The sequence below is a fragment of the Phyllobates terribilis genome, unplaced genomic scaffold (assembly GCF_046119375.1).
Source record: "Phyllobates terribilis strain yellow unplaced genomic scaffold, ASM4611937v1 Scaffold_13__5_contigs__length_258822181, whole genome shotgun sequence".
Classification (NCBI taxonomy): Eukaryota; Metazoa; Chordata; class Amphibia; order Anura; family Dendrobatidae; genus Phyllobates; species Phyllobates terribilis.
The window spans coordinates 171815789-172872432 of NW_027362773.1; the positions used below are offsets into that span (position 1 = coordinate 171815789).

Genomic DNA, 1056644 nt, shown 5'->3' on the forward strand with positions numbered 1-1056644 from the left:
AGATCATCATACAGTGTGGGGGGAGGGGAGGTGAGATGTACTGCGGGGCATCATACAGTGTGGGGGGGAGGGAGAATGTACTGCGGGGGCATCATACAGTGTGGGGGGGGGAGGGGAGAATGTACTGCGGGGGCATCATACAGTGTGGGGGGGGGGAGGGGGAGAATGTACTGCGGGGGCATCATACAGTGTGGGGGGGGGGGGAGGGGAGAATGTACTGCGGGGGCATCATACAGTGTGGGGGGGGAGGGGAGAATGTACTGCGCGGGCATCATACTGTGTTTGGCGGGGGAGGGAGAATGTACTGCGGGGGCATCATACAGTGTGGGGGGGAGGGGAGAATGTACTGCGGGGGCATCATACAGTGGGGGGGAGGGGAGAATGTACTGCGCGGGCATCATACAGTGTGGGGGGGGAGGGGAGAATGTACTGCGCGGGCATCATACAGTGTTGCGGGGAGGGGAGAATGTACTGCGGGGGCATCATACAGTGTGGGGGGGAGGGGAGAATGTACTGCGGGGGCATCATACAGTGTGGGGGGGGAATGTACTGCGCGGGCATCATACAGTGTGGGGGGGAGGGGAGAATGTACTGCGGGGGCATCATACAGTGTGGGGGAGGGAATGTACTGCGCGGGCATCATACAGTGTGGGGGGGAGGGGAGAATGTACTGCGGGGGCATCATACAGTGTGGGGGGGAGGGGAGAATGTACTGCGGGGGCATCATACAGTGTGGGGGGGAGGGGAGAATGTACTGCGGGGGCATCATACTGTGTTTGCGGGGAGGGGAGAATGTACTGCGGGGGCATCATACAGTGTGTGGGGGGAGGGGAGAATGTACTGCGGGGGCATCATACAGTGTGGGGGGAGGGGAGAATGTACTGCGGGGGCATCATACAGTGTGGGGGGGGGAGAATGTACTGCGCGGGCATCATACAGTGTGTGGGGGGAGGGGAGAATGTACTGCGGGGGCATCATACAGTGTGGGGGGAGGGGAGAATGTACTGCGGGGGCATCATACAGTGGTGGGGGGGAGGGGAGAATGTACTGCGGGAGCATCATACAGTGTGTGGGGGGAGGGGAGAATGTACTGCGGGGGCATCATACAGTGTGGGGGGGAGGGGAGAATGTACTGCGGGGGCATCATACAGTGTGTGGGGGGGAGGGGAGAATGTACTGCGGGGGCATCATACAGTGTGGTGGGGGAGGGGAGAATGTACTGCGGGGGCATCATACAGTGTGGGGGGAGGGGAGAATGTACTGCGGGGGCATCATACAGTGTGGGGGGGAGGGGAGAATGTACTGCGGGGGCATCATACAGTGTGGGGGGAGGGGAGAATGTACTGCGGGGGCATCATACAGTGTGGGGGGGAGGGGAGAATGTACTGCGGGGGCATCATACAGTGTGGGGGGAGGGGAGAATGTACTGCGGGGGCATCATACAGTGTGGGGGGAAGGGGAGAATGTACTGCGGGGGCATCATACAGTGTGGGGGGGAGGGGAGAATGTACTGCGGGGGCATCATTCAGTTTGTGGGGGGAGGGGAGAATGTACTGCGGGAGCATCATACAGTGTGGGGGGGAGGGGAGAATGTACTGCGTGGGCATCATACAGTGTGTGGGGGGAGGGGAGAATGTACTGCGGGGGCATCATACAGTGTGGGGGGGGAGGGGAGAATGTACTGCGGGGGCATCATACAGTGTGGGGGGAGGGGAGAATGTACTGCGGGGGCATCATACAGTGTGGGGGGAGGGGAGAATGTACTGCGGGGGCATCATACAGTGTGTGGGGGGGGGAGGGGAGAATGTACTGCGGGGGCATCATACAGTGTGTGTGGGGGGGAGGGGAGAATGTACTGCGGGGGCATCATACAGTGTGTGTGGGGGGAGGGGAGAATGTACTGCGGGGGCATCATACAGTGTGGGGGGGAGGGGAGAATGTACTGCGGGGGCATCATACAGTGTGGGGGGAGGGGAGAATGTACTGCGGGGGCAACATACAGTGTGGGGGGGAGGGGAGAATGTACTGCGGGGGCATCATACAGTGTGGGGGTGGGGAGAATGTACTGCGGGGGCATCATATAGTGTGGGGGGGAGAATGTACTGCGGGGGCATCATACAGTGTGTGTGGGGGGGAGGGGAGAATGTACTGCGGGGGCATCATACAGTGTGGGGGGGGAGGGGAGAATGTACTGCGGGGGCATCATACAGTGTGGGGGGGTGGAGAATGTTCTGCGGGGGCATCATACAGTGTGGGGGGGGAGGGGAGAATGTACTGCGGGGGCATCATACAGTGTGGGGGGGAGGGGAGAATGTACTGCGGGGGCATCATACAGTGTGGGGTGGGAGAATGTACTGCGGGGGCATCATACAGTGTGTGGGGGGGGAGAATGTAATGCGGGGGCATCATATAGTGTGGGGGGGAGAATGTACTGCGGGGGCATCATACAGTGTGGGGGGCATCATACAGTGTGTGGGGGAGGGGAGAATGTACTGCGGGGGCATCATACAGTGTGTGGGGGAGGGGAGAATGTACTGCGGGGGCTTCATACAGTGTGGGGGTGGGAGGGCAGAATGTTCTGCGGGGGCATCATACAGTGTGGGGGGGGAGGGGAGAATGTACTGCGGGGGCATCATACAGTGTGGGGGGGGAGGGGAGAATGTACTGCGGGGGCATCATACAGTGTGTGTGGGGGGGGTGGGCAGAGGAGAATGTACTGCGGGGGCATCATACAGTGTGGGGGGGAGGGGAGAATGTACTGCGGGGGCATCATACAGTGTGGGGGGGAGGGGAGAATGTACTGCGGGGGCATCATACAGTGGGGGGGAGGGGAGAATGTACTGCGGGGGCATCATACAGTGGGGGGGGAGGGGAGAATGTACTGCGGGGGCATCATACAGTGGGGGGGGAGGGGAGAATGTACTGCGGGGGCATCATACAGTGTGTGGGGGGGAGAGGAGAATGTACTGCGGGGGCATCATACAGTGTGTGTGGGGGGGAGAGGAGAATGTACTGCGGGGGCATCATACAGTGGGGGGGGAGGGGAGAATGTACTGCGGGGGCATCATACAGTGTGTGTGGGGGGGAGGGGAGAATGTACTGCGGGGGCATCATACAGTGGGGGGAGGGGAGAATGTACTGCGGGGGCATCATACAGTGTGGGGGGGAGGGGAGAATGTACTGCGGGGGCATCATACAGTGTGGGGGGGAGGGGAGAATGTACTGCGGGGGCATCATTCAGTTTGGGGGGGAGGGGAGAATGTACTGCGGGAGCATCATACAGTGTGGGGGGGGAGGGGAGAATGTACTGCGTGGGCATCATACAGTGTGTGGGGGGAGGGGAGAATGTACTGCGGGGGCATCATACAGTGTGGGGGGGTGGAGAATGTACTGCGGGGGCATCATACAGGTGTGGGGGGGAGGGGAGAATGTACTGCGGGGGCATCATACAGTGTGGGGGGGAGGGAGAATGTACTGCGGGGGCATCATACAGTGTGTGTGGGGGGGAGGGGAGAATGTACTGCGGGGGCATCATACAGTGTGTGTGGGGGGGAGGGGAGAATGTACTGCGGGGGCATCATACAGTGTGGGGGGGGAGGGGAGAATGTACTGCGGGGGCATCATACAGTGTGGGGGGGTGGAGAATGTACTGCGGGGGCATCATACAGTGTGGGGTGGAGGGGAGAATGTACTGCGGGGGCATCATACAGTGTGGGGGGGAGGGGAGAATGTACTGCGGGGGCATCATACAGTGTGGGGTTGGGAGAATGTACTGCGGGGGCATCATACAGTGTGTGGGGGGGGAGAATGTAATGCGGGGGCATCATATAGTGTGGGGGGGGAGAATGTACTGCGGGGGCATCATACAGTGTGTGTGGGGGGGAGGGGAGAATGTACTGCGGGGGCATCATACAGTGTGGGGGGGGAGGGGAGAATGTACTGCGGGGGCATCATACAGTGTGGGGGGGGAGGGGAGAATGTACTGCGGGGGCATCATACAGTGTGGGGGGGGAGGGGAGAATGTACTGCGGGGGCATCATACAGTGTGGGGGGGTGGAGAATGTTCTGCGGGGGCATCATACAGTGTGGGGGGGGGAGGGGAGAATGTACTGCGGGGCATCATACAGTGTGGGGGGGGAGGGGAGAATGTACTGCGGGGGCATCATACAGTGTGGGGTGGGGAGAATGTACTGCGGGGGCATCATACAGTGTGTGGGGGGGGAGAATGTAATGCGGGGGCATCATATAGTGTGGGGGGGGAGAATGTACTGCGGGGGCATCATACAGTGTGGGGGGCATCATACAGTGTGTGGGGGAGGGGAGAATGTACTGCGGGGGCATCATACAGTGTGTGGGGGAGGGGAGAATGTACTGCGGGGGCTTCATACAGTGTGGGGGTGGGAGGGTAGAATGTACTGCGGGGGCATCATACAGTGTGTGGGGGGGAGAGGAGAATGTACTGCGGGGGCATCATACAGTGTGGGGGGAGGGGAGAATGTACTGCGGGGGCATCATACAGTGTGGGGGGAGGGGAGAATGTACTGCGGGGGCATCATACAGTGGGGGGGGAGGGGAGAATGTACTGCGGGGGCATCATACAGTGGGGGGGGAGGGGAGAATGTACTGCGGGGGCATCATACAGTGTGTGTGGGGGGAGAGGAGAATGTACTGCGGGGGCATCATACAGTGTGTGTGGGGGGGAGAGGAGAATGTACTGCGGGGGCATCATACAGTGGGGGGGGGGAGAATGTACTGCGGGGGCATCATACAGTGTGTGTGGGGGGGAGGGGAGAATGTACTGCGGGGGCATCATACAGTGGGGGGGGAGGGGAGAATGTACTGCGGGGGCATCATACAGTGTGGGGGTGGGAGGGGAGAATGTACTGCAGGGGCATCATACAGTGTGTGTGGGGGGAGAGGAGAATGTACTGCGGGGGCATCATACAGTGTGGGGGGGGAGAATGTACTGCGGGGGCATCATACAGTGTGTGTGGGGGAGGGGATAATGTACTGCGGGGGCATCATACAGTGTGTGTGGGGGAGGGGATAATGTACTGCGGGGGCATCATACAGTGTGTGTGGGGGAGGGGATAATGTACTGCGGGGGCATCATACAGTGTGTGGGGGGAGGGGAGAATGTACTGCGGGGGCATCATACAGTGTGGGGGGGAGGGGAGAATGTACTGCGGGGGCATCATACAGTGTGGGGGGAGGGGAGAATGTACTGTGGGGGCATCATACAGTGTGTGTGGGGGGGAGAGGAGAATGTACTGCGGGGGCATCATACAGTGTGGGGGGGAGGGGAGAATGTACTGTGGGGGCATCATACAGTGTGGGGGGGAGGGGAGAATGTACTGCGGGGGCATCATACAGTGTGGGGGGGGGGGAGGGAGAATGTACTGCGGGGGCATCATACAGTGTGTGTGGAGGGGAGAATGTACTGCGGGGGCATCATACAGTGTGGGGGGAGGGCAGAATGTACTGCGGGTGCATCATACAGTGTGGAGGGAGAGGAGAATGTACTGCGGGGGCATCATACAGTGTGGGGGGGGAGAATGTACTGCGGGGGCATCATACAGTGTGGGGGGGGGAGAATGTACTGCGGGGGCATCATACAGTGTGGGGGGGGAGAATGTACTGCGGGGGCATCATACAGTGTGGGGGTGGGAGGTGAGAATGTACTGCGGGGGCATCATAAAGTGTGGGGGTGGGAGGGGAGAATGTACTGCGGGGGCATCATACAGTGTGTGTGGGGGGAGAGGAGAATGTACTGCGGGGGCATCATACAGTGTGGGAGGGGGAGAATGTACTGCGGGGGCATCATACATTGTGGGGGTGGGAGGGGAGAATGTACTGCGGGGGCATCATACAGTGTGGGGGGGGAGAATGTACTGCGGGGGCATCATACAGTGTGGGGGGGAGAGGAGAATGTACTGCGGGGGCATCATACAGTGTGGGGGGGAGGGGAGAATGTACTGCGGGGGCTTCATACAGTGTGGGGGTGGGAGGGTAGAATGTACTGCGGGGGCATCATACAGTGTGTGTGTGGGGGGGAGAGGAGAATGTACTGCGGGGGCATCATACACTGTGGGGGGGAGGGGAGAATGTACTGCGGGGCATCATACAGTGGGGGGGGAGGGGAGAATGTACTGCGGGGGCATCATACAGTGTGGGGGTGGGAGGGGAGAATGTACTGCGGGGGCATCATACAGTGTGTGGGGGGAGGGGAGAATGTACTGCGGGGGCATCATACAGTGTGGGGGGGAGAGGAGAATGTACTGCGGGGGCATCATACAGTGTGGGGGGGGAGAATGTACTGCGGGGGCATCATACAGTGTGTGTGGGGGAGAATGTACTGCGGGGGCATCATACAGTGTGGGGAGGGAGGGGAGAATGTACTGCGGGGGCATCATACAGTGTGGGGGGGAGGGGAGAATGTACTGCGGGGGCATCATACAGTGTGTGTGGGGGGGAGAGGAGAATGTACTGTGGGGGCATCATACAGTGTGGGGGGGAGGGGAGAATGTACTGTGGGGGCATCATACAGTGTGTGTGGGGGGGAGAGGAGAATGTACTGTGGGGGCATCATACAGTGTGGGGGGGAGGGGAGAATGTACTGCGGGGGCATCATACAGTGTGGGGGGGAGGGGAGAATGTACTGTGGGGGCATCATACAGTGTGGGGGGGAGGGGAGAATGTACTGCGGGGGCATCATACAGTGTGTGGGGGGAGAATGTACTGCGGGGGCATCATACAGTGTGGGGGGGAGGGGAGAATGTACTGCGGGGGCATCATACAGTGTGGGGGGGAGGGGAGAATGTACTGTGGGGGCATCATACAGTGTGGGGGGGAGGGGAGAATGTACTGCGGGGGCATCATACAGTGTGGGGGGGAGGGGAGAATGTACTGTGGGGGCATCATACAGTGTGGGGGGGAGGGGAGAATGTACTGTGGGGGCATCATACAGTGTGGGGGGGGGAGAATGTACTGCGGGGGCATCATACAGTGTGGGGGGGGGAGAATGTACTGCGGGAGCATCATACAGTGTGGGGGGGGGAGAATGTACTGCGGGGGCATCATACAGTGTGTGGGGGGGAGAATGTACTGCGGGGGCATCATACAGTGTGTGGGGGGGAGAATGTACTGCTGGGGCATCATACAGTGTGTGGGGGGGAGAATGTACTGCTGGGGCATCATACAGTGTGTGGGGGGGAGAATGTACTGCGGGGGCATCATACAGTGTGTGGGGGGGAGAATGTACTGCGGGGACATCATACAGTGTGTGGGGGGGGAATGTACTGCGGGGGCATCATACAGTGTGGGGGGGAGGGGAGAATGTACTGTGGGGGCATCATACAGTGTGGGGGGGGGGAATGTACTGCGGGGGCATCATACAGTGTGGGGGGGGGAGAATGTACTGCGGGAGCATCATACAGTGTGGGGGGGGAGAATGTACTGCGGGGGCATCATACAGTGTGTGGGGGGGAGAATGTACTGCGGGGGCATCATACAGTGTGTGGGGGGGAGAATGTACTGCTGGGGCATCATACAGTGTGTGGGGGGGAGAATGTACTGCTGGGGCATCATACAGTGTGTGGGGGGGAGAATGTACTGCTGGGGCATCATACAGTGTGTGGGGGGGAGAATGTACTGCTGGGGCATCATACAGTGTGTGGGGGGGAGAATGTACTGCGGGGGCATCATACAGTGTGTGGGGGGAGAATGTACTGCGGGGACATCATACAGTGTGTGGGGGGGGAATGTACTGCGGGGGCATCATACAGTGTGGGGGGGGGAGGGGAGAATATACTGCGGGGGCATCATACAGTGTGTGGGGGGGGAATGTACTGCGGGGGCATCATACAGTGTGGGGGGGGGGAGAATGTACTGCGGGTGCGTCATACAGTTTGGGGGGGAGGGGAGAATGTACTGCGGGGGCATCATACAGTGTGTGGGGGGGAGGGGAGAATGTACTGCGGGGGCATCATACAGTGTGTGGGGGGGGAGAATGTACTGCGGGGGCATCATACAGTGTGTGTGGGGGGGAGGGGAGAATGTACTGCGGGGGCATCATACAGTGTGGGGGGGAGGGGAGAATGTACTGCGGGGGCATCATACAGTGTGGGGGGGAGGGGAGAATGTACTGCGGGGGCATCATACAGTGTGTGGGGGGGGGAGAATGTACTGCGGGGGCATCATACAGTGTGGGGGGGAGGGGAGAATGTACTGCGGGGGCATCATACAGTGTCGGGGGGGAGAATGTACTGCGGGGGCATCATACAGTGTGGGGGGGAGGGGAGAATGTACTGCGGGGGCATCATACAGTGTGGGGGGGGAGGGGAGAATGTACTGCGGGGGCATCATACAGTGTGGGGGGGAGAATGTACTGCGGGGGCATCATACAGTGTGGGGGGGGGAGAATGTACTGCGGGGGCATCATACAGTGTGGGTGGGAGGGGAGAATGTACTGCGGGAGCATCATACAGTGTGGGGGGAGAGGAGAATGTACTGCGGGGGCATCATACAGTGTGGGGGGGGGGAGAATGTACTGCGGGGGCATCATACAGTGTGGGGGTGGGAGGGGAGAATGTACTGCGGGAGCATCATACAGTGTGGGGGGGAGGGGAGAATGTACTGCGGGGGCATCATACAGTGGGGGGGGGAGGGGAGAATGTAGTGCGTGGGCATCATACAGTGGGGGGGGAGGGGAGAATGTACTGCGGGGGCATCATACAGTGTGTGTGGGGGGGAGAATGTACTGCGGGGGCATCATACAGTGTGTGTGGAGGGGAGAATGTACTGCGGGGGCATCATACAGTGTGGGGGGGAGGGCAGAATGTTCTGCGGGTGCATCATACAGTGTGGAGGGAGAGGAGAATGTACTGCGGGGGCATCATACAGTGTGGGGGGGGAGAATGTACTGCGGGGGCATCATACAGTGTGGGGGGGGGAGAATGTACTGCGGGGGCATCATACAGTGTGGGGGGGGAGAATGTACTGCGGGGGCATCATAAAGTGTGGGGGTGGGAGGGGAGAATGTACTGCGGGGGCATCATAAAGTGTGGGTGTGGGAGGGGAGAATGTACTGCGGGGGCATCATACAGTGTGTGTGGGGGGAGAGGAGAATGTACTGCGGGGGCATCATACAGTGTGGGAGGGGGAGAATGTACTGCGGGGGCATCATACAGTGTGGGGGTGGGAGGGGAGAATGTACTGCGGGGGCATCATACAGTGTGGGGGGGGGAGAATGTACTGCGGGGGCATCATACAGTGTGGGGGGGAGAGGAGAATGTACTGCGGGGGCATCATACAGTGTGGGGGGGAGAGGAGAATGTACTGCGGGGGCATCATACAGTGTGGGGGGGGAGGGGAGAATGTACTGCGGGGGCTTCATACAGTGTGGGGGTGGGAGGGTAGAATGTACTGCGGGGGCATCATACAGTGTGTGTGGGGGGGAGAGGAGAATGTACTGCGGGGGCATCATACAGTGGGGGGGGAGGGGAGAATGTACTGCGGGGGCATCATACAGTGTGGGGGTGGGAGGGGAGAATGTACTGCGGGGGCATCATACAGTGTGGGGGGGAGGGGAGAATGTACTGCGGGGGCATCATACAGTGTGGGGGGGAGAGGAGAATGTACTGCGGGGGCATCATACAGTGTGGGGGGGGGAGAATGTACTGCGGGGGCATCATACAGTGTGTGTGGGGGAGAATGTACTGCGGGGGCATCATACAGTGTGTGTGGGGGAGAATGTACTGCGGGGGCATCATACAGTGTGGGGAGGGAGGGGAGAATGTACTGCGGGGGCATCATACAGTGTGGGGGGGAGGGGAGAATGTACTGCGGGGGCATCATACAGTGTGTGTGGGGGGGAGAGGAGAATGTACTGTGGGGGCATCATACAGTGTGGGGGGGAGGGGAGAATGTACTGTGGGGGCATCATACAGTGTGTGTGGGGGGGAGAGGAGAATGTACTGTGGGGGCATCATACAGTGTGGGGGGGAGGGGAGAATGTACTGCGGGGGCATCATACAGTGTGGGGGGGAGGGGAGAATGTACTGTGGGGGCATCATACAGTGTGGGGGGGAGGGGAGAATGTACTGCGGGGGCATCATACAGTGTGTGGGGGGAGAATGTACTGCGGGGGCATCATACAGTGTGGGGGGGAGGGGAGAATGTACTGCGGGGGCATCATACAGTGTGGGGGGGGGAGAATGTACTGCGGGAGCATCATACAGTGTGGGGGGGGGGAGAATGTACTGCGGGGGCATCATACAGTGTGTGGGGGGGAGAATGTACTGCGGGGGCATCATACAGTGTGTGGGGGGGGAGAATGTACTGCTGGGGCATCATACAGTGTGTGGGGGGGAGAATGTACTGCGGGGGCATCATACAGTGTGTGGGGGGGAGAATGTACTGCGGGGGCATCATACAGTGTGTGGGGGGGAGAATGTACTGCGGGGGCATCATACAGTGTGTGGGGGGGGAATGTACTGCGGGGGCATCATACAGTGTGGGGGGGGAGGGGAGAATATACTGCGGGGGCATCATACAGTGTGTGGGGGGGGAATGTACTGCGGGTGCATCATACAGTGTGGGGGGGGGGAGAATGTACTGCGGGTGCGTCATACAGTTTGGGGGGGAGGGGAGAATGTACTGCGGGGGCATCATACAGTGTGTGGGGGGGAGGGGAGAATGTACTGCGGGGGCATCATACAGTGTGGGGGGGAGGGGAGAATGTACTGCGGGGGCATCATACAGTGTGGGGTTGGGAGAATGTACTGCGGGGGCATCATACAGTGTGTGGGGGGGAGAATGTAATGCGGGGGCATCATATAGTGTGGGGGGGGAGAATGTACTGCGGGGGCATCATACAGTGTGTGTGGGGGGGAGGGGAGAATGTACTGCGGGGGCATCATACAGTGTGGGGGGGGAGGGGAGAATGTACTGCGGGGGCATCATACAGTGTGGGGGGGGAGGGGAGAATGTACTGCGGGGGCATCATACAGTGTGGGGGGGGAGGGGAGAATGTACTGCGGGGGCATCATACAGTGTGGGGGGGTGGAGAATGTTCTGCGGGGGCATCATACAGTGTGGGGGGGGGAGGGGAGAATGTACTGCGGGGGCATCATACAGTGTGGGGGGGGAGGGGAGAATGTACTGCGGGGGCATCATACAGTGTGGGGTGGGGAGAATGTACTGCGGGGGCATCATACAGTGTGTGGGGGGGGAGAATGTAATGCGGGGGCATCATATAGTGTGGGGGGGGAGAATGTACTGCGGGGGCATCATACAGTGTGGGGGGCATCATACAGTGTGTGGGGGAGGGGAGAATGTACTGCGGGGGCATCATACAGTGTGTGGGGGAGGGGAGAATGTACTGCGGGGGCTTCATACAGTGTGGGGGTGGGAGGGTAGAATGTACTGCGGGGGCATCATACAGTGTGTGTGGGGGGGAGAGGAGAATGTACTGCGGGGGCATCATACAGTGTGGGGGGGAGGGGAGAATGTACTGCGGGGGCATCATACAGTGTGGTGGGGAGGGGAGAATGTACTGCGGGGGCATCATACAGTGGGGGGGAGGGGAGAATGTACTGCGGGGGCATCATACAGTGGGGGGGGAGGGGAGAATGTACTGCGGGGGCATCATACAGTGTGTGTGGGGGGGAGAGGAGAATGTACTGCGGGGGCATCATACAGTGTGTGTGGGGGGGAGAGGAGAATGTACTGCGGGGGCATCATACAGTGGGGGGGGGGGAGAATGTACTGCGGGGGCATCATACAGTGTGTGTGGGGGGGAGGGGAGAATGTACTGCGGGGGCATCATACAGTGGGGGGGGAGGGGAGAATGTACTGCGGGGGCATCATACAGTGTGGGGGTGGGAGGGGAGAATGTACTGCAGGGGCATCATACAGTGTGTGTGGGGGGGAGAGGAGAATGTACTGCGGGGGCATCATACAGTGTGGGGGGGGAGAATGTACTGCGGGGGCATCATACAGTGTGTGTGGGGGAGGGGATAATGTACTGCGGGGGCATCATACAGTGTGTGTGGGGGAGGGGATAATGTACTGCGGGGGCATCATACAGTGTGTGTGGGGGAGGGGATAATGTACTGCGGGGGCATCATACAGTGTGTGGGGGGGAGGGGAGAATGTACTGCGGGGGCATCATACAGTGTGGGGGGGAGGGGAGAATGTACTGCGGGGGCATCATACAGTGTGGGGGGAGGGGAGAATGTACTGTGGGGGCATCATACAGTGTGTGTGGGGGGGAGAGGAGAATGTACTGCGGGGGCATCATACAGTGTGGGGGGGAGGGGAGAATGTACTGTGGGGGCATCATACAGTGTGGGGGGGAGGGGAGAATGTACTGCGGGGGCATCATACAGTGTGGGGGGGGAGGGGAGAATGTACTGCGGGGGCATCATACAGTGTGTGTGGAGGGGAGAATGTACTGCGGGGGCATCATACAGTGTGGGGGGGAGGGCAGAATGTACTGCGGGTGCATCATACAGTGTGGAGGGAGAGGAGAATGTACTGCGGGGGCATCATACAGTGTGGGGGGGGAGAATGTACTGCGGGGGCATCATACAGTGTGGGGGGGGGGAGAATGTACTGCGGGGGCATCATACAGTGTGGGGGGGGGAGAATGTACTGCGGGGGCATCATACAGTGTGGGGGTGGGAGGTGAGAATGTACTGCGGGGGCATCATAAAGTGTGGGGGTGGGAGGGGAGAATGTACTGCGGGGGCATCATACAGTGTGTGTGGGGGGAGAGGAGAATGTACTGCGGGGGCATCATACAGTGTGGGAGGGGGAGAATGTACTGCGGGGGCATCATACATTGTGGGGGTGGGAGGGGAGAATGTACTGCGGGGGCATCATACAGTGTGGGGGGGGGAGAATGTACTGCGGGGGCATCATACAGTGTGGGGGGGAGAGGAGAATGTACTGCGGGGGCATCATACAGTGTGGGGGGGGAGGGGAGAATGTACTGCGGGGGCTTCATACAGTGTGGGGGTGGGAGGGTAGAATGTACTGCGGGGGCATCATACAGTGTGTGTGTGGGGGGGAGAGGAGAATGTACTGCGGGGGCATCATACACTGTGGGGGGGAGGGGAGAATGTACTGCGGGGGCATCATACAGTGGGGGGGGAGGGGAGAATGTACTGCGGGGGCATCATACAGTGTGGGGGTGGGAGGGGAGAATGTACTGCGGGGGCATCATACAGTGTGTGGGGGGGAGGGGAGAATGTACTGCGGGGGCATCATACAGTGTGGGGGGGAGAGGAGAATGTACTGCGGGGGCATCATACAGTGTGGGGGGGGAGAATGTACTGCGGGGGCATCATACAGTGTGTGTGGGGGAGAATGTACTGCGGGGGCATCATACAGTGTGGGGAGGGAGGGGAGAATGTACTGCGGGGGCATCATACAGTGTGGGGGGGAGGGGAGAATGTACTGCGGGGGCATCATACAGTGTGTGTGGGGGGGAGAGGAGAATGTACTGTGGGGGCATCATACAGTGTGGGGGGGAGGGGAGAATGTACTGTGGGGGCATCATACAGTGTGTGTGGGGGGGAGAGGAGAATGTACTGTGGGGGCATCATACAGTGTGGGGGGGAGGGGAGAATGTACTGCGGGGGCATCATACAGTGTGGGGGGGAGGGGAGAATGTACTGTGGGGGCATCATACAGTGTGGGGGGGAGGGGAGAATGTACTGCGGGGGCATCATACAGTGTGTGGGGGGAGAATGTACTGCGGGGGCATCATACAGTGTGGGGGGGAGGGGAGAATGTACTGCGGGGGCATCATACAGTGTGGGGGGGAGGGGAGAATGTACTGTGGGGGCATCATACAGTGTGGGGGGGAGGGGAGAATGTACTGCGGGGGCATCATACAGTGTGGGGGGGAGGGGAGAATGTACTGTGGGGGCATCATACAGTGTGGGGGGGAGGGGAGAATGTACTGTGGGGGCATCATACAGTGTGGGGGGGGGAGAATGTACTGCGGGGGCATCATACAGTGTGGGGGGGGGAGAATGTACTGCGGGAGCATCATACAGTGTGGGGGGGGGAGAATGTACTGCGGGGGCATCATACAGTGTGTGGGGGGGAGAATGTACTGCGGGGGCATCATACAGTGTGTGGGGGGGAGAATGTACTGCTGGGGCATCATACAGTGTGTGGGGGGGAGAATGTACTGCTGGGGCATCATACAGTGTGTGGGGGGGAGAATGTACTGCGGGGGCATCATACAGTGTGTGGGGGGGAGAATGTACTGCGGGGACATCATACAGTGTGTGGGGGGGGAATGTACTGCGGGGGCATCATACAGTGTGGGGGGGAGGGGAGAATGTACTGTGGGGGCATCATACAGTGTGGGGGGGGGGGAATGTACTGCGGGGGCATCATACAGTGTGGGGGGGGGAGAATGTACTGCGGGAGCATCATACAGTGTGGGGGGGGGAGAATGTACTGCGGGGGCATCATACAGTGTGTGGGGGGGAGAATGTACTGCGGGGGCATCATACAGTGTGTGGGGGGGAGAATGTACTGCTGGGGCATCATACAGTGTGTGGGGGGGAGAATGTACTGCTGGGGCATCATACAGTGTGTGGGGGGGAGAATGTACTGCTGGGGCATCATACAGTGTGTGGGGGGGAGAATGTACTGCTGGGGCATCATACAGTGTGTGGGGGGGAGAATGTACTGCGGGGGCATCATACAGTGTGTGGGGGGGAGAATGTACTGCGGGGACATCATACAGTGTGTGGGGGGGGAATGTACTGCGGGGGCATCATACAGTGTGGGGGGGGGAGGGGAGAATATACTGCGGGGGCATCATACAGTGTGTGGGGGGGGAATGTACTGCGGGGGCATCATACAGTGTGGGGGGGGGGAGAATGTACTGCGGGTGCGTCATACAGTTTGGGGGGGAGGGGAGAATGTACTGCGGGGGCATCATACAGTGTGTGGGGGGGAGGGGAGAATGTACTGCGGGGGCATCATACAGTGTGTGGGGGGGGAGAATGTACTGCGGGGGCATCATACAGTGTGTGTGGGGGGGAGGGGAGAATGTACTGCGGGGGCATCATACAGTGTGGGGGGGAGGGGAGAATGTACTGCGGGGGCATCATACAGTGTGTGGGGGGGGGAGAATGTACTGCGGGGGCATCATACAGTGTGGGGGGGAGGGGAGAATGTACTGCGGGGGCATCATACAGTGTCGGGGGGGAGAATGTACTGCGGGGGCATCATACAGTGTGGGGGGGAGGGGAGAATGTACTGCGGGGGCATCATACAGTGTGGGGGGGGAGGGGAGAATGTACTGCGGGGGCATCATACAGTGTGGGGGGGAGAATGTACTGCGGGGGCATCATACAGTGTGGGGGGGGGAGAATGTACTGCGGGGGCATCATACAGTGTGGGTGGGAGGGGAGAATGTACTGCGGGAGCATCATACAGTGTGGGGGGAGAGGAGAATGTACTGCGGGGGCATCATACAGTGTGGGGGGGGGGAGAATGTACTGCGGGGGCATCATACAGTGTGGGGGTGGGAGGGGAGAATGTACTGCGGGAGCATCATACAGTGTGGGGGGGAGGGGAGAATGTACTGCGGGGGCATCATACAGTGGGGGGGGGAGGGGAGAATGTAGTGCGTGGGCATCATACAGTGGGGGGGGAGGGGAGAATGTACTGCGGGGGCATCATACAGTGTGTGTGGGGGGGAGAATGTACTGCGGGGGCATCATACAGTGTGTGTGGAGGGGAGAATGTACTGCGGGGGCATCATACAGTGTGGGGGGGAGGGCAGAATGTTCTGCGGGGGCATCATACAGTGTGGAGGGAGAGGAGAATGTACTGCGGGGGCATCATACAGTGTGGGGGGGGAGAATGTACTGCGGGGGCATCATACAGTGTGGGGGGGGAGAATGTACTGCGGGGGCATCATACAGTGTGGGGGGGGAGAATGTACTGCGGGGGCATCATAAAGTGTGGGGGTGGGAGGGGAGAATGTACTGCGGGGGCATCATAAAGTGTGGGTGTGGGAGGGGAGAATGTACTGCGGGGGCATCATACAGTGTGTGTGGGGGGAGAGGAGAATGTACTGCGGGGGCATCATACAGTGTGGGAGGGGGAGAATGTACTGCGGGGGCATCATACAGTGTGGGGGTGGGAGGGGAGAATGTACTGCGGGGGCATCATACAGTGTGGGGGGGGGAGAATGTACTGCGGGGGCATCATACAGTGTGGGGGGGAGAGGAGAATGTACTGCGGGGGCATCATACAGTGTGGGGGGGAGAGGAGAATGTACTGCGGGGGCATCATACAGTGTGGGGGGGGAGGGGAGAATGTACTGCGGGGGCTTCATACAGTGTGGGGGTGGGAGGGTAGAATGTACTGCGGGGGCATCATACAGTGTGTGTGGGGGGGAGAGGAGAATGTACTGCGGGGGCATCATACAGTGGGGGGGGAGGGGAGAATGTACTGCGGGGGCATCATACAGTGTGGGGGTGGGAGGGGAGAATGTACTGCGGGGGCATCATACAGTGTGGGGGGGAGGGGAGAATGTACTGCGGGGGCATCATACAGTGTGGGGGGGAGAGGAGAATGTACTGCGGGGGCATCATACAGTGTGGGGGGGGGAGAATGTACTGCGGGGGCATCATACAGTGTGTGTGGGGGAGAATGTACTGCGGGGGCATCATACAGTGTGTGTGGGGGAGAATGTACTGCGGGGGCATCATACAGTGTGGGGAGGGAGGGGAGAATGTACTGCGGGGGCATCATACAGTGTGGGGGGGAGGGGAGAATGTACTGCGGGGGCATCATACAGTGTGTGTGGGGGGGGAGAGGAGAATGTACTGTGGGGGCATCATACAGTGTGGGGGGGAGGGGAGAATGTACTGTGGGGGCATCATACAGTGTGTGTGGGGGGGAGAGGAGAATGTACTGTGGGGGCATCATACAGTGTGGGGGGGAGGGGAGAATGTACTGCGGGGGCATCATACAGTGTGGGGGGGAGGGGAGAATGTACTGTGGGGGCATCATACAGTGTGGGGGGGAGGGGAGAATGTACTGCGGGGGCATCATACAGTGTGTGGGGGGAGAATGTACTGCGGGGGCATCATACAGTGTGGGGGGGAGGGGAGAATGTACTGCGGGGGCATCATACAGTGTGGGGGGGGGAGAATGTACTGCGGGAGCATCATACAGTGTGGGGGGGGGGAGAATGTACTGCGGGGGCATCATACAGTGTGTGGGGGGGAGAATGTACTGCGGGGGCATCATACAGTGTGTGGGGGGGGAGAATGTACTGCTGGGGCATCATACAGTGTGTGGGGGGGAGAATGTACTGCGGGGGCATCATACAGTGTGTGGGGGGGAGAATGTACTGCGGGGGCATCATACAGTGTGTGGGGGGGAGAATGTACTGCGGGGGCATCATACAGTGTGTGGGGGGGGAATGTACTGCGGGGGCATCATACAGTGTGGGGGGGGAGGGGAGAATATACTGCGGGGGCATCATACAGTGTGTGGGGGGGGAATGTACTGCGGGTGCATCATACAGTGTGGGGGGGGGGAGAATGTACTGCGGGTGCGTCATACAGTTTGGGGGGGAGGGGAGAATGTACTGCGGGGGCATCATACAGTGTGTGGGGGGGAGGGGAGAATGTACTGCGGGGGCATCATACAGTGTGTGGGGGGGGAGAATGTACTGCGGGGGCATCATACAGTGTGTGTGGGGGGGAGGGGAGAATGTACTGCGGGGGCATCATACAGTGTGGGGGGGAGGGGAGAATGTACTGCGGGGGCATCATACAGTGTGGGGGGGAGGGGAGAATGTACTGCGGGGGCATCATACAGTGTGTGGGGGGGGGAGAATGTACTGCGGGGGCATCATACAGTGTGGGGGGGAGGGGAGAATGTACTGCGGGGGCATCATACAGTGTCGGGGGGGAGAATGTACTGCGGGGGCATCATACAGTGTGGGGGGGAGGGGAGAATGTACTGCGGGGGCATCATACAGTGTGGGGGGGGAGGGGAGAATGTACTGCGGGGGCATCATACAGTGTGGGGGGGAGAATGTACTGCGGGGGCATCATACAGTGTGGGGGGGGGAGAATGTACTGCGGGGGCATCATACAGTGTGGGGGTGGGAGGGGAGAATGTACTGCGGGAGCATCATACAGTGTGGGGGGAGAGGAGAATGTACTGCGGGGGCATCATACAGTGTGGGGGGGGGAGAATGTACTGCGGGGGCATCATACAGTGTGGGGGGGAGGGGAGAATGTACTGCGGGGGCATCATACAGTGGGGGGGGAGGGGAGAATGTAGTGCGGGGGCATCATACAGTGGGGGGGAGGGGAGAATGTACTGCGGGGGCATCATACAGTGTGTGTGGGGGGGAGAATGTACTGCGGGGGCATCATACAGTGTGTGTGGAGGGGAGAATGTACTGCGGGGGCATCATACAGTGTGGGGGGGAGGGCAGAATGTTCTGCGGGTGCATCATACAGTGTGGAGGGAGAGGAGAATGTACTGCGGGGGCATCATACAGTGTGGGGGGGGAGAATGTACTGCGGGGGCATCATACAGTGTGGGGGGGGGAGAATGTACTGCGGGGGCATCATACAGTGTGGGGGGGGAGAATGTACTGCGGGGGCATCATAAAGTGTGGGGGTGGGAGGGGAGAATGTACTGCGGGGGCATCATAAAGTGTGGGGGTGGGAGGGGAGAATGTACTGCGGGGGCATCATAAAGTGTGGGGGTGGGAGGGGAGAATGTACTGCGGGGGCATCATACAGTGTGTGTGGGGGGAGAGGAGAATGTACTGCGGGGGCATCATACAGTGTGGGAGGGGGAGAATGTACTGCGGGGGCATCATACAGTGTGGGGGTGGGAGGGGAGAATGTACTGCGGGGGCATCATACAGTGTGGGGGTGGGAGGGGAGAATGTACTGCGGGGGCATCATACAGTGTGGGGGTGGGAGGGGAGAATGTACTGCGGGGGCATCATACAGTGTGGGGGGGGGAGAATGTACTGCGGGGGCATCATACAGTGTGGGGGGGAGAGGAGAATGTACTGCGGGGGCATCATACAGTGTGGGGGGGAGAGGAGAATGTACTGCGGGGGCATCATACAGTGTGGGGGGGGAGGGGAGAATGTACTGCGGGGGCTTCATACAGTGTGGGGGTGGGAGGGTAGAATGTACTGCGGGGGCATCATACAGTTTGTGTGGGGGGGAGAGGAGAATGTACTGCGGGGGCATCATACAGTGTGGGGGGGAGGGGAGAATGTACTGCGGGGGCATCATACAGTGGGGGGGAGGGGAGAATGTACTGCGGGGGCATCATACAGTGTGGGGGTGGGAGGGGAGAATGTACTGCGGGGGCATCATACAGTGTGTGTCGGGGGCTAGAGGAGAATGTACTGCGGGGGCATCATACAGTGTGTGTGGGGGGAGAATGTACTGCGGGGGCATCATACAGTGTGTGTGGGGGAGGGGATAATGTACTGCGGGGGCATCATACAGTGTGGGGAGGGAGGGGAGAATGTACTGCGGGGGCATCATACAGTGTGTGTGGGGGGGAGAGGAGAATGTACTGTGGGGGCATCATACAGTGTGGGGGGGAGGGGAGAATGTACTGTGGGGGCATCATACAGTGTGTGTGGGGGGGAGAGGAGAATGTACTGCGGGGGCATCATACAGTGTGGGGGGGAGGGGAGAATGTACTGTGGGGGCATCATACAGTGTGGGGGGGAGGGGAGAATGTACTGCGGGGGCATCATACAGTGTGGGGGGGAGGGGAGAATGTACTGTGGGGGCATCATACAGTGTGTGGGGGGGGGAATGTACTGCGGGGGCATCATACAGTGTGGGGGGGGAGAATGTACTGCGGGAGCATCATACAGTGTGGGGGGGGGAGAATGTACTGCGGGGGCATCATACAGTGTGTGGGGGGGAGAATGTACTGCGGGGGCATCATACAGTGTGTGGGGGGGAGAATGTACTGCGGGGGCATCATACAGTGTGTGGGGGGGAGAATGTACTGCGGGGGCATCATACAGTGTGTGGGGGGGAGAATGTACTGCGGGGGCATCATACAGTGTGTGGGGGGGGAATGTACTGCGGGGGTATCATACAGTGTGGGGGGGGGAGGGGAGAATATACTGCGGGGGCATCATACAGTGTGTGGGGGGGGAATGTACTGCGGGGGCATCATACAGTGTGGGGGGGGGAGAATGTACTGCGGGTGCATCATACAGTTTGGGGGGGAGGGGAGAATGTACTGCGGGGGCATCATACAGTGTGTGGGGGGGAGGGGAGAATGTACTGCGGGGGCATCATACAGTGTGTGGGGGGGAGGGGAGAATGTACTGCGGGGGCATCATACAGTGTGTGGGGGGGGAGAATGTACTGCGGGGGCATCATACAGTGTGTGGGGGGGGAGAATGTACTGCGGGGGCATCATACAGTGTGTGGGGGGGGAGAATGTACTGCGGGGGCATCATACAGTGTGTGTGGGGGGGAGGGGAGAATGTACTGCGGGGGCATCATACAGTGTGGGGGGGAGGGGAGAATGTACTGCGGGGGCATCATACAGTGTGGGGGGGAGGGGAGAATGTACTGCGGGGGCATCATACAGTGTGTGGGGGGGGGGAGAATGTACTGCGGGGGCATCATACAGTGTGGGGGGGAGGGGAGAATGTACTGCGGGGGCATCATACAGTGTGTGGGGGGGGAGAATGTACTGCGGGGGCATCATACAGTGTGGGGGGGAGGGGAGAATGTACTGCGGGGGCATCATACAGTGTCGGGGGGAGGGGAGAATGTACTGCGGGGGCATCATACAGTGTCGGGGGGAGGGGAGAATGTACTGCGGGGGCATCATACAGTGTGGGGGGGAGGGGAGAATGTACTGCGGGGGCATCATACAGTGTGGGGGGGGAGGGCAGAATGTACTGCGGGGGCATCATACAGTGTGGGGGGGAGAGGAGAATGTACTGCGGGGGCATCATACAGTGTGGGGGGGGGAGGGGAGAATGTACTGCGGGGGCATCATACAGTGTGGGGGGGAGAGGAGAATGTACTGCGGGGGCATCATACAGTGTGGGGGGGGAGGGGAGAAAGTACTGCGGGGGCATCGTACAGTGTGTGGGGGGGGGGGGGAGAATGTACTGCGGGGGCATCGTACAGTGTGTGGGGGGGGGAATGTACTGCGGGGGCATCGTACAGTGTGGGGGGGAGGGGAGAATGTACTGCGGGGGCATCGTACAGTGTGTGGGGGGGAGGGGAGAATGTACTGCGGGGGCATCATACAGTGTGTGGGGGGGGAGAATGTACTGCGGGGGCATCATACAGTGTGTGGGGGGGAGAATGTACTGCGGGGGCATCATACAGTGTGGGGGGGGTGGAGAATGTACTGCGGGGGCATCATACAGTGTGTGGGGGGGAGGGGAGAATGTACTGCGGGGGCATCATACAGTGTGTGGGGGGGAGGGGAGAATGTACTGCGGGGGCATCATACAGTGTGGGGGGGGGGGAGAATGTACTGCGGGGGCATCATACAGTGTGTGGGGGGGAGAATGTACTGCGGGGGCATCATACAGTGTGTGGGGGGGAGGGGAGAATGTACTGCGGGGGCATCATACAGTGTGGGGGGGGGAATGTACTGCGGGGGCATCATACAGTGTGTGGGGGGGAGAATGTACTGCGGGGGCATCATACAGTGTGTGGGGGGGGAGAATGTACTGCGGGGGCATCATACAGTGGGGGGTCTCGTCTCCGGTATCGGCCTTTATTCTGCTCTGTATTAAGGAGGTTTTGTGGTTATAGGTTACAGCGCTGCGGACTTGTGAATCCTGAGGATTATCCCGAGCCGGGAGCTGCCGTCCTGTGACTGCGTGTGATCTGTTCTAGCTACGATCCGACTAGACTGTTTCGGGCCTCACTCACTACACTTGCATTGAGGTCAGACACGTCTAGTCGGAATGTGGCAGGGAGTGTGCGTATCACACAATTGCAGTCTCAGGACCAACCGCTCGAGGCACCGGAGAACCTGCACCGTCCCCGCCATGTGAAGTCACAAGTCTGCACTGACAGAGTGACTGCCCCCTATGTACAGGAATATAACTACTACAATACTGCTCCTATGTACAAGAATATAATTACTATAATACTGCTCCCTATGTACAAGAATATAACTACTATAATACTGCCCCTATGTACAAAAATATAATTACTATAATACTGCCCCCTATATACAAGAATATAACTACTATAATACTACTCCTATATACAAGAATATAACTACTATAATACTGCCCTCTATGTACAAGAATATAACTACTATAATACTGCTCCTATGTACAAGAATATAACTACTATAATACTGACCCCTATGTACAAGAATATAATTACTATAATACTGCCCCCTATGTACAAGAATATAACTACTATAATACTGCTCCTGTGTACAAGAATGTAACTACCATAATAATGCTCCTGTGTACAAGAATGTAACTACTATTATACTGCCCCTATGTACAAGAATATAACTACTATAATACTGCCCCTATGTACAAGAATATAACTACTATAATACTGCCCCTATGTACAAGAATATAACTATTATAATACTGCCCCTATGTACAAGAATATAACTATTATAATACTGCTCCTATGTACAAGAATATAACTACTATAATACTGCTCCCTATGTACAGGAATATAACTACTATAATACTGCTCCTATGTACAAGAATATATCTACTATAATACTGCCCCTATGTACAAGAATATAACTACTATAATACTGCTCCTATGTACAAGAATATAACGACTATAATACTGCTCCTATGTACAAGAATATAACTACTATAATACTGCTCCTATGTACAAGAATATAACTACTATAATACTGCTCCTATGTACAAGAATATAACTACTATAATACTGTCCCCTATGTACAAGAATATAACTGCTATAATACTGCCCCTATGTACAAGAATATAACTACTATAATACTGCCCCTATGTACAAGAATATAACTACTATAATACTGCTCCTATGTACAAGAATATAACTACTATAATACAGCTCCTATGTACAAGAATATAACTACTATAATACAGCTCCTATGTACAAGAATATAACTACTATAATACTGCCTCTATGTACAAGAATATAACTACTATAATACTGCTCCTATGTACAAGAATATAACTACTATAATACTGCTCCTATGTACAAGAATATAACTACTATAATACTGCTCCTATGTACAAGAATATAACTACTATAATACTGCTCCTATGTACAAGAATATAACTACTATAATACTGCTCCTATGTACAAGAATATAACTACTATAATACTGCTCCTATGTACAAGAATATAACTACTATAATACTGCTCCTATGTACAAGAATATAACTACTATAATACTGCTCCTATGTACAAGAATATAACTACTATAATACTGCCCCTATGTACAAAAATATAATTACTATAATACTGCCCCTATATACAAGAATATAACTACTATAATACTACTCCTATATACAAGAATATAACTACTATAATACAGCTCCTATGTACAAGAATATAACTACTATAATACTGACCCCTATGTACAAGAATATAATTACTATAATACTGCCCCCTATGTACAAGAATATAACTACTATAATACTGCCCCTATGTCCAAGAATATAAGTACTATAATACTGCCCCCTATTTACAAGAATATAACTACTATAATACTGCCCCTATATACAAGAATATAACTACTATAATACTGCTCCTATATACAAGAATATAACTACTATAATACTGCCCTCTATGTACAAGAATATAACTACTATAATACTGCTCCTGTGTACAAGAATGTAACTACCATAATAATGCTCCTGTGTACAAGAATGTAACTACTGTTATACTGCCCCTATGTACAAGAATATAACTACTATAATACTGCCCCTATGTACAAGAATATAACTACTATAATACTGCCCCTATGTACAAGAATATAACTATTATAATACTGCTCCTATGTACAAGAATATAACTACTATAATACTGCTCCCTATGTACAGGAATATAACTACTATAATACTGCTCCTATGTACAAGAATATATCTACTATAATACTGCCCCTATGTACAAGAATATAACTACTATAATACTGCCCCCTATGTACAAGAATATAACGACTATAATACTGCTCCTATGTACAAGAATATAACTACTATAATACTGCTCCTATGTACAAGAATATAACTACTATAATACTGCCCCCTATGTACAAGAATATAACTGCTATAATACTGCCCCTATGTACAAGAATATAACTACTATAATACTGCCCCTATGTACAAGAATATAACTACTATAATACTGCCCCTATGTACAAGAATATAACTACTATAATACTGCTCCTATGTACAAGAATATAACTACTATAATACTGCTCCTATGTACAAGAATATAACTACTATAATACTGTTCCTATGTACAAGAATATAACTACTATAATACAGCTCCTATGTACAAGAATATAACTACTATAATACAGCTCCTATGTACAAGAATATAACTACTATAATACTGCTCCCTATGTACAAGAATATAACTACTATAATACTGCCCCTATGTACAAGAATATAACTACTATAATAGTGCCCCTATGTACAAGAATATAACTACTATAACACTGCCCCTATGTACAAGAATATAACTACTATAACACTGCTCCTATGTACAAGAATATAACTACTATAATACTGCTCCTATGTACAAGAATATAACTACTATAACACTGCTCCTATGTACAAGAATATAACTACTATAATACTGCTCCCTATGTACAAGAATATAACTACTATAATACTGCCCCTATGTACAAGAATATAACTACTATAATACTGCTCCTATATAATACTGCTCCTAGACATAACCTCAAGAGAAATGTGCTGTCTTCCAGGAGCAAAAATTAAAGATGTGTCTGACAGGATATCAAGACTCTTCAGACCTACAGATCACTACCCATTCCTGCTAATACATGTGGGGACAAATGACACCGCAAGAAAGGACCTGGAGACCATCTGCAGTGACTTTGAAGACTTAGGCAAGAAAGTGAACGAATTGGGAGCGCAGGTGGTCTTCTCATCCATCCTCCCAGTGGATGGCCATGGAACAATGAGGTGGAATAAGATTCTACAGGTGAACAACTGGCTACGTCGATGGTGCCGTCAACAAGGATTTGGATTTCTGGATCACGGAATGAATTACCTATACGATGGACTACTTGCTAGAGATGGGGTGCACCTTACGAAGACTGGAAAACATGTATTTGGAAGTCGCCTTGCTACACTCATCAGGAGAGCTTTATACCAGAACAATGTGGGAAGGGAAGCAAAAGGCCAGAAAAAGCCATACAGCTGACAAATACTATTGAGATCTCTGCTACTGGAAGTGGAAAAGAAGAACAAAGACAAAACAATTTAAATAATAAAAATATGGGAGGAAGAGAAACCAATCACAAACTAAAATGTTTTTATACAAATGCACAAAGCATGGGCAACAAACAAGGAGAATTGGAACTACTAACGCAGGAAAAGGAATATGATGTCATTGGAATCACTGAAACTTGGTGGGACGATACACATGATTGGAATAAAAGGCTAAAAGGATACAACTTATTTGCAAGAAACAGACTTGATAAACGAGGAGGAGGTGTCGCATTGTATGTTAGAAAAGCGAATATCTGCACAGAGATTGAAGCTTCAGAGACTGGGAGTTCTGTGGAAACTGTTTGGGTAAGAATACAAGGAGAGAACAACGGAAAGGACACCATTGTAGGCATTTACTACAGGCCACCTGGGCAAGCTGAAGATATGGATGAACTCTTTATGTATCAAATGACCAAGTTCTCCAAAAAATATGACGTAGTGGTCATGGGAGATTTCAACTATCCAGACATTTGTTGGGAATCTCTCTCAAGTAAAACTAACAGGTCAAGCAAATTCTTATCCTCTCTTGCTGACAACTTTATCTTCCAAAAGGTAGGGGAGAAAACAAGGGGATCTGCTACTTTGGATCTAATCCTTATAAACAGGGAGGAAATGGTTGAGGAGGTAAAGGTGGCTGGGACCCTAGGAGGCAGCGATCATGCTATTATAGAATTTTGGATAACTAGAGGAGGAAGACATGTGAAGACTCAAACTTCAAGGTTAGATTTTAGAAAGGCAGATTTTAAGAGACTCAGAAAAAGAATAGGAGGGATCCAATGGCTGGATGTCCTTAAGGACAAAAATGTCCAGGAAGGATGGGAAATTTTTAAAAATGAAATTCTCAAAGCACAATCGTTAACAATCCCGAAAAGTAGGAAGAATGGGAAGCATTTAAGGAAACCAGGATGGATGAACACAGAACTTAAACACATGCTAAAAAGAAAGAAAGAAATGTTTATTAAATGGAAAGAGGGAGGCATATCTAAAGAAGATTATAATGCAGTCTGCAGATCCTGTAGGGCACGTATCAGGTTAGCTAAAGCTGACAATGAATTAAGGCTTGCAAGAGATGTCAAAAGCAATAAAAAAGGATTTTGGGGGTATGTCAAAAGTAAAAGAAAAGTCAAAGATGCTATAGGATTTTTACAGGATGAAAATGGAGAAATGGTAAGAGAGGATGTTGAGAAGGCCGTACTTTTTAATTCCTATTTTGCATCTATTTTCTCTCAGAAAGAAAATGTAACATCAACTGATCTTCACTGTCCTTTTAAAGGAATAGAGGAATCCAAGTTATCTGTAAACAGAAAGATTGTGAGGGAATATTTAGCTAACATAAATGAGTTCAAGTCTCCAGGTCCAGATGAATTACACCCCAGAGTACTGAAGGAGATCGTAGAAGAAATTTTAGAACCACTCTCCATAATCTTTGAAAATTCTTGGAGAACAGGAGAAGTCCCAGAAGACTGGAGAAGAGCAAATGTTGTTCCTATCTTCATAAAGGGGAAGAAGGTGGACCCAGGGAACTATAGTCCGGTGAGTCTGACTTCTATACCAGGAAAGATCTTTGAACAAATTATTAAACAACATGTATGTAAGTACATGGATAAGAATGAAGTGATTAACCAGAGTCAGCATGGGTTTGTAACTAACAAGTCATGTCAGACTAACTTAATTTCCTTCTATGACAGAATCACTGACTGGGTGGATCAGGGAAATGCTGTAGATATAGTATATCTTGACTTCAGCAAAGCATTTGACAAAGTATCTCACATCATCCTTATTGAAAAAATGACCAAGTATGCAATGGACCAGGCAACTGTTAGGTGGATTCATAACTGGCTTAGTGATCGGACTCAAAGGGTGGTTGTAAATGGCTTCACATCCAGCTGGATGAATGTCTCAAGTGGGGTACCACAGGGCTCCGTCCTGGGACCTGTATTGTTCAACATCTTTATCAATGATTTAGATGAAGGAATTGAGGGAAAACTGATTAAATTTGCTGATGACACAAAGCTAGGAGGGATAGCTAATACTAGAGAAGAGAGAGAGAGGATTCAAAAAGACCTAAATAAACTGGAGCAGTGGGCAGCAACCAACAGAATGGTTTATAACAGGGAAAAATGCAAAGTACTACATCTGGGCAATAAAAATGAAAAAAGCATCTACAGAATGGGAGGAATAGAGCTAAGCAACAGTACATGTGAAAAAGACTTAGGTATACTAATAGATCATAGACTGAACATGAGTCAACAGTGTGATGCAGCAGCAAAAAAGGCAAATACAATTCTGGGATGTATTAACAGAAGCATACAGTCTAGATCACGTGAAGTCATTATCGGTCTTTACTCCTCTTTGGTCAGACCTCATCTGGAATACTGTGTACAGTTTTGGGCACCACATTTTAAAAAAGACATAGACAAACTGGAGCAAGTTCAGAGAAGAGCGACCAGAATGGTGACTGGTCTGCAAACCATGTCCTATGAGGAACGGTTGCAGGATTTGGGAATGTTTAGCTTGCAAAAAAGAAGACTGAGAGGAGACTTAATAGCTGTCTACAAATATGTCAAGGGCTGTCACATTGTAGAAGGATCATCTTTATTCTCATTTGCACAAGGAAAGACTAGAAGCAATGGAAGAAACTAAATGGGAGGAGACACAGATTAGATATTAGAAAAAACTTTTTGACAGTTAGGGTGATTAATGAGTGGAACAGGCTGCCACGAGAGGTGGTGAGTTCCCCTTCAATGGACGTCTTCAAACAGAGGCTGGACAGACATCTGTCTGAGATGATCTAGTGAATCCTGCTTTGAGCAGGGGGTTGGACCAGATGACCCAGGAGGTCCCTTCCAACTCTACCATTCTATGATTCTATGATTCTATGAATATAACTACTATAATACTGCTCCTATGTACAAGAATATAACTACTATAATACTGCCTTTATGTACAAGAATATAACTACTATAATACTGCCCCTATGTACAAGAATATAACAACGATAATACTGCTCCTATGTACAAGAATATAACTACTATAATACTGCCCCTATGTACAAGAATATAACTACTATAATACTGCCCCTATGTACAAGAATATAACTACTATAAAACTGCCCCCTATGTACAAAAATATAACAACGATAAAACTGCCCCCTATGTACCAGAATATAACTACTATAAAACTGCCCCCTATGTACAAGAACATAACTACTACAATACTGCCCCCTATGTACAAGAACATAACTACTATAATACTGCCCCCTATGTACAGGAATATAACTACTATAAAACTGCCCCCTATGTACAAGAATATAACTACTATAATACTGCCCCCTATGTACAGGAATATAACTACAATAAAACTATCCCCTATGTACAAGAATATAACTACTTTAATACTGCCCCCTATGTACAGGAATATAACTACAATAATACTGCCCCCTATGTACAGGAATATAACTACTATAATACTGCCCCCTATGTACAGGAATATAACTACTATAATACTGCTCCTATGTACAAGAATATAACTACTATAATACTGCCCCCTCTGTACAAGAATATAACTACTATAATACTGCCTTCTATGTACAAGAATATAACTATTATAATACTGCCTCCTATGTACAAGAATATAACTACAACAATACTGCCCCCTATGTTCAAGAATATAACTACTACAATACTGCCCTCTATGTACAAGAACATAACTACTACAATACTGCCCCCTATGTACAAGAACATAACTACTATAATACTGCTCCTATGTACAAGGATATAACTTCTATAATACTGCTCCTATGTACAAGAATATAACTCCTATAATACTGCCCCCTATGTACAGGAATATAACTGCTATAATAATGCCCCTATGTACAAGAATATAACTCCTATAATACTGCCCCCTATGTACAGGAATATAACTGCTATAATAATGCCCCTATGTACAAGAATATAACTACTATAATACTGCTCCCTATGTACAAGAATATAACTACTATAATACTGCTCCCTATGTACAAGAATATAACTACTATAATACTGCTCCTATGTACAAGAATATAACTACTATAATACTGACCCCCATGTACAAGAATATAACTACTATAATACTGCTCCCCATGTACAAGAATATAACTACTATAATACTGCTCCTATGTACAAGAATATAACTACTATAATACTGCTCCTATGTACAAGAATATAACTACTATAATACTGATCCTATGTACAAGAATATAACTACTATAATACTGCCCCCCATGTACAAGAATATAACTACTATAATACTGTCCCCTATGTACAGGATTATAACTACTATAATACTGCCCCCTATGTACAAGAATATAACTACTATAATACTGCCCCCTATGTGCAAGAATATAACTACTATAATACTGGCCCCTATGTACAAGAATATAACTACTATAATACTGCCCCCTATGTACAGGAATATAACTACTATAATACTGCTCCTATGTACAAGAATATAACTACTATAATACTGCCCCCTATGTACAAGAATATAACTACTATAATACTGCCTTCTATGTACAAGAATATAACTATTATAATACTGCCTCCTATGTACAAGAATATAACTACTACAATACTGCCCCCTATGTTCAAGAATATAACTACTACAATACTGCCCCCTATGTACAAGAACATAACTACTACAATACTGCCCCCTATGTACAAGAACATAACTACTATAATACTGCTCCTATGTACAAGGATATAACTTCTATAATACTGCTCCTATGTACAAGAATATAACTCCTATAATACTGCCCCCTATGTACAGGAATATAACTGCTATAATAATGCCCCTATGTACAAGAATATAACTCCTATAATACTGCCCCCTATGTACAGGAATATAACTGCTATAATAATGCCCCTATGTACAAGAATATAACTACTATAATACTGCTCCCTATGTACAAGAATATAACTACTATAATACTGCTCCCTATGTACAAGAATATAACTACTATAATACTGACCCCCATGTACAAGAATATAACTACTATAATACTGCTCCTATGTACAAGAATATAACTACTATAATACTGCCCCCCATGTACAAGAATATAACTACTATAATACTGCCCCCTATGTACAGGATTATAACTACTATAATACTGCCCCCTATGTACAAGAATATAACTACTATAATACTGCCCCCTATGTGCAAGAATATAACTACTATAATACTGGCCCCTATGTACAAGAATATAACTACTATAATACTGCCCCCTATGTACAAGAATATAACTACTATAATACTGCCCCTATATATGAGAATATAACTACTATAATACTGCCCCTATATATGAGAATATAACTACTATAATATTGCCCCCATGTACAAGAATAGAACTACTATAATACTGCCCCCATGTACAAGAATATAACTACTATAATACTGCTCCCTATGTACAAGAATATAACTTCTATAATAAGGCCCCCTATGTACAAGAATATAACTACTATAATACTGCCCCCTATGTACAAGAATATAACTACTATAATACTGCCCCCTATGTACAAGAATATAACTACTATAATACTGCCTCCTATGTACAAGAATTTAACTACTATAATACTGCCTCCTATGTACAAGAATATAACTACTATAATACTGCTCCTATGTAGGAGAATATAACTACTATAATACTGCCCCCTATGTACAAGAATATAACTATTATAATACTGCCCCCTATGTACAAGAATATAACTATTATAATACTGCCCCCTATGTACAAGAATATAACTACTATAATACTGCCCCTATATATGAGAATATAACTACTATAATATTGCCCCCATGTACAAGAATATAACTACTATAATACTGCCCCCATGTACAAGAATATAACTACTATAATACTGCTCCCTATGTACAAGAATATAACTTCTATAATAAGGCCCCCTATGTACAAGAATATAACTACTATAATACTGCCCCCTATGTACAAGAATATAACTAATATAATACTGCCCCTATGTACAAGAATATAACTACTATAATACTGCCCCTATATATGAGAATATAACTACTATAATACTGCCCCTATATATGAGAATATAACTACTATAATACTGCCCCTATGTACAAGAATATAACTACTATTAATACTGCCTCCTATGTACAAGAATTTAACTACTATTAATACTGCCTCCTATGTACGAGAATATAACTACTATAATACTGCCCCCTATGTACAAGAATATAACTACTATAATACTGCCCCCTATGTACAAGAATATAACTACTATAATACTGCTCCTATGTACAAGAATATAACTACTATAATACTGCACCTATGTACAAGAATATAACTACTATAATACTGCCCCCTATGTACAAGAATATAACTACTATAATACTGCCCCCTATGTACAAGAATATAACTACTATAATACTGCCCCCTATGTACAAGAATATAACTACTATAATACTGCTCCTATGTACAAGAATATAACTACTATAATACTGTCCCTATGTACAAGAATATAACTGCTATAATACTGATCCTATGTACTAGAATATAACTACTATAATACTGCCACTATGTACAAGAATATAACTACTATAATACTGCTCCCTATGTACAAGTATATAACTACTATAATACTGCCCCCTATGTACAGGAATATAACTACTATAAAACTGCCCCCTATGTACAGGAATATACTGTAACTACTATAAAACTGCCCCCTATTTACAAGAATATAACTACTATAATACTGCCCCCTATGTACAGGAATATAACTACTATAATACTGCCCCCTATGTACAGGAATATAACTACTATAATACTGCCCCCTATGTACAGGAATATAACTACTATAAAACTGCCCTCTATGTACAGGAATATACTGTAACTACTATAAAACTGCCCCCTATTTACAAGAATATAACTACTATAATACTGCTCCTATGTACAAGAATATAACTACTATAATACTGCCCCCTATGTGTAAGAATATAACTACTATAATACTGTTCCTATATACAAGAATATAACTACTATAATACTGCCCCCTATGTACAGGAATATAACTACTATAATACTGCCCCTATGTACAAGAATATAACTACTATAATACTGCCCCTATGTACAAGAATATAACTACTATAATACTGTCCCTATGTACAAGAATATAACTGCTATAATACTGATCCTATGTACTAGAATATAACTACTATAATACTGCCACTATGTACAAGAATATAACTACTATAATACTGCTCCTATGTACAATAATATAACTACTATAATACTGCTCCTATGTACAAGAATATAACTACGATAATACTTCCCCTATGTACAAGAATATAACTACGATAATACTGCCCCTATGTACAAGAATATAACTACGATAATACTGCCCCCTATGTCCAAGAATATACCTACTATAATACTGCCCCCTATGTACGAGAATATAACTACTATAATACTGCTCCTATGTACAAGAATATAACTACGATAATACTGCCCTCTATGTACTAGAATATAACTAATATAATCCTGCCCCTATGTACAAGAATATAACTACTATAATACTGCTCCTATGTACAAGAATATAACTACTATAATACTGCCCCTATGTACAAGAATATAACTACTATAATACTGCTCCCTATGTACGAGAATATAACTACTATAATACTGCTCCTATGTACAAGAATATAACTACTATAATACTGCCCCCTATGTACAAGAATATAACTACTATAATACTGCCCCCTATGTACAAGAATATAACTACTATAATACTGCCCCCTATGTACAAGAATAGAACTACAATAATACTGGTCCTATGTACAAGAATAGAACTACTATAATACTGCCCCTATGTACAAGAATATAACTACTATAATACTGCCCCTATGTACAAGAATATAACTACTATAATACTGCTCCTATGCACAAGAATATAACTACTATAATACTGCCCCTATGTACAAGAATATAACTACTATAATACTGCCCCTATGTACAAGAATATAACTACTATAATACTGCCCCCTATGTACAAGAATATAACTACTATAATACTGCTCCTATGTACGAGAATATAACTACTATAATACTGCCCCCTATGTGTAAGAATATAACTACTATAATACTGTTCCTATATACAAGAATATAACTACTATAATACTGCCCCCTATGTACAGGAATATAACTACTATAATACTGCCCCTATGTACAAGAATATAACTACTATAAAACTGCCCCCTATTTACAAGAATATAACTACTATAATACTACTCCTATGTACAAGAATATAACTACTATAATACTGCCCCCTATGTGTAAGAATATAACTACTATAATACTGTTCCTATATACAAGAATATAACTACTATAATACTGCCCCCTATGTACAGGAATATAACTACTATAATACTGCCCCTATGTACAAGAATATAACTACTATAATACTGCCCCTATGTACAAGAATATAACTACTATAATACTGTCCCTATGTACAAGAATATAACTACTATAATACTGTCCCTATGTACAAGAATATAACTGCTATAATACTGCCCCCTATGTACAAGAATATAACTACTATAATACTGCCCTCTATGTACTAGAATATAACTAATATAATTCTGCCCCTATGTACAAGAATATAACTACTATAATACTGCTCCTATGTACAAGAATATAACTACTATAATACTGCCCCCTGTGTACAAGAATATAACTACTATAATACTGCCCCCTATGTACAAGAATATAACTACTATTATACTGCCCCCTATGTACAAGAATATAAGTACTATAATACTGCCCCCTATGTACAAGAATATAACTACTATAATACTGCTCCTATGTACAAGAATATAACTACTATAATACTGCCCATATGTACAAGAATATAACTACTATAATACTGCTCCTATGTGCGAGAATATAACTACTATAATACTGCTCCTATGTACGAGAATATAACTACTATAATACTGCCCCTATGTACAAGAATATAACTACTATAATACTGCTCCCTATGTACGAGAATATAACTACTATAATAATGCTCCTGTGTACGAGAATATAACTACTATAATACTGGCCCTATGTACAAGGATATAACTACTATAATACTGCCCCTTAGTGAACAAGAATATAACTACTATAATACTGCTCCTATGTACAAGAATATAACTACTATAATACTGCCCTCTATGTACAAGAATATAACTACTATAATACTGCCCCCTACGTACAAGAATATAACTATAATACTGCCCCCTACGTACAAGAATATAACTACTATAATTCTGCCCCTATGTACAAGAATATAACTACTATAATACTGCTCCTATGTACAAGAATATAACTATTATAATACTGCTCCTATGTACAAGAATATAACTACTATAATACTGCCCCCTATGTACAAGAATATAACTACTATAATACTGCTCCTATGTACAAGAATATAACTACTATAATACTGCTCCTATGTACAAGAATATAACTACTATAATACTGCTCCTATGTACAAGAATATAACTACTATAATACTGCTCCTATGTACAAGAATATAACTACTATAATATTGCTCCTATGTACAAGAATATAACTACTATAATACTGCCCCTATTTACAAGAATATAACTACTATAATACTGCCCTTATGTACAGGAATATAACTACTATAATACTGCCCCCTATGTACAAGAATATAACTACTATAATACTGCTCCTATGTACAAGAATATAACTACTATAATACTGCCCCTATGTACAAGAATATACCTACTATAATACTGCCCCCTATGTACAAGAATATAACTACTATAATACTGCCCCTATGTACAAGAATATAACTACTATAATACTGCTCCTATGTACAAGAATATACCTACTATAATACTGCTCCTGTGTACAAGAATATACCTACTATAATACTGCTCCTATGTACAAGAATATACCTACTATAATACTTCCCCCTATGTACAAGAATATAACTGCTATAATACTGCTCCCTATGTACAAGAATATAACTACTATAATACTACCCCTATGTACAAGAATATAACTACTGTAATACTGCTCCTATGTACAAGAATATAACTACTATAATACTGCCCCTATGTACAAGGATATAACTACTATAATACTGCCCCTATGTACAAGGATATAACTACTATAATACTGCCCCCTATGTACAAGAATATAACTACTATAATACTGCCCCTATGTACAGAAATATAACTGCTATAATACTGCCCCTATTTACAAGAATATAACTACTATAATACTGCCCCTATTTACAAGAATATAACTACTATAATACTGCCCTTATGTACAGGAATATAACTACTATAATACTGCCCCCTATGTACAAGAATATAACTACTATAATACTGCTCCTATGTACAAGAATATAACTACTATAATACTGCCCCTATGTACAAGAATATACCTACTATAATACTGCCCCCTATGTACAAGAATATAACTACTATAATACTGCCCCTATGTACAAGAATATAACTACTATAATACTGCTCCTATGTACAAGAATATAACTACTATAATACTTCCCCCTATGTACAAGAATATACCTACTATAATACTTCCCCCTATGTACAAGAATATAACTACTATAATACTTCCCCCTATGTACAAGAATATAACTACTATAATACTGCTCCTATGTACAAGAATATAACTACTATAATACTGCTCCTATGTACAAGAATATAACTACTATAATACTGCTCCTATGTACAAGAATATAACTACTATAATACTGCCCCTATGTACAAGAATATAACTACTATAATACTGCTCCTATGTACAAGAATATAACTACTATAATACTGCCCCTATGTACAAGAATATAACTACTATAATACTGCTCCTATGTACAAGAATATAACTACTATAATACTTCCCCCTATGTACAAGAATATAACTACTATAATACTGCCCCTATGTACAAGAATATACCTACTATAATACTGCCCCCTATGTACAATAATATTACTACTATAATACTGCCCCTATGTACAAGAATATAACTACTATAATACTGCTCCTATGTACAAGAATATAACTACTATAATACTTCCCCCTATGTACAAGAATATACCTACTATAATACTTCCCCCTATGTACAAGAATATAACTACTATAATACTTCCCCCTATGTACAAGAATATAACTACTATAATACTTCCCCCTATGTACAAGAATATAACTACTATAATACTGCCCCTATGTACAAGAATATAACTACTATAATACTGCTCCTATGTACAAGAATATAACTACTATAATACTTCCCCCTATGTACAAGAATATACCTACTATAATACTTCCCCCTATGTACAAGAATATAACTACTATAATACTTCCCCCTATGTACAAGAATATAACTACTATAATACTGCCCCCTATGTACAAGAATATAACTACTATAATACTGCTCCTATGTACAAGAATATACCTACTATAATACTGCTCCTATGTACAAGAATATACCTACTATAATACTGCTCCTATGTACAAGAATATACCTACTATAATACTTCCCCCTATGTACAAGAATATAACTACTATAATACTTCCCCCTATGTACAAGAATATAACTACTATAATACTGCTCCCTATGTACAAGAATATAACTACTATAATACTGCTCCTATGCACAAGAATATAACTACTATAATACTACCCCTATGTACAAGAATATAACTACTATAATAGTGCTCCTATGTATAAGAATATAACTATTATAATAGTGCTCCTATGTACAAGAATATAACTACTATAATACTTCCCCCTATGTACAAGAATATAACTACTATAATACTTCCCCCTATGTACAAGAATATAACTACTATAATACTGCCCCCTATGTACAAGAATATAACTACTATAATACTGCTCCTATGTACAAGAATATACCTACTATAATACTGCTCCTATGTACAAGAATATACCTACTATAATACTGCTCCTATGTACAAGAATATACCTACTATATTACTTCCCCCTATGTACAAGAATATAACTACTATAATACTTCCCCCTATGTACAAGAATATAACTACTATAATACTGCTCCCTATGTACAAGAATATAACTACTATAATACTGCTCCTATGCACAAGAATATAACTACTATAATACTACCCCTATGTACAAGAATATAACTACTATAATAGTGCTCCTATGTATAAGAATATAACTATTATAATAGTGCTCCTATGTACAAGAATATAACTACTATAATACTTCCCCCTATGTACAAGAATATAACTACTATAATACTTCCCCCTATGTACAAGAATATAACTACTATAATACTGCCCCTATGTACAAGAATATACCTACTATAATACTGCCCCCTATGTACAAGAATATAACTACTATAATACTGCCCCTATGTACAAGAATATAACTACTATAATACTGCTCCTATGTACAAGAATATAACTACTATAATACTTCCCCCTATGTACAAGAATATAACTACTATAATACTGCTCCCTATGTACAAGAATATAACTACTATAATACTGCTCCTATGCACAAGAATATAACTACTATAATACTACCCCTATGTACAAGAATATAACTACTTTAATAGTGCTCCCCATGTACAAGAATATAACTACTATAATACTGCTCCTATGTACAAGAATATAACTACTATAATACTGCTCCTATGTACAAGAATATAACTACTATAATACTGCTCCTATGTACAAGAATATAACTACTATAATACTGCTCCTATGTACAAGAATATAACTACTATAATACTGCTCCTATGTACAAGAATATAACTACTATAATACTGCCCCCTATGTACAAGAATATAACTACTATAATACTGCCCCCTATGTACAAGAATATAACTGCTATAATACTGCCCCCTATGTACAAGAATATAACTACTATAATACTGCCCCCTATGTACAAGAATATAACTACTATAATACTGCTCCTATGAACAAGAATATAACACTATAATACTGCTCCTATATACAAGAATATAACTACTATAATACTGCCCCCTATGTACAAGAATATAACTACTATAATACTGCCTCCTATGTACAAGAATATAACTACTATAATACTGCTCCTATGTACAAGAATATAACTACTATAATACTGCCCCCTATGTACAAGAATATAACTACTATAATACTGCTCCTATGTACAAGAATATAACTACTATAATACTGCCCCCTATGTACAAGAATATAACTACTATAATACTGCCCCCTATGTACAAGAATATAACTACTATAATACTGCTCCTATGTGCGAGAATATAACTACTATAATACTGCTCCTATGTACGAGAATATAACTACTATAATACTGCCCCTATGTACAAGAATATAACTACTATAATACTGCTCCCTATGTACGAGAATATAACTACTATAATACTGCTCCTGTGTACGAGAATATAACTACTATAATACTGGCCCTATGTACAAGGATATAACTACTATAATACTGCTCCCTATGTACAAGAATATAACTACTATAATACTGCCCCTATGTACAAGAATATAACTACTATAATACTGCTCCCTATGTACGAGAATATAACTACTATAATACTGCTCCTGTGTACGAGAATATAACTACTATAATACTGGCCCTATGTACAAGGATATAACTACTATAATACTGCCCCTTAGTGAACAAGAATATAACTACTATAATACTGCTCCTATGTACAAGAATATAACTACTATAATACTGCTCCTATGTACAAGAATATAACTACTATAATACTGCCCTCTATGTACAAGAATATAACTACTATAATACTGCTCCTATGTACAAGAATATAACTATAATACTGCCCCCTACGTACAAGAATATAACTACTATAATTCTGCCCCTATGTACAAGAATATAACTACTATAATACTGCTCCTATGTACAAGAATATAACTACTATAATACTGCCCCTATGTACAAGAATATAACTACTATAATACTGCTCCTATGTACAAGAATATAACTACTATAATATTGCTCCTATGTACAAGAATATAACTACTATAATACTGGCCCTATTTACAAGAATATAACTACTATAATACTGCCCTTATGTACAGGAATATAACTACTATAATACTGCCCCCTATGTACAAGAATATAACTACTATAATACTGCTCCTATGTACAAGAATATAACTACTATAATACTGCTCCTATGTACAAGAATATACCTACTATAATACTGCTCCTATGTACAAGAATATACCTACTATAATACTGCTCCTATGTACAAGAATATACCTACTATAATACTTCCCCCTATGTACAAGAATATAACTGCTATAATACTGCTCCCTATGTACAAGAACATAACTACTATAATACTACCCCTATGTACAAGAATATAACTACTGTAATACTGCTCCTATGTACAAGAATATAACTACTATAATACTGCCCCTATGTACAAGGATATAACTACTATAATACTGCCCCTATGTACAAGGATATAACTACTATAATACTGCCCCCTATGTACAAGAATATAACTACTATAATACTGCCCCTATGTACAAGAATATAACTACTATAATACTGCTCCTATGTACAAGAATATAACTACTATAATACTTCCCCCTATGTACAAGAATATAACTACTATAATACTGCCCCTATGTACAAGAATATACCTACTATAATACTGCCCCCTATGTACAATAATATTACTACTATATTACTGCCCCTATGTACAAGAATATAACTACTATAATACTGCTCCTATGTACAAGAATATAACTACTATAATACTTCCCCCTATGTACAAGAATATAACTACTATAATACTTCCCCCTATGTACAAGAATATAACTACTATAATACTTCCCCCTATGTACAAGAATATAACTACTATAATACTTCCCCCTATGTACAAGAATATAACTACTATAATACTTCCCCCTATGTACAAGAATATAACTACTATAATACTGCTCCTATGTACAAGAATATACCTACTATAATACTGCTCCTATGTACAAGAATATACCTACTATATTACTGCTCCTATGTACAAGAATATACCTACTATAATACTTCCCCCTATGTACAAGAATATAACTACTATAATACTGCCCCCTATGTACAAGAATATAACTACTATAATACTGCCCCCTATGTACAAGAATATAACTACTATAATACTGCCCCCTATGTACAAGAATATAACTACTATAATACTGCCCCCTATGTACAAGAATATAACTACTATAATACTGCTCCTATGAACAAGAATATAACACTATAATACTGCTCCTATATACAAGAATATAACTACTATAATACTGCCCCCTATGTACAAGAATATAACTACTATAATACTGCCTCCTATGTACAAGAATATAACTACTATAATACTGCCCCTATGTACAAGAATATAACTACTATAATACTGTCCCTATGTACAAGAATATAACTGCTATAATACTGTCCCTATGTACAAGAATATAACTGCTATAATACTGATCCTATGTACTAGAATATAACTACTATAATACTGCCACTATGTACAAGAATATAACTACTATAATACTGCTCCTATGTACAATAATATAACTACTATAATACTGCTCCTATGTACAAGAATATAACTACGATAATACTTCCCCTATGTACAAGAATATAACTACGATAATACTGCCCCTATGTACAAGAATATAACTACGATAATACTGCCCCCTATGTCCAAGAATATACCTACTATAATACTGCCCCCTATGTACGAGAATATAACTACTATAATACTGCTCCTATGTACAAGAATATAACTACGATAATACTGCCCTCTATGTACTAGAATATAACTAATATAATCCTGCCCCTATGTACAAGAATATAACTACTATAATACTGCTCCTATGTACAAGAATATAACTACTATAATACTGCCCCTATGTACAAGAATATAACTACTATAATACTGCTCCCTATGTACGAGAATATAACTACTATAATACTGCTCCTATGTACAAGAATATAACTACTATAATACTGCCCCCTATGTACAAGAATATAACTACTATAATACTGCCCCCTATGTACAAGAATATAACTACTATAATACTGCCCCCTATGTACAAGAATAGAACTACAATAATACTGGTCCTATGTACAAGAATAGAACTACTATAATACTGCCCCTATGTACAAGAATAGAACTACTATAATACTGCCCCTATGTACAAGAATATAACTACTATAATACTGCTCCTATGCACAAGAATATAACTACTATAATACTGCCCCTATGTACAAGAATATAACTACTATAATACTGCCCCTATGTACAAGAATATAACTACTATAATACTGCCCCCTATGTACAAGAATATAACTACTATAATACTGCTCCTACGTACGAGAATATAACTACTATAATACTGCTCCTATGTACGAGAATATAACTACTATAATACTGCCCCCTATGTACAAGAATATAACTACTATAATACTGCCCCCCATGTACAAGAATATAACTACTATAATACTGCCCCCCATGTACAAGAATATAACTACTATAATACTGCCCCCTATGTACAAGAATATAACTACTATAATACTGCCCTCTATGTACTAGAATATAACTAATATAATTCTGCCCCTATGTACAAGAATATAACTACTATAATACTGCTCCTATGTACAAGAATATAACTGCTATAATACTGCCCCCTGTGTACAAGAATATAACTACTATAATACTGCCCCCTATGTACAAGAATATAACTACTATTATACTGCCCCCTATGTACAAGAATATAACTACTATAATACTGCCCCCTATGTACAAGAATATAACTACTATAATACTGCTCCTATGTACAAGAATATAACTACTATAATACTGCCCATATGTACAAGAATATAACTACTATAATACTGCTCCTATGTGCGAGAATATAACTACTATAATACTGCTCCTATGTACGAGAATATAACTACTATAATACTGCCCCTATGTACAAGAATATAACTACTATAATACTGCTCCCTATGTACGAGAATATAACTACTATAATAATGCTCCTGTGTACGAGAATATAACTACTATAATACTGGCCCTATGTACAAGGATATAACTACTATAATACTGCCCCTTAGTGAACAAGAATATAACTACTATAATACTGCTCCTATGTACAAGAATATAACTACTATAATACTGCTCCTATGTACAAGAATATAACTACTATAATACTGCCCTCTATGTACAAGAATATAACTACTATAATACTGCTCCTATGTACAAGAATATAACTATAATACTGCCCCCTACGTACAAGAATATAACTACTATAATTCTGCCCCTATGTACAAGAATATAACTACTATAATACTGCTCCTATGTACAAGAATATAACTACTATAATACTGCCCCTATGTACAAGAATATAACTACTATAATACTGCTCCTATGTACAAGAATATAACTACTATAATACTGCTCCTATGTACAAGAATATAACTACTATAATACTGCCCTTATGTACAAGAATATAACTAATATAATACTGCTCCTATGTACAAGAATATAACTACTATAATACTGCCCCTATGTACAAGAATATACCTACTATAATACTGCCCCCTATGTACAAGAATATAACTACTATAATACTGCCCCTATGTACAAGAATATAACTACTATAATACTGCTCCTATGTACAAGAATATACCTACTATAATACTGCTCCTGTGTACAAGAATATAACTGCTATAATACTGCTCCCTATGTACAAGAATATAACTACTATAATACTACCCCTATGTACAAGAATATAACTACTGTAATACTGCTCCTATGTACAAGAATATAACTACTATAATACTGCCCCTATGTACAAGGATATAACTACTATAATACTGCCCCTATGTACAAGGATATAACTACTATAATACTGCCCCCTATGTACAAGGATATAACTACTATAATACTGCCCCCTATGTACAAGAATATAACTACTATAATACTGCCCCTATGTACAGAAATATAACTGCTATAATACTGCCCCTATTTACAAGAATATAACTACTATAATACTGCCCCTATTTACAAGAATATAACTACTATAATACTGCCCTTATGTACAGGAATATAACTACTATAATACTGCCCCCTATGTACAAGAATATAACTACTATAATACTGCTCCTATGTACAAGAATATAACTACTATAATACTGCCCCTATGTACAAGAATATACCTACTATAATACTGCCCCCTATGTACAAGAATATAACTACTATAATACTGCCCCTATGTACAAGAATATAACTACTATAATACTGCTCCTATGTACAAGAATATAACTACTATAATACTTCCCCCTATGTACAAGAATATACCTACTATAATACTTCCCCCTATGTACAAGAATATAACTACTATAATACTTCCCCCTATGTACAAGAATATAACTACTATAATACTGCTCCTATGTACAAGAATATAACTACTATAATACTGCTCCTATGTACAAGAATATAACTACTATAATACTGCTCCTATGTACAAGAATATAACTACTATAATACTGCCCCTATGTACAAGAATATAACTACTATAATACTGCTCCTATGTACAAGAATACAACTACTATAATACTGCCCCTATGTACAAGAATATAACTACTATAATACTGCTCCTATGTACAAGAATATAACTACTATAATACTTCCCCCTATGTACAAGAATATAACTACTATAATACTGCCCCTATGTGCAAGAATATACCTACTATAATACTGCCCCCTATGTACAATAATATTACTACTATAATACTGCCCTTATGTACAAGAATATAACTACTATAATACTGCTCCTATGTACAAGAATATAACTACTATAATACTTCCCCCTATGTACAAGAATATACCTACTATAATACTTCCCCCTATGTACAAGAATATAACTACTATAATACTTCCCCATATGTACAAGAATATAACTACTATAATACTTCCCCCTATGTACAAGAATATAACTACTATAATACTGCCCCTATGTACAAGAATATAACTACTATAATACTGCTCCTATGTACAAGAATATAACTACTATAATACTTCCCCCTATGTACAAGAATATACCTACTATAATACTTCCCCCTATGTACAAGAATATAACTACTATAATACTGCCCCCTATGTACAAGAATATAACTACTATAATACTGCCCCCTATGTACAAGAATATAACTACTATAATACTGCTCCTATGTACAAGAATATACCTACTATAATACTGCACCTATGTACAAGAATATACCTACTATAATACTGCTCCTATGTACAAGAATATACCTACTATAATACTTCCCCCTATGTACAAGAATATAACTACTATAATACTTCCCCCTATGTACAAGAATATAACTACTATAATACTTCCCCCTATGTACAAGAATATACCTACTATAATACTTCCCCCTATGTACAAGAATATAACTACTATAATACTTCCCCCTATGTACAAGAATATAACTACTATAATACTTCCCCCTATGTACAAGAATATAACTACTATAATACTGCCCCTATGTACAAGAATATAACTACTATAATACTGCTCCTATGTACAAGAATATAACTACTATAATACTTCCCCCTATGTACAAGAATATACCTACTATAATACTTCCCCCTATGTACAAGAATATAACTACTATAATACTTCCCCCTATGTACAAGAATATAACTACTATAATACTGCCCCCTATGTACAAGAATATAACTACTATAATACTGCTCCTATGTACAAGAATATACCTACTATAATACTGCTCCTATGTACAAGAATATACCTACTATAATACTGCTCCTATGTACAAGAATATACCTACTATAATACTTCCCCCTATGTACAAGAATATAACTACTATAATACTTCCCCCTATGTACAAGAATATAACTACTATAATACTGCTCCCTATGTACAAGAATATAACTACTATAATACTGCTCCTATGCACAAGAATATAACTACTATAATACTACCCCTATGTACAAGAATATAACTACTATAATAGTGCTCCCCATGTACAAGAATATAACTACTATAATAGTGCTCCTATGTATAAGAATATAACTATTATAATAGTGCTCCTATGTACAAGAATATAACTACTATAATACTTCCCCCTATGTACAAGAATATAACTACTATAATACTTCCCCCTATGTACAAGAATATAACTACTATAATACTGCCCCTATGTACAAGAATATACCTACTATAATACTGCCCCCTATGTACAAGAATATAACTACTATAATACTGCCCCTATGTACAAGAATATAACTACTATAATACTGCTCCTATGTACAAGAATATAACTACTATAATACTTCCCCCTATGTACAAGAATATAACTACTATAATACTGCTCCCTATGTACAAGAATATAACTACTATAATACTGCTCCTATGCACAAGAATATAACTACTATAATACTACCCCTATGTACAAGAATATAACTACTTTAATAGTGCTCCCCATGTACAAGAATATAACTACTATAATACTGCTCCTATGTACAAGAATATAACTACTATAATACTGCTCCTATGTACAAGAATATAACTACTATAATACTGCTCCTATGTACAAGAATATAACTACTATAATACTGCTCCTATGTACAAGAATATAACTACTATAATACTGCCCCCTATGTACAAGAATATAACTACTATAATACTGCCCCCTATGTACAAGAATATAACTGCTATAATACTGCCCCCTATGTACAAGAATATAACTACTATAATACTGCCCCCTATGTACAAGAATATAACTACTATAATACTGCTCCTATGAACAAGAATATAACACTATAATACTGCTCCTATATACAAGAATATAACTACTATAATACTGCCCCCTATGTACAAGAATATAACTACTATAATACTGCCTCCTATGTACAAGAATATAACTACTATAATACTGCTCCTATGTACAAGAATATAACTACTATAATACTGCCCCCTATGTACAAGAATATAACTACTATAATACTGCTCCTATGTACAAGAATATAACTACTATAATACTGCCCCCTATGTACAAGAATATAACTACTATAATACTGCCCCCTATGTACAAGAATATAACTACTATAATACTGCCCCCTATGTACAAGAATATAACTACTATAATACTGCTCCTATGTGCGAGAATATAACTACTATAATACTGCTCCTATGTACGAGAATATAACTACTATAATACTGCCCCTATGTACAAGAATATAACTACTATAATACTGCTCCCTATGTACGAGTATATAACTACTATAATACTGCTCCTGTGTACGAGAATATAACTACTATAATACTGGCCCTATGTACAAGGATATAACTACTATAATACTGCTCCCTATGTACAAGAATATAACTACTATAATACTGCCCCTATGTACAAGAGTATAACTACTATAATACTGCTCCCTATGTACGAGAATATAACTACTATAATACTGCTCCTGTGTACGAGAATATAACTACTATAATACTGGCCCTATGTACAAGGATATAACTACTATAATACTGCCCCTTAGTGAACAAGAATATAACTACTATAATACTGCTCCTATGTACAAGAATATAACTACTATAATACTGCTCCTATGTACAAGAATATAACTACTATAATACTGCCCTCTATGTACAAGAATATAACTACTATAATACTGCTCCTATGTACAAGAATATAACTATAATACTGCCCCCTACGTACAAGAATATAACTACTATAATTCTGCCCCTATGTACAAGAATATAACTACTATAATACTGCTCCTATGTACAAGAATATAACTACTATAATACTGCCCCTATGTACAAGAATATAACTACTATAATACTGCTCCTATGTACAAGAATATAACTACTATAATATTGCTCCTATGTACAAGAATATAACTACTATAATACTGGCCCTATTTACAAGAATATAACTACTATAATACTGCCCTTATGTACAGGAATATAACTACTATAATACTGCCCCCTATGTACAAGAATATAACTACTATAATACTGCTCCTATGTACAAGAATATAACTACTATAATACTGCTCCTATGTACAAGAATATACCTACTATAATACTGCTCCTATGTACAAGAATATACCTACTATAATACTTCCCCCTATGTACAAGAATATAACTGCTATAATACTGCTCCCTATGTACAAGAATATAACTACTATAATACTACCCCTATGTACAAGAATATAACTACTGTAATACTGCTCCTATGTACAAGAATATAACTACTATAATACTGCCCCTATGTACAAGGATATAACTACTATAATACTGCCCCTATGTACAAGGATATAACTACTATAATACTGCCCCCTATGTACAAGAATATAACTACTATAATACTGCCCCTATGTACAAGAATATAACTACTATAATACTGCTCCTATGTACAAGAATATAACTACTATAATACTTCCCCCTATGTACAAGAATATAACTACTATAATACTGCCCCTATGTACAAGAATATACCTACTATAATACTGCCCCCTATGTACAATAATATTACTACTATAATACTGCCCCTATGTACAAGAATATAACTACTATAATACTGCTCCTATGTACAAGAATATAACTACTATAATACTTCCCCCTATGTACAAGAATATAACTACTATAATACTTCCCCCTATGTACAAGAATATAACTACTATAATACTGCCCTCTATGTACTAGAATATAACTAATATAATTCTGCCCCTATGTACAAGAATATAACTACTATAATACTGCTCCTATGTACAAGAATATAACTGCTATAATACTGCCCCCTGTGTACAAGAATATAACTACTATAATACTGCCCCCTATGTACAAGAATATAACTACTATTATACTGCCCCCTATGTACAAGAATATAACTACTATAATACTGCCCCCTATGTACAAGAATATAACTACTATAATACTGCTCCTATGTACAAGAATATAACTACTATAATACTGCCCATATGTACAAGAATATAACTACTATAATACTGCTCCTATGTGCGAGAATATAACTACTATAATACTGCTCCTATGTACGAGAATATAACTACTATAATACTGCCCCTATGTACAAGAATATAACTACTATAATACTGCTCCCTATGTACGAGAATATAACTACTATAATAATGCTCCTGTGTACGAGAATATAACTACTATAATACTGGCCCTATGTACAAGGATATAACTACTATAATACTGCCCCTTAGTGAACAAGAATATAACTACTATAATACTGCTCCTATGTACAAGAATATAACTACTATAATACTGCTCCTATGTACAAGAATATAACTACTATAATACTGCCCTCTATGTACAAGAATATAACTACTATAATACTGCTCCTATGTACAAGAATATAACTATAATACTGCCCCCTACGTACAAGAATATAACTACTATAATTCTGCCCCTATGTACAAGAATATAACTACTATAATACTGCTCCTATGTACAAGAATATAACTACTATAATACTGCCCCTATGTACAAGAATATAACTACTATAATACTGCTCCTATGTACAAGAATATAACTACTATAATACTGCTCCTATGTACAAGAATATAACTACTATAATACTGCCCTTATGTACAAGAATATAACTAATATAATACTGCTCCTATGTACAAGAATATAACTACTATAATACTGCCCCTATGTACAAGAATATACCTACTATAATACTGCCCCCTATGTACAAGAATATAACTACTATAATACTGCCCCTATGTACAAGAATATAACTACTATAATACTGCTCCTATGTACAAGAATATACCTACTATAATACTGCTCCTGTGTACAAGAATATAACTGCTATAATACTGCTCCCTATGTACAAGAATATAACTACTATAATACTACCCCTATGTACAAGAATATAACTACTGTAATACTGCTCCTATGTACAAGAATATAACTACTATAATACTGCCCCTATGTACAAGGATATAACTACTATAATACTGCCCCTATGTACAAGGATATAACTACTATAATACTGCCCCCTATGTACAAGGATATAACTACTATAATACTGCCCCCTATGTACAAGAATATAACTACTATAATACTGCCCCTATGTACAGAAATATAACTGCTATAATACTGCCCCTATTTACAAGAATATAACTACTATAATACTGCCCCTATTTACAAGAATATAACTACTATAATACTGCCCTTATGTACAGGAATATAACTACTATAATACTGCCCCCTATGTACAAGAATATAACTACTATAATACTGCTCCTATGTACAAGAATATAACTACTATAATACTGCCCCTATGTACAAGAATATACCTACTATAATACTGCCCCCTATGTACAAGAATATAACTACTATAATACTGCCCCTATGTACAAGAATATAACTACTATAATACTGCTCCTATGTACAAGAATATAACTACTATAATACTTCCCCCTATGTACAAGAATATACCTACTATAATACTTCCCCCTATGTACAAGAATATAACTACTATAATACTTCCCCCTATGTACAAGAATATAACTACTATAATACTGCTCCTATGTACAAGAATATAACTACTATAATACTGCTCCTATGTACAAGAATATAACTACTATAATACTGCTCCTATGTACAAGAATATAACTACTATAATACTGCCCCTATGTACAAGAATATAACTACTATAATACTGCTCCTATGTACAAGAATACAACTACTATAATACTGCCCCTATGTACAAGAATATAACTACTATAATACTGCTCCTATGTACAAGAATATAACTACTATAATACTTCCCCCTATGTACAAGAATATAACTACTATAATACTGCCCCTATGTGCAAGAATATACCTACTATAATACTGCCCCCTATGTACAATAATATTACTACTATAATACTGCCCTTATGTACAAGAATATAACTACTATAATACTGCTCCTATGTACAAGAATATAACTACTATAATACTTCCCCCTATGTACAAGAATATACCTACTATAATACTTCCCCCTATGTACAAGAATATAACTACTATAATACTTCCCCATATGTACAAGAATATAACTACTATAATACTTCCCCCTATGTACAAGAATATAACTACTATAATACTGCCCCTATGTACAAGAATATAACTACTATAATACTGCTCCTATGTACAAGAATATAACTACTATAATACTTCCCCCTATGTACAAGAATATACCTACTATAATACTTCCCCCTATGTACAAGAATATAACTACTATAATACTGCCCCCTATGTACAAGAATATAACTACTATAATACTGCCCCCTATGTACAAGAATATAACTACTATAATACTGCTCCTATGTACAAGAATATACCTACTATAATACTGCACCTATGTACAAGAATATACCTACTATAATACTGCTCCTATGTACAAGAATATACCTACTATAATACTTCCCCCTATGTACAAGAATATAACTACTATAATACTTCCCCCTATGTACAAGAATATAACTACTATAATACTTCCCCCTATGTACAAGAATATACCTACTATAATACTTCCCCCTATGTACAAGAATATAACTACTATAATACTTCCCCCTATGTACAAGAATATAACTACTATAATACTTCCCCCTATGTACAAGAATATAACTACTATAATACTGCCCCTATGTACAAGAATATAACTACTATAATACTGCTCCTATGTACAAGAATATAACTACTATAATACTTCCCCCTATGTACAAGAATATACCTACTATAATACTTCCCCCTATGTACAAGAATATAACTACTATAATACTTCCCCCTATGTACAAGAATATAACTACTATAATACTGCCCCCTATGTACAAGAATATAACTACTATAATACTGCTCCTATGTACAAGAATATACCTACTATAATACTGCTCCTATGTACAAGAATATACCTACTATAATACTGCTCCTATGTACAAGAATATACCTACTATAATACTTCCCCCTATGTACAAGAATATAACTACTATAATACTTCCCCCTATGTACAAGAATATAACTACTATAATACTGCTCCCTATGTACAAGAATATAACTACTATAATACTGCTCCTATGCACAAGAATATAACTACTATAATACTACCCCTATGTACAAGAATATAACTACTATAATAGTGCTCCCCATGTACAAGAATATAACTACTATAATAGTGCTCCTATGTATAAGAATATAACTATTATAATAGTGCTCCTATGTACAAGAATATAACTACTATAATACTTCCCCCTATGTACAAGAATATAACTACTATAATACTTCCCCCTATGTACAAGAATATAACTACTATAATACTGCCCCTATGTACAAGAATATACCTACTATAATACTGCCCCCTATGTACAAGAATATAACTACTATAATACTGCCCCTATGTACAAGAATATAACTACTATAATACTGCTCCTATGTACAAGAATATAACTACTATAATACTTCCCCCTATGTACAAGAATATAACTACTATAATACTGCTCCCTATGTACAAGAATATAACTACTATAATACTGCTCCTATGCACAAGAATATAACTACTATAATACTACCCCTATGTACAAGAATATAACTACTTTAATAGTGCTCCCCATGTACAAGAATATAACTACTATAATACTGCTCCTATGTACAAGAATATAACTACTATAATACTGCTCCTATGTACAAGAATATAACTACTATAATACTGCTCCTATGTACAAGAATATAACTACTATAATACTGCTCCTATGTACAAGAATATAACTACTATAATACTGCCCCCTATGTACAAGAATATAACTACTATAATACTGCCCCCTATGTACAAGAATATAACTGCTATAATACTGCCCCCTATGTACAAGAATATAACTACTATAATACTGCCCCCTATGTACAAGAATATAACTACTATAATACTGCTCCTATGAACAAGAATATAACACTATAATACTGCTCCTATATACAAGAATATAACTACTATAATACTGCCCCCTATGTACAAGAATATAACTACTATAATACTGCCTCCTATGTACAAGAATATAACTACTATAATACTGCTCCTATGTACAAGAATATAACTACTATAATACTGCCCCCTATGTACAAGAATATAACTACTATAATACTGCTCCTATGTACAAGAATATAACTACTATAATACTGCCCCCTATGTACAAGAATATAACTACTATAATACTGCCCCCTATGTACAAGAATATAACTACTATAATACTGCCCCCTATGTACAAGAATATAACTACTATAATACTGCTCCTATGTGCGAGAATATAACTACTATAATACTGCTCCTATGTACGAGAATATAACTACTATAATACTGCCCCTATGTACAAGAATATAACTACTATAATACTGCTCCCTATGTACGAGAATATAACTACTATAATACTGCTCCTGTGTACGAGAATATAACTACTATAATACTGGCCCTATGTACAAGGATATAACTACTATAATACTGCTCCCTATGTACAAGAATATAACTACTATAATACTGCCCCTATGTACAAGAATATAACTACTATAATACTGCTCCCTATGTACGAGAATATAACTACTATAATACTGCTCCTGTGTACGAGAATATAACTACTATAATACTGGCCCTATGTACAAGGATATAACTACTATAATACTGCCCCTTAGTGAACAAGAATATAACTACTATAATACTGCTCCTATGTACAAGAATATAACTACTATAATACTGCTCCTATGTACAAGAATATAACTACTATAATACTGCCCTCTATGTACAAGAATATAACTACTATAATACTGCTCCTATGTACAAGAATATAACTATAATACTGCCCCCTACGTACAAGAATATAACTACTATAATTCTGCCCCTATGTACAAGAATATAACTACTATAATACTGCTCCTATGTACAAGAATATAACTACTATAATACTGCCCCTATGTACAAGAATATAACTACTATAATACTGCTCCTATGTACAAGAATATAACTACTATAATATTGCTCCTATGTACAAGAATATAACTACTATAATACTGGCCCTATTTACAAGAATATAACTACTATAATACTGCCCTTATGTACAGGAATATAACTACTATAATACTGCCCCCTATGTACAAGAATATAACTACTATAATACTGCTCCTATGTACAAGAATATAACTACTATAATACTGCTCCTATGTACAAGAATATACCTACTATAATACTGCTCCTATGTACAAGAATATACCTACTATAATACTGCTCCTATGTACAAGAATATACCTACTATAATACTTCCCCCTATGTACAAGAATATAACTGCTATAATACTGCTCCCTATGTACAAGAATATAACTACTATAATACTACCCCTATGTACAAGAATATAACTACTGTAATACTGCTCCTATGTACAAGAATATAACTACTATAATACTGCCCCTATGTACAAGGATATAACTACTATAATACTGCCCCTATGTACAAGGATATAACTACTATAATACTGCCCCCTATGTACAAGAATATAACTACTATAATACTGCCCCTATGTACAAGAATATAACTACTATAATACTGCTCCTATGTACAAGAATATAACTACTATAATACTTCCCCCTATGTACAAGAATATAACTACTATAATACTGCCCCTATGTACAAGAATATACCTACTATAATACTGCCCCCTATGTACAATAATATTACTACTATAATACTGCCCCTATGTACAAGAATATAACTACTATAATACTGCTCCTATGTACAAGAATATAACTACTATAATACTTCCCCCTATGTACAAGAATATAACTACTATAATACTTCCCCCTATGTACAAGAATATAACTACTATAATACTTCCCCCTATGTACAAGAATATAACTACTATAATACTTCCCCCTATGTACAAGAATATAACTACTATAATACTTCCCCCTATGTACAAGAATATAACTACTATAATACTGCTCCTATGTACAAGAATATACCTACTATAATACTGCTCCTATGTACAAGAATATACCTACTATATTACTGCTCCTATGTACAAGAATATACCTACTATAATACTTCCCCCTATGTACAAGAATATAACTACTATAATACTGCCCCCTATGTACAAGAATATAACTACTATAATACTGCCCCCTATGTACAAGAATATAACTACTATAATACTGCCCCCTATGTACAAGAATATAACTACTATAATACTGCCCCCTATGTACAAGAATATAACTACTATAATACTGCTCCTATGAACAAGAATATAACACTATAATACTGCTCCTATATACAAGAATATAACTACTATAATACTGCCCCCTATGTACAAGAATATAACTACTATAATACTGCCTCCTATGTACAAGAATATAACTACTATAATACTGCCCCTATGTACAAGAATATAACTACTATAATACTGTCCCTATGTACAAGAATATAACTGCTATAATACTGTCCCTATGTACAAGAATATAACTGCTATAATACTGATCCTATGTACTAGAATATAACTACTATAATACTGCCACTATGTACAAGAATATAACTACTATAATACTGCTCCTATGTACAATAATATAACTACTATAATACTGCTCCTATGTACAAGAATATAACTACGATAATACTTCCCCTATGTACAAGAATATAACTACGATAATACTGCCCCTATGTACAAGAATATAACTACGATAATACTGCCCCCTATGTCCAAGAATATACCTACTATAATACTGCCCCCTATGTACGAGAATATAACTACTATAATACTGCTCCTATGTACAAGAATATAACTACGATAATACTGCCCTCTATGTACTAGAATATAACTAATATAATCCTGCCCCTATGTACAAGAATATAACTACTATAATACTGCTCCTATGTACAAGAATATAACTACTATAATACTGCCCCTATGTACAAGAATATAACTACTATAATACTGCTCCCTATGTACGAGAATATAACTACTATAATACTGCTCCTATGTACAAGAATATAACTACTATAATACTGCCCCCTATGTACAAGAATATAACTACTATAATACTGCCCCCTATGTACAAGAATATAACTACTATAATACTGCCCCCTATGTACAAGAATAGAACTACAATAATACTGGTCCTATGTACAAGAATAGAACTACTATAATACTGCCCCTATGTACAAGAATAGAACTACTATAATACTGCCCCTATGTACAAGAATATAACTACTATAATACTGCTCCTATGCACAAGAATATAACTACTATAATACTGCCCCTATGTACAAGAATATAACTACTATAATACTGCCCCTATGTACAAGAATATAACTACTATAATACTGCCCCCTATGTACAAGAATATAACTACTATAATACTGCTCCTATGTACGAGAATATAACTACTATAATACTGCTCCTATGTACGAGAATATAACTACTATAATACTGCCCCCTATGTACAAGAATATAACTACTATAATACTGCCCCCCATGTACAAGAATATAACTACTATAATACTGCCCCCTATGTACAAGAATATAACTACTATAATACTGCCCTCTATGTACTAGAATATAACTAATATAATTCTGCCCCTATGTACAAGAATATAACTACTATAATACTGCTCCTATGTACAAGAATATAACTACTATAATACTGCCCCCTGTGTACAAGAATATAACTACTATAATACTGCCCCCTATGTACAAGAATATAACTACTATTATACTGCCCCCTATGTACAAGAATATAACTACTATAATACTGCCCCCTATGTACAAGAATATAACTACTATAATACTGCTCCTATGTACAAGAATATAACTACTATAATACTGCCCATATGTACAAGAATATAACTACTATAATACTGCTCCTATGTGCGAGAATATAACTACTATAATACTGCTCCTATGTACGAGAATATAACTACTATAATACTGCCCCTATGTACAAGAATATAACTACTATAATACTGCTCCCTATGTACGAGAATATAACTACTATAATAATGCTCCTGTGTACGAGAATATAACTACTATAATACTGGCCCTATGTACAAGGATATAACTACTATAATACTGCCCCTTAGTGAACAAGAATATAACTACTATAATACTGCTCCTATGTACAAGAATATAACTACTATAATACTGCTCCTATGTACAAGAATATAACTACTATAATACTGCCCTCTATGTACAAGAATATAACTACTATAATACTGCTCCTATGTACAAGAATATAACTATAATACTGCCCCCTACGTACAAGAATATAACTACTATAATTCTGCCCCTATGTACAAGAATATAACTACTATAATACTGCTCCTATGTACAAGAATTTAACTACTATAATACTGCCCCTATGTACAAGAATATAACTACTATAATACTGCTCCTATGTACAAGAATATAACTACTATAATATTGCTCCTATGTACAAGAATATAACTACTATAATACTGCCCCTATTTACAAGAATATAACTACTATAATACTGCCCTTATGTACAGGAATATAACTAATATAATACTGCTCCTATGTACAAGAATATAACTACTATAATACTGCCGCTATGTACAAGAATATACCTACTATAATACTGCCCCCTATGTACAAGAATATAACTACTATAATACTGCCCCTATGTACAAGAATATAACTACTATAATACTGCTCCTATGTACAAGAATATACCTACTATAATACTGCTCCTGTGTACAAGAATATAACTGCTATAATACTGCTCCCTATGTACAAGAATATAACTACTATAATACTACCCCTATGTACAAGAATATAACTACTGTAATACTGCTCCTATGTACAAGAATATAACTACTATAATACTGCCCCTATGTACAAGGATATAACTACTATAATACTGCCCCTATGTACAAGGATATAACTACTATAATACTGCCCCCTATGTACAAGGATATAACTACTATAATACTGCCCCCTATGTACAAGAATATAACTACTATAATACTGCCCCTATGTACAGAAATATAACTGCTATAATACTGCCCCTATTTACAAGAATATAACTACTATAATACTGCCCCTATTTACAAGAATATAACTACTATAATACTGCCCTTATGTACAGGAATATAACTACTATAATACTGCCCCCTATGTACAAGAATATAACTACTATAATACTGCTCCTATGTACAAGAATATAACTACTATAATACTGCCCCTATGTACAAGAATATACCTACTATAATACTGCCCCCTATGTACAAGAATATAACTACTATAATACTGCCCCTATGTACAAGAATATAACTACTATAATACTGCTCCTATGTACAAGAATATAACTACTATAATACTTCCCCCTATGTACAAGAATATACCTACTATAATACTTCCCCCTATGTACAAGAATATAACTACTATAATACTTCCCCCTATGTACAAGAATATAACTACTATAATACTGCTCCTATGTACAAGAATATAACTACTATAATACTGCTCCTATGTACAAGAATATAACTACTATAATACTGCTCCTATGTACAAGAATATAACTACTATAATACTGCCCCTATGTACAAGAATATAACTACTATAATACTGCTCCTATGTACAAGAATACAACTACTATAATACTGCCCCTATGTACAAGAATATAACTACTATAATACTGCTCCTATGTACAAGAATATAACTACTATAATACTTCCCCCTATGTACAAGAATATAACTACTATAATACTGCCCCTATGTGCAAGAATATACCTACTATAATACTGCCCCCTATGTACAATAATATTACTACTATAATACTGCCCTTATGTACAAGAATATAACTACTATAATACTGCTCCTATGTACAAGAATATAACTACTATAATACTTCCCCCTATGTACAAGAATATACCTACTATAATACTTCCCCCTATGTACAAGAATATAACTACTATAATACTTCCCCATATGTACAAGAATATAACTACTATAATACTTCCCCCTATGTACAAGAATATAACTACTATAATACTGCCCCTATGTACAAGAATATAACTACTATAATACTGCTCCTATGTACAAGAATATAACTACTATAATACTTCCCCCTATGTACAAGAATATACCTACTATAATACTTCCCCCTATGTACAAGAATATAACTACTATAATACTGCCCCCTATGTACAAGAATATAACTACTATAATACTGCCCCCTATGTACAAGAATATAACTACTATAATACTGCTCCTATGTACAAGAATATACCTACTATAATACTGCACCTATGTACAAGAATATACCTACTATAATACTGCTCCTATGTACAAGAATATACCTACTATAATACTTCCCCCTATGTACAAGAATATACCTACTATAATACTTCCCCCTATGTACAAGAATATAACTACTATAATACTGCTCCCTATGTACAAGAATATAACTACTATAATACTGCTCCTATGCACAAGAATATAACTACTATAATACGGCCCCCTATGTACAAGAATATAACTACTATAATACTACCCCTATGTACAAGAATATAACTACTATAATAGTGCTCCCCATGTACAAGAATATAACTACTATAATTCTACCCCTATGTACAAGAATATAACTACTATAATAGTGCTCCCCATGTACAAGAATATAACTACTATAATAGTGCTCCTATGTATAAGAATATAACTATTATAATAGTGCTCCTATGTACAAGAATATAACTACTATAATACTTCCCCCTATGTACAAGAATATAACTACTATAATACTTCCCCCTATGTACAAGAATATAACTACTATAATACTGCGCCTATGTACAAGAATATACCTACTATAATACTGCCCCCTATGTACAAGAATATAACTACTATAATACTGCCCCTATGTACAAGAATATAACTACTATAATACTGCTCCTATGTACAAGAATATAACTACTATAATACTTCCCCCTATGTACAAGAATATAACTACTATAATACTGCTCCCTATGTACAAGAATATAACTACTATAATACTGCTCCTATGTACAAGAATATAACTACTATAATACTACCCCCTATGTACAAGAATATAACTACTATAATACTACCCCTATGTACAAGAATATAACTACTTTAATAGTGCTCCCCATGTACAAGAATATAACTACTATAATACTGCTCCTATGTACAAGAATATAACTACTATAATACTGCTCCTATGTACAAGAATATAACTACTATAATACTGCTCCTATGAACAAGAATATAACACTATAATACTGCTCCTATATACAAGAATATAACTACTATAATACTGCCCCCTATGTACAAGAATATAACTACTATAATACTGCCTCCTATGTACAAGAATATAACTACTATAATACTGCTCCTATGTACAAGAATATAACTACTATAATACTGCCCCCTATGTACAAGAATATAACTACTATAATACTGCTCCTATGTACAAGAATATAACTACTATAATACTGCCCCCTATGTACAAGAATATAACTACTATAATACTGCCCCCTATGTACAAGAATATAACTACTATAATACTGCCCCTATGTACAAGAATATAACTACTATAATACTGCTCCTATGTACAAGAATATAACTACTATAATACTGCCCATATGTACAAGAATATAACTACTATAATACTGCTCCTATGTGCGAGAATATAACTACTATAATACTGCTCCTATGTACGAGAATATAACTACTATAATACTGCCCCTATGTACAAGAATATAACTACTATAATACTGCTCCCTATGTACGAGAATATAACTACTATAATACTGCTCCTGTGTACGAAAATATAACTACTATAATACTGGCCCTATGTACAAGGATATAACTACTATAATACTGCCCCTTAGTGAACAAGAATATAACTACTATAATACTGCTCCTATGTACAAGAATATAACTACTATAATACTGCTCCTATGTACAAGAATATAACTACTATAATACTGCCCTCTATGTACAAGAATATAACTACTATAATACTGCTCCTATGTACAAGAATATAACTATAATACTGCCCCCTACGTACAAGAATATAACTACTATAATTCTGCCCCTATGTACAAGAATATAACTACTATAATACTGCTCCTATGTACAAGAATATAACTACTATAATACTGCCCCTATGTACAAGAATATAACTACTATAATACTGCTCCTATGTACAAGAATATAACTACTATAATATTGCTCCTATGTACAAGAATATAACTACTATAATACTGGCCCTATTTACAAGAATATAACTACTATAATACTGCCCTTATGTACAGGAATATAACTACTATAATACTGCCCCCTATGTACAAGAATATAACTACTATAATACTGCTCCTATGTACAAGAATATAACTACTATAATACTGCCCCTATGTACAAGAATATACCTACTATAATACTGCCCCCTATGTACAAGAATATAACTACTATAATACTGCCCCTATGTACAAGAACATAAATACTATAATACTGCTCCTATGTACAAGAATATACCTACTATAATACTGCTCCTATGTACAAGAATATACCTACTATAATACTGCTCCTATGTACAAGAATATACCTACTATAATACTTCCCCCTATGTACAAGAATATAACTGCTGTAATACTGCTCCCTATGTACAAGAATATAACTACTATAATACTACCCCTATGTACAATAATATAACTACTGTAATACTGCTCCTATGTACAAGAATATAACTACTATAATACTGCCCCTATGTACAAGGATATAACTACTATAATACTGCCCCTATGTACAAGGATATAACTACTATAATACTGCCCCCTATGTACAAGAATATAACTACTATAATACTGCCCCTATGTACAAGAATATAACTACTATAATACTGCTCCTATGTACAAGAATATAACTACTATAATACTTCCCCCTATGTACAAGAATATAACTACTATAATACTGCCCCTATGTACAAGAATATACCTACTATAATACTGCCCCCTATGTACAATAATATTACTACTATAATACTGCCCCTATGTACAAGAATATAACTACTATAATACTGCTCCTATGTACAAGAATATAACTACTATAATACTTCCCCCTATGTACAAGAATATACCTACTATAATACTTCCCCCTATGTACAAGAATATAACTACTATAATACTTCCCCCTATGTACAAGAATATAACTACTATAATACTGCCCCTATGTACAAGAATATAACTACTATAATACTGCCCCTATGTACAAGAATATAACTACTATAATACTTCCCCCTATGTACAAGAATATAACTACTATAATACTTCCCCCTATGTACAAGAATATAACTATTATAATACTGCCCCCTATGTACAAGAATATAACTACTATAATACTGCTCCTATGTACAAGAATATAACTACTATAATACTGCTCCTATGTACAAGAATATAACTACTATAATACTGCTCCTATGTACAAGAATATACCTACTATAATACTGCTCCTATGTACAAGAATATACCTACTATAATACTTCCCCCTATGTACAAGAATATAACTACTATAATACTTCCCCCTATGTACAAGAATATAACTACTATAATACTGCCCCCTATGTACAAGAATATAACTACTATAATACTTCCCCCTATGTACAAGAATATAACTACTATAATACTGCCCCCTATGTACAAGAATATAACTACTATAATACTGCCCCCTATGTACAAGAATATAACTACTATAATACTGCTCCTATGAACAAGAATATAACACTATAATACTGCTCCTATATACAAGAATATAACTACTATAATACTGCCCCCTATGTACAAGAATATAACTACTATAATACTGCCTCCTATGTACAAGAATATAACTACTATAATACTGCTCCTATGTACAAGAATATAACTACTATAATACTGCCCCCTATGTACAAGAATATAACTACTATAATACTGCTCCTATGTACAAGAATATAACTACTATAATACTGCCCCCTATGTACAAGAATATAACTACTATAATACTGCCCCCTATGTACAAGAATATAACTACTATAATACTGCCCCCTATGTACAAGAATATAACTACTATAATACTGCTCCTATGTACAAGAATATAACTACTATAATACTGCCCATATGTACAAGAATATAACTACTATAATACTGCTCCTATGTGCGAGAATATAACTACTATAATACTGCTCCTATGTACGAGAATATAACTACTATAATACTGCCCCTATGTACAAGAATATAACTACTATAATACTGCTCCCTATGTACGAGAATATAACTACTATAATACTGCTCCTGTGTACGAGAATATAACTACTATAATACTGGCCCTATGTACAAGGATATAACTACTATAATACTGCCCCTTAGTGAACAAGAATATAACTACTATAATACTGCTCCTATGTACAAGAATATAACTACTATAATACTGCTCCTATATACAAGAATATAACTACTATAATACTGCCCTCTATGTACAAGAATATAACTACTATAATACTGCTCCTATGTACAAGAATATAACTATAATACTGCCCCCTACGTACAAGAATATAACTACTATAATTCTGCCCCTATGTACAAGAATATAACTACTATAATACTGCTCCTATGTACAAGAATATAACTACTATAATACTGCCCCTATGTACAAGAATATAACTACTATAATACTGCTCCTATGTACAAGAATATAACTACTATAATATTGCTCCTATGTACAAGAATATAACTACTATAATACTGGCCCTATTTACAAGAATATAACTACTATAATACTGCCCTTATGTACAGGAATATAACTACTATAATACTGCCCCCTATGTACAAGAATATAACTACTATAATACTGCTCCTATGTACAAGAATATAACTACTATAATACTGCCCCTATGTACAAGAATATACCTACTATAATACTGCCCCCTATGTACAAGAATATAACTACTATAATACTGCCCCTATGTACAAGAATATAACTACTATAATACTGCTCCTATGTACAAGAATATACCTACTATAATACTGCTCCTATGTACAAGAATATACCTACTATAATACTGCTCCTATGTACAAGAATATACCTACTATAATACTTCCCCCTATGTACAAGAATATAACTGCTATAATACTGCTCCCTATGTACAAGAATATAACTACTATAATACTACCCCTATGTACAAGAATATAACTACTGTAATACTGCTCCTATGTACAAGAATATAACTACTATAATACTGCCCCTATGTACAAGGATATAACTACTATAATACTGCCCCTATGTACAAGGATATAACTACTATAATACTGCCCCCTATGTACAAGAATATAACTACTATAATACTGCCCCTTAGTGAACAAGAATATAACTACTATAATACTGCTCCTATGTACAAGAATATAACTACTATAATACTGCTCCTATGTACAAGAATATAACTACTATAATACTGCCCTCTATGTACAAGAATATAACTACTATAATACTGCTCCTATGTACAAGAATATAACTATAATACTGCCCCCTACGTACAAGAATATAACTACTATAATTCTGCCCCTATGTACAAGAATATAACTACTATAATACTGCTCCTATGTACAAGAATATAACTACTATAATACTGCCCCTATGTACAAGAATATAACTACTATAATACTGCTCCTATGTACAAGAATATAACTACTATAATATTGCTCCTATGTACAAGAATATAACTACTATAATACTGGCCCTATTTACAAGAATATAACTACTATAATACTGCCCTTATGTACAGGAATATAACTACTATAATACTGCCCCCTATGTACAAGAATATAACTACTATAATACTGCTCCTATGTACAAGAATATAACTACTATAATACTGCCCCTATGTACAAGAATATACCTACTATAATACTGCCCCCTATGTACAAGAATATAACTACTATAATACTGCCCCTATGTACAAGAATATAACTACTATAATACTGCTCCTATGTACAAGAATATACCTACTATAGTACTGCTCCTATGTACAAGAATATACCTACTATAATACTGCTCCTATGTACAAGAATATACCTACTATAATACTTCCCCCTATGTACAAGAATATAACTGCTATAATACTGCTCCCTATGTACAAGAATATAACTACTATAATACTACCCCTATGTACAAGAATATAACTACTGTAATACTGCTCCTATGTACAAGAATATAACTACTATAATACTGCCCCTATGTACAAGGATATAACTACTATAATACTGCCCCTATGTACAAGGATATAACTACTATAATACTGCCCCCTATGTACAAGAATATAACTACTATAATACTGCCCCTATGTACAGAAATATAACTGCTATAATACTGCCCCTATTTACAAGAATATAACTACTATAATACTGCCCCTATTTACAAGAATATAACTACTATAATACTGCCCTTATGTACAGGAATATAACTACTATAATACTGCCCCCTATGTACAAGAATATAACTACTATAATACTGCTCCTATGTACAAGAATATAACTACTATAATACTGCCCCTATGTACAAGAATATACCTACTATAATACTGCCCTCTATGTACAAGAATATAACTACTATAATACTGCCCCTATGTACAAGAATATAACTACTATAATACTGCTCCTATGTACAAGAATATAACTACTATAATACTTCCCCCTATGTACAAGAATATACCTACTATAATACTTCCCCCTATGTACAAGAATATAACTACTATAATACTTCCCCCTATGTACAAGAATATAACTACTATAATACTGCTCCTATGTACAAGAATATAACTACTATAATACTGCCCCTATGTACAAGAATATAACTACTATAATACTGCCCCCTATGTACAAGAATATAACTACTATAATACTGCTCCTATGTACAAGAATATAACTACTATAATACTGCCCATATGTACAAGAATATAACTACTATAATACTGCTCCTATGTGCGAGAATATAACTACTATAATACTGCTCCTATGTACGAGAATATAACTACTATAATACTGCCCCTATGTACAAGAATATAACTACTATAATACTGCTCCCTATGTACGAGAATATAACTACTATAATACTGCTCCTGTGTACGAGAATATAACTACTATAATACTGGCCCTATGTACAAGGATATAACTACTATAATACTGCCCCTTAGTGAACAAGAATATAACTACTATAATACTGCTCCTATGTACAAGAATATAACTACTATAATACTGCTCCTATGTACAAGAATATAACTACTATAATACTGCCCTCTATGTACAAGAATATAACTACTATAATACTGCTCCTATGTACAAGAATATAACTATAATACTGCCCCCTACGTACAAGAATATAACTACTATAATTCTGCCCCTATGTACAAGAATATAACTACTATAATACTGCTCCTATGTACAAGAATATAACTACTATAATACTGCCCCTATGTACAAGAATATAACTACTATAATACTGCTCCTATGTACAAGAATATAACTACTATAATATTGCTGCTATGTACAAGAATATAACTACTATAATACTGCCCCTATTTACAAGAATATAACTACTATAATACTGCCCTTATGTACAGGAATATAACTACTATAATACTGCCCCCTATGTACAAGAATATAACTACTATAATACTGCTCCTATGTACAAGAATATAACTACTATAATACTGCCCCTATGTACAAGAATATACCTACTATAATACTGCCCCCTATGTACAAGAATATAACTACTATAATACTGCCCCTATGTACAAGAATATAACTACTATAATACTGCTCCTATGTACAAGAATATACCTACTATAATACTGCTCCTATGTACAAGAATATACCTACTATAATACTGCTCCTATGTACAAGAATATACCTACTATAATACTTCCCCCTATGTACAAGAATATAACTGCTATAATACTGCTCCCTATGTACAAGAATATAACTACTATAATACTACCCCTATGTACAAGAATATAACTACTGTAATACTGCTCCTATGTACAAGAATATAACTACTATAATACTGCCCCTATGTACAAGGATATAACTACTATAATACTGCCCCTATGTACAAGGATATAACTACTATAATACTGCCCCCTATGTACAAGAATATAACTACTATAATACTGCCCCTATGTACAGAAATATAACTGCTATAATACTGCCCCTATTTACAAGAATATAACTACTATAATACTGCCCCTATTTACAAGAATATAACTACTATAATACTGCCCTTATGTACAGGAATATAACTACTATAATACTGCCCCCTATGTACAAGAATATAACTACTATAATACTGCTCCTATGTACAAGAATATAACTACTATAATACTGCCCCTATGTACAAGAATATACCTACTATAATACTGCCCCCTATGTACAAGAATATAACTACTATAATACTGCCCCTATGTACAAGAATATAACTACTATAATACTGCTCCTATGTACAAGAATATAACTACTATAATACTTCCCCCTATGTACAAGAATATAACTACTATAATACTGCTCCTATGTACAAGAATATAACTACTATAATACTGCCCCTATGTACAAGAATATAACTACTATAATACTGCCCCCTATGTACAAGAATATAACTACTATAATACTGCTCCTATGTACAAGAATATAACTACTATAATACTGCCCCTATGTACAAGAATATAACTACTATAATACTGCTCCTATGTACAAGAATATAACTACTATAATATTGCTGCTATGTACAAGAATATAACTACTATAATACTGCCCCTATTTACAAGAATATAACTACTATAATACTGCCCTTATGTACAGGAATATAACTACTATAATACTGCCCCCTATGTACAAGAATATAACTACTATAATACTGCTCCTATGTACAAGAATATAACTACTATAATACTGCCCCTATGTACAAGAATATACCTACTATAATACTGCCCCCTATGTACAAGAATATAACTACTATAATACTGCCCCTATGTACAAGAATATAACTACTATAATACTGCTCCTATGTACAAGAATATACCTACTATAATACTGCTCCTATGTACAAGAATATACCTACTATAATACTGCTCCTATGTACAAGAATATACCTACTATAATACTTCCCCCTATGTACAAGAATATAACTGCTATAATACTGCTCCCTATGTACAAGAATATAACTACTATAATACTACCCCTATGTACAAGAATATAACTACTGTAATACTGCTCCTATGTACAAGAATATAACTACTATAATACTGCCCCTATGTACAAGGATATAACTACTATAATACTGCCCCTATGTACAAGGATATAACTACTATAATACTGCCCCCTATGTACAAGAATATAACTACTATAATACTGCCCCTATGTACAGAAATATAACTGCTATAATACTGCCCCTATTTACAAGAATATAACTACTATAATACTGCCCCTATTTACAAGAATATAACTACTATAATACTGCCCTTATGTACAGGAATATAACTACTATAATACTGCCCCCTATGTACAAGAATATAACTACTATAATACTGCTCCTATGTACAAGAATATAACTACTATAATACTGCCCCTATGTACAAGAATATACCTACTATAATACTGCCCCCTATGTACAAGAATATAACTACTATAATACTGCCCCTATGTACAAGAATATAACTACTATAATACTGCTCCTATGTACAAGAATATAACTACTATAATACTTCCCCCTATGTACAAGAATATAACTACTATAATACTGCTCCTATGTACAAGAATATAACTACTATAATACTGCCCCTATGTACAAGAATATAACTACTATAATACTGCCCCCTATGTACAAGAATATAACTACTATAATACTGCTCCTATGTACAAGAATATAACTACTATAATACTGCTCCTATGTACAAGAATATAACTACTATAATACTGCTCCTATGAACAAGAATATAACACTATAATACTGCTCCTATATACAAGAATATAACTACTATAATACTGCCCCCTATGTACAAGAATATAACTACTATAATACTGCCTCCTATGTACAAGAATATAACTACTATAATACTGCCCCTATGTACAAGAATATAACTACTATAATACTGTCCCTATGTACAAGAATATAACTGCTATAATACTGATCCTATGTACTAGAATATAACTACTATAATACTGCCACTATGTACAAGAATATAACTACTATAATACTGCTCCTATGTACAAGAATATAACTACTATAATACTGCTCCTATGTACAAGAATATAACTACGATAATACTTCCCCTATGTACAAGAATATAACTACGATAATACTGCCCCTATGTACAAGAATATAACTACGATAATACTGCCCCCTATGTACGAGAATATAACTACTATAATACTGCTCCTATGTACAAGAATATAACTACGATAATACTGCCCTCTATGTACTAGAATATAACTAATATAATCCTGCCCCTATGTACAAGAATATAACTACTATAATACTGCTCCTATGTACAAGAATATAACTACTATAATACTGCCCCTATGTACAAGAATATAACTACTATAATACTGCTCCTATGTACAAGAATATAACTACTATAATACTGCCCCTGTGTACAAGAATATAACTACTATAATACTGCTCCTATGTACGAGAATATAACTACTATAATACTGCTCCTATGTACAAGAATATAACTACTATAATACTGCCCCCTATGTACAAGAATATAACTACTATAATACTGCCCCCTATGTACAAGAATATAACTACTATAATACTGCCCCCTATGTACAAGAATAGAACTACAATAATACTGGTCCTATGTACAAGAATAGAACTACAATAATACTGGTCCTATGTACAAGAATATAAGTACTATAATACTGGTCCTATGTACAAGAATATAAGTACTATAATACTGCTCCCTATGTACGAGAATATAACTACTATAATACTGCTCCTATGTACGAGAATATAACTACTATAATACTGCTCCCTATGTACGAGAATATAACTACTATAATACTGCTCCTATGTACAAGAATATAACTACTATAATACTGCCCCCTATGTACAAGAATATAACTACTATAATACTGCCCCCTATGTACAAGAATATAACTACTATAATACTGCCCCCTATGTACAAGAATAGAACTACAATAATACTGGTCCTATGTACAAGAATAGAACTACAATAATACTGGTCCTATGTACAAGAATATAAGTACTATAATACTGGTCCTATGTACAAGAATATAAGTACTATAATACTGCCCCCTATGTACAAGAATAGAACTACAATAATACTGGTCCTATGTACAAGAATATAAGTACTATAATACTGCTCCCTATGTACGAGAATATAACTACTATAATACTGCTCCTATGTACAAGAATATAACTACTATAATACTGCCCCCTATGTACAAGAATATAACTACTATAATACTGCCCCCTATGTACAAGAATATAACTACTATAATACTGCCCCCTATGTACAAGAATAGAACTACAATAATACTGGTCCTATGTACAAGAATAGAACTACTATAATACTGCCCCTATGTACAAGAATAGAACTACTATAATACTGCCCCTATGTACAAGAATATAACTACTATAATACTGCTCCTATGCACAAGAATATAACTACTATAATACTGCCCCTATGTACAAGAATATAACTACTATAATACTGCCCCTATGTACAAGAATATAACTACTATAATACTGCCCCCTATGTACAAGAATATAACTACTATAATACTGCTCCTATGTACGAGAATATAACTACTATAATACTGCTCCTATGTACGAGAATATAACTACTATAATACTGCCCCCTATGTACAAGAATATAACTACTATAATACTGCCCCCTATGTACAAGAATATAACTACTATAATACTGCCCCCTATGTACAAGAATATAACTACTATAATACTGCCCTCTATGTACTAGAATATAACTAATATAATTCTGCCCCTATGTACAAGAATATAACTACTATAATACTGCTCCTATGTACAAGAATATAACTACTATAATACTGCCCCCTGTGTACAAGAATATAACTACTATAATACTGCCCCCTATGTACAAGAATATAACTACTATTATACTGCCCCCTATGTACAAGAATATAACTACTATAATACTGCCCCCTATGTACAAGAATATAACTACTATAATACTGCTCCTATGTACAAGAATATAACTACTATAATACTGCCCATATGTACAAGAATATAACTACTATAATACTGCTCCTATGTGCGAGAATATAACTACTATAATACTGCTCCTATGTACGAGAATATAACTACTATAATACTGCCCCTATGTACAAGAATATAACTACTATAATACTGCTCCCTATGTACGAGAATATAACTACTATAATAATGCTCCTGTGTACGAGAATATAACTACTATAATACTGGCCCTATGTACAAGGATATAACTACTATAATACTGCCCCTTAGTGAACAAGAATATAACTACTATAATACTGCTCCTATGTACAAGAATATAACTACTATAATACTGCCCTCTATGTACAAGAATATAACTACTATAATACTGCTCCTATGTACAAGAATATAACTATAATACTGCCCCCTACGTACAAGAATATAACTACTATAATTCTGCCCCATGTACAAGAATATAACTACTATAATACTGCTCCTATGTACAAGAATATAACTACTATAATACTGCCCCTATGTACAAGAATATAACTACTATAATACTGCTCCTATGTACAAGAATATAACTACTATAATATTGCTCCTATGTACAAGAATATAACTACTATAATACTGCCCCTATTTACAAGAATATAACTACTATAATACTGCCCTTATGTACAGGAATATAACTACTATAATACTGCTCCTATGTACAAGAATATAACTACTATAATACTGCCCCTATGTACAAGAATATACCTACTATAATACTGCCCCCTATGTACAAGAATATAACTACTATAATACTGCCCCTATGTACAAGAATATAACTACTATAATACTGCTCCTATGTACAAGAATATACCTACTATAATACTGCTCCTGTGTACAAGAATATAACTGCTATAATACTGCTCCCTATGTACAAGAATATAACTACTATAATACTACCCCTATGTACAAGAATATAACTACTGTAATACTGCTCCTATGTACAAGAATATAACTACTATAATACTGCCCCTATGTACAAGGATATAACTACTATAATACTGCCCCTATGTACAAGGATATAACTACTATAATACTGCCCCCTATGTACAAGGATATAACTACTATAATACTGCCCCCTATGTACAAGAATATAACTACTATAATACTGCCCCTATGTACAGAAATATAACTGCTATAATACTGCCCCTATTTACAAGAATATAACTACTATAATACTGCCCCTATTTACAAGAATATAACTACTATAATACTGCCCTTATGTACAGGAATATAACTACTATAATACTGCCCCCTATGTACAAGAATATAACTACTATAATACTGCTCCTATGTACAAGAATATAACTACTATAATACTGCCCCTATGTACAAGAATATACCTACTATAATACTGCCCCCTATGTACAAGAATATAACTACTATAATACTGCCCCTATGTACAAGAATATAACTACTATAATACTGCTCCTATGTACAAGAATATAACTACTATAATACTTCCCCCTATGTACAAGAATATACCTACTATAATACTTCCCCCTATGTACAAGAATATAACTACTATAATACTTCCCCCTATGTACAAGAATATAACTACTATAATACTGCTCCTATGTACAAGAATATAACTACTATAATACTGCTCCTATGTACAAGAATATAACTACTATAATACTGCTCCTATGTACAAGAATATAACTACTATAATACTGCCCCTATGTACAAGAATATAACTACTATAATACTGCTCCTATGTACAAGAATACAACTACTATAATACTGCCCCTATGTACAAGAATATAACTACTATAATACTGCTCCTATGTACAAGAATATAACTACTATAATACTTCCCCCTATGTACAAGAATATAACTACTATAATACTGCCCCTATGTGCAAGAATATACCTACTATAATACTGCCCCCTATGTACAATAATATTACTACTATAATACTGCCCCTATGTACAAGAATATAACTACTATAATACTGCTCCTATGTACAAGAATATAACTACTATAATACTTCCCCCTATGTACAAGAATATACCTACTATAATACTTCCCCCTATGTACAAGAATATAACTACTATAATACTTCCCCATATGTACAAGAATATAACTACTATAATACTTCCCCCTATGTACAAGAATATAACTACTATAATAGTGCTCCCCATGTACAAGAATATAACTACTATAATAGTGCCCCTATGTACAAGAATATAACTACTATAATAGTGCTCCCCATGTACAAGAATATAACTACTATAATAGTGCTCCTATGTATAAGAATATAACTATTATAATAGTGCTCCTATGTACAAGAATATACCTACTATAATACTTCCCCCTATGTACAAGAATATAACTACTATAATACTGCCCCCTATGTACAAGAATATAACTACTATAATACTGCCCCCTATGTACAAGAATATAACTACTATAATACTGCTCCTATGTACAAGAATATACCTACTATAATACTGCACCTATGTACAAGAATATACCTACTATAATACTGCTCCTATGTACAAGAATATACCTACTATAATACTTCCCCCTATGTACAAGAATATAACTACTATAATACTTCCCCCTATGTACAAGAATATAACTACTATAATACTGCTCCCTATGTACAAGAATATAACTACTATAATACTGCTCCTATGCACAAGAATATAACTACTATAATACGGCCCCCTATGTACAAGAATATATCTACTATAATACTACCCCTATGTACAAGAATATAACTACTATAATAGTGCTCCCCATGTACAAGAATATAACTACTATAATACTACCCCTATGTACAAGAATATAACTACTATAATAGTGCTCCCCATGTACAAGAATATAACTACTATAATAGTGCTCCTATGTATAAGAATATAACTATTATAATAGTGCTCCTATGTACAAGAATATAACTACTATAATACTTCCCCCTATGTACAAGAATATAACTACTATAATACTTCCCCCTATGTACAAGAATATAACTACTATAATACTGCCCCTATGTACAAGAATATACCTACTATAATACTGCCCCCTATGTACAAGAATATAACTACTATAATACTGCCCCTATGTACAAGAATATAACTACTATAATACTGCTCCTATGTACAAGAATATAACTACTATAATACTTCCCCCTATGTACAAGAATATAACTACTATAATACTGCTCCCTATGTACAAGAATATAACTACTATAATACTGCTCCTATGCACAAGAATATAACTACTATAATACTACCCCTATGTACAAGAATATAACTACTTTAATAGTGCTCCCCATGTACAAGAATATAACTACTATAATACTGCTCCTATGTACAAGAATATAACTACTATAATACTGCTCCTATGTACAAGAATATAACTACTATAATACTGCTCCTATGTACAAGAATATAACTACTATAATACTGCCCCCTATGTACAAGAATATAACTACTATAATACTGCCCCCTATGTACAAGAATATAACTACTATAATACTGCCCCCTATGTACAAGAATATAACTACTATAATACTGCCCCCTATGTACAAGAATATAACTACTATAATACTGCTCCTATGAACAAGAATATAACACTATAATACTGCTCCTATATACAAGAATATAACTACTATAATACTGCCCCCTATGTACAAGAATATAACTACTATAATACTGCCTCCTATGTACAAGAATATAACTACTATAATACTGCTCCTATGTACAAGAATATAACTACTATAATACTGCCCCCTATGTACAAGAATATAACTACTATAATACTGCTCCTATGTACAAGAATATAACTACTATAATACTGCCCCCTATGTACAAGAATATAACTACTATAATACTGCCCCTATGTACAAGAATATAACTACTATAATACTGCTCCTATGTACAAGAATATAACTACTATAATACTGCCCCTATGTACAAGAATATAACTACTATAATACTGCTCCTATGTACAAGAATACAACTACTATAATACTGCCCCTATGTACAAGAATATAACTACTATAATACTGCTCCTATGTACAAGAATATAACTACTATAATACTTCCCCCTATGTACAAGAATATAACTACTATAATACTGCCCCTATGTGCAAGAATATACCTACTATAATACTGCCCCCTATGTACAATAATATTACTACTATAATACTGCCCCTATGTCCAAGAATATAACTACTATAATACTGCTCCTATGTACAAGAATATAACTACTATAATACTTCCCCCTATGTACAAGAATATACCTACTATAATACTTCCCCCTATGTACAAGAATATAACTACTATAATACTTCCCCATATGTACAAGAATATAACTACTATAATACTTCCCCCTATGTACAAGAATATAACTACTATAATACTGCCCCTATGTACAAGAATATAACTACTATAATACTGCTCCTATGTACAAGAATATAACTACTATAATACTTCCCCCTATGTACAAGAATATACCTACTATAATACTTCCCCCTATGTACAAGAATATAACTACTATAATACTGCCCCCTATGTACAAGAATATAACTACTATAATACTGCCCCCTATGTACAAGAATATAACTACTATAATACTGCTCCTATGTACAAGAATATACCTACTATAATACTGCACCTATGTACAAGAATATACCTACTATAATACTGCTCCTATGTACAAGAATATACCTACTATAATACTTCCCCCTATGTACAAGAATATAACTACTATAATACTTCCCCCTATGTACAAGAATATAACTACTATAATACTGCTCCCTATGTACAAGAATATAACTACTATAATACTGCTCCTATGCACAAGAATATAACTACTATAATACGGCCCCCTATGTACAAGAATATAACTACTATAATACTACCCCTATGTACAAGAATATAACTACTATAATAGTGCTCCCCATGTACAAGAATATAACTACTATAATACTACCCCTATGTACAAGAATATAACTACTATAATAGTGCTCCCCATGTACAAGAATATAACTACTATAATAGTGCTCCTATGTATAAGAATATAACTACTATAATACTGCCCCCTATGTACAAGAATATAACTACTATAATACTGCCCCCTATGTACAAGAATATAACTACTATAATACTGCTCCTATGAACAAGAATATAACACTATAATACTGCTCCTATATACAAGAATATAACTACTATAATACTGCCCCCTATGTACAAGAATATAACTACTATAATACTGCCTCCTATGTACAAGAATATAACTACTATAATACTGCTCCTATGTACAAGAATATAACTACTATAATACTGCCCCCTATGTACAAGAATATAACTACTATAATACTGCTCCTATGTACAAGAATATAACTACTATAATACTGCCCCCTATGTACAAGAATATAACTACTATAATACTGCCCCCTATGTACAAGAATATAACTACTATAATACTGCCCCTATGTACAAGAATATAACTACTATAATACTGCTCCTATGTACAAGAATATAACTACTATAATACTGCCCATATGTACAAGAATATAACTACTATAATACTGCTCCTATGTGCGAGAATATAACTACTATAATACTGCTCCTATGTACGAGAATATAACTACTATAATACTGCCCCTATGTACAAGAATATAACTACTATAATACTGCTCCCTATGTACGAGAATATAACTACTATAATACTGCTCCTGTGTACGAAAATATAACTACTATAATACTGGCCCTATGTACAAGGATATAACTACTATAATACTGCCCCTTAATGAACAAGAATATAACTACTATAATACTGCTCCTATGTACAAGAATATAACTACTATAATACTGCTCCTATGTACAAGAATATAACTACTATAATACTGCCCTCTATGTACAAGAATATAACTACTATAATACTGCTCCTATGTACAAGAATATAACTATAATACTGCCCCCTACGTACAAGAATATAACTACTATAATTCTGCCCCTATGTACAAGAATATAACTACTATAATACTGCTCCTATGTACAAGAATATAACTACTATAATACTGCCCCTATGTACAAGAATATAACTACTATAATACTGCTCCTATGTACAAGAATATAACTACTATAATATTGCTCCTATGTACAAGAATATAACTACTATAATACTGGCCCTATTTACAAGAATATAACTACTATAATACTGCCCTTATGTACAGGAATATAACTACTATAATACTGCCCCCTATGTACAAGAATATAACTACTATAATACTGCTCCTATGTACAAGAATATAACTACTATAATACTGCCCCTATGTACAAGAATATACCTACTATAATACTGCCCCCTATGTACAAGAATATAACTACTATAATACTGCCCCTATGTACAAGAACATAACTACTATAATACTGCTCCTATGTACAAGAATATACCTACTATAATACTGCTCCTATGTACAAGAATATACCTACTATAATACTGCTCCTATGTACAAGAATATACCTACTATAATACTTCCCCCTATGTACAAGAATATAACTGCTGTAATACTGCTCCCTATGTACAAGAATATAACTACTATAATACTACCCCTATGTACAATAATATAACTACTGTAATACTGCTCCTATGTACAAGAATATAACTACTATAATACTGCCCCTATGTACAAGGATATAACTACTATAATACTGCCCCTATGTACAAGGATATAACTACTATAATACTGCCCCCTATGTACAAGAATATAACTACTATAATACTGCCCCTATGTACAAGAATATAACTACTATAATACTGCCCCCTATGTACAAGAATATAACTACTATAATACTGCTCCTATGTACAAGAATATAACTACTATAATACTTCCCCCTATGTACAAGAATATAACTACTATAATACTGCCCCTATGTACAAGAATATACCTACTATAATACTGCCCCCTATGTACAATAATATTACTACTATAATACTGCCCCTATGTACAAGAATATAACTACTATAATACTGCTCCTATGTACAAGAATATAACTACTATAATACTTCCCCCTATGTACAAGAATATACCTACTATAATACTTCCCCCTATGTACAAGAATATAACTACTATAATACTTCCCCCTATGTACAAGAATATAACTACTATAATACTGCCCCTATGTACAAGAATATAACTACTATAATACTGCCCCTATGTACAAGAATATAACTACTATAATACTTCCCCCTATGTACAAGAATATACCTACTATAATACTTCCCCCTATGTACAAGAATATAACTACTATAATACTTCCCCCTATGTACAAGAATATAACTACTATAATACTGCCCCCTATGTACAAGAATATAACTACTATAATACTGCTCCTATGTACAAGAATATACCTACTATAATACTGCTCCTATGTACAAGAATATACCTACTATAATACTGCTCCTATGTACAAGAATATACCTACTATAATACTTCCCCCTATGTACAAGAATATAACTACTATAATACTTCCCCCTATGTACAAGAATATAACTACTATAATACTGCCCCCTATGTACAAGAATATAACTACTATAATACTGCCCCCTATGTACAAGAATATAACTACTATAATACTGCCCCCTATGTACAAGAATATAACTACTATAATACTGCTCCTATGAACAAGAATATAACACTATAATACTGCTCCTATATACAAGAATATAACTACTATAATACTGCCCCCTATGTACAAGAATATAACTACTATAATACTGCCTCCTATGTACAAGAATATAACTACTATAATACTGCTCCTATGTACAAGAATATAACTACTATAATACTGCCCCCTATGTACAAGAATATAACTACTATAATACTGCTCCTATGTACAAGAATATAACTACTATAATACTGCCCCCTATGTACAAGAATATAACTACTATAATACTGCCCCCTATGTACAAGAATATAACTACTATAATACTGCCCCCTATGTACAAGAATATAACTACTATAATACTGCTCCTATGTACAAGAATATAACTACTATAATACTGCCCATATGTACAAGAATATAACTACTATAATACTGCTCCTATGTGCGAGAATATAACTACTATAATACTGCTCCTATGTACGAGAATATAACTACTATAATACTGCCCCTATGTACAAGAATATAACTACTATAATACTGCTCCCTATGTACGAGAATATAACTACTATAATACTGCTCCTGTGTACGAGAATATAACTACTATAATACTGGCCCTATGTACAAGGATATAACTACTATAATACTGCCCCTTAGTGAACAAGAATATAACTACTATAATACTGCTCCTATGTACAAGAATATAACTACTATAATACTGCTCCTATGTACAAGAATATAACTACTATAATACTGCCCTCTATGTACAAGAATATAACTACTATAATACTGCTCCTATGTACAAGAATATAACTATAATACTGCCCCCTACGTACAAGAATATAACTACTATAATTCTGCCCCTATGTACAAGAATATAACTACTATAATACTGCTCCTATGTACAAGAATATAACTACTACAATACTGCCCCTATGTACAAGAATATAACTACTATAATACTGCTCCTATGTACAAGAATATAACTACTATAATATTGCTCCTATGTACAAGAATATAACTACTATAATACTGGCCCTATTTACAAGAATATAACTACTATAATACTGCCCTTATGTACAGGAATATAACTACTATAATACTGCCCCCTATGTACAAGAATATAACTACTATAATACTGCTCCTATGTACAAGAATATAACTACTATAATACTGCCCCTATGTACAAGAATATACCTACTATAATACTGCCCCCTATGTACAAGAATATAACTACTATAATACTGCCCCTATGTACAAGAATATAACTACTATAATACTGCTCCTATGTACAAGAATATACCTACTATAATACTGCTCCTATGTACAAGAATATACCTACTATAATACTGCTCCTATGTACAAGAATATACCTACTATAATACTTCCCCCTATGTACAAGAATATAACTGCTATAATACTGCTCCCTATGTACAAGAATATAACTACTATAATACTACCCCTATGTACAAGAATATAACTACTGTAATACTGCTCCTATGTACAAGAATATAACTACTATAATACTGCCCCTATGTACAAGGATATAACTACTATAATACTGCCCCTATGTACAAGGATATAACTACTATAATACTGCCCCCTATGTACAAGAATATAACTACTATAATACTGCCCCTATGTACAGAAATATAACTGCTATAATACTGCCCCTATTTACAAGAATATAACTACTATAATACTGCCCCTATTTACAAGAATATAACTACTATAATACTGCCCTTATGTACAGGAATATAACTACTATAATACTGCCCCTTATGTACAAGAATATAACTACTATAATACTGCTCCTATGTACAAGAATATAACTACTATAATACTGCCCCTATGTACAAGAATATACCTACTATAATACTGCCCCCTATGTACAAGAATATAACTACTATAATACTGCCCCTATGTACAAGAATATAACTACTATAATACTGCTCCTATGTACAAGAATATAACTACTATAATACTTCCCCCTATGTACAAGAATATACCTACTATAATACTTCCCCCTATGTACAAGAATATAACTACTATAATACTTCCCCCTATGTACAAGAATATAACTACTATAATACTGCTCCTATGTACAAGAATATAACTACTATAATACTGCCCCTATGTACAAGAATATAACTACTATAATACTGCCCCCTATGTACAAGAATATAACTACTATAATACTGCTCCTATGTACAAGAATATAACTACTATAATACTGCCCATATGTACAAGAATATAACTACTATAATACTGCTCCTATGTGCGAGAATATAACTACTATAATACTGCTCCTATGTACGAGAATATAACTACTATAATACTGCCCCTATGTACAAGAATATAACTACTATAATACTGCTCCCTATGTACGAGAATATAACTACTATAATACTGCTCCTGTGTACGAGAATATAACTACTATAATACTGGCCCTATGTACAAGGATATAACTACTATAATACTGCCCCTTAGTGAACAAGAATATAACTACTATAATACTGCTCCTATGTACAAGAATATAACTACTATAATACTGCCCTCTATGTACAAGAATATAACTACTATAATACTGCTCCTATGTTCAAGAATATAACTATAATACTGCCCCCTACGTACAAGAATATAACTACTATAATTCTGCCCCTATGTACAAGAATATAACTACTATAATACTGCTCCTATGTACAAGAATATAACTACTATAATACTGCCCCTATGTACAAGAATATAACTACTATAATACTGCTCCTATGTACAAGAATATAACTACTATAATATTGCTGCTATGTACAAGAATATAACTACTATAATACTGCCCCTATTTACAAGAATATAACTACTATAATACTGCCCTTATGTACAGGAATATAACTACTATAATACTGCCCCCTATGTACAAGAATATAACTACTATAATACTGCTCCTATGTACAAGAATATAACTACTATAATACTGCCCCTATGTACAAGAATATACCTACTATAATACTGCCCCCTATGTACAAGAATATAACTACTATAATACTGCCCCTATGTACAAGAATATAACTACTATAATACTGCTCCTATGTACAAGAATATACCTACTATAATACTGCTCCTATGTACAAGAATATACCTACTATAATACTGCTCCTATGTACAAGAATATACCTACTATAATACTTCCCCCTATGTACAAGAATATAACTGCTATAATACTGCTCCCTATGTACAAGAATATAACTACTATAATACTACCCCTATGTACAAGAATATAACTACTGTAATACTGCTCCTATGTACAAGAATATAACTACTATAATACTGCCCCTATGTACAAGGATATAACTACTATAATACTGCCCCTATGTACAAGGATATAACTACTATAATACTGCCCCCTATGTACAAGAATATAACTACTATAATACTGCCCCTATGTACAGAAATATAACTGCTATAATACTGCCCCTATTTACAAGAATATAACTACTATAATACTGCCCCTATTTACAAGAATATAACTACTATAATACTGCCCTTATGTACAGGAATATAACTACTATAATACTGCCCCCTATGTACAAGAATATAACTACTATAATACTGCTCCTATGTACAAGAATATAACTACTATAATACTGCCCCCTATGTACAAGAATATAACTACTATAATACTGCCCCTATGTACAAGAATATAACTACTATAATACTGCTCCTATGTACAAGAATATAACTACTATAATACTTCCCCCTATGTACAAGAATATAACTACTATAATACTGCTCCTATGTACAAGAATATAACTACTATAATACTGCCCCTATGTACAAGAATATAACTACTATAATACTGCCCCCTATGTACAAGAATATAACTACTATAATACTGCTCCTATGTACAAGAATATAACTACTATAATACTGCTCCTATGTACAAGAATATAACTATTATAATACTGCCCCTATGTACAAGAATATAACTACTATAATACTGCTCCTATGTACAAGAATATAACTACTATAATACTGCTCCTATGTACAAGAATATAACTACTATAATACTGCTCCTATGTACAAGAATATAACTACTATAATACTGCTCCTATGTACAAGAATATAACTACTATAATACTGCCCCTATGTACAAGAATATAACTACTATAATACTGCTCCTATGTACAAGAATATAACTACTATAATACTGCCCCTATGTACAAGAATATAACTACTATAATACTGCTCCTATGTACAAGAATATAACTACTATAATACTTCCCCCTATGTACAAGAATATAACTACTATAATACTGCTCCTATGTACAAGAATATAACTACTATAATACTTCCCCCTATGTACAAGAATATACCTACTATAATACTTCCCCCTATGTACAAGAATATAACTACTATAATACTTCCCCCTATGTACAAGAATATAACTACTATAATACTTCCCCCATGTACAAGAATATAACTACTATAATACTGCCCCTATGTACAAGAATATAACTACTATAATACTGCTCCTATGTACAAGAATATAACTACTATAATACTTCCCCCTATGTACAAGAATATACCTACTATAATACTTCCCCCTATGTACAAGAATATAACTACTATAATACTTCCCCCTATGTACAAGAATATAACTACTATAATACTGCCCCCTATGTACAAGAATATAACTACTATAATACTGCTCCTATGTACAAGAATATACCTACTATAATACTGCTCCTATGTACAAGAATATACCTACTATAATACTGCTCCTATGTACAAGAATATACCTACTATAATACTTCCCCCTATGTACAAGAATATAACTACTATAATACTTCCCCCTATGTACAAGAATATAACTACTATAATACTGCTCCCTATGTACAAGAATATAACTACTATAATACTGCTCCTATGCACAAGAATATAACTACTATAATACTACCCCTATGTACAAGAATATAACTACTATAATAGTGCTCCCCATGTACAAGAATATAACTATTATAATAGTGCTCCTATGTACAAGAATATAACTACTATAATACTTCCCCCTATGTACAAGAATATAACTACTATAATACTGCCCCTATGTACAAGAATATACCTACTATAATACTGCCCCCTATGTACAAGAATATAACTACTATAATACTGCCCCTATGTACAAGAATATAACTACTATAATACTGCTCCTATGTACAAGAATATAACTACTATAATACTGCTCCTATGTACAAGAATATAACTACTATAATACTGCTCCTATGTACAAGAATATAACTACTATAATACTGCTCCTATGTACAAGAATATAACTACTATAATACTGCTCCTATGTACAGGAATATAATTACTATAATACTGCTCCTATGTACAAGAATATAACTACTATAATACTGCTCCTATGTACAAGAATATAACTACTATAATACTACCCCTATGTACAAGAATATAACTACTATAATAGTGCTCCCCATGTACAAGAATATAACTACTATAATAGTGCTCCTATGTACAAGAATATAACTATTATAATACTGCCCCTATGTACAAGAATATAACTACTATAATACTTCCCCCTATGTACAAGAATATAACTACTATAATACTGCCCCTATGTACAAGAATATACCTACTATAATACTTCCCCCTATGTACAAGATTATAACTACTATAATACTGCTCCCTATGTACAAGAATATAACTACTATAATACTGCTCCTATGCACAAGAATATAACTACTATAGTACTACCCCTATGTACAAGAATATAACTACTATAATACTGCCCCTATGTACAAGAATATACCTACTATAATACTTCCCCCTATGTACAAGATTATAACTACTATAATACTGCTCCTATGTACAAGAATATAACTACTATAATACTGCTCCTATGTACAAGAATATAACTACTATAATACTGCTCCTATGTACAAGAATATAACTACTATAATACTGTTCCTATGTACAAGAATATAACTACTATAATACTGCTCCTATGTACAGGAATATAATTACTATAATACTGCTCCTATGTACAAGAATATAACTACTATAATACTGCCCCCTATGTACAAGAATATAACTGCTATAATACTGCTCCTATGTACAAGAATATAACTACTATAATACTGCTCCTATGTACAAGAATATAACTACTATAATACTGCTCCTATGTACAAGAATATAACTACTATAATACTGCTCCTATGTACAGGAATATAATTACTATAATACTGCTCCTATGTACAAGAATATAACTACTATAATACTGCCCCCTATGTACAAGAATATAACTGCTATAATACTGCTCCTATATACAAGAATATAACTACTATAATACTGCTCCTATGTACAAGAATATAACTACTATAATACTGCTCCTATGTACAAGAATATAACTACTATAATACTGCTCCCTATGTACAAGAATATAACTACTATAATACTGCCCCATATGTGCAAGAATATAACTACTATAATACTGCCCCGTATGTGCAAGAATATAACTAATATAATACTGCCCCCTATGTACAACTACTATAATACTGCTCCTATATACAAGAATATAACTACTATAATACTGCCCCCTATGTACAAGAATATAACTACTATAATACTGCTCCTATGTACAAGAATATAATTACTATAATACTGCCCCCTATGGACAGGACATGAGTCTGGCTCTTCATTGTCTGCAGTTACATCCCGGTTGTCAGGAGATATAGTGACACAATCATGCGTCTCGGGGTCCCGGACCCTCCGTCCTGTGGTTGCAGGGGGCGCTCACACTTTCAGGTCTCGGTTGTCCTTGTTCTCGGTGCTGATGTTGCTCCGGCTGAGGGTTGTAGTTCAGAGATGACTTTCTTGCTATTGTAGGGCTTTACAGTTTGGTTAGTTGGGATGGAGATGTGTCCGCAGGGAGTAGTAGTGCGGGGATATTGAGGAGAACACTGCCTGCCTCATGGCTTGTCCTCGGTGGGCGGCAGAGATCTTACATGTGCGGCCCCTTGGTCCCAGCGTCCTCCGCGCCTCCCCGGCCTCACTCCTTACTGGAGAGCTCATTGCTCATCACTTCTCTTACAGTAGAGAATCCTTCCCTTTTGCTTCCAGTTCCCGCAGGCCGAGCACGGCCATCTGTATATTCTCACACGCTGTGAAGATTTGCTGGAATTGACCTTACACTAGAGACTCGGTGAGAGGGACGGCGGACGACTGACTCACTGCCAGGAGGAGCTGCACAGGTCATGATACAAGGATGGGAAAGAGAGGAGACGTCTGCTGCAGACACCAGGTTTCCTGGCTCCAAATCTCCCGAGACGGGGCGAATCCCACATTACAGAGAGTGGTGCAGAAATCACAGGGACGTCGGAGTGTCAGCTCTGTGCTCGAGCTGAGAAACACCCTCCCAGCCTCTGACATTCATGGTCGGTGGTAACTCCGGCATTATGGTCCCGGCCACCGGAATCAGGGACACAAAAACCGCAGAGCGCAGCAGCGTCCGAGCGCAGCAGCATCCGAGCAGCAGCGTCTGAGCGCAGCAGCGTCCGAGCAGCAGCGACCGAGCGCAGCAGCACCGAGCGCAGCAGCTCTGAGCAGCGTACGAGCGCAGCAGCGTCCGAGCAGCAGCACCGAGCAGCAGCGTCCGAGCAGCGACCGAGCGCAGCAGCACCGAGCGCAGCAGCTCTGAGCAGCGTACGAGCGCAGCAGCGTCCGAGCAGCAGCACCGAGCAGCAGCGTCCGAGAGCAGCAGCGACCGAGCGCAGCAGCGTCCGAGCAGCAGCACCGAGCAGCAGCGTCCGAGAGCAGCAGCGACCGAGCGCAGCAGCGTCCGAGCAGCAGCACCGAGCAGTGTCCGAGCGGAGCAGCGACCGAGCGCAGCAGCGTCTGAGCAGCGTACGAGCGCAGCAGCGTCCGAGAGCAGCAGCATCCGAGCAGCGACCGAGCGCAGCAGCACCGAGCAGCAGCGTACGAGCGCAGCAGCGTCTGAGCAGCGTAAGAGCGCAGCAGCACCGAGCAGCAGCGACCGAGCGCAGCAGCGACCGAGCGCAGCAGTGTCCGAGCAGCAGCACCGAGCAGTGTCCGAGCGCAGCAGCGTCCGAGCAGCGACCGAGCGCAGCAGCGTCTGAGCAGCGTACGAGCGCAGCGTCCGAGAGCAGCAGCGTCCGAGCAGCGACCGAGCGCAGCAGCACCGAGCAGAGTACGAGAGCAGCAGCGTCTGAGCAGCGTACGAGCGCAGCAGCGTACGAGCGCAGCAGCGTCCGAGCGCAGCAGCACCGAGCAGCGTACGAGAGCAGCAGCGTCTGAGCAGCGTACGAGCGCAGCAGCGTCTGAGCAGCGTAAGAGCGCAGCAGCGTCTGAGCAGCGTACGAGCGCAGCAGCACCGAGCGGCGGAGACGGCTCCTGACTGTGCTGAAGGCCGCCCGTCAACCAATTCACCTCTATGGGAGTCACGCAGCAGCAGCTCTGCCCCCTATGGGCCATGGGGGGGGGTGGGACGACAACAATTCAGGACCGGGTCTGGTTAAAGACCACGCTCCGTGGTATGATGGGTCACTTGAAAGCCGAGGCCATGACGCCACCACGGCGGCAGAGGCTGTGGAGAGAGAGCTGCAAAAATAGCACGTTTCTATGGAAACAGGACAAAAAGGAGTCCGTTTAAAATGTCAGAAATACCAACCGAGAAAAAGAGAGGTGCGAAATAAAGAGCAAGAGCAAAAGAGCAACAGAGCGAGTGCAAGAGCAAAAGAGCAAAAACGTGAGAGTCCATAAGAGGTCGAAAGACAGCGAGTGTGAAAGAGCAAGAGAGCGATGGGAGCAAAAGAGAGTGAGCATAAAAAAAGCAAGCATGAAAGCATGTGAAAGAGAGCGAGCAAGAAATCGAGCAAGAGACCGCGCGTGAACAAGTGAGAGTGTAATAACTAGGGCAGAGACAGACGGGCGTACAGCTCGTGCGAGGATGGCATCGCGGCGCACGGACTGCCGCACCTCTCCTGACCTGAGCGTGATGACTTCTGTGCAGCTGGTCAGGAGCGCAGACGGCCAGGACCAGGTTTACGATACGATCCGCGCGTGAGAAATACGGCCGTCTGACTCTGCCCTTACACGAGAGTGCAAATGAGCAAGTGTGAAAGAGATAGAGACAGAATTAGAGAGCGGACACGTTGGGGTGTTATCGCTGTGGCTGCTTTCATCCTGATTTCAGCTCCTGCAGCCAACACCTGGGATCTGGGGCCTCCCACACACTGACAGGCGCTGCCCATTATCAGCCCATATACAAGTGAGCGAGCGCACTCACAGAGACACACTGCTTGTGAGCTGACACTTCCATCTTTCCCCAGTAGGGGGCAGACATATTTTACAAGTCATACCTTCAATAACTAATTGGATCAACTAAAATAACCTGAGAAAATTCCAAATAATTTCAAAGTTTATTTCAAGACACCACATAACAATTAGAAAACATGCAAAGACATGATAAAAAATGTGTGAAAAAAAAGGGGGAAGGCGATGGAGAACCTGCAACAGCCTGAATTCATATACAGTGGATATGGAAAGTATTCAGACCCCTTTACATTTTTCACTCTTTGTTTCATTGCAGCCATTTGGTAAATTCTATAAAGTTAATTTTTTTCTCCTTACAGTCCACTCTGTTCCCATCTGGACTGAAAAAAAACAGAAATGTAGAAACTTTTGCAAATTTATTAAAAAAGAAAAACTGAAATATCCCATGGTCATAAGTCTTCAGCCCCTTTGCTCAGTATTGAGTAGAAGCCCCTTTTGAGCTAGTACAGCCATGAGTCTTCTTGGGAATGATGTAACCAGTTTTTCACCCCTGGATTTGGGGATCCTCGGCCATTCCTCCTTGCAGATCCTCTCCAGTTCCGTCAGGTTGGATGGTGAACGTTGGTGGACAGCCATTTTCAGGTCTCTCCAGAGATGATCAATTGGGTTTAGGTCAGGGCTCTGGCTGGGCCGGTCAAGAATGGTCACAGAGTTGTTGTGAAGCCAGTCCTTTGTTATTTTAGCTGTGTGCTTAGGGTCATTGTCTTGTTGGAAGGTGAACCTTCGGCCAAGTCTGAGGTCCAGAGCACTCTGGAAGAGGTTTTCATCCAGGATATCTCTGTACTTGGCCGCATTCATGTTTCCTTCAATTGCAACCAGTCGTCCTGTCCCTGCAGCTGAAAAACACCCCCATAGCATGATGCTGCCTCCACCATGTTTCACTGTTGGGATTGTATTGGGCAGGTGATGAGCAGTGTCTGGTTTTCTCCACTCATACCGCTTAGAATTATCACCAACAAGTTCTATCTTCGTCTCATCAGACCAGAGAATCTTATTTCTCATAGTCTGGGGGTCCTTTATATGTTTTTGAGTAAACTCTATGTGGGCTTTCATATGTCTTGCAGTGAGAGGCTTCCGTCGGGCCACTCTGCCATAACGGCCTGACTGGTGGAGGGCTGCAGTGACAGTTGACTTTGTGGAGCTTTCTCCCATCTCCCTACTGCATCTCTGGAGCTCAGCCACAGTGATCTTGGGGTTCTTCTTTACCTCTCTCACCAAGGCTCTTCTCCCACGATTGCTCAGTTTGACTTGACGGCCAGGTCTAGGAAGACTTCTGGTGGTCCCAAACATCTTCCATTTAAGGATTATGGAGGCCACTGTGCTCTTAGGAACCTTGAGTAATGCAGAAATTCTTTGGTAACCTTGGCCAGATCTGTCCCTTGCCACAATTCTGTCTCTGAGCTCCTTGGGCAGTTCCTTTGAGCTCATGAATCTCATTTGGTCTGACATGCACTGTGAGCGGTGAGGTCTTATATAGACAGGTGTGCGCCTTTCCAAATCAAGTCCTATCAGTTTAATTAAACACAGCTGGACTCCAATGAAGGAGTAGAACCATCTCAAGGAGGATCACAAGGAAATGGACAGCATGTGACTTACATATGAGTGTCTGAGCAAAGGGTCTGAATACTTATGACCATGGGATATTTTAGTTTTTCTTTTTTAATAAATTTGCAAAAATTTCTGGTTTTTTTTCAGACAAGATGGGGTGCAGAGTGTACTTAAATGAGAAAAAAATGAACTTTTTAGAATTTACCAAATGGCTGCAATGAAACAAAGAGTGAAAAATGTAAAGGGGTCTGAATACTTTCCGTACCCACTGTATGTGTGTGTGTATATCACAAGTTGTGGCAGCGAGTGGTGACCGCTCTGTGAGTGGACGGAGCTCCTGGAAATGAAAGCATGTGGATGGACGCTCAGTAAGACCACTGCGAGCTCCCTGACTCCACTACAGATCAGTGGCCAGAAAAGCAACCCCCAAGACATGATGATCTGGGGGGGAACAAAGGATGAAGACAGCAGAGAATACTGCAGAGTCTGATGCAGACATGTGACGTCACCGAGCTCCAATTACTGCGGTCTCTGTATCTGCCGGCAAGAATCCCAGGCCTGAGAGCAGGAGACCGCGGCAACAATGTGTACAATTCTGCACTATCCTCCAGAGCTGCACTCACTATTCTGCTGGTGCAGTCACTGTGTACATACATTACATTACTGATCCTGAGTTACATCCTGTATTATACTCCAGAGCTGCACTCACTATTCTGCTGGTGCAGTCACTGTGCACATACATTACATTACTGATCCTGAGTTACATCCTGTATTATACTCCAGAGCTGCACTCACTATTCTGCTGGTGCAGTCTCTGTGTACATACATTACATTACTGATCCTGCGTTACCTCCTGTATTATACTCCAGAGCTGCACTCACTATTCTGCTGGTGCAGTCACTGTGTACATACATTACATTACTGATCCTGAGTTACATCCTGTATTATACTCCAGAGCTGCACTCACTATTCTGCTGGTGCAGTCACTGTGTACATACATTACATTACTGATCCTGAGTTACATTCTGTATTATACTCCAGAGCTGCACTCACTATTCTGCTGGTGCAGTCACTGTGTACATACATTACATTACTGATCCTGAGTTACATCCTGTATTATACTCCAGAGCTGCACTCACTATTCTGCTGGTGCAGTCACTGTGTACATACATTACATTACTGATCCTGAGTTACATCCTGTATTATACTCCAGAGCTGCACTCACTATTCTGCTGGTGCAGTCATTGTGTACATACATTACATTACTGATCCTGATTTACATCCTGTATTATACTCCAGAGCTGCACTCACTATTCTGCTGGTGCAGTCACTGTGTACATACATTACATTACAGATCCTGAGTTACATCCTGTATTATACTCCAGAGCTGCACTCACTATTCTGCTGGTGCAGTCACTGTGTACATACATTACATTACTGATCCTGAGTTACATCCTGTATTATACTCCAGAGCTGCACTCACTATTCTGCTGGTGCAGTCACTGTGTACATACATTACTGATCCTGAGTTACATCCTGTATTATACCCCAGAGCTGCACTCACTATTCTGCTGGTGCAGTCACTGTGTACATACATTACATTACTGATCCTGAGTTACATCCTGTATTATACTCCAGAGCTGCACTCACTATTCTGCTGGTGCAGTCACTGTGTACATACATTACATTACTGATCCTGAGTTACATCCTGTATTATACTCCAGAGCTGCACTCATATTCTGCTGGTACAGTCACTGTGTACATACATTACATTACTGATCCTGAGTTACATCCTGTATTATACCCCAGAGCTGCACTCGCTATTCTGCTGGTGCAGTCACTGTGTACATACATTACATTACTGATCCTGAGTTACCTCCTGTATTATACCCCAGAGCTGCACTCACTATTCTGCTGGTGCAGTCACTGTGTACATACATTACATTACTGATCCTGAGTTACCTCCTGTATTATACTCCAGAGCTGCACTCACTATTCTGCTGCTGCAGTCACTGTGTACATACATTACATTACTGATCCTGAGTTACCTCCTGTATTATACTCCAGAGCTGCACTCACTATTCTGCTGGTGCAGTCACTGTGTACATACATTACATTACTGATCCTGAGTTACATCCTGTATTATACTCCAGAGCTGCACTCACTATTCTGCTGGTGCAGTCACTGTGTACATACATTACATTACTGATCCTGAGTTACCTCCTGTATTATACTCCAGAGCTGCACTCACTCTTCTGGTGCAGTCACTGTGTACATACATTACATTACTGATCCTGAGTTACCTCCTGTATTATACTCCAGAGCTGCACTCACTATTCTGCTGGTGAAGTCACTGTGTACATACATTACATTACTGATCCTGAGTTACCTCCTGTATTATACTCCAGAGCTGCACTCACTATTCTGCTGGTGCAGTCACTGTGTACATACATTACATTACTGATACTGAGTTACATCCTGTATTATCCTCCAGAGCTGCACTCACTATTCTGCTGGTGCAGTCACTGTGTACATACATTACATTACTGATCCTGAGTTACCTCCTGTATTATACTCCAGAGCTGCACTCACTATTCTGCTGGTGCAGTCACTGTGTACATACATTACATTACTGATCCTGAGTTACCTCCTGTATATACTCCAGAGCTGCACTCACTATTCTGCTGGTGCAGTCACTGTGTACATACATTACATTACTGATCCTGAGTTACCTCCTGTATTATACTCCAGAGCTGCACTCACTATTCTGCTGGTGCAGTCACTGTGTACATACATTACATTACTGATCCTGAGTTACCTCCTGTATTATACTCCAGAGCTGCACTCACTATTCTGCTGGTGCAGTCACTGTGTACATACATTACATTACTGATCCTGAGTTACATCCTGTATTATACTCCAGAGCTGCACTCACTATTCTGCTGGTGCAGTCACTGTACATACATTACATTACTGATCCTGAGTTACATCCTGTATTATACTCCAGAGCTGCACTCACTATTCTGCTGGTGCAGTCACTGTGTACATACATTACATTACTGATCCTGAGTTACCTCCTGTATTATACTCCAGAGCTGCACTCACTATTCTGCTGGTGCAGTCACTGTGTACATACATTACATTACTGATCCTGAGTTACCTCCTGTATTATACTCCAGAGCTGCACTCACTATTCTGCTGGTGCAGTCACTGTGTACATACATTACATTACTGATCCTGAGTTACATCCTGTAATACTGCAGAGCTGCACTCAGTTTTGGGAGTCTAGCTGTGACGTAGTAACGTTTGACAGGCGTAGCTGTGACGTCAGCCGTACGCGCCCTGAGGTCACCTGTAGGTTGCCGTCGTGCTCCTGCTATGCTTTGCGGCAGCCGGGTGGTGACGTCACGGTCGCTCACGTGACAGCTGCGTGAGGCGCTGCCGGGCGCTCAATAACAGAGCAGGCTCCCGCCCCTCCAGACCTTTAGCATAAGTAGGAGGCGGAGCCTAAGCATTTGACGTAATCTGTCTCCTCCCCTAGCTTGCACTGGAAGCTATAAGGCCCCGTCTTGTTTTGGAATATGCAGATATGAGACTATTGCCCCGCCCTAGTCCCGGAATATTAGCATAGTTCCGCCCCCGGAGCGGCAGCGCTGCTGCGGCTCCTCGCACTAACGTCAGTGTCGGAGGGACCCGGCCCGGGATGTCCGGCTGGAAGGACGGCGCGGTGCAGGACAAGTACCCCTGGTGGTGGTGGGCGGCGGCGGGGTGGGCAAGTCTGCGCTCACCATCCAGTTCATCCAGGTGCGTACCTGCGGGGCCCCAGTGCTGGAATGTGGGAGCGGGCGCCCCTGGGTCCTAGTGTCCGGCAAGTGTGACTGAGGGCTGAGGCCCTAGTTTAGTGGGTGTGGCTGGTCTGTACCACGATGGGGGGCGGCAGTCCGGTGCTCGTACCTGACGGGGGGGCGGCAGTCCGGTGCTCGTACCTGACGGGGGGGTGGGCTGCAGTCCGGTGCTCGTACCTGACGGGGGGGGCGGCAGTCTGGGGCTCGTACCTGATGGGAGGGGGGGGGGGTCGGCAGTCTCGGTGCTCGTACCTGATGGGAGGGGGGGGGGGTCGGCAGTCCGGTGCTCGTACCTGATGGGAGGGGGAGGGGGGGGGGGTCGGCAGTCCGGTGCTCGTACCTGATGGGAGGGGGGTCGGCAGTCCGGTGCTCGTACCTGATGGGAGGGAGGGGGGGGGTCGGCAGTCCGGTGCTCGTACCTGATGGGAGGAGGGAGGGGGGGGGGTCGGCAGTCCGGTGCTCGTACCTGATGGGAGGGGGGGGGGGGGGGGGTCGGCAGTCCCGGTGCTCGTACCTGATGGGAGGGGGGGGGTCGGCAGTCCGGTGCTCGTACCTGATGGGAGGGGGAGGGGTCGGCAGTCGGTGCTCGTACCTGATGGGAGGGGGGAGGGGTCGGCAGTCCGGTGCTCGTACCTGATGGGAGGGGGGGGGGTCGGCAGTCCGGTGCCTGACCTGATGGGAGGGGGGGGGTCGGCAGTCCCGGTGCTCGTACCTGATCCGGTGCTCATACCTGATGGGAGGGGGGGGGGGGGTCGGCAGTCCGGTGCTCGTACCTGATGGGAGGGGGGGGGGTCGGCAGTCCGGTGCTCCCCCTGATCCGGTGCTCATACCTGATGGGAGGGGGGGGGGTCGGCAGTCCGGTGCTCGTACCTGATGGGAGGGGGGGGTCGGCAGTCCGGTGCTCGTACCTGATGGGAGGGGGGGGGTCGGCAGTCCGGTGCTCGTACCTGATCCGGTGCTCGTACCTGATGGGAGGTGGGGGTCGGCAGTCCGGTGCTCGTACCTGATGGGAGGGTGGGGGGTCGGCAGTCCGGTGCTCGTACCTGATGGGAGGGGGGGGGGGTCGGCAGTCCGGTGCTCGTACCTGATGGGAGGGTGGGGGGTCGGCAGTCCGGTGCTCGTACCTGACGGGGGGGGGGGGTGGCAGTCCAGTGCTCGTACCTGATGGGAGGGGGGGGTCGGCAGTCCGGTGCTCGTACCTGATGGAGGGGGGGGGGGTCGGCAGTCCGGTGCTCGTACCTGATGGGAGGGTGGGGGGGTCGACAGTCCGGTGCTCGTACCTGATGGGGGGGGGGGGGGGGTCGGCAGTCCGGTGCTCGTACTGATGGGAGGGTGGAGGGTCGGCAGTCCGGTGCTCGTACCTGACGGGGGGGGGGGGGTGGCAGTCCAGTGCTCGTACCTGATGGGGGGGGGGGGGGGGGGTCGGCAGTCCGGTGCTCGTACCTGATGGGAGGGTGGGGGGGTCGGCAGTCCGGTGCTCGTACCTGATGGGGAGGGGGGGGGGGGGGGGTCGGCAGTCCGGTGCTCGTACCTGGTGGGGGGTGGGCAGTCCGGTGCTCGTACCTGATGGGAGGGTGGGGGGGTCGGCAGTCCGGTGCTCGTACCTGATGGGAGGGGGGGGGGTCGGCAGTCCGGTGCTCTGTACCTGATGGGAGGGTGGGGGGGTCGGCAGTCCGGTGCTCGTACCTGATGGGAGGGGGGGGGGGGGGGGCGCAGTCCGGTGCTCGTACCTGGTGGGGGGGTGGGCAGTCCGGTGCTCGTACCTGATGGGAGGGTGGGGGGGTCGGCAGTCCGGTGCTCGTACCTGATGGGAGGGGGGGGGGTCGGCAGTCCGGTGCTCGTACCTGATGGGAGGGGGGGGGGGGGGGTCGGCAGTCCGGTGCTCGTACCTGATGGGAGGGGGGGGGTCGGCAGTCCGGTGCTCGTACCTGATGGGAGGGTGGGGGTCGGCAGTCCGGTGCTCGTACCTGACGGGGGGGGGGGGGGGGGTGGCAGTCCAGTGCTCGTACCTGACGGGGGGGGGTGGCAGTCCAGTGCTCGTACCTGATGGGAGGGGGGGGGGGGTCGGCAGTCAGTGCTCGTACCTGATGGGAGGGGGGGGGGGGGGCGGCAGTCCGGTGCTCGTACCTGATGGAGGGGGGGGGGGGGGTCGGCAGTCCGGTGCTCGTACCTGATGGGAGGGGGGGGGGGTCGGCAGTCCGGTGCTCGTACCTGATGGGAGGGGGGGGGGGGTCGCAGTCCGGTGCTCGTACCTGATCCGGTGCTCGTACCTGATGGGAGGGTGGGGGGGTCGGCAGTCCGGTGCTCGTACCTGACGGGGGGGGGGGGTGGCAGTCCAGTGCTCGTACCTGATGGGAGGGGGGGGGTCGGCAGTCCGGTGCTCGTACTGATGGGAGGGGGGGGGGGGGGTCGGCAGTCCGGTGCTCGTACCTGATGGGGGGGGGGGGTCGGCAGTCCGGTGCTCGTACCTGATGGGAGGGGGGGGGGGGGTCGGCAGTCCGGTGCTCGTCCTGATGGAGAGGGGGGGGGGGGGGTCGGCAGTCCGGTGCTCGTACCTGATGGGAGGGTGGGGGGGTCGGCAGTCCGGTGCTCGTACCTGATGGGAGGGTGGGGGGTCGGCAGTCCGGTGCTCGTACCTGATGGGAGGGTGGGGGGGGTCGGCAGTCCGGTGCTCGTACCTGATGGGAGGGGGGGGGGGGGTCGGCAGTCCGGTGCTCGTACCTGATGGGAGGGGGGGGGGGTCGGCAGTCCGGTGCTCGTACCTGATGGGAGGGGGGGGGGGGGTCGGCAGTCCAGTGCTCGTACCTGATGGGAGGGTGGGGGGTCGGCAGTCCCGGTGCTCGTACCTGACGGGGGGGGGGGGGGGTGGCAGTCCAGTGCTCGTACCTGATGGGAGGGGGGGGGGGGTCGGCAGTCCGGTGCTCGTACCTGATGGGAGGGTGGGGGGGTCGGCAGTCCGGTGCTCGTACCTGATGGGAGGGTGGGGGGGGGTCGGCAGTCCGGTGCTCCGTACCTGATGGGAGGGGGGGGGGGGTCGGCAGTCCGTGCTCGTACCTGATGGGAGGGTGGGGGGGTCGGCAGTCCGGTGCTCGTACCTGATCCGGTGCTCGTACCTGATGGGAGGGTGGGGGGTCGGCAGTCCGGTGCTCGTACCTGATGGGAGGGTGGGGGGGTCGGCAGTCCGGTGCTCTGACCTGATGGGAGGGGGGGGTCGGCAGTCCGGTGCTCGTACCTGATGGGGGTAGTAGTGCACGTGATATTACTGCTGTGTGTACTCTGATTTTCTTTTATGCTAATGAGGGTGTGTGGCCCAATCGCTGTCATTTTCTGGCACCATAGCTGGGGCTGTCGGTGCTTTGGCCTCTGCCTGTGGCCCCTGCGACCTCTGCCTGTGGCCCCTGCACTGTGTTGCCCTCGCCTCTGCTTGCTGTCTGTGAATAGGGAGAATTCATTAACAGCAAACCAAGATCTGGGAAATGACGACACATGAGATGACCGTGTGTGTGTGTGACGGGGCGCATGTGACGGCTTATGATTATGGCGGCGGTGTACGGCGCCACCTTGTGTAGACGGCACAGTTGTGCGCTCAGACTGCGGACCCCAATTATGAGGCAAATAGAAGTCTGTTACTCGTAGCAACCAATCACAGCGCAGCTAACACCTCACAGAGGCATGAAATGAAAGCTGAGCTGTGATTGGTTGCTGAGGGTATGACCCGAGGCCGCGTATAATCACCGATTAAATTGAATACGGTGGAGGGATGGTTCCTGGTATACGGCTGCTCTTGTGGGGGGTTCTCCTCCACTTGTCTCCATCCAGCACATCAAGGACGTCATTGGTCGGTGATTACACAGGAGCTGCCGGCAGCGTCACCAGACTTGTCTCCATACATCACATCGGGGACGCCACTGAACGGTGGTGACCGTCCCCAGATGACTCTTATGACCTCGGTGACAGCAGGGGGGTGCCGGGATTTCTGCACATGGCTCAGATTGGAGAATCCAGAGGTCGTGAATGTTTCCACTTTTTCACCATTTGCAGATCCGGTAATTTCCACCAGTCTCGACTTGTCAGGTCTCTGCTTGCTGTCATGAGTCTTGCTTACGTCCAGCTGCTGACAATCGTCTCGACCTCCTCCTTCTCACAGTTCATCAGTGGCTTCTCTGATCTGAGTGATTGTTACAATGTATCAGTGTAGACTTCCAGAGGATTCTCTGCCTCCACATACAGTGACAGCGGGCAGAGCCGGGTCCATCCCCTGCTCCCACTGTCAGCATTACCGGGCAGAGTGCGGGCGCTCGGCACCACGTCTGGTGGACGCAGCTGTTGTGGCTCCGGCCTCGTGCTGCCAGCTGTCACTCGCTGACCTGCCCCCTCTCGCCTGCCGCCATCTTGTCCGGCCATTTTTAGCTCTTTACGTTTGTCACCCGTTTGATGCGGTGTCAACGTGCTGTGCTGGAGCGCGGCCAGATCTGGACAGACCCCATATCCCAGGGCTTTGGGGTTTAGATGGAGACCCCCCCCTCCCAGCTTTGCACAATTTTCCTTTACTGCCGTTTTTATCTTCAGTTTATAAAAAACTTCTCATTACTGAAAATACTCTACTCACATCCAGAGCTGCATTCACAAGTCTGCCATTACATTCTCTTAGATTGCACTCACACCCAGAGCTGCATTTTTGTCTCCTCTTCTATTGTTCTTGTCCTGGTGCTGTGCTGATTGCAGATTTGTATGTGACTGGAGTGTAGGATTCGTTGGTGAGGGGGGTTATTGTGTCCGGTGATCTGGGGTCCTGGATAGGTGGGTGGCAGCCCCCCAGTGTAAGCCGTTATTTGCAGGGACGTCTGGTGCGCGGTGACCTTGTGGGGCGGCGCCGGCTCTCCTGGAACATTGATCCTTTACTGGGAAGACGAGAAAACATTAACCAGAGAGATGGAGCGGCGGCCGGGCGCTCGTCCAGAGTGACGTCTGTATGCAAGAAACTCCGCATGTGCCCCCCGGCGAGACGGCCCCTCATGCTGTAATCGCAGCGACCGTTCATGAATAGGAGACGCACTCCTCCATCCGACGGGTCGTCAGCGCAGGTTTCATAAGACGTTCATCACTGATCACAAGAGGACGACAGCGAGCGACGAGGCGACTGCAAAGATGGCGCAATTCTTCACAATCGTCCTTGTCCCCCACTGAGGAATAGAATATTCCGGCTGCTGCCGTCTGCACAGCATCTTAAGAGACTGACACAAGGTGACGGAAAGGCTGCTGCAGACAAACCTGATGGGTCACACAGCTGGGAGATTGTAACAGTGCATCAGTGCAGGAAATCCTCTGAGCGAATCACACCAGCCGCTCAGATCTCTCTCCCACTGACACACTGTAACAAGCCCTCAGCTGTGAGCAGGACTAGGAGGTTTACAGCCTCAGGATGGAAGAGATGAAAGGTCCAAGTCACTGCAGTATCCAAACACCTGACTTAAACCTCGGGCCCGTGACGGGGGGCGGCTCCTGGGGGCCCGAGTTTCTTCTACCCCATTTGCTCTGGGTGTGAGGCTGCAGACTGATTTCTGCTCTGTTTTTTTGGGGCGATGTGAGATGGGGAGTTTGCGGCGCTTTTTCTTTTTGTCTCTCAAATTCAAAGCTTTATTCGTAGGAACAAATCCACATTAGTATAGCCAAAGCCCCACGCCGCGCTCTGTCCCCCGCGCCGCGCTCTGTCCCCCGCGCCGCGCTCTGTCCCCCGTGCCGCGCTCTGTCCCTGTATATCTTCCCGTCCTGCATGTTACTGTCGCCTCCTCTGTATTTTTGCTTTGTGTCTTAGGCTGTGTGCCCACTATGCGTTTTCCAAGCCTAAACGCTTGGGAAACGCTTGGTAATCCGTCCCCCATGGTCCCCAATGGCGATCCCCAATTTATGCTGCGCTCAAAAATCCACAGCACGTCCATTAATTTTGCAGACACAAAGCGTAATCGCCGCCATTGACTTGCATTGGACCGCGTGACATCCGCATCACTACATCTGTACATGCAGATATCACACGGTTCAATGTGCGGATGGTACTCGGGTGTGGAGGACAGGAGACTCTCATCAAGACCCGGGTACCATATTACCTGTAAAAAAAAAAAAAAGAATTGAAAATAAAAAATAAATATTATACTCCCCTTCCGATGTCCTCCCGGTGTTTTCTCCCCTCCGTCTGCTCTGCTGTATGGGTCGCAGTGTTGTGAAGGACCTGCCATGACGTCATTGAGTCATGTGACCTGTCACATGACTCAATGACGTCCCCGCAGTTCCTTCACACCACCGTGAGCCGCCCAAGACACCGGACGCAGCAAAGGAAACACTGGGAGGACATCGGAAGGTGAGTATAATCTTTATTTTTTACCATTCTTTCGGTCACACTATATATACCGTTTGCATGGATTTATATAGTGTGACCAAGTTGTCAAGCACTTTCCAAGTGATGCTAAAATTGCTTGACAACCCGCATGCGGAAATGCTTGACAAACGCTTCTACCTGGCAGGAAAAACTCATGTACAATCCACATGCATTTTTTTTCTGCCAGGGAGATGCAGAAACGCTCAGGAAAAATCTGGAGCATTTCTGCATCGTGGGCACATAGCCTAACAGCAAGCTTGCGTGGATGTGTGAGGACTCAGCGGCGGCTCCCCTCGCCCCTTCCTTGCTGCCGCCGCTCCCCTCGCCCCTTCCTTTCTGCCGCTCCCCTCGCCCCTTCCTTGCTGCCGCCGCTCCCCTCGCCCCTTCCTTTCTGCCGCTCCCCTCGCCCCTTCCTTTCTGCCGCCGCTCCCCTCGCCCCTTCCTTGCTGCCGCCGCTCCCCTCGCCCCTTCCTTGCTGCCGCCGCTCCCCTCGCCCCTTCCTTGCTGCCGCCGCTCCCCTCGCCCCTTCCTTGCTGCCGCCGCTCCCCTCGCCCCTTCCTTGCTGCCGCCGCTCCCCTCGCCCCTTCCTTGCTGCCGCCTCTGGACATAGTTTATCGCCGTCTTGCTCACATCCTGTATTTTCAGCTCCCTGATCTGAACCTGGGCCGTTGCCCCCAGTGATGTGTTCGGGGGTCTCATTTTTTGCCTTCATTGGCTATGACTCCTTCCCATTCGCCCTGCGGACTCGCAGCGGCCCAGCGGGCGCCTGGAGGACGGTTTTGGTGCACACCGGGTGCCTACGGCCGCAAGATGCGAGGGAGCCGGGTTCTCTCAGCACAATCCAAAGGGGCGCAAAAACCTAATGTGAACTGAGGCTTGTGGAAAAGCCCCTGAAGATTCACAACAGACTACCGGCTCCCAACTGCCCCACAGGGGACCCTCTACCCCCTGGATAAAGAGGGCAGAGGGGCGGCAGTCATCTGATAGGCCTGTTCCTGCCTGCCGGCTCCAGAATTACTTGGGGTCTGTGCTTCCAGGAGGTGGAGGGGTCTCCTCCATACATCAGCCGTAGGCAGGTCTCGCCAGGTCACAGAGATGGCTCCGAAAATCAGAGGGGAAAACCGGCCTGAACCCCCCCCCCCCCAAACGCCAAACACCGGAGCTGAGGCATGTCCTGTGCTGCAGTCACATCGTGTCCTGTGCTCCACTCACCTCCAGAGCTGCAGTCACATCGTGTCCTGTGCTCCACTCACCTCCAGAGCTGCAGTCACATCGTGTCCTGTGCTCCACTCACCTCCAGAGCTGCAGTCACATAATGTCCTGTGCTGCCGGCGTAGTATGCGAGCGCGGGGGAGAGAGCGGCGCAGTACGTGTGACGCCCCCATCTTTACACTTGCTTTGGCCATACTAATGTGGATTTGTTCCTACGAATGTCCTGTGCTCCAGTCACCTCCAGAGCTGCAGTCACTAGTCTGACAATCTTGTAGGCTGCTTGCACTTTTCTCCAGCGTTCTCTTCTTGCCGATGAGATGATGGTGATGTCCGTGGTGTTCTCCGCTCTCATTTTTCGCCGTCTCGCTTCCACATTCCTCTGATGCCAGACGGAGTCTACAGAGGGGCCGCAGCTGTTTACTTCCACTGAGCTACTACTAGTCCAGGGTCCTCGGAGACCCCAGATCACAGAGGAGCAATAATTAGACTCGGGAATCTTAATCTCTTCATCTCTTTCCTGAAATAATCTGTAAATGTCGCAGAAAACGGACGCAGCCGACAACTGAGGCCTCAGTCACTTATATATAGACGTATAGAAGACCCTCGCCACATTGTACCCCAGGACTGACTGCAGAAAACACATAGGAGCAGTATTATAGTAGTTATATTCTTGTACATAGGGGGCAGTATTATAGTAGTTATATTCCTGTACATAGGAGCAGTATTATAGTAGTTATATTCCTGTACATAGGAGCAGTATTATAGTAGTTATATTCTTGTACATAGGAGCAGTATTATAGTAGTTATATTCTTGTACATAGGGAGCAGTATTATAGTAGTTATATTCCTGTACATAGGGGGCAGTATTATAATAGTTATATTCCTGTATATAGGGGACAGTATTATAGTAGTTATATTCTTGTACATAGGGAGCAGTATTATAGTAGTTATATTCTTGTACATAGGAGCAGTATTATAGCAGTTATATTCCTGTACATAGGAGGCAGTATTATAGTAGTTATATTCTTGTACATAGGAGCAGTATTATAGCTGTTATATTCTTGTACATAGGGGGCAGTATTATAGTAGATATATTCTTGTACATAGGGGGCAGTATTATAGTAGTTATATTCTTGTACATAGGGGGCAGTATTATAGTAGTTATATTCTTGTACATAGGAGCAGTATTATAGTAGTTATATTCCTGTATATAGGGGGCAGTATTATAGTAGTTATATTCTTGTACATAGGGGACAGTATTATAGTAGTTATATTCTTGTACATAGGGAGCAGTATTATAGTAGTTATATTCTTGTACATAGGAGCAGTATTATAGTAGTTATATTCCTGTACATAGGAGGCAGTATTATAGTAGTTATATTCTTGTACATAGGAGCAGTATTATAGCAGTTATATTCTTGTACATAGGGGGCAGTATTATAGTAGTTATATTCTTGTACATAGGAGCAGTATTATAGTAGTTATATTCTTGTACATAGGGGACAGTATTATAGTAGTTATGTTCTTGTACATGGGGAGCAGTATTATAGTAGTTATATTCTTGTACATAGGGGACAGTATTATAGTAGTTATGTTCTTGTACATAGGGACAGTATTATAGTAGTTATGTTCTTGTACATGGGGAGCAGTATTATAGTAGTTATATTCTTGTACATAGGGGACAGTATTATAGTAGTTATGTTCTTGTACATAGGGGCAGTATTATAGTAGTTATATTCCTGTATATAGGGGACAGTATTATAGTAGTTATATTCTTGTACATAGGGAGCAGTATTATAGTAGTTATATTCTTGTACATAGGAGCAGTATTATAGCAGTTATATTCCTGTACATAGGAGGCAGTATTATAGTAGTTATATTCTTGTACATAGGAGCAGTATTATAGTAGCTATATTCTTGTACATAGGAGCAGTATTATAGTAGTTATATTCCTGTATATAGGGGACAGTATTATAGTAGTTATATTCTTGTACATAGGGGACAGTATTATAGTAGTTATATTCTTGTACATAGGGAGCAGTATTATAGTAGTTATATTCTTGTACATAGCAGCAGTATTATAGTAGTTATATTCCTGTACATAGGAGGCAGTATTATAGTAGTTATATTCTTGTACATAGGAGCAGTATTATAGCTGTTATATTCTTGTACATAGGGGGCAGTATTATAGTAGATATATTCTTGTACATAGGGGGCAGTATTATAGTAGTTATATTCTTGTACATAGGGGGCAGTATTATAGTAGTTATATTCTTGTACATAGGAGCAGTATTATAGTAGTTATATTCCTGTATATAGGGGGCAGTATTATAGTAGTTATATTCTTGTACATAGGGGACAGTATTATAGTAGTTATATTCTTGTACATAGGGAGCAGTATTATAGTAGTTATATTCTTGTACATAGGAGCAGTATTATAGTAGTTATATTCTTGTACATAGGAGCAGTATTATAGTAGTTATATTCTTGTACATAGGAGCAGTATTATAGCAGTTATATTCTTGTACATAGGGGGCAGTATTATAGTAGTTATATTCTTGTACATAGGAGCAGTATTATAGTAGTTATATTCTTGTACATAGGAGCAGTATTATAGTAGTTATATTCTTGTACATAGGGGACAGTATTATAGTAGTTATGTTCTTGTACATGGGGAGCAGTATTATAGTAGTTATATTCTTGTACATAGGGGACAGTATTATAGTAGTTATGTTCTTGTACATAGGGACAGTATTATAGTAGTTATATTCTTGTACATAGGAGCAGTATTATAGTAGTTATATTCCTGTACATAGGGGCAGTATTATAGTAGTTATATTCTTGTATATAGGGGCAGTATTATAGTAGTTATATTCTTGTACATAGGAGCTGTATTATAGTAGTTATATTCTTGTACATAGGAGCTGTATTATAGTAGTTATATTCCTGTACATAGGGGCAGTATTATAGTAGTTATATTCTTGTATATAGGGGCAGTATTATAGTAGTTATATTCTTGTACATAGGAGCAGTATTATAGTAGTTATATTCTTGTACATAGGAGCAGTATTATAGTAGTTATATTCTTGTACATAGGGGGCAGTATTATAGTAGTTATATTCTTGTACATAGGGGGCAGTATTATAGTAGTTATATTCTTGTATATAGGAACAGTATTATAGTAGTTATATTCTTGTACATAGGGGCAGTATTATAGTAGTTATATTCTTGTACATAGGGGGCAGTATTATAGTAGTTATATTCTTGTACATAGGGAGCAGTATTATAGTAGTTATATTCTTGTACATAGGGAGCAGTATTATAGTAGTTATATTCTTGTACATAGGAGCAGTATTATAGTAGTTATATTCTTGTACATAGGGGGCAGTATTATAGTAGTTATATTCTTGTACATAGGGGCAGTATTATAGTAGTTATATTCTTGTACATAGGGGCAGTATTATAGTAGTTATATTCTTGTACATAGGAGCAGTATTATAGTAGTTATATTCTTGTACATAGGGGCAGTATTATAGTAGTTATATTCTTGTACATAGGGGGCAGTATTATAGTAGTTATATTCTTGTACATAGGGGCAGTATTATAGTAGTTATATTCTTGTACATAGGGGCAGTATTATAGTAGTTATATTCTTGTACATAGGAGCAGTATTATAGTAGTTATATTCTTGTACATAGGGGCAGTATTATAGTAGTTATATTCTTGTACATAGGGGGCAGTATTATAGTAGTTATATTCTTGTACATAGGGGCAGTATTATAGTAGTTATATTCTTGTACATAGGGGGCAGTATTATACTAGTTATATTCTTGTACATAGGGAGCAGTATTATAGTAGTTATATTTTTGTACATAGGAGGCAGTATTATAGTAGTTATATTCTTGTATATAGGGGGCAGTATTATAGTAGTTATATTCTTGTATATAGGGAGCAGTATTATAGTAGTTATATTCTTATACATAGGGGGCAGTATTATAGTAGTTATATTCTTATACATAGGAGGCAGTATTATAGTAGTTATATTCTTGTACATAGGGGCAGTATTATAGTAGTTATATTCTTGTACATAGGGGCAGTATTATAGTAGTTATATTCTTGTACATAGGGGGCAGTATTATAGTAGTTATATTCTTGTACATAGGAGGCAGTATTATAGTAGTTATATTCTTGTATATAGGAGCAGTATTATAGTAGTTATATTCTTGTACATAGGGGCAGTATTATAGTAGTTATATTCTTGTACATAGGGGGCAGTATTATAGTAGTTATATTCTTGTACATAGGAGGCAGTATTATAGTAGTTATATTCTTGTATATAGGAGCAGTATTATAGTAGTTATATTCTTGTACACGGGGGCAGTATTATAGTAGTTATATTCTTGTACACGGGGGCAGTATTATAGTAGTTATATTCTTGTACATAGGGGGCAGTATTATAGTAGTTATATTATTGTACATAGGGGGCAGTATTATAGTAGTTATACTCTTGTACATAGGAGCAGTATTATAGCAGTTATATTCTTGTACATAGGGGGCAGTATTATAGTAGTTATATTCTTGTACATAGGGGCAGTATTATAGTAGTTATATTCTTGTACATAGGGGCAGTATTATAGTAGTTATATTCTTGTACATAGGGGGCAGTATTATAGTAGTTATATTCTTGTACATAGGAGGCAGTATTATAGTAGTTATATTCTTGTATATAGGCGCAGTATTATAGTAGTTATATTCTTGTACATAGGGGCAGTATTATAGTAGTTATATTCTTGTACATAGGGGGCAGTATTATAGTAGTTATATTCTTGTACATAGGAGGCAGTATTATAGTAGTTATATTCTTGTATATAGGAGCAGTATTATAGTAGTTATATTCTTGTACACGGGGGCAGTATTATAGTAGTTATATTCTTGTACACGGGGGCAGTATTATAGTAGTTATATTCTTGTACATAGGGGGCAGTATTATAGTAGTTATATTCTTGTACATAGGGGGCAGTATTATAGTAGTTATACTCTTGTACATAGGAGCAGTATTATAGCAGTTATATTCTTGTACATAGGGGGCAGTATTATAGTAGTTATATTCTTGTACATAGGGGCAGTATTATAGTAGTTATATTCCTGTACATAGGGGCAGTATTATAGTAGTTATATTCCTGTACATAGGGGGCAGTATTATAGTAGTTATATTCTTGTACATAGGAGCAGTATTATAGTAGTTATATTCTTGTACATGGGGGTAGTATTATAGTAGTTATATTCTTGTACATAGGAGCAGTATTATAGTAGTTATATTATTGTACATAGGGGGCAGTATTATAGTAGTTATATTCTTGTACATAGGGGGCAGTATTATAGTAGTTATATTCTTGTACATAGGGGCAGTATTATAGTAGTTATATTCTTGTATATAGGGGCAGTATTATAGTCTTACAGTTTTCCATGTTGTCTTGCGTTGCCTGCGGTCTGCTCCCGAGCACTGGGTGGCGGTATTGTTGTAGCACAGGTGTCTTGTAGGTCTGTACCGCTATGATCGCTTGTCCTCGTTAGTTCTCGCCGTTCTCTTGCGCCTTTTCTGTTGACACTGATGTATTATAGCGTCGCGGTGTAATGGTTTTGCAGTGGTATCACGCTGACATCAGATGTCGCTCTTTCCTTAGTGGGGGTCCCTCGGTCTTTGGAGGTTATTTGGGGGGATTCGGAGCTTTTCAGAGCCTGATGCATGGTGATGGAGATGGATGGCGTCTGTCCTCTGCCGGCGGTCCCTGCTGCAGACAGATATCGTCCAGACTGCGCAGATTGATCGGGGAATTCATTACTTGACGTCCGGGTTGTTAAATCTTTGTGGCTTGAAGCCTTAAAGTGCTCCTGTACGTATTTTGTCCGGCGGGGTCAGTCGTGAGAGCGAGGGTCCTTAGAGGGAAAACTGAATGTGAAGATGTAATGGTATTTGGTGAGTGTGTCTGATGGAGCAGGTATGTTTGTTATTACTGTGCAGTCATGTGTATGCTTCCTGCTGGTGACTGATGTGCTGGTGCCTCCTGGTGGCGAGTCAGGTCATTACATGGTGCTGGCAGTGACTCCACTCTCTTCTCTCTCCGCAGTCCTACTTTGTGACCGACTATGACCCGACCATCGAGGATTCCTACACCAAGCAGTGCGTCATTGATGAGCGCGCCGCGCGGCTGGACAGTGAGTGCCGTGTGTATACAGGGGTATATAGTGTGTGCAGGGCGCCATTCACACCCGACAATGTGTCTGTGTCTTCCAGTTCTGGACACGGCCGGGCAGGAGGAGTTCGGAGCGATGCGAGAGCAGTACATGAGGACCGGAGAGGGCTTCTTACTGGTGTTCTCCGTCACTGACCGAGGAAGGTGCGTCCCAGCCAGACCAGGTCACGGCGCACGGCCCCTGACACCTGGGGAGGGGGGAGCTCGGCGCACGGCCCCTGACACCTGGGGAGGGGGGAGCTCGGCGCACGGCCCCTGACACCTGGGGAGGGGGGAGCTCGGCGCACGGCCCCTGACACCTGGGGAGGGGGGAGCTCGGCGCACGGCCCCTGACACCTGGGGAGGGGGGAGCTCGGCGCACGGCCCCTGACACCTGGGGAGGGGGGAGCTCGGCTCACGGCCCCTGACACCTGGGGAGGGGGGAGCTCGGCGCACGGCCCCTGACACCTGGGGAGGGGGGAGCTCGGCGCACGGCCCCTGACACCTGGGGAGGGGGGAGCTCGGCGCACGGCCCCTGACACCTGGGGAGGGGGGAGCTCGGCGCACGGCCCCTGACACCTGGGGAGGGGGGAGCTCGGCGCACGGCCCCTGACACCTGGGGAGGGGGGAGCTCGGCGCACGGCCCCTGACACCTGGGGAGGGGGGAGCTCGGCGCACGGCCCCTGACACCTGGGGAGGGGGGAGCTCGGCGCACGGCCCCTGACACCTGGGGAGGGGGGAGCTCGGCGCACGGCCCCTGACACCTGGGGAGGGGGGAGCTCGGCGCACGGCCCCTGACACCTGGGGAGGGGGGAGCTCGGCGCACGGCCCCTGACACCTGGGGAGGGGGGAGCTCGGCGCACGGCCCCTGACACCTGGGGAGGGGGGAGCTCGGCGCACGGCCCCTGACACCTGGGGAGGGGGGAGCTCGGCGCACGGCCCCTGACACCTGGGGAGGGGGGAGCTCGGCGCACGGCCCCTGACACCGGGGTAACTCAGCCGGGTTGTCAGCACAGTAGACGATGGGCTGGGGCATCAGGGCTGTGGATGATGGAGGAGTAGTCCGTGGTCAGTCTCCTCGGCTCCGTTCATCTCCTTATGACGATTTCTTGCTGTTTTTCAGTTTTGAGGAGATCTACAAGTTCCAGAGACAGATCCTGCGAGTGAAGGATCGCGATGAGTTTCCCATGATCCTGGTTGGGAACAAGGCGGATCTGGAGCATCAGCGTCAGGTACCGCTGCCCCCGCTCTCAGTGCCTGTGATCCTGTGTCAGTGGCGGGGGAAGGACATCTGACTGTGGCACTGTTCATCCTGAGCCATCTGGTTCACGAATCTCTCATCCACACTGAAGGCTGACACTTGGGATCTATAGATTCCCTCCGTCCGCACCAGGAATCTACTATATTGGGAGACTCAATAATAGAGTCACGATGGAAGTTATTTCCCGAGCTGGTGGCGGCACTGTATGATGGGCGGTTCATTACTGCAGGGAGGGCTGTGAACCAATCAGGAGCTGAGTGACCCCCCCATGGGTTCAGGATCGGGGGCGATCAGTCGTTACCCTGAACCTATGTCGTCTTCTTGAGTGAAGTCTTAAAGGGGCGGTACAGTTTCCTGCAGCTGACCATCCGCGTGGTGCATGACACAGTGGTGTGCACAGCGTCCTGTAAGGTGAGAGCTGTGACCCATTACTCCCATCACTCCACTTGTGTTGCCCCGGGGGTCTTCCACAGTCCGGTCTGCTTTTTGTAGAGGCTGTGGTGTGAATATTATAGGGGGTCCTTCTCATCACAGCCCCCATTACCCTGTATGAGGATATAAGTTGTTTCCCCGGGGGTCAGCGGTGGTCTCCTCGCCTGTGTAGAGCAGCCGACCGCGCACGGAGCTATAGATGATACACAGGCGATCACTCTTCTCGGCAGCACATACTGGTTACACCGCTCGATGCGCTGCCGAGAACAGTGACTTTTAAACAAAAATCCTTTCACCCGACGAGCGCTTGGTTTTCTGACTCGGCCAGTGTAAATGCACCGTGACCCCCAGAGACCCCTCTGCACCCCTGAATCACAGACTGGACTTAGTACGTGGATTTTCGTGTGGGTGGGTGAGTGGTGGTGGGCGTCCGCTCTGGCTGGAGATCGGGGTCCACTGGTCGCTCAGTTACGTCCGGCGCCGTCACATTGCTCTTGTCTGGCAGGTAACGCAGGAGGAAGGGCACCAGTTGGCGCGGCAGCTGAAGCTGACGTACATGGAGGCATCAGCGAAAATCCGGATGAATGTCGATCAAGCTTTTCATGAACTAGTGCGAGTAGTGAGGTGAGTGCAGAGGTGGCGGACAGGGGGAGAGGAGGAGGAGGAGGTGGCGGACAGGGGGAGAGGAGGAGGAGGAGGTGGCGGACAGGGGGAGAGGAGGAGGAGGAGGTGGCGGACAGGGGGAGAGGAGGAGGAGGTGGCGGACAGGGGGAGAGGAGGAGGAGGTGGCGGACAGGGGGAGAGGAGGAGGAGGTGGCAGGGGAGGAGGAGGAGGTGGTGGTAGGGGGAGAGGAGGAGGTGGTAACGGGCAGGGGGCAGTGCCGGCGCCATTACTCCTCACCTGTATATGATGTTTTATCCCTGTCTAGTGCGGGGCGGGAGGCTCGCTACTGTCTGGTGTCTGGATGGTATGTGGGGGGCTCTGGATTCTCTGGGTGGGAGGTGGACTGCTCGGTACTGTCTGGTCTCTGGCTGCGGTGCGGGGCTCGGTATTCTCTGGCCGCGGGGCGGGGGGGCTCGTTATTCTCTGGGCGGGGGGCTCATTAGACTTTGGCTGCGGGGCGGGGGCTTGTTATTTTCTGGCCGCGGGGTGGGGGTTCAGTGTTCTCGGGGTGGGGGTCTAGGTATTCTTGGAGCTTGAGGTGGGCAGCTGAGTACTGTCTGGTCTCTGACCACTGGGCGGGGGGCTCGTTATTCTCTGGCTGCGGGACGGGAGCCTCGTTATTCTCTGGGCGGGGGGTCTCGTTATTCTCTGGCTGCGGGACGGGAGCCTCGTTATTCTCTGGGCGGGGGGGCTCGTCATTATCTGGCCGCGGGGCGGGGGTCTCGTTATTCTCTGGGCGAGAGGCTCGTTATTCTCTAGCCGCGGGACGGGAGCCTCGTTATTCTCTAGCCGCGGGGCGGGGGGGCTCGATATTCTCTGGTCAGGGGGCTCGTTATTCTCTGGGCGCGGGGTGGGGGGGCTCGGTATTCTCTGGCCATGGGATGAGGGCTCGGTATTCTCTGGGCGGGGGGCTCGGTATTCTCGGAGCAGGGGGGGCTCGTCATTCTCTGACCATGGGGCTCGGTATTGTCTGGCCGCGGGCGGGGTCCTCGGTATTCTCTGGCCATGGGGTGGGGGCTCGGTATTCTCGGAGCAGGGGGGGCTCGTTATTCTCTGGCCATGGGGTGGGGGCTCGTTATTCTCTGGCCATGGGGCTTGGTATTCTCGGAGCGCGGGGGCTCGTTATTCTCTGGGCGGGGGTCTCGGTATTGTCTGGCCGCGGGGCGGGGAGCTCGGTGTTCTCTGGCTGGGGGTCCTCGGTATTCTCTGGCCATGGGGTGGGGACTCTTTATTCTCTGGCCGCGGGGCGGGGGGGCTCGGTATTCGCTGGCCATGGGGTGGGGGCTCGGTTTTCTCGGAGCGCGGGGGCTCGTTATTCTCTGGGCGGGGGTCTCGGTATTGTCTGGCCGCGGGGCGGGGAGCTCGGTGTTCTCTGGCTGGGGGTCCTCGGTATTCTCTGGCCATGGGGTGGGGCTCTTTATTCACTGGCTGCGGGGCGGGGGGGCTCGGTATTCGCTGGCCATGGGGTGGGGGCTCGGTTTTCTCGGAGCGGGGGTGGGCTTGTTATTCTTTGGCCGCGGGGCGGGGGCCTCGGTATTGTCTGGCTGGGGGCCCTCGGTGTAGTCTGGCCGCGGGGCCCGGCCCTCGGTGTAGTCTGGCCGCGGGAGGTGGGCAGCTCGCCAACCTCTTGCCTTCTGGGGGCCCATCGCGGCTTTGATGTCATCATGTCAGTGTGACGCACAGGTGATGGCAGGAAATGAAAAGCCACTCCAGGGACCCCATAAGATAAGAGGCTGGCGAGACTCCTGACCTGACAGACCGGGCTGTGCCCTCCGCCCAGTCCTGGCTGCAATGTATCAGTGCAAGGTGTGGGTAAACAGGCGGCACAAATGTCATCCGTCCTGATAGTTTGCTCCATTGTGTCAGTCTGAACTGTGACCTCTGAGGATTGTCCAGACTGATGCAACTGAAGCAAAGCCACAGCTGTGAGCATCTCCGGATGTACGCCAGAATCTGTTCACTGACAGCTAGCAGAGATCATGGAAACATGGGATTGATAATGGAAATGGATCAGTAACTTGTGGTTCCTTTCACTCCGGGGATCTGAGCGGATCAGGTCTGTGCAGAACTCCCATCATTCACAGAATACTCCCTCTCTCCACAGGAAGTTCCAGGAGCAGGAATGTCCTCCGTCTCCAGAGCCGACGCGGAAGGAGAAGGACAAGAAGGGCTGTCACTGCGTGGTTGTGTAGGGCGGTCCGCGGCCGTCCTTCTCCCTGTGCTGGTGTCGGGGACCCCGGCTCGTCCAGTCCACGTCACCAGGATGGCCTTAGTCCACCAGACTCCGGACCCTGGACGGTCCCTCGAAGCTCTGCCCCCGCCCAGGAGAGAGCAGGTCTCTCCGGAAATCCACCGCCGGTCAAACACTCGCCACAAATCGGAATTTTTTTATATACTTTTTTCTTTCCATCCGCGGCGGCGGTCTGCCGGCAGGGACGCAGTGTGCGCCGTGTGTCCGCGACTTCCCCAATAGGAACTTAGGGGACTTTTTACTTCTTTTTTCACTTTTTTCATGTTCGCTTTTCACTTTCAGGATCTGATTTTTATCCGCCAAGAATCCGTTTTTAAGTGTCCTTTTTTTACAGATGGCGGTGGTATTTTCCTCTGCTGGTATTGGCGCAGGGGGCAGCTCCCCGTTGTGTCGTTGGGTGTTGGGGGGTCCGTGGCAGCTTTTCACCGTCTCATTATTTTCGTCTTCTCCTAGCGGTAATGTAGCAGCCCTTCTGTCAGCCGCGAACCACGATGTCGCTCGCCCTAGAGCCCCCCCCACCCCCCGACTCAGCAGAAAAAAGATGGCGGCCAAGAAACCAAGTGCCTGATCTGAACTCTGATCCTGGAGGAATGAGCGTGAATATGGCGTCGTACGCGGGCGGTGAGCGTCTTATCCGTTGCCAAATGCTGATCATAATAAAGTTTACTGGTTACATGCTGGAGTGACGCCGGCGGCTGCGTGATTCCCTCCGTTTTCTATGGCGGTATCCATTTATAGAGTCTTAGATGGGGCTTTCCAATATTAGAGAAGGGTGAATAGCACCCCTCCTAGTAACAGGTTGTGTGTGGTATTACAGGAGGGGTCGCTCTCCCTGGACACGATATTACTCTATCAGCTGAATGCAGAAGCTGCACAAATATCTCCATTGCCTTGTTCTCCAGGCTTATGGCTTGTAATGACTTTGAGACACTGCAACAGAACCTCAGCTGTTCAGATAGAGTGGAGCAGGTCAGCATGGGTAGCATAGCTGGGAAGGACAGGGTAAAATCCCAGCTCTCCATGGTCTTCATTAGATGCACCTGTAGAGTTTTGCTAAGACCCAGGAAGTTGCTTCATGGAGTGGCGCTCGTCCGAGGGGAGTGGCGCTCTTCAGCATGTTGAGCAGAGACGTGTTTGTGAGTGACCAGTGAAAGTGTCAGTCTGCTGGAGAGGCAGAGCAGACTGGAAGTGTCTTGGAGCTGAGAAGAGTCTGCTGCTGCCGAGTGCAGAGAACGGCAAGTATCACTGGTTACTATGGCCGGTAGCTGTTGTGTGACCGGGCTGGGGTAGCTCAGCCGTGTGTCTACAGAGTAGTCGGGGGCCTGTGCTGTTTAGTCAATGCCTGGACATGGGTGGGATTTATTTTTATGGTTTTGTTTTTGTGCTGCTCTTTGGACCAAAACTGCATTACCGGTGTGAACGCTAGGCTAATTCCTACCAAAGCGAATCAATCCCTAGACATGTTACTGTGTATTGTACACTGCTCCAAAATCAATACAGGGAACACTGAAACAACAGAGTATAACTCCAAGTAAATGAAACTTCTGTGAAATCAAACTGTCCACTTAGGAAGCGACACTGATTGACAATCAAATTCACCTGCTGTTGTGCAAATGGGATAGACAATAGATGGAAATTATTGGCAATTATCAAGACCCCCTCAATAAAGGAGGGGTTCTGCAGGTGGGGACCACAGACCACATCTCAGTACCAATGCTTTCTGGCTGATGTTTTGGTCACTTTTGAATGTGGGTTGTGCTTTCACACTCGTGGTAGCATGAGATGGACTCTACAACCCACAGAAGTTGCTCAGGTAGTGCAGCTCATCCAGGATGGCACACCAATGTGAGCTGGGGCAAGAAGGTTTGCTGTGTCTGTCAGCGTAGTGTCCAGAGGCTGGAGGCGCTACCAGGAGACAGGCCAGTACACCAGGAGACGCGGAGGGGGCCGTAGAAGGGCAACAACCCAGCAGCAGGACCGCTACCTCTGCCTCTGTGCAAGGAGGAACAGGAGGAGCACTGCCAGAACCCTGCAAAATGACCTCCAGCAGGCCACTAATGTGCATGTGTCTGCACAAACGGTTAGAAACCGACTCCATGAGGGTGGTATGAGGGCCTGACGTCCACAGATGGGGCTTGTGCTCACAGCCCAACACCGTGCAGGACGCTTGGCATTGGCCACAGAACACCAGGATTGGCAAAGTGGCCGCTGGCGCCCTGTGCTCTTCACAGATGAAAGCAGGTTCACACTGAGCACATGTGACAGACGTGACAGAGTCTGGAGACGCCGTGGAGAGCGATCTGCTGCCTGCAACATCCTTCAGCATGAGCGGTTTGGCAGTGGGTTAGTAATGGTGTGGGGTGGCATTTCTTTGGAGGGCCGCACAGCCCTCCATGTGCTCGCCAGAGGTAGCCTGACTGCCATTAGGCAACGAGATGAGCTCCTCAGACCCCTTGTGAGACCATATGCTGGTGCGGTTGGCCCTGGGTTCCTCCTAATGCAGGACAATGCCAGACCTCATGTGGCTGGAGTGTGTCAGCAGTTCCTGCAAGATGAAGGCATTGAAGCTATGGACTGGCCGCCCGTTCCCCAGACCTGAATCCGATAGAGCACATCTGGGACATCATGTCTCGCTCCATCCACCAACGTCAAGTTGCACCACAGACTGTCCAGGAGTTGGCGGATGCTTTAGTCCAGGTCTGGGAGGAGATCCCACAGGAGACCATCCGCAACCTCATCAGGAGCATGCCCAGGCGTTGTAGGGAGGTCATACAGGCACGTGGAGGCCACACACAATACTCAGCCTCATCAGGGGCATGCCCAGGCGTTGTAGAGAGGTCATACAGGCAGGGGGAGGCCACACACAATACTCAGCCTCATCAGGAGCATGCCCAGGCATTGTAGGGAGGTCATACAGGCACGTGGAGGCCACACACAATACTCAGCCTCATCAGGAGCATGCCCAGGCGTTGTAGGGAGGTCATACAGGCACGTGGAGGCCACACACACAATACTCAGCCTCATCAGGAGCATGCCCAGGCGTTGTAGGGAGTTCATACAGGCACGTGGAGGCCACACACACAATACTCAGCCTCATCAGGAGCATGCCCGGGCGTTGTAGGGAGGTCATACAGGCACGTGGAGGCCACGCACAATACTCAGCCTCATCAGGAGCATGCCCGGGCGTTGTAGGGAGGTCATACAGGCACGTGGAGGCCACACACAATACTCAGCCTCATCAGGAGCATGCCCGGGCGTTGTAGGGAGGTCATACAGGCACGTGGAGGCCACACACAATACTCAGCCTCATCAGGAGCATGCCCAGGCGTTGTAGGGAGGTCATACAGGCACGTGGAGGCCACACACAATACTCAGCCTCATCAGGAGCATGCCCAGGCGTTGTAGGGAGGTCATACAGGCACGTGGAGGCCACACACAATACTGAGCCTCATCAGGAGCATGCCCAGGCGTTGTAGGGAGGTCATACAGGCACGTGGAGGCCACACACAATACTCAGCCTCATCAGGAGCATGCCCAGGCGTTGTAGGGAGGTCATACAGGCACGTGGAGGCCACACACAATACTCAGCCTCATCAGGAGCATGCCCAGGCGTTGTAGGGAGGTCATACAGGCACGTGGAGGCCACACACAATACTCAGCCTCATCAGGAGCATGCCCAGGCGTTGTAGGGAGGTCATACAGGCACGTGGAGGCCACACACAATACTCAGCCTCATCAGGAGCGTGTCCAGGCGTTGTAGGGAGGTCATACAGGCACGTGGAGGCCACACACAATACTCAGCCTCATCAGGAGCGTGCCCAGGCGTTGTAGGGAGGTCATACAGGCACGTGGAGGCCACACACAATACTCAGCCTCATCAGGAGCATGCCCAGGCATTGTAGGGAGGTCATACAGGCACGTGGAGGCCACACACAATACTCAGCCTCATCAGGAGCATGCCCGGGCGTTGTAGGGAGGTCATACAGGCACGTGGAGGCCACACACAATACTCAGCCTCATCAGGAGCATGCCCAGGAGTTGTAGGGAGGTCATACAGGCACGTGGAGGCCACACACAATACTCAGCCTCATCAGGAGCATGCCAGGCATTGTAGGGAGGTCATACAGGCACGTGGAGGCCACACACAATACTCAGCCTCATCAGGAGCATGCCCGGGCGTTGTAGGGAGGTCATACAGGCACGTGGAGGCCACACACAATACTCAGCCTCATCAGGAGCATGCCCGGGCGTTGTAGGGCGGTCATACAGGCACGTGGAGGCCACACACAATACTCAGCCTCATCAGGAGCATGCCCAGGCGTAGGGAGGTCATACAGGCACGTGGAGGCCACATGCAATACTCAGCCTCATCAGGAGCATGCCCAGGCGTTGTAGGGAGGTCATACAGGCACGTGGAGGCCACACACAATACTCAGCCTCATCAGGAGCATGCCCAGGCGTTGTAGGGAGGTCACACAGGCACGTGGAGGCCACACATAATACTGAGCCTCATCAGGAGCATGCCCAGGCGTTGTAGGGAGGTCATACAGGCACGTGGAGGCCACACACAATACTCAGCCTCATCAGGAGCATGCCCAGGCGTTGTAGGGAGGTCATACAGGCACGTGGAGGCCACACACTATACTCAGCCTCATCAGGAGCATGCCCAGGCGTTGTAGGGAGGTCATACAGGCACGTGGAGGCCACACACAATACTCAGCCTCATCAGGAGCATGCCCAGGCGTTGTAGGGAGGTCATACAGGCACGTGGAGGCCACACACAATACTCAGCCTCATCAGGAGCATGCCCAGGCTTTGTAGGGAGGTCATACAGGCACGTGGAGGCCACACACAATACTCAGCCTCATCAGGAGCATGCCCAGGCGTTGTAGGGAGGTCATACAGGCACGTGGAGGCCACACACAATACTCAGCCTCATCAGGAGCATGTCCAGGCGTTGTAGGGAGGTCATACAGGCACGTGGAGGCCACACACAATACTCAGCCTCATCAGGAGCGTGCCCAGGCGTTGTAGGGAGGTCATACAGGCACGTGGAGGCCACACACAATACTCAGCCTCATCAGGAGCATGCCCAGGCGTTGTAGGGAGGTCATACAGGCACGTGGAGGCCACACACAATACTCAGCCTCATCAGGAGCATGCCCGGGCGTTGTAGGGAGGTCATACAGGCACGTGGAGGCCACACACAATACTCAGCCTCATCAGGAGCATGCCCAGGAGTTGTAGGGAGGTCATACAGGCACGTGGAGGCCACACACAATACTCAGCCTCATCAGGAGCATGCCAGGCATTGTAGGGAGGTCATACAGGCACGTGGAGGCCACACACAATACTCAGCCTCATCAGGAGCATGCCCGGGCGTTGTAGGGAGGTCATACAGGCACGTGGAGGCCACACACAATACTCAGCCTCATCAGGAGCATGCCCGGGCGTTGTAGGGCGGTCATACAGGCACGTGGAGGCCACACACAATACTCAGCCTCATCAGGAGCATGCCCAGGCGTAGGGAGGTCATACAGGCACGTGGAGGCCACATGCAATACTCAGCCTCATCAGGAGCATGCCCAGGCGTTGTAGGGAGGTCATACAGGCACGTGGAGGCCACACACAATACTCAGCCTCATCAGGAGCATGCCCAGGCGTTGTAGGGAGGTCACACAGGCACGTGGAGGCCACACATAATACTGAGCCTCATCAGGAGCATGCCCAGGCGTTGTAGGGAGGTCATACAGGCACGTGGAGGCCACACACAATACTCAGCCTCATCAGGAGCATGCCCAGGCGTTGTAGGGAGGTCATACAGGCACGTGGAGGCCACACACTATACTCAGCCTCATCAGGAGCATGCCCAGGCGTTGTAGGGAGGTCATACAGGCACGTGGAGGCCACACACAATACTCAGCCTCATCAGGAGCATGCCCAGGTGTTGTAGGGAGGTCATACAGGCACGTGGAGGCCACACACAATACTCAGCCTCATCAGGAGCATGCCCAGGCTTTGTAGGGAGGTCATACAGGCACGTGGAGGCCACACACAATACTCAGCCTCATCAGGAGCATGCCCAGGCGTTGTAGGGAGGTCATACAGGCACGTGGAGGCCACACACAATACTCAGCCTCATCAGGAGCATGTCCAGGCGTTGTAGGGAGGTCATACAGGCACGTGGAGGCCACACACAATACTCAGCCTCATCAGGAGCGTGCCCAGGCATTGTAGGGAGGTCATACAGGCACGTGGAGGCCACACACAATACTCAGCCTCATCAGGAGCATGCCCAGGCGTTGTAGGGAGGTCATACAGGCACGTGGAGGCCACACACAATACTCAGCCTCATCAGGAGCGTGCCCAGGCGTTGTAGGGAGGTCATACAGGCACGTGGAGGCCACACACAATACTCAGCCTCATCAGGAGCATGCCCAGGCGTTGTAGGGAGGTCATACAGGCACGTGGAGGCCACACACAATACTCAGCCTCATCAGGAGCATGTCCAGGCGTTGTAGGGAGGTCATACAGGCACGTGGAGGCCACACACAATACTCAGCCTCATCAGGAGCGTGCCCAGGCGTTGTAGGGAGGTCATAGAGGCACGTGGAGGCCACACACAATACTCAGCCTCATCAGGAGCATGCCCAGGGGTTGTAGGGAGGTCATACAGGCACGTGGAGGCCACACACAATACTCAGCCTCATCAGGAGCATGCCCAGGCGTTGTAGGGTGGTCATACAGGCACGTGGAGGCCACACACAATACTCAGCCTCATCAGGAGCATGCCCAGGCATTGTAGGGAGGTCATACAGGCATGTGGAGGCCACACACAATACTCAGCCTCATCAGGAGCATGCCCGGGCGTTGTAGGGAGGTCATACAGGCACGTGGAGGCCACACACAATACTCAGCCTCATCAGGAGCATGCCCAGGCGTTGTAGGGAGGTCATACAGGCACGTGGAGGCCACACACAATACTCAGCCTCATCAGGAGCATGCCCAGGCGTTGTAGGGAGGTCATACAGGCACGTGGAGGCCACACACAATACTCAGCCTCATCAGGAGCATGTCCAGGCGTTGTAGGGAGGTCATAGAGGCACGTGGAGGCCACACACAATACTCAGCCTCATCAGGAGCGTGCCCAGGCGTTGTAGGGAGGTCATACAGGCACGTGGAGGCCACACACAATACTCAGCCTCATCAGGAGCATGCCCAGGCATTGTAGGGAGGTCATACAGGCATGTGGAGGCCACACACAATACTCAGCCTCATCAGGAGCATGCCCGGGCGTTGTAGGGAGGTCATACAGGCACGTGGAGGCCACACACAATACTCAGCCTCATCAGGAGCATGCCCGGGCGTTGTAGGGAGGTCATACAGGCACGTGGAGGCCACACACAATACTCAGCCTCATCAGGAGCATGCCCAGGCGTTGTAGGGAGGTCATACAGGCACGTGGAGGCCACACACAATACTCAGCCTCATCAGGAGCATGCCCAGGCGTTGTAGGGAGGTCATACAGGCACGTGGAGGCCACACACAATACTCAGCCTCATCAGGAGCATGCCCGGGCGTTGTAGGGAGGTCATACAGGCACGTGGAGGCCACACACAATACACAGCCTCATCAGGAGCATGCCCGGGCGTTGTAGGGAGGTCATACAGGCACGTGGAGGCCACACACAATACTCAGCCTCATCAGGAGCATGCCCAGGCGTAGGGAGGTCATACAGGCACGTGGAGGCCACACACAATACTCAGCCTCATCAGGAGCATGCCCGGGCGTTGTAGGGAGGTCATACAGGCACGTGGAGGCCACACACAATACTCAGCCTCATCAGGAGCATGCCCGGGCGTTGTAGGGAGGTCATACAGGCACGTGGAGGCCACACACAATACTCAGCCTCATCAGGAGCATGCCCGGGCGTTGTAGGGAGGTCATACAGGCACGTGGAGGCCACACACAATACTCAGCCTCATCAGGAGCATGCCCGGGCGTTGTAGGGAGGTCATACAGGCACGTGGAGGCCACACACAATACTCAGCCTCATCAGGAGCATGCCCAGGCGTTGTAGGGAGGTCATACAGGCACTTGGAGGCCACACACAATACTCAGCCTCATCAGGAGCATGCCCAGGCGTTGTAGGGAGGTCATACAGGCACGTGGAGGCCACACACAATACTCAGCCTCATCAGGAGCATGCCCGGGCGTTGTAGGGAGGTCATACAGGCACGTGGAGGCCACACACTATACTCAGCCTCATCAGGAGCATGCCCAGGCTTTGTAGGGAGGTCATACAGGCACGTGGAGGCCACACACAATACTCAGCCTCATCAGGAGCATGCCCAGGCGTTGTAGGGAGGTCATACAGGCACGTGGAGGCCACACACAATACTCAGCCTCATCAGGAGCATGCCCAGGCGTTGTAGGGAGGTCATACAGGCACGTGGAGGCCACACACAATACTGAGCCTCATCAGGAGCATGCCCAAGCGTTGTAGGGAGGTCATACAGGCACGTGGAGGCCACACACAATACTGAGCCTCATCAGGAGCATGCCCAGGCGTTGTAGGGAGGTCATACAGGCACGTGGAGGCCACACACAATACTCAGCCTCATCAGGAGCATGCCCAGGCGTTGTAGGGAGGTCATACAGGCACGTGGAGGCCACACACAATACTCAGCCTCATCAGGTGCATGCCCAGGCGTTGTAGGGAGGTCATACAGGCACGTGGAGGCCACACACAATACTCAGCCTCATCAGGAGCATGCCCAGGCGTTGTAGGGAGGTCATACAGGCACGTGGAGGCCACACACAATACTCAGCCTCATCAGGAGCATGCCCAGGCGTTGTAGGGAGGTCATACAGGCACGTGGAGGCCACACACAATACTCAGCCTCATCAGGAGCGTGCCCAGGCGTTGTAGGGAGGTCATACAGGCACGTGGAGGCCACACACAATACTCAGCCTCATCAGGAGCATGCCCAGGCATTGTAGGGAGGTCATACAGGCACGTGGAGGCCACACACAATACTCAGCCTCATCAGGAGCATGCCCGGGCGTTGTAGGGAGGTCATACAGGCACGTGGAGGCCACACACAATACTCAGCCTCATCAGGAGCATGCCCAGGAGTTGTAGGGAGGTCATACAGGCACGTGGAGGCCACACACAATACTCAGCCTCATCAGGAGCATGCACAGGCGTTGTAGGGAGGTCATACAGGCACGTGGAGGCCACACACAATACTCAGCCTCATCAGGAGCATGCCCGGGCGTTGTAGGGAGGTCATACAGGCACGTGGAGGCCACACACAATACTCAGCCTCATCAGGAGCATGCCCGGGCGTTGTAGGGCGGTCATACAGGCACGTGGAGGCCACACAATACTCAGCCTCATCAGGAGCATGCCCAGGCGTAGGGAGGTCATACAGGCACGTGGAGGCCACATACAATACTCAGCCTCATCAGGAGCATGCCCAGGCATTGTAGGGAGGTCATACAGGCACGTGGAGGCCACACACAATACTCAGCCTCATCAGGAGCATGCCCAGGCGTTGTAGGGAGGTCATACAGGCACGTGGAGGCCACACACAATACTGAGCCTCATCAGGAGCATGCCCAGGCGTTGTAGGGAGGTCATACAGGCACGTGGAGGCCACACACAATACTCAGCCTCATCAGGAGCATGCCCAGGCGTTGTAGGGAGGTCATACAGGCACGTGGAGGCCACACACTATACTCAGCCTCATCAGGAGCATGCCCAGGCGTTGTAGGGAGGTCATACAGGCACGTGGAGGCCACACACAATACTCAGCCTCATCAGGAGCATGCCCAGGCGTTGTAGGGAGGTCATACAGGCACGTGGAGGCCACACACAATACTCAGCCTCATCAGGAGCATGCCCAGGCTTTGTAGGGAGGTCATACAGGCACGTGGAGGCCACACACAATAATCAGCCTCATCAGGAGCATGCCCAGGCGTTGTAGGGAGGTCATACAGGCACGTGGAGGCCACACACAATACTCAGCCTCATCAGGAGCATGTCCAGGCGTTGTAGGGAGGTCATACAGGCACGTGGAGGCCACACACAATACTCAGCCTCATCAGGAGCGTGCCCAGGCGTTGTAGGGAGGTCATACAGGCACGTGGAGGCCACACACAATACTCAGCCTCATCAGGAGCATGCCCAGGCATTGTAGGGAGGTCATACAGGCATGTGGAGGCCACACACAATACTCAGCCTCATCAGGAGCATGCCCGGGCGTTGTAGGGAGGTCATACAGGCACGTGGAGGCCACACACAATACTCAGCCTCATCAAGAGCATGCCCGGGCGTTGTAGGGAGGTCATACAGGCACGTGGAGGCCACACACAATACTCAGCCTCATCAGGAGCATGCCCAGGCGTTGTAGGGAGGTCATACAGGCACGTGGAGGCCACACACAATACTCAGCCTCATCAGGAGCATGCCCAGGCGTTGTAGGGAGGTCATACAGGCACGTGGAGGCCACACACAATACTCAGCCTCATCAGGAGCATGCCCAGGCGTTGTAGGGAGGTCATACAGGCACGTGGAGGCCACACACAATACTCAGCCTCATCAAGAGCATGCCCGGGCGTTGTAGGGAGGTCATACAGGCACGTGGAGGCCACACACAATACTCAGCCTCATCAGGAGCATGCCCAGGCGTTGTAGGGAGGTCATACAGGCACGTGGAGGCCACACACAATACTCAGCCTCATCAGGAGCATGCCCAGGCGTTGTAGGGAGGTCATACAGGCACGTGGAGGCCACACACAATACTCAGCCTCATCAGGAGCATGCCCAGGCGTTGTAGGGAGGTCATACAGGCACGTGGAGGCCACACACAATACTCAGCCTCATCAGGAGCATGCCCAGGCGTTGTAGGGAGGTCATACAGGCACGTGGAGGCCACACACAATACTCAGCCTCATCAGGAGCATGCCCGGGCGTTGTAGGGAGGTCATACAGGCACGTGGAGGCCACACACAATACTCAGCCTCATCAGGAGCATGCCCGGGCGTTGTAGGGAGGTCATACAGGCACGTGGAGGCCACACACAATACTCAGCCTCATCAGGAGCATGCCCAGGCGTTGTAGGGAGGTCATACAGGCACTTGGAGGCCACACACAATACTCAGCCTCATCAGGAGCATGCCCAGGCGTTGTAGGGAGGTCATACAGGCACGTGGAGGCCACACACAATACTCAGCCTCATCAGGAGCATGCCCGGGCGTTGTAGGGAGGTCATACAGGCACGTGGAGGCCACACACTATACTCAGCCTCATCAGGAGCATGCCCAGGCTTTGTAGGGAGGTCATACAGGCACGTGGAGGCCACACACAATACTCAGCCTCATCAGGAGCATGCCCAGGCGTTGTAGGGAGGTCATACAGGCACGTGGAGGCCACACACAATACTCAGCCTCATCAGGAGCATGCCCAGGCGTTGTAGGGAGGTCATACAGGCACGTGGAGGCCACACACAATACTGAGCCTCATCAGGAGCATGCCCAAGCGTTGTAGGGAGGTCATACAGGCACGTGGAGGCCACACACAATACTGAGCCTCATCAGGAGCATGCCCAGGCGTTGTAGGGAGGTCATACAGGCACGTGGAGGCCACACACAATACTCAGCCTCATCAGGAGCATGCCCAGGCGTTGTAGGGAGGTCATACAGGCACGTGGAGGCCACACACAATACTCAGCCTCATCAGGTGCATGCCCAGGCGTTGTAGGGAGGTCATACAGGCACGTGGAGGCCACACACAATACTCAGCCTCATCAGGAGCATGCCCAGGCGTTGTAGGGAGGTCATACAGGCACGTGGAGGCCACACACAATACTCAGCCTCATCAGGAGCATGCCCAGGCGTTGTAGGGAGGTCATACAGGCACGTGGAGGCCACACACAATACTCAGCCTCATCAGGAGCGTGCCCAGGCGTTGTAGGGAGGTCATACAGGCACGTGGAGGCCACACACAATACTCAGCCTCATCAGGAGCATGCCCAGGCATTGTAGGGAGGTCATACAGGCACGTGGAGGCCACACACAATACTCAGCCTCATCAGGAGCATGCCCGGGCGTTGTAGGGAGGTCATACAGGCACGTGGAGGCCACACACAATACTCAGCCTCATCAGGAGCATGCCCAGGAGTTGTAGGGAGGTCATACAGGCACGTGGAGGCCACACACAATACTCAGCCTCATCAGGAGCATGCACAGGCGTTGTAGGGAGGTCATACAGGCACGTGGAGGCCACACACAATACTCAGCCTCATCAGGAGCATGCCCAGGCGTTGTAGGGAGGTCATACAGGCACGTGGAGGCCACACACAATACTCAGCCTCATCAGGAGCATGCCCGGGCGTTGTAGGGAGGTCATACAGGCACGTGGAGGCCACACACAATACTCAGCCTCATCAGGAGCATGCCCGGGCGTTGTAGGGCGGTCATACAGGCACGTGGAGGCCACACAATACTCAGCCTCATCAGGAGCATGCCCAGGCGTAGGGAGGTCATACAGGCACGTGGAGGCCACATACAATACTCAGCCTCATCAGGAGCATGCCCAGGCATTGTAGGGAGGTCATACAGGCACGTGGAGGCCACACACAATACTCAGCCTCATCAGGAGCATGCCCAGGCGTTGTAGGGAGGTCATACAGGCACGTGGAGGCCACACACAATACTGAGCCTCATCAGGAGCATGCCCAGGCGTTGTAGGGAGGTCATACAGGCACGTGGAGGCCACACACAATACTCAGCCTCATCAGGAGCATGCCCAGGCGTTGTAGGGAGGTCATACAGGCACGTGGAGGCCAAACACAATACTCAGCCTCATCAGGAGCATGCCCAGGCGTTGTAGGGAGGTCATACAGGCACGTGGAGGCCACACAATACTCAGCCTCATCAGGAGCATGCCCAGGCGTTGTAGGGAGGTCATACAGGCACGTGGAGGCCACACACTATACTCAGCCTCATCAGGAGCATGCCCAGGCGTTGTAGGGAGGTCATACAGGCACGTGGAGGCCACACACAATACTCAGCCTCATCAGGAGCATGCCCAGGCGTTGTAGGGAGGTCATACAGGCACGTGGAGGCCACACACAATACTCAGCCTCATCAGGAGCATGCCCAGGCTTTGTAGGGAGGTCATACAGGCACGTGGAGGCCACACACAATAATCAGCCTCATCAGGAGCATGCCCAGGCGTTGTAGGGAGGTCATACAGGCACGTGGAGGCCACACACAATACTCAGCCTCATCAGGAGCATGTCCAGGCGTTGTAGGGAGGTCATACAGGCACGTGGAGGCCACACACAATACTCAGCCTCATCAGGAGCGTGCCCAGGCGTTGTAGGGAGGTCATACAGGCACGTGGAGGCCACACACAATACTCAGCCTCATCAGGAGCATGCCCAGGCATTGTAGGGAGGTCATACAGGCATGTGGAGGCCACACACAATACTCAGCCTCATCAGGAGCATGCCCGGGCGTTGTAGGGAGGTCATACAGGCACGTGGAGGCCACACACAATACTCAGCCTCATCAAGAGCATGCCCGGGCGTTGTAGGGAGGTCATACAGGCACGTGGAGGCCACACACAATACTCAGCCTCATCAGGAGCATGCCCAGGCGTTGTAGGGAGGTCATACAGGCACGTGGAGGCCACACACAATACTCAGCCTCATCAGGAGCATGCCCAGGCGTTGTAGGGAGGTCATACAGGCACGTGGAGGCCACACACAATACTCAGCCTCATCAGGAGCATGCCCGGGCGTTGTAGGGAGGTCATACAGGCACGTGGAGGCCACACACAATACTCAGCCTCATCAGGAGCATGCCCAGGCGTAGGGAGGTCATACAGGCACGTGGAGGCCACACACAATACTCAGCCTCATCAGGAGCATGCCCAGGCGTAGGGAGGTCATACAGGCACGTGGAGGCCACACACAATACTCAGCCTCATCAGGAGCATGCCCGGGCGTTGTAGGGAGGTCATACAGGCACGTGGAGGCCACACACAATACTCAGCCTCATCAGGAGCATGCCCAGGCGTTGTAGGGAGGTCATACAGGCACGTGGAGGCCACACACAATACTCAGCCTCATCAGGAGCATGTCCGGGCGTTGTAGGGAGGTCATACAGGCACGTGGAGGCCACACACAATACTCAGCCTCATCAGGAGCATGCCCAGGCGTAGGGAGGTCATACAGGCACGTGGAGGCCACACACAATACTCAGCCTCATCAGGAGCATGCCCAGGCGTAGGGAGGTCATACAGGCACGTGGAGGCCACACACAATACTCAGCCTCATCAGGAGCATGCCCGGGCGTTGTAGGGAGGTCATACAGGCACGTGGAGGCCACACACAATACTCAGCCTCATCAGGAGCATGCCCAGGCTTTGTAGGGAGGTCATACAGGCACGTGGAGGCCACACACAATACTCAGCCTCATCAGGAGCATGCCCAGGCGTTGTAGGGAGGTCATACAGGCACGTGGAGGCCACACACAATACTCAGCCTCATCAGGAGCGTGCCCAGGCGTTGTAGGGAGGTCATACAGGCACGTGGAGGCCACACACAATACTCAGCCTCATCAGGAGCATGCCCAGGCATTGTAGGGAGGTCATACAGGCATGTGGAGGCCACACACAATACTCAGCCTCATCAGGAGCATGCCCGGGCGTTGTAGGGAGGTCATACAGGCACGTGGAGGCCACACACAATACTCAGCCTCATCAGGAGCATGCCCGGGCGTTGTAGGGAGGTCATACAGGCACGTGGAGGCCACACACAATACTCAGCCTCATCAGGAGCATGCCCAGGCGTTGTAGGGAGGTCATACAGGCACGTGGAGGCCACACACAATACTCAGCCTCATCAGGAGCATGCCCAGGCGTTGTAGGGAGGTCATACAGGCACGTGGAGGCCACACACAATACTCAGCCTCATCAGGAGCATGCCCGGGCGTTGTAGGGAGGTCATACAGGCACGTGGAGGCAACACACAATACTCAGCCTCATCAGGAGCATGCCCGGGCGTTGTAGGGAGGTCATACAGGCACGTGGAGGCCACACACAATACTCAGCCTCATCAGGAGCATGCCCGGGCGTTGTAGGGAGGTCATACAGGCACGTGGAGGCCACACACAATACTCAGCCTCATCAGGAGCATGCCCGGGCGTTGTAGGGAGGTCATACAGGCACGTGGAGGCCACACACAATACTCAGCCTCATCAGGAGCATGCCCAGGCGTTGTAGGGAGGTCATACAGGCACTTGGAGGCCACACACAATACTCAGCCTCATCAGGAGCATGCCCAGGCGTAGGGAGGTCATACAGGCACGTGGAGGCCACACACAATACTCAGCCTCATCAGGAGCATGCCCGGGCGTTGTAGGGAGGTCATACAGGCACGTGGAGGCCACACACAATACTCAGCCTCATCAGGAGCATGCCCGGGCGTTGTAGGGAGGTCATACAGGCACGTGGAGGCCACACACAATACTCAGCCTCATCAGGAGCATGCCCGGGCGTTGTAGGGAGGTCATACAGGCACGTGGAGGCCACACACAATACTCAGCCTCATCAGGAGCATGCCCGGGCGTTGTAGGGAGGTCATACAGGCACGTGGAGGCCACACACAATACTCAGCCTCATCAGGAGCATGCCCAGGCGTTGTAGGGAGGTCATACAGGCACTTGGAGGCCACACACAATACTCAGCCTCATCAGGAGCATGCCCAGGCGTTGTAGGGAGGTCATACAGGCACGTGGAGGCCACACACAATACTCAGCCTCATCAGGAGCATGCCCGGGCGTTGTAGGGAGGTCATACAGGCACGTGGAGGCCACACACTATACTCAGCCTCATCAGGAGCATGCCCAGGCTTTGTAGGGAGGTCATACAGGCACGTGGAGGCCACACTCAATACTCAGCCTCATCAGGAGCATGCCCAGGCGTTGTAGGGAGGTCATACAGGCACGTGGAGGCCACACACAATACTCAGCCTCATCAGGAGCATGCCCAGGCGTTGTAGGGAGGTCATACAGGCACGTGGAGGCCACACACAATACTCACCTCATCAGGAGCATGCCCAGGCGTTGTAGGGAGGTCATACAGGCACGTGAAGGCCACACACAATACTCAGCCTCATCAGGAGCATGCCCAGGCATTGTAGGGAGGTCATACAGGCACGTGGAGGCCACACACAATACTCAGCCTCATCAGGAGCATGCCCAGGCGTTGTAGGGAGGTCATACAGGCACGTGGAGGCCACACACAATACTCAGCCTCATCAGGAGCATGCCCAGGCATTGTAGGGAGGTCATACAGGCACGTGGAGGCCACACACAATACTCAGCCTCATCAGGAGCATGCCCAGGCGTTGTAGGGAGGTCATACAGGCACGTGGAGGCCACACACAATACTCAGCCTCATCAGGAGCATGCCCAGGCGTTGTAGGGAGGTCATACAGGCACGTGGAGGCCACACACAATACTCAGCCTCATCAGGAGCATGCCCAGGCATTGTAGGGAGGTCATACAGGCACGTGGAGGCCACACACAATACTCAGCCTCATCAGGAGCATGCCCAGGCGTTGTAGGGAGGTCATACAGGCACGTGGAGGCCACACACAATACTCAGCCTCATCAGGAGCATGCCCGGGCGTTGTAGGGAGGTCATACAGGCACGTGGAGGCCACACACAATACTCAGACTCATCAGGAGCATGCCCAGGCGTTGTAGGGAGGTCATACAGGCACGTGGAGGCCACACACAATACTCAGCCTCATCAGGAGCATGCCCAGGCGTTGTAGGGAGGTCATACAGGCACGTGGAGGCCACACACAATACTCAGCCTCATCAGGAGCATGCCCAGGCGTTGTAGGGAGGTCATACAGGCACGTGGAGGCCACACACAATACTCAGCCTCATCAGGAGCATGCCCAGGCGTTGTAGGGAGGTCATACAGGCACGTGGAGGCCACATACAATACTCAGCCTCATCAGGAGCATGCCCAGGCGTTGTAGGGAGGTCATACAGGCACGTGGAGGCCACACACAATACTCAGCCTCATCAGGAGCATGCCCAGGCGTTGTAGGGAGGTCATACAGGCACGTGGAGGCCACACACAATACTGAGCCTCATCAGGAGCATGCCCAGGCGTTGTAGGGAGGTCATACAGGCACGTGGAGGCCACACACAATACTCAGCCTCATCAGGAGCATGCCCAGGCGTTGTAGGGAGGTCATACAGACACGTGGAGGCCACACACAATACTCAGCCTCATCAGGAGCATGCCCAGGCGTTGTAGGGAGGTCATACAGGCACGTGGAGGCCACACACTATACTCAGCCTCATCAGGAGCATGCCCAGGCGTTGTAGGGGGGTCATACAGACACGTGGAGGCCACACACAATACTCAGCCTCATCAGGAGCATGCCCAGGCGTTGTAGGGAGGTCATACAGACACGTGGAGGCCACACACAATACTCAGCCTCATCAGGAGCATGCCCAGGCTTTGTAGGGAGGTCATACAGGCACGTGGAGGCCACACACAATACTCAGCCTCATCAGGAGCATGCCCAGGCGTTGTAGGGAGGTCATACAGGCACGTGGAGGCCACACACAATACTCAGCCTCATCAGGAGCATGCCCAGGCGTTGTAGGGAGGTCATACAGGCACGTGGAGGCCACACACAATACTCACCTCATCAGGAGCATGCCCAGGCGTTGTAGGGAGGTCATACAGGCACGTGGAGGCCACACACAATACTCAGCCTCATCAGGAGCATGCCCAGGCATTGTAGGGAGGTCATACAGGCACGTGGAGGCCACACACAATACTCACCTCATCAGGAGCATGCCCAGGCGTTGTAGGGAGGTCATACAGGCACGTGGAGGCCACACACAATACTCAGCCTCATCAGGAGCATGCCCAGGCGTTGTAGGGAGGTCATACAGGCACGTGGAGGCCAAACACAATACTCAGCCTCATCAGGAGCATGCCCAGGCATTGTAGGGAGGTCATACAGGCACGTGGAGGCCACACACAATACTCAGCCTCATCAGGAGCATGCCCAGGCGTTGTAGGGAGGTCATACAGGCACGTGGAGGCCACACACAATACTCAGCCTCATCAGGAGCATGCCCAGGCGTTGTAGGGAGGTCATACAGGCACGTGGAGGCCACACACAATACTCAGCCTCATCAGGAGCATGCCCAGGCATTGTAGGGAGGTCATACAGGCACGTGGAGGCCACACACAATACTCAGCCTCATCAGGAGCATGCCCAGGCGTTGTAGGGAGGTCATACAGGCACGTGGAGGCCACACACAATACTCAGCCTCATCAGGAGCATGCCCAGGCATTGTAGAGAGGTCATACAGGCACGTGGAGGCCACACACAATACTCAGCCTCATCAGGAGCATGCCCAGGCGTTGTAGGGAGGTCATAGAGGCACGTGGAGGCCACACACAATACTCAGCCTCATCAGGAGCATGCCCAGGCGTTGTAGGGAGGTCATACAGGCACGTGGAGGCCACACACAATACTCAGCCTCATCAGGAGCATGCCCAGGCGTTGTAGGGAGGTCATACAGGCACGTGGAGGCCACACACAATACTCAGCCTCATCAGGAGCATGCCCAGGCGTTGTAGGGAGGTCATACAGGCACGTAGAGGCCACACACAATACTCAGCCTCATCAGGAGCATGCCCAGGCGTTGTAGGGAGGTCATACAGGCACGTGGAGGCCACACACAATACTCAGCCTCATCAGGAGCATGCCCAGGCGTTGTAGGGGGGTCATACAGGCACGTGGAGGCCACACACAATACTCAGCCTCATCAGGAGCATGCCCAGGCGTTGTAGGGAGGTCATACAGGCACGTGGAGGCCACACACAATACTCAACCTCATCAGGAGCATGCCCAGGCATTGTAGGGAGGTCATACAGGCACGTGGAGGCCACACACAATACTCAGCCTCATCAGGAGCATGCCCAGGCGTTGTAGGGAGGTCATACAGGCACGTGGAGGCCACACACAATACTCAGCCTCATCAGGAGCATGCCCAGGCGTTGTAGGGAGGTCATACAGGCACGTGGAGGCCACACACAATACTCAGCCTCATCAGGAGCATGCCCAGGCGTTGTAGGGAGGTCATACAGGCACGTGGAGGCCACACACAATACTCAGCCTCATCAGGAGCATGCCCAGGAGTTGTAGGGAGGTCATACAGGCACGTGGAGGCCACACACAATACTCAGCCTCATCAGGAGCATGCCCAGGCGTTGTAGGGAGGTCATACAGGCACGTGGAGGCCACACACAATACTGAGCCTCATCAGGAGCATGCCCAGGCGTTGTAGGGAGGTCATACAGGCACGTGGAGGCCACACACAATACTCAGCCTCATCAGGAGCATGCCCAAGCGTTGTAGGGAGGTCATACAGGCACGTGGAGGCCACACACAATACTCAGCCTCATCAGGAGCATGCCCAGGGGTTGTAGGGAGGTCATACAGGCACGTGGAGGCCACACACAATACTCAGCCTCATCAGGAGCATGCCCAGGCGTTGTAGGGAGGTCATACAGGCACGTAGAGGCCACACACAATACTCAGCCTCATCAGGAGCATGCCCAGGCGTTGTAGGGAGGTCATACAGGCACGTGGATGCACACACAATACTCAGCCTCATCAGGAGCATGCCCAGGCGTTGTAGGGGGGTCATACAGGCACGTGGAGGCCACACACAATACTCAGCCTCATCAGGAGCATGCCCAGGCGTTGTAGGGAGGTCATACAGGCACGTGGAGGCCACACACAATACTCAACCTCATCAGGAGCATGCCCAGGCGTTGTAGGGGGGTCATACAGGCACGTGGAGGCCACACACAATACTCAGCCTTATCAGGAGCATGCCCAGGGGTTGTAGGGAGGTCATACAGGCACGTGGAGGCCACACACAATACTCAGCCTCATCAGGAGCATGCCCAGGCGTTGTAGGGAGGTCATACAGGCACGTGGAGGCCACACACAATACTCAACCTCATCAGGAGCATGCCCAGGCGTTGTAGGGGGGTCATACAGGCACGTGGAGGCCACACACAATACTCAGCCTTATCAGGAGCATGCCCAGGGGTTGTAGGGGGGTCATACAGGCACGTGGAGGCCACACACAATACTCAGCCTCATCAGGAGCATGCCCAGGCGTTGTAGGGAGGTCATACAGGCACGTGGAGGCCACACACAATACTCAGCCTCATCAGGAGGATGCCCAGGCGTTGTAGGGAGGTCATACAGGCACGTGGAGGCTACACACAATACTCAGGCTCATCAGAAGCATGCCCAGGCGTTGTAGGGAGGTCATACAGGCACGTGGAGGCCACACACAATACTCAGCCTCATCAGGAGCATGCCCAGGCGTTGTAGGGAGGTCATACAGGCACGTGGAGGCCACACACAATACTCAGCCTCATCAGGAGCATGCCCAGGCATTGTAGGGAGGTCATACAGGCACGTGGAGGCCACACACAATACTCAGCCTCATCAGGAGCATGCCCAGGCGTTGTAGGGAGGTCATACAGGCACGTGGAGGCCACACACAATACTCAGCCTCATCAGGAGCATGCCCAGGCGTTGTAGGGAGGTCATACAGGCACGTGGAGTCCACACACAATACTCAGCCTCATCAGGAGCATGCCCAGGCATTGTAGGGAGGTCATACAGGCACGTGGAGGCCACACACAATACTCAGCCTCATCAGGAGCATGCCCAGGCGTTGTAGGGAGGTCATACAGGCTCGTGGAGGCCACACACAATACTCAGCCTCATCAGGAGCATGCCCAGGCGTTGTAGGGAGGTCATACAGGCACGTGGAGGCCACACACAATACTCAGCCTCATCAGGAGCATGCCCAGGCGTTGTAGGGAGGTCATACAGGCACGTGGAGGCCACACACAATACTCAGCCTCATCAGGAGCATGCCCAGGCGTTGTAGGGAGGTCATACAGGCACGTGGAGGCCACACACAATACTCAGCCTCATCAGGAGCATGCCCAGGCGTTGTAGGGAGGTCATACAGGCACGTGGAGGCCACACACAATACTCAGCCTCATCAGGAGCATGCCCAGGCATTGTAGGGAGGTCATACAGGCACGTGGAGGCCACATACAATACTCAGCCTCATCAGGAGCATGCCCAGGCGTTGTAGGGAGGTCATACAGGCACGTGGAGGCCACATACAATACTCAGCCTCATCAGGAGCATGCCCAGGCGTTGTAGGGAGGTCATACAGGCACGTGGAGGCCACACACAATACTCAGCCTCATCAGGAGCATGCCCAGGCGTTGTAGGGAGGTCATACAGGCACGTGGAGGCCACACACAATACTCAGCCTCATCAGGAGCATGCCCAGGCGTTGTAGGGAGGTCATACAGGCACGTGGAGGCCACACACAATACTCAGCCTCATTGTGACTTGTTTTAAGGACATTACATCACAGTTGGATCGGCCTGTAGTGGGTTTTTCCACTTTAATTTTGGGGGTGACTCCACATCCAGGCCTCCATTGGTTAATAAATGTGATTTCCATTGATGATTTTTGTGTGATTTTGTTGTCAGCACATTCAGCTTCTACAGAACAAAGTATTCAATGAGAAGATTTCATTCATTCAGATCTAGGATGGGGGATTTCAGGGGTCCCTTTATTTTTTTGAGCAGTTTAGTAGCTGAGGTTCTGTTCTGCTCCACTGTAGCGGACCCTCGACTGTCCAGTGCCACTGTAGCGGACCCTCGGCTGTCCAGCGCCACTCTAGTGGACCCTCGGCTGTCCAGCGCCACTCTAGTGGACCCTCGGCTGTCCAGTGCCACTGTAGCGGACCCTCGGCTGTCCAGTGCCACTGTAGCGGACCCTCGGCTGTCCAGTGCCACTGTAGCGGACCCTCGGCTGTCCAGTGCCACTGTAGCGGACCCTCGGCTGTCCAGTGCCACTGTAGCGGACCCTCGGCTGTCCAGTGCCACTGTAGCGGACCCTCGGCTGTCGTGTGAGAGTGTAGGTTTCTTAGGCAGGATGGATAAATGATTTTTCCATTCATTGAGCGTAAACAGAGATGTCACTTGTCCAATGTAACAAAGAATCACCTGGTCCCAGTGTAGCATTTCTTCCTCTCTTGGTCCCCCCTCTGGCCGTTGTCTCGACCCCCCTCTGGCCGTTCTCTTGGCCCCTCTGGCCGTTCTCTTGGCCCCTCTGGCTGTTCTCTTGTCCCCTCTCTGGCCGTTGTCTCGACCCCCCTCTGGCCGTTCTCTTGGCCCCTCTGGCCGTTCTCTTGGCCCCTCTGGCTGTTCTCTCGGGCCCCTCTCTGGCCGTTCTCTTGTCCCCTCTCTGGCCGTTCTCTCGGGCCCCTCTCTGGCCGTTCTCTTGTCCCCTCTCTGGCCGTTCTCTCGGCCCCCTCTGGCTGTTCTGTTGGCCCCTCTCTGGCCGATCTCTCTGCCCCCCCTTTGGCCGTTCTGTTGGCCCCTCTCTGGCCGATCTCTCGGCCCCCCTCTGGCCGATCTCTCGGCCCCCCTCTGGCCGTTCTCTCTGGCCCCTCTGGCCGTTCTCTTGGCGCCTCCTCTGGCCGTTTTCTTGGCCCCCCTCTGGCCGTTCTCTCGTCCCCCCTCTGGCCATTCTCTCAGCCCCCCTCTGGCCGTTCTCTCGGCCCCCCTCTGGCCGTTCTCTCGTCCCCCCTCTGGCCGTTCTCTCGTCCCCCCTTTGGCCGTTCTCTCGGGCCCCTCTGGCCGTTCTCTTGTCCCCTCTCTTGCCATTCTCTCGGCCCCCCTCTGGCCGTTCTCTCGTCCCCCCTCTGGCCGTTCTCTCGTCCCCCCTCTGGCCGTTCTCTCGGCCCCCTCTGGCCGTTCTCTTTGCCCCCTCTGGCCGTTCTCTTTGCCCCCTCTGGCCGTTCTCTCGGGCCCCTCTGGCCGTTCTCTCGGGCCCCTCTGGCCGTCCTCTCGGCCCCCCTCTGGCCGTTCTCTTGTCCCCTCTCTTGCCGTTCTCTCGGCCCCTCTGGCCGTTCTCTCGTCCCCCCTCTGGCCGTTCTCTCGTCCCCCCTCTGGCCGTTCTCTCGTCCCGCCTCTGGCCGTTCTCTCGTCCCCCCTCTTGCCGTTCTCTCGTCCCCCCTCTTGCCGTTCTCTCGTCCCCCCTCTGGCCGGTCTCTCGTCCCCCCTCTGGCCGTTCTCTCGGGCTCCTCTGGCCGTTCTCTCGTCCCCCCTCTGGCCGTTCTCTCGTCCCCCCTCTGGCCGTTCTCTCGTCCCCCCTCTGGCCGTTCTCTCGGCCCCCTCTGGCCATTCTCTCGGGCCCCTCTGGCCGTTCTCTTGGCGCCTCCGCCCCCTGCGCAGGTTTCCATGTTCTCCTGTATAATTATAGTGCAGGCTCTGCAGGGACTGACATTACATTCTCCTGCTCGGGGCCCCCAGGGGCCAATTTGCAGCAGCAGTCGCCGCAGTGTTTGTTTATAAGTAATACCAAATCAGGGGAAACAGGCGTTGCCGGTCCCATCTCCACCGTCCGTCAGCAGAGCCCGAGTGCAGCGAAACCACGGCCTGCGCCTGCATACGGGGCCCTTACCTGAGGTATAAGGGTGCGTGTTTAGCTCCACTGATACCTTGTAACAAACCCTCAGCTGTAAATCCTACAGCATTAATGGTCCGTCATTGGCCCCCACGGTAATTTAAGTCTGACACTCGGCCCCTGGAGGATCAGCGGGGGCCACAGATGCTTTGCTGCGCGCTGGTATTGGTTGTGGTGCTGCTTCTTTGTGTCAGTCACGTGGGGACTGAGCAGCTGCCAACACCCGGACGCCTCCGTGGGCGCAGAGAAGACGAGGGCCATGATGGCTGCCACATTGTCAGCCAGTCCCCTTCTCTGCTGGTGAAGAAGGGGGCGACCCGGCGCTAGAAAGCAGCCGCCATGTTGTCAGTGCTGTGTATGAAGGGGGCTGGCTGCTCAATAGCTAAATGAGCCCCCTTCTGTAATACCACCAGTGCAGACATAAAGGGTCTGGCTTCTGACCCGAGCAGCCAGCCCCCTCCACACATTGCCCTGAGGCCGGTACATAAAATGTCGATGTGAATCTCTCCAGAAGATGTTCTGCAGCAGCTGCCCCATGAGCCCCGCTCTCCCTTTGTGGAGGTGACCTGTAATATTCCTATATTTCGCAGAGGGGCCTCGTCTAGTGGAATATCCCATCACGCACTGAACACTCCTGTGATTTTTGCTGTCAGGGACGAGGAGGTCATGTAATCGGTGTCAGGAGTTATTGGGGGAGGGGGCAGACCCCCGGAGTGCTCCGAGTGCTGATCACTCCTATCAGGCGTACAGCTGTTTCTATGGGAACAGTAGTTCGTGCTCTGGGCCCCGGGCGGCATCTCGCCGTCTGCGGAGAATCTAATTGTCACATCCAGCGTGCGGCCTGACACGAGCGCGGTGTGTGACGCCACATGTGCGCAGGACGCGGCGGAAGAACGGGACGAGGCAGAAACTAACGCAGCAAAGGGGGTTTATCACTGTATTTACTAAATGTTATATGTATAAAGATCCCCCCAGCAATAATACCGCCACGTAATGACAGCCGGAGCCGCTGTGCACAAAGGTGGCAGCACTAATACAGTCTGCGCGGAAAGTGCACCATGTAACGTCTAAACTGCTATTCATGGGAGGAAACTCCGCAGCACTAACATCGTAACGCCGAGGAGAAGAAGTGGTGGAGGTCACCGGACGGAGACTGAATGGTGGAAACATTCACAACCTATGTGTCCATTCCGGAGTCTGAGCCTCGTGCAGAAATCCCGGCACCTCCGGCCTCCGCTGCTGCCGCGGAGTCATTAATGGTCGTCTGAGGAAGGTTCTACAGCAAATCATCAGGATCCGCTGCCGGCAGCTCCTGTGTAATCACCGACCAATGACGTCCCCGATGTGCTGGATGGAGACAAGTCCGGAGACGCTGCCGGCAGCTCCCGTGTAATCACCGACCAATGACGTCATCAATGTGTTCGATGGAGACAAGTCCGGAGATGCTGCCGGCAGCTCCCGTGTAATCACCGACCAATGACGTCATCAATGTGTTCGATGGAGACAAGTCCGGAGACGCTGCCGGCAGCTCCTGTGTAATCACCGACCAATGACGTCCCCGATGTGCCCGATGGAGACAAGTCCGGAGACACTGCTGGCAGCTCCTGTGTAATCACCGACCAATGACGTCCCCGATGTGCTGGATGGAGACAAGTCCAGAGACGCTGCCGGCAGCTCCCGTGTAATCACCGACCAATGACGTCCCCGATGTGCTGGATGGAGACAAGTCCGGAGACGCTGCCGGCAGCTCCCGTGTAATCACCGACCAATGACGTCCCCGATGTGCTGGATGGAGACAAGTCCGGAGACGCTGCCGGCAGCTCCTGTGTAATCACCGACCAATGACGTCCCCGATGTGCTCAATGGAGACAAGTCCAGAGACGCTGCCGGCAGCTCCCGTGTAATCACCGACCAATGACGTCCCCGATGTGCTGGATGGAGACAAGTCCGGAGACACTGCTGGCAGCTCCTGTGTAATCACCGACCAATGACGTCCCCGATGTGCTCAATGGAGACAAGTCCAGAGACGCTGCCGGCAGCTTCCGTGTAATCACCGACCAATGACGTCCCCGATGTGCTGGATGGAGACAATTCCGGAGACGCTGCTGGCAGCTCCTGTGTAATCACCGATCAATGACGTCCCTGATGTGCTGGATGGAGACAAGTCCGGAGACGCTGCTGGCAACTCCTGTGTAATCGCCGACTAATGACGTCCCTGATGTGCTCGATGGAGACAAGTCCGGAGACGCTGCCGGCAGCTCCTGTGTAATCACCGACCAATGACGTCCCTGATGTGCTGGATGGAGACAAGTCTGGAGACACTGCCGGGAGCTCCTGTGTAATCACCGACCAATGACGTCCCCGATGTGCTCAATGGAGACAAGTCCGGAGATGCTGCCAGAAGCTCCTGTGTAATCACCGACCAATGACGACCCTGATGTGCTCGATGGAGACAAATCTGGAGAGGCTGCAGCCACGGGAGCAAGTTTAGGCCACGCAGGCGGCTCATATTAGTAAAAGGAACATGTTCCCATGGCTGCAGCATTTCCGGTCTTTTTCCATTGGGGACTTCATTGGTCAGAGATTACACAGGAGCAGCTGACAGCGTCTCCGGACTTGTCTCCATCAAGCATGTGAGGAGCTGGCCTTGTTCTAAAGACTATTGGACCAATTCACGTAGAGCTGAGTCCGCAGCTCTAAGGGATGCTGACTTTTTCCATCCCGGAGCACTGGTTACGCCGATCATATTGAGTTTTATTTGAGATTTGCTTGCTTGTCAGTTCAGCCTCAGGAATCAATGTTTCAATTCAGTGACAGTAAGACTGCAGGCTGCATCTTATGCATACATAAGGCCAGACCCAAGATTGTTAATCAGTGAAAGCAATCAAGCCATTGTTCTCCCAGCCGCTAGGACCATTGGATGGGGATAGTAGACTCAATGGAGCCGTCACCACAGGGGGTCTCAAATGCAGTGCCAGGTGATGGGCTTCTGGAATATTCTTCATTCTTTGAGCTAAAAGCAAGTGTTTAAGGGGAAGGATGTGAACACTTCTGTCAATCCAGGGGGCTGATCCCAGGAGAGGGAGGACAATTTAAGCCATGTCTTTTAATGAGAGTTGGGAGAGTGACGTCAAAGGGAAGAGGATCTAGGCTGAGGTCCCTATTCTCGCTAACAAGCTGGATGGTCCCTATTCTCGCTAACAAGCTGGATGGTCCCTATTCTCGCTAACAAGCTGGATGGTCCCTATTTCTCGCTAACAAGCTGGATGGTCCCTATTCTCGCTAACAAGCTGGATGGTCCCTCTCCCTGATAACAGGCTGGATGGTCCCTCTCCTCCTGAATCTGCAGGACATGGCGTCTGGGGTTTAAATAAAGATCCGTTTTCTATTTTGCCTATGTCCATTATAAATGAGCTTTGTCCCAGAGAAGACTGCAGCGTTTCTGGATTGTGCAGATGTACGGCATCTTACTTACACGATGGAGCTGCTGTATCTTAGATTTGCGGATTGTACGGCGACCTGTGTTCACACACTGATTTCTGGAAGTTTTCCTGAGCCCATGCAGTGATTTTGTCATGCCCGCAGGTGGCGCATGTGGTTCATGGACCCTCTGTGTCACAGGGCCAGGCTTATCTAGGAAAGGGCATAGCTAAGCGGCTACCAGGTGTGCACTGGAGCTCCTGATGGTGGAGACAGGCTGTGCTGCAGGTGGCCGCCAGGTACCACTCCTAGGCAGTTCCCGTTACTGCAGCTGCTAACCCTTAAGGGTCAGGTACGCTGACACAGGCTCAGAGTAACTTGGCAGGACAGGATATGGACTCAGTTCAGACTGCACAGGTTCTGAATCCTCAAGAAGAACGGATAGTGACACGGAGTCACAGACGGGGTTGGATTCGGATCCTGGATCAGGCTCCAACAGTACGAACCCTGGAACACTAACCAGGATTAGTTCTAGTACTGACAGAATGATTTCAGGTTCTGATACCGCCGGTGCCGTTTCGGGTACTGCTGGTGCGGCTTCACAGAGTTCAGGAACTGGCCGTACAAGGACCAGGGGCTCGGGTGCAGGGCCTTGCCGTACAAGAATCAGGGATTCGGGTTCAGGGCCTGGCCGTATAAGAATCAGGGGTTCAGGTGCAGGGCCTGGCCGTACAAGAATCAGGGGTTCGGGTTCAGGGCCTGGTCGTACAAGAATCAGGGGTTCGGGTGCAGGGCCTGGCCGTACAAGAATCAGGGATTCGGGTTCAGGGCCTGGCCGTATAAGAATCAGGGGTTCGGGTGCAGGGCCTGGCCGTACAAGAATCAGGGGTTCGGGTTCAGGGCCTGGTCGTACAAGGATCAGGGGTTCGGGTGCAGGGCCTGGCCGTACAAGAATCAGGGATTCGGGTTCAGGGCCTGGCCGTATAAGAATCAGGGGTTCAGGTGCAGGGCCTGGCCGTACAAGAATCAGGGGTTCGGGTTCAGGGCCTGGTCGTACAAGGATCAGGGGTTCGGGTGCAGGGCCTGGTCGTACAAGAATCAGGGGTTCGGGTTCAGGGCATGACCGTACAAGGATCAGGAGTTCGGGTTCAGGGCCTGGCAGTACAAGGACCAGGGGTTCAGGTGCAGGGCCTGACCGTACAAGGATAAGGGGTTCGGGTTCAGGGCCTGGCCGTACAAGGATCAGGGGTTCGGGTGCAGGGCCTGGCCGTGCAAGAATCAGGGGTTCGGGTGCAGGGCCTGGCCGTACAAGGATAAGGGGTTCGGGTTCAGGGCCTGGTCGTACAAGAATCAGGGGTTCGGGTTCAGGGCCTGGCCGTACAAGAATCAGGGGTTTGGGTTCAGGGCCTGGCCGTACAAGGATCAGGGGTTCGGGTGCAGGGCCTGGCCGTACAAGAATCAGTGGTTCGGGTGCAGGGCCTGGTCGTGCAAGGATCAGGGGTTCGGGTGCAGGGCCAGGCCGTACAAGGATCAGGGGTTCGGGTGCAGGGCCAGGCCGTACAAGGACCAGGGGTTCGGGTGCAGGGCCAGGCCGTAAAAGGACCAGGGGTTCGGGTGCAGGGCCTGGCCGTACAAGGACCAGGGGTTCGGGTGCAGGGCCTGGTCGTGCAAGGATCAGGGGTTCGGGTGCAGGGCCTGGCCGTACAAGGATCAGGGGTTCGGGTGCAGGTCCAGGCCGTACAAGGACCAGGGGTTCGGGTGCAGGGCCTGGCCGTACAAGGACCAGGGGTTCGGGTTCAGGGCCTGGCCGTGCAAGGACCGGGGGTTCGGGTGCAGGGCCTGGCCGTACAAGGACTGGGGGTTCGGGTGCAGGGCCTGGCCGTACAAGGACCAGGGGTTCGGGTGCAGGGCCTGGCCGTAAAAGGACCGGGGGTTCGGGTGCAGGGCCTGGCCGTAAAAGGACCGGGGAACTTATGTTCAAACTACTCAGGATACTAGTAGTGATAAGCGCAGGAGCTCGGGTATGTACTAAGTATTGCGGGTGCTTGAGGGACATGTTCGAATCCCCGCAGGATGGGGGGCAGTGGCTCTCAGTGGAGGATGGGGGGCAGTGGCGCTCAGTGGAGGATGAGGGGTAGTGGGGCTCAGTGGAGGATGAGGGGTAGTGGGGCTAAGTGGAGAATGAGGGGTAGTGGGGCTCAGTGGAGGATGAGGGGTAGTGGGGCTCAGTGGAGGATGAGGGGTAGTGGCGCTCAGTGGAGGATGGGGGTAGTGGCTCTCAGTGGAGGATGAGGGGTAGTGGCGCTCAGTGGAGGATGGGGGTAGTGGCGCTCAGCGGAGGATGGGGGGCAGTGGCGCTCAGTGGAGGATGGGGGGCAGTGGCGCTCAGTGGAGGATGAGGGGTAGTGGCGCTCAGTGGAGGATGAGGGGTAGTGGTACTCAGTGGAGGATGGGGGTAGTGGCTCTCAGTGGAGGATGAGGGGTAGTGGCGCTCAGTGGAGGATGGGGGCAGTGGCTCTCAGTGGAGGATGGGGGGCAGTGGCGCTCAGTGGAGGATGGGGGGCAGTGGCGCTCAGTGGAGGATGGGGGGCAGTGGCGCTCAGTGGAGGATGGGGGGCAGTGGCGCTCAGTGGAGGATGGGGGGCAGTGGCGCTCAGTGGAGGATGAGGGGTAGTGGCGCTCAGTGGAGGATGGGGGTAGTGGCTCTCAGTGGAGGATGGGGGTAGTGGCGCTCAGTGGAGGATGGGGGGCAGTGGCGCTCAGTGGAGGATGGGGGGCAGTGGCGCTCAGTGGAGGATGGGGGGCAGTGGCGCTCAGTGGAGGATGAGGGGCAGTGGCGCTCAGTAGAGAATGAAGGGTAGTGGTGCTCAGTAGAGGATGAGGGGTAGTGGCGCTCAGTGGAGGATGGGGGTAGTGGCGCTCAGTGGAGGATGAGGGGTAGTGGCGCTCAGTGGAGGATGAGGGGTAGTGGTGCTCAGTGGAGGATGGGGGTAGTGGCTCTCAGTGGAGGATGGGGGCAGTGGCGCTCAGTAGAGGATGAAGGGTAGTGGCGCTCAGTGGAGGATGAGGGGCAGTGGCGCTCAGTGGAGGATGAGGGGTAGTGGCGCTCAGTGGAGGATGGGGGTAGTGGCTCTCAGTGGAGGATGGGGGCAGTGGCGCTCAGTGGAGGATGGGGGGCAGTGGCGCTCAGTGGAGGATGGGGGGCAGTGGCGCTCAGTGGAGGATGGGGGGCAGTGGCGCTCAGTGGAGGATGAGGGGCAGTGGCGCTCAGTGGAGGATGAGGGGTAGTGGCGCTCAGTGGAGGATGGGGGTAGTGGCTCTCAGTGGAGGATGGGGGTAGTGGCGCTCAGTGGAGGATGGGGGTAGTGGCTCTCAGTGGAGGATGGGGGCAGTGGCGCTCAGTAGAGGATGAAGGGTAGTGGCGCTCAGTGGAGGATGGGGGGCAGTGGCGCTCAGTGGAGGATGGGGGGCAGTGGCGCTCAGTGGAGGATGGGGGTAGTGGCGCTCAGTGGAGGATGGGGGTAGTGGCGCTCAGTGGAGGATGGGGGTAGTGGCGCTCAGTGGAGGATGGGGGGCAGTGGCGCTCAGTGGAGGATGAGGGGCAGTGGCGCTCAGTGGAGGATGAGGGGTAGTGGCGCTCAGTGGAGGATGGGGGTAGTGGCTCTCAGTGGAGGATGGGGGTAGTGGCGCTCAGTGGAGGATGGGGGGCAGTGGCGCTCAGTGGAGGATGGGGGGTAGTGGCTCTCAGTGGAGGATGGGGGTAGTGGCGCTCAGTGGAGGATGGGGGGTAGTGGCGCTCAGTGGAGGATGGGGGCAGTGGCTCTCAGTGGAGGATGGGGGGCAGTGGCGCTCAGTGGAGGATGGGGGGCAGTGGCGCTCAGTGGAGGATGGGGGGCAGTGGCGCTCAGTGGAGGATGGGGGGCAGTGGCGCTCAGTGGAGGATGAGGGGTAGTGGCGCTCAGTGGAGGATGGGGGTAGTGGCTCTCAGTGGAGGATGGGGGTAGTGGCGCTCAGTGGAGGATGGGGGGCAGTGGCGCTCAGTGGAGGATGGGGGGCAGTGGCGCTCAGTGGAGGATGGGGGGCAGTGGCGCTCAGTGGAGGATGAGGGGCAGTGGCGCTCAGTAGAGAATGAAGGGTAGTGGTGCTCAGTAGAGGATGAGGGGTAGTGGCGCTCAGTGGAGGATGGGGGTAGTGGCGCTCAGTGGAGGATGAGGGGTAGTGGCGCTCAGTGGAGGATGAGGGGTAGTGGTGCTCAGTGGAGGATGGGGGTAGTGGCTCTCAGTGGAGGATGGGGGCAGTGGCGCTCAGTAGAGGATGAAGGGTAGTGGCGCTCAGTGGAGGATGAGGGGCAGTGGCGCTCAGTGGAGGATGAGGGGTAGTGGCGCTCAGTGGAGGATGGGGGTAGTGGCTCTCAGTGGAGGATGGGGGCAGTGGCGCTCAGTGGAGGATGGGGGGCAGTGGCGCTCAGTGGAGGATGGGGGGCAGTGGCGCTCAGTGGAGGATGGGGGGCAGTGGCGCTCAGTGGAGGATGAGGGGCAGTGGCGCTCAGTGGAGGATGAGGGGTAGTGGCGCTCAGTGGAGGATGGGGGTAGTGGCTCTCAGTGGAGGATGGGGGTAGTGGCGCTCAGTGGAGGATGGGGGTAGTGGCTCTCAGTGGAGGATGGGGGCAGTGGCGCTCAGTAGAGGATGAAGGGTAGTGGCGCTCAGTGGAGGATGGGGGGCAGTGGCGCTCAGTGGAGGATGGGGGGCAGTGGCGCTCAGTGGAGGATGGGGGTAGTGGCGCTCAGTGGAGGATGGGGGTAGTGGCGCTCAGTGGAGGATGGGGGGCAGTGGCGCTCAGTGGAGGATGAGGGGCAGTGGCGCTCAGTGGAGGATGAGGGGTAGTGGCGCTCAGTGGAGGATGGGGGTAGTGGCTCTCAGTGGAGGATGGGGGTAGTGGCGCTCAGTGGAGGATGGGGGGCAGTGGCGCTCAGTGGAGGATGGGGGGCAGTGGCGCTCAGTGGAGGATGGGGGGCAGTGGCGCTCAGTGGAGGATGGGGGGCAGTGGCGCTCAGTGGAGGATGGGGGTAGTGGCGCTCAGTGGAGGATGGGGGTAGTGGCGCTCAGTGCAGGGTTATTTCTGTTATCAGTAGGTTGTTTTTCTGCAGGAAACATTACAGTGAAAACCAGACCCCTGGTAAGGAGTGATCTGCAGCTGGAGATGATGTTCCAGACCCCTGGTAAGGAGTGATCTGCAGCTGGAGATGATGTTCCAGACCCCTGGTAAGGAGTGATCTGCAGGTGGAGATGATGTTCCAGACCCCTGGTAAGGAGTGATCTGCAGCTGGAGGAGATGATGTTCCAGACCCCTGGTAAGGAGTGATCTGCAGCTGGACATGATGTTCCAGACCCCTGGTAAGGAGTGATCTGCAGGTGGAGATGATGTTCCAGACCCCTGGTAAGGAGTGATCTGCAGATGGAGATAATGTTCCAGACCCCTGGTAGGGAGTGATCTGCAGCTGGAGATGATGTTCCAGATCCCTGGTAAGGAGTGATCTGCAGGTGGAGATGATGTTCCAGACCCCTGGCAAGGAGTGATCTGCAGATGGAGATGATGTTCCAGACCCCTGGTAAGGAGTGATCTGCAGCTGGAGATGATGTTCCAGACCCCTGGTAGGGAGTGATCTGCAGCTGGAGATGATGTTCCAGACCCCTGGTAAGGAGTGATCTGCAGGTGGAGATGATGTTCCAGACCCCTGGCAAGGAGTGATCTGCAGCTGGAGATGATGTTCCAGACCCCTGGTAAGGAGTGATCTGCAGCTGGAGATGATGTTCCAGACCCCTGGTAGGGAGTGATCTGCAGCTGGAGATGATGTTCCAGACCCCTGGTAAGGAGTGATCTGCAGCTGGAGATGATGTTCCAGACCCCTGGTAAGGAGTGATCTGCAGCTGGACATGATGTTCCAGACCCCTGGTAAGGAGTGATCTGCAGGTGGAGATGATGTTCCAGACCCCTGGTAGGGAGTGATCTGCAGGTGGAGATGATGTTCCAGACCCCTGGTAAGGAGTGATCTGCAGCTGGAGATGATGTTCCAGACCCCTGGTAAGGAGTGATCTGCAGCTGGAGATGATGTTCCAGACCCCTGGTAGGGAGTGATCTGCAGGTGGAGATGATGTTCCAGACCCCTGGTAAGGAGTGATCTGCAGCTGGAGGAGATGATGTTCCAGACCCCTGGTAAGGAGTGATCTGCAGATGGAGATGATGTTTCAGACCCCTGGTAAGGAGTGATCTGCAGGTGGAGATGATGTTCCAGACCCCTTGTAAGGAGTGATCTGCAGGTGGAGATGATGTTCCAGACCCCTGGTAAGGAGTGATCTGCAGGTGGAGATGATGTTCCAGACCCCTGGTAAGGAGTGATCTGCAGGTGGAGATGATGTTCCAGACCCCTGGTAAGGAGTGATCTGCAGGTGGAGATGATGTTCCAGACCCCTGGTAAGGAGTGAATTGCAGCTGGAGATGATGCTCCAGACCCCTGGTAAGGAGTGATCTGCAGATGGAGATGATGTTCCAGACCCCTGGTAAGGAGTGATCTGCAGCTGGAGATGATGTTCCAGTCCCCTAGTAAGGAGTGATCTGCAGGTGGAGATGATGTTCCAGATCCCTGGTAGGGAGTGATCTGCAGCTGGAGATGATGTTTCAGACCCCTGGTAAGGAGTGATCTGCAGGTGGAGATGATGTTCCAGACCCCTGGTAAGGAGTGATCTGCAGGTGGAGATGATGTTCTAGACCCCTGGTAAGGAGTGATCTGCAGCTGGAGATGATGTTCCAGACCCCTGGTAAGGAGTGATCTGCAGGTGGAGATGATGTTCCAGACCCCTGGTAAGGAGTGATCTGCAGGTGGAGATGATGTTCCAGACCCCTGGTAGGGAGTGATCTGCAGGTGGAGATGATGTTTCAGACCCCTGGTAAGGAGTGATCTGCAGGTGGAGATGATGTTCCAGACCCCTGGTAAGGAGTGATCTGCAGATGGAGATGATGTTCCAGACCCCTGGTAAGGAGTGATCTGCAGGTGGAGATGATGCTCCAGACCCCTGGTAGGGAGTGATCTGCAGGTGGAGATGATGTTCCAGACCCCTGGTAAGGAGTGATCTGCAGCTGGAGATGATGTTCCAGACCCCTGGTAAGGAGTGATCTGCAGCTGGAGATGATGTTCCAGACCCCTGGTAGGGAGTGATCTGCAGGTGGAGATGATGTTCCAGACCCCTGGTAGGGAGTGATCTGCAGGTGGAGATGATGTTTCAGACCCCTGGTAAGGAGTGATCTGCAGCTGGAGATGATGCTCCAGACCCCTGGTAAGGAGTGATCTGCAGCTGGAGATGATGTTCCAGACCCCTGGTAAGGAGTGATCTGCAGCTGGAGATGATGTTCCAGACCCCTGGTAAGGAGTGATCTGCAGGTGGAGATGATGTTCCAGACCCCTGGTAAGGAGTGATCTGCAGGTGGAGATGATGTTCCAGACCCCTGGTAAGGAGTGATCTGCAGGTGGAGATGATGTTCCAGACCCCTGGTAAGGAGTGATCTGCAGATGGAGATGATGTTCCAGACCCCTGGTAAGGAGTGATCTGCAGGTGGAGATGATGTTCCAGACCCCTGGTAAGGAGTGATCTGCAGGTGGAGATGATGTTCCAGACCCCTGGTAAGGAGTGATCTGCAGCTGGAGATGATGTTCCAGACCCCTGGTAAGGAGTGATCTGCAGGTGGAGATGATGTTCCAGACCCCTGGTAAGGAGTGATCTGCAGGTGGAGATGATGTTCCAGACCCCTGGTAAGGAGTGATCTGCAGGTGGAGATGATGTTCCAGACCCCTGGTAAGGAGTGATCTGCAGCTGGAGATGATGTTCCAGACCCCTGGTAAGGAGTGATCTGCAGCTGGAGATGATGTTCCAGACCCCTGGTAAGGAGTGATCTGCAGGTGGAGATGATGTTCCAGACCCCTGGTAAGGAGTGATCTGCAGGTGGAGATGATGTTCCAGACCCCTGGTAAGGAGTGATCTGCAGGTGGAGATGATGTTCCAGACCCCTGGTAAGAAGTGATCTGCAGCTGGAGATGATGTTCCAGACCCCTGGTAAGGAGTGATCTGCAGGTGGAGATGATGTTCCAGACCCCTGGTAAGGAGTGATCTGCAGCTGGACATGATGTTCCAGACCCCTGGTAAGGAGTGATCTGCAGCTGGACATGATGTTCCAGACCCCTGGTAAGGAGTGATCTGCAGGTGGAGATGATGTTCCAGACCCCTGGTAAGGAGTGATCTGCAGATGGAGGAGATGATGTTCCAGACCCCTGGTAAGGAGTGATCTGCAGCTGGAGGAGATGATGTTCCAGACCCCTGGTAAGGAGTGATCTGCAGCTGGAGATGATGTTTCAGACCCCTGGTAAGGAGTGATCTGCAGATGGAGGAGATGATGTTCCAGACCCCTGGTAAGGAGTGATCTGCAGATGGAGGAGATGATGTTTCAGACCCCTGGTAAGGAGTGATCTGCAGCTGGAGGAGATGATGTTCCAGACCCCTGGTAAGGAGTGATCTGCAGCTGGAGGAGATGATGCTCCAGACCCCTGGTAAGGAGTGATCTGCAGCTGGAGATGGTGTTCCAGGTCTCCGTCCCTGCGGCCGCCGGTACCTGCACACGTAGGATTCGATCTGTCAGGCGCAGAGGGACAGTGATGTCAGGATGGAGCCGCAGCTGTAGATACAGGAGGCAGCCAGTGTCAGGAGACCTTCATCTTCACCACATCCTCCATCACTCCGGAGCTGCAGCCAGCACACTGAGGGTCTCGCTGCATAGAAACCGTGCGCTGCTGCACCCCCCTCCTCACACTGAAAGTGGTACATTCCTCAGATTGTGAGAGCCAAGTCAATGAGCCTCCGTGAATCTCTATGTGATGCTACTTACCGGACTGGAGGTACCGATCCCAGCCACGAGCCAGTGCCAGGATCCCTGCCCAGCAGCCGGCAGCACCTGAGGATGGAGGGGGTCAGCAGCAACAGGAGCATGTGCTACAGCAGGTGGAGCTACGACAGGTACGGCGGCGGGCAGGCTCCCTGCTCATCAGCTGGGGCCCAGCGCACCAGGGGTTAATGGGGCCGGTTACAATGTGGCCGATGTCGCTGCCTGCTACTATGTACATGTGTGCATACTGGGGGGGGCGCCCGGCGCGGAGCTCCCCTATAACGCATCCGATGTATATAGACAGCGCTGAATCATTGATGAATCATTTTATAGAGCAGATCAATCGTTTATCTAGGAGAAGTAATAGGAGCGAGCAGAGCGCCCCCTGCTGGTGACAGCACTTTATATGATTGAGCAGAGCGCCCCCTGCTGGTGACAGCACTGTATATGAGTGAGCAGAGCGCCTGCTGGTGACAGCACTTTATATGAGTGAGCAGAGCGCCCCCTGCTGGTGACAGCACTTTATATGAGCCAGCAGAGCGCCCCCTGCTGGTGACAGCACTTTATATGAGCGAGCAGAGTGCCCCCTGCTGGTGACAGCACTGTATATGAGTGAGCAGAGCGCCTGCTGGTGACAGCACTTTATATGAGTGAGCAGAGCGCCCCCTGCTGGTGACAGCACTTTATATGAGCCAGCAGAGCGCCCCCTGCTGGTGACAGCACTTTATATGAGCGAGCAGAGTGCCCCCTGCTGGTGACAGCACTTTATATGAGCGAGCAGAGTGCCCCCTGCTGGTGACAGCACTTTATATGATTGAGCAGAGCGCCCCCTGCTGGTGACAGCACTGTATATGAGTGAGCAGAGCGCCTGCTGGTGACAGCACTTTATATGAGCCAGCAGAGCGCCCCCTGCTGGTGACAGCACTTTATATGAGCGAGCAGAGTGCCCCCTGCTGGTGACAGCACTGTATATGAGTGAGCAGAGCGCCTGCTGGTGACAGCACTTTATATGAGTGAGCAGAGCGCCCCCTGCTGGTGACAGCACTTTATATGAGCCAGCAGAGCGCCCCCTGCTGGTGACAGCACTTTATATGAGGGAGCAGAGCGCCCCCTGCTGGTGACAGCACTTTATATGAGCGAGCAGAGCGCCCCCTGCTGGTGACAGCACTTTATATGAGCGAGCAGAGCGCCCCCTGCTGATGACAGCATTTTATATGAGTGAGCAGAGCGCCCCCTGCTGGTGACAGCACTGTATATGAGCAAGCAGGGCGCCCGCTGGTGACAGCACTTTATATGAGCGAGCAGAGAGCCCCCTGCTGGTGACAGCACTGTATATGAGCGAGCAGAGCGCCCCCTGCTGGTGACAGCACTTTATATGAGCGAGCAGAGAGCCCCCTGCTGGTGACAGCACTGTATATGAGCGAGCAGAGCGCCCCCTGCTGGTGACAGCACTTTATATGAGGCAGCAGAGCGCCCCCTGCTGGTGACAGCACTTTATATGATTGAGCAGAGCGCCCCCTGCTGGTGACAGCACTGTATATGAGTAAGCAGAGCGCCTGCTGGTGACAGCACTTTATATGAGTGAGCAGAGCGCCCCCTGCTGGTGACAGCACTTTATATGAGCCAGCAGAGTGCCCCCTGCTGGTGACAGCACTGTATATGAGTGAGCAGAGCGCCTGCTGGTGACAGCACTTTATATGAGTGAGCAGAGCGCCCCCTGCTGGTGACAGCACTTTATATGAGCCAGCAGAGCGCCCCCTGCTGGTGACAGCACTTTATATGAGCCAGCAGAGCGCCCCCTGCTGGTGACAGCACTTTATATGAGCGAGCAGAGTGCCCCCTGCTGGTGACAGCACTTTATATGAGCGAGCAGAGTGCCCCCTGCTGGTGACAGCACTTTATATGATTGAGCAGAGCGCCCCCTGCTGGTGACAGCACTGTATATGAGTGAGCAGAGCGCCTGCTGGTGACAGCACTTTATATGAGCCAGCAGAGCGCCCCCTGCTGGTGACAGCACTTTATATGAGCGAGCAGAGTGCCCCCTGCTGGTGACAGCACTGTATATGAGTGAGCAGAGCGCCTGCTGGTGACAGCACTTTATATGAGTGAGCAGAGCGCCCCCTGCTGGTGACAGCACTTTATATGAGCCAGCAGAGCGCCCCCTGCTGGTGACAGCACTTTATATGAGGGAGCAGAGCGCCCCCTGCTGGTGACAGCACTTTATATGAGCGAGCAGAGCGCCCCCTGCTGGTGACAGCACTTTATATGAGCGAGCAGAGCGCCCCCTGCTGATGACAGCATTTTATATGAGTGAGCAGAGCGCCCCCTGCTGGTGACAGCACTGTATATGAGCAAGCAGGGCGCCCGCTGGTGACAGCACTTTATATGAGCGAGCAGAGAGCCCCCTGCTGGTGACAGCACTGTATATGAGCGAGCAGAGCGCCCCCTGCTGGTGACAGCACTTTATATGAGCGAGCAGAGAGCCCCCTGCTGGTGACAGCACTGTATATGAGCGAGCAGAGCGCCCCCTGCTGGTGACAGCACTTTATATGAGGCAGCAGAGCGCCCCCTGCTGGTGACAGCACTTTATATGAGGGAGCAGAGCGCCCCCTGCTGGTGACAGCACTTTATATGAGCGAGCAGAGAGCCCCCTGCTGGTGACAGCACTGTATATGAGGGAGCAGAGCGCCTGCTGGTGACAGCACTTTATATGAGGGAGCAGAGCGCCCCCTGCTGGTGACAGCACTTTATATGAGCCAGCAGAGCGCCTGCTGGTGACAGCACTTTATATGAGGGAGCAGAGCGCCCCCTGCTGGTGACAGCACTTTATATGAGCGAGCAGAGCGCCCCCTGCTGGTGACAGCACTTTATATGAGCGAGCAGAGCGCCCCCTGCTGGTGACATCACTTTATATGAGCGAGCAGAGCGCCCCCTGCTGGTGACAGCACTTTATATGAGGGAGCAGGGCGCCTGCTGGTGACAGCACTTTATATGAGGGAGCAGAGCGCCCCCTGCTGGTGACAGCACTTTATATGAGCGAGCAGAGCGCCCCCTGCTGGTGACAGCACTTTATATGAGCGAGCAGAGCGCCCCCTGCTGGTGACATCACTTTATATGAGCGAGCAGAGCGCCTGCTGGTGACAGCACTTTATATGAGGGAGCAGAGCGCCCCCTGCTGGTGACAGCACTTTAAATGAGCGAGCAGAGCGCCCCCTGCTGGTGACAGCACTTTATATGAGCGAGCAGAGCGCCCCCTGCTGGTGACATCACTTTATATGAGCGAGCAGAGCGCCCGCTGGTGACAGCACTGTATATGAGCGAGCAGAGCGCCCCCTGCTGGTGACTGCACTTTATATGAGCGAGCAGAGCGCCCCCTGCTGGTGACAGCACTGTATATGAGCCAGCAGAGCGCCTGCTGGTGACAGCACTGTATATGAGCGAGCAGAGCGCCTGCTGGTGACAGCACTTTATATGAGCGAGCAGAGCGACCCCTGCTGGTGACAGCACTGTATATGAGTGAGCAGAGCGCCCCCTGCTGGTGACAGCACTTTATATGAGCCAGCAGAGCGCCTGCTGGTGACAGCACTTTATATGAGCGAGCAGAGCGCCCCCTGCTGGTGACTGCACTTTATATGAGCGAGCAGAGCGCCCCCTGCTGGTGACTGCACTTTATATGAGCGAGCAGAGCGCCCCCTGCTGGTGACAGCACTTTATATGAGCGAGCAGAGCGCCCCCTGCTGGTGACTGCACTTTATATGAGCGAGCAGAGCGCCTGCTGGTGACAGCACTGTATATGAGCGAGCAGAGTGCCCCCTGCTGGTGACAGCACTTTATATGAGCGAGCAGAGCGCCCCCTGCTGGTGACAGCACTTTATATGAGCGAGCAGAGCGCCCCCTGCTGGTGACATCACTTTATATGAGCGAGCAGAGCGCCCCCTGCTGGTGACAGCACTTTATATGAGCGAGCAGAGCGCCCCCTGCTGGTGACAGCACTTTATATGAGCGAGCAGAGCGCCCCCTGCTGGTGACTGCACTTTATATGAGCGAGCAGAGCGCCCCCTGCTGGTGACAGCACTTTATATGAGCCAGCAGAGCGCCCCCTGCTGGTGACAGCACTGTATATGAGTGAGCAGAGCGCCCCCTGCTGGTGACAGCACTTTATATGAGCGAGCAGAGCGCCTGCTGGTGACAGCACTGTATATGAGCGAGCAGAGCGCCCCCTGCTGGTGACTGCACTTTATATGAGCGAGCAGAGCGCCTGCTGGTGACAGCACTGTATATGAGCGAGCAGAGCGCCCCCTGCTGGTGACTGCACTTTATATGAGCGAGCAGAGCGCCCCCTGCTGGTGACAGCACTTTATATGAGCCAGCAGAGCGCCCCCTGCTGGTGACAGCACTGTATATGAGCGAGCAGAGTGCCCCCTGCTGGTGACAGCACTTTATATGAGCGAGCAGAGCGCCCCCTGCTGGTGACAGCACTTTATATGAGCGAGCAGAGCGCCCCCTGCTGGTGACAGCACTTCATATGTTATTACAGGTTATACGTCTCCTGACCTTCATCATCTCATGGTGTCCCCGCGGCTCCGTGTCTCTGTTGGTCGGTAAGTGCCGGGGTGAGGAGGCCGTTTGCTCTGAGCCTATGGATTCCTGATAGTTCAGATTTAACTCTTTCAGTCCCTTTTTCCTGGTGAACTCTAGGCCTGGCCTCAGGTAAAGTTTTGGTAGTTGCTGTGGAGTTCAGGGGCGCAGATTTAAAGGGACGCGAGAATGATTGTAAAGAGCAGCGTTTCCCATCCAGGTGGATCCCTGACGTCAGTATACGGCTCGTCACATGATGGCAGCACTACCTCCTTCTGCAGATTATTACACCTCCGGCCTCTCTGCAGAGCTCTGCCCCTTTACTTGCTGACCTCATCATCTTCTTGGGATATGTGGCTGCCACTGACCTCGTCTGGCTTCTGTGACGTTGTGCGGAGAGCTGTGCAGCCTCCTGCCTGGCATTGAGCTCACCACTGGCCTCGGGGGTGATGTTACTGAATGTGTGCCCTAGGGTCAGTGACTGATCACAGGGTCCTCCCTGCCAGGCTGATCATTGGGAAGCTGGTGACATGATCTGATCTTCTCCATGTTAGTGATGGATCCTCCGGAGCTGCACTCCATACTGATTCCGGGTCCTATTAGAACAATGTCTTCTCCGCAGCAGCGTCTGTGCTGACTGATCAGTACTGGACCCTGTCATCATTGGCTCTAATGGCTCAGGCCCTTCACTCAATACCATTAGCCCTGGGGAGAGCCCCTTTAATCAATGTGCCTAGAGGGCCCCCTTACACAGGCAACGCCGCACCCTCTGAATAATAATTTTTATATAGCGCCAACATATTCTGTGGGCCCATTATACTGTATGGAGGACTATGTGGAGCCATTATACTGTATGGAGGACTATGTGGGGCCATTATACTGTATGGAGCACTATGTGGGGCCATTATACTATATGGAGGACTATGTGGGGCCATTATACTGTATGGAGGACTATGTGGGGCCATTATACTATATGGAGGACTATGTGGGGCCATTATACTGTATGGAGGACTATGTGGGGCCCATTATACTGTATGGAGGACTATGTGGAGCCATTATACTGTATGGAGGACTATGTGGGGCCCATTATACTGTATGGAGGACTATGTGGAGCCATTATACTGTATGGAGGACTATGTGGGGCCATTATACTGTATGGAGGACTATGTGGGGCCATTATACTGTATGGAGGACTATGTGGGCCCATTATACTGTATGGAGCACTATGTGGAGCCCATTATACTGTATGGAGGACTATGTGGGACCATTATACTGTATGGAGGACTATGTGGGGCCATTATACTGTATGGAGGACTATGTGGGGCCATTATACTATATGGAGGACTATGTGGGGCCATTATACTGTATGGAGGACTATGTGGGGCCCATTATACTGTATGGAGGACTATGTGGAGCCATTATACTGTATGGAGGACTATGTGGGGCCATTATACTGTATGGAGCACTATGTGGAGCCCATTATACTGTATGGAGGACTATGTGGGGCCATTATACTGTATGGAGTACTATGTGGGGCCATTATACTGTATGAAGGACTATGTGAGGCCATTATACTGTATGGAGGACTATGTGGGCCCATTATACTGTATGGAGGACTATGTGGGCCCATTATACTGTATAGAAGACTATGTGGGGCCATTATACTGTATGAAGGACTATGTGAGGCCATTATACTGTATGGAGGACTATGTGGGCCCATTATACTGTATGGAGGGCTATGTGGGGCCCATTATACTGTATAGAAGACTATGTGGGGCCCATTATACTGTATGGAGTACTATGTGGGGCCATTATACTGTATGAAGGACTATGTGAGGCCATTATACTGTATGGAGGACTATGTGGGGCCATTATACTGTATGGAGGACTATGTGGGCCCATTATACTGTATAGAAGACTATGTGGGGCCCATTATACTGTATGAAGGACTATGTGAGGCCATTATACTGTATGGAGGACTTTGTGGGCCCATTATACTGTATGGAGGACTGTGTGGGCCCATTATACTGTATGGAGGACTATGTGGGCTCATTATACTGTATGGAGGACTATGTGGGGCCATTATACTATATGGAGGACTATGTGGGGCCATTATACTGTATGGAGGACTATGTGGGGCCATTATACTATATGGAGGACTATGTGGGGCTCATTATACTGTATGGAGGACTATGTGGGGCCCATTATACTGTATGGAGGACTATGTGGAGCCATTATACTGTATGGAGGACTATGTGGGGCCATTATACTGTATGGAGCACTATGTGGGGCCATTATACTGTATGGAGCACTATGTGGGGCCATTATACTGTATGGAGGACTATGTGGGGCTCATTATTCTGTATGGAGGACCATGTGGAGCCCATTATACTGTGTGGAGGACTATGTGGGGGTCATTATACTGTATGGAGGACTATGTGGGGGTCATTATACTGTATGGAGGACTATGTGGGGCCCATTATACTGTATGGAGGTCTATGTGGGGCCATTATACTGTATGGAGCACTATGTGGGGCCATTATACTGTATGGAGGACTATGTGGGGCTCATTATTCTGTATGGAGGACCATGTGGAGCCCATTATACTGTGTGGAGGACTATGTGGGGGTCATTATACTGTATGGAGGACTATGTGGGGCTCATTATTCTGTATGGAGGACTATGTGGGGCCATTATACTGTATGGAGGACTATGTGGGGGTCATTATACTGTATGGAGGACCATGTGGAGCCCATTATACTGTGTGGAGGACTATGTGGGGGTCATTATACTGTATGGAGGACTATGTGGGGCTCATTATTCTGTATGGAGGACCATGTGGAGCCCATTATACTGTGTGGAGGACTATGTGGGGGTCATTATACTGTATGGAGGACTATGTGGGGGTCATTATACTGTATGGAGGACTATGTGGGGTCATTATACTGTATGGAGGACCATGTGGGACCATTATACTGTATGGAGGACTATGTGGGGCCATTATACCGTCTGGGGGACCATGTGGGGCCCATTATACTGTATACTGGTTGGCCCATGACTTGGTCTAAGTTTTTCCTTTTGGCCCTGTGTGTTTTGACTGTGACATCGCTTTCCTTGTGCGGGGGCTTTGCTCTGATTTTCCCGAGGCCCCCGTTCTTTTACCAGGGTCTGGCGGCGATGCTGAGGCCTCCTGCTCGGGATCAATACCCGGCTGCTCCGCGCTCGGCTCCCGGAGACCTCGCTGTCACTTCTGTTGCTGAGGATTTGTCTTGTGAAATCCCGGGAAGATGAATATTAAAGATTTCTCCTAACAGATTCCGATCCGAGAAACAGAAGAAAACGGCTCCACGACTCCTGTACCAACAGACCCCGACTGCGAATACCACCCAGATATCATCCCAAAACATATCACTTATCCTGCACTAATCGTGTCGTGTCCTCCAGTCACCTCCAGAGCTGCAGTCACTATTCTGCTGTTACATCATGTCGTATCCTCCAGTTACCTCCAGAGCTGCACTCACTATTCTGCTGTTACATCGTGTCTTATCCTCCAGTCACCTCCAGAGCTGCAGTCACTATCCTGCTGTTACATCGTGTCTTATCCTCCAGTCACCTCCAGAGCTGCAGTCACTATTCTGCTGTTACATCTGTCTTATCCTCCAGTCACCTCCAGAGCTGCACTCACTATTCTGCTTTTACATCTGTCTTATCCTCCAGTCACCTCCAGATCTGCGCTCACTATTCTGCTGTTACATCTGTCTGATCCTCCAGTCACCTCCAGAGCTGCACTCACTATTCTGCTGTTACATCGTGTCTTATCCTCCAGTCACCTCCAGAGCTGCACTCACTATTCTGCTGTTACATTGTGTCTTATCCTCCAGTCACCTCCAGAGCTGCACTCACTATTCTGCTGTTACATCGTGTCTTATCCTCCAGTCACCTCCAGAGCTGCACTCACTATTCTGCTGTTACATTGTGTCTTATCCTCCAGTCACCTCCAGAGCTGCAGTCACCATTCTGCTGTTTTATCATATCTTATACACTAGTCACATCTAGAGCTGCACTAACCATGTTCTAATACTCCAGTCACATGACTGGGGGACAAAATCAATCTGACAAGTTTCCTTTTAACCTCATATAGAAGTACACACTCCTCCCAGAATGCACAGCAGCAGCAGACGCGGTGTCCTAGGAGCGCCACTAACCTGTAGGTTTTCTCCAGTGTCTGGACGTGTCCCAATTGCAACCAGCAGAACTGTAAATGCAGCTTTGAATGTGACTGGAGTTAGGCTATGCGCACACTGTGCGTCTTTTATGTGGCAATTCCGCACGGAATTGGCCTCAGAAACGCATTGCAATCCTTATCCCATGATTTCCTATGAGATTTAGGCAGATCTGTGCACATGATCAGGATTTTTCCTGACTGAATTTCATGTACTATTCATGGTAACTACTACACATCACACTGGTAATGATTGTCTTCAGCCACCACTAGGGGGAGCTCCCTGTATACAGAGATACATGATAAGATTCTGTCTGCAGCCACCACTAGGGGGAGCTCCCTGTATACAGAAATACATGATAAGATCCTGTCCGCAGCCACCACTAGGGGGAGCTCCCTGTATACAGAGATACATGATAAGATCCTATCTACAGCCACCACTAGGGGGAGCTCCCTGTATACAGAGATACATGATAAGATTCTGTTTGCAGCCACCACTAGGGGGAGCTCCCTGTATACAGAGATACATGATAAGATCCCATCTGCAGCCACCACTAGGGGGAGCTCCCTGTATACAGAAATACATGATAAGATCCTGTCCGCAGCCAACACTAGGGGAAGTTCCCTGTATACAGAAATACATGATAAGATCCTGTCTGCAGTCACCATTAGGGGGAGCTCCCTGTATGCAGAGATACATGATATTCTGTCTGCAGCCACCACTAGGGGGAGCTCCCTGTATACAGAGATACATGATAAGATTCTGTCTGCAGTCACCATTAGGGGGAGCTCCCTGTATACAGAGATACATGATAAGATTCTGTCTGCAGTCACCACTAGGGGGAGCTTCCTTTATACAGAGATACATGATAAGATCCTGTCTGCAGCCACCATTAGGGGGAGCTCCCTGTATACAAAGATACATGATAAGATCCTGTCTGCAGCCACCACTAGGGGGAGCTTCCTGTATACAGAGATACATGATAAGATCCTGTCTGCAGCCACCACTAGGGGGAGCTCCCTGTATACAGAGATACATGATAAGATCCTGTCTGCAGCCACCACTAGGGGGAGCTCCCTGTATACAGAGATACATGATAAGATCCTGTCTGCAGCCACCACTAGGGGGAGCTCCCTGTATACAGAGATACATGATAAGATTCTGTCAGCAGCCACCACTAGGGGGAGCTCCCTGTATACAGAGATACATGATAAGATCCTGTCTGCAGTCACCACTAGGGGGAGCTCCTGTATACAGAGATACATGATAAGATCCTGTCTGCAGCCACCACTAGTGGGAGCTCCCTGTATACAGAGATACATGATAAGATCCTGTCTGCAGCCACCACTAGGGGGAGCTCCCTGTATACAGAGATACATGATAAGATCCTGTCTGCAGCTACCACTAGGGGGAGCTCCCTGTATACAGAGATACATGATAAGATCCTGTCTGCAGCCACCACTAGGGGGAGCTCTCTGTATACAGAGATACATGATAAGATCCTGTCTGCAGCCACCACTAGGGGGAGCTCCCTGTATACAGAGATACATGATAAGATCCTGTCTGCAGCCACCACTAGGGGGAGCTTCCTGCATACTGAGATACATGATAAGATTCTGTCTGCAGCCACCACTAGGGGCAGCTCCCTGTATACAGAGATACATGACAAGATTCTGTCTGCAGTCACCACTAGGGGGAGCTTCCTGTATACAGAGATACATGATAATATTCTGTGCAGCCACCACTAGGGGGAGCTCCCTGTATACAGAGATACAAGATAAGATCCTGTCTGCAGCCACCACTAGGGGGAGCTCTCTGTATACAGAGATACATGATAAGATTCTTTCTGCAGCCACCACTAGGGGGTGCTCCCTGTATACAGAGATTCGTGATAAGATCCTGTCTGCAGTCACCACTAGGGGGAGCTCCCTGTATACAGAGATACATGATAAGATTATGTCTGCAGACACCACTAGAGGGAGCTCCCTGTATACAGAGATACATGATAAGATCCTGTCTGCAGCCACCACTAGGGGGAGCTCCCTGTATACAGAGATACATGATAAGATCCTGTCTGCAGCCACCACTAGGGGGAGCTCCCTGAATACAGTGATACATGATAAGATCCTGTCTGCAGCCATCACTAGGGGGAGCTCCCTGTATACAGAGATACACGATAAGATCCTGTCTGCAGCCACCACTAGAGGGAGCTCCCTGTATACAGAGATACATGATAAGATCCTGTCTGCAGCCACCACTAGGGGGAGCTCCCTGTATACAGAGATACACGATAAGATCCTGTCTGCAGCCACCACTAGGGGGAGCTCCCTGTATACAGAGATACATGACAAGATCCTGTCTGCAGTCACCACTAGGGGCAGCTCCCTGTATACAGAGATACATGACAAGATTCTGTCTGCAGTCACCACTAGGGGGAGCTTCCTGTATACAGAGATACATGATAATATTCTGTGCAGCCACCACTAGGGGGAGCTCCCTGTATACAGAGATACAAGATAAGATCCTGTCTGCAGCCACCACTAGGGGGAGCTCTCTGTATACAGAGATACATGATAAGATTCTTTCTGCAGCCACCACTAGGGGGTGCTCCCTGTATACAGAGATTCGTGATAAGATCCTGTCTGCAGTCACCACTAGGGGGAGCTCCCTGTATACAGAGATACATGATAAGATTATGTCTGCAGACACCACTAGAGGGAGCTCCCTGTATACAGAGATACATGATAAGATCCTGTCTGCAGCCACCACTAGGGGGAGCTCCCTGTATACAGAGATACATGATAAGATCCTGTCTGCAGCCACCACTAGGGGGAGCTCCCTGTATACAGAGATACACGATAAGATCCTGTCTGCAGCCACCACTAGGGGGAGCTCCCTGTATACAGAGATACACGATAAGATCCTGTCTGTAGCCACCACTAGGGGGAGTTCCCTGTATACAGAGATACATGATAAGATCCTGTCTGCAGCCACCACTAGGGGGAGCTTCCTGTATACAGAGATACATGATAAGATTCTGTCTGCTGACACCACTAGGGGGAGCTCCCTGTATACAGAGATACATGATAAGATCCTGTCTGCAGCCACCACTAGGGGGAGCTTCCTGTATACAGAGATACATGATAAGATCCTGTCTGCAGCCACCACTAGGGGGTGCTCCCTGTATACAGAGATACATGATAAGATTCTGTCTGCTGACACCACTAGGGGGAGCTCCCTGTATACAGAGATACATGATAAGATCCTGTCTGCAGCCACCACTAGGGGGAGCTTCCTGTATACAGAGATACATGATAAGATTCTGTCTGCAGCCACCACTAGGGGGAGCTCCATGTATACAGAGATACATGATAAGATTCTGTCTGCTGACACCACTAGGGGGAGCTCCCTGTATACGGAGATACATGATAAGATCCTATCTGCAGCCACCACTAGGGGGAGCTCCCTGTATACAGAGATACATGATAAGATCCTGTCTGCAGCCACCACTAGGTCGGTTCCGTTTAGTTGTTATTATAGTCGGATTCTTTAGATTTAAAGGCACAGACCCCCTTTTTCCTGTCCTATTGGTGAATCATTGTGTCCTCCCCAGCAGCAGTATCTTGAGGTTTTGGATGAGTGATTGGGCGCTGATCACATGTATCACGCGGCGCCGCTGTCACTTATTGATGATTTCTTCCTTTCTTGAGTATAATTTGGAAGATGAATAAGGATCGTGTCTTATGAAGCCTGGGACACCTCCAAGCAGTCAGCAATCCGCTGCTGTGTGTATGGGGGTCCTCCACACACTGCAAACCTTCCTCTGCTCTCTGCAAACCTTTCTATGGGGGTCCTCTGCTCTCTGCAGACTATTCCTCCTGCTCTTGTCTATGGGGATTTCTGCTCTCTGCAGACCATTCTTCCTGCTCTTGTCTATGGGGGTCCTCTGCTCTCTGCAGACTATTCCTCCTGCTCTTGTCTATGGGGGTCCTCTGCTCTCTGCAGACTATTCCTCCTGCTCTTGTCTACGGGGATTTCTGCTCTCTGCAGACCATTCCTCCTGCTCTTGTCTACGGCGGTCCTCTGCTCTCTGCAGACTATTCCTCCTGCTCTTGTCTACGGGTATTTCTGCTCTCTGCAGACCATTCCTCCTGCTCTTGTCTACGGCGGTCCTCTGCTCTCTGCAGACTATTCCTCCTGCTCTTGTCTACGGGGATTTCTGCTCTCTGCAGACCATTCTTCCTGCTCTTGTCTATGGCGGTCCTCTGCTCTCTGCAGACTATTCCTCCTGCTCTTGTCTACGGGGATTTCTGCTCTCTGCAGACCATTCCTCCTGCTCTTGTCTATGGTGGTCCTCTGCTCTCTGCAGACTATTCCTCTTGCTCTTGTTCACGGGGATTTCTGCTCTCTGCAGACCATTCCTCCTGCTCTTGTCTACGGCGGTCCTCTGCTCTCTGCAGACTATTCCTCCTGCTCTTGTCTGCGGGGATTTCTGCTCTCTGCAGACCATTCTTCCTGCTCTTGTCTATGGGGGTCCTCTGCTCTCTGCAGACTATTCCTCCTGAGCTTGTCTATGGGGGTCCTCTGCTCTCTGCAGACTATTCCTCCTGAGCTTGTCTATGGGGGTACTCTGCTCTCTGCAGACTATTCCTCCTCCTCCTTCTCTTGTCTATGGGGGTACTCTGCTCTCTGCAGACTATTCCTCCTGAGCTTGTCTATGGGGGTACTCTGCTCTCTGCAGACTATTCCTCCTCCTCCTTCTCTTGTCTATGGGGGTACTCTGCTCTCTGCAGACTATTCCTCCTGAGCTTGTCTATGGGGGTCCTCTGCTCTCTGCATACTATTCCTCCTGAGCTTGTCTATGGGGGTTCTCTGCCCTCTGCAGACTATTCCTCCGGAGCTTGTCTATGGGGGACTTCTGCTCTCTGCAGACCCCTTTTCCTGCCCTTTGCTACATTGTATCTATGATGTTTCCTGTTTCCTTCTCTGTGATACAATGTATAAACCCTTCGGATATTCTAACCCTCCGCCTCACACGGTGCAGTTCTGCGACTCTCCTCCGGGCCGCGCTCCTCTCTTCTTCCTCGATGATGAAGGATCTCGTGTTTCTCAGAATTTCCCGCAGATTCCTGGATTCCGGCTGATTCCACGTGAATGAAGTCAGATTCTTTTATATCAGACGACGGCTTTTATTACTAACAATGGTCTCGTAATTTCCCCCCAGAGGTTCCAAAGTGCTATATATAGCAGAGCCCCCTCCTAGCCCCCCGCTCCTGTAGGAATAAGCTGCATCACTTATAGGGGAACTCATCCATAAGGGGGCAAAGGCGACCTATGTAGAAGGGTTAGAGCCCCGTGGAGCCTATAGAGAGGGGCCCCTGCTGTGATCGGCCCCGAGGGAAGCAGCTGACATCTCCCCTGAAGGAGCTAACAAGGCAGCAAGCACTCACAAGACCCTCCTGTGTCAGAATGGTCAGGGGGCTGTGCAGCAGCTCTGGGGGTCCCGGTATAGTGAGATCTGCAGTGATTAAGTACAGGAGACTGAGAACCATGATCGCTTCACAACGAGGAATTCAGGGAGAAGAGCACTAAAATGCTCGAGTGCTCGGTCCAAGTAACGAGCCCAATGTAAGTCTATGGGAAAAAACGAACATTTTTCAGGCGGCTCCCCCACCCCGGCGGTCTGCAGAGGCCCTAAAAATTGCCCAAATCGATGGGAACAGTGCTCAAATGACATGGGAACAGCATGGGGAAGACCCCTGGAAGCATTTCTGACTCCTCCCAGGTCACTGTTGTCAACAACGTTGTCAGAGGCATTACGCCACCTTTACTGACTCACAATAAAACATACAAAAAGCCAAAACGGATTTTCCTGGAATCAAGCTGGAAAATTATCTACAGAGCAAAAAAAATCGCTAGCCACATTAATTCCCCCAAAATGTTATACATACATCAATGCTAAAAAAAAAAAATCAGATGGTATCCGCCCCTTAAAAGATGATAATAACAAGATAATTATAGAGGACAAAGAAAAGGCTGAGATATTAAACAGGCACTTTTCATCCATGTTCACCAACGAACCGTCTGCTCCAAGGATCTTTCAACAGGGCAAAAATGAAAAGTTCACCACCTGATATAACTGGTGTAACACAAAAAGAAGTACGCCTGCGACTGAGCAAATTAAACATTGACAAATCCCCGGCCCAGACGGTATTCACCCACGGATACTGAGGGAGCTGAGCTCAGTATATGACAGACCGCTGTATCTTATATTCTTAGACTCTGTTGTAACAGGGGTAGTGCTTCAGGATTGGAGGAGGCTGATGTGGTACCGATATTTAAGAAAGGTAAGAAGGTGGATCCAGGTAACTACCATCGGGTAAGTCTGACATCAGTTGTGTGTGATGTATATGAGGGCATCATAAGAGACGACCTGCAGAGTTATATCACAGAGAATAATATAATAAATGATAATCAGCGCGGATTCATGAAGTATCGGTCGTGTCTGACAACATGTCGGGTCTATGAGGAGGTGAGTGCAGATCTGGATGGTGGATGCGGCTGATGGGATTTATCTGGACTCTGATCCTGCAGCACATAACAGCCTTATACTGAAGCTCCAGGAGCCGGGACTGGGGGGGACTGTATGCAGATGGGGGAGGAACGGGCTAAATGATAGGAAACAAAGGGTCGCCATAAATGATACGTTCTCTAAATGGGATATAGTCAGCAGTGGGGACCGCAGGGATCCGTACCGGGAGCAGTGGGGACCGCAGGGATCTGTACCGGGAGCAGTGGGGACCGCAGGGATCTGTACTGGGAGCAGTGGGGGCCTTGGGGATCTGTACCGGGAGCAGTGAGGACCGCAGGGATCTGTACTGGGAGCAGTGGGGACCGCAGGGATCTGTACTGGGAGCAGTGGGGGCCGCAGGGATCTGTTCCGGGAGCAGTGGGGACCGCAGGGATCTGTACTGGGAGCAGTGGGGACCGCAGGGATCTGTACTGGGAGCAGTGGGGACAGCAGGGATCTGTACTGGGAGCAGTGGGGACCGCAGGGATCTGTACTGGGAGCAGTGGGGACCGCAGGGATCTGTACTGGGAGCAGTGGGGACCGCAGGGATCTGTACTTTGAGCAGTGGGGACCGCAGGGATCTGTTCCGGGTGCAGTAGGGACCGCAGGGATCTGTACTGGGAGCAGTGAGGGCCGCAGGGATCTGTACTGGAAGCAGTGGGGACCGCAGGGATCTGTACCGGGAGCAGTGAGGGCCGCAGGGATCTGTACCGGGAGCAGTGGGGGCCGCAGGGATCTGTACTGGGAGCAGTGGGGACCGCAGGGATCTGTACTGGAAGCAGTGGGGACCGCAGGGATCTGTACTCGGAGCAGCGGGGACCGCAGGGATCTGCACCGGGAGCAGTGGGGGCCGCAGGGATCTGTACCGGGAGCAGTGGGGACAGCAGGGATCTGTACTGGGAGCAGTGGGGGCCGCAGGGATCTGTACCGGGAGCAGTGGGGACCGCAGGGATCTGTACTGGGAGCAGTCAGGGCCGCAGGGATCTGTACTGGGAGCAGTGGGGACCGCAGGGATCTGTACCGGGAGCAGTGAGGACCGCAGGGATCTGTACTGGGAGCAGTGGGGGCCGCAGGGATCTGTACCGGGAGCAGTGGGGACAGCAGGGATCTGTACCGGGAGCAGTGGGGGCCGCAGGGATCTGTACCGGGAGCAGCGGGGACCGCAGGGATCTGCACCGGGAGCAGTGGGGGCCACAGGGATCTGTACTGGGAGCAGCGGGGACCGCAGGGATCTGTACTGGGAGCAGTGGGGACCGCAGGGATCTGTACTGGAAGCAGTGGGGACCGCAGGGATCTGTACTCGGAGCAGCAGGGACCGCAGGGATCTGCATCGGGAGCAGTGGGGGCCGCAGGGATCTGTACTGGGAGCAGTGAGGACCGCAGGGATCTGCACTGGGAGCAGTGAGGGCCGCAGGGATCTGTACTGGGAGCAGTGGGGACCGCAGGGATCTGTACTGGGAGCAGTGAGGGCCGCAGGGATCTGTACCGGGAGCAGTGGGGGCCGCAGGGATCTGTACCGGGAGCAGTGGGGACCGCAGGGATCTGTACCGGGAGCAGTGGGGACCGCAGGGATCTGTACTGGGAGCAGTGGGGACCGCAGGGATCTGTACTGGAAGCAGTGGGGACCGCAGGGATCTGTACTCGGAGCAGCGGGGACCGCAGGGATCTGCACCAGGAGCAGTGGGGACCGCAGGGATCTGTACTGGGAGCAGTGAGGGCCGCAGGGATCTGTACTGGGAGCAGTGGGGACCGCAGGGATCTGTACTGGGAGCAGTCAGGGCCGCAGGGATCTGTACTGGGAGCAGTGGGGACCGCAGGGATCTGTACCGGGAGCAGTGAGGACCGCAGGGATCTGTACTGGGAGCAGTGGGGACCGCAGGGATCTGTACTGGGAGCAGTGGGGGCCGCAGGGATCTGTACCGGGAGCAGTGGGGACAGCAGGGATCTGTACCGGGAGCAGCGGGGACCGCAGGGATCTGTACCGGGAGCAGTGGGGGCCACAGGGATCTGTACTGGGAGCAGCGGGGACCGCAGGGATCTGTACTGGGAGCAGTGGGGACCGCAGGGATCTGTACTGGAAGCAGTGGGGACCGCAGGGATCTGTACTCGGAGCAGCAGGGACCGCAGGGATCTGCATCGGGAGCAGTGGGGGCCGCAGGGATCTGTACTGGGAGCAGTGAGGACCGCAGGGATCTGCACTGGGAGCAGTGAGGGCCGCAGGGATCTGTACTGGGAGCAGTGGGGACCGCAGGGATCTGTACTGGGAGCAGTGAGGGCCGCAGGGATCTGTACCGGGAGCAGTGGGGGCCGCAGGGATCTGTACCGGGAGCAGTGGGGACCGCAGGGATCTGTACCGGGAGCAGTGGGGACCGCAGGGATCTGTACTGGGAGCAGTGGGGACCGCAGGGATCTGTACTGGAAGCAGTGGGGACCGCAGGGATCTGTACTCGGAGCAGCGGGGACCGCAGGGATCTGTACTGGGAGCAGTGAGGGCCGCAGGGATCTGTACTGGGAGCAGTGGGGACCGCAGGGATCTGTACTGGGAGCAGTCAGGGCCGCAGGGATCTGTACTGGGAGCAGTGGGGACCGCAGGGATCTGTACCGGGAGCAGTGAGGACCGCAGGGATCTGTACTGGGAGCAGTGGGGACCGCAGGGATCTGTACTGGGAGCAGTGGGGGCCGCAGGGATCTGTACCGGGAGCAGTGGGGACAGCAGGGATCTGTACCGGGAGCAGTGGGGACCGCAGGGATCTGTACCGGGAGCAGCGGGGACCGCAGGGATCTGTACCGGGAGCAGTGGGGGCCACAGGGATCTGTACTGGGAGCAGCGGGGACCGCAGGGATCTGTACTGGGAGCAGTGGGGACCGCAGGGATCTGTACTGGAAGCAGTGGGGACCGCAGGGATCTGTACTCGGAGCAGCGGGGACCGCAGGGATCTGCATCGGGAGCAGTGGGGGCCGCAGGGATCTGTACTGGGAGCAGTGAGGACCGCAGGGATCTGCACTGGGAGCAGTGAGGGCCGCAGGGATCTGTACTGGGAGCAGTGGGGACCGCAGGGATCTGTACTGGGAGCAGTGAGGGCCGCAGGGATCTGTACCGGGAGCAGTGGGGGCCGCAGGGATCTGTACCGGGAGCAGTGGGGACCGCAGGGATCTGTACCGGGAGCAGTGGGGACCGCAGGGATCTGTACCGGGAGCAGTGGGGACCGCAGGGATCTGTACTGGGAGCAGTGGGGACCGCAGGGATCTGTACCGGGAGCAGTGGGGGCCGCAGGGATCTGTACCGGGAGCGGTGGGGACCGCAGGGATCTGTACCGGGAGCGGTGGGGACCGCAGGGATCTGTACCGGGAGCAGTGGGGGCCGCAGGGATCTGTACCGGGAGCAGTGGGACCGCAGGGATCTGTACCGGGAGCAGTGGGGACCGCAGGGATCTGTACCGGGAGCAGTGGGGACCGCAGGGATCTGTACTGGGAGCAGTGGGGACCGCAGGGATCTGTACTGGGAGCAGTGGGGGACGCAGGGATCTGTACTGGGAGCAGTGGGGACTGCAGGGATCTGTACTGGGAGCAGTGAGGGCCGCAGGGATCTGTACTGGGAGCAGTGGGGGCCGCAGGGATCTGTATCGGGAGCAGTGGGGGCCGCTGGGATCTGTACTGGGAGCAGTGGGGGCCGCAGGGATCTGTACTGGGAGCAGTGGGGACCGCAGGGATCTGTACTGAGAGCAGTGGGGGCCGCAGGGATCTGTACCGGGAGCAGTGGGGGCCGCAGGGATCTGTACCGGGAGCAATGGGGACCGGAGGGATCTGTACCGGGAGCAGTGGGGACCGGAGGGATCTGCACTGGGAGCAGTGGGGACCGCAGGGATCTGTACTGGGAGCAGTGGGACCGCAGGGATCTGTACCGGGAGCAGTGGGGACCGCAGGGATCTGTACTGGGAGCAGTGGGGACCGCAGGGATCTGTACAGGGAGCAGTGGGGGCCGCAGGGATCTGTACTGGAAGCAATGGGGACCGCGGGGATCTGTACCGGGAGCAGTGGGGACCGCAGGGATCTGTACCGGGAGCAGTGGGGACCGCAGGTATCTGTACCGGGAGCAGTGGGGACCGCAGGGATCTGTACCGGGAGCAGTGGGGACCGCAGGGATCTGTACTGGGAGTAGTGGGGACCGCAGGGATCTGTACTCGGAGCAGCGGGGACCGCAGGGATCTGCACCGGGAGCAGTGGGGACCACAGGGATCTGTACTGGGAGCAGTGAGGGCCGCAGGGATCTGTACTGGGAGCAGTCAGGGCCGCAGGGATCTGTACCGGGAGCAGTGGGGACCGCAGGGATCTGTACCGGGAGCAGTGGGGACCGCAGGGATCTGTACTGGGAGCAGTGGGGACCGCAGGGATCTGTACTGGGAGCAGTGGGGACCGCAGGGATCTGTACTGGAAGCAGTGGGGACCGCAGGGATCTGTACTGGAAGCAGTGGGGACCGCAGGGATCTGTACTCGGAGCAGCGGGGACCGCAGGGATCTGCACCGGGAGCAGTGGGGACCGCAGGGATCTGTACTTTGAGCAGTGGGGTCCGCAGGGATCTGTACCGGGAGCAGTGGGGACCGCAGTGATCTGTACTGGGAGCAGTGGGGACCGCAGGGATCTGTACTCGGAGCAGTGGGGACCGCAGGGATCTGTACTGGGAGCAGTGGGGACCGCAGGGATCTGTACTGGGAGCAGTGGGGACCGCAGGGATCTGTACTGGAAGCAGTGGGGACCGCAGGGATCTGTACTCGGAGCAGCGGGGACCGCAGGGATCTGCACCAGGAGCAGTGGGGACCGCAGGGATCTGTACTGGGAGCAGTGGGGACCGCAGGGATCTGTACTGGGAGCAGTGAGGGCCGCAGGGATCTGTACCGGGAGCAGTGGGGACCGCAGGGATCTGTACTGGAAGCAGTGGGGGCCGCAGGGATCTGTACTGGGAGCAGTGGGGACCGCAGGGATCTGTACTGGGAGCAGTGGGGACCGCAGGGATCTGTACTGGGAGCAGTGAGGGCCGCAGGGATCTGTACCGGGAGCAGTGGGGACCGCAGGGATCTGTACCGGGAGCAGTGGGGACCGCAGGGATCTGTACTGGGAGCAGTGGGGGACGCAGGGATCTGTACTGGGAGCAGTGGGGACTGCAGGGATCTGTACTGGGAGCAGTGAGGGCCGCAGGGATCTGTACTGGGAGCAGTGGGGGCCGCAGGGATCTGTATCGGGAGCAGTGGGGGCCGCTGGGATCTGTACTGGGAGCAGTGGGGGCCACAGGGATCTGTACTGGGAGCAGTGGGGACCGCAGGGATCTGTACTGAGAGCAGTGGGGGCCGCAGGGATCTGTACCGGGAGCAGTGGGGGCCGCAGGGATCTGTACCGGGAGCAATGGGGACCGGAGGGATCTGTACCGGGAGCAGTGGGGACCGGAGGGATCTGCACTGGGAGCAGTGGGGACCGCAGGGATCTGTACTGGGAGCAGTGGGACCGCAGGGATCTGTACCGGGAGCAGTGGGGACCGCAGGGATCTGTACTGGGAGCAGTGGGGACCGCAGGGATCTGTACAGGGAGCAGTGGGGGCCGCAGGGATCTGTACTGGAAGCAATGGGGACCGCGGGGATCTGTACCGGGAGCAGTGGGGACCGCAGGGATCTGTACCGGGAGCAGTGGGGACCGCAGGTATCTGTACCGGGAGCAGTGGGGACCGCAGGGATCTGTACCGGGAGCAGTGGGGACCGCAGGGATCTGTACTGGGAGTAGTGGGGACCGCAGGGATCTGTACTCGGAGCAGCGGGGACCGCAGGGATCTGCACCGGGAGCAGTGGGGACCACAGGGATCTGTACTGGGAGCAGTGAGGGCCGCAGGGATCTGTACCGGGAGCAGTGGGGGCCGCAGGGATCTGTACCGGGAGCAGTGGGGACCGCAGGGATCTGTACTGGGAGCAGTGGGGACCGCAGGGATCTGTACTGGGAGCAGTGGGGACCGCAGGGATCTGTACTGGAAGCAGTGGGGACCGCAGGGATCTGTACTCGGAGCAGCGGGGACCGCAGGGATCTGCACCGGGAGCAGTGGGGACCGCAGGGATCTGTACTTTGAGCAGTGGGGTCCGCAGGGATCTGTACCGGGAGCAGTGGGGACCGCAGTGATCTGTACTGGGAGCAGTGGGGACCGCAGGGATCTGTACTCGGAGCAGTGGGGACCGCAGGGATCTGTACTGGGAGCAGTGGGGACCGCAGGGATCTGTACTGGGAGCAGTGGGGTCCGCAGGGATCTGTACTGGAAGCAGTGGGGACCGCAGGGATCTGTACTCGGAGCAGCGGGGACCGCAGGGATCTGCACCAGGAGCAGTGGGGACCGCAGGGATCTGTACTGGGAGCAGTGGGGACCGCAGGGATCTGTACTGGGAGCAGTGAGGGCCGCAGGGATCTGTACCGGGAGCAGTGGGGACCGCAGGGATCTGTACTGGAAGCAGTGGGGGCCGCAGGGATCTGTACTGGGAGCAGTGGGGACCGCAGGGATCTGTACTGGGAGCAGTGGGGACCGCAGGGATCTGTACTGGGAGCAGTGAGGGCCGCAGGGATCTGTACCGGGAGCAGTGGGGACCGCAGGGATCTGTACCGGGAGCAGTGGGGACCGCAGGGATCTGTACTGGGAGCAGTGGGGACCGCAGGGATCTGTACTAGGAGCAGTGGGGACCGCAGGGATCTGCACCAGGAGCAGTGAGGGCTGCAGGGATCTGTACTGGGAGCAGTGGGGACCGCAGGGATCTGTACCGGGAGCAGTGGGGACCGCAGGGATCTGTACCGGGAGCAGTGGGGACCGCAGGGATCTGTACTGGAAGCAGTGGGGGCCGCAGGGATCTGTACTGGGAGCAGTGGGGACCGCAGGGATCTGTACTGGGAGCAGTGGGGACCGCAGGGATCTGTACTGGGAGCAGTGGGGACCGCAGGGATCTGTACTGGGAGCAGTGGGGACCGCAGGGATCTGTACTGGGAGCAGTGGGGACCGCAGGGATCTGTACTGGAAGCAGTGGGGACCGCAGGGATCTGTACTCGGAGCAGCGGGGACCGCAGGGATCTGCACCGGGAGCAGTGGGGACCGCAGGGATCTGTACTTTGAGCAGTGCGGTCCGCAGGGATCTGTACCGGGAGCAGTGGGGACCACAGGGATCTGTACTGGGAGCAGTGGGGACCGCAGGAATCTGTACTGGGAGCAGTGGGGACCGCAGGGATCTGTACTGGAAGCAGTGGGGACCGCAGGGATCTGTACTCGGAGCAGCGGGGACCGCAGGGATCTGCACCGGGAGCAGTGGGGACCGCAGGGATCTGTACTTTGAGCAGTGCGGTCCGCAGGGATCTGTACCGGGAGCAGTGGGGACCGCAGGGATCTGTACTGGGAGCAGTGGGGACCGCAGGGATCTGTACTCGGAGCAGTGGGGACCGCAGGGATCTGTACTGGGAGCAGTGGGGGCCGCAGAGATCTGTACTGGGAGCGGTGGGGGCCGCAGGGATCTGTACCGGGAGCGGTGGGGGCCGCAGGGATCTGTACCGGGAGCGGTGGGGGCCGCAGGGATCTGTACTGGGAGCAGTGGGACCGCAGGGATCTGTACCGGGAGCAGTGGGGACCGCAGGGATCTGTACTGGGAGCAGTGGGGACCGCAGGGATCTGTACAGGGAGCAGTGGGGGCCGCAGGGATCTGTACTGGAAGCAGTGGAGACCGCAGGGATCTGTACTGGGAGCAGTGGGGGCCGCAGGGATCTGTACTGGAAGCAATGGGGACCGCGGGGATCTGTACCGGGAGCAGTGGGGACCGCGGGGATCTGTACCGGGAGCAGTGGGGACCGCAGGTATCTGTACCGGGAGCAGTGGGGACCGCAGGGATCTGTACTGGGAGCAGTGGGGGCCGCAGAGATCTGTACTGGGAGCGGTGGGGGCCACAGGGATCTGTACCGGGAGCGGTGGGGGCCGCAGGGATCTGTACTGGGAGCAGTGGGACCGCAGGGATCTGTACCGGGAGCAGTGGGGACCGCAGGGATCTGTACTGGGAGCAGTGGGGACCGCAGGGATCTGTACAGGGAGCAGTGGGGGCCGCAGGGATCTGTACTGGAAGCAGTGGAGACCGCAGGGATCTGTACTGGGAGCAGTGGGGGCCGCAGGGATCTGTACTGGAAGCAATGGGGACCGCGGGGATCTGTACCGGGAGCAGTGGGGACCGCGGGGATCTGTACCGGGAGCAGTGGGGACCGCGGGGATCTGTACCGGGAGCAGTGGGGACCGCAGGTATCTGTACTGGGAGCAGTGGGGACCGCAGGGATCTGTACTGGGAGTAGTGGGGACCGCAGGGATCTGTACTCGGAGCAGCGGGGACCGCAGGGATCTGCACCGGGAGCAGTGGGGACCGCAGGGATCTGTACTGGGAGCAGTGAGGGCCGCAGGGATCTGTACTGGGAGCAGTGGGGACCGCAGGGATCTGTACTGGGAGCAGTGAGGGCCGCAGGGATCTGTACCGGGAGCAGTGGGGGCCGCAGGGATCTGTACTGGGAGCAGTGGGGACCGCAGGGATCTGTACTGGGAGCAGTGGGGACCGCAGGGATCTGTACTGGGAGCAGTGGGGACCGCAGGTATCTGTACTGGAAGCAGTGGGGACCGCAGGGATCTGTACTCGGAGCAGTGGGGACCGCAGGGATCTGCACCGGGAGCAGTGGGGACCGCAGGGATCTGTACTTTGAGCAGTGGGGTCCGCAGGGATCTGTACTGGGAGCAGTGGGGACCGCAGGGATCTGTACAGGGAGCAGTGGGGGCCGCAGGGATCTGTACTGGAAGCAGTGGAGACCGCAGGGATCTGTACTGGGAGCAGTGGGGGCCGCAGGGATCTGTACTGGAAGCAATGGGGACCGCGGGGATCTGTACCGGGAGCAGTGGGGACCGCGGGGATCTGTACCGGGAGCAGTGGGGACCGCAGGTATCTGTACCGGGAGCAGTGGGGACCGCAGGGATCTGTACTGGGAGCAGTGGGGGCCGCAGAGATCTGTACTGGGAGCGGTGGGGGCCACAGGGATCTGTACCGGGAGCGGTGGGGGCCGCAGGGATCTGTACTGGGAGCAGTGGGACCGCAGGGATCTGTACCGGGAGCAGTGGGGACCGCAGGGATCTGTACTGGGAGCAGTGGGGACCGCAGGGATCTGTACAGGGAGCAGTGGGGGCCGCAGGGATCTGTACTGGAAGCAGTGGAGACCGCAGGGATCTGTACTGGGAGCAGTGGGGGCCGCAGGGATCTGTACTGGAAGCAATGGGGACCGCGGGGATCTGTACCGGGAGCAGTGGGGACCGCGGGGATCTGTACCGGGAGCAGTGGGGACCGCGGGGATCTGTACCGGGAGCAGTGGGGACCGCAGGTATCTGTACTGGGAGCAGTGGGGACCGCAGGGATCTGTACTGGGAGTAGTGGGGACCGCAGGGATCTGTACTCGGAGCAGCGGGGACCGCAGGGATCTGCACCGGGAGCAGTGGGGACCGCAGGGATCTGTACTGGGAGCAGTGAGGGCCGCAGGGATCTGTACTGGGAGCAGTGGGGACCGCAGGGATCTGTACTGGGAGCAGTGAGGGCCGCAGGGATCTGTACCGGGAGCAGTGGGGGCCGCAGGGATCTGTACTGGGAGCAGTGGGGACCGCAGGGATCTGTACTGGGAGCAGTGGGGACCGCAGGGATCTGTACTGGGAGCAGTGGGGACCGCAGGGATCTGTACTGGAAGCAGTGGGGACCGCAGGGATCTGTACTCGGAGCAGTGGGGACCGCAGGGATCTGCACCGGGAGCAGTGGGGACCGCAGGGATCTGTACTTTGAGCAGTGGGGTCCGCAGGGATCTGTACCGGGAGCAGTGGGGACCGCAGGGATCTGTACTGGGAGCAGTGGGGACCGCAGGGATCTGTACTCGGAGCAGTGGGGACCGCAGGGATCTGTACTGGGAGCAGTGGGGGCCGCAGAGATCTGTACTGGGAGCAGTGGGGGCCGCAGGGATCTGTACCGGGAGCGGTGGGAACCGCAGGGATCTGTACCGGGAGCGGTGGGGGCCGCAGGGATCTGTACCGGGAACGGTGGGGGCCGCAGGGATCTGTACTGGGAGCAGTGGGGACCGCAGGGATCTGTACCGGGAGCAGTGGGGGCCGCAGGGATCTGTACCGGGAGCAGTGGGGACCGCAGGGATCTGTACCGGGAGCAGTGGGGGCCGCAGGGATCTGTACCGGGAGCAGTGGGACCGCAGGGATCTGTACCGGGAGCAGTGGGGACCGCAGGAATCTGTACCGGGAGCAGTGGGGACCGCAGGGATCTGTACCGGGAGCAGTGGGGACCGCAGGGATCTGTACCGGGAGCAGTGGGGACCGCAGGGATCTGTACTAGGAGCAGTGGGGACCGCAGGGATCTGTACTGGGAGCAGTGGGGGCTGCAGGGATCTGTATCGGGAGCAGTGGGGGCCGCAGGGATCTGTACTGGGAGCAGTGGGGACCGCAGGGATCTGTACCGGGAGCAGTGGGGGCCGCAGGGATCTGTACCGGGAGCAGTGGGGACCGGAGGGATCTGTACCGGGAGCAGTGGGGACGGGAGGGATCTGCACTGGGAGCAGTGGGGACCGCAGGGATCTGCACTGGGAGCAGTGGGGGCCGCAGGGATCTGCACTGGGAGCAGTGGGGGCCGCAGGGATCTGCACTGGGAGCAGTGGGGACCGCAGGGATCTGTACTGGGAGCAGTGGGACCGCAGGGATCTGTACCGGGAGCAGTGGGGGCCGCAGGGATCTGTACAGGGAGCAGTGGGGGCCGCAGGGATCTGTACTGGAAGCAGTGGAGACCACAGGATCTGTACTGGGAGCAGTGGGGGCCGCAGGGATCTGTACCGGGAGCAGTGGGGACCGCAGGGATCTGTACCGGGAGCAGTGGGGACCGCAGGTATCTGTACCGGGAGCAGTGGAGACCGCAGGGATCTGTTCCGGGAGCAGTGGAGACCGCAGGGATCTGTACCGGGAGCAGTGGAGACCGCAGGGATCTGTACCGGGAGCAGTGGGGATCGCAGGGATCTGTACTGGGAGCAGTGAGGACCGCAGGGATCTGTACCGGGAGCAGTGGGGACCGCAGAGATCTGTACTGGGAGCAGTGGGGACCGCGGGGATCTGTACTGGGAGCAGTGGGGACCGCAGAGATCTGTACTGGGAGCAGTGGGGACCGCAGGGATCTGTACCAGGAGCAGTGGGGACCTCAGGGATCTGTGCCGGGAGCAGTGGGGACCGCAGGGATCTGTACAGGGAGCAGTGGGGACCGCAGGGATCTGTACAGGGAGCAGTGGGGACCGCAGGGATCTGTACCGGGAGCAGTGGGGACCGCAGGCATCTGTACCGGGAGGAGTGCGGACCGCAGAGATCTGTACCGGGAGCAGTAGGGGTTGCAGGGATCTGTACCGGGAGCAGTGGGGGTCGCAGGGATCTGTGCCGGGAGCAGTAGGGACCGCAGGGATCTGTACCGGGAGCAGTGGGGGCCGCAGGGATCTGTACCGGGAGCAGCGGGGACCGCAGGGATCTGTACCGGGAGCAGTGCAGACCGCAGGGATCGGTACCGGGAGCAGCGGGGACCGCAGGGATCTGTGCAGGGAGCAGTTGGGACCGCAGGGATCTGTGCCGGGAGCAGTGAGGACCGTAGGGATCTGTGCCGGGAGCAGTGCGGATCGCAAGGATCTGTACCGGGAGCAGTGGGGACCGCAGGGATCTGTACCGGGAGCAGTGCGGACCGCAGGGATCTGTACCGGGAGCAGTAGGGGTTGCAGGGATCTGTACCGGGAGCAGTGGGGGTCGCAGGGATCTGTGCCGGGAGCAGTAGGGACCGCAGGGATCTGTACCGGGAGCAGTGGGGGCCGCAGGGATCTGTACCGGGAGCAGCGGGGACCGCAGGGATCTGTACCGGGAGCAGTGCAGACCGCAGGGATCGGTACCGGGAGCAGCGGGGACCGCAGGGATCTGTGCAGGGAGCAGTTGGGACCGCAGGGATCTGTGCCGGGAGCAGTGAGGACCGCAGGGATCTGTGCCGCGAGCAGTGCGGACCGCTGGGATCTGTACCGGGAGCAGTGGGGATCGCAAGGATCTGTACCGGGAGCAGTGCGGACCGCAGGGATCTGTACCGGGAGCAGTGCGGACCACAGGGATCTGTACCGGGAGCAGTGGGGACCGCAGGGATCCGTACCGGGAGCAGTGCGGACCGCAGGGATCTGTGCCGGGAGCAGTGGGGACCGCAGGGATCTGTGCTGGGAGCAGTGGGGACCGCAGGGATCTGTACCGGGAGCAGTGGGGACCGCAGGGATCTGTACCGGGAGGAGTGCGGACCGCAGGGATCTGTACCGGGAGCAGTGGGGACCGCAGGGATCTGTACTGGGAGCAGTGGGGACCGCAGGGATCTGTACTGGGAGCAGTGGGGACCGCAGGGATCTGTGCAGGGAGCAGTGGGGACCGCAGGGATCTGTACTGGGAGCAGTGGGGACCGCAGGGATCTGTACCGGGAGCGGTGGGGACCGCAGGAATCTGTACCGGGAGCAGTGGGGAACTGTGGGAGCAATAATTAGAAGATGGAAGACATACAAGACCAGTGATAATCTCCCTCGATCTGAGGCTCCACACAAGATCTCACCCCGTGGGGTCAAAATGACCTCAAGAACGGTGATCAAAAATCCCAGAACCACACGGGGGGACCTAGTGAATGACCTGCAGAGAGCTGGGACCAACGTTACACAGGGTACCATCAGTAACACACTACACCACCAGGGACTCAGATACTACAGTGCCAGACGTGTCCCCCTGCTTAAGCCATTACATGTCCGGGCCCGTCTGAAGTTTGCTAGAGAGCATTTGGATGATCCAGAAGAGTATTGGGAGAATGTCATATGGTCAGATGAAACCAAAGTAGAACTGTTTGGTAGAAACACAACTCGTCGTGTTTGGAGGAGAAAGAATGCGGAGTTGCATCCAAAGAACACCATACCTACTGTGAAGCATGGGGGTGGCAACATCATGCTTTGGGTCTGTTTCTCTGCCAAGGGACCAGAACGACTGATCCGTGTACATGAAAGAATGAATGGCGCCATGTATCGTGAGATTTTGAGTGCAAACCTCCTTCCATCAGCAAGGGCATTGAAGATGAAACGTGGCTGGGTCTTTCAGCATGACAATGATCCCAAGCACACCGCCAGGGCAATGAAGGAGTGGCTTCGTAAGAAGCATTTCAAGGTCCTGGAGTGGCCTAGCCAGTCTCCAGATCTAAACCCTATAGAAAACCTTTGGAGGGAGTTGAAAGTCCGTGTTGTCCAGTGACTGCCCCAAAACATCACTGCTGTAGAGGAGATCTGCATGGAGGAATGGGCCAACATACCAGCAACAGTGTGTGCCAACCTTGTGAAGACTTACAGAAAACGTTTGACCTCTGTCATTACCAACAAAGGAAATATAACAAAGTATCGAGATGAACTTTCGTAATGGACCTAATACTTATTTTCTAACAAAATTTGAAAAACAATTTCTTTCCAAACCGGACAATGTGATTTTCAGGATTTGTTTTGTTATTTTGTCTCTCATAGTCGAGGTCGACCTATGATGTCAATTACAGGCCGACCTCATCTTTTTAAGTGGGAGAACTTGCACAATTGGGGGCTGATTAAATACTTTATTTCCCCACTGTAACCAAAAACAAAAATGCTCCTCCCCACCTTGGGCTATGTTCACACCTAGCATTTTTGATGCGTTTTTTGCACTTTTGCTTTGCTCTACATTCACCAGTAATTGTAATTTTAACATTTTACTACCTTATCTGGCCATGTGGTATGTGAGACATGATCAGACACATACTGTTTCATTTATAAAAGAGGGACTCTGAAAGTCACAAAGCCTATTTTTACAAGGCAACCAGGTGGCCCTTACTATTGTTAGAGGGCCATCAGCAGGCTATGCTTTGTTGTTCCCATTATTAAGGAGTGGGTCTCCTATATTGTTATTGCTTATGCAGCAAGTTCAAGGGCTGCCAAAAATTTGAACGCAACCCAATACCACTTTGAAGAGACGTAGAGAAGGGCCTCATTAAAAAAAATTGTTACCATTGTTACGGAATGAGTCTCCTATACTGGTAATGCCCATGCACTAAGTGCATGGGCTGAAAAACATTTACCCCTGGAGGGTATACATGAACATACCGTATACCATACGGAATGTTAGATCTAGGCTTCTAAAAAAAAAATGATGTGGGTGTTGCATCATGGTCACCCTGGTGATATGGTGGTGGAGGATGAGGATGAGGAGAAGGACAACAGAAAATAGATAAAATCAGGAAGCGTATACCCATGTCTGGATGTGACGAGGTGCATGGGAATAGACCCCCCCCAAAAAAAGCCACTGAATTTGACTTTATGTTCCGCTGCTATAATTTGGAGATAGTTCTCCAAATGATAGCAGCAAAGTTCTCCTTGTAGTGTGGGTCTAGAAATGTGACCAACCAGTAATTAGTGTTGGCCAAAATGTGTACAACATGTGTGCCAGACTGCCAAAAGCCAAGTCTTCCCTATCCTGACCAAAAGGACGATTGTCCATGCTCTCCTCCTCCTCGTTCTCCTTCTCCTCAGGCCATCCACGCTGAACAGGAGGTATGACTGTTGTGTGGGTAGCACCGTCTGTAGTGCAGGAAAACTGCTCCTGTTCCTCCTCCTCCTCATTATCGCCCAGTCCGTTTTGAGATGGGATGAGGCTGGGCTGTGTGGCATCCCCCTGTATGGTTCCTTGCTCCATCTCATCATGCTCAGCTTCAGAGCCGCCACCAGGTTCCGGCCATTGTCACACACGACCAAGCCTGGCTGTAGGTTCAGCAGTGACAGTGTTACAGCTTTCAACAACTCTTCAGCGGTGTGCAATTTGTCACATAAGCATATTAGCTTCAGCACAGCCTGTTGCCACTTGGCTGAGGCAGTGCTGCAGTGCTTCTGACTGATGTGGTCATTTCGGAGATGGAGGTTGAAGAGGAGGAGGTGCAGGAGTTGTAGAATGTGGGGGGCACCCTGATTGACCCAGGGCCCGCAATCCTCGGCATCGAGAGGACGTGTTCCATCCCAGGGTCCCAGCTTCCACTATATTAACCCAGTGTGCCGTCAGTGAGATGTACCGTCCCTGGCCACTTGTCCATGTGTCTTAGGTTAGGTGGACCTTCCCAGTAACTGCGTTGGTGAGGGCACGGGTAATGTTCTGGGACACATGCTTGTGTAAAGCAGGGACGGCACACCGGGAGAAATAGTGGCGACTGTGGACCGAGTACCGAGGGATGTCCGCTGCCATGAGGTTGTGGAAAGATTCCGTCTCCACCAGCCTAAAAGGCAACATTTCAAGTGCAAGCAGTCAAGAAATGTGGCAGTTTAGCGCCGTGGGTGGGTGGCTAAGTATTTGCGCTTGCGTTCAAAGGACTGGGATAGGAACAACTGAATGCTGCACTGGGACAACGACGTAGACTTGGTTGTTGATGGTGGTGGATGCGAGTGTGCAACGACAGGTGCAGGGCAGGAGGCATCTTCGCATGCACCATGGACAGGGGATTGGCTTGCACACACAACAGCGGAACAGGCAATGGTGTCACCCGCAGGCACTGTTCCTGGACCCTGGCATTCGGCCACCTAGTCGGGTGCTTTGCTGTCATGTGCCTGATCATGCTGGTGGTGGTCAGGCTGGTAATTTTGCAGCCCCTGCTGATGCTGGCCTGGCAGATGGATGTTGCAAATGGCCTTTTTGATGTTATCTGGACAGTCTTTAAAAAAGAGCCAGACTTTGGAAGACCTAAGAGTTGGACTCGCAACTTCCCTCGTGTTGGTGTTCCGGGAAACAGTTGCCCGCCTTGTGTCTGTGGCCACCACACTGCTTCTTCCTGCCTGTTGTGGTGCTACTCCTCCCTCCCCCTCTGTACTGCTGTTCTCAATCTGCATGTCCCCCTGCCAGGTTGAGTCAGTGACTTCATCGTCCACCACCTCGTCTTCCACGTACGCACCATGGTCCTCCTCTTGGCTTGCTGGCAATTGTGTCTCATCATCATCATCCACCTCTTGCCACAGTAATTGCACTTTACCACCATCGCCTTCATGTGACCGTGGCTGCTCATATATTTGGGGATCGCTACATGCAAACTTGTCTTGCTCCGCTTGAAGCTGGCCGGACAAGAGGCCCAAATCTATAAATGGAAAAGTGAACAGCTCTTCAGGGTCTACAAGTGTGGGATCAGTTGTCTCTGGGTACTCGGCATGGTGGGAGGAAGGAGGATCAAGGTGAGGAATATGTGGTCCAGACTCACTGCTACTGAGACTTGACCGTGTGGAAGACAGGGTGGTGCTGGTGGTGGCAAAGTGACTGGAAGCATTATCTGCTATCCAACCAACAACCTTTTTACATTGCTCTGGGTTCAATAGTGGTGCTCTGCGGTCACCTAGAAAGTGGGACAAGAAAGTAGTTTGTCATCATGTGGGTGCTTGTTGTGCTCCCTCAGCAGGCACAGTTTCATCTTGTCCACGGCCCCGTCCTCTACACGCACCATCACCGTTACATCCACTTCCCCGTCCCTTGCCACACGCCTTGCCCATTTTAAAGGGAGTGTAATATTAGGCCTGCTCCACAAAATGTCTGTATTATTACAGCAGTAATATGGGATCACGTGTGATGACCACGGTTTTAGGCAGTGGCTTTATAGATATAAATAATCAGGATTAAAAAACAAACAAACCCTGATATGTAGAGCTATGGATATCTGTAACAGCAGCAGACAGAACGTGCAATGGACCCTATTCTGCTCTATACACTCTACACAAACCCTGCCGGCCTAACTCCTGCTATCACCACTAATATATGCAGCTGGATTAGTACTTAAGAAGGACTGTTAGTTCAGATGAGTATATATAGCTGTAGAATACCTAATACTTCACTAATAAACCGCCAAATCTCTCCCTAGCTCAGCAGCAGCTCTCCCTACACTGTCTGATCCGGAGTGACTGTGACGAGCATGGCGGCGCCAGGTCTGATATAGACCTGATGACGCTGTGCGGCCAGCCAATCACTGTAATGCCACAACCAACATGGCTACAGCATTACAGTGACTGGCTGGCAATCCCTGCATGTTCATTGGCTCTGTAAAGAGCGCCAAACATGCAGGGCTGAGACCCGAGCTCCCGCCGAGCAACCCCGGAAATACTTGGCGAGCACCGAATAGCGGCGAGCGCGCTCACTCATCACTAATTAGCACCTTTTTTTAATATGGCAAATTTTAATGTCTATTTTTAGTATTCACCTATTTTTTTTCTTTAATATTCACCTTTGTGAGCGGTTTGGGGTTTCCAGATGGTTTTAGCTGATTCATTGATTGTAACTTTGTAAAAATTCCCAACATTTTTTCATGATGTCCTCGAAGAATGCAAACTAAACAAATCTGTTAGAAAATTTGAAAAACTTTCCACACTCTTAATTTTGTAGTTATGTCATGTCACCTCCAGAGCTGCACTCACTATTCTGCTGTTACATCATGTCTTATCCTCCAGTCACCTCCAGAGCTGCAGTCACTATTGTGCTGTTACATCATGTCTTATCCTCCAGAGCTGCATTCACTATTCTGCTGTGACATTGTATCTTATCCTCCAGTCACCTCCAGAGGTGCAGTCACACTGGTAGCAGAAGATTACATTATAGCATTGCGAAGGATAAAGTCATTGTCACATCATATTTGGCTTTCTCCAGGTGGAGTAGACTTTTTTGCATTGCTTTCTCCAGGTGGAGTAGACTTTTTTGCATTGCTTTCTCCAGGTGGAGTAGACTTTTTTGCATTGCTTTCTCCAGGTGGAGTAGACTTTTTTGCACTGCTTTCTCCAGGTGGAGTAGACTTTTTTGCACTGCTTTCTCCAGGTGGAGTAGACTTTTTTGCATTGCTTTCTCCAGGTGGAGTAGACTTTTTTGCATTGCTTTCTCCAGGTGGAGTAGACTTTTTTGCATTGCTTTCTCCAGGTGGAGTAGACTTTTTTGCATTGCTTTCTCCAGGTGGAGTAGACTTTTTTGCATTGCTTTCTCCAGGTGGAGTAGACTTTTTTTGCATTGATTTCTCCAGGTGGAGTAGACTTTTTTGCACTGCTTTCTCCAGGTGGAGTAGACTTTTTTTGCACTGCTTTCTCCAGGTGGAGTAGACTTTTTTTGCACTGCTTTCTCCAGGTGGAGTAGACTTTTTTGCACTGCTTTCTCCAGGTGGAGTAGACTTTTTTGCATTGCTTTCTCCAGGTGGAGTAGACTTTTTTTGCATTGCTATCTCCAGGTGGAGTAGACTTTTTTGCATTGCTTTCTCCAGGTGGAGTAGACTTTTTTGCATTGCTTTCGCCAGGTGGAGTAGACTTTTTTGCACTGCTTTCTCCAGGTGGAGTAGACTTTTTTGCACTGCTTTCTCCAGGTGGAGTAGACTTTTTTGCATTGCTTTCTCCAGGTGGAGTAGACTTTTTTGCACTGCTTTCTCCAGGTGGAGTAGACTTTTTTGCATTGCTTTCTCCAGGTGGAGTAGACTTTTTTGCACTGCTTTCTCCAGGTGGAGTAGACTTTTTTGCATTGCTTTCTCCAGGTGGAGTAGACTTTTTTGCACTGCTTTCTCCAGGTGGAGTAGACTTTTTTGCATTGCTTTCTCCAGGTGGAGTAGACTTTTTTGCATTGCTTTCTCCAGGTGGAGTAGACTTTTTTGCACTGCTTTCTCCAGGTGGAGTAGACTTTTTTGCACTGCTTTCTCCAGGTGGAGTAGACTTTTTTTGCATTGCTTTCTCCAGGTGGAGTAGACTTTTTTGCATTGCTTTCTCCAGGTGGAGTAGACTTTTTTGCACTGCTTTCTCCAGGTGGAGTAGACTTTTTTGCATTGCTTTCTCCAGGTGGAGTAGACTTTTTTGCATTGCTTTCGCCAGGTGGAGTAGACTTTTTTGCACTGCTTTCTCCAGGTGGAGTAGACTTTTTTGCACTGCTTTCTCCAGGTGGAGTAGACTTTTTTGCATTGCTTTCTCCAGGTGGAGTAGACTTTTTTGCACTGCTTTCTCCAGGTGGAGTAGACTTTTTTGCATTGCTTTCTCCAGGTGGAGTAGACTTTTTTGCATTGCTTTCTCCAGGTGGAGTAGACTTTTTTGCACTGCTTTCTCCAGGTGGAGTAGACTTTTTTGCACTGCTTTCTCCAGGTGGAGTAGACTTTTTTGCATTGCTTTCTCCAGGTGGAGTAGACTTTTTTGCACTGCTTTCTCCAGGTGGAGTAGACTTTTTTGCATTGCTTTCTCCAGGTGGAGTAGACGTTTTTGCATTGCTTTCTCCAGGTGTAGACTGTTTGCTGTCCGTTACAGGAGTCCTGTTGGGATAGACGTCTCTGGTTGCGGAGGGCGGTGGCTGGTGGTGTCATGGCGGTGTGAGGCCGCACTCCTTTTGGAGGACTCCATGTGACTCTGTGCTGAGGTCGGAGTCCTCCACGCTCCGCGTGTTTCCAGTCTTTTCATTATCTCCTCTTGATGTGGAGTTAATCCGGTCCATTGTGTGTCTTTTACCTGCTCGCTGAGGACGTGTTGCTACGGAAACCAGGCGAATAAAGGATTCACGTTTTCTCCCACTCGCAGAGCGAGCGCGGAGGAAGATGAAGGTTAGGCGAGATGAGGACGATTAGAAGATCCGGGGTGATCGGGGTTATACAGAGCAATAGACTGTAAGCTCCTGGATCTATAGGGGGAGTGGAGGCCGCACTCACACCCTCATCCTCGAGACCCTCTTCCACATGAGAAGACCCCAATATTATCGTCATAGTTACCAACAAGCTTTTTCCGGACAGCTGGACATTATAATTCTCCACCAGGAAAACAGAAGAGAAATATCAGTAAATATTTACATCTAGATACAATGTTTCCAGTCTCATCACTGAGCGACCCATTGTGTCCTGGTGTTACTGGCAGCCCCATGTAGATCATTACTGGCAGCCCCATGTAAACTGTTACTGTCAGCCCCATGTAGATGGTTACTGTCAGCCCCATGTAGATCGTTACTGTCAGCCCCATGTAGATCGTTACCGTCAGCCTCATGTAGATCGTTACCGGCAGCCCCATGTAGATCGTTACCGGCAGCCCCATGTAGATTGTTACCGGCAGCCCCATGTAAATTGTTACCGTCAGCCCCATGTAGATCGTTACCGTCAGCCCCATGTAGATCGTTACCGGCAGCCCCATGTAGATCGTTACTGGCAGCCCCATGTAGATCGTTACTGGCAGCCCCATGTAGATTGTTACCGGCAGCCCCATGTAAATTGTTACCGTCAGCCCCATGTAGATCGTTACCGTCAGCCCCATGTAGATCGTTACCGGCAGCCCCATGTAGATCGTTACTGGCAGCCCCATGTAGATCGTTACTGGCAGCCCCATGTAGATCGTCACTGTCAGCCCCATGTAGATCGTTACCGTCAGCCCCATGTAGATCGTTATTGTCAGCCCCATGTAGATCGTTATTGTCAGCCCCATGTAGATCGTTACTGTCAGCCCCATGTAGATCGTTATTGTCAGCCCCATGTAGATCGTTATTGTCAGCCCCATGTAGATCGTTACTGTCAGCCCCATGTAGATCGTTATTGTCAGCCCCATGTAGATCGTTACTGTCAGCCCCATGTAGATCGTTACTGTCAGCCCCATGTAGATCGTTATTGTCAGCCCCATGTAGATCGTTACTGTCAGCCCCATGTAGATCGTTATTGTCAGCCCCATGTAGATCGTTACTGTCAGCCCCATGTAGATCAATGTCCAGATAATGAGGGCAGATCGGGCCCCTGAAAACGTAGATCGGGCCCTTTGTCTTCTTATGATCTGATTGGCTGCAGGTTTTTGTCCATGTGACTACCGTCCTGATTGGCTGCAGGTCTATTTCCTGAGTACGACTGTTGTCTGTAACCATGGAGACACATAAATCTGCATAGGAGCTGTGGTCTCAAACAGTAAAAAGTTGCTTTATTCATGGCTTTGGATACTTTGTATGAAGGTGGGCAGCGGATTTCAGCTTTACTTATCACATTCTCCTGCCGGACCCCAGCACTAGGGGTGATGCCTCGGAGGGATTCATCTGAGGTCACCCAGCTTTCCCAGGAGCTGACATGACTATGTAACATCCTGATAAATGAGTCGTCCAGGATGTGTATAGACGCTGTCATGGCGTCCTTGTCCTGAAGTTCATTGTCCCCGCGGTCAGCGCTGACCCCGTATAACTTTGTGCCGCCATTTCCTGGGTTATCTCCACCTCGGACCTTGGAACCCCCCTTAATTCCAGGACATGTGACAGGATTGTCCATATTACGTCACAGTACAAGGGTCTCCGCAGCCGCCGATCACAATATTGGTATCCAAGATGAGGGAAAGTTTCCGGAGGAGAGAGAAGAACTATAGGTAACCTCGCTATTATTACTGGGCGTTATGACATGATGATGACGTCATATGGGGGGGCCGGCGTCCATGGTCTGTATACCGAGCCTTATACATGGTGTGATGAAAGTTCTGCAACTCTCTAGAAAACTTTCTTTCAATTCTTCTCCATCTTCAAGATCTTTGAAACCTGTTCACACTGCTGCTGATTGTAGCAGCGAGGCCTCGCTCACATGTGTAGAAATCGGACGAGTGCAATCCCTTAATAAAAAGGACCAACGTTATCGATGAGGCCGCGCAGGTCTGAGGATTTTTCTCAGCTGTATATGGGTGCGAGAGATAAATGGCAAGTGGCCCGGAGCATCAGAGCAGCAAATGGTCTTTACTGATACATCACAACTCTGTAGCATTAATGTAAAAGATTAATAGAAAAAAACAGATTGTAGATGGATGGAGAGTGGAGGAAAACTCATACCACCACTCTTCTGGATGAGAATGGGACCGATAGAAGGAGTCTGGACTGGTCTTGATACATTTTTCCTGCACTGATACATTGCAACAAACTATGGAGAGCTCACACAGGATTGTCTAGGCCGAATACAACTCTGCCCACTGCTAACTAGTCTCCAAATCCAGGGGTTAAAACTCATCCTGACATCACACTTCTCACACCGTTACAATGTATCATTGCAGACATTGATCTGTGAGGGAAACAGCAACACAAATCTCCCTCCTGTCCTGACAGTTTGTTACAATGTATCAGTGCAAGTAACACTATCAGTCTAGAGTCCTGGCTAGACTGGATACAATGGTAACAGAACCTCAGCTGTGAAAGTATGAGGCCAGGATGGAAAGAATGTTCCCATTCACTGACAGCAAGCAAAAGTCTTCTAAGATGTTGCAGAATTTCCACTTTTTGCTAGAACAGTCCCTGAGATATTCAGAGTATTCTCCAGAGATGAGACCCCCAGTCCCCCGAGTCTCTGGGGGACACCGTCTACGCCCTGCAGGGACAATCATTTTCTCAACATTGTGAGATGACAGATCTGTTCAGGGATAAACCTGGGGGTCCCGGGGGTCCCGGGCGCCAACCAGCATGCTGGGAATAAAAGTAAGATTTTAGGAGGAGGATGGGGGTAGGTTGTGCTGGTCTCTGATTGTTGGATGATGGGGATGTGGACGGTGAGGGTGATGGGGATGCGGATGATGGGGGTGATGGGTCGTCCTCTTGGGTTTTCATACCTAATCCTCCAGTATCCAGGGAGTGAGGCGAGGATCGGTGGCTTCCAGTCTCCATGGAAACCTTTGTCATTACTTCTGTAAACCTTACAATTTGGCACCACCTTGTGTTCATCCGTAGAGTTGACAACTGCTGGGAAATCGTCACAATGTCGCAGGAATTAAAGTCTGGATCAGCAGTGGATCCGGACTCTGGACGCATTTTATGACTTTTTTGGACTGCACCAAGTTTGCGACATTCAGCCACCGGAAAACGTGTCCTCCCTCCGCTCCATCCTCGGGCATTATTAATGCATCACTGTTATTAGGGATCATTTACAATGTATAATGTCATATACCAGCACTAACTGAGAGGGAATCTGTGATCGTCCTCCTGAGCCGTCTATGCGGCCGCAGGTCATAGGAGCCGAATAACAAGACGCCTGATATCTGCGATCTGACGTCTCATTCCAGAGAAACCCATAGTTTTCTTATATGTAAATAAGCTGCTATGGGCGGGGCATAGTCTTCCCGAAACTCCGCCTCCACAGCTGATTGTTAATGACAGGGCAGCGCCGCTCCAGGTTTTCGTGGGCCCCGGGCGAAAGAGTCTCACTGGCCCCTTTAACACATACACGATTCATGATGCACAGATAAGAAATATATATATATATATAGTACAATGCTGAAGATTTCACTTCTTACATTACATGAGTGATATCTATTGTAAATTCCACAATAGCTCAGAAACCGGTGAATCCTCACAGCGCACAGTGCAGACTGGACAGTATAGTCCTCCATACAGTATTATGGGCCCCATATAATGCTCCATACAGGATACTGACCCCCTTATAATGCTCCATACAGGATACTGACCCCCTTATAATTCTCCATTCAGGATACTGGTCCCCATATAATGCTCCACACAGTATTATGGGCACCACATAGTCCTCCATACAGTATAATGGCCCACATAGTCCTCCATACAGTATAATGGCCCCACGTAGTCCTCCATACAGTATAATGGCCCCACATAGTCCTCCATACTGTATAATGGGCCCCACATAGTCCTCCATACAGTATTATGGGCACCACATAGTCCTCCATACAGCATAATGGCCCCACATAGTCCTTCATACAGTATAATGGCCCCACATAGTCCTCCATACTGTATAATGGGCCCCACATAGTCCTCCATACAGTATAACGGGCCCCACATAGCCCTCCACACAGTAGAATGGGCCCCACATAGTCCTCCATACAGAATGAAAGCCCCATATAATGCTCCATACAGTATAATGGGCCCAACATAGTCCTCCATACAGTATAATGGCCTCATATAATGCTCCATACAGTATAATGGGCCCACATAGTCCTCCATACAGTATAATGGGCCCACATAGTCCTCCATACAGCATAATGGCCCCACATAGTCCTTCATACAGTATAATGGCCCCACATAGTCCTCCATACTGTATAATGGGCCCCACATAGTCCTCCATACAGTATAATGGGCCCCACATAGTCCTCCACACAGTAGAATGGGCCCCACATAGTCCTCCATACAGAATGAAAGCCCCATATAATGCTCCATACAGTATAATGGGCCCAACATAGTCCTCCATACAGTATAATGGCCTCATATAATGCTCCATACAGTATAATGGGCCCACATAGTACTCCATACAGTATAATGGGCCCACATAGTCCTCCATACAGTATAATGGGCCCACATAGTGCTCCATACAGTATAATGGGTCCCACATAGTCCTCCATACAGTATAATGGGCCCACATAGTCCTCCATACAGTATAATGGGCCCACATAGTCCTCCATACAGTATAATGGCCCCACATAGTCCTCCATACAGTATAATGGGCCCACATAGTGCTCCATACAGTATAATGGCCCTACATAGTCCTCCATACAGAAGACTGCCCCCCTTATAACGCTCCATACAGGATACTGGCCCCCATATAACGCTCCATACAGGATACTGGCCCCCTTATAACCCTCCATACAGGATACTCGCCCCCTTATAATGCTCTATACAGGATACTGGCCCCCATATAATGCCTCATGCAGGCTGTGCCCTCCCACATAATGCCCCATGCAGGATGTCACCCCCCCAATATAATGCCCCATGCAGGATGTCACCCCCCCATATAATGCCCCATGCAGGATGTCACTTCTCCCCACATATAATGCCCCATGCAGGATGTCACCCCCCATTTAATGCCCCATGCAAGATGTCACCCCCCCATATAATGCCCCATGCAGGATGTCACTTCTCCCCCATATAATGCCCCATGCAGGATGTCACCTCCCCCCCATATAATGCCCTATGCAGGATGTTACCTCCCCCCACATAATGCCCCATGCTGGATGTCACCTCTCCCTCCATATAATGCCCCATGCAGGATGTCACCCCCCATATAATGCCCCATGCAGGATGTCACCCCCCCATATAATGCCCCATGCAGGATGTCACCTCCCCCCCCCATATAATGCCCCATGCAGGATGTCACTTCTCCCCCCATATAGTGCCCATGCAGGATGTCACCTGACCCCCCATATAATGCCCCATGCAGGATGTCACCTCTCCCCCCCATATATTGCCCCATGCAGGATGTCAACCCCCCTTATAATGCCCCATGCAGGATGTCACTTCTCCCCCCATATAATGCCCCATGCAGGATGTCACCCCCCCATATAATGCCCAATGCAGGATGTCTCTTCTCCCCCCATATAATGCCCCATGTAGGATGTCACCTCCCATATAATGCCACATGCAGGATGTCACCCCCCCATATAATGCCCCATGCAGGATGTCACCTCCCATATAATGGCCCATGCAGGATGTCACCCCCCCCATATAATGCCCCATGCAGGATGTCATCACCCCATATAATGCTCCATGCAGGATGTCACCTCTCCCCCATATAATGCCCCATGCAGGATGTCACCCCCCCATATAATGCCCCATGCAGGATGTCACCTCTCTCCCCATTTAATACCCCATGCAGGATGTCACCTCCCATATAATGCCCCATGCAGGATGTCACCTCTCCCCCCATATAATGCCCCATGCAGGATGTCACCCCTCCCATATAATGCACCATGCAGGATGTCACCCTCCCATATAATGCCCCATGCAGGATGTCATCACCCCTCCCATATAATGCCCCATGCAGCATATAACCTCCCCCCATTTAATGCCCCATGCAGTATATCACCCCCCCATATAATGCCCCATGCAGGATATCACCTCTCCCCCCAATATGATGCCCCATGCAGGATGTCACCTCTCCCCACATATAATGTCCCATTCAGGATGTCACCTACCCCTCATATAATGCCCCATGCAGGATGTCACCCGCCATATAATGCCCCATGCAGGATGTCACTTCTCCCCCCATATAATGCCCCATGCAGGATGTCACCTCCCCCCATATAATGCCCTATGCAGGATGTCACCCCCCCATATAATGCCCCATGCAGGATGTCACCTCTCCCCCCATATAATGCCCCATGCAGGATATCACCTCCTCCCATATAATGCCCCATGCAGGATGTCACCCTCCCATATAATGCCCCATGCAGGATGTCACCCCCCCATATAATGCCCCATGCAGGATGTCACTTCTCGCCCCATATAATGCCCCATTCAGGATGTCACCTCTTCCCCCATATAATGCCCCATGCCTCCATACATAAAGAAAAAAAAATCAAATACTCCCCTCACTTCTCACCTGCTGCTGCTGCTGCTGCTCTGGTCTCCTCAGCGTCGCCTGCGTCTTCCCGCTACTGGCTCCCATATTACGCTCTGCACAGGATACTGGCCCCCTTATAATGCTCCATACAGAATACTGGCCCCAAAATAATGCCCCATGTAGGCTGTTCCCCCCACATAATGCCCCATGCAGTCTGTTCCCCCACATAATTCCCCATGCAGGCTGTTCCCTCCACATAATGCCCCATGCAGGCTGTCCCCCCCCCCATAATGCCGCATGCAGGATGTCACCTCTCCCCTCCCTTATAATGCCCCATGCAGGATGTCACCCCCTTATAATGCACCATGCAGGATGTCACCCCCCTTATAATGCCCCATGCAGGATGTCACCCCCCCTTATAATGCCCCATGCAGGCTGTTCCCCCCACATAATGCCCCATGCAGGATGTCACCCCCTCTTATAATACCCCATGCGGAATGTCACCCCTCTTATAATGCCCCATGCAGGATGTCATCTCTCCCCCCCCTTATAATGCCCCATGCAGGATGTCACCTCTCCCCTCATATAATGCCCCATGCAGGATGTCACCTCTCACCCCATATAATGCCCCATGCAGGATGTCACCCCTCCCCCATATAATGCCCCATGCAGGATGTCACCCCCCCATTTAATGCCCCATGCAAGATGTCATCCCCCATATAATGCCCCATGCAGGATGTCACCCCCCATATAATGCCCAATGCAGGATGTCACTTTGCCCGCAATAAAATGCCACATGCAGGATGTCACCTCCCCCCCATATAATGCCCTATGCAGGATGTCACCTCCCCCCCATATAATGCCCCATGCAGGATGTCACCTCTCCCCCCATATAATGCCACATGCAGGATGTCAACTCCCCCCCATATCATGCCCCATGCAAGATGTCACCCCTCCATATAATGCCCCATGCAGGATGTCACCTCCCCCCATATAATGCCCCATGCAGGATGTCACCTCTCCCCCCCATATAATGCCCCATGCAGGATGTCACCCCCCCTTCCTTATAATGCCCCATGCAGGATGTCACTTCTCGCCCCATATAATGCCCCATTCAGGATGTCACCTCTCCCCCCATATAATGCCCCATGCAGGATGTCACCCCCCCATATAACGCCCCATGCAGGATGTCACCCCCCATATAATGCCACATGCAGGATGTCACCCCCCATATAATGCCCTATTCAGGATGTCACTTCTCGCCCCATATAATGCCCCATTCAGGATGTCACCTCTCCCCCCATATAATGCCCCACGCCTCCATACATAAAGAAAAAAAAAATCAAATACTCACCTCACGTCTCACCTGCTGAAGCTGCTCTAGTCTCCTCCGCGTCGCCAGCGTCTTCCTGCTCTGCGCTGTGATGGCTCAGGAGAGAGCGCGGTGTAAAGACGTCACCACATCCTCTGATCTGAGACATCACAGTGTAGCAGCCGCGGAAGATGCAGGAGCTGCTGCGGAGGCACGGGGAGAGGTAAGTATTGTGCCGCCAGCTCCCGGGGCCCTGAGCAAGCAGGGGGGAGCGGACACCGGCACCGCACCGCTCACGGGTCCCATAGAGCGCAGGGGTGCCTGATGGTGAGTGGGCCACCCCCCCCGCCTGCTCAGGGCCCCGGCTGATGCTGGGCCTGTGACAGGCGACATTAGAACTAAACTTAGTCTCCTTACAAACACATTTGCTGCAGCTCTCACAGCTCTGCTGTGTTGCCCTGACTTCTGTGAGATGGGTATAATCACACACAGCTCTGCAGTGAGATCAGGAGAGCAGCCATCACACCTCACACTGGTAACCATCACACCTCACACTGGTAACCATCACACATCACACTGGTAACCATCACACCGGGAACCATCACACATCACACTGGAAACCATCACACATCACACTGGTAACCATCACACCTCACACTGGAAACCATCACACCTCACACTGGTAACCATCACACCTCACACTGGTGACCATCACATATCACACTGACGACCATCACATATCACACTGGCGACCATCACATATCACACTGGTGACCATCACAAATCACACTGGTAACCATCAAACATCACAGTGGTACCCATCACACATCACACTGGTACCCATCACACATCACACTGGTAACCATCACATATCACACTGGTAACCATCACACATGACACTGGTAACCATCACACATGACACTGGTAACCATCACACATCACACTGGTAACCATCACATATCACACTGGAAACCATCACATATCACACTGGTAACCATCACACATCACACTGGTAACCATCACACATGACACTGGTAACCATCACACATCACACTGGTAACCATCACACGTCACACTGGTAACCATCACATATCACACTGGTAACTATCACACAGCACACTGGTAACCATCACACCTCACACTGGTAACCATCACATATCACACTGGTAACCATCACATATCACACTGGTAACCATCACACCTCACACTGGTAACCATCACATATCACACTGGTAACCATCGCACATCACACTGGTAACCATCACACATCACACTGGTAACCATCACACATCACACTGGTAACCATCACACATCACACTGGTACCCATCACACTGGTACCCATCACACATCACACTGGTAACCATCACATATCATACTGGTAACCATCACATATCACACTGGTAACCATCACACATCACACTGGTAACCATCACACCTCACACTGGTAACCATCACACATCACACTGGTAACCATCACACCTAACACTGGTAACCATCACACCTAACACTGGTAACCATCACACCTAACACTGGTAACCATCACACATCACACTGGTAACCATCACACATCACACTGGTGACCATCACACATCACACTGGTGACCGTCACACCTCACACAGGTAACCATCACACATCACACTGGTAACCATCACACCTCACACTGGTAACCATCACACACCATCACACATCACACTGGTAACCATCACACCTCACACTGGTAACCATCACACATAACACTGGTAACCATCACATCTCACACTGGTAACCATCACACATCACATTGGTAACCATCACACCTCACACTGGAAACCATCACACTGGTAACCATCACACCTCACACTGGTAACCATCACACCTCACACTGGTAACCATCACATATCACACTGGTAACCATCACACATCACACTGGTAACCATCACACATCACACTGGTAACCATCACATATCACACTGGCAACCATCACATATCACACTGGTAACCATCACACATCACACTGGAAACCATCACACATCACACTGATACCCATCACACTGGTAACCATAACATATCACACTGGTAACCATCACACATCACACTGGTAACCATCACATATCACACTGGTAACCATCACATATCACACTGGTAACCATCACACATCACACTGGTAACCATCACACTGGTAACCATAACATATCACACTGGTAACCATCACACATCACACTGGTAACCATCACACCTCACACTGGTAACCATCACACATCACACTGGTAACCATCACACATCACACTGGTAACCATCACACCTCACACTGGGAACCATCACACTGGGAACCATCACACATCACACTGGAAACCATCACACCTCACACTGGTAACCATCACACCTCACACTGGAAACCATCACACATCACACTGGTAACCATCACATATCACACTGGTAACCATCACATATCACACTGGTAACCATCACATATTACACTGGTAACCATCACACATGACATTGGTAACCATCACATATCACACTGGTAACCATCACATATCACACTGGTACCCATCACACATCACACTGGTAACCATAACACATCACACTGGTAACCATCACACCTCACACTGGTAACCATCACACCTCACACTGGTAACCATCACACCTCACACTGGTAACCATCACACATCACACTGGTAACCATCACACATCACACTGGTAACCATCACACCTCACACTGGGAACCATCACACTGGGAACCATCACACATCACACTGGAAACCATCACACCTCACACTGGTAACCATCACACCTCACACTGGAAACCATCACACATCACACTGGTAACCATCACATATCACACTGGTAACCATCACATATCACACTGGTAACCATCACATATTACACTGGTAACCATCACACGACATTGGTAACCATCACATATCACACTGGTAACCATCACATATCACACTGGTACCCATCACACATCACACTGGTAACCATAACACATCACACTGGTAACCATCACACCTCACACTGGTAACCATCACACCTCACACTGGTAACCATCACACCTCACACTGGTAACCATCACACACCACACTGGTAACCATCACACCTCACACTGGGAAACATCACATTGGGAACCATCACACATCACACTGGAAACCATCACACCTCACACTGGAAACCATCACACATCACACTGGTAACCATCACACCTCACACTGGTAACCATCACACCTCACACTGGTAACCATCACACATAACACTGGTAACCATCACATATCACACTGGTAACCATCACACATCACATTGGTAACCATCACACCTCACAATGGGAACCATCACACTGGGAACCATCACACATCACACTGGAAACCATCACACATCACACTGATAACCATCACACCTCACACTGGAAACCATCACACTGGTAACCATCACACCTCACACTGGTAACCATCACACCTCACACTGGTAACCATCACATATCACACTGGTACCCATCACACATCACACTGGTAACCATCACACATAACACTGGTAACCATCACATCTCACACTGGTAACCATCACACATCACATTGGTAACCATCACATCTCACACTGGTAACCATCACACATCACATTGGTAACCATCACACCTCACACTGGGAACCATCACACTGGTAACCATCACACATCACACTGGAAACCATCACACATCACACTGATAACCATCACACCTCACACTGGAAACCATCACACTGGTAACCATCACACCTCACACTGGTAACCATCACACCTCACACTGGTAACCATCACATATCACACTGGTAACCATCACACATCACACTGGTAACCATCACACATCACACTGGTAACCATCACACTGGTAACCATCACATATCACACTGGTAACCATCACATATCACACTGGTAACCATCACACATCACACTCGTAACCATCACACATCACACTGGTAACCATCACACTGGTAACCATAACATATCACACTGGTAACCATCACACATCACACTGGTAACCATCACACCTCAAACTGGTAACCATCACACATCACACTGGAAACCATCACACATCACACTAATACCCATCACACTGGTAACCATAACATATCACACTGGTAACCATCACACATCACACTGGTAACCATCACATATGACACTGGTAACCATCACACATCACACTGGTAACCATCACACATCACACTGGTAACCAATCACACTGGTAACCATAACATATCACACTGGTAACCATCACACATCACACTGGTAACCATCACACCTCAAACTGGTAACCATCACACCTCACACTGGTAACAATCACACATCACACTGGGAACCATCACACCTCACACTGGGAACCATCACACTGGGAACCATCACACATCACACTGGAAACCATCACACCTCACACTGGTAACCATCACACCTCACACTGGAAACCATCACACATCACACTGGTAACCATCAGATATCACACTGGTAACCATCACATATCACACTGGTAACCATCACATATTACACTGGTAACCATCACACATGACATTGGTAACCATCACATATCACACTGGTAACCATCACACCTCACACTGGTAACCATCACACACCACACTGGTAACCATCACACCTCACACTTGGAACCATCACACTGGAAACCATCACACCTCACACTGGAAACCATCACACCTCACACTGGAAACCATCACACATCACACTGGTAACCATCACACGTTACACTGGTAACCATCGCATATCACACTGGTAACCATCACACCTCACACTGGTAACCATCACACATCACACTGGTAACCATCACATATCACACTGGTAACCATCACACATCACACTGGTAACCATCACACATCACACTGGTAACCATCACATATCACACTGGTAACCATCACACATCACACTGGTACCCATCACACAGGTACCCATCACACATCACACTGGTAACCATCACATATCACACTGGTAACCATTACACCTCACACTGGTAACCATCACACCTCACACTGGTAACCATCACACATTACACTGGTAACCATCACACCTCACACTGGGAACCATCACACTGGGAACCATCACACATCACACTGGAAACCATCACACATCACACTGCTAACCATCACATATCACACTGGTAACCATCACACATCACACTGGTAACCATCACACATCACACTGGTAACCATCACATATCACACTGGTAACCATCACACATCACACTGGTAACCATCACACCTCACACTGGGAACCATCACACTGGGAACCATCACACATCACACTGGAAACCATCACACATCACACTGGTAACCATCACATATCACACTGGTAACCATCACACATCACACTGGTAACCATCACACATCACACTGGTAACCATCACATATCACACTGGTAACCATCACACTGGTAACCATAACACATCACACTGGTAACCATCACACCTCACACTGGTAACCATCACACATCACACTGATAACCATCACACATCACACTGGTAACCATCACACCTCACACTGGGAACCATCACACTGGGAACCATCACACATCACACTGAAAACCATCACACCTCACACTGGTAACCATCACACCTCACACTGGAAACCATCACACATCACACTGGTAACCATCACACCTCACACTGGTAACCATCACACCTCACACTGGTAACCATCACATATCACACTGGTAACCATCACATATTACACTGGTAACCATCACACATCACAGTGGTAACCATCACACATCACACTGGTACCCATCACACTGGTAACCATAACATATCACACTGGTAACCATCACACATCACACTGGTAACCATCACACCTCACACTGGTAACCATCACACATCACACTGGTAACCATCACACCTCACACTGGTAACCATCACACATCACACTGGAAACCATCACACATCACACTGGTAACCATCACATATCACACTGGTAACCATCACATATCACACTGGTAACCATCACATATTACACTGGTAACCATCACACATGACATTGGTAACCATCACATATCACACTGGTAACCATCACATATCACACTGGTACCCATCACACATCACACTGGTAACCATAACACATCACACTGGTAACCATCACACCTCACACTGGTAACCATCACACACCACACTGGTAACCATCACACCTCACACTGGGAAACATCACATTGGGAACCATCACACATCACACTGGAAACCATCACACCTCACACTGGAAACCATCACACATCACACTGGTAACCATCACACCTCACACTGGTAACCATCACACATAACACTGGTAACCATCACATCTCACACTGGTAACCATCACACATCACATTGGTAACCATCACACCTCACAATGGGAACCATCACACTGGGAATCATCACACATCACACTGGAAACCATCACACATCACACTGATAACCATCACACCTCACACTGGAAACCATCACACTGGTAACCATCACACCTCACACTGGTAACCATCACACCTCACACTGGTAACCATCACATATCACACTGGTAACCATCACACATCACACTGGTAACCATCACACATCACACTGGTAACCATCACACATCACACTGGTAACCATCACATATCACACTGGTAACCATCACATATCACACTGGTAACCATCACACATCACACTGGTAACCAGCACACATCACACTGGTAACCATCACACTGGTAACCATAACATATCACACTGGTAACCATCACACATCACACTGGTAACCATCACACCTCAAACTGGTAACCATCACACATCACACTGGTAACCATCACACTGGTAACCATCACACTGGTAACCATCACACATCACACTGGTAACCATCACACATCACACTGGAAACCATCACACATCACACTGATACCCATCACACTGGTAACCATAACATATCACACTGGTAACCATCACACATCACACTGGTAACCATCACATATGACACTGGTAACCATCACACATCACACTGGTAACCATCACACATCACACTGGTAACCAATCACACTGGTAACCATAACATATCACACTGGTAACCATCACACATCACACTGGTAACCATCACACCTCAAACTGGTAACCATCACACCTCACACTGGTAACCATCACACATCACACTGGGAACCATCACACCTCACACTGGGAACCATCACACTGGGAACCATCACACATCACACTGGAAACCATCACACCTCACACTGGTAACCATCACACCTCACACTGGAAACCATCACACATCACACTGGTAACCATCAGATATCACACTGGTAACCATCACATATCACACTGGTAACCATCACATATTACACTGGTAACCATCACACATGACATTGGTAACCATCACATATCACACTGGTAACCATCACACCTCACACTGGTAACCATCACACACCACACTGGTAACCATCACACCTCACACTTGGAACCATCACACTGGAAACCATCACACCTCACACTGGAAACCATCACACATCACACTGGTAACCATCACACCTTACACTGGTAACCATCGCATATCACACTGGTAACCATCACACCTCACACTGGTAACCATCACACATCACACTGGTAACCATCACATATCACACTGGTAACCATCACACATCACACTGGTAACCATCACACATCACACTGGTAACCATCACATATCACACTGGTAACCATCACACATCACACTGGTACCCATCACACAGGTACCCATCACACATCACACTGGTAACCATCACATATCACACTGGTAACCATTACACCTCACACTGGTAACCATCACACCTCACACTGGTAACCATCACACATTACACTGGTAACCATCACACCTCACACTGGGAACCATCACACTGGGAACCATCACACATCACACTGGAAACCATCACACATCACACTGGTAACCATCACATATCACACTGGTAACCATCACACATCACACTGGTAACCATCACACATCACACTGGTAACCATCACATATCACACTGGTAACCATCACACATCACACTGGTAACCATCACACCTCACACTGGGAACCATCACACTGGGAACCATCACACATCACACTGGAAACCATCACACATCACACTGGTAACCATCACATATCACACTGGTAACCATCACACATCACACTGGTAACCAGCACACATCACACTGGTAACCATCACATATCACACTGGTAACCATAACACATCACACTGGTAACCATCACACCTCACACTGGTAACCATCACACATCACACTGATAACCATCACACATCACACTGGTAACCATCACACCTCACACTGGGAACCATCACACTGGGAACCATCACACATCACACTGAAAACCATCACACCTCACACTGGTAACCATCACACCTCACACTGGAAACCATCACACATCACACTGGTAACCATCACACCTCACACTGGTAACCATCACACCTCACACTGGTAACCATCACATATCACACTGGTAACCATCACATATTACACTGGTAACCATCACACATGACATTGGTAACCATCACATATCACACTGGTAACCATCACACATCACACTGGTAACCATCACACATCACACTGGTAACCATCACACATCAAACTGGTAACCATCACACATCACACTGGTAACCATCACACCTCATACTGGTAACCATCACACCTCACACTGGTAACCATCACACATCACACTGGTAACCATCACACCTCACACTGGGAACCATCACACTGGGAACCATCACACATCACACTGGAAACCATCACACATCACACTGGTAACCATCACACCTCACACTGGAAACAATCACACATCACACTGGTAACCATCACACCTCACACTGGTAACCATCACACTGGTACCCATCACACAGGTAACCATCACACTGGTAACCATCACACATCACACTGGTACCCATCACACATCACACTGGTAACCATCACATATCACACTGGTTACCATCACATATCACACTGGTTACCATCACATATCACACTGGTAACCATCACACATCACACTGGTAACCATCACACATCACACTGGTAACCATCACACATCACACTGGTAACCATCACACTGGTAACCATAACATATCACACTGGTAACCATCACACATCACACTGGTAACCATCACACCTCAAACTGGTAACCATCACACATCACACTGGTAACCATCACACTGGTAACCATCACACTGGTAACCATCACACATCACACTGGTAACCATCACACATCACACTGGAAACCATCACACATCACACTGATACCCATCACACTGGTAACCATAACATATCACACTGGTAACCATCACACATCACACTGGTAACCATCACATATGACACTGGTAACCATCACACATCACACTGGTAACCATCACACATCACACTGGTAACCAATCACACTGGTAACCATAACATATCACACTGGTAACCATCACACATCACACTGGTAACCATCACACCTCAAACTGGTAACCATCACACCTCACACTGGTAACCATCACACATCACACTGGGAACCATCACACCTCACACTGGGAACCATCACACTGGGAACCATCACACATCACACTGGAAACCATCACACCTCACACTGGTAACCATCACACCTCACACTGGAAACCATCACACATCACACTGGTAACCATCAGATATCACACTGGTAACCATCACATATCACACTGGTAACCATCACATATTACACTGGTAACCATCACACATGACATTGGTAACCATCACATATCACACTGGTAACCATCACACCTCACACTGGTAACCATCACACACCACACTGGTAACCATCACACCTCACACTTGGAACCATCACACTGGAAACCATCACACCTCACACTGGAAACCATCACACATCACACTGGTAACCATCACACCTTACACTGGTAACCATCGCATATCACACTGGTAACCATCACACCTCACACTGGTAACCATCACACATCACACTGGTAACCATCACATATCACACTGGTAACCATCACACATCACACTGGTAACCATCACACATCACACTGGTAACCATCACATATCACACTGGTAACCATCACACATCACACTGGTACCCATCACACAGGTACCCATCACACATCACACTGGTAACCATCACATATCACACTGGTAACCATTACACCTCACACTGGTAACCATCACACCTCACACTGGTAACCATCACACATTACACTGGTAACCATCACACCTCACACTGGGAACCATCACACTGGGAACCATCACACATCACACTGGAAACCATCACACATCACACTGGTAACCATCACATATCACACTGGTAACCATCACACATCACACTGGTAACCATCACACATCACACTGGTAACCATCACATATCACACTGGTAACCATCACACATCACACTGGTAACCATCACACCTCACACTGGGAACCATCACACTGGGAACCATCACACATCACACTGGAAACCATCACACATCACACTGGTAACCATCACATATCACACTGGTAACCATCACACATCACACTGGTAACCATCACACATCACACTGGTAACCATCACATATCACACTGGTAACCATAACACATCACACTGGTAACCATCACACCTCACACTGGTAACCATCACACATCACACTGATAACCATCACACATCACACTGGTAACCATCACACCTCACACTGGGAACCATCACACTGGGAACCATCACACATCACACTGAAAACCATCACACCTCACACTGGTAACCATCACACCTCACACTGGAAACCATCACACATCACACTGGTAACCATCACACCTCACACTGGTAACCATCACACCTCACACTGGTAACCATCACATATCACACTGGTAACCATCACATATTACACTGGTAACCATCACACATGACATTGGTAACCATCACATATCACACTGGTAACCATCACACATCACACTGGTAACCATCACACATCACACTGGTAACCATCACACATCACACTGGTAACCATCACACATCACACTGGTAACCATCACACCTCATACTGGTAACCATCACACCTCACACTGGTAACCATCACACATCACACTGGTAACCATCACACCTCACACTGGGAACCATCACACTGGGAACCATCACACTGGAAACCATCACACATCACACTGGTAACCATCACACCTCACACTGGAAACAATCACACATCACACTGGTAACCATCACACCTCACACTGGTAACCATCACACTGGTACCCATCACACAGGTAACCATCACACTGGTAACCATCACACATCACACTGGTACCCATCACACATCACACTGGTAACCATCACATATCACACTGGTTACCATCACATATCACACTGGTAACCATCACACATCACACTGGTAACCATCACACATCACACTGGTAACCATCGCACCTCACACTGGTAACCATCACACCTCACACTGGTAACCATCACATATCACATTGGTAACCATCACACCTTACACTGGTAACCATCACACCTCACACTGGTAACCATCACACATCACACTGGTAACCATCACACCTCACACTGGTAACCATCACACATCACACTGGTAACCATCACACATCACACTGGTAACCATCACACCTCACACTGGGAACCATCACACTGGGAACCATCACAAACCACACTGGAAACCATCACACCTCACACTGGAAACCATCACACATCACACTGGTAACCATCACACCTCACACTGGTAACCATCACACATCACACTGGTAACCATCACATATCACACTGGTAACCATCACACATCACACTGGTAACCATCACACATCACACTGGTAACCATCACACATCACACTGGTACCCATCACACATCACACTGGTAACCATCACACAGGTACCCATCACACATCACACTGGTAACCATCACACATCACACTGGTAACCATCACACATCACACTGGTAACCATCACACAGGTACCCATCACACATCACACTGGTAACCATCACATATCACACTGGTAACTATTACACCTCACACTGGTAACCATCACACCTCACACTGGTAACCATCACACCTCACACTGGTAACCATCACACATCACACTGGTAACCATCACACCTCACACTGGTAACCATCACACCTCACACTGGTAACCATCACACCTCACACTGGTAACCATCACACCTCACACTGGGAACCATCACACTGGGAACCATCACACATCACACTGGAAACCATCACACATCACACTGGTAACCATCACACCTCACACTGGAAACCATCACACATCACACTGGTAACCATCACACCTCACACTGGTAACCATCACACATCACACTGGTAACCATCACACATCACACTGGTACCCATCACACATCACACTGGTAACCATCACACTGGTAACCATCACACTGGTACCCATCACACATCACACTGGTAACCATCAGACATCACACTGGTTACCATCACACATCACACTGGTAACCATCACACATCACACTGGTAACCATCACTCATCACACTGGTAACCATCACACCTCACCCTGGTAACCATCACACATCACACTGGTAACCATCACACGTCACACTGGTAACCATCACACGTCACACTGGTAACCATTACACGTCACACTGGTAACCATCACACGTCACACTGGTAACCCTCACACGTCACACTGGTAACCATCACACATCACACTGGTAACCATCACACATCACACTGGTACCCATGACACATCACACTGGTACCCATGACACATCACACTGGGAACCATCACATATCACACTGGGAACCATCACACCTCACACTGGAAACCATCACACCTCACACTGGGAACCATCACACCTCACACTGGGAACCATCACACTGGGAACCATCACACATCACACTGGAAACCATCACACATCACACTGGTAACCATCACACCTCACACTGGTAACCATCACATATCACATCACACTGGTAACCATCACATATCACACTGGTAACCATCACATATTACACTGGTAACCATCACACATGACATTGGTAACCATCACATATCACACTGGTAACCATCACACATCACACTGGTAACCATCACACATCACACTGGTAACCATCACACCTCACACTGGGAACCATCACACTGGTTACCATCACACATCACACTGGTAACCATCACACATCACACTGGTAACCATCACACATCACACTGGTAACCATCACTCATCACACTGGTAACCATCACACCTCACCCTGGTAACCATCACACATCACACTGGGAACCATCACACTGGGAACCATCACATATCACACTGGAAACCATCACACCTCACACTGGAAACCATCACATATCACACTGGTAACCATCACACATCACACTGGTAACCATCACACCTCACACTGGTAACCATCACACCTCACACTGGGAACCATCACACTGGTTACCATCACACATCACACTGGTAACCATCACACATCACACTGGTAACCATCACACATCACACTGGTAACCATCACTCATCACCCTGGTAACCATCACACCTCACCCTGGTAACCATCACACATCACACTGGTAACCATCACACGTCACACTGGTAACCATTACACGTCACACTGGTAACCATCACACGTCACACTGGTAACCCTCACACATCACACTGGTAACCATAATATATCACACTGGGAACCATCACATATCACACTGGGAACCATCACACCTCACACTGGAAACCATCACACCTCACACTGGTAACCATCACACCTCACACTGGTAACCATCACACCTCACACTGGGAACCATCACACTGGGAACCATCACACATCACACTGGAAACCATCACACATCACACTGGTAACCATCACACCTCACACTGGTAACCATCACATATCACATCACACTGGTAACCATCACATATCACACTGGTAACCATCACATATCACATCACACTGGTAACCATCACATATCACACTGGTAACCATAACATATCACAGTGGGAACCATCACATATCACACTGGGAACCATTACACCTCACACTGGAAACCATCACACCTCACACTGGTAACCATCACACCTCACACTGGTAACCATCACACCTCACACTGGGAACCATCACACTGGGAACCATCACACATTACACTGGAAACCATCACACATCAGACTGGTAACCATCACACCTCACACTGGAAACCATCACACATCACACTGGTAACCATCACACCTCACACTGGTAACCATCACATATCACACTGGTAACCATCACATATCACACTGGTAACCATCACATATTACACTGGTAACCATCACACATGACATTGGTAACCATCACATATCACACTGGTAACCATCACATATCACACTGGTAACCATCACACATCACACTGGAACCCATCACACATCACACTGGTAGCCATCACACATCACACTGGTAACCATCACACCTCACACTGGTAACCATCACACCTCACACTGGTAACCATCACATATCACACTGGTAACCATCACACCTCACACTGGGAACCATCACACTGGTAACCATGACACATCACACTGGTACCCATCACACAGGTACCCATCACACATCACACTGGTAACCATCACATATCACATTGGTAACCATTACACCTCACACTGGTAACCATCACACATCACACTGGTAACCATCACACCTCACACTGGTAACCATCACACCTCACACTGGTAACCATCACACATCACACTGGTAACCATCACACATCACACTGGTAACCATCACATATCACACTGGTAACCATCACATATCACACTGGTAACCATCACACATCACACTGGTAACCATCACACATCACACTGGTACCCATCACACATCACACTGGTAACCATCACATATCACACTGGTAACCATTACACCTCACACTGGAAACCATCACACCTCACACTGGTAACCATCACACCTCACACTGGTAACCATCACACCTCACACTGGTAACCATCACACCTCACACTGGTAACCATCACACCTCACACCTCACACTGGGAACCATCACACTGGGAACCATCACACTGGGAACCATCACACATCACACTGGAAACCATCACACATCACACTGCTAACCATCACACCTCACACTGGTAACCATCACATATCACACTGGTAACCATCACATATTACACTGGTAACCATCACACATGACATTGGTAACCATCACATATCACACTGGTAACCATCACACATCACACTGGTACCCATCACACTGGTAACCATAACATATCACACTGGTAACCATCACATATCACACTGATAACCATTACACCTCACACTGGTAACCATCACACATCACACTGGTAACCATCACACCTCACACTGGGAACCATCACATATCACACTGGTAACCATCACACATCACACTGGTAACCATCACACATCACACTGGTACCCATCACACAGGTACCCATCACACATCACACTGGTAACCATCACATATCACACTGGTAACCATTACACCTCACACTGGTAACCATCACACCTCACACTGGTAACCATCACACCTCACACTGGTAACCATCACATATCACATTGGTAACCATCACATATCACACTGGTAACCATCACACATCACATTGGTAACCATCACACTGGTAACCATCACATATCACACTGGTAACCATCACATATCACACTGGTAACCATCACACATCACACTGGTACCCATCACACATCACACTGGTAACCATAACACATCACAGTGGTAACCATCACATATCACACTGGTAACCATTACACCTCACAGTGGGAACCATCACACTGGGAACCATCACACATCACACTGGAAACCATCACACATCACACTGGGAACCATCACACTGGGAACCATCACACATCACACTGGAAACCATCACACATCACACTGGTAACCATCACACCTCACACTGGAAACAATCACACATCACACTGGTAACCATCACACCTCACACTGGTAACCATCACACTGGTACCCATCACACAGGTAACCATCACACTGGTAACCATCACACATCACACTGGTACCCATCACACATCACACTGGTAACCATCACATATCACACTGGTTACCATCACATATCACACTGGTAACCATCACACATCACACTGGTAACCATCACACATCACACTGGTAACCATCGCACCTCACACTGGTAACCATCACACCTCACACTGGTAACCATCACATATCACATTGGTAACCATCACACCTTACACTGGTAACCATCACACCTCACACTGGCAACCATCACACATCACACTGGTAACCATCACACCTCACACTGGTAACCATCACACCTCACACTGGTAACCATCACATGTCACACTGGTAACCATCACACCTCACACTGGTGGCAGATACTCAGGGAGGTCTATGCTCCGCCCATAGATCTGAACAGCTCATTTATATAGAAGAAAAATGTGAATTTCTCTGAGATAAAACATCAGATCGCAGATATCAAGGTGTCATTTTATTCACCTTTCTATGACCTGCAGCCATATAGATCCTCTAAATAATTAAAATACAGCTGTGGAGGAAATCCATAATGTGTCAATTTCCCAATGTCTCCTGAACAGGAGCGCGGCTCCTCCGCCTTCTACTGCTGCTGCTGATGGCGGAGCGCAGTACACAACTCCTTGTGCCAAGGACAGGACAGCACAACTGTTAAAGCCTGCCACACAAACCGCTGATGAGCTGGTGTGAACTGCGACCACCGTCAGTACAACGAGCGCAGCAGTAGATAGCGGAGGAGCCGCTCTCTCGTTCAGACAACTACATTGGAAAATCATCTCAATAAGGATTTCCTCCACCGTTTCAATCATTTAGTTAGTGCTGGGTGTATGACATTATTCTTTGTAAAGGATCCCTAATAAAAGTGATGTAATAATAATACCAGAGGATGGAGCGGAGGGAGGACACAATTTCCATTCTATTTGTACAATTGTATGTGCATCTTGTATAGCCCACCACCATCTCGGGGTCCAACAATGATGTTGTTTCTGGCATTCAGCCATCGTCCTACGTGACCATCAGAGATTATAGAAAGGATTTGCAGAATGGCAGAAACGAGGACATTTTGTAATTTTTGTGTGGGATTCATGTCTGGTCCAGATGGATGAAGTTAAGGTTATTTTCTGGTCCTGGTGGTGCAGGGTTCATGTCTGGTGCTGGTAGTTTAGGGTCCATGTCTGCTCCCAGTGGTGCAGGGTTGATGTCTGGTGCTGGTGGCGCAGGGTCCATGTCTGGTCCCAGTGGTGCAGGGTTGATGTCTGGTGCTGGTGGCGCAGGGTCCATGTCTGGTCCCAGTGGTGCAGGGTTCATGTCTGGTGCTGGTGGTGCAGGGTCCATGTCTGGTGCTGGTGGTGCAGGGTCCATGTCTGGTCCTGGTGGTGCAGGGTCCATGTCTGGTCCCAGTGGTGCAGGGTTCATGTCTGGTGCTGGTGGTGCAGGGTCCATGTCTGGTCCTGGTGGTGCAGGGTCCATGTCTGGTCCCAGTGGTGCAGGGTTCATGTCTGGTGCTGGTGGTGCAGGGTCCATGTCTGGTCCTGGTGGTGCAGGGTCCATGTCTGGTCCCAGTGGTGCAGGGTTCATATCTGGTCCTGGTAGTGCAGGGTCCATGTCTGGTCCTGGTGGCACAGGGTCCATGTCTGGTTCCAGTGCTGCAGGGTTCATGTCTGGTCCTGGTGCTGCAGGGTCCATGTCTGGTCCTGGTGCTGCAGGGCTCATGTCTGGTTCCAGTGCTGCAGGGTTCATGTCTGGTCCTGGTGGCACAGGGTTCATGTCTGGTCCTGGTGGCGCAGGGTTCATGTCTGGTCCTGGTGGCACAGGGCTCATGTCTGGTCCTGGTGGTGCAGGGTCCATGTCTGGTCCTGGTGGAGTAGGGTTCATGTCTGGTTCTGGTGGCGCAGGGTCCATGTCTGGTCCTGGTGGTGCAGGGTTCATGTCTGGTCCTGGTAGTGCAGGGTCCATGTCTGGTCCTGGTGGTGCAGGGTCCATGTCTAGTTCCGGTGGTGCTGGGTTTGTATTTAGTGCTGGTGGTTGGAGGTCTTATAGAGGTGGTGTATGAATGGAGACGAGGAGATGTCGCACTGTCAGTGAGGATACAGCTACTAGTTATCGGTACATGATCCATGTGTCTCTTTTCTGATTATTAATGTGGTAACATTTTGCCTGAATCAGAACCGTCTTCTTTGCGGCGGCGGTGTCTATATTGGCACAATCTGCTGCGGCAGAAGCCGGGCCCCTCGTTATCACTTCCCCTCCAGAGCTCAGGAGTTGCCAATAATAATGTGTCCAGGCGGAAAGGAAATGTTGTTTTTCTTCTTCTTTCCTCTTATCTGTGCAGCCATAAATATTACATTAATGCAGCCTTAAGAAATTATGCAGCGTGCGTCCGGTGAGACCGCGCTAAAGTTCACAGGGCTAAACTGTACTTTGTGAAGATGAGTATAAACCAGAGTCACACTAATTAAACACATGGTGGAGGGATGCAGATTCTGGATTCTCTGTCTCCTCCCCATCTCTAGATGAACTATCCTACTCTGAAGAGCACATGCATACCCATAAATGTATACACAGAGCACATACATACACGAGAGCACATACACACACGTGTTCACAGAGCACATACATACAGACACACATGTACACAAAGAGCACATACATATAGACATATCTATACACAGACACACATGTATTCACAAAGCACATGCATACAAACATATATGAATACACAGAGCACATACAGACACACACTATTGAAGACTTACCAGTCTGTCTCCCCTTCTTCACTTCTTCTAGACTCCTACAGGGTATAGGACCTTTGGTGATATCATGGTCACATGATTGTGATGTCACCAAAGGTCCTGATGCACTCTCAACATTGGAAATTACACTGACAGTACTATCCTACCCTGAAGGGGTTTAAGACTCTAGAAATCAGGGGGCTTATGTACGAGCCAGAGGATGCACAAGAAATGACAAGCTCATTTCCAGAGTCAGTAAATGGTTATCTTTGTATTATAAAAAGTTACAGCATATAATAATTTTATAATAATAATAATTTTTATTTCTATAGCGCCAACATATTCCACAGCACTGTACAATTAAGCGGGGTCATTTACAGACAATAAATTCAATACAAGGTGAGACAGTGAACAGTTACATTAGCAGTAAGGGTCCGGCTGCTCGCTGCTTGCTGTAGCTTTTTGCCAGAAACGCGTTGAGATGTATTCCCAACCTGTATGATCTTTTAAATTATTTTGAAATAAATTGAAAATTGTAATTATTTTTGGGACTCACCAAAATTCTTTACACATGTATACACAGAGAGCACAGATGCATACATGTATTCACAGAGCACATACACACACAAGAGCACATACATACAAATGTATTCACAAAGCACATACTGTACATACAGACACATATGTATACACAGAGAAAATACACACATGTACACACAAAAAACATACATATAGACATATACCTATACACAGATCACATGCACACACATGTATTCACAGAGCACATACAGACACACTATTGAAGACTTACCAATCTGTTTACCCTTATTCACTTCTTCTAGACTCCTACAGGGTACAGGACCTTTGGTGACATCACGGATACATGATCATGATGTCATTAAAGATCATGCTCCACTCTCAACATTAGAAACTGCATTGATAATGCAAGACTGCAATTACCAATGTAGTTTCTGCTGTAAACGCTGGGGTCCCCTAAGGGGTCGATGGCGCTGGTCAGTTGCCAGTTCGCCCCTCCTAATGTTGGCCCTGGTAAAGGATTGGAGTCATGTCACCGCCATCACAGTATAATTTTATCATGCATCTTTGTATACAGTAAGCTACCCTTAGTGGTGGTTGTAGATATAATATTATCATGCATCTCTGTATACAGGGAGCTCCCCCTAGTGGTGGTTGTAGATATAATATTATCATGCATTTCTGTATACAGGGAGCCCCCCCTAGTGGTGGCTGCAGACAGAATCTTACCATGTATCTCTGTATATAGGGAGCTCCCCCTAGTGGTGGCTGCAGACAGGATGTTATCATGTATCTCTGTATACAGGGAGCTCCCCCTAGAGGTGGCTGCAGACAGAATCTTATCATGTATCTCTGTATACAGGGAGCTCCCCCTAGTGGTGGTTGTAGATATAATATTATCATGCATCTCTGTATACAGGGAGCTCCCCCTAGTGGTGGCTGCAGACAGGATCTTATCATGTATCTCTGTATACAGAGAGCTCCCCCTAGTGGTGACTGCAGACAGGATCTTATTATGTATCTCTGTATACAGAGAGCTCCCCCTAGAGGTGGCTGCAGACAGAATCTTATCATGTATCTCTGTATACAGGGAGCTCCCCCTAGTGGTGACTGCAGACAGAATCTTATCATGTATGTCTGTATACAGGGAGCTCCCTCTAGTGGTGGCTGAATACAGAATCTTATATTCTCATAGTATTGGATGTCAGCCCAATTTCCCATCAGTTAATATAAGCGAGTGTCAGGGATATATTAGGAAAATATTAACCATTTCTCCCAAACCCCTCTTCATCCCTCTCTTATCTACCATTTGTCACAAGAGAAGAGCTGACAGTCCAGCATCTATCTTGCAGAAGTGACTTGTAAAACTCTAACCTAATTAAAATGCGAGGGTCTTTCTCCCTGGCAGTGGCAGGGGATGATTAGACACCGACTTTCAATCAATTTACATGTAGCTGTTGAAGCTTACTTCCCAGGATGAAAAAGGGAATTTAATAGAGGGTCCCAGGATGCCCAGCACCGATATGAAATATGGAATTGCTCAAGTTCCATAATTCTGATAATAAGGGGACACATATTTTTAGTGGCAGGGTCAGCCAGGGAACAAGATGCTTATTTTTTCGTAGCCTTAAGCCCCTCCAGGAAGCTGTAGCGCAAGAGCACTAGAATAACGGATCGCAGCTACACCATGTGTGGTCTCTAAATAAAGGTAAAATCATAATAGAAAATATGGTATCACTTTTGGGCTTCTGGGATCAACCAAGGATAAGTTATTATCTTATCTTATATAATCTTAAATAAAATATGCAGGCTAGAGTCTAGCCCAGTGATGTCAGCACAGGGGATTTGTGGGCAAATCTTCCCTTAGGCATAAAAGAGTCCATGGAGGATAGATGAGCTTTCTTTGCCAGTGGGGTATAGATGCTATAAGCAACGGATTGCGTTCGATAACGCTCAAATCAAATCGGGGAGCCCCTCCTCCAGCTATACTGATTCGTCCCTGTGAACTCTATAGTAAGTTTCTTCTGTAATCCTGTTTATTTTATGTAACTGTATATTCTGTACTGTAAATGTCCATTTGTAAAATCTTGTATATTTTTCATAACACTGCCTCCCTTTTGGATTAAATATAAAATTTAATAGTCCTGTTTCTTTTGTTCTGTAATCGTTCCCTTCCCCGAAGCCATATACGCTACCAGAACGCAGGCGTCCGGCCAGGCCTGTATGATATTTCAAATCTGGACGTTGGTTGCAGAGAATAATAATAATTGGGCTATCGTGAAGCTGACAGTGACCGTATGGGGCGTGTACATATATTCCATGCGTTGGAATCCAGAGGTGTGACGCCATACGCTCACTGGTCGCTTGCCGATACCTACGTAGTAAGTAGTGGGGACCATGTGCTCACGTATCCCTGACGAAATCATGACAGTGTGACGGCAACAGCGAGATATTGTGTGATTTCCCCGGTTACAGTCTCTGTGGAATACCTGACACCGAGGGATACAGAGTTTTAATAGCTTGTAAAGTTTGATTCTTCACCTGTTTTAATCCGGTGTGTAAAGTGTCAGTCTGTATCAGGAGCCTCAGGATGAAATACGTCCTTATTATATTGCTGTCGTTTGCACTGATGCTGCTGGTGATATACTTGGTTTTGTTCTTGTATTCTATATATTATTGGCTACAAAATATAATTTTCCTCCAATGTTACAATGTTGCAGGAGGTAGCGCTATAGACAGTGTGCATGGAGATACAATGGAGCTGATGAGTTATACTTTTACATTGGTGCTTGACAGTTTGTGAATCCTTTAGAATTTTCCAGATTTTTTCATAAATTTGACTTAAAGGGGTACTCCCATCTCCAAGATCCTATCCCAATATGTAATAGGGGTAATAATAATAATATTAGCAAATACCACCAATCACAAATGTAGCATAGTTCTTCTGATTTGCTATGTCTCTTTCCTCATGTGCAGGCATTGCAGGACCTTAGGTGTCCATAGTTACAAACCAATAGCAACTAACTAACTAACTGACACTATATCAGTGGTCGTACCCATGGATACCCAAGGTCCTGCAATGCCTGCGCATAAGGAAAGAGATATAGCAAATCAGAAGAACTATACTACATTTGTAATTGATTGTATTTGCTAATGTTATTATTATTACCCCTACTACATATTTTGATAGGATCTTGGACATGTGAATACCCCTTTAAAACTACATTCAATTTTCACAGAAGTCCTACATGTAGACAACAAAAACTATCTCAAACAGAAGTCAAACATCTTAGACTTTGTCATATTTTAAAATGATGAAAATATCCCAGTATCACATGTCTATTAGTGGTAAAAGTATGTGAACCCTCACTGTCAGTATGTGATGTGACGTCTCGTGCAGCAGTCACCCCATCTAAAGGTCTCCGGTAATGGCTGATTACTCCGGCACGTCGGATGGAGAATTTTAGCCCGTTCCTCCCGTGGTGTTGGTGGTTTTCTCCATGAACTCCGCTCTTCATGTCCTTGCACAACATCTTTATAGGTACAGTGTCCATTTTAGGACATGATCAGATATCAAAATCAAACATCAGAATAATTCCAGTTTGAGGCTAAATAACCTGTCTGAGAACTGACTTTGACACGTGACTTTGATATCCGACCTTGAGATGTAACTTTGACATCTGACTTTTACAACTAAATAAAAGTTCACCGTCTTCTGTGGGGACTTAAACCTAAAACTCCATGTCCAGAAGGCAGTACTCTTACCATTGAGCAATACACTCAGTGATTGAAGCTTAGGCATTCTATGTGGCGATGTGTTTTTCAGTGCAAAAGTGTCTGAAACTCATTGGGACTGTCACACAGACCTCCTCCAAGCCAAATTCAAATGATGTGCAATGTATGATTTTGATATGCGAGTTTGATATCTGACTTTCTTCACACATCAGAATTAGAATCACAATGAGTCTTAGACACCGTGAGAATTTTTTTGGGTAATCCCATAAGCCCAAAAAAAAAATACCAGTTACTGTCACTTGACCTGATGGCTTTAATGGTAAAGCTTCAGCCTCATAAAGTGCAGATTCTGGGTTCAAATCCCAGGAGCTGAAGAAAATTATTATTATTTTTTTTTTTAAATTATGCTTTGTTAGCGCACAAACTACACAGATGTTTTACTTTTAATATCTGACATTCTGATTGTCATCCCGACGTGTTAAGAAAGAGTTTCAGACACGCTGTCTATTTTCTTGGTAAATCACATAGCCAAAGTAAATTGGGAGGCAATAATTTACTATATATCTATTCCCAAGTGACCGTACTTTTGCATAATTTCTTAGGAAGGGGTCTAATGATAACTGTGATGAAAGCCGGCCGGTGGGTGCAGCTCTCTGGCGCCCCCTTACCTCTCAGGTCAGTCAAGGTACTGCACCTAGAGAAAGTAGTGCCAGGTAGCTGCAACCAGCGCAGGGAACACGGTAGTGTGTTATCCCTTCAACGTCACTAAACCGTAACGTCACTACACAGCACAACTCGCTAGCGCCCTCTTAGCCTCAGGTCAGTCAAGGAACTGCACCTAGGATAAGCGGTCACCAGAGAGACTGTCCTGTAACCTACTGGGTATCGGGGCCCTCTGTAGTGAGGGCGGTATATATATCTTCCTTGGCCGCGCCAGGAATATATATATCTGAACCTCCGACCGTCACTACCAGCCTTCCCCAATCCCCAGTTGGTATGCTGCCACCAGTCCCTATTTTAGATATACGCCCAGTCCGTGAATGGGCCTATATCGGGTCAGGAACCAACCCTGGGTAGCGTTTTTGGCTTGAGCCGAGCTCACACGGACGTGCGTTCGTTATGCAGAATAAAAGGCAGGCCCACAATTACTTGAGGTAATTGATTATAATAATACACTAGATACACGATATACAACTAAATATACACAGGTATAAGGTCAGGCTAAACTATACAACAATGGAATACAACACACAGAATCACCACAGCATATCAGTTACCGGTTTCTTGATTTTCTTGTGACGCAGGGAGAGGATTCTGCGGTCGCAGGCACGGTTCTTTGTTACAGGCTGAGGCCTACCACCGCATGGTCAGACTGCTCCTCCCCTTGGTGGCCTCAGCTGGTGCTCAGATGTTCAGCACACCACTCTTGGGTCAAGACTGACTTATCTCTTGTCTGTCCTGCTATCTTACCTGCCCCGTCCCGCCCACTGCTGGTGAGGTCAGCTGGCTCAGTCTCCACCCTCAGGTCTAACTTCGATCAGAAGCCCAAATTCTATGGAACCCAATAACTTCTTCTGGGATGGTCTCATGATACCCCCAGGGGTTCCCATGGATTCGGGCCGCCGTAACCGACCTTTTGATATCAATTATGATACCATACGGTCCTCAGGAATGGCTCCGCGCTATATCTTGGCTTCCAGAGCACGTACAAACGTCTACCGCGGAGGCTTGTGTGCGCAATGGCTCCGGGACGCCGTGATATTTTTTTATTGGCCCATCCCACGCAACATGCGTGTACTATTCATGTTTCTATATCTTATGCCTCCATGCTTGTGACAGACAAAGAAACTAGTCCTATGGGACAAATGGTCAGTTACAGATGGACGAAGCACCCCCCCCCCCCCCCCCCCGCTGGCTGTGTTTCCTCTCAAAGCCTTTGAAGCTCCTAGCATTCAAGTGTTAAGTAGGCCCTGGGGCTTCTTATCTCACAGGAGCCTGGATGGGGGAAACTATCTAGTTGACTTTTTAACAGAAGGTCCCAAGGGTGGGGGCTGCTGAAGTGTGGCCATCCCTGGATATGATTTATCATTACCAAGATGGCGGCTACAGGTTCATCACACCTCCCCCTATACGAGGGCGCGAGGGGGTAGCACATTCCTGTGTTCCCCCGTGCGTCCTTCTGCACCCTCCCCTTGCCGGGATAACCCGTCAGCGTTACCGTGGTCACGGCCTCTTCTGTGGCGAATGGAGAAGTGGTACTGCTGGAGAGCGAGGCTCCAGCGTAGCAACCTGCCATTCGACCCAGAGACCGTGTGTAACCAGCTGAGGGGGTTGTGGTCCGTCTCCACGGTGAAATGGCTCCCGTACAAGTAGGGCTGCAGACGCTGCAGGGCCCATACAATTGCCAGGCATTCTTTTTCCACCGTGGAGTAAGCCACCTCCCGGGGCAGTAGCTTCCTGCTCAGGTACAAGACAGGATGTTCCTGGCCTGTCGTGTTGACCTGACTTAGCACAGCACCGAGGCCAAAGTCACTGGCGTCGGTCTGTACCACAAACGGCCGGTCGAAGTCGGCAGCTTGCAGTACAGGGGAGCTACTTAGGGCGGCCTTGAGTGCCCCGAAAGCTGTCTCGCAGGCGACTGTCCAGTCGACTGCGACGGGCAGCTTCTTCTTGGTGAGGTCCGTCAGGGGCTTGGCCAGGGTGCTATAGTGTGGGACGAACCTCCTATAGTACCCGGCGGTCCCCAAGAAGGACATCACCTGCTTTTTGGTCCTAGGAGTGGGCCAGGATGCGATGGCATCCACTTTCCCCGGTTCTGGCTTCAGAACCCCCCCGCCTAACCGGTGACCCAGGTAGAGGACCTCACTCATGCCCAGCTGGCACTTTTCCGGCTTGATGGTCAAGCCTGCCCGGTGGATCCGACCGAGCACCTGCCGCAGGTGCTCTAGGTGATCCTCCCAAGTGGGACTGAAGACTGCAATATCGTCCAAGTACACAGCCGCGTACCCTTCAAGTCCCTCAAGCAGCGTATTGACCATCCGCTGAAAAGTGGCAGGGGCATTCTTCATGCCGAATGGCATCACTGGACTCGTACAGTCCAAAAGGGGTGATAAAGGCAGAGCGTTCCCTTGCCGCGGGGGTCAGAGGAATCTGCCAGTACCCCCGGCTCAGATCCATGATGGTCAGGTACTTAGCCCCGGCCATCCGATCGAGCAGGTCATCGATGCGTGGTATGGGGAACGCATCGGTGGCCGTTACAGCGTTGAGCCCCCGGTAGTCCACGCAGAACCGTGTAGTTCGGTCCTTCTTTGGTACGAGGACTACAGGCGAGGCCCACGCGCTGCTGGATGCCTGGATCACCCCCAGCTTCAGCATCTCGTCTATCTCTTGGCGCATGTTTCCCTGCACCTCGAAAGAGACCCGATATGCTGAACGCCGGATCGGCGGGTGATCGCCAGTGTCCACGTCGTGGACAGCCATCTCAGTCCTTCCGGGCAGGCTGCTGAACAGCCCCCGGAAGGGGTGCAGGGTGGTCCCCAGCTGGGACCGTTGGTCCTCCGTGAGCTGGTGGCCAACCCCCACATCCTCGATGGACCCACCCGCCTTGGCTTGGGTGAGCAGATCCAGGAGGCTTTCTACCTCTCCTTCCTCGGGAAGGTTGCACACTGGGTGGGCAGTCGCTTCCCGCTCATGATGAGCCTTCATCATGTTCACGTGGAAGGCCTTCCTCCTTCCACGGGCGTGATCCAGGGTGACCAGATAGGTGACGGCGTTGAGTTTCTGGTGCACGAAGTAGGGACCTTCCCAGGCTGCCTGAAGCTTGTTCTGTGGTACGGGGACCAGTACCCACACCTTTTGACCCACCTGGTAGGTCCTCTCACAAGCATTCTGGTCGTACCACCGCTTCTGGTCGGCCTGGGCCTGGGCCATATTGTCCTGCACCAGCTTTGCCAAGGCCATCATCCTGTCCCGGTGGCGCACGACATACTCGATGACCGACACCTCGGGGGTGGCCAAATCCCCTTCCCATGCTTCCTTCACCAGAGCCAGGGGGCCCCGTACCCGTCGCCCGTACAGGAGCTCAAAGGGGGAGAACCCCGTTGAGGCCTGCGGAACCTCCCGGTAAGCAAATAGGAGGTGTGGGAGGTAACGCTCCCAGTCTCTCCCGTGGGAGTCGACCAACATCTTAAGCATCTGCTTTAAGGTGCCATTGAACCGCTCACACAGGCCATTAGTCTGTGGGTGATACGGGCTGGCCACCAGATGTTGCACCTGCATTTGCTTACAGAGGGACTCCATCAGCCGCGACATGAACTGGGTCCCTCGGTCGGTGAGCATTTCTTGGGGGAAACCCACTCTGGAGAAGATCTCCAGTAAGGCGGTAGCCACCTTGTCGGCCCGAATGGACGACAAAGCTACCGCTTCCGGGTACCGGGTGGCATAGTCCACTACCGTGAGTATGAAGCATTTCCCGGAGTGGCTGGGAGTGGACAGAGGTCCAATAAGATCCACAGCGACCCTCGAGAAAGGCTCTTCGATGATTGGCAGAGTTACCAGTGGGGCTTTGGGGCGCGGCCCCGCCTTCCCCACCCTCTGACAGGTGTCACACGAACGGCAGTAGGCACCCACCGCGGCTCCCATCCCAGGCCAGTAGAAATGCTGAGCTATCCTGGCCTTGGTTTTAGCGATCCCTAGGTGTCCGGCCATCGGAATCTCGTGTGCGATCCGCAACAATTCCGCCCTGAACGGATAGGGTACCACTAACTGTCGGTCCCTGGGCCACGCCTCCGGTGAACCCTGCTGGACCGTTACCCGGTACAGCCGTCCCTGGTCCCAGACCACACGCTCGCAATCTGACTCCATGGGAGGCTGTGCCGCCTGTTCCTTGAGAGCTTTCAGGCTGTCGTCTGCTTCCAACGCAGCCTGAAATTCCTGACTTGATGTGGCCAGAATCGACGAAACTGCCACATCCTCCGTCAGCCCCTCCGGGCATGTCACCTGGCCGCTGTCTGACCCGGCAGACACTTGGTCAGAAGTGGGGAAGCCGTCGGACCTCTGCAAGGCTCCTTGGGCTCCGGCGCTCCCACTCCTGGTGACAGCGGCTATGACCGCTGTGACCGTGGGTAGTGCCTGCTTCCCCTCTGTTTCTGACCAAGCCGCCCGATCAGGCAGGCTTCCTAGGCCTTTGGACATCTCGGATGTGGGGAACTCCTGCCCTGGGGTCTTACCTGGCGGCTCCTCTCTTGGGACACCCCCACCTCCCATGGCCTGTTCCTCCCCCTGCAGTGGGCCTATACTCAGCAGCCTGGATACCCCTGGGAGCCCTACACTGCCGGTAGCTGCCCCCCTCTCCATCCCTGAGCTTCCCTCTACAGAATCCTGCCCGCCCCCTCCCTCACCGGAGGACAAGAGGTCACGGCACGCCGGCTGAGCACCTCTGCGGGCATCCCCACACTCCCCACCTGCTTTCACTAACCCTGTTTGTGTTGTGTCTGTGCAGGTGTTACCCTCAGGTTTCACTCCCTCCTCCTCAGCAGGACACACACTACATACAACATGGTTGGCATTAGCAGCAGACAAATCAATACACTCTTGGGGGGCCGAACTTGGGGGTTCAGAGGGTACATACTGCGATACTAGACGCCCCAAGTCGGTCCCTAATAAAACATTTGCGGGAATATTTGGCGTTACTCCCACCTCCCGCATCCCCCTTCCGGCACCCCAGTCCAAATACACCATGGCAACGGGAAGTGCCGGCTCCACGCCTCCAACCCCGGAGACGGAAAGAGTCTTTCCTGGTACCAAGTCCTGGGGGGACACCACCTCAGGCCGTACCAGTGTTCGTTCAGCGCCAGTGTCCCGCAGTCCCATGACCGCAGAACGGCCTATGGTGACGGGTTGGATGTTGTCCAGGGACCTACCACCACCCCCTCCCACACACAAAACATTGGGCGCTCTCTGGGAATGGGATGGGGTCTTTTGGCGCTGGGGACACTCAGCCCTAAAGTGTCCTGGTTTGTTGCATAGATGACAACGTCTTACGTCTGGTCCTTGCCTGGAGAGGGCAACAGGGGGATACACCCCTTGTGTTCTAGGGGCCGGGGAAACAGGGGCATGACTGGGCTTACCCCCTCTCCAGGTGCTGCTGGCAGACTTCTTCAGCTCAGGCGCCCTGTTATTGGCATACTCGTCTGCCAGGGCGGCTGTAGCAGAAGCCCCTGTTGGTTTTCGGTCACGGAGGAACTGTCGGAGGTCCTCTGGGCAGTTCCACAAGAACTGCTCCGTGACGAACAGTTCCTGGACCTCCTGGCGGGTAGTAAGCGCTAGACCCGAGGTCCAGTGCTCTGCGGCTCTCAACAGCGCCCGCATATGATCGGTCCAGGTGTCCTTGGGGCCACGCAGCAGGCTCCGGAACTTCTGGCGGTACGACTCGGGAGTGAGGTTGTACTGCCGGATCAGGGCCCGCTTGATGCAGTCGTAGTTCTGTACCTCCCCGGCAGGTAAGTCCCCCAAGGCATCCAGGGACTTACCCCTCAAACGGGGGGTCAGGTATCTGGCCCACTGATCCCGGGCCAGATGGTGCTGAAGACAGGTCCGTTCAAATGCCACCAGAAAGGAGTCCAGGTCCCCATCCTTCTCCAGTAGAGGGAAGTCCTCAGCTCGGACTTTGGACGACTTGGTCTCCTGATGGGTTGGTTGCTCTAGCGGAAGCCCCCGCTGGGCCAGGTCCAGTTGGTGCTGGCGCTCCGCAGCTCGCTCTGCACGCTCCGCAGCCTCCCGGCGCTCTGCAGCTTCACGCTCCGCAGCCTCCCGGCGCTCTGCAGCCCGCTCTGCACGCTCCGCAGCCTCCCGGCGCTCCGCAGCTTCGCGCTCCTCCTCCGCTGCCTTCTCTGATGCTGCCAGGAGGGTTTTGTAGACGGCATCGCCATGAGACTGGAGACTTGCCATAGCCGCTTGTAAAAGGGCTTGTGATCTGGACAGGCTGGGCTGGGTAGGTGGTGGGCAGCCCACTGCGGGACCGTATACTGGGGACTGGCTCCCTAAGGTGCCCGGGCTGGACTCCTCCTCGCCATGGGTAACAATGTCCTCCCCTCCTGCCACACGGACCGTAGCATTAGCCTCCTGCAGGGTCTTGCTCCTGGTGCCGTCTGCCATCTTGGTAACCGACACCGCTGCAACCCTGAGTTTGCACACACCTTGTTATACTTTTAGCCTGACCGTCTAACGTTGGGCTGACCTTAAGACTCCAGCAGTGGAAGTTACCACTGGCAGTCTTTAGTGCCTGGGAGTAGGGGTCCCACAACACTATTATTCTGCAATCCCACCGCTCTGCCACCAATGTGATGAAAGCCGGCCGGTGGGTGCAGCTCTCTGGCGCCCCCTTACCTCTCAGGTCAGTCAAGGTACTGCACCTAGAGAAAGTAGTGCCAGGTAGCTGCAACCAGCGCAGGGAACACGGTAGTGTGTTATCCCTTCAACGTCACTAAACCGTAACGTCACTACACAGCACAACTCGCTAGCGCCCTCTTAGCCTCAGGTCAGTCAAGGAACTGCACCTAGGATAAGCGGTCACCAGAGAGACTGTCCTGTAACCTACTGGGTATCGGGGCCCTCTGTAGTGAGGGCGGTATATATATCTTCCTTGGCCGCGCCAGGAATATATATATCTGAACCTCCGACCGTCCCTACCAGCCTTCCCCAATCCCCAGTTGGTATGCTGCCACCAGTCCCTATTTTAGATATACGCCCAGTCCGTGAATGGGCCTATATCGGGTCAGGAACCAACCCTGGGTAGCGTTTTTGGCTTGAGCCGAGCTCACACGGACGTGCGTTCGTTATGCAGAATAAAAGGCAGGCCCACAATTACTTGAGGTAATTGATTATAATAATACACTAGATACACGATATACAACTAAATATACACAGGTATAAGGTCAGGCTAAACTATACAACAATGGAATACAACACACAGAATCACCACAGCATATCAGTTACCGGTTTCTTGATTCTCTTGTGACGCAGGGAGAGGATTCTGCGGTCGCAGGCACGGTTCTTTGTTACAGGCTGAGGCCTACCACCGCATGGTCAGACTGCTCCTCCCCTTGGTGGCCTCAGCTGGTGCTCAGATGTTCAGCACCCCACTCTTGGGTCAAGACTGACTTATCTCTTGTCTGTCCTGCTATCTTACCTGCCCCGTCCCGCCCACTGCTGGTGAGGTCAGCTGGCTCAGTCTCCACCCTCAGGTCTAACTTCGATCAGAAGCCCAAATTCTAATAAACCCAATAACTTCTTCTGGGATGGTCTCATGATACCCCCAGGGGTTCCCATGGATTCGGGCCGCCGTAACCGACCTTTTGATATCAATTATGATACCATACGGTCCTCAGGAATGGCTCCGCGCTATATCTTGGCTTCCAGAGCACGTACAAACGTCTACCGCGGAGGCTTGTGTGCGCAATGGCTCCGGGACGCCGTGATATTTTTTTATTGGCCCATCCCACGCAACATGCGTGTACTATTCATGTTTCTATATCTTATGCCTCCATGCTTGTGACAGACAAAGAAACTAGTCCTATGGGACAAATGGTCAGTTACAGATGGACGAAGCACCGTCCCCCTGCTGGCTGTGTTTCCTCTCGAAGTCTTTGAAGCTCCTAGCATTCAAGTGTTAAGTAGGCCCTGGGGCTTCTTATCTCACAGGAGCCTGGATGGGGGAAACTATCTAGTTGACTTTTTAACAGAAGGTCCCAAGGGTGGGGGCTGCTGAAGTGTGGCCATCCCTGGATATGATTTATCATTACCAAGATGGCGGCTACAGGTTCATCACAATAACATTTCTTTATTGTAAATTTTTCTTTCCACCCCCCCCCCCAAGAACTGGCTGCAAACTCCCAATTTACTTTGGCTATGTGATTTACCATGAAAATAGACAGCGTGTCTGAAACTCTTTCTTAACACGTCGGGATGACAATCAGAATGTCAGATATTAAAAGTAAAACATCCGTGTAGTTTGTGCGCTAACTAAGCATAATTAAAAAAAAATATAATAATTTTCAGCTCCTGGGATTTGAACCCAGAATGTGCACTTTATGAGGCTGAAGCTTTACCATTCAGCTATTAGGTCAAGTGATAATGACTGGCAGTTTTTCTTGGCTTATGGTATTACCCATGAACATACTCAGGGTGTCATTGTGATTCTGATTCTGATGTGTGAAGAAAGTCTGATATCAAACTCACACATCCTTTGAATTTGGCTTGGAGGAGGTCTGTGTGAAAGTCCCAATGAGTTTCAGACACATTTGCACTGAAAATGACTTAACCACATAGAATGCCTAAGCTTCAATCACTGAGTGTATAGCTCAATGGTAAGAGTACTGGCGTCTGAACAAAGAGTTTTAGGTTCAAGTCCCCGCAGAAGACGATGAACTTTCTTTTATTTAGTTGTAAAAGTTACATATCAAAGTCAGTTCTCAGTATTTAGCATCAAACTGGCATTATTCTGATGTTTGGTTTGAGTATGTGATCATGTCCTAAAATGGGACCCTGTACACCAGTCTGTAACTTATTCTACTGTGGCCTCTCCCAGACCTGTGACACAGGATCACTCTCCTCCATAACAAGTAACTAAGTCTAAAATTTGTGACTTATTTGTTGATTTCTTTCTTATTTTACTCTTAGAACTTGTGTATGAAAATCTTATGTAACTTTAGGTAAAAATTAATGCAAAAATATATAACTCTGAAGAATTCTCAAACTTACAAGCAATACTATAATAAGCGGATCCCTGGAGCACGGCGAGCAGCAGAATGATCCTTGTGGAATTGATTCCTAGGAAAATAGTTTTGGCAATGACAGATTTGTGCTAAGACGACAATGTAGTGAGGAGGCAGACGAGAGAATCGTGTGATCGGCCAAACGTCTGCGCCGCCGTATACTGCCTCCTATCAAAATCCCATCACATCATCACATGTATATATACAGTACCACTCCTCCTGTATATATACACCGCACAGTACCACTCCTCCTGTATATATACACTGCACAGTACCACTCCTCCTGTATATATACACCGCACAGTACCACTCCTCCTGTATATATACACTGCACAGTACCACTCCTCCTGTATATATACACCGCACAGTACCACTCCTCCTGTATATATACACTGCACAGTACCACTCCTCCTGTATATATACACCGCACAGTACCACTCCTCCTGTATATATACACCGCACAGTACCACTCCTCCTGTATATATACACCGCACAGTACCACTCCTCCTGTATATATACCCTGCACAGTACCACTCCTCCTGTATATATACACTGCACAGTACCACTCCTCCTGTCCTGTATATATACACTGCACAGTACAGCTCCTCCTGTATATATACACTGCACAGTACAGCTCCTCCTGTATATATACCCTGCACAGTACCACTCCTCCTGTATATATACACTGCACAGTACAGCTCCTCCTGTCCTGTATATATACACTGCACAGCACCACTCCTCCTGTCCTGTATATATACACTGCACAGTACCACTCCTCTTGTCCTGTGTATATACACTGCACAGTACCACTCCTCCTGTATATATACACTGCACAGTACCACTCCTCCTGTATATATACACTGCACAGTACCACTCCTCCTGTATATATACACTGCACAGTACCACTCCTCCTGTATATATACACTGCACAGTACCACTCCTCCTGTATATATACACTGCACAGTACCACTCCTCCTGTATATATACACTGCACAGTACCACTCCTCCTGTCCTGTATATATACACTGCACAGTACCACTCCTCCTGTCCTGTATATATATACTGCACAGTACCACTCCTCCTGTCCTGTATATATATACTGCACAGTACCACTCCTCCTGTCCTGTATATATACACTGCACAGTACCACTCCTCCTGTCCTGTATATATACACTGCACAGTACCACTCCTCCTGTCCTGTATATATACACTGCACAGTACCACTCCTCCTGCCCTGTATATATACACTGCACAGTACCACTCCTCCTGTCCTGTATATATACACTGCACAGTACCACTCCTCCTGTCCTGTATATATACACTGCACAGTACCACTCCTCCTGTCCTGTATATATACACTGCACAGTACCACTCCCCCTGTATATATACACTGCACAGCACCACTCCTCCTGTCCTGTATATATACACTGCACAGTACCACTCCTCCTGTATATATACACTGCACAGTACCACTCCTCCTCTATATATACACTGCACAGTACCACTCCTGTATATATACACTGCACAGTACCACTCCTCCTGTATATATACACTGCACAGTACCACTCCTCCTGTCCTGTATATATACACTGCACAGTACCGCTCCTCCTGTATATATACACTGCACAGTACCACTCCTCCTGTATATATACACTGCACAGTGCCACTCCTCCTGTCCTGTATATGTACACTGCACAGTACCACTCCTCCTGTCCTGTATATATACACTGCACAGTACCACTCCTCCTGTCCTGTATATATACACTGCACAGTACCACTCCTCCTGTCCTGTATATATACACTGCACAGCACCACTCCTCCTGTATATATACACTGCACAGTACCACTCCTCCTGTCCTGTATATATACACTGCACAGTACCGCTCCTCCTGTATATATACACTGCACAGTACCACTCCTCCTGTATATATACACTGCACAGTACCACTCCTCCTGTCCTGTATATATACACTGCACAGTACCGCTCCTCCTGTATATATACACTGCACAGTACCACTCCTCCTGTATATATACACTGCACAGTGCCACTCCTCCTGTCCTGTATATGTACACTGCACAGTACCACTCCTCCTGTCCTGTATATATACACTGCACAGCACCACTCCTCCTGTCCTGTATATATACACTGTACAGTACCACTCCTCCTGTCCTGTATATATACACTGCACAGTACCACTCCTCCTGTCCTGTATATATACACTGCACAGTACCACTCCTCCTGTCCTGTATATATACACTGCACAGTACCACTCCTCCTGTCCTGTATATATACACTGCAGAGTACCACTCCTCCTGTCCTGTATATATACACTGCACAGTACCACTCCTCCTGTCCTGTATATATACACTGCAGAGTACCACTCCTCCTGTATATATACACTGCACAGTACCACTCCTCCTGTCCTGTATATATGCACTGCACAGTACCACTCCTCCTGTATATATACACTGCACAGTACCACTCCTCCTGTATATATACACTGCACAGTACAGCTCCTCCTGTATATATACACTGCACAGTACAGCTCCCCCCTGTATATATACACTGCACAGTACCACTCCTCCTGTCCTGTATATATACACTGCACAGCACCACTCCTCCTGTCCTGTATATATACACTGCACAGTACCACTCCTCCTGTCCTGTATATATACACTGCACAGTACCACTCCTCCTGTCCTGTATATATACACTGCACAGTACCACTCCTCCTGTATATATACACTGCACAGTACCACTCCTCCTGTCCTGTATATATACACTGCACAGTACCACTCCTCCTGTCCTGTATATATACTCTGCACAGTACCACTCCTCCTGTATATATACACTGCACAGTACCACTCCTCCTGTCCTGTATATATACACTGCACAGTACCACTCCTCCTGTCCTGTATATATACACTGCAGAGTACCACTCCTCCTGTCCTGTATATATACACTGCAGAGTACCACTCCTCCTGTCCTGTATATATACACTGCACAGTACCACTCCTCCTGTATATATACACTGCACAGTACCACTCCTCCTGTATATATACACTGCACAGTACCACTCCTGTATATATACACTGCACAGTACCACTCCTCCTGTATATATACACTGCACAGTACCACTCCTCCTGTCCTGTATATATACACTGCACAGTACCACTCCTCCTGTCCTGTATATATACACTGCACAGTACCACTCCTCCTGTCCTGTATATATACACTGCACAGTACCACTCCTCCTGTATATATACACTGCACAGTACCACTCCTCCTGTCCTGTATATATACACTGCACAGTACCACTCCTCCTCTATATATACACTGCACAGTACCTCTCCTCCTGTATATATACACTGCACAGTACCATTCCTCCTGTCCTGTATATATACACTGCACAGTACCACTTCTCCTGTCCTGTATATATACACTGCACAGTACCACTCCTCCTGTATATATACACTGCACAGTACCACTCCTCCTGTATATATACACTGCACAGTACCGCTCCTCCTGTATATATACACTGCACAGTACCACTCCTCCTGTATATATACACTGCACAGTACCACTCCTCCTGTCCTGTATATATACACTGCACAGTACCACTCCTCCTGTCCTGTATATATACACTGCACAGTACCACTCCTCCTGTCCTGTATATATACACTGCACAGTACCACTCCTCCTCTATATATACACTGCACAGTACAGCTCCCCCCTGTATATATACACTGCACAGTACCACTCCTCCTGTATATATACACTGCACAGCACCACTCCTCCTGTCCTGTATATATATACTGCACAGTACCACTCCTCCTGTCCTGTATATATACACTGCACAGTACCACTCCTCCTGTATATATACACTGCACAGTACCACTCCTCCTGTATATATACACTGCACAGTACAGCTCCTCCTGTATATATACACTGCACAGTACCGCTCCTCCTGTATATATACACTGCACAGTACCACTCCTCCTGTATATATACACTGCACAGTACCACTCCTCCTGTATATATACACTGCACAGTACCGCTCCTCCTGTATATATACACTGCACAGCACCACTCCTCCTGTATATATACACTGCACAGTACCACTCCTCCTGTATATATACACTGCACAGTACCACTCCTCCTGTATATATACACTGCACAGTACCACTCCTCCTGTATATATACACTGCACAGTACCACTCCTCCTGTATATATACACTGCACAGTACCACTCCTCCTGTCCTGTATATATACACTGCACAGTACCACTCCTCCTGTCCTGTATATATACACTGCACAGTACCACTCCTCCTGTCCTGTATATATACACTGCACAGTACCACTCCTCCTCTATATATACACTGCACAGTACAGCTCCCCCCTGTATATATACACTGCACAGTACCACTCCTCCTGTATATATACACTGCACAGCACCACTCCTCCTGTCCTGTATATATATACTGCACAGTACCACTCCTCCTGTCCTGTATATATACACTGCACAGTACCACTCCTCCTGTATATATACACTGCACAGTACCACTCCTCCTGTATATATACACTGCACAGTACAGCTCCTCCTGTATATATACACTGCACAGTACCGCTCCTCCTGTATATATACACTGCACAGTACCACTCCTCCTGTATATATACACTGCACAGTACCACTCCTCCTGTATATATACACTGCACAGTACCGCTCCTCCTGTATATATACACTGCACAGCACCACTCCTCCTGTATATATACACTGCACAGTACCACTCCTCCTGTATATATACACTGCACAGTACCACTCCTCCTGTCCTGTATATATACACTGCACAGTACCACTCCTCCTGTATATATACACTGCACAGCACCACTCCTCCTGTCCTGTATATATACACTGCACAGTACCACTCCTCCTGTACAGTATATATACAATGCACAGTACCACTCCTCCTGTCCTGTATATATACACTGCACAGTACCACTCCTCCTGTATATATACACTGCACAGCACCACTCCTCCTGTCCTGTATATATACACTGCACAGTACCACTCCTCCTGTACAGTATATATACAATGCACAGTACCACTCCTCCTGTCCTGTATATATACACTGCACAGTACCACTCCTCCTGTATATACAGTACATGACAGAACAATAATACATTACAGGACACCGAACATAAGAACAAAACAAGACGACAAATCACAGAAAATAGAAACAAAATAAATCCCCCCAGGAATATATACAAGAAATAACTATTATAAAACCTATAAAACCCCCGGCCCAGCTTCATTCATACTACTATATACAATCCCACACAACACTCACACCGTCCTATATACAAGATTATATACAATAAAACACTAAACCTAATATAACGTATATACAACCGGGAACTAACACTAACCTACTGGTCCCACTGCCGGACCTTAGTCACCCCCTTACCGCACCTCATTCACACCACAGAAAACCAAAAATAACAATATATACAATAGTGACATGGACAATTTTAAACCTTTTTTTTTTTTTTTTGTATATTTTTTTGTATTTTTTTTTTTTTTTATTTTGTAATTTTTTTTTATATATATATATAAAACACAGACCTACACTAACTATCCCGCCACCCCTGATCCAGCTCTGGCCACAAAGTTCAGGATTACTCCGAGCTAGGATCAGGCCCCAAAGTTTTTCCCCAGGCGGGGCCTGGACCAGGCCAGATCAGTCCTCTTATCACCGCTGATGAAAACCCCCCCAAATCCCCCACCCAACCTAACTAAAACCCCCTATTATACATTATATACAATATATACAGAACACAACCTACACACTCACCATCCAAGGCTCAAGTTCGATGCCGGCAAACCTTCTATTCAGGAGACAGAAATACAAAACAAAAATCTAGGGTGGAAGGACATCAGCCCACCACCAGGATATAGGAGTACTACCGGACGAAGGCACCCTGAAGGAAAAGCCCCTCCAGAGACGGGCCGCCCTCCGGGCACCCAGTCTTTCATACTCCAGAGAACGTACCTTCACCAGGTCACCTAGGATGTTCCTACAGACTTCATCTACATGGAGGATTTTACTCTGCGTCGAGACTAAAACTCGTGCGTTCCACGTGAAATACCTCACCACTGCGCTGACTATGAATAAAGTGTCTCGGTCCCTTCTCCCAAGGTCTCCGAACGCTCCATAGGCCCACCCGGCGTAGGACAGAGTAGCCAGCCGCGGCCAACCAATGGAAGCCCCCACCCTGTTGTACACCTCTGTATTAAAGGGACAATGAAGCAGGAAGTGCTCCATGCTTTCCAGCACGTTAGCACAAGCCTCACGGGGGCAATTCCTGTCCTCGGAGCTCCTGAACTTCAAATTGTCCCTCACATACAGCTTACCATGGAAGCAGCGCCAAGTCAAGTCCCAGTACTTCTCGGGGATCCTGCTAGAATTTAACAAACTCAACCCAACCTCCAGATCCCGACTTGGGCAGTCTTTGAGGGCCAATGGACTCTGAAAATGAGAAAGCAAGACCCTCATATCGAGGAGTTTCCTCGGGAGGGACCTCACCTCCCACATTCCCAGACCCCACCGGCGGATCATTTTCAGAACCGGGGTAACATAAGCCGGGAGATGCCCGTGTGGTGTGCGAAGATCCTTCAATCTTCCCCCTGTCTCCCATTCCTGGAAGAAAGGCTGAAACCATCCCTTGCAGGAGAATACCCACAGAGGAGCCCTCTCTTTCCAGAGGTTTGCCACGTTCACTTTCAAGAAGGTGTTCACTAGGAACACCACGGGGTTCACCATATTCAAACCCCCTAGTCTCCTCGTGCGGTAAGTGACCTCCCGCTTGACTAGGTTCAGTCTGTTCCCCCATAACATCTGGAAGAACAGACTGTAGACCCGTGTCCAGAGAGGCTCTGGCAAGACACAGACGCTGCCCAGGTAGATTAGCAAGGGGAGCAGGAAAGCTTTGCACAGGCCAACCCTTTCCCTCAGGGTCAAAGACCAACCCCTCCATTGGTCCACTCTTTGGGCGACACCTTTGATTCTGCCTTCCCAGTTTTTCGTGGGGTAATCACCCTGGCCGAATTCGATGCCCAGGACTTTGGCATGTTCTTGGGGTTCGGGGAGGGTGTCCGGAAGATCAAACCCGGGATCTCCGCCTCCCAGCCAGAGACTCTCACACTTATCCTGGTTGACCTTGGACCCGGATGCCTCCGAGTAGCGTTCCACTTCTGACATCACCACCACTGCCTCCTCTTGCGAAGAAACAAAGACGGTGACATCGTCCGCGTAAGCCACCACCCTCAGGATAGCCTCCGGCGCCGCCCCGCCCATCCGCACCCCCGCCAACGGTCCACAATCGATCCTTCTGAGGAAGGGATCGATCGCAAACGCGTAAAGCAAAGGGCTAAGAGGACAGCCCTGACGGACACCGGATCCTACCCCGAAAGGTCGTCCAATCCACCCATTCACCAGAGGGAAAGTCTCAGCCCCTGCATACAAGGTCTTAAGCCAGTCCACAAACCCTCCAGGCAGACCATACCTCAAAAGAGTGGACCAGAGGTACTCGTGGTTAACCCGATCAAAGGCTTTTGCCTGATCCAGGGTCAGCAAGAACCCCTTCCAGAGGCCCGCCCTGCCTTGCTCCACGGCCTCTCGGACACCTAGAACAGCACTAAAAGTGCTACGGCCAGGAACGCAACAGTGCTGAACCTCCGAAAGGAGCCGGGGTGCAAACTTCACCAGCCTGTTGAAAAGTATCTTAGCCAAAATCTTCCTGTCCACATTGAGAAGCGCTATGGGACGCCAGTTCTCAATGCGTGACGGATCCTTACCCTTTGACAAAATGATCAAAGCTGACCTCCTTAATGATCTCGGCAGAGTGCCCGAGGAGAGACACTTGTTAAACACCTGAGTCAAGAGGGGGACCAAAGAGTCCCTAAAGGTCCTAAAGAACTCGGATGTTAAGCCATCCGGACCTGGCGACTTTTTGGGCCTAAGCCTATCGATCGCCAGTCTCACTTCCTCTTCTTTGATCGCTTCTGCCAAATCGCCCAGCGAGAGGTCAGCCCCTGGCTCAGGAACGGATTCAGCCAGGAAAGCCGACATCCCGTCACGATCAAGCTCCCTCCTTCCCAAGAGGTGCGAGTAGTAGGAACTGACGACCTCCAAGATCCCTGATCTGGACCTTCTCAGGGACCCCGTACTGTCCACCAGCCCCGTCACTATCTTACTATTCACTGACATCTTACAGTTTCTGTAAGGGTCGGGCGAGCAGTACTTCCCGTAGTCCCTCTCGAAAACCAAAGATGCGTGCCTATCGTACTGACACCTCTTCAGCAAGGACTTCATTCTGGAGATCTCCTCGCGGCTACCTCCAGTCGAGACAAGATGCTCGAGTTTCCTCCTCAGGCTCTGATACAGGCGATCCCTGTTCAGGCTTCTGAGGTTCGAGAGCTGCCGGAAGAATCTCGCCACCCGATGTTTGAACATCTCCCACCACTCCGATTTAGTGTTACTTAGGCCCAGCAATGGTACCTGGCTCTGAAAGAATTCCTCAAAAGACCGTCTCACAGCTTCTTCCTCAAGGAGTGACGAATTCAGCTTCCAATAGCCTCTTCCCATCCGAGGAGTCTCTGTAACGTTCAGAGAAAACATAATCAAACAGTGATCGGAGAACTCCACCTCCACAACCGACAACGGTGAAGAGACGGCCTCCTCCTTCAAATAAAACCTGTCTAGCCTAGACCTGCACTGACTACCTCTAAAAAAGGTGAATCCCGTGTCGGCCAGGTTGTGCCGGATGTGGACATCCACCAGGTGAGCCTCACTCACTATCCTGTTTAACGCGACGCAGTCATAAGCCAGCCGGTCTCCGGAACCTCCTCTATCACAGGATCTCGTGACATTGTTGAAATCCCCTCCGAAGACCACCTGCCGACTCGAAAATAAAAAAGGTTTGATCTTCAGGAAGAGACATTTGCGGTCCCACTTGGACTGGGAACCATAGATGTTAATGAGCCGAAGCTCTTGCCCCCCCATGGAGACATCTAGGATCAAGCATCTCCCCATTTCTAATTCGATCACTCGTCTGCATTCAACCGCTGCCGTCTTAAAAAGGACCGCCACCCCGCTATACGGCTCGGCCGCAAGAGACCAGTAGGAGGGCCCATGCCTCCACTCCTGCCTTGCTTTATGCAAGGTTGATATATCGGTCAACCTGGTCTCCTGCAAAAACAAAATGTCGGCGTCAAGTTGGCCGAGAAAATGAAAGGCCGTGTACCTTGCCGCATCTGACTTTATGCTGCAAACATTAATAGTTGCCAGCGTCAACGGGGTGGGTGCCGCCATCATGATTGATTGAATTAGATAGCCTTTTTCTTCCCACCACTGACAGTCCCAACCTCTTCCTCCGATAATGACGGGTTTTTAGTGCGCTTAAGACAAACAGACTCGTCCATTCTCTCCTTACATACATTCTTGCCCTCGTCTGGTGGTCCTGGGTTAGTCGTCCCCCCAGAGGGCTTTGTATTTGCCCCCCGAGAGGAAGACCCAGCCATCTCCTGAGCCCCAACCACCTTGTCCGCAACCTCCGGCCCCGGGTCCCCACTTCCCCCCTCCAGAGGGAGGTCCTGGAGAGCCCCAAACCGGTTGGAGAGATCCACCAGAGGGTGGGCGGCTGAACCCTCCAATGGCGCTTGGATCACGGCCAGAGTGTCAGAGGGGTCGCACTCCAAAGAGGCAGCTCGAGACCTGGTCCCCCTCCTACCTCTGGCCGTTTTTCTGTTACCCTTTTTCTTTTTCTGTGACCACTTCCCCTCTCCCTCATCTAGACTGTCACCAGAAGAGGGTTCCTGGGAAGACGTGGCGTCCTCTCGCTCTTCCCTTTCAAGTCTCTTGACTTCCTCGCTCAATTCACTGTCTTTAGGATCCTCAGCTGCAAGTGAAGTACCTGGGTCAGAGTTTAGGGACATTACTCCCTGCCCCCTGTCCCCACGGCGCTTCTCCTGCCGCCTGATGGTGGATGGCGGCAGCTTGCTCCTCACGGGTTCCCTGCCTCCCCCGCCCCTACTGGTCCCTTCACCGGCAAGATTAGTTCCAGCTTTCGCCTGTCCCGCACTCGCCGCTTTCAGGACCGCATTGGCGAAGGAACGCGGACAGCGACTGAACGGGTGACCGAGGTCACCACACAAGTTACACCTAATCCTGCGACAGGCAGCAGCAAGATGACCGAGGTCCCCACACAGTGCGCATTTCTGGGTGGTACACTGCGCACTGAAGTGTGTGGGGCTACCGCACCTGTGACAGACCTTAGGCTGCCCCCGGTAGAAAATCAAGATCCTATCCCTCCCCAAAAAGGTTGAGGAGGGGATATGGGTAACAGTGTTTCCCGAAACCTTCAATCTCACCATGAAGGTCCAGGCCCCTGACCAGATACCATGGTCATCCAGATTCTTTTCGGGAATATTGGTGACCTCTCCGTATCGACTCACCCAGGTGGTAATGTCCATACAGGAAAGCGACTCGTTACTAGTCAAAACAGTCACTTTCCTGACTGAATCTTGGCGGGTTATTGCCAGGGGAAAGAGACCATGCCATTCGGGGCGACTCCGAGCCAGCTCATGGCGAGACCAGAAAAGCTCAAGGCCCTCCGGTCTCACGAAGCTGACATCGAAGTAGGAGGTCCCGTAGGGATGGATCAAGGCAAAGATGTCATATGCCACAAAGCCCATCCCCAGCAGGAGCTCAACCACCTTCGACCTATCAGGACAGGCATCCTTGCTTACCCACTGGAGACGGACCACGTTCCTACGGTTACTCCTCTGCCCCGTTGTCGGCAGAGACCAGACAGTCTCTGCCCCTCTATCTCGGAAGGCTGAAAGACCATGTCTCTCTATCCAGAAAGACAGATCAACCTCCCTCCCCTCTACAGTGATGGAGCTCTCCCCTCTCCTCAGGGTGTCCAGGAGCTGCTGTTGCAAGTCACCATCCCCAGGGCCACCAGACAAGGGCGCACTACTACCCCCAGCACTGACAGCTCCTGAATAGCTTTGGGCTGAAGCCCCCGCCAATGCTGGGGGGGCAGAGGGACCAGCGCCTACTTCCCCCCCACCAACACCAGTGCTGCTCCCACCATTCACTCCAGTACTATTCACACCATTCGCAGGACCATTACTCCCACCATTCATTACACCACTACCCCCAACATTTGCTACACCACAACTCCCACCATTCCCACAACTCCCAGCATTCATTCCACCACTACCCCCACCATTTGCTGCATCATCATTCACTGTACCACTACTTCCACCATTCCTATTACTCTCACCATCTGCTCCACCATTACTCCCATCATCTGCTCCACCATTACTCCCATCATTCATTGCACCACTACTTCCATTCCCTTTACTTGTAACCCCATTACCTCTGCTGTGCTCTGCACCTTCCACAGTCACCTCCATTCCTTCCTCCCTTGTGTCTGGTGTCTCTGCACTCACACCTGCTGGGCCGGGGGAGGGGAGCACTTCCAGAGACTCCTTTCCCTGCAGCACCACACCCGTTTCCCTTTGGTTGCTGCTGGCTTTCTGCAGGTCGTCTCCTGGAGCGCCCCGCCCCCCTACTGCAGCATTTTGGTCCTTGTTCTGGCCAGACTGTTTTCTCGGCACCTCTGCCCGCCCTGCACCCACAGACTTTGGGGTCTTAGTGTCCTTTTTGGGCGCTGGGGCACACTGCCCCCCTGTCGCAACAGTGTGCCCAGTGTTCTTTGCAGATGTATTTTTCACATCCTTCCCTGTCCCCCCAGCCCCGGTGATAACCGGCTTAGCCGCAGAGGGCACGGTGGGAAACTCCACAGAACTTCCTATGTCCGGCGCTGTGAGTACCTCCACAGCCTCGCCCCCTGCACTGTTCCCCGCACAGATGGCAGCATCGCCGGACGTCCTCCTCCTCTCCCCACCTTGCCTCTGCCTCGAGCCCACTGCAGAGCCCGTGCCTTTAGGTTTGGTGGGATTTAAACAGAAGGTGGCAGGCGCAACATCAGACATTGGTACATACTTGTAACTCACCACCTCCTGTGCAGCTCCTCCGGTCTTCCTCTTCCTCCTCTTGGTCTCCTCCACTGGTTTGTCCTCACCGAAGGAAAACCACGTCAAGTCCACTGGAGACTCCAGCAGTCGGATCTCCCTCAGCAGTCCTCCTTCCTCCTCCTCCCCCGACACTCCAGCCTCTGCTGTCGGAGTCCTCTGCCCTGCAGGGAGACCACTTGAGCTCCGGCTCTGCCCCTCACTGGCTCCAGCAACTGAGACTCCAGTCACCTCTTCATCCTCCTCCTCCTCTTCACTAAGGACGCCGGCTGGCGGTTCTCCTGAGGTGTTTAACCCCTTCATTTCTGAGAACCGCCGCTGGATCTTAAACCTCTCCAGGAAGGGACCTGCGCTTTTCTCAATCCCCTCCCGGAGGAGCACTAACCTGACCACCTCGTCTCTGAGGGCTTTAAACCTCTGGGAGGTCGCGGGTCTCTCCTTGTTGGACGCCCGGGTGTTCAGGACCCGGGCCTCCCTCAGCTCCTCTTTCAGCTGGGTTAGTGCTTTGCCGGCGTCCTCGTACTCTCGCAACGTGGCGACCACTCGGGAGGAGAAGGAACTTGTGGACTCGCTGGAGCTCATCTCCCCCCAGGATCTTGCTGGGCTCTTGTTCCTGGGGCCTGGGGTGCCCCGGTCTCCCTCTCTGGGCGGGCGGTGAACAGTCTCCGGGTTGGAGCAGGTGGATGTGCTCTTCCTCACCCTTCCCGATCTCCTCACTCCCTCCTGGGCCGGTTGTTGAGGCTCCTTCTCCCCCGCCGGCATAGACCGGGGGATAGGAGGCTGGGAAGCCATGCCGGCCTCCCAGTAGGCCTGCCTCTCCCTGGGGAGAAGAGAGGCAGACGACGACCCTCCTCCTGGAAGTGCTTGAGCTCAGGAGGCAGGTGCTACTCTCAGCACCACTCCTCCTGTCCTGTGTATATACACTGCACAGTACCACTCCTCCTGTCCTGTATATAGACACTACACAGTACCACTCCTCCTGTCCTGTATATATACTCTGCACAGTACCACTCCTCCTGTATATATACACTGCACAGTACCACTCCTCCTGTATATATACACTGCACAGTACCACATCTCCTGTCCTGTATATATACACTGCGCAGTACCACTCCTCCTGTATATATACACTGCACAGTACCACTCCTCCTATATTTACACTGCACAGTACCACTCCTCCTGTCCTGTATATATACACTGCACAGTACCACTCCTCCTGTCCTGTATATATACACTGCACAGTACCAGTCCTCCTGTCCTGTATATATACACTGCACAGTACCACTCCTCCTGTCCTGTGTATATACACTGCACAGTACCACTCCTCCTGTCCTGTATATATACACTGCGCAGTACCACTCCTCCTGTATATACACACCGCACAGTACCACTCCTCCTGTATATATACACTGCACAGTACCACTGCTCCTGTCCTGTATAAATACACTGCACAGTACCACTCCTCCTGTCCTGTAAAAATACACTGCACAGTACCACTCCTCCTGTCCTGTATATATACACTGCACAGTACCACTCCTCCTGTCCTGTATATATACACTGCACAGTACCACTCCTCCTGTCCTGTATATATACACTGCACAGTACCACTCCTGTCCTGTATATATACACTGCACAGTACCACTCCTCCTGTCCTGTATATATACACTGCACAGTACCACTCCTCCTGTCCTGTATATATACACTGCACAGTACCACTTCTCCTGTCCTGTATATAGACACTACACAGTACCACTCCTCCTGTCCTGTATATATACTCTGCACAGTACCACTCCTCCTGTATATATACACTGCACAGTACCACTCCTCCTGTATATATACATTGCACAGTACCACATCTCCTGTCCTGTATATATACACTGCGCAGTACCACTCCTCCTGTCCTGTATATATACACTGCACAGTACCACTCCTCCTATATATATACACTGCACAGTACCACTCCTCCTATATATACACTGCACAGTACCACTCCTCCTGTCCTGTATATATACACTGCACAGTACCACTCCTCCTGTCCTGTATATATACACTGCACAGTACCACTCCTCCTGTCCTGTTTATATACACTGCACAGTACCACTCCTCCTGTCCTGTGTATATACACTGCACAGTACCACTCCTCCTGTCCTGTATATATACACCGCGCAGTACCACTCCTCCTGTATATACACACCGCACAGTACCACTCCTCCTGTATATATACACTGCACAGTACCACTCCTCCTGTCCTGTATAAATACACTGCACAGTACCACTCCTCCTGTCCTGTAAAAATACACTGCACAGTACCACTCCTCCTGTCCTGTATATATACACTGCACAGTACCACTCCTCCTGTCCTGTATATATACACTGCACAGTACCACTTCTCCTGTCCTGTATATATACACTGCACAGTACCACTCCTCCTGTATATATACACTGCACAGTACCACTCCTGTCCTGTATATATACACTGCACAGTACCACTCCTCCTGTCCTGTATATATACACTGCACAGTACCACTCCTCCTGTCCTGTATATATACACTGCACAGTACCACTCCTCCTGTCCTATATATATATACACTGCACAGCACCACTCCTCCTGTCCTGTATAAATACACTGCACAGTACCACTCCTACTGTCCTGTAAAAATACACTACACAGTACCACTCCTCCTGTCCTGTATATATACACTGCACAGTTCCACTCCTCCTGTATATATACACTGCACAGTACCACTCCTCCTGTCCTGTATATATACACACTGCACAGTACCACTCCTCCTGTCCTGTATATATACACTGCACAGTGCCACTCCTCCTGTCCTGTATATATACACTACACAGTACCACTCCTCCTGTCCTGTATATATACACTGCACAGTGCCACTCCTCCTGTCCTGTATATATACACTGCACAGTACCACTCCTCCTGTCCTGTATATATACACTGCACAGTACCACTCCTCCTGTCCTGTATATATACACTGCATAGTACCACTCCTCCTGTCCTGTATATATATACTGCACAGTACCACTCCTCCTGTCCTGTATATATACACTGCACAGTACCACTCCTCCTGTCCTGTATATATATACTGCACAGTACCACTCCTCCTGTCCTGTATATATACACTGCACAGTACCACTCCTCCTGTCCTGTATATATATACTGCACAGTACCACTCCTCCTGTCCTGTATATATACACTGCACAGTACCACTCCTCCTGTCCTGTATATATACACTGCACAGTGCCACTCCTCCTGTCCTGTATATATACACTGCACAGTACCACTCCTCCTGTCCTGTATATATACACTGCACAGTACCACTCCTCCTGTCCTGTATATATACACTGCACAGTACCACTCCTCCTGTCCTGTATATATACACTGCACAGTACCACTCCTCCTGTCCTGTATATATACACTGCACAGTACCACTCCTCCTGTCCTGTATATATACACTGCACAGTACCACTCCTCCTGTCCTGTATATATGCACTGCACAGTACCACTCCTCCTGTCCTGTATATATACACTGCACAGTACCACTCCTCCTGTCCTGTATATATACACTGCACAGTACCACTCCTCCTGTATATATACACTGCACAGTACCACTCCTCCTGTATATACAGTACATGACAGAACAATAATACATTACAGGACACCGAACATAAGAACAAAACAAGACGACAAATCACAGAAAATAGAAAAAAAATAAATCACCGCAGGAATATATATATATATACAAGAAATAACTATTATAAAACCTATAAGACCCCCGGCCCAGCTTCATTCATACTACTATATACAATCCCACACAACACTCACACCGTCCTATATACACATAAAACACCGTCCTATATACAAGATTATATACAATAAAACACTAAACCTAATATAACGTATATACAACCGGACACTAACACTAACCTACTGGTCCCACTGCCGGACCTTAGTCACCCCCTTACCGCACCTCATTCACACCACAGAAAACCAAAAATAACAATATATACAATAGTGACATGAACAATTTTTTTTTTTTTTTTTTTTATATATTTTTTGTAATTTTTAATATATATACATAAAACACAGACCTACACTAACTATCCCGCCACCCCTGATCCAGCTCTGGCCACAAAGTTCAGGATTACTCCGAGCTAGGATCAGGCCCCAAAGTTTTTCCCCAGGCGGGGCCTGGACCAGGCCAGATCAGTCCTCTTATCACCGCCGATGAAAACCCCCCCAAATCCCCCACCCAACCTAACTAAAACCCCCTATTATACATTATATACAATATATACAGAACACAACCTACACACTCACCATCCAAGGCTCAAGTTCGATGCCGGCAAACCTTCTATTCAGGAGACAGAAATACAAAACAAAAATCTAGGGTGGAAAGACATCGGCCCACCACCAGGGTATAGGAGTACTACCGGACTAAGGCACCCTGAAGGAAAAGCCCCTCCAGAGACGGGCCGCCCTCTGGGCACCCAGTGCTTCATACTCCAGAGAACGTACCTTCACCAGGTCACCTAGGATGTTCCTACAGACTTCATCTACATGGAGGATTTTACTCTGCGTCGAGACTAAAACTCGTGCGTTCCACGTGAAATACCTCACCACTGCGCTGACTATGAATAAAGTGTCTCGGTCCCTTCTCCCAAGGTCTCCGAACGCTCCATAGGCCCACCCGGCGTAGGACAGAGTAGCCAGCCGCGGCCAACCAATGGAAGCCCCCACCCTGTTGTACACCTCTGTATTAAAGGGACAATGAAGCAGGAAGTGCTCCATGCTTTCCAGCACGTTAGCACAAGCCTCACGGGGGCAATTCCTGTCCTCGGAGCTCCTGTACTTCAAATTGTCCCTCACATACAGCTTACCATGGAAGCAGCGCCAAGTCAAGTCCCAGTACTTCTCGGGGATCCTGGTAGAATTTAACAAACTCAACCCAACCTCCAGATCCCGACTTGGGCAGTCTTTGAGGGCCAATGGACTCTGAAAATGAGAAAGCAAGACCCTCATATCGAGGAGTTTCCTCGGGAGGGACCTCACCTCCCACATTCCCAGACCCCACCGGCGGATCATTTTCAGAACCGGGGTAACATAAGCCGGGAGATGCCCGTGTGGTGTGCGAAGATCCTTCAATCTTCCCCCTGTCTCCCATTCCTGGAAGAAAGGCTGAAACCATCCCTTGCAGGAGAATACCCACGGAGGAGCCCTCTCTTTCCAGAGGTTTGCCACGTTCACCTTCAAGAAAGTGTTCACTAGGAACACCACGGGGTTCACCATATTCAAACCCCCTAGTCTCCTCGTGCGGTAAGTGACCTCCCGCTTGACTAGGTTCAGTCTGTTCCCCCATAACATCTGGAAGAACAGACTGTAGACCCGTGTCCAGAGAGGCTCTGGCAAGACACAGACGCTGCCCAGGTAGATTAGCAAGGGGAGCAGGAAAGCTTTGCACAGGCCAACCCTTTCCCTCAGGGTCAAAGACCAACCCCTCCATTGGTCCACTCTTTGGGCGACACCTTTGATTCTGCCTTCCCAGTTTTTCGTGGGGTAATCACCCTGGCCGAATTCGATGCCCAGGACTTTGGCATGTTCTTGGGGTTCGGGGAGGGTGTCCGGAAGATCAAACCCGGGATCTCCGCCTCCCAGCCAGAGACTCTCACACTTATCCTGGCTGACCTTGGACCCGGATGCCTCCGAGTAGCGCTCCACTTCTGACATCACCGCTGCTGCCTCCTCTTGCGAAGAAACAAAGACGGTGACATCGTCCGCGTAGGCCACCACCCTCAGGATAGTCTCCGGCGCCGCCCCGCCCATCCGCACCCCCGCCAACGGTCTACAATCGATCCTTCTGAGGAAGGGATCGATCGCAAACGCGTAAAGCAAAGGGCTAAGAGGACAGCCCTGACGGACACCGGATCCTACCCCAAAAGGTCGTCCAATCCACCCATTCACCAGAGGGAAAGTCTCAGCCCCTGCATACAAGGTCTTAAGCCAGTCCACAAACCCTCCAGGCAGACCATACCTCAAAAGAGTGGACCAGAGGTACTCGTGGTTAACCCGATCAAAGGCTTTTGCCTGATCCAGGGTCAGCAAGAACCCCTTCCAGAGGCCCGCCCTGCCTTGCTCCACGGCCTCTCGGACACCTAGAACAGCACTAAAAGTGCTACGGCCAGGAACGCAACAGTGCTGAACCTCCGAAAGGAGCCGGGGTGCAAACTTCACCAGCCTGTTGAAAAGTATCTTAGCCAAAATCTTCCTGTCCACATTGAGAAGTGCTATGGGACGCCAGTTCTCAATGCGTGACGGATCCTTACCCTTTGACAAAATGATCAAAGCTGACCTCCTTAATGATCTCGGCAGAGTGCCCGAGGAGAGACACTCGTTAAACACCTGAGTCAAGAGGGGGACCAAAGAGTCCCTAAAGGTCCTAAAGAACTCGGATGTTAAGCCATCCGGACCTGGCGACTTTTTGGGCCTAAGCCCATCGATCGCCAGTCTCACTTCCTCTTCTTTGATCGCTTCTGCCAAATCGCCCAGCGAGAGGTCAGCCCCTGGCTCAGGAACAGATTCAGCCAGGAAAGCCGACATCCCGTCACGATCAAGCTCCCTCCTTCCCAAGAGGTGCGAGTAGTAGGAACTGACAACCTCCAAGATCCCTGATCTGGACCTTCTCAGGGACCCCGTACTGTCCACCAGCCCCGTCACTATCTTACTATTCACTGACATCTTACAGTTTCTGTAAGGGTCGGGCGAGCAGTACTTCCCGTAGTCCCTCTCGAAAACCAAAGATGCGTGCCTATCGTACTGACACCTCTTCAGCAAGGACTTCACTCTGGAGATCTCCTCGCGGCTACCTCCAGTCGAGACAAGATACTCGAGTTTCCTCCTCAGGCTCTGATACAGGCGATCCCTGTTCAGGCTTCTGAGGTTCGAGAGCTGCCGGAAGAATCTCGCCACCCGATGTTTGAACATCTCCCACCACTCCGACTTAGTGTTACTTAGGCCCAGCAATGGTACCTGGCTCTGAAAGAATTCCTCAAAAGACCGTCTTACAGCTTCTTCCTCAAGGAGTGATGAATTCAGCTTCCAATAGCCTCTTCCCATCCGAGGAGTCTCTGTAACGTTGAGAGAAAACATAATCAAACAGTGATCGGAGAACTCCACCTCCACAACCGACAACGGCGAAGAGACGGCCTCCTCCTTCAAATAAAACCTATCTAGCCTAGACCTGCACTGACTACCTCTAAAAAAGGTGAATCCCGTGTCGCCCGGGTTGTGCCGGATGTGGACATCCACCAGGCGAGCCTCACTCACTATCCTGTTTAACGCGACGCAGTCATAAGCCAGCCGGTCTCCGGAACCTCCTCTATCACAGGATCTCGTGACATTGTTGAAATCCCCTCCGAAGACCACCTGCCGACTCGAAAATAAAAAAGGTTTGATCTTCAGGAAGAGACATTTGCGGTCCCACTTGGACTGGGAACCATAGATGTTAATGAGCCGAAGCTCTTGTCCCCCCATGGAGACATCTAGGATCAAGCATCTCCCCATTTCTAATTCGATCACTCGTCTGCATTCAACCGCTGCGGTCTTAAAAAGGACCGCCACCCCGCTATACGGCTCGGCCGCAAGAGACCAGTAGGAGGGCCCATGCCTCCACTCCCGCCTTGCTTTATGCAAGGTTGATATATCGGTCAACCTGGTCTCCTGCAAAAACAAAATGTCGGCGTCAAGTTGGCCGAGAAAATGAAAGGCCGTGTACCTTGCCGCATCTGACTTTATGCTGCAAACATTAATAGTTGCCAGCGTCAACGGGGTGGGTGCCGCCATCATGATTGATTGAATTAGATAGCCTTTTTCTTCCCACCACTGACAGTCCCAACCTCTTCCTCTGATAATGACGGGTTTTTAGTGCGCTTAAGACAAACAGATTCATCCATTCTCTCCTTACATAGATTCTTGCCCTCGTCTGGTGGTCCTGGGTTAGTCATCCCCCCAGAGGGCTTTGTATTTGCCCCCCGAGAGGAAGACCCAGCCATCTCCTGAGCCCCAACCACCTTGTCCGCAACCTCCGGCCCCGGGTCCCCACTTCCCCCCTCCAGAGGGAGGTCCTGGAGAGCCCCGAACCGGTTGGAGAGATCCACCAGAGGGGGGGCGGCTGAACCCTCCAATGGCGCTTGGATCATGGCCAGAGAGTCAGAGGGGTCGCACTCCAAAGAGGCAGCTCGAGACCTGGTCCCCCTCCTACCTCTGGCTGTTTTCCTGTTACCCTTTTTCTTTTTCTGTGACCACTCCCCCTCTCCCTCATCTAGACTGTCACCAGAAGAGGGTTCCTGGGAAGACGTGGCGTCCTCTCGCTCTTCCCTTTCAAGTCTCTTGACTTCCTCGCTCAATTCACTGTCTTTAGGATCCTCAGCTGCAAGTGAAGTACCTGGGTCAGAGTTTAGGGACATTACTCCCTGCCCCCTGTCCCCACGGCGCTTCTCCTGCCGCCTGATGGTGGATGGCGGCAGCTTGCTCCTCACCGGATCCCTGCCTCCCCCGCCCCTACTGGTCCCTTCACCGGCAAGATTAGTCCCGGCTTGCGCCTGTCCCACACTCGCCGCTTTCAGGACCGCATTGGCGAAGGAACGCGGACAGCGACTGAACGGGTGACCGAGGTCACCACACAAGTTACACCTAATCCTGCGACAGGCAGCAGCAAGATGACCGAGGTCCCCACACAGTGCACATTTCTGGGTGGTACACTGCGCACTGAAGTGTGTGGGGCTACCGCACCTGTGACAGACCTTAGGCTGCCCCCGGTAGAAAATCAAGATCCTATCCCTCCCCAAAAAGGTTGAGGAGGGGATATGGGTAACAGTGTTTCCCGAAACCTTCAATCTCACCATGAAGGTCCAGGCCCCTGACCAGATACCATGGTCATCCAGATTCTTTTCGGGAATATTGGTGACCTCTCCGTATCTACTCACCCAGGTGGTAATGTCCATACAGGAAAGCGACTCGTTACTAGTCAGAACGGTCACTTTCCTGACTGAATCTTGGCGAGTTATTGCCAGGGGAAAGAGACCATGCCATTCGGGGCGACTCCGAGCCAGCTCATGGCGAGACCAGAAAAGCTCAAGGCCCTCCGGTCTCACGAAGCTGACATCGAAGTAGGAGGTCCCATAGGGATGGATCAAGGCAAAGATGTCATATGCCGCAAAGCCCATCCCCAGCAGGAGCTCAACCACCTTCGACCTATCAGGACAGGCATCCTTGCTTACCCACTGGAGACGGACCACGTTCCTACGGTTACTCCTCTGCCCCGTTGTCGGCAGAGACCAGACAGTCTCTGCCCCTCTATCTCGGAAGGCTGAAAGACCATGTCTCTCTATCCAGAAAGACGGATCAACCTCCCTCCCCTCTACAGTGATGGAGCTCTCCCCTCTCCTCAGGGCGTCCAGGAGCTGCTGTTGCAAGTCACCATCCCCAGGGCCACCAGACGAGGGCGCACTACTACCCCCAGCACTGACAGCTTCTGAATAGCTTTGGGCTGAAGCCCCCGCCAATGCTGGGGGGGCAGCGGGACCAGCACCTACTTCCCCCCCACCAACACCAGTGCTGCTCCCACCATTCACTCCAGTACTATTCACACCATTCGCAGGACCATTACTCCCATCGTTCACTCCACTACTACTCACACCATTCGCAGGACCATTACTCCCACCATTCATTACACCACTACCCCCAACATTTGCTACACCACAACTCCCACCATTCCCACAACTCCCAGCATTCATTCCACCACTACCCCCACCATTTGCTACATCATCATTCACTGCACCACTACCCCCACCATTTGCTGCATCATCATTCACTGTACCACTAATTCCACCATTCCTACTACTCTCATCATCTGCTCCACCATTACTCTCACCATCTGCTCCACCATTACTCCCATCATTCACTACACCACTATTTCTATTCTCTTTACTTGTCACCCCATTACCTCTGCTGTTCTCTGCACCTTGCACAGTCACCTCCATTCCTTCCTCCCTTGTGTCTGGTGTCTCTGCACTCACACCTGCTGGGCCGGGGGAGGGGAGCACTTCCAGAGACTCCTTTCCCTGCAGCACCACACCCGTTTCCCTTTGGTTGCTGCTGGCTTTCTGCAGGTCGTCTGCTGGAGCGCCCCGCCCCCCTACTGCAGCATTTTGGTCCTTGTTCTGGCCAGACTGTTTTCTCGGCACCTCTGCCCGCCCTGCACCCACAGACTTTGGGGTCTTAGTGTCCTTTTTGGGCGCTGGGGCACACTGCCCCCCTGTCGCAGCAGTGTGCCCAGTGTTCTTTGCTGATGTGTTTTTCACATCCTTCCCTGCCCCCCCAGCCCCGGTGATAACCGGCTTAGCCGCAGAGGGCAGGGTGGGAAACTCCACAGAACTCCCTATGTCCGGCGCTGTGAGTACCTCCATAGCCTCGCCCCCTGCACTGTTCCCCGCACAGATGGCAGCATCGCCGGACGTCCGCCTCCTCTCCCCACCTTGCCTCTGCCTCGAGCCCACTGCAGAGCCCGTGCCTTTAGGTTTGGTGGGGTTTAAACAGAAGGTGGCAGGTGCAACATCAGACATTGGTACATACTTATAACTCACCACCTCCTGTGCAGCTCCTCCGGTCTTCTTCTTCTTCCTCTTCCCTGTCTCCTCCACTGGTTTGTCCTCACCGAAGGAAAACCGCGTCAGGTCCACTGGAGACTCCAGCAGTCGGATCTCCCTCAGCAGTCCTCCTTCCTCCTCCTCCCCCGACACTCCAGCCTCTGCTGTGGGAGTCCTCTGCCCTGCAGGGAGACCACTTGAGCTCCGGCTCTGCCCCTCACTGGCTCCAGCAACTGAGACTCCAGTCACCTCTTCATCCTCCTCCTCCTCTTCACTAAGGACGCCGGCTGGCGGTTCTCCTGAGGTGTTTAACCCCTTCATTTCTGAGAACCGCCGCTGGTTCTTAAACCTCTCCAGGAAGGGACCTGCGCTTTTCTCAATCCCCTCCCGGAGGAGCACTAACCTGACCACCTCGTCTCTGAGGGCTTTAAACCTCTGGGAGGTCGTGGGTCTCTCCTTGTTGGACGCCCGGGTGTTCAGGACCCGGGCCTCCCTCAGCTCCTCTTTCAGCTGGGTTAGTGGTTTGCCGGCGTCCTCGTACTCTCGCAACGTGGCGACCACTCGGGAAGAGAAGGAACTTGTGGACTCGCTGGAGCTCATCTCCCCCCAGGATCTTGCTGGGCTCTTGTTCCTGGGGCCTGGGGTGCCCCGGTCTCCCTCTCTGGGCTGGCGGTGAACAGTCTCGGGGTTGGAGCAGGTGGATGTATTCTTCCTCACCCTTCCCGATCTCCTCACTTCCTCCTGGGCCGGTTGTTGAGGCTCCTTCTCCCCCGCCGGCATAGACCGGGGGATAGGAGGCTGGGAAGCCATGCCGGCCTCCCAGTAAGCCTGCCTCTCCCTGGGGAGAAGAGAGGCAGACGACAACCCTCCTCCTGGAAGTGCTTGAGCTCCACAGACAGCTGCTACTCTCAGCACCACTCCTCCTGTTCTGTGTATATACACTGCACAGTACCACTCCTCCTGTATATATACACTGCACAGTACCACTCCTCCTGTATATATACACTGCACAGTACCACTCCTCCTGTATATATACACTGCACAGTACCACTCCTCCTGTATATATACACTGCACAGTACCACTCCTCCTGTCCTGTATATATACACTGCACAGTACCACTCCTCCTGTATATATACACTGCACCGTACCACTTGTCCCGTCCTCCATACTGGTGCAATTCTCACTTTTCCTCCCTGTATGTTGGGGGTTAATATCTTCTTCAGTTGTTTGTTGTCTTATTCGCTACTTTGTATCTTCCTCTGTTATTGGTGAGCATACTGTAACAATCTCTATGTCTTCACTAGTGTTGAGCGAGCATGCTCGACACTGCTCGGTACTCGGGATGTTCGGCGAGCACCGAGCATTTCCGGGTTGCTCGGGCGGGAGCTCGGGTCTCCGCCCTGCATGTTTGGCGCTCTTTACAGAGCCAATGAACATGCAGGGATTGCCTGCCAGTCACTGTAATGCCTCAGCCATGTTGTTTGTGGGCATTACAGTGATTGGCTGGCCGCACAGCGTCACCTCGAGTATTTAAAACCGGGCGCCGCCATCTTGGACACAGCCGCTCCGGATCAGACAGTGTAGGGACAGCGCTGCTGATTTAGGGAGAGATTTATCCTGCAAAATAGTTGGTGTAGGGTCTGTAAAGGCTGCCAGATCAAACAAACAGTCCTTCTCAGGACTAATATCCATCCCAGATATCAGGCAGGCAGGCAGGCAGGCTGTATAGGAGACGCAGCGGTTATACCAGCAAACGCTGCATTACAGTCCTGTGTGCTGCCGCTGATCAAATTGCTAGACTTATCACCCCGGTCTCAGGGGCCAGGAAAAATCCTTTTTTTTCATCTAAATCCTCTTTTTTTTTTCTTTCCCTCAGTCAGACTGTACAAATACCCGTCTTATTAACCTTTTGGTATTCCCCCTCCCTCCCCCCCAAAAAAAAAAATTGAGTGTGTCTGTGACTGTTCAGACACCAATATATCTGTTTAAAAGAGTCGGGTGTAGGCCAGAGAAATAGAACTGTGGTTTTCCTCTTCCACGGTTCTAATCTACTCTTTATTACCCTTTTTCCATTGATAGTGCGAGTGTAAGCTATTTTACTTCATTTACAATGGGCAAGGCGCGTGGCAAGGGACGTGGAAGTGGACGTTCTGGTGATGGTTCGTGCAGAGGACGGGGCCGTGGCCAAGGTGAAAATGTGCCACAACCAACAGCCACATCTTCTCGCTCCCACTTCTTGACCGAATTACTAGGGAAGCACAGAACAACACCAGTATTGAGAACTGATCAGTGTGAACAGGTTATTAATTGGATAGCAGACAATACTTCCAGTTACCTGGGCACCACCACATCCGGTCTGTCTTCCACACGGTCAACTTTTAGTAGCCGTGAGTCTCGACCGCATACTCCTCCTCACCCTGATGCTCCTTCCTCCCACCATGCCGAGTGTCGTCAGACAGCAACTGATCCCACACTTGGACACTCTGAAGAGCTGTTCACAGGTCCATTTCCATATTTGGGCCCCTCGCCTGATACACTTGAAGTGGTGGAAGAGGAGATCCCATGTAGCGATGCCCAAATATTTGAACAGCCACGGCCACAGGAAGTCGACGCTTGCAATTTGTCACAAGACGTGGACGATGACGAGACACAATTGCCACCAAGTGAGGAGGAGGATCGTGGTGCGCAAGTGGAAGAGGAGGGGGCCAGCAGCACACAGGGTGAGGGAGGCAGAGTACCCCAACAGGCAGGAAGAAGCAGTGTGGTGGCCGCAGACAGAAGGCGGGCAACCGTTCCCCGTAACACCAACACGAGGGACGTTGCCAGTACAAGCGGTAGGTCTTCCAGAGTCTGGAATTTTTTTAAAGACTCTGCTGATAACCCCAAAAAGGCCATTGGTACCACCTGCCAGGCCAGCATCAGCAGGGGTGACAAAACTACCAGCCTGACCACCACCAGCATGATCAGGCACATGGCAGCAAAGCACCCGACTTTGTGGGGCGAACCCCAGGGTCCACGACCAGTGTCAGCGGGTGTCACCACTGCTTCTTCCGCTGTTGTGCATGTAAGAGAACCCCTGTTGTGTGTGCAAGGCAATCCCCTGTCCATACTGCATGCAAAGATGCCCACTCCTCTCAGTCTTCACTTGTTATGGCAGTTTCTCAAGAAACAGCATCAACGTCCACGTCCCACCGCAGCGTTCAATTGTCCATATCCCAGACCTTTGAATGAAAGCGCAAATTCGCAGCCAACGCCCCACAGGCCACAGTCCTAAATTCGCACATTTCACGACTGCTTGCGTTGGAAATGCTGCCTTTTAGGCTGGTGGAAGAGACAAACCAAGTTTTAAGGCGACAATAGGCAGACGTTTCGGCCACAATTGGCCTTAATCATTACGTCGCTATTGTTTATTGGTTTGTGAAAGCCTAGTGTCTGAACAGGACTAGGATACAGTCCAGGGATAGCAAGAGCTTACTAGGGTCCCATGTGGGTGCGGGGTTACAGGAACCTTAGGATTCGTCCGGTGGATGGTCCTGTTTTAGAATGGGGTTCCCATAGGACATGTGTCAGTCATCGGTGGTGTGGTAGAGTACAGCGGCGCTCCCGCGCCTTGCTCTGGCTGTGGTAGCCAGAGCAAGGTGCGGGAGCGCCGCTGTACTCTACCACACCACCGATGACTGACACATGTCCTATGGGCAGGGCCGGCGTCAGCACCCGGGCAAATGCCGGGGCCCTGATCAGGCGGGGGGCCCACTGGCGGTTGCGCACCCCGCTGGGCTATGGGCGGAGGAGAGCGGTGTCAGCGCCCGCCCTTCTCCGCCGCTTGCTCAGGGCCCCGGCAGCCGGTTACTTACCTCTCCCCGTGCCTCCGCAGATCAGCTGTCTTCCTGCTCTGCGCTCCCTGTGACGTCTCAGGTCAGAGGGCGTGGTGACGTCTTTACACCGCGCCCTCCCCTGAGCCGTCACAGGGAGCGCTGAGCGGGAAGACGCCGACAACGCTGGAGTTCAGAGCCGAGCAGCGAGCGGCGGGCAGCAGGTAGCAGGTGAGGAGAAGGGAGGTGAGTATTTGATTTTTTTTTTTTTTTTAATGTATGGAGGCATGGGGCATTATAAAAAGGGGAGGGGGGGGGGGGGCATCCTGCATGGGGCATTATAAGGTGGGGAACAGCCTGCATGGGGCATTATAAGGTGGGGACCAGCCTGCATGGGGCATTATAAGGTGGGGAACAGCCTGCATGGGGCATTATAAAGAGGAGGGGTGACAGCCTGCATGGGGCAGTATAAAGAGGAGGGGTGACAGCCTGCATGGGGCAGTATAAAGAGGAGGGGTGACAGCCTGCATGGGGCAGTATAAAGAGGAGGGGTGACAGCCTGCATGGGGCATTATAAAGAGGAGGGGTGACAGCCTGCATGGGGCATTATAAGGTGGGGACCAGCCTGCATGGGGCATTATAAGGTGGGGAACAGCCTGCACGGGGCATTATAAAGAGAGGGGGGGACATCCTGCATGGGGCAGTATAAAGAGGAGGGGTGACAGCCTGCATGGGGCATTATAAAGAGGAGGGGTGACAGCCTGCATGGGGCAGTATAAAGAGGAGGGGTGACAGCCTGCATGGGGCATTATAAGGTGGGGAACAGCCTGCATGGGGCATTATAAAGAGGGGGGGATTCCTGCTTGGGGCATTATAATGAGGAGGGGTGACAGCCTGCATGGGGCATTATAAGGTGGGGACCAGCCTGCATGGGGCATTATAAGGTGGGGAACAGCCTGCACGGGGCATTATAAAGAGAGGGGGGGACATCCTGCACGGGGCATTATAAAGAGAGGGGGGGACATCCTGCATGGGGCATTATAAAGAGGAGGGGTGACAGCCTGCATGGGGCAGTATAAAGAGGAGGGGTGACAGCCTGCATGGAGCATTATAAAGAGGAGGGGTGACAGCCTGCATGGGGCATTATAAAGAGGGGGGGCAGCCTGTATGGGGCATTATGTGGGGGGTAACAGCCTGCATGGAGCATTAAAAGGGGGGGGCCTGTATGGGGCATTATGTGGGGGGGGGAACAGCCTGCATGGAGCATTATAAGGGGGGGGGGCAGCCTGTATGGGGCATTATGTGGGGGGTAACAGCCTGCATGGAGCATTAAAAGGGGGGGCCTGTATGGGGCATTATGTGGGGGGGAACAGCCTGCATGGAGCATTATAAGGGGGGGGGCAGCCTGTATGGGGCATTATGTGGGGGGTAACAGCCTGCATGGAGCATTAAAAGGGAGGGGCCTGTATGGGGCATTATGTGGGGGGTAACAGCCTGCATGGAGCATTATAAGGGGGGGACAGCCTGTATGGGGCATTATGTGGGGGGTAACAGCCTGCATGCAGCATTATATGGGGACCGGTATCCTGTATGGAGCGTTATATGGGGGCCAGTATCCTGTATGGAGCGTTATATGGGGGCCAGTATTCTGTATGGAGCCTTATATGGGGGCCAGTATTCCGTATGGAGCCTTATATGGAAGCCAGTATTCCGTATGGAGCCTTATATGGGGGCCAGTATTCCATATGGGGGCCAGTATTCCGTATGGAGCCTTATATGGGGGCCAGTATTCCGTATGGAGCCTTATATGGGGGCCAGTATTCCTTATGGAGCCTTATATGGGGGCCAGTATTCCATATGGAGCCTTATATAGGGGCCAGTATTCCATATGGGGCCTTATATGGGGGCCAGTATTCCGTATGGAGCCTTATATGGGGGCCAGTATTCCGTATGGAGCCTTATATGGGGGCCAGTATTCCGCATGGAGCCTTATATGGGGGCCAGTATTCCGTATGGGGCCTTATATGGGGGCCAGTATTCCGTATGGGGCCTTATATGGGGGCCAGTATTCCGTATGGGGTCTTATATGGGGGCCAGTATTCCGTATGGGGTCTTATATGGGGGCCAGTATTCCGTATGGGGCCTTATATGGGGGCCAGTATTCCGTATGGGGCCTTATATGGGGGCCAGTATTCCGTATGGGGCCTTATATGGGGGCCAGTATTCCGTATGGGGTCTTATATGGGGGCCAGTATTCCGTATGGGGCCTTATATGGGGGCCAGTATTCCGTATGGGGCCTTATATGGGGGCCAGTATTCCGTATGGGGCCTTATATGGGGGCCAGTATTCCGTATGGGGCCTTATATGGGGGCCAGTATTCCGTATGGGGCCTTATATGGGGGCCAGTATTCCGTATGGGGTCTTATATGGGGGCCAGTATTCCGTATGGGGCCTTATATGGGGGCCAGTATTCCGTATGGGCCTTATATGGGGGCCAGTATTCTGTATGAAGCGTTATATGGGGGCCAGTATTCCGTATGGGCGTTATATGGGGGCCACTATTCTGTGTGGAGCGATTCACCGGTTTCTGAGCTATTGTGGAATTTACAATAGATATCACTCATGAAGTGAAATCTTTGCATTGTACTATATATATATATTTCTCCGCCGTATCTCTGCATCATGAATCATGGTATGTGTTAAAGGGGCCCACTGAGACTCTTTCGCCCGGGGCCCAGAAAAACCTGGAGCCGGCCCTGCCTATGGGAACCCCATTCTAAAACAGGACCATCCACCGGACGAATCCTAAGGTTCCTGTAACCCCGCAAGCCTTTGCTTGGAAGGCATAGACTATGGGAGACCCACTCCCCAATAATGGGAATAATGTTTTTAATATGCTGTACTGCATGGCTCTTGTAAGGGGCATGAAAACCGTCTTGTTAAGCTACTGTGACCTCCACCATTTTTCCAAGGGGCATTAAAACCGTCTTGTTAAGCTACTGCAACCACCACGTCTCTTCCAAGGGGCATTAAAACTGTCTTTTTATTCCACGGCGACCTCCACAGCTCTTCCAACGGGCATTGCATTTCCTACTAATTTTAGTCAGCTTTTGCTTTTCAATGCATAGGCGAACACTAAGGGAGACCCACTCCCCAATAATGGGTAGAAGGTTTTTAGTGCGCTGTAATCCACGTCTGTTTCAAGGGGCATTGCAGTTCCTCATAATTTTTGGAAAGCCTTCCATTCACTGCTTAGGCCAACAGTGTACAGGAGACCCAGTTGCTATAAATGGAAAAAATGGTTTAGTTAAGGCCCTCTGACCTCCATGTCACTTCCAAGGGGCATTGGAGTGCCTCGAAATGTTTGGTAGGCATTGCACTCACTGTATGCCCTATAACTGTGTAGCCGAACCGCTCCTTTTGTTACAGAAACATATCCTACAAGACATGTGTGGTTGACCGGCCTGATATTTATGTGAATGGTCCCTGTTCCTCCTGCTCTTTCTCCTTTGCCACTACCTCATCCATCATTCATCACCTGAAGCTTTGTTTTAACGGGAGTCATAGAACTGGGATAGTAGCAGGAAAACATCCAGCAATCCTCGGAGGAGGTAGGATATGCGCCAAAACGCTGACCGCCTCAGGCCTAGCCGCTACTACATACATGCGCTTGCATTACAACAAAACAAAGCAGATGCTAACTTCTATCATCATCATCATGCTCCTCACCTTGGCACTCTAAACTCCCCTTATGGAGAAGCCAGGGCACACCGGAGGAGTCTGGTTCTCTGGTGGGCTCGTCCAATGCTGCCATAAAGCAGGCCGGGCTAAGAAAAGTGTGGGGGGATGTTCCAAGGAGAAATAGGGGAGGCTGGGGACCGTTTATGGACACCTGGCCGCCCCCAGGCGGCTGGGGACCGTGTGTGGACACCCGGCCGCGGGGCGGCTGGGGACCGAGTATGGACACCCGGCCGCCCCCTGGCGCCTGGGACCAAGCGTGGACACCTGGCCGCTGGGCGGCTGGGGACTGAGTATGCATACCCGGCCGCCCCCTGGCGGCTGGGGACTGAGTGTGAACACCCGGCCGCGGGGCGGCTGGCGACCGAGTATGGACATCCGGCCGCCCCCTGGTGGCTGGGGAGCGAGCGTGGACACCCGGCCGCCGGGCGGCTGGGTATTGAGTATGGATACCTCGCTGCTGAAGCAGCCATGAGGTAGTGGCCAGCTTCGGCCTCCTCCAAACTAAAAGGCCCCATTTCAAGTGCAAGCAAGCTAGCAGTATGGTATTGCAGCCTGGGGGTGGGTGGGTGGCAGGCTGCATACTTGCGCTTGCATTGCAAGGAATGGGGGAGGTACAATTGAACACTGCCCTGGGACAAGAACTTGCATGGGGATAGTTGCAAGTCTGCATCTTCTGATGCGGCAAGGATGGCTTCTGATGGGCACACTTTTAGGCAGTGACCTGGGAGTCAGAGATGCTTCCAGGGGTCTTCCCCATGCTGTTCCCATGTCTTTTCAGCACTGTATGCATGTGTCACACAGCACATGGCCAGATAAGATTGTAAAATGTTAAAATGACATTTCCGGGTGAATGCATTTGTCACGGTTGAAAGCAATACAAAAGTGCAAAAACGCATAAAAAATGCTACTTGTGAACATAGCCCAAGGTGTGGAGGAGTATTTTTGTTTTTGGTTATTTATTTTACCTTATACACAAGTCTTTACCCTGGAAAGGAAGTTCCTTAACATATTTCACAGGAAAGCCGTTTCAGTTTAGTTTTTGAACGTTTTATTGTGAGCTCTTAAAAGTGGCTTAATACCTCTGACCACGTTGTTGACAGCAGTGACCTGGGGGTCAGAAATGCTTCCTGGGGCGATCCCCATGCTGTCCCCATGTCATTTGAGCACTGTCACTATCGTTTTGGGAACTTGTTAGGCTTTCTACAGACTGCCGGGGGAGCCGCCGCAAAAATGCTCGGGTCTCCCATAGACTAACATTGGGCTCGTTGCTCGGGTCGAGCACCTGAGTATCACAGTGAGCTCGGCCCGAGCTTCGAGCAACCGAGCATTTTAGTGCTCGCTCAACACTAGTCTTCACCATTTATTGCTCTTTTATAGTCTCTGGACTCTCTGTTTTTCTTCGATCTGTTTTTTTAATTTGCTCCTAATGTGTTAAGGTAAAGCCGTTGTCCGCTGCTTGGAGATCTCTTACTCAATCCCTGTCTGTCCACAGTAATAATGACACCTATACTCTCCTGCGGCGTTCGCCCTCCCGGGGCTCATGTGACATTATGTTACGCGATCCCTGCGGCCGATCAGCGCTGGCTTCACGCTCCTCTTCTTCATACAAATCAGACATCTGGAGGAACGGAGAGTAGATGCAGTAGACGCAGGTCCCACGTCCTCCGAATTTCAATTATGTCTGTAGCAGAAGAAAGTGAAGGCAGCGCCGATCGGCCGCAGGGATCACATGACATAACAATGCCGCATGAGCCTTGGGAGAGCGAGCGCCGACATCGCAAGAACGACGCCGACACCGGAGGAGAGTATAGGTTTTATTTTTTTTTACTGGGGGGGGGGGGGGAAACATAGTGATTGAGTAGGTGCTAGCCGAATAATGGACAACCCCTTTAAATTAGATTAAATGTAATAATGAGGGATCGGCTGAAGCCCTGATTACCGGTTTCCTCCATCACAAGAAGCCCCGTCCTCTGATCCATCGGTGCTAGGAATATGCTTTGTGATATAGGAGTGTATAATGCACAGCATGTGATGATGATGACGATGATGATGAGTGATGATGATGATGAGTGATGGCGATGAGTGATGATGATGATGAGTGATGCCTTCAGAAATGTCTCTGGGCTCTACACCTGACAATCTTCCCTCCAAATGATAGATCTCGCCCCATCCCCCATTCTCCAATCGCAGGAGGAGATGTGGCTGATAACAGCGGCGGCAGGAAATGAATCCCGAGACTCCGCCAGTGACTTGGGGGCTTGAAGAAATATTACTCGGCTCGGGGGAGGGGAGCGGCAATCTCTTAATGTTCAAGAACATGTGAGCGACAAACCAGGAATTAATATCCATAGTAAATTGCAGTTGTCACGGAAACGAGCGCACCTAACGATTAATCAGATTATTATATTGGAATATGGAATTAGTGATTAATAAAAAAAAAACAAGAAACATTTCACGTCTCAGCGCCAAAAAATTCTGCTCACTTTCAGTGAATGACCCAATGCCACAGCTCCAGGGGGGCCCCAATGCCACAGCTCCAGGGGGGCCCCAATGCCACAGCTCCAGGGGGGCCCCAATGCCACAGCTCCAGGGGGGCCCCAATGCCACAGCTCCAGGGGGGCCCCAATGCCACAGCTCCAGCGGGGCCTCAATGCCACAGCTTCAGGGGGACCGCAATGCCACAGCTCCAGGGGGGCCCCAATGCCAAAGCTCCAGGGGGACCCCAATGTCACAGCTCCAGGGAGGCCCCAATGCCACAGCTCCAGGGAGGCCCCAATGCCACAGCTCCAGGAGGGCCCCAATGCCACAGCTCCAGGGGGGCCCCAATGCCACAGCTCCAGGAGGGCCCAATGCCACAGCTCCAGGGGGGCCTCAATGCCACAGCTCCAGGGGGGGCCCAATGCCACAGCTCCAGGGGGGGCCCAATGCTACAGCTCCAGGGGGGCCCCAATGTCACAGCTCCAGGGGGGCCCCAATGCCACAACTTCAGGGGGGCCCAGTGCCACAGCTTCAGGGGGGCCCCAATGCCACAGCTTCAGGGGGACCCCAATGTCACAGCTCCAGGGGGGCCCCAATGCCACAACTTCAGGGGACCCCAATGTCACAGCTCCAGGGGGGCCCCAATGCCACAGCTCCAGGGGGGCCCCAATGCCATAGCTTCAGGGGGGCCCCAATGCCACAGCTCCAGGGGGGGCCCAATGCAACAGCTCCAGGGGCGCCCCAATGCAACAGCTCCAGGGAGGCCCCAATGAAACAGCTCCAGGGGGGCCCCAATGCCACAGCTTCAGGGGGGCCCCAATGCCACAGCTTCAGGGGGGCCCCAATGCCACAGCTCCAGGGGGACCCAAATGTCACAGCTCCAGGGGGGCCCCAATGCCACAGCTCCAAGGGGGGCCCCAATGCCACAGCTTCAGGGGGGTCGAAATGCCATAGCTCGAGCGGGGCCCCAATGCCACAGCTTCAGGGAGGCCCCAATGCCACAGCTCCAGGGGGGCCCCAATACCACAGCTCCTGGGGGGCCCAATGCCACAGCTTCAGGGAGGCCCCAATGCCACAGCTCCAGGGGGGCCCCAATACCACAGCTCCAGGGGGGCCCAATGCCACAGCTTCAGGGGGGCCTCAATGTCACAGCTTCAGGGGGGCCCCAATGCCACAGCTCCAGGGGGGCCCCAATGCCACAGCTCCAGGGGGGGCCTCAATGCCACAGCTTCAGGGGGGCCTCAATGTCACAGCTCCAGGGGGGCCTCAATGCCACAGCTCCAGGGCGGCCCCAATGCCACAGTTTCGGGGGACCCCAATGCCACAGCTTCAGGGGGGGCCCCAATGTCACAGCTTCAGGGGGGCCCAAAGCCACAGCTCCAGTAGGGCCCAATGCCACAGCTCCATCGGAGCCCCAATGCCAAAGCTCCAGCGGGGCCTCAATGCCACAGCTCCAGGGGGCCCCCAATGCCACAGCTTCAGGGGGACCCCAATGTCACAGCTCCAGGGGGGCCCCAATGCCACAACTTCAGGGGGGCCCAGTGCCACAGCTTCAGGGGGGCCCCAATGCCACAGCTTCAGGGGGACCCCAATGTCACAGCTCCAGGGGGGCCCCAATGCCACAACTTCAGGGGACCCCAATGTCACAGCTCCAGGGGGGCCCCAATGCCACAGCTCCAGGGGGGCCCCAATGCCATAGCTTCAGGGGGGCCCCAATGCCACAGCTCCAGGGGGGGCCCAATGCAACAGCTCCAGGGGCGCCCCAATGCAACAGCTCCAGGGAGGCCCCAATGAAACAGCTCCAGGGGGGCCCCAATGCCACAGCTTCAGGGGGGCCCCAATGCCACAGCTTCAGGGGGGCCCCAATGCCACAGCTCCAGGGGGACCCAAATGTCACAGCTCCAGGGGGGCCCCAATGCCACAGCTCCAAGGGGGCCCCAATGCCACAGCTCCAGGAGGGCCCAATGCCACAGCTCCAGGGGGCCCCAATGCCACAGCTCCAGGAGGGCCCCAATGCCACAGCTTCAGGGGGGCCCCAATGCCACAGCTTCAGGGGGGCCCCAATGCCACAGCTCCAGGGGGGCCCCAATACCACAGCTCCAGGGGGGGCCCCAATGCCACAGCTCCAGGAGGGCCCAATGCCACAGCTCCAGGGGGGCCCAATGCCACAGCTCCAGGGGGGGCCCAATGCTACAGCTCCAGGGGGGCACCAATGCCACAGCTCCAAAGGGCCTCAATACTACAGCTCCAGGGGGCCTCAATACTACAGCTCCAGGGGGCCTCAATGCCACAGCTTCAGGGGGGCCCCAATGCCACAGCTCCAGGGGGGCCCCAATGCCACAGCTTCACTGGGGCTCCAATGCCATAGCTTCAGGGTAGCCCCAATGCCACAGCTTCAGGGGGGCCCCAATGCCACAGCTTCAGGGGGGCCCCAATGCCACAGCTCCAGGGGGGCCCCAATACCACAGCTCCAAGGGGGCCCCAGTGCCACAGCTCCAGGGGGCCCCCAATGCCACAGCTCCAGGGGGGGCCCCAATGCCACAGCTCCAGGGGGGCCCCAATGCCACAACTTCAGGGGGGCCCCAATGCCATAGCTTCAGGGAAGCCCCAATGCCACAGCTTCAGGGGGGCCCCAATGCCACAGCTCCAGGGGGGGCCCCAATGTCACAGCTTCAGGGGGGTCCCAATGCCATAGCTCGAGCGGGGCCCCAATGCCACAGCTTCAGGGGGGCCCCAATGCCACAGCTCCAGGGGGGCCCCAATACCACAGCTCCAGGGGGGCCCAATGCCACAGCTTCAGGGGGGCCTCAATGTCACAGCTTCAGGGGGGCCCCAATGCCACAGCTCCAGGGGGGCCCCAATGCCACAGCTCCAGGGGGGGCCTCAATGCCACAGCTCCAGGGGGGCCTCAATGTCACAGCTCCAGGGGGGCCTCAATGTCACAGCTCCAGGGGGCCTCAATGCCACAGCTCCAGGGCGGCCCCAATGCCACAGTTTCGGGGGACCCCAATGCCACAGCTTCAGGGGGGGCCCCAATGGCACAGCTTCAGGGGGGCCCCAAAGCCACAGCTCCAGGGGGGCCCAATGCCACAGCTCCAGCGGAGCCCCAATGCCAAAGCTCCAGCGGGGCCTCAATGCCACAGCTCCAGGGGGGCCCCAATGCCACAGCTTCAGGGGGGGCCCAGTGCCACAGCTTCAGGGGGGCCCCAATGCCACAGCTTCAGGGGGACCCCAATGTCACAGCTCCAGGGGGGCCCCAATGCCACAACTTCAGGGGACCCCAATGTCACAGCTCCAGGGGGGCCCTAATGCCACAGCTCCAGGGGGGCCCCAATGCCATAACTTCAGGGGGGCCCCGATGCCACAGCTCCAGGGGGGCCCAATGCAACAGCTCCAGGGGCACCCCAATGCAACAGCTCCAGGGAGGCCCCAATGAAACAGCTCCAGGGGGGCCCCAATGCCACAGCTTCAGGGGGACCCCAATGCCACAGCTCCAGGGGGGGCCCCAATGCCACAGCTCCAGGGGGACCCCAATGTCACAGCTCCAGGGGGGCCCCAATGCCACAGCTCCAGGAGAGCCCAATGCCACAGCTTCAGGGGGGCCCCAGTGCCACAGCTTCAGGGGGCCCCCAATGCCACAGCTTCAGGGGGGCCCCAGTGCTACAGCTTCAGGGGGGCCCCAATGCCACAGCTTCAGGGAGGGGGCCCCAATGCCACAGCTTCAGGTGGGCCCAATGCCACAGCTTCAGGTGGGCCCCAATGCCACAGCTTCAGGGGGGCCCCAATGCCACAGCTTCAGGGGGGGGCCCAATGCCACAGCTTCAGGGGGGCACCAATGCCACAGCTCCAGGTGGGCCCCAATGCCACAGCTCCAGGGGGGGCCCAATGCCATAGCTCCAGAGGGGCCCCAATGCCAAAGCTCCAGCGGGGCCCCAATGCCAGAGCTCCAGGGGGGGCCCCAATGCCACAGCTTCAGGGGGGCCCCAGTGCCACAGCTTCAGGGGGGTCCCAATGCCACAGCTTCAGGGGGGCCCCAGTGCCACAGCTTCAGGGGGGCCCCAATGCCACAGCGTCAGGGAGGGGGCCCCAATGCCACAGCTTCAGGGGGGGCCCAATGCCACAGCTCTAGGGGGGGCCCCAGTGCCACAGCTTCAGGGGGGCCCTAATGCCACAGCTTCAGGGGGCCCCAGTGCCCCAGCTTCAGGGGGGCCCCAGTGCCACAGCTTCAGGGGGGCCCCAATGCCACAGCTCCAGGGGGGCCCCAATGCCACAGCTCCAGGGGGGGCCCCAATGCCACAGCTCCAGGGGGGCCCTCAATGCCACAGCTTCAGGGGGGCCCCAATGCCACAGCTTCAGGGGGCCCCAATGCCACAGCTTCTGGGGGGCCCCAGTGCCACAGCTTCAGGGGGGCCCCAATGCCACAGCTCCAGGGGGGCCCCAATGCCACAGCTCCAGGGGGGGGCCCAATGCCACAGCTCCAGGGGGGGCCTCAATGCCACAGCTCCAGGGGGACCCCAATACCACAGCTCCAGGGGGGCCCAATGCCACAGCTTCAGGGGGGCCTCAATGTCACAGCTTCAGGGGGGCCCCAATGCCACAGCTCCAGGGGGGGCCTCAATGCCACAGCTTCAGGGGGGCCTCAATGTCACAGCTCCAGGGGGGCCTCAATGCCACAGCTCCAGGGCGGCCCCAATGCCACAGTTTCGGGGGACCCCAATGCCACAGCTTCAGGGGGGGCCCAATGGTACAGCTTCAGGGGGGCCCCAAAGCCACAGCTCCAGCGGGGCCCAATGCCACAGCTCCAGCGGAGCCCCAATGCCAAAGCTCCAGTGGGGCCTCAATGCCACAGCTCCAGGGGGGCCCCAATGCCACAGCTTCAGGGGGGGCCCAGTACCACAGCTTCAGGGGGGCCCCAATGCCACAGCTTCAGGGGGACCCCAATGTCACAGCTCCAGGGGGGCCCCAATGCCACAACTTCAGGGGACCCCAATGTCACAGCTCCAGGGGGGCCCCAATGCCACAGCTCCAGGGGGGCCCCAATGCCATAGCTTCAGGGGGGCCCCAATGCCACAGCTTCAGGGGGGGCCCAATGCAACAGCTCCAGGGGCGCCCCAATACAACAGCTCCAGGGAGGCCCCAATGAAACAGCTCCAGGGGGGCCCCAATGCCACAGCTTCAGGGGGACCCCAATGCCACAGCTTCAGGGGGACCCCAATGCCACAGCTCCAGGGGGGCCCCAATGCCACAGCTCCAGGGGGACCCCAATGTCACAGCTCCAGGTGGGCCCCAATGCCACAGCTCCAGGGGGGCCCCAATGCCACAGCTCCAGGAGGGCCCAATGCCACAGCTCCAGGGTGGCCCCAATGCGACAGCTCCAGGAGGGCCTAATGCCACAGCTCCAGGGGGGGCCAATGCCACAGCTTCAGGGGGGCCTCAATGCCACAGATCCAGGGGTGCCCCAATGCCACAGCTCCAGGAGGGGCCCCAATGCCACAGCTCCAGGAGGGCCCAATGCCACAGCTCCAGGGGGGCCCAATGCCACAGCTCCAGGGGGGGCCCAATGCTACAGCTCCAGGGGGGCCCCAATGCCACAGCTCCAGGGGGCCTCAATACCACAGCTCCAGGGGGCCTCAATGCCACAGATCCAGGGGGAGCCCCAATGCCACACCTCCAGGGGGCCTCAATGCCACAGCTCCAGGAGGGCCCAATGCCAAAGCTCCAGTGGGGCCTCAATGCCACAGCTCCAGGGGGGCCCCAATGCCACAGCTTCAGGGGGGGCCCAGTACCACAGCTTCAGGGGGGCCCCAATGCCACAGCTTCAGGGGGACCCCAATGTCACAGCTCCAGGGGGGCCCCAATGCCACAACTTCAGGGGACCCCAATGTCACAGCTTCAGGGGGGCCCCAATGCCACAGCTCCAGGGGGGCCCCAATGCCATAGCTTCAGGGGGGCCCCAATGCCACAGCTTCAGGGGGGGCCCAATGCAACAGCTCCAGGGGCGCCCCAATACAACAGCTCCAGGGAGGCCCCAATGAAACAGCTCCAGGGGGGCCCCAATGCCACAGCTTCAGGGGGACCCCAATGCCACAGCTTCAGGGGGACCCCAATGCCACAGCTCCAGGGGGGCCCCAATGCCACAGCTCCAGGGGGACCCCAATGTCACAGCTCCAGGTGGGCCCCAATGCCACAGCTCCAGGGGGGCCCCAATGCCACAGCTCCAGGAGGGCCCAATGCCACAGCTCCAGGGGGGCCCCAATGCGACAGCTCCAGGAGGGCCTAATGCCACAGCTCCAGGGGGGGCCAATGCCACACCTCCAGGGGGCCTCAATGCCACAGCTCCAGGAGGGCCCAATGCCAAAGCTCCAGTGGGGCCTCAATGCCACAGCTCCAGGGGGCCCCCAATGCCACAGCTTCAGGGGGGGCCCAGTACCACAGCTTCAGGGGGGCCCCAATGCCACAGCTTCAGGGGGACCCCAATGTCACAGCTCCAGGGGGGCCCCAATGCCACAACTTCAGGGGACCCCAATGTCACAGCTTCAGGGGGGCCCCAATGCCACAGCTCCAGGGGGGCCCCAATGCCATAGCTTCAGGGGGGCCCCAATGCCACAGCTTCAGGGGGGGCCCAATGCAACAGCTCCAGGGGCGCCCCAATACAACAGCTCCAGGGAGGCCCCAATGAAACAGCTCCAGGGGGGCCCCAATGCCACAGCTTCAGGGGGACCCCAATGCCACAGCTTCAGGGGGACCCCAATGCCACAGCTCCAGGGGGGCCCCAATGCCACAGCTCCAGGGGGACCCCAATGTCACAGCTCCAGGTGGGCCCCAATGCCACAGCTCCAGGGGGGCCCCAATGCCACAGCTCCAGGAGGGCCCAATGCCACAGCTCCAGGGGGGCCCCAATGCGACAGCTCCAGGAGGGCCTAATGCCACAGCTCCAGGGGGGGCCAATGCCACAGCTTCAGGGGGGCCTCAATGCCACAGCTCCAGGAGGGGCCCCAATGCCACAGCTCCAGGAGGGCCCAATGCCACAGCTCCAGGGGGGCCCAATGCCACAGCTCCAGGGGGGGCCCAATGCTACAGCTCCAGGGGGGCCCCAATGCCACAGCTTCAGGGGGGGCCCAATGCCACAGCTCTAGGGGGGGCCCCAGTGCCACAGCTTCAGGGGGGCCCTAATGCCACAGCTTCAGGGGGCCCCAGTGCCCCAGCTTCAGGGGGGCCCCAGTGCCACAGCTTCAGGGGGGCCCCAATGCCACAGCTCCAGGGGGGCCCCAATGCCACAGCTCCAGGGGGGGCCTCAATGCCACAGCTTCAGGGGGGCCCCAATGCCACAGCTTCAGGGGGGCCCCAATGCCACAGCTTCTGGGGGGCCCCAGTGCCACAGCTCCAGGGGGGCCCCAATGCCACAGCTCCAGGGGGGGGCCCAATGCCACAGCTCCAGGGGGGGCCTCAATGCCACAGCTCCAGGGGGACCCCAATACCACAGCTCCAGGGGGGCCCAATGCCACAGCTTCAGGGGGGCCTCAATGTCACAGCTTCAGGGGGGCCCCAATGCCACAGCTCCAGGGGGGGCCTCAATGCCACAGCTTCAGGGGGGCCTCAATGTCACAGCTCCAGGGGGGCCTCAATGCCACAGCTCCAGGGCGGCCCCAATGCCACAGTTTCGGGGGACCCCAATGCCACAGCTTCAGGGGGGGCCCCAATGGCACAGCTTCAGGGGGGCCCCAAAGCCACAGCTCCAGCGGGGCCCAATGCCACAGCTCCAGCGGAGCCCCAATGCCAAAGCTCCAGTGGGGCCTCAATGCCACAGCTCCAGGGGGGCCCCAATGCCACAGCTTCAGGGGGGGCCCAGTACCACAGCTTCAGGGGGGCCCCAATGCCACAGCTTCAGGGGGACCCCAATGTCACAGCTCCAGGGGGGCCCCAATGCCACAACTTCAGGGGACCCCAATGTCACAGCTCCAGGGGGGCCCCAATGCCACAGCTCCAGGGGGGCCCCAATGCCATAGCTTCAGGGGGGCCCCAATGCCACAGCTTCAGGGGGGGCCCAATGCAACAGCTCCAGGGGCGCCCCAATACAACAGCTCCAGGGAGGTCCCAATGAAACAGCTCCAGGGGGGCCCCAATGCCACAGCTTCAGGGGGACCCCAATGCCACAGCTTCAGGGGGACCCCAATGCCACAGCTCCAGGGGGGCCCCAATGCCACAGCTCCAGGGGGACCCCAATGTCACAGCTCCAGGTGGGCCCCAATGCCACAGCTCCAGGGGGGCCCCAATGCCACAGCTCCAGGAGGGCCCAATGCCACAGCTCCAGGGGGGCCCCAATGCGACAGCTCCAGGAGGGCCTAATGCCACAGCTCCAGGGGGGGCCAATGCCACAGCTTCAGGGGGGCCTCAATGCCACAGCTCCAGGGGTGCCCAATGCCACAGCTCCAGGAGGGGCCCCAATGCCACAGCTCCAGGAGGGCCCAATGCCACAGCTCCAGGGGGGCCCAATGCCACAGCTCCAGGGGGGGCCCAATGCTACAGCTCCAGGGGGGCCCCAATGCCACAGCTCCAGGGGGCCTCAATACCACAGCTCCAGGGGGCCTCAATGCCACAGATCCAGGGGGAGCCCCAATGCCACACCTCCAGGGGGCCTCAATGCCACAGCTCCAGGAGGGCCCAATGCCAAAGCTCCAGTGGGGCCTCAATGCCACAGCTCCAGGGGGCCCCAATGCCACAGCTTCAGGGGGGGCCCAGTACCACAGCTTCAGGGGGGCCCCAATGCCACAGCTTCAGGGGGACCCCAATGTCACAGCTCCAGGGGGGCCCCAATGCCACAACTTCAGGGGACCCCAATGTCACAGCTTCAGGGGGGCCCCAATGCCACAGCTCCAGGGGGGCCCCAATGCCATAGCTTCAGGGGGGCCCCAATGCCACAGCTTCAGGGGGGGCCCAATGCAACAGCTCCAGGGGCGCCCCAATACAACAGCTCCAGGGAGGCCCCAATGAAACAGCTCCAGGGGGGCCCCAATGCCACAGCTTCAGGGGGACCCCAATGCCACAGCTTCAGGGGGACCCCAATGCCACAGCTCCAGGGGGGCCCCAATGCCACAGCTCCAGGGGGACCCCAATGTCACAGCTCCAGGTGGGCCCCAATGCCACAGCTCCAGGGGGGCCCCAATGCCACAGCTCCAGGAGGGCCCAATGCCACAGCTCCAGGGGGGCCCCAATGCGACAGCTCCAGGAGGGCCTAATGCCACAGCTCCAGGGGGGGCCAATGCCACAGCTTCAGGGGGGCCTCAATGCCACAGCTCCAGGAGGGGCCCCAATGCCACAGCTCCAGGAGGGCCCAATGCCACAGCTCCAGGGGGGCCCAATGCCACAGCTCCAGGGGGGGCCCAATGCTACAGCTCCAGGGGGGCCCCAATGCCACAGCTCCAGGGGGCCTCAATACCACAGCTCCAGGGGGCCTCAATGCCACAGCTCCAGGGGGAGCCCCAATGCCACAGCTCCAGGGGGCCTCAATGCCACAGCTCCAGGGAGACCCCAATGCCACAGCTCCAGGGAGCCTCAATACCACAGCTCCAGGGGGCCTCAATGCCACAGCTCCAGGGGGGCCCCAATGCCACAGCTCCAGGGGGGCCCAATGCCACAGCTCCAGGGGGCCTCAATACCACAGCTCCAGGGGGCCTCAATGCCACAGCTCCAGGGGGGCTTCAATACCACAGCTCCAGGGGGGGCCCAATGCCACAGCTCCAGGGGGCTCCAATGCCACAGCTCCAGGGGGGCTCCAATACCACAGCTCCAGGGGGTCCCCAATGCCACAGCTCCAGGGGGGCCCCAATGCCACAGCTCCAGGGGGCTCCAATGCCACAGCTCCAGGGGGGGGGCCCAATGCCACAGCTCCAGGACGGCCCAATGCCACAGCTCCAGGGGGGCCCAATGCCACAGATCCAGGGGGGCCTCAATGCCACAGCTCCAGGGGGGCCCCAATGCCACAGCTCCAGGGAGGCCCCAGTGCCACAGCTCCAGGAGGGCCCAATGCCACAGCTCCAGGGGGGCCCAATGCCACAGCTCCAGGGGGGTCCCAATGCTACAGCTCCAGGGGGGCCCCAATGCCACAGCTCCAGGGGGCCTCAATACCACAGCTCCAGGGGGCCTCAATGCCACAGCTCCAGGGGGAGCCCCAATGCCACAGCTCCAGGGGGCCTCAATGCCACAGCTCCAGGGAGACCCCAATGCCACAGCTCCAGGGGGGCCCCAATGACAAAGCTCCAGTGGGGCCCCAATGCCAAAGCTCCAGCGGGGCCCCAATACCACAGCTCCAGGGGGCCTCAATACCACAGCTCCAGGGGGCCTCAATGCCACAGCTCCAGGGGGGCCCCAATGCCACAGCTCCAAGGGGGCCCCAATACCACAGCTCCAGGGGGCCTCAATGCCACAGCTCCAGGGGGCTCCAATGCCACAGCTCCAGGGGGGCCCAATGCCACAGCTCCAGGGGGGTCCCAATGCTACAGCTCCAGGGGGGCCCCAATGCCACAGCTCCAGGGGGCCTCAATACCACAGCTCCAGGGGGCCTCAATGCCACAGCTCCAGGGGGAGCCCCAATGCCACAGCTCCAGGGGGCCTCAATGCCACAGCTCCAGGGAGACCCCAATGCCACAGCTCCAGGGGGGCCCCAATGACAAAGCTCCAGTGGGGCCCCAATGCCAAAGCTCCAGCGGGGCCCCAATACCACAGCTCCAGGGGGCCTCAATACCACAGCTCCAGGGGGCCTCAATGCCACAGATCCAGGGGGGCCCCAATGCCACAGCTCCAAGGGGCCCCAATACCACAGCTCCAGGGGGCCTCAATGCCACAGCTCCAGGTGGCCTCAATACCACAGCTCCAGGGGGCCTCAATTCCACAGCTCCAGGGGGGCCCCAATGCCACAGCTCCAGGGGGGCCCAATGCCACAGCTCCAGGGGGGGCCCAATGCCACAGCTCCAGGGGGGCCCCAATGCCACAGCTCCAGGAGGGGCCCCAATGCCACAGCTCCAGGAGGGCCCAATGCCACAGCTCCAGGGGGGCCCAATGCCACAGCTCCAGGGGGGGCCCAATGCTACAGCTCCAGGGGGGGCCCAATGCCACAGCTCCAGGGGGGCTCCAATGCCACAGCTCCAGGGGGACCCCAGTGCCACAGCTCCAGGGAGGCCCCAGTGCCACAGCTCCAGGGGTCCCCAATGCCACAGCTCCAGGGGGGCCCCAGTGCCACAGCTCCAGGGGGGCCCCAATGCCACAGCTTCAGGGGGCCCCAATGCCACAGCTCCAGGGTGGCCCCAATGCCACAGCTTCATGGGGGCCCCAATGCCACAGCTCCAAGGGGGCCCCAGTGCCACAGCTCCAGGGGGCCCCCAATGCCACAGCTCCAGGGGGGGCCCCAATGCCACAGCTCCAGGGGGGCTCCAATGCCACAGCTTCACTGGGGCCCCAATGCCATAGCTTCAGGGGAGCCCCAATGCCACAGCTTCAGGGGGGGCCCAATGCCACAGCTTCAGGGGGGCCCCAATGCCTCAGCTCCAGGGGGGCCCCAATACCACAGCTCCAAGGGGGCCCCAGGGCCACAGCTCCAGGGGGCCCCCAATGTCACAGCTCCAGGGGGGGCCCCAATGCCACAGCTCCAGGGGGGCCGCAATGCCACAGCTTCAGGGGGGCCCAAATGCCATAGCTTCAGGGGAGCCCCAATGTCACAGCTTCAGGGGGGCCCCAATGCCACAGCTTCAGGGGGGCCCCAATGCCACAGCTCCAGGGGGGGCCCCAATGCCACAGCTTCAGGGGGGTCCCAATGCCATAGCTCGAGCGGGGCCCCAATGCCACAGCTTCAGGGGGGCCCCAATGCCACAGCTCCAGGGGGGGCCCCAATGCCACAGCTCCAGGGGGGGCCTCAATGCCACAGCTCCAGGGGGGCCCCAATACCACAGCTCCAGGGGGCCCAATGCCACAGCTTCAGGGGGGCCTCAACGTCACAGCTTCAGGGGGGCCCAATGCCACAGCTTCAGGGGGGCCTCAATGTCACAGCTCCAGGGAGGCCTCAATGCCACAGCTCCAGGGCGGCCCCAATGCCACAGTTTCGGGGGACCCCAATACCACAGCTTCAGGGGGGGCCCCAATGGCACAGCTTCAGGGGGGCCCCAAAGCCACAGGTCCAGGGGGGCCCAATGCCACAGCTCCAGCGGAGCCCCAATGCCAAAGCTCCAGCGGGCCTCAATGCCACAGCTCCAGGGGGGCCCCAATGCCACAGCTCCAGGGGGGCCCAATGCCATAGCTCCAGCGGGGCCCCAATGCCACAGCTCCCGCGGGGCCGCAATGCCACAGCTCCAGGGGGGCCCCAATGCCACAGCTTCAGGGGGGCCCCAGTGCCATAGCTTCAGGGGGGCCCCAATGCCACAGCTTCAGGGGGGCCCCCAATGCCACAGCTTCAGGGGGGCCCCAGTGCCACAGCTTCAGGGGGGCCACAATGCCACAGCTTCAGGGACGGGGCCCCAATGCCACAGCTTCAGTTGGGCCCAATGCCACAGCTTCAGGTGGGCCCCAATGCCACAGCTTCAGGGGGGCCCCAATGCCACAGCTTCAGGGGGGGGCCCAATGCCACAGCTTCAGGGGGGCACCAATGCCACAGCTCCAGGGGGGCCCCAATGCCACAGCTCCAGGGGGGGCCCAATGCCACAGCTCCAGGGGGCCTCAATACCACAGCTCCAGGGGGCCTCAATGCCACAGATCCAGGGGGAGCCCCAATGCCACACCTCCAGGGGGCCTCAATGCCACAGCTCCAGGAGGGCCCAATGCCAAAGCTCCAGTGGGGCCTCAATGCCACAGCTCCAGGGGGGCCCCAATGCCACAGCTTCAGGGGGGGCCCAGTACCACAGCTTCAGGGGGGCCCCAATGCCACAGCTTCAGGGGGACCCCAATGTCACAGCTCCAGGGGGGCCCCAATGCCACAACTTCAGGGGACCCCAATGTCACAGCTTCAGGGGGGCCCCAATGCCACAGCTCCAGGGGGGCCCCAATGCCATAGCTTCAGGGGGGCCCCAATGCCACAGCTTCAGGGGGGGCCCAATGCAACAGCTCCAGGGGCGCCCCAATACAACAGCTCCAGGGAGGCCCCAATGAAACAGCTCCAGGGGGGCCCCAATGCCACAGCTTCAGGGGGACCCCAATGCCACAGCTTCAGGGGGACCCCAATGCCACAGCTCCAGGGGGGCCCCAATGCCACAGCTCCAGGGGGACCCCAATGTCACAGCTCCAGGTGGGCCCCAATGCCACAGCTCCAGGGGGGCCCCAATGCCACAGCTCCAGGAGGGCCCAATGCCACAGCTCCAGGGGGGCCCCAATGCGACAGCTCCAGGAGGGCCTAATGCCACAGCTCCAGGGGGGGCCAATGCCACAGCTTCAGGGGGGCCTCAATGCCACAGCTCCAGGAGGGGCCCCAATGCCACAGCTCCAGGAGGGCCCAATGCCACAGCTCCAGGGGGGCCCAATGCCACAGCTCCAGGGGGGGCCCAATGCTACAGCTCCAGGGGGGCCCCAATGCCACAGCTCCAGGGGGCCTCAATACCACAGCTCCAGGGGGCCTCAATGCCACAGCTCCAGGGGGAGCCCCAATGCCACAGCTCCAGGGGGCCTCAATGCCACAGCTCCAGGGAGACCCCAATGCCACAGCTCCAGGGAGCCTCAATACCACAGCTCCAGGGGGCCTCAATGCCACAGCTCCAGGGGGGCCCCAATGCCACAGCTCCAGGGGGGCCCAATGCCACAGCTCCAGGGGGGCCCAATGCCACAGCTCCAGGGGGACCCAATTCCACAGCTCCAGGGGGGGCCCAATGCCACAGCTCCAGGGGGGCCCCAATGCCACAGCTCCAGGAGGGGCCCCAATGCCACAGCTCCAGGAGGGCCCAATGCCACAGCTCCAGGGGGCCCAATGCCACAACTCCAGGGGGGCCCATTGCTACAGCTCCAGGGGGGCCCCAATGCCACAGCTCCAGGGGGCTCCAATGCCACAGCTCCAGGGGGCCTCAATACCACAGCTCCAGGGGGCCTCAATGCCACAGCTCCAGGGGGGCTCCAATACCACAGCTCCAGGGGGGGCCCAATGCCACAGCTCCAGGGGGCTCCAATGCCACAGCTCCAGGGGGGCTCCAATACCACAGCTCCAGGGGGGCCCCAATGCCACAGCTCCAGGGGGGCCCCAATGCCACAGCTCCAGTGGGCTCCAATGCCACAGCTCCAGGGGGGGCCCAATGCCACAGCTCCAGGACGGCCCAATGCCACAGCTCCAGGACGGCCCAATGCCACAGATCCAGGGGGGCCTCAATGCCACAGCTCCAGGGGGGCCCCAATGCCACAGCTCCAGGGAGGCCCCAGTGCCACAGCTCCAGGAGGGCCCAATGCCACAGCTCCAGGGGGGCCCAATGCCACAGCTCCAGGGGGGTCCCAATGCTACAGCTCCAGGGGGGCCCCAATGCCACAGCTCCAGGGGGCCTCAATACCACAGCTCCAGGGCGCCTCAATGCCACAGCTCCAGGGGGATCCCCAATGCCACAGCTCCAGGGGGCCTCAATGCCACAGCTCCAGGGAGACCCCAATGCCACAGCTCCAGGGGGGCCCCAATGACAAAGCTCCAGTGGGGCCCCAATGCCAAAGCTCCAGCGGGGCCTCAATACCACAGCTCCAGGGGGCCTCAATACCACAGCTCCAGGGGGCCTCAATGCCACAGCTCCAGGGGGGCCCCAATGCCACAGCTCCAAGGGGGCCCCAATACCACAGCTCCAGGGGGCCTCAATACCACAGCTCCAGGGGTCCTCAATTCCACAGCTCCAGGGGGGCCCCAATGCCACAGCTCCAGGGGGGCCCAATGCCACAGCTCCAGGGGGGGCCCAATGCCACAGCTCCAGGGGGGCCCCAATGCCACAGCTCCAGGAGGGGCCCCAATGCCACAGCTCCAGGAGGGCCCAATGCCACAGCTCCAGGGGGGCCCAATGCCACAGCTCCAGGGGGGGCCCAATGCTACAGCTCCAGGGGGGGCCCAATGCCACAGCTCCAGGGGGGCTCCAATGCCACAGCTCCAGGGGGACCCCAGTGCCACAGCTCCAGGAGGGCCCAATGCCACAGCTCCAGGGGGGCCCAATGCCACAGCTCCAGGGGGGGTCCAATGCTACAGCTCCAGGGGGGCCCCAATGCCACAGCTCCAGGGGGCCTCAATACCACAGCTCCAGGGGGCCTCAATGCCACAGATCCAGGGGGAGCCCCAATGCCACACCTCCAGGGGGCCTCAATGCCACAGCTCCAGGAGGGCCCAATGCCACAGCTCCAGGGGGGCACAATGCCACAGCTCCAGGGGGGCCCCAATGCAACAGCTCCAGGGGGGACCCAATGCACAGCTCCAGGGGGGCCCCAATGCCACAGCTCCAGGGGGCCTCAATACCACAGCTCCAGGGGGCCTCAATGCCACAGCTCCAGGGGGAGCCCCAATGCCACAGCTCCAGGGGGCTTCAATGCCACAGCTCCAGGGAGACCCCAATTCCACAGCTCCAGGGAGCCTCAATACCACAGCTCCAGGGGGCCTCAATGCCACAGCTCCAGGGGGGCCCCAATGCCACAGCTCCAGGGGGGCCCAATGCCACAGCTCCAGGGGGGCCCAATGCCACAGCTCCAGGGGGGCCCAATTCCACAGCTCCAGGGGGGGCCCAATGCCACAGCTCCAGGGGGGCCCCAATGCCACAGCTCCAGGAGGGGCCCCAATGCCACAGCTCCAGGAGGGCCCAATGCCACAGCTCCAGGGGGGCCCAATGCCACAACTCCAGGGGGGCCCATTGCTACAGCTCCAGGGGGGCCCCAATGCCACAGCTCCAGGGGGCTCCAATGCCACAGCTCCAGGGGGCCTCAATACCACAGCTCCAGGGGGCCTCAATGCCACAGCTCCAGGGGGGCTTCAATACCACAGCTCCAGGGGGGGCCCAATGCCACAGCTCCAGGGGGCTCCAATGCCACAGCTCCAGGGGGGCTCCAATACCACAGCTCCAGGGGGGCCCCAATGCCACAGCTCCAGGGGGGCCCCAATGCCACAGCTCCAGGGGGCTCCAATGCCACAGCTCCAGGGGGGGGGCCCAATGCCACAGCTCCAGGACGGCCCAATGCCACAGCTCCAGGGGGGCCCAATGCCACAGATCCAGGGGGGCCTCAATGCCACAGCTCCAGGGGGGCCCCAATGCCACAGCTACAGGGAGGCCCCAGTGCCACAGCTCCAGGAGGGCCCAATGCCACAGCTCCAGGGGGGCCCAATGCCACAGCTCCAGGGGGGTCCCAATGCTACAGCTCCAGGGGGGCCCCAATGCCACAGCTCCAGGGGGCCTCAATACCACAGCTCCAGGGGGCCTCAATGCCACAGCTCCAGGGGGAGCCCCAATGCCACAGCTCCAGGGGGCCTCAATGCCACAGCTCCAGGGAGACCCCAATGCCACAGCTCCAGGGGGGCCCCAATGACAAAGCTCCAGTGGGGCCCCAATGCCAAAGCTCCAGCGGGGCCCCAATACCACAGCTCCAGGGGGCCTCAATACCACAGCTCCAGGGGGCCTCAATGCCACAGCTCCAGGGGGGCCCCAATGCCACAGCTCCAAGGGGGCCCCAATACCACAGCTCCAGGGGGCCTCAATGCCACAGCTCCAGGGGGCTCCAATGCCACAGCTCCAGGGGGGCCCAATGCCACAGCTCCAGGGGGGTCCCAATGCTACAGCTCCAGGGGGGCCCCAATGCCACAGCTCCAGGGGGCCTCAATACCACAGCTCCAGGGGGCCTCAATGCCACAGCTCCAGGGGGAGCCCCAATGCCACAGCTCCAGGGGGCCTCAATGCCACAGCTACAGGGAGACCCCAATGCCACAGCTCCAGGGGGGCCCCAATGACAAAGCTCCAGTGGGGCCCCAATGCCAAAGCTCCAGCGGGGCCCCAATACCACAGCTCCAGGGGGCCTCAATACCACAGCTCCAGGGGGCCTCAATGCCACAGCTCCAGGGGGGCCCCAATGCCACAGCTCCAAGGGGGCCCCAATACCACAGCTCCAGGGGGCCTCAATGCCACAGCTCCAGGGGGCCTCAATACCACAGCTCCAGGGGGCCTCAATTCCACAGCTCCAGGGGGGCCCCAATGCCACAGCTCCAGGGGGGCCCAATGCCACAGCTCCAGGGGGGGCCCAATGCCACAGCTCCAGGGGGGCCCCAATGCCACAGCTCCAGGAGGGGCCCCAATGCCACAGCTCCAGGAGGGCCCAATGCCACAGCTCCAGGGGGGCCCAATGCCACAGCTCCAGGGGGGGCCCAATGCTACAGCTCCAGGGGGGGCCCAATGCCACAGCTCCAGGGGGGCTCCAATGCCACAGCTCCAGGGGGACCCCAGTGCCACAGCTCCAGGGAGGCCCCAGTGCCACAGCTCCAGGGGTCCCCAATGCCACAGCTCCAGGGGGGCCCCAGTGCCACAGCTCCAGGGGGGCCCCAATGCCACAGCTTCAGGGGGCCCCAATGCCACAGCTCCAGGGTGGCCCCAATGCCACAGCTTCATGGGGGCCCCAATGCCACAGCTCCAAGGGGGCCCCAGTGCCACAGCTCCAGGGGGCCCCCAATGCCACAGCTCCAGGGGGGGCCCCAATGCCACAGCTCCAGGGGGGCTCCAATGCCACAGCTTCACTGGGGCCCCAATGCCATAGCTTCAGGGGAGCCCCAATGCCACAGCTTCAGGGGGGGCCCAATGCCACAGCTTCAGGGGGGCCCCAATGCCTCAGCTCCAGGGGGGCCCCAATACCACAGCTCCAAGGGGGCCCCAGTGCCACAGCTCCAGGGGGCCCCCAATGTCACAGCTCCACGGGGGGCCCCAATGCCACAGCTCCAGGGGGGCCGCAATGCCACAGCTTCAGGGGGGCCCCAATGCCATAGCTTCAGGGGAGCCCCAATGTCACAGCTTCAGGGGGGCCCCAATGCCACAGCTTCAGGGGGGCCCCAATGCCACAGCTCCAGGGGGGGCCCCAATGCCACAGCTTCAGGGGGGTCCCAATGCCATAGCTCGAGCGGGGCCCCAATGCCACAGCTTCAGGGGGGCCCCAATGCCACAGCTCCAGGGGGGGCCCCAATGCCACAGCTCCAGGGGGGGCCTCAATGCCACAGCTCCAGGGGGGCCCCAATACCACAGCTCCAGGGGGCCCAATGCCACAGCTTCAGGGGGGCCTCAACGTCACAGCTTCAGGGGGGCCCCAATGCCACAGCTCCAGGGGGGGCCTCAATGCCACAGCTTCAGGGGGGCCTCAATGTCACAGCTCCAGGGAGGCCTCAATGCCACAGCTCCAGGGCGGCCCCAATGCCACAGTTTCGGGGGACCCCAATGCCACAGCTTCAGGGGGGGCCCCAATGGCACAGCTTCAGGGGGGCCCCAAAGCCACAGGTCCAGGGGGGCCCAATGCCACAGCTCCAGCGGAGCCCCAATGCCAAAGCTCCAGCGGGCCTCAATGCCACAGCTCCAGGGGGGCCCCAATGCCACAGCTCCAGGGGGGCCCAATGCCATAGCTCCAGCGGGGCCCCAATGCCACAGCTCCCGCGGGGCCCCAATGCCACAGCTCCAGGGGGGCCCCAATGCAACAGCTTCAGGGGGGCCCCAGTGCCATAGCTTCAGGGGGGCCCCAATGCCACAGCTTCAGGGGGGCCCCCAATGCCACAGCTTCAGGGGGGCCCCAGTGCCACAGCTTCAGGGGGGCCACAATGCCACAGCTTCAGGGACGGGGCCCCAATGCCACAGCTTCAGTTGGGCCCAATGCCACAGCTTCAGGTGGGCCCCAATGCCACAGCTTCAGGGGGGCCCCAATGCCACAGCTTCAGGGGGGGGCCCAATGCCACAGCTTCAGGGGGGCACCAATGCCACAGCTCCAGGGGGGCCCCAATGCCACAGCTCCAGGGGGGGCCCAATGCCATAGCTCCAGCGGGGCCCCAATGCCACAGCTCCAGGGGGGGGCCCAATGCCACAGCTTCAGGGGGGCCCCAGTGCCACAGCTTCAGGGGGGCCCCAATGCCACAGCTTCAGGGGGGCCCCAGTGCCACAGCTTCAGGGGGGGCCCAATGCCACAGCTTCAGGGAGGGGTCCCCAATGCCACAGCTCCAGGAGGGCCCAATGCCACATCTTCAGGGGGGCCCCAATGCCATAGCTCCAGCGGGGCCCCAATGCCAAAGCTCCAGCGGGGCCCCAATGCCACAGCTCCAGGGGGGGCCCCAATGCCACAGCTTCAGGGGGGCCCCAGTGCCACAGCTTCAGGGGGGCCCCAATGCCACAGTTTCAGGGGGCCCCAATGCCACAGCTTCAGGGGGCCCCCAGTGCTACAGCTTCAGGGGGGCCCCAATGCCACAGCTCCAGGGGGGCCCCAATGCCACAGCTCCAGGGGGGGCCCCAATGCCACAGCTCCAGGGGGGGCCTCAATGCCACAGCTCCAGGGGGGCCCCAATACCACAGCTCCAGGGGGGCCCCAATACCACAGCTCCAGGGGGGCCCAATGCCACAGCTTCAGGGGGGCCTCAATGCCACAGCTTCAGGGGGGCCTCAATGTCACAACTCCAGGGGGGCCTCAATGCCACAGCTCCAGGGCGGCCCCAATGCCACAGTTTCGGGGGACCCCAATGCCACAGCTTCAGGGAGGGCCCCAATGGCACAGCTTCAGGGGGCCCCAAAGCCACAGCTCCAGGGGGGCCCAATGCCACAGCTCCAGCGGAGCCCCAATGCCAAAGCTCCAGCGGTGCCTCAATGCCACAGCTCCAGGGGGGCCCCAATGCCACAGCTTCAGGGGGGGCCCAGTGCCACAGCTTCAGGGGGGCCCCAATGCCACAGCTTCAGGGGGACCCCAATGTCACAGCTCCAGGGGGGCCCCAATGCCACAACTTCAGGGGACACCAATTTCACAGCTCCAGGGGGGCCCCAATGCCACAGCTCCAGGGGGGCCCCAATGCCATAGCTTCAGGGGGGCCCCAATGCCACAGCTCCAGGGGGGGCCCAATGCAACAGCTCCAGGGGCGCCCAAATGCAACAGCTCCAGGGAGGCCCCAATGAAACAGCTCCAGGGGGGCCCCAATGCCACAGCTTCAGGGGGGGCCCAATGCCACAGCTCCAGGGGGGGCCCAATGCCATAGCTCCAGCGGGGCCCCAATGCCAAAGCTCCCGTGGGGCCCCAATGCCACAGCTCCAGGGGGGGCCCCAATGCCACAGCTTCAGGGGAGCCCCAGTGCCACAGCTTCAGGGGGGCCCCCAATGCCACAGCTTCAGGGGGGCCCCAGTGCCACAGCTTCAGGGGGGCCCCAATGCCACAGCTTCAGGGAGGGGGCCCCAATGCCACAGCTTCAGGTGGGCCCAATGCCACAGCTTCAGGTGGGCCCCAATGCCACAGCTTCAGGGGGGCCCCAATGCCACAGCTCCAGCGGTGGCCCAATGCCATAGCTCCAGCGGGGCCCCAAAGCCAAAACTCCAGCGGGGCCCCAATGCCACAGCTCCAGGGGGGGCCCCAATGCCACAGCTTCAGGGGGGCCCCAGTGCCACAGCTTCAGGGGGGCCCCAATGCCACAGCTTCAGGGGGGCCCCAGTACCACAGCTTCAGGGGGCCCCAATGCCACAGCTTCAGGGAGGGGGCCCCAATGCCACAGCTTCAGGGGGGGCCCAATGCCACAGCTTCAGGGGGGCCCCAATGCCATAGCTCCAGCGGGGCCCCAATGCCAAAACTCCAGCGGGGTCCCAATGCCACAGCTCCAGGGGGGGCCCCAATGCCACAGCTTCAGGGGGGCCCCAGTGCCATAGCTTCAGGGGGGCCCCAATGCCACAGCTTCAGGGGGCCCCAATGCCACAGCTCCAGCGGTGCCCCAGTTACTGCAGGTCTAATGATAATGGTCTTTTCGTATAGGCCAAAGGGACTTTTTGGGCCCCTCAGGCTCCAGGGCCCAGGTGCGATCACAACCCCCTGCACCTCTTGTAGTCACACGCCCGGCAGAGGCCATCACTTCTCACAGATGAGGATTTGCTACTGTTGTATTTAGTCTGCACATTTATCGGCTGGTAATATAACAGTTGCACAAATCTCTTCTACTTTACTACAATGTATCAGGGCAGGGAGATGGTTGAGTCTGTAGTCCGGCAGGTGTTGTGCGGTCGGTCAGGTACATTGCATCCCTGTATCCCTGACCTCTATCAGATGCTATCATTTAATGCTCATGTAATCCTTGTCTTGTCCAGCAGGGGGCGTATCCCTCTTGTTGACTTCACTGTGCTGTATGACAACCAGGTGCAGAGATGGCTGTGATCTCTCAGCTGCTGCGGGAGAAATAAAAGTACTGGAGGAATCACATCTGCATCTCCCGCAGATGGAGCAGCATTGATTGCATAGAGGATCCCATCACCATTTTTTAATATACAGATGAAATGAAGTTATTCTCCCCTCCCCCATTACAAATTCAGATTATTAGTAAAATTCTCAAACTTTCTGTTGTTTGCAATAAACCAATAAATCATAAACAGGTCACTAATAATCTTGTGCTGTCAAGAGTGGTCCAAAAATTGAAGACATGACTGCAAAGACAAGGGGGACACAAAAGTATCTGCAGCTGTGACTGTTCCTAGATACAGCTCATGGCAATGTTCACATAAGAGCACCGGCTACAGTATCTGTCTACGGTGAAGCACGGTGGCAACTCAACAGTGGAGCACAGTGTGGACTCTTATGCCTACAGTGAAGCATGGCGAGGGCTTGGTGATGTCTACAGAGAAGCATGGCGGGGGCTTGGTGATGTCTACAGTGAAGCACGATGGGGGCTCGGGGATGTTTACAGTGAAGCCCGGCAGGGGCTCCCTGATGTCTATAGTGGAGCATGGTGTGGGCTCGGTGAAGTCTACAGTGGAGCACAGTGTGGGCTCCCTTATGTCTACTGAGAAGCATGGCGGAGGCTCGGCGATGCCTATAGTGAAACATGATGGGGGCTTGGTGATGCCTACAGTGAAACAGGTGGGGGTTCGTTGATGTCTACTGTGAAGCACTGCAGAGGTTCTGCGATGTCTACAGTGAGGCATGGCAGAGGCCCGGTGATGTCTACAGTGAAGAGCGGCGGGGGCTCGGTGATGTCTACTGTGAAGCATGGCGGAGGCTTGGCGATGCCTATACTGAAGCATGATGTGGCTTGGCGATGCCTAGAGTGAAACACGGTGGGGGCTCGTTGATGTCTACAATAAAGCACCGTGGGGACTCTGTGATGTCTACAGTGAGGCATGGCGGGGGCTCGGTGATGTCTACAGTGAAGTATGGCGGAGGCTCGGTGATGACTACAGTGAAGTATGGCGGGGGCTCAGTGATGTCTACAGTGGAGCATGGCGGGGGCTCGGTGATGGCTATAATGAATCATGGCGGGGGCTCGTTGATGTCTACAGTGAAGCACGGTAGAAGCGCAGTGATGTCTACAGTGAAACATGGTGAGGGCTTGGCAATGTCTACAGTGGAGCATGGCGGGGGCTCGGTGATGTCTAAAGTGAAGCCCGGCGGGGGCTCAGTGATGACTATAGTGGAGCACGATGGGGGCTCAGCAATGTCTACAGTGAAACATGGCGGAGACTCTGCGATGACTACAGGGAAGCATGTTGGGGGTTGGATTTGGTCTGAAACTCCAAACCTGCGGCTTGTGGAGGACAAGATAGAATAAATCAAGTATCAGAAAATCCTAGGAGGAAACATCCAGCCTTCCATGAGTAGCTGAACTTTGGCAGTATTGGATCTTTCAACAGGACAGTCAGCGAACAGGACAGTCAGTGAACCCAGAACATCACAGTCTAGCAAATAGTTGTTTCAAAAGAAGTACTGGAAAATTCTGGAGCGACCATCACAGTACCCTGTCTGGAACCCCATAGAAAATCTCTGGTTGAATTTGTGAACCCCCCGAAGAATATTAGTAACCTAGAGCCAATTGCCCATGAGGAATAATCTAAGATTCTACGGGGACGTGGCTAAAAGCTGTTGTCTGACACTGCATCAAAAGTGTAGCTGATCATATTGGTGATCTCCTCTCTCCAGGGCAGTGCAGTATAATAATATATTGATGCTCTCCTCTCTCCGGTGCAGTGCAGTATAATAATATATTGGTGATCTTCTCTCTCCAGTGCAGTGCAGTATAATAATATGTTGGAGATCGTCTCTCTCCAGGGCAGTGCAGTATAATAATATATTGGAGATCTCCTCTCTCTGCTGCAGTGCAGTATAATAATATATTCGTGCTCTCCTCTCTCTGGTGCAGTGCAGTATAATAATATATTGGTGATCTCCTCTCTGAAGGGCAGTATAATATATTGGTGATCTCCTCTCTCCAGGGCAGTGCAGTATAATAATATATTGGTGATCTCCTCTCTTCGGTGCAGTGCAGTATAATAATATATTGGAGATCTCCTCTCTCCAGGACAGTGCAGTATAATAATATATTGGTGATCTCCTCTCTCTATTGCAGTGCAGTATAATAATATATTGGTGATCTCCTCTCTCCAGGGCAGTGCAGTATAATAATGTATTGGAGATCTCCTCTCTCCAGGGCAGTGCAGTATAATAATATATTGGTGATCTCCTCTCTCCGGTGCAGTGCAGTATAATCATATATTGGTGCTCTCCTCTCTTCGGTGCAGTGCAGTATAATAATATATTGGTGCTCTCCTCTCTCCGGTGGAGTGCAGTATAATAATATATTGGTGCTCTCCACTCACCGGTGCTGTGCAGTATAATAATATATTGGTGCTCTCCTCTCTCCGGTGCAGTGCAGCATAATAAAATATTGGTGCTCTCCACTCTCCGATGCAGTGCAGTATAGTAATATATTGGTGCTCTCCTCTCTCCGGTGCAGTGCAGTATAATAATATATTGGAGATCTCCTCTCTCCAGGGCAGTGCAGTATAATAATATATTGGTGCTCTCCTCTCTCTCTGGTGCAGTGCAGTATAATAATATATTGGTGCTCTCCTCTCTCCGGTGCAGTGCAGTATAATAATATATTGGTGCTCTCCACTCTCCGGTGCGGTGCAGTATAATAATATATTGGTGCTCTCCTCTCTCCGGTGCAGTGCAGTATAATAATATATTGGTGATCTCCTCTCTCCGGTGCAGTGCAGTATAATAATATATTGGTGATCTCTCTCCGGTGCAGTGCAGTATAATAATATATTGGTGATCTCCTCTCTCCGGTGCAGTGTGGTATAATAATATATTGGTGATCTCCTCTCTCCAGTGCAGTATAATAATATATTGGTGCTCTCCTTTCTCCGGTGCAGTGCAGTATAATAATATATTGGTGCTCTCCACTCTCCGGTGCAGTGCAGTATAATAATATATTGGTGATCTCCTCTGTCCAGTGCAGTGCAGTATAATAATATATTGGTGATCTCCACTCTCCGGTGCAGTGCAGTATAATAATATATTGGTGATCTCCTCTATCCAGTGCAGTGCAGTATAATAATATATTGGTGATCTCCTCTCTTCGGTGCAGTGCAGTATCATAATATATTGGTGATGTCCTCTCTCCAGTGCAGTATAATAATATATTGGTGCTCTCCTCTCGCCGGTGCAGTGCAGTATAATAATATATTGGTGCTCTCATCTCTCCGGTGCAGTGCAGTATAATAATATATTGGTGATCTCCTCTCTCCGGTGCAGTGCAGTATCATAATATATTGGTGATCTCCTCTCTCCAGTGCAGTATAATAATATATTGGTGCTCTCCTCTCGCCGGTGCAGTGCAGTATAATAATATATTGGTGCTCTCCTCTCTCCGGTGCAGTGCAGTATCATAATATATTGGTGATGTCCTCTCTCCAGTGCAGTATAATAATATATTGGTGCTTTCCTCTCGACGGTGAAGTGCAGTATAATAATATATTGGTGCTTTCCGGTGCAGTGCAGTATAATAATATATTGGTGATCTCCTCTCTCTGGTGCAGTGCAGTATAATAATATATTGGTGATCTCCTCTCTCCAGTGCAGTATAATAATATATTGGTGCTCTCCTCTCGCCGGTGCAGTGCAGTATAATAATATATTGGTGATCTCCTCTCTCCAGTGCAGTGCAGTATAATAATATATTGGTGATCTCCTCTCTCCGGTGCAGTGCAGTATAATAATATATTGGTGCTCTCCTCTCTCCGATGCAGTGCAGTATAATAATATATTGGTGCTCTCCACTCTCCGGTGCAGTGCAGTATAATAATATATTGGTGCTCTCCACTCTCCGGTACAGTGCAGTATAATAATATATTGGTGATCTCCACTCTCCGGTGCAGTGCAGTATAATAATATATTGGTGCTCTCCTCTCTCCGGTGCAGTGCAGTATAATAATATATTGGTGATCTCTTCTCTCCGGTGCAGTGCAGTATAATAATATATTGGTGCTCTCCTCTCCGGTGCAGTGCAGTATAATATTATATTGGTGATCTCCTTTCTCCGGTGCAGTGCAGTATAATAATATATTGGTGATCTCCACTCTCCGCTGCAGTGCAGTATAATAATATATTGGTGGTCTCCTCTGTCCGATGCAGTGCAGTATAATAATATATTGGTGATCTCCTTTCTCCGGTGCAGTATAATAATATATTGGTGCTCTCCTCTCTCCGGTGCAGTGCAGTATAATAATATATTGGTGATCTCCACTCTCCGGTGCAGTGCAGTATAATAATATATTGGTGATCTCCTCTCTCCGGTGCAGTGCAGTATAATAATATATTGGTGATCTCCTCTCTTCGGTGAAGTGCAGTATAATAATATATTGGTGCTCTCCTCTCTCCGGTGCAGTATAATAATATATTGGTGATCTCCTCTCTCCGGTGCAGTGCAGTATAATAATATATTGGTGATCTCCTCTCTCCGGTGCAGTATAATAATATATTGGTGATCTCCTCTCTCCGGTGCAGTGCAGTATAATAATATATTGGTGCTCTCCTCTCTCCTGTGCAGTGTGGTATAATAATATATTGGTGATCTCCTCTATCCAGTGCAGTGCAGTATAATAATATATTGGTGATCTCCTCTCTCCGGTGCAGTGTGGTATAATAATATATTGGTGCTCTCTTCTCTCCGGTGCAGTGCAGTATAATAATATATTGGTGATCTCCTCTATCCAGTGCAGTGCAGTATAATAATATATTGGTGCTCTCCTCTCTCCGGTGCAGTGCAGTATAATAATATATTGGTGCTCTCCTCTCTCTGGTGCAGTGCAGTATAATAATATATTGGTGCTCTCCTCTCTCCGGTGCAGTGCAGTATAATAATATATTGGTGATCTCCTTTCTCCGGTGCAGTATAATAATATATTGGTGCTCTCCTCTCTCCGGTGCAGTGTAGTATAATAATATATTGGTGATCTCCTTTCTCCGGTGCAGTATAATAATATATTGGTGATCTCCTCTCTCCGGTGCAGTGCAGTATAATAATATATTGGTGCTCTCCACTCTCCGGTGCAGTGCAGTATAATAATATATTGGTGATCTCCACTCTCCGGTGCAGTGCAGTATAATAATATATTGGTGATCTCCTCTATCCAGTGCAGTATAATAATATATTGGTGCTCTCCTCTCTTCGGTGCAGTGCAGTATAATAATATATTGGTGATCTCCACTCTCCGGTGCAGTGCAGTATAATAATATATTGGTGCTCTCCTCTCTCCGATGCAGTGCAGTATAATAATATATTGGTGCTCTCCTCTCTCCGGTGCAGTGCAGTATAATAATATATTGGTGCTCTCCACTCTCCGGTCCAGTGCAGTATAATAATATATTGGTGCTCTCCTCTCTCCGGTGCAGTGCAGTATAATAATATATTGGTGCTCTCCTCTCTCCGGAGCAGTGCAGTATAATAATATATTGGTGCTCTCCTCTCTCCGGTGCAGTGCAGTATAATAATATATTGGTGCTCTCCTCTCTCCGGTGCAGTGCAGTATAATAATATATTGGTGCTCTCCACTCTCCGGTGCAGTGAAGTATAATAATATATTGGTGATCTCCACTCTCCGGTGCAGTGCAGTATAATAATATATTGGTGATCTCCTCTATCCAGTGCAGTATAATAATATATTGGTGATCTGCACTCTCCGGTGCAGTGCAGTATAATAATATATTGGTGATCTCCTCCCTCCAGTGCAGTATAATAATATATTGGTGCTCTCCTCTCTTCGGTGCAGTGCAGTATAATAATATATTGGTTCTCTCCACTCTCCGGTGCAGTGCAGTATAATAATATATTGGTGATCTCCTCTCTTTGGTGCAGTGCAGTATAATAATATATTGGTGCTCTCCTCTCTCCGGTGCAGTGCAGTATAATAATATATTGGTGCTCTCCTCTCTCCAGTGCAGTGCAGTATAATAATATATTGGTGCTCTCCACTCTCCGGTGCAGTGCAGTATAATAATATATTGGTGATCTCCTCTCTCCGGTGCAGTGCAGTATCATAATATATTGGTGATCTCCTCTCTCCGGTGCAGTATAATAATATATTGGTGCTCTCCTCTCGCCGGTGCAGTGCAGTATAATAATATATTGGTGCTCTCCTCTCTCCGGTGCAGTGCAGTATCATAATATATTGGTGATGTCCTCTCTCCAGTGCAGTATAATAATATATTGGTGCTCTCCTCTCGCCGGTGCAGTGCAGTATAATAATATATTGGTGCTCTCCTCTCTCCGGTGCAGTGCAGTATAATAATATATTGGTGATCTCCTCTCTCTGGTGCAGTGCAGTATAATAATATATTGGTGATCTCCTCTCTCCAGTGCAGTATAATAATATATTGGTGCTCTCCTCTCGCCGGTGCAGTGCAGTATAATAATATATTGGTGATCTCCTCTCTCCAGTGCAGTGCAGTATAATAATATATTGGTGATCTCCTCTCTCCGGTGCAGTGCAGTATAATAATATATTGGTGCTCTCCTCTCTCCGATGCAGTGCAGTATAATAATATATTGGTGCTCTCCACTCTCCGGTGCAGTGCAGTATAATAATATATTGGTGCTCTCCACTCTCCGGTACAGTGCAGTATAATAATATATTGGTGATCTCCACTCTCCGGTGCAGTGCAGTATAATAATATATTGGTGCTCTCCTCTCTCCGGTGCAGTGCAGTATAATAATATATTGGTGATCTCTTCTCTCCGGTGCAGTGCAGTATAATAATATATTGGTGCTCTCCTCTCCGGTGCAGTGCAGTATAATAATATATTGGTGATCTCCTTTCTCCGGTGCAGTGCAGTATAATAATATATTGGTGATCTCCACTCTCCGGTGCAGTGCAGTATAATAATATATTGGTGGTCTCCTCTGTCCGATGCAGTGCAGTATAATAATATATTGGTGATCTCCTTTCTCCGGTGCAGTATGATAATATATTGGTGCTCTCCTCTCTCCGGTGCAGTGCAGTATAATAATATATTGGTGATCTCCACTCTCCGGTGCAGTGCAGTATAATAATATATTGGTGATCTCCTCTCTCCGGTGCAGTGCAGTATAATAATATATTGGTGATCTCCTCTCTTCGGTGAAGTGCAGTATAATAATATATTGGTGCTCTCCTCTCTCCGGTGCAGTGCAGTATAATAATATATTGGTGATCTCTCTCCGGTGCAGTGCAGTATAATAATATATTGGTGATCTCCTCTCTCCGGTGCAGTATAATAATATATTGGTGATCTCCTCTCTCCGGTGCAGTGCAGTATAATAATATATTGGTGCTCTCCTCTCTCCTGTGCAGTGCAGTATAATAATATATTGGTGATCTCCTCTCTCCGGTGCAGTGTGGTATAATAATATATTGGTGCTCTCTTCTCTCCGGTGCAGTGCAGTATAATAATATATTGGTGATCTCCTCTATCCAGTGCAGTGCAGTATAATAATATATTGGTGCTCTCCTCTCTCCGGTGCAGTGCAGTATAATAATATATTGGTGCTCTCCTCTCTCTGGTGCAGTGCAGTATAATAATATATTGGTGCTCTCCTCTCTCCGGTGCAGTGCAGTATAATAATATATTGGTGATCTCCTTTCTCCGGTGCAGTATAATAATATATTGGTGCTCTCCTCTCTTTGGTGCAGTGCAGTATAATAATATATTGGTGATCTCCTTTCTCCGGTGCAGTATAATAATATATTGGTGCTCTCCTCTCTCCGGTGCAGTGTAGTATAATAATATATTGGTGATCTCCTTTCTCCGGTGCAGTATAATAATATATTGGTGATCTCCTCTCTCCGGTGCAGTGCAGTATAATAATATATTGGTGCTCTCCACTCTCCGGTGCAGTGCAGTATAATAATATATTGGTAATCTCCACTCTCCGGTGCAGTGCAGTATAATAATATATTGGTGATCTCCTCTATCCAGTGCAGTATAATAATATATTGGTGCTCTCCTCTCTTCGGTGCAGTGCAGTATAATAATATATTGGTGATCTCCTCTCTCCGGTGCAGTGCAGTATAATAATATATTGGTGCTCTCCTCTCTCCGATGCAGTGCAGTATAATAATATATTGGTGCTCTCCTCTCTCCGGTGCAGTGCAGTATAATAATATATTGGTGCTCTCCACTCTCCGGTGCAGTGCAGTATAATAATATATTGGTGCTCTCCTCTCTCCGGTGCAGTGCAGTATAATAATATATTGGTGCTCTCCTCTCTCCGGAGCAGTGCAGTATAATAATATATTGGTGCTCTCCTCTCTCCGGTGCAGTGCAGTATAATAATATATTGGTGCTCTCCTCTCTCCGGTGCAGTGCAGTATAATAATATATTGGTGCTCTCCACTCTCCGGTGCAGTGAAGTATAATAATATATTGGTGATCTCCTCTATCCAGTGCAGTATAATAATATATTGGTGATCTCCACTCTCCGGTGCAGTGCAGTATAATAATATATTGGTGATCTCCTCCCTCCAGTGCAGTATAATAATATATTGGTTCTCTCCACTCTCCGGTGCAGTGCAGTATAATAATATATTGGTGATCTCCTCTCTTTGGTGCAGTGCAGTATAATAATATATTGGTGCTCTCCTCTCTCCGGTGCAGTGCAGTATAATAATATATTGGTGCTCTCCTCTCTCCAGTGCAGTGCAGTATAATAATATATTGGTGCTCTCCACTCTCCGGTGCAGTGCAGTATAATAATATATTGGTGATCTCCACTCTTCGGTGCAGTGCAGTATAATAATATATTGGTGATCTCCTCTATCCGGTGCAGTGCAGTATAATAATATATTGGTGCTCTCCTCTCTCCGGTACAGTGCAGTATAATAATATATTGGTGCTCTCCTCTCTTTGGTGCAGTGCAGTATAATAATATATTGGTGATCTCCTCTCTCCAGTGCAGTATAATAATATATTGGTGCTCTCCTCTCTCCGGTGCAGTGCAGTATAATAATATATTGGTGATCTCCTCTCTCCAGTGCAGTATAATAATATATTGGTGCTCTCCTCTCTCCGGTGCAGTGCAGTATAATAATATATTGGTGCTCTCCTCTCTCTGGTGCAGAGCAGTATAATAATATATTGGTGCTCTCCTCTCTCCGGTGCAGTGCAGTATAATAATATATTGGTGATCTCCTTTCTCCGGTGCAGTATAATAATATATTGGTGCTCTCCTCTCTTTGGTTCAGTGCAGTATAATAATATATTGGTGATCTCCTTTCTCCGGTGCAGTATAATAATATATTGGTGCTCTCCTCTCTCCGGTGCAGTGTAGTATAATAATATATTGGTGATCTCCTTTCTCCGGTGCAGTATAATAATATATTGGTGATCTCCTCTCTCCGGTGCAGTGCAGTATAATAATATATTGGTGCTCTCCTCTCTCCGGTGCAGTGCAGTATAATAATATATTGGTGCTCTCTTCTCTCCGGTGCAGTGCAGTATAATAATATATTGGTGACCTCCTCTATCCAGTGCAGTGCAGTATAATAATATATTGGTTCTCTCCACTCTCCGGTGCAGTGCAGTATAATAATATATTGGTGATCTCCTCTCTTTGGTGCAGTGCAGTAAAATAATATATTGGTGCTCTCCTCTTTCCGGTGCAGTGCAGTATAGTAATATATTGGTGATCTCCTCTCTCCGGTGCAGTGCAGTATAATAATATATTGGTGCTCTCCTCTCTCCGGTGCAGTGCAGTATAATAATATATTGGTGCTCTCCACTCTCCGGTGCAGTGCAGTATAATAATATATTGGTGATCTCCACTCTTCGGTGCAGTGCAGTATAATAATATATTGGTGATCTCCTCTATCCGGTGCAGTGCAGTATAATAATATATTGGTGCTCTCCTCTCTCCGATGCAGTGCAGTATAATAATATATTGGTGCTCTCCTCTCTCCGGTGCAGTGCAGTATAATAATATATTGGTGATCTCCTCTCTCCAGTGCAGTATAATAATATATTGGTGCTCTCCTCTCTCCGGTGCAGTGCAGTACAATAATATATTGGTGCTCTCCTCTCTCCGGTGCAGTGCAGTATAATAATATATTGGTGATCTCCACTTTCCGGTGCAGTGCAGTATAATAATATATTCGTGCTCTCCTCTCTCCGGTGCAGTGCAGTATAATAATATATTGGTGATCTCCTCCCTCCGGTGCAGTGCAGTATAATAATATATTGGTGATCTCCTCTATCCGGTGCAGTGCAGTATAATAATATATTGGTGATCTCCTCTCTCCGGTGCAGTGCAGTATAATAATATATTGGTGCTCTCCTCTCTCCGGTGCAGTGCAGTATAATAATATATTGGTGATCTCCTCTGTCCGGTGCAGTGCAGTATAATAATATATTGGTGATCTCCTCTCTCCGGCGCAGTGCAGTATAATAATATATTGGTGATCTCCACTCTCTGGTGCAGTGTAGTATAATAATATATTGGTGCTCTCCTCTCTCCGGCGCAGTGTGGTATAATAATATACTGGTGATCTCCTCTCTCCGGTGCAGTGCAGTATAATAATATATTGGTGATCTCCTCTCTCCGGTGCAGTGTGGTATAATAATATATTGGTGATCTCCTCTATCCAGTGCAGTGCAGTATAATAATATATTGGTGCTCTCCTCTCTCTGGTGCCGTGCATTATAATAATATATTGGTGCTCTCCTCTCTGCGGTGCAGTGCAGTATAATAATATATTGGTGCTCTCCTCTCTCCGGTGCAGTGCAGTATAATAATATATTGGTGCTCTCCTCTCTCTGGTGCCGTGCATTATAATAATATATTGGTGATCTCCTCTATCCAGTGCAGTGCAGTATAATAATATATTGGTGATCTCCTCTCTCCAGTGCAGTATAATAATATATTGGTGCTCTCCTCTCTCCGGTGCAGTGCAGTATAATAATATATTGGTGCTCTCCTCTCTCCGGTGCAGTGCAGTATAATAATATATTGGTGCTCTCCTCTCTCCGGTGCAGTGCAGTATAATAATATATTGGTGATCTCTTCTCTCCGGTGCAGTGCAGTATAATAATATATTGGTGATCTCCTCTCTCCGGTGCAGTGCAGTATAATAATATATTGGTGATCTCCTCTATCCGGTGCAGTGCAGTATAATAATATATTGGTGATCTCCTCTCTCCGGTGCAGTGCAGTATAATAATATATTGGTGCTCTCTTCTCTCCGGTGCAGTGCAGTATAATAATATATTGGTGATCTCCTCTCTCCGGTGCAGTGCAGTATAATAATATATTGGTGCTCTCCTCTCTCCGGCGCAGTGCAGTATAATAATATATTGGTGATCTCCTCTCTCCGGTGCAGTGTGGTATAATAATATATTGGTGATCTCCTCTATCCAGTGCAGTGCAGTATAATAATATATTGGTGATCTCCTCTCTCCAGTGCAGTGCAGTATAATAATATATTGGTGATCTCTTCTCTCCGGTGCAGTGCAGTATAATAATATATTGGTGATCTCCACTCTCTGGTGCAGTGCAGTATAATAATATATTGGTGATGTCCTCTCTCCGGTGCAGTGCAGAATAATAATATATTGGTGCTCTCCTCTCTCCGGCGCAGTGTGGTATAATAATATATTGGTGATCTCCTCTCTCCGGGGCAGTGCAGTATAATAATATATTGGTGATCTCCTCTCTCCGGTGCAGTGTGGTATAATAATATATTGGTGATCTCCTCTATCCAGTGCAGTGCAGTATAATAATATATTGGTGCTCTCCTCTCTCCGGTGCAGTGCAGTATAATAATATATTGGTACTCTCCACTCTCCGGTGCAGTGCAGTATAATAATATATTGGTGATCTCTTCTCTCCGTTGCAGTGCAGTATAATAATATATTGGTGATCTCCTCTCTCCGGTGCAGTGCAGTATAATAATATATTGGTGCTCTCCTCTCTCCGGTGCAGTGCAGTATAATAATATATTGGTGCTCTCCTCTCTTCGGTGCAGTGCAGTATAATAATATATTGGTGCTCTCCTCTCTCCGGTGCAGTGCAGTATAATAATATATTGGTACTCTCCACTCTCCGGTGCAGTGCAGTATAATAATATATTGGTGATCTCCTCTCTCCGGTGCAGTGCAGTATAATAATATATTGGTGATCTCCTTTCTCCGGTGCAGTATAATAATATATTGGTGCTCTCCTCTCTCCGGTGCAGTGCAGTATAATAATATATTGGTGATCTCCTCTGTCCAGTGCAGTATAATAATATATTGGTGCTCTCCTCTCTCCGGTGCAGTGTGGTATAATAATATATTTGTGATCTCCTCTCTCCAGTGCAGTGCAGTATAATAATATATTGGTGCTCTCCTCTCTCCGGTGCAGTGCAGTATAATAATATATTGGTGATCTCCTCTCTCCGGTGCAGTGCAGTATAATAATTTATTGGTGATCTCCTCTCTCCGGCGCAGTGCAGTATAATAATATATTGGTGATCTCCACTCTCTGGTGCAGTGCAGTATAATAATATATTGGTGATGTCCTCTCTCCGGTGCAGTGCAGAATAATAATATATTGGTGCTCTCCTCTCTCCGGCGCAGTGTGGTATAATAATATATTGGTGATCTCCTCTCTCTGGTGCAGTGCAGTATAATAATATATTGGTGATTTCCTCTCTCCGGCGCAGTGCAGTATAATAATATATTGGTGATCTCCACTCTCTGGTGCAGTGCAGTATAATAATATATTGGTGATGTCCTCTCTCCGGTGCAGTGCAGAATAATAATATATTGGTGCTCTCCTCTCTCCGGCGCAGTGTGGTATAATAATATATTGGTGATCTCCTCTCTCCGGTGCAGTGCAGTATAATAATATATTGGTGATCTCCTCTCTCCGGTGCAGTGTGGTATAATAATATATTGGTGATCTCCTCTATCCAATGCAGTGCAGTATAATAATATATTGGTGCTCTCCTCTCTCCGGTGCAGTGCAGTATAATAATATATTGGTGCTCTCCTCTCTCCGGTGCAGTGCAGTATAATAATATATTGGTGCTCTCCTCTCTCTGGTGCAGTGCAGTATAATAATATATTGGTAATCTCCTCTCTCCGGTGCAGTGCATTATAATAATATATTGGTGCTCTCCTCTCTCTGGTCCAGTGAAGTATAATAATATATTGGTGATGTCCTCTCTCCGGTGCAGTGCAGTATAATAATATATTGGTGCTCTCCTCTCTCCGGTGCAGTGCAGTATAATAATATATTGGTGATCTCCTTTCTCCGGTGCAGTATAATAATATATTGGTTGTAACGGGTCTGGGAGGCGGAACCTCTGAGCTACTATACAAGAGGGCGGTCCTTGTAAGGGAGCGGGTGGCAATCAGGGATGACGGGCAGGCAGTCACAGCAGGTGACCGGGACAGTCTCTGAGTGGACGGGCTGGAGGTCACGGCAAGTGACCGGGGCAGTCTCTGGAAGAACGGGCAGGAGGTCACGGCAAGTGACCGGGGCAGTCTCTGGAAGAACGGGCAGGGAGTTACGGCAAGTGACCGGGGCAGTCTCTGGATGAACGGGCAGGGAGTTACGGCAAGTGACCGGGGCAGTCTCTGGGTAAAGGGTAGGTACGACCTGTGATGGCAGAGCCTCCGGGTAGGCTAGCAGGCAGATGGTAGATGTGTGCTCCCAGGTGAGCAAGCGAGAGTCTCTGGAATGGTAGGTGGTCACAGCACGTGACGGCGAAGCCTCCAGGTAGGCTAGCAGGCAGGTAACAGGTGGGCGCTCCCAGGTGAGCGGGCAGGAGTCTCTGGAAAGGCAGATGGTCACAGCACGTGACGGCGGAGCCTCCAGGTAGGCTAGCAGGCAGGTAACAGGTGTGCGCTCCCAGGTGAGCGGGCAGGAGTCTCTAAAAAGGCAGATGGTCACAGCACGTGACGGCGGAGCCTCCAGGTAGGCTAGCAGGCAGGTAACAGGTGTGCGCTCCCAGGTGAGCGGGCAAGCTGGTCCATAGACAGACTGACAGGAGTTGGAAGGCAGACCGTCGGACCTCAGGCTAGCAGGCAGGTGACTGGATATCAGGCAGGACAAAGGCAGCAAGCTGGCAGGAATCTGGCAGGTAACTGGCAACGGGACCTGAGGGCTGAAGCACAGGTGAGACACAGGTGCAAACAACATTGCTCGGCACCTCCATTTTGGAGGAGGTGCCCTTTATATGGGAGGTCCTCCGGCAATTGGCCGGGGACTCCTTAGGACGGCGCGCGCGGTCCCTTTAAGAGAGGGGGAGCGCGCACGCGCGCGCCCTAAGCACACTGCCGGGGAAAGAGCGCGCGCCGGAAGCAGCGGGGAGAGCAGCGCTGGAGGACGCCGCGCCAGGAGCGGGGAGGTGAGAGGGACGGCGTCTCTGCCTAGAACGGGGCAGAGACGCCGATGCTACAGTACCCCCCCCTTTAGGCCCCCTCTTTTTTAGGCCAGAAAGAAATTTTTCAAGGAGAAGCGGGGCGTTGATGTTCTCCCTGGGTTCCCAAGTTCTCTCCTCAGGACCAAACCCCTTCCAATCTACCAGAAAAAAGGTTTTTCCTCTTACCCTCTTGGAGGCCAGAATACTCTCTACCTCAAAGATGTCATCAGCGGAAACCGGAGCAGGAGGGGCACCTGGATTTTTGGAAAAAGAGTTAAAGACAACGGGTTTGAGGAGAGATACGTGGAAGGAGTTGGGGATCCGTAGGGTGGCCGGGAGTTTTAATTTGTAGGCCACAGGGTTAATTTGCCTGAGGACTTCGAAGGGGCCGATGAATCGAGGACCCAACTTGTAGGAGGGTATTTTGAGCCGCACATGTTTGGATGAGAGCCAAACCTTGTCTCCCGGACGGAATTGGGGCGGATCCAGACGTCTCTTATCAGCATATCTCTTCATCCGCTCAGAGGAGAGAAGAAGAGCGGACCTGGTGCTCTCCCAAATAGTAGAAAATTCGCTGACAAGAGACTCCGCAGCAGGGTTGTCCACAGAAACGGAGACAGGAAGTGGAATCCGGGGATGTTGGCCACCAACTATAAAGAACGGGGATTTGGAAGATGACTCGCTCTCATGGTTGTTATAAGAGAACTCGGCCCACGGTAGAAGATCCACCCAGTCCGAGTGGTGAGCATCCACGAAGTGCCGGAGGTAGCTGGACAAGATCTGATTGATCCGCTCCACTTGACCATTGGACTGAGGGTGGTAAGCGGAGGGGAAATCCAGGGTAATGTCCAGCAGCTTACAAGTGGCTCTCCAGAAACGAGAGGTGAACTGAACCCCACGATCCGACACGATGTGGAGGGGCAGACCATGGAGACGGAAGATGTGGCGGATAAAGTCTTTAGCCAACTCGGGTGCAGACGGAAGACCAGGCAGGGGAATGAAGTGGGCCATCTTAGAAAAACGGTCAGCGACAACCCAAATGACGGTACAACCGGCAGAAACTGGAAGGTCGGTGATAAAGTCCATAGCGATGTGTTGCCAAGGAGCAGCAGGTACGGGAAGGGGCAGGAGATGGCCGGCAGGTAGATGTCGGGGAACTTTGTTACGAGCACAGGATGAACAGGCCGCGACGAAGTCTACCACGTCCTTACATAGGGTAGGCCACCAGTAATGCCGGGCAATAAGTTGAAAGGTCTTTTTTTGGCCAGCATGGCCAGTTAGTTTAGAAGAATGTCCCCAGCGAAGAACCCTCTCCCGATCTGGCACAGCTATGAACGTCTTACCGGGTGGAAGACGAGTTAGATCTAAGGGAGCCACATTCATCACCTTGGAGGAGTCGATGATGTGCGTAGGTTCCTCCTCTTGATCGGAGGACAGGAAAGACCGAGACAAGGCATCAGCTTTGACGTTCTTGTCCGCCGGACGGAAATGAAGAGTGAAGTCGAAGCGGGCAAAAAACAACGACCACCGGGCCTGGCGAGGATTGAGCCTCTGGGCATTTTGGAGATATGCCAGGTTTTTGTGATCCGTGTAGATAATTACCGGGTAGAGAGCCCCTTCAAGCAGATAGCGCCACTCTCCTAGTGCCAATTTGATGGCTAGCAATTCCCGGTCTCCAATGGAGTAGTTGCGCTCCGACGAGGAGAAGATTTTGGAGAAGAAGCCGCACGTTACCATTCTCCCGGTAGAAGACTTCTGGGTGAGCACCGCTCCGGCTCCGGAGGAGGAAGCATCAACCTCCAGGTAGAATTGTTTATTACAGTCCGGACGGTGCAGGACGGGAGCAGAGGCGAAGGCTTTCTTTAGGGAAAGGAAGGCCTCCTCGGCTTCAGGCGACCATATCCTGGGGTTAGCCCCCTTACGGGTAAGTGCAGATATGGGAGCAGTCCGAGACGAGAAGTGTGGGATGAAAAGACGATAATAATTAGCGAAGCCCAGGAATCGCTGTATCGCCTTCAAACCTTCAGGACGAGGCCATTTTAGAACGGAAGAGAGCTTCTCGGGATCCATTTGCAGACCTGTTTGGGAGATGACATAGCCCAAGAACGGAAGGGAGGTCTGATCGAAGAGGCACTTCTCGTATTTGGCGTAAAGGTGGTTCTGCCGAAGCCTAAGCAGGACCTGACGAACATCCCTCCGGTGTGTGGGGAGATCCGGAGAGAAGACCAAGATATCGTCCAGGTATACCACTACGCAGGAGTACAGGAGGTCACGGAAGATGTCATTGACTAGTTCCTGAAAGACCGCGGGAGCATTACAGAGACCGAAGGGCATCACAAGGTACTCGTAGTGACCGTCCCGGGTATTGAATGCCGTCTTCCACTTGTCTCCTTGACGGATACGGACCAGATTATACGCTCCTCGAAGATCCAGCTTGGAGAAGATCCTGGCGCCCTTGAGCCGGTCAAACAATTCGGAGATGAGTGGCAGGGGATATTTGTTTTTTACCGTAATGAGATTGAGTCCTCTGTAGTCAATACAGGAACGTAGCGAGCCGTCTTTCTTTTTGACAAAGAAGAATCCGGCTCCAGCCGGGGAGGTAGATTTTCGGATAAATCCCCTAGCCAGATTCTCTTCAATGTACTCAGACATGGCTCGGGTCTCGGCTGCAGATAACGGGTAGATACGCCCACGGGGAGGAGTGGTGCCAGGTACCAGGTCGATCGGACAATCGTATGGCCTATGGGGCGGCAACGTCTCAGTTTCCTTCTTACCGAAGACGTCCGCATAGGGCCAGTAGGGAGCCGGGAGACCAGGTAAATTAGCTGGAGTAGGCTGAGGGCGAAGTGGACGGACCGGAACCAGGCAGGTCCTATGGCAGTCAGGACCCCATCGGAGTACTTCACCGGACCGCCAGTTCAATACGGGTTCATGTATCTGGAGCCAAGGTAGACCTAGCAACAAGGAGTGAGAAAGTCCGGACAGCACATGGAATGAGATCTCCTCAGAGTGCAGCATTCCCACCTGTAGGGTTATAGGTTCGGTGACGAGCAGGATGGTCTCCGAGAGAAGTCTTCCATCCACGGAAGCAACTGACAATGGCTCCGCCAGGGACTTGGTGGGAATATGGTATCTCTCTACCAGAGACTGGGCGATGAGGTTTCCAGCAGCTCCAGAATCCAGATGGGCGAGTTCGAAGAGACGGTTTTCTCCCCAAGCAATAGAGACCGGTAAGGTCAGAGACGGAGAGGACTTACTTTTGTCTAGGACGACCTCTCCGAGTGGTCCTAGACACTGGCGTTTCCCGGCTTTTCCGGGCAGGAACGGATGAAGTGCTTCTTACTGCCACAATAGAAACAGCTTCCCTCGGCTCGGCGAGATTCTTGGCGAGAACCGACCATCTTGGTCTGGTCGACCTGCATAGGCTCAGGAGAGACGGAGGGAGTGACGGGTTGCTGAAAAGTAGGAGCTAGGCGTGGAAACCTCCTCTCACGGGTGACCTCTTTGGCACGCTCCTGGAACCGCAGGTCAATCCGGGTGGCAAGAGCTATCAGGTCATCGAGGGTGGTAGGAATGTCCCGACCGGCAAGTTCATCTTTAATACGGCCGGACAGACCCTCCCAGAAGACTGAAACCAGAGCGTCATTATCCCAGGCCAGCTCCGAGGCAAGGGTACGGAACCGTATGGCATATTGGCCCACGGTGAGGCTTCCCTGACGGAGGCGTAGCAGTGACGATGCGGATGAGGTCTTCCGTCCGGGTTCGTCGAAGACTTTCCGGAAGGCCGTGAGAAAGGCAGGCAAGTTGGACACCAGGGGGTCTCCTCTCTCCCATAGAGGATTTAGCCAGGCCAGAGCCTCTCCGGTGAGATGGGACATGATGAAGGCAATTTTGGCCCGGTCGGAGTTAAACTGGTGGGACAGGAGTTCAAAGTGCAGGGTGCACTGATTTATGAAGCCCCGAGCCTGAGCGGAGTCACCTCCGAAGCGAGGAGGTGCAGAAAGCCGGGGTCCGGGGTAGGATACCATAGTGTTGGTGGACAGCGGAGCTGTCGGATTGCGAATCATGGCGCTGGCGGAGGTTGCTGGCGGAGCAGTCAGAGTGTCCAGGCGAGAATTGACATTCCGCAGGTGACCCAGGATGGACTCCTGTTGGGACCTCTGGCGGGACAGTTCATGACACAGGTCCGAGAGCGAGGGAGCTTGGGTGCCACCGGGTTCCATGGCCCGAGCAAACTGTAACGGGTCTGGGAGGCGGAACCTCTGAGCTACTACACAAGGGGGCGGTCCTTGTAAGGGAGCGGGTGGCAATCAGGGATGACGGGCAGGCAGTCACAACAGGTGACCGGGACAGTCTCTGAGTGGACGGGCTGGAGGTCACGGCAAGTGACCGGGGTAGTCTCTGGAAGAACGGGCAGGAGGTCACGGCAAGTGACCGGGGCAGTCTCTGGAAGAACGGGCAGGGAGTTACGGCAAGTGACCGGGGCAGTCTCTGGATGAACGGGCAGGGAGTTACGGCAAGTGACCGGGGCAGTCTCTGGGTAAAGGGTAGGTACGACCTGTGATGGCAGAGCCTCCGGGTAGGCTAGCAGGCAGATGGTAGATGTGTGCTCCCAGGTGAGCAAGCGAGAGTCTCTGGAATGGTAGGTGGTCACAGCACGTGACGGCGAAGCCTCCAGGTAGGCTAGCAGGCAGGTAACAGGTGGGCACTCCCAGGTGAGCGGGCAGGAGTCTCTGGAAAGGCAGATGGTCACAGCACGTGACGGCGGAGCCTCCAGGTAGGCTAGCAGGCAGGTAACAGGTGTGCGCTCCCAGGTGAGCGGGCAGGAGTCTCTGAAAAGGCAGATGGTCACAGCACGTGACGGCGGAGCCTCCAGGTAGGCTAGCAGGCAGGTAACAGGTGTGCGCTCCCAGGTGAGCGGGCAAGCTGGTCCATAGACAGACTGACAGGAGTTGGAAGGCAGACCGTCGGACCTCAGGCTAGCAGGCAGGTGACTGGATATCAGGCAGGACAAAGGCAGCAAGCTGGCAGGAATCTGGCAGGTAACTGGCAACGGGACCTGAGGGCTGAAGCACAGGTGAGACACAGGTGCAAACAACATTGCTCGGGCACCTCCATTTTGGAGGAGGTGCCCTTTATATGGGAGGTCCTCCGGCAATTGGCCGGGGACTCCTTAGGACGGCGCGCGCGGTCCCTTTAAGAGAGGGGGAGCGCGCGCGCGCCCTAAGCACGCTGCCGGGGAAGGAGCGCGCCGGAAGCAGCGGGGAGAGCAGCGCTGGAGGACGCCGCGCCAGGAGCGGGGAGGTGAGAGGGACGGCGTCTCTGCCTAGAACGGGGCAGAGACGCCGATGCTACATTGGTGCTCTCCTATCTGCGGTGCAGTGCAGTATAATAATATATTGGTGATCTCCTTTCTCCGGTGCAGTATAATAATATATAGGTGATCTCCTTTCTCCGGTGCAGTGCAGTATAATAATATATTGGTGATCTCCTCTCTCCGGTGCAGTGCAGTATAATAATATATTGGTGATCTCCTTTCTCCGGTGCAGTATAATAATATATTGGTGATCTCCTCTTTCCGGTGCAGTGCAGTATAATAATATATTGGTGCTCTCCACTCTCCGGTGCAGTGCAGTATAATAATATATTGGTGATCTCCACTCTCCGGTGCAGTGCAGTATAATAATATATTGGTGATCTCCTCTATCCAGTGCAGTGCAGTATAATAATATATTGGTGCTCTCTTCTCTTCGGTGCAGTGCAGTATAATAATATATTGGTTCTCTCCACTCTCCGGTGTAGTGCAGTATAATAATATATTGGTGATCTCCTCTCTTTGGTGCAGTGCAGTATAATAATATATTGGTGCTCTCCACTCTCCGGTGCAGTGCAGTATAATAATATATTGGTGATCTCCACTCTTCGGTGCAGTGCAGAATAATAATATATTGGTGATCTCCTCTATCTGGTGCAGTGCAGTATAATAATATATTGGTGCTCTCCTCTCTCCGGTGCAGTGCAGTATAATAATATATTGGTGCTCTCCTCTCTCCGGTGCAGTGCAGTATAATAATATATTGGTGATCTCCTCTCTCCGGTGCAGTGCAGTATAATAATATATTGGTGATCTCCACTGTCCGGTGCAGTGCAGTATAATAATATATTGGTGATCTCCTCTCTCCGGTGCAGTATAATAATATATTGGTGCTCTCCTCTCTCCCGTGCAGTGCAGTATAATAATATATTGGTGCTCTCCTCTCTCCGGTGCAGTGCAGTATAATAATATATTGGTGATCTCCTCTCTCCAGTGCAGTATAATAATATATTGGTGATCTCCTCTCTCCGGTGCAGTGCAGTATAATAATATATTGGTGATCTCCTCTCTCCGGTGCAGTGCAGTATAATAATATATTGGTGATCTCCACTCTCCGGTGCAGTATAACATATTGGTGCTCTCCTCTCTCCGGTGCAGTGCAGTATAATAATATATTGGTGATCTCCTCTCTCCGGTGCAGTGCAGTATAATAATATATTGGTGATCTCCTCTATCCGGTGCAGTGCAGTATAATAATATATTGGTGATCTCCTCTCTCCGGTGCAGTGCAGTATAATAATATATTGGTGATCTCCACTCTCTGGTGCAGTGCAGTATAATAATATATTGGTGATCTCCTCTCTTCGGTGTAGTGCAGTATAACAATATACTGGTGCTCTCCTCTCTCCAGGGCAGTATAATAATATATTGGTGATCTCATCTCTCCGGTGCAGTGCAGTATAATAATATATTGGTGTTCTCCTCTCTCCGGTGCAGTGCAGTATAATAATATATTGGTGATCTCCTCTATCCAGTGCAGTGCAGTATAATAATATATTGGTGATCTCCTTTCTCCGGTGCAGTGCAGTATAATAATATATTGGTGATCTCCACTCTCCGGTGCAGTGCAGTATAATAATATATTGTTGCTCTCCTCTCTCCGGTGCAGTGCAGTATAATAATATATTGGTGATCTCCTCTCTCCGGTGCAGTGCAGTATAATAATATATTGGTGATCTCCTTTCTCCGGTGCAGTATAATAATATATTGGTGCTCTCCTCTCTCCGGTGCAGTGCAGTATAATAATATATTGGTGCTCTCCTCTCTCCGGTGCAGTGCAGTATAATAATATATTGGTGCTCTCCTCTCTCCGGTGCAGTGCAGTATAATAATATATTGGTGATCTCTTCTCTCCGGTGCAGTGCAGTATAATAATATATTGGTGATCTCCTCTCTCCGGTGCAGTGCAGTATAATAATATATTGGTGATCTCCTCTATCCGGTGCAGTGCAGTATAATAATATATTGGTGATCTCCTCTCTCCGGTGCAGTGCAGTATAATAATATATTGGTGATCTCCACTCTCTGGTGCAGTGCAGTATAATAATATATTGGTGATCTCCTCTCTTCGGTGTAGTGCAGTATAACAATATACTGGTGCTCTCCTCTCTCCAGGGCAGTATAATAATATATTGGTGATCTCATCTCTCCGGTGCAGTGCAGTATAATAATATATTGGTGTTCTCCTCTCTCCGGTGCAGTGCAGTATAATAATATATTGGTGATCTCCTCTATCCAGTGCAGTGCAGTATAATAATATATTGGTGATCTCCTTTCTCCGGTGCAGTGCAGTATAATAATATATTGGTGATCTCCACTCTCCGGTGCAGTGCAGTATAATAATATATTGTTGCTCTCCTCTCTCCGGTGCAGTGCAGTATAATAATATATTGGTGATCTCCTCTCTCCGGTGCAGTGCAGTATAATAATATATTGGTGATCTCCTTTCTCCGGTGCAGTATAATAATATATTGGTGCTCTCCTCTCTCCGGTGCAGTGCAGTATAATAATATATTGGTGCTCTCCTCTCTCCGGTGCAGTGCAGTATAATAATATATTGGTGCTCTCCTCTCTCCGGTGCAGTGCAGTATAATAATATATTGGTGATCTCTTCTCTCCGGTGCAGTGCAGTATAATAATATATTGGTGATCTCCTCTCTCCGGTGCAGTGCAGTATAATAATATATTGGTGATCTCCTCTATCCAGTACAGTGCAGTATAATAATATATTGGTGACCTCCTTTCTCCGGTGCAGTATAATAATATATTGGTGCTCTCCTCTCTCCGGTGCAGTGCAGTATAATAATATATTGGTGATCTCCTCTCTCCGGTGCAGTGCAGTATAATAATATATTGGTGCTCTTCTCTCTCCGGTGCAGTGCAGTATAATAATATATTGGTGATCTCCTCTATCCGGTGCAGTGCAGTATAATAATATATTGGTGATCTCCTCTCTCCGGTGCAGTGCAGTATAATAATATATTGGTGCTCTCCTCTCTCCGGTGCAGTGCAGTATAATAATATATTGGTGATCTCCTCTCTCCGGTGCAGTGCAGTATAATAATATATTGGTGATCTCCTCTCTCCGGCGCAGTGCAGTATAATAATATATTGGTGATCTCCACTCTCTGGTGCAGTGCAGTATAATAATATATTGGTGATGTCCTCTCTCCGGTGCAGTGCAGAATAATAATATATTGGTGCTCTCCTCTCTCCGGCGCAGTGTGGTATAATAATATATTGGTGATCTCCTCTCTCCGGTGCAGTGCAGTATAATAATATATTGGTGATCTCCTCTCTCCGGTGCAGTGTGGTATAATAATATATTGGTGATCTCCTCTATCCAGTGCAGTGCAGTATAATAATATATTGGTGCTCTCCACTCTCCGGTGCAGTGCAGTATAATAATATATTGGTGATCTCTTCTCTCCGGTGCAGTGCAGTATAATAATATATTGGTGATCTCCTCTCTCCGGTGCAGTGCAGTATAATAATATATTGGTGATCTCTTCTCTCCGGTGCAGTGCAGTATAATAATATCATAGAATCATAGAATGGTAGAGTTGGAAGGGACCTCCTGGGTCATCTGGTCCAACCCCCTGCTCAAAGCAGGATTCACTAAATCATCTCAGACAGATGTCTGTCCAGCCTCTGTTTGAAGACGTCCATTGAAGGGGAACTCACCACCTCTCGTGGCAGCCTGTTCCACTCATTAATCACCCTAACTGTCAAAAAGTTTTTTCTAATATCTAATCTGTGTCTCCTCCCATTTAGTTTCATCCCATTGCTTCTTGTCTTTCCTTGTGCAAATGTGAATAAAGATGATCCTTCTACAATGTGACAGCCCTTGACATATTTGTAGACAGCTATTAAGTCTCCTCTCAGTCTTCTTTTTTGCAAGCTAAACATTCCCAAATCCTGCAACCGTTCCTCATAGGACATGGTTTGCAGACCAGTCACCATTCTGGTCGCTCTTCTCTGAACTTGCTCCAGTTTGTCTATGTCTTTTTTAAAATGTGGTGCCCAAAACTGTACACAGTATTCCAGATGAGGTCTGACCAAAGAGGAGTAAAGACCGATAATGACTTCACGTGATCTAGACTGTATGCTTCTGTTAATACATCCCAGAATTGTATTTGCCTTTTTTGCTGCTGCATCACACTGTTGACTCATGTTCAGTCTATGATCTATTAGTATACCTAAGTCTTTTTCACATGTACTGTTGCTTAGCTCTATTCCTCCCATTCTGTATATGCTTTTTTTCATTTTTATTGCCCAGATGTAGTACTTTGCATTTTTCCCTGTTAAAAACCATTCTGTTGGTTGCTGCCCACTGCTCCAGTTTATTTAGGTCTTTTTGAATCCTCTCTCTCTCTTCTCTAGTATTAGCTATCCCTCCTAGCTTTGTGTCATCAGCAAATTTAATCAGTTTACCCTCAATTCCTTCATCTAAATCATTGATAAAGATGTTGAACAATACAGGTCCCAGGACGGAGCCCTGTGGTACCCCACTTGAGACATTCATCCAGCTGGATGTGAAGCCATTTACAACCACCCTTTGAGTCCGATCACTAAGCCAGTTATGAATCCACCTAACAGTTGCCTGGTCCATTGCATACTTGGTCATTTTTTCAATAAGGATGGTGTGAGATACTTTGTCAAATGCTTTGCTGAAGTCAAGATATACTATATCTACAGCATTTCCCTGATCCACCCAGTCAGTGATTCTGTCATAGAAGGAAATTAAGTTAGTCTGACATGACTTGTTAGTTACAAACCCATGCTGACTCTGGTTAATCACTTCATTCTTATCCATGTACTTACATACATGTTGTTTAATAATTTGTTCAAAGATCTTTCCTGGTATAGAAGTCAGACTCACCGGCCTATAGTTCCCTGGGTCCACCTTCTTCCCCTTTTTGAAGATAGGAACAACATTTGCTCTTCTCCAGTCTTCTGGGACTTCTCCTGTTCTCCAAGAATTTTCAAAGATTATGGAGAGTGGTTCTAAAATTTCTTCTATGATCTCCTTCAGTACTCTGGGGTGTAATTCATCTGGACCTGGAGACTTGAACTCATTTATGTTAGCTAAATATTCCCTCACAATCTTTCTGTTTACAGATAACTTGGATTCCTCTATTCCTCTAAAAGGACAGTGAAGATCAGTTGATGTTACATTTTCTTTCTGAGAGAAAACAGATGCAAAATAGGAATTAAAAAGTTCGGCCTTCTCAACATCCTCTCTTACCATTTCTCCATTTTCATCCTGTAAAAATCCTATAGCATCTTTGACTTTTCTTTTACTTTTGACATACCCCCAAAATCCTTTTTTATTGCTTTTGACATCTCTTGCAAGCCTTAATTCATTGTCAGCTTTAGCTAACCTGATACGTGCCCTGCGGGATCTGCAGACTGCATTATAATCTTCTTTAGATATGCCTCCCTCTTTCCATTTAATAAACATTTCTTTCTTTCTTTTTAGCATGTGTTTAAGTTCTGTGTTCATCCATCCTGGTTTCCTTAAATGCTTCCCATTCTTCCTACTTTTCGGGATTGTTAACGATTGTGCTTTGAGAATCTCATTTTTAAAAATTTCCCATCCTTCCTGGACATTTTTGTCCTTAAGGACATCCAGCCATTGGATCCCTCCTATTCTCTTTCTGAGTCTCTTAAAATCTGCCTTTCTAAAATCTAACCTTGAAGTTTGAGTCTTCACATGTCTTCCTCCTCTAGTTATCCAAAATTCTATAATAGCATGATCGCTGCCTCCTAGCGTCCCAGCCACCTTTACCTCCTCAACCATTTCCTCCCTGTTAATAAGGATTAGATCCAAAGTAGCAGATCCCCTTGTTTTCTCCCCTACCTTTTGGAAGATAATTGGTGATCTCCTCTCTCCGGTGCAGTGCAGTATAATAATATATTGGTGCTCTCTTCTCTCCGGTGCAGTGCAGTATAATAATATATTGGTGCTCTCCTCTCTCCGGTGCAGTGCAGTATAATAATATATTGGTGATCTCTTCTCTCCGGTGCAGTGCAGTATAATAATATATTGGTGATCTCCGCTCTCCGGTGCAGTGCAGTATAATAATATATTGGTGATCTCCTTTCTCCGGTGCAGTATAATAACATATTGGTGCTCTCCTCTCTCCGGTGCAGTGCAGTATAACAATATATTGGTGATCTCCTCTCTCCGGTGCAGTGCAGTATAATAATATATTGGTGATCTCCTCTCTCCGGTGCAGTGCAGTATAATAATATATTGGTGATCTCCACTCTCTGGTGCAGTGCAGTATAATAATATATTGGTGATGTCCTCTCTCCGGTGCAGTGCAGAATAATAATATATTGGTGCTCTCCTCTCTCCGGTGCAGTGCAGTATAATAATATATTGGTGATCTCCTCTCTCCGGTGCAGTGTGGTATAATAATATATTGGTGCTCTCCTCTCTCCGGTGCAGTGCAGTATAATAATATATTGGTGCTCTCCACTCTCCGGTGCAGTACAGTATAATAATATATTGGTGCTCTCCTCTCTCTGGTACAGTGCAGTATAATAATGTATTGGTGCTCTCCTCTCTCCGGTGCAGTGCAGTATAATAATATATTGGTGCTCTCCACTCTCCGGTGCAGTGCAGTATAATAATATATTGGTGCTCTCCTCTCTCTGGTGCAGTGCAGTATAATAATGTATTGGTGCTCTCCTCTCTCCGGTGCAGTGCAGTATAATAATATATTGGTGATCTCCACTCTCCGGTGCAGTGCAGTATAATAATATATTGGTGATCTCCTCTATCCAGTGCAGTGCAGTATAATAATATATTGGTGCTCTCTTCTCTTCGGTGCAGTGCAGTATAATAATATATTGGTTCTCTCCACTCTCCGGTGCAGTGCAGTATAATAATATATTGGTGATCTCCTCTCTTTGGTGCAGTGCAGTATAATAATATATTGGTGCTCTCCACTCTCCGGTGCAGTGCAGTATAATAATATATTGGTGATCTCCACTCTTCGGTGCAGTGCAGTATAGTAATATATTGGTGATCTCCTCTATCTGGTGCAGTGCAGTATAATAATATATTGGTGCTCTCCTCTCTCCGGTGCAGTGCAGTATAATAATATATTGATGCTCTCCTCTCTCCGGTGCAGTGCAGTATAATAATATATTGGTGATCTCCTCTCTCCAGTGCAGTATAATAATATATTGGTGATCTCCACTCTCCGGTGCAGTTCAGTATAATAATATATTGTTGATCTCCTCTCTCCGGTGCAGTATAATAATATATTGGTGCTCTCCTCTCTCCGGTGCAGTGCAGTATAATAATATATTGGTGCTCTCCTCTCTCCGGTGCAGTGCAGTATAATAATATATTGGTGATCTCCTCTCTCCAGTGCAGTATAATAATATATTGGTGATCTCCTCTCTCCGGTGCAGTGCAGTATAATAATATATTGGTGATCTCCTCTCTCCGGTGCAGTGCAGTATAATAATATATTGGTGATCTCCACTCTCCGGTGCAGTGCAGTATAATAATATATTGGTGATCTCCTCTCTCCGGTGCAGTGCAGTATAATAATATATTGGTGATCTCCTTTCTCCGGTGCAGTATAATAACATATTGGTGCTCTCCTCTCTCCGGTGCAGTGCAGTATAATAATATATTGGTGATCTCCTCTCTACGGTGCAGTGCAGTATAATAATATATTGGTGATCTCCTCTATCCGGTGCAGTGCAGTATAATAATATATTGGTGATCTCCTCTCTCCGGGGCAGTGCATTATAATAATATATTGGTGATCTCCACTCTCTGGTGCAGTGCAGTATAATAATATATTGGTGATCTCCTCTCTGCAGGGCAGTATAATAATATATTGGTGATCTCCTCTCTCCGGTGCAGTGCAGTATAATAATATATTGGTGTTCTCCTCTCTCCGGTGCAGTGCAGTATAATAATATATTGGTGATCTCCTCTATCCAGTGCAGTGCAGTATAATAATATATTGGTGATCTCCTTTCTCCGGTGCAGTGCAGTATAATAATATATTGGTGATCTCCACTCTCCGGTGCAGTGCAGTATAATAATATTTTGTTGCTCTCCTCTCTCCGGTGCAGTGCAGTATAATAATATATTGGTGATCTCCTCTCTCTGGTGCAGTGCAGTATAATAATATATTGGTGATCTCCTTTCTCCGGTGCAGTATAATAATATATTGGTGCTCTCCTCTCTCCGGTGCAGTGCAGTATAATAATATATTGGTGCTCTCCTCTCTCCGGTGCAGTGCAGTATAATAATATATTGGTGATCTCTTCTCTCCGGTGCAGTGCAGTATAATAATATATTGGTGATCTCCTCTCTCCGGTGCAGTGCAGTATAATAATATATTGGTGATCTCCTTTCTCCGGTGCAGTATAATAATATATTGGTGCTCTCCTCTCTCCGGTGCAGTGCAGTATAATAATATATTGTTGATCTCCTCTCTCCGGTGCAGTGCAGTATAATAATATATTGTGATCTCCTCTATCCGGTGCAGTGCACTATAATAATATATTGGTGATCTCCACTCTCTGGTGCAGTGCAGTATAATAATATATTGGTGATGTCCTCTCTCCGGTGCAGTGCAGTATAATAATATATTGTGATCTCCTCTATCCGGTGCAGTGCAGTATAATAATATATTGGTGATCTCCTCTCTCCGGTGCAGTGCAGTATAATAATATATTGGTGCTCTCCTCTCTCCGGTGCAGTGCACTATAATAATATATTGGTGATCTCCACTCTCTGGTGCAGTGCAGTATAATAATATATTGGTGATGTCCTCTCTCCGGTGCAGTGCAGTATAATAATATATTGTGATCTCCTCTATCCGGTGCAGTGCACTATAATAATATATTGGTGATCTCCACTCTCTGGTGCAGTGCAGTATAATAATATATTGGTGATGTCCTCTCTCCGGTGCAGTGCAGTATAATAATATATTGTGATCTCCTCTATCCGGTGCAGTGCAGTATAATAATATATTGGTGATCTCCTCTCTCCGGTGCAGTGCAGTATAATAATATATTGGTGCTCTCCTCTCTCCGGTGCAGTGCACTATAATAATATATTGGTGATCTCCACTCTCTGGTGCAGTGCAGTATAATAATATATTGGTGATGTCCTCTCTCCGGTGCAGTGCAGTATAATAATATATTGTGATCTCCTCTATCCGGTGCAGTGCAGTATAATAATATATTGGTGATCTCCTCTCTCCGGTGCAGTGCAGTATAATAATATATTGGTGCTCTCCTCTCTCCGGTGCAGTGCACTATAATAATATATTGGTGATCTCCACTCTCTGGTGCAGTGCAGTATAATAATATATTGGTGATGTCCTCTCTCCGGTGCAGTGCAGAATAATAATATATTGGTGATCTCCTCTATCCTGTGCAGTGCACTATAATAATATATTGGTGATCTCCTCTCTCCGGTGCAGTGCAGTATAATAATATATTGGTGATCTCCTTTCTCCGGTGCAGTATAATAATATATTGGTGATCTCCACTCTCCGGTGCAGTGCAGTATAATAATATATTGGTGATCTCCACTCTCTGGTGCAGTGCAGTATAATAATATATTGGTGATCTCCTCTCTTCGGTGCAGTGCAGTATAATAATATATTGGTGATCTCCTCTCTCCAGTGCAGTGCACTATAATAATATATTGGTGATCTCCTCTCTCCGGTGCAGTGCAGTATAATAATATATTGGTGATCTCCTCTCTCCAGTGCAGTATAATAATATATTGGTGCTCTCCTCTCTCCGGTGCAGTATAATAATGTATTGGTGATCTCCTCTCTCCGGTGCAGTGCAGTATAATAATATATTGGTGATCTCCTCTCTCCGGTGCAGTGCAGTATAATAATATATTGGTGATCTCCTCTCTCCGGCGCAGTGCACTATAATAATATATTGGTGATCTCCACTCTCTGGTGCAGTGCAGTATAATAATATATTGGTGATGTCCTCTCTCCGGTGCAGTGCAGAATAATAATATATTGGTGCTCTCCTCTCTCCGGCGCAGTGTGGTATAATAATATATTGGTGATCTCCTCTCTCCGGTGCAGTGCAGTATAATAATATATTGGTGATCTCCTCTCTCCGGTGCAGTGTGGTATAATAATATATTGGTGATCTCCTCTATCCAGTGCAGTGCAGTATAATAATATATTGGTGCTCTCCTCTCTCCGGTGCAGTGCAGTATAATAATATATTGGTGCTCTCCACTCTCCGGTGCAGTGCAGTATAATAATATATTGGTGATCTCTTCTCTCCGGTGCAGTGCAGTATAATAATATACTGGTGATCTCCTCTCTCCGGTGCAGTGCAGTATAATAATATATTGGTGATCTCTTCTCTCCGGTGCAGTGCAGTATAATAATATATTGGTGATCTCCTCACTCCGGTGCAGTGAAGTATAATAATATATTGGTGCTCTCCTCTCTCCGGTGCAGTGCAGTATAATAATATATTGGTGCTCTCCTCTCTCCAGTGCAGTGCAGTATAATAATATATTGGTGATCTCTTCTCTCCGGTGCAGTGCACTATAATAATATATTGGTGATCTCCTCTCTCCGGTGCAGTGCAGTATAATAATATATTGGTGATCTCCTTTCTCCGGTGCAGTATAATAATACATTGGTGCTCTCCTCTCTCCGGTGCAGTGCAGTATAATAATATATTGGTGATCTCCTCTCTCCGGTGCAGTGCAGTATAATAATATATTGGTGATCTCCTCTCTCCGGCGCAGTGCAGTATAATAATATATTGGTGATCTCCACTCTCTGGTGCAGTGCAGTATAATAATATATTGGTGATGTCCTCTCTCCGGTGCAGTGCAGAATAATAATATATTGGTGCTCTCCTCTCTCCGGCGCAGTGCAGTATAATAATATATTGGTGCTCTCCTCTCTCCGGTGCAGTGCAGTATAATAATATATTGGTGATCTCCTCTCTCCGGTGCAGTGTGGTATAATAATATATTGGTGATCTCCTCTCTCCGGTGCAGTGCAGTATAATAATATATTGGTGATCTCCTCTCTCCGGCGCAGTGCAGTATAATAATATATTGGTGATCTCCACTCTCTGGTGCAGTGCAGTATAATAATATATTGGTGATGTCCTCTCTCCGGTGCAGTAAAGAATAATAATATATTGGTGCTCTCCTCTCTCCGGCGCAGTGTGGTATTATAATATATTGGTGATCTCCTCTCTCCGGTGCAGTGCAGTATAATAATATATTGGTGATCTCCTCTCTCCAGTGCAGTGTGGTATAATAATATATTGGTGATCTCCTCTATCCAGTGCAGTGCAGTATAATAATATATTGGTGCTCTCCTCTCTCCGGTGCAGTGCAGTATAATAATATATTGGTGCTCTCCACTCTCCGGTGCAGTGCAGTATAATAATATATTGGTGCTCTCCTCTCTCTGGTGCAGTGCAGTATAATAATGTATTGGTGCTCTCCTCTCTCCGGTGCAGTGCAGTATAATAATATATTGGTGATCTCCTTTCTCCGGTGCAGTATAATAATATATTGGTGATCTCCTTTCTCCGGTGCAGTATAATAATATATTGGTGATCTCCTCTCTCCGGTGCAGTGCAGTATAATAATATATTGGTGATCTCCTCTCTCCGGTGCAGTGCAGTATAATAATATATTGGTGCTCTCCACACTCCGGTGCAGTGCAGTATAATAATATATTGGTGATCTCCACTCTCCAGTGCAGTGCAGTATAATAATATATTGGTGATCTCCTCTATCCAGTGCAGTGCAGTATAATAATATATTGGTGCTCTCTTCTCTTCGGTGCAGTGCAGTATAATAATATATTGGTTCTCTCCACTATCCGGTGCAGTGCAGTATAATAATATATTGGTGATCTCCTCTCTTTGGTGCAGTGCAGTATAATAATATATTGGTGCTCTCCTCTCTCCGGTGCAGTACAGTATAATAATACATTGGTGATCTCCACTCTTCGGTGCAGTGCAGTATAATAATATATTGGTGATCTCCTCTATCTGGTGCAGTGCAGTATAATAATATATTGGTGCTCTCCTCTCTCCGGTGCAGTGCAGTATAATAATATATTGGTGCTCTCCTCTCTCCGGTGCAGTGCAGTATAATAATATATTGGTTATCTCCTCTCTCCAGTGCAGTATAATAATATATTGGTGATCTCCACTCTCCGGTGCAGTGCAGTATAATAATATATTGGTGATCTCCTCTCTCCGGTGCAGTATAATAATATATTGGTGCTCTCCTCTCTCCGGTGCAGTGCAGTATAATAATATATTGGTGCTCTCCTCTCACCGGTGCAGTGCAGTATAATAATATATTGGTGATCTCCTCTCTCCAGTGCAGTATAATAATATATTGGTGATCTCCTCTCTCCGGTGCAGTGCAGTATAATAATATATTGGTGCTCTCCTCTCTCCGGTGCAGTGCAGTATAATAATATATTGGTGATCTCCACTCTCCGGTGCAGTGCAGTATAATAATATATTGGTGATCTCCTCTCTCCGGTGCAGTGCAGTATAATAATATATTGGTGATCTCCTTTCTCCTGTGCAGTATAATAACATATTGGTGCTCTCCTCTCTCCGGTGCAGTGCAGTATAATAATATATTGGTGATCTCCTCTCTCCGGTGCAGTGCAGTATAATAATATATTGGTGATCTCCTCTCTCCGGTGCAGTGCAGTATAATAATATATTGGTGATCTCCACTCTCTGGTGCAGTGCAGTATAATAATATATTGGTGATCTCCTCTCTTCGGTGTAGTGCAGTATAACAATATATTGGTGCTCTCCTCTCTCCAGGGCAGTATAATAATATATTGGTGATCTCCTCTCTCTGGTGCAGTGCAGAATAATAATATATTGGTGTTCTCCTCTCTCCGGTGCAGTGCAGTATAATAATATATTGGTGATCTCCTCTATCCAGTGCAGTGCAGTATAATAATATATTGGTGATCTCCTTTCTCCGGTGCAGTGCAGTATAATAATATATTGGTGATCTCCACTCTCCGGTGCAGTGCAGTATAATAATATATTGTTGCTCTCCTCTCTCCGGTGCAGTGCAGTATAATAATATATTGTTGCTCTCCTCTCTCCGGTGCAGTGCAGTATAATAATATATTGGTGCTCTCCTCTCTCCGGTGCAGTGCAGTATAATAATATATTGGTGCTCTCCTCTCTCCGGTGCAGTGCAGTATAATAATATATTGGTGATCTCCTCTCTCTGGTGCAGTGCAGTATAATAATATATTGGTGATCTCCTCTCTTCGGTGCAGTGCAGTATAATAATATATTGGTGATCTCCTCTCTCCGGTGCAGTGCAGTATAATAATATATTGGTGATCTCCTCTCTTCGGTGCAGTGCAGTATAATAATATATTGGTGATCTCCACTCTCTGGTGCAGTGCAGTATAATAATATATTGGTGATCTCCTCTATCCGGTGCAGTGCAGTATAATAATATATTGGTGCTCTCCTCTCTCCGGTGCAGTGCAGTATAATAATATATTGGTGCTCTCCTCTCTCCGGTGCAGTGCAGTATAATAATATATTGGTGATCTCCTCCCTCCAGTGCAGTATAATAATATATTGGTGATCTCCACTCTCCGGTGCAGTGCAGTATAATAATGTATTGGTGCTCTCCTCTCTCCGGTGCAGTGCAGTATAATAATATATTGGTGCTCTCCTCTCTCCGGTGCAGTGCAGTATAATAATATATTGGTGATCTCCACTCTCCGGTGCAGTGCAGTATAATAATATATTGGTGATCTCCTCTCTCCGGTGCAGTGCAGTATAATAATATATTGGTGATCTCCTTTCTCCGGTGCAGTATAATAATATATTGGTGCTCTCCTCTCTCCGGTGCAGTGCAGTATAATAATATATTGGTGATCTCCTGTCTCCTGTGCAGTGCAGTATAATAATATATTGGTGATCTCCTCTATCCGGTGCAGTGCAGTATAATAATATATTGGTGATCTCCTCTCTCCGGTGCAGTGCAGTATAATAATATATTGGTGATCTCCACTCTCTGGTGCAGTGCAGTATAATAATATATTGGTGATCTCCTCTCTTCGGTGTAGTGCAGTATAACAATATATTGGTGCTCTCCTCTCTCCAGGGCAGTATAATAATATATTGGTGATGTCCTCTCTCTGGTGCAGTGCAGTATAATAATATATTGGTGTTCTCCTCTCTCCGGTGCAGTGCAGTATAATAATATATTGGTGATCTCCTCTATCCAGTGCAGTGCAGTATAATAATATATTGGTGCTCTCCTCTCTCCGGTGCAGTGCAGTATAATAATATATTGGTGATCTCCTCTCTTCGGTGCAGTGCAGTATAATAATATATTGGTGATCTCCTCTCTCCGGTGCAGTGTAGTATAATAATATATTGGTGATCTCCTCTCTCCAGTGCAGTATAATAATATATTGGTGATCTCCTTTCTCCGGTGCAGTGCAGTATAATAATATATTGGTGCTCTCTTCTCTTCGGTGCAGTGCAGTATAATAATATATTGGTGATCTCCACTCTCTGGTGCAGTGCAGTATAATAATATATTGGTGATCTCCACTCTCCGGTGCAGTGCAGTATAATAATATATTGGTGGTCTCCTCTGTCCGATGCAGTGCAGTATAATAATATATTGGTGATCTCCTTTCTCCGGTGCACTATAATAATATATTGGTGCTCTGCTCTCTCCGGTGCAGTGCAGTATAATAATATATTGGTGATCTCCACTCTCCGGTGCAGTGCAGTATAATAATATATTGGTGATCTCCTCTCTCCGGTGCAGTGCAGTATAATAATATATTGGTGCTCTCCTCTCTCCGGTGCAGTGCAGTATAATAATATATTGGTGATCTCCTCTCTCCGATGCAGTGCAGTATAATAATATATTGGTGATCTCCTCTCTCCGGTGCAGTATAATAATATATTGGTGATCTCCTCTCTTCGGTGCAGTGCAGTATAATAATATATTGGTGCTCTCCTCTCTCAGGTGCAGTGCAGTATAATAATATATTGGTGATCTCCTCTCTCCGGTGCAGTATAATAATGTATTGGTGATCTCCTCTCTCCGGTGCAGTGCAGTATAATAATATATTGGTGATCTCCTCTCTCCGGTGCAGTGCAGTATAATAATATATTGGTGTTCTCCTCTCTCCGGTGCAGTGTGGTATAATAATATATTGGTGCTCTCCACTCTCCGGTGCAGTGCAGTATAATAATATATTGGCGATCTCCACTCTCCGGTGCAGTGCAGTATAATAATATATTGGTGATCTCCTCTCTCCGGTGCAGTGCAGTATAATAATATATTGGTGATCTCCTCTCTCCGGCGCAGTGCAGTATAATAATATATTGTTGATCTCCACTCTCTGGTGCAGTGCAGTATAATAATATATTGGTGCTCTCCTCTCTCCGGCACAGTGCAGTATAATAATATATTGGTGCTCTCCTCTCTCCGGTGCAGTGCAGTATAATAATATATTGGTGATCTCCACTCTCTGGTGAAGTGCAGTATAATAATATATTGGTGATCTCCTCTCTTCGGTGCAGTGCAGTATAATAATATATTGGTGATCTCCTCTCTCCGGTGCAGTGCAGTATAATAATATATTGGTGATCTCCTCTCTCCAGTGCAGTATAATAATATATTGGTGCTCTCCTCTCTCCGATGCAGTGCAGTATAATAATATATTGGTGATCTCCTCTCTCCGGTGCAGTGCAGTATAATAATATATTGGTGCTCTCCTCTCTCCGGTGCAGTGCACTATAATAATATATTGGTGATCTCCACTCTCTGGTGCAGTGCAGTATAATAATATATTGGTGATGTCCTCTCTCCGGTGCAGTGCAGAATAATAATATATTGGTGATCTCCTCTATCCTGTGCAGTGCACTATAATAATATATTGGTGATCTCCTCTCTCCGGTGCAGTGCAGTATAATAATATATTGGTGATCTCCTTTCTCCGGTGCAGTATAATAATATATTGGTGATCTCCACTCTCCGGTGCAGTGCAGTATAATAATATATTGGTGATCTCCACTCTCTGGTGCAGTGCAGTATAATAATATATTGGTGATCTCCTCTCTTCGGTGCAGTGCAGTATAATAATATATTGGTGATCTCCTCTCTCCAGTGCAGTGCACTATAATAATATATTGGTGATCTCCTCTCTCCGGTGCAGTGCAGTATAATAATATATTGGTGATCTCCTCTCTCCAGTGCAGTATAATAATATATTGGTGCTCTCCTCTCTCCGGTGCAGTATAATAATGTATTGGTGATCTCCTCTCTCCGGTGCAGTGCAGTATAATAATATATTGGTGATCTCCTCTCTCCGGTGCAGTGCAGTATAATAATATATTGGTGATCTCCTCTCTCCGGCGCAGTGCACTATAATAATATATTGGTGATCTCCACTCTCTGGTGCGGTGCAGTATAATAATATATTGGTGATGTCCTCTCTCCGGTGCAGTGCAGAATAATAATATATTGGTGCTCTCCTCTCTCCGGCGCAGTGTGGTATAATAATATATTGGTGATCTCCTCTCTCCGGTGCAGTGCAGTATAATAATATATTGGTGATCTCCTCTCTCTGGTGCAGTGTGGTATAATAATATATTGGTGATCTCCTCTATCCAGTGCAGTGCAGTATAATAATATATTGGTGCTCTCCTCTCTCCGGTGCAGTGCAGTATAATAATATATTGGTGCTCTCCACTCTCCGGTGCAGTGCAGTATAATAATATATTGGTGATCTCTTCTCTCCGGTGCAGTGCAGTATAATAATATACTGGTGATCTCCTCTCTCCGGTGCAGTGCAGTATAATAATATATTGGTGATCTCTTCTCTCCGGTGCAGTGCAGTATAATAATATATTGGTGATCTCCTCACTCCGGTGCAGTGAAGTATAATAATATATTGGTGCTCTCCTCTCTCCGGTGCAGTGCAGTATAATAATATATTGGTGCTCTCCTCTCTCCGGTGCAGTGCAGTATAATAATATATTGGTGATCTCTTCTCTCCGGTGCAGTGCACTATAATAATATATTGGTGATCTCCTCTCTCCGGTGCAGTGCAGTATAATAATATATTGGTGATCTCCTTTCTCCGGTGCAGTATAATAATACATTGGTGCTCTCCTCTCTCCGGTGCAGTGCAGTATAATAATATATTGGTGATCTCCTCTCTCCGGTGCAGTGCAGTATAATAATATATTGGTGATCTCCTCTCTCCGGCGCAGTGCAGTATAATAATATATTGTTGATCTCCACTCTCTGGTGCAGTGCAGTATAATAATATATTGGTGATGTCCTCTCTCCGGTGCAGTGCAGAATAATAATATATTGGTGCTCTCCTCTCTCCGGCGCAGTGCAGTATAATAATATATTGGTGCTCTCCTCTCTCCGGTGCAGTGCAGTATAATAATATATTGGTGATCTCCTCTCTCCGGTGCAGTGTGGTATAATAATATATTGGTGATCTCCTCTCTCCGGTGCAGTGCAGTATAATAATATATTGGTGATCTCCTCTCTCCGGCGCAGTGCAGTATAATAATATATTGGTGATCTCCACTCTCTGGTGCAGTGCAGTATAATAATATATTGGTGATGTCCTCTCTCCGGTGCAGTAAAGAATAATAATATATTGGTGCTCTCCTCTCTCCGGCGCAGTGTGGCATTATAATATATTGGTGATCTCCTCTCTCCGGTGCAGTGCAGTATAATAATATATTGGTGATCTCCTCTCTCCAGTGCAGTGTGGTATAATAATATATTGGTGATCTCCTCTATCCAGTGCAGTGCAGTATAATAATATATTGGTGCTCTCCTCTCTCCGGTGCAGTGCAGTATAATAATATATTGGTGCTCTCCACTCTCCGGTGCAGTGCAGTATAATAATATATTGGTGCTCTCCTCTCTCCGGTGCAGTGCAGTATAATAATATATTGGTGATCTCCTTTCTCCGGTGCAGTATAATAATATATTGGTGATCTCCTTTCTCCGGTGCAGTATAATAATACATTGGTGCTCTCCTCTCTCCGGTGCAGTGCAGTATAATAATATATTGGTGATCTCCTCTCTCCGGTGCAGTGCAGTATAATAATATATTGGTGATCTCCTCTCTCCGGCGCAGTGCAGTATAATAATATATTGGTGATCTCCACTCTCTGGTGCAGTGCAGTATAATAATATATTGGTGATGTCCTCTCTCCGGTGCAGTGAAGAATAATAATATATTGGTGCTCTCCTCTCTCCGGCGCAGTGCAGTATAATAATATATTGGTGCTCTCCTCTCTCCGGTGCAGTGCAGTATAATAATATATTGGTGATCTCCTCTCTCCGGTGCAGTGTGGTATAATAATATATTGGTGATCTTCTCTCTCCGGTGCAGTGCAGTATAATAATATATTGGTGATCTCCTCTCTCCGGCGCAGTGCAGTATAATAATATATTGGTGATCTCCACTCTCTGGTGCAGTGCAGTATAATAATATATTGGTGATGTCCTCTCTCCGGTGCAGTAAAGAATAATAATATATTGGTGCTCTCCACTCTCCGGTGCAGTGCAGTATAATAATATATTGGTGCTCTCCTCTCTCCGGTGCAGTGCAGTATAATAATATATTGGTGATCTCCTTTCTCCGGTGCAGTATAATAATATATTGGTGATCTCCTTTCTCCGGTGCAGTATAATAATATATTGGTGATCTCCTCTCTCCGGTGCAGTGCAGTATAATAATATATTGGTGATCTCCTCTCTCCGGTGCAGTGCAGTATAATAATATATTGGTGCTCTCCACACTCCGGTGCAGTGCAGTATAATAATATATTGGTGATCTCCACTCTCCAGTGCAGTGCAGTATAATAATATATTGGTGATCTCCTCTATCCAGTGCAGTGCAGTATAATAATATATTGGTGCTCTCTTCTCTTCGGTGCAGTGCAGTATAATAATATATTGGTTCTCTCCACTATCCGGTGCAGTGCAGTATAATAATATATTGGTGATCTCCTCTCTTTGGTGCAGTGCAGTATAATAATATATTGGTGCTCTCCTCTCTCCGGTGCAGTGCACTATAATAATATATTGGTGATCTCCTCTCTCCGGTGCAGTGTAGTATAATAATATATTGGTGATCTCCTCTCTCCAGTGCAGTATAATAATATATTGGTGATCTCCTTTCTCCGGTGCAGTGCAGTATAATAATATATTGGTGCTCTCTTCTCTTCGGTGCAGTGCAGTATAATAATATATTGGTGATCTCCACTCTCTGGTGCAGTGCAGTATAATAATATATTGGTGATCTCCACTCTCCGGTGCAGTGCAGTATAATAATATATTGGTGGTCTCCTCTGTCCGATGCAGTGCAGTATAATAATATATTGGTGATCTCCTTTCTCCGGTGCACTATAATAATATATTGGTGCTCTGCTCTCTCCGGTGCAGTGCAGTATAATAATATATTGGTGATCTCCACTCTCCGGTGCAGTGCAGTATAATAATATATTGGTGATCTCCTCTCTCCGGTGCAGTGCAGTATAATAATATATTGGTGCTCTCCTCTCTCCGGTGCAGTGCAGTATAATAATATATTGGTGATCTCCTCTCTCCGATGCAGTGCAGTATAATAATATATTGGTGATCTCCTCTCTCCGGTGCAGTATAATAATATATTGGTGATCTCCTCTCTTCGGTGCAGTGCAGTATAATAATATATTGGTGCTCTCCTCTCTCAGGTGCAGTGCAGTATAATAATATATTGGTGATCTCCTCTCTCCGGTGCAGTATAATAATGTATTGGTGATCTCCTCTCTCCGGTGCAGTGCAGTATAATAATATATTGGTGATCTCCTCTCTCCGGTGCAGTGCAGTATAATAATATATTGGTGTTCTCCTCTCTCCGGTGCAGTGTGGTATAATAATATATTGGTGCTCTCCACTCTCCGGTGCAGTGCAGTATAATAATATATTGGCGATCTCCACTCTCCGGTGCAGTGCAGTATAATAATATATTGGTGATCTCCTCTCTCCGGTGCAGTGCAGTATAATAATATATTGGTGATCTCCTCTCTCCGGCGCAGTGCAGTATAATAATATATTGTTGATCTCCACTCTCTGGTGCAGTGCAGTATAATAATATATTGGTGCTCTCCTCTCTCCGGCACAGTGCAGTATAATAATATATTGGTGCTCTCCTCTCTCCGGTGCAGTGCAGTATAATAATATATTGGTGATCTCCACTCTCTGGTGAAGTGCAGTATAATAATATATTGGTGATCTCCTCTCTTCGGTGCAGTGCAGTATAATAATATATTGGTGATCTCCTCTCTCCGGTGCAGTGCAGTATAATAATATATTGGTGATCTCCTCTCTCCAGTGCAGTATAATAATATATTGGTGCTCTCCTCTCTCCGATGCAGTGCAGTATAATAATATATTGGTGATCTCCTCTCTCCGGTGCAGTGCAGTATAATAATATATTGGTGCTCTCCTCTCTCCGGTGCAGTGCACTATAATAATATATTGGTGATCTCCACTCTCTGGTGCAGTGCAGTATAATAATATATTGGTGATGTCCTCTCTCCGGTGCAGTGCAGAATAATAATATATTGGTGATCTCCTCTATCCTGTGCAGTGCACTATAATAATATATTGGTGATCTCCTCTCTCCGGTGCAGTGCAGTATAATAATATATTGGTGATCTCCTTTCTCCGGTGCAGTATAATAATATATTGGTGATCTCCACTCTCCGGTGCAGTGCAGTATAATAATATATTGGTGATCTCCACTCTCTGGTGCAGTGCAGTATAATAATATATTGGTGATCTCCTCTCTTCGGTGCAGTGCAGTATAATAATATATTGGTGATCTCCTCTCTCCAGTGCAGTGCACTATAATAATATATTGGTGATCTCCTCTCTCCGGTGCAGTGCAGTATAATAATATATTGGTGATCTCCTCTCTCCAGTGCAGTATAATAATATATTGGTGCTCTCCTCTCTCCGGTGCAGTATAATAATGTATTGGTGATCTCCTCTCTCCGGTGCAGTGCAGTATAATAATATATTGGTGATCTCCTCTCTCCGGTGCAGTGCAGTATAATAATATATTGGTGATCTCCTCTCTCCGGCGCAGTGCACTATAATAATATATTGGTGATCTCCACTCTCTGGTGCGGTGCAGTATAATAATATATTGGTGATGTCCTCTCTCCGGTGCAGTGCAGAATAATAATATATTGGTGCTCTCCTCTCTCCGGCGCAGTGTGGTATAATAATATATTGGTGATCTCCTCTCTCCGGTGCAGTGCAGTATAATAATATATTGGTGATCTCCTCTCTCTGGTGCAGTGTGGTATAATAATATATTGGTGATCTCCTCTATCCAGTGCAGTGCAGTATAATAATATATTGGTGCTCTCCTCTCTCCGGTGCAGTGCAGTATAATAATATATTGGTGCTCTCCACTCTCCGGTGCAGTGCAGTATAATAATATATTGGTGATCTCTTCTCTCCGGTGCAGTGCAGTATAATAATATACTGGTGATCTCCTCTCTCCGGTGCAGTGCAGTATAATAATATATTGGTGATCTCTTCTCTCCGGTGCAGTGCAGTATAATAATATATTGGTGATCTCCTCACTCCGGTGCAGTGAAGTATAATAATATATTGGTGCTCTCCTCTCTCCGGTGCAGTGCAGTATAATAATATATTGGTGCTCTCCTCTCTCCGGTGCAGTGCAGTATAATAATATATTGGTGATCTCTTCTCTCCGGTGCAGTGCACTATAATAATATATTGGTGATCTCCTCTCTCCGGTGCAGTGCAGTATAATAATATATTGGTGATCTCCTTTCTCCGGTGCAGTATAATAATACATTGGTGCTCTCCTCTCTCCGGTGCAGTGCAGTATAATAATATATTGGTGATCTCCTCTCTCCGGTGCAGTGCAGTATAATAATATATTGGTGATCTCCTCTCTCCGGCGCAGTGCAGTATAATAATATATTGGTGATCTCCACTCTCTGGTGCAGTGCAGTATAATAATATATTGGTGATGTCCTCTCTCCGGTGCAGTGCAGAATAATAATATATTGGTGCTCTCCTCTCTCCGGCGCAGTGCAGTATAATAATATATTGGTGCTCTCCTCTCTCCGGTGCAGTGCAGTATAATAATATATTGGTGATCTCCTCTCTCCGGTGCAGTGTGGTATAATAATATATTGGTGATCTCCTCTCTCCGGTGCAGTGCAGTATAATAATATATTGGTGATCTCCTCTCTCCGGCGCAGTGCAGTATAATAATATATTGGTGATCTCCACTCTCTGGTGCAGTGCAGTATAATAATATATTGGTGATGTCCTCTCTCCGGTGCAGTAAAGAATAATAATATATTGGTGCTCTCCTCTCTCCGGCGCAGTGTGGCATTATAATATATTGGTGATCTCCTCTCTCCGGTGCAGTGCAGTATAATAATATATTGGTGATCTCCTCTCTCCAGTGCAGTGTGGTATAATAATATATTGGTGATCTCCTCTATCCAGTGCAGTGCAGTATAATAATATATTGGTGCTCTCCTCTCTCCGGTGCAGTGCAGTATAATAATATATTGGTGCTCTCCACTCTCCGGTGCAGTGCAGTATAATAATATATTGGTGCTCTCCTCTCTCCGGTGCAGTGCAGTATAATAATATATTGGTGATCTCCTTTCTCCGGTGCAGTATAATAATATATTGGTGATCTCCTTTCTCCGGTGCAGTATAATAATACATTGGTGCTCTCCTCTCTCCGGTGCAGTGCAGTATAATAATATATTGGTGATCTCCTCTCTCCGGTGCAGTGCAGTATAATAATATATTGGTGATCTCCTCTCTCCGGCGCAGTGCAGTATAATAATATATTGGTGATCTCCACTCTCTGGTGCAGTGCAGTATAATAATATATTGGTGATGTCCTCTCTCCGGTGCAGTGAAGAATAATAATATATTGGTGCTCTCCTCTCTCCGGCGCAGTGCAGTATAATAATATATTGGTGCTCTCCTCTCTCCGGTGCAGTGCAGTATAATAATATATTGGTGATCTCCTCTCTCCGGTGCAGTGTGGTATAATAATATATTGGTGATCTTCTCTCTCCGGTGCAGTGCAGTATAATAATATATTGGTGATCTCCTCTCTCCGGCGCAGTGCAGTATAATAATATATTGGTGATCTCCACTCTCTGGTGCAGTGCAGTATAATAATATATTGGTGATGTCCTCTCTCCGGTGCAGTAAAGAATAATAATATATTGGTGCTCTCCACTCTCCGGTGCAGTGCAGTATAATAATATATTGGTGCTCTCCTCTCTCCGGCGCAGTGCACTATAATAATATATTGGTGATCTCCACTCTCTGGTGCGGTGCAGTATAATAATATATTGGTGATGTCCTCTCTCCGGTGCAGTGCAGAATAATAATATATTGGTGCTCTCCTCTCTCCGGCGCAGTGTGGTATAATAATATATTGGTGATCTCCTCTCTCCGGTGCAGTGCAGTATAATAATATATTGGTGATCTCCTCTCTCTGGTGCAGTGTGGTATAATAATATATTGGTGATCTCCTCTATCCAGTGCAGTGCAGTATAATAATATATTGGTGCTCTCCTCTCTCCGGTGCAGTGCAGTATAATAATATATTGGTGCTCTCCACTCTCCGGTGCAGTGCAGTATAATAATATATTGGTGATCTCTTCTCTCCGGTGCAGTGCAGTATAATAATATACTGGTGATCTCCTCTCTCCGGTGCAGTGCAGTATAATAATATATTGGTGATCTCTTCTCTCCGGTGCAGTGCAGTATAATAATATATTGGTGATCTCCTCACTCCGGTGCAGTGAAGTATAATAATATATTGGTGCTCTCCTCTCTCCGGTGCAGTGCAGTATAATAATATATTGGTGCTCTCCTCTCTCCGGTGCAGTGCAGTATAATAATATATTGGTGATCTCTTCTCTCCGGTGCAGTGCACTATAATAATATATTGGTGATCTCCTCTCTCCGGTGCAGTGCAGTATAATAATATATTGGTGATCTCCTTTCTCCGGTGCAGTATAATAATACATTGGTGCTCTCCTCTCTCCGGTGCAGTGCAGTATAATAATATATTGGTGATCTCCTCTCTCCGGTGCAGTGCAGTATAATAATATATTGGTGATCTCCTCTCTCCGGCGCAGTGCAGTATAATAATATATTGGTGATCTCCACTCTCTGGTGCAGTGCAGTATAATAATATATTGGTGATGTCCTCTCTCCGGTGCAGTGCAGAATAATAATATATTGGTGCTCTCCTCTCTCCGGCGCAGTGCAGTATAATAATATATTGGTGCTCTCCTCTCTCCGGTGCAGTGCAGTATAATAATATATTGGTGATCTCCTCTCTCCGGTGCAGTGTGGTATAATAATATATTGGTGATCTCCTCTCTCCGGTGCAGTGCAGTATAATAATATATTGGTGATCTCCTCTCTCCGGCGCAGTGCAGTATAATAATATATTGGTGATCTCCACTCTCTGGTGCAGTGCAGTATAATAATATATTGGTGATGTCCTCTCTCCGGTGCAGTAAAGAATAATAATATATTGGTGCTCTCCTCTCTCCGGCGCAGTGTGGCATTATAATATATTGGTGATCTCCTCTCTCCGGTGCAGTGCAGTATAATAATATATTGGTGATCTCCTCTCTCCAGTGCAGTGTGGTATAATAATATATTGGTGATCTCCTCTATCCAGTGCAGTGCAGTATAATAATATATTGGTGCTCTCCTCTCTCCGGTGCAGTGCAGTATAATAATATATTGGTGCTCTCCACTCTCCGGTGCAGTGCAGTATAATAATATATTGGTGCTCTCCTCTCTCCGGTGCAGTGCAGTATAATAATATATTGGTGATCTCCTTTCTCCGGTGCAGTATAATAATATATTGGTGATCTCCTTTCTCCGGTGCAGTATAATAATACATTGGTGCTCTCCTCTCTCCGGTGCAGTGCAGTATAATAATATATTGGTGATCTCCTCTCTCCGGTGCAGTGCAGTATAATAATATATTGGTGATCTCCTCTCTCCGGCGCAGTGCAGTATAATAATATATTGGTGATCTCCACTCTCTGGTGCAGTGCAGTATAATAATATATTGGTGATGTCCTCTCTCCGGTGCAGTGAAGAATAATAATATATTGGTGCTCTCCTCTCTCCGGCGCAGTGCAGTATAATAATATATTGGTGCTCTCCTCTCTCCGGTGCAGTGCAGTATAATAATATATTGGTGATCTCCTCTCTCCGGTGCAGTGTGGTATAATAATATATTGGTGATCTTCTCTCTCCGGTGCAGTGCAGTATAATAATATATTGGTGATCTCCTCTCTCCGGCGCAGTGCAGTATAATAATATATTGGTGATCTCCACTCTCTGGTGCAGTGCAGTATAATAATATATTGGTGATGTCCTCTCTCCGGTGCAGTAAAGAATAATAATATATTGGTGCTCTCCACTCTCCGGTGCAGTGCAGTATAATAATATATTGGTGCTCTCCTCTCTCCGGTGCAGTGCAGTATAATAATATATTGGTGATCTCCTTTCTCCGGTGCAGTATAATAATATATTGGTGATCTCCTTTCTCCGGTGCAGTATAATAATATATTGGTGATCTCCTCTCTCCGGTGCAGTGCAGTATAATAATATATTGGTGATCTCCTCTCTCCGGTGCAGTGCAGTATAATAATATATTGGTGCTCTCCACACTCCGGTGCAGTGCAGTATAATAATATATTGGTGATCTCCACTCTCCAGTGCAGTGCAGTATAATAATATATTGGTGATCTCCTCTATCCAGTGCAGTGCAGTATAATAATATATTGGTGCTCTCTTCTCTTCGGTGCAGTGCAGTATAATAATATATTGGTTCTCTCCACTATCCGGTGCAGTGCAGTATAATAATATATTGGTGATCTCCTCTCTTTGGTGCAGTGCAGTATAATAATATATTGGTGCTCTCCTCTCTCCGGTGCAGTGCAGTATAATAATACATTGGTGATCTCCACTCTTCGGTGCAGTGCAGTATAATAATATATTGGTGATCTTCTCTATCTGGTGCAGTGCAGTATAATAATATATTGGTGCTCTCCTCTCTCCGGTGCAGTGCAGTATAATAATATCTTGGTGCTCTCCTCTCTCCGGTGCAGTGCAGTATAATAATATATTGGTTATCTCCTCTCTCCAGTGCAGTATAATAATATATTGGTGATCTCCACTCTCCGGTGCAGTGCAGTATAATAATATATTGGTGATCTCCTCTCTCCGGTGCAGTATAATAATATATTGGTGCTCTCCTCTCTCCGGTGCAGTGCAGTATAATAATATATTGGTGCTCTCCTCTCACCGGTGCAGTGCAGTATAATAATATATTGGTGATCTCCTCTCTCCAGTGCAGTATAATAATATATTGGTGATCTCCTCTCTCCGGTGCAGTGCAGTATAATAATATATTGGTGGTCTCCTCTGTCCGATGCAGTGCAGTATAATAATATATTGGTGATCTCCTTTCTCCGGTGCACTATAATAATATATTGGTGCTCTGCTCTCTCCGGTGCAGTGCAGTATAATAATATATTGGTGATCTCCACTCTCCGGTGCAGTGCAGTATAATAATATATTGGTGATCTCCTCTCTCCGGTGCAGTGCAGTATAATAATATATTGGTGCTCTCCTCTCTCCGGTGCAGTGCAGTATAATAATATATTGGTGATCTCCTCTCTCCGATGCAGTGCAGTATAATAATATATTGGTGATCTCCTCTCTCCGGTGCAGTATAATAATATATTGGTGATCTCCTCTCTTCGGTGCAGTGCAGTATAATAATATATTGGTGCTCTCCTCTCTCAGGTGCAGTGCAGTATAATAATATATTGGTGATCTCCTCTCTCCGGTGCAGTATAATAATGTATTGGTGATCTCCTCTCTCCGGTGCAGTGCAGTATAATAATATATTGGTGATCTCCTCTCTCCGGTGCAGTGCAGTATAATAATATATTGGTGTTCTCCTCTCTCCGGTGCAGTGTGGTATAATAATATATTGGTGCTCTCCACTCTCCGGTGCAGTGCAGTATAATAATATATTGGCGATCTCCACTCTCCGGTGCAGTGCAGTATAATAATATATTGGTGATCTCCTCTCTCCGGTGCAGTGCAGTATAATAATATATTGGTGATCTCCTCTCTCCGGCGCAGTGCAGTATAATAATATATTGTTGATCTCCACTCTCTGGTGCAGTGCAGTATAATAATATATTGGTGCTCTCCTCTCTCCGGCACAGTGCAGTATAATAATATATTGGTGCTCTCCTCTCTCCGGTGCAGTGCAGTATAATAATATATTGGTGATCTCCACTCTCTGGTGAAGTGCAGTATAATAATATATTGGTGATCTCCTCTCTTCGGTGCAGTGCAGTATAATAATATATTGGTGATCTCCTCTCTCCGGTGCAGTGCAGTATAATAATATATTGGTGATCTCCTCTCTCCAGTGCAGTATAATAATATATTGGTGCTCTCCTCTCTCCGATGCAGTGCAGTATAATAATATATTGGTGATCTCCTCTCTCCGGTGCAGTGCAGTATAATAATATATTGGTGCTCTCCTCTCTCCGGTGCAGTGCACTATAATAATATATTGGTGATCTCCACTCTCTGGTGCAGTGCAGTATAATAATATATTGGTGATGTCCTCTCTCCGGTGCAGTGCAGAATAATAATATATTGGTGATCTCCTCTATCCTGTGCAGTGCACTATAATAATATATTGGTGATCTCCTCTCTCCGGTGCAGTGCAGTATAATAATATATTGGTGATCTCCTTTCTCCGGTGCAGTATAATAATATATTGGTGATCTCCACTCTCCGGTGCAGTGCAGTATAATAATATATTGGTGATCTCCACTCTCTGGTGCAGTGCAGTATAATAATATATTGGTGATCTCCTCTCTTCGGTGCAGTGCAGTATAATAATATATTGGTGATCTCCTCTCTCCAGTGCAGTGCACTATAATAATATATTGGTGATCTCCTCTCTCCGGTGCAGTGCAGTATAATAATATATTGGTGATCTCCTCTCTCCAGTGCAGTATAATAATATATTGGTGCTCTCCTCTCTCCGGTGCAGTATAATAATGTATTGGTGATCTCCTCTCTCCGGTGCAGTGCAGTATAATAATATATTGGTGATCTCCTCTCTCCGGTGCAGTGCAGTATAATAATATATTGGTGATCTCCTCTCTCCGGCGCAGTGCACTATAATAATATATTGGTGATCTCCACTCTCTGGTGCGGTGCAGTATAATAATATATTGGTGATGTCCTCTCTCCGGTGCAGTGCAGAATAATAATATATTGGTGCTCTCCTCTCTCCGGCGCAGTGTGGTATAATAATATATTGGTGATCTCCTCTCTCCGGTGCAGTGCAGTATAATAATATATTGGTGATCTCCTCTCTCTGGTGCAGTGTGGTATAATAATATATTGGTGATCTCCTATATCCAGTGCAGTGCAGTATAATAATATATTGGTGCTCTCCTCTCTCCGGTGCAGTGCAGTATAATAATATATTGGTGCTCTCCACTCTCCGGTGCAGTGCAGTATAATAATATATTGGTGATCTCTTCTCTCCGGTGCAGTGCAGTATAATAATATACTGGTGATCTCCTCTCTCCGGTGCAGTGCAGTATAATAATATATTGGTGATCTCTTCTCTCCGGTGCAGTGCAGTATAATAATATATTGGTGATCTCCTCACTCCGGTGCAGTGAAGTATAATAATATATTGGTGCTCTCCTCTCTCCGGTGCAGTGCAGTATAATAATATATTGGTGCTCTCCTCTCTCCGGTGCAGTGCAGTATAATAATATATTGGTGATCTCTTCTCTCCGGTGCAGTGCACTATAATAATATATTGGTGATCTCCTCTCTCCGGTGCAGTGCAGTATAATAATATATTGGTGATCTCCTTTCTCCGGTGCAGTATAATAATACATTGGTGCTCTCCTCTCTCCGGTGCAGTGCAGTATAATAATATATTGGTGATCTCCTCTCTCCGGTGCAGTGCAGTATAATAATATATTGGTGATCTCCTCTCTCCGGCGCAGTGCAGTATAATAATATATTGGTGATCTCCACTCTCTGGTGCAGTGCAGTATAATAATATATTGGTGATGTCCTCTCTCCGGTGCAGTGCAGAATAATAATATATTGGTGCTCTCCTCTCTCCGGCGCAGTGCAGTATAATAATATATTGGTGCTCTCCTCTCTCCGGTGCAGTGCAGTATAATAATATATTGGTGATCTCCTCTCTCCGGTGCAGTGTGGTATAATAATATATTGGTGATCTCCTCTCTCCGGTGCAGTGCAGTATAATAATATATTGGTGATCTCCTCTCTCCGGCGCAGTGCAGTATAATAATATATTGGTGATCTCCACTCTCTGGTGCAGTGCAGTATAATAATATATTGGTGATGTCCTCTCTCCGGTGCAGTAAAGAATAATAATATATTGGTGCTCTCCTCTCTCCGGCGCAGTGTGGTATTATAATATATTGGTGATCTCCTCTCTCCGGTGCAGTGCAGTATAATAATATATTGGTGATCTCCTCTCTCCAGTGCAGTGTGGTATAATAATATATTGGTGATCTCCTCTATCCAGTGCAGTGCAGTATAATAATATATTGGTGCTCTCCTCTCTCCGGTGCAGTGCAGTATAATAATATATTGGTGCTCTCCACTCTCCGGTGCAGTGCAGTATATTAATATATTGGTGCTCTCCTCTCTCCGGTGCAGTGCAGTATAATAATATATTGGTGATCTCCTTTCTCCGGTGCAGTATAATAATATATTGGTGATCTCCTTTCTCCGGTGCAGTATAATAATACATTGGTGCTCTCCTCTCTCCGGTGCAGTGCAGTATAATAATATATTGGTGATCTCCTCTCTCCGGTGCAGTGCAGTATAATAATATATTGGTGATCTCCTCTCTCCGGCGCAGTGCAGTATAATAATATATTGGTGATCTCCACTCTCTGGTGCAGTGCAGTATAATAATATATTGGTGATGTCCTCTCTCCGGTGCAGTGCAGAATAATAATATATTGGTGCTCTCCTCTCTCCGGCGCAGTGCAGTATAATAATATATTGGTGCTCTCCTCTCTCCGGTGCAGTGCAGTATAATAATATATTGGTGATCTCCTCTCTCCGGTGCAGTGTGGTATAATAATATATTGGTGATCTCCTCTCTCCGGTGCAGTGCAGTATAATAATATATTGGTGATCTCCTCTCTCCGGCGCAGTGCAGTATAATAATATATTGGTGATCTCCACTCTCTGGTGCAGTGCAGTATAATAATATATTGGTGATGTCCTCTCTCCGGTGCAGTAAAGAATAATAATATATTGGTGCTCTCCACTCTCCGGTGCAGTGCAGTATAATAATATATTGGTGCTCTCCTCTCTCCGGTGCAGTGCAGTATAATAATATATTGGTGATCTCCTTTCTCCGGTGCAGTATAATAATATATTGGTGATCTCCTTTCTCCGGTGCAGTATAATAATATATTGGTGATCTCCTCTCTCCGGTGCAGTGCAGTATAATAATATATTGGTGATCTCCTCTCTCCGGTGCAGTGCAGTATAATAATATATTGGTGCTCTCCACACTCCGGTGCAGTGCAGTATAATAATATATTGGTGATCTCCACTCTCCAGTGCAGTGCAGTATAATAATATATTGGTGATCTCCTCTATCCAGTGCAGTGCAGTATAATAATATATTGGTGCTCTCTTCTCTTCGGTGCAGTGCAGTATAATAATATATTGGTTCTCTCCACTATCCGGTGCAGTGCAGTATAATAATATATTGGTGATCTCCTCTCTTTGGTGCAGTGCAGTATAATAATATATTGGTGCTCTCCTCTCTCCGGTGCAGTGCAGTATAATAATACATTGGTGATCTCCACTCTTCGGTGCAGTGCAGTATAATAATATATTGGTGATCTCCTCTATCTGGTGCAGTGCAGTATAATAATATATTGGTGCTCTCCTCTCTCCGGTGCAGTGCAGTATAATAATATCTTGGTGCTCTCCTCTCTCCGGTGCAGTGCAGTATAATAATATATTGGTTATCTCCTCTCTCCAGTGCAGTATAATAATATATTGGTGATCTCCACTCTCCGGTGCAGTGCAGTATAATAATATATTGGTGATCTCCTCTCTCCGGTGCAGTATAATAATATATTGGTGCTCTCCTCTCTCCGGTGCAGTGCAGTATAATAATATATTGGTGCTCTCCTCTCACCGGTGCAGTGCAGTATAATAATATATTGGTGATCTCCTCTCTCCAGTGCAGTATAATAATATATTGGTGATCTCCTCTCTCCGGTGCAGTGCAGTATAATAATATATTGGTGCTCTCCTCTCTCCGGTGCAGTGCAGTATAATAATATATTGGTGATCTCCACTCTCCGGTGCAGTGCAGTATAATAATATATTGGTGATCTCCTCTCTCCGGTGCAGTGCAGTATAATAATATATTGGTGATCTCCTTTCTCCTGTGCAGTATAATAACATATTGGTGCTCTCCTCTCTCCGGTGCAGTGCAGTATAATAATATATTGGTGATCTCCTCTCTCCGGTGCAGTGCAGTATAATAATATATTGGTGATCTCCTCTCTCCGGTGCAGTGCAGTATAATAATATATTGGTGATCTCCACTCTCTGGTGCAGTGCAGTATAATAATATATTGGTGATCTCCTCTCTTCGGTGTAGTGCAGTATAACAATATATTGGTGCTCTCCTCTCTCCAGGGCAGTATAATAATATATTGGTGATCTCCTCTCTCTGGTGCAGTGCAGAATAATAATATATTGGTGTTCTCCACTCTCCGGTGCAGTGCAGTATAATAATATATTGGTGATCTCCTCTATCCAGTGCAGTGCAGTATAATAATATATTGGTGATCTCCTTTCTCCGGTGCAGTGCAGTATAATAATATATTGGTGATCTCCACTCTCCGGTGCAGTGCAGTATAATAATATATTGTTGCTCTCCTCTCTCCGGTGCAGTGCAGTATAATAATATATTGTTGCTCTCCTCTCTCCGGTGCAGTGCAGTATAATAATATATTGGTGCTCTCCTCTCTCCGGTGCAGTGCAGTATAATAATATATTGGTGCTCTCCTCTCTCCGGTGCAGTGCAGTATAATAATATATTGGTGATCTCCTCTCTCTGGTGCAGTGCAGTATAATAATATATTGGTGATCTCCTCTCTTCGGTGCAGTGCAGTATAATAATATATTGGTGATCTCCTCTCTCCGGTGCAGTGCAGTATAATAATATATTGGTGATCTCCTCTCTTCGGTGCAGTGCAGTATAATAATATATTGGTGATCTCCACTCTCTGGTGCAGTGCAGTATAATAATATATTGGTGATCTCCTCTATCCGGTGCAGTGTAGTATAATAACATATTGGTGCTCTCCTCTCTCCGGTGCAGTGCAGTATAATAATATATTGGTGCTCTCCTCTCTCCGGTGCAGTGCAGTATAATAATACATTGGTGATCTCCTCCCTCCAGTGCAGTATAATAATATATTGGTGATCTCCACTCTCCGGTGCAGTGCAGTATAATAATGTATTGGTGCTCTCCTCTCTCCGGTGCAGTGCAGTATAATAATATATTGGTGCTCTCCTCTCTCCGGTGCAGTGCAGTATAATAATATATTGGTGATCTCCACTCTCCGGTGCAGTGCAGTATAATAATATATTGGTGATCTCCTCTCTCTGGTGCAGTGCAGTATAATAATATATTGGTGATCTCCTCTCTTCGGTGCAGTGCAGTATAATAATATATTGGTGATCTCCTCTCTCCGGTGCAGTGCAGTATAATAATATATTGGTGATCTCCTCTCTTCGGTGCAGTGCAGTATAATAATATATTGGTGATCTCCACTCTCTGGTGCAGTGCAGTATAATAATATATTGGTGATCTCCTCTATCCGGTGCAGTGCAGTATAATAATATATTGGTGCTCTCCTCTCTCCGGTGCAGTGCAGTATAATAATATATTGGTGCTCTCCTCTCTCCGGTGCAGTGCAGTATAATAATATATTGGTGATCTCCTCCCTCCAGTGCAGTATAATAATATATTGGTGATCTCCACTCTCCGGTGCAGTGCAGTATAATAATGTATTGGTGCTCTCCTCTCTCCGGTGCAGTGCAGTATAATAATATATTGGTGCTCTCCTCTCTCCGGTGCAGTGCAGTATAATAATATATTGGTGATCTCCACTCTCCGGTGCAGTGCAGTATAATAATATATTGGTGATCTCCTCTCTCCGGTGCAGTGCAGTATAATAATATATTGGTGATCTCCTTTCTCCGGTGCAGTATAATAATATATTGGTGCTCTCCTCTCTCCGGTGCAGTGCAGTATAATAATATATTGGTGATCTCCTCTCTCCTGTGCAGTGCAGTATAATAATATATTGGTGATCTCCTCTATCCGGTGCAGTGCAGTATAATAATATATTGGTGATCTCCTCTCTCCGGTGCAGTGCAGTATAATAATATATTGGTGATCTCCACTCTCTGGTGCAGTGCAGTATAATAATATATTGGTGATCTCCTCTCTTCGGTGTAGTGCAGTATAACAATATATTGGTGCTCTCCTCTCTCCAGGGCAGTATAATAATATATTGGTGATGTCCTCTCTCTGGTGCAGTGCAGTATAATAATATATTGGTGTTCTCCTCTCTCCGGTGCAGTGCAGTATAATAATATATTGGTGATCTCCTCTATCCAGTGCAGTGCAGTATAATAATATATTGGTGCTCTCCTCTCTCCGGTGCAGTGCAGTATAATAATATATTGGTGATCTCCTCTCTTCGGTGCAGTGCAGTATAATAATATATTGGTGATCTCCTCTCTCCGGTGCAGTATAATAATATATTGGTGATCTCCTCTCTTCGGTGCAGTGCAGTATAATAATATATTGGTGATCTCCTCTCTCCAGTGCAGTATAATAATATATTGGTGATCTCCTTTCTCCGGTGCAGTGCAGTATAATAATATATTGGTGCTCTCTTCTCTTCGGTGCAGTGCAGTATAATAATATATTGGTGATCTCCACTCTCTGGTGCAGTGCAGTATAATAATATATTGGTGATCTCCACTCTCCGGTGCAGTGCAGTATAATAATATATTGGTGGTCTCCTCTGTCCGATGCAGTGCAGTATAATAATATATTGGTGATCTCCTTTCTCCGGTGCACTATAATAATATATTGGTGCTCTGCTCTCTCCGGTGCAGTGCAGTATAATAATATATTGGTGATCTCCACTCTCCGGTGCAGTGCAGTATAATAATATATTGGTGATCTCCTCTCTCCGGTGCAGTGCAGTATAATAATATATTGGTGCTCTCCTCTCTCCGGTGCAGTGCAGTATAATAATATATTGGTGCTCTCTTCTCTCCGGTGCAGTGCAGTATAATAATATATTGGTGATCTCCTCTCTCCGATGCAGTGCAGTATAATAATATATTGGTGATCTCCTCTCTCCGGTGCAGTGCAGTATAATAATATATTGGTGATCTCCTCTCTTCGGTGCAGTGCAGTATAATAATATATTGGTGCTCTCCTCTCTCCGGTGCAGTGCAGTATAATAATATATTGGTGATCTCCTCTCTCCAGTGCAGTATAATAATATATTGGTGCTCTCCTCTCTCCGATGCAGTGCAGTATAATAATATATTGGTGCTCTCCACTCTCCGGTGCAGTGCAGTATAATAATATATTGGTGCTCTCCACTCTCCGGTGCAGTGCAGTATAATAATATATTGGTGATCTCCACTCTCCGGTGCAGTGCAGTATAATAATATATTGGTGATCTCCACTCTCCGGTGCAGTGCAGTATAATAATATATTGGTGCTCTCCTCTCTCCGGTGCAGTGCAGTATAATAATATATTGGTGATCTCTTCTCTCCGTTGCAGTGCAGTATAATAATATATTGGTGCTCTCCTCTCCGGTGCAGTGCAGTATAATAATATATTGGTGATCTCCTTTCTCCGGTGCAGTGCAGTATAATAATATATTGGTGATCTCCACTCTCCGGTGCAGTGCAGTATAATAATATATTGGTGGTCTCCTCTGTCCGATGCAGTGCAGTATAATAATATATTGGTGATCTCCTTTCTCCGATGCAGTATAATAATATATTGGTGCTCTGCTCTCTCCGGTGCAATGCAGTATAATAATATATTGGTGATCTCCACTCTCCGGTGCAGTGCAGTATAATAATATATTGGTGCTCTCCTCTCTCCGGTGCAGTGCAGTATAATAAAATATTGGTGCTCTCTTCTCTCCGGTGCAGTGCAGTATAATAATATATTGGTGATCTCCTCTCTCCGGTGCAGTGCAGTATAATAATATATTGGTGATCTCCTCTCTCCGGTGCAGTGCAGTATAATAATATATTGGTGATCTCCTCTCTCCGGTGCAGTATAATAATGTATTGGTGATCTCCTCTCTCCGGTGCAGTGCAGTATAATAATATATTGGTGCTCTCCTCTCTCCGGTGCAGTGCAGTATAATAATATATTGGTGATCTCCACTCTCTGGTGCAGTGCAGTATAATAATATATTGGTGATCTCCTCTCGCCGGTGCAGTGCAGTATAATAATATATTGGTGATCTCCTCTCTTCGGTGCAGTGCAGTATAATAATATATTGGTGATCTCCTCTCTCCGGTGCAGTGCAGTATAATAATATATTGGTGATCTCCTCTCTCCAGTGCAGTATAATAATATATTGGTGCTCTCCTCTCTCCGATGCAGTGCAGTATAATAATATATTGGTGCTCTCCACTCTCCGGTGCAGTGCAGTATAATAATATATTGGTGCTCTCCACTCTCCGGTGCAGTGCAGTATAATAATATATTGGTGATCTCCACTCTCCGGTGCAGTGCAGTATAATAATATATTGGTGATCTCCACTCTCCGGTGCAGTGCAGTATAATAATATATTGGTGCTCTCCTCTCTCCGGTGCAGTGCAGTATAATAATATATTGGTGATCTCTTCTCTCCGTTGCAGTGCAGTATAATAATATATTGGTGCTCTCCTCTCCGGTGCAGTGCAGTATAATAATATATTGGTGCTCTCCACTCTCCGGTGCAGTGCAGTATAATAATATATTGGTGATCTCTTCTCTCCGGTGCAGTGCAGTATAATAATATACTGGTGATCTCCTCTCTCCGGTGCAGTGCAGTATAATAATATATTGGTGATCTCTTCTCTCCGGTGCAGTGCAGTATAATAATATATTGGTGATCTCCTCACTCCGGTGCAGTGAAGTATAATAATATATTGGTGCTCTCCTCTCTCCGGTGCAGTGCAGTATAATAATATATTGGTGCTCTCCTCTCTCCGGTGCAGTGCAGTATAATAATATATTGGTGATCTCTTCTCTCCGGTGCAGTGCACTATAATAATATATTGGTGATCTCCTCTCTCCGGTGCAGTGCAGTATAATAATATATTGGTGATCTCCTTTCTCCGGTGCAGTATAATAATACATTGGTGCTCTCCTCTCTCCGGTGCAGTGCAGTATAATAATATATTGGTGATCTCCTCTCTCCGGTGCAGTGCAGTATAATAATATATTGGTGATCTCCTCTCTCCGGCGCAGTGCAGTATAATAATATATTGGTGATCTCCACTCTCTGGTGCAGTGCAGTATAATAATATATTGGTGATGTCCTCTCTCCGGTGCAGTGCAGAATAATAATATATTGGTGCTCTCCTCTCTCCGGCGCAGTGCAGTATAATAATATATTGGTGCTCTCCTCTCTCCGGTGCAGTGCAGTATAATAATATATTGGTGATCTCCTCTCTCCGGTGCAGTGTGGTATAATAATATATTGGTGATCTCCTCTCTCCGGTGCAGTGCAGTATAATAATATATTGGTGATCTCCTCTCTCCGGCGCAGTGCAGTATAATAATATATTGGTGATCTCCACTCTCTGGTGCAGTGCAGTATAATAATATATTGGTGATGTCCTCTCTCCGGTGCAGTAAAGAATAATAATATATTGGTGCTCTCCTCTCTCCGGCGCAGTGTGGCATTATAATATATTGGTGATCTCCTCTCTCCGGTGCAGTGCAGTATAATAATATATTGGTGATCTCCTCTCTCCAGTGCAGTGTGGTATAATAATATATTGGTGATCTCCTCTATCCAGTGCAGTGCAGTATAATAATATATTGGTGCTCTCCTCTCTCCGGTGCAGTGCAGTATAATAATATATTGGTGCTCTCCACTCTCCGGTGCAGTGCAGTATAATAATATATTGGTGCTCTCCTCTCTCCGGTGCAGTGCAGTATAATAATATATTGGTGATCTCCTTTCTCCGGTGCAGTATAATAATATATTGGTGATCTCCTTTCTCCGGTGCAGTATAATAATACATTGGTGCTCTCCTCTCTCCGGTGCAGTGCAGTATAATAATATATTGGTGATCTCCTCTCTCCGGTGCAGTGCAGTATAATAATATATTGGTGATCTCCTCTCTCCGGCGCAGTGCAGTATAATAATATATTGGTGATCTCCACTCTCTGGTGCAGTGCAGTATAATAATATATTGGTGATGTCCTCTCTCCGGTGCAGTGAAGAATAATAATATATTGGTGCTCTCCTCTCTCCGGCGCAGTGCAGTATAATAATATATTGGTGCTCTCCTCTCTCCGGTGCAGTGCAGTATAATAATATATTGGTGATCTCCTCTCTCCGGTGCAGTGTGGTATAATAATATATTGGTGATCTTCTCTCTCCGGTGCAGTGCAGTATAATAATATATTGGTGATCTCCTCTCTCCGGCGCAGTGCAGTATAATAATATATTGGTGATCTCCACTCTCTGGTGCAGTGCAGTATAATAATATATTGGTGATGTCCTCTCTCCGGTGCAGTAAAGAATAATAATATATTGGTGCTCTCCACTCTCCGGTGCAGTGCAGTATAATAATATATTGGTGCTCTCCTCTCTCCGGTGCAGTGCAGTATAATAATATATTGGTGATCTCCTTTCTCCGGTGCAGTATAATAATATATTGGTGATCTCCTTTCTCCGGTGCAGTATAATAATATATTGGTGATCTCCTCTCTCCGGTGCAGTGCAGTATAATAATATATTGGTGATCTCCTCTCTCCGGTGCAGTGCAGTATAATAATATATTGGTGCTCTCCACACTCCGGTGCAGTGCAGTATAATAATATATTGGTGATCTCCACTCTCCAGTGCAGTGCAGTATAATAATATATTGGTGATCTCCTCTATCCAGTGCAGTGCAGTATAATAATATATTGGTGCTCTCTTCTCTTCGGTGCAGTGCAGTATAATAATATATTGGTTCTCTCCACTATCCGGTGCAGTGCAGTATAATAATATATTGGTGATCTCCTCTCTTTGGTGCAGTGCAGTATAATAATATATTGGTGCTCTCCTCTCTCCGGTGCAGTGCAGTATAATAATACATTGGTGATCTCCACTCTTCGGTGCAGTGCAGTATAATAATATATTGGTGATCTCCTCTATCTGGTGCAGTGCAGTATAATAATATATTGGTGCTCTCCTCTCTCCGGTGCAGTGCAGTATAATAATATCTTGGTGCTCTCCTCTCTCCGGTGCAGTGCAGTATAATAATATATTGGTTATCTCCTCTCTCCAGTGCAGTATAATAATATATTGGTGATCTCCACTCTCCGGTGCAGTGCAGTATAATAATATATTGGTGATCTCCTCTCTCCGGTGCAGTATAATAATATATTGGTGCTCTCCTCTCTCCGGTGCAGTGCAGTATAATAATATATTGGTGCTCTCCTCTCACCGGTGCAGTGCAGTATAATAATATATTGGTGATCTCCTCTCTCCAGTGCAGTATAATAATATATTGGTGATCTCCTCTCTCCGGTGCAGTGCAGTATAATAATATATTGGTGGTCTCCTCTGTCCGATGCAGTGCAGTATAATAATATATTGGTGATCTCCTTTCTCCGGTGCACTATAATAATATATTGGTGCTCTGCTCTCTCCGGTGCAGTGCAGTATAATAATATATTGGTGATCTCCACTCTCCGGTGCAGTGCAGTATAATAATATATTGGTGATCTCCTCTCTCCGGTGCAGTGCAGTATAATAATATATTGGTGCTCTCCTCTCTCCGGTGCAGTGCAGTATAATAATATATTGGTGATCTCCTCTCTCCGATGCAGTGCAGTATAATAATATATTGGTGATCTCCTCTCTCCGGTGCAGTATAATAATATATTGGTGATCTCCTCTCTTCGGTGCAGTGCAGTATAATAATATATTGGTGCTCTCCTCTCTCAGGTGCAGTGCAGTATAATAATATATTGGTGATCTCCTCTCTCCGGTGCAGTATAATAATGTATTGGTGATCTCCTCTCTCCGGTGCAGTGCAGTATAATAATATATTGGTGATCTCCTCTCTCCGGTGCAGTGCAGTATAATAATATATTGGTGTTCTCCTCTCTCCGGTGCAGTGTGGTATAATAATATATTGGTGCTCTCCACTCTCCGGTGCAGTGCAGTATAATAATATATTGGCGATCTCCACTCTCCGGTGCAGTGCAGTATAATAATATATTGGTGATCTCCTCTCTCCGGTGCAGTGCAGTATAATAATATATTGGTGATCTCCTCTCTCCGGCGCAGTGCAGTATAATAATATATTGTTGATCTCCACTCTCTGGTGCAGTGCAGTATAATAATATATTGGTGCTCTCCTCTCTCCGGCACAGTGCAGTATAATAATATATTGGTGCTCTCCTCTCTCCGGTGCAGTGCAGTATAATAATATATTGGTGATCTCCACTCTCTGGTGAAGTGCAGTATAATAATATATTGGTGATCTCCTCTCTTCGGTGCAGTGCAGTATAATAATATATTGGTGATCTCCTCTCTCCGGTGCAGTGCAGTATAATAATATATTGGTGATCTCCTCTCTCCAGTGCAGTATAATAATATATTGGTGCTCTCCTCTCTCCGATGCAGTGCAGTATAATAATATATTGGTGATCTCCTCTCTCCGGTGCAGTGCAGTATAATAATATATTGGTGCTCTCCTCTCTCCGGTGCAGTGCACTATAATAATATATTGGTGATCTCCACTCTCTGGTGCAGTGCAGTATAATAATATATTGGTGATGTCCTCTCTCCGGTGCAGTGCAGAATAATAATATATTGGTGATCTCCTCTATCCTGTGCAGTGCACTATAATAATATATTGGTGATCTCCTCTCTCCGGTGCAGTGCAGTATAATAATATATTGGTGATCTCCTTTCTCCGGTGCAGTATAATAATATATTGGTGATCTCCACTCTCTGGTGCAGTGCAGTATAATAATATATTGGTGATCTCCTCTCTTCGGTGCAGTGCAGTATAATAATATATTGGTGATCTCCTCTCTCCAGTGCAGTGCACTATAATAATATATTGGTGATCTCCTCTCTCCGGTGCAGTGCAGTATAATAATATATTGGTGATCTCCTCTCTCCAGTGCAGTATAATAATATATTGGTGCTCTCCTCTCTCCGGTGCAGTATAATAATGTATTGGTGATCTCCTCTCTCCGGTGCAGTGCAGTATAATAATATATTGGTGATCTCCTCTCTCCGGTGCAGTGCAGTATAATAATATATTGGTGATCTCCTCTCTCCGGCGCAGTGCACTATAATAATATATTGGTGATCTCCACTCTCTGGTGCGGTGCAGTATAATAATATATTGGTGATGTCCTCTCTCCGGTGCAGTGCAGAATAATAATATATTGGTGCTCTCCTCTCTCCGGCGCAGTGTGGTATAATAATATATTGGTGATCTCCTCTCTCCGGTGCAGTGCAGTATAATAATATATTGGTGATCTCCTCTCTCTGGTGCAGTGTGGTATAATAATATATTGGTGATCTCCTATATCCAGTGCAGTGCAGTATAATAATATATTGGTGCTCTCCTCTCTCCGGTGCAGTGCAGTATAATAATATATTGGTGCTCTCCACTCTCCGGTGCAGTGCAGTATAATAATATATTGGTGATCTCTTCTCTCCGGTGCAGTGCAGTATAATAATATACTGGTGATCTCCTCTCTCCGGTGCAGTGCAGTATAATAATATATTGGTGATCTCTTCTCTCCGGTGCAGTGCAGTATAATAATATATTGGTGATCTCCTCACTCCGGTGCAGTGAAGTATAATAATATATTGGTGCTCTCCTCTCTCCGGTGCAGTGCAGTATAATAATATATTGGTGCTCTCCTCTCTCCGGTGCAGTGCAGTATAATAATATATTGGTGATCTCTTCTCTCCGGTGCAGTGCACTATAATAATATATTGGTGATCTCCTCTCTCCGGTGCAGTGCAGTATAATAATATATTGGTGATCTCCTTTCTCCGGTGCAGTATAATAATACATTGGTGCTCTCCTCTCTCCGGTGCAGTGCAGTATAATAATATATTGGTGATCTCCTCTCTCCGGTGCAGTGCAGTATAATAATATATTGGTGATCTCCTCTCTCCGGCGCAGTGCAGTATAATAATATATTGGTGATCTCCACTCTCTGGTGCAGTGCAGTATAATAATATATTGGTGATGTCCTCTCTCCGGTGCAGTGCAGAATAATAATATATTGGTGCTCTCCTCTCTCCGGCGCAGTGCAGTATAATAATATATTGGTGCTCTCCTCTCTCCGGTGCAGTGCAGTATAATAATATATTGGTGATCTCCTCTCTCCGGTGCAGTGTGGTATAATAATATATTGGTGATCTCCTCTCTCCGGTGCAGTGCAGTATAATAATATATTGGTGATCTCCTCTCTCCGGCGCAGTGCAGTATAATAATATATTGGTGATCTCCACTCTCTGGTGCAGTGCAGTATAATAATATATTGGTGATGTCCTCTCTCCGGTGCAGTAAAGAATAATAATATATTGGTGCTCTCCTCTCTCCGGCGCAGTGTGGTATTATAATATATTGGTGATCTCCTCTCTCCGGTGCAGTGCAGTATAATAATATATTGGTGATCTCCTCTCTCCAGTGCAGTGTGGTATAATAATATATTGGTGATCTCCTCTATCCAGTGCAGTGCAGTATAATAATATATTGGTGCTCTCCTCTCTCCGGTGCAGTGCAGTATAATAATATATTGGTGCTCTCCACTCTCCGGTGCAGTGCAGTATATTAATATATTGGTGCTCTCCTCTCTCCGGTGCAGTGCAGTATAATAATATATTGGTGATCTCCTTTCTCCGGTGCAGTATAATAATATATTGGTGATCTCCTTTCTCCGGTGCAGTATAATAATACATTGGTGCTCTCCTCTCTCCGGTGCAGTGCAGTATAATAATATATTGGTGATCTCCTCTCTCCGGTGCAGTGCAGTATAATAATATATTGGTGATCTCCTCTCTCCGGCGCAGTGCAGTATAATAATATATTGGTGATCTCCACTCTCTGGTGCAGTGCAGTATAATAATATATTGGTGATGTCCTCTCTCCGGTGCAGTGCAGAATAATAATATATTGGTGCTCTCCTCTCTCCGGCGCAGTGCAGTATAATAATATATTGGTGCTCTCCTCTCTCCGGTGCAGTGCAGTATAATAATATATTGGTGATCTCCTCTCTCCGGTGCAGTGTGGTATAATAATATATTGGTGATCTCCTCTCTCCGGTGCAGTGCAGTATAATAATATATTGGTGATCTCCTCTCTCCGGCGCAGTGCAGTATAATAATATATTGGTGATCTCCACTCTCTGGTGCAGTGCAGTATAATAATATATTGGTGATGTCCTCTCTCCGGTGCAGTAAAGAATAATAATATATTGGTGCTCTCCACTCTCCGGTGCAGTGCAGTATAATAATATATTGGTGCTCTCCTCTCTCCGGTGCAGTGCAGTATAATAATATATTGGTGATCTCCTTTCTCCGGTGCAGTATAATAATATATTGGTGATCTCCTTTCTCCGGTGCAGTATAATAATATATTGGTGATCTCCTCTCTCCGGTGCAGTGCAGTATAATAATATATTGGTGATCTCCTCTCTCCGGTGCAGTGCAGTATAATAATATATTGGTGCTCTCCACACTCCGGTGCAGTGCAGTATAATAATATATTGGTGATCTCCACTCTCCAGTGCAGTGCAGTATAATAATATATTGGTGATCTCCTCTATCCAGTGCAGTGCAGTATAATAATATATTGGTGCTCTCTTCTCTTCGGTGCAGTGCAGTATAATAATATATTGGTTCTCTCCACTATCCGGTGCAGTGCAGTATAATAATATATTGGTGATCTCCTCTCTTTGGTGCAGTGCAGTATAATAATATATTGGTGCTCTCCTCTCTCCGGTGCAGTGCAGTATAATAATACATTGGTGATCTCCACTCTTCGGTGCAGTGCAGTATAATAATATATTGGTGATCTCCTCTATCTGGTGCAGTGCAGTATAATAATATATTGGTGCTCTCCTCTCTCCGGTGCAGTGCAGTATAATAATATCTTGGTGCTCTCCTCTCTCCGGTGCAGTGCAGTATAATAATATATTGGTTATCTCCTCTCTCCAGTGCAGTATAATAATATATTGGTGATCTCCACTCTCCGGTGCAGTGCAGTATAATAATATATTGGTGATCTCCTCTCTCCGGTGCAGTATAATAATATATTGGTGCTCTCCTCTCTCCGGTGCAGTGCAGTATAATAATATATTGGTGCTCTCCTCTCACCGGTGCAGTGCAGTATAATAATATATTGGTGATCTCCTCTCTCCAGTGCAGTATAATAATATATTGGTGATCTCCTCTCTCCGGTGCAGTGCAGTATAATAATATATTGGTGCTCTCCTCTCTCCGGTGCAGTGCAGTATAATAATATATTGGTGATCTCCACTCTCCGGTGCAGTGCAGTATAATAATATATTGGTGATCTCCTCTCTCCGGTGCAGTGCAGTATAATAATATATTGGTGATCTCCTTTCTCCTGTGCAGTATAATAACATATTGGTGCTCTCCTCTCTCCGGTGCAGTGCAGTATAATAATATATTGGTGATCTCCTCTCTCCGGTGCAGTGCAGTATAATAATATATTGGTGATCTCCTCTCTCCGGTGCAGTGCAGTATAATAATATATTGGTGATCTCCACTCTCTGGTGCAGTGCAGTATAATAATATATTGGTGATCTCCTCTCTTCGGTGTAGTGCAGTATAACAATATATTGGTGCTCTCCTCTCTCCAGGGCAGTATAATAATATATTGGTGATCTCCTCTCTCTGGTGCAGTGCAGAATAATAATATATTGGTGTTCTCCTCTCTCCGGTGCAGTGCAGTATAATAATATATTGGTGATCTCCTCTATCCAGTGCAGTGCAGTATAATAATATATTGGTGATCTCCTTTCTCCGGTGCAGTGCAGTATAATAATATATTGGTGATCTCCACTCTCCGGTGCAGTGCAGTATAATAATATATTGTTGCTCTCCTCTCTCCGGTGCAGTGCAGTATAATAATATATTGTTGCTCTCCTCTCTCCGGTGCAGTGCAGTATAATAATATATTGGTGCTCTCCTCTCTCCGGTGCAGTGCAGTATAATAATATATTGGTGCTCTCCTCTCTCCGGTGCAGTGCAGTATAATAATATATTGGTGATCTCCTCTCTCTGGTGCAGTGCAGTATAATAATATATTGGTGATCTCCTCTCTTCGGTGCAGTGCAGTATAATAATATATTGGTGATCTCCTCTCTCCGGTGCAGTGCAGTATAATAATATATTGGTGATCTCCTCTCTTCGGTGCAGTGCAGTATAATAATATATTGGTGATCTCCACTCTCTGGTGCAGTGCAGTATAATAATATATTGGTGATCTCCTCTATCCGGTGCAGTGCAGTATAATAACATATTGGTGCTCTCCTCTCTCCGGTGCAGTGCAGTATAATAATATATTGGTGCTCTCCTCTCTCCGGTGCAGTGCAGTATAATAATACATTGGTGATCTCCTCCCTCCAGTGCAGTATAATAATATATTGGTGATCTCCACTCTCCGGTGCAGTGCAGTATAATAATGTATTGGTGCTCTCCTCTCTCCGGTGCAGTGCAGTATAATAATATATTGGTGCTCTCCTCTCTCCGGTGCAGTGCAGTATAATAATATATTGGTGATCTCCACTCTCCGGTGCAGTGCAGTATAATAATATATTGGTGATCTCCTCTCTCTGGTGCAGTGCAGTATAATAATATATTGGTGATCTCCTCTCTTCGGTGCAGTGCAGTATAATAATATATTGGTGATCTCCTCTCTCCGGTGCAGTGCAGTATAATAATATATTGGTGATCTCCTCTCTTCGGTGCAGTGCAGTATAATAATATATTGGTGATCTCCACTCTCTGGTGCAGTGCAGTATAATAATATATTGGTGATCTCCTCTATCCGGTGCAGTGCAGTATAATAATATATTGGTGCTCTCCTCTCTCCGGTGCAGTGCAGTATAATAATATATTGGTGCTCTCCTCTCTCCGGTGCAGTGCAGTATAATAATATATTGGTGATCTCCTCCCTCCAGTGCAGTATAATAATATATTGGTGATCTCCACTCTCCGGTGCAGTGCAGTATAATAATGTATTGGTGCTCTCCTCTCTCCGGTGCAGTGCAGTATAATAATATATTGGTGCTCTCCTCTCTCCGGTGCAGTGCAGTATAATAATATATTGGTGATCTCCACTCTCCGGTGCAGTGCAGTATAATAATATATTGGTGATCTCCTCTCTCCGGTGCAGTGCAGTATAATAATATATTGGTGATCTCCTTTCTCCGGTGCAGTATAATAATATATTGGTGCTCTCCTCTCTCCGGTGCAGTGCAGTATAATAATATATTGGTGATCTCCTCTCTCCTGTGCAGTGCAGTATAATAATATATTGGTGATCTCCTCTATCCGGTGCAGTGCAGTATAATAATATATTGGTGATCTCCTCTCTCCGGTGCAGTGCAGTATAATAATATATTGGTGATCTCCACTCTCTGGTGCAGTGCAGTATAATAATATATTGGTGATCTCCTCTCTTCGGTGTAGTGCAGTATAACAATATATTGGTGCTCTCCTCTCTCCAGGGCAGTATAATAATATATTGGTGATGTCCTCTCTCTGGTGCAGTGCAGTATAATAATATATTGGTGTTCTCCTCTCTCCGGTGCAGTGCAGTATAATAATATATTGGTGATCTCCTCTATCCAGTGCAGTGCAGTATAATAATATATTGGTGCTCTCCTCTCTCCGGTGCAGTGCAGTATAATAATATATTGGTGATCTCCTCTCTTCGGTGCAGTGCAGTATAATAATATATTGGTGATCTCCTCTCTCCGGTGCAGTATAATAATATATTGGTGATCTCCTCTCTTCGGTGCAGTGCAGTATAATAATATATTGGTGATCTCCTCTCTCCAGTGCAGTATAATAATATATTGGTGATCTCCTTTCTCCGGTGCAGTGCAGTATAATAATATATTGGTGCTCTCTTCTCTTCGGTGCAGTGCAGTATAATAATATATTGGTGATCTCCACTCTCTGGTGCAGTGCAGTATAATAATATATTGGTGATCTCCACTCTCCGGTGCAGTGCAGTATAATAATATATTGGTGGTCTCCTCTGTCCGATGCAGTGCAGTATAATAATATATTGGTGATCTCCTTTCTCAGGTGCACTATAATAATATATTGGTGCTCTGCTCTCTCCGGTGCAGTGCAGTATAATAATATATTGGTGATCTCCACTCTCCGGTGCAGTGCAGTATAATAATATATTGGTGATCTCCTCTCTCCGGTGCAGTGCAGTATAATAATATATTGGTGCTCTCCTCTCTCCGGTGCAGTGCAGTATAATAATATATTGGTGCTCTCTTCTCTCCGGTGCAGTGCAGTATAATAATATATTGGTGATCTCCTCTCTCCGATGCAGTGCAGTATAATAATATATTGGTGATCTCCTCTCTCCGGTGCAGTGCAGTATAATAATATATTGGTGATCTCCTCTCTTCGGTGCAGTGCAGTATAATAATATATTGGTGCTCTCCTCTCTCCGGTGCAGTGCAGTATAATAATATATTGGTGATCTCCTCTCTCCAGTGCAGTATAATAATATATTGGTGCTCTCCTCTCTCCGATGCAGTGCAGTATAATAATATATTGGTGCTCTCCACTCTCCGGTGCAGTGCAGTATAATAATATATTGGTGCTCTCCACTCTCCGGTGCAGTGCAGTATAATAATATATTGGTGATCTCCACTCTCCGGTGCAGTGCAGTATAATAATATATTGGTGATCTCCACTCTCCGGTGCAGTGCAGTATAATAATATATTGGTGCTCTCCTCTCTCCGGTGCAGTGCAGTATAATAATATATTGGTGATCTCTTCTCTCCGTTGCAGTGCAGTATAATAATATATTGGTGCTCTCCTCTCCGGTGCAGTGCAGTATAATAATATATTGGTGATCTCCTTTCTCCGGTGCAGTGCAGTATAATAATATATTGGTGATCTCCACTCTCCGGTGCAGTGCAGTATAATAATATATTGGTGGTCTCCTCTGTCCGATGCAGTGCAGTATAATAATATATTGGTGATCTCCTTTCTCCGATGCAGTATAATAATATATTGGTGCTCTGCTCTCTCCGGTGCAATGCAGTATAATAATATATTGGTGATCTCCACTCTCCGGTGCAGTGCAGTATAATAATATATTGGTGCTCTCCTCTCTCCGGTGCAGTGCAGTATAATAAAATATTGGTGCTCTCTTCTCTCCGGTGCAGTGCAGTATAATAATATATTGGTGATCTCCTCTCTCCGGTGCAGTGCAGTATAATAATATATTGGTGATCTCCTCTCTCCGGTGCAGTGCAGTATAATAATATATTGGTGATCTCCTCTCTCCGGTGCAGTATAATAATGTATTGGTGATCTCCTCTCTCCGGTGCAGTGCAGTATAATAATATATTGGTGCTCTCCTCTCTCCGGTGCAGTGCAGTATAATAATATATTGGTGATCTCCACTCTCTGGTGCAGTGCAGTATAATAATATATTGGTGATCTCCTCTCGCCGGTGCAGTGCAGTATAATAATATATTGGTGATCTCCTCTCTTCGGTGCAGTGCAGTATAATAATATATTGGTGATCTCCTCTCTCCGGTGCAGTGCAGTATAATAATATATTGGTGATCTCCTCTCTCCAGTGCAGTATAATAATATATTGGTGCTCTCCTCTCTCCGATGCAGTGGAGTATAATAATATATTGGTGCTCTCCACTCTCCGGTGCAGTGCAGTATAATAATATATTGGTGCTCTCCACTCTCCGGTGCAGTGCAGTATAATAATATATTGGTGATCTCCACTCTCCGGTGCAGTGCAGTATAATAATATATTGGTGATCTCCACTCTCCGGTGCAGTGCAGTATAATAATATATTGGTGCTCTCCTCTCTCCGGTGCAGTGCAGTATAATAATATATTGGTGATCTCTTCTCTCCGTTGCAGTGCAGTATAATAATATATTGGTGCTCTCCTCTCCGGTGCAGTGCAGTATAATAATATATTGGTGATCTCCTTTCTCCGGTGCAGTGCAGTATAATAATATATTGGTGATCTCCACTCTCCGGTGCAGTGCAGTATAATAATATATTGGTGGTCTCCTCTGTCCGATGCAGTGCAGTATAATAATATATTGGTGATCTCCTTTCTCCGATGCAGTATAATAATATATTGGTGCTCTGCTCTCTCCGGTGCAATGCAGTATAATAATATATTGGTGATCTCCACTCTCCGCTGCAGTGCAGTATAATAATATATTGGTGCTCTCCTCTCTCCGGTGCAGTGCAGTATAATAAAATATTGGTGCTCTCTTCTCTCCGGTGCAGTGCAGTATAATAATATATTGGTGATCTCCTCTCTCCGGTGCAGTGCAGTATAATAATATATTGGTGATCTCCTCTCTTCGGTGCAGTGCAGTATAATAATATATTGGTGCTCTCCTCTCTCAGGTGCAGTGCAGTATAATAATATATTGGTGATCTCCTCTCTCCGGTGCAGTATAATAATGTATTGGTGATCTCCTCTCTCCGGTGCAGTGCAGTATAATAATATATTGGTGATCTCCTCTCTCCGGTGCAGTGCAGTATAATAATATATTGGTGTTCTCCTCTCTCCGGTGCAGTGTGGTATAATAATATATTGGTGCTCTCCACTCTCCGGTGCAGTGCAGTATAATAAAATATTGGCGATCTCCACCCTCCGGTGCAGTGCAGTATAATAATATATTGGTGATCTCCTCTCTCCGGTGCAGTGCAGTATAATAATATATTGGTGATCTCCTCTCTCCGGCGCAGTGCAGTATAATAATATATTGTTGATCTCCACTCTCTGGTGCAGTGCAGTATAATAATATATTGGTGCTCTCCTCTCTCCGGCACAGTGCAGTATAATAATATATTGGTGCTCTCCTCTCTCCGGTGCAGTGCAGTATAATAATATATTGGTGATCTCCACTCTCTGGTGCAGTGCAGTATAATAATATATTGGTGATCTCCTCTCTTCGGTGCAGTGCAGTATAATAATATATTGGTGATCTCCTCTCTCCGGTGCAGTGCAGTATAATAATATATTGGTGATCTCCTCTCTCCAGTGCAGTATAATAATATATTGGTGCTCTCCTCTCTCCGATGCAGTGCAGTATAATAATATATTGGTGCTCTCCACTCTCCGGTGCAGTGCAGTATAATAATATATTGGTGCTCTCCACTCTCCGGTGCAGTGCAGTATAATAATATATTGGTGATCTCCACTCTCCGGTGCAGTGCAGTATAATAATATATTGGTGATCTCCACTCTCCGGTGCAGTGCAGTATAATAATATATTGGTGCTCTCCTCTCTCCGGTGCAGTGCAGTATAATAATATATTGGTGATCTCTTCTCTCCGTTGCAGTGCAGTATAATAATATATTGGTGCTCTCCTCTCCGGTGCAGTGCAGTATAATAATATATTGGTGATCTCCTTTCTCCGGTGCAGTGCAGTATAATAATATATTGGTGATCTCCACTCTCCGGTGCAGTGCAGTATAATAATATATTGGTGGTCTCCTCTGTCCGATGCAGTGCAGTATAATAATATATTGGTGATCTCCTTTCTCCGATGCAGTATAATAATATATTGGTGCTCTGCTCTCTCCGGTGCAATGCAGTATAATAATATATTGGTGATCTCCACTCTCCGGTGCAGTGCAGTATAATAATATATTGGTGCTCTCCTCTTTCCGGTGCAGTGCAGTATAATAAAATATTGGTGCTCTCTTCTCTCCGGTGGAGTGCAGTATAATACTATATTGGTGATCTCCTCTCTCCGGTGCAGTGCAGTATAATAATATATTGGTGATCTCCTCTCTCCGGTGCAGTGCAGTATAATAATATATTGGTGATCTCCTCTCTCCGGTGCAGTATAATAATGTATTGGTGATCTCCTCTCTCCGGTGCAGTGCAGTATAATAATATATTGGTGCTCTCCTCTCTCCGGTGCAGTGCAGTATAATAATATATTGGTGATCTCCACTCTCTGGTGCAGTGCAGTATAATAATATATTGGTGATCTCCTCTCTTCGGTGCAGTGCAGTATAATAATATATTGGTGATCTCCTCTCTCCGGTGCAGTGCAGTATAATAATATATTGGTGATCTCCTCTCTCCAGTGCAGTATAATAATATATTGGTGCTCTCCTCTCTCCGATGCAGTGCAGTATAATAATATATTGGTGCTCTCCACTCTCCGGTGCAGTGCAGTATAATAATATATTGGTGCTCTCCACTCTCCGGTGCAGTGCAGTATAATAATATATTGGTGATCTCCACTCTCCGGTGCAGTGCAGTATAATAATATATTGGTGATCTCCACTCTCCGGTGCAGTGCAGTATAATAATATATTGGTGCTCTCCTCTCTCCGGTGCAGTGCAGTATAATAATATATTGGTGATCTCTTCTCTCCGTTGCAGTGCAGTATAATAATATATTGGTGCTCTCCTCTCCGGTGCAGTGCAGTATAATAATATATTGGTGATCTCCTTTCTCCGGTGCAGTGCAGTATAATAATATATTGGTGATCTCCACTCTCCGGTGCAGTGCAGTATAATAATATATTGGTGGTCTCCTCTGTCCGATGCAGTGCAGTATAATAATATATTGGTGATCTCCTTTCTCCGATGCAGTATAATAATATATTGGTGCTCTGCTCTCTCCGGTGCAATGCAGTATAATAATATATTGGTGATCTCCACTCTCCGGTGCAGTGCAGTATAATAATATATTGGTGCTCTCCTCTCTCCGGTGCAGTGCAGTATAATAAAATATTGGTGCTCTCTTCTCTCCGGTGCAGTGCAGTATAATAATATATTGGTGATCTCCTCTCTCCGGTGCAGTGCAGTATAATAATATATTGGTGATCTCCTCTCTCCGGTGCAGTGCAGTATAATAATATATTGGTGATCTCCTCTCTCCGGTGCAGTATAATAATGTATTGGTGATCTCCTCTCTCCGGTGCAGTGCAGTATAATAATATATTGGTGATCTCCTCTCTCCGGTGCAGTGCAGTATAATAATATATTGGTGATCTCCTCTCTCCGGTGCAGTGCAGTATAATAATATATTGGTGATCTCCTCTCTCCGGTGCAGTATAATAATGTATTGGTGATCTCCTCTCTCCGGTGCAGTGCAGTATAATAATATATTGGTGCTCTCCTCTCTCCGGTGCAGTGCAGTATAATAATATATTGGTGATCTCCACTCTCTGGTGCAGTGCAGTATAATAATATATTGGTGATCTCCTCTCGCCGGTGCAGTGCAGTATAATAATATATTGGTGATCTCCTCTCTTCGGTGCAGTGCAGTATAATAATATATTGGTGATCTCCTCTCTCCGGTGCAGTGCAGTATAATAATATATTGGTGATCTCCTCTCTCCAGTGCAGTATAATAATATATTGGTGCTCTCCTCTCTCCGATGCAGTGCAGTATAATAATATATTGGTGCTCTCCACTCTCCGGTGCAGTGCAGTATAATAATATATTGGTGCTCTCCACTCTCCGGTGCAGTGCAGTATAATAATATATTGGTGATCTCCACTCTCCGGTGCAGTGCAGTATAATAATATATTGGTGATCTCCACTCTCCGGTGCAGTGCAGTATAATAATATATTGGTGCTCTCCTCTCTCCGGTGCAGTGCAGTATAATAATATATTGGTGATCTCTTCTCTCCGTTGCAGTGCAGTATAATAATATATTGGTGCTCTCCTCTCCGGTGCAGTGCAGTATAATAATATATTGGTGATCTCCTTTCTCCGGTGCAGTGCAGTATAATAATATATTGGTGATCTCCACTCTCCGGTGCAGTGCAGTATAATAATATATTGGTGGTCTCCTCTGTCCGATGCAGTGCAGTATAATAATATATTGGTGATCTCCTTTCTCCGATGCAGTATAATAATATATTGGTGCTCTGCTCTCTCCGGTGCAATGCAGTATAATAATATATTGGTGATCTCCACTCTCCGCTGCAGTGCAGTATAATAATATATTGGTGCTCTCCTCTCTCCGGTGCAGTGCAGTATAATAAAATATTGGTGCTCTCTTCTCTCCGGTGCAGTGCAGTATAATAATATATTGGTGATCTCCTCTCTCCGGTGCAGTGCAGTATAATAATATATTGGTGATCTCCTCTCTTCGGTGCAGTGCAGTATAATAATATATTGGTGCTCTCCTCTCTCAGGTGCAGTGCAGTATAATAATATATTGGTGATCTCCTCTCTCCGGTGCAGTATAATAATGTATTGGTGATCTCCTCTCTCCGGTGCAGTGCAGTATAATAATATATTGGTGATCTCCTCTCTCCGGTGCAGTGCAGTATAATAATATATTGGTGTTCTCCTCTCTCCGGTGCAGTGTGGTATAATAATATATTGGTGCTCTCCACTCTCCGGTGCAGTGCAGTATAATAAAATATTGGCGATCTCCACCCTCCGGTGCAGTGCAGTATAATAATATATTGGTGATCTCCTCTCTCCGGTGCAGTGCAGTATAATAATATATTGGTGATCTCCTCTCTCCGGCGCAGTGCAGTATAATAATATATTGTTGATCTCCACTCTCTGGTGCAGTGCAGTATAATAATATATTGGTGCTCTCCTCTCTCCGGCACAGTGCAGTATAATAATATATTGGTGCTCTCCTCTCTCCGGTGCAGTGCAGTATAATAATATATTGGTGATCTCCACTCTCTGGTGCAGTGCAGTATAATAATATATTGGTGATCTCCTCTCTTCGGTGCAGTGCAGTATAATAATATATTGGTGATCTCCTCTCTCCGGTGCAGTGCAGTATAATAATATATTGGTGATCTCCTCTCTCCAGTGCAGTATAATAATATATTGGTGCTCTCCTCTCTCCGATGCAGTGCAGTATAATAATATATTGGTGCTCTCCACTCTCCGGTGCAGTGCAGTATAATAATATATTGGTGCTCTCCACTCTCCGGTGCAGTGCAGTATAATAATATATTGGTGATCTCCACTCTCCGGTGCAGTGCAGTATAATAATATATTGGTGATCTCCACTCTCCGGTGCAGTGCAGTATAATAATATATTGGTGCTCTCCTCTCTCCGGTGCAGTGCAGTATAATAATATATTGGTGATCTCTTCTCTCCGTTGCAGTGCAGTATAATAATATATTGGTGCTCTCCTCTCCGGTGCAGTGCAGTATAATAATATATTGGTGATCTCCTTTCTCCGGTGCAGTGCAGTATAATAATATATTGGTGATCTCCACTCTCCGGTGCAGTGCAGTATAATAATATATTGGTGGTCTCCTCTGTCCGATGCAGTGCAGTATAATAATATATTGGTGATCTCCTTTCTCCGATGCAGTATAATAATATATTGGTGCTCTGCTCTCTCCGGTGCAATGCAGTATAATAATATATTGGTGATCTCCACTCTCCGGTGCAGTGCAGTATAATAATATATTGGTGCTCTCCTCTTTCCGGTGCAGTGCAGTATAATAAAATATTGGTGCTCTCTTCTCTCCGGTGGAGTGCAGTATAATACTATATTGGTGATCTCCTCTCTCCGGTGCAGTGCAGTATAATAATATATTGGTGATCTCCTCTCTCCGGTGCAGTGCAGTATAATAATATATTGGTGATCTCCTCTCTCCGGTGCAGTATAATAATGTATTGGTGATCTCCTCTCTCCGGTGCAGTGCAGTATAATAATATATTGGTGCTCTCCTCTCTCCGGTGCAGTGCAGTATAATAATATATTGGTGATCTCCACTCTCTGGTGCAGTGCAGTATAATAATATATTGGTGATCTCCTCTCTTCGGTGCAGTGCAGTATAATAATATATTGGTGATCTCCTCTCTCCGGTGCAGTGCAGTATAATAATATATTGGTGATCTCCTCTCTCCAGTGCAGTATAATAATATATTGGTGCTCTCCTCTCTCCGATGCAGTGCAGTATAATAATATATTGGTGCTCTCCACTCTCCGGTGCAGTGCAGTATAATAATATATTGGTGCTCTCCACTCTCCGGTGCAGTGCAGTATAATAATATATTGGTGATCTCCACTCTCCGGTGCAGTGCAGTATAATAATATATTGGTGATCTCCACTCTCCGGTGCAGTGCAGTATAATAATATATTGGTGCTCTCCTCTCTCCGGTGCAGTGCAGTATAATAATATATTGGTGATCTCTTCTCTCCGTTGCAGTGCAGTATAATAATATATTGGTGCTCTCCTCTCCGGTGCAGTGCAGTATAATAATATATTGGTGATCTCCTTTCTCCGGTGCAGTGCAGTATAATAATATATTGGTGATCTCCACTCTCCGGTGCAGTGCAGTATAATAATATATTGGTGGTCTCCTCTGTCCGATGCAGTGCAGTATAATAATATATTGGTGATCTCCTTTCTCCGATGCAGTATAATAATATATTGGTGCTCTGCTCTCTCCGGTGCAATGCAGTATAATAATATATTGGTGATCTCCACTCTCCGGTGCAGTGCAGTATAATAATATATTGGTGCTCTCCTCTCTCCGGTGCAGTGCAGTATAATAAAATATTGGTGCTCTCTTCTCTCCGGTGCAGTGCAGTATAATAATATATTGGTGATCTCCTCTCTCCGGTGCAGTGCAGTATAATAATATATTGGTGATCTCCTCTCTCCGGTGCAGTGCAGTATAATAATATATTGGTGATCTCCTCTCTCCGGTGCAGTATAATAATGTATTGGTGATCTCCTCTCTCCGGTGCAGTGCAGTATAATAATATATTGGTGATCTCCTCTCTCCGGTGCAGTGCAGTATAATAATATATTGGTGATCTCCTGTCACGCTGTCTCTGTATACTGGAGGTAGGGGGCCTAAGCTGACCCTAAGCTGGGGCCCTGACTAATCCCTCAACCTGGAGGTACTGTTAAAGGTACAGAGGTCCAGGCCGCCAGCGTAACCCCTACCTCCTGAAGATCCCTGCACCTCAGTAATCTAGTCCTGAGAAGGACCCCGATCACAACCAAAGGGAACAAGAAATAATATGCCCAAACACAGTATTTAGACGAACGAGACAGTACAAGGGAAAAACCAAAACCACCTTGCATACAAACAACTACTCAACTACAACAGAGGGAACACCAACGGGAAAGGAGATAAATGATAAAGCGAGGAAAGGGAAAAAACACTTCCAAATACACTTATCTCAGCAACTCCAAACACCACGATCCGCTCTGTCAGTCTGAATGAAATGCTTTCACCGACACCTCCCAGACAGACCAGCAGGTATATGAAGGAGTCTCACTACAGAAGTATTGATTGCAGCTGGGCGAGGCTGGACCTCATCTAGCCCAGAGAGAGAGAGAGAATTAACTCCCTCACTGCCGAGAAACACAAAGCACCAACAAGTCAGCTGTGAGAAGTCAGGCTGTGTACTCGTGACGATCTTCGTGGCAACACACCCGTGACAGTACCCCCCCTTCTACGAGGGGCCTCCGGACCCTCAGGGCCAGGTTTATCCGGGTGAGTCGTGTGGAAGGCCCGAACTAATCGGTCTGCGTTAATATCCGACGCAGGAACCCACATCCTCTCCTCAGGACCATACCCCTTCCAATGAACCAAGTACTGAAGGGACCGGCGATTAAAGCGTGAATCAATGACCCTCGATACCTGGAACTCCAAGTTACCATTGACAACCACTGGAGGGGGAGGTAAAAGTGACGGTACCACCGGCGCCACATACCTCTTAAGCAATGATCTGTGAAACACGTTGTGAATTTTAAACGTAGGGGGGAGGTCAAGACGGAATGCCACCGGATTAATAATAGAACTGATTCTGTACGGCCCGATGAACCTGGGACCCAGTTTCCAGGAGGGAACCTTAAGTTTTATATTCCTGGTAGACAACCATACCCGATCGTTCACACTTAGGTCCGGACCAGACACTCTCCTCCTATCAGCCATACGTTTGTATCGGTTCCCCATAGTATTCAGATTCTTCAGCACCCCTCTCCATACTGAAGCGAGTGATGAGGAAAATCGTTCCTCCTCAGGAACCCCCGAAGAGCCCCCCCCACTGAAAGTACAAAACTGGGGGTGAAAACCATATGCCCCAAAAAACGGGGACTTACCAGTGGACTCGCTCCGCCTATTATTAAGAGCAAACTCTGCCAGAGGTAAGAAAGAAGCCCAGTCCTCCTGGTTCTCTGACACAAAACACCGGAGATATGTCTCCAAGCTCTGGTTCATACGTTCCGTCTGACCATTGGTCTGAGGGTGAAAAGCCGATGAGAATGACAAATGCATCCCCCGCCGTGCACAAAACGCCTTCCAGAACTTGGACACAAACTGAGACCCCCGATCAGACACCACCTCGGAGGGTACCCCGTGAAGCCTCACAATCTCCCCAATGAACACCTGCGCAAGAGTTTTAGCATTAGGGAGAGCCGGAAGAGCGATAAAATGTGCCATCTTGCTGAACCTGTCCACTACAACGAGTATGACCGTTTTACCCGAAGACGGAGGGAGGTCCGTAATAAAGTCCATAGACAGATGAGTCCAAGGACGCTCCGGGATCTTCAAAGGTAAGAGGGCCCCAGACGGACGGGTATGTGAGGTCTTAGAGCGCGCACAAACCCCACAGGACGCGACAAAAGTTACCACCTCCTTATGTAAATTAGGCCACCAAAACCGACGCGAGAGGAGATCCACAGTTGCTTTACTCCCCGGGTGTCCTGCAAAAACTGAGTTATGGTGTGCCTCGATCACCTTTTGTCGCAACTGATCTGGAACAAACAATCTCCCTGGAGGTCCAACAGGGGCGTCCCCCTGAGCCTCCAATACCTCCTCCTCCAGCTCAGAGCATACTGCCGAAACCACCACCCCCTCCTGAAGGATAGGAATCGGGTCGTCCGTATTCCCGGCCCCCGGGAAACTACGAGATAAGGCATCCGCCTTTACATTTTTTGACCCAGGACGATATGTAACGACAAAATTAAACCTGGTAAAAAACAATGACCACCTAGCTTGTCTGGGATTCAGACGTTTCGCGGACTCCAGATATAGCAGGTTCTTGTGATCGGTGATAACGGTGACCGGATGAACTGCCCCCTCCAGAAAATGGCGCCACTCCTCAAAAGCTAACTTAATGGCCAAGAGTTCCCTATTGCCGACATCGTAATTCCTCTCAGCGGACGACAATTTTTTAGAGAAAAAGGCGCACGGATGCCACTTACCAGGGGACGAACCTTGTGACAATACTGCTCCCACCCCTACCTCGGAAGCGTCTACCTCTACAATGAATGGCTGAGACGCATCAGGTTGAATGAGTATGGGCGCCGAGGCAAAGCATTTTTTCAAAGAGGAGAATGCTTGACAAGCCTTGTCAGACCACCTAGAAAAATCCGTCCCCTTTTTAGTCATGTCAGTGAGAGGTTTAACCATGGACGAGAAATTACGAATGAACTTTCGGTAATAATTAGCAAACCCCAGGAAACGTTGTAGTGCCTTAAGATTCTCTGGCCGATCCCACTCAAGAACTGCCCGCACTTTCCCAGGGTCCATACGAAAACCGGACGCTGAAACCAGGAAGCCTAAAAACTGGAGTTCCTGTACGGCGAACACACACTTTTCCCACTTGGCATACAGTTTATTATCCCGCAAGATCTGTAACACCTGCCTAACGTGCTCCTGATGAGACACCAGATCCGGCGAGTAAATTAGGATATCATCCAGATATATGACAACAAACTGTCCCACCAAGCTGCGAAAAATGTCATTAACAAAGTGTTGGAACACCGCCGGGGCATTAGTCAGACCGAATGGCATGACAAGGTTCTCATAATGCCCCTCCGGAGTGTTAAACGCCGTCTTCCACTCATCCCCCTCCTTCATCCTAATCAGATTGTACGCCCCCCTGAGATACAACTTAGAAAACCATTTGGCGCCCACGATCTGATTAAAGAGATCGGGAATAAGTGGGAGCGGATACGGATCTCGGACCGTAATCCGATTAAGTTCACGGAAATCCAGGCAAGGGCGTAGGCCTCCATCTTTCTTCTTAACAAAGAAGAACCCCGCAGCCACCGGTGAAGATGAAGGTCTAATATGCCCCTTAGCCAGACTTTCTGAGATATAATCCTTCATGGCCTGCCTCTCAGGACCAGAAAGGTTATACAACCTAGCTTTAGGTAACTTGGCCTCTGGGAGCAGTTTTACAGAACAGTCATACACGCGATGAGGAGGTAGTTCCTGACACCCTTTCTCCGAGAATACATCCTCAAAGTCCGCCAGAAATGGAGGTAAGACCCAAGGAGTAACCGCACCAATGACCGTGTTCATGCAGTTTTTATTACAGAATTTACTCCATTGGCTTATCTCCCTGGTTTGCCAATTAATAACCGGGTTATGCTTAGCTAACCAAGGAAGGCCCAACACAATAGGAGTGGGAAGACCCTCCAACACGTAGCAAGACAACAGTTCTTTATGTATTGCCCCCACTTGAAGTTTTACGTCATGCACAGCTTGCAAAAAACTTCCCTGACCGAGAGGCCTGGCATCGATCGAGAATATGGGGATGGGTTTAGCCAACTCACTCAACCGCATACCTTGAACCCGGGCAAACCGAGCATCAACCAGATTAGCCCCGGCCCCACTATCCAGAAGAACAGATATCCTCTCAGTTCTCGTACCCACCACCACCTCCGCCGGTACGAGAAACTGAGACGAACCTAGGGACGAAATACCTACTCCCAGATTGCCGTCCACCACACAACCTGGGATCAACAGTTTTCCGACGACTCTTCACTCTGCAAGGGACGGGATGGACACCCCCCAATAAAATGTCCCTTTCTCCCGCAGAAGAAACACCTTCCTGCCTTATGGCGCACCACCGGTCCCCTCCCCCGAAATGATGTCCCTCCTAATTGCATAGGCTCCTCTGGACTGACCAGGGGAACCACCATATGAGGGGACCTTGTAGGAGGTGGAGTCATCACAGGGGGTATAGTTATCCCGCACCTCTCCCGAAGCCGTCTGTCCACGCGAATAGCGAGGGCCATAGCGGCTTCCAGAGACACGGGAGAGTCATACTGTGCCAACACATCCTGTAATTTGTCGGATAAACCATGACAAAACTGGCTCCTAAGAGCCGGGTCATTCCACTGGGTGTCCGTGGCCCACCTACGGAACTCCGAACAGAATTCCTCCGCCGGACGATCTCCCTGCTGGATCCTACGTAACTTAGACTCAGCAAGGGAGATCCGATCTGGGTCATCATATACGAGTCCCAGGGCAGCGAAAAACCTATCCACTGTCTGGAGAGCCGGGGAACCCGGGGGAAGAGAGAACGCCCAAGATTGTGGGTCCCCTTGTAGGAGCGAGATGACAATTCCCACCCTTTGTTCTTCACTCCCCGATGACCGAGGCCGCAGCCGAAAGTACAATTTACATGCCTCCCGGAAAACAAAAAACTTGTCCCGCCCCCCAGTGAACCTATCAGGGAGAGCTACTTTAGGTTCTGGTCCGGCTTGCTCCTGAGGATGCCAAACCTTGGACCTAACGTCCGCCAGCTCCATGGACAAACTCTGCAATTGCCGAGCTAGACCGGCTACTGGATCCATAGTAGCTGGAGAAAAACTAAGTGGGTCGGTGAAAATGTCACGCTGTCTCTGTATACTGGAGGTAGGGGGCCTAAGCTGACCCTAAGCTGGGGCCCTGACTAATCCCTCAACCTGGAGGTACTGTTAAAGGTACAGAGGTCCAGGCCGCCAGCGTAACCCCTACCTCCTGAAGATCCCTGCACCTCAGTAATCTAGTCCTGAGAAGGACCCCGATCACAACCAAAGGGAACAAGAAATAATATGCCCAAACACAGTATTTAGACGAACGAGACAGTACAAGGGAAAAACCAAAACCACCTTGCATACAAACAACTTCTCAACTACAACAGAGGGAAAACCAACGGGAAAGGAGATAAATGATAAAGCGAGGAAAGGGAAAAAACACTTCCAAGTACACTTATCTCAGCAACTCCAAACACCACGATCCGCTCTGTCAGTCTGAATGAAATGCTTTCACCGACACCTCCCAGACAGACCAGCAGGTATATGAAGGAGTCTCACTACAGAAGTATTGATTGCAGCTGGGCGAGGCTGGACCTCATCTAGCCCAGAGAGAGAGAGAGAATTAACTCCCTCACTGCCGAGAAACACAAAGCACCAACAAGTCAGCTGCGAGAAGTCAGGCTGTGTACTCGTGACGATCTTCGTGGCAACACACCCGTGACATCTCCACTCTCCAGTGCAGTGTAGTATAATAATATATTGGTGATCTCCTTTCTCCGGTGCAGTGCAGTATAATAATATATTGGTGATCTCCACTCTCTGGTGCAGTGCAGTATAATAATATATTGGTGATCTCCTCTCTCCGGTGCAGTATAATAATATATTGGTGATCTCCTTTCTCCGGTGCAGTATAATAATATATTGGTGCTCTGTTCTCTCCGGTGCAGTGCAGTATAATAATATATTGGTGATCTCTTCTCTCCGGTGCAGTGCAGTATAATAATATATTGGTGATCTCCTCTCTCCGGTGCAGTGCAGTATAATAATATATTGGTGATCTCCTCTCTTTGGTGCAGTGCAGTATAATAATATATTGGTGCTCTCCTCTCTCCGGTGCAGTGCAGTATAATAATATATTGGTGCTCTCCTCTCTCCGGTGCAGTGCAGTATAATAATATATTGGTGATCTCCACTCTCCGGTGCAGTGCAGTATAATAATATATTGGTGATCTCCTCTATCCAATGCAGTGTAGTATAATAATGTATTGGGGCTCTCCTCTCTCCGGTGCAGTGCAGTATAATAATATATTGGTGATCTCCTCTCTCTGGTGCAGTGCAGTATAATAATATATTGGTGCTCTCCTCTCTCCGGTGCAGTGTGGTATAATAATATATTGGTGATCTCCTCTATCCAGTGCAGTGCAGTATAATAATATATTGGTGCTCTCCTCTCTCCGGTGCAGTGCAGTATAATAATATATTGGTGATCTCCTCTATCCAGTGCAGTGCAGTATAATAATATATTGGTGCTCTCCTCTCTCCAGTGCAGTGCAGTATAATAATATATTGGTGATTTCCACTCTCTGGTGCAGTGCAGTATAATAATATATTGGTGATCTCCTCTCTCCGGTGCAGTGCAGTATAATAATATATTGGTGATCTCCACTCTCTGGTGCAGTATAATAATATATTGGTGCTATCCTCTCTACGGTGCAGTGCAGTATAATAATATATTGGTGATCTCCTCTCTTCGGTGCAGTGCAGTATAATAATATATTGGTGATCTCCTCTCTCCGGTGCAGTGCAGTATAATAATATATTGGTGATCTCCACTCTCTGGTGCAGTGCAGTATAATAATATATTGGTGATCTCCTCTCTTCGGTGCAGTGCAGTATAATAATATATTGGTGATCTCCTCTCTCCAGTGCAGTGCACTATAATAATATATTGGTGATCTCCTCTCTCCGGTGCAGTGCAGTATAATAATATATTGGTGATCTCCTCTCTCCAGTGCAGTATAATAATATATTGGTGCTCTCCTCTCTCCGGTGCAGTGCAGTATAATAATATATTGGTGATCTCCTCTCTCCGGTGCAGCGCAGTATAATAATATATTGGTGATCTCCTCTCTCCGGTGCAGTATAATAATGTATTGGTGATCTCCTCTCTCCGGTGCAGTGCAGTATAATAATATATTGGTGATCTCCTCTCTCCGGTGCAGTATAATAATATATTGGTGATCTCGTCTCTTCCGTGCAGTGTGGTATAATAATATATTGGTGATCTCCTCTCTCCAGTGCAGTATAATAATATATTGGTGCTCTCCTCTCTCCGGTGCAGTGCAGTATAATAATATATTGGTGCTCTCCACTCTCCGGTGCAGTGCAGTATAATAATATATTGGTGATCTCCACTTTCCGGTCCAGTGCAGTATAATAATATATTGGTGATCTCCTCTCTCCGGTGCAGTGCAGTATAATAATATATTGGTGATCTCCACTCTCCGGTGCAGTGCAGTATAATAATATATTGGTGATCTCCTTTCTCCGGTGCAGTGCAGTATAATAATATATTGGTGATCTCCACTCTCCGGTGCAGTGCAGTATAACAATATATTGGTGGTCTCCTCTGTCCGATTCAGTGCAGTATAATAATATATTGCTGATCTCCTCTCTCCAGTGCAGTGCAGTATAATAATATATTGGTGCTCTCCACTCTCCGATGCAGTGCAGTATTATAATATATTGGTGATCTCCACTCTCCGGTGCAGTGCAGTATAATAATATATTGGTGATCTCCTCTCTCCGGTGCAGTGCAGTATAATAATATATTGGTGATCTCCTCTCTCCGGTGCAGTGCAGTATAATAATATATTGGTGATCTCCACTCTCCGGTGCAGTGCAGTATAATAATATATTGGTGATCTCCTTTCTCCGGTGCAGTGCAGTATAATAATATATTGGTGATCTCCACTCTCCGGTGCAGTGCAGTATAATAATATATTGGTGGTCTCCTCTGTCCGATTCAGTGCAGTATAATAATATATTGGTGATCTCCTTTCTCCGGTGCAGTATAATAATATATTGGTGCTCTCCTCTCTCCGGTGCACTGCAGTATAATAATATATTGGTGATCTCCACTCTCCGGTGCAGTGCAGTATAATAATATATTGGTGCTCTCCTCTCTCCGGTGCAGTGCAGTATAATAATATATTGGTGCTCTCCTCTCTCCGGTGCAGTATAATAATATATTGATGATCTCCTCTCTCCGGTGCAGTGCAGTATAATAATATATTGGTGATCTCCACTCTCCGGTGCAGTGCAGTATTTTAATATATTGGTGATCTTCTCTCTCCGGTGCAGTGCAGTATAATAATATATTGGTGATCTCCTCTCTCCGGTGCAGTATAATAATATATTGATGATCTCCTCTCTCCGGTGCAGTGCAGTATAATAATATATTGGTGATCTTCTCTCTCCGGTGCAGTGCAGTATAATAATATATTGGTGATCTCCTCTCTCCGGTGCAGTGTGGTATAATAATATATTGGTGATCTCCTCTATCCAGTGCAGTGCAGTGCAGTATAATAATATATTGGTGCTCTCCTCTCTCCGGTGCAGTGCAATATAATAATATATTGGTGCTCTCCACTCTCCGGTGCAGTGCAGTATAATAATATATTGGTGCTCTCCTCTCTCTGGTGCAGTGCAGTATAATAATATATTGGTGCTCTCCACTTTCCGTTACAGTGCAGTATAATAATATATTGGTGCTCTCCTCTCTCTGGTGCAGTGCAGTATAATAATATATTGGTGATCTCCTCTCTTCGGTGCAGTGCAGTATAATAATATATTGGTAATCTCCTCTCTCCGGTGCAGTGCAGTATAATAATATATTGGTGCTCTCCTCTCTTCGGTGCAGTGCAGTATAATAATATATTGGTGCTCTCCACTCTCCGGTGCAGTGCAGTATAATAATATATTGGTGATCTCCACTCTCCGGTGCAGTGCAGTATAATAATATATTGGTGATCTCCTCTATCCTGTGCAGTGCAGTATAGTAATATATTGGTGCTCTCCTCTCTTCAGTGCAGTGCAGTATAATAATATATTGGTGCTCTCCACTCTCCGGTGCAGTGCAGTATAATAATATATTGGTGCTCTCCTCTCTCCGGTGCAGTGCAGTATAATAATATATTGGTGATCTCCTCTCTTCGGTGCAGTGCAGTATAATAATATATTGGTGCTCTCCTCTCTCCGGTGCAGTATAATAATATATTGGTGCTCTCCACTCTCCGGTGCAGTGCAGTATAATAATATATTGGTGATCTCCTCTCTCCAGTGCAGTATAATAATATATTGGTGCTCTCCTCTCTCCGGTGCAGTGCAGTATAATAATATATTGGTGCTCTCCACTCTCCAGTGCAGTGCAGTATAATAATATATTGGTGATCTCCTCTCTCCGGTGCAGTGCAGTATAATAATATATTGGTGCTCTCCTCTCTCCGGTGCAGTGCAGTATAATAATATATTGGTGCTCTCCACTCTCCGATGCAGTGCAGTATAATAATATATTGGTGATCTACACTCTCCGGTGCAGTGCAGTATAGTAATATATTGGTGATCTCCTCTATCCAGTGCAGTGCAGTATAATAATATATTGGTGCTCTCCTCTCTCCGGTGCAGTGCAGTATAATAATATATTGGTGATCTCCTCTCTCCGGGTGCAGTGCAGTATAATAATATATTGGTGCTCTCCTCTCTCCAGTGCAGTGTGGTATAATAATATATTGGTGATCTCCTCTATCCAGTGCAGTGCAGTATAATAATATATTGGTGCTCTCCTCTCTCCGGTGCAGTGCAGTATAATAATATATTGGTGCTCTCCACTCTCCGGTGCAGTGCAGTATAATAATATATTAGTGCTCTCCTCTCTCTGGTGCAGTGCAGTATAATAATATATTGGTGCTCTCCTGTCTCCAATGCAGTATAATAATATATTGGTGCTCTCCTCTCTCCGGTGCAGTGCAGTATAATAATATATTGGTGATCTCCTCTATCCAGTGCAGTGCAGTACAATAATATATTGGTGCTCTCCTCTCTCCGGTGCAGTGCAGTATAGTAATATATTGGTGATCTCCACTCTCCGGTGCAGTGCAGTATAATAATATATTAGTGCTCTCCTCTCTCTGGTGCAGTGCAGTATAATAATATATTGGTGCTCTCCTCTCTCCGGTGCAGTGCAGTATAATAATATATTGGTGCTCTCCACTCTCCGGTGCAGTGCAGTATAATAATATATTGGTGATCTCCACTTTCCAGTCCAGTGCAGTATAATAATATATTGGTGATCTCCTCTCTCCGGTGCAGTGCAGTATAATAATATATTGGTGATCTCCTCTCTCCGGTGCAGTGCAGTATAATAATATATTGGTGATCTCCACTCTCCGGTGCAGTGCAGTATAATAATATATTGGTGATCTCCTTTCTCCGGTGCAGTGCAGTATAATAATATATTGGTGATCTCCACTCTCCGGTGCAGTGCAGTATAACAATATATTGGTGGTCTCCTCTGTCCGATTCAGTGCAGTATAATAATATATTGCTGATCTCCTCTCTCCGATGCAGTATAATAATATATTGGTGCTCTCCTCTCTCCGGTGCAGTGCAGTATAATAATATATTGGTGCTCTCCACTCTCCGATGCAGTGCAGTATAATAATATATTGGTGATCTCCTCTCTCCGGTGCCGTGCAGTATAATAATATATTGGTGATCTCCTCTCTCCGGTGCAGTGCAGTATAATAATATATTGGTGATCTCCTCTCTCCGGTGCAGTTCAGTATAATAATATATTGGTGATCTCCTCTCTCCAGTGCAGTGCAGTATAATAATATATTGGTGATCTCCACTCTCCGGTGCAGTGCAGTATAATAATATATTGGTGATCTCCTCTCTCCGGTGCAGTTCAGTATAATAATATATTGGTGATCTCCTCTCTCCGGTGCCGTGCAGTATAATAATATATTGGTGATCTCCTCTCTCCGGTGCAGTGCAGTATAATAATATATTGGTGATCTCCTCTCTCCGGTGCAGTTCAGTATAATAATATATTGGTGATCTCCTCTCTCCGGTGCAGTGCAGTATAATAATATATTGGTGATCTCCACTCTCCGGTGCAGTGCAGTATAATAATATATTGGTGATCTCCTTTCTCCAGTGCAGTGCAGTATAATAATATATTGGTGATCTCCACTCTCCGGTGCAGTGCAGTATAATAATATATTGGTGCTCTCCTCTCTCCGGTGCAGTGCAGTATAATAATATATTGGTGCTCTCCTCTCTCCGGTGCAGTATAATAATATATTGATTATCTCCTCTCTCCAGTGCAGTGCAGTATAATAATATATTGGTGATCTCCACTCTCCGGTGCAGTGCAGTATAATAATATATTGGTGATCTTCTCTCTCCGGTGCAGTGCAGTATAATAATATATTGGTGATCTCCTCTCTCCGGTGCAGTATAATAATATATTGATGATCTCCTCTCTCCGGTGCAGTGCAGTATAATAATATATTGGTGCTCTTCTCTCTCCGGTGCAGTGCAGTATAATAATATATTGGTGATCTCCTCTCTCCGGTGCAGTGTGGTATAATAATATATTGGTGATCTCCTCTATCCAGTGCAGTGCAGTGCAGTATAATAATATATTGGTGCTCTCCTCTCTCCGGTGCAGTGCAATATAATAATATATTGGTGATCTCCTCTATCCAGTGCAGTGCAGTATAATAATATATTGGTGCTCTCCTCTCTCCGGTGCAGTGCAGTATAATAATATATTTGTGATCTCCTCTCTCCGGGTGCAGTGCAGTATAATAATATATTGGTGCTCTCCTCTCTCCAGTGCAGTGTGGTATAATAATATATTGGTGATCTCCTCTATCCAGTGCAGTGCAGTATAATAATATATTGGTGCTCTCCTCTCTCCGGTGCAGTGCAGTATAATAATATATTGGTGATCTCCTCTATCCAGTGCAGTGCAGTATAATAATATATTGGTGCTCTCCTCTCTCCGGTGCAGTGCAGTATAATAATATATTGGTGATCTCCACTCTCCGGTGCAGTGCAGTATAATAATATATTAGTGCTCTCCTCTCTCTGGTGCAGTGCAGTATAATAATATATTGGTGCTCTCCTCTCTCCGGTGCAGTGCAGTATAATAATATATTGGTGCTCTCCACTCTCCGGTGCAGTGCAGTATAATAATATATTGGTGATCTCCACTTTCCGGTCCAGTGCAGTATAATAATATATTGGTGATCTCCTCTCTCCGGTGCAGTGCAGTATAATAATATATTGGTGATCTCCTCTCACCGGTGCAGTGCAGTATAATAATATATTGGTGATCTCCACTCTCCGGTGCAGTGCAGTATAATAATATATTGGTGATCTCCTTTCTCCGGTGCAGTGCAGTATAATAATATATTGGTGATCTCCACTCTCCGGTGCAGTGCAGTATAACAATATATTGGTGGTCTCCTCTGTCCGATTCAGTGCAGTATAATAATATATTGCTGATCTCCTCTCTCCGATGCAGTATAATAATATATTGGTTCTCTCCTCTCTCCGGTGCAGTGCAGTATAATAATATATTGGTGCTCTCCACTCTCCGATGCAGTGCAGTATAATAATATATTGGTGATCTCCACTCTCCGGTGCAGTGCAGTATAATAATATATTGGTGATCTCCTCTCTCCGGTGCAGTGCAGTATAATAATATATTGGTGATCTCCTCTCTCCGGTGCAGTGCAGTATAATAATATATTGGTGATCTCCACTCTCCGTTGCAGTGCAGTATAATAATATATTGGTGATCTCCTTTCTCCAGTGCAGTGCAGTATAATAATATATTGGTGATCTCCACTCTCCGGTGCAGTGCAGTATAATAATATATTGGTGGTCTCCTCTGTCCGATTCAGTGCAGTATAATAATATATTGGTGATCTCCTTTCTCCGGTGCAGTATAATAATATATTGGTGCTCTCCTCTCTCCGGTGCACTGCAGTATAATAATATATTGTTGATCTCTTCTCTCCGGTGCAGTGCAGTATAATAATATATTGGTGATCTCCTCTCTTTGGTGCAGTGCAGTATATTAATATATTGGTGATCTCCTCTCTCCGGTGCAGTGCAGTATAATAATATATTGGTGATCTCCTCTCTCCGGTGCAGTGCAGTATAATAATATATTGGTGCTCTCCACTCTCCGGTGCAGTGCAGTATAATAATATATTGGTGCTCTCCACTCTCCGGTGCAGTGCAGTATAATAATATATTGGTGATCTCCTCTCTCCGGTGCAGTGCAGTATAATAATATATTGGTGCTCTCCTCTCTCCGGTGCAGTGCAGTATAATAATATATTGGTGATCTCCTTTCTCCGGTGCAGTGCAGTATAATAATATATTGGTGATTTCCTTTCTCCGGTGCAGTGCAGTATAATAATATATTGGTGATGTCCTCTCTCCGGTGCAGTGCAGTATAATAATATATTGGTGCTCTCCTCTCTCCGGTGCAGTGCAGTATAATAATATATTGGTGATTTCCTCTCTCCGGTGCAGTGCAGTATAATAATATATTGGTGATCTCCTCTCTCCGATGCAGTGAAGTATAATAATGTATTGGTGATCTCCTCTCACCGGTGCAGTGCAGTATAATAATATATTGGTGATCTCCTCTCTCCGGTGCAGTGCAGTATAATAATATATTGGTGATCTGCTCTCTCCGGTGCAGTGCAGTATAATAATATATTGGTGATCTCCTCTCTCCAGTGCAGTATAATAATATATTGGTGCTCTCTTCTCTCCGGTGCAGTGCAGCATAATAATATATTGGTGATCTCCTCTCTCCGGTGCAGTGCAGTATAATAATATATTGGTGCTCTCCTCTCTCCGGTGCAGTGCAGTATAATAATATATTGGTGCTCTCCTCTCTCCGGTGCAGTATAATAATATATTGATGATCTCCTCTCTCCGGTGCAGTGCAGTATAATAATATATTGGTGATCTCCACTCTCCGGTGCAGTGCAGTATAATAATATATTGGTGATCTTCTCTCTCCGGTGCAGTGCAGTATAATAATATATTGGTGATCTCCTCTCTCCGGTGCAGTTTAATAATATATTGATGATCTCCTCTCTCCGGTGCAGTGCAGTATAATAATATATTGGTGCTCTTCTCTCTCCGGTGCAGTGCAGTATAATAATATATTGGTGATCTCCTCTCTCCGGTGCAGTGTGGTATAATAATATATTGGTGATCTCCTCTATCCAGTGCAGTGCAGTGCAGTATAATAATATATTTTTGCTCTCCTCTCTCCGGTGCAGTGCAATATAATAATATATTGGTGCTCTCCATTCTCCGGTGCAGTGCAGTATAATAATATATTGGTGCTCTCCTCTCTCTGGTGCAGTGCAGTATAATAATATATTGGTGATCTCCTCTCTCCGGTGCAGTGTGGTATAATAATATATTGGTGCTCTCCACTCTCCGGTGCAGTGCAGTATAATAATATATTGGTGATCTCCACTCTCCGGTGCAGTGCAGTATAATAATATATTGGTGATCTCCTCTATCCAGTGCAGTCCGGTATAGTAATATATTGGTGCTCTCCTCTCTTCGGTGCAGTGCAGTATAATAATATATTGGTGCTCTCCACTCTCCGGTGCAGTGCAGTATAATAATATATTGGTGCTCTCCTCTCTCCGGTGCAGTACAGTATAATAATATATTGGTGATCTCCTCTCTTCGGTGCAGTGCAGTATAATAATATATTGGTGCTCTCCTCTCTCCGGTGCAGTGCAGTATAATAATATATTGGTGCTCTCCACTCTCCGGTGCAGTGCAGTATAATAATATATTGGTGATCTCCTCTCTCCAGTGCAGTATAATAATATATTGGTGCTCTCCTCTCTCCGGTGCAGTGCAGTATAATAATATATTGGTGCTCTCCACTCTCCGATGCAGTGCAGTATAATAATATATTGGTGATCTCATCTCTCCGGTGCAGTGCAGTATAATAATATATTGGTGATCTCCTCTCTCCGTTGCAGTGCAGTATAATAATATATTGGTGCTCTCCTCTCTCCGGTGCAGTGCAGTATAATAATATATTGGTGCTCTCCACTCTCCGGTGCAGTGCAGTATAACAATATATTGGTGATCTCCACTCTCCGGTGCAGTGCAGTATAGTAATATATTGGTGATCTCCTCTATCCAGTGCAGTGCATTATAATAATATATTGGTGCTCTCCTCTCTCCGGTGCAGTGCAGTATAATAATATATTGGTGATCTCCTCTCTCCGGTGCAGTGCAGTATAATAATATATTGGTGCTCTCCTCTCTCCAGTGCAGTGTGGTATAATAATATATCGGTGATCTCCTCTATCCAGTGCAGTGCAGTATAATAATATATTGGTGCTCTCCTCTCTCCGGTGCAGTGCAGTATAATAATATATTGGTGATCTCCACTCTCCGGTGCAGTGCAGTATAATAATATATTAGTGCTCTCCTCTCTCTGGTGCAGTGTAGTATAATAATATATTGGTGCTCTCCTCTCTCCGGTGCAGTGCAGTATAATAATATATTGGTGATCTCCTTTCTCCGGTGCAGTATAATAATATATTGGTGCTCTCCTCTCTTCGGTGCAGTGCAGTATAATAATATATTGGTGATCTCCTCTCTCCGGTGCAGTGCAGTATAATAATATATTGGTGATCTCCTCTCTCCAGTGCAGTATAATAATATATTGGTGCTCGCCTCTCTCCGGTGCAGTGCAGTATAATAATATATTGGTGATCTCCTCTCTCCGGTGGAGTGTGGTATAATAATATATTGGTGATCTCCTCTATCCAGTGCAGTGCAGTATAATAATATATTGGTGCTCTCCTCTCTCCGGTGCAGTGCAGTATAATAATATATTGGTGTTCTCTACTCTCCGGTGCAGTGCAGTATAATAATATGTTGGTGCTCTCCTCTCTCTGGTGCAGTGCAGTATAATAATATATTGGTGCTCTCCTCTCTCCAGTGCAGTATAATAATATATTGGTGCTCTCCTCTCTCCGGTGCAGTGCAGTATAATAATATATTGGTGATCTCCTCTATCCAGTGCAGTGCAGTATAATAGTATATTGGTGCTCTCCTCTCTCCGGTGCAGTGCAGTTTAATAATATATTGGTCATCTCCACTCTCCGGTGCAGTGCAGTATAATAATATATTAGTGCTCTCCTCTCTCTGGTGCAGTGCAGTATAATAATATATTGGTGCTCTCCTCTCTCCGGTGCAGTGCAGTATAATAATATATTGGTGATCTCCTTTCTCCGGTGCAGTATAATAATATATTGGTGCTCTCCTCTCTTCGGTGCAGTGCAGTATAATAATATATTGGTGATCTCCTCTCTCCGGTGCAGTGCAGTATAATAATATATTGGTGATCTCCTCTCTCCAGTGCAGTATAATAATATATTGGTGCTCGCCTCTCTCCGGTGCAGTGCAGTATAATAATATATTGGTGATCTCCTCTCTCCGGTGCAGTGTGGTATAATAATATATTGGTGATCTCCTCTATCCAGTGCAGTGCAGTATAATAATATATTGGTGCTCTCCTCTCTCCGGTGCAGTGCAGTATAATAATATATTGGTGTTCTCTACTCTCCGGTGCAGTGCAGTATAATAATATGTTGGTGCTCTCCTCTCTCTGGTGCAGTGCAGTATAATAATATATTGGTGCTCTCCTCTCTCCAGTGCAGTATAATAATATATTGGTGCTCTCCTCTCTCCGGTGCAGTGCAGTATAATAATATATTGGTGATCTCCTCTATCCAGTGCAGTGCAGTATAATAATATATTGGTGCTCTCCTCTCTCCGGTGCAGTGCAGTTTAATAATATATTGGTCATCTCCACTCTCCGGTGCAGTGCAGTATAATAATATATTAGTGCTCTCCTCTCTCTGGTGCAGTGCAGTATAATAATATATTGGTGCTCTCCTCTCTCCGGTGCAGTGCAGTATAATAATATATTGGTACTCTCCTCTCTCCAGTGCAGTGCAGTATAATAATATATTGGTGATCTCTTCTCTCCGGTGCAGTGCAGTATAATAATATATTGGTGATCTCTTCTCTCCGGTGCAGTGCAGTATAATAATATATTGGTGATCTCCTCTCTCTGGTGCAGTGCAGTATAATAATATATTGGTGATCTCCTCTCTCCGGTGCAGTATAATAATATATTGGTGCTCTCCTCTCTCCGGTGCAGTGCAGTATAATAATATATTGGTGATCTCCTCTCTCCGGTGCAGTATAATAATATATTGGTGCTCTCCTCTCTCCGGTGCAGTGCAGTACAATAATATATTGGTGATCTCCTCTCTCCGGTGCAGTGCAGTATAATAATATATTGGTGATCTCCTCTCTCCAGTGCAGTATAATAATATATTGGTGCTCTCCTCTCTCCGGTGCAGTGCAGTATAATTATATATTGGTGATCTCCTCTCTCCGGTGCAGTGTGGTATAATAATATATTGGTGATCTCCTCTATCCAGTGCAGTGCAGTATAATAATATATTGGTGCTCTCCTCTCTCCGGTGCAGTGCAGTATAATAATATATTGGTGCTCTCCACTCTACGGTGCAGTGCAGTATAATAATATGTTGATGCTGTCCTCTCTCTGGTGCAGTGTAGTATAATAATATATTGGTGCTCTCCTCTCTCCGGTGCAGTGCAGTATAATAATATATTGGTGCTCTCCTCTCTCCGGTGCAGTGCAGTATAATAATATATTGGTGATCTCCTTTCTCCGGTGCAGTATAATAATATATTGGTGCTCTCCTCTCTTCGGTGCAGTGCAGTATAATAATATATTGGTGATCTCCTCTCTCCGGTGCAGTGCAGTATAATAATATATTGGTGATCTCCTCTCTCCAGTGCAGTATAATAATATATTGGTGCTCGCCTCTCTCCGGTGCAGTGCAGTATAATAATATATTGGTGATCTCCTCTCTCCGGTGCAGTGTGGTATAATAATATATTGGTGATCTCCTCTATCCAGTGCAGTGCAGTATAATAATATATTGGTGCTCTCCTCTCTCCGGTGCAGTGCAGTATAATAATATATTGGTGTTCTCTACTCTCCGGTGCAGTGCAGTATAATAATATGTTGGTGCTCTCCTCTCTCTGGTGCAGTGCAGTATAATAATATATTGGTGCTCTCCTCTCTCCGGTGCAGTGCAGTATAATAATATATTGGTGCTCTCCTCTCTCCGGTGCAGTGCAGTATAATAATATATTGGTGATCTCCTTTCTCCGGAGCAGTATAATAATATATTGGTGCTCTCCTCTCTTCGGTGCAGTGCAGTATAACAATATATTGGTGTTCTCCACTCTCCGGTGCAGTGCAGTATAATAATATATTACTGATCTCCACTCTCCGGTGCAGTGCAGTATAATAATATATATGTGATCTCCTCTATCCAGTGCAGTGCAGTATAATAATATATTGGTGATCTCCTCTCTTCGGTGCAGTGCAGTATAATAATATATTGGTGCTCTCCACTCTCCGGTGCAGTGCAGTATAATAATATATTGGTGATCTCCTCTCTTCGGTGCAGTGCAGTATAATAATATATTGGTGCTCTCCTCTCTCCGGTGCAGTGCAGTACAATAATATATTGGTGCTCTCCACTCTCCGGTGCAGTGCAGTATAATAATATATTGGTGATCTCCACTCTTCGGTGCAGTGCAGTATAATAATATATTGGTGATCTCCTCTATCCGGTGCAGTGCAGTATAATAATATATTCCTGCTCTCCTCTCTCCGGTGCAGTGCAGTATAATAATATATTGGTGCTCTCCTCTCTCCGGTGCAGTGCAGTATAATAATATATTGGTGATCTCCTCTCTCCAGTGCAGTATAATAATATATTGGTGCTCTCCTCTCTCCGGTGCAGTGCAGTATAGTAATATATTGGTGCTCTCCTCTCTCTGGTGCAGTGCAATATAATAATATATTGGTGATCTCCTCTCTCCGGTGCAGTGCAGTATAATAATATATTGGTGATCTCCTTTCTCCGGTGCAGTATAATAATATATTGGTGCTCTCCTCTCTCCGGTGCAGTGCAGTATAATAATATATTGGTGCTCTCCTCTCTCCGGTGCAGTGCAGTATAATAATATATTGGTGCTCTCCTCTCTCCGGTGCAGTGCAGTATAATAATATATTGGTGATCTCCTCTCTCCAGTGCAGTATAATAATATATTGGTGCTCTCCTCTCTCCGGTGCAGTGCAGTATAGTAATATATTGGTGCTCTCCTCTCTCCGGTGCAGTGCAGTATAATAATATATTGGTGATCTGCACTCTCCGGTGCAGTGCAGTATAATAATATATTCCTGCTCTCCTCTCTCCGGTGCAGTGCAGTATAATAATATATTGGTGCTCTCCTCTCTCCGGTGCAGTGCAGTATAATAATATATTGGTGATCTCCACTCTCCGGTGCAGTGCAGTATAATAATATATTCCTGCTCTCCTCTCTCCGGTGCAGTGCAGTATAATAATATATTGGTGCTCTCCTCTCTCCGTTGCAGTGCAGTATAATAATATATTGGTGATCTCCTCTCTCCAGTGCAGTATAATAATATATTGGTGCTCTCCTCTCTCCGGTGCAGTGCAGTATAATAATATATTGGTGCTCTCCTCTGTGCGGTGCAGTGCAGTATAATAATATATTGGTGATCTCCACTCTCCGGTGCAGTGCAGTATAATAATATATTGGTGACCTCCACTCTCCGGTGCAGTGCAGTATAATAATATATTGGTGATCTTTTCTCTCCGGTGCAGTGCGGTATAATAATATATTGGTGCTCTCCACTCTCCGGTGCAGTGCAGTATAATAATATATTGGTGCTCTCCACTCTCCTGTGCAGTGCAGTATAATAATATATTGGTGATCTCCACTGTCCGGTGCAGTGTAGTATAATAATATATTGGTGATCTCTTCTCTCCGGTGCAGTGCAGTATAATAATATATTGGTGCTCTCCTCTCCGGTGCAGTGCAGTATAATAATATATTGGTGATCTCCTTTCTCCGGTGCAGTGCAGTATAATAATATATTGGTGATCTCCACTCTCCGGTGCAGTGCAGTATAATAATATATTGGTGGTCTCCTCTGTCCGATGCAGTGCAGTATAATAATATATTGGTGATATCCTTTCTCCGGTGCAGTATAATAATATATTGGTGCTCTGCTCTCTCCGGTGCAGTGCAGTATAATAATATATTGGTGATCTCCACTCTCCGGTGCAGTGCAGTATAATAATATATTGGTGATCTCCACTCACTGGTGCAGTGCAGTATAATAATATATTGGTGATCTCCTTTCTCCGGTGCAGTGCAGTATAATAATATATTGGTGATCTCCACTCTCTGGTGCAGTGCAGTATAATAATATATTGGTGATCTCCTCTCTCCGGTGCAGTGCAGTATAATAATATATTGGTGCTCTCCTCTCTCCGGTGCAGTGTAGTATAATAATATATTGGTGCTCTCTTCTCTCCGGTGCAGTGCAGTATAATAATATATTGGTGATCTCCTCTCTCTAGTGCAGTGCAGTATAATAATATATTGGTGACCTCCTCTCTCCGGTGCAGTGCAGTATAATAATATATTGGTGATCTCCTCTCTTCGGTGCAGTGCAGTATAATAATATATTGGTGCTCTCCTCTCTCCGGTGCAGTGCAGTATAATAATATATTGGTGATCTCCTCTCTCCGGTGCAGTGCAGTATAATAATATATTGGTGATCTCCTCTCTCCGGTGCAGTATAATAATGTATTGGTGATCTCCTCTCTCCGGTGCAGTGCAGTATAATAATATATTGGTGATCTCCTCTCTCCGGTGCAGTGCAGTATAATAATATATTGGTGATCTCCTCTCTCCAGTGCAGTGTGGTATAATAATATATTGGTGATCTCCTCTCTCCAGTGCAGTATAATAATATATTGGTGCTCTCCTCTCTCCTGTGCAGTGCAGTATAATAATATATTGGTGCTATCCTCTCTCCGGTGCAGTGCAGTATAATAATATATTGGTGCTCTCCTCTCTCCGGTACAGTGCAGTATAATAATATATTGGTGATCCCCTCTCTCCGGTGCAGTGCAGTATAATAATATATTGGTGATCTCCACTCTCCGGTGCAGTGCAGTATAATAATATATTGGTGATCTCCACTCTCGGGTGCAGTGCAGTATAATAATATATTGGTGATCTCCTCTATCCAGTGCAGTGCAGTATAATAATATATTGGTGCTCTCCACTCTCCGGTGCAGTGCAGTATAATAATATATTGGTGCTCTCCTCTCTCCGGTGTAGTGTGGTATAATAATATATTGGTGATCTCGTCTATCCAGTGCAGTGCAGTATAATAATATATTGGTGCTCTCCTCTCTCCGGTGCAGTGCAGTATAATAATATATTGGTGATCTCCTCTATCCAGTGCAGTGCAGTATAATAATATATTGGTGCTCTCCTCTCTCCGGTGCAGTGCAGTATAATAATATATTGGTGATCTCCACTCTCCGGTGCAGTGCAGTATAATAATATATTGGTGATCTCCACTCTCCAGTGCAGTATAATAATATATTAGTGCTCTCCTCTCTCTGGTGTAGTGCAGTATAATAATATATTGGTGCTCTCCTCTCTCCAGTGCAGTATAATAATATATTAGTGCTCTCCTCTCTCTGGTGTAGTGCAGTATAATAATATATTGGTGCTCTCCTCTCTCCGGTGCAGTGCAGTATAATGATATATTGGTGCTCTCCTCTCTCCGGTACAGTGCAGTATAATAATATATTGGTGATCCCCTCTCTCCGGTGCAGTGCAGTATAATAATATATTGGTGCTCTCCACTCTCCGGTGCAGTGCAGTATAATAATATATTGGTGATCTCCACTCTCCGGTGCAGTGCAGTATAATAATATATTGGTGATCTCCTCTATCCAGTGCAGTGCAGTATAATAATATATTGGTGCTCTCCACTCTCCGGTGCAGTGCAGTATAATAATATATTGGTGCTCTCCTCTCTCCGGTGCAGTGTGGTATAATAATATATTGGTGATCTCCTCTATCCAGTGCAGTGCAGTATAATAATATATTGGTGCTCTCCTCTCTCCGGTGCAGTGCAGTATAATAATATATTGGTGATCTCCTCTATCCAGTGCAGTGCAGTATAATAATATATTGGTGCTCTCCTCTCTCCAGTGCAGTGCAGTATAATAATATATTGGTGCTCTCCTCTCTCCGGTGCAGTGCAGTATAATAATATATTGGTGATCTCCTCTCTCCGGTGCAGTGCAGTATAATAATATATTGGTGATCTCCACTCTCCAGTGCAGTATAATAATATATTAGTGCTCTCCTCTCTCTGGTGTAGTGCAGTATAATAATATATTGGTGCTCTCCTCTCTCCAGTGCAGTATAATAATATATTAGTGCTCTCCTCTCTCTGGTGTAGTGCAGTATAATAATATATTGGTGATCTCCTCTCTCCAGTGCAGTATAATAATATATTAGTGCTCTCCTCTCTCCGTTGCGGTGCAGTATAATAATATATTGGTGATCTCTTCTCTCCGGTGCAGTGCAGTATAATAATATATTGGTGATCTCCTCTCTCTGGTGCAGTGCAGTATAATAATATATTGGTGATCTCCTCTCTCCAGTGCAGTGCAGTATAATAATATATTGGTGCTCTCCTCTCTCCGGTGCAGTGCAGTATAATAATATATTGGTGATCTCCTCTCTCCGGTGCAGTGTGGTATAATAATATATTGGTGATCTCCTCTATCCAGTGCAGTGCAGTGCAGTATAATAATATATTGGTGCTCTCCTCTCTCCGGTGCAGTGCAATATAATAATATATTGGTGCTCTCCACTCTCCGGTGCAGTGCAGTATAATAATATATTGGTGCTCTCCTCTCTCTGGTGCAGTGCAGTATAATAATATATTGGTGCTCTCCTCTCTCCGGTGCAGTGCAGTATAATAATATATTGGTGCTCTCCTCTCTCCGGTGCAGTGCAGTATAATAATATATTGGTGATCTCCTCTCTTCGGTGCAGTGCAGTATAATAATATATTGGTAATCTCCTCTCTCCGGTGCAGTGCAGTATAATAATATATTGGTGCTCTCCTCTCTTCGGTGCAGTGCAGTATAATAATATATTGGTGCTCTCCACTCTCCGGTGCAGTGCAGTATAATAATATATTGGTGATCTCCACTCTCCGGTGCAGTGCAGTATAATAATATATTGGTGATCTCCTCTATCCAGTGCAGTGCAGTATAGTAATATATTGGTGCTCTCCTCTCTTCGGTGCAGTGCAGTATAATAATATATTGGTGCTCTCCACTCTCCGGTGCAGTGCAGTATAATAATATATTGGTGCTCTCCTCTCTCCGGTGCAGTGCAGTATAATAATATATTGGTGATCTCCTCTCTTCGGTGCAGTGCAGTATAATAATATATTGGTGCTCTCCTCTCTCTGGTGCAGTGCAGTATAATAATATATTGGTGCTCTCCACTCTCCGGTGCAGTGCAGTATAATAATATATTGGTGATCTCCTCTCTCCAGTGCAGTATAATAATATATTGGTGCTCTCCTCTCTCCGGTGCAGTGCAGTATAATAATATATTGGTGCTCTCCACTCTCCGGTGCAGTGCAGTATAATAATATATTGGTGATCTCATCTCTCCGGTGCAGTGCAGTATAATAATATATTGGTGATCTCCTCTCTCCGGTGCAGTGCAGTATAATAATATATTGGTGCTCTCCTCTCTCCGGTGCAGTGCAGCATAATAATATATTGGTGCTCTCCACTCTCCGGTGCAGTGCAGTATAACAATATATTGGTGATCTCCACTCTCCGGTGCAGTGCAGTATAGTAATATATTGGTGATCTCCTCTATCCAGTGCAGTGCAGTATAATAATATATTGGTGCTCTCCTCTCTCCGGTGCAGTGCAGTATAATAATATATTGGTGATCTCCTCTCTCCGGTGCAGTGCAGTATAATAATATATTGGTGCTCTCTTCTCTCCAGTGCAGTGTGGTATAATAATATATCGGTGATCTCCTCTATCCAGTGCAGTGCAGTATAATAATATATTGGTGCTCTCCTTTCTCCGGTGCAGTGCAGTATAATAATATATTGGTGATCTCCACTCTCCGGTGCAGTGCAGTATAATAATATATTAGTGCTCTCCTCTCTCTGGTGCAGTGCAGTATAATAATATATTGGTGCTCTCCTCTCTCCAGTGCAGCATAATAATATATTGGTGCTCTCCTCTCTCCGGTGCAGTGCAGTATAATAATATATTGGTGATCTCCTCTATCCAGTGCAGTGCAGTATAATAATATATTGGTGCTCTCCTCTCTCCGGTGCAGTGCAGTTTAATAATATATTGGTCATCTCCACTCTCCGGTGCAGTGCAGTATAATAATATATTAGTGCTCTCCTCTCTCTGGTGCAGTGCAGTATAATAATATATTGGTGCTCTCCTCTGTCCGGTGCAGTGCAGTATAATAATATATTGGTGCTCTCCTCTCTCCAGTGCAGTGCAGTATAATAATATATTGGTGATCTCTTCTCTCCGGTGCAGTGCAGTATAATAATATATTGGTGATCTCTTCTCTCCGGTGCAGTGCAGTATAATAATATATTGGTGATCTCTTCTCTCTGGTGCAGTGCAGTATAATAATATATTGGTGATCTCCTCTCTCCGGTGCAGTATAATAATATATTGGTGCTCTCCTCTCTCCGGTGCAGTGCAGTATAATAATATATTGGTGATCTCCTCTCTACGGTGCAGTATAATAATATATTGGTGCTCTCCTCTCTCCGGTGCAGTGCAGTATAATAATATATTGGTGATCTCCTCTCTCCGGTGCAGTGCAGTATAATAATATATTGGTGATCTCCTCTCTGCAGTGCAGTATAATAATATATTGGTGCTCTCCTCTCTCCGGTGCAGTGCAGTATAATAATATATTGGTGATCTCCTCTCTCCGGTGCAGTGTGGTATAATAATATATTGGTGATCTCCTCTATCCAGTGCAGTGCAGTATAATAATATATTGGTGCTCTCCTCTCTCCGGTGCAGTGCAGTATAATAATATATTGGTGCTCTCCACTCTACGGTGCAGTGCAGTATAATAATATGTTGATGCTGTCCTCTCTCTGGTGCAGTGTAGTATAATAATATATTGGTGCTCTCCTCTCTCCGGTGCAGTGCAGTATAATAATATATTGGTGCTCTCCTCTCTCCGGTGCAGTGCAGTATAACAATATATTGGTGATCTCCTTTCTCCGGTGCAGTATAATAATATATTGGTGCTCTCCTCTCTTCGGTGCAGTGCAGTATAATAATATATTGGTGATCTCCTCTCTCCGGTGCAGTGCAGTATAATAATATATTGGTGATCTCCTCTCTCCAGTGCAGTATAATAATATATTGGTGCTCGCCTCTCTCCGGTGCAGTGCAGTATAATAATATATTGGTGATCTCCTCTCTTCGGTGCAGTGCAGTATAATAATATATTGGTGCTCTCCTCTCTTCGGTGCAGTGCAGTATAATAATATATTGGTGATCTCCTCTCTCCGGTGCAGTGCAGTATAATAATATATTGGTGATCTCCTCTCTCCAGTGCAGTATAATAATATATTGGTGCTCGCCTCTCTCCGGTGCAGTGTGGTATAATAATATATTGGTGATCTCCTCTATCCAGTGCAGTGCAGTATAATAATATATTGGTGCTCTCCTCTCTCCGGTGCAGTGCAGTATAATAATATATTGGTGTTCTCCACTCTCCGGTGCAGTGCAGTATAATAATATGTTGGTGCTCTCCTCTCTCTGGTGCAGTGCAGTATAATAATATATTGGTGCGCTCCTCTCTCCGGTGCAGTGCAGTATAATAATATATTGGTGCTCTCCTCTCTCCGGTGCAGTGCAGTATAATAATATATTGGTGATCTCCTTTCTCCGGAGCAGTATAATAATATATTGGTGCTCTCCTCTCTTCGGTGCAGTGCAGTATAACAATATATTGGTGTTCTCCACTCTCCGGTGCAGTGCAGTATAATAATATATTGGTGATCTCCACTCACTGGTGCAGTGCAGTATAATAATATATATGTGATCTCCTGTATCCAGTGCAGTGCAGTATAATAATATATTGGTGATCTCCTCTCTTCGGTGCAGTGCAGTATAATAATATATTGGTGCTCTCCACTCTCCGGTGCAGTGCAGTATAATAATATATTGGTGATCTCCTCTCTTCGGTGCAGTGCAGTATAATAATATATTGGTGCTCTCCTCTCTCCGGTGCAGTGCAGTATAATAATATATTGGTGCTCTCCACTCTCCGGTGCAGTGCAGTATAATAATATATTGGTGATCTCCACTCTTCGGTGCAGTGCAGTATAATAATATATTGGTGATCTCCTCTATCCGGTGCAGTGCAGTATAATAATATATTCCTGCTCTCCTCTCTCCGGTGCAGTGCAGTATAATAATATATTGGTGCTCTCCTCTCTCCGGTGCAGTGCAGTATAATAATATATTGGTGATCTCCTCTCTCCAGTGCAGTATAATAATATATTGGTGCTCTCCTCTCTCCGGTGCAGTGCAGTATAGTAATATATTGGTGCTCTCCTCTCTCCGGTGCAGTGCAGTATAATAATATATTGGTGATCTCCACTCTCCGGTGCAGTGCAGTATAATAATATATTGGTGCTCTCCACTCTCCGGTGCAGTGCAGTATAATAATATATTGGTGCTCTCCTCTCTACGGTGCAGTGCAGTATAATAATATATTGGTGATCTCCACTCTCCGTTGCAGTGCAGTATAATAATATATTGGTGATCTCCACTCTCCGGTGCAGTGCAGTATAATAATATATTGGTGCTCTCCTCTCTCTGGTGCAGTGCAATATAATAATATATTGGTGATCTCCTCTCTCCGGTGCAGTGCAGTATAATAATATATTGGTGATCTCCTTTCTCCGGTGCAGTATAATAATATATTGGTGCTCTCCTCTCTCCGCTGCAGTGCAGTATAATAATATATTGGTGCTCTCCTCTCTCCGGTGCAGTGCAGTATAATAATATATTGGTGATCTGCACTCTCCGGTGCAGTGCAGTATAATAATATATTCCTGCTCTCCTCTCTCCGGTGCAGTGCAGTATAATAATATATTGGTGCTCTCCTCTCTCCGGTGCAGTGCAGTATAATAATATATTGGTGATCTCCACTCTCCGGTGCAGTGCAGTATAATAATATATTCCTGCTCTCCTCTCTCCGGTGCAGTGCAGTATAATAATATATTGGTGCTCTCCTCTCTCCGTTGCAGTGCAGTATAATAATATATTGGTGATCTCCTCTCTCCAGTGCAGTATAATAATATATTGGTGCTCTCCTCTCTCCGGTGCAGTGCAGTATAATAATATATTGGTGCTCTCCTCTGTGCGGTGCAGTGCAGTATAATAATATATTGGTGATCTCCACTCTCCGGTGCAGTGCAGTATAATAATATATTGGTGACCTCCACTCTCCGGTGCAGTGCAGTATAATAATATATTGGTGATCTCTTCTCTCCGGTGCAGTGCGGTATAATAATATATTGGTGCTCTCCACTCTCCGGTGCAGTGCAGTATAATAATATATTGGTGCTCTCCACTCTCCTGTGCAGTGCAGTATAATAATATATTGGTGATCTCCACTCTCCGGTGCAGTGCAGTATAATAATATATTGGTGGTCTCCTCTGTCCGATGCAGTGCAGTATAATAATATATTGGTGATATCCTTTCTCCGGTGCAGTATAATAATATATTGGTGCTCTGCTCTCTCCGGTGCAGTGCAGTATAATAATATATTGGTGATCTCCACTCTCCGGTGCAGTGCAGTATAATAATATATTGGTGATCTCCACTCACTGGTGCAGTGCAGTATAATAATATATTGGTGATCTCCTTTCTCCGGTGCAGTGCAGTATAATAATATATTGGTGATCTCCACTCTCCGGTGCAGTGCAGTATAATAATATATTGGTGATCTCCTCTCTCCGGTGCAGTGCAGTATAATAATATATTGGTGCTCTCCTCTCTCCGGTGCAGTGTAGTATAATAATATATTGGTGCTCTCTTCTCTCCGGTGCAGTGCAGTATAATAATAAATTGGTGATCTCCTCTCTCTGGTGCAGTGCAGTATAATAATATATTGGTGATCTCCTCTCTCCGGTGCAGTGCAGTATAATAATATATTGGTGATCTCCTCTCTTCGGTGCAGTGCAGTATAATAACATATTGGTGCTCTCCTCTCTCCGGTGCAGTGCAGTATAATAATATATTGGTGATCTCCTCTCTCCGGTGCAGTGCAGTATAATAATATATTGGTGATCTCCTCTCTCCGGTGCAGTATAATAATGTATTGGTGATCTCCTCTCTCCGGTGCAGTGCAGTATAATAATATATTGGTGATCTCCTCTCTCCGGTGCAGTGCAGTATAATAATATATTTGTGATCTCCTCTCTCCAGTGTAGTGTGGTATAATAATATATTGGTGATCTCCTCTCTCCAGTGCAGTATAATAATATATTGGTGCTCTCCTCTCTCCGGTGCAGTGCAGTATAATAATATATTGGTGCTATCCTCTCTCCGGTGCAGTGCAGTATAATAATATATTGGTGCTCTCCTCTCTCCGGTACAGTGCAGTATAATAATATATTGGTGATCCCCTCTCTCCGGTGCAGTGTAGTATAATAATATATTGGTGATCTCCACTCTCCGGTGCAGTGCAGTATAATAATATATTGGTGATCTCCACTCTCCGGTGCAGTGCAGTATAATAATATATTGGTGATCTCCTCTATCCAGTGCAGTGCAGTATAATAATATATTGGTGCTCTCCACTCTCCGGTGCAGTGCAGTATAATAATATATTGGTGCTCTCCTCTCTCCGGTGCAGTGTGGTATAATAATATATTGGTGATCTCGTCTATCCAGTGCAGTGCAGTATAATAATATATTGGTGCTCTCCTCTCTCCGGTGCAGTGCAGTATAATAATATATTGGTGATCTCCTCTATCCAGTGCAGTGCAGTATAATAATATATTGGTGCTCTCCTCTCTCCGGTGCAGTGCAGTATAATAATATATTGGTGATCTCCACTCTCCGGTGCAGTGCAGTATAATAATATATTGGTGATCTCCACTCTCCAGTGCAGTATAATAATATATTAGTGCTCTCCTCTCTCTGGTGTAGTGCAGTATAATAATATATTGGTGCTCTCCTCTCTCCAGTGCAGTATAATAATATATTAGTGCTCTCCTCTCTCTGGTGTAGTGCAGTATAATAATATATTGGTGCTCTCCTCTCTCCGGTACAGTGCAGTATAATAATATATTGGTGATCCCCTCTCTCCGGTGCAGTGCAGTATAATAATATATTGGTGCTCTCCACTCTCCGGTGCAGTGCAGTATAATAATATATTGGTGATCTCCACTCTCCGGTGCAGTGCAGTATAATAATATATTGGTGATCTCCTCTATCCAGTGCAGTGCAGTATAATAATATATTGGTGCTCTCCACTCTCCGGTGCAGTGCAGTATAATAATATATTGGTGCTCTCCTCTCTCCGGTGCAGTGTGGTATAATAATATATTGGTGATCTCCTCTATCCAGTGCAGTGCAGTATAATAATATATTGGTGCTCTCCTCTCTCCGGTGCAGTGCAGTATAATAATATATTGGTGATCTCCTCTATCCAGTGCAGTGCAGTATAATAATATATTGGTGCTCTCCTCTCTCCGGTGCAGTGCAGTAAAATAATATATTGGTGATCTCCACTCTCCAGTGCAGTATAATAATATATTAGTGCTCTCCTCTCTCTGGTGTAGTGCAGTATAATAATATATTGGTGCTCTCCTCTCTCCAGTGCAGTATAATAATATATTAGTGCTCTCCTCTCTCTGGTGTAGTGCAGTATAATAATATATTGGTGCTCTCCTCTCTCCAGTGCAGTATAATAATATATTAGTGCTCTCCTCTCTCCGTTGCAGTGCAGTATAATATATTGGTGCTCTCCTCTCTCCGGTGCAGTGCAGTATAATAATATATTGGTGCTCTCCTCTCTCCAGTGCAGTGCAGTATAATAATATATTGGTGCTCTCCTCTCTCCGGTGCAGTGCAGTATAATAATATATTGGTGATCTCCTCTCTCCGGTGCAGTGCAGTATAATAATATATTGGTGATCTCCTCTCTCCAGTGCAGTATAATAATATATTGGTGATCTCTTCTCTCCGGTGCAGTGCAGTATAATAATATATTGGTGATCTCTTCTCTCCGGTGCAGTGCAGTATAATAATATATTGGTGATCTCCTCTCTCTGGTGCAGTGCAGTATAATAATATATTGGTGATCTCCTCTCTCCAGTGCAGTGCAGTATAATAATATATTGGTGCTCTCCTCTCTCCGGTGCAGTGCAGTATAATAATATATTGGTGCTCTCCTCTCTCCGTTGCAGTGCAGTATAATAATATATTGGTGATCTCCTCTCTCCAGTGCAGTATAATCATATATTGGTGCTCTCCTCTCTCCGGTGCAGTGCAGTATAATAATATATTGGTGCTCTCCTCTGTGCGGTGCAGTGCAGTATAATAATATATTGGTGATCTCCACTCTCCGGTGCAGTGCAGTATAATAATATATTGGTGACCTCCACTCTCCGGTGCAGTGCAGTATAATAATATATTGGTGATCTCTTCTCTCCGGTGCAGTGCGGTATAATAATATATTGGTGCTCTCCACTCTCCGGTGCAGTGCAGTATAATAATATATTGGTGCTCTCCACTCTCCTGTGCAGTGCAGTATAATAATATATTGGTGATCTCCACTCTCCGGTGCAGTGCAGTATAATAATATATTGGTGATCTCTTCTCTCCGGTGCAGTGCAGTATAATAATATATTGGTGCTCTCCTCTCCGGTGCAGTGCAGTATAATAATATATTGGTGATCTCCTTTCTCCGGTGCAGTGCAGTATAATAATATATTGGTGATCTCCACTCTCCGGTGCAGTGCAGTATAATAATATATTGGTGGTCTCCTCTGTCCGATGCAGTGCAGTATAATAATATATTGGTGATATCCTTTCTCCGGTGCAGTATAATAATATATTGGTGCTCTGCTCTCTCCAGTGCAGTGCAGTATAATAATATATTGGTGATCTCCACTCTCCGGTGCAGTGCAGTATAATAATATATTGGTGCTCTCCTCTCTCTGGTGCAGTGCAATATAATAATATATTGGTGATCTCCTCTCTCCGGTGCAGTGCAGTATAATAATATATTGGTGATCTCCTTTCTCCGGTGCAGTATAATAATATATTGGTGCTCTCCTCTCTCCGCTGCAGTGCAGTATAATAATATATTGGTGCTCTCCTCTCTCCGGTGCAGTGCAGTATAATAATATATTGGTGCTCTCCTCTCTCCGGTGCAGTGCAGTATAATAATATATTGGTGATCTCCTCTCTCCAGTGCAGTATAATAATATATTGGTGCTCTCCTCTCTCCGGTGCAGTGCAGTATAGTAATATATTGGTGCTCTCCTCTCTCCGGTGCAGTGCAGTATAATAATATATTGGTGATCTGCACTCTCCGGTGCAGTGCAGTATAATAATATATTCCTGCTCTCCTCTCTCCGGTGCAGTGCAGTATAATAATATATTGGTGCTCTCCTCTCTCCGGTGCAGTGCAGTATAATAATATATTGGTGATCTCCACTCTCCGGTGCAGTGCAGTATAATAATATATTCCTGCTCTCCTCTCTCCGGTGCAGTGCAGTATAATAATATATTGGTGCTCTCCTCTCTCCGTTGCAGTGCAGTATAATAATATATTGGTGATCTCCTCTCTCCAGTGCAGTATAATAATATATTGGTGCTCTCCTCTCTCCGGTGCAGTGCAGTATAATAATATATTGGTGCTCTCCTCTGTGCGGTGCAGTGCAGTATAATAATATATTGGTGATCTCCACTCTCCGGTGCAGTGCAGTATAATAATATATTGGTGACCTCCACTCTCCGGTGCAGTGCAGTATAATAATATATTGGTGATCTCTTCTCTCCGGTGCAGTGCGGTATAATAATATATTGGTGCTGTCCACTCTCCGGTGCAGTGCAGTATAATAATATATTGGTGCTCTCCACTCTCCTGTGCAGTGCAGTATAATAATATATTGGTGATCTCCACTCTCCGGTGCAGTGCAGTATAATAATATATTGGTGATCTCTTCTCTCCGGTGTAGTGCAGTATAATAATATATTGGTGCTCTCCTCTCCGGTGCAGTGCAGTATAATAATATATTGGTGATCTCCTTTCTCCGGTGCAGTGCAGTATAATAATATATTGGTGATCTCCACTCTCCGGTGCAGTGCAGTATAATAATATATTGGTGGTCTCCTCTGTCCGATGCAGTGCAGTATAATAATATATTGGTGATATCCTTTCTCCGGTGCAGTATAATAATATATTGGTGCTCTGCTCTCTCCGGTGCAGTGCAGTATAATAATATATTGGTGATCTCCACTCTCCGGTGCAGTGCAGTATAATAATATATTGGTGATCTCCACTCACTGGTGCAGTGCAGTATAATAATATATTGGTGATCTCCTTTCTCCGGTGCAGTGCAGTATAATAATATATTGGTGATCTCCACTCTCCGGTGCAGTGCAGTATAATAATATATTGGTGATCTCCTCTCTCCGGTGCAGTGCAGTATAATAATATATTGGTGCTCTCCTCTCTCCGGTGCAGTGTAGTATAATAATATATTGGTGCTCTCTTCTCTCCGGTGCAGTGCAGTATAATAATAAATTGGTGATCTCCTCTCTCTGGTGCAGTGCAGTATAATAATATATTGGTGATCTCCTCTCTCTGGTGCAGTGCAGTATAATAATATATTGGTGATCTCCTCTCTTCGGTGCAGTGCAGTATAATAACATATTGGTGCTCTCCTCTCTCCGGTGCAGTGCAGTATAATAATATATTGGTGATCTCCTCTCTCCGGTGCAGTGCAGTATAATAATATATTGGTGATCTCCTCTCTCCGGTGCAGTATAATAATGTATTGGTGATCTCCTCTCTCCGGTGCAGTGCAGTATAATAATATATTGGTGATCTCCTCTCTCCGGTGCAGTGCAGTATAATAATATATTTGTGATCTCCTCTCTCCAGTGTAGTGTGGTATAATAATATATTGGTGATCTCCTCTCTCCAGTGCAGTATAATAATATATTGGTGCTCTCCTCTCTCCGGTGCAGTGCAGTATAATAATATATTGGTGCTATCCTCTCTCCGGTGCAGTGCAGTATAATAATATATTGGTGCTCTCCTCTCTCCGGTACAGTGCAGTATAATAATATATTGGTGATCCCCTCTCTCCGGTGCAGTGCAGTATAATAATATATTGGTGATCTCCACTCTCCGGTGCAGTGCAGTATAATAATATATTGGTGATCTCCACTCTCCGGTGCAGTGCAGTATAATAATATATTGGTGATCTCCTCTATCCAGTGCAGTGCAGTATAATAATATATTGGTGCTCTCCACTCTCCGGTGCAGTGCAGTATAATAATATATTGGTGCTCTCCTCTCTCCGGTGCAGTGTGGTATAATAATATATTGGTGATCTCGTCTATCCAGTGCAGTGCAGTATAATAATATATTGGTGCTCTCCTCTCTCCGGTGCAGTGCAGTATAATAATATATTGGTGATCTCCTCTATCCAGTGCAGTGCAGTATAATAATATATTGGTGCTCTCCTCTCTCCGGTGCAGTGCAGTATAATAATATATTGGTGATCTCCACTCTCCGGTGCAGTGCAGTATAATAATATATTGGTGATCTCCACTCTCCAGTGCAGTATAATAATATATTAGTGCTCTCCTCTCTCTGGTGTAGTGCAGTATAATAATATATTGGTGCTCTCCTCTCTCCAGTGCAGTATAATAATATATTAGTGCTCTCCTCTCTCTGGTGTAGTGCAGTATAATAATATATTGGTGCTCTCCTCTCTCCGGTACAGTGCAGTATAATAATATATTGGTGATCCCCTCTCTCCGGTGCAGTGCAGTATAATAATATATTGGTGCTCTCCACTCTCCGGTGCAGTGCAGTATAATAATATATTGGTGATCTCCACTCTCCGGTGCAGTGCAGTATAATAATATATTGGTGATCTCCTCTATCCAGTGCAGTGCAGTATAATAATATATTGGTGCTCTCCACTCTCCGGTGCAGTGCAGTATAATAATATATTGGTGCTCTCCTCTCTCCGGTGCAGTGTGGTATAATAATATATTGGTGATCTCCTCTATCCAGTGCAGTGCAGTATAATAATATATTGGTGCTCTCCTCTCTCCGGTGCAGTGCAGTATAATAATATATTGGTGATCTCCTCTATCCAGTGCAGTGCAGTATAATAATATATTGGTGCTCTCCTCTCTCCGGTGCAGTGCAGTAAAATAATATATTGGTGATCTCCACTCTCCAGTGCAGTATAATAATATATTAGTGCTCTCCTCTCTCTGGTGTAGTGCAGTATAATAATATATTGGTGCTCTCCTCTCTCCAGTGCAGTATAATAATATATTAGTGCTCTCCTCTCTCTGGTGTAGTGCAGTATAATAATATATTGGTGCTCTCCTCTCTCCAGTGCAGTATAATAATATATTAGTGCTCTCCTCTCTCCGTTGCAGTGCAGTATAATATATTGGTGCTCTCCTCTCTCCGGTGCAGTGCAGTATAATAATATATTGGTGCTCTCCTCTCTCCAGTGCAGTGCAGTATAATAATATATTGGTGCTCTCCTCTCTCCGGTGCAGTGCAGTATAATAATATATTGGTGATCTCCTCTCTCCGGTGCAGTGCAGTATAATAATATATTGGTGATCTCCTCTCTCCAGTGCAGTATAATAATATATTGGTGATCTCTTCTCTCCGGTGCAGTGCAGTATAATAATATATTGGTGATCTCTTCTCTCCGGTGCAGTGCAGTATAATAATATATTGGTGATCTCCTCTCTCTGGTTCAGTGCAGTATAATAATATATTGGTGATCTCCTCTCTCCAGTGCAGTGCAGTATAATAATATATTGGTGCTCTCCTCTCTCCGGTGCAGTGCAGTATAATAATATATTGGTGCTCTCCTCTCTCCGTTGCAGTGCAGTATAATAATATATTGGTGATCTCCTCTCTCCAGTGCAGTATAATAATATATTGGTGCTCTCCTCTCTCCGGTGCAGTGCAGTATAATAATATATTGGTGCTCTCCTCTGTGCGGTGCAGTGCAGTATAATAATATATTGGTGATCTCCACTCTCCGGTGCAGTGCAGTATAATAATATATTGGTGACCTCCACTCTCCGGTGCAGTGCAGTATAATAATATATTGGTGATCTCTTCTCTCCGGTGCAGTGCGGTATAATAATATATTGGTGCTCTCCACTCTCCGGTGCAGTGCAGTATAATAATATATTGGTGCTCTCCACTCTCCTGTGCAGTGCAGTATAATAATATATTGGTGATCTCCACTCTCCGGTGCAGTGCAGTATAATAATATATTGGTGATCTCCACTCTCCAGTGCAGTATAATAATATATTAGTGCTCTCCTCTCTCTGGTGTAGTGCAGTATAATAATATATTGGTGCTCTCCTCTCTCCAGTGCAGTATAATAATATATTAGTGCTCTCCTCTCTCTGGTGTAGTGCAGTATAATAATATATTGGTGCTCTCCTCTCTCCGGTACAGTGCAGTATAATAATATATTGGTGATCCCCTCTCTCCGGTGCAGTGCAGTATAATAATATATTGGTGCTCTCCACTCTCCGGTGCAGTGCAGTATAATAATATATTGGTGATCTCCACTCTCCGGTGCAGTGCAGTATAATAATATATTGGTGATCTCCTCTATCCAGTGCAGTGCAGTATAATAATATATTGGTGCTCTCCACTCTCCGGTGCAGTGCAGTATAATAATATATTGGTGCTCTCCTCTCTCCGGTGCAGTGTGGTATAATAATATATTGGTGATCTCCTCTATCCAGTGCAGTGCAGTATAATAATATATTGGTGCTCTCCTCTCTCCGGTGCAGTGCAGTATAATAATATATTGGTGATCTCCTCTATCCAGTGCAGTGCAGTATAATAATATATTGGTGCTCTCCTCTCTCCGGTGCAGTGCAGTAAAATAATATATTGGTGATCTCCACTCTCCAGTGCAGTATAATAATATATTAGTGCTCTCCTCTCTCTGGTGTAGTGCAGTATAATAATATATTGGTGCTCTCCTCTCTCCAGTGCAGTATAATAATATATTAGTGCTCTCCTCTCTCTGGTGTAGTGCAGTATAATAATATATTGGTGCTCTCCTCTCTCCAGTGCAGTATAATAATATATTAGTGCTCTCCTCTCTCCGTTGCAGTGCAGTATAATATATTGGTGCTCTCCTCTCTCCGGTGCAGTGCAGTATAATAATATATTGGTGCTCTCCTCTCTCCAGTGCAGTGCAGTATAATAATATATTGGTGCTCTCCTCTCTCCGGTGCAGTGCAGTATAATAATATATTGGTGATCTCCTCTCTCCGGTGCAGTGCAGTATAATAATATATTGGTGATCTCCTCTCTCCAGTGCAGTATAATAATATATTGGTGATCTCTTCTCTCCGGTGCAGTGCAGTATAATAATATATTGGTGATCTCTTCTCTCCGGTGCAGTGCAGTATAATAATATATTGGTGATCTCCTCTCTCTGGTTCAGTGCAGTATAATAATATATTGGTGATCTCCTCTCTCCAGTGCAGTGCAGTATAATAATATATTGGTGCTCTCCTCTCTCCGGTGCAGTGCAGTATAATAATATATTGGTGCTCTCCTCTCTCCGTTGCAGTGCAGTATAATAATATATTGGTGATCTCCTCTCTCCAGTGCAGTATAATAATATATTGGTGCTCTCCTCTCTCCGGTGCAGTGCAGTATAATAATATATTGGTGCTCTCCTCTGTGCGGTGCAGTGCAGTATAATAATATATTGGTGATCTCCACTCTCCGGTGCAGTGCAGTATAATAATATATTGGTGACCTCCACTCTCCGGTGCAGTGCAGTATAATAATATATTGGTGATCTCTTCTCTCCGGTGCAGTGCGGTATAATAATATATTGGTGCTCTCCACTCTCCGGTGCAGTGCAGTATAATAATATATTGGTGCTCTCCACTCTCCTGTGCAGTGCAGTATAATAATATATTGGTGATCTCCACTCTCCGGTGCAGTGCAGTATAATAATATATTGGTGATCTCTTCTCTCCGGTGCAGTGCAGTATAATAATATATTGGTGCTCTCCTCTCCGGTGCAGTGCAGTATAATAATATATTGGTGATCTCCTTTCTCCGGTGCAGTGCAGTATAATAATATATTGGTGATCTCCACTCTCCGGTGCAGTGCAGTATAATAATATATTGGTGGTCTCCTCTGTCCGATGCAGTGCAGTATAATAATATATTGGTGATATCCTTTCTCCAGTGCAGTATAATAATATATTGGTGCTATGCTCTCTCCGGTGCAGTGCAGTATAATAATATATTGGTGATCTCTTCTCTCCGGTGCAGTGCAGTATAATAATATATTGGTGCTCTCCTCTCTCCGGTGCAGTGCAGTATAATAATATATTGGTGATCTCCACTCACTGGTGCAGTGCAGTATAATAATATATTGGTGATCTCCTTTCTCCGGTGCAGTGCAGTATAATAATATATTGGTGATCTCCACTCTCCGGTGCAGTGCAGTATAATAATATATTGGTGATCTCCTCTCTCCGGTGCAGTGCAGTATAATAATATATTGGTGCGCTCCTCTCTCCGGTGCAGTGTAGTATAATAATATATTGGTGCTCTCTTCTCTCCGGTGCAGTGCAGTATAATAATAAATTGGTGATCTCCTCTCTCCGGTGCAGTGCAGTATAATAATATATTGGTGATCTCCTCTCTTCGGTGCAGTGCAGTATAATAATATATTGGTGCTCTCCTCTCTCCGGTGCAGTGCAGTATAATAATATATTGGTGATCTCCACTCTCCGGTGCAGTGCAGTATAATAATATATTGGTGATCTCCACTCTCCGGTGCAGTGCAGTATAATAATATATTGGTGATCTCCTCTATCCAGTGCAGTGCAGTATAATAATATATTGGTGCTCTCCACTCTCCGGTGCAGTGCAGTATAATAATATATTGGTGCTCTCCTCTCTCCGGTGCAGTGTGGTATAATAATATATTGGTGATCTCCTCTCTCCGGTGCAGTGCAGTATAATAATAAATTGGTGATCTCCTCTCTCTGGTGCAGTGCAGTATAATAATATATTGGTGATCTCCTCTCTCCGGTGCAGTGCAGTATAATAATATATTGGTGATCTCCTCTCTTCGGTGCAGTGCAGTATAATAATATATTGGTGCTCTCCTCTCTCCGGTGCAGTGCAGTATAATAATATATTGGTGATCTCCTCTCTCCGGTGCAGTGCAGTATAATAATATATTGGTGATCTCCTCTCTCCGGTGCAGTATAATAATGTATTGGTGATCTCCTCTCTCCGGTGCAGTGCAGTATAATAATATATTGGTGATCTCCTCTCTCCGGTGCAGTGCAGTATAATAATATATTGGTGATCTCCTCTCTCCAGTGTAGTGTGGTATAATAATATATTGGTGATCTCCTCTCTCCAGTGCAGTATAATAATATATTGGTGCTCTCCTCTCTCCGGTGCAGTGCAGTATAATAATATATTGGTGCTATCCTCTCTCCGGTGCAGTGCAGTATAATAATATATTGGTGCTCTCCTCTCTCCGGTACAGTGCAGTATAATAATATATTGGTGATCCCCTCTCTCCGGTGCAGTGCAGTATAATAATATATTGGTGATCTCCACTCTCCGGTGCAGTGCAGTATAATAATATATTGGTGATCTCCACTCTCCGGTGCAGTGCAGTATAATAATATATTGGTGATCTCCTCTATCCAGTGCAGTGCAGTATAATAATATATTGGTGCTCTCCACTCTCCGGTGCAGTGCAGTATAATAATATATTGGTGCTCTCCTCTCTCCGGTGCAGTGTGGTATAATAATATATTGGTGATCTCGTCTATCCAGTGCAGTGCAGTATAATAATATATTGGTGCTCTCCTCTCTCCGGTGCAGTGCAGTATAATAATATATTGGTGATCTCCTCTATCCAGTGCAGTGCAGTATAATAATATATTGGTGCTCTCCTCTCTCCGGTGCAGTGCAGTATAATAATATATTGGTGATCTCCACTCTCCGGTGCAGTGCAGTATAATAATATATTGGTGATCTCCACTCTCCAGTGCAGTATAATAATATATTAGTGCTCTCCTTTCTCTGGTGTAGTGCAGTATAATAATATATTGGTGCTCTCCTCTCTCCAGTGCAGTATAATAATATATTAGTGCTCTCCTCTCTCTGGTGTAGTGCAGTATAATAATATATTGGTGCTCTCCTCTCTCCGGTGCAGTGCAGTATAATAATATATTGGTGCTCTCCTCTCTCCGGTACAGTGCAGTATAATAATATATTGGTGATCCCCTCTCTCCGGTGCAGTGCAGTATAATAATATATTGGTGCTCTCCACTCTCCGGTGCAGTGCAGTATAATAATATATTGGTGATCTCCACTCTCCGGTGCAGTGCAGTATAATAATATATTGGTGATCTCCTCTAACCAATGCAGTGCAGTATAATAATATATTGGTGCTCTCCACTCTCCGGTGCAGTGCAGTATAATAATATATTGGTGCTCTCCTCTCTCCGGTGCAGTGTGGTATAATAATATATTGGTGATCTCCTCTATCCAGTGCAGTGCAGTATAATAATATATTGGTGCTCTCCTCTCTCCGGTGCAGTGCAGTATAATAATATATTGGTGATCTCCTCTATCCAGTGCAGTGCAGTATAATAATATATTGGTGCTCTCCTCTCTCCGGTGCAGTGCAGTAAAATAATATATTGGTGATCTCCACTCTCCAGTGCAGTATAATAATATATTAGTGCTCTCCTCTCTCTGGTGTAGTGCAGTATAATAATATATTGGTGCTCTCCTCTCTCCAGTGCAGTATAATAATATATTAGTGCTCTCCTCTCTCTGGTGTAGTGCAGTATAATAATATATTGGTGCTCTCCTCTCTCCAGTGCAGTATAATAATATATTAGTGCTCTCCTCTCTCCGTTGCAGTGCAGTATAATAATATATTGGTGCTCTCCTCTCTCCGGTGCAGTGCAGTATAATAATATATTGGTGCTCTCCTCTCTCCAGTGCAGTGCAGTATAATAATATATTGGTGCTCTCCTCTCTCCGGTGCAGTGCAGTATAATAATATATTGGTGATCTCCTCTCTCCGGTGCAGTGCAGTATAATAATATATTGGTGATCTCCTCTCTCCAGTGCAGTATAATAATATATTGGTGATCTCTTCTCTCCGGTGCAGTGCAGTATAATAATATATTGGTGATCTCTTCTCTCCGGTGCAGTGCAGTATAATAATATATTGGTGATCTCCTCTCTCTGGTGCAGTGCAGTATAATAATATATTGGTGATCTCCTCTCTCCAGTGCAGTGCAGTATAATAATATATTGGTGCTCTCCTCTCTCCGGTGCAGTGCAGTATAATAATATATTGGTGCTCTCCTCTCTCCGGTGCAGTGCAGTATAATAATATATTGGTGATCTCCTCTCTCCGGTGCAGTGCAGTATAATAATATATTGGTGATCTCCTGTCTCCGGTGCAGTGCAGTATAATAATATATTGGTGATCTCCTCTCTCCAGTGCAGTATAATAATATATTGGTGCTCTCCTCTCTCCGGTGCAGTGCAGTATAATAATATATTGGTGCTCTCCACTCTCCGGTGCAGTGCAGTATAATAATATATTGGTGATCTGCACTCTTCGGTGCAGTGCAGTATAATAATATATTGGTGATCTCCTCTATCCGGTGCAGTGCAGTATAATAATATATTGGTGCTCTCCTCTCTCCGGTGCAGTGCAGTATAATAATATATTGGTGATCTCCTCTCTCCGGTGCAGTGCAGTATAATAATATATTGGTGAACTCCTCTCTCCAGTGCAGTATAATAATATATTGGTGCTCTCCTCTCTCCGGTGCAGTGCAGTATAATAATATATTGGTGCTCTCCACTCTCCGGTGCAGTGCAGTATAATAATATATTGGTGATCTGCACTCTTCGGTGCAGTGCAGTATAATAATATATTGGTGATCTCCTCTATCTGGTGCAGTGCAGTATAATAATATATTGGTGCTCTCCTCTCTCCGGTGCAGTGCAGTATAATAATATATTGGTGCTCTCCTCTCTTCGGTGCAGTGCAGTATAATAACATATTGGTGATCTCCTCTCTCCAGTGCAGTATAATAATATATTGGTGCTCTCCTCTCTCCGGTGCAGTGCAGTATAATAATATATTGGTGATCTCCTCTCTCCAGGGCAGTGCAGTATAATAATATATTGGTGATCTCCTCTCTCCGGTGCAGTATAATAATATATTAGTGCTCTCCTCTCTCCGGTGCAGTGCAGTATAATAATGTATTGGAGATCTCCTCTCTCCAGGGCAGTGCAGTATAATAATATATTGGTGATCTCCTCTCTTCGGTGCAGTGCAGTATAATAATATATTGGTGCTCTCCTCTCTCCGTTGCAGTGCAGTATAATAATATATTGGTGATCTCCTTTCTCCGGTGCAGTATAATAATATATTGGTGCTCTCCTCTCTCCGGTGCAGTGCAGTATAATAATATATTGGTGATCTCCTTTCTCCGGTGCAGTATAATAATATATTGGTGATCTCCACTCTCTGGTGCAGTGCAGTATAATAATATATTGGTGCTCTCCTCTCTCCGGTGTAGTGCAGTATAATAATATATTGGTGCTCTCCTCTCTCCGGTGCAGTGCAGTATAACAATATAATGGTGATCTCCTCTCTTCGGTGCAGTGCAGTATAATAATATATTGGTGATCTCCTCTCTCCAGTGCAGTGCACTATAATAATATATTGATGATCTCCTCTCTCCGGTGCAGTGCAGTATAATAATATATTGGTGATCTCCTCTCTCCAGTGCAGTATAATAATATATTGGTGCTCTCCTCTCTCCGGTGCAGTGCAGTATAATAATATATTGGTGATCTCCTCTCTCCGGTGCAGTGCAGTATAATAATATATTGGTGATCTCCTCTCTCCGGTGCAGTATAATAATGTATTGGTGATCTCCTCTCTCCGGTGCAGTGCAGTATAATAATATATTGGTGATCTCCTCTCTCCGGTGCAGTGCAATATAATAATATATTGGTGATCTCCTCTCTCCGGTGCAGTGTGGCATAATAATATATTGGTGATCTCCTCTCTACAGTGCAGTATAATAATATATTGGTGCTCTCCTCTCTCCGGTGCAGTGCAGTATAATAATATATTGGTGCTCTCCACTCTCCGGTGCAGTGCAGTATAATAATATATTGGTGATCTCCACTCTCCGGTGCAGTGCAGTATAATAATATATTGGTGATCTCCTCTATCCAGTGCAGTGCAGTATAATAATATATTGGTGCTCTCCTCTCTCCGGTGCAGTGCAGTATAATAATATATTGGTGCTCTCCTCTCTCCGGTGCAGTGTGGTATAATAATATATTGGTGATCTCCTCTATCCAGTGCAGTGCAGTATAATAATATATTGGTGCTCTCCGCTCTCCGGTGCAGTGCAGTGTAATAATATATTGGTGCTCTCCACTCTCCGGTGCAGTGCAGTATAATAATATATTGGTGCTCTCCTCTCTCTGGTGCAGTGCAGTATAATAATATATTGGTGCTCTCCTCTCTTCGGTGCAGTGCAGTATAATAATATATTGGTGCTCTCCTCTCTCCAGTGCAGTGCAGTATAATAATATATTGGTGCTCTCCTCTCTCCGGTGCAGTGCAGTATAATAATATATTGGTGCTCTCCTCTCTTCGGTGCAGTGCAGTATAATAATATATTGGTGATCTCTTCTCTCCGGTGCAGTGCAGTATAATAATATATTGGTGATCTCCCCTCTCCGGTGCAGTGCAGTATAATAATATATTGGTGATCTCTTCTCTCCGGTGCAGTGCAGTATAATAATATATTGGTGATCTCCTCTCTCCAGTGCAGTGCAGTATAATAACATATTGGTGCTCTCCTCTCTCCGGTGCAGTGCAGTATAATAATATATTGGTGATCTCCTCTCTCCGGTGCAGTGTGGTATAATAATATATTAGTGCTCTCCTCTCTCCGGTGCAGTGCAGTATAATAATATATTGGTGATCTCCTCTATCCAGTGCAGTATAATAATATATTGGTGCTCTCCACTCTCCGGTGCAGTGCAGTATAATAATATATTGGTGCTCTCCACTCTCCGGTGCAGTGCAGTATAATAATATATTGGTGATCTGCACTCTTCGGTGCAGTGCAGTATAATAATATATTGGTGATCTCCTCTATCCGGTGCAGTGCAGTATAATAATATATTGGTGATCTCCACTCTCCGGTGCAGTGCAGTATAATAATATATTGGTGCTCTCCACTCTCCGGTGCAGTGCAGTATAATAATATATTGGTGATCTGCACTCTTCGGTGCAGTGCAGTATAATAATATATTGGTGATCTCCTCTATCCGGTGCAGTGCAGTATAATAATATATTGGTGCTCTCCTCTCTCCGGTGCAGTGCAGTATAATAATATATTGGTGCTCTCCTCTCTCCGGTGTAGTGCAGTATAATAATATATTGGTGATCTCCTCTCTCCAGTGCAGTATAATAATATATTGGTGCTCTCCTCTCTCCGGTGCAGTGCAGTATAATAATATATTGGTTCTCTCCTCTCTTCGGTGCAGTGCAGTATAATAATATATTGGTGATCTCCACTCTCTGGTGCAGTATAATAATATATTGGTGATCTCCTCTCTCCGGTGCAGTGCAGTATAATAATATATTGGTGCTCTCCTCTCTCCAGTGCAGTATAATAATATATTGGTGATCTCCTCTCTCCGGTGCAGTGCAGTATAATAATATATTGGTGATCTCCTCTCTCCGGTGCAGTGCACTATAATAATATATTGGTGATCTCCTTTCTCCGGTGCAGTTTAATAATATATTGGTGCTCTCCTCCCTCCGGTGCAGTGCAGTATAATAATATATTGGTGATCTCCACTCTCTGGTGCAGTGCAGTATAATAATATATTGGTGCTCTCCTCTCTCCGGTGCAGTGCAGTAAAATAATATATTGGTGCTCTCCTCTCTCCGGTGCAGTGCAGTATAATAATATATTGGTGATCTCCACTCTCTGGTGCAGTGCAGTATAATTATATATTGGTGATTTCCTCTCTTCGGTGCAGTGCAGTATAATAATATATTGGTGCTCTCCTCTCTCCGGTGCAGTGCAGTATAATAATATATTGGTTCTCTCCTCTCTTCGGTGCAGTGCAGTATAATAATATATTGGTGACCTCCACTCTCTGGTGCAGTATAATAATATATTGGTGATCTCCTCTCTCCGGTGCAGTGCAGTATAATAATATATTGGTGCTCTCCTCTCTCCAGTGCAGTATAATAATATATTGGTGATCTCCTCTCTCCGGTGCAGTGCAGTATAATAATATATTGATGATCTCCTCTCTCCGGTGCAGTGCAGTATAATAATATATTGGTGCTCTCCTCTCTCTGGTTCAGTGCAGTGTAATAATATATTGGTGATCTCCTCTCTCCGGTGCAGTGCAGTATAATAATATATTGGTGATCTCCTCTCTTCGGTGCAGTGCAGTATAGTAATATATTGGTGATCTCCTCTCTCCGGTGCAGTGCAGTATAATAATATATTGGTGATCTCCTCTCTCCGGTGCAGTGCAGTATAATAATATATTGGTGATCTCCTCTCTCCGGTGCAGTGCAGTATAATAATATATTGGTGATCTCCTCTGTCCAGTGCAGTGCAGTATAATAATATATTGGTGCTCTCCTCTCTCCGGTGCAGTGCAGTATAATAATATATTGGTGATGTCCTCTCTCCGGTGCAGTGCAGTATAATAATATATTGGTGATCTCCTCTCTCCGGTGCAGTGCAGTATAATAATATATTGGTGCTCTCCTCTCTCCGGTGCAGTGCAGTATAATAATATATTGGTGATGTCCTCTCTCCGGTGCAGTGCAGTATAATAATATATTGGTGCTCTCCTCTCTCCGGTGCAGTGCAGTATAATAATATATTGGTGCTCTCCTCTCTCCGGTGCAGTGCAGTATAATAATATATTGGTGATCTCCACTCTCTGGTGCAGTGCAGTATAATAATATATTGGTGCTCTCCTCTCTCCGGTGCAGTGCAGTGTAATAATATATTGGTGATCTCCTCTCTCCGGTGCAGTGCAGTATAATAATATATTGGTGGTCTCCTCTCTCCGGTGCAGTGCAGTGTAATAATATATTGGTGATCTCCTCTCTCCGGTGCAGTGCAGTATAATAATATATTGGTGATCTCCTTTCTCCGGTGCAGTGCAGTATAATAATATATTGGTGTTCTCCTCTCTTCGGTGCAGTGCAGTATAGTAATATATTGGTGATCTCCTCTCTCCGGTGCAGTGCAGTTAGTAATACATTGTTGCTCTCCTCTCTCCGGTGCAGTGCAGTATAATAATATATTGGTGATCTCCTCTCTTCGGTGCAGTGCAGTATAATAATATATTGGTGCTCTCCTCTCTCCGGTGCAGTGCAGTATAATAATATATTGGTGATCTCCTCTCTCCGGTGCAGTGCAGTATAATAATATATTGGTGATCTCCTTTCTCCGGTGCAGTGCAGTATAATAATATATTGGTGATCTCCTCTCTCCGGTGCAGTGCAGTATAATAATATATTGGTGATCTCCTCTCTCCGGTGCAGTGTAATAATATATTGGTGATCTCCTCTCTCCGGTGCAGTGCAGTATAATAATATATTGGTGCTCTCCTCTCTCCGGTGCAGTGCAGTATAATAATATATTGGTGATCTCCTCTCTCCGGTGCAGTGCAGTATAATAATATATTGGTGATGTCCTCTCTCCGGTGCAGTGCAGTATAATAATATATTGGTGATCTCCTTTCTCCAGTGCAGTATAATAATATATTGGTGCTCTCCTCTCTCCAGTGCAGTGCAGTATAATAACATATTGGTGCTCTCCTCTCTCCGGTGCAGTGCAGTATAATAATATATTGGTGATCTCCTCTCTCCGGTGCAGTGTGGTATAATAATATATTGGTGCTCTCCTCTCTCCGGTGCAGTGCAGTATAATAATATATTGGTGATCTCCTCTATCCAGTGCAGTATAATAATATATTGGTGCTCTCCACTCTCCGGTGCAGTGCAGTATAATAATATATTGGTGCTCTCCACTCTCCGGTGCAGTGCAGTATAATAATATATTGGTGATCTGCACTCTTCGGTGCAGTGCAGTATAATAATATATTGGTGATCTCCTCTATCCGGTGCAGTGCAGTATAATAATATATTGGTGATCTCCACTCTCCGGTGCAGTGCAGTATAATAATATATTGGTGCTCTCCACTCTCCGGTGCAGTGCAGTATAATAATATATTGGTGATCTGCACTCTTCGGTGCAGTGCAGTATAATAATATATTGGTGATCTCCTCTATCCGGTGCAGTGCAGTATAATAATATATTGGTGCTCTCCTCTCTCCGGTGCAGTGCAGTATAATAATATATTGGTGCTCTCCTCTCTCCGGTGTAGTGCAGTATAATAATATATTGGTGATCTCCTCTCTCCAGTGCAGTATAATAATATATTGGTGCTCTCCTCTCTCCGGTGCAGTGCAGTATAATAATATATTGGTTCTCTCCTCTCTTCGGTGCAGTGCAGTATAATAATATATTGGTGATCTCCACTCTCTGGTGCAGTATAATAATATATTGGTGATCTCCTCTCTCCGGTGCAGTGCAGTATAATAATATATTGGTGCTCTCCTCTCTCCAGTGCAGTATAATAATATATTGGTGATCTCCTCTCTCCGGTGCAGTGCAGTATAATAATATATTGGTGATCTCCTCTCTCCGGTGCAGTGCACTATAATAATATATTGGTGATCTCCTTTCTCCGGTGCAGTTTAATAATATATTGGTGCTCTCCTCCCTCCGGTGCAGTGCAGTATAATAATATATTGGTGATCTCCACTCTCTGGTGCAGTGCAGTATAATAATATATTGGTGCTCTCCTCTCTCCGGTGCAGTGCAGTAAAATAATATATTGGTGCTCTCCTCTCTCCGGTGCAGTGCAGTATAATAATATATTGGTGATCTCCACTCTCTGGTGCAGTGCAGTATAATTATATATTGGTGATTTCCTCTCTTCGGTGCAGTGCAGTATAATAATATATTGGTGCTCTCCTCTCTCCGGTGCAGTGCAGTATAATAATATATTGGTTCTCTCCTCTCTTCGGTGCAGTGCAGTATAATAATATATTGGTGACCTCCACTCTCTGGTGCAGTATAATAATATATTGGTGATCTCCTCTCTCCGGTGCAGTGCAGTATAATAATATATTGGTGCTCTCCTCTCTCCAGTGCAGTATAATAATATATTGGTGATCTCCTCTCTCCGGTGCAGTGCAGTATAATAATATATTGATGATCTCCTCTCTCCGGTGCAGTGCAGTATAATAATATATTGGTGCTCTCCTCTCTCTGGTTCAGTGCAGTGTAATAATATATTGGTGATCTCCTCTCTCCGGTGCAGTGCAGTATAATAATATATTGGTGATCTCCTCTCTTCGGTGCAGTGCAGTATAGTAATATATTGGTGATCTCCTCTCTCCGGTGCAGTGCAGTATAATAATATATTGGTGATCTCCTCTCTCCGGTGCAGTGCAGTATAATAATATATTGGTGATCTCCTCTCTCCGGTGCAGTGCAGTATAATAATATATTGGTGATCTCCTCTGTCCAGTGCAGTGCAGTATAATAATATATTGGTGCTCTCCTCTCTCCGGTGCAGTGCAGTATAATAATATATTGGTGATGTCCTCTCTCCGGTGCAGTGCAGTATAATAATATATTGGTGATCTCCTCTCTCCGGTGCAGTGCAGTATAATAATATATTGGTGCTCTCCTCTCTCCGGTGCAGTGCAGTATAATAATATATTGGTGATGTCCTCTCTCCGGTGCAGTGCAGTATAATAATATATTGGTGCTCTCCTCTCTCCGGTGCAGTGCAGTATAATAATATATTGGTGCTCTCCTCTCTCCGGTGCAGTGCAGTATAATAATATATTGGTGATCTCCACTCTCTGGTGCAGTGCAGTATAATAATATATTGGTGCTCTCCTCTCTCCGGTGCAGTGCAGTGTAATAATATATTGGTGATCTCCTCTCTCCGGTGCAGTGCAGTATAATAATATATTGGTGGTCTCCTCTCTCCGGTGCAGTGCAGTGTAATAATATATTGGTGATCTCCTCTCTCCGGTGCAGTGCAGTATAATAATATATTGGTGATCTCCTTTCTCCGGTGCAGTGCAGTATAATAATATATTGGTGTTCTCCTCTCTTCGGTGCAGTGCAGTATAGTAATATATTGGTGATCTCCTCTCTCCGGTGCAGTGCAGTTAGTAATACATTGTTGCTCTCCTCTCTCCGGTGCAGTGCAGTATAATAATATATTGGTGATCTCCTCTCTTCGGTGCAGTGCAGTATAATAATATATTGGTGCTCTCCTCTCTCCGGTGCAGTGCAGTATAATAATATATTGGTGATCTCCTCTCTCCGGTGCAGTGCAGTATAATAATATATTGGTGATCTCCTTTCTCCGGTGCAGTGCAGTATAATAATATATTGGTGATCTCCTCTCTCCGGTGCAGTGCAGTATAATAATATATTGGTGATCTCCTCTCTCCGGTGCAGTGTAATAATATATTGGTGATCTCCTCTCTCCGGTGCAGTGCAGTATAATAATATATTGGTGCTCTCCTCTCTCCGGTGCAGTGCAGTATAATAATATATTGGTGATCTCCTCTCTCCGGTGCAGTGCAGTATAATAATATATTGGTGATGTCCTCTCTCCGGTGCAGTGCAGTATAATAATATATTGGTGATCTCCTTTCTCCAGTGCAGTATAATAATATATTGGTGCTCTCCTCTCTCCAGTGCAGTGCAGTATAATAATATATTGGTGATCTCCTCTCTCCGGTGCAGTATAATAATATATTGGTGATCTCCTCTCTTCGGTGCAGTGCAGTATAATAATATATTGGTGCTCTCCTCTCTCCGGTGCACTGCAGTATAATAATATATTGGTGATCTCCTCTGTCCAGTGCAGTGCAGTATAATAATATATTGGTGCTCTCCTCTCTCCGGTGCAGTGCAGTATAATAATATATTGGTGATCTCCTCTCTCCGGTGCAGTATATTAATATATTGGTGATCTCCTCTCTCCGGTGCAGTGCAGTATAATAATATATTGGTGATCTCCTCTCTTCGGTGCAGTGCAGTATAATAATATATTGGTGATCTCCTCTCTTCGGTGCAGTGCAGTATAATAATATATTGGTGATCTCCTCTCTCCGGTGCAGCGCAGTATAATAATATATTGGTGATGTCTTCTCTCCGGTGCAGTGCAGTATAGTAATATATTGGTGATCTCCACTCTCCGGTGCAGTGCAGTATAATAATATATTGGTGATCTCCTCTCTCCGGTGCAGTGTGGTATAATAATATATTGGTGCTCTCCTCTCTCCGGTGCAGTGCAGTATAATAATATATTGGTGATCTCCTCTATCCAGTGCAGTATAATAATATATTGGTGCTCTCCACTCTCCGGTGCAGTGCAGTATAATAATATATTGGTGCTCTCCACTCTCCGGTGCAGTGCAGTATAATAATATATTGGTGATCTGCACTCTTCGGTGCAGTGCAGTATAATAATATATTGGTGATCTCCTCTATCCGGTGCAGTGCAGTATAATAATATATTGGTGATCTCCACTCTCCGGTGCAGTGCAGTATAATAATATATTGGTGCTCTCCACTCTCCGGTGCAGTGCAGTATAATAATATATTGGTGATCTGCACTCTTCGGTGCAGTGCAGTATAATAATATATTGGTGATCTCCTCTATCCGGTGCAGTGCAGTATAATAATATATTGGTGCTCTCCTCTCTCCGGTGCAGTGCAGTATAATAATATATTGGTGCTCTCCTCTCTCCGGTGTAGTGCAGTATAATAATATATTGGTGATCTCCTCTCTCCAGTGCAGTATAATAATATATTGGTGCTCTCCTCTCTCCGGTGCAGTGCAGTATAATAATATATTGGTTCTCTCCTCTCTTCGGTGCAGTGCAGTATAATAATATATTGGTGATCTCCACTCTCTGGTGCAGTATAATAATATATTGGTGATCTCCTCTCTCCGGTGCAGTGCAGTATAATAATATATTGGTGCTCTCCTCTCTCCAGTGCAGTATAATAATATATTGGTGATCTCCTCTCTCCGGTGCAGTGCAGTATAATAATATATTGGTGATCTCCTCTCTCCGGTGCAGTGCACTATAATAATATATTGGTGATCTCCTTTCTCCGGTGCAGTTTAATAATATATTGGTGCTCTCCTCCCTCCGGTGCAGTGCAGTATAATAATATATTGGTGATCTCCACACTCTGGTGCAGTGCAGTATAATAATATATTGGTGCTCTCCTCTCTCCGGTGCAGTGCAGTAAAATAATATATTGGTGCTCTCCTCTCTCCGGTGCAGTGCAGTATAATAATATATTGGTGATCTCCACTCTCTGGTGCAGTGCAGTATAATTATATATTGGTGATTTCCTCTCTTCGGTGCAGTGCAGTATAATAATATATTGGTGCTCTCCTCTCTCCGGTGCAGTGCAGTATAATAATATATTGGTTCTCTCCTCTCTTCGGTGCAGTGCAGTATAATAATATATTGGTGACCTCCACTCTCTGGTGCAGTATAATAATTTATTGGTGATCTCCTCTCTCCGGTGCAGTGCAGTATAATAATATATTGGTGCTCTCCTCTCTCCAGTGCAGTATAATAATATATTGGTGATCTCCTCTCTCCGGTGCAGTGCAGTATAATAATATATTGATGATCTCCTCTCTCCGGTGCAGTGCAGTATAATAATATATTGGTGCTCTCCTCTCTCTGGTTCAGTGCAGTGTAATAATATATTGGTGATCTCCTCTCTCCGGTGCAGTGCAGTATAATAATATATTGGTGATCTCCTCTCTCCGGTGCAGTGCAGTATAATAATATATTGGTGATCTCCTCTCTCCGGTGCAGTGCAGTATAATAATATATTGGTGATCTCCTCTGTCCAGTGCAGTGCAGTATAATAATATATTGGTGCTCTCCTCTCTCCGGTGCAGTGCAGTATAATAATATATTGGTGATGTCCTCTCTCCGGTGCAGTGCAGTATAATAATATATTGGTGATCTCCTCTCTCCGGTGCAGTGCAGTATAATAATATATTGGTGCTCTCCTCTCTCCGGTGCAGTGCAGTATAATAATATATTGGTGATGTCCTCTCTCCGGTGCAGTGCAGTATAATAATATATTGGTGCTCTCCTCTCTCCGGTGCAGTGCAGTATAATAATATATTGGTGATGTCCTCTCTCCGGTGCAGTGCAGTATAATAATATATTGGTGATCTCCTCTCTCCGGTGCAGTGCAGTATAATAATATATTGGTGCTCTCCTCTCTCCGGTGCAGTGCAGTATAATAATATATTGGTGATGTCCTCTCTCCGGTGCAGTGCAGTATAATAATATATTGGTGCTCTCCTCTCTCCGGTGCAGTGCAGTATAATAATATATTGGTGCTCTCCTCTCTCCGGTGCAGTGCAGTATAATAATATATTGGTGATCTCCACTCTCTGGTGCAGTGCAGTATAATAATATATTGGTGCTCTCCTCTCTCCGGTGCAGTGCAGTATAATAATATATTGGTGATCTCCTCTCTCCGGCGCAGTGTAATAATATATTGGTGATCTCCTCTCTCCGGTGCAGTGCAGTATAATAATATATTGGTGCTCTCCTCTCTCCGGTGCAGTGCAGTATAATAATATATTGGTGATCTCCTCTCTCCGGTGCAGTGCAGTATAATAATATATTGGTGATGTCCTCTCTCCGGTGCAGTGCAGTATAATAATATATTGGAGATCTCCTTTCTCCGGTGCAGTATAATAATATATTGGTGCTCTCCTCTCTCCAGTGCAGTGCAGTATAATAATATATTGGTGATCTCCTCTCTCCGGTGCAGTATAATAATATATTGGTGATCTCCTCTCTTCGGTGCAGTGCAGTATAATAATATATTGGTGCTCTCCTCTCTCCGGTGCACTGCAGTATAATAATATATTGGTGATCTCCTCTGTCCAGTGCAGTGCAGTATAATAATATATTGGTGCTCTCCTCTCTCCGGTGCAGTGCAGTATAATAATATATTGGTGATCTCCTCTCTCCGGTGCAGTATATTAATATATTGGTGATCTCCTCTCTCCGGTGCAGTGCAGTATAATAATATATTGGTGATCTCCTCTCTTCGGTGCAGTGCAGTATAATAATATATTGGTGATCTCCTCTCTTCGGTGCAGTGCAGTATAATAATATATTGGTGATCTCCTCTCTCCGGTGCAGCGCAGTATAATAATATATTGGTGATGTCTTCTCTCCGGTGCAGTGCAGTATAATAATATATTGGTGATCTCCACTCTCCGGTGCAGTGCAGTATAATAATATATTGGTGATCTCCTCTCTTCGGTGCAGTGCAGTATAATAATATATTGGTGATCTGCTCTCTCCGGTGCAGTGCAGTATAATAATATATTGGTGATCTCCTCTCTCCGGTGCAGTGCAGTATAATAATATATTGGTGATGTCCTCTCTCCGGTGCAGTGCAGTATAATAATATATTGGTGCTCTCCTCTCTCCGGTGCAGTGCAGTATAATAATATATTGGTGCTCTCCTCTCTCCGGTGCAGTGCAGTATAATAATATATTGGTGATCTCCACTCTCTGGTGCAGTGCAGTATAATAATATATTGGTGCTCTCCTCTCTCCGGTGCAGTGCAGTGTAATAATATATTGGTGATCTCCTCTCTCCGGTGCAGTGCAGTATAATAATATATTGGTGGTCTCCTCTCTCCGGTGCAGTGCAGTGTAATAATATATTGGTGATCTCCTCTCTCCGGTGCAGTGCAGTATAATAATATATTGGTGATCTCCTTTCTCCGGTGCAGTGCAGTATAATAATATATTGGTGTTCTCCTCTCTTCGGTGCAGTGCAGTATAGTAATATATTGGTGATCTCCTCTCTCCGGTGCAGTGCAGTTAGTAATACATTGTTGCTCTCCTCTCTCCGGTGCAGTGCAGTATAATAATATATTGGTGATCTCCTCTCTTCGGTGCAGTGCAGTATAATAATATATTGGTGCTCTCCTCTCTCCGGTGCAGTGCAGTATAATAATATATTGGTGATCTCCTCTCTCCGGTGCAGTGCAGTATAATAATATATTGGTGATCTCCTTTCTCCGGTGCAGTGCAGTATAATAATATATTGGTGATCTCCTCTCTCCGGTGCAGTGCAGTATAATAATATATTGGTGATCTCCTCTCTCCGGTGCAGTGTAATAATATATTGGTGATCTCCTCTCTCCGGTGCAGTGCAGTATAATAATATATTGGTGCTCTCCTCTCTCCGGTGCAGTGCAGTATAATAATATATTGGTGATCTCCTCTCTCCGGTGCAGTGCAGTATAATAATATATTGGTGATGTCCTCTCTCCGGTGCAGTGCAGTATAATAATATATTGGTGATCTCCTTTCTCCGGTGCAGTATAATAATATATTGGTGCTCTCCTCTCTCCAGTGCAGTGCAGTATAATAATATATTGGTGATCTCCTCTCTCCGGTGCAGTATAATAATATATTGGTGATCTCCTCTCTTCGGTGCAGTGCAGTATAATAATATATTGGTGCTCTCCTCTCTCCGGTGCACTGCAGTATAATAATATATTGGTGATCTCCTCTGTCCAGTGCAGTGCAGTATAATAATATATTGGTGCTCTCCTCTCTCCGGTGCAGTGCAGTATAATAATATATTGGTGATCTCCTCTCTCCGGTGCAGTATATTAATATATTGGTGATCTCCTCTCTCCGGTGCAGTGCAGTATAATAATATATTGGTGATCTCCTCTCTTCGGTGCAGTGCAGTATAATAATATATTGGTGATCTCCTCTCTTCGGTGCAGTGCAGTATAATAATATATTGGTGATCTCCTCTCTCCGGTGCAGCGCAGTATAATAATATATTGGTGATGTCTTCTCTCCGGTGCAGTGCAGTATAATAATATATTGGTGATCTCCACTCTCCGGTGCAGTGCAGTATAATAATATATTGGTGATCTCCTCTCTTCGGTGCAGTGCAGTATAATAATATATTGGTGATCTGCTCTCTCCGGTGCAGTGCAGTATAATAATATATTGGTGATGTCTTCTCTCCGGTGCAGTGCAGTATAATAATATATTGGTGATCTCCTTTCTCCGGTGCAGTGCAGTATAATAATATATTGGTGATTTCCTCTCTCCGGTGCAGTGCAGTATAATAATATATTGGTGATGTCCTCTCTCCGGTGCAGTGCAGTATAATAATATATTGGTGCTCTCCTCTCTCCGGTGCAGTGCAGTATAATAATATATTGGTGATGTCCTCTCTCCGGTGCAGTGCAGTATAATAATATATTGGTGATCTCCTTTCTCCGGTGCAGTGCAGTATAATAATATATTGTTGCTCTCCTCTCTTCGGTGCAGTGCAGTATAGTAATATATTGGTGATCTCCTCTCTCCGGTGCAGTGTGGTATAATAATATATTGTTGCTCTCCTCTCTCCGGTGCAGTGCAGTATAATAATATATTGGTGATCTCCACTCTCCGGTGCAGTGCAGTATAATAATATATTGTTACTCTCCTCTCTCCGGTGCAGTGCAGTATAATAATATATTGGTGATCTCCACTCTCCGGTGCAGTATAATAATATATTGGTGATCTCCTCTCTCCGGTGCAGTGCAGTATAATAATATATTGGTGATCTCCTCTCTCCGGTGCAGTATAATAATATATTGGTGATCTCCTCTCTCCGGTGCAGTGCAGTATAATAATATATTGGTGCTCTCCTCTCTCCGGTGCAGTATAATAATATATTGGTGATCTCCTCTCTCCGGTGCAGTGCAGTATAATAATATATTGGTGATGTCCTCTCTCCGGTGCAGTGCAGTATAATAATATATTGGTGATCTCCTCTCTCCGGTGCAGTGCAGTATAATAATATATTGGTGATGTCCTCTCTCCGGTGCAGTGCAGTATAATAATATATTGGTGATCTCCTTTCTCCGGTGCAGTATAATAATATATTGGTGCTCTCCTCTCTCCGGTGCAGTGCAGTATAATAATATATTGGTGATCTCCTCTCTCCGGTGCAGTATAATAATATATTGGTGATCTCCTCTCTTCGGTGCAGTGCAGTATAATAATATATTGGTGCTCTCCTCTCTCCGGTGCAGTGCAGTATAATAATATATTGGTGATCTCCTCTCTCCGGTGCAGTATAATAATATATTGGTGATCTCCTCTCTTCGGTGCAGTGCAGTATAATAATATATTGGTGCTCTCCTCTCTCCGGTGCACTGCAGTATAATAATATATTGGTGATCTCCTCTCTCCGGTGCAGTGCAGTATAATAATATATTGGTGATGTCTTCTCTCCGGTGCAGTGCAGTATAATAATATATTGGTGATCTCCTTTCTCCGGTGCAGTGCAGTATAATAATATATTGGTGATTTCCTCTCTCCGGTGCAGTGCAGTATAATAATATATTGGTGATGTCCTCTCTCCGGTGCAGTGCAGTATAATAATATATTGGTGCTCTCCTCTCTCCGGTGCAGTGCAGTATAATAATATATTTGTGATGTCCTCTCTCCGGTGCAGTGCAGTATAATAATATATTGGTGATCTCCTTTCTCCGGTGCAGTGCAGTATAATAATATATTGGTGCTCTCCTCTCTTCGGTGCAGTGCAGTATAGTAATATATTGGTGATCTCCTCTCTCCGGTGCAGTGCAGTATAATAATATATTGTTGCTCTCCTCTCTCCGTTGCAGTGCAGTATAATAATATATTGGTGATCTCCTCTCTTCGGTGCAGTGCAGTATAATAATATATTGGTGATCTGCTCTCTCCGGTGCAGTGCAGTATAATAATATATTGGTGATCTCCTCTCTCCGGTGCAGTGCAGTATAATAATATATTGGTGATCTCCTCTGTCCAGTGCAGTGCAGTATAATAATATATTGGTGCTCTCCTCTCTCCGGTGCAGTGCAGTATAATAATATATTGGTGATGTCCTCTCTCCGGTGCAGTGCAGTATAATAATATATTGGTGATCTCCTCTCTCCGGTGCAGTGCAGTATAATAATATATTGGTGCTCTCCTCTCTCCGGTGCAGTGCAGTATAATAATATATTGGTGATGTCCTCTCTCCGGTGCAGTGCAGTATAATAATATATTGGTGCTCTCCTCTCTCCGGTGCAGTGCAGTATAATAATATATTGGTGCTCTCCTCTCTCCGGTGCAGTGCAGTATAATAATATATTGGTGATCTCCACTCTCTGGTGCAGTGCAGTATAATAATATATTGGTGCTCTCCTCTCTCCGGTGCAGTGCAGTGTAATAATATATTGGTGATCTCCTCTCTCCGGTGCAGTGCAGTATAATAATATATTGGTGGTCTCCTCTCTCCGGTGCAGTGCAGTGTAATAATATATTGGTGATCTCCTCTCTCCGGTGCAGTGCAGTATAATAATATATTGGTGATCTCCTTTCTCCGGTGCAGTGCAGTATAATAATATATTGGTGTTCTCCTCTCTTCGGTGCAGTGCAGTATAGTAATATATTGGTGATCTCCTCTCTCCGGTGCAGTGCAGTTAGTAATACATTGTTGCTCTCCTCTCTCCGGTGCAGTGCAGTATAATAATATATTGGTGATCTCCTCTCTTCGGTGCAGTGCAGTATAATAATATATTGGTGCTCTCCTCTCTCCGGTGCAGTGCAGTATAATAATATATTGGTGATCTCCTCTCTCCGGTGCAGTGCAGTATAATAATATATTGGTGATCTCCTTTCTCCGGTGCAGTGCAGTATAATAATATATTGGTGATCTCCTCTCTCCGGTGCAGTGCAGTATAATAATATATTGGTGATCTCCTCTCTCCGGTGCAGTGTAATAATATATTGGTGATCTCCTCTCTCCGGTGCAGTGCAGTATAATAATATATTGGTGCTCTCCTCTCTCCGGTGCAGTGCAGTATAATAATATATTGGTGATCTCCTCTCTCCGGTGCAGTGCAGTATAATAATATATTGGTGATGTCCTCTCTCCGGTGCAGTGCAGTATAATAATATATTGGTGATCTCCTTTCTCCGGTGCAGTATAATAATATATTGGTGCTCTGCTCTCTCCAGTGCAGTGCAGTATAATAATATATTGGTGATCTCCTCTCTCCGGTGCAGTATAATAATATATTGGTGATCTCCTCTCTTCGGTGCAGTGCAGTATAATAATATATTGGTGCTCTCCTCTCTCCGGTGCACTGCAGTATAATAATATATTGGTGATTTCCTCTCTCCGGTGCAGTGCAGTATAATAATATATTGGTGATGTCCTCTCTCCGGTGCAGTGCAGTATAATAATATATTGGTGCTCTCCTCTCTCCGGTGCAGTGCAGTATAATAATATATTGGTGATGTCCTCTCTCCGGTGCAGTGCAGTATAATAATATATTGGTGATCTCCTTTCTCCGGTGCAGTGCAGTATAATAATATATTGTTGCTCTCCTCTCTTCGGTGCAGTGCAGTATAGTAATATATTGGTGATCTCCTCTCTCCGGTGCAGTGTGGTATAATAATATATTGTTGCTCTCCTCTCTCCGGTGCAGTGCAGTATAATAATATATTGGTGATCTCCACTCTCCGGTGCAGTGCAGTATAATAATATATTGTTGCTCTCCTCTCTCCGGTGCAGTGCAGTATAATAATATATTGGTGATCTCCACTCTCCGGTGCAGTATAATAATATATTGGTGATCTCCTCTCTCCGGTGCAGTGCAGTATAATAATATATTGGTGATCTCCTCTCTCCGGTGCAGTATAATAATATATTGGTGATCTCCTCTCTCCGGTGCAGTGCAGTATAATAATATATTGGTGCTCTCCTCTCTCCGGTGCAGTATAATAATATATTGGTGATCTCCTCTCTCCGGTGCAGTGCAGTATAATAATATATTGGTGATGTCCTCTCTCCGGTGCAGTGCAGTATAATAATATATTGGTGATCTCCTCTCTCCGGTGCAGTGCAGTATAATAATATATTGGTGATGTCCTCTCTCCGGTGCAGTGCAGTATAATAATATATTGGTGATCTCCTTTCTCCGGTGCAGTATAATAATATATTTGTGCTCTCCTCTCTCCGGTGCAGTGCAGTATAATAATATATTGGTGATCTCCTCTCTCCGGTGCAGTATAATAATATATTGGTGATCTCCTCTCTTCGGTGCAGTGCAGTATAATAATATATTGGTGCTCTCCTCTCTCCGGTGCAGTGCAGTATAATAATATATTGGTGATCTCCTCTCTCCGGTGCAGTATAATAATATATTGGTGATCTCCTCTCTTCGGTGCAGTGCAGTATAATAATATATTGGTGCTCTCCTCTCTCCGGTGCACTGCAGTATAATAATATAATGGTGATCTCCTCTCTCCGGTGCAGTGCAGTATAATAATATATTGGTGATGTCTTCTCTCCGGTGCAGTGCAGTATAATAATATATTGGTGATCTCCTTTCTCCGGTGCAGTGCAGTATAATAATATATTGGTGATTTCCTCTCTCCGGTGCAGTGCAGTATAATAATATATTGGTGATGTCCTCTCTCCGGTGCAGTGCAGTATAATAATATATTGGTGCTCTCCTCTCTCCGGTGCAGTGCAGTATAATAATATATTTGTGATGTCCTCTCTCCGGTGCAGTGCAGTATAATAATATATTGGTGATCTCCTTTCTCCGGTGCAGTGCAGTATAATAATATATTGGTGCTCTCCTCTCTTCGGTGCAGTGCAGTATAGTAATATATGGGTGATCTCCTCTCTCCGGTGCAGTGCAGTATAATAATATATTGTTGCTCTCCTCTCTCCGGTGCAGTGCAGTATAATAATATATTGGTGATCTCCTCTCTTCGGTGCAGTGCAGTATAATAATATATTGGTGCTCTCCTCTCTCCGGTGCAGTGCAGTATAATAATATATTGGTGATCTCCTCTCTCCGGTGCAGTGCAGTATAATAATATATTGGTGATCTCCTTTCTCCGGTGCAGTGCAGTATAATAATATATTGGTGATCTCCTCTCTCCGGTGCAGTGCAGTATAATAATATATTGGTGATCTCCTCTCTCCGGTGCAGTATAATAATATATTGGTGATCTCCTCTCTCCGGTGCAGTGCAGTATAATAATATATTGGTGCTCTCCTCTCTCCGGTGCAGTGCAGTATAATAATATATTGGTGATCTCCACTCTCCGGTGCAGTATAATAATATATTGGTGCTCTCCTCTCTCCGGTGCAGTGCAGTATAATAATATATTGGTGCTCTCCTCTCTCCGGTGCAGTGCAGTATAATAATATATTGGTGATCTCCTTTCTCCGGTGCAGTGCAGTATAATAATATATTGGTGATCTCCACTCTTCGGTGCAGTGCAGTATAATAATATATTGGTGCTCTCCTCTCTCCGGTGCAGTGCAGTATAATAATATATTGGTGATCTCCTCTCTCCGGTGCAGTGCAGTATAATAATATATTGGTGATCTCCTTTCTTCGGTGCAGTGCAGTATAATAATATATTGGTGATCTCCTCTCTCCGGTGCAGTGCAGTATAATAATATATTGGTGATCTCCTCTCTCCGGTGCAGTATAATAATATATTGGTGATCTCCTCTCTCCGGTGCAGTGCAGTATAATAATATATTGGTGCTCTCCTCTCTCCGGTGCAGTGCAGTATAATAATATATTGGTGATCTCCTCTCTCCAGTGCAGTGCAGTATAATAATATATTGGTGATCTCCTCTCTCCGGTGTAGTGCAGTATAATAATATATTGGTGATCTCCTCTCTCCGGTGCAGTGCAGTATAATAATATATTGGTGATCTCCTCTCTCCGGTGCAGTGCAGTATAATAATATATTGGTGCTCTCCTCTCTCCGGTGCAGTGCAGTATAATAATATATTGGTGATCTCCTCTCTCCAGTGCAGTGCAGTATAATAATATATTGGTGATCTCCTCTCTCCGGTGTAGTGCAGTATAATAATATACTGGTGCTCTCCTCTCTCCGGTGCAGTGCAGTATAATAATATATTGGTGATCTCCTCTCTCCAGTGCAGTGCAGTATAATAATATATTGGTGATCTCCTCTCTCCGGTGCAGTGCAGTATAATAATATATTGGTGATCTCCTCTCTCCGGTGCAGTGCAGTATAATAATATATTGGTGATGTCCTCTCTCCGGTGCAGTGCAGTATAATAATATATTGGTGCTCTCCTCTCTCCGGTGCAGTGCAGTATAATAATATATTGGTGATCTCCTCTCTCCGGTGCAGTATATTAATATATTGGTGATCTCCTCTCTCCGGTGCAGTGCAGTATAATAATATATTGGTGCTCTCCTCTCTCCGGTGCAGTGCAGTATAATAATATATTGGTGATGTCTTCTCTCCGGTGCAGTGCAGTATAATAATATATTGGTGATCTCCTTTCTCCGGTGCAGTGCAGTATAATAATATATTGGTGATTTCCTCTCTCCGGTGCAGTGCAGTATAATAATATATTGGTGATGTCCTCTCTCCGGTGCAGTGTAGTATAATAATATATTGGTGCTCTCCTCTCTCCGGTGCAGTGCAGTATAATAATATATTTGTGATGTCCTCTCTCCGGTGCAGTGCAGTATAATAATATATTGGTGATCTCCTTTCCCAGTGCAGTGCAGTATAATAATATATTGGTGCTCTCCTCTCTTCGGTGCAGTGCAGTAGAGTAATATATTGGTGATCTCCTCTCTCCGGTGCAGTGCAGTATAATAATATATTGTTGCTCTCCTCTCTCCGGTGCAGTGCAGTATAATAATATATTGGTGATCTCCTCTCTTCGGTGCAGTGCAGTATAATAATATATTGGTGCTCTCCTCTCTCCGGTGCAGTGCAGTATAATAATATATTGGTGATCTCCTCTCTCCGTTGCAGTGCAGTATAATAATATATTGGTGATCTCCTTTCTCCGGTGCAGTGTAGTATAATAATATATTGGTGATCTCCTCTCTCCGGTGCAGTGCAGTATAATAATATATTGGTGATCTCCTCTCTCCGGTGCAGTATATTAATATATTGGTGATCTCCTCTCTCCGGTGCAGTGCAGTATAACAATATATTGGTGCTCTCCTCTCTCCGGTGCAGTGCAGTATAATAATATATTGGTGATGTCTTCTCTCCGGTGCAGTGCAGTATAATAATATATTGGTGATCTCCTTTCTCCGGTGCAGTGCAGTATAATAATATATTGGTGATTTCCTCTCTCCGGTGCAGTGCAGTATAATAATATATTGGTGATGTCCTCTCTCCGGTGCAGTGTAGTATAATAATATATTGGTGCTCTCCTCTCTCCGGTGCAGTGCAGTATAATAATATATTTGTGATGTCCTCTCTCCGGTGCAGTGCAGTATAATAATATATTGGTGATCTCCTTTCCCAGTGCAGTGCAGTATAATAATATATTGGTGCTCTCCTCTCTTCGGTGCAGTGCAGTAGAGTAATATATTGGTGATCTCCTCTCTCCGGTGCAGTGCAGTATAATAATATATTGTTGCTCTCCTCTCTCCGCTGCAGTGCAGTATAATAATATATTGGTGATCTCCTCTCTTCGGTGCAGTGCAGTATAATAATATATTGGTGCTCTCCTCTCTCCGGTGCAGTGCAGTATAATAATATATTGGTGATCTCCTCTCTCCGTTGCAGTGCAGTATAATAATATATTGGTGATCTCCTTTCTCCGGTGCAGTGTAGTATAATAATATATTGGTGATCTCCTCTCTCCGGTGCAGTGCAGTATAATAATATATTGGTGATCTCCTCTCTCCGGTGCAGTATAATAATATATTGGTGATCTCCTCTCTCTGGTGCAGTGCAGTATAATAATATATTGGTGCTCTCCTCTCTCCGGTGCAGTGCAGTATAATAATATATTGGTGATCTCCTCTCTCCGGTGCAGTGCAGTATAATAATATATTGGTGATGTCCTCTCTCCGGTGCAGTGCAGTATAATAATATATTGGTGATCTCCTTTCTCCGGTGCAGTATACTAATATATTGGTGCTCTCCTCTCTTCCGTGCAGTGCAGTATAATAATATATTGGTGATCTCCTCTCTCCGGTGCAGTATAATAATATATTGGTGATCTCCTCTCTTCGGTGCAGTGCAGTATAATAATATATTGGTGATCTCTTCTCTCCGGTGCAGTGCAGTATAATAATATATTGGTGATCTCCTCTGTCCAGTGCAGTATATTAATAAATTGGTGATCTCCTCTCTCCGGTGCAGTGCAGTATAATAATATATTGGTGCTCTCCTCTCTCCGGTGCAGTGCAGTATAATAATATATTGGTGATGTCTTCTCTCCGGTGCAGTGCAGTATAATAATATATTGGTGCTCTCCTCTCTCCGGTGCAGTGCATTATAATAATATATTGGTGATCTCCTCTCTCCGGTGCAGTGCAGTATAATAATATATTGGTGATCTCCTCTGTCCAGTGCAGTATAATAATATATTGTTGCTCTCCTCTCTCCGGTGCAGTGCAGTATAATAATATATTGGTGATCTCCTCTCTCTGGTGCAGTGCAGTATAATAATATATTGGTGCTCTCCTCTCTCTGGTCCAGTGAAGTATAATAATATATTGGTGATGTCCTCTCTCCGGTGCAGTGCAGTATAATAATATATTGGTGATCTCCTTTCTCCGGTGCAGTGCAGTATAATAATATATTGGTGATTTCCTTTCTCCGGTGCAGTGCAGTATAATAATATATTGGTGATTTCCTCTCTCCGGTGCAGTGCAGTATAATAATATATTGGTGATCTCCTCTCTCCGGTGCAGTGCAGTATAATAATATATTGGTGATTTCCTCTCTCCTGTGCAGTGCAGTATAGTAATATATTGGTGATCTCTTCTCTCTGGTGCAGTGCAGTATAATAATATATTGGTGATCTCCTCTCTTTGGTGCAGTGCAGTATAATAATATATTGGTGATCTCCTCTCTCCGGTGCAGTGCAGTATAATAATATATTGGTGATCTCCTCTCTCCGATGCAGTGCAGTATAATAATATATTGGTGATCTCCTCTCTCCAGTGCAGTATAATAATATATTGGTGCTCTCCTCTGTCTGGTGCAGTGCAGTATAATACTATATTGGTGATCTCCTCTCTCTGGTGCAGGGCAGTATAATAATATATTGGTGATCTCCTCTCTCCAGTGAAGTGCAGTATAATAATATATTGGTGATCTCCTCTCTCCAGTGCAGTGTAGTATAATAATATATTGGTGCTCTCCTCTCTCCGGTGCAGTGCAGTATAATAATATATTGGTGCTCTCCTCTCTCTGGTGCAGTGCAGTATAATAATATATTGGTGAACTCCTCTCTCCGGTGCAGTGCAGTATAATAATATATTGGTGCTCTCCTCTCTCCGGTGCAGTGCAGTATAATAATATATTGGTGACCTCCTCTCTCCGGTGCAGTGCAGTATAATAATATATTGATGATCTCCTCTCTCCAATGCAGTATAATAATATATTGGTGCTCTCCTCTCTCTGGTGCAGTGCAGTATAATAATATATTGGTGCTCTCCTCTCTCTGGTGCAGTGCAGTATAATAATATATTGGTGATCTCCTTTCTCCAGTGCAGTATAATAATATATTGGTGATCTCTTCTCTCCGGTGCAGTGCAGTATAATAATATATTGGTGCTCTCCTCTCCGGTGCAGTGCAGTATAATAATATATTGGTGATCTCCTTTCTCCCGTGCAGTGCAGTATAATAATATATTGGTGATCTCCTCTCTCCGGTGCAGTGCAGTATAATAATATATTGGTGCTCTCCACTCTCCGGTGCAGTGCAGTATAATAATATATTGGTGATCTCCTTTCTCCGGTGCAGTATAATAATATATTGGTGCTCTCCTCTCTCCGGTGCACTGCAGTATAATAATATATTGGTGATCTCTTCTCTCCGGTGCAGTGCAGTATAATAATATATTGGTGATCTCCTCTCTTTGGTGCAGTGCAGTATATTAATATATTGGTGATCTCCTCTCTCCGGTGCAGTGCAGTATAATAATATATTGGTGATGTCCTCTCTCCGGTGCAGTGCAGTATAATAATATATTGGTGCTCTCCACTCTCCGGTGCAGTGCAGTATAATAATATATTGGTGCTCTCCACTCTCCGGTGCAGTGCAGTATAATAATATATTGGTGATCTCCTCTCTCCGGTGCAGTGCAGTATAATAATATATTGGTGATCTCCTCTCTCCGGTGCAGTGCAGTATAATAATATATTGGTGCTCTCCTCTCTCCGGTGCAGTGCAGTATAATAATATATTGGTGATTTCCTTTCTCCGGTGCAGTGCAGTATAATAATATATTGGTGATGTCCTCTCTCCGGTGCAGTGCAGTATAATAATATATTGGTGCTCTCCTCTCTCCGGTGCAGTGCAGTATAATAATATATTGGTGATTTCCTCTCTCCGGTGCAGTGCAGTATAATAATATATTGGTGATCTCCTCTCTCCGATGCAGTGAAGTATAATAATGTATTGGTGATCTCCTCTCACCGGTGCAGTGCAGTATAATAATATATTGGTGATCTCCTCTCTCCGGTGCAGTGCAGTATAATAATATATTGGTGATCTCCTCTCTCCGGTGCAGTGCAGTATAATAATATATTGGTGATCTCCTCTCTCCAGTGCAGTATAATAATATATTGGTGCTCTCTTCTCTCCGGTGCAGTGCAGCATAATAATATATTGGTGATCTCCTCTCTCCGGTGCAGTGCAGTATAATAATATATTGGTGCTCTCCTCTCTCCGGTGCAGTGCAGTATAATAATATATTGGTGCTCTCCTCTCTCCGGTGCAGTATAATAATATATTGATGATCTCCTCTCTCCGGTGCAGTGCAGTATAATAATATATTGGTGATCTCCACTCTCCGGTGCAGTGCAGTTTAATAATATATTGGTGATCTTCTCTCTCCGGTGCAGTGCAGTATAATAATATATTGGTGATCTCCTCTCTCCGGTGCAGTATAATAATATATTGGTGATCTCCTCTCTCCGGTGCAGTGCAGTATAATAATATATTGGTGCTCTCCTCTCTCCGGTGCAGTGCAGTATAATAATATATTGGTGCTCTCCTCTCTCCGGTGCAGTGCAGTATAATAATATATTGGTGCTCTCCTCTCTCCGGTGCAGTGCAGTATAATAATATATTGGTGCTCTCCTCTCTCCGGTGCAGTATAATAATATATTGGTGCTCTCCTCTCTTCGGTGCAGTGCAGTATAATAATATATTGGTGCTCTCCTCTCTCCGGTGCAGTGCAGTATAATAATATATTGGTAATCTCCTCTCTCCGGTGTAGTGCAGTATAATAATATATTGGTGCTCTCCTCTCTCCGGTGCAGTATAATAATATATTGGTGCTCTCCTCTCTCCGGTGCAGTGCAGTATAATAATATATTGGTGCTCTCCTCTCTCCCGTGCAGTGCAGTATAATAATATATTGGTGCTCTCCTCTCTTCGGTGCAGTGCAGTATAATAATATATTGGTAATCTCCTCTCTCCGGTGCCGTGCAGTATAATAATATATTGGTGATCTCCTCTCTCCGGTGCAGTGCAGTATAATAATATATTGGTGCTCTCCTCTCTCCGATGCAGTGCAGTATAATAATATATTGGTGCTCTCCTCTCTTCGGTGCAGTGCAGTATAATAATATATTGATGCTCTCCTCTCTCCGGTGCAGTGCAGTATAATAATATATTGGTAATCTCCTCTCTCCGGTGCAGTGCAGTATAATAATATATTGGTGATCTCCTCTCTCCGGTGCAGTGCAGTATAATAATATATTGGTGCTCTCCTCTCTCCGGTGCAGTGCAGTATAATAATATATTGGTGATCTCCACTCTCCGGTGCAGTGCAGTATAATAATATATTGGTGCTCTCCTCTCTCCGGTGCAGTGCAGTATAATAATATATTGGTGATTTCTTCTCTCCGGTGCAATGCAGTATAATAATATATTGGTGCTCTCCTCTCTCCGGTGCAGTGCAGTATGATAATATATTGGTGCTCTCCTCTCTCCGGTGCAGTGCAGTATAATAATATATTGGTGATCTCCTTTCTCCAGTGCAGTATAATAATATATTGGTGCTCTCCTCTCTCCAGTGCAGTGCAGTATAATAATATATTGGTGATCTCCACTCTCCGGTGCAGTGCAGTATAATAATATATTGGTGCTCTCCTCTCTTCGGTGCAGTGCAGTGTAATATATTGGTGCTCTCCTCTCTCCGGTGCAGTGCAGTATAATAATATATTGGTGCTCTCCTCTCTCTGGTGCAGTGCAGTATAATAATATATTGGTGCTCTCCTCTCTTCGGTGCAGTGCAGTATAATAATATATTGGTGCTCTCCTCTCTCCGGTGCAGTGCAGTATAATAATATATTGGTGATCTCCACTCTCCGGTGCAGTGCAGTATAATAATATATTGGTGATCTCCTCTCTCCAGTGCAGTATAATAATATATTGGTGCTCTCCTCTCTTCGGTGCAGTGCAGTATAATAATATATTGGTGCTCTCCTCTCTCCGGTGCAGTGCAGTATAATAATATATTGGTGCTCTCCTCTCTCCAGTGCAGTATAATAATATATTGGTGATCTCCTCTCTCCGGTGCAGTGCAGTATAATAATATATTGGTGATCTCCTCTCTTCGGTGCAGTGCAGTATAATAATATATTGGTGCTCTCCTCTCTCCGGTGCAGTGCAGTATAATAATATATTGGTGCTCTCCTCTCTCCGGTGCAGTATAATAATATATTGGTGCTCTCCTCTCTCCGGTGCAGTATAATAATATATTGGTGCTCTCCTCTTTCCAGTGCAGTGCAGTATAATAATATATTGGTGATCTCCTCTCTTCGGTGCATTGCAGTATAATAATATATTGGTGATCTCCTCTCTCCGGTGCAGTATAATAATATATTGGTGATCTCCTCTCTCCGGTGCAGTGCAGTATAATAATATATTGGTGATCTCCTTTCTCCGGTGCAGTGCAGTATAATAATATATTGGTGCTCTCCTCTCTCCGGTGCAGTATAATAATATATTGGTGCTCTCCTCTCTCCAGTGCAGTGCAGTATAATAATATATTGGTGATCTCCTCTCTTCGGTGCATTGCAGTATAATAATATATTGGTGATCTCCTCTCTCCGGTGCAGTATAATAATATATTGGTGATCTCCTCTCTCCGGTGCAGTGCAGTATAATAATATATTGGTGATCTCCTTTCTCCGGTGCAGTGCAGTATAATAATATATTGGTGCTCTCCTCTCTCCAGTGCAGTATAATAATATATTGGTGATCTCCTCTCTCCGGTGCAGTGCAGTATAATAATATATTGGTGATCTCCTTTCTCCGGTGCAGTGCAGTATATTAATATATTGGTGCTCTCCTCTCTCCGGTGCAGTGCAGTATAATAATATATTGGTGCTCTCCTCTCTCCGTTGCAGTGCAGTATAATAATATATTGGTGATCTCCTCTCTCCAGTGCAGTATAATAATATATTGGTGCTCTCCTCTCTCCGGTGCAGTGCAGTATAATAATATATTGGTGCTCTCCTCTGTGCGGTGCAGTGCAGTATAATAATATATTGGTGATCTCCACTCTCCGGTGCAGTGCAGTATAATAATATATTGGTGACCTCCACTCTCCGGTGCAGTGCAGTATAATAATATATTGGTGATCTCTTCTCTCCGGTGCAGTGCGGTATAATAATATATTGGTGCTCTCCACTCTCCGGTGCAGTGCAGTATAATAATATATTGGTGCTCTCCACTCTCCTGTGCAGTGCAGTATAATAATATATTGGTGATCTCCACTCTCCGGTGCAGTGCAGTATAATAATATATTGGTGATCTCTTCTCTCCGATGCAGTGCAGTATAATAATATATTGGTAATCTCCTCTCTCCGGTGTAGTGCAGTATAATAATATATTGGTGCTCTCCTCTCTCCGGTGCAGTATAATAATATATTGGTGCTCTCCTCTCTCCGGTGCAGTGCAGTATAATAATATATTGGTGCTCTCCTCTCTCCGGTGCAGTGCAGTATAATAATATATTGGCGCTCTCCTCTCTTCGGTGCAGTGCAGTATAATAATATATTGGTAATCTCCTCTCTCCGGTGCCGTGCAGTATAATAATATATTGGTGATCTCCTCTCTCCGGTGCAGTGCAGTATAATAATATATTGGTGCTCTCCTCTCTCCGATGCAGTGCAGTATAATAATATATTGGTGCTCTCCTCTCTTCGGTGCAGTGCAGTATAATAATATATTGATGCTCTCCTCTCTCCGGTGCAGTGCAGTATAATAATATATTGGTAATCTCCTCTCTCCGGTGCAGTGCAGTATAATAATATATTGGTGATCTCCTCTCTCCGGTGCAGTGCAGTATAATAATATATTGGTGCTCTCCTCTCTCCGGTGCAGTGCAGTATAATAATATATTGGTGATCTCCACTCTCCGGTGCAGTGCAGTATAATAATATATTGGTGCTCTCCTCTCTCCGGTGCAGTGCAGTATAATAATATATTGGTGATTTCTTCTCTCCGGTGCAATGCAGTATAATAATATATTGGTGCTCTCCTCTCTCCGGTGCAGTGCAGTATGATAATATATTGGTGCTCTCCTCTCTCCGGTGCAGTGCAGTATAATAATATATTGGTGATCTCCTTTCTCCAGTGCAGTATAATAATATATTGGTGCTCTCCTCTCTCCGGTGCAGTGCAGTATAATAATATATTGGTGATCTCCACTCTCCGGTGCAGTGCAGTATAATAATATATTGGTGCTCTCCTCTCTTCGGTGCAGTGCAGTATAATATATTGGTGCTCTCCTCTCTCCGGTGCAGTGCAGTATAATAATATATTGGTGCTCTCCTCTCTCTGGTGCAGTGCAGTATAATAATATATTGGTGCTCTCCTCTCTTCGGTGCAGTGCAGTATAATAATATATTGGTGCTCTCCTCTCTCCGGTGCAGTGCAGTATAATAATATATTGGTGATCTCCACTCTCCGGTGCAGTGCAGTATAATAATATATTGGTGATCTCCTCTCTCCAGTGCAGTATAATAATATATTGGTGCTCTCCTCTCTTCGGTGCAGTGCAGTATAATAATATATTGGTGCTCTCCTCTCTCCGGTGCAGTGCAGTATAATAATATATTGGTGCTCTCCTCTCTCCAGTGCAGTATAATAATATATTGGTGATCTCCTCTCTCCGGTGCAGTGCAGTATAATAATATATTGGTGATCTCCTCTCTTCGGTGCAGTGCAGTATAATAATATATTGGTGCTCTCCTCTCTCCGGTGCAGTGCAGTATAATAATATATTGGTGCTCTCCTCTCTCCGGTGCAGTATAATAATATATTGGTGCTCTCCTCTCTCCGGTGCAGTATAATAATATATTGGTGCTCTCCTCTCTCCAGTGCAGTGCAGTATAATAATATATTGGTGATCTCCTCTCTTCGGTGCATTGCAGTATAATAATATATTGGTGATCTCCTCTCTCCGGTGCAGTATAATAATATATTGGTGATCTCCTCTCTCCGGTGCAGTGCAGTATAATAATATATTGGTGATCTCCTTTCTCCGGTGCAGTGCAGTATAATAATATATTGGTGCTCTCCTCTCTCCGGTGCAGTATAATAATATATTGGTGCTCTCCTCTCTCCAGTGCAGTGCAGTATAATAATATATTGGTGATCTCCTCTCTTCGGTGCATTGCAGTATAATAATATATTGGTGATCTCCTCTCTCCGGTGCAGTATAATAATATATTGGTGATCTCCTCTCTCCGGTGCAGTGCAGTATAATAATATATTGGTGATCTCCTTTCTCCGGTGCAGTGCAGTATAATAATATATTGGTGCTCTCCTCTCTCCAGTGCAGTATAATAATATATTGGTGATCTCCTCTCTCCGGTGCAGTGCAGTATAATAATATATTGGTGATCTCCTTTCTCCGGTGCAGTGCAGTATAATAATATATTGGTGCTCTCCTCTCTTCGGTGCAGTGCAGTATAATAATATATTGGTGATCTCCTCTCTCCGGTGCAGTGCAGTATAATAATATATTGGTGATCTCCTCTCTCCGGTGCAGTGCAGTATAATAATATTTTGGTGATCTCCTCTCTCCGGTGCAGTGCAGTATAATAATATATTGGTGCTCTCCTCTCTCCAGTGCAGTATAATAATATATTGGTGATCTCCTCTCTCCGGTGCAGTGCAGTATAATAATATATTGGTGATCTCCTCTCTCCAGTGCAGTTTAATAATATATTGGTGCTCTCCTCTCTTCGGTGCAGTGCAGTATAATAATATATTGGTGATCTCCTCTCTCCGGTGCAGTGTAGTATAATAATATATTGGTGATCTCCTCTCTCCGGTGCAGTGCAGTATAATAATATATTGGTGATCTCCTCTCTCCGGTGCAGTATAATAATATATTGGTGATCTCCTCTCTCTGGTGCAGTGCAGTATAATAATATATTGGTGCTCTCCTCTCTCCGGTGCAGTGCAGTATAATAATATATTGGTGATCTCCTCTCTCCGGTGCAGTGCAGTATAATAATATATTGGTGATGTCCTCTCTCCGGTGCAGTGCAGTATAATAATATATTGGTGATCTCCTTTCTCCGGTGCAATATAATAATATATTGGTGCTCTCCTCTCTTCCGTGCAGTGCAGTATAATAATATATTGGTGCTCTCCTCTCTCCGGTGCAGTGCAGTATAATAATATATTGGAGATCTCCTCTCTCCAGGGCAGTGCAGTATAATAATATATTGGTGATCTCCTCTCTCTGGTGCAGTGCAGTATAATAATATATTGGTGACCTCCTCTCTCCGGTGCCGTGCAGTATAATAATATATTGGTGCTCTCCTCTCTCCGGTGCAGTGCAGTATAATAATATATTGGTAATCTCCTCTCTCCGGTGCAGTGCAGTATAATAATATATTGGTGATCTCCTCTCTCCGGTGCAGTGCAGTATAATAATATATTGGTGCTCTCCTCTCTCCGATGCAGTGCAGTATAATAATATATTGGTGCTCTCCTCTCTTCGGTGCAGTGCAGTATAATAATATATTGGTGCTCTCCTCTCTCCGGTGCAGTGCAGTATAATAATATATTGGTGATCTCCACTCTCCGGTGCAGTGCAGTATAATAATATATTGGTGATCTCCTCTCTCCAGTGCAGTATAATAATATATTGGTGCTCTCCTCTCTTCGGTGCAGTGCAGTATAATAATATATTGGTGCTCTCCTCTCTCCGGTGCAGTGCAGTATAATAATATATTGGTGCTCTCCTCTCTCCAGTGCAGTATAATAATATATTGGTGATCTCCTCTCTTCGGTGCAGTGCAGTATAATAATATATTGGTGCTCTCCTCTCTCCGGTGCAGTGCAGTATAATAATATATTGGTGCTCTCCTCTCTTCGGTGCAGTGCAGTATAATAATATATTGGTGATCTCCTCTCTCCGGTGCAGTGCAGTATAATAATATATTGGTGATCTCCTCTCTCCGGTGCAGTGCAGTATAATAATATTTTGGTGATCTCCTCTCTCCGGTGCAGTGCAGTATAATAATATATTGGTGCTCTCCTCTCTCCAGTGCAGTATAATAATATATTGGTGATCTCCTCTCTCCGGTGCAGTGCAGTATAATAATATATTGGTGATCTCCTCTCTCCAGTGCAGTTTAATAATATATTGGTGCTCTCCTCTCTTCGGTGCAGTGCAGTATAATAATATATTGGTGATCTCCTCTCTCCGGTGCAGTGTAGTATAATAATATATTGGTGATCTCCTCTCTCCGGTGCAGTGCAGTATAATAATATATTGGTGATCTCCTCTCTCCGGTGCAGTATAATAATATATTGGTGATCTCCTCTCTCTGGTGCAGTGCAGTATAATAATATATTGGTGCTCTCCTCTCTCCGGTGCAGTGCAGTATAATAATATATTGGTGATCTCCTCTCTCCGGTGCAGTGCAGTATAATAATATATTGGTGATGTCCTCTCTCCGGTGCAGTGCAGTATAATAATATATTGGTGATCTCCTTTCTCCGGTGCGATATAATAATATATTGGTGCTCTCCTCTCTTCCGTGCAGTGCAGTATAATAATATATTGGTGCTCTCCTCTCTCCGGTGCAGTGCAGTATAATAATATATTGGAGATCTCCTCTCTCCAGGGCAGTGCAGTATAATAATATATTGGTGATCTCCTCTCTCTGGTGCAGTGCAGTATAATAATATATTGGTGACCTCCTCTCTCCGGTGCCGTGCAGTATAATAATATATTGGTGCTCTCCTCTCTCCGGTGCAGTGCAGTATAATAATATATTGGTAATCTCCTCTCTCCGGTGCAGTGCAGTATAATAATATATTGGTGATCTGCTCTCTCCGGTGCAGTGCAGTATAATAATATATTGGTGCTCTCCTCTCTCCGATGCAGTGCAGTATAATAATATATTGGTGCTCTCCTCTCTTCGGTGCAGTGCAGTATAATAATATATTGGTGCTCTCCTCTCTCCGGTGCAGTGCAGTATAATAATATATTGGTGATCTCCACTCTCCGGTGCAGTGCAGTATAATAATATATTGGTGATCTCCTCTCTCCAGTGCAGTATAATAATATATTGGTGCTCTCCTCTCTTCGGTGCAGTGCAGTATAATAATATATTGGTGCTCTCCTCTCTCCGGTGCAGTGCAGTATAATAATATATTGGTGCTCTCCTCTCTCCAGTGCAGTATAATAATATATTGGTGATCTCCTCTCTTCGGTGCAGTGCAGTATAATAATATATTGGTGCTCTCCTCTCTCCGGTGCAGTGCAGTATAATAATATATTGGTGCTCTCCTCTCTCCGGTGCAGTGCAGTATAATAATATATTGGTGCTCTCCACTCTCCGGTGCAGTGCAGTATAATAATATATTGGTGATCTCCTTTCTCCGGTGCAGTATAATAATATATTGGTGCTCTCCTCTCTCCGGTGCACTGCAGTATAATAATATATTGGTGATCTCTTCTCTCCGGTGCAGTGCAGTATAATAATATATTGGTGATCTCCTCTCTTTGGTGCAGTGCAGTATATTAATATATTGGTGATCTCCTCTCTCCGGTGCAGTGCAGTATAATAATATATTGGTGATGTCCTCTCTCCGGTGCAGTGCAGTATAATAATATATTGGTGCTCTCCACTCTCCGGTGCAGTGCAGTATAATAATATATTGGTGCTCTCCACTCTCCGGTGCAGTGCAGTATAATAATATATTGGTGATCTCCTTTCTCCGGTGCAGTGCAGTATAATAATATATTGGTGATTTCCTTTCTCCGGTGCAGTGCAGTATAATAATATATTGGTGATGTCCTCTCTCCGGTGCAGTGCAGTATAATAATATATTGGTGCTCTCCTCTCTCCGGTGCAGTGCAGTATAATAATATATTGGTGATTTCCTCTCTCCGGTGCAGTGCAGTATAATAATATATTGGTGATCTCCTCTCTCCGATGCAGTGAAGTATAATAATGTATTGGTGATCTCCTCTCACCGGTGCAGTGCAGTATAATAATATATTGGTGATCTCCTCTCTCCGGTGCAGTGCAGTATAATAATATATTGGTGATCTCCTCTCTCCGGTGCAGTGCAGTATAATAATATATTGGTGATCTCCTCTCTCCAGTGCAGTATAATAATATATTGGTGCTCTCTTCTCTCCGGTGCAGTGCAGCATAATAATATATTGGTGATCTCCTCTCTCCGGTGCAGTGCAGTATAATAATATATTGGTGCTCTCCTCTCTCCGGTGCAGTGCAGTATAATAATATATTGGTGCTCTCCTCTCTCCGGTGCAGTATAATAATATATTGATGATCTCCTCTCTCCGGTGCAGTGCAGTATAATAATATATTGGTGATCTCCACTCTCCGGTGCAGTGCAGTATAATAATATATTGGTGATCTTCTCTCTCCGGTGCAGTGCAGTATAATAATATATTGGTGATCTCCTCTCTCCGGTGCAGTATAATAATATATTGGTGATCTCCTCTCTCCGGTGCAGTGCAGTATAATAATATATTGGTGCTCTCCTCTCTCCGGTGCAGTGCAGTATAATAATATATTGGTGCTCTCCTCTCTCCGGTGCAGTGCAGTATAATAATATATTGGTGCTCTCCTCTCTCCGGTGCAGTGCAGTATAATAATATATTGGTGCTCTCCTCTCTCCGGTGCAGTATAATAATATATTGGTGCTCTCCTCTCTTCGGTGCAGTGCAGTATAATAATATATTGGTGATCTCCTCTCTCCGGTGCAGTGCAGTATAATAATATATTGGTAATCTCCTCTCTCCGGTGTAGTGCAGTATAATAATATATTGGTGCTCTCCTCTCTCCGGTGCAGTATAATAATATATTGGTGCTCTCCTCTCTCCGGTGCAGTGCAGTATAATAATATATTGGTGCTCTCCTCTCTCCGGTGCAGTGCAGTATAATAATATATTGGTGCTCTCCTCTCTTCGGTGCAGTGCAGTATAATAATATATTGGTAATCTCCTCTCTCCGGTGCCGTGCAGTATAATAATATATTGGTGATCTCCTCTCTCCGGTGCAGTGCAGTATAATAATATATTGGTGCTCTCCTCTCTCCGATGCAGTGCAGTATAATAATATATTGGTGCTCTCCTCTCTTCGGTGCAGTGCAGTATAATAATATATTGATGCTCTCCTCTCTCCGGTGCAGTGCAGTATAATAATATATTGGTAATCTCCTCTCTCCGGTGCAGTGCAGTATAATAATATATTGGTGATCTCCTCTCTCCGGTGCAGTGCAGTATAATAATATATTGGTGCTCTCCTCTCTCCGGTGCAGTGCAGTATAATAATATATTGGTGATCTCCACTCTCCGGTGCAGTGCAGTATAATAATATATTGGTGCTCTCCTCTCTCCGGTGCAGTGCAGTATAATAATATATTGGTGATTTCTTCTCTCCGGTGCAATGCAGTATAATAATATATTGGTGCTCTCCTCTCTCCGGTGCAGTGCAGTATGATAATATATTGGTGCTCTCCTCTCTCCGGTGCAGTGCAGTATAATAATATATTGGTGATCTCCTTTCTCCAGTGCAGTATAATAATATATTGGTGCTCTCCTCTCTCCGGTGCAGTGCAGTATAATAATATATTGGTGATCTCCACTCTCCGGTGCAGTGCAGTATAATAATATATTGGTGCTCTCCTCTCTTCGGTGCAGTGCAGTATAATATATTGGTGCTCTCCTCTCTCCGGTGCAGTGCAGTATAATAATATATTGGTGCTCTCCTCTCTCTGGTGCAGTGCAGTATAATAATATATTGGTGCTCTCCTCTCTTCGGTGCAGTGCAGTATAATAATATATTGGTGCTCTCCTCTCTCCGGTGCAGTGCAGTATAATAATATATTGGTGATCTCCACTCTCCGGTGCAGTGCAGTATAATAATATATTGGTGATCTCCTCTCTCCAGTGCAGTATAATAATATATTGGTGCTCTCCTCTCTTCGGTGCAGTGCAGTATAATAATATATTGGTGCTCTCCTCTCTCCGGTGCAGTGCAGTATAATAATATATTGGTGCTCTCCTCTCTCCAGTGCAGTATAATAATATATTGGTGATCTCCTCTCTCCGGTGCAGTGCAGTATAATAATATATTGGTGATCTCCTCTCTTCGGTGCAGTGCAGTATAATAATATATTGGTGCTCTCCTCTCTCCGGTGCAGTATAATAATATATTGGTGCTCTCCTCTCTCCGGTGCAGTATAATAATATATTGGTGCTCTCCTCTCTCCGGTGCAGTATAATAATATATTGGTGCTCTCCTCTCTCCAGTGCAGTGCAGTATAATAATATATAGGTGATCTCCTCTCTTCGGTGCATTGCAGTATAATAATATATTGGTGATCTCCTCTCTCCGGTGCAGTGCAGTATAATAATATATTGGTGCTCTCCTCTCTCCAGTGCAGTATAATAATATATTGGTGATCTCCTCTCTCCGGTGCAGTGCAGTATAATAATATATTGGTGATCTCCTTTCTCCGGTGCAGTGCAGTATAATAATATATTGGTGCTCTCCTCTCTTCGGTGCAGTGCAGTATAATAATATATTGGTGATCTCCTCTCTCCGGTGCAGTGCAGTATAATAATATATTGGTGATCTCCTCTCTCCGGTGCAGTGCAGTATAATAATATTTTGGTGATCTCCTCTCTCCGGTGCAGTGCAGTATAATAATATATTGGTGCTCTCCTCTCTCCAGTGCAGTATAATAATATATTGGTGATCTCCTCTCTCCGGTGCAGTGCAGTATAATAATATATTGGTGATCTCCTCTCTCCAGTGCAGTTTAATAATATATTGGTGCTCTCCTCTCTTCGGTGCAGTGCAGTATAATAATATATTGGTGATCTCCTCTCTCCGGTGCAGTGTAGTATAATAATATATTGGTGATCTCCTCTCTCCGGTGCAGTGCAGTATAATAATATATTGGTGATCTCCTCTCTCCGGTGCAGTATAATAATATATTGGTGATCTCCTCTCTCTGGTGCAGTGCAGTATAATAATATATTGGTGCTCTCCTCTCTCCGGTGCAGTGCAGTATAATAATATATTGGTGATCTCCTCTCTCCGGTGCAGTATAATAATATATTGGTGATGTCCTCTCTCCGGTGCAGTGCAGTATAATAATATATTGGTGATCTCCTTTCTCCGGTGCAATATAATAATATATTGGTGCTCTCCTCTCTTCCGTGCAGTGCAGTATAATAATATATTGGTGCTCTCCTCTCTCCGGTGCAGTGCAGTATAATAATATATTGGAGATCTCCTCTCTCCAGGGCAGTGCAGTATAATAATATATTGGTGATCTCCTCTCTCTGGTGCAGTGCAGTATAATAATATATTGGTGACCTCCTCTCTCCGGTGCCGTGCAGTATAATAATATATTGGTGCTCTCCTCTCTCCGGTGCAGTGCAGTATAATAATATATTGGTAATCTCCTCTCTCCGGTGCAGTGCAGTATAATAATATATTGGTGATCTCCTCTCTCCGGTGCAGTGCAGTATAATAATATATTGGTGCTCTCCTCTCTCCGATGCAGTGCAGTATAATAATATATTGGTGCTCTCCTCTCTTCGGTGCAGTGCAGTATAATAATATATTGGTGCTCTCCTCTCTCCGGTGCAGTGCAGTATAATAATATATTGGTGATCTCCACTCTCCGGTGCAGTGCAGTATAATAATATATTGGTGATCTCCTCTCTCCAGTGCAGTAAAATAATATATTGGTGCTCTCCTCTCTTCGGTGCAGTGCAGTATAATAATATATTGGTGCTCTCCTCTCTCCGGTGCAGTGCAGTATAATAATATATTGGTGCTCTCCTCTCTCCAGTGCAGTATAATAATATATTGGTGATCTCCTCTCTTCGGTGCAGTGCAGTATAATAATATATTGGTGCTCTCCTCTCTCCGGTGCAGTGCAGTATAATAATATATTGGTGCTCTCCTCTCTCCGGTGCAGTATAATAATATATTGGTGCTCTCCTCTCTCCGGTGCAGTGCAGTATAATAATATATTGGTGATCTCCTCTCTTCGGTGCATTGCAGTATAATAATATATTGGTGATCTCCTCTCTCCGGTGCAGTGCAGTATAATAATATATTGGTGCTCTCCTCTCTCCAGTGCAGTATAATAATATATTGGTGATCTCCTCTCTCCGGTGCAGTGCAGTATAATAATATATTGGTGATCTCCTTTCTCCGGTGCAGTGCAGTATAATAATATATTGGTGCTCTCCTCTCTTCGGTGCAGTGCAGTATAATAATATATTGGTGATCTTCTCTCTCCGGTGCAGTGCAGTATAATAATATATTGGTGATCTCCTCTCTCCGGTGCAGTGCAGTATAATAATATTTTGGTGATCTCCTCTCTCCGGTGCAGTGCAGTATAATAATATATTGGTGCTCTCCTCTCTCCAGTGCAGTATAATAATATATTGGTGATCTCCTCTCTCCGGTGCAGTGCAGTATAATAATATATTGGTGATCTCCTCTCTCCAGTGCAGTTTAATAATATATTGGTGCTCTCCTCTCTTCGGTGCAGTGCAGTATAATAATATATTGGTGATCTCCTCTCTCCGGTGCAGTGTAGTATAATAATATATTGGTGATCTCCTCTCTCCGGTGCAGTGCAGTATAATAATATATTGGTGATCTCCTCTCTCCGGTGCAGTATAATAATATATTGGTGATCTCCTCTCTCTGGTGCAGTGCAGTATAATAATATATTGGTGCTCTCCTCTCTCCGGTGCAGTGCAGTATAATAATATATTGGTGATCTCCTCTCTCCGGTGCAGTGCAGTATAATAATATATTGGTGATGTCCTCTCTCCGGTGCAGTGCAGTATAATAATATATTGGTGATCTCCTTTCTCCGGTGCAATATAATAATATATTGGTGCTCTCCTCTCTTCCGTGCAGTGCAGTATAATAATATATTGGTGCTCTCCTCTCTCCGGTGCAGTGCAGTATAATAATATATTGGAGATCTCCTCTCTCCAGGGCAGTGCAGTATAATAATATATTGGTGATCTCCTCTCTCTGGTGCAGTGCAGTATAATAATATATTGGTGACCTCCTCTCTCCGGTGCCGTGCAGTATAATAATATATTGGTGCTCTCCTCTCTCCGGTGCAGTGCAGTATAATAATATATTGGTAATCTCCTCTCTCCGGTGCAGTGCAGTATAATAATATATTGGTGATCTCCTCTCTCCGGTGCAGTGCAGTATAATAATATATTGGTGCTCTCCTCTCTCCGATGCAGTGCAGTATAATAATATATTGGTGCTCTCCTCTCTTCGGTGCAGTGCAGTATAATAATATATTGGTGATCTCCTCTCTCCGGTGCAGTGCAGTATAATAATATATTGGTGCTCTCCTCTCTCCGGTGCAGTGCAGTATAATAATATATTGGTGCTCTCCTCTCTCCGGTGCAGTGCAGTATAATATATTGGTGATCTCCACTCTCCGGTGCAGTGCAGTATAATAATATATTGGTGATCTCCTCTCTCCGGTGCAGTATAATAATATATTGGTGATCTCCTTTCTCCCGTGCAGTGCAGTATAATAATATATTGGTGCTCTCCTCTCTCCGGTGCAGTGCAGTATAATAATATATTGTTGCTCTCCTCTCTTCGGTCCAGTGCAGTATAATAATATATTGGTGCTCTCCTCTCTCCGGTGCAGTGCAGTATAATAATATATTGGTGATCTCCTCTCAACGGTGCACTGCAGTTTAATAATATATTGGTGATCTCCTCTCTCCGGTGCAGTGCAGTATAATAATATATTGGTGCTCTCCTCTCTCCGGTGCAGTGCAGTATAATAATATATTGGTGATCTCCTCTCTCCGGTGCAGTGCAGTATAATAATATATTGGTGCTCTCCTCTCTCCGATGCAGTGCAGTATAATACTATATTGGTGCTCTCCTCTCTTCAGTGCAGTGCAGTATAATAATATATTGGTGCTCTCGTCTCTCCGGTGCAGTGCAGTATAATAATATATTGGTGATCTCCTCTCTCCGGTGCAGTGCAGTATAATAATATATTGGTGATCTCCTCTCTCCAATGCAGTGCAGTATAATAATATATTGGTGATCTCCTCTCTCCGGTGGAGTGCAGTATAATAATATATTGGTGATCTCCTCTCTCCAATGCAGTGCAGTATAATAATATATTGGTGATCTCCTCTCTCCGGTGCAGTGCAGTATAATAATATATTGGTGATCTCCTCTCTCCGGTGCAGTGCAGTATAATAATATATTGGTGCTCTCCTCTCTCCGGTGCAGTGCAGTATAATAATATATTAGTGATCTCCTCTCTCCGGTGCAGTGCAGTATAATAATATATTGGTGATCTCCACTCTCCGGTGCAGTGCAGTATAATAATATATTGGTGCTCTCCTCTCTCCGGTGCAGTGCAGTATAATAATATATTGGTGATTTCTTCTCTCCGGTGCAATGCAGTATAATAATATATTGGTGCTCTCCTCTCTCCGGTGCAGTGCAGTATGATAATATATTGGTGCTCTCCTCTCTCCGGTGCAGTGCAGTATAATAATATATTGGTGATCTCCTCTCTCCGGTGCAGTGCAGTATAATAATATATTGGTGATCTCCTCTCTCCAGTGCAGTGCAGTATAATAATATATTGGTGCTCTCCTCTCTCCGGTGCAGTGCAGTATAATAATATATTGGTAATCTCCTCTCTCCGGTGCAGTGCAGTATAATAATATATTGGTGCTCTCCTCTCTCCGGTGCAGTGCAGTATAATAATATATTGGTGATCTCCTCTCTCCGGTGCAGTATAATAATATATTGGTGATCTCCTTTCTCCGGTGCAGTATAATAATATATTGGTGATCTCCTCTCTCTGGTGCAGTGCAGTATAATAATATATTGGTGACCTCCTCTCTCCGGTGCAGTGCAGTATAATAATATATTGGTGATCTCCTCTCTCCAGTGCAGTGCAGTATAATAATATATTGGTAATCTCCTCTCTCCGGTCCAGTGCAGTATAATAATATATTGGTGCTATCCTCTCTCCGGTGCAGTGCAGTATAATAATATATTGGTGATCTCTTCTCTCCGGTGCAGTGCAGTATAATAATATATTGGTGATCTCCTCTCTCCGGTGCAGTGCAGTATAATAATATATTGGTGATCTCCTCTCTCCAGGGCAGTGCAGTATAATAATATATTGGTGATCTCCTCTCTCCGGTGCAGTGCAGTATAATAATATATTGTTAATCTCCTCTCTCCGGTGCAGTGCAGTATAATAATATATTGGTGATCTCCTCTCTCCGGTGCAGTGCAGTATAATAATATATTGGTGCTCTCCTCTCTCCGGTGCAGTGCAGTATAATAATATATTGGTGCTCTCCACTCTCCGGTGCAGTGCAGTATAATAATATATTGGTGATCTCCACTCTCCGGTGTAGTGCAGTATAATAATATATTGGTGCTCTCCTTTCTCCGGTGCAGTGCAGTATAATAATATATTGGTGATCTCCTCTCTCCGGTGCAGTGCAGTATAATAATATATTGGTGATCTCCTCTCTCCAGTGCAGTGCAGTATAATAATATATTGGTGCTCTCCTCTCTCCGGTGCAGTGCAGTATAATAATATATTGGTAATCTCCTCTCTCCGGTGCAGTGCAGTATAATAATTTATTGGTGATCTCCTCTCTTCGGTGCAGTGCACTATAATAATTTTGACCACTCTCGTGTTTTCAGTTTAATTTTCTCCGTCTTTGAGCCCCATAATCAATTCGTGATAATGAATTTTCCTCCGAGTCTTTCGAGTATAATGCGGCACAAGAGGAGGACGAGGCACCAAACAAAACATTGATGTCATTGGCAGTGGGCGGAGGGCGCACTGCTCATGGGTCATGTCCTGCTCAGCTTGTAATGATACAGTGCAACTATTATCACATCAAAGCTGCTAATGAGAGGATGATGGGGGAGTTGGTCATGTACAGATGAAGATCAGGGTCTGGCCAAACAACCTGTGGCCAGAGCTGCTAATGTAGGCTTTTGATAGGCGTGGGATGGGGGGGGGGGGGATGATGGTCGTTCCCCTGGACCTCTTCCTTGCTTCTCTTGTACAACGCTTCTCTGTGGATTTGTTTCATACTGTACAGACAGGGCCGGGGCGCTGATGTCTTATAAGCCTGATTTCAGCTCTGGGGCAGATGCAGCTGTAATAGGAGAAAAAAAGCCTTCAGGAGAATTCTCGCAGGATGTGTCAAAGATGAGGAGAGATTGCCATCTGCTGGTCAGACACAATCAAACGGAACCAAGATGTGTTAGGAAAGTTGAAGGGGGAGCAGATTTAGACGCCGAACCAGGGTTTTGATGACTTCCAGGAAGGATTTCCTGCATATAAAAGTCCAGCGCGCCAAGGCTGAGGCAGGATTGGCGCCAAGCTACAGCGAGGAGCAGACGCGCTCCCGATGTGCTGAGAAGCCCAGCATGGCAGCCCTGAGCCAGAGGCCTGCGACACATAACAGCTGGACACCGGTGGATGAACTCTGGATTCCCCACAGAGGTGCCCCGAGTGCTGCGCCTGCTGAGGAGAGTCACGACCTGTTTGCGGTGTTGAGTGAGTTCGCAGAACCCGATGTCGCCCGCCAACAGACGAAATCTGGATCCCCCTACCCAAGGCTTGAGAGATTGCCTCCAACGGCCAAGCAGAGAGGAGCTGGGATAAGAGAGAGTCACGCCAGCGGAGGCAGAGGAGCTGCACAAGTGATCAGGGCCGTCACCTCCACTGTTCACCTACGGTACTAGGGGCAGCTGGGTTTAGGATCTCAGGTTGGGAGGGGAGCAGTTGGGGTAGGAGAAGCTAAACTTGATTTGATTGACTTTGTCTGCAAAAGACTTGCGGCTTAGCGGGAATAACCGGTGACCCCCGCTAGGGCCATATATAGAGTTAAAGAACTGACGTGGTGACTCGCACAATTGGGTGCATCACACTACCTTGAGAGACTTTGCATTATTACTTCAAATTACCCTTTGTTATCGTTGTTACCATTCCCTTGTTTAGAATACCTGTTGCATATATATATATATATATATATATATATATATATATATATATATATATATATATATAGACTGTTTATATCCAGCCCTGACTGTCCTCGCCTTGTGTCTCTGTGCGTTGCATTCAAGCACCTGCATTACATTTGGCGTAGTCATCAGGATGCAACATTCAGATGCCGAGAGTCTGTGACCAGGTCCGGCAGGGGACATATACCTTTGGGGGCTATGCTCAGCCACCTTCCCAAGTTCACGGGGGATAGTATGTCACTGTGGGACTGGGTAGAAAGACTGAGAAGTATGCTACACATGTATCCCCTCAATCCCCTAGACCAGGCGGAGCTGGCCCTCCTAACCCTTGATGGGGATCATGACACTATGGACAAAGTGATAAAAATTCTGGAGGACATGCACGGTGACACCACAGATCTTGGGCACTTGCGCCTGCGGTTATTTCAGCGGGTCCAAGGGGAAAACGAGACCATAAGCCAATATGTTAATGCATTACAGGAAGTGATGGCCCATATCGTTAAGAAGGCTCGAGATGAGAACCGAGGACTGGGACCATTGGATGAAGTGTTGCATGACCAACTGATTGCTGGCTTGAAGGACCCTTCCCTGAGGCAGATCTGAAAGGAGCGGCTGCGTTTGAGTCCGGATCTGGGCTTCTTGGAGGTTGGGGCTGAAGGTAGAGTCCTGGAAAAAGAAGTTCCTGCTTTCAAGGCCACAGTCAGAAGCCATGAAGCAACTATTCCTGAATTCACCCACAAAGAGCCCGATTGGGCATGGGAGATATGTCAGGAAATTCGAGATATTCGAGGTGAGCTGAGCACTATTAGGAAGACCCCTTCTGCCCCTTTGCCGATGGACCGCACCGCCCCATGTGGACGGAGGCCAGAGCGAGAATGACGTTCCTACCAAGCTCCAACACGTCATGTACCCGGCCCTTCCGTGGAGCAAGGGCCGGAGTGTTGGACCTGCGGCAGTAGGGGGCATATCTCCAAAGACTGTCCAAACCAAGAAAGGAGGAGACGGGGGCAGCTGTTAAACTAAGACCCCCTTCGGTTGTGGAGCATACCGTGGGGTTTCGAACTTCAGAGAGTGGAAGATGGAGCTCTGAAGTCATTGTCTGCGAGAGGCCCATCACCTGGCCTGAATTTAATGGGCAGCGGATTCCTTGTCTAATGGACACCGGGTCTCAGCTGACCACTATGCCTGAGACGTCTTTCCAAAGTCACTTTCCCGAAGTTGCTTGTTCCTGGAGAGAACCCACTGTCAAGCTGGTGGTGGCTAATCAACTATCTATCCCAGTAGCGGGGGTAGTATGGATGTCTGTCCGGGTATGCGGAAAAGACCTCGGTCGGAAAGGGATATTACTGACCACAGGGCTGGAGGCGACGGGCCCATCGTAACCCTGGGCATGAATGTGCTGAAGGAGGTCGGACAGTTCCTGGCTGAGGGCTCTGACAAAAACAACTGGAACCGTGCAACTCGTGACCCAGCCAGCAAGAGAGTATTCCAGCATCTCGTGCAAGTCAGCCAAATTCAAAAATTGCCCGCTACCTCTCAGTACCTTGGTAAGGTATCGATACCGCCTGAAGCCACAGTGACACTGCCAGTGGGACAGACTGTACTCACTTTACCGGTACTGGCACATGTGTCCTTAGATGGCGTGGACGTTCAGATTGAACCAATAGAGGGAGAGGAAGCGCCCTCTGGACTTCTGGTTGCTCGCACCCTGGCCACCGTACGGCAGGGCTGAGTGCCCGTGCGTTGCATCAATCTAAGTGGCGCAAGTTTCCAGTTGTTGCCCTGACAAGAGGTGGCGCGAGTTTGCATGATGCCAGAGGATCTTACCAGAGCTGGCGCTATAGGGCTGGCACCTGTGGAAGGAGAACCATGGACCCTAGAGGTGTCCCTAAACAGCCAAGAGAATTGAAGAGAACCGTTGGCTGGGCGCCACCTCTTAGAGCAAATGGAGGCTAACCTCACTGAGTTTTCTGCAGGGCAGGTCAGACAGATCGAACAACTTCTAAAGCTGTATCAGGGAGTGTTTGCACAGCATGAAGATGATTTCAGGTGCACTCGGGACATTCAGCATGAAATACCCACAGGAAATACTGCTCCCATTCGAGAGAGATATCGGCAGATCCCACCTCAAATGTACCAGGAGGTGAAAGAGCTGTTGGCCCACATGTTGCGGAACGGTGTGATCTGCGAAAGTCAGAGTCCTTGGGGGGTCACTATCGGGCTGGTTCGGAAGAAGGATGGTACCCTGAGGTTTTGTGTAGACTATTGGGAGCTGAATGCATGTAAAGTGCGGGACTCCTATCCGCTATCCCGAATTGAAGAGTCTCTATCTCCACTAGGAAGCGCCAAGTTCTTCTCTTCTCTCGACCGGGCCAGTGGCTATTGGCAGGTCCCAGTAGCTGAGAAGGATCATCCGAAGACAGCCTTTATCCTTCCTATGGGCTTGTTTGAGTTCAATCGGATGCCGTTCGGGCTAGCAAATGCACCAGGAACCTTCCAAAGACTGATGGAGAGATGCTTGGGGGACCTCAACTTCGAAGCCACTTTAACCCCTTTACCCCCGAGGGTGGCTTGCACGTTAATGACCGGGCCAATTTTTACAAATCTGACCGCTCCCTGCACATAGCACCGGGTGTCAGCTGTAACAATCAGGCCAGGGCACAGATACGTATTAGTACGCCCTGGGCCAGAAAGGGGTTAATATATCTAGACAATATAATTATCTATTCCGCTACGTTTGAAGATCATCTCCGCCGACTGGAACAAGTGTTCCACGACTTCAGAGGTTCGGACTAAAAATCAAGCCTCGTAAATGTCATCTCTTCAAGCGGGAAATCGAATATTTGGGGCACACTGTGTCCAGTGCGGGAGTGCACCCCACCGCGGAGAAAGTAGCTGCAGTGCAGAAGTGGCCCACAGCCGCCAACCTAAGAGAACTGAGGGCATTCCTGGGGCTCACTGGATACTACCGTAGATTCATAAAAGACTTCGCTAAAATTGCAATCCCGCTTAATGAATTGCTGAGAGGCTGGGGAGCCAAGCGGCAGCCCATCCAGTGGGGCCCATGACAAGAAGAGGCGTTCCGAGCATTGAAAATGGCGCTAACGGATGCCCCAATTCTGGCCTACGCTGACTTTTCGCAGCCTTTCGTGTTGTACACTGACGGAAGCTTACATGGACTGGGAGCAGTGCTGGCTCAAGTGCAAGGAGGAAAAGAGCGAGTGATCGCGTATGCCAGTCGATCGCTCCGGGATACGGAGAAGAATCCGGATAACTACAGTTCGTTCAAGCTGCTACTGGCACTGGTGTGGGCCATGACCAAGAAATTTGCTGAGTACTTGTCGGGGTCAGAAGTACAAGTGCGGACAGATAACAACCCTTTGGCCCACTAGAGAGCGCAAGGCTGGGCGCACTAGAGCAGCGGTGGGTCGCAAAGATGTCCAAATACCAGTATAAAATCACCTATCGGTCCAAGGCCCTAAACACTCATGCAGATGCCCTGTCCCGGGTCACGCAGACGGGACCGAAGAGAGATATAGATGAGGAGCTTGAAGGGGACGAGATTCTGGATTTCAGCCAGTTCGCCGCTGCCGTGGTCGACGCCCAGGAGTCTGGAGAGGAGCCGAGGCCCACTCAAATCCTGGGCCGCTCAAGAGATGAGTAGATACATCTGCAACAGTCCGACCCAGAACTGGCAAAGCTGAGAGAATGGGTCGCCCTGGGTCAAAGACCCAACCAGGAGGCCAGGGCTGCTTCACTCCCAACTACCCTACAAATCCTAGGCCAGTGGGAAAGGCTCTTCCTGAAGGATGGCTTGCTATGCTGAAGAATCCAGCTACCTCGAGAGTTTGATGTTACCTGGCAGGTAGTAGTTCCAGAAGCGCTAATAACACAGCTAGCCCAGGAAGCTCATGGAAGAGGTGCTCACTTCGGTGTGGAGAAGACCTTTCAGTGGTTACAACGGCTGGTGTATTGACCCCAACTGCGGCAATAAGTCGAATGGGTGTGCCGAAAATGTCGCCAGTGTGAGTCGAGTAAGCCCCCGGAACAAAAAGCTCCCATTCAGACCATCTGAACTTCTGCACCCTTGGAAGTCCTGATAATTGACTACCTGATGATCGGAACTTCATACAATGGTTACGGACACTGGTAATGACTGATCACTTCACCAAGTTCGCAGTGGTGACACCTACCCAAGACCAGAGCGCAGAAGTCGCAGCTAAGGCCATGTGTCAGGATTTCATTCGGATTTATGGGTGCCCAAAGCGAATACATTCTGACCAGGGGGCCTACATCCAGGGGCGAGTGATGGATGAGCTATAACGTATCTATGGGATCGACAAATCCCGAACGGAGCGTGTGAGCGCTTCAACCGAACCCTGTTGCAAATGTTGCGAACGCTGGAAGAGGACAAAAAGATGAAGTGGCCGGTCACCATCCAGTGGTCAGCCACTCGGGGCCATATCCGGACAGACCCTCGCTCCTGGACCTCTCGCTCTGTTGTCTCTCTGGTCTGCAGGGAGATGGTGAACTTTCAGATTAGCGCCTTTGATATTAAAGTCGTCTGACCAAGAATTTCTCTGTCCATATCTGACGTCCCGGGAGACTGAGAGACGATCCGTGTAAACAGCGTCCAGGAAATATTACATTTCTCATAAAACCTATAAAGCTCAAGAGGAACTGAGAAGACGAGGCAAGAAAGATCCGGAAAAGTACTGGAAATGTCCGTCTGTCCAACCATCACATTCATCGCCCCACCAGCACTGCTGCACAAGGTCTTGTAATGGGGACGACCTGTCGTTCTCTCGTTACCATTTTAACATCTTCTGTACATGTGATACATTTGTATCAAACCCTATTAGAAACTAAATGCAGAAAAAATGATTGCCACAATTTTATTCTTGCAGTTCACCTGACCTCATAAATAATGCGCCATTACAGGGATCTAGATGTATCCGTGTCATTCGCTGGTTTGTGACATTTATTTATAAGGTGGATTATAAAAATGTGATATTGTATTATGGAAAAATATCTGACCCCTCCCTTATCCACCGTTTGTCAAAGGACCAAGAGCTGACACCTGGACCATCTGCTCCAATGCAAATTAGCCCACACAGCAGAAGGGGCTTGTAAACAAATGCTAGCACAAAGAAACGTGCTACAAACCCAATTAGAATGCCAGTGTTCTTTCCCCTGACACAAACCTGTGACAATTTACATCTGAGGAAACTTTATTCCCAGGACGTCAAAGGGAATTTAACAGAGATCTGACAGCCAGGACGGAGCCGACCCGAAATATGGAATATTGGAAGTTCCAATATTATTCCAATAATAATGGGGCCCATATTTTTAGTGATAGGGTCAGTTAAGGAACAATATGGATACTTACTCATCTCTGAAAGCCCCTCTGGGGGGCTGTGGCGCAGAAGTAACAAAATAGCAGACTGCAACTATGTTGTGTGTGGTCTCTAAAGAAAAGCAAATTCATAATGGAAATGATGGCGTCATTTGCAAGCTCCTGCGATCAACGAGCGATAAGTTATCCCAGAAGACCAGCCCACATGATGTCAGCACAGGGGGTGTGTGGGCCGTTCTCCCCCTTCAGCATAAAAGACCCCACTGAGGATGGATCAGTAATAGTATTCATTGCCAGGAGTATTATAGCAAAGGATCCTGTTCGATAACGGTCTAATCAAGTGGAGTGTCTCCCCCAAGCTATATTGCATCGTCTCTGCGATCGTATAGTAAGTTTCTTCTTTAATCCTTATTATTATTTTAGGTAACTGCATATGTATTGTATTGTCTCCTTTTGTAAAATCTTTGTATATTTTTCCTAAACACTGCCTCCCTTTTGGATTAAATATAACATTTAATAGTCCTGTTTCTTTTGTCCTGTAATCGTTCCCTCCCCCGAAGCCATATACGCTACCAGAACACAGGTGTCCGACCAGGCCTGCATTATGTTTCAAACTGGCCAGTGGTGGCAGCGAATAATAATAATTGGGCTATCGTGAAGCTGACAGTGACAGTACGGGGCGTATTCACATATTCCATGCGTTGGAATCCAGAGGTGTGACGCCATACGCTTTCTGCTCGCTAGCTACGTAGTGAGCAATTGGGATTGTGTGGTCACGAATCCCTGCTCAATCCTGTGAATTCTTGACAAAGTGACAATAACGGGACCTATATCTTTAGAGATAGAATCAACTAGGGAATGATAGGGATATTTTTCTGCCACTGAAAAACGCTACCTTGAGCTGTAGCGCAAAAACACCAGAATAGCAGACTGCAGCTATGCGATGTGTGGTCTCTAAATGAAGATAAAATCATAAGGGAAAAAATGGCATTGTTTGCAAGCTTCTGCGATCAACGAGCAATGAGTTATTGCAGAAGTTAGCGTTTTTAATAAAAATGTACAGGCTGGAGAACGGCCCACATGATGTCACCACAGGGGGTGTGTAGGTAAATCTCCCCTTAGGTATAAGAGAACTCATGGACATTACTGGAGTACTCATTGCCAGGATGGGGGGGGGGTATAAGGATTATAAGCAACGGGTCCTGTTCAATAACGTTCAAATAAACTGGGGAGCCCCTCCTCCACCTATACTGAATCGTATCCACAATCATATAGTGTAAGTTTTTCTTCTTTTATCCTGTTTATTTTGTGTAACTGCTTATATATTTTTAATATCTCCTTTGTAACATCCTTGTATATATTTTTTCTTAAACAGTGCCTCCCTTTTGGATTAAATATAAAATGTAATAGTTCTGTTTCTTTTGTTCTGTAATTGTTCCCTTCTCCGAAGCCATATACGCTACCAAAACGCCGGTGTCCGTCCAAGCCTGTATTATATTTCAAACACGGCCGGTGGTGGCAGAGAATAATAATAATTGGGCTATCGTGAAGCTGACAGTGACAGTTCGGAGGGCGTAAACACGGACTCCATTCTTTGGAATCCCCCGAGGTGTGACGCCATACGCTCACTGGTCGCTTGCCGATATCCATGTAGTGAGTAGTCTGGATCGCGTGCTCGCGATTCCGGACGAAATACTGACAGAGTGACGGCACGGTGAGATATCGAGTCATCTCCCTGGTGTCGTCCCTGTGTTGGAATCCCTGTCACCGTCCAATCCACACAGGAAAGAAATCACCATAGATGTCAATAAGTTATGTGTAATAATGAGAGATGACACCGGGAGAAGTACTGATCACGTTACTAACATGTAATTAATACTTGGTACATAAGCCTTTGCTGGTGATGAAGCTTCACGACTCTTCCTGTATGGAGAAACTAGTCGCAGGCATTGCTCAGCTGTGATTTTGGCCCTTTCTTCCACACAAACACTCGTCACATCCTGAAGCTTCTGTGGCTCCTTCTATGATCTCTGAGCTTTCGTTCCTTCCATATATTTTCTCTTGGATTCAGGTCCGGAGATCGGCTCGGCCGTTCTAGCAGATTTATTTTCTGACACCAGTTGATACTTTCCTCGGCCGTGTGTTTGGAGTCATTGTCCTACTGAAATATCCACCCTCGTTTCATCTTCATCATCCTGGTAGATGGCAGCAGATTTTTATCCAGAATGTCTCAGTATATTTGTCGATTCATCCTTCTTTCAATTATATGATGTTAGCCAGTGCCGTATGGTGAAAACCAACCCCACACCATGATGTTCCACCTAAACACTTCACTGTCGGTATGGTGTTTTGGGGGTGATGTGCAGTTTTCTTTTGACCTCCAAACATGTGTATTAGGTCACTCAAAATGTTAAATATTAGTCTCATCTGACGAGACTATATTCTCCCAGTATTTCACAGGCTTGTCTAAATTTTGTGGAGAAAACTGTAAACGCGCTTGATCATGCTTTTTGTTAAGCAATGGAGTCTTGCGTGGTTAGCGTGCATACAGGCCATGGAGGTTGTGTGGTGAGCGTGCATACAGGCCATGGAGGTTGTGTGGTGAGCGCGCATACAGGCCATGGAGGTTGTGTAGTGAGCGTGCATACAGGCCATGGAGGTTGTGTAGTGAGCGTGCATACAGGCCATGGAGGTTGTGTGGTGAGCGTGCATACAGGCCATGGAGGTTGTGTGGTGAGCGTGCATACAGGCCATGGAGACTGTGTGGTGAGCGTGCATACAGGCCATGGAGGTTGTGTGGTGAGCGTGCATACAGGCCATGGAGGTTGTGTGGTGAGCGTGCATACAGGCCATGGAGGTTGTGTGGTGAGCGTGCATACAGGCTATGGAGGTTGTGTGGTGAGAGTGCATACAGGCCATGGAGGTTGTGTGGTGAGCGTGCATACAGGCCATGGAGGTTGTGTGGTGAGCGTGCATACAAGCGATAGAGGGTGTGTGGTGAGCGTGACTACAGGCCATGGAGGTTGTGTGGTGAGCGTGCATAGAGGCCATGGCGGTTGCGTGGTGAGCGTGCATACAGGTCATGGAGGTTGCGTGGTGAGCGTGCATACAGGCCATGGAGGTTGCGTGGTGAGCGTGCATACAGGTCATGGAGGTTGCGTGGTGAGCGTGCATACAGGCCATGGAGGTTGTGTGGTGAGCGTGCATACAGGTCATGGAGGTTGTGTGGTGAGCGTGCATACAGGCCATGCAGGTTATGTGGTGATCGTGCATACAGGCCATGGAGGTTGCGTGGTGAGCGTGCATACAGGCCATGGAGGTTGCGTGGTGAGCGTGCATACAGGCCATGGAGGTTGCGTGGTGAGCGTGCATACAGGCCATGGAGGTTGTGTGGTGAGCGTGCATACAGGCCATGGAGGTTGTGTGGTGAGCGTGCATACAGGTCATGGAGGTTGTGTGGTGAGCGTGCATACAGGCCATGGAGGTTGTGTGGTGAGCGTGCATACAGGCCATGGAGGTTGTGTGGTGAGCGTGCATACAGGCCATGGAGGTTGTGTGGTGAGCGTGCATACAGGCCATGGAGGTTGTGTGGTGAGCGTGCATACAGGCCATGGAGGTTGTGTGGTGAGCGTGCATACAGGTCATGGAGGTTGTGTGGTGAGCGTGCATACAGGCCATGGAGGTTGTGTGGTGAGCGTGCATACAGGCCATGGAGGTTGTGTGGTGAGCGTGCATACAGGTCATGGAGGTTGTGTGGTGAGCGTGCATACAGGCCATGGAGGTTGTGTGGGGAGCGTGTATACAGGCCATGGAGGTTGTGTGGTGAGCGTGCATACAGGCCATGGAGGTTGTGTGGTGAGCGTGCATACAGGCCATGGAGGTTGTGTGGTGAGCGTGCATACAGGCCATGGAGGCTGTGTGGTGAGCGTGCATACAGGCCATGGAGGTTGTGTGGTGAGCGTGCATACAGGACATGGAGGTTGTGTGGTGAGCGTGCATACAGGCATGTAGTGTAAGGATATCTTCATGCCCCTGTGCAGGGAGCGGCTTCTATTCTGGTTGGGTGTTACTATGGGGGTGGGTTATTATTAGCGATCTTACAGCGATCATCTGATGTCCAGTGATGATGATGAGGATTCGTTATGAGTCTCCATGACAACGCAGAGCCCGCGCCGTCGCTTCATTCAGGAGAGGAAGGATTGTCACCAGCACAATGCTGCCACCTCTCACCGCTGCCACCTGTCACCAGCACAATGCTGCCACCTCTCACCGCTGCCACCTGTCACCAGCACAATGCTGCCACCTCTCACCGCTGCCACCTGTCACCAGCACAATGCTGCCACCTCTCACCGCTGCCACCTGTCACCAGCACAATGCTGCCACCTCTCACCGCTGCCACCTCTCACCGCTGCCACCTGTCACCAGCACAATGCTGCCACCTCTCACCGCTGCCACCTGTCACCAGCACAATGCTGCCACCTCTCACCGCTGCCACCTGTCACCAGCACAATGCTGCCACCTCTCACCACTGCCACCTGTCACCAGCACAATGCTGCCACCTCTCACCGCTGCCACCTGTCACCTGCACAATGCTGCCACCTCTGACCGCAGCCACCTGTCACCAGCACAATGCTGCCACCTCACCGCTGCCACCTGTCACCAGCACAATGCTGCCACCTCTCACCGCTGCCACCTGTCACCAGCACAATGCTGCCACCTCTCATCGCTGCCTCCTGTCACCTGCACAATGCTGCCACCTCTGACCGCAGCCACCTGTCACCAGCACAATGCTGCCACCTCTCACCGCTGCCACCTGTCACCACCACAATGCTGCCACCTCTCACCGCTGCCACCTGTCACCAGCACAATGCTGCCACCTCTCACCGCTGCCACCTGTCACCAGCACAATGCTGCCACCTCTCATCGCTGCCTCCTGTCACCTGCACAATGCTGCCACCTCTCACCGCTGCCTCCTGTCACCAGCACAATGCTGCCACCTCTCATCGCTGCCTCCTGTCACCTGCACAATGCTGCCACCTCTGACCGCAGCCACCTGTCACCAGCACAATGCTGCCACCTCTCACCGCTGCCACCTGTCACCTGCACAATGCTGCCACCTCTGACCGCAGCCACCTGTCACCAGCACAATGCTGCCACCTCTCACCGCTGCCACCTGTCACCACCACAATGCTGCCACCTCTCACCGCTGCCACCTGTCACCAGCACAATGCTGCCACCTCTCACCGCTGCCACCTGTCACCAGCACAATGCTGCCACCTCTCATCGCTGCCTCCTGTCACCTGCACAATGCTGCCACCTCTCATCGCTGCCTCCTGTCACCTGCACAATGCTGCCACCTCTCATCGCTGCCTCCTGTCACCAGCACAATGCTGCCACCTCTGACCGCAGCCACCTGTCACCAGCACAATGCTGCCACCTCTCACCGCTGCCTCCTGTCACCTGCACAATGCTGCCACCTCTCACCGCTGCCTCCTGTCACCTGCACAATGCTGCCACCTCTCACCGCTGCCACCTGTCACCAGCACAATGCTGCCACCTCTCACCGCTGCCTCCTGTCACCTGCACAATGCTGCCACCTCTGACCGCAGCCACCTGTCACCAGCACAATGCTGCCACCTCTCACCGCTGCCACCTGTCACCAGCACAATGCTGCCACCTCTCACCGCTGCCTCCTGTCACCTGCACATCTGGAGGTCTCACTAATGGAGTCGTATTCCGACATCCAACTGTTCCTGATCTGTGAACATGAACGCCAAAGACCCCGAGGAGTCTCCAGTTATATTAGACAGCATGCAATGACCCTGCAAAAATAAGTGCCCCCTTACTGTGTAATCTCTGAATTCTGCTCCGGAGGTGAAGTTCTGCTCATCTGCTCTTACAGTGAGGGTTAATGGGCTCTGCAGCGATACAGAGGGACATGTGTGAGCAGTAGGGAGGGAGCAGCCCATCCTTTCTGTGCAGGACACTGATGTAATGAGGCCTCCAGTGATGGGCGGCCGCCTCATGCAGGGGCCCCGGTGCCCTGCGCCCCTCTCCTCCTCAGCTCGGCTCCAGCTCGGGTTTTGCACTCAGCTGGTGACTGGCAGATGACATCACTGGGGGTTGTGTCTGGCTGCTGATGATGTGGAGCTGCTGCTGCTGCTGCTCTGTGCAATTGCTCATTAAATGAACACACTCAATGCTGCTGCTGCTGCTGTGCAGGTGAAGAGGACCCAGCATCATGTTGCAGCAGGACAAAGCTGAGCTGCATTACTGGGGCCTCAGCGGCGACAAGAGGCGGCTTTAGTGGCCACATTTCCGATGCATTAGCCTCTGCTGAGGAGCTTGCCTTGTTTTATTGCTGGAGACAGGATGAGGCTGTTGCTGGGATAGACCCTGCTGTGTGCTGCACTGCACTCTGCTCCACCTGCACCGCTGCTCACCTTCCTCCAGGACCCAGGTGTCTCCTGCTCTCCAGAGGATGCTGCTGCTGGCTACATGGCCGAGGTCTGCATGGGGTCTGAACGCCTTCTCTTGTTCTGGAGGGTCAGGCCCTTGACTGTGAGGAGCAATGACTTCTAAGTACCAGTCTGACTGGATTCCCTACAGGTATCTGTCCTCCTCTTTACCCCTCAGCAGTGAGAGTGACGCCGTCAATCATCTGCATGATCGATCCATGCCATTGGCCTCAGTCCTGCACAGCCTGACCTGGCAGCACATGGATACATTGTATCTCTAGAGAACATGCAGGATGGTGGGGACAATGTTTCTTCTCAGCCGTAATGTTATTAATATTATTATTCTGTTCTGTAAATATCTTGTTACTTTGTGATGGCTTCATGTCTTTCCATCAGGCAGGAGCCCCACATAGGTGCCGGATGTTACTGGGCTCATGGATGGCTTCTGCTGTAGAGGGTGCTTTTAGATTTGGGGTTAGTGATACTGTTACGTGTTGTGTTCTTGTTAGATGTAGATCTCAGATTGATTTCAGTGTTAGGGTTCTGGCTATTATTAGGTGTGGGGTTAGTGCTGTGGTCGTGGCTAGTCCTGCGGATGGGGTTAGTGCTGTGGTTGGGGCTAGTCCTGCAGATGGGGTTAGTGCTGTGGCTGGGGCTAGTCCTGTGGATGGGGTTAGTGCTGTGGTCAGGGCTAGTCCTGTCGATGGGGTTAGTGCTGTGGTTGGGGTTAGTATAAGGTTTAGGGTTAGTGCTGTGGTTTGGGCTAGTCCTGTGATTGGGGTTAGTGCTGATGTTGGAATTAGTGCTGATGGTTGGGGCTAGTGCTGTGGTTGGGGCTAGTGCTGTTGTCGGGATTAATATACAGTTTGGGGTTAGTGGTGGTTGGGGCTAGTTCTGTGGTTGGGTGTAGAATAAGGTTTGGGGCTATTGCTGTGGTTGAGATTAGTATACGGTTTGGGATTAGTGCTCTGGTTGGGGCTAGTTCTGTGCTTGGGACCAGTGCTGTAGTTGGGGCTAGAATAAGGTTTGGGGCTTGTCCTGTGGTTGGAGCTAGTGCTGTGATTGAGGCTAGTCCTGTGGTTGGGGTTAGTTCTGTTTTTGGGATTAGTATACGGTTTGGGGTTACTGCTGTGGTTGGGACTAGAGCTGTGGTTGGGGCTAGAGCTGTGGTTGGGGCTAGTCCTGTTGTTGGGGTTAGTTCTGTTGTTGGGATTAGTATACGGTTTGGGGTTAGTGCTGTGGTTGAGATTAGTATACGGTTTGGGATTAGTGCTCTGGTTGGGGCTAGTTCTGTGGTTGGGGCTAGAGCTGTGGTTGGGGCTAGTCCTGTTGTTGGGGTTAGTTCTGTTGTTGGGATTAGTATACGGTTTGGGGTTAGTGCTGTGGTTGAGATTAGTATACGGTTTGGGATTAGTGCTCTGGTTGGGGCTAGTTCTGTGGTTGGGACTAGAGCTGTGGTTGGGACTAGAGCTGTGGTTGGGGCTAGTCCTGTTGTTGGGGTTAGTATAATGATTACTTATAGGTATTGAGTGTTATATTTGGACTTGGTGATTATTTGAGGTTAGTCTTATGGTTGAGGTGACTTGGTTGGGTTAGCATTTGATTTGGGCTTAATAGGATAGATTTGGGCTAATATAGATGGGTTGGGGTAATGTTGTCTTCATCTAGTTTAATCCATGTGTTGCACAGTAATATTCAGTGATTGTTCGGTCACTGGCTGCCGGGTGACCGATCATTGAGATGCTGACCTCTAGTTTAGTGCAGGGAGCCAGGGGGTTGTATGTGGCCCATGGTAACATTATGTGTGGCCTCCGGCTCCAAGTAACTTCTATTTCCTTAACTCCCATTAACTACAATTAAAAAAACAGAAACAAGTGAGCAAAGGCCCCTATTCTCCTGATAGGCAGGAGCGCGGGAAGTCAACCATGCACCTGGTGTATATTGCCATTATGCTTTCTCATGACCCTTGGGGGTTACAAATTGGAAATTGGGGCCTCGCACCTACAAAAGACCTGTGCAACGCAATATAAAGCATAAAGGGCCATTTTGCCTTCTGGTCTTTATCATCCCACACAAACTGTTTCCTCAGAATCGAGGGCATTAGCACTAAGCATTATTCTTCCTAAAATTGCAACTCCACCAACAAGAGATTGTAAAATGTCCAGCTTGGACCAAAAATCTTTAAAAGTGTGTAGGTGCCAATTCAAATGAGGTGCAGAGTCCAAAAGGAAAGGGTTTCATGGGTCCAGGTGCGAGAATCCCATGGATTTCTGTCCATGAGAGTTTCAGCATCGGATTTGGGGTTGTGGATGGACCCATGGCAGTCCCTGGTACACAGTCACTTAGTAGTGTAAAGGGTTAATTCCTTTGGTATCCCGGCAGGTCAGCGGCTATGGGTAAGAATGTCTCTTCTCGATTACATAAAATTATTGGTCCTGGTGATATTTTGGGGATGATTTGCTCCAGTTTTGCGCTGTTGTATGAATGGATTTTGCAGGACCTGGTCTCAGCGCTGAAGTTTGGGAGACGTGAACTGCGCAGATGATACACAGTCAAATACTTAGGATGATTCTTGTTGTGGTTTCCAAGGTGATTCGCACGTCTCTATATATATTCTGTAGGTGCCGGGGAATCTGATGCCTCGATAATCTCAGCTTTGGAAAACAGAACCATTAACCCATTCAGCTGCTGTATTCCAGGGTTAATCGAGCACAATTCACAGTTTAGGGTAAAACCTGTAAAGATTGAGGTGCAAAGGTTGGTGATCATTGATATATATGAGGACATAGAGCGTCTGGATGTAAAGCAGCACTGAGGGGGTTAACGTAGCGCCGCCGCAGACGAGAATGATCACAAAGAGGTGAAGAAGCAGAAAACTCTATAACGGGATTAAGATCAGATTATAAAGGAAACAGGAGCAGTACAAGAAACACAAATGTAACAAAAGGAGGAGAAGAAGAGATTGTAACAGAACAAGACAGGAAGGAGAAAGAGGACAGAATACTGAGCCAAATCTCCTGTATGACATATACACTGCACAGTACCACTCCTCCTGTCCTGTATATATACACTGCACAGCACCACTCCTCCTGTCCTGTATATATACACTGCACAGTACCACTCCTCCTGTCCTGTATATATACACTGCACAGCACCACTCCTCCTGTCCTGTATATATACACTGCACAGTACCACTCCTCCTGTATATATACACTGCACAGTACCACTCCTCCTGTCCTGTATATATACACTGCACAGTACCACTCCTCCTGTCCTGTATATATACACTGCACAGTACCGCTCCTCCTGTCCTGTATATATACACTGCACAGTACCACTCCTCCTGTATATATACACTGCACAGTACCACTCCTCCTGTATATATACACTGCACAGTACCACTCCTCCTGTCCTGTATATATACACTGCACAGTACCACTCCTCCTGTCCTGTATATATACACTGCACAGTACCACTCCTCCTGTATATATACACTGCACAGTACCACTCCTCCTGTCCTGTATATATACACTGCACAGTACCACTCCTCCTGTATATATACACTGCACAGTACCACTCCTCCTGTATATATACACTGCACAGTACCACTCCTCCTGTCCTGTATATATACACTGCACAGTACCACTCCTCCTGTCCTGTATATATACACTGCACAGTACCACTCCTCCTGTATATATACACTGCACAGTACCACTCCTCCTGTATATATACACACTGCACAGTACCACTCCTCCTGTCCTGTATATATACACTGCACAGTACCACTCCTCCTGTCCTGTATATATACACTGCACAGTACCACTCCTCCTGTATATATACACTGCACAGTACCACTCCTCCTGTATATATACACTGCACAGTACCACTCCTCCTGTATATATACACTGCACAGTACCACTCCTCCTGTATATATACACTGCACAGTACCACTCCTCCTGTCCTGTATATATACACTGCACAGTACCACTCCTCCTGTATATATACACACTGCACAGTACCACTCCTCCTGTATATATACACTGCACAGTACCACTCCTCCTGTATATATACACTGCACAGTACCACTCCTCCTGTCCTGTATATATACACTGCACAGTACCACTCCTCCTGTCCTGTATCTATACACTGCACAGTACCACTCCTCCTATCCTGTATATATACACTGCACAGTACCACTCCTCCTGTATATATACACTGCACAGTACCACTCCTCCTGTCCTATATATATACACTGCACAGTACCACTCCTCCTGTCCTATATATATACACTGCACAGTACCACTCCTCCTGTCCTATATATATACACTGCACAGTACCACTCCTCCTGTCCTGTATATATACACTGCACAGTACCACTCCTCCTGTCCTGTGTATATACACTGCACAGTACCACTCCTCCTGTCCTGTGTATATACACTGCACAGTACCACTCCTCCTGTCCTGTATATATACACTGCACAGTACCACTCCTCCTGTATATATACACACTGCACAGTACCACTCCTCCTGTATATATACACTGCACAGTACCACTCCTCCTGTATATATACACTGCACAGTACCACTCCTCCTGTCCTGTATATATACACTGCACAGTACCACTCCTCCTGTCCTGTATCTATACACTGCACAGTACCACTCCTCCTGTCCTGTATCTATACACTGCACAGTACCACTCCTCCTGTCCTGTATATATACACTGCACAGTACCACTCCTCCTGTCCTATATATATACACTGCACAGTACCACTTCTCCTGTCCTATATATATACACTGCACAGTACCACTCCTCCTGTCCTGTATCTATACACTGCACAGTACCACTCCTCCTGTCCTGTATCTATACACTGCACAGTACCACTCCTCCTGTCCTGTATATATACACTGCACAGTACCACTCCTCCTGTCCTGTATCTATACACTGCACAGTACCACTCCTCCTGTCCTGTATATATACACTGCACAGTACCACTCCTCCTGTCCTGTATCTATACACTGCACAGTACCACTCCTCCTGTATATATACACTGCACAGTACCACTCCTCCTGTCCTGTATATATACACTGCACAGTACCACTCCTCCTGTATATATACACTGCAGAGTACCACTCCTCCTGTATATATACACTGCACAGTACCACTCCTCCTGTCCTGTATATATACACTGCACAGCACCACTCCTCCTGTCCTGTATATATACACTGCACAGTACCACTCCTCCTGTCCTGTATATATACACTGCACAGTACCACTCCTCCTGTCCTGTATATATATATATACTGCACAGTACCACTCCTCCTGTATATATGCACTGCACAGTACCACTCCTCCTGTATATATACCCTGCACAGTACAGCTCCTCCTGTATATATACACTGCACAGTACAGCTCCTCCTGTATATATACACTGCACAGTACCACTTCTCCTGTCCTGTATATATACACTGCACAGTACCACTCCTCCTGTCCTGTATATATACACTGCACAGTACCACTCCTCCTGTCCTGTATATATACACTGCACAGTACCACTCCTCCTGTATATATACACTGCACAGTACCACTCCTCCTGTATATATACCCTGCACAGTACAGCTCCTCCTGTATATATACACTGCACAGTACAGCTCCTCTTGTATATATACACTGCACAGTACCACTTCTCCTGTCCTGTATATATACACTGCACAGTACCACTCCTCCTGTATATATACACTGCACAGTACCACTCCTCCTGTATATATACACTGCACAGTACCACTCCTCCTGTCCTGTATATATACACTGCACAGTACCACTTCTCCTGTCCTGTATATATACACTGCACAGTACCACTCCTCCTGTATATATACACTGCACAGTACCACTCCTCCTGTATATATACACTGCACAGTACCACTCCTCCTGTCCTGTATATATACCCTGCACAGTACAGCTCCTCCTGTATATATACACTGCACAGTACCACTCCTCCTGTATATATACACTGCACAGTACCACTTCTCCTGTCCTGTATATATACACTGCACAGTACCACTCCTCCTGTATATATACACTGCACAGTACCACTCCTCCTGTATATATACACTGCACAGTACCACTCCTGTATATATACACTGCACAGTACCACTCCTCCTGTCCTGTATATATACACTGCACAGTACCACTCCTCCTGTATATATACACTGCACAGTACCACTCCTCCTATATATACACTGCACAGTACCACTCCTCCTGTATATATACACTGCACAGTACCACTCCTCCTGTATATATACACTGCACAGTACCACTCCTCCTGTATATATACACTGCACAGTACCACTCCTCCTGTATATATACACTGCACAGTACCACTCCTCCTGTATATATACACTGCACAGTACCACTCCTCCTGTCCTGTATATATACACTGCACAGTACCACTCCTCCTGTATATATACACTGCACAGCACCACTCCTCCTGTATATATACACTGCACAGCACCACTCCTCCTGTATATATACACTGCACAGTACCACTCCTCCTGTATATATACACTGCACAGTACCACTCCTCCTGTCCTGTATATATACACTGCCCAGTACCACTCCTCCTGTCCTGTATATATACACTACACAGTGCCACTCCTCCTGTCCTGTATATATACACTGCACAGTACCACTCCTCCTGTATATATACACTGCAGAGTACCACTCCTCCTGTATATATACACTGCACAGTACCACTCCTCCTGTCCTGTATACACTGCACAGTACCACTCCTCCTGTATATATACACTGCACAGTACCACTCCTCCTGTCCTGTATATATGCACTGCACAGTACCACTCCTCCTGTCCTGTATATATACACTGCACAGTACCACTCCTCCTGTCCTGTATATATACACTGCACAGTACCACTCCTCCTGTCCTGTATATATACACTGCACAGTACCACTCCTCCTGTCCTGTATATATACACTGCACAGTACCACTACTCCTGTATATATACACTGCACAGTACCACTCCTCCTGTCCTGTATATATACACTGCACAGTACCACTCCTCCTGTCCTGTATATATACACTGCACAGTACCACTTATCCTGTATATATACACTGCACAGTACCACTCCTCCTGTCCTGTATATATACACTGCACAGTACCACTCCTCCTGTCCTGTATATATACACTGCACAGTACCACTCCTCCTGTCCTGTATATATACACTGCACAGTACCACTCCTCCTGTATATATACACTGCACAGTACCACTCCTCCTGTCCTGTATATATGCACTGCACAGTACCACTCCTCCTGTCCTGTATATATACACTGCACAGTACCACTCCTCCTGTCCTGTATATATACACTGCACAGTACCGCTCCTCCTGTCCTGTATATATACACTGCACAGTACCACTCCTCCTGTATATATACACTGCACAGTACCACTCCTCCTGTCCTGTATATATACACCGCACAGTACCACTCCTCCTGTATATATACACTGCACAGTACCACTCCTCCTGTATATATACACTGCACAGTACCACTCCTCCTGTATATATACACTGCACAGTACAGCTCCTCCTGTATATATATACACTGCACAGTACCACTCCTCCTGTATATATACACTGCACAGTACAGCTCCTCCTGTATATATACACTGCACAGTACCACTCCTCCTGTCCTGTATATATACACTGCACAGTACCACTCCTCCTGTCCTGTATATATACACTGCACAGTACCACTCCTCCTGTCCTGTATATATACACTGCACAGTACCACTCCTCCTGTATATATACACTGCACAGTACCACTCCTCCTGTATATATACACTGCACAGTACCACTTCTCCTGTATATATACACTGCACAGTACCACTCCTCCTGTCCTGTATATATGCACTGCACAGTACCACTCCTCCTGTATATATACACTGCACAGTACCACTCCTCCTGTATATATACACTGCACAGTACCACTATTCCTGTATATATACACTGCACAGTACCACTCCTCCTGTATATATACACTGCACAGTACCACTCCTCCTGTATATATACACTGCACAGTACCACTCCTCCTGTCCTGTATATATACACTGCACAGTACCACTCCTCCTGTATATATACACTGCACAGTACCACTCCTCCTGTATATATACACTGCACAGTACCACTCCTCCTGTCCTGTATATATACACTGCACAGTACCACTCCTCCTGTATATATACACTGCACAGTACCACTATTCCTGTATATATACACTGCACAGTACCACTCCTCCTGTATATATACACTGCACAGTACCACTCCTCCTGTATATATACACCGCACAGTACCACTCCTCCTGTATATATACACTGCACAGTACCACTCCTCCTGTCCTGTATATATACACTGCACAGTACCACTCCTCCTGTATATATACACTGCACAGTACCACTCCTCCTGTCCTGTATATATACACTGCACAGTACCACTCCTCCTGTATATATACACTGCACAGTACCACTCCTCCTGTCCTGTATATATACACTGCACAGTACCACTCCTCCTGTATATATACACTGCACAGTACAGCTCCTCCTGTATATATACACTGCACAGTACAGCTCCTCCTGTATATATACACTGCACAGTACCACTCCTCCTGTATATATACACTGCACAGTACAGCTCCTCCTGTATATATACACTGCACAGTACCACTCCTCCTGTATATACAGTACATGACAGAACAATAATACATTACAGGACACCGAACATAAGAACAAAACAAGACGACAAATCACAGAAAATAGAAACAAAATAAATCCCCCCAGGAATATATATATATATACAGGAAATAAATATTATAAAACCTATAAGACCCCCGGCCCAGCTTCATTCATACTACTATATACAATCCCACACAACACTCACACCGTCCTATATACACATAAAACACCATCCTATATACAAGATTATATACAATAAAACACTAAACCTAATATAACGTATATACAACCGGACACTAACACTAACCTACTGGTCCCACTGCCTGACCTTAGTCACCCCCTTACCGCACCTCATTCACACCACAGAAAACCAAAAATAACAATATATACAATAGTGACATGAACAAATTTTTTTTTTTTTTTTTTATTTTATATTTTTTTTGTAATTTTTAATATATATACATAAAACACAGCCCTACACTAACTATCCCGCCACCCCTGATCCAGCTCTGGCCACAAAGTTCAGGATTACTCCGAGCTAGGATCAGGCCCCAAAGTTTTTCCCCAGGCGGGGCCTGGACCAGGCCAGATCAGTCCTCTTATCACCGCTGATGAAGAACCCCCCCAAATCCCCCACCCAACCTAACTAAAACCCCCTATTATACATTATATACAATATATACAGAACACAACCTACACACTCACCATCCAAGGCTCAAGTTCGATGCCGGCAAACCTTCTATTCAGGAGACAGAAATACAAAACAAAAATCTAGGGTGGAAAGACATCAGCCCACCACCAGGATATAGGAGTACTACCGGACTAAGGCACCCTGAAGGAAAAGCCCCTCCAGAGACGGGCCGCCCTCCGGGCACCCAGTCCTTCATACTCCAAAGAACGTACCTTCACCAGGTCACCTAGGATGTTCCTACAGACTTCATCTACATGGAGGATTTTACTCTGCGTCGAGACTAAAACTCGTGCGTTCCACGTGAAATACCTCACCACTGCGCTGACTATGAATAAAGTGTCTCGGTCCCTTCTCCCAAGGTCTCCGAACGCTCCATAGGCCCACCCGGCGTAGGACAGAGTAGCCAGCCGCGGCCAACCAATGGAAGCCCCCACCCTGTTGTACAGCTCTGTATTAAAGGGACAATGAAGCAGGAAGTGCTCCATGCTTTCCAGCACGTTAGCACAAGCCTCACGGGGGCAATTCCTGTCCTCGGAGCTCCTGTACTTCAAATTGTCCCTCACATACAGCTTACCATGGAAGCAGCGCCAAGTCAAGTCCCAGTACTTCTCAGGGATCCTACGAAAATTTAACAAACTCAACCCAACCTCCAGATCCCGACTTGGGCAGTCTTTGAGGACCAATGGACTCTGAAAATGAGAAAGCAAGACCCTCATATCGAGGAGTTTCCTCGGGAGGGACCTCACCTCCCACATTCCCAGACCCCACCGGCGGATCATTTTCAGAACCGGGGTAACGTAAGCCGGGAGATGCCCGTGTGGTGTGCGGAGATCCTTCACTCTTCCCCCTGTCTCCCATTCCTGGAAGAAAGGCTGAAACCATCCCTTGCAGGAGAATACCCACGGAGGAGCCCTCTCTTTCCAGAGGTTTGCCACGTTCACTTTCAAGAAGGTGTTCACTAGGAACACCACGGGGTTCACCATATTCAAACCCCCTAGTCTCCTCGTGCGGTAAGTGACCTCCCGCTTGACTAGGTTCAGTCTGTTACCCAATAACATCTGGAAGAACAGACTGTAGACCCGTGTCCAGAGAGGCTCTGGCAAGACACAGACCCTGCCCAGGTAGATTAGCAAGGGGAGCAGGAAAGCTTTGCACAGGCCAACCCTTTCCCTCAGGGTCAAAGACCAACCCCTCCATTGGTCCACTCTTTGGGTGACACCTTTGATTCTGCCTTCCCAGTTTTTCGTGGGGTAATCACCCTGGCCGAATTCGATGCCCAGGACTTTGGCATGTTCTTGGGGTTCGGGGAGGGTGTCCGGAAGATCAAACCCGGGATCTCCGCCTCCCAGCCAGAGACTCTCACACTTATCCTGGTTGACCTTGGACCCGGATGCCTCCGAGTAGCGCTCCACTTCTGACATCACCGCCGCTGCCTCCCCTTGCGAAGAAACAAAGACGGTGACATCGTCCGCGTAGGCCACCACCCTCAGGATAGCCTCCGGCGCCGCCCCGCCCATCCGCACCCCCGCCAACGGTCCACAATCGATCCTTCTGAGGAAGGGATCGATCGCAAACGCGTAAAGCAAAGGGCTAAGAGGACAGCCCTGACGGACACCGGATCCTACCCCGAAAGGTCGTCCAATCCACCCATTCACCAGAGGGAAAGTCTCAGCCCCTGCATACAAGGTCTTAAGCCAGTCCACAAACCCTCCAGGCAGACCATACCTCAAAAGAGTGGACCAGAAGTACTCGTGGTTAACCCGATCAAAGGCTTTTGCCTGATCCAGGGTCAGCAAAAACCCCTTCCAAAGGCCCGCCCTGCCTTGCTCCACGGCCCCTCGGACACCTAGAACAGCACTAAAAGTGCTACGGCCAGGAACGCAACAGTGCTGAACCTCCGAAAGGAGCCGGGGTGCAAACTTCACCAGCCTGTTGAAAAGTATCTTAGCCAAAATCTTCCTGTCCACATTGAGAAGTGCTATGGGACGCCAGTTCTCAATGCGTGACGGATCCTTACCCTTTGACAAAATGATCAAAGCTGACCTCCTTAATGATCTCAGCAGAGTGCCCGAGGAGAGACACTCGTTAAACACCTGAGTCAAGAGGGGGACCAAAGAGTCCCTAAAGGTCCTGAAGAACTCGGATGTTAAGCCATCCGGACCTGGCGACTTTTTGGGCCTGAGCCCATCGATCGCCAGTCTCACTTCCTCTTCTTTGATCGCTTCTGCCAAATCGCCCAGCGAGAGGTCAGCCCCTGGCTCAGGAACGGATTCAGCCAGGAAAGCCGACATCCCGTCACGATCAAGCTCCCTCCTTCCCAAGAGGTGCGAGTAGTAGGAACTGACGACCTCCAAGATCCCTGATCTGGACCTTCTCAGGGACCCCGTACTGTCCACCAGCCCCGTCACTATCTTACTATTCACTGACATCTTACAGTTTCTGTAAGGGTCGGGCGAGCAGTACTTCCCGTAGTCCCTCTCGAAAACCAAAGATGCGTGCCTATCGTACTGACACCTCTTCAGCAAGGACTTCACTCTGGAGATCTCCTCGCGGCTACCTCCAGTCGAGACAAGATGCTCGAGTTTCCTCCTCAGGCTCTGATACAGGCGATCCCTGTTCAGGCTTCTGAGGTTCGAGAGCTGCCGGAAGAATCTCGCCACCCGATGTTTGAACATCTCCCACCACTCTGACTTAGTGTTACTTAGACCCAGCAATGGTACTTGGCTCTGAAGGAATTCCTCAAAAGACCGTCTTACAGCTTCTTCCTCAAGGAGTGACGAATTCAGCTTCCAATAACCTCTTCCCATCCGAGGAGTCTCTGTAACGTTCAGAGAAAACATAATCAAACAGTGATCGGAGAACTCCACCTCCACAACCGACAACGGCGAAGAGACGGCCTCCTCCTTCAAATAAAACCTATCTAGCCTAGACCTGCACTGACTACCTCTAAAAAAGGTGAATCCCGTGTCGCCCGGGTTGTGCCGGATGTGGACATCCACCAGGCGAGCCTCACTCACTATCCTGTTTAACGCGACGCAGTCATAAGCCAGCCGGTCTCCGGAACCTCCTCTATCACAGGATCTCGTGACATTGTTGAAATCCCCTCCGAAGACCACCTGCCGACTCGAAAATAAAAAAGGTTTGATCTTCAGGAAGAGACATTTGCGGTCCCACTTGGACTGGGAACCATAGATGTTAATGAGCCGAAGCTCTTGTCCCCCCATGGAGACATCTAGGATCAAACATCTCCCCATTTCTAATTCGATCACTCATCTGCATTCAACCGCTGCGGTTTTAAAAAGGACCGCCACCCCGCTATACGGCTCGGCCGCAAGAGACCATTAGGAGGGCCCATGCCTCCACTCCCGCCTTGCTTTATGCAAGGTTGATATATCGGTCAACCTGGTCTCCTGCAAAAACAAAATGTCGGCGTCAAGTTGGCCGAGAAAATGAAAGGCCGTGTACCTTGCCGCATCTGACTTTATGCTGCAAACATTAATAGTTGCCAGCGTCAACGGGGTGGGTGCCGCCATCATGATTGATTGAATTAGATAGCGTTTTTCTTCCCACCACTGACAGTCCCAACCTCTTCCTCCGATAATGACGGGTTTTTAGTGCGCTTAAGACAAACAGATTCATCCATTCTCTCCTTACATACATTCTTGCCCTCGTCTGGTGGTCCTGGGTTAGTCGTCCCCCCAGAGGGCTTTGTATTTGCCCCCCGAGAGGAAGACCCAGCCATCTCCTGAGCCCCAACCACCTTGTCCGCAACCTCCGGCCCCGGTTCCCCACTTCCCCCCTCCAGAGGGAGGTCCTGGAGAGCCCCGAACCGTTTGGAGAGATCCACCAGAGGGGGGGCGGCTGAACCCTCCAATGGCGCTTGGATCATGGCCAGAGAGTCAGAGGGGTCGCACTCCAAAGAGGCAGCTCGAGACCTGGTCCCCCTCCTACCTCTGGCCGTTTTCCTGTTACCCTTTTTCTTTTTTTGCGACCACTCTCCCTGCTGGTGCAGTCACTGTGTACATACATTACATTCCTGATCCTGAGTTACCTCCTGTATTATACTCCAGAGCTGCACTCACTATTCTGCTGGTGCAGTCACTGTGTACATACATTACATTACTGATCCTGAGTTACCTCCTGTATTATACTCCAGAGCTGCACTCACTATTCTGCTGGTGCAGTCACTGTGTACATACATTACATTCCTGATCCTGAGTTACCTCCTGTATTATACTCCAGAGCTGCACTCACTATTCTGCTGGTGCAGTCACTGTGTACATACATTACATTCCTGATCCTGAGTTACCTCCTGTATTATACTTCAGAGCTGCACTCACTATTCTGCTGGTGCAGTCACTGTGTACATACATTACATTCCTGATCCTGAGTTACCTCCTGTATTATACTCCAGAGCTGCACTCACTATTCTGCTGGTGCAGTCACTGTGTACATACATTACATTCCTGATCCTGAGTTACCTCCTGTATTATACTCCAGAGCTGCACTCACTATTCTGCTGGTGCAGTCATTGTGTACATACATTACATTACTGATCCTGAGTTACCTCCTGTATTATACTCCAGAGCTGCACTCACTATTCTGCTGGTGCAGTCACTGTGTACATACATTACATTACTGATCCTGAGTTACATCCTGTATTATACTCCAGAGCTGCACTCACTATTCTGCTGGTGCAGTCACTGTGCACATACATTACATTACTGATCCTGAGTTACCTCCTGTATTATACTCCAGAACTGCACTCACTATTCTGCTGGTGCAGTCACTGTGTACATACATTACATTACTGATCCGGAGTTACGTCCTGTATTATACCCCAGAGCTGCACTCACTATTCTGCTGGTGCAGTCACTGTGTACATACATTACATTACTGATCCTGAGTTACCTCCTGTATTATACCCCAGAGCTGCACTCACTATTCTGCTGGTGCAGTCACTGTGCACATACATTACATTACTGATCCTGAGTTACATCCTGTATTATACTCCAGAGCTGCACTCACTATTCTGCTGGTGCAGTCACTGTGTACATACATTACTTTACTGATCCTGAGTTACCTCCTGTATTATACTCCAGAGCTGCACTCACTATTCTGCTGGTGCAGTCACTGTGTACATACATTACTGATCCTGAGTTACATCCTGTATTATACTCCAGAGCTGCACTCACTATTCTGCTGGTGCAGTCACTGTGTACATACATTACATTACTGATCCTGAGTTACCTCCTGTATTATACTCCAGAGCTGCACTCACTATTCTGCTGGTGCAGTCACTGTGCACATACATTACATTACTGATCCTGAGTTACCTCCTGTATTATACTCCAGAGCTGCACTCACTATTCTGCTAGTGGAGTCACTGTGTAAATACATTACATTACTGATCCTGAGTTACATCCTGTATTATATTCCACAGCTGCACTCACTATTCTGCTGGTGGAGTCACTGTGTACATACATTACATTACTGATCCTGAGTTACCTCCTGCATTATACTCCGGAGCTGCACTCACTATTCTGCTGGTGCAGTCACTGTGTACATACATTACATTACTGATCCTGAGTTACCTCCTGTATTATACTCCAGAGCTGCACTCACTATTCTGCTGGTGTAGTCACTGTGTACATACATTACATTACTGATCCTGAGTTACCTCCTGTATTATACTCCGGAGCTGCACTCACTATTCTGCTGGTGCAGTCACTGTGCACATATATTACATTACTGATCCTGAGTTACATCCTGTATTATACTCCAGAGCTGCACTCACTATTCTGCTGGTGCAGTCACTGTGTACATACATTACATTACTGATCCTGAGTTACCTCCTGTATTATACTCCAGAGCTGCACTCACTATTCTGCTGGTGCAGTCACTGTGTACATACATTACATTACTGATCCTGAGTTACATCTTGTTTTATACTCCAGAGCTGCACTCACTATTCTGCTGGTGCAGTCACTGTTTACGTACATTACATTACTGATCCTGAGTTACCTCCTGTATTATACTCCGGAGCTGCACTCACTATTCTGCTGGTGCAGTCACTGTGCACATATATTACATTACTGATCCTGAGTTACCTCCTGTATTATACTCCAGAGCTGCACTCACTATTGTGCTGGTGCAGTCACTGTGTACATACATTACATTACTGATCCTGAGTTACATCCTGTATTACACTCCAGAGCTGCACTCACTATTCTGCTGGTGCAGTCACTGTGTACATACATTACATTACTGATCCTGAGTTACATCCTGTATTATACTCCAGAGCTGCACTCACTATTCTGCTGGTGGAGTCACTGTGTACATACATTACATTACTGATCCTGAGTTACATCCTGTATTATACTTCAGAGCTGCACTCACTATTCTGCTGGTGCTGTCACTGTGTACATACATTACTTTCCTGATCCTGAGTTACCTCCTGTATTATACTCCAGAGCTGCACTCATTATTCTGCTGGTGCAGTCACTGTGTACATACATTACATTACTGATCCTGAGTTACATCCTGTATTATACCCCAGAGCTGCACTCACTATTCTGCTGGTGCAGTCACTGTGTACATACATTACTTTCCTGATCCTGAGTTACCTCCTGTATTATACCCCAGAGCTGCACTCACTATTCTGCTGGTGCAGTCACTGTGTACATACATTACATTACTGATCCTGAGTTACATCCTGTATTATACCCCAGAGCTGCACTCACTATTCTGCTGGTGCAGTCACTGTGTACATACATTACATTACTGATCCTGAGTTACATCCTGTATTATACCCCAGAGCTGCACTCACTATTCTGCTGGTGCTGTCACTGTGTACATACATTACATTACTGACCCTGAGTTACCTCCTGTATTATACCCCAGAGCTGTACTCACTATTCTGCTGGTGCAGTCACTGTGTACATACATTACATTACTGATCCTGAGTTACCTCCTGTATTATACTCCAGAGCTGCACTCATTATTCTGCTGGTGCAGTCACTGTGTACATACATTACATTACTGATCCTGAGTTACATCCTGTATTATACCCCAGAGCTGCACTCACTATTCTGCTGGTGCAGTCACTGTGTACATACATTACTTTCCTGATCCTGAGTTACCTCCTGTATTATACCCCAGAGCTGCACTCACTATTCTGCTGGTGCAGTCACTGTGTACATAAATTACATTACTGATCCTGAGTTACATCCTGTATTATACTCCAGAGCTGCACTCATTATTCTGCTGGTGCAGTCACTGTGTACATACATTACATTACTGATCCTGAGTTACATCCTCTATTATACCCCAGAGCTGCACTCACTATTCTGCTGGTGCAGTCACTGTGTACATACATTACATTACTGATACTGAGTTACATCCTGTATTATACCCCAGAGCTGCACTCACTATTCTGCTGGTGCTGTCACTGTGTACATACATTACATTACTGATCCTGAGTTACCTCCTGTATTATACTCCAGAGCTCCACTCACTATTCTGCTGGTGCAGTCACTGTGTACATACATTACATTACTGATCCTGAGTTACATCCTGTATTATACTACAGAGCTGCACTCACTATTCTGCTGGTGCAGTCACTGTGTACATACATTACATTACTGATCCTGAGTTACCTCCTGTATTATACTCCAGAGCTGCACTCACTATTCTGCTGGTGCAGTCACTGTTTACATACATTACATTACTGATCCTGAGTTACATCCTGTATTATACCCCAGAGCTGCACTCACTATTCTGCTGGTGCAGTCACTGTGTACATACATTACATTACTGATCCTGAGTTACCTCCTGTATTATACTCCAGAGCTGCACTCACTATTCTGCTGGTGCAGTCACTGTTTACATACATTACATTACTGATCCTGAGTTACCTCCTGTATTATACTCCAGAGCTGCACTCACTATTCTGCTGGTGCAGTCACTGTTTACATACATTACATTACTGATCCTGAGTTACCTCCTGTATTATACTCCAGAGCTGCACTCACTATTCTGCTGGTGCAGTCACTGTGTACATACATTACATTACTGATCCTGAGTTACCTCCTGTATTATACTCCGGAGCTGCAGTCACTGTGTACATACATTACATTACTGATCCTGAGTTACATCCTGTATTATACCCCAGAGCCTCACTCACTATTCTGCTGGTGCAGTCACTGTGTACATACATTACATTACTGATCCTGAGTTACATCCTGTATTATACTCCAGAGCTGCACTCACTATTCTGCTGGTGCAGTCACTGTGTACATACATTACATTACTGATCCTGAGTTATATCCTGTATTATACTCCGGAGCTGCACTCACTATTCTGCTGGTGCAGTCACTGTGCACATATATTACATTACTGATCCTGAGTTACCTCCTGTATTATACTCCAGAGCTGCACTCACTATTCTGCTGGTGCAGTCACTGTGTACATACATTACATTACTGATCCTGAGTTACATTATGTGCTATACTCCAGAGCTGCACTCACTATTCTGCTGGTGCAGTCACTGTGTACATACATTACATTACTGATCCTGAGTTATATCCTGTATTATACTCCGGAGCTGCACTCACTATTCTGCTGGTGCAGTCACTGTGTACTTACATTACATTACTGATCCTGAGTTACCTCCTGTATTATACTCCAGAGCTACACTCACTATTCTGCTGGTGCAGTCACTGTGTACATACATTACATTACTGATCCTGAGATACCTCCTGTATTATACTCCAGAGCTGCACTCACTATTCTGCTGGTGCAGTCACTGTGTACTTACATTACATTTCTGATCCTGAGTTACCTCCTGTATTATACTCCAGAGCTGCGCTCACTATTCTGCTGGTGCAGTCACTGTGTACATACATTACATTACTGATCCTGTGTTACATCCTGTATTATACCCCAGAGCTGCACTCACTATTCTGCTGGTGCAGTCACTGTGTACATACATTACATTACTGATCCTGAGTTACATTATGTGCTATACTCCAGAGCTGCACTCACTATTCTGCTGGTGCAGTCACTGTGTACATACATTACATTACTGATCCTGAGATATATCCTGTATTATACTCCGGAGCTGCACTCACTATTCTGCTGGTGCAGTCACTGTGTACATATATTACATTACTGATCCTGAGTTACCTCCTGTATTATACTCCAGAGCTGCGCTCACTATTCTGCTGGTGCAGTCACTGTGTACATACATTACATTACTGATCCTGTGTTACATCCTGTATTATACCCCAGAGCTGCACTCACTATTCTGCTGGTGCAGTCACTGTGTACATACATTACATTACTGATCCTGAGTTATATCCTTTATTATACTCCAGAGCTGCACTCACTATTCTGCTGGTGCAGTCACTGTGTACATACATTACATTACTGATCCTGAGTTACCTCCTGTATTATACTCCAGAGCTGCACTCACTATTCTGCTGGTGCAGTCACTGTGTACATACATTACATTACTGATCCTGAATTATATCCTGTATTATACTCCGGAGCTGCACTCACTATTCTGCTGGTGCAGTCACTGTGTACATACATTACATTACTGATCCTGAGTTATATCCTGTATTATACTCCGGAGCTGCACTCACTATTCTGCTGGTGCAGTCACTCTGTACATACATTACATTACTGATCCTGAGTTACATCCTGTATTATACTCCAGAGCTGCACTCACTATTCTGCTGGTGCAGTCACTGTGTACATATATTACATTACTGATCCTGAGTTACATCCTCTATTATACTCCAGAGCTGCACTCACTATTCTGCTGGTGCAGTCACTGTGTGCATACATTACATTACTGATCCTGAGTTATATCCTGTATTATACTCCAGAGCTGCACTCACTATTCTGCTGGTGCAGTCACTGTGTGCATACATTACATTACTGATCCTGAGTTATATCCTGTATTATACTCCGGAGCTGCACTCACTATTCTGCTGGTGCAGTCACTGTGCACAAATATTACATTACTGATCCTGAGTTACCTCCTGTATTATACTCCGGAGCTGCACTCACTATTCTGCTGGTGCAGTCACTGTGTACATACATTACATTACTGATCCTGAGTTACATCCTCTATTATACCCCAGAGCTGCACTCACTATTCTGCTGGTGCAGTCACTGTGTACATACATTACATTACTGATCCTGAGTTACCTCCTGTATTATACTCCAGAGCTGCACTCACTATTCTGCTGGTGTAGTCACTGTGTACATACATTACATTACTGATCCTGAGTTACATCCTCTATTATACCCCAGAGCTGCAGTCAATATTCTGCTGGTGCAGTCGCTGTGTACATACATTACTGATCCTGAGTTACATCCTGTATTATACTCCAGAGCTGCACTCACTATTCTGCTGGTGCAGTCACTCTGTACATACATTACATTACTGATCCTGAGTTACCTCCTGTATTATACTCCAGAGCTGCACTCACTATTCTGCTGGTGCAGTCACTGTGTACATACATTACATTACTGATCATGAGTTACATCCTGTATTATACTCCAGAGCTGCACTCACTATTCTGCTGGTGCAGTCACTGTGTACATACATTACATTACTGATCCTGAGTTACATCCTCTATTATACCCCAGAGCTGCAGTCAATATTCTGCTGGTGCAGTCACTGTGTACATACATTACATTACTGATCCTGAGTTACCTCCTGTATTATACTCCAGAGCTGCACTCACTATTCTGCTGGTGTAGTCACTGTGTACATACATTACATTACTGATCCTGAGTTACATCCTGTATTATACTCCAGAGCTGCACTCACTATTCTGCTGGTGCAGTCACTCTGTACATACATTACATTACTGATCCTGAGTTACCTCCTGTATTATACTCCAGAGCTGCACTCACTATTCTGCTGGTGCAGTCACTGTGTACATACATTACATTACTGATCCTGAGTTATATCCTGTGTTATACTCCAGAGCTGCACTCACTATTCTGCTGGTGCAGTCACTGTTTACATACATTACATTACTGATCCTGAGTTACCTCCTGTATTATACTCCAGAGCTGCACTCACTATTCTGCTGGTGCAGTCACTGTTTACATACATTACATTACATTACATTACTGATCCTGAGTTACCTCCTGTATTATACTCCAGAGCTGCACTCACTATTCTGCTGGTGCAGTCACTGTTTACATACATTACATTACTGATCCTGAGTTACCTCCTGTATTATACTCCAGAGCTGCAGTCACTGTGTACATACATTACATTACTGATCCTGAGTTACCTCCTGTATTATACCCCAGAGCCGCACTCACTATTCTGCTGGTGCAGTCACTGTGTACATACATTACATTACTGATCCTGAGTTACATCCTGTATTATACTCCAGAGCTGCACTCACTATTCTGCTGGTGCAGTCACTGTGTACATACATTACATTACTGATCCTGAGTTATATCCTGTATTATACTCCGGAGCTGCACTCACTATTCTGCTCGTGCAGTCACTGTGCACATATATTACATTACTGATCCTGAGTTACCTCCTGTATTATACTCCAGAGCTGCACTCACTATTCTGCTGGTGCAGTCGATGTGTACATACATTACATTACTGATCCTGTGTTACATCCTGTATTATACCCCAGAGCTGCACTCACTATTCTGCTGGTGCAGTCACTGAGTACATACATTACATTACTTATCCTGAGTTATATCCTGTATTATACTCCAGAGCTGCACTCACTATTCTGCTGGTGCAGTCACTGTGTACATACATTACATTACTGATCCTGAGTTACCTCCTGTATTATACTCCAGAGCTGCACTCACTATTCTGCTGGTGCAGTCACTGTGTACATACATTACATTACTGATCCTGAGTTACATTATGTGCTATACTCCAGAGCTGCACTCACTATTCTGCTGGTGCAGTCACTGTGTACATACATTACATTACTGATCCTGAGTTATATCCTGTATTATACTCCGGAGCTGCACTCACTATTCTGCTGGTGCAGTCACTGTGTACATACATTACATTACTGATCCTGAGTTACCTCCTGTATTATACTCCAGAGCTACACTCACTATTCTGCTGGTGCAGTCACTGTGTACATACATTACATTACTGATCCTGTGTTACATCCTGTATTATACCCCAGAGCTGCACTCACTATTCTGCTGGTGCAGTCACTGTGTACATACATTACATTACTGATCCTGAGTTACATCCTGTATTATACCCCAGAGCTGCACTCACTATTCTGCTGGTGCAGTCACTGAGTACATACATTACATTACTGATCCTAAGTTACCTCCTGTATTATACCCCAGAGCTGCACTCACTATTCTGCTGGTGCAGTCACTGTGTACATATATTACATTACTGATCCTGAGTTACCTCCTGTATTATACTCCAGAGCTGCGCTCACTATTCTGCTGGTGCAGTCACTGTGTACATACATTACATTACTGATCCTGTGTTACATCCTGTATTATACCCCAGAGCTGCACTCACTATTCTGCTGGTGCAGTCACTGTGTACATACATTACATTACTGATCCTGAGTTATATCCTTTATTATACTCCAGAGCTGCACTCACTATTCTGCTGGTTCAGTCACTGTGTACATACATTACATTACTGATCCTGAGTTACATCCTGTATTATACTCCAGAGCTGCACTCACTATTCTGCTGGTGCAGTCACTGTGTACATACATTACATTACTGATCCTGAGTTATATCCTGTATTATACTCCGGAGCTGCACTCACTATTCTGCTGGTGCAGTCACTGTGCACATATATTACATTACTGATCCTGAGTTACCTCCTGTATTATACTCCAGAGCTGCACTCACTATTCTGCTGGTGCAGTCGATGTGTACATACATTACATTACTGATCCTGTGTTACATCCTGTATTATACCCCAGAGCTGCACTCACTATTCTGCTGGTGCAGTCACTGAGTACATACATTACATTACTTATCCTGAGTTATATCCTGTATTATACTCCAGAGCTGCACTCACTATTCTGCTGGTGCAGTCACTGTGTACATACATTACATTACTGATCCTGAGTTACCTCCTGTATTATACTCCAGAGCTGCACTCACTATTCTGCTGGTGCAGTCACTGTGTACATACATTACATTACTGATCCTGAGTTACATTATGTGCTATACTCCAGAGCTGCACTCACTATTCTGCTGGTGCAGTCACTGTGTACATACATTACATTACTGATCCTGAGTTATATCCTGTATTATACTCCGGAGCTGCACTCACTATTCTGCTGGTGCAGTCACTGTGTACATACATTACATTACTGATCCTGAGTTACCTCCTGTATTATACTCCAGAGCTACACTCACTATTCTGCTGGTGCAGTCACTGTGTACATACATTACATTACTGATCCTGTGTTACATCCTGTATTATACCCCAGAGCTGCACTCACTATTCTGCTGGTGCAGTCACTGTGTACATACATTACATTACTGATCCTGAGTTACATCCTGTATTATACCCCAGAGCTGCACTCACTATTCTGCTGGTGCAGTCACTGAGTACATACATTACATTACTGATCCTAAGTTACCTCCTGTATTATACCCCAGAGCTGCACTCACTATTCTGCTGGTGCAGTCACTGTGTACATATATTACATTACTGATCCTGAGTTACCTCCTGTATTATACTCCAGAGCTGCGCTCACTATTCTGCTGGTGCAGTCACTGTGTACATACATTACATTACTGATCCTGAGTTACATCCTGTATTATACTCCAGAGCTGCACTCACTATTCTGCTGGTGCAGTCACTGTGTACATACAATACATTACTGATCCTGTGTTACATCCTGTATTATACCCCAGAGCTGCACTCACTATTCTGCTGGTGCAGTCACTGTGTACATACATTACATTACTGATCCTGAGTTATATCCTTTATTATACTCCAGAGCTGCACTCACTATTCTGCTGGTTCAGTCACTGTGTACATACATTACATTACTGATCCTGAGTTACCTCCTGTATTATACTCCAGAGCTGCACTCACTATTCTGCTGGTGCAGTCACTGTGTACATACATTACATTACTGATCCTGAGTTATATCCTGTACTATACTCCGGAGCTGCACTCACTATTCTGCTGGTGCAGTCACTGTGTACATACATTACATTACTGATCCTGAGTTATATCCTGTATTATACTCCGGAGCTGCACTCACTATTCTGCTGGTGCAGTCACTCTGTACATACATTACATTACTGATCCTGAGTTATATCCTGTACTATACTCCGGAGCTGCACTCACTATTCTGCTGGTGCAGTCACTGTGTACATACATTACATTACTGATCCTGAGTTATATCCTGTATTATACTCCAGAGCTGCACTCACTATTCTGCTGGTGCAGTCACTCTGTACATACATTACATTACTGATCCTGAGTTACATCCTGTATTATACTCCAGAGCTGCACTCACTATTCTGCTGGTGCAGTCACTGTGTACATATATTACATTACTGATCCTGAGTTACATCCTCTATTATACTCCAGAGCTGCACTGACTATTCTGCTGGTGCAGTCACTGTGTGCATACATTACATTACTGATCCTGAGTTATATCCTGTATTATACTCCGGAGCTGCACTCACTATTCTGCTGGTGCAGTCACTGTGCACAAATATTACATTACTGATCCTGAGTTACCTCCTGTATTATACTCCGGAGCTGCACTCACTATTCTGCTGGTGCAGTCACTGTGTACATACATTACATTACTGATCCTGAGTTACATCCTCTATTATACCCCAGAGCTGCAGTCAATATTCTGCTGGTGCAGTCACTGTGTACATACATTACTGATCCTGAGTTACCTCCTGTATTATACTCCAGAGCTGCACTCACTATTCTGCTGGTGTAGTCACTGTGTACATACATTACATTACTGATCCTGAGTTACATCCTCTATTATACCCCAGAGCTGCAGTCAATATTCTGCTGGTGCAGTCGCTGTGTACATACATTACTGATCCTGAGTTACATCCTGTATTATACTCCAGAGCTGCACTCACTATTCTGCTGGTGCAGTCACTCTGTACATACATTACATTACTGATCCTGAGTTACCTCCTGTATTATACTCCAGAGCTGCACTCACTATTCTGCTGGTGCAGTCACTGTGTACATACATTACATTACTGATCATGAGTTACATCCTGTATTATACTCCAGAGCTGCACTCACTATTCTGCTGGTGCAGTCACTGTATACATACATTACATTACTGATCCTGAGTTATATCCTGTGTTATACTCCAGAGCTGCACTCACTATTCTGCTGGTGCAGTCACTGTTTACATACATTACATTACTGATCCTGAGTTACCTCCTGTATTATACTCCAGAGCTGCACTCACTATTCTGCTGGTGCAGTCACTGTTTACATACATTACATTACTGATCCTGAGTTACCTCCTGTATTATACTCCAGAGCTGCACTCACTATTCTGCTGGTGCAGTCACTGTTTACATACATTACATTACTGATCCTGAGTTACCTCCTGTATTATACTCCAGAGCTGCACTCACTATTCTGCTGGTGCAGTCACTGTTTACATACATTACATTACTGATCCTGAGTTACCTCCTGTATTATACTCCAGAGCTGCACTCACTATTCTGCTGGTGCAGTCACTGTTTACATACATTACATTACTGATCCTGAGTTACATCCTGTATTATACTCCAGAGCTGCATTTACTATTCTACTGGTGCAGTCACTGTGTACATACATTACATTACTGATCCTGAGTTACCTCCTGTATTATACTCCGGAGCTGCAGTCACTGTGTACATACATTACATTACTGATCCTGAGTTACATCCTGTATTATACCCCAGAGCCGCACTCACTATTCTGCTGGTGCAGTCACTGTGTACATACATTACATTACTGATCCTGAGTTATATCCTGTATTATACTCCGGAGCTGCACTCACTATTCTGCTGGTGCAGTCACTGTGCACATATATTACATTACTGATCCTGAGTTACCTCCTGTATTATACTCCAGAGCTGCACTCACTATTCTGCTGGTGCAGTCGATGTGTACATACATTACATTACTGATCCTGTGTTACATCCTGTATTATACCCCAGAGCTGCACTCACTATTCTGCTGGTGCAGTCACTGAGTACATACATTACATTACTTATCCTGAGTTATATCCTGTATTATACTCCAGAGCTGCACTCACTATTCTGCTGGTGCAGTCACTGTGTACATACATTACATTACTGATCCTGAGTTACATTATGTGCTATACTCCAGAGCTGCACTCACTATTCTGCTGGTGCAGTCACTGTGTACATACATTACATTACTGATCCTGAGTTACCTCCTGTATTATACTCCAAAGCTGCACTCACTATTCTGCTGGTGCAGTCACTGTGTACATACATTACATTACTGATCCTGAGATACCTCCTGTATTATACTCCAGAGCTGCACTCACTATTCTGCTGGTGCAGTCACTGTGTACATACATTACATTTCTGATCCTGAGTTACCTCCTGTATTATACTCCAGAGCTGCGCTCACTATTCTGCTGGTGCAGTCACTGTGTACATACATTACATTACTGATCCTGTGTTACATCCTGTATTATACCCCAGAGCTGCACTCACTATTCTGCTGGTGCAGTCACTGTGTACATACATTACATTACTGATCCTGAGTTACATTATGTGCTATACTCCAGAGCTGCACTCACTATTCTGCTGGTGCAGTCACTGTGTACATACATTACATTACTGATCCTGAGTTATATCCTGTATTATACTCCGGAGCTGCACTCACTATTCTGCTGGTGCAGTCACTGTGTACATATATTACATTACTGATCCTGAGTTACCTCCTGTATTATACTCCAGAGCTGCGCTCACTATTCTGCTGGTGCAGTCACTGTGTACATACATTACATTACTGATCCTGAGTTACATCCTCTATTATACCCCAGAGCTGCACTCACTATTCTGCTGGTGCAGTCACTGTGTACATACATTACATTACTGATCCTGAGTTACCTCCTGTATTATACTCCAGAGCTGCGCTCACTATTCTGCTGGTGCAGTCACTGTGTACATACATTACATTACTGATCCTGAGTTACATCCTGTATTATACTCCAGAGCTGCAGTCAATATTCTGCTGGTGCAGTCACTGTGTACATACATTACATTACTGATCCTGAGTTACCTCCTGTATTATACTCCAGAGCTGCACTCACTATTCTGCTGGTGTAGTCACTGTGTACATACATTACATTACTGATCCTGAGTTACATCCTCTATTATACCCCAGAGCTGCAGTCAATATTCTGCTGGTGCAGTCACTGTGTACATACATTACTGATCCTGAGTTACATCCTGTATTATACTCCAGAGCTGCACTCACTATTCTGCTGGTGCAGTCACTCTGTACATACATTACATTACTGATCCTGAGTTACCTCCTGTATTATACTCCAGAGCTGCACTCACTATTCTGCTGGTGCAGTCACTCTGTACATACATTACATTACTGATCCTGAGTTACCTCCTGTATTATACTCCAGAGCTGCACTCACTATTCTGCTGGTGCAGTCACTGTGTACATACATTACATTACTGATCATGAGTTACATCCTGTATTATACTCCAGAGCTGCACTCACTATTCTGCTGGTGCAGTCACTGTATACATACATTACATTACTGATCCTGAGTTATATCCTGTGTTATACTCCAGAGCTGCACTCATTATTCTGCTGGTGCAGTCACTGTGTACATACATTACATTACTGATCCTGAGTTACCTCCTGTATTATACTCCAGAGCTGCACTCATTATTCTGCTGGTGCAGTCACTGTGTACATACATTACATTACTCATCCTGAGTTACCTCCTGTATTATACTCCAGAGCTGCGCTCACTATTCTGCTGGTGCAGTCACTGTGTACATACATTACATTACTGATCCTGAGTTACATCCAGTATTATACTCCAGAGCTGCACTCACTATTCTGCTGGTGCAGTCACTGTGTACATACATTACATTACTGATCCTGAGTTATATCCTGTGTTATACTCCAGAGCTGCATTCACTATTCTGCTGGTGCAGTCACTGTGTACATACATTACATTACTGATCCTGAGTTACATCCTGTATTATCCTCCAGAGCTGCATTCACTATTCTGCTGGTGCAGTCACTGTGCACATACATTACATTACTGATCCTGAGTTATATCCTGTATTATCCTCCAGAGCTGCACTCACTATTCTGCTGGTGCAGTCACTGTGTACATACATTACATTACTGATCCTGAGTTACATCCTGTATTATACTCCAGAGCTGCACTCACTATTCTGCTGGTGCAGTCACTGTGTACATACATTACATTACTGATCCTGAGTTACATCCTGTATTATACTCCAGAGCTGCACTCATTATTCTGCTGGTGCAGTCACTGTGTACATACATTACTGATCCTGAGTTGCATCCTGTATTATACTCCAGAGCTGCACTCACTATTCTGCTCGTGCAGTCACTGTGTACATACATTACATTACTGATCCTGAGTTACATCCTGTATTATACTCCAGAGGTGCACTCACTATTCTGCTGGTGGAGTCACTGTGTACATACATTACATTACTGATCCTGAGTTACCTCCTGTATTATACTCCAGAGCTGCACTCACTATTCTGCTGGTGCAGTCACTGTGTACATACATTACATTACTGATCCTGAGTTATATCCTGTGTTATACTCCAGAGCTGCATTCACTATTCTGCTGGTGCAGTCACTGTGTACATACATTACATTACTGATCCTGAGTTACACCCTGTATTATACTCCAGAGCTGCACTCACTATTCTGCTCGTGCAGTCATTGTGTACATACATTACATTACTGATCCTGAGTTACATCCTGTATTATACTCCAGAGCTGCACTCACTATTCTGCTGGTGCAGTCACTGTGTACATACATTACATTACTGATCCTGAGTTACATCCTGTATTATACTCCAGAGCTGCACTCACTATTCTGCTGGTGCAGTCACTGTGTACATACATTACATTACTGATCCTGAGTTACATCCTGTATTATACCCCAGAGCTGCACTCACTATTCTGCTGGTGCAGTCACTGTGTACATACATTACATTACTGATCCTGAGTTACACCCTGTATTATACTCCAGAGCTGCACTCACTATTCTGCTGGTGCAGTCACTGTGTACATACATTACATTAATGATCCTGAGTTACCTCCTGTATTATACCCCAGAGCTGCACTCACTCTTCTGCTGGTGCAGTCACTGTGTACATACATTACATTACTGATCCTGAGTTACCTCCTATATTCTACTCCAGAGCTGCACTCACTATTCTGCTGGTGCAGTCACTGTGCACATACATTACTGATCCTGAGTTACATCCTGTATTATACTCCAGAGCTGCACTCACTATTCTGCTGGTGCAGTCACTGTGTACATACATTACATTACTGATCCTGAGTTACATCCTGTATTATACTCCAGAGCTGCACTCACTATTCTGGTGGTGCAGTCACTGTATACATACATTACATTACTGATCCTGAGTTACATCCTGTATTATACTCCAGAGCTGCACTCACTATTCTGCTGGTGCAGTCACTGTGTACATACATTACATTACTGATCCTGAGTTACACCCTGTATTATACTCCAGAGCTGCACTCACTATTCTGCTGGTGCAGTCACTGTGTACATACATTACATTACTGATCCTGAGTTACCTCCTGTATTATACTCCAGAGCTGCACTCACTATTCTGCTGGTGCAGTCACTGTGTACATACATTACATTACTGATCCTGAGTTACCTCCTGTATTATCCTCCAGAGCTGCACTCATTATTCTGCTGGTGCAGTCACTGTGTACATACATTACATTACTGATCCTGAGTTACATCCTGTATTATACTCCAGAGCTGCACTCACTATTCTGCTGGTGCAGTCACTGTGTACATACATTACATTACTGATACTGAGTTACATCCTGTATTATACTCCAGAGCTGCACTCACTATTCTGCTGGTGCAGTCACTGTGTACATACATTACATTACTGATCCTGAGTTACATCCTGTATTATACTCCAGAGCTGCACTCACTATTCTGCTGGTGCAGTCACTGTGTACATACATTACATTACTGATCCTGAGTTACCTCCTGTATTATACTCCAGAGCTGCACTCACTATTCTGCTGGTCCAGCTGCTCCCTCTCTCCTCACACACATATTATACATATATACAGAATAATAATTACCTACACTGTGACATCTGGTCCGGTAACCAAACAAATAACAATATAATAAACAATAACCGACAAATTATATACAAACTAATATATACATTCTTTTTTTTTTTTTTTAAATAAATAAAATAAATGCTAACTATACAAATATATACAAGACAAAACAAAACCCCCCACACTGGAGCCCACCAGTCCCTCCCCGGCACTGACCTGAGAGCTGCTCCTGCGTCTCATGCCTCAGTCCAACGTCCATAGGCCAGATCAGGCAGTGCCAGTTTTTCACCCAAATAACCAGTGTCCCACAAGATGAACCCACCTCCCCCCTTTTCCCTCCACCCAACCTAACACCTCCACCCAAACCCATATATACAATATATACAGAAACAAACAATACAATAACCACAACTGACAAAGCCCAAGTTCGGCGCCTGCAGCCCTACATCACTGTCTACTGATCAATAAAACAAAAATCTATGGTGTCAGCAGCAGCCCCCCACCAGGAGAGGAGACGACCAGACTAGGGCACACTAAAAGAAAAGCCCCTCCAGAGGAGAGCGGCCCTCCGTGTACCCAGTCTCTCATACTCCAGAGAACGCACCTTCACCAGGTCACCGAGTATGGTCCTAAACACATCGTCCACTGGGAGGATTTTCCGCTGCGTCGATACTAAGCACCGTGCGTTCCACGTGTGATACCTAACCACTGCGCTAACTAGAAATAAGGTGCAGCGGTCCCGACCACCCAGGTCCCCGAATGCTCCATAGGCCCATTCCGCATAAGAGAGACCGGCCAGCCGGGACCAGCCAATGGAGGCGCCCACCCTGTTGTACACCTCTGTGTTAAAGGGACAACGAAGCAGGAAGTGGTCCATGCTTTCAAGCATGGTACCACAATGCTCCCGAGGACAGTTCCTGTCCTCAGAGCTCCTACACTTCATATTGTCCCTCACACACAGTTTCCCATGGAAGCAGCGCCAAGCCAAGTCCCAAACCTTCGAGGGGATCCTGATAGAATTCAAAAGATGCAGACCCACCCCAAGATCCCGACTTGGGCAATCCCTGAGCGCCAGAGGCCTCTGAAAATGGGCCAACAGAACCCTTTTGTCAAGGAGCTTCCTTGGCAGAGTCCTGACCTCCCACATTCCCAGACCCCACCGGCGAATTACCTTCAGAACCACGGTAGCGTAAGCCGGGAGATGTCCATGCGGTGTGCGGAGATCCTTCACTTGCCCTCCTGTCTCCCATTCCTGGAAGAAAGGCTGAAACCATCCCTTACAGGAGAATACCCACGGAGGAGCCCTCTCTTTCCAGAGGTTTGCAATATTGATCTTAATGAAGGTATTCACAAGAAATACCACATGGTTGACCATACCCAACCCTCCTAGTCTCCTCGTACGGTAAGTAACCTCCCTCTTGACCAGGTTCAGTCTATTCCCCCATAACAGTTGAAAGAACAAACTGTAGACCCGAGTCCAGAGAGGCTCTGGCAAGATGCACACACTGCCCAGATAGATCAGCAAAGGGAGCAGGTAAGTTTTGATCAGGTTTACCCTTTCCCTTAGGGTCAAAGACCAACCCTTCCATTGGTTCACCTTCTGAGTGGTGATCTCTAGCCTGCTGTCCCAATTTTGTTTGGGGTAATCCCCCTGGCCAAATTCAATGCCAAGAACTTTTGCAGAGACTTTGGGTTCTGGAAGTGTGTCCGGGAGATCAAAACCAGGATCTCCTCCTCCCAGCCAGAGACTCTCACACTTATCCCGGTTGATCTTAGACCCGGATGCCTCCGAGTAGCAATTTACCTCTGACATCAGCCATTCTGCCTCCCCATCAGAGGAAACAAAAACGGTGACGTCATCGGCATACGCCACCACTCTCAGAGTGGCTTCCGGTGCTGCCCGGTCCATCCCGATCCCAGCCAACGGTCCACGCTCCACCCTCCTAAGAAGTGGGTCAATCGCAAACACGTACAGTAGCGGGGTCAAGGGACAACCCTGGCGAACACCACACCCAACCTCAAAAGAGCTGCCAATCCAACCGTTCACAAGTGGGAAACTCTCTGCCCCAGCGTACAAGGTCTTAAGCCAATCAACAAACCCCCCCGGCAGGCCATACCTCAGAAGGACTGACCAGAGGTACTCATGATTAACCCAATCAAACGCTTTTGCCTGGTCCAATGACAGCATGTACCCCTTCCAGTGACTAGCCCTACCCTGCTCCACCGCCTCTCAGACACAGAGTACAGCACTAATTGTACTGCGGCCCGGAACAGAGCAATGCTGGGCCCCCGAAAGGAGCTGGGGTGCAAATTTCACCAGCCGATTAAACAGCACCTTTGCCAAAACCTTCCTGTCTGCATTGAGAAGCGCTATGGGACGCCAATTCTCAATGCAAGATGGGTCCTTACCCTTTGACAAGATGATCAGGGCAGACCTCCTCATTGACTTTGGCAGAGTGCCCGAGGAAAGACACTCATTGAATACCTCAGTCAAGAGGGGAACCAAGGCGTCCTTAAAGGTCTTATAGAATTCAGATGTTAAGCCATCCGGACCGGGAGATTTCTTTAGGGCAAGCCCTTCAATCGCCAACTTAACTTCCTCTTCCCTGATCATCTCTGTCAAAACGCCAAGAGAGGGGTCTACCCCTGGTTCGGGGACGGCTTCAGCCAGAAAAGCCGACATCTCATCCCAATCCAGATCCCTCTTCCCCAAGAGGTGCGAGTAGAAGGATCTGACGACCTCCAGGATCCCTGATCTGGATCTTTTCAGGGACCCCGCAGTGTCAACCAGTCCTGTAACAACTTTACTATTCACTGACATCTTGCAGTTTCTGTAAGGGTCGGGCGAGCGGTACTTCCCGTAATCCCTCTCAAAAACCAAAGATGCGTGTCTATCATACTGACACCTCATTAGCAAAGATTTCACTCTGGAGATCTCCTCGCGGCTACCTCCAGTTGAGACAAGATGCTCGAGTTTCCTCCTCAGGCCCTGATACTGGCGATACCTGTCCAGGCTCCTGAGGCTCGAGAGCTGGCGGAAGAATCTCGCCACCCTTTTCTTGAACATCTCCCACCACTCTGACTTACTACTAGACGAATTGAGCCTCCAAAAGCCTCTTCCCATCCGGGGGGTCTCTGTAACATTCAGGGAAAACAAAATCATACAGTGATCGGAGAACTCCACCTCAACAACAGATACTGCTGAAGAGACGGCTTCTTCCTTTAAATAAAACCTGTCTATCCTGGACCTACAGTTACCTCTATGATAGGTGAACCCCTCGTGGCCTGTGGTGTGCCGGATGTGGACATCCACCAGGCGAGCCTCACTAGCTATACTATTAAGGGTGACGCTATCATAAGTCAGCTTGTCTCTGGAACCTCCTCTATCCCGGGGCCTCGTGACAGTGTTGAAGTCCCCTCCAAAGACGACATGCCGACTCGTAAACAGGTAGGGCTTGATCCTCGTAAAGAGACACTTCCGGTCCCACTTAGATTGGGGACCATAGATGTTAATGAGCCGAAGCTCCTGTCCCTTCATGAGGACATCTAATATCAGGCACCTCCCCATTTCTAACTCAATAACCCGTCGGCATTCTACTGGTGCGGTAAAAAGGACCGCCACTCCGCTATACGGCTCGGCCGCAAGAGACCAATAGGAGGGCCCGAGTCTCCACTCCCTCTTAGCTATAAACACCTCTGCCATATTTGGCAGCCTGGTCTCTTGCAAAAAGAAAATGTCAGCTTCAACCCGGCTGAGAAAATCAAAGGCCGCAAATCTAGCCATATTTGACTTAATGCTGGCGACATTAATGGAAGCCAGCGTCAACGGAGTGGGTACCGCCATCATTGGTGATTCAGTTAGACGGCTTTCCTCTTCCCACTCCCCTTATCCTCTGCCTCAGAGGAGGAATCCTTCCCCCTCTTTAATGACACAGAGGTGTCCATTCCCACATTTTTCCTTCTTTTCTCGTCCTCGTCTCCGGACTCTGGGCCAGTCCCTCCCCCCAAGGGCCCTGCATCCCCAGGAGAAGGAGACTCGGCGCCCCCTGTAAGCTCCGCTGAAGCCGGAACCTCACCCTCAGCCTCCTCCTCAGAGGAAGAGATGTTATCAAGGGCTTGGAACCGGTTAGAAAGACCAACCAGAGGGGAGTCGGTTTTACCTTCCTTAGGTACCTTGGTCAGAGCGGGAGAAGATGTTTTATCTCCCTTCTTTCTCTTCTTTTTGGTGCCGAGCTTACGCTTGTTCTCTAGCCACCGCTTATTATCCTCATCCATACTTTCATAATGGGAGGATTCTGAGGCAGAGGCAGTTTCCTCCCTGTGGATCCTCCTGACCTCCTCATCCAACTCATCATCCCTCGGGGACTCAGCAGCAAGACTGGCATCCAGGACAGGGGCTGCCCCGGTAGTCTGGGGCTCGCCCCGCTCCCTCCTGTCTGCGCTTGTCTAGACGCCTCAGCTGGGCAGGCGTCTTTTTATTGCTTTTCTTCCCTGGCCCCTCAGCTCCCCCACCCCTGCTAGTCCCCTCCCCAGCAGAATCGGCCTCACGGCTTACTCCCACCGGGGTCTCGACTGCATTAGCTAAGGAGCGAGGACAACGGCTGAATGGGTGACCTAACTCACCACACAGGTGGCACCTAATCTCCACACAAGAGGCGGCAAGATGGCCGACACCCCCACACAACGCACATTTCTGCACGGTGCAGTTTGCACTGAAGTGTGTGGGGTCGCCGCACCTGTGACAGAGCTTCGGTTGCCCCTGGTAGAAGACCAGGATATGATCCCTACCCAGGAAGGCAGACGATGGAATGTGGGCAACCGTACCACCTGAACGCTTAAGTTTTACCATAAACGTCCAGGCCCCTGACCAGATACCAAACTCGTCGCGGTTTTTCTTTGGCATCTCCACCACCTCTCCATACCGACCAAGCCACGTCATGATGTCATAGCAAGAAAGCGACTCGTTACGAGTCATCACGGTCACTTTCTTGATCTGGTTTTGGCGAGACACTGCCTGAACGGCAAAGTCTCGCCAGCCGGGCTCATTTTTTGCCAACTCATAATTCGCCCAGAAGAGCTCAAGCCCCTCCAGCCGAACAAAGCTGACATCAAACTCAGGTGTGGAATAGGGATGTATCAAGGCGTAGATGTCAATCGCCTTGAAGCCCATCCTCAGCAGGAGCTCCACAACTTTAGACCTTGGAGGACATGCATCACTGCCCCTCCACCGAAGACGGACCACATTCCTACACACACTGCCTGGCCCGGCTGTTGGGAGGGACCACACTGTATCCCCCCCTTTTTGCTCTCGGAAGGCCCCGAAGCCATGCCTCTCTATCCAGAAGGATAGATCAACCTCTCGACCCTCTACCATTAGTGATCTCTCCCCCTTCTTTAGAGCCTCCAGAAGGCGCCGTTGCAACATGCCATCCCCAAAGCCCGGAGACGAGGAGGATGCCCTATTTGCCCCGGAGGTGACACTGGCATAACTCTGGACAAGTGTTGCCACCCCCGGGGGGGCAACCAGACCAGTGACCACATCAGCCCCAACAGCATCACCATTACCCACCTCCATCTCACCCTCCACCGAACCAGCAACCACACCACTAGACAATGAATTATCCTCATTCACCTCCACCACCACATTCATTCCTGCTGGACCAGTAACAATGGCGGATGACATTTTGACCTCTGCATCAGGCACAAGGGGCTCAGTCACCTCCATAGAACTGGAGGCAACCTCACCCCCGGTCTTATGTGTGCCCTCCACATCATTGGTCGGTAATTTCCGCTGTTTGGCATTCGGAATAATGTGCCGCTGATCTTTAGATGCTGTTAGGCGCCGCTGATCTTTAGCATCAGGATCTTCCGGACCAGCGACGCCAACACAAAATAGCACTTTCGTGGGAGGACCGGAACGCTCAGCCCCGACAGCCCCCTCACACTGCCGTCGCTTCTCAACTAAGTGATCAGCGGCAACAGCATTCAGAGGCGCCGAGGCTACCGGAGCTGCCCCCGACACCGGGCCGCTCCCCCCTCCCACTGAGGAGCGCACCGCAGCATCGTGGCCTGATGGAACGCCCGCCGCCGGGCCGCCCTCACTGTCCAGCCTCTCGGCTGATGCACCTCCTGCTGCGTCCCCACTACTACAAGCAGAGACGGAGCTCTGCGCCTCACTACCGCACTGTGCAATCTCCCCGCGCCTTTGCACCGGATCCACAGCAGAACCCGGGCTGGGCTGGGCAACGGGGCTTATACAGCGAGCTGAGCCTACCGCCGACTCAGGGGGTACAGGGAGGGGGGCATATACGTATCTTACCGCCTCCTGCAGCTTTGGCTTGGTCTTCTTTGCCTTTTTGTGGCCCCCAGGTGCCTCTTCTGGTAGATCGTCACCAAGATGGAAGTTTTGGAGGCACACTGGGGACTCCAGGAGCTTAATCTCCGCCATTAGCGCCCCTCCCTGGCCGCTGCTGTCACTGTCCTCCCCAGAGCCGGCAGAACTGCGACCGGATGTCACTGTCGCCTGTCCTGCAGGGAGCTCGCTGCACGTGGCCTGCGGGTGACTTTGCAGGCTGCCAGGTGGGGCTTCCTGCTGGTCATCATCACTCTCATCATCCACCTGGCTCTCAGGCTGCAGCCCCATCTGCCTTTGCTCTCTGGTATCAGCCATTTCTCTAAAGCGGTCTTCATTTATTAGTTTTTCTTTGAAATGACCACTCTGCTCCCTGATGTCAGCTTTCCTCAGTTCCAGCAGGTGAATCTCGCTGGTCAGTCGCTTTACCTCGGCCTGGAGTTTAGCCTTGCTCTGTTTGGAGGCCCCCGCAGCTTTGGCGCTTGTGCAGCGCAGCTCCTCCCGGAGCCTCCTGATGAGCTTACTGGCATCTTCATACTCACGGAGGCGGATCATGACCCGGGAGGCATAGGTGGACACAGACTCCCGGGGTCCCTGCAGCGCCCAACCCCCCTCAGGGAGGTCGGCCTCACCTCCGTGAGCACTCCGCTTTCCTCCGGAAGGAGCGCCATCATGCACGCCGCTGTCAGGCTTTACCTCCATGCTGGAAGCCTTGCGGCTTCTAGGGGTCTCCACAATCCCGGGAGGAGTAGGAGCCACATTGCTGCGACTCCTGGTGCAGCGTCTCACCCCCGAGTCCTCTGATGTGCAGGCCGGTTGCTGGTTTCTTCTGCCCCCCGCCGGCCTGGTTCGGGAAGCAGAAGCCTGGGCCTTGGCTCCTTCACTCATCCCAGAAACCAGCTCTCCCTCCGGGAAAGAGAGAGAGCAGGTCCCCAGGTGGAGAGGTGTTGGTTCTCAGAGATCAGGAGCTCACAGCAGGATCTGCAGCCACCACACCCGTAATCACCACACTGACTAGCAGCTGATCAGAGCTGCACTCACTATTCTGCTGGGGCAGTCAATGTGTACATACATTATATTACTGATCCTGAGTTACATCCTGTATTATACTCCAGAGCTGCACTCACTATTCTGCTGGTGCAGTCACTGTGTACATACATTACATTACTGATCCTGAGTTACATCCTGTATTATACTCCAGAGCTGCACTCACTATTCTGCTGGTGCAGTCACTGTGTACATACATTACATTACTGATCCTGAGTTACATCCTGTATTATATCCCAGAGCTGCACTCACTATTCTGCTGGTGCAGTCACTGTGTATATACATTACATTACTGATCCTGAGTTACATCCTGTATTATACCCCAGAGCTGCACTCACTATTCTGCTGGTGCAGTTACTGTGTACATACATTACATTACTGATCCTGAGTTACATCCTGTATTATACTCCAGAGCTGCACTCACTATTCTGCTGGTGCAGTCACTGTGTACATACATTACATTACTGATCCTGAGTTACCTCCTGTATTATACTCCAGAGCTGCACTCACTATTCTGCTGGTGCAGTCACTGTGTGTATACATTACATTACTGATCCTGAGTTACATCGTGTATTATACTCCAGAGCTGCACTCACTATTCTGCTGGTGCAGTCACTGTGTATATACATTACATTACTGATCCTGAGTTACATCGTGTATTATACTCCAGAGCTGCACTCACTATTCTGCTGGTACAGTCACTGTGTACATACATTACATTACTGATCCTGAGTTACATCGTGTATTATACTCCAGAGCTGCACTCACTATTCTGCTGGTACAGTCACTGTGTACATACATTACATTACTGATCCTGAGTTACCTCCTGGATTATACTCCAGAGCTGCACTCACTATTCTGCTGGTGCAGTCACTGTGTACATACATTACATTACTGATCCTGAGTTACATCATGTATTATACTCCAGAGCTGCACTCACTATTCTGCTGGTGCAGGCGCTATGTACATACATTACATTACTGACCCTGAGTTACATCCTGTATTATACCCCAGAGCTGCACTCACTATTCTGCTGGTGGAGTCACTGTGTACATACATTACATTACTGATCCTGAGTTACATCCTGTATTATACTCCAGAGCTGCACTCACTATTCTGCTGGTGCAGTCACTGTGTACATACATTACATTACTGATCCTGAGTTATATCCTGTATTATACTCCAGAGCTGCACTCACTATTCTGCTGGTGGAGTCACTGTGTACATACATTACATTACTGATCCTGAGTTACCTCCTGTATTATACCCCAGAGCTGCACTCACTATTCTGCTGGTGCAGTCACTGTGTACATACTTTACATTACTGATCCTGAGTTCAATCCTGTATTATACCCCAGAGCTGCACTCACTATTCTGCTGGTGCAGTCACTGTGTACACACATTACATTACTGATCCTGAGTTACATCCTGTATTATACCCCAGAGCTGCACTCACTATTCTGCTGGTGCAGTCACTGTGTACATACTTTACATTACTGATCCTGAGTTCAATCCTGTATTATACTCCAGAGCTGCACTCACTATTCTGCTGGTGCAGTCACTGTGTACATACATTACATTACTGATCCTGAGTTACATCCTGTATTATACTCCAGAGCTGCACTCACTATTCTGCTGGTGCAGTCACTGTGTACATACATTACATTACTGATCCTGAGTTACACCCTGTATTATACTCCAGAGCTGCACTCACAATTCTGCTGGTGCAGTCACTGTGTACATACATTACATTACTGATCCTGAGTTACATCCTGTATTATACTCCAGAGCTGCACTCACTATTCTGCTGGTGGAGTCACTGTGTACATACATTACATTACTGATCCTGAGTTACATCCTGTATGATACTCCAGAGCTGCACTCACTATTCTGCTGGTGCAGTCACTGTGTACATACATTACATTACTGATCCTGAGTTACATCCTGTATTATACCCCAGAGCTGCACTCACTATTCTGCTGCTGCAGTCGCTGTGTACATACATTACATTACTGATCCTGAGTTACATCCTGTATTATACTCCAGAGCTGCACTCACTATTCTGCTGGTGCAGTCACTGTGTACATACATTACATTACTGATCCTGAGTTACCTCCTGTATTATACCCCAGAGCTGCACTCACTATTCTGCTGGTGCAGTCACTGTGTACATACATTACATTACTGATCCTGAGTTACATCCTGTATTATACTCCAGAGCTGCACTCACTATTCTGCTGGTGCAGTCACTGTGTACATACATTACATTGCTGATCCTGCGTTACCTCCTGTATTATGCTCCAGAGCTGCACTCACTATTCTGCTGGTGCAGTCACTGTGTACATACATTACATTACTGATCCTGAGTTACATCCTGTATTATGCTGCAGAGCTGCACTCACTATTCTGCTGGTGCAGTCACTGTGTACATACATTACATTACTGATCCTGAGTTACCTCCTGTATTATACCCCAGAGCTGCACTCACTATTCTGCTGGTGCAGTCACTGTGTACACACATTACATTACTGATCCTGAGTTCAATCCTGTATTATACTCCAGAGCTGCACTCACTATTGTGCTGGTGCAGTCACTGTGTACATACATTACATTACTGATCCTGAGTTACATCCTGTATTATACCCCAGAGCTGCACTCACTATTCTGCTGGTGCAGTCACTGTGTACACACATTACATTACTGATCCTGAGTTCAATCCTGTATTATACTCCAGAGCTGCACTCACTATTCTGCTGGTGCAGTCACTGTGTACATACATTACATTACTGATCCTGAGTTACATCCTGTATTATACTCCAGAGCTGCACTCACTATTCTGCTGGTGCAGTCACTGTGTACATACATTACATTACTGATCCTGAGTTACACCCTGTATTATACTCCAGAGCTGCACTCACAATTCTGCTGGTGCAGTCACTGTGTACATACATTACATTACTGATCCTGAGTTACATCCTGTATTATACTCCAGAGCTGCACTCACTATTCTGCTGGTGGAGTCACTGTGTACATACATTACATTACTGATCCTGAGTTACACCCTGTATTATACTCCAGAGCTGCACTCGCTATTCTGCTGGTGCAGTCACTGTGTACATACATTACATTACTGATCCTGCGTTACATCCTGTATGATACTCCAGAGCTGCACTCACTATTCTGCTGGTGCAGTCACTGTGTACATACATTACATTACTGATCCTGAGTTACATCCTGTATTATACCCCAGAGCTGCACTCACTATTCTGCTGCTGCAGTCGCTGTGTACATACATTACATTACTGATCCTGAGTTACATCCTGTATTATACTCCAGAGCTGAACTCACTATTCTGCTGGTGCAGTCACTGTGTACATACATTACATTACTGATCCTGAGTTACCTCCTGTATTATACCCCAGAGCTGCACTCACTATTCTGCTGGTGCAGTCACTGTGTACATACATTACATTACTGATCCTGAGTTACATCCTGTATTATACTCCAGAGCTGCACTCACTATTCTGCTGGTGCAGTCACTGTGTACATACATTACATTACTGATCCTGTGTAACCTCCTGTATTATCCTCCAGAGCTGCACTCACTATTCTGCTGGTGCAGTCACTGTGTACATACATTACATTACTGATCCTGAGTTACCTCCTGTATTATACCCCAGAGCTGCACTCACTATTCTGCTGGTGCAGTCACTGTGTACATACATTACTTTACTGATCCTGCGTTACCTCCTGTATTATGCTCCAGAGCTGCACTCACTATTCTGCTGGTGCAGTCACTGTGTACATACATTACATTACTGATCCTGAGTTACATCCTGTATTATGCTGCAGAGCTGCACTCACTATTCTGTTGGTGCAGTCACTGTGTACATACATTACATTACTGATCCTGAGTTACCTCCTGTATTATACCCCAGAGCTGCACTCACTATTCTGCTGGTGCAGTCACTGTGTACATACATTACATTACTGATCCTGAGTTACCTCCTGTATTATACCCCAGAGCTGCACTCACTATTCTGCTGGTGCAGTCACTGTGTACATACATTACATTACTGATCCTGAGTTACATCCTGTATTATACCCCAGAGCTGCACTCACTATTCTGCTGGTGCAGTCACTGTGTACATACATTACATTACTGATCCTGTGTAACCTCCTGTATTATACTCCAGAGCTGCACTCACTATTCTGCTGGTGCAGTCACTGTGTACATACATTACATTACTGATCCTGAGTTACATCCTGTATTATACTCCAGAGCTGCGCTCACTATTCTGCTGGTGCAGTCACTGTGTACATACATTACATTACTGATCCTGAGTTACCTCCTGTATTATACTCCAGAGCTGCGCTCACTATTCTGCTGGTGCAGTCACTGTGTACATAAATTACATTACTGATCCTGAGTTATATCCTGTATTATACTCCGGAGCCGCACTCACTATTCTGCTGGTGCAGTCACTGTGTACATACATTACATTACTGATCCTGAGTTACATCCTGTATTATACTCCAGAGCTGCACTCACTATTCTGCTGGTGGAGTCACTGTGTACATACATTACATTACTGATCCTGAGTTACCTCCTGTATTATACTCCAGAGCTGCACTCACTATTCTGCTGGTGCAGTCACTGTGTACATACATTACATTACTGATCCTGAGTTACCTCCTGTATTATACTCCAGAGCTGCACTCACTATTCTGCTGGTGGAGTCACTGTGTACATTCATTACATTACTGATCCTGAGTTACCTCCTGTTTTATACTCCAGAGCTGCACTCACTATTCTGCTGGTGCAGTCACTGTGTACATACATTACATTACTGATCCTGAGTTACCTCCTGTATTATACCCCAGAGCTGCACTCACTATTCTGCTGGTGCAGTCACTGTGTACATACATTACTGATCCTGAGTTACCTCCTGTTTTATACTCCAGAGCTGCACTCACTATTCTGCTGGTGCAGTCACTGTGTACATACATTACATTACTGATCCTGAGTTACATCCTGTATTATACTCCAGAGCTGCACTCACTATTCTGCTGGTGCAGTCACTGTGTACATACATTACATTACTGATCCTGAGTTACCTCCTGTATTATACCCCAGAGCTGCACTCACTATTCTGCTGGTGCAGTCACTGTGTACATACATTACATTACTGATCCTGAGTTACCTCCTGTATTATACCCCAGAGCTGCACTCACTATTCTGCTGGTGCAGTCACTGTGTACATACATTACATTACTGATCCCGAGTTACATCCTGTATTATACTCCGGAGCTGCACTCACTATTCTGCTGGTGCAGTCACTGTGTACATACATTACATTACTGATCCTGAGTTACATCCTGTATTATACTCCAGAGCTGCACTCACTATTCTGCTGGTGCAGTCACTGTGTACATACATTACATTACTGATCCTGAGTTACCTCCTGTATTATACCCCAGAGCTGCACTCACTATTCTGCTGGTGCAGTCACTGTGTACATACATTACATTACTGATCCTGTGTAACCTCCTGTATTATACTCCAGAGCTGCACTCACTATTCTGCTGGTGCAGTCACTGTGTACATACATTACATTACTGATCCTGAGTTACATCCTGTATTATACCCCAGAGCTGCACTCACTATTCTGCTGGTGCAGTCACTGTGTACATACATTACATTACTGATCCTGAGTTACCTCCTGTATTATACTCCAGAGCTGCACTCACTATTCTGCTGGTGCAGTCACTGTGTACATACATTACATTACTGATCCTGAGTTACATCCTGTATTATACTCCAGAGCTGCGCTCACTATTCTGCTGGTGCAGTCACTGTGTACATACATTACATTACTGATCCTGAGTTACCTCCTGTATTATACTCCAGAGCTGCGCTCACTATTCTGCTGGTGCAGTCACTGTGTACATACATTACATTACTGATCCTGAGTTACATCCTGTATTATACTCCAGAGCTGCACTCACTATTCTGCTGGTGGAGTCACTGTGTACATACATTACATTACTGATCCTGAGTTACCTCCTGTATTATACTCCAGAGCTGCACTCACTATTCTGCTGGTGCAGTCACTGTGTACATACATTACATTACTGATCCTGAGTTACCTCCTGTATTATACTCCAGAGCTGCACTCACTATTCTGCTGGTGCAGTCACTGTGTACATACATTACATTACTGATCCTGAGTTACCTCCTGTATTATACTCCAGAGCTGCACTCACTATTCTGCTGGTGCAGTCACTGTGTACATACATTACATTACTGATCCTGAGTTACCTCCTGTATTATACTCCAGAGCTGCACTCACTATTCTGCTGGTGCAGTCACTGTGTACATACATTACATTACTGATCCTGAGTTACCTCCTGTATTATACTCCAGAGCTGCACTCACTATTCTGCTGGTGCAGTCACTGTGTACATACATTACATTACTGATCCTGAGTTACATCCTGTATTATACTCCAGAGCTGCGCTCACTATTCTGCTGGTGCAACCACTGTGTACATACATTACATTACTGATCCTGAGTTACATCCTGTATTATACTCCAGAGCTGCACTCACTATTCTGCTGGTGCAGTCACTGTGTACATACATTACATTACTGATCCTGAGTTACCTCCTTTATTATACTCCAGAGCTGCACTCACTATTCTGCTGGTGCAGTCACTGTGTACATACATTACATTACTGATCCGGAGTTACATCCTGTATTATACTCCAGAGCTGCACTCACTATTCTGCTGGTGCAGTCACTGTGTATATACCTTACATTACTGACCCTGAGTTACATTCTGTATTATACCCCAGAGCTGCACTCACTATTCTGCTGGTGCAGTCACTGTGTACATACATTACATTACAGATCCTGAGTTACCTCCTGTATTATACTCCAGAGCTGCACTCACTATTCTGCTGGTGCAGTCACTGTGTACATACATTACTGATCCTGAGTTACCTCCTGTATTATACTCCAGAGCTGCGCTCACTATTCTGCTGGTGCAGTCACTGTGTACATACATTACATTACTGATCCTGAGTTATATCCTGTATTATACTCCAGAGCTGCACTCACTATTCTGCTGGTGGAGTCACTGTGTACATACATTACATTACTGATCCTGAGTTACCTCCTGTATTATACCCCAGAGCTGCACTCACTATTCTGCTGGTGCAGTCACTGTGTACATACTTTACATTACTGATCCTGAGTTCAATCCTGTATTATACCCCAGAGCTGCACTCACTATTCTGCTGGTGCAGTCACTGTGTACACACATTACATTACTGATCCTGAGTTACATCCTGTATTATACCCCAGAGCTGCACTCACTATTCTGCTGGTGCAGTCACTGTGTACATACTTTACATTACTGATCCTGAGTTCAATCCTGTATTATACTCCAGAGCTGCACTCACTATTCTGCTGGTGCAGTCACTGTGTACATACATTACATTACTGATCCTGAGTTACATCCTGTATTATACTCCAGAGCTGCACTCACTATTCTGCTGGTGCAGTCACTGTGTACATACATTACATTACTGATCCTGAGTTACACCCTGTATTATACTCCAGAGCTGCACTCACAATTCTGCTGGTGCAGTCACTGTGTACATACATTACATTACTGATCCTGAGTTACATCCTGTATTATACTCCAGAGCTGCACTCACTATTCTGCTGGTGGAGTCACTGTGTACATACATTACATTACTGATCCTGAGTTACATCCTGTATGATACTCCAGAGCTGCACTCACTATTCTGCTGGTGCAGTCACTGTGTACATACATTACATTACTGATCCTGAGTTACATCCTGTATTATACCCCAGAGCTGCACTCACTATTCTGCTGCTGCAGTCGCTGTGTACATACATTACATTACTGATCCTGAGTTACATCCTGTATTATACTCCAGAGCTGCACTCACTATTCTGCTGGTGCAGTCACTGTGTACATACATTACATTACTGATCCTGAGTTACCTCCTGTATTATACCCCAGAGCTGCACTCACTATTCTGCTGGTGCAGTCACTGTGTACATACATTACATTACTGATCCTGAGTTACATCCTGTATTATACTCCAGAGCTGCACTCACTATTCTGCTGGTGCAGTCACTGTGTACATACATTACATTGCTGATCCTGCGTTACCTCCTGTATTATGCTCCAGAGCTGCACTCACTATTCTGCTGGTGCAGTCACTGTGTACATACATTACATTACTGATCCTGAGTTACATCCTGTATTATGCTGCAGAGCTGCACTCACTATTCTGCTGGTGCAGTCACTGTGTACATACATTACATTACTGATCCTGAGTTACCTCCTGTATTATACCCCAGAGCTGCACTCACTATTCTGCTGGTGCAGTCACTGTGTACACACATTACATTACTGATCCTGAGTTCAATCCTGTATTATACTCCAGAGCTGCACTCACTATTGTGCTGGTGCAGTCACTGTGTACATACATTACATTACTGATCCTGAGTTACATCCTGTATTATACCCCAGAGCTGCACTCACTATTCTGCTGGTGCAGTCACTGTGTACACACATTACATTACTGATCCTGAGTTCAATCCTGTATTATACTCCAGAGCTGCACTCACTATTCTGCTGGTGCAGTCACTGTGTACATACATTACATTACTGATCCTGAGTTACATCCTGTATTATACTCCAGAGCTGCACTCACTATTCTGCTGGTGCAGTCACTGTGTACATACATTACATTACTGATCCTGAGTTACACCCTGTATTATACTCCAGAGCTGCACTCACAATTCTGCTGGTGCAGTCACTGTGTACATACATTACATTACTGATCCTGAGTTACATCCTGTATTATACTCCAGAGCTGCACTCACTATTCTGCTGGTGGAGTCACTGTGTACATACATTACATTACTGATCCTGAGTTACACCCTGTATTATACTCCAGAGCTGCACTCGCTATTCTGCTGGTGCAGTCACTGTGTACATACATTACATTACTGATCCTGCGTTACATCCTGTATGATACTCCAGAGCTGCACTCACTATTCTGCTGGTGCAGTCACTGTGTACATACATTACATTACTGATCCTGAGTTACATCCTGTATTATACCCCAGAGCTGCACTCACTATTCTGCTGCTGCAGTCGCTGTGTACATACATTACATTACTGATCCTGAGTTACATCCTGTATTATACTCCAGAGCTGAACTCACTATTCTGCTGGTGCAGTCACTGTGTACATACATTACATTACTGATCCTGAGTTACCTCCTGTATTATACCCCAGAGCTGCACTCACTATTCTGCTGGTGCAGTCACTGTGTACATACATTACATTACTGATCCTGAGTTACATCCTGTATTATACTCCAGAGCTGCACTCACTATTCTGCTGGTGCAGTCACTGTGTACATACATTACATTACTGATCCTGTGTAACCTCCTGTATTATCCTCCAGAGCTGCACTCACTATTCTGCTGGTGCAGTCACTGTGTACATACATTACATTACTGATCCTGAGTTACCTCCTGTATTATACCCCAGAGCTGCACTCACTATTCTGCTGGTGCAGTCACTGTGTACATACATTACTTTACTGATCCTGCGTTACCTCCTGTATTATGCTCCAGAGCTGCACTCACTATTCTGCTGGTGCAGTCACTGTGTACATACATTACATTACTGATCCTGAGTTACATCCTGTATTATGCTGCAGAGCTGCACTCACTATTCTGTTGGTGCAGTCACTGTGTACATACATTACATTACTGATCCTGAGTTACCTCCTGTATTATACCCCAGAGCTGCACTCACTATTCTGCTGGTGCAGTCACTGTGTACATACATTACATTACTGATCCTGAGTTACCTCCTGTATTATACCCCAGAGCTGCACTCACTATTCTGCTGGTGCAGTCACTGTGTACATACATTACATTACTGATCCTGAGTTACATCCTGTATTATACCCCAGAGCTGCACTCACTATTCTGCTGGTGCAGTCACTGTGTACATACATTACATTACTGATCCTGTGTAACCTCCTGTATTATACTCCAGAGCTGCACTCACTATTCTGCTGGTGCAGTCACTGTGTACATACATTACATTACTGATCCTGAGTTACATCCTGTATTATACTCCAGAGCTGCGCTCACTATTCTGCTGGTGCAGTCACTGTGTACATACATTACATTACTGATCCTGAGTTACCTCCTGTATTATACTCCAGAGCTGCGCTCACTATTCTGCTGGTGCAGTCACTGTGTACATAAATTACATTACTGATCCTGAGTTATATCCTGTATTATACTCCGGAGCCGCACTCACTATTCTGCTGGTGCAGTCACTGTGTACATACATTACATTACTGATCCTGAGTTACATCCTGTATTATACTCCAGAGCTGCACTCACTATTCTGCTGGTGGAGTCACTGTGTACATACATTACATTACTGATCCTGAGTTACCTCCTGTATTATACTCCAGAGCTGCACTCACTATTCTGCTGGTGCAGTCACTGTGTACATACATTACATTACTGATCCTGAGTTACCTCCTGTATTATACTCCAGAGCTGCACTCACTATTCTGCTGGTGGAGTCACTGTGTACATTCATTACATTACTGATCCTGAGTTACCTCCTGTTTTATACTCCAGAGCTGCACTCACTATTCTGCTGGTGCAGTCACTGTGTACATACATTACATTACTGATCCTGAGTTACCTCCTGTATTATACCCCAGAGCTGCACTCACTATTCTGCTGGTGCAGTCACTGTGTACATACATTACTGATCCTGAGTTACCTCCTGTTTTATACTCCAGAGCTGCACTCACTATTCTGCTGGTGCAGTCACTGTGTACATACATTACATTACTGATCCTGAGTTACATCCTGTATTATACTCCAGAGCTGCACTCACTATTCTGCTGGTGCAGTCACTGTGTACATACATTACATTACTGATCCTGAGTTACCTCCTGTATTATACCCCAGAGCTGCACTCACTATTCTGCTGGTGCAGTCACTGTGTACATACATTACATTACTGATCCTGAGTTACCTCCTGTATTATACCCCAGAGCTGCACTCACTATTCTGCTGGTGCAGTCACTGTGTACATACATTACATTACTGATCCCGAGTTACATCCTGTATTATACTCCGGAGCTGCACTCACTATTCTGCTGGTGCAGTCACTGTGTACATACATTACATTACTGATCCTGAGTTACATCCTGTATTATACTCCAGAGCTGCACTCACTATTCTGCTGGTGCAGTCACTGTGTACATACATTACATTACTGATCCTGAGTTACCTCCTGTATTATACCCCAGAGCTGCACTCACTATTCTGCTGGTGCAGTCACTGTGTACATACATTACATTACTGATCCTGTGTAACCTCCTGTATTATACTCCAGAGCTGCACTCACTATTCTGCTGGTGCAGTCACTGTGTACATACATTACATTACTGATCCTGAGTTACATCCTGTATTATACCCCAGAGCTGCACTCACTATTCTGCTGGTGCAGTCACTGTGTACATACATTACATTACTGATCCTGAGTTACCTCCTGTATTATACTCCAGAGCTGCACTCACTATTCTGCTGGTGCAGTCACTGTGTACATACATTACATTACTGATCCTGAGTTACATCCTGTATTATACTCCAGAGCTGCGCTCACTATTCTGCTGGTGCAGTCACTGTGTACATACATTACATTACTGATCCTGAGTTACCTCCTGTATTATACTCCAGAGCTGCGCTCACTATTCTGCTGGTGCAGTCACTGTGTACATACATTACATTACTGATCCTGAGTTACATCCTGTATTATACTCCAGAGCTGCACTCACTATTCTGCTGGTGGAGTCACTGTGTACATACATTACATTACTGATCCTGAGTTACCTCCTGTATTATACTCCAGAGCTGCACTCACTATTCTGCTGGTGCAGTCACTGTGTACATACATTACATTACTGATCCTGAGTTACCTCCTGTATTATACTCCAGAGCTGCACTCACTATTCTGCTGGTGCAGTCACTGTGTACATACATTACATTACTGATCCTGAGTTACCTCCTGTATTATACTCCAGAGCTGCACTCACTATTCTGCTGGTGCAGTCACTGTGTACATACATTACATTACTGATCCTGAGTTACCTCCTGTATTATACTCCAGAGCTGCACTCACTATTCTGCTGGTGCAGTCACTGTGTACATACATTACATTACTGATCCTGAGTTACCTCCTGTATTATACTCCAGAGCTGCACTCACTATTCTGCTGGTGCAGTCACTGTGTACATACATTACATTACTGATCCTGAGTTACATCCTGTATTATACTCCAGAGCTGCGCTCACTATTCTGCTGGTGCAACCACTGTGTACATACATTACATTACTGATCCTGAGTTACATCCTGTATTATACTCCAGAGCTGCACTCACTATTCTGCTGGTGCAGTCACTGTGTACATACATTACATTACTGATCCTGAGTTACCTCCTTTATTATACTCCAGAGCTGCACTCACTATTCTGCTGGTGCAGTCACTGTGTACATACATTACATTACTGATCCGGAGTTACATCCTGTATTATACTCCAGAGCTGCACTCACTATTCTGCTGGTGCAGTCACTGTGTATATACCTTACATTACTGACCCTGAGTTACATTCTGTATTATACCCCAGAGCTGCACTCACTATTCTGCTGGTGCAGTCACTGTGTACATACATTACATTACAGATCCTGAGTTACCTCCTGTATTATACTCCAGAGCTGCACTCACTATTCTGCTGGTGCAGTCACTGTGTACATACATTACTGATCCTGAGTTACCTCCTGTATTATACTCCAGAGCTGCGCTCACTATTCTGCTGGTGCAGTCACTGTGTACATACATTACATTACTGATCCTGAGTTACCTCCTGTATTATACTCCAGAGCTACACTCACTATTCTGCTGGTGTAGTCACTGTGTACATACATTACATTACTGATCCTGAGTTACATCCTGTATTATACTCCAGAGCTGCACTCACTATTCTGCTGGTGCAGTCACTGTGTACATACATTACATTACTGATCCTGAGTTACCTCCTGTATTATACTCCAGAGCTGCACTCACTATTCTGCTGGTGCAGTCACTGTGTACATACATTACATTACTGATCCTGAGTTACATCCTGTATTATACTCCAGAGCTGCTCTCACTATTCTGCTGGTGCAGTCACTGAGTACATACATTACATTACTGATCCTGAGTTACCTCCTGTATTATACTCCAGAGCTGCACTCACTATTCTGCTGGTGCAGTCACTGTGTACATACATTACATTAGTGATCCTGAGTTACCTCCTGTATTATACTCCAGAGCTGCACTCACTATTCTGCTGGTGTAGTCACTGTGTACATACATTACATTACTGATCCTGAGTTACATCCTGTATTATACTCCAGAGCTGCACTCACTATTCTGCTGGTGCAGTCACTGTGTACATACATTACATTACTGATCCTGAGTTACCTCCTGTATTATACTCCAGAGCTGCACTCACTATTCTGCTGGTGTAGTCACTGTGTACATACATTACATTACTGATCCTGAGTTACCTCCTGTATTATACTCCAGAGCTGCACTCACTATTCTGCTGGTGCAGTCACTGTGTACATACATTACATTACTGATCCTGAGTTACCTCCTGTATTATACTCCAGAGCTGCACTCGCTATTCTGCTGGTGCAGTCACTGTGTACATACATTACATTACTGATCCTGAGTTACCTCCTGTATTATACTCCAGAGCTGCACTCGCTATTCTGCTGGTGCAGTCACTGTGTACATACATTACATTACTGATCCTGAGTTACATCCTGTATTATACTCCAGAGCTGCGCTCGCTATTCTGCTGGTGCAGTCACTGTGTACATACATTACATTACTGATCCTGAGTTACCTCCTGTATTATACTCCAGAGCTGCGCTCACTATTCTGCTGGTGCAGTCACTGTGTACATACATTACATTACTGATTCTGAGTTACCTCCTGTATTATACTCCAGAGCTGCGCTCACTATTCTGCTGGTGCAGTCACTGTGTACATACATTACATTACTGATTCTGAGTTGCCTCCTGTATTATACTCCAGAGCTGCACTCACTATTCTGCTGGTGCAGTCACTGTGTACATACATTACATTACTGATCCTGAGTTACATCCTGTATTATACTCCAGAGCTGCACTCACTATTCTGCTGGTGTAGTCACTGTGTACATACATTACATTACTGATCCTGAGTTACATCCTGTATTATACTCCAGAGCTGCACTCACTATTCTGCTGGTGTAGTCACTGTGTACATACATTACATTACTGATCCTGAGTTACATCCTGTATTATACTCCAGAGCTGCACTCACTATTCTGCTGATGCAGTCACTGTGTACATACATTACATTACTGATCCTGAGTTACCTCCTGTTTTATACTCCAGAGCTGTACTCACTATTCTGCTGGTGCAGTCACTGTGTACATACATTACATTACTGATCCTGAGTTACATCCTGTATTATACTCCAGAGCTGCGCTCACTATTCTGCTGGTGCAACCACTGTGTACATACATTACATTACTGATCCTGAGTTACATCCTGTATTATACTCCAGAGCTGCACTCACTATTCTGCTGGTGCAGTCACTGTGTACATACATTACATTACTGATCCTGAGTTACATCCTGTATTATACTCCAGAGCTGCACTCACTATTCTGCTGGTGCAGTCACTGTGTACATACATTACATTACTGATCCTGAGTTACCTCCTGTATTATACTCCAGAGCTGCACTCACTATTCTGCTGGTGCAGTCACTGTGTACATACATTACATTACTGATCCTGAGTTACATCCTGTATTATACTCCAGAGCTGCACTCACTATTCTGCTGGTGCAGTCACTGTGTATATACCTTACATTACTGACCCTGAGTTACATTCTGTATTATACCCCAGAGCTGCACTCACTATTCTGCTGGTGCAGTCACTGTGTACATACATTACATTACAGATCCTGAGTTACCTCCTGTATTATACTCCAGAGCTGCACTCACTATTCTGCTGGTGCAGTCACTGTGTACATACATTACTGATCCTGAGTTACCTCCTGTATTATACTCCAGAGCTGCGCTCACTATTCTGCTGGTGCAGTCACTGTGTACATACATTACATTACTGATCCTGAGTTACCTCCTGTATTATACTCCAGAGCTACACTCACTATTCTGCTGGTGTAGTCACTGTATACATACATTACATTACTGATCCTGAGTTACATCCTGTATTATACTCCAGAGCTGCACTCACTATTCTGCTGGTGCAGTCACTGTGTACATACATTACATTACTGATCCTGAGTTACCTCCTGTATTATACTCCAGAGCTGCACTCACTATTCTGCTGGTGCAGTCACTGTGTACATACATTACATTACTGATCCTGAGTTACATCCTGTATTATACTCCAGAGCTGCACTCACTATTCTGCTGGTGCAGTCACTGTGTACATACATTACATTACTGATCCTGAGTTACATCCTGTATTATACTCCAGAGCTGCACTCACTATTCTGCTGGTGCAGTCACTGAGTACATACATTACATTACTGATCCTGAGTTACCTCCTGTATTATACTCCAGAGCTGCACTCACTATTCTGCTGGTGCAGTCACTGTGTACATACATTACATTAGTGATCCTGAGTTACCTCCTGTATTATACTCCAGAGCTGCACTCACTATTCTGCTGGTGTAGTCACTGTGTACATACATTACATTACTGATCCTGAGTTACATCCTGTATTATACTCCAGAGCTGCACTCACTATTCTGCTGGTGCAGTCACTGTGTACATACATTACATTACTGATCCTGAGTTACCTCCTGTATTATACTCCAGAGCTGCACTCACTATTCTGCTGGTGCAGTCACTGTGTACATACATTATATTACTGATCCTGAGTTACCTCCTGTATTATACTCCAGAGCTGCACTCACTATTCTGCTGGTGCAGTCACTGTGTACATACATTACATTACTGATCCTGAGTTACCTCCTGTATTATACTCCAGAGCTGCGCTCACTATTCTGCTGGTGCAGTCACTGTGTACATACATTACATTACTGATCCTGAGTTACCTCCTGTATTATACTCCAGAGCTGCACTCGCTATTCTGCTGGTGCAGTCACTGTGTACATACATTACATTACTGATTCTGAGTTACCTCCTGTATTATACTCCAGAGCTGCACTCACTATTCTGCTGGTGCAGTCACTGTGTACATACATTACATTACTGATCCTGAGTTACATCCTGTATTATACTCCAGAGCTGCACTCACTATTCTGCTGGTGCAGTCACTGTGTACATACATTACATTACTGATCCTGAGTTACATCCTGTATTATACTCCAGAGCTGCACTCACTATTCTGCTGGTGTAGTCACTGTGTACATACATTACATTACTGATCCTGAGTTACATCCTGTATTATACTCCAGAGCTGCACTCACTATTCTGCTGATGCAGTCACTGTGTACATACATTACATTACTGATCCTGAGTTACATCCTGTATTATACTCCAGAGCTGCACTCACTATTCTGCTGATGCAGTCACTGTGTACATACATTACATTATTGATCCTGAGTTACATCCTGTATTATACTCCAGAGCTGCACTCACTATTCTGCTGGTGCAGTCACTGTGTACATACATTACATTACTGATCCTGAGTTACATCCTGTATTATACTCTAGAGCTGCACTCACTATTCTGCTGATGCAGTCACTGTGTACATACATTACATTACTGATCCTGAGTTACATCCTGTATTATACCCCAGAGCTGCACTCACTATTCTGCTGGTGCAGTCACGGTGTACATACATTACATTACTGATCCTGAGTTACATCCTGTATTATACTCCAGAGCTGCGCTCACTATTCTGCTGGTGCAGTCACTGTGTACATACATTACATTACTGATCCTGAGTTACATCCTGTATTATACTCCAGAGCTGCACTCACTATTCTGCTGGTGCAGTCACTGTGTACATACATTACATTACTGATCCTGAGTTATATCCTGTATTATACTCCAGAGCTGCACTCCCTATTCTGCTGGTGCAGTCACTGTGTACATACATTACATTACTGATCCTGAGTTACATCCTGTATTATACTCCAGAGCTGCACTCACTATTCTGTTGGTGCAGTCACTGTGTACATGCATTACATTACTGATCCTGAGTTACATCCTGTATTATACTCCAGAGCTGCACTCACTATTCTGTTGGTGCAGTCACTGTGTACATACATTACATTACTGATCCTGAGTTACATCCTGTATTATACTCCAGAGCTGCACTCACTATTCTGCTGGTGCAGTCACAGTGTACATGCATTACATTACTGATCCTGAGTTACCTCCTGTATTATACTCTAGAGCTGCACTCACTATTCTGCTGGTGCAGTCACTGTGTACATACATTACATTACTGATCCTGAGTTACATCCTGTATTATACTCCAGAGCTGCACTCACTATTCTGCTGGTGCAGTCACTGTGTACATACATTACATTACTGATCCTGAGTTACATCCTGTATTATACTCCAGAGCTGCACTCACTATTCTGCTGGTGCAGTCACTGTGTACATACATTACATTACTGATCCTGAGTTACCTCCTGTTTTATACTCCAGAGCTGCACTCACTATTCTGCTGGTGCTGTGGCTCCCATCCCCTCGTGTGGCTACAGTGTTGCCCCGGGTCTGATCCCGCTGACTGTCTGCAGGCATTGTCTGACCGCTTCCCTTTAATGTCTGTATTCAGCTTGTGTAGGTGAAGTGCATTCTGGGAGCTGTAGGATCTCGGTCCGTCATATGTGGCCCCTGTGGACTGTCGGACTTTGTGGCTCCGGTGCAGTGAGGGGCATCGCAGCGTTATACAGGGAGGATTACTGATGGTGGACCTGGTGCAGCTGATTCGGGGTTCCCCTCATGGAGGATGATCTCTGCTCGCAGACAGATCGCAGGTAGCGGAGCTGCTGACGTCAGGAGGCTGCTGTGTGGGCAGAAAGCCCCTTTAACTCTTTGCTGCACAGTAGAATTTCATCAGATGTGAAAGTCGTGAGCGTCTCAGGCAGCACAATGACCCCCGCAGCCCTGAGTCCTGCACTACTGCGCTCTTCATCCGCCTCCAACATCAACCCCACCCAAAATAGCATCACCCCGAGGTGGGTGTCTGAGGATAGAGAACACATCGGGGGCAGCGACTGCATATACAATAATACACATAATGCAGCCAAACTGTGACCGCTCTTACTGTAGAGAATCCGTACTGTGACCGCTCTTACAGTAGAGGCTCTGTACTGTGACCGCTCTTACAGTAGAGGCTCTGTACTGTGACCGCTCTTACAGTAGAGGCTCTGTACTGTGATCGCTCTTACTGTAGAGACTCCATACTGTGACCGCTCTTGCTGTATAGAATCCGTACTGTGACCGCTTTTACTGTAGAGAATCTGTACTGTGACCGCTCTTACTGTAGAGAATCCGTACTGTGACCGCTCTTACTGTAGAGACTCCATACTTGTGACCTCTCTTACTGTAGACAATCCGTACTGTGACCGCTCTTACTGTAGAGACTCCATACTTGTGACCGCTCTTACTGTAGAGACTCCATACTGTGACCGCTCTTACTGTAGAGACTCCATACTTGTGACCGCTCTTACTGTAGAGAATCCGTACTGTGACCGCTCTTACAGTAGAGACTCCGTACTGTGACCGCTCTTACAGTAGAGAATCCATACTGTGACCTCTCTTACTGTAGAGAATCCGTACTGTGACCGCTCTTACTGTAGAGACTCCGTACTGTGACCGCTCTTACTGTAGAGACTCCATACTGTGACCGCTCTTACTGTAGAGAATCCATACTGTGACCGCTCTTACTGTAGAGAATCCGTACTGTGACCACTCTTACTGTAGAGAATCCGTACTGTGACCGCTCTTACTGTAGAGACTCCGTACTTGTGACCGCTCTTACTGTAGAGAATCCGTACTGTGACCTCTCTTACAGTAGAGACTCCGTACTGTGACCGCTCTTACAGTAGAGGCTCTGTACTGTGACCGCTCTTACTGTAGAGAATCCGTACTGTGACCGCTCTTACAGTAGAGACTCCGTACTGTGACCGCTCTTACAGTAGAGACTCTGTACTGTGACCGCTCTTACAGTAGAGACTCTGTACTGTGACCGCTCTTACAGTAGAGACTCTGTACTGTGACCGCTCTTATAGTTGAGGCTCTGTACTGTGACCGCTCTTACAGTAGAGACTCTGTACTGTGACCGCTCTTACAGTTGAGGCTCTGTACTGTGACCGCTCTTACTGTAGAGACTCCGTACTGTGACCGCTCTTACAGTAGAGAATCCTTAATGTAACCACTCTAAGGGCTCATACCCACTACTGTAAAAAAAAAAAGGTCCAATATTGTTCCTGAAAGTTGGACGGCTTTTATATGGCTTTCGTGCGAGTACAATGCGACTTGAGCTTTTACATAGAGGAATTCTCTCTCATTGATACTTAGTTTGTCAAGAAAATATTCTTCAATACATTTATAAATAAAGATTAGATAGATAGATACAGAAAGATGGATAGATATAAATGTGAGTCAGATATATAATCAATGCTTTGCGTCTGTATCTTACTGTAATTTAGTAATAAATAATTACATTTCTGAAAAAAATGTTGTGGGATCCTGGATCACTAAATTTTATTAACCAGCGGAGGGAAAGCAGGCAGCTGGGGCTGATGTTTATAGCCTGGGAAGGGGTTAATACTCATGGAGCTTCCCAGGCTACTAATATCATCCCCCAGCTGAATACCTAGCCTTTACTGGTTATTATAATGGGGGTCCCCCCAAAAAATGGCGTGGGACCCTGGATCACTAAATTTTATTAACCAGCGGAGGGAAAGCTGGCAGCTGGGGCTGATGTTTATAGCCCGGGAAAAGGTTAATACTCATGGAGCTTCCCAGGCTCTTAATATCAACCCCCAGCTGTATACTTAGCCCTTACTGGTTATTATAATGGGGCCCCCCCAAAAAAAATTACGTGGGACCCCCTATAATTAATTACCCACAAAGGCTAGGCAGACAGTTGTTGGCTGATATTAATATTCTAGGAAGGGACGATGGATATTGGCCCCCTCCCAGGCTAAAAACATCAGCTCTCAGCCGCACCAGAAATGGCGCATCCATAAGATGCGCCGATTCTGGCGCTTAGCCTCCACTCTTCCCTGGTGCAATGGCAACTGGGGTAATAGGTCGCGGTTGATGTCAGCTTTGTATTGGCAGCTGACATGAAGCCCAGGGGTTAGTAATGGAGAGGCGTCTATAAGACAAACTCCATAGTCAAATTGTAAAAAAATAACCTACCCAGAATAAAGTACTTTATTTGAAATAATGACACAGACCCCTCTATTGAATGTAAAATAAAAAAACACTTATACTCACCTTTTACGCCCAATCCATTGAAGCCCATGTCACCTGTAAAAAAAATAAAATAAAATAATAAAGCAACATAATCCTCACCTGTCCCCAATAATAATCCATTTGTCCATAGACGACTCTAGCTCTGCTACATCTACTTGTCATGCTGAACACTGGCATAATGCAAGCGTTCAGCATGTCAGGCAGCCGAGTGTGCTTGCGCAGTTCAGTGCCTCGCGGTGACGTGATAAAGTTGAGTGGAGTTCATACCCAATAAACTGCACTCATCTCAATGATGTCAGCACGAGCGCATTGAGAACTTTCCCACGGCCCTTGAGCTGACGTAATTGAGGTGAAAGTAGTTCATTGGCTGTGAACTCCGCTGACCTTTCTGATGGCACCGCGAGCATGAGAACTTCGCGGTGACGTCAGTGAGGTGAACAGAGTTGATTGGGTATGAACTCCGCTCAACTTTATCACGTCACTGCAAGCACCCGCAGCTCAGTGTCTCTGCTGCTTGACATGCTGAATTGGGCGTAAGGGTAAGTATAATGGTTTTGGTAAATTTAGATTCAATAAAGGAGGCTAAGCATCAGAGTTGGTGCATCTTATGGATGCTCCTTTTCTGGGGCAGCTGAGAGCTGATGTTTTTAGTCTGGGAGGGGGCCAGTATTCATAGCCCCTTCCCAGCCTGTTAATATCAGTCCGATCTGAACTGAGAAAAGAATCGCAGAGGAGCAGAGACTTATAGATTAACATTGGTCAGAGTGCAATCCGAATATTTATCAGGCTGCACTCGTCCGTTTTTCACTCAGATGAGTATGAGCCCTAATAGTACAAAGCATCTGCTGAACATCCGATCATCAGTGATACTCTCTGCTGAGCCGTGTATCTAATCCTCTCCTGTGTGATACTGTCTGCTGAGCCGTGTATCTAATCCTATCCTGTGTGATACTCTCTGCTGAGCCGTGTATCTAATCCTATCCTGTGTGATACTGTCTGCTGAGCCGTGTATCTAATCCTCTCCTGTGTGATACTCTCTGCTGAGCCGTGTATCTAATCCTATCCTGTGTGATACTCTCTGCTGAGCCGTGTATCTAATCCTCTCCTGTGTGATACTGTCTGCTGAGCCGTGTATCTAATCCTCTCCTGTGTGATACTGTATGCTGAGCCGTGTATCTAATCCTATCCTGTGTGATACTGTCTGCTGAGCCGTGTATCTCATCCCATCGTGTGATACTGTCTGCTGAGCCGTGTATCTAATCCTATCCTGTGTGATATTATCTTCTGAGCCGTGTATCTAATCCTATCCTGTGTGATACTGTCTGCTGAGCGGTGTATCTAATCCTCTCCTGTGTGATACTGTCTGCTGAGCCGCGTATCTAATCCTATCCTGTGTGATACTGTCTGCTGAGCCGTGTATCTAATCCTCTCCTGTGTGATACTGTCTGCTGAGCCGTGTATCTAATCCTCTCCTGTGTGATACTGTCTGCTGAGCCGTGTATCTAATCCTATCCTGTGTGATACTGTCTGCTGAGCCGTGTATCTAATCCTATCCTGTGTGATACTGTCTGCTGAGCCGTGTATCTAATCCTCTCCTGTGTGATACTGTCTGCTGAGCCGTGTATCTAATCCTATCCTGTGTGATACTGTCTGCTGAGCCGTGTATCTAATCCTATCCTGTGTGATACTGTCTGCTGTGTATCTAATCCCATCATGTGTGATACTGTCTGCTGAGCTGTGTATCTAATCCTATCCTGTGTGATACTGTCTGCTGAGCTGTGTATCTAATCCTCTCCTGTGTGATACTGTCTGCTGAGCTGTGTATCTAATCCTATCCTGTGTGATACTGTCTGCTGAGCCGTGTATCTAATCCTATCCTGTGTGATACTGTCTGCTGAGCCGTGTATCTAATCCTCTCCTGTGTGATACTGTCTGCTGAGCTGTGTATCTAATCCTATCCTGTGTGATACTGTCTGCTGAGCCGTGTATCTAATCCTATCCTGTGTGATACTGTCTGCTGAGCTGTGTATCTAATCCTATCCTGTTTAATACCATCTGCTGAGCCGTGTATCTAATCCTATCCTGTGTGATACCATCTGCTGAGCCGTGTATCTAATCCTATCCTGTGTGATACTGTCTGCTGAGCCGTGTATCTAATCCTATCCTGTTTAATACCATCTGCTGAGCCGTGTATCTAATCCTATCCTGTGTGATACCGTCTGCTGAGCCGTGTATCTAATCCTATCCTGTGTGATACCGTCTGCTGAGCCGTGTATCTAATCCTATCCTGTGTGATACTGTCTGCTGAGCCGTGTATCTAATCCTATCCTGTTTAATACCATCTGCTGAGCCGTGTATCTAATCCTATCCTGTGTGATACCGTCTGCTGAGCCGTGTATCTAATCCTATCCTGTGTGATACCATCTGCTGAGCCGTGTATCTAATCCTATCCTGTGTGATACTGTATGCTGAGCCGTGTATCTAATCCTCTCCTGTGTGATACTGTCTGCTGAGCCGTGTATCTAATCCTCTCCTGTGTGATACTGTCTGCTGAGCCGTGTATCTAATCCTCTCCTGTGTGATACTGTCTGCTGAGCCGTGTATCTAATCCTCTCCTGTGTGATACTGTCTGCTGAGCCGTGTATCTAATCCTATCCTGTGTGATACTGTCTGCTGAGCTGTGTATCTAATCCTATCCTGTGTGATACCGTCTGCTGAGCCGTGTATCTAATCCTCTCCTGTGTGATACTGTCTGCTGAGCCGTGTATCTAATCCTATCCTGTGTGATACTGTCTGCTGAGCGGTGTATCTAATCCTATCCTGTGTGATACCGTCTGCTGAGCCGTGTATCTAATCCTCTCCTGTGTGATACTGTCTGCTGAGCCGTGTATCTAATCCTATCCTGTGTGATACCGTCTGCTGAGCCGTGTATCTAATCCCATCATGTGTGATACTGTCTGCTGAGCCGTGTATCTAATCCTCTCCTGTGTGATACTGTATGCTGAGCCGTGTATCTAATCCTCTCCTGTGTGATACTGTATGCTGAGCCGTGTATCTAATCCTCTCCTGTGTGATACTGTATGCTGAGCCGTGTATCTAATCCTCTGCTGTGTGATACTGTCTGCTGAGCCGTGTATCTAATCCTCTCCTGTGTGATACTGTATGCTGAGCCGTGTATCTAATCCTCTCCTGTGTGATACTGTATGCTGAGCCGTGTATCTAATCCTCTCCTGTGTGATACTGTATGCTGAGCCGTGTATCTAATCCTCTCCTGTGTGATACTGTATGCTGAGCCGTGTATCTAATCCTCTGCTGTGTGATACTGTCTGCTGAGCCGTGTATCTAATCCTCTCCTGTGTGATACTGTATGCTGAGCCGTGTATCTAATCCTCTCCTGTGTGATACTGTATGCTGAGCCGTGTATCTAATCCTCTCCTGTGTGATACTGTATGCTGAGCAGTGTATCTAATCCTCTCCTGTGTGATACTGTCTGCTGAGCCGTGTATCTAATCCTCTGCTGTGTGATACTGTCTGCTGAGCCATGTATCTAATCCTATCCTGTGTGATACTGTCTGCTGAGCGGTGTATCTAATCCTATCATGTGTGATACTGTCTGCTGAGCCGTGTATCTAATCCTATCATGTGTGATACTGTCTGCTGAGCCGTGTATCTAATCCTATTCTGTGTGATACTGTCTGCTGAGCCGTGTATCTAATCCTATCCTGTGTGATACGGTCTGCTGAGCCGTGTATCTAATCCTCTCCTGTGTGATACTGTCTGCTGAGCCGTGTATCTAATCCTCTCCTGTGTGATACTGTCTGCTGAGCCGTGTATCTAATCCTCTCCTGTGTGATACTGTCTGCTGAGCCGTGTATCTATTCCTCTCCTGTGTGATACTTTCTGCTGAGCCGTGTATCTAATCCTATCCTGTGTGATACTGTCTGCTGAGCCGTGTATCTAATCCTCTCCTGTGTGATACTGTCTGCTGAGCCGTGTATCTAATCCTCTCCCGCTGTGATTGTGAGCTCCTGGGTGCAGGATGATGGGAGTACCAGTTCCTCTGGCCTCCCTTCTCCGCGCTCTCATGAATGCTCCCCTTGTCGGTGGCTATGGGGGGGGCTCCGCTTCCCTTCCCGCTTCCTATCTAGAATGAATGCGGAGCTTTGAGCGTCCGGACTTCTCCTTGGATCATTTGTACAGCGGCAGGTGCTGAGGAAGACAAGACAACTGTGTCCCCCCACAAGACTCGGGGGTCTGTGCCCAGACCCATGAATAGGGGATGTGGGGGTCACATAATGCGCCTCCTGTGCCTCCTTCCGGGTGAGACATTTCATGTTCTGCAGCACAAGGAGGTTTTATGTCCTCAAAGGTTCATTCAACATGAAAAGAACTCATTAAGCCCCCACAACTGGATTTACCAGCCCCCTGAATGGCAAATCTGTCTAGTTATGTTACTATCAAGAGCAGCTCTGGAGCACAAGCTGCTGCTCTGACCAGTGAATGCTGTGCACACCTGGGGAAAAAGGAATCTGACAATATTTACATTTAGAATTCTGCCTTGTTACATTGTTACATTCTTTATTACATTGTTATATTTCTATATCTGTCTCATCTCTGCACTGGTCGAATCACTGAATACCACGGTGGGACCCCCTCATGCTGCACTCAGACACAGCTGCCCCCCATCAGTGCCTGCGTACCCTGTATAAGTGGCCCTCATCCTCCCTTTATAGCGCCCCCTATATCAGCAGAACAGGTACTGGAGGATCCTAGGTGCAGTTTTTGGGCTCCTGTGGAGACCCCAAAGCAGTGTGTTGGGTCCTGCCTCTAATGTCACATGCAAATTGGCTCTTCTGAAAAGACAAGGACAGGAAATCTAGCGCCACCTACTGGAAGTAGCAATCTTATACATCAATATCGACCCGTTAACAAGCCTTGATTCGAGTCACATGACTTAGGTTAATAGCCAAACCAGAATCTCAGTTTTCAGACACATGTTTCGGGGTGTTGCCCCTTGTCAGCGCAAAGCATGAGATCTGATTCGGCTAGGTGACAGGCTTCTGACTGGGATCTCCTTGTGGAGGGTGACATGCCTGACCCGGCATATCACTCACTGACACGTCGTCCGGCATATCACACTCCACAAGGAGAAAAGTTACCCCTTAGATTCGCCTCTAATGTCATTTTGTTTGTCTCTCAGACCCCTGAAGGATGACAGATCCGTCAACAGCAGCTTGCTGACAGTTACAGATTACTCCTGTAGGTCCTTTCATTGCAGTATGTGACATGCAGGTTTATAGGTGGAGAGTTTCCGGTACTTGTAGTTCTTCATGAGATTAATCCTTATCAGAAAGAGTAAATATACAGCTGTGCTCGAAAGTTTACATACCCCGACAGAATTTTTCCTTTCTTGGTCTTGTTTCAGAGAATATGAATGATAACAAAAAAAACTTTCTCTCCACTCACGGTTATTGGTTGGGTGAAGCCATTTATTGTCAAACTACTGTGTTTTCTCTTTTTAAATCTTAATGACAACCAAAAACATCCAGATGACCCCGATCAAAAGTTCACATACCCTGGTGATTTTGGCCTGATAACATGCACAGAATTTGACACAAATGAGTTTGAATGGCTACTAAAGGTAACATCCTCACCTGTGACCTGTTTTCTTGTAATCAGTGTGTGTGCATAAAAGCTGAGTGAGTTTCTGGGATCCAGACAGACTCTTGCATCTTTCATCCAGCCACTGATGTTTCTGGATTGTGAGTCATGGGGAAAGCAAAACAATTGTCAACGGATCTACCGGAAAAGGTAGTTGAACTGTATAACACAGGAAAGGGATACAAAAAGATATCCAAGGAATTGATAATGCCAGTCAGCAGCGTTCAAACTGTGATTAACAAATGGAAAATCTTGGGCTCTGTAAAAACCAAACCACGGTCAGGTAGACCAACAAACATTTCGGCCACAACTGCCAGGAAAATTGTTCGGGATGCAAAGAAAAACCCACAAATAACATCAGATGAAATTCAGGACTCTCTGAAAACTAGCGGTGTGGGTGTTTCAAGATGCACAATAAGGAGGCACTTGAAGAAAAATGGGCTGCATGATCGAGTCGCCAGAAGAAAGCCATTACTGTGCAAATGCCACAAAGTATCTCACCTACAGTGCTGGCCCAAAGTATTGGCACCCCTGCAATTCTGTCAGATAATCCTCAGTTTCTTCCTGATTGCAATCACAAATTCTTTGGTCTTATTCTCTTCATTTAATTTGTCTTCAATGAAAAAAACACAAAAAGAATTGTCCTAAAGCCAAATTGGATATAATTCCACACCAAACCTAAAAAAGGGGGTGGACAAAAGTATTGGCACTGTTTGAAAAATCCTGTGCTGCTTCTGTAATTGGTGTAATTACCAGCACCTGTAACTTACCTGTGGCACCTAACAGGTGTTGGCAATAACTAAATCACACTTGCAGCCAGTTAACATGGATTAAAGTTGACTCAACCTCTGTCCTGTGTCCTTGTGTGACCACATTGAGCATGGAGAAAAGAAAGAAGACCAAAGAACTGTCTGAGGACTTGAGAAACCAAATTGTGAGGAAGCATGAGCAATCTCAAGGCTACAAGTCCATCTCCAAAGACCTGAATGTTCCTGTGTCTTCCGTGCGCAGTGTCATCAAGAAGTGTAAAGCCCATGGCACTGTGGCTAACCTCCCTAGATGTGGACGGAAAAGAAAAATTGACAAGAGATTTCAACGCAAGATTGTGCGGATGGTGGATAAAGAACCTCGACTAACATCCAAACAAGTTCAAGCTGCCCTGCAGTCCGAGGGTACAACAGTGTCAACCCGTACTATCCGTCGGCGTCTGAATGAAAAGGGACTGTATGGTAGGATACCCAGGAAGACCCCACTTCTTACCCCGAGACATAAAAAAGCCAGGCTGGAGTTTGCCAAAACTTACCTGAGAAAGCCTAAAACGTTTTGGAAGATGAGACAAAAGTAGATGGGAAAAAGCATCAACATAGAGTGTACAGGAAAAAAAAAAGAGGCATTCAAAGAAAAGAACACGGTCCCTACAGTCAAACATGGCGGAGGTTCCCTGATGTTTTGGGGTTGCTTTGCTGCCTCTGGCACTGGACTCCTTGACCGTGTGCATGGCATTATGAAGTCTGAAGACTACCAACAAATTTTGCATCATAACGTAGGGCCCAGTGTGAGAAAGCTGGGTCTCCCTCAGAGGTCATGGGTCTTCCAGCAGGACAATGACCCAAAACACACTCCCAAAAGCACTATAAAATGGTTTGAGAGAAAGCACTGGAGACTTCTAAGGTGGCCAGCAATGAGCCCAGACCTGAATCCCATAGAACACCTGTGGAGAGATCTCAAAATGGCAGTTTGGAGAAGGCGCCCTTCAAATATCAGGGACCTGGAGCAGTTTGCCAAAGAAGAATGGTCTACAATTCCAGCAGAGCATTGTAAGAAGCTCATTGATGGTTACCGGAAGCGGTTGTTCGCAGTTATTTTGGCTAAAGGTTGTGCAACCAAGTATTAGGCTGAGGGTGCCAATACTTTTGGAGTTTTGTGTGAAATAATCAATGATTTGATTTTTGCTTCATTCTCTTTTGTGTTTTTTCCTTGCAAGCAAATTAAATGAAGAGAATAAGACCAAAGAATTTGTGATTGCAGTCATTGTCAGGAAGAAACTGAGTATTATCTGATAGAATTGCAGGGGTGCCAATACTTTTGGCCAGCACTGTACAATACACCAAACAGCACAGAGGCAGGCCTCAAATCTTCTGGAACAAGGTAATTTGGAGTGATGAGACCAAAATTGAACTTTTTGGCCACAACCATAAATGTTACATTTGGAGAGAGGCCAACAAGGCCTATGATGAAAGGAACACCATTCCTACAGTAAAGCATGGAGGTGGATCGCTGATGTTCTGGGGATGTGTGAGCTACAAAGGCACAGGAAACTTAGTAAAAGTTGAAGGAAAGATGAATGCAGCACATTATCAGCAAATACTGGAGGCAAATTTGCACTCATCAGCCCGGAAGTTGCGCATGGGACGTACTTGGACGTTCCAACATGACAACGATCCAAAACACAAGGCCAAGTCGACCTGTCATTGGCTACAGCAGAACAACGTGAAGGTTCTGGAGAGGCCATCTCAGTCTCCTGACCTCAATATCGTTGAGCCACTCTGGGGAGATCTCAAGCATGCAGTTCATGCTAGACAGCCCAGGAATTTACAGGAACTGGAGGCTTTTTGCTGAGAAGAATGGGCAGCTTTACCATCTGAGAAAATAAAGACCCTCATCCACAACTACCACAAAAGACTTCAAGCTGCCATTGATGTTAGAGGGGGCAATACACGGTATTAAGAACTGGGGTATGGGAACTTCTGATCAGGGTCATTTGGATGTTTTTGGTTTCATTAAGATTTAAGAAGAGAAAACACAGTAGTTTGACAATAAATGGCTTCACCCAACCAATAACCAGGAGTGGAGACAAAGGGTTTTATGTTATCATTCATATTCTCTGAAACAAGGCCAGGAAAGGGAAAATTCTGCCGGGGTGTGTAAACTTTTGAGCACAACTGTATAGTTTGTTTTCAGGGGGTCTCTGACATTGGGCTGCTGTCTTCTCTCACTGTTGTCTCCCCGGGCACAGGATACATCACAGATCACTTGTAGATCTTCCCGGCCTCCTCTAATGCACAATCAAACAGCTCCGATTTAATAAAAGCCTAAAATGAAGAAGATGTGGAATAATAGGACTGCTCTGAGCCGCCAATTATCTCCCATCGGCCATGTGCATCCCCCCAGGAGGCGCCTCTATAGTAAATGGTCTGGTGCTGGAGGCCCCCCTAATGATCAGGGAGCAGATCCATTATCCATTAGTGAAATAACAATCCTCCCGCCGTCATTACCTGGAGAACACATTGTATCCATCTTCATCTAATTCTGCAGAGCTTGTCCCAATGCGGAGCCCCCAAATCTACCGCAGGACGTGGGGGCCGGCTCGTGTGCTGGTAGAATTTACTTTCAGATTGAACCAGAATACGATAAATACATTGATAAATTCCGGTCCTATGTTTTGCCAAGATTTATGCTCCAATCACATCCAGAGCTGCATTCATAATTCTGCTTTTCCTGTTGCCAGATAGCAGTGTGGGAGTTTAGAGGCGTCAGCTGGAAACATTAAGCTCAGGACCCCCGGGTGTTTGTGTAGGTGACTGATACCGTGTACCGCATCTTCTACCCCGATGCAACAATATATATTATACCCCGATACATGGAGTGCGGCTGAGCGCGGGAGGAGAACTCCGATAACCTCCAACCTATGGAAATCCAAGTCCCATCGTAACACGGTCAGGACATACTGGGAGTTGTAGTATCAGACGGCCGGAGCGTCGCCCGCTGCAGACTCCTAGAACTGTCATTTACTCTTCATTATATAATAATCCTAAAATGCATCTTGTGTTGGTGTTTGCAGTGTCCTGGATGATGAGAGCAGTAGTCTACGACAACAGAAGCTTGACAGACAGGTGAGTTCACCAACAACCTCACACACGTATACAGGCGGGTTACCAGCAGTGATAGATGAGGGGCGGAGCTGGAGTATAAGGGGTGTGGTCTCAGGTTATTATATCAGTGATGTCATCACCAGGGGCGGGGCTGGAGTATAAGGGGTGTGGCCTCATGTCATTATATCAGTGATGTCATCACCGGGGACGGGGCTGGAGTATAAGGGGTGTGGCCTCATGTCATTATATCAGTGATGTCATCACCAGGGGCAGGGCTGGAGTATAAGGGGTGTGATCTCATGTCATTGTATCAGTGATGTCATCACCAGGGGCAGGGCTGGAGTATAAGGGGTGTGGTCTGATGTCATTATATCAGTGATGTCATCACCGGGGACGGGGCTGGAGTATAAGGGGTGTGATCTCATGTCATTGTATCAGTGATGTCATCACCAGGGGCAGGGCTGGAGTATAAGGGGTGTGGTCTGATGTCATTATATCAGTGATGTCATCACCGGGGACGGGGCTGGAGTATAAGGGGTGTGGTCTCATGTCATTATATCAGTGATGTCATCACCAGGGGCGGGGCTGGAGTATAAGGGGTGTGGTCTCATGTCATTATATCAGTGATGTCATCACCAGGGGCAGGGCTGGAGTATAAGGGGTGTGGTCTGATGTCATTATATCAGTGATGTCATCACCGGGGACGGGGCTGGAGTATAAGGGGTGTGATCTCATGTCATTGTATCAGTGATGTCATCACCAGGGGCAGGGCTGGAGTATAAGGGGTGTGGTCTGATGTCATTATATCAGTGATGTCATCACCGGGGACGGGGCTGGAGTATAAGGGGTGTGATATCATGTCATTATATCAGTGATGTCATCACCGGGGGCGGGGCTGGAGTATAAGGGGTGTGGCCTCATGTCATTATATCAGTGATGTCATCAGGGGGCGGGGCTGGAGTATAAGGGGTGTGGTCTCATGACATTATATCAGTGATGTCATCACCAGGGGCAGGGCTGGAGTATAAGGGGTGTGGCCTCACGTAATTATATCAGTGATGTCATCAGGGAGCGGGGCTGGAGTATAAGGGGTGTGGTATCATGTCATTATATCAGTGATGTCATCACCGGGGGCAGGGCTGGAATATAAGGGGTGTGGCCTCATGTCATTATATCAGTGATGTCATCACCGGGGCGGGGCTGGAGTATAAGGGGTGTGGCCTCATGTCATTATATCAGTGATGTCATCACCGGGGGCGGGGCTGGAGTATAAGGGGTGTGGCCTCATGTCATTATATCAGTGATGTCATCACCGGGGGCGGGGCTGGAGTATAAGGGGTGTGGCCTCATGTCATTATATCAGTGATGTCATCACCGGGGGCGGGGCTGGAGTATAAGGGGTGTGGTCTCATGTCATTATATCAGTGATGTCATCAGGGGGCGGGGCTGGAGTATAAGGGGTGTGGCCTCATGTCATTATATCAGTGATGTCATCACCGGGGACGGGGCTGGAGTATAAGGGGTGTGGTCTCATGTCATTATATCAGTGATGTCATCACCGGGGGCGGGGCTGAGGATCTCGAGGCTACATATTGGTTGTGGTAATTAACCCCGTGTTGTGTCTTGTTCTCGGACAGCGCGCTCTATTAGAACAGAAGCAGAAGAAGAAGCGTCAGGAGCCGCTCATGGTCCAGTCTAATGTGGACGGCCGGGCTCGGACCCGCAGGATGAAGCAGTCGGAGGAACAAGCTCCCCTGGTGGAGTCCTATAACAGCAGTAATAGCAGCACCATATACCACGGTGAGTCGGCCAGCGCCGGAGCGGCTGCGGACATTTTTACCTGCGGGATTGATTTCACGACGTGTCGTCTCCATCTCTCTATATAAATGATTTTCGGGCGTCTCATGTCCGTTCTTTATTCACAGCCAAATGACTGGACCCTTTACCACGGCCCCACTATCAGTATAAGGTCACGGCCCCACTATCAGTATAAGGTCACGGCCCCACTATCGGTATAAGGCCACGGCCCCACTATCGGTATAAGGCCACGGCCCCACTATCAGTATAAGGTCACGGCCCCACTATCAGTATAAGGCCACGGCCCCACTATCGGTATAAGGCCACGGCCCCACTATCGGTATAAGGCCACGGCCCCACTATCGGTATAAGGCCACGGCCCCACTATCGGTATAAGGCCACGGCCCCACTATCAGTATAAGGCCACGGCCCCACTATCGGTATAAGGCCACGGCCCCACTATCGGTATAAGGCCACGGCCCCACTATCGGTATAAGGCCACGGCCCCACTATCGGTATAAGGCCACGGCCCCACTATCGGTATAAGGCCACGGCCCCACTATCGGTATAAGGCCACGGCCCCACTATCGGTATAAGGCCACGGCCCCACTATCGGTATAAGGCCACGGCCCCACTATCGGTATAAGGCCACGGCCCCACTATCGGTATAAGGCCACGGCCCCACTATCGGTATAAGGCCACGGCCCCACTATCGGTATAAGGCCACGGCCCCACTATCAGTATAAGACCACGGCCCCACTATCAGTATAAGGCCACGGCCCCACTATCAGTATTCGGTCAGTATTATTTCTCAGGAGCCAAAACCAGGTGAGGAACAATCAGAGAAAAGGTAGAATAGAAACAAGTCACCAATTCTACATTTATCACCCACTGCTGAGAACGAATACTGACCGAATACTGACCAAATACTGATAGTGGGGCCGTGGTCTTCATATCAGCATCTAGTAGGATCACTGCCCGGCAGGATCAATAACTAGCGGGATCAGTGTACGGTACGATCAGTGCTCAGCGGGATCAGTGTACGGTAGGATCAGTGCTCAGCGGGATCAGTGTACGGTAGGATCAGTGCTCAGCGGGATCAGTGTGTGGTAGGATCAGTGCTCAGCGGGATCAGTGTACGGTACGATCAGTGCTCAGCGGGATCAGTGTACGGTAGGATCAATGCTCAGCGGGATCAGTGTACGGTAGGATCAGTGATCAGCGGGATCAGTGTACGGTACGATCAGTGCTCAGCGGGATCAGTGTACGGTACGATCAGTGCTCAGCGGGATCAGTGTACGGTAGGATCAGTGCTCAGCGGGATCAGTGTACGGTACGATCAGTGCTCAGCGGGATCAGTGTACGGTAGGATCAGTGTACGGTAGGATCAGTGTATGGTAGGATCAGTGCTCAGCGGGATCAGTGTACGGTGCGATCAGTGCTCAGCGGGATCAGTGTACGGTGCGATCAGTGCTCAGCGGGATCAGTGTACGGTAGGATCAGTGCTCAGCGGGATCAGTGTACGGTACGATCAGTGCTCAGCGGGATCAGTGTACGGTAGGATCAGTGCTCAGCGGGATCAGTGTACGGTAGGATCAGTGCTCAGCGGGATCAGTGTACGGTAGGATCAGTGCTCAGTGGGATCAGTGTACGGTAAGATCAGTGCTCAGCGGGATCAGTGTACGGTGCGATCAGTGCTCAGCGGGATCAGTGTACGGTGCGATCAGTGCTCAGCGGGATCAGTGTACGGTAGGATCAGTGCTCAGCGGGATCAGTGTACGGTAGGATCAGTGCTCAGCGGGATCAGTGTACGGTAGGATCAGTGCTCAGCGGGATCAGTGTACGGTAGGATCAGTGCTCAGCGGGATCAGTGTACGGTAGGATCAGTGCTCAGCGGGATCAGTTTACGGTAGGATCAGTGCTCAGCGGGATCAGTGTACGGTACGATCAGTGCTCAGCGGGATCAGTGTACGGTAGGATCAGTGTACGGTAGGATCAGTGTACGGTAGGATCAGTGTACGGTAGGATCAGTGCTCAGTAGGATCAGTGTACAGTAGGATCAGTGTATGGTAGGATCAGTGCTCAGCGGGATCAGTGTATGGTAGGATCAGTGTACGGTAGGATCAGTGTATGGTAGGATCAGTGCTCAGCGGGATCAGTGTACGGTGCGATCAGTGCTCAGCGGGATCAGTGTACGGTGCGATCAGTGCTCAGCGGGATCAGTGTACGGTAGGATCAGTGATCAGCGGGATCAGTGTACGGTACGATCAGTGCTCAGCGGGATCAGTGTACGGTACGATCAGTGCTCAGCGGGATCAGTGTACGGTAGGATCAGTGTACGGTAGGATCAGTGTACGGTAGGATCAGTGTATGGTAGGATCAGTGCTCAGCGGGATCAGTGTACGGTGCGATCAGTGCTCAGCGGGATCAGTGTACGGTGCGATCAGTGCTCAGCGGGATCAGTGTACGGTAGGATCAGTGCTCAGCGGGATCAGTGTACGGTACGATCAGTGCTCAGCGGGATCAGTGTACGGTATGATCAGTGCTCAGCGGGATCAGTGTACGGTGCGATCAGTGCTCAGCGGGATCAGTGTACGGTGCGATCAGTGCTCAGCGGGATCAGTGTACGGTAGGATCAGTGCTCAGCGGGATCAGTGTACGGTAGGATCAGTGCTCAGCGGGATCAGTGTACGGTAGGATCAGTGCTCAGCGGGATCAGTGTACGGTAGGATCAGTGCTCAGCGGGATCAGTGTACGGTAGGATCAGTGCTCAGCGGGATCAGTTTACGGTAGGATCAGTGCTCAGCGGGATCAGTGTACGGTACGATCAGTGCTCAGCGGGATCAGTGTACGGTAGGATCAGTGTACGGTAGGATCAGTGTACGGTAGGATCAGTGTACGGTAGGATCAGTGCTCAGTAGGATCAGTGTACGGTAGGATCAGTGTATGGTAGGATCAGTGCTCAGCGGGATCAGTGTATGGTAGGATCAGTGTACGGTAGGATCAGTGTATGGTAGGATCAGTGCTCAGCGGGATCAGTGTACGGTAGGATGAGTGCTCAGCAGGATCAGTGTACGGTAGGATCAGTGTACGGTAGGATCAGTGCTCAGCGGGATCAGTGTACGGTAGGATAAGTGTATGGTAGGATCAGTGCTCAACGGGATCAGTGTACGGTAGGATCAGTGCTCAGCGGGATCAGTGTACGGTAGGATCAGTGCTCAGCGGGATCAGTGTACGGTAGGATCAGTGCTCAGCGGGATCAGTGTACGGTAGGATCAGTGCTCAGCGGGATCAGTGTACGGTAGGATTAGTGCTCAGCGGGATCAGTGTACGGTGCGATCAGTGCTCAGCGGGATCAGTGTACGGTAGGATCGGTGCTCAGCGGGATCAGTGTACGGTACGATCGGTGCTCAGCGAGATCAGTGTACGGTAGGATCAGTGCTCAGCGGGATCAGTGTACGGTAGGATCAGTGTACGGTAGGATCAGTGTATGGTAGGATCAGTGCTCAGCGGGATCAGTGTACGGTAGGATCGGTGCTCAGCGGGATCAGTGTACGGTACGATCAGTGCTCAGCGAGATCAGTGTACGGTAGGATCAGTGCTCAGCGGGATCAGTGTACGGTAGGATCAGTGTACGGTAGGATCAGTGTATGGTAGGATCAGTGCTCAGCGGGATCAGTGTACGGTGCGATCAGTGCTCAGCGGGATCAGTGTACGGTGCGATCAGTGCTCAGCGGGATCAGTGTACGGTAGGATCAGTGATCAGCGGGATCAGTGTACGGTACGATCAGTGCTCAGCGGGATCAGTGTACGGTAGGATCAGTGTACGGTAGGATCAGTGTACGGTAGGATCAGTGTATGGTAGGATCAGTGCTCAGCGGGATCAGTGTACGGTGCGATCAGTGCTCAGCGGGATCAGTGTACGGTGCGATCAGTGCTCAGCGGGATCAGTGTACGGTAGGATCAGTGATCAGCGGGATCAGTGTACGGTACGATCAGTGCTCAGCGGGATCAGTGTACGGTACGATCAGTGCTCAGCGGGATCAGTGTACGGTAGGATCAGTGTACGGTAGGATCAGTGTACGGTAGGATCAGTGTATGGTAGGATCAGTGCTCAGCGGGATCAGTGTACGGTGCGATCAGTGCTCAGCGGGATCAGTGTACGGTGCGATCAGTGCTCAGCGGGATCAGTGTACGGTAGGATCAGTGCTCAGCGGGATCAGTGTACGGTACGATCAGTGCTCAGCGGGATCAGTGTACGGTAGGATTAGTGCTCAGCGGGATCAGTGTACGGTGCGATCAGTGCTCAGCGGGATCAGTGTACGGTAGGATCGGTGCTCAGCGGGATCAGTGTACGGTACGATCGGTGCTCAGCGAGATCAGTGTACGGTAGGATCAGTGCTCAGCGGGATCAGTGTACGGTAGGATCAGTGTACGGTAGGATCAGTGTATGGTAGGATCAGTGCTCAGCGGGATCAGTGTACGGTAGGATCGGTGCTCAGCGGGATCAGTGTACGGTACGATCAGTGCTCAGCGAGATCAGTGTACGGTAGGATCAGTGCTCAGCGGGATCAGTGTACGGTAGGATCAGTGTACGGTAGGATCAGTGTATGGTAGGATCAGTGCTCAGCGGGATCAGTGTACGGTGCGATCAGTGCTCAGCGGGATCAGTGTACGGTGCGATCAGTGCTCAGCGGGATCAGTGTACGGTAGGATCAGTGATCAGCGGGATCAGTGTACGGTACGATCAGTGCTCAGCGGGATCAGTGTACGGTACGATCAGTGCTCAGCGGGATCAGTGTACGGTAGGATCAGTGTACGGTAGGATCAGTGTACGGTAGGATCAGTGTATGGTAGGATCAGTGCTCAGCGGGATCAGTGTACGGTGCGATCAGTGCTCAGCGGGATCAGTGTACGGTGCGATCAGTGCTCAGCGGGATCAGTGTACGGTAGGATCAGTGATCAGCGGGATCAGTGTACGGTACGATCAGTGCTCAGCGGGATCAGTGTACGGTACGATCAGTGCTCAGCGGGATCAGTGTACGGTAGGATCAGTGTACGGTAGGATCAGTGTACGGTAGGATCAGTGTATGGTAGGATCAGTGCTCAGCGGGATCAGTGTACGGTGCGATCAGTGCTCAGCGGGATCAGTGTACGGTGCGATCAGTGCTCAGCGGGATCAGTGTACGGTAGGATCAGTGCTCAGCGGGATCAGTGTACGGTACGATCAGTGCTCAGCGGGATCAGTGTACGGTACGATCAGTGCTCAGCGGGATCAGTGTACGGTACGATCAGTGCTCAGCGGGATCAGTGTACGGTAGGATCAGTGCTCAGCGGGATCAGTGTACGGTAGGATCAGTGCTCAGCGGGATCAGTGTACGGTAGGATCAGTGCTCAGCGGGATCAGTTTACGGTAGGATCAGTGCTCAGCGGGATCAGTGTACGGTACGATCAGTGCTCAGCGGGATCAGTGTACGGTAGGATCAGTGTACGGTAGGATCAGTGTACGGTAGGATCAGTGTATGGTAGGATCAGTGTACGGTAGGATCAGTGTACGGTAGGATCAGTGTATGGTAGGATCAGTGCTCAGCGGGATCAGTGTACGGTAGGATGAGTGCTCAGCAGGATCAGTGTACGGTAGGATCAGTGTACGGTAGGATCAGTGCTCAGCGGGATCAGTGTACGGTAGGATCAGTGCTCAACGGGATCAGTGTATGGTAGGATCAGTACTCAGCGGGATCAGTGTACGGTAGGATCAGTGCTCAGCGGGATCAGTGTACGGTAGGATCAGTGCTCAGCGGGATCAGTGTACGGTAGGATCAGTGCTCAGCGGGATCAGTGTACGGTAGGATTAGTGCTCAGCGGGATCAGTGCACGGTTGGATCAGTACTCACCGGGATCAGTGTACGGTAGGATCAGTGCTCAGCGGGATCAGTGTACGGTAGGATCAGTGTACGGTAGGATCAGTGTGTGGTAGGATCAGTACTCAGCGGGATCAGTGTACGGTAGGATCAGTGTACGGTGCGATCAGTGCTCAGCGGGATCAGTGCTCAGCGGGATCAGTGTACGGTAGGATCAGTGCTCAGCAGGATCAGTGTACGGTACGATCAGTGCTCAGCGGGATCAGTGTACGGTACGATCAGTGCTCAGCGGGATCAGTGTACGGTACGATCAGTGCTCAGCGGGATCAGTGTACGGTACGATCAGTGCTCAGCGGGATCAGTGTACGGTAGGATCAGTGCTCAGCGGGATCAGTGTACGGTAGGATCAGTGCTCAGCGGGATCAGTGTACGGTAGGATCAGTGCTCAGCGAGATCAGTGTACGGTAGGATCAGTGCTCAGCGGGATCAGTGTGTGGTAGGATCAGTGCTCAGCGGGATCAGTGTGTGGTAGGATCAGTGCTCAGCGGGATCAGTGTACGGTAGGATCAGTGTACGGTAGGATCAGTGCTCAGCAGGATCAGTGCACGGTAGGATCAGTGTACGGTAGGATCAGTGTACGGTAGGATCAGTGTATGGTAGGATCAGTGCTCAGCGGGATCAGTGTATGGTAGGATCAGTGCTCAGCAGGATCAGTGTACGGTGGGATCAGTGTATGGTAGGATCAGTGCTCAGCGGGATTAGTGTATGGTAGGATCAGTGCTCAGCAGGATCAGTGTACGGTAGGATCAGTGTATGGTAGGATCAGTGCTCAGCGGGATCAGTGTACCGTAGGATCAGTGTATGGTAGGATCAGTTCTCAGTAGGATCAGTGTATGGTAGGATCAGTTCTCAGCGGGATCAGTGTATGGTAGGATCAGTGCTCAGCAGGATCAGTGTACGGTAGGATCAGTGTACGGTAGGATCAGTGTACGGTAGGATCAGTGCTCAGCGGGATCAGTGTACGGTAGGATCAGTGCTCAGCGGGATCAGTGTACGGTAGGATCAGTGCTCAGCGGGATCAGTGTACGGTAGGATCAGTACTCACCGGGATCAGTGTACGGTAGGATCAGTGCTCAGCGGGATCAGTGTACGGTAGGATCAGTGTGTGGTAGGATCAGTACTCAGCGTGATCAGTGTACGGTAGGATCAGTGCTCAGCGGGATCAGTGTACGGTAGGATCAGTGCTCAGCGGGATCAGTGTACGGTGCGATCAGTGCTCAGCGGGATCAGTGTCGGTACGATCAGTGCTCAGCGGGATCAGTGTACGGTAGGATCAGTGCTCAGCAGGATCAGTGTACGGTACGATCAGTGCTCAGCGGGATCAGTGTACGGTACGATCAGTGCTCAGCAGGATCAGTGTACGGTAGGATCAGTGCTCAGCGGGATCAGTGTACGGTAGGATCAGTGCTCAGCGGGATCAGTGTACGGTAGGATCAGTGCTCAGCGAGATCAGTGTACGGTAGGATCAGTGCTCAGCGGGATCAGTGTGCGGTAGGATCAGTGCTCAGCGGGATCAGTGTACGGTAGGATCAGTGCTCAGCGGGATCAGTGTACGGTAGGATCAGTGCTCAGCAGGATCAGTGTATGGTAGGATCAGTGGGATCAGTGTATGGTAGGATCAGTGCTCAGCGGGATCAGTGTACGGTAGGATCAGTGTACGGTAGGATCAGTGCTCAGCGGGATCAGTGTACGGTAGGATCAGTGTACGGTAGGATCAGTGTACGGTAGGATCAGTGTACGGTAGGATCAGTGTATGGTAGGATCAGTGCTCAGCGGGATCAGTGTACGGTGCGATCAGTGCTCAGCGGGATCAGTGTACGGTGCGATCAGTGCTCAGCGGGATCAGTGTACGGTAGGATCAGTGCTCAGCGGGATAAGTGTACGGTAGGATCAGTGCTCAGCGGGATCAGTGTACGGTACGATCAGTGCTCAGCGGGATCAGTGTACGGTAGGATCAGTGCTCAGCGGGATCAGTGTGTGGTAGGATCAGTGCTCAGCGGGATCAGTGTACGGTACGATCAGTGCTCAGCGGGATCAGTGTACGGTAGGATCAGTGCTCAGCGGGATCAGTGTACTGTAGGATCAGTACTCAGCGGGATCAGTGTACTGTAGGATCAGTACTCAGCGGGATCAGTGTACGGTAGGATCAGTGCTCAGCGGGATCAGTGTACGGTAGGATCAGTGCTTAGCGGGATCAGTGTACTGTAGGATCAGTACTCAGCGGGATCAGTGTACGGTAGAATCAGTGCTCAGCAGGATCAGTGTACGGTAGGATCAGTGTACGGTAGGATCAGTGTATGGTAGGATCAGTGCTCAGCGGGATCAGTGTACGGTAGGATCAGTGCTCAGCGGGATCAGGGTACGGTAGGATCAGTGCTCAGCGGGATCAGGGTACGGTAGGATCAGTGCTCAGCGGGATCAGTGTACTGTAGGATCAGTGCTCAGCGGGATCAGTGTACTGTAGGATCAGTGCTCAGCGGGATCAGTGTACGGTAGGATCAGTGCTCAGCGGGATCAGTGTACGGTAGGATCAGTGCTCAGCGAGATCAGTGTACGGTAGGATCAGTGCTCAGCGAGATCAGTGTACGGTAGGATCAGTGCTCAGTGGGATCAGTGTACGGTAGGATCAGTGCTCAGCGAGATCAGTGTACGGTAGGATCAGTGCTCAGCGAGATCAGTGTACGGTAGGATCAGTGCTCAGCGAGATCAGTGTACGGTAGGATCAGTGCTCAGCGGGATCAGTGTACGGTAGGATCAGTGCTCAGCGGGATCAGTGTACTGTAGGATCAGTACTCAGCGGGATCAGTGTACGGTAGGATCAGTGCTCAGCGGGATCAGTGTACGGTAGGATCAGTGCTCAGCGAGATCAGTGTACGGTAGGATCAGTGCTCAGCGAGATCAGTGTACGGTAGGATCAGTGCTCAGCGGGATCAGTGTACGGTAGGATCAGTGCTCAGTGGGATCAGTGTATGGTAGGATCTTTGCTCAGTGGGATCAGTGTACGGTACGATCAGTGCTCAGCGGGATCAGTGTACGGTAGATCAATGCTCAGCGGGATCAGTGTACGGTAGGATCAATGCTCAGCGGGATCAGTGTATGGTAGGATCAGTGCTCAGAGGGATCAGTGTACGGTAGGATCAGTGTGTGGTAGGATCAGTGCTCAGCGGGATCAGTGTACGGTAGGATCAGTGTACGGTAGGATCAGTGTACGGTAGGATCAGTGCTCAGCGGGATCAGTGTATGGTAGGATCAGTGCTCAGCGGGATCAGTGTACGGTGCGATCAGTGCTCAGCGGGATCAGTGTACGGTTGGATCAGTGCTCAGCGGGATCAGTGTACGGTAGGATCAGTGTACGGTAGGATCAGTGTATGGTAGGATCAGTGCTCAGCGGGATCAGTGTACGGTGCGATCAGTGCTCAGCGGGATCAGTGTACGGTGCGATCAGTGCTCAGCGGGATCAGTGTACGGTAGGATCAGTGATCAGCGGGATCAGTGTACGGTACGATCAGTGCTCAGCGGGATCAGTGTACGGTACGATCAGTGCTCAGCGGGATCAGTGTACGGTAGGATCAGTGTACGGTAGGATCAGTGTACGGTAGGATCAGTGTATGGTAGGATCAGTGCTCAGCGGGATCAGTGTACGGTGCGATCAGTGCTCAGCGGGATCAGTGTACGGTGCGATCAGTGCTCAGCGGGATCAGTGTACGGTAGGATCAGTGCTCAGCGGGATCAGTGTACGGTACGATCAGTGCTCAGCGGGATCAGTGTACGGTACGATCAGTGCTCAGCGGGATCAATGTACGGTGCGATCAGTGCTCAGCGGGATCAGTGTACGGTGCGATCAGTGCTCAGCGGGATCAGTGTACGGTAGGATCAGTGCTCAGCGGGATCAGTGTACGGTAGGATCAGTGCTCAGCGGGATCAGTGTACGGTAGGATCAGTGCTCAGCGGGATCAGTGTACGGTAGGATCAGTGCTCAGCGGGATCAGTGTACGGTAGGATCAGTGCTCAGCGGGATCAGTTTACGGTAGGATCAGTGCTCAGCGGGATCAGTGTACGGTACGATCAGTGCTCAGCGGGATCAGTGTACGGTAGGATCAGTGTACGGTAGGATCAGTGTACGGTAGGATCAGTGCTCAGTAGGATCAGTGTACGGTAGGATCAGTGTATGGTAGGATCAGTGCTCAGCGGGATCAGTGTATGGTAGGATCAGTGTACGGTAGGATCAGTGTATGGTAGGATCAGTGCTCAGCGGGATCAGTGTACGGTAGGATGAGTGCTCAGCAGGATCAGTGTACGGTAGGATCAGTGTACGGTAGGATCAGTGCTCAGCGGGATCAGTGTACGGTAGGATAAGTGTATGGTAGGATCAGTGCTCAACGGGATCAGTGTATGGTAGGATCAGTGCTCAGCGGGATCAGTGTACGGTAGGATCAGTGCTCATCGGGATCAGTGTACGGTAGGATCAGTGCTCAGCGGGATCAGTGTACGGTAGGATCAGTGCTCAGCGGGATCAGTGTACGGTAGGATTAGTGCTCAGCGGGATCAGTGTACGGTGCGATCAGTGCTCAGCGGGATCAGTGTACGGTAGGATCGGTGCTCAGCGGGATCAGTGTACGGTACGATCAGTGCTCAGCGAGATCAGTGTACGGTAGGATCAGTGCTCAGCGGGATCAGTGTACGGTAGGATCAGTGTACGGTAGGATCAGTGTATGGTAGGATCAGTGCTCAGCGGGATCAGTGTACGGTAGGATCGGTGCTCAGCGGGATCAGTGTACGGTACGATCAGTGCTCAGCGAGATCAGTGTACGGTAGGATCAGTGCTCAGCGGGATCAGTGTACGGTAGGATCAGTGTACGGTAGGATCAGTGTATGGTAGGATCAGTGCTCAGCGGGATCAGTGTACGGTGCGATCAGTGCTCAGCGGGATCAGTGTACGGTGCGATCAGTGCTCAGCGGGATCAGTGTACGGTGCGATCAGTGATCAGCGGGATCAGTGTACGGTACGATCAGTGCTCAGCGGGATCAGTGTACGGTACGATCAGTGCTTAGCGGGATCAGTGTACGGTAGGATCAGTGTACGGTAGGATCAGTGTATGGTAGGATCAGTGCTCAGCGGGATCAGTGTACGGTGCGATCAGTGCTCAGCGGGATCAGTGTACGGTGCGATCAGTGCTCAGCGGGATCAGTGTACGGTAGGATCAGTGATCAGCGGGATCAGTGTACGGTACGATCAGTGCTCAGCGGGATCAGTGTACGGTACGATCAGTGCTCAGCGGGATCAGTGTACGGTAGGATCAGTGTACGGTAGGATCAGTGTACGGTAGGATCAGTGTATGGTAGGATCAGTGCTCAGCGGGATCAGTGTACGGTGCGATCAGTGCTCAGCGGGATCAGTGTACGGTGCGATCAGTGCTCAGCGGGATCAGTGTACGGTAGGATCAGTGCTCAGCGGGATCAGTGTACGGTACGATCAGTGCTCAGCGGGATCAGTGTACGGTACGATCAGTGCTCAGCGGGATCAGTGTACGGTACGATCAGTGCTCAGCGGGATCAGTGTACGGTAGGATCAGTGCTCAGCGGGATCAGTGTACGGTAGGATCAGTGCTCAGCGGGATCAGTGTACGGTAGGATCAGTGCTCAGCGGGATCAGTTTACGGTAGGATCAGTGCTCAGCGGGATCAGTGTACGGTACGATCAGTGCTCAGCGGGATCAGTGTACGGTAGGATCAGTGTACGGTAGGATCAGTGTACGGTAGGATCAGTGTACGGTAGGATCAGTGTATGGTAGGATCAGTGCTCAGCGGCATCAGTGTACGGTAGGATGAGTGCTCAGCAGGATCAGTGTACGGTAGGATCAGTGTACGGTAGGATCAGTGCTCAGCGGGATCAGTGTACGGTAGGATCAGTGCTCAACGGGATCAGTGTATGGTAGGATCAGTACTCAGCGGGATCAGTGTACGGTAGGATCAGTGCTCAGCGGGATCAGTGTACGGTAGGATCAGTGCTCAGCGGGATCAGTGTACGGTAGGATCAGTGCTCAGCAGGATCAGTGTACGGTAGGATTAGTGCTCAGCGGGATCAGTGCACGGTTGGATCAGTACTCACCGGGATCAGTGTACGGTAGGATCAGTGCTCAGCGGGATCAGTGTACGGTAGGATCAGTGTACGGTAGGATCAGTGTGTGGTAGGATTAGTACTCAGCGGGATCAGTGTACGGTAGGATCAGTGTACGGTGCGATCAGTGCTCAGCGGGATCAGTGCTCAGCGGGATCAGTGTACGGTAGGATCAGTGCTCAGCAGGATCAGTGTACGGTACGATCAGTGCTCAGCGGGATCAGTGTACGGTACGATCAGTGCTCAGCGGGATCAGTGTACGGTACGATCAGTGCTCAGCGGGATCAGTGTACGGTAGGATCAGTGCTCAGCGGGATCAGTGTACGGTAGGATCAGTGCTCAGCGGGATCAGTGTACGGTAGGATCAGTGCTCAGCGGGATCAGTGTACGGTAGGATCAGTGCTCAGCGAGATCAGTGTACGGTAGGATCAGTGCTCAGCGGGATCAGTGTGTGGTAGGATCAGTGCTCAGCGGGATCAGTGTGTGGTAGGATCAGTGCTCAGCGGGATCAGTGTACGGTAGGATCAGTGTACGGTAGGATCAGTGCTCAGCAGGATCAGTGCACGGTAGGATCAGTGTACGGTAGGATCAGTGTACGGTAGGATCAGTGTATGGTAGGATCAGTGCTCAGCGGGATCAGTGTATGGTAGGATCAGTGCTCAGCAGGATCAGTGTACGGTGGGATCAGTGTATGGTAGGATCAGTGCTCAGCGGGATCAGTGTATGGTAGGATCAGTGCTCAGCAGGATCAGTGTACGGTAGGATCAGTGTATGGTAGGATCAGTGCTCAGCGGGGTCAGTGTACGGTAGGATCAGTGTATGGTAGGATCAGTTCTCAGTAGGATCAGTGTATGGTAGGATCAGTTCTCAGCGGGATCAGTGTATGGTAGGATCAGTGCTCAGCAGGATCAGTGTACGGTAGGATCAGTGTACGGTAGGATCAGTGTACGGTAGGATCAGTGCTCAGCGGGATCAGTGTACGGTAGGATCAGTGCTCAGCGGGATCAGTGTACGGTAGGATTAGTGCTCAGCGGGATCAGTGTACGGTAGGATCAGTACTCACCGGGATCAGTGTACGGTAGGATCAGTGCTCAGCGGGATCAGTGTACGGTAGGATCAGTGTGTGGTAGGATCAGTACTCAGCGTGATCAGTGTACGGTAGGATCAGTGCTCAGCGGGATCAGTGTACGGTAGGATCAGTGCTCAGCGGGATCAGTGTACGGTGCGATCAGTGCTCAGCGGGATCAGTGTCGGTACGATCAGTGCTCAGCGGGATCAGTGTACGGTAGGATCAGTGCTCAGCAGGATCAGTGTACGGTACGATCAGTGCTCAGCGGGATCAGTGTACGGTACGATCAGTGCTCAGCAGGATCAGTGTACGGTAGGATCAGTGCTCAGCGGGATCAGTGTACGGTAGGATCAGTGCTCAGCGGGATCAGTGTACGGTAGGATCAGTGCTCAGCGGGATCAGTGTACGGTAGGATCAGTGCTCAGCGGGATCAGTGTACGGTAGGATCAGTGCTCAGCGGGATCAGTGTGCGGTAGGATCAGTGCTCAGCGGGATCAGTGTACGGTAGGATCAGTGCTCAGCGGGATCAGTGTACGGTAGGATCAGTGCTCAGCAGGATCAGTGTATGGTAGGATCAGTGGGATCAGTGTATGGTAGGATCAGTGCTCAGCGGGATCAGTGTACGGTAGGATCAGTGTACGGTAGGATCAGTGCTCAGCGGGATCAGTGTACGGTAGGATCAGTGTACGGTAGGATCAGTGTATGGTAGGATCAGTGCTCAGCGGGATCAGTGTACGGTGCGATCAGTGCTCAGCGGGATCAGTGTACGGTGCGATCAGTGCTCAGCGGGATCAGTGTACGGTAGGATCAGTGCTCAGCGGGATCAGTGTACGGTAGGATCAGTGCTCAGCGGGATCAGTGTACGGTACGATCAGTGCTCAGCGGGATCAGTGTACGGTAGGATCAGTGTACGGTAGGATCAGTGTACGGTAGGATCAGTGCTCAGCGGGATCAGTGTACGGTGCGATCAGTGCTCAGCGGGATCAGTGTACGGTGCGATCAGTGCTCAGCGGGATCAGTGTACGGTAGGATCAGTGCTCAGCGGGATCAGTGTACGGTACGATCAATGCTCAGCGGGATCAGTGTACGGTACGATCAGTGCTCAGCGGGATCAGTGTACGGTGCGATCAGTGCTCAGCGGGATCAGTGTACGGTGCGATCAGTGCTCAGCGGGATCAGTGTACGGTAGGATCAGTGCTCAGCGGGATCAGTGTACGGTAGGATCAGTGCTCAGCGGGATCAGTGTACGGTAGGATCAGTGCTCAGCGGGATCAGTGTACGGTAGGATCAGTGCTCAGCGGGATCAGTTTACGGTAGGATCAGTGCTCAGCGGGATCAGTGTACGGTACGATCAGTGCTCAGCGGGATCAGTGTACGGTAGGATCAGTGTACGGTAGGATCAGTGCTCAGTAGGATCAGTGTACGGTAGGATCAGTGTATGGTAGGATCAGTGCTCAGCGGGATCAGTGTATGGTAGGATCAGTGTACGGTAGGATCAGTGTATGGTAGGATCAGTGCTCAGCGGGATCAGTGTACGGTAGGATGAGTGCTCAGCAGGATCAGTGTTCGGTAGGATCAGTGTACGGTAGGATCAGTGCTCAACGGGATCAGTGTACGATAGGATAAGTGTATGGTAGGATCAGTGCTCAAAGGGATCAGTGTATGGTAGGATCAGTGCTCAGCGGGATCAGTGTACGGTAGGATTAGTGCTCAGCGGGATCAGTGTACGGTAGGATCAGTGTACGGTAGGATCAGTGCTCAGCGGGATCAGTGTACGGTACGATCAGTGCTCAGCGGGATCAGTGCACGGTTGGATCAGTACTCACCGGGATCAGTGTACGGTAGGATCAGTGCTCAGCGGGATCAGTGTACGGTAGGATCAGTGTACGGTAGGATCAGTGTGTGGTAGGATCAGTACTCAGCGGGATCAGTGTACGGAAGGATAAGTACTCAGCGGGATCAGTGTACGGTAGGATAAGTACTCAGCGGGATCAGTGTACGGTAGGATCAGTGCTCAGCGGGATCAGTGTACGGTAGGATCAGTGCTCAGCGGGATCAGTGTACGGTAGGATCAGTGCTCAGCGGGATCAGGCTACGGTAGGATCAGTGCTCAGCGGGATCAGTGTACGGTACGATCAGTGCTCAGCGGGATCAGTGTACGGTAGGATCAGTGCTCACCAGGATCAGTGTACGGTACGATCAGTGCTCAGCGGGATCAGTGTACGGTAGGATCAGTGCTCAGCGGGATCAGTGTACGGTAGGATCAGTGCTCAGCGAGATCAGTGTACGGTAGGATCAGTGCTCAGCGGGATCAGTGTACGGTAGGATCAGTGCTCAGCGGGATCAGTGTACGGTAGGATCAGTGTACGGTAGGATCAGTGCTCAGCGGGATCAGTGTGTGGTAGGATCAGTACTCAGGTGGATCAGTGTACGGTAGGATCAGTGCTTAGCGGGATCAGTGTACATAGGATCAGTGCTCAGCGGGATCAGTGTACGGTAGGATCAGTGTACGGTAGGATCAGTGCTCAGCGGGATCAGTGTACGGTAGGATCAGTGCTCAGCGGGATCAGTGTACGGTAGGATCAGTGCTCAGCGGGATCAGTGTACGGTAGGATCAGTGCTCAGCGGGATCAGTGTACGGTAGGATCAGTGCTCAGCGGGATCAGTGTACGGTAGGATCAGTGCTCAGCGGGATCAGTGTGTGGTAGGATCAGTACTCAGGTGGATCAGTGTACGGTAGGATCAGTGCTTAGCGGGATCAGTGTACGGTAGGATCAGTGCTCAGCGGGATCAGTGTACGGTAGGATCAGTGCTCAGCGGGATCAGTGTGTGGTAGGATCAGTGCTCAGCGGGATCAGTGTACGGTAGGATCAGTACTCAGCGGGATCAGTGTACGGTAGGATCAGTGCTCAGCGGGATCACTGTATGGTACTGATCAGTGATCAGTACACAGCGGGATCAGTGTACGGTAGGATCAGTGCTCAGCGGGATCAATGTACGGTAGGATCAGTGCTCAGCGGGATCAGTGTACGGTAGGATCAGTGCTCAGCGGGATCAGTGTACGGTAGGATCAGTGCTCAGTGGGATCACTGTACGGTAGGATCAGAGCTCAGCGGGATCAGTGTACGGTAGGATCAGTGATTAGCGGGATCAGTGTGTGGTAGGATCAGTGCTCAGCGGGATCAGTGTATGGTACTGATCAGTGATCAGTACACAGCGGGATCAGTGTACGGTAGGATCAGTACTCAGTGGGATCAGTGTACGGTAGGATCAGTGCTCAGCGGGATCAGTGTATGGTACTAATCAGTGATCAGTGCTCAGCGGGATCAGTGTACGGTAGGATCAGTGCTCAGCGGGATCAGTGTACGGTAGGATCAGTGCTCAGCGGGATCAGTGTACGGTAGAATCAGTGCTCAGCGGGATCAGTATGTGGTAGGATCAGTGCTCAGCGGGATCAGTGTACGGTAGGATCAGTGCTCAGCGGGATCAGTGTACGGTAGGATCAGTGCTCAGCGGGATCAGTGTATGGTACTGATCAGTGATCAGTACACAGCGGGATCAGTGTACGGTAGGATCAGTACTCAGCGGGATCAGTGTACGGTAGGATCACTGCTCAGTGGGATCAGTGTACGGTAGGATCACTGCTGAGCGGGATCAGTGTACGGTAGGATCACTGCTGAGCGGGATCAGTGTACGGTAGGATCAGTGCTCAGCGGGATCAGTGTACGGTAGGATCAGTGCTCAGCGGGATCAGTGTACGGTAGGATCAGTGCTCAGCGGGATCAGTGTACGGTAGGATCAGTGCTTAGCGGGATCAGTGTACGGTAGGATCAGTGCTCAGCGGGATCAGTGTACGGTAGAATCAGTGCTCAGCGGGATTAGTGTACGGTAGGATCAGTGCTCAGCGGGATCAGTGTACGGTAGAATCAGTGCTCAGCGGGATTAGTGTACGGTAGGATCAGTGCTCAGCGGGATCAGTGTACGGTAGGATCAGTGCTCAGCGGGATCAGTGTACGGTAGGATCAGTGCTCAGCGGGATCAGTGTACGGTAGGATCAGTACTCAGCGGGATCAGTGTACGGTAGGATTAGTGCTCAGCGGGATCAGTGTACGGTAGGATCAGTACTCAGCGGGATCAGTGTACGGTAGGATCAGTGCTCAGCGGGATCAGTGTACGGTAGGATCAGTGCTCAGCGGGATCAGTGTACGGTAGGATCAGTGCTCAGCGGGATCAGTGTACGGTAGGATCAGTGCTCAACGGGATCAGTGTACGGTAGGATCAGTGCACAGCGGGATCAGTGTACGGTAGGATCAGTGCTCAGCGGGATCAGTGTACGTTAGGATCAGTGCTCAGCGGGATCAGTGTACGGTAGGATCAGTGCTCAGCGGGATCAGTGTACGGTAGGATCAGTGCTCAGCGGGATCAGTGTACGGTAGGATCAGAGCTCAGCGGGATCAGTGTACGGTAGGATCAGTGCTCAGCGGGATCAGTGTGCGGTAGGATCAGTGCTCAGCGGGATCAGTGTACGGTAGGATCAGTGCTCTGCGGGATCAGTGTACGGTAGGATCAGTGTATGGTAGGATCAGTGCTCAGCGGGATCAGTGTACGGTAGGATCAGTGCTCAGCGGGATCAGTGTATGGTACTAATCAGTGATCAGTGCTCAGCGCGATCAGTGTACGTTAGGATCAGTGCTCAGCGGGATCAGTGTACGGTAGGATCTGTGCTCAGCGGGATCAGTGTACGGTAGGATCAGTGCTCAGCGGGATCAGTGTACGGTAGGATCAGTGCTCAGCGGGATCAGTGTACGGTAGGATCAGTGCTCAGCGGGATCAGTGTACGGTAGGATCAGTGCTCAGCGGGATCAGTGTACGGTAGGATCAGTGCTCAGCGGGATCAGTGTACGGTAGGATCAGTGCTCAGCGGGATCAGTGTGTGGTAGGATCAGTACTCAGGTGGATCAGTGTACGGTAGGATCAGTGCTTAGCGGGATCAGTGTACGGTAGGATCAGTGCTCAGCGGGATCAGTGTGTGGTAGGATCAGTGCTCAGCGGGATCAGTGTACGGTAGGATCAGTACTCAGCGGGATCAGTGTACGGTAGGATCAGTGCTCAGCGGGATCACTGTATGGTACTGATCAGTGATCAGTACACAGCGGGATCAGTGTACGGTAGGATCAGTGCTCAGCGGGATCAGTGTACGGTAGGATCAGTGCTCAGCGGGATCAGTGTACGGTAGGATCAGTGCTCAGCGGGATCAGTGTACGGTAGGATCAGTGCTCAGCGGGATCACTGTACGGTAGGATCAGAGCTCAGCGGGATCAGTGTACGGTAGGATCAGTGATTAGCGGGATCAGTGTGTGGTAGGATCAGTGCTCAGCGGGATCAGTGTATGGTACTGATCAGTGATCAGTACACAGCGGGTTCAGTGTACGGTAGGATCAGTACTCAGTGGGATCAGTGTACGGTAGGATCAGTGCTCAGCGGGATCAGTGTATGGTACTAATCAGTGATCAGTGCTCAGCGGGATCAGTGTACGATAGGATCAGTGCTCAGCGGGATCAGTGTACGGTAGGATCAGTGCTCAGCGGGATCAGTGTACGGTAGAATCAGTGCTCAGCGGGATCAGTATGTGGTAGGATCAGTGCTCAGCGGGATCAGTGTACGGTAGGATCAGTGCTCAGCGGGATCAGTGTACGGTAGGATCAGTGCTCAGCGGGATCAGTGTATGGTACTGATCAGTACACAGCGGGATCAGTGTACGGTAGGATCAGTACTCAGCGGGATCAGTGTATGGTAGGATCACTGCTCAGTGGGATCAGTGTACGGTAGGATCACTGCTGAGCGGGATCAGTGTACGGTAGGATCACTGCTGAGCGGGATCAGTGTACGGTAGGATCAGTGCTCAGCGGGATCAGTGTACGGTAGGATCAGTGCTCAGCGGGATCAGTGTATGGTAGGATCAGTGCTCAGCGGGATCAGTGTACGGTAGGATCAGTGCTCAGCGGGATCAGTGTACGGTAGGATCAGTGCTCAGCGGGATCAGTGTACGGTAGAATCAGTGCTCAGCGGGATTAGTGTACGGTAGGATCAGTGCTCAGCGGGATCAGTGTACGGTAGAATCAGTGCTCAGCGGGATTAGTGTACGGTAGGATCAGTGTACGATAGGATCAGTGCTCAGCGGGATCAGTGTATGGTACTGATCAGTGATCAGTGCTCAGCGGGATCAGTGTATGGTACTGATCAGTGATCAGTGCTCAGCGGGATCAGTGTATGGTACTGATCAGTGATCAGTGCTCAGCGGGATCAGTGTACGGTAGGATCAGTGCTCAGCGGGATCAGTGTACGGTAGGATCAGTGCACAGCGGGATCAGTGTACGGTAGGATCAGTGCTCAGCGGGATCAGTGTACGTTAGGATCAGTGCTCAGCGGGGTCAGTGTACGGTAGGATCAGTGCTCAGCGGGATCAGTGTACGGTAGGATCAGTGCTCAGCGGGATCAGTGTACGGTAGGATCAGTGCTCAGCGGGATCAGTGTACGGTAGGATCAGTGCTCAGCGGGGTCAGTGTACGGTAGGATCAGTGCTCAGCGGGGTCAGTGTACGGTAGGATCAGTGCTCAGCGGGGTCAGTGTACGGTAGGATCAGTGCTCAGCGGGATCAGTGTACGGTAGGATCAGTGTACGGTAGGATCAGTGTACGGTAGGATCAGTGTACGGTAGGATCAGTGCTCAGCGGGATCAGTGTACGGTAGGATCAGTGCTCAGCGGGATCAGTGTACGGTAGGATCAGTGTGTGGTAGTATCAGTACTCAGCGGGATCAGTGTACGGTAGGATCAGTGCTCAGCGGGATCAGTGTACGGTAGGATCAGTGCTCAGCGGGATCAGTGTACGGTGCGATCAGTGCTCAGCGGGATCAGTGTACGGTACGATCAGTGCTCAGCGGGATCAGTGTACGGTAGGATCAGTGCTCAGCGGGATCAGTGTACGGTAGGATCAGTGCTCAGCGGGATCAGTGTACGGTACGATCAGTGCTCAGCGGGATCAGTGTACGGTACGATCAGTGCTCAGCAGGATCAGTGTACGGTAGGATCAGTGCTCAGCGGGATCAGTGTACGGTAGGATCAGTGCTCAGCGGGATCAGTGTACGGTAGGATCAGTGCTCAGCGGGATCAGTGTACGGTAGGATCAGTGCTCAGCGAGATCAGTGTACGGTAGGATCAGTGCTCAGCGGGATCAGTGTGCGGTAGGATCAGTGCTCAGCGGGATGAGTGTACGGTAGGATCAGTGCTCAGCGGGATCAGTGTACGGTAGGATCAGTGCTCAGCAGGATCAGTGTATGGTAGGATCAGTGGGATCAGTGTATGGTAGGATCAGTGCTCAGCGGGATCAGTGTACGGTAGGATCAGTGTACGGTAGGACAGTGTACGGTAGGATCAGTGTACGGTAGGATCAGTGTACGGTGGGATCAGTGTACGGTAGGATCAGTGCTCAGCGGGATCAGTGTACGGTAGGATCAGTGCTCAGCGGGATCAGTGTACGGTAGGATCAGTGCTCAGCGGGATCAGTGTACGGTAGGATCAGTGCTCGGCAGGATCAGCGTACGTAGGATCAGTGTACGGTAGGATCAGTGTACGGTAGGATCAGTATACGGAAGGACCAGTGCTCAGCGGGATCAGTGTACGGTAGGATCAGTGCTCAGCGGGATCAGTGTACGGTAGGATCTGTGCTCAGCGGGATCAGTGTACGGTAGGATCAGTGCTCAGCGGGATCAGTGTGCGGTAGGATCAGTGCTCAGCGGGATTAGTGTACGGTAGGATCAGTGCTCAGCGGGATCAGTGTACGGTAGGATCAGTGCTCAGCGGGATCAGTGTACGGAAGGATAAGTACTCAGCGGGATCAGTGTACGGTAGGATAAGTACTCAGCGGGATCAGTGTACGGTAGGATCAGTGCTCAGCGGGATCAGTGTACGGTAGGATCAGTGCTCAGCGGGATCAGTGTACGGTAGGATCAGTGCTCAGCGGGATCAGGCTACGGTAGGATCAGTGCTCAGCGGGATCAGTGTACGGTACGATCAGTGCTCAGCGGGATCAGTGTACGGTAGGATCAGTGCTCAGCGGGATCAGTGTACGGTAGGATCAGTGCTCAGCGGGATCAGTGTACGGTAGGATCAGTGCTCAGCGGGATCAGTGTACGGTAGGATCAGTGCTCAGCGAGATCAGTGTACGGTAGGATCAGTGCTCAGCGGGATCAGTGTACGGTAGGATCAGTGCTCAGCGGGATCAGTGTACGGTAGGATCAGTGTACGGTAGGATCAGTGCTCAGCGGGATCAGTGTGTGGTAGGATCAGTACTCAGGTGGATCAGTGTACGGTAGGATCAGTGCTTAGCGGGATCAGTGTACATAGGATCAGTGCTCAGCGGGATCAGTGTACGGTAGGATCAGTGTACGGTAGGATCAGTGCTCAGCGGGATCAGTGTACGGTAGGATCAGTGCTCAGCGGGATCAGTGTACGGTAGGATCAGTGCTCAGCGGGATCAGTGTACGGTAGGATCAGTGCTCAGCGGGATCAGTGTACGGTAGGATCAGTGCTCAGCGGGATCAGTGTACGGTAGGATCAGTGCTCAGCGGGATCAGTGTGTGGTAGGATCAGTACTCAGGTGGATCAGTGTACGGTAGGATCAGTGCTTAGCGGGATCAGTGTACGGTAGGATCAGTGCTCAGCGGGATCAGTGTACGGTAGGATCAGTGCTCAGCGGGATCAGTGTGTGGTAGGATCAGTGCTCAGCGGGATCAGTGTACGGTAGGATCAGTACTCAGCGGGATCAGTGTACGGTAGGATCAGTGCTCAGCGGGATCACTGTATGGTACTGATCAGTGATCAGTACACAGCGGGATCAGTGTACGGTAGGATCAGTGCTCAGCGGGATCAGTGTACGGTAGGATCAGTGCTCAGCGGGATCAGTGTACGGTAGGATCAGTGCTCAGCGGGATCAGTGTACGGTAGGATCAGTGCTCAGCGGGATCACTGTACGGTAGGATCAGAGCTCAGCGGGATCAGTGTACGGTAGGATCAGTGATTAGCGGGATCAGTGTGTGGTAGGATCAGTGCTCAGCGGGATCAGTGTATGGTACTGATCAGTGATCAGTACACAGCGGGATCAGTGTACGGTAGGATCAGTACTCAGTGGGATCAGTGTACGGTAGGATCAGTGCTCAGCGGGATCAGTGTATGGTACTAATCAGTGATCAGTGCTCAGCGGGATCAGTGTACGGTAGGATCAGTGCTCAGCGGGATCAGTGTACGGTAGGATCAGTGCTCAGCGGGATCAGTGTACGGTAGAATCAGTGCTCAGCGGGATCAGTATGTGGTAGGATCAGTGCTCAGCGGGATCAGTGTACGGTAGGATCAGTGCTCAGCGGGATCAGTGTACGGTAGGATCAGTGCTCAGCGGGATCAGTGTATGGTACTGATCAGTGATCAGTACACAGCGGGATCAGTGTACGGTAGGATCAGTACTCAGCGGGATCAGTGTACGGTAGGATCACTGCTCAGTGGGATCAGTGTACGGTAGGATCACTGCTGAGCGGGATCAGTGTACGGTAGGATCACTGCTGAGCGGGATCAGTGTACGGTAGGATCAGTGCTCAGCGGGATCAGTGTACGGTAGGATCAGTGCTCAGCGGGATCAGTGTACGGTAGGATCAGTGCTCAGCGGGATCAGTGTACGGTAGGATCAGTGCTTAGCGGGATCAGTGTACGGTAGGATCAGTGCTCAGCGGGATCAGTGTACGGTAGAATCAGTGCTCAGCGGGATTACTGTACGGTAGGATCAGTGCTCAGCGGGATCAGTGTACGGTAGAATCAGTGCTCAGCGGGATTAGTGTACGGTAGGATCAGTGCTCAGCGGGATCAGTGTACGGTAGGATCAGTGCTCAGCGGGATCAGTGTACGGTAGGATCAGTGCTCAGCGGGATCAGTGTACGGTAGGATCAGTACTCAGCGGGATCAGTGTACGGTAGGATTAGTGCTCAGCGGGATCAGTGTACGGTAGGATCAGTACTCAGCGGGATCAGTGTACGGTAGGATCAGTGCTCAGCGGGATCAGTGTACGGTAGGATCAGTGCTCAGCGGGATCAGTGTGTGGTAGGATCAGTGCTCAGCGGGATCAGTGTACGGTAGGATCAGTGCTCAACGGGATCAGTGTACGGTAGGATCAGTGCACAGCGGGATTAGTGTACGGTAGGATCAGTGCTCAGCGGGATCAGTGTACGTTAGGGTCAGTGCTCAGCGGGATCAGTGTACGGTAGGATCAGTGCTCAGCGGGATCAGTGTACGGTAGGATCAGTGCTCAGCGGGATCAGTGTACGGTAGGATCAGAGCTCAGCGGGATCAGTGTACGGTAGGATCAGTGCTCAGCGGGATCAGTGTGCGGTAGGATCAGTGCTCAGCGGGATCAGTGTACGGTAGGATCAGTGCTCTGCGGGATCAGTGTACGGTAGGATCAGTGTATGGTAGGATCAGTGCTCAGCGGGATCAGTGTACGGTAGGATCAGTGCTCAGCGGGATCAGTGTATGGTACTAATCAGTGATCAGTGCTCAGCGCGATCAGTGTACGTTAGGATCAGTGCTCAGCGGGATCAGTGTACGGTAGGATCAGTGCTCAGCGGGATCAGTGTACGGTAGGATCAGTGCTCAGCGGGATCAGTGTACGGTAGGATCAGTGCTCAGCGGGATCAGTGTACGGTAGGATCAGTGCTCAGCGGGATCAGTGTACGGTAGGATCAGTGCTCAGCGGGATCAGTGTACGGTAGGATCAGTGCTCAGCGGGATCAGTGTACGGTAGGATCAGTGCTCAGCGGGATCAGTGTGTGGTAGGATCAGTACTCAGGTGGATCAGTGTACGGTAGGATCAGTGCTTAGCGGGATCAGTGTACGGTAGGATCAGTGCTCAGCGGGATCAGTGTGTGGTAGGATCAGTGCTCAGCGGGATCAGTGTACGGTAGGATCAGTACTCAGCGGGATCAGTGTACGGTAGGATCAGTGCTCAGCGGGATCACTGTATGGTACTGATCAGTGATCAGTACACAGCGGGATCAGTGTACGGTAGGATCAGTGCTCAGCGGGATCAGTGTACGGTAGGATCAGTGCTCAGCGGGATCAGTGTACGGTAGGATCAGTGCTCAGCGGGATCAGTGTACGGTAGGATCAGTGCTCAGCGGGATCACTGTACGGTAGGATCAGAGCTCAGCGGGATCAGTGTACGGTAGGATCAGTGATTAGCGGGATCAGTGTGTGGTAGGATCAGTGCTCAGCGGGATCAGTGTATGGTACTGATCAGTGATCAGTACACAGCGGGTTCAGTGTACGGTAGGATCAGTACTCAGTGGGATCAGTGTACGGTAGGATCAGTGCTCAGCGGGATCAGTGTATGGTACTAATCAGTGATCAGTGCTCAGCGGGATCAGTGTACGGTAGGATCAGTGCTCAGCGGGATCAGTGTACGGTAGGATCAGTGCTCAGCGGGATCAGTGTACGGTAGAATCAGTGCTCAGCGGGATCAGTATGTGGTAGGATCAGTGCTCAGCGGGATCAGTGTACGGTAGGATCAGTGCTCAGCGGGATCAGTGTACGGTAGGATCAGTGCTCAGCGGGATCAGTGTATGGTACTGATCAGTGATCAGTACACAGCGGGATCAGTGTACGGTAGGATCAGTACTCAGCGGGATCAGTGTATGGTAGGATCACTGCTCAGTGGGATCAGTGTACGGTAGGATCACTGCTGAGCGGGATCAGTGTACGGTAGGATCACTGCTGAGCGGGATCAGTGTACGGTAGGATCAGTGCTCAGCGGGATCAGTGTACGGTAGGATCAGTGCTCAGCGGGATCAGTGTATGGTAGGATCAGTGCTCAGCGGGATCAGTGTACGGTAGGATCAGTGCTCAGCGGGATCAGTGTACGGTAGGATCAGTGCTCAGCGGGATCAGTGTACGGTAGAATCAGTGCTCAGCGGGATTAGTGTACGGTAGGATCAGTGCTCAGCGGGATCAGTGTACGGTAGAATCAGTGCTCAGCGGGATTAGTGTACGGTAGGATCAGTGTACGGTAGGATCAGTGCTCAGCGGGATCAGTGTATGGTACTGATCAGTGATCAGTGCTCAGCGGGATCAGTGTATGGTACTGATCAGTGATCAGTGCTCAGCGGGATCAGTGTATGGTACTGATCAGTGATCAGTGCTCAGCGGGATCAGTGTACGGTAGGATCAGTGCTCAGCGGGATCAGTGTACGGTAGGATCAGTGCACAGCGGGATCAGTGTACGGTAGGATCAGTGCTCAGCGGGATCAGTGTACGTTAGGATCAGTGCTCAGCGGGGTCAGTGTACGGTAGGATCAGTGCTCAGCGGGATCAGTGTACGGTAGGATCAGTGCTCAGCGGGATCAGTGTACGGTAGGATCAGTGCTCAGCGGGATCAGTGTACGGTAGGATCAGTGCTCAGCGGGGTCAGTGTACGGTAGGATCAGTGCTCAGCGGGGTCAGTGTACGGTAGGATCAGTGCTCAGCGGGATCAGTGTACGGTAGGATCAGTGCTCAGCGGGATCAGTGTACGGTAGGATCAGTGCTCAGCGGGATCAGTGTACGGTAGGAACAGTGCTCAGCGGGATCAGTGTACGGTAGGATCAGTGCTCAGCGGGATCAGTGTACGTTAGGATCAGTGCTCAGCGGGGTCAGTGTACGGTAGGATCAGTGCTCAGCGGGATCAGTGTATGGTAGGATCAGTGCTCAGCGGGATCAGTGTACGGTAGGATCAGTGCTCAGCGGGATCAGTGTACGGTAGGATCAGTACTCAGCGGGATCAGTGTACGGTAGGATTAGTGCTCAGCGGGATCAGTGTACGGTAGGATCAGTACTCAGCGGGATCAGTGTACGGTAGGATCAGTGCTCAGCGGGATCAGTGTACGGTAGGATCAGTGCTCAGCGGGATCAGTGTACGGTAGGATCAGTGCTCAGCGGGATCAGTGTGCGGTAGGATCAGTGCTCAGCGGGATCAGTGTACGGTAGGATCAGTGCTCAGCGGGATCAGTGTACGGTAGGATCAGTGCTCAGCGGGATCAGTGTACGGTAGGATCAGTGCTCAGCGGGATCAGTGTACGGTAGGATCAGTGCTCAGCGGGATCAGTGTACGGTAGGATCAGTGCTCAGCGGGATCAGTGTACGGTAGGATCAGAGCTCAGCGGGATCAGTGTACGGTAGGATCAGTGCTCAGCGGGATCAGTGTGCGGTAGGATCAGTGCTCAGCGGGATCAGTGTATGGTACTAATCAGTGATCAGTGCTCAGCGCGATCAGTGTACGTTAGGATCAGTGCTCAGCGGGATCAGTGTACGGTAGGATCAGTGCTCAGCGGGATCAGTGTACGGTAGGATCAGTGTATGGTAGGATCAGTGCTCAGCGGGATCAGTGTACGGTAGGATCAGTGCTCAGCGGGATCAGTGTATGGTACTAATCAGTGATCAGTGCTCAGCGCGATCAGTGTACGTTAGGATCAGTGCTCAGCGGGATCAGTGTACGGTAGGATCTGTGCTCAGCGGGATCAGTGTACGGTAGGATCAGTGCTCAGCGGGATCAGTGTACGGTAGGATCAGTGCTCAGCGGGATCAGTGTACGGTAGGATCAGTGTATGGTAGGATCAGTGCTCAGCGGGATCAGTGTACGGTAGGATCTGTGCTCAGCGGGATCAGTGTACGGTAGGATCAGTGCTCAGCGGGATCAGTGTACGGTAGGATCAGTGCTCAGTGGGATCAGTGTACGGTAGGAGCAGTGCTCAGCGGGATCAGTGTACGGTAGGATCAGTGCTCAGCGGGATCAGTGTACGGTAGGATCAGTGCTCAGCGGGATCCGTGTACGGTAGGATCAGTGCTCAGCGGGATCAGTGTGTGGTAGGATCAGTGCTCAGCGGGATCAGTGTACGGTAGGATCAGTGCTCAGCGGGATCAGTGTACTGTAGGATCAGTGCTCAGCGGGATTAGTGTACGGTAGGATCAGTGCTCAGCGGGATCAGTGTACGGTAGGATCAGTGCTCAGCGGGATCAGTGTACGGTAGGATCAGAGCTCAGCGGGATCAGTGTACGGTAGGATCAGTGATCAGCGGGATCAGTGCTCAGCGGGATCAGTGTATGGTACTGATCAGTGATCAGTACACAGCGGGATCAGTGTACGGTAGGATCAGTGATCAGCGGGATCAGTGCTCAGCGGGATCAGTGTATGGTACTGATCAGTGATCAGTACACAGCGGGATCAGTGTACGGTAGGATCAGTACTCAGTGGGATCAGTGTACGGTAGGATCAGTGCTCAGCGGGATCAGTGTACGGTAGGATCAGTGCTCAGCGGGATCAGTGTACGGTAGGATCAGTGCTCAGCGGGATCAGTGTACGGTAGGATCAGTGCTCTGCGGGATCAGTGTACGGTAGGATCAGTGCTCAGCGGGATCAGTGTGTGGTAGGATCAGTGCTCAGCGGGATCAGTGTGTGGTAGGATCAGTGCTCAGCGGGATCAGTGTACGGTAGGATCAGTGCTCAGCGGGATCAGTGTACGGTAGGATCAGTGCTCAGCGGGATCAGTGTACGGTAGGATCAGTGCTCAGCGGGATCACTGTACGGTAGGATCAGTGCTCAGCGGGATCAGTGTGCGGTACGATCAGTGCTCAGCGGGATCAGTGTACGGTAGGATCAGTGCTCAGCGGGATCAGTGTACGGCAGGATGAGTGCTCAGCGGGATCAGTGTACGGTAGGATCAGTGCTCAGCAGGATCAGTTTACGGTAGGATCAGTGTACGGTAGGATCAGTGCTCAGCGGGATCAGTGTACGGTAGGATCAGTGTACGGTAGGATCAGTGCTCAGCGGGATCAGTGTACGGTAGGATCAGTGCTCAGCGGGATCAGTTTGTGGTAGGATCAGTGCTCAGCGGGATCAGTGTATGGTAGGATCAGTACTCAGCGGGATCAGTGTACGGTAGGATCAGTGCTCAGCGGCATCACTGTATGGTACTGATCAGTGATCAGTACACAGCGGAATCAGTGTACGGTAGGATCAGTGCTCAGCGGGATCAGTGTACGTTAGGATCAGTGCTCAGCGGGATCAGTGTACGGTAGGATCAGTGCTCAGCGGGATCAGTGTACGGTAGGATCAGTGCTCAGCGGGATCACTGTACGGTAGGATCAGTGCTCAGCGGGATCAGTGTACGGTAGGATCAGTGCTCAGCGGGATCAGTGTACGGTAGGATCAGAGCTCAGCGGGATCAGTGTACGGTAGGATCAGTGATCAGCGGGATCAGTGCTCAGCGGGATCAGTGTATGGTACTGATCAGTGATCAGTACACAGCGGGATCAGTGTACGGTAGGATCAGTGATCAGCGGGATCAGTGCTCAGCGGGATCAGTGTATGGTACTGATCAGTGATCAGTACACAGCGGGATCAGTGTACGGTAGGATCAGTACTCAGTGGGATCAGTGTACGGTAGGATCAGTGCTCAGCGGGATCAGTGTACGGTAGGATCAGTGCTCAGCGGGATCAGTGTACGGTAGGATCAGTGCTCAGCGGGATCAGTGTATGGTAGGATCAGTACTCAGCGGGATCAGTGTATGGTAGGATCAGTGCTCAGCGGGATCAGTGTACGGTAGGATCAGTACTCAGTGGGATCAGTGTACGGTAGGATCAGTGCTCAGCGGGATCAGTGTACGGTAGGATCAGTGCTCAGCGGGATTAGTGTGCGGTAGGATCAGTGCTCAGCGGGATCAGTGTACGGTAGGATCAGTGCTCAGCGGGATCAGTGTATGGTAGGATCAGTACTCAGTGGGATCAGTGTACGGTAGGATCAGTGCTCAGCGGGATCAGTGTACGGTAGGATCAGTGCTCAGCGGGATCAGTGTACGGTAGGATCAGTGCTCAGCGGGATCAGTGTACGGTAGGATCAGTGCTCAGCGGGATCAGTGTACGGTAGGATCAGTGCTCAGTGGGATCAGTGTACCGTAGGATCAGTGCTCAGCGGGATCAGTGTACGGTAGGATCAGTGCTCAGCGGGATCAGTGTACGGTAGGATCAGTGCTCAGCGGGATCAGTGTACTGTAGGATCAGTGCTCAGCGGGATCAGTGTACGGTAGGATCAGTGCTCCGCGGGATCAGTGTACGGTAGGATCAGTGCTCAGCGGGATCAGTGTACGGTAGGATCAGTGCTCAGTGGGATCAGTATACGGTAGGATCAGTGCTCAGTGGGATCAGTGTATGGTACTGATCAGTGATCAGTACACAGCGGGATCAGTGTACGGTAGGATCAGTGCTCAGCGGGATCAGTGTACGGTAGGATCAGTGCTCAGCGGGATCAGTGTACGGTAGGATCAGTGCTCAGCGGGATCAATGTACGGTAGGATCAGTACTCAGCGGGATCAGTGTACGGTAGGATCAGTACTCAGCGGGATCAGTGTACGGTAGGATCAGTGCTCAGCGGGATCAGTGTACGGTAGGATCAGTACTCAGCGGGATCAATGTACGGTAGGATCAGTACTCAGCGGGATCAGTGTACGGTAGGATCAGTACTCAGCGGGATCAGTGTACGGTAGGATCAGTGCTCAGCGGGATCAGTGTACGGTAGGATCAGTGCTCAGCGGGATCAGTGTGCGGTAGGATCAATGCTCAGCGGGATCAGTGTATGGTAGGATCAGTGCTCAGCGGGATCAGTGTGCGGTAGGATCAGTGCTCAGCGGGATCAGTGTACGGTAGGATCAGTGCTCAGCGGGATCAGTGTATGGTACTAATCAGTGATCAGTGCTCAGCGGGATCAGTGTACGGTAGGATCAGTGCTCAGCGGGATCAGTGTACGGTAGGATCAGTGCTCAGCGGGATCAGTGTATGGTACTGATCAGTGATCAGTACACAGCGGGATCAGTGTGCGGTAGGATCAGTACTCAGCGGGATCAGTGTACGGTAGGATCACTGCTCAGTGGGATCAGTGTACGGTAGGATCACTGCTGAGCGGGATCAGTGTACGGTAGGATCACTGCTGAGCGGGATCAGTGTACGGTAGGATCAGTGCTCAGCGGGATCAGTGTACGGTAGGATCAGTGCTCAGCGGGATCAGTGTATGGTAGGATCAGTGCTCAGCGGGATCAGTGTACGGTAGGATCAGTGCTCAGCGGGATCAGTGTACGGTAGGATCAGTGCTCAGCGGGATCAGTGTACGGTAGAATCAGTGCTCAGCGGGATTAGTGTACGGTAGGATCAGTGTACGGTAGGATCAGTGCTCAGCGGGATCAGTGTATGGTACTGATCAGTGATCAGTGCTCAGCGGGATCAGTGTACGGTAGGATCAGTGCTCAGCGGGATCAGTGTACGGTAGGATCAGTGCACAGCGGGATCAGTGTACGGTAGGATCAGTGCTCAGCGGGATCAGTGTACGTTAGGATCAGTGCTCAGCGGGGTCAGTGTACGGTAGGATCAGTGCTCAGCGGGATCAGTGTACGTTAGGATCAGTGCTCAGCGGGGTCAGTGTACGGTAGGATCAGTGCTCAGCGGGGTCAGTGTACGGTAGGATCAGTGCTCAGCGGGATCAGTGTACGGTAGGATCAGTGCTCAGCGGGATCAGTGTACGGTAGGATCAGTGCTCAGCGGGATCAGTGTACGGTAGGATCAGTACTCAGCGGGATCAGTGTACGGTAGGATTAGTGCTCAGCGGGATCAGTGTACGGTAGGATCAGTACTCAGCGGGATCAGTGTACGGTAGGATCAGTGCTCAGCGGGATCAGTGTACGGTAGGATCAGTGCTCAGCGGGATCAGTGTACGGTAGGATCAGTGCTCAGCGGGATCAGTGTACGGTAGGATCATTGCTCAGCGGGATCAGTGTACGGTAGGATCAGTGCTCAGCGGGATCAGTGTGCGGTAGGATCAGTGCTCAGCGGGATCAGTGTACGGTAGGATCAGTGCTCAGCGGGATCAGTGTACGGTAGGATCAGTGCTCAGCGGATTCAGTGTACGGTAGGATCAGTGCTCAGCGGGATCAGTGTACGGTAGGATCAGAGCTCAGCGGGATCAGTGTGCGGTAGGATCAGTGCTCAGTGGGATCAGTGTATGGTACTAATCAGTGATCAGTGCTCAGCGCGATCAGTGTACGTTAGGATCAGTGCTCAGCGGGATCAGTGTACGGTAGGATCAGTGCTCAGCGGGATCAGTGTACGGTAGGATCAGTGTATGGTAGGATCAGTGCTCAGCGGGATCAGTGTACGGTAGGATCAGTGCTTAGCGGGATCAGTGTATGGTACTAATCAGTGATCAGTGCTCAGCGCGATCAGTGTACGTTAGGATCAGTGCTCAGCGGGATCAGTGTACGGTAGGATCTGTGCTCAGCGGGATCAGTGTACGGTAGGATCAGTGCTCAGCGGGATCAGTGTACGGTAGGATCAGTGCTCAGCGGGATCAGTGTACGGTAGGATCAGTGTATGGTAGGATCAGTGCTCAGCGGGATCAGTGTACGGTAGGATCTGTGCTCAGCGGGATCAGTGTACGGTAGGATCAGTGCTCAGCGGGATCAGTGTACGGTAGGATCAGTGCTCAGTGGGATCAGTGTACGGTAGGAACAGTGCTCAGCGGGATCAGTGTACGGTAGGATCAGTGCTCAGCGGGATCAGTGTACGGTAGGATCAGTGCTCAGCGGGATCCGTGTACGGTAGGATCAGTGCTCAGCGGGATCAGTGTGTGGTAGGATCAGTGCTCAGCGGGATCAGTGTACGGTAGGATCAGTGCTCAGCGGGATCAGTGTACGGTAGGATCAGTGCTCAGCGGGATCAGTGTATGGTAGGATCAGTGCTCAGCGGGATCAGTGCTCAGCGGGATCAGTGTACGGTAGGATCAGTGCTCAGCGGGATCAGTGTACGGTAGGATCAGAGCTCAGCGGGATCAGTGTACGGTAGGATCAGTGATCAGCGGGATCAGTGCTCAGCGGGATCAGTGTATGGTACTGATCAGTGATCAGTACACAGCGGGATCAGTGTACGGTAGGATCAGTGATCAGCGGGATCAGTGCTCAGCGGGATCAGTGTATGGTACTGATCAGTGATCAGTACACAGCGGGATCAGTGTACGGTAGGATCAGTACTCAGTGGGATCAGTGTACGGTAGGATCAGTGCTCAGCGGGATCAGTGTACGGTAGGATCAGTGCTCAGCGGGATCAGTGTACGGTAGGATCAGTGCTCAGCGGGATCAGTGTACGGTAGGATCAGTGCTCTGCGAGATCAGTGTACGGTAGGATCAGTGCTCAGCGGGATCAGTGTGTGGTAGGATCAGTGCTCAGCGGGATCAGTGTGTGGTAGGATCAGTGCTCAGCGGGATCAGTGTACGGTAGGATCAGTGCTCAGCGGGATCAGTGTACAGTAGGATCAGTGCTCAGCGGGATCAGTGTACGGTAGGATCAGTGCTCAGCGGGATCACTGTACGGTAGGATCAGTGCTCAGCGGGATCAGTGTGCGGTAGGATCAGTGCTCAGTGGGATCAGTGTACGGTAGGATCAGTGCTCAGCGGGATCAGTGTACGGTAGGATCAGTTCTCAGTGGGATCAGTGTACGGTAGGATCAGTGCTCAGCGGGATCAGTGTACGGTAGGATCAGTGCTCAGCGGGATCAGTGTACGGCAGGATGAGTGCTCAGCGGGATCAGTGTACGGTAGGATCAGTGCTCAGAGGGATCAGTGTACGGTACGATCAGTGCTCAGCGGGATCAGTGTACGGTAGGATCAGTGCTCAGCGGGATCAGTGTACGGCAGGATGAGTGCTCAGCGGGATCAGTGTACGGTAGGATCAGTGCTCAGCGGGATCAGTGTACGGTAGGATCAGTGCTCAGCAGGATCAGTTTACGGTAGGATCAGTGTACGGTAGGATCAGTGCTCAGCGGGATCAGTGTACGGTAGGATCAGTGCTCAGCGGGATCAGTGTACGGTAGGATCAGTGCTCAGCGGGATCAGTTTGTGGTAGGATCAGTGCTCAGCGGGATCAGTGTGTGGTAGGATCAGTGCTCAGCGGGATCAGTGTATGGTAGGATCAGTACTCAGCGGGATCAGTGTACGGTAGGATCAGTGCTCAGCGGCATCACTGTATGGTACTGATCAGTGATCAGTACACAGCGGAATCTGTGTACGGTAGGATCAGTGCTCAGCGGGATCAGTGTACGTTAGGATCAGTGCTCAGCGGGATCAGTGTACGTTAGGATCAGTGCTCAGCGGGATCAGTGTACGGTAGGATCAGTGCTCAGCGGGATCAGTGTACGGTAGGATCAGTGCTCAGCGGGATCAGTGTACGGTAGGATCAGTGCTCAGCGGGATCAGTGTACGGTGGGATCAGTGTACGGTAGGATCAGTGATCAGCGGGATCAGTGCTCAGCGGGATCAGTGTATGGTACTGATCAGTGATCAGTACACAGCGGGATCAGTGTACGGTAGGATAAGTGATCAGCGGGATCAGTGCTCAGCGGGATCAGTGTATGGTACTGATCAGTGATCAGTACACAGCGGGATCAGTGTACGGTAGGATCAGTACTCAGTGGGATCAGTGTACGGTAGGATCAGTGCTCAGCGGGATCAGTGTACGGTAGGATCAGTGCTCAGCGGGATCAGTGTACGGTAGGATCAGTGCTCAGCGAGATCAGTGTATGGTAGGATCAGTACTCAGCGGGATCAGTGTATGGTAGGATCAGTACTCAGTGGGATCAGTGTACGGTAGGATCAGTACTCAGCGGGATCAGTGTACGGTAGGATCAGTACTCAGTGGGATCAGTGTACGGTAGGATCAGTGCTCAGCGGGATCAGTGTACGGTAGGATCAGTGCTCAGCGGGATCAGTGTACGGTAGGATCAGTGCTCAGCGAGATCAGTGTATGGTAGGATCAGTGCTCAGCGGGATCAGTGTATGGTAGGATCAGTGCTCAGCGGGATCAGTGTACGGTAGGATCAGTACTCAGCGGGATCAGTGTACGGTAGGATCAGTACTCAGTGGGATCAGTGTACGGTAGGATCAGTGCTCAGCGGGATCAGTGTACGGTAGGATCAGTGCTCAGCGGGATTAGTGTGCGGTAGGATCAGTGCTCAGCGGGATCAGTATACGGTAGGATCAGTGCTCAGCGGGATCAGTGTATGGTAGGATCAGTACTCAGTGGGATCAGTGTACGGTAGGATCAGTGCTCAGCGGGATCAGTGTACGGTAGGATCAGTGCTCAGCGGGATCAGTGTACGGTAGGATCAGTGCTCAGCGGGATCAGTGTACGGTAGGATCAGTGCTCAGCGGGATCAGTGTACGGTAGGATCAGTGCTCAGTGGGATCAGTGTACGGTAGGATCAGTGCTCAGCGGGATCAGTGTACGGTAGGATCAGTGCTCAGCGGGATCAGTGTACGGTAGGATCAGTGCTCAGCGGGATCAGTGTACTGTAGGATCAGTGCTCAGCGGGATCAGTGTACGGTAGGATCAGTGCTCCGCGGGATCAGTGTACGGTAGGATCAGTGCTCAGCGGGATCAGTGTACGGTAGGATCAGTGCTCAGTGGGATCAGTATACGGTAGGATCAGTGCTCAGCGGGATCAGTGTATGGTACTGATCAGTGATCAGTACACAGCGGGATCAGTGTACGGTAGGATCAGTGCTCAGCGGGATCAGTGTACGGTAGGATCAGTGCTCAGCGGGATCAGTGTACGGTAGGATCAGTGCTCAGCGGGATCAGTGTACGGTAGGATCAGTGCTCAGCGGGATCAATGTACGGTAGGATCAGTACTCAGCGGGATCAGTGTACGGTAGCATCAGTACTCAGCGGGATCAGTGTACGGTAGGATCAGTGCTCAGCGGGATCAGTGTACGGTAGGATCAGTACTCAGCGGGATCAATGTACGGTAGGATCAGTACTCAGCGGGATCAGTGTACGGTAGGATCAGTACTCAGCGGGATCAGTGTACGGTAGGATCAGTGCTCAGCGGGATCAGTGTACGGTAGGATCAGTGCTCAGCGGGATCAGTGTGCGGTAGGATCAGTGCTCAGCGGGATCAGTGTATGGTAGGATCAGTGCTCAGCGGGATCAGTGTGCGGTAGGATCAGTGCTCAGCGGGATCAGTGTGCGGTAGGATCAGTGCTCAGCGGAATCAGTGTGCGGTAGGATCAGTGCTCAGCGGGATCAGTGTGCGGTAGGATCAGTGCTCAGCGGGATGAGTGTACGGTAGGATCAGTGCTCAGCGGGATCAGTGTACGATAGGATCAGTGCTCAGCGGGATCAGTGTACGGTAGGATCAGAGCTCAGCGGGATCAGTGTACGGTAGGATCAGTGCTCAGCGGGATCAGTGTACGGTAGGATTAGTGCTCAGCAGGATCAGTGTACGGTAGGATCAGTGCTCAGCGGGATCAGTGTACGGTAGGATCTGTGCTCAGCGGGATCAGTGTACGGTAGGATCTGTGCTCAGCGGGATCAGTGCTCAGCGGGACCAGTGTACGGTAGGATCAGTGCTCAGCGGGACCAGTGTACGGTAGGATCAGTGCTCAGCGGGATCAGTGTCCGGTAGGATCAGTGCTCAGCGGGATCAGTGTATGGTAGGATCAGTGTACGGTAGGATCAGTACTCAGCGGGATCAGTGTACGGTAGGATCAGTGCTCAGCGGGATCAGTGTACGGTAGGATCAGTGCTCAGCGGGATCAGTGTGTGGTAGGATCAGTACTCAGCGGGATCAGTGTACGGTAGGATTAGTACTCAGCGGGATCAGTGTACGTTAGGATCAATACTCAGCGGGATCAGTGTACGGTAGGATCAGTGCTCAGTGGGATCAGTGTACGGTAGGATCAGTGCTCAGCGGGATCAGTGTACGGTAGGATCAGTACTCAGCGGGATCAGGGTACGGTAGCATCAGTGCTCAGCGGGATCAGTGTACTGTAGGATCAGTACTCAGCGGGATCAGTGTACTGTAGGATCAGTACTCAGCGGGATCAGTGTGTGGTAGGATCAGTACTCAGCGGGATCAGTGTACTGTAGGATCAGTGCTCAGCGGGATCAGTGTACGGTAGGATCAGTGCTCAGCGGGATCAGTGTACTGTAGGATCAGTACTCAGCGGGATCAGTGTACGGTAGGATCAGTACTCAGCGGGATCAGTGTACTGTAGGATCAGTACTCAGCGGGATCAGTGTGTGGTAGGATCAGTACTCAGCGGGATCAGTGTACGGTAGGATCAGTGCTCAGCGGGATCAGTGTGTGGTAGGATCAGTGCTCAGCGGGATCAGTGTACGGTAGGATCAGTACTCAGTGGTATCAGTGTACGGTAGGATCAGTACTCAGCGGGATCAGTGTACGGTAGGATCAGTACTCAGCGGGATCAGTGTACGGTAGGATCAGTACTCAGCGGGATCAGTGTACGGTAGTATCAGTACTCAGCGGGATCAGTGTACGGTAGGATCAGTACTCAGCGGGATCAGTGTACGGTAGGATCAGTACTCAGCGGGATCAGTGTACGGTAGGATCAGTACTCAGCGGGATCAGTGTACGGTAGGATCAGTACTCAGCGGGATCAGTGTACGGTAGGATCAGTACTCAGTGGTATCAGTGTACGGTAGGATCAGTACTCAGCGGGATCAGTGTACGGTAGGATCAGTGCTCAGCGGGATCAGTGTACGGTAGGATCAGTACTCACGGGATCAGTGTGCGGTAGGATCAGTGCTCAGCGGGATCAGTGTACGGTAGGATCAGTACTCAGCGGGATCAGTGTACGGTAGGATCAGTGCTCAGCGGGATCAGTGTACGGTAGGATCAGTGCTCAGCGGGATCAGTGTGTGGTAGGATCAGTGCTCAGCGGGATCAGTGTACGGTAGGATCAATACTCAGCGGGATCAGTGTGTGGTAGGATCAGTGCTCATCGGGATCAGTGTACGGTAGGATCAATACTCAGCGGGATCAGTGTACGGTAGGATCAGTACTCAGCGGGATCAGTGTACGGTAGGATCAGTACTCAGCGGGATCAGTGTACGGTAGGATCAGTACTCAGCGGGATCAGTGTACTGTAGGATCAGTACTCAGCGGGATCAGTGTGCGGTAGGAAAGTGGTGGCCGCATTGTTGCCTCCAGCTTTTCTAGGTCCCTGAATGTCCGGTTTGTCCAGTTATAGGACTCGCTCACTCGAGTGTATACGATGGACAAGTGCTGTAGGACGTTTTATCGGATAGCACACTGACTCCGGTTACTCTATGGGGCAGTGCCGATGACTGATTACTTTCACTGACAGAATCTGCATGCTGCGATCACTCAGAAATCAGATGACACTCAGACATACAAGTCTATGGGTGCGTGGAAAAATATCGGGCTGCACTCAGATGACACCTGAGTGCAGTCTGATTTCCGCTCACTCACAGAATGGGGACAATAAAGAAATCTTGTTCTCCGTCTTCTCCTCACCTGTGCTGTGATTCCCTTATCCGATAGAACAGATCACACTCGGATCAGAGTTTGCCCATATAGAGTCATGTAAAGACTGCGACCCCTCACAAAACTGCACAGTGTATCAAATTGTTTCTTCTGTTCTCACAGATTTGCTACATTGATGTTTGGGGGCTCTGGGTGACATTTGGGTTCTTTGTAAGACACTGTCCTACCACCCTGACTTACGTGGTAGCACATTAGGCGCAGCACCGCCGCAGCGATGTCAGCGCCGATCACCTCCGCAGCGATGTCAGCGCCGATCACCTCCGCAGCGATGTCAGCGCCGATCACCTCCGCAGCGGTGTCCGCGCCGATCACCTCCGCAGCGATGTCAGCGCCGATCACCTCCGCAGCGGTGTCCGCGCCGATCACCTCCGCAGCGATGTCAGCGCCGATCACCTCCGCAGCGATGTCAGCGCCGATCACCTCCGCAGCGGTGTCCGCGCCGATCACCTCCGCAGCGATGTCAGCGCCGATCGCCTCCGCAGCAATGTGAATCACGACCAGGAATGTGGCAATTTTCGGCAATAAATGGAAACAACAACATTCCTGTTCAGTGTTGGCAAGCAGAGATCCTAAAAACAGTCCTTAAAAATAGCGAGAAATGGAAACGCAAAGTCACTTACTGTATCTATAGAAAGATGAAGCTTTATTTCCAGAGACAGGACGCCGGCCCTTTAAGTCTATTATTTCCTTTAGATAAAATATTTACAAATAATGAAACGTCTTTACTGGAATCTGTAACATTGTTACTTATGATCTTCAGGGTTATGGGCCACGATTCTTACCAGTCATTGACACATTGTCCTCCTACAATTCTGTGCTCAGCGTCACTCCCTAATCTAGGGGGGGGGGGGTCCTGTATCTCCTTTTATCTCTATGGTCTTTACTCATGAAGAGAATTCCAGAGTCGTAGTGAAGACTGACACTTAGGTCATTCCTCACAACCCCCATCGTCTTCTTCGTGGGGCGTCCTGCTGTAGCTGTCGTCTTTTGCAATCAGCGGATCTTAGATGTTATGCGTTATGCTGGATGCGCTGCTGGAGAGATTGCACTGAGAGAAGTCAGCGAGACCCAAGAGCGATCATTTGTCATTATCACTGATGTATCGCCACATCTGTAGCCACCTGCGAGTGACCCTGGGGTATCAGCAATCTCCCCTCAGAGCACATGATGGTGCAGGGGGGCCGCTGTGTGCGCTGGGTTATCTTATGGCGAATACAACTGTAGCAAAACTGCTGAAGCCTCCAAAAAGTGACTGTGGTCAGTGGTGCGACTTCTCCCATTCTCCAGTCATATGAGCAGACGCTGGATCAGACGGCAGCAATATCCTATGGCGTATAGGGGTCCGCACATCCTTGTGACGAGGCTTTACTGCCAGAAGTGGTGCCAAGCGAATAACAACACAAATGCAATTAGAAAAATGTAGAATAATGACACTTAAGGGGGTGGCCTCCTTTTGTGGGCCTTGTTTTCGCTTAAATGCATGTATTTGGTTCTAGAAGTCCATCTTGCTATTCAGTTTAATTAGAAATGTCCACTGTCTGGCTTTTATTGGCGTGGTTTGTGGTCATAAATCAGCTGAAAAGAGCTCAGAAAAGTACAGGTAAGAGTTACAAACCCCCGTCAGACCATCAGAGAGCGCTCACTGACGGGTTCTCAGTTAACTCATTCTGCAGCCAGTAATAGACAGTACGACACGGAGGCTGCGGAAGGCAAACCGAGCATAATGTTTAATAAAGCATAAAGGCGAGCATGATTTTTAGCCAAAATTAAGTAAGAAAAAAAATATTCCCAAAAGGAGAGAACCCCTTTAACATGTGACGACTCCACCATCGGATGTGAAGCAGCCATGTTACTTTACTCACTTTGTAAATCCTTTCTTTTGCTTGTGCCGATCCTGAATATCATATCTGATACTCCAGTCACATCCAGAGCTGCATCCACCATTCCTCTTACCCCAGTAGGGACATGAAGTAGCGAGTCGTTAGCGCAGCTCTGGATGTGAGCGGAGCACAGGGCGCCTGCGTTGGCGGAGGTTTGCGATCTATGGTGGGTCGCCACGTTCCCACTTCTGCATTTTATATCAGATCCTGGAATTTCAAGGACGACGACGACAACAATGAAACGTTATTTTTCAGCGCTCATCTGCGGGACGCGACATCTTATCTGTCTCCGTGTAACCATGGATGTCGTCAAGGTCTCTCTGCTGACCCTTCACTTGTATATTAGAAAACTGCACGCAAAGCAATTCCACAAACCCTCCTAACACGTAACCTGTTATTCTTCTACACGGAGCGTTCATTGCAGGACTAAAAATACCAAATAATGAGTATGAATGGGGCGCAGTCTACAGCAGCGCACGGATCCCTCGACTCCGCGTCCGCCATCCCCGTGCTATGATCAGCCTATGGGGACATCAGGGACCCGGCCACAGGAACATCATTCCTCGAGGCTTTCCCCATTACCTGCTGCTAAAGGAACTAATAGAGTCCATGCGGGGCAATTGTTATCGAAGCAGCCCCCGGTGTATAATACCAGTGCTCTGCAGCAGACCCTTTGTTATGGTGTCATTCATGGGCTGTACGTCCTGGTGGTCCTCAGTGTGGACAGTGACAGCGGTGACTCCGGTGTAATGTCATTTCTCTCTGTTTCCTCCTGTGTCCACCGAGCAGTGCAGGAGGCCGAGCAGGAGGACACGCAGGTGGCAGACGAGGCTCAACCTCCAAAATCTACTAAAAAGAACAAAGCAGCAGCTACCGCTAGCTGTCCGTCTGGCAGCGCCAGGAAAGAGAAAAAAGGAAAGCAGAAAGGTCAGATGCATGACGACCCCTGCATGAGCCCCCCCCGTACAGATGCATGACCACTGTGTGTGCTCATCCAGCGAGAAAAGCATGATCCTCCCTGCACGTGGAGAACGTCGCGCGATCCGCATTATTGATCATGTGAACAAGTGTATTTGTAGCTAAGCATGTCTGTCTGCTGCCACCACTAGGGGGAGCTCCCTGTATACAGAGATACATGATGAGATCCTGTCTGCAGCCACCACTAGGGGGAGCTCCCTGAATACAGAGATACATAATAAGATTCTGTCTGCTGCCACCACTAGGGGGAGCTCCCTGTATACAGAGATACATGATGAGATCCTGTCTGCAGCCACCACTAGGGGGAGCTCCCTGAATACAGAGATACATGATAAGATTCTGTCTGCAGCCACCACTAGGGGGAGCTCTCTGTATACAGAGATACATGATAAGATCCTGTCTGCAGCCACCACTAGGGGGAGCTCCCTGTATACAGAGATACATGATAAGATTCTGTCTGCAGCCACCACTAGGGGGAGCTCCCTGTATACAGAGATACATGATAAGATTCTGTATTCAGCCACCACTAGGAGGAGCTCCCTGTATACAGAGATACATGATAAGATCCTGTCTGCAGCCACCACTAGGGGGAGCTCCCTGTATACTGAGATACATGATAAGATCCAGTCTGCAGCCACCACTAGGGGGAGATCCCTGTATACAGAGATACATGATGAGATCCTGTCTGCAGTCACCACTAGGAGGAGCTCCTTGTATACAGAGATAGATGATAAGATTCTGTCTGCAGCCACCACTAGGGGGAGCTCCCTGTATACAGAGATACATGATAAGATTATGTCTGCAGCCACCACTAGGGGGAGCTCCCTGTATACAGAGATACATGATAAGATTCTGTCTGCAGCCACCACTAGGGGGAGCTCCCTGTATACAGAGATACATGATAAGATTCTGTCTGCAGCCACCACTAGGGGGAGCTCCCTGTATACAGAGATACATGATAAGATAATGTCTGCAGCCACCACTAGGGGGAGCTCCCTGTATACAAAGGTGCATTATTAGATCCTGTCTGCAGCCACCACTAGGGGGAGCTCCTGTATACAGAGATACATGATAAGATTGTGTCTGCAGCCACCACTAGAGGGAGCTCCCAGTACACAGAGATACATGATAAGATCCTGTCTGCAGCCACCACTAGGGGGAACATCCTGTGTACAGAGATAAATGATAAGATCCTGTCTGCAGTCACCACTAGGGGGAGCTCCCTGTACACAGAGATACATGATAAGATTCTGTCTGCAGCCACCACTAGGGGGATCTCCCTATATACAGAGATACATGATTAGATTCCGTCTGCAGCCACCACTAGGGGGATCTCCCTATATACAGAGATACATGATAAGATTCTGTCTGCAGCCACCACTAGGGGGAACTCCCTGTATACAGGGATACATGATTAGATTCTGTCTGCAGCCACCACTAGGGGGAGCTCCCTGTATACAGAGATACATGATAAGATCCTGTCTGCAGCCACCACTAGGGGGAGCTCCCTGTATACTGAGATACATGATAAGATCCTGTCTGCAGCCACCACTAGGGGGAGCTCCCTGTATACAGAGATACATGATAAGATTCTGTCTGCAGCCACCACTAGAGGGAGCTCACTGTATCCAGAGATACATGATAAGATCCTGTTTGCAGCCACCACTAGAGGGAGCTCCCTGTATACAGAGATACGTGATGATATCCTGTCTGCAGTCACCACTAGGGGGAGCTCCCTGTATACAGAGATACATGATGATATCCTGTCTGCAGTCACCACTAGGGGGAGCTCCCTGTATACAGAGATATATGATAAGATTCTGTTTGCAGCCACCACTAGGGGGGGCACCCTGTATACAGAGATACAAAATATTCTGTCTTCAGCAACCACTAGGGGGAGCTCCCTGTATACAGAGATACAAAAGATTCTGTCTTCAGCCACCACTAGGGGGAGCTCTCTGTATACAGATATACATGATAAGATTCTGTCTGCAGACACCACTAGGGGGAGCTCCCTGTATACAGATATACATGATAAGATTCTGTCTGCAGCCATCACTAGGGGGAGCTCCCTGTATACAAAGATACATGATAAGATCCTGTCTGCAGCCACCACTAGAGGGAGCTCCCTGTATACAGAGATACATGATAAGATTCTGTCTGCAGTCACCACTAGGGGGAGCTCCCTGTATACAGAGATACATGATAAGATTCTGTCTGCAGTCACCACTAGGGGGAGCTCCCTGTATACAGAGATCCATGATAAGATTCTGTCTGCAGCCATCACTAGGGGGAGCTCCCTGTTTACAAAGATACATGATAAGATCCTGTCTGCAGCCACCACTAGAGGGAGCTCCCTGTATACAGAGATACATGATAAGATTCTGTCTGCAGTCACCACTAGGGGGAGCTCCCTGTATACAGAGATACATGATAAGATCCTGTCTGCAGCCACCACTAGGGGGAGCTCCCTGTATACAGAGATACATGATAACATCCTGTCTGCAGTCACCACTAGGGGGAGCTCCCTTTATACAGAGATACATGATAACATCCTGTCTGCAGTCACCACTAGGGGGAGCTCCCTGTATACAGAGATACATGATAAGATCCTGTCTGCAGCCACCACTAGGGGGAGCTCCCTTTATACAGAGATACATGGTAAGATTCTGTCTGCAGCCACCACTAGGGGGAGCTCACTGTATACAGAGATACATGATAAGATCGTGTCTGCAGCCACCACTAGGGGGAGCTCCCTGTATAGAGAGATACATGATAAGATTCTGTCTGCAGTCACCACTAGGGGGAGCTCCCTGTATACAGGGATACATGATAAGATTCTGTCTGCAGCCACCACTAGGGGGAGCTCCCTGTATACAGATATACATGATAAGATCCTGTCTGCAGTCACCACTAGGGGTAGCTCTCTGTATACAGAGATACATGATAAGATTCTGTCTGCAGTCACCACTAGGGGGAGCTCCCTGTATACAGAGATACATAAGATCCTGTCTGCAGCCACCACTAGGGGGAGCTCCCTGTATACAGAGATACATAAGATCCTGTCTGCAGCCACCACTAGGGGGAGCTCCCTGTATACAGAGATACATGATAAGATCCTGTCTGCAGTCACCACTAGGGGGAGTTCCCTGTATACAGAGATACATGATAAGATTCTGTCTGCAGTCACCACTAGGGGGAGCTCCCTGTATACAGAGATACATGATAAGATCCTGTCTGCAGCCACCACTAGGGGGAGCTCCCTGTATACAGAGATACATGATAAGATTCTGTCTGCAGTCACCACTAGGGGGAGCTCCCTGTATACAAGGATACATGATAAGATTCTGTCTGCAGCCACCACTAGGGGGAGCTCCCTGTATACAGAGATACATGATAAGATCCTGTCTGCAGTCACCACTAGGGGGAGCTCCCTGTATACAGAGATACATGATAAGATTCTGTCTGCAGTCACCACTAGGGGGAGCTCCCTGTATACAGAGATACATGATAAGATTCTGTCTGCAGTCACCACTAGGGGGAGCTCCCTGTATACAGAGATACATGATAAGATCCTGTCTGCAGTCACCACTAGGGGGAGCTCCCTGTATACAGATATACATGATAAGATCCTGTCTGCCGCCACCACTAGGGGGAGCTCCCTGTATACAGAGATACATGATAAGATTCTGTCTGCAGCCACCACTAGGGGGAGCTCCCTGTATACAGAGATACATGATAAGATTCTCTCTGCAGCCACCACTAGGGGGAGCTCCCTGTATAGAGAGATACATGATAAGATTCTGTCTGCAGCCACCACTAGGGGGAGCTCCCTGAATACAGAGATACATGATAAGATCCTGTCTGCAGCCACCACTAGAGGGAGCTCCCTGCATACAGAGATACATGATAAGATCCTGTCTGCAGCCACCACTAGCGGGAGCTCCCTGTATACAGAGATACATGGTAAGATTCTGTCTGCAGCCACCACTAGGGGGAGCTCCCTGTATACTGAGATACATGATAAGATCCTGTCTGCAGCCACCACTAGGGGGAGCTCCCTGTATACAGAGATACATGATAAGATTCTGTCTGCAGCCTCCGCTAGGGGGAGCTCCCTGTATACAGAGATACATTATAAGATTCTGTCTGCAGCCACCACTAGGGGGAGCTCCCTGTATACAGAGATACATGATAAGATCCTGTCTGCAGCCACCACTAGGGGGTGCTCCCTGTATACAGAGATACATGATAAGATCCTGTCTGCAGCAACCACTAGGGGGAGCTCCCTGTATACAGAGATACATGATAAGATCCTGCCTGCAGCCACCACTAGGGGGAGCTCCCTGTATACAGATATACATGATAAGATCCTGTCTGCCGCCACCACTAGGGGGAGCTCCCTGTATACAGAGATACATGATAAGATCCAGTCTGCAGCCACCACTAGGGGGAGCTCCCTGTATACAGAGATACATGATAAGATCCTGTCTGCTGACACCACTAGGGGGAGCTCCCTGTATACAGAGATACATGATAAGATTCTGTCTGCAGCCACCGCTAGGGGGAGCTCTCTGTATAGAGATACATGATAAGATTCTGTCTGCAGCCACCGCTAGGGGGAGCTCTCTGTATACAGAGATACATGATTAGATTCTGTCTGCAGTCACCACTAGGGGGAGCTCCCTGTATACAGAGATACATGATAAGATTCTGTCTGCAGCCACCGCTAGGGGGAGCTCCCTGTATACAGAGATACATGATAATATCCTGTCTGCAGCCACCACTAGAGGGAGCTCCCTGTATACAGAGATACATGATTAGATTCTGTCTGCAGCCACCACTAGGGGGAGCTTCCTATTGTCAGGGGTCCTAAAGCATTAGGTGCCCTTCTCCCCACATTCTGGAAAAAAAAATTTGGGGGAGGGCAGCATGGGCGGCACATGCCCCCCAACTTTTATAGACTTGAAGAGCAACATTTATTGCTGCACATAGACAGTAACTGTTTCCCTACTGAAGCCCCTTAATGTTCTACACCACAACCATTCCCCTTTCATGCCCTCGTAGAGTATGGTGCCCCATCATCACTGCAGTAAATTCTCCCACACACAGTATGTTTCCCCCTCAGTGTCCCTCAGCACAGTATAATCCCCCCCACAGATTAAGTGTCCCCCACATAGTATAATGGCGCCCACATAAAGTATGATGACCCCCATAGCTTCCCACACACAGTATGATGACCCCTACAAGTACTTGACCTCCCCGTCCCCCTTGTGCTGCTTCATCACTTGCAGACTGAGGCTCCGCACAGCAGGCGCAATCTAGTGACGTCATCATACCTGCTGCTCTGAGTCTCAGGCTGAATGATGGAAGAGGGAGCCGTTGGCTTTGCTACCCCGTTCTACTCACCTGTATGTGGATCCTGAAACCATTGAGATGATGACGACAGGCGGGGGCGAGGAGCGGTGCCGGGCTCCCTCGGCTCACAGGTTCCACAGCAGCTGTGGGGTCTGCCGCTCTGGATGAGCAGAGGGTGGTCTCCGTCAGCAGGAAGGTCTTGGCTGTTCCTGATTGGGGGGGGGGGGTATCAGTTCTGAGATTTCCTCCTCCTTTTGGGGGTCATTCTCTAGTGTTTTCTATGGTGGTCCTTGGGGCCCGCTCCAATGGACGCCTATTAATTGCAGTTCTAAGGAAACACTCACCCTTGTCCGGATCTTTGCTGCCCGCTATGTAGTAATTCTGTGCCCACTCACTGCCAGGTGTCTGTCCCCTCAGGTATCGATGGCCCCGCAGCTGCTTTCCAGGACGAGGCCACGGACACAGGGAGCCACGTCCAGATATTAACAGTCGGCCAATCCAACCACGATGAGGACGAAGTAGAGACGCCGAGCGCCGGTCAACAGCAAAGCAAGCAGGACCTGAGGGTGACCATGCAGAAGAAAGGTGAGAAGCCCTGCGGCGGCGGCGGGGGGTCAGTGCCGGCCACTGCGCCCGTCCCCGTGTTGTAATCGGTCAGTCTCTGATTTTACCTCCAGGAATATCCAGCAGCATGAACTTCGATGAAGAGGAGGACGAGGAGGACGAGGACAGTTCAAGCTCATCCCAGCTGAATAGTAACACCAGACCGGGCTCCGCCACCAGCAAGAAATCCAATAAGGTCAGTAAATTCCATGTACGGCATCTGCTGCACTCAGATGAGAATCCTTCCCAGACGGTCAGGAGGACAATGTAGGTTTATGTGATCTTCTGAAGGCCGTTGACAAGCCCTATGGGGGCAGAGTGGTGGCCATCAGAATCTTACTAGATCTGGGGGGGCTGAGATATTAGGGGATAGTTCTCAGATCAGTGATCAGTGTCCCCCACAGGAGACGGCGTCGGCCCCCAGCCCTGCCACCAACGAGCCCTCCATTGATGTGGAAGACCTGGAGGAGTTCTCCATGCGGCCGGCTCCGCAGGGCGTCACCATCAAGTGCAGGATTACCAGAGACAAGAAGGGCATGGACCGGGGCATGTACCCCACCTATTATCTGCACCTGGAGCGGGAGGACGGTAAAAAGGTCAAAATGACATCAACTTCCCAATATCTGTCATGGAAATGAGGTTGGATCATTGTGATCAGAGACAGATTCTGGTCTCGACATTAGGAGTGATTCCCTTACCGTAAAGAATCCTTCCTTGCACTATTATCCTACTGTCCCTGCTAGTAAATGAAGCAGAGGAGGTAAAGCAATGTTTGATCAGTCCGGTGCCTTAAAACGTTATTCCCAAAATCCCATTATGTGGTGTCAGTATTCTGTATATATAGAATATATCATGTAATCACTGGTAAATCTGCGCTGACCTGCAGCGCTCACCCTAATCACACCCGCACGGATCTCTCTACCTCTGTTGTCACTGGATCTTTCTCCAGTAGTTGCAATGCTATTGGTCGAGCATGCACAGATCACCTCGTCACTATGTGTAGTAGAAGACTCTCATGGCAGCCTCATTAATCCGCCAAATGCTCTGAAGATCCCACTGATACCAGCTGCAGATGCCCCTAATGACCCTGTCTAATTAATGAAAAACAGATGATCATAATGACCCTGGGTAATGACACATCCCTCAGACCCTCGTTGCACCCTCATTGCCCTGACAGCCGGGTTCTAGCACAGCTCAGCTCTGCACAGCTCAGCTCTGCTATGCACAGCTCAGCTCTGCTATAGATGCAGGAAAGTGTAGGACAGGGACAGATAGAAGAGAAGAGGAGAGACAGGACAGAAGAGACAAAGAGAGGGAAGCGAGAAGGACAGAGAGAAGAGAAAGAGAATGAAATAAGGGAGGAATTAAAGAAAAAGAGAGTGAAAGAGAGAGCGAGAGAGATGACAGAGGGAAAGGGACAGAGAGAAGAGAGAGGGAAAGAGACAGTAGGGGAGAGTAACTCTTTCCCTAAAACTTCTCTTTCCCTCAATCATCTTCTGTATAAATTTTCATACTTTCTCTGCCTTTCATTCTTTTTTTCTCTCTCATCCCTTCCTTCCTTTCTGTTCTTTCCTCTCCACATAGAGTTATCTCAGTCAGAAAGCACAGTAAAGTGCAGCCGGAGGGGCCTGCAGCACTGAGGAGGAGCAGACAGGACAGGGATCTGCAGCACTGAGGAGGAGCAGACAGGACAGGGATCTGCAGCACTGAGGAGGAGCAGACAGGACAGGGATCTGCAGCACTGAGGAGGAGCAGACAGGACAGGGATCTGCAGCACTGAGGAGGAGCAGACAGGACAGGGATCTGCAGCACTGAGGAGGAGCAGGCAGCACAGGGGCCTGCAGCACTGAGGAGGAGCAGACAGGACAGGGGCCTGCAGCACTGAGGAGGAGCAGGCAGCACAGGGGCCTGCAGCACTGAGGAGGAGCAGACAGGACAGGGGCCTGCAGCACTGAGGAGGGGCACACAAGACAGGGATCTGCAGCGCTGAGGAGGAGCAGACAGGACAGGGGCCTGCAGCACTGAGGAGGAGCAGACAGGACAGGGCCTGCAGCACTGAAGAGGAGCAGACAGGACAGGGATCTGCAGCGCTGAGAAGGAGCAGACAGGACAGGGATCTGCAGCGCTGAGGAGGAGCAGACAAGACAGGGGCCTGCAGTTCTGAAGAGGAGCAGACAGGACAGAGATCTGCAGCACTGAGGAGGAGCGGACAGGACAGGGATCTGCAGCGCTGAGAAGGAGCAGACAGGACAGGGATCTGCAGCGCTGAGGAGGAGCAGACAGGACAGGGATCTGCAGCACTGAGGAGGAGCAGACAAGACAGGGGCCTGCAGCTCTGAGGAGGAGCAGACAGGACAGAGATCTGCAGCACTGAGGAGGAGCAGACAGGACAGGGATCTGCAGTGCTGAGAAGGAGCAGACAGGACAGGGATCTGCAGCGCTGAGGAGGAGCAGACAGGACAGGGATCTGCAGCACTGAGGAGGAGCAGACAGGACAGGGATCTGCAGTGCTGAGGAGGAGCAGACAGGGCAGGGATCTGCAGTGCTGAGGAGGAGCAGACAGGATAGGGATCTGCAGCACTGAGGACAGGATAGGGATCTGCAGCACTGAGGACAGGATAGGTATCTCCAGCACTGAGGAGGAGCAGACAGCACAGGGATCTGCAGCGCTGAGGAGGAGCAGACAGGACAGGGGTCTGCATGACTGAGGAGGAGCAGACAGGACAGGGATCTGCAGCGCTGAGAAGGAGCAGACAGGACAGGGATCTGCAGCGCTGAGTAGGAGCAGACAGGATAGGGATCTGCAGCGCTGAGGAGGAGCAGACAGCACAGGGATCTGCAGCGCTGAGGAGGAGCAGACAGGACAGGGATCTGCAGCACTGAGCACAAGATAGGGATCTGCAGCGCTGAGGAGGAGCAGACAGCACAGGGAACTGCAGCACTGAGGAGGAGCAGACAGGACAGGGATCTGCAGCACTGAGGACAGGATAGGGATCTGCAGTACTGAGGAGGAGCAGACAGGACAGGGATCTGCAGCACTGAGGACAGGATAGGGATCTGCAGTACTGAGGACAGGATAAGGATCTGCAGCACTGAGGAAGAGCAGACAGCACAGGGATCTGCAGCACTGAGGAGGAGCAGACAGGGCAGGGATCTGCAGCACTGAGGACAGGATAGGGATCTGCAGTACTGAGGAGGAGCAGACAGGACAGGGATCTGCAGCACTGAGGACAGGATAGGGATCTGCAGTACTGAGGACAGGATAAGGATCTGCAGCACTGAGGAAGAGCAGACAGGACAGGGATCTGCATTGCTGAGGAGGAGCAGACAGGGCAGGGATCTGCAGTGCTGGGGAAAGGACAGGGATATGCAGCACTGAGGACAGGACAGGGATCTGCAGCACTGAGGAGGAGCAGACAGGACAGGGATCTGCAGCACTGAGGAGGAGCAGGGTGCAGCTGGGAAATGTAGTTTTAGCAGATAAGAATAGGACCTTTTAGCTCTGTGAAGCTGGATACACCGAGGGGCAGGAAGGGATGGAAAATAAACAAGAAAGGTACAAGATAGAAGCTTCACATTGGGCTTATTCTGTCTATTAAGAATAGTCCTGCAGATACTGCCCTTTACAATGATGACTGCCATTGGGGGATTAATTAATTAAGCCGGTGTACCTGCTGCAGCCACTGGGGGCAGACTCCAGCGATCACACATCCCCTTCCTCAGTAATTAACAATCATTGTATTTCTATAGCGCCAACATATTCCGCGGCACTTTACAATCACAGACCATGAGTCTCGATTTCAGGATTACATTGTGAGATCTTTAATGTTTTTAGGTTTTTCTATTGGCTGGAAGAAAACGGAAGAAGAGTAAAACCTCGAATTATCTCATCTCCATAGATCCGACCGACTTGTCGCGGGGAGGAGAGAGTTTCATCGGCAAACTCCGGTAACGATATTACAGATCAGTGTCACAGATAAGGGTCAGATGGATGACAGTAACCCCATGATCATTGCAGGTCAAACCTGATGGGCACCAAATTCACAGTCTACGATAACGGGGTGAACCCGGTGAAGACGTCCTCAAGTCTGGAGGCCAGCAACTTAAGGCAGGAACTCGCTGCCATCTGCTATGTGAGTGTCAGAAACGGGGACTGTATCTCACTGATAGACTCCGGGCCGTACCATGGTCAAGATCTCTGCTTACTGTCAGTGAATGGGCACATGCATCACCTAATGAGCCGAGTGCTGGAGGACACACATGCTCAGTCCCCTCCACCTAATGAGCCGAGTGCTGGAGGACACACACGCTCAGTCCCCTCCACCTAATGAGCCGAGTGCTGGAGGACACACACACTCAGTCCTCTCCACCTAATGAACCGAGTGCTGGAGGACACACACGCTCAGTCCACTCCACCTAATGAGCCGAGTGCTGGAGGAGACACACGCTCAGTCCTCTCCACCTAATGAGCCGAGTGCTGGAGGACACACACGCTCAGTCCCCTCCACCTAATGAGCCGAGTGCTGGAGGAGACACACGCTCAGTCCCCTCCACCTAATGAGCCGAGTGCTGGAGGACACACACACTCAGTCCCCTCCACCCAATGAGCCGAGTGCTGGAGGACACACACGCTCAGTCCCCTCCACCTAATGAGCCGAGTGCTGGAGGAGACACACGCTCAGTCCTCTCCACCTAATGAGCCGAGTGCTGGAGGACACACACGCTCAGTCCTCTCCACCCAATGAGCCGAGTGCTGGAGGACACACACGCTCAGTCCCCTCCACCTAATGAGCCGAGTGCTGGAGGAGACACACGCTCAGTCCTCTCCACCTAATGAGCCGAGTGCTGGAGGACACACACGCTCAGTCCTCTCCACCCAATGAGCCGAGTGCTGGAGGACACACACGCTCAGTCCCCTCCACCTAATGAGCCGAGTGCTGGAGGAGACACACGCTCAGTCCTCTCCACCTAATGAGCCGAGTGCTGGAGGACACACACGCTCAGTCCCCTCCACCTAATGAGCCGAGTGCTGGAGGACACACACGCTCAGTCCCCTCCACCTAATGAGCCGAGTGCTGGAGGACACACACGCTCAGTCCCCTCCACCTAATGAGCCGAGTGCTGGAGGACACACACGCTCAGTCCCCTCCACCTAATGAGCCGAGTGCTGGAGGACACACACGCTCAGTCCCCTCCACCTAATGAGCCGAGTGCTGGAGGACACACACGCTCAGTCCCCTCCACCTAATGAGCCGAGTGCTGGAGGAGACACACGCTCAGTCCCCTCCACCTAATGAGCCAAGTACTGGAGGACACACACGCTCAGTCCCCTCCACCTAATGAGCCGAGTGCTGGAGGACACATACGCTCAGTCCCCTCCACCTAATGAGCCAAGTGCTGGAGGACGCACACGCTCAGTCCCCTCCACCTAATGAGCCGAGTGCTGGAGGACACACACGCTCAGTCCCCTCCACCTAATGAGCCGAGTGCTGGAGGACACACACGCTCAGTCACCACCTAATGAGCCGAGTGCTGGAGGACACACACGCTCAGTCCCCTCCACCTAATGAGCCGAGTGCTGGAGGACACACACACTCAGTCCTCTCCACCTAATGAACCGAGTGCTGGAGGACACACACGCTCAGTCCACTCCACCTAATGAGCCGAGTGCTGGAGGAGACACACGCTCAGTCCTCTCCACCTAATGAGCCGAGTGCTGGAGGACACACACGCTCAGTCCCCTCCACCTAATGAGCCGAGTGCTGGAGGAGACACACGCTCAGTCCCCTCCACCTAATGAGCCGAGTGCTGGAGGACACACACACTCAGTCCCCTCCACCCAATGAGCCGAGTGCTGGAGGACACACACGCTCAGTCCCCTCCACCTAATGAGCCGAGTGCTGGAGGAGACACACGCTCAGTCCTCTCCACCTAATGAGCCGAGTGCTGGAGGACACACACGCTCAGTCCTCTCCACCCAATGAGCCGAGTGCTGGAGGACACACACGCTCAGTCCCCTCCACCTAATGAGCCGAGTGCTGGAGGAGACACACGCTCAGTCCCCTCCACCTAATGAGCCGAGTGCTGGAGGACACACACACTCAGTCCTCTCCACCTAATGAACCGAGTGCTGGAGGACACACACGCTCAGTCCACTCCACCTAATGAGCCGAGTGCTGGAGGAGACACACGCTCAGTCCTCTCCACCTAATGAGCCGAGTGCTGGAGGACACACACGCTCAGTCCCCTCCACCTAATGAGCCGAGTGCTGGAGGAGACACACGCTCAGTCCCCTCCACCTAATGAGCCGAGTGCTGGAGGACACACACACTCAGTCCCCTCCACCCAATGAGCCGAGTGCTGGAGGACACACACGCTCAGTCCCCTCCACCTAATGAGCCGAGTGCTGGAGGAGACACACGCTCAGTCCTCTCCACCTAATGAGCCGAGTGCTGGAGGACACACACGCTCAGTCCTCTCCACCCAATGAGCCGAGTGCTGGAGGACACACACGCTCAGTCCCCTCCACCTAATGAGCCGAGTGCTGGAGGAGACACACGCTCAGTCCTCTCCACCTAATGAGCCGAGTGCTGGAGGACACACACGCTCAGTCCTCTCCACCCAATGAGCCGAGTGCTGGAGGACACACACGCTCAGTCCCCTCCACCTAATGAGCCGAGTGCTGGAGGAGACACACGCTCAGTCCTCTCCACCTAATGAGCCGAGTGCTGGAGGACACACACGCTCAGTCCCCTCCACCTAATGAGCCGAGTGCTGGAGGACACACACGCTCAGTCCCCTCCACCTAATGAGCCGAGTGCTGGAGGACACACACGCTCAGTCCCCTCCACCTAATGAGCCGAGTGCTGGAGGACACACACGCTCAGTCCCCTCCACCTAATGAGCCGAGTGCTGGAGGACACACACGCTCAGTCCCCTCCACCTAATGAGCCGAGTGCTGGAGGACACACACGCTCAGTCCCCTCCACCTAATGAGCCGAGTGCTGGAGGAGACACACGCTCAGTCCCCTCCACCTAATGAGCCAAGTACTGGAGGACACACACGCTCAGTCCCCTCCACCTAATGAGCCGAGTGCTGGAGGACACATACGCTCAGTCCCCTCCACCTAATGAGCCAAGTGCTGGAGGACGCACACGCTCAGTCCCCTCCACCTAATGAGCCGAGTGCTGGAGGACACACACGCTCAGTCCCCTCCACCTAATGAGCCGAGTGCTGGAGGACACACACGCTCAGTCACCACCTAATGAGCCGAGTGCTGGAGGACACACACACTCAGTCCCCTCCACCTAATGAGCCGAATGCTGGAGGACACACACGCTCAGTCCCCTCCACCTAATAAGCCAAGTGCTGGAGGACACACACACTCAGTCCCCTCCACCTAATAAGCCGAGTGCTGGAGAACACACACGCTCAGTCCCCTCGACCTAATGAGCCAAGAGCTGGAGGACACACACGCTCAGTCCCATCCACCTAATGAGCCGAGAGCTGGAGGACACACACGCTCAGTCTCCTCCACCTAATGAGCCGAGAGCTGGAGGACACACACGCTCAGTCCCATCCACCTAATGAGCCGAGAGCTGAAGGACACATACGCTCAGTCCCCTCCACCTAATGAGCCGAGAGCTGGAGAACACACACGCTCAGTCCCCTCCACCTAATGAGCCGAGAGCTGGAGGACACACACGCTCAGTCCCATCCACCTAATGAGCCGAGAGCTGGAGGACACACACGCTCAGTCCCATCCACCTAATGAGCCGAGTGCTGAAGGACACACACGCTCAGTCCCCTCCACCTAATGAGCCGAGTGCTGGAGGATACACACGCTCATTCCCCTCCACCTAATGAGCAGAGTGCTGGAGGACACACACGCTCAGTCCCCTCCACCTAATGAGCCGAGTGCTGGAGGACACACACGCTCAGTCCCCTCCACCTAATGAGCCGAGTGCTGGAGGAGACACACGCTCAGTCCCCTCCACCTAATGAGCCAAGTGCTGGAGGACACACACGCTCAGTCCCCTCCACCTAATGAGCCGAGTGCTGGAGGACACATACGCTCAGTCCCCTCCACCTAATGAGCCAAGTGCTGGAGGACGCACACGCTCAGTCCCCTCCACCTAATGAGCCGAGTGCTGGAGGACACACACGCTCAGTCCCCTCCACCTAATGAGCCGAGTGCTGGAGGACACACACGCTCAGTCACCACCTAATGAGCCGAGTGCTGGAGGACACACACACTCAGTCCCCTCCACCTAATGAGCCGAATGCTGGAGGACACACACGCTCAGTCCCCTCCACCTAATAAGCCAAGTGCTGGAGGACACACACACTCAGTCCCCTCCACCTAATAAGCCGAGTGCTGGAGAACACACACGCTCAGTCCCCTCCACCTAATGAGCCGAGAGCTGGAGGACACACACGCTCAGTCCCATCCACCTAATGAGCCGAGAGCTGAAGGACACATACGCTCAGTCCCCTCCACCTAATGAGCCGAGAGCTGGAGAACACACACGCTCAGTCCCCTCCACCTAATGAGCCGAGAGCTGGAGGACACACACGCTCAGTCCCATCCACCTAATGAGCCGAGAGCTGGAGGACACACACGCTCAGTCCCATCCACCTAATGAGCCGAGTGCTGGAGGACACACACGCTCAGTCCCCTCCACCTAATGAGCCGAGTGCTGGAGGATACACACGCTCATTCCCCTCCACCTAATGAGCCGAGTGCTGGAGGACACACACGCTCAGTCCCCTCCACCTAATGAGCCGAGTGCTGGAGGACACACACGCTCAGTCCCCTCCACCTAATGAGCCGAGTGCTGGAGGACACATACGCTCAGTCACCACCTAATGAGCCGAGTGCTGGAGGACACACACACTCAGTCCCCTCCACCTAATGAGCCGAATGCTGGAGGACACACACGCTCAGTCCCCTCCACCTAATAAGCCAAGTGCTGGAGGACACACACACTCAGTCCCCTCCACCTAATAAGCCGAGTGCTGGAGAACACACACGCTCAGTCCCCTCCACCTAATGAACTGAGTGCTGGAGGACAGACACGCTCAGTCCCCTCCACCTAATGAGCCGAGTGCTGGAGGACACACACGCTCAGTCCTCTCCACCTAATTAGCCGAGGGCTGGAGGACACACACACTTAGTCCCATCCACCTAATGAGCCGAGTGCTCGAGGACACACACGCTCAGTCCCATCCACCTAATGAGCCGAGTGCTGGAGGACACACACACTCAGTCCGGTCCACCTAATGAGCCGAGTGCTGGAGGACACACACGCTCAGTCCCATCCACCTAATGAGCCGAGTGCTGGAGGACACACTCGCTCAGTCCCATCCACCTAATGAGCCGAGTGCTGGAGGACACACACGCTCAGTCCCCTCCACCTAACGAGCCAAGTGCTGGAGGACACACACGCTCAGTCCCCTCCACCTAATGAGCCGAGTGCTGGAGGACACACGCTCAGTCCCCTCTAGCTAATGAGCCGAGTGCTGGAGGACACACACGCTCAGTCCCCTCCACCTAACGAGCCAAGTGCTGGAAGACACACCTGCTCAGTCCCATCCACCTAATGAGCCGAGTGCTGGAGGACACGCACGCTCAGTCCTCTCCACCTAATGAGCCGAGTGCTGGAGGACACGCACGCTCAGTCCTCTCCACCTAATGAGCCGAGTGCTGGAGGACACGCACACTCAGTCCCATCCACCTAATGAGCCGAGTGCTAGAGGACACACACGCTCAGTCCCCTCCACCTAACGAGCCAAGTGCTGGAGGACACACACGCTCAGTCCCCTCCACCTAATGAGCCGAGTGCTGGAGGACAAACATGCTCAGTCCCCTCCACCTAATGAGCCGAGTGCTGGAGGACACACACGCTCAGTCACCTCCGCCTAATGAGCCGAGTGCTGGATGACACACATGCTCAGTCACCTATACCTAATGAGCCGAGTGCTGGAGGACACACACGCTCAGTCACCTCCACCTAATGAGCCGAGTGCTGGAGGACACACACGCTCAGTCCCCTCCACCTAACGAGCCAAGTGCTGGAGGGTACACACGCTCAGTCCCCTCCACCTAATGAGCCGAGTGCTGGAGGACACACACTCTCAGTCCCCTCCAGCTAATGAGCCGAGTGCTGGAGGACACACATGCTCAGTCCCCTCCACCTAACGAGCCAAGTGCTGGAGGACACACACGCTCTCTCCCCTCCACCTAATGAGCCAAGTGCTGGAGAACACACTCTCAGTCCCGTCCAGCTAATGAGCCGAGTGCTGGAGGACACACGCTCAGTCCCCTCCACCTAATGATCCGAGTGCTGGAGGACACAGACGCTCAGGCCCCTACACCTAATGAGTCGAGTGCTGGAGGACACACATGCTCAGTCCCCTACTCCTAATGAATCGAGTGCTGGAGGACACACACGCTCAGTCCCCTATACCCAATGAGCTAAGTGCTGGAGGACACACACACTCAGTCCCCTCCACCTAACGAGCCAAGTGCTAGAGTACACACACGCTCAGTCCCCTACACCTAATGAGTCGAGTGCTGGAGGACACACACGCCCCGTCCCATCCACCTAATGAGCCGAGTGCTGGAGGACACACGCTCAGTCCCATTCACCTAACGTGCCAAGTGCTGGAGGACACACACGCTCAGTCCCCTCCACCTAACGAGCCAAGTGCTGGAGGACACACACGCTCAGTCCCACCCACCTAATGAGCCGAGTGCTGGAGGACACGCACGCTCAGTCCTCTCCACCTAATGAGTCGAGTGCTGGAGGACACAAACGCTCAGTCCCATCCACCTAATGAGCCAAGTGCTGGAGGACACACACGCTCAGTCCCCTCCACCTAATGAGCCAAGTGCTGGAGGACACACGCTCAGTCCCCTCCACCTAATGATCCGAGTGCTGGAGGACACAGACGCTCAGGCCCCTACACCTAATGAGTCGAGTGCTGGAGGACACACATGCTCAGTCCCCTACTCCTAATGAATCGAGTGCTGGAGGACACACACGCTCAGTCCCCTCCATCTAACGCGCCAAGTGCTGGAGGACACACACGCTCAGTCCCCTCCACCTAACGAGCCAAGTGCTGGAGGACACACACGTTCAGTCCCCTCCACCTAATGAGCCGAGTGCTGGAGGACACACGCTCAGTCCCATCCACCTAATGAGCCGAGTGCTGGAGGACACACACGCTCAGTCCCCTCCACCTAATGATCCGAGTGCTGGAGGACACACACGCTCAGTCCCACCCACCTAATGAGCCGAGTGCTAGAGGACACGCACGCTTAGTCCTCTCCACCTAATGAGCCGAGTGCTGGAGGACACACACGCTCAGTCCCATCCACCTAATGAGCCGAGTGCTGAAAGACACACACACTCAGTCCCATCCACCTAATGAGCTGAGTGATGGAGGACACGCATGCTCAGTCCCATCCAATTAATGAGCCGAGTGCTGGAGGACACACACGCTCAGTCCCATCCACCTAATGAGCCGAGTGCTGGAGGACACACACGCACAGTCCCCTCCACCTAATGAGCCGAGTGCTGGAGGACAAACGCTCAGTCCCCTCCAGGAGGAGCCATATTGTACCCTAAGCAGTGTCACTATACAGTGCCATATTGAGGAGCCATATTGTACCCTAAGCAGTGTCACTATGCAGTGCTGTACGGAGGAGCCATATTGTACCCTAAGCAGTGTCACTATACAGTGCCATAAGGAGGAGCCATATTGTACCCTAAGCAGTGTCAATATACAGTGCCATAAGAAGAAGCCATATTGTACTCTAAGCAGTGTCACTATACAGTGCTGTATGGAGGAGCCATATTGTACCCTAAGCAGTGTCACTATACAGTGCCATAAGGAGGAGCCATATTGTACCCTAAGCAATGTCACTATACAGTGCCATAAGGAGGAGCCATATTGTACCCTAAGCAGTGTCACTATACAGTGCCATATGGAGGAGCCATATTGTACCATAAGCAGTGTCACTATACAGTGCTGTATGGAGGAGCCATATTGTACCCTAAGCAGTGTCACTATACAGTGCCATAAGGATGAGCCATATTGTACCCTAAGCAATGTCACTATACAGTGCCATAAGGAGGAGTCATATTGTACCCTAAGCAGTGTCACTATACAGGGCCATAAGGAGGAACCATATTGTACCCTAAGCAATGTCACTATACAGTGCCATAAGGAGGAGTCATATTGTACCCTAAGCAGTGTCACTATACAGTGCTGTATGGAGGAGCCATATTGTACCCTAAGCAGTGTCACTATACAGTGCCATAAGGAGGAGCCATACTGTACCCTAAGCAGTGTCACTATACAGTGCCATATGGAGGAGGCATATTGTACTCTAAGCAGTGTCACTATGCAGTGGTATATGGAGGAGCCATATTGTACCCTAAGCAGTGTCACTATTCAGTGCCATATGGAGGAGGCATATTGTACCCTAAGCAGTGTCACTATACAGTGCTGTATGGAGGAGGCATATTGTACCCTAAGCAGTGTCACTATACAGTGCTGTACGGAGGAGCCATATTGTACCCTAAGCAGTGTCACTATACAGTGCCATAAGGAGGAGCCATGTTGTACCATAAGCAGTGTCACTATACAGTGCCATAAGGAGGAGCCATATTGTACTCTAAGCAGTGTCACTATACAGTGCCATATGGAGGAGGCATATTGTACCCTAAGCAGTGTCACTATACAGTGCCATAAGGAGGAGCCATATTGTACCCTAAGCAGTGTCACTATACAGTGCCATAAGGAGGAACCATATTGTACCCTAAGCAGTGTCACTATACAGTGCCATAAGGAGGAGCCATATTGTACTCTAAGCAGTGTCACTATACAGTGCCATATGGAGGAGGCATATTGTACCCTAAGCAGAGTCACTATACAGTGCCATAAAGAGGAGCCATATTGTACCCTAAGCAGTGTCAATATACAGTGCCGTATGTAGGAGCCATATTGTACCCTAAGCAGTGTCACTATACAGTACCATATGGAGGAGCCATATTGTACCCTAAGCAGTGTCACTATACAGTGTCATAAGGAGGAGACATATTGTACTCTAAGCAGTGTCACTATACAGTGCTGTATGGAGGAGCGATATTGTACCCTAAGCAGTGTCACTATACAGTGCCATAAGGAGGAGCCATATTGTACCCTAAGCAGTGTACTATACAGTGCCATAAGGAGGAGCCATATTGTACCCTAAGCAGTGTCACTATACAGTGCCATAAGGAGGAGCCATATTGTACCCTAAGCAGTGTTACTATACAGTGCTGTATGGAGGAGGCATATTGTACCCTAAGCAGTGTCACTATGCAGTGCTGTATGGAGGAGCCATATTGTACTCTAAGCAGTGTCACTATACAGTGCTGTATGGAGGAGCCATATTGTACCCTAAGCAGTGTCACTATACAGTGCCATAAGGAGCATCCATATTGTACCCTAAGCAGTCTCACTATACAGTGCTGTGTGGAGGAGCCATGTTGTACCCTAAGCAATGTCACTATACAGTGCCATATGGAGGAGGCATGTTGTACCCTAAGCAGTGTTACTATACAGTGCCATAAGGAGGAGCCATATTGTACTCTAAGCAGTGTCACTATACTGTGCCGTATGGAGGAGCCATATTGTACCCTAAGCAGTGTCACTATACAGTGCCATAAGGAGCATCCATATTGTATCCTAAGCAGTGTCACTATACAGTGCCATATGGAGGAGGCATGTTGTACCCTAAGCAGTGTTACAATACAGTGCCATAAGGAGGAGCCATATTGTACTCTAAGCAGTGTCACTATACAGTGCCGTATGGAGGAGCCATATTGTACCCTAAGCAGTGTCACTATGCAGTGCCATATGGAGGAGGCATGTTGTGCCCTAAGCAGTGTCACTATACAGTGCTCTATGGAGGAGCCATATTGTACCCTAAGCAGTGTCACTATACAGTGCCATATGGAGGAGGCATGTTGTGCCCTAAGCAGTGTTACAATACAGTGCCATAAGAAGGAGCCATATTGTACTCTAAGCAGTGTCACTATACAGTGCCGTATGGAGGAGCCATATTGTACCCTAAGCAGTGTCACTATACAGTGCCATATGGAGGAGGCATACTGTACCCTAAGCAGTGTCACTATACAGTGCTCTATGGAGGAGCCATATTGTACCCTAAGCAGTGTCACTATACAGTGCCATAAGGAGGAGCCATATTGTACCCTAAGCAGTGTCACTATACAGTGCCATATGGAGGAGGCATATTGTACCCTAAGCAGTGTCACTATACAGTGCTGTACGGAGGAGCCATATTGTACCCTAAGCAGTGTCACTATACAGTGCCATAAGGAGGAGCCATATTGTACCCTAAGCATTGTCACTATACAGTGCCATATGGAGGAGGCATATTGTACCCTAAGCAGTGTCACTATACAGTGCTGTACGGAGGAGCCACATTGTACCCTAAGCAGTGTCATTATACAGTGCCATAAGGAGGAGCCATATTGTACCCTAAGCAATGTCACTATACAGTGCCATAAGGAGGAGCCATATTGTACCCTAAGCAGTGTCACTATACAGTTCCATATGGAGGAGCCATATTGTACCCTAAGCAGTGTCAATATACAGTGCCATATCGAGGAGGCATACTGTACCCTAAGCAGTGTTACTATACACTGCCATAAGGAGGAGCCATATTGTACTCTAAGCAGTGTCACTATACAGTGCCGTATGGAGGAGGCATATTGTACCCTAAGCAGTGTCATTTTACAGTGCTATATGGAGGAGCCATATTGTACCCTAAGCAGGTCACTATACAGTGCCATAAGGAGGAGGCATATTGTACCCTAAGTAGTGTCACTATACAGTGCCATAAGGAGGAGCCATATTGTACCCTAAGAAGTGTCACTATACAGTGCCATAAGGAGGAGCCATATTGTACTCTAAGCAGTGTCACTATACAGTGCCATATGGAGGAGGCATATTGTACCCTAAGCAGTGTCACTATAAAGTGCCATAAAGAGGAGCCATATTGTACCCTAAGCAGTGTCACTATACAGTGCCATAAAGAGGAGCCATATTGTACCCTAAGCAGTGTCAATATACAGTGCTGTATGGCGGAGCCATATTGTACCCTAAGCTCTGTCACTATACAGTGCCAAAAGGAGGAGCCATATTGTACCCTAAGCAGTGTCACTATACAGTGTCATAAGCAGGAGCCATATTGTACCCTAAGCAGTGTCACTATACAGTGCTGTATGGAGGAGCCATATTGTACCCTAAGCAGTGTCACTATACAGTGCTGTATGGAGGAGCCATATTGTACCCTAAGCAGTGTCACTATACAGTGCCATAAGGAGGAGCCATATTGTACCCTAAGCAGTGTACTATACAGTGCCATATGGAGGACTCATATTGTACTCTAAGCAGTGTTACTATACAGTGCTATAAGGAGGAGCCATATTGTACCCTTTGCAGTGTCACTATACAGTGCTGTATGGAGGAGCCATATTGTACCCTAAGCAGTGTCACTATACAGTGCCATAAGGAGGAGGCATATTGTACCCTAAGCAGTGTCACTATACAGTGCTGTATGGAGGAGCCATATTGTACCCTAAGCAGTGTCACTATACAGTGCCATAAGGAGGAGCCATATTATACCCTAAGCAGTGTCACTATACAGTGCCATAAGGAGGAGGCATATTGTACCGTAAGCAGTATCAATATACAGTGATGTATGGAGGAGCCATATTGTACCCTAAGCAGTGTCACTATATAGTGCCATAAGGAGGAGCCATATTGTACCCTAAGCAGTGTCACTATACAGTGTCATAAGCAGGAGCCATATTGTACACTAAGCAGTGTCACTATACAGTGCTGTATGGAGGAGCCATATTGTACCCTAAACAGTGTCACTATACAGTGCTGTATGGAGGAGCCATATTGTACCCTAAACAGTGTCACTATACAGTGCCATAAGGAGGAGCCATATTGTACCATAAGCAGTGTACTATACAGCGCCATATGGAGGACCCATATTGTACTCTAAGCAGTGTTACTATACAGTGCTGTATGGAGGAGCCATATTGTACCCTAAGCAGTGTCACTATACAGTGCCATAAGGAGGAGCCATATTGTACCCTAAGCAGTGTACTATACAGCGCCATAAGGAGGAGCCATATTGTACTCTAAGCAGTGTCACTATACAGTGCCGTATGGAGGAGCCATATTGTACCCTAAACAGTGTCACTATAGAGTGCTGTATGGAGGAGCCATATTGTGCCCTAAGCTGTGTCACTATACAGTGCCATAAGGAGGAGCCATATTGTACCCTAAGCAGTGTCACTATACAGTGCCATAAGGAGGAGCCATATTGTACCCTAAGCAGTGTCACTATACAGTGCCATAAGGAGGAGGCATATTGTACCCTAAGCAGTGTCACTATACAGTGCCGTATGGAGGAGGCATGTTGTACCCTAAGCAGTGTCACTATACAGTGCTGTATGGAGGAGCCATATTGTGCCCTAAGCTGTGTCACTAAACAGTGCCATAAGGAGGAGCCATATTTTACCCTAAACAGTGTCACTATACAGTGCCATATGGAGGAGCCATTTTGTACCCTAAGCAGTGTCATTATACAGTGCCATAAGGAGGAGCCATATTGTACCCTAAGCAGTGTCACTATACAGTGCCATAAGGAGGAGCCATATTGTACCCTAAGCAGTGTCACTATACAGTTCCATATGGAGGAGCCATATTGTACCCTAAGCAGTGTCAATATACAGTGCCATATCGAGGAGGCATATTGTACCCTAAGCAGTGCTACTATACAGTGACATAAGGAGGAGCCATATTGTACTCTAAGCAGTGTCACTATACAGTGCCGTATGGAGGAGGCATATTGTACCCTAAGCAGTGTCACTTTACAGTGCTGTATGGAGGAGCCATATTGTACCCTAAGCAGTGTCACTATACAGTGCCATGAGGAGGAGGCATATTGTACCCTAAGCAGTGTCACTATACAGTGCCATAAGGAGGGGCCATATTGTACCCTAAGCAGTGTCACTATACAGTGCCATAAGGAGGAGCCATATTGTACTCTAAGCAGTGTCACTATACAGTGCCATATGGAGGAGGCATATTGTACCCTAACCAGTGTCACTATACAGTGCCATAAAGAGGAGCCATATTGTACCCTAAGCAGTGTCAATATACAGTGCTGTATGGCGGAGCCATATTGTACCCTAAGCTGTGTCACTATACAGTGCCATAAGGAGGAGCCATATTGTACCCTAAGCAGTGTCACTATACAGTGTCGTAAGCAGGAGCCATATTGTACCCTAAGCAGTGTCACTATACAGTGCTGTATGGAGGAGCCATATTGTACCCTAAGCAGTGTCACTATACAGTGCTGTATGGAGGAGCCATATTGTACCCTAAGCAGTGTCACTATACAGTGCCATAAGGAGGAGCCATATTGTACCCTAAGCAGTGTTACTATACAGTGCCTTAAGGAGGAGCCATGTTGTACCCTTAGCAGTGTCACTATACAGTGCTGTATGGAGGAGCCATATTGTACCCTAAGCAGTGTCACTATACAGTGTCATAAGCAGGAGCCATATTGTACCCTAAGCAGTGTCACTATACAGTGCTGTATGGAGGAGCCATATTGTACCCTAAGCAGTGTCACTATACAGTGCTGTATGGAGGAGCCATATTGTACCCTAAGCAGTGTCACTATACAGTGCCATAAGGAGGAGCCATATTGTACCCTAAGCAGTGTTACTATACAGTGCCATAAGGAGGAGCCATGTTGTACCCTTAGCAGTGTCACTATACAGTGCGGTATGGAGGAGCCATATTGTACCCTAAGCAGTGTCACTATACAGCGCCATATGGAGGACCCATATTGTACTCTAAGCAGTGTTACTATACAGTGCCATAAGGAGGAGCCATGTTGTACCCTTAGCAGTGTCACTATACAGTGCTGTTTGGAGGAGCCATATTGTACCCTAAGCAGTGTCACTATACAGTGCTGTATGGAGGAGGCATATTGTACCCTAAGCAGTGTCACTATACAGTGCCATAAGGAGGAGGCATATTGTACCCTAAGCAGTGTCACTATACAGTGCTGTATGGAGGAGCCATATTGTACCCTAAGCAGTGTCACTATACAGTGCCATAAATAGGAACCATATTGTACCCTAAGCAGTGTCAATATACAGTGCCATAAGGAGGAGCCATATTGTACCCTAAGCAGTGTCACTATACAGTGTCATAAGCAGGAGCCATATTGTACCCTAAGCAGTGTCACTATACAGTGCTGTATGGAGGAGCCATATTGTACCCTAAGCAGTGTACTATGCAGTGCCATATGGAGGAGCCATATTGTACCCTAAGCAGTGTACTATACAGTGCCATATGGAGGAGCCATATTGTACCCTAAGCAGTGTCACTATACAGTGCCATAAGGAGGAGCCATATTGTACCCTAAGCAGTGTACTATACAGCGCCATATGGAGGACCCATATTGTACTCTAAGCAGTGTTACTATACAGTGCCATAAGGAGGAGGCATATTGTACCCTAAGCAGTGTCACTATACAGTGCTGTATGGAGGAGCCATATTGTACCCTAAGCAGTGTCACTATACAGTGCCATAAGGAGGAGCCATATTATACCCTAAGCAGTGTCACTATACAGTGTCATAAGGAGGAGGCATATTGTACCCTAAGCAGTGTCACTATACAGTGCTGTATGGAGGAGCCATATTGTACCCTAAGCAGTGTCACTATACAGTGCCATAAGGAGGAGCCATATTGTACCCTAAGCAGTGTACTATACAGCGCCATATGGAGGACCCATATTGTACTCTAAGCAGTGTTACTATACAGTGCCATAAGGAGGAGGCATATTGTACCCTAAGCAGTGTCACTATACAGTGCTGTATGGAGGAGCCATATTGTACCCTAAGCAGTGTCACTATACAGTGCCATAAGGAGGAGCCATATTATACCCTAAGCATTGTCACTATACAGTGCCATAAGGAGGAGCCATATTGTACCCTAAGCAGTGTCACTATACAGTGCTGTATGGAGGAGGCATATTGTACCCTAAGCAGTGTCACTATACAGTGCCATAAGGAGGAGCCATATTATACCCTAAGCAGTGTCACTATACAGTGCTGTATGGAGGAGCCATATTGTACCCTAAGCAGTGTCACTATACAGTGCCATAAGGAGGAGCCATATTATACCCTAAGCAGTGTCACTATACAGTGCCATAAGGAGGAGGCATATTGTACCCTAAGCAGTGTCACTATACAGTGCTGTATGGAGGAGCCATATTGTACCCTAAGCAGTGTCACTATACAGTGCTGTATGGAGGAGGCATATTGTACCCTAAGCAGTGTCACTATACAGTGCCATAAGGAGGAGGCATATTGTACCCTAAGCAGTGTCACTATACAGTGCCATAAGGAGGAGCCATATTGTACCCTAAGCAGTGTCACTATACAGTGCCATAAGGAGGAGGCATATTGTACCCTAAGCAGTGTCACTATACAGTGCCGTATGGAGGAGGCATGTTGTACCCTAAGCAGTGTCACTATACAGTGCTGTATGGAGGAGCCATATTGTACCCTAAGCAATGTCACTGTACAGTGCCATAAGGAGGAGCCATATTTTACCCTAAACAGTGTCACTATACAGTGCTGTATGGAGGAGCCATATTGTACTCTAAGCAGTGTCACTATACAGTGCCGTATGGAGGAGCCATATTGTACCCTAAGCAGTGTCACTATACAGTGCCATAAGGAGCATCCATATTGTATCCTAAGCAGTGTCACTATACAGTGCCATATGGAGGAGGCATGTTGTACCCTAAGCAGTGTTACAATACAGTGCCATAAGAAGGAGCCATATTGTACTCTAAGCAGTGTCACTATACAGTGCCATATGGAGGAGGCATATTGTACCCTAAGCAGTGTCACTATGCAGTGCTCTATGGAGGAGCCATATTGTACCCTAAGCAGTGTCAATATACAGTGCCATATCGAGGAGGCATATTGTACCCTAACACTGTTACTATACAGTGCCATAAGGAGGAGCCATATTGTACTCTAAGCACTGTCACTATACAGTGCCGTATGGAGGAGCCATATTGTACCCTAAGCAGTGTCACTATACAGTGCCATATGGAGGAGGCATATTGTACCCTAAGCAGTGTCACTATACAGTGCCATATGGAGGAGGCATACTGTACCCTAAGCAGTGTCACTATACAGTGCTGTACGGAGGAGCCATATTGTACCCTAAGCAGTGTCACTATACAGTGCCATAAGGAGGAGCCATATTGTACCCTAAGCAGTGTCACTATACAGTGCCATATGGAGGAGGCATATTGTACCCTAAGCAGTGTCACTATACAGTGCTGTACGGAGGAGCCACATTGTACCCTAAGCAGTGTCATTATACAGTGCCATAAGGAGGAGCCATATTGTACCCTAAGCAGTGTCACTATACAGTGCCATATGGAGGAGGCATATTGTACCCTAAGCAGTGTCACTATACAGTGCTGTACGGAGGAGCCACATTGTGCCCTAAGCAGTGTCATTATACAGTGCCATAAGAAGGAGCCATATTGTACTCTAAGCAGTGTCACTATACAGTGCCATATGGAGGAGCCATATTGTACCCTAAGCAGTGTCACTATACAGTGCCATATGGAGGAGCCATATTGTACCCTAAGCAGTGTCACTTTGCAGTGCTCTATGGAGGAGCCATATTGTACCCTAAGCAGTGTCAATATACAGTGCCATATCGAGGAGGCATATTGTACCCTAACACTGTTACTATACAGTGCCATAAGGAGGAGCCATATTGTACTCTAAGCAGTGCCACTATACAGTGCCGTATGGAGGAACCATATTGTACCCTAAGCAGTGTCACTATACAGTGCCATATGGAGGAGGCATATTGTACCCTAAGCAGTGTCACTATACAGTGCCATATGGAGGAGGCATACTGTACCCTATGCAGTGTCACTATACAGTGCTGTATGGAGGAGCCATATTGTACCCTAAGCAGTGTCACTATACAGTGCCATAAGGAGGAGCCATATTGTACCCTAAGCAGTGTCACTATACAGTGCCATAAGGAGGAGGCATATTGTACCCTAAGCAGTGTCACTATACAGTGCTGTACGGAGGAGCCACATTGTACCCTAAGCAGTGTCATTATACAGTGCCATAAGGAGGAGCCATATTGTACCCTAAGCAGTGTCACTATACAGTGCCATAAGGAGGAGCTATATTGTACCCTACGCAGTGTCACTATACAGTGCTGTATGGAGCAGCCATATTGTACCCTATGCAGTGCCACTATACAGTTCCATATGGAGGAGCCATATTGTACCCTAAGCAGTATCACTATACAGTGCCATAAGGAGGAGCCATATTGTACCCTAAGCAGTGTCACTATACAGTGTCATAAGCTGGAGCCATATTGTACCCTAAGCAGTGTCACTATACAGTGCTGTATGGAGGAGCCATATTGTACCCTAAGCAGTGTCACTATACAGTGCCATAAGGAGGAGCCATATTGTACCCTAAGCAGTGTACTATACAGCGCCATATGGAGGACCCATATTGTACTCTAAGCAGTGTTACTATACAGTGCCATAAGGAGGAGCCATATTGTACCCTTAGCAGTGTCACTATACAGTGCTGTATGGAGGAGCCATATTGTACCCTAAGCAGTGTCACTATCCAGTGCTGTATGGAGGAGGTATATTGTACCCTAAGCAGTGTCACTATACAGTGCTGTATGGAGGAGCCATATTGTACCCTAAGCAGTGTCACTATACAGTGCTGTATGGAGGAGCCATATTGTACCCTAAGCAGTGTCACTATACAGTGCCATAAGGAGGAGGCATATTGTACCCTAAGCAGTGTCACTATACAGTGCGGTATGGAGGAGCCATATTGTACCCTAAGCAGTGTCACTATACAGTGCTGTATGGAGGAGGTATATTGTACCCTAAGCAGTGTCACTATACAGTGCCATAAGGAGGAGCCATATTGTACCCTAAGCAGTGTCACTATACAGTGCCATAAGGAGGAGCCATCTTATACCCTAAGCAGTGTCACTATACAGTGCCATAAGGAGGAGGCATATTGTACCGCAAGCAGTGTCAATATACAGTGCTGTATGGAGGAGCCATATTGTACCCTAAGCAGTGTCACTATATAGTACCATAAGGAGGAGCCATATTGTACCCTAAGCAGTGTCACTATACAGTGTCATAAGCAGGAGCCATATTGTACACTAAGCAGTGTCACTATACAGTGCTGTATGGAGGAGCCATATTGTACCCTAAGCAGTGTCACTATACAGTGCTGTATGGAGGAGCCATATTGTACCCTAAGCAGTGTCACTATACAGTGCCATAAGGAGGAACCATATTGTACCATAAGCAGTGTACTATACAGCGCCATATGGAGGACCCATATTGTACTCTAAGCAGTGTTACTATACAGTGCTGTATGGAGGAGCCATATTGTAACCTAAGCAGTGTCACTATACAGTGCCATAAGGAGGAGCCATATTGTACCCTAAGCAGTGTACTATACAGCGCCATAAGGAGGAGCCATATTGTACCCTAAGCAGTGTCACTATACAGTGCTATAAGGAGGAGGCATATTGTACCCTAAGCAGTGTCACTATACAGTGCCATAAGGAGAAAGCATATTGTACCCTAAGCAGTGTACTATACAGTGCCATAAGGAGGAAGCATATTGTACTCTAAGCAGTGTCACTATACAGTGCTGTATGGAGGAAGCATATTGCACCCTAAGCAGTGTCACTATACAGTGCCATAAGGAGGAAGCATATTGTACCCTAAGCAGTGTACTATACAGTGCTGTATGGAGGAGCCATATTGTACCCTAAGCAGTGTCACTATACAGTGCCATAAGGAGGAGCCATATTGTACCCTAAGCAGTGTCACTAGACAGTGCTATAAGGAGGAGGCATATTGTACCCTAAGCAGTGTCACTATACAGTGCCATAAGGAGGAAGCATATTGTACCTTAAGCAGTTTACTATACAGTGCCGTATGGAGGAGCCATATTGTACCCTAAGCAGTGTCACTATACAGTGCTGTATGGAGGAGCCATATTGTGCCCTAAGCTGTGTCACTATACAGTGCCATAAGGAGGAGCCATATTTTACCCTAAACAATGTCACTATACAGTGCCATATGGAGGAGCCATTTTGTACCCTAAGCAGTGTCATTATACAGTGCCATAAGGAGGAGCCATATTGTACCCTAAGCAGTGTCACTGTACAGTGCCATAAGGAGGAGCCATATTGTACCCTAAGCAGTGTCACTATACAGTTCCATATGGAGGAGCCATATTGTACCCTAAGCAGTGTCAATATACAGTGCCATATCGAGGAGGCATATTGTACCCTAAGCAGTGCTACTATACAGTGCCATAAGGAGGAGCCATATTGTACTCTAAGCAGTGTCACTATACAGTGCCGTATGGAGGAGGCATATTGTACCCTAAGCAGTGTCACTTTACAGTGCTGTATGGAGGAGCCATATTGTACCCTAAGCATTGTCACTATACAGTGCCATAAGGAGGAGGCATATTGTACCCTAAGCAGTGTCACTATACAGTGCCATAAGGAGGAGCCATATTTTACTCTAAGCAGTGTCACTATACAGTGCTGTATGGAGGAGCCATATTGTACCCTAAGCAGTGTCACTATACAGTGCCATAAGGAGGAGCCATATTATACCCTAAGCAGTGTCACTATACAGTGCCATAAGGAGAGGCCATATTGTACCCTAAGCAGTGTCACTATACAGTGCCATAAGGAGGAGCCATATTTTACTCTAAGCAGTGTCACTATACAGTGCTGTATGGAGGAGCCATATTGTACCCTAAGCAGTGTCACTATACAGTGCCATAAGGAGGAGCCATATTATACCCTAAGCAGTGTCACTATACAGTGCCATAAGGAGGAGGCATATTGTACCCTAAGCAGTGTCACTATACAGTGCTGTATGGAGGAGCCATATTGTACCCTAAGCAGTGTCACTATACAGTGCCATAAGGAGGAGCCATATTATACCCTAAGCAGTGTCACTATACAGTGCCTTAAGGAGGAGGCATATTGTACCCTAAGCATTGTCACTATACAGTGCTGTATGGAGGAGCCATATTGTACCCTAAGCAGTGTCACTATACAGTGCCATAAGGAGGAGCCATATTATACCCTAAGCAGTGTCACTATACAGTTCCATAAGGAGGAGGCATATTGTACCGTAAGCAGTGTCAATATACAGTGCTGTATGGAGGAGCCATATTGTACCCTAAGCAGTGTCACTATATAGTGCCATAAGGAGGAGCCATATTGTACCCTAAGCAGTGTCACTATACAGTGTCATAAGCAGGAGCCATATTGTACACTAAGCAGTGTCACTATACAGTGCTGTATGGAGGAGCCATATTGTACCCTAAGCAGTGTCACTATACAGTGCCATAAGGAAGAGCCATATTGTACCCTAAGCAGTGTCACTATACAGTGCTGTATGGAGGAGCCATATTGTACCCTAAGCAGTGTCACTATACAGTGCCATAAGGAGGAGCCATATTGTACCCTAAGCAGTGTACTATACAGTGCTGTATGGAGGAGCCATATTGTACCCTAAGCAGTGTCACTATACAGTGCCATAAGGAGGAGCCATATTGTACCCTAAGCAGTGTCACTATACAGTGCCATAAGGAGGAGGCATATTGTACCCTAAGCAGTGTCACTATACAGTGCCGTATGGAGGAGGCATGTTGTACCCTAAGCAGTGTCACTATACAGTGCTGTATGGAGGAGCCATATTGTGCCCTAAGCTGTGTCACTATACAGTGCCATAAGGAGGAGCCATATTTTACCCTAAACAATGTCACTATACAGTGCCATATGGAGGAGCCATTTTGTACCCTAAGCAGTGTCATTATACAGTGCCATAAGGAGGAGCCATATTGTACCCTAAGCAGTGTCACTGTACAGTGCCATAAGGAGGAGCCATATTGTACCCTAAGCAGTGTCACTATACAGTTCCATATGGAGGAGCCATATTGTACCCTAAGCAGTGTCAATATACAGTGCCATATCGAGGAGGCATATTGTACCCTAAGCAGTGCTACTATACAGTGCCATAAGGAGGAGCCATATTGTACTCTAAGCAGTGTCACTATACAGTGCCGTATGGAGGAGGCATCTTGTACCTTAAGCAGTGTCACTTTACAGTGCTGTATGGAGGAGCCATATTGTACCCTAAGCATTGTCACTATACAGTGCCATAAGGAGGAGGCATATTGTACCCTAAGCAGTGTCACTATACAGTGCCATAAGGAGAGGCCATATTGTACCCTAAGCAGTGTCACTATACAGTGCCATAAGGAGGAGCCATATTTTACTCTAAGCAGTGTCACTATACAGTGCTGTATGGAGGAGCCATATTGTACCCTAAGCAGTGTCACTATACAGTGCCATAAGGAGGAGCCATATTATACCCTAAGCAGTGTCACTATACAGTGCCATAAGGAGGAGGCATATTGTACCCTAAGCAGTGTCACTATACAGTGCTGTATGGAGGAGCCATATTGTACCCTAAGCAGTGTCACTATACAGTGCCATAAGGAGGAGCCATATTATACCCTAAGCAGTGTCACTATACAGTGCCTTAAGGAGGAGGCATATTGTACCCTAAGCATTGTCACTATACAGTGCTGTATGGAGGAGCCATATTGTACCCTAAGCAGTGTCACTATACAGTGCCATAAGGAGGAGCCATATTATACCCTAAGCAGTGTCACTATACAGTTCCATAAGGAGGAGGCATATTGTACCGTAAGCAGTGTCAATATACAGTGCTGTATGGAGGAGCCATATTGTACCCTAAGCAGTGTCACTATATAGTGCCATAAGGAGGAGCCATATTGTACCCTAAGCAGTGTCACTATACAGTGTCATAAGCAGGAGCCATATTGTACACTAAGCAGTGTCACTATACAGTGCTGTATGGAGGAGCCATATTGTACCCTAAGCAGTGTCACTATACAGTGCCATAAGGAAGAGCCATATTGTACCCTAAGCAGTGTCACTATACAGTGCTGTATGGAGGAGCCATATTGTACCCTAAGCAGTGTCACTATACAGTGCCATAAGGAGGAGCCATATTGTACCCTAAGCAGTGTACTATACAGCGCCATATGGAGGACCCATATTGTACTCTAAGCAATGTTACTATACAGTGCTGTATGGAGGAGGCATGTTGTACCCTAAGCAGTGTCACTATACAGTGCTGTATGGAGGAGCCATATTGTGCCCTAAGCTGTGTCACTATACAGTGCCATAAGGAGGAGCCATATTTTACCCTAAACAATGTCACTATACAGTGCCATATGGAGGAGCCATTTTGTACCCTAAGCAGTGTCATTATACAGTGCCATAAGGAGGAGCCATATTGTACCCTAAGCAGTGTCACTGTACAGTGCCATAAGGAGGAGCCATATTGTACCCTAAGCAGTGTCACTATACAGTTCCATATGGAGGAGCCATATTGTACCCTAAGCAGTGTCAATATACAGTGCCATATCGAGGAGGCATATTGTACCCTAAGCAGTGCTACTATACAGTGCCATAAGGAGGAGCCATATTGTACTCTAAGCAGTGTCACTATACAGTGCCGTATGGAGGAGGCATCTTGTACCTTAAGCAGTGTCACTTTACAGTGCTGTATGGAGGAGCCATATTGTACCCTAAGCATTGTCACTATACAGTGCCATAAGGAGGAGGCATATTGTACCCTAAGCAGTGTCACTATACAGTGCCATAAGGAGAGGCCATATTGTACCCTAAGCAGTGTCACTATACAGTGCCATAAGGAGGAGCCATATTTTACTCTAAGCAGTGTCACTATACAGTGCTGTATGGAGGAGCCATATTGTACCCTAAGCAGTGTCACTATACAGTGCCATAAGGAGGAGCCATATTATACCCTAAGCAGTGTCACTATACAGTGCCATAAGGAGGAGGCATATTGTACCCTAAGCAGTGTCACTATACAGTGCTGTATGGAGGAGCCATATTGTACCCTAAGCAGTGTCACTATACAGTGCCATAAGGAGGAGCCATATTATACCCTAAGCAGTGTCACTATACAGTGCCTTAAGGAGGAGGCATATTGTACCCTAAGCATTGTCACTATACAGTGCTGTATGGAGGAGCCATATTGTACCCTAAGCAGTGTCACTATACAGTGCCATAAGGAGGAGCCATATTATACCCTAAGCAGTGTCACTATACAGTTCCATAAGGAGGAGGCATATTGTACCGTAAGCAGTGTCAATATACAGTGCTGTATGGAGGAGCCATATTGTACCCTAAGCAGTGTCACTATATAGTGCCATAAGGAGGAGCCATATTGTACCCTAAGCAGTGTCACTATACAGTGTCATAAGCAGGAGCCATATTGTACACTAAGCAGTGTCACTATACAGTGCTGTATGGAGGAGCCATATTGTACCCTAAGCAGTGTCACTATACAGTGCCATAAGGAAGAGCCATATTGTACCCTAAGCAGTGTCACTATACAGTGCTGTATGGAGGAGCCATATTGTACCCTAAGCAGTGTCACTATACAGTGCCATAAGGAGGAGCCATATTGTACCCTAAGCAGTGTACTATACAGCGCCATATGGAGGACCCATATTGTACTCTAAGCAATGTTACTATACAGTGCTGTATGGAGGAGCCATATTGTGCCCTAAGCTGTGTCACTATACAGTGCCATAAGGAGGAGCCATATTTTACCCTAAACAATGTCACTATACAGTGCCATATGGAGGAGCCATTTTGTACCCTAAGCAGTGTCATTATACAGTGCCATAAGGAGGAGCCATATTGTACCCTAAGCAGTGTCACTGTACAGTGCCATAAGGAGGAGCCATATTGTACTCTAAGCAGTGTCACTATACAGTTCCATATGGAGGAGCCATATTGTACCCTAAGCAGTGTCAATATACAGTGCCATATCGAGGAGGCATATTGTACCCTAAGCAGTGCTACTATACAGTGCCATAAGGAGGAGCCATATTGTACTCTAAGCAGTGTCACTATACAGTGCCGTATGGAGGAGGCATCTTGTACCCTAAGCAGTGTCACTTTACAGTGCTGTATGGAGGAGCCATATTGTACCCTAAGCATTGTCACTATACAGTGCCATAAGGAGGAGGCATATTGTACCCTAAGCAGTGTCACTATACAGTGCCATAAGGAGAGGCCATATTGTACCCTAAGCAGTGTCACTATACAGTGCCATAAGGAGGAGCCATATTTTACTCTAAGCAGTGTCACTATACAGTGCTGTATGGAGGAGCCATATTGTACCCTAAGCAGTGTCACTATACAGTGCTGTATGGAGGAGCCATATTGTACCCTAAGCAGTGTACTATACAGCGCCATATGGAGGACCCATATTGTACTCTAAGCAATGTTACTATACAGTGCTGTATGGAGGAGCCATATTGTACCCTAAGCAGTGTTACTATACAGTGCTGTATGGAGGAGCCATATTGTACCCTAAGCAGTGTCACTATACAGTGCTGTATGGAGGAGGTATATTGTACCCTAAGCAGTGTCACTATACAGTGCCAAAAGGAGGAGGCATATTGTACCCTAAGCAGTGTCACTATACAGTGCCATAAGGAGGAGCCATATTGTACCCTAAGCAGTGCTACTATACAGTGCCATAAGGAGGAGCCATATTGTACTCTAAGCAGTGTCACTATACAGTGCCGTATGGAGGAGGCATATTGTACCCTAAGCAGTGTCACTTTACAGTGCTGTATGGAGGAGCCATATTGTACCCTAAGCAGTGTCACTATACAGTGCCATAAGGAGGAGGCATATTGTACTCTAAGCAGTGTCACAATACAGTGCCATATGGAGGAGGCATATTGTACCCTAAGCAGTGTCACTATACAGTGCCGTATGGAGGAGTCATATTGTACTCTAAGCAGTGTTACTATACAGTGCCATAAGGAGGAGCCATATTGTACCCTAAGCAGTGTCACTATACAGTGCTGTATGGAGGAGCCATATTGTACCCTAAGCAGTGTCACTATACAGTGCCATAAGGAGGGGCCATATTGTACCCTAAGCAGTGTCACTATACAGTGCCATAAGGAGGAGCCATATTGTACTCTAAGCAGTGTCACTATACAGTGCCATATGGAGGAGGCATATTGTACCCTAACCAGTGTCACTTTACAGTGCCATAAAGAGGAGCCATATTATACCCTAAGCAGTGTCAATATACAGTGCTGTATGGCGGAGCCATATTGTACCCTAAGCTCTGTCACTATAGAGTGCCATAAGGAGGAGCCATATTGTACCCTAAGCAGTGTCACTATACAGTGTCGTAAGCAGGAGCCATATTGTACTCTAAGCAGTGTCACTATACAGTGCTGTATGGAGGAGCCATATTGTACCCTAAGCAGTGTCACTATACAGTGCTGTATGGAAGAGCCATATTGTACCCTAAGCAGTGTCACTATACAGTGCCATATGGAGGAGGCATATTGTACCCTAACCAGTGTCAGTATACAGTGCCATAAAGAGGAGCCATATTGTACCCTAAGCAGTGTCAATATACAGTGCTGTATGGCGGAGCCATATTGTACCCTAAGCTGTGTCACTATACAGTGCCATAAGGAGTAGCCATATTGTACCCTAAGCAGTGTCACTATACAGTGTCGTAAGCAGGAGCCATATTGTACCCTAAGCAGTGTCACTATACAGTGCTGTATGGAGGAGCCATATTGTACCCTAAGCAGTGTCACTATACAGTGCTGTATGGAAGAGCCATATTGTACCCTAAGCAGTGTCACTATACAGTGCCATAAGGAGGAGCCATATTGTACCATAAGTAGTGTTACTATACAGTGCCATAAGGAGGAGCCATGTTGTACCCTAAGCAGTGTCACTATACAGTGCTGTATGGAGGAGGCATATTGTACCCTAAGCAGTGTCACTATACAGTGCCATAAGGAGGAGGCATATTGTACCCTAAGCAGTGTCACTATACAGTGCTGTATGGAGGAGCCATATTGTACCCTAAGCAGGGTCACTATACAGTGCCATAAAGAGGAGCCATATTGTACCCTAAGCAGTGTCAATATACAGTGCTGTATGGCGGAGCCATATTGTACCCTAAGCAGTGTCACTGTACAGTGCCATAAGGAGGAGCCATATTGTACCCTAAGCAGTGTCAATATACAGTGCCATAAGGAGGAGCCATATTGTACCCTAAGCAGTGTCACTATACAGTGCTGTATGGAGGAGGCATATTGTACCCTAAGCAGTGTCACTATACAGTGCCATAAGGAGGAGGCATATTGTACCCTAAGCAGTGTCACTATACAGTGCTGTATGGAGGAGCCATATTGTACCCTAAGCAGGGTCACTATACAGTGCCATAAAGAGGAGCCATATTGTACCCTAAGCAGTGTCACTATACAGTGCCATAAGGAGGAGCCATATTGTACCCTAAGCAGTGTCACTATACAGTGCCATAAGGAGGAGCCATATTGTACCCTAAGCAGTGTCACTATACAGTGCTGTATGGAGGAGGCATATTGTACCCTAAGCAGTGTCACTATACAGTGCCATAAGGAGGAGGCATATTGTACCCTAAGCAGTGTCACTATACAGTGCTGTATGGAGGAGCCATATTGTACCCTAAGCAGGGTCACTATACAGTGCCATAAAGAGGAGCCATATTGTACCCTAAGCAGTGTCAATATACAGTGCTGTATGGCGGAGCCATATTGTACCCTAAGCAGGGTCACTATACAGTGCCATAAAGAGGAGCCATATTGTACCCTAAGCAGTGTCAATATACAGTGCTGTATGGCGGAGCCATATTGTACCCTAAGCAGTGTCACTATACAGTGCCATAAGGAGGAGCCATATTGTACCCTAAGCATTGTCACTATACAGTGTCATAAGCAGGAGCCATATTGTACCCTAAGCAGTGTCACTATACAGTGCTGTATGGAGGAGCCATATTGTACCCTAAGCAGTGTCACTATACAGTGCTGTATGGAGGAGCCATATTGTACTCTAAGCAGTGTTACTATACAGTGCCATAAGGAGGAGGCATATTGTACCCTAAGCAGTGTCACTATACAGTGCTGTATGGAGGAGCCATATTGTACCCTAAGCAGTGTCACTATACAGTGCCATAAGGAGGAGCCATGTTATACCCTAAGCAGTGTCACTATACAGTGCCATAAGAAGGAGGCATATTGTACCCTAAGCAGTGTCACTATACAGTGCTGTATGGAGGAGCCATATTGTACCCTAAGCAGTGTCACTATACAGTGCCATAAGGAGGAGCCATATGGTACCCTAAGCAGTGTACTATACAGCGCCATATGGAGGACCCATATTGTACTCTAAGCAGTGTTACTATACAGTGCCATAAGGAGGAGGCATATTGTACCCTAAGCAGTGTCACTATACAGTGCTGTATGGAGGAGCCATATTGTACCCTAAGCAGTGTCACTATACAGTGCCATAAGGAGGAGCCATATTATACCCTAAGCAGTTTCACTATACAGTGCCATAAGGAGGAGGCATATTGTACCGTAAGCAGTGTCACTATACAGTGCTGTATGGAGGAGGCATATTGTACCCTAAGCAGTGTCACTATACAGTGCCATAAGGAGGAGGCATATTGTACCTTAAGCAGTGTCACTATACAGTGCTGTATGGAGGAGCCATATTGTACCCTAAGCAGTGTCACTATACAGTGCCATAAGGAGGAGCCATATTATACCCTAAGCAGTGTCACTATACAGTGCCATAAGGAGGAGGCATATTGTACCGTAAGCAGTGTCAATATACAGTGCTGTATGGAGGAGCCATATTGTACCCTAAGCAGTGTCACTATATAGTGCCATAAGGAGGAGCCATATTGTACCCTAAGCAGTGTCACTATACAGTGTCATAAGCAGGAGCCATATTGTACACTAAGCAGTGTCACTATACAGTGCTGTATGGAGGAGCCATATTGTACCCTAAGCAGTGTCACTATACAGTGCCATAAGGAGGATCCATATTGTACCCTAAGCAGTGTCACTATACAGTGCTGTATGGAGGAGCCATATTGTACCCTAAGCAGTGTCACTATACAGTGCCATAAGGAGGAGCCATATTGTACCCTAAGCAGTGTCACTATACAGTGCCATAAGGAGGAGGCATATTGTACCCTAAGCAGTGTCACTATACAGTGCCATAAGGAGGAGCCATATTGTACCCTAAGCAGTGTCACTATACAGTGCCATAAGGAGGAGGCATATTGTACCCTAAGCAGTGTCACTATTCAGTGCCGTATGGAGGAGGCATGTTGTACCCTAAGCAGTGTCACTATACAGTGCTGTATGGAGGAGCCATATTGTACCCTAAACAGTGTCACTATACAGTGCCATATGGAGGAGCCATTTTGTACCCTAAGCAGTGTCATTATACCGTGCCATAAGGAGGAGCTATATTGTACCCTAAGCATTGTCACTATACAGTGCCATAAGGAGGAGCCATATTGTACCCTAAGCAGTGTCATTATACAGTTCCATATGGAGGAGCCATATTGTACCCTAAGCAGTGTCAATATACAGTGCCATATCGAGGAGGCATATTATACCCTAAGCAGTGCTACTATACAGTGCCATAAGGAGGAGCCATATTATACACTAAGCAGTGTCACTATACAGTGCTGTATGGAGGAGCCATATTGTACCCTAAGCAGTGTCACTATACAGTGCCATAAGGAGGAGCCATATTGTACCCTAAGCAGTGTCACTATACAGTGCTGTATGGAGGAGCCATATTGTACCCTAAGCAGTGTCACTATACAGTGCCATAAGGAGGAGCCATATTGTACCCTAAGCAGTGTACTATACAGCGCCATATGGAGGACCCATATTGTACTCTAAGCAGTGTCACTATACAGTGCTGTATGGAGGAGGCATATTGTACCCTAAGCAGTGTCACTATACAGTGCCATAAGGAGGAGGCATATTGTACCCTAAGCAGTGTCACTATACAGTGCCATAAGGAGGAGCCATATTGTACCCTAAGCAGTGTCACTATACAGTGCCATAAGGAGGAGGCATATTGTACCCTAAGCAGTGTCACTATACAGTGCCATAAGGAGGAGGCATGTTGTACCCTAAGCAGTGTCACTATACAGTGCTGTATGGAGGAGCCATATTGTACCCTAAGCAGTGTCACTATACAGTGCCATAAGGAGGAGCCATATTTTACCCTAAACAGTGTCACTATACAGTGCCATATGGAGGAGCCATTTTGTACCCTAAGCAGTGTTACTATACAGTGCCATAAGGAGGAGGCATATTGTACCCTAAGCAGTGTCACTATACAGTGCTGTATGGAGGAGCCATATTGTACCCTAAGCAGTGTCACTATTCAGTGCCATAAGGAGGAGCCATATTATACCCTAAGCAGTTTCACTATACAGTGCCATAAGGAGGAGGCATATTGTACCCTAAGCAGTGTCACTATACAGTGCTGTATGGAGGAGGCATATTGTACCCTAAGCAGTGTCACTATACAGTTCCATAAGGAGGAGGCATATTGTACCCTAAGCAGTGTCACTATACAGTGCTGTATGGAGGAGCCATATTGTACCCTAAGCAGTGTCACTATACAGTGCCATAAGGAGGAGCCATATTATACCCTAAGCAGTGTCACTATACAGTGCCATAAGGTGGAGGCATATTGTACCGTAAGCAGTGTCAATATACAGTGCTGTATGGAGGAGCCATTTTGTACCCTAAGCAGTGTCACTATATAGTGCCATAAGGAGGAGCCATATTGTACCCTAAGCAGTGTCACTATACAGTGTCATAAGCAGGAGCCATATTGTACACTAAGCAGTGTCACTATACAGTGCCATAAGGAGGAGCTATATGGTACCCTAAGCAGTGTCACTATACAGTGCTGTATGGAGGAGCCATATTGTACCCTAAGCAGTGTCACTATACAGTGCCATAAGGAGGAGCCATATTGTACCCTAAGCAGTGTACTATACAGCGCCATATGGAGGACCCATATTGTACTCTAAGCAGTGTCACTATACAGTGCCATAAGGAGGAGGCATATTGTACCCTAAGCAGTGTCACTATACAGTGCCATAAGGAGGAGCCATATTGTACCCTAAGCAGTGTCACTATACAGTGCCATAAGGAGGAGGCATATTGTACCCTAAGCAGTGTCACTATACAGTGCCATAAGGAGGAGCCATATTGTACCCTAAGCAGTGTCACTATACAGTGCCATAAGGAGGAGGCATATTGTACCCTAAGCAGTGTCACTATACAGTGCCGTATGGAGGAGGCATGTTGTACCCTAAGCAGTGTCACTATACAGTGCTGTATGCAGGAGCCATATTGTACCCTAAGCAGTGTCACTATACAGTGCCATAAGGAGGAGCCATATTTTACCCTAAACAGTGTCACTATACAGTGCCATATGGAGGAGCCATTTTGTACCCTAAGCAGTGTCATTATACCGTGCCATAAGGAGGAGCTATATTGTACCCTAAGCATCGTCACTATACAGTGCCATAAGGAGGAGCCATATTGTACCCTAAGCAGTGTCATTATACAGTTCCATATGGAGGAGCCATATTGTACCCTAAGCAGTGTCAATATACAGTGCCATATCGAGGAGGCATATTATACCCTAAGCAGTGCTGCTATACAGTGCCATAAGGAGGAGCCATATTGTACTTTAAGCAGTGTCACTATACAGTGCTGTATGGAGGAGGCATATTGTACCCTAAGCAGTGTCACTTTACAGTGCTGTATGGAGGAGCCATATTGTACCCTAAGCAGTGTCACTGTACAGTGCTATAAGGAGGAGGCATATTGTACCCTAAGCAGTGTCACTATACAGTGCCATAAGGAGGAGCCATATTGTACCCTAAGCAGTGTCACTATACAGTGCCATAAGGAGGAGCCATATTGTACTCTAAGCAGTGTCACTATACAGTGCCACATGGAGGAGGCATATGGTACCCTAAGCAGTGTCACTATACAGTGCCATAAAGAGGAGCCATATTGTACCCTAAGCAGTGTCACTATACAGTGCTCTATGGAGGAGCCATATTGTACCCTAAGCTGTGTCACTATACAGTGCCATAAGGAGGAGCCATATTGTACCCTAAGCAGTGTCACTATACAGTGTCATAAGCAGGAGCCATATTGTACCCTAAGCAGTGTCACTATACAGTGCTGTATGGAGGAGCCATATTGTACCCTAAGCAGTGTCACTATACAGTGCTGTATGGAGGAGCCATATTGTACCATAAGCAGTGTCACTATACAGTGGCATAAGGAGGAGCCATGTTGTAACTAAGCAGTGTCATTATACAGTGCCATAAGGAGGAGCCATATTGTTCCCTAAACAGTGTCACTATACATTGCTGTATGGAGGAGCCATATTGTACTCTAAGCAGTGTCACTATACAGTGCCATAAGGAGGAGCCATATTGTACACTAAGCAGTGTCACTATACAGTGCCATAAGGAGGAGCCATATTGTACCCTAATCAGTGTCACTATACAGTGCCATAAGGAGGAGCCATATTGTACACTAAGCAGTGTCATTATACAGTGCCATAAGGAGGAGCCATATTGTTCCCTAAACAGTGTCACTATACATTGCTGTATGGAGGAGCCATATTGTACCCTAAGCAGTGTCACTATGCAGTGCTGTACGGAGGAGCCATATTGTACTCTAAGCAGTGTCACTATACAGTGCCGTATGGAGGAGCCATATTGTACCCTAAGCAATGTCACTATACAGTGCTGTATGGAGGAGCCATATTGTACTCTGAGCAGTGTCACTATACAGTGCCATAAGGAGGAGCCATATTATACCCTAAGCAGTGTCACTATACAGTGCCATAAGGAGGAGCCATATTGTACCCTAAGCAGTGTCACTATACAGTGCCATATGGAGGAGGCATATTGTACCCTAAGCAGTGTCACTATACAGTGCCATATGGAGGAGCCATATTGTACCCTAAGCAGTGTCACTATACAGTGCCATATGGAGGAGCCATATTGTACCCTAAGCAGTGTCACTATACAGTGCCATATGGAGGAGGCATATTGTACCCTAAGCAGTGTCACTATACAGTGCCATAAGGAGGAGCCATATTGTACCCTAAGCAGTGTCACTATACAGTGCCATAAGGAGGAGCCATATTGTGCCCTAAGCAGTGTCACTATACAGTGCTATAAGGAGGAGCCATACTGTACCCTAAGCAGTGTCACTATACAGTGCCATTAGGAGGAGGCATATTGTACCCTAAGCAGTGTCACTATACAGTGCCATAAGGAGGAGCCATATTGTACCCTAAGCAGTGTCACTATACAGTGCCATAAGGAGGAGCCATATTGTGCCCTAAGCAGTGTCACTATACAGTGCCATATGGAGGAGCCATATTGTACCCTAAGCAGTGTCACTATACAGTGCCATAAGGAGGAGCCATACTGTGCCCTAAGCAGTGTCACTATACAGTGCCATTAGGAGGAGGCATATTGTACCCTAAGCAGTGTCACTATACAGTGCCATTAGGAGGAGCCATATTGTACCCTAAGCAGTGTCACTATACAGTGCCATAAGGAAGAGCCATATTGTGCCCTAAGCAGTGTCACTGTACAGTGCCATAAGGAGGAGGCATATTGTACCCTAAGCAGTGTCACTATACAGTGCCATAAGGAGGAGCCATATTGTACCCTAAGCAATGTCACTATACAGTGCCATAAGGAGGAGCCATATTGTACCGTAAGCAGTGTCACTATACAGTGCCATAAGGAGGAGCCATATTGTACCCTAAGCAGTGTCACTGTACAGTGCCATAAGGAGGAGGCATATTGTACCCTAAGCAGTGTCACTATACAGTGCCATAAGGAGGAGCCATATTGTACCCTAAGCAGTGTCACTATACAGTGCCATAAGGAGGAGCCATATTGTACCCTAAGCAGTGTCACTATACAGTGCCATAAGGAGGAGCCATATTGTACCCTAAGCAGTGTCACTGTACAGTGCCATAAGGAGGAGGCATATTGTACCCTAAGCAGTGTCACTATACAGTGCCATAAGGAGGAGCCATATTGTACTCTAAGCAGTGTTACTATACAGTGCCATAAGGAGGAGGCATATTGTACCCTAAGCAGTGTCACTATACAGTGCTGTATGGAGGAGCCATATTGTACCCTAAGCAGTGTCACTATACAGTGCCATAAGGAGGAGCCATATTATACCCTAAGCAGTTTCACTATACAGTTCCATAAGGAGGAGGCATATTGTACCCTAAGCAGTGTCACTATACAGTGCCATAAGGAGGAGGCATATTGTACCCTAAGCATTGTCACTATACAGTGCTGTATGGAGGAGCCATATTGTACCCTAAGCAGTGTCACTATACAGTGCCATAAGGAGGAGCCATATTATACCCTAAGCAGTGTCACTATACAGTGCCATAAGGAGGAGGCATATTGTACCGTAAGCAGTGTCAATATACAATGCTGTATGGAGGAGCCATTTTGTACCCTAAGCAGTGTCACTATATAGTGCCATAAGGAGGAGCCATATTGTACCCTAAGCAGTGTCACTATACAGTGTCATAAGGAGGAGCCATATTGTACACTAAGCAGTGTCACTATACAGTGCTGTATGGAGGAGCCATATTGTACCCTAAGCAGTGTCACTATACAGTGCCATAGGGAGGAGCCATATTGTACCCTAAGCCGTGTCACTATACAGTGCTGTATGGAGGAGCCATATTGTACCCTAAGCAGTGTCACTATACAGTGCCATAAGGAGGAGCCATATTGTACCCTAAGCAGTGTACTATACAGCGCCATATGGAGGACCCATATTGTACTCTAAGCAGTGTCACTATACAGTGCTGTATGGAGGAGGCATATTGTACCCTAAGCAGTGTCACTATACAGTGCCATAAGGAGGAGGCATATTGTACCCTAAGCAGTGTCACTATACAGTGCCATAAGGAGGAGCCATATTGTACCCTAAGCAGTGTCACTATACAGTGCCATAAGGAGGAGGCATATTGTACCCTAAGCAGTGTCACTATACAGTGCCGTATGGAGGAGGCATGTTGTACCCTAAGCAGTGTCACTATACAGTGCTGTATGGAGGAGCCATATTGTACCCTAAGCAGTGTCACTATACAGTGCCATAAGGAGGAGCCATATTTTACCCTAAACAGAGTCACTATACAGTGCCATATGGAGGAGCCATTTTGTACCCTAAGCTGTGTCATTATACCGTGCCATAAGGAGGAGCTATATTGTACCCTAAGCAGTGTCACTATACAGTGCCATAAGGAGGAGCCATATTGTACCCTAAGCAGTGTCATTATACAGTTCCATATGGAGGAGCCATATTGTACCCTAAGCAGTGTCAATATACAGTGCCATATCGAGGAGGCATATTATACCCTAAGCAGTGCTACTATACAGTGCCATAAGGAGGAGCCATATTGTACTCTAAGCAGTGTCACTATACAGTGCTGTATGGAGGAGGCATATTGTACCCTAAGCAGTGTCACTTTGAAGTGCTGTATGGAGGAGCCATATTGTACCCTAAGCAGTGTCACTATACAGTGCTATAAGGAGGAGGCATATTGTACCCTAAGCAGTGTCACTATACAGTGCCATAAGGAGGAGCCATATTGTACCCTAAGCAGTGTCACTATACAGTGCCATAAGGAGGAGCCATATTGTACTCTAAGCAGTGTCACTATACAGTGCCACATGGAGGAGGCATATGGTACCCTAAGCAGTGTCACTATACAGTGCCACAAAGAGGAGCCATATTGTACCCTAAGCAGTGTCACTATACAGTGCTCTATGGAGGAGCCATATTGTACCCTAAGCTGTGTCACTATACAGTGCCATAAGGAGGAGCCATATTGTACCCTAAGCAGTGTCACTATACAGTGTCATAAGCAGGAGCCATATTGTACCCTATGCAGTGTCACTATACAGTGCTGTATGGAGGAGCCATATTGTACCCTAAGCAGTGTCACTATACAGTGCTGTATGGAGGAGCCATATTGTACCATAAGCAGTGTCACTATACAGTGCCATAAGGAGGAGCCATATTGTACCCTAAGCAGTGTCACTATACAGTGCTCTATGGAGGAGCCATATTGTACCCTAAGCTGTGTCACTAAACAGTGCCATTAGGAGGAGCCATATTGTACCCTAAGCAGTGTCACTATACAGCGTCATAAGCAGGAGCCATATTGTACCCTAAGCAGTGTCACTATACAGTGCTGTATGGAGGAGCCATATTGTACCCTAAGCAGTGTCACTATACAGTGCTGTATGGAGGAGCCATATTGTACCATAAGCAGTGTCACTATACAGTGCCATAAGGAGGAGCCATATTGTACCCTAAGCAGTGTCACTATACAGTGCCATAAGGAGGAGCCATATTGTACCCTAAGCAGTGTTACTATACAGTGCCATAAGGAGGAGCCATGTTGTACCCTTAGCAGTGTACTATACAGTGCTGTATGGAGGAGCCATATTGTACCCTAAGCAGTGTCACTATACAGTGCTATAAGGAGGAGCCATACTGTACCCTAAGCAGTGTCACTATACAGTGCCATTAGGAGGAGGCATATTGTACCCTAAGCAGTGTCACTATACAGTGCCATAAGGAGGAGCCATATTGTACCCTAAGCAGTGTCACTATACAGTGCCATAAGGAGGAGCCATATTGTGCCCTAAGCAGTGTCACTATACAGTGCCATATGGAGGAGCCATATTGTACCCTAAGCAGTGTCACTATACAGTGCCATAAGGAGGAGCCATACTGTACCCTAAGCAGTGTCACTATACAGTGCCATTAGGAGGAGGCATATTGTACCCTAAGCAGTGTCACTATACAGTGCCATAAGGAGGAGCCATATTGTACCCTAAGCAGTGTCACTATACAGTGCCATAAGGAGGAGCCATATTGTGCCCTAAGCAGTGTCACTGTACAGTGCCTTAAGGAGGAGGCATATTGTACCCTAAGCAGTGTCACTATACAGTGCCATAAGGACGAGCCATATTGTACCCTAAGCAATGTCACTATACAGTGCCATAAGGAGGAGCCATATTGTACCGTAAGCAGTGTCACTATACAGTGCCATAAGGAGGAGCCATATTGTACCCTAGCAGTGTCACTGTACAGTGCCATAAGGAGGAGGCATATTGTACCCTAAGCACTGTCACTATACAGTGCCATAAGGAGGAGCCATATTGTACCCTAAGCAGTGTCACTATACAGTGCCATAAGGAGGAGCCATATTGTACCCTAAGCAGTGTCACTATACAGTGCCATAAGGAGGAGCCATATTGTACCCTAAGCAGTGTCACTGTACAGTGCAATAAGGAGGAGGCATATTGTACCCTAAGCAGTGTCACTATACAGTGCCATAAGGAGGAGCCATATTGTACTCTAAGCAGTGTTACTATACAGTGCCATAAGGAGGAGGCATATTGTACCCTAAGCAGTGTCACTATACAGTGCTGTATGGAGGAGCCATATTGTACCCTAAGCAGTGTCACTATACAGTGCCATAAGGAGGAGCCATATTATACCCTAAGCAGTTTCACTATACAGTGCCATAAGGAGGAGGCATATTGTACCCTAAGCAGTGTCACTATACAGTGCTGTATGGAGGAGGCATATTGTACCCTAAGCAGTGTCACTATACAGTGCCATAAGGAAGAGGCATATTGTACCCTAAGCAGTGTCACTATACAGTGCTGTATGGAGGAGCCATATTGTACCCTAAGCAGTGTCACTATACAGTGCCATAAGGAGGAGCCATATTATACCCTAAGCAGTGTCACTATACAGTGGCATAAGGAGGAGGCATATTGTACCGTAAGCAGTGTCAATATACAGTGCTGTATGGAGGAGCCATTTTGTACCCTAAGCAGTGTCACTATATAGTGCCATAAGGAGGAGCCATATTGTACCCTAAGCAGTGTCACTATACAGTGTCATAAGCAGGAGCCATATTGTACCCTAAGCAGTGTCACTATACAGTGCTGTATGGAGGAGCCATATTGTACCCTAAGCAGTGTCACTATACAGTGCCATAAGGAGGAGCCATATTGTACCCTAAGCAGTGTACTATACAGCGCCATATGGAGGACCCATATTGTACTCTAAGCAGTGTCACTATACAGTGCTGTATGGAGGAGGCATATTGTACCCTAAGCAGTGTCACTATACAGTGCTGTATGGAGGAGCCATATTGTACCCTAAGCAGTGTCACTATACAGTGCCATAAGGAGGAGCCATATTGTACCCTAAGCAGTGTCACTATACAGTGCTGTATGGAGGAGCCATATTGTACCCTAAGCAGTGTCACTATACAGTGCCATAAGGAGGAGCCATATTGTACCCTAAGCAGTGTACTATACAGCGCCATATGGAGGAGCCATATTGTACTCTAAGCAGTGTCACTATACAGTGCTGTATGGAGGAGGCATATTGTACCCTAAGCAGTGTCACTATACAGTGCCATAAGGAGGAGGCATATTGTACCCTAAGCAGTGTCACTATACAGTGCCATAAGGAGGAGCCATATTGTACCCTAAGCAGTGTCACTATACAGTGCCATAAGGAGGAGGCATATTGTACCCTAAGCAGTGTCACTATACAGTGCTGTATGGAGGAGCCATATTGTACCCTAAGCAGTGTCACTATACAGTGCCATAAGGAGGAGCCATATTTTACCCTAAACAGTGTCACTATACAGTGCCATATGGAGGAGCCATTTTGTGCCCTAAGCAGTGTCATTATACCGTGCCATAAGGAGGAGCTATATTGTACCCTAAGCAGTGTCACTATACAGTGCCATAAGGAGGAGCCATATTGTACCCTAAGCAGTGTCATTATACAGTTCCATATGGAGGAGCCATATTGTACCCTAAGCAGTGTCAATATACAGTGCCATATCGAGGAGGCATATTATACCCTAAGCAGTGCTACTATACAGTGCCATAAGGAGGAGCCATATTGTACTCTAAGCAGTGTCACTATACAGTGCTGTATGGAGGAGGCATATTGTACCCTAAGCAGTGTCACTTTGCAGTGCTGTATGGAGGAGCCATATTGTACCCTAAGCAGTGTCACTATACAGTGCCATAAGGAGGAGCCATATTGTACCCTAAGCAGTGTCACTATACAGTGCTATAAGGAGGAGGCATATTGTACCCTAAGCAGTGTCACTATACAGTGCCATAAGGAGGAGCCATATTGTACCCTAAGCAGTGTCACTATACAGTGCCATAAGGAGGAGCCATATTGTACTCTAAGCAGTGTCACTATACAGTGCCACATGGAGGAGGCATATGGTACCCTAAGCAGTGTCACTATACAGTGCCATAAAGAGGATCCATATTGTACCCTAAGCAGTGTCACTATACAGTGCTCTATGGAGGAGCCATATTGTACCCTAAGCTGTGTCACTATACAGTGCCATAAGGAGGAGCCATATTGTACCCTAAGCAGTGTCACTATACAGTGTCATAAGCAGGAGCCATATTGTACCCTAAGCAGTGTCACTATACAGTGCTGTATGGAGGAGCCATATTGTACCCTAAGCAGTGTCACTATACAGTGCCATAAGGAGCAGCCATATTGTACCCTAAGCAGTGTCACTATACAGTGTCATAAGCAGGAGCCATATTGTACCCTAAGCAGTGTCACTATACAGTGCTGTATGGAGGAGCCATATTGTACCCTAAGCAGTGTCACTATACAGTGCTGTATGGAGGAGCCATATTGTACCCTAAGAAGAAGTGTCACTATACAGTGCTGTATGGAGGAGCCATCTTGTACCATAAGCAGTGTCACTATACAGTGCCATAAGGAGGAGCCATATTGTACCCTAAGCAGTGTCACTATACAGTGCTCTATGGAGGAGCCATATTGTACCCTAAGCTGTGTCACTAAACAGTGCCATAAGGAGGAGCCATATTGTACCCTAAGCAGTGTCACTATACAGTGTCATAAGCAGGAGCCATATTGTACCCTAAGCAGTGTCACTATACAGTGCTGTATGGAGGAGCCATATTGTACCATAAGCAGTGTCACTATACAGTGCCATAAGGAGGAGCCATATTGTACCCTAAGCAGTGTCACTATACAGTGCCATAAGGAGGAGCCATATTGTACCCTAAGCAGTGTTACTATACAGTGCCATAAGGAGGAGCCATGTTGTACCCTTAGCAGTGTACTATACAGTGCTGTATGGAGGAGCCATATTGTACCCTAAGCAGTGTCACTATACAGTGCTATAAGGAGGAGCCATACTGTACCCTAAGCAGTGTCACTATACAGTGCCATTAGGAGGAGGCATATTGTACCCTAAGCAGTGTCACTATACAGTGCCATAAGGAGGAGCCATATTGTACCCTAAGCAGTGTCACTATACAGTGCCATAAGGAGGAGCCATATTGTACCCTAAGCAGTGTACTATACAGCGCCATATGGAGGACCCATATTGTACTCTAAGCAGTGTCACTATACAGTGCTGTATGGAGGAGCCATATTGTACCCTAAGCAGTGTCACTATACAGTGCCATAAGGAGGAGCCATATTATACCCTAAGCAGTGTCACTATACAGTGCCATAAGGAGGAGGCATATTGTACCGTAAGCAGTGTCAATATACAGTGCTGTATGGAGGAGCCGTTTTGTACCCTAAGCAGTGTCACTATATAGTGCCATAAGGAGGAGCCATATTGTACCCTAAGCAGTGTCACTATACAGTGTCATAAGCAGGAGCCATATTGTACCCTAAGCAGTGTCACTATACAGTGCTGTATGGAGGAGCCATATTGTACCCTAAGCAGTGTCACTATACAGTGCCATAAGGAGGAGCCATATTGTACCCTAAGCAGTGTACTATACAGCGCCATATGGAGGACCCATATTGTACTCTAAGCAGTGTCACTATACAGTGCTGTATGGAGGAGGCATATTTTACCCTAAGCAGTGTCACTATACAGTGCTGTATGGAGGAGCCATATTGTACCCTAAGCAGTGTCACTATACAGTGCCATAAGGAGGAGCCATATTGTACCCTAAGCAGTGTCACTATACAGTGCTGTATGGAGGAGCCATATTGTACCCTAAGCAGTGTCACTATACAGTGCCATAAGGAGGAGCCATATTGTACCCTAAGCAGTGTACTATACAGCGCCATATGGAGGAGCCATATTGTACTCTAAGCAGTGTCACTATACAGTGCTGTATGGAGGAGGCATATTGTACCCTAAGTAGTGTCACTATACAGTGCCATAAGGAGGAGGCATATTGTACCCTAAGCAGTGTCACTATACAGTGCCATAAGGAGGAGCCATATTGTACCCTAAGCAGTGTCACTATACAGTGCCATAAGGAGGAGGCATATTGTACCCTAAGCAGTGTCACTATACAGTGCCGTATGGAGGAGGCATGTTGTACCCTAAGCAGTGTCACTATACAGTGCTGTATGGAGGAGCCATATTGTACCCTAAGCAGTGTCACTATACAGTGCCATAAGGAGAAGCCATATTTTACCCTAAACAGTGTCACTATACAGTGCCATATGGAGGAGCCATTTTGTACCCTAAGCAGTGTCATTATACCGTGCCATAAGGAGGAGCTATATTGTACCCTAAGCAGTGTCACTATACAGTGCCATAAGGAGGAGCCATATTGTACCCTAAGCAGTGTCATTATACAGTTCCATATGGAGCAGCCATATTGTACCCTAAGCAGTGTCAATATACAGTGCCATATCGAGGAGGCATATTATACCCTAAGCAGTGCTACTATACAGTGCCATAAGGAGGAGCCATATTGTACTCTAAGCAGTGTCACTATACAGTGCTGTATGGAGGAGGCATATTGTACCCTAAGCAGTGTCACTTTGCAGTGCTGTATGGAGGAGCCATATTGTACCCTAAGCAGTGTCACTATACAGTGCTATAAGGAGGAGGCATATTGTACCCTAAGCAGTGTCACTATACAGTGCCATAAGGAGGAGCCATATTGTACCCTAAGCAGTGTCACTATACAGTGCCATAAGGAGGAGCCATATTGTACTCTAAGCAGTGTCACTATACAGTGCCACATGGAGGAGGCATATGGTACCCTAAGCAGTGTCACTATACAGTGCCATAAAGAGGATCCATATTGTACCCTAAGCAGTGTCACTATACAGTGCTCTATGGAGGAGCCATATTGTACCCTAAGCTGTGTCACTATACAGTGCCATAAGGAGGAGCCATATTGTACCCTAAGCAGTGTCACTATACAGTGTCATAAGCAGGAGCCATATTGTACCCTAAGCAGTGTCACTATACAGTGCTGTATGGAGGAGCCATATTGTACCCTAAGCAGTGTCACTATACAGTGCCATAAGGAGCAGCCATATTGTACCCTAAGCAGTGTCACTATACAGTGTCATAAGCAGGAGCCATATTGTACCCTAAGCAGTGTCACTATACAGTGCTGTATGGAGGAGCCATATTGTACCCTAAGCAGTGTCACTATACAGTGCTGTATGGAGGAGCCATATTGTACCCTAAGAAGAAGTGTCACTATACAGTGCTGTATGGAGGAGCCATCTTGTACCATAAGCAGTGTCACTATACAGTGCCATAAGGAGGAGCCATATTGTACCCTAAGCAGTGTCACTATACAGTGCTCTATGGAGGAGCCATATTGTACCCTAAGCTGTGTCACTAAACAGTGCCATAAGGAGGAGCCATATTGTACCCTAAGCAGTGTCACTATACAGTGTCATAAGCAGGAGCCATATTGTACCCTAAGCAGTGTCACTATACAGTGCTGTATGGAGGAGCCATATTGTACCGTAAGCAGTGTCACTATACAGTGCCATAAGGAGGAGCCATATTGTACCCTAAGCAGTGTCACTATACAGTGCCATAAGGAGGAGCCATATTGTACCCTAAGCAGTGTTACTATACAGTGCCATAAGGAGGAGCCATGTTGTACCCTTAGCAGCGTACTATACAGTGCTGTATGGAGGAGCCATATTGTACCCTAAGCAGTGTCACTATACAGTGCTATAAGGAGGAGCCATACTGTACCCTAAGCAGTGTCACTATACAGTGCTCTATGGAGGAGCCATATTGTACCCTAAGCTGTGTCACTATACAGTGCCATAAGGAGGAGCCATATTGTACCCTAAGCAGTGTCACTATACAGTGTCATAAGCAGGAGCCATATTGTACCCTAAGCAGTGTCACTATACAGTGCTGTATGGAGGAGCCATATTGTACCCTAAGCAGTGTCACTATACAGTGCCATAAGGAGCAGCCATATTGTACCCTAAGCAGTGTCACTATACAGTGTCATAAGCAGGAGCCATATTGTACCCTAAGCAGTGTCACTATACAGTGCTGTATGGAGGAGCCATATTGTACCCTAAGCAGTGTCACTATACAGTGCTGTATGGAGGAGCCATATTGTACCCTAAGAAGAAGTGTCACTATACAGTGCTGTATGGAGGAGCCATCTTGTACCATAAGCAGTGTCACTATACAGTGCCATAAGGAGGAGCCATATTGTACCCTAAGCAGTGTCACTATACAGTGCTCTATGGAGGAGCCATATTGTACCCTAAGCTGTGTCACTAAACAGTGCCATAAGGAGGAGCCATATTGTACCCTAAGCAGTGTCACTATACAGTGTCATAAGCAGGAGCCATATTGTACCCTAAGCAGTGTCACTATACAGTGCTGTATAGAGGAGCCATATTGTACCATAAGCAGTGTCACTATACAGTGCCATAAGGAGGAGCCATATTGTACCCTAAGCAGTGTCACTATACAGTGCCATAAGGAGGAGCCATATTGTACCCTAAGCAGTGTTACTATACAGTGCCATAAGGAGGAGCCATGTTGTACCCTTAGCAGTGTACTATACAGTGCTGTATGGAGGAGCCATATTGTACCCTAAGCAGTGTCACTATACAGTGCTATAAGGAGGAGCCATACTGTACCCTAAGCAGTGTCACTATACAGTGCCATTAGGAGGAGGCATATTGTACCCTAAGCAGTGTCACTATACAGTGCCATAAGGAGGAGCCATATTGTACCCTAAGCAGTGTCACTATACAGTGCCATAAGGAGGAGCCATATTGTACCCTAAGCAGTGTACTATACAGCGCCATATGGAGGACCCATATTGTACTCTAAGCAGTGTCACTATACAGTGCTGTATGGAGGAGCCATATTGTACCCTAAGCAGTGTCACTATACAGTGCCATAAGGAGGAGCCATATTATACCCTAAGCAGTGTCACTATACAGTGCCATAAGGAGGAGGCATATTGTACCGTAAGCAGTGTCAATATACAGTGCTGTATGGAGGAGCCATTTTGTACCCTAAGCAGTGTCACTATATAGTGCCATAAGGAGGAGCCATATTGTACCCTAAGCAGTGTCACTATACAGTGTCATAAGCAGGAGCCATATTGTACCCTAAGCAGTGTCACTATACAGTGCTGTATGGAGGAGCCATATTGTACCCTAAGCAGTGTCACTATACAGTGCCATAAGGAGGAGCCATATTGTACCCTAAGCAGTGTACTATACAGCGCCATATGGAGGACCCATATTGTACTCTAAGCAGTGTCACTATACAGTGCTGTATGGAGGAGGCATATTTTACCCTAAGCAGTGTCACTATACAGTGCTGTATGGAGGAGCCATATTGTACCCTAAGCAGTGTCACTATACAGTGCCATAAGGAGGAGCCATATTGTACCCTAAGCAGTGTCACTATACAGTGCTGTATGGAGGAGCCATATTGTACCCTAAGCAGTGTCACTATACAGTGCCATAAGGAGGAGCCATATTGTACCCTAAGCAGTGTACTATACAGCGCCATATGGAGGAGCCATATTGTACTCTAAGCAGTGTCACTATACAGTGCTGTATGGAGGAGGCATATTGTACCCTAAGTAGTGTCACTATACAGTGCTGTATGGAGGAGCCATATTGTACCCTAAGCAGTGTCACTATACAGTGCCATAAGGAGGAGGCATATTGTACCCTAAGCAGTGTCACTATACAGTGCCATAAGGAGGAGCCATATTGTACCCTAAGCAGTGTCACTATACAGTGCCATAAGGAGGAGGCATATTGTACCCTAAGCAGTGTCACTATACAGTGCCGTATGGAGGAGGCATGTTGTACCCTAAGCAGTGTCACTATACAGTGCTGTATGGAGGAGCCATATTGTACCCTAAGCAGTGTCACTATACAGTGCCATAAGGAGGAGCCATATTTTACCCTAAACAGTGTCACTATACAGTGCCATATGGAGGAGCCATTTTGTACCCTAAGCAGTGTCATTATACCGTGCCATAAGGAGGAGCTATATTGTACCCTAAGCAGTGTCACTATACAGTGCCATAAGGAGGAGCCATATTGTACCCTAAGCAGTGTCATTATACAGTTCCATATGGAGCAGCCATATTGTACCCTAAGCAGTGTCAATATACAGTGCCATATCGAGGAGGCATATTATACCCTAAGCAGTGCTACTATACAGTGCCATAAGGAGGAGCCATATTGTACTCTAAGCAGTGTCACTATACAGTGCTGTATGGAGGAGGCATATTGTACCCTAAGCAGTGTCACTTTGCAGTGCTGTATGGAGGAGCCATATTGTACCCTAAGCAGTGTCACTATACAGTGCTATAAGGAGGAGGCATATTGTACCCTAAGCAGTGTCGCTATACAGTGCCATAAGGAGGAGCCATATTGTACTCTAAGCAGTGTCACTATACAGTGCCACATGGAGGAGGCATATGGTACCCTAAGCAGTGTCACTATACAGTGCCATAAAGAGGATCCATATTGTACCCTAAGCAGTGTCACTATACAGTGCTCTATGGAGGAGCCATATTGTACCCTAAGCTGTGTCACTATACAGTGCCATAAGGAGGAGCCATATTGTACCCTAAGCAGTGTCACTATACAGTGTCATAAGCAGGAGCCATATTGTACCCTAAGCAGTGTCACTATACAGTGCTGTATGGAGGAGCCATATTGTACCCTAAGCAGTGTCACTATACAGTGCCATAAGGAGCAGCCATATTGTACCCTAAGCAGTGTCACTATACAGTGTCATAAGCAGGAGCCATATTGTACCCTAAGCAGTGTCACTATACAGTGCTGTATGGAGGAGCCATATTGTACCCTAAGCAGTGTCACTATACAGTGCTGTATGGAGGAGCCATATTGTACCCTAAGAAGAAGTGTCACTATACAGTGCTGTATGGAGGAGCCATCTTGTACCATAAGCAGTGTCACTATACAGTGCCATAAGGAGGAGCCATATTGTACCCTAAGCAGTGTCACTATACAGTGCTCTATGGAGGAGCCATATTGTACCCTAAGCTGTGTCACTAAACAGTGCCATAAGGAGGAGCCATATTGTACCCTAAGCAGTGTCACTATACAGTGCTGTATGGAGGAGCCATATTGTACCGTAAGCAGTGTCACTATACAGTGCCATAAGGAGGAGCCATATTGTACCCTAAGCAGTGTCACTATACAGTGCCATAAGGAGGAGCCATATTGTACCCTAAGCAGTGTTACTATACAGTGCCATAAGGAGGAGCCATGTTGTACCCTTAGCAGTGTACTATACAGTGCTGTATGGAGGAGCCATATTGTACCCTAAGCAGTGTCACTATACAGTGCTATAAGGAGGAGCCATACTGTACCCTAAGCAGTGTCACTATACAGTGCCATTAGGAGGAGGCATATTGTACCCTAAGCAGTGTCACTATACAGTGCCATAAGGAGGAGCCATATTGTACCCTAAGCAGTGTCACTATATAGTGCCATAAGGAGGAGCCATATTGTGCCCTAAGCAGTGTCACTATACAGTGCCATATGGAGGAGCCATATTGTACCCTAAGCAGTGTCACTATACAGTGCCATAAGGAGGAGCCATACTGTACCCTAAGCAGTGTCACTATACAGTGCCATTAGGAGGAGGCATATTGTACCCTAAGCAGTGTCACTATACAGTGCCATAAGGAGGAGCCATATTGTACTCTAAGCAGTGTCACTATACAGTGCCATAAGGAGGAGCCATATTGTGCCCTAAGCAGTGTCACTGTACAGTGCCATAAGGAGGAGGCATTTTGTACCCTAAGCAGTGTCACTATACAGTGCCATAAGGACGAGCCATATTGTACCCTAAGCAATGTCACTATACAGTGCCATAAGGAGGAGCCATATTGTACCGTAAGCAGTGTCACTATACAGTACCATAAGGAGGAGCCATATTGTACCCTAAGCAGTGTCACTGTACAGTGCCATAAGATGGAGGCATATTGTATCCTAAGCAGTGTCACTATACAGTGCCATAAGGAGGAGCCATATTGTACCCTAAGCAGTGTCACTATACAGTGCCATAAGGAGGAGCCATATTGTACCCTAAGCAGTGTCACTATACGGTGCCATAAGGAGGAGCCATATTGTACCCTAAGCAGTGTCACTGTACAGTGCCATATCGAGGAGGCATATTATACCCTAAGCAGTGCTACTATACAGTGCCATAAGGAGGAGCCATATTGTACTCTAAGCAGTGTCACTATACAGTGCTGTATGGAGGAGGCATATTGTACCCTAAGCAGTGTCACTTTGCAGTGCTGTATGGAGGAGCCATATTGTACCCTAAGCAGTGTCACTATACAGTGCTATAAGGAGGAGGCATATTGTACCCTAAGCAGTGTCACTATACAGTGCCATAAGGAGGAGCCATATTGTACCCTAAGCAGTGTCACTATACAGTGCCATAAGGAGGAGCCATATTGTACTCTAAGCAGTGTCACTATACAGTGCCACATGGAGGAGGCATATGGTACCCTAAGCAGTGTCACTATACAGTGCCATAAAGAGGATCCATATTGTACCCTAAGCAGTGTCACTATACAGTGCTCTATGGAGGAGCCATATTGTACCCTAAGCTGTGTCACTATACAGTGCCATAAGGAGGAGCCATATTGTACCCTAAGCAGTGTCACTATACAGTGTCATAAGCAGGAGCCATATTGTACCCTAAGCAGTGTCACTATACAGTGCTGTATGGAGGAGCCATATTGTACCCTAAGCAGTGTCACTATACAGTGCCATAAGGAGCAGCCATATTGTACCCTAAGCAGTGTCACTATACAGTGTCATAAGCAGGAGCCATATTGTACCCTAAGCAGTGTCACTATACAGTGCTGTATGGAGGAGCCATATTGTACCCTAAGCAGTGTCACTATACAGTGCTGTATGGAGGAGCCATATTGTACCCTAAGAAGAAGTGTCACTATACAGTGCTGTATGGAGGAGCCATCTTGTACCATAAGCAGTGTCACTATACAGTGCCATAAGGAGGAGCCATATTGTACCCTAAGCAGTGTCACTATACAGTGCTCTATGGAGGAGCCATATTGTACCCTAAGCTGTGTCACTAAACAGTGCCATAAGGAGGAGCCATATTGTACCCTAAGCAGTGTCACTATACAGTGTCATAAGCAGGAGCCATATTGTACCCTAAGCAGTGTCACTATACAGTGCTGTATGGAGGAGCCATATTGTACCGTAAGCAGTGTCACTATACAGTGCCATAAGGAGGAGCCATATTGTACCCTAAGCAGTGTCACTATACAGTGCCATAAGGAGGAGCCATATTGTACCCTAAGCAGTGTTACTATACAGTGCCATAAGGAGGAGCCATGTTGTACCCTTAGCAGTGTACTATACAGTGCTGTATGGAGGAGCCATATTGTACCCTAAGCAGTGTCACTATACAGTGCTATAAGGAGGAGCCATACTGTACCCTAAGCAGTGTCACTATACAGTGCCATTAGGAGGAGGCATATTGTACCCTAAGCAGTGTCACTATACAGTGCCATAAGGAGGAGCCATATTGTACCCTAAGCAGTGTCACTATATAGTGCCATAAGGAGGAGCCATATTGTGCCCTAAGCAGTGTCACTATACAGTGCCATATGGAGGAGCCATATTGTACCCTAAGCAGTGTCACTATACAGTGCCATAAGGAGGAGCCATACTGTACCCTAAGCAGTGTCACTATACAGTGCCATTAGGAGGAGGCATATTGTACCCTAAGCAGTGTCACTATACAGTGCCATAAGGAGGAGCCATATTGTACTCTAAGCAGTGTCACTATACAGTGCCATAAGGAGGAGCCATATTGTGCCCTAAGCAGTGTCACTGTACAGTGCCATAAGGAGGAGGCATTTTGTACCCTAAGCAGTGTCACTATACAGTGCCATAAGGACGAGCCATATTGTACCCTAAGCAATGTCACTATACAGTGCCATAAGGAGGAGCCATATTGTACCGTAAGCAGTGTCACTATACAGTACCATAAGGAGGAGCCATATTGTACCCTAAGCAGTGTCACTGTACAGTGCCATAAGATGGAGGCATATTGTATCCTAAGCAGTGTCACTATACAGTGCCATAAGGAGGAGCCATATTGTACCCTAAGCAGTGTCACTATACAGTGCCATAAGGAGGAGCCATATTGTACCCTAAGCAGTGTCACTATACGGTGCCATAAGGAGGAGCCATATTGTACCCTAAGCAGTGTCACTGTACAGTGCCATAAGGAGGAGGCATATTGTACCCTAAGCAGTGTCACTATACAGTGCCATAATGAGGAGCCATATTGTACCCTAAGCAGTGTCACTATACAGTGCCATAAGGAGGAGCCATATTGTGCCCTAAGCAGTGTCACTGTACAGTGCCATAAGGAGGAGCCATATTGTACCCTAAGCAGTGTCACTGTACAGTGCCATAAGGAGGAGGCATATTGTACCCTAAGCTGTGTCACTAAACAGTGCCATAAGGAGGAGCCATATTGTGCCCTAAGCAGTGTCACTGTACAGTGCCATAAGGAGGAGCCATATTGTACCCTAAGCAGTGTCACTATACAGTGCTCTATGGAGGAGCCATATTGTACCCTAAGCTGTGTCACTAAACAGTGCCATAAGGAGGAGCCATATTGTACCCTAAGCAGTGTCACTATACAGTGTCATAAGCAGGAGCCATATTGTACCCTAAGCAGTGTCACTATACAGTGCTGTATAGAGGAGCCATATTGTACCATAAGCAGTGTCACTATACAGTGCCATAAGGAGGAGCCATATTGTACCCTAAGCAGTGTCACTATACAGTGCCATAAGGAGGAGCCATATTGTACCCTAAGCAGTGTTACTATACAGTGCCATAAGGAGGAGCCATGTTGTACCCTTAGCAGTGTACTATACAGTGCTGTATGGAGGAGCCATATTGTACCCTAAGCAGTGTCACTATACAGTGCTATAAGGAGGAGCCATACTGTACCCTAAGCAGTGTCACTATACAGTGCCATTAGGAGGAGGCATATTGTACCCTAAGCAGTGTCACTATACAGTGCCATAAGGAGGAGCCATATTGTACCCTAAGCAGTGTCACTATACAGTGCCATAAGGAGGAGCCATATTGTACCCTAAGCAGTGTACTATACAGCGCCATATGGAGGACCCATATTGTACTCTAAGCAGTGTCACTATACAGTGCTGTATGGAGGAGCCATATTGTACCCTAAGCAGTGTCACTATACAGTGCCATAAGGAGGAGCCATATTATACCCTAAGCAGTGTCACTATACAGTGCCATAAGGAGGAGGCATATTGTACCGTAAGCAGTGTCAATATACAGTGCTGTATGGAGGAGCCATTTTGTACCCTAAGCAGTGTCACTATATAGTGCCATAAGGAGGAGCCATATTGTACCCTAAGCAGTGTCACTATACAGTGTCATAAGCAGGAGCCATATTGTACCCTAAGCAGTGTCACTATACAGTGCTGTATGGAGGAGCCATATTGTACCCTAAGCAGTGTCACTATACAGTGCCATAAGGAGGAGCCATATTGTACCCTAAGCAGTGTACTATACAGCGCCATATGGAGGACCCATATTGTACTCTAAGCAGTGTCACTATACAGTGCTGTATGGAGGAGGCATATTTTACCCTAAGCAGTGTCACTATACAGTGCTGTATGGAGGAGCCATATTGTACCCTAAGCAGTGTCACTATACAGTGCCATAAGGAGGAGCCATATTGTACCCTAAGCAGTGTCACTATACAGTGCTGTATGGAGGAGCCATATTGTACCCTAAGCAGTGTCACTATACAGTGCCATAAGGAGGAGCCATATTGTACCCTAAGCAGTGTACTATACAGCGCCATATGGAGGAGCCATATTGTACTCTAAGCAGTGTCACTATACAGTGCTGTATGGAGGAGGCATATTGTACCCTAAGTAGTGTCACTATACAGTGCTGTATGGAGGAGCCATATTGTACCCTAAGCAGTGTCACTATACAGTGCCATAAGGAGGAGGCATATTGTACCCTAAGCAGTGTCACTATACAGTGCCATAAGGAGGAGCCATATTGTACCCTAAGCAGTGTCACTATACAGTGCCATAAGGAGGAGGCATATTGTACCCTAAGCAGTGTCACTATACAGTGCCGTATGGAGGAGGCATGTTGTACCCTAAGCAGTGTCACTATACAGTGCTGTATGGAGGAGCCATATTGTACCCTAAGCAGTGTCACTATACAGTGCCATAAGGAGGAGCCATATTTTACCCTAAACAGTGTCACTATACAGTGCCATATGGAGGAGCCATTTTGTACCCTAAGCAGTGTCATTATACCGTGCCATAAGGAGGAGCTATATTGTACCCTAAGCAGTGTCACTATACAGTGCCATAAGGAGGAGCCATATTGTACCCTAAGCAGTGTCATTATACAGTTCCATATGGAGCAGCCATATTGTACCCTAAGCAGTGTCAATATACAGTGCCATATCGAGGAGGCATATTATACCCTAAGCAGTGCTACTATACAGTGCCATAAGGAGGAGCCATATTGTACTCTAAGCAGTGTCACTATACAGTGCTGTATGGAGGAGGCATATTGTACCCTAAGCAGTGTCACTTTGCAGTGCTGTATGGAGGAGCCATATTGTACCCTAAGCAGTGTCACTATACAGTGCTATAAGGAGGAGGCATATTGTACCCTAAGCAGTGTCGCTATACAGTGCCATAAGGAGGAGCCATATTGTACTCTAAGCAGTGTCACTATACAGTGCCACATGGAGGAGGCATATGGTACCCTAAGCAGTGTCACTATACAGTGCCATAAAGAGGATCCATATTGTACCCTAAGCAGTGTCACTATACAGTGCTCTATGGAGGAGCCATATTGTACCCTAAGCTGTGTCACTATACAGTGCCATAAGGAGGAGCCATATTGTACCCTAAGCAGTGTCACTATACAGTGTCATAAGCAGGAGCCATATTGTACCCTAAGCAGTGTCACTATACAGTGCTGTATGGAGGAGCCATATTGTACCCTAAGCAGTGTCACTATACAGTGCCATAAGGAGCAGCCATATTGTACCCTAAGCAGTGTCACTATACAGTGTCATAAGCAGGAGCCATATTGTACCCTAAGCAGTGTCACTATACAGTGCTGTATGGAGGAGCCATATTGTACCCTAAGCAGTGTCACTATACAGTGCTGTATGGAGGAGCCATATTGTACCCTAAGAAGAAGTGTCACTATACAGTGCTGTATGGAGGAGCCATCTTGTACCATAAGCAGTGTCACTATACAGTGCCATAAGGAGGAGCCATATTGTACCCTAAGCAGTGTCACTATACAGTGCTCTATGGAGGAGCCATATTGTACCCTAAGCTGTGTCACTAAACAGTGCCATAAGGAGGAGCCATATTGTACCCTAAGCAGTGTCACTATACAGTGCTGTATGGAGGAGCCATATTGTACCGTAAGCAGTGTCACTATACAGTGCCATAAGGAGGAGCCATATTGTACCCTAAGCAGTGTCACTATACAGTGCCATAAGGAGGAGCCATATTGTACCCTAAGCAGTGTTACTATACAGTGCCATAAGGAGGAGCCATGTTGTACCCTTAGCAGTGTACTATACAGTGCTGTATGGAGGAGCCATATTGTACCCTAAGCAGTGTCACTATACAGTGCTATAAGGAGGAGCCATACTGTACCCTAAGCAGTGTCACTATACAGTGCCATTAGGAGGAGGCATATTGTACCCTAAGCAGTGTCACTATACAGTGCCATAAGGAGGAGCCATATTGTACCCTAAGCAGTGTCACTATATAGTGCCATAAGGAGGAGCCATATTGTGCCCTAAGCAGTGTCACTATACAGTGCCATATGGAGGAGCCATATTGTACCCTAAGCAGTGTCACTATACAGTGCCATAAGGAGGAGCCATACTGTACCCTAAGCAGTGTCACTATACAGTGCCATTAGGAGGAGGCATATTGTACCCTAAGCAGTGTCACTATACAGTGCCATAAGGAGGAGGCATTTTGTACCCTAAGCAGTGTCACTATACAGTGCCATAAGGACGAGCCATATTGTACCCTAAGCAATGTCACTATACAGTGCCATAAGGAGGAGCCATATTGTACCGTAAGCAGTGTCACTATACAGTACCATAAGGAGGAGCCATATTGTACCCTAAGCAGTGTCACTGTACAGTGCCATAAGATGGAGGCATATTGTATCCTAAGCAGTGTCACTATACAGTGCCATAAGGAGGAGCCATATTGTACCCTAAGCAGTGTCACTATACAGTGCCATAAGGAGGAGCCATATTGTACCCTAAGCAGTGTCACTATACGGTGCCATAAGGAGGAGCCATATTGTACCCTAAGCAGTGTCACTGTACAGTGCCATATCGAGGAGGCATATTATACCCTAAGCAGTGCTACTATACAGTGCCATAAGGAGGAGCCATATTGTACTCTAAGCAGTGTCACTATACAGTGCTGTATGGAGGAGGCATATTGTACCCTAAGCAGTGTCACTTTGCAGTGCTGTATGGAGGAGCCATATTGTACCCTAAGCAGTGTCACTATACAGTGCTATAAGGAGGAGGCATATTGTACCCTAAGCAGTGTCACTATACAGTGCCATAAGGAGGAGCCATATTGTACCCTAAGCAGTGTCACTATACAGTGCCATAAGGAGGAGCCATATTGTACTCTAAGCAGTGTCACTATACAGTGCCACATGGAGGAGGCATATGGTACCCTAAGCAGTGTCACTATACAGTGCCATAAAGAGGATCCATATTGTACCCTAAGCAGTGTCACTATACAGTGCTCTATGGAGGAGCCATATTGTACCCTAAGCTGTGTCACTATACAGTGCCATAAGGAGGAGCCATATTGTACCCTAAGCAGTGTCACTATACAGTGTCATAAGCAGGAGCCATATTGTACCCTAAGCAGTGTCACTATACAGTGCTGTATGGAGGAGCCATATTGTACCCTAAGCAGTGTCACTATACAGTGCCATAAGGAGCAGCCATATTGTACCCTAAGCAGTGTCACTATACAGTGTCATAAGCAGGAGCCATATTGTACCCTAAGCAGTGTCACTATACAGTGCTGTATGGAGGAGCCATATTGTACCCTAAGCAGTGTCACTATACAGTGCTGTATGGAGGAGCCATATTGTACCCTAAGAAGAAGTGTCACTATACAGTGCTGTATGGAGGAGCCATCTTGTACCATAAGCAGTGTCACTATACAGTGCCATAAGGAGGAGCCATATTGTACCCTAAGCAGTGTCACTATACAGTGCTCTATGGAGGAGCCATATTGTACCCTAAGCTGTGTCACTAAACAGTGCCATAAGGAGGAGCCATATTGTACCCTAAGCAGTGTCACTATACAGTGTCATAAGCAGGAGCCATATTGTACCCTAAGCAGTGTCACTATACAGTGCTGTATGGAGGAGCCATATTGTACCGTAAGCAGTGTCACTATACAGTGCCATAAGGAGGAGCCATATTGTACCCTAAGCAGTGTCACTATACAGTGCCATAAGGAGGAGCCATATTGTACCCTAAGCAGTGTTACTATACAGTGCCATAAGGAGGAGCCATGTTGTACCCTTAGCAGTGTACTATACAGTGCTGTATGGAGGAGCCATATTGTACCCTAAGCAGTGTCACTATACAGTGCTATAAGGAGGAGCCATACTGTACCCTAAGCAGTGTCACTATACAGTGCCATTAGGAGGAGGCATATTGTACCCTAAGCAGTGTCACTATACAGTGCCATAAGGAGGAGCCATATTGTACCCTAAGCAGTGTCACTATATAGTGCCATAAGGAGGAGCCATATTGTGCCCTAAGCAGTGTCACTATACAGTGCCATATGGAGGAGCCATATTGTACCCTAAGCAGTGTCACTATACAGTGCCATAAGGAGGAGCCATACTGTACCCTAAGCAGTGTCACTATACAGTGCCATTAGGAGGAGGCATATTGTACCCTAAGCAGTGTCACTATACAGTGCCATAAGGAGGAGCCATATTGTACTCTAAGCAGTGTCACTATACAGTGCCATAAGGAGGAGCCATATTGTGCCCTAAGCAGTGTCACTGTACAGTGCCATAAGGAGGAGGCATTTTGTACCCTAAGCAGTGTCACTATACAGTGCCATAAGGACGAGCCATATTGTACCCTAAGCAATGTCACTATACAGTGCCATAAGGAGGAGCCATATTGTACCGTAAGCAGTGTCACTATACAGTACCATAAGGAGGAGCCATATTGTACCCTAAGCAGTGTCACTGTACAGTGCCATAAGATGGAGGCATATTGTATCCTAAGCAGTGTCACTATACAGTGCCATAAGGAGGAGCCATATTGTACCCTAAGCAGTGTCACTATACAGTGCCATAAGGAGGAGCCATATTGTACCCTAAGCAGTGTCACTATACGGTGCCATAAGGAGGAGCCATATTGTACCCTAAGCAGTGTCACTGTACAGTGCCATAAGGAGGAGGCATATTGTACCCTAAGCAGTGTCACTATACAGTGCCATAATGAGGAGCCATATTGTACCCTAAGCAGTGTCACTATACAGTGCCATAAGGAGGAGCCATATTGTGCCCTAAGCAGTGTCACTGTACAGTGCCATAAGGAGGAGCCATATTGTACCCTAAGCAGTGTCACTGTACAGTGCCATAAGGAGGAGGCATATTGTACCCTAAGCAGTGTCACTATACAGTGCCATAAGGAGGAGCCATATTGTACCCTAAGCAGTGTCACTGTACAGTGCCATAAGGAGGAGGCTTATTGTACCCTAAGCAGTGTCACTATACAGTGCCATAAGGAGGAGCCATATTGTACCCTAAGCAGTGTCACTATACAGTGCCATAAGGAGGAGCCATATTGTACCCTAAGCAGTGTCACTATACGGTGCCATAAGGAGGAGCCATATTGTACCCTAAGCAGTGTCACTGTACAGTGCCATAAGGAGGAGGCATATTGTACCCTAAGCAGTGTCACTATACAGTGCCATAAGGAGGAGCCATATTGTACCCTAAGCAGTGTCACTATACAGTGCCATAAGGAGGAGCCATATTGTACCCTAAGCAGTGTCCCTATACGGTGCCATAAGGAGGAGCCATATTGTACCCTAAGCAGTGTCACTGTACAGTGCCATAAGGAGGAGCCATATTGTACTCTAAGCAGTGTTACTATACAGTGCCATAAGGAGGAGGCATATTGTACCCTAAGCAGTGTCACTATACAGTGCTGTATGGTGGAGCCATAATGTACCCTAAGCAGTGTCACTATACAGTGCCATAAGGAGGAGCCATATTATACCCTAAGCAGTTTCACTATACAGTACCATAAGGAGGAGGCATATTGTACCCTAAGCAGTGTCACTATACAGTGCTGTATGGAGGAGGCATATTGTACCCTAAGCAGTGTCACTATACAGTGCCATAAGGAGGAGGCATATTGTACCCTAAGCAGTGTCACTATACAGTGCTGTATGGAGGAGCCATATTGTACCCTAAGCAGTGTCACTATACAGTGCCATAAGGAGGAGCCATATTATACCCTAAGCAGTGTCACTATACAGTGCCATAAGGAGGAGGCATATTGTACCGTAAGCAGTGTCAATATACAGTGCTGTATGGAGGAACCATTTTGTACCCTAAGCAGTGTCACTATATAGTGCCATAAGGAGGAGCCATATTGTACCCTAAGCAGTGTCACTATACAGTGTCATAAGCAGGAGCCATATTGTACACTAAGCAGTGTCACTATACAGTGCTGTATGGAGGAGCCATATTGTACCCTAAGCAGTGTCACTATACAGTGCCATAAGGAGGAGCCATATTGTACCCTAAGCAGTGTCACTATACAGTGCTGTATGGAGGAGCCATATTGTACCCTAAGCAGTGTCACTATACAGTGCCATAAGGAGGAGCCATATTGTACCCTAAGCAGTGTCACTATACAGTGCTGTATGGAGGAGCCATATTGTACCCTAAGCAGTGTCACTATACAGTGCCATAAGGAGGAGCCATATTGTACCCTAAGCAGTGTCACTATACAGTGCTGTATGGAGGAGCCATATTGTACCCTAAGCAGTGTCACTATACAGTGTCATAAGCAGGAGCCATATTGTACTCTAAGCAGTGTCACTATACAGTGCTGTATGGAGGAGGCATATTGTACCCTAAGCAGTGTCACTATACAGTGCCATAAGGAGGAGGCATATTGTACCCTAATCAGTGTCACTATACAGTGCCATAAGGAGGAGCCATATTGTACCCTAAGCAGTGTCACTATACAGTGCCGTATGGAGGAGGCATGTTGTACCCTAAGCAGTGTCACTATACAGTGCTGTATGGAGGAGCCATATTGTACCCTAAGCAGTGTCACTATACAGTGCCATAAGGAGGAGCCATATTTTACCCTAAACAGTGTCACTATACAGTGCCATATGGAGGAGCCATTTTGTACCCTAAGCAGTGTCACTATACAGTGCTGTATGGAGGAGCCATATTGTACCCTAAGCAGTGTCACTATACAGTGCCATAAGGAGGAGCCATATTTTACCCTAAACAGTGTCACTATACAGTGCCATATGGAGGAGCCATATTGTACCCTAAGCAGTGTCATTATACCGTGCCATAAGGAGGAGCTATATTGTACCCTAAGCAGTGTCACTATACAGTGCCATAAGGAGGAGCCATATTGTACCCTAAGCAGTGTCATTATACAGTTCCATATGGAGGAGCCATATTGTGCCCTAAGTAGTGTCAATATACAGTGCCATATCGAGGAGGCATATTATACCCTAAGCAGTGCTACTATACAGTGCCATAAGGAGGAGCCATATTGTACTCTAAGCAGTGTCACTATACAGTGCTGTATGGAGGAGGCATATTGTACGCTAAGCAGTGTCACTTTGCAGTGCTGTATGGAGGAGCCATATTGTACCCTAAGCAGTGTCACTATACAGTGCTATAAGGAGGAGGCATATTGTACCCTAAGCAGTGTCACTATACAGTGCCATAAGGAGGAGCCATATTGTACCCTAAGCAGTGTCACTATACAGTGCCATAAGGAGGAGCCATATTGTACTCTAAGCAGTGTCACTATACAGTGCCACATGGAGGAGGCATATGGTACCCTAAGCAGTGTCACTATACAGTGCCATAAAGAGGAGCCATATTGTACCCTAAGCAGTGTCACTATACAGTGCTCTATGGAGGAGCCATATTGTACCCTAAGCTGTGTCACTATACAGTGCCATAAGGAGGAGCCATATTGTACACTAAGCAGTGTCACTATACAGTGTCATAAGCAGGAGCCATATTGTACCCTAAGCAGTGTCACTATACAGTGCTGTATGGAGGAGCCATATTGTACCCTAAGCAGTGTCACTATACAGTGCTGTATGGAGGAGCCATATTGTACCATAAGCAGTGTCACTATACAGTGCCATAAGGAGGAGCCATATTGTACCCTAAGCAGTGTCACTATACAGTGCTCTATGGAGGAGCCATATTGTACCCTAAGCTGTGTCACTATACAGTGCCATAAGGAGGAGCCATATTGTACCCTAAGCAGTGTCACTATACAGTGCTGTATGGAGGAGCCATATTGTACCCTAAGCAGTGTCACTATACAGTGCTGTATGGAGGAGCCATATTGTACCCTAAGCAGTGTCACTATACAGTGCCATAAGGAGGAGCCATATTATACCCTAAGCAGTGTCACTATACAGTGCCATAAGGAGGAGGCATATTGTACCGTAAGCAGTGTCAATATACAGTGCTGTATGGAGGAACCATTTTGTACCCTAAGCAGTGTCACTATATAGTGCCATAAGGAGGAGCCATATTGTACCCTAAGCAGTGTCACTATACAGTGTCATAAGCAGGAGCCATATTGTACACTAAGCAGTGTCACTATACAGTGCTGTATGGAGGAGCCATATTGTACCCTAAGCAGTGTCACTATACAGTGCCATAAGGAGGAGCCATATTGTACCCTAAGCAGTGTCACTATACAGTGCTGTATGGAGGAGCCATATTGTACCCTAAGCAGTGTCACTATACAGTGCCATAAGGAGGAGCCATATTGTACCCTAAGCAGTGTCACTATACAGTGCTGTATGGAGGAGCCATATTGTACCCTAAGCAGTGTCACTATACAGTGCCATAAGGAGGAGCCATATTGTACCCTAAGCAGTGTCACTATACAGTGCTGTATGGAGGAGCCATATTGTACCCTAAGCAGTGTCACTATACAGTGTCATAAGCAGGAGCCATATTGTACTCTAAGCAGTGTCACTATACAGTGCTGTATGGAGGAGGCATATTGTACCCTAAGCAGTGTCACTATACAGTGCCATAAGGAGGAGGCATATTGTACCCTAATCAGTGTCACTATACAGTGCCATAAGGAGGAGCCATATTGTACCCTAAGCAGTGTCACTATACAGTGCCGTATGGAGGAGGCATGTTGTACCCTAAGCAGTGTCACTATACAGTGCTGTATGGAGGAGCCATATTGTACCCTAAGCAGTGTCACTATACAGTGCCATAAGGAGGAGCCATATTTTACCCTAAACAGTGTCACTATACAGTGCCATATGGAGGAGCCATTTTGTACCCTAAGCAGTGTCACTATACAGTGCTGTATGGAGGAGCCATATTGTACCCTAAGCAGTGTCACTATACAGTGCCGTATGGAGGAGGCATGTTGTACCCTAAGCAGTGTCACTATACAGTGCTGTATGGAGGAGCCATATTGTACCCTAAGCAGTGTCACTATACAGTGCCATAAGGAGGAGCCATATTTTACCCTAAACAGTGTCACTATACAGTGCCATATGGAGGAGCCATATTGTACCCTAAGCAGTGTCATTATACCGTGCCATAAGGAGGAGCTATATTGTACCCTAAGCAGTGTCACTATACAGTGCCATAAGGAGGAGCCATATTGTACCCTAAGCAGTGTCATTATACAGTTCCATATGGAGGAGCCATATTGTACCCTAAGTAGTGTCAATATACAGTGCCATATCGAGGAGGCATATTATACCCTAAGCAGTGCTACTATACAGTGCCATAAGGAGGAGCCATATTGTACTCTAAGCAGTGTCACTATACAGTGCTGTATGGAGGAGGCATATTGTACGCTAAGCAGTGTCACTTTGCAGTGCTGTATGGAGGAGCCATATTGTACCCTAAGCAGTGTCACTATACAGTGCTATAAGGAGGAGGCATATTGTACCCTAAGCAGTGTCACTATACAGTGCCATAAGGAGGAGCCATATTGTACCCTAAGCAGTGTCACTATACAGTGCCATAAGGAGGAGCCATATTGTACTCTAAGCAGTGTCACTATACAGTGCCACATGGAGGAGGCATATGGTACCCTAAGCAGTGTCACTATACAGTGCCATAAAGAGGAGCCATATTGTACCCTAAGCAGTGTCACTATACAGTGCTCTATGGAGGAGCCATATTGTACCCTAAGCTGTGTCACTATACAGTGCCATAAGGAGGAGCCATATTGTACACTAAGCAGTGTCACTATACAGTGTCATAAGCAGGAGCCATATTGTACCCTAAGCAGTGTCACTATACAGTGCTGTATGGAGGAGCCATATTGTACCCTAAGCAGTGTCACTATACAGTGCTGTATGGAGGAGCCATATTGTACCATAAGCAGTGTCACTATACAGTGCCATAAGGAGGAGCCATATTGTACCCTAAGCAGTGTCACTATACAGTGCTCTATGGAGGAGCCATATTGTACCCTAAGCTGTGTCACTATACAGTGCCATAAGGAGGAGCCATATTGTACCCTAAGCAGTGTCACTATACAGTGCTGTATGGAGGAGCCATATTGTACCCTAAGCAGTGTCACTATACAGTGCTGTATGGAGGAGCCATATTGTACCCTAAGCAGTGTCACTATACAGTGCTGTATGGAGGAGCCATATTGTACCATAAGCAGTGTCACTATACAGTGCCATAAGGAGGAGCCATATTGTACCCTAAGCAGTGTCACTATACAGTGCCATAAGGAGGAGCCATATTGTACCCTAAGCAGTGTTACTATACAGTGCCATAAGGAGGAGCCATGTTGTACCCTTAGCAGTGTCACTATACAGTGCTGTATGGAGGAGCCATATTGTACCCTAAGCAGTGTACTATACAGTGCTGTATGGAGCAGCCATATTGTACCCTAAGCAGTGTCACTATACAGTGCCATAAGGAGGAGCCATATTGTACCCTAAGCAGTGTACTATACAGCGCCATATGGAGGACCCATATTGTACCCTAAGCAGTGTCACTATACAGTGCCATAAGGAGGAGCCATATTGTACCCTAAGCAGTGTCACTATACAGTGCCATAAGGAGGAGGCATATTGTACCCTAAGCAGTGTCACTATACAGTGCTGTATGGAGGAGCCATATTGTACCCTAAGCAGTGTCACTATACAGTGCCATAAGGAGGAGCCATATTGTACCCTAAGCAGTGTTACTATACAGTGCCATAAGGAGGAGCCATGTTGTACTCTTAGCAGTGTCACTATACAGTGCTGTATGGAGGAGCCATATTGTACCCTAAGCAGTGTCACTATACAGCGCCATAAGGAGGAGCCATGTTGTACCCTTAGCAGTGTCACTATACAGTGCTGTATGGAGGAGCCATATTGTACCCTAAGCAGTGTCACTATACAGTGCCATAAGGAGGAGGCATATTGTACCCTAAGCAGTGTCACTATACAGTGCCATAAGGAGGAGCCATATTGTACCCTAAGCAGTGTCACTATACAGTGCCATAAGGAGGAGGCATATTGTACCCTAAGCAGTGTCACTATACAGTGCCGTATGGAGGAGGCATGTTGTACCCTAAGCAGTGTCACTATACAGTGCTGTATGGAGGAGCCATATTGTACCCTAAGCAGTGTCACTATACAGTGCCATAAGGAGGAGCCATATTGTACCCTAAACAGTGTCACTATACAATGCCATATGGAGGAGCCATTTTGTACCCTAAGCAGTGTCACTATACAGTGCCATAAGGAGGAGCCATATTGTACCTTAAGCAGTGTCACTATACAGTGCTGTATGGAGGAGCCATATTGTACTCTAAGCAGTGTCACTATACAGTGCCATAAGGAGGAGCCATATTGTACCCTAAGCAGTGTCACTATACAGTGCTGTATGGAGGAGCCATATTGTACTCTAAGCAGTGTCACTATACAGTGCCATAAGGAGGAGCCATATTGTACCCTAAGCAGTGTCACTATACAGTGCCATAAGGAGGAGCCATATTGTACCCTAAGCAGTGTCACTATACAGTGCCATATGGAGGAGCCATATTGTACCCTAAGCAGCGTCACTATACAGTGCCGTAAGGAGGAGCCATATTGTACCCTAAACAGTGTCACTATACAGTGCCATATGGAGGAGCCATTTTGTACCCTAAGCAGTGTCACTATACAGTGCCATATTGTACCTTAAGCAGTGTCACTATACAGTGCTGTATGGAGGAGCCATATTGTACCATAAGCAGTGTCACTATGCAGTGCCATATGGATGAGCCATATTATACCCTAAGCAGTGTCACTATACAGTGCCATAAGGAGGAGCCATATTGTATCCTAAGCAGTGTCACTATACAGTGCCATAAGGAGGAGCCATATTGTACCCTAAGCAGTGTCACTATACAGTGCTGTATGGAGGAGCCATATTGTACTCTAAGCAGTGTCACTATACAGTGCCATATGGATGAGCCATATTGTACCCTAAGCATTGTCACTATACAGTGCCATAAGGAGGAGCCATATTGTACCCTAAGCAGTGTCACTATACAGTGCCATATGGAGGAGCCATATTGTACCCTAAGCAGTGTCACTATACAGTGCCATTAGGAGGAGCCATATTGTACCCTAAGCAGTGTCACTATACAGTGCTGTATGGAGGAGCCATATTGTACTCTAAGCAGTGTCACTATACAGTGCCATAAGGAGGAGCCATATTGTTCACTAAGCAGTGTCATTATACAGTGCCATAAAGAGGAGCCATATTGTTCACTAAGCAGTGTCATTATACAGTGCCATAAGGAGAACCCATATTGTACCCTAAGCAGTGTCACTTTAGAGTGCCATAAGGAGGAGCCATATTGTTCCCTAAGCAGTGTCACTATACATTGTTGTATGGAGGAGCCATATTGTACTCTAAGCAGTGTCACTATACAGTGCCATAAGGAGGAGCCATGTTGTACACTAAGCAGTGTCATTATACAGTGCCATAAGGAGGAGCCATATTGTTCCCTAAGCAGTGTCACTATACATTGCTGTATGGAGGAGCCATATTGTACTCTGAGCAGTGTCACTATACAGTGCCATAAGGAGGAGCCATATTATACCCTAAGCAGTGTCACTATACAGTGCCATAAGGAGGAGCCATATTGTACCCTAAGCAGTGTCACTATACAGTGCCATATGGAGGAGGCATATTGTACCCTAAGCAGTGTCACTATACAGTGCCATATGGAGGAGCCATATTGTACCGTAAGCAGTGTCACTATACAGTGCCATATGGAGGAGCCATATTGTACCCTAAGCAGTGTCACTATACAGTGCCATATGAAGGAGGCATATTGTACCCTAAGCAGTGTCACTATACAGTGCCATATGGAGGAGCCATATTGTACCCTAAGCAGTGTCACTATACAGTGCCATAAGGAGGAGCCATATTGTGCCCTAAGCAGTGTCACTATACAGTGCCATAAGCAGGAGCCATACTGTACCCTAAGCAGTGTCACTATACAGTGCCATTAGGAGGAGGCATATTGTACCCTAAGCAGTGTCACTATACAGTGCCATATGGAGGAGCCATATTGTACCCTAAGCAGTGTCACTATACAGTGCCATAAGGAGGAGCCATACTGTACCCTAAGCAGTGTCACTATACAGTGCCATTAGGAGGAGGCATATTGTACCCTAAGCAGTGTCACTATACAGTGCCATAAGGAGGAGCCATATTGTACCCTAAGCAGTGTCACTATACAGTGCCATAAGGAGGAGCCATATTGTGCCCTAAGCAGTGTCACTATACAGTGCCATATGGAGGAGCCATATTGTACCCTAAGCAGTGTCACTATACAGTGCCATAAGGAGGAGCCATACTGTACCCTAAGCAGTGTCACTATACAATGCCATTAGGAGGAGGCATATTGTACCCTAAGCAGTGTCACTATACAGTGCCATAAGGAGGAGCCATATTGTACCCTAAGCAGTGTCACTATACAGTGCTGTATGGAGGAGCCATATTGTACTCTGAGCAGTGTCACTATACAGTGCCATAAGGAGGAGCCATATTATACCCTAAGCAGTGTCACTATACAGTGCCATAAGGAGGAGCCATATTGTACCCTAAGCAGTGTCACTATACAGTGCCATATGGAGGAGGCATATTGTACCCTAAGCAGTGTCACTATACAGTGCCACATGGAGGAGCCATATTGTACCCTAAGCAGTGTCACTATACAGTGCCATATGGAGGAGCCATATTGTACCCTAAGCAGTGTCACTATACAGTGCCATATGGAGGAGGCATATTGTACCCTAAGCAGTGTCACTATACAGTGCCATAAGGAGGAGCCATATTGTACCCTAAGCAGTGTCACTATACAGTGCCATAAGGAGGAGCCATATTGTGCCCTAAGCAGTGTCACTATACAGTGCCATATGGAGGAGCCATATTGTACCCTAAGCAGTGTCACTATACAGTGCCATAAGGAGGAGCCATACTGTACCCTAAGCAGTGTCACTATACAGTGCCATTAGGAGGAGGCATATTGTACCCTAAGCAGTGTCACTATACAGTGCCATAAGGAGGAGCCATATTGTACCCTAAGCAGTGTCACTATACAGTGCCATAAGGAGGAGCCATATTGTGCCCTAAGCAGTGTCACTATACAGTGCCATATGGAGGAGCCATATTGTACCCTAAGCAGTGTCACTATACAGTGCCATAAGGAGGAGCCATACTGTACCCTAAGCAGTGTCACTATACAATGCCATTAGGAGGAGGCATATTGTACCCTAAGCAGTGTCACTATACAGTGCCATAAGGAGGAGCCATATTGTACCCTAAGCAGTGTCACTATACAGTGCCATAAGGAGGAGCCATATTGTGCCCTAAGCAGTGTCACTATACAGTGCCATAAGGAGGAGGCATATTGTACCCTAAGCAGTGTCACTGTACAGTGCCATAAGGAGGAGCCATATTGTACCCTAAGCAATGTCACTATACAGTGCCATAAGGAGGAGCCATATTGTACCGTAAGCAGTGTCACTATACAGTGCCATAAGGAGGAGCCATATTGTACCCTAAGCAGTGTCACTGTACAGTGCCTTAAGGAGGAGCCATATTATACCCTAAGCAGTGTCACTATACAGTGCCATAAGGAGGAGCCATATTGTACCCTAAGCAGTGTCACTATACAGTGCCATATGGAGGAGGCATATTGTACCCTAAGCAGTGTCACTATACAGTGCCACATGGAGGAGCCATATTGTACCCTAAGCAGTGTCACTATACAGTGCCATATGGAGGAGCCATATTGTACCCTAAGCAGTGTCACTATACAGTGCCATATGGAGGAGGCATATTGTACCCTAAGCAGTGTCACTATACAGTGCCATAAGGAGGAGCCATATTGTACCCTAAGCAGTGTCACTATACAGTGCCATAAGGAGGAGCCATATTGTGCCCTAAGCAGTGTCACTATACAGTGCCATATGGAGGAGCCATATTGTACCCTAAGCAGTGTCACTATACAGTGCCATAAGGAGGAGCCATACTGTACCCTAAGCAGTGTCACTATACAGTGCCATTAGGAGGAGGCATATTGTACCCTAAGCAGTGTCACTATACAGTGCCATAAGGAGGAGCCATATTGTACCCTAAGCAGTGTCACTATACAGTGCCATAAGGAGGAGCCATATTGTGCCCTAAGCAGTGTCACTATACAGTGCCATATGGAGGAGCCATATTGTACCCTAAGCAGTGTCACTATACAGTGCCATAAGGAGGAGCCATACTGTACCCTAAGCAGTGTCACTATACAATGCCATTAGGAGGAGGCATATTGTACCCTAAGCAGTGTCACTATACAGTGCCATAAGGAGGAGCCATATTGTACCCTAAGCAGTGTCACTATACAGTGCCATAAGGAGGAGCCATATTGTGCCCTAAGCAGTGTCACTATACAGTGCCATAAGGAGGAGGCATATTGTACCCTAAGCAGTGTCACTATACAGTGCCATAAGGAGGAGCCATATTGTACCCTAAGCAATGTCACTATACAGTGCCATAAGGAGGAGCCATATTGTACCGTAAGCAGTGTCACTATACAGTGCCATAAGGAGGAGCCATATTGTACCCTAAGCAGTGTCACTGTACAGTGCCTTAAGGAGGAGGCATATTGTTCCCTAAGCAGTGTCACTATACAGTGCCATAAGGAGGAGCCATATTGTACCCTAAGCAGTGTCACTATACAGTGCCATAAGGAGGAGCCATATTGTACCCTAAGCAGTGTCACTATACAGTGCCATAAGGAGGAGCCATATTGTACCCTAAGCAGTGTCACTATACAGTGCCATAAGGAGGAGGCATATTGTACCCTAAGCAGTGTCACTATACAGTGCCATAAGGAGGAGCCATATTGTACTCTAAGCAGTGTCACTATACAGTGCCATAAGGAGGAGCCATATTGTACCCTAAGCAGTGTCACTATACAGTGCCATAAGGAGGAGCCATATTGTACTCTAAGCAGTGTCACTATACAGTGCTGTATGGAGGAGCCATATTGTACCCTAAGCAGTGTCACTATACAGTGCTGTATGGAGGAGCCATATTGTACCCTAAGCAGTGTCACTATACAGTGCCATAAGGAGGAGGCATATTGTACCCTAAGCAGTGTCACTATACAGTGCCATAAGGAGGAGCCATATTGTACCCTAAGCAGTGTCACTATACAGTGCCATAAGGAGGAGCCATATTGTACCCTAAGCAGTGTCACTATACAGTGCCATAAGGAGGAGGCATATTGTACCCTAAGCAGTGTCACTATACAGTGCCATAAGGAGGAGCCATTTTGTACCCTAAGCAGTGTCACTATACAGTGCCATAAGGAGGAGGCATATTGTACCCTAAGCAGTGTCACTATACAGTGCCATAAGGAGGAGCCATATTGTACTCTAAGCAGTGTCACTATACAGTGCCATAAGGAGGAGCCATATTGTACCCTAAGCAGTGTCACTATACAGTGCCCAGACAATACATTCTGCCATGACACTACCCCACCTTTATACCCTCCTAGCACAGAGCCCAGTACTCAGCTGCATTCAGTAATATGTGTTCAGGGCGCCACCTTCAGGTCACTGGGGGAATTACAGCTCATTGGCTTTAGTCTGTGAAGTCCGTCTATAAAGCTCGGGTTGTCGTGGGGTCATTAATGTGGGGGCTTCTCCATGCCCTGAGACCCCTCCGTTCTGAGATCTTACAAATATTGAATTTCTCTTCAGGAAACCAACGTCCTGGGCTTTAAGGGCCCTCGGAAGATGAGCGTCATCATCCCCGGCATGAACATGGACCATGAGCGAGTTTCCATACGACCCCGTAATGTGAGTTTGGGATCCGCGCACCATTCACTCCACAGCTGAAATCCTCCAAACTTTCATGGTGACTTTATTACAGGAACACGAAACGCTTCTCTCCCGATGGCAGAACAAGAACACGGAGAGCGTCATCGAGCTGCACAACAAGACCCCCGTCTGGAACGACGACACCCAGTCCTACGTCCTGAACTTCCACGGCCGGGTGACACAGGCTTCTGTGAAGAACTTCCAAATTATACACGACAATGACCGTAAGTTACATCCTGCTCTCCACTCACCTCCGGAGCTGCACTCACTATTCTGCTGTTACATCGTGTCTCATCCTCCAGTCACCTCCAGAGCAGCACTCACTATTCTGCTGTTACATCGTGTCTCATCCTCCAGTCACCTCCAGAGCTGCACTCACTATTCTGTTACATTGTGTCTCATCCTCCAGTCACCTCCAGAGCTGCACTCACTATTCTGCTGTTACATCGTGTCTCATCCTCCAGTCACCTCCAGAGCTGCACTCACTATTCTGTTACATTGTGTCTCATCCTCCAGTCTCCTCCAGAGCTGCACTCACTATTCTGCTGTTACATCGTGTCTCATCCTCCAGTCACCTCCAGAGCTGCACTCACTATTCTGTTACATTGTGTCTCATCCTCCAGTCACCTCCAGAGCTGCACTCACTATTCTGCTGTTACATCGTGTCTCATCCTCCAGTCACCTCCAGAGTTGCACTCACTATTCTGTTACATTGTGTCTCATCCTCCAGTCACCTCCAGAGCTGCAGTCACTATTCTGCTGTTACATTGTGTCTTATCCTCCAGTAACTTCCAGAGCAGCACTCACTATTCTACTGTTACATCAGGTCTTATCCTCCAGTCACCTCCAGAGCTGCACTCACTATTCTGTTACATTGTGTCTCATCCTCCAGTCACCTCCAGAGCTTCAGTCACTATTCTGCTGTTACATTGTGTCTCATCCTCCAGTCACCTCCAGAGCTGCAGTCACTATTCTGCTATTACATCGTGTCTCATCCTCCAGTCACCTCCAGAGCTGCACTCACTATTCTACTGTTACATCGTGTCTCATCCTCCAGTCACCTCCAGAGCTGCACTCACTATTCTGCTGTTACATCGTGTCTCTTCCTCCAGTCACCTCCAGAGCTGCACTCACTATTCTACTGTTACATCGTGTCTTATCCTCCAGAGCTGCAGTCACTATTCTGCTGTTACATTGTGTCTTATCCTCCCGTCACCTCCAGAGCTGCACTCACTATTCTGCAGTTACATCGTGTCTAATCCTCCAGTCACCTCCAGAGCTGCAGTCACTATTCTGCTGTTACATCGTATCTCATCCTCCAGTCACCTCCAGAGCTGCACTCAATATTCTGCTGTTACATCGTGTCTTATCCTCCAGTCACCTCCAGAGCTGCAGTCACTATTCTGCTGTTACATCGTGTCTAATCCTCCAGTCACCTCCAGAGCTGCACTCGCTATTCTGCTGTTACATCGTGTCTTATCCTCCAGTCACCTCCAGAGCTGCAGTCACTATTCTACTGTTACATCGTGTCTAATCCTCCAGTCACCTCCAGAGCTGCAGTCACTATTCTACTGTTCCATCATGTCCTATCCTCAAGTCACCTCCAGAGCTGCAGTCACTATTCTGCTGTTACATCGTGTCTAATCCTCCAGTCACCTCCAGAGCTGCACTCACTATTCTGCTGTTACATCGTGTCTTATCCTCCAGTCACCTCCAGAGCTGCAGTCACTATTCTACTGTTACATCGTGTCTAATCCTCCAGTCACCTCCAGAGCTGCACTCACTATTCTACTGTTCCATCATGTCCTATCCTCAAGTCACCTCCAGAGCTGCAGTCACTATTCTGCTGTTACATCGTGTCTAATCTTCCAGTCACCTCCAGAGCTGCAGTCACTAGTCTCCTGTTACATCATGTCCTATCCTCCAGTCACCTCCAGAGCTGCAATCACTATTCTACTGTTACATCGTGTCTTATCCTGCAGTCACCTCCAGAGCTGCACTCACTTTTCTACTGTTACATCGTGTCTCATCTTCCAGTCACCTCCAGAGCTACACTCACTATTCTATTGTTACATCGTGTCTTATCCTCCAGTCACCTCCAGAGCTGCACTCACTATTCTACTGTTACATCGTGTCTCATCCTCCAGTCATCTCCAAAGCTGCAGTCACTATTCTGCTGTTACATCGTGTCTCATCCTCCAGTCACCTCCAGAGCTGCACTCACTATTCTACTGTTACATCGTGTCTTATCCTCCAGTCACCTCCAGAGCTGCACTCACTATTCTACTGTTACATCGTGTCTCATCTTCCAGTCACCTCCAGAGCTGCACTCACTATTCTACTGTTACATCGTGTCTCATCCTCCTGTCACCTCCAGAGCTGCACTCACTATTCTACTGTTACATTGTGTCTTATCCTCCAGTCACCTCCAGAGCTGCACTCACTATTCTGCTATTAGATCATGTGTCACCTCCAGAGCTGCAGTCACTATTCTACTGTTACATCATGTGTTATCCTCCAGTCACCTCCAGAGCTGCACTCACTATTCTGCTGTTACATCATGTCTTATCCTCCAGTCACCTCCAGAGCTGCAGTCACTATTCTGCTGTTACATCATGTCTTATCCTCCAGTCACCTCCCGAGCTGCAGTCACTATTCTGCTGTTACAACATGTCTTATCCTCCAGTCACCTCCAGAGCTGCACTCACTAATCTGCTGTTACATAATGTCTTATCCTCCAGTCACCTCCAGAGCTGCACTCACTATTCTGCTGTTACATCATGTCTTATCCTCCAGTCACCTCCAGAGCTGCAGTCACTATTCTACTGTTACATCATGTCTTATCCTCCAGTCACCTCCCGAGCTGCAGTCACTATTCTGCTGTTACAACATGTCTTATCCTCCAGTCACCTCCAGAGCTGCACTCACTATTCTCCTGTTACATTATGTCTTATCCTCCAGTCACCTCCTGAGCTGCACTCACTATTCTGCTGTTACATCATGTCTTATCTTCCAGTCACCTCCAGAGCTGCAGTCACTATTCTGCTGTTACATCATGTCTTATCCTCCAGTCACCTCCAGAGCTGCGGTCACTATTCTGCTGTTACATCGTGTCTTATCCTCCAGTCACCTCCAGAGCTGCACTCACTATTCTGCTGTTACATTGTGTCTTATCCTCCAGTCACCTCCAGAGCTGCACTCACTATTCTGCTGTTACATCGAGTCTTATCCTCCAGTCACCTCCAGAGCTGCAGTCACTATTCTGCTGTTACATCATGTCTTATCCTCCAGTCACCTCCAGAGCTGCACTCACTATTCTGCTGTTACATCATGTCTTATTCTCCATTCACCTCCAGAGCTGCATTCACAAGTTAGTTGGCTGCCCATCGGAATCTGAGCTGTAATCCCATGATGCCCGTTTTACTGCAGACCATGAGATGCCCCTCTGGGGCCGGCGCAGTGATGTCACTTCCTGTGAGCACTTCAGCCAATCAGATTTGCAGTTTATACAGCATCCTAAAGCTACAGGGGACAGCAGTAAGATGAGACAGCCTGCAGCCAGAGGAAGCTAGCAGAATTGTGAATCCAGCTCTGGGTTAGGGTTAGCACTCACCCTGTGCTCACCCCGCAATCACCACCCTGTGCTCACCCTGCACTCACCACCCTGTGCTCACCACCCTGTGTTCACCCTGCACTCACCACCCTGTGCTCACCCTGCACTCACCACCCTGTGCTCTCCCTGCACTCTCCACCCTGTGCTCACCACCCTGTGTTCACCCTGCACTCACCACCCTGTGCTCACCCTGCACTCACCACCCTGTGCTCACCCTGCACTCACCACTCTGTGCTCACCCTGCACTCACCACCCTGCGCTCACCCTGCACTCACCACCCTGCACTCACCACCCTGTGTTCACCCTGCACTCACCACCCTGTGTTCACCCTGCACTCACCACCCTGCGCTCACCCTGCACTCACCACCCTGTGCTCACCCTGCACTCACCACTCTGTGCTCACCCTGCACTCACCACCCTGCGCTCACCCTGCACTCACCACCCTGTGCTCACCCTGCACTCACCACTCTGTGCTCACCCTGCACTCACCACCCTGCGCTCACCCTGCACTCACCACCCTGCACTCACCACCCTGTGTTCACCCTGCACTCACCACCCTGTGTTCACCCTGCACTCACCACCCTGTGCTCACCCTGCGCTCACCCTGCACTCACCACTCTGTGCTCACCCTGCACTCACCACCCTGCGCTCACCCTGCACTCACCACCCTGCACTCACCACCCTGTGTTCACCCTGCACTCACCACCCTGTGTTCACCCTGCACTCACCACCCTGCGCTCACCCTGCACTCACCACCCTGTGCTCACCCTGAACTCACCACCCTGTGCTCACCCTGCACTCACCACCCTGCGCTCACCCTGCACTCACCACCCTGTGCTCACCCTGCACTCACCACCCTGTGCTCACCCTGCACTCACCACCCTGTGCTCACCCTGCACTCACCACCCTGCGCTCACCCTGCACTCACCACTCTGTGCTCACCCTGCACTCACCACCCTGCGCTCACCCTGCACTCACCACCCTGTGCTCACCCTGCACTCACCACCCTGTGCTCACCCTGCACTCACCACCCTGTGCTCACCCTGCACTCACCACCCTGTGCTCACCCTGCACTCACCACCCTGTGCTCACCCTGCACTCACCACCCTGTGCTCACCCTGCACTCACCACCCTGTGCTCACCCTGCATGCACCACTCTGTGCTCACCCCGCGCTCACCACCCTGTTCTCACCCTGCCCTCACCACCCTGTGCTCAGCCCGCACTCACCACTCTGTGCTCACCTCACACTCACCACCCTGTGCTCACCCTGCACTCACCACTCTGTGCTCACCCCGCGCTCACCTCCCTGTGCTCATCCTGCACTCACCACTCTGTGCTCACCCCGCGCTCACCACCCTGTGCTCACCCCGCGCTCACCCTGCACTCACCACTCTGTGCTCACCCCGCACTCACCACCCTGTGCTCACCCTGCACTCACCACCCTGTGCTCACCCTGCCCGCACCACTCTGTGCTCACCCTGCACTCACCACCCTGTGCTCACCCTGCACTCACCACCCTGTGCTCACCCTGCCTCACCACCCTGTGCTCACCCTGCACTCACCACCCTGTGCTCTCCCTGCATTCACCACTCTGTGCTCACCCTGCCTCACCACCCTGTGCTCACCCCGCGCGTACCACTCTGTGCTCACCCTGCAATCACCACTCTGTGCTCACCCTGCACTCACCACTCTGTGCTCACCCTGCAATCACCCTGCATGCACCACTCTGTGCTCACCCCGCGCTCACCACCCTGTGCTCACCCTGCACTCACCACCCTGTGCTCACCCTGCACTCACCACCCTGTGCTCACCCTGCACTCACCACCCTGTGCTCACCCTGCACTCACCACCCTGTGCTCACCCTGCACTCACCACCCTGTGCTCACCCTGCACTCACCACCCTGTGCTCACCCTGCACTCACCACCCTGTGCTCACCCTGCATTCACCACCCTGTGCTCACCCCGTGCTCACCCTGCACTCACCACTCTGTGCTCACCCCGCACTCACCACCCTGTGCTCACCCTGCACTCACCACCCTGTGCTCACCCTGCCCGCACCACTCTGTGCTCACCCTGCACTCACCACCCTGTGCTCACCCTGCACTCACCACCCTGTGCTCACCCTGCCTCACCACCCTGTGCTCACCCTGCACTCACCACCCTGTGCTCTCCCTGCATTCACCACTCTGTGCTCACCCTGCCTCACCACCCTGTGCTCACCCCGCGCGTACCACTCTGTGCTCACCCTGCAATCACCACTCTGTGCTCACCCTGCACTCACCACTCTGTGCTCACCCTGCAATCACCCTGCATGCACCACTCTGTGCTCACCCTGCAATCACCCTGCATGCACCACTCTGTGCTCACCCCGCGCTCACCACCCTGTGCTCACCCTGCACTCACCACCCTGTGCTCACCCTGCACTCACCACCCTGTGCTCACCCCGTGCTCACCCTGCATGCACCACTCTGTGCTCACCCCGCGCTCACCACCCTGTTCTCACCCTGCACTCACCACCCTGTGCTCAGCCCGCACTCACCACTCTGTGCTCACCTCACACTCACCACCCTGTGCTCACCCTGCACTCACCACTCTGTGCTCACCCCGCGCTCACCTCCCTGTGCTCATCCTGCACTCACCACTCTGTGCTCACCCCGCGCTCACCTCCCTGTGCTCATCCTGCACTCACCACCCTGTGCTCACCCCGCGCTCACCCTGCACTCACCACTCTGTGCTCACCCCGCACTCACCACCCTGTGCTCACCCTGCACTCACCACTCTGTGCTCACCCTGCCCGCACCACTCTGTGCTCACCCTGCCTCACCACCCTGTGCTCACCCTGCACTCACCACCCTGTGCTCACCCTGCCTCACCACCCTGTGCTCACCCTGCACTCACCACCCTGTGCTCTCCCTGCATTCACCACTCTGTGCTCACCCTGCCTCACCACCCTGTGCTCACCCTGCACTCACCACCCTGTGCTCACCCTGCCTCACCACCCTGTGCTCACCCTGCCTCACCACCCTGTGCTCACCCTGCCTCACCACCCGCACTCACCCCGCGCGCACCACTCTGTGCTCACCCTCCAATCACCACCCTGTGCTCACCCCACGCTCACCACTCTGTGCTCACCCCGCACTCACCACTCTGTGCTCACCCTGCCTCACCACCCTGTGCTCACCCTGCACTCACCACCCTGTGCTCACCCTGCCTCACCACCCTGTGCTCACCCTGCACTCACCACCCTGTGCTCTCCCTGCATTCACCACTCTGTGCTCACCCTGCCTCACCACCCTGTGCTCACCCTGCACTCACCACCCTGTGCTCACCCTGCCTCACCACCCTGTGCTCACCCTGCCTCACCACCCTGTGCTCACCCTGCCTCACCACCCGCACTCACCCCGCGCGCACCACTCTGTGCTCACCCTCCAATCACCACCCTGTGCTCACCCCACGCTCACCACTCTGTGCTCACCCCGCACACACCACTCTGTGCTCACCATGCACTCACCCCGAGCTCACCACTCTGTGCTCACCCTGCACTCACCCCGAGCTCACCACTCTGTGCTCACCACTCTGTTTTCACCCTGCACTCACCCCGAGCTCACCACTCTGTGCTCACCCTGCACTCACCACTCTGTGCTCACCCTGCACTCACCCCGCCCTCACCACTCTGTGCTCACCACCCTGCACTCACCGCGCACTCTCCCCGCACTCACCACTCTGAGCTTACCCCGCAACCACCACTCTGTGCTCACCCTGCACTCACCCCGCGCTCACCACTCTGTGCTCACCTTGCTCTCACCACTCTCTGCTCACCCTGCACTCACTCCGTGCTCACCACTCTGTGCTCACCCTGCACTCACCACTCTGTGCTCACCCTGCGCTCAACCTGCGCTCACCACTCTGTGCTCACCCTGCACTCACCACTCTGTGCTCACCCTGCACTCACCACTCTGTGCTCACCCTGCACTCATCCCACGCTCACCACTCTGTGCTCACCCTGCACTCACTCCGCGATCACCGCTCTGTGCTCACCCTGCAGTCAACACTCTGTGCTCAGCCTGCGCTCACCACTCTGTGCTCACCCTGCACTCACTCCGCGCTCACCACTCTGTGCTCACCCTGCACTCACTCCGCGATCACCGCTCTGTGCTCACCCTGCAGTCAACACTCTGTGCTCAGCCTGCGCTCACCACTCTGTGCTCACCCTGCACTCACCCTGCATTCACCACTCTGTGCTCACCCTGCACTCACCACTCTGTGCTCACCCTGCACTCACCACCCTGTGCTCACCCTGCATTCACCACCCTGTGCTCACCCTGCATTCACCACCCTGTGCTCACCCTGTACTCACCACCCTGTGCTCACCCTGCACTCACCACCCTGTGCTCATCACTCTGTGCTCACCCTGCCCTCACCACTCTGTTCTCACCCTGCACTCACCACCCTGCACTCACACCGCACTCACCACTCTGCGCTCACCCCGCAATCACCACTCTGTGCTCACCCCGCAATCACCACTCTGTGCTCACCCCGCAATCACCACTCTGTGCTCACACCGCAAACACCACTCTGTGCTCACCCCGCAATCACCACTCTGTGCTCACCCCGCAATCACCACTCTGTGCTCACCCCGCAATCACCACTCTGTGCTCACCCCGCAATCACCACTCTGTGCTCACCCCGCAATCACCACTCTGTGCTCACCGTGCACTGACCACTCTGCACACACCCCGCGCTCACCACTCTGTGCTCACTCCGCACTCACCCCGCGCGCACCACTCTGTGCTCACCCTCCAATCACCACTTTGTGCTCACCCTGCACTCACCACCCTTTGCTCACCCCACGCTCACCACTCTGTGCTCACCCCGCGCTCACCACTCTGTGCTCACCCCGCACTCACCACTCTGTGCTCACCCCGCACTCACCACTCTGTGCTCACCCCGCACTCACCACTCTGTGCTCACCCCGCACTCACCACTCTGTGCTCACCCCGCACTCACCACCCTGTGCTCACCCTGCACTCACCACCCTGTGCTCACCCTGCACTCACCACCCTGTGCTCACCCTGCATTCACCACCCTGTGCTCACCCTGCAATCGCCACCCTGTGCTCACCCTGCACTCACCACTCTGTGCTCATCACTCTGTGCTCACCCTGCCCTCACCACCCTGCACTCACACCGCACTCACCACTCTGTGCTCACCCCGCAATCACCACTCTGTGCTCACCCCGCAATCACCACTCTGTGCTCACCCCGCAATCACCACTCTGTGCTCACCCCGCAATCACCACTCTGTGCTCACCCCGCAATCACCACTCTGTGCTCACCGTGCACTGACCACTCTGCACACACCCCGCGCTCACCACTCTGTGCTCACTCCGCACTCACCCCGCGCTCACCACTCTGTGCTCACTCCGCACTCACCCCGCGCGCACCACTCTGTGCTCACCCTCCAATCACCACCCTGTGCTCACCCCATGCTCACCACTCTGTGCTCACCCCGCACTCACCACTCTGTGCTCACCATGCACTCACCCCGAGCTCACCACTCTGTGCTCACCCTGCACTCACCCCGAGCTCACCACTCTGTGCTCACCACTCTGTTTTCACCCTGCACTCACCCCGAGCTCACCACTCTGTGCTCACCCTGCACTCACCACTCTGTGCTCACCCTGCACTCACCCCGCCCTCACCACTCTGTGCTCACCACCCTGCACTCACCGCGCACTCTCCCCGCACTCACCACTCTGAGCTTACCCCGCAACCACCACTCTGTGCTCACCCTGCACTCACCCCGCGCTCACCACTCTGTGCTCACCTTGCTCTCACCACTCTCTGCTCACCCTGCACTCACTCCGTGCTCACCACTCTGTGCTCACCCTGCACTCACCACTCTGTGCTCACCCTGCGCTCAACCTGCGCTCACCACTCTGTGCTCACCCTGCACTCACCACTCTGTGCTCACCCTGCACTCACCACTCTGTGCTCACCCTGCACTCATCCCACGCTCACCACTCTGTGCTCACCCTGCACTCACTCCGCGATCACCGCTCTGTGCTCACCCTGCAGTCAACACTCTGTGCTCAGCCTGCGCTCACCACTCTGTGCTCACCCTGCATTCACCACCCTGTGCTCACCCTGTACTCACCACCCTGTGCTCACCCTGCACTCACCACTCTGTGCTCACCCTGCACTCACCACTCTGTGCTCACCCTGCGCTCAACCTGCGCTCACCACTCTGTGCTCACCCTGCACTCACCACTCTGTGCTCACCCTGCACTCATCCCACGCTCACCACTCTGTGCTCACCCTGCACTCACTCCGCGATCACCGCTCTGTGCTCACCCTGCACTCACCACTCTGTGCTCAGCCTGCGCTCACCACTCTGTGCTCACCCTGCACTCACCCTGCATTCACCACTCTGTGCTCACCCCGCACTCACCACTCTGTGCTCACCCTGCACTCACTCCGCGCTCACCACTCTATGCTCACCCTGCACTCACCACTCTGTGCTCACCCCGCACTCACCACTCTGTGCTCACCCTGCAGTCACTCTGCGCTCACCCTGCACTCACTCCGCGCTCACCACTCTGTGCTCACCCTGCAGTCACTCTGCGCTCACCCTGCACTCACTCCGCGCTCACCACTCTGTGCTCACCCTGTAATCACCACTCTGTGCTCACCCTGCACTCACCACTCTGCACTCACCCCGCACTCACCACTCTGAGCTTACCCCGCACTCACCCCACGCTCACCACTCTGTGCTCACCACTCTGTGCTCACCACTCTCTGCTCACCCTGCACTCACCACTCTGTGCTCACCCTGCGCTCACCACTCTGTGCTCACCCTGCGCTCTCCCTGCACTCACCACTCTAAGCCCACCCCGCACTCACCCTGCTCTCACTACCCTGCGCTCTCCCTGCACTCACCCTGCGCTCACCACTCTGAGCTAACCCTGCGCTCACCACCCTGCGCTCTCCCTGCACTCACCCCGCGCTCACCACTCTGAGCTCACCCTGCAGTCACTCTGCGCTCACCCTGCACTCACTCCGCGCTCACCACTCTGTGCTCACCCTGCAGTCACTCTGCGCTCACCCTGCACTCACTCCGCGCTCACCACTCTGTGCTCACCCTGCGCTCATCACTCTGTGCTCACCCTGTAATCACCACTCTGTGCTCACCCTGCACTCACCACTCTGCACTCACCCCGCACTCACCACTCTGAGCTTACCCCGCACTCACCCCACGCTCACCACTCTGTGCTCACCACTCTGTGCTCACCACTCTCTGCTCACCCTGCACTCACCACTCTGTGCTCACCCTGCGCTCACCACTCTGTGCTCACCCTGCGCTCTCCCTGCACTCACCACTCTAAGCCCACCCCGCACTCACCCTGCTCTCACTACCCTGCGCTCTCCCTGCACTCACCCTGCGCTCACCACTCTGAGCTAACCCTGCGCTCACCACCCTGCGCTCTCCCTGCACTCACCCCGCGCTCACCACTCTGAGCTCACCCCGCACTCCTCCTGCGCTCACCACTCTGTTCTCACCCTGCACTCCCCCGGCGCTCACCACTCTGTGCTCACCCTGCATGCACCACTGTGAGCTCACCCCGCACTCACCACACTGTGCTCACCCTGCACTCCCCCTGCACTCACCACTCTGTTCTCACCCTGCACTCACCACCCTGTGCTCACCCTGCACTTACCACCCTGTGCTCACCCTGCACTCACCACCCTGTGCTCACCCTGCACTCACCACCCTGTGCTCACCCTGCACTCACCACCCTGTGCTCACCCTGCACTCACCACCCTGTGCTCACCCTGCCTCACCACCCTGCGCTCACCCCGCACTCACCCTACCTCACCACCCTGCGCTCACCCCGCACTCACCCTGCGCTCACCACGCTGTGCTCTCCACCCTGCACTCACCGCGCACTCTCCCCGCACTCACCACCCTGCGCTCACCCCGCACTCACCCTGCGCTCACCACGCTGCGCTCTCCCTGCACTCACCCCGCGCTCTCTCTCTTGCAGCGGATTACATCGTCATGCAGTTTGGTCGGGTGGCGGAGGACGTCTTCACGATGGACTACAACTACCCGATGTGCGCGCTCCAGGCCTTCGCCATTGCGCTGTCCAGCTTTGATAGTAAACTGGCCTGCGAGTAATGGCGGCGCCGCGGCTGGCGGACAGTGAGCCTATGTGTATTGTCGCTGGAGATCAGCGGCGCCTCGTGTCCGCGCAGCCGCCTTCTCCGGAGACGTCGCTTTGTACATAGGCGAGAGGCCGCTCGCTGCCGGAGAAAACGCGTCTGGAAAACTTTCCTTCTTCCGCGCTCCGGATTCTACAGTCGTGGAAATTGTCATTTTATTTTTGTATTTGTTTCTATTGAGGTTGGCGGTGGGGGAGGGGTGATCGCGGCCACATCCCCCCATGGTAGCGGCAGCGCCCCCCACTGGCCGCAGACCAGAGGGGATTTTCTGCTTTCTAGTTTACTAATGAGAACTGCACAGATCCGTTACTAACACCCCGCCACTGAGTGACGGAAGCACAAGGGGCAGCGGTACGGGGCGTTCTGCCCAATCACAGGAAGGATAGGATACTACTCACAAGGGGGCAGCAGTACGGGGCGCTCTGCCTGATCACAGGAAGGATAGGATACTACTCACAAGGGGGCAGCAGTACGGGGCGCTCTGCCTGATCACAGGAAGGATAGGATACTACTCACAAGGGGCAGCAGTACGGGGCGCTCTGCCAGATCATGGGAAAGATAGGATACTACTCACAAGGGGGCAGCAGTACGGGGCGCTCTGCCTGATCACAGGAAGGATAGGATACTACTCACAAGGGGGCAGCAGTACGGGGCGCTCTGCCTGATCACAGGAAGGATAGGATACTACTCACAAGGGGCAGCAGTACGGGGCGCTCTGCCAGATCATGGGAAAGATAGGATACTACTCACAAGGGGGCAGCAGTACGGGGCGCTCTGCCTGATCACAGGAAGGATAGGATACTACTCACAAGGGGGCAGCAGTACGGGGCGCTCTGCCTGATCACAGGAAGGATAGGATACTACTCACAAGGGGGCAGCAGTACGGGGCGCTCTGCCTGATCACAGGAAGGATAGGATACTACTCACAAGGGGCAGCAGTACGGGGCGCTCTGCCAGATCATGGGAAAGATAGGATACTACTCACAAGGGGGCAGCAGTACGGGGCGCTCTGCCTGATCACAGGAAGGATAGGATACTACTCACAAGGGGGCAGCAGTACGGGGCGCTCTGCCTGATCACAGGAAGGATAGGATACTACTCACAAGGGGGCAGCAGTACGGGGCTCTCTGCCAGATCATGGGAAAGATAGGATACTGTCTCCCAATTTCTGCCGTTCTGACTTCATGCAATAGGGGATCAGACCCCCGACCTTCTGTCAGTGGTGGTCCATGTCCTTGTCGCTTTCAGTGACCACAGAGTCAGAGCGGAAGCTTTATATCCCAATATACAGTACAGACCAAAAGTTTGGACACATCTTCTCATTTAAAGATTTTTCTGTATTTTCATGACTATGAAAATTGTACATTCACACTGAAGGCATCAAAACTATGAATTACCACATGTGGAATTATATACTTACCAAAAAAGTGTGAAACGACTGAAAATATGTCTTATATTCTGGGTTCTTCACAGTAGCCACCTTTTGCTTTGATGACTGCTTTGCACACTCTTGGCTTTCTCTTGATGAGCTTCAAGAGGTAGTCACCTGAAATGGTTTTCACTTCACAGGTGTGCCCTGTCAGGTTTAATAAGTGGGATTTCTTGCCTTATAAATGGGGTTGGGACCATCAGTTGTGTTGTGCAGAAGTCAGGTGGATACACAGCTGATAGTCCTACTGAATAGACTGTTAGAATTTGTATTATGGCAAGAAAAAAGCAGCTAAGTAAAGAAAAACGAGTGGCCATCATTACTTTAAGAAACGAAGGTCAGTCAGTCCGAAAAATTGGGAAAACTTTGAATGTGTCCCCAAGTGCAGTTGCAAAAACCATCAAGCGCTACAAAGAAACTGGCTCACATGAGGACCGCCCCAGGAAAGGAAGACCAAGAGTCACCTCTGCTTCTGAGGATAAGTTCATCCGAGTCACCAGCCTCAGAAATCGCAGGTTAACAGCAGCTCAGATTAGAGACCAGGTCAATGCCACACAGAGTTCTAGCAGCAGACACATCTCTTCAACAACTGTTAAGAGGAGACTTTGTGCAGCAGGCCTTCATGGTAAAATAGCTGCTAGGAAACCACTGCTAAGGACAGGCAACAAGCAGAAGAGACTTGTTTGGGCTAAAGAACACAAGGAATGGACATTAGACCAGTGGAAATCTGTGCTTTGGTCTGATGAGTCCAAATTTGAGATCTTTGGTTCCAACCACCGTGTCTTTGTGCGACGCAGAAAAGGTGAACGGATGGACTCTACATGCCTGGTTTCCACCGTGAAGCATGGAGGAGGAGGTGTGATGGTGTGGGGGCTTTGCTGGTGACACTGTTGGGGATTTATTCAAAATTGCAGGCACTGAACCAGCATGGCTACCACAGCATCTTGCAGTGGCATGCTATTCCATCCGGTTTGCGTTTAGTTGGACCATCATTTATTTTTCAACAGGACAATGACCCCAAACACCTCCAGGCTGTGTAAGGGCTATTTGACCAAGAGGGAGAGTGATGGGGGGCTACGCCAGATGACCTGGCCTCCACAGTCACCAGACCTGAACCCAATCGAGATGGTTTGGGGTGAGCTGGACCGCAGAGTGAAGGCAAAAGGGCCAACAAGTGCTAAGCATCTCTGGGAACTCCTTCAAGATTGTTGGAAGACCATTTCCGGTGACTACCTCTTGAAGCTCATCAAGAGAATGCCAAGAGTGTGCAAAGCAGTCATCAAAGCAAAAGGTGGCTACTGTGAAGACCCTAGAATATAAGACATATTTTCAGTGGTTTCACACTTTTTTGTTAAGTATATAATTCCACATGTGGTAATTCATAGTTTTGATGCCTTCAGTGTGAATGTACAATTATCATAGTCAGGAAAATACCGAAAAATCTTTAAATGAGAAGGTGTGTCCAAACTTTTGGTCTGTACTGTATATGTTGGTAAATCCGGCCCCGACCCAGAACCACTAATACTGGGGGGCCCCCGTCCCCCGCTTGTTACTATACAGCTCTGACAGTGTAACAAATCCTCAGCAGAAGACAGAATCTTGACAGAGGATTGTCCAGACTTATACACTGTAACAAAACCTCAGCTCTGTGACAACTGGACTAAGTCACCATGAGTTTTCAACCTGTGAATGTAAATGATGAATGTTTCTATTCACTGACCGCAAGCGGGAATCTTGATTATTGACCCAGGTTGGAGCGATTTCTTCTTTCTCCCATAATTATGATCAGGAGTGAAGGTGATGGGGGGCTCCCGGGTGGGAGACGTGCTCGTGGATACGCTCCTGCTCCGGAGTCATGGCTTTTCCGATGATTTTCCCTCTGAATTCTGCACCTGGAAACCCCACAAATCACAATGACTCCATAGTGACCTCTGCAGGCCAGTCCTGGGAGCGCAGCTTCATTACTCCCTGCGCCACCTAGAGGCCGATTATTGGAATTACAGAATGGTTTCTGTAATGTTTTCAGAGGCAGAGGTCAGACCACGATTTATCGGCGTTTTGGGAGGAGTTTCCCTGCCACAAGCCCCGCCCCCATGACAACGCCTCGCTTCCGTTCTTTTTCTTACAGTTTTACCTTTCTTCTTGTTTTTTTCCCGTGTTTCTACTAATGAGCCGCAGTCACCGCTGATATTCTCGTGATTATAACGTTCTGCATCCTGTTTTCTATCGTTAACCCTTCGGTGACCAGGGACCCGGACGGGCACACAGTTCGCCTTTAATTGCCGCAAACTTTTTTTTTTAGCATCTGTAAAAGACGGTGATGACTATTTTGGAAGTGAATTATATATTAAAAGGAAATATCTGGAGCCGGCGGTCTGTGGTTATTCTCTGGCACCGCCGGAGTCATGTGATCTGGGGGGATCATCCGTGCGGTGGGGGGAGGAGACGTCGTTATCCAGTGGTGTAACTACAGTCTGATGGGCCCAAGTGCAAGATTTGGACCAGGTCCCCCCCCCCTTCATCCTGAATAAATATATATGCGCCCTCCATCCTGGAATATACTGTGTGTCCCTCATCCTGGGCCCCAGGCTGGTATACTGTATAGATCCCCCATCCTGGTATACATGTCCCCCATCCATAAAGTATAATGCACCCCATAGTCACATATAGCAGGATAATGCACCCTATAGTCACATATAGCAGTATAATGCACCCCATAGTCATATATAGCAGGATAATGCACCCTATAGTCACATATAGCAGTATAATGCACCCCCATAGTTATATATAGCAGTATAATGCACCCCATAGTCACATATAGCAGTATAATGCACCCCATAGTCATATATAGCAGGATAATGCACCCCCATAGTTATATATAGCAGTATAATGCACCCCATAGTCATACATAGCAGTATAATGCACCCCATAGTCACATATAGCAGTATAATGCACCCCATAGTCATATATAGCAGAATAATGCACCCCATAGTCACATATAGCAGTATAATGCACCCCATAGTCATATATAGCGGGATAATGCACACCACAGTCATAGATAGCAGTATAATGCACCCCATAGTCACATATAGCAGTATAATGCACCCCATAGTCACATATAGCAGTATAATGCACCCCCATAGTCATATATAGCCGTATAATGCACACCACAGTCATAGATAGCAGTATAATGCACCCCATAGTCACATATAGCAGTATAATGCACCCCATAGTCACATATAGCAGTATAATGCACCCCCATAGTCATATATAGCAGTATAATGCACCCCATAGTCATATATGGCAGGATAATGCACCTCATAATCATATATAGAAGGATAATGCACCCCCATAGTCATATATAGCAGGATAATGCACCCCATAGTCATATATGGCAGGATAATGCACCCCCATAGTCATATATAGCAGTATAATGCACCCTATAGTCATATATAGCAGGATAATGCACCCCATAGTCATATATAGCAGTATAATGCACCCTATAGTCATATATAGCAGGATAATGCACCCCATAGTCATATATGGCAGGATAATGCACCCCCATAGTCATATATAGCAGTATAATGCACCCCATAGTCATGTATAGAAGGATAATGCACCCCCATAGTCATATATAGCGGGATAATGCACCCCCATAGTCATATATAGCCGTATAATGCACCCCCATAGTTATATATAGCAGTATAATGCACCCCATAGTCATATATAGAAGTATAATGCACCCCATAGTCACATATAGCAGTATAATGCACCCCCATAGTCATATATAGCAGTATAATGCACCCCATAGTCATATATAGCAGGATAATGCACCCCCATAGTCATATATAGCAGGATAATGCACCCCATAGTCATATATAGCAGGATAATGCACCCCCATAGTCATATATAGCAGGATAATGCACCCCCATAGTCATATATAGCGGGATAATGCACCCCCATAGTCATATATAGCCGTATAATGCACCCCCATAGTTATATATAGCAGTATAATGCACCCCATAGTCATACATAGCAGTATAATGCACCCCATAGTCACATATAGCAGTATAATGCACCCCATAGTCATATATAGCAGAATAATGCACCCCATAGTCACATATAGCAGTATAATGCACCCCATAGTCATATATAGCGGGATAATGCACCCCCATAGTCATATATAGCCGTATAATGCACACCACAGTCATAGATAGCAGTATAATGCACCCCATAGTCACATATAGCAGTATAATGCACCCCATAGTCACATATAGCAGTATAATGCACCCCCATAGTCATATATAGCAGTATAATGCACCCCATAGTCATATATGGCAGGATAATGCACCTCATAATCATATATAGAAGGATAATGCACCCCCATAGTCATATATAGCAGGATAATGCACCCCATAGTCATATATGGCAGGATAATGCACCCCCATAGTCATATATAGCAGTATAATGCACCCTATAGTCATATATAGCAGGATAATGCACCCCATAGTCATATATGGCAGGATAATGCACCCCCATAGTCATGTATAGAAGGATAATGCACCCCCATAGTCATATATAGCGGGATAATGCACCCCCATAGTCATATATAGCCGTATAATGCACCCCCATAGTTATATATAGCAGTATAATGCACCCCATAGTCATATATAGAAGTATAATGCACCCCATAGTCACATATAGCAGTATAATGCACCCCCATAGTCATATATAGCAGTATAATGCACCCCATAGTCATATATAGCAGGATAATGCACCCCCATAGTCATATATAGCAGGATAATGCACCCCATAGTCATATATAGCAGGATAATGCACCCCCATAGTCATATATAGCAGGATAATGCACCCCCATAGTCATATATAGCGGGATAATGCACCCCCATAGTCATATATAGCCGTATAATGCACCCCCATAGTTATATATAGCAGTATAATGCACCCCATAGTCATACATAGCAGTATAATGCACCCCATAGTCACATATAGCAGTATAATGTACCCCATAGTCATATATAGCAGAATAATGCACCCCATAGTCACATATAGCAGTATAATGCACCCCATAGTCATATATAGCGGGATAATGCACCCCCATAGTCATATATAGCCGTATAATGCACACCACAGTCATAGATAGCAGTATAATGCACCCCATAGTCACATATAGCAGTATAATGCACCCCATAGTCACATATAGCAGTATAATGCACCCCCATAGTCATATATAGCAGTATAATGCACCCCATAGTCATATATGGCAGGATAATGCACCTCATAATCATATATAGAAGGATAATGCACCCCCATAGTCATATATAGCAGGATAATGCACCCCATAGTCATATATGGCAGGATAATGCACCCCCATAGTCATATATAGCAGTATAATGCACCCTATAGTCATATATAGCAGGATAATGCACCCCATAGTCATATATGGCAGGATAATGCACCCCCATAGTCATGTATAGAAGGATAATGCACCCCCATAGTCATATATAGCGGGATAATGCACCCCCATAGTCATATATAGCCGTATAATGCACCCCCATAGTTATATATAGCAGTATAATGCACCCCATAGTCATACATAGAAGTATAATGCACCCCATAGTCACATATAGCAGTATAATGCACCCCCATAGTCATATATTGCAGTATAATGCACCCCCATAGTCATATATAGCAGTATAATGCACCCCATAGTCATATATAGCAGTATAATGCACCCCCATAGTCATATATAGCACTATAATGCACTCCATAGTCATATATAGTGGGATAATGCGCCTCATGGTCATACATAGCAGTATAATGCACCCCATTGTCATATATAGCAGTATAATGCACCCCCATAGTCATACATAGTATAATGCACCCCCATAGTCATACATATCAGTATAATGCACCCACATAGCAGTATAATGCACCCCATAGTCATATATAGCAGTATAATGCACCCCATAGTCATATATAGCAGTATAATGCACCCCCATAGTCATACATAGCAGTATAATGCACCCCCATAGCAGTATAATGCACTCCATAGTCATATATAGCAGTATAATGCACCCCATAGTCATATATAGCAGTATAATGCACCTCATAATCATATATAGCAGTATAATGCACCCCATTGTCATATATAGCAGTGTATTGCACCCCCATAGTCACACATAGCAGTATAATGCACCCCCATAGCAGTATAATGCACCCCATAGTCATATATAGCAGTATAATGTACCCCATAGTCATATATAGCAGTATAATGCACCCCATAGTCATATATAGCAGTATAATGCACCTCATAATCATATATAGCAGTATAATGCACCCCATTGTCATATATAGCAGTGTATTGCACCCCCATAGTCACACATAGCAGTATAATGCACCCCCATAGCAGTATAATGCACCCCATAGTCATATATAGCAGTATAATGCACCCCATAGTCATATATAGCAGTATAATGCACCTCATAATCATATATAGCAGTATAATGCACCCCATTGTCATATATAGCAGTGTATTGCACCCCCATAGTCACACATAGCAGTATAATGCACCCCCATAGCAGTATAATGCACCCCATAGTCATATATAGCAGTATAATGCACCCCATAGTCATATATAGTAGTATAATGCATCCCCATAGTCATATATAGCAGTATTATGCACCCCCATAGTCATATATATCAGTATTATGCACCCCCCATAGTCATACATAGCAGTATAATGCACCCCCATAGCAGTATAATGCACCCCATAGTCATATATAGCAGTATAATGCACCCACATAGTCATATATAGCAGTATAATGCACACCAGTCATATATAGCAGTATAATGCACCCCATAGTCATATATAGTAGTATAATGGACCCCATAGTCATACATAGCGGTATAATGCACCCCATAGTCATACATAGCGGTATAATGCACCCCATAGTCATATCTAGCAGTATAATGCACCCCATAGTCATATCTAGCAGTATAATGCACCCCATAGTCATACATAGAGGTATAATGCACCCCATAGTCATATCTAGCAGTATAATGCACCCCATAGTCATATCTAGCAGTATAATGCACCCCATAGTCATATCTAGCAGTATAATGCACCCCATAGTCATACATAGCGGTATAATGCACCCCATAGTCATACATAGCGGTATAATGCACCCCATAGTCATATCTAGCAGTATAATGCACCCCATAGTCATATCTAGCAGTATAATGCACCCCATAGTCATACATAGAGGTATAATGCACCCCATAGTCATATCTAGCAGTATAATGCACCCCATAGTCATATCTAGCAGTATAATGCACACCACAGTCATATATAACATTATGGCCACCTGTTTAAAAAAAAAAAAAAAATACTCTACTCAGCTTCCTTTCGCTCCCGTGCCGCTCGCGTCCTCTTGTGAGGCCGGCAGCTGACTTTGGCCTGCGATGGGAGCGCGTGACGTCACTGCTGTGTGCCCCATCACGTGCACGCTGATATCAGCTGCTCACTTCTGATTGGCTGGCAGAGTATATTGCTGTGGATGGACCCAATGGGTCTGTCCGCAGCAATACACTTGAGCTGGAGGTGTATCTGAGGACGCACATCTAGTTGAAGTTTCAGCTGGTGTCATTGGGCCCCTGACCCGCCAGGTCACAGCGGCGACCACAGCGGGCGTCACCACCTTATCTATAGATCAGCCTTCAGCCTCCTTTCCTCATCCCCCTCCTTGGCTTCCATAGTGTTCCAGCTTGTGAGGGGGACACATCTGTACTTTACATTAAAATAATAACATTTATATTGCAGAGAAAAGGCCCCCAAGAGCCATCCGCAGCCTGGAAGCCGAGCTGCAGCCTCTGCACTGTATGGCGTCCTATCCACAACACATATCACAGGCTGCAGTGTGCAGACATCTCACCACTGAATAAACTACACACCGACCGGACCTGACGGCCACTGAAGAGAGCTGGGCCTGTCCGGGAGCGGCTCTGAGACAGAGCGAACACAGCAGCGCACACCGCTGGGGACGAGGAGGCACACCACTGGGGACGAGGAGCCACACCGCTGGGGACGAGGAGGCACACCACTGGGGACGAGGAGGCACACCACTGGGGACGAGGAGGCACACCACTGGGGACGAGGAGGCACACCACTGGGGACGAGGAGCCACACCGCTGGGGACGAGGAGGCACACCGCTGGGGACGAGGAGCCACACCACTGGGGACGAGGAGGCACACCGCTGGGGACGAGGAGGCACACCAAGTCACTCACATCATACACATGTTGTGTGTCAGACTCAGACAAGGCCGCCGGTGCCAGCCCCGCTCCCAGTCACATGAGCACAGCTTGGAGACTCCGGAGCGCAGGCGCAGCCCCTCTCTCTACAGTGTGAGGCTGAGTACAGCCGGTGCAGGCGCAGTCCCTCTCTCTACAGTGTGAGGCTGAGTACAGCCGGCGCAGGCGCCGTCCCTCTCTCTACAGTGTGAGGCTGAGCACAGCCTTCGCAGGCGCAGTCCCTCTCTCTACAGTGTGAGGCTGAGTATAGCCGGCGCAGGCGCAGTCCCTCTCTCTACAGTGTGAGGCTGAGCACAGCCGGCGCAGGCGCAGTCCCTCTCTCTACAGTGTGAGGCTGAGTATAGCCGGCGCAGGCGCAGTCCCTCTCTCTACAGTGTGAGGCTGAGTATAGCCGGCGGAGGCGCAGTCCCTCTCTCTACAGTGTGAGGCTGAGTACAGCCGGCGCAGGCGCAGTCCCTCTCTCTACAGTGTGAGGCTGAGTATAGCCGGCGCAGGCGCAGTCCCTCTCTCTACAGTGTGAGGCTGAGCACAGCCGGCGCAGGCGCAGCCCCTCTCTCTACAGTGTGAGGCTGAGTACAGCCGGCGCAGGCGCAGTCCCTCTCTCTACAGTGTGAGGCTGAGCACAGCCGGCGCAGGCGCAGTCCCTCTCTCTACAGTGTGAGGTTGAGTATAGCCGGCGCAGGCGCAGTCCCTCTCTCTACAGTGTGAGGCTGAGCACAGCCGGCGCAGGTGCAGCCCCTCTCTCTACAGTGTGAGGCTGAGTACAGCCGGCGCAGGCGCAGCCCCTCTCTCTACAGTGTGAGGCTGAGTACAGCCGGCGCAGGCGCAGTCCCTCTCTCTACAGTGTGAGGCTGAGCACAGCCGGCGCAGGCGCAGCCCCTCTCTCTACAGTGTGAGGCTGAGCACAGCCGGCGCAGGCGCAGCCCCTCTCTCTACAGTGTGAGGCTGAGCACAGCCGGCGCAGGCGCAGCCCCTCTCTCTACAGTGTGAGGCTGAGCACAGCCGGCGCAGGTGCAGCCCCTCTCTCTACAGTGTGAGGCTGAGTACAGCCGGCGCAGGTGCAGCCCCTCTCTCTACAGTGTGAGGCTGAGCACAGCCGGCGCAGGTGCAGCCCTTCTCTCTACAGTGTGAGGCTGAGTACAGCCGGCGCAGGCGCAGTCCCTCTCTACAGTGTGAGGCTGAGTACAGCAGGCGCAGCCCCTCTCTCTACAGTGTGAGGCTGAGCACAGCCGGCGCAGGTGCAGCCCCTCTCTCTACAGTGTGAGGCTGAGTACAGCCGGCGCAGGTGCAGCCCCTCTCTCTACAGTGTGAGGCTGAGCACAGCCGGCGCAGGTGCAGCCCCTCTCTCTACAGTGTGAGGCTGAGTACAGCCGGCGCAGGTGCAGTCCCTCTCTCTACAGTGTGAGGCTGAGTACAGCAGGCGCAGCCCCTCTCTCTACAGTGTGAGGCTGAGTACAGCAGGCGCAGCCCCTCTCTCTACAGTGTGAGGCTGAGTACAGCCGGCGCAGGCGCAGTCCCTCTCTTTACAGTGTGAGGCTGAGCACAGCCGGCGCAGGCGCAGCCCCTCTCTCTACAGTGTGAGGCTGAGCACAGCCGGCGCAGGTGCAGCCCCTCTCTCTACAGTGTGAGGCTGAGTACAGCCGGCGCAGGCGCAGCCCCTCTCTCTACAGTGTGAGGCTGAGCACAGCCGGCGCAGGTGCAGCCCCTCTCTCTACAGTGTGAGGCTGAGTACAGCCGGCGCAGGTGCAGCCCCTCTCTCTACAGTGTGAGGCTGAGCACAGCCGGCGCAGGTGCAGCCCCTCTCTCTACAGTGTGAGGCTGAGCACAGCCGGCGCAGGTGCAGCCCCTCTCTCTACAGTGTGAGGCTGAGCACAGCCGGCGCAGGCGCAGCCCCTCTCTCTACAGTGTGAGGCTGAGTACAGCAGGCGCAGTCCCTCTCTCTACAGTGTGAGGCTGAGTACAGCAGGCGCAGCCCCTCTCTACAGTGTGAGGCTGAGCACAGCCGGGGCAGGCGCAGCCCCTCTCTCACTGACAGGAGCCGGCTTCTTCTCTGGGGGGCGAGCGCTGGGACCACCATCATTACACCCCTGTCGTTCCGAGAAATGGCAGAGAAATAAGCGAAACCCGGGGGAACCACAGACGAGTCTGCACCGAATCCGCTGTGACGGGGCTTTACCCAAAATCAACATTTAACTCTTCTAAGTGCTAATAGCCGCACTACCGGGCCCCACCGATCAGGAGAATGGGGCCCCACCGATCATGAGAATGGGGCCCCACCGATCATGAGAATTGGCCCCGAGCCCCCTGTCCCTGCTGGGAGGTGTAGGCAGGGGCATTAACGATGGTGGTCGCAGAGGTCATGACTGCGGCCGGCCCGGCCCCATGCTTTACACTGCAGCTGCACTCTGGTGTAACCTTGCTTCAGGAATACACCGCTGTATACAAGGTATTACACCAGACTGACGAGGACGGTGACTCTGTACTGCGCTGTAGAATCTGTCGGTGCTATACAAACAATACGGAAGTAATACATGTTTATGATAAGAGTAATGCATCGCAGGGCCGGACTGGCCATCGGCAATGCTGGCAAATGCCCGATGGGCCTCATAGATTGTGATAATATTAGCAGTATCAGGACCTAGATACGGGTAACAGCAGGGTCACCGGCTCCACCACCCACCCCGGCAGAATGTAGGCCACTTCCACTCAGCCGCCTGCTGGATTCCGGCCCAATGAATGCCTCACGCCACACGCATTGGCCCACAGTGACAAATACAGAAGAGGAGGCAGCGGTGGACGTGGAGCCAGGAGTGGGTGAGTATAAAGGGTTTTTAATTTTATCCTATATCATTGGGTAGACGCAGGAAAGCAGGAAGACGAAGATGTTCGGTACATTGCGTAGGGGGCGTTATAGAAGAACAGGTCATGGCGGTCTGGGCTAGATGGAAAAGAAAAGAGAAAATGAATGACTGCAATCAGCGAGAACGTCAATGGCGAGACCCTGCACAGTGCGGTTGAAATAAGGATTGAACACATCACCAAGTAAATCTACTGGTAAAGGTGCTATTGACATGAAATTCTCCCCAGATGTCGGGAACAACCCATCCAATCCACACAGGAAAGAAATCACCATAGATGTCCATAAAGTATGTGTAATAATGAGAAATGATGCAGGGGAAAGAGGAGCAAAAAGCCTAGAAAGTGCTGACACTGGCTGAGATCTATCAGCAATTAGAGTGTAATCCTGCCACTTAGTGACCAATAATATCAGCTGGTTGAAGGCCAATAAAAAGGAGTCTCATTACCAAGGGTCCACACAAGAAACATCTCATGATGGATGTCAGAGATTCCACTTACAGGGACAACACCGGGGAGATCACTCAATATCTCACCGTGTCGTCACGCTGTCAGTATTTCGTACGGAATCGCGAGCACGCGATCCAGACTACTCTCTACGTGGATATCGGTAAGCGACCAGTGAGCGTATGGCGTCACACCTCTGGGTTCCAAAGCCTGGAATCCGTGTTTACGCCCTCCGAACTGTCACTGTCAGCTTCACGATAGCCCAATTATTATTATTCTCTGCCACCACCATCCAGATTTAAAATATATACAGGCCTGGCCGGACACCGGCGTTTTTGTAGCTTATATGGCTTCGGGGGAGGGAACGATTACAGGACAAAAGAAACAGAACTATTAAATTTTACATTTAATCCAAAAAAGGGAGGCAGTGTAAAGGAAAAATATATACAAGGATGTAACAAAGGAGACATTAAAATACATAAGCAGTTACACAAATAAACAGGATAAAAGGAGAAACTTACACTATAGCAATTGCTGCGACAATTTAATATAGGTGGAGGGGAGACGCTCCGTTTACCGTTACAGGGTCCTCTGCTATGATAGACATATACTCCCGGGCAAATAACACGGCTTCAGCCTCAACAAACTATTTTATGCTGAAGGGAGAGACCCCCACTGTGATGAAATCATAGGGACTGGGCTCCACCCTTCAGATTTATATTAGAAACCTGTTTTTTGGGATTACTCATCGCACATTGATCCCAGAAGCCCAAAAGTGATATCCTATTTTCTATTATAATTTTACCTTCATGTAGAGACCACACATCGCATAGCTGCAGTCGGCTATTCTGGTGTTTTTGCGCTACAGCTCCCTGATTTTGCTTACAGCCATGGAAAACTATGGATGCATTCCTGGGCTGCTTCTGCCACTAAAAATATAGGTCCCATTATTGTCAGACGCATGGAACTCACAATATTTCATATTTCATTTCGTAGTCGGATTGTCTGGAGATTTTTGTTAAACTCTCTTTAAAGCTTGGGAAAACAACTTTCCCAGTTACATGCAAATTAGTGCAACCCTGCCAGTAATTACCCCCTGCCTCTTCCAGGGACAAGATGCTTGATTCTAAATGAAGTTATAACACTTCTTGTCTGGCATTTGTTTGAGTAAGGCCTTACTCATAATTGGGGCTTTGTGCTGAGCAAAAGGGGACAGCCTGGAACTGACAAGTGGTGAGGGGGATAAGGGAGGGTGGTGAATATCTGTCAGGCAAATATAGAAGAACATTTTCCTGACATTAATATTTCCCTGACAATGGGGAAAACCAGTGAGCTGTCTTAAGACTTTCACAACCTTATTATTGCTGGCATTGGTCACAGAAGAATTTCTAAACTACTGGAGGTTCCATGGAGGTTCCCATGAGCACTGTGGGGGCCATAATCTGGAAGTGGAAAGAACATCATGTAACCATAAACCGCCCATGACCAGGTGCTCCCTGCAAGATTTCACCATAAACCGCCCATGACCAGGTGCTCCCTGCAAGATTTCAGCATAAACCGGCCATGACCAGGTGCTCCTCGCAAGATATCACCATAAACCAGCCATGACTAGGTGCTTCCCGCAAGATTTGAGCATACATTGGCCACAACCAGGTGCTCCCGCAAGATTACACCATTAACCGGCCACGATCAGGTGCTCTCCACAAGATTTCACCATAAACCGGCCACGACCAGGTGCTCCCCGCAAAATATCACCATAAACCGGCCATGACCAGGTGCTCCCCGCAAGATAGCACCATAAAACGGCCACGACCTGGTGCCCCCCGCAAGTTTTCACCATAAACCGGCCACGACCAGATGCTCCCCGCAAGATTACACCATAAACCGGCCAGGACCAGGTGCTCCCCCCCAAGATATCACCATAAACCGGCCACGACCAGGTGCTCCCCGCAAGATTACACCATAAACCGGCCAGGACCAGGAGCTCCCAGCAAGATATCACCATAAACCGGCCACGACCAGGTGCTCCCCGCAAGATATCACCATAAACCGACTACGACCAGGTGCTCCCCGCAAGTTTTCACCATAAACCGGCCACGACCAGGTGCTCCTCGCAAGATTTCAGCATAAACCGGCCACAACCAGGTGCTCCCCGCAAGATTTCACAGTAAACCAGGCACAACCAGGTGCTCCCCGCAAGATTTCACAGTAAACCAGGCACAACCAGGTGCTCCCCGCAAGATTTCAGACAGAGGAGTGAAAAGAATTATCAGAAGTTGTCCAAGAGCCAAAGACACCTGAGGAGAACTACAGAAAGACCTGGAATAAACAGGTACAAACAAACTATAAGTAATGCACACAACCTCCATGGCCTGTATGCACGCTCACCACGCAACCTCCATGACCTGTATGCACGCTCACCACGCAACCTCCATGACCTGTATGCACGCTCACCACGCAACCTCCATGGCCTGTATGCACGCTCACCACACACCCTCCATGGTGTGTATGCACGCTCACCACGCAACCTCCATGGCCTGTATGCACGCTCACCACACAACCGCCATGGCCTGTATGCACGCTCACCACACAACCGCCATGGCCTGTGTGCACGCTCACCACGCAACCTCCATGGCCTGTATGCACGCTCACCACACAACCGCCATGGCCTGTATGCACGCTCACCACACAATCGCCATGGCCTGTATGCACGCTCACCACGCAACCTCCATGGCCTGTATGCACGCTCACCACACAACTTCCATGACCTGTATGGACGCTCACCTTGCATCCTCCATGGCCTGTAGGCACGCTCACCACACAACCTCCATGACATGTATGGATGCTCACCTAGCATCCTCCATGGCCTGTATGCACGCTCACCACACAACCTCCATGGCCTGTATGCACGCTCACCACACAACCTCCATGGCCTGTATGCACGCTCACCACACAACCTCCATGGCCTGTATGCACGCTCACCACTCACCCTCCATGGCCTGTATGCACGCTCACCATGCAACCTCCATGGCCTGTATGCACGCTCACCACACAACCGCCATGACCTGTATGGATGCTCACCTTGCATCCTCCATGGCCTTTATGCACGCTCATCACACAACTTCCATGACCTGTATGGACGCTCACCTTGCATCCTCCATGGCCTTTATGCACGCTCACCACACAACCGCCATGACCTGTATGGACGCTCGCCTTGCATCCTCCATGGCCTTTAAGCACGCTCACTACACAACTTCCATGACCTGTATGGACGCTCACCTTGCATCCTCCATGGCCTTTAAGCACGCTCACTACACAACTTCCATGACCTGTATGGACGCTCACCTTGCATCCTCCATGGCCTTTATGCACGCTCACCACACAACCTCCATGACCTATATGCACGCTCACCACACAACCTCCATGGCCTGTATGCACGCTCACCACACAACTTCCATGACCTGTATGGACGCTCACCTTGCATCGTCCATGGCCTGTATGCACGCTCACCACACAACTTCCATGACCTGTATGGACGCTCACCTTGCATCCTCCATGGCTTTATCCACGCTCACCACACAACCTCCATGGCCTGTATGAACGCTCTCCACACAACCTCCATGGCCTGTATGCACGCTCACCACACAACCTCCATGGCCTGTATACACGCTCACCACACAACCTTCATGACCTGAATGGACGCTCACCTTGCATCCTCCATGGCCTGTATGCACGCTCACCACACAACCTCCATGACCTGTATGCACGCTCACCACACAACCTCCATGGCCTGTATGCACGCTCACCACACAACCTCCATGGCCTGTATGCACGCTCACCACTCACCCTCCATGGCCTGTATGCACGCTCACCATGCAACCTCCATGGCCTGTATGCACGCTCACCACACAACCGCCATGACCTGTATGGACGCTCACCACACAACCTCCATGGCCTGTATGCACGTTCACCACACAACCTCCCTGACCTGTTTACACGCTCACCACACAACCTCCATGGCCTGTATGCACGCTCACCACACAACCTCCATGGCCTGTATGCACCCTCACCACTCACCCTTCATGGCCTGTATGCACGCTCACCACACAACCTCCCTGACCTGTTTACACGCTCACCACACAACCTCCCTGACCTGTTTACACGCTCACCACACAACCTCCATGGCCTGTATGCACGCTCACCACACAGCCTCCATGGCCTGTATGCACGCTCACCACACAACCTCCATGGCCTGTATGCACGCTCACCACACAACTTCCATGGCCTGAATGCCCGCTCAACACACAACCTCCATGGCCTGCATGCACGCTTGTGACACCCCAGGGGTCTGGTTGCCACAGTGATAGAGATGTTATGTCTGAGAGCAGGTGGGAGGTCCTTTGGTCAGGGATCCTGTGCATGCCACACCTCCTGCCCAGTCTTGGGAGGGGAAGAACTTCCCCTATATAAACCCGGGGCTGAAGCAGGGTTAGGAGTCAAGGAGAGTAGAGACAAGAAACAGTCACAGGAAGAAACAGCAGAAGCTCAGTGGGAGCAATACTACTACAAGTCAGGGGCTGGCAGCTGCAGAGCTCGCCCTGACTGAGAAGATTTCTTACCGGACCCGGAGTCCGAGGCTGTGGGGACTAACTCCTACCCAGCAGCAGAATCCGTCAGGCAGGGGATTTCAGGTCCTCTGGCCAAGAAGCCCGAAGGCACGGTCACACGCGTGGGACCAGCACCGCCATCGTGGAGCGGAAGCCATTAGAAGGCCCCGAGTCACCGGCCATACGGGTGAGCACCACACGGTACACTCAGGGACGTGGGCTACTTATATCCGCTTCTAGCAAGGTAGCCAGAAGAGTACAGTCAGTTTGGGAGGCCTACAACTCCGCCTGGCCAGGGGAGATCCCATCTGCTCAAAGGACTGACCAGGCCCCAATCGCTAGCCAGTACTCCGGGAGGGTCTATCATTGTCACCAGTAAAGACCCTGAACTACACAGTACCGTCTCCGAGTGGTTCCTGCTACCCCCATCATCCACATCTGCTGCCCTGAGGCCATACCCCTCCCGTTGGGGGTTATACCATCTACGCTGCACCATCCATCCACCGGCCTCAGCGGTCTGCCCTGCAGCAGCAGCTCCATAGCTGCATTCAACGGATGGCGTAGTCGTACAACATCTACCGCCGATACATCGCCGCTCAGTTTGACTCCCTGGGCACGGACCGGGTCGCCGCCACGAGACTACAACCCTCAAGAGATCCGGCTCCGGGTAAGCTCCCGCGTGCGCAACGCAGCGCGACACAGGCCCAGGGGCGCGTCAACTTTGGCGTAGTCGGCAGGATTTCGTGCTCGCAACCACCGGGTACTGCGTGCCTGAAAAAGAGACTTTTCAAACTTACCTGTGGTGAAGATTCCCGCCATCCGGCGCCATCTTCAGCCTTCTTCCCGCCATCGGTGAAGTTTCCCGCCATCCGGCGCCATCTTCTGCCTTCTTCCCGCCATCCGTGGAGTTTTCCCGCCATTGGACGCCATCTTGAGGACGCCGCGCGGGAAGAAGAGGGGCGTGGACTCCGAAAGCGCGCGAGAACTGAAGCCCCGCCTCACGTCCGGACTTTGCGTAAGGTCCTGGAAGGAGCCCAGCAGACGCCGACGTCACAGGAGCGCGACGGAAGGTCCTCAACCCTGACGATCCACTGCGGAGCCGCGGCCTACGGAAGAGGATCATCGCAAGGTAGGCCACGGTCCACTAGGGGGGAGGAAGATGTCGGATGCGGAGGAGAGCTTCACTGCCTCAACCCCCGCCAGCGCTACCGCTGCTGCAGTTATGCCCTTCACCATGCCCTATATCCCGGGAGCGGCCTGGCTACCCCAGTACTCAGGGGAGTCCCATACCCTGCATGACTTTAGAGAAAAGCTGGATAGCCTCTTCCAGGTGTACCCCCTCACAGAAGAGCAAAAAGTGAGCATTCTGGTGGCCCAACTAACCGGGGCAGCCCAAAGGGAAGTAAAATCCTGGCCACCTGGGAGGAAGACTGTCGCAGGGATACTAACCCGGCTGAAGGACACCTTTGATACCCGCACCTCAGCCGAGATTAAGCTTAGATTCTACGGGTGCAAGCAGCGAGCGCATGAGAGTATAAGGGACTATGCACTAAACCTACAAGAGGCCCTGAGGGCCATTAAGCAGACCGACCCTGATGGAGTGGGAAACGAGGACAGGCTGTTGACCGAACAGTTTATAGAGGGACTATATTGTAATACCCACCGAACCCAGTTGCGGGCAATGGCCTTGCAGGATCCCCATCTGGGATTTGCACAGTTCAAGGACAGAGCCATCCGGGTGCTCCGAGAACCGGCACCAGGTGGCGTTGTGACCCACAGGCGCCCCACTACCACTTACCACCAGGAGGCGGCGCCCTTGTCGGCAGGGCCTGTGGGAGCTGATGCGCAGGCTTTGGACAATGACCCGGCTCCAGACCTACACCATCAGGTCCAAGAGCTAGCTAAGAGCGTTGCTGCGCTAACCCGAACTGTGCAGTCTTTACAGGTTTCCACCCCAGGGAAGATCCAGCTGGCATCCGGACCGGAGGACATCCCGTGGCGTCGACCAAGGAGGACCCCACCGGCCAGAGGAAGACCCAGTGACCGATACAGCGAGGACGGACGACCCATCTGCCGCCGCTGCAATCAACCCGGACATATGGCAAGGTACTGTTCTTTAAACGGGCACAACCTGGGGTAGAGGGCCAACCCCCAGGAAAAAGATCACCAGGCCCATCGAACTGGCGCGACAGATATGTGGGAGGATGTCCAGTCTTGCCGGTGGTACTGGATGGCATTCCCATGAGTGCCCTACTGGACACCGGGTCGCAGGTCACCACCATCCCGTACGTGCTCTTTAAGCAGTACTGGAATGACTCGGATATTACCCGCTACCCTGACGACGACTTGAGTATCATCGCCAGCAATGGCCAGCCCGTGCCACAGATCGGATTTAAAGAGGCGACCATCAAAATCGGTAGAGTCGAACTGGCAGCACAGGGACTGATCATTGTAGATATTGACAAACACGAGAGTCACCCAAAGATAACTCTAGGAACTAATGTAATTGAAAATTGTCTTGCAGAGGTGATTTTCCTTTTACAGCAGGTTGCCAAGAACGCCAGCTCCGGCGAGCAGCGGGTGCTCCAGAAAGAGATCCGGGCACTGATGCGACGGCAACAGGTGGAACTCTCCGGCGGTGAGATTGGTAGCGTAAGAATGTGTGACCCTTTTCCTATTGCCATGCCCCCAAAAAGTGAAATGATGATTTGGTGCCGGGCAGCTATTGGTCTGAGAGGTAGAGATTACCAGGCAATGGTAGAACCAGTTTACTCAGACAGTAGGCCCACCATCTTGACAGCACGGGGGGTGGTTGATGTACGCCATGGGAGGGTGCCCGTTCGCATAATAAATATCGGGGAGAGGGAAGTGTACCTGCCCCGGTATGCCACGCTAGCCAAATTATATACCATTAACCAAAATTCTATACAATCTGTGGAACCCTTGCCTCCATCTCACCCGGAGGAAGGTAACGGCTCTAAGAAAACAATGGAGGACTGGTGTCAGCAACTACATCTGGGTACTGACTCCACTCCCTCACACCAGAAACAAGGAGTCTATCGGGTGGTTCAGGGGTACGAGAGAGTGTTCAGTAAACACCCGTTAGACTTCGGGCGAGTCAAGGGGGTAGAACACCACATCCCCACGGGAGACCATCCTCCTATAAAAGAGAGGTATCGACCCGTACCCCCTGCCCACTACCAACACGCCAAGGGGATGCTTAGAGACATGAAGGAGGCTGGGGTGATCAGGGATAGCTGTAGCCCCTGGGCAGCTCCACTAGTCTTAGTCAGAAAAAAAGACAACACCATGAGGATGTGTGTAGATTACCGGAAAATCAACCGTATCACACACAAGGATGCGTACCCCTTACCAAGGATAGAGGAGTCATTGGCTGCTTTAAGATCTGCTAACTTCTTCTCTACCTTGGATCTCACTAGCGGGTACTGGCAGGTTCCTGTAGCAGAGGCGAACCGGGAGAAGACCGCATTCACCACCCCGATGGGACTTAGCGAGTTCACCTGCATGCCGTTCGGACTCTGCAACGCACCAGGAACCTTCCAACGACTAATGGAGTGTTGTCTGGGCCACAGAAACTTCGAGACGGTCTTGTTGTACCTGGACGATGTCATCGTATATTCCAAGACGTATGAGGACCACCTGAAACACCTGGCGGAAGTGTTCGAAGCTCTGGCGAGTTACGGCCTAAAGGTGAAACCCTCCAAGTGTCACCTCCTGAAACCAAAGGTGCAGTACCTGGGACACGTGGTGAGCACTGACGGAGTGGCTCCCGACCCTGATAAGATCACCGCAATTAAGGAATGGCCAAGCCCCTCCAGCGTAAAAGAAGTGCGGCAGTTCCTCGGGTTGGTAGGCTACTACCGAAGGTTTATTCCCGGTTTCACCAAAAAGGCAGCACCTATGCAGGACCTCCTGATAGGCCAGTCCCGGAAGGCCAAGAACCAGAAGCCGCCCTTCAAATGGGAGGAGTTGGAAGAAGAGTCCTTCCGCCAGCTGAAGATGGCCCTCACGGGGGACGAAATCCTGGCGTACCCGGATTATAGCCAGCCCTTTATCCTCTACACCGACGCCAGTAACATCGGGCTAGGAGCCGTACTGTCCCAGATCCAGCAGGGGAAGGAACGAGTAATCGCCTACGCCAGCCGAAAACTGCGACCCACCGAAAGGAACCCCGAGAATTACAGCTCATTTAAGCTAGAGTTCCTGGCCGTAGTATGGGCAGTCACCGAGCGCTTTAAGCATTACCTCGCTTCTTCCCGGTTCACCGTGTACACGGATAACAACCCGTTGACACACCTGGACACGGCAAGACTCGGTGCCCTGGAGCAGAGGTGGATGGCCCGTCTGTCCAACTACGAGTTCACAATCAAATACCGGGCCGGACGCTCCAATACCAACGCGGATGCCCTGTCCAGGATGCCCAACCTGCCGGACGAAGGAGAAGATCCGGAGGGACTGGAAGAAGTTGAACTCCCTGCGTTCCACCGTCATGGGACTATCCAGTATTCCCACCGGGTAAGGAGTAAGCAGGCTGCTACGTTGAACCCCTTACCTCACTACAACTGGGCGGAAACGCAAGACAGCGACCCTGCCGTCCGACTGGTGAAGGAGATGCTGACTCGCCCGGAGGCTTGCCTTGAACCAGACGCTCCGGAGGAAGCCAAACAACTATGGGCAGAGAAGAGTCGACTGTTCCTTTACAAGGGGAAGTTGTGCCGCAGAATGGTTAACTCCCGGACGCATGAACTACTCTGGCAAGTAGTGGTGCCACGAAGAGACGCAGCCATGGTGATGGAGGCATACCACGACGGAGCTGGACACTTCGGGTGGAAGAAGCTGGAGTTCCTGCTGCGCGAGCGGTTCCACTGGGTAGGCATGAGGGGAACCATCGAGAAGTGGTGCAGAGACTGTGGCCCGTGCAACCTGAGAAGGAAGGACCGTGCCAGCCAGAAGACTCCCCTGCAGTCCATCGTCACCCGGCAACCGTTGGAACTGGTAGCCTTGGATCATGTAAAACTGACCCCAAGCAGAAGTGGCTACGTCTACGCGTTAACCATTGTGGATCATTACTCCCGGTTTCTGGTTGTCGTCCCCGTCAAGGACTTAACGGCTCAAACAGCAGCTAGAGCCTTCCAGCAGCACTTTTGCCGTCCACACGGGTACCCGGACCAAGTGCTGACGGACCAGGGACCTGCCTTTGAAGCGGAGGTCTTCCAGGAATTCTGCAATCTGTATGGCTGCCGGAAGATAAGGACGACACCCTACCATCCGCAAACTAATGGACTTTGTGAGAAAATGAACCAGGTGGTAATGGATCTTCTAAAAACGTTGCCCCTGGAAGAACGCAGTCTGTGGCCTGAGAAGTTGCCCGATCTGGTGGACCTATACAACCACATCCCGGTAGGTTCCACCAACTGTACCCCGGCTTACCTAATGAGGGCAAGACCTGGTAAGTTACCTGTTGACCTGGAAATGGGAGTCCTGACACCCGAGGACACTTCACCAGAAGCAGACTGGGACACAGAGAGGCAGCAGCAGTACCGGAGAGTACAGGAGAGCGTGGAGCGAAGTCTCTGTCAGGCTAGGGAAAGACAAGAGAAAACTTACAACCAGTATGCTCCCGCTGTTCCCCTGGTACCCGGAGAGCAGGTCTTGAAGAGGAAGAGACGGCTCCACAAGTTGGACGACCAGTGGGAAAAGGACCCGTACACCGTACTGCCCTCAAGCCACGAGAACCCGAAGGTTTGTACCATCAGTAAAGACGGAGGGGAAACCACAGCTATTGTATCCCGGGACCACCTGAAGAAGTGTCCCGAACAACTGAGGAACCCTGAAGAGGAACAAGAAGACCATCGACCCGTAGAGGAAAGTGAAGATATGGTTAGTACTGTGCTCGGGGACTTCCCTCGGTCTTGGACTCAAGTCAATGGTGCAGTTGTGGTACCCGTACTCACCTTCCTCCAACCAGCATCCCAAGCACCTACGGAGCAACAGGTAGAGCTGGAAGAACAGCCGGTCCAGGAGGCAGAAGACTCCACACAAGCAGAACAGGAGGATCAACCCTCTGCTTATAGTGAGCCTGCCGTACCCCTAGTGAGACAAAGAGCCGGTAGACAGCTGCCCAGTTTACCCTTGACAGCTCCTACACCCTGTAGTTCAGGGCCAGACAGTCAGCTCCGTAGGTCCACTAGGGCCACTAGAGGCCAGTTACCCGCACGCTGGAGGATTTGAAGTGTATAAATTGTTTTATTTATGTTTATCTGTGTATTGTTGCTTGTGTATAATTTTGTGTTTCCAGTTATTTTTAGGAATCCTTGGTGGATTTACCGGGAATCCTTGTACATAGTTGGAGCGTAACCCAGGATGGACTAGAGACTGTTAAGGACTCGGGGTAGGACAGACCCCTACCTGGTTACGTCTCCCTGTTTTGGTGAAATGGACACCTTGCTTTTCTTCAAAGGCTGCACCCGGTTACGGACATGCCGTAACCATCTTTATATGTTTTTCTTATTGTATTATTATTGTTTTTATCTTGTTATGTTTTTCTAAAATATGTTTAGTCCCGGAGTACTAAATTTCACTAGGGGATAATGTGACACCCCAGGGGTCTGGTTGCCACAGTGATAGAGATGTTATGTCTGAGAGCAGGTGGGAGGTCCTTTGGTCAGGGATCCTGTGCATGCCACACCTCCTGCCCAGTCTTGGGAGGGGAAGAACTTCCCCTATATAAACCCGGGGCTGAAGCAGGGTTAGGAGTCAAGGAGAGTAGAGACAAGAAACAGTCACAGGAAGAAACAGCAGAAGCTCAGTGGGAGCAATACTACTACAAGTCAGGGGCTGGCAGCTGCAGAGCTCGCCCTGACTGAGAAGATTTCTTACCGGACCCGGAGTCCGAGGCTGTGGGGACTAACTCCTACCCAGCAGCAGAATCCGTCAGGCAGGGGATTTCAGGTCCTCTGGCCAAGAAGCCCGAAGGCACGGTCACACGCGTGGGACCAGCACCGCCATCGTGGAGCGGAAGCCATTAGAAGGCCCCGAGTCACCGGCCATACGGGTGAGCACCACACGGTACACTCAGGGACGTGGGCTACTTATACCCGCTTCTAGCAAGGTAGCCAGAAGAGTACAGTCAGTTTGGGAGGCCTACAACTCCGCCTGGCCAGGGGAGATCCCATCTGCTCAAGGACTGACCAGGCCCCAATCGCTAGCCAGTACTCCGGGAGGGTCTATCATTGTCACCAGTAAAGACCCTGAACTACACAGTACCGTCTCCGAGTGGTTCCTGCTACCCCCATCATCCACATCTGCTGCCCTGAGGCCATACCCCTCCCGTTGGGGGTTATACCATCTACGCTGCACCATCCATCCACCGGCCTCAGCGGACTGTTCTGCAGCGGCAGCTCCATAGCTGCATTCAACGGGTGGCGTAGTCGTACAACATCTACCGCCGATACATCGCCGCTCAGTTTGACTCCCTGGGCACGGACCGGGTCGCCGCCACGAGACTACAACCCTCATGAGATCCGGCTCCGGGTAAGCTCCCGCGTGCGCAACGCAGCGCGACACAGGCCCAGGGGCGCGTCACGCTCACCACACAACCTTCATGGCCTGTATGCAAGCTCACCACACAACCTCCATGGCCTGTATGCACGCTCACCACACAACCTCCATGGCCTGTATGCACGCTCACCACACAACCTCCATGGCCTGTATGCACGCTCACCACACAACCTCCATGGCCTGTATGCACGCTCACCATACAACCTCCATGGCCTGCATGCACGCTCACCACACAACCTTCATGTCTTGTATGCACGCTCACCACACAACCTCCATGGCCTGTATGCACGCTCACCACATAACCTCCATGGCCTGTATGCACGCTCACCACATAACCTCCATGGCTTGTATGCACGCTCACCACATAACCTCCATGGCCTGTATGCACGCTCTCCACACAAACTCCATGGCCTGTATGCACGCTCGCCACAAAACCTCCATGGCCTGTATGCACGCTCGCCACACCACCGCCATGGCCTGTATGCACGCTCACCACACAACCTCCATGGCCTGTATGCACGCTCACCACATAACCTCCATGGCCTGTATGCACGCTCACCATACAACCTCCATGGCCTGTATGCACGCTAACCACACAACCTCCATGGACTGTATGCACGCTCACCACACAACCTCCATGGCCTGTATGCACGCTCACCACATAACCTCCATGGCCTGTATGCATGCTCACCACCCAACCTCCATGGCCTGTATGCACGCTCACCACATAACGTCCATGGCCTGTATGCACGCTCACCACACAACCTCCATGGCCTGTATGCACGCTCACCACACAACCTCCATGGCCTGTATGCACGCTCACCACATAACCTCCATGGCCTGTATGCACGCTCACCCCGCACCCTCCATGGCCTGTATGCACGCTCACCACACAACTTCCATGGCCTGTATGCACGCTCACCACACAACCTCCATGTCCTGTATGCACGCTCACCACACAACCTCCATGGCCTGTATTCACGCTCAACACACAACCTCCATGGCCTGTATGCACGCTCACCACACAAACTCCATGGCCTGTATGCACGCTCACCACACAACCTCCATGGCCTGTATGCACGCTCGCCACACCACCGCCATGGCCTGTATGCACGCTCACCACACAACCTCCATGGCCTGTATGCACGCTCACCACATAACCTCCATGGCCTGTATGCACGCTCACCATACAACCTCCATGGCCTGTATGCACGCTAACCACACAACCTCCATGGCCTGTATGCACGCTCACCACACAACCTCCATGGCCTGTATGCACGCTCACCACATAACCTCCATGGCCTGTATGCATGCTCACCACCCAACCTCCATGGCCTGTATGCACGCTAACCACACAACCTCCATGGCCTGTATGCACGCTCACCACACAACCTCCATGGCCTGTATGCACGCTCACCACATAACCTCCATGGCCTGTATGCACGCTCACCACACAACCTCCATGGCCTGTATGCACGCTCACCACACAACCTCCATGGCCTGTATGCACGCTCACCACATAACCTCCATGGCCTGTATGCACGCTCACCCCGCACCCTCCATGGCCTGTATGCACACTCACCACACAACTTCCATGGCCTGTATGCACGCTCACCACACAACCTCCATGTCCTGTATGCACGCTCACCACACACCCTCCATGGCCTGTATGCACACTCACCACACAACCTCCATGGCCTGTATGCACGCTCACCACACAACCTCCATGTCCTGTATGCACGCTCACCACACAACCTCCATGTCCTGTATGCACGCTCTCCACACAACCTCCATGGCCTGTATGCACGCTCACCACATAACCTCCATGGCCTGTATGCACGCTCACCCCGCACCCTCCATGGCCTGTATGCACACTCACCACACAACTTCCATGGCCTGTATGCACGCTCACCACACAACCTCCATGTCCTGTATGCACGCTCACCACACACCCTCCATGGCCTGTATGCACACTCACCACACAACCTCCATGGCCTGTATGCACGCTCACCACACAACCTCCATGTCCTGTATGCACGCTCACCACACAACCTCCATGTCCTGTATGCACGCTCTCCACACAACCTCCATGTCCTGTATGCACGCTCACCACATAACCTCCATGGCCTGTATGCACGCTCACCCCGCACCCTCCATGGCCTGTATGCACACTCACCACACAACTTCCATGGCCTGTATGCACGCTCACCACACAACCTCCATGTCCTGTATGCACGCTCACCACACAACCTCCATGGCCTGCATGCACGCTCAACACACAACCTCCATGGCCTGTATGCACGCTCACCACATAACCTCCATGGCCTGTATGCACGCTCTCCACACAAACTCCATGGCCTGTATGCACGCTCACCACACAACCTCCATGGCCTGTATGCACGCTCGCCACACCACCGCCATGGCCTGTATGCACGCTCACCACACAACCTCCATGGCCTGTATGCACGCTCACCACATAACCTCCATTGCCTGTATGCACGCTCACCACACAACCTCCATGGCCTGTATGCACGCTCACCACATAACCTCCATGGCCTGTATGCACGCTCACCCCGCACCCTCCATGGCCTGTATGCACACTCACCACACAACTTCCATGGCCTGTATGCACGCTCACCACACAACCTCCATGTCCTGTATGCACGCTCACCACACAACCTCCATGGCCTGTATTCACGCTCAACACACAACCTCCATGGCCTGTATGCACGCTCACCACATAACCTCCATGGCCTGTATGCACGCTCTCCACACAAACTCCATGGCCTGTATGCACGCTCACCACACAACCTCCATGGCCTGTATGCACGCTCACCACATAACCTCCATGGCCTGTATGCACGCTCACCCCGCACCCTCCATGGCCTGTATGCACACTCACCACACAACTTCCATGACCTGTATGCACGCTCACCACACAACCTCCATGGCCTGTATTCACGCTCAACACACAACCTCCATGGCCTGTATGCACGCTCACCACATAACCTCCATGGCCTGTATTCACGCTCAACACACAACCTCCATGGCCTGTATGCACGCTCACCACATAACCTCCATGGCCTGTATGCACGCTCTCCACACAAACTCCATGGCCTGTATGCACGCTCTCCACACAAACTCCATGGCCTGTATTCACGCTCACCACACAACCTCCATGGCCTGTATGCACGCTCACCACATAACCTCCATGGCCTGTATGCACGCTCTCCACACAAACTCCATGGCCTGTATGCACGCTCACCACACAACCTCCATGGCCTGTATGCACGCTCGCCACACCACCGCCATGGCCTGTATGCACGCTCACCACACAACCTCCATGGCCTGTATGCACGCTCACCACATAACCTCCATGGCCTGTATGCACGCTCACCATACAACCTCCATGGCCTGTATGCACGCTAACCACACAACCTCCATGGCCTGTATGCACGCTCACCACACAACCTCCATGGCCTGTATGCACGCTCACCACATAACCTCCATGGCCTGTATGCATGCTCACCACCCAACCTCCATGGCCTGTATGCACGCTAACCACACAACCTCCATGGCCTGTATGCACGCTCACCACACAACCTCCATGGCCTGTATGCACGCTCACCACATAACCTCCATGGCCTGTATGCACGCTCACCACACAAACTCCATGGCCTGTATGCACGCTCACCACACAACCTCCATGGCCTGTATGCACGCTCACCACATAACCTCCATGGCCTGTATGCACGCTCACCCCGCACCCTCCATGGCCTGTATGCACACTCACCACACAACTTCCATGGCCTGTATGCACGCTCACCACACAACCTCCATGTCCTGTATGCACGCTCACCACACAACCTCCATGGCCTGTATGCACGCTAACCACACAACCTCCATGGCCTGTATGCACGCTCACCACACAACCTCCATGGCCTGTATGCACGCTCACCACATAACCTCCATGGCCTGTATGCACGCTCACCACACAACCTCCATGGCCTGTATGCACGCTCACCACACAACCTCCATGGCCTGTATGCACGCTCACCACATAACCTCCATGGCCTGTATGCACGCTCACCCCGCACCCTCCATGGCCTGTATGCACACTCACCACACAACTTCCATGGCCTGTATGCACGCTCACCACACACCCTCCATGGCCTGTATGCACACTCACCACACAACCTCCATGGCCTGTATGCACGCTCACCACACAACCTCCATGTCCTGTATGCACGCTCACCACACAACCTCCATGTCCTGTATGCACGCTCTCCACACAACCTCCATGGCCTGTATGCACGCTCACCACATAACCTCCATGGCCTGTATGCACGCTCACCCCGCACCCTCCATGGCCTGTATGCACACTCACCACACAACTTCCATGGCCTGTATGCACGCTCACCACACAACCTCCATGGCCTGTATGCACGCTCACCACACAACCTCCATGGCCTGTATGCACGCTCACCAAACAACCTCCATGGCCTGTATGCACGCTCACCACACAACCTTCATGGCCTGTATACACGCGCACCACACAACCTCCATGGCCTGTATGCACGCTCACCACACAACCTCCATGGCCTGTATGCACGCTCAACACACAACCTCCATGGCCTGTATGCACGCTAACCACACAACCTCCATGGCCTGTATGCACGCTCACCACACAACCTCCATGGCCTGTATGCACGCTCACCACACAACCTCCATGGCCTGTATGCACGCTCACCACACACCCTCTATGGCCTTTATGCACGCTCACCACACAACCTGCATGGCATGTATGCACGCTCACCACACAACCTCCATGACCTGTATGCACGCTCACCACACAACCGCCATGGCCTGTATGTATGCTCACCACACAACCTCCATGGCCTGTATGCACGCTCACCACACAACCTCCATGGCCTGTATACACGCTCACCACACAACCTCCATGGCCTGTATGCACGCTCACCACACAACCTCCATGACCTGTATGCACGCTCACCACACAACCTCCATGGCCTGTATACACGCTCAAAACACAACCTCCATGCCCTGTATGCACGCTCACCCCGCACCCTCCATGGCCTGTATGCACGCTCACCACACAACCTCCATGGCATGTATGCACGCTCACCACACAACCTCCATGGCCTGTATGCACGCTCACCACACAACCTCCATGGCCTGTATGCACGCTCACCACACAACCTCCATGGTCTGTATGCACACTCACCACACAACCTCCATCACCTGTATGCACGCTCACCACACAACCTGCATGGCCTGTATGCACACTCACCACACAACCTCCATGACCTGTATGCACGCTCACCACACAACCTCAATGGCCTGTATGGACGCTCGCCTTGCATCCTCCATGGCCTTTATGCACGCTCACTACACAACCTCCATGACCTGTATGCACGCTCACCACACAACCTCCATGGCCTGTATACACGCTCACCACACAACCTCCATGGCCTGTATGCACGCTCACCACACAACCTCCATGGCCTGTATGCACGCTCACCACACAACCTCCATGGCCTGTATGCACGCTCACCACACAACCTCCATGACCTGTATGCACGCTCACCACACAACCTCCATGGCCTGTATACACGCTCACCACACAACCTCCATGGCCTGTATGCACGCTCACCACACAACCTCCATGGCCTGTATGCACACACACCACACAACCTCCATGGCCTGTATGCACGCTCACCACACAACCTCCATGTCCTGTATGCACGCTCACCACAAAACCTCCATGGCCTGTATGCACGCTCACCACACAACCTCCATGGCCTGTAGGCACGCTCACCACCCAACCTCCATGGCCTGTATGCACGCTCACCACACAACCTCCATGGCCTGTATGCACGCTCACCACACAACCTCCATGGCCTGTATGCACGCTCACCACACAACCTCCATGGCCTGTATGCACGCTCACCCCGCACCCTCCATGGCCTGTATGCACACTCACCACACAACTTCCATGGCCTGTATGCACGCTCACCACACAACCTCCATGTCCTGTATGCACGCTCACCACACACCCTCCATGGCCTGTATGCACACTCACCACACAACCTCCATGGCCTGTATGCACGCTCACCACACAACCTCCATGTCCTGTATGCACGCTCACCACACAACCTCCATGTCCTGTATGCACGCTCTCCACACAACCTCCATGGCCTGTATGCACGCTCACCACATAACCTCCATGGCCTGTATGCACGCTCACCCCGCACCCTCCATGGCCTGTATGCACACTCACCACACAACTTCCATGGCCTGTATGCACGCTCACCACACAACCTCCATGTCCTGTATGCACGCTCACCACACACCCTCCATGGCCTGTATGCACACTCACCACACAACCTCCATGGTCTGTATGCACGCTCACCACACAACCTCCATGTCCTGTATGCACGCTCACCACACAACCTCCATGTCCTGTATGCACGCTCTCCACACAACCTCCATGTCCTGTATGCACGCTCACCACATAACCTCCATGGCCTGTATGCACGCTCACCCCGCACCCTCCATGGCCTGTATGCACACTCACCACACAACTTCCATGGCCTGTATGCACGCTCACCACACAACCTCCATGTCCTGTATGCACGCTCACCACACAACCTCCATGGCCTGTATGCACGCTCAACACACAACCTCCATGGCCTGTATGCACGCTCACCACATAACCTCCATGGCCTGTATGCACGCTCTCCACACAAACTCCATGGCCTGTATGCACGCTCACCACACAACCTCCATGGCCTGTATGCACGCTCGCCACACCACCGCCATGGCCTGTATGCACGCTCACCACACAACCTCCATGGCCTGTATGCACGCTCACCACATAACCTCCATGGCCTGTATGCACGCTCACCACACAACCTCCATGGCCTGTATGCACGCTCACCACATAACCTCCATGGCCTGTATGCACGCTCACCCCGCACCCTCCATGGCCTGTATGCACACTCACCACACAACTTCCATGGCCTGTATGCACGCTCACCACACAACCTCCATGTCCTGTATGCACGCTCACCACACAACCTCCATGGCCTGTATTCACGCTCAACACACAACCTCCATGGCCTGTATGCACGCTCACCACATAACCTCCATGGCCTGTATGCACGCTCTCCACACAAACTCCATGGCCTGTATGCACGCTCACCACACAACCTCCATGGCCTGTATGCACGCTCACCACATAACCTCCATGGCCTGTATGCACGCTCACCCCGCACCCTCCATGGCCTGTATGCACACTCACCACACAACTTCCATGACCTGTATGCACGCTCACCACACAACCTCCATGGCCTGTATTCACGCTCAACACACAACCTCCATGGCCTGTATGCACGCTCACCACATAACCTCCATGGCCTGTATTCACGCTCAACACACAACCTCCATGGCCTGTATGCACGCTCACCACATAACCTCCATGGCCTGTATTCACGCTCAACACACAACCTCCATGGCCTGTATGCACGCTCACCACATAACCTCCATGGCCTGTATTCACGCTCTCCACACAAACTCCATGGCCTGTATGCACGCTCTCCACACAAACTCCATGGCCTGTATGCACGCTCTCCACACAAACTCCATGGCCTGTATTCACGCTCAACACACAACCTCCATGGCCTGTATGCACGCTCACCACACAACCTCCATGGCCTGTATGCACGCTCACCACATAACCTCCATGGCCTGTATGCACGCTCTCCACACAACCTCCATGTCCTGTATGCACGCTCGCCACACCACCGCCATGGCCTGTATGCACGCTCACCACACAACCTCCATGGCCTGTATGCACGCTCGCCACACCACCGCCATGGCCTGTATGCACGCTCACCACACAACCTCCATGGCCTGTATGCACGCTCACCACATAACCTCCATGGCCTGTATGCACGCTCACCATACAACCTCCATGGCCTGTATGCACGCTAACCACACAACCTCCATGGCCTGTATGCACGCTCACCACACAACCTCCATGGCCTGTATGCACGCTCACCACATAACCTCCATGGCCTGTATGCATGCTCACCACCCAACCTCCATGGCCTGTATGCACGCTCACCACACAACCTCCATGGCCTGTATGCACGCTCACCACATAACCTCCATGGCCTGTATGCACGCTCACCACACAACCTCCATGGCCTGTATGCACGCTCACCACACAACCTCCATGGCCTGTATGCACGCTCACCACATAACCTCCATGGCCTGTATGCACGCTCACCCCGCACCCTCCATGGCCTGTATGCACACTCACCCCACAACTTCCATGGCCTGTATGCACGCTCACCACACAACCTCCATGTCCTGTATGCACGCTCACCACACAACCTCCATGGCCTGTATGCACGCTAACCACACAACCTCCATGGCCTGTATGCACGCTCACCACACAACCTCCATGGCCTGTATGCACGCTCACCACATAACCTCCATGGCCTGTATGCACGCTCACCACACAACCTCCATGGCCTGTATGCACGCTCACCACACAACCTCCATGGCCTGTATGCACGCTCACCACATAACCTCCATGGCCTGTATGCACGCTCACCCCGCACCCTCCATGGCCTGTATGCACACTCACCACACAACTTCCATGGCCTGTATGCACGCTCACCACACACCCTCCATGGCCTGTATGCACACTCACCACACAACCTCCATGGCCTGTATGCACGCTCACCACACAACCTCCATGTCCTGTATGCACGCTCACCACACAACCTCCATGTCCTGTATGCACGCTCTCCACACAACCTCCATGGCCTGTATGCACGCTCACCACATAACCTCCATGGCCTGTATGCACGCTCACCCCGCACCCTCCATGGCCTGTATGCACACTCACCACACAACTTCCATGGCCTGTATGCACGCTCACCACACAACCTCCATGGCCTGTATGCACGCTCACCACACAACCTCCATGGCCTGTATGCACTCTCACCAAACAACCTCCATGGCCTGTATGCACGCTCACCACACAACCTTCATGGCCTGTATACACGCGCACCACACAACCTCCATGGCCTGTATGCACGCTCACCACACAACCTCCATGGCCTGTATGCACGCTCAACACACAACCTCCATGGCCTGTATGCACGCTAACCACACAACCTTCATGGCCTGTATGCACGCTCACCACACAACCTCCATGGCCTGTATGCACGCTCACCACACAACCTCCATGGCCTGTATGCACGCTCACCACACAACCTCCATGGCCTGTATGCACGCTCACCACACACCCTCTATGGCCTTTATGCACGCTCCCCACACAACCTGCATGGCATGTATGCACGCTCACCACACAACCTCCATGACCTGTATGCACGCTCACCACACAACCGCCATGGCCTGTATGTATGCTCACCACACAACCTCCATGGCCTGTATGCATGCTCACCACACAACCTCCATGACCTGTATGCACGCTCACCACACAACCTTCATGGCCTGTATACACGCTCACCACACAGCCTCCATGGCCTGTATGCACGCTCACCACACAACCTCCATGACCTGTATGCACGCTCACCACACAACCGCCATGGCCTGTATGCACGCTCACCACACAACCTCCATGACCTGTATGCACGCTCACCACACAACCTCCATGACCTGTATGCACGCTCACCACACAACCTCCATGGCCTGTATACACGCTCACCACACAACCTCCATGGCCTGTATGCACGCTCACCACACAACCTCCATGACCTGTATGCACGCTCACCACACAACCTCCATGGCCTGTATACACGCTCAACACACAACCTCCATGCCCTGTATGCACGCTCACCCCGCACCCTCCATGGCCTGTATGCACGCTCACCACACAACCTCCATGGCATGTATGCACGCTCACCACACAACCTCCATGGCCTGTATGCACGCTCACCACACAACCTCCATGGCCTGTATGCACGCTCACCACACAACCTCCATGGTCTGTATGCACACTCACCACACAACCTCCATCACCTGTATGCACGCTCACCACACAACCTGCATGGCCTGTATGCACACTCACCACACAACCTCCATGACCTGTATGCACGCTCACCACACAACCTCAATGGCCTGTATGGACGCTCGCCTTGCATCCTCCATGGCCTTTATGCACGCTCACTACACAACCTCCATGACCTGTATGCACGCTCACCACACAACCTCCATGGCCTGTATACACGCTCACCACACAACCTCCATGGCCTGTATGCACGCTCACCACACAACCTCCATGGCCTGTATGCACGCTCACCACACAACCTCCATGGCCTGTATGCACGCTCACCACACAACCTCCATGACCTGTATGCACGCTCACCACACAACCTCCATGGCCTGTATACACGCTCACCACACAACCTCCATGGCCTGTATGCACGCTCACCACACAACCTCCATGGCCTGTATGCACACACACCACACAACCTCCATGGCCTGTATGCACGCTCACCACACAACCTCCATGTCCTGTATGCACGCTCACCACAAAACCTCCATGGCCTGTATGCACGCTCACCACACAACCTCCATGGCCTGTAGGCACGCTCACCACCCAACCTCCATGGCCTGTATGCACGCTCACCACACAACCTCCATGGCCTGTATGCACGCTCACCACACAACCTCCATGGCCTGTATGCACGCTCACCACACAACCTCCATGGCCTGTATGCACGCTCACCACACAACCTCCATGGCCTGTATGCACGCTCACCACACAACCTCCATGGCCTTTATACACGCTCACCAAGCAACCTCCATGGCCTGTATGCACGCTCACCACACAACCTCCATGGCCTGTATGTATGCTCACCACACAACCTCCATGGCCTGTATGCACGCTCACCACACAACCTCCATGGCCTGTATGCACGCTCACCACACAACCTCCATGGCCTGTATGCACATTCACCACACAACCTCCATGGCCTGTATGCACGCTCACCACACAGCCTCCATGTCCTGTATGCACGCTCACCACACAACCTCCATGGCCTGTATGCACGCTCACCACACAACGTCCATGGCCTGTATGGACGCTCACCACACAATCGCCATGACCTGTATGTACGCTCACCACACACCCTCCATGACCTGTATGCACGCTCACCACACAACCTCCATGGCCTGTATGAACGCTCACCACACAGCCTCCATGGCCTGTATGCACGCTCACCACACAACCTCCATGGCCTGTATGCACGCTCACCACACAACCTCCATGACCTGTATGCACGCTCAGCACACAACCTCCCTGGCCTGTATGAACGCTCACCACACAGCCTCCATGGCCTGTATGCACGCTCACCACACAACCTCCATGGCCTGTATGCACGCTCACCACACAACCTCCATGACCTGTATGCACGCTCAGCACACAACCTCCCTGGCCTGTATGCACGCTCACCACACAACCTCCATGACCTGTATGCACGCTCAGCACACAACCTCCATGACCTGTATGCACGCTCAGCACACAACCTCCATGACCTGTATGCACGCTCACCACACAACCTCCATGGCCTGTATGCACGCTCACCACGCAACCTCCATGACCTGTATGCACGCTCACCACACAACCTCCATGGCCTGTATGAACGCTCACCACACAGCCTCCATGGCCTGTATGCACGCTCACCACACAACCTCCATGGCCTGTATGCACGCTCACCACACAACCTCCATGACCTGTATGCACGCTCAGCACACAACCTCCCTGGCCTGTATGCACGCTCACCACGCAACCTCCATGGCCTGTATGCACGCTCACCACACAACCTCCATGGCCTGTATGCACGCTCACCACACAACCTCCATGGCCTGTATGCACGCTCACCACACAACCTCCATGACCTGTATGCACGCTCACCACACAACCTCCATGGCCTGTATGCACGCTCACCACACAACCTCCATGACCTGTATGGACGCTCACCACACAACCTCCATGACCTGTATGCACGCTCACCACACAACCTCCATGACCTGTATACACGCTCACCACACAACCTCCATGGCCTGTATGCACGCTCACCACACAACCTCCATGACCTGTATGCACACTCACCACACAACCTCCATGGCCTGTATGCACGCTCACCACACAACCTCCATGACCTGTATGCACGCTCACCACATAACCTCCATGGCCTGTATGCACGCTCAACACACAACTTCCATGGCCTGTATGGACGCTCACCACACAACCTCCATGACCTGTATGCACGCTCACCACACATCCTCCAAGGCCTGTATGCACGCTCACCACATAACCTCCATGGCCTGTATGCACGCTCACCACACAACCTCCATGGCCTGTATGCACGCTCACCCCGCACCCTCCATGGCCTGTATGCACACTCACCACACAACCTGCATGACCTGTATGCACGCTCACCACACAACCTCCATGGCCTGTATGCACGCTCACCACACAACCTCCATGGCCTGTATGCACGCTCACCCCGCACCCTCCATGGCCTGTATGCACACTCACCACACAACCTGCATGACCTGTATGCACACTCACCACACAACCTCCATGGCCTGTATGCACGCTCAACACACAACCTCCATGGCCTGTATGCACGCTCACCACACAACCTTCATGGCCTGAATACACGCTCACCACACAACCTCCATGGCCTGTATGCACGCTCACCACACAACCTCCACAGCCTGTATGCACGCTCACCACACAACCTCCACGGCCTGTATGCACGCTCACCACACAACCTCCATGGCCTGTATGCACGCTCACCACACAACCTCCATGGCCTGTATACACGCTCACCACACAACTTCCATGGCCTGTATGCACGCTCACCACACAACCTTCATGACCTGTATGCACGCTCACCACACAACCTCCATGGCCTGTATGCACGCTCACCACACAACCTTCATGGCCTGTATGCACGCTCACCACACAACCTCCATGACCTGTATGCACGCTCAACACACAACCTCCATGGCCTGTATGCACGCTCACCACACAACCTCCATGGCTTGTATACACGCTCACCACACAACCTCCATGACCTGTATGCACGCTCACCACGCAACCTGCATGGCCTGTATGCACGCTCACCACACAACCTCCATGGCCTGTATACACGCTCACCACACAACCTCCATGGCCTGTATGCACGCTCACCACACAACCTCCATGGCCTGTATGCACGCTCACCACACAACCTCCATGACCTGCATGCACGCTCACCACACAACCTCCATGTCCTGTATAAACGCTCACCACACAACCTCCATGACCTGTATGCACGCTCACCACACAACCTCCATGACCTCTATGTACGCTCACCACACAACCTCCATGGCCTGTATGCACGCTCACCACACAACCTCCATGGCCTGTATACACGCTCACCACACAACTTCCATGGCCTGTATGCACGCTCACCACACAACCTTCATGACCTGTATGCACGCTCACCTCACAACCTCCATGACCTGTATGCACGCTCAACACACAACCTCCATGGCCTGTATGCACGCTCACCACACAACCTCCATGGCCTGTATGCACGCTCACCACACAACCTCCATGACCTGTATGCACGCTCAACACACAACCTCCATGGCCTGTATGCACGCTCACCACACAACCTCCATGGCCTGTATGCACGCTCACCACACAACCTCCATGACCTGCATGCACGCTCACCAAGCAACCTCCATGGCCTGTATACACGCTCACCACACAACCTCCATGTCCTGTATAAACGCTCACCACACAACCTCCATGACCTGTATGCACGCTCACCACACAACCTCCATGACCTCTATGTATGCTCACCACACAACCTCCATGACCTGTATGCACGCTCACCACACAACCTCCATGGCCTGTATGCACGCTCACCACACAACCTCCCTGGCCTGTATGCACGCTCACCACACAACCTCCATGGCCTGTATGCACGCTCACCACACAACCTCCATGACCTGTATGCACGCTCACCACACAACCTCCATGGCCTGTATACACGCTCACCACACAACCTCCATGTCCTGTATGCACGCTCACCACACAACCTCCATGTCCTGTATGCACGCTCACCACACAACCTCCATGGCCTGTATGCACGCTCACCACACAACCTCCATGACCAGTATACACGCTCACCACACAACCTCCATGTCCTGTATGCACGCTCACCACACAACCTCCATGGCCTGTATGCACGCTCACCACACAACCTCCATGGCCTGTACGCACATTCACCACACAACCTCCATGGCCTGTATGCACGCTCACCACACAACCTCCATGGCCTGTATGAACGCTCACCACACAACCTCCATGTCCTGTATGCACGCTCACCACACAACCTCCATGGCCTGTATGCACGCTCACCACACAACCTCCATGGCCTGTATGCACGCTCACCACACAACCTCCATGACCTGTATGCACGCTCAACACACAACCTCCATGGCCTGTATGCACGCTCACCACACAACCTCCATGGCCTGTATGCACGCTCACCACACAACCTCCATGACCTGCATGCACGCTCACCAAGCAACCTCCATGGCCTGTATACACGCTCACCACACAACCTCCATGTCCTGTATAAACGCTCACCACACAACCTCCATGACCTGTATGTACGCTCACCACACAACCTCCATGACCTCTATGTATGCTCACCACACAACCTCCATGACCTGTATGCACGCTCACCACACAACCTCCATGGCCTGTATGCACGCTCACCACACAACCTCCCTGGCCTGTATGCACGCTCACCACACAACCTCCATGGCCTGTATGCACGCTCACCACACAACCTCCATGGCCTGTATGCACGCTCACCACACAACCTCCATGGCCTGTATACACGCTCACCACACAACCTCCATGGCCTGTATGCACGCTCACCACACAACCTCCATGGCCTGTATGGACGCTCACCACACAACCTCCATGGCCTGTATGGACGCTCACCACACAATCGCCATGACCTGTATGTACGCTCACCACACAACCTCCATGGCCTGTATGCACGCTCACCACACAATCGCCATGACCTGTATGCACGCTCACCACGCCACCTCCATGGCCTGTAGGCACGCTCACCACACAACCTCCATGGCCTGTATGCACGCTCACCACACAACCTCCATGACCTGTATGCACGCTCACCACACAACCTCCATGGCCTGTATGCACGCTCACCACACAACCTCCATGTCCTGTATGCACGCTCACCACGCCACCTCCATGGCCTGTAGGCACGCTCACCACACAACCTCCATGGCCTGTATGCACGCTCACCACACAACCTCCATGACCTGTATACACGCTCACCACACAACCTCCATGTCCTGTATGCACGCTCACCACACAACCTCCATGGCCTGTATGCACGCTCACCACACAACCTCCATGGCCTGTACGCACATTCACCACACAACCTCCATGGCCTGTATGCACGCTCACCACACAACCTCCATGGCCTGTATGAACGCTCACCACACAACCTCCATGTCCTGTATGCACGCTCACCACACAACCTCCATGGCCTGTATGCACATTCACCACACAACCTCCATGGCCTGTATGCACGCTCACCACACAACCTCCATGGCCTGTATGAACGCTCACCACACAACCTCCATGGCCTGTATGCACGCTCACCACACAACCTCCATGGCCTGTATGGACGCTCACCACACAACCTCCATGGCCTGTATGGACGCTCACCACACAATCGCCATGACCTGTATGTACGCTCACCACACAACCTCCATGGCCTGTATGCACGCTCACCACACAACCTCCATGGCCTGTATGCACGCTCACCACACAACCTCCATGGCCTGTATGCACGCTCACCACACAACCTCCATGGCCTGTATGCACGCTCACCACACAACCTCCATGACCTGTATGCACGCTCATCACACAACCTCCATGTCCTGTATGCACGCTCACCACACAACCTCCATGTCCTGTATGCACGCTCACCACACAACCTCCATGGCCTGTATGCACGCTCACCACGCAACCTCCATGTCCTGTATGCACGCTCACCACACAACCTCCATGGCCTGTATGAACGCTCACCACACAACTTCCATGGCCTGTATGCACACTCACCACACAACCTCCATGTCCTGTATGCACGCTCACCACACACCCTCTATGGCCTGTATGCACGCTCACCACACAACCTCCATGGCCTGTATGGACGCTCACCACACAATCGCCATGACCTGTATGTACGCTCACCACACACCCTCTATGGCCTGTATGCACGCTCACCACACAACCTCCATGGCCTGTATGAACGCTCACCACACAGCCTCCATGGCCTGTATGCACGCTCACCACACAACCTCCATGGCCTGTATGCACGCTCACCACACAACCTCCATGGCCTGTATGCACGCTCACCACACAACCTCCATGACCTGTATGCACGCTCACCACACAACCTCCATGGCCTGTATGCACGCTCACCACACAACCTCCATGACCTGTATGCACGCTCACCACACAACCTCCATGGCCTGTATGCACGCTCACCACACAACCTCCATGACCTGTATGCGCGCTCAACACACAACTTCCATGGCCTGTATGGACGCTCACCACACAACCTCCATGACCTGTATGCACGCTCACCACATAACCTCCATGGCCTGTATGCACGCTCAACACACAACTTCCATGGCCTGTATGGACGCTCACCACACAACCTCCATGACCTGTATGCACGCTCACCACACATCCTCCAAGGCCTGTATGCACGCTCACCACATAACCTCCATGGCCTGTATGCACGCTCACCACACAACCTCCATGGCCTGTATGCATGCTCACCCCGCACCCTCCATGGCCTGTATGCACACTCACCACACAACCTGCATGACCTGTATGCACGCTCAACACACAACCTCCATGGCCTGTATGCACGCTCACCACACAACCTCCATGGCCTGTATGCACGCTCACCACACAACCTCCATGGCCTGTATGCACGCTCACCACACAACCTCCACAGCCTGTATGCACGCTCACCACACAACCTCCCTGGCCTGTATGCACGCTCACCACACAACCTCCATGGCCTGTATGCACGCTCACCACACAACCTCCCTGGCCTGTATGCACGCTCACCACACAACCTCCATGACCTGTATGCACGCTCACCACACAACCTCCATGGCCTGTATGCACGCTCACCACACAACCTCCATGGCCTGTATGCACATTCACCACACAACCTCCATGGCCTGTATGCACATTCACCACACAACCTCCCTGGCCTGTATGCACGCTCACCACACAACCTCCATGACCTGTATGCACGCTCACCACACAACCTCCATGGCCTGTATGCACGCTCACCACACAACCTCCATGACCTGTATGCACGCTCACCACACAACCTCCATGACCTGTATGAACGCTCACCACACAACCTCCATGGCCTGTATGCACGCTTACCACACAGCCTCCATGTCCTGTATGCACGCTCACCACACAACGTCCATGGCCTGTATGGACGCTCACCACACAATCGCCATGACCTATATGTACGCTCACCACACACCCTCTATGGCCTGTATGCACGCTCACCACACAACCTCCATGGCCTGTATGAACGCTCACCACACAGCCTCCATGGCCTGTATGCACGCTCACCACACAACCTCCATGGCCTGTATGCACGCTCACCACACAACCTCCATGACCTGTATGCATGCTCACCACACAACCTCCATGACCTGTATGCACGCTCACCACACACCCTCCACAGCCTGTATGCACGCTCACCACACAACCTCCATGGCCTGTATGCACGCTCACCACACAACCTCCATGGCCTGTATGCACGCTCACCACACAACCTCCATGGCCTGTATGCACGCTCACCACACAATCTCCATGGCCTGTATGCACGCTCACCACACAACCTCCATGGCCTGTATGTACGCTCTCCACACAACCTCCATGGCCTGTATGCACGCTCACCACACAACCTCCACGGCCTGTATGCACGCTCACCACACAACCTCCATGGCCTGTATGCACGCTCACCACACAACCTCCATGGCCTGTATGCACGCTCACCACACAACCTCCATGGCCTGTATGCACGCTCACCACACAACTTCCATGGCCTGTATGCACGCTCACCACACAACCTTCATGACCTGTACGCACGCTCACCACACAACCTCCATGGCCTGTATGCACGCTCACCACACAACCTCCATGGCCTGTATACACGCTCACCACACAACCTCCATGACCTGTATGCACGCTCACCACACAACCTCCATGGCCTGTATACACGCTCACCCCACAACCTCCATGGCCTGTATGCACGCTCACCACGCAACCTGCATGGCCTGTATGCACGCTCACCACACAACCTCCATGACCTGTATGCACGCTCACCACACAACCTCCATGGCCTGTATACACGCTCACCACACAACCTCCATGGCCTGTATGCACGCTCACCACGCAAACTCCATGGCCTGTATGCACGCTCACCACGCAACCTGCATGGCCTGTATGTATGCTCACCACACAACCTCCATGACCTGTATGTATGCTCACCACACAACCTCCATGGCCTGTATGCACGCTCACCACACAACCTCCATGGCCTGTATGCACGCTCACCACACAACCTCCATGGCCTGTATGCACGCTCACCATACAACCTCCATGGCCTGCATGCACACTCACCACACAACCTCCATGGCCTGTATGCACGCTCACCACACAACCTCCATGGCCTGTATGCACGCTCACCATACAACCTCCATGGCCTGTATGCACGCTCACCACGCAACCTGCATGGCCTGTATGTATGCTCACCACACAACCTCCATGACCTGTATGTATGCTCACCACACAACCTCCATGGCCTGTATGCACGCTCACCACACAACCTCCATGACCTGTATGCAAGCTCACCACACAACCTTCATGACCTGTATGCAAGCTCACCACACAACCTCCATGGCCTGTATGCACGCTCACCACACAACCTCCATGGCCTGTATGCACGCTCACCACACAACCTCCATGGCCTGTATGCACGCTCACCATACAACCTCCATGGCCTGCATGCACGCTCACCACACAACCTTCATGACCTGTATGCAAGCTCACCACACAACCTCAATGGCCTGTATGCACGCTCACCACACAACCTCCATGGCCTGTATGCACGCTCACCACACAACCTCCATGGCCTGTATGCACGCTCACCACACAACCTCCATGGCCTGTATGCACGCTCACCATACAACTTCCATGGCCTGTATGCACGCTCACCACACAACCTCCATGACCTGTATGCACGCTCACCACACAACCTCCATGGCCTGTATGCACGCTCACCACACAACCTCCATGGCCTGTATGCACGCTCACCACACAACGTCCATGGCCTGTATGGACGCTCACCACACAATCGCCATGACCTATATGTACGCTCACCACACACCCTCTATGGCCTGTATGCACGCTCACCACACAACCTCCATGGCCTGTATGAACGCTCACCACACAGCCTCCATGGCCTGTATGCACGCTCACCACACAACCTCCATGGCCTGTATGCACGCTCACCACACAACCTCCATGGCCTGTATGCACGCTCACCACGCAACCTCCATGGCCTGTATGCACGCTCACCACACAACCTCCATGGCCTGTATGCACGCTTACCACACAGCCTCCATGGCCTGTATGCACGCTCACCACACAACCTCCATGACCTGTATGGACGCTCACCACACAACCTCCATGACCTGTATGCACGCTCACCACACAACCTCCATGGCCTGTATGCACGCTCACCACACAACCTCCATGACCTGTATGCGCGCTCACCACACAACCTCCATGGCCTGTATGCACGCTCACCACACAACCTCCATGGCCTGTATGCACGCTCACCACACAACCTCCATGGCCTGTATGCACGCTCACCACACAACCTCCATGGCCTGTATGCACGCTCACCACACAACCTCCATGGCCTGTATGCACGCTCACCACACAACCTCCATGGCCTGTATGTACGCTCTCCACACAACCTCCATGGCCTGTATGTACGCTCACCACACAACCTCCACAGCCTGTATGCACGCTCACCACACAACCTCCATGGCCTGTATGCACGCTCACCACACAACCTCCATGGCCTGTATGCACGCTCTCCACACAACCTCCATGGCCTGTATGCACGCTCACCACACAACCTCCATGGCCTGTATGCACGCTCACCACACAACCTCCATTGCCTGTATGCACGCTCACCACACAACCTCCACAGCCTGTATGCACGCTCACCACACAACCTCCATGGCCTGTATGCACGCTCACCACACAACCTCCATGGCCTGTATGCACGCTCACCACACAACCTCCACGGCCTGTATGCACGCTCACCACACAACCTCCATGGCCTGTATGCACGCTCACCACACAACCTCCACAGCCTGTATGCACGCTCACCACACAACCTCCACGGCCTGTATGCACGCTCACCACACAACCTCCATGGCCTGTATGCACGCTCACCACACAACCTCCATGGCCTGTATGCACGCTCACCACACAACTTCCATGGCCTGTATGCACGCTCACCACACAACCTTCATGACCTGTATGCACGCTCACCACACAACCTCCATGGCCTGTATGCACGCTCACCACACAACCTCCATGACCTGTATGCACGCTCACCACACAACCTCCATGGCCTGTATACACGCTCACCACACAACCTCCATGACCTGTATGCACGCTCACCACACAACCTCCATGGCCTGTATACACGCTCAACACACAACCTCCATGTCCTGTATGCACGCTCACCACACAACCTCCATGGCCTGTATGCACGCTCACCACGCAACCTGCATGGCCTGTATGCACGCTCACCACACAACCTCCATGACCTGTAGGCACGCTCACCACACAACCTCCATGGCCTGTATACACGCTCACCACACAACCTCCATGGCCTGTATGCACGCTCACCACACAAACTCCATGGCCTGTATGCACGCTCACCACACAACCTCCATGGCCTGTATACACGCTCACCACACAACCTCCATGGCCTGTATGCACGCTCACCACACAAACTCCATGGCCTGTATGCACGCTCACCACGCAACCTGCATGGCCTGTATGTATGCTCACCACACAACCTCCATGACCTGTATGCACGCTCACCACACAAACTCCATGGCCTGTATGCACGCTCACCACACAACCTCCATGGCCTGTATACACGCTCACCACACAACCTCCATGGCCTGTATGCACGCTCACCACACAAACTCCATGGCCTGTATGCACGCTCACCACGCAACCTGCATGGCCTGTATGTATGCTCACCACACAACCTCCATGACCTGTATGTACGCTCACCACACAACCTCCATGGCCTGTATACACGCTCACCACACAACCTCCATGACCTGTAGGCACGCTCACCACACAACCTCCATGGCCTGTATACACGCTCACCACACAACCTCCATGGCCTGTATGCACGCTCACCACACAAACTCCATGGCCTGTATGCACGCTCACCACACAACCTCCATGGCCTGTATGCACGCTCACCACACAAACTCCATGGCCTGTATGCACGCTCACCACACAACCTCCATGGCCTGTATGCACGCTCACCACACAACCTCCATGACCTGTATGCACGCTCACCACACAACCTCCATGGCCTGTATGCACGCTCACCACACAAACTCCATGGCCTGTATGCACGCTCAACACACAACCTCCATGACCTGTATGCACGCTCACCACACAACCTCCATGGCCTGTATGCACGCTCACCACGCAACCTGCATGGCCTGTATGTATGCTCACCACACAACCTCCATGGCCTGTATGCACGCTCACCACACAACCTCCATGGCCTGTATGCACGCTCACCACACAACCTCCATGGCCTGTATGCACGCTCACCACACAACCTCCATGGCCTGTATGCACGCTCACCATACAACCTCCATGGCCTGCATGCACGCTCACCACACAACCTTCATGACCTGTATGCAAGCTCACCACACAACCTCCATGGCCTGTATGCACGCTCACCACACAACCTCCATGGCCTGTATGCACGCTCACCACACAACCTCCATGGCCTGTATGCACGCTCACCATACAACCTCCATGGCCTGCATGCACGCTCACCACACAACCTTCATGACCTGTATGCAAGCTCACCACACAACCTCCATGACCTGTATGCACGCTCACCACACAACCTCCATGGCCTGTATGCACGCTCACCACACAACCTCCATGGCCTGTATGCACGCTCACCACACAACCTTCATGACCTGTATACACGCTCACCACACAACCTCCATGGCCTGTATGCACGCTCACCACATAACCTCCATGGCCTGTATGCACGCTCACCACACAACCTTCATGACCTGTATACACGCTCACCACACAACCTTCATGACCTGTATACACGCTCACCACACAACCTCCATGGCCTGTATGCACGCTCACCACACAAACTCCATGGCCTGTATGCACGCTTACCACACAACCTCCATGGCCTGTATACACGCTCACCACACAACCTCCATGACCTGTATGCACGCTCTCCACACAACCTTCATGACCTGTATACACGCTCACCACACAACCTCCATGACCTGTATGCACGCTCACCACACAACCTCCATGGCCTGTATGCACGCTCACCACACAACCTTCATGACCTGTATACACGCTTACCACACAACCTCCATGACCTGTATGCACGCTCACCACACACCCTCTATGGCCTGTATGCACGCTCACCACACAACCTCCATGGCCTGTATGCACGCTCACCACACAACCTCCATGACCTGTATGCACGCTCACCACACAGCCTCCATGGCCTGTATGCACGCTCACCACACAGCCTCCATGGCCTGTATGCACGCTCACCACACAACCTCCATGGCCTGTATGCACGCTCACCACACAACCTCCATGACCTGTATACACGCTCACCACACAACCTCCATGAACTGTATGCACGCTCAGCACACACCCTCTATGGCCTGTATGCACGCTCACCACACAACCTCCATGGCCTGTATGCACGCTCACCACACAACCTCCATGGCCTGTATACACGCTCACCACACAACCTCCATGGCCTGTATGCACGCTCACCACACAACCTCCATGACCTGTATGCACGCTCACCACACAGCCTCCATGGCCTGTATGCACGCTCACCACACAGCCTCCATGGCCTGTATGCACGCTCACCACACAACCTCCATGACCTGTATGCACGCTCACCACACAACCTCCATGACCTGTATGCACGCTCACCACACAACCTCCATGGCCTGTATGCACGATCACCTCACAACCTCCATGGCCTGTATGCACGCTCACCACACAACCTCCATGGCCTGTATGCACGCTCACCACACAACCTCCATGACCTGTATGCACGCTCACCACACAACCTCCATGGCCTGTATGCACGTCCACCACACAACCTCCATGGCCTGTATGCACGCTCACCACACAACCTCCATGGCCTGTATGCACGCTCACCACACAACCTCCATGGCCTGTATGCACGCTCACGTTTACAGTTTGCGTCATAACATTTAGACAAGCCTGTGAAATGCTGGGAGAATATAGTCTCGTCAGATGAGACCAACATTGAGCTCTTCGGATGCCATAATACACACCATGTCTGGGGGCCAAAAGGCAACTACATATCACCCCAAAAACACCATACCGACAGTGAAGTGGAACATCATGGTGTGAGGCTGGTTTTCAAGCACTGGCTAACATCATATAATTTAAGGAAGGATGAACCGACAAATGTACCGAGATATTCTGGATAAAAGTTTGCTGCCATCTACCAGGATGATGACGATGAAGCGAGGGTGGACATTTCAGCAGGACAGTGATCCCAAACACACGGCCGAGGAAAGTATCAACTGGTGTCAGAAAATAAATCTGCTAGAACGGCCGAGCCGATCACCGGACCTGAATCCACGAGAAAATATATGGAAGGAACGAAAGCTCGGAGATCATAGAAGGAGCCACAGAAGCTTCAGGATGTGACGAGTGTTTGTGTGGAAGAAAGGGCCAAAATCCCACCTGAGCAATGCCTGCGACTAGTTTCTCCATACAGGAGGAATCGTGGAGCTTCATCACCAGCAAAGGCTTTTATACAAAGTATCAATTACATGTCAGTAATGTGATCAGTGCGTCTCCCGGTGTCATCTCTCATTATTACACATCATTTATGGATCTATGGGGATTTCTTTCCTGTGTGGATCGGACGGGTTGTTACCGACACCTGGGGAGAATCTCATGTCAATAGCACCTTTACCAGTAGATTTACTGAGAACATTGGTGACGTGTCCAATACTTATTTCACCTGCTGTATGTGAACTGCAGAGTTGATATCGCCATGATATGGTCCCTGTATGGCGGTGACATAAGTCCAAGTGCAGTGGTTGTGATTAATGATGTTCATGATGAGCAGCGGTGTTCCTTATGCCATTATTTATGCCACAAATCTTACTCCAATCCTTGACTGGAGTAAGATTTGTGGTGCGGCGCACAATGAGGCTCGCACAGCTGATGGGCTTGATACAACGTAAGAACAGAAGTCCCGGAAGAGAATACAAAAACATTTAACCAGATTAACAATTCCTCCGCTGTGTAAATGGAAATAGATCATGGCAACCTTCAGCCTCATGATGTAAACAATAATATTCTAATTCACTGACAGCAAGCAGAGATGAAAAATTGAGACCCCCAGTATGAATGTTTCATTATATAATAGTGGTGGGGGTGCAGGAATATTTTGCAATTGATTTTTATTGTATCGGTGTATCCAAAAATGTAAAATAACACAATAGCAAGTAGTGTGAATTAAAAAACAAGTTCATCTTTGTTCTCATTAAAGTGCACTCTGCCCCATCTGGACTGAATAAAAACAGAAATGTAGACATTTTTGCAAATTTATTAAAAAAGAGAAACTGAAATGTCACATGGTCATAAGCATTCAGACCCTTTGCTCAGACACTCATGTTTAAGTCACATGCTGTCCATTTCCTTGTGATCCTCCTTGAGATGGTTCTACTCCTTCATTGGAGTCCAGCTGTGTTTAATTAAACTGATAGGACTTGATTTGGAAAGGCGCACACCTGTCTATATAAGACCTCACAGCTCACAGTGCATGTCAGACCAAATGAGAATCATCAGCTCAAAGGAACTGCCCAAGGAGCTCAGAGACAGGATTGTGGCAAGGCACAGATCTGGCCAAGGTTATAAAAGAATTTCTGCATTACTCAAGGGTCCTAAGAGCACAGTGGCCTCCATAATCCTTAAATGGAAGAAGTTTGGGACCACCAGAAGTCTTCCTAGACCTGGCCGTCCAGCCAAACTGAGCAATCGTGGGAGAAGAGCCTTGGTGAGACAGATAAAGAAGAACCCCAAGATCACTGTGGCTGAGCTCCAGAGATGCAGTAGGGAGATGGGTGAAAGTTCCACAAAGTCAACTATCACTGCAGCCCTCCACCAGTCGGGCCTTTATGGCAGAGTGGCCCGATGGAAGCTTCTCCTCAGTGCAAGACATATGAAAGCCCACATAGAGTTTGCTCAAAATCACATGAAGGACTCCCAGACTATGAGAAATAAGATTCTCTGGTCTGATGAGACGAAGATAGAACTTGTTGGTGATAATTCTAAGCGGTATGTGTGGAGAAAACCAGGCACTGCTCATCACCTGCCCAATACAATCCCAACAGTGAAACATGGTGGAGGCAGCATCATGCTATGGGGGTGTTTTTCAGCTGCAGGGACAGGACGACTGGTTGCAATTGAAGGAAACATGAATGCGGCCAAGTACAGAGATATCCTGGATGAAAACCTCTTCCAGAGTGCTCTGGACCTCAGACTTAGCCGAAGGTTCACCTTCCAACAAGACAATGACCCTAAGCACACAGCTAAAATAACAAAGGAGAGGCTTCAGAACAACTCTGTGACCATTCTTGACCGGCCCAGCCAGAGCCCTGACCTAAACCCAATTGATCATCTCTGGAGAGACCTGAAAATGGCTGTCTACCAACGTTCACCATCCAACCTGACGGAACTGGAGAGGATCTGCAAGGAGGAATGGCCGAGGATCCCCAAATCCAGGGGTGAAAAACCTGTTGCATCATTCCCCAGAAGACTCATGGCTGTACTAGCTCAAAAGGGGGCTTCTACTCAATACTGAGCAAAGGGGCTGAAGACTTATGACCATGGGATATTTCAGGTTTTCTTTTGAAATAAATTTGCAAAAATTTCTACATTTGTTTTTTTTTCAGTCCAGATGGGAACAGAGTGGACTGTAAGGAGAAGAAAATTAACTTTATAGAATTTACCAAATGGCTGCAATGAAACAAAGAGTGAAAAATGTAAAGAGGTCTGAATACTTTCCGTACCCACTGTATATGACTCCATGGTTACATGCAAGCAGAATTAATGTGTAGCTTCCATCTGCACCTGCGTGTCGCTTGTTGTATACAAGGAGCTCCCCCTAGTGGTGGCTGCAGACAGGATCTTATCATGTATCGCTGTATACAGGGAGCTCCACCTAGTGGTGGCTGCAGACAGAATCTTATCATGTATCTCTGTATACAGGGAGCTCCCCCTAGTGGTGGCTGCAGACAGGATCTTATCATGTATCGCTGTATACAGGGAGCTCCCCCTAGTGGTGGCTGCAGACAGGATCTTATCATGTATCTCTGTATACAGGGAGCTCCCTCTAGTGGAGGCTGCAGACAGGATCTTATCATGTATCTCTGTATACAGGGAGCTCCCCCTAGTGGTGGCTGCAGATTTGTATCATGCATCTGTTGAGAGAATTTGGATCTTTGTGTTTTTTCAATATGGAGGACAGTAATAACCATGCGACATGTGGCGGAGCGCTGTCTCTGTGTCCGGGGGTCCTGCGATTTCTTTGCAGCACAGTGTGACTATGATGATGTTAGATAAGTGTGAATACTTTTGCTATATAAACCCTGTACTGCGCACTGTGGCGTGTGTCCCACGTTCGGTGTCGGGGGCACCTCTGGTCGCTCCTTGGTCGCCCCACTTCCACAGTATCTCATCTCCCAGCACAGTTTGGGTGTTTAGCAATCCGGGGTCTTTTTGCTCCTCTTTCGCAGAGACTGCGCCTCGTCACTGACGGAATTGCTGACTGTTTCCACAGCAGGATGTGTCCCCGAAGCTTCCGGTCTCCGCTCCCCGTCACTATCTGTGTCGGAGCTGAAGCCGGCGTTCTCCGCTATAATGGCGGGGTCATCATCATCATCATCACTCGGCTCCTCGGTGCACATCTCCTCGTCCTCCGGTCTGAGGACAGGGCAGTGCTGGGGGTCATCACAGGGTTCGTACAGCGTCACCTCTATACTCCCATCCTCCGCGGGGTCCTCCGTGTAGTAACGATTATAATCTTCCATGAATTCCATCTGCTCGGCTATCTCCTCTGCCGAGGGCTGGTCCAGCAGCGACGGGTCCACCAGAATCGTGCTGGGTCTCTTCTTGTCCTCGGACGTGTCGTAAACTGGATATGTCTCTTCTGGGTAACCTGTGACAAGAAAAAAAATTGGAGTGCAACATTGTAACAATGTCCAGAGCAGCGCTCCGCAAGGACGGAAATCTGCTCTGCAGACAGCCGCGGTGCAAGCTGCACTGCCGCCAGTTATTGCATGATTAAAGGGGTCCTCCACTACTTGTACAGCCCCTTCTGAATCCCTATATTACATTCTCAGTAAAATAATAACACCTATACTCCCCTCCAGTGCCAGCGCTCTCGTAGTGTCAGCACAGGCTCACCCAGGGCTCACGTAGCATTATGTCTGGCTGCAGGGATTGCCTATCAGCAGCTGCTTTCGGACAAATCAGATATCCGGAAGAAGTCAGAACATCAGTAGCTCCCAATTCTTCCAGATGCCAGTTATGTCTGAAGTAGAGGAGAGACACGCAAGTGCTGATTGGCTGCAGGGATTGCCTGACATAATGTCACGTGAGCCCCAGGAGAGCCAGTGCTGACACGGCGAGAGCGCTGGCACCGGAGGGGAGTATTGGTGTTAATATTCTACTGAGGATGAAACATAGGGATTCAGAAGGGGCGGTACGAGAAGTGATCAAGACTTTTAAAACGTGGGGCTCATTGCCATAGAGCAGAACACATTGCTCCACATCGGTGTCATGTAGTCACTGGGGGGAGCCGCACTCCAATTGGCACAATATAAGCTGCCGCCCAATGTACTGATTCTTCTCATATCCAAACCCAACACCTCATCGAGTGAAATCCCCCAAAGTAAAACCAGTGCAGTCAATATCCCAGTACAGAGACAAGTGCAGTGTGGTCACGACTATTGGTGTGCGGCCCCTCCACGTGGCTACAACGTACACATGAAAACTATCAGGTCTCAGTCATCTCCAGAGCTGCACTCACTATTCTGCTGTTACATTGTGTTTTATCCTCCAGTCACCTCCAGAGCTGCACTCACTATTCTGCTGTTACATTGTGTTTTATCCTCCAGTCACCTCCAGAGCTGCACTCACTATTCTGCTGTTACATTGTGTTTTATCCTCCAGTCACCTCCAGAGCTGCACTCACTATTCTGCTGTTACATCGTGTCTTATCCTCCAGTCCCCTCCAGAGCTGCAGTCACTATTCTGCTGTTACATCGTGTCTTATCCTCCAGTCACCTCCAGAGCTGCACTCACTATTCTGCTGTTACATTGTGTCTTATGCTTCAGTCACCTCCAGAGCTGCAGTCACTATTCTGCTGTTACGTTGTGTCTTATGCTCCAGTCACCTCCAGAGCTGCTGTCACTATTCTGCTGTTACATCAGGTCTTATCCTCCAGTCACCTCCAGAGCTGCAGTCACTATTCTGTTGTTACATCAGGTCCTATCCTCCAGTCACATCATATCCTCCAGAGCTGCGGTCACTATTCTGCTGTTACTTAATGTCTTATCCTCCATTCACCTCCAGAGCTGCGGTCACTATTCTGTTGTTACATCATGTCTTATCCTAGAGAGTTGCAGTCACCATATAGGGGCAGAGTGCCCCTATAAATCCCAATGACAACTATGACAAAGAATGGTTAATATTACTGACATTAATGATGGCATGCTGACTGTTTCCAGATTCACTCTCACCCTTGCTGACTGTTTCCAGATTCACTCTCGCCCTTGCTGACTGTTTCCAGATTCACTCTCGCCCTTGCTGACTGTTTCCAGATTCACTCTCGCCCTTGCTGACTGTTTCCAGATTCACTCTCGCCCTTGCTGACTGTTTCCAGATTCACTCTCGCCCTTGCTGACTGTTTCCAGATTCACTCTCGCCCTTGCTGACTGTTTCTAGATTTACTCTCGCCCTTGCTGACTGTTTCCAGATTCACTCTCGCCCTTGCTGACTGTTTCCAGATTCACTCTCGCCCTTGCTGACTGTTTCCAGATTTACTCTCGCCCTTGCTGACTGTTTCCAGATTCACTCTCGCCCTTGCTGACTGTTTCCAGATTCACTCTCGCCCTTGCTGACTGTTTCCAGATTCACTCTCGCCCTTGCTGACTGTTTCCAGATTCACTCTCGCCCTTGCTGACTGTTTCCAGATTCAATCTCGCCCTTGCTGACTGTTTCCAGATTCACTCTCGCCCTTGCTGACTGTTTCCAGATTCACTCTCGCCCTTGCTGACTGTTTCCAGATTCACTCTCGCCCTTGCTGACTGTTTCCAGATTCACTCTCGCCCTTGCTGACTGTTTCCAGATTCACTCTCGCCCTTGCTGACTGTTTCCAGATTCACTCTCGCCCTTGCTGACTGTTTCCAGATTCACTCTCGCCCTTGCTGACTGTTTCCAGATTCACTCTCGCCCTTGCTGACTGTTTCCAGATTCACTCTCGCCCTTGCTGACTGTTTCCAGATTCACTCTCGCCCTTGCTGACTGTTTCCAGATTCACTCTCGCCCTTGCTGACTGTTTCCAGATTCACTCTCGCCCTTGCTGACTGTTTCCAGATTCACTCTCGCCCTTGCTGACTGTTTCCAGATTCACTCTCGCCCTTGCTGACTGTTTCCAGATTCACTCTCGCCCTTGCTGACTGTTTCCAGATTCACTCTCGCCCTTGCTGACTGTTTCCAGATTCACTCTCGCCCTTGCTGACTGTTTCCAGATTCACTCTCGCCCTTGCTGACTGTTTCCAGATTCACTCTCGCCCTTGCTGACTGTTTCCAGATTCACTCTCGCCCTTGCTGACTGTTTCCAGATTCACTCTCGCCCTTGCTGACTGTTTCCAGATTCACTCTCGCCCTTGCTGACTGTTTCCAGATTCACTCTCGCCCTTGCTGACTGTTTCCAGATTCACTCTCGCCCTTGCTGACTGTTTCCAGATTCACTCTCGCCCTTGCTGACTGTTTCCAGATTCACTCTCGCCCTTGCTGACTGTTTCCAGATTCACTCTCGCCCTTGCTGACTGTTTCCAGATTCACTCTCGCCCTTGCTGACTGTTTCCAGATTCACTCTCGCCCTTGCTGACTGTTTCCAGATTCACTCTCGCCCTTGCTGACTGTTTCCAGATTCACTCTCGCCCTTGCTGACTGTTTCCAGATTCACTCTCGCCCTTGCTGACTGTTTCCAGATTCACTCTCGCCCTTGCTGACTGTTTCCAGATTCACTCTCGCCCTTGCTGACTGTTTCCAGATTCACTCTCGCCCTTGCTGACTGTTTCCAGATTCACTCTCGCCCTTGCTGACTGTTTCCAGATTCACTCTCACCCTTGCTGACTGTTTCCAGATTCACTCTCGCCCTTGCTGACTGTTTCCAGATTCACTCTCGCCCTTGCTGACTGTTTCCAGATTCACTCTCACCCTTGCTGACTGTTTCCAGATTCACTCTCGCCCTTGCTGACTGTTTCCAGATTCACTCTCGCCCTTGCTGACTGTTTCCAGATTCACTCTCGCCCTTGCTGACTGTTTCCAGATTCACTCTCGCCCTTGCTGACTGTTTCCAGATTCACTCTCGCCCTTGCTGACTGTTTCCAGATTCACTCTCGCCCTTGCTGACTGTTTCCAGATTCACTCTCGCCCTTACTGACTGTTTCCAGATTCACTCTCGCCCTTGCTGACTGTTTCCAGATTTACTCTCGCCCTTGCTGACTGTTTCCAGATTCACTCTCGCCCTTGCTGACTGTTTCCAGATTCACTCTCGCCCTTGCTGACTGTTTCCAGATTCACTCTCGCCCTTGCTGACTGTTTCCAGATTCACTCTCGCCCTTGCTGACTGTTTCCAGATTCACTCTCGCCCTTACTGACTGTTTCCAGATTCACTCTCGCCCTTGCTGACTGTTTCCAGATTCACTCTCGCCCTTACTGACTGTTTCCAGATTCACTCTCGCCCTTGCTGACTGTTTCCAGATTCACTCTCGCCCTTGCTGACTGTTTCCAGATTCACTCTCGCCCTTGCTGACTGTTTCCAGATTCACTCTCGCCCTCACCTTCCCATTCCTCCATGTACGGAGCCTCCTCAGCTTCTTGCTCGGGCGAGATGCCGTCCAGGATCTTTCCTTCCTTCATGACCCGGGTGATTTCCTTCAGTCTCTGCAGCAGTTCTTGCTCCTCGTCGTTACTGACATTATTTTCTCTGTGAAAAATACAACATTATAACCAAAGACATTGACAGCTGCACCCCCCCCACCGATAATAACCGGGGACCACCATATAACTGTCAGGATGCAAAATCAGTCCCCAATAATGTCAGATCTGAAGAGCGAAAATACTGGAGAGGAAATTACACATTCACACAGTCCCCTCCCCCAGTAATGGCTGATACCAGGGAGTAATAGACTGTAGGTCTTTTTTATTTATAGAAGAAAACATTACAGGACACAAAACATAAGAACAAGACAACAAAAACCCGACACAAATCACAGAAAATAGAAGATCCGACCTACAGAGAAAGAACAAAATCCCCCCAGGAATATATACATAGAGAAGAAATAACTATTATAAAACCTATAAGACCCCCGGCCCAGCTTCATTCATACTACTATATACAATCCCACACAACGCTCACACCGTCCTATATACACATAAAACACCGTCCTATATACAAGATTATATACAATAAAACACTAAACCTAATATAACGTATATACAACCGGGAACTAACACTAACCTACTGGTCCCACTGCCTGACCTTAGTCACCCCCTTACCGCAGCTCATTCACACCACAGAAAACCAAAAATAACAATATATACAATAGTGACATGAACAATTTTAAACCTTTTTTTTATTTTGTAATTTTTTAATATATATATAAAACACAGCCCTACACTAACTATCCCGCCACCCCTGATCCAGCTCTGGCCACAAAGTTCAGGATTACTCCGAGCTAGGATCAGACCCCAAAGTTTTTCCCCAGGCGGGGCCTGGACCAGGCCAGATCAGTCCTCTTATCACCGCTGATGAAGAACCCCCCCCCAAATCCCCCACCCAACCTAACTAAAACCCCCTATTATACATTATATACAATATATACAGAACACAACCTACACACTCACCATCCAAGGCTCAAGATCGATGCCGGCAAACCTTCTATTCAGGAGACAGAAATACAAAACAAAAATCTAGGGTGGAAAGACATCAGCCCACCACCAGGATATAGGAGTACTACCGGACTAAGGCACCCTGAAGGAAAAGCCCCTCCAGAGACGGGCCGCCCTCCGGGCACCCAGTCCTTCATACTCCAGAGAACGTACCTTCACCAGGTCACCTAGGATGTTCCTACAGACTTCATCTACATGGAGGATTTTACTCTGCGTCGAGACTAAAACTCGTGCGTTCCACGTGAAATATCTGACCACTGCGCTGACTATGAATAAAGTGTCTCGGTCCCTTCTCCCAAGGTCTCCGAACGCTCCATAGGCCCACCCGGCGTAGGACAGAGTAGCCAGCCGCGGCCAACCAATGGAAGCCCCCACCCTGTTGTACACCTCTGCATTAAAGGGACAATGAAGCAGGAAGTGCTCCATGCTTTCCAGCACGTTAGCACAAGCCTCACGGGGGCAATTCCTGTCCTCGGAGCTCCTGTACTTCAAATTGTCCCTCACATACAGCTTACCATGGAAGCAGCGCCAAGTCAAGTCCCAGTACTTCTCGGGGATCCTGGTAGAATTTAACAAACTCAACCCAACCTCCAGATCCCGACTTGGGCAGTCTTTGAGGGCCAATGGACTCTGAAAATGAGAAAGCAAGACCCTCATATCGAGGAGTTTCCTCGGGAGGGACCTCACCTCCCACATTCCCAGACCCCACCGGCGGATCATTTTCAGAACCGGGGTAACATAAGCCGGGAGATGCCCGTGTGGTGTGCGAAGATCCTTCAATCTTCCCCCTGTCTCCCATTCCTGGAAGAAAGGCTGAAACCATCCCTTGCAGGAGAATACCCACGGAGGAGCCCTCTCTTTCCAGAGGTTTGCCACGTTCACCTTCAAGAAAGTGTTCACTAGGAACACCACGGGGTTCACCATATTCAAACCCCCTAGTCTCCTCGTGCGGTAAGTGACCTCCCGCTTGACTAGGTTCAGTCTGTTCCCCCATAACATCTGGAAGAACAGACTGTAGACCCGTGTCCAGAGAGGCTCTGGCAAGACACAGACGCTGCCCAGGTAGATGAGCAAGGGGAGCAGGAAAGCTTTGCACAGGCCAACCCTTTCCCTCAGGGTCAAAGACCAACCCCTCCATTGGTCCACTCTTTGGGCGACACCTTTGATTCTGCCTTCCCAGTTTTTCGTGGGGTAATCACCCTGGCCGAATTCGATGCCCAGGACTTTGGCATGTTCTTGGGGTTCGGGGAGGGTGTCCGGAAGATCAAACCCGGGATCTCCGCCTCCCAGCCAGAGACTCTCACACTTATCCTGGTTGACCTTGGACTCGGATGCCTCAGAGTAGCGCTCCACTTCTGACATCACCGCCGCTGCCTCCTCTTGCGAAGAAACAAAGACGGTGACATCGTCCGCGTAGGCCACCACCCTCAGGATAGCCTCCGGCGCCGCCCCGCCCATCCGCACCCCCGCCAATGGTCCACAATCGATCCTTCTGAGGAAGGGATCGATCGCAAACACGTAAAGCAAAGGGCTAAGAGGACAGCCCTGACAGACACCGGATCCTAACCCGAAAGGTCGTCAGATCCACCCATTCACCAGAGGGAAAGTCTCAGCCCCTGCATACAAGGTCTTAAGCCAGTCCACAAACCCTCCAGGCAGACCAAACCTCAAAAGAATGGACCAGAGGTACTCGTGGTTAACCCGATCAAAGGCTTTTGCCTGATCCAGGGTCAGCAAGAACCCCTTCCAGAGGCACGCCCTGCCTTGCTCCACAGCCTCTCGGACACCTAGAACAGCACTAAAAGTGCTACGGCCAGGAACGCAACAGTGCTGAACCTCCGAAAGGAGCCAGGGTGCAAACTTCACCAGCCTGTTGAAAAGTATCTTAGCCAAAATCTTCCTGTCCACATTGAGAAGTGCTATGGGACGCCAGTTCTCAATGCGTGACGGATCCTTACCCTTTGACAAAATGATCAAAGCTGACCTCCTTAATGATCTCAGCAGAGTGCCCGAGGAGAGACACTCGTTAAACACCTGAGTCAAGAGGGGGACCAAAGAGTCCCTAAAGGTCCTAAAGAACTCAGATGTTAAGCCATCCGGACCTGGCGACTTTTTGGGCCTGAGCCCATCGATCGCCAGTCTCACTTCCTCTTCTTTGATCGCTTCTGCCAAATCGCCCAGCGAGAGGTCAGCCCCTGGCTCAGGAACAGATTCAGCCAGGAAAGCCGACATCCCGTCACGATCAAGCTCCCTCCTTCCCAAGAGGTGCGAGTAGTAGGAAGTGACGACCTCCAAGATCCCTGATCTGGACCTTCTCAGGGACCCCGTACTGTCCACCAGCCCCGTCACTATCTTACTATTCACTGACATCTTACAGTTTCTGTAAGGGTCGGGCGAGCAGTACTTCCCGTAGTCCCTCTCGAAAACCAAAGATGCGTGCCTATCGTACTGACACCTCTTCAGCAAGGACTTCACTCTGGAGATCTCCTCGCGGCTACCTCAAGTCGAGACAAGATGCTCGAGTTTCCTCCTCAGGCTCTGATACAGGCGATCTCTGTTCAGGCTTCTGAGGTTCGAGAGCTGCTGGAAGAATCTCGCCACCCGATGTTTGAACATCTCCCACCACTCTGACTTAGTGTTACTTAGGCCCAGCAATGGTACCTGGCTCTGAAAGAATTCCTCAAAAGACCGTCTTACAGCTTCTTCCTCAAGGAGTGATGAATTCAGCTTCCAATAACCTCTTCCCATCCGAGGAGTCTATGTAACGTTCAGAGAAAACATAATCAAACAGTGATCGGAGAACTCCACCTCTACAACCAACAACGGTGAAGAGACGGCCTCCTCCTTCAAATAAAACCTGTCTAGCCTAGACCTGCACTGACTACCTCTAAAAAAGGTGAATCCCGTGTCGCCCAGGTTGTGCCGGATGTGGACATCCACCAGGCGAGCCTCACTCACTATCCTGTTTAACGCGACGCAGTCATAAGCCAGCCGGTCTCCGGAACCTCCTCTATCACAGGATCTCGTGACATTGTTGAAATCCCCTCCGAAGACCACCTGCCGACTCGAAAATAAAAAAGGTTTGATCTTCAGGAAGAGACATTTGCGGTCCCACTTGGACTGGGAACCATAGATGTTAATGAGCCGAAGCTCTTGCCCCTCATGGAGACATCTAGGATCAAGCATCTACCCATTTCTAATTCGATCACTCGTCTGCATTCAACCGCTGCGGTCTTAAAAAGGACCGCCACCCCGCTATACGGCTCGGCCGCAAGAGACCAGTAGGAGGGCCCATGCCTCCACTCCCGCCTTGCTTTATGCAAGGTTGATATATCGGTCAACCTGGTCTCCTGCAAAAACAAAATGTCGGCGTCAAGTTGGCCGAGAAAATGAAAGGCAGTGTACCTTGCCGCATCTGACTTTATGCTGCAAACATTAATAGTTGCCAGCGTCAACGGGGTGGGTGCCGCCATCATGATTGATTGAATTAGATAGCCTTTTTCTTCCCACCACTGACAGTCCCAACCTCTTCCTCCGATAATGACGGGTTTTTAGTGCGCTTAAGACAAACAGACTCGTCCATTCTCTCCTTACATACATTCTTGCCCTCGTCTGGTGGTCCTGGGTTAGTCGTCCCCCCAGAGGGCTTTGTATTTGCCCCCCGAGAGGAAGACCCAGCCATCTCCTGAGCCCCAACCACCTTGTCCGCAACCTCCGGCCCCGGGTCCCCACTTCCCCCCTCCAGAGGGAGGTCCTGGAGAGCCCCGAACCGGTTGGACAGATCCACCAGAGGGGGGGCGGCTGAACCCTCCAATGGCGCTTGGATCACGGCCAGAGAGTCAGAGGGGTCGCACTCCAAAGAGGCAGCTCGAGACCTGGTCCCCCTCCTACCTCTAGCCGTTTTCCTGTTACCCTTTTTCTTTTTCTGTGACCACTCCCCCTCTCCCTCATCTAGACTGTCACCAGAAGAGGGTTCCTGGGAAGACGTGGCGTCCTCTCGCTCTTCCCTTTCAAGTCTCTTGACCTCCTCCCTCAATTCACTGTCTTTAGGATCCTCAGCTGCAAGTGAAGTACCTGGGTCAGAGTTTAGGGACATTACTCCCTGCCCCCTGTCCCCACGGCGCTGCTCCTGCCGCCTGATGGTGGATGGCGGCAGCTTGCTCCTCACCGGATCCCTGCCTCCCCCGCCCCTACTGGTCCCTTCACCGGCAAGATTAGTCCCGGCTTTCGCCTGTCCCGCACTCGCCGCTTTCAGGACAGCATTGGCGAAGGAACGCGGACAGCGACTGAACGGGTGACCGAGGTCACCACACAAGTTACACCTAATCCTGCGACAGACAGCAGCAAGATGACCAAGGTCCCCACACAGTGCGCATTTCTGGGTGGTACACTGCGCACTGAAGTGTGTGGGGCTACCGCACCTGTGACAAACCTTAGGCTGCCCCCGGTAGAAAATCAAGATCCTATCCCTCCCCAAAAAGGTTGAGGAGGGGATATGGGTAACAGTGTTTCCCGAAACCTTCAATCTCACCATGAAGGTCCAGGCCCCTGACCAGATACCATGGTCATCCAGATTCTTTTTGGGAATATTGGTGACCTCTCCGTATCGACTCACCCAGGTGGTAATGTCCATACAGGAAAGCGACTCGTTACTAGTCAAAACGGTCACTTTCCTGACTGAATCTTGGCGGGTTATTGCCAGGGGAAAGAGACCATGCCATTCGGGGCGACTCCGAGCCAGCTCATGGCGAGACCAGAAAAGCTCAAGGCCCTCCGGTCTCACGAAGCTGACATCGAAGTAGGAGGTCCCGTAGGGATGGATCAAGGCAAAGATGTCATATGCCGCAAAGCCCATCCCCAGCAGGAGCTCAACCACCTTAGACCTATCAGGACAGGCATCCTTGCTTACCCACTGGAGACGGACCACATTCCTACGGTTACTCCTCTGCCCCGTTGTCGGCAGAGACCAGACAGTCTCTGCCCCTCTATCTAGGAAGGCTGAAAGACCATGTCTCTCTATCCAGAAAGACAGATCAACCTCCCTCCCCTCTACAGTGATGGAGCTCTCCCCTCTCCTCAGGGCGTCCAGGAGCTGCTGTTGCAAGTCACCATCCCAAGGGCACCAGACAAGGGCGCACTACTACCCACAGCACTGACAGCTCCTTTATAGCTTTGGGCTGAAGCCCCCTCCACTACTGCTCATACCTTTTGCTGCACCACTACTCCCATCATTCACTCCACTACTACTCCCACCATTCCCATTACTCCCTCCATTTGCTGCACCACTACTCCCACCATTCATTCCACCACTACTCCCACCATTTGCTGCACCACTACTCCCACCATTCACTGCACCACTACTCCCATTCCCTTTACTTGTCACCCCATTACCTCCTCTGTTCTCTGCACCTTGCACAGTCACCTCCATTCCTTCTTCCCTTGTGTCTAGTGTCTCTGCACTCACACCTGCTGGGCCGGCGGAGGGGAGCACTCCCAGAGACCCCTTTCCCTGCAGCACCACACCCGTTTCCCTTTGGTTGCTGCTGGCTTTCTGCAGGTTGTCTCCTGGAGCGCCCCGCCCTCCTACTGCAGCATTTTGGACCTTGTTCTGTGCAGACTGTTTCCTGGGCACCGCTGCCCGCCCTGTACCCACAGATTTTGGGGCCTTGGTGTCCTTTTTGGGCGCTGGGGCACACTGCCCCCCTGTCGCAGCAGTGTGCCCAGTATTCCTCACAGGCATTTTTTTCACATCCCTCCCGGCCTCCCCGGCCCCGGTGATAACCGGCTTAGCCGCAGAGGGCAGGGAGGGAAACTCCACAGAACTCCCTATGTCCGGCGCTGTGAGTACCTCCACAGCCTCGCCCCCTGCACTGTTCCCCGCACAGATGGCAGCATCGCCGGACGTCCTTCTCCTCTCCCCACCTTGCCTCTGCCTCGAGCCCACTGCAGAGCCCGTGCCTTTAGGTTTGGTGGGGTTTACACAGGAGGTGGCAGGCGCAACATCAGACATTGGTACATACTTGTAACTCACCACCTCCTGTGCGGCTCCTCCGGTCTTCCTCTTCCTCCTCTTGGTCTCCTCCACTGGATTGTCCTCCTCGAAGGAAAACCGTGTCAGGTCCACTGGAGACTCCAGCAGTCGGATTTCCCTCAGCAGTCCCCTTTCCTCTTCCTCCCCCGACACTCCAGCCTCTGCTGTCAGAGTCCTCTGCCCTGCAGGGAGACCACTGGAACTCCGGCTCTGCCCCTCACTGGCTCCAGCACCTGGAACTCCAGTCACCTCTTCATCCTTCTCCTCCTCTTCACTAAGGACGCCGGCTGGCGGTTCTCCTGAGGTGTTTAACCCCTTCATTTCTGAGAACCGCCGCTGGTTCTTAAACCTCTCCAGGAAGGGACCTGCGCTTTTCTCAATCCCCTCCCGGAGGAGCACTAACCTGACCACCTCGTCTCTGAGGGCTTTAAACCTTTGGGAGGTCGCGGGTCTTTCCTTGTTGGACGCTCGGGTGTTCAGGACCCGGGCCTCCCGCAGCTCCTCTTTCAGCTGGGTTAGTGCTTTGCCGGCGTCCTCATATTCTCGTAGCATGGCGACCACTAGGGAGGAGAAGGAACTTGTGGACTCGCTGGAGCTCATCTCCCCCCAGGATCTTGCTGGGCTCTTGTTCCTGGGGCCTGGGGTGCCCTGGTCTCCATCTCTGGGCTGGCGGTGAACAGTCTCGGGGTTGGAGCAGGTGGATGTACTCTTCCTCACCCTTTCCGATCTCCTCACTCCCTCCTGGGCCGGTTGTTGTGGCTCCTTGTCCCCCGCCGGCATAGACCGGGGGATAGGAGGCTGGGAAGCCATGCCGGCCTCCCAGTAAGACTGCCTCTCCCTGGGGAGAAGAGAGGCAGACGACGACCCTCCTCCTGGAAGTCCTGGAGCTCATGAGGCAGGTGCTACTCTCAGCAGGGAGAAACTGATTGTGGGCACCTGTCCTACAGTCTCCTCCCCCAGTAATGGCTGATAACAGGGAGTAATAGATTGCAGTCTCCTGTCCTACAGTCTCCTCCCCCAGTAATGGCTGATAACAGGGAGTAATAGATGGTACGCCCCTGTCCTACAGTCACTCTGCAGGTTTGGTGCTGGTGGACAGGTGCAGTGATTGCTGGGATGTCCTGTTCTCCCCCTACATTCACATTGATACAATGTATCCCCTTTGTGTAAATAATAAATAAGGATGCTCTGTCTGCTCCCTCTGCTCTGCACATCCTCTGCTCCGCACATCCTCTGCTCTGCACATCCTCTGCTCCTTCCTCTGCGGCTCTGCTCTCCTTGTACACGATCTCAGACTGGAGATCACATAACTGGAGAAGAGCAGAGTCAGACAGCAGGTTTTTGCTTTCCTGCAGCTCTGAAATCATTAGCGTCGCCGTCGTCACAGGAACTAAATAGTTAATGGGAATTTAAGCTTTTTGTCAACTTGATGTATTTTTAAAAAATGTTGCTGTGCAGAGATGATCTGACAATGCTGCCCCTGCTGTGCCCCGTGCAAGGCCTGTGCCCGTCCATGTGGAGGTACTGATGATGAGGCAGGGGCCACCCCATACTGATGATGAGGCAGGGGCCACCCCATACTGATGATGAGGCAGGGGCCACCCCATACTGATGATGAGGCAGGGGCCACCCCATACTGATGATGAGGCAGGGGCCACCCCATACTGATGATGAGGCAGGGGATCCTGTACTGATGATGAGGCAGGGGATCCTGTACTGATGATGAGGCAGGGGCTCCTGTACTGATGATGAGGCAGGGGCTCCTGTACTGATGATGAGGTAGGGGATCCCATACTGATGATGAGGCAGGGGCCACCCCATACTGATGATGAGGCAGGGGATCCTGTACTGATGATGAGGCAGGGGATCCCATACTGATGATGAGGCAGGGGCCACCAAATACTGATGATGAGGCAGGGGATCCTGTACTGATGATGAGGCAGGGGATCCTGTACTGATGATGAGGCAGGGGATCCTGTACTGATGATGAGGCAGGGGCTCCTGTACTGATGATGAGGCAGGGGCTCCTGTACTGATGATGAGGCAGGGGATCCTGTACTGATGATGAGGCAGGGGATCTGGTACTGATGATGAGGCAGGGGATCCGGTACTGATGATGAGGCAGGGGATCCCGTACTGATGATGAGGCAGGGGATCCTGTACTGATGATGAGGCAGGGGATCCTGTACTGATGATGAGGCAGGGGATCCTGTACTGATGATGAGGCAGGGGCCACCCCATACTGATGATGAGGCAGGGGATCCTGTACTGATGATGAGGCAGGGGATCTGGTACTGATGATGAGGCAGGGGATCCGGTACTGATGATGAGGCAGGGGATCCCGTACTGATGATGAGGCAGGGGATCCTGTACTGATGATGAGGCAGGGGATCCCGTACTGATGATGAGGCAGGGGCTCCTGTACTGATGATGAGGCAGGGGATCCTGTACTGATGATGAGGCTGGGGCTCCTGTACTGATGATGAGGCAGGGGCTCCGGTACTGATGATGAGGCAGGGGATCCTGTACTGATGGTGAGGCAGGGGCTCCTGTACTGATGATGAGGCAGGGGCTCCTGTACTGATGATGAGGCAGGGGCTCCTGTACTGATGATGAGGCAGGGGATCTGGTACTGATGGTGAGGCAGGGGATCCGGTACTGATGATGAGGCAGGGGATCCTGTACTGATGATGAGGCAGGGGATCCTGTACTGATGATGAGGCAGGGGCTCCTGTACTGATGATGAGGCAGGGGATCCTGTACTGATGATGAGGCAGGGGCTCCTGTACTGATGGTGAGGCAAGGGCTCCTGTACTGATGATGAAGCAGGGGCCACCCCATACTGATGATGAGGCAGGGGCTCCTGTACTGATGATGAGACAGGGGCCACCCCATACTGATGATGAGGCAGGGGCTCCTGTACTGATGATGAGACAGGGGCCACCCCATACTGATGATGAGGCAGGGGCTCCTGTACTGATGATGAGGCAGGGGCCACCCCATACTGATGATGAGGCAGGGGCTCCTGTACTGATGATGAGGCAGGGGATCCTGTACTGATGATGAGGCAGGGGCTCCTGTACTGATGATGAGGCAGGGGCTCCTGTACTGATGATGAGGCAGGGGCCACCCCATACTGATGATGAGGCAGGGGATCCCGTACTGATGATGAGGCAGGGGATCCCGTACTGATGATGAGGCAGGGGATCCCGTACTGATGATGAGGCAGGGGATCCTGTACTGATGATGAGGCAGGGGCTCCTGTACTGATGATGAGGCAGGGGATCCTGTACTGATGATGAGGCAGGGGCTCCTGTACTGATGGTGAGGCAGTTGCTCTTGTACTGATAGTGAGGCAGGGGCTCCTGTACTGATGGTGAGGCAGCTGCTCCTGTACTGATGATGAGGCAGGGGCTCCTGTACTGATGATGAGGCAGGGGCTCCTGTACTGATGGTGAGGCAGTTGCTCTTGAACTGATGGTGAGGCAGGGGCGCCTGTACTGATGGTGAGGCAGCTGCTCCTGTACTAATGATGAGGCAGGGGCTCCTGTACTGATGGTGAGGCAGCTGCTCCTGTACTGATGATGAGGCAGGGGCTCCTGTACTGATGGTGAGGCAGGGGCTCCTGTACTGATGATGAGGCAGGGGATTCTGTACTGATAATGAGGCAGGGGCTCCTGTACTGATGATGAGGCTGGGGCTCCTGTACTGATGATGAGGCAGGGGCTCCTGTACTGATGATGAGGCAGGGGCTCCTGTACTGATGATGAGGCAGGGGCTCCTGTACTGATGATGAGGCAGGGGCTCCTGTACTGATGATGAGGCAGAGGCTCCTGTACTGATGATGAGGCAGGGGCTCCTGTACTGATGATGAGGCAGGGGCTCCTGTACTGATGATGAGGCAGAGGCTCCTGTACTGATGATGAGGCAGGGGCTCCTGTACTGATGATGAGGCAGAGGCTCCTGTACTGATGATGAGGCAGGGGCTCCTGTACTGATGATGAGGCAGGGGCTCCTGTACTGATGATGAGGCAGGGGCTCCTGTACTGATGATGAGGCAGGGGCTCCTGTACTGATGATGAGGCAGGGGCTCCTGTACTGATGATGAGGCAGGGGCTCCTGTACTGATGATGAGGCAGGGGATTCTGTACTGATAATGAGGCAGGGGCTCCTGTACTGATGATGAGGCTGGGGCTCCTGTACTGATGATGAGGCTGGGGCTCCTGTACTGATGATGAGGCAGGGGCTCCTGTACTGATGATGAGGCAGGGGATCCGGTAATGATGATGAGGCAGGGGCTCCTGTACTGATGATGAGGCAGGGGACCCTGTACTGATGATGAGGCAGGGGCTCCTGTACTGATAATGAGGCAGCTGCTCCTGTACTGATGGTGAGGCAGGGGCTCCTGTACTGATAATGAGGCAGCTGCTCCTGTACTGATGGTGAGGCAGGGGATCCTGTACTGATGATGAGGCAGGGGATCCCGTACTGATGATGAGGCAGGGGCCCCTGTACTGATAATGAGGCAGCTGCTCCTGTACTGATGGTGAGGCAGGGGCTCCTGTACTGATAATGAGGCAGCTGCTCCTGTACTGATGGTGAGGCAGGGGATCCTGTACTGATGATGAGGCAGGGGCTCCTGTACTGATGGTGAGGCAGCTGCTCCTGTACTGATGATGAGGCAGGGGCTCCTGTACTGATGATGAGGCAGGGGCTCCTGTACTGATGGTGAGGCAGCTGCTCCTGTACTGATAATGAGGCAGGGGCTCCTGTACTGATGATGAGGCAGGGGCTCCTGTACTGATGATGAGGCAGGGACTCCTGTACTGATGGTGAGGCAGAGGCTCCTGTACTGATGATGAGGCAGGGGATCCTGTACTGATGATGAGGCAGGGGATCCCGTACTGATGATGAGGCAGCTGCTCCTATACTGATGGTGAGGCAGGGGCTCCTGTACTGATAATGAGGCAGCTGCTCCTGTACTGATGATGAGGCAGGGGATCCTGTACTGATGATGAGGCAGGGGCTCCTGTACTGATGGTGAGGCAGCTGCTCCTGTACTGATGATGAGGCAGGGGATCCTGTACTGATGATGAGGCAGGGGCCCCTGTACTGATGGTGAGGCAGGGGCTCCTGTACTGATGGTGAGGCAGGGGCTCCTGTACTGATGATGAGGCAGGGGATCCTGTACTGATGATGAGGCAGGGGCTCCTGTACTGATGGTGAGGCAAGGGCTCCTGTACTGATGATGAGGCAGGGGCCACCCCATACTGATGATGAGGCAGGGGCTCCTGTACTGATGATGAGACAGGGGCCACCCCATACTGATGATGAGGCAGGGGCTCCTGTACTGATGATGAGACAGGGGCCACCCCATACTGATGATGAGGCAGGGGCTCCTGTACTGATGATGAGGCAGGGGCCACCCCATACTGATGATGAGGCAGGGGCTCCTGTACTGATGATGAGGCAGGGGATCCTGTACTGATGATGAGGCAGGGGCTCCTGTACTGATGATGAGGCAGGGGCTCCTGTACTGATGATGAGGCAGGGGCCACCCCATACTGATGATGAGGCAGGGGATCCCGTACTGATGATGAGGCAGGGGAACCCGTACTGATGATGAGGCAGGGGATCCCGTACTGATGATGAGGCAGGGGATCCTGTACTGATGATGAGGCAGGGGCTCCTGTACTGATGATGAGGCAGGGGATCCTGTACTGATGATGAGGCAGGGGCTCCTGTACTGATGGTGAGGCAGTTGCTCTTGTACTGATAGTGAGGCAGGGGCTCCTGTACTGATGGTGAGGCAGCTGCTCCTGTACTGATGATGAGGCAGGGGCTCCTGTACTGATGATGAGGCAGGGGCTCCTGTACTGATGGTGAGGCAGTTGATCTTGTACTGATGGTGAGGCAGGGGCTCCTGTACTGATGGTGAGGCAGCTGCTCCTGTACTGATGATGAGGCAGGGGCTCCTGTACTGATGGTGAGGCAGGGGATCCTGTACTGATGATGAGGCAGGGGATTCTGTACTGATAATGAGGCAGGGGCTCCTGTACTGATGATGAGGCTGGGGCTCCTGTACTGATGATGAGGCAGGGGCTCCTGTACTGATGATGAGGCAGGGGCTCCTGTACTGATGATGAGGCAGGGGCTCCTGTACTGATGATGAGGCAGGGGCTCCTGTACTGATGATGAGGCAGAGGCTCCTGTACTGATGATGAGGCAGGGGCTCCTGTACTGATGATGAGGCAGGGGCTCCTGTACTGATGATGAGGCAGAGGCTCCTGTACTGATGATGAGGCAGGGGCTCCTGTACTGATGATGAGGCAGAGGCTCCTGTACTGATGATGAGGCAGGGGCTCCTGTACTGATGATGAGGCAGGGGCTCCTGTACTGATGATGAGGCAGGGGCTCCTGTACTGATGATGAGGCAGGGGCTCCTGTACTGATGATGAGGCAGGGGCTCCTGTACTGATGATGAGGCAGGGGCTCCTGTACTGATGATGAGGCAGGGGATTCTGTACTGATAATGAGGCAGGGGCTCCTGTACTGATGATGAGGCTGGGGCTCCTGTACTGATGATGAGGCTGGGGCTCCTGTACTGATGATGAGGCAGGGGCTCCTGTACTGATGATGAGGCAGGGGATCCGGTAATGATGATGAGGCAGGGGCTCCTGTACTGATGATGAGGCAGGGGCTCCTGTACTGATGATGAGGCAGGGGCTCCTGTACTGATGATGAGGCAGGGGATCCCGTACTGATGATGAGGCAGGGGCTCCTGTACTGATAATGAGGCAGCTGCTCCTGTACTGATGGTGAGGCAGGGGCTCCTGTACTGATAATGAGGCAGCTGCTCCTGTACTGATGGTGAGGCAGGGGATCCTGTACTGATGATGAGGCAGGGGCTCCTGTACTGATGGTGAGGCAGCTGCTCCTGTACTGATGATGAGGCAGGGGCTCCTGTACTGATGATGAGGCAGGGGCTCCTGTACTGATGGTGAGGCAGCTGCTCCTGTACTGATAATGAGGCAGGGGCTCCTGTACTGATGATGAGGCAGGGGCTCCTGTACTGATGATGAGGCAGGGACTCCTGTACTGATGGTGAGGCAGAGGCTCCTGTACTGATGATGAGGCAGGGGATCCTGTACTGATGATGAGGCAGGGGATCCCGTACTGATGATGAGGCAGCTGCTCCTATACTGATGGTGAGGCAGGGGCTCCTGTACTGATAATGAGGCAGCTGCTCCTGTACTGATGATGAGGCAGGGGATCCTGTACTGATGATGAGGCAGGGGCTCCTGTACTGATGGTGAGGCAGCTGCTCCTGTACTGATGATGAGGCAGGGGATCCTGTACTGATGATGAGGCAGGGGCCCCTGTACTGATGGTGAGGCAGGGGCTCCTGTACTGATGGTGAGGCAGGGGCTCCTGTACTGATGATGAGGCAGGGGATCCCGTACTGATGATGAGGCAGGGGCTCCTGTACTGATGGTGAGGCAGGGGCTCCTGTACTGATGATGAGGCAGGGGCTCCTGTACTGATGATGCGGCAGGGGATCCTGTACTGATGGTGAGGCAGGGGATCCTGTACTGATGGTGAGGCAGGGGATCCTGTACTGATGATGAGGCAGGTGCTCCTGTACTGATGATGAGGCAGGGGATCCTGTACTGATGATGAGGCAGGGGCCACCCCATACTGATGGTGAGGCAGGGGATCCTGTACTGATGATGAGGCAGGGGATCCTGTACTGATGATGAGGCAGGGGATCTGGTACTGATGATGAGGCAGGGGATCCGGTACTGATGAAGAGGCAGGGGATCCCGTACTGATGATGAGGCAGGGGATCCTGTACTGATGATGAGGCAGGGGATCCTGTACTGATGATGAGGCAGGGGATCCTGTACTGATGATGAGGCAGGGGCCACCCCATACTGATGATGAGGCAGGGGATCCTGTACTGATGATGAGGCAGGGGATCTGGTACTGATGATGAGGCAGGGGATCCGGTACTGATGATGAGGCAGGGGATCCCGTACTGATGATGAGGCAGGGGATCCTGTACTGATGATGAGGCAGGGGCTCCTGTACTGATGATGAGGCAGGGGATCCCGTACTGATGATGAGGCAGGGGATCCTGTACTGATGATGAGGCAGGGGATCCTGTACTGATGATGAGGCAGGGGCTCCTGTACTGATGATGAGGCAGGGGCTCCGGTACTGATGATGAGGCAGGGGATCCTGTACTGATGGTGAGGCAGGGGCTCCTGTACTGATGATGAGGCAGGGGATCTGGTACTGATGGTGAGGCAGGGGATCCGGTACTGATGATGAGGCAGGGGATCCTGTACTGATGATGAGGCAGGGGATCCTGTACTGATGATGAGGCAGGGGCTCCTGTACTGATGATGAGGCAGGGGATCCTGTACTGATGATGAGGCAGGGGCTCCTGTACTGATGGTGAGGCAGGGGCTCCTGTACTGATGATGAGACAGGGGCCACCCCATACTGATGATGAGGCAGGGGCTCCTGTACTGATGATGAGGCAGGGGCCACCCCATACTGATGATGAGGCAGGGGCTCCTGTACTGATGATGAGACAGGGGCCACCCCATACTGATGATGAGGCAGGGGCTCCTGTACTGATGATGAGACAGGGGCCACCCCATACTGATGATGAGGCAGGGGCTCCTGTACTGATGATGAGGCAGGGGATCCTGTACTGATGATGAGGCAGGGGCTCCTGTACTGATGATGAGGCAGGGGCTCCTGTACTGATGATGAGGCAGGGGCCACCCCATACTGATGATGAGGCAAAGGATCCCGTACTGATGATGAGGCAGGGGATCCAGTACTGATGATGAGGCAGGGGATCCCGTACTGATGATGAGGCAGGGGATCCTGTACTGATGATGAGGCAGGGGCTCCTGTACTGATGATGAGGCAGGGGATCCTGTACTGATGATGAGGCAGGGGCTCCTGTACTGATGGTGAGGCAGTTGCTCTTGTACTGATGGTGAGGCAGGGGCTCCTGTACTGATGGTGAGGCAGCTGCTACTGTACTGATGATGAGGCAGGGGCTCCTGTACTGATGATGAGGCAGGGGCTCCTGTACTGATGGTGAGGCAGTTGCTCTTGTACTGATGGTGAGGCAGGGGCTCCTGTACTGATGGTGAGGCAGCTGCTCCTGTACTGATGATGAGGCAGGGGCTCCTGTACTGATGGTGAGGCAGCTGCTCCTGTACTGATGATGAGGCAGGGGCTCCTGTACTGATGATGAGGCAGGGGATCCTGTACTGATGGTGAGGCAGGGGATCCTGTACTGATGATGAGGCAGGGGCTCCTGTACTGATGGTGAGGCAGGGGCTCCTGTACTGATGATGAGGCAGGGGATTCTGTACTGATAATGAGGCAGGGGCTCCTGTACTGATGATGAGGCTGGGGCTCCTGTACTGATGATGAGGCAGGGGCTCCTGTACTGATGATGAGGCAGAGGCTCCTGTACTGATGATGAGGCAGGGGCTCCTGTACTGATGATGAGGCAGGGGCTCCTGTACTGATGATGAGGCTGGGGCTCCTGTACTGATGGTGAGGCAGGGGCTCCTGTACTGATGATGAGGCAGGGGCTCCTGTACTGATGATGAGGCAGGGGCTCCTGTACTGATGATGAGGCAGGGGCTCCTGTACTGATGATGAGGCAGGGGATTCTGTACTGATAATGAGGCAGGGGCTCCTGTACTGATGATGAGGCAGGGGCTCCTGTACTGATGATGAGGCAGGGGATCCCGTACTGATGATGAGGCAGGGGCTCCTGTACTGATGATGAGGCAGGGGATCCGGTAATGATGATGAGGCAGGGGCTCCTGTACTGATGATGAGGCAGGGGCTCCTGTACTGATGATGAGGCAGGGGCTCCTGTACTGATGGTGAGGCAGGGGCTCCTGTACTGATGATGAGGCAGGGGCTCCTGTACTGATGATGAGGCAGGGGATCCGGTAATGATGATGAGGCAGGGGCTCCTGTACTGATGATGAGGCAGGGGCTCCAGTACTGATGATGAGGCAGGGGCTCCTGTACTGATGATGAGGCAGGGGATCCCGTACTGATGATGAGGCAGGGGCTCCTGTACTGATAATGAGGCAGCTGCTCCTGTACTGATGGTGAGGCAGGGGCTCCTGTACTGATAATGAGGCAGCTGCTCCTGTACTGATGGTGAGGCAGGGGATCCTGTACTGATGATGAGGCAGGGGCTCCTGTACTGATGGTGAGGCAGCTGCTCCTGTACTGATGATGAGGCAGGGGCTCCTGTACTGATGATGAGGCAGGGGCTCCTGTACTGATGGTGAGGCAGCTGCTCCTGTACTGATAATGAGGCAGGGGCTCCTGTACTGATGATGAGGCAGGGGCTCCTGTACTGATGGTGAGGCAGAGGCTCCTGTACTGATGATGAGGCAGGGGATCCTGTACTGATGACGAGGCAGGGGATCCCGTACTGATGATGAGGCAGCTGCTCCTATACTGATGGTGAGGCAGGGGCTCCTGTACTGATAATGAGGCAGCTGCTCCTGTACTGATGATGAGGCAGGGGATCCTGTACTGATGATGAGGCAGGGGCTCCTGTACTGATGGTGAGGCAGCTGCTCCTGTACTGATGATGAGGTAGGGGATCCTGTACTGATGATGAGGCAGGGGCCCCTGTACTGATGGTGAGGCAGGGGCTCCTGTACTGATGGTGAGGCAGGGGCTCCTGTACTGATGATGAGGCACGGGATCCCGTACTGATGATGAGGCAGGGGCTCCTGTACTGATGGTGAGGCAGGGGCTCCTGTACTGATGATGAGGCAGGGGCTCCTGTACTGATGATGCGGCAGGGGATCCTGTACTGATGGTGAGGCAGGGGATCCTGTACTGATGGTGAGGCAGGGGATCCTGTACTGATGATGAGGCAGGTGCTCCTGTACTGATGATGAGGCAGGGGCTCCTGTACTGATGGTGAGGCAGAGGCTCCTGTACTGATGGTGAGGCAGCTGCTCCTGTACTGATGGTGAGGCAGCTGCTCTTGTACTGATGGTGAGGCAGTTGCGGCCCATAGTGATGATGAGGCAGGGGATCCTGTACTGATGATGAGGCAGGGGATCCTGTACTGATGATGAGGCAGGGTATCCTGTACTGATGGTGAGGCAGCTGCTCCTGTACTGATGATGAGGCAGGGGCTCCTGTACTGATGGTGAGGCAGAGGCTCCTGTACTGATGGTGAGGCAGCTGCTCCGGTACTGATGGTGAGGCAGCTGCTCTTGTACTGATGGTGAGGCAGTTGTGGCCCATAGTGATGATGAGGCAGGGGATCCTGTACTGATGATGAGGCAGGGGATCCTGTACTGATGGTGAGGCAGTTGCTCTTGTACTGATGATGAGGCAGGGGATCCTGTACTGATGGTGAGGCAGCTGCTCCTGTACTGATGGTGAGGCAGGGGCTCCTGTACTGATGGTGAGGCAGGGGATCCTGTACTGATGATGAGGCAGGGGATCCTGTACTGATGGTGAGGACGTTGCTCTTGTACTGATGGTGAGGAAGCTGCTCCTGTACTGATGGTGAGGTAGGGGCTCCTGTACTGATGGTGAGGCAGGGGCTCCTGTACCGATGGTGAGGCAGGGGATCCTGTACTGATGGTGAGGCAGTTGCTCTTGTACTGATGGAGAGGCAGCTGCTCCTGTACTGATGGTGAGGCAGGGGATCCTGTACTGATGGTGAGGCAGTTGCTCTTGTACTGATGGTGAGGCAGCTGCTCCTGTACTGATGGTGAGGCAGGGGATCCTGTACTGATGGTGAGGCAGGGGCTCCTGTACTGATGGTGAGGCAGGGGCTCCTGTACTGATGGTGAGGCGGTTGCGGCCCATAGTGATGATGACGTTTCCGCTCCCTGTGGTTCCTTCCTTCTCAGTAGTGGTAGTATATGATACAGCTGGGCACCTCTGTGCTCCCCTGGATAAATCACCCCAGCGCTGCGCAGAGAGGCCAGTGGCAGAACATAATATGGAGATCACTGCACTGAGCGCAAACACCAGACCTACTGAAGAAGTTCCATGTGTCTGACCTGCAGCCCACGAATAGAAGGACAGAATGGCCCCATGTCTAGTTCACATGGGCCCCTCACCTGTCGTTCTCGGGCCCCAGGCGGTGGATGATTTTCTCCATGGCATCTTCCGTCTCCTTCAGTTTATCCTGTAGCTGGCTGAGCTCGTAATCCGCTGAGAACAGAAAACGATACATTATAACAATAGGAAGCTGCCATTGTAGCCCAGTGGGGGTGGGGCTTGTGTAAGGAAGGCCCGCCCCTTTGTAGGAAGGGATGATTATAAGGGACAATCACAGAGGAGCTGTAATCATTACATTACGTGGCACTCACTGATCTTCCTCTTCAGGTTCCCGTTGGCAATGGGGACACTTTTGGGCTCAGTCTTCACATTTCTGCCTTTAGACGAAAGCTGAAAATAATAAAGAACCCGAGAAGTGATAACAGAAAGAAGTAGAAGTCTCCAGATCCACATAGATGATCTGCGAAGACCCAAAGTGAAATGTTCTGCAGAACACGACTGAACCAAACATATCACTAACCTTGAAAAGTATATAGAGGATATATAACAATATGCCGAATCCATAGATGGGAATGATCTGCCCGACCAGACTCTGCCGGCTGTTACTGCCTCCGCCACCGGCCTTCGCCTTAGACACAGCTTCAGATAGGTGGGATCGCGAAAAGCCCCCTCCCCTGCCGTCCACGGGCTTCCCCTGAGGAGCCGCCGAGGGAAAGCGGCCGGGATTACCTGCAGAGTCAATGAAGGAAGGTTAGTGTAAAACAGATGAATCCCAGGTTATACCAGCTGTACATATATAATTATATACAGGAGATGCCCGGGTTATACCGGCTGTACATATATAATTATATACAGGAGATGCCCAGGTTATACCAGCTGTATATATATAATTATATACAGGAGATGCCCAGGTTATACCAGCTGTACACATATAATTATATACAGGAGATGCCCGGGTTATACCGGCTGTACATATATAATTATATACAGGAGATGAGCAGGTTATACCAGCTGTACATATATAATTATATACAGGAGATGCCCAGGTTATACCGGCTGTACATATATAATTATATACAGGAGATGAGCAGGTTATACCGGCTGTACATATATAATTATATACAGGAGATGCCCAGGTTATACCAGCTGTACATATATAATTATATACAGGAGATGCCCAGGTTATACCAGCTGTACATATATAATTATATGCAGGAGATGCCCAGGTTATACCGGCTGTACATATATAATTATATACAGGAGATACCCAGGTTATACCAGCTGTACATATATAATTATATACAGGAGATACCCAGGTTATACCAGCTGTACATATATAATTATATACAGGAGATGAGCAGGTTATACCATCTGTACATATATAATTATATACAGGAGATGCCCAGGTTATACCGGCTGTACATATATAATTATATACAGGAGATGTCCAGGTTATACCAGCTGTACATATATAATTATATACAGGAGATGCCCGGGTTATGCCAGCTGTACATATATAATTATATACAGGAGATGTCCAGGTTATACCAGCTGTACATATATAATTATATACAGGAGATGCCCAGGTTATACCAGCTGTACATCTATAATTATACACAGGAGATGCCCGGGTTATACCGGCTGTACATATATAATTATATACAGGAGATGTCCAGGTTATACCAGCTGTACATATATAATTATATACTGGAGATTCCCAGGTTATACCGGCTGTACATATATAATTATACACAGGAGATGCCCAGGTTATACCAGCTGTACATATATAATTATATACAGGAGATGCCCGGGTTATACCAGCTGTACATATATAATTATATACAGGAGATGCCCGGGTTATACCAGCTGTATGTAGCGTTGGCGTCCCTGCCCCCTGCTAGGCAGGGACGCTGTTCCCCTCACCCCTCTGCTTCGAGCCCGGCGTCCTCCTCCCGCTCTGCTGGCAGCGCGCGCTGCTTCCCGACCACGGTGCTTAGGGCGCGCGCACGCGCGCTCCCCCCCTCTTAAAGGGGCCGCGCGCGCCGTCCTAAGGAGTCCCCGGCCAATGGCCGGAGGACTTCACCATATATAAGGCACCTCCTCCAAAATGGAGGTGCCCGAGCAATGTTGTTGCACTGTTCACTACTCTGCTTCAGCCCTCAGGTCCCGTTGCCAGTTACCTGCCAGTTTGCTGTCTGATTCCTGCCTGTCATCCGCTTTCCTGCTTGCTAGCCTGAGGTCCGACGGTCTGCCTTCCGACACCTGTCAGTCTGTCTATGGACCAGCTTGCCCGCTCACCTGGGAGCGCTCATCTGCTACCTGCCTGCTAGCCTACCTGGAGGCTCCGCCGTCACGTGCTGTGACCACCTGCTTACCCAGAGACTGCCCCGGTCACTTGCCGTGACCTCCTGCCCGTTTACCCAGAGACTGTCCCGGTCACTTGCCGTGACCTCCTGCCCGTTTACCCAGAGACTGTCCCGGTCACTTGCCGTGACCTCCTGCCCGTTTACCCAGAGACTGTCCCTGTCACTTGCCGTGACCTCCTGCCCGTTTACCCAGAGACTGCCCCGGTCACTTGCTGTGACCTCCTGCCCGTTTACCCAGAGACTGTCCCTGTCACTTGCCGTGACCTCCTGCCCGTTTACCCAGAGACTGTCCCGGTCACTTGCCGTGACCTCCTGCCCGTTTACCCAGAGACTGTCCCGGTCACTTGCCGTGACCTCCTGCCCGTTTACCCAGAGACTGTCCCTGTCACTTGCCGTGACCTCCTGCCCGTTTACCCAGAGACTGCCCCGGTCACTTGCCGTGACCTCCTGCCCGTTTACCCAGAGACTGTCCCTGTCACTTGCCGTGACCTCCTGCCCGTTTACCCAGAGACTGTCCCGGTCACTTGCCGTGACCTCCTGCCCGTTTACCCAGAGACTGTCCCTGTCACTTGCCGTGACCTCCTGCTCGTTTACCCAGAGACTGTCCCGGTCACTTGCCGTGACCTCCAGCCCGTTTACCCAGAGACTGTCCCGGTCACCTGCTGTGACTACCTGCCCGTCTTCCCTGGTCACCACCTGCTTCCTTACAAGGATCGCCCCCTTGTATAGTTGCTCAGAGGTTCCGCCTCCCAGACCCGTTACAGTTTGCTCGGGCCATGGAACCCGGTGGTACCCAAGCTTCCTCGCTCTCGGACCTTTGTCATGAACTGTCCCGTCAGAGGTCCCAACAAGAGTCCATCCTGGGTCACCTGCGGAATGTCAACTCTCGCCTGGACACTCTGACTGCTCCACCAGCAACCACCGCTAGTGTCATGACTCGCAACCTGGCAGCGCCGCTGCCCACCAATACCATGGTATCCTGTCCTGGACCCCGGCTTTCCGCACCTCCTCGCTACGGAGGTGACTCCGCTCAAGCTCGGGGCTTCATAAACCAGTGCACCCTGCACTTCGAACTCTTGTCCCACCAGTTTATCTCCGACCAGTCCAAAGTGGCCTTTATCATGTCCCACCTCACGGGGGAGGCTCTGGCTTGGCTGAATCCTCTATGGGAGAGAGGAGACCCTCTGGTGTCCGACCTGCCAGCCTTTCTCACGGCTTTCCGGAAAATCTTCGATGAACCCGGACGGAAGACCTCATCCGCATCGTCTCTGCTACGCCTCCGTCAGGGAGATCTCACCGTGGGCCAATATGCCATACGGTTCCGTACCCTTGCCTCGGAGCTGGCCTGGGATAACGACGCTCTGGTGTCTGTCTTCTGGGAGGGTCTGTCCGGCCGTATTAAAGATGAACTCGCCGGTCGGGACATTCCTACCACTCTCGACGACTTAATAACTCTTGCCACCCGGATTGACCTACGGTTCCAGGAGCGCGCCAAAGAGGCCTCTCGTGAGAGAAGGTTTCCACGTCTAGCTCCCATCTTCCAGAAACCCGTTATTCCCTCCGTTTCTCCCCAGGCGCACTCTCCTGAGCCTATGCAGGTCGACCAGACCAAGATGGTCAAAACCCGTCAAGACTTACGCCGTGCCGAGGGGAGCTGCTTCTACTGTGGCAGTAAGGAGCACCGGATCCGTACCTGCTCGGAGAGGTCGGGAAACGCCTGTGTCTAGAATCGCTCAGAGAGGTCGTCCTAGACAAGAATAAATCCTCTCCATCTCTGCTGTTGTCAGTCTCAATCGTCTGCGGGGAGAACCGTTATTTCGAACTAGCCCAACTTGACTCTGGAGCAGCCGGGAATCTTATTTCACAGTCCCTGGTAGAAAAACACCGCATTCCCACCAAACCTCTGGCTGTACCCTTATCTGTCGCTGCCGTGGATGGGGGCCTCTTACCACATCCCATCCAACTCATCACCGAATCCATAACCCTGCAGGTGGGAATGCTGCACTCTGAGAGTATCTCCTTTCATGTTCTGCCTGGACTCTCTCACGCCCTCTTGCTAGGCCTACCTTGGCTCCAGAGACATGCACCCGTGCTTGACTGGCAGACCGGAGAAGTCCTTCGCTGGGGACAGGACTGCCATAAGACTTGTTTGGTTCCCGTCCATCCCGTCCGTCCTTCTCCTACCCCAGCTAATCTACCTGGACTTCCGATTCCTTATTGGTCATTTGCTGATGTCTTTAATAAAAAGGAGGCAGAGACTCTACCCCCTCAAAGACCATACGACTGCCCAATCGACCTGTTACCCGGTACTACTCCTCCCCGTGGGCGTATTTACCCATTGTCCGCTGCTGAGACCCGGTCTATGTCCGAATATATTGAGGAGAACCTGGCCCGGGGATTTATCCGGAAATCTACCTCCCCGTGGGAGCAGGCTTCTTCTTCGTTAAAAAGAAGGACGGCTCTCTCCGTCCCTGCATAGACTATAGAGGCCTAAACCAGATCACGGTGAAGAATAAATACCCCCTTCCGCTCATTCCGGAATTATTTGATCGTCTGAGGGGGGCTAGAATCTTCACCAAACTGGACCTTCGTGGGGCGTATAACCTGGTCCGTATCCGTCAGGGGGATGAATGGAAGACGGCATTCAACACCCGGGACGGCCACTATGAATATCTGGTAATGCCCTTCGGTCTCTGTAACGCTCCCGCCGTCTTTCAAGAGTTGGTCAATGACATCTTCCGGGACCTTCTCTACTCCTGCGTGGTGGTGTACCTGGACGACATCTTGGTCTTCTCTCCGGATCTCCAGACTCACCGGAGGGATGTTCGTCAGGTCCTGCTCAGGCTCAGGCAGAACCACCTCTTCGCTAAATATGAGAAGTGCCTTTTTGAGCAGACCTCGCTTCCGTTTTTGGGCTACATAATTTCTCAGACCGGCCTACGAATGGATCCTGAGAAACTGTCTGCCATCGAGAAGTGGCCTCGACCGGAGGGGTTGAAAGTCATTCAGCGGTTCCTGGGCTTCGCCAACTACTACCGCCTCTTCATACCGCACTTCTCTTCCCGGACTGCCCCAATTTCTGCGCTCACCCGTAAGGGCACTAATCCCAAAGAGTGGCCGCCCGAAGCAGAGGAAGCCTTTCTTTCCTTAAAACAGGCCTTCTCTTCCGCCCCGGTGCTGCATCGCCCAGATGGCAACAAGCAGTTCTTCCTGGAAGTTGACGCCTCCTCCTCTGGAGCCGGAGCGGTACTTACCCAAAAATCGTCTTCCGGGAGAATGGTAACTTGTGGCTTCTTCTCCAAACTCTTCTCCCCTTTGGAGTGCAACTATTCCATAGGAGATCGAGAGTTATTGGCCATCAAGCTGGCATTGGAGGAGTGGCGTTACCTGCTCGAAGGGGCTCTTCACCCGGTAATAATTTACACTGACCACAAGAACTTGACTTACCTCCAGCATGCCCAGAGACTTAACCCGCGCCAAGCCCAGTGGTCCTTGTTTTTTGCTCGCTTTGATTTTGTTCTTCATTTTCGCCCGACTGACAAAAACATCAAGGCGGACGCCTTGTCCCGATCCTTTCTGGTGTCTGATCTCGAGGAGGAACCTAAACACATCATCGATCCCGCCAGAGTAATGCAGGTGGCTCCCGTGAGTCTAAATCGTCTCCCTCCCGGTAAGACGTTCGTATCTGTACCTGATCGGGAGAAGATCCTACACTGGGGTCACTCGTCTAAACTAGCTGGCCACGCCGGTCAGAAAAAGACCCTCCAGCTTATTACCCGGCACTACTGGTGGCCTACCCTGCACAAGGACGTAATTGACTTTGTTTCTGCCTGTGTGTCCTGCGCCCGCAACAAGTTTCCGAGACATCTGCCAGCCGGTCGCCTCCTTCCTCTTCCAGTACCTGCTGCCCCCTGGCAGCATATAGCAATGGACTTTATAACTGATCTCCCCGTCTCTGCTGGTTGTACGGTCATTTGGGTGGTCGCTGACCGCTTTTCCAAGATGGCTCATTTCGTTCCCCTGCCAGGCCTCCCGTCTGCACCCGAGCTGGCTAAAGATTTTATCCGCCACATCTTCCGTCTCCATGGCCTGCCCCTCCACATCGTGTCGGATCGTGGGGTTCAGTTCACCTCACGCTTCTGGAGAGCCACTTGTAAACTGCTAGACGTCACCCTGGACTTCTCCTCCGCATACCACCCACAGTCTAATGGTCAAGTGGAGCGGATCAATCACAACCTGACCAGTTACCACCGGCACTTCGTTAATGCCCACCATTCAGACTGGGTGGATCTCCTGCCATGGGCCGAGTTCTCTTATAACAATCACGAGAGCGAATCCTCCTCCAAATCCCCGTTTTTTGTAGTCTTCGGTCAGCATCCTTGGATCCCATTTCCCGTCTCCACCTCGGTGGACAACCCGGCTGCGGAATCTCTCGTTAGCGAATTCTCCTCCATTTGGGAAAGTGCCCGATCCGCACTCCTTCAGTCGTCCGAGCGGATGAAAAAACACGCCGACAAGAAACGCCTGGATCCTCCACAATTCCATCCTGGAGATAAAGTCTGGCTCTCGTCCAAGTATGTCCGGCTCAAGGTTCCTTCCTAAAAGTTAGGGCCTCGGTTCATCGTTCCTCTGGAGGTCATCAGTCAGATCAACCCGGTGGCCTATAAATTGAAACTCCCGGCCAACCTACGGATCCCTAACTCCTTCCATGTATCTGACGTGCCCCCTGGGCCATATTCTTTAGTGGGAATATCCGGAGCCGGATCAGATGGGGGTTGTAGTCTTCCGAGTGGCTGTGACCCGGTCCGTGCCCAGGGTGTCAAACTCAGTTGTATGTGGCAGTCCTACAGATGTTATAAGTTCTTTATTGTTGACTACGCCACCCGTTGTGTTGCGGTCACTATGGCCGCCGCTGCAGCAGGGTCCGCTGAGGCTGATGGTGTTGGTGCAGCTCTTGGTAGTATAACCCCCAACGGGTGGGGTATAGCCTCAGGGGGTCAGGTGCAGAGGATGGGGGTTGTGGTGGTGCAGCATAGATGTTAAATGAAGACAGAGTCGGGTTGTGCAGTTTAGGGTATTTACTTATTGCTGATGTTCCGGTCACTCCAGCTTCAAGTGACCTCCCGAGCCGTGCTGCGTCCACCAGGTCCTGGATCCAGCCAACCCCCAAGCGAGTCCGGAGCGTGACCCTGAGCTCTCCTTCTGTCCTTTCTCTGGCCGTCCCCATTATTGATCCACCCAGGTTTAGCTCCCTCGGGCCTTCTGTTGGGTGACCCTTGGCTTTGGGTTCCCTGACCCTCCACGTGGTATGCCTTCGTGGTGGATGTGGTGGGTGGCCGTGGCAGACGCTGCCCACGGCCTCCGGTCTCTGGCTGGGGTGTGTTTTTGCCCCCACCAGCTTGGGTTCCGGTACCCTAATGCCGACTCTTCACCCGTGGATTGGATTTGGGGTCTTAGAGTCCTCTCTTCTGCTTCCCCCTCTGGGTCTTTCCTTCTTTCTCCTCTCTCTCTCTGGATCTGCTCTGCTCCTCTTCCTGTGACTCCTCTGCAAAGGCTGACAGACTGACCCTGTTCTCTGATGGTGCCCACCTTATATACACCCTCTATGTGTGAGCTCAGGTGACCAGCACCCAATGAGCTCCTATCTTTACCCAGGCTGCTCCCCCTATCTGCCCCTACACTACTTGGGATGTACCACCCCCCTCCCACTCCAGCCAGGAACAGACTCGGTCGTACCTGCACATTTCTAAGTGGGAGTACCGTCGGCCTGTTCCTCGGAAATGGGATGTGTGTAGTGCATGCAGCCTACCGAGCTCAGGTCCACACTCCATCCTTACCCGGGAGTGGAATATCACACCTCTGGGTTGAGGTGCAATACCCCTGTAGCAGCCGAATCCTCAGGGTGCTACATTCCCCCCTGGTAAATCACAGCACGTCCTCGGGCTGTAAGACAAAAACATCCACAAACATACAAATTTTTGCATAAACATAAACATAATAAAACATCATATATTAGCAGCATAAAACATTCTCGTCGCCTCTGGCTCCTCCTCCGGTCACTGTGCAACGTGTGACCGGGTAAAGTGCGACAGTCTCTCTGGAAAACTGGTTTTCCCTATAAAACCGGTAGGGGGCGCTTTAGGACGCACAACTATATACAAGGATAGTGGCCGCTCTCAGTCCTCGGCCAGGTATTTGGGGAGGAATGACCGCTCTCAGTCCTCGGTCAGTGGGATTTAGGGAAATACGGGTAACAGTTCACACTTGCTGGTCCCAACGGGGACTATGATAGCAACAGTTACAGTTTCAGTTTCAGTTTATGGTGCCCCGACGGGCAACTATATATAGCTCCTGCTTCGCTGTACTTAACGACGGCGTCCTCCTGCTCTTTCTTTATTGTTACCTTTGGCTCTAGTTTCAGACCCGTCCGGGTCCTCTTGTTCTTCCTCCTCACACCGCAGCTCTTCCTCCGTCAGACGATGCACATGGGGGGCGTAGGGTCCTTTGGCACACTTGTTCCGGGTGAAGGTGACCTCGTCCCCGATGTAAAGGTCACGACCTCTGTGTCCCTCCGGTAGGTGGGACTCAACGTCTCTCCTCGTCACGAAGACGTCGCCTAGGGTGCGGTGGTCTCGGATGAAGCCCCACCCATGCTGCATATTAAACTTTATCACAGTCCTGGTGGTGCGGGGACTATGCGCTGCACGGGGGTCTCTCCTGGCCCGGCTCTTCTGCTCCGCGCTCCTTACTTGAGCTTGCTGTTCCCGGACCCGCCTCTCTCTCCGCTCCCTTTCAAAGTCCTCGAGCTGTTGGCGGCAGCACTCAGCACGCTCCGCTGCAGCTGCCCGAGTCTCTTGAGTGAACCCCATGAGATCTTCTCTGGTGGGGTCCCACTCGAACTGCGCTTCTGCTAGCGGGGGCGAGATCCTCTTTACGGGCTTTGGAGCCGGGATCAGGGGTTCATCCAGGGGTCTCTCTCTCCGGAGTCGGGGATGGTGGAACTCCGGTGGCCATATAAATGGCTGCCCATCCGGGCACGTATGCTGGGCGTACAGGTCCTCTCCCAGATGCGGCACTTTAGGTCTTATGGGCGCGGTGGTGTTAGCGCCCGAGTTGCCCGGGCCTTGCGGCCAGGCCTGGGGTATCTGGAAGGTGAAGGGCACCGTAAGGACGGCGGCGCCCTGGGCTACTTGGCCCTGCGACCAGGCCGGGGGCTCCGCGGAGGTAGGGGGCGCTGTTGGTATTGCGGCGCCCGGGGGTACTAGGCCTTGCGACCAGGCTGGTGGTACTTCCTGCTTGGTCACGCTCGGGATCGAGGCGTGTGACGTCACAGGGGTCGCGGCTCCCGTTTGAGGCCTAGTCTGCGGCGGTGACGTTGCAGCGACGGGCACGGCAGGATAGACTTCGGGCTCTGCGACGGGGAGCTGGGGCAGGTTCGCGGTTTCCCGGTTTGGGGTATAGACGTCCCCTTTACCTGCCTCCACTCGTTCGGCTCCCTTCTCGGCGCCGTCTCCGGCCTTCAGTCCTCCCGCGCCATCCTCAGAGGCGGTCTGTTTCCTCGTCTTGGGTGGCGTGCTCCGCTGACAGGTCTCGGTCTGCTGGGCCATCTCACGGCTCCACTCCGCCAACGTCTCTCGCTGCACCCGGGCCATCCTCCTTGCGAGGCCCTCCAGAGCGGTCTGCGCACACTCCCGGTCTCGGGGGAGCTGTGCTAGGACCTCCACTAGGCCTAGTGGGGTCGTTGTTTCCAGCAGGCTCCTGACCAACGGGTCGGTGCTGCTCTGCTCTCCTTCTTCTGTTTCTAGCAGGCTCCTGGCCAACGGGCCGGTGCTGCTCTGCTTTCTCGCCATCTCCGGGTAAGCTCCTCCGATATTCTTCTCCCGGCTTCTTGCCTCCGGGTGCGCTCGCTCTAGACTGCTCCAGGCGGCACCCATCTTTTCTCTCTCCTTTCGTCTCCTCCCCCCTCGAGGGCGGTCCCGGGGCCACTTGGTGATTGTCAGCTCCAGGGGCTGTTCTTTCACGCTGACAGACACCTCTAGCATCACAGTCTCTGTTGGTGGGGGCGGTTTCCACTTTTGGCGCCATTTTCGGTCCTGGCCCACGATGGGAGGTGGCCTCTCGCCACCCTCTGGCACGCCCATAATGGCGTCCGCTCTTCCAAGGCGGGAAACCTTTGGAAATGGCGGGAATCGCTTCCCAGTGGCGGGAAACTCTGCAGATGGCGGGAAAACGCTGTTAATGGCGGACAACCGGCTGGAATCGACTGGTGATGGGGTCCGATGGCGGGGACCCTCCGGAACCGGCAGGAGACTTCTTTTTGAGGTAAACTCGCACTTTTCTTCAGGCACGCAGTACCCGGGTGTTGCGGGCACGTAATCCTGCCGACTACGCCAAAGCTGACGTGCCCCCTGGGCCATATTCTTTAGTGGGAATATCTGGAGCCGGATCAGATGGGGGTTGTAGTCTTCCGAGTGGCTGTGACCCGGTCCGTGCCCAGGGTGTCAAACTCAGTTGTATGTGGCAGTCCTACAGATGTTATAAGTTCTTTATTGTTGACTACGCCACCCGTTGTGTTGCGGTCACTATGGCCGCCGCTGCAGCAGGGTCCGCTGAGGCTGATGGTGTTGGTGCAGCTCTTGGTAGTATAACCCCCAACGGGTGGGGTATAGCCTCAGGGGGTCAGGTGCAGAGGATGGGGGTTGTGGTGGTGCAGCATAGATGTTAAATGAAGACATAGTCGGGTTGTGCAGTTTAGGGTATTTACTTATTGCTGATGTTCCGGTCACTCCAGCTTCAAGTGACCTCCCGAGCCGTGCTGCGTCCACCAGGTCCTGGATCCAGCCAACCCCCAAGCGAGTCCGGAGCGTGACCCTGAGCTCTCCTTCTGTCCTTTCTCTGGCCGTCCCCATTATTGATCCACCCAGGTTTAGCTCCCTCGGGCCTTCTGTTGGGTGACCCTTGGCTTTGGGTTCCCTGACCCTCCACGTGGTATGCCTTCGTGGTGGATGTGGTGGGTGGCCGTGGCAGACGCTGCCCACGGCCTCCGGTCTCTGGCTGGGGTGTGTTTTTGCCCCCACCAGCTTGGGTTCCGGTACCCTAATGCCGACTCTTCACCCGTGGATTGGATTTGGGGTCTTAGAGTCCTCTCTTCTGCTTCCCCCTCTGGGTCTTTCCTTCTTTCTCCTCTCTCTCTCTGGATCTGCTCTGCTCCTCTTCCTGTGACTCCTCTGCAAAGGCTGACAGACTGACCCTGTTCTCTGATGGTGCCCACCTTATATACACCCTCTATGTGTGAGCTCAGGTGACCAGCACCCAATGAGCTCCTATCTTTACCCAGGCTGCTCCCCCTATCTGCCCCTACACTACTTGGGATGTACCACCCCCCTCCCACTCCAGCCAGGAACAGACTCGGTCGTACCTGCACATTTCTAAGTGGGAGTACCGTCGGCCTGTTCCTCGGAAATGGGATGTGTGTAGTGCATGCAGCCTACCGAGCTCAGGTCCACACTCCATCCTTACCCGGGAGTGGAATATCACACCTCTGGCTGAGGTGCAATACCCCTGTAGCAGCCGAATCCTCAGGGTGCTACATATCTCTCCTCAAACCTGTGGTACTTAACTCTATTTCCAAGTCTACAGGTACGCCTCCTGCTCCGGTTTCTGCTGAAGACGAGTTTGAGGTAGAGAACATTCTGGCCACCAAAAGGGTAAGAGGAAAGACCTTTTTTCTAGTAGATTGGAAGGGGTTTGGTCCTGAGGAGAGAACATGGGAGCCCCGGGAGAACATCCATGCCCCTCTCATCCTTGCTAAATTTCTGTCTGGCCTAAAAAAGGGGGGGCCTAAAGGGGGGGGTACTGTAGCGCTGGCGTCCCTGCCCTCTGCTAGGCAGGGACGCTGTTCCCCTCACCTCTCTGCTCCGAGCCCGGCGGCTTCCTCCCGCTCTGCTGGCAGCGCGCGCTGCTTCCCGGCCACGGTGCTTAGCGCGGCCCCTTTAAGAGGGGGGGAGCACGCGCGCGCCGTCCTAAGGAGTCCCCGGCCAATGGCCAGAGGACCTCACCATATATAAGGCACCTCCTCCAAAATGGAGGTGCCCGAGCAATGTTGTAGCACTGTTCACTACTCTGCTTCAGCCCTCAGGTCCCGTTGCCAGTTACCTGCCAGATTCCTGCCTGATTCCTGCCTGTCATCCGCTTTCCTGCTTGCTAGCCTGCGGTCCAACGGTCTGCCTTCCAACACCTGTCAGTCTGTCTATGGACCAGCCTGCCCGCTCACCTGGGAGCGCTCATCTGCTACCTGCCTGCTAGCCTACCTGGAGGCTCCGCCGTCACGTGCTGTGACCACCTGCCCATTTACCCAGAGACTGTCCCGGTCACCTGCTGTGACTGCCTGCCTGTCTTCCCTGGTCGCCACCCGCTTCCTTACAAGGACCGCCCCCTTGTATAGTAGCTCAGAGGTTCCGCCTCCCAGACCCGTTACACTGTACATATATAATTATATACAGGAGATGCCCGGGTTATACCAGTTGTACATATATAATTATATACAGGAGATGCCCGGGTTATACCAGCTGTACATATACAATTATATACAGAAGATGCCCAGGTTATACTAGCTGTACATATATACAGGAGATACCCAGGTTATACCAGCTGTACATATATAATTATATACAGGAGATGACCAGGTTATACCGGCTGTACATATATACAGGAGATACCCAGGTTATACCAGCTGTACATATATAATTATATACAGGAGATACCCAGGTTATACCAGCTGTACATATATAATTATATACAGGAGATGCCCAGGTTATACTAGCTGTACATATATACAGGAGATACCCAGGTTATACCAGCTGTACATATATAATTATATACAGGAGATGACCAGGTTATACCGGCTGTACATATATACAGGAGATACCCAGGTTATACCAGCTGTACATATATAATTATATACAGGAGATACCCAGGTTATACCAGCTGTACATATATAATTATATACAGGAGATACCCAGGTTATACCGGCTTTACATATATAATTATATACAGGAGATGCCCAGGTTATACCAGCTGTACATATATAATTATATACAGGAGATGCCCAGGTTATACCAGCTGTACATATATAATTATATACAGGAGATGCCCAGGTTATACCAGCTGTACATATATAATTATATACAGGAGATGCCCGGGTGATACCGGCTGTACATATATAATTATATACAGGAGATGCCCAGGTTATACCAGCTGTACATATATAATTATGTACAGGAGATGCCCAGGTTATACCAGCAGTACACATATAATTATATACAGGAGATACCCAAGTTATACCAGCTGTACATATATAATTATATACAGGAGATGCACAGGTTATACCAGCTGTACATATATAATTATATACAGGAGATGCCCGGGTTATACCAGCTGTACATATATAATTATATACAGGAGATGCCCGGGTTATACCAGCTGTACATATATAATTATATACAAGAGATGCCCGGGTTATACCAGCTGTACATATATAATTATATACAGGAGATGCCCAAGTTATACCACCCGTACATATATAATTATACACAGGAGATGCCCTGGTTATACCAGCTGTACATATATAATTATATACAGGAGATGCCTGGGTTATACCAGCTGTATATAATTATATACAGGAGATGCCCAGGTGATACCGGCTGTACATATATAATTATATACAGTAGATGCCCAGGTTACACCAGCTGTACATATATAATTATATAAAGGAGATACCCAGGTTATACCAGATGTACATATATAATTATATACAGGAGATACCCAGGTTATACCGGCTGCACATATATTACTATATACAGGAGATGCCCGGGTTATACCAGCTGTACATATATAATTATATACAGGAGATGCCCAGGTTATACCTGCTGTACATATATAATTATATACAGGAGATGCCCAGGTTATACTGGCTGTACATGTATAATTATATACAGGAGATGCCCAGGTTATACCGGCTGTACATATATAATTATATACAGGAGATGCCCGGGTTATACCAGCTGTACATATATAATTATATACAGGAGATGCCCGGGTTATACCAGCTGTACATATATACAGGAGATACCCAGGTTATACCAGCTGTACATATATACAGGAGATACCCAGGTTATACCAGCTGTACATATATAATTATATACAGGAGATGACCAGGTTATACCGGCTGTACATATATACAGGAGATACCCAGGTTATACCAGCTGTACATATATAATTATATACAGGAGATACCCAGGTTATACCGACTATACATATATAATTATATACAGGAGATACCCAGGTTATACCAGCTGTACATATATAATTATATACAGGAGATACCCAGGTTATACCAGCTGTACATATATAATTATATACAGGAGATACCCAGGTTATACCAGCTGTACATATAAAATTATATACAGGAGATGCCCAAGTTATACCAGCCGTACATATATAATTATATACAGGAGATACCCAGGTTATATCAGCTGTACATATATAATTATATACAGGAGATGCCCAGGTTATACCAGCTGTACATATATAATTATGTACAGGAGATGCCCAGGTTATACCAGCAGTACACATATAATTATATACAGGAGATGCCCGGGTTATACCAGCTGTACATATATAATTATATACAGGAGATGCCCGGGTTATACCAGCTGTACATATATAATTATATACAAGAGATGCCCGGGTTATACCAGCTGTACATATATAATTATATACAGGAGATGCCCAAGTTATACCAGCCGTACATATATAATTATACACAGGAGATGCCCTGGTTATACCAGCTGTACATATATAATTATATACAGGAGATGCCCGGGTTATACCAGCTGTATATAATTATATACAGGAGATGCCCAGGTGATACCGGCTGTACATATATAATTATATACAGTAGATGCCCAAGTTATACCAGCTGTACATATATAATTATATACAGGAGATACCCAGGTTATACCAGATGTACATATATAATTATATACAGGAGATACCCAGGTTATACCAGCTGTACATATATAATTATATACAGGAGATGCCCAGGTTATACCTGCTGTACATATATAATTATATACAGGAGATGCCCAGGTTATACTGGCTGTACATGTATAATTATATACAGGAGATGCTCAGGTTATACCAGCTGTACATATATAATTATATACAGGAGATGCCCAGGTTATACCAGCTGTACATATATAATTATATACAGGAGATGCCCGGGTTATACCAGCTGTACATGTATAATTATATAGAGTAGATGCCCAGGTTATACCAGCTGTACATATATAATTATATACAGGAGATGCCCGGGTTATACCAGCTGTACATGTATAATTATATACAGTAGATGCCCAGGTTATACTGGCTGTATATATATAATTATATACAGGAGATGCCCAGGTTATACCAGCTGTACATATATAATGATATACAGGAGATGCCCAGGTTATACCGGCTGTACATATATAATTATATACAGGAGATGCCCAGGTTACACCAGCTGTACATATATAATGATATACAGGAGATGCCCAGGTTATACCGGCTGTACATATATAATTATATACAGGAGATGCCCAGGTTACACCAGCTGTACATATATAATTATATACAGGAGATGCCCAGGTTATACCAGCTGTACATATATAATTATACACAGGAGATGCCCAGGTTATAACGGCTGTACATATATAATTATATACAGGAGATGCCCAGGTTATACCAGCTGTACATATATAATTATATACAGGAGATGCTCGGGTTATACTAGCTGTACATATATACAGGAGATACCCAGGTTATACCAGCTGTACATATATAATTATATACAGGAGATGCCCAGGTTATACCAGCTGTACATATATATTTATATACAGGAGATGCCCAGGTTATACCAGCTGTACACATATAATTATATACAGGAGATGCCCAGGTTATACCAGCTGTACATATATAATTATATACAGGAGATGCCCGGGTTATAACAGCTGTACATATATAATTATATACAGGAGATGCCCGGGTTATACCAGCTGTTCATATATAATTATATACAGGAGATACCCGGGTTATACCGGCTGTACATATATAATTATACACAGGAGATACCCGGGTTATACCAGCTGTACATATATACAGGAGATACCCAGGTTATACCAGCTGAACATATATAATTATATACAGGAGATGCCCAGGTTATACCAGCTGTACATATATATTTATATACAGGAGATGCCCAGGTTATACCAGCTGTACACATATAATTATATACAGGAGATGCCCGGGTTATACCAGCTGTTCATATATAATTATATACAGGAGATACCCGGGTTATACCGGCTGTACATATATAATTATATACAGGAGATGCCCAGGTTATACCAGTTGTACATAAATAAGTATATACAGGAGATGCCCAGGTTATACCAGCTGTACATATATAATTATATACAGGAGATATCCAGGTTATACCGGCTGTACATATATAATTATATACAGGAGATGCCCAGGTTATACCGGATGTACATATATAATTATATACAGGAGATGCGCAGGTTATATCAGCTGTACATATATAATTATATACAGGAGATGCCCAGGTTATACCGGCTGTACATATATAATTATATACAGGAGATACCCAGGTTATACCGGCTGCACATATATAACTATATACAGGAGATGCCCGGGTTATACCAGCTGTACATATATAATTATATACAGGAGATGCCCAGGTTATACCTGCTGTACATATATAATTATATACAGGAGATGCCCAGGTTATACTGGCTGTACATGTATAATTATATACAGGAGATGCTCAGGTTATACCAGCTGTACATATATAATTATATACAGGAGATGCCCGGGTTATACCAGCTGTACATATATAATTATATACAGGAGATGCTCAGGTTATACCAGCTGTACATATATAATTATATACAGGAGATACCCGGGTTATACCGGCTGTACATATATAATTATATACAGGAGATGCCCGGGTTATACCAGCTGTACATATATACAGGAGATACCCAGGTTATACCAGCTGTACATATATAATTATATACAGGAGATGCCCAGGTTATACCAGCTGTACATATATATTTATATACAGGAGATGCCCAGGTTATACCAGCTGTACACACATAATTATATACAGGAGATGCCCGGGTTATACCAGCTGTTCATATATAATTATATACAGGAGATACCCGGGTTATACCGGCTGTAAATATATAATTATATACAGGAGATGTCCAGGTTATACCAGTTGTACATAAATAATTATATACAGGAGATGCCCAGGTTATACCAGCTGTACATATATAATTATATACTGGAGATGCCCAGGTTATACCAGCTGTACATATATAATTATATACAGGAGATATCCAGGTTATACCGGCTGTACATATATAATTATATACAGGAGATGCCCAGGTTATACCGGATGTACATATATAATTATATACAGGAGATGCGCAGGTTATATCAGCTGTACATATATAATTATATACTTGAGATGCCCAGGTTATACCGGTTGTACATATATAATTATATACAGGAGATGGCCGGGTTATACCAGCTGTACATATATAATTATATACAGGAGATAACCAGATTATACCAGCTGTACATATATAATTATATACAGGAGATGCCCAGATTATACCAGCTGTACATATATAATTATATACAGGAGATACCCAGGTTATACCAGTTGTACATATATAATTATATACAGGAGATACCCAGGTTATACCGGCTGCACATATATAACTATATACAGGAGATGCCCGGGTTATACCAGCTGTACATATATAATTATATACAGGAGATGCCCAGGTTATACCTGCTGTACATATATAATTATATACAGGAGATGCCCAGGTTATCCTGGCTGTACATGTATAATTATATACAGGAGATGCTCAGGTTATACCAGCTGTACACATATAATTATATACAGGAGATGCCCAGGTTATACCAGCTGTTCATATATAATTATATACATGAGATGCCCAGGTTATATCAGTTGTACATAAATAATTATATACAGGAGATGCCCATGTTATACCAGCTGTACATATATAATTATATACAGGAGATGCCCAGGTTATACCAGCTGTACATATATAATTATATACAGGAGATACCCAGGTTATACCAGCTGTACATATATAATTATATACAGGAGATGCCCAGGTTATACCAGCTGTACATATATAATTATATACAGGAGATGCCCAGGTTATACCGGCTGTACATACATAATTATATACAGGAGATGCCCAGGTTATACCAGCTGTACATATATAATTATATACAGGAGATGTCCGGGTTATACCAGCTGTACATATATAATTATATACAGGAGATGCCCAGGGTATACCAGTGGTACATATATAATTATATACAGGATATGCCCAGGTTATACTGGCTGTACATATAAAATTATATACAGGATATACCCAGGTTATACCAGCTGTACATATATAATTATATACAGGGGATGCCCAGGTTATACCAGCTGTACATATATAATTATATACAGGAGATGCCCAGGTTATACCAGCTGTACATATATAATTATATACAGGAGATGCCCAGGTTATACCGGCTGTACATACATAATTATATACAGGAGATGCCCAGGTTATACCAGCTGTACATATATAATTATATACAGGAGATGTCCGGGTTATACCAGCTGTACATATATAATTATATACAGGAGATGCCCAGGGTATACCAGTGGTACATATATAATTATATACAGGATATGCCCAGGTTATACTGGCTGTACATATAAAATTATATACAGGATATACCCAGGTTATACCAGCTGTACATATATAATTATATACAGGGGATGCCCAGGTTATACCAGCTGTACATATATAATTATATACAGGAGATACCCAGGTTATACCAGCTGTACATATATAATTATATACAGGAGATGCCCAGGTTATACCAGCTGTACATATATTATTATATACAGGAGATGCCCAGGTTATACCAGCTGTACATATATAATTATATACAGGAGAGGCCCAGGTTATACCAGCTGTACATATATAATTATGTACAGGAGAGGCCCAGGTTATAACAGCTGTAAATATATAATTATACACAGGAGATGCCCAGGTTATAACCAGCTGTACATATATAATTATATACAGGAGATGCCCGGGTTATACCAACTGTACATATATAATTATATACAGGAGATGCCCAGGGTATACCAGCGGTACATATATAATTATATACAGGATATGCACAGGTTATACCGGCTGTACATATATAATTATATACAGGACATACCCAGGTTATACCAACTGTACATATATAATTATATACAGGAGATGCCCAGGTTATACCAGCTGTACATACATAATTATATACAGGAGATGTCCAGGTTATACCAGCTGTACATATATAATTATATACAGGAGATGCCCAGGTTATACCGGCTGTACATACATAATTATATACAGGAGATGCCCAGGTTATACCAGCTGTACATATATAATTATATACAGGAGATGCCCAGGTTATACCAGCTGTACATATATAATTATATACAGGATATGCCCAGGTTATACCGGCTGTACATATATAATTATATACAGGACATACCCAGGTTATACCAGCTGTACATATATAATTATATTCAGGAGATGCCCAGGTTATACCGGCTGTACATACATAATTATATACTGGAGATGTCCAGGTTATACCAGCTGTACATATATAATTATATACAGGAGATGCCCAGGTTATACCAGCTGTACATATATAATTATATACAGGAGATGCCCGGGTTATACCAGCTGTACATATATAATTATATACAGGAGATGCCCAGGTTATACCAGCTGTACATATATAATTATATACAGGAGATGCCCAGGTTATACCGGCTGTACATACATAATTATATACAGGAGATGCCCAGGTTATACCAGCTGTACATATATAATTATATACAGGAGATACCCAGGTTATACCAGCTGTACATATATAATTATATACAGGGGATGCCCAGGTTATACCAGCTGTACATATATAATTATATACAGGAGATACCCAGGTTATACCAGCTGTACATATATAATTATATACAGGAGATGCCCAGGTTATACCAGCTGTACATATATTATTATATACAGGAGATGCCCAGGTTATACCAGCTGTACATATATAATTATATACAGGAGAGGCCCAGGTTATACCAGCTGTACATATATAATTATGTACAGGAGAGGCCCAGGTTATACCAGCTGTACATATATAATTATACACAGGAGATGCCCAGGTTATAACCAGCTGTACATATATAATTATATACAGGAGATGCCCGGGTTATACCAGCTGTACATATATAATTATATACAGGAGATGCCCAGGGTATACCAGTGGTACATATATAATTATATACAGGATATGCCCAGGTTATACCGGCTGTACATATATAATTATATACAGGATATACCCAGGTTATACCAGCTGTACATATATAATTATATACAGGAGATACCCAGGTTATACCGGCTGTACATACATAATTATATACAGGAGATGTCCAGGTTATACCAGCTGTACATATATAATTATATACAGGAGATGCCCAGATTATACCAGCTGTACATATATAATTATATACAGGAGATGCCCAGGTTATACCAGCTGTACATATATAATTATATACAGGAGATGCCCGGGTTATACCAGCTGTACATATATAATTATATACAGGAGATGCCCAGGGTATACCAGCGGTACATATATAATTATATACAGGATTTGCCCAGGTTATACCGGCTGTACATATATAATTATATTCAGGACATACCCAGGTTATACCAGCTGTACATATATAATTATATACAGGAGATGCCCAGGTTATACCAGCTGTACATATATAATTATATACAGGAGATGCCCAGGTTATACCAGCTGTACATATATAATTATATACAGGAGATGCCCAGGGTATACCAGCGGTACATATATAATTATATACAGGATATGCCCAGGTTATACCGGCTGTACATATATAATTATATACAGGACATACCCAGGTTATACCAGCTGTACATATATAATTATATACAGGAGATTCCCAGGTTATACCGGCTGTACATACATAATTATATACAGGAGATATCCAGGTTATACCGGCTGTACATATATAATTATATACAGGAGATGCCCAGGTTATACCGGATGTACATATATAATTATATACAGGAGATGCGCAGGTTATATCAGCTGTACATATATAATTATATACAGGAGATGCCCAGGTTATACCGGCTGTACATATATAATTATATACAGGAGATGGCCGGGTTATACCAGCTGTACATATATAATTATATACAGGAGATAACCAGATTATACCAGCTGTACATATATAATTATATACAGGAGATGCCCAGATTATACCAGCTGTACATATATAATTATATACAGGAGATACCCAGGTTATACCAGTTGTACATATATAATTATATACAGGAGATACCCAGGTTATACCGGCTGCACATATATAACTATATACAGGAGATGCCCGGGTTATACCAGCTGTACATATATAATTATATACAGGAGATGCCCAGGTTATACCTGCTGTACATATATAATTATATACAGGAGATGCCCAGGTTATACTGGCTGTACATGTATAATTATATACAGTAGATGCTCAGGTTATACCAGCTGTACACATATAATTATATACAGGAGATGCCCAGGTTATACCAGCTGTTCATATAAAATTATATACATGAGATGCCCAGGTTATATCAGTTGTACATAAATAATTATATACAGGAGATGCCCATGTTATACCAGCTGTACATATATAATTATATACAGGAGATGCCCAGGTTATACCAGCTGTACATATATAATTATATACAGGAGATACCCAGGTTATACCAGCTGTACATATATTATTATATACAGGAGATGCCCAGGTTATACCAGCTGTACATATATAATTATATACAGGAGATGCCCGGGTTATACCAGCTGTACATACATAATTATATACAGGAGATGCCCAGGTTATACCAGCTGTACATATATAATTATATACAGGAGATACCCAGGTTATACCAGCTGTACATATATAATTATATACAGGGGATGCCCAGGTTATACCAGCTGTACATATATAATTATATACAGGAGATACCCAGGTTATACCAGCTGTATATATATAATTATATACAGGAGATGCCCAGGTTATACCAGCTGTACATATATTATTATATACAGGAGATGCCCAGGTTATACCAGCTGTACATATATAATTATATACAGGAGAGGCCCAGGTTATACCAGCTGTACATATATAATTATGTACAGGAGAGGCCCAGGTTATAACAGCTGTACATATATAATTATACACAGGAGATGCCCAGGTTATAACCAGCTGTACATATATAATTATATACAGGAGATGCCCGGGTTATACCAGCTGTACATATATAATTATATACAGGAGATGCCCAGGGTATACCAGCGGTACATATATAATTATATACAGGATATGCCGAGGTTATACCGGCTGTACATATATAATTATATACAGGACATACCCAGGTTATACCAGCTGTACATATATAATTATATACAGGAGATGCCCAGGTTATACCGGCTGTACATACATAATTATATACAGGAGATGTCCAGGTTATACCAGCTGTACATATATAATTATATACAGGAGATGCCCAGGTTATACCGGCTGTACATACATAATTATATACAGGAGATGCCCAGGTTATACCAGCTGTACATATATAATTATATACAGGAGATGCCCAGGTTATACCAGCTGTACATATATAATTATATACAGGATATGCCCAGGTTATACCGGCTGTACATATATAATTATATACAGGACATACCCAGGTTATACCAGCTGTACATATATAATTATATACAGGAGATGCCCAGGTTATACCGGCTGTACATACATAATTATATACAGGAGATGTCCAGGTTATACCAGCTGTACATATATAATTATATACAGGAGATGCCCAGGTTATACCAGCTGTACATATATAATTATATACAGGAGATGCCCGGGTTATACCAGCTGTAAATATATAATTATATACAGAAGATGCCCAGGTTATACCAGCTGTACATATATAATTATATACAGGAGATGCCCAGGTTATACCGGCTGTACATACATAATTATATAAAGGAGATGCCCAGGTTATACCAGCTGTACATATTTAATTATATACAGGAGATACCCAGGTTATACCATCTGTACATATATAATTATATACAGGGGATGCCCAGGTTATACCAGCTGTACATATATAATTATACACAGGAGATACCCAGGTTATACCAGCTGTACATATATAATTATATACAGGAGATGCGCAGGTTATACCAGCTGTACATATATTATTATATACAGGAGATGCCCAGGTTATACCAGCTGTACATATATAATTATATACAGGAGAGGCCCAGGTTATACCAGCTGTACATATATAATTATGTACAGGAGAGGCCCAGGTTATACCAGCTGTACATATATAATTATACACAGGAGATGCCCAGGTTATAACCAGCTGTACATATATAATTATATACAGGAGATGCCCGGGTTATACCAGCTGTACATATATAATTATATACAGGAGATGCCCAGGGTATACCAGCGGTACATATATAATTATATACAGGATATGCCCAGGTTATACCAGCTGTACATATATAATTATATACAGGACATACCCAGGTTATACCAGCTGTACATATATAATTATATACAGGAGATGCCCAGGTTATACCGGCTGTACATACATAATTATATACAGGAGATGTCCAGGTTATACCAGCTGTACATATATAATTATATACAGGAGATGCCCAGATTATACCAGCTGTACATATATAATTATATACAGGAGATACCCAGGTTATACCAGCTGTACATATATAATTATATACAGGAGATGCCCGGGTTATACCAGCTGTACATATATAATTATATACAGGAGATGCCCAGGGTATACCAGCGGTACATATATAATTATATACAGGATATGCCCAGGTTATACCGGCTGTACATATATAATTATATACAGGACATACCCAGGTTATACCAGCTGTACATATATAATTATATACAGGAGTTGCCCAGGTTATACCAGCTGTACATATATAATTATATACAGGAGATGCCCAGGTTATACCAGCTGTACATATATAATTATATACAGGAGATGCCCAGGTTATACCAGCTGTACATATATAATTATATACAGGAGATACCCAGGTTATACCAGCTGTACATATATAATTATATACAGGAGATACCCAGGTTATACCAGCTGTACATATATAATTATATACAGGAGATGCCCAGGTTATACCAGCTGTACATATATAATTATATACAGGAGATGCCCAGGTTATACCAGCTGTACATATATAATTATATACAGGAGATGCCCAGGTTATACCAGCTGTACATATATAATTATATACAGGAGATGCCCAGGTTATACCAGCTGTACATATATAATTATATACAGGAGATGCCCAGGTTATACCAGCTGTACATATATAATTATATACAGGAGATACCCAGGTTATACCGGCTGTACATATATAATTATATACAGAAGATGCCCAGGTTATACCAGCTGTACATATATAATTATATACAGGAGATACCCAGCTCATACTACCTATACATATATAATTCTATACAGGAGATGCCCAGGTTATACCAGATGTACATATATAAATATATACAGGAGATGCCCAGGTTATACCAGCTTTACATATATAATTATATACAGGACATACCCAGGTCATACCAGCTGTACATATATAATTCTATACAGAAGACGCCCAGGTTATACCAGCTGTACATATAAAATTATATACAGGAGATGCCCAGGTTATACCAGCTGTACATATATAATTATATACAGGAGATGCCCAGGTTATACCAGCTGTACATATATAATTATATACAGGAGATGCCCAGGTTATACCAGCTGTACATATATAATTATATACAGGAGATACCCAGGTTATACCGGCTGTACATATATAATTATATACAGAAGATGCCCAGGTTATACCAGCTGTACATATATAATTATATACAGGAGATACCCAGCTCATACTACCTATACACATATAATTATATACAGGAGATGCCCAGGTTATACCAGCTGTACATATGTAAATATATACAGGAGATGCCCAGGTTATACCAGCTGTACATATATAATTATATACAGGACATACCCAGGTCATACCAGCTGTACATATATAATTCTATACAGAAGATGCCCAGGTTATACCAGCTGTACATATATAATTATATACAGGAGATACCCAGGTTATACCAGGTGTACATATACAATTATGTGCAGGAGATGCCCAGGTTATACCCGCAGTACATATATCATTATATACAGGAGATACCCAGGTTATACCAGCTGTACATATATAATTATATACAGGAGATACCCAGATTATACCCTCTGTACATATATAATTATATACAGGAGATACCCAGGTTATACCAGCTGTACATATTTAATTATAAACAGGATATGCCCAGGTTATACCGGCTGTACATGTATAATTATATACAGGAGATGCTCAGGTCATATAGACTGTACATATATAATTATATACAGGAGATGCCTAGGTTATATCAGCTGTACATATATAATTATATACAGGAGATGCCCAGGTTATACTGGCTGTACATGTATAATTATATACAGGAGATACCCAGGTTATACCAGCAACACATATCTAATTACATACAGGAGATTGCTAGGTTATACCAGCTGTACATATATAATTACATACAGGAGATGCTCAGGTTATACCAGCTGTACATATATAATTACATACAGGAGATTCTCAGGTTATACCAGCTGTACATATATAATTATGTACAGGAGATGACCAGGTTATACCAGCTGAACATATATAATTACATACAGGAGATGCTCAGGTTATACCATCTGTACATATATAATTACATACAGGAGATTCTCAGGTTATACCAGCTGTACATATATAATTATGTACAGGAGATGCCCAGGTTATACCAGCTGAACATATATTATTATATACAGGAGATGCCCAGGTTATACCAGCTGTACATATATAATTATATACAGGAGATACCCTGGTTATACCAGCTGTACATATATAATTCCATACAGGAGATGCCCAGGTAATACCAGCTGTACATATATCATTATATACAGGAGATGCCCAGGTTATACCAGCTGTACATATATAATTATATACAGGAGATGCACTGGTTATACCAACTGTACATATATAATTCTATACAGGAGATGCCCAGGTTATACCAGCTGTACATATATAATTATATACAGGAGATGCCCAGGTTATACCAGCTGTGCATAAAATTATACACAGTAGATGCCCACTTTATACCGGCTGTACATATATAATTATATACAGGAGATGCCCAGGTTATAGCGGCTGTACATATATAATTCTATACAGGAGATGCCCAGGTTATACCAGCTGTACATATATAATTCTATACAGGAGATGCTCTGGTTATAGCGGCTGTACAAATATAATTCTATACAGGAGATACCCAGGTTATACCAGCTGTACATATATAATTACATACAGGAGATTCCCAGGTTATAGCAGCTGTACATATATAATTATATACAGGAGATGCCCAGGTTATAGCAGCTGTACATATATAATTATATACAGGAGATGCCCAGGTAATAGCAGCTGTACATATATAATTATATACAGGAGATGCCCAGGTTATAGCAGCTGTACATATATAATTATATACAGGATATTCCCAGGTTATAGCAGCTGTACATATATAATTATATACAGGAGATGCCCAGGTTATACCAGCTGTACATATATTATTATATACAGGAGATACCCAGGTTATACCGGCTGTACATATATAATTATATACAGGAGATACCCAGGTTATACCGGCTGTACATATATAATTATATACAGGAGATGCCCAGGTTATACCCGCTCTACATATATAATTATACACAGGAGATGCCCGGGTTCTACCAGCTGTACATATATAATTATATACAGGAGATGCCCAGGTTATACTGGCTGTACATGTATAATTATATACAGGAGATGCCCAGGTTATACCAGCTATACATATCTAATTACATACAGGAGATGTCTATGTTATACCAGCTGTACATATATAATTATATACAGGAGATGCCCAGGTTATACCAGCTGTACATATATAATTATATACAGGAGATGCCCAGGTTATACCAGCTGTACATATATAATTATATACAGGAGATGCCCAGGTTATACCAGCTGTACATATATTATTATATACAGGAGATACCCAGGTTATACCGGATGTACATATATAAAGATATACAGGAGATGCCCGGGTTATACCAGCTGTACATATATAATTATATACAGGAGAAGCCCAGGTTATACCAGCTGTACATATATTATTATATACAGGAGATACCCAGGTTATACCGGCTGTACATATATAATTATATACAGGAGATACCCAGGTTATACCGGCTGTACATATATAATTATATACAGGAGATGCCCAGGTTATACCGGCTGTACATATATAATTATACACAGGAGATGCCCGGTTTCTACCAGCTGTACATATATAATTCTATACAGGAGATGCCCAGGTTATACTGGCTGTACTTGTATAATTATATACAGGAGATGCCCAGGTTATACCAGCTATACATATCTAATTACATACAGGAGATGTCTAGGTTATACCAGCTGTACATATATAATTATATACAGGAGATGCCCAGGTTATACCAGCTGTACATATATAATTATATACAGGAGATGCCCAGGTTATACCAGCTGTACATATATAATTATATACAGGAGATGCCCAGGTTATACCAGCTGTACATATATAATTATATACAGGAGATGCCCTGGTTATACCAGCTGTACATATATAATTCTATACAGGAGATGCCCAGGTAATACCAGCTGTACATATATAATACTATACAGAAGATGCCCGGGTTATACCAGCTGTATATATATAATTATGTACAGGAGATACCCAGGTTATACCGACTGTACATATATAATTATATGCTGGAGATGCCCAGGTTATACCAGCTGTGCATAAAATTATATACAGGAGATGCCCATGTTATACCGGCTGTACGTATATAATTATATACAGGAGATGCCCAGGTTATACCAGCTGTATCTATATAATTATATACAGGAGATGCCCAGGTTATACCGTCTGTACATATATAATTATATATAGGAGATGTCCAGGTTATACCGGCTGTACATATATAATTATATACAGGAGATGCCCAGGTAATACCAACTGTACACATATAATTATATACAGGAGATGCCCAGGTTATACCGGCTGTACATATATAATTATATACAGGAGATGCCCAGGTTATACCAGCTGTACATATATAATTATATACAGGAGATGCCCAGGTTATACCAGCTGTACATATATAATTCTATATAGGAGATGCCCAGGTTATATCGGCTGTGCATATATAATTATATGCAGGAGATGCCCAGGTTATACCAGCTGTGCATAAAATTATATACAGGAGATGCCCAGGTTATACGGGCTGTACATATATAATTATATACAGGAGATGCCCAGGTTATAGCACCTGTACATATATAATTCTATACAGGAGATGCCCAGGTTATATCAGCTGTGCATAAAATTATATACAGTAGATGCCCAGGTTATACCGGCTGTACATATATAATTATATACAGGAGATGCCCAGGTTATATCAGCTGTGCATAAAATTATATACAGTAGATGCCCAGGTTATACCGGCTGTACATATATAATTATATACAGGAGATGCCCAGGTTATAGCGGCTGTACATATATAATTCTATACAGGAGATGCCCAGGTTATACCAGCTGTACATATATAATTCTATACAGGAGATGCTCTGGTTATAGCGCTGTACAAATATAATTCTATACAGGAGATACCCAGGTTATACCAGCTGTACATATATAATTACATACAGGAGATTCCCAGGTTATACCAGCTGTACATATATAATTATATACAGGAGATGCCCAGGTTATACCAGCTGTACATATATAATTATATACAGGAGATGCCCAGGTTATAGCAGCTGTACATATATAATTATATACAGGAGATGCCCAGGTTATAGCAGCTGTACATATATAATTATATACAGGATATTCCCAGGTTATAGCAGCTGTACATATATAATTATATACAGGAGATGCCCAGGTTATACCAGCTGTACATATATACTTATATACAGGAGATGCCCAGGTTATACCAGCTGTACATATATTATTATATACAGGAGATACCCAGGTTATACCGGATGTACATATATAATTATATACAGGAGATGCCCGGGTTATACCAGCTGTACATATATAATTATATACAGGAGATGCCCAGGTTATACCAACTGTACATATATTATTATATACAGGAGATGCCCAGGTTATACCAGCTGTGCATAAAATTATATACAGTAGATGCCCAGGTTATACCGGCTGTACATATATAATCATATACAGGAGATGCCAAGGTTATAGCGGCTGTACATATATAATTCTATACAGGAGATGCCCAGGTTATACCAGCTGTACATATATAATTCTATACAGGAGATGCTCTGGTTATAGCGGCTGTACAAATATAATTCTATACAGAAGACACCCAGGTTATACCAGCTGTACATATATAATTACATACAGGAGATTCCCAGGTTATACCAGCTGTACATATATAATTATATACAGGAGATGCCCAGGTTATAGCAGCTGTACATATATAATTATATGCAGGAGATGCCCAGGTTATAGCAGCTGTACATATATAATTATATACAGGATATTCCCAGGTTATAGCAGCTGTACATATATAATTATATACAGGAGATGCCCAGGTTATACCAGCTGTACATATATTATTATATACAGGAGATACCCAGGTTGTACCGGATGTACATATATAATTATATACAGGAGATGCCCGGGTTATACCAGCTGTACATATATAATTATATGCAGGAGATGCCCAGGTTATACTAGCTGTACATATATTATTATATACAGGAGATACCCAGGTTATACCGGCTTTACATATATAATTATATACAGGAGATACCCAGGTTATACCGGCTGTACATATATAATTATATACAGGAGATGCCCAGGTTATACCGGCTGTACATATATAATTATACACAGGAGATGCCCCGGTTCTACCAGCTGTACATATATTATTATATACAGGAGATACACAGGTTATACCGGCTGTACATATATTATTATATACAGGAGATGCCCAGGTTATACCTGCTGTACATATATAATTATATACAGGAGATACCCAGGTTATACCAGCTGTACATATATAATTATATACAGGAGATGCCCAGGTTATAGCAGCTGTACATATATAATTATATACAGGATATTCCCAGGTTATACCAGCTGTACATATATAATTATATACAGGAGATGCCCGGGTTATACAGGCTGTACATATATAATTATGTACATGAGATGCCCAGGTTATATCAGGTGTACATATATAATTATATACTGGAGATACCCAGGTTATACCAGCTGCACATATATAATTATATACAGGAGATGCCCGGGTTATAGCGGCTGTACATATATAATTATATACAGGAGATGCCGGGGTTAAACCGGCTGTACATATATAATTATATACAGGAGATACCCGGGTTATACCAGCTGTACATATATAATTATATACAGGAGATGCCCGGGTTATACCAGCTGTACATATATAATTATATACAGGAGATACCCGGGCTATACCAGCTGTACATATATAATTATATACAGGAGATGTCCGGGTTATAGCAGCTGTACATATATAATTATATGCAGGAGATGCCCGGGTTATACCAGCTGTACATATATAATTATATACAGGAGATGCCCAGGTTATAGCAGCTGTACATATATAATTATATACAGGAGATACCCGGGTTATACCAGCTGTACATATATAATTATATACAGGAGATACCCAGGTTATACCAGCTGTACATATATAATTATATACCGGAGATACCCAGGTTATACCAGCTGTACATATATAATTATATGCAGGAGATGCCCGGGTTATAGCGGCTGTACATATATAATTATATACAGGAGATGCCCGGGTTATACCGGCTGTACATATATAATTATATACAGGAGATGCCCGGGTTATACCAGCTGTACATATATAATTATATACAGGAGATGCCCGGGTTATACCAGCTGTACATATATAATTATATACAGGAGATACCCGGGTTATACCAGCTGTACATATATAATTATATACAGGAGATGTCCGGGTTATAGCAGCTGTACATATATAATTATATGCAGGAGATGCCCGGGTTATACCAGCTGTACATATATAATTATATACAGGAGATGCCCAGGTTATACCAGCTGTACATATATAATTATATACAGGAGATTCCCGGGTTATACCAGCTGTACATATATAATTATATACAGGAGATACCCAGGTTATACCAGCTGTACATATATAATTATATACCGGAGATACCCAGGTTATACCAGCTGTACATATATAATTATATGCAGGAGATGCCCGGGTTATACCAGCTGTACATATATAATTATATACAGGAGATTGCCAGGTTATACCAGCTGTACATATATAATTATATACAGGAGATACCCGGGTTATACCAGCTGTACATATATAATTATAAACAGGAGATACCCAGGTTATACCAGCTGTACATATATAATTATATACAGGAGATACCCAGGTTATACCAGCTGTACATATATAATTATATACAGGAGATGCCCGGGTTATAGCGGCTGTACATATATAATTATATACAGGAGATGCCCGGGTTATAGCGGCTGTACATATATAATTATATACAGGAGATGCCCGGGTTATACCAGCTGTACATATATAATTATATACAGGAGATGCCCAGGCTATACCAGCTGTACATATATAATTATATACAGGAGATACCCAGCTCATACTACCTATACATATATAATTCTATACAGGAGATGCCCAGGTTATACCAGCTGTACATATATAATTATATACAGGAGATGCCCAGGTTATACCAGCTGTACATATATAATTATATACAGGAGATGCCCAGGTTATACCAGCTGTACATATATAATTATATACAGGACATACCCAGGTTATACCAGCTGTACATATATAATTCTATACAGAAGATGCCTAGGTTATACCAGCTGTACATATATAATTATATACAGGAGATACCCAGGTTATACCAGGTGTACATATACAATTATGTGCAGGAGATGCCCAGGTTATACCCGCAGTACATATATCATTATATACAGGAGATACCCAGGTTATACCAGCTGTACATATATAATTATATACAGGAGATACCCAGATTATACCCTCTGTACATATATAATTATATACAGGAGATACCCAGGTTATACCAGCTGTACATATAAAATTATAAACAGGATATGCCCAGGTTATACCGGCTGTACATGTATAATTATATACAGGAGATGCTCAGGTCATATAGACTGTACATATAAAATTATATACAGGAGATGCCTAGGTTATATCAGCTGTACATATATAATTATATACAGGAGATGCCCAGGTTATACTGGCTGTACATGTATAATTATATACAGGAGATACCCAGGTTATACCAGCAACACATATCTAATTACATACAGGAGATTGCTAGGTTATACCAGCTGTACATATATAATTACATACAGGAGATGCTCAGGTTATACCAGCTGTACATATATAATTACATACAGGAGATTCTCAGGTTATACCAGCTGTACATATATAATTATGTACAGGAGATGCCCAGGTTATACCAGCTGAACATATATAATTACATACAGGAGATGCTCAGGTTATACCAGCTGTACATATATAATTACATACAGGAGATTCTCAGGTTATACCAGCTGTACATATATAATTATGTACTGGAGATGCCCAGGTTATACCAGCTGAACATATATTATTATATACAGGAGATGCCCAGGTTATACCAGCTGTACATATATAATTATATACAGGAGATGCCCTGGTTATACCAGCTGTACATATATAATTCCATACAGGAGATGCCCAGGTAATACCAGCTGTACATATATAATTATATACAGGAGATGCCCAGGTTATACCGGCTGTACATATATAATTATATACAGGAGATGCCCAGGTTATACCAGCTGTACATATATAATTATATACAGGAGATGCACTGGTTATACCAGCTGTACATATATAATTCTATACAGGAGATGCCCAGGTTATACCAGCTGTACATATATAATTATATACAGGAGATGCCCAGGTTATACCAGCTGTGCATAAAATTATATACAGTAGATGCCCAGTTTATACCGGCTGTACATATATAATTATATACAGGAGATGCCCAGGTTATAGCGGCTGTACATATATAATTCTATACAGGAGATGCCCAGGTTATACCAGCTGTACATATATAATTCTATACAGGAGATGCTCTGGTTATAGCGGCTGTACAAATATAATTCTATACAGGAGATACCCAGGTTATACCAGATGTACATATATAATTACATACAGGAGATTCCCAGGTTATAGCAGCTGTACATATATAATTATATACAGGAGATGCCCAGGTTATAGCAGCTGTACATATATAATTATATCCAGGAGATGCCCAGGTTATAGCAGCTGTACATATATAATTATATACAGGAGATGCCCAGGTTATAGCAGCTGTACATATATAATTATATACAGGATATTCCCAGGTTATAGCAGCTGTACATATATAATTATATACAGGAGATGCCCAGGTTATACCAGCTGTACATATATTATTATATACAGGAGATACCCAGGTTATACCGGATGTACATATATAAAGATATACAGGAGATGCCCGGGTTATACCAGCTGTACATATATAATTATATACAGGAGATGCCCAGGTTATACCAGCTGTACATATATTATTATATACAGGAGATACCCAGGTTATACCGGCTGTACATATATAATTATATACAGGAGATACTCAGGTTATACCGGCTGTACATATATAATTATATACAGGAGATGCCCAGGTTATACCGGCTGTACATATATGATTATACACAGGAGATGCCCGGGTTCTACCAGCTGTACATATATAATTATATACAGGAGATGCCCAGGTTATACTGGCTGTACATATATAATTATATACAGGAGATGCACTGGTTATACCAGCTGTACATATATAATTCTATACAGGAGATGCCCAGGTTATACCAGCTGTACATATATAATTATATACAGGAGATGCCCAGGTTATACCAGCTGTGCATAAAATTATATACAGTAGATGCCCAGTTTATACCGGCTGTACATATATAATTATATACAGGAGATGCCCAGGTTATAGCGGCTGTACATATATAATTCTATACAGGAGATGCCCAGGTTATACCAGCTGTACATATATAATTCTATACAGGAGATGCTCTGGTTATAGCGGCTGTACAAATATAATTCTATACAGGAGATACCCAGGTTATACCAGCTGTACATATATAATTACATACAGGAGATGCCCAGGTTATAGCAGCTGTACATATATAATTATATACAGGAGATGCCCAGGTTATAGCAGCTGTACATATATAATTATATCCAGGAGATGCCCAGGTTATAGCAGCTGTACATATATAATTATATACAGTAGATGCCCAGGTTATAGCAGCTGTACATATATAATTATATACAGGATATTCCCAGGTTATAGCAGCTGTACATATATAATTATATACAGGAGATGCCCAGGTTATACCAGCTGTACATATATTATTATATACAGGAGATACCCAGGTTATACCGGATGTACATATATAAAGATATACAGGAGATGCCCGGGTTATACCAGCTGTACATATATAATTATATACAGGAGATGCCCAGGTTATACCAGCTGTACATATATTATTATATACAGGAGATACCCAGGTTATACCGGCTGTACATATATAATTATATACAGGAGATACCCAGGTTATACCGGCTGTACATATATAATTATATACAGGAGATGCCCAGGTTATACCGGCTGTACATATATAATTATGCACAGGAGATGCCCGGGTTCTACCAGCTGTACATATATAATTATATACAGGAGATGCCCAGATTATACCGGCTGTACATATAAAATTATATACAGGAGATGCCCAGGTTATACTGGCTGTACATGTATAATTATATACAGGAGATGCCCAGGTTATACCAGCTATACATATCTAATTACATACAGGAGATGTCTAGGTTATACCAGCTGTACAAATATAATTATATACAGGAGATGCCCAGGTTATACCAGCTGTACATATATAATTATATACAGGAGATGCCCAGGTTATACCAGCTGTACATATATAATTAAATACAGGAGATGCCCAGGTTATACCAGCTGTACATATATAATTATATACAGGAGATACCCGGGTTATACCAGCTGTACATATATAATTATATAGAGGAGATACCCAGGTTATACCAGCTGTACATATATAATTATATACCGGAGATACCCAGGTTATACCAGCTGTACATATATAATTATATGCAGGAGATGCCCGGGTTATACCAGCTGTACATATATAATTATATACAGGAGATGCCCAGGTTATACCAGCTGTACATATATAATTATATACAGGAGATACCCGGGTTATACCAACTGTACATATATAATTATAAACAGGAGATACCCAGGTTATACCAGCTGTACATATATAATTATATACAGGAGATACCCAGGTTATACCAGCTGTACATATATAATTATATACAGGAGATGCCCGGGTTATAGCGGCTGTACATATATAATTATATACAGGAGATGCCCGGGTTATAGCGGCTGTACATATATAATTATATACAGGAGATGCCCGGGTTATACCAGCTGTACATATATAATTATATACAGGAGATGCCCAGGTTATACCAGCTGTACATATATAATTATATACAGGAGATACCCAGCTCATACTACCTATACATATATAATTCTATACAGGAGATGCCCAGGTTATACCAGCTGTACATATATAATTATATACAGGAGATGCCCAGGTTATACCAGCTGTACATATATAATTATATACAGGAGATGCCCAGGTTATACCAGCTGTACATATATAATTATATACAGGACATACCCAGGTTATACCAGCTGTACATATATAATTCTATACAGAAGATGCCCAGGTTATACCAGCTGTACATATATAATTATATACAGGAGATACCCAGGTTATACCAGGTGTACATATACAATTATGTGCAGGAGATGCCCAGGTTATACCCGCAGTACATATATCATTATATACAGGAGATACCCAGGTTATACCAGCTGTACATATATAATTATATACAGGAGATACCCAGATTATACCCTCTGTACATATATAATTATATACAGGAGATACCCAGGTTATACCAGCTGTACATATATAATTATAAACAGGATATGCCCAGGTTATACCGGCTGTACATGTATAATTATATACAGGAGATGCTCAGGTCATATAGACTGTAGATGTATAATTATATACAGGAGATGCCTAGGTTATATCAGCTGTACATATATAATTATATACAGGAGATGCCCAGGTTATACTGGCTGTACATGTATAATTATATACAGGAGATACCCAGGTTATACCAGCAACACATATCTAATTACATACAGGAGATTGCTAGGTTATACCAGCTGTACATATATAATTACATACAGGAGATGCTCAGGTTATACCAGCTGTAAATATATAATTACATACAGGAGATTCTCAGGTTATACCAGCTGTACATATATAATTATGTACAGGAGATGCCCAGGTTATACCAGCTGAACATATATAATTACATACAGGAGATGCTCAGGTTATACCAGCTGTACATATATAATTATATACAGGAGATGCCCTGGTTATACCAGCTGTACATATATAATTCCATACAGGAGATGCCCAGGTAATACCAGCTGTACATATATAATTATATACAGGAGATGCCCAGGTTATACCAGCTGAACATATATAATTACATACAGGAGATTCTCAGGTTATACCAGCTGTACATATATAATTACATACAGGAGATTCTCAGGTTATACCAGCTGTACATATATAATTATGTACAGGAGATGCCCAGGTTATACCAGCTGAACATATATAATTACATACAGGAGATGCTCAGGTTATACCAGCTGTACATATATAATTATATACAGGAGATGCCCTGGTTATACCAGCTGTACATATATAATTCCATACAGGAGATGCCCAGGTAATACCAGCTGTACATATATAATTATGTACAGGAGATGCCCAGGTTATACCAGCTGAACATATATAATTACATACAGGAGATTCTCAGGTTATACCAGCTGTACATATATTATTATATACAGGAGATGCACAGGTTATACCAGCTGAACATATATTATTATATACAGGAGATGCCCAGGTTATACCAGCTGTACATATATAATTATATACAGGAGATGCCCTGGTTATACCAGCTGTACATATATAATTCCATACAGGAGATGCCCAGGTAATACCAGCTGTACATATATAATTATATACAGGAGATGCCCAGGTTATACCAGCTGTACATATATAATTATATACAGGAGATGCACTGGTTATACCAGCTGTACATATATAATTCTATACAGGAGATGCCCAGGTTATACCAGCTGTACATATATAATTATATACAGGAGATGCCCAGGTTATACCAGCTGTGCATAAAATTATATACAGTAGATTCCCAGTTTATACCGGCTGTACATATATAATTATATACAGGAGATGCCCAGGTTATAGCGGCTGTACATATATAATTCTATACAGGAGATGCCCAGGTTATACCAGCTGTACATATATAATTCTATACAGGAGATGCTCTGGTTATAGCGGCTTTACAAATATAATTCTATACAGGAGATACCCAGGTTATACCAGCTGTACATATATAATTACATACAGGAGATTCCCAGGTTATAGCAGCTGTACATATATAATTATATACAGGAGATGCCCAGGTTATAGCAGCTGTACATATATAATTATATCCAGGAGATGCCCAGGTTATAGCAGCAGTACATATATAATTATATACAGGAGATGCCCAGGTTATAGCAGCTGTACATATATAATTATATACAGGATATTCCCAGGTTATAGCAGCTGTACATATATAATTATATACAGGAGATGCCCAGGTTATACCAGCTGTACATATATTATTATATACAGGAGATACCCAGGTTATACCGGATGTACATATATAAAGACATACAGGAGATGCCCGGGTTATACCAGCTGTACATATATAATTATATACAGGAGATGCCCAGGTTATACCAGCTGTACATATATTATTATATACAGGAGATACCCAGGTTATACCGGCTGTACATATATAATTATATACAGGAGATACCCAGGTTATACCGGCTGTACATATATAATTATATACAGGAGATGCCCACGTTATACCGGCTGTACATATATAATTATACACAGGAGATGCCCGGGTTCTACCAGCTGTACATATATAATTATATACAGGAGATGCCCAGGTTATACTGGCTGTACATGTATAATTATATACAGGAGATGCCCAGGTTATACCAGCTATACATATCTAATTACATACAGGAGATGTCTAGGTTATACCAGCTGTACATATATAATTATATACAGGAGATGCCCAGGTTATACCAGCTGTACATATATAATTATATACAGGGGATGCCCAGGTTATACCAGCTGTACATATATAATTATATACAGGAGATGCCCAGGTCATACCAGCTGTACATATATTATTATATACAGGAGATACCCAGGTTATACCGGATGTACATATATAAAGATATACAGGAGATGCCCGGGTTATACCAGCTGTACATATATAATTATATACAGGAGATGCCCAGGTTATACCAGCTGTACATATATTATTATATACAGGAGATACCCAGGTTATACCGGCTGTACATATATAATTATATACAGGAGATACCCAGGTTATACCGGCTGTACATATATAATTATATACAGGAGATGCCCAGGTTATACCGGCTGTACATATATAATTATACACAGGAGATGCCCGGGTTCTACCAGCTGTACATATATAATTATATACAGGAGATGCCCAGGTTATACTGGCTGTACATGTATAATTATATACAGGAGATGCCCAGGTTATACCAGCTATACATATCTAATTACATACAGGAGATGTCTAGGTTATACCAGCTGTACATATATAATTATATACAGGAGATACCCAGGTTATACCAGCTGTACATATATAATTATATACAGGAGATGCCCAGGTTATACCAGCTGTACATATATAATTATATACAGGAGATGCCCAGGTTATACCAGCTGTACATATATAATTATATACAGGAGATGCCCTGGTTATACCAGCTGTACATATATAATTCTATACAGGAGATGCCCAGGTAATACCAGCTGTACATATATAATACTATACAGAAGATGCCCGGGTTATACCAGCTGTACATATATAATTATGTACAGGAGATACCCAGGTTATACCGGCTGTACATATATAATTATATGCTGGAGATGCCCAGGTTATACCAGCTGTGCATAAAATTATATACAGGAGATGCCCATGTTATACCGGCTGTACGTATATAATTATATACAGGAGATGCCCAGGTTATACCAGCTGTATCTATATAATTATATACAGGAGATGCCCAGGTTATACCATCTGTACATATATAATTATATATAGGAGATGTCCAGGTTATACCGGCTGTACATATATAATTATATACAGGAGATGCCCAGGTAATACCAGCTGTACATATATAATTATATACAGGAGATGCCCAGGTTATACCGGCTGTACATATATAATTATATACAGGAGATGCCCAGGTTATACCAGCTGTACATATATAATTATATACAGGAGATGCCCAGGTTATACCAGCTGTACATATATAATTCTATATAGGAGATGCCCAGGTTATATCGGCTGTACATATATAATTATATGCAGGAGATGCCCAGGTTATACCAGCTGTGCATAAAATTATATACAGGAGATGCCCAGGTTATACGGGCTGTACATATATAATTATATACAGAAGATGCCCAGGTTATAGCAGCTGTACATATATAATTCTATACAGGAGATGCCCAGGTTATACCAGCTGTACATATATAATTATATACAGGAGATGCCCAGGTTATATCAGCTGTGCATAAAATTATATACAGTAGATGCCCAGGTTATACCGGCTGTACATATATAATTATATACAGGAGATGCCCAGGTTATAGCGGCTGTACATATATAATTCTATACAGGAGATGCCCAGGTTATACCAGCTGTACATATATAATTCTATACAGGAGATGCTCTGGTTATAGCGCAGTACAAATATAATTCTATACAGGAGATACCCAGGTTATACCAGCTGTACATATATAATTACATACAGGAGATTCCCAGGTTATACCAGCTGTACATATATAATTATATACAGGAGATGCCCAGGTTATACCAGCTGTACATATATAATTATATACAGGAGATGCCCAGGTTATAGCCGCTGTACATATATAATTATATACAGGAGATGCCCAGGTTATAGCAGCTGTACATATATAATTATATACAGGATATTCCCAGGTTATAGCAGCTGTACATATATAATTATATACAGGAGATGCCCAGGTTATACCAGCTGTACATATATTATTATATACAGTAGATACCCAGGTTATAGCGGATGTACATATATAATTATATACAGGAGATGCCCGGGTTATACCAGCTGTACATATATAATTATATGCAGGAGATGCCCAGGTTATACCAGCTGTACATATATTATTATATACAGGAGATACCCAGGTTATACCGGCTGTACATATATAATTATATACAGGAGATACCCAGGTTATACCGGCTGTACATATATAATTATATACAGGAGATGCCCAGGTTATACCGGCTGTACATATATAATTATACACAGGAGATGCCCGGGTTCTACCAGCTGTACATATATTATTATATACAGGAGATACCCAGGTTATACCGGCTGTACATATATTATTATATATAGGAGATTCCCAGGTTATACCGGCTGTACATATATAATTATATACAGGAGATACCCAGGTTATACCAGCTGTACATATATAATTATATACAGGAGATGCCCAGGTTATAGCAGCTGTACATATATAATTATATACAGGATATTCCCAGGTTATACCAGCTGTACATATATAATTATATACAGGAGATGCCCGGGTTATACCGGCTGTACATATATAATTATGTACATGAGATGCCCAGGTTATATCAGCTGTACATATATAATTATATACTGGAGATACCCAGGTTATACCAGCTGTACATATATAATTATATACAGGAGATGCCCGGGTTATAGCGGCTGTACATATATAATTATATACAGGAGATGCCCGGGTTATACCGGCTGTACATATATAATTATATACAGGAGATGCCCGGGTTATACCGGCTGTACATATATAATTATATACAGGAGATGCCCGGGTTATACCAGCTGTACATATATAATTAAATACAGGAGATACCCGGGTTATACCAGCTGTACATATATAATTATATACAGGAGATGTCCGGGTTCTAGCAGCTGTTCATATATAATTATATGCAGGAGATGCCCGGGTTATACCAGCTGTACATATATAATTATATACAGGAGATGCCCAGGTTATACCAGCTGTACATATATAATTATATACAGGAGATACCCGGGTTATACCAGCTCTACATATATAATTATATACAGGAGATACCCAGGTTATACCAGCTGTACATATATAATTATATACCGGAGATACCCAGGTTATACCAGCTGTACATATATAATTATATGCAGGAGATGCCCGGGTTATACCAGCTGTACATATATAATTATATACAGGAGATGCCCAGGTTATACCAGCTGTACATATATAATTATATACAGGAGATACCCGGGTTATACCAGCTGTACATATATAATTATAAACAGGAGATACCCAGGTTATACCAGCTGTACATATATAATTATATACAGGAGATACCCAGGTTATACCAGCTGTACATATATAATTATATACAGGAGATGCCCGGGTTATAGCGGCTGTACATATATAATTATATACAGGAGATGCCCGGGTTATAGCGGCTGTACATATATAATTATATACAGGAGATGCCCGGGTTATACCAGCTGTACATATATAATTATATACAGGAGATGCCCGGGTTATACCAGCTGTACATATATAATTATATACAGGAAATACCCGGGTTATACCGGCTGTGCATATATAATTATACACAGGAGATGCCCAGGTTATACCGGCTGTGCATATATAATTATACACAGGAGATGCCCAGGTTATACCGGCTGTACATATATAATTATATACAGGAGATGCCCAGGTTATACCAGCTGTACATATATAATTATATGCAGGAGATGCCCGGGTTATAGCGGCGGTACATATATAATTATATACAGGAGATACCCAGGTTATACCGGCTGTACATATATAATTATATACAGGAGATGCCCAGGTTATACCGGCTGTACATATATAATTATATACAGGAGATGCCCAGGTTATACCAGCTGTACATATATAACTATATACAGAAGATGCCCAGGTTATACCAGCTGTACATATATAATTATATACAGGAGATGTCCGGGTTATAGCAGCTGTACATATATAATTATATACAGGAGATGCCCAGGTTATACCGGCTGTACATATATAATTATATGCAGGAGATGCCCGGGTTATACCAGCTGTACATATATAATTATATACAGGAGATGCCCAGGTTATACCAGCTGTACATATATAATTATATTCAGGAGATACCCGGGTTATACCCGCTGTACATATATAATTATATATAGGAGATACCCAGGTTATACCAGCTGTACATATATAATTATATACAGTAGATACCCGGGTTATACCAACTGTACATATATAATTATATACAGGAGATGTCCGGGTTATACCAGCTGTACATATATAATTATATACAGGAGATGCCCAGGTTATACCAGCTGTACATATATAATTATATACAGGAGATGCCCAGGTTATACCAGCTGTACATATATAATTATATACAGGAGATGTCCAGGTTATACCGGCTGTACATATATAATTATATACAGGAGATGCCCAGGTTATACCAGCTGTACATATATAATTATATACAGGAGATACCCAGGTTATACCAACTGTACATATATAATTATATACAGGAGATACCCAGGTTATACCGGCTGTACATATATAATTATATACAGGAGATACCCAGGTTATACCGGCTGTACATATATAATTATATACAGGAGATACCCAGATTATACCAGCTGTACATATATAATTATATACAGGAGATGTCCAGGTTATACCGGCTATACATATATAATTATATACAGGAGATGCCCAGGTTATACCAGCTGTACATATATAATTATATGCAGGAGATGCCCGGGTTATAGCGGCGGTACATATATAATTATATACAGGAGATGCCCAGGTTATACCAGCTGTACATATATAATTATATACAGGAGATGCCCAGGTTATACCAGCTGTACATATATAATTATATGCAGGAGATGCCCGGGTTATAGCGGCGGTACATATATAATTATTAGTGTTGAGCCACCCCCATAGTGTTCGAGTTCGGTTCGGTTCGTCGAACACCTTCGAACACCGTTAAAACCAATGGCAGGCAAACAAAAACACATAGAAACACATAGAAAACACCTTCAAAGGTGTCCAAAAGCTGACAAACTGCTCAGAAGACACAACTAACACATGGAAAAGTGACAAGTACATATAGTCATGCGAAAAGAAAAGAGGTGGAGGAGTAAAAGGAGGGGGAGACACAGATATAGGCATGTCATGCACTTCTAAAATCCAAAAAGTGAGAAGCCGACACGTTCAGTCCGCTCCTGCCCGTGCCACCTCCGTGTCGTCGGGTTTGTGCCAGAGCCGCGGTGAACCCTGACGGCCAGCCCCCCTCTCCCAATACTGGTGCCTGTCCGCTGGTGGGTCGAGCGAGCCCCCCTGTGGTGGAGGCAGCTCTAAGCTTTTTAATTTAAATTGTCTCTCTAATTTGAATGAATACACTTTAAATCCATTTACAAGGATCTATTGGAGGGCAAGTCTCATGCCAGCAGCCGCGGTAATTCCAGCTCCAGTAGCGTCCACTAAAGCTGCTGCAGTTAAAAAGCTTTTATAAGGATCGAGCTCGGCTGTCCACCGCAAGGTGTCCTACCGCCAGTCCCAGCCCCTATGCCTTGGGGTGCCTCCTGATGCTCTTCACTGAGTATCCCGTGGTCCCGAAGCATTTCCTTTGAAAAAATTAAGTGTCTAAACTACAGGTGGTGTAGCTTGCTTAACAGCCGGGATAATCCGCTGACTAGCAGACACTGCTACTAGGCACAAAGTAGTTCCTGGGCTAGATGCAGTTAAAAATTTGTAATTAGATACTCTCGTTGGATGCTGAGAAAGCATTCCATAGAGTCTCCTGGCACACCATATATGATTCTCTTAAAAAGCTTGGGGTAGGGGTCTAGGGGACCCTTTTATAGCCAAAATCACGGCCCTGTATCACAATACGTCACCTAGGCTGAAGATAAATGGAACTGTAGCACCCTGAGGGCTCGGTTGCTACAGACGTATTGCACCTCACCCAGAGGTGTGATATCTCACTCTCAGGTAAGGATGGAGTGTGGATCAGGACCCGACACCTGCATGCATTACACCACATTGCCGTGGGGCAGGGCGACCAATATGCCCCTGAGATGGGCACGACAGTCCCTGTCCCTGGCTGGAGTGGGGGGAGGGAACACTGAGGAAGGGGAACCCTGTAGTGCAGGAGCAGGGAGGAAGCAGTTCCTGGGTGCATTGAGAAGGGAGTATAAAAGGTGGGCACCATCTTAGTTCAGTGCAGAGAAGTCTGAGCAGAAGTGGCAGGGAGCAGGGGCTCTGCATGAGCTCTGCTCCGGAGGCGGGCCTAGTAACAGAGGCCCAGGCCTGGAAGAGGGAGAAGGAAGGAAGAGGAGCGGAGAAGGCTCCAGGAACGAGGAATGAAGGGATCCCAGGGGTGCGGACGGGCGAGTCGTCACCGCACGCCCGAATCCACCTGCGTGGAGGGGTCAGGCCAAAGGGGGAGACCGGTCCCCGAAACTAGTGGAGGCAGGAAACGACCCTCAGCTAGAAACCGGAGGCTGTGACATTTTATGTGGCGCAGCCCCTCGCTACACCCGCTAGGAAGGCACCACATAGGGTCAGGGAAACTGGCGCCAAGTTTACCAAGAGGAGGCCCGAGGCAGCCGGACAGAAGTGTTGGTAAGAAAGGCCAGACAAAGGACACACAAAGGGGGTCCTGTGAAGTGCTCCAAAGTTATCTGGGAGTTGTCTGAGCCCCTCACCTGGTGAGCACAGTACGACGTGGGCAGCCGTTACCTGCAGACGTGGTCTGGATAATAAGAACTGTGAGTAAAGGCCCTGGACTGCATCACTGACTCCGTGTCATTACTGCTGCTGCCCTGCACCATCACCCGCATCCTCCGCATACACTGCCCTGAGGCTATACTCCTCCCGTGGGGAGTTATGCTACGCTCTGCTGCACCCACAACACCAGCCTCAGCGGTCTGCCCTGTAGCGGCGGTTCACTCTGACCGCAATCCACGGGTGGCGTAGTCGGACATTTAAACATCAAAACCACATAAATAGTTCCGCCACTGGTTTGACCGCCCTGAGCCACGGAACCGGGTCGCCGCCACGAAGACTACAACCACCAGCATCCACCAAAAAGGGTCCGGCTCCGGGTGTCCCAAGGCCCAGGGGGCGCGTCAGAACATTTTCATCACCTTTCACAATCACCAATGGGACAAGGCAGGGATGTCCTCTGTCCCCTCTCTTATACATCCTAGTGGCGGAGCACCTGCTCTCATCAATTCGCCATAACCCCAATATTAGGTGGATTGAGGTGGGAGGCACCGAGTACAAGTGCTCTCTATTTGCTGATGATGTCCTAGTATATATCACTCAATCACATATATCCATCCCTGCTGTTATGGCTGAAATAGATCACTTTGTTACATGGTCAAATTTTAAAATCAATGCAGCGAAGTCTGAGGCCCTCGATGTCTCCCTCCCCAAATCCATATAGGATTCCATCCAGTCCAACTTTCCCTTTGCCTGGCCCTCACAGGGTATCAAATACTTAGGAATTCCTATTCATAGAGACCTCTCCCATCTATGTTATCTTAATTTTGGGCCCTTTATTGAACAACTCCATACAGACCACGGTTGGCAAGTTAGAACTGTAAGATTCACTACGTGAACCACTGGTGTTTTGTGGAAAAGCACATGTACACCGCGTTCCAAATTATTATGCAAAAAGTGTTTAGGAGTGATAAGGGAAGAATTTGTTTGTTTGTCAGTTAAACTCATTGATGGTGATGTGTGTCAGGGCTCTTTATATCACTGTAAGCAATTGCAGACACCTGTGCTAATTAGTTTGGCAGGTGTGTCCAATGAAAGGCAAGACTACTTAAGAAGGCTGTCCCACATTATTAAGCAGCCTACATTTTCTGCCAAAATGGGAAAGAAAAAGGATGTGTCGGCTGCTGAGAAGCAACAAATTGTGGAGTGTTTAGGTCAAGGCATGACTACAATCAACATTGTGCGATGATCAGGATGAAGTGTCTTGGCAATCAAGAAGTATGTAGCTGATTCACAGTACACACGTGTGCGTGCTGATAAGGGCAAATTGAGGACTCTTTCCTACAGGCAATTACGTCAGGTTGAAAGAGCAGCGGCAAAAAAGCCTTGTCATAGCAGCAGACAAGTTTTTGAAGCTGCTTGTGCCTCCAACGTCCCCCGAACAACAAGATGCAGGGTCCTTCAGAGGTTTGCAGCTGTGCATGCGCCATCCTGTCGACCTCCTCTATCCACTTCACACAAGCAGAAACGGCTCCAGTGGGCCAAACATTACATGAAGACTGATTTCAAAACTGTTTTGTTCACGGATGAGTGCCGTGCAGCGCTCGATGGTCCAGATGGATGGAGTGGAGGATGGCTGGTTGATGGACACCCCACGCAAACACGGCTACAGCGCCAACAAGGAGGAGGTGGAGTAATGTTTTGGGCTGGAATCATGGGGAGAGAGATTGTCGGCCCCTTTAGGATCCCTGAAGGCGCTAAAGATGAACTCCATAATGTATGTGGATTTTCTCAAACAGCACTTCCTGCCATGGTCCAAGAAGAAGAACCGTGTATTTCACAGCAAGATCATTTTTCTGCATGATAATGCACCATCTCATGCTGCACATAAAACATCTGCATCTCTGGCTGATATGGGCATAAAAGGGGACAAACTTATGGTGTGACCCCCATGCTCCCCTGACCTCTACCCCATTCAGAACCTTTGGAGCATCATTAAAAGGAGTGTCTATGATGGCGGGAGGCAGTTCACATCTAAGCAACAGCTCTGGGAGGGTATTCTGTCCTCATGCAAAACAATTGAAGCAGAAACCATCCAAAACCTGACAAATTCAATGGACGAGAGAGTTCAGAAGCTCCTTTCGAACAAGGGGTCCTATGTGAAAATGTAACATCACCTAGAATAAAGTTTTGAGTTGAAAACTGTTTGATTTCAGTTTCTAACAACCTGCTAATGCTTATAATTTCAAAAATGACCATTTTTTTGGTCTTTATTAAAATGAAAAGGTTGATCGAAAAGTTTGGGGGATCTAAGAGTGTGGCAACCCAGTAGTCATGATTACTTCGAATTCTGACAATATGAGGGTCATGCTGCAGGTAGTGCAGCAAGAAGGCACTTATGTGTCTTGCGCATCTCGGAGCCCCAAAATTATTTTCCGGGCTAGATGCAGCTAAAAATTATTTTTAATTTTAAATCTGGTGGAGCTTATTATAGATGGCCTAATAGGATCAGTGCTGCACACTGCTACAAAGCCCAAATTATTTTCCAGTCAAGATACAGATAAACATGATTAGTAATTTTAAATCTGGTGGAGCTTATTATAGATGGCCTAATAGAATCAGTGCTGCACACTGCTACAAAGCCCAAATTATTTTCCAGCCAAGATACAGATAAACATGATTAGTAATTTGAAAGCTTAAAACGGTTGGTAGGGTGATTTTAACCAATCATCAAGCTTTTACTCTCCCCAGGATGACACAGGGGTAGAAAAGTCGTTTCGGATCCATGATTTGTTCATCTTTATGAACGTGAGTCTGTCTACATTATCAGTGGAGAGCCGCGTGCGCTTATCTGTCAGCACACCACCAGCAGCGCTGAACACACGTTCAGACAGAACGCTGGCTGCGGGGCATGACAAGATCTCCAAGGCGTAAGTGGCTAGCTCCGGCCATTTATCCAGATTGGAAGCCCAAAAAGAGCAAGGGTCCAGTGACACAGTCGTGGCTTCAATGTTTACTTGGAGATACTCCTGTACCATCGTCTCTAGGCGTTGACTATGTGTCAGACTTCTTGTCTCCTGTGGCCTTGCAAAGGATGGGCTAAAAAAGTGGTGAAATGATTGCGCAAAATTGATGTTACCAGCAGATACTGTGGTTCTGTTACGGTTTGAGTGCTGAACACTTGACTGTCCCACGGTTGGCAAGTTGGAACTGTGAGATTCACTACGTGCACCACTGGTGTTTTGTGGAAAAGCACATGTAAGATTCTGCAACAGTCTCTGCTGATACTCCTGCATGCGTGCATCCCTTTCTATGGCAGGAATAATTTCTGCAAATTTACTTTTGTACCGGGGATCTAACAGTGTGGCAACCCAGTAGTCAGGATTATTTCTAATTCTCACAATTCGAGGGTCATGTTGCAGGTAGTGCAGCAAGAAGGCACTCATGTGTGTTGCGCATCCAGGAGCAATAAGTCCCTGTTGTGTTGGTGGCGAGGTAACAATCATGCTTCCTTCCTCTGTCCTCTCCCCCCAACCTCGCACAACAGAAATGTGATCAAGGTCTCCCTCATCTGATGAGTCTTCCATCAGTTCGTCCTCCACTTCTTCCTGGGCTCCTGCACCTTCCTCACTAGTTTGGCTGCTACCATGCGCCCTGGTAAAATCATCCCCCCCACCCTCACATGCCTGCCGCCTTGGTGCTGCCGACCGTCTGGACCTTGCAGATGTTAGCCCTTCCGCATACAACTCCTCCTCCTCTACTTCCTCCACCTCCTCTTGTGCCACCACCTGACTCCGAATTCTGTTTAACATGTGCTCCAGCATGTAAATCACCGGAATAGTCATGCTGATAATGGCATCGTCAGCACTAAACATCTTCGTCGCCATTTCAAAACTGTGCAGAAGGGTGCATAGGTCCCTGATCTGAGACCACTCCTCCAGCGTGATTTGCCCCACCTCTGGATCTCGTTGGCCCAGGCTATACGTCAGAACGTATTGCACCAGGGCTTGTCGGTGCTGCCACAGTCGCTGCAACATGTGCAGAGTTGAATTCCACCGGGTAGGCACATCGCATTTTAGCCGGTGAAGTGGCAGGCCCAACGACTTCTGTAGAGATGTAAGTCGCTGAGCTGCGGGATGCGAACGGCGGAAGTGAGCACACAGCGACCGTGCCCTCTGCAGAAGGCCATCTAGTCTGGGATAGTGGGCTAAAAATTGCTGGACAACCAGGTTCAACACGTGAGCCATACAAGGCACGTGTGTGACATTGCCCCGGCGAAGGGCCGCACCCAGGTTTGCAGCATTGTCGCACACGGCCTTCCCTGGTTTCAGGTCCAGTGGAGACAACCATTCATGAAATTGGTTCTCCAGAGCTGACCACAACTCCTCAGCTGTGTGACTCACATTTCCCAGACATTTCAATGTAAAAACCGCCTGATGACGTTGAGCCCTACTGCCAGCATAGTAAGGAGGTGTGCAGGATCCCTTCTGCGCAGTTAGAAAGCTTGTGGCATGACCAGACAGGCTTTGGGTGCAGGTGGAAGACCGAGAGGAGGTTGAGGAGGCAGAAGCAGTGGAGGAACTTTGAGATAAAGAGGATTGACGCACAACTCGTGGGGACGGCAAGACTTGGACAGCAGCCCCTTGTCCTGCTGTCACCATAGTTACCCAGTGCCCAGTCAGCGACATGTAACGCCCCTGTCCATGCCTACTCGTCCAAGTGTCTGTGGTGAAATGCACCCTGTCACACACAGAGTTTCTCAAAGAAGCGGTGATGTTGTGTGCGACATGCTGGTGGAGCGCAGGCACACCTTTCTTTGAGAAGTAGTGCCGACTGGGCATCTGGTACTGGGGCACTGCGACGGACATAAGGTCTCGAAAATCCTCTGTGTCCACCAGGCGGAAAGGCAGCATTTCTGTAGCCAAGAGCTTGCAGATGGTGAAATTCAACCTCTTAGCTTTCTCATGGCTAGGAGGAAATGGTCTTTTACTTGTCCACATCTGAGGGACCGAGGGCTGGCTATTGTGCTTAGACGGGGTTGATAAGGGTGTCCCCGGCAAACTGCCGGTCTGTGAGGAAGATGCAGGCGGACATGTTAGGTTGCCTTGATCCAAAGGTGGTGCTATTGACTCGCCCCCTGGGCCGTGGGGCACTCGGATCCGGGCCATAGGGGGAACGATGGGGGTAGTAGTGGCGACCCGGTTCCGTGGCTCAGGGTGGTCAGGCCAATGGTAGTCTGCTATGTTCTGCTGATAATGTCCGACTACGCCACCCGTGGATTTGTGGTTATTAGGAACCGCCGCTGCATGCAGACCGCTGGGGTTGATGAGGTGTGCAGCTAGGGTAATGTGACTCCCCACGGGAAGAGTGCGGCCCCAGGGCAGTATAGTGGATGGTGGGAGTGATGATAGTGAGAGTCCCAGTGATGATAGTGCTGTAGGAGCAAGGAGCACACAGACAATAGGTTGTAGTCCAGGGTCTTTACTGAAACAGGTAAACTGACCCATAAACAGTCCCGGCTAGGAGGGGACCTGGATGTCTGAGAGCAACGGGGAAATTGGCCCTGGTCAGGGTGAGGGTGTAGGCCTACCGTGCTTTCTGCGCTCCTTCTGACTATCTCCTCCTGATAGGATAACAGCTCACGTTTCCGAGCTTTCCGTGCTTTCTCGCCTGTATGGCCTGCGATGTGGGTTCCTTTCTGCTCCCAGCCTTGTACGGCTTTACTGGTCCCTTCGGTTGTGGCAGGGCCTCCAGGCTTCTTAGGCCAAGGAATGTACAGTCCCTTGCGGGCTGGTTCTCTGCTGGGGGATGTGGAATCCTTCCAGCCTCAGACACCAAAGTCTGGTTAAGTAAGTCTTTTCTCTGCCAAGACAGGCTCACTGCGCCTCTTGTCTCTGGCTTGTGGCTCTTCTCCTGCCACACTTCCTCTTAGGTTACAATGCAACTGTCCCTCTCTGCTCTGGGACCTGAATCCTCAGATAGGTCGCCCAGTTCTCTCTAACCCTGTCCCCAGTACCAGCTTTTATAGGGGCAGCCTGCTCCCCCTACTGGCCTGAGACAGGAGGCATTGCATGCTAATGTTCCCCTGACTAGAGAACCTCCCCCTTGCTCTCAGACACAGCTTTATTACACTTGTGGCATCCAGGTAGGGTGACACACTATCGATGTCGGACAGCGCTCAACACCAGCTGGTGTTACCACCTCCAAAGAAAATGATGACCTGCCAATCACGCTGGCTGTTGCGGGTAAAGAGGTGGCAGGTCTGCGCCCCAAAACAGGTGTGACTGCTGTCCCCCCAGTCACAGAGGATGAAGAGGCCGCGGATGCACAAGATATGGCAGACGGTGGTTGGCCCGGCCGGCTAGGCCGCATTGTAGCACACTGAGCTTCCCACTGCAACTTATGCTTCATGTCCATGTGCCGGTTCATGCATGAAGTACTCAAACTATGTATTTTTTGGCCTCTACTTAGCTTTTGCTGACAAATGTTACAGATAACACGAGTTGGGTCATCTTTATCGATCTGAAAAAATGCCCAGGCTATGCAAGGCTTAGCACCCATGCGACCTGAAGAGCCACCACGACTTGTGGTGAGAGGCAGAGTTGTGTTTGAGGATGCAGTTGTTGACGTGCTTCCAGTACTACGTCTCTGTCCAGGAAGGCGCAACCTGACCTCGTCGTCACTAGCATCTTCCTCCACCTCCTCTGCTGACCTCATCTCTTGGCTGACTGTGGGTTGACAGTAAGTGGGATCTCCGACCTCATCATCATCACCCTGTGCGTTATCACACCCGTCATCCTCAGAGCCAACCTGTTCCTGCCCTGACAAAAAACTAAAGTTGTCGCTCCAATCAGGTATTTGAGTCTTATCATCGTCTTCCTCATTGTCTCCACCAACAGGAGTTACAGTTTGGGAATGAGGGTCTACATTATGGTCAGAACCTTCTGCGTCTGGTCCTGGATCCGACTCATAAAGATTCTGGGCATCAGTGCAGATCATTTCCTCGTCTGGATTCACAGAAGCGCTGGAGTCGACCTCTGATTCCCAGGCTATAGTATGAGTAAACAGCTCTGCAGACTCAACCATCTGTTCTACCTCATACTCAGACGGGCAGCTGGAGATTTGGGAGCTGTGAGGAAGCAAGTGCGATTTGGGTGACACCTTTGAGGACTGGAGTATTTGTGATGTTGAAGTTGATGTGGAGGAGAGCCCACTTAAAGGAGCACTTGATATCCGTTGAAGCACCTGCTGTTTTTGTGCCTCATCTGGAATTTGTAGCGATTGGCGTGGCCGTAAGAAAGGGATCTTATCACATTGTCCGCTAAAAGAAGTAGACATTTTAGTTTGGCTGGAAGATGGTCTTTCTTCTGCAGATGTTACTGTTGCTTTAACACCTACCCCACGGACACAACCTTTTTTCCCCTTCCCAACACGCCTATTCCCCTTTCCACCAGCAGCAGGCCTTTTTCCACTCATTTTGGTGGTTAACTAATTCACAACTCTGGAGTTGTTTGCACAAAAAAACAATGGATGGTAACCGAGCAGAGCTGAGTGGCCAAACTGTGGTATTAGGCCAAAACTATTGGCTGGGTTAGGTGCAGAAAAAAATTATATTCAATTTGCAACCTGATGGAGGTCAGTATAGATGGACTAATAGAATGATGCTATGCCCAAAAGATTTTACTTCACTAGGTGCAGTAAAAAAATTGGTATTCTATACACAGGTGGTATATCTTGCAACACAGATAGGCTACTCCACTGACTAACACACTCTGCAATAGGCTAAAAAGGATTAGCTTTGCTAGATTCAGCCAAATGCTGTGAAAAAAACTTGCACAGCACTGGCACAGACCTGCCTGGCAAAAACTGATAGGAACTGATGTAACCTAGTCCTGAAAAGGACTCCAATTACAATTAGTCTTTACTCCCACAACCTATCTATTTAAGAGCACAGACCTGCCTGATAAAAGTCGTAGGAAATGCTGTAACCTAGTCCTTAAAAGGACTGCAATCACAACTATTCCCTACTCCCAAGCTATCTGTAGATTTGTGCGAAAATTGGCTTGAAATTAACAAGGTATAGCGCACACAGCAACAGCGGTGCCGTCTAACACGCAGCTGCAGCAGTGAGAAAATGGTGGCGACGGGGAAAATGGCTTGGTCTTATAGGGCAAGGACATGTGACATACACTGCCAATCACACATGCCCTTGCTTGTGTGAAAAAAAGCACTTCGCTCCGTGTGTGCGCTGCTGATAGGCTGACAGACTGCACCTCCCCACTGTAAATGCGGGAAAGAGGAAAAAAAATGGAGATCTTCATTGTTCCTGCAGAGATCCATCCCCTGCCCCTCCCGCCGCCCCGCTGTACACTCAAACTGCGGATTAACATTAATTTTCATCATTACTGAGAAAAAATCCAGTTATGATTTTGGTGCACGAACAGTTATCGAACATAACCTCGAACAGCCGGATTTTTCTCAAATTGTTCGTGTTCGCCGAACGGCTCGAACACCGCCCAAAACAGCTCGAATTTGAGATTGGCGAACAGTTCGAATAGAACAACGCTCATCTCTAATAATTATATACAGGAGATGCCCAGGTTATACCAGCTGTACATATATAATTATGTGGCACCCCAGGGGTCTGGTTTCCACAGTAATAGCAATATTACGTCTGTGAGCAGGTGGGAGGTCTCTTGGTCAGGGATCTTATGCATGCCACACCTCCTGCCCAGTCCTGGGAGGGGAAGAACTTCCCCTATATAAACTGGGGCTGAGGCAGGGTTAGGGAGAGGAGTTCCAGACAGAGACGGAGTCTGGTCTGGACACGCAGAAACAGGGACAGAGAGACATCAGGAGCTCTGTAGGAGCCAAGGAGAAGCGCCAGGGGCTGGAGCTGTGCAGAGCTCGCCCTGGGAGAAGGTACTAAAACCGGACACAGGAGTCCGAGGCTGTGGGGACTAAGATATACCCAGCAGCAGAATCCATCCGGCAGGGGATTCCAGGTCCTCTGGCCATAAAAGCCCGGAGGCTCAGTCACAACGAAGGGACCAGCACCGCCATCCCGGAGCGGAGGCTAACAGGAGGCCCCAGGTCACCAGCCATACGGGTGAGCACCACACGGTATACCCAGGGACGTGGGCTACTTGTAACCGCCGAAAGCAGGGTAGCCAGGAAGGGTACAGACTAACGGGAAGGCCTACAACTCCACCTGGCCAGGGGAACTCCGGCTTACTCACAGACTAACCAGGCCCCAACTACTAGCCAGTACTCCCGGGGGAATTTGCCTTGTACCATCAGTAAAGACCCTGAACTGTACCCTCGCGTCTCCGTGCTTCCTTGTCGCACCATTAGTGCTGGGACATCCACACCATCACTCCCAACATCAACCTCATCCTCTGCCCTGAGGCCATACCCCTCCCGTTGGGGGTTATACCATCCACGCTGCACATCCGTACCACCGGCCTCAGCGGACTGCCCTGCAGCGGCGGCTTCATAGCCGCATTCAACGGGTGGCGTAGTCGGACACTAATACCATCATACCAATAACTGCCACTTAGTTTGACCACCCTGGGCACGGACCGGGTCACCGCCACGCGAAGACTACTACCCCCATCGGATCCGGGTATTCCCCGCGCGCACGCGCGCCGCACTACAGCACTGGCCCAGGGGGTGAGTCAACTTTGGCGTAGTCGGCAGGATTACGTGCCCGCAACCACCGGGTACTGCGTGCCTGAAAAAAGAGACTTTTATACTTACCTGTGGTGAAGTTTCCCGCCGTCCGGAGTCGTTTCCCGCCATCCGACGCCATCTTCTGCCTTCTTCCCGCCATCCGTGGAGTTTTCCCGCCATTGGACGCCATCTTGAGGGCGCCGCGCGGGAAGAAGAGGGGCGTGGACTCCGAAAGCCCGCAAGAACTGAAGCCCCGCCTCACGTCCGGACGTTGCGTAAGGTCCTGGAAGGAGCCCAGCAGACGCCGACGTCACAGGAGCGCGACGGAAGGTCCTGAACCCTGACGATCCACTGCGGAGCCGCGGCCTACGGAAGAGGATCATTGTAAGGTAGGCCACGGTCCACTAGGGGGGAGGAGGATGTCGGATACGGAGGAGAGCTTCACCGCCACAGCCGCCGCCAGCGCCACCGCTGCTGCGGTCATGCCTTTCACCATGCCCTATATCCCGGGGGCAGCCTGGCTACCCCAGTACTCAGGGGAGTCACATACCCTAAATGACTTCAGAGAAAGGCTGGATAGCCTCTTCCAGGTGTATCCCCTCACGGAGGCGCAAAAAGTGAGCATCCTGGTGGCCCAATTAATCGGGGCAGCCCAAAGGGAGGTAAAGTCCTGGCCACCTGGGAGGAAGAGTAATGTCAGAGACATACTAACCCGGCTGAAAGACACATTTGACACCCGCACCTCAGCCGAAATAAAACTAAGATTTTATGGGTGCAAACAACGGGCTCATGAGAGTATAAGAGACTATGCTCTAAACCTACAAGAGGCCCTGAGAGCCATTAAGCAGGCAGACCCTGATAGCGTGGGAAATGAAGATAAGCTGTTGACTGAACAATTCATTGAGGGTCTACTGTGCAATGCCCACCGAACCCAGTTGCGGGCAATGGCCTTACAGGACCCTGACCTGGACTTTGCACAGTTCAAGGACAGAGCCATCTGGGTGCTCCGAGAACCGGCACCAGGTGGCGCTGTGACCCACAGGCGCCCTGCTATCACTTACCACCAGGGGACGGCGCCCTTGTCTGCAGAGCCTGTGGGAGCTGATGCGCAGGCTTTAAACAGTGACCCGGCTACAGACCTGCACCATCAGGTCCAAGAGCTGACTAAGAGCGTTGCCGCGCTAACCAGAACTGTGCAGTCTTTACAGGTCTCTTCTCCAGGAAAGATCCAGCTGGCATCCGGACCGGAGGACGTCCCGTGGCGCCGACTGAGGAGGACCCCACCGGCCAGAGGAAGACCCAGCGACAGATACAACGAGGACGGACGACCTATTTGCCGCCGCTGCAATCAACCCGGACATGTGGCAAGGTACTGTCATTTAAACGGGCACAACCTGGGGTAGAGGGCCAACCCCCAGGCATAAGACCATCAGGCCCATCAAACTGGCGTGATAAATACGTAGGGGGACGTCCAATCTTGCCTGTGGTACTGGATGGCATTCCTGTGAGTGCCCTACTAGACACTGGGTCACAGGTCACCACCATCCCGTACGTGCTCTTCAAGCAGTACTGGAATGATTCGGACATAGCCCGCTACCCAGACGACGACCTGAGTATCATCGCCAGCAATGGTCAGCCCGTGCCGCAGGTGGGATTCAAGGAGGTGACCATTAAAATCGGTAAAGTCGAACTGGCGGCACAAGGACTGATTATAGTGGACATAGACCGTCATGAGAGTCACCCTAGAATCACCCTGGGAACCAATGTAATTGAAAATTGTCTTGCAGAGGTGATTCTCATTTTACAGCAGGTTGCCAAGAACGCCAGTTCCGGCCAGCAGCGTGTGCTCCAAAAAGAGATCCGGGCACTGATGAAGCGGCAACAGGTGGAACTATCTGGTGGTGAGATAGGTAGCGTGAGAATGTGTGACCCGTTCCCTATTGCCATGCCCCCAAAAAGTGAGATGATGATTTGGTGCCGGGCAGCTATTGGTCTAAGAGGTAGAGACTACCAAGCAATGGTAGAACCCGTCTACTCAGACAGTAGGCCCACCATTTTGACAGCACGGGGGGTGGTCGATGTACGCCATGGGAGGGTTCCCGTTCGCATCATAAATATCGGTGAGAGAGAAGTACACCTGCCCCGGTATGCCACGCTAGCTAAATTGTTCACCATAAACCAGAATTCTGTACAGGCCGTGGAACCCTTGCCTCCATCTCAACCAGAGGAAGGTAACGGCTCTAAGAAACCAGTGGAGGACTGGTGTCAGCAACTACATCTGGGTACTGACTCCACTCCCTCACACCAGAAACAAGGAGTCTATCGGGTGGTTCAGGAGTACGAGAGAGTGTTTAGTAAACACCCGTTAGACTTCGGGCGAGTAAAGGGGGTAGAACACCACATCCCCATGGGAGACCATCCTCCCATAAAGGAGAGATACCGACCCGTACCCCCTGCACACTACCAACACGCCAAGGGGATGCTTAGAGACATGAAGGAGGCTGGGGTAATCAGGGACAGCTGTAGCCCCTGGGCAGCTCCACTAGTCTTAGTGAAAAAGAAGGACAACACTATGAGAATGTGTGTAGACTACAGGAAGGTCAACCGTATCACACACAAAGATGCGTACCCGTTACCAAGGATAGAAGAGTCCTTAGCTGCATTAAAATCTGCTAACTTCTTCTCTACTTTGGATCTCACTAGCGGGTACTGGCAGGTTCCTGTAGCAGAGGCAGACCGGGAGAAGACCGCATTCACCACCCCGATGGGACTTAGCGAGTTTACCTGCATGCCGTTCGGACTCTGCAACGCACCAGGAACCTTCCAACGGTTGATGGAATGCTGTCTGGGACACCGGAACTTCGAGACGGTCCTGTTATACCTGGACGATGTCATCGTCTATTCCAAGACCTACGAGGACCACCTGAAACACCTGGCAGAAGTGTTCGAAGCTCTGGCAAACTATGGCCTAAAGGTGAAACCCTCCAAGTGTCACCTCCTGAAACCAAAGGTGCAATACCTGGGACACGTGGTGAGTGCTGACGGAGTGGCTCCTGACCCTGATAAGATCACCGTAATTAAGGACTGGCCAAGACCCTCCAGCATAAAGGAAGTGCGGCAGTTCCTCGGGTTGGTAGGCTACTACCGAAGATTCATTCCCGGTTTCACCAAAATGGCAGCCCCTATGCAGGACCTCCTGATAGGTCAATCTCGAAAAGCCAAAAACCAGAAGCCGCCCTTCAGGTGGGAAAAGCTGGAAGAGGAGTCCTTTTGCCAGCTGAAGATGGCCCTCACGGGGGATGAAATCCTGGCATATCCAGACTACAGCCAGCCCTTTATCCTCCACACGGACGCAAGTAACATCGGGCTAGGAGCCGTGCTGTCCCAGATCCAGCAAGGAAAAGAACGGGTAATCGCTTACGCTAGCCGAAAGCTACGACCCACCGAGAGGAACCCTGAGAATTATAGCTCATTCAAGTTGGAGTTCCTGGCAGTAGTGTGGGCAATGACCGAATGTTTCAAGCATTACCTTGCCTCCTCCAAATTCATCGTGTACACGGATAACAACCCGTTGACACACCTGGACACTGCAAGGCTCGGTGCTCTAGAACAGAGATGGATGGCTCGCCTGTCCAACTTTGAATTCACCATCAAATACCGGGCAGGGCGCTCAAATGCCAACGCGGATGCCCTGTCTAGAATGCCGAACTTACCGGACGTAGGGGAAGATCCAGAAGATCTGGAAGAAGTTGAGCTCCCTGCGTTCCACCGTCATGGGATTACCCTGTATTCCCACCGTGTGAAGGACAGGCGCTCCGCGACGTTCAATCCCTTGCCCCACTACAACTGGGCGGAGACGCAAGACAGTGATCCTGCAGTCCGTCTGGTGAAGGAAATGCTGACCCAAGCCGATGCCAGTCTGGACCCAGACGCCCCAGAGGAGACTAAGCAACTGTGGAAGGAGAAAAGTAGGCTGTTCCTCTACAGGGAGAAGTTGTGCCGGAGAATGGTTAACTCTCGAACGCATGAGTTGACCTGGCAGGTAGTGGTCCCCAGACGAGACGCGGCTATGATTCTGGAGGCGTACCACAACGGAGCAGGACATTTCGGGTGGAAGAAGCTGGAGTTCTTATTGCGTGAACGGTTCTACTGGGTAGGCATGAGAGGAGCCATCGAGAGGTGGTGCAGAGACTGTGGACCGTGCCACCTAAGAAGGAAGGACCGTGCCAGCCAGAAGACTCCCTTGCAGCCCATCATCACCCGACAGCCACTGGAACTGGTAGCCCTGGACCATGTGAAACTGGCTCCAAGCAGATCTGGGTATGTCTATGCCCTCACAATCGTAGATCATTACTCCCGGTTCCTGGTGGTGGTCCCGGTCAAGGACTTAACGGCTCAAACAGCAGCTAGAGCCTTCCAGCAGCACTTCTGCCGTCCACACGGGGACCCGGACCAAGTGCTGACAGACCAAGGGCCAGCCTTCGAAGCGGAAGTCTTCCAGGAGTTCTGCAACCTGTATGGCTGCACGAAGATAAGAACAACGCCCTATCACCCACAAACTAATGGACTCTGCGAGAAGATGAACCAGGTGGTGATAGACCTCCTGAAAACATTGCCCCTGGAAGAACGCAGTATGTGGCCTGAAAAGCTGCCTGATCTGGTGGACCTATACAACCACATCCCTGTAGGTTCTACCAACTGTACCCCGGCTTACCTAATGAGAGCGAGACCTGGTAAGCTGCCTATCGACCTGGATATGGGAGTCCTGACGCCCGAGGACACCTCGCCAGAGGCAGACTGGGATACAGGGCGGCAGCAGCAGTATCGGAAAGTACAGGAGAGCGTCGAGCGAAGTCTGTCTCAAGCTAGAGAAAGGCAAGAGAGGGCTTATAATCAGTATGCTCCTGCTGTTCCCCTGGTACCTGGAGAGCAGGTCTTGAAGAGGAAAAGACGGCTCCACAAGTTGGACGACCAGTGGGAGAAGGACCCGTACACCGTACTGCCATCAAGCCATGAGAGCCCAAAGATTTGCGTGATCAGTAAGGATGGAGGAGAAACCACAGCCGTTGTCTCCAGAGACCACCTGAAGAAGTGTCCCAAGCAGCTGCAAAGCCCTGAAGAAGATCAAGAAAACCCTCAACCCGCAGAGGAAAGGGAAGAAATGATCAGGACTGTACTCGGAGACTTCCCCCGGTCTTGGACACAAGTAAACGGTGCTGTCGTGGTACCCGTCCTCACCTTTCTCCAGCCAGCCCCTCAAGTGCCTACAGAAGAACCAGTAGAGCTGGAAGAGCAGCCGGCCCAAGAGGCAGAAGAGTCCACACCAGCAGTACAGGAGGATCAACCCTCTGCTAGTAGTGAGCCTGCCGTGCCCCTAGTGAGCCAAAGAGTGCGCAGAAAGCTGCCCAGCCTGCCCATAACACCTCCTACACCCTGTAGTGCAGGACCAGTTAGTGAGCTCCGTAGGTCCACTAGGGTTACCAGAGGCCAGATGCCCGTACGTTGGAGAATCTAAGTTGGCTAGTTGCTTTAACTATTTTATGTTTACCTGTTTTGTTGTAGCCGTTGCTAATTATGTTTTTCAGTTGCAGATTTCTTTATATGGACTGACAGGTTATGGACAGTGAGTAACCGGAACTCTGTTGTAAATATGTTTGGAGCGTAACCCAGGAATGGACTAAAGACTGTTAAAGACTCGGGGCAGGACAGACCCCCTACCTGGTTACGGCTCCCTGTTCTTTGGTGAAATGGACACCCTTATTGCTTCCCGGTTACGGACACGCCGTGACCATCTCATGTATTTAATTGTTATTGTTTATACCCTGTTATGTTTAGTCCGGGAGTACTAAATTTCACTAGGGGGGAATGTGGCACCCCAGGGGTCTGGTTTCCACAGTAATAGCAGTATTACGTCTGTGAGCAGGTGGGAGGTTTCCTGGTCAGACATCCTAAGCATGCCACACCTCCTGCCCAGTCCTGGGAGGGGAAGAACTTCCCCTACATAAACTGGGGCTGAGGCAGGGTTAGAGAGAGGAGTTCCAGACAGAGACGGAGTCTGGTCTGGACACGCAGAAACAGGGACAGAGAGACATCAGGAGCTCTGTAGGAGCCAAGGAGAAGCGCCAGGGGCTGGAGCTGTGCAGAGCTCGCCCTGGGAGAAGGTACTAAAACCGGACACAGGAGTCCGAGGCTGTGGGGACTAAGATATACCCAGCAGCAGAATCCATCCGGCAGGGGATTCCAGGTCCTCTGGCCATAAAAGCCCGGAGGCTCAGTCACAACGAAGGGACCAGCACCGCCATCCCGGAGCGGAGGCTAACAGGAGGCCCCAGGTCACCAGCCATACGGGTGAGCACCACACGGTATACCCAGGGACGTGGGCTACTTGTAACCGCCGAAAGCAGGGTAGCCAGGAAGGGTACAGACTAACGGGAAGGCCTACAACTCCACCTGGCCAGGGGAACTCTGGCTTACTCGCAGACTAACCAGGCCCCAACTCTAGCCAGTACTCCCGGGGGAATTTGCCTTGTACCATCAGTAAAGACCCTGAACTGTACCCTCGCGTCTCCGTGCTTCCTTGTCGCACCATTAGTGCTGGGACATCCACACCATCACTCCCAACATCAACCTCATCCTCTGCCCTGAGGCCATACCCCTCACGTTGGGGGTTATACCATCCACGCTGCACATCCGTACCACCGGCCTCAGCGGACTGCCCTGCAGCGGCGGCTTCATAGCCGCATTCAACGGGTGGCGTAGTCGGACACTAATACCATCATACCAATAACTGCCACTTAGTTTGACCACCCTGGGCACGGACCGGGTCACCGCCACACGAAGACTACTACCCCCATCGGATCCGGCTCCGGGTATTCCCCGCGCGCACGCGCGCCGCACTACAGCACTGGCCCAGGGGGTGAGTCAATTATATACAGGAGATACCCAGGTTATACCAGCTGTACATATATAATTATATACAGGGGATGTCCAGGTTATACCGGCTGTACATATATAATTATATACAGGAGATGCCCAGGTTATACCAGCTGTACATATATAATTATATACAGGAGATGCCCAGGTTATACCGGCTGTACATATATAATTATATACAGGAGATGCCCAGGTTATACCAGCTGTACATATATAATTCTATACAGGAGATGCCCGGGTTATACCAGCTGTACATATATAATTATATACAGGAGATGCCCGGGTTATACCGGCTGTACACATATAATTATATACAGGAGATGCCCGGGTTATACCGGCTGTACATGTATAATTATATACAGGAGATTCCCAGGTTATACCAGCTGTACATGTATAATTATATACAGGAGATGTCCAGGTTATACCAGCTGTACATATATAATTATATACAGGAGATGCCCGGGTTATACCGGCTGTACATATATAATTATATACAGGAGATGCCCGGGTTATACCAGCCGTACATATATAATTATATACAGGAGATGCCCAGGTTATACCGGCTGTACATGTATAATTATATACAGGAGATGTCCAGGTTATACCAGCTGTACATATATAATTATATACAGGAGATACCCAGGTTATACCAGCTGTACATGTATAATTATATACAGGAGATGCCCAGGTTATACCAGCTGTACATATATAATTCTATACAGGAGATGCCCGGGTTATACCAGCTGTACATATATAATTATATACAGGAGATGCCCGGGTTATACCGGCTGTACACATATAATTATATACAGGAGATGCCCGGGTTATACCGGCTGTACATGTATAATTATATACAGGAGATTCCCAGGTTATACCAGCTGTACATGTATAATTATATACAGGAGATGTCCAGGTTATACCAGCTGTACATATATAATTATATACAGGAGATGCCCGGGTTATACCAGCTGTACATATATAATTATATACAGGAGATGCCCAAGTTATACCAGCTGTACATATATAATTATATACAGGAGATGTCCGGGTTATACCGGCTGTACATATATAATTATATACAGGAGATGCCCAGGTTATACCAGCTGTACATATATAATTATATACAGGAGATGTCCAGGTTATACCAGCTGTACATATATAATTATATACAGGAGATACCCAGGTTATACCAGCTGTACATATATAATTATATACAGGAGATGTCCAGGTTATACCAGCTGTACATATATAATTATATACAGGAGATGTCCGGGTTATACCGGCTGTACATATATAATTATATACAGGAGATGCCCAGGTTATACCGGCTATACATATATAATTATATACAGGAGATGCCCGGGTTATACCGGCTGTACACATATAATTATATACAGGAGATGCCCGGGTTATACCGGCTGTACATATATAATTATATACAGGAGATACCCAGGTTATACCAGCTGTACATGTATAATTATATACAGGAGATGCCCAGGTTACACCAGTTGTACATATATAATTATATACAGGAGATGTCCAGGTTATACCAGCTGTACATATATAATTATATACAGGAGATGCCCGGGTTATACCGGCTGTACACATATAATTATATACAGGAGATGCCCGGGTTATACCGGCTGTACACATATAATTATATACAGGAGATGCCCGGGTTATACCGGCTGTACACATATAATTATATACAGGAGATGCCCAGGTTATACCGGCTGTACATATATAATTATATACAGGAGATGCCCAGGTTATACCAGCTGTACATATATAATTATATACAGGAGATGCCCAGGTTATACCAGCTGTACATATATAATTATATACAGGAGATGCCCGGGTTATACCGGCTGTACACATATAATTATATACAGGAGATGCCCGGGTTATACCAGCTGTACATATATAATTATATACAGGAGATGCCCAGGTTATACCGGCTGTACATATATAATTATATACAGGAGATGCCTGGGTTATACCAGCTGTACATATATAATTATATACAGGAGATGCCCAGGTTATACCAGCTGTACATATATAATTATATACAGGAGATGCCCAGGTTCTACCGGCTGTACATATATAATTATATACAGGAGATGCCCAGGTTATACCAGCTGTACATATATAATTATATACAGGAGATGTCCAGGTTATACCGGCTGTACATATATAATTATATACAGGAGATGTCCAGGTTATACCAGCTGTACATATATAATTATATACAGGAGATGCACAGGTTATACCAGCTGTACATATATAATTATATACAGGAGATGCCCAGGTTATACCAGCTGTACATATATAATTCTATACAGGAGATGCCCAGGTTATACCAGCTGTACATATATAATTATATACAGGAGATGTCCGGGTTATACCGGCTGTACATATATAATTATATACAGGAGATGCCCAGGTTATACCAGCTGTACATATATAATTATATACAGGAGATGTCCGGGTTATACCGGCTGTACATATATAATTATATACAGGAGATGCCCAGGTTATACCAGCTGTACATATATAATTATATACAGGAGATGTCCGGGTTATACCAGCTGTACATATATAATTATATACAGGAGATGCCCAAGTTATACCAGCTGTACATATATAATTATATACAGGAGATGTCCGGGTTATACCGGCTGTACATATATAATTATATACAGGAGATGCCCAGGTTATACCATCTGTACATATATAATTATATACAGGAGATGTCCGGGTTATACCGGCTGTACATATATAATTATATACAGGAGATGCTCAGGTTATACCAGCTGTACATATATAATTATATACAGGAGATGCCCAAGTTATACCAGCTGTACATATATAATTATATACAGGAGATGTCCGGGTTATACCGGCTGTACATATATAATTATATACAGGAGATACCCAGGTTATACCAGCTGTACATGTATAATTATATACAGGAGATTTCCAGGTTATACCAGCTGTACATATATAATTATATACAGGAGATGTCCGGGTTATACCGGCTGTACATATATAATTATATACAGGAGATGCCCAGGTTATACCGGCTATACATATATAATTATATACAGGAGATGCCCGGGTTATACCGGCTGTACACATATAATTATATACAGGAGATGCCCGGGTTATACCGGCTGTACATATATAATTATATACAGGAGATACCCAGGTTATACCAGCTGTACATGTATAATTATATACAGGAGATGCCCAGGTTACACCAGTTGTACATATATAATTATATACAGGAGATGTCCAGGTTATACCAGCTGTACATATATAATTATATACAGGAGATGCCCGGGTTATACCGGCTGTACACATATAATTATATACAGGAGATGCCCGGGTTATACCGGCTGTACACATATAATTATATACAGGAGATGCCCGGGTTATACCGGCTGTACACATATAATTATATACAGGAGATGCCCAGGTTATACCGGCTGTACATATATAATTATATACAGGAGATGCCCAGGTTATACCTGCTGTACATATATAATTATATACAGGAGATGCCCAGGTTATACCAGCTGTACATATATAATTATATACAGGAGATGCCCGGGTTATACCGGCTGTACACATATAATTATATACAGGAGATGCCCGGGTTATACCAGCTGTACATATATAATTATATACAGGAGATGCCCAGGTTATACCGGCTGTACATATATAATTATATACAGGAGATGCCTGGGTTATACCAGCTGTACATATATAATTATATACAGGAGATGCCCAGGTTATACCAGCTGTACATATATAATTATATACAGGAGATGCCCAGGTTCTACCGGCTGTACATATATAATTATATACAGGAGATGCCCAGGTTATACCAGCTGTACATATATAATTATATACAGGAGATGTCCAGGTTATACCGGCTGTACATATATAATTATATACAGGAGATGTCCAGGTTATACCAGCTGTACATATATAATTATATACAGGAGATGCACAGGTTATACCAGCTGTACATATATAATTATATACAGGAGATGCCCAGGTTATACCAGCTGTACATATATAATTCTATACAGGAGATGCCCAGGTTATACCAGCTGTACATATATAATTATATACAGGAGATGCCCGGGTTATACCAGCTGTACATATATAATTATATACAGGAGATGCCCAGGTTATACCGGCTGTACATATATAATTATATACAGGAGATGCCTGGGTTATACCAGCTGTACATATATAATTATATACAGGAGATGCCCAGGTTATACCAGCTGTACATATATAATTATATACAGGAGATGCCCAGGTTCTACCGGCTGTACATATATAATTATATACAGGAGATGCCCAGGTTATACCAGCTGTACATATATAATTATATACAGGAGATGTCCAGGTTATACCGGCTGTACATATATAATTATATACAGGAGATGTCCAGGTTATACCAGCTGTACATATATAATTATATACAGGAGATGCACAGGTTATACCAGCTGTACATATATAATTATATACAGGAGATGCCCAGGTTATACCAGCTGTACATATATAATTCTATACAGGAGATGCCCAGGTTATACCAGCTGTACATATATAATTATATACAGGAGATGTCCGGGTTATACCGGCTGTACATATATAATTATATACAGGAGATGCCCAGGTTATACCAGCTGTACATATATAATTATATACAGGAGATGTCCGGGTTATACCGGCTGTACATATATAATTATATACAGGAGATGCCCAGGTTATACCAGCTGTACATATATAATTATATACAGGAGATGTCCGGGTTATACCGGCTGTACATATATAATTATATACAGGAGATGCCCAGGTTATACCAGCTGTACATATATAATTATATACAGGAGATGTCCGGGTTATACCAGCTGTACATATATAATTAAATACAGGAGATGCCCAAGTTATACCAGCTGTACATATATAATTATATACAGGAGATGTCCGGGTTATACCGGCTGTACATATATAATTATATACAGGAGATGCCCAGGTTATACCAGCTGTACATATATAATTATATACAGGAGATGTCCGGGTTATACCGGCTGTACATATATAATTATATACAGGAGATGCTCAGGTTATACCAGCTGTACATATATAATTATATACAGGAGATGCCCAAGTTATACCAGCTGTACATATATAATTATATACAGGAGATGTCCGGGTTATACCGGCTGTACATATATAATTATATACAGGAGATGCCCAGGTTATACCAGCTGTACATATATAATTATATACAGGAGATGTCCAGGTTATACCGGCTGTACATATATAATTATATACCGGAGATGCCCAGGTTATACCAGCTGTACATACATAATTATATACAGGAGATGTCCGGGTTATACCGGCTGTACATATATAATTATATACAGGAGATGCCCAGGTTATACCAGCTGTACATATATAATTATATACAGGAGATGCCCAGGTTATACCAGCTGTACATATATAATTATATACAGGAGATGCCCGGGTTATAGCGGCTGTACATATATAATTATATACAGGAGATGCCCAAGTTATACCAGCTGTACATATATAATTATATACAGGAGATGTCCGGGTTATACCGGCTGTACATATATAATTATATACAGGAGATGCCCAGGTTATACCAGCTGTACATATATAATTATATACAGGAGATGTCCGGGTTATACCGGCTGTACATATATAATTATATACAGGAGATGCTCAGGTTATACCAGCTGTACATATATAATTATATACAGGAGATGCCCAAGTTATACCAGCTGTACATATATAATTATATACAGGAGATGTCCGGGTTATACCGGCTGTACATATATAATTATATACAGGAGATGCCCAGGTTATACCAGCTGTACATATATAATTATATACAGGAGATGTCCAGGTTATACCGGCTGTACATATATAATTATATACCGGAGATGCCCAGGTTATACCAGCTGTACATATATAATTATATACAGGAGATACCCAGGTTATACCAGCTGTACATATATAATTATATACAGGAGATACCCAGGTTATACCTGCTGTACATATATAATTATATACAGGAGATGCCCGGGTTATACCAGCTGTACATACATAATTATATACAGGAGATGTCCGGGTTATACCGGCTGTACATATATAATTATATACAGGAGATGCCCAGGTTATACCAGCTGTACATATATAATTATATACAGGAGATACCCAGGTTATACCAGCTGTACATATATAATTATATACAGGAGATACCCAGGTTATACCAGCTGTACATACATAATTCTATACAGGAGATGCCCGGGTTATACCTGCTGTACATATATAATTATATACAGGAGATGCCCGGGTTATACCAGCTGTACATATATAATTATATACAGGAGATGCCCGGGTTATACCAGCTGTACATACATAATTATATACAGGAGATGTCCGGGTTATACCGGCTGTACATATATAATTATATACAGGAGATGCCCAGGTTATACCAGCTGTACATATATAATTATACACAGGAGATGCCCAGGTTATACCAGCTGTACATATATAATTATATACAGGAGATGTCCGGGTTATACCGGCTGTACATATATAATTATATACAGGAGATGCCCAGGTTATACCAGCTGTACATATATAATTATATACAGGAGATGCCCGGGTTATAGCGGCTGTACATATATAATTATATACAGGAGATGCCCGGGTTATACCGGCTGTACATATATAATTATATACAGGAGATGCCCGGGTTATAGCGGCTGTACGTATTTATGATGCCGGTAATTATACACAGGGTCTGGGGTGATGTACATCTGGCGGTCTATGCTGCGGGTCTCGCAGGGATTGCGGAGCTTTCCTGGTGTCGGTGATGATTGATTACATTGTTGGACGGTTTTGTATCGGAACGTTCTGTAATTAAACGTCAGTCCCTATGATGTGTGATGTCGGGGACTCGCTCGGCCGCCGCTCAGTCCGGACAGCTGCTTGATGTAAAGGTGAAAGGAACAATCAATATTCATTTCGGTGGTGACTGCGGCCGACATCAACACCGCAACCGATGAGACCGGAGGAAAAGTCTCATCATCCATAATCAGAGGATAGAGGAAGAATCACGACCAGACGAGATCCAGAGACGTTTGAGCGTCCAAGACAGTACCACACAGTCACGAGGTCTGCACCGGCCCCCCATCTATCACTGCTGACAACCCGCCTGTATACATGTGTGAGAGATTGTCAGCACCGCCCCTTGGTGATGTCATCACTGATATAATGACATGAGACCACACCCCTTATACTACAGCCCCGCCCCCGGTGATGACATCACTGATATAATGACATGAGGCCACACCCCCTATACTCCAGCCCCGTCCCTTGGTGATGACATCACTGATATAATGACATTAGACCACACCCCTTATACTCCAGCCCTGCCCCTGGTGATGACATCACTGATACAATGACATGAGATCACACCCCTTATACTCCAGCCCTGCCCCTGGTGATGACATCACTGATATAATGACATGAGACCACACCCCTTATACTCCAGACCCGCCCCCGAAGATGACATCACTGATATAATGACATGAGACCACACCCCTTATACTCCAGCCCCGCCCCCGGTGATGACATCACTGATATAATGACATGAGGCCACACCCCTTATACTCCAGCCCCGCCCCTGGTGATGACATCACTGATATAATGACACGAGATCACACCCCTTATATTCCAGCCCTACCCCTGGTGATGACATCACTGATATAATGACATGAGACCACACCCCTTATACTCCAGCCCCGCCCCTGGTGATGACATCACTGATATAATGACACGAGACCACACCCCTTATATTCCAGCCCCACCCCCGGTGATGACATCACTGATATAATGACATGAGGCCACACCCCTTATACTCCAGCCCCGCCCCCGGTGATGACATCACTGATATAATGACACGAGGCCACACCCCTTATACTCCAGCCCCGCCCCTGGTGATGACATCACTGATATAATAACATGAGATCACACCCCTTATATTCCAGCCCCACCCCCGGTGATGACATCACTGATATAATGACATGAGACCACACCCCTTATACTCCAGCCCCGCCCCTGGTGATGACATCACTGATATAATGACATGAGACCATACCCCTTATACTGCAGCCCCGCCCCCGGTGATGACATCACTGATATAATGACATGAGGCCACACCCCTTTTACTCCAGCCCCGCCCCTGGTGATGACATCACTGATTTAATAACCTGAGACCACACCCCTTATACTCCAGCCCCGCCCCTGGTGATGACATCACTGATATAATGACATGAGGCCACACCCCTTATACTCCAGCCCCGCCCCGGGTGGTGACATCACTGATAATATAATACACGGTGATCTCTGTGGGAAATACTTATTAGTAACATCATATGATGAATGGTGATGGATGATGTAGATGTGCAGAGGCTCTAGTATCCCCGGCGGCTCTAGTATCCCCGGCGGCTCCAGTACCCGCGGCGGCTCTAGTATCCCCGGCGGCTCAAGTATCCCCGGCGGCTCTAGTATCCCCGGCGGCTCTAGTATCCCCGGCGGCTCAAGTATCCCCGGCGGCTCTAGTATCCCCGGCGGCTCTAGTATCCCCGGCGGCTCTAGTATCCCCGACGGCTCTAGTACCCGCGGCGACTCTAGTATCCCCGGCGGCTCTAGTACCCGCGGCGGCTCTAGTATCCCCGGCGGCTCTAGTATCCCCGGCGACTCCAGTAGCCGCGGCGGCTCTAGTATCCCCGGCGGCTCTAGTACCCGCGGCGGCTCTAGTATCCCCGGCGGCTCTAGTATCCCCGGCGACTCCAGTAGCCGCGGCGGCTCTAGTATCCCCGGCGACTCTAGTATCCCCGGCGGCTCCAGTACCCGCGGCGGCTCTAGTATCCCCGGCGGCTCTAGTATCCCCGGCGGCTCTAGTATCCCCGGCGGCTCTAGTATCCCCGGCGGCTCCAGTACCCCCGGCGGCTCTAGTATCCCCGGCGGCTCTAGTATCCCCGACGGCTCTAGTATCCCCGACGGCTCTAGTATCCCCGGCGGCTCCAGTACCCGCGGCGGCTCTAGTATCCCCGGCGGCTCTAGTATCCCCGGCGGCTCCAGTACCCGCGGCGGCTCTAGTATCCCCGGCGGCTCTAGTATCCCCAGCGGCTCTAGTACCCGCGGCGGCTCCCTTCTGCCCCCTGCTGGTTCTTGAGCACTTCTTACACTCGCTCTCCGTTAATGATGGATCCGCTCTGATATCAGGTCGAGCATTGTCTTCTGTAGTGACATAAATACTAGAGATGAACAAATGGATTTGATTCCAACCGAATTTGTGTTGCATTTTAGGAAATTCGCTTGTCTTGTAGAATTCAAATATTCGTAATTTGATTTGTGCGAATTGTCAAGTATTGGACAAAGCCATTGTACACACAGCAGAAGATGGCTTCACCCCGAGAAGCTTCTAATGGTCTCACGTGCGGCCAAGCAGAGACTGTCACAGCCTGTATAAAAGCCGAGGCAGGGAATGCAGAGGGAGCGATAGAGAATCTGGATAGTGAGGGGACGTCACAGCTCAGCACTAGAGAAAAAGAAGAGAAGCCATAAAGCACTGAATAAAGCCTCATTCACACATCAGTATTTCATCAGTAACCAGGAGAGTCTCCAAAACACTGAACGGGCGTCAATGGTTCTATCGTAGCTTTTCTCTGAATGTTCCCCTCCTGGTTTTGGCATAAAAACACTGATGTAAATATACAGACGTGTGAATGAGGCCTAAACATCACAGAAGGATGGCAGCTGCTCTCCGCTGCTGTCCTGGCGCGCTCACCTGGATATTACTGAGGCTGTGTATTAAAGGGGCTCTGTCTGCACAGAATGACTGTTCAAACAAAGCACAAGTGCTTGGTGCATCCTGGCAGCCAAACATTGAAGTGCAGCTTCCCACCAGATTTTTTCCCCTCTAACTCCCCTCCCCCTCTATCTCCCCTCCCCCTCTTCTTTGATTGACAGCTCCGGCTTCATAGAGAAGAGAAGGGCGGTGATAGAGGGGAACCAAGCAGGTGGGAAGGTGCAGATAAATGATTAGTTGCACCATGATGCACAGACTGGACTTGGTTTGAACAGTCATTCTGTGCGGAAGGCGCCCCTTGAACAGCTTGGAAAGTGTTCTCTACAGTCCTAGGAGACCTCAGAGTGTTCCACGTGTTTTCTGTGCTTGTGAGTAACAACAAATCAATTCTCTGCTAATCGAACGTTTGATAAAAATCTGACAGAGTTGGCAGATGCAAATGTCAAAGCATTGTCTCATCTCTAATAGATGCAGTTACAGGAACCTTCCTCTGCTCAGGGTGTTTAGATACAGAGAAGCCAGCAAAAATGATTGCAAGCAAGGGATCGACTGCAGCGCTGGAGAAGAGGGGCCGAGTGTAAGGCACAGGAGCCTATCCCCGCATCCGCCATCCAGTCTGCACTCGCCCCATGCTATGCCCCCAGACCAGGGAGAGGGGGGCTGCTGCTTCTATTACCTCCCTCCCAGCCCAAGACATGCAGCGCTGGCCACTCACCCTCCGGCTGCTGCAGGGACTGCTTCCCCCTGTTCAGGAAGGTTTTGGGTAGGAGCAGGGACACACACAGCACCAGGCCGGAGAACATCACCACCTTCTGGATAGTGGAGAAGGCCATACTGGATCACAATTTCCCAGAGATCGTGGCTGCAAGAAAACAGGACATCTCCACCAGTGCCATAATAAACTGCGGCACCAATGGCTGCTCCTCTGCAGCCTGCGGACAATGCAACACACAATCCGATTGGCCTCTGATGCCAGCCACCCTATTGGTCCAAGCTAACTCCTGCCAGACCTGTATCCCCAGCATGTATCTCTGCATGAGCAGTCAGCAAGATAGTCAGAGGAAACAATGTTACATGGATGATACAATGTTATATAGTCAGAGGATGCAATGTTACATGGATGATACAATGTTATATAGTCAGAGGAAGCAATGTTACATCGATGATACAATGTTATATAGTCAGAGGAAGCAATGTTACATGGATGATACAATGTTATATAGTCAGAGGAAGCAATGTTACATGGATGATACAATGTTATATAGTCAGAGGAAGCAATGTTACATGGATGATACAATGTTATATAGTCAGAGGAAACAATGTTACATCGATGATACTATGTTATATAGTCAGAGGAAACAATGTTACATGGATGATACAATGTTATATAGTCAGAGGAAACAATGTTACATGGATGATACAATGTTATATAGATGATACAATGTTATATAGTCAGAGGAAACAATGTTACATGGATGATACAATGTTATATAGATGATACAATGTTATATAGTCAGAGGAAACAATGTTACATGGATGATACAATGTTATATAGATGATACAATGTTATATAGTCAGAGGAAACAATGTTACATGGATGATACAATGTTATATAGATGATACAATGTTATATAGTCAGAGGAAACAATGTTACATGGATGATACAATGTTATATAGTCAGAGGAAACAATGTTACATGGATGATACAATGTTATATAGTCAGAGGAAACAATGTTACATGGATGATACAATGTTATATAGATGATACAATGTTATATAGTCAGAGGAAACAATGTTACATGGATGATACAATGTTATATAGTCAGAGGAAACAATGTTACATGGATGATACAATGTTATATAGATGATACAATGTTATATAGTCAGAGGAAACAATGTTACATGGATGATACAATGTTATATAGTCAGAGGAAGCAATGTTACATCGATGATACAATGTTATATAGATGATACAATGTTATATAGTCAGAGGAAACAATGTTACATGGATGATACAATGTTATATAGATGATACAATGTTATATAGTCAGAGGAAACAATGTTACATGGATGATACAATGTTATATAGATGATACAATGTTATATAGTCAGAGGAAACAATGTTACATCGATGATACAATGTTATATAGTCAGAGGAAACAATGTTACATGGATGATACAATGTTATATAGATGATACAATGTTATATAGTCAGAGGAAACAATGTTACATGGATGATACAATGTTATATAGTCAGAGGAAACAATGTTACATGGATGATACAATGTTATATAGTCAGAGGAAACAATGTTCCATGGATGATACAATGTTATATAGATGATACAATGTTATATAGTCAGAGGAAACAATGTTACATGGATGATACAATGTTATATAGTCAGAGGAAACAATGTTACATGGATGATACAATGTTATATAGTCAGAGGATGCAATGTTACATCGATGATACAATGTTATATAGTCAGAGGAAACAATGTTACATCGATGATACAATGTTATATAGTCAGAGGAAACAATGTTACATGGATGATACAATGTTATATAGTCAGAGGATGCAATGTTACATAGATGATAGAATGTTATATAGTCAGAGGAAACAATGTTACATGGATGATACAATGTTATATAGTCAGAGGATGCAATGTTACATCGATGATACTATGTTATATAGATGATACAATGTTATATAGTCAGAGGAAACAATGTTACATGGATGATACAATGTTATATAGATGATACAATGTTATATAGTCAGAGGAAACAATGTTACATCGATGATACAATGTTATATAGTCAGAGGAAACAATGTTACATGGATGATACAATGTTATATAGATGATACAATGTTATATAGTCAGAGGAAACAATGTTACATGGATGATACAATGTTATATAGTCAGAGGAAGCAATGTTACATCGATGATACAATGTTATATAGATGATACAATGTTATATAGTCAGAGGAAACAATGTTACATGGATGATACAATGTTATATAGATGATACAATGTTATATAGTCAGAGGAAACAATGTTACATGGATGATACAATGTTATATAGATGATACAATGTTATATAGTCAGAGGAAACAATGTTACATCGATGATACAATGTTATATAGTCAGAGGAAACAATGTTACATGGATGATACAATGTTATATAGATGATACAATGTTATATAGTCAGAGGAAACAATGTTACATGGATGATACAATGTTATATAGTCAGAGGAAACAATGTTACATGGATGATACAATGTTATATAGTCAGAGGAAACAATGTTCCATGGATGATACAATGTTATATAGATGATACAATGTTATATAGTCAGAGGAAACAATGTTACATGGATGATACAATGTTATATAGTCAGAGGAAACAATGTTACATGGATGATACAATGTTATATAGTCAGAGGATGCAATGTTACATCGATGATACAATGTTATATAGTCAGAGGAAACAATGTTACATCGATGATACAATGTTATATAGTCAGAGGAAACAATGTTACATGGATGATACAATGTTATATAGTCAGAGGATGCAATGTTACATAGATGATAGAATGTTATATAGTCAGAGGAAACAATGTTACATCGATGATACAATGTTATATAGTCAGAGGAAACAATGTTACATGGATGATACAATGTTATATAGTCAGAGGATGCAATGTTACATCGATGATACTATGTTATATAGATGATACAATGTTATATAGTCAGAGGAAACAATGTTACATGGATGATACAATGTTATATAGATGATACAATGTTATATAGTCAGAGGAAACAATGTTACATCGATGATACAATGTTATATAGTCAGAGGAAACAATGTTACATGGATGATACAATGTTATATAGATGATACAATGTTATATAGTCAGAGGAAACAATGTTACATGGATGATACAATGTTATATAGTCAGAGGAAACAATGTTACATGGATGATACAATGTTATATAGTCAGAGGAAACAATGTTCCATGGATGATACAATGTTATATAGATGATACAATGTTATATAGTCAGAGGAAACAATGTTACATGGATGATACAATGTTATATAGTCAGAGGAAACAATGTTACATGGATGATACAATGTTATATAGTCAGAGGATACAATGTTACATCGATGATACAATGTTATATAGTCAGAGGAAACAATGTTACATCGATGATACAATGTTATATAGTCAGAGGAAACAATGTTACATGGATGATACAATGTTATATAGTCAGAGGATGCAATGTTACATAGATGATAGAATGTTATATAGTCAGAGGATGCAATGTTACATGGATGATACAATGTTATATAGTCAGAGGATGCAATGTTACATGGATGATACAATGTTATATAGTCAGAGGAAACAATGTTACATCGATGATACAATGTTATATAGTCAGAGGAAGCAATGTTACATGGATGATACAATGTTATATAGTCAGAGGAAACAATGTTACATGGATGATACAATGTTATATAGTCAGAGGATGCAATGTTACATAGATGATACTATGTTATATAGTCAGAGGAAACAATGTTACATGGATGATACAATGTTATATAGTCAGAGGATGCAATGTTAGATCGATGATACAATGTTATATAGTCAGAGGATGCAATGTTACCTGGATGATACAATGTTATATAGTCAGAGGAAACAATGTTACCTGGATGATACAATGTTATATAGTCAGAGGATGCAATGTTACATAGATGATACAATGTTATATAGTCAGAGGAAACAATGTTACATGGATGATACAATGTTATATAGTCAGAGGAAGCAATGTTACATCGATGATACAATGTTATATAGTCAGAGGAAACAATGTTACATGGATGATACAATGTTATATAGTCAGAGGAAGCAATGTTACATGGATGATACAATGTTATATAGTCAGAGGAAACAATGTTACATCGATGATACAATGTTATATAGTCAGAGGATGCAATGTTACATAGATGATACAATGTTATATAGTCAGAGGAAACAATGTTACATCGATGATACAATGTTATATAGTCAAAGGAAGCAATGTTACATCGATGATACAATGTTATATAGTCAGAGGAAACAATGTTACATGGATGATACAATGTTATATAGTCAGAGGATGCAATGTTACATCGATGATACTATGTTATATAGTCAGAGGAAGCAATGTTACATCGATGATACAATGTTATATAGTCAGAGGATGCAATGTTACATGGATGATACAATGTTATATAGTCAGAGGATGCAATGTTACATGGATGATACAATGTTATATAGTCAGAGGATACAATGTTACATGGATGATACAATGTTATATAGTCAGAGGAAGCAATGTTACATGGATGATACAATGTTATATAGTCAGAGGAAGCAATGTTACATCGATGATACAATGTTATATAGTCAGAGGAAGCAATGTTACATGAATGATACAATGTTATATAGTCAGAGGATGCAATGTTACATCGATGATACAATGTTATATAGTCAGAGGATGCAATGTTACATCGATGATACTATGTTATATAGTCAGAGGAAGCAATGTTACATGGATGATACAATGTTACAGAGGATGCAATGTTACATCGATGATACAATGTTATATAGTCAGAGGATGCAATGTTACATCGATGATACTATGTTATATAGTCAGAGGAAGCAATGTTACATGGATGATACAATGTTATATAGTCAGAGGAAGCAATGTTACATGGATGATACAATGTTATATAGTCAGAGGAAGCAATGTTACATCTATGATACAATGTTATATAGTCAGAGGAAGCAATGTTACATGGATGATACAATGTTATATAGTCAGAGGAAGCAATGTTACATGGATGATACTATGTTATATAGTCAGAGGAAGCAATGTTACATGGATGATACAATGTTATATAGTCAGAGGATGCAATGTTACATGGATGATGCAATGTTATATAGTCAGAGGATGCAATGTTACATGGATGATACAATGTTATATAGTCAGAGGATGCAATGTTACATGGATGATACTATGTTATATAGTCAGAGGATGCAATGTTACATGGATGATACAATGTTATATAGTCAGAGGATGCAATGTTACATGGATGATGCAATGTTATATAGTCAGAGGATGCAATGTTACATGGATGATACAATGTTATATAGTCAGAGGATGCAATGTTACATCGATGATACTATGTTATATAGTCAGAGGAAGCAATGTTACATGGATGATACAATGTTATATAGTCAGAGGAAGCAATGTTACATGGATGATACAATGTTATATAGTCAGAGGAAGCAATGTTACATCTATGATACAATGTTATATAGTCAGAGGAAGCAATGTTACATGGATGATACAATGTTATATAGTCAGAGGAAGCAATGTTACATGGATGATACAATGTTATATAGTCAGAGGATGCAATGTTACATGGATGATACAATGTTATATAGTCAGAGGATGCAATGTTACATGGATGATGCAATGTTATATAGTCAGAGGATGCAATGTTACATGGATGATACAATGTTATATAGTCAGAGGATGCAATGTTACATGGATGATGCAATGTTATATAGTCAGAGGAAGCAATGTTACATCGATGATACTATGTTATATAGTCAGAGGAAGCAATGTTACATGGATGATACAATGTTATATAGTCAGAGGATGCAATTTTACATGGATGATACAATGTTATATAGTCAGAGGATGCAATGTTACATCGATGATACAATGTTATATAGTCAGAGGATGCAATGTTACATGGATGATACTATGTTATATAGTCAGAGGAAGCAATGTTACATCGATGATACAATGTTATATAGTCAGAGGAAGCAATGTTACATGGATGATACAATGTTATATAGTCAGAGGATGCAATGTTACATCGATGATACAATGTTATATAGTCAGAGGAAGCAATGTTACATCGATGATACTATGTTATATAGTCAGAGGATGCAATTTTACATGGATGATACAATGTTATATAGTCAGAGGATGCAATGTTACATCGATGATACTATGTTATATAGTCAGAGGATGCAATGTTACATGGATGATACAATGTTATATAGTCAGAGGATGCAATGTTACATAGATGAAACAATGTTATATAGTCAGAGGAAGCAATGTTACATGGATGATACAATGTTATATAGTCAGAGGAAGCAATCTTACATGGATGATACAATGTTATATAGTCAGAGAATGCAATGTTACATCGATGATACTATGTGATATAGTCAGAGGATGCAATGTTACATCGATGATACAATGTTATATAGTCAGAGGATGCAATGTTACATGGATGATGCAATGTTATATAGTCAGAGGAAACAATGTTACATCGATGATACAATGTTATATAGTCAAAGGAAGCAATGTTACATCGATGATACAATGTTATATAGTCAGAGGAAACAATGTTACATGGATGATACAATGTTATATAGTCAGAGGATGCAATGTTACATCGATGATACTATGTTATATAGTCAGAGGAAGCAATGTTACATGGATGATACAATGTTATATAGTCAGAGGATGCAATGTTACATGGATGATACAATGTTATATAGTCAGAGGATACAATGTTACATGGATGATACAATGTGATATAGTCAGAGGATGCAATGTTACATGGATGATACTATGTTATATAGTCAGAGGATGCAATGTTACATCGATGATACTATGTTATATAGTCAGAGGAAACAATGTTACATGGATGATACAATGTTATATAGTCAGAGGATGCAATGTTACATGGATGATACAATGTTATATAGTCAGAGGAAGCAATGTTACATCGATGATACAATGTTATATAGTCAGAGGATGCAATGTTACATGGATGATACAATGTTATATAGTCAGAGGAAACAATGTTACATCGATGATACAATGTTATATAGTCAAAGGAAGCAATGTTACAACGATGATACAATGTTATATAGTCAGAGGAAACAATGTTACATGGATGATACAATGTTATATAGTCAGAGGATGCAATGTTACATCGATGATACTATGTTATATAGTCAGAGGAAGCAATGTTACATCGATGATACAATGTTATATAGTCAGAGGATACAATGTTACATGGATGATACAATGTTATATAGTCAGAGGATGCAATGTTACATGGATGATACAATGTTATATAGTCAGAGGATACAATGTTACATGGATGATACAATGTTATATAGTCAGAGGAAGCAATGTTACATGGATGATACAATGTTATATAGTCAGAGGAAGCAATGTTACATGGATGATACAATGTTATATAGTCAGAGGATGCAATGTTACATCGATGATACAATGTTATATAGTCAGAGGATGCAATGTTACATCGATGATACAATGTTATATAGTCAGAGGAAACAATGTTACATGGATGATACAATGTTATATAGATGATACAATGTTATATAGTCAGAGGAAACAATGTTACATGGATGATACAATGTTATATAGTCAGAGGAAGCAATGTTACATCGATGATACAATGTTATATAGATGATACAATGTTATATAGTCAGAGGAAACAATGTTACATGGATGATACAATGTTATATAGATGATACAATGTTATATAGTCAGAGGAAACAATGTTACATGGATGATACAATGTTATATAGATGATACAATGTTATATAGTCAGAGGAAACAATGTTACATCGATGATACAATGTTATATAGTCAGAGGAAACAATGTTACATGGATGATACAATGTTATATAGATGATACAATGTTATATAGTCAGAGGAAACAATGTTACATGGATGATACAATGTTATATAGTCAGAGGAAACAATGTTACATGGATGATACAATGTTATATAGTCAGAGGAAACAATGTTCCATGGATGATACAATGTTATATAGATGATACAATGTTATATAGTCAGAGGAAACAATGTTACATGGATGATACAATGTTATATAGTCAGAGGAAACAATGTTACATGGATGATACAATGTTATATAGTCAGAGGATGCAATGTTACATCGATGATACAATGTTATATAGTCAGAGGAAACAATGTTACATCGATGATACAATGTTATATAGTCAGAGGAAACAATGTTACATGGATGATACAATGTTATATAGTCAGAGGATGCAATGTTACATAGATGATAGAATGTTATATAGTCAGAGGAAACAATGTTACATCGATGATACAATGTTATATAGTCAGAGGAAACAATGTTACATGGATGATACAATGTTATATAGTCAGAGGATGCAATGTTACATCGATGATACTATGTTATATAGATGATACAATGTTATATAGTCAGAGGAAACAATGTTACATGGATGATACAATGTTATATAGATGATACAATGTTATATAGTCAGAGGAAACAATGTTACATCGATGATACAATGTTATATAGTCAGAGGAAACAATGTTACATGGATGATACAATGTTATATAGATGATACAATGTTATATAGTCAGAGGAAACAATGTTACATGGATGATACAATGTTATATAGTCAGAGGAAACAATGTTACATGGATGATACAATGTTATATAGTCAGAGGAAACAATGTTCCATGGATGATACAATGTTATATAGATGATACAATGTTATATAGTCAGAGGAAACAATGTTACATGGATGATACAATGTTATATAGTCAGAGGAAACAATGTTACATGGATGATACAATGTTATATAGTCAGAGGATACAATGTTACATCGATGATACAATGTTATATAGTCAGAGGAAACAATGTTACATCGATGATACAATGTTATATAGTCAGAGGAAACAATGTTACATGGATGATACAATGTTATATAGTCAGAGGATGCAATGTTACATAGATGATAGAATGTTATATAGTCAGAGGATGCAATGTTACATGGATGATACAATGTTATATAGTCAGAGGATGCAATGTTACATGGATGATACAATGTTATATAGTCAGAGGAAACAATGTTACATCGATGATACAATGTTATATAGTCAGAGGAAGCAATGTTACATGGATGATACAATGTTATATAGTCAGAGGAAACAATGTTACATGGATGATACAATGTTATATAGTCAGAGGATGCAATGTTACATAGATGATACTATGTTATATAGTCAGAGGAAACAATGTTACATGGATGATACAATGTTATATAGTCAGAGGATGCAATGTTAGATCGATGATACAATGTTATATAGTCAGAGGATGCAATGTTACCTGGATGATACAATGTTATATAGTCAGAGGAAACAATGTTACCTGGATGATACAATGTTATATAGTCAGAGGATGCAATGTTACATAGATGATACAATGTTATATAGTCAGAGGAAACAATGTTACATGGATGATACAATGTTATATAGTCAGAGGAAGCAATGTTACATCGATGATACAATGTTATATAGTCAGAGGAAACAATGTTACATGGATGATACAATGTTATATAGTCAGAGGAAGCAATGTTACATGGATGATACAATGTTATATAGTCAGAGGAAACAATGTTACATCGATGATACAATGTTATATAGTCAGAGGATGCAATGTTACATAGATGATACAATGTTATATAGTCAGAGGAAACAATGTTACATCGATGATACAATGTTATATAGTCAAAGGAAGCAATGTTACATCGATGATACAATGTTATATAGTCAGAGGAAACAATGTTACATGGATGATACAATGTTATATAGTCAGAGGATGCAATGTTACATCGATGATACTATGTTATATAGTCAGAGGAAGCAATGTTACATCGATGATACAATGTTATATAGTCAGAGGATGCAATGTTACATGGATGATACAATGTTATATAGTCAGAGGATGCAATGTTACATGGATGATACAATGTTATATAGTCAGAGGATACAATGTTACATGGATGATACAATGTTATATAGTCAGAGGAAGCAATGTTACATGGATGATACAATGTTATATAGTCAGAGGAAGCAATGTTACATCGATGATACAATGTTATATAGTCAGAGGAAGCAATGTTACATGAATGATACAATGTTATATAGTCAGAGGATGCAATGTTACATCGATGATACAATGTTATATAGTCAGAGGATGCAATGTTACATCGATGATACTATGTTATATAGTCAGAGGAAGCAATGTTACATGGATGATACAATGTTACAGAGGATGCAATGTTACATCGATGATACAATGTTATATAGTCAGAGGATGCAATGTTACATCGATGATACTATGTTATATAGTCAGAGGAAGCAATGTTACATGGATGATACAATGTTATATAGTCAGAGGAAGCAATGTTACATGGATGATACAATGTTATATAGTCAGAGGAAGCAATGTTACATCTATGATACAATGTTATATAGTCAGAGGAAGCAATGTTACATGGATGATACAATGTTATATAGTCAGAGGAAGCAATGTTACATGGATGATACTATGTTATATAGTCAGAGGAAGCAATGTTACATGGATGATACAATGTTATATAGTCAGAGGATGCAATGTTACATGGATGATGCAATGTTATATAGTCAGAGGATGCAATGTTACATGGATGATACAATGTTATATAGTCAGAGGATGCAATGTTACATGGATGATACTATGTTATATAGTCAGAGGATGCAATGTTACATGGATGATACAATGTTATATAGTCAGAGGATGCAATGTTACATGGATGATGCAATGTTATATAGTCAGAGGATGCAATGTTACATGGATGATACAATGTTATATAGTCAGAGGATGCAATGTTACATCGATGATACTATGTTATATAGTCAGAGGAAGCAATGTTACATGGATGATACAATGTTATATAGTCAGAGGAAGCAATGTTACATGGATGATACAATGTTATATAGTCAGAGGAAGCAATGTTACATCTATGATACAATGTTATATAGTCAGAGGAAGCAATGTTACATGGATGATACAATGTTATATAGTCAGAGGAAGCAATGTTACATGGATGATACAATGTTATATAGTCAGAGGATGCAATGTTACATGGATGATACAATGTTATATAGTCAGAGGATGCAATGTTACATGGATGATGCAATGTTATATAGTCAGAGGATGCAATGTTACATGGATGATACAATGTTATATAGTCAGAGGATGCAATGTTACATGGATGATGCAATGTTATATAGTCAGAGGAAGCAATGTTACATCGATGATACTATGTTATATAGTCAGAGGAAGCAATGTTACATGGATGATACAATGTTATATAGTCAGAGGATGCAATTTTACATGGATGATACAATGTTATATAGTCAGAGGATGCAATGTTACATCGATGATACAATGTTATATAGTCAGAGGATGCAATGTTACATGGATGATACTATGTTATATAGTCAGAGGAAGCAATGTTACATCGATGATACAATGTTATATAGTCAGAGGAAGCAATGTTACATGGATGATACAATGTTATATAGTCAGAGGATGCAATGTTACATCGATGATACAATGTTATATAGTCAGAGGAAGCAATGTTACATCGATGATACTATGTTATATAGTCAGAGGATGCAATTTTACATGGATGATACAATGTTATATAGTCAGAGGATGCAATGTTACATCGATGATACTATGTTATATAGTCAGAGGATGCAATGTTACATGGATGATACAATGTTATATAGTCAGAGGATGCAATGTTACATAGATGAAACAATGTTATATAGTCAGAGGAAGCAATGTTACATGGATGATACAATGTTATATAGTCAGAGGAAGCAATCTTACATGGATGATACAATGTTATATAGTCAGAGAATGCAATGTTACATCGATGATACTATGTGATATAGTCAGAGGATGCAATGTTACATCGATGATACAATGTTATATAGTCAGAGGATGCAATGTTACATGGATGATGCAATGTTATATAGTCAGAGGAAACAATGTTACATCGATGATACAATGTTATATAGTCAAAGGAAGCAATGTTACATCGATGATACAATGTTATATAGTCAGAGGAAACAATGTTACATGGATGATACAATGTTATATAGTCAGAGGATGCAATGTTACATCGATGATACTATGTTATATAGTCAGAGGAAGCAATGTTACATGGATGATACAATGTTATATAGTCAGAGGATGCAATGTTACATGGATGATACAATGTTATATAGTCAGAGGATACAATGTTACATGGATGATACAATGTGATATAGTCAGAGGATGCAATGTTACATGGATGATACTATGTTATATAGTCAGAGGATGCAATGTTACATCGATGATACTATGTTATATAGTCAGAGGAAACAATGTTACATGGATGATACAATGTTATATAGTCAGAGGATGCAATGTTACATGGATGATACAATGTTATATAGTCAGAGGAAGCAATGTTACATCGATGATACAATGTTATATAGTCAGAGGATGCAATGTTACATGGATGATACAATGTTATATAGTCAGAGGAAACAATGTTACATCGATGATACAATGTTATATAGTCAAAGGAAGCAATGTTACAACGATGATACAATGTTATATAGTCAGAGGAAACAATGTTACATGGATGATACAATGTTATATAGTCAGAGGATGCAATGTTACATCGATGATACTATGTTATATAGTCAGAGGAAGCAATGTTACATCGATGATACAATGTTATATAGTCAGAGGATACAATGTTACATGGATGATACAATGTTATATAGTCAGAGGATGCAATGTTACATGGATGATACAATGTTATATAGTCAGAGGATACAATGTTACATGGATGATACAATGTTATATAGTCAGAGGAAGCAATGTTACATGGATGATACAATGTTATATAGTCAGAGGAAGCAATGTTACATGGATGATACAATGTTATATAGTCAGAGGATGCAATGTTACATCGATGATACAATGTTATATAGTCAGAGGATGCAATGTTACATCGATGATACTATGTTATATAATCAGAGGAAGCAATGTTACATGGATGATACAATGTTATATAGTCAGAGGAAGCAATGTTACATGGATGATACAATGTTATATAGTCAGAGGAAGCAATGTTACATCTATGATACAATGTTATATAGTCAGAGGAAGCAATGTTACATGGATGATATAATGTTATATAGTCAGAGGAAGCAATGTTACATGGATGATACAATGTTATATAGTCAGAGGATGCAATGTTACATCGATGATACAATGTTATATAGTCAGAGGAAGCAATGTTACATCGATGATACAATGTTATATAGTCAGAGGAAGCAATGTTACATCGATGATACTATGTTATATAGTCAGAGGATGCAATGTTACATGGATGATACTATGTTATATAGTCAGAGGATGCAATGTTACATCGATGATACTATGTTATATAGTCAGAGGAAACAATGTTACATGGATGATACAATGTTATATAGTCAGAGGATGCAATGTTACATGGATGATACAATATTATATAGTCAGAGGATGCAATGTTACATGGATGATACAATGTTATATAGTCAGAGAATGCAATGTTACATGGATGATACAATGTTATATAGTCAGAGGATGCAATGTTACATGGATGATACAATGTTATATAGTCAGAGGAAACAATGTTACATCGATGATACAATGTTATATAGTCAGAGGAAGCAATGTTACATGGATGATACAATGTTATATAGTCAGAGGATGCAATGTTACATAGATGATACAATGTTATATAGTCAGAGGATGCAATGTTACATGGATGATACAATGTTATATAGTCAGAGGAAACAATGTTACATGGATGATACAATGTTATATAGTCAGAGGATGCAATGTTAGATCGATGATACAATGTTATATTGTCAGAGGATGCAATGTTACCTGGATGATACAATGTTATATAGTCAGAGGAAACAATGTTACCTGGATGATACAATGTTATATAGTCAGAGGATGCAATGTTACATAGAGGATACAATGTTATATAGTCAGAGGAAACAATGTTACATGGATGATACAATGTTATATAGTCAGAGGAAGCAATGTTACATCGATGATACTATGTTATATAGTCAGAGGAAACAATGTTACATGGATGATACAATGTTATATAGTCAGAGGAAGCAATGTTACATGGATGATACAATGTTATATAGTCAGAGGATGCAATGTTACATAGAGGATACAATGTTATATAGTCAGAGGAAACAATGTTACATGGATGATAAAATGTTATATAGTCAGAGGAAGCAATGTTACATCGATGATACAATGTTATATAGTCAGAGGAAACAATGTTACGTGGATGATACTATGTTATATAGTCAGAGGAAGCAATGTTACATGGATGATACAATGTTATATAGTCAGAGGATGCAATGTTACATGGAAGATACAATGTTATATAGTCAGAGGATGCAATTTTACATGGATGATACAATGTTATATAGTCAGAGGATGCAATGTTACATCGATGATACTATGTTATATAGTCAGAGGATGCAATTTTACATGGATGATACAATGTTATATAGTCAGAGGATGCAATGTTACATCGATGATACTATGTTATATAGTCAGAGGATGCAATGTTACATAGATGAAACAATGTTATATAGTCAGAGGAAGCAATGTTACATGGATGATACAATGTTATATAGTCAGAGGAAGCAATCTTACATGGATGATACAATGTTATATAGTCAGAGGATGCAATGTTACATCGATGATACTATGTGATATAGTCAGAGGATGCAATGTTACATCGATGATACAATGTTATATAGTCAGAGGATGCAATGTTACATCGATGATACTATGTTATATAGTCAGAGGATGCAATGTTACATCGATGATACAATGTTATATAGTCAGAGGAAGCAATCTTACATGGATGATACAATGTTATATAGTCAGAGGATGCAATGTTACATCGATGATACTATGTGATATAGTCAGAGGATGCAATGTTACATCGATGATACAATGTTATATAGTCAGAGGATGCAATGTTACATGGATGATACAATGTTATATAGTCAGAGGAAGCAATGTTACATCGATGATACAATGTTATATAGTCAGAGGAAGCAATGTTACATGGATGATATAATGTTATATAGTCAGAGGATGCAATGTTACATCGATGATACAATGTTATATAGTCATAGGATGCAATGTTACATCGATGATACTATGTTATATAATCAGAGGAAGCAATGTTACATGGATGATACAATGTTATATAGTCAGAGGAAGCAATGTTACATGGATGATACAATGTTATATAGTCAGAGGAAGCAATGTTACATCTATGATACAATGTTATATAGTCAGAGGAAGCAATGTTACATGGATGATATAATGTTATATAGTCAGAGGAAGCAATGTTACATCGATGATACAATGTTATATAGTCAGAGGAAGCAATGTTACATCGATGATACAATGTTATATAGTCAGAGGAAGCAATGTTACATCGATGATACTATGTTATATAGTCAGAGGATGCAATGTTACATGGATGATACAATGTTATATAGTCAGAGGATGCAATGTTACATGGATGATACAATGTTATATAGTCAGAGGAAACAATGTTACATCGATGATACAATGTTATATAGTCAGAGGAAGCAATGTTACATGGATGATACAATGTTATATAGTCAGAGGAAACAATGTTACATGGATGATACAATGTTATATAGTCAGAGGATGCAATGTTACATAGATGATACTATGTTATATAGTCAGAGAAAACAATGTTACATGGATGATACAATGTTATATAGTCAGAGGATGCAATGTTACATGGATGATACAATGTTATATAGTCAGAGGATGCAATGTTACATGGATGATACAATGTTATATAGTCAGAGGATGCAATGTTAGATCGATGATACAATGTTATATAGTCAGAGGATGCAATGTTACCTGGATGATACAATGTTATATAGTCAGAGGAAACAATGTTACCTGGATGATACAATGTTATATAGTCAGAGGATGCAATGTTACATCGATGATACTATGTTATATAGTCAGAGGAAACAATGTTACATGGATGATACAATGTTATATAGTCAGAGGATGCAATGTTACATGGATGATACAATATTATATAGTCAGAGGATGCAATGTTACATGGATGATACAATGTTATATAGTCAGAGAATGCAATGTTACATGGATGATACAATGTTATATAGTCAGAGGATGCAATGTTACATGGATGATACAATGTTATATAGTCAGAGGAAACAATGTTACATCGATGATACAATGTTATATAGTCAGAGGAAGCAATGTTACATGGATGATACAATGTTATATAGTCAGAGGATGCAATGTTAGATCGATGATACAATGTTATATTGTCAGAGGATGCAATGTTACCTGGATGATACAATGTTATATAGTCAGAGGAAACAATGTTACCTGGATGATACAATGTTATATAGTCAGAGGATGCAATGTTACATAGAGGATACAATGTTATATAGTCAGAGGAAACAATGTTACATGGATGATACAATGTTATATAGTCAGAGGAAGCAATGTTACATCAATGATACTATGTTATATAGTCAGAGGAAACAATGTTACATGGATGATACAATGTTATATAGTCAGAGGAAGCAATGTTACATGGATGATACAATGTTATATAGTCAGAGGATGCAATGTTACATAGAGGATACAATGTTATATAGTCAGAGGAAACAATGTTACATGGATGATACAATGTTATATAGTCAGAGGAAGCAATGTTACATCGATGATACAATGTTATATAGTCAGAGGAAACAATGTTACGTGGATGATACTATGTTATATAGTCAGAGGAAGCAATGTTACATGGATGATACAATGTTATATAGTCAGAGGATGCAATGTTACATGGATGATACAATGTTATATAGTCAGAGGATGCAATTTTACATGGATGATACAATGTTATATAGTCAGAGGATGCAATGTTACATCGATGATACTATGTTATATAGTCAGAGGATGCAATTTTACATGGATGATACAATGTTATATAGTCAGAGGATGCAATGTTACATCGATGATACTATGTTATATAGTCAGAGGATGCAATGTTACATAGATGAAACAATGTTATATAGTCAGAGGAAGCAATGTTACATGGATGATACAATGTTATATAGTCAGAGGAAGCAATCTTACATGGATGATACAATGTTATATAGTCAGAGGATGCAATGTTACATCGATGATACTATGTGATATAGTCAGAGGATGCAATGTTACATCGATGATACAATGTTATATAGTCAGAGGATGCAATGTTACATCGATGATACTATGTTATATAGTCAGAGGATGCAATGTTACATCGATGATACAATGTTATATAGTCAGAGGAAGCAATCTTACATGGATGATACAATGTTATATAGTCAGAGGATGCAATGTTACATCGATGATACAATGTTATATAGTCAGAGGAAGCAATGTTACATGGATGATATAATGTTATATAGTCAGAGGATGCAATGTTACATCGATGATACAATGTTATATAGTCAGAGGATGCAATGTTACATCGATGATACTATGTTATATAATCAGAGGAAGCAATGTTACATGGATGATACAATGTTATATAGTCAGAGGAAGCAATGTTACATGGATGATACAATGTTATATAGTCAGAGGAAGCAATGTTACATCTATGATACAATGTTATATAGTCAGAGGAAGCAATGTTACATGGATGATATAATGTTATATAGTCAGAGGAAGCAATGTTACATCGATGATACAATGTTATATAGTCAGAGGAAGCAATGTTACATCGATGATACAATGTTATATAGTCAGAGGAAGCAATGTTACATCGATGATACTATGTTATATAGTCAGAGGATGCAATGTTACATGGATGATACTATGTTATATAGTCAGAGGAAGCAATGTTACATGGATGATACAATGTTATATAGTCAGAGGATGCAATGTTACATGGATGATACAATGTTATATAGTCAGAGGAAACAATGTTACATCGATGATACAATGTTATATAGTCAGAGGAAGCAATGTTACATGGATGATACAATGTTATATAGTCAGAGGAAACAATGTTACATGGATGATACAATGTTATATAGTCAGAGGATGCAATGTTACATAGATGATACTATGTTATATAGTCAGAGAAAACAATGTTACATGGATGATACAATGTTATATAGTCAGAGGATGCAATGTTACATGGATGATACAATGTTATATAGTCAGAGGATGCAATGTTACATGGATGATACAATGTTATATAGTCAGAGGATGCAATGTTAGATCGATGATACAATGTTATATAGTCAGAGGATGCAATGTTACCTGGATGATACAATGTTATATAGTCAGAGGAAACAATGTTACCTGGATGATACAATGTTATATAGTCAGAGGATGCAATGTTACATAGACGATACAATGTTATATAGTCAGAGGAAACAATGTTACATGGATGATACAATGTTATATAGTCAGAGGAAGCAATGTTACATCGATGATACTATGTTATATAGTCAGAGGAAACAATGTTACATGGATGATACAATGTTATATAGTCAGAGGAAGCAATGTTACATGGATGATACTATGTTATATAGTCAGAGGAAGCAATGTTACATGGATGATACAATGTTATATAGTCAGAGGATGCAATGTTACATGGATGATGCAATGTTATATAGTCAGAGGAAGCAATGTTACATCGATGATACTATGTTATATAGTCAGAGGAAGCAATGTTACATGGATGATACAATGTTATATAGTCAGAGGATGCAATGTTACATGGATGATACAATGTTATATAGTCAGAGGATGCAATGTTACATGGATGATACAATGTTATATAGTCAGAGGAAGCAATGTTACATAGATGATACAATGTTATATAGTCAGAGGATGCAATGTTACATCGATGATACTATGTTATATAGTCAGAGGATGCAATGTTACATCGATGATACAATGTTATATAGTCAGAGGATGCAATTTTACATGGATGATGCAATGTTATATAGTCAGAGGAAACAATGTTACATCGATGATACAATGTTATATAGTCAGAGGAAACAATGTTACATGGATGATACAATGTTATATAGTCAGAGGATGCAATGTTACATGGATGATACAATGTTATATAGTCAGAGGAAGCAATGTTACATCGATGATACAATGTTATATAGTCAGAGGATGCAATGTTACATGGATGATACAATGTTATATAGTCAGAGGATGCAATGTTACATGGATGATACAATGTTATATAGTCAGAGGATACAATGTTACATGGATGATACAATGTTATATAGTCAGAGGAAGCAATGTTACATGGATGATACAATGTTATATAGTCAGAGGAAGCAATGTTACATGGATGATACAATGTTATATAGTCAGAGGATGCAATGTTACATCGATGATACAATGTTATATAGTCAGAGGATGCAATGTTACATCGATGATACTATGTTATATAATCAGAGGAAGCAATGTTACATGGATGATACAATGTTATATAGTCAGAGGAAGCAATGTTACATGGATGATACAATGTTATATAGTCAGAGGAAGCAATGTTACATGGATGATATAATGTTATATAGTCAGAGGATGCAATGTTACATGGATGATACAATGTGATATAGTCAGAGGAAGCAATGTTACATCTATGATACAATGTTATATAGTCAGAGGAAGCAATGTTACATGGATGATATAATGTTATATAGTCAGAGGAAGCAATGTTACATCGATGATACAATGTTATATAGTCAGAGGAAGCAATGTTACATCGATGATGCTATGTTATATAGTCAGAGGATGCAATGTTACATGGATGATACTATGTTATATAGTCAGAGGAAGCAATGTTACATGGATGATACTATGTTATATAGTCAGAGGATGCAATGTTACATCGATGATACTATGTTATATAGTCAGAGGAAACAATGTTAAATGGATGATGCAATGTTATATAGTCAGAGGATGCAATGTTACATGGATGATACAATGTTATATAGTCAGAGGATGCAATGTTACATAGATGATACAATGTTATATAGTCAGAGGATGCAATGTTACATCGATGATACTATGTTATATAGTCAGAGGAAGCAATGTTACATCGATGATACTATGTTATATAGTCAGAGGAAACAATGTTACATGGATGATACAATGTTATATAGTCAGAGGATGCAATGTTACATGGATGATACAATGTTATATAGTCAGAGGATGCAATGTTACATCGATGATACAATGTTATATAGTCAGAGGAAGCAATGTTACATGGATGATACAATGTTATATAGTCAGAGGAAGCAATGTTACATCGATGATACTATGTTATATAGTCAGAGGAAGCAATGTTACATGGATGATACAATGTTATATAGTCAGAGTATGCAATTTTACATGGATGATACAATGTTATATAGTCAGAGGATGCAATGTTACATGGATGATACAATGTTATATAGTCAGAGGAAGCAATGTTACATCGATGATACTATGTTATATAGTCAGAGGAAGCAATGTTACATGGATGATACAATGTTATATAGTCAGAGTATGCAATTTTACATGGATGATACAATGTTATATAGTCAGAGGATGCAATGTTACATCGATGATACTATGTTATATAGTCAGAGGATGCAATGTTACATAGATGATACAATGTTATATAGTCAGAGGAAGCAATGTTACATGGATGATACAATGTTATATAGTCAGAGGATGCAATGTTACATCGATGATACTATGTGATATAGTCAGAGGAAGCAATGTTACTTGGATGATACAATGTTATATAGTCAGAGGATGCAATGTTACATCGATGATACAATGTTATATAGTCAGAGGATGCAATGTTACATCGATGATACTATGTTATATAGTCAGAGGATGCAATGTTACATCGATGATACAATGTTATATAGTCAGAGGATGCAATGTTACATCGATAATACAATGTTATATAGTCAGAGTAAGCAATGTTACATGGATGATACTATGTTATATAGTCAGAGGATGCAATGTTACATGGATGATACAATGTTATATAGTCAGAGGAAGCAATGTTACATCGATGATACAATGTTATATAGTCAGAGGAAGCAATGTTACATGGATGATACAATGTTATATAGTCAGAGGAAGCAATGTTACATGGATGATACAATGTTATATAGTCAGAGGAAGCAATGTTACATGGATGATATAATGTTATATAGTCAGAGGATGCAATGTTACATAGATGATACAATGTTATATAGTCAGAGGATGCAATGTTACATGGATGATACAATGTTATATAGTCAGAGGATGCAATGTTACATTGATGATACTATTTTATATAGTCAGAGGAAGCAATGTTACATCTATGATACAATGTTATATAGTCAGAGGAAGCAATGTTACATCGATGATACTATGTTATATAGTCAGAGGAAGCAATGTTACATCGATGATACAATGTTATATAGTCAGAGGAAGCAATGTTACATCGATGATACTATGTTATATAGTCAGAGGATGCAATGTTACATGGATGATACTATGTTATATAGTCAGAGGAAGCAATGTTACATGGATGATACAATGTTATATAGTCAGAGGATGCAATGTTACATGGATGATACAATGTTATATAGTCAGAGGAAACAATGTTACATCGATGATACAATGTTATATAGTCAGAGGAAGCAATGTTACATGGATGATACAATGTTATATAGTCAGAGGAAACAATGTTACATGGATGATACAATGTTATATAGTCAGAGGATGCAATGTTACATAGATGATACTATGTTATATAGTCAGAGAAAACAATGTTACATGGATGATACAATGTTATATAGTCAGAGGATGCAATGTTACATGGATGATACAATGTTATATAGTCAGAGGATGCAATGTTACATGGATGATACAATGTTATATAGTCAGAGGATGCAATGTTAGATCGATGATACAATGTTATATAGTCAGAGGATGCAATGTTACCTGGATGATACAATGTTATATAGTCAGAGGAAACAATGTTACCTGGATGATACAATGTTATATAGTCAGAGGATGCAATGTTACATAGACGATACAATGTTATATAGTCAGAGGAAACAATGTTACATGGATGATACAATGTTATATAGTCAGAGGAAGCAATGTTACATCGATGATACTATGTTATATAGTCAGAGGAAACAATGTTACATGGATGATACAATGTTATATAGTCAGAGGAAGCAATGTTACATGGATGATACTATGTTATATAGTCAGAGGAAGCAATGTTACATGGATGATACAATGTTATATAGTCAGAGGATGCAATGTTACATGGATGATGCAATGTTATATAGTCAGAGGAAGCAATGTTACATCGATGATACTATGTTATATAGTCAGAGGAAGCAATGTTACATGGATGATACAATGTTATATAGTCAGAGGATGCAATGTTACATGGATGATACAATGTTATATAGTCAGAGGATGCAATGTTACTTGGATGATACAATGTTATATAGTCAGAGGAAGCAATGTTACATAGATGATACAATGTTATATAGTCAGAGGATGCAATGTTACATCGATGATACTATGTTATATAGTCAGAGGATGCAATGTTACATCGATGATACAATGTTATATAGTCAGAGGATGCAATTTTACATGGATGATGCAATGTTATATAGTCAGAGGAAACAATGTTACATCGATGATACAATGTTATATAGTCAGAGGAAACAATGTTACATGGATGATACAATGTTATATAGTCAGAGGATGCAATGTTACATGGATGATACAATGTTATATAGTCAGAGGAAGCAATGTTACATCGATGATACAATGTTATATAGTCAGAGGATGCAATGTTACATGGATGATACAATGTTATATAGTCAGAGGATGCAATGTTACATGGATGATACAATGTTATATAGTCAGAGGATACAATGTTACATGGATGATACAATGTTATATAGTCAGAGGAAGCAATGTTACATGGATGATACAATGTTATATAGTCAGAGGAAGCAATGTTACATGGATGATACAATGTTATATAGTCAGAGGATGCAATGTTACATCGATGATACAATGTTATATAGTCAGAGGATGCAATGTTACATCGATGATACTATGTTATATAATCAGAGGAAGCAATGTTACATGGATGATACAATGTTATATAGTCAGAGGAAGCAATGTTACATGGATGATACAATGTTATATAGTCAGAGGAAGCAATGTTACATGGATGATATAATGTTATATAGTCAGAGGATGCAATGTTACATGGATGATACAATGTGATATAGTCAGAGGAAGCAATGTTACATCTATGATACAATGTTATATAGTCAGAGGAAGCAATGTTACATGGATGATATAATGTTATATAGTCAGAGGAAGCAATGTTACATCGATGATACAATGTTATATAGTCAGAGGAAGCAATGTTACATCGATGATGCTATGTTATATAGTCAGAGGAAGCAATGTTACATGGATGATACTATGTTATATAGTCAGAGGATGCAATGTTACATCGATGATACTATGTTATATAGTCAGAGGAAACAATGTTAAATGGATGATGCAATGTTATATAGTCAGAGGATGCAATGTTACATGGATGATACAATGTTATATAGTCAGAGGATGCAATGTTACATAGATGATACAATGTTATATAGTCAGAGGATGCAATGTTACATCGATGATACTATGTTATATAGTCAGAGGAAGCAATGTTACATCGATGATACTATGTTATATAGTCAGAGGAAACAATGTTACATGGATGATACAATGTTATATAGTCAGAGGATGCAATGTTACATGGATGATACAATGTTATATAGTCAGAGGATGCAATGTTACATCGATGATACAATGTTATATAGTCAGAGGAAGCAATGTTACATGGATGATACAATGTTATATAGTCAGAGGAAGCAATGTTACATCGATGATACTATGTTATATAGTCAGAGGAAGCAATGTTACATGGATGATACAATGTTATATAGTCAGAGTATGCAATTTTACATGGATGATACAATGTTATATAGTCAGAGGATGCAATGTTACATGGATGATACAATGTTATATAGTCAGAGGAAGCAATGTTACATCGATGATACTATGTTATATAGTCAGAGGAAGCAATGTTACATGGATTATACAATGTTATATAGTCAGAGTATGCAATTTTACATGGATGATACAATGTTATATAGTCAGAGGATGCAATGTTACATCGATGATACTATGTTATATAGTCAGAGGATGCAATGTTACATAGATGATACAATGTTATATAGTCAGAGGAAGCAATGTTACATGGATGATACAATGTTATATAGTCAGAGGATGCAATGTTACATCGATGATACTATGTGATATAGTCAGAGGAAGCAATGTTACTTGGATGATACAATGTTATATAGTCAGAGGATGCAATGTTACATCGATGATACAATGTTATATAGTCAGAGGATGCAATGTTACATCGATGATACTATGTTATATAGTCAGAGGATGCAATGTTACATCGATGATACAATGTTATATAGTCAGAGGATGCAATGTTACATCGATAATACAATGTTATATAGTCAGAGGATGCAATGTTACATGGATGATACAATGTTATATAGTCAGAGGAAGCAATGTTACATCGATGATACAATGTTATATAGTCAGAGGAAGCAATGTTACATGGATGATACAATGTTATATAGTCAGAGGAAGCAATGTTACATGGATGATACAATGTTATATAGTCAGAGGAAGCAATGTTACATGGATGATATAATGTTATATAGTCAGAGGATGCAATGTTACATAGATGATACAATGTTATATAGTCAGAGGATGCAATGTTACATGGATGATACAATGTTATATAGTCAGAGGATGCAATGTTACATTGATGATACTATTTTATATAGTCAGAGGAAGCAATGTTACATCTATGATACAATGTTATAAAGTCAGAGGAAGCAATGTTACATGGATGATATAATGTTATATAGTCAGAGGAAGCAATGTTACATCGATGATACAATGTTATATAGTCAGAGGAAGCAATGTTACATCGATGATACTATGTTATATAGTCAGAGGATGCAATGTTACATCGATGATACTATGTTATATAGTCAGAGGATGCAATGTTACATCGATAATACAATGTTATATAGTCAGAGGATGCAATGTTACATCGATGATACAATGTTATATAGTCAGAGGATGCAATGTTAAATGGATGATACAATGTTATATAGTCAGAGGAAGCAATGTTACATCGATGATACAATGTTATATAGTCAGAGGAAGCAATGTTACATGGATGATACAATGTTATATAGTCAGAGGATGCAATGTTACATCGATGATACAATGTTATATAGTCAGAGGATGCAATGTTACATCGATGATACTATGTTATATAATCAGAGGAAGCAATGTTACATGGATGATACAATGTTATATAGTCAGAGGATGCAATGTTACATGGATGATATAATGTTATATAGTCAGAGGAAGCAATGTTACATGGATGATACATTGTTATATAGTCAGAGGAAGCAATGTTACATCTATGATACAATGTTATATAGTCAGAGGAAGCAATGTTACATAGATGATACAATGTTATATAGTCAGAGGAAGCAATGTTACATCGATGATACAATGTTATATAGTCAGAGGATGCAATGTTACATGGATGATACAATGTTATATAGTCAGAGGATGCAATGTTACATGGATGATACTATGTTATATAGTCAGAGGATGCAATGTTACATCGATGATACTATGTTATATAGTCAGAGGAAACAATGTTACATGGATGATACAATGTTATATAGTCAGAGGATGCAATGTTACATGGATGATATAATGTTATATAGTCAGAGGAAGCAATGTTACATCGATGATACAATGTTATATAGTCAGAGGAAGCAATGTTACATCGATGATACAATGTTATATAGTCAGAGGAAGCAATGTTACATCGATGATACTATGTTATATAGTCAGAGGATGCAATGTTACATGGATGATACTATGTTATATAGTCAGAGGATGCAATGTTACATCGATGATACTATGTTATATAGTCAGAGGAAACAATGTTACATGGATGATACAATTTTATATAGTCAGAGGATGCAATGTTACATGGATGATACAATGTTATATAGTCAGAGGATGCAATGTTACATGGATGATACAATGTTATATAGTCAGAGGAAACAATGTTACATCGATGATACAATGTTATATAGTCAGAGGAAGCAATGTTACATGGATGATACAATGTTATATAGTCAGAGGAAACAATGTTACATGGATGATACAATGTTATATAGTCAGAGGATGCAATGTTACATAGATGATACTATGTTATATAGTCAGAGAAAACAATGTTACATGGATGATACAATGTTATATAGTCAGAGGATGCAATGTTAGATTGATGATACAATGTTATATAGTCAGAGGATGCAATGTTACCTGGATGATACAATGTTATATAGTCAGAGGAAACAATGTTACCTGGATGATACAATGTTATATAGTCAGAGGATGCAATGTTACATAGACGATACAATGTTAAATAGTCAGAGGAAACAATGTTACATGGATGATACAATGTTATATAGTCAGAGGAAGCAATGTTACATGGATGATACAATGTTATATAGTCAGAGGAAACAATGTTACATGGATGATACAATGTTATATAGTCAGAGGATGCAATGTTACATAGATGATACTATGTTATATAGTCAGAGAAAACAATGTTACATGGATGATACAATGTTATATAGTCAGAGGATGCAATGTTAGATTGATGATACAATGTTATATAGTCAGAGGATGCAATGTTACCTGGATGATACAATGTTATATAGTCAGAGGAAACAATGTTACCTGGATGATACAATGTTATATAGTCAGAGGATGCAATGTTACATAGACGATACAATGTTAAATAGTCAGAGGAAACAATGTTACATGGATGATACAATGTTATATAGTCAGAGGAAGCAATGTTACATCGATGATACAATGTTATATAGTCAGAGGAAACAATGTTACATGGATGATACAATGTTATATAGTCAGAGGAAGCAATGTTACATGGATGATACTATGTTATATAGTCAGAGGAAGCAATGTTACATGGATGATACAATGTTATATAGTCAGAGGATGCAATGTTACATGGATGATGCAATGTTATATAGTCAGAGGAAGCAATGTTACATCGATGATACTATGTTATATAGTCAGAGGATGCAATGTTACATGGATGATACTATGTTATATAGTCAGAGGATGCAATGTTACATCGATGATACTATGTTATATAGTCAGAGGAAACAATGTTACATGGATGATACAATTTTATATAGTCAGAGGATGCAATGTTACATGGATGATACAATGTTATATAGTCAGAGGATGCAATGTTACATGGATGATACAATGTTATATAGTCAGAGGAAACAATGTTACATCGATGATACAATGTTATATAGTCAGAGGAAGCAATGTTACATGGATGATACAATGTTATATAGTCAGAGGAAACAATGTTACATGGATGATACAATGTTATATAGTCAGAGGATGCAATGTTACATAGATGATACTATGTTATATAGTCAGAGAAAACAATGTTACATGGATGATACAATGTTATATAGTCAGAGGATGCAATGTTAGATTGATGATACAATGTTATATAGTCAGAGGATGCAATGTTACCTGGATGATACAATGTTATATAGTCAGAGGAAACAATGTTACCTGGATGATACAATGTTATATAGTCAGAGGATGCAATGTTACATAGACGATACAATGTTAAATAGTCAGAGGAAACAATGTTACATGGATGATACAATGTTATATAGTCAGAGGAAGCAATGTTACATGGATGATACAATGTTATATAGTCAGAGGAAACAATGTTACATGGATGATACAATGTTATATAGTCAGAGGATGCAATGTTACATAGATGATACTATGTTATATAGTCAGAGAAAACAATGTTACATGGATGATACAATGTTATATAGTCAGAGGATGCAATGTTAGATTGATGATACAATGTTATATAGTCAGAGGATGCAATGTTACCTGGATGATACAATGTTATATAGTCAGAGGAAACAATGTTACCTGGATGATACAATGTTATATAGTCAGAGGATGCAATGTTACATAGACGATACAATGTTAAATAGTCAGAGGAAACAATGTTACATGGATGATACAATGTTATATAGTCAGAGGAAGCAATGTTACATCGATGATACAATGTTATATAGTCAGAGGAAACAATGTTACATGGATGATACAATGTTATATAGTCAGAGGAAGCAATGTTACATGGATGATACTATGTTATATAGTCAGAGGAAGCAATGTTACATGGATGATACAATGTTATATAGTCAGAGGATGCAATGTTACATGGATGATGCAATGTTATATAGTCAGAGGAAGCTATGTTACATGGATGATACAATGTTATATAGTCAGAGGATGCAATGTTACATGGATGATACAATGTTATATAGTCAGAGGATGCAATGTTACATGGATGATACAATGTTATATAGTCAGAGGAAGCAATGTTACATAGATGATACAATGTTATATAGTCAAAGGATGCAATGTTACATGGATGATACTATGTTATATAGTCAGAGGATGCAATGTTACATGGATGATACAATGTTATATAGTCAGAGGATGCAATTTTACATGGATGATGCAATGTTATATAGTCAGAGGAAACAATGTTACATCGATGATACAATGTTATATAGTCAGAGGAAACAATGTTACATGGATGATACAATGTTATATAGTCAGAGGATGCAATGTTACATCGATGATACTATGTTATATAGTCAGAGGAAGCAATGTTACATGGATGATACAATGTTATATAGTCAGAGGAAGCAATGTTACATGGATGATACAATGTTATATAGTCAGAGGAAGCAATGTTACATCGATGATACAATGTTATATAGTCAGAGGATGCAATGTTACATCGATGATACAATTTTATATAGTCAGAGGATGCAATGTTACATCGATGATACTATGTTATATAATCAGAGGAAGCAATGTTACATGGATGATACAATGTTATATAGTCAGAGGAAGCAATGTTACATGGATGATACAATGTTATATAGTCAGAGGAAGCAATGTTACATGGATGATATAATGTTATATAGTCAGAGGAAGCAATGTTACATCGATGATACAATGTTATATAGTCAGAGGAAGCAATGTTACATGGATGATACTATGTTATATAGTCAGAGGAAGCAATGTTACATCGATGATACAATGTTATATAGTCAGAGGAAGCAATGTTACATCGATGATACTATGTTATATAGTCAGAGAATGCAATGTTACATGGATGATACTATGTTATATAGTCAGAGGATGCAATGTTACATCGATGATACTATGTTATATAGTCAGAGGAAACAATGTTACATGGATGATGCAATGTTATATAGTCAGAGGATGCAATGTTACATGGATGATACAATGTTATATAGTCAGAGGATGCAATGTTACATAGATGATACAATGTTATATAGTCAGAGGATGCAATGTTACATCGATGATACTATGTTATATAGTCAGAGGAAGCAATGTTACATCGATGATACTATGTTATATAGTCAGAGGAAACAATGTTACATGGATGATACAATGTTATATAGTCAGAGGATGCAATGTTACATGGATGATGCAATGTTATATAGTCAGAGGAAGCAATGTTACATCGATGATACTATGTTATATAGTCAGAGGAAGCAATGTTACATGGATGATAGAATGTTATATAGTCAGAGTATGCAATTTTACATGGATGATACAATGTTATATAGTCAGAGGATGCAATGTTACATGGATGATGCAATGTTATATAGTCAGAGGAAGCAATGTTACATCGATGATACTATGTTATATAGTCAGAGGAAGCAATGTTACATGGATGATACAATGTTATATAGTCAGAGTATGCAATTTTACATGGATGATACAATGTTATATAGTCAGAGGATGCAATGTTACATCGATGATACTATGTTATATAGTCAGAGGATGCAATGTTACATAGATGATACAATGTTATATAGTCAGAGGAAGCAATGTTACATGGATGATACAATGTTATATAGTCAGAGGATGCAATGTTACATCGATGATACTATGTGATATAGTCAGAGGAAGCAATGTTACTTGGATGATACAATGTTATATAGTCAGAGGATGCAATGTTACATCGATGATACTGTGTGATATAGTCAGAGGATGCAATGTTACATCGATGATACAATGTTATATAGTCAGAGGATGCAATGTTACATCGATGATACTATGTTATATAGTCAGAGGATGCAATGTTACATCGATAATACAATGTTATATAGTCAGAGGAAGCAATGTTACATCGATGATACAATGTTATATAGTCAGAGGATGCAATGTTACATCGATGATACTGTGTTATATAGTCAGAGGATGCAATGTTACATCGATGGTACAATGTTATATAGTCAGAGGATGCAATGTTACATCGATGATACAATGTTATATAGTCAGAGGATGCAATGTTACATCGATGATACAATGTTATATAGTCAGAGGATGCAATGTTACATGGATGATACAATGTTATATAGTCAGAGGATGCAATGTTACATGGATGATACAATGTTATATAGTCAGAGGAAGCAATGTTACATCGATGATACAATGTTATATAGTCAGAGGATGCAATGTTACATCGATGATACAATATTATATAGTCAGAGGATGCAATGTTACATCGATGATACAATGTTATATAGTCAGAGGATGCAATGTTACATGGATGATACAATGTTATATAGTCAGAGGAAGCAATGTTACATGGATGATACAATGTTATATAGTCAGAGGAAGCAATGTTACATCGATGATACAATGTTATATAGTCAGAGGATGCAATGTTACATCGATGATACTATGTTATATAGTCAGAGGATGCAATGTTACATCGATGATACAATGTTATATAGTCAGAGGATGCAATGTTACATGGATGATACAATGTTATATAGTCAGAGGATGCAATGTTACATCGATGATACAATGTTATATAGTCAGAGGATGCAATGTTACATGGATGATATAATGTTATATAGTCAGAGGAAGCAATGTTACATCGATGATACAATGTTATATAGTCAGAGGATGCAATGTTACATCGATGATACTATGTTATATAGTCAGAGGATGCAATGTTACATCGATGATACTATGTTATATAGTCAGAGGATGCAATGTTACATCGATAATACAATGTTATATAGTCAGAGGTTGCAATGTTACATGGATGATACAATGTTATATAGTCAGAGGATGCAATGTTACATCGATGATACAATGTTATATAGTCAGAGGATGCAATGTTACATCGATGATACTATGTTATATAGTCAGAGGATGCAATGTTACATCGATGATACAATGTTATATAGTCAGAGGATGCAATGTTACATCGATAATACAATGTTATATAGTCAGAGGATGCAATGTTACATGGATGATACAATGTTATATAGTCAGAGGAAGCAATGTTACATCGATGATACAATGTTATATAGTCAGAGGAAGCAATGTTACATGGATGATACAATGTTATATAGTCAGAGGAAGCAATGTTACATGGATGATACAATGTTATATAGTCAGAGGAAGCAATGTTACATGGATGATATAATGTTATATAGTCAGAGGAAGCAATGTTACATCTATGATACAATGTTATATAGTCAGAGGAAGCAATGTTACATGGATGATATAATGTTATATAGTCAGAGGAAGCAATGTTACATCGATGATACAATGTTATATAGTCAGAGGATGCAATGTTACATGGATGATACTATGTTATATAGTCAGAGGATGCAATGTTACATCGATGATACTATGTTATATAGTCAGAGGATGCAATGTTACATCGATAATACAATGTTATATAGTCAGAGGTTGCAATGTTACATGGATGATACAATGTTATATAGTCAGAGGATGCAATGTTACATCGATGATACAATGTTATATAGTCAGAGGATGCAATGTTACATCGATGATACTATGTTATATAGTCAGAGGATGCAATGTTACATCGATGATACAATGTTATATAGTCAGAGGATGCAATGTTACATCGATAATACAATGTTATATAGTCAGAGGAAGCAATGTTACATGGATGATACAATGTTATATAGTCAGAGGATGCAATGTTACATCGATGATACAATGTTATATAGTCAGAGGATGCAATGTTACATCGATAATACAATGTTATATAGTCAGAGGATGCAATGTTACATGGATGATACAATGTTATATAGTCAGAGGAAGCAATGTTACATCGATGATACAATGTTATATAGTCAGAGGAAGCAATGTTACATGGATGATACAATGTTATATCGTCAGAGGAAGCAATGTTACATGGATGATACAATGTTATATAGTCAGAGGAAGCAATGTTACATGGATGATATAATGTTATATAGTCAGAGAATGCAATGTTACATAGATGATACAATGTTATATAGTCAGAGGAAGCAATGTTACATCTATGATACAATGTTATATAGTCAGAGGAAGCAATGTTAAATGGATGATACAATGTTATATAGTCAGAGGATGCAATGTTACATCGATGATACTATGTGATATAGTCAGAGGATGCAATGTTACATCGATGATACAATGTTATATAGTCAGAGGATGCAATGTTACATCGATGATACTATGTTATATAGTCAGAGGATGCAATGTTACATCGATAATACAATGTTATATAGTCAGAGGAAGCAATGTTACATCGATGATACAATGTTATATAGTCAGAGGATGCAATGTTACATCGATGATACTATGTTATATAGTCAGAGGATGCAATGTTACATCGATGATACAATGTTATATAGTCAGAGGAAGCAATGTTACATCGATGATACAATGTTATATAGTCAGAGGAAGCAATGTTTCATCGATGATACAATGTTATATAGTCAGAGGATGCAATGATACATCGATGATACTATGTTATATAGTCAGAGGATGCAATGTTACATCGATGATACAATGTTATATAGTCAGAGGATGCAATGTTACATGGATGATACAATGTTATATAGTCAGAGGAAGCAATGTTACATCGATGATACAATGTTATATAGTCAGAGGAAGCAATGTTACATGGATGATACAATGTTATATAGTCAGAGGAAGCAATGTTACATGGATGATACAATGTTATATAGTCAGAGGAAGCAATGTTACATGGATGATATAATGTTATATAGTCAGAGGATGCAATGTTACATAGATGATACAATGTTATATAGTCAGAGGAAGCAATGTTACATCTATGATACAATGTTATATAGTCAGAGGAAGCAATGTTACATGGATGATATAATGTTATATAGTCAGAGGATGCAATGTTACATCGATGATACAATGTTATATAGTCAGAGGAAGCAATGTTACATCGATGATACTATGTTATATAGTCAGAGGATGCAATGTTACATGGATGATACTATGTTATATAGTCAGAGGATGCAATGTTACATGGATGATACTATGTTATATAGTCAGAGGATGCAATGTTACATCGATAATACAATGTTATATAGTCAGAGGTTGCAATGTTACATGGATGATACAATGTTATATAGTCAGAGGATGCAATGTTACATCGATGATACAATGTTATATAGTCAGAGGATGCAATGTTACATCGATGATACTATGTTATATAGTCAGATGATGCAATGTTACATCGATGATACAATGTTATATAGTCAGAGGATGCAATGTTACATCGATAATACAATGTTATATAGTCAGAGGATGCAATGTTACATGGATGATACAATGTTATATAGTCAGAGGATGCAATGTTACATCGATAATACAATGTTATATAGTCAGAGGATGCAATGTTACATCGATGATACAATGTTATATAGTCAGAGGAAGCAATGTTACATGGATGATACAATGTTATATAGTCAGAGGAAGCAATGTTACATGGATGATACAATGTTATATAGTCAGAGGAAGCAATGTTACATCGATGATACAATGTTATATAGTCAGAGGAAGCAATGTTACATGGATGATACAATGTTATATAGTCAGAGGAAGCAATGTTACATGGATGATACAATGTTATATAGTCAGAGGAAGCAATGTTACATGGATGATATAATGTTATATAGTCAGAGGAAGCAATGTTACATCGATGATACAATGTTATATAGTCAGAGGAAGCAATGTTACATGGATGATACTATGTTATATAGTCAGAGGAAGCAATGTTACATCGATGATACAATGTTATATAGTCAGAGGAAGCAATGTTACATCGATGATACTATGTTATATAGTCAGAGAATGCAATGTTACATGGATGATACTATGTTATATAGTCAGAGGATGCAATGTTACATCGATGATACTATGTTATATAGTCAGAGGAAACAATGTTACATGGATGATGCAATGTTATATAGTCAGAGGATGCAATGTTACATGGATGATACAATGTTATATAGTCAGAGGATGCAATGTTACATAGATGATACAATGTTATATAGTCAGAGGATGCAATGTTACATCGATGATACTATGTTATATAGTCAGAGGAAGCAATGTTACATCGATGATACTATGTTATATAGTCAGAGGAAACAATGTTACATGGATGATACAATGTTATATAGTCAGAGGATGCAATGTTACATGGATGATGCAATGTTATATAGTCAGAGGAAGCAATGTTACATCGATGATACTATGTTATATAGTCAGAGGAAGCAATGTTACATGGATGATACAATGTTATATAGTCAGAGTATGCAATTTTACATGGATGATACAATGTTATATAGTCAGAGGATGCAATGTTACATGGATGATGCAATGTTATATAGTCAGAGGAAGCAATGTTACATCGATGATACTATGTTATATAGTCAGAGGAAGCAATGTTACATGGATGATACAATGTTATATAGTCAGAGTATGCAATTTTACATGGATGATACAATGTTATATAGTCAGAGGATGCAATGTTACATCGATGATACTATGTTATATAGTCAGAGGATGCAATGTTACATAGATGATACAATGTTATATAGTCAGAGGAAGCAATGTTACATGGATGATACAATGTTATATAGTCAGAGGATGCAATGTTACATCGATGATACTATGTGATATAGTCAGAGGAAGCAATGTTACTTGGATGATACAATGTTATATAGTCAGAGGATGCAATGTTACATCGATGATACTGTGTGATATAGTCAGAGGATGCAATGTTACATCGATGATACAATGTTATATAGTCAGAGGATGCAATGTTACATCGATGATACTATGTTATATAGTCAGAGGATGCAATGTTACATCGATAATACAATGTTATATAGTCAGAGGAAGCAATGTTACATCGATGATACAATGTTATATAGTCAGAGGATGCAATGTTACATCGATGATACTGTGTTATATAGTCAGAGGATGCAATGTTACATCGATGGTACAATGTTATATAGTCAGAGGATGCAATGTTACATCGATGATACAATGTTATATAGTCAGAGGATGCAATGTTACATCGATGATACAATGTTATATAGTCAGAGGATGCAATGTTACATGGATGATACAATGTTATATAGTCAGAGGATGCAATGTTACATGGATGATACAATGTTATATAGTCAGAGGAAGCAATGTTACATCGATGATACAATGTTATATAGTCAGAGGATGCAATGTTACATCGATGATACAATGTTATATAGTCAGAGGATGCAATGTTACATCGATGATACAATGTTATATAGTCAGAGGATGCAATGTTACATGGATGATACAATGTTATATAGTCAGAGGAAGCAATGTTACATGGATGATACAATGTTATATAGTCAGAGGAAGCAATGTTACATCGATGATACAATGTTATATAGTCAGAGGATGCAATGTTACATCGATGATACTATGTTATATAGTCAGAGGATGCAATGTTACATCGATGATACAATGTTATATAGTCAGAGGATGCAATGTTACATGGATGATACAATGTTATATAGTCAGAGGATGCAATGTTACATCGATGATACAATGTTATATAGTCAGAGGATGCAATGTTACATGGATGATATAATGTTATATAGTCAGAGGAAGCAATGTTACATCGATGATACAATGTTATATAGTCAGAGGAAGCAATGTTACATGGATGATACAATGTTATATAGTCAGAGGATGCAATGTTACATCGATGATACTATGTTATATAGTCAGAGGATGCAATGTTACATCGATGATACTATGTTATATAGTCAGAGGATGCAATGTTACATCGATAATACAATGTTATATAGTCAGAGGTTGCAATGTTACATGGATGATACAATGTTATATAGTCAGAGGATGCAATGTTACATCGATGATACAATGTTATATAGTCAGAGGATGCAATGTTACATCGATGATACTATGTTATATAGTCAGAGGATGCAATGTTACATCGATGATACAATGTTATATAGTCAGAGGATGCAATGTTACATCGATAATACAATGTTATATAGTCAGAGGATGCAATGTTACATGGATGATACAATGTTATATAGTCAGAGGAAGCAATGTTACATCGATGATACAATGTTATATAGTCAGAGGAAGCAATGTTACATGGATGATACAATGTTATATAGTCAGAGGAAGCAATGTTACATGGATGATATAATGTTATATAGTCAGAGGAAGCAATGTTACATCTATGATACAATGTTATATAGTCAGAGGAAGCAATGTTACATGGATGATATAATGTTATATAGTCAGAAGAAGCAATGTTACATCGATGATACAATGTTATATAGTCAGAGGAAGCAATGTTACATGGATGATATAATGTTATATAGTCAGAGGAAGCAATGTTACATCTATGATACAATGTTATATAGTCAGAGGAAGCAATGTTACATGGATGATATAATGTTATATAGTCAGAGGAAGCAATGTTACATCGATGATACAATGTTATATAGTCAGAGGATGCAATGTTACATGGATGATACTATGTTATATAGTCAGAGGATGCAATGTTACATCGATGATACTATGTTATATAGTCAGAGGATGCAATGTTACATCGATAATACAATGTTATATAGTCAGAGGTTGCAATGTTACATGGATGATACAATGTTATATAGTCAGAGGATGCAATGTTACATCGATGATACAATGTTATATAGTCAGAGGATGCAATGTTACATCGATGATACTATGTTATATAGTCAGAGGATGCAATGTTACATCGATGATACAATGTTATATAGTCAGAGGATGCAATGTTACATCGATAATACAATGTTATATAGTCAGAGGAAGCAATGTTACATGGATGATACAATGTTATATAGTCAGAGGATGCAATGTTACATCGATGATACAATGTTATATAGTCAGAGGATGCAATGTTACATCGATAATACAATGTTATATAGTCAGAGGATGCAATGTTACATGGATGATACAATGTTATATAGTCAGAGGAAGCAATGTTACATCGATGATACAATGTTATATAGTCAGAGGAAGCAATGTTACATGGATGATACAATGTTATATCGTCAGAGGAAGCAATGTTACATGGATGATACAATGTTATATAGTCAGAGGAAGCAATGTTACATGGATGATATAATGTTATATAGTCAGAGAATGCAATGTTACATAGATGATACAATGTTATATAGTCAGAGGAAGCAATGTTACATCTATGATACAATGTTATATAGTCAGAGGAAGCAATGTTAAATGGATGATACAATGTTATATAGTCAGAGGATGCAATGTTACATCGATGATACTATGTGATATAGTCAGAGGATGCAATGTTACATCGATGATACAATGTTATATAGTCAGAGGATGCAATGTTACATCGATGATACTATGTTATATAGTCAGAGGATGCAATGTTACATCGATAATACAATGTTATATAGTCAGAGGAAGCAATGTTACATCGATGATACAATGTTATATAGTCAGAGGATGCAATGTTACATCGATGATACTATGTTATATAGTCAGAGGATGCAATGTTACATCGATAATACAATGTTATATAGTCAGAGGAAGCAATGTTACATCGATGATACAATGTTATATAGTCAGAGGAAGCAATGTTACATGGATGATACAATGTTATATAGTCAGAGGAAGCAATGTTACATGGATGATATAATGTTATATAGTCAGAGGATGCAATGTTACATAGATGATACAATGTTATATAGTCAGAGGAAGCAATGTTACATCTATGATACAATGTTATATAGTCAGAGGAAGCAATGTTACATGGATGATATAATGTTATATAGTCAGAGGAAGCAATGTTACATCGATGATACAATGTTATATAGTCAGAGGAAACAATGTTACATCGATGATACTATGTTATATAGTCAGAGGAAACAATGTTACATGGATGATACAATGTTATATAGTCAGAGGAAACAATGTTACATCGATGATACAATGTTATATAGATGATACAATGTTATATAGTCAGAGGAAACAATGTTACATGGATGATACAATGTTATATAGTCAGAGGAAACAATGTTACATGGATGATACAATGTTATATAGATGATACAATGTTATATAGTCAGAGGAAACAATGTTACATCGATGATACAATGTTATATAGTCAGAGGAAACAATGTTACATGGATGATACAATGTTATGTAGATGATACAATGTTATATAGTCAGAGGAAACAATGTTACATGGATGATACAATGTTATATAGTCAGAGGAAACAATGTTACATGGATGATACAATGTTATATAGTCAGAGGAAACAATGTTACATGGATGATACAATGTTATATAGATGATACAATGTTATATAGTCAGAGGAAACAATGTTACATGGATGATACAATGTTATATAGTCAGAGGAAACAATGTTACATGGATGATACAATGTTATATAGTCAGAGGATGCAATGTTACATAGATGATACAATGTTATATAGTCAGAGGAAACAATGTTACATCGATGATACAATGTTATATAGTCAGAGGAAACAATGTTACATGGATGATACAATGTTATATAGTCAGAGGATGCAATGTTACATAGATGATACAATGTAATATAGTCAGAGGAAACAATGTTACATGGATGATACAATGTTATATAGTCAGAGGATGCAATGTTACATGGATGATACAATGTTATATAGTCAGAGGATGCAATGTTACATGGATGATACAATGTTATATAGTCAGAGGATGCAATGTTACATGGATGATACAATGTTATATAGTCAGAGGATGCAATGTTACATGGATGATGCAATGTTATATAGTCAGAGGATGCAATGTTACATCGATGATACAATGTTATATAGTCAGAGGATGCAATTTTACATGGATGATGCAATGTTATATAGTCAGAGGAAACAATGTTACATCGATGATACAATGTTATATAGTCAGAGGAAACAATGTTACATGGATGATACAATGTTATATAGTCAGAGGATGCAATGTTACATGGATGATACAATGTTATATAGTCAGAGGAAGCAATGTTACATCGATGATACAATGTTATATAGTCAGAGGATGCAATGTTACATGGATGATACAATGTTATATAGTCAGAGGATACAATGTTACATGGATGATACAATGTTATATAGTCAGAGGAAGCAATGTTACATGGATGATACAATGTTATATAGTCAGAGGAAGCAATGTTACATGGATGATACAATGTTATATAGTCAGAGGATGCAATGTTACATCGATGATACAATGTTATATAGTCAGAGGATGCAATGTTACATCGATGATACTATGTTATATAATCAGAGGAAGCAATGTTACATGGATGATACAATGTTATATAGTCAGAGGAAGCAATGTTACTTGGATGATACAATGTTATATAGTCAGAGGAAGCAATGTTACATGGATGATATAATGTTATATAGTCAGAGGATGCAATGTTACATGGATGATACAATGTGATATAGTCAGAGGAAGCAATGTTACATCTATGATACAATGTTATATAGTCAGAGGAAGCAATGTTACATGGATGATATAATGTTATATAGTCAGAGGAAGCAATGTTACATCGATGATACAATGTTATATAGTCAGAGGAAGCAATGTTACATGGATGATGCTATGTTATATAGTCAGAGGATGCAATGTTACATGGATGATACTATGTTATATAGTCAGAGGAAGCAATGTTACATGGATGATACTATGTTATATAGTCAGAGGATGCAATGTTACATCGATGATACTATGTTATATAGTCAGAGGAAACAATGTTACATGGATCATGCAATGTTATATAGTCAGAGGATGCAATGTTACATGGATGATACAATGTTATATAGTCAGAGGATGCAATGTTACATAGATGATACAATGTTATATAGTCAGAGGATGCAATGTTACATCGATGATACTATGTTATATAGTCAGAGGAAGCAATGTTACATCGATGATACTATGTTATATAGTCAGAGGAAACAATGTTACATGGATGATACAATGTTATATAGTCAGAGGATGCAATGTTACATCGATGATACAATGTTATATAGTCAGAGGAAGCAATGTTACATGGATGATACAATGTTATATAGTCAGAGGATGCAATGTTACATGGATGATGCAATGTTATATAGTCAGAGGAAGCAATGTTACATCGATGATACTATGTTATATAGTCAGAGGATGCAATGTTACATAGATGATACAATGTTATATAGTCAGAGGAAGCAATGTTACATGGATGATACAATGTTATATAGTCAGAGGATGCAATGTTACATCGATGATACTATGTGATATAGTCAGAGGAAGCAATGTTACTTGGATGATACAATGTTATATAGTCAGAGGATGCAATGTTACATCGATGATACTGTGTGATATAGTCAGAGGATGCAATGTTACATCGATGATACAATGTTATATAGTCAGAGGATGCAATGTTACATCGATAATACAATGTTATATAGTCAGAGGAAGCAATGTTACATCGATGATACAATGTTATATAGTCAGAGGAAGCAATGTTACATCGATGATTCAATGTTATATAGTCAGAGGATGCAATGTTACATCGATGATACAATGTTATATAGTCAGAGGATGCAATGTTACATGGATGATACAATGTTATATAGTCAGAGGAAGCAATGTTACATGGATGATACAATGTTATATAGTCAGAGGAAGCAATGTTACATCGATGATACAATGTTATATAGTCAGAGGATGCAATGTTACATCGATGATACTATGTTATATAGTCAGAGGATGCAATGTTACATTGATGATACAATGTTATATAGTCAGAGGATGCAATGTTACATGGATGATACAATGTTATATAGTCAGAGGATGCAATGTTACATCGATGATACAATGTTATATAGTCAGAGGATGCAATGTTACATCGATGATACTATGTTATATAGTCAGAGGATGCAATGTTACATCGATGATACAATGTTATATAGTCAGAGGATGCAATGTTACATCGATAATACAATGTTATATAGTCAGAGGATGCAATGTTACATGGATGATACAATGTTATATAGTCAGAGGAAGCAATGTTACATCGATGATACAATGTTATATAGTCAGAGGAAGCAATGTTACATGGATGATACAATGTTATATAGTCAGAGGAAGCAATGTTACATGGATGATACAATGTTATATAGTCAGAGGAAGCAATGTTACATGGATGATATAATGTTATATAGTCAGAGGAAGCAATGTTACATCGATGATACAATGTTATATAGTCAGAGGATGCAATGTTACATGTATGATACAATGTTATATAGTCAGAGGATGCAATGTTACATAGATGATACAATGTTATATAGTCAGAGGATGCAATGTTACATGGATGATACAATGTTATATAGTCAGAGGATGCAATGTTACATTGATGATACTATTTTATATAGTCAGAGGAAGCAATGTTACATCTATGATACAATGTTATAAAGTCAGAGGAAGCAATGTTACATCGATGATACAATGTTATATAGTCAGAGGAAGCAATGTTACATCGATGATACAATGTTATATAGTCAGAGGAAGCAATGTTACATGGATGATACAATGTTATATAGTCAGAGGAAGCAATGTTACATGGATGATACAATGTTATATAGTCAGAGGAAGCAATGTTACATGGATGATATAATGTTATATAGTCAGAGGAAGCAATGTTACATGGATGATACAATGTTATATAGTCAGAGGAAGCAATGTTACATCGATGATACAATGTTATATAGTCAGAGGAAGCAATGTTACATGGATGATACAATGTTATATAGTCAGAGGAAGCAATGTTACATGGATGATACAATGTTATATAGTCAGAGGAAGCAATGTTACATGGATGATATAATGTTATATAGTCAGAGGATGCAATGTTACATGGATGATACAATGTTATATAGTCAGAGGATGCAATGTTACATAGATGATACAATGTTATATAGTCAGAGGATGCAATGTTACATGGATGATACAATGTTATATAGTCAGAGGATGCAATGTTACATTGATGATACTATTTTATATAGTCAGAGGAAGCAATGTTACATCTATGATACAATGTTATAAAGTCAGAGGAAGCAATGTTACATGGATGATATAATGTTATATAGTCAGAGGAAGCAATGTTACATCGATGATACAATGTTATATAGTCAGAGGAAGCAATGTTACATCGATGATACTATGTTATATAGTCAGAGGATGCAATGTTACATCGATGATACTATGTTATATAGTCAGAGGATGCAATGTTACATCGATAATACAATGTTATATAGTCAGAGGATGCAATGTTACATGGATGATACAATGTTATATAGTCAGAGGATGCAATGTTACATCGATGATACAATGTTATATAGTCAGAGGATGCAATGTTACATCGATGATACTATGTTATATAGTCAGAGGATGCAATGTTACATCGATGATACAATGTTATATAGTCAGAGGATGCAATGTTAAATGGATGATACAATGTTATATAGTCAGAGGAAGCAATGTTACATGGATGATACAATGTTATATAGTCAGAGGATGCAATGTTACATCGATGATACAATGTTATATAGTCAGAGGATGCAATGTTACATCGATGATACTATGTTATATAATCAGAGGAAGCAATGTTACATGGATGATACAATGTTATATAGTCAGAGGATGCAATGTTACATGGATGATATAATGTTATATAGTCAGAGGAAGCAATGTTACATGGATGATACATTGTTATATAGTCAGAGGAAGCAATGTTACATCTATGATACAATGTTATATAGTCAGAGGAAGCAATGTTACATAGATGATACAATGTTATATAGTCAGAGGAAGCAATGTTACATCGATGATACAATGTTATATAGTCAGAGGATGCAATGTTACATGGATGATACAATGTTATATAGTCAGAGGATGCAATGTTACATGGATGATACTATGTTATATAGTCAGAGGATGCAATGTTACATCGATGATACTATGTTATATAGTCAGAGGAAACAATGTTACATGGATGATACAATGTTATATAGTCAGAGGATGCAATGTTACATGGATGATATAATGTTATATAGTCAGAGGAAGCAATGTTACATCGATGATACAATGTTATATAGTCAGAGGAAGCAATGTTACATCGATGATACAATGTTATATAGTCAGAGGAAGCAATGTTACATCGATGATACTATGTTATATAGTCAGAGGATGCAATGTTACATGGATGATACTATGTTATATAGTCAGAGGATGCAATGTTACATCGATGATACTATGTTATATAGTCAGAGGAAACAATGTTACATGGATGATACAATGTTATATAGTCAGAGGATGCAATGTTACATGGATGATACAATGTTATATAGTCAGAGGATGCAATGTTACATGGATGATACTATGTTATATAGTCAGAGGATGCAATGTTACATCGATGATACTATGTTATATAGTCAGAGGAAACAATGTTACATGGATGATACAATTTTATATAGTCAGAGGATGCAATGTTACATGGATGATACAATGTTATATAGTCAGAGGATGCAATGTTACATGGATGATACAATGTTATATAGTCAGAGGAAACAATGTTACATCGATGATACAATGTTATATAGTCAGAGGAAGCAATGTTACATGGATGATACAATGTTATATAGTCAGAGGAAACAATGTTACATGGATGATACAATGTTATATAGTCAGAGGATGCAATGTTACATAGATGATACTATGTTATATAGTCAGAGAAAACAATGTTACATGGATGATACAATGTTATATAGTCAGAGGATGCAATGTTAGATTGATGATACAATGTTATATAGTCAGAGGATGCAATGTTACCTGGATGATACAATGTTATATAGTCAGAGGAAACAATGTTACCTGGATGATACAATGTTATATAGTCAGAGGATGCAATGTTACATAGACGATACAATGTTAAATAGTCAGAGGAAACAATGTTACATGGATGATACAATGTTATATAGTCAGAGGAAGCAATGTTACATCGATGATACAATGTTATATAGTCAGAGGAAACAATGTTACTTGGATGATACAATGTTATATAGTCAGAGGAAGCAATGTTACATCGATGATACTATGTTATATAGTCAGAGGAAACAATGTTACATGGATGATACAATGTTATATAGTCAGAGGAAGCAATGTTACATGGATGATACTATGTTATATAGTCAGAGGAAGCAATGTTACATGGATGATACAATGTTATATAGTCAGAGGATGCAATGTTACATGGATGATGCAATGTTATATAGTCAGAGGAAGCAATGTTACATCGATGATACTATGTTATATAGTCAGAGGAAGCAATGTTACATGGATGATACAATGTTATATAGTCAGAGGATGCAATCTTACATGGATGATACAATGTTATATAGTCAGAGGATGCAATGTTACATGGATGATACAATGTTATATAGTCAGAGGAAGCAATGTTACATAGATGATACAATGTTATATAGTCAGAGGATGCAATGTTACATGGATGATACTATGTTATATAGTCAGAGGATGCAATGTTACATGGATGATACAATGTTATATAGTCAGAGGATGCAATTTTACATGGATGATGCAATGTTATATAGTCAGAGGAAACAATGTTACATCGATGATACAATGTTATATAGTCAGAGGAAACAATGTTACATGGATGATACAATGTTATATAGTCAGAGGATGCAATGTTACATCGATGATACAATGTTATATAGTCAGAGGATGCAATGTTACATGGATGATACAATGTTATATAGTCAGAGGATGCAATGTTACATGGATGATACAATGTTATATAGTCAGAGGAAGCAATGTTACATGGATGATACAATGTTATATAGTCAGAGGAAGCAATGTTACATCGATGATACAATGTTATATAGTCAGAGGATGCAATGTTACATCGATGATACAATTTTATATAGTCAGAGGATGCAATGTTACATCGATGATACTATGTTATATAATCAGAGGAAGCAATGTTACATGGATGATACAATGTTATATAGTCAGAGGAAGCAATGTTACATGGATGATACAATGTTATATAGTCAGAGGAAGCAATGTTACATGGATGATATAATGTTATATAGTCAGAGGAAGCAATGTTACATCGATGATACAATGTTATATAGTCAGAGGAAGCAATGTTACATGGATGATACTATGTTATATAGTCAGAGGAAGCAATGTTACATCGATGATACTATGTTATATAGTCAGAGGAAACAATGTTACATGGATGATGCAATGTTATATAGTCAGAGGATGCAATGTTACATAGATGATACTATGTTATATAGTCAGAGAATGCAATGTTACATGGATGATACTATGTTATATAGTCAGAGGATGCAATGTTACATCGATGATACTATGTTATATAGTCAGAGGAAACAATGTTACATGGATGATGCAATGTTATATAGTCAGAGGATGCAATGTTACATAGATGATACAATGTTATATAGTCAGAGGATGCAATGTTACATGGATGATACTATGTTATATAGTCAGAGGATGCAATGTTACATAGATGATACAATGTTATATAGTCAGAGGATGCAATGTTACATCGATGATACTATGTTATATAGTCAGAGGAAGCAATGTTACATCGATGATACTATGTTATATAGTCAGAGGAAACAATGTTACATGGATGATACAATGTTATATAGTCAGAGGATGCAATGTTACATGGATGATACAATGTTATATAGTCAGAGGATGCAATGTTACATGGATGATGCAATGTTATATAGTCAGAGGAAGCAATGTTACATCGATGATACTATGTTATATAGTCAGAGGAAGCAATGTTACATGGATGATACAATGTTATATAGTCAGAGTATGCAATTTTACATGGATGATACAATGTTATATAGTCAGAGGATGCAATGTTACATCGATGATACTATGTTATATAGTCAGAGGATGCAATGTTACATAGATGATACAATGTTATATAGTCAGAGGAAGCAATGTTACATGGATGATACAATGTTATATAGTCAGAGGATGCAATGTTACATCGATGATACTATGTGATATAGTCAGAGGAAGCAATGTTACTTGGATGATACAATGTTATATAGTCAGAGGATGCAATGTTACATCGATGATACTGTGTGATATAGTCAGAGGATGCAATGTTACATCGATGATACAATGTTATATAGTCAGAGGATGCAATGTTACATCGATGATACTATGTTATATAGTCAGAGGATGCAATGTTACATCGATAATACAATGTTATATAGTCAGAGGAAGCAATGTTACATCGATGATACAATGTTATATAGTCAGAGGATGCAATGTTACATGGATGATACAATGTTATATAGTCAGAGGATGCAATGTTACATGGATGATACAATGTTATATAGTCAGAGGAAGCAATGTTACATCGATGATACAATGTTATATAGTCAGAGGATGCAATGTTACATCGATGATACAATGTTATATAGTCAGAGGATGCAATGTTACATCGATGATACAATGTTATATAGTCAGAGGATGCAATGTTACATCGATGATACAATGTTATATAGTCAGAGGATGCAATGTTACATCGATGATACAATGTTATATAGTCAGAGGATGCAATGTTACATCGATGATACAATGTTATATAGTCAGAGGATGCAATGTTACATGGATGATACAATGTTATATAGTCAGAGGATGCAATGTTACATGGATGATACAATGTTATATAGTCAGAGGATGCAATGTTACATCGATGATACAATGTTATATAGTCAGAGGATGCAATGTTACATCGATGATACAATGTTATATAGTCAGAGGATGCAATGTTACATCGATGATACAATGTTATATAGTCAGAGGATGCAATGTTACATGGATGATACAATGTTATATAGTCAGAGGATGCAATGTTACATGGATGATACAATGTTATATAGTCAGAGGAAGCAATGTTACATCGATGATACAATGTTATATAGTCAGAGGATGCAATGTTACATCGATGATACAATGTTATATAGTCAGAGGATGCAATGTTACATCGATGATACAATGTTATATAGTCAGAGGATGCAATGTTACATGGATGATACAATGTTATATAGTCAGAGGAAGCAATGTTACATGGATGATACAATGTTATATAGTCAGAGGAAGCAATGTTACATCGATGATACAATGTTATATAGTCAGAGGATGCAATGTTACATCGATGATACTATGTTATATAGTCAGAGGATGCAATGTTACATCGATGATACAATGTTATATAGTCAGAGGATGCAATGTTACATGGATGATACAATGTTATATAGTCAGAGGATGCAATGTTACATCGATGATACAATGTTATATAGTCAGAGGATGCAATGTTACATGGATGATATAATGTTATATAGTCAGAGGAAGCAATGTTACATCGATGATACAATGTTATATAGTCAGAGGAAGCAATGTTACATCGATGATACTATGTTATATAGTCAGAGGATGCAATGTTACATCGATGATACTATGTTATATAGTCAGAGGATGCAATGTTACATCGATAATACAATGTTATATAGTCAGAGGTTGCAATGTTACATGGATGATACAATGTTATATAGTCAGAGGATGCAATGTTACATCGATGATACAATGTTATATAGTCAGAGGATGCAATGTTACATCGATGATACTATGTTATATAGTCAGAGGATGCAATGTTACATCGATGATACAATGTTATATAGTCAGAGGATGCAATGTTACATCGATAATACAATGTTATATAGTCAGAGGATGCAATGTTACATGGATGATACAATGTTATATAGTCAGAGGAAGCAATGTTACATGGATGATACAATGTTATATAGTCAGAGGAAGCAATGTTACATGGATGATACAATGTTATATAGTCAGAGGAAGCAATGTTACATGGATGATATAATGTTATATAGTCAGAGGAAGCAATGTTACATCTATGATACAATGTTATATAGTCAGAGGAAGCAATGTTACATGGATGATATAATGTTATATAGTCAGAGGAAGCAATGTTACATCGATGATACAATGTTATATAGTCAGAGGATGCAATGTTACATGGATGATACTATGTTATATAGTCAGAGGATGCAATGTTACATCGATAATACAATGTTATATAGTCAGAGGTTGCAATGTTACATGGATGATACAATGTTATATAGTCAGAGGATGCAATGTTACATCGATGATACAATGTTATATAGTCAGAGGATGCAATGTTACATCGATGATACTATGTTATATAGTCAGAGGATGCAATGTTACATCGATGATACAATGTTATATAGTCAGAGGATGCAATGTTACATCGATAATACAATGTTATATAGTCAGAGGAAGCAATGTTACATGGATGATACAATGTTATATAGTCAGAGGATGCAATGTTACATCGATGATACAATGTTATATAGTCAGAGGAAGCAATGTTACATGGATGATACAATGTTATATAGTCAGAGGATGCAATGTTACATCGATGATACAATGTTATATAGTCAGAGGATGCAATGTTACATCGATGATACAATGTTATATAGTCAGAGGATGCAATGTTACATCGATGATACAATGTTATATAGTCAGAGGATGCAATGTTACATGGATGATACAATGTTATATAGTCAGAGGATGCAATGTTACATCGATGATACAATGTTATATAGTCAGAGGATGCAATGTTACATCGATGATACAATGTTATATAGTCAGAGGATGCAATGTTACATCGATGATACAATGTTATATAGTCAGAGGAAGCAATGTTACATGGATGATACAATGTTATATAGTCAGAGGAAGCAATGTTACATGGATGATACAATGTTATATAGTCAGAGGATGCAATGTTACATCGATGATACAATGTTATATAGTCAGAGGATGCAATGTTACATCGATGATACAATGTTATATAGTCAGAGGATGCAATGTTACATGGATGATACAATGTTATATAGTCAGAGGAAGCAATGTTACATCGATGATACAATGTTATATCGTCAGAGGAAGCAATGTTACATGGATGATACAATGTTATATAGTCAGAGGAAGCAATGTTACATGGATGATATAATGTTATATAGTCAGAGAATGCAATGTTACATAGATGATACAATGTTATATAGTCAGAGGAAGCAATGTTACATCTATGATACAATGTTATATAGTCAGAGGAAGCAATGTTAAATGGATGATACAATGTTATATAGTCAGAGGATGCAATGTTACATCGATGATACTATGTGATATAGTCAGAGGATGCAATGTTACATCGATGATACAATGTTATATAGTCAGAGGATGCAATGTTACATCGATGATACTATGTTATATAGTCAGAGGATGCAATGTTACATCGATAATACAATGTTATATAGTCAGAGGAAGCAATGTTACATCGATGATACAATGTTATATAGTCAGAGGATGCAATGTTACATCGATGATACTATGTTATATAGTCAGAGGATGCAATGTTACATCGATGATACAATGTTATATAGTCAGAGGATGCAATGTTACATGGATGATACAATATTATATAGTCAGAGGAAGCAATGTTTCATCGATGATACAATGTTATATAGTCAGAGGATGCAATGATACATCGATGATACTATGTTATATAGTCAGAGGATGCAATGTTACATCGATGATACAATGTTATATAGTCAGAGGATGCAATGTTACATGGATGATACAATGTTATATAGTCAGAGGAAGCAATGTTACATCGATGATACAATGTTATATAGTCAGAGGAAGCAATGTTACATGGATGATACAATGTTATATAGTCAGAGGAAGCAATGTTACATGGATGATACAATGTTATATAGTCAGAGGAAGCAATGTTACATGGATGATATAATGTTATATAGTCAGAGGATGCAATGTTACATAGATGATACAATGTTATATAGTCAGAGGAAGCAATGTTACATCTATGATACAATGTTATATAGTCAGAGGAAGCAATGTTACATGGATGATATAATGTTATATAGTCAGAGGATGCAATGTTACATCGATGATACAATGTTATATAGTCAGAGGAAGCAATGTTACATCGATGATACTATGTTATATAGTCAGAGGATGCAATGTTACATGGATGATACTATGTTATATAGTCAGAGGATGCAATGTTACATGGATGATACTATGTTATATAGTCAGAGGATGCAATGTTACATCGATAATACAATGTTATATAGTCAGAGGTTGCAATGTTACATGGATGATACAATGTTATATAGTCAGAGGATGCAATGTTACATCGATGATACAATGTTATATAGTCAGAGGATGCAATGTTACATCGATGATACTATGTTATATAGTCAGATGATGCAATGTTACATCGATGATACAATGTTATATAGTCAGAGGATGCAATGTTACATCGATAATACAATGTTATATAGTCAGAGGATGCAATGTTACATGGATGATACAATGTTATATAGTCAGAGGATGCAATGTTACATCGATAATACAATGTTATATAGTCAGAGGATGCAATGTTACATCGATGATACAATGTTATATAGTCAGAGGAAGCAATGTTACATGGATGATACAATGTTATATAGTCAGAGGAAGCAATGTTACATCGATGATACAATGTTATATAGTCAGAGGAAGCAATGTTACATGGATGATACAATGTTATATAGTCAGAGGAAGCAATGTTACATGGATGATACAATGTTATATAGTCAGAGGAAGCAATGTTACATGGATGATATAATGTTATATAGTCAGAGGATGCAATGTTACATAGATGATACAATGTTATATAGTCAGAGGAAGCAATGTTACATCTATGATACAATGTTATATAGTCAGAGGAAGCAATGTTACATGGATGATATAATGTTATATAGTCAGAGGAAGCAATGTTACATCGATGATACAATGTTATATAGTCAGAGGAAACAATGTTACATCGATGATACTATGTTATATAGTCAGAGGAAACAATGTTACATGGATGATACAATGTTATATAGTCAGAGGAAACAATGTTACATCGATGATACAATGTTATATAGATGATACAATGTTATATAGTCAGAGGAAACAATGTTACATGGATGATACAATGTTATATAGTCAGAGGAAACAATGTTACATGGATGATACAATGTTATATAGATGATACAATGTTATATAGTCAGAGGAAACAATGTTACATGGATGATACAATGTTATATAGATGATACAATGTTATATAGTCAGAGGAAACAATGTTACATCGATGATACAATGTTATATAGTCAGAGGAAACAATGTTACATGGATGATACAATGTTATATAGATGATACAATGTTATATAGTCAGAGGAAACAATGTTACATGGATGATACAATGTTATATAGTCAGAGGAAACAATGTTACATGGATGATACAATGTTATATAGTCAGAGGAAACAATGTTACATGGATGATACAATGTTATATAGATGATACAATGTTATATAGTCAGAGGAAACAATGTTACATGGATGATACAATGTTATATAGTCAGAGGAAACAATGTTACATGGATGATACAATGTTATATAGTCAGAGGATGCAATGTTACATAGATGATACAATGTTATATAGTCAGAGGAAACAATGTTACATCGATGATACAATGTTATATAGTCAGAGGAAACAATGTTACATGGATGATACAATGTTATATAGTCAGAGGATGCAATGTTACATAGATGATACAATGTTATATAGTCAGAGGAAACAATGTTACATGGATGATACAATGTTATATAGTCAGAGGATGCAATGTTACATGGATGATACAATGTTATATAGTCAGAGGATGCAATGTTACATGGATGATACAATGTTATATAGTCAGAGGATGCAATGTTACATGGATGATACAATGTTATATAGTCAGAGGATGCAATGTTACATGGATGATACAATGTTATATAGTCAGAGGATGCAATGTTACATGGATGATACAATGTTATATAGTCAGAGGATGCAATGTTACATGGATGATGCAATGTTATATAGTCAGAGGAAGCAATGTTACATGGATGATACAATGTTATATAGTCAGAGGATGCAATTTTACATGGATGATACAATGTTATATAGTCAGAGGATGCAATGTTACATCGATGATACTATGTTATATAGTCAGAGGATGCAATGTTACATCGATGATACTATGTTATATAGTCAGAGGATGCAATGTTACATGGATGATACAATGTTATATAGTCAGAGGAAGCAATGTTACATGGATGATACAATGTTATATAGTCAGAGGAAGCAATGTTACATGGATGATACAATGTTATATAGTCAGAGGAAGCAATGTTACATGGATGATACAATGTTATATAGTCAGAGGATGCAATCTTACATGGATGATACTATGTTATATAGTCAGAGGAAGCAATGTTACATGGATGATACAATGTTATATAGTCAGAGGATGCAATGTTACATGGATGATGCAATGTTATATAGTCAGAGGAAGCAATGTTACATCGATGATACTATGTTATATAGTCAGAGGAAGCAATGTTACATGGATGATACAATGTTATATAGTCAGAGGATGCAATCTTACATGGATGATACAATGTTATATAGTCAGAGGATGCAATGTTACATGGATGATACAATGTTATATAGTCAGAGGAAGCAATGTTACATAGATGATACAATGTTATATAGTCAGAGGATGCAATGTTACATGGATGATACTATGTTATATAGTCAGAGGATGCAATGTTACATGGATGATACAATGTTATATAGTCAGAGGATGCAATTTTACATGGATGATGCAATGTTATATAGTCAGAGGAAACAATGTTACATGGATGATACAATGTTATATAGTCAGAGGATGCAATGTTACATCGATGATACAATGTTATATAGTCAGAGGATGCAATGTTACATGGATGATACAATGTTATATAGTCAGAGGATGCAATGTTACATGGATGATACAATGTTATATAGTCAGAGGAAGCAATGTTACATGGATGATACAATGTTATATAGTCAGAGGAAGCAATGTTACATCGATGATACAATGTTATATAGTCAGAGGATGCAATGTTACATCGATGATACAATTTTATATAGTCAGAGGATGCAATGTTACATCGATGATACTATGTTATATAATCAGAGGAAGCAATGTTACATGGATGATACAATGTTATATAGTCAGAGGAAGCAATGTTACATGGATGATACAATGTTATATAGTCAGAGGAAGCAATGTTACATGGATGATATAATGTTATATAGTCAGAGGAAGCAATGTTACATCGATGATACAATGTTATATAGTCAGAGGAAGCAATGTTACATGGATGATACTATGTTATATAGTCAGAGGAAGCAATGTTACATCGATGATACTATGTTATATAGTCAGAGGAAACAATGTTACATGGATGATGCAATGTTATATAGTCAGAGGATGCAATGTTACATAGATGATACAATGTTATATAGTCAGAGGAAGCAATGTTACATCGATGATACTATGTTATATAGTCAGAGAATGCAATGTTACATGGATGATACTATGTTATATAGTCAGAGGATGCAATGTTACATCGATGATACTATGTTATATAGTCAGAGGAAACAATGTTACATGGATGATGCAATGTTATATAGTCAGAGGATGCAATGTTACATAGATGATACAATGTTATATAGTCAGAGGATGCAATGTTACATGGATGATACTATGTTATATAGTCAGAGGATGCAATGTTACATAGATGATACAATGTTATATAGTCAGAGGATGCAATGTTACATCGATGATACTATGTTATATAGTCAGAGGAAGCAATGTTACATCGATGATACTATGTTATATAGTCAGAGGAAACAATGTTACATGGATGATACAATGTTATATAGTCAGAGGATGCAATGTTACATGGATGATACAATGTTATATAGTCAGAGGATGCAATGTTACATGGATGATGCAATGTTATATAGTCAGAGGAAGCAATGTTACATCGATGATACTATGTTATATAGTCAGAGGAAGCAATGTTACATGGATGATACAATGTTATATAGTCAGAGTATGCAATTTTACATGGATGATACAATGTTATATAGTCAGAGGATGCAATGTTACATCGATGATACTATGTTATATAGTCAGAGGATGCAATGTTACATAGATGATACAATGTTATATAGTCAGAGGAAGCAATGTTACATGGATGATACAATGTTATATAGTCAGAGGATGCAATGTTACATCGATGATACTATGTGATATAGTCAGAGGAAGCAATGTTACTTGGATGATACAATGTTATATAGTCAGAGGATGCAATGTTACATCGATGATACTGTGTGATATAGTCAGAGGATGCAATGTTACATCGATGATACAATGTTATATAGTCAGAGGATGCAATGTTACATCGATGATACTATGTTATATAGTCAGAGGATGCAATGTTACATCGATAATACAATGTTATATAGTCAGAGGAAGCAATGTTACATCGATGATACAATGTTATATAGTCAGAGGATGCAATGTTACATCGATGATACTGTGTTATATAGTCAGAGGATGCAATGTTACATCGATGATACAATGTTATATAGTCAGAGGATGCAATGTTACATCGATGATACAATGTTATATAGTCAGAGGATGCAATGTTACATCGATGATACAATGTTATATAGTCAGAGGATGCAATGTTACATGGATGATACAATGTTATATAGTCAGAGGATGCAATGTTACATGGATGATACAATGTTATATAGTCAGAGGAAGCAATGTTACATCGATGATACAATGTTATATAGTCAGAGGATGCAATGTTACATCGATGATACAATGTTATATAGTCAGAGGATGCAATGTTACATCGATGATACAATGTTATATAGTCAGAGGATGCAATGTTACATGGATGATACAATGTTATATAGTCAGAGGAAGCAATGTTACATGGATGATACAATGTTATATAGTCAGAGGAAGCAATGTTACATCGATGATACAATGTTATATAGTCAGAGGATGCAATGTTACATCGATGATACTATGTTATATAGTCAGAGGATGCAATGTTACATCGATGATACAATGTTATATAGTCAGAGGATGCAATGTTACATGGATGATACAATGTTATATAGTCAGAGGATGCAATGTTACATCGATGATACAATGTTATATAGTCAGAGGATGCAATGTTACATGGATGATATAATGTTATATAGTCAGAGGAAGCAATGTTACATCGATGATACAATGTTATATAGTCAGAGGAAGCAATGTTACATCGATGATACTATGTTATATAGTCAGAGGATGCAATGTTACATCGATGATACTATGTTATATAGTCAGAGGATGCAATGTTACATCGATAATACAATGTTATATAGTCAGAGGTTGCAATGTTACATGGATGATACAATGTTATATAGTCAGAGGATACAATGTTACATCGATGATACAATGTTATATAGTCAGAGGATGCAATGTTACATCGATGATACTATGTTATATAGTCAGAGGATGCAATGTTACATCGATGATACAATGTTATATAGTCAGAGGATGCAATGTTACATCGATAATACAATGTTATATAGTCAGAGGATGCAATGTTACATGGATGATACAATGTTATATAGTCAGAGGAAGCAATGTTACATGGATGATACAATGTTATATAGTCAGAGGAAGCAATGTTACATGGATGATACAATGTTATATAGTCAGAGGAAGCAATGTTACATGGATGATATAATGTTATATAGTCAGAGGAAGCAATGTTACATCTATGATACAATGTTATATAGTCAGAGGAAGCAATGTTACATGGATGATATAATGTTATATAGTCAGAGGAAGCAATGTTACATCGATGATACAATGTTATATAGTCAGAGGATGCAATGTTACATGGATGATACTATGTTATATAGTCAGAGGATGCAATGTTACATCGATAATACAATGTTATATAGTCAGAGGTTGCAATGTTACATGGATGATACAATGTTATATAGTCAGAGGATGCAATGTTACATCGATGATACAATGTTATATAGTCAGAGGATGCAATGTTACATCGATGATACTATGTTATATAGTCAGAGGATGCAATGTTACATCGATGATACAATGTTATATAGTCAGAGGATGCAATGTTACATCGATAATACAATGTTATATAGTCAGAGGAAGCAATGTTACATGGATGATACAATGTTATATAGTCAGAGGATGCAATGTTACATCGATGATACAATGTTATATAGTCAGAGGAAGCAATGTTACATGGATGATACAATGTTATATAGTCAGAGGATGCAATGTTACATCGATGATACAATGTTATATAGTCAGAGGATGCAATGTTACATCGATGATACAATGTTATATAGTCAGAGGATGCAATGTTACATCGATGATACAATGTTATATAGTCAGAGGATGCAATGTTACATGGATGATACAATGTTATATAGTCAGAGTATGCAATGTTACATCGATGATACAATGTTATATAGTCAGAGGATGCAATGTTACATCGATGATACAATGTTATATAGTCAGAGGATGCAATGTTACATCGATGATACAATGTTATATAGTCAGAGGAAGCAATGTTACATGGATGATACAATGTTATATAGTCAGAGGAAGCAATGTTACATGGATGATACAATGTTATATAGTCAGAGGATGCAATGTTACATCGATGATACAATGTTATATAGTCAGAGGATGCAATGTTACATCGATGATACAATGTTATATAGTCAGAGGATGCAATGTTACATGGATGATACAATGTTATATAGTCAGAGGAAGCAATGTTACATCGATGATACAATGTTATATCGTCAGAGGAAGCAATGTTACATGGATGATACAATGTTATATAGTCAGAGGAAGCAATGTTACATGGATGATATAATGTTATATAGTCAGAGAATGCAATGTTACATAGATGATACAATGTTATATAGTCAGAGGAAGCAATGTTACATCTATGATACAATGTTATATAGTCAGAGGAAGCAATGTTAAATGGATGATACAATGTTATATAGTCAGAGGATGCAATGTTACATCGATGATACTATGTGATATAGTCAGAGGATGCAATGTTACATCGATGATACAATGTTATATAGTCAGAGGATGCAATGTTACATCGATGATACTATGTTATATAGTCAGAGGATGCAATGTTACATCGATAATACAATGTTATATAGTCAGAGGAAGCAATGTTACATCGATGATACAATGTTATATAGTCAGAGGATGCAATGTTACATCGATGATACTATGTTATATAGTCAGAGGATGCAATGTTACATCGATGATACAATGTTATATAGTCAGAGGATGCAATGTTACATGGATGATACAATATTATATAGTCAGAGGAAGCAATGTTTCATCGATGATACAATGTTATATAGTCAGAGGATGCAATGATACATCGATGATACTATGTTATATAGTCAGAGGATGCAATGTTACATCGATGATACAATGTTATATAGTCAGAGGATGCAATGTTACATGGATGATACAATGTTATATAGTCAGAGGAAGCAATGTTACATCGATGATACAATGTTATATAGTCAGAGGAAGCAATGTTACATGGATGATACAATGTTATATAGTCAGAGGAAGCAATGTTACATGGATGATACAATGTTATATAGTCAGAGGAAGCAATGTTACATGGATGATATAATGTTATATAGTCAGAGGATGCAATGTTACATAGATGATACAATGTTATATAGTCAGAGGAAGCAATGTTACATCTATGATACAATGTTATATAGTCAGAGGAAGCAATGTTACATGGATGATATAATGTTATATAGTCAGAGGATGCAATGTTACATCGATGATACAATGTTATATAGTCAGAGGAAGCAATGTTACATCGATGATACTATGTTATATAGTCAGAGGATGCAATGTTACATGGATGATACTATGTTATATAGTCAGAGGATGCAATGTTACATGGATGATACTATGTTATATAGTCAGAGGATGCAATGTTACATCGATAATACAATGTTATATAGTCAGAGGTTGCAATGTTACATGGATGATACAATGTTATATAGTCAGAGGATGCAATGTTACATCGATGATACAATGTTATATAGTCAGAGGATGCAATGTTACATCGATGATACTATGTTATATAGTCAGATGATGCAATGTTACATCGATGATACAATGTTATATAGTCAGAGGATGCAATGTTACATCGATAATACAATGTTATATAGTCAGAGGATGCAATGTTACATGGATGATACAATGTTATATAGTCAGAGGATGCAATGTTACATCGATAATACAATGTTATATAGTCAGAGGATGCAATGTTACATCGATGATACAATGTTATATAGTCAGAGGAAGCAATGTTACATGGATGATACAATGTTATATAGTCAGAGGAAGCAATGTTACATCGATGATACAATGTTATATAGTCAGAGGAAGCAATGTTACATGGATGATACAATGTTATATAGTCAGAGGAAGCAATGTTACATGGATGATACAATGTTATATAGTCAGAGGAAGCAATGTTACATGGATGATATAATGTTATATAGTCAGAGGATGCAATGTTACATAGATGATACAATGTTATATAGTCAGAGGAAGCAATGTTACATCTATGATACAATGTTATATAGTCAGAGGAAGCAATGTTACATGGATGATATAATGTTATATAGTCAGAGGAAGCAATGTTACATCGATGATACAATGTTATATAGTCAGAGGAAACAATGTTACATCGATGATACTATGTTATATAGTCAGAGGAAACAATGTTACATGGATGATACAATGTTATATAGTCAGAGGAAACAATGTTACATCGATGATACAATGTTATATAGATGATACAATGTTATATAGTCAGAGGAAACAATGTTACATGGATGATACAATGTTATATAGTCAGAGGAAACAATGTTACATGGATGATACAATGTTATATAGATGATACAATGTTATATAGTCAGAGGAAACAATGTTACATGGATGATACAATGTTATATAGATGATACAATGTTATATAGTCAGAGGAAACAATGTTACATCGATGATACAATGTTATATAGTCAGAGGAAACAATGTTACATGGATGATACAATGTTATATAGATGATACAATGTTATATAGTCAGAGGAAACAATGTTACATGGATGATACAATGTTATATAGTCAGAGGAAACAATGTTACATGGATGATACAATGTTATATAGTCAGAGGAAACAATGTTACATGGATGATACAATGTTATATAGATGATACAATGTTATATAGTCAGAGGAAACAATGTTACATGGATGATACAATGTTATATAGTCAGAGGAAACAATGTTACATGGATGATACAATGTTATATAGTCAGAGGATGCAATGTTACATAGATGATACAATGTTATATAGTCAGAGGAAACAATGTTACATCGATGATACAATGTTATATAGTCAGAGGAAACAATGTTACATGGATGATACAATGTTATATAGTCAGAGGATGCAATGTTACATAGATGATACAATGTTATATAGTCAGAGGAAACAATGTTACATGGATGATACAATGTTATATAGTCAGAGGATGCAATGTTACATGGATGATACAATGTTATATAGTCAGAGGATGCAATGTTACATGGATGATACAATGTTATATAGTCAGAGGATGCAATGTTACATGGATGATACAATGTTATATAGTCAGAGGATGCAATGTTACATGGATGATACAATGTTATATAGTCAGAGGATGCAATGTTACATGGATGATACAATGTTATATAGTCAGAGGATGCAATGTTACATGGATGATGCAATGTTATATAGTCAGAGGAAGCAATGTTACATGGATGATACAATGTTATATAGTCAGAGGATGCAATTTTACATGGATGATACAATGTTATATAGTCAGAGGATGCAATGTTACATCGATGATACTATGTTATATAGTCAGAGGATGCAATGTTACATCGATGATACAATGTTATATAGTCAGAGGAAGCAATGTTACATGAATGATACAATGTTATATAGTCAGAGGATGCAATGTTACATCGATGATACTATGTGATATAGTCAGAGGAAGCAATGTTACTTGGAAGATACAATGTTATATAGTCAGAGGATGCAATGTTACATGGATGATACAATGTTATATAGTCAGAGGAAGCAATGTTACATCGATGATACTATGTGATATAGTCAGAGGATGCAATGTTACATCGATGATACAATGTTATATAGTCAGAGGATGCAATGTTACATCGATGATACTATGTTATATAGTCAGAGGATGCAATGTTACATCGATGATACAATGTTATATAGTCAGAGGATGCAATGTTACATGGATGATACAATGTTATATAGTCAGAGGAAGCAATGTTACATCGATGATACAATGTTATATAGTCAGAGGAAGCAATGTTACATGGATGATACAATGTTATATAGTCAGAGGAAGCAATGTTACATGGATGATACAATGTTATATAGTCAGAGGAAGCAATGTTACATGGATGATATAATGTTATATAGTCAGAGGATGCAATGTTACATAGATGATACAATGTTATATAGTCAGAGGAAGCAATGTTACATGGATGATACAATGTTATATAGTCAGAGGAAGCAATGTTACATGGATGATATAATGTTATATAGTCAGAGGAAGCAATGTTACATCGATGATACAATGTTATATAGTCAGAGGAAGCAATGTTACATCGATGATACTATGTTATATAGTCAGAGGATGCAATGTTACATGGATGATACTATGTTATATAGTCAGAGGATGCAATGTTACATCGATGATACTATGTTATATAGTCAGAGGATGCAATGTTACAGAGATAATACAATGTTATATAGTCAGAGGTTGCAATGTTACATGGATGATGCAATGTTATATAGTCAGAGGATGCAATGTTACATCGATGATACAATGTTATATAGTCAGAGGATGCAATGTTACATCGATAATACAATGTTATATAGTCAGAGGATGCAATGTTACATGGATGATACAATGTTATATAGTCAGAGGAAGCAATGTTACATGGATGATACAATGTTATATAGTCAGAGGAAGCAATGTTACATGGATGATACAATGTTATATAGTCAGAGGAAGCAATGTTACATGGATGATATAATGTTATATAGTCAGAGGATGCAATGTTACATAGATGATACAATGTTATATAGTCAGAGGAAGCAATGTTACATCTATGATACAATGTTATATAGTCAGAGGAAGCAATGTTACATGGATGATACAATGTTATATAGTCAGAGGATGCAATGTTACATCGATGATACTATGTGATATAGTCAGAGGATGCAATGTTACATCGATGATACAATGTTATATAGTCAGAGGATGCAATGTTACATCGATGATACTATGTTATATAGTCAGAGGATGCAATGTTACATCGATAATACAATGTTATATAGTCAGAGGAAGCAATGTTACATCGATGATACAATGTTATATAGTCAGAGGATGCAATGTTACATCGATGATACTATGTTATATAGTCAGAGGATGCAATGTTACATCGATGATACAATGTTATATAGTCAGAGGATGCAATGTTACATGGATGATACAATGTTATATAGTCAGAGGAAGCAATGTTACATCGATGATACAATGTTATATAGTCAGAGGATGCAATGTTACATCGATGATACTATGTTATATAGTCAGAGGATGCAATGGTACATCGATGATACAATGTTATATAGTCAGAGGATGCAATGTTACATCGATAATACAATGTTATATAGTCAGAGGATGCAATGTTACATGGATGATACAATGTTATATAGTCAGAGGAAGCAATGTTACATGGATGATACAATGTTATATAGTCAGAGGAAGCAATGTTACATCTATGATACAATGTTATATAGTCAGAGGAAGCAATGTTACATGGATGATATAATGTTATATAGTCAGAGGAAGCAATGTTACATCGATGATACAATGTTATATAGTCAGAGGAAGCAATGTTACATGGATGATATAATGTTATATAGTCAGAGGAAGCAATGTTACATAGATGATACAATGTTATATAGTCAGAGGAAGCAATGTTACATCTATGATACAATGTTATATAGTCAGAGGAAGCAATGTTACATGGATGATATAATGTTATATAGTCAGAGGAAGCAATGTTACATCGATGATACAATGTTATATAGTCAGAGGAAGCAATGTTACATCGATGATACTATGTTATATAGTCAGAGGATGCAATGTTACATCGATGATACTATGTTATATAGTCAGATGATGCAATGTTACATGGATGATACTATGTTATATAGTCAGAGGATGCAATGTTACATCGATAATACAATGTTATATAGTCAGAGGAAGCAATGTTACATGGATGATACAATGTTATATAGTCAGAGGAAGCAATGTTACATGGATGATACAATGTTATATAGTCAGAGGAAGCAATGTTACATGGATGATATAATGTTATATAGTCAGAGGATGCAATGTTACATAGATGATACAATGTTATATAGTCAGAGGAAGCAATGTTACATCTATGATACAATGTTATATAGTCAGAGGAAGCAATGTTACATGGATGATATAATGTTATATAGTCAGAGGAAGCAATGTTACATCGATGATACAATGTTATATAGTCAGAGGAAACAATGTTACATCGATGATACTATGTTATATAGTCAGAGGAAACAATGTTACATGGATGATACAATGTTATATAGTCAGAGGAAACAATGTTACATGGATGATACAATGTTATATAGATGATACAATGTTATATAGTCAGAGGAAACAATGTTACATGGATGATACAATGTTATATAGTCAGAGGAAACAATGTTACATGGATGATACAATGTTATATAGATGATACAATGTTATATAGTCAGAGGAAACAATGTTACATGGATGATACAATGTTATATATATGATACAATGTTATATAGTCAGAGGAAACAATGTTACATCGATGATACAATGTTATATAGTCAGAGGAAACAATGTTACATGGATGATACAATGTTATATAGATGATACAATGTTATATAGTCAGAGGAAACAATGTTACATGGATGATACAATGTTATATAGTCAGAGGAAACAATGTTACATGGATGATACAATGTTATATAGATGATACAATGTTATATAGTCAGAGGAAACAATGTTACATGGATGATACAATATTATATAGTCAGAGGAAACAATGTTACATGGATGATACAATGTTATATAGTCAGAGGATGCAATGTTACATCGATGATACAATGTTATATAGTCAGAGGAAACAATGTTACATCGATGATACAATGTTATATAGTCAGAGGAAACAATGTTACATGGATGATACAATGTTATATAGTCAGAGGATGCAATGTTACATAGATGATAGAATGTTATATAGTCAGAGGAAACAATGTTACATGGATGATACAATGTTATATAGTCAGAGGATGCAATGTTACATGGATGATACAATGTTATATAGTCAGAGGATGCAATGTTACATGGATGATACAATGTTATATAGTCAGAGGATGCACTGTTACATGGATGATACAATGTTATATAGTCAGAGGATGCAATGTTACATGGATGATACAATGTTATATAGTCAGAGGAAACAATGTTACATCGATGATACAATGTTATATAGTCAGAGGAAGCAATGTTACATGGATGATACAATGTTATATAGTCAGAGGAAACAATGTTACATGGATGATACAATGTTATATAGTCAGAGGATGCAATGTTACATAGATGATACTATGTTATATAGTCAGAGGAAACAATGTTACATGGATGATACAATGTTATATAGTCAGAGGATGCAATGTTAGATCGATGATACAATGTTATATAGTCAGAGGTTGCAATGTTACCTGGATGATACAATGTTATATAGTCAGAGGAAACAATGTTACCTGGATGATACAATGTTATATAGTCAGAGGATGCAATGTTACATAGATGATACAATGTTATATAGTCAGAGGAAACAATGTTACATGGATGATACAATGTTATATAGTCAGAGGAAGCAATGTTACATCGATGATACAATGTTATATAGTCAGAGGAAACAATGTTACATGGATGATACAATGTTATATAGTCAGAGGAAACAATGTTACATCGATGATACAATGTTATATAGTCAGAGGATGCAATGTTACATAGATGATACAATGTTATATAGTCAGAGGAAACAATGTTACATCGATGATACTATGTTATATAGTCAGATGATGCAATGTTACATCGATGATACAATGTTATATAGTCAGAGGATGCAATGTTACATCGATGATACTATGTTATATAGTCAGAGGATGCAATGTTACATCGATAATACAATGTTATATAGTCAGAGGAAGCAATGTTACATGGATGATACAATGTTATATAGTCAGAGAATGCAATGTTACATCGATAATACAATGTTATATAGTCAGAGGATGCAATGTTACATCGATGATACTATGTTATATAGTCAGAGGAAGCAATGTTACATGGATGATACAATGTTATATAGTCAGAGGATGCAATGTTACATGGATGATACAATGTTATATAGTCAGAGGATGCAATGTTACATGGATGATACAATGTTATATAGTCAGAGGATACAATGTTACATGGATGATACAATGTTATATAGTCAGAGGAAGCAATGTTACATGGATGATACAATGTTATATAGTCAGAGGATGCAATGTTACATCGATGATACAATGTTATATAGTCAGAGGATGCAATGTTACATCGATGATACTATGTTATATAATCAGAGGAAGCAATGTTACATGGATGATACAATGTTATATAGTCAGAGGAAGCAATGTTACATGGATGATATAATGTTATATAGTCAGAGGAAGCAATGTTACATCGATGATACAATGTTATATAGTCAGAGGAAGCAATGTTACATCGATGATACAATGTTATATAGTCAGAGGAAGCAATGTTACATCGATGATACTATGTTATATAGTCAGAGGATGCAATGTTACATCGATGATACTATGTTATATAGTCAGAGGATGCAATGTTACATCGATGATACTATGTTATATAGTCAGAGGAAACAATGTTACATGGATGATACAATGTTATATAGTCAGAGGATGCAATGTTACATGGATGATACAATGTTATATAGTCAGAGGATGCAATGTTACATGGATGATATAATGTTATATAGTCAGTGAATGCAATGTTACATGGATGATACAATGTTATATAGTCAGAGGATGCAATGTTACATGGATGATACAATGTTATATAGTCAGAGGAAACAATGTTACATGGATGATACAATGTTATATAGTCAGAGGAAGTAATGTTACATCGATGATACTATGTTATATAGTCAGAGGATGCAATGTTACATGGATGATACTATGTTATATAGTCAGAGGAAACAATGTTACATGGATGATACAATGTTATATAGTCAGAGGAAGCAATGTTACATGGATGATACTATGTTACATAGTCAGAGGAAGCAATGTTACATGGATGATACAATGTTATATAGTCAGAGGAAGCAATGTTACATGGATGATACTATGTTACATAGTCAGAGGAAGCAATGTTACATGGATGATACAATGTTATATAGTCAGAGGATGCAATGTTACATGGATGATGCAATGTTATATAGTCAGAGGAAGCAATGTTACATCGATGATACTATGTTATATAGTCAGAGGATGCAATTTTACATGGATGATACAATGTTATATAGTCAGAGGATGCAATGTTACATAGATGAAACAGTGTTATATAGTCAGAGGAAGCAATGTTACATGGATGATACAATGTTATATAGTCAGAGGAAGCAATCTTACATGGATGATACAATGTTATATAGTCAGAGGATGCAATGTTACATCGATGATACTATGTGATATAGTCAGAGGATGCAATGTTACATCGATGATACAATGTTATATAGTCAGAGGATGCAATGTTACATCGATGATACTATGTTATATAGTCAGAGGATGCAATGTTACATCGATGATACAATGTTATATAGTCAGAGGAAGCAATGTTACATCGATGATACAATGTTATATAGTCAGAGGATGAAATGTTACATCGATAATACAATGTTATATAGTCAGAGGAAGCAATGTTACATCGATGATACTATGTGATATAGTCAGAGGATGCAATGTTACATCGATGATACAATGTTATATAGTCAGAGGATGCAATGTTACATCGATGATACTATGTTATATAGTCAGAGGATGCAATGTTACATCGATAATACAATGTTATATAGTCAGAGGAAGCAATGTTACATCGATGATACAATGTTATATAGTCAGAGGATGCAATGTTACATCGATGATACTATGTTATATAGTCAGAGGATGCAATGTTATATCGATGATACAATGTTATATAGTCAGAGGATGCAATGTTACATGGATGATACAATGTTATATAGTCAGAGGAAGCAATGTTACATCGATGATACAATGTTATATAGTCAGAGGATGCAATGTTACATCGATGATACTATGTTATATAGTCAGAGGAAGCAATGTTACATCGATGATACAATGTTATATAGTCAGAGGAAGCAATGTTACATGGATGATACAATGTTATATAGTCAGAGGAAGCAATGTTACATGGATGATACAATGTTATATAGTCAGAGGAAGCAATGTTACATGGATGATACAATGTTATATAGTCAGAGGATGCAATGTTACATAGATGATACAATGTTATATAGTCAGAGGAAGCAATGTTACATCTATGATACAATGTTATATAGTCAGAGGAAGCAATGTTACATGGATGATATAATGTTATATAGTCAGAGGAAGCAATGTTACATGGATGATACAATGTTATATAGTCAGAGGAAGCAATGTTACATGGATGATACTATGTTATATAGTCAGAGGATGCAATGTTACATGGATGATATAATGTTATATAGTCAGAGGAAGCAATGTTACATCGATGATACAATGTTATATAGTCAGAGGAAGCAATGTTACATGGATGATATAATGTTATATAGTCAGAGGAAGCAATGTTACATGGATGATACTATGTTATATAGTCAGAGGATGCAATGTTACATAGATGATACAATGTTATATAGTCAGAGGAAGCAATGTTACATCTATGATACAATGTTATATAGTCAGAGGAAGCAATGTTACATGGATGATATAATGTTATATAGTCAGAGGAAGCAATGTTGCATCGATGATACTATGTTATATAGTCAGAGGAAGCAATGTTACATCGATGATACTATGTTATATAGTCAGAGGATGCAATGTTACATGGATGATACAATGTTATATAGTCAGAGGAAGCAATGTTACATGGATGATACAATGTTATATAGTCAGAGGTTGCAATGTTACATGGATGATACAATGTTATATAGTCAGAGGATGCAATGTTACATCGATGATACAATGTTATATAGTCAGAGGATGCAATGTTACATCGATGATACTATGTTATATAGTCAGATGATGCAATGTTACATCGATGATACAATGTTATATAGTCAGAGGATGCAATGTTACATCGATAATACAATGTTATATAGTCAGAGGATGCAATGTTACATGGATGATACAATGTTATATAGTCAGAGGAAGCAATGTTACATCGATGATACAATGTTATATAGTCAGAGGAAGCAATGTTACATGGATGATACAATGTTATATAGTCAGAGGAAGCAATGTTACATGGATGATACAATGTTATATAGTCAGAGGAAGCAATGTTACATGGATGATATAATGTTATATAGTCAGAGGATGCAATGTTACATAGATGATACAATGTTATATAGTCAGAGGAAGCAATGTTACATCTATGATACAATGTTATATAGTCAGAGGATGCAATGTTACATGGATGATATAATGTTATATAGTCAGAGGAAGCAATGTTACATCGATGATACAATGTTATATAGTCAGAGGAAACAATGTTACATCGATGATACTATGTCATATAGTCAGAGGAAACAATGTTACATGGATGATACAATGTTATATAGTCAGAGGAAACAATGTTACATGGATGATACAATGTTATATAGATGATACAATGTTATATAGTCAGAGGAAACAATGTTACATGGATGATACAATGTTATATAGTCAGAGGAAACAATGTTACATGGATGATACAATGTTATATAGATGATACAATGTTATATAGTCAGAGGAAACAATGTTACATGGATGATACAATGTTATATAGATGATACAATGTTATATAGTCAGAGGAAACAATGTTACATCGATGATACAATGTTATATAGTCAGAGGAAACAATGTTACATGGATGATACAATGTTATATAGATGATACAATGTTATATAGTCAGAGGAAACAATGTTACATGGATGATACAATGTTATATAGTCAGAGGAAACAATGTTACATGGATGATACAATGTTATATAGATGATACAATGTTATATAGTCAGAGGAAACAATGTTACATGGATGATACAATGTTACATAGATGATACAATGTTATATAGTCAGAGGAAACAATGTTACATCGATGATACAATGTTATATAGTCAGAGGAAACAATGTTACATGGATGATACAATGTTATATTGTCAGAGGATGCAATGTTACATAGATGATAGAATGTTATATAGTCAGAGGAAACAATGTTACATGGATGATACAATGTTATATAGTCAGAGGATGCAATGTTACATGGATGATACAATGTTATATAGTCAGAGGATGCAATGTTACATGGATGATACAATGTTATATAGTCAGAGGACGCAATGTTACATGGATGATACAATGTTATATAGTCAGAGGATGCAATGTTACATAGATGATACTATGTTATATAGTCAGAGGAAACAATGTTACATGGATGATACAATGTTATATAGTCAGAGGATGCAATGTTAGATCGATGATACAATGTTATATAGTCAGAGGTTGCAATGTTACCTGGATGATACAATGTTATATAGTCAGAGGAAACAATGTTACCTGGATGATACAATGTTATATAGTCAGAGGATGCAATGTTACATAGATGATACAATGTTATATAGTCAGAGGAAACAATGTTACATGGATGATACAATGTTATATAGTCAGTGGAAGCAATGTTACATCGATGATACAATGTTATATAGTCAGAGGAAACAATGTTACATGGATGATACAATGTTATATAGTCAGAGGAAGCAATGTTACATAGATGATACAATGTTATATAGTCAGAGGAAACAATGTTACATCGATGATACTATGTTAAATAGTCAGAGGATGCAATGTTACATCGATGATACAATGTTATATAGTCAGAGGATGCAATGTTACATGGATGATAAAATGTTATATAGTCAGAGGAAACAATGTTACATCGATGATACTATGTTATATAGTCAGAGGATGCAATGTTACATCTATGATACAATGTTATATAGTCAGAGGAAGCAATGTTACATAGATGATACAATGTTATATAGTCAGAGGAAACAATGTTACATCGATGATACTATGTTATATAGTCAGAGGATGCAATGTTACATCGATAATACAATGTTATATAGTCAGAGGAAGCAATGTTACATGGATGATACAATGTTATATAGTCAGAGAATGCAATGTTACATCGATAATACAATGTTATATAGTCAGAGGATGCAATGTTACATCGATGATACTATGTTATATAGTCAGAGGAAGCAATGTTACATGGATGATACAATGTTATATAGTCAGAGGATGCAATGTTACATGGATGATACAATGTTATATAGTCAGAGGATGCAATGTTACATGGATGATACAATGTTATATAGTCAGAGGATACAATGTTACATGGATGATACAATGTTATATAGTCAGAGGAAGCAATGTTACATGGATGATACAATGTTATATAGTCAGAGGAAGCAATGTTACATCGATGATACAATGTTATATAGTCAGAGGAAGCAATGTTACATGGATGATACAATGTTATATAGTCAGAGGATGCAATGTTACATCGATGATACAATGTTATATAGTCAGAGGATGCAATGTTACATCGATGATACTATGTTATATAATCAGAGGAAGCAATGTTACATGGATGATACAATGTTATATAGTCTGAGGAAGCAATGTTACATGGATGATATAATGTTATATAGTCAGAGGAAGCAATGTTACATCGATGATACAATGTTATATAGTCAGAGGAAGCAATGTTACATCGATGATACAATGTTATATAGTCAGAGGAAGCAATGTTACATCGATGATACTATGTTATATAGTCAGAGGATGCAATGTTACATGGATGATACTATGTTATATAGTCAGAGGATGCAATGTTACATCGATGATACTATGTTATATAGTCAGAGGAAACAATGTTACATGGATGATACAATGTTATATAGTCAGAGGATGCAATGTTACATGGATGATACAATGTTATATAGTCAGAGGATGCAATGTTACATGGATGATATAATGTTATATAGTCAGTGAATGCAATGTTACATGGATGATACAATGTTATATAGTCAGAGGATGCAATGTTACATGGATGATACAATGTTATATAGTCAGAGGATGCAATGTTACATAGATGATACTATGTTATATAGTCAGAGGAAACAATGTTACATGGATGATACAATGTTATATAGTCAGAGGAAACAATGTTACATAGATGATACAATGTTATATAGTCAGAGGAAACAATGTTAGATCGATGATACAATGTTATATAGTCAGAGGATGCAATGTTACCTGGATGATACAATGTTATATAGTCAGAGGAAACAATGTTACCTGGATGATACAATGTTATATAGTCAGAGGATGCAATGTTACATAGATGATACAATGTTATATAGTCAGAGGAAACAATGTTACATGGATGATACAATGTTATATAGTCAGAGGAAGTAATGTTACATCGATGATACTATGTTATATAGTCAGAGGATGCAATGTTACATGGATGATACTATGTTATATAGTCAGAGGAAACAATGTTACATGGATGATACAATGTTATATAGTCAGAGGAAGCAATGTTACATGGATGATACTATGTTACATAGTCAGAGGAAGCAATGTTACATGGATGATACAATGTTATATAGTCAGAGGATGCAATGTTACATGGATGATGCAATGTTATATAGTCAGAGGAAGCAATGTTACATCGATGATACTATGTTATATAGTCAGAGGATGCAATTTTACATGGATGATACAATGTTATATAGTCAGAGGATGCAATGTTACATAGATGAAACAGTGTTATATAGTCAGAGGAAGCAATGTTACATGGATGATACAATGTTATATAGTCAGAGGAAGCAATCTTACATGGATGATACAATGTTATATAGTCAGAGGATGCAATGTTACATCGATGATACTATGTGATATAGTCAGAGGATGCAATGTTACATCGATGATACAATGTTATATAGTCAGAGGATGCAATGTTACATCGATGATATTATGTTATATAGTCAGAGGATGCAATGTTACATCGATGATACAATGTTATATAGTCAGAGGAAGCAATGTTACATCGATGATACAATGTTATATAGTCAGAGGATGCAATGTTACATCGATAATACAATGTTATATAGTCAGAGGAAGCAATGTTACATGGATGATGCAATGTTATATAGTCAGAGGAAGCAATGTTACATCGATGATACTATGTGATATAGTCAGAGGATGCAATGTTACATCGATGATACAATGTTATATAGTCAGAGGATGCAATGTTACATCGATGATACTATGTTATATAGTCAGAGGATGCAATGTTACATCGATAATACAATGTTATATAGTCAGAGGAAGCAATGTTACATCGATGATACAATGTTATATAGTCAGAGGATGCAATGTTACATCGATGATACTATGTTATATAGTCAGAGGATGCAATGTTACATCGATGATACAATGTTATATAGTCAGAGGATGCAATGTTACATGGATGATACAATGTTATATAGTCAGAGGAAGCAATGTTACATCGATGATACAATGTTATATAGTCAGAGGATGCAATGTTACATCGATGATACTATGTTATATAGTCAGAGGATGCAATGTTACATCGATGATACAATGTTATATAGTCAGAGGATGCAATGTTACATCGATAATACAATGTTATATAGTCAGAGGATGCAATGTTACCTGGATGATACAATGTTATATAGTCAGAGGATGCAATGTTACATGGATGATACAATGTTATATAGTCAGAGGATGCAATGTTACATGGATGATACAATGTTATATAGTCAGAGGAAGCAATGTTACATCGATGATACAATGTTATATAGTCAGAGGAAGCAATGTTACATGGATGATACAATGTTATATAGTCAGAGGAAGCAATGTTACATGGATGATACAATGTTATATAGTCAGAGGAAGCAATGTTACATGGATGATATAATGTTATATAGTCAGAGGATGCAATGTTACATAGATGATACAATGTTATATAGTCAGAGGAAGCAATGTTACATCTATGATACAATGTTATATAGTCAGAGGAAGCAATGTTACATGGATGATATAATGTTATATAGTCAGAGGAAGCAATGTTACATGGATGATACAATGTTATATAGTCAGAGGATGCAATGTTACATGGATGATACTATGTTATATAGTCAGAGGTTGCAATGTTACATGGATGATACAATGTTATATAGTCAGAGGATGCAATGTTACATCGATGATACAATGTTATATAGTCAGAGGATGCAATGTTACATCGATGATACTATGTTATATAGTCAGATGATGCAATGTTACATCGATGATACAATGTTATATAGTCAGAGGATGCAATGTTACATCGATAATACAATGTTATATAGTCAGAGGATGCAATGTTACATGGATGATACAATGTTATATAGTCAGAGGAAGCAATGTTACATCGATGATACAATGTTATATAGTCAGAGGATGCAATGTTACATGGATGATACTATGTTATATAGTCAGAGGTTGCAATGTTACATGGATGATACAATGTTATATAGTCAGAGGATGCAATGTTACATCGATGATACAATGTTATATAGTCAGAGGATGCAATGTTACATCGATGATACTATGTTATATAGTCAGATGATGCAATCTTACATCGATGATACAATGTTATATAGTCAGAGGATGCAATGTTACATCGATAATACAATGTTATATAGTCAGAGGATGCAATGTTACATGGATGATACAATGTTATATAGTCAGAGGAAGCAATGTTACATCGATGATACAATGTTATATAGTCAGAGGAAGCAATGTTACATGGATGATACAATGTTATATAGTCAGAGGAAGCAATGTTACATGGATGATACAATGTTATATAGTCAGAGGAAGCAATGTTACATCGATGATACAATGTTATATAGTCAGAGGATGCAATGTTACATAGATGATACAATGTTATATAGTCAGAGGAAGCAATGTTACATCTATGATACAATGTTATATAGTCAGAGGATGCAATGTTACATGGATGATATAATGTTATATAGTCAGAGGAAGCAATGTTACATCGATGATACAATGTTATATAGTCAGAGGAAACAATGTTACATCGATGATACTATGTCATATAGTCAGAGGAAACAATGTTACATGGATGATACAATGTTATATAGTCAGAGGAAACAATGTTACATGGATGATACAATGTTATATAGATGATACAATGTTATATAGTCAGAGGAAACAATGTTACATGGATGATACAATGTTATATAGTCAGAGGAAACAATGTTACATGGATGATACAATGTTATATAGATGATACAATGTTATATAGTCAGAGGAAACAATGTTACATGGATGATACAATGTTATATAGATGATACAATGTTATATAGTCAGAGGAAACAATGTTACATCGATGATACAATGTTATATAGTCAGAGGAAACAATGTTACATGGATGATACAATGTTATATAGATGATACAATGTTATATAGTCAGAGGAAACAATGTTACATGGATGATACAATGTTATATAGTCAGAGGAAACAATGTTACATGGATGATACAATGTTATATAGATGATACAATGTTATATAGTCAGAGGAAACAATGTTACATGGATGATACAATGTTACATAGATGATACAATGTTATATAGTCAGAGGAAACAATGTTACATCGATGATACAATGTTATATAGTCAGAGGAAACAATGTTACATGGATGATACAATGTTATATAGTCAGAGGATGCAATGTTACATAGATGATAGAATGTTATATAGTCAGTGGAAACAATGTTACATGGATGATACAATGTTATATAGTCAGAGGATGCAATGTTACATGGATGATACAATGTTATATAGTCAGAGGATGCAATGTTACATGGATGATACAATGTTATATAGTCAGAGGACGCAATGTTACATGGATGATACAATGTTATATAGTCAGAGGATGCAATGTTACATATATGATACTATGTTATATAGTCAGAGGAAACAATGTTACATGGATGATACAATGTTATATAGTCAGAGGATGCAATGTTAGATCGATGATACAATGTTATATAGTCAGAGGTTGCAATGTTACCTGGATGATACAATGTTATATAGTCAGAGGAAACAATGTTACATCGATGATACTATGTTATATAGTCAGAGGATGCAATGTTACATCGATGATACAATGTTATATAGTCAGAGGATGCAATGTTACATCGATGATACAATGTTATATAGTCAGAGGAAACAATGTTACATCGATGATACAATGTTATATAGTCAAAGGAAGCAATGTTACATCGATGATACAATGATATATAGTCAGAGGAAACAATGTTACATGGATGATACAATGTTATATAGTCAGAGGATGCAATGTTACATCGATGATACTATGTTATATAGTCAGAGGAAGCAATGTTACATGGATGATACAATGTTATATAGTCAGAGGATGCAATGTTACATGGATGATACAATGTTATATAGTCAGAGGATGCAATGTTACATGGATGATACAATGTTATATAGTCAGAGGATACAATGTTACATGGATGATACAATGTTATATAGTCAGAGGAAGCAATGTTACATGGATGATACAATGTTATATAGTCAGAGGAAACAATGTTACATGGATGATACAATGTTATATAGTCAGTGGAAGCAATGTTACATCGATGATACAATGTTATATAGTCAGAGGAAACAATGTTACATGGATGATACAATATTATATAGTCAGAGGAAGCAATGTTACATAGATGATACAATGTTATATAGTCAGAGGAAACAATGTTACATCGATGATACTATGTTATATAGTCAGAGGATGCAATGTTACATCGATGATACAATGTTATATAGTCAGAGGATGCAATGTTACATCGATGATACAATGTTATATAGTCAGAGGAAACAATGTTACATCGATGATACAATGTTATATAGTCAAAGGAAGCAATGTTACATCGATGATACAATGATATATAGTCAGAGGAAACAATGTTACATGGATGATACAATGTTATATAGTCAGAGGATGCAATGTTACATCGATGATACTATGTTATATAGTCAGAGGAAGCAATGTTACATGGATGATACAATGTTATATAGTCAGAGGATGCAATGTTACATGGATGATACAATGTTATATAGTCAGAGGATGCAATGTTACATGGATGATACAATGTTATATAGTCAGAGGATACAATGTTACATGGATGATACAATGTTATATAGTCAGAGGAAGCAATGTTACATGGATGATACAATGTTATATAGTCAGAGGAAGCAATGTTACATCGATGATACAATGTTATATAGTCAGAGGAAGCAATGTTACATGGATGATACAATGTTATATAGTAAGAGGATGCAATGTTACATCGATGATACAATGTTATATAGTCAGAGGATGCAATGTTACATCGATGATACTATGTTATATAATCAGAGGAAGCAATGTTACATGGATGATACAATGTTATATAGTCAGAGGAAGCAATGTTACATGGATGATATAATGTTATATAGTCAGAGGAAGCAATGTTACATCGATGATACAATGTTATATAGTCAGAGGAAGCAATGTTACATCGATGATACTATGTTATATAGTCAGAGGATGCAATGTTACATGGATGATACTATGTTATATAGTCAGAGGATGCAATGTTACATCGATGATACTATGTTATATAGTCAGAGGAAAGAATGTTACATGGATGATACAATGTTATATAGTCAGAGGATGCAATGTTACATGGATGATACAATGTTATATAGTCAGAGGATGCAATGTTACATGGATGATACAATGTTATATAGTCAGAGGATGCAATGTTACATAGATGATACTATGTTATATAGTCAGAGGATGCAATGTTAGATCGATGATACAATGTTATATAGTCAGAGGATGCAATGTTACCTGGATGATACAATGTTATATAGTCAGAGGAAACAATGTTGCCTGGATGATACAATGTTATATAGTCAGAGGAAGCAATGTTACATAGATGATACAATGTTATATAGTCAGAGGAAACAATGTTACATGGATGATACAATGTTATATAGTCAGAGGAAGCAATGTTACATGGATGATACTATGTTACATAGTCAGAGGAAGCAATGTTACATGGATGATACAATGTTATATAGTCAGAGGATGCAATGTTACATGGATGATGCAATGTTATATAGTCAGAGGAAGCAATGTTACATCGATGATACTATGTTATATAGTCAGAGGATGCAATTTTACATGGATGATACAATGTTATATAGTCAGAGGATGCAATGTTACATCGATGATACTATGTTATATAGTCAGAGGATGCAATGTTACATAGATGAAACAATGTTATATAGTCAGAGGAAGCAATGTTACATGGATGATACAATGTTATATAGTCAGAGGAAGCAATCTTACATGGATGATACAATGCTATATAGTCAGAGGATGCAATGTTACATCGATGATACTATGTGATATAGTCAGAGGAAACAATGTTACATGGATGATACAATGGTATATAGTCAGAGGATGCAATGTTACATGGATGATACAATGTTATATAGTCAGAGGATGCAATGTTACATGGATGATACAATGTTATATAGTCAGAGGATGCAATGTTACATAGATGATACTATGTTATATAGTCAGAGGAAACAATGTTACATGGATGATACAATGTTATATAGTCAGAGGATGCAATGTTAGATCGATGATACAATGTTATATAGTCAGAGGATGCAATGTTACCTGGATGATACAATGTTATATAGTCAGAGGAAACAATGTTGCCTGGATGATACAATGTTATATAGTCAGAGGAAGCAATGTTACATAGATGATACAATGTTATATAGTCAGAGGAAACAATGTTACATGGATGATACAATGTTATATAGTCAGAGGAAGCAATGTTACATCGATGATACTATGTTATATAGTCAGAGGAAACAATGTTACATGGATGATACAATGTTATATAGTCAGAGGAAGCAATGTTACATGGATGATACTATGTTACATAGTCAGAGGAAGCAATGTTACATGGATGATACAATGTTATATAGTCAGAGGATGCAATGTTACATGGATGATGCAATGTTATATAGTCAGAGGAAGCAATGTTACATCGATGATACTATGTTATATAGTCAGAGGATGCAATTTTACATGGATGATACAATGTTATATAGTCAGAGGATGCAATGTTACATCGATGATACTATGTTATATAGTCAGAGGATGCAATGTTACATAGATGAAACAATGTTATATAGTCAGAGGAAGCAATGTTACATGGATGATACAATGTTATATAGTCAGAGGAAGCAATGTTACATCGATGATACAATGTTATATAGTCAGAGGAAGCAATGTTACATGGATGATACAATGTTATATAGTCAGAGGATGCAATGTTACATGGATGATACAATGTTATATAGTCAGAGGATGCAATGTTACATCGATGATACTATGTGATATAGTCAGAGGATGCAATGTTACATCGATGATACAATGTTATATAGTCAGAGGATGCAATGTTACATCGATGATACTATGTTATATAGTCAGAGGAAGCAATGTTACATGGATGATACAATGTTATATAGTCAGAGGAAGCAATGTTACATGGATGATACAATGTTATATAGTCAGAGGATGCAATGTTACATGGATGATACAATGTTATATAGTCAGAGGATGCAATGTTACATCGATGATACTATGTTATATAGTCAGAGGATGCAATGTTACATCGATGATACAATGTTATATAGTCAGAGGAAGCAATGTTACATGGATGATACAATGTTATATAGTCAGAGGAAGCAATGTTACATCGATGATACAATGTTATATAGTCAGAGGAAGAAATGTTACATGGATGATACAATGTTATATAGTCAGAGGATGCAATGTTACATCGATGATACAATGTTATATAGTCAGAGGATGCAATGTTACATCGATGATACTATGTTATATAATCAGAGGAAGCAATGTTACATGGATGATACAATGTTATATAGTCAGAGGAAGCAATGTTACATCTATGATACAATGTTATATAGTCAGAGGAAGCAATGTTACATCGATGATACAATGTTATATAGTCAGAGGAAGCAATGTTACATAGATGATACAATGTTATATAGTCAGAGGAAACAATGTTACATGGATGATACAATGTTATATAGTCAGAGGAAGCAATGTTACATCGATGATACTATGTTATATAGTCAGAGGAAACAATGTTACATGGATGATACAATGTTATATAGTCAGAGGAAGCAATGTTACATGGATGATACTATGTTACATAGTCAGAGGAAGCAATGTTACATGGATGATGCAATGTTATATAGTCAGAGGAAGCAATGTTACATGGATGATACAATGTTATATAGTCAGAGGAAACAATGTTACATGGATGATACAATGTTATATAGTCAGAGGATGCAATGTTACATGGATGATGCAATGTTATATAGTCAGAGGAAGCAATGTTACATCGATGATACTATGTTATATAGTCAGAGGATGCAATTTTACATGGATGATACAATGTTATATAGTCAGAGGATGCAATGTTACATCGATGATACTATGTTATATAGTCAGAGGATGCAATGTTACATAGATGAAACAATGTTATATAGTCAGAGGAAGCAATGTTACATGGATGATACAATGTTATATAGTCAGAGGAAGCAATCTTACATGGATGATACAATGTTATATAGTCAGAGGATGCAATGTTACATGGATGATACAATGTTATATAGTCAGAGGATGCAATGTTACATCGATGATACTATGTGATATAGTCAGAGGATGCAATGTTACATCGATGATACAATGTTATATAGTCAGAGGATGCAATGTTACATCGATGATACTATGTTATATAGTCAGAGGAAGCAATGTTACATGGATGATACAATGTTATATAGTCAGTGGAAGCAATGTTACATGGATGATACAATGTTATATAGTCAGAGGATGCAATGTTACATGGATGATACAATGTTATATAGTAAGAGGATGCAATGTTACATCGATGATACTATGTTATATAGTCAGAGGATGCAATGTTACATCGATGATACAATGTTATATAGTCAGAGGAAGCAATGTTACATGGATGATACAATGTTATATAGTCAGAGGAAGCAATGTTACATCGATGATACAATGTTATATAGTCAGAGGAAGCAATGTTACATGGATGATACAATGTTATATAGTCAGAGGAAGCAATGTTACATGGATGATACAATGTTATATAGTCAGAGGATGCAATGTTACATGGATGATACAATGTTATATAGTCAGAGGAAGCAATGTTACATGGATGATACAATGTTATATACTCAGAGGAAGCAATGTTACATCTATGATACAATGTTATATAGTCAGAGGAAGCAATGTTACATGGATGATATAATGTTATATAGTCAGAGGAAGCAATGTTACATCGATGATACAATGTTATATAGTCAGAGGAAGCAATGTTACATCGATGATACAATGTTATATAGTCAGAGGAAACAATGTTACATCGATGATACTATGTTATATAGTCAGAGGATGCAATGTTACATGGATGATACTATGTTATATAGTCAGAGGATGCAATGTTACATCGATGATACTATGTTATATAGTCAGAGGAAACAATGTTACATGGATGATACAATGTTATATAGTCAGAGGATGCAATGTTACATGGATGATACAATGTTATATAGTCAGAGGATGCAATGTTACATGGATGATACAATTTTATATAGTCAGAGGATGCAATGTTACATGGATGATACAATGTTATATAGTCAGAGGATGCAATGTTACATGGATGATACAATGTTATATAGTCAGAGGAAACAATGTTACATCGATGATACAATGTTATATAGTCAGAGGAAGCAATGTTACATGGATGATACAATGTTATATAGTCAGAGGAAACAATGTTACATGGATGATACAATGTTATATAGTCAGAGGATGCAATGTTACATAGATGATACTATGTTATATAGTCAGAGGAAACAATGTTACATGGATGATACAATGTTATATAGTCAGAGGATGCAATGTTAGATCGATGATACAATGTTATATAGTCAGAGGATGCAATGTTACCTGGATGATACAATGTTATATAGTCAGAGGAAACAATGTTACCTGGATGATACTATGTTATATAGTCAGAGGATGCAATGTTACATAGATGATACAATGTTATATAGTCAGAGGAAACAATGTTACATGGATGATACAATGTTATATAGTCAGAGGAAGCAATGTTACATCGATGATACAATGTTATATAGTCAGAGGAAACAATGTTACATGGATGATACAATGTTATATAGTCAGAGGAAGCAATGTTACATCGATGATACTATGTTATATAGTCAGAGGAAACAATGTTACATGGATGATACAATGTTATATAATCAGAGGAAGCAATGTTACATGGATGATACTATGTTATATAGTCAGAGGAAGCAATGTTACATGGATGATACAATGTTATATAGTCAGAGGATGCAATGTTACATGGATGATGCAATGTTATATAGTCAGAGGAAGCAATGTTACATCGATGATACTATGTTATATAGTCAGAGGAAGCAATGTTACATGGATGATACAATGTTATATAGTCAGAGGATGCAATTTTACATGGATGATACAATGTTATATAGTCAGAGGATGCAATGTTACATCGATGATACTATGTTATATAGTCAGAGGATGCAATTTTACATGGATGATACAATGTTATATAGTCAGAGGATGCAATGTTACATCGATGACACTATGTTATATAGTCAGAGGATGCAATGTTACATAGATGAAACAATGTTATATAGTCAGAGGAAGCAATGTTACATGAATGATACAATGTTATATAGTCAGAGGAAGCAATCTTACATGGATGATACAATGTTATATAGTCAGAGGATGCAATGTTACATCGATGATACTATGTGATATAGTCAGAGGATGCAATGTTACATCGATGATACAATGTTATATAGTCAGAGGATGCAATGTTACATCGATGATACTATGTTATATAGTCAGAGGATGCAATGTTACATCGATGATACAATGTTATATAGTCAGAGGATGCAATGTTACATGGATGATGCAATGTTATATAGTCAGAGGAAACAATGTTACATCGATGATACAATGTTATATAGTCAAAGGAAGCAATGTTACATCGATGATACAATGTTATATAGTCAGAGGAAACAATGTTACATGGATGATACAATGTTATATAGTCAGAGGAAGCAATGTTACATGGATGATACAATGTTATATAGTCAGAGGATGCAATGTTACATCGATGATACAATGTTATATAGTCAGAGGATGCAATGTTACATCGATAATACAATGTTATATAGTCAGAGGATGCAATGTTACATGGATGATGCAATGTTATATAGTCAGAGGAAACAATGTTACATCGATGATACAATGTTATATAGTCAAAGGAAGCAATGTTACATCGATGATACAATGTTATATAGTCAGAGGAAACAATGTTACATGGATGATACAATGTTATATAGTCAGAGGATGCAATGTTACATGGATGATACAATGTTATATAGTCAGAGGATGCAATGTTACATGGATGATACAATGTTATATAGTCAGAGGATACAATGTTACATGGATGATACAATGTTATATAGTCAGAGGAAGCAATGTTACATGGATGATACAATGTTATATAGTCAGAGGAAGCAATGTTACATCGATGATACAATGTTATATAGTTATAGGAAGCAATGTTACATGGATGATACAATGTTATATAGTCAGAGGATGCAATGTTACATCGATGATACAATGTTATATAGTCAGAGGATGCAATGTTACATCGATGATACTATGTTATATAATCAGAGGAAGCAATGTTACATGGATGATACAATGTTATATAGTCAGAGGAAGCAATGTTACATGGATGATACAATGTTATATAGTCAGAGGAAGCAATGTTACATGGATGATATAATGTTATATAGTCAGAGGATGCAATGTTACATGGATGATACAATGTGATATAGTCAGAGGAAGCAATGTTACATCTATGATACAATGTTATATAGTCAGAGGAAGCAATGTTACATGGATGATATAATGTTATATAGTCAGAGGAAGCAATGTTACATCGATGATACAATGTTATATAGTCAGAGGAAGCAATGTTACATCGATGATACAATGTTATATAGTCAGAGGAAGCAATGTTACATCGATGATACTATGTTATACAGTCAGAGGAAACAATGTTACATGGATGATACAATGTTATATAGTCAGAGGATGCAATGTTACATGGATGATACAATGTTATATAGTCAGAGGATGCAATGTTACATGGATGATGCAATGTTATATAGTCAGAGGAAGCAATGTTACATCGATGATACTATGTTATATAGTCAGAGGAAGCAATGTTACATGGATGATAAAATGTTATATAGTCAGAGGAAGCAATGTTACATAGATGATACAATGTTATATATTCAGAGGAAGCAATGTTACATGGATGATACAATGTTATATAGTCAGAGGAAGCAATGTTACATCGATGATACTATGTGATATAGTCAGAGGATGCAAAGTTACATCGATGATACAATGTTATATAGTCAGAGGATGCAATGTTACATCGATGATACAATGTTATATAGTCAGAGGAAGCAATGTTACATGGATGATACAATGTTATATAGTCAGAGGATGCAATGTTACATCGTTGATACAATGTTATATAGTCAGAGGATGCAATGTTACATCGATGATACTATGTGATATAGTCAGAGGAAGCAATGTTACATGGATGATACAATGTTATATAGTCAGAGGAAGCAATGTTACATCGATGATACTATGTTATATAGTCAGAGGATGCAATGTTATATCGATAATACAATGTTATATAGTCAGAGGAAGCAATGTTACATCGATGATACAATGTTATATAGTCAGAGGATGCAATGTTACATCGATGAAACAATGTTATATAGTCAGAGGATGCAATGTTACATCGATGATACTATGTTATATAGTCAGAGGATGCAATGTTACATCGATAATACAATGTTATATAGTCAGAGGAAGCAATGTTACATCGATGATACAATGTTATATAGTCAGAGGATGCAATGTTACATCGATGATACTATGTTATATAGTCAGAGGATGCAATGTTACATCGATGATACAATGTTATATAGTCAGAGGATGCAATGTTACATCGATAATACAATGTTATATAGTCAGAGGATGCAATGTTACATGGATGATACAATGTTATATAGTCAGAGGAAGCAATGTTACATCGATGATACAATGTTATATAGTCAGAGGAAGCAATGTTACATGGATGATACAATGTTATATAGTCAGAGGAAGCAATGTTACATGGATGATACAATGTTATATAGTCAGAGGAAGCAATGTTACATGGATGATATAATGTTATATAGTCAGAGGATGCAATGTTACATCGATGATACAATGTTATATAGTCAGAGGAAGCAATGTTACATGGATGATACAATGTTATATAGTCAGAGGAAACAATGTTACATGGATGATACAATGTTATATAGTCAGAGGATGCAATGTTACCTGGATGATACAATGTTATATAGTCAGAGGAAACAATGTTACCTGGATGATACTATGTTATATAGTCAGAGGATGCAATGTTACATAGATGATACAATGTTATATAGTCAGAGGAAACAATGTTACATGGATGATACAATGTTATATAGTCAGAGGAAGCAATGTTACATCGATGATACAATGTTATATAGTCAGAGGAAACAATGTTACATGGATGATACAATGTTATATAGTCAGAGGAAGCAATGTTACATCGATGATACTATGTTATATAGTCAGAGGAAACAATGTTACATGGATGATACAATGTTATATAATCAGAGGAAGCAATGTTACATGGATGATACTATGTTATATAGTCAGAGGAAGCAATGTTACATGGATGATACAATGTTATATAGTCAGAGGATGCAATGTTACATGGATGATGCAATGTTATATAGTCAGAGGAAGCAATGTTACATCGATGACACTATGTTATATAGTCAGAGGATGCAATGTTACATAGATGAAACAATGTTATATAGTCAGAGGAAGCAATGTTACATGGATGATACAATGTTATATAGTCAGAGGAAGCAATCTTACATGGATGATACAATGTTATATAGTCAGAGGATGCAATGTTACATGGATGATGCAATGTTATATAGTCAGAGGAAGCAATGTTACATCGATGATACTATGTTATATAGTCAGAGGAAGCAATGTTACATGGATGATACAATGTTATATAGTCAGAGGATGCAATTTTACATGGATGATACAATGTTATATAGTCAGAGGATGCAATGTTACATCGATGATACTATGTTATATAGTCAGAGGATGCAATGTTACATAGATGATACAATGTTATATATTCAGAGGAAGCAATGTTACATGGATGATACAATATTATATAGTCAGAGGAAGCAATGTTACATCGATGATACTATGTGATATAGTCAGAGGATGCAAAGTTACATCGATGATACAATGTTATATAGTCAGAGGATGCAATGTTACATCGATGATACAATGTTATATAGTCAGAGGAAGCAATGTTACATGGATGATACAATGTTATATAGTCAGAGGATGCAATGTTACATCGATGATACTATGTGATATAGTCAGAGGAAGCAATGTTACATGGATGATACAATGTTATATAGTCAGAGGATGCAATGTTACATGGATGATACAATGTTATATAGTCAGAGGAAGCAATGTTACATCGATGATGCTATGTGATATAGTCAGAGGATGCAATGTTACATCGATGATACAATGTTATATAGTCAGAGGATGCAATGTTACATCGATGATACTATGTTATATAGTCAGAGGATGCAATGTTACATCGATAATACAATGTTATATAGTCAGAGGAAGCAATGTTACATCGATGATACTATGTGATATAGTCAGAGGATGCAATGTTACATCGATGATACAATGTTATATAGTCAGAGGATGCAATGTTACATCGATGATGCTATGTTATATAATCAGAGGATGCAATGTTACATGGATGATACAATGTTATATAGTCAGAGGATGCAATGTTACATGGATGATACAATGTTATATAGTCAGAGGATGCAATGTTACATGGATGATACAATGTTATATAGTCAGAGGATGCAATGTTACATGGATGATACAATGTTATATAGTCAGAGGAAGCAATGTTACATCGATGATACAATGTTATATAGTCAGAGGATGCAATGTTACATGGATGATACTATGTTATATAGTCAGAGGATGCAATGTTACATCGATGATACAATGTTATATAGTCAGAGGATGCAATGTTACATCGATAATACAATGTTATATAGTCAGAGGATGCAATGTTACATGGATGATACAATGTTATATAGTCAGAGGAAGCAATGTTACATCGATGATACAATGTTATATAGTCAGAGGAAGCAATGTTACATGGATGATACAATGTTATATAGTCAGAGGAAGCAATGTTACATGGATGATACAATGTTATATAGTCAGAGGAAGCAATGTTACATGGATGATATAATGTTATATAGTCAGAGGATGCATTGTTACATAGATGATACAATGTTATATAGTCAGAGGAAGCAATGTTACATCTATGATACAATGTTATATAGTCAGAGGAAGCAATGTTACATGGATGATATAATGTTATATAGTCAGAGGAAGCAATGTTACATCGATGATACAATGTTATATAGTCAGAGGAAGCAATGTTACATCGATGATACTATGTTATATAGTCAGAGGATGCAATGTTACATGGATGATACTATGTTATATAGTCAGAGGATGCAATGTTACATCGATGATACTATGTTATATAGTCAGAGGATGCAATGTTACATCGATGATACTATGTTATATAGTCAGAGGATGCAATGTTACATCGATAATACAATGTTATATAGTCAGAGGAAGCAATGTTACATGGATGATACAATGTTATATAGTCAGAGGAAGCAATGTTACATGGATGATACAATGTTATATAGTCAGAGGAAGCAATGTTACATGGATGATATAATGTTATTTAGTCAGAGGATGCAATGTTACATAGATGATACAATGTTATATAGTCAGAGGAAGCAATGTTACATCTATGATACAATGTTATATAGTCAGAGGAAGCAATGTTACATGGATGATATAATGTTATATAGTCAGAGGAAGCAATGTTACATCGATGATACTATGTTATATAGTCAGAGGATACAATGTTACATGGATGATACTATGTTATATAGTCAGAGGATGCAATGTTACATGGATGATACTATGTTATATAGTCAGAGGAAACAATGTTACATGGATGATACAATGTTATATAGTCAGAGGATGCAATGTTACATGGATGATACAATGTTATATAGTCAGAGGATGCAATGTTACATCTATGATACAATGTTATATAGTCAGAGGAAGCAATGTTACATGGATGATACAATGTTATATAGTCAGAGGAAGCAATGTTACATGGATGATACAATGTTATATAGTCAGAGGATGCAATGTTACATGGATGATACTATGTTATATAGTCAGAGGATGCAATGTTATATGGATGATACTATGTTATATAGTCAGAGGAAACAATGTTACATGGATGATACAATGTTATATAGTCAGAGGATGCAATGTTACATGGATGATACAATGTTATATAGTCAGAGGATGCAATGTTACATCGATGATACAATGTTATATAGTCAGAGGAAGCAATGTTACATGGATGATACAATGTTATATAGTCAGAGGAAGCAATGTTACATGGATGATACAATGTTATATAGTCAGAGGAAGCAATGTTACATGGATGATATAATGTTATTTAGTCAGAGGATGCAATGTTACATAGATGATACAATGTTATATAGTCAGAGGAAGCAATGTTACATCTATGATACAATGTTATATAGTCAGAGGAAGCAATGTTACATGGATGATATAATGTTATATAGTCAGAGGAAGCAATGTTACATCGATGATACTATGTTATATAGTCAGAGGATGCAATGTTACATGGATGATACTATGTTATATAGTCAGAGGATGCAATGTTACATGGATGATACTATGTTATATAGTCAGAGGATGCAATGTTACATCGATGATACTATGTTATATAGTCAGAGGAAACAATGTTACATGGATGATACAATGTTATATAGTCAGAGGATGCAATGTTACATGGATGATACAATGTTATATAGTCAGAGGATGCAATGTTACATAGATGATACAATGTTATATAGTCAGAGGATGCAATGTTACATCGATGATACTATGTTATATAGTCAGAGGATGCAAAGTTACATGGATGATACAATGTTATATAGTCAGAGGATGCAATGTTACATAGATGATTCAATGTTATATAGTCAGATGAAGCAATGTTACATCGATGATATAATGTTATATAGTCAGAGGAAGCAATGTTACATCTATGATACAATGTTATATAGTCAGAGGAAGCAATGTTACATGGATGATACAATGTTATATAGTCAGAGGAAGCAATGTTACATGGATGATATAATGTTATATAGTCAGAGGAAGCAATGTTACATCTATGATACAATGTTATATAGTCAAAGGAAGCAATGTTACATGGATGATATAATGTTATATAGTCAGAGGAAGCAATGTTACATCGATGATACAATGTTATATAGTCAGAGGAAGCAATGTTACATCGATGATACAATGTTATATAGTCAGAGGAAGCAATGTTACATCGATAATACTATGTTATATAGTCAGAGGATGCAATGTTACATGGATGATACTATGTTATATAGTCAGAGGATGCAATGTTACATCGATGATACTATGTTATAGTCAGAGGAAACAATGTTACATGGATGATACAATGTTTTATAGTCAGAGGATGCAATGTTACATGGATGATACAATGTTATATAGTCAGAGGATGCAATGTTACATAGATGATACAATGTTATATAGTCAGAGGATGCAATGTTACATGGATGATGCAATGTTATATAGTCAGAGGATGCAATGTTACATGGATGATACAATGTTATATAGTCAGAGGAAGCAATGTTACATCGATGATACTATGTTATATAGTCAGAGGAAGCAATGTTACATCGATGATACTATGTTATATAGTCAGAGGTAGCAAGGTTACATGGATGATACAATGTTATATAGTCAGAGGATGCAATTTTACATGGATGATACAATGTTATATAGTCAGAGGATGCAATGTTACATCGATGACACTATGTTATATAGTCAGAGGATGCAATGTTACATGGATGATACAATGTTATATAGTCAGAGGAAGCAATGTTACATGGATGATACAATGTTATATAGTCAGAGGAAGCAATGTTACATGGATGATACAATGTTATATAGTCAGAGGATGCAAAGTTACATCGATGATACTATCTTATATAGTCAGAGGATGCAATGTTACATGGATGATACAATGTTATATAGTCAGAGGATGCAATGTTACATGGATGATACAATGTTATATAGTCAGAGGATGCAATGTTACATGGATGATACTATGTTATATAGTCAGAGGAAGCAATGTTACATGGATGATACAATGTTATATAGTCAGAGGATGCAAAGTTACATCGATGATACTATCTTATATAGTCAGAGGATGCAATGTTACATCGATGATACAATGTTATATAGTCAGAGGATGCAATGTTACATCGATGATACTATGTGATATAGTCAGAGGATGCAAAGTTACATCGATGATACAATGTTATATAGTCAGAGGATGCAATGTTACATCGATGATACAATGTTATATAGTCAGAGGAAGCAATGTTACATGGATGATACAATGTTATATAGTCAGAGGATGCAATGTTACATCGATGATACTATCTTATATAGTCAGAGGATGCAATGTTACATCGATGATACAATGTTATATAGTCAGAGGATGCAATGTTACATCGATAATACAATGTTATATAGTCAGAGGATGCAATGTTACATGGATGATACAATGTTATATAGTCAGAGGAAGCAATGTTACATCGATGATACAATGTTATATAGTCAGAGGAAGCAATGTTACATGGATGATACAATGTTATATAGTCAGAGGAAGCAATGTTACATGGATGATACAATGTTATATAGTCAGAGGATGCAATGTTACATGGATGATACTATGTTATATAGTCAGAGGATGCAATGTTACATGGATGATACAATGTTATATAGTCAGAGGATGCAATGTTACATCGATGATACAATGTTATATAGTCAGAGGATGCAATGTTACATGGATGATACTATGTTATATAGTCAGAGGATGCAATGTTACATGGATGATACAATGTTATATAGTCAGAGGAAGCAATGTTACATGGATGATACAATGTTATATAGTCAGAGGAAGCAATGTTACATGGATGATACAATGTTATATAGTCAGAGGATGCAATGTTACATCGATGATGCAATGTTATATAGTCAGAGGAAACAATGTTACATCGATGATACAATGTTATATAGTCAGAGGAAACAATGTTACATGGATGATACAATGTTATATAGTCAGAGGAAGCAATGTTACATCGATGATACAATGTTATATAGTCAGAGGATGCAATGATACATGGATGATACAATGTTATATAGTCAGAGGATGCAATGTTACATCGATGATACTATGTTATATAGTCAGAGGAAGCAATGTTACATGGATGATACAATGTTATATAGTCAGAGGAAACAATGTTACATAGATGATACAATGTTATATAGTCAGAGGATGCAATGTTACATCGATGATACAATGTTATATAGTCAGAGGATGCAATGTTACATGGATGATACAATGTTATATAGTCAGAGGATGCAATGTTACATGGATGATACAATGTTATATAGTCAGAGGATGCAATGTTACATAGATGATACAATGTTATATAGTCAGAGGATGCAATGTTACATCGATGATACTATGTTATATAGTCAGAGGAAACAATGTTACATGGATGATACAATGTTATATAGTCAGAGGATGCAATGTTACATGGATGATACAATGTTATACAGTCAGAGGATGCAATGTTACATAAATGATACAATGTTATATAGTCAGAGGAAACAATGTTACATGGATGATACAATGTTATATAGTCAGAGGAAACAATGTTACATAGATGATACAATGTTATATAGTCAGAGGATGCAATGTTACATCGATGATACTATGTTATATAGTCAGGAAACAATGTTACATGGATGATACAATGTTATATAGTCAGAGGATGCAATGTTACATCGATGATACTATGTTATATAGTCAGAGGAAACAATGTTACATGGATGATGCAATGTTATATAGTCAGAGGAAGCAATGTTACATGGATGATACTATGTTATATAGTCAGAGGAAGCAATGTTACATGGATGATACAATGTTATATAGTCAGAGGATGCAATGTTACATGGATGATACAATGTTATATAGTCAGAGGAAGCAATGTTATATCGATGATACTATGTTATATAGTCAGAGGAAGCAATGTTACATGGATGATACAATGTTATATAGTCAGAGGATGCAATGTTACATGGATGATACAATGTTATATAGTCAGAGGATGCAATGTTACATCGATGATACAATGTTATATAGTCAGAGGAAGCAATGTTACATGGATGATACAATGTTATATAGTCAGAGGAAGCAATGTTACATGGATGATACAATGTTATATAGTCAGAGGATGCAATGTTACATCGATGATATAATGTTATATAGTCAGAGGATGCAATGTAACATCGATGATACTATGTGATATAGTCAGAGGATGCAATGTTACATGGATGATACAATGTTATATAGTCAGAGGATGCAATGTTACATCGATAATACAATGTTATATAGTCAGAGGATGCAATGTTACATGGATGATACAATGTTATATAGTCAGAGGAAGCAATGTTACATCGATGATACAATGTTATATAGTCAGAGGAAACAATGTTACATCGATGATACAATGTTATATAGTCAGAGGATGCAATGTTACATGGATGATACTATGTTATATAGTCAGAGGATGCAATGTTACATGGATGATACAATGTTATATAGTCAGAGGAAGCAATGTTACATGGATGATACAATGTTATATAGTCAGAGGAAGCAATGTTACATGGATGATACAATGTTATATAGTCAGAGGATGCAATGTTACATCGATGATGCAATGTTATATAGTCAGAGGAAACAATGTTACATCGATGATACAATGTTATATAGTCAGAGGAAGCAATGTTACATGGATGATACAATGTTATATAGTCAGAGGAAGCAATGTTACATCGATGATACTATGTGATATAGTCAGAGGATGCAAAGTTACATCGATGATACAATGTTATATAGTCAGAGGATGCAATGTTACATAGATGATACAATGTTATATAGTCAGAGGAAGCAATGTTACATGGATGATACAATGTTATATAGTCAGAGGATGCAATGTTACATCGATGATACTATGTGATATAGTCAGAGGATGCAATGTTACATCGATGATACAATGTTATATAGTCAGAGGATGCAATGTTACATCGATGATACTATGTTATATAGTCAGAGGATGCAATGTTACATCGATGATACAATGTTATATAGTCAGAGGATGCAATGTTACATCGATAATACAATGTTATATAGTCAGAGGATGCAATGTTACATGGATGATACAATGTTATATAGTCAGAGGAAGCAATGTTACATCGATGATACAATGTTATATAGTCAGAGGAAGCAATGTTACATGGATGATACAATGTTATATAGTCAGAGGATGCAATGTTACATGGATGATACTATGTTATATAGTCAGAGGATGCAATGTTACATGGATGATACAATGTTATATAGTCAGAGGATGCAATGTTACATCGATGATACAATGTTATATAGTCAGAGGATGCAATGTTACATGGATGATACAATGTTATATAGTCAGAGGATGCAATGTTACATGGATGATACAATGTTATATAGTCAGAGTAAGCAATGTTACATCGATGATGCAATGTTATATAGTCAGAGGAAACAATGTTACATCGATGATACAATGTTATATAGTCAGAGGAAACAATGTTACATGGATGATACAATGTTATATAGTCAGAGGAAGCAATGTTACATCGATAATACAATGTTATATAGTCAGAGGATGCAATGTTACATGGATGATACAATGTTATATAGTCAGAGGATGCAATGTTACATCGATGATACTATGTTATATAGTCAGAGGAAGCAATGTTACATGGATGATACAATGTTATATAGTCAGAGGAAACAATGTTACATAGATGATACAATGTTATATAGTCAGAGGATGCAATGTTACATCGATGATACAATGTTATATAGTCAGAGGATGCAATGTTACATCGATGATACAATGTTATATAGTCAGAGGATGCAATGTTACATGGATGATACAATGTTATATAGTCAGAGGATGCAATGTTACATCGATGATACAATGTTATATAGTCAGAGGATGCAATGTTACATGGATGATACTATGTTATATAGTCAGAGGAAGCAATGTTACATGGATGATACAATGTTATATAGTCAGAGGATGCAATGTTACATAGATGATACAATGTTATATAGTCAGAGGATGCAATGTTACATCGATGATACTATGTTATATAGTCAGAGGATGCAATGTTACATCGATGATACAATGTTATATAGTCAGAGGAAGCAATGTTACATGGATGATACAATGTTATATAGTCAGAGGAAGCAATGTTACATCGATGATACTATGTGATATAGTCAGAGGATGCAATGTTACATCGATGATACAATGTTATATAGTCAGAGGATGCAATGTTACATCGATGATACAATGTTATATAGTCAGAGGATGCAATGTTACATCGATGATACTATGTTATATAGTCAGAGGATGCAATGTTACATCGATGATACAATGTTATATAGTCAGAGGATGCAATGTTACATCGATAATACAATGTTATATAGTCAGAGGATGCAATGTTACATGGATGATACAATGTTATATAGTCAGAGGAAGCAATGTTACATCGATGATACAATGTTATATAGTCAGAGGAAGCAATGTTACATGGATGATACAATGTTATATAGTCAGAGGAAGCAATGTTACATCGATGATACAATGTTATATAGTCAGAGGATGCAATGTTACATGGATGATACTATGTTATATAGTCAGAGGATGCAATGTTACATGGATGATACAATGTTATATAGTCAGAGGATGCAATGTTACATGGATGATACTATGTTATATAGTCAGAGGATGCAATGTTACATCGATGATACAATGTTATATAGTCAGAGGATGCAATGTTACATGGATGATACTATGTTATATAGTCAGAGGATGCAATGTTACATGGATGATACAATGTTATATAGTCAGAGGAAGCAATGTTACATGGATGATACAATGTTATATAGTCAGAGGATGCAATGTTACATGGATGATACAATGTTATATAGTCAGAGGAAGCAATGTTATATCGATGATGCAATGTTATATAGTCAGAGGAAACAATGTTACATCGATGATACAATGTTATATAGTCAGAGGAAACAATGTTACATGGATGATACAATGTTATATAGTCAGAGGAAGCAATGTTACATCGATGATACAATGTTATATAGTCAGAGGATGCAATGTTACATGGATGATACAATGTTATATAGTCAGAGGATGCAATGTTACATGGATGATACAATGTTATATAGTCAGAGGAAACAATGTTACATAGATGATACAATGTTATATAGTCAGAGGATGCAATGTTACATCAATGATACAATGTTATATAGTCAGAGGATGCAATGTTACATGGATGATACAATGTTATATAGTCAGAGGATGCAATGTTACATGGATGATACAATGTTATATAGTCAGAGGATGCAATGTTACATAGATGATACAATGTTATATAGTCAGAGGATGCAATGTTACATCGATGATACTATGTTATATAGTCAGAGGAAACAATGTTACATGGATGATACAATGTTATATAGTCAGAGGATGCAATGTTACATGGATGATACAATGTTATACAGTCAGAGGATGCAATGTTACATAAATGATACAATGTTATATAGTCAGAGGAAACAATGTTACATGGATGATACAATGTTATATAGTCAGAGGAAACAATGTTACATAGATGATACAATGTTATATAGTCAGAGGATGCAATGTTACATCGATGATACTATGTTATATAGTCAGAGGAAACAATGTTACATGGATGATACAATGTTATATAGTCAGAGGATGCAATGTTACATCGATGATACTATGTTATATAGTCAGAGGAAACAATGTTACATGGATGATACAATGTTATATAGTCAGAGGAAGCAATGTTACATGGATGATACTATGTTATATAGTCAGAGGAAGCAATGTTACATGGATGATACAATGTTATATAGTCAGAGGAAGCAATCTTACATGGATGATACAATGTTATATAGTCAGAGGATGCAATGTTACATCGATGATACTATGTGATATAGTCAGAGGATGCAATGTTACATGGATGATACTATGTTATATAGTCAGAGGATGCAATGTTACATCGATAATACAATGTTATATAGTCAGAGGATGCAATGTTACATGGATGATACAATGTTATATAGTCAGTGGATGCAATGTTACATGGATGATACAATGTTATATAGTCAGAGGAAGCAATGTTACATCGATGATACAATGTTATATAGTCAGAGGAAACAATGTTACATGGATGATACAATGTTATATAGTCAGAGGATGCAATGTTACATGGATGATACTATGTTATATAGTCAGAGGATGCAATGTTACATGGATGATACAATGTTATATTGTCAGAGGAAGCAATGTTACATCGATGATGCAATGTTATATAGTCAGAGGAAACAATGTTACATCGATGATACAATGTTATATAGTCAGAGGAAGCAATGTTACATGGATGATACAATGTTATATAGTCAGAGGATGCAATGTTACATCGATGATACAATGTTATATAGTCAGAGGATGCAATGTTACATCGATGATACTATGTTATATAATCAGAGGAAGCAATGTTACATGGATGATACAATGTTATATAGTCAGAGGAAGCAATGTTACATGGATGATACAATGTTATATAGTCAGAGGAAGCAATGTTACATCTATGATACAATGTTATATAGTCAGAGGAAGCAATGTTACATGGATGATATAATGTTATATAGTCAGAGGAAGCAATGTTACATCGATGATGCAATGTTATATAGTCAGAGGAAGCAATGTTACATCGATGATACAATGTTATATAGTCAGAGGATGCAATGTTACATGGATGATACAATGTTATATAGTCAGAGGATGCAATGTTACATCGATAATACAATGTTATATAGTCAGAGGATGCAATGTTACATGGATGATACAATGTTATATAGTCAGAGGAAGCAATGTTACATCGATGATACAATGTTATATAGTCAGAGGAAACAATGTTACATCGATGATACAATGTTATATAGTCAGAGGATGCAATGTTACATGGATGATACTATGTTATATAGTCAGAGGATGCAATGTTACATGGATGATACAATGATATATAGTCAGAGGAAGCAATGTTACATCGATGATGCAATGTTATATAGTCAGAGGAAACAATGTTACATGGATGATACAATGTTATATAGTCAGAGGAAGCAATGTTACATGGATGATACAATGTTATATAGTCAGAGGATACAATGTTACATCGATGATACAATGTTATATAGTCAGAGGATGCAATGTTACATCGATGATACTATGTTATATAATCAGAGGAAGCAATGTTACATGGATGATACAATGTTATATAGTCAGAGGAAGCAATGTTACATCTATGATACAATGTTATATAGTCAGAGGAAGCAATGTTACATGGATGATATAATGTTATATAGTCAGAGGAAGCAATGTTACATCGATGATACAATGTTATATAGTCAGAGGAAGCAATGTTACATCGATGATACAATGTTATATAGTCAGAGGATGCAATGTTACATGGATGATACATTGTTATATAGTCAGAGGATGCAATGTTACATCGATGATACAATGTTATATAGTCAGAGGATGCAATGTTACATCGATGATACTATGTTATATAGTCAGAGGAAACAATGTTACATGGATGATACAATGTTATATAGTCAGAGGATGCAATGTTACATCGATAATACAATGTTATATAGTCAGAGGATGCAATGTTACATCGATGATACAATGTTATATAGTCAGAAGAAGCAATGTTACATCGATGATACAATGTTATATAGTCAGAGGAAACAATGTTACATCGATGATACAATGTTATATAGTCAGAGGATGCAATGTTACATGGATGATACTATGTTATATAGTCAGAGGATGCAATGTTACATCGATGATACAATGTTATATAGTCAGAGGAAACAATGTTACATGGATGATACAATGTTATATAGTCAGAAGAAGCAATGTTACATCGATGATACAATGTTATATAGTCAGAGGAAACAATGTTACATCGATGATACAATGTTATATAGTCAGAGGATGCAATGTTACATGGATGATACAATGTTATATAGTCAGAGGAAGCAATGTTACATCGATGATGCAATGTTATATAGTCAGAGGAAACAATGTTACATCGATGATACAATGTTATATAGTCAGAGGAAGCAATGTTACATGGATGATACAATGTTATATAGTCAGAGGATACAATGTTACATCGATGATACAATGTTATATAGTCAGAGGATGCAATGTTACATCGATGATACTATGTTATATAATCAGAGGAAGCAATGTTACATGGATGATACAATGTTATATAGTCAGAGGAAGCAATGTTACATGGATGATACAATGTTATATAGTCAGAGGAAGCAATGTTACATCTATGATACAATGTTATATAGTCAGAGGAAGCAATGTTACATGGATGATATAATGTTATATAGTCAGAGGAAGCAATGTTACATCGATGATACAATGTTATATAGTCAGAGGAAGCAATGTTACATCGATGATACAATGTTATATAGTCAGAGGAAGCAATGTTACATCGATGATACTATGTTATATAGTCAGAGGAAGCAATGTTACATGGATGATACAATGTTATATAGTCAGAGGAAGCAATGTTACATCTATGATACAATGTTATATAGTCAGAGGAAGCAATGTTACATGGATGATATAATGTTATATAGTCAGAGGATGCAATGTTACATGGATGATACTATGTTATATAGTCAGAGGATGCAATGTTACATCGATGATACTATGTTATATAGTCAGAGGAAACAATGTTACATGGATGATACAATGTTATATAGTCAGAGGATGCAATGTTACATGGATGATACAATGTTATATAGTCAGAGGATGCAATGTTACATAGATGATACAATGTTATATAGTCAGAGGATGCAATGTTACATCGATGATACTATGTTATATAGTCAGAGGAAGCAATGTTACATCGATGATACTATGTTATATAGTCAGAGGAAACAATGTTACATGGATGATACAATGTTATATAGTCAGAGGAAGCAATGTTACATGGATGATACTATGTTATATAGTCAGAGGAAGCAATGTTACATGGATGATACAATGTTATATAGTCAGAGGAAGCAATGTTACATGGATGATACTATGTTATATAGTCAGAGGAAGCAATGTTACATGGATGATACTATGTTATATAGTCAGAGGATGCAATGTTACATGGATGATGCAATGTTATATAGTCAGAGGAAGCAATGTTACATGGATGATACTATGTTATATAGTCAGAGGAAGCAATGTTACATGGATGATACAATGTTATATAGTCAGAGGAAGCAATGTTACATGGATGATACTATGTTATATAGTCAGAGGAAGCAATGTTACATGGATGATACAATGTTATATAGTCAGAGGAAGCAATGTTACATGGATGATACTATGTTATATAGTCAGAGGAAGCAATGTTACATCGATGATACTATGTTATATAGTCAGAGGAAGCAATGTTACATGGATGATACAATGTTATATAGTCAGAGGATGCAATTTTACATGGATGATACAATGTTATATAGTCAGAGGATGCAATGTTACATCGATGATACTATGTTATATAGTCAGAGGATGCAATGTTACATAGATGATACAATGTTATATAGTTAGAGGAAGCAATGTTACATGGATGATACAATGTTATATAGTCAGAGGAAGCAATGTTACATCGATGATACTATGTGATATGGTCAGAGGATGCAAAGTTACATCGATGATACAATGTTATATAGTCAGAGGATGCAATGTTACATAGATGATACAATGTTATATAGTCAGAGGAAGCAATGTTACATGGATGATACAATGTTATATAGTCAGAGGATGCAATGTTACATCGATGATACTATGTGATATAGTCAGAGGAAGCAATGTTACATGGATGATACAATGTTATATAGTCAGAGGATGCAATGTTACATCGATGATACTATGTGATATAGTCAGAGGATGCAATGTTACATCGATGATACAATGTTATATAGTCAGAGGATGCAATGTTACATCGATGATACTATGTTATATAGTCAGAGGATGCAATGTTACATCGATGATACAATGTTATATAGTCAGAGGATGCAATGTTACATCGATAATACAATGTTATATAGTCAGAGGATGCAATGTTACATGGATGATACAATGTTATATAGTCAGAGGAAGCAATGTTACATCGATGATACAATGTTATATAGTCAGAGGAAGCAATGTTACATGGATGATACAATGTTATATAGTCAGAGGATGCAATGTTACATGGATGATACAATGTTATATAGTCAGAGGAAGCAATGTTACATCGATGATGCAATGTTATATAGTCAGAGGAAACAATGTTACATCGATGATACAATGTTATATAGTCAGAGGAAGCAATGTTACATGGATGATACAATGTTATATAGTCAGAGGATACAATGTTACATCGATGATACAATGTTATATAGTCAGAGGATGCAATGTTACATCGATGATACTATGTTATATAATCAGAGGAAGCAATGTTACATGGATGATACAATGTTATATAGTCAGAGGAAGCAATGTTACATGGATGATACAATGTTATATAGTCAGAGGAAGCAATGTTACATCTATGATACAATGTTATATAGTCAGAGGAAGCAATGTTACATGGATGATATAATGTTATATAGTCAGAGGAAGCAATGTTACATCGATTATACAATGTTATATAGTCAGAGGAAGCAATGTTACATCGATGATACAATGTTATATAGTCAGAGGAAGCAATGTTACATCGATGATACTATGTTATATAGTCAGAGGAAGCAATGTTACATGGATGATACAATGTTATATAGTCAGAGGAAGCAATGTTACATCTATGATACAATGTTATATAGTCAGAGGAAGCAATGTTACATGGATGATATAATGTTATATAGTCAGAGGATGGAATGTTACATGGATGATACTATGTTATATAGTCAGAGGATGCAATGTTACATCGATGATACTATGTTATATAGTCAGAGGAAACAATGTTACATGGATGATACAATGTTATATAGTCAGAGGATGCAATGTTACATGGATGATACAATGTTATATAGTCAGAGGATGCAATGTTACATAGATGATACAATGTTATATAGTCAGAGGATGCAATGTTACATCGATGATACTATGTTATATAGTCAGAGGAAGCAATGTTACATCGATGATACTATGTTATATAGTCAGAGGAAACAATGTTACATGGATGATACAATGTTATATAGTCAGAGGAAGCAATGTTACATGGATGATACTATGTTATATAGTCAGAGGAAGCAATGTTACATGGATGATACAATGTTATATAGTCAGAGGAAGCAATGTTACATGGATGATACTATGTTATATAGTCAGAGGAAGCAATGTTACATGGATGATGCAATGTTATATAGTCAGAGGAAGCAATGTTACATCGATGATACTATGTTATATAGTCAGAGGAAGCAATGTTACATGGATGATACAATGTTATATAGTCAGAGGATGCAATTTTACATGGATGATACAATGTTATATAGTCAGAGGATGCAATGTTACATCGATGATACTATGTTATATAGTCAGAGGATGCAATGTTACATGGATGATACAATGTTATATAGTCAGAGGAAGCAATGTTACATCGATGATACAATGTTATATAGTCAGAGGAAGCAATGTTACATGGATGATACAATGTTATATAGTCAGAGGAAGCAATGTTACATGGATGATACAATGTTATATAGTCAGAGGAAGCAATGTTACATCGATGATACTATGTGATATAGTCAGAGGATGCAAAGTTACATCGATGATACAATGTTATATAGTCAGAGGATGCAATGTTACATCGATGATACTATGTTATATAGTCAGAGGATGCAATGTTACATAGATGATACAATGTTATATAGTCAGAGGAAGCAATGTTACATGGATGATACAATGTGATATAGTCAGAGGATGCAATGTTACATCGATGATACTATGTGATATAGTCAGAGGATGCAATGTTACATCGATGATACAATGTTATATAGTCAGAGGATGCAATGTTACATCGATGATACTATGTTATATAGTCAGAGGATGCAATGTTACATGGATGATACAATGTTATATAGTCAGAGGAAGCAATGTTACATCGATGATGCAATGTTATATAGTCAGAGGATGCAATGTTACATGGATGATACAATGTTATATAGTCAGAGGAAGCAATGTTACATCGATGATGCAATGTTATATAGTCAGAGGAAACAATGTTACATCGATGATACAATGTTATATAGTCAGAGGAAACAATGTTACATGGATGATACAATGTTATATAGTCAGAGGAAGCAATGTTACATCGATAATACAATGTTATATAGTCAGAGGATGCAATGTTACATTGATGATACAATGTTATATAGTCAGAGGATGCAATGTTACATCGATGATACTATGTTATATAGTCAGAGGAAGCAATGTTACATGGATGATACAATGTTATATAGTCAGAGGAAACAATGTTACATAGATGATACAATGTTATATAGTCAGAGGATGCAATGTTACATCGATGATACAATGTTATATAGTCAGAGGATGCAATGTTACATCGATGATACAATGTTATATAGTCAGAGGATGCAATGTTACATGGATGATACAATGTTATATAGTCAGAGGATGCAATGTTACATCGATGATACAATGTTATATAGTCAGAGGATGCAATGTTACATGGATGATACTATGTTATATAGTCAGAGGAAGCAATGTTACATCGATGATACAATGTTATATAGTCAGAGGATGCAATGTTACATGGATGATACAATGTTATATAGTCAGAGGATGCAATGTTACATCGATGATGCAATGTTATATAGTCAGAGGAAACAATGTTACATCGATGATACAATGTTATATAGTCAGAGGAAGCAATGTTACATGGATGATACAATGTTATATAGTCAGAGGAAGCAATGTTACATCGATGATACTATGTGATATAGTCAGAGGATGCAAAGTTACATCGATGATACAATGTTATATAGTCAGAGGATGCAATGTTACATAGATGATACAATGTTATATAGTCAGAGGAAGCAATGTTACATGGATGATACAATGTTATATAGTCAGAGGATGCAATGTTACATCGATGATACTATGTGATATAGTCAGAGGATGCAATGTTACATCGATGATACAATGTTATATAGTCAGAGGATGCAATGTTACATCGATGATACTATGTTATATAGTCAGAGGATGCAATGTTACATCGATGATACAATGTTATATAGTCAGAGGATGCAATGTTACATCGATAATACAATGTTATATAGTCAGAGGATGCAATGTTACATGGATGATACAATGTTATATAGTCAGAGGAAGCAATGTTACATCGATGATACAATGTTATATAGTCAGAGGAAGCAATGTTACATGGATGATACAATGTTATATAGTCAGAGGATGCAATGTTACATGGATGATACTATGTTATATAGTCAGAGGATGCAATGTTACATGGATGATACAATGTTATATAGTCAGAGGATGCAATGTTACATCGATGATACAATGTTATATAGTCAGAGGATGCAATGTTACATGGATGATACAATGTTATATAGTCAGAGGATGCAATGTTACATGGATGATACAATGTTATATAGTCAGAGTAAGCAATGTTACATCGATGATGCAATGTTATATAGTCAGAGGAAACAATGTTACATCGATGATACAATGTTATATAGTCAGAGGAAACAATGTTACATGGATGATACAATGTTATATAGTCAGAGGAAGCAATGTTACATCGATAATACAATGTTATATAGTCAGAGGATGCAATGTTACATGGATGATACAATGTTATATAGTCAGAGGATGCAATGTTACATCGATGATACTATGTTATATAGTCAGAGGAAGCAATGTTACATGGATGATACAATGTTATATAGTCAGAGGAAACAATGTTACATAGATGATACAATGTTATATAGTCAGAGGATGCAATGTTACATCGATGATACAATGTTATATAGTCAGAGGATGCAATGTTACATCGATGATACAATGTTATATAGTCAGAGGATGCAATGTTACATGGATGATACAATGTTATATAGTCAGAGGATGCAATGTTACATCGATGATACAATGTTATATAGTCAGAGGATGCAATGTTACATGGATGATACTATGTTATATAGTCAGAGGAAGCAATGTTACATGGATGATACAATGTTATATAGTCAGAGGATGCAATGTTACATAGATGATACAATGTTATATAGTCAGAGGATGCAATGTTACATCGATGATACTATGTTATATAGTCAGAGGATGCAATGTTACATCGATGATACAATGTTATATAGTCAGAGGAAGCAATGTTACATGGATGATACAATGTTATATAGTCAGAGGAAGCAATGTTACATCGATGATACTATGTGATATAGTCAGAGGATGCAATGTTACATCGATGATACAATGTTATATAGTCAGAGGATGCAATGTTACATCGATGATACAATGTTATATAGTCAGAGGATGCAATGTTACATCGATGATACTATGTTATATAGTCAGAGGATGCAATGTTACATCGATGATACAATGTTATATAGTCAGAGGATGCAATGTTACATCGATAATACAATGTTATATAGTCAGAGGATGCAATGTTACATGGATGATACAATGTTATATAGTCAGAGGAAGCAATGTTACATCGATGATACAATGTTATATAGTCAGAGGAAGCAATGTTACATGGATGATACAATGTTATATAGTCAGAGGAAGCAATGTTACATCGATGATACAATGTTATATAGTCAGAGGATGCAATGTTACATGGATGATACTATGTTATATAGTCAGAGGATGCAATGTTACATGGATGATACAATGTTATATAGTCAGAGGATGCAATGTTACATGGATGATACTATGTTATATAGTCAGAGGATGCAATGTTACATCGATGATACAATGTTATATAGTCAGAGGATGCAATGTTACATGGATGATACTATGTTATATAGTCAGAGGATGCAATGTTACATGGATGATACAATGTTATATAGTCAGAGGAAGCAATGTTACATGGATGATACAATGTTATATAGTCAGAGGATGCAATGTTACATGGATGATACAATGTTATATAGTCAGAGGAAGCAATGTTATATCGATGATGCAATGTTATATAGTCAGAGGAAACAATGTTACATCGATGATACAATGTTATATAGTCAGAGGAAACAATGTTACATGGATGATACAATGTTATATAGTCAGAGGAAGCAATGTTACATCGATGATACAATGTTATATAGTCAGAGGATGCAATGTTACATGGATGATACAATGTTATATAGTCAGAGGATGCAATGTTACATGGATGATACAATGTTATATAGTCAGAGGAAACAATGTTACATAGATGATACAATGTTATATAGTCAGAGGATGCAATGTTACATCAATGATACAATGTTATATAGTCAGAGGATGCAATGTTACATGGATGATACAATGTTATATAGTCAGAGGATGCAATGTTACATGGATGATACAATGTTATATAGTCAGAGGATGCAATGTTACATAGATGATACAATGTTATATAGTCAGAGGATGCAATGTTACATCGATGATACTATGTTATATAGTCAGAGGAAACAATGTTACATGGATGATACAATGTTATATAGTCAGAGGATGCAATGTTACATGGATGATACAATGTTATACAGTCAGAGGATGCAATGTTACATAAATGATACAATGTTATATAGTCAGAGGAAACAATGTTACATGGATGATACAATGTTATATAGTCAGAGGAAACAATGTTACATAGATGATACAATGTTATATAGTCAGAGGATGCAATGTTACATCGATGATACTATGTTATATAGTCAGAGGAAACAATGTTACATGGATGATACAATGTTATATAGTCAGAGGATGCAATGTTACATCGATGATACTATGTTATATAGTCAGAGGAAACAATGTTACATGGATGATACAATGTTATATAGTCAGAGGAAGCAATGTTACATGGATGATACAATGTTATATAGTCAGAGGAAGCAATCTTACATGGATGATACAATGTTATATAGTCAGAGGATGCAATGTTACATCGATGATACTATGTGATATAGTCAGAGGATGCAATGTTACATGGATGATACTATGTTATATAGTCAGAGGATGCAATGTTACATCGATAATACAATGTTATATAGTCAGAGGATGCAATGTTACATGGATGATACAATGTTATATAGTCAGTGGATGCAATGTTACATGGATGATACAATGTTATATAGTCAGAGGAAGCAATGTTACATCGATGATACAATGTTATATAGTCAGAGGAAACAATGTTACATGGATGATACAATGTTATATAGTCAGAGGATGCAATGTTACATGGATGATACTATGTTATATAGTCAGAGGATGCAATGTTACATGGATGATACAATGTTATATTGTCAGAGGAAGCAATGTTACATCGATGATGCAATGTTATATAGTCAGAGGAAACAATGTTACATCGATGATACAATGTTATATAGTCAGAGGAAGCAATGTTACATGGATGATACAATGTTATATAGTCAGAGGATGCAATGTTACATCGATGATACAATGTTATATAGTCAGAGGATGCAATGTTACATCGATGATACTATGTTATATAATCAGAGGAAGCAATGTTACATGGATGATACAATGTTATATAGTCAGAGGAAGCAATGTTACATGGATGATACAATGTTATATAGTCAGAGGAAGCAATGTTACATCTATGATACAATGTTATATAGTCAGAGGAAGCAATGTTACATGGATGATATAATGTTATATAGTCAGAGGAAGCAATGTTACATCGATGATGCAATGTTATATAGTCAGAGGAAGCAATGTTACATCGATGATACAATGTTATATAGTCAGAGGATGCAATGTTACATGGATGATACAATGTTATATAGTCAGAGGATGCAATGTTACATCGATAATACAATGTTATATAGTCAGAGGATGCAATGTTACATGGATGATACAATGTTATATAGTCAGAGGAAGCAATGTTACATCGATGATACAATGTTATATAGTCAGAGGAAACAATGTTACATCGATGATACAATGTTATATAGTCAGAGGATGCAATGTTACATGGATGATACTATGTTATATAGTCAGAGGATGCAATGTTACATGGATGATACAATGATATATAGTCAGAGGAAGCAATGTTACATCGATGATGCAATGTTATATAGTCAGAGGAAACAATGTTACATGGATGATACAATGTTATATAGTCAGAGGAAGCAATGTTACATGGATGATACTATGTTATATAGTCAGAGGATGCAATGTTACATGGATGATACAATGATATATAGTCAGAGGATGCAATGTAACATCGATGATACTATGTGATATAGTCAGAGGATGCAATGTTACATGGATGATACAATGTTATATAGTCAGAGGATGCAATGTTACATCGATAATACAATGTTATATAGTCAGAGGATGCAATGTTACATGGATGATACAATGTTATATAGTCAGAGGAAGCAATGTTACATCGATGATACAATGTTATATAGTCAGAGGAAACAATGTTACATCGATGATACAATGTTATATAGTCAGAGGATGCAATGTTACATGGATGATACTATGTTATATAGTCAGAGGATGCAATGTTACATGGATGATACAATGTTATATAGTCAGAGGAAGCAATGTTACATGGATGATACAATGTTATATAGTCAGAGGAAGCAATGTTACATGGATGATACAATGTTATATAGTCAGAGGATGCAATGTTACATCGATGATGCAATGTTATATAGTCAGAGGAAACAATGTTACATCGATGATACAATGTTATATAGTCAGAGGAAGCAATGTTACATGGATGATACAATGTTATATAGTCAGAGGAAGCAATGTTACATCGATGATACTATGTGATATAGTCAGAGGATGCAAAGTTACATCGATGATACAATGTTATATAGTCAGAGGATGCAATGTTACATAGATGATACAATGTTATATAGTCAGAGGAAGCAATGTTACATGGATGATACAATGTTATATAGTCAGAGGATGCAATGTTACATCGATGATACTATGTGATATAGTCAGAGGATGCAATGTTACATCGATGATACAATGTTATATAGTCAGAGGATGCAATGTTACATCGATGATACTATGTTATATAGTCAGAGGATGCAATGTTACATCGATGATACAATGTTATATAGTCAGAGGATGCAATGTTACATCGATAATACAATGTTATATAGTCAGAGGATGCAATGTTACATGGATGATACAATGTTATATAGTCAGAGGAAGCAATGTTACATCGATGATACAATGTTATATAGTCAGAGGAAGCAATGTTACATGGATGATACAATGTTATATAGTCAGAGGATGCAATGTTACATGGATGATACTATGTTATATAGTCAGAGGATGCAATGTTACATGGATGATACAATGTTATATAGTCAGAGGATGCAATGTTACATCGATGATACAATGTTATATAGTCAGAGGATGCAATGTTACATGGATGATACAATGTTATATAGTCAGAGGATGCAATGTTACATGGATGATACAATGTTATATAGTCAGAGTAAGCAATGTTACATCGATGATGCAATGTTATATAGTCAGAGGAAACAATGTTACATCGATGATACAATGTTATATAGTCAGAGGAAACAATGTTACATGGATGATACAATGTTATATAGTCAGAGGAAGCAATGTTACATCGATAATACAATGTTATATAGTCAGAGGATGCAATGTTACATGGATGATACAATGTTATATAGTCAGAGGATGCAATGTTACATCGATGATACTATGTTATATAGTCAGAGGAAGCAATGTTACATGGATGATACAATGTTATATAGTCAGAGGAAACAATGTTACATAGATGATACAATGTTATATAGTCAGAGGATGCAATGTTACATCGATGATACAATGTTATATAGTCAGAGGATGCAATGTTACATCGATGATACAATGTTATATAGTCAGAGGATGCAATGTTACATGGATGATACAATGTTATATAGTCAGAGGATGCAATGTTACATCGATGATACAATGTTATATAGTCAGAGGATGCAATGTTACATGGATGATACTATGTTATATAGTCAGAGGAAGCAATGTTACATGGATGATACAATGTTATATAGTCAGAGGATGCAATGTTACATAGATGATACAATGTTATATAGTCAGAGGATGCAATGTTACATCGATGATACTATGTTATATAGTCAGAGGATGCAATGTTACATCGATGATACAATGTTATATAGTCAGAGGAAGCAATGTTACATGGATGATACAATGTTATATAGTCAGAGGAAGCAATGTTACATCGATGATACTATGTGATATAGTCAGAGGATGCAATGTTACATCGATGATACAATGTTATATAGTCAGAGGATGCAATGTTACATCGATGATACAATGTTATATAGTCAGAGGATGCAATGTTACATCGATGATACTATGTTATATAGTCAGAGGATGCAATGTTACATCGATGATACAATGTTATATAGTCAGAGGATGCAATGTTACATCGATAATACAATGTTATATAGTCAGAGGATGCAATGTTACATGGATGATACAATGTTATATAGTCAGAGGAAGCAATGTTACATCGATGATACAATGTTATATAGTCAGAGGAAGCAATGTTACATGGATGATACAATGTTATATAGTCAGAGGAAGCAATGTTACATCGATGATACAATGTTATATAGTCAGAGGATGCAATGTTACATGGATGATACTATGTTATATAGTCAGAGGATGCAATGTTACATGGATGATACAATGTTATATAGTCAGAGGATGCAATGTTACATGGATGATACTATGTTATATAGTCAGAGGATGCAATGTTACATCGATGATACAATGTTATATAGTCAGAGGATGCAATGTTACATGGATGATACTATGTTATATAGTCAGAGGATGCAATGTTACATGGATGATACAATGTTATATAGTCAGAGGAAGCAATGTTACATGGATGATACAATGTTATATAGTCAGAGGATGCAATGTTACATGGATGATACAATGTTATATAGTCAGAGGAAGCAATGTTATATCGATGATGCAATGTTATATAGTCAGAGGAAACAATGTTACATCGATGATACAATGTTATATAGTCAGAGGAAACAATGTTACATGGATGATACAATGTTATATAGTCAGAGGAAGCAATGTTACATCGATGATACAATGTTATATAGTCAGAGGATGCAATGTTACATGGATGATACAATGTTATATAGTCAGAGGATGCAATGTTACATGGATGATACAATGTTATATAGTCAGAGGAAACAATGTTACATAGATGATACAATGTTATATAGTCAGAGGATGCAATGTTACATCAATGATACAATGTTATATAGTCAGAGGATGCAATGTTACATGGATGATACAATGTTATATAGTCAGAGGATGCAATGTTACATGGATGATACAATGTTATATAGTCAGAGGATGCAATGTTACATAGATGATACAATGTTATATAGTCAGAGGATGCAATGTTACATCGATGATACTATGTTATATAGTCAGAGGAAACAATGTTACATGGATGATACAATGTTATATAGTCAGAGGATGCAATGTTACATGGATGATACAATGTTATACAGTCAGAGGATGCAATGTTACATAAATGATACAATGTTATATAGTCAGAGGAAACAATGTTACATGGATGATACAATGTTATATAGTCAGAGGAAACAATGTTACATAGATGATACAATGTTATATAGTCAGAGGATGCAATGTTACATCGATGATACTATGTTATATAGTCAGAGGAAACAATGTTACATGGATGATACAATGTTATATAGTCAGAGGATGCAATGTTACATCGATGATACTATGTTATATAGTCAGAGGAAACAATGTTACATGGATGATACAATGTTATATAGTCAGAGGAAGCAATGTTACATGGATGATACAATGTTATATAGTCAGAGGAAGCAATCTTACATGGATGATACAATGTTATATAGTCAGAGGATGCAATGTTACATCGATGATACTATGTGATATAGTCAGAGGATGCAATGTTACATGGATGATACTATGTTATATAGTCAGAGGATGCAATGTTACATCGATAATACAATGTTATATAGTCAGAGGATGCAATGTTACATGGATGATACAATGTTATATAGTCAGTGGATGCAATGTTACATGGATGATACAATGTTATATAGTCAGAGGAAGCAATGTTACATCGATGATACAATGTTATATAGTCAGAGGAAACAATGTTACATGGATGATACAATGTTATATAGTCAGAGGATGCAATGTTACATGGATGATACTATGTTATATAGTCAGAGGATGCAATGTTACATGGATGATACAATGTTATATTGTCAGAGGAAGCAATGTTACATCGATGATGCAATGTTATATAGTCAGAGGAAACAATGTTACATCGATGATACAATGTTATATAGTCAGAGGAAGCAATGTTACATGGATGATACAATGTTATATAGTCAGAGGATGCAATGTTACATCGATGATACAATGTTATATAGTCAGAGGATGCAATGTTACATCGATGATACTATGTTATATAATCAGAGGAAGCAATGTTACATGGATGATACAATGTTATATAGTCAGAGGAAGCAATGTTACATGGATGATACAATGTTATATAGTCAGAGGAAGCAATGTTACATCTATGATACAATGTTATATAGTCAGAGGAAGCAATGTTACATGGATGATATAATGTTATATAGTCAGAGGAAGCAATGTTACATCGATGATGCAATGTTATATAGTCAGAGGAAGCAATGTTACATCGATGATACAATGTTATATAGTCAGAGGATGCAATGTTACATGGATGATACAATGTTATATAGTCAGAGGATGCAATGTTACATCGATAATACAATGTTATATAGTCAGAGGATGCAATGTTACATGGATGATACAATGTTATATAGTCAGAGGAAGCAATGTTACATCGATGATACAATGTTATATAGTCAGAGGAAACAATGTTACATCGATGATACAATGTTATATAGTCAGAGGATGCAATGTTACATGGATGATACTATGTTATATAGTCAGAGGATGCAATGTTACATGGATGATACAATGATATATAGTCAGAGGAAGCAATGTTACATCGATGATGCAATGTTATATAGTCAGAGGAAACAATGTTACATGGATGATACAATGTTATATAGTCAGAGGAAGCAATGTTACATGGATGATACAATGTTATATAGTCAGAGGATACAATGTTACATCGATGATACAATGTTATATAGTCAGAGGATGCAATGTTACATCGATGATACTATGTTATATAATCAGAGGAAGCAATGTTACATGGATGATACAATGTTATATAGTCAGAGGAAGCAATGTTACATCTATGATACAATGTTATATAGTCAGAGGAAGCAATGTTACATGGATGATATAATGTTATATAGTCAGAGGAAGCAATGTTACATCGATGATACAATGTTATATAGTCAGAGGAAGCAATGTTACATCGATGATACAATGTTATATAGTCAGAGGATGCAATGTTACATGGATGATACATTGTTATATAGTCAGAGGATGCAATGTTACATCGATGATACAATGTTATATAGTCAGAGGATGCAATGTTACATCGATGATACTATGTTATATAGTCAGAGGAAACAATGTTACATGGATGATACAATGTTATATAGTCAGAGGATGCAATGTTACATCGATAATACAATGTTATATAGTCAGAGGATGCAATGTTACATCGATGATACAATGTTATATAGTCAGAAGAAGCAATGTTACATCGATGATACAATGTTATATAGTCAGAGGAAACAATGTTACATCGATGATACAATGTTATATAGTCAGAGGATGCAATGTTACATGGATGATACTATGTTATATAGTCAGAGGATGCAATGTTACATCGATGATACAATGTTATATAGTCAGAGGAAACAATGTTACATGGATGATACAATGTTATATAGTCAGAAGAAGCAATGTTACATCGATGATACAATGTTATATAGTCAGAGGAAACAATGTTACATCGATGATACAATGTTATATAGTCAGAGGATGCAATGTTACATGGATGATACAATGTTATATAGTCAGAGGATGCAATGTTACATCGATGATGCAATGTTATATAGTCAGAGGAAACAATGTTACATCGATGATACAATGTTATATAGTCAGAGGAAGCAATGTTACATGGATGATACAATGTTATATAGTCAGAGGAAGCAATGTTACATCGATGATACTATGTGATATAGTCAGAGGATGCAAAGTTACATCGATGATACAATGTTATATAGTCAGAGGATGCAATGTTACATAGATGATACAATGTTATATAGTCAGAGGAAGCAATGTTACATGGATGATACAATGTTATATAGTCAGAGGATGCAATGTTACATCGATGATACTATGTGATATAGTCAGAGGATGCAATGTTACATCGATGATACAATGTTATATAGTCAGAGGATGCAATGTTACATCGATGATACTATGTTATATAGTCAGAGGATGCAATGTTACATCGATGATACAATGTTATATAGTCAGAGGATGCAATGTTACATCGATAATACAATGTTATATAGTCAGAGGATGCAATGTTACATGGATGATACAATGTTATATAGTCAGAGGAAGCAATGTTACATCGATGATACAATGTTATATAGTCAGAGGAAGCAATGTTACATGGATGATACAATGTTATATAGTCAGAGGATGCAATGTTACATGGATGATACTATGTTATATAGTCAGAGGATGCAATGTTACATGGATGATACAATGTTATATAGTCAGAGGATGCAATGTTACATCGATGATACAATGTTATATAGTCAGAGGATGCAATGTTACATGGATGATACAATGTTATATAGTCAGAGGATGCAATGTTACATGGATGATACAATGTTATATAGTCAGAGTAAGCAATGTTACATCGATGATGCAATGTTATATAGTCAGAGGAAACAATGTTACATCGATGATACAATGTTATATAGTCAGAGGAAACAATGTTACATGGATGATACAATGTTATATAGTCAGAGGAAGCAATGTTACATCGATAATACAATGTTATATAGTCAGAGGATGCAATGTTACATGGATGATACAATGTTATATAGTCAGAGGATGCAATGTTACATCGATGATACTATGTTATATAGTCAGAGGAAGCAATGTTACATGGATGATACAATGTTATATAGTCAGAGGAAACAATGTTACATAGATGATACAATGTTATATAGTCAGAGGATGCAATGTTACATCGATGATACAATGTTATATAGTCAGAGGATGCAATGTTACATCGATGATACAATGTTATATAGTCAGAGGATGCAATGTTACATGGATGATACAATGTTATATAGTCAGAGGATGCAATGTTACATCGATGATACAATGTTATATAGTCAGAGGATGCAATGTTACATGGATGATACTATGTTATATAGTCAGAGGAAGCAATGTTACATGGATGATACAATGTTATATAGTCAGAGGATGCAATGTTACATAGATGATACAATGTTATATAGTCAGAGGATGCAATGTTACATCGATGATACTATGTTATATAGTCAGAGGATGCAATGTTACATCGATGATACAATGTTATATAGTCAGAGGAAGCAATGTTACATGGATGATACAATGTTATATAGTCAGAGGAAGCAATGTTACATCGATGATACTATGTGATATAGTCAGAGGATGCAATGTTACATCGATGATACAATGTTATATAGTCAGAGGATGCAATGTTACATCGATGATACAATGTTATATAGTCAGAGGATGCAATGTTACATCGATGATACTATGTTATATAGTCAGAGGATGCAATGTTACATCGATGATACAATGTTATATAGTCAGAGGATGCAATGTTACATCGATAATACAATGTTATATAGTCAGAGGATGCAATGTTACATGGATGATACAATGTTATATAGTCAGAGGAAGCAATGTTACATCGATGATACAATGTTATATAGTCAGAGGAAGCAATGTTACATGGATGATACAATGTTATATAGTCAGAGGAAGCAATGTTACATCGATGATACAATGTTATATAGTCAGAGGATGCAATGTTACATGGATGATACTATGTTATATAGTCAGAGGATGCAATGTTACATGGATGATACAATGTTATATAGTCAGAGGATGCAATGTTACATGGATGATACTATGTTATATAGTCAGAGGATGCAATGTTACATCGATGATACAATGTTATATAGTCAGAGGATGCAATGTTACATGGATGATACTATGTTATATAGTCAGAGGATGCAATGTTACATGGATGATACAATGTTATATAGTCAGAGGAAGCAATGTTACATGGATGATACAATGTTATATAGTCAGAGGATGCAATGTTACATGGATGATACAATGTTATATAGTCAGAGGAAGCAATGTTATATCGATGATGCAATGTTATATAGTCAGAGGAAACAATGTTACATCGATGATACAATGTTATATAGTCAGAGGAAACAATGTTACATGGATGATACAATGTTATATAGTCAGAGGAAGCAATGTTACATCGATGATACAATGTTATATAGTCAGAGGATGCAATGTTACATGGATGATACAATGTTATATAGTCAGAGGATGCAATGTTACATGGATGATACAATGTTATATAGTCAGAGGAAACAATGTTACATAGATGATACAATGTTATATAGTCAGAGGATGCAATGTTACATCAATGATACAATGTTATATAGTCAGAGGATGCAATGTTACATGGATGATACAATGTTATATAGTCAGAGGATGCAATGTTACATGGATGATACAATGTTATATAGTCAGAGGATGCAATGTTACATAGATGATACAATGTTATATAGTCAGAGGATGCAATGTTACATCGATGATACTATGTTATATAGTCAGAGGAAACAATGTTACATGGATGATACAATGTTATATAGTCAGAGGATGCAATGTTACATGGATGATACAATGTTATACAGTCAGAGGATGCAATGTTACATAAATGATACAATGTTATATAGTCAGAGGAAACAATGTTACATGGATGATACAATGTTATATAGTCAGAGGAAACAATGTTACATAGATGATACAATGTTATATAGTCAGAGGATGCAATGTTACATCGATGATACTATGTTATATAGTCAGAGGAAACAATGTTACATGGATGATACAATGTTATATAGTCAGAGGATGCAATGTTACATCGATGATACTATGTTATATAGTCAGAGGAAACAATGTTACATGGATGATACAATGTTATATAGTCAGAGGAAGCAATGTTACATGGATGATACAATGTTATATAGTCAGAGGAAGCAATCTTACATGGATGATACAATGTTATATAGTCAGAGGATGCAATGTTACATCGATGATACTATGTGATATAGTCAGAGGATGCAATGTTACATGGATGATACTATGTTATATAGTCAGAGGATGCAATGTTACATCGATAATACAATGTTATATAGTCAGAGGATGCAATGTTACATGGATGATACAATGTTATATAGTCAGTGGATGCAATGTTACATGGATGATACAATGTTATATAGTCAGAGGAAGCAATGTTACATCGATGATACAATGTTATATAGTCAGAGGAAACAATGTTACATGGATGATACAATGTTATATAGTCAGAGGATGCAATGTTACATGGATGATACTATGTTATATAGTCAGAGGATGCAATGTTACATGGATGATACAATGTTATATTGTCAGAGGAAGCAATGTTACATCGATGATGCAATGTTATATAGTCAGAGGAAACAATGTTACATCGATGATACAATGTTATATAGTCAGAGGAAGCAATGTTACATGGATGATACAATGTTATATAGTCAGAGGATGCAATGTTACATCGATGATACAATGTTATATAGTCAGAGGATGCAATGTTACATCGATGATACTATGTTATATAATCAGAGGAAGCAATGTTACATGGATGATACAATGTTATATAGTCAGAGGAAGCAATGTTACATGGATGATACAATGTTATATAGTCAGAGGAAGCAATGTTACATCTATGATACAATGTTATATAGTCAGAGGAAGCAATGTTACATGGATGATATAATGTTATATAGTCAGAGGAAGCAATGTTACATCGATGATGCAATGTTATATAGTCAGAGGAAGCAATGTTACATCGATGATACAATGTTATATAGTCAGAGGATGCAATGTTACATGGATGATACAATGTTATATAGTCAGAGGATGCAATGTTACATCGATAATACAATGTTATATAGTCAGAGGATGCAATGTTACATGGATGATACAATGTTATATAGTCAGAGGAAGCAATGTTACATCGATGATACAATGTTATATAGTCAGAGGAAACAATGTTACATCGATGATACAATGTTATATAGTCAGAGGATGCAATGTTACATGGATGATACTATGTTATATAGTCAGAGGATGCAATGTTACATGGATGATACAATGATATATAGTCAGAGGAAGCAATGTTACATCGATGATGCAATGTTATATAGTCAGAGGAAACAATGTTACATGGATGATACAATGTTATATAGTCAGAGGAAGCAATGTTACATGGATGATACAATGTTATATAGTCAGAGGATACAATGTTACATCGATGATACAATGTTATATAGTCAGAGGATGCAATGTTACATCGATGATACTATGTTATATAATCAGAGGAAGCAATGTTACATGGATGATACAATGTTATATAGTCAGAGGAAGCAATGTTACATCTATGATACAATGTTATATAGTCAGAGGAAGCAATGTTACATGGATGATATAATGTTATATAGTCAGAGGAAGCAATGTTACATCGATGATACAATGTTATATAGTCAGAGGAAGCAATGTTACATCGATGATACAATGTTATATAGTCAGAGGATGCAATGTTACATGGATGATACATTGTTATATAGTCAGAGGATGCAATGTTACATCGATGATACAATGTTATATAGTCAGAGGATGCAATGTTACATCGATGATACTATGTTATATAGTCAGAGGAAACAATGTTACATGGATGATACAATGTTATATAGTCAGAGGATGCAATGTTACATCGATAATACAATGTTATATAGTCAGAGGATGCAATGTTACATCGATGATACAATGTTATATAGTCAGAAGAAGCAATGTTACATCGATGATACAATGTTATATAGTCAGAGGAAACAATGTTACATCGATGATACAATGTTATATAGTCAGAGGATGCAATGTTACATGGATGATACTATGTTATATAGTCAGAGGATGCAATGTTACATCGATGATACAATGTTATATAGTCAGAGGAAACAATGTTACATGGATGATACAATGTTATATAGTCAGAAGAAGCAATGTTACATCGATGATACAATGTTATATAGTCAGAGGAAACAATGTTACATCGATGATACAATGTTATATAGTCAGAGGATGCAATGTTACATGGATGATACAATGTTATATAGTCAGAGGAAGCAATGTTACATCGATGATGCAATGTTATATAGTCAGAGGAAACAATGTTACATCGATGATACAATGTTATATAGTCAGAGGAAGCAATGTTACATGGATGATACAATGTTATATAGTCAGAGGATACAATGTTACATCGATGATACAATGTTATATAGTCAGAGGATGCAATGTTACATCGATGATACTATGTTATATAATCAGAGGAAGCAATGTTACATGGATGATACAATGTTATATAGTCAGAGGAAGCAATGTTACATGGATGATACAATGTTATATAGTCAGAGGAAGCAATGTTACATCTATGATACAATGTTATATAGTCAGAGGAAGCAATGTTACATGGATGATATAATGTTATATAGTCAGAGGAAGCAATGTTACATCGATGATACAATGTTATATAGTCAGAGGAAGCAATGTTACATCGATGATACAATGTTATATAGTCAGAGGAAGCAATGTTACATCGATGATACTATGTTATATAGTCAGAGGAAGCAATGTTACATGGATGATACAATGTTATATAGTCAGAGGAAGCAATGTTACATCTATGATACAATGTTATATAGTCAGAGGAAGCAATGTTACATGGATGATATAATGTTATATAGTCAGAGGATGCAATGTTACATGGATGATACTATGTTATATAGTCAGAGGATGCAATGTTACATCGATGATACTATGTTATATAGTCAGAGGAAACAATGTTACATGGATGATACAATGTTATATAGTCAGAGGATGCAATGTTACATGGATGATACAATGTTATATAGTCAGAGGATGCAATGTTACATAGATGATACAATGTTATATAGTCAGAGGATGCAATGTTACATCGATGATACTATGTTATATAGTCAGAGGAAGCAATGTTACATCGATGATACTATGTTATATAGTCAGAGGAAACAATGTTACATGGATGATACAATGTTATATAGTCAGAGGAAGCAATGTTACATGGATGATACTATGTTATATAGTCAGAGGAAGCAATGTTACATGGATGATACAATGTTATATAGTCAGAGGAAGCAATGTTACATGGATGATACTATGTTATATAGTCAGAGGAAGCAATGTTACATGGATGATACTATGTTATATAGTCAGAGGATGCAATGTTACATGGATGATGCAATGTTATATAGTCAGAGGAAGCAATGTTACATGGATGATACTATGTTATATAGTCAGAGGAAGCAATGTTACATGGATGATACAATGTTATATAGTCAGAGGAAGCAATGTTACATGGATGATACTATGTTATATAGTCAGAGGAAGCAATGTTACATGGATGATACAATGTTATATAGTCAGAGGAAGCAATGTTACATGGATGATACTATGTTATATAGTCAGAGGAAGCAATGTTACATCGATGATACTATGTTATATAGTCAGAGGAAGCAATGTTACATGGATGATACAATGTTATATAGTCAGAGGATGCAATTTTACATGGATGATACAATGTTATATAGTCAGAGGATGCAATGTTACATCGATGATACTATGTTATATAGTCAGAGGATGCAATGTTACATAGATGATACAATGTTATATAGTTAGAGGAAGCAATGTTACATGGATGATACAATGTTATATAGTCAGAGGAAGCAATGTTACATCGATGATACTATGTGATATGGTCAGAGGATGCAAAGTTACATCGATGATACAATGTTATATAGTCAGAGGATGCAATGTTACATAGATGATACAATGTTATATAGTCAGAGGAAGCAATGTTACATGGATGATACAATGTTATATAGTCAGAGGATGCAATGTTACATCGATGATACTATGTGATATAGTCAGAGGAAGCAATGTTACATGGATGATACAATGTTATATAGTCAGAGGATGCAATGTTACATCGATGATACTATGTGATATAGTCAGAGGATGCAATGTTACATCGATGATACAATGTTATATAGTCAGAGGATGCAATGTTACATCGATGATACTATGTTATATAGTCAGAGGATGCAATGTTACATCGATGATACAATGTTATATAGTCAGAGGATGCAATGTTACATCGATAATACAATGTTATATAGTCAGAGGATGCAATGTTACATGGATGATACAATGTTATATAGTCAGAGGAAGCAATGTTACATCGATGATACAATGTTATATAGTCAGAGGAAGCAATGTTACATGGATGATACAATGTTATATAGTCAGAGGATGCAATGTTACATGGATGATACAATGTTATATAGTCAGAGGAAGCAATGTTACATCGATGATGCAATGTTATATAGTCAGAGGAAACAATGTTACATCGATGATACAATGTTATATAGTCAGAGGAAGCAATGTTACATGGATGATACAATGTTATATAGTCAGAGGATACAATGTTACATCGATGATACAATGTTATATAGTCAGAGGATGCAATGTTACATCGATGATACTATGTTATATAATCAGAGGAAGCAATGTTACATGGATGATACAATGTTATATAGTCAGAGGAAGCAATGTTACATGGATGATACAATGTTATATAGTCAGAGGAAGCAATGTTACATCTATGATACAATGTTATATAGTCAGAGGAAGCAATGTTACATGGATGATATAATGTTATATAGTCAGAGGAAGCAATGTTACATCGATTATACAATGTTATATAGTCAGAGGAAGCAATGTTACATCGATGATACAATGTTATATAGTCAGAGGAAGCAATGTTACATCGATGATACTATGTTATATAGTCAGAGGAAGCAATGTTACATGGATGATACAATGTTATATAGTCAGAGGAAGCAATGTTACATCTATGATACAATGTTATATAGTCAGAGGAAGCAATGTTACATGGATGATATAATGTTATATAGTCAGAGGATGGAATGTTACATGGATGATACTATGTTATATAGTCAGAGGATGCAATGTTACATCGATGATACTATGTTATATAGTCAGAGGAAACAATGTTACATGGATGATACAATGTTATATAGTCAGAGGATGCAATGTTACATGGATGATACAATGTTATATAGTCAGAGGATGCAATGTTACATAGATGATACAATGTTATATAGTCAGAGGATGCAATGTTACATCGATGATACTATGTTATATAGTCAGAGGAAGCAATGTTACATCGATGATACTATGTTATATAGTCAGAGGAAACAATGTTACATGGATGATACAATGTTATATAGTCAGAGGAAGCAATGTTACATGGATGATACTATGTTATATAGTCAGAGGAAGCAATGTTACATGGATGATACAATGTTATATAGTCAGAGGAAGCAATGTTACATGGATGATACTATGTTATATAGTCAGAGGAAGCAATGTTACATGGATGATGCAATGTTATATAGTCAGAGGAAGCAATGTTACATCGATGATACTATGTTATATAGTCAGAGGAAGCAATGTTACATGGATGATACAATGTTATATAGTCAGAGGATGCAATTTTACATGGATGATACAATGTTATATAGTCAGAGGATGCAATGTTACATCGATGATACTATGTTATATAGTCAGAGGATGCAATGTTACATGGATGATACAATGTTATATAGTCAGAGGAAGCAATGTTACATCGATGATACAATGTTATATAGTCAGAGGAAGCAATGTTACATGGATGATACAATGTTATATAGTCAGAGGAAGCAATGTTACATGGATGATACAATGTTATATAGTCAGAGGAAGCAATGTTACATCGATGATACTATGTGATATAGTCAGAGGATGCAAAGTTACATCGATGATACAATGTTATATAGTCAGAGGATGCAATGTTACATCGATGATACTATGTTATATAGTCAGAGGATGCAATGTTACATAGATGATACAATGTTATATAGTCAGAGGAAGCAATGTTACATGGATGATACAATGTGATATAGTCAGAGGATGCAATGTTACATCGATGATACTATGTGATATAGTCAGAGGATGCAATGTTACATCGATGATACAATGTTATATAGTCAGAGGATGCAATGTTACATCGATGATACTATGTTATATAGTCAGAGGATGCAATGTTACATGGATGATACAATGTTATATAGTCAGAGGAAGCAATGTTACATCGATGATGCAATGTTATATAGTCAGAGGATGCAATGTTACATGGATGATACAATGTTATATAGTCAGAGGAAGCAATGTTACATCGATGATGCAATGTTATATAGTCAGAGGAAACAATGTTACATCGATGATACAATGTTATATAGTCAGAGGAAACAATGTTACATGGATGATACAATGTTATATAGTCAGAGGAAGCAATGTTACATCGATAATACAATGTTATATAGTCAGAGGATGCAATGTTACATTGATGATACAATGTTATATAGTCAGAGGATGCAATGTTACATCGATGATACTATGTTATATAGTCAGAGGAAGCAATGTTACATGGATGATACAATGTTATATAGTCAGAGGAAACAATGTTACATAGATGATACAATGTTATATAGTCAGAGGATGCAATGTTACATCGATGATACAATGTTATATAGTCAGAGGATGCAATGTTACATCGATGATACAATGTTATATAGTCAGAGGATGCAATGTTACATGGATGATACAATGTTATATAGTCAGAGGATGCAATGTTACATCGATGATACAATGTTATATAGTCAGAGGATGCAATGTTACATGGATGATACTATGTTATATAGTCAGAGGAAGCAATGTTACATGGATGATACAATGTTATATAGTCAGAGGATGCAATGTTACATAGATGATACAATGTTATATAGTCAGAGGATGCAATGTTACATCGATGATACTATGTTATATAGTCAGAGGATGCAATGTTACATAGATGATACAATGTTATATAGTCAGAGGAAGCAATGTTACATGGATGATACAATGTTATATAGTCAGAGGAAGCAATGTTACATCGATGATACTATGTGATATAGTCAGAGGATGCAATGTTACATCAATGATACAATGTTATATAGTCAGAGGATGCAATGTTACATCGATGATACAATGTTATATAGTCAGAGGATGCAATGTTACATCGATGATACTATGTTATATAGTCAGAGGATGCAATGTTACATCGATGATACAATGTTATATAGTCAGAGGATGCAATGTTACATCGATAATACAATGTTATATAGTCAGAGGATGCAATGTTACATGGATGATACAATGTTATATAGTCAGAGGAAGCAATGTTACATCGATGATACAATGTTATATAGTCAGAGGAAGCAATGTTACATGGATGATACAATGTTATATAGTCAGAGGAAGCAATGTTACATCGATGATACAATGTTATATAGTCAGAGGATGCAATGTTACATGGATGATACAATGTTATATAGTCAGAGGATGCAATGTTACATGGATGATACAATGTTATATAGTCAGAGGATGCAATGTTACATGGATGATACAATGTTATATAGTCAGAGGAAGCAATGTTACATGGATGATACAATGTTATATAGTCAGAGGATGCAATGTTACATCGATGATACAATGTTATATAGTCAGAGGATGCAATGTGACATGGATGATACAATGTTATATAGTCAGAGGAAGCAATGTTACATGGATGATACAATGTTATATAGTCAGAGGATGCAATGTTACATGGATGATACAATGTTATATAGTCAGAGGAAGCAATGTTATATCGATGATGCAATGTTATATAGTCAGAGGAAACAATGTTACATCGATGATACAATGTTATATAGTCAGAGGAAACAATGTTACATGGATGATACAATGTTATATAGTCAGAGGAAGCAATGTTACATCGATGATACAATGTTATATAGTCAGAGGATGCAATGTTACATGGATGATACAATGTTATATAGTCAGAGGATGCAATGTTACATGGATGATACAATGTTATATAGTCAGAGGAAACAATGTTACATAGATGATACAATGTTATATAGTCAGAGGATGCAATGTTACATAGATGATACAATGTTATATAGTCAGAGGATGCAATGTTACATCGATGATACTATGTTATATAGTCAGAGGATGCAATGTTACATAGATGATACAATGTTATATAGTCAGAGGAAGCAATGTTACATGGATGATACAATGTTATATAGTCAGAGGAAGCAATGTTACATCGATGATACTATGTGATATAGTCAGAGGATGCAATGTTACATCGATGATACAATGTTATATAGTCAGAGGATGCAATGTTACATCGATGATACTATGTTATATAGTCAGAGGATGCAATGTTACATGGATGATACAATGTTATATAGTCAGAGGATGCAATGTTACATCGATGATACAATGTTATATAGTCAGAGGATGCAATGTTACATGGATGATACTATGTTATATAGTCAGAGGATGCAATGTTACATCGATGATACTATGTTATATAGTCAGAGGATGCAATGTTACATCGATGATACTATGTTATATAGTCAGAGGATGCAATGTTACATAGATGATACAATGTTATATAGTCAGAGGATGCAATGTTACATCGATGATACTATGTTATATATTCAGAGGATGCAATGTTACATAGATGATACAATGTTATATAGTCAGAGGAAGCAATGTTACATGGATGATACAATGTTATATAGTCAGAGGAAGCAATGTTACATCGATGATACTATGTTATATAGTCAGAGGATGCAATGTTACATCAATGATACAATGTTATATAGTCAGAGGATGCAATGTTACATCGATAATACAATGTTATATAGACAGAGGATGCAATGTTACATGGATGATACAATGTTATATAGTCAGAGGAAGCAATGTTACATCGATGATACAATGTTATATAGTCAGAGGAAGCAATGTTACATGGATGATACAATGTTATATAGTCAGAGGAAGCATTGTTACATCGATGATACAATGTTATATAGTCAGAGGATGCAATGTTACATCGATGATGCAATGTTATATAGTCAGAGGATGCAATGTTACATGGATGATACAATGTTATATAGTCAGAGGAAGCAATGTTACATCGATGATACAATGTTATATAGTCAGAGGAAGCAATGTTACATGGATGATACAATGTTATATAGTCAGAGGAAGCAATGTTACATCGATGATACAATGTTATATAGTCAGAGGATGCAATGTTACATGGATGATACTATGTTATATAGTCAGAGGATGCAATGTTACATGGATGATACAATGTTATATAGTCAGAGGATGCAATGTTACATCGATGATACAATGTTATATAGTCAGAGGATGCAATGTTACATGGATGATACAATGTTATATAGTCAGAGGATGCAATGTTACATGGATGATACAATGTTATATAGTCAGAGGAAGCAATGTTACATGGATGATACAATGTTATATAGTCAGAGGAAGCAATGTTACATCGATGATGCAATGTTATATAGTCAGAGGAAACAATGTTACATCGATGATACAATGTTATATAGTCAAAGGAAACAATGTTACATGGATGATACAATGTTATATAGTCAGAGGATGCAATGTTACATGGATGATACAATGTTACATAGTCAGAGGATGCAATGTTACATGGATGATACAATGTTATATAGTCAGAGGATGCAATGTTACATGGATGATACAATGTTATATAGTCAGAGGAAGCAATGTTACATCGATGATGCAATGTTATATAGTCAGAGGAAACAATGTTACATCGATGATACAATGTTATATAGTCAGAGGAAACAATGTTACATGGATGATACAATGTTATATAGTCAGAGGAAGCAATGTTACATCGATGATACAATGTTATATAGTCAGAGGATGCAATGTTACATGGATGATACAATGTTATATAGTCAGAGGATGCAATGTTACATCGATGATACTATGTTATATAGTCAGAGGAAGCAATGTTACATGGATGATACAATGTTATATAGTCAGAGGAAACAATGTTACATAGATGATACAATGTTATATAGTCAGAGGATGCAATGTTACATCGATGATACAATGTTATATAGTCAGAGGATGCAATGTTACATGGATGATACAATGTTATATAGTCAGAGGATGCAATGTTACATGGATGATACAATGTTATATAGTCAGAGGATGCAATGTTACATAGATGATACAATGTTATATAGTCAGAGGATGCAATGTTACATCGATGATACTATGTTATATAGTCAGAGGAAACAATGTTACATGGATGATACAATGTTATATAGTCAGAGGATGCAATGTTACATGGATGATACAATGTTATACAGTCAGAGGATGCAATGTTACATCGATGATACTATGTTATATAGTCAGAGGAAGCAATGTTACATGGATGATACAATGTTATATAGTCAGAGGATGGAATTTTACATGGATGATACAATGTTATATAGTCAGAGGAAGCAATGTTACATAAAAGATACAATGTTATATAGTCAGAGGAAGCAATGTTACATGGATGATACAATGTTATATAGTCAGAGGAAACAATGTTACATAGATGATACAATGTTATATAGTCAGAGGATACAATGTTACATCGATGATACTATGTTATATAGTCAGAGGAAGCAATGTTACATGGATGATACAATGTTATATAGTCAGAGGAAGCAATGTTACATGGATGATACAATGTTATATAGTCAGAGGATGCAATGTTACATCGATGATACAATGTTATATAGTCAGAGGATGCAATGTTACATGGATGATACAATGTTATATAGTCAGAGGATGCAATGTTACATGGATGATACAATGTTATATAGTCAGAGGATGCAATGTTACATCGATGATACTATGTTATATAGTCAGAGGATGCAATGTTACATGGATGATACAATGTTATATAGTCAGAGGAAGCAATCTTACATGGATGATACAATGTTATATAGTCAGAGGATGCAATGTTACATCGATGATACTATGTGATATAGTCAGAGGATGCAATGTTTCATCGATAATACAATGTTATATAGTCAGAGGATGCAATGTTACATCGATGATACTATGTTATATAGTCAGAGGATGCAATGTTACATGGATGATACAATGTTATATAGTCAGAGGATGCAATGTTACATCGATGATACTATGTTATATAGTCAGAGGATGCAATGTTACATGGATGATACAATGTTATATAGTCAGAGGATGCAATGTTACATCGATGATACTATGTTATATAGTCAGAGGATGCAATGTTACATGGATGATACAATGTTATATAGTCACAGGAAGCAATGTTACATCGATGATACTATGTTATATAGTCAGAGGATGCAATGTTACATCGATGATACTATGTTATATAGTCAGAGGATGCAATGTTACATGGATGATACAATGTTATATAGTCAGAGGAAGCAATGTTACATCGATGATACAATGTTATATAGTCAGAGGAAACAATGTTACATCGATGATACAATGTTATATAGTCAGAGGATGCAATGTTACATGGATGATACTATGTTATATAGTCAGAGGATGCAATGTTACATGGATGATACAATGTTATATAGTCAGAGGAAGCAATGTTACATGGATGATACTATGTTATATAGTCAGAGGATGCAATGTTACATCGATGATGCAATGTTATATAGTCAGAGGAAACAATGTTACATCGATGATACAATGTTATATAGTCAGAGGAAGCAATGTTACATGGATGATACAATGTTATATAGTCAGAGGATGCAATGTTACATGGATGATACAATGTTATATAGTCAGAGGATGCAATGTTACATGGATGATACTATGTTATATAGTCAGAGGATGCAATGTTACATGGATGATACAATGTTATATAGTCAGAGGAAGCAATGTTACATCGATGATGCAATGTTATATAGTCAGAGGAAACAATGTTACATCGATGATACAATGTTATATAGTCAGAGGAAGCAATGTTACATGGATGATACAATGTTATATAGTCAGAGGATGCAATGTTACATCGATGATACTATGTTATATAATCAGAGGAAGCAATGTTACATGGATGATACTATGTTATATAGTCAGAGGATGCAATGTTACATGGATGATACAATGTTATATAGTCAGAGGAAACAATGTTACATCGATGATACAATGTTATATAGTCAGAGGAAGCAATGTTACATCGATGATACAATGTTATATAGTCAGAGGATGCAATGTTACATCGATGATACTATGTTATATAATCAGAGGAAGCAATGTTACATGGATGATACAATGTTATATAGTCAGAGGAAGCAATGTTACATGGATGATACAATGTTATATAGTCAGAGGAAGCAATGTTACATCTATGATACAATGTTATATAGTCAGAGGAAGCAATGTTACATGGATGATATAATGTTATATAGTCAGAGGAAGCAATGTTACATCGATGATACAATGTTATATAGTCAGAGGAAGCAATGTTACATCGATGATACAATGTTATATAGTCAGAGGAAGCAATGTTACATCGATGATACTATGTTATATAGTCAGAGGAAGCAATGTTACATGGATGATACAATGTTATATAGTCAGAGGAAGCAATGTTACATCTATGATACAATGTTATATAGTCAGAGGAAGCAATGTTACATGGATGATATAATGTTATATAGTCAGAGGATGCAATGTTACATGGATGATACTATGTTATATAGTCAGAGGATGCAATGTTACATCGATGATACTATGTTATATAGTCAGAGGAAACAATGTTACATGGATGATACAATGTTATATAGTCAGAGGATGCAATGTTACATGGATGATACAATGTTATATAGTCAGAGGATGCAATGTTACATAGATGATACAATGTTATATAGTCAGAGGATGCAATGTTACATCGATGATACTATGTTATATAGTCAGAGGATGCAATGTTACATCGATGATACTATGTTATGTAGTCAGAGGAAACAATGTTACATGGATGATACAATGTTATATAGTCAGAGGAAGCAATGTTACATGGATGATACTATGTTATATAGTCAGAGGAAGCAATGTTACATAGATGATACAATGTTATATAGTCAGAGGATGCAATGTTACATGGATGATACAATGTTATATAGTCAGAGGATGCAATGTTACATGGATGATACTATGTTATATAGTCAGAGGAAGCAATGTTACATAGATGATACAATGTTATATAGTCAGAGGATGCAATGTTACATGGATGATATAATGTTATATAGTCAGAGGATGCAATGTTACATGGATGATACTATGTTATATAGTCAGAGGATGCAATGTTACATCGATGATACTATGTTATATAGTCAGAGGAAACAATGTTACATGGATGATACAATGTTATATAGTCAGAGGATGCAATGTTACATGGATGATACAATGTTATATAGTCAGAGGATGCAATGTTACATAGATGATACAATGTTATATAGTCAGAGGATGCAATGTTACATCGATGATACTATGTTATATAGTCAGAGGATGCAATGTTACATCGATGATACTATGTTATGTAGTCAGAGGAAACAATGTTACATGGATGATACAATGTTATATAGTCAGAGGAAGCAATGTTACATGGATGATACAATGTTATATAGTCAGAGGATGCAATGTTACATGGATGATGCAATGTTATATAGTCAGAGGAAGCAATGTTACATCGATGATACTATGTTATATAGTCAGAGGAAGCAATGTTACATGGATGATACAATGTTATATAGTCAGAGGATGCAATGTTACATAGATGATACAATGTTATATAGTCAGAGGAAGCAATGTTACATGGATGATACAATGTTATATAGTCAGAGGAAGCAATGTTACATCGATGATACAATGTGATATAGTCAGAGGATGCAAAGTTACATCGATGATACAATGTTATATAGTCAGAGGATGCAATGTTACATAGATGATACAATGTTATATAGTCAGAGGAAGCATTGTTACATGGATGATACAATGTGATATAGTCAGAGGATGCAAAGTTACATCGATGATACAATGTTATATAGTCAGAGGATGCAATGTTACATAGATGATACAATGTTATATAGTCAGAGGAAGCAATGTTACATTGATGATACTATGTGATATAGTCAGAGGATGCAAAGTTACATCGATGATACTATGTTATATAGTCAGAGGATGCAATGTTACATAGATGATACAATGTTATATAGTCAGAGGAAGCAATGTTACATGGATGATACAATGTTATATAGTCAGAGGATGCAATGTTACATCGATGATACTATGTGATATAGTCAGAGGATGCAATGTTACATCGATGATACTATGTGATATAGTCAGAGGATGCAATGTTACATCGATGATACAATGTTATATAGTCAGAGGATGCAATGTTACATCGATGATACTATGTGATATAGTCAGAGGATGCAATGTTACATCGATGATACAATGTTATATAGTCAGAGGATGCAATGTTACATCGATGATACTATGTTATATAGTCAGAGGATGCAATGTTACATCGATGATACAATGTTATATAGTCAGAGGATGCAATGTTACATCGATAATACAATGTTATATAGTCAGAGGATGCAATGTTACATGGATGATACAATGTTATATAGTCAGAGGAAGCAATGTTACATCGATGATACAATGTTATATAGTCAGAGGAAGCAATGTTACATGGATGATACAATGTTATATAGTCAGACGATGCAATGTTACATGGATGATACTATGTTATATAGTCAGAGGATGCAATGTTACATGGATGATACAATGTTATATAGTCAGAGGATGCAATGTTACATCGATGATACAATGTTATATAGTCAGAGGATGCAATGTTACATGGATGATACAATGTTATATAGTCAGAGGATGCAATGTTACATGGATGATACAATGTTATATAGTCAGAGGAAGCAATGTTACATCGATGATGCAATGTTATATAGTAAGAGGAAACAATGTTACATCGATGATACAATGTTATATAGTCAGAGGAAACAATGTTACATGGATGATACAATGTTATATAGTCAGAGGAAGCAATGTTACATCGATGATACAATGTTATATAGTCAGAGGATGCAATGTTACATGGATGATACAATGTTATATAGTCAGAGGATGCAATGTTACATCGATGATACTATGTTATATAGTCAGAGGAAGCAATGTTACATGGATGATACAATGTTATATAGTCAGAGGAAACAACGTTACATAGATGATACAATGTTATATAGTCAGAGGATGCAATGTTACATCGATGATACTATGTTATATAGTCAGAGGATGCAATGTTACATGGATGATACAATGTTATATAGTCAGAGGAAACAATGTTACATCGATGATACAATGTTATATAGTCAGAGGAAGCAATGTTACATCGATGATACAATGTTATATAGTCAGAGGATGCAATGTTACATCGATGATACTATGTTATATAATCAGAGGAAGCAATGTTACATGGATGATACAATGTTATATAGTCAGAGGAAGCAATGTTACATGGATGATACAATGTTATATAGTCAGAGGAAGCAATGTTACATCTATGATACAATGTTATATAGTCAGAGGAAGCAATGTTACATGGATGATATAATGTTATATAGTCAGAGGAAGCAATGTTACATCGATGATACAATGTTATATAGTCAGAGGAAGCAATGTTACATCGATGATACAATGTTATATAGTCAGAGGAAGCAATGTTACATCGATGATACTATGTTATATAGTCAGAGGAAGCAATGTTACATGGATGATACAATGTTATATAGTCAGAGGAAGCAATGTTACATCTATGATACAATGTTATATAGTCAGAGGAAGCAATGTTACATGGATGATATAATGTTATATAGTCAGAGGATGCAATGTTACATGGATGATACTATGTTATATAGTCAGAGGATGCAATGTTACATCGATGATACTATGTTATATAGTCAGAGGAAACAATGTTACATGGATGATACAATGTTATATAGTCAGAGGATGCAATGTTACATGGATGATACAATGTTATATAGTCAGAGGATGCAATGTTACATAGATGATACAATGTTATATAGTCAGAGGATGCAATGTTACATCGATGATACTATGTTATATAGTCAGAGGATGCAATGTTACATCGATGATACTATGTTATGTAGTCAGAGGAAACAATGTTACATGGATGATACAATGTTATATAGTCAGAGGAAGCAATGTTACATGGATGATACTATGTTATATAGTCAGAGGAAGCAATGTTACATAGATGATACAATGTTATATAGTCAGAGGATGCAATGTTACATGGATGATACAATGTTATATAGTCAGAGGATGCAATGTTACATGGATGATACTATGTTATATAGTCAGAGGAAGCAATGTTACATAGATGATACAATGTTATATAGTCAGAGGATGCAATGTTACATGGATGATATAATGTTATATAGTCAGAGGATGCAATGTTACATGGATGATACTATGTTATATAGTCAGAGGATGCAATGTTACATCGATGATACTATGTTATATAGTCAGAGGAAACAATGTTACATGGATGATACAATGTTATATAGTCAGAGGATGCAATGTTACATGGATGATACAATGTTATATAGTCAGAGGATGCAATGTTACATAGATGATACAATGTTATATAGTCAGAGGATGCAATGTTACATCGATGATACTATGTTATATAGTCAGAGGATGCAATGTTACATCGATGATACTATGTTATGTAGTCAGAGGAAACAATGTTACATGGATGATACAATGTTATATAGTCAGAGGAAGCAATGTTACATGGATGATACAATGTTATATAGTCAGAGGATGCAATGTTACATGGATGATGCAATGTTATATAGTCAGAGGAAGCAATGTTACATCGATGATACTATGTTATATAGTCAGAGGAAGCAATGTTACATGGATGATACAATGTTATATAGTCAGAGGATGCAATGTTACATAGATGATACAATGTTATATAGTCAGAGGAAGCAATGTTACATGGATGATACAATGTTATATAGTCAGAGGAAGCAATGTTACATCGATGATACAATGTGATATAGTCAGAGGATGCAAAGTTACATCGATGATACAATGTTATATAGTCAGAGGATGCAATGTTACATAGATGATACAATGTTATATAGTCAGAGGAAGCATTGTTACATGGATGATACAATGTGATATAGTCAGAGGATGCAAAGTTACATCGATGATACAATGTTATATAGTCAGAGGATGCAATGTTACATAGATGATACAATGTTATATAGTCAGAGGAAGCAATGTTACATTGATGATACTATGTGATATAGTCAGAGGATGCAAAGTTACATCGATGATACTATGTTATATAGTCAGAGGATGCAATGTTACATAGATGATACAATGTTATATAGTCAGAGGAAGCAATGTTACATGGATGATACAATGTTATATAGTCAGAGGATGCAATGTTACATCGATGATACTATGTGATATAGTCAGAGGATGCAATGTTACATCGATGATACAATGTTATATAGTCAGAGGATGCAATGTTACATCGATGATACTATGTGATATAGTCAGAGGATGCAATGTTACATCGATGATACTATGTTATATAGTCAGAGGATGCAATGTTACATCGATGATACTATGTTATATAGTCAGAGGATGCAATGTTACATCGATAATACAATGTTATATAGTCAGAGGATGCAATGTTACATGGATGATACAATGTTATATAGTCAGAGGAAGCAATGTTACATCGATGATACAATGTTATATAGTCAGAGGAAGCAATGTTACATGGATGATACAATGTTATATAGTCAGACGATGCAATGTTACATGGATGATACTATGTTATATAGTCAGAGGATGCAATGTTACATGGATGATACAATGTTATATAGTCAGAGGATGCAATGTTACATCGATGATACAATGTTATATAGTCAGAGGATGCAATGTTACATGGATGATACAATGTTATATAGTCAGAGGATGCAATGTTACATGGATGATACAATGTTATATAGTCAGAGGAAGCAATGTTACATCGATGATGCAATGTTATATAGTAAGAGGAAACAATGTTACATCGATGATACAATGTTATATAGTCAGAGGAAACAATGTTACATGGATGATACAATGTTATATAGTCAGAGGAAGCAATGTTACATCGATGATACAATGTTATATAGTCAGAGGATGCAATGTTACATGGATGATACAATGTTATATAGTCAGAGGATGCAATGTTACATCGATGATACTATGTTATATAGTCAGAGGAAGCAATGTTACATGGATGATACAATGTTATATAGTCAGAGGAAACAACGTTACATAGATGATACAATGTTATATAGTCAGAGGATGCAATGTTACATCGATGATACTATGTTATATAGTCAGAGGATGCAATGTTACATCGATGATACTATGTTATATAGTCAGAGGATGCAATGTTACATAGATGATACAATGTTATATAGTCAGAGGATGCAATGTTACATCGATGATACTATGTTATATAGTCAGAGGATGCAATGTTACATAGATGATACAATGTTATATAGTCAGAGGTAGCAATGTTACATGGATGATACAATGTTATATAGTCAGAGGAAGCAATGTTACATCGATGATACTATGTGATATAGTCAGAGGATGCAATGTTACATGGATGATACTATGTTATATAGTCAGAGGATGCAATGTTACATGGATGATACAAAGTTATATAGTCAGAGGATGCAATGTTACATGGATGATACTATGTTATATAGTCAGAGGAAACAATGTTACATCGATGATACAATGTTATATAGTCAGAGGATGCAATGTTATATGGATGATACTATGTTATATAGTCAGAGGATGCAATGTTACATGGATGATACAAAGTTATATAGTCAGAGGATGCAATGTTACATGGATGATACTATGTTATATAGTCAGAGGAAACAATGTTACATCGATGATACAATGTTATATAGTCAGAGGATGCAATGTTATATGGATGATACTATGTTATATAGTCAGAGGATGCAATGTTACATGGATGATACAAAGTTATATAGTCAGAGGATGCAATGTTACATGGATGATACAATGTTATATAGTCAGAGGATGCAATGTTACATGGATGATACTATGTTATATAGTCAGAGGATGCAATGTTACATGGATGATACAATGTTATATAGTCAGAGGAAGCAATGTTACATCGATGATGCAATGTTATATAGTCAGAGGAAACAATGTTACATCGATGATACAATGTTATATAGTCAGAGGAAGCAATGTTACATGGATGATACAATGTTATATAGTCCGAGGATGCAATGTTACATCGATGATACAATGTTATATAGTCAGAGGATGCAATGTTACATCGATGATACTATGTTATATAATCAGAGGAAGCAATGTTACATGGATGATACAATGTTATATAGTCAGAGGAAGCAATGTTACATGGATGATACAATGTTATATAGTCAGAGGAAGCAATGTTACATCTATGATACAATGTTATATAGTCAGAGGAAGCAATGTTACATGGATGATATAATGTTATATAGTCAGAGGAAGCAATGTTACATCGATGATACAATGTTATATAGTCAGAGGAAGCAATGTTACATCTATGATACAATGTTATATAGTCAGAGGATGCAATGTTACATCGATGATGCAATGTTATATAGTCAGAGGAAGCAATGTTACATGGATGATACTATGTTATATAGTCAGAGGAAGCAATGTTACATGGATGATACAATGTTATATAGTCAGAGGAAACAATGTTACATGGATGATACAATGTTATATAGTCAGAGGATGCAATGTTACATGGATGATACAATGTTATATAGTCAGAGGATGCAATGTTACATGGATGATACAATGTTATATAGTCAGAGGATGCAATGTTACATAGATGATACAATGTTATATAGTCAGAGGATGCAATGTTACATCGTTGATACTATGTTATATAGTCAGAGGATGCAATGTTACATAGATGATACAATGTTATATAGTCAGAGGAAGCAATGTTACATCGATGATGCAATGTTATATAGTCAGAGGATGCAATGTTACATGGATGATACAATGTTATATAGTCAGAGGATGCAATGTTACATGGATGATACAATGTTATATAGTCAGAGGATGCAATGTTACATCGATGATACAATGTTATAGAGTCAGAGGAAGCAATGTTACATGGATGATATAATGTTATATAGTCAGAGGATGCAATGTTACATCGATGATACTATGTTATATAGTCAGAGGAAACAATGTTACATGGATGATACAATGTTATATAGTCAGAGGATGCAATGTTACATCGTTGATACTATGTTATATAGTCAGAGGATGCAATGTTACATAGATGATACAATGTTATATAGTCAGAGGAAGCAATGTTACATCGATGATGCAATGTTATATAGTCAGAGGATGCAATGTTACATGGATGATACAATGTTATATAGTCAGAGGATGCAATGTTACATGGATGATACAATGTTATATAGTCAGAGGATGCAATGTTACATCGATGATACAATGTTATAGAGTCAGAGGAAGCAATGTTACATGGATGATACAATGTTATATAGTCAGAGGATGCAATGTTACATCGATGATACAATGTTATATAGTCAGAGGATGCAATGTTACATGGATGATACAATGTTATATAGTCAGAGGATGCAATGTTACATCGATGATACAATGTTATAGAGTCAGAGGAAGCAATGTTACATGGATGATATAATGTTATATAGTCAGAGGATGCAATGTTACATCGATGATACTATGTTATATAGTCAGAGGAAACAATGTTACATGGATGATACAATGTTATATAGTCAGAGGATGCAATGTTACATCGATGATACAATGTTATGTAGTCAGAGGATGCAATGTTACATGGATGATACAATGTTATATAGTCAGAGGATGCAATGTTACATGGATGATACAATGTTATATAGTCAGAGGATGCAATGTTACATAGATGATACAATGTTATATAGTCAGAGGAAACAATGTTACATGGATGATACAATGTTATATAGTCAGAGGATGCAATGTTACATGGATGATACAATGTTATACAGTCAGAGGATGCAATGTTACATGGATGATACAATGTTATATAGTCAGAGGAAGCAATGTTACATGGATGATACAATGTTATATAGTCAGAGGAAACAATGTTACATAGATGATACAATGTTATATAGTCAGAGGATGCAATGTTACATCGATGATACTATGTTATTTAGTCAGAGGAAACAATGTTACATGGATGATACAATGTTATATAGTCAGAGGATACAATGTTACATGGATGATACAATGTTATATAGTCAGAGGAAGCAATGTTACATGGATGATACAATGTTATATAGTCAGAGGATGCAATGTTACATCGATGATACTATGTTATATAGTCAGAGGAAACAATGTTACATGGATGATACAATGTTACATAGTCAGAGGATGCAATGTTACATGGATGATACAATGTTATATAGTCAGAGGAAGCAATGTTACATCGATGATACTATGTTATATAGTCAGAGGATGCAATGTTACATGGATGATACAATGTTATATAGTCAGAGGATGCAATGTTACATCGATGATACAATGTTATATAGTCAGAGGATGCAATGTTACATGGATGATACAATGTTATATAGTCAGAGGATGCAATGTTACATGGATGATACAATGTTATATAGTCAGAGGATGCAATGTTACATCGATGATACTATGTTATATAGTCAGAGGATGCAATGTTACATCGATGATACTATGTTATATAGTCAGAGGATGCAATGTTACATGGATGATACAATGTTATATAGTCAGAGGATGCAATGTTACATAGATGATACAATGTTATATAGTCAGAGGAAGCAATGTTACATCGATGATACTATGTTATATAGTCAGAGGATGCAATGTTACATCGATGATACTATGTTATATAGTCAGAGGATGCAATGTTACACAGATGATACAATGTTATATAGTCAGAGGATGCAATGTTACATCGATGATACTATGTTATATAGTCAGAGGATGCAATGTTACATCGATGATACAATGTTATATAGTCAGAGGATGCAATGTTACATCGATGATACTATGTTATATAGTCAGAGGATGCAATGTTACATAGATGATACAATGTTATATAGTCAGAGGAAGCAATGTTACATGGATGATACAATGTTATATAGTCAGAGGAAGCAATGTTACATCGATGATACTATGTGATATAGTCAGAGGATGCAATGTTACATCGATGATACAATGTTATATAGTCAGAGGATGCAATGTTACATCGATGATACTATGTTATATAGTCAGAGGATGCAATGTTACATGGATGATACTATGTTATATAGTCAGAGGATGCAATGTTACATGGATGATACAATGTTATATAGTCAGAGGATGCAATGTTACATGGATGATACTATGTTATATAGTCAGAGGAAGCAATGTTACATGGATGATATAATGTTATATAGTCAGAGGAAGCAATGTTACATCGATGATACAATGTTATATAGTCAGAGGAAGCAATGTTACATCGATGATACAATGTTATATAGTCAGAGGAAGCAATGTTACATCGATGATACTATGTTATATAGTCAGAGGAAGCAATGTTACATGGATGATACAATGTTATATAGTCAGAGGAAGCAATGTTACATCTATGATACAATGTTATATAGTCAGAGGATGCAATGTTACATCGATGATGCAATGTTATATAGTCAGAGGAAGCAATGTTACATGGATGATATAATGTTATATAGTCAGAGGATGCAATGTTACATGGATGATACTATGTTATATAGTCAGAGGATGCAATGTTACATCGATGATACTATGTTATATAGTCAGAGGAAACAATGTTACATGGATGATACAATGTTATATAGTCAGAGGATGCAATGTTACATGGATGATACAATGTTATATAGTCAGAGGATGCAATGTTACATGGATGATACAATGTTATATAGTCAGAGGATGCAATGTTACATAGATGATACAATGTTATATAGTCAGAGGATGCAATGTTACATCGTTGATACTATGTTATATAGTCAGAGGATGCAATGTTACATAGATGATACAATGTTATATAGTCAGAGGAAGCAATGTTACATCGATGATGCAATGTTATATAGTCAGAGGAAGCAATGTTACATGAATGATACAATGTTATATAGTCAGAGGATGCAATGTTACATCGATGATACAATGTTATATAGTCAGAGGAAGCAATGTTACATGGATGATATAATGTTATATAGTCAGAGGATGCAATGTTACATGGATGATACTATGTTATATAGTCAGAGGATGCAATGTTACATCGATGATACTATGTTATATAGTCAGAGGAAACAATGTTACATGGATGATACAATGTTATATAGTCAGAGGATGCAATGTTACATCGATGATACAATGTTATATAGTCAGAGGATGCAATGTTACATGGATGATACAATGTTATATAGTCAGAGGATGCAATGTTACATGGATGATACAATGTTATATAGTCAGAGGATGCAATGTTACATAGATGATACAATGTTATATAGTCAGAGGAAACAATGTTACATGGATGATACAATGTTATATGATCAGAGGATGCAATGTTACATGGATGATACAATGTTATACAGTCAGAGGATGCAATGTTACATGGATGATACAATGTTATATAGTCAGAGGAAGCAATGTTACATGGATGATACAATGTTATATAGTCAGAGGAAACAATGTTACATAGATGATACAATGTTATATAGTCAGAGGATGCAATGTTACATCGATGATACTATGTTATATAGTCAGAGGAAACAATGTTACATGGATGATACAATGTTATATAGTCAGAGGATGCAATGTTACATCGATGATACTATGTTATATAGTCAGAGGAAACAATGTTACATGGATGATACAATGTTATATAGTCAGAGGAAGCAATGTTACATGGATGATACAATGTTATATAGTCAGAGGATGCAATGTTACATGGATGATACAATGTTATATAGTCAGAGGAAGCAATGTTACATCGATGATACTATGTTATATAGTCAGAGGAAGCAATGTTACATGGATGATACAATGTTATATAGTCAGAGGATGCAATGTTACATGGATGATACAATGTTATATAGTCAGAGGATGCAATGTTACATCGATGATACAATGTTATATAGTCAGAGGATGCAATGTTACATGGATGATACAATGTTATATAGTCAGAGGATGCAATGTTACATGGATGATACAATGTTATATAGTCAGAGGATGCAATGTTACATCGATGATACTATGTTATATAGTCAGAGGATGCAATGTTACATCGATGATACTATGTTATATAGTCAGAGGATGCAATGTTACATAGATGATACAATGTTATATAGTCAGAGGATGCAATGTTACATCGATGATACTATGTTATATAGTCAGAGGAAGCAATGTTACATGGATGATACAATGTTATATAGTCAGAGGAAGCAATGTTACATCGATGATACAATGTTATATAGTCAGAGGATGCAATGTTACATCGATGATACTATGTTATATAGTCAGAGGATGCAATGTTACATCGATGATACTATGTTATATAGTCAGAGGATGCAATGTTACATCGATGATACTATGTTATATAGTCAGAGGATGCAATGTTACATCGATGATACAATGTTATATAGTCAGAGGAAGCAATGTTACATGGATGATACAATGTTATATAGTCAGAGGAAGCAATGTTACATCGATGATACTATGTTATATAGTCAGAGGATGCAATGTTACATCGATGATACAATGTTATATAGTCAGAGGAAGCAATGTTACATGGATGATACAATGTTATATAGTCAGAGGATGCAATGTTACATCGATGATACAATGTTATATAGTCAGAGGATGCAATGTTACATCGATGATACTATGTTATATAGTCAGAGGAAGCAATGTTACATGGATGATACAATGTTATATAGTCAGAGGAAGCAATGTTACATCGATGATACTATGTGATATAGTCAGAGGATGCAATGTTACATCGATGATACAATGTTATATAGTCAGAGGATGCAATGTTACATCGATGATACTATGTTATATAGTCAGAGGATGCAATGTTACATGGATGATACTATGTTATATAGTCAGAGGATGCAATGTTACATGGATGATACAATGTTATATAGTCAGAGGATGCAATGTTACATGGATGATACTATGTTATATAGTCAGAGGAAACAATGTTACATCGATGATACAATGTTATATAGTCAGAGGATGCAATGTTACATCGATGATACTATGTTATATAGTCAGAGGATGCAATGTTACATAGATGATACAATGTTATATAGTCAGAGGATGCAATGTTACATAGATGATACAATGTTATATAGTCAGAGGAAACAATGTTACATCGATGATACAATGTTATATAGTCAGAGGAAACAATGTTACATCGATGATACAATGTTATATAGTCAGAGGATGCAATGTTACATCGATGATACTATGTTATATAGTCAGAGGAAACAATGTTACATCGATGATACAATGTTATATAGTCAGAGGATGCAATGTTACATCGATGATACTATGTTATATAGTCAGAGCATGCAATGTTACATCGATGATACTATGTTATATAGTCAGAGGATGCAATGTTACATAGATGATACAATGTTATATAGTCAGAGGATGCAATGTTACATCGATGATACTATGTTATATAGTCAGAGGATGCAATGTTACATCGATGATACTATGTTATATAGTCAGAGGAAACAATGTTACATCGATGATACAATGTTATATAGTCAGAGGATGCAATGTTACATCGATGATACTATGTTATATAGTCAGAGGATGCAATGTTACATCGATGATACTATGTTATATAGTCAGAGGATGCAATGTTACATAGATGATACAATGTTATATAGTCAGAGGATGCAATGTTACATCGATGATACTATGTTATATAGTCAGAGGATGCAATGTTACATCGATGATACTATGTTATATAGTCAGAGGAAGCAATGTTACATCGATGATACTATGTTATATAGTCAGAGGATGCAATGTTACATAGATGATACAATGTTATATAGTCAGAGGATGCAATGTTACATCGATGATACTATCTTATATAGTCAGAGGATGCAATGTTACATCGATGATACAATGTTATATAGTCAGAGGAAGCAATGTTACATGGATGATACAATGTTATATAGTCAGAGGAAGCAATGTTACATCGATGATACAATGTTATATAGTCAGAGGATGCAATGTTACATCGATGATACTATGTTATATAGTCAGAGGATGCAATGTTACATAGATGATACAATGTTATATAGTCAGAGGAAGCAATGTTACATGGATGATACAATGTTATATAGTCAGAGGAAGCAATGTTACATCGATGATACTATGTGATATAGTCAGAGGATGCAATGTTACATCGATGATACAATGTTATATAGTCAGAGGATGCAATGTTACATCGATGATACTATGTTATATAGTCAGAGGATGCAATGTTACATGGATGATACTATGTTATATAGTCAGAGGATGCAATGTTACATGGATGATACAATGTTATATAGTCAGAGGATGCAATGTTACATGGATGATACTATGTTATATAGTCAGAGGAAACAATGTTACATCGATGATACAATGTTATATAGTCAGAGGATGCAATGTTACATGGATGATCCTATGTTATATAGTCAGAGGATGCAATGTTACATGGATGATACAGTGTTATATAGTCAGAGGAAGCAATGTTACATCGATGATGCAATGTTATATAGTCAGAGGAAACAATGTTACATCGATGATACAATGTTATATAGTCAGAGGAAGCAATGTTACATGGATGATACAATGTTATATAGTCAGAGGATGCAATGTTACATCGATGATACAATGTTATATAGTCAGAGGATGCAATGTTACATCGATGATACTATGTTATATAATCAGAGGAAGCAATGTTACATGGATGATACAATGTTATATAGTCAGAGGAAGCAATGTTACATGGATGATACAATGTTATATAGTCAGAGGAAGCAATGTTACATCTATGATACAATGTTATATAGTCAGAGGAAGCAATGTTACATGGATGATATAATGTTATATAGTCAGAGGAAGCAATGTTACATCGATGATACAATGTTATATAGTCAGAGGAAGCAATGTTACATCGATGATACTATGTTATATAGTCAGAGGAAGCAATGTTACATGGATGATACAATGTTATATAGTCAGAGGAAGCAATGTTACATCTATGATACAATGTTATATAGTCAGAGGATGCAATGTTACATCGATGATGCAATGTTATATAGTCAGAGGAAGCAATGTTACATGGATGATATAATGTTATATAGTCAGAGGATGCAATGTTACATGGATGATACTATGTTATATAGTCAGAGGAAACAATGTTACATGGATGATACAATGTTATATAGTCAGAGGATGCAATGTTACATGGATGATACAATGTTATATAGTCAGAGGATGCAATGTTACATGGATGATACAATGTTATATAGTCAGAGGATGCAATGTTACATGGATGATACAATGTTATATAGTCAGAGGATGCAATGTTACATAGATGATACAATGTTATATAGTCAGAGGATGCAATGTTACATCGATGATACTATGTTATATAGTCAGAGGATGCAATGTTACATAGATGATACTATGTTATATAGTCAGAGGATGCAATGTTACATAGATGATACAATGTTATATAGTCAGAGGATACAATGTTACATCGATGATACTATGTTATATAGTCAGAGGAAGCAATGTTACATGGATGATATAATGTTATATAGTCAGAGGATGCAATGTTACATCGATGATACTATGTTATATAGTCAGAGGAAACAATGTTACATGGATGATACAATGTTATATAGTCAGAGGATGCAATGTTACATGGATGATACAATGTTATATAGTCAGAGGATGCAATGTTACATGGATGATACAATGTTATATAGTCAGAGGATGCAATGTTACATGGATGATACAATGTTATATAGTCAGAGGATGCAATGTTACATAGATGATACAATGTTATATAGTCAGAGGATGCAATGTTACATCGATGATACTATGTTATATAGTCAGAGGATGCAATGTTACATAGATGATACTATGTTATATAGTCAGAGGATGCAATGTTACATAGATGATACAATGTTATATAGTCAGAGGATACAATGTTACATCGATGATACTATGTTATATAGTCAGAGGATGCAATGTTACATGGATGATACAATGTTATATAGTCAGAGGATGCAATGTTACATGGATGATACAATGTTATATAGTCAGAGGATGCAATGTTACATAGATGATACAATGTTATATAGTCAGAGGATGCAATGTTACATCGATGATACTATGTTACATAGTCAGAGGAAACAATGTTACATGGATGATACAATGTTATATAGTCAGAGGATGCAATGTTACATGGATGATACAATGTTATACAGTCAGAGGATGCAATGTTACATGGATGATACAATGTTATATAGTCAGAGGAAGCAATGTTACATGGATGATACAATGTTATATAGTCAGAGGAAACAATGTTACATAGATGATACAATGTTATATAGTCAGAGGATGCAATGTTACATCGATGATACTATGTTATATAGTCAGAGGAAACAATGTTACATGGATGATACAATGTTATATAGTCAGAGGATGCAATGTTACATCGATGATACTATGTTATATAGTCAGAGGATGCAATGTTACATAGATGATACAATGTTATATAGTCAGAGGATGCAATGTTACATCGATGATACTATGTTATATAGTCAGAGGATGCAATGTTACATCGATGATACAATGTTATATAGTCAGAGGAAGCAATGTTACATGGATGATACAATGTTATATAGTCAGAGGAAGCAATGTTACATCGATGATACAATGTTATATAGTCAGAGGATGCAATGTTACATCGATGATACTATGTTATATAGTCAGAGGATGCAATGTTACATAGATGATACAATGTTATATAGTCAGAGGAAGCAATGTTACATGGATGATACAATGTTATATAGTCAGAGGAAGCAATGTTACATCGATGATACTATGTGATATAGTCAGAGGATGCAATGTTACATCGATGATACAATGTTATATAGTCAGAGGATGCAATGTTACATCGATGATACTATGTTATATAGTCAGAGGATGCAATGTTACATGGATGATACTATGTTATATAGTCAGAGGATGCAATGTTACATGGATGATACAATGTTATATAGTCAGAGGATGCAATGTTACATGGATGATACTATGTTATATAGTCAGAGGAAACAATGTTACATCGATGATACAATGTTATATAGTCAGAGGATGCAATGTTACATGGATGATCCTATGTTATATAGTCAGAGGATGCAATGTTACATGGATGATACAATGTTATATAGTCAGAGGAAGCAATGTTACATCGATGATGCAATGTTATATAGTCAGAGGAAACAATGTTACATCGATGATACAATGTTATATAGTCAGAGGAAGCAATGTTACATGGATGATACAATGTTATATAGTCAGAGGATGCAATGTTACATCGATGATACAATGTTATATAGTCAGAGGATGCAATGTTACATCGATGATACTATGTTATATAATCAGAGGAAGCAATGTTACATGGATGATACAATGTTATATAGTCAGAGGAAGCAATGTTACATGGATGATACAATGTTATATAGTCAGAGGAAGCAATGTTACATCTATGATACAATGTTATATAGTCAGAGGAAGCAATGTTACATGGATGATATAATGTTATATAGTCAGAGGAAGCAATGTTACATCGATGATACAATGTTATATAGTCAGAGGAAGCAATGTTACATCGATGATACTATGTTATATAGTCAGAGGAAGCAATGTTACATGGATGATACAATGTTATATAGTCAGAGGAAGCAATGTTACATCTATGATACAATGTTATATAGTCAGAGGATGCAATGTTACATCGATGATGCAATGTTATATAGTCAGAGGAAGCAATGTTACATGGATGATATAATGTTATATAGTCAGAGGATGCAATGTTACATGGATGATACTATGTTATATAGTCAGAGGAAACAATGTTACATGGATGATACAATGTTATATAGTCAGAGGATGCAATGTTACATGGATGATACAATGTTATATAGTCAGAGGATGCAATGTTACATGGATGATACAATGTTATATAGTCAGAGGATGCAATGTTACATGGATGATACAATGTTATATAGTCAGAGGATGCAATGTTACATAGATGATACAATGTTATATAGTCAGAGGATGCAATGTTACATCGATGATACTATGTTATATAGTCAGAGGATGCAATGTTACATAGATGATACTATGTTATATAGTCAGAGGATGCAATGTTACATAGATGATACAATGTTATATAGTCAGAGGATACAATGTTACATCGATGATACTATGTTATATAGTCAGAGGAAGCAATGTTACATGGATGATATAATGTTATATAGTCAGAGGATGCAATGTTACATGGATGATACTATGTTATATAGTCAGAGGATGCAATGTTACATCGATGATACTATGTTATATAGTCAGAGGAAACAATGTTACATGGATGATACAATGTTATATAGTCAGAGGATGCAATGTTACATCGATGATACAATGTTATATAGTCAGAGGATGCAATGTTACATGGATGATACAATGTTATATAGTCAGAGGATGCAATGTTACATGGATGATACAATGTTATATAGTCAGAGGATGCAATGTTACATAGATGATACAATGTTATATAGTCAGAGGATGCAATGTTACATCGATGATACTATGTTACATAGTCAGAGGAAACAATGTTACATGGATGATACAATGTTATATAGTCAGAGGATGCAATGTTACATGGATGATACAATGTTATACAGTCAGAGGATGCAATGTTACATGGATGATACAATGTTATATAGTCAGAGGAAGCAATGTTACATGGATGATACAATGTTATATAGTCAGAGGAAACAATGTTACATAGATGATACAATGTTATATAGTCAGAGGATGCAATGTTACATCGATGATACTATGTTATATAGTCAGAGGAAACAATGTTACATGGATGATACAATGTTATATAGTCAGAGGATGCAATGTTACATCGATGATACTATGTTATATAGTCAGAGGATGCAATGTTACATAGATGATACAATGTTATATAGTCAGAGGATGCAATGTTACATCGATGATACTATGTTATATAGTCAGAGGATGCAATGTTACATCGATGATACAATGTTATATAGTCAGAGGAAGCAATGTTACATGGATGATACAATGTTATATAGTCAGAGGAAGCAATGTTACATCGATGATACAATGTTATATAGTCAGAGGATGCAATGTTACATCGATGATACTATGTTATATAGTCAGAGGATGCAATGTTACATAGATGATACAATGTTATATAGTCAGAGGAAGCAATGTTACATGGATGATACAATGTTATATAGTCAGAGGAAGCAATGTTACATCGATGATACTATGTGATATAGTCAGAGGATGCAATGTTACATCGATGATACAATGTTATATAGTCAGAGGATGCAATGTTACATCGATGATACTATGTTATATAGTCAGAGGATGCAATGTTACATGGATGATACTATGTTATATAGTCAGAGGATGCAATGTTACATGGATGATACAATGTTATATAGTCAGAGGATGCAATGTTACATGGATGATACTATGTTATATAGTCAGAGGATGCAATGTTACATCGATGATACTATGTTATATAGTCAGAGGAAACAATGTTACATCGATGATACAATGTTATATAGTCAGAGGATGCAATGTTACATGGATGATCCTATGTTATATAGTCAGAGGATGCAATGTTACATGGATGATACAGTGTTATATAGTCAGAGGAAGCAATGTTACATCGATGATGCAATGTTATATAGTCAGAGGAAACAATGTTACATCGATGATACAATGTTATATAGTCAGAGGAAGCAATGTTACATGGATGATACAATGTTATATAGTCAGAGGATGCAATGTTACATCGATGATACAATGTTATATAGTCAGAGGATGCAATGTTACATCGATGATACTATGTTATATAATCAGAGGAAGCAATGTTACATGGATGATACAATGTTATATAGTCAGAGGAAGCAATGTTACATGGATGATACAATGTTATATAGTCAGAGGAAGCAATGTTACATCTATGATACAATGTTATATAGTCAGAGGAAGCAATGTTACATGGATGATATAATGTTATATAGTCAGAGGAAGCAATGTTACATCGATGATACAATGTTATATAGTCAGAGGAAGCAATGTTACATCGATGATACTATGTTATATAGTCAGAGGAAGCAATGTTACATGGATGATACAATGTTATATAGTCAGAGGAAGCAATGTTACATCTATGATACAATGTTATATAGTCAGAGGATGCAATGTTACATCGATGATGCAATGTTATATAGTCAGAGGAAGCAATGTTACATGGATGATATAATGTTATATAGTCAGAGGATGCAATGTTACATGGATGATACTATGTTATATAGTCAGAGGAAACAATGTTACATGGATGATACAATGTTATATAGTCAGAGGATGCAATGTTACATGGATGATACAATGTTATATAGTCAGAGGATGCAATGTTACATGGATGATACAATGTTATATAGTCAGAGGATGCAATGTTACATGGATGATACAATGTTATATAGTCAGAGGATGCAATGTTACATAGATGATACAATGTTATATAGTCAGAGGATGCAATGTTACATCGATGATACTATGTTATATAGTCAGAGGATGCAATGTTACATAGATGATACTATGTTATATAGTCAGAGGATGCAATGTTACATAGATGATACAATGTTATATAGTCAGAGGATACAATGTTACATCGATGATACTATGTTATATAGTCAGAGGAAGCAATGTTACATGGATGATATAATGTTATATAGTCAGAGGATGCAATGTTACATCGATGATACTATGTTATATAGTCAGAGGAAACAATGTTACATGGATGATACAATGTTATATAGTCAGAGGATGCAATGTTACATGGATGATACAATGTTATATAGTCAGAGGATGCAATGTTACATGGATGATACAATGTTATATAGTCAGAGGATGCAATGTTACATGGATGATACAATGTTATATAGTCAGAGGATGCAATGTTACATAGATGATACAATGTTATATAGTCAGAGGATGCAATGTTACATCGATGATACTATGTTATATAGTCAGAGGATGCAATGTTACATAGATGATACTATGTTATATAGTCAGAGGATGCAATGTTACATAGATGATACAATGTTATATAGTCAGAGGATACAATGTTACATCGATGATACTATGTTATATAGTCAGAGGAAGCAATGTTACATGGATGATATAATGTTATATAGTCAGAGGATGCAATGTTACATGGATGATACTATGTTATATAGTCAGAGGATGCAATGTTACATCGATGATACTATGTTATATAGTCAGAGGAAACAATGTTACATGGATGATACAATGTTATATAGTCAGAGGATGCAATGTTACATCGATGATACAATGTTATATAGTCAGAGGATGCAATGTTACATGGATGATACAATGTTATATAGTCAGAGGATGCAATGTTACATGGATGATACAATGTTATATAGTCAGAGGATGCAATGTTACATAGATGATACAATGTTATATAGTCAGAGGATGCAATGTTACATCGATGATACTATGTTACATAGTCAGAGGAAACAATGTTACATGGATGATACAATGTTATATAGTCAGAGGATGCAATGTTACATGGATGATACAATGTTATACAGTCAGAGGATGCAATGTTACATGGATGATACAATGTTATATAGTCAGAGGAAGCAATGTTACATGGATGATACAATGTTATATAGTCAGAGGAAACAATGTTACATAGATGATACAATGTTATATAGTCAGAGGATGCAATGTTACATCGATGATACTATGTTATATAGTCAGAGGAAACAATGTTACATGGATGATACAATGTTATATAGTCAGAGGATGCAATGTTACATCGATGATACTATGTTATATAGTCAGAGGAAACAATGTTACATGGATGATACAATGTTATATAGTCAGAGGAAGCAATGTTACATGGATGATACTATGTTATATAGTCAGAGGAAGCAATGTTACATGGATGATACAATGTTATATAGTCAGAGGATGCAATGTTACATGGATGATACAATGTTATATAGTCAGAGGAAGCAATGTTACATCGATGATACTATGTTATATAGTCAGAGGAAGCAATGTTACATGGATGATACAATGTTATATAGTCAGAGGATGCAATGTTACATGGATGATACAATGTTATATAGTCAGAGGATGCAATGTTACATCGATGATACTATGTTATATAGTCAGAGGATGCAATGTTACATGGATGATACAATGTTATATAGTCAGAGGAAGCAATCTTACATGGATGATACAATGTTATATAGTCAGAGGATGCAATGTTACATAGATGATACAATGTTATATAATCAGAGGAAGCAATGTTACATGGATGATACAATGTTATATAGTCAGAGGAAGCAATCTTACATGGATGATACAATGTTATATAGTCAGAGGATGCAATGTTACATCGATGATACTATGTGATATAGTCAGAGGATGCAATGTTACATGGATGATACAATGTTATATAGTCAGAGGAAGCAATGTTACATGGATGATACAATGTTATATAGTCAGAGGATGCAATGTTACATCGATGATACTATGTTATATAGTCAGAGGATGCAATGTTACATAGATGATACAATGTTATATAATCAGAGGAAGCAATGTTACATGGATGATACAATGTTATATAGTCAGAGGAAGCAATCTTACATGGATGATACAATGTTATATAGTCAGAGGATGCAATGTTACATCGATGATACTATGTGATATAGTCAGAGGATGCAATGTTACATGGATGATACAATGTTATATAGTCAGAGGAAGCAATGTTACATGGATGATACTATGTTATATAGTCAGAGGAAGCAATGTTACATGGATGATACAATGTTATATAGTCAGAGGATGCAATGTTACATGGATGATACAATGTTATATAGTCAGAGGAAGCAATGTTACATCGATGATACTATGTTATATAGTCAGAGGAAGCAATGTTACGTGGATGATACAATGTTATATAGTCAGAGGATGCAATGTTACATGGATGATACAATGTTATATAGTCAGAGGATGCAATGTTACATGGATGATACAATGTTATATAGTCAGAGGAAGCAATGTTACATCGATGATACTATGTTATATAGTCAGAGGAAGCAATGTTACATGGATGATACAATGTTATATAGTCAGAGGATGCAATGTTACATCGATGATACTATGTTATATAGTCAGAGGAAGCAATGTTACATCGATGATACAATGTTATATAGTCAGAGGATGCAATGTTACATCGATGATACAATGTTATATAGTCAGAGGAAGCAATGTTACATGGATGATACAATGTTATATAGTCAGAGGATGCAATGTTACATGGATGATACAATGTTATATAGTCAGAGGATGCAATGTTACATCGATGATACTATGTTATATAGTCAGAGGATGCAATGTTACATAGATGATACAATGTTATATAATCAGAGGAAGCAATGTTACATGGATGATACAATGTTATATAGTCAGAGGAAGCAATCTTACATGGATGATACAATGTTATATAGTCAGAGGATGCAATGTTACATCGATGATACTATGTTATATAGTCAGAGGATGCAATGTTACATGGATGATACAATGTTATATAGTCAGAGGATGCAATGTTACATCGATAATACAATGTTATATAGTCAGAGGATGCAATGTTACATGGATGATACAATGTTATATAGTCAGAGGAAGCAATGTTACATCGATGATACAATGTTATATAGTCAGAGGAAACAATGTTACATCGATGATACAATGTTATATAGTCAGAGGATGCAATGTTACATGGATGATACTATGTTATATAGTCAGAGGATGCAATGTTACATGGATGATACAATGTTATATAGTCAGAGGAAGCAATGTTACATCGATGATGCAATGTTATATAGTCAGAGGAAACAATGTTACATCGATGATACAATGTTATATAGTCAGAGGAAGCAATGTTACATGGATGATACAATGTTATATAGTCAGAGGATGCAATGTTACATGGATTATACAATGTTATATAGTCAGGATGCAATGTTACATCGATAATACAATGTTATATAGTCAGAGGATGCAATGTTACATGGATGATACAATGTTATATAGTCAGAGGAAGCAATGTTACATCGATGATACAATGTTATATAGTCAGAGGAAACAATGTTACATCGATGATACAATGTTATATAGTCAGAGGATGCAATGTTACATGGATGATACTATGTTATATAGTCAGAGGATGCAATGTTACATGGATGATACAATGTTATATAGTCAGAGGAAGCAATGTTACATCGAAGATGCAATGTTATATAGTCAGAGGAAACAATGTTACATCGATGATACAATGTTATATAGTCAGAGGAAGCAATGTTACATCGATGATACAATGTTATATAGTCAGAGGATGCAATGTTACATGGATGATACAATGTTATATAGTCAGAGGAAGCAATATTATATCGATGATGCAATGTTATATAGTCAGAGGATGCAATGTTACATGGATGATACAATGTTATATAGTCAGAGGAAACAATGTTACATGGATGATACAATGTTATATAGTCAGAGGAAGCAATGTTACATGGATGATACAATGTTATATAGTCAGAGGATGCAATGTTACATGGGTGATACAATGTTATATAGTCAGAGGATGCAATGTTACATGGATGATACAATGTTATATAGTCAGAGGAAGCAATGTTACATGGATGATACAATGTTATATAGTCAGAGGATGCAATGTTACATGGATGATATAATGTTATATAGTCAGAGGAAGCAATGTTACATGGATGATACAATGTTATATAGTCAGAGGATGCAATGTTACATGGATGATACAATGTTATATAGTCAGAGGATGCAATGTTACATCGATGATACAATGTTATATAGTCAGAGGATGCAATGTTACATGGATGATACAATGTTATATAGTCAGAGGATGCAATGTTACATCGATGATACAATGTTATATAGTCAGAGGATGCAATGTTACATGGATGATACAATGTTATATAGTCAGAGGATGCAATGTTACATGGATGATACAATGTCATATAGTCAGAGGATGCAATGTTACATTGATGATACAATGTTATATAGTCAGAGGATGCAATGTTACATGGATGATACAATGTTATATAGTCAGAGGATGCAATGTTACATGGATGATACAATGTTATATAGTCAGAGGAAGCAATGTTACATCGATGATACAATGTTATATAGACAGAGGAAGCAATGTTACATGGATGATACTATGTTATATAGTCAGAGGATGAAATGTTACATGGATGATACAATGTTATATAGTCAGAGGATGCAATGTTACATCGATGATACAATGTTATATAGTCAGAGGATGCAATGTTACATTAATGATACAATGTTATATAGTCAGAGGATGCAATGTTACATGGATGATACAATGTTATATAGTCAGAGGATGCAATGTTACATCGATGATACAATGTTATATAGTCAGAGGATGCAATGTTACATGGATGATACAATGTTATATAGTCAGAGGAAACAATGTTAGATAGATGATACAATGTTATATAGTCAGAGGATGCAATGTTACATCGATGATACTATGTTATATAGTCAGAGGAAACAATGTTACATGGATGATACAATGTTATATAGTCAGAGGAAGCAATGTTACATGGATGATACTATGTTATATAGTCAGAGGAAGCAATGTTACATGGATGATACAATGTTATATAGTCAGAGGATGCAATGTTACATGGATGATACAATGTTATATAGTCAGAGGAAGCAATGTTACATGGATGATACAATGTTATATAGTCAGAGGATGCAATGTTACATCGATGATACTATGTTATATAGTCAGAGGAAACAATGTTAGATAGATGATACAATGTTATATAGTCAGAGGAAACAATGTTACATGGATGATACAATGTTATATAGTCAGAGGATGCAATGTTACATCGATGATACTATGTTATATAGTCAGAGGAAACAATGTTACATGGATGATACAATGTTATATAGTCAGAGGAAGCAATGTTACATGGATGATACTATGTTACATAGTCAGAGGAAGCAATGTTACATGGATGATACAATGTTATATAGTCAGAGGATGCAATGTTACATGGATGATACAATGTTATATAGTCAGAGGAAGCAATGTTACATCGATGATACTATGTTATATAGTCAGAGGAAGCAATGTTACATGGATGATACAATGTTATATAGTCAGAGGAAGCAATGTTACATGGATGATACAATGTTATATAGTCAGAGGATGCAATGTTACATGGATGATACAATGTTATATAGTCAGAGGATGCAATGTTACATAGATGATACAATGTTATATAGTCAGAGGAAACAATGTTAGATAGATGATACAATGTTATATAGTCAGAGGAAACAATGTTACATGGATGATACAATGTTATATAGTCAGAGGATGCAATGTTACATCGATGATACTATGTTATATAGTCAGAGGAAACAATGTTACACGGATGATACAATGTTATATAGTCAGAGGAAGCAATGTTACATGGATGATACTATGTTACATAGTCAGAGGAAGCAATGTTACATGGATGATACAATGTTATATAGTCAGAGGATGCAATGTTACATGGATGATACAATGTTATATAGTCAGAGGAAGCAATGTTACATCGATGATACTATGTTATATAGTCAGAGGAAGCAATGTTACATGGATGATACAATGTTATATAGTCAGAGGATGCAATGTTACATGGATGATACAATGTTATATAGTCAGAGGATGCAATGTTACATCGATGATACTATGTTATATAGTCAGAGGATGCAATGTTACATAGATGATACAATGTTATATAGTCAGAGGAAGCAATGTTACATGGATGATACAATGTTATATAGTCAGAGGAAGCAATGTTACATCGATGATACTATGTGATATAGTCAGAGGAAGCAATGTTACATGGATGATACAATGTTATATAGTCAGAGGAAGCAATGTTACATGGATGATACTATGTTATATAGTCAGAGGAAGCAATGTTACATGGATGATACAATGTTATATAGTCAGAGGATGCAATGTTACATGGATGATACAATGTTATATAGTCAGAGGAAGCAATGTTACATCGATGATACTATGTTATATAGTCAGAGGAAGCAATGTTACATGGATGATACAATGTTATATAGTCAGAGGATGCAATGTTACATCGATGATACTATGTTATATAGTCAGAGGATGCAATGTTACATAGATGATACAATGTTATATAGTCAGAGGAAGCAATGCTACATCGATGATACAATGTTATATAGTCAGAGGAAACAATGTTACATCGATGATACAATGTTATATAGTCAGAGGAAGCAATGTTACATGGATGATACAATGTTATATAGTCAGAGGATGCAATGTTACATGGATGATACAATGTTATATAGTCAGAGGAAGCAATGTTACATCGATGATGCAATGTTATATAGTCAGAGGAAACAATGTTACATCGATGATACAATGTTATATAGTCAGAGGAAGCAATGTTACATGGATGATACAATGTTATATAGTCAGAGGATGCAATGTTACATGGATGATACAATGTTATATAGTCAGAGGATGCAATGTTACATCGATAATACAATGTTATATAGTCAGAGGATGTAATGTTACATGGATGATACAATGTTATATAGTCAGAGGAAGCAATGTTACATCGATGATACAATGTTATATAGTCAGAGGAAACAATGTTACATCGATGATACAATGTTATATAGTCAGAGGATGCAATGTTACATGGATGATACAATGTTATATAGTCAGAGGATGCAATGTTACATCGATGATGCAATGTTATATAGTCAGAGGAAACAATGTTACATCGATGATACAATGTTATATAGTCAGAGGAAGCAATGTTACATCGATGATACAATGTTATATAGTCAGAGGATGCAATGTTACATGGATGATACAATGTTATATAGTCAGAGGATGCAATGTTACATGGATGATACAATGTTATATAGTCAGAGGATGCAATGTTACATGGATGATACAATGTTATATAGTCAGAGGAAGCAATGTTACATCGATGATGCAATGTTATATAGTCAGAGGAAACAATGTTACATCGATGATACAATGTTATATAGTCAGAGGAAGCAATGTTACATCGATGATACAATGTTATATAGTCAGAGGATGCAATGTTACATGGATGATACAATGTTATATAGTCAGAGGATGCAATGTTACATGGATGATACAATGTTATATAGTCAGAGGATGCAATGTTACATGGATGATACAATGTTATATAGTCAGAGGAAGCAATGTTACATCGATGATGCAATGTTATATAGTCAGAGGAAACAATGTTACATCGATGATACAATGTTATATAGTCAGAGGAAGCAATGTTACATCGATGATACAATGTTATATAGTCAGAGGATGCAATGTTACATGGATGATACAATGTTATATAGTCAGAGGATGCAATGTTACATGGATGATACAATGTTATATAGTCAGAGGATGCAATGTTACATCGATGATACAATGTTATATAGTCAGAGGATGCAATGTTACATCGATGATACTATGTTATATAGTCAGAGGATGCAATGTTACATGGATGATACAATGTTATATAGTCAGAGGAAGCAATATTACATCGAAGATGCAATGTTATATAGTCAGAGGAAACAATGTTACATCGATGATACAATGTTATATAGTCAGAGGAAACAATGTTACATGGATGATACAATGTTATATAGTCAGAGGAAGCAATGTTACATGGATGATACAATGTTATATAGTCAGAGGATGCAATGTTACATGGATGATACAATGTTATATAGTCAGAGGATGCAATGTTACATCGATGATACTATGTTATATAGTCAGAGGAAGCAATGTTACATGGATGATACAATGTTATATAGTCAGAGGATGCAATGTTACATGGATGATATAATGTTATATAGTCAGAGGAAGCAATGTTACATGGATGATACAATGTTATATAGTCAGAGGATGCAATGTTACATGGATGATACAATGTTATATAGTCAGAGGATGCAATGTTACATGGATGATACAATGTTATATAGTCAGAGGAAGCAATGTTACATCGAAGATGCAATGTTATATAGTCAGAGGAAACAATGTTACATGGATGATACAATGTTATATAGTCAGAGGAAGCAATGTTACATCGATGATACAATGTTATATAGTCAGAGGATGCAATGTTACATGGATGATACAATGTTATATAGTCAGAGGATGCAATGTTACATGGATGATACAATGTTATATAGTCAGAGGAAGCAATGTTACATCGAAGATGCAATGTTATATAGTCAGAGGAAACAATGTTACATGGATGATACAATGTTATATAGTCAGAGGAAGCAATGTTACATCGATGATACAATGTTATATAGTCAGAGAATGCAATGTTACATGGATGATACAATGTTATATAGTCAGAGGATGCAATGTTACATGGATGATACAATGTTATATAGTCAGAGGATGCAATGTTACATGGATGATACAATGTTATATAGTCAGAGGATGCAATGTTACATGGATGATACAATGTTATATAGTCAGAGGATGCAATGTTACATCGATGATACTATGTTATATAGTCAGAGGAAGCAATGTTACATGGATGATACAATGTTATATAGTCAGAGGAAACAATGTTACATAGATGATACTATGTTATATAGTCAGAGGATGCAATGTTACATGGATGATACAATGTTATATAGTCAGAGGATGCAATGTTACATGGATGATACAATGTTATATAGTCAGAGGATGCAATGTTACATCGATGATACTATGTTATATAGTCAGAGGAAGCAATGTTACATGGATGATACAATGTTATATAGTCAGAGGAAGCAATGTTACATGGATGATACAATGTTATATAGTCAGAGGATGCAATGTTACATGGATGATACAATGTTATATAGTCAGAGGATGCAATGTTACATGGATGATACAATGTTATATAGTCAGAGGAAGCAATATTACATGGATGATACAATGTTATATAGTCAGAGGAAACAATGTTACATAGATGATACTATGTTATATAGTCAGAGGAAGCAATGTTACATGGATGATACAATGTTATATAGTCAGAGGATGCAATGTTACATCGATGATACAATGTTATATAGTCAGAGGATGCAATGTTACATCGATGATACAATGTTATATAGTCAGAGGAAACAATGTTACATCGATGATACAATGTTATATAGTCAGAGGAAGCAATGTTACATCGATGATACAATGTTATATAGTCAGAGGATGCAATGTTACATGGATGATACAATGTTATATAGTCAGAGGATGCAATGTTACATGGATGATACAATGTTATATAGTCAGAGGAAGCAATGTTACATCGATGATGCAATGTCATATAGTCAGAGGAAACAATGTTACATCGATGATACAATGTTATATAGTCAGAGGAAACAATGTTACATGGATGATACAATGTTATATAGTCAGAGGAAGCAATGTTACATGGATGATACAATGTTATATAGTCAGAGGATGCAATGTTACATGGATGATACAATGTTATATAGTCAGAGGATGCAATGTTACATTGATGATACTATTTTATATAGTCAGAGGATGCAATGTTACATGGATGATACAATGTTATATAGTCAGAGGAAGCAATGTTACATGGATGATACAATGTTATATAGTCAGAGGATGCAATGTTACATGGATGATACAATGTTATATAGTCAGAGGATGCAATGTTACATCGATGATACAATGTTATATAGTCAGAGGATGCAATGTTACATGGATGATACAATGTTATATAGTCAGAGGATGCAATGTTACATGGATGATACAATGTTATATAGTCAGAGGAAGCAATGTTACATCGATGATGCAATGTTATATAGTCAGAGGAAACAATGTTACATGGATGATACAATGTTATATAGTCAGAGGAAGCAATGTTACATCGATGATACAATGTTATATAGTCAGAGGATGCAATGTTACATGGATGATACAATGTTATATAGTCAGAGGAGGCAATGTTACATCGATGATACTATGTTATATAGTCAGAGGAAGCAATGTTACATGGATGATACAATGTTATATAGTCAGAGGAAACAATGTTACATAGATGATACAATGTTATATAGTCAGAGGATGCAATGTTACATGGATGATACAATGTTATATAGTCAGAGGATGCAATGTTACATGGATGATACAATGTTATATAGTCAGAGGAAGCAATGTTACATGGATGATACAATGTTATATAGTCAGAGGAAGCAATGTTACATCGATGATACAATGTTATATAGTCAGAGGAAACAATGTTACATAGATGATACAATGTTATATAGTCAGAGGATGCAATGTTACATGGATGATACAATGTTATATAGTCAGAGGATGCAATGTTACATCGATGATACTATGTTATATAGTCAGAGGAAGCAATGTTACATGGATGATACAATGTTATATAGTCAGAGGAAGCAATGTTACATGGATGATACAATGTTATATAGTCAGAGGAAACAATGTTACATAGATGATACAATGTTATATAGTCAGAGGATGCAATGTTACATGGATGATACAATGTTATATAGTCAGAGGATGCAATGTTACATGGATGATACAATGTTATATAGTCAGAGGATGCAATGTTACATGGATGATACAATGTTATATAGTCAGAGGAAGCAATGTTACATGGATGATACAATGTTATATAGTCAGAGGAAACAATGTTACATAGATGATACTATGTTATATAGTCAGAGGAAGCAATGTTACATCGATGATACAATGTTATATAGTCAGAGGAAACAATGTTACATCTATGATAAAATGTTATATAGTCAGAGGATGCAATGTTACATCGATGATACAATGTTATATAGTCAGAGGAAACAATGTTACATATATAATACTATGTTATATAGTCAGAGGAAGCAATGTTACATCGATGATACAATGTTATATAGTCAGAGGATGCAATGTTACATGGATGATACAATGTTATATAGTCAGAGGATACAATGTTACATGGATGATACAATGTTATATAGTCAGAGGATGCAATGTTACATGGATGATACAATGTTATATAGTCAGAGGAAGCAATGTTACATGGATGAAACAATGTTATATAGTCAGAGGAAGCAATGTTACATCGATGATACTATGTTATATAGTCAGAGGAAGCAATGTTACATGGATGATACAATGTTATATAGTCAGAGGATGGAATGTTACATGGATGATACAATGTTATATAGTCAGAGGAAGCAATGTTACATCGATGATACAATGTTATATAGTCAGAGGAAGCAATGTTACATGGATGATACAATGTTATATAGTCAGAGGATGCAATGTTACATGGATGATACTATGTTATATAGTCAGAGGATGCAATGTTACATGGATGATACAATGTTATATAGTCAGAGGATGCAATGTTACATCGATGATACAATGTTATATAGTCAGAGGAAACAATGTTACATCGATGATACAATGTTATATAGTCAGAGGAAACAATGTTACATGGATGATACAATGTTATATAGTCAGAGGAAGCAATGTTACATCGATGATACAATGTTATATAGTCAGAGGATGCAATCTTACATGGATGATACAATGTTATATAGTCAGAGGATGCAATGTTACATGGATGATACTATGTTATATAGTCAGAGGAAGCAATGTTACATGGATGATACAATGTTATATAGTCAGAGGAAACAATGTTACATAGATGATACAATGTTATATAGTCAGAGGATGCAATGTTACATCGATGATACAATGTTATATAGTCAGAGGATGCAATGTTACATGGATGATACAATGTTATATAGTCAGAGGAAACAATGTTACATGGATGATACAATGTTATATAGTCAGAGGAAGCAATGTTACATCGATGATACAATGTTATATAGTCAGAGGAAGCAATGTTACATCGATGATACAATGTTATATAGTCAGAGGATGCAATGTTACATGGATGATACAATGTTATATAGTCAGAGGATGCAATGTTACATAGATGATACAATGTTATATAGTCAGAGGATGCAATGTTACATGGATGATACTATGTTATATAGTCAGAGGATGCAATGTTACATGGATGATACAATGTTATATAGTCAGAGGAAGCAATGTTACATCGATGATGCAATGTTATATAGTCAGAGGAAACAATGTTACATCGATGATACAATGTTATATAGTCAGAGGAAGCAATGTTACATCGATGATACAATGTTATATAGTCAGAGGATGCAATGTTACATGGATGATACAATGTTATATAGTCAGAGGATGCAATGTTACATGGATGATACAATGTTATATAGTCAGAGGAAGCAATATTACATCGATGATGCAATGTTATATAGTCAGAGGAAACAATGTTACATCGATGATACAATGTTATATAGTCAGAGGAAACAATGTTACATGGATGATACAATGTTATATAGTCAGAGGAAGCAATGTTACATGGATGATACAATGTTATATAGTCAGAGGATGCAATGTTACATGGATGATACAATGTTATATAGTCAGAGGATGCAATGTTACATCGATGATACTATGTTATATAGTCAGAGGAAGCAATGTTACATGGATGATACAATGTTATATAGTCAGAGGATGCAATGTTACATGGATGATATAATGTTATATAGTCAGAGGAAGCAATGTTACATGGATGATACAATGTTATATAGTCAGAGGATGCAATGTTACATCGATGATACAATGTTATATAGTCAGAGGATGCAATGTTACATCGATGATACAATGTTATATAGTCAGAGGATGCAATGTTACATGGATGATACAATGTTATATAGTCAGAGGATGCAATGTTACATCGATGATACAATGTTATATAGTCAGAGGATGCAATGTTACATGGATGATACAATGTTATATAGTCAGAGGATGCAATGTTACATGGATGATACAATGTTATATAGTCAGAGGAAGCAATGTTACATCGATGATACAATGTTATATAGACAGAGGATGCAATGTTACATGGATGATACTATGTTATATAGTCAGAGGATGCAATGTTACATGGATGATACAATGTTATATAGTCAGAGGATGCAATGTTACATCGATGATACAATGTTATATAGTCAGAGGATGCAATGTTACATGGATGATACAATGTTATATAGTCAGAGGATGCAATGTTACATGGATGATACAATGTTATATAGTCAGAGGATGCAATGTTACATCGATGATACAATGTTATATAGTCAGAGGATGCAATGTTACATGGATGATACAATGTTATATAGTCAGAGGATGCAATGTTACATCGATGATACAATGTTATATAGTCAGAGGATGCAATGTTACATGGATGATACAATGTTATATAGTCAGAGGATGCAATGTTACATGGATGATACAATGTTATATAGTCAGAGGATGCAATGTTACATCGATGATACTATGTTATATAGTCAGAGGAAGCAATGTTACATGGATGATACAATGTTATATAGTTAGAGGAAACAATTTTACATAGATGATACAATGTTATATAGTCAGAGGATGCAATGTTACATCGATGATACAATGTTATATAGTCAGAGGATGCAATGTTACATGGATGATACAATGTTATATAGTCAGAGGATGCAATGTTACATGGATGATACAATGTTATATAGTCAGAGGATGCAATGTTACATGGATGATACAATGTTATACAGTCAGAGGATGCAATGTTACATGGATGATACAATGTTATATAGTCAGAGGATGCAATGTTACATGGATGATACAATGTTATATAGTCAGAGGATGCAATGTTACATGGATGATACAATGTTATATAGTCAGAGGAAGCAATGTTACATCGATGATACAATGTTATATAGACAGAGGATGCAATGTTACATGGATGATACTATGTTATATAGTCAGAGGATGCAATGTTACATGGATGATACAATGTTATATAGTCAGAGGATGCAATGTTACATCGATGATACAATGTTATATAGTCAGAGGATGCAATGTTACATGGATGATACAATGTTATATAGTCAGAGGATGCAATGTTACATGGATGATACAATGTTATATAGTCAGAGGATGCAATGTTACATCGATGATACAATGTTATATAGTCAGAGGATGCAATGTTACATGGATGATACAATGTTATATAGTCAGAGGATGCAATGTTACATCGATGATACAATGTTATATAGTCAGAGGATGCAATGTTACATGGATGATACAATGTTATATAGTCAGAGGATGCAATGTTACATGGATGATACAATGTTATATAGTCAGAGGATGCAATGTTACATCGATGATACTATGTTATATAGTCAGAGGAAGCAATGTTACATGGATGATACAATGTTATATAGTTAGAGGAAACAATTTTACATAGATGATACAATGTTATATAGTCAGAGGATGCAATGTTACATCGATGATACAATGTTATATAGTCAGAGGATGCAATGTTACATGGATGATACAATGTTATATAGTCAGAGGATGCAATGTTACATGGATGATACAATGTTATATAGTCAGAGGATGCAATGTTACATGGATGATACAATGTTATACAGTCAGAGGATGCAATGTTACATGGATGATACAATGTTATATAGTCAGAGGAAGCAATGTTACATGGATGATACAGTGTTATATAGTCAGAGGAAACAATGTTACATGGATGATACAATGTTATATAGTCAGAGGATGCAATGTTACATCGATGATACTATGTTATATAGTCAGAGGAAACAATGTTACATGGATGATACAATGTTATATAGTCAGAGGAAGCAATGTTACATGGATGATACTATGTTATATAGTCAGAGGAAGCAATGTTACATGGATGATACAATGTTATATAGTCAGAGGATGCAATGTTACATGGATGATACAATGTTATATAGTCAGAGGAAGCAATGTTACATCGATGATACTATGTTATATAGTCAGAGGAAGCAATGTTACATGGATGATACAATGTTATATAGTCAGAGGATGCAATGTTACATGGATGATACAATGTTATATAGTCAGAGGATGCAATGTTACATCGATGATACTATGTTATATAGTCAGAGGATGCAATGTTACATAGATGATACAATGTTATATAGTCAGAGGAAGCAATGTTACATGGATGATACAATGTTATATAGTCAGAGGAAGCAATTTTACATGGATGATACAATGTTATATAGTCAGAGGATGCAATGTTACATCGATGATACTATGTTATATAGTCAGAGGATGCAATGTTACATGGATGATACTATGTTATATAGTCAGAGGATGCAATGTTACATGGATGATACAATGTTATATAGTCAGAGGAAGCAATGTTACATCGATGATGCAATGTTATATAGTCAGAGGAAACAATGTTACATCGATGATACAATGTTATATAGTCAGAGGAAGCAATGTTACATGGATGATACAATGTTATATAGTCAGAGGATGCAATGTTACATGGATGATACAATGTTATATAGTCAGAGGATGCAATGTTACATCGATAATACAATGTTATATAGTCAGAGGATGCAATGTTACATGGATGATACAATGTTATATAGTCAGAGGAAGCAATGTTACATCGCTGATACAATGTTATATAGTCAGAGGAAACAATGTTACATCGATGATACAATGTTATATAGTCAGAGGAAGCAATGTTACATCGATGATACAATGTTATATAGTCAGAGGATGCAATGTTACATGGATGATACAATGTTATATAGTCAGAGGATGCAATGTTACATGGATGATACAATGTTATATAGTCAGAGGAAGCAATATTACATCGATGATGCAATGTTATATAGTCAGAGGAAACAATGTTACATCGATGATACAATGTTATATAGTCAGAGGAAACAATGTTACATGGATGATACAATGTTATATAGTCAGAGGAAGCAATGTTACATGGATGATACAATGTTATATAGTCAGAGGATGCAATGTTACATGGATGATACAATGTTATATAGTCAGAGGATGCAATGTTACATCGATGATACTATGTTATATAGTCAGAGGAAGCAATGTTACATGGATGATACAATGTTATATAGTCAGAGGATGCAATGTTACATGGATGATATAATGTTATATAGTCAGAGGAAGCAATGTTACATGGATGATACAATGTTATATAGTCAGAGGATGCAATGTAACATGGATGATAAAATGTTATATAGTCAGAGGAAGCAATGTTACATCGAAGATGCAATGTTATATAGTCAGAGGAAACAATGTTACATGGATGATACAATGTTATATAGTCAGAGGAAGCAATGTTACATCGATGATACAATGTTATATAGTCAGAGGATGCAATGTTACATGGATGATACAATGTTATATAGTCAGAGGATGCAATGTTACATCGATGATACTATGTTATATAGTCAGAGGAAGCAATGTTACATGGATGATACAATGTTATATAGTCAGAGGAAGCAATGTTACATCGATGATACAATGTTATATAGTCAGAGGAAACAATGTTACATGGATGATACAATGTTATATAGTCAGAGGAAGCAATGTTACATCGATGATACAATGTTATATAGTCAGAGGATGCAATGTTACATGGATGATACAATGTTATATAGTCAGAGGATGCAATGTTACATGGATGATACAATGTTATATAGTCAGAGGATGCAATGTTACATCGATGATACTATGTTATATAGTCAGAGGAAGCAATGTTACATGGATGATACAATGTTATATAGTCAGAGGAAGCAATGTTACATGGATGATACAATGTTATATAGTCAGAGGATGCAATGTTACATGGATGATACAATGTTATATAGTCAGAGGAAGCAATGTTACATGGATGATACAATGTTATATAGTCAGAGGAAACAATGTTACATAGATGATACTATGTTATATAGTCAGAGGAAGCAATGTTACATGGATGATACAATGTTATATAGTCAGAGGATGCAATGTTACATCGATGATACAATGTTATATAGTCAGAGGATGCAATGTTACATCGATGATACAATGTTATATAGTCAGAGGAAACAATGTTACATCGATGATACAATGTTATATAGTCAGAGGAAGCAATGTTACATCGATGATACAATGTTATATAGTCAGAGGATGCAATGTTACATGGATGATACAATGTTATATAGTCAGAGGATGCAATGTTACATGGATGATACAATGTTATATAGTCAGAGGAAGCAATGTTACATCGATGATGCAATGTTATATAGTCAGAGGAAACAATGTTACATCGATGATACAATGTTATATAGTCAGAGGAAACAATGTTACATGGATGATACAATGTTATATAGTCAGAGGAAGCAATGTTACATGGATGATACAATGTTATATAGTCAGAGGATGCAATGTTACATGGATGATACAATGTTATATAGTCAGAGGATGCAATGTTACATTGATGATACTATTTTATATAGTCAGAGGATGCAATGTTACATGGATGATACAATGTTATATAGTCAGAGGAAGCAATGTTACATGGATGATACAATGTTATATAGTCAGAGGATGCAATGTTACATGGATGATACAATGTTATATAGTCAGAGGATGCAATGTTACATCGATGATACAATGTTATATAGTCAGAGGATGCAATGTTACATGGATGATACAATGTTATATAGTCAGAGGATGCAATGTTACATGGATGATACAATGTTATATAGTCAGAGGAAGCAATGTTACATCGATGATGCAATGTTATATAGTCAGAGGAAACAATGTTACATGGATGATACAATGTTATATAGTCAGAGGAAGCAATGTTACATCGATGATACAATGTTATATAGTCAGAGGAAACAATGTTACATGGATGATACAATGTTATATAGTCAGAGGAAGCAATGTTACATCGATGATACAATGTTATATAGTCAGAGGATGCAATGTTACATCGATGATGCAATGTTATATAGTCAGAGGAAACAATGTTACATGGATGATACAATGTTATATAGTCAGAGGAAGCAATGTTACATCGATGATACTATGTTATATAGTCAGAGGATGCAATGTTACATCGATGATGCAATGTTATATAGTCAGAGGAAACAATGTTACATGGATGATACAATGTTATATAGTCAGAGGAAGCAATATTACATCGATGATGCAATGTTATATAGTCAGAGGAAACAATGTTACATCGATGATACAATGTTATATAGTCAGAGGAAACAATGTTACATGGATGATACAATGTTATATAGTCAGAGGAAGCAATGTTACATGGATGATACAATGTTATATAGTCAGAGGATGCAATGTTACATGGATGATACAATGTTATATAGTCAGAGGATGCAATGTTACATCGATGATACTATGTTATATAGTCAGAGGAAGCAATGTTACATGGATGATACAATGTTATATAGTCAGAGGATGCAATGTTACATGGATGATATAATGTTATATAGTCAGAGGAAGCAATGTTACATGGATGATACAATGTTATATAGTCAGAGGATGCAATGTTACATGGATGATACAATGTTATATAGTCAGAGGATGCAATGTAACATGGATGATAAAATGTTATATAGTCAGAGGAAGCAATGTTACATCGAAGATGCAATGTTATATAGTCAGAGGAAACAATGTTACATGGATGATACAATGTTATATAGTCAGAGGAAGCAATGTTACATCGATGATACAATGTTATATAGTCAGAGGATGCAATGTTACATGGATGATACAATGTTATATAGTCAGAGGATGCAATGTTACATCGATGATACTATGTTATATAGTCAGAGGAAGCAATGTTACATGGATGATACAATGTTATATAGTCAGAGGAAGCAATGTTACATCGATGATACAATGTTATATAGTCAGAGGAAACAATGTTACATGGATGATACAATGTTATATAGTCAGAGGAAGCAATGTTACATCGATGATACAATGTTATATAGTCAGAGGATGCAATGTTACATGGATGATACAATGTTATATAGTCAGAGGATGCAATGTTACATGGATGATACAATGTTATATAGTCAGAGGATGCAATGTTACATCGATGATACTATGTTATATAGTCAGAGGAAGCAATGTTACATGGATGATACAATGTTATATAGTCAGAGGAAGCAATGTTACATGGATGATACAATGTTATATAGTCAGAGGATGCAATGTTACATGGATGATACAATGTTATATAGTCAGAGGAAGCAATGTTACATGGATGATACAATGTTATATAGTCAGAGGAAACAATGTTACATAGATGATACTATGTTATATAGTCAGAGGAAGCAATGTTACATGGATGATACAATGTTATATAGTCAGAGGATGCAATGTTACATCGATGATACAATGTTATATAGTCAGAGGATGCAATGTTACATCGATGATACAATGTTATATAGTCAGAGGAAACAATGTTACATCGATGATACAATGTTATATAGTCAGAGGAAGCAATGTTACATCGATGATACAATGTTATATAGTCAGAGGATGCAATGTTACATGGATGATACAATGTTATATAGTCAGAGGATGCAATGTTACATGGATGATACAATGTTATATAGTCAGAGGAAGCAATGTTACATCGATGATGCAATGTTATATAGTCAGAGGAAACAATGTTACATCGATGATACAATGTTATATAGTCAGAGGAAACAATGTTACATGGATGATACAATGTTATATAGTCAGAGGAAACAATGTTACATCGATGATACAATGTTATATAGTCAGAGGAAACAATGTTACATGGATGATACAATGTTATATAGTCAGAGGAAGCAATGTTACATGGATGATACAATGTTATATAGTCAGAGGATGCAATGTTACATGGATGATACAATGTTATATAGTCAGAGGATGCAATGTTACATGGATGATACAATGTTATATAGTCAGAGGATGCAATGTTACATTGATGATACTATTTTATATAGTCAGAGGATGCAATGTTACATGGATGATACAATGTTATATAGTCAGAGGAAGCAATGTTACATGGATGATACAATGTTATATAGTCAGAGGATGCAATGTTACATGGATGATACAATGTTATATAGTCAGAGGATGCAATGTTACATCGATGATACAATGTTATATAGTCAGAGGATGCAATGTTACATGGATGATACAATGTTATATAGTCAGAGGATGCAATGTTACATGGATGATACAATGTTATATAGTCAGAGGAAGCAATGTTACATCGATGATGCAATGTTATATAGTCAGAGGAAACAATGTTACATGGATGATACAATGTTATATAGTCAGAGGAAGCAATGTTACATCGATGATACAATGTTATATAGTCAGAGGAAACAATGTTACATGGATGATACAATGTTATATAGTCAGAGGAAGCAATGTTACATCGATGATACAATGTTATATAGTCAGAGGATGCAATGTTACATCGATGATGCAATGTTATATAGTCAGAGGAAACAATGTTACATGGATGATACAATGTTATATAGTCAGAGGAAGCAATGTTACATCGATGATACTATGTTATATAGTCAGAGGATGCAATGTTACATCGATGATGCAATGTTATATAGTCAGAGGAAACAATGTTACATGGATGATACAATGTTATATAGTCAGAGGAAGCAATGTTACATCGATGATACAATGTTATATAGTCAGAGGATGCAATGTTACATGGATGATACAATGTTATATAGTCAGAGGATGCAATGTTACATCGATGATACTATGTTATATAGTCAGAGGAAGCAATGTTACATGGATGATACAATGTTATATAGTCAGAGGAAACAATGTTACATAGATGATACAATGTTATATAGTCAGAGGATGCAATGTTACATGGATGATACAATGTTATATAGTCAGAGGATGCAATGTTACATCGATCATACTATGTTATATAGTCAGAGGAAGCAATGTTACATGGATGATACAATGTTATATAGTCAGAGGAAGCAATGTTACATGGATGATACAATGTTATGTAGTCAGAGGATGCAATGTTACATGGATGATACAATGTTATATAGTCAGAGGATGCAATGTTACATGGATGATACAATGTTATATAGTCAGAGGATGCAATGTTACATGGATGATACAATGTTATATAGTCAGAGGAAGCAATGTTACATCGATGATACAATGTTATATAGTCAGAGGAAACAATGTTACATCTATGATAAAATGTTATATAGTCAGAGGATGCAATGTTACATGGATGATACAATGTTATATAGTCAGAGGAAACAATGTTACATATATGATACTATGTTATATAGTCAGAGGATGCAATGTTACATCGATCATACTATGTTATATAGTCAGAGGAAGCAATGTTACATGGATGATACAATGTTATATAGTCAGAGGAAGCAATGTTACATGGATGATACAATGTTATGTAGTCAGAGGATGCAATGTTACATGGATGATACAATGTTATATAGTCAGAGGATGCAATGTTACATGGATGATACAATGTTATATAGTCAGAGGAAGCAATGTTACATGGATGATACAATGTTATATAGTCAGAGGAAGCAATGTTACATCGATGATACAATGTTATATAGTCAGAGGAAACAATGTTACATCTATGATAAAATGTTATATAGTCAGAGGATGCAATGTTACATCGATGATACAATGTTATATAGTCAGAGGAAACAATGTTACATATATGATACTATGTTATATAGTCAGAGGATGCAATGTTACATCTATGATAAAATGTTATATAGTCAGAGGATGCAATGTTACATCGATGATACAATGTTATATAGTCAGAGGAAACAATGTTACATATATAATACTATGTTATATAGTCAGAGGAAGCAATGTTACATCGATGATACAATGTTATATAGTCAGAGGATGCAATGTTACATGGATGATACAATGTTATATAGTCAGAGGATACAATGTTACATGGATGATACAATGTTATATAGTCAGAGGATGCAATGTTACATGGATGATACAATGTTATATAGTCAGAGGAAGCAATGTTACATGGATGAAACAATGTTATATAGTCAGAGGAAGCAATGTTACATGGATGATACAATGTTATATAGTCAGAGGAAGCAATGTTACATCGATGATACTATGTTATATAGTCAGAGGAAGCAATGTTACATGGATGATACAATGTTATATAGTCAGAGGATGCAATGTTACATGGATGATACAATGTTATATAGTCAGAGGAAGCAATGTTACATGGATGATACTATGTTATATAGTCAGAGGATGCAATGTTACATGGATGATACAATGTTATATAGTCAGAGGAAGCAATGTTACATGGATGATACTATGTTATATAGTCAGAGGAAGCAATGTTACATGGATGATACAATGTTATATAGTCAGAGGATGCAATGTTACATGGATGATACTATGTTATATAGTCAGAGGAAGCAATGTTACATGGATGATACAATGTTATATAGTCAGAGGATGCAATGTTACATGGATGATATAATGTTATATAGTCAGAGGAAGCAATGTTACATGGATGATACAATGTTATATAGTCAGAGGATGCAATGTTACATGGATGATACAATGTTATATAGTCAGAGGATGCAATGTAACATGGATGATAAAATGTTATATAGTCAGAGGAAGCAATGTTACATCGAAGATGCAATGTTATATAGTCAGAGGAAACAATGTTACATGGATGATACAATGTTATATAGTCAGAGGAAGCAATGTTACATCGATGATACAATGTTATATAGTCAGAGGATGCAATGTTACATGGATGATACAATGTTATATAGTCAGAGGATGCAATGTTACATCGATGATACTATGTTATATAGTCAGAGGAAGCAATGTTACATGGATGATACAATGTTATATAGTCAGAGGAAGCAATGTTACATCGATGATACAATGTTATATAGTCAGAGGAAGCAATGTTACATGGATGATACAATGTTATGTAGTCAGAGGATGCAATGTTACATGGATGATACAATGTTATATAGTCAGAGGATGCAATGTTACATGGATGATACAATGTTATATAGTCAGAGGATGCAATGTTACATGGATGATACAATGTTATATAGTCAGAGGAAGCAATGTTACATCGATGATACAATGTTATATAGTCAGAGGAAACAATGTTACATCTATGATAAAATGTTATATAGTCAGAGGATGCAATGTTACATGGATGATACAATGTTATATAGTCAGAGGAAACAATGTTACATATATGATACTATGTTATATAGTCAGAGGATGCAATGTTACATCGATCATACTATGTTATATAGTCAGAGGAAGCAATGTTACATGGATGATACAATGTTATATAGTCAGAGGAAGCAATGTTACATGGATGATACAATGTTATGTAGTCAGAGGATGCAATGTTACATGGATGATACAATGTTATATAGTCAGAGGATGCAATGTTACATGGATGATACAATGTTATATAGTCAGAGGAAGCAATGTTACATGGATGATACAATGTTATATAGTCAGAGGAAGCAATGTTACATCGATGATACAATGTTATATAGTCAGAGGAAACAATGTTACATCTATGATAAAATGTTATATAGTCAGAGGATGCAATGTTACATCGATGATACAATGTTATATAGTCAGAGGAAACAATGTTACATATATGATACTATGTTATATAGTCAGAGGATGCAATGTTACATCTATGATAAAATGTTATATAGTCAGAGGATGCAATGTTACATCGATGATACAATGTTATATAGTCAGAGGAAACAATGTTACATATATAATACTATGTTATATAGTCAGAGGAAGCAATGTTACATCGATGATACAATGTTATATAGTCAGAGGATGCAATGTTACATGGATGATACAATGTTATATAGTCAGAGGATACAATGTTACATGGATGATACAATGTTATATAGTCAGAGGATGCAATGTTACATGGATGATACAATGTTATATAGTCAGAGGAAGCAATGTTACATGGATGAAACAATGTTATATAGTCAGAGGAAGCAATGTTACATGGATGATACAATGTTATATAGTCAGAGGAAGCAATGTTACATCGATGATACTATGTTATATAGTCAGAGGAAGCAATGTTACATGGATGATACAATGTTATATAGTCAGAGGATGCAATGTTACATGGATGATACAATGTTATATAGTCAGAGGAAGCAATGTTACATGGATGATACTATGTTATATAGTCAGAGGATGCAATGTTACATGGATGATACAATGTTATATAGTCAGAGGAAGCAATGTTACATGGATGATACTATGTTATATAGTCAGAGGAAGCAATGTTACATGGATGATACAATGTTATATAGTCAGAGGATGCAATGTTACATGGATGATACTATGTTATATAGTCAGAGGAAGCAATGTTACATGGATGATACAATGTTATATAGTCAGAGGATGCAATGTTACATGGATGATATAATGTTATATAGTCAGAGGAAGCAATGTTACATGGATGATACAATGTTATATAGTCAGAGGATGCAATGTTACATGGATGATACAATGTTATATAGTCAGAGGATGCAATGTAACATGGATGATAAAATGTTATATAGTCAGAGGAAGCAATGTTACATCGAAGATGCAATGTTATATAGTCAGAGGAAACAATGTTACATGGATGATACAATGTTATATAGTCAGAGGAAGCAATGTTACATCGATGATACAATGTTATATAGTCAGAGGATGCAATGTTACATGGATGATACAATGTTATATAGTCAGAGGATGCAATGTTACATCGATGATACTATGTTATATAGTCAGAGGAAGCAATGTTACATGGATGATACAATGTTATATAGTCAGAGGAAGCAATGTTACATCGATGATACAATGTTATATAGTCAGAGGAAACAATGTTACATGGATGATACAATGTTATATAGTCAGAGGAAGCAATGTTACATCGATGATACAATGTTATATAGTCAGAGGATGCAATGTTACATGGATGATACAATGTTATATAGTCAGAGGATGCAATGTTACATGGATGATACAATGTTATATAGTCAGAGGATGCAATGTTACATCGATGATACTATGTTATATAGTCAGAGGAAGCAATGTTACATGGATGATACAATGTTATATAGTCAGAGGAAGCAATGTTACATGGATGATACAATGTTATATAGTCAGAGGATGCAATGTTACATGGATGATACAATGTTATATAGTCAGAGGAAGCAATGTTACATGGATGATACAATGTTATATAGTCAGAGGAAACAATGTTACATAGATGATACTATGTTATATAGTCAGAGGAAGCAATGTTACATGGATGATACAATGTTATATAGTCAGAGGATGCAATGTTACATCGATGATACAATGTTATATAGTCAGAGGATGCAATGTTACATCGATGATACAATGTTATATAGTCAGAGGAAACAATGTTACATGGATGATACAATGTTATATAGTCAGAGGAAGCAATGTTACATCGATGATACAATGTTATATAGTCAGAGGATGCAATGTTACATGGATGATACAATGTTATATAGTCAGAGGATGCAATGTTACATGGATGATACAATGTTATATAGTCAGAGGAAGCAATGTTACATCGATGATGCAATGTTATATAGTCAGAGGAAACAATGTTACATCGATGATACAATGTTATATAGTCAGAGGAAACAATGTTACATGGATGATACAATGTTATATAGTCAGAGGATACAATGTTACATGGATGATACAATGTTATATAGTCAGAGGAAGCAATGTTACATGGATGATACAATGTTATATAGTCAGAGGAAACAATGTTACATAGATGATACTATGTTATATAGTCAGAGGAAGCAATGTTACATGGATGATACAATGTTATATAGTCAGAGGATGCAATGTTACATCGATGATACAATGTTATATAGTCAGAGGATGCAATGTTACATCGATGATACAATGTTATATAGTCAGAGGAAACAATGTTACATCGATGATACAATGTTATATAGTCAGAGGAAGCAATGTTACATCGATGATACAATGTTATATAGTCAGAGGATGCAATGTTACATGGATGATACAATGTTATATAGTCAGAGGATGCAATGTTACATGGATGATACAATGTTATATAGTCAGAGGAAGCAATGTTACATCGATGATGCAATGTTATATAGTCAGAGGAAACAATGTTACATCGATGATACAATGTTATATAGTCAGAGGAAACAATGTTACATGGATGATACAATGTTATATAGTCAGAGGAAGCAATGTTACATGGATGATACAATGTTATATAGTCAGAGGATGCAATGTTACATGGATGATACAATGTTATATAGTCAGAGGATGCAATGTTACATTGATGATACTATTTTATATAGTCAGAGGATGCAATGTTACATGGATGATACAATGTTATATAGTCAGAGGAAGCAATGTTACATGGATGATACAATGTTATATAGTCAGAGGATGCAATGTTACATGGATGATACAATGTTATATAGTCAGAGGATGCAATGTTACATCGATGATACAATGTTATATAGTCAGAGGATGCAATGTTACATGGATGATACAATGTTATATAGTCAGAGGATGCAATGTTACATGGATGATACAATGTTATATAGTCAGAGGAAGCAATGTTACATCGATGATGCAATGTTATATAGTCAGAGGAAACAATGTTACATGGATGATACAATGTTATATAGTCAGAGGAAGCAATGTTACATCGATGATACAATGTTATATAGTCAGAGGAAACAATGTTATATGGATGATACAATGTTATATAGTCAGAGGAAGCAATGTTACATCGATGATACAATGTTATATAGTCAGAGGATGCAATGTTACATCGATGATGCAATGTTATATAGTCAGAGGAAACAATGTTACATGGATGATACAATGTTATATAGTCAGAGGAAGCAATGTTACATCGATGATACTATGTTATATAGTCAGAGGATGCAATGTTACATCGATGATGCAATGTTATATAGTCAGAGGAAACAATGTTACATGGATGATACAATGTTATATAGTCAGAGGAAGCAATGTTACATCGATGATACAATGTTATATAGTCAGAGGATGCAATGTTACATGGATGATACAATGTTATATAGTCAGAGGATGCAATGTTACATCGATGATACTATGTTATATAGTCAGAGGAAGCAATGTTACATGGATGATACAATGTTATATAGTCAGAGGAAACAATGTTACATAGATGATACAATGTTATATAGTCAGAGGATGCAATGTTACATGGATGATACAATGTTATATAGTCAGAGGATGCAATGTTACATCGATCATACTATGTTATATAGTCAGAGGAAGCAATGTTACATGGATGATACAATGTTATATAGTCAGAGGAAGCAATGTTACATGGATGATACAATGTTATGTAGTCAGAGGATGCAATGTTACATGGATGATACAATGTTATATAGTCAGAGGATGCAATGTTACATGGATGATACAATGTTATATAGTCAGAGGATGCAATGTTACATGGATGATACAATGTTATATAGTCAGAGGAAGCAATGTTACATCGATGATACAATGTTATATAGTCAGAGGAAACAATGTTACATCTATGATAAAATGTTATATAGTCAGAGGATGCAATGTTACATGGATGATACAATGTTATATATTCAGAGGAAACAATGTTACATATATGATACTATGTTATATAGTCAGAGGATGCAATGTTACATCGATCATACTATGTTATATAGTCAGAGGAAGCAATGTTACATGGATGATACAATGTTATATAGTCAGAGGAAGCAATGTTACATGGATGATACAATGTTATGTAGTCAGAGGATGCAATGTTACATGGATGATACAATGTTATATAGTCAGAGGATGCAATGTTACATGGATGATACAATGTTATATAGTCAGAGGATGCAATGTTACATGGATGATACAATGTTATATAGTCAGAGGATGCAATGTTACATCGATGATACTATGTTATATAGTCAGAGGAAGCAATGTTACATGGATGATACAATGTTATATAGTCAGAGGAAGCAATGTTACATGGATGATACAATGTTATATAGTCAGAGGATGCAATGTTACATGGATGATACAATGTTATATAGTCAGAGGAAGCAATGTTACATGGATGATACAATGTTATATAGTCAGAGGAAACAATGTTACATAGATGATACTATGTTATATAGTCAGAGGAAGCAATGTTACATGGATGATACAATGTTATATAGTCAGAGGATGCAATGTTACATCGATGATACAATGTTATATAGTCAGAGGATGCAATGTTACATCGATGATACAATGTTATATAGTCAGAGGAAACAATGTTACATCGATGATACAATGTTATATAGTCAGAGGAAGCAATGTTACATCGATGATACAATGTTATATAGTCAGAGGATGCAATGTTACATGGATGATATAATGTTATATAGTCAGAGGATGCAATGTTACATGGATGATACAATGTTATATAGTCAGAGGAAGCAATGTTACATCGATGATGCAATGTTATATAGTCAGAGGAAACAATGTTACATCGATGATACAATGTTATATAGTCAGAGGAAACAATGTTACATGGATGATACAATGTTATATAGTCAGAGGATACAATGTTACATGGATGATACAATGTTATATAGTCAGAGGAAGCAATGTTACATGGATGATACAATGTTATATAGTCAGAGGAAACAATGTTACATAGATGATACTATGTTATATAGTCAGAGGAAGCAATGTTACATGGATGATACAATGTTATATAGTCAGAGGATGCAATGTTACATCGATGATACAATGTTATATAGTCAGAGGATGCAATGTTACATCGATGATACAATGTTATATAGTCAGAGGAAACAATGTTACATCGATGATACAATGTTATATAGTCAGAGGAAGCAATGTTACATCGATGATACAATGTTATATAGTCAGAGGATGCAATGTTACATGGATGATACAATGTTATATAGTCAGAGGATGCAATGTTACATGGATGATACAATGTTATATAGTCAGAGGAAGCAATGTTACATCGATGATGCAATGTTATATAGTCAGAGGAAACAATGTTACATCGATGATACAATGTTATATAGTCAGAGGAAACAATGTTACATGGATGATACAATGTTATATAGTCAGAGGAAGCAATGTTACATGGATGATACAATGTTATATAGTCAGAGGATGCAATGTTACATGGATGATACAATGTTATATAGTCAGAGGATGCAATGTTACATTGATGATACTATTTTATATAGTCAGAGGATGCAATGTTACATGGATGATACAATGTTATATAGTCAGAGGAAGCAATGTTACATGGATGATACAATGTTATATAGTCAGAGGATGCAATGTTACATGGATGATACAATGTTATATAGTCAGAGGATGCAATGTTACATCGATGATACAATGTTATATAGTCAGAGGATGCAATGTTACATGGATGATACAATGTTATATAGTCAGAGGATGCAATGTTACATGGATGATACAATGTTATATAGTCAGAGGAAGCAATGTTACATCGATGATGCAATGTTATATAGTCAGAGGAAACAATGTTACATGGATGATACAATGTTATATAGTCAGAGGAAGCAATGTTACATCGATGATACAATGTTATATAGTCAGAGGAAACAATGTTACATGGATGATACAATGTTATATAGTCAGAGGAAGCAATGTTACATCGATGATACAATGTTATATAGTCAGAGGATGCAATGTTACATCGATGATGCAATGTTATATAGTCAGAGGAAACAATGTTACATGGATGATACAATGTTATATAGTCAGAGGAAGCAATGTTACATCGATGATACTATGTTATATAGTCAGAGGATGCAATGTTACATCGATGATGCAATGTTATATAGTCAGAGGAAACAATGTTACATGGATGATACAATGTTATATAGTCAGAGGAAGCAATGTTACATCGATGATACAATGTTATATAGTCAGAGGATGCAATGTTACATGGATGATACAATGTTATATAGTCAGAGGATGCAATGTTACATCGATGATACTATGTTATATAGTCAGAGGAAGCAATGTTACATGGATGATACAATGTTATATAGTCAGAGGAAACAATGTTACATAGATGATACAATGTTATATAGTCAGAGGATGCAATGTTACATGGATGATACAATGTTATATAGTCAGAGGATGCAATGTTACATCGATCATACTATGTTATATAGTCAGAGGAAGCAATGTTACATGGATGATACAATGTTATATAGTCAGAGGAAGCAATGTTACATGGATGATACAATGTTATGTAGTCAGAGGATGCAATGTTACATGGATGATACAATGTTATATAGTCAGAGGATGCAATGTTACATGGATGATACAATGTTATATAGTCAGAGGATGCAATGTTACATGGATGATACAATGTTATATAGTCAGAGGAAGCAATGTTACATCGATGATACAATGTTATATAGTCAGAGGAAACAATGTTACATCTATGATAAAATGTTATATAGTCAGAGGATGCAATGTTACATGGATGATACAATGTTATATAGTCAGAGGAAACAATGTTACATATATGATACTATGTTATATAGTCAGAGGATGCAATGTTACATCGATCATACTATGTTATATAGTCAGAGGAAGCAATGTTACATGGATGATACAATGTTATATAGTCAGAGGAAGCAATGTTACATGGATGATACAATGTTATGTAGTCAGAGGATGCAATGTTACATGGATGATACAATGTTATATAGTCAGAGGATGCAATGTTACATGGATGATACAATGTTATATAGTCAGAGGAAGCAATGTTACATGGATGATACAATGTTATATAGTCAGAGGAAGCAATGTTACATCGATGATACAATGTTATATAGTCAGAGGAAACAATGTTACATCTATGATAAAATGTTATATAGTCAGAGGATGCAATGTTACATCGATGATACAATGTTATATAGTCAGAGGAAACAATGTTACATATATGATACTATGTTATATAGTCAGAGGATGCAATGTTACATCTATGATAAAATGTTATATAGTCAGAGGATGCAATGTTACATCGATGATACAATGTTATATAGTCAGAGGAAACAATGTTACATATATAATACTATGTTATATAGTCAGAGGAAGCAATGTTACATCGATGATACAATGTTATATAGTCAGAGGATGCAATGTTACATGGATGATACAATGTTATATAGTCAGAGGATACAATGTTACATGGATGATACAATGTTATATAGTCAGAGGATGCAATGTTACATGGATGATACAATGTTATATAGTCAGAGGAAGCAATGTTACATGGATGAAACAATGTTATATAGTCAGAGGAAGCAATGTTACATGGATGATACAATGTTATATAGTCAGAGGAAGCAATGTTACATCGATGATACTATGTTATATAGTCAGAGGAAGCAATGTTACATGGATGATACAATGTTATATAGTCAGAGGATGCAATGTTACATGGATGATACAATGTTATATAGTCAGAGGAAGCAATGTTACATGGATGATACTATGTTATATAGTCAGAGGATGCAATGTTACATGGATGATACAATGTTATATAGTCAGAGGGAGCAATGTTACATGGATGATACTATGTTATATAGTCAGAGGAAGCAATGTTACATGGATGATACAATGTTATATAGTCAGAGGATGCAATGTTACATGGATGATACTATGTTATATAGTCAGAGGAAGCAATGTTACATGGATGATACAATGTTATATAGTCAGAGGATGCAATGTTACATGGATGATATAATGTTATATAGTCAGAGGAAGCAATGTTACATGGATGATACAATGTTATATAGTCAGAGGATGCAATGTTACATGGATGATACAATGTTATATAGTCAGAGGATGCAATGTAACATGGATGATAAAATGTTATATAGTCAGAGGAAGCAATGTTACATCGAAGATGCAATGTTATATAGTCAGAGGAAACAATGTTACATGGATGATACAATGTTATATAGTCAGAGGAAGCAATGTTACATCGATGATACAATGTTATATAGTCAGAGGATGCAATGTTACATGGATGATACAATGTTATATAGTCAGAGGATGCAATGTTACATCGATGATACTATGTTATATAGTCAGAGGAAGCAATGTTACATGGATGATACAATGTTATATAGTCAGAGGAAGCAATGTTACATCGATGATACAATGTTATATAGTCAGAGGAAACAATGTTACATGGATGATACAATGTTATATAGTCAGAGGAAGCAATGTTACATCGATGATACAATGTTATATAGTCAGAGGATGCAATGTTACATGGATGATACAATGTTATATAGTCAGAGGATGCAATGTTACATGGATGATACAATGTTATATAGTCAGAGGATGCAATGTTACATCGATGATACTATGTTATATAGTCAGAGGAAGCAATGTTACATGGATGATACAATGTTATATAGTCAGAGGAAGCAATGTTACATGGATGATACAATGTTATATAGTCAGAGGATGCAATGTTACATGGATGATACAATGTTATATAGTCAGAGGAAGCAATGTTACATGGATGATACAATGTTATATAGTCAGAGGAAACAATGTTACATAGATGATACTATGTTATATAATCAGAGGAAGCAATGTTACATGGATGATACAATGTTATATAGTCAGAGGATGCAATGTTACATCGATGATACAATGTTATATAGTCAGAGGATGCAATGTTACATCGATGATACAATGTTATATAGTCAGAGGAAACAATGTTACATCGATGATACAATGTTATATAGTCAGAGGAAGCAATGTTACATCGATGATACAATGTTATATAGTCAGAGGATGCAATGTTACATGGATGATACAATGTTATATAGTCAGAGGATGCAATGTTACATGGATGATACAATGTTATATAGTCAGAGGAAGCAATGTTACATCGATGATGCAATGTTATATAGTCAGAGGAAACAATGTTACATCGATGATACAATGTTATATAGTCAGAGGAAACAATGTTACATGGATGATACAATGTTATATAGTCAGAGGAAGCAATGTTACATGGATGATACAATGTTATATAGTCAGAGGATGCAATGTTACATGGATGATACAATGTTATATAGTCAGAGGATGCAATGTTACATTGATGATACTATTTTATATAGTCAGAGGATGCAATGTTACATGGATGATACAATGTTATATAGTCAGAGGAAGCAATGTTACATGGATGATACAATGTTATATAGTCAGAGGATGCAATGTTACATGGATGATACAATGTTATATAGTCAGAGGATGCAATGTTACATCGATGATACAATGTTATATAGTCAGAGGATGCAATGTTACATGGATGATACAATGTTATATAGTCAGAGGATGCAATGTTACATGGATGATACAATGTTATATAGTCAGAGGAAGCAATGTTACATCGATGATGCAATGTTATATAGTCAGAGGAAACAATGTTACATGGATGATACAATGTTATATAGTCAGAGGAAGCAATGTTACATCGATGATACAATGTTATATAGTCAGAGGAAACAATGTTACATGGATGATACAATGTTATATAGTCAGAGGAAGCAATGTTACATCGATGATACAATGTTATATAGTCAGAGGATGCAATGTTACATCGATGATGCAATGTTATATAGTCAGAGGAAACAATGTTACATGGATGATACAATGTTATATAGTCAGAGGAAGCAATGTTACATCGATGATACTATGTTATATAGTCAGAGGATGCAATGTTACATCGATGATGCAATGTTATATAGTCAGAGGAAACAATGTTACATGGATGATACAATGTTATATAGTCAGAGGAAGCAATGTTACATCGATGATACAATGTTATATAGTCAGAGGATGCAATGTTACATGGATGATACAATGTTATATAGTCAGAGGATGCAATGTTACATCGATGATACTATGTTATATAGTCAGAGGAAGCAATGTTACATGGATGATACAATGTTATATAGTCAGAGGAAACAATGTTACATAGATGATACAATGTTATATAGTCAGAGGATGCAATGTTACATGGATGATACAATGTTATATAGTCAGAGGATGCAATGTTACATCGATCATACTATGTTATATAGTCAGAGGAAGCAATGTTACATGGATGATACAATGTTATATAGTCAGAGGAAGCAATGTTACATGGATGATACAATGTTATGTAGTCAGAGGATGCAATGTTACATGGATGATACAATGTTATATAGTCAGAGGATGCAATGTTACATGGATGATACAATGTTATATAGTCAGAGGATGCAATGTTACATGGATGATACAATGTTATATAGTCAGAGGAAGCAATGTTACATCGATGATACAATGTTATATAGTCAGAGGAAACAATGTTACATCTATGATAAAATGTTATATAGTCAGAGGATGCAATGTTACATGGATGATACAATGTTATATAGTCAGAGGAAACAATGTTACATATATGATACTATGTTATATAGTCAGAGGATGCAATGTTACATCGATCATACTATGTTATATAGTCAGAGGAAGCAATGTTACATGGATGATACAATGTTATATAGTCAGAGGAAGCAATGTTACATGGATGATACAATGTTATGTAGTCAGAGGATGCAATGTTACATGGATGATACAATGTTATATAGTCAGAGGATGCAATGTTACATGGATGATACAATGTTATATAGTCAGAGGAAGCAATGTTACATGGATGATACAATGTTATATAGTCAGAGGAAGCAATGTTACATCGATGATACAATGTTATATAGTCAGAGGAAACAATGTTACATCTATGATAAAATGTTATATAGTCAGAGGATGCAATGTTACATCGATGATACAATGTTATATAGTCAGAGGAAACAATGTTACATATATGATACTATGTTATATAGTCAGAGGATGCAATGTTACATCTATGATAAAATGTTATATAGTCAGAGGATGCAATGTTACATCGATGATACAATGTTATATAGTCAGAGGAAACAATGTTACATATATAATACTATGTTATATAGTCAGAGGAAGCAATGTTACATCGATGATACAATGTTATATAGTCAGAGGATGCAATGTTACATGGATGATACAATGTTATATAGTCAGAGGATACAATGTTACATGGATGATACAATGTTATATAGTCAGAGGATGCAATGTTACATGGATGATACAATGTTATATAGTCAGAGGAAGCAATGTTACATGGATGAAACAATGTTATATAGTCAGAGGAAGCAATGTTACATGGATGATACAATGTTATATAGTCAGAGGAAGCAATGTTACATCGATGATACTATGTTATATAGTCAGAGGAAGCAATGTTACATGGATGATACAATGTTATATAGTCAGAGGATGCAATGTTACATGGATGATACAATGTTATATAGTCAGAGGAAGCAATGTTACATGGATGATACTATGTTATATAGTCAGAGGATGCAATGTTACATGGATGATACAATGTTATATAGTCAGAGGAAGCAATGTTACATGGATGATACAATGTTATATAGTCAGAGGAAGCAATGTTACATGGATGATACTATGTTATATAGTCAGAGGAAGCAATGTTACATGGATGATACAATGTTATATAGTCAGAGGATGCAATGTTACATGGATGATACAATGTTATATAGTCAGAGGATGCAATGTTACATGGATGATACTATGTTATATAGTCAGAGGATGCAATGTTACATGGATGATACAATGTTATATAGTCAGAGGAAGCAATGTTACATGGATGATACAATGTTATATAGTCAGAGGATGCAATGTTACATGGATGATACAATGTTATATAGTCAGAGGATGCAATGTTACATCGATGATACAATGTTATATAGTCAGAGGAAGCAATGTTACATGGATGATACAATGTTATATAGTCAGAGGATGCAATGTTACATCGATGATACAATGTTATATAGTCAGAGGATGCAATGTTACATGGATGATACAATGTTATATAGTCAGAGGATGCAATGTTACATGGATGATACTATGTTATATAGTCAGAGGAAGCAATGTTACATCGATGATACAATGTTATATAGTCAGAGGATGCAATGTTACATGGATGATACTATGTTATATAGTCAGAGGAAGCAATGTTACATGGATGATACAATGTTATATAGTCAGAGGAAACAATGTTACATAGATGATACAATGTTATATAGTCAGAGGATGCAATGTTACATCGATGATACAATGTTATATAGTCAGAGGATGCAATGTTACATGGATGATACAATGTTATATAGTCAGAGGATGCAATGTTACATGGATGATACAATGTTATATAGTCAGAGGATGCAATGTTACATAGATGATGCAATGTTATATAGTCAGAGGATGCAATGTTACATCGATGATACTATGTTATATAGTCAGAGGAAACAATGTTACATGGATGATACAATGTTATGTAGTCAGAGGATGCAATGTTACATGGATGATACAATGTTATATAGTCAGAGGATGCAATGTTACATGGATGATACAATGTTATATAGTCAGAGGAAGCAATGTTACATGGATGATACAATGTTATATAGTCAGAGGAAGCAATGTTACATCGATGATACAATGTTATATAGTCAGAGGAAACAATGTTACATCTATGATAAAATGTTATATAGTCAGAGGATGCAATGTTACATGGATGATACAATGTTATATAGTCAGAGGAAACAATGTTACATATATGATACTATGTTATATAGTCAGAGGATGCAATGTTACATCGATCATACTATGTTATATAGTCAGAGGAAGCAATGTTACATGGATGATACAATGTTATATAGTCAGAGGAAGCAATGTTACATCGATGATACAATGTTATATAGTCAGAGGAAACAATGTTACATCTATGATAAAATGTTATATAGTCAGAGGATGCAATGTTACATCGATGATACAATGTTATATAGTCAGAGGAAACAATGTTACATATATGATACTATGTTATATAGTCAGAGGATGCAATGTTACATCTATGATAAAATGTTATATAGTCAGAGGATGCAATGTTACATCGATGATACAATGTTATATAGTCAGAGGAAACAATGTTACATATATAATACTATGTTATATAGTCAGAGGAAGCAATGTTACATCGATGATACAATGTTATATAGTCAGAGGATGCAATGTTACATGGATGATACAATGTTATATAGTCAGAGGATACAATGTTACATGGATGATACAATGTTATATAGTCAGAGGATGCAATGTTACATGGATGATACAATGTTATATAGTCAGAGGAAGCAATGTTACATGGATGAAACAATGTTATATAGTCAGAGGAAGCAATGTTACATGGATGATACAATGTTATATAGTCAGAGGAAGCAATGTTACATCGATGATACTATGTTATATAGTCAGAGGAAGCAATGTTACATGGATGATACAATGTTATATAGTCAGAGGATGCAATGTTACATGGATGATACAATGTTATATAGTCAGAGGAAGCAATGTTACATCGATGATACAATGTTATATAGTCAGAGGAAGCAATGTTACATCGATGATACAATGTTATATAGTCAGAGGATGCAATGTTACATGGATGATACAATGTTATATAGTCAGAGGATGCAATGTTACATGGATGATACTATGTTATATAGTCAGAGGATGCAATGTTACATGGATGATACAATGTTATATAGTCAGAGGATGCAATGTTACATCGATGATACAATGTTATATAGTCAGAGGAAACAATGTTACATCGATGATACAATGTTATATAGTCAGAGGAAACAATGTTACATGGATGATACAATGTTATATAGTCAGAGGAAGCAATGTTACATGGATGATACTATGTTATATAGTCAGAGGAAGCAATGTTACATGGATGATACAATGTTATATAGTCAGAGGATGCAATGTTACATGGATGATACTATGTTATATAGTCAGAGGAAGCAATGTTACATGGATGATACAATGTTATATAGTCAGAGGATGCAATGTTACATGGATGATACTATGTTATATAGTCAGAGGATGCAATGTTACATCGATGATACAATGTTATATAGTCAGAGGATGCAATGTTACATGGATGATACAATGTTATATAGTCAGAGGATGCAATGTTACATGGATGATACTATGTTATATAGTCAGAGGAAGCAATGTTACATCGATGATACAATGTTATATAGTCAGAGGATGCAATGTTACATGGATGATACTATGTTATATAGTCAGAGGAAGCAATGTTACATGGATGATACAATGTTATATAGTCAGAGGAAACAATGTTACATAGATGATACAATGTTATATAGTCAGAGGATGCAATGTTACATCGATGATACTATGTTATATAGTCAGAGGAAACAATGTTACATGGATGATACAATGTTATATAGTCAGAGGATGCAATGTTACATCGATGATACTATGTTATATAGTCAGAGGAAACAATGTTACATGGATGATACAATGTTATATAGTCAGAGGAAGCAATGTTACATGGATGATACAATGTTATATAGTCAGAGGATGCAATGTTACATGGATGATACAATGTTATATAGTCAGAGTAAGCAATGTTACATCGATGATACTATGTTATATAGTCAGAGGAAGCAATGTTACATGGATGATACAATGTTATGTAGTCAGAGGATGCAATGTTACATCGATGATACTATGTTATATAGTCAGAGGATGCAATGTTACATAGATGATACAATGTTATATAGTCAGAGGAAGCAATGTTACATGGATGATACAATGTTATATAGTCAGAGGAAGCAATCTTACATGGATGATACAATGTTATATAGTCAGAGGATGCAATGTTACATCGATGATACTATGTGATATAGTCAGAGGATGCAATGTTACATGGATGATACAATGTTATATAGTCAGAGGAAGCAATGTTACATGGATGATACTATGTTATATAGTCAGAGGAAGCAATGTTACATGGATGATACAATGTTATATAGTCAGAGGATGCAATGTTACATGGATGATACAATGTTATATAGTCAGAGGAAGCAATGTTACATCGATGATACTATGTTATATAGTCAGAGGAAGCAATGTTACATGGATGATACAATGTTATATAGTCAGAGGATGCAATGTTACATGGATGATACAATGTTATATAGTCAGAGGATGCAATGTTACATCGATGATACTATGTTATGTAGTCAGAGGATGCAATGTTACATAGATGATACAATGTTATATAGTCAGAGGAAGCAATTTTACATGGATGATACAATGTTATATAGTCAGAGGAAGCAATTTTACATGGATGATACAATGTTATATAGTCAGAGGATGCAATGTTACATCGATGATACTATGTTATATAGTCAGAGGATGCAATGTTACATGGATGATACAATGTTATATAGTCAGAGGATGCAATGTTACATGGATGATACAATGTTATATAGTCAGAGGAAGCAATGCTACATCGATGATACAATGTTATATAGTCAGAGGAAACAATGTTACATCGATGATACAATGTTATATAGTCAGAGGATGCAATGTTACATGGATGATACTATGTTATATAGTCAGAGGATGCAATGTTACATGGATGATACAATGTTATATAGTCAGAGGAAGCAATGTTACATCGATGATGCAATGTTATATAGTCAGAGGAAACAATGTTACATCGATGATACAATGTGATATAGTCAGAGGAAGCAATGTTACATGGATGATACAATGTTATATAGTCAGAGGATGCAATGTTACATCGATAATACAATGTTATATAGTCAGAGGATGCAATGTTACATGGATGATACAATGTTATATAGTCAGAGGAAGCAATGTTACATCGATGATACAATGTTGTATAGTCAGAGGAAACAATGTTACATCGATGATACAATGTTATATAGTCAGAGGATGCAATGTTACATGGATGATACTATGTTATATAGTCAGAGGATGCAATGTTACATGGATGATACAATGTTATATAGTCAGAGGAAGCAATGTTACATCGATGATGCAACGTTATATAGTCAGAGGAAACAATGTTACATCGATGATACAATGTTATATAGTCAGAGGAAGCAATGTTACATCGATGATACAATGTTATATAGTCAGAGGATGCAATGTTACATGGATGATACAATGTTATAAATCAGAGGATGCAATGTTACATGGATGATACAATGTTATATAGTCAGAGGAAGCAATATTACATCGATGATGCAATGTTATATAGTCAGAGGAAACAATGTTACATCGATGATACAATGTTATATAGTCAGAGGAAACAATGTTACATGGATGATACAATGTTATATAGTCAGAGGAAGCAATGTTACATGGATGATACAATGTTATATAGTCAGAGGATGCAATGTTACATGGATGATACAATGTTATATAGTCAGAGGAAGCAATGTTACATCGATGATACAATGTTATATAGTCAGAGGAAACAATGTTACATCTATGATAAAATGTTATATAGTCAGAGGATGCAATGTTACATCGATGATACAATGTTATATAGTCAGAGGAAACAATGTTACATATATGATACTATGTTATATAGTCAGAGGATGCAATGTTACATCTATGATAAAATGTTATATAGTCAGAGGATGCAATGTTACATCGATGATACAATGTTATATAGTCAGAGGAAACAATGTTACATATATAATACTATGTTATATAGTCAGAGGAAGCAATGTTACATCGATGATACAATGTTATATAGTCAGAGGATGCAATGTTACATGGATGATACAATGTTATATAGTCAGAGGATACAATGTTACATGGATGATACAATGTTATATAGTCAGAGGATGCAATGTTACATGGATGATACAATGTTATATAGTCAGAGGAAGCAATGTTACATGGATGAAACAATGTTATATAGTCAGAGGAAGCAATGTTACATGGATGATACAATGTTATATAGTCAGAGGAAGCAATGTTACATCGATGATACTATGTTATATAGTCAGAGGAAGCAATGTTACATGGATGATACAATGTTATATAGTCAGAGGATGCAATGTTACATGGATGATACAATGTTATATAGTCAGAGGAAGCAATGTTACATGGATGATACTATGTTATATAGTCAGAGGATGCAATGTTACATGGATGATACAATGTTATATAGTCAGAGGAAGCAATGTTACATGGATGATACTATGTTATATAGTCAGAGGAAGCAATGTTACATGGATGATACAATGTTATATAGTCAGAGGATGCAATGTTACATGGATGATACTATGTTATATAGTCAGAGGAAGCAATGTTACATGGATGATACAATGTTATATAGTCAGAGGATGCAATGTTACATGGATGATACTATGTTATATAGTCAGAGGATGCAATGTTACATCGATGATACAATGTTATATAGTCAGAGGATGCAATGTTACATGGATGATACAATGTTATATAGTCAGAGGATGCAATGTTACATGGATGATACTATGTTATATAGTCAGAGGAAGCAATGTTACATCGATGATACAATGTTATATAGTCAGAGGATGCAATGTTACATGGATGATACTATGTTATATAGTCAGAGGAAGCAATGTTACATGGATGATACAATGTTATATAGTCAGAGGAAACAATGTTACATAGATGATACAATGTTATATAGTCAGAGGATGCAATGTTACATCGATGATACAATGTTATATAGTCAGAGGATGCAATGTTACATGGATGATACAATGTTATATAGTCAGAGGATGCAATGTTACATGGATGATACAATGTTATATAGTCAGAGGATGCAATGTTACATAGATGATGCAATGTTATATAGTCAGAGGATGCAATGTTACATCGATGATACTATGTTATATAGTCAGAGGAAACAATGTTACATGGATGATACAATGTTATGTAGTCAGAGGATGCAATGTTACATGGATGATACAATGTTATATAGTCAGAGGATGCAATGTTACATGGATGATACAATGTTATATAGTCAGAGGAAGCAATGTTACATGGATGATACAATGTTAAATAGTCAGAGGAAGCAATGTTACATCGATGATACAATGTTATATAGTCAGAGGAAACAATGTTACATCTATGATAAAATGTTATATAGTCAGAGGATGCAATGTTACATGGATGATACAATGTTATATAGTCAGAGGAAACAATGTTACATATATGATACTATGTTATATAGTCAGAGGATGCAATGTTACATCGATCATACTATGTTATATAGTCAGAGGAAGCAATGTTACATGGATGATACAATGTTATATAGTCAGAGGAAGCAATGTTACATGGATGATACAATGTTATGTAGTCAGAGGATGCAATGTTACATGGATGATACAATGTTATATAGTCAGAGGATGCAATGTTACATGGATGATACAATGTTATATAGTCAGAGGAAGCAATGTTACATGGATGATACAATGTTATATAGTCAGAGGAAGCAATGTTACATCGATGATACAATGTTATATAGTCAGAGGAAACAATGTTACATCTATGATAAAATGTTATATAGTCAGAGGATGCAATGTTACATCGATGATACAATGTTATATAGTCAGAGGAAACAATGTTACATATATGATACTATGTTATATAGTCAGAGGATGCAATGTTACATCTATGATAAAATGTTATATAGTCAGAGGATGCAATGTTACATCGATGATACAATGTTATATAGTCAGAGGAAACAATGTTACATATATAATACTATGTTATATAGTCAGAGGAAGCAATGTTACATCGATGATACAATGTTATATAGTCAGAGGATGCAATGTTACATGGATGATACAATGTTATATAGTCAGAGGATACAATGTTACATGGATGATACAATGTTATATAGTCAGAGGATGCAATGTTACATGGATGATACAATGTTATATAGTCAGAGGAAGCAATGTTACATGGATGAAACAATGTTATATAGTCAGAGGAAGCAATGTTACATGGATGATACAATGTTATATAGTCAGAGGAAGCAATGTTACATCGATGATACTATGTTATATAGTCAGAGGAAGCAATGTTACATGGATGATACAATGTTATATAGTCAGAGGATGCAATGTTACATGGATGATACAATGTTATATAGTCAGAGGAAGCAATGTTACATCGATGATACAATGTTATATAGTCAGAGGAAGCAATGTTACATCGATGATACAATGTTATATAGTCAGAGGATGCAATGTTACATGGATGATACAATGTTATATAGTCAGAGGATGCAATGTTACATGGATGATACTATGTTATATAGTCAGAGGATGCAATGTTACATGGATGATACAATGTTATATAGTCAGAGGATGCAATGTTACATCGATGATACAATGTTATATAGTCAGAGGAAACAATGTTACATCGATGATACAATGTTATATAGTCAGAGGAAACAATGTTACATGGATGATACAATGTTATATAGTCAGAGGAAGCAATGTTACATGGATGATACTATGTTATATAGTCAGAGGAAGCAATGTTACATGGATGATACAATGTTATATAGTCAGAGGATGCAATGTTACATGGATGATACAATGTTATATAGTCAGAGGATGCAATGTTACATAAATGATACAATGTTATATAGTCAGAGGAAGCAATGTTACATGGATGATACAATGTTATATAGTCAGAGGAAACAATGTTACATAGATGATACAATGTTATATAGTCAGAGGATGCAATGTTACATCGATGATACTATGTTATATAGTCAGAGGAAACAATGTTACATGGATGATACAATGTTATATAGTCAGAGGATGCAATGTTACATCGATGATACTATGTTATATAGTCAGAGGAAACAATGTTACATGGATGATACAATGTTATATAGTCAGAGGAAGCAATGTTACATGGATGATACAATGTTATATAGTCAGAGGATGCAATGTTACATGGATGATACAATGTTATATAGTCAGAGTAAGCAATGTTACATCGATGATACTATGTTATATAGTCAGAGGAAGCAATGTTACATGGATGATACAATGTTATGTAGTCAGAGGATGCAATGTTACATCGATGATACTATGTTATATAGTCAGAGGATGCAATGTTACATAGATGATACAATGTTATATAGTCAGAGGAAGCAATGTTACATGGATGATACAATGTTATATAGTCAGAGGAAGCAATCTTACATGGATGATACAATGTTATATAGTCAGAGGATGCAATGTTACATCGATGATACTATGTGATATAGTCAGAGGATGCAATGTTACATGGATGATACAATGTTATATAGTCAGAGGAAGCAATGTTACATGGATGATACTATGTTATATAGTCAGAGGAAGCAATGTTACATGGATGATACAATGTTATATAGTCAGAGGATGCAATGTTACATGGATGATACAATGTTATATAGTCAGAGGAAGCAATGTTACATCGATGATACTATGTTATATAGTCAGAGGAAGCAATGTTACATGGATGATACAATGTTATATAGTCAGAGGATGCAATGTTACATGGATGATACAATGTTATATAGTCAGAGGATGCAATGTTACATCGATGATACTATGTTATGTAGTCAGAGGATGCAATGTTACATAGATGATACAATGTTATATAGTCAGAGGAAGCAATTTTACATGGATGATACAATGTTATATAGTCAGAGGAAGCAATTTTACATGGATGATACAATGTTATATAGTCAGAGGATGCAATGTTACATCGATGATACTATGTTATATAGTCAGAGGATGCAATGTTACATGGATGATACAATGTTATATAGTCAGAGGATGCAATGTTACATGGATGATACAATGTTATATAGTCAGAGGAAGCAATGCTACATCGATGATACAATGTTATATAGTCAGAGGAAACAATGTTACATCGATGATACAATGTTATATAGTCAGAGGATGCAATGTTACATGGATGATACTATGTTATATAGTCAGAGGAAGCAATGTTACATCGATGATGCAATGTTATATAGTCAGAGGAAACAATGTTACATCGATGATACAATGTGATATAGTCAGAGGAAGCAATGTTACATGGATGATACAATGTTATATAGTCAGAGGAAACAATGTTACATCGATGATACAATGTTATATAGTCAGAGGAAACAATGTTACATCGATGATACAATGTTATATAGTCAGAGGATGCAATGTTACATGGATGATACTATGTTATATAGTCAGAGGATGCAATGTTACATGGATGATACAATGTTATATAGTCAGAGGAAGCAATGTTACATCGATGATGCAACGTTATATAGTCAGAGGAAACAATGTTACATCGATGATACAATGTTATATAGTCAGAGGAAGCAATGTTACATCGATGATACAATGTTATATAGTCAGAGGATGCAATGTTACATGGATGATACAATGTTATATAGTCAGAGGATGCAATGTTACATGGATGATACAATGTTATATAGTCAGAGGAAGCAATATTACATCGATGATGCAATGTTATATAGTCAGAGGAAACAATGTTACATCGATGATACAATGTTATATAGTCAGAGGAAACAATGTTACATGGATGATACAATGTTATATAGTCAGAGGAAGCAATGTTACATGGATGATACAATGTTATATAGTCAGAGGATGCAATGTTACATGGATGATACAATGTTATATAGTCAGAGGATGCAATGTTACATCGATGATACTATGTTATATAGTCAGAGGAAGCAATGTTACATGGATGATACAATGTTATATAGTCAGAGGATGCAATGTTACATGGATGATATAATGTTATATAGTCAGAGGAAGCAATGTTACATGGATGATACAATGTTATATAGTCAGAGGATGCAATGTTACATGGATGATACAATGTTATATAGTCAGAGGATGCAATGTTACATGGATGATAAAATGTTATATAGTCAGAGGAAGCAATGTTACATCGAAGATGCAATGTTATATAGTCAGAGGAAACAATGTTACATGGATGATACAATGTTATATAGTCAGAGGAAGCAATGTTACATCGATGATACAATGTTATATAGTCAGAGGATGCAATGTTACATGGATGATACAATGTTATATAGTCAGAGGATGCAATGTTACATGGATGATACAATGTTATATAGTCAGAGGAAGCAATGTTACATCGAAGATGCAATGTTATATAGTCAGAGGAAACAATGTTACATGGATGATACAATGTTATATAGTCAGAAGAAGCAATGTTACATCGATGATACAATGTTATATAGTCAGAGGATGCAATGTTACATGGATGATACAATGTTATATAGTCAGAGGATGCAATGTTACATCGATGATACTATGTTATATAGTCAGAGGAAGCAATGTTACATGGATGATACAATGTTATATAGTCAGAGGAAACAATGTTACATAGATGATACTATGTTATATAGTCAGAGGATGCAATGTTACATGGATGATACAATGTTATATAGTCAGAGGATGCAATGTTACATGGATGATACAATGTTATATAGTCAGAGGATGCAATGTTACATCGATGATACTATGTTATATAGTCAGAGGAAGCAATGTTACATGGATGATACAATGTTCTATAGTCAGAGGAAGCAATGTTACATGGATGATACAATGTTATATAGTCAGAGGATGCAATGTTACATGGATGATACAATGTTATATAGTCAGAGGAAGCAATGTTACATGGATGATACAATGTTATATAATCAGAGGAAACAATGTTACATAGATGATACTATGTTATATAGTCAGAGGAAGCAATGTTACATGGATGATACAATGTTATATAGTCAGAGGATGCAATGTTACATCGATGATACAATGTTATATAGTCAGAGGATGCAATGTTACATCGATGATACAATGTTATATAGTCAGAGGAAACAATGTTACATCGATGATACAATGTTATATAGTCAGAGGAAGCAATGTTACATCGATGATACAATGTTATATAGTCAGAGGATGCAATGTTACATGGATGATACAATGTTATATAGTCAGAGGATGCAATGTTACATGGATGATACAATGTTATATAGTCAGAGGAAGCAATGTTACATCGATGATACAATGTTATATAGTCAGAGGATGCAATGTTACATGGATGATACAATGTTATATAGTCAGAGGATGCAATGTTACATCGATGATACAATGTTATATAGTCAGAGGATGCAATGTTACATCGATGATACAGTGTTATATAGTCAGAGGAAGCAATGTTACATCGATGATGCAATGTTATATAGTCAGAGGAAACAATGTTACATCGATGATACAATGTTATATAGTCAGAGGAAACAATGTTACATGGATGATACAATGTTATATAGTCAGAGGAAGCAATGTTACATGGATGATACAATGTTATATAGTCAGAGGATGCAATGTTACATGGATGATACAATGTTATATAGTCAGAGGATGCAATGTTACATTGATGATACTATTTTATATAGTCAGAGGATGCAATGTTACATGGATGATACAATGTTATATAGTCAGAGGATGCAATGTTACATCGATGATACAATGTTATATAGTCAGAGGATGCAATGTTACATGGATGATACAATGTTATATAGTCAGAGGATGCAATGTTACATGGATGATACAATGTTATATAGTCAGAGGAAGCAATGTTACATCGATGATGCAATGTTATATAGTCAGAGGAAACAATGTTACATGGATGATACAATGTTATATAGTCAGAGGATGCAATGTTACATCGATGATACTATGTTATATAGTCAGAGGAAGCAATGTTACATGGATGATACAATGTTATATAGTCAGAGGAAGCAATGTTACATGGATGATACAATGTTATGTAGTCAGAGGATGCAATGTTACATGGATGATACAATGTTATATAGTCAGAGGATGCAATGTTACATGGATGATACAATGTTATATAGTCAGAGGAAGCAATGTTACATGGATGATACAATGTTATATAGTCAGAGGAAGCAATGTTACATCGATGATACAATGTTATATAGTCAGAGGAAACAATGTTACATCTATGATAAAATGTTATATAGTCAGAGGATGCAATGTTACATCGATGATACAATGTTATATAGTCAGAGGAAACAATGTTACATATATGATACTATGTTATATAGTCAGAGGATGCAATGTTACATCTATGATAAAATGTTATATAGTCAGAGGATGCAATGTTACATCGATGATACAATGTTATATAGTCAGAGGAAACAATGTTACATATATAATACTATGTTATATAGTCAGAGGAAGCAATGTTACATCGATGATACAATGTTATATAGTCAGAGGATGCAATGTTACATGGATGATACAATGTTATATAGTCAGAGGATACAATGTTACATGGATGATACAATGTTATATAGTCAGAGGATGCAATGTTACATTGATGATACAATGTTATATAGTCAGAGGAAGCAATGTTACATGGATGAAACAATGTTATATAGTCAGAGGAAGCAATGTTACATGGATGATACAATGTTATATAGTCAGAGGAAGCAATGTTACATCGATGATACTATGTTATATAGTCAGAGGAAGCAATGTTACATGGATGATACAATGTTATATAGTCAGAGGATGCAATGTTACATGGATGATACAATGTTATATAGTCAGAGGAAGCAATGTTACATCGATGATACAATGTTATATAGTCAGAGGAAGCAATGTTACATCGATGATACAATGTTATATAGTCAGAGGATGCAATGTTACATGGATGATACAATGTTATATAGTCAGAGGATGCAATGTTACATGGATGATACTATGTTATATAGTCAGAGGATGCAATGTTACATGGATGATACAATGTTATATAGTCAGAGGATGCAATGTTACATCGATGATACAATGTTATATAGTCAGAGGAAACAATGTTACATCGATGATACAATGTTATATAGTCAGAGGAAACAATGTTACATGGATGATACAATGTTATATAGTCAGAGGAAGCAATGTTACATCGATGATACAATGTTATATAGTCAGAGGATGCAATGTTACATGGATGATACTATGTTATATAGTCAGAGGAAGCAATGTTACATGGATGATACAATGTTATATAGTCAGAGGAAACAATGTTACATAGATGATACAATGTTATATAGTCAGAGGATGCAATGTTACATCGATGATACAATGTTCTATAGTCAGAGGATGCAATGTTACATGGATGATACAATGTTATATAGTCAGAGGATGCAATGTTACATGGATGATACAATGTTATATAGTCAGAGGATGCAATGTTACATAGATGATACAATGTTATATAGTCAGAGGATGCAATGTTACATCGATGATACTATGTTATATAGTCAGAGGAAACAATGTTACATGGATGATACAATGTTATATAGTCAGAGGATGCAATGTTACATGGATTATACAATGTTATATAGTCAGAGGATGCAATGTTACATAAATGATACAATGTTATATAGTCAGAGGAAGCAATGTTACATGGATGATACAATGTTATATAGTCAGAGGAAACAATGTTACATAGATGATACAATGTTATATAGTCAGAGGATGCAATGTTACATCGATGATACTATGTTATATAGTCAGAGGAAACAATGTTACATGGATGATACAATGTTATATAGTCAGAGGATGCAATGTTACATCGATGATACTATGTTATATAGTCAGAGGAAACAATGTTACATGGATGATACAATGTTATATAGTCAGAGGAAGCAATGTTACATGGATGATACTATGTTATATAGTCAGAGGAAGCAATGTTACATGGATGATACAATGTTATATAGTCAGAGGATGCAATGTTACATGGATGATACAATGTTATATAGTCAGAGTAAGCAATGTTACATCGATGATACTATGTTATATAGTCAGAGGAAGCAATGTTACATGGATGATACAATGTTATGTAGTCAGAGGATGCAATGTTACATCGATGATACTATGTTATATAGTCAGAGGATGCAATGTTACATAGATGATACAATGTTATATAGTCAGAGGAAGCAATGTTACATCGATGATACAATGTTATATAGTCAGAGGATGCAATGTTACATGGATGATACAATGTTATATAGTCAGAGGATGCAATGTTACATGGATGATACAATGTTATATAGTCAGAGGAAGCAATGTTACATCGATGATGCAATGTTATATAGTCAGAGGAAACAATGTTACATCGATGATACAATGTTATATAGTCAGAGGAAACAATGTTACATGGATGATACAATGTTATATAGTCAGAGGAAGCAATGTTACATGGATGATACAATGTTATATAGTCAGAGGATGCAATGTTACATGGATGATACAATGTTATATAGTCAGAGGATGCAATGTTACATTGATGATACTATTTTATATAGTCAGAGGATGCAATGTTACATGGATGATACAATGTTATATAGTCAGAGGAAGCAATGTTACATGGATGATACAATGTTATATAGTCAGAGGATGCAATGTTACATGGATGATACAATGTTATATAGTCAGAGGATGCAATGTTACATCGATGATACAATGTTATATAGTCAGAGGATGCAATGTTACATGGATGATACAATGTTATATAGTCAGAGGAAGCAATGTTACATCGATGATGCAATGTTATATAGTCAGAGGAAGCAATGTTACATCGATGATGCAATGTTATATAGTCAGAGGAAACAATGTTACATCGATGATACAATGTTATATAGTCAGAGGAAACAATGTTACATGGATGATACAATGTTATATAGTCAGAGGAAGCAATGTTACATGGATGATACAATGTTATATAGTCAGAGGATGCAATGTTACATCGATGATACAATGTTATATAGTCAGAGGATGCAATGTTACATGGATGATACAATGTTATATAGTCAGAGGAAGCAATGTTACATGGATGATACAATGTTATGTAGTCAGAGGATGCAATGTTACATGGATGATACAATGTTATATAGTCAGAGGATGCAATGTTACATGGATGATACAATGTTATATAGTCAGAGGAAGCAATGTTACATGGATGATACAATGTTATATAGTCAGAGGAAGCAATGTTACATCGATGATACAATGTTATATAGTCAGAGGAAACAATGTTACATCTATGATAAAATGTTATATAGTCAGAGGATGCAATGTTACATCGATGATACAATGTTATATAGTCAGAGGAAACAATGTTACATATATGATACTATGTTATATAGTCAGAGGATGCAATGTTACATCTATGATAAAATGTTATATAGTCAGAGGATGCAATGTTACATCGATGATACAATGTTATATAGTCAGAGGAAACAATGTTACATATATAATACTATGTTATATAGTCAGAGGAAGCAATGTTACATCGATGATACAATGTTATATAGTCAGAGGATGCAATGTTACATGGATGATACAATGTTATATAGTCAGAGGATACAATGTTACATGGATGATACAATGTTATATAGTCAGAGGATGCAATGTTACATGGATGAAACAATGTTATATAGTCAGAGGAAGCAATGTTACATGGATGATGCAATGTTATATAGTCAGAGGAAGCAATGTTACATCGATGATACTATGTTATATAGTCAGAGGAAGCAATGTTACATGGATGATACAATGTTATATAGTCAGAGGATGCAATGTTACATGGATGATACAATGTTATATAGTCAGAGGAAGCAATGTTACATCGATGATACAATGTTATATAGTCAGAGGAAGCAATGTTACATCGATGATACAATGTTATATAGTCAGAGGATGCAATGTTACATGGATGATACAATGTTATATAGTCAGAGGATGCAATGTTACATGGATGATACAATGTTATATAGTCAGAGGATGCAATGTTACATATATGATACTATGTTATATAGTCAGAGGATGCAATGTTACATCTATGATAAAATGTTATATAGTCAGAGGATGCAATGTTACATCGATGATACAATGTTATATAGTCAGAGGAAACAATGTTACATATATAATACTATGTTATATAGTCAGAGGAAGCAATGTTACATCGATGATACAATGTTATATAGTCAGAGGATGCAATGTTACATGGATGATACAATGTTATATAGTCAGAGGATACAATGTTACATGGATGATACAATGTTATATAGTCAGAGGATGCAATGTTACATGGATGAAACAATGTTATATAGTCAGAGGAAGCAATGTTACATGGATGATGCAATGTTATATAGTCAGAGGAAGCAATGTTACATCGATGATACTATGTTATATAGTCAGAGGAAGCAATGTTACATGGATGATACAATGTTATATAGTCAGAGGATGCAATGTTACATGGATGATACTATGTTATATAGTCAGAGGATGCAATGTTACATGGATGATACAATGTTATATAGTCAGAGGATGCAATGTTACATCGATGATACAATGTTATATAGTCAGAGGAAGCAATGTTACATGGATGATACAATGTTATATAGTCAGAGGAAGCAATGTTACATTGATGATACAATGTTATATAGTCAGAGGAAGCAATGTTACATCGATGATACAATGTTATATAGTCAGAGGATGCAATGTTACATGGATGATACAATGTTATATAGTCAGAGGATGCAATGTTACATGGATGATACTATGTTATATAGTCAGAGGATGCAATGTTACATCGATGATACAATGTTATATAGTCAGAGGATGCAATGTTACATGGATGATACAATGTTATATAGTCAGAGGATGCAATGTTACATCGATGATACAATGTTATATAGTCAGAGGAAACAATGTTACATCGATGATACAATGTTATATAGTCAGAGGAAACAATGTTACATGGATGATACAATGTTATATAGTCAGAGGAAGCAATGTTACATCGATGATACAATGTTATATAGTCAGAGGATGCAATGTTACATGGATGATACTATGTTATATAGTCAGAGGAAGCAATGTTACATGGATGATACAATGTTATATAGTCAGAGGAAACAATGTTACATAGATGATACAATGTTATATAGTCAGAGGATGCAATGTTACATCGATGATACAATGTTATATAGTCAGAGGATGCAATGTTACATGGATGATACAATGTTATATAGTCAGAGGATGCAATGTTACATGGATGATACAATGTTATATAGTCAGAGGATGCAATGTTACATAGATGATACAATGTTATATAGTCAGAGGATGCAATGTTACATCGATGATACTATGTTATATAGTCAGAGGAAACAATGTTACATGGATGATACAATGTTATATAGTCAGAGGATGCAATGTTACATGGATGATACAATGTTATATAGTCAGAGGATGCAATGTTACATAAATGATACAATGTTATATAGTCAGAGGAAGCAATGTTACATGGATGATACAATGTTATATAGTCAGAGGAAACAATGTTACATAGATGATACAATGTTATATAGTCAGAGGATGCAATGTTACATCGATGATACTATGTTATATAGTCAGAGGAAACAATGTTACATGGATGATACAATGTTATATAGTCAGAGGATGCAATGTTACATCGATGATACTATGTTATATAGTCAGAGGAAACAATGTTACATGGATGATACAATGTTATATAGTCAGAGGAAGCAATGTTACATGGATGATACTATGTTATATAGTCAGAGGAAGCAATGTTACATGGATGATACAATGTTATATAGTCAGAGGATGCAATGTTACATGGATGATACAATGTTATATAGTCAGAGTAAGCAATGTTACATCGATGATACTATGTTATATAGTCAGAGGAAGCAATGTTACATGGATGATACAATGTTATGTAGTCAGAGGATGCAATGTTACATCGATGATACTATGTTATATAGTCAGAGGATGCAATGTTACATAGATGATACAATGTTATATAGTCAGAGGAAGCAATGTTACATGGATGATACAATGTTATATAGTCAGAGGAAGCAATCTTACATGGATGATACAATGTTATATAGTCAGAGGATGCAATGTTACATCGATGATACTATGTTATATAGTCAGAGGATGCAATGTTACATCGATGATACAATGTTATATAGTCAGAGGATGCAATGTTACATAGATGATACAATGTTATATAGTCAGAGGAAGCAATCTTACATGGATGATACAATGCTATATAGTCAGAGGATGCAATGTTACATCGATGATACAATGTTATATAGTCAGAGGATGCAATGTTACATCGATGATACTATGTTATATAGTCAGAGGATGCAATGTTACATAGATGATACAATGTTATATAGTCAGAGGAAGCAATGTTACATGGATGATACAATGTTATATAGTCAGAGGAAGCAATGTTACATGGATGATACAATGTTATATAGTCAGAGGAAGCAATGTTACATCGATGATACAATGTTATATAGTCAGAGGAAGCAATGTTACATGGATGATACAATGTTATATAGTCAGAGGAAGCAATGTTACATGGATGATACAATGTTATATAGTCAGAGGATGCAATGTTAAATCGATGATACAATGTTATATAGTCAGAGGATGCAATGTTACATCGATGATACTATGTTATATAGTCAGAGGATGCGATGTTACATAGATGATACAATGTTATATAGTCAGAGGAAGCAATGTTACATGGATGATACAATGTTATATAGTCAGAGGATGCAATGTTACATCGATGATACTATGTGATATTGTCAGAGGATGCAATGTTACATCGATGATACAATGTTATATAGTCAGAGGATGCAATGTTACATCGATGATACTATGTTATATAGTCAGAGGATGCAATGTTACATCGATGATACAATGTTATATAGTCAGAGGAAGCAATGTTACATGGATGATACAATGTTATATAGTCAGAGGAAGCAATGTTACATCGATGATACAATGTTATATAGTCAGAGGAAGCAATGTTACATGGATGATACAATGTTATATAGTCAGAGGAAGCAATGTTACATGGATGATACAATGTTATATAGTCAGAGGAAGCAATGTTACATCGATGATACAATGTTATATAGTCAGAGGATGCAATGTTACATGGATGATACTATGTTATATAGTCAGAGGATGCAATGTTACATCGATGATACAATGTTATATAGTCAGAGGATGCAATGTTACATGGATGATACAATGTTATATAGTCAGAGGATGCAATGTTACATCGATGATACAATGTTATATAGTCAGAGGATGCAATGTTACATGGATGATACAATGTTATATAGTCAGAGGAAGCAATGTTACATCGATGATACAATGTTATATAGTCAGAGGATGCAATGTTACATGGATGATACTATGTTATATAGTCAGAGGATGCAATGTTACATGGATGATACAATGTTATATAGTCAGAGGATGCAATGTTACATCGATGATACAATGTTATATAGTCAGAGGATGCAATGTTACATGGATGATACAATGTTATATAGTCAGAGGATGCAATGTTACATGGATGATACAATGTTATATAGTCAGAGGATGCAATGTTACATGGATGATACAATGTTATATAGTCAGAGGATGCAATGTTACATGGATGATACAATGTTATATAGTCAGAGGATGCAATGTTACATGGATGATACTATGTTATATAGTCAGAGGATGCAATGTTACATGGATGATACAATGTTATATAGTCAGAGGATGCAATGTTACATGGATGATACAATGTTATATAGTCAGAGGATGCAATGTTACATGGATGATACAATGTTATATAGTCAGAGGATGCAATGTTACATGGATGATACTATGTTATATAGTCAGAGGATGCAATGTTACATGGATGATACAATGTTATATAGTCAGAGGATGCAATGTTACATCGATGATACAATGTTATATAGTCAGAGGATGCAATGTTACATGGATGATACAATGTTATATAGTCAGAGGATGCAATGTTACATGGATGATACAATGTTATATAGTCAGAGGAAGCAATGTTACATCGATGATACAATGTTATATAGTCAGAGGATGCAATGTTACATGGATGATACTATGTTATATAGTCAGAGGATGCAATGTTACATGGATGATACAATGTTATATAGTCAGAGGATGCAATGTTACATCGATGATACAATGTTATATAGTCAGAGGATGCAATGTTACATGGATGATACAATGTTATATAGTCAGAGGATGCAATGTTACATGGATGATACAATGTTATATAGTCAGAGGATGCAATGTTACATCGATGATACAATGTTATATAGTCAGAGGATGCAATGTTACATGGATGATACAATGTTATATAGTCAGAGGATGCAATGTTACATCGATGATACTATGTTATATAGTCAGAGGAAGCAATGTTACATGGATGATACAATGTTATATAGTCAGAGGAAACAATGTTACATAGATGATACAATGTTATATAGTCAGAGGATGCAATGTTACATCGATGATACAATGTTATATAGTCAGAGGATGCAATGTTACATGGATGATACTATGTTATATAGTCAGAGGAAACAATGTTACATGGATGATACAATGTTATATAGTCAGAGGAAGCAATGTTACATGGATGATACAATGTTATATAGTCAGAGGATGCAATGTTACATGGATGATACAATGTTATATAGTCAGAGGAAACAATGTTACATGGATGATACAATGTTATATAGTCAGAGGAAACAATGTTACATGGATGATACAATGTTATATAGTCAGAGGATGCAATGTTACATGGATGATACAATGTTATATAGTCAGAGGATGCAATGTTACATGGATGATACAATGTTATATAGTCAGAGGAAACAATGTTACATGGATGATACAATGTTATATAGTCAGAGGAAGCAATGTTACATCGATGATACTATGTTATATAGTCAGAGGATGCAATGTTACATCGATGATACAATGTTATATAGTCAGAGGAAGCAATGTTACATGGATGATACAATGTTATATAGTCAGAGGAAACAATGTTACATGGATGATACAATGTTATATAGTCAGAGGATGCAATGTTACATCGATGATACAATGTTATATAGTCAGAGGATGCAATGTTACATGGATGATACAATGTTATATAGTCAGAGGATGCAATGTTACATGGATGATACAATGTTATATAGTCAGAGGATGCAATGTTACATGGATGATACAATGTTATATAGTCAGAGGAAGCAATGTTACATGGATGATACAATGTTATATAGTCAGAGGAAGCAATGTTACATGGATGATACAATGTTATATAGTCAGAGGAAGCAATGTTACATGGATGATACAATGTTATATAGTCAGAGGAAGCAATGTTACATGGATGATACAATGTTATATAGTCAGAGGAAGCAATGTTACATGGATGATACAATGTTATATAGTCAGAGGAAGCAATGTTACATGGATGATACTATGTTATATAGTCAGAGGAAGCAATGTTACATCGATGATACAATGTTATATAGTCAGAGGATGCAATGTTACATGGATGATACAATGTTATATAGTCAGAGGAAACAATGTTACATGGATGATACAATGTTATATAGTCAGAGGAAGCAGTGTTACATGGATGATACAATGTTATATAGTCAGAGGAAACAATGTTACATGGATGATACAATGTTATATAGTCAGAGGATGCAATGTTACATGGATGATACAATGTTATATAGTCAGAGGATGCAATGTTACATGGATGATACAATGTTATATAGTCAGAGGAAACAATGTTACATGGATGATACAATGTTATATAGTCAGAGGAAGCAATGTTACATCGATGATACTATGTTATATAGTCAGAGGATGCAATGTTACATCGATGATACAATGTTATATAGTCAGAGGATGCAATGTTGCATGGATGATACAATGTTATATAGTCAGAGGATGCAATGTTACATGGATGATACAATGTTATATAGTCAGAGGATGCAATGTTACATGGATGATACAATGTTATATAGTCAGAGGAAGCAATGTTACATGGATGATACTATGTTATATAGTCAGAGGATGCAATGTTACATGGATGATACAATGTTATATAGTCAGAGGAAGCAATGTTACATGGATGATACAATGTTATATAGTCAGAGGAAACAATGTTACATGGATGATACAATGTTATATAGTCAGAGGATGCAATGTTACATGGATGATACAATGTTATATAGTCAGAGGATGCAATGTTACATGGATGATACAATGTTATATAGTCAGAGGAAACAATGTTACATGGATGATACAATGTTATATAGTCAGAGGAAGCAATGTTACATCGATGATACTATGTTATATAGTCAGAGGATGCAATGTTACATCGATGATGCAATGTTATATAGTCAGAGGAAGCAATGTTACATGGATTATACAATGTTATATAGTCAGAGGAAACAATGTTACATGGATGATACAATGTTATAGTCAGAGGATGCAATGTTACATGGATGATACAATGTTATATAGTCAGAGGATGCAATGTTACATGGATCATACTATGTTATATAGTCAGAGGAAGCAATGTTACATGGATGATACAATGTTATATAGTCAGAGGAAACAATGTTACATGGATGATACAATGTTATATAGTCAGAGGATGCAATGTTACATGGATGATACAAAGTTATATAGTCAGAGGATGCAATGTTACATGGATGATACAATGTTATATAGTCAGAGGATGCAATGTTACATCGATGATACTATGTTATATAGTCAGAGGATGCAATGTTACATGGATGATACAATGTATATAGTCAGAGGATGCAATGTTACATCGATGATACTATGTTATATAGTCAGAGGATGCAATGTTACATGGATGATACAATGTTATATAGTCAGAGGAAGCAATGTTACATGGATGATACAATGTTATATAGTCAGAGGATGCAATGTTACATGGATGATACAATGTTATATAGTCAGAGGAAGCAATGTTACATGGATGATACAATGTTATATAGTCAGAGGATGCAATGTTACATGGATGATACAATGTTATATAGTCAGAGGAAGCAATGTTACATAGATGATACAATGTTATATAGTCAGAGGATGCAATGTTACATCGATGATACTATGTTATATAGTCAGAGGATGCAATGTTACATGGATGATACAATGTTATATAGTCAGAGGAAGCAATGTTACATGGATGATACAATGTTATATAGTCAGAGGAAGCAATGTTACATGGATGATACTATGTTATATAGTCAGAGGAAGCAATGTTACATGGATGATACAATGTTATATAGTCAGAGGAAGCAGTGTTACATGGATGATACAATGTTATATAGTCAGAGGAAACAATGTTACATGGATGATACAATGTTATATAGTCAGAGGAAGCAATGTTACATGGATGATACAATGTTATATAGTCAGAGGAAGCAATGTTAGATGGATGATACTATGTTATATAGTCAGAGGATGCAATGTTACATGGATGATACAATGTTATATAGTCAGAGGAAGCAGTGTTACATGGATGATACAATGTTATATAGTCAGAGGAAACAATGTTACATGGATGATACAATGTTATATAGTCAGAGGATGCAATGTTACATGGATGATACAATGTTATATAGTCAGAGGATGCAATGTTACATGGATGATACAATGTTATATAGTCAGAGGAAACAATGTTACATGGATGATACAATGTTATATAGTCAGAGGAAGCAATGTTACATCGATGATACTATGTTATATAGTCAGAGGATGCAATGTTACATCGATGATACAATGTTATATAGTCAGAGGAAGCAATGTTACATGGATGATACAATGTTATATAGTCAGAGGAAACAATGTTACATGGATGATACAATGTTATATAGTCAGAGGATGCAATGTTACATCGATGATACAATGTTATATAGTCAGAGGATGCAATGTTACATGGATGATACAATGTTATATAGTCAGAGGATGCAATGTTACATGGATGATACAATGTTATATAGTCAGAGGATGCAATGTTACATGGATGATACAATGTTATATAGTCAGAGGAAGCAATGTTACATGGATGATACAATGTTATATAGTCAGAGGAAGCAATGTTACATGGATGATACAATGTTATATAGTCAGAGGAAGCAATGTTACATGGATGATACAATGTTATATAGTCAGAGGAAGCAATGTTACATGGATGATACAATGTTATATAGTCAGAGGAAGCAATGTTACATGGATGATACAATGTTATATAGTCAGAGGAAGCAATGTTACATGGATGATACTATGTTATATAGTCAGAGGAAGCAATGTTACATCGATGATACAATGTTATATAGTCAGAGGATGCAATGTTACATGGATGATACAATGTTATATAGTCAGAGGAAACAATGTTACATGGATGATACAATGTTATATAGTCAGAGGAAGCAGTGTTACATGGATGATACAATGTTATATAGTCAGAGGAAACAATGTTACATGGATGATACAATGTTATATAGTCAGAGGATGCAATGTTACATGGATGATACAATGTTATATAGTCAGAGGATGCAATCTTACATGGATGATACAATGTTATATAGTCAGAGGAAACAATGTTACATGGATGATACAATGTTATATAGTCAGAGGAAGCAATGTTACATCGATGATACTATGTTATATAGTCAGAGGATGCAATGTTACATCGATGATACAATGTTATATAGTCAGAGGATGCAATGTTGCATGGATGATACAATGTTATATAGTCAGAGGATGCAATGTTACATGGATGATACAATGTTATATAGTCAGAGGATGCAATGTTACATCGATGATACAATGTTATATAGTCAGAGGAAGCAATGTTACATGGATGATACTATGTTATATAGTCAGAGGATGCAATGTTACATGGATGATACAATGTTATATAGTCAGAGGAAGCAATGTTACATGGATGATACAATGTTATATAGTCAGAGGAAACAATGTTACATGGATGATACAATGTTATATAGTCAGAGGATGCAATGTTACATGGATGATACAATGTTATATAGTCAGAGGATGCAATGTTACATGGATGATACAATGTTATATAGTCAGAGGAAACAATGTTACATGGATGATACAATGTTATATAGTCAGAGGAAGCAATGTTACATCGATGATACTATGTTATATAGTCAGAGGATGCAATGTTACATCGATGATGCAATGTTATATAGTCAGAGGAAGCAATGTTACATGGATTATACAATGTTATATAGTCAGAGGAAACAATGTTACATGGATGATACAATGTTATATAGTCAGAGGATGCAATGTTACATGGATGATACAATGTTATATAGTCAGAGGATGCAATGTTACATGGATCATACTATGTTATATAGTCAGAGGAAGCAATGTTACATGGATGATACAATGTTATATAGTCAGAGGAAACAATGTTACATGGATGATACAATGTTATATAGTCAGAGGATGCAATGTTACATGGATGATACAAAGTTATATAGTCAGAGGATGCAATGTTACATGGATGATACAATGTTATATAGTCAGAGGATGCAATGTTACATCGTTGATACAATGTTATATAGTCAGAGGAAGCAATGTTACATGGATGATACAATGTTATATAGTCAGAGGATGCAATGTTACATGGATGATACAATGTTATATAGTCAGAGGATGCAATGTTACATGGATGATACAATGTTATATAGTCAGAGGATGCAATGTTACATGGATGATACAATGTTATATAGTCAGAGGAAGCAATGTTACATGGATGATACTATGTTATATAGTCAGAGGAAGCAATGTTACATCGATGATACAATGTTATATAGTCAGAGGATGCAATGTTACATGGATGATACTATGTTATATAGTCAGAGGATGCAATGTTACATGGATGATACAATGTTATATAGTCAGAGGAAGCAGTGTTACATGGATGATACAATGTTATATAGTCAGAGGAAACAATGTTACATGGATGATACAATGTTATATAGTCAGAGGATGCAATGTTACATGGATGATACAATGTTATATAGTCAGAGGATGCAATGTTACATGGATGATACAATGTTATATAGTCAGAGGAAACAATGTTACATGGATGATACAATGTTATATAGTCAGAGGAAGCAATGTTACATCGATGATACTATGTTATATAGTCAGAGGATGCAATGTTACATCGATGATACAATGTTATATAGTCAGAGGATGCAATGTTACATGGATGATACAATGTTATATAGTCAGAGGATGCAATGTTACATGGATGATACAATGTTATATAGTCAGAGGATGCAATGTTACATCGATGATACAATGTTATATAGTCAGAGGAAGCAATGTTACATGGATGATACTATGTTATATAGTCAGAGGATGCAATGTTACATGGATGATACAATGTTATATAGTCAGAGGAAGCAATGTTACATGGATGATACAATGTTATATAGTCAGAGGAAAAAATGTTACATGGATGATACAATGTTATATAGTCAGAGGATGCAATGTTACATGGATGATACAATGTTATATAGTCAGAGGATGCAATGTTACATGGATGATACAATGTTATATAGTCAGAGGAAACAATGTTTCATGGATCATACAATGTTATATAGTCAGAGGAAACAATGTTACATGGATGATACAATGTTATATAGTCAGAGGATGCAATGTTACATCGATGATGCAATGTTATATAGTCAGAGGAAGCAATGTTACATGGATTATACAATGTTATATAGTCAGAGGAAACAATGTTACATGGATGATACAATGTTATATAGTCAGAGGATGCAATGTTACATCGATGATACAATGTTATATAGTCAGAGGATGCAATGTTACATGGATGATACAATGTTATATAGTCAGAGGATGCAATGTTACATAGATGATACAATGTTATATAGTCAGAGGATGCAATGTTACATGGATGATACAATGTTATATAGTCAGAGGATGCAATGTTACATGGATCATACTATGTTATATAGTCAGAGGAAGCAATGTTACATGGATGATACAATGTTATATAGTCAGAGGAAACAATGTTACATGGATGATACAATGTTATATAGTCAGAGGATGCAATGTTACATGGATGATACAAAGTTATATAGTCAGAGGATGCAATGTTACATGGATGATACAATGTTATATAGTCAGAGGATGCAATGTTACATCGTTGATACAATGTTATATAGTCAGAGGAAGCAATGTTACATGGATGATACAATGTTATATAGTCAGAGTATGCAATGTTACATGGATGATACAATGTTATATAGTCAGAGGATGCAATAGTACATGGATGATACAATGTTATATAGTCAGAGGATGCAATGTTACATGGATGATACAATGTTATATAGTCAGAGGATGCAATGTTACATGGATGATACAATGTATATAGTCAGAGGATGCAATGTTACATCGATGATACTATGTTATATAGTCAGAGGATGCAATGTTACATGGATGATACAATGTTATATAGTCAGAGGAAGCAATGTTACATGGATGATACAATGTTATATAGTCAGAGGAAGCAATGTTACATGGATGATACTATGTTATATAGTCAGAGGAAGCAATGTTACATGGATGATACAATGTTATATAGTCAGAGGATGCAATGTTACATGGATGATACAATGTTATATAGTCAGAGGAAGCAATGTTACATGGATGATACTATGTTATATAGTCAGAGGATGCAATGTTACATGGATGATACAATGTTATATAGTCAGAGGAAGCAGTGTTACATGGATGATACAATGTTATATAGTCAGAGGAAGCAATGTTACATCGATGATACTATGTTATATAGTCAGAGGATGCAATGTTACATCGATGATGCAATGTTATATAGTCAGAGGAAGCAATGTTACATGGATTATACAATGTTATATAGTCAGAGGAAACAATGTTACATGGATGATACAATGTTATATAGTCAGAGGATGCAATGTTACATGGATGATACAATGTTATATAGTCAGAGGATGCAATGTTACATGGATCATACTATGTTATATAGTCAGAGGAAGCAATGTTACATGGATGATACAATGTTATATAGTCAGAGGAAACAATGTTACATGGATGATACAATGTTATATAGTCAGAGGATGCAATGTTACATGGATGATACAAAGTTATATAGTCAGAGGATGCAATGTTACATGGATGATACAATGTTATATAGTCAGAGGATGCAATGTTACATCGTTGATACAATGTTATATAGTCAGAGGAAGCAATGTTACATGGATGATACAATGTTATATAGTCAGAGGATGCAATGTTACATGGATGATACAATGTTATATAGTCAGAGGATGCAATGTTACATGGATGATACAATGTTATATAGTCAGAGGATGCAATGTTACATGGATGATACAATGTTATATAGTCAGAGGATGCAATGTTACATGGATGATACTATGTTATATAGTCAGAGGATGCAATGTTACATGGATGATACAATGTTATATAGTCAGAGGAAGCAGTGTTACATGGATGATACAATGTTATATAGTCAGAGGATGCAATGTTACATGGATGATACAATGTTATATAGTCAGAGGATGCAATGTTACATGGATGATACAATGTTATATAGTCAGAGGAAGCAATGTTACATGGATGATACAATGTTATATAGTCAAAGGAAACAATGTTACATGGATGATACAATGTTATATAGTCAGAGGATGCAATGTTACATGGATGATACAATGTTATATAGTCAGAGGAAACAATGTTACATGGATGATACAATGTTATATAGTCAGAGGAAGCAATGTTACATCGATGATACTATGTTGTATAGTCAGAGGATGCAATGTTACATGGATGATACAATGTTATATAGTCAGAGGATGCAATGTTACATGGATGATACAATGTTATATAGTCAGAGGAAATAATGTTACATGGATGATACAATGTTATATAGTCAGAGGATGCAATGTTACATCGATGATACAATGTTATATAGTCAGAGGATGCAATGTTACATGGATGATACAATGTTATATAGTCAGAGGATGCAATGTTACATAGATGATACAATGTTATATAGTCAGAGGATGCAATGTTACATGGATGATACAATGTTATATAGTCAGAGGAAATAATGTTACATGGATGATACAATGTTATATAGTCAGAGGATGCAATGTTACATCGATGATGCAATGTTATATAGTCAGAGGAAGCAATGTTACATGGATGATACAATGTTATATAGTCAGAGGAAATAATGTTACATGGATGATACAATGTTATATAGTCAGAGGATGCAATGTTATATCGATGATACAATGTTATATAGTCAGAGGATGCAATGTTACATGGATGATACAATGTTATATAGTCAGAGGATGCAATGTTACATGGATGATACAAAGTTATATAGTCAGAGGATGCAATGTTACATGGATGATACAATGTTATATAGTCAGAGGATGCAATGTTACATCGTTGATACAATGTTATATAGTCAGAGGAAGCAATGTTACATGGATGATACAATGTTATATAGTCAGAGGATGCAATGTTACATGGATGATACAATGTTATATAGTCAGAGGATGCAATGTTACATGGATGATACAATGTTATATAGTCAGAGTAAGCAATGTTACATCGATGATACTATGTTATATAGTCAGAGGATGCAATGTTACATGGATGATACAATGTATATAGTCAGAGGATGCAATGTTACATCGATGATACTATGTTATATAGTCAGAGGATGCAATGTTACATGGATGATACAATGTTATATAGTCAGAGGAAGCAATGTTACATGGATGATACAATGTTATATAGTCAGAGGATGCAATGTTACATGGATGATACAATGTTATATAGTCAGAGGAAGCAATGTTACATGGATGATACAATGTTATATAGTCAGAGGATGCAATGTTACATGGATGATACAATGTTATATAGTCAGAGGAAGCAATGTTACATAGATGATACAATGTTATATAGTCAGAGGATGCAATGTTACATCGATGATACTATGTTATATAGTCAGAGGATGCAATGTTACATGGATGATACAATGTTATATAGTCAGAGGAAGCAATGTTACATGGATGATACAATGTTATATAGTCAGAGGAAGCAATGTTACATGGATGATACTATGTTATATAGTCAGAGGAAGCAATGTTACATGGATGATACAATGTTATATAGTCAGAGGAAGCAGTGTTACATGGATGATACAATGTTATATAGTCAGAGGAAACAATGTTACATGGATGATACAATGTTATATAGTCAGAGGAAGCAATGTTACATGGATGATACAATGTTATATAGTCAGAGGAAGCAATGTTAGATGGATGATACTATGTTATATAGTCAGAGGATGCAATGTTACATGGATGATACAATGTTATATAGTCAGAGGAAGCAGTGTTACATGGATGATACAATGTTATATAGTCAGAGGAAACAATGTTACATGGATGATACAATGTTATATAGTCAGAGGATGCAATGTTACATGGATGATACAATGTTATATAGTCAGAGGATGCAATGTTACATGGATGATACAATGTTATATAGTCAGAGGAAACAATGTTACATGGATGATACAATGTTATATAGTCAGAGGAAGCAATGTTACATCGATGATACTATGTTATATAGTCAGAGGATGCAATGTTACATCGATGATACAATGTTATATAGTCAGAGGAAGCAATGTTACATGGATGATACAATGTTATATAGTCAGAGGAAACAATGTTACATGGATGATACAATGTTATATAGTCAGAGGATGCAATGTTACATCGATGATACAATGTTATATAGTCAGAGGATGCAATGTTACATGGATGATACAATGTTATATAGTCAGAGGATGCAATGTTACATGGATGATACAATGTTATATAGTCAGAGGATGCAATGTTACATGGATGATACAATGTTATATAGTCAGAGGAAGCAATGTTACATGGATGATACAATGTTATATAGTCAGAGGAAGCAATGTTACATGGATGATACAATGTTATATAGTCAGAGGAAGCAATGTTACATGGATGATACAATGTTATATAGTCAGAGGAAGCAATGTTACATGGATGATACAATGTTATATAGTCAGAGGAAGCAATGTTACATGGATGATACAATGTTATATAGTCAGAGGAAGCAATGTTACATGGATGATACTATGTTATATAGTCAGAGGAAGCAATGTTACATCGATGATACAATGTTATATAGTCAGAGGATGCAATGTTACATGGATGATACAATGTTATATAGTCAGAGGAAACAATGTTACATGGATGATACAATGTTATATAGTCAGAGGAAGCAGTGTTACATGGATGATACAATGTTATATAGTCAGAGGAAACAATGTTACATGGATGATACAATGTTATATAGTCAGAGGATGCAATGTTACATGGATGATACAATGTTATATAGTCAGAGGATGCAATGTTACATGGATGATACAATGTTATATAGTCAGAGGAAACAATGTTACATGGATGATACAATGTTATATAGTCAGAGGAAGCAATGTTACATCGATGATACTATGTTATATAGTCAGAGGATGCAATGTTACATCGATGATACAATGTTATATAGTCAGAGGAAACAATGTTACATGGATGATACAATGTTATATAGTCAGAGGAAGCAATGTTACATCGATGATACTATGTTATATAGTCAGAGGATGCAATGTTACATCGATGATACAATGTTATATAGTCAGAGGAAGCAATGTTACATGGATGATACAATGTTATATAGTCAGAGGAAACAATGTTACATGGATGATACAATGTTATATAGTCAGAGGATGCAATGTTACATCGATGATACAATGTTATATAGTCAGAGGATGCAATGTTACATGGATGATACAATGTTATATAGTCAGAGGATGCAATGTTACATGGATGATACAATGTTATATAGTCAGAGGATGCAATGTTACATGGATGATACAATGTTATATAGTCAGAGGAAGCAATGTTACATGGATGATACAATGTTATATAGTCAGAGGAAGCAATGTTACATGGATGATACAATGTTATATAGTCAGAGGAAGCAATGTTACATGGATGATACAATGTTATATAGTCAGAGGAAGCAATGTTACATGGATGATACAATGTTATATAGTCAGAGGAAGCAATGTTACATGGATGATACAATGTTATATAGTCAGAGGAAGCAATGTTACATGGATGATACTATGTTATATAGTCAGAGGAAGCAATGTTACATCGATGATACAATGTTATATAGTCAGAGGATGCAATGTTACATGGATGATACAATGTTATATAGTCAGAGGAAACAATGTTACATGGATGATACAATGTTATATAGTCAGAGGAAGCAGTGTTACATGGATGATACAATGTTATATAGTCAGAGGAAACAATGTTACATGGATGATACAATGTTATATAGTCAGAGGATGCAATGTTACATGGATGATACAATGTTATATAGTCAGAGGATGCAATGTTACATGGATGATACAATGTTATATAGTCAGAGGAAACAATGTTACATGGATGATACAATGTTATATAGTCAGAGGAAGCAATGTTACATCGATGATACTATGTTATATAGTCAGAGGATGCAATGTTACATCGATGATACAATGTTATATAGTCAGAGGATGCAATGTTGCATGGATGATACAATGTTATATAGTCAGAGGATGCAATGTTACATGGATGATACAATGTTATATAGTCAGAGGATGCAATGTTACATGGATGATACAATGTTATATAGTCAGAGGAAGCAATGTTACATGGATGATACTATGTTATATAGTCAGAGGATGCAATGTTACATGGATGATACAATGTTATATAGTCAGAGGAAGCAATGTTACATGGATGATACAATGTTATATAGTCAGAGGAAACAATGTTACATGGATGATACAATGTTATATAGTCAGAGGATGCAATGTTACATGGATGATACAATGTTATATAGTCAGAGGATGCAATGTTACATGGATGATACAATGTTATATAGTCAGAGGAAACAATGTTACATGGATGATACAATGTTATATAGTCAGAGGAAGCAATGTTACATCGATGATACTATGTTATATAGTCAGAGGATGCAATGTTACATCGATGATGCAATGTTATATAGTCAGAGGAAGCAATGTTACATGGATTATACAATGTTATATAGTCAGAGGAAACAATGTTACATGGATGATACAATGTTATAGTCAGAGGATGCAATGTTACATGGATGATACAATGTTATATAGTCAGAGGATGCAATGTTACATGGATCATACTATGTTATGTAGTCAGAGGAAGCAATGTTACATGGATGATACAATGTTATATAGTCAGAGGAAACAATGTTACATGGATGATACAATGTTATATAGTCAGAGGATGCAATGTTACATGGATGATACAAAGTTATATAGTCAGAGGATGCAATGTTACATGGATGATACAATGTTATATAGTCAGAGGATGCAATGTTACATCGATGATACTATGTTATATAGTCAGAGGATGCAATGTTACATGGATGATACAATGTATATAGTCAGAGGATGCAATGTTACATCGATGATACTATGTTATATAGTCAGAGGATGCAATGTTACATGGATGATACAATGTTATATAGTCAGAGGAAGCAATGTTACATGGATGATACAATGTTATATAGTCAGAGGATGCAATGTTACATGGATGATACAATGTTATATAGTCAGAGGAAGCAATGTTACATGGATGATACAATGTTATATAGTCAGAGGATGCAATGTTACATGGATGATACAATGTTATATAGTCAGAGGAAGCAATGTTACATAGATGATACAATGTTATATAGTCAGAGGATGCAATGTTACATCGATGATACTATGTTATATAGTCAGAGGATGCAATGTTACATGGATGATACAATGTTATATAGTCAGAGGAAGCAATGTTACATGGATGATACAATGTTATATAGTCAGAGGAAGCAATGTTACATGGATGATACTATGTTATATAGTCAGAGGAAGCAATGTTACATGGATGATACAATGTTATATAGTCAGAGGAAGCAGTGTTACATGGATGATACAATGTTATATAGTCAGAGGAAACAATGTTACATGGATGATACAATGTTATATAGTCAGAGGAAGCAATGTTACATGGATGATACAATGTTATATAGTCAGAGGAAGCAATGTTAGATGGATGATACTATGTTATATAGTCAGAGGATGCAATGTTACATGGATGATACAATGTTATATAGTCAGAGGAAGCAGTGTTACATGGATGATACAATGTTATATAGTCAGAGGAAACAATGTTACATGGATGATACAATGTTATATAGTCAGAGGATGCAATGTTACATGGATGATACAATGTTATATAGTCAGAGGATGCAATGTTACATGGATGATACAATGTTATATAGTCAGAGGAAACAATGTTACATGGATGATACAATGTTATATAGTCAGAGGAAGCAATGTTACATCGATGATACTATGTTATATAGTCAGAGGATGCAATGTTACATCGATGATACAATGTTATATAGTCAGAGGAAGCAATGTTACATGGATGATACAATGTTATATAGTCAGAGGAAACAATGTTACATGGATGATACAATGTTATATAGTCAGAGGATGCAATGTTACATCGATGATACAATGTTATATAGTCAGAGGATGCAATGTTACATGGATGATACAATGTTATATAGTCAGAGGATGCAATGTTACATGGATGATACAATGTTATATAGTCAGAGGATGCAATGTTACATGGATGATACAATGTTATATAGTCAGAGGAAGCAATGTTACATGGATGATACAATGTTATATAGTCAGAGGAAGCAATGTTACATGGATGATACAATGTTATATAGTCAGAGGAAGCAATGTTACATGGATGATACAATGTTATATAGTCAGAGGAAGCAATGTTACATGGATGATACAATGTTATATAGTCAGAGGAAGCAATGTTACATGGATGATACAATGTTATATAGTCAGAGGAAGCAATGTTACATGGATGATACTATGTTATATAGTCAGAGGAAGCAATGTTACATCGATGATACAATGTTATATAGTCAGAGGATGCAATGTTACATGGATGATACAATGTTATATAGTCAGAGGAAACAATGTTACATGGATGATACAATGTTATATAGTCAGAGGAAGCAGTGTTACATGGATGATACAATGTTATATAGTCAGAGGAAACAATGTTACATGGATGATACAATGTTATATAGTCAGAGGATGCAATGTTACATGGATGATACAATGTTATATAGTCAGAGGATGCAATGTTACATGGATGATACAATGTTATATAGTCAGAGGAAACAATGTTACATGGATGATACAATGTTATATAGTCAGAGGAAGCAATGTTACATCGATGATACTATGTTATATAGTCAGAGGATGCAATGTTACATCGATGATACAATGTTATATAGTCAGAGGATGCAATGTTGCATGGATGATACAATGTTATATAGTCAGAGGATGCAATGTTACATGGATGATACAATGTTATATAGTCAGAGGATGCAATGTTACATCGATGATACAATGTTATATAGTCAGAGGAAGCAATGTTACATGGATGATACTATGTTATATAGTCAGAGGATGCAATGTTACATGGATGATACAATGTTATATAGTCAGAGGAAGCAATGTTACATGGATGATACAATGTTATATAGTCAGAGGAAACAATGTTACATGGATGATACAATGTTATATAGTCAGAGGATGCAATGTTACATGGATGATACAATGTTATATAGTCAGAGGATGCAATGTTACATGGATGATACAATGTTATATAGTCAGAGGAAACAATGTTACATGGATGATACAATGTTATATAGTCAGAGGAAGCAATGTTACATCGATGATACTATGTTATATAGTCAGAGGATGCAATGTTACATCGATGATGCAATGTTATATAGTCAGAGGAAGCAATGTTACATGGATTATACAATGTTATATAGTCAGAGGAAACAATGTTACATGGATGATACAATGTTATATAGTCAGAGGATGCAATGTTACATGGATGATACAATGTTATATAGTCAGAGGATGCAATGTTACATGGATCATACTATGTTATATAGTCAGAGGAAGCAATGTTACATGGATGATACAATGTTATATAGTCAGAGGAAACAATGTTACATGGATGATACAATGTTATATAGTCAGAGGATGCAATGTTACATGGATGATACAAAGTTATATAGTCAGAGGATGCAATGTTACATGGATGATACAATGTTATATAGTCAGAGGATGCAATGTTACATCGTTGATACAATGTTATATAGTCAGAGGAAGCAATGTTACATGGATGATACAATGTTATATAGTCAGAGGATGCAATGTTACATGGATGATACAATGTTATATAGTCAGAGGATGCAATGTTACATGGATGATACAATGTTATATAGTCAGAGGATGCAATGTTACATGGATGATACAATGTTATATAGTCAGAGGAAGCAATGTTACATGGATGATACTATGTTATATAGTCAGAGGAAGCAATGTTACATCGATGATACAATGTTATATAGTCAGAGGATGCAATGTTACATGGATGATACTATGTTATATAGTCAGAGGAAGCAGTGTTACATGGATGATACAATGTTATATAGTCAGAGGAAACAATGTTACATGGATGATACAATGTTATATAGTCAGAGGATGCAATGTTACATGGATGATACAATGTTATATAGTCAGAGGATGCAATGTTACATGGATGATACAATGTTATATAGTCAGAGGAAACAATGTTACATGGATGATACAATGTTATATAGTCAGAGGAAGCAATGTTACATCGATGATACTATGTTATATAGTCAGAGGATGCAATGTTACATCGATGATACAATGTTATATAGTCAGAGGATGCAATGTTACATGGATGATACAATGTTATATAGTCAGAGGATGCAATGTTACATGGATGATACAATGTTATATAGTCAGAGGATGCAATGTTACATCGATGATACAATGTTATATAGTCAGAGGAAGCAATGTTACATGGATGATACTATGTTATATAGTCAGAGGATGCAATGTTACATGGATGATACAATGTTATATAGTCAGAGGAAGCAATGTTACATGGATGATACAATGTTATATAGTCAGAGGAAAAAATGTTACATGGATGATACAATGTTATATAGTCAGAGGATGCAATGTTACATGGATGATACAATGTTATATAGTCAGAGGATGCAATGTTACATGGATGATACAATGTTATATAGTCAGAGGAAACAATGTTTCATGGATCATACAATGTTATATAGTCAGAGGAAACAATGTTACATGGATGATACAATGTTATATAGTCAGAGGATGCAATGTTACATCGATGATGCAATGTTATATAGTCAGAGGAAGCAATGTTACATGGATTATACAATGTTATATAGTCAGAGGAAACAATGTTACATGGATGATACAATGTTATATAGTCAGAGGATGCAATGTTACATAGATGATACAATGTTATATAGTCAGAGGATGCAATGTTACATGGATGATACAATGTTATATAGTCAGAGGATGCAATGTTACATGGATCATACTATGTTATATAGTCAGAGGAAGCAATGTTACATGGATGATACAATGTTATATAGTCAGAGGAAACAATGTTACATGGATGATACAATGTTATATAGTCAGAGGATGCAATGTTACATGGATGATACAAAGTTATATAGTCAGAGGATGCAATGTTACATGGATGATACAATGTTATATAGTCAGAGGATGCAATGTTACATCGTTGATACAATGTTATATAGTCAGAGGAAGCAATGTTACATGGATGATACAATGTTATATAGTCAGAGTATGCAATGTTACATGGATGATACAATGTTATATAGTCAGAGGATGCAATAGTACATGGATGATACAATGTTATATAGTCAGAGGATGCAATGTTACATGGATGATACAATGTTATATAGTCAGAGGATGCAATGTTACATGGATGATACAATGTATATAGTCAGAGGATGCAATGTTACATCGATGATACTATGTTATATAGTCAGAGGATGCAATGTTACATGGATGATACAATGTTATATAGTCAGAGGAAGCAATGTTACATGGATGATACAATGTTATATAGTCAGAGGAAGCAATGTTACATGGATGATACTATGTTATATAGTCAGAGGAAGCAATGTTACATGGATGATACAATGTTATATAGTCAGAGGATGCAATGTTACATGGATGATACAATGTTATATAGTCAGAGGAAGCAATGTTACATGGATGATACTATGTTATATAGTCAGAGGATGCAATGTTACATGGATGATACAATGTTATATAGTCAGAGGAAGCAGTGTTACATGGATGATACAATGTTATATAGTCAGAGGAAGCAATGTTACATCGATGATACTATGTTATATAGTCAGAGGATGCAATGTTACATCGATGATGCAATGTTATATAGTCAGAGGAAGCAATGTTACATGGATTATACAATGTTATATAGTCAGAGGAAACAATGTTACATGGATGATACAATGTTATATAGTCAGAGGATGCAATGTTACATGGATGATACAATGTTATATAGTCAGAGGATGCAATGTTACATGGATCATACTATGTTATATAGTCAGAGGAAGCAATGTTACATGGATGATACAATGTTATATAGTCAGAGGAAACAATGTTACATGGATGATACAATGTTATATAGTCAGAGGATGCAATGTTACATGGATGATACAAAGTTATATAGTCAGAGGATGCAATGTTACATGGATGATACAATGTTATATAGTCAGAGGATGCAATGTTACATCGTTGATACAATGTTATATAGTCAGAGGAAGCAATGTTACATGGATGATACAATGTTATATAGTCAGAGGATGCAATGTTACATGGATGATACAATGTTATATAGTCAGAGGATGCAATGTTACATGGATGATACAATGTTATATAGTCAGAGGATGCAATGTTACATGGATGATACAATGTTATATAGTCAGAGGAAGCAATGTTACATGGATGATACTATGTTATATAGTCAGAGGAAGCAATGTTACATCGATGATACAATGTTATATAGTCAGAGGATGCAATGTTACATGGATGATACTATGTTAGTCAGAGGATGCAATGTTACATGGATGATACAATGTTATATAGTCAGAGGAAGCAGTGTTACATGGATGATACAATGTTATATAGTCAGAGGAAACAATGTTACATGGATGATACAATGTTATATAGTCAGAGGATGCAATGTTACATGGATGATACAATGTTATATAGTCAGAGGATGCAATGTTACATGGATGATACAATGTTATATAGTCAGAGGAAACAATGTTACATGGATGATACAATGTTATATAGTCAGAGGAAGCAATGTTACATCGATGATACTATGTTATATAGTCAGAGGATGCAATGTTACATCGATGATACAATGTTATATAGTCAGAGGATGCAATGTTACATGGATGATACAATGTTATATAGTCAGAGGATGCAATGTTACATGGATGATACAATGTTATATAGTCAGAGGATGCAATGTTACATCGATGATACAATGTTATATAGTCAGAGGAAGCAATGTTACATGGATGATACTATGTTATATAGTCAGAGGATGCAATGTTACATGGATGATACAATGTTATATAGTCAGAGGAAGCAATGTTACATGGATGATACAATGTTATATAGTCAGAGGAAAAAATGTTACATGGATGATACAATGTTATATAGTCAGAGGATGCAATGTTACATGGATGATACAATGTTATATAGTCAGAGGATGCAATGTTACATGGATGATACAATGTTATATAGTCAGAGGAAACAATGTTACATGGATCATATAATGTTATATAGTCAGAGGAAACAATGTTACATGGATGATACAATGTTATATAGTCAGAGGATGCAATGTTACATCGATGATGCAATGTTATATAGTCAGAGGAAGCAATGTTACATGGATGATACAATGTTATATAGTCAGAGGAAACAATGTTGCATGGATGATACAATGTTATATAGTCAGAGGATGCAATGTTACATCGATGATACAATGTTATATAGTCAGAGGATGCAATGTTACATGGATGATACAATGTTATATAGTCAGAGGATGCAATGTTACATAGATGATACAATGTTATATAGTCAGAGGATGCAATGTTACATGGATGATACAATGTTATATAGTCAGAGGATGCAATGTTACATGGATCATACTATGTTATATAGTCAGAGGAAGCAATGTTACATGGATGATACAATGTTATATAGTCAGAGGAAACAATGTTACATGGATGATACAATGTTATATAGTCAGAGGATGCAATGTTACATGGATGATACAAAGTTATATAGTCAGAGGATGCAATGTTACATGGATGATACAATGTTATATAGTCAGAGGATGCAATGTTACATCGTTGATACAATGTTATATAGTCAGAGGAAGCAATGTTACATGGATGATACAATGTTATATAGTCAGAGTATGCAATGTTACATGGATGATACAATGTTATATAGTCAGAGGATGCAATGTTACATGGATGATACAATGTTATATAGTCAGAGGATGCAATGTTACATGGATGATACAATGTTATATAGTCAGAGGATGCAATGTTACATGGATGATACAATGTATATAGTCAGAGGATGCAATGTTACATCGATGATACTATGTTATATAGTCAGAGGATGCAATGTTACATGGATGATACAATGTTATATAGTCAGAGGAAGCAATGTTACATGGATGATACAATGTTATATAGTCAGAGGAAGCAATGTTACATGGATGATACTATGTTATATAGTCAGAGGAAGCAATGTTACATGGATGATACAATGTTATATAGTCAGAGGATGCAATGTTACATGGATGATACAATGTTATATAGTCAGAGGAAGCAATGTTACATGGATGATACTATGTTATATAGTCAGAGGATGCAATGTTACATGGATGATACAATGTTATATAGTCAGAGGAAGCAGTGTTACATGGATGATACAATGTTATATAGTCAGAGGAAACAATGTTACATGGATGATACAATGTTATATAGTCAGAGGATGCAATGTTACATGGATGATACAATGTTATATAGTCAGAGGATGCAATGTTACGTGGATGATACAATATTATATAGTCAGAGGAAACAATGTTACATGGATGATACAATGTTATATAGTCAGAGGAAGCAATGTTACATCGATGATACTATGTTATATAGTCAGAGGATGCAATGTTACATCGATGATACAATGTTATATAGTCAGAGGAAGCAATGTTACATGGATGATACAATGTTATATAGTCAGAGGATGCAATGTTACATGGATGATACAATGTTATATAGTCAGAGGATGCAATGTTACATGGATGATACAATGTTATATAGTCAGAGGATGCAATGTTACATCGATGATACAATGTTATATAGTCAGAGGAAGCAATGTTACATGGATGATACTATGTTATATAGTCAGAGGATGCAATGTTACATGGATGATACAATGTTATATAGTCAGAGGAAGCAATGTTACATGGATGATACAATGTTATATAGTCAGAGGAAAAAATGTTACATGGATGATACAATGTTATATAGTCAGAGGATGCAATGTTACATGGATGATACAATGTTATATAGTCAGAGGATGCAATGTTACATGGATGATACAATGTTATATAGTCAGAGGAAACAATGTTACATGGATCATACAATGTTATATAGTCAGAGGAAACAATGTTACATGGATGATACAATGTTATATAGTCAGAGGATGCAATGTTACATCGATGATGCAATGTTATATAGTCAGAGGAAGCAATGTTACATGGATTATACAATGTTATATAGTCAGAGGAAACAATGTTACATGGATGATACAATGTTATATAGTCAGAGGATGCAATGTTACATCGATGATACAATGTTATATAGTCAGAGGATGCAATGTTACATGGATGATACAATGTTATATAGTCAGAGGATGCAATGTTACATAGATGATACAATGTTATATAGTCAGAGGATGCAATGTTACATGGATGATACAATGTTATATAGTCAGAGGATGCAATGTTACATGGATCATACTATGTTATATAGTCAGAGGAAGCAATGTTACATGGATGATACAATGTTATATAGTCAGAGGAAACAATGTTACATGGATGATACAATGTTATATAGTCAGAGGATGCAATGTTACATGGATGATACAAAGTTATATAGTCAGAGGATGCAATGTTACATGGATGATACAATGTTATATAGTCAGAGGATGCAATGTTACATCGTTGATACAATGTTATATAGTCAGAGGAAGCAATGTTACATGGATGATACAATGTTATATAGTCAGAGTATGCAATGTTACATGGATGATACAATGTTATATAGTCAGAGGATGCAATGTTACATGGATGATACAATGTTATATAGTCAGAGGATGCAATGTTACATGGATGATACAATGTTATATAGTCAGAGGATGCAATGTTACATGGATGATACAATGTATATAGTCAGAGGATGCAATGTTACATCGATGATACTATGTTATATAGTCAGAGGATGCAATGTTACATGGATGATACAATGTTATATAGTCAGAGGAAGCAATGTTACATGGATGATACAATGTTATATAGTCAGAGGAAGCAATGTTACATGGATGATACTATGTTATATAGTCAGAGGAAGCAATGTTACATGGATGATACAATGTTATATAGTCAGAGGATGCAATGTTACATGGATGATACAATGTTATATAGTCAGAAGAAGCAATGTTACATGGATGATACTATGTTATATAGTCAGAGGATGCAATGTTACATGGATGATACAATGTTATATAGTCAGAGGAAGCAGTGTTACATGGATGATACAATGTTATATAGTCAGAGGAAACAATGTTACATGGATGATACAATGTTATATAGTCAGAGGATGCAATGTTACATGGATGATACAATGTTATATAGTCAGAGGATGCAATGTTACGTGGATGATACAATATTATATAGTCAGAGGAAACAATGTTACATGGATGATACAATGTTATATAGTCAGAGGAAGCAATGTTACATCGATGATACTATGTTATATAGTCAGAGGATGCAATGTTACATCGATGATACAATGTTATATAGTCAGAGGAAGCAATGTTACATGGATGATACAATGTTATATAGTCAGAGGAAGCAATGTTACATGGATGATACAATGTTATATAGTCAGAGGATGCAATGTTACATGGATGATACAATGTTATATAGTCAGAGGATGCAATGTTACATGGATGATACAATGTTATATAGTCAGAGGAAACAATGTTACATGGATGATACAATGTTATATAGTCATAGGATGCAATGTTACATGGATGATACAATGTTATATAGTCAGAGGATGCAATGTTACATGGATGATACAATGTTATATAGTCAGAGGATGCAATGTTACATGGATGATACAATGTTATATAGTCAGAGGAAGCAATGTTACATGGATGATACAATGTTATATAGTCAGAGGAAGCAATGTTACATGGATGATACAATGTTATATAGTCAGAGGAAGCAATGTTACATGGATGATACAATGTTATATAGTCAGAGGAAGCAATGTTACATGGATGATACAATGTTATATAGTCAGAGGAAGCAATGTTACATGGATGATACAATGTTATATAGTCAGAGGATGCAATGTTACATGGATGATACAATGTTATATAGTCAGAGGATGCAATGTTACATGGATGATACAATGTTATATAGTCAGAGGAAGCAATGTTACATGGATGATACAATGTTATATAGTCAGAGGATGCAATGTTACATGGATGATACAATGTTATATAGTCAGAGGATGCAATGTTACATGGATGATACAATGTTATATAGTCAGAGGATGCAATGTTACATGGATGATACAATGTTATATAGTCAGAGGATGCAATGTTACATGGATGATACAATGTTATATAGTCAGAGGAAGCAATGTTACATGGATGATACAATGTTATATAGTCAGAGGAAGCAATGTTACATGGATGATACAATGTTATATAGTCAGAGGATGCAATGTTACATGGATGATACAATGTTATATAGTCAGAGGAAGCAATGTTACATGGATGATACAATGTTATATAGTCAGAGGAAGCAATGTTACATGGATGATACAATGTTATATAGTCAGAGGATGCAATGTTACATGGATGATACAATGTTATATAGTCAGAGGATGCAATGTTACATGGATGATACAATGTTATATAGTCAGAGGAAGCAATGTTACATGGATGATACAATGTTATATAGTCAGAGGATGCAATGTTACATGGATGATACAATGTTATATAGTCAGAGGATGCAATGTTACATGGATGATACAATGTTATATAGTCAGAGGAAGCAATGTTACATGGATGATACAATGTTATATAGTCAGAGGAAGCAATGTTACATGGATGATACAATGTTATATAGTCAGAGGATGCAATGTTACATGGATGATACAATGTTATATAGTCAGAGGAAGCAATGTTACATGGATGATACAATGTTATATAGTCAGAGGAAGCAATGTTACATGGATGATACAATGTTATATAGTCAGAGGATGCAATGTTACATGGATGATACAATGTTATATAGTCAGAGGATGCAATGTTACATGGATGATACAATGTTATATAGTCAGAGGAAGCAATGTTACATGGATGATACTATGTTATATAGTCAGAGGAAGCAATGTTACATCGATGATACAATGTTATATAGTCAGAGGATGCAATGTTACATGGATGATACTATGTTATATAGTCAGAGGAAGCAATGTTACATCGATGATACAATGTTATATAGTCAGAGGAAGCAATGTTACCTGGATGATACAATGTTATATAGTCAGAGGAAGCAATGTTACATGGATGATACAATGTTATATAGTCAGAGGAAGCAATGTTACATCGATGATACAATGTTATATAGTCAGAGGATGCAATGTTACATGGATGATACAATGTTATATAGTCAGAGGATGCAATGTTACATGGATGATACAATGTTATATAGTCAGAGGAAGCAATGTTACATGGATGATGCAATGTTATATAGTCAGAGGATGCAGTGTTACATCGATGATACAATGTTATATAGTCAGAGGAAGCAATGTTACATGGATGATACAATGTTATATAGTCAGAGGATGCAATGTTACATCGATGATACAATGTTATATAGTCAGAGGAAGCAATGTTACATGGATGATACTATGTTATATAGTCAGAGGATGCAATGTTACCTGGATGATACAATGTTATATAGTCAGAGGAAGCAATGTTACATGGATGATACAATGTTATATAGTCAGAGGAAACAATGTTACATGGATGATACAATGTTATATAGTCAGAGGATGCAATGTTACATGGATGATACAATGTTATATAGTCAGAGGATGCAATGTTACATGGATGATACAATGTTATATAGTCAGAGGAAAAAATGTTACATGGATGATACAATGTTATATAGTCAGAGGAAGCAATGTTACATCGATGATACAATGTTATATAGTCAGAAGAAGCAATGTTACATGGATGATACAATGTTATATAGTCAGAGGAAACAATGTTACATGGATGATACAATGTTATATAGTCAGAGGATGCAATGTTACATCGATGATACAATGTTATATAGTCAGAGGATGCAATGTTACATGGATGATACAATGTTATATAGTCAGAGGATGCAATGTTACATAGATGATACAATGTTATATAGTCAGAGGATGCAATGTTACATGGATGATACTATGTTATATAGTCAGAGGAAGCAATGTTACATCGATGATACAATGTTATATAGTCAGAGGATGCAATGTTACATGGATGATACTATGTTATATAGTCAGAGGATGCAATGTTACATGGATGATACAATGTTATATAGTCAGAGGAAACAATGTTACATGGATGATACAATGTTATATAGTCAGAGGAAGCAATGTTACATGGATGATACAATGTTATATAGTCAGAGGATGCAATGTTACATGGATGATACAATGTTATATAGTCAGAGGATGCAATGTTACATGGATGATACAATGTTATATAGTCAGAGGATGCAATGTTACATCGATGATACAATGTTATATAGTCAGAGGAAGCAATGTTACATGGATGATACTATGTTATATAGTCAGAGGATGCAATGTTACATGGATGATACAATGTTATATAGTCAGAGGAAGCAATGTTACATGGATGATACAATGTTATATAGTCAGAGGAAACAATGTTACATGGATGATACAATGTTATATAGTCAGAGGATGCAATGTTACATGGATGATACAATGTTATATAGTCAGAGGATGCAATGTTACATGGATGATACAATGTTATATAGTCAGAGGAAACAATGTTACATGGATGATACAATGTTACATAGTCAGAGGAAGCAATGTTACATCGATGATACTATGTTATATAGTCAGAGGATGCAATGTTACATCGATGATGCAATGTTATATAGTCAGAGGAAGCAATGTTACATGGATTATACAATGTTATATAGTCAGAGGAAACAATGTTACATGGATGATACAATGTTATATAGTCAGAGGATGCAATGTTACATCGATGATACAATGTTATATAGTCAGAGGATGCAATGTTACATGGATGATACAATGTTATATAGTCAGAGGATGCAATGTTACATAGATGATACAATGTTATATAGTCAGAGGATGCAATGTTACATGGATGATACAATGTTATATAGTCAGAGGATGCAATGTTACATGGATCATACTATGTTATATAGTCAGAGGAAGCAATGTTACATGGATGATACAATGTTATATAGTCAGAGGAAACAATGTTACATGGATGATACAATGTTATATAGTCAGAGGATGCAATGTTACATGGATGATACAAAGTTATATAGTCAGAGGATGCAATGTTACATGGATGATACAATGTTATATAGTCAGAGGATGCAATGTTACATCGTTGATACAATGTTATATAGTCAGAGGAAGCAATGTTACATGGATGATACAATGTTATATAGTCAGAGGATGCAATGTTACATGGATGATACAATGTTATATAGTCAGAGGATGCAATGTTACATGGATGATACAATGTTATATAGTCAGAGGATGCAATGTTACATGGATGATACAATGTATATAGTCAGAGGATGCAATGTTACATCGATGATACTATGTTATATAGTCAGAGGATGCAATGTTACATGGATGATACAATGTTATATAGTCAGAGGAAGCAATGTTACATGGATGATACAATGTTATATAGTCAGAGGAAGCAATGTTACTTGGATGATACTATGTTATATAGTCAGAGGAAGCAATGTTACATCGATGATACAATGTTATATAGTCAGAGGATGCAATGTTACATGGATGATACAATGTTATATAGTCAGAGGATGCAATGTTACATGGATGATACAATGTTATATAGTCAGAGGAAGCAATGTTACATGGATGATACAATGTTATATAGTCAGAGGAAGCAATGTTACATGGATGATACAATGTTATATAGTCAGAGGATGCAATGTTACATGGATGATACAATGTTATATAGTCAGAGGAAGCAATGTTACATGGATGATACTATGTTATATAGTCAGAGGATGCAATGTTACATGGATGATACAATGTTATATAGTCAGAGGATGCAATGTTACATGGATGATACTATGTTATATAGTCAAAGGAAGCAATGTTACATGGATGATACAATGTTATATAGTCAGAGGATGCAATGTTACATGGATGATACAATGTTATATAGTCAGAGGAAGCAATGTTACATGGATGATACTATGTTATATAGTCAGAGGATGCAATGTTACATGGATGATACAATGTTATATAGTCAGAGGAAGCAATGTTACATGGATGATACAATGTTATATAGTCAGAGGATGCAATGTTACATGGATGATACAATGTTATATAGTCAGAGGATGCAATGTTACATGGATGATACAATGTTATATAGTCAGAGGATGCAATGTTACATGGATGATACAATGTTATATAGTCAGAGGAAGCAATGTTACATGGATGATACAATGTTATATAGTCAGAGGAAGCAATGTTACATGGATGATACAATGTTATATAGTCAGAGGATGCAATGTTACATGGATGATACAATGTTATATAGTCAGAGGAAGCAATGTTACATGGATGATACAATGTTATATAGTCAGAGGAAGCAATGTTACATGGATGATACAATGTTATATAGTCAGAGGAAGCAATGTTACATGGATGATACTATGTTATATAGTCAGAGGAAGCAATGTTACATCGATTATACAATGTTATATAGTCAGAGGATGCAATGTTACATGGATGATACAATGTTATATAGTCAGAGGATGCAATGTTACATGGATGATACAATGTTATATAGTCAGAGGAAGCAATGTTACATGGATGATACTATGTTATATAGTCAGAGGAAGCAATGTTACATCGATGATACAATGTTATATAGTCAGAGGAAGCAATGTTACCTGGATGATACAATGTTATATAGTCAGAGGAAGCAATGTTACATGGATGATACAATGTTATATAGTCAGAGGAAGCAATGTTACATCGATGATACAATGTTATATAGTCAGAGGATGCAATGTTACATGGATGATACAATGTTATATAGTCAGAGGATGCAATGTTACATGGATGATACAATGTTATATAGTCAGAGGATGCAATGTTACATGGATGATACAATGTTATATAGTCAGAGGAAGCAATGTTACATGGATGATACAATGTTATATAGTCAGAGGATGCAGTGTTACATCGATGATACAATGTTATATAGTCAGAGGAAGCAATGTTACATGGATGATACTATGTTATATAGTCAGAGGATGCAATGTTACATGGATGATACAATGTTATATAGTCAGAGGAAGCAATGTTACATGGATGATACAATGTTATATAGTCAGAGGAAACAATGTTACATGGATGATACAATGTTATATAGTCAGAGGATGCAATGTTACATGGATGATACAATGTTATATAGTCAGAGGATGCAATGTTACATGGATGATACAATGTTATATAGTCAGAGGAAAAAATGTTACATGGATGATACAATGTTATATAGTCAGAGGAAGCAATGTTACATCGATGATACAATGTTATATAGTCAGAGGAAGCAATGTTACATGGATGATACAATGTTATATAGTCAGAGGATGCAATGTTACATGGATGATACAATGTTATATAGTCAGAGGATGCAATGTTACATGGATCATACTATGTTATATAGTCAGAGGAAGCAATGTTACATGGATGATACAATGTTATATAGTCAGAGGATGCAATGTTACATGGATGATACAATGTTATATAGTCAGAGGATGCAATGTTACATGGATGATACAATGTTATATAGTCAGAGGATGCAATGTTACATGGATGATACAATGTTATATAGTCAGAGGATGCAATGTTACATGGATGATACAATGTTATATAGTCAGAGGATGCAATGTTACATCGATGATACAATGTTATATAGTCAGAGGATGCAATGTTACATGGATCATACTATGTTATATAGTCAGAGGAAGCAATGTTACATGGATGATACAATGTTATATAGTCAGAGGATGCAATGTTACATGGATGATACAATGTTATATAGTCAGAGGATGCAATGTTACATGGATGATACAATGTTATATAGTCAGAGGATGCAATGTTACATGGATGATACAATGTTATATAGTCAGAGGATGCAATGTTACATCGATGATACAATGTTATATAGTCAGAGGATGCAATGTTACATGGATGATACAATGTATATAGTCAGAGGATGCAATGTTACATCGATGATACAATGTTATATAGTCAGAGGAAGCAATGTTACATGGATGATACAATGTTATATAGTCAGAGGAAGCAATGTTACATGGATGATACTATGTTATATAGTCAGAGGAAGCAATGTTACATCGATGATACAATGTTATATAGTCAGAGGATGCAATGTTACATGGATGATACAATGTTATATAGTCAGAGGATGCAATGTTACATGGATGATACAATGTTATATAGTCAGAGGAAGCAATGTTACATGGATGATACTATGTTATATAGTCAGAGGAAGCAATGTTACATCGATGATACAATGTTATATAGTCAGAGGAAGCAATGTTACATGGATGATACTATGTTATATAGTCAGAGGAAGCAATGTTACATGGATGATACAATGTTATATAGTCAGAGGAAGCAATGTTACATCGATGATACAATGTTATATAGTCAGAGGAAGCAATGTTACATGGATGATACAATGTTATATAGTCAGAGGAAGCAATGTTACATGGATGATACAATGTTATATAGTCAGAGGAAGCAATGTTACATGGATGATACAATGTTATATAGTCAGAGGAAGCAATGTTACATCGATGATACAATGTTATATAGTCAGAGGAAGCAATGTTACATGGATGATACAATGTTATATAGTCAGAGGAAGCAATGTTACATGGATGATACAATGTTATATAGTCAGAGGAAGCAATGTTACATGGATGATACAATGTTATATAGTCAGAGGAAGCAATGTTACATGGATGATACAATGTTATATAGTCAGAGGATGCAATGTTACATGGATGATACAATGTTATATAGTCAGAGGATGCAATGTTACATGGATGATACAATGTTATATAGTCAGAGGATGCAATGTTACATGGATGATACAATGTTATATAGTCAGAGGATGCAATGTTACATGGATGATACAATGTTATATAGTCAGAGGATGCAATGTTACATGGATGATACAATGTTATATAGTCAGAGAATGCAATGTTACATGGATGATACAATGTTATATAGTCAGAGGATGCAATGTTACATGGATGATACAATGTTATATAGTCAGAGGAAGCAATGTTACATGGATGATACTATGTTATATAGTCAGAGGAAGCAATGTTACATGGATGATACAATGTTATATAGTCAGAGGAAGCAATGTTACATGGATGATACAATGTTATATAGTCAGAGGAAGCAATGTTACATGGATGATACTATGTTATATAGTCAGAGGAAGCAATGTTACATCGACTATACAATGTTATATAGTCAGAGGATGCAATGTTACATGGATGATACAATGTTATATAGTCAGAGGATGCAATGTTACATGGATGATACAATGTTATATAGTCAGAGGAAGCAATGTTACATGGATGATACAATGTTATATAGTCAGAGGATGCAATGTTACATGGATGATACAATGTTATATAGTCAGAGGATGCAATGTTACATGGATGATACAATGTTATATAGTCAGAGGATGCAATGTTACATCGATGATACAATGTTATATAGTCAGAGGAAGCAATGTTACATGGATGATACAATGTTATATAGTCAGAGGAAACAATGTTACATGGATGATACAATGTTATATAGTCAGAGGAAACAATGTTACATGGATGATACAATGTTATATAGTCAGAGGAAGCAATGTTACATCGATGATACAATGTTATATAGTCAGAGGATGCAATGTTACATCGATGATACAATGTTATCTAGTCAGAGGAAGCAATGTTACATGGATGATACAAAGTTATATAGTCAGAGGAAGCAATGTTACATGGATGATACAATGTTATATAGTCAGAGGATGCAATGTTACATCGATGATACAATGTTATATAGTCAGAGGATGCAATGTTACATGGATGATACAATGTTATATAGTCAGAGGAAGCAATGTTACATGGATGATACAATGTTATATAGTCAGAGGATGCAATGTTACATCGATGATACAATGTTATATAGTCAGAGGATGCAATGTTACATGGATGATACTATGTTATATAGTCAGAGGATGCAATGGTACATCGATGATACAATGTTATATAGTCAGAGGAAGCAATGTTACATGGATGATACAATGTTATATAGTCAGAGGAAGCAATGTTACATGGATGATACAATGTTATATAGTCAGAGGATGCAATGTTACATCGATGATACAATGTTATATAGTCAGAGGATGCAATGTTACATGGATGATACAATGTTATATAGTCAGAGGAAGCAATGTTACATGGATGATACAATGTTATATAGTCAGAGGATGCAATGTTACATCGATGATACAATGTTATATAGTCAGAGGATGCAATGTTACATGGATGATACAATGTTATATAGTCAGAGGAAGCAATGTTACATGGATGATACAATGTTATATAGTCAGAGGATGCAATGTTACATCGTTGATACAATGTTATATAGTCAGAGGAAGCAATGTTACATGGATGATACAATGTTATATAGTCAGAGGATGCAATGTTACATGGATGATACAATGTTATATAGTCAGAGGATGCAATGTTACATGGATGATACAATGTTATATAGTCAGAGGAAGCAATGTTACATGGATGATACTATGTTATATAGTCAGAGGAAGCAATATTACATCGATGATACAATGTTATATAGTCAGAGGATGCAATGTTACATGGATGATACAATGTTATATAGTCAGAGGAAGCAATGTTACATGGATGATACAATGTTATATAGTCAGAGGAAGCAATGTTACATGGATGATACTATGTTAAATAGTCAGAGGAAGCAATATTACATCGATGATACAATGTTATATAGTCAGAGGATGCAATGTTACATGGATGATACAATGTTATATAGTCAGAGGATGCAATGTTACATGGATGATACAATGTTATATAGTCAGAGGAAGCAATGTTACATGGATGATACTATGTTATATAGTCAGAGGATGCAATGTTACATGGATGATACTATGTTATATAGTCAGAGGAAGCAATGTTACATCGATGATACAATGTTATATAGTCAGAGGAAGCAATGTTACATGGATGATACTATGTTATATAGTCAGAGGAAGCAATGTTACATGGATGATACTATGTTATATAGTCAGAGGATGCAATGTTACATGGATGATACAATGTTATATAGTGAGAGGATGCAATGTTACATGGATGATACAATGTTATATAGTCAGAAGATGCAATGTTACATGGATGATACAATGTTATATAGTCAGAGGAAACAATGTTACATGGATGATACAATGTTATATAGTCAGAGGATGCAATGTTACATGGATGATACAATGTTATATAGTCAGAGGAAACAATGTTACATGGATGATACAATGTTATATAGTCAGAGGAAGCAATGTTACATGGATGATACTATGTTATATAGTCAGAGGATGCAATGTTACATGGATGATACAATGTTATATAGTCAGAGGATGCAATGTTACATGGATGATACTATGTTATATAGTCAGAGGATGCAATGTTACATCGTTGATACAATGTTATATAGTCAGAGGAAGCAATGTTACATCGATGATACTATGTTATATAGTCAGAGGATGCAATGTTACATGGATGATACAATGTTATATAGTCAGAGGATGCAATGTTACATGGATGATACTATGTTATATAGTCAGAGGATGCAATGTTACATCGTTGATACAATGTTATATAGTCAGAGGAAGCAATGTTACATGGATGATACAATGTTATATAGTCAGAGGAAGCAATGTTACATGGATGATACAATGTTATATAGTCAGAGGATGCAATGTTACATCGATGATACAATGTTATATAGTCAGAGGATGCAATGTTACATGGATGATACTATGTTATATAGTCAGAGGAAGCAATGTTACATGGATGATACAATGTTATATAGTCAGAGGATGCAATGTTACATCGTTGATACAATGTTATATAGTCAGAGGAAGCAATGTTACATGGATGATACAATGTTATATAGTCAGAGGATGCAATGTTACATGGATGATACAATGTTATATAGTCAGAGGATGCAATGTTACATGGATGATACAATGTTATATAGTCAGAGGATGCAATGTTACATCGATGATACTATGTTATATAGTCAGAGGATGCAATGTTACATGGATGATACAATGTTATATAGTCAGAGGAAGCAATGTTACATGGATGATACAATGTTATATAGTCAGAGGAAGCAATGTTACATGGATGATACTATGTTATATAGTCAGAGGAAGCAATATTACATCGATGATACAATGTTATATAGTCAGAGGATGCAATGTTACATGGATGATACAATGTTATATAGTCAGAGGAAGCAATGTTACATGGATGATACAATGTTATATAGTCAGAGGAAGCAATGTTACATGGATGATACAATGTTATATAGTCAGAGGAAGCAATGTTACATGGATGATACAATGTTATATAGTCAGAGGAAGCAATGTTACATGGATGATACAATGTTATATAGTCAGAGGAAGCAATGTTACATGGATGATACAATGTTATATAGTCAGAGGAAGCAATGTTACATGGATGATACAATGTTATATAGTCAGAGGAAGCAATGTTACATGGATGATACAATGTTATATAGTCAGAGGATGCAATGTTACATGGATGATACAATGTTATATAGTCAGAGGATGCAATGTTACATGGATGATACAATGTTATATAGTCAGAGGATGCAATGTTACATGGATGATACAATGTTATATAGTCAGAAGATGCAATGTTACATGGATGATACAATGTTATATAGTCAGAGGATGCAATGTTACATGGATGATACAATGTTATATAGTCAGAGGATGCAATGTTACATGGATGATACAATGTTATATAGTCAGAGGATGCAATGTTACATGGATGATACAATGTTATATAGTCAGAGGAAGCAATGTTACAAGGATGATACTATGTTATATAGTCAGAGGAAGCAATGTTACATGGATGATACAATGTTATATAGTCAGAGGAAGCAATGTTACATCGATGATACAATGTTATATAGTCAGAGGAAGCAATGTTACATGGATGATACAATGTTATATAGTCAGAGGAAGCAATGTTACATGGATGATACAATGTTATATAGTCAGAGGAAGCAATGTTACATGGATGATACAATGTTATATAGTCAGAGGAAGCAATGTTACATGGATGATACTATGTTATATAGTCAGAGGAAGCAATGTTACATCGATGATACAATGTTATATAGTCAGAGGATGCAATGTTACATGGATGATACAATGTTATATAGTCAGAGGATGCAATGTTACATGGATGATACAATGTTATATAGTCAGAGGAAGCAATGTTACATGGATGATACTATGTTATATAGTCAGAGGAAGCAATGTTACATGGATGATACAATGTTATATAGTCAGAGGAAGCAATGTTACATGGATGATACTATGTTATATAGTCAGAGGAAGCAATGTTACATGGATGATACAATGTTATATAGTCAGAGGAAACAATGTTACATGGATGATACAATGTTATATAGTCAGAGGAAGCAATGTTACATGGATGATACTATGTTATATAGTCAGAGGAAGCAATGTTACATCGATGATACAATGTTATATAGTCAGAGGAAGCAATGTTACATGGATGATACAATGTTATATAGTCAGAGGAAGCAATGTTACATGGATGATACAATGTTATATAGTCAGAGGAAGCAATGTTACATGGATGATACAATGTTATATAGTCAGAGGAAGCAATGTTACATGGATGATACAATGTTATATAGTCAGAGGAAGCAATGTTACATGGATGATACAATGTTATATAGTCAGAGGATGCAATGTTACATGGATGATACAATGTTATATAGTCAGAGGATGCAATGTTACATGGATGATACAATGTTATATAGTCAGAGGATGCAATGTTACATGGATGATACAATGTTATATAGTCAGAGGATGCAATGTTACATGGATGATACAATGTTATATAGTCAGAGGATGCAATGTTACATGGATGATACAATGTTATATAGTCAGAGGATGCAATGTTACATGGATGATACAATGTTATATAGTCAGAGGAAGCAATGTTACATGGATGATACTATGTTATATAGTCAGAGGAAGCAATGTTACATCGATGATACAATGTTATATAGTCAGAGGAAGCAATGTTACATGGATGATACTATGTTATATAGTCAGAGGAAGCAATGTTACATCGATGATACAATGTTATATAGTCAGAGGAAGCAATGTTACATGGATGATACAATGTTATATAGTCAGAAGAAGCAATGTTACATGGATGATATAATGTTATATAGTCAGAGGATTCAATGTTACATGGATGATACAATGTGATATAGTCAGAGGATGCAATGTTACATGGATGATACAATGTTATATAGTCAGAGGATGCAATGTTACATCGATGATACAATGTTATATAGTCAGAGGATGCAATGTTACATGGATGATACAATGTTATATAGTCAGAGGATGCAATGTTACATGGATGATACTATGTTATATAGCCAGAGGAAGCAATGTTACATGGATGATACAATGTTATATAGTCAGAGGAAGCAATGTTACATGGATGATACAATGTTATATAGTCAGAGGAAGCAATGTTACATGGATGATACAATGTTATATAGTCAGAGGATGCAATGTTACATCGATGATACAATGTTATATAGTCAGAGGATGCAATGTTACATGGATGATACAATGTTATATAGTCAGAGGATGCAATGTTACATGGATGATACAATGTTATATAGTCAGAGGATGCAATGTTACATGGATGATACAATGTTATATAGTCAGAGGATGCAATGTTACATCGTTGATACAATGTTATATAGTCAGAGGAAGCAATGTTACATGGATGATACAATGTTATATAGTCAGAGGATGCAATGTTACATCGTTGATACAATGTTATATAGTCAGAGGAAGCAATGTTACATGGATGATACAATGTTATATAGTCAGAGGATGCAATGTTACATGGATGATACAATGTTATATAGTCAGAGGATGCAATGTTACATGGATGATACAATGTTATATAGTCAGAGGAAGCAATGTTACATGGATGATACAATGTTATATAGTCAGAGGATGCAATGTTACATGGATGATACAATGTTATATAGTCAGAGGATGCAATGTTACATGGATGATACAATGTTATATAGTCAGAGGATGCAATGTTACATGGATGATACAATGTTATATAGTCAGAGGATGCAATGTTACATGGATGATACAATGTTATATAGTCAGAGGATGCAATGTTACATCGATGATACTATGTTATATAGTCAGAGGATGCAATGTTACATCGATGATACTATGTTATATAGTCAGAGGATGCAATGTTACATGGATGATACAATGTTATATAGTCAGAGGAAGCAATGTTACATGGATGATACAATGTTATATAGTCAGAGGAAGCAATGTTACATCGATGATACAATGTTATATAGTCAGAGGATGCAATGTTACATGGATGATACAATGTTATATAGTCAGAGGATGCAATGTTACATGGATGATACAATGTTATATAGTCAGAGGAAGCAATGTTACATGGATGATACTATGTTATATAGTCAGAGGAAGCAATGTTACATCGATGATACAATGTTATATAGTCAGAGGAAGCAATGTTACATGAATGATACTATGTTATATAGTCAGAGGAAGCAATGTTACATGGATGATATAATGTTATATAGTCAGAGGAAGCAATGTTACATGGATGATACAATGTTATATAGTCAGAGGAAGCAATGTTACATGGATGATACAATGTTATATAGTCAGAGGAAGCAATGTTACATGGATGATACAATGTTATATAGTCAGAGGAAGCAATGTTACATCGATGATACAATGTTATATAGTCAGAGGATGCAATGTTACATGGATGATACAATGTTATATAGTCAGAGGATGCAATGTTACATGGATGATACAATGTTATATAGTCAGAGGAAGCAATGTTACATGGATGATACTATGTTATATAGTCAGAGGAAGCAATGTTACATCGATGATACAATGTTATATAGTCAGAGGAAGCAATGTTACATGGATGATACAATGTTATATAGTCAGAAGAAGCAATGTTACATGGATGATACAATGTTATATAGTCAGAGGATTCAATGTTACATGGATGATACAATGTGATATAGTCAGAGGATGCAATGTTACATGGATGATACAATGTTATATAGTCAGAGGATGCAATGTTACATCGATGATACAATGTTATATAGTCAGAGGATGCAATGTTACATGGATGATACAATGTTATATAGTCAGAGGATGCAATGTTACATGGATGATACTATGTTATATAGCCAGAGGAAGCAATGTTACATGGATGATACAATGTTATATAGTCAGAGGAAGCAATGTTACATGGATGATACAATGTTATATAGTCAGAGGAAGCAATGTTACATGGATGATACAATGTTATATAGTCAGAGGATGCAATGTTACATGGATGATACAATGTTATATAGTCAGAGGATGCAATGTTACATGGATGATACAATGTTATATAGTCAGAGGATGCAATGTTACATCGTTGATACAATGTTATATAGTCAGAGGAAGCAATGTTACATGGATGATACAATGTTATATAGTCAGAGGATGCAATGTTACATGGATGATACAATGTTATATAGTCAGAGGATGCAATGTTACATGGATGATACAATGTTATATAGTCAGAGGATGCAATGTTACATGGATGATACAATGTTATATAGTCAGAGGATGCAATGTTACATGGATGATACAATGTTATATAGTCAGAGGATGCAATGTTACATCGATGATACTATGTTATATAGTCAGAGGATGCAATGTTACATCGATGATACTATGTTATATAGTCAGAGGATGCAATGTTACATGGATGATACAATGTTATATAGTCAGAGGAAGCAATGTTACATGGATGATACAATGTTATATAGTCAGAGGAAGCAATGTTACATCGATGATACAATGTTATATAGTCAGAGGATGCAATGTTACATGGATGATACAATGTTATATAGTCAGAGGATGCAATGTTACATGGATGATACAATGTTATATAGTCAGAGGAAGCAATGTTACATGGATGATACTATGTTATATAGTCAGAGGAAGCAATGTTACATCGATGATACAATGTTATATAGTCAGAGGAAGCAATGTTACATGGATGATACTATGTTATATAGTCAGAGGAAGCAATGTTACATGGATGATACTATGTTATATAGTCAGAGGAAGCAATGTTACATGGATGATACAATGTTATATAGTCAGAGGAAGCAATGTTACATGGATGATACAATGTTATATAGTCAGAGGAAGCAATGTTACATGGATGATACAATGTTATATAGTCAGAGGAAGCAATGTTACATGGATGATACAATGTTATATAGTCAGAGGAAGCAATGTTACATGGATGATACAATGTTATATAGTCAGAGGATGCAATGTTACATGGATGATACAATGTTATATAGTCAGAGGATGCAATGTTACATGGATGATACAATGTTATATAGTCAGAGGATGCAATGTTACATCGATGATACAATGTTATATAGTCAGAGGATGCAATGTTACATGGATGATACAATGTTATATAGTCAGAGGATGCAATGTTACATGGATGATACAATGTTATATAGTCAGAGGATGCAATGTTACATGGATGATACTATGTTATATAGCCAGAGGAAGCAATGTTACATGGATGATACAATGTTATATAGTCAGAGGAAACAATGTTACATGGATGATACAATGTTATATAGTCAGAGGAAGCAATGTTACATGGATGATACAATGTTATATAGTCAGAGGATGCAATGTTACATGGATGATACAATGTTATATAGTCAGAGGATGCAATGTTACATCGATGATACAATGTTATATAGTCAGAGGATGCAATGTTACATGGATGATACAATGTTATATAGTCAGAGGATGCAATGTTACATGGATGATACAATGTTATATAGTCAGAGGATGCAATGTTACATGGATGATACAATGTTATATAGTCAGAGGATGCAATGTTACATGGATGATACAATGTTATATAGTCAGAGGATGCAATGTTACATCGTTGATACAATGTTATATAGTCAGAGGAAGCAATGTTACATGGATGATACAATGTTATATAGTCAGAGGATGCAATGTTACATGGATGATACAATGTTATATAGTCAGAGGATGCAATGTTACATGGATGATACAATGTTATATAGTCAGAGGATGCAATGTTACATGGATGATACTATGTTATATAGTCAGAGGATGCAATGTTACATCGATGATACTATGTTATATAGTCAGAGGATGCAATGTTACATCGATGATACTATGTTATATAGTCAGAGGATGCAATGTTACATGGATGATACAATGTTATATAGTCAGAGGAAGCAATGTTACATGGATGATACAATGTTATATAGTCAGAGGAAGCAATGTTACATCGATGATACAATGTTATATAGTCAGAGGATGCAATGTTACATGGATGATACAATGTTATATAGTCAGAGGATGCAATGTTACATGGATGATACAATGTTATATAGTCAGAGGAAGCAATGTTACATGGATGATACAATGTTATATAGTCAGAGGAAGCAATGTTACATGGATGATACTATGTTATATAGTCAGAGGATGCAATGTTACATGGATGATACAATGTTATATAGTCAGAGGATGCAATGTTACATGGATGATACAATGTTATATAGTCAGAGGAAGCAATGTTACATGGATGATACAATGTTATATAGTCAGAGGAAGCAATGTTACATGGATGATACTATGTTATATAGTCAGAGGAAGCAATGTTACATGGATGATATAATGTTATATAGTCAGAGGAAGCAATGTTACATGGATGATACAATGTTATATAGTCAGAGGAAGCAATGTTACATGGATGATACAATGTTATATAGTCAGAGGAAGCAATGTTACATGGATGATACAATGTTATATAGTCAGAGGAAGCAATGTTACATGGATGATACAATGTTATATAGTCAGAGGATGCAATGTTACATGGATGATACTATGTTATATAGTCAGAGGAAGCAATGTTACATCGATGATACAATGTTATATAGTCAGAGGAAGCAATGTTACATGGATGATACAATGTTATATAGTCAGAGGATGCAATGTTACATGGATGATACAATGTTATATAGTCAGAGGAAGCAATGTTACATGGATGATACAATGTTATATAGTCAGAGGAAGCAATGTTACATGGATGATACTATGTTATATAGTCAGAGGAAGCAATGTTACATCGATGATACAATGTTATATAGTCAGAGGAAGCAATGTTACATGGATGATACTATGTTATATAGTCAGAGGAAGCAATGTTACATGGATGATACAATGTTATATAGTCAGAGGAAGCAATGTTACATGGATGATACAATGTTATATAGTCAGAGGAAGCAATGTTACATGGATGATACAATATTATATAGTCAGAGGAAGCAATGTTACATGGATGATACAATGTTATATAGTCAGAGGAAGCAATGTTACATGGATGATACAATGTTATATAGTCAGAGGAAGCAATGTTACATGGATGATACAATGTTATATAGTCAGAGGAAGCAATGTTACATGGATGATACAATGTTATATAGTCAGAGGAAGCAATGTTACATGGATGATACAATGTTATATAGTCAGAGGATGCAATGTTACATGGATGATACAATGTTATATAGTCAGAGGATGCAATGTTACATGGATGATACAATGTTATATAGTCAGAGGATGCAATGTTACATGGATGATACAATGTTATATAGTCAGAGGATGCAATGTTACATGGATGATACAATGTTATATAGTCAGAGGATGCAATGTTACATGGATGATACAATGTTATATAGTCAGAGGAAGCAATGTTACATGGACGATACTATGTTATATAGTCAGAGGAAGCAATGTTACATCGATGATACAATGTTATATAGTCAGAGGAAGCAATGTTACATGGATGATATAATGTTATATATTCAGAGGAAGCAATGTTACATGGATGATACTATGTTATATAGTCAGAGGAAGCAATGTTACATCGATGATACAATGTTATATAGTCAGAGGAAGCAATGTTACATGGATGATATAATGTTATATATTCAGAGGAAGCAATGTTACATGGATGATACAATGTTATATAGTCAGAGGAAGCAATGTTACATGGATGATACAATGTTATATAGTCAGAGGAAGCAATGTTACATGGATGATACAATGTTATATAGTCAGAGGAAGCAATGTTACATGGATGATACAATGTTATATAGTCAGAGGAAGCAATGTTACATGGATGATACAATGTTATATAGTCAGAGGAAGCAATGTTACATGGATGATACAATGTTATATAGTCAGAGGATGCAATGTTACATGGATGATACAATGTTATATAGTCAGAGGATGCAATGTTACATGGATGATACAATGTTATATAGTCAGAGGATGCAATGTTACATGGATGATACAATGTTATATAGTCAGAGGAAGCAATGTTACATGGATGATACAATGTTATATAGTCAGAGGATGCAATGTTACATGGATGATACTATGTTATATAGTCAGAGGAAGCAATGTTACATGGATGATACAATGTTACATGGATGATACAATGTTATATAGTCAGAGGAAACAATGTTACATGGATGATACAATGTTATATAGTCAGAGGATGCAATGTTACATGGATGATACAATGTTATATAGTCAGAGGAAGCAATGTTACATGGATGATACAATGTTATATAGTCAGAGGATGCAATGTTACATGGATGATACAATGTTATATAGTCAGAGGATGCAATGTTACATGGATGATACAATGTTATATAGTCAGAGGAAGCAATGTTACATGGATGATACTATGTTATATAGTCAGAGGAAGCAATATTACATCGATGATACAATGTTATATAGTCAGAGGAAGCAATATTACATGGATGATACTATGTTATATAGTCAGAGGATGCAATGTTACATGGATGATACTATGTTATATAGTCAGAGGAAGCAATATTACATCGATGATACAATGTTATATAGTCAGAGGAAGCAATATTACATGGATGATACTATGTTATATAGTCAGAGGAAACAATGTTACATCGATGATACAATGTTATATAGTCAGAGGAAGCAATGTTACATGGATGATACAATGTTATATAGTCAGAGGATGCAATGTTACATGGATGATACTATGTTATATAGTCAGAGGAAGCAATGTTACATGGATGATACAATGTTATATAGTCAGAGGAAGCAATGTTACATGGATGATACAATGTTATATAGTCAGAGGAAACAATGTTACATGGATGATACAATGTTATATAGTCAGAGGATGCAATGTTACATGGATGATACAATGTTATATAGTCAGAGGAAGCAATGTTACATGGATGATACAATGTTATATAGTCAGAGGATGCAATGTTACATGGATGATACAATGTTATATAGTCAGAGGATGCAATGTTACATGGATGATACAATGTTATATAGTCAGAGGATGCAATGTTACATGGATGATACAATGTTATATAGTCAGAGGAAGCAATGTTACATGGATGATACTATGTTATATAGTCAGAGGAAGCAATGTTACATCGATGATACAATGTTATATAGTCAGAGGAAGCAATGTTACATGGATGATACTATGTTATATAGTCAGAGGAAGCAATGTTACATCGATGATACAATGTTATATAGTCAGAGGAAGCAATGTTACATGGATGATACAATGTTATATAGTCAGAAGAAGCAATGTTACATGGATGATATAATGTTATATAGTCAGAGGATTCAATGTTACATGGATGATACAATGTGATATAGTCAGAGGATGCAATGTTACATGGATGATACAATGTTATATAGTCAGAGGATGCAATGTTACATCGATGATACAATGTTATATAGTCAGAGGATGCAATGTTACATGGATGATACAATGTTATATAGTCAGAGGATGCAATGTTACATGGATGATACTATGTTATATAGCCAGAGGAAGCAATGTTACATGGATGATACAATGTTATATAGTCAGAGGAAGCAATGTTACATGGATGATACAATGTTATATAGTCAGAGGAAGCAATGTTACATGGATGATACAATGTTATATAGTCAGAGGATGCAATGTTACATGGATGATACAATGTTATATAGTCAGAGGATGCAATGTTACATGGATGATACAATGTTATATAGTCAGAGGATGCAATGTTACATGGATGATACAATGTTATATAGTCAGAGGATGCAATGTTACATGGATGATACAATGTTATATAGTCAGAGGATGCAATGTTACATCGTTGATACAATGTTATATAGTCAGAGGAAGCAATGTTACATGGATGATACAATGTTATATAGTCAGAGGATGCAATGTTACATGGATGATACAATGTTATATAGTCAGAGGATGCAATGTTACATGGATGATACAATGTTATATAGTCAGAGGATGCAATGTTACATGGATGATACAATGTTATATAGTCAGAGGATGCAATGTTACATGGATGATACAATGTTATATAGTCAGAGGATGCAATGTTACATCGATGATACTATGTTATATAGTCAGAGGATGCAATGTTACATCGATGATACTATGTTATATAGTCAGAGGATGCAATGTTACATGGATGATACAATGTTATATAGTCAGAGGAAGCAATGTTACATGGATGATACAATGTTATATAGTCAGAGGAAGCAATGTTACATCGATGATACAATGTTATATAGTCAGAGGATGCAATGTTACATGGATGATACAATGTTATATAGTCAGAGGATGCAATGTTACATGGATGATACAATGTTATATAGTCAGAGGAAGCAATGTTACATGGATGATACTATGTTATATAGTCAGAGGAAGCAATGTTACATCGATGATACAATGTTATATAGTCAGAGGAAGCAATGTTACATGGATGATATAATGTTATATAGTCAGAGGAAGCAATGTTACATGGATGATACAATGTTATATAGTCAGAGGAAGCAATGTTACATGGATGATACAATGTTATATAGTCAGAGGAAGCAATGTTACATGGATGATACAATGTTATATAGTCAGAGGAAGCAATGTTACATCGATGATACAATGTTATATAGTCAGAGGATGCAATGTTACATGGATGATACAATGTTATATAGTCAGAGGATGCAATGTTACATCGATGATACTATGTTATATAGTCAGAGGAAGCAATGTTACATGGATGATACAATGTTATATAGTCAGAGGAAGCAATGTTACATGGATGATACAATGTTATATAGTCAGAGGAAGCAATGTTACATGGATGATACTATGTTATATAGTCAGAGGAAGCAATGTTACATCGATGATACAATGTTATATAGTCAGAGGAAGCAATGTTACATGGATGATACAATGTTATATAGTCAGAAGAAGCAATGTTACATGGATGATACAATGTTATATAGTCAGAGGATTCAATGTTACATGGATGATACAATGTGATATAGTCAGAGGATGCAATGTTACATGGATGATACAATGTTATATAGTCAGAGGATGCAATGTTACATCGATGATACAATGTTATATAGTCAGAGGATGCAATGTTACATGGATGATACAATGTTATATAGTCAGAGGATGCAATGTTACATGGATGATACTATGTTATATAGCCAGAGGAAGCAATGTTACATGGATGATACAATGTTATATAGTCAGAGGAAGCAATGTTACATGGATGATACAATGTTATATAGTCAGAGGAAGCAATGTTACATGGATGATACAATGTTATATAGTCAGAGGAAGCAATGTTACATGGATGATACAATGTTATATAGCCAGAGGAAGCAATGTTACATGGATGATACAATGTTATATAGTCAGAGGAAGCAATGTTACATGGATGATACAATGTTATATAGCCAGAGGAAGCAATGTTACATGGATGATACTATGTTATATAGCCAGAGGAAGCAATGTTACATGGATGATACAATGTTATATAGTCAGAGGAAGCAATGTTACATGGATGATACAATGTTATATAGCCAGAGGAAGCAATGTTACATGGATGATACAATGTTATATAGTCAGAGGAAGCAATGTTACATGGATGATACAATGTTATATAGTCAGAGGATGCAATGTTACATGGATGATACAATGTTATATAGTCAGAGGATGCAATGTTACATGGATGATACAATGTTATATAGTCAGAGGATGCAATGTTACATCGTTGATACAATGTTATATAGTCAGAGGAAGCAATGTTACATGGATGATACAATGTTATATAGTCAGAGGATGCAATGTTACATGGATGATACAATGTTATATAGTCAGAGGATGCAATGTTACATGGATGATACAATGTTATATAGTCAGAGGATGCAATGTTACATGGATGATACAATGTTATATAGTCAGAGGATGCAATGTTACATGGATGATACAATGTTATATAGTCAGAGGATGCAATGTTACATCGATGATACTATGTTATATAGTCAGAGGATGCAATGTTACATCGATGATACTATGTTATATAGTCAGAGGATGCAATGTTACATGGATGATACAATGTTATATAGTCAGAGGAAGCAATGTTACATGGATGATACAATGTTATATAGTCAGAGGAAGCAATGTTACATCGATGATACAATGTTATATAGTCAGAGGATGCAATGTTACATGGATGATACAATTTTATATAGTCAGAGGATGCAATGTTACATGGATGATACAATGTTATATAGTCAGAGGAAGCAATGTTACATGGATGATACTATGTTATATAGTCAGAGGAAGCAATGTTACATCGATGATACAATGTTATATAGTCAGAGGAAGCAATGTTACATGGATGATACTATGTTATATAGTCAGAGGAAGCAATGTTACATGAATGATATAATGTTATATAGTCAGAGGAAGCAATGTTACATGGATGATACAATGTTATATAGTCAGAGGAAGCAATGTTACATGGATGATACAATGTTATATAGTCAGAGGAAGCAATGTTACATGGATGATACAATGTTATATAGTCAGAGGAAGCAATGTTACATGGATGATACAATGTTATATAGTCAGAGGAAGCAATGTTACATGGATGATACAATGTTATATAGTCAGAGGATGCAATGTTACATGGATGATACAATGTTATATAGTCAGAGGATGCAATGTTACATGGATGATACAATGTTATATAGTCAGAGGATGCAATGTTACATCGATGATACAATGTTATATAGTCAGAGGATGCAATGTTACATGGATGATACAATGTTATATAGTCAGAGGATGCAATGTTACATGGATGATACAATGTTATATAGTCAGAGGATGCAATGTTACATGGATGATACTATGTTATATAGCCAGAGGAAGCAATGTTACATGGATGATACAATGTTATATAGTCAGAGGAAACAATGTTACATGGATGATACAATGTTATATAGTCAGAGGAAGCAATGTTACATGGATGATACAATGTTATATAGTCAGAGGATGCAATGTTACATGGATGATACAATGTTATATAGTCAGAGGATGCAATGTTACATCGATGATACAATGTTATATAGTCAGAGGATGCAATGTTACATGGATGATACAATGTTATATAGTCAGAGGATGCAATGTTACATGGATGATACAATGTTATATAGTCAGAGGATGCAATGTTACATGGATGATACAATGTTATATAGTCAGAGGATGCAATGTTACATCGTTGATACAATGTTATATAGTCAGAGGAAGCAATGTTACATGGATGATACAATGTTATATAGTCAGAGGATGCAATGTTACATGGATGATACAATGTTATATAGTCAGAGGATGCAATGTTACATGGATGATACAATGTTATATAGTCAGAGGATGCAATGTTACATCGATGATACTATGTTATATAGTCAGAGGATGCAATGTTACATCGATGATACTATGTTATATAGTCAGAGGATGCAATGTTACATCGATGATACTATGTTATATAGTCAGAGGATGCAATGTTACATGGATGATACAATGTTATATAGTCAGAGGAAGCAATGTTACATGGATGATACAATGTTATATAGTCAGAGGAAGCAATGTTACATCGATGATACAATGTTATATAGTCAGAGGATGCAATGTTACATGGATGATACAATGTTATATAGTCAGAGGATGCAATGTTACATGGATGATACAATGTTATATAGTCAGAGGAAGCAATGTTACATGGATGATACAATGTTATATAGTCAGAGGAAGCAATGTTACATGGATGATACTATGTTATATAGTCAGAGGATGCAATGTTACATGGATGATACAATGTTATATAGTCAGAGGATGCAATGTTACATGGATGATACAATGTTATATAGTCAGAGGAAGCAATGTTACATGGATGATACAATGTTATATAGTCAGAGGAAGCAATGTTACATGGATGATACTATGTTATATAGTCAGAGGAAGCAATGTTACATGGATGATATAATGTTATATAGTCAGAGGAAGCAATGTTACATGGATGATACAATGTTATATAGTCAGAGGAAGCAATGTTACATGGATGATACAATGTTATATAGTCAGAGGAAGCAATGTTACATGGATGATACAATGTTATATAGTCAGAGGAAGCAATGTTACATGGATGATACAATGTTATATAGTCAGAGGATGCAATGTTACATGGATGATACAATGTTATATAGTCAGAGGATGCAATGTTACATGGATGATACAATGTTATATAGTCAGAGGAAGCAATGTTACATGGATGATACAATGTTATATAGTCAGAGGAAGCAATGTTACATGGATGATACTATGTTATATAGTCAGAGGAAGCAATGTTACATCGATGATACAATGTTATATAGTCAGAGGAAGCAATGTTACATGGATGATACTATGTTATATAGTCAGAGGAAGCAATGTTACATGGATGATACAATGTTATATAGTCAGAGGAAGCAATGTTACATGGATGATACAATGTTATATAGTCAGAGGAAGCAATGTTACATGGATGATACAATATTATATAGTCAGAGGAAGCAATGTTACATGGATGATACAATGTTATATAGTCAGAGGAAGCAATGTTACATGGATGATACAATGTTATATAGTCAGAGGAAGCAATGTTACATGGATGATACAATGTTATATAGTCAGAGGAAGCAATGTTACATGGATGATACAATGTTATATAGTCAGAGGAAGCAATGTTACATGGATGATACAATGTTATATAGTCAGAGGATGCAATGTTACATGGATGATACAATGTTATATAGTCAGAGGATGCAATGTTACATGGATGATACAATGTTATATAGTCAGAGGATGCAATGTTACATGGATGATACAATGTTATATAGTCAGAGGATGCAATGTTACATGGATGATACAATGTTATATAGTCAGAGGATGCAATGTTACATGGATGATACAATGTTATATAGTCAGAGGAAGCAATGTTACATGGATGATACTATGTTATATAGTCAGAGGAAGCAATGTTACATCGATGATACAATGTTATATAGTCAGAGGAAGCAATGTTACATGGATGATATAATGTTATATATTCAGAGGAAGCAATGTTACATGGATGATACAATGTTATATAGTCAGAGGAAGCAATGTTACATGGATGATACAATGTTATATAGTCAGAGGAAGCAATGTTACATGGATGATACAATGTTATATAGTCAGAGGAAGCAATGTTACATGGATGATACAATGTTATATAGTCAGAGGAAGCAATGTTACATGGATGATACAATGTTATATAGTCAGAGGATGCAATGTTACATGGATGATACAATGTTATATAGTCAGAGGATGCAATGTTACATGGATGATACAATGTTATATAGTCAGAGGATGCAATGTTACATGGATGATACAATGTTATATAGTCAGAGAAAGCAATGTTACATGGATGATACAATGTTATATAGTCAGAGGATGCAATGTTACATGGATGATACTATGTTATATAGTCAGAGGAAGCAATGTTACATGGATGATACAATGTTATATAGTCAGAGGAAGCAATGTTACATGGATGATACAATGTTATATAGTCAGAGGAAACAATGTTACATGGATGATACAATGTTATATAGTCAGAGGATGCAATGTTACATGGATGATACAATGTTATATAGTCAGAGGAAGCAATGTTACATGGATGATACAATGTTATATAGTCAGAGGATGCAATGTTACATGGATGATACAATGTTATATAGTCAGAGGATGCAATGTTACATGGATGATACAATGTTATATAGTCAGAGGATGCAATGTTACATGGATGATACAATGTTATATAGTCAGAGGAAGCAATGTTACATGGATGATACTATGTTATATAGTCAGAGGAAGCAATATTACATCGATGATACAATGTTATATAGTCAGAGGAAGCAATATTACATGGATGATACAATGTTATATAGTCAGAGGAAGCAATGTTACATGGATGATACAATGTTATATAGTCAGAGGATGCAATGTTACATGGATGATACAATGTTATATAGTCAGAGGAAGCAATATTACATCGATGATACAATGTTATATAGTCAGAGGAAGCAATGTTACATCGATGATACAATGTTATATAGTCAGAGGAAGCAATGTTACATGGATGATACAATGTTATATAGTCAGAGGATGCAATGTTACATGGATGATACAATGTTATATAGTCAGAGGAAGCAATGTTACATGGATGATACAATGTTATATAGTCAGAGGAAGCAATGTTACATCGATGATACAATGTTATATAGTCAGAGGATGCAATGTTACATGGATGATACTATGTTATATAGTCAGAGGAAGCAATGTTACATGGATGATACAATGTTATATAGTCAGAGGAAGCAATGTTACATGGATGATACAATGTTATATAGTCAGAGGAAGCAATGTTACATGGATGATACAATGTTATATAGTCAGAGGAAGCAATGTTACATGGATGATACAATGTTATATAGTCAGAGGAAGCAATGTTACATCGATGATACAATGTTATATAGTCAGAGGATGCAATGTTACATGGATGATACAATGTTATATAGTCAGAGGAAGCAATGTTACATGGATGATACAATGTTATATAGTCAGAGGAAGCAATGTTACATGGATGATACTATGTTATATAGTCAGAGGAAGCAATGTTACATCGATGATACAATGTTATATAGTCAGAGGAAGCAATGTTACATCGATGATACAATGTTATATAGTCAGAGGATGCAATGTTACATGGATGATACAATGTTATATAGTCAGAGGATGCAATGTTACATGGATGATACAATGTTATATAGTCAGAGGAAGCAATGTTACATGGATGATACTATGTTATATAGTCAGAGGAAGCAATGTTACATGGATGATACAATGTTATATAGTCAGAGGAAGCAATGTTACATGGATGATACAATGTTATATAGTCAGAGGAAGCAATGTTACATGGATGATACAATGTTATATAGTCAGAGGAAGCAATGTTACATGGATGATACAATGTTATATAGTCAGAGGAAGCAATGTTACATGGATGATACAATGTTATATAGTCAGAGGAAGCAATGTTACATGGATGATACAATGTTATATAGTCAGAGGAAGCAATGTTACATGGATGATACAATGTTATATAGTCAGAGGATGCAATGTTACATGGATGATACAATGTTATATAGTCAGAGGATGCAATGTTACATGGATGATACAATGTTATATAGTCAGAGGATGCAATGTTACATGGATGATACAATGTTATATAGTCAGAGGATGCAATGTTACATGGATGATACAATGTTATATAGTCAGAGGATGCAATGTTACATGGATGATACAATGTTATATAGTCAGAGGATGCAATGTTACATGGATGTATACAATGTTATATAGTCAGAGGAATGCAATGTTACATGGATGATACTAAGTTATATAGCCAGAGGAAGCAATGTTACATGG

At 44.2% G+C, this 1056644-nt stretch overlaps 3 protein-coding genes across 8 annotated transcripts; 2 read left to right on the forward strand and 1 right to left on the reverse strand.

Annotated features, from left to right (window-relative positions):
* Nucleotides 1-93054: 93054 nt before the first annotated feature.
* On the forward strand, nt 93055-112428 carry RRAS2 (RAS related 2). Its single transcript, XM_073659065.1, is given in 7 exon segments — nt 93055-93215; nt 93218-93279; nt 107034-107121; nt 107201-107303; nt 108262-108370; nt 109337-109455; nt 111600-112428. Coding segments are annotated over 7 exon segments (606 nt in total). The 5' UTR covers nt 93055-93178; the 3' UTR covers nt 111688-112428.
* A 35102-nt stretch (nt 112429-147530) lies between these two features.
* LOC141174236 (tubby protein homolog) lies at nt 147531-647811 on the forward strand. Of its 5 annotated transcripts, none has more exons than XM_073659067.1 (12): nt 147537-147874; nt 515347-515398; nt 517015-517177; nt 557427-557564; nt 563391-563558; nt 563651-563772; nt 563981-564172; nt 567412-567524; nt 567595-567709; nt 634869-634967; nt 635071-635212; nt 646647-647811. In XM_073659067.1, the coding sequence occupies exons 1-12, from the start codon at nt 147711-147713 to the stop codon at nt 646778-646780; spliced, it is 1602 nt and encodes a 533-aa protein (XP_073515168.1). In that variant the 5' UTR covers nt 147537-147710; the 3' UTR covers nt 646781-647811. The 5 variants fall into 5 exon arrangements, with proteins under 5 accessions (XP_073515171.1, XP_073515168.1, XP_073515167.1 ...); XM_073659066.1 differs by having other exon boundaries at nt 147543-147874; nt 635041-635212; XM_073659069.1 differs by lacking the exon at nt 147537-147874 and adding an exon at nt 184434-184584 and having other exon boundaries at nt 635041-635212.
* Nucleotides 647812-696410: 48599 nt separating this feature from the next.
* On the reverse strand, nt 696411-796693 carry RIC3 (RIC3 acetylcholine receptor chaperone). Of its 2 annotated transcripts, XM_073659072.1 has the most exons (7): nt 796445-796580; nt 795105-795459; nt 723520-723728; nt 723311-723389; nt 723059-723152; nt 703762-703907; nt 696411-699844 (listed from the first exon to the last, which is right to left on the reverse strand). In XM_073659072.1, exons 2-7 carry the CDS (start codon nt 795220-795222, stop codon nt 699387-699389), a joined length of 1104 nt encoding a protein of 367 aa, XP_073515173.1. In that variant the 5' UTR covers nt 795223-795459; nt 796445-796580; the 3' UTR covers nt 696411-699386. The 2 variants fall into 2 exon arrangements, with proteins under 2 accessions (XP_073515173.1, XP_073515172.1); XM_073659071.1 differs by lacking the exon at nt 795105-795459 and having other exon boundaries at nt 796445-796693.
* Nucleotides 796694-1056644: the final 259951 nt, after the last annotated feature.

What these genes read in the sequence shown, in the direction of transcription:
- LOC141174236 (XM_073659066.1), top strand. Translation starts at nt 147,711, where the DNA reads ATGAGCCTCCGTGAATCTCTATGTGATGCTACTTACCGGACTGGAGGT. An exon ending in TAGCAGCACCATATACCACG is followed by an intron (nt 517,178 to 557,426) that starts GTGAGTCGGCCA and finishes TCCACCGAGCAG; the next exon opens with TGCAGGAGGCCGAGCAGGAG. An exon ending in AGCGGGAGGACGGTAAAAAG is followed by an intron (nt 564,173 to 567,411) that starts GTCAAAATGACA and finishes TAATGTTTTTAG; the next exon opens with GTTTTTCTATTGGCTGGAAG.
- RIC3 (XM_073659071.1), bottom strand. Translation starts at nt 796,562, where the DNA reads ATGGCCTTCTCCACTATCCAGAAGGTGGTGATGTTCTCCGGCCTGGTG. An exon ending in GTCCCTGCAGCAGCCGGAGG is followed by an intron (nt 723,729 to 796,444) that starts GTGAGTGGCCAG and finishes TTGACTCTGCAG; the next exon opens with GTAATCCCGGCCGCTTTCCC. An exon ending in GAACCTGAAGAGGAAGATCA is followed by an intron (nt 723,153 to 723,310) that starts GTGAGTGCCACG and finishes TTCTGTTCTCAG; the next exon opens with CGGATTACGAGCTCAGCCAG.